Genomic DNA, 1,153,433 nt, shown 5'->3' with positions numbered 1-1,153,433 from the left:
TCCAAGGATTTGCCTTAAACAATGTCCTCAGTGCCTGGTGGGATCTTCGGGGGCCTTTGAGTCCTGACAGTGGTGGTAACAATGAAGGAGCTGATCTTCCTCTCTCATTTTGCTTGTAAGATTCTTGACTCATCATCAATCAAATATTTACCATCAAAGGGAAGTAATTGTATTTTTAGAAATTATTTTTATTTGTTTCAGAGCAGAAGGGAGAGGGAGAGAGAGAGAAACATCAATGATGAAAGAGAACCACTGATTGGCTGCCTTTTGCATGCCCCACACTGGGGATCGAGCTGGCAACCTGGGCATATAGCCTGACTGGGAATCAAACCATGACCTCCTGGTTCATAGGTTGACGCTCAACCACAGAGCCACGCCAGCCAGACCATATTTAGGGCTCCAGTGAGACCTACATAATAAGTCACAGGAAACATTCCCATCTCAGTTAAGAGTCTATTGAAATTCTATTAGAAATAAATGACTGTGGATAAGTTTTCGCACAGTGACATAGTTTGTTCCATAATGAATCAATAGATGTAGTTGTCGTTCCCCTTTCCTTGACAGGTGTAGATTTGCAGAGTTACAGATAGTTTTTACAGATATCAAAGCAAAAAGAAAAACACTTTAACTTTTAACTTGATACTGTTAAAAAACACCTCCAAATAATTTGTTTAGAGGACCTAGGGGAAAATTGAAAGTTTTCCTTCACTGAAAACAGTCCTATTTTATATTTCCTCTCCTGTATATTCACTTCTCTCCTTGTCTTTCTGACTTCAGGGGTGGCAGGTGGGGTAACATTACCAATTTGCAGAGTTTTATTCGTATTTGTTTTCTCTAGATGGCCATGAGGATTTGGCTGTTGGGGATGGTGAACACCCATGTGCAATGTGAATCACTTATTAGCCCTGTGCATTTCTAGCTAAGCATGTGACTAAGAAGTTCAGGACCAGCGTTTTATGGTAAGTGCGCCCCTTCTAAACATCATCCGTGACGTGATTAGAGCAGCGTGATGTTCTTTTGTTTTCCCAGTGGGTTTAAGGAACAGCAGCCTAGGCCTTTGAGTTCATCCCCTCCCGGAGGCAAAGACTGAAACAACCCGCTGAACTCGTCCCTGGTGCCTCCCTCCTGCAAATGACTTCGATATTTGTTGCAGCTGCCTGGGTTTTCAGCGCCCTCCTGGCCCTCTTGGTCCCTGAAGAGGCCATTGCACATCGTGCCGCACATGTCCAGTAGCCCTACCTTTGTGCAGCTGTTTGCTGAGGAGTAGCATGTTCTCAGCGCACAAAAGCAGCCGCTGAAAGGACAGCTTCGGGCAGAGGGAGGGAGCTGGCCGCGCAGCGCCGGCTGCACCAGCTCCAGCGGAAACAGAAGCTGCTCACCCTGCCCAGGAAACCAATGGAGCGTCCCTAGGAAACCCAAACTCCAGCTTGGCTCGCCCCAGCTCTCTCCCCCGCCTCCAGACCCCCAGGTGAGACTAAAACAAACCAACACACCCCTAGACAGCCCAGTCAGCCTGCCTGGGCCGCCTGGTATCGTCCAGAATTTGACCTGAATCTTAGTGTGTGTTATTTTGTGCCAAGAAATGCTGTCACTACTGTTCTCTTTTGTTTTCCAGCAATTTATTATTATTTTTGTAGTAACTTAAAACATTTCCTCTGGGGCCGCGGTGAAAAAGGTCGGAGATAAATGTTGACAAGTGCAAACTCCTTTGGCTTAAATCAGGGTTTGAGAGTTCAGAAATGCCTACTGCTGACCAGGTCACCCTCCCCAGGCTTCCGACGGCCTCCTGAGAATGGTGGCCCAGGGCCAAGGCTACGCATGTGATGCTGCCGTTTGTGGGGTCTGTTTCAGCATTTATATTTAAATATATTTCCCCCTAAGAATTTTTAATTGGAGATTTCGCCTCGAGGTGCTCACGCAAATCAGAGAAGGCGCCAAACCTAGTTATTTCGCTTCGCAACCAAGCTTTCTGTCAGGGCTTTCTTTCCCCTGCGGTTCTTGCCCCGAAGCGATCTGTAAAGCGAACCCACTCTGATACAGTTTGAAAAGTGCATTTTGTACTTGGCTCTTTCTTTGATCGAATTAATCTGGGCCTTTTTGTAGTTCTAAATGAGGCCTATGGGCTGACAATGTAGCTGTTTAAAGGGGATTTTAGGGGACAATAGCCAATGCAAATAGTGCCATGAGAATGGCAACTTGCTTTTGCACTTTCAATCACATAATAACAGCAAAGAAAGCTTTTAAAATGAATTGAAATTTTGTGGCTTGCCATCTGGGATTATTTGGGGAAACAGTTCTGAAAACTGCAGTTGGGCAAAAGAATGGTAGTTGGGTCTGCTCTTAAGCTGACATGTTTCAGATGGCAACCTTATGCTAACTGGTGCAGAGTTGGCTAGCATTTTTTTTTAAAAAAAAATTTATTATTTTCCTTCTCTTGGATTATCTGCAAAAATTCTCTTTGATTGCTGGTATTTGGGTCTGAAAAACTTTTCTATTGTTGAAGAATTCAATTCAACCGCTTGCAGCTGCTGATCCCCTCATTGTTCCACTGGTGATGTGTACGCGTCTCAGATGAATGTAGCCAAGCCTTTTAGTGCCTTAATAGGTGTCTACATAAAGGTCATTTATTCGGCGGTACTTGTTTTAACAAAAGTTTATACACAAACAACAACCACAGCTAAAACATTCACATTAATCAATTTCCTCCTGGTGCAGAACTCGAAAACTGCCTCAAGACATGGCGCAGGCACGAAAAATGTTTTCTGTGGATGATGTTGTAAAGAAGCAAATAGATTAAGCTATTTCATCAAGGGCAAAACATAATGGTTTCAACACAGTTTCTAGCTGAGGTCTCCCATTCTGCTGTTCCTGTGTCTATGTAGCTATGTCCTGCTGAGGATGGAGTGAGTTTTAGCTCCTCCCTTGATGTTCACCCTGGTTTGGGAGCTGTTCTGGTGGCTGTCAGCTATTGCCTCTGCAGGAAAGGATGCAGAATCTGGAGAAAATTGCATAAAGGGGTACAATCAGGTACCTAGAATGCGCAAAAAATGAATCATTTCTTTGCAGCTGTAAGTTTCCTTGCTATACAAAAGGAAAGGCACAGCCACCCCTTTCCACCCGAAAACCACATAGAAGGCCATTTCTAGGATGAAGTAAATGATGAAAATCAGCGATGCAAATGCTGATGAGGATGCTGACATGCTAACTAAACGTCTGGGGGTTCTGGGGGGTGGGGAGGCAAACAAGGGTTTCTATGGGATTTTGGTGCTGAGAGGGGATTGCCCAGCACAGTGGACATCATGTGGGAATAACAAAACTCTGGCCACATGGGGGAGTGGGGATGCCCACCCACCGTTCCCCTGAGCAGATCCCAAAGAGCTTGCCGCAGCCACCGGGTAATTCAGAGACAGAACCACATTCTTCGATCCATCTCAGGATGCTGGTACCTGTTTATGGCCCTGTCTTCACCCAGATTATTGAGGAAGTAAAAGTAAACGATTGAGTGGTATCGCTAGGTTATTCTCCTGGGTTGAGTTGGTTTGCCTGCTCGTTCGTCTTTCAAGCTAAAGGCTTACATTTGAGAAGTTGAGGATTCAAGTCTTTAGCTGCTGTGGGGGTCTTGTGAAGGTCACGAAGCTCTGTGATCTGTCCTCTGGGTGTGGTTCCACCCCTTCCCCCAACCTCACCTGAGAGTCTCTTCCCTGACTACACTCTCCCAGGCGGAGGCTCCTACCCGTGGAGCCAGCTGATTCCATCCCACAACTCCTCAGCCTTCTGGGTTGGACAGGTGCTTCTCAAACTTTATTGAGCATGAGAATGACCTGGGATCTTGTTAAAATGCACATTCTAATTCTGTTGTTCTGCGATTGGGCTGAACATCTGCATTCTATAAAGCTCCCTGGTGATGCTGATGCTGTTAGGGGCTCTAAATTCTAACTTGCCTGGAGGTGAGGTATCGCTCTTATTCTTCCGGAGCCAAACTATTTATCAATCACCTGAGGAGTTTTAAGAATGCCCATTGGTGCTATCAGGGATTTCCCGACTCTTCAACTCCAGTAGCTTTTTCCAAGATTCGTCAGGGAGTTTTAGGGAGGCTTATCTTGCAATTTATCTTGCACCTGACTTGATTCTTCATTTCCTAGCAGGAGACAGTAAATGATACCTGGTCCCAATCTTTGATCATTTCAATATTTGTCACTCATTTTTAAAATTACCAAATAGCTATCAGATGCCTCCTGTATGCAGGCACTGTGCTAGGTGCTGTAGGCACAGTGGTGGCAAACCGATCTTATCTCTGTTCTAAAGGAGTTTACCTTCTAGGACAGTGGTTCTCAACCTTGGCTGCACATTAGAATCACCTGGGAATCTTTTTAAAATCCTGATTTCTGGGCCTCATCCTCCGGAAATTCTGTTTCTTTGTTACTAATGTTGTGGTCCCACCCCATAACAAAGAAACAGAATTTCCGGAGGATGAGGCCCAGAAATCAGGATTTTAAAAAGATTCCCAGGTGATTCTAACGTGCAGCCAAGGTTGAGAACCACTATTCTAGGAGGTCTCAACCCTGGCTGCCCACTGGAATCACCTGAGGAGTTTTTACAACTAATACATACCTGGCCTCACTGTCACTCTCCCAGAGGGTCACATTTAACTGGCCTAGGATGGGGCCTGGTCACCAATGTTTTGAAGCACTCCTCAGGGGAATCCCTATGTTCACAGCAGCGTTATTTACAATAGCAAAGATCCAGGACTGAGGACCCCTGGCCTGAACGAAAAGGATGTGGGTGAGAACTGTGAGAATTGCTACCTCGGGTACAGACTCCAAAGCTTGAAGAGGACAGTGGGATGACTGTGTAAGTGGAACTCTCCCTGGCAGCCTGCCTTTCCTAGCATCATGCCTGTCACAGTAAGAGAAGGCAGTAGCAGGTGTGCCCGTCAGAACTTCGTAGGATCACAACTACTCATGTGTCTGTGACATCATGTCCTGATTCTGTGTCATAGGCTGTGGTATTTCTCTGACACTAGACCCTCTACTGTGCAGCTGAGGCTGCTTTGGAGCAAAAAAAGGGACTCGACTCCATTGTTCAGGTCAGGGTGACCAACTGTCCTGGTTTGTCTGGGACTGAGGGGTTTCCCAGGATGCGGGACTTTCTAAAGCTAGAACCAGGAAAGTCCTGGACAAACCTGCGTGAGTTGATCAGCCTAGTCCTAGTGCAATGACTCCTGCTGCAGGTTCTCAAATTTGACACAAAAAGCAGGACGCATAAAAGGTAAATTTGAGAAATTGAACTTCATCAAATTAAAAATTGTTGCTTTATGAAAGATTATGAGAAGAGGATGAGAAGATAAGCTACAGAGAGAAAATATCTTTGAACCATATATCTGATAAAATACTAGTATCTAGAATAAAGAATTTGAAAATATGCTAAGCAAAATAAGTCAGACAAAAAGTTAAGAACCATATGATTTCACTCATACGTGGGATATAAAACTGAAAGCAACAAATGAACAAACAAGAAAAACAAACAAAAACTCATAGACACAGACAACAGTATGGTGGTTACCAGAGGGATGAAGGAGTAGTAGGGGGTCAAATATATGACGATGGAAGATGATTTGACTTTGGGTGGTGCACACACAATGCAATCTGAAGATCATGCATTATAGCAGTGGTTCTCAACCTTCTGGCCCTTTAAATACAGTTCCTCATATTGTGAACCAACCATAAAATTATTTTCGTTGCTACTTCATAACTGTAATGTTGCTACTGTTATGAATTGCAATGTAAATATCTGATATGCAGGATGGTCTTAGATGGTCTTAGGCAACCCCTGTGAAAGGGTCGTTTGACCGCCAAAGGGATCTCGACCCACAGGTTGAGAACCGATGCATTATAGGATTGTACACTTGAAACCTACATAATCTTATTAACTAATGTCACCCCAATACATTTAATAAAAAGAAATTTTTTTTCAAAACTCAACAACGCAGTTAGGAAATGGGCAAAAGACATGAGCAGACAGTTCTTCACTGAAGAGGATATACAGGTGGCAAATAAGCACACGAAAAGATGGACAATATCAAACACCAATCAGAAAGAATGTATGCACCCCCATGTTCATAGCAGCGTTATTCACAATAGCTAAGATCTAGAAAGCCCAAGTGCCCATCAGTAGATGAGTGGATGAAAAAGCTGTGGTACGTTTACACCATGAAATACTATGCGGCTGTAAAAAAGAAGGATCTCTTACCCTTTGCAATACCTGGAGAGAATTATGATACATGAAATAAACCCGTCAGAGAAAGACAAGTATCACATGATCTCATGCATGTGTGGAATCTAATGAACAAAATAAACTAACAAAATAGGTCCAGAGGCGTGGATGCGTGGAACAGACTGACAGATCTCAGAGGGGAGGGGGGAGGGAGGACAGGGAAGAGATAAACTAGAGAACTTATATGCATATATGCATAGCCCATGGACACAGACAATAGTGTGGTGAATATTTGGAGTGGGATGGGAGCTGGGTGGGGGAGAAATGGGGGAAAATATGGGATATCTGTAATAATGTCAACAATAAAAATAAACTTAAAACAAGATAGTCATTAGAAATATGCAAATTGAAGTCACATGAGCTATTACTACATATCTATTAGAATGGCTACAATGAAACGTAATGACAGCATCAAATGTGGGTGAGGATATGGATAAAATGGACCACTCATTCATTGCTGGTAGGAATGTAAAATGGTATAGCCGCCCTGGAAAATAGTTTGAAAGTCTTTCTTTAATTTTATTTTTATTTGTATAAAACTAAACATGTAACTACCACATGCCCAAGCAATTGTGCTGTTGGGCACTTATTCCAGATAAACAAAAACTTATATTCACACAAAAACCTGTACACAAATGTTCAGAACAGCATTATTTGTAATAGCTAAAAACTGGAAACAACCTAGATAGCCTTCAACAAGTAAATGAACAGCCAATAATTATATTTCAGTAGATAAAATTTTTCAAGACATGGTTGGGAGAGAAAGAAAACAAAAGAAGTTCTTAGAGGTGAAAATGTTGGAAACCATTGCAGTGCTTACTAGGTGTGGATATTTGATTTTGGGGTGCTGCATCAGAGAGTAGTTAGCCTATGTGGCATGATGGGAGATATACATTCTCACAGAGAAAAAGGACACAGTGAAGTTCTCATTGCCCAGAGTCCAAGCAACTAAGAAATCAAAAAAGTAGAAAGAGCCCTGACCAGCCTGGCTCAGTGGATAGAGCATTGGTCCACGCACAAAAGGGTCTCGGGTTCGATTCCTGGCCAAGGGCACTTACCTGGGTTGCAAGTTCGTTCACTGGTATGTGTGAGGGAGGCAACAAGGCAACCAATTGATGTGTCTCTTTCAATCAATGTTTCTCTCTCTCTCTCTCTCTCTCTCTCTCTCTCTCTCTCTCTCCTGTGTCTCTGTTCCCCTCCTTCCCTCCTTCCCACTCTCTCTGAAAAGCAATGGAAAAAAAATATCCTCTGATAAGGATTAACAACAACATCAACAAAAAGTAGAAAGACACCAAGTAGTAAGTAAGCATATTCATATTAAGGATATTTAATAACATAAAAAAATACTACTTCTAGGATATAATTGATATAAGTTCCTCATTATTTTTCTGTCTGTACCTCTATAGTATAGTGATAACAAATGCTCATAATAGTGATTTCGAAATATTACTGGATCTTAAAGTACTCTCTGAATGATAAAATATGATCTATAAATGCTATTATTGGTAGACTCGACTGTATCACAATTTTCTGCAACATGGTAATACATGAGTGGTCTCCTTATGGCATCTCTTAATTAATGTTTGCTGGTCAGAACATGGTTTTTCCATCCTCTGCATGTTCAGAAGTTGAAGGTACCTGGATACAAGAGAACTCATGAGCTCCTCCTTACTTGTTTTTTACAGAAAGGAAGAGAGAGGGATAGAGAGTTAGAAACAGCAATGAGAGAGAAACATCAATCAGCTGCCTCCTGCACACCTCCTACTGGGGATGTGCCCGCAACTAAGGTACATGCCCTTGACCGGAATTGAACCTGGGACCTTTCAGTTCGCAGGCCGACTCTCTATCCACTGAGCCAAACCGGTTAGGGCATCCTCCTTTCTTGTTAATAAAAGGGCTCATCTGTTGGTCCAGATCATTAGCCAGGTTGAATTTTGAGTCCAAACACCCAGAAGTTCCAAGCCAAGGGTCTCATCTTGTGTTGGTCATGCTAAAATGGCACCTACTGGGACCCTTACCTCTAGTACCATAGAAATAATGACAAGTGACTCCAATATCGTACTTCCCACGCACCCGATTCTGTTCTGTTTTATACACGTTAACTCAATTCTCCTTACAACCCATGAGATACAAACTATGCCTATTCCCATTTTACTGATGAAAAAAGTGAGGCACAGAGAAGTTGAGCTGCCTGAGGTCATGTAGCTTAGCAGAACAGATCACACCCAGGTCATCTGACTCTAGAATGTATTCCCTCTCAAAACAGTATGCAAATACATAGGTTTCCTAATAAGTCACCTATCTGAATATTTTAATTGCAAAATGCCCCAAATTTTCTAGAATTTCTTTTCGTTTCCTTTTCTGAATCAGTTTATCCACTAAGTGGCTTTGTCACAAAGCCTGTGGACACACATGCAATATTCCAGTTCGACCAAATGGTAAATCATGGCAGAGTGCATTAACTGTGGGGCCTCACAGATGGCGAAACAAGACCAGAGTAAACTTCTCCTCAATGTCCTTGTGCATGTCACCTGTTCTGATGATGCTGCATAACATCCCAGTTACTGGTGCTTTAGGATAATTTGTTGAATGGTAGTATTTTCATTTATTTAAGGCTATGATTCAACATAATGTGTCACTTGTTTGTCTTCATGGGTTGTTATTTCCCACGGGGGCCTTTGGAGATGAAGGACAAGCTTGCTGTAGAAGCACTAATAAGTTTTAGAGAAATTATTTCTGAAGTTTATCTCTGCTCTCCCAAATTTGCCGCAGATGGGTTGAGCTATGAACACCAGACTGTTTTTTATTTTATGGTATGTTCACAGGCTTAGAGGGATTTGAATGGCTCTAGATTTAATCACAGGCTGCTGTTTCTTAATGTAGCATTGTATTCATTTAAAAATGAAATGAGACCACATTATCTTGCAACTAGGTCGAAGGGGTTTCTCTGGCAGGAATTTGTTATTGTTACCATTACTGACATTTTCTTTTAGTATTATTTCTGTTTCTCGAGTTTCTGAGAAAAATCAGTGGCTGCACTGGATGTATTATTGTATGATTTTCCCATTTTCTTCACTCTCAACTTAGACTGCTGGGCTAGCTCAGTGGGGGGAATGAGTGGTAGGTAATTAACTTTTAGATAAATTATTGCTGGAATCAAAGGGAAGACACCTTAAGCGCCAGAAGTCAGTCTATCAAAACAGTTGGTGGAGATGTCCCTGTAATTTTGTCATTTTGCAAATGATGCCAGTAATGTTTGCTTTGCAATCTAAGAAGTAGCATCTCAAGCACACAGACATCGGAATTAGTAGGAAAAAACCCCTAGGGCCCTAAGCCATCACCCAAGTGTCTTCTCTCTGACTGAGAACATAAGGGGTCAGAGAGAACAGCATGTGTCACTGTGGCTTACCGTACACTCATCCGTCCATCATGTGACCTGCTAGAGCAATCTTAAGTACGATTACAAAGTCGTGGCTCAGAATCCAGGTGGATTATGCAAAGAAAATGTTTGTGTATTCAGGAACAACTTTACCACATCAACCTACTGGACACTATTTTATTTGATAAATCAGACAACTGGCAGAAGATGGGGAAAAGCCTTTGAGTACATGCTGTCGTAATGGAAGTGCCTGTGTAGAATGATAAGAGGACTTCAACTTATCCTTATTTTAAACTCTATGTCAAGTCACCTTAAGCTATAATTTTGTGTTTATTACTATTTTTCTTATATATACTACTTAATTGCAACTCTAATAGATATCTCAGAGCATTTTAAAACTGGAACAGGCCTTTGAGCTAATAATGGCTGAAATTACTATAACCCTGTCAAGGACCAGAAAAAATGCTACGTACATAGTTTCATTCTTTACAATCTGTGAATTGGGTATAATTATCCTCATTTTACCGTGAGGATAAGCAAGGGCTGGTAAGGTTAAGTAACGTGACCAAAGTGTCCCATCTGGTAGAGCTGGGAGTAAAATAGGAACAGTATCAACTCCAATGTGTACTCTCCCTATCTAGGTTCTAAGTCCCTTGGGTCAATACCTTAAAAAAGAAAACTGAGGTCAGGAGAAGGTAATTTACCTAGAGTAACATCAACACTTGGCTGACATGGCTAATTACATACATAAACAAGGGGAAGACTGAGATGAAGCACGTACAGTTCTGGGGTGGAACGCTGTCCGCTCCGGGTCTAAGACACCCCCAGTCTGGGTCTCTGGAAACTCTTTCTCTGATCAGAGCTCTTCCTATCAATAAACACTTATAAAGAAAAAAAAGCTTATTGAGATACAGTTTACATATTATAATGTTCACCCTTTTAAAGTATACAGTTCAGTGGTTTTTAGTATATTCACAGAGTGGTACAACAATGACCACTATTTAATTTCTGAATATTTGAATAATTCCAAACTGAAATCCCACACCCATTAGCAGTGATTCTCCATTCCCTGGACCCTGGCAGCCACTAATCTACTTTCTGTCTCTATGGATTTGCCTATTTCGCACACTTCATGTGAATGAAATCATAAATATGTGGTTTTTTATGTGTGGCTTCTTTCACTTAGCATAATGTTTTCAAGGTTCATCCATGTTGTAGTATGAATCAGTTGCTTTTTAGGGCTGAATAATATTCTGTTGCACGAATATACCACATTTTGTTTATTCATTCATCCATCAATGGACATGCGTGTTGTTTCTATTTTTTGGTTATCATAAATTATGCTGCTGTGAACATTTATTTGCATATAAGTATTTGTGTGGATGTATGTTTTCACATTTTTTGGTTATGTACCCCCATAAAAGGAGTGGAATCACTAGGTTATATATTAACTCTATACTTAACTTTGAGAAACTGCCAACCTGTTTTCCAAAGTGGCTCCTCTGTTTTACTTTCCCACCAGCAATGTTTCCCACCAGTTTTTCCATATCTTGCCAACACTTGTTATTGTCTGTCATTTGATTATAGCAATCCTAGTGGGTGTAAAGTGGTATCTCAAAATGGGTTTGATTTGTATTTCCTTAAGACTAATAATGTTGAGCATCTTTTCATGTGCTTACTGATCCTTTGTGCATCATTTTTGGCAAATAGCTATACAATTCCTTTGCCTTTTTTAACTGGGTTGTTAAATGAATTCATTATGTATTTTGGATACTAAACCCTTATCAGATATATAATTTGCAAATATTTCTCCCATTCTGTGGGTTTTTTTTTCACTTTCTTGATGGTGTCCTTTAAAGCATAATGTTTTTCATATCGATGATGTCCAATTTATTTATTTTTTCTTTTGTCACTTGTGTTTTTTATCTTCTAAGAGTTTTGTAGGTCTATAATCTTAGGTCTGTATTCCATTTTGAGTTTTTGCATAAAGTATGAGGTAATAAGCGTTTATTTATTTATTTTAATCTTCACCCAAGAATATATTTTTATTGATTTTAGAGAGGAAAGGAGAGAGAAAGAGAGAGAAACATCGATGTGAGAGAGAAACATCAACCAGTTGTCTCCTGTACACCTAGGTATATGCCCAGACTGGGAATTGAACTTGCAACCTTTTTGGTGTACAGGACGATGCTCCAACCAACTGAGTCTCCTGGCAGATATCACTTTGATTACTAAACTGATATATATTAGGACAGCATAGTCACTTACTTGAAATTATGTTAACCTATTCATTGATTATGAAGAAATATTAGAATTTTGGTTGCAAATTTATGATTGGTTCTAGCCCTGTATTTCCTAACTTTAATTTTGCTAATGCTAATAATAGTAAATATTATGATTCTTTAATTCATATATGTTAAGCTATTATACTGGGGAGGGGAAGTAATTTTTTATTAAGAAACTTTTGCTAACTTCTAGAAAAAAAAGCAATTCATGAGCCACAGAAGTAAAATATAATGTTAATTATTATTTTAAAGAAAGTAATAAGATTTAAAAAAGAGTCCACGAATATGGTTCTTGCATTAGGACAGGCAACTGAAAGTAATATTTAAGCACGTAAATATTGAGTATTTAAGAACACTGCAGTTCTATACCTTGGACCACTGCAGAGGAAGAGAAAAAAGATAAGTGGGATTGTGAGGGAAGGATGAGGGAAAAGAAGAGAGAGGGACAGTCAGGAAAGCCACACCAGAGGCAGGTATGGCCTGGCAGTTCCCATGGGGTATGAGGAACAGGGACTGGGGAATTGTGGCAAAGCAGAGACACACCCAGACAATGGCACTCAGGTACAAACACATAAAGCTTCCTGTGCTGGTAAACATACAGGTAGACAGAAAAAAGAGGAAAGAAAGACCAAACATAGGAATTATTTACAGTCATGAAGAGAAAAATGGGTTTCATGAAGTAATAAGCATGTTGGGAGACTGGGATTAAGTCATTTTAAAGGAGGCAGGGGCCCTTTATACAATCAAAAGCGTAACAAAAAATATCCTATCTTGCTACAGTCACCCTGGGTAGAATGACATTAGTTAAGAGGCAGATTCAGCTCCAAAGCCACATCTTTTATTCTGCAAGTCTGTCTCCTGCATCACAGCTGGACCATGGTGCAGAAGATAGAATTTCTTCTAGTGAGTTCATGGGCATCATTGTTGTACATTATTCTGCTTATTTAATATATTTCATGCAGCCTTATCACACCAGGAAGTTGTCAAGATCAAATATAAGTGACTTCCCCACCTTTTGTTTTGTTTTGTTTTTGTTTTCAAGCAACTCACAGCTATAATGCAAGCCAGTAGGCAAAAGATTCTAGGTCTTCAACACAGCACCAATCATGTACTATTGCTATTGCAAATTCTAATTCAGGTTGTAAACTTACTGGAATTCAGTTGTACTGAACCAACATGAGCTATAGGCTCTGAAACTTGATCAAGGGGTTTGAAATAATTAAAACAAAATGTTGATAAATAGCCAACAATGTGAGACTCGATCAGTGTGCGATAAGTTTTTAATTTAAGCACATTACATTCTTTTGTATGAAGTCCTTGAATAATATTAATTTTTGAGAACATTAAATTCGGTCTAGTGTACTGAAGCTGGTAATTATAATGCATAAAATTAGCTGAATAACCAGGGTAGTGCCAATTACTCTGTCACTCATGAGTAATCAATTATTTTTGTGCAGCACAATGTATATGATGCTTGCACATAAAATGATAATGTACAGCACATAAATGAAAGATAATTTTTCCAAAGCATGGCGAGGCATGCCTGAAAGCTTTAACAAATTTACAAGAGAGCTAGGTTATGTCTCTTTGAAGAGTGCTAAAGTGAATAGTTTGAAAAGATTTTGGTCCTGGGCTGACCTGTGTGCTAGCATCCCAGGAATACTGGACACATAGCTTCCGTGTGCTTATGATGACCCATGAGCCTGGCCAGTGTGGCTCAGTGTTTGAAAGTTGACCATGAACCAGGAGGTTACGGTTCAAATCCCAGTCAAGGCACATGCCTGGGTTGTGGCCTCGATCCCAGTAGGGCGTGTGCAGGAGGCAGCCAATCAATGATTCTCTCTCATCATTGATGTTTCTATCTCTCCCTCCCCCTTTCTTTCTCTAAAATGTTAAAAAAAAACATTTAATACAGTGGTTCTCAACCTTCCTAATGCCGCAACCCTTTACTACAGTTCCTCATGTTGTGGTGACCCCCAATTTCATTGTTACAAATTGAACATAATTAAAGCGTAGTGATCAATCACAAAAACAATATGTAATTATATATGTGTTTTCCGATGGTCTTAGGCGACCCCTGTGAAAGGGTCGTTCGACCCCCAAAGGGGTCGTGACCCACAGGTTGAGAACCGCTGATTTAATGTCAAAAAACATATTAAAAAAGAAAAGATGACCAATGACAACTGGCAAACCAAATGTCAGGCACCGGCGTGTAGACTGTGTGATGGGTGAGTGCACAGAATGGGTGACTACAGTGGCAATCATAGTGTATTAGGAACAGGCATTGCACCGCCAGGATTTTCTGTAACTTCCTAGCAGCCGCCCTATGAAATCAGGAGAGTCTTCTCTGAGGCTGATCACCCCTGTGGCTTCTTCTTCAGTTATATTCTGACCCCCACACCGAATCCCTTGTCTTTTGGAAGCCCTCAGCAGTGAGCCTTTCCAGTTTCTCAAGTAGAGCCCCCTTCCTCAGCTATGGACTCCTTCAAGAAAGGAAGCTGAGCCCTAACCGGCTTGGCTCAGTGGATAGAGCATCGGCCTGCAGACTCAAAGGTCCCAGGTTCGATTCCGTTCAAGGGCATGGATGTGCCAGAGGCAGCTGATCCATGTTTCTCTCTCATTGATGTTTCTAACTCTTTCCCTCTCCCCTCCTCTCTGTAAAAAAATCAATAAAATGTTTTTTTTTTTTTAAAAAGAAAGGAAGCTGATAAAAGTCAGAAACAGCATAAGATCACTTTACAGGGTTGTTAGGATTAAATGAGATGTTTATAGAGCATTTACTATGTGCCAGGCACAGGTTTAATAGATATGAAATTATTATTACTACTCATTGTAATTACTAATAATTGTACATTTAACCTAATTGCTTATTTCTTTTTAAAATATATTTTTATTGATTTCAGAGAGGAAGGGAGAGGGAGAGATAGATAGAAACATCAATGATGAGAGAGAATCATGGATCGGCTGCCTCCTGTATGCCCCACACTGGGGATTGAGCCTGCAACCTGGGCATGTGCCCTGACCAGGAATCAAATTGTGAACTACTGATTCATAGGCCCATGCTCAACCATCTGAGCCACACCAGCCGGGCTTAATTTCTTTTTTTCATACTTTATCAATTTATTTCTTTCTGAGAAACCACATAGTCCCAGAGGAGGTAAGTTTTTTCTTTATAGATGCTGTGTTTCGCTTTAGAGTTATGTATAATTCCCATTAAAATCCTGATTTTGAAGTATATGAGAAAAAAAAGATTGGACCCAGAGGCATCTCTGAAGATCCTAGGTAGAGCATTATTCCGAGCGAGTTATATTGGATTCAGCAGGTGGCATTTATTGAGCATTCACTGAGGAGCTCTGTATATGAGCAAACCTCAATTCTTCCCTCAGGGGGTGTAATACAGCATGGGAGATGAGAAAGAATACATGCCTGACAGAGGGTTTATGGCAAACGCCAGCAGAAGTCTTGGACAAGGTGCATAAAAGAGTGGGGTAACTAAATATTAGAATGATCAGTCCTCGATGAATTCAGAGAAAAATACACAGAACCTGCGCTATAAAGCAACTTAAAACAGTGGAAGCCGTGGTAGGAAGGAATAGGAGGGGCGGACTGGGAGGGTCCAGCAAGAGGACTGGAAGGAGGGCTCGAGTCAGCTCTTGGTGTGTGTGTGTATGTGTGTGTGTGTATGTGTACGTTGGGATAAGAGGTAGAGAAAGGGGCATTAAGTAATAAAAACCAAGAGAGGAGAATATGAGCTGGGGAGTAATTGGGAAGAAAGGAACCTAGTAATTTTTATTGCATTCCAGGCACTGTGTGTGCTATGGGATGGGGATACACTGTGAACAAGCAGAGTCAGCCTCTGCCTTCATGGAGCTTACAATCTAGAGGAGGATTCAGATAAGACTAAAGATACAGAGATCCGCTGTGAGTCACCTGCAATCATCTGGAGGAGAAATGATGCTGGCCTGAATTGGGCGATGTTAGAGAGTGCTGCTTTAGTTATTGTAACGGATAAGCCAGAATTCTCAGTGACTGCACACAATAAAAGTTTTTCATGCTGTGTCACAGCCCAATATGAATGTTCCTGGTAGACAGCCTTGCAGGTGCTCATTCAAAACCTAGGCTCCTTCTATCTCATGGCCCATCATCCTCTAGAGCTAAGGGTCCCACTCCCTTCATCTGGTGGATAAGGAAAGAGCCTTGGGAATGTCCAACTGCTTCATAAATACTAAGTTGCACAAGTAATATCATTTTATATTCCACAGATAAGAGCTAATCATATGCCCCTTTTCCTACCCCAGATGCTAGGGGCTTAGAAAACATAGTTTCTTGAGAAAAAAAAAAGAAAAAGAAAAATCATAGCAGTTATTATCATGTTATGATTATATGGCTGGCCAGCTGGTGTTGCTCAGTGGTTGAGTGTCTGACCCATGAACCAGGAGGTCAGGGTTCAATTCCGGGTCAGGGCACATGCCCTGGTTGGAGGCTCGATCCCCAGTAGGGGGTGTGCAGGAGGCAGCCGATCAATGGTTCTCTCACATTGATGTTTCTATCCCCCTCTCCCTTTCCCTTCATCTCTGAAATCAGTACAAATTATATTTTAAAAGGTCATATAGCTAGATGTTGCTGAGATCATTTTGAGGTATACAACATTTTGTTGTTGAAACTCAATTTCATGACATCATATGGATTTCTTGTTTTGGCACTTGCTCAACTTGGAAGGTATAATGTCTTCAACAGGATAAAGTAATTGCTTGAATTATTGGCAATTTTCTCATTGGCAAGCTCCCCAAGATGATGACTTATTTGCATAACTTTGATGTTAAATCTTTCTTTTACATGTTTGCTAAGCAATTAATAGATTAATTTGGTAGGAAAATCTTAAAAAATATTTTTAAAGTATACTATTAAAAAAAAGAAAACATAGTTTCTATCTGGACAGCTATTTTTCCTATGACAATTCCACACTATAGAAGGGGAGCATAGCTCTTGGGTGGTCAGGTAGTGGTTTCTGCTGCAGTTGAGTTAATGCAGTGATCGGCAAACCGCAGCTTGCGAGTCACATGCAGCTCTTTGGCCCCTTGAGTGTGGCTCTTCCACAAAATACCATGTGCAGGCGCACACGTACAGTGTGAAGTTGACTTAAAACTTTAAGTAAAGTTTATTAAGTTAATTTTAGGGAACGTTGTGGAATGAAAGAAGATGTAGTGTTGAGGATTGAGAAAGGTATGTTGAGATGGTTTGGACGTATAGAGAGGATGAGCGAAAGGAGATAGATGAAACAAGTATACAAGACGAGTGTGGATGGGAGAGTTGGAAGGGGTCGACCTCAGTGAATGTACCTCAATCAGATTGAGGACGTTTTTAGCAAAGGCCAGCTTAGGAGTACCCTAATTAAGTTAATAACAATATACCTACCTATATAATTTGTTGAAAAAATTTGGATCTCAAAAGAAATTTCAATCATTGTACTGTTGATATTTGGCTCTGTTGACTAATGAGTTTGCCAACCACTGGGTTAATGAGATATCCTATATAATAAAAGCCTAATATGCTAAGTGTCCAATCATCTGGTCGTAGGTTCAACCAATCAAAGCGTAATATGCTAATGATATGCTAAGGCCACTCAACCACTTGCTATGATGTCCACTGACCACCAGGGGGCAGACAGTAGACCGGTCAACCAGTTGCAGTTACGTTCACTGACCACCAGGGAGGCAGGTGCTCTGACCTGTCGGTTAGCTTGCTGCTGGGGTCTGGCCGATCAGGACTGAGAGAGATGGGCCGGACATGTCCTGGAGCCCTCCTGCATCCCTCCCCAGCTGGCCAACCTCCTGCGTCCCTCCCCAGCACCAATCATGCACTGGTGGGATCCCTTGGTCTGGCCTGCACCCTCTTGCAATCCGGGACCCCTCAGGGGATGTCGGAGAGCTGGTTTCAGCCTGATCCTGCTCAACGCAGGAGCTGCCCCCTGGTGGTCAGTGCACTCCCACAGGGGGAGTGCCACTCAGCCAGAAGCCAGCTCATGGCTGGTGAGTGCAGCAGCAGTGGTGGGAGCCCTGCCTGCCTCCGCAGCAGTGCTAAGGATGTCTGACTGACAGCGGGGATTGGGCCTAAGCTGTCAGTCGGACATCCCCCAAGGGCTCCTGGACTGCGAGAGGGCACAGGCCGGGCTGAGGGACCTCCCCACCCACCCAAGTGCATGAATTTCGTGCACCGAGCCTCTAGTGAGTGATATAAACAGTAACCCAGGAAATGAAACCAACAGGCAAGTTAATTAAGCTTCTATAATTGATTGAGTATGATATCTGAAGGTCAGACAGGAGTTGTGGATGACTCCCAGGTTTTTGGTTTGGACAATAAAGTCAATGGTCTGTTTAGAGATAAGGAACAGAGGAGGGGGAGGAGGCTTTAGGGGAGAAAAGAAAAATATATAAATTTGATGTTGGATATGCAGAGTTCCAGGTAACTTGGGATATCCAAGTGAAGATGACCAATTATGGGTGATATAGATTATGTGAGTTTGAAATTTAGGGGAGTAATTGGTGTCATGGAAAAGGATGAATTTTGTCTTTGTCCAGGGGAGGGGCACTAGGATCGGGGATCAGGACTCCTGCTATGGAAATAGATAGTGAATATTGGGGGGGAGGGGGCGGGAAAGAAGAGAGAGGAGCCAGTCATAGCACCACATCCAGTTGAAAGTAAGGTGCTGGAAGGACAGAGCTGCATTTGATGGAAATGGGGGAGCTGGAATCAGGTGATGATTCAGAAGGGAGGACAATAGCTCAGTTTTTATAATGTTAAAGCTATGCTATGGATAGGGTCTATAATTATAGTATTAAAGAAGGGATTTGGGAGGTAATACCTCTTATTCTAAGTTATTGAAATCTCAGGAGATACAGGTGAGGACAGGTCAGGGAGTTCTTGTTCTATGGCCTGTACTTACAGTGCCCTGATACCGAGTGTTAGGAGAAGTACCCTTTGAGGGATTGGGAAGACCCTTATAGAGCAGAGGAAGAGAAAGAGGAGTGTAGATCCCAGAGAAGAGAACACTGTGGAGGTCAAGAAAGGAGAGTTAAAAAGGACAGTCAAGGAAGAGAGACTAGTTAGCAGGGTGAATGGCAGGAAGCATTTACTAGTATATGGGGGGCATGAGATGTGTCAATAAATGTTTGTACTCTTCCTCATAATTTTTAAAAATTGACTTCAGAGAGGAAGGGAGAGGGAGTGAGAGACAGAAACATCAATGATGAGAGAGAATCATTGACTGGCTGTCTCCTGCACACCCCCTACTGGGAACCAAGGCCACAACCCAGGCACGTGCCCTTGACCGGAATCGAACCAGAGACCCTTCAGTCCACAGGCTGATCTGTACCCACTGAGCCAAACTGGCTAGGGCTCTTTCTCATAATTAACCTTTCAAAATTGTATCAGTAGAATGACAGTTTTTATTCCTGGAGCTTGTGCTTGGGTTCATGGGGCTATTGCATACACAGATGTCTGACTTTTGTTTTAGAAAAGAAATAAAATGGCATATAGTCTTGTTTCACAGGAGAGCTGAAGGCTAACATGAGGAACCGCCACGAACTTGATTTTGCCATCTATTAGGAATGAAGGAGGTAGCAAACCTAAATGGTTCTGGGCCAGTTAAGAGATTTGGTTTAGAAGGAGCTGCTCTGGGCTAAGGAGAAAGGAGGGACTAGACAAAGATTCAGTGCACTTATAGCCAACAGATGTCAGTGTTGTGATGCGAGACACGGCAGAGTTTTGGATTCTCCTCTCGTGTCACCCTTAAGGCTCTGATTTAATGGAAGAGTATTGTCAGCTACCTCTCCCCCTTTAAAAAAAATGCTAGCAAAAGTCAATGGTCTGTTTACTGGGGAAAGCTTTTCTCTATACAGAGAACTGCTTCTCACACCTGGCCGGTTCATCTGATTGTGAGAAGGGATAAGACTTGAGATCATTTCCATGTATCTCTGCAGCAAACTGCAAAATGATAGCCTTTGAGTGAGGCTGTAGCTGGTAGTGAATGTCTTGGCAAGGACAGGAGAAGTACTCCATGGTGAGGAATATATTGGCTCAGTGTTAATACAGGTCTTTTTGGCCACATAGTCACTGGCTCTGTAGAGTGTCATAGTTATTCCGTCACCAGGCTCCACTGCATTCTTTGAGAAATAAGCAACAGCTCTATAGTATGTTCAGTCCTTCTCCCTTCATGCCTATGTGTCACAGGGGTCCAGTTCTTTTGTGGGGGTCTGAGCGATCCTGAGAGAGTAAGAGTGGGGTGTACAGTGGATTCCTTCTTGTTCTTTGGAGAGCCTGATACTGTGACCAAAAGCACATGTTGTTAGAGGCTGAGCAGAGCAACGGATCTCACCGGGCAGCTGTTGTTTAAACCATAAAGTGGGAGTTTGGATATTTAATTTTTAATTGCATGGGGATAAGTTTGCAGAATGAGTTCTTTTTGGCTTAGTCTAATTATTTTTTTCTCTGTGCATGCCACAGAGTTGATGACAGTGTAAGCTGTTGCTGAGTTGTATCCTTTTATCATACATTGGTGACTTAGTGAGTACATTGGTTTCCTTAGTTCTCTGAGCCGCACTAGCAAATTAGTTGAACCCAAGGAGAGGGTCATGGGAACCTCTGATTTATAGCCAATTGGTCAGAAGTATAGTGACATCCTGGACTTTCAACTGGAGTCTAAAGCACAAGGAGGGTGTCTTGGGAATCTCCAATCTGTAGCCCGTTGGTCAGAAGCAAAGGTAACAACTCGGGCTTGCAATTGGTGTCTGAAATGGGGGGGAAGGGAGAAGCATCTTGTGAAACTGAACCCGCAACCTGTGGAATCGGATGCTATCTCTGGGTAGATAGTGTCAGGATTGAGTTGAATTATAGACATGCAGCTGGTGGCCTGAGAATTGTTTGTTGCTGTGGGGAACACTCCACCACCCCTGACACACACACACACACACACACACACACACACACACTACACTTGTGTCCAGGAACCTGAAGAGAAGGATTTGTACATGGTAGTGATTTAACCATGATGATTATAAAATTGCTTCTTATAGTAGGTGGATTCAACCGTAGAGTGTAAGGAAACGAATTCTACTAGCACAAAGTGGATGCTAATGACACCTTAGTGCATTCTGAGGCATTTTACTGAGTCGTGGCACTGTCCTGTTAATGGGTGAAGCTAAGACAGAAACCAGAAATCTGGCTGCTAGATGCTGAGGATAGATCTTAAACTTATTGTACATGTACGACATCAGAAATTTTTCTGGGATAATGCTAGAAAGTCCAGTGACTCGCCAGAAGTGGTGGAAGAAATGCCCAAATTCTGATTATGACTCAGAAAGCCAACACCAGGAGACACAAAGTTAAAGGCCAGCTGTGCGTGGCAAAGCTATCACTATTGCCCTGTTCCCCTTGGAGCAGTAGCCAGCAACTGGGATGGGGTTGTTCTGGGAAGCAGATGTGGCGTAATCAAGGTCTGCATATCATGAAGCTAAGAGGGAGATTTGGGAAAAAACTGACAACCTTTTGCTCTTGTATTTTTGAGTGTCATGTCGAGGTTCGGGTCACAGTTAATGACTGTTGTGCCTGCCCGAGCACCACAGCCATTGAATTCAACCCACCAACTTTCTGTTGATTTAAACAATGACCAGGGTCATTATTTGGGTAAAAAAGTTGGGGGCAGTTCCATCTCAAGAGAACAGCGTGAGTAAAGGGGCCCTGGAGGTGCATGACCTGTGTGGGAGAAGGCAGGTTGTCTAGCTTGGCAAGGTGTATGAAAGGGCAAAGTAGAAGACAAGGCTCAAAGGGTACTTTGGGCTCATGTCAGAGAGCTTTGATATTTATACTAAGAAATCTAGGCTTGGCCAGAGGTGGTGGGAAGTCAGGAGTCTTTCCAGCAGGGAGATGATGTGAACAGATCTGTTTTTCAGAAACCTGGGCAGCAGAGTCTGATTATAAGGAGAAGCTTGATGCAGAAGCTCCAGTTTAAAAGGAGATCATTTAAGCCAGTGGTTCTCAACCTTCCTAATATCGCGATCCTTTAATACAGTTCCTCATGTTGTGGTGACCCCCAACCATAAAATTATTTTCGTTGCTGCTTCATAACTGTAATTTTATTACTGTTATGAATCGTAATGTAAATATCTGATATGCAGGATGTATTTAGGCGACCCCTGTGAAAGGGTCGTTCGACCCCCAGGTTGAGAACCGCTGATTTAAGCAGTAATATAGGGTCTGGACTTGGGCAGTGGAAGTTGGCTGTAGAAGATACTTTAGGGTAAAATTAGGGTTGGATTAAGGATTTTAGAGACGTTAGGCACTGATAAGCTAATAGTATCCCCCTTAGCCTTCCTATATTGCTTAAAATAAAAACAGCACTAGATTATAAAATACATTTAAGAAAATCCAATAAAGTTCTACATTTCCTATACTAACTGCTTTGATAATTTTATAGAAACATCAAATATCTACTTTTAAATTTTGTTTTCATGCTTTTGGAGCCCCTGATTCATTGATGTCCTAAGAAGTTGCTTAATGTTCGCATAGGGTTATTGTAACCATGGGTGAAATGGATAGTATTAAAAAACTGGTTTGAAATAGGAACTAAGGGAGAGAGTGGATTTCTGGCATGGTGAGTAAGGAGGAAAGAGAAGCCAGAAACAAAGAACACAGGATGGTTCCCAGTGTAAGGCACTGACAAGGTGCTGTAGGGCGCAGCAAAAAGCATGAAGGCGCAGCAAAGAGCATGAAGGCCCTGCCCCAAACCTTGTGGTGTCTGCGAGGGGAGACAAGAAGGAAAGAGAGAGAGAGAGAGAGTTATGCCTATTTTGGAGTAGAGTATTCTAGAAAAATAAAGGCATGTATGTGTGTGTGTATAGTGGAAAATTATTCAGCCTTAGTAAGAAAGAGCCCTAGCTGGTTTGGCTCAGTAGATAGACTGTTGGCCTGTGGACTCAAGGGTCCCCGGTTCAATTCTGGTTAAGAACACATGCCTGGGTTGTGGGCTTGATCCTCAGTAGGGGGCATGCAGGAGGCAGCCAGTCAATGATTTTCTCTCATCATTGATGTTTCTATCTCTCCCTCTCCCTTCCTCTCTAAAATCAATAAAATATATATATATATATAAAAAGAAAGAAAGCAGGGTCTATAAGAGATATCCAGGCTGCTGACCTAGCCGATTGGAATATTTATTGACCCATAATATTACAAAAAATCATCCCTCTTTATTTCTACTTTCAGAGTTATATTCTTTTAGTATCCATAATATACAAAGAAATTTTACAACTCAAAAAACCCAGATAAACCAATTAAAAATGGGCAAAAGACTTGGATAGACATTTCTCCAAAGATGATATTCAAATGACTGACAAGCATATAAAAAGATGCTCTATATCACTAATCATAAGAGATATACAAATCAAGACCACCTGAGATATCACCTCATACCCATTAGGATGGCTAGTATAAAAACACACACAGAAAATAATGAGTGTTGGTGTCAGTGTGAGAAATTAGAACCTTTGTGCACTATTGATGTGATTGTAAAATGGTGCAATCACTGTGGAAAACAGTATGGCATTTTCTCAAAAAGTCAAAGATAGCCCTGACCGGTTTGGCTCAGTGGATAGAGAGTTGGCCTGCAGACTAAAGGGTCCCAGGTTCGATTCCGGTCAAGGGCATGTACCTTGGTTGTGGGCACATCCCCAATAGAGGGTGTGCAGGAGGCAGCTGATTGATGTTTCTAATTCTCTATCCTTCTCCCTTCCTCTCTGTAAAAAATCAATAAAATATATTTTAAAAAATAAATTATTAAAAAAAGTTAAAGATAGAACTACAATGTGATTTAGCAATCTCACTTTTGGGTATACATTCAAAAGACTTCAAAGCAGGGTCTTGAAGAGCTAATTCCATGCCCATATTCATAGCAGTAATATTCACAATAGCCAATAGGTGGAAGCAATCCAAATGTCCATCAATGGATGAATGGTTAAAGAAAATGTGTCACACACACACACACACACACACACACACACACAAGATGAGGCAAAAATAGGTTTAAGAGTATTCAAAACACAGTTCATTCTCATATTATTTATTAATTATTATATTATTTTCCACACGAACAACTATAAACCTACTTTTGTTCGTGTGTGTGTGTGTGTGTGTGTGTGTGTGTGTGTGTGTATAGTGGAAAATTATTCAGCCTTAGTAAGAAAGAGCCCTAGCTGGTTTGGCTCAGTAGATAGACTGTTGGCCTGTGGACTCAAGGGTCCCCGGTTCAATTCTGGTCAAGAACACATGCCTGGGTTGTGGGCTTGATCCTCAGTAGGGCATGCAGGAGGCAGCCAGTCAATGATTTTCTCTCATCATTGATGTTTCTATCTCTCCCTCTCCCTTCCTCTCTGAAATCAATAAAAAATATATATATAAAAAAAGAAAGAAAGAAACACAGGGATGAACCTTGCAGACGTTATGCCAAGTGAAATAAACCAGTCACAAAAAGACAAATACTATGTGATTCCATTATATGAGGAATCAGTCAAATTTAGAAACAGAAAGAAGAGTGGATGCCAGGGACTGGGGGGAAGGGAAGCAAATAGATATAGAGTTTTACTTTTGGCAAGATAGAAAATTCTGGATATCTGCTGCTCAGCAATGTGAATGAGTATGGTTGACACTACTGACTGTACACTGAAAATGATGAACATGGTAAATTTTATTTTACATATTTTTTAATCACAATTTTAAAAAGTTACAACCTTTTCTGTTATTACATACTATCTAAAAACAAAATTCAACCGAGTAAATTTGAAGATGTAATTGGCTTTATTAAGGGATCCATGAATTAGACAACATCACATCTAGCAACTAGAAGGCGCTCCAAGGGGTTGTAGAAATGGAAGGTTTTTATGGGAAGAAGGTGGGGCATGGGGGCTGCCTGCAAAAGAAAAGAAATCATTGCTTTAGGCCAGGGCCTCTTTTCTGGGTCAGGGAAGAACCTCTTCTTCTTTTGGGAGGTGGAGACACCCCACCTGACAGATTGCCTTATGGGTGCTTGAGCGACACATTTCAGACTGGTTGGTGGAGATGACATTTCCGGTGAAGGTCTAAACCGCAGTTAAGTCAGGTATTAACTCTAGGTTTGGTATCATGGACTTTAGCCCAAGTGATGCCATTTTGGGTCTGTGGTTTTCTCTTTAGTAAGTCCTAAATCAAATTAAGTCTAATGAGATATGGGACATAATCTGCTAATACTTGGAGATGCCCTGAATTCAATACAATGGAAGAGATTAGTTTGTATCATGTGAGTGTGGGAACGTGCGAATCAAGAGAGGAAGGGAGAGGGCAAAGTGGGTTTTTCACAGAGAGCGTAAAGATCTCATTTGGCTTGCAGCAAAAGGTCTCGTTTCGATGGAAGCTTCCCCATCATGGAATGCCCTGCACTCCATGGTTTTCCCACTTAGGTCGTGGATCCCGTCTGTGTGCAATCACAGCATATACCCTGATGGGGGTAAAATGACAAAAATAATGGCATGTAGCAGGATGCTAAGTGATACTTATTGAGTGCTTACTCTGTGTAAGACTGTGTCGTCTTTATATGCACACATTAACTCATTTAATTATCACTGTTGTGGTAGGGAGTTAGGCAGACATGAGCAGAGCAAGGATGATAGGCCAGCTACAGAAGGCCACCAGCGCAAAAGCCCGGGTGCCTAGCAACGGGCAAAACTGGGAAAACAAGGACCTCACCCCCAGGGTAATTTCTTCTCTCCTAGTCATGCGGTTTAGATCCTCCGCCTTTTCATATCCTGGATACGTGGTTCAGACCCTCCCTTGTCTTTTCCTCTCCGGCCATGTTGCTAGTCATGCAGGTTAGATCCCCTTAGAGGGGAGAAGAAGGGGGCCGGAGAACAGCGCTTAAAAATTAAGCCCCCAGGACAGTGACGTTCTGACCCGTGTCAAATACATCGAGGCCTCAGTTGTATGTCAGCTTCCGGCCGAGAAAAGCAGCAAAACCAGACAAGTGACACCACAGCTGACCTCAGGACCAGCTGCATTGACTAATGACCCCCTGCCCTGGCACCGGACAGCAATGGAGACCACGACCCTGAAAGGACACACCTGGAAATTGATGACAATTCTATTGAGATCCTTCCCTGAAACCTTCCCTGAAATCTCCAGCCTTAAAGCCCTTAGCATGGAGGGCCACTGGGGCCTTCCCCCTCCTCTACCTTCCTCCCCCCCAGTCCTGTTACCTTTACCTTTCTCTCTCCTGAGCTCCAAGGGCCTTTCTTTAGCCTCTGTAACTTGTTTCCTGAGCCCATTTCTTCTATCTCTGTGGCTTTCTAAATAAACTTTCTCTTATAGTTTGTGTCTTGGCTCCGAGTTCCTTCTTAGCCAGAACTCAAGTACTGAGGTTGCTGAATCAAGTTCCGGTCTGACTCTACAGGTATCAAACCTGCTGCTGTTTTTGCTGTTGCCAGCACTATGACCCTTTTAGGTATTATTAGTTTCCAATCCATTTCTCAGGAGAGGAACCTGAATCATAGAGAATTTAAGGAAACATAAATCATAAACAGTGAATCTTGGATTTGACCCAGTTGATCTCATTTTAGACCCCGAGGCCTTAATTACCATTCTACTGGAGGTAGTAGATGTGAAGGGTTTAGCAGAGCAGGGCATTCATTTCTAAATGGTAGGAATAAAAGCAAATATTTAGAGTTTTTTCAATCATATCTGACTTAAGAGTAGTTTTTCTCTATGACCAAAAAATTCTCTCTCTCTCTCTCTCTCTCTCTCTCTCTCTATGTAATAGATATAAAAGTAGTTTTATTAAGATATGAATAATATTTTGTATGGGGGACACAAAATGCCTATTAAAGAGGAAGATATTATTTTAGTATGCTGGTATTAAGTGCATTTTAAAATTAAAATTTTATTGAGATACTTGTAGATTCACATGCAGCTGCAAGAAATAATGCAGAGAAACCCCATGTACCATCTCCTCACTTTTCCCCAGAAGTTCTTAATTTGATGAAGTCCAATTTATCAAGTTTTCCTTTTATGCATTATGTCAAGTCTAAGGACTTTTCTGCTCTCCCTAGACCCAAAGTGTCTGTCTTATTTTTTTGTTTGTAAAAGGTTTACAGTTTTATGTTTTACATTTAAGTTCATAATCCATTTTGAGTTAATTTGTGTAGAAGGAATAAATGTGTTTAAAAAAAAGATTGGGTACTATGAGCTAATTTCAGAGTCTTTTGGTTCCTGAAGTTTGTATTCAATAAGACTATCAGTTGGTGCCAAAATAAACATCTCCTTTGCAGATAAACTGTAATGTTTCTGATTCCTGAGGGCAAAGCCCTGGCCTGCGCACGCGTGTGTGTGTGTGTGTGTGTGTGTAAAAGGAATACCATGTTTTGTACTTCTTTTCCAAAGAAAAATAATGAAAAAATGACAACTTGCTCAATTTATTTTGCTATGGGCTTGAGTAATTTTAACTGATGCCTTATTAGAAAAGAGCTCTGTGAACTGGTTTAATTTTCTCAGTATTGGTTGTTTTATTACCTATTCTAATTTGGTAAGTGGGAAGTTCCATGTTTTATTGTTAGACTATGACTAGAGGGTACAATTGAGGTGAATAGTAGAGTGAATTTTGGAGAAGGATTAGGAATCCTATCTAATAAAAGAGAAACATGGTAATTAGCCATACAGCCACTACCCTTCCCATTGGCTAATCAGGGAGATATGCAAATTAACTGCCAGCCAGCAGCCAGGCAGCTTGAAGCAGAACATGAGGCTTGTTTGCTTCAGTGATGGAGGAAGCCAAGCTTCCCCGCCTGCCTTGCCGGCCTCTGAGCTGCAACTCTAAGAAACATTGTAACAAATATAGAAGCTAAACAAAACCCCAGAAACCTACTTTAGTCAGCCAGGCTTCAGCCAGCCGGACCGCAACATTGTTTTAAATACAGAAGGTAAACAAAGGCCAGAAACCTGCTTCCAGCAGCGGAGGTTTCATAGCTGGAGCCGAGCCTCAGAGCTAAAGCTGGCCCAAAATAAAAAAAAAAAAAGGAAAAAAGGACAGGTTGGGAGCCTCAGTCACCCACCAGCTTGAAAACGGCCCTCGGCCCCTCACCCAGACTGGCCAGGCACCCCAGTGGGGACCCCCACCCTGAAGGGGGTGTGACCAGATGCAAACAGCCATCATCCCCTCATCCAGGCTGGCCAGGCACCCCAGTGGGGACCCCCACCCTGATCCAGGACACCCTTCAGGGCAAACCAGCCGGCCCCCACCTGTGCACCAGGCCTCTATTCTATATAGTAAAAAGGTAATATGCCTCCCAGCACCAGGATCAGCGGAGCCACGAGGCCTCCTGGCACCGGGATCAGCGTGACAGGGGGCAGTGCCCAAACCCCCTGATTGCCCTGCGGCTCTGTGTGTGACAGGGGGCGGGGCCACAACCTCCCTATCCGCCCTGCTCTGTTCCTGACAGGGGAAGGCACCCCAACCCCCTGATCAGCCCTGCTCTGTGCCTGATAGGGGGGAGCTCCCCAACCCACTGATCGCCCTGCGGCTCTGTGTGTGACAGGGTGCGGCACCCCAACCCCCCCCCCCCCCCCACGGGCCCTGCTCTGTGTGTGACGGGGTAGAGCCATAACCTCCCCATCGGCCCTGCTCTGTGTGTGGCAGGGTGCGGCACCGCCCCCCCCCCGCCCCCCCCCCGCATCGGCCCTGCCCTGAGTGTGACAGTGGCGGCGCTCCAGCCCCCTGATCCGCCCTGCTCTGTGGGTGATAGAGGGTGGTGCCCCAACTCCCCTATCGGCCCTGCTCTGTGCGTGACAGGGGGGAGCTCCTGCGGCTCTGTGTATGACAGCGTGCGTGACAGGGGGGAGCCCCTGCGGCTCTGTGTATGACAGCGTACGGAGCCCCAACCCCCCTGATGGGCCCTGCTCTGTGCATGACAGGGGGGAGCTCCCCAACCCCTGATCGCCCTGCGGCTCTGTGTATGACAGTGTACGGAGCCCCAACCCCCCTGATGGGCCCTGCTCTGTGCGTGACAGGGGGTGGTGCCGCAACCTCCCTATCGACCCTGCCTTGAGTGTGACAGGGGGCGGTTCCCCAACCCCCAAATTGGCCCTACCCTAAGCGTGACTAGGGGTGGCATCGCAACCTCCCGATCCGCCCTGTTCTGTGCATGACAGGGGGCAGCGCCCCAACTTCCCAATCGGCCCTGCTCTGAGCCCGACCAGGGACTGCACCTAGGGATTGGGCCTGCCCTCTGCCATCCGGGAGCAGGCCTAAGCCAGCAGGTCATTATCTCTTGAGGGGTCCCAGACTGCGAGAGGGCACAGGCCAGGCTGAGGGACCCCCTCTCCCCTCCGAGTGCACAAATTTTTGTGCACCAGGCCTCTAGTTCATTTATAAAAGCTTAAAACCAGAATCTTGAAGGATGGGACAAAAACAAGGGTTATTAGTATTATTGCTGAATGGCAATAAGAAAATGGTGAAGGGTTTTCATTACACCCTTGTTTATATACTAACAAAGGAAATATAAACTTGCACCATCCTCTGAAATATTGAGTGTTCACTGTTATCAGTTCAGATAAATCTTTGTTCTAGCAATTTTATATTATAAATTTCATGATGGATTTTATATTCTGCCTGTGGGAGGAACAAATTCAATAGAATATATTGTATGTACTCTGAGTTTCAAAAAGTCAGTGTGGAAAGTGAAGTGGATTTTGTAATAAATATAGCAACTGGATTGGTAAAGATAATTATGGAGTAATTCTATCCTTGGCTCTTGAAGATAGATTCCACTGAAATCAATGAAATTACATGCATGGATCAAAGATAGAATGTTGATTAATTTTCACATGTCAAATTAAATCAGTTCATAAACTAGTTGCTACACGTTCTAGAAGAGTTATTTTAGAATCAGATATTTATACGATTGCAAAAATTATTAGTTTTAAAGAAAATATTTTATACATGCTATTTTGTTGTCAAAAATGCAATAAAATAATATGAATATTATTATGGCATGCATATCTTGAAAATGATGAATGTGTAACTCCAAGGACCTTGGTGATATATCTGATCTCTACAATTGTAGCTTGATTGTAGATCATCAAATGAAGGGAATAAGCCTTCCAAAATCAAGACAGCACTATTATAATTAGTTTTTTTTCTTTCAAAAACAAATAGGGAAGTGAAAATAAACAGAAACCCTTGGTTTTCTTGGGCTAACAGTATAGTCTCCTACGTGGGCTCAACTCATATGCTTCAAATGATGATATTTTCTGACCTTGCCTCATTCTCTTCTGCTTATAGACAATTCAGTATTAGGTATACCTTATTTTATTTTTGTATGGCTCGTGAAAACATTGGTGTGAATGAAGTGGGACTGAGTTCCCGGGCAATGACTGAGTGTGACAAATATTAACTTCAGCCTGAAAGGGTTGCTCTTGAGCCACTTTCATGGCTTTCGTTGGCCCTATGGCTGAGGGTTGGGTTTGCCTACTCTGGTTCCTCTTTGCAGAAGCCGTAAGTCCCTTTTGTGAAATTCCTCAGTACTCTGTCTGAGTCTATATTAGAGAATTCCTGAATTTATTTTGATATCATAATTACCTATGCACCAGTTATATCTCACAATAGACTGGCAGCCTTTGGAGGGCTCAGATGGTGTCACAACTACCTTTGTGGTTTCCCATGGCATCTGTTGGGGCCTGGAACAGAATGGGCACAGGATGGCAGTGGACATACTGAAGGCTGAGTGAGCCATATCATGATACTTAGCTGAGTCATGTATGCTGTAACCTTTAATGACAAGCATTTTCGGTCTGGATTACAGATTTTAGATCAGTGGGTCTGCTGTTCTTATGCCCACATTTTCTGCATTTCTGTCTTTACAAAGAGAAGTGGCTATCTCCTCTCTTTGCTCCTTGATTTTCTCTCCTAGGATGTGAAACATGCTTTTACATGCACTTCTTGCTGCTAACCACTACTTTATGACTCATCATCAGGGACCTTAAATTTAGAAAAAAATGTAAAATTCATCCCCTGAATTTGGTTTTTTGAGGGAGCCACTGGGGTATTTTCCTCAAAAAAGAAAATCACAGTCTTAATCCTCTTGTTATTAATATTAGATGATTCTTAGAATTAACACATTATATAGTGAGCATGAAGAAACAACATGATACTCTTACAGAGGAATTATCTTACATAAAAGAATGCCTTTGGTTTTCATGCAGAAGTATTGCATAAATCCAAAATACAATTATTATTATTTTATGTTTTTAATTATTATCAAAAGTGGGTCTGTAAAGCCAGGAAGATATATGTTTTCCAAGAAAGCAGGAAACAAATTTGGTTTTACTAGTCATATTTAGTAGAAAGCTATTAATTTTCTTCCAAGAATAAAATAGGATTGCAAGTGGGCATTTAAAGAATGCATTAAAATGGCAATGTGCACATAATTTAAATGAGCTAAGAGCTGCTAATTATTCTGGCATGTGTTCAGTTACTTTTGTACTATTTCTCCTCTAATGTAAACAAGAGAAATCCTCTTAATTGTCACAAATAGCTTTTAGTAGGGGTTGCTTTTTTTCTATTTTTTTTTTTTTGCTGTTCTTTTTGTATAGTGTGTATATTTAAGAACTAAGTGTGATTATTTAGAATATTTTTTTAAAAAATGAATCCCTATTACTTATATTTTTCAGCTCTTAAAATCAAATTAAAGAGCTAATTAAGCTATTTATTTACTAGAGCGGAAAATAATTATGCAATGTGTATTTGGAGGAATAAATGGCTTCATGTGCATCCAAATGAGGTAAAAGTGGGCTGAGACATACTCATGTAACAGGGTACATGGAGCACAATGCATAATGGTGAAGGCAGGTCCTTCAGTGTAGTATTCTTGATCATTATTCTCCAGAAATGACATTGATTTGTGGGCGTGACTACACTATTTTTCACGGCTGAGGGCCTTCGGTGTATAACTAAACACTGCAGCCTTATTTTAAAGACATTTCATCACACATTTACAAAATTTAAATGAGTTAATTGAGTTTATTAGAATATGCTTCTGCTTCCTCCAGTATGGAGGACTAAGTACTCAAGCTAGTTCCTGGATAAAGCATACTGATTGATGAGTAACAAGATGTGGGACTGAAATTCATCCGTGAGTTTTGACTGAAACACGAATATAATAGATACCAAAGAGAGAGTGAAAATCCCGAGAACCATGTCCATGAGCTTGTAGATCAAGGATATGATCTACAAAGGGTTATACTGTGAGAGAGGAATGGATCAGTGAGGAGGATATTTTTGGAGAAAACTGGGTGATAAATCCCACTGCTTCCCCCCTCCCACCCCCCTCAACAGGGGTAGATACTTTCTCAGGCCAGTGAGGAGGGCATCCATGGCACCACCTGGAAAGCTTTAATGTGTGTAGACTGGATAGAGTCAGATTCTGGAGTCAGATTCTAGACAAGTCAGATACTTGTCTAGAAGGCAGACATTAGGGGCAAATGGCATTGAGCTTTTCTGCCTCATCCTCCTCCATCTTCTTTTTGCAAATGTTGTCTCATTGTTTCAAAGAGACTTGGGAGAAAGAGCCAGTGTGATTTCTCTTAGAGCCTGCCACCTGCAAGGGGTGGGAAGAACTCAAGACAGAGGCTGGTTATGTACCACTGGTGTACAAAGACAGGAATTATGAGAGACCACTCAGGGACGCATCAACCTGGGGCTAGATAGAAGTTGCAAGAGAAGGATGTGCACTGATAGTAAGCTCATTAACTTTCAGATGGTGAGGCCAGCAGTTGAGGTAAGAACCTTTGTCCCACTCCTCTTTTCTCATCCTCGTACTTTAACCCCGAGGGCATCAAAACATTAACTCTGGAGAAGGAAGAGGAAGGAGAAGAAAAGAAGCCAGAGGCAGTGAACTAGGGAAGAAGTCAGTCGTTCTCTTTTTCTCATGGTAGCTTTTAGCCTGAAGCAGAAGCAAGCTGGGAGCAGAGATTGACTAAGTGAAGCCCAGAGTTATAACTGTTATACAGAATTGGACATTCTAGTTTCTGAATCAAGACTGTTTTCCATCCAGGTGTGGGGAAACATTATCCCTCCTAAATAAGGCCTATTGGAATAGTGGGAGGCAAAAAGTTGTGTTCTGATTACATTATGATATATATGTGCTTGAGTAACATTACAATTTCAAATGCTGTGCTAGGTTTGAAGGATATGAGGGAAATATCCAACGGGATAAAAAGAATAGTTTGTTGAAATTTGAGCAGCAAGCAAATCAGATCAGGAGACTAGCTTTGCGCCCAATGATCGGAACCTGAGAATACTGTTGGTTCAGATGCTGGAAGGGGAATAAAGCAGCTCTAGGTAGAGCACTCCCTGGCCTGCAGCAGAAGCCAGGGAAAACCTGCTCTGGAGGAAGGCGATCTCAGCTGGCCCCAAGGATTCCTATGGAATAAGGTCTAAGATCACCAAAATAACAAGAAAAAGCCTGCTTCGCCAGAGGAGAGTCAGCAGAAACAATAAAGGATTTAGAGTCGTAATGAATTCAGATTTTGGAATTACAGGTGTAGAATATCAAATGATTATATATCAAATGTTTAAAGAAATAACCTGGTATCTCACAGAAATGAGAAAGCAATAAGGAACTACCAAAAATAAGCAGGAAGATTTGAAAAGGAAACATAGAAATTTCAAAATGGAAAAATATTGTTGACATTTTAAAAAATCAATGAGCTACTTAGATATCAAATTAAATAATTGAAGAGGGAATTATTGCTAGATAGACTGAAAGAAATTACCCAGAATGCAGTACAGAAAGACAAGGAAATGGAAAATATGAGAGTTTATCACTAATGGGCCCCCAATAAAGGAACTCTAAATGTTTTAGTATCACAACCTCCTTACATTCTTGAAAATTATGTAAATGAGGATCCAAAAGAGCTTTTGTATATGTCAATTATATCTGTTGATATATACCATACTAGAGGCCCAGTGCATGAAAATTCATACACTGGAGGGGCAGTCCCTCAGCCCCGCCTATCCCCTCTCACAGCCCGGGAGCCCTCAGGGGCAGGAGGTGACCCGGCGATCAAGGGAAGGCGACCCCCCCATCACACCTCTGCTGCTGCCACTGCTGGCAGTGCAAGCCTCCGTCAGCCCTGGGCAGCTGGGAGGCTGAGGGGTCTGGGGATTCTGGAGGCAGGCGTGCAGAGCCCACCGCCCCAGCAGGGTTGAGGGGACTGGGCACTGCCATCTTTGAGGATGTGGCAGTCAATTAGCATATTCCCTCTTTATTAGATAGTATTATAGGTTAAAACAGAAATTTAATTTTTTAAATTAATTTAATAAAAAATAAAATCATTTGATGTTACCATAAATAACACATATTGTTTAAAAAGCTTATTTTTTCAAAACAAAAATATTATTGAGAAACTTTTCATTTTTGAAAATCTCTTTATTGTCTGGGTAAATAGAAGACAGCTAGATTCTTACATCTGCTTCTGCATTCATTCTGTTCCTATATGCTGTTTTGGTTGAAATGTATGAAGAAAATCTGGCCTCACACACATATAGCTGGAAAAGGGGGAAGTATTTTACTAGCCTTTTTCAGATAATGATGGGTATTATTCCTTATACCACACCCCAACTCAACCACTGGTAGTTTCCTAATGGCTAGTTGCAATGTGGAATTTGAAAGCCATATCAATAAACTTTTTTCATATTCTGTACATTAAAATTCATTTGCCTATCTTAAACCTTAAATGGATTTTTTTTTACCTATGTATAATATTGTAACAGCATGGACTAATGATTTGGAAAATGTTGGTTCATTGAGTAATGCAGGTCTTCCAAACATTGATGCTAAAATCACACTCATTAATGTTACCACTAATCTCATTAGAAAAATCTATGTACTGAGAAGCTGTCAAACTCAAGGTGGAAAATACACATTTTCTAAAATTCTAATTTTTGCCTGAAACTTGAATTTTATTATTGGCAAGAAATTCTATCAGGTTGTTTCCCCTGAAGTAACAGGCTCACTTTGTTCCATTTTGAGAAAATGTCTGCCATTTATCCAAGTCTGAATAGCCATAGTTCATCTGTCAGTCATTCTTCTAAGTAAAGATAGTGTTCCATGGAAAACTGGTTACGTCAGCTTGCACCTCAGTCACACAAGTGTTTTTCCTGGAGACAACCTTCATGCTTTGGTATTCAGCAAAAGTGCTTTTTGTGCTTTCCATTTGGTCACAGAGAATATTAAAAAGACATTGCTTAAGGGTCAAGATTTAATACAATTAATATATTTTTTTCCGCTTCGCCACACACACTTTTAAGTGCAACTGGCATTTTAGAAAATTGCCGGTGAGTGGGTGACAGGGAAGAACACAGTGGTTTCTAGCACAGTTTGGTGCTGCTGTCTTGATTAGTGCTGAGGCATCAGCACCTTTACCACCGTTGCTTCTGCACCATTAGTGTATGTGTCAACAATAAAAAACACACAGTAACACCTTAGTATTATTATAAAAGTAGTTTTGACCTTGTGGATTCCTAACAGGGTTTCAGGGACCCTATAGGTCCATAAATCACCCTTTGAGACTGCTATTCTAAGGGAAAGGGAAAAATGTCTCCAGAAATAAGTTCCAAAATAGAAGGAGGTCTGGTTAGCAAAGAAACTGGTAATCTGTGAAATCTTAACCGTGTAAAATAATAATGTTTTATTTGTGGGCATTAAAATATTAGAGTTAACTTAATAGGCAACAGTAGCATGTAAGTGGGAAGGGGTGAAAATAGCATGAAAATTGGGGAGGGCGTTCAGAAAGAGGATTATGGTAGTGAATAACTTTAGAATTTAACTGAAATATGAAGGAAACATTTTAAGGCTGGAGAATGTCGAGTTAATGATTATGGATTACACGTATGCATTTATTTTCACTCCATTTCCCAACCACAAGCATGACAATAAATGGATGTTTTTAAAAGCCTTAAACCTATAGGAAGAAATGTGGAGACAATAGCAGTCGAGTTGAGAAAGGTGGAAAGCGGGTGGATGCGTGGTATCTGTCTTAGACAACCTGGGAAAGCCGAGTTCCAAGCTTCAGGAGTCAGCAGTAACAATAAAAAATGATTTTGATTCCCAAGGACTTCAGATGTTAGAGCAGTGATGGCGAACCTTTTGAGCTCGGCGTGCCAGCATTTTGAAAAACCCTAACTTAACTCTGGTGCCGTGTCACATGTAGAAATTTTTTCATATTTGCAATCATAGTAAAACAAAGACTTATATTTTTGATATTTATTTTATATGTTTAAATGCCATTTAACAAACAAAAATTGACCAAGAAACTGAGTTCACGTGTCACCTATGACACACGTGTCATAGGTTCGCCATCACTGTGTTAGAGTTACCAGATGAAGACTATAAGCTAATTCCATATGAAAATGCTTAAAGAAATACATGTGTACTCACATAAAAAAAAAAAAAGCAACCAGGAACTATCAGAAATTCCTGGTACCTGGAAGAAAGAAATGGCACCTGGGGTATCCAGATGGAGAAAGCTGAGGAGCAACTTATTATCTCTGCTGAGGAAGCCTCAGAGGTTCTTCCTGGAACTGGAGCTAAGGTGAGGCTACGAAGCAGGAGTGATGGAAAGGTTTCCTACGAAGCGACCAGCTTCCCAGCTTCCCTTCCCACCCTGAAGATTTTCTGTGGCTAGGATAATTCCTGTGGCTTCTGGATGGGGAGTGCAGGGCACGGTTGGGAGTATAGTTAAACTGCAGATACTGAAGTGTAGGTACTGAATGTGTGCAAAGCAGCAGCTGCTATCTAAAATTCAAAGAACTACATTGTGGGGATTACAGGATGGCCTTTATGTATACAGTAGTCCCCCCTTATCTACGGGGTATATGTTCAAAACCCCCAATGAAGGCCTGAAACCTCAGGTAGTAGTGAACCCTGTATACAGTCGGCTCTCCATATCAGCGGTTTCTTGCTCATCTGTGCTCAGTCTTGGTTCTCCGTGTTGTTGGGGGAGGAGATGGCATGTGTATATGCGGTAGAGATATAGACAGGGAGACAAAGAGAATTTTCTAACGTGTTTCAATCATCAGAAGCAGCCTCCATCCCTTAAGCATCATCAAAGTTTTATAGAAGCTGTCCACACCACACAATACCCAATTTTAAACTCCTGCCTTTCTTATCTCCTATTTGCTTTCTACGTAATTAACAGCCAAATGACCACAAATTGAGCACTGGTGTGGAGGAGGTGGAGGACCAGGGTTCAAGGTAATAGTCTGGCCCCAGGTTATGAAATCAAGGAGAATTCAGTGTTATGATATTGATGTGCACTATGTAAATGTTTAGAAAGTGGAGGAGTATTGTAATTCTATGGTTTTACCTGTGATTTAGTGTGACATTTCTTTCTTGAACTGCAAGGTCCCGGTAAATGTCAAGGCACAGCAGGCTGGAAATTAGTACACACTTTATAAGCGACCTTTTGTGGGTTCTACTCCGGGTCATGTGGTCTTCTCATCTGACCACACATTTGACAGAGAGAAACTCCGAGATGGAGCAGGAGCATTACATGGGTGACAAATAGCAATGCTATGAAAGGAGCCTTATGATTAAAGTTAGAGCTCTAAGGTTTGAATAAATCTCATTTCTAGAAGAGGCTGCTTTTACAATGTTCTGTGGCATCGGAAGTATAGGAAATGGGCTCTGGGGCAAGGGAAAATTAGGGGAAGGAGAGTCTGGGGTGCATGTCCGCAGGAGGTTTAGTGCTGCCAGTCAGGTGTTTGAGAATATAATGGACGAAATCTCTGTCTCAGCTGTCTAAGTCCATGAAATCTAGAATCTCCCCCCAGGACAGGGAATGGAGGATGCCACAGGGCCCATCACGTTTTTATCAGTTTGATGATCTGGACAGAATGGTAAGGCTTTAGGTGTTCGGAGCCTCATCTGAGTTCCCCCACAAGTACAACAACAAAGTCCTCTCCAGTCTCTCTGTGGCTTGGAGAGTACGACTCGTGTGAGATTTCCTTGTATTTGAGATTTCTCCTCTTGGGAAGCAGCTGCTCAGTGAGCTATGGCTCAGTTCAGGCTGAGATAAGGTTTGATTCAAAACTTGTGATAACTTTGAATGATAACTGAATTTCCAACAATTAAAGGGAGAAATATACGTCATATGGGAATCAGTGGAAGATTTTAAGAGAAAGACTATACATCTGCAAAAAAATCTTTATGGAGTCATTGAAATATTTAATAATTTCTTCCTATATTCCTTTATGGAGTCCTTCAGTGCTCCTCAGCCTCTTTCCCATGTCATTGATTTATAAGCTCTGCAGAGTGCATGGTAGTGGTCATAGGGAGCACGGTCAGTTTACTACACCTTTGCTGTGTTGAGGAATTTATGCACTCATTGTTTTGTGCACCAGCTTACATGGATAAATTGTATTTACATATCTTTGCCCTGATAGCTTATATTCTCTGCAGAGCAAGGATTCTGGATCTCTAAAAGACATTTCTGTGGGCATAACATTCTGTTAAATAAAATAAACAGGCTACATTGCCTTTTCCCATCAAAGTAAATGGCATCGCCAGGCCCTCTGCGCTTCACACCCATCCTATTGTAGAACTTTTAATTGACTACATCTACATCTAGTTCCTCAAATTGGACTGTACTATCTACTACTGTAGCCGCTAGCCATATGTGGTTAAATTTATATGAATTAAAATGAATGCAATTAAAATTTCAGTTTCCCAAGCCCACTAACCATATTTCAAATGTCAATAGCCATATGTGGCTAGCGGCTATTGAATTGAACAGGGAAGACAAAGAACATTCCATCATTGAACAAAATTCTTTAGTCTTTGCTGGTCTAAGACATTTTTCATATTTGTCTTGAGCTTTTAATTTTCTCTACAAACTAACCTGGGCAACACATACAGTATGCTTAGGCTTTTACAACACTTTACGGCCTCCTCTCTCCACTTCTCAATCCCTGCGATCTACTTCCATGAATCACGCAGAATCTCAGGGTCACACCTGGGCCTTGGCATCACCCAGAATCTCTCTGCCTCAGACACTTACATCTAAGCACTAGTTTTCAGGTGCTTTGCTCTCTAATACCCATCAGACCTCTTCTTCAGTTACACTGAGACCTCCAGTTCCTGGGCCTGTGCGTTTGTTCTCGCTTGGCTCCTCTGTCTTTCTTATCCAGCCTGTATACATTCCCTTGCCATTATCCTAGAATCAATCAACCTTTATCTTATTAATGCAGTGGTCGGCAAACTGCGGCTCGCGAGCCACATGTGACTCTTTGGCCCCTTGAGTGTGGCTTTTCCACAAATACCACGTGCGGGTATGCACGTACAGTGCGATTGAAACTGATTGAAATTTCGTGGCCCATGTGCAGAAGTTGGTATTTTGTGGAAGAGCCACACTCAAGGGGCCAAAGAGCCGCATGTGGCTCGCGAGCCACAGTTTGCCGACCACTGTTCTAATGCATCTTCCTTAACATCTCTGCTTCCGTATCAGGTAAGTGGAGCAGGAAAACTGACAAAATGCATTGAAGTTAGGTGCTCTCTACTAGTGTTTTCAAACCTTGGGCCACAATACATTGATGGATTGAGAAGGAGCTTAATCTAGTGGGTTTTGTTTGTTTGTTTTTTAGGTTAAATGGGATAGAGTAGAAAATATTCATCTCAGAAAGTAAGAGCAAGTTTGTTTTCATGAATCTTTTGTGTTAGTTATATACATATATATGTATGTGTGTGTTGGGCCATAATATAAAATATATTTCTTTTTTAATTATAAAATTTTTTATTTTTTTCAATTAGAGTTTACATTCAGTATTATTTTGTATTAGTTTAAGGTGTACAGCATAGTGGTTAGACAATCCTATACTTTACAAAGTGTCCCTTTGATATTTCCAATACTCACTTGGCACCACACATAGTTATTACAAAATTATTGACTATATTTCCTATGCTGATAAAATGTATTTCTTAATGTAGAATGAAAATAGTTGCCAGCTATTGCTCTATACTGTCTAGTAATTCTTCCGTGTCTTCAGTTGCTAGTAGTTCCCCATCAAAAATAATTTGTGTGCCCAACCTGTGTGGCTCCGTAGTTAAGCGTTGACCTATGAATGAAGACGTCTCAGTTCAATTCCCTGTTCAGGGCACATGCCTGGGTTGTGGGCTCAATACCCAGTGTGGGGCGTGCAGGAGGCAGCTGATCAATGATTCTCTCTCATCATTGATGTTTCTATCTCTCTCTCCCTCGCCCTTCCTCTCTGAAATCAATAAAAATATATTTAAAAAATAATTTGCATGTTTTTGGTAGTTAACTTCTCTCTAGATAAAGGAAGTTTCCATTCCTATACCATAAATGTTTTCTAAAATTTAGAATGGGATTTTATTTCAAAAAGCCCCCTATTTTCTATCCAATGCATTTTTATATGCGTCAAAATGGAGATATTCTCTCCTTTGTTAATAAAATTTCCTAATGTTGAATCATCCTTGCATTCCTGCATTGAGCCTTATCTGGTCATGATATATATTTCTTTTAATATACTGCTGTGTTTGATTTGCTAATGTTTGGTTTAGGATTTTTGTGTCTACAGTTTCTTAATAATTTTGTCAACTATCTTATTTAGCATTCATTTTATGTCCAATATTGAAAACATGGTTATATTTAATTTGTAAAATGGAGTGAAAAAATTTTCTACCTTTCTGTCCTTGATCTGAAATTGTTTGTCTAAAATAGAAATCACTTTTTTTCTTTAAATGTTTTCTGGAACTCACATGTAAAACCATCTTCTTGATGCATTTTCAGGAACAGATTTTTTTAAATTACATTTTTATTTCCTTCAATGGTTATTATTATTTTTTAAACATTTGATTTTTTAAAGTTCTTTTTAAAAAATATCTTTTTATTGATTTCAGAGAGAGGATGAGTGAGGGAGAGAGGGATAGAAATATCAATGATGAGAGAGAATCATGGATCGGCTGCCTCCTGCACGCCCCCTACTGGGGATTGAGCCTGCAACCCGGGCATGTGCCCTGACTGGGAATCAAACCATGACCTCCTGGTTCATGGATCCATGCTCAGCCACTGGTTATTGATCTTTGTGTGTTTTTTAATCTTCTCTTGAGTCAAATTTTTAATATTATCTTTTAAAATATTCATTTAATCTAGTTTTTCAAATTTATTGATAACAACCTATATGTAATGATTAAAAAAAAAGAACTCTATCTATAGTTATGCTTCTTTTCTTATCCTTAAAGGTGTTTGTATCCTCCCTCCCTCCTTTCTACTTCCCCTTCTCTCCATGCCCCTCCTCCCCCCTTCTTCCCTTCCTCCCTGCCTCCCTTCTTCCTTTCCTCCCTCTCCTTAATCAGACATGATAAAAGTTCGTCTACCTTCTTGGACTTTTCAAAAATCAAGTCTTTGTGATTTTTGTTTTCCATTTTGTTGTTTTTTCTATTTATCTTTATTTGCTTTCTTCTACTTCTTTTGGGCTTATTTGTTTTGAGTTGATAACTCTTAGTGGCAGATAAAGCCTGCCTTCCTTGTTGCTTGGACACAGACACACGAGCTAGGCTGCTATCATAGGTATGATACCCTGGTTTTGAATTGAGAGTTAGTAATGCACAGAAATGACACCAGTGGCATTTGCAGCAAGACCAAGTTCTTGCACTTGGGAGAGTGTGACAGGAACACCAGGGCGGTCTCAGCACCCACAGCTCTCACAGTCAGTGGTGCAAGATGCAGCTGCTGGCACCTGGTGATCGGTTCAGTGATACTATGGTGGGCATCGTTCTAGCTGTATAGCTCTGAGCCTCGTTCCACTGCCAAGCCAGTGACTCTGTGAGTGAACCAAGGTCCTGTTAATAAGTTTATCTTTTTGCCCAAATCTGCCAGTGTGGGTTTCTATTGCTTCCAACAAAGAATCTTGTCTGAATACATTCTTTCATTGTTGTTCCTTTCTAAATAGTGTTTCTAAGTAAATAATATTTCTAAATAACATAGTGTTCTAAATAATATTTTGATTTCCTCTTGATCCCAGGGGTTATTTAGAAAGATGTCAAAATTTTCCCAGTTGATAAACATGTTGGTTCTTTCCTTTTTAATTTCTCTTTTTGTTGTAATGTGGCCAGTTAATGTGGCTCGTAAGATTTCTGATTTTTTGGAATTTATTAAAATTTTACCTGTGATCTAATATATATCACATCATGTCAAGAGTATTTTTTTTTCCATTTGTGAGTATGAAATTTCTAGTCTAAATGTAACCCTTCGTGGATTTGTCAACTTCATTTTATATTTCTAAGAGTTATCAGTTTTCATGATTGATTGTAACTTTTTAAAGTATAAAATATATTTTTTTGTTCAGTTCTAAACCTTAAATTCTATTTTAAACCTTGAATGCCATTTTGTTTAACATTAATATTGCTATATTTGCTACATTTTCTTTTTGTTAGCAAGTGTATATTTTTGTGCCTCTATTTTAAATTTTACTTCATAATTTTTTTCTTCCTTCCATTTTTCTTCTGTTTTCCCCCTGTCTTCCTCTTCCTTTTCTTTTTGAAAAAAAATATATTTTTGTTGATTTCAGAGAGGAAGGGAAAGGGAAAGAAACATCAACGATGAGAGAGACTCATTGATCGGTTGCCTCCTGCAAGCCCCCCACTGGGGATCGAGCCTACAACCAACCAAGAATTGAACAATGACCCCCAGGCTCAACCACTGAGCCATGCGGGGCTGGGCCCCTCTCTTCCTCTTTACCTTCCTTTCTCTCTCCCTTCCCTCTTCTTTCCCTTCCTCCCTCCTCTACCCAATATGTAAATCTCTCTTCTAAAGGGAGAATTTAAGGAGAAATTATCCTTTGTAGAAAGTGCAATAGTGTAAAAACTCATTAGTACTGGTCCCCCCAAAATAAAGGGAGAATTGAACACATTTGTATTTATTTTGATTATAGGTATGGTCAGTTATATTCCTACTACTTTATTTTATATTTTGGTGTTTTTTTTTCCTTTTGGATCTTTTGTTAGGTTTTTTACATTTTCTTTAATTTTTATTTCTCTATTCCTGATCATTATCCTTTTTATTCCATATATTTAAACGTAAATTTGATTTCAACCTACAGAGCAGCACTATCCAATAGAAATTTCTGTGATGGTGGCAATGTCCTATATCTCTAACACTGTCTCAGAGAGTAGCCACTAGCTACATGTGGCTATTAAGTAGTTGAAATGTGGCTAGTCACATGTAGCTGTTAATGGAGAATTGCATGGATTGCCTTTCTCCGTTGCTAGTGGGAGTGGGGTTCTTGGGGTGTCGCTGGAATACGAACTTCCGGAGGCTCCCACAGGAGGATGAAATATGGTGGAAAGCTTTATTTGTGTGGCATTACATCACTGGGTTTCAAAAGCCCCATTTCCCTTAAAGGAGCCCTGGAAAATGTGCAGTAGGGCCTTTAGCAGAGCTAAAAGCAAAGCCAGTGTCCAGAGTTTTCGTTACATGGGGGAGCTGGGTCCAGCACAGCATCAGACTTGTTCTGGTCCATCAGTCCATTGTGTGTAGGGTCCACATGGCTTTGTGCCTTGTGGGTGAGTGTAGAGCGTGAGAGCCCCACAACCAGGAGTCAGGCCGGAGTAGCAAGAAGGCAAGAGGCAGAACTCCTCTGTTCAGGAGCTTATGTATTCCAGGTTTCATGCCCTTGCAGTGGTCACTTCCATCCTCACCATTGACCCACTCCCAGGTGTGACCAATAGGCAACCACTCTCTCTACATCATCCAGACTTTACTGGGCAGGCCTCTCATACTTGGCCTTTCCTCTGTTCCTTTCCAGTCAATTAATTACTGAGTTAAACACAACGAAATCATAACCAACAAGTACTATTGTGTTAGTTTACTAGGGCTGCCATAACAGAATACCACAGACTGCTGGCTTAAAATATAGAACTATATTTTCTCACAGTTCTGGAGGTTGGAAGTCCAAGATCAAGGTGGTGCTAGGTCTGGCTTCCCCTGAAACTTCTGGTTTCTCCCTGGTTTGCAGGTGGCTGTCTTCTTGCTGTGCTCACACATATTTCTTCTCTAGGACACATTCCTGGGGTTACTTTTGTGTCCATATGTCCTCTTTTCACAAGGACACTGGTCACATTGGACCACGACCCACCCCAACGGCCTCATTTGAACTTAAGCAAATCATTATCTCCAAATACAATCACATTTTGAGGGACCGAAGGTTAGGCCTTCAACACATGAATTTTGGGAAAACCAAGATGGCGGCATAGGTAAACACCGGAAATTGCTGCCTCACACAACCACTTCAAAAATACAACTAAAAGACAAAACAGACATCATCCAGAACCACAGGAAGGCTGGCTGAGTGGAAATTCTACAACTAGAAGAAAAGAGAAAAGCACACTAAGACTCAGAGGAGGTGTGGAAGTAAAGTGCCCACGCGGAAAGGACTGGCAACTGAGGACCCAGTAGTCTTTTTCAATTGGAAAGGAGTCACAAGCTCCCGACTGCTCTGAAATCCAGTTCCAGGCAAGTCTCTGGGGTCCCAGACTCATACAGGGAGAAACTGGACTGTCAGGGCAGAACTTGAGGGTGGCTTTCTCTCAAAGGTGCTTGCAGTGATTACCCGGACACTGAGATGTGGGGCCTCTCAGGGAAGGGCTGAGGATCAGCCATAGCTGTTTGCTCCGCCCTGTAGACTCCCTGAGACCCTGCCCCACCCAAGCTGTGTGCAGAGGCTTTTGCATATGAATGGCCTGGCCCTTTGCAATCTAAAATTACCTAACAAACTGCAGCTGGGTCAGAGAGACCCAGAACATCCAAAAGAAGGCCCAAGGCCCCACAGCAACTTGCATTGCTTCACAGCTGGGCCTCATCTGGGTACTTCCAAACCCCAAACAAAGAAGAAAAAAGAAGAATCTGCAGATCTCTCCATAACTCCTGCTGGGTAGCCTCAGGCAGAGGCTAAATTAGCACCTCCTTAGAGATCTAAGAGCCAGTGTACCCAGTGGTCAGAGTAGGACCATCCAGATTACAACTCCTCAGATCCATAAGCGACACACTCAGGGGGCAGACTCAGTGAGCACCAAAGCCCCACTGAAGCATGTCTTGCCCCATAAGGGTGTCTCCAGCACAGAAGTTCTCCCACTGTAGACACAGCTGATTCTCACAGACAATTGGCCTGGAGGTCAATTCCTCCCAGTGATACCTACAACAATCAAGGCTTAACTATAACAAGACTGTGCACAAAGACCACAAAGGGGTGCACCAAGAGTGCCACCTCAAGTAATTGGGGAGGCTGAGCCACTGAGCCCTATAGGACAATTGGCACAGAGAGCCACTCTATCAACACAGGGAAGCAGCCAGAATGCGGAGATAAAGCAACAGGTAACAAATGACAGAAATGGAGGAAAGCAAACTACTGGATGTAGAGTTCAAAACCATGGTTATAAGGTTTTTCAAGAATTTTCTAGAAACCGCTGATAAATTTAGTGAGACCCTCGATAAATCTAGTGAGACCCTCAAGGATATGAAAAAGGACCAACTAGAAATTAAGCATACACTGACTGAAATAAAGAATATTATACAGAGATCCAACAGCAGACTAGAGGATCGCAAGAATCAAGTCAAAGATTTGAAATATGAAGAAGCAAAAAAACACCCAACTGGAAAAGCAAAAAGAAAAAAGAATCTAAAAATATGAAGATAGTGTAAGGAGCCTCTGGGACAACTTCAAGCATACCAACATCCAAATTATGAGGGTTCCAGAAGAAGAGAGAGAGCAAGATATTGAAAACCTATTTGAAGAAATAATGACAGAAAACTTCCCCTACCTGGTGAAAGAAATAGATTTCCAAGTCCAGGAAGCGCAGAGAACCCCAAACAAAAGGAATCCAAAGAGGACCACACCAAGACACATCATAATTAAAATGCCAAGAGCAAAAGACAAAGAGAGAATCCTAAAAGCAGCAAGAGAAAGAAAATCAGTTACCTACAAGGGAGTACCCATACGACTGTCAGCTGATTTCTCAACAGAAACTATGCAGGCCAGAAGGGAGTGGCAAGAAATATTCAAAGTGATGAATAGCAAGAACCTATAACCAAGATTACTTTACCCAGCAAGGCTGTCATTCAGAATTGAAGGTCAGATAAAGAGCTTCACAGATAAGGAAAAGCTAAAGGAGTTCATCACCACCAAACCAGTATTATATGAAATGCTGAAAGGTATCCTTTAAGAAGAGGAAGAAGAAGAAAAAGGTAAAGATAAAAATTATGAACAACAAATACACATCTATCAACAAGTGAATCTAAAAATCAGGTGAATAATCTGATGAACAGAATAAACTGGTGAATATAATAGAATCAGTAGCATAGAAAGGGAGTGGACTGACAATTCTGGGGGGGTGGGAGGGGGAAGGGATGTGGGGGGTTCGGGAAGAGACTGGACAAAAATCGTACACCTGGACTTGTATGCATGCATATAAGCATAACCAATGGACATAAGACACTGGGGGGTAGGGGAGGCCAGGAGATTGTCAAGGGCGGGGGGTGGGGTGGGGGGGGAAGGACACATATGTAATACCCTTTGTAATACTTTAAGCAATAAAAAATGAATAAAAAATTGAAAAAATAAATGCCAGGCGGGTAGTTAATCACTTTAACTATGAACAATCACGCTTAAGTTACATAATCTTTACTCCCTGGTAAGGAGATAAGAAATGCCCTAACATTTGGAATAGAAATTGATGGGATTAAAATCAACTGGTATAAATACAGATGTAACAAGACAGTAAAACACAGAACCTGGCTGGAGATCTTGGACAGAACTTGGCTGGAGATCCTGGCTAGGCTGCTGATCAACTGAACTCGGTCTCCGTGTCCTTCATTCTTTGCTGACACCATCCACACCTTTGGAAACCCCTGGACCTGCTGGGGATGGACCCCAACACACCATCTGAGAGCTGAGCTGCTGTAGATATTCTCAGAGCAACCAAACCACAGCCCGTCCTCCACTCACGGGTCTCCTGTGAAAGCCTGAGTGGCTGTGTGGAGCTTCTCCCTTTGTCTCATAACCATGTCCACCAACGAGAATGCTAATTTGCCAGCTGCCCGCCTTAACAAATTCAAGAACAAGGGGAAAGACAGTACAGAAATGAGACGGCGCCGAATAGAAGTTAATGTGGAGCTGAGGAAAGCTAAGAAGGATGACCAGATGCTGAAAAGGAGAAATGTGAGCTCCTTTCCTGATAATGCTACTTCTCCACTGCAGGAAAACAACCAGGGCACTGTAAATTGGTCTGTTGAGGACATTGTCAAAGGCATAAATAGCAACAATTTGGGAAGCCAGTTCCAAGCTACTCAGGCTGCAAGGAAACTGCTTTGTATGGAAAAACAGCCATTCCGAGACAACATAATCCGGGCTGGTTTGATCCCAAAATTTGTGTCCTTCTTGGGCAGAACTGATTGTAGTCCCATCCAGTTTGAATCTGCTTGGGCCCTCACTAACATTGCTTCCGGGACTTCGGAACAGACCAAGGCTGTAGTAGATGGAGGTGCTATTCCAGCATTCATTTCTCTGTTGGCATCTCCCCACGCTCACATCAGTGAACAAGCCATATGGGCTCTAGGAAATATTGCAGGTGATGGTTTAGTTTTCCGAGACTTGGTTATCAAGTATGGTGCAGTTGACCCACTGTTGGCTCTTCTTGCAGTTCCTGATATGTCATCTTTAGCATGTGGTTACTTACGTAATCTGACCTGGACACTTTTAAACCTTTGTCGCAACAAGAATCCTGTACCCCCATTAGATGCTGTTGAGAAGATTCTTCCTACTTTAGTTTGTCTCCTGCATCATGATGATCCAGAAGTATTAGCAGATAGCTGCTGGGCCATTTCCTACCTCACTCGTGGTCCAAATGAACGGATTGAAATGGTTGTGAAAACAGGAGTTGTGCCCCAACTTGTGAAGCTCCTAGGAGCTACTGAATTGCCAACTGTGACTCCTGCGCTAAGAGCCATAGGAAATATCGTCACTGGGACAGATGAACAGATGCAGGTTGTAATAGATGCAGGAGCACTTGCCATCTTTCCCAGCCTACTAATGAACTCCAAAACTAATATTCAGAAGGAAGCTACCTGGACAATTTCAAATATCACAGCTGGCCGCCAGGACCAGATACAGCAAGTTGTGAATCATGGATTAGTCCCGTTCCTCATTGTTGTTCTTGCTAAGGCAAACTTTAGGACACAAAAGGAAGCTGTATATGCTGTGACCAACTATACAAGTGGTGGAACAGTTGAACAAATTGTATACCTCGTTCATTGTGGCATAATAGAACCACTGATGAACCTCTTACTGCTAAAGATACCAAAATTATTCTGGTTATTCTGGATGCCATTTCAAATATATTTCAGGCTGCTGAGAAACTAGGTCAAAGTGAGAAACTAAGTATAATAATTGAAGAATGTGGAGGTTTGGACAAAATTGAAGCTCTACAAAACCATGAAAATGAGTCTGTGTACAAAGCGTCACTAAACTTGATTGAGAAATATTTTTCAGTAGAGGAAGAGGAAGATCAATATGTTGTGCCAGAAACTACCTCTGAAGGTTATACATTCCAAGTTCAGGATGGCACTCCTGGGACCTTTAACTTTTAGATTGTACAACTGAGGCATAAAATTGTTTGTTGTGTACTATGTTTGGTATAAGTATGTCTTACTGTTTCTCTACTAAGAGCTCTTTTTAAGCCCTGACTGGTTTGGCTCAGTGGATGGAGCGTCAGCCTGCGGACTCAAGGGTCCCAGGTTCGATTCCAGTCAGGGGCATGTGCCTTGGTTGGGGACACATCTCCAGTGGGGGATGTGCAGGAGGCAGCTGATCGATGTTTCTCTCTCATCAATATTTTTGGCTCTCTATCCCTCTCCCTTCCTCTCTGTAAAATATCAATAAAATATATTTTAAAAAGTACACCTATGGATGAGGACAGTGGTGGGGGGGTGAGGGCAGAGGATGGGGTGGGAACTGGGTGGAGGGGAGATATGGGGGGAAAAAGAGGAACAACTATAGTAATCTGAACAATGAAGATTTAATTTGAAACAAACAAACAAAAAAACATGAATTTTGCAGGGACACCATTCAGCCTATAACAACCATTTTGGAGAGCACAGATAAGAGCTAATCTGTAGTTATTTCTTTATTTTAATATATTTTTATTGATTTCAGAGAGGAAGGGAGTGGGAGAGAGAGATAGAAACATCAATGATGCGAGAGAATCACTGATAGGCTGACTCCTGCACGCCCCACTGAGATCGAGCCTTTCTGAGCATGTGCCCGCACCGGGAATCGAACTGTGACCTCTTGGTTCATAGGTCGATGCTCAACCACTGAGCCACACAGACTGGGCTGTATTTATTTCTTCCTCTCCTCATACCCTGCTCCTCACTGTAGAATACTTTGATTTTTCTACACCACCATCTGCCACATGGTAATCATCTGCGATTCTACTTCCAATTTTCTCTTTCATTCTGCATTAGCAATTATTACTAGAATTAACTAGAAATTTCACATACTTCTTTATCATTTTTTTCTTATATACCATGAATTTCTCTTTCTTGAACTTCTTTGCCTGTGCCACAACAATGCTCTCAAGCAATTCTTTCACAAAGGGGCTGGAAGTCCAGGTATAGAATTCTAAGTTCAAAATTAATTTCCCTTATTAATTTGAAGACCTTGTTTATACTTCTGGTGTCCCACTGAGATCCTGCTAGCTAGCTAAGGCACCCATCCCTCAGCTGCCATGAGCATCAGCTACTAACAGCTCACTCCTGCCTGCTTGCCTGAAGACTGCCCTTTACTTCATGGGGCCAACTCCTTCAGGCAATGACCCCTCCACTTTCCCTGGGGGCAGCCTCCAGCCAATTGCTGCCTCATAGGGGAGGACAAAAGGCTTTTCTCACTGCCCCTAGGTGGGACCACTTCTGTGGGGAAGGTTCCTGCTCCAGGACTCACCAGGGAATCAAGCTGAAGCCAGATTCCTGCTGATACCACCACATCTTAGCGTAGCTCCTTTCCCAGCCCTATTCTGTTTCTCTTATTCTCTCTCCACCTAGAGTACTCCCTTGTCAATCATGTGTGCCCAAATCCCTGTCTCAGGCTCTGCTTCTAGGGGACCTGACCCACGGCACGTTGTTTCAGTATTCTCTATCGTTCCATGGCCTCCTGCTTAGTCCAGGACCCAAGGCCAACTAGACGTTCAGAAAATGGTCACCCAGTGAACAAGAGAAGGGATCTCCATTGGGCTGCTTGCAGGACACATTATACTTTCTTTCCAAACCTAACTTCTAATCATGAAAGTCAAATTTCTGAATTTGGCTTTAAAGCCGTATTCTAGTGGCTTATTCACAGGAAGCCCATCTGCCTTTATTTGTTAGTCTATGTGGATTTTATTTTTTTTTACTGCTTTTATGATCCCAAACATATTATTTTGCACCTGAATTATATACAGCCTCACATTGCTCGTGTGTTGTGTCATGTATCTTATTTCCTCAGCTGGAGCACAATTTTATGGACTTTGTGTTCCTCTGTATCACTTAGGACCTAGCAGCTTGCTAGATATGTACTGATTGATTCATAATTGCATGATGTTTATATGACAACTTAGTTCAAGGGATTATATGTGAATACAAATTTTCTCTTAGAAGATAGCTTTTTTCTTTCTTTATTGCTCCTGGATCATTTAATCCCTTTTTGGAAACTCTATTTCCATAGAAACAGGTTATCATAAAAGAAAGAGCATAGCATGGCCTTTACTTTGAACAACTAGAAAGAGAAGGATTATGAGAAGAAAACCTGTAATTGCAAAATTATAAATAAAATGAACGAATGAAGCAGAGGGAAGCAGATAGTACAAAGAAGGATGCGTCATTTCTAACAGCATTCATAATTTTACTGTACTTCAAGATGATTAAAACAGCCAGCAGAATCCAGAGGCTCAAACATTAGCAATGTGATAAACTTCCGAAGCTGAAAGCAGAAAGCATTCGGTCAGTCCCAGGGACCCTTGCTGACTGCGAAAGTAATGCTCTCTATTTGATCAGTGAGGGCAGAGGCACAGAACCTAAGCTCTTTAATGATTTGCAGCATCATCAAGGATCCAATAAGCCTGTATTTGAGAGTTGCCTGAGGTGACTTTCTCTTTAATTTGCAGACAGTGTTCAATAGCCAAGTAGTGACAAGTTGAAGCTGGTCCACAAAGAGGAGAAAGAAATGTTGGGACACAAAACAAGCTTCTCTTGAGAACCTAAAGCAGTGGTTCTCAACCTTCCTAATGCCCTGACCCTTTAACACAGTTCCTCATGCTGTGGTGACCCCCAACCATAAAATTATTTTCGTTGTTATTTCATAACTGTAAATTTGCTATTGTTATGAATTGTAATGTAAATATCTGATATGCAGGATGTATTTAGGCGACCCCTAAAGGGGTCGAGACCCACAGGTTGAGAACCGCTGACCTAAAGGGAATTCAGAACAAACTCCAGTGGCTGGAATCCAGTGGGGAATTCTTTGGCTTTACATGGCAAGATATTTCAGAATCGCCGAAACCGGTTTGGCTCAGTGGATAGAGCGTCTGCCTGCGGACTGAAAGGTCCCAGGTTCGATTCCGATCAAGGGCATGTACCTGGGTTGCGGGCACATCCCCAGTAGGAGGTGTGCAGGAGGCAGCTGATCGGTGTTTCTCTCTCATCGATGTTTCTGACTCTTTATCTCTCTCCTTTCCTCTCTGTAAAAAAATCAATAAAATATATATATATATATTTTTTATTTTTTTATTTTTTTTATTGCTTAAAGCATTACAAAGGGTATTACATATGTGTCCTTTTTCCCCCCCCACCCTTGACAAGCCCCTGCCCTCCCTTACCCCCCAGTGTCTTATGTCCATTAGTTATGGTTATATGGATGCATACAAGTCCTTCAGTTGATCTCTTACTCCCCTCCCTCCTGTCCCCCAACCCTCCCTGGCCTTACCACTGAAGACCGACAATCGGTTTGAGGCAGCTCTGCCACTGTATTTATTATTGTCCAAAAGTTTGTAATGGTCTTAATTATCCATGAAAGAATGAGATCATGTGGTATTTTTCCTTCATTGACTGGCTTGTTTCACTTAGCATAATGCTCTCCAGTTCCATCCATGCTGTTGCAAATGGTAAGAGTTCCTTCTTTTTAACAGCAGCATAGTATTCCATCGTGTAGATGTACCACAGTTTTCTAATCCAATCATCTACTGATGGGCACTTAGGCTGTTTCCAGATCTTAGCTATGGTGAATTGTGCTGCTATGAACATCTGGGTGCATACATCCTTTCTGATTGGTGTTTCTGGTTTCTTGGGATATATTCCTAGAAGTGGGATCACAGGGTCAAATGGGAGTTCCATTTCCAATTTTTTGAGGAACCTCCATACTGCCTTCCATAGTGGCTGCACCAGTCTGCATTCCCACCAGCAGTGCACAAGTGTTCCTTTTTCTCCACATCCTCTCCAGCACTTGTCGTTTGTTGATTTGTTGATGATGGCCATTCTGACAGGTGTGAGATGGTACCTCATTGTTGTTTTGATTTGCATCTCTCAGATGATTAGTGACTTTGAGCATGTTTTCATATGTCTCTTGGCTTTCTGAATGTCCTCTTTTGAAAGGTGTCTATTTAGATCCTTTGCCCATTTTTTGATTGGATTGTTTATCTTCTTTTTGTTAAGTTGTATGAGTTCCCTATAAATTTTGGAGATTAAGCCCTTATCAGATATGACGTTGGCAAATATGTTTTCCCACGAGGTGGGTTTTCTTGTTGTTTTGTTGATGGTTTCTTTTGCTGTGCAGAAGCTTTTTATTTTGATGTAGTCCCATTTGTTCATTTTCTCTTTAGTTTCAACTGCCCTAGGAGCTGTATCAGTGAAGAAATTGTTTTGGCATATGTCTGAGATTTTGTTGCCTTTGTATTCTTCTAATAAAATATATATTTTTAAAAAAAGATATTTCAGAATCTACTGAGGGGATGTTGCCATCAATCAGACTCTCATCATTGAGCATGCTCAACTGTTCTTCTCTCTCTTCTCTCTTCTCTTCTCTCCTCCTCTCTTCTCTTCTCTTCTCTTCTCTTCTCTTCTCTTCTCTTCTCTTCTCTTTCTCTCTCTCTCTCTCTCTCTCTCTCTCTCTCTCTCTCTCTCTCTCCCTTTTTCATTTAAATTCTTTATTGTTGAAAGTATTACATAGCTCACCTGTTCTTGAGGTAAAGAATCTTTGGTTGGAACAAAGCAGAGATGAGACCACACCTAGAGTTCAACGCTCTGCCAATCTCGGTCCTCTTCTGAACCAACGCAGAGATGCAGAAGAGGAAGCAATGTGGTGTAAGGCCCTGGACATGCTACACAGTCAGCCCCTCTGGGTCTTGGTGACTTCACCTTTGAAATAGGGGATTAAACAGGTAGGATGATGATCGCTAAGGATCACTGAGTCAGCAGCTCCACAGTTCGAAATAAAAACAAAAGCTCTACTAGTCCTTTGATGGTTATATATAGTGCAAATATTTTCTCCTACACTGTGGCTTGTCTTTTCACTTTATTATGGGGTCTTTTGATGAGTACAAGTCTTTATTTAAGGTAGTATACCTTATCAGCCTTTACTGTTACAGTTTATTTTTTATGTCTTGTTTCAGAAATACTTCTCTACTCTGAGAAAACTACAGGAAAGTTGGCTTATAGTTAAGAATTGTGGGAAAAGTCCCACTCTCTTCAAGGTTAAATTTTGGGATAGGCAATTTTGCTTTCAGTTTCTTGGGTGGCAGATTTTTTTTTTTTACTTCACACTGAAGGTATGGCCCTTTGCAGTCACAGTTTTATAAAGGGGAATCTCCTATTAAACCTTCTACCTTGGGTGAATCCTGGGTTTTGAATTCTCTTCTCTGTGGCTTTATAAATATCAGGATAACAAAAAAGCAGTTCATTCAGTTTGGCAAATGCCCCCCAAGGCAAAACACGGCTTCACTTCTCTGGGCTCCTACGTTCACTGAGTTCCCCTTACTCAATAGCCAGATAACTGATGTATTAAAAAATATTTTTGTTGGATTTCATCCAATGTTTTGTTTTCTTAAAAATATTCTTTTATTTTTAGATTACAGTTGACATACAATAATAGATTAGCTTCAGGTGTACAGCTATTCTGTTTTCTTTAGGAGGTCCAAGCAGGTACTTTGTTAATAGACGTCCAGATAGCAATTTGAAGTTATACAGTGGGGCCTTGACTTACGAGTGTCCCGACTAACGAGTTTTTTGAGATATGAGCCATCTCTTGGCCAATTTTTTGCTTTGAGTTGCGAGCTAAAATTCGGGTTATGAGCCAGCTTCAGATACCCCACTGCTAGTTGGCGCAGCGAACGTCATAGTGAACATCAGCCCAGCATCACGTGTCTCACTCGTTCACTTTTTGATTTGACATACGAGTAATTTGAGTTACGAGCTCCATCACAGAACGAATTAAACTCGTAAGTCAAGGCCCCACTGTATTGGAAAAACAACTTTCCTAATACTGAACAAGTAGATAGCATTTGACAATCAAAAATGAAGTGTATGGGACCAATAATTCACATTAAAAAAATGAAATGTATGACAATAGGTTTTTTACAGAAAGCTAATTAGTCTAGCAAGTTTTAATATTATAAATACATAAGTAAAATAATAAAGCAGTATTTGATCAAGATTTTAATGAAAATGTACATTAGATTTCATCACTTAATACATTATTTATGTTAATGATTGTGTAATAGAAAGAGCTAGGGTTTTTTGGGGGGGGGGGGTGCAAACACTATATTTTCCTGCCTTTCACTAGCAAAGAGCCTCTAATATCCTGAATCAAGGCTCTTCAAAATAAGAAGAGCTACTTTTGCTGTATCTTTTTACCCCACCCCTTGTAGAGACTGAACTCCACCCAGGTTTCACCACCTGTGGACCCCCACCAGGATCTGTGCTTTGCCACCTCAGAGTCTTTGCACTTGTCCTTCCTCCTCCTCCCACCCATGCCTTGGTTTGAGGCATATAATGCATCTTTTCTATTTCTATTTCCACTCAGGTTTATTTAGAAAGCCTCCTTTTATTTAGAAAGCAACCTCAGTTTGATTAGACACCATCTCTTTACTAGCCAGAGACTTTTAAACCTTTCTTAAAGTTCTTCTGTTCTGCTATGTGTTTCACTTTGCTTTTTCTTGCCTTCTTTGTTAGAATGTAGGCTTCTTGGATGCAGAGATTCTTATTCATAAATGTGTTCCCCCAAATGCCAAAAGCAGTGTCAAACACATGCAGTACAGGTACAAGAAAAGCACCAGATGTAATAAAATAAAAACATATCTATTTAATTGAATGAAATGGACTGGCTTAAACACAGTGCACTCTTCTTCCAGTGTTAGTGCATGTGAAATTGTGCATGGAAATAATAAAATGCTATGGAGCAAATGTGTGGCTTGTAGGTAAACAGCATTTGGAACCATTATACTAGGCAGCAGAAAGGCAATCATAATTCAGAAAGTAGGTAAAAAATGATTGATTTATTATTATTAAACCTGTGCATAAGTCTTTGTAAGTGGATTTAAGTTAAATTTTACAAGATTGCTGTCATGCATGATAATTAGAGGAAATTTTTCGAGGATATAATTAAACGCGGTCTAAATGCAAATTGCATAGCTTGAAGTCACCCAAGGGTAGCTTAAATTCAACATGACAATTTTTCAAAATACTATTTTCTTGTGTAAGAACCCCAAAATAGACACAATCGTTTTTTTTCTTTTTCAAGCAGCATATCTTTATTTCTGCTCCCTGTTAGGTCTTTTGTGTTTTAAAATGCCTTTGTTCTCATGTGAGAGAATCACCAGCAGCCTCGTGGCTGGGAGATGGGATCGCTGCTGCTATGTCACAGGGATTCTGCCTTTTTATGCTCTTCAGTAGATACACAGCACTTTGAACTTCCTCAAAGCATGTTACGTCTTTCATGCTTGCAACTCTGTGGAGCAGGAAGCGTGAGTTTTTCTAATCACCTTTTGCAGGCGAGAACAATGCGCCACAGAGAGGTTAAGCGATGGGCTGAAGGCAGCGGCACCTCCCTGCCGGCCCACGCTGCTTTCCCTTCCTGTGTGAAATTATGTGGGCACAGAAGTTCTACTGGCGTAAACACAAGCCAGGCTACACCTGTGTGATTGCTCACTCCATCCTGTGGGCAGAGAGCTGCGGGAAAATGAATCTGTCCTGAGGAAGCTTGTTTATGAGTTCACCTGTTTTATCTACTCTGTTGTTCAAACCCTGTAGATGAGCCAGTTTTCATAATGACCTCATATCATCACACTAAGAGTTATTCATCAAATGATTTGGAGAGCAGTTCACTTAATTTATGCCAAATGCTGTCTTTACTGTTTTATCACCATTTGCAAAGCAACATTCAGATGTGAAAATTTTAGTTTTAAGATTAATACCCTTTGTAATACTTTAAGCAATAAAAAAAATTAAAAAAAAATTTTTAGTTTTAAGATTAAGTTTTTGGCTCACAAGCCCCAAACTCAGAAGACTGGTTAACTTGCCTTTTGTTAGTAGCGAAGTAAACACACCTCCAGTTGAGAAGCAGGGGCATATTTTGAATTATTTGCTTCATCTGGAACTGAATCCGTGAATCATTCCAATGGGCATGATGATGCTATTGAAGAATTTGGGGAAGAAATGAAGGACAAACCTGTTCACATCTTCTTACTCTTTCAGTAACTTTTGTATAAACTTCTCAAAAGGTGAGATTTTTTTTCATAATACATTTTTCAGAGCCTTATTTACCCCAAGATTTCCATTTTTAAAATTGTGGTCAGTTTTGTGACACACTTTCAATTTTGTCACTTAAATGCATTTCATTCTTCAGTTTTGCATTAAAGAATGAATATAACTATAATGCTCTGTATGAATAAGATCTTTGATTCCAACATCTGTTTTTCACTAATGATTTTTTTCAATCCTTAGATAATTCTTATTTTTTTTCCTCCAGACCAGGTAAATTTGTTTCCACTTTTCTCCATTATGATGACCTAACTCAGGACTGCAGACCAGAACCTTTGCTTTGCATGTAGAGTAGACCCCATCTTTTAATGTGTCCACTAGCTGTATTCAAGTGGTTCCCTAAAAATAATTCCTCTTTTGTAGGATGAAAGTTACAAGTGAGGTCACCAGCCTGCCAAGAGGGAGCAGGGACAACTCTTATCCTCAGTAAAGGGGTGCTGGAAGTTGTGACTAGGTCAGCAAATGAGGTCTGGGGACAACTAGGGTTTTTATTTATTTATTTATTTTTTAATTTTAATTTTTTTTATTCCCTGAGACCCCGCCCCACCCCACCCCCTTTTTTTTATTCTAGGGTTTTTATTGCTTTTCACTTGTTGAATGGAGATTGTGTAGATGCAGCTTAGTGTGGTGCAAAGTGCTGAACATAGGGACAGTCTGAAGTTCTAGGTCCTCTTCTGCTGCTCTCCAGCTCTAAGATGTTGAGTAAATTACCTAATCTCTCTGAACTTCACATTTGTAACTTATGACATGGGAACAATAATATCTCCTAGGGTAATTCTGTGTATCAGTTATCTGTTGCTAAATAGCACACTATCTCAAACTGGGTGGCTTAAAACATAATGATTTATTTGCTTACCGTTTGAGCTGGGTTCAGCTGGGTGGTTCTTCTGTTGGTCTTTCCGGAGGTCAGTGCCAGTCCCAGATTTCTTACATGGCAGTGACACTAATTCCAAGAAGGCAAGTCCCAATCTGCAAGTACTTACTAAGTCTCTGCTGTCACATTGCTAAATGTTTTTTTGGTTTGTTTTTAGCTCAAGAAAGTCACATGACCAAGGCCAGGGTCAGCGAGGGAGAGTGCTATGCACAGTGTAGAGGCTTTAGGTGGGACAATTAGTGTAACAGTCTACACATTCTGGCAGTCAAATGTGACAGTGCATGGGAAATGGGTTTTTTAAAAGTGTTATTTCAGTCTAAGTTTTGTGTGGTGTACACGTGTGTATGAGTGGTGGTGGTGGTGATGGGGAAAAGATATGAAAACCTTAATACAAATTGATTCACAGATCTGAAAATAATTATTTAGTGTTATTCCTCATTTCCATTATTAAATTAAAAATATTTCCTTTAGGTGGTCTCAGAGGTGTTAGTATGCTGGAATGTGGGTAATGTGGTCAGTATGTGAAGCTTAGAGAAATGGACTCAGCTACAGAGAATTGGCAATCCAAGGCTCAGTGTTTCAGGATTATATCAAATGTATGGACAAATTAGTCATTAATCAGAATCTGCAGGTGCATTCTAAGTGAGTTTAATTTGAAAGTCAGTAGGGCAGTGGCCAATGTCATGAGAGCTCTATACAAACCCTGCCTATGGATGGAGATTGTGAAGATGAGGATTCATCTGAGACAGACTGTTTGGAACTAAGAAGGCACCATCCCTACAGCCAGAGTGGATAAGGGGAAGGGCAGGGACCAAGGAGGCAGAAACCAAGGCAAATGGCTACTTCTCTGGACTAGACAAAAATACACAGGGAAAGAGGGCAAATAGAATATGAAGTTGGGAGCACTGTGACTCAGGGCAGAGTCACACAGGTGCATAAAGTTTGCACGTCATGAGTGCTTTTAAAATTGATCTGAAGGATTCTTGGGATGCAGAAAAAAGATGTGGAAGCCCAGCAACAATTGGGTCCAGAGCCACTGGATCCCAGGTATAAAGACAGGGCTGACCATGGGGCTGAAACTTTTAACTCCCTAAGTCAGGACCAGCTCAGGAATTGATGAGAAAGTGGCAGGCATCAGTGGACCCAGAGGAAAAGATGCGGAAGGCTGACACAAATACTCTGTAGGCTGGTGGGTCTCACATGTCAGCACTGGAATTTCCTGCTTAAAAGTGCACATCCTGGACTCATCCCAGAGCCTGTGAATCTGGTGTGTGGCCAGGAATTGGCATTCAGGAAAGAGCTTTGTGCTGGTAACATAACCGGCACTGTCCAATATGGTACATGTGTGGCTTTTTAAATTTAAATTATTCAAAATAAAATAGACATGTACTCATCTACTAACTACACTTCAAGTGCCCAATAGCCACATAGAGCTAATGGCTACTGTATTGAACAGTACTGAATTAGAATATTGCCATCATTACAAAGAGTTCTACTGGACAGTGCTGGTTATGCCATCTACTCCATGCTCCCTTTTCTTTGGACCACCCTCTGGTTCTGCTAGGCCAGTGATGGTGAACCTTTTGAGCTTGGCGTGTCAGCATTTTGAAAAACCCTAACTTAACTCTGGTGCCGTGTCACATATAGAAATTTTTTGATATTTGCAACCATAGTAAAACAAAGACTTATCTTTTTTATATTTATTTTATATATTTAAATGCCATTTAACAAAGAAAAATCAACCAAAAAAATGAGTTTGCGTGTCACCTCTGACATGCGTGTCATAGGTTCGCCATCACTGGGCTAGGCCTTCCTCATTTTGTGCCCCATCTCATGTTCCTAAGTACACGTCCTACTTCCCAGAGGAGTAATCCTAGCACGCTTGAGGGTTCAGGACCATGGACAACAGCACATATGGTTATCCCTCTCCTCAACTAGTTTTAGTCGCCCTGTACTTAAGTCTAATCAGGCGAGAAGCCAGGATAAAGAAAGAGAGGCTAAAGTAAGGAATTCAAGCCATACTGAAAACTTCAGCCCATAGGCCCATTGCTCAGTGATAGTGACTGTGGCTTCTGATCAAATCGGCTCTTCTCAAGGAGTAAGGGCAAGGGGGTCTTGAGCTGCTATTTAGAATGTACTGCTAACAAGCACCATGCATACTGATGTAATACAGTGAGGCAGGAGACCAGCACAGGAAGAGTCAATCAGAATTACATTCTGAGCAGTTACTTATTTGTGGTGAAATGATGGGAATGTAACTTAACCTCTCTGAATCTTAGTTTTCCAATCTGTAAAATGGCTATAATAATATTAATGTCATTAGATGATAAAATACCTGTAATGTGCCTAGCGTAAGGCCTAGCACATAGGTATCCAATACATATTAGTTCTGTTTCCCCTCTTGGTAAGTTGAACTGTATACTTTCTAATGTGACAGCTTTTAACTTATGGTACAGAATCTCTGCTTTTTGGGATAGAGGTGACTTTATGTTCAGATCTTTTATTCATTAAAAGAAAGTGTGTTGTCCATATTGTTATTGTTGACATTTTCATTCTGGACACCAGTTTCTTATCTGGTGAAGGTATTATGAATATTTTTTCCAAGCCTGTGGCTTACTTTTTCACTTATCTAACAGTGATTTTTAAAAACATATTTTAAAATTATTTTTATTGATTTTAGAAAGGAAGGGAGAGGGAGAGATAAAAACATCAATGATGACAGAGAATCATTGATCGGCTGCCTCCTGCACACCCACACTGGGGATCGAGCCTGCAACTCAAGCATGTGCCCTGACCGGAATCGAACCTGGGACCCTCCAGACTACAGGCTGGCGCTCTATCCACTGAGTCAAACCAGCCAGGGATACCTGACAGTGATTTTTGAAGAGAAAAAGTTTTTAATTTTGATGAAGTCCAATTTATCATTATTTTATTTTAGAATTTGTGTTTTTATGCCCTATTAAAAATTATTTGCCTAACCCAGGCTCACTAAGATTTTCTCCTATGTTTTCTTCTAGAAGTTTTATAGTTTTAGTGTTTACATTTAGATCTATAATCCATTTGGAGCTATTATTTGTATATTATATGAAGTAAGCGTTCAGATTCATTTTATTTTAGCACTAGAGGCCCAGTGCATGGATTTGTGCACCAGTGGGGTCCCTCGGCCTGTCCTGCAGAGATAGAACTGAAACCGGCTCTCTGACATCCCTGGAGGGGTCCTGGATTGCATGAGGGCAGTTCTCAGGTGACGTACCCCAGAATCAGGCTCCCTCCTCTCTGGTTCTGGATGCATCACCCGAGAACGGCAGCTGCCAAGTCACCACAGCTTGGCAGCTCCTGTGTTGAGCGTCTGCCCCCTGGTGGTCAGTGTGCATCATAGCTACCAGCCAGTTGGCCGGTTGGCTGGTTGGCTGGTCAGCTGGTCACTTAGGCTTTTATATATGTAGATATGGGTATGCAATTTTTACAGCATCATTTTTGAAAAGTTTACCATTTCCCTATTTGGTTGTCTTGGCACCTTTGATTAAAATCAACCATGTATGTGTGAGTCTGTTTCTGAATTCTTCATTCTCTTTCATTGTCTGTCTTTATTGTCTATATTGTCATGTCTATCTTTAGTCAATACCACACTAGCTTTACAGTGAAATATGTGAATGTTCAGGAAAAATCTTGCTAGCATTTTTATTGAAATTGCATTAAATCTATAAATCAATTTGGGAGCAATGACAGTCATCTTGAAGACTGTCATCACCAACTTGTTGCTGTAATTCTACTATCTTTTTTGAAAATGAAAGAGAATTACTGGGGAGTCTGTCTAAATTTCATATCTGTACTTGGTGTATCTTGACAAAGTGCTAATAACCTCCAGCTTTCCTTAATAAGACAGGTGGGATGTCTTCAGAAGTTTATAAGGGCAGCTGCCAAAATTTGTATGTATGCAAATGTTATTCAATCATGAATTCTAAAATATTTATTAAGGACATACTATGTGCCAGGTGCTGGGGCTATAGTAATTAACAAAGCAGACAAATATCCCTGCTCTACTATAAAAGAGCCAAACTTCTAGCTTTGTGGAGAAAGCTTTGTGGAGAAACCACTCTATAGGGTTGATGAGAAGTAGAACCTTAAATCTATCTCTTAATCTAGTACTATAGTTTCTAAGAATTTATCTTAAAAAAATCAGAGATATTGTAAAAAAATTATGTAAAAATGTTCATTGCAGCATTGATGATAGCAAACTCCAGAAAAAAACCCTACATATTTACTGATAGAGGAATGATATATACATTTATAATCATTAAAAATGGAAATTGTAGAAGACCACAGGATAATTTGAAATGCCAAGTCAGCCCTGCTGGTGTGGCTCAGTGGTTGAGCTTTGACTTATGAACCAGGAGATCATGATTCAATTCCTGGTCAGGGCACATGCCTGGGTTGTGGGCTCAATCCCCAGTGAAGGGCATGCAGGAGGCAGCTGATCGATGATTCTCTCTCATCATAGATGTTTCTATCTCTCTCTCCCTCTCCCTTCTACCCTGAAATCAATAAAAAGAATTTTTAAAAAGCCAAATCATTTTCTATTAGATTAAGCCAAGTTATGTCTACCAGCAGTATTTGAGAGTATTCATCTACCTTCACCTTGCTGTAGTGAGTACTTTGAAAAAAAAAAGTCTTGCAAAGCTGCCATGGCTCAGTGGTTGAGCATCCACCTATGAGTTAGGAGGTCACGGTTTGATTCCTGGTCGGGGCACATGCCCGGGTGGTGGGCTTGGTCCCCAGTGTGGGGCATGTAAGAGGTAGCAATCAGTGATTCTCTCTCATCATTGATGTTTCTGTCTTTCTCTCCCTCTTCCTTCCTCTCTGAAATCCATTTAAAAAGAAAAGAAAAGAGTTTTAAATGTGTGTGTGTTATGTAATTATCCAAAAAAGTCAATTTGGATGGCAAAAGTGGTGCCTCATTTTCATTTACAATTCTTTGATTAATAGTGACAGGATATTTGCTCATCTGTTTTTGTATTTCTTTTGTGAACTGCTTCTCTTTTTAAAAAAAATTTGGGTAAATTCTTTGAGCCAACAAAGAATTTGTTGAGAAGGCACCTGGTTAGGGAATTTTTAATTATTTTATTGAGAAATCTATGTATTGTGCTACAATGTGGCTCATAGCAGCTATTTTAAAATTTAAAGTATTCTTTAGATTTATTGGGAAAGTCAGTAACTTAATAGTACTTTAAATTGGAAAAATCTTACACCCAACTAATTTGAGCAATAAGTATTCATCATTGTTTTCCCATATGTCTTTCCTGTTTAAAAAGCTTATTTGGGCTCTAGCTGGTTTGGTTCAGTGGATAGAGCGTCGACCTGCAATTGAAGGGTCCCGGGTTCCATTTCAGTCAAGGGCACATGCTCAGAGGGCATGCAGGAGGCAGTGATCAGTGATTCTCTCTCATCATTGATGTTTCTATCTCTCTCTCCCTCTCCCTTCTTCTCTGGAATCAATAAAAAAAAAAGTATATATATTTAAAATAAAAAGCTTATTAGGTAGTGCATAACTTGTGCTGTTAATATTGCCTATTGTTTTAGATATTTAAAAATATGTATTTCTTGCATATTTGAGCACTATATAGTTCACTGCTCCATTCTTCCTGTTTTTGGAAGCATCCGCTTCTATAACTTCTGACATTAAAATTTCCATTTGAGAAATAAAAAATAAAACTAATGTTAGGGCCAAAAGTAAAATGTACACTAAGAAATGGAAAGCATTCACCATCTGCCACAAAATTGCTTTCCTAAAATATAATGACAAGATGTAGAAACATGTTACATCACTGTGTTCAAGCAAATGCAACGCATTGGAAGGTAGCATGACACGAGTAGAAGACAGGAAAGTTGGCTCGCAGGGAGATGGGTGTTAGTGTTAAAGAAAGGCGAGGAAAAGCTGAGTGGAAAAGGTGGGACCAGATCACAGGAACCACGGACACCATGCTGAGGAGTTTGAAATTCTTTCTGTAGATAATTGGTGGTAATGAAGGATACAGTATAGAAAAGTGACATAATGAGAATAATACAAAACCTTTTGTTGGTAGTCTTGAGTCTATTCATAGCCAGGCTGTAAAGGAAGGCTCCTTATCTTCGTGTTTAAGGTACTCCTTTCCCTCCAGACCACTTCTGTTTGCTCCAATGAGTTTGACCAAAGCAAACAGAATTACACCATCAACACTCACTTAAGCAAAAGGAGACTTAACACTTTTAACAAAAATGTTGTCTGTTACAGCTCAAATATTAGAGGCCAGCTAATATGGGTTCGAGTTTGTGGTGGCTTCAGTGAACTGTCCATGTCTGGGCCTTCACCACTCCAGCTGTGTCACAGCTGCATGACCCCTAGTGGACTGGCATGCATTCCCAGTGTTTATCCAAGGAAGGACTCAGAAAAGCCCTCTGACGATGGGATGACAGGTGTGATTCTGAGTTTCTTTGGATCAATAAAATTAGAATCTGTCGAGCGAGAGGACTCTCACTTGAAATAACAAAAGGCTCCAACCACGTGTATAACTGTCCCTTGAAAGGCAAGCAAGGAGGGACCACTGAAGTCCAGTGTAGTTTAGGCAGCAGGGAAAGGTTCAGGATGAGCTATTCCTTGCTGTGCGATTAGCAGCTTCTCTGTGAATAGGAGGGAGAGAGTCAAGACGACAGGTTGGAGGGGATATAGGTGATCTTGCTGCTTGTGCTTGGCTGAGATTTTTTAAATATTTCCCTGGACTGAGAACCAGGGTCATTTCCCTGGTTTCAAAAGGCCACACTTAAACCAGATGGAATATATGCTCAGAAAGATGAAAATTTGAGTGTATGTGAATGCTCTTCAATCATTCATTCGACCAATATTCATTAAGGTTATATATGTCCCAGGTACTGCTTTAAGATTGCAGTATTCAATAAAACAGATAAAAACCACTGCTTTATTAAAAGCCTATATTCCAGCTCCTATGTGCATTAAAAGCCTTGTATAGGACACAATTATATAGGAGCAGTTAAAAGGAGAAAAAGAGAGAGAGGAAACAAAAGAAACCAGTGGGACAATTTACCAGCTTCTATTCCTGACTGCCAACTCTCTTAGCTCTATTCTCTCTGTCTGTATAGTGTCACAATTCTTGCATCTTCCTATGTAGATGATACATGATTTGACTAAGCTGTGAACACTTGTGGGGTAGGTTTTGCCTAAAATATTTTAATCACGCGAATCCTGTAATCAGTACAGTGTCCAGCATGTCTTTGCGCACCATGCTAGTAGTTCCCGGATTTTGCTGCACATCAGACACAGCTGACTGATGCTTAGCTCCCATTGCAGATATGCGGCTTAACAGGCATGAGATGCCGTGTGAATTCTGCAGATGATCTTCATGTGCAGCTAATTGGGCACCACCGCACTGTGTCAGTATTTCAGGACTCTTAGCTTAAGCCACTCCCTAATGAAAAGGGAAGTGTTAACCCAACCCATGGAAGTCACCTGTACAAGGAGACTAGCTATTAAATTAAGCAGTAGCATGTAAGGGCAGGAAGTAAGAGCTGTTCTAATGACACCATTTAAACAATTTTTACTAAATTTTTTTAGTTCTTAATTTTACTTAATGCTGTTATTCTTAGCTCTAGGCCAGTGATGGCGAACCTTTTGAGCTGGGGGCGTGTCAGCATTTTGAAAAACCTTATCTTAACTCTGGTGCCGTGTCACATATAGACATTTTTTGATATTTGCAACCATAGTAAAACAAAGACTTATATTTTTGATATTTATTTTATATACTTAAATGCCATTTAACAAAGAAAAATCAACCAAAAAAATGAGTTCGCGTGTCACCTCTGACACGGGTGTCATAGGTTCGCCATCACTGCTCTAGGCTAAATGCTTTCTTTTTCGTTTTGGCATTAATACCTTTTACATAGTTTTGTAACTTTATCTCTACACTCTGTCATCTCTTGGCAGGTTTTGCATATTTCATTTTTTGCTTTTTTTTTTTTTTGATGAATGAATCCCTGAAGGCTCCTACTTACATGCTTTGCTGGACCTACTGTTCACAGGTCTCTTGTGTCCCCAGTTGGAACGTTACGTGGGACTAGACAGTCCCGGCTGAGCAGGGAGGAAAGGCAATCTTGCCCGGATGCCTCATTGAAGTCAACACTGACCTGTTTTCACTGAGGTCATTGGAAACTAATCTCTAATTTGTCTCCCATTATCATTCCAAGATCTCCCCCCATTTCTCTGCTGCTGTTCCTCCTGCCATTTGTTTCTTTCCAGGCTTCTCTATTATTAAATAACTATGCAGAAAAGAATTTCCCCAGAGGCACTGGGTTAAATATTTTCAAGATTTAAAAAATGTCCTCGTTTATTGATGAAGTGTGTAGGCAGTGTGATGAACTGGGTTGGCCTGTTTTTGTAACCCTCCCTATACTTTGCCAGGATACTATTTGAAATATGACTTAATATGCCTTGAACTCCTTTTGGAAACTATTCATAAATGAAATAACATCAGAACAACAATAGCCCACATCACAGTGGCCTTAAATGGATAGGTTTACAACTTATTTTTTTCACACACAATTCGATTTAATGCCTGCTTTTATTTTACTCACGTTTTCTGAGTCTAAGAATAATATGTGATAATTAAGAGAAAATTTGAAATTACAGAATATCAATTTTTTAAATTGATAGGGAAATCACCTATAATTATGCTGACACAACCACTGCCAATATTTTGTTATATTTCTTCGCAGTCTTTTTTCCTTTATATTGAATTTAGTCTTTCTTTAAGCTTTTATGATACAGATCTCAAAACTATAGAAAAAAAATGAAAGACTAGCACAAGGAATACCCATATACTTACTCATCGTGCAAGAAATGCTTGTTGATAATGGTGATTTCATGATATTTTGACTTCTTGTGGCAAACGTAGTAGCCTTAAAGTGATTAGGCTTATGTCTAATGGAAGGCTCACTTAAGTCTGTTCCTGCCACTAGAAGTCTCCATCATTTTGTGTTTGAAATATGAGATTGAGGAGGGCGCTGTTAATGTGTTTCTTCAATTACTCCCAGGCCCCGGATAAGACACTGTTAGCTTGGTGCTGTGATTGTTTATTTTAGCACAAAATCTACTGTATGCTCTATGCTATGCTGCTGAGAGGTCTCAGGCATGGACCAGTCAGTGAGTAATGTGGCTGGATGACCCTCTCCATAGTGTGGCAGTGTCTTCTCTTGCGAAGATTCCCTTGACACATGAGTCTGCACCTGAGAAGTAAACATTTATCTTGGAACAGCCATGTTAGGGGACATAAAACCTTTATCGCCTACAGTGATTATTATTTATTTGGAATTGCTAGATATCAGTAATGCCTCCCAAACAGCTGCTTGATAATGGCTTATTTTCATAAAATGACAGCTTATCAATGACAAACTTGTTCTTTGAACATTCATTGGTTTTATTCCAGTTAAATTAAAGTTGATATTGAATTGAACATTAATACTTATAATCTATTCCAGAGTCTGTCTTATTGAATAGATTATAAGTATTAATGTTCACAGTAAAAAAAAAAAAATTTTTTTTTTTTTTTTAGTTTGAAACACTTTATATTCAGGAATGTTCAGACCTGGAAGTATGATTTGTTTTTTAAACAAACACTAGCAGATGTACAAAATTATTCTTCTCTACGAGCAAACTATATCTCTTGCATAGACCACAGAATAAATTGTGAAATGTATATTTTTCTTTTTTACTGTTTTAAAATGGGAGAAAATTTCTTTAATAGACTTTATCAACATTGAGGATAGGAATCATGTCTTATTAATAAAATTGAATCTCTAGAACCAATATAGTATATAATTGGTATTCAATAAATTTTTCTTGAGTCTAAGAATGAATTTTTCCCTGTTGCTATTAGTAGGGCCTAATCAAAGGACAAATAAAGTAGTTCTACTAGTCTCTGAATAACATCACACCCTTTGTTCTAGGAATAACTCCTTTAACTAAAAATAAAGGAGTACTTTCATCTCTGTCTTTTGGGCCAACAAAGTGGATATTGTCGTTTTTCTTTTCAAGGTGTTTTTCACAAAAAACACAAACACTAACCATGAAAAAGCATATCAAAGTTAATGAATTAAAGTACCTTCAGTGCCTTATAAATGTTAGTCCATTCACCATTATAACATTCTTATAAAATAAGTATTACTATCTTCCGCATAGAGGTGGGTAAATTGAGGGGCCATGGCTGCAGTGAATGTGTTGAGTCATTTAGTATCATAAGAGTTTTCTCTTTTTAATTAATTAATCAATCAATTAATTTAGTTAATCCTCACCTGAGAATATTTTTTCTATTGATTTTGAGAGAGAGTGGAAGGGAGAGGGAGAGACACAGAAGGAGAAACATGTTGTGAGAAAGATACATTGATTGGTTGCCCTCCCAACCCCCGCCCCCCACTCCCCACTACCAGGCTGGGATCTGGCCTGCAACTGAGGTGCCCTTCATCAGAATCAAACCCATGACCTTGGGCTGGCACTCTATCCACTGAGCCAAATGGGCTAGGACAAGAGTTTTCTCATTATTTTTTTAAAAAATATTTTAAAATTGATTTTTTAGAAAGAGAGGAAGGGAGAGGGATAGTGAGACAGAAACATAGATGAGAGAGGAACAGCATGTGCCCTGACTGGGAATTGAACTGGGTCGACACTCAACTGCTGAGCCACACTGGCTGGGCAATTTTTTGTGTGTGTGTTTGTGTTTTTTTTAATTCTTATGTTAGGTACACAGAATCCATCTGTTCTTTTGATGGAATGCTATTTTCCATTATTATTAATTGTGTTAGTACAAAGTAATTTCTTAATTCTTGGAAATATAATAAGATATTTAAAAAAGAGAATAAAGCATCCTCTAATGGACCAAGGTTTTTAATTAGCAGAGCAAAAAACAGTGAAATAAGAGAGACCACAGTAAATTGCAATCCTTCCTGTATTTGTATTTAACCCCCGATCCCCCTGTTACTTCAAATTCCCATCCTAGTGGCCTAGAGCTATTGCTGATGTTCCCTTGTCTAGTTATCCTAAGATTGACCTCCCTACACATATGTTCCTGTCGGCTTGTCTAAGTCCTAGAAGTTGTTCTGGAATTGTCTTTCATCCATTTCACAAACTCCATCTGTTCCTCACCCTTCCAGTACTCCATTTACCCTATGAACGTAAGTGACTCTCTGTGTAGCTGACTGAACACCTGCATAGCCACCCCTCTATTTTATCCCTATGGCAGAATCCCTCTCTACCCACAAACTGGCTTGAGGGGAGCTCATGCCCCTCATTTCTGGTGGGAAACTGTAAAGGTTGGACAGATAGTTGAAGTGCTAGGGGAATGTTTAGATTTCGTGTCCTTCTAGGGTTTTTATTTTTTACCACCAGCCTCTAACCCCATCCTAGGAACTCTTTCAGTGGAGAAACTCCTCCCAGGCCTGGTTAAAAACCTCCTGAACCAAACAGCTGAGAAAGGCATGCAGTGCGTACGTGAAGGGTGTGGATGTAACAGAGAAACTGAGACAAGGACACGCCCTAGGCTCAGTTCTGAAGACAGATTTTAATTCATTTGAATTATACTCTTTCTGTGCCCATCTTTAGTTATTTCATACTACCTGGGGCAGTTGAGTCAGGACAGAAAACAATAAAAGTAATTATTATAAAATTTCATTGTCTCACTATTACACTATTTTATAACCCTGTGATGTAGCTGATACTCCCATTTTAGAGCTGATAAAAGTGGAGTTCAACGAAGTTAAGTGATTCATAGAAGCAGTAAGTGGCAGAAATTGGACTTCATCCAGGCATTTTGACTCTAACTCTGTGCCTCCTTTATGAAACCATAATGCAAAGGCAATAGCACAATATAAGGGAGATGACAAAAATGAACATAAAAAAAGACCTTATTTAGGATTTTAAAAAGTTAGTCTAACGGCATTACACACACTCATTATTTGGGTAGGAAATTGTAGAGAAACAGAATGGCAATCTTTCTTCTAGCTCAGTAGATTGGTACAAGTCAATCCTGCAAAAGGCTATGCTTCGTTGACTTCAGAAATGACAACTACAACAATAATAAGAATGGAGGCCCATAAAATTCACAGGAAGTACCTAAAGGATATCTAAGTGAAAAACATTTAACAATGAAAACAATAGATCTATGTTAAGGAAAACACATCTTAAGAATGAAAGTGGGGAAAATAAAAAATTTCAATCTCAGTTGCTGCAATATAAACTGAGCAGCTGAAATATGAACCCCTTTTCATTACAGCATAACTGCCCATCAACCAAAGAGAGTAACAGCTCATGGATCTGAGGACCATTCAGCATGACAAGGGGTTTTATATAGTGACTCCATATATTGTAAAAAGGATTTCTCTGTAGATTCCAAAGCATATTTTTTGTTTAGGAAACATTTGGACCAGGGGTCCTCAAACTACGGCCCGCGGGCCACGTGTAAATACAAATATTGTATTTGTTCCCGTTTTGTTTTTTTACTTCAAAATAAGATATGTGCAGGTGCATAGGAATTTGTTCATAGTTTTTTTTTTTTAAACTATAGTCCGGCCCTCCAACTGTCTGAGGGACAGTGAACTGGCCCCCTGTTTAAAAAGTTTGAGGACCCCTGAGAACATTTAAAAAACTCTCTTACAATTAGACTAAACCTATTTGCACGTGTTTCCTAGAATAATTTGTCTAATTCTCATGTAACATAATCAGCCCATCTATGACATGTAAGAATAAAAGCAATGGGAAAAGCGTCTCTGTTCAATCTTGTTTACTGAAAATGCATCCTATGTCAAATTATAAAAAAATATTTCTTCACCTACCAGTAATGGATCTGGCTGTAGTCATTCTGAACAATAGATTTCTCCTGGGTTTAATGGAACCTTCTATGCTTATCTAACCTTACCTTAATATTTTAAAAAATTAATGCAAATAAGTAAAGAAAAGAATAGAAATTTATCTATAATTCTTCTGCCCAGAGATAACCACTGCTAATGTTTTGGTGTGTTTCTTATTTGGATCTTAAAATGCTAAATGGACTAGGTCATACCTCAGAAGGGTATTTTCATAGGAATGACATTTTAAAAAGAGAATAGAAAATCAATACTGTCAAAAAAATTAAAGTGCTAATTATATAATTATTCAATCAGGAAATTGTTGTTTCTCAATGCTCACAGACTCTAGGTGTTAATAGGTACCCAAGAGGCTAAATACAGGGATCACCTCAATAGGTGGTGTTGAATCTTAGACAGAACATCTATACTAATAAAAGGGTAATGTGCTAATTAGACCAGGAGACCTTCTGGACAAAGCAATAGTGGCAGAGCTGAGGCAGAAGTGGTTAGGGGTGATCAGGCCAGCAGTGGGGGGCAGTTGGGGGCGAGCAGGCCAGCAGGCAGAGTAGTTAGGGGCGATCAGGCAGGCAGGCAGGTGAGCGCTTAGGAGCCAGCGGTCCCGGATTGCGAGAGGGAAGTCCAATTGCTGGTTTAAACCAGCAGTCGGACATCCCCCGAGGGGTCCCAGATTGGAGAGGGTGCAGGCTGGGCTGAGGGACCACCCCCCCCCGCCCCCCCCCCCCCGCACGAATTTCATGCACCGGGCCACTAGTGACTTAATAATTGGCTTGGATCATTCTGACAACTTTCCCTTTTAAATCATTTCCTTATTAAAGATTTTGGAGTTCCATGTTTAAAGACTTTTTTTAAAAATGAAAAGATATTTATTATAAAGCAGTGGTTCTAAAACATATGCATACATCAAAATCACCTGGAGGGCTTATTAAAACATACATTGCCAAGTTTCCTATTCAATACTATGCCTGGGGTAAGTCTTCAGATTTTGCATCGTTAACAAGACTCACCCCAGATGACATTAGTGCTGCTGGCTTGGGGACCTCACTTTGAGAATCACTGATATAGGGTATACTTACAAGAACACAGCTGAGAAGAGGCCATTCCCCCTAACACTACAGAAATACTTCCATGCTTACACCTCAGCATCTTCTATTGGGGATATTTCACACTCCAGTGATGGGCTCTAGGTTTTAAAGTGCAATTTTGTAGTCTGATTTTAATTAGACTGTCAGGAACAGGCTTGAGTATAAACTATAGGACTTCAACCGAACGGCTCTATAGACCTAAGAGAAGAAAATCAATTCCTTCGAAAGAAAACCTCCTGAACGGCAGGATTTCCTATTTATGTGAAGATTGTCTAGAAGAGCATTTAGACAGCGGTTCTCAACCTGTGGGTCGCGACCCCTTTGGCAGTCGAATGACCCTTTCACAGGGATCGCCTAAGACCATCCTGCATATCAGATATTTACATGACGATTCATAACAGTAGCAACATTACAGTTATGAAGTAGCAACAAAAATAATTTTATGGTTGGGTCACAACGTGAGGAGCTGTATTAAAGGGCCAGAAGGTTGAGAACCACTGATTTAGGATGTGTGCCAGCGTATACATTGGTATGTATGGTGAAAACGTCAGTTTCTCATGTTCCAAACCCCTGCTATTTGAGTTTTCCTCTTTAAACCCTAAACCTTATCAGCATAGTCTCTTGCCCTTCTCTGCCCCATGACCAATGTCCAGCTACTCTCACAGGTATTCCTGGTCCAGAAGCCTTGCACATTGCCTAAAGGACTCAAATCCTCTGACACTTTATAAAATATTTGCAGAGCATGAGACACAAATATAAGAGTTCCAGTGGGTCTCAGAACTTTTCCAGCCAACCATGCACAGGAACTCTATATAGCTTTGTATTTAAAAATGTTTTTGTAATAATTGAGGCAGGATAGTGGTTTGGGAGTCAGGTGACCTCTATTTCACCTCTAGTTCTGCTGTGACTCAGTTGTTCACTTCAGGCAAAGGTCTTCCTGTGTAATGTTCAAGCGTTCAGGACCTTAAAATACATCAATTTATTAAAAACTACTTTTGTAAGAAAAAAAAAGCATTCAGGACTTTGGTGTCAAGCAGACCTGGGTTTGAGTCCTAGTTTCTGGTAATTACTGGCTCTGGGGATCTGTAAAACTGAGGATGATAACAAATACACAGAGCAGGGTTGATATAAATATCAGGATATACGTGTGTGTGTGTGTGTGTGTGTGTGTGTATCCCACGTTCAAAGGCTGTTAAATCGCATTGTTTACCCATATCTTCAGAAAAAAATCACTTCTACTGTCGTGGTAAACAACCTGCTTCCCTATTTATAATGGTTTGGCCCTCTAGCAACTTCAGCGCAAAATTACAGCTAATTTGCCTACAAACGTCAGGTGGTCATAATAATCTGGCCACTCAGTGTATATGCCCCACACAGTAGGCATTCAATACTGCTAGTTGTTATTACTATACATGAAATGATAGGGTTGGACTGGATAGTTGGTGGGCGCTTTCCAGCTCTACATTGCTATGATTTTAAGTGAAATATATAGTTAAAAATAATGATAGCTGTATCAGGCTGCTAGGGCTGTCATAACAAAGTATTGCATGCTGGGTGACTTAAACAAAAGAAATTTATTTTCTCAGTTCTGGAGGCCACAAATCCAAGATCCAGGTGTTGGCAGGATGGGTTTCTCCTGAGGCCTCTCTCTTTGTCTTGCAGATGGCTGTCTTCTCCCTGCGTCTTCACATGGTTTTTCTCTGTGTGTGTTTGTACTCAATTTTTTTTCTTCATTTAAGGAAACCAGTCACATTAGATTAGGGCCCACATTAATGACCTCATTTTAACTTAATTGCTTCTAGAAAGACACTCTCTCCAAATACAGTCACATTCTCAGGTACAAGGGGGTGAGGACTTTAACAAAGGCATTTTGAGGGGACATAATTTAGCCCATAACAATGGCTAAGCATGCTATTTGGGCCTTTTTACTTCTACTGGTTTGATAAAGAATTATGATACATTTCTCCTTAATTTTGGGTTTTCAGTTTCTGTTTCGGTGAGTCATTTCACGGTGAACCTTTGGCTAGCCAGAAACAAAAATCAAAAGAAACCAAAAGCACCACCACCATCCCCACCATCAAACCCAGGAAAAAAGCAGTGGTATCAATAATGTCAAACAGAATAATTCTAAAGCACCATTTGAGATTAGAATGTATGCTTTAAATACTAACAGATTTCCCTAATCATGTCTTGTTCTCTAAAAATTACTGGCATCATTCCATAAGATCTGGCTTTTTCATGAGTTAATATTAGTTGTGACTTTGTTTTTGGTATTGATGTATGTCTCAGAACCGATGTCCTCACTTCCTGCAAATGAATATTGATCATCCACAAATTAAATACATGGTGACAAGAAACAGTTTTCACCTCCCATGTTTTCTGCTGTATGGCCATTCATTATTCAACAAGTTAAGGCCTTCATGGGCAGTTTCCTGGCACAGCTCTGAGAGCCACTGGACCTCTTCTTTCTGCCTCATGCTCCTAAATCATGACACACTAATGACTGCCTGGCCAGGAAGTGTACTTGTTAAGATGTATTTAAACATATTTGAAAACTAAATTTTTGCCATTGGAATTGGAAAGAATACACCAGCTTGCGTTGGCTAGGGAACTATTTCATCAAGGAAGTACTCCTAGGTGTGAAAGAGGTAACATTTAAGTAAGTGCTAAACTTAGTGCTTGGGAAGTACCTGGTGCTCAATGAATGTCAATTTATTATTCATTCTACCAAAAAGTCTCAGTTCATTGTGAGTATAAGTATAAAATGATTTTACCATCTCAAGTTAAGCTCTGCTTCTGGGTAATGGGCTCCTTTGAGATACTGCAGTGCATTACCATGACTTTAGAGACATGTAGTTATTAAAATAGTTTCTTGGCCATGTTTTAAGACTCAGTACTATTCACTTCCAAATATTAAACTCATACTTAGCCCAAATCTCTACCCACACCCCTCACCATACAGGTAAGACCTTTGGTACAGGGAGTGATGGTGGTGGTGGTGGTAAGTTTGGGGGTGGGGTGATGATAGTGGTGATGGTGGCTAAGATGGTGGTTAGAGGAATGATGGTGGTGGTTGTTATTGGTGGTGGTTATGGTAGTGGTGGTGGTTGGGAACTGCTTAGTGCTCTGATGGGAGCACTGTGTCCTGGCTGCCTAGAGTGGGCAGAGGCCACACAGTGTCCACTATCTGAGGCAACTTCTCTCATACCTACCTTCTCACTGCTTCCACCATGGTGCTGGGGTGGGAACCGAGTAGGAAAGGCAGAGGCCACAGTCTCCTTATAGGATGGCTCCTAGAGACACAATCACTATTCTGTTGATTGTGACTGGTGCTTATACATTTGCATTTTGTAGTAGTAACAAATGCTGATTCTCTCTGAGTGTAATTGTTGATTCTTTGAAGGATGCTGATAGGGACATCCTCTTTGCAGAGTCCCTAGCATGGGAGATCTGACTTGGATTTCACTGGTACCATGGCCAAAGCCCTGCCGCAGGTAGTACACTTCTCTTGGGGTCCCATCAACTGTTGGGTGATTCTTCAGTGCAGTCAAAGCAAGATGGCTCAGGCTCAGGCTCCTTCAGCAGTGTCACCTTGACCCACAGACATTCAAGAATCTTTCTTTCTCCAAACAGTAGAAATTCAGGCTGTCTCTCCCAGACAAACCTTCTCTCAGATCTGTCATGATTCTCTGAAGCAGTATCAGGCATGTGGCTAATCTACTCCTTGATCTACTCTTAGACAAGATACTAATCTCTATCCCCCCCATCACCACCACCACCCCCACCCTCCTCACCCCCCACCCCTCCGTGAGCTGAGGGAGAGAGTTTAGTAACCCTCTATCTTTCTGATTGCCCTCTTCCGGTTTTCAGGAGGTAAAGGTAATCATCTCGTTTCAATAAACTTGTAGCCTCCCAAATTGTGACCTCTTTTTTCCCAGTTTTTCCCTACTTAGTTCTTCCATAATGGCAGCTCTACACAAGCTCTGTAGCATGGTGGCTTGCCCTCAATACTAATACCTGTGGCTTTGAGCAAGAATGTGGGGATTTTCTGGACCTTTTCTTTCAGCTCTGGGAGTTAGTTGCCAATTCAGTCATTCAGAATCTGAAGACATACTATTGCTCTCGCTTTGTTCCTCTAAGCAGAAATAGAAAATAAACCGGTTAGATTAGATGGTCTTGAGCATCTAATATCTATGAGATATGATAAAGAAGGGGCCTACATTTCAAGAAATAGTTTTGCTAAGGAAAGTGTGATACTACATTTTATTTACTGCAAATGCATTAGGTAACGTTCCAAACACCAACAGAGTAGGTGACTACTTAAAGAACAGTTCTTCATTTACTGTGTACTCTAAGCTAATATTTACAGTCTCCTATCTTCATATTGTATGGAGAGTATTATCAATTCTACACATCCTATGGATGAAGAGATTGAAGTTTAGAGCAGTTAAGTGGTTGTGCAACTTATGAAACCTTACGAAGTAACAGTGTCAGAACTTGAACATGAGTATTCTAATTTCAACATTTGTGTTATGTTTCATAGTTAACAAAATACCTTTACTAAATGTGTTAAAGTAGTCTTAGCTGTAGTAGTAACAAATGGAACCAAGTCTGGACCCAACACAAAATTTGTTTCTCTCTAAAATAACAGTGCTGGACAGTTGTTCAGGTCAGTGGGAAACTCTCCTCCATGTCTGCAAGCAGGCCCCTTTCATTGGTGATTCTGTTATCCCCTAGTAGGGTCTTCTTTTAAAAGTCATGTTTATTTACACATAGTGGAATTCTCCCTTTTTAGTTGAACAGCCCAATGAGTTTGGCAATATATACAGTTGTGTAAACACCATCACATTGGAGACATAGAACATTTCCTTTGCTCCAGAGAAGTACCCTGGTGCCCCTTAGCAGTCAGTCTCCTTCCTTCCCCCCACTGATTTCTGTCCTTATGATTTATCTCTTCCAGAATGTCATATTGATGGGGTCACATAGTAAATAGCCTTTTGTATCTAGATTTTTTCTTCTCCTTAACATAATCTTACCAGGGGCCCCAAACTTTTTGTGTCTGATTAAGTCTATAAACTTTTTTTGAATAATGTTTATAAATGCATAAAGTTGAAATATAGACATAAAAGATTTGAAAGAGCTAATTTGTGATATAATAATATGTGTGCTTTTATTAATACATTAAATAATAAGACCTAGCAGTGGTTCTAATAACTACTATAATATCAAAGTAGTAATGAGCATACATTGCATTTTGAGATGTCTGTAATACTATAATAAAGCATGACAATATTGGGATTTCTACTGATAAAAGAATCAATAATTGCTCATAGTACTGTGCTTTGTTGCCTACATTAATAACGAATGGAAAAGCAATGTTTCAAATAGAAGTTAATGGAAAGAAAAATTTACAGGTTTTCCTCATCTAAGTCTCCCTAAATTGTATCTACAGATCCTTGGGGCTTCGTGTACGGCAAGTTAAGAATTCCCATTTCTAGGGCAGCATCATCATTCACAACCAGCCTGCAGGATGGGAAGGGAATAGAGAAGCAGCTGCGGGAGATTCTTCTGGGCCTGGCCTGGGAGGGGCACGTGTCCCTTCTGCTCACATTCTGCTGCAGAGGAGTTAGTCATATGGCTCCACCTACCTGTAAGAAAGACAAGAAACATAGTCTGGCTCTGTACCCAAAGACGGAATGGGTGGATTTTAGCGGCTAGCTTGTAGTTTGTGCCACAGCTAGCCTTATTTAATATAACCCTTACAGAACACCACCTCATATGATACCACCACAAACGATAAAGCATGGTTTAATCACTGTATAAAGTTTAATATTATTTAGCAAGTTAGAAACTCAGGACACAAATCTGGATGTTCTGGTTCCAAATCCTATCACTGCACGGTGTCTTGGTGTCCTTATGATGCCATGTGATTGAAGGACCAATACAAAGATCTACTTGCATGAAAATATTGCTGCCTTTTCTATGGCTCGTCATTGCACTTGGGGTTTAATGCTCTTGTGGCTACTGTCTTGAAGCAACAATTTTATCTTTGAAGTTGTATTTTGTAAGTAAAGTCTGGTGAGACATTGGAGCATGCGCTGAAGATTTGTAGACTTGGCTCACATGCAGTACAATAAAACTCAATATAAGGGACTAACTTGGGCAAGGGAGTGTCCATTAAAGTCAAAAGTTTGTTTTATAAAAAAGCAGGTTTCCCCAATGTGTATGTTAAAAAATTTACAAATTAGTTTACATGTTCTTACTTCTGTAGACACATTTGTGTAGTTAAAATTAAGCATGTATGAAAAGTTTAACTTCACAGAAAAGTTTTCTGTATGTATTATTGTAATTTTAAATGTATTCTAAATAGGTCTAGTAAATGCGTGCATTCACCAGTCACCTCACATAGACACACACAGCTGGGGCGTGGCTTAGCAGACATGGGAACATCAGCCAGCGAGTGTTAAAACTGCTGCAGAGCCCAGCTGGTGTGGCTTAGTGGTTGAGCATAGATGTACGAACCAGGAGGTTGTGGTTTGATTCCCCGTCAGGACACATGCCCAGGTTGCAGGCTGTTCCCCAGTAGGGGGCATGCAGGGGGCAGTCCATCCATGATGTTTCTCTCCTATCATTGATGTTTTTCTCTCTCTCCCTCTCCTTTCCTCTCTGAAGTAAATTAAAAAAGAAAACCACTTTAAAAAACCATAAACTGCTCCAGAAAGTCACGCCACTCGTTACTGCACATGATGCAGTGTGATCACTGAATTAATAACAAAAAGTAACGTGATATTTTAATTATTAGCAAATCTTGCTTAAAAGTATTTTAAAATTAACAGGGTGTTAATTTTCACATAGGACATTCAGAACAGAAATTTTGTCGTTGAATCTGAAGTCCGTTAAATCGAGGCCCACAACGTCGAAGGTTTACTGTACTGCCTGCCACTCCATCCCTCCCCCTACACTGCCAGACAGGTTCCTGGCTGCCTGCTCTCTGCCCCCACCAGCTTGCCTCCTCCTCCCCACTCCCATCCCAAGCTCCCTGGCCCAGCACCCAAGTCTCCTCGGCAGCAGAGGAGGGTGGGGAGGGATGGGACTGCATTCTGTTGTCCCCTCTGCCCCTAGTGGCAGCCTGGGTTCAGGTGCAAGGAGGGTGCGAGTTAGCACCACGGCCCATTTGTCAGGTGACTCAGAGGGGCCCGCTTGAACATCCCTAATTCAAGCACTGACTGTGCATTGCTGTTGAGGTCACAGTCCTCCGGGGGTGGCCTGTGACTGTGGCCTGTGGCCTTGCACTTTCACTTGGTACTAGACCTTGCAGTTATGTAGCTATCCCTGTCTGAGAATCCCAATGAAAGCCACCATGCTGAATTACACAACGGAGGCATCCACTGTTGTCTAAGAAGTTCTTTTTTTAAACACAGGTTTACCCAGAAGGGATGGAAAGTCCCTTTGTCTGTCTCCCACTACCACATTGTCATGGATAAAGCTTCTTAGTTTTGGAAATTGTGATACAAGATGGTGTCGGAGAGAGCCTGATGTGGAGGAGCTCCAGAATAGCAGATTTCTGCAGTTAAATTCATACCAAACCCTGAACTTCGGTAGCAGAATGGGCCAAACAGCGAGGGTGGCAGGCCCAGGTAGAATGTCTACAGGACCCCAGAGGATCCTGGCCAGGAAAGGCATTTGCACACAGTCAAGTGTCTGAGGGAAGCTGTACAAAGGGAGGGAGCAAGGGAAGGAAGAGAAGAGAATAGCTAGAAGGGCAATACTCCTTTACTTAATATAATTTTGCTTGGGATGGGTTTGGCTTTGAAGATTTTCAAACTCGAAAGTGGCAGCAAGAAGCTGAGGGGCAGTGCATGTCATCATGTTTTATATGAGCAAATCTAAAAGTAGCAATTTATTGACATTTTGAAGCTTTGCTGATAATTTTGCATATTTTTCTATGACTGGTAGTTGTATCTCTATTGGTATTGTCTCTCTTGTAAAAACACTCAGAGTGACTCATGGATGCTTAGAATTGTCCAAGAGTTCTGATATTTTACTTCCTTAAAATCAAGAAGAAATATAAGTAGGAGGGCTTAGAAATTGAAACTAGAAGTCGTGGTTGCCATACCACTATTCAAAACCACTATTTTACTTCCTTTCCCACAGCTGTAATTTCATAGACAAAGCGTATTGCTTTAAGCAAAAGGTAAATGTTACAGGTTGAATTGTGTTCCCCCCACCAATTTATATGTTGAAATCCTAACCCCAGTACCTCAGAATGTGAACTTACTTGGAAAGAGGGTTGTTGTGGGGTAACTGGTTAAGATGAGGTCCTACTGGAATAGGGAGGATTGCTAATCCAACATGTCCTATATAAAGAGGAAATTTGGACACAGAGACACGCACACAGGGAGAACACATAAGAAGATTGCTATGCTTCCATGAGCTGAAGAACTACCAGAAGCTTGGAGAAAGACCTGAAACAGACCCTTCCCTAGCGCCTTCAGCGGGTGCATGGGCCTGCTGGCACCTTCATCTTGTATTTCTAGCTTCCAGAACGGAGACAATAAATTTCTGTGTTTTTTTTTTAAGCCACTCAGCTTGTGGTATTTGTATGGCAGAAACGAATACAGTAAGCAACAGGATTGCTGCATCTGTATGATAAGGGCACATTTTATAAAGTTTCTCTATTTTATTCTAAATATATTTTTATTGATTTCAGAGAAGAAGAGAGAAGGAGAGAGAGATAGACACATCAGTGATGAGAGAGAATCATTGATTGGCTGCCTCCTGCACGTCCCACACTCGGGATGGAGCCTGCAACCAGAACATCTGCCCTGACTGGGAATCAAACTGTGACCTCCTGGTTCATAGGTCGATGCTCAATCGATGAGTCACGCCAACTGGGCCTCTATTTTATTAATAAGTGATTGGTCAGGCCCTGGCCAGGTAGCTCAGTTGGTTAGAGCATCTTCCTGAGAAGCCACGGTTGCAGATTGGATCTCCAGTCAGGGCACATACAAGAATCAACCAGTGACTGCATGAATAAGTGGAACACAAATCTCTTTCTCTCTCTCTCCCTGCCTCCTTTCCTCCCTCCTCTCTCTCTCTCTCAAAAAAAAAAAAAAAAAGTAAAAAAATAAATAAAAGTGACTAGTCAAAAAAGAGGAAAGATACAGAAAGCATGTGTTACTAAGGTACACTGAATAAACCAGCAATTTGAATCAAGGAGTTGGCCAGCAAATGACCCCCCCACCCAACCCTCATTTGATTGTAGTTATAACTCTCAATAAATCACAGAACCTTCTGCTTGAAAAGAACAAAGAAATCCAGTTCATCCAGTCTTCTCTCTCTTATTTCCAATAGGTAGATATTTTTCTTAATGACTATTTCCCATAAAAAGATTCTATGATCCTGCTCAGAAATGACTTGTTGGCCATCTTGATTTAGGTATTCCATCCTATACAATTTATGCCCACATCCTCCCCAAAGTAATTTGAGGCAGTTGATGACCCTTTCCTTCCATCCAGTCTGAAATGCCATGGCCATATTGGTGGCTGGATCAATAATACAATGTTCATTAAACAATTCACATGGATCAATGTTACTCTTGCTGATATAATACCATGTGTTAATTATGGGTGATGTCTTGATATTGGACTTAATTCAACTTCCTCAAATAATATATTAAAACTAAAATAAAATGGGAGGATTCAGATTGAGAAAGCAATAATGCATATCGCTTCCATATTTTCCTGTTCATGCAGACTCACATTCCAACATCTTTTTAGCTAGAAGCTGTAGAGACCCAGACCACAGCTGAGCAACTATATTACTTAAAGAGAGTCAATACATAAAATTAGAATATAAAGGAATTAGATTCTTAAGATCATTAAGCCACTCCCCAATTATGTTTCATTTCTTCGTAAATTATATTATTATGCTGTTAATCTCTTAAGATCCCAGATGATTTTTAATGATAAAAGATTAATGTAATGATACTTGGAACCATAAGGGAGCATGGGGAAATACTGGCCACATTTGCACTAGATTTCATGAGCCTCTCACAGTCAGTTATCTACACAGTAGCTGGAGTTTGTAGAACCCAAACATGATTAAGTGACCCCCCCCCCCCGACCCTTCTTAAAATATTTATAGTAATCAATAATTAAAATAACACATTTTTATTTGTCCTTTAAATTATGAGTTTTATCATCTACATTTGAAGCTGAGCCTTAAGGTTTACTGCTCTGGGATTGAGAGGGAAGTTACCTAACTTCTTTAATCCTGAAACTAGGCTTGGGTTAGAGATGATTACCTAATTCCTTTGGTATATCAAGAACTAACCCTACTCACTTGAGATCATAGCACCTGCATTGTGTAGAAAAGATAGCCCTTCCTCCTGTAATCACCAGGCCATGACACTTGCTGTGCTGCAGGGAATAGGATATGATGTAGAGCCATGGTTCTCAATGGTCTCAGAGCCAATGTTCCATTTTCATAGCTAATGTTTTGTAATGCTTCTTTTATTATCCTGAAATGAAAGTCATAGATAATATAATTTATCTTCACGTATAATTCCAGGAAATCAATATAATAGCCTAAGCCTAATATAATGGAAAAGTAATTTATTATAAAATAAGTTCTTCAATGTGTAAATGCCTGGACATGTCTAGACTAGAAGATATAAGGATGGGGTCAGGTGCTTGAGTCTGGTTATAAACAAAAAGTTTGAATTTAAGAGAAGTAACAAAGTGAGCTGTACAAGAAATACAGGAAAATGAAAGAGCAGAAGTACAAGTGGAAATGAAAATATACACTAGAATTAGGATATATAATACCAGATCAGACTTATTTGTATATAATAAGAGAAAGAGAAAAACAACCATAATTGAAATGTGGATAATACCCAGGACAAATTACAGACAGTGTAATGAAGAAAATGACATTTGTACAAATGAGTTGGATCTTATTTGTTAGTACAGTGTAGAATAATCCCGTTTATTATAACAGCAGACAGGCAGTGATAAGGTATCTCACACACACACACACACACACACACACACACACACAAAACATATTTCCTGTCTTAAAATCCCTATGTATACAGTCTTTGGTATTTAAAAAGACCTTGAATACTGGTATCTTTAGATAGACAAAGAGGATGCAGGCAGATTGGAAAATAAAACTGTATCAGAAGAGGCTACCAAGAGGGTTGTTTCACAGGCTTCTGGGAACAGAATCAAAGTAAGCTTGAAAAACAACAGACCATTACAAATTATATAATTTTAATATTGTAATTTTTAAAATTTTTATCCTTATTGTTGAAAGTATTACACATCCCTTCCCCCCATCCACCCATCATTGACCCTCTCCTCCCCATTCCAGGCCTTTATCACATTAATATCCCTAAGGATTGTCAGTCCGTTGCATGCTTCCATGTCTCTGGATTTATTTTGCTTGTCAGTTTCTTTTGTTTATTAGATTCCACATATAAGTGAGATCATGTGACATTTGTCTTGCTCTGACTGGCTTACTTTGCTTAGCATAATAATCTTTTTAAAAAATTCTTTATTGTTTAAAGTATTACATATGTCTCCTTTACCCCCACCCCCCCCCATTGACCTCTCCCCAGCCCCTCCCACCCCCTAGCTCATACCTTCACCTTCCCTATATGCATGCATACAAGTCCTTTGGTTGAGCTCTTACCCTCTCCTTGCCCCCACATCTTCCCTCTGAGGTTTGACAGTCTGTTCGATGCTTCTCTGTCTCTGAATCTAATTTTGTTCATCAGTATATGTTGTTTTATTTCACAAACGAGTGAGATCATGTGATATTTATTTTTCTCCAACTGGCTTATTTTGCTAGCATAATGCTCTCCACGTCCATACATGCTATTGCAAATGGTAAGAGTTCTTTCTTTTTCACAGCATCATAGTATTCCATTGTGTAGATGTACCACAGTTTTTTAATCCATTCATCTGCTGATGGGCACTTGCACTGTTTCCAGATCTTAGCTATGGTAAATAACGTGGCTATGAACATAGGGGTGCATATTTTCTTTCTGATTGGTGTTTCAAGCTGCTTAGGATATATTCCTAGAAGTGGGATGACTGGGTCAAATGGAAGTTCCATTTTTAATTTTTTGAGAAAACTCCACACTGTTTTTCTATAGTCTGCACTGTTTTTATATAGTCTGCATTCCCACCAGCATAGCCAAAAAAACTAAAATATTTATAGTTATCAATAATTTAAAACAACACATAAATAATTCATGTTGTTCCAAAACTCCCTTACACTCTCCTCCTGCTTTTTAATTTGTTTTTCCAATTGCTGCAAGAAATGAGTGTTTTTTTCTACTTTGTCTTCTAATTGGCTGAGTTGGTCCTCTGCTTCTTCCAGTCTACTGTTTATTCCTCCCAGGATAGTCTTTATTTCAGCTGTCATTCTTCATTTCCAATTGATTCTTATTTCTGGTTTCTACCTCTTTTTTTCATGTTGATGTAGTTCTCATGAAGTTGTTTGTAGTTTTCACAAGGTTGTTTGAGCATCATTATAACCATTACTTTGAATTCTTTATCTGACAAATTGCTTGCCTCCATTTCATTTAATTCCTTCTCTAGTGACTCCTCCTTTTATTTCATTTGGGGGTTGTTTCTTTGTCTCCCCATTTTTTCTGTCCCTTTGTATTTGTTTCTATGTATTAGATCAAACTGCTATGCATCCCAGTCTTGTGGGGTGGCCTTATGTAGTAAGTGATTTGTGGAACCCAGTGGTGCAATCTCTTAGATCTCCTGAGCTAGGTGCTCTAGGAATGTCCCTGTGTGAGTTATTTGTGCTTTCCTGTTGTAATTGGGTCTTGAATGTTGTTGTCCCATTTGTGGATGGAATCTCAGGCTGGCTGACTGTGAGGCTCACCCCTGACCACATCATGCGAGCTCTTGTGCAGGTGCTGACAGAACAAAACAAAACCAAAAGACAACAACAAAAGAAACAAAACAAAAACATACATAAGACCCCTACAACAACAACAAACCAACCACAAAATAAGAGAGCATTAGTAAAGAGAAAAGAGAACAAGAATGATAGAAGAAAAGAAAGAAAAATTATGAGAAAAAAACAGGGGAAGAAAAGGGAATATGAAAAGGCAGAGATGAAATAAAAAAATATATATATAGAAAAGGGGAAGGAAAACAGTATAAAATAAAAGAGTTAGAAAAATTTTTGAAAAGGAAAATAGAGGAGAAAGCAGATAGACCAAACATAAGAAAAGGAATAAAGATAAGAAAGCAGGCAAAAGAAGAAAAAGAAAGAAAAAAACAGAGTAAGCAAAAGGAAGAGAATATATATGTGTGTATATATATATATATATAGAGAGAGAGAGAGAGAGAGAGAGAGAGACTAAAATAATAAATCAATAAAAAAGATAATGAATATAAAGAAAAAAAAAGAAAAGAAAAAGAGAGCCCAGCTGGCATGGCTCAGTGGTTGAGCATTGACCTACGAACCAGGAGGCCATCGCTTGATTCCCAGTCAGAGCACATGCCCGGGTTGCAGGCTTGATCCCCAGTGTAAGGCATGCAGGAAGCAGCCAATCAATGATTCTCTCTCATCATTGACGTTTCTATCGCTCCCTCTCCTTCCTCTCTGAAATCAATAAAAATATATTAAAAAGAAAAAGAGAAAAAAATAGTGAAGTGGCGTTTGTCTCAGCAGTTTAGTGCCTTCTGGAAGTGCCCTTTGGATCCTGCTCTTCTGATGACTGGGACTGACTGTTCTGTCTGCCAATTCTGAGCTTCCTGGGAGGTACTTAGGTGCTAACCACTGTCACAAACTGTCCTCCTCTGGCTCTCAGCAACTTGTTTGAAGCTTCAAGTGATCCACAGTTTGTGTCTGTCTCCACAGGACTTGGCTGCTCAAGGGAGGGCCCGCAAGGTGCACTCTAAGGCCAGTTGGCTAGGAGCCAGGGAGGGGTCAGCCAGCTTCCCCAGGTTCCCCAGCCTCCTCCTCCTCCTGAGCCCTGCCTTTGCCTGCCAGCCAGCTGTCAATCTTAATCACTCAAAAGTCTGTTTCTGAAAGGGCTTTAGGCAGAATCAGGAGTATAGACCTCTGGGTCTCCCAGGAGGGGGAGGTGCTGTTCAGATTTCAGGGAAAGTGGTGGGTGTGTTTCCCTGTCCCAGAGCTACTCCTGAGAGTGTCTCAGAATATACTTACCTGCCATCAGCTGGATGGAGATCCTCTATGCAGTTGAGTGGGATTAGTTGGATACCAGGAGTTTCTATCAGTTCTCCCGTGAGGGGGAAGCACCAGTCAGGTTCCTGGGATAGTGGGATGTACTGCCTACCCCCAAGTCATTCACTTATGCTCCCTGAGACTGTGCAAACCCGTAAACTTGGCCTCTGCAGTGGTCTCCTCTGCAGAGTTCGAGATGCAGGGTGTGGCAGGCAGGGCTCCTGAGGGCGAGCTGTATCACCTGGGGGCGGGGGTGGGGGTGGGAGGGAGGAATTTCCTTTTCCTGAGCTGCGGCTTCTGAGAGGGGCCAGCACCTCTCAGGAAAAATGGCCCTTTTGATTTGGGGGATATGACTGCACGCAGGTCTCCTGGCCGCCTCTTTTCCATGTCTCCCCACGCCAGGCTCTCCTTAGGCACCTCGAATCTGCACCACCATCCCTCCACCAAAGCCTTGGGTAAGAAGCTGCAAATGAAAATCTTGTGCTCTCATTTAAAAAACAAACAAAAAAACCCTGAGGCTTTACCTTCAAAGGATCCAGCCTCTCTAGCAGCCAGAAGCCCTGCTGGTTTTCACAGTTGGGTGCTACATGGGCTGCTGGGCTTTGTTGCTCCAGGCTGTGCAGCCCAGCCTGGGTTCTGAGCCTGGATCTTGTCTGGGAAATAATCCTCCTTGTAGCTGAGAGACCCCTCCTCACCTTCAGCCTGCTGGCCATGGAAGCTGGGTTAGCCCCTCTCTCGACCTCGCCCTTCCCACCAGTCTCTGGGGGGTTTCTGTCCTTCCTTGATATGTCTCCTCCTCAGCTGGACCTCAGTTGGTAATTCCGGGTGAATGTTCCCCAGTTTAGTTTTATTTTCAGTCTGTCCCTGGGAAGAGGTGCATAAAAGGTTTGCCTATTCAGCTGCCATCTTCTCTCTCTCTTTTTAAAAAAATATATTTTTATTGATTCCAGAAAGGAAGGGAGACTTTAAGGAAGAGGTTGACAGCAATAAACAAATTGAAAGACAAAAATCACATGATCATATCAATCAACACAGAAAAAACATTTGACAAAATCCAACACCCATTTTTGATGAAAACTCTCAGCAAAGTGGGAATAGAGAGATCATACCTCAACATAATAAATGCCATATATGACAAACCTAAAGCCAACATCATACTCAATAGGCAAAAACTGAAACCATTTCCCCTAATAATAGGAACAGGATAGGGATGTCTACTTTCTTTTCTGTTATTCAACACCAGAGGCCTGGTGCATGAATTCGTGCATGGGTAGGGCTCCTCGGCCTGGCTGAGGATCAGGGCTGATAAGGGCTGTCTCACCCATCCCAATCAAGGTTGATTTGGGCCAGCCAGAGGGGCTGGGGGGAGGGGGAAGGGGCTGTGGTAGGTTGGTCGGCCAGGGGGAGAGGCCACTGGAGGTTGGCCAGCTGCCCTGATCTGGGCCTATTGGGGCCAGCCGGTGGGGGGTTGGGGCGGAAGGGGCTGGAGGAGATTGGCTGTGGGAGCACACTGACCACCAGGGGCAGCTCCTATGTTGAGCATCTTCCCCCTGGTAGTCAGTGCACATCATAGCGACCTGTCGACTGGTCATAAAGGTTGCTTAGGCTTTTATATATATAGACAGTACTGGAAGTGCTAGCCACAGGGATCAGATAATAAGAAAACATAAAAGATATCCAAATTGGAAAGGAGGAAGTAAAACTCATTATTCACAGATGACATGATATTGTACATAGAAAACCGTAAAGAATCCACCAAAAAACTATTAGATTTAATAAATGAATTTGGCAATATAGCAGGATACAAAATTAACACTCAGAAATTGATAGTATTTTTATACACCAATAATGAACCCTCAGAAAGAGAAACTAAACAAAGAGTCCCATTTTCCATTGCAAAAATAAAATAAAATTAAGGTACTTAGAAATAAACTTAATCTAGGAGGTAAAAGACTTATACTCAGGAAAACTACAGGACATTGAAAAAAGAGATAGAGGAAGATATAAACAAATGGAAGAATACACTGTTTTCATGGATTGGTAGAAGTAACATCAATAAAATGTCCATACTATCCAAGACAATCTACAGATTCAATGCAATCCCTATTAAAATACCAACAGCATATTTCACAGATCTAGAACAAATACTCCCAAAATTTATTTGGAACCAAGAAAACCCCCAAGTAGCTGCAGCTTACGAAAGGAGAACCAAGTTGAAGGGGTCGCAATATCAAGTTATACTACAAAGCCACCATAATTAAAATAGCCTGCTACTGGCACAAGAATAGGCATATAGATCAATGGAACAGAACAGAAACCTCAGAAATAGACCGAAGCCATTACATTCAATTGATATTTGACAAAGGAGCCCTAGCCGGTTTTGCTCAGTGGATAGAGTGTTGGCCTGAGGACTGAAGGATCCTGAGTTTGATTCCAGTCAAGGGCATGTACCTCAATTTCAAGCTCCTCCCCAGCCTGGGCCCTGGTCGGGGTGTGTGCAGGAGGTAACCAATAAATTTGTTTCTCTCACATCAATATTTCTCTCTGTCTTTCTCTTTCTCTAAAAATCAATTAAAAATTTTGACAAAGGAGGCAAGAATATACAATGGAGTCAAGACAGTCTCTTCAGTAAATGGTATTGGGAAAACTGGACAGATACATGCAAAAAAATGAAACTAGACAACCAACTTACACCATACACAAGAATAAACTTAAATGGATAGAAGACTTAAATGTAAGTCAGGAGACCATAAAAATCCTAGAAGAAACCATAGGCAGCAAAATCTCAGGCATCTCTCATAGCTATATGTTTATAGATATGTCTCCTAGGTCAAAGGAAACTAAGGAGAAAATAAACAAATGGGACTACCTCAAAATAAAAAACTTCTGTACAGCAAAAGAAACCATCAACAAAATGAAAAGGGGGCCCACTGTATGGGAGAACATATTTGGCATTGATACATCCAATAAAGGATTAATATCCAAAATATATAAGGAACTCATACAACTTAACAGAAGGGAGACAAACAATCCGATCAAAAAATGGGCAGAAGATGTGAATAGACATTTCTTCAAAGAGGACATTCAAACAGCCAAGAGACTTATGAAAAAATGCTCAAAGTCACTAATCATCAAAGAAATGCAAATTAAAACCACATTGAGATATCACCTCACATCTGTCAGAAGCAATCCCACTTCTGGGAATATATTCTAAAAGCCCCAAAGCACCAATCAGAAGGAATATATGTACCCCTATGTTCATAGCAATGTTATTTACAATAGCTAAGATTTGGAAACAGTCCAAGTGCCCATCAGTAGATGAGTGGATTAAAAGGCGGTGGGACATTTACACTATGAAATACTGTGCAGCTGTAAAAAAAGAAGGATCTCTTATCCTTAGGGACAGCATGGATGGACCTGGAAAATGGATACGTGAGTTGCCAAACTGAGAAAAGACAATTATCACATGATCTCACTTATTTGTGGAATCTAATGAACAAAAGGAATTGACCTACAAAATAAGACCTGAAGCAGGGAGGCATGGAACAGACTGACATAGCTCCATGTGGGATTGGGGGGAAAAGAAGAGATAAACCAAAGAACTTATATGTTTGTTTTTTTTTAAATATATTTTATTGATTTTTTACAGAGAGGAAGGGAGAGAGATAGAGAGTTAGAAACATCGATCAGCCGCCTCCTGCACATCTCCCACTGGGGATGTGCCCGCAACCCAGGTACATGCCCTTGACCGGAATCGAACCTGGGACCTTTTGGTCCGCAGGCCGACGCTCTATCCACTGAGCCAAACCGGTTTCGGCGAACTTATATGCTTATATGCATAGCCCATGGACACAGGCAATGGGGTGGTAAAGACCTAGGGGTAGGGCCTGGGAGGAGCGGGGAGTTGGGGGGGGGGGACGGGAGGCAGAAAATGGGATATATCTGTAATACTATCAACAATAAAAAATGTATTTTAAAAAATGAGCAAAGGACCTAAAAAGACACTTCTCCAAAGCAGACATACAAATGGCCAAGAGACAAATGCTCAAAATCACTGATCATCAGAGAGATGCAAATTAAAATGACAATGAGATATCACCTCACAACTGTCAGAATGGCTACCATCAACAGATCAACAAATGACAAGTGCTGGAGAGGATGTGGAGAAAAGGGAACCCTAGTACACTGCTGGTGGGAATGCTGACTATTGCAGCCATTATGGAAAACAATATGAAGTTTCCTCAAAAAATCAAAAATGGAACTACCATTTGACACATTGATCCCACTTCTGGGAATATATCCTAAGAAACCTGAAATAGCAATCAGAAAAAAATGTATGCCCCACTATGTTTATAGTGGAACAATTTATAATAGCTAAGATCTGGAAACAGCCCAAGTGCCCATCAGTAGAGGAGTGGATAAAAAGGCAGTGATACATCTTAGCCAGCTTGGCTCAGTGGATAGAGCATTGGCCTGCAGACGGAAGGGTCCCGTGTTTTATTCTAGTCAAGGGCACATGCCCAGGTTGCAAGTTCCTCCCCAGCCCGGGCCCTGGTGGGGGGAGGGCGTGCAGGAGGCAACCAACCGATGTGTTTTTCTTACATTGTTATTTCTCTTTGTCTTTCCCTTTCTCTTCTACTCTCTCTAAAAATCAATGGAAAATTATTCTCAGGTGAGGATTTTTTTTTTTTTTAAAAAGCTGTGGTATATTTACGCCATGGAATACTATACAGCAGTAAAGAAGAAGGATCTCTTACCCTTTGAGACAGCATGGAGAGACTTGGAAAGTATGCTAAGCGAAATAAGCCATTCAGATAAAGACAAGTATCACATGATCTCACTCATGTGGAATCTAATGAACAAAATAAACTAATGAACAAAGCAGATCCAGAGATTTAGAAGCATGGAACAGACTGATGAATTTCAGAGGGAAGGTGGGATGGGTGGGAAGTGTTCAACCAGAACTTATATGCATATATGCATAACCCAGGGGCACAGACAAAGGGTGGTGAAGGCCTGCGGCAGGGGTGGTGGCGGGCTAGAAGGGGTCAATGGAGTAACATGGGGACGTATATAATACTTTCAAAAATAAAGATTAAAAAACACATGCCCACATGAAAACTTGTATCTGAATGTTCTAGCAGCACTATTATAGAAACAATCCAAATATCCATCAACTGATGAATAGGTAAGTAAAATGTGGTATACCTGTACAATAGAATATTATTTGGCAATGAAAAGAAATGAAGTACTGATCCATGGTACAACATGGATGAGCCCTGAAAACATTATGCTGAGTGAAAGAAGTCAGACAAAGGACCACATATTCAGTCATACAAAATGTTCAGAATAAGCAAATTCATAGAGACAGAAAGTAGTTTGTGGTTGCTTAGGGATAGGTAGTTGAGGTAAAATGGGGAGTGATTGCTAATGGGCATAGGATTTCTTTATGGGGTGATAAAATGCGTTCTAAGATTGATTGTGTGATGGTTGCACAACTCAGAATATACTAAAAACCATTGAATACTACTTTAAATATGTGAATTTTATAGTATTGAATTTTATCTCAATAAAGATGTTATTTAAAAACATCAGGCAGAGTGTTGCGTAGGGTGAGACATCTGGTATCCTCAATCCAGCTCAACTAAATGCTAGTTTTACCTCCTAATCATTGTGACAACCAATAATTTCTCCTCAAAGTTTCAAAATAACCCCTAGTGAGAATCACTGAAGTATGGAAGAAGTAAAATAAAGTCCACCCATTTTGTTGGGCTAGAGGGTGAAGACAGAATTGAGGGTGGGAAGATTTTTGGACAAATTCTCATCTCTTTATTCTGAGGTCCTGAAACAGGAGAGGAGATGAGCTATGCTGGCCTTCTCCCAGCCTCAACAATTGTATATTAGATCAGTTGGGAGGAATACCAAGAGAAGATGAATTATTCCTCCACTCACTGTTTTCGAACCTGGGAGTAAACTACAATTATGAAGGCAGTAGTCATTTCCCTACAAAAAAAAAATCTAGAACAAATACTCCAAAAATTTATTTGGAACCAGGAAAAACCCCAAACAGCTGCAGCAATACTAGGCCTGCAAGAATATAGGAATTCATCTCCTCATAATGTAGCTGTGTATATTGCAGGGACTTTAGGTGTCATAGCCTTTCCCTTTGGGGTTTTCAAGCTATTCAGTCAACTATATCATATAACTTAATCCTGAAAGTTTTTTCTAGTTCTTAACCTAATCCTACTACCAAACTTCCTGCTCAACTGTAAATTTAATTTTGTAGCAAATCTAACTATTTGGATATGTAAGAACTACACTTACCAAAAAGGTTTCATTCAAATACTGATCTAGTCTGCACCCACCTGAAAACTGCAAAAAAAATCAGCTAATTAATTTTCATAAATGATTTCAAATTATTCAAGTAATTGTTTTCTCTTAATGAATCATGCAAATTCATTTGTCCATATAAATTAATCATAGCAAAGAACATTCTTACATATTATCTATATTTACTAACTCTATAAGTATAAGCACTTATATATTTTTGGTAGACATTTGGTTTCTCAAATTATGTAAATTGAGTCCTAAGTTGATAATCATGATTTTTCTGCTGAATATTTAATAGAAGAAATTTTTTTTATTTTGGCATTTTTAATCAGAAAGTAAATTAATGAAAGCATATGCATGAAAATGGTAAACTTCTTATAATCTGTAGGGAGACAACAATTGTACTAGACTGTAAACTTCATGAGGATTTTTGTTCATCATTACATCTCCCATGCCAACTCCTAGCATATAGTAAATGCTCAATACATACTGTTACTGGCATATAGTAAGTGCTCAATACATAACTGTTCCATTAATGAATCAAAATACTCTAATTCCAGTCTTGATATTTGTAGAGGGAAACTAATGATGCCTGACTAGTGTTGCCATTAAAAGATCAAGTTGTTGGTTCATGTCTCAGTTTACGAAAGGAGCCAGTGAGTAAAATTCAGTGAGTAAAATTGAATTAGGCGGGGAAAGAAAAGTCTGATTTCCTATTGCATGGTTCATATAAGAAAAGTGTGTTCTGATTTACTGACTTTCAGACTATATGAGTTCAGAGGTGCATGAACATTGGTTCCATGACCAGTCATTTTTGCACGCTGTCAAGGTTGGAAATAACTTCAAAGTCATCTTTTCCAAACCAGCCTAACATCTAAAGCTTGATTCTCCTTTACAATATTTCTTCCAAGGGCCTAGCCCACCTCCAGATCAGTCCATTCCATGTAGGACAGTTTGGTGAGAAAAGTCTTTATTCTATTGCATCCAAATTGGCCTGCCTGAGCTTCTCACACCAAGCAAGGATGGGTAGAACACATATACTTCCTCTTCTATCAGCACCTCCTATGAATTTGAAGGCCTTCTTTGTCTAGGTGTAATTTCCCGCTTTGTACAAACCCTCCAAACTAGGATATGATTCCTTTTTCTGGTCACTGTCCCAGTGAATGGGCCTCTGTTTATATCTCTTTTAAAGTGTAGTTCAGACAGAACCCAGTATTTTAGCTGTGGTTTATGTGCAACAACTGTGTTCCTGCCAAATATTGGATTTGTAGATAGCCAGGAGTGTGCCAGACATGTTTTCCTGGGAGTATAGTGGCAATTCCTATGACTCTGCAACAACCTCTGTCTCTCATATCAGAGGTAGAGCTTTGAGGTTGGAGAAAACGATTCTTTCCTAGGTCACAGAAAAAACAACAAAGAGAACATGCATTTCTTTCAAGTCCACAGTCAGGAAACACATGAAGCTGTTTAATGGTTTTGCTTTGCTACTAAGTTAGCTAACGAATGTAAAGTGTCTAGCCTGGTGTCTGGTTTGGAGTAGTGATTCAACAAATATTAGTTACTTTTCCTTTCCTCTTGCCACCTTTTAGAATTTTTTTTTTTTTTTTTTTGGAATTTCCCCCCTCTTTTAGACACAAGGATGATGCAGGGATGAACGAACAGACTATAAAATATTTCAGTGACTCTTTTTTAATTCCAAGAAGATGTGAGTTTTGTTTTCTTTAAGTAAAATCCGAAGTGACAGTTAGATAAGATACAAATATCTCAGGTATTTTCCAAATAAAATATAGCACTTAAGTTGAACATTCATTTTATTAATCTAGTTGACTTGTGCATTATTTTGCATCTTCATTCATCTAGCTGGGTTGTGTGTTTAAAACAATCTTCCTAAGACTAGAAATACAAGAATTTAAAAGTGAGAAGTTTCAATTAGATCCTCTCTCGCCTTATTGTATTATAGTTCTCAGTTTCACAAGTGATTAAGAAAAGAGAACTGACATTGATGGGGGAATTTTTGAATATCCTATAGCAACTGTTTCTTTAAAAACATTTTCTGAGAAATGTAAAGTAACCTTGTTCCCATAAACGAACCTGCTGTTCCTGACAGTGTGGGCACACCGTCTCTTCTAGCAACAAGAAACACACTGAACTTTGACTCGCTTTTTTATGAAGCCATTTGTTTTAGAAAAAAGAGTGACACTAGATGTAGGTATTCCTCCACAAGGTACTAAGAAGAAAGCATCGTACTATGGCATTAAAAATAGTGCGAGCATCAAGGTGTCACTTGACGATTTACTACTGCCTAGCAAAACAGGTCTTGCCAAGAATCTCAACACTCTGGAATCTGTGGGGCTTTCTCTTAACTAAAAACTACTGATGTGCTTTTTCAAAAATTTTACCAAATCTAACTCTTTTCTTACTAAATGACGATTACAACACTGAAATTGCTTTATAAACAGTCTGCTTAGGATTAATATCTAATGAAATACCCAGCAAGGTTCCTGAATTTATATAAAACACATCCTAACTTTCATATGCTCTCATTCTAGAGATTTCTCAGATTCAAGATATACAACTGCTATTTGAAAAAAGTGGAAAGTTTGAATGGAAAAAAAATGTACCTCTATATTCATTGTGGCATTATTTATTTATTTATCTATTTATTTAAAATATCTGGTCTTAGGAGTTAAACTCTTGCGTTGGATAGGAACTTGGTAGGGGGAGGTGGGGTGTGGGAATAAAAGAAGATGATGAGAGGCAAATGTAACCTGAAGAAAGGAAGTTGATCCATCATGAAGGCAATAGAGGTAAATAGAGATAAATGCCCCTGGCTCCTTATAGAGTAGGACTGGTCCCACCAACAGGCTAGAGATATCAAATAAGAAAATGAGCGATCAGCCCTAACTGGTTTGGCTCAGTGGATAGAGCGTCGACCTGCGGACTGAAGGGTCCCAGGTTCGATTCCAGTCAAGGGCATGTACCTGGGTTGCGGGCACATCCCCAGTGGGAGATGTGCAGGAGGCAGCTGATCGATGTTTCTCTCTCATCGATGTTTCTAACTCTCTATCCCTCTCCCTTCCTCTCTGTAAAAAATCAATAAAATATATTTTTTTAAAAAAGAAAAAGAGCGATCAGGACATGGATTTAAATAACTACCTTCTCACCCTCTACATTGTAGCATTATTTACAATAGCCAAGACATGGAAGCAACATAAGTGTCCATCAATGGATGACTGGATAATGTAATACATAGTGTGTCCCAAAAATGTATATACACACTTGAATAATTATACAGGCAATGTTTATTAAAATACATTTCATTTTCAAAATTGGGCTATCAGCTGGTAAAGTGTATGTACATTTGGGGGGAGCAGTGGGGAAAGCCTGTATATAAAATACTAGTAAAATATTATTCATCCATTAAAAGAAGGATATCTTGCCATCTGAGACAACATGGATGGACCTGGAGGGTATTACACTAAGTGAAATAAGTCAGACAAAGACAAATACCATAGACTATTTTTGTCTCACTTATATGTGAAATCTAAAAAAACCCCAAACCCCCAAATCAAACAAAACAGAGCTCATAGACACAAACAGCAGATTGGTGGTTGCCACAAGCAGGGGGTGAGATTGGGTGAAATGGGTGAATGAGGTAAAAATATACAAAGTTCTGGCTATAAAATAAATCAACCCTGGGATATACTATACAGCATGGTGACTATAGTTATTAATATTCGATTGTATATTTGGAAGTTGCTAAGTTTGTAATATATACAAATATTAAAACATTATGTTTTGTATCTGAATATAATGTTATATGTCAATTATACCTCAATAAAAAGATTAATAACAAATATTACATGTCTCTTGATGTCTTATCCTAGGAAATACATCACATTACTTACGTTGCATTCCATTAAAAACATGTAAGCCCTAATCCATTTGGCTCAGTGGATAGAGCGTTGGCCTGCAGACTAAAAGGTCCCAGGTTCGATTCTGGTCAAGGACATGTACCTTGGTTGCGGCACATCCCTAGTAGTGGGTGTGCAGGAGGCAGTTGATCGCTGTTTCTCTCTCATTGATGTTTCTAACTCTCTATCCTTCTCCCTTCCTCTCTGTAAAAAATCAATAAAATATATATATTTTTAAAAACCATGTAAAACATCAATATAATCATGAAGAAACATTAGGCAAATCCAAATGAATTCATTCTACAAAACAACTGGCCTGTATTAATAAAAATGTCATTGTCATGAAAGACAATGGAAGGCTGAAGAATGGTTCCAGGTTAGACGGAAGTAAGGAGACATGACAACTAAATGCAATATGTGGTACTGCATTGGGTCTTATATTGGATAAAAAAAAATCCATAACAGGCATTATCAGCATAACTGACAAAATTATAATATAAACTGAAGGTTAAACAAAAATATTCTATCAATGTTAAATTTCTTTTTTTATTGTTAATCCTCACCTGAGGATATTTTTCTATTGCTTTTTAGAGAGAGTGGGAGGGGGAGAGACAGAGAGAAAGAAATATTGATGTGAAAGAAACACATCAATTGGTTGCCTCCTGCATGCACCCCAACCAGGGCCTGGGATAGATCCTGCAACTGAGGTACATGCTCTTGAACAGAATCAAACCAGGATACTTAAGTCCATGGGTCACTACTCTATCCACTGAGCCAAATTGGCTAGGGCAAAGTTCTTGGATTTGATAACTGTACTGTTCTTATGTAATAACTAGAAGCCCGGTGCATGAAAATTCATGCACTGGAGGGGGGCGTCCCTCAGCCCGGCCCGCCCCCTCTCACAGTCTGGGAGCCCTCAGGGGCAGGAGGTGACCCGGCGATCAGGGGAAGACGATGCCTCCATCACACCTCTGCTGCTGCCACTGCCAGCAGCGCAAGCCTCAGGCGGCCCTGGGTGGCTGGGCAGCCGCCATGTGAGGCTTGCCTGTGCCTCGGGCTGGCCCTGGGCAGCCAGGGGGCTGAGGGGATTGGGGGACTCCAGAGGCAGGTGCTCCAGTGGGGCAGAGGGGACTAGACACCACCATCTTGTGGCTGTGGGCGCCACCATCTTTGAGGGCATGGCAGTCAATTAGCACATTCCATCCTTATTGGCTGTGGGTGCTGCCATCTTTGTGATGGTGTGAGGGTCAATTAGCATATTCCCTCTTTATTAGATAGGATAATGTCATTGCTTTCAGAAAATACACACTGAAGTAATTAGGGATAAAGGGGCATGATATATGCAACCCATCCTCAGATGGTTCAAAAAATCATAAATGTATTTGGACTTGGAGAAAGAGAAAGATGTGTGTGTGTGTGAGTGTGTGTGTATGAGAGAGAGAGAGAGAGAGAGAGAGAGAGAGAGGAAACAGGTATGCAAATCTGACAAAATGTAAAAAAAATAATTGGCGAATCTGGGTAGAGTATTGGAAATTATTTGTATTCTTGCAATTTGTTATTTTTTTTTTTTTTATTTATTTTTTTTTTATTTTTCTCTTAAAGTATTACAAAGGGTATTACATAAGTGTCCTTTTTTCCCCCCCGCCCCCCGCCCTTGACAAACCCCTACCTTCCCTTACCCCCCAGTGTCTTATGTCCATTAGTTATGCTTATATGCATGCATACAAGTCCTTCGGTTGATCTCTTACTCCCCTCCCTCCTGCCCCCCAACTCTCTCTGGCCTTCCCACTGCAGTTTGACAATCAGTTTGAGGCAGCTCTGCCTCTGTATCTATTATTGTTCAAAAGTTTGTAATGGTCTTTATTATCCATGAATGAGTGAGATCATGTGGTATTTTTCCTTCATTGACTGGCTTGTTTCACTTAGCATTATGCTCTCCAGTTCCATCCATGATGTTGCAAATGGTAGGAGTTCCTTCTTTTTAACAGCAGCATAGTATTCCATCGTGTAGATGTACCACAGTTTTCTAATCCATTCATCTACTGATGGGCACTTAGGCTGTTTCCAGATCTTAGCTATGGTGAATTGTGCTGCTATGAACATCTGGTTACATATATCCTTTCTGATAGGTGTTTCTGGTTTCTTGGGATATATTCCTAGTAGTGGGATCACAGGGTCAAATGGGAGTTCCATTTCCAATTTTTTGAGGAACCTCCATACTGCCTTCCATAGTGGCTGCACCAGTCTGCATTCCCACCAGCAGTGCACAAGTGTTCCTTTTTCTCCACATCCTCTCCAGCACTTGTCGTTTGTTGATTTGTTGATGATGGCCATTCTGACAGGTGTGAGATGGTACCTCATTGTTGTTTTGATTTGCATCTCTCGGATGATTAGTGACTTTGAGCATGTTTTCATATGCCTCTTGGCTTTCTGAATGTCCTCTTTTGAAAGGTGTCTATTTAGATCCTTTGCCCATTTTTTGATTGGATTGTTTATCTTCTTTTTGTTAAGTTGTATGAGTTCCCTATAAATTTTGGAGATTAAGCCCTTGTCAGATATGACGTTGGCAAATATGTTTTCCCAAGAGGTGGGTTTTCTTGTTGTTTTGTTGATGGTTTCTTTTGCTGTGCAGAAGCTTTTTATTTTGATGTAGTCCCATTTGTTCAGTTTCTCTTTAGTTTCAACTGCCCTAGGAGCTGTATCAGTGAAGAAATTGTTTTGGCATAAGTCTGAGATTTTGTTGCCTTTGTATTCTTCTAGAATTTTTATGGTTTCCTGTCGTACATTTAAGTCCTTTATCCATTTTGAGTTTATTCTTGTGTATGGTGTAAGTTGGTGGTCTAGTTTCATTTTCTTGCATATATCTATCCAATTTTCCCAACACCATTTATTGAAGAGACTATCTTGGCTCCATTGTATGTTCATGCCTCCTTTGTCAAAAATTAATTGAGCATATTGGTTCGCAATTTGTTATTAAATTTGAAATTATTTCAGAATTGAAAGTTAAAGAAAACCAACTTCATACAAACAAAAACAAAATCATGATGAATGGTTATACATAATGGATGATTAGTAGTTTTAACTGTCCAGTTACAGCATATGTTGTATAGCATTAGCAATTCTATACAATAGTTGTTCCTTTCATTGTCCTTGTATGGTTGTTCTCTACATAGAAAATGAATGTTTTAATTAGGCCAAGGGCCCAACTAAACCAAGCCACTAGAACTGACTTTTCCTACACATTTTCTTATTACGTTCATTGCAAGAATGAATGTTGTCAATATTTCTTCTAGCCCATTTAAAAAATATATATATTTTATTGATTTTTTTTTACAGAGAGGAAGGGAGAGGGATAGAGAGTTAGAAACATCAATGAGAGAGAAACATCGATCAGCTGCCTCCTGCACACCCCCCACTGGGGATGTGCCCGCAATCAAGGTACATGTCCTTGACTGGAATTGAACCTGGGACCCTTCAGTCCGCAGGCTGATACTCTATCCACTAAGCCAAACCGGCTAGGGCTCTTCTAGCCCAATTAAAATGAAAATGTATGCATTTAATCCCATCCAGTAACTTTTAATGGTTGCCTATTATGTGCCAGGTTGTGTGCTAGATGATGATAAAACAAAGAGGAATAAATTATGGTCTGTTTCTTGATAACTTCACACTAATGGGAGAGTCAGACATTTAATCAGGATGATGTACAACAGGAGCAGGAAGATGGAGCAGTTATTTGTCTGTGGAAACTAGTTTCACAGAAGTGACCTCTGAAATGGGTCTTGAAGGATGAGTAAGAGTTTTCCAGGTGGAGGGGAAAGATATTTCCAGGCATGAGGAGTAGCATACGCAAAGCCTTGAACAGTTCAATAGTTGTTTCTAATTGTATGTTAGATTTAGTTCAGAGGCATTGAAGCCTAGGTTAGCTACTTTGAAAATATTTTTATTGTAAAATACACAGATTCATAAAAGTGCATAACTATCAGCTTATTGAATTACTACAAAGCAAATAAATATGCAATGACAATTGATGTCAAGATCTATAAAATGGCCAGTAACCCCAACGTTGGCACTCCTCTTCAGTATACTTCCCAACCCGCTCCTTCCTTCAAAGGTAGCCACTATTCTATTAATAGTTGCTTTAACAAATGGACACACCCACATAACTAACACTCTATCATCTCTATCTAAAGTTCCCTTGTATCCCATACTCCCTTCCCATACAATGTAACTACTGTTTGCTTTGTGGATTTCTGCATAGGATGAGAAATCAGTGTGTTTGGTGCATCAAGTTGTGAAGTTGTGGGAGGGCCGGATATCATAAGTGTTTATTATTATTATTCCCTATACTGTGCTCTAGGTTCTTTTGGATGCTTTATTCATTCATTGATTTCTCATGACATTGAAAGTAGCATGCAGCTGAAGCAACGGAGGCTCAAGAGATTCTCACAGAACTCATGAGTGATGGAGATAGGACTAACACCCAAATTCTTTGGACTCACAACAAAACACATGCTCCTTTTACTAATGCTTCTTAAGATTTGACTTCATGTAGAAAATTGGTCAACAAGGATTTTAAATTGGAGAGTAGTAGTATTTGATTTGTTTGGATTATTATTCTGTTGATAGTGTGGAATAATGGAGTAAAGGAGAGACTGGTCTTAGGGAGACTGTAGAAGTACTTATTGCAATGAGGGTTTGGACTAGAAGATTGATGGTGTATATGGAGAGAGGAAATTGTATTTCCTAGACCTTTCTGAGGTCTAACCAAATATTTATGGTGATAGGTTAGGCTGGGATAAATGAGATGAGAAACCTTGTACACAGTAATTTGCATTACTTTGCATCTTTGCATATGCTCCTCTCTGACCCCAAGGCTTCTACCCTAATAGCCCGAATAGACAGCAACAGTGTTGATTAGATTTTGGAAGAGGAAGAACAGGTTTGGTGAGAAGATAAATTCAGTTTGGGTCCAGCTAATTATGTGATGCTGAGGAAATTCAGATGGTCTGCCTGGGTAGTTAGAAATAGAGCTTAGAGGCACCAGGGACAGGTCTGAGCTGGAGATAAAGTTTTAGGAATAATCAGAATATATATAACTTAAGGCAAAAGATCTGCATTCGGACAGACCTGCATTTAAATTTTATCCCAGACACTAATGATCTGTTTCCCTATTTGTAAAATGTGATATCTAACTCAGAATCTTTGTAAAGATTAAGTGAAAACTAGAAAGCACTTAGCACATTGTCTGAGATCAACAACAAAATTATAATTAGCTGTTATCAGATTACAAAACAGATTTACTTACAAATTCCGCTATAATAAAAAGTATTTTTCATTTATTTTATTATTTTTTCCATCACCATTTATCCCTATGCCTTCTTCTAACTTCCCCTCCCTCAAAGTCACCACAAGTTCTTTTTTTTTTTTTCTATTTTGCTCAATCTCTTCACCACCCCCACCCCAACCAGAGCTGTTTACCTGAAAAACATTTTTTTATGGAATTCACTTAAATGCTATCTGAAATGCATCTGAAAGGAAAATCTGTAAGGTTTGCTCACATGTCAGCATGGTGCATGCATTGTGTCACCTGGCTTGCAAGACCTAAGTGTGTGTGCCTTTAGCACCAGGAATGGAAGACACAATTCCATGTCAGGGTTTACTAGTAGGCAACTTACCTCCAGGTAGCAACCCAGGGTCAACTACTCCCTACCCTCTTAAAAATAAGCATTTTAGGGAAAAATTCTCTTCTTTTTTCTTATCATGTTATTTGCACACTTTTGGGTATTAAGTTCTAAATAGTTGATAATAGATCAACAGTTTAATATTTGTCCTTCTAAATAAAAATTTATATGACTCCTTTTAAACTCTCCGTCTCTTGTGGCCCATAATTCAGTGATGGCGAACCTTTTGAGCTCGGCGTGTCAGCATTTTGAAAAACCCTAACTTAACTCTGGTGCCGTGTCACATATAGAAATTTTTTGATATTTGCAAACATAGTAAAACAAAGACTTATATTTTTGATATTTATTTAATATATTTAAATGCCATTTAACAAAGAAAAATCAACCAAAAAAATGAGTTCGCGTGTCAGAGGTGTCATAGGTTCGCCATCACTGCCATAATTTAATTTGCACATAATTATGAATTTAATTGTGTTGTAAAATGCCATGTTATAATCAAAGGTAGCAAAATCTGAACCAAAGTATATATGTCCTTTAGGAACAGTAATTGCTTCAACTTGATTTTTTTTTATGCTGTTTTAGTGGAATCTGTTTAGAACAAGTAGGAAAAGCTTAAAGAAAGCAAAAAAAAAAAAAAAGATGATAAAAAGGAATCTAGTGATTAAAGTTAAGGAATCACAAGTTTATCCACACAAGGCTACCAAATTGAGCTTAAAGAATAAGTTTGACTAGCATTTCCTTGTTTTGATGTTCCTAATAGCATAAGCAAACATTAAAAAAAAAATCAGTAGCTTTAATTAGCTACTATTGTTCTTGAAGTAATTATATATTGTAATAAGCTGTATGCAACAATTCTTCCCATTCTTATATGCCCATATCCCTTTGAAATATGACTTTTGCTGTTCTTCCTATCAAGAAGGGGAATCTGTCTCCCCAGTTCTTGAATCTGTGCTGGCCTTTTGATTTACTTTGACTAATAAAATGTGGAAGTGATGCCACTCATGTAACTCTGCCAGTCCAAATCATTGATCTATAGCAGCGGTTCTCAACCTGTGGGTCGAGACCCCTTTGGGAGTCGAACGACCCTTTCACAGGGGTCGCCTAAGACCATCAGAAAACACATATATAATTACATATTGTTTTTGTGATTAATCACTATGCTTTAATTATGTTCAGTTTGTAACAATGAAATTGGGGGTTACCACAACATGAGGAACTGTATTAAAGGGTTGCGGCATTAGGAAGGTTGAGAACCACTGATCTATAGAATTGTGACAATAAAATAGCTTTAAGGCGCTAATTCTAGGGTAATTTGTTATGCAGTAATAGTGTGTGTTTTAGAATTCTCTTATCTTGAAGAGGAGAGGATAATTTTAAACTGTAAAAGAGTCTTAGGTTAATCAATCATTGGGATGTACTTCTAGACTATTAAGGATCAAAAAAGTTCCTCAAAGCTGCAATGTGTCACAATGGTTGCTGCAGTGCATAATGAAAAGGGAGGACAGATGATTTTTCTGGGATGGTTCATGCTCAGTGTTTTCAGAGGTAGGGCAATATTCTAGATGATGGTCAAAGTCTCTTTAAACTCTAAAGCCCTGTGAAATTCCAATAAAATTCTTGAGATTTTAGCAACTCCATTTTCACATCATGAACTTGTACACAGCATTTTTAATGTTTTTGTAAAAATTGATGGGGAAACATCAATGTGAGAGAAACATTAGGTATGTGCCCTGACGAAAATTGCACCTTTTAGTGCACTGGATGATGCTCCAACCAACTGAGCCACCTGGCTAGGGCTGAACATAGCATTTTCATACCTTCCAAACCCGCAGGATCTACTGGCTCATCTTTCCACACAGTGTGATAAAAAACAGCTATGGCATAGGGTAGAAAACGCAGTACACAAAATATAGCATAATGGCTAAGGCCAGGGGTTCCAGAGCCATAATTCTTGGGTTCAAATGTGTGCTCAGCTACTTATCAGCTGTAGGTCGCCTTGGTGAGTTACCTTTCCTCAGTTTCCCCACTTACAGAATGAAGGACAGAAAAACCTTATTGAATTGTTGATAGGATCAAATGGGTTAATGTTTAAGCTATATTAATATACATCCGATAGTAGTATTGGTATGTTAAAAGAATAATCTAGATCCTAGACATGGATCGGTTTTAGTGTGACCTTTGGCAAATCACTTAACCTCTCTGGGTTTTGGTTTTCTCACCTATAAAGTAAGGCTTACTAGATAATTTCCATGGTTTCTTTTCCTCTTTAAAATTCTATGATTCAACATTTATGTACAATTACGTGCTGGACACTGTACAAATGCTGAACCATAGAATCCTAAATCATTGAAGTCCAGGAACTAGAAACTAATATTATCCCCATTTTCCGGATGAGGAAGCCATGGTCCAGAAAGAATAAGATCCCATCACCAATGAGAGGAGTTTGTATTTAACCCTACATCTATTTCATTCTAGAACCCGAGCATCTGACTGCTATGCTATACTGCCATGAAAGTGGGCTTTATCCTTGGTTGACCTAGTGCTATTTGTGTCTAGCCAACAGCTCTAAATTTTTTTCTCTAAATACTGTCCAAAATAAATAATTCCTCTAAAAAATAAAATTCTATGGTTCAGCATTCAATATCTGTTTTACCCACATGCACATTCCAATCTTACCTAAATTTTCAAAGATTGTTGAAAACTTATTTTATTAGCAAGCAATTTGGAGGACCCTTTCATCAGGACTACTTAGAAAGTAAAAATAACACTGCACTTACTCAGGAAACAACATTTTTACTTATAACTAGCAAACAATAAGTCACATATCTGAAGCAATGCCTTTTCAGGTTTATGAAAAGTTAAAACTGTACATTAAAATTTTAACTTGTGATAGATATGCTTATTAAGTAAAGGTAGGAAAAAAATCCTCCAAAAATGAAGAAAATAGTTCACTTCAAATTTTACCAAAGATCTCCAATGTTAAATAAAAATCACTTATAATTCCAGTTATCACATGAAACTTTTTATTTTTTGCTTAAGCATATTGCATACAATTAAATATACAAAATGTGATTTTTACTGGCTGTATAACCAACATCTCCATATGGACATTTCATAATTTATTTTACATTAATTTATAAATTGACATTTCATTACATTCTAGTTTGATGTGTGATGTTTCTTGACAATGGAACAGAAAAAAACAATCGCCTTGGCCGCTGTGGCTGAGTTGGTTGAGTGCCAACCCATGCACCGAAGGGTCACAGGCTGGGTGGGTTCCATTCCTGGTCGGGGCGTGCGCCAGGCTGCAGGCTCAATCCTCCAATAGGGGGCACGCAGGAGGCAAACAGTCAATGATGTTTCTCTCTCATAGATGTTTCTTACTCTCAAATCAATAAAAACATTTTTAAAAAACACGAAAAAAATCTAACATATTACCTATGTGACTGGTTAATGTGTGTAGAATGTACAGTATGTGGACTTCCTTTTAAAAAGTTAGATTTTCCTGTCCTCCCACAATCAAGCTGCGACAACCCCCCCAAGGCGTATGCAAATGCTCCATTCAATATTTTTACAACAAATTTATCAATTACTGAGCCTACTACAAGCTTTCCTTTGAATTTTGACAGTGGACTTTAGCCACGAGTTTACTCTTCCAGCACGCACAGCGGGCCTGTCTACTCAACCCTGCTTTTTCCAGGACCCCGAGAGCTGTCGGCTGAGACAGGTGGAAAGGTTTGCCATGGATCTCGAGGGCGGCGCATAAGCGAAGTGCACGGACTCGTTCGCCCTCCAGGTGTCCCGACACATATTTCTTGAAGACTTCCAGCCCAGGAGCTGGCGGACGGCGGAGGAGGGGGCTCTCCCGTTCCCAGGAAGCGGCGCTCGGGTTTGCGCCGTTTGACAGCCGGGGACAGCGACAGCGATCGCGGTCTCCTCCGGGGCTCTTCCAGGCGGGATGCGGGCGCCGAGGAGGGAAGGGTGCGCGCTGCCCACGTGACCCGACTCCACTCTCAGGTTCCAGAGCGCAGCGCCGCCGGAATCCACACCCATCTCCCACCACCGGCCCGTTTCCCCCCCAACCCAGGACCCGGTAAAACCCCTAAGGCGTGAGAGGCACACGACGAAAACTACTGGCGGGGCAGGTCTGCGCTGACCATTCCTCAAGGCACCGACCGCCTTCTCGGCGTCGGCGCCCCTCCCTCAGTTTCCGTTCCACTCCTAGGAGAACGGCGACAGCAACAGTTTGGTGGCTGCGCAGCCCATCTCCCGGGCGCCAAGGAGGCCTCGTCCTCTCCGCGCGCGCAGCCTCCGCGCGTTCGGCTCTCAGGCGGGGCCCGCGGGAGGACGCGCCGGCGAATGGCCGGTCCGAGTCCCCGGCCGCGACGCGGCCCCGGCGCCCCCCGCCGCGGGTCCCTCCCCGGCCCGGCCCGGCCACCTGGCTCCGCCGCCCAGCAGCCGGGGGGCCTCGGGCGGGCGCATGCGCGCGGCGCTCCCGGGCGTGCCGGCCACACTCCCCCCACCCACTCGGAGAGCTTGTCACTTCCTGCCCTCGCCCCATCTCCGTCCGGGGTCAGTCAGTCGCTCCCCGTCGCCGCCGGAGAGTCTCTGCTTCCCCTTCGGATCCGCGCCGCGGCAGTCGCCCCGGCTCTCCGGGGAGGGGGAGACGGAGAAAGAGAGACCGACTCCATAAAGTTTCCAGAAACAACCGCTCCGAAAGGCCCACGGTGCGGGAGGCTCCCCGTCTTCCCCGCCCCTCTCCAAAGCCTGCGGGACCGTTGCAGGTGGAGCGGTGTCGGGGAGCCGGCTTCGCGGCAGCCGTTGCCCCGGTGAGGCGCTCCTCGGGTCCTGCCCGCTCCGGTTCCGGCTCCGGCTCCTTCGGTGGCCGCGGCTGCTGCTGCGGGGCGGTTCCTCCTGTCAACTGTCTGCGCCCGCGCGCCGCCCGCCAAGCCGCGCAGCGCGGAGGGACGCCGTGAGCCGCCGCCGCCGCCGCGGGCCGCGGAGGACGTGGTGAGCTGTGGCGCTTCCGCGTCGGCGCCGGCGGGGACTCTTTGGAAGCGCGTCGGGCCCGCACCGCGGGTCCCTTCGCGCGGTCCGCGGAGGCCGCGCCAGGTGGGGCCGAAGCCGCCTCCCACGCCGGGCTGTCCCCGCGGCCGCCCGGCCGGCCTGGCTTCCTTCCGCCTGCCCGCCGGCCCGCCCTCGGAGTTGAGTAAGTTGGGCGCACTGGGTGGTGGGGACGGGGGGCTCCGCCGGGGCGACCCCGAGGCACGTGCGAGGCGGGAGGCCGTGGGCCGGCCGCGGCGGAGCAGCCCCCGGGCCGCCCCGGCCGCCGCGCCCCCAGCCCGGCCGCCCGCGGGCCCCGGCGCCGGCCGTGCCACCGCGCTCCGCGCCTTGTCCCCGCGCGCGCCCGCCGGGGCCGGCGAGGCCGCCGCCGCCCGCGCAGCCGGCCAGGCCCGAGCCCTGCGTCCTGCGTTGCGCGCCCGGGGCTGCGTTTCCGGGTCGGGCGAGGAACCTGTGCGGGGGTTCGGCCCCGGGAAGCCTTCATGCGTTCTCCTTTTTTTTTTTTCGGTTCCAGGAGAAGGAGTGGGCCCGCGGAGGCACCGCGGAGGGCGGGCGCAGGGGACGCGCCTGGAAAAGGCCCCCCAGGAAGTTCAGGGCGAGTGACTGGTTTGTGCTTCTTCCCGCAGCCAAGCCGCAATGAAGAGCTGCTCACAGTGAAAGGAAAGTAGGTCGCGCCCACTGAAAATGCCTTTAAGGGACAAATACTGTCAGACTGACCACCATCATCACGGATGCTGTGAACCAGGTACCTGCCCCGTTCTCCTCCCGTCACTTTGTCCTGCCCCAGAGCCGCTCCGCCTGCTGCTGGCTTCCAGCTCGCTTCTCCTCCTGCCGCAGCAGCCATGCCCAAGGAAGCAGGCTCTCATTTCCCCGTAGCCTAGCACAAATGCTTGTGCAAACAGGAGGTCTCCCCTGCTCGAGCCCCTGGATAAAGCACTGCGGGTGTCACCTTAAATCTTTTCCACAAGATCAGTTACCCCCTTTCTTTCAAGGCAGCCTCCAGTTAGTGTACCCCATGCTCTGTAAATGTTTAGGATGGAAGAGGAAGGGGGAAAAAAAATAGTAGCACACTAGTATTTATCTTCATGAAGGTTTTATTTCAACTTGAAAAAATTAAGTTTCGTAGGCATTTTGATCAGGGACTAGCGCTTTAAAGCCTACACATGAGTTCAGTTTGAGCGCGAAAAAGTTGGTTGAACTCAACTTATTGGGAGAATCAGGCTTTGCCAAATGCAACCTTTTAAAAATTTTCTTGGACAGAACATACCGTATTGCAAAAAAAAAAAAAAAAAAAAAAAATATCTGGTTATTTGCGTAGGATGCATGAATATTTTTAGGACATTTTATTCAGTGGAACTTTCAAAAGTTGAATTTGTGAAATGAACACTTTGGTTTTTGTAGTCTCGTGAAGGATACTTAGAAAACTTTAATTTGATAAATGTGATCTGTAAACTATTGGTAGTTTTTCAACTTAGAAGTTTGATGTGCTTTGTCCTAAACAGGTACAACTTAAAAGGAATCATTGAATACACACCACCTCCACACCCAATAAATGCTAATTTATTCTAGTTAAAGACAGGTGGTATTATTTTTGACCTAAAAGTTATTAGGACACTATACTTTTGCTTGCTTTTTGCTGGAGAATTTTAACTGTCCTAATGTACTCAGTTTTATCACAGTAGAGTTTAGAGTACTCTTTTGCTTAATGGGAAAAATTGGCCATGGTAAAGGGGAAGAACTTCCACTTTCAGAAAACTTTGGTACACAGGAGAATAAAATGTGTACGATGACGCTATCCCCACTGATTTGGTGAAAATCAGTAACACCTCTGCTAATACAACAGTTAATCCCATGACGGGATCCAGTTTCTATTCGCCTGTCCCCTTACCTATCTTAACTCTCAGCACCCTTTCACACTGCATATTTTGTGTATTATTTGAAGTGAAGATATGTTTTAGCAAATGTTGAATGGAATTTACTAGTTTTGAAGTAGAAGGCTGTGAATGCCTTGTATCCCACTGACCTTTTATTTATTTTTTTTAAGAGTACTTCAAGTCATTTAGGTTGAACTAATAAATGAAATAATCTTATTCAAGAAGAAGTTCATTGATTCATTTTCTTGACAGGTTGTTATTAAGCACCAGCTAGGTGACTAGACACTTTCCAGGCAATGGGAATAGAAGTGGTGAACAAAACAGATAAGGTCATTCCCTTATAGGACTTTTGAGTGGAAAGAGGTAGACAGATAAAAGATGACCATATCTTATTTAGTGTATTCTGGTAATTAGAGTTTTCTAGAGACTTTAATGTCATTTTAAAGATGCTTTCCAAAGTTGAACTTTTTTTGTTAATCCTCACCCAAAGTTATTTTTTTCTATTGCTTTTTTAGAGAGTGGAAGAGAGGGAGGGGGGAGACACACACACACACACACACACACACACACACAGAGAGAGAGAGAGAGAGAGAGAGAGAGAGAAAGAGAGAGAGAGAAAGAAACATCGATGTGAGAGAGACACATTGATTGGTTGCCTCTGGCATGAGGCCTGACCTGGCCTGGGATCAAACCTGCAACCCAGGTATGTGCCCTTGGGCAGGCAGACACTCTAACCACTGTACTGTGCCAGCCAGGGCTCTAGAGTTGAACTTTTAAATCTGTATTAGAACTTTTGTGATTCTTTTTTCCCCCATATTAACAAGAAATGAGACAAGTTGAGTTAATTACAAAATTTTAACTTTCTTTTTCCTTAAGCTTTCCATGCAGTTTTTGTTTCAGACTAGTAGGTCAAAGGTAGTTGGTGTTTCTTTGCTTTCTTAGTTATAGTAATTAAACACTTTTTGAGCATTTAGTTCAGTGGAAGCTAGAAGTTTGTTAACTTAGAGAGTAGTTAATTGACATTATTTCAGAGGAAAGTAGGTGCTGAGTGGGAGGATGTTTCCAGCACTGAGAGGAATATATTATGATAAAAGATGACATGATGTTGGAAACATTCTTTTAATTGGCTCTCCTGAGAAGTCTGTCCTGGTTTGGATTATGAATAGTGGGTAAGTTCCTTGGATGAGAGCAGTGGCTTCTGAGGAGGCCTTGATAGGATAGGTCAATTTGTAGTGAAAGGTGGTATTGTAAGCCTGTCAGTGTATGTATTTTCTTAGTTTAAAAAAAAAAAAATATATATATATATATATATATATATATATATATATATATAGATAGATAGATTTCAGAGAGGAAGGGAGAAGGAGAGAGAGAAACATTTATGATGAGAGAATCATTGATCAGCTGCCTCCTGCTCGTACCCCACTGGGAGACTGACTGGGAGTTGAACTGTGACCTGGTTCATAGGTTGACACTCAACCACTGAGTCACACCTACTGGGCAGTTATTTTTTTTAATTAAAAAATTTTTAAAATCCTCACTCGAGGATATGTTTATTGATTTTAGAGAGTTGAAAGGAGAGGGAGAGGGAGAGAGAAACATAGATTGGTCGTTTCCCGTATGCACAGGACCAGGGATGGAACCCACACCTGGTTGTGTGCCCTGACTGGGAATCGAACTGCCACCTTTTGGTGTACAGGACTGTGCTCCAACCAACTGAGCCACACTGGCCAGGGCCTTAGTTATATTTTAACGATTTTTTTTGCTATAGAAAATTTTAAACATTCAATTGTAGAGAGAATGGTATAAGGAACCTGATATAACCATTGCACAACTCCCATCAGTTATCAAAATATGGACAATTTCTTTTCATGTCTATTCTCCCCTCCCCATGATTTCCTTCTACACCCTCCAACTGCTCCAACACCCTCTATTATTTGAAAGCAACTCCCAGACATGATTAGTAGAAGGATCTTTTAAGGGGCTTGTTTTAAGGTAGGAGAAAATACTCTATTTTTATTTTTATTCTGGAAGTGTTCTTGGAAGGATGTAAAGAAAGATGCTAACTTCTGAGGGTTTGGGTTTTTGGTTGGAGGGAGATGTTGTTTGTTTTGTTTTTCCTAAATGGTTATATAACCTGATCTTGGGAGGGGATGACCGGATATGTAAAAAATTTTATGAAAATATTAATAAAGTTTTTGTATTAATGAAGAAAGACTTAAATGGGAACTACACAGATGTGTATACAAGTGGATGCGTCCTTGCGTAACTAAGCTATTCCTGGGGTTATTTTGAATGGTATCTTGAGAGGTATATGTGTTCTGGTGATAGCAGTGTTCGAAGGTGATGGGTAACAAAATTTAGTTGAGCTTTAAAGTCAAATGTTGTCACATGGGAATGGAAGTTGATGTATTATAGAAAGTTTTCTGGAGCTTGTACCTAGATGAGAGGGGGCTCTAAGGAGAAGTTTCTATTTTTTTCTTTATCCTTCCCTTATTTATTGCTGTCTTTTCTTTCTCCCTTTCTAGAATTCTTGCCACAGAACCAGACCTTGAAGCTTTTGGTTCTTTACAGTTGTATAATTTTTACCTTCTCTTGTGTAGTTATTACTATTTTTAAGAACAGTTATGAATTATAAAGTACAAGTACTGGAAAGAGATCTATCTAATCCAAATAAATGGTATCACCAGTCTATTTACAAACTTCTGATATTGGTTCTCTAAGGGTTGAATTCTACTTCTCTTGGATTTTGGAAAAGATTTCAGTTTTTGATATCAGAAAAGCAATTGATTTTGCACATGGTGGTGGTGATGATGATGGTGGTGGTGGTGGGGATAGAACATTTATTGAGCACTAAGTATATTCCAGGCTCTTTTTTGATCAGTTTACCGCTATTAGCTAATTTGATTCTCATACAATCCCCATTTTAGAGATGAGAAAAGAGTGGTCAGAGATTTTCATTTTCCTTGGTTGTATCTAGTAAATGGCAGAAAGAGAATTTCAACACAGTCCAGGTCTGGAGTCTTAATCAGTGCAGTTAGTGCCAGTGTCAGATGTTCTGAAGAGTTGTATTTGTGGCCCTAGCTGGTTTGGCTCAGCTGATAGAGCGGCGGCCTGTGGACTGAAGGGTCCCAGGTTTGATTCCGGTCAAGGGCACATGCCCAGGTTGCAGGCTCCATCCTCAGTGGGGGATGTGCAGGAGGCAGCCAATCAATGATTCTCTCATCATTGTTTCTCTCTCTCCCTCTTCCTTCCTTTCTGAAATCAATGAGAGAAAAAAAGTTGTATTTGTGTATGTTCTGGATTCATTTAAAATACCCCTATACTGTCTCTTAAAACTAGGAGAATTTTGCTTAATGAAATGGCTTGGTTTTGAGACATAGTTCCTTCCATTTGTGAACACTGAGCATAAGCCTAAAAGAGAATCTAAGGCTGCAGAGTCTATATACATAGGACTGCAGGCTTTAGCCCAGGGGTGGGCAAACTTTTTGACTCGAGGGCCACAATGGGTTCTTAAACTGGACCGGAGGGCCGGAACAAAAGCATGGATGGAGTGTTTGTGTGAACTAATATAAATTCAAAGTAAACATCATTACATAAAAGGGTACGGTCTTTTTTTTTTTAGTTTTATTCATTTCAAACGGGCCAGATCCGGCCTGCGGGCCGTAGTTTGTGCTGTAGTTTGCCCACGGCTGCTTTAGCCCCTTATCAGAGAGCTAAATGCTGTCTGAGCCCAGGCCCTGAAGTAGTAGCAGTACACATGACTAAAGTAACCGTCCTTATCTCCCCACGCTGAGCAGATGATCCTGCGTGAACATGGTAATTAATAGTTGAGTAAAACATTATAACATTAAAAAAAGAGGTAATTAAAGTGGCTGGTTTTCTCCAACATAACCATCTCTCTTCATTGGATATCTGATAGAAAATTCAGTTTTCCTTTTCATTACCTTGTTTCATATTAATATCATCTAATTTATTGCATATTTATACAGCTAATCTGAGAATTTTGGAAAGCAGGGATCATCTAAACCTCTATATATGAAAAAAAATTAATTTTTAAAATGGGAATGTTCTTATAAAAAATGTATACTTTCTCAAAAGCCCAGGCTCTGAAGTACTAGTGAAGTGTGAGGCAGAAAGTGAAAATTGCCACCTTAACAGAACCTTTAAGTTTTGTTGGTAACCCATCAGACCTTTTGTGTTTACATATACACGTATATGTTAAATTTATTTCTTTGTGTATGTATTGAAATATATATTAATATAAATGAGATGTTCTATAACCTGTTTTTTGTTGCTTAATAATCTATTATTGACATCCTTTGTTGTCAGTATATGTAGATCTAGCTCATGCTTTCTAACAGTAATCAGATTCTGCTGTATGGATGTTTGTTAATTTACTTAGTCTGGTTCTTTTTGAGACTCTTAGGTTATTTGAAATTTTTCTCAGTTATTTACAGTGCTACAGAGTGCTGCAGTGAACATTCTTTTTAATTTTTTTTTAAAAAAAATAATTGTTGAAAGTATTACATATGCCCCCTTTTTCCCCCCAATGACCCCCTCCCCCATGTCCATGAGTTATGCATATATGCATACAAGGTTTTTGGTTGATTACCTCCTACCCACCCACCATCCCCCGCCTTCCCTCTGAGATTCTGCACTCTGTTCCATGCTTCAGGTCTCTGGATCTATTCTGTGCATCAGTTTATTTTGTTAATTAGATTCCACGTGTGAGGGATCATGTGATACTTGTCTTTCTCTGACTGACTTATTTCACTTAGCATGATATTCTCCAGGTCCCTCCATACTGTCTCAAAGGGTAAGAGATTCTTCTTTTTTACTGCTGCATAGTATTCCATGGTATAAATGTACCACAGTTTTTTTTATCACTCATCTTGCAGTGAACATTCTTGTACATCTATCATTGTGACCAGTTCTTTCCTTAGGCAGTGGTCTTTGAATTTTGCTCTCACAGTTGCCCAGAGAGCTGTACTAAATTGTCCAGAGGGTTTTGGAATGGTTTATGAGGTGTGGTTAGGCCATCATTGTCCTAAAACTTTGGTTAAATATGGTGGTTCCTCTCAAGGACAATAAAAAGGCAAACATGCCAAATATGTATTAAATAATACCAGGATAGGACAATCTCTGCATTTAAACTTATTATCTAGCTTTAAGTAGTCTTATTTTAGCCTTGAATTGAGAATGATTGTAGTTATTTTTCCCCATTATTTCATTTTGTCTTACGAAGATGATGGTGAAATATATACAAGTGTGATTGTCTTTTACATGATTATAGCAAACCATTGTTTTTCTTCAATAGTAAATGATTTAAATAACCCTTTTTTTGTGGGGATTGGGGTGGGTGTTTGTCTTCCATGTAGTTTATATCCTGGAACCTGGAGATGCTCCTTTGTTACAGCAGCCACTACAGACATCCAAATCTGGTATTCAACAAATAATTGAGTGCTTTCGATCAGGTATGAATGATTTAGGATGTATTTTTTTCAGTCTTCACATAGTAGTTAAAAACTACCTAGAAATCTTTAGAAATAATTTTTTTAAATTAAAATGTATACACTATTTTAAAATATATTTTCAATGTATTTTTAAAAAGTGGATGAATTAATATGTGATCTAGAGATTCTTTTTCAGTACTATATATTATATATTGGTTTTTAAAATAAACTTATTTACTATGGTTTAAAAAAATATGTGGTGTATCTGCTGATAAAGTGCCTCTTCCTCTTAAAGATTCATTGTTATTTTTTGACATGTTCTTTATAAACTCTCAAAGGGCAGTAGTAAATTATATTGGGTTTTTCTAAGTTTTAGAAGAGTGGGTTATTTACTCACAATGTCTCAGATGTCACTTGTCCTAGATTAATTACTTTATCATCTCTGTGACTCACCTTCTTCTGCTTAACCCTGGAGTTTATAGAGTTTGAATATCTATAATAGAGCACAAGATGGCTAAAATAAGTCAGCTACATTTGTTTAGTGTTTCTTTCCATTAGATTATTATAATAATTAGATATATAAGTGTATTTGTGTAGTTGTAGTTCATTGCTTTAAGGAGATGTTGCTTACTACATATAAATGATTGAGAGCTATTTATCAGTAAGATCTTAAGTTGCTGTGATTCTTATTATTCTCTTGTTCACTTCATGTGGATTTGGCTTCTCTGACATTGTAGACTATTGAGTCAAATATGAACAAGCAAACTGATGGACACTTAAAGGATTATCTTTTGTTATTTTATTTATCTTAATGAAATTATTAAGATAAATATTTAACATAAGTTAATATACTGAGATTCAAAATATACTAAGATTCAAAAAAAAGATAATTGATGTGCAACCACATGTTTTGTATTGATGAGAACTTTTTTGATGTGCTTGTTTTTAAAACATTGTTAAGGAAAAACATATTAATTTATTTTAGGATTCTAAGAAATAAATTGTTTCTTAACCTAAAAAGTTTTTTTCTTTGACTCTTTAAGATCCATTATACTTTTCATCTATAGTCCTCATGGTATTGCTTTTATGTATATTTAATTTAGTAAATATTGTGTATATGCCATATATCTGTGCTCATGTTGGTTAGTGGTATAACCTAGGTGTTTCTTGTTTTTTACTTTTGATAATTACCCTTGGCTAACAGTAATAATTGATAGACTAAATTCTCCTATGGTAAATACAATTAAAATTTTAGTTAGTAGGGACTGTATTTATATTTCTGGCATAACAATGGTTAATTTCTGTAGTAAGAGTTTCTGTTAGCTACTTTTAGTATAGCAATAAAATTTTTTTTGTTCTTATATCATGGAAATGAAGGTAATAGCTTTCCATACTCAGTAATATTCTTTGCTTTTTAAAAATTCATAATATGGAATTAATAAGGTTACTTTCTACTACTTCAGTTTTATAGTGTTATTTGATTAAGAAGTTAGAATTGGTTCATTCATAAATGCTTTGTCTTATAGAAAATACCTTTTCAGCAAGATTCTATACTCAAAAAGTATATATTTTTTAATTTTGAAAGATGAATATATAAAAATGAAATTATTTTTTCCTTGTTGAACTGTGGTCATACCTGTTTTCTGTGTTTGGCATTTCTTTACTGTCTAAGCCAGTGGTTCCCATCGTGGGGCACATTACCCACTGGGGGCAATTTGATTTTTAAGGGGGGCAATTCGAGAATGAGTTATTAATAGTGAATTTTTTGCATTTCTTATGGTTCTAGGGGCCTCATAACACAGTATGTAAATATATATTGTGACATATTTATGCATTTCCGTTCTCTATTATATGTTTTGAAACTTTATTTGATATTTTTTCATATCACTTCATGGTTTTACTATTTTTTAAAGCAATTTCTTAGTGATTTCTTCCTCAGTACTTCAACTGTCGTTTCATTCTTTTATTTTTCTCTTTCATGGATGCCATGTTCTTTGGAAGCTTGTTTACACCCAGTTAATGGCCTTTTAGGCTTCCTCCACATGAATAGGAGTTCACTTTTTGAATAATAAGAATTATATGTCACAGAGGGGGCATCAGGATGTTAGAGATGCTTAGGTGGGGCATGGTCAATAAAAGGTTGGGAACCACTGGTTTAAGCTAAAGAAAAGTGACTGTGAAATTTGTAGTATGTTCCTTTTAAAATATCCCCAGCAGCCTGGCTGGTGTGGCTCAGTGATTGAGCATCAACCTATGAAATAGGAGATCACAGTTTGATTCCTGGTCAGGGCACATGCCCCTGTTGGGGGCTCAAGCGCCAGTGTGGGCAAGCAGGAGGCAGCCGATCAGTGATTTTTCTATCATCATTGATGTTCTATTTCTCTCCCTCCTTCTCCCTTCCTCTCTGAAATTAATAAAAATATATAAAAAAATTAAATATCCCCAACAGATTTGCCTTCTCAGTTATTTTTCATTTAGGCAAATTGTGAAAATACTATAATTTTAATTCTTTAAGTACCCAATAATTTAAATTAGAGGTGATTTAGAAATATGCTGACTGATATAAGGAAACTAATTATGGATTTAAAAAGGAATTTCTTAGCCCTGGCTGGTTTGGCTCAGTGGATAGAGCGTCAGCCTGCAGACTGAAGGGTCCCAGGTTTGATTCTGGTCAAGGGACATGCCTGGGCTGGGGGCTTGATCTGGGGCGTGCAGGAGGCAGCCAATCAATGGTTCTCTTTCATTGTTGATCTTTCTCTCTCTCCCTCTCCCTTCCTCTCTGAAATCAATAAAAACGAACTTTTTACTTTATTAATGTATCTCATAGCTAAGCATTTTTAATTTCTTCAAGATAATCTCTTACATATCTGGATAATCTAAAGTCTACGGAGGTAGCTCTTCTTTAGCACTGAGGTGTTCAAGCGGTGCCTGACTAAAACCTTGGGAGGGTAAGATGGAAGTTTGGAGGGATTGAGATCCCTTCCCAACCTGAGATTTTCAGGTTCCTCCCAGTTCCTCTACTCCCAAGCCTGCCTTGAGTAACTAATCTCTTTCTAGGTTCTTTCCAATAAGCTGAGTCACACACATTGCATTTAAAGAACTATCATGGTGGCGTTATATATCTGACAGATATTTGAAGGTAAAACTCTGAAGTCCTTGCTTTTGTTCTTGTTAACCCTAGAGCAGGGGTCCTCAAACTACGGCCCGCGGGCCACATGCAAATACAAATATTGTATTTGTTTCCGTTTTGTTTTTTTACTTCAAAATAAGATATGTGCAGTGTGCATAGGAATTTGTTAATAGTTTTTTTTTTAAACTATAGTCCGGCCCTCCAACGGTCTGAGGGACAGTGAACTGGCCTCCTGTTTAAAAAGTTTGAGGACCCCTGCCCTAGAGGCTAAGTCAGGTGGGCAGTAGTCATATTAGGCTATCTACCTTTATCTTCAAGCTCAGATAATTGTCTGCAGCTATGGTATCATCTCTATTTAAGTGACTCACCTTCTCCTGCCTACACTGGGCTGTCTGTGACCTGGTATTAATTCCTGTCCAAGCTGGAAGTTCATAAAAGGCTGAGGAAGGAGTTGACTCATTTTTTAGGTCCACCCAACCCCATGTGTGCTGTACTACTGACCGCATGACCAACTTTGACCCATTCTCTTTGCCTCACACTTCAGCTTTTGCTTTAGCCTTTTTTTCTGGCTTTAAATTACAAGTCCTTCTTTACCTTTGATAGCTTTTTATTTCAGTGTGCTTGACTTGTAAATTAATTTGAATAGATTTTTCTTTTTTGGAATTGTGCTTGTGGCTTAAAAAAAATAAAGAAGTACAAAACAATATATAAAAATAAGTTTCTTTTTTCTCGGGCAACCACTGCTACATGATTTGTGTCTTCTTCCAGAGACCTTCTATGCATATACAAACATAAATTCCTCATTTTCTTCATAATATAAATGGTAGCCAAATGTGCATATTATGAATCTTTGCTTTATTAATAATACAATCCACTATTGTTTGACATCTGTCCACAGATCTCTCTCTCTCTCTCTCTCTTTTTTTTTTTTAGAAAACTGTTTTGCTTCAACGTACAGATTTTCTACTCTGACATCCCTGATGGTTGGGTGATTGGAGACATGTCATTTGCTCTGAATCCCTGACTTGTGGTACCACCTTTACTGTACCCTGCTCTTTGCTGGAGCCTTGCGTTAGCTGTTATCCTCTAGGATCACTTCTGTAACTTGCTGTCTTCAAATTTTCCTCCTTTCTATTCACACTTGTATTTTAGCTTCCTTCCTTCCTGAGCTTTCTCCCTAAACTGAAATAAATATTTAAATAACAAAAATATTTATACTTTCACGAGACATTTATTAAAATGGATTTAATTGAGTTTAATATTCTTTCTTAGTCTTTTAGTCTTATGGTAGAGGTAAAGGTATGGATTATCTTAAGGTTAGAAATAGAAAAATAGGGAGAAAGAGAGGATAATAACTTTGTCCAGTATTTAAAACTGGTTTAATATGAAGTTGACAACTGTTTTAATTCTTGAAATATATAATACTGTAAAGATAATGTATATTATAGGAAAAAGATTCTGCCTACGGAATACAATACAGCTATGTACAAGGCACAACAGTTTTTTGAATTTTAAGGAGGAATAAATTGTAGCGAAAATGAGAATTAGCTTTGTATATTTGCTATTGTCATTTTCCTTCTTTGAAGGTTTTTTTTTTTCCTACTTAAAACAACATTAATGTCAGTTTAGTATAAGCTGTGACTGGGTGATGACACCTCAGTCCTGTCTCTGTAAGCAAAGGAATTGTGATTTATCAGAGATATATAAGGGATTGCCTTTTTTGTTTGTTGTTACATAGCAATTTTAGGAAATTTGCAATCTAGATATTTTAAAGATCAAATAGTCTTTGGATGAATAAGAAAATAGATTTGTTTGATATGTTGTTTTTTGAATTCATCTTCAAAGCATGTTATTTGGGGCTACGTTCCTAGGAGAGCAGCCATTATATTAGTCTGGGAATTTCTCAGGGGCATAGATCATACCCTTCACTTTCATGTCGCCAGTGAATAATAACATTGTACTTGGTATTTAATAGGTGTTCAATAAATATTTGTTAAATTAAACTAAAAGATTCATCAATTAGGCACTAAAATAATTTTATTGTATTTATAAATTTATTGTAGTATGTGGCAGTGTTCCACAATTACCCTCGTGATTTTTATTTTTTTTTATATATTGTTAAAATATATTTTTATTGATTTCACAGAGGAAGGGAGAGGGAGAGATAGAAACAATAGTGATGAGGGAGAATCATTGATTGGCTGCCCACTGCACACCCCCCAGCTGGGGACTGAGCCCACAACCTGGGCATGTACCCTGACCAGGAATCGAACTGTGACCTCCTGGTTCATAGGTTGACGCTCAACCACTGAGCCATGCCAGTTGGGTACCCTCGTGATTTTTTTTAACCAAGCCTTGTAAGTGGTAGTTTTAAGATAACAATTTTAATTTTCTTAAGTTTTTCTACTTTTTACCTTTAAGTACTTATGTTAAGGCATGATTAGTTACAAATTTCTTTCATGCTTGTTTTGGAACTCAGAAGGTTTGACAGGAGTTACAGATTTGCTTGCAATGCCCGGATGATATTCTGAAGACTGAGCTCATGTGTCTTCAGCAGTATAAAGCCAGCAGTATACCATTTTATTTTGCCAGTTTATACAGTGTATTTGGCATTAAGGAATAGCACCAGATAAACCCTGGATGAGATTTAATTAATTTTTATTACACACCTATAATGTGAGAATCCGAAATATACACTAATTAGTTAATTTCTTGGCATCAAAAACCATACCTTTTGGAGGGCTGGTGTTTTGAAAAATACTGATTGGTGATCTGTGTAAGTAGTATATAGTGATTTCTAAGATAATTAGGGTAAGAAAGAGGGAGGAAAAGGAATAATTAGGAGGAAGGCACCATGGCTTTCTCTTTTCCAGGATCAAGAGCTGTGGAAGAACTTTATGGTGCTGTCTAGATGACCATGTCTGTTGTCTCAGGTTTTAGCTATTTACAAAGGCACATTGGTTGGCTGTGTCTGATTGTTAGCAGAGCAATTAGAAAATGGTAGCTGATTAAAATAAAGTTATTATACCCCCATGGGGAAAAAACAAAAAACCTTAAATGGCTACTGAAACTAACTTTGGGGAAAACGTGTTTTTTTGTGTCTGTATTTATAGAATTAAAAATTAAAAGTATTTTTCTCATTGGTAAAATGTTTAAGTAGAATTAGAAAATCTTTCAGGTCCCTTTTTTGATTTTTTAGTCCACTCTACATAGACTAGAAAAATCTTATTTATAGAGACTAGTGGCCCGGTGGAAGAAATTTGTGCACATTAAAAGGGAATTAATTAGCGGAAATATTTTAACCCTTTTCAGTCCAACCTCAAGGCTGACTCCACAGACCAGGCGCTAGGAGCAGGTCCAACGTCGAGCAATAAGAACATTAAAAAGTTCAACATTCAATCCCGTCAATTAATTTGGACCAGACTGAATTCCAAAAATAACATTGGACCGCAAAGGGTTAATATTGCTATTTGCCCTTTCTCTATAATAGAAGTGTGAGAGATGAAAGAAAATTAGTAAAATGTATATGAAAATAATATATAAATTTATTAAATAAACAGTAACAAAAGGATATAACAACAGAGGCATGATATAAAAACAACAAAAACATGATATAAAAACAACAGTGATGCAAACAATGACTGATAAAGTGATTAAACTTATTCTAATATCTCCCTGTACACCACATTAAGAGTGAAAACACTTTCAGAGTGCTTGACTAATTTCCCTTGTGATGAAGTATTTAGAACTTTAACTTTTACGTCACATGCTCTTCAAACTTGAGAGAAAGCAACATATAACTGACCATGTGCGAAAACGGGTTCAGGTAGGAATATTCCTACTCAGTTTAGAGTTTGTCCTTGTGATTTATTAATAGTCATCACAAATGCTGGCATCATGGGAAACTGTCTTTGAATCAGTTTAAATGGGAAGCCAGTGTCAGATGGGGACAAATTATTTCTTGGAATCAGAACAACCTCTCCTTCTGCAGATCCTGTTAATACTTCAGCTTCAATAATGTTCGGTCGTAATCTTTTGATAATAAATCTGGTACCATTACAAAGACCCCCATTTACTATTGAGATTACTCAATAGCATGATGATTGCACCCACTTTCAATTTTAATTTATGACATGGCATTCCCGAAGGAGTAGTACTATTAAGAAATTCGATGGTAAAATTTTCCTTTTCAGCATCATCTGTGGAATCAATGGAATCATCACTCAAATATGTGTGAAAATCTCCATTGAGTATATCCAAAATTTCTTCATTTGATTTTTGAATGTGCTCATTTTTTGGACAAAGAATTGCATGTTTAGATGTATTTTTAACATTATCTATAAATATAGTATTTCCAAAGGTAGCTTCAATAATAGATCCATTACAAATCATTTCACAGGGGATTTCAATAATATCCATTCCTAAATGAAAACTGTTAGCAAGTTTGCCATCTCCAAGTTTTACTAACCATCCACTATAAGCAGAATCCTCTGATCTCATATTTGTTGTAAGAGACAACTTTCTGAAACATCCCCAAACATTGCAGTACTTTAAACTCGTTTGTACTATGACCGATTGCATAGCATGCGGCACAATACTGAGACATTGTCGAAAATCCCCTCCAAGAAGAACTTTCCCACCAAACACAACATTCAAATTCATAATTTCTCTTAGTAATCTGTCTATGGCTTTTATAGCATGACTGGATGCCATGGTGTATTCATCAATAATGAGAAGTTGGGCCTTTATAATAGTTTTAGCAACTTCACTGTTTATATCGAGTCTAGAAATTGAAGTTTCATTTATGGAATGGGTAATTTATATTGGGAATGAAAGGTCCTTCCACTGAGAAGTAAATTTGCAGCAATTCCTGTAGATGCTGTGGATAAAATAGTACCACCATGACCTCTAATATAATGTATTAAAACTTTATAAAGATATGCCTCCACACTCCGAGGGCTGGTTCCTGCCTCAAACCTCGCCCTCCTGGGAAATAGGCTTGGCAAGGCGACCCAGGACTCAGTGCATCCATGCTCCGAGGGCCGGTTTCTGCCTCAAACCTCGCCCTTACGGGAAACAGTTTGGGGAGGGCACAGCTGTTGCTAAGAGGACCCAGGACTCAGTGCGTCCACACTCCGAGGGCGGGTTCCTGCCTGAAACCTCGCCCTCGTGGGAAACAGCTCGGGGAGGGCACACCCGTTTCCAAGATGACCCCTGCAGGACTGACTTCCTTCCGGTTGGTTGAGCTTCAGACATGAGGCGTTACACCCAGGGTTTTTATATAAATAGATGGTTTTCTTAAACATATAAAGAAAGCTCTTCAATATGTTATTTAAAAAATGTTAATCAGCCATGGTCCTGACGACTGGGAATATATTGGTGAGCATTAAAGATCTCTTCTTTGTTCTTTTACAGCTTCCAGGTAAATGGGGATACAGAAAAGTAATTATAAGGTAGTGGGGTAATAGTATAGATGTATAGGATACTAGGAGGGTATAGATGAAAAATTCTTAACAAAAATAATAGGAGGGGTCAAAGAGGTTTCCTGGAGAATGTGACATATAACATGAGATCTGAAGGATTACAAGTGAGCCAGACCAGGGAAATGGAAGAATTCATAAGAGAGAAAAAAAAAAGGTGAAGGCTTGAAAAGTAAGAGAGATAGAATTTGGTATATCCATCGACCTGAAAGACATTTAGTATGCCTGAATCAACACAACAATTTTGTATGTGTGAGTGTGCAGAGGTGGGGGGAGGTGGGGGTAGGGGAGCATTTGTGATCAATAATTAAGGTTGATTAATTAGAGCCAAATACTTTTCTGTTTTTGGATGCTTATTGGGCACTCTAAACTGAATATTACTCTATAACTAGAAATATATGAGAAATTGGTATTGGTTTTTTAATGGTCGATTGAGAGCCTGGTAGACAGTGATATGTCAGATTTACTAGTAGGAATGCAGTCTTATATTTTTACAAGTAGTTTTTTAAAAATGTATAACCTCATGCTGTACTTTTTATGTAACTCTTCAGTTGAGTTCTTATGTTAACCTAGTTCAGGTTATTTTTGTGTTCCTCTTCAGTCCTTTTTGACTATCTTTAAAGGCAGAGTTGAATCTTTAGTGTAGGTCTTGAAGGTCTTTTAATTAGAATTAAACTGCAAAAAGTTTTTGTTTTCTTCCTACTGGTACTACACTCAACAATACTTCCTGAGAACTTTATGTAGATCAGTAGAGTTGTTTATATAAAGTACTTTTTTTAGTCTACCACTTATAGTTTGTCAATCACTTGGGAGTTTAACTGTGAACTAGAAATAGAGTAGCAGTTTATTGCCAATATATATTGTGTAATGTGAAATGGACTATGCAAATATATGTATATGTATGTACATATACACGCACACATATGAATTTACGTTTTTATAAAAAATAATACCCAGGCTATCTTCTGAATCTTTTTAAATTTATGTTTTCTGATTTTGTGGTAATATGGTCTAGTACAGTGGTTCTCAACCTTCCTAATGCTGCAACCCTTTTATACAGTTCCTCATGTTGTGGTGACCCCCAATTTCATTGTTACAAATTGAACATAATTAAAGCATAGTGATTAATCACAAAAACAATATGTAATTATATATGTGTTTTCCGATGGTCTTAGGCGACCCCTGTGAAAGGGTCGTTCAACCCCCAAAGGAGTCTCGACCCACAGGTTGAGAACCGCTGGTCTAGTAGAATAAACATTAATTTAGATTTGGGAAGGGGTGGAAATTATTTCATCTATAATAATAAAAGAGTAATATGCTAATTAGACTGGATGTCCTTCCAGACATCCTTCTGGACGACCTTTCAGACGAAGCTGGGACTTCGAGGGAAGCTTGGGTTCCGGGTGCCAGAGGGAAGCCAGTGCTGGCAGCTAGGGGAAGGAAGGCCTACTCTTGCACGAATTTCGTGCATTGGGCCTCTAGTTATATATATATTTTCCAATAGAAACCCAAATGTATAATTTGGGGTGGATTTAGGTTCATATCTGCTTTAATAATTTCTCCAAGATAGGTTTGGTTTGTTCATTTTAAATATGGATAAGTCAAAGTGCAAAGATTATACAGCTCTTTAAGGTCACACGACTATCAAAATTGGAACCTCTAAAGACAGTAAAGTTCTGATAACCTGCTTATCCAGTGGTTCTCAACCTTGGCTGCACATTAGAATCACCTGGGAATCTTTTTAAAATCCTGATTTCTTGGCCTCATCCTCCGGAAATTCTGTTTCTTTGTTATGGGGTGAGGCCACAACATTAGTAACAAAGAAACAGAATTTCCGGAGGATGAGGCCCAGAAATCAGGATTTTAAAAAGATTCCCAGGTGATTCTAATGTGCAGCCAAGGTTGAGAACCACTATGCTAATCAATCTTTTTCCAGTAGAATTTTGAAGGTTGGTCTATTTTCAAAATGATGATAAAATACAAAATGATGATATGAAAATTAAATGTAAACAGATTGCAAAGGTTGAATCAGAAATATTTTTATGGACCCGCCAATATTAATTATATTAGTAAGATTGTGTTTATTCTTTAGTAGTTCCAGAGCTTACACAGAGAGTCAAATAGTTGTTGAATGAAAGAACACTTTACACCTAGATGGTCTTAAAGGTATTTCTCAGGACATATTTGTTTTTAATTTAAATCAATATTATCATTTCCTTTTATTTGAGAAAACTGAAGAATCATTAATTAGTAAAGCATTGCAGGTCAATTTTTCAATTTATCTATGACAATGACCTGTAGGAAGTAGTGACAGAAGACCTTCCAGTTGTGTTTTATTCCTGGTGGCTGTTTCTATTTTAAAGATTAGATGCTTGTTGCCATTTATTTTTTCTCCGCCTTTTGATATTTTGTCACAATGCTTAGAATCCCTAGATCACTGCCACTTCTTTAACGAATATTTATTGAGCACTATTAGAGCTGAATACTTTGTAGTTATAAGTAAGACATACTTGGTCTTGGCTGATTTGGAGTTTATAATCTTAGTGGAGAAAGGCAGGCTTTAAACTAGTATGTCAATATTGAATTAATTGCAATTGGAGTAACTTTTTGAGGGAAAAAGGTTTTGAGTAAACTTACAGTGGTATCAAGAGGCTTAAACAAAATTCAAAATTATGGACAAGATCTACTCTCACACTAAATGGCCATAATCCTTTGTTGGCCCAGAATCTGAAGTAATTTGAGCTGATTTAAAAAAGAAAAGTCACAGACAATCCTGTGACACAGTTTTGACTTCCTTTTTTTTTTTTTTAAATTTTATTGATTTCAGAGAGGAAGGGAGAGGGAGTGAGAGATAGAAACAATGATGAGAGAGAATCATTGATCCGCTGCCTCCTGCAAATCCCACATTGGGGATTGAGTCTGCAACCTGGGCATTTGCCTTGACCGGGAATCAAACCTGCGACCTTCTGGTTCATAGATTGATGCTCAACCACTGAGCCATGCTGGCTGGGCAGTTTTGACTTTCTTTAAGGAATCGGGAAAATGTGTTACAAAACTCCATATTTACTTCCTAATGCCGAAGTAAGCTTGAAGAACCAGGGAAAAACTTTGACAGGGAGTGGGAGGGGATGGGGACATTGAATTTTTCTGTCCCACTCCAGATCTATAGAATCAGAATTTCTGAGGGTGGATCACATACATCTCTATTCCCAGGTCATTTTGATGATCAAATAGATGTTGGGACCACTGTTGGGATATCCCAAGAATTGATTGACTTCAGAATTAGAAAAATAGCATCAATTTTAGTTGTCCTTATATCCAAACTAGTGGCCCAGTGCATGAAATTCGTGCACATTAAAAGGGGATTACTTAGAGGAAATATTTTAATATTGCTAGTTTCCCTTTCTCTATAATAGAAATGTCAGAGATGAAAGAAAATTAGTAAAATGTTTATGAAAATCTTCCTCCTGTCAGAGTCTGGGGAGTGCTTCGGGACCCAGAGTTAAGTCCCCGCACACTCGAGGCGCCTCAAAATCGCATGAGACCCAGACCCAACTGGCCCCACCCTCATTGGGTGAGATCCAGACCCGGCCGGCCCCACCCTTGTCAAGCCCCGCCGGGTGGGGGACGCAGCCTCAGGTCCCCCGTCAAGCCCTGCCAGGCGGGGGGGCGCAAGCTCAGGTCCCCCAGCGCACCCTCAGGTCCCCCGGCCTGGTGCCCCCGTCAAGCCCCTCCAGGCAGGGGGTGCAGCCTCAGGTCACCCAGGCCAGGGTGGGGGGTGTGCCTTGAGGTCCCCGTCAAGCCCCGTGGCTGTGGGGTGCAGCCTGAGGTCCCCTGTCAAGCTCTGCCAGGTGGGGGGCGCGGCCTTAGGTCCCATGGCCTGGCACTGGGGTATGGGGTGCGACCTGAGGTCCCCTGGCCTGGCGCTGGGGTGGGGGCATGGCCCGAGGTCCCCCAGCCTGGTGCCACGGCCAGGGGTGCGGCCTGAGGTCCCTGCTGATTGCTCGTTAAGGCTTGTTACGGGAACTCGGCCTCCGCTGTGAGTGCAGCCATCTTGTGTTACGGAATCCTTGCCTCTGTGGGTGCAGCCATCTTTGACCATTATGGCATGATGGTCAATTTGCATATTACCTCTTTATTAGATAAGATGATAGAAGGATTTTTGCTTAAAGCTTAGTTTATAAATAAATTGTGAATAATACATTGTGGTAATAATTGGAAATGTCTGTATAACATTTTTAACAAGTAAAACTGCACTTTTGGATTCTCAACAATGGTTGTTCAGTTTAAAAGTACATATTGAAGTTACCTTTTGTGTAAAGTTTTCTTTTTTCCCCCCTCCTTAGGAACTAAACAACTGAAACACATTTTATTAAAAGATGTGGACACAATTTTTGAATGTAAATTATGCCGAAGTCTCTTCAGAGGATTACCAAATTTAATTACCCACAAAAAATTCTACTGCCCACCAAGTCTCCAGATGGATGACAGTAAGTTTCAGTCATTTATTCAGTTATGCATTTTACAATTAAGTATTCTTATATTACAACTATGTTTGTGTTAAATTATGGATATCCACTTATGGATAATTTAATGATAGTGAATAAAATTAAAAACTTAACTCAGTGTTATATTCAGTTTCTTAGATATGAACTTTTATACTTGTACTTTTCACTTGAATTTTCCTATAGATATATGAGGTTAGATTTATGAGTATATTTATTTGTATTAAAATATTGAATATTGTTTTTGAATGTTCATATGGATCATATAGTTTATAGTCAGGATTTATGTAAGTTACAGTACTAATTCTTGAAGGGGATATTGGTATTTTTCGTCTTTAACATCTTGTTACCAGATATGACTGATAATTTACTAAGATTCCTCTTAAGTAATGAGAAGGTTGGGAATAGAGCAAAGAAAGAATGAGTAAATGATTTCATGGGAGTGTTAATCTTTCTACTGTTTTCTGGGTCTTGTTTGAAGATCAATTTTGTTCTCCGTGAAATTTATTTAGATCAGTCATTTTACCAGAAATTAGATTGTATTATGGGCTAACTTGAGATCTGAAATAACTTAATGTGAGGAAGGCAGATAGTAGGCCAATAATAAAGTGTTTGTGGAACCAATTGTTTGTTGAATTAAGTGTATTGCCACTGTATAATTAGGTTGCTGTAATGGTGTTATTTTCTTGCTTTAAAGAACTCATGTAAATTCCTTAAAATATTTTAGTAATAGCTTACTTTCATAATTTTTTGTTCAGGGATTTAACTCTTATGGGCTTACAAAATATAGAACTTGTTTTGCCAGTGTGATACTATATTGCATTATGGATTTTGTGTGTTTTTCAACTTATGGGATGGGATTGAAATATAAACTTAAAATATCAGCATAAGATTGATTTAAAGCATTATAAGACATAAGTGAAATAAAAATTTCATATTTGGATACTGCTGTTAGAGCTACATACTATTTTTTAATTGAGATAATAAATGAAAAGATTATAAAAAAGATATCATTGAGATATAAATGAAAAGTCTATAAACATTAGTTTCAAATCTAACTTTTTAAGTAAAGTACCATTCAAAATAAATTAATCCCTAACCGGTTTGGCTCAATGGATAGAGTATCAGCCTGCAGACTGAAGGGTCCCAGGTTCGATTCCGGTCAAGGGCATGTGCCTTGGTTGCGGGCATGTCCCCAGTGTGCAGGAGGCAGCTGATTGATGATTCTCTCATTGATGTTTCTGGCTCTCTATCCCTCTCCCTTCCTCTCTGTAGAAAATCAGTGAAATAAATTTAAAAATAAATTAATTTTCTGGTAGTTAATCCTTGTTATTTTTTAGTATGACTTAGGGAAATACAGGGTGTGGCAAAATTAGGTTTACAGTTGCGAGTATGTGAAATGAGTTTATTATTATTATATTATTTATTAGTATTATTTCCATACAAACAACTTTTGCCCAAATGCTGTAGGTAAATGGATTTGCAGGATTATTGTGCTCTCTTCTTGGCAATACTCATTCTAGAGATACTGTTGTGAAAGTGTTATTCTTCTTGTAGACACTTCATCCATTTTAAAAAGGAAGTACATGAGAAGAGCTATATTAAATCATATCTTGTTTTCTAAACTGATAATTTGATGCTATATTTAATAAGTAACAGCTAGAATTTAGAGTTATATGTGGAAACCTAACTAGTATTAGACAACTCTGTTCCAATAGTAATATTTAGTTGCCTATAGAGGGTGTAATTATTGTACAAGTAAACAAAACTAACTGTTTTTGGAATAAATCTATAGTTTTTAATCATTTGTTTTAATATAATTGTTTCATGTTAAGGAGACACATAATAGGACTGGGTTTAGCAAATACTTCTATATATCATGTTACTCATGTTTATATATTTTCCTACGAATTTTCTTTTTCATTTCCATAAGTATGTCTCCATGCAGTTAGAATAGTTAATTTGTTATGGATAAGGTTAATAGGAATGCTGTTTTACATTTTCTAAAAAAATTATTTTTATATGTAGTAACATTCTTCATTATGTTTTATCCATTTTGGGTAATGAGAACTTTGATTGCCTAAAAATATGAAATATTTTATTGTTTAGGATGCCGATGTGCTTATATATTTTATATTAAGGTCACTTAAAAGTGGAAGTAGCTCTTCTGTTGCATCTATTTCTTATCATTTGCATACTATGTTGAGGTCTTAAAGCAAATTTTAGTTTAATACTAGTTTTTATCTTCATAAAATACTGAAAAGAGATAATGCTGTTATGAAAATGAACATGAACCAGAAATATAAATTTTAAGATAGCCATTCATAATACATTAAAAAATATTAGAAGGCTATATATAGCAGGCTAATTATTCCAGATTAAAATGTTGTTATTTTTTCTTAACAGACCTTCCTGATGTAAATGATAAACAAAGCCAAGCCATAAATGATCTCCTAGAAGCCATATATCCAAATGTGGACAAGCGAGAATATATTATTAAGCTAGAACCCATAGAAACTAATCAAAATGCAGTGTTTCAGTATATTTCAAGGACTGATAATCCTACTGAAGTCACAGAGTCAAGCAGTACTACTCCTGAACAAACTGAAGTTCAAATACCGGAAAGTGACACTGAACATTCTAAAACAGTACCAGTTACAGTTACAGAGGTGGAAACTGTAGAGCCCCCTCCTGTTGAGATGGTTGCAGATGAAGTTGCACCCACATCTGATGAACAACCTCAGGAATCACAGGCTGACTTAGAAACTTCTGACAATTCTGATTTTGGTCACCAGTTGATATGTTGTCTTTGTAGAAAAGAATTTAATTCCAGACGAGGTGTTCGTCGTCACATTCGAAAAGTACATAAGAAAAAGATGGAAGAATTAAAAAAGTACATTGAGACACGAAAGAATCCAAACCAAACCTCTAAAGGACGCAGTAAGAATGTTCTAGTTCCATTAAGTAGGAGTTGTCCAGTATGTTGTAAATCATTTGCTACAAAAGCGAATGTAAGGAGGCATTTTGATGAAGTTCATAGAGGACTAAGGAGGGATTCAATTACTCCTGATATAGCAACAAAGCCTGGGCAACCTTTGTTCCTGGATTCTGTTTCTCCTAAAAAATCTTTTAAGACTCGAAAACAAAAGTCGTCTTCAAAGGCTGAATACAATTTAACCGCATGCAAATGCCTCCTTTGCAAGAGGAAATATAGTTCACAAATAATGCTTAAAAGACATATGCAAATGGCCCACAAGATAACTCTTTCTGGGACAAACTCTAAAAGAGAGAAAGGCCCTAATAATACTGCCAACAGTTCAGAAATAAAAGTTAAAGTTGAACCAGCAGATTCTGTAGAATCTTCACCCCCTTCCATTACCCATTCTCCACAGAATGAATTAAAGGGAACAAATCATTCAAATGAAAAAAAGAACACACCGGCAGCACAGAAAAATACAGTTAAACAAGACTCTGAAAGCCCTAAATCAGCCAGTCCGTCTGCTGCAGGTGGCCAGCAAAAAACCAGGAAACCAAAACTTTCAGCTGGCTTTGACTTTAAGCAACTTTACTGTAAACTTTGTAAACGTCAGTTTACTTCCAAACAGAACTTGACTAAACACATTGAGTTGCACACAGATGGGAATAACATTTATGTTAAATTCTACAAGTGCCCTCTTTGCACTTATGAAACTCGTCGGAAGCGCGATGTGATACGACATATAACTGTGGTTCATAAAAAGTCATCCCGCTACCTTGGGAAAATAACAGCCAGTTTGGAGATCAGAGCTATAAAAAAGCCCATTGATTTTGTTCTAAATAAAGTGGCAAAAAGAGGCCCTTCGAGGGATGAAGCAAAACATAGCGATTCAAAACATGATGGCACTTCTAACTCTCCTAGTAAAAAGTATGAAGTAGCTGACGTTGGTATTGAAGTAAAAGTCACAAAAAACTTTTCTCTTCACAGATGCAATAAATGTGGAAAGGCATTTGCCAAAAAGACTTATCTTGAACATCATAAGAAAACTCATAAGGCAAATGCTTCCAATTCACCTGAAGGAAACAAAACCAAAGGCCGAAGTACAAGATCTAAGGCTCTTGTCTGGTGAGGAACAGTTAACAGAGTTTTGCTTTTTTCTCCCCATCGAACTAAAAAAATCATTTGACCATAATTTATAGCTGGTTCCATTTTAACACATTTGCTTCCATATATCTTATGGCAATGGGAACTGCAAGAGTGATGCACATATTGCATTTCCTCTTCAGTGACCTTTATTCCAGTGGCTTGGGAACAAAAGTTAACTTCAGAACTTATCTTCCACAGGACAATGCAATATAGCTATAGGTAGATGGCACAGGGTCAGTGCTTTCCTCTCTATGTTGTAAAATAATACATTTATATTGGCTTATGTTTACAATAGAAGTCTTCTGTTTAACTTTGCACAGGTTTAATTTGATTCAGTGACTTAGTCTACTAATAAATGCATTGTAGAAAAGTTAAATATATTAGAACGAATTTGTGAAGGCGATAATTATAGGAAAAAAGTCCTTTGAGGCACTGTAATTATTGTAAAAATTAATCTGTGACAGCTAAATAAAGTGCTGCACTCAGAAAAAAAAAATCCCCAAATTGAATTTAAAATGATCAGCATTATTATTTACATTTAACATAGTGCTTCTAGGCAAAGGGGGAAATGATAAAAGTTTGGAATTTCTTTTTCCTTCTCCTTGGGAGTATGTGTCAGTTACCATTTTTAAGTTTGATCTATGAGAAGAATGATTACTTAGATCCCAAATCCTCTTATTTTTCCCTTTTTTGCTTAAATGACCTTTTTGGTAATCAGTTAAAAAATATAGTTAATATTATTAAATAGGGATTAAAAAAATTTTTTTTTGGTGTGGTTGTGCGTTGCAAGAAAAGTGAAATCCCTGTTGGGAAGAAAGAAAAAATAATACTTAGGAGGTTTTGGAACAAATGTAGATTTTTAAAATGACAATATAAAATAAGGAGTAGATTCCCTATCCTTGTTTTTTCAAGTCTCTTTATATTTTTAATTTAAAGTTTGCCTTCAGTACCTGTGTCCCCTGAGTTAAGGCAATTAATATATTTAATTAGTATTAAATTAGTTTTGGATTCAGGTTATAAAGAGTGCTGAGTAGGTTAAATGTTGTGGTTTGATTATAACATTTTTCTATTTTTGTGGAAAACTTGTGATGAAACCATTCTTTAGAAGTCATTTACTATTGTATAATTTTAAAAACAAGCTTTGATTGGTGAACTCAAAAGTGTTCATTTATTCCATTTCTCCTCAGATAACTTCAAGTGATGTACGAAAAGGTTTGGAGTTCATATTTGTGGAAAGACTTTAAATTGGTGTTAGAACCACTAAACGTCTTCAGATGGTACTATGAGAAAAAAAAAAAAGAAAAAACATTTTCATAAATATTTGACTGTAACTGCTGTTTTCTCACTAAAAGGATAATTATCTAACCACTGTTTCAAAGGCACTGCCTTTCCCAGCACTTTCAAGTAGCTGTGACATTTACATATTGTCATCACAGTACATCAGCTAACCAGTGTCTACAAAAATGTTGCAAATTTTTGTTTTTCAAACAATTTGTTGATTAAAGCGATCAACAGCCTGAAGAAAATAATCACCACTGGTGATTTTTAATTGACAAAGACTTGATATCTTAGTGATTTTAGTTTTGTTTCACTTTATTTGGCAAAATTGTCATCTGGATTGTACAGATACCTGGTTTCCTAGTGAGTGTATGTTAAGACCAAAAGACAAATTAGTATCAACACATACATATTTAGCTTACTAATTATTGGTAATTATTTTTACATTCATTTATTTCTAACTTGTTCTCCAGCACTTAAATGTTTGGAAGTTTCATTCAAAAATATATACTTACAGGAAAGTTCCAGTTCATTTTCACCCATGATCATTACATTTTTCATTTGTAAACATCTGAGGTTTTTATGAAAATTTAACATTCCCCTATTTTTCTTTAAATTTTATACAAAGCACTTTAATGATAGATGCAACTTAATTTTTCAGTTTCTATTTTTTTAAAAGACCACACATTTACTAATGTTAATATGAAGGTAGTAAATAGCTTACCGATATTTTATGGATGCAGACAATCCATGCACAACCACTTCTTATGATACTAGTTTATTTCTTTAAATATTGCTAAAAAAGGCAGGTGGGGGTGTAAACCCTGATTTTTTTCTCCCAAGTAAAATCTGAAATGACCACTTTAGATATTTGATTCCTACTGTAAAATTTGGAAAATAATGAATTCTTGTTCATTTTTATAATCAAGATTTTAGGAAAAACAGAAGTACACCTATCTTTATGAAATTTTGGACAGGTTTTGTGTATCAATCTTTTGTACTTTTTAGGGAATATTTTATTTTTTAGTAATTTTTGTCAAATTATAATTTTAAAAGGTACAGCAGAGAATATACCATGTTTTTATATAGGTTCATACCTGTACTTAGGAGGGACCCTGTCCATCTATATACTTTTTGTATAAAATTTTAAAATGTTGAAGATCCACAAGGTCGTAATAAAATACTTCTATAGCTAGAGAAACATTTACCCTTCCCAGTGCTTTGCACTAAAATATACTGTGAAAGGAAACTAGAAAGACTGTAACTGTTGCTGGAAATGTTCTATATTGAATGTACATGCTCTTGTTGGAAAAATGTACTATATGTGATGGAAATAAACCAGACTTGGAGTTATTTCAGCTAAATGTGCTTCAACAAAGGTGCATTGGTTGAAACTTAAATGTTTTATTATCAAATTTAAATTTATTCAGTGACTATGAGCAGCTACACTTGAATTATATCTTGATAGTTTTATTTTTAAAAATTAGAGTTATAATTTCTCTTTAATTTAAAAACAGATTTACTTTTCCACATATGGAAAACTTGTACTTATAGGTCTAACTTTAATGATTAATAGTGTAATATATTTAGGGAACTAAATGTGTAGGTGGTATTTCATTTATAAACCATCTTCTTTAGTTGCACATTATTAAACATGTATGTTTGACTTTTGCGAAGTGTTATCTTTTATGCATTCCTACACACAAGACATATTCCAAAGATATTTTCCAGACTTAAGTACCTATAATCAGTGAAAAGATAAGAGAATTCTTAAAAAGCTTGGGTTAGCTCTTTACTATAGCCTTTCATTTGTATGTCAGTCTTTTCTCTGCTTTTCTTCTTAAATACTGTATGGGAGAAAGAGGGGAGCCCAATTGCTGGAATTTTCTTACTTCACTCACCTGTTTCCACATGTTTTCTCTGTCATAACTCTAGGGCTACACAGCAGGAATTTAAAAGGAAAGACAGAGGGTTCAAGGACTGTCAAAAATATGTGGGTCATTGAGAAAAAAATAGAACTTTGTCAGGACTGGTTTACATTAGAAGGGCCTAGAGAGATTAGGAATATTTATCATAATAGCCAAACTAACAGATCATGGCATAGAAGTTAGTGGCTAAACTGGGACCAGTTTAAAAAGGTAGAATGAACAAGTAAGAAGTGATTTGAAACTCTTTGTTCTTCCTATTCCTTTCTGGTGTTCATTCTTATTTTTTGGTTTTATTTTGAATCCTGAACTCTGTCATCTCAGAGGCTTAGGGTTGAGCCTTTTGAGAAGAAGCCTAGGAAATTGGTGCTGGAAGCCATTTTGCAAGTAGGCTATATAAACAAATATTGATAGCACTTTTTGTTCTTGGTGTAGGGAGGTAAAAACCATCAGAAACTGCTTATAATATATTAAGACATATCTCTGGCTACAGATAATCACCTTTGCTGCTATTTGCTCAATTAAGAGTTTTTCTCTAGAATTTAACTTATCTTTCTTCCTGAAGATACGGTCCTCTCCTAAGTGTGATGAAAAGTAGAAACAAAAGATATGGCTTACACTTCAGTTTCCTAAGTTTGGATAGTACAAGTAAGGGCTGGATGAGGTATGGCCGACACTGGGCGGGTATTCATTACAGATGTACTTTGAATGCACAATGGCTTGGTTCATGTCTCTTATTTTTTCTTCTTTATTCCCTATTTCAAGAGAAAAACCTTCTTGAAGAATATATACATATTCTTGAAAAATATATAAATTACCCATATTTAATTTTTAGCTTGGTTTTGTATATATGAGTCAAGTTTTCTTTTGACACAGATTGCTTGCATTGTTTAAAAGTACTTTAATATTTTTTAGGAATATGTTTGTTATGTTGTTTTATGGTCAATAGGCTGTTCTCAGTTTGTTTTAAAGAGCCTGTGGATGCAGTAGCAGGGGGCGGGGGGGGGGGGGGGACGGGGGGGGGGGTGAGAAAGGGTTTGTTCCTTTGCTATGGCTTGAGGCTGTGGGTATAGAAAGAGGAGTTTCCCAGTAGGTGTTATGACAATTAGTTATGGAGATAGAGAGGCATAAGTGGATATCATTTACTGTTGTGAAGTTGTAAAAGATCTCTTCAAATAGCATGAGCACTGAAGATGAGATAGAAATACTTCTAAAACTTTGGAAATGAGGTTTCCAGGTTTATTGCAGTGGCCTGTGGAAGTATTCCATATCCTTAGGAGTTTTAGAAGTTACTTATCTAATAGACTCCATAGATTACCAGAATTATGATTTAGCCATGGTTCTGTTAGTTGATCTGAAACCATGCTCTAGGACAGCGGTTCTCAACCTGTGGGTCGCGACCCCTTTGGCAGTCGAACGACCCTTTCGCAGGGGTCGCCTAAGACCATCCTGCATATCAGATATTTACATTACGATTCATAACAGTAGCAACATTACAGTTATGAAGTAGCAACGAAAATAATTTTATGGTTGGGTCACAACATGAGGAACTGTATTTAAAGGGCCAGAAGGTTGAGAACTGCTCTAGGATATGTGTAGCATGCTGTTGGCTATGCTGTTAGACAAAATCCTTCAGTACTCTGTTATTCTTTTCCTCTTCTCTTACTTTAAGAGCTAATGGAAACCTCAGGATTGAAGAGGAGTAGGGATCAGCAGTCTAAGAACTGTTATTAGTTGTTTGGTTTCTAAGTTATCAGGCACATGATAGAATGCAGAATAAAACATGTTTCACTTAAACTCACAATTATTTTGCCTTTTTAACTTTCCAGATTTATTTCTCCTCTCTTATAATATGTTTCTGTAGACTTTTCCTTTGACTCATGTTTTGAGATTCCATCTCTTATCTTTCCTATTTTCTCTTCTGGTTAACAAGAGATCTTAGAACCAAGATAGCTAAAATGTGTTCTGAGAAGGTAAGAGGTGTGAAGTCAGCTCATTTCCTCCTGAATCTTAATGTTCTACATTCTATTTGTCAGGTTTATTATTTAATTTTAGACTTCTTCCTCTGCATATATTCACCACTAGTGTACCACAAACAGAGGGGAACACAGGTGCATCTGGTTGGGAAAATGCCCAAAGTTGGAGGTTTTGCTGTTGGTGCCCACTCAGCAGGATTAATTTGATTGATTGTGTATTCTTGAAGTCAGGGTCTATTCTTGATAATTTTGTTTAGTGCCTAGCACAGCCGTGGGCAAACTACTGCCCGCGGGCCGGATCCAGCCTGTTTGAAATGAATAAAACTAAAAAAAAAAAAGACCGTACCCTTTTATGTAATGATGTTTACTTTGAATTTATATTAGTTCACACAAACACTCCATCCATGCTTTTGTTCCGGCCCTCCGGTCCAGTTTAAGAACCCATTGTGGCCCTCGAGTCAAAAAGTTTGCCCACCCCTGGCCTAGCATATTTGTTGTATACCAGGCTATTTAAATAAATGTTTGATAATGATATTAAAGTAAGCAGTAGCCTTTTCCATCTCAAAACCATGTTGTCATATACCAGTGATGGCGAACCTTTTGAGCTCGGTGTGTCAGCATTTTGAAAAACCCTAACTTAATTCTGGTGCCGTGTCACATATAGAAATTTTTTTATATTTGCAACCATAGTAAAACAAAGATTTATATTTTTGATATTTATTTTATATATTTAAATGCCATTTAACAAAAAAAAATCAACCAAGAAAATGAGTTCGCGTGTCACCTCTGACACGCATGTCATAGGTTCGCCATCACTGTCATATACTTTGACACTTTGGGTCTTAAGTTCATAAATTTTTACTATCTCAGTATTGATAGATTTCAATTATTTTAGAAAATATCACCAGTACTAAAATGGGAGTTTATGATAATAAAGAGAATTCTTAGCTAATAATAATAAATGCTCATGGAGTGCTTATTGTATGCCAAGCACTCTGCTAATCCTTTACATGCATAGTGCCCCGAATTCACCAACAGCCCTCTGAAGTAAGAATGGTTACTTCATTTTCCTCATTTTATAGAACAGAAAATTGAAACTTAGAGAAGTTCAGTGACTTATTCAAGTTCACATCGGTAGTATATTACAGAATTGAGACTTGACACTAAGTCTGACTACAATGCATGTGCCCTTGATCAGTACACCTAACATTTGCACATTTTACCATTTGCAAAGCACATTCACGACATTACCTTATTGTCAGTGTAGTGTAATGCTTTGGAGCCAGATTAGTTGGTGAAATTTCTGGATCCACAAATTATTTTTTGTGTGACATTGTGCAAGTTACTTAACCATTTTGTGCCCTAATTACCTCACCTATAAAATAGCGTTTCCAATATTTCTTAACCTTATAAGTTGTGGTGAGGATAAAATGAAAAACACATTTAAAATACTTAGTACAGTGCGTGGCATGTTACAATAAATGTTAAGATTACTATAAGTGATCAAAATGTGGGAATTTTTTTATTACCTCTTAAGTTTAGAAAGTTTTTTTTAAAATATATTTTACTGATTTTTTTTTTTTTTACAGAGAGGAAGGGAGAAGGGTAGAGAGTTAGAAACATAGATGAGAGAGAAACATCGATCAGCTGCCTCCTGCACACCCCCCACTGGGGATGTGCCTGCAACCAAGGTACATGCCCTTGACCGGAATCGAACCTGGGACCTTTCAGTCCGCAGGCCGAGGCTCCACTGAGCCAAACAGGTTAGGGCAAGTTTAGAAAGTTTTAGAGAAAACTTTATTGCTACACATCATATTTTAACTCCTGCTTTTATTTAATTGAGACAGTAAAGATAACTATATAATTTTCTATCAGTTCTTTTCTAATCAGATATTACTAGTTTATTATTCTTACTCATAAGTATTTATCTTGCAAAAGGTTAAGCACATTCATTGTAAGTTGTAAGCACATTCATTGTAAGTTACACTTTATTTTTATGGTTACTCCCCAGAGTAACCCATCTGTTTTAAAATTTTCATTATATGTGTTCTGTCACACAAATATTTTATTCTTGGTCATGTGTAAAATATTGATATGGAATACATATTAACAGCTGGACTATTTCTGTAAAACAAAAGTAGATATGTATTATTTGAGAGAAAGCATTCAATTATGGAAAGTATGGATTCTTCAGAAGAGCACCATTTAGGCTAAGTTAGGAGTTTGTTTGGCGAATGTGTCATGAAAAGATAAGAAATGACACTTTTCAGCAGTCTTGCCAATGGTAGTCATTAGTGGCAGTACTCCAAATTTCAACTGAGGCCCAAGCACTGTTAAATCATCTGCTGAGAGAGTTTACCCAACACCTGATTGTTATTGATTTAGCTTTTTTTTTTTTAATCCTCTCCTGAGGATACTTTTTTTAGGGAGAGAAATGGAGAGAGAGCGAGAGCACGCACGCGATTGGTTGCCTTCCATACAAGCCGTCACGGGAGCAAACCTGTAATCTAGGTATATGCCCTGACTAGGAATCAAACCCACGACCCTTTGGTGCACAGAAAGACACTCCAACCAACTGAACCACATAGCCAGGGCTGATCTTGCCTTTTTAACAATAAGATGATGATTTTTAGAAATTTTAGTGTTTAGAGACTGGTATAATTTGCAATACTGGAGAACCTTGTTTCTAGGTTTGGATGAACCTTCATATCCTGAACTTCAGATCAAGTGTGTGGCTTCTTAATAATTCTGATATTCAACTACTTGTGTCAGGTGTTTGGAGCATATTTCTGGCACATGGAATATTGTAATGTTTAAGCAATAGAATGGTGTGGTTGAAAAAATAGCCAGACAAAAATAAACAAAAAGTCCCCATTTGGAATACTTGAGCAATAATAACTTGCAATGTATTTTGGTGCCCTGTTCTACGTAATCTGGTAACACTTTCACTACAAAAGTATGTAATGATCATATTCAGAGGAGAAATTACATCAAAATGAACCTTAAGTGCATATAACTCATATTACAACCCAGGTTTTTAATCCCTTCTATCTGTGGGATTATCCTAAAAGTAAATTAGTGCTGAGAAGTGGAACTGTGACTGTAGTCAAACTTTCTAAGCTGTACAAAGTTTGTTTTTTTTTTAAACCTGAGGCTGTTTTGGGTGCTTTGGTAGATCTGAACCCCAAAGTACCTGCTAGTTGTGACTGGTAGCTTTTATTTTGGATGGGAACAAAAAAGAAGAAATACCTTTCTAAGAAAAAATAGGCAAGCACTAGGAATATTGTGTGTTCAAGTGACTGAATGATATGGAAAAAATTAACTTAGGGAAAGGATTTTTCTGGAGTTTCTTTGAATTTTTGAGAGATAATTCGTTAGGGTTGTTTTATATAAGCTGTAGGAGAGTGGTTATGTCATTTTCATGCCTTTTGATCGTTAGATGTTTATTGAGTTCCAACCAGTTAACTAGATCTAAGTAGCACAGTATCTTTAAACCACAGATGCTACATGATGGAAGTACTAGTAAAACCCACAGTGGCTTGGATCACCAGCCACCAAACAATTTGCCAAGTCTTCTAATTGCAGGTGTGTGACTGCTTATGCGTTCATGTATACAAATTCTGGGCTATGTTGTTGATGTGGTTTTTTTTTTTTTTTTTTTTTTTTTTTTCTGTTGCAAACATAGAGTTACTTGGTCTGTAGCTTGTAAGGAGGGGTTTATTGGAAGGTTTTATGTGGGGAAATAAGGGCGATAGAAGTGGCCAGGCCTTATAGGAATCTAGGAGTATTTGTTCAAACTGGCTTCACCATGTAGATTTCATAGACTGGGGGGAAAATGCAGTTCTAGTGATTGGGTGTCGCCCTTTTAGCAGCAGCAGAAGTATTGCTTCTCTGCTGCTGTTAGCCCTTTTCAGACTCTGCTTTTACTTTTCTTTTCTTTTTTTTTTAAAAATATATTTTATTGATCTTTTACAGAGAGGAAGGGAGAGAGATAGAGAGTTAGAAACATCGATGAGAGAGAAACATCGACCAGCTGCCTCCAGCACACCTCCCACTGGGGATGTGCCCGCAACCAAGGTACATGCCCTTGACCGGAATCGAACCTGGGACCTTTCAGTATGCAGGCTGACGCTCTATCCACTGAGCCAAACCGGTTTGGCTCTGCTTTTACTTTTCTTTAAAAAACAATTACCATATTCTATGCCTTCTCAATATGGTTATTCCTGCCTCATTACTTCTGCTGCATATCTTCTCTGTGTCTTTCAGCTACGTTCCCTCTCCATAGAGCTTGAGTTCAGACTCCTGTAAGAGAAAGTATGATTGGTTCAGTGAGGTTGGGCAAATCTCCTATGCCAGGCCCTCTTTATAGACTGCTAGCCATAGGCTGTTCTTCATTGATTGGCTGCTCTTGGAACAGGTGCTCTTTGTTGGTTCTGTCATTGATGATCATGGTGGTAGAGTCAGTGGAGTAAAACATGGCCCTGGGCCCAATAAAAGGAGTCCTTTAAAAATATATATATTGTTGATTTCAGAGAGGAAGGGAGAGGGAGAGATTGAAACATCAGTGAAGAGAGAGAATCATTGATTGGCTCCCTCCTGCATGTCCCCTACTGAGGACTGAACCCACAATCCTGGCATGTGCCTGACAGGGAATCTAACCATGTCCTCCTGGTTCATAGGTTGAGCTCAACCAGTAGCCACACTGGCCGGGCAAAGGAATCTTTCAATGGGAATCTTTTACAGAAGGACTCTGGATAGCCATGTAATAATCTTTCTAGTACATGTCTTTCTTCCATTTTAAAGGGGATAGAATTAAAGGTAACCTGTGGGCTTGACTTTAATATCAATGCGTCACCAACAATCCTTTCCATGCTGAGAAAATGTGAGAAAAAGTTTGCTGATCAGCACCTGTAGCTCCTTTCCTGAACTGCCTGATGCTGTTTCCATCTTTGGCTTTGCAGATTCATGGACAGCCTGAAGTTTTCACTGAGAAAAAGCCATTACATTTCCTGTAACATCATATTAGGCCATTCTGTCAGTTACTGCTATTTTCCAGACATCTACAATTACGCTGCACAGTTTGAGTTGGCGATTTAGTGAATCCTTAAAATATTGCTTCTGCTTTTCTACATGTACTTTCCACATTTAGGCTTACTCTGCAATAGCTACTTTATATCTCAATTCCTTCAACAACAGACACTATTGAGTGTCCTTCATGTACTTGGCACTATTCCATTCTTGGGGATACAGAATCCTACTGTGGTTAAAGCGTGGTGTTTTAAGTATCGGACTCCTTTACTTACTGTCTGTGTAGTTTGGGCAAGTAAATTATTTTTTCTAAGCTTTACTTTTCTTGTCTGTAAAATGATATTAGAAACTACCTTATAGGTATGTTTGTTGTGGGAATTTATAAAAGTTTAAGTATATGTTGTATATAATATACTTAGCACAATGCCTGGCTTAAGTAAGAGCTCAATAAATATGTATTACAGTTGTAGTGATCACTAAAATTGTTGTCACTTTGCTGCTGAAATACTTTCTAGAACTTAGTTTCTGGTTATCTTGCTTTACCATTTAATGTTCGTTGCCTTTTTGTTGGCTTTAATCCAACTGTTTAATGAAAAGTCAGATGTAACATCTGTGATAAAGTCAAGATATACACAGTTTATTAAGTTAAAACGTTTTATGGGTCTTCAATATGTTGCCATTTTTTTTGCAGCACCTTTGACTAATACAGAAGGATTTGTTGAACTTTTTGATATAATTTTGCTTTTTTGTAGTTAATGTCTTATAGAACAATGCATAGTTTAAGTAGTGAAACTCAGAGCACTTTTTTTTTTTTTTTTTTTAAATATATTTTATTGATTTTTTACAGAGAGGAAGGGAGAGAGATAGAGAGTCAGAAACATCGATGAGAGAGAAACACCGATCAGCTGCCTCCTGCACATCTCCTACTGGGGATGTGCCCGCAACCAATGTACATGCCCTTCACCGGAATCGAACCTGGGACCCTTGAGTCCGCAGGCCGACGCTCTATCCACTGAGCCAAACCGGTTTCGGCACAGAGCACTTTTTTAAAAAAATAAACATTAGACTATGGGTACATGAACATATTCTGAGTTTACAAGCAAGAATTATGTCTTCTCATTTTCTCACCAGTGCCTTGCAGTATACCTGGCATATAACAGGTGCTAAGAGCATGTTGAAGGAAGGAAAGAAGGAAGACAGGAACATTAACATCAATTATCTTATTATTAAGGCTTATCATTAGTCCACAATATGTTTTTTCTTTTAAGCTTCTTTTCCCAGTACCTCATCATCTAATATACAGGGTATCCACCAAAAAAGTATACACACTTTAACAGCCGATAGCTCAAAAAATTTTAATATGTTTTTATTGATTTCAGAGGGAGGAAGGGAGAGGTAGAGGGAGGTAGAAACATTAATGATGAGAATCACTGATCGGCTGCCTCCTGCACACCCCCTACTGGGGATCGAGCCCGCAACCCGGGCATGTGCCCCGACCAGAATCGAACCGTGTTCTTATGGTTCATGGGTTGACACTCATCCATTGAGCTATGCCGCCCAGGCTGATAGCTCAATTTTGAAAATGAGATGTATTTTAATAAACACTGCCTTTGTAATTGTTCAAAGTGTGTGTACACACTTTTTGGGGGACACTCTATACATGAACATATTGCTTCTCTCTCTGCAAGCTCCTCTTTGTTTCTGTTACTGATGGCTTCTGTTACCTGCCTTCATGGCTACTACTAAGCACTGGTGACAGATTCAAACTCATGGGAGTGCCGTATTGACTGTATCCCCTGATAACTAGTCCACAATCAATTATACACTATATGGGTATATACTTAGTGATTTTTTAATAATTATTTTAAAGATTTTTTAGGAGATCTGTGTCTTGATCATTGTTGATTCCCCAGGGCCTAGGATAGTTCCCAGTTCATAGTAGGCATGCAGTAAATATTCGTTGAATGAATGAACAATATAGGCCATGTTTATACCATTCACTTGTGAACCATCTGCAATTATTTTCTATCTCTACATTTATATTGAAAGTTCCTGCGAAGGGCATTGCTGACCATGTAAATGCTCAATCTGATAGCTTCTTGATTTTCATCATGTTTGACCTTTCTACAACCATTAATGCTTGCAAATTTACCTTTCCCAGGTTTTCATGCTCACTTATAACTGGCTCATCTTGGGCCAGTCTCAGCATGGTATTACATCCAAAAAAACCGGACATGCTCAAAAATCTTTGGAAAATAATGAACCTTTTTACTGTTTACAGAAATCTTCTAAGGTGGTCCAAAAGCACAATTACATAAAACTTAAGCAAACTTCATATAAGTTCTTTTTATTCATCTCTCCTCCCAAATTCTCATATAGTTTGGCAGCTTCCTCCAATCTCTCTTCTGTAACCTTTTCCCCCAAACCTGTAAAATTTCTACACAAAACCCCTTGTCCACTTTTCTCATCTTCTGGTCTCTTATTTTCTTCAAAGAGTGACTCACTCTTTGCAGCTTAAATCACTTTAGTTTCTTACAGGTTTTTTTTTTTTTTTTGCTTCCCCACCTCCCATTATCCTGCTCAGTATTCCAGAAGTCTGGGAATATCCTCTTGATTCATCTGGTTTGCCTGTACCAACTTTCTTTGTCTGACTTCAATCAATCTTAAAGCCTTATATGAGACACTATGTCCTCCAGTGTGTATTTCTTGAACTTTTGGGTTCAGCTGGGTTTCCCCCTGGTGTGTTTCTGGAGTGCCCCACCTATAGCAATATTGAAATGATCTATTTGTGTCCCTCCTCTAGGTTAGAATCATCTTAAGGGGTAGAGCTCCTGTTATTTACTTATATACCTAGTATCTAGCATCATATCTGGAATGTAGTGGATGTTGGTAAATATTTATCGAACCCATGCTCCTGTGAACTCTGATTCTTCCTCTCTTGCCACTGGCTTTTATTTTGTTACTAGGTTTTTAAATATGGATCAAAGTTTTCTTAGTTCCTTTCTTATTTTATACTCTCTCAGTGATTCATCTACTCCCAGAACATCACTTACCACTTCTGTGAAGATACCCCAGACTTATTTTTCTGATTCTAAGACCTTTTTTAAAAAAAGACCACTTGTTTTTAAAGTTGCAAGTTAGACATGGATATTTCTCCAGTATCTTAAATGCAACAGAAACTCAATAAAACAACTTATTATCTTCCCTTTATGGTTGTTTCCTGTCTTAATTATTCACATTTCTACCCTCCTACATACATACCTAGGCTAATTAGAATCCTAGGAAATACTTTGACTTCTTTCTCTCTCTCTCACACTCTTACCTAATCAGTGATCCGTGCCTGTCCATTTTACCTTTGGTTTTTCACATTTGGCTCCTCCCTTGCCATCTCCACTTTTAGTAGTTTAGTTTGGACTCTTATCTCTTTCCTACACCATTGCAATAGTCTCTTTACTGACCCTCTTTCTAATCTGGCTTCCAAGCTGCTGTCAGAACTATCTTCCTAAAACAGATCTATCCTTACTGTATGTTCATCGCTTTTGTTCATCACTTGACTAACTTACTCATTCTCCGGTCTCAGCTTAAATGTCACTTCTAAAGAAAGACAATTTAAACTACGTCTCCCTTGTAGTTTTCATGTTTCTTTATTGTCATCCAACATAGTTTGTAATTATGCTTATATCTGTGGATTGTTTGTTCAATGTCTCTTCCCACTGGAGAGATTTATGTAAGAGACTGGGAGGAGGAAAAAAAAAAAAGACTAGGGAGAGTTACGTAGACCCTGTGTGTACCACAATGCTTGGGACATAGTAATGCTTAAAAAACATTTGCTGAATGAGTGGATAGATGATAGATAGTTTATCGGTATAGGCAAGCAGGAGATAGCAAAGGCAGAGAAGTTGCAGGGTCCTGGAATCTTCCTACATTCTCAGAGTCCTTGGTTTGTGTTCTAGCTATTCTGAAATAGTAATCAGCTTCTCCCTTCTGCATTTTGCATTTATTTCCATGAGGATGGGAGTCAAAAACTGTATTACCCCACACTCATGCTTCTGCTGATGTAACCAGCTGATTAGGGGGCGTTGGTGGTGGCAGCTAGCTTTGTTTATCTGTTAAATTAATGCATAGGTGGTGCCATAGACATGCCACCAAACAGGTATTAGCTAGGTTGCATTAACCCAGATTCCTTTTTAGTATCTTGAGTGATGCAAGCCTTTGTACTATATGCTAATTAAAGTGTTTATTACTTGTAGGACAAGTTGTGTTTGAAATGAGGTATTTATTTGCCTTTTAAGGATTGAAGATTTCATTTTAACAAACTTTTATTGCTAGAAGATGAAATAAGTTGTTAAAAATATCTAGGGACAGATTTATAATAATAAGCAAATTACCCCCCCTTTCCCCATTGAGCCTGCTCAGGTGTCAAAAATCTAAGAATTTTATGAGTATTTTTCAGATTTCACTGTTTTAGGCTGACTTGCTTCATCCATTCAGTAGACATGTCGAGCTTCTAGTTTGTACAGGACAGAATTAGGAGCTAGGGTTACAGAGGTAAGACATGCAGTTCCTCCTCTCAAGTTTGGTGGAAAAGATACATTATAAGATACACAGCAGTGGAATGTTAATTATGAAAAGCTTTCCCTGACACTGACGGAAGGCTTCTCGTGATTCCTAAATTCATTCTTGAGTCAAGTTTCACGTTAGCTGGGCAGAAAAACTTTCCAAGTAGGTACAGAGACATGAGACCACATGTAGACCAAGGGAAGGAATATGAGACAAGGCAAGGGCCAAATCAAGAAAGAGCTTATGTACCAAGTAGTAGTTTGAATTATATTTTCAAGATTAGGGGTAGCTGTTGTAGGGTTTTAAGCAGGGATTTCAGATAGCATTGAGGAGACTGAATTGGAGTGGAGGCAAAGGGTGTTATTTGTGGTGGGGGAATAAAATGGAAGCCAGTTTCAGAAATCTTAAATGATAGCAGCCTAAATGTAGGTAATGCCAATGAGACTATGGAGATGGATACAGATACTGTACTATAATTATTTCAGAAGTGGAATTTCCCAGGCTGGAGATGAAGAAGGAATTTAGTGTGATTCTCAGGGTTGGGCATTTTGTTTGGGCAGGTGAGTGGTACCATTCTTTACGGTAGGAAACGGGAGGAGGAACACTTTCTAGGGGGAAATAATTAAAGTTTGGGTGTGTTGAAGGTGAGGTGTTTGTGGGACATCTAATTGGAGATGCTTAGGAGGAGTAGGATATACAGACTAGAGGTCAGGAGAGAGATTGCATGGGGCTGGAGATTTAGGAGTCATTTCTGTCCATGTGGTTGTTGCAGCCATAGGTTTCGAAGACATTACTGGGAAGAATAAATAGAAACAACATAACCTAGCACTTCTCACATTCTTTTAGTTTATTATGTAATTTAGTTCAGTGTCTTCCTATTTTAGTTTTTCATTTTGAAAATGATGTTTGGCTAGCACTGTGTTTCTCTGTCTCCTTCCCCACTCTACCTCCCACCCTCTGCACCCACCACATGTATAAAATCTATAATATAACATATATTTGATAATAGTGTAAGACAGTGGTTCTCAACCTTCCTAATGCCGCAACCCTTTAATACAGTTCCTCATGTTGTGGTGACCCCAACCATAAAATTACTTTTGTTGCTACTTCATAACTGTAATTTTGCTACTCTTAAGAATCATAATGTAAATATCTGATATGCTATATGTGTTTTCCGATGGTCGCGACCCACAGGTTGAGAAACGCTGGTCTAAGAAGTCCTAGGTAGTTAAGTTATAATAATGTGGGCCAATCTATGTGTTGAATTTAGAGGGCTTTTTAAAAGACTAAGACCTATTTTAAAAGATTATTTATTTAAAAAGGAAACATCTAATTTTCAAAGATAAAACAATCTAGTAGTTTTCTTGGATTGACAATATTTGTTGAATCCCATAGCTGTGATCTGTCCAGGAATTGTTTGTGACTTTTTCCCTATGCCTCTGACCAAGGCAGAAACTATTTCTGAAAAGTAGGAGAAAGCCATCTGGGTAAATTAATAGAATCTGACATAATATATACGATAAATTTAAGTAATTTAGTATCCATTGCCCAATTCTATAGGAAAAACAATAAGCTATTAAACATTGAACAGATGATTGAAATATATTATTTTTACTTTGTCAAGCTGCACTTTTTGGACTAGTGCCTATTTAAAATAACAGTTAATAAAAACTAGGTTCTGCATTGTCATACATGTTTCTGTGACCCTCCCAATTTCTTTTTTTCTTTTTATTGAATTTATTGGGGTGACACTGGTTAACAAAATTATACAGGTTGCAGGTGCACAATTCTACAACACACCATCTGTACACTGTATTGCGTGTTCCCCACTCAGGTCAAGTATCCTTCCATCACCACTTAACCCCCTATGCCCCCACTGACAGCTGCCAACCTTCTCTCTGTCTATGAATCTGTCTCTATGTTGCTTGTTTGTTCATTAGATTCTACATAAGGGTGAAATAATATGGTATTTGTCTTTCTCTGACTGGGTTATTTCACTTAGTATAATGCTCTCCAGGTTTATCCATGCTGTTGCAAAGGGTAAGATTTCCTTCTTTTTTTATGGCCAAGTAGTTGTGTAAACGTACCACAGCTTTTTTATCCATCCATCTACTGATGGACACTTGGGCTGCTTCCAAATCTTGGCTATTGTAAATAATGCTGCAATGAACATAGGGGTGCATATATTCTTTTGAATTAGTGTTTCGGGTTTCTTCGGATAAATTCCCAGAAATGAAATTGCTTTCTTTCACCTCCTTTTTGAAGGGAGAACCTAACAATAAAACTTTAGATTTTGGCATCTAGATAACCACGAGAGTTCAAGTGGAGATTTTTGTCAGCTTTGAAACTGAAATGAAGCAGCCTGTTTACCCTGCCCGGGCCAAGGGATACTTACAAGGGTATGCAAAATGACTTTTAAGAAGTCAGCCCTGTTTTGATCAACTTAAAATATGCCTTTAAAGGGAAGATAATCCAAGGAGACTGTCAAATTTCTATAGAGTAAATTATATGGGTACGTTATGACCCTTGAAAACTGAAGTCAGTAATAGAAGTGCTGACAGACTTGAACTAGAAGAGAATAGCAATAATAAAACAACATTTTATTATAATCTTATAATCTATAGTAAAATGAAGAAAACCCTTTAAAGTTTTCTGTTTTGCTTTGAAAATGGTTTCCTTTTGTTTTTTTGAACTTCAAATGAATCATTAATAGGCATTAGCATAAACCTCATATCCAGGTCAAAATAACACAAGGCGCATTGCTGTAGCACAGAATCATTTTAAATCAAAACTTAACTGATACCTGTTGAAAAAAAACATTGATTTTTTTTTCTGGCAAGCCTCTTTATACCCATTTTTACCTCAGTAAATCACTAAGAGATTATTGAATAAAGGTATTATGTATATTTAGGTTTTTCAAGGATTGTAACATAAATGAACAGTGGAATGTGTTTAGAATATATACTTTCCACATTGAGGACTTCATTTGCTTAATAACTATCTTTATATTTGTTAATATTCTTTCTCATCCTATGCCAACATTTTACAGGTAAATTTTGTTTAGAAATCTCTTCCAAGATTTATCAGTGTTATAATTAAACACAAACACAATTTTTATAAGATAATGAATACCTTTATATTGCATACAAGATCGCTAGATCACTGAGAGATAGAGGATAGTTTTCCTTGTTCTGATTTGACTTGTTTTTTTCATACAGCGCAATCCATAGCACTCTATTTCATTAACCAGACCCAATTCCAGACTTAATCAATGGAAAAGTAAAACTGGCACCTCTTGAATTAAAAGTTACAGCTAGATGCATATTGATCTTGTATTTGAGCCTGTTCAATCACTTTTGATATATTACTAGCATGTCATCATCACTCCTTTGTATTCTATGAAGAATATTTGGCAACCCAGTATTTAAAAAATATTTCTAACATTTTTGCCAAGTTACTGTTTAAAATCAAACTATGTCTAAATTTATCATCCTGCTACCAGAACTGACTCCCTTGCTGACTTTGTTTTGTCCATGCTATCATTGTCATTTTGCTTATCACAGATTTTAAAGTTCTGTTTCTTCTATGAATATGTACTTGACTGCTCCAAACCATGCTGACCTCTTCCTCTGATAAACTTAAAACACTTACCATTTATTTTTCGCTTTCATTTTTTGTTATTATAGCATTATTGTGTAATCACAGTGTCCCCGTTTTTAGACTAAAGCCTTTTGAGACCCAAGACTGACAGTTTTACTCTGTAGCATTAGGGTTATGAAGGAGGGGGTCCCGGGCCTGTCTGTCCCCATTCTGTGCTCCTAAGGAGTCAGTCATTTGGTTTCTTTTCAGTGTCCTCTTCATGTCCCACTTTTATTGGTCTAAACTTTGTATTGCTCAACTTCTGGCTACTGTGATTCTGTTAGGATCTTGTGTTTATGAAGATTATGGATGATTTTTGGAGATTCTTGGGATAATTTTATGGGAATACAGGGGAGATTTTCTTTTTTTTTAGTTTTCTACCTCAGGATTCATTTTTAAACTCTACCACAACAATTCTTACCTCTTTATAATTGCTTCTAATAATAATATTTATTCATTTGTCAAATATATTTTGACAGTCTATATATCTTAGAAGCAATAGTTTGGATATATAAAAAAGGAGGATTAACCAGACTTTTACTTTTGGTACAGAATAAAAAGAAAGAAGAAAAACTATGAATTTCATAAAAATACATTTTCTTCCCATACTCTTGCTTACTGTGTTGCTTTTATAGCCTGATGGGAACAGAGCAGGCAGAAATGTAAATAATTATAATACCATATTATGTATGTCACTGCAAAGTAAAGCTTATTTTATTTAGCCACCTGGCATTTTGCATATACCTTCTTTTGAGCCATAATTCTGTTGAATTGTAGATGGGACTCTAGAGATTTAGTATAATCTCATTTTAAAACGGAGAAAATTGAGGTAAGTGCACAAGGTCACACATGTAGTTAATGAAGAAGTCAGGAATAGAGGCCACCTATCTCTTAAAGATTACTTTAGTAGGTGATAACATGTACATGTAAAAAAATAAAACAGTACAAAAAGGTGTACTGTGAAAGGTAAGTCTTCATCCTACTCCATCTCCCAGTTCTCTCATTCTCTTCCCCAGGGTCAAGAACTTACGAGTTTCTTGGGCTTTCAATAGCTGTTTTATGTATATGTACCCATATAAATGTCATTCCTCGTCACGCAAATGCTGGCATATTGTACACACTTTTCTGTACCTCGTTTTTTATCTTGTTTTAACAATATGTCTGGAAATTGTAGAAACCAGGTATTTTTATTCCTTGGTCCATGAACTTTCCATTTTTTACTATATTGCTTATCATTCAGACATCCAGTTTTTGCTAGTGGAAATAAAGTGTTAAATTGTTCTTTGTTCCCAGCATATCAATTTGAATACCACATGTGCAATATAATGTGTTTCACATTTTTATCAGAAAGAGATCATGGTCGTTGATTTATTCTATGATAAAGGTTGAAGTTAAAAAATCATAAGTGAAATATATATAATAATTACTGCTAGTTACAAAAAATAGCTGATTGGAATATTTTCTATTCCATTAGATAAAGAAATGGCAGTGAAGTTTTTAGGGAAGTAATTTACCTTTAGACTTGTGTAAAAACCTGTGTGGTATGTGCAAAAACAGTTTAATATCTCAGTGCCAGTGAAAAGCAATGATTTTATAAATATCAAACCACAAATGTTTACTTTCTAAATTTTAAAATCTTCACCTTCATATAAAAAAAATCACAGAAATAAATTTTTGTTAATTGAAACAGTTTTTAACTATTTTTTAATGTTCTTGGTAAGATTAATAATCTGTATAAAAATATATCCTTAATTTTGATCATTTTGGGTTTATTTTGGCCAACTTACCTATCAATGCAATTGCTTTATTTTTCGGAGTTATTGATACCTATTAGAACTCCTTGATTTTAGCACTCTTGCATCAAACTGTATAACAAATGACAAGTTCTTTTTTAAAAAGTGTCACATGCCAAATGTCCATGATAGGATTCATAGAGATTAAGTATTTATATTTGGGCCAAATAATTTAATTATTCAGTAATCCAGCATTCTCCCTAAAAATTTACTGAGTATTTCTCTCTGAAAAATATATCAATTATAACTTCATTACTGATTAGAAAAAGTTAATCAGATTAAAAGTATTTTTTAATAATACTGTCACAATACTTAAAATTTAGTAGTAGAACAAGTAAGATTGTATCCTTGAGGTTCGTAGCATTAGTGCAGCTTTTGTGTGTGTTATCCTCAGCTCTTGACATGAGGTCCTATTGGTTCTTACTGTATTCGAACTTTGGAATTCTTGGTGTAAGATTGTGACCTAAAATCTTGTCAAGAATTGTGATAAGTCATGCTAGGACAGGGGTGGGCAAACTTTTTGACTCGAGGGCCACACTGGGTTCTTAAACTGGACCGGAAGGCCAGAACAAAAGCATGGATGGAGTGTTTGTGTGAACTAATATAAATTCAAAGTAAACATCATTACATAAAAGGGTACGGTCTTTTTTTTTTTTTAGTTTTATTCATTTCAAACGGGCCGCGGCCCGCGGGCAGTAGTTTGCCCACGGCTGTGCTAGGACCTGGCTGTACTTACAGGTCTCTCTCCTATGGAGATATTATCAGAAAACAAACAATAACAAGCAAAACAAACAGGATAAAACAAAACAAAACACCCTAAGTAACTGCATATTGTGTATATTTGTGGACATGGGAAATGTCTTGATATATATTTTTTTAAATATATTTTATTTATTTATTTTTTTACAGAGAGGAAGGGAGAAGGAGAGGGATAGAGAGTTAGAAATAGCGATTCAGCTGCCTCCTGCACACTCCCTACTGGGGATGTGCCCACAGCCAAAGTACATGCCCTTGACCGGAATCGAACCTGGGACCCTTCAGTCGCAGGCTGATGCTCTATCCACTGAGCCAAACCGGTCAGGGCGGAAATGTCTTGATATTTATTCTTTAGTAAAAGTCTATATGTCCAAGTTCTACTTGAACTTTTTGTTTAGGTGACTAATCCTTTTGATAAGTGAAACAAATACTTATTTGTGCCATTAAAAAACATTCAACTTTTCTGAACACTGTTTTGTCCCTCCTTTTCCCATCATTTCCATTTCTAATTAAATGGTTCTATTGTGCATGTGTGTATGTGCACGTGAGTGGGTGTGCATATTTGAAGTCACATAACCATGTAGTTTGAAGATGGTGAGCAGGAAGACAGAGGGCAGGCTAGCCTCCCTGCCAGGCCTCACAGGTAACTTCGACATGGCCACTACTTTCTAAGGCTGGCCCTGATTATTCACCTGGCAAGGTGATTGGGTGCGAGAGGACTGTCACTCTAACTGGCCTCGTAGATACTGGTGTAAAATACCACAATGCTAGTTTTTAAAATTAGCAATGAGAAGTATTAGGCACACTCACTTCTCATATTTATGGTTCAATGTATTTTCTTAGTGGGCAAGTCTACATGGAAAACTAAATTACAATCATAAGGTTGCTTGATGAGCATTGAGTCAGCTCTCTGATCAATATCAGGAAGCTCTGGTAGTGTGATACGTTCATCTTTCCCATAGGAATATAGCGGGTGGGGCAAAAAGAGGTTTACAATTGTTAGTATAGATGATAATATAGTAAATAATATAAGAATAAACTCTGTTTTGTGTACTCACAACTATAAGCCTATTTTTGTCCCATCCTGTACTTGCCACTCAGACCAGATATTTTTCAATTTTTAGAGTTATCCTTTCTATTAGACCAGGGTTCAGGCACATGGCCAGTTTTACTTTTTTGGTTTCATTTCTTACAGAGTTACTGTAGACTATCTCCTTTAGTACTTTTTCCCATTAGAGTTTATTAAAATTGCGCTAATGTATGTAAAACACTTAGCCTAATGCCTGGCATATCAGTAAATAAGTGATAACTAATATTAATAAGTGTAACTGGTGTTGAATTTAGGTCATCTTGATACTTGTAATGTCAAAGACAGTCTTTTATGCCATTTCTATACATGATTGATCTATCTCATCTTTTACATTCTTTTATCCTTTAGTTCTTTTTAACTCCTTAATGTCATTTACTCTTAATATTGAATCCATAAGCTAATTAGGACAGTCAGTTTTGGCTCTGCATGATTTTGCTACTGTTTTTGACATTTTGATTTTTTTCAGAATTTTAGTTTCTTGTTTCAAAATACTCTATTCCCCATAGTTCCCCTATCTGTAATGTGAATTTAATGAAAGAGATGACCTTCAAGTTACTGCTCCGCCCTAGGGGGAAAAATATACCTTTATATCTTATTTGAGTAAGTGATGTCAGTTGTAGGCCTTTCTGTCTACTCATGCTTACCTCCATTCCAGGCTCTGCTTGCATTCTTTCTCATAGATTGTAAAGATATTTAGAAAGTGGTGGCAGCAGCTGAAGCCTCAGCACAGGGGGATGGCCATGGACTGGGAGGCAGTGGTTGAGAAACACGGGTGGACGTTTGATGATGGCGAATTCAGCAGTCAACAATGACATTACAGATCTGACAAATACACAATTGACAAATCAAAACTTTTTGTGTGAGAATGAGAACAGAAAGGAATAATTGAGATGAGTCCGTGGATCACTCCAGCAACAATAAGCCTTGTCAGCCTTCCCCTCTCCATGATGTGGCGATTACTTATTCTTCTAAGAGCGGCAAAGGAGATTTGTGAAAACAGTGGGAAAATTGCCAGAGCTCCTTCTGGTCTTTGTGACAATACAGATTATAGTGCGTTTTTGAAGCTGGTGGTCTCAGAACCACACTCTGAGAATAGTCTTAGCAAACATTGTGGACGTTCAGAAAATGGATACATCATTTCAGACTGCAGTATTCAGGGAAAGCTTATCAGAATGGCTTTGGTCTGGGTCTTGAGGGATGGGCATCATTTGACTAGATGAGAGGAGGGAAAAGACATTTTGTTGATGGGTGAAATGCCAAGAACAAAGGATCAGGTGGGAAATAATAGTGTATGTAGGGAGAGGGGAGAGTCAAGTAATTTGGGGCAAAGGTTCTTAAATACAGTCCATGAAAGAGAATTAAGGCAGTGCCTCTATCAAGTCATTTCACTCCAGAGTTGGAAAAAGTGGGCGCTATGCCATTTTTGTTCAGCACATGCCTGGATGAAACTAGTATTGATGCCTCTCAGTGCACCAAGCTTCATGTTTTCATGTGCTCTCTGATGTCATCACAGAATTCCATTTTAGGATATTTTTTGGAAATGGGAAAGAGTGTCAACATCTTTAAAATGCTCTTGTTTTTCTCTCTTAATAAATATTCAAACGGGAGAGAAAATGATGGCACTTTGGGGGCAGATGTATACCTGGTGATGTTCATTAAGGACACATCAAGGTGTTCCTGCTTTGTTGAGGAAAGGATAGCCACTCGTCATTGTGTCTTTTTATTTTCCATATAAGCAGCTGTCACCAGAGGTATTACCAAGAGGTATTACCAAGAAATGGGAACAGAATATGATGTTTTTCTCTCCCAGACAGATATTTGCTGCCTTTCCAGAAGTGTTAATTGACCTTGAAGGCAGAGGAAAAAAAATGTGACTTTAACTTGAGAGTTTTGGGGGGATGTAGTGTTCCAGTATAGAGGCTACCGTAACCTGACAGAGCATGCTATGGAATTCTGCATTTGTTCTATGTACCTTTGAGTCAAGGATTTCAATGCTTGTTGCCACGGAAAAAAAAATGTTGCTCTTGATTATCAGAAATGATGTATGTGTTGCTGTCTCAAAGACCATATCACAATTTCAACTCAGTGGGCCAAAATTCACTGGAATTTACTACTGAGCAGTTAGAAGTATTTTTAATGATTTTTTTCAGGAAGTCACCTTTTTTTTCATGAAAAATAATGTGAGGGAGGCATAATCCTTTGTAAATAATGTTTTTATTTATTTCTTATGTTCAGGAAGTCAGTTTCCAGTGCAGTAAAATAAAGTACATTGTGTATGCATTTCTGTGCTCGGGATGAATTTGAGCAAAGGAATGACAGGAAATTAGCTCATCTGAAGAATATGGTGGAAAGGAAAGCTTCAGCAGGACTGGGGTGGGATGGTTTAGGGAGTCAGGTTAGCCCCTGTATCTGAGTTCTTCTAATAATCTGAAGGTAATTTTCTAGATTGAGCTCATGTTTGTGTGTGTGTGTGTGTGTGTGTTTAAATGTCTGCGACAATAGGCACTCAAAATGTCAAATCGCTGTATGGATAGAAAGTTGGGTGATAGCCCCCCAAATAAATACTCTTCTGTTTCAAACCTGTTATGATAAATCATTTGGTGATAAGGTTTTAGGGGAGAAAATGCTTTTTAAAAAAGTTCATACAGCTTTCTTTTTGTTCAGGAGCAGTTGGTTAACACAAACTTTTGGCCTCTTAGGATTTTATCTTCATAAATTATATTTCTGATAATTTTTTTTTTTTTACTAAAGGTATGCCTTTAGACATGATAACTTCTATTCAGTACCTTCAGAGGGAAGGAAACTTGCAGGATGGTGTGGTTTAAGTCACATTCCAATCAACATCTGAGTTTAGATTTGTTCATCATTAAGTTAAATCAACCTGACAACTCTGAGGTCACTTTGGCTTGAAATATCACTGGAACTTGTGATGGATCTTCTGTCAATTCAATAACAGCCCTGGAACCCTGCCCCTCTGTCATATTAGTATAATTTTATTTTCATTCTGTGTATTTTCCTGGAATATGAGTTAGCTAAACAGATTCCCTGCCCCAAATTTTTAATCTGTTATGATTGGAAGACCAAGATGTTTAAATTCAGACTCTAGTTCATTGTAATATTTTAGTTTTGCTCCTACTAAGTTCTTTCAAGTTAAAGAGAAAAATTATTGAATACATTGTTAAAACATTGGTATTATCTAAATATTTGTTCTAAAATATGGTAATTTTTTTGTTTTTAGCAAACGTTGTGTTCCCAGGTCTGTGGAGATAACAATCAAATTAAGTGTGTTAGAAACCCAGAAAGCATTCCCTTCCCTCTCCCCGAAGTAGAAATGTTTCATAAAGGTGAGGTAGAACTTCAAAAAAGATAGTTTTGATAAACTGTAATGGTTAAGGGATAAGTTGCTCTGTAATATTGTGATTACTTAGAACCTCTGAGGAGATAAACTAGTAATGTAGGCCATTCATTAATCCTTAAAATCTTTTGATTTCCATCACTTTGCTACACAACATGAAATAATTATTTTAATAAGTTTGAATTGGGAGAAAGAATGAGTATATAAGAATAGAGAAAAATTCCTTTGAATTATCCTGTTTTTAAAATTTATTTGTTACTTTAATATTTTTTATTTTTCAGTTAGAGTTGAGGTACAGTATAAGCCTGTATTTTTATTATAAAAATAAAATATGCTTATTGTTTACAATTTGGGCAATAAAGGTTACCTGCGGCCTCATCACCGGAGATAAGGAGTTAACATCTTGGAATCTTTCTCTCCGTTATTTTATACAGGTGTGGTGTGTTGTGTATGTATACACGTGGACACGCAAGCATACACACACCACAATGGGGATGAAATTGGTTTTTTATTCCACTTTACCAGATGACTGGGTATCATTTTTCATCAGTATAGATTGTGCACTGAATTCCCCGGGTGAAAATTTTGTATGCATTCATAATTATTATTGAAGGGAAAATCCCGAAGTTGGAATTTCTAGGGCAAAGGGCACTAACAAATGTGAGGGCGCGGATGCACGTTCCTAACCGGCTGGGACACGCCGCCGCGACTCGGCCCCCCCGACGGCACAGGTGCACCCCGGGCCGGAGTGGCAGCCAGACCACCTGTTGGCGCGAGTGGCGCGCGGAGCTGGGGTCGCGGCTCTGGTGGCGGGAGGCGCCGGCGTTGCCCGTTTCTAACCGGCGTGTCTTTGTCTCTCTCCCTGGGGACCGCTGCCGCCCGGCCGAAGCCTCGGGAAGCCGTCGCCCCGCAGCGCCGCCCCGCGCCCCGCCGCCCCGGGGAGCCGCTGCCCGTCGGCGGCCGTCACCACGCGCCAGGCCGCCGCCAGTTGCCGCGCGAAGCTCCGCGGGGGCGCCGCCCGGGAGCGCCAGCTCGCCGCCCGCGGCCTCCGCAAGCCCGCGCCCCCGTGAGCGCCGCCGCCGGCGGGACGACGCCAGCCCCGAGCACAGCTCCGATACCTCAGGCGCCTCGCCGCGTCCCGCCCTCCAGGCCTCCTCCTCCTCTTCCTCCTCCTCGGCGAGCTCCGAGGCCGCGCTCGCAGACCCACCCCGCCCCGACGGCCCGCAGCCCCGGGAGCACCTGTGCCTTAGGGCGGCGGGGAGGAGGCCTCGCCGCCGGTGCCGCTCGCGGAGCAGGACTTCCTTCTCCCGCCTGCCCACGCCTGGCTCTGAGACCCTGCCCCCGGGCGCTGCCCTCCTCTCCCTCCTCCACGTAATTTATGGACTCCTAGCAGTTCTTCTCGTTAGTTCTTCAAAGCCTAGACCCCGCGTTAGTCCTCGCCACCGCCAGCCCTGCCCGGAGCCCGACGATGGTTTTCCTGGTGTGCGCACCCCCGGGGCCCCGGCGATCGGCACAGTCTGCAGCTGCGGATGCATCGCTGCGGTTGGCCTTCAACCCCGCATCCAGCCCCCTGCTGGGACCCTCCTCTCCATGGCCATTTCCCGCTCCGAGTCAGCCCCGGCTCCCTCCCGCACCTCCCGCTGCCCTCGGGGCGTGCACTGCGCGCGGGGGGGGGGGGGGGGGGGGTGGCCGAGGCGTGTGCCCGGCCCGGCCCCGCCGAGGCTGAGCGCGGCCAGGTCTCCAGGACGGCCCTTCGCCCTCCGGTGAGACGCGGGGCCCCTCCAGCAGCGACCTGGGCGGGGACGCAGCAGCCTGGCCGGACTTGCTTAGAACCGCTGCGCGGAGGCTAAAGCCCTTCCCGCCGGTCCCTGTCTCCTTTCATGCGTCGGACTTGCACTCTGGTGTGAAGGCCGCCCCCTCCCTGCTTCTAATTCCTTCCCTTTACCCTTCACTGATGTTACCTCAATAAAACTCTTGCAAGCTGAACCCTGCCTTGGTGTCTGTTTCTAGGAGGACCTGAGCTGACACCTTATCAGACATTCCATCCTGATCACCGTTGTCCGATCCTGCCCGATCCTTGGTCCACTGACAGCTAACTCACTGACTTCATTTTTTCCACTGCTGATGAGCCCCTTCCTGGATTTCCTCCCTTCCTTCCTAGCCTAGGTCCCATGGTCCATCACTGTAAGCACCCTCCTCGAACTACAATAGCTTCAGCAGTCTTGAACCTGAATTCCTTCCAAAGTACTTTTCTGTAAAATCCCAACCCTGGCTGGGACAATCGAACATTTTCTTCAAGAAAAGCACACAATGCAACCAGCCAGTATTGCTTTCAATCGGTTATCTCAAATCTGATTGGTGCCATTGTTCCTACTGCAGTGTCAGTTTCCTCTAAAACGACTCTTTACACCTTTTAATCTCCTCAAAATTTTCTGACCCCCTCCTCCCAGTTTACTTCAATTTCCCTTGGAAAATAGAAGATACTACATACAAACTTCCTCATCTTTTCACCGCAAGACCCCGCCTCCAACCCATCTACCTCGGTAACCATCTTCTTTCTGTGGCTCAAGAGAGGCTTCACAGGCCAGCTCCTCCTCGTGAGCTCTGGATCCTATCCCCGCTTGCGGTTTCAAGAACTTATCCCCTTTCTCTCTTCTGCATCATCAATCTCTGTCTCGAATGAATCCTTATCAGAGTGCAGAGGTGCTCCAGTGACCCCCCCATCTTAACCAAACCTTCCCTTGTGCACATCTTCTCCATCAATGAGCCATTTTCTCAGCTGTCCTTCATAACCAAATTCCTTGATGGAATTATCCTTCTACCTATATTGTTTTTATTTTCTAATCTTCTATTCACTTTAAAATCCACAATGTGACTTCCCCATCACCAGCACTGAAAGTGTCCATGTTAAGGTCACAGTCACTTCCATATTACCCTACCCCAAAAAGAGTATTTTCCTGTCCTCACCTTGATCACTCTCTGCTTCGTTAAATCTTCTCTCTCTATATCTAAGGCACTATTCTCTCCTGGGTTTCTTCTTGCTTCACTGATTGTTCCTCAGTGTTATGCTACATCAGCCAGGGGTCCTCAAACTACGGCCCGCGGGCCACATGCAAATACAAATATTGTATTTGTTCCCGTTTTGTTTTTTTACTTCAAAATAAGATATGTGCAGTGTGCATAGGAATTTGTTCATAGTTTTTTTTTAAACTATAGTTCGGCCCTCCAATGGTCTGAGGGACAGTGAACTGGCCCCCTGTTTAAAAAGTTTGAGGACCCCTGCTACATCTCCTAACTTTGAAAAGTTGAGGTTTCTCACGTCAGCCGATCGGGCCTTCTGGCTGCTGGCCTGGGCCTTCCTTCGTTCCGCGCCGCCCCCTTGTGGTCAGCACACATCATAGCGAGCGATCGAACTCCCGGTCTCCTGGTCGAACTCCCGAGGGGTCACTTTGCATATTAGCCTTTAATATATATAGAGAGCACCACCATCCGACCAATTGCTGAAGCTAGAAACCTAGGCATCATCTTTGATTCTTTTCATGACCTCTCACATCAGATAGGCCATCATAAGCTATCAGTTTTATCCTCAAAATATATCTTTAATCAGTCTGCTTCTTTCCATTTTCAATGCCATCAGTTAATCCTGATGAATATTTTTTTCTTAACTGACAGCCAGTCCTTCCTGGTCTCTCTGCTTCCACTCTTGACCCAAGACCCACTTCTTGATAGAATGGCAACAATGACCTTACTCATAAATTGAGTAAAATGTTCTCATTAGATAAAATCTAAACTCCTTCAATGATCATAGAACCTGCACAATCTGGCCCTTACCTATATCTCGAACCCCATGTATGCTCCTCTGTTTATTGCCCATGATGCAGCCACACTGGTTCCTCCAACATGCCGAGATCTTTTCTGCACCTCAGGGGCTTAGTAAATGCTGTATCTCTGCTTAAGCTGCTCTCCTTGGCTATCTTCTTCCCCCATCACAACCTTGTCTTTTAGGTAGGTTAAATACAGCATCCTTTTGTTTGTTTGTTTGTTAATCTTCACATGAGAATATTTTCCCATTGATTTTTAGAGAGGGTGGAAGGAAGAGAGATTGAGACACATCAATTGGTTGCCTCCTGCAAGCACCCTGACCAGGGCTGGGGATCGAGCCTGCAACCGAGGTAGGTGCCCTTGACCAGAATCAAACCAGAGACACTTCAATCCATGGGCTGACACTTTATCCATTCAGCATTGATTGAAAGTAGCCTCTCTCCTCCCCTTTGTTCAGTTCTTTACTCAAATACCGTATCTCAATTTGGAACTTTATTTATTTTATTTACTGTGTGTGTGTGTGTGTGTGTGTGTGTGTGTGTGTGTGTGGTTAGCAGTTTGCCATACTGGAAGGAATGAGGAAAGAGACTGTGTCTGGATGTCTAGATTCTTTAGCAATGTTTTCCCAGCCCCTAAAACAAAACTGGGCACATATTAGGTGCATAATAAGTAACTGTTGAAGGAATGAATAAACACATTTGCTAATTTTTCTTTTGGGAGTTCACTTTTTATTGATTTGTGAGAGCTCTTTATATATTAAAATCACTAACCATTTGTTCTATATGCTGCGGACATTTTGCCCCTATCATATATGTACCAATTTAATTCATATTGTCTTTGATATACAGAAATATTACATGTTTAATTTAGATAAATTTATCTTTTCTTTCATGATTCTGCTTTTCGTGATATGTTTTAAAAAGTCTTCTCCATCTCAATGTTATATAAATATTTGTCTAATTTCTTAAAAAATTTTTAAATTTAAATCTTTAAATGAAATTTATTTTTCATATAGATGTGACTAAGGCTCTAAATATTTATTTAGTTGTTGCATCATCATTTATTGAAAACTCTCTTTCACTGTTTTGAAAATTCCATGTTTATCAAATATTAAATTCTTACATGTGCTTGGAGTGTTTCTGGATTTTATTTGTTTGTTTTTTGATATCCTTCTCTATTCCTGAACCATGCTGTCATTTTATATTGTGATTTTATAATTTGCTTTATTGTGTGGTTACCTTTATATTAGGGTAAACATTATTCTTCTTTTTCAAAATATTTGTAGCTATATATGTACATTTATATTTCAAGATAAACATTAGTTATATTTTCATCAAGTTTCAAAAGAAATTCTACTGGCATTTTGTTTAGATTTGCTTTAATGTTATAGATTAATTGGGGGGTAGAATTGTAATCTTTGTAATATTAATTTTTCCATTCAGGTAATTGTCACATGTCAAGGTTATTGAAGGCTTTTTATATATTCCTCAGTAATTTGTAGACCCTGCATATTTCTTATTAATATTATTAGGTATTTCATATCTTTGTTGGGATTATTTTCTCATTATGTTTTATTCCTGGTCACTCCTTACAGGGTCAAGTGTTGATTTTTGTATTTGGCAACTTTTGTGAGCTCTTTCATTAATCTTGCTAGTTGACTCTCCTTTAGGTAGACAATCATTTGAAGTGTAATTAATGATAATTTTCTCTCTTCCTTTACAATATTTATACCACATATATTAAATAAATGATGGTATTAATTTTCCTCTTCTCCTGACTTTTAAGAAATGCCATTAATATTTCATCAATTTCTAATGTTAGCTGTTGGAGTGAAATAGAGGTCTTTGCCAGGTGAAGGAGGTGATTTCCTGGTTCAAGTATGCTAAACATTTATTGAAAAATTTTGTTGAATTATATTAAACATATTCTTGGAAACTAGAAATTATTGCATTGTTTTATTCCCTGGACCTATTAGTACAATAAATTATTTTAATAGATTTTTCAATATTGGATTATTTCTCCATGAGATGCATCCTATTTCATCATGGCGAGTTATTTTTTTCTCTCATTCAGTATAACAATATTGAATTCAGCTTTTTACATTTAATTTAATTTATTTTATTTTAAATTTTATTTAGGGTAATTAGATTTATATTCATGAATAAGATTTGACTATAGTTTACATTTTTATATTCTTCTTTTATCAGATTCCAAAAAATGTCCTATCCTCTAGATTGGTATAGAGAGTATAGAAATTGTCTATTATTTGAAGGTTTGGAGGAACTCACCCATAGTATTGTTTAGGGCCCAACCTATTTTTAAGGGCAGAAGATAAATTTCTGAAAACAGGTTAAATTGAAGGTAAATTTCTAGACAGGTTAATTACTAATGCTTTATAAACTTAAAAAATAATGTTTAAAGAAAATTATGCATTTTTACAGAATTTGAAAGTTTATTAGTAGATTTCTATATGTAATTAAAATATTTTGTCTATATTTGTACTTATAAATTTTTTTCATTTCTAATCTTTTTATTTTTATTTTTATTTTTTAATATATTTTATTGATTTTTTACAGAGAGGAAGGGAGAGAGATAGAGAGTTAGAAACATCGATGAGAGAGAAACATCGACCAGCTGCCTCCTGCACATCTCCTACTAGGGATGTGCCCACAGCCCAGGTACATGCCCTTGACTGGAATCGAACCTGGGACCTTTCAGTCCGCAGGCCGACGCTCTATCCACTGAGCCAAACCGGTTTCGGCTCTAATCTTTTTAGGTGCATTTTTTAAAAAATTTAGTCTTGCCAGTCTTTTAAAGGAGCCAAACTTAGCTATTTTAGAAATTACATTTTTTTTAATATTTTCAACATCATTAATGTAACTTTTACTCTTTATTAATTTCTTCTTTATTATTTTCTTAAATTTATTTTGTTGTTTTCTGAATGTTTCTTTGTAATTAATGACTTAGTTCATTTATTTTAATTTTTTATTTAGTAATAGGACACATAAGACTATAAATTTACCTCTCAACACAACTTTGCATCTCAAAAGTTTTGGTATGTAGTCTCTTAATTGTTGCTATTTAAAATAATGGATTATAATTACTGTTTTTATTTCATTTTTGATTGATTTTATTTAGGTAGTATTGGGAGGTTTTTGTTATTGTTAATCCTGATTTCTTTTTAATAAATTTATTAATATTTATGTTGCTATTTTAATAAAGAACTAATTATGTTTGGAAAAAGTGAAGTTATCTGTGAAGTGGTCTTATCTGAACTTATATGCAAGCAGTACCTAGAGTTCCTTGTTACAAGAGCCAATCAAATGTGCCAACTAGTGGTAATATACTAATTCCTGACAATTTTCTGGAATTATAATTTACTGGAATTGTGATTTCTATATAATGTCCTAGTTACTTAGGTTAAAGACAAGAAAGAGCTGTAAAAATGTTTATTGCCCCCAGCCAGGATGGCTCAGTGGTTGAGCATTGACCTATGAACTGGGGAGGTCATGGTTTGATTCATGGTCAGGGCATATACCTGGAGTTGTGGCTCAATCCCCAGTGTGGGGCATGCAGGAGGCAGTCAATCCATGATTCTCTCTCATCATTGATGTTTTTCTCCCTCTCCCTTACTCTCTGAAATCAATAAAAATATTTTTTAAATGTTTTTTTTGCATCAAAACCCCCCAGTGATATAGAATTAAATGATCATCTAATAATTAGAAAAACTCATTATCAAAGTTTATTGACTCAGGCCGGTGTGACTCAGTGGTTGAGTGTTGACCCATGAACCAAGAGATCGTAGTTCGATTCCCAGTCGGGACACATGCCCGGGTTGCAAGTTCCATCCCCAGTAGGGGTGGGCAGGAGGTAGCTGATTAATGATTTTCTTTGCTCATTGATGTTTCTATCCTCCTTTCCCTCTCCCTGAAATCAATAAAAATATATTTTTTAAAAAGTTGATCAACTCAGGGAGTATCTGAAAATTGTAAACATGGACTTAGAAAATTTTGGCATTAGAACACTTTTCTTTTAGACTTGACAAAGGTAGTTTTAAAAATATTTAATTTTATAATTACAAATGTAATTCATGCACATAAATAAAGTAAAAAATTACTTATTACTCTACCATCCAGAAAAACACACACTTAACATTTTGTTGTATTTCCTTCTAGAACTGTTTCTGTACAATATTCTTTCTTTTTGGTAAAATTGGGCTCGTATTCTTTTGCACCATGGTTTTGTTTTGTTACAGACTATTTGCGAGTATTTCCCTATTATGTAAGGAAGTAGAGATGTTTGGGAATTGGTTTATTTCAGTATTAGTAACATTAGCATTGGGCTGTTTGTGCTGTGGTTTCTATGCTGAGAGTGCTTGCTTTTCAGGTCTGGTCCTTGAAGACTCCCCTGATAATCATCCATTTAACTCCTTTGTTCCTTAAACTGGTTATAAATAGTTTTTGTCACTTTTACTCAATTATGACTGATATAGTAACTTTGTTTTATTTGATAGTATTTTCAGAATTCTTGTGCCAAGAGACATACTATGCATGTGTGTGCAGGCACATACTGCACCCTCTCCCCCAGTACATGTTTGGGAAATATCACCTATTTTATTTGCCTATTTGGAGATTCATAGACCATACTCTTTTTTTCAAAGCATTTTATTTTTTTAAAATATATATTTTATATTTTTATTGATGTCAGAGAGGGAGAGGGGGAGAGAGAGAGAGAGAAACATCAATGATGAGAGAGAATCATTGATCGACTGCCTCCTGCATGCCCCCAACTGGGGATCGATCCTATAACCCTTGACCGGAATTGAATCCAGGACCCTTTAGTCTTTAGGCCAACACTCTATCCACTGAGCAAAACCGGCTAGGGCAACCATATCCTTATATTAAAGTCTCTGAGAAGTTCTCCATTAAAGAAAAAAGTTTGCCTTAAGATATGTGTTTAAAATATTTCATTATAGAAAACTTTTCTTTTAATAGAGCCTGGTAATTTTTTTTTTAAAATAAAACTTCAGGAAACATTGATTTGTTTATTAGCTTAGCAATATCCTACGGCCCTTTTGCTTGGCTTCCACGCCTCAGTATTATGTCATTGAACTGGTATTGATAGTATAACTTTGAATTGACTTAACATCTAGAATAAATTGGTGTTCTGGTGCCTCTTATCATTGCGTACTGAGAAGTTAGTCCCAGCATGGCCTGAGGATCTGATCTCAGGATTACTCTCAGGCCAGTGAGGAGAGGCCCCCTCCTTTGGCCACTCTTGCTCTGCCAGGGTGAAGAGTCAGAGGAGCCACGGGACTATGCCCACCTGGACCCTGCGTCCTGTTATGTAGTCTACATTCGGGGTGCCCGGGACCCAGAATTCTCAATCCAAACAGCTTTCTGGAGCCTCTTCAGGCCCATTTATTATGCCATCAGTTGAGCACTCCTAGGCCCTGAGGGTGGCCAAAGGATGGCCCGGGGTGTGGACAGTCTTCTTCCCCCTTTCCTGGCTTAGTGCTCCCACCCTTTCCTAGCTTGCCCAATCAGGTTGGAACATGAGGTAGGAGGAGGGTAAAGGGTCCTGGAAAGTTCTTAATGGACTGATAGTGCCCAGAGTTGGTGAAGAAGTCACTGGCCTGGGAGGTGTTTACCGTTACTGCTGGCTGCTTGGGTGTTCCTGGAGGACCTTTCACCCAGAATTCCCTTCTGTGCGCCATGCCCTCTCCCCTAGCTCGGGGTTTCTTGAAAAACGATCGTGGTGAAGAACCAGGTTTGTTTGCGTGGGCATTAAGGAAAGAGAAAGAGAAAGGAAACAGTCATTTTTCAATGTTTTCCGATCTGCCATGGACCGATGGATAGTTTTGAAAATAGACAATAAAATGAATTTCTATTAAAATGAAATAAAAGAAGGCATACAAAATATAAACACCTTATAAATGATCACATCCTACAGACATAAAGTTACTCTGTCAAACTGCTATAAAATGTTCTAAAAGCTTACTTTCGATAGCTGTTTACAGTTAACAAACAGCTGGTGGAGCAGAGACAGTCCTCACACTGAAGAGCACTGATCTAGCTCACTGCTGGCTCCTTTGGTGCCTGAAGAGGGCTCCATTTGGCCACCTCTGAGGCCTGTCTGCCCCGGGCACTGCCTGGGGCTCCCTTCTCTCTTACTCAGGTTGCCCACATCATTTGCTCCATTGAAAACATCAAGGCAGCCTTTGCTCTGATGTGGTTTGGAGCACTGATTGCCCAATGGGGCTGCGTCTTCTGGCTCACCTCCCAGCTGCTAGCCAGCAGCTACCCCTCAGGTGTGTTTGGCAACATAATGAGCCCTTGAACCTGACAGATGCCACACCCAATCCCTAGAACCTACCAACGTGTTACTTTACAAAAAGGACCGTGTAAAGGGATCTTAAAATGGGGAGGTGATCTTGGATTCTCCAGGCCCAATGTAATCAGAGAGGTCCTTACAAGTGGAAGAGGCAGGAGAGCCAGAGAAGATGTGATGGTAGAAGCAGAGGTCGGAGTGATGCACCAAAGACTGTGGGCAGCCTAGACGCTGGAAAAGAAAAGGACGTTGATTCTCCTCAAGAGCCTCCAGAAGGAACACGGCCCTGCTGGTACCTAGAATTTAGACGACTGAGCCTTCTCCCCTCCAGAACAGTAAGATAATCATTTGCAATGTTTTAAGCCACTAAGTTTGTGTTTTTGTTGCGGCAGCAACGGGAAACTAAGGCAAGTAAGAGTCAGACTCCAGCTCACTGTAGCCCCAAATTTGTAGGGACACGTAATAACTGGGTGGTCTCTTTAAAGTCCCTCTACTTTGACTTGTCACAAGTCAGATTTCACTTTTATTTATTATTATTCCATCCTCACCCGAGGATACATTTTTATTGATGTTAGAGAGAGAGGAGAGGGAGAAAGAGAGAGAAAGAAACGTCAAATGGTTGTCTTCTGTACGCACCCTGACCAGGGATTCAACCCAAAACCTAGGTATGTGCCCTGACCAGGAATCGAACCCTCAACCTTTTGGTGTATGGGACTAAATTCCAACCAACTGAGCCACCTGGCTAGAGCTCAGTTTTATTTTTAAACAACATGATGCTTAGATGCTTGATGTAACTCCCTTCTAAGCAGTTTCATTGCTTGTTTGGGGCCTGGGCAAGAAATGAAAGCCTTGATTTTAACTGGCAGTGCTTAATGACCAGTTTATCAATTTTGAGCTGAGTGGAAATTATTCCCCAAATTACAAACCTTAAATTTGCAATTTTACTTTTATGTCATTCTTTAACAGCGTTCATTGTTTCTAAGTAAAAGGGATATGCAATCAGCAATTTATTTGATTGCTTTGATAATTTTCTCTGACACTTTCTTTCATCCAAATACTATAAAGTGCTTTGTAGAAATTAGATTTCATGCAAATAATATAATTAATCCTCCTTTGTAGGCTTTTGTTTTAGCATTAGCAGAAATCTGAAAGTGATATATGCGAACTCAAGTTTCCTAGGATAAAACAACACTTAAAAGCAGTTGGCTATTGTTTTACTTACCTGACTTTCACTATTCTGTGGTATATGATTATTTATCGTTGTGCATAATAAATCAAACACAATGGCCTAATGCTAATTTTCTGGAAATACTTCAGCTGTTATATAGCTCTATTTAAGTCAATAGAAATTCTGTATTTAGTAAATGCAGGCTGAGTTTCAGAAAGAAAGAACAGTAAGGGCAAGAGAAAGTTCAGAGCCCTCAGAAATGTTTCTGTTCATACTTCAGAATGTAGACATTTGCTGACTACTTAAAATGTAAGACAGCACATTAAATTCAACAGAATGTCAGAAACTATTTCTCTTGATTAATCACCCAGGAAATATCTCTAAGTCAGTGGGTGATCATCCTCTGGAATATACTATTTCCAGTAGTTGCCCACATCAACACTATATCATCTACATAAAAATCAAAGGGATCGAATGAAGGACTAGAGATATGTAACTAGAGAAAATCCATTTTAAAAGGACTGATTTTCTGGCTGAAGCAGATGCTATAAAATAATCGAACTTCTAAAAATGTCATGCTTTCTTTAAATGTTTTTCTTTTCGTCCTCTGGGTTCTCATGTAAGTTGAAAAGATGATGATAAAGGCAGTAAGAGGAGAAATGGTTTGCTTTTGAACGGTCACTCTTCTGGGTCTCCCATCAAAGACACTCAATTCACTTTGTTTGAATAAGTTAATAGAAGTGAATGAAGAGAATTGAATTGAAGGATAGCTGAAAAGAAAGTTTGGTTTAATAGGAAAAGCAAAAAATTGAGACATGAATCTTGACATCTTATAGTTTGGGCCACAAACACTAATTTTGGCTGTTGGTGCAGACTTCTTGGTTATAAATAAAGTGGAATCTGTGGAACTCATTTAACTCCGTGTTCTTGGAAAACATGTTAATAAAAGTGAACACTCATACAACATAATGAGGTATAGAAACTTCAACTACACTACATATTATTTTTAAAGATGGAAAGAAGGCTCTTGACAATTGGGAAAAGCAAAATGAAACCTTGAATTCATCAGTTAGGGTACTGTTCATACTTCTATTTTCAAGACTAATCTTTTATTTATTTTAGGCAATATTTTTCCTTTAATTAGTTATAAACCTGGAGTAATTGATAATAAATTTAAATATCTATAGCAGATTCAAATTTTTCATCTGTGTATTGCAGAAATGCAAGTCATCAGTAGTTTTCCAGGCTGCCACCAGAAATCACATTTCAAGTAGTCCCTTAACAAATGCATTCTCAACAGAAGAATTAGGACTCACTATTATTTCATGCAGTGTACATTGGTATTACTCTTTCAGCGGCAATCTATAGGGTGTCCCCTCCAAAATGTATACACACTTTTTTCTGATAGGTCAATTGATGTTTCTTTCTTTTCAGATTTAACCCATTGGAATTAATAATTATTCAAAGTGAACATACATTTTTGGGACACCCTGTATATTAAATTTATTCCCATTTTAGCTGTAAAATAGGAAAAAGGGAATTTTAAAGATGATTTTCACTGATGGATAAAAATCCCTGAAATGATGGTTGACTGCACTCTTTTCAGAGAGTTTGTAGACTTGGAGGAGCTAAGCCCTGCTACTCCCTCAAATCAGGGCTGTTCCTGACCATGTTCGTCCATTTCTAGGCGAGGCTTTCGTTAACACCCTGACATTGGTGGCCATGGCACTGCAGTGTCACTGGTGTTGCAGCACAAACATGATCATTGCTTTTCAAACAGTCCTGTCATCAGTCATGTGATGTACATTGTTGGCTCTACACATTGAGTTTACTTCAAACAAAAGACATTTCCCTTTGCAGCATTGTAAAGCTGCATAGTATCAAGCCATGGAAATGGAAAGGTCTTTACAGTTGTCAAGAGATACCAGTTGAAGTTTAGAAGAAGGGGGAGGAGAAAGAATGGCCCCCATGCTTAGGGCACTTGTAATCCATGAAGGCGTACATGTCACCCAAATGCAGGAGGACAGTTTGTGGTTCCAGATTGCTTCTGCTCACAGACTCCCCAAGCAGGGGCGGCTGGCTTGTAAGCCAGGCTGCAGGAGAGGGCACAGGAGTGGGCGTGGCCTGTGAAGGCCAAGTGAAGTGCAGGTGCTGGAGAGGAGTGCAGTTTGGAAAGGCCTTCAAGTCAGCTCTGCCTTCATGTGCTGGGCAGATGTGGGCCTTGCCAGACCACCGCTGAGAGCAAAATTTTTGAGACTGAGGCAGCTCAGGATGTGGGGTGTCCCATCCCTCACAGGTACCAAGTGATTCCCTGGTTATGATACAGAAGACAATAAATTCCACACGTGGAAATACATGGTCAACATATTATGGGCGATGCTTTTATTTTAATACTTAAAGGAAAACATAACTGCGGGCCTGTTGGAAGAAGTGTGTGCTGCTACACAAGAGAACTCTAACAAGAAATCTAGATTTTAAAAGAAAAGGTGGAAGTGTCCTAAAATCTCTCTCAACTAACCAACACAATCTCAATTCTCCACGGTGATCTTTTTTTAAGCCAAGAAACTTACTGATTAAAAAATAGTCTTCAAAAACATTACTCTATGATTCAGCATTGAAAGTTACAACCTATAAAGAAAGGCACAGAAACAGAACAATATAGCATACGTTTTATATTAGTGAAGCAGATCGCCACTGTTGGAGGAATAATTATAATTCTATACTTTCTTGTACAGCAAAACCAAGTGTGTTCTAAGGTACCCAACACAGGAAGTCCCCTCATGCAAATGAAGCTATGGTATGTTTCTTCCTGAGATGTGTGCAAAAGCACTCCGCATCGCAGGCCACGCCAAAATCCTAGCTTGTCACATCCCTCAGAAGAGGTGATAGAATTTTAAAGCAATGAGAGAGGCTGGTGGGGTCCGCCATGCCTGAGGCAGGTCTGTGGGTAAGGCATCAAATGTGCGTTTATGAGGAAATTTTGCCGCCTTTGAGTAGAAACTCCTTAATTTCCAGTAACGTGGTTTTTTCGAGGGAGAAAAGTTAAACTATGAGTGGAGGCAAAGTGGCAATAAGAATAAAACTTAGGGGCTCTTGGATGTGTCTTGAAATTATACTGTCAATGCACTGGAAAGGTCAAGATCAGGGGAGCAAAGGTTGTTGACGCCTTTAAGGACAAAAATAATTCTTTTAATAAGTATAAAATAAAAATTGCAAATGATAAGAAAGCAGTGCTTTCTATTTCTTAGTAGTACATGAAAGAGTGGCGCCTTAGAGTTTGTGAAATTCGTTCATTTTTCTGGAACCCTGAGTCCAGCACAGCATCAGGCACCCTTACTAAAAAGTAATTGGCCGATTGGACAAATGAATGGCACAGTGACTCCTGGAACTGGGTGCATTTCTCGTGGGCACTCGAGTGTGTCATCTGTGGCTCTGTGGGTTCCTAGGAGGCTTGGAGTTTGCTCTAGTTATCCCACACTACCCAAGGCCACTTTTCAATGAATGTGTGTCAATGTGTGCTTGTTGGGATTACACACAGTAGCATCTGTTTTCTTCCTCTAGGAATTGGAATGTGTGATCTCTTCCACAAAGGACAGGGGCTGGTCCATTGGCTTTGTAGAGTGGAAAGGACGCCAGTCTGAAAGGGAGGAGGCCTGATTTCTCCCCCTGCTTTTTCTTCCACTAACTCTAGCCCTACAGCCCTGGATGAATCACTTGCATTCCAGATCTCAGCCCCGTAATCTCTAAAATGAGGGGTTGTGTTAGAGATCATGTACGATTGCTTCACTAAAATTCTGAGTCCAGTTGTTTAGGTCTGGGTTCAAACCCTATTTTACCACGTATTCATCATGTGAACTCAGGCAAATTCTATTTTTTGAAGCCTTAGTTTTATTATCTGCAAAATGGGAATAATAATAACAATAATTATTTACCACTTAGAGATTTCCCTAAGGATTAAGTTAAATAGAGCATGTAAAGACTGCAAGGTCCGACACCTAGTAAGCACTCCCATGCTAGCTGCCACCACTGTCACTACTATTGTTACTATTGTACTCTCCTTCTCCTTCCACTGGGGGAGACTGGAAAGCTACCATGAATACATTTAGCTGCAAAACTCCTCCAAAGTCTTCATGTTTCTTGTTCTCTTTTGTAGAGAATTTTTTGTTATAAACCTCAATAGTTTTTCCTGATTTAGATTTGCTAGCTGTATTTGCAGTAAATTTAGGGGGAAGCTGCTCTTTTATATTTTTTGCCATACTAATTTTTCAGGAAGAATATCATATTAAAAATAAGGATTCATTTTAATTTCACATTCTCTTCATGATCTTCTAAAGGCAAAGATCTTCATATTCTTTCTTCTGTGAATCATAAGGACTAAACAGAAAAATCGATTCTTCCCAAGAAAGGAGAAAATAAACTATTATTAAGAAGTAACAAGGAGTCTGAGGATGGCATGAACAGATCAATGGAACCATCGGAGATCTTTTCTTACTTTAGTTTCTTACTAAAAACTGGACAATCACCTCAGGCTGTTGATGATGAATGTCCATCCCCATCGAATCAATCCACAGAAATGTAGGCGAGTCTCCATCAGCCTCAGCTCTCAGGGTCTCTTTTAGTTTTCACTCTTTAAAAAATATATATATTCAGAGAGGAAGGGAGAGGGAGAGATAGAAACATCAATGATGAGAGAGAATCATTGATCGGCTGCCTCCTGCACACACTCTACTGGGGACTGAGCCTGCAACCTGGGATCCTTCAGTCCACAGGCCGATGCTCTATCCACGAGCCAAACCAGCTAGGGCAAGTTTTCAGTCTTAAAAAACAACAACTGAGAACATTAATCTAGTTAGAGAAGTGCAATTAAAAATAAATCAGAACGTGTCCAGAGCTGTGTGAATATCAGCATTAGCTGCAACCCTTCTCTCAGTGCCGCATGAGATTGTCTCAGAATCTAGCAGCCTGGCATGAACTGCTTTCCAGCTACCCAATAGTCTATACTAATTAGACATATTTAACTAGGACTTTTAGAAGCCAGAGAGTACAATTTTATCCCAACGGATGAATTATATTTATAGCATAAATAATAACCAATTTTCCAGAATGCTAGGGACCCAGAAACATGAGTGAAAATAAGATACTAGTAGTATTTGATCAGAATCCCTGATATAGATAAACTTTGTCTTGAAGCAATTCAAGGAACTTGTGGGAAACATGGGCACAGGGGCAAGCAGACTGGCAGTGTGCACTCATTATGACTTTGGTGCCCAAACCTCCCAGTGCAGGATTCCACTGGAGCCATAAGGGGCAGCTGTGCATCTAGTACCGGGACAGGCAGAAGGACAATTCTTTCTCTGAAGCTCACTTCCAAGTCTCAGGTCTCACCACCAAGGCCAAGGAACGCCACTTTAGAGCAGGTCAGCCACTGGGTCCTTCGCGAGGTCAGGCTGGTGCGGAAGCTCCTTGGCTGGGAGGTAGGTTGTGTTTCAACTTGGGAGATATGGGGCCTCCAAGCCCCCCCAGAACACTAGCTGTAGTTGGAAGAGAAGAAAGCATGGGGTTGGGGGTGGAGATAGGGATGGTTCGCAAGAGCCCCGCAGCTGTAGCGAGGCTGCTGGATTCGGAGTGAGACAGTCTCATGCCCGAGTGAGAGAGAGGGGTTGCAGCTAATGCTGATATTAACACAGCTCTGGACACTTCTGAGTTTACAGCTGGAGGCGCTCAGTGGTGCAGCTGTGGGAACAGGCAGCAGAGAGTGTGAGGCAGGGGTCAATCCATCCCAACCACCTCTTTGCTTTCTAAAAAAATTCTAATGCCTCGGCCAGGAACTTGAAAGGGACCCCATTTTGAAAGGGACCCCAACAAAAGCCTCATGGAAAACACTGTAGAACTTCTCTGGTGATCAGTCTGAGGAGGCATTCTTTTGTCAGCCAAAGACCGCACTGACATTATAAGACTAAAACAAGGCCACCTTAGTTACACAACTACCATTGCTAGGGCGTCAGATTGGGAATATTAATTTGACACAGGTGTAATTTATATAGGTTTACAAAAGGAACAAATATAAATTTTTTTTTCATTTATAAAAGATTCAGTATAGAGTATCTTTCAGAAACAAACTACCAAAGTGCAGTTTAAAATTTGAGTCAGTTTACACTCAACTTTTCAGTAATAAATGTATATCACATATGACAAAAATTATCCCTAGGAGATACTTGTTTTGCAAGCAGGCTTTAGGCCTTGGTTAAAACAACAGCAACAAAAGCCCCCAAACCTACCAATAAATCAAAATGTACCACCAGTTATAAAATGAGAGGGTTTGTCTTAGCTCCACAAAGACCGGTGACAGCACTATTCCCCTATTATTCCTAAAAGTCAAGTCAATAACTTTTCATTTGTTCCCTGCCCTCTGCCTATTGTGCTAGGGCAGTGGTTCTCAACCTTGGCTGCACATTAGAATCACCTGGGAATCTTTTTAAAATCCTGATTCCGGAGGATGATATGGGGACCCCAAGTCCCCCCAGAACACTAGCTGTAGTTGGAAGAGAAGAAAGCATGGGGTTGTGGGTGGAGATAAAATCCCAGAAATCAGGATTTTAAAAAAATTCCCAGGTGATTCTAATGTGCAGCCAAGGTTGAGAACCACTGTGCTAGGGAGTAGGGATAAAAGACAATTCCTAAAACTTTATGGAGTATTAAAGACCAGCTTAAATATGAGAATAGTGTGGTTTAGAGATGAGCTCTGAACTCACCAGCTGACTGGCCTTATTTAACCTGTCTATGCCTCAGTTGTCCCATCTATAAATTGGGATTAATAATGCCAGTTGTCTCATAGAGTTGCAAGAATTAAATGAACTAATTTATATAGAGTCTACAGACTAGTTCCTGACATAAGAAATGCTCAATAAGTGTTAGCAAATACTATTACTATTAAAACAACCCCACAGAGCATTGTGATGTCAGTGCCAGATTATGTGAAAGGAGAAAGGTAATACAAAAGGCTCTGAATAGGCTCTGAATTTTGTTAAAGCCACTGCTCGGGTAGAGCAGGGAGTTAAACTACTAATTTGCAGGAAGAATCTACATTTTGAAGTGTTAAGATTAAATATCTATATACATAAAAGCCTAAGTGACCGAACAACCTGTTGACTGGTCACTATAATGCGCACTGACCACCAGAGGGCAGACACTCAATGCAGGAGCTGCCCCCTCGTGGTCAGTGTGCTCCCACAGCCGGAGCGCCTCTCAGCTGACCAACGGGTGCCAGATGCAGGGATCACGGCTGGCCACCACAGCCCGGAGACTGCAGCAGAGTGGCAGTGAGCCTACAGAGCAGCGGTGGCAGGTGCAGCAGCAGCAGGGCCAGGATGAGCAGGAGTGGCAGGCAGGAGTGGCAGGTGTCGTTGGACTGCCGATTTCAGCCTGATCCCCGCAGGCTGCGCCGAGGGACCCCACCGTGCATGAATTCGTGTACCAGGCCTCTAGTAAAACCACAAAATGAAACATTTCATATTTTGTTCCTTAAAGAACACACACTATGGACTCCATACTTTACCCAAATCACTCTCACCTTGGGAGAGGACATGCAGTGGAGGAGAACTTGGTCCTTGCATCACTAAGATCTCCAGGGTCAACCCACCAGTATGATTGTGATGAAGTAGTCTTCCCTCGAACACTGGCCACACCCTCACCATCACGCTGGACATACGTGGCTGGTAACTGGTTCTCTGTCACCTGCTGCAGATCTGGAACACAACTTGGTAACTAATCCCTTTTATTTCCACTTCCTAAACAACCACGTGTGACTAGGTTTTTCTAAAAAATATACTACTCGTTACTCTATGACAGGGGTCCTCAAACTACGGCCCGCGGGCCACATGCAAATACAAATATTGTATTTGTTCCCGTTTTGTTTTTTTACTTCAAAATAAGATATGTGCAGTGTGCATAGGAATTTGTTCATAGTTTTTTTAAAAACTATAGTCCGGCCCTCCAACGGTCTGAGGGACAGTGAACTGGCCCCCTGTTTAAAAAGTTTGAGGACCCCTGCTCTATGAGAACAGACTGAGTAAAAGAAATAGGAAACGTCCAACAGTTAAAAAGCAAAAGTCGGAAGTCTTTCAAGGTTAAATGTCCCTGATTATGGAATTTGATCTTCGAGCCTGCGGCTGAAAGAGAGGTGAGAAACGGGGAAGAGACACCTGAGAAATACATAATGAGCGTTTTGTTTGTGGTAAACATGATATTCACATGCTTACAGAATTCAAGCGTAAAAAGAAATCTAGTGGTTTTCAGAAAAAAAAAAAATCAACAAGGCAAAGGTAATCTTGCCCGTTCCAGTTAATGCAATCAATAAATAGAGACCTCTTCCTCCGCACCTCCCCTTCTCCCTGGCTGTGGTCCCCAGGGGGCAATGGTCCTGGCATCCGAGGATGGCATCTGGGTTGTCTTGCTCCTAGGTGGGCACGCACATTTTCATTGGCTTTTGCACGCAGTGTATGAGCTGCTGTGCAGGTGCTGCCCACATGAAGCGGACTTTGCCTCCCCAGGATCTGGTACCTGCTGAGCTCTCCCTCTGGATATGCCAGTTGTGAAGCTAATTGGATGCTGCTCTCATGTCTGAAGCTGGCGAGTGGTTCTGGGGGTCTTGGGACAGACTCTAGTGCCAATGTCAAATACTACCTGTGACTTCTGGTAGGAAATCTGTTTGGAGCTACAAACTGATCCACAGTGTTGGGCCTGAGTGTGCTCTTGAAGAACCAAGCTGTACACCAAGGCCAGCTTTTACCAGCACCAGGCCCATGGGCAGGTTGGCAAAAGTCCTAAGGTGCCATGCCAGCACGGCCAAGGGTGACCCTGAGAGGGGGCAGTGAAGGATTTAGAAAAGACAGACAAGAGAATAAAGCTGGGTCTGAGGGGAATGCTGCCCTCTCTGATGAAGAGACAGCACCATGGACTATAAGTCGTGTCTTTATTTTATAGCCAGATTCCATGAGGCAAAGTAAGGGCATGGTCAAGATGTTTACAACATTCCCGTGGGTTTCTATCCTACTCAATTACATGCACCTGAACTCTATCAAGCCCACATCACTCAGGCACATGGGGCCACGTGTTCCGACCATAGGTTCAAGCTTACAACTACAGCTGTTGGCTATAATTGTGCTGGGAGGGCCCTGCCCTCCAAGCTGGGACTTGCACGTGGCAATGAGAGAACTGTGCCCTCTCATTGGTCCGAGGCTTGAACCTGTCCGAACACTGTAGCCGCCCTCCACACTAAGAAACCCCAAGATCTGCCTCTGCCTGCCTGCTGCCTGCTGCCTGCTAGACTCCGTCACTGAAGGAGCCCCTGGTGGTACTCAAGTTGTATGAGGTAGGTTTTCAGTGAGTCAACAGGTAGGGGCGAATGGTATTCACCAGGTTGATTCAGGTTTAAAGTCTTTGCCAGTGCTGGGTCTGAGGCCATTCAACAAATGTCCCAGGGTATTCCAGGACTAGCTGCCACCTGCCTGGTTCCCGCACACCTTTGTGGTGGGGCGGATTCTCGGGGGTGGTCAGGTGAGGCCGCAGGGTTAATCAGGTGCCCAAACTGACCAAGATTTGGCCTTGTGAAGGGTGGGTTCTGCACTGTGTGCAAACAGAACTCAGTTTGTCTAAGATTCTGCCAGGAGCCTGAGCTCAACAGTGTGGGTTCACCAGGAGCCAGGAGTATTGGGCTAGTTTGCCGTGGTCGGCAAACTGCGACTCGTGAGCCACATGTGGCTCTTCGGCCCCTTGAGTGTGGCTCTTCCTAAGCCTTAGGAGTACCCTAATTAAGTTAATAACAATGCACCTACCTCTATATAGTTTAAGTTTAAAAAATTTGGCTCTCAAAAGAAATTTCAGTCGTAGTACTGTTGATATTTGGCTCTGTTGACTGAGTTTGCTGACCACTGGTCTATGCTCAACCACCGAGCCACACCAGCTGGGCCATTTTTGATTTTTTGAGGAAACTCCATACTGTTTTTGACAGAGGTTGCACCAGTCTGCATCCCACCAGGAGTGTACTAGGGTTCCCTTTCTACACATCCTTGCCAACACTTGTCGTTTGTTGATTTGTTGATGATAGCCATTCTGACAGGTGTGAGGTGATACCTCATTGCCATTTTAATTTGAATCTTTCAGATGATTAGTGACTTTGAGCATTTTTTCATAGTCTCTTGGATTTCTGTATGTCCACTTTAGAGAAATGTCTATTTAGGTCCTTTGCTCATTTTTGTAATTGGATTGGTTGTCTTATGTTGAATTGTATGAGTACTTTATATATTTTGGATATTAACCCCTTATCAGATGTATCATTGGCAAATATGTTCTCCCCTGTAGTGGGCTCTCTTTTCATTTTGCTGATGGATTCTTTTGCTGTGCAGAAGCTTTTTATTTTTATGGAGTCCCATTTGTTTATTTTCTTCTTAGTTTCCTCTGCCCTAGAAGATGTATCGGTAAAAATATTGCTAATGAGAGATGTCTGAGATTTTGCTGCCTATGGTATCTTCTGAGATTTTTATGGTTTCATGACTTACATTTAAATAAAAAAAGGTAAGAATTATTATAGCATTATATGGCTATTCATACTTTGTAAAGACTTGCTTTAATTTTCCAAGTACCTTGTAGACCCTAATGGATATAAGTATTATGGTAGAGGCATTCTGTGATGAGCTTGAGACTTTTGGCATTTAAAAGGTGTCAGAGATTTTTTAAGGTGAAAGGAAGCAAAGAGATATGCTAAAAGGAGGGAAAGAAAAAAAGACATTTCAAAGAGGAAAATCTAACATCTATTCAGGGTCAAAAATCATATTTGGTTTTATCAGGGCTGAAAGTAGAGAATGCAGTCTCAATTTTTTTTTCTATATGTTTTATTGATTTTTCACAGAGAGGAAGGGAGAGGGATAGAGAGTTAGAAACATCGATGAGATGAGAGAGAAACACCGATCAGCTGCCTCCCGCACACTCCCCACTGGGGATGTGCCCGCAACCAAGGCACATGCCCTTAACCGGAATCGAACCTGGGGCCCTTGAGTCCGCAGGCCGACGCTCCATCCACTGAGCCAAACCGGCTAGGGCAAGTCTCAATTTTTGATTAAACTATGTAGTAAAGGTAGTGGTATGGCCTGGTTGGGGTTGAATCGGGGCTCTGAAATTAGACAGACCTGAATTTAGTTCTAGCTCCACATTTGTGAGCTGTGTGACCTTAGAAAAGTTCCCAAACTTTCACAAGGCTTAAGTAAAATGACAATGTTTGCAGTACCAAATTGGATAATACTCTTAAGTCAGTGGTTCGCAACCTTGGCTGCACATTAGAATCATCTGGGAATCTTTTTTAAGATCCTGATTTCTGGGCCTCGTCCTCCAGAAATTCTGTTTCTTTGTTATGGGGTGGGGCAACAACATTAGTAACAAACAGAATTTCCAGAGGATGAGGCCCAGAAATCAGGATTTTAAAAAGATTCCTAGGTGATTCTAATGTGCAGCCAAGGTTAAGAACCACTGTCTTAAGTAGAGTAGGCCATAATACTCCCCTCTCCCCACACACACCCTGTACGCATGAGCTATTACCATGATCTGAGACCAAACAAGTGGGCAGTCATTTAATTACACATTTAATATCAGTCTGAGGCTCTTATAATGGAAGTGATGCCAATGAAAATGATCAATAGTTTTGTGGTTTCACAGAAACATGGACCAGGCTCCATTTACATACATAAATGAATCTGAGATTTTAAAAGCTGCCTGCCTGGGGCCTTCTAGGATCCTGCCTCTCATATATCAAAATTAATTCAGTTGTAACCACTGAGCTGAATCTGTGGGTTCATTAGTGTCTGAAAAGCTGACATTTAAAACAAGTGTATGGAGAGGATCAGAAGGTGGAAGGACCCGGATTGCGGTCGAGTACAGCTGTCGAGGAAAAGGTGTTACCTTTTCTCACACAAAGTTTGATCACTTGAAGTTCAAATGAATGTGGGTTGATTTAAAATGCCTGGTGGTGTCCTTTAGCTGTTGCTTAAAAGGGCTTTGAAGACTTGACTTGAAGCTGTAACGTTAGAGCCTGTGGAGCCAAACAGATGCTTTTGGGGACTCAGTGTGAGTAATATCCCCTGCAGCCTGGGTCATAACTCATCAAATATTGCTCTAGTGGCCTGGAAGAGGCAATCTATCTCTGCGAACGCACGGAGGATGTACTTAATGCCAGAGGATCTGGTTCAGTGACCAAAAACATATTTAGAGCTTAAGAGGAAAATCCCAATGGGAAAGCTTTGATTTAAATACATTTCTAGAGGCCTCTCTTCAGATCAGCGAACCACCAGCTCCCAAGGTGTGGATGCCATTTATACTCAGAACAGAGTTCTTGCGGGAACACACTGATCACTGATTTTAATTTTTCTGTGAAGCCATTAACATCATTGCTCTGATAGTAGCAGTAGCAGCTGATTCCTGTTGGTATGAGTTGTTTTTGTGCAGGTGCTTATAGCACACCTGTTTTAGTGTATTTTTGCATTTTTCCATGAGTTGCCTCAACTAATTAGTTTAGCAGGATATTGCCTTGGCTAAAGTTTAACGGCTCTCACGATTACCAGAAATATTTAAAGCATGGGACAGGCGTGGCCAGCCTAGGCATCTCGTTATTGTTCTCCCCACAAAATGCTCAGACTAATAGTTCAATTGAGAGAAATGCTAACTTAAAAAAAATTTTTTTTTAATTCTCACCCGAGGATATATTTTTTTTACTGATTTAAAAATATATATTTGTATTGGTTTCAGAGAGGAAGGGAGAGAGATAGAAACATCAATGGTGAAGGAGAATCATTGATTGGCTTCCTCTTGCATGCCCCCCACTGGGCATTGAGCCCACAACCTTGGCATGTGCTCTGACTAGGAATCGAACCTGCAGTCTTTTGGTGTATGCTCCAGCCAACTGAGCCACCCAGCTAACTTTTTAACTCACAATTTTCCCACTATATATACCCGATAACAGGACTCAGAGTTACTACCTTAGGGGAAAGACAAAGTGGAAGACTAATACTTGACTTTGAACTTCCAACACAGAAGATATTCTGTTGGAGCACAGTGGAGCAGGCCAGCACAGAGCAGAGCAGAGGAGAGCTGTTTACTCAGAGAGGGGCCTGGCTCCAGGGCTGCTTCCCTCGAGCTATTCTGCACTGAATAGTTTGCTTCTTCACCGCACCCCACATTGGGGATTCATGTTGGCGTTGAATTGGCACCGATGACAGTGGTTGACAGTGGTGGACAGCGGTATGGTTCTAGGAGCAGGATATCCCATCCCAGCCCCCAGGAAGCACCAGCAACAGTAACACTATCCAACACGTCTAGGACTTTCTACTGCCAAACATCATTCTAAGCGCATTACGTATTTTAATTCACATATCCTGCCAACAGCCTTATGAGATCCCATTTTGCAGATGAGAAACCTGAAGCACAGAGGGGCAGGTGACGGGCCCAAAGTCACACAGTTAGTAAGTGGCAGAGCCCGTGTTTGCACACAGACAGTTTGGCTCTAGAGCAGTGATGGCACGCGTGTCAGAGGTGACACACGAACTCACTTTTTTGGTTGATTTTTCCTTGTTAAATGGCATTTAAATATATAAAATAAATATCAAAAATATAAGTCTTTGTTTTACTATGGTTGCAAATATCAAAAAATTTCTATATGTGACACGGCACCAGAGTTAAGTTAGGGTTTTTCAAAATGCTGACACGCTGAGCTCAAAAGGTTTCGCCATCACTGCTCTAGAATCCTCCTGGGTTGGCAGTGCCCAAACCCCGGTGAGGATGACAGGAAGCTCCGCTTGCTTTGGGGGGTTCCGAGAGCAGGGAAGATCTGTGCCTTGCTTCCTGGGGGAAGCCTGAGTGTGCCGCAAACCTCCCGGACACAGTGGAGCAACAAAGCAGGGATGGCAGCTGGCCGGTCTAAGCAAGAAGGGATCTGACCGTTTTGAGTCTCCTGCAGCCCAGACAAGAGCCCACAAGATTTTTCCTTGTCCCTGAGAGGGTTGTGGACATGACTGAGAGAGGCTGTGATGAGGATTCACGGTGAGCAGGAGCAGCATGGAAAAGCCAGAGGCCATAGTGGACCCACACACAAGAGCAGGTGAAACCCTGTTGACATAGAGACCAATGTCCAACGAGCAGCTGGTGGAGGTGCCCTCATCAGATACCTCCCTAATGCTATGACACTGCCCTTCCCCCCACCCCCCCGCCCTACCGCCCCACAGCACTTCGCTGCCATCTCAAGACAATACAAGGGGAAGGGTGAGCCCTAATTTATCTGATTTTATCCATGAAATGACTGAAGAATATCTGGTTTGAATTAAATTAGGAAGATTAACTTTTCTGCTACCCAGAAGATTGAGAGCTTGAGATAGAAGTTAAGTTCACTTACAGGAAAGGTAAAGGATATACTTTTGTACCCCTGACTATTGGTTTGTAAAAACTGTATTTAGTATGTAATTCTATTGCAATTATATAAATTCAACACAAGGAGCTGCCTTAGGAGCTTTCTGTCATGTTTTCATATAGAAAGAGCTCAGTCTTGGGCCTGGTTTGATGAGATGGGCTCTCAGTCCCTCACTTCACATTTCTAGTGTGGACACAACTCCTTGAAAAGCAATTTCCCCTCAATTGCATTTGCTTTTCCGTGGGTCAGAAGCAGTTAAGGGAAATGAAGGATGTTTCAGTGCCAATGTTGTGCGGGTTTCTGACACCAAGTTGTTTCTGGAGTAGGAATACTGTGGTTCATGATGTGGCAGTAAAAATACTTCACACCCCGTCTGTGGATGAGGCTAATGTGTCAGTTTATAGATCTCATATTCCCTAGAGAGCCTGGTAAGTGTGTGACTTGTTCCCAAGTGCTCTATTTTGCATGTGGATCCCTGAGAGAGCTGGAAAATCAAACAAATGAACACACACACATGCAAAGAAGTACCTGGTTAATTATGTGTCACAAACAAGACATGCTCCATTTCTTTTTTGTTTCTTTCATAAGTAGGTTTCTTTTTTTATTTTTTGGTTGAATTTTTGTCAGAGAAACAACAGGGGCTTCTATTTTGTGACTAGAGGTGAACAAAATACTTCAATAAGAACTTATGGGCTTTGAGCTCGGCCGGTGTAGCTCAGTGGTTGAGCATTGACCTATGAACCAGGAGGTCACGGTTTGATTCCTGGTCAGGGCACATGCCTGGGTTATGGGCTGGGTCCCAGTAGGGGGCGTGTAGGAGGCAGCCGATCAATGGCTCTCGCTCATCATTGATGTTTCTATTTCTCTCTCCCTCTCCCTTCCTCTCTGAAATCAATAATTTTATATATATATATATATATATATATATATATATATATATATATATACTTAGAAGAAGAGTAAATGGCCAAAGGGGTTTTGGAATGAGTTCCTAAGCATAGAATAACCAGATTCTTATTGTTGCTGCAATAATGTAATATTTATTAAGAATCACCAATACAAATTCTGTTATACATTTAACACAATTAATGATGTCTTTGTCTTCTTGCTGGTAAGTAAGCACGTTTGAGGTCTTTTCTGTCCAAATGCTCTTCACTAAACTTATATGCATGGTCCTTTGCTAAATCCACCTGCTACCTGGGAGCAAGGCTAGGCTCCAAGTTTCTCTGTGACTCTATGCTTCCATTGCTTTCTCGTTGCTAAAATGGAGATATCTACAGCACATGCATGTTGCAGAGGTGTTAGGGCAATTTGTGAGTTATTACCTGAAAAGGATCTTGAAAGATCATAGGAGAAAAGAATCATAAAATGTAGACCATCATTACTTTCACACTGCCAACTAGGAGAGCTTTCACCACCAAACAGGAATAGCCACTTAGCATAGGAAGTGGAGAGTCACAGGTCTCTGAACATACCTCACAGCTTTCACTGTCTCTGCACCCTAAAGCATGGAGCTGCAGGACCCAGGAGGGGCAGGCCCTCGGCCTGTGACATAATCTTCGTGTTCTAGTTCTCTGGTCTGTCAATTTAGAAAATGGAATTCACAGAATTGCCATATGGAGTAAGTAACCAGGACAATTGCGAAGCCCTTTGCAAATAAAATAGTATTACATGTAAGTGAAGAATAGCATTCAAGCACATGCATTCTGAATGCAGAGATATGGGTATTTGTCTGTTCAATCCTTTATTCACAGGAAATGAGTATGTTGGCTGAACTAAAGCTGTCTGCGGCTTTTAAGATGACAGCTGTGAGATACTTGAAAGCATATGCTCCTCCACATTTTGTCTGCGTGACACTGCTGCCAGATTGGAGATTTATACTGGGCTTCAAAGACTTCCCATGGTATTGCATGTTTGGAAGCCTTTTTCATGAAGGACACAATTATTAACAGTTTATTTTGCCAAGCCACCTCTAGCATATCCCTGCCATGGAAAATTTTACCAAAAGAACAGTAGTGACTAGAGGTTCCTTGAACATGTAAGGACTCCTTCAGTCTATAGCAGTGTCCACCAGCTCAGCAACAGGCCCCAGCCAGTAGCACAGATCTGAACATTGTTAGACCATGGCTCCTTTTACCCTTTATTGTGTTATAAAAACAATATTCTTACTCTAGCCAGTTTGGCTCAGTGGATAGAGTGTTGGCCTGCAGCCCAAAGGGTCCCGGGTTTGATTCCGGTCAAGGGCACGCACTTTGGTTGTAGGCTCCTCCCTGACCCAGGCCCTGGTTGGAGCAACCAATCAATGTGTTTCTCTCAGTCTTTCCCTCTCTCTTCTACTCTCCCTAAACAAAACAAAACAAACAAACACCCCCCCCCCCCAATATTCTCTCCATACAGACTGCATTCTGGAGAGCTAGTCAAAATGTTATGGTTGCCTAGTAAACTCTAAAGAGCACCCACCATGATAAAGAGCAGGCACAAACAGGCATTTCTTTCCTTTTGCACTTTCCAAATTCTCCTCAAGTAAAACCTTATGTCATTGATGAAGATATTTTTATTCCCTAACTGAATTAGGAGTTCATTCAGTTCGGGAATAAACACATCATCAGACTTCCAGAAGAGTTATTGTTGTTATTTTGGTTAGCAATAGGTGGAGATTCCCTGGTGGCAGATTCTGGGGGATCAAAGGCCTTCCTGGAAGGCCCAGGCTATTCCTGCCAGGGTTGTCCTTGTTGGAGAGCTACAGCCCTGAGCCCAGGAGAAAAATTACTAATCATAGTCATGGCGATATTAAGCCAGCAGGGAATAAAGGGAACGAAGTGGTGAATGAGGAAACAGAGGGGCAGGTAAACTGGGGTGCCAGAACTGGCATCAAGGTGTGGTCAGATGGGAGGATGGGAGAAGGCCCTGGGGACTGGGTGCTGAGATTGGGAGGAGGTATGGACGCAGAGTAGGAGTCGTCCCTTTAAAGAAATAGATACCAAATACATTAGAAACATGGCCAGTAGTGGGAGAGGGAGATGGAAACAGGAATAGGGGATAGGGATTAGAGTCAGAAGTAAAATAAAGGATAGACCTTTCCTGGAGCCAAGGAAAACAATGTGCCATGGACTGTGGAGTATGATGGGCTCAGGCCTCTGCTCTGAGGTTCAGCGAAGAAGAGCAATAAAACAACCCTGAGAATGTGAGGGCCTGGCCCCTGCATCCTTTGTATATGCAGCTCCGAGTGTTCCCCACGAATGGGGACTTAGCATTCTAGATTCCCCTGATACACGCAAGGAGGAAGCAAGCTGTCTGGGATGGGGTCTTATGTGCCACTTTTAAGATAAGATGGCCTCAAAATAGTTATTTTCTTTTGTTCCATTAAATATTCTATACTCGATACTCAACAAAATGGCAAGACTTGTTCTACTAAATGCAACTCTATAACTGAACCAAATGGGTAAGATTTGGACAAAAAAGTGTAAGTTTTAAAGTAAATGATTTATTAGAGTAATATTTCTATTATTTTTGAACTTTGAAATGTTGTTCCCCCCCTTTTAAATCCTCAACCAAGGATATGGTTTTTCAAAAATTGATTTTTAGAGAGAGAGAAAGGAAGAGAGAGAGAGAATGAGTGTGAGAAGGAAAGCGAGAGAAGCATTGATGTGAGAGAGATACATCGACCAGTTGCTTCCTGTACTCAGGCCAATTGGGGTTGGAACATGCAACCTAGGTATGTGCCTTGACGGGGAATCAAATCCACAACCTTTTGGTGTATGGGATGACACTTCAACCAACTGAGCCCACCTGGCCAGAGCTTAAATGATACCCATTTTGAAGCTGCCTCAGACACGGGAATGAAGGTGCAAACATTAATAAGTATATAAAACCAGAAAGAGCAACTCTGTTCAGGGGGTTTCAAATGGCAGCCAAAGGCCCATTAAATAACATTAATAGGAGTGAGCACAGAGATAGCGCCTGAATTGGAGCAGAAGCATGGGATTCCATCCTGCCATCTCATTTGAGGGTCTGAATCCTTTTCCTTAATATTTTGTGTCTTCCAAGATTCTTGAAGGACAGCTGTATCCATCCTTCCACACCACCCCCTCTTTTTTTCTTTCACCGTTTTCTCTTGTCACTGAGAATAGTTTTCCCTAGAACAGTTTGGGTCATGGACAGAGGTGACTAGGAATCAACTAATTTGACTTTCTCCCCGCCCCCCATTTCTTTCCATTTCAAACAATTTTTGAGAAGAAAAAAGAAAACAATGAAAATCATCGAAGTGGCACCTGTACAATTTTATTTTCTTTTACTTGAGTGCTGGCCTTTCCATTTTCAGTTTTTATTCCATGAGCAATAGATATTTTAATACCAAGTGATATTTCCTCCCACGCTCTGTCTACAACTGGGAAAAAGGCACCTTTTTGCAAGTAGTTTGATATCCAAGATTTTTATGAAAAGATATTGTATCTAACACAGCCACAAATTTAGGGTATATATATATCCATGCTAGACGCAGCAATGTTTATGCTTTACTGTCATAAGAAATCAAACATTTAATCATAGAAACAGTGATTCATAATTTCAGTCCTGGGAAGAGGAGATGAGATGTTTTAAGACCAACAGAGCAGCCAATGAGGCTCAGGGTGAGTCTGGACCTCACACTTGCCTTTCTGAAGGCGGGCTGCCTGGCAGGTTCAGATTGGCTGCTACAGAGCCCGCCTTGGTGCCAGAGTGGGATGAGATAAGTTGTTTGTGCCTAATTTCTATCATCTTTGTCTTATTAGACAGAAAACTTAACAAACTTGTCCCCCCGTTCTGAATTTCTGATGAAGAGCCAAAGACATAGTTGAATTGGCTTTTTTTTTTTTAAGTCTCAGTGAGAGGGGTTTGTGGAGCCACGGTGTGTCTCCTGTGGGAGCAGAAGCTTTCTCCCCCCAGCTCCATGAGAGGAAGGGAGCTGTGATGTGGGTCAGCGCTAAGACGCAGATATTGATTAGTGAGAGGAGAATGTCCTCGATGTAACCAAGGTGTCCCAGGCTCGTTTGTCATGAGGGTCCGTCCATGATAGCTGAAGCCGCTCACCTGCCTGAACACGTGGCCACTCAAGGTTAGTTGTGTTATTTCTGGGCGCTGCCCTTACCAGGGCTTTAGCCGTACGTTCCGACTAGCCTGGTAGTCACCTCGCGTTTCATTTGGATCTTCGCTGGTAGTTCCCTAGTAGGAACTCCCCTCTGTTTCTCCTGCTTCTGGGGCTCAGGTGTTCCGATTTCCTAAAGCGGCTGGGATAATGGCCCCCGTTACGCTGCGCTTTGTCTCCTGGGCCATGGAAGCAGCTCGGTTGGTCTGGGGCTGCACCAAACCTCTGTTGAACTCTCCCATCAGTTTCTGGCTTTATCTCCCTCTGAGCACGGAGGGGAGGAGTGAGAGGCAGAGACAGAATAAATATCTGACCTTTTGCTCCTTTCTCTTCTTTTTAAAAAAAATATATTTTTTATTGATTTCAGAGAGAGAGAGAGAGAGAGAGAGAGAGAAACATCAATGATGAGAGGGAATCATTGATCAGCTGCCTCCTGCATGGCCCACACTGGGGACTGAGCCCAAGACCCGGGCATGTGCCCTGACCGGGAATCGAACTGTGACCTCCCGGCTCAACCACCGAGCCACGCTGTCTGGGCCTTTCTCTTCTCTTTTCAATTTTTCTCCCCTTTCATCACTCCCATTCTGCCTTATCTGGATAGAAAACATTAATGCTATGCATAATGCATATGAGTGGACAGAAACAAGTATTGGGCTGGGTAGACAGTTACAGGGGTGGGCAAACTTTTTCACTCGAGGGCCACAATGGGTTCTTAAACTGGACCGGAGGGCCGGAACAAAAGCATGGATGGAGTGTTTGTGTGAACTAATATAAATTCAAAGTAAACATCATTACATAAAAGGGTACGGTCTTTTTTTTTTTTTTTTTTTTTTTAGTTTTATTCATTTCAAACGGGCCAGATCCAGCCCCGGGGGCCGTAGTTTGCCCACAGCTGGTTTAGGAGGAAAGTGGAGGTGTTGGCCGCACCCAGTATTGGAGGCTCCACTCAGCCAGGTGAGAATATTGTCGAAATTAATTGGCTTGTAGATGGAATATCGCTGGATTCCGTCATTCTTCTCTTTCTGCTTCTTCTGATTTTATCTTCTCTGCCCTCTGTGTTATGATGGGCCTGCAGGTGCCCATGGCTTTGGGGGGGACACCAGGGAAAAGTCTCTGGCTGACAGATCGCTCTATCTCCTCACTAGACCTGAGGAAAGAAGGTCCATCTGTGTCTGCTCCGCTCGGGCCCAGGTCTTCAGTGAGGGGAGAGTGTCTGAGGATCTCACCCAGGCCAGGGCAGCCCAACAGGCAGATTCAGAACTTGGGCCTTTGAGAAGAACAGACGTTTGTCCTTGGGTCTTTCCAGCACCTCCCCCAGAGGCTGGTGACTGCCATTGTGTCCAAAATACCTTGATGAGATCTGGCAGGCACAAGTAATACTTCAGAGAGGCTGTTGGAACTACTTAAATAAACTTCTCTGGCATCCAAGAAATGCTCATTTGCAGGAAGTCAATAGGCTAATTATTCTTAGCCATTTATAGAAAGACTCCCAAGGGCAGAGATCTACTTGACATCATTTTGTTTGATTATTGCATTTACTTAAATGGTAAGAAAGCAACATTTCTTCTAAAATATCTTAGAATTTTAATCATCCTTCCCTCAGTGAGAGAAAAACTGTATAGCTGGAATGAACAGCTATATCGACGTCTGCAGAGCTGTGTCGTTGGCAAAGCACTTTCCAATTTACCATCTTATTTAATTTTTACAACAGCCCTGTTTGATGATGAAACAGGGCTGCTAGGGGTTTGCCCAGGGTCACACAACCAGCAGGGAGCAGAGCAGGGTCACCAGTTTTTAATATTTCATGGTTATTTGGTGCAACTTAAAACTGGAGTGAACTTGAACAAGGTGAATGCAAAGTCCCTTAGCTCTTCCCAGCGTCCTTAAGCCATCTCAAATACAGACTATGGCAGCTTTAACCCCTTCAGAGGCCTTTTCCTTTTCTCCAGGGAACCCCCCAACATTTTTCCCTCCCCTTTTTTCTCTCTATTTTTTTTTCCTGTGAGAATTTAGAGAGATTTCTATAATTTTGTTCTTGAGTTATTTGGCTATGAATAACTCATTTAACTTCAAAATTGGCAGTAATGTCTTAGCAAGCACAGTAAATATACACTCAGGTATTCCTACAAGTGAGAGAAATTTTTCCTACAAGTTGTTTTTAGATATAATAAAGATTTAGAAACATTAGATTCAATAATGAATAGAACCTATGGAATGCTATATATGGTAGACATTTTATTAAGGATTTGTTTCTATTTTGCAGTTTTCTTTTCATATCTTTGAAGGGATCACATTTTTATAGGTCTTCATTTGCACACTTTCAGTTTTCTCATCCATAAATTACATATAATATTACCTGTCTCATAGGGTTGTTATGTAGATTAAATCCATGTCAATTAATAAACTTAAAGCTCTCAGAACAGTACCTCACACATGATACTCAATAATGATTAGCTATTATTATTAATCCTATTAGACAAAAGAGTTTTCATTATACTTTTCATAACAGAACGAATTTGTAGAGTGTCAGTAATTTGACAATTTACAAGCCACGACTACTAGTTTATGCTCAATACCCAAATAATTTTAGAATATAGCTCTTAAGAAATGACACAGGTCGAAACCGGTTTGGCTCAGTGGATAGAGCATCGGCCTGCGGACTGAAGGGTCCCGGGTTCGATTCTGGTCAAGGGCATGTACCTGGGTTGTGGGCACATCCCCAGTGGGGGATGTGCAGGAGGCGGCTGATCGATGTTTCTCTTCCATCGATGTTTCTAACTCTCTATCTCTCTCCCTTCCTCTCTGTAAAAAAATCAATAAAATATATTAAAAAAAAAAAGAAATGACACAGTTTAAGAGAAGAGACCGTATAAGGTTATTACAGTAAAATATAGTGAGATGAATGTTTTGATGAGAGGTGAACATCAGCTCTTTCCAGTAGAGTAGACTAGAGTAAGATGATCAAGAGCATGAATGTCCCTTTTAAAAGCTTGGCTTTGAGTTTACTTTCTGTGTGATCTTGGGTAAGTTATTTGAGCCTTCAAAGCATCCATTCCTTCATTTATAAAATGGAGGTATAAATAGTGTGTACAATGACGGTCAGGGGAGGGTTAGATAAGATGGTGCCAGAGTGCTTAGCCTAGAGCAGTGATGGCGAACCTTTTGAGCTCAGCGTGTCAGCATTTTGAAAAACCCTAACTTAACTCTGGTGCCGTGTCACAGATAGAAATTTTTTGATATTTGCAACCATAGTAAAACAAAGACTTATATTTTTGATATTTATTTTATATACTTAAATGCCATTTAACAAAGAAAAATCAACCAAAAAATGAGTTCGTGTGTCACCTCTGACATGCGTGTCATAGGTTTGCCATCACTGGCCTAGAGCCTAGCACAGAGTGATGGTCAAAATGTTGGCTCTTAGAGCTATGATTTTTTTTTTTAAAATATATTTTATTGATTTTTTACAGAGAGGAAGGGAAGGGAGAGAGATAGAGAGTTAGAAACATCGATGAGAGAGAAACATCGATCAGCTGCCTCCTGCACATCTCCCACTGGGGATGTGCCCGCAACCCAGGTACATGCCCTTGACCGGAATCGAACCCGGGACCCTTGAGTCCACAGGCCGACGCTCTATCCACTGAGCCAAACTGGTTTCGGCTTAGAGCTATGATTATGAGCTCAGGGCAGGAGCCCAAACAGAGACTTACTTACTTACTTACTTATTTATTTATTATAAATCCTCACTTGAGGATATTTTTTTCCATTGATTTTTAGAGAGAGTGGAAGGGACGGGGAGTGACACACAGAGAAACATCCATGTGAAAGAGACACATTGATTGGTTGCCTCCTGCACACGCCCTGACCAGGGCTGGGGATCCAGCCTGCAACTAAGGTACATGCCCTTGACTGGAATTGAACCTGGAACCCTTCAGTCCGTAGGCCAATGCTCTATCCACTGAGCAAACTAGCTAGGGAAGAGACGGGTCACTTCTTTAGCCCAAACAGCCCCAATATTCATTCACACTCTTATTATCTCCCCTATGCCAATATTGCTCAACTCTTTAAAATCCTCCTTCACCACAGTTGGTGATAAAAAATTTGCATATTTTTCTCCCTTTATTCTGAGATTCTGATACCCCTCCCATGAGTGAACCTCCATTTGAAAAATCAGTGTATTTTGCATATTTCTTCCATCTAAGCAAATGTTGTCAGGCATTGGTTTGCTTTCTATAGTTTCTACTTTGAAAAATATATGCACATATATTTATATATGAACTAGAGGCCCGGTGCACGAGATTCGTGCATTGGAGGGGGTTGTCCCTCAGCCGGGCCTGTGCCCTCTTGCAGTCCAGGAGCTCTTGAGGGATGTCCAACTGCTGGCTTAGGCCTGCTCCCCGGCAGTTGGACATCCTTAGCGCTGCCACTGAGGTGGGAGAGGCTCCTGCCACCGCCGCTGCGCTCCCCAGCTGTGAGCCCGGCTTCTGGCTGAGCAGTGCTCCCCCTGTGAGGGAAGCTCCTGCATTGAGCGTCTGCCCCCTGGTGGTCAGTGCATGTCATAGCGACCAGTTGTTCTGCCATTCAGTCGATTTGCATATTACCCTTTTATTATATAGGATGATATATATCTAGTTTCTGTAATATAAAAATATAATATTGACTAGATTTTTAAAAACTACAGTTACATTTTCTGTTATCTCTATGTAGTTTGTCTGAAAGAAGCCTTCCTGTAGTTAGAGAAAAAGTGCAAAGGATACTCTTCATTTCAGTTGGCCATAGGTTGGGAAAAAAACCCTAAGTTTTCCAAGGCAATTTACTACTTGTGTGTGCAAAAATTTTTCATATTTAAATGCATAACTAATATTGTCATAAGTCACTTTTTTGAATACTTTTGTCAAAAGTAATCTATTTTCCTTTTAAGAAAAATGTACCTGCCCTTGATCATTAAACTTCTATTAAGTACTTTTCTTTTTTCCTTGTATAATAGTTTTCTATTTCATCCCCAACTTCTTTTTATTTAAATGTAAAATTTGTGAGTCAAATATGGCAAGCACTATAAAATACAAAATTATCTCTAATCCATTACTTTATAGTTTTATTCATTTGCATAATAGGCTTCAAGGTGGGAAAGTATTGACTTTAAAAGTCAGTTAATTTAGAAATAATTCCTATTTCCAAGACAAAGCACTGGTCCTAACCTATTCTGTGGTTCATTACTTTTAAGCATGGGCAACCCTGAAAGAAATTTTGTAAAAGTTGAAAATCTGAAAATGGGGATAAAAGAAACAGGGAGAGCCCTAGCCGGGTGGCTCAGTTGGTTGGAGTAGCATCCTGTACATAAAAGGTTTTGGATTCAATTCCTGGTCGGGGCACATATCTGGGTTGCATGTTCAATCTCTGGTTGGGGCATGTACGGGAGGCAATCAATTGATGTTTCTCTCTCACATCAGTGTTTTTCTTTCACTCTTTCTCTCTTCCCTCCTCTCTCTCTCTCTCAAAATAATAATTAAAAAAATCAAAAAATATATCCTTCGGTGAGAATTGAAAAAAAAATAGGTAGAGATCTGTAGTGGGTAGAGATTGATATTGCACCCCCCAAAGGAGGATAAGACAAGTAAAAGAAAGTGTTCTGGAAAGGAAGAAAGGGGGCAGTCATGGCTTCATGCAGTTGAGTGGGTAGCAAATAAAGGAATGTTGCCATCAGAGGCCCAAACAGCGTAATTAGATCTGAATCCCATAGGACGATGAGATTTTTTTATTCATGTCAGTAGTTTCAGGAAATGATCAAAGGTTAAAAGTGGTTCATTGGTTCTAAGAAGTCTTCTGTGCTTAAAATTCATTTTCACACTGATGTTAAATATAAAAATACCCACGGCTCAAAACAGGTGTGTTTCCGAGTCTCTCTCCAATATACCCTAAACCCTAGAAAGGTTATGTGCTCATGGGCTTATCTACAGATTTTATATTTAATTGCTTTGCACGGCAAACAGTTTTCTGAAAACTGAGTTGCAAAATAAATTCTTATGAACAAAAAGATGATAAAGACTGTCTTTTTAGCTTTATGCCTTTTTGGCTGGGCACTGTTTGACTTTGTGAAGAGACAGTTCATTCATCCATGTATGTTTACTGTCTGTCTTGTGCCAGCCTTTGTTCTGGGCATTAGGTTGACTATAGAAGACTTTTCTTCCTTTAAAAAATATATATGTTTTTATTGATTTTTAGAGAGAGAGAGGAAGGGAGAGGGATACAGAGATAGAAACACTGACAAAAAACATCATCGATCACGCCCCCACTGGGGATCATGCCCTGACTGAAATTGAACTGGTGACCTCTTGGCTCCTGGGTTGATGCTCAACCACTGAGCCACCCCAGCCAGGCACAAGACCCTTCTGAGGAGGTAATGTGTGAGCTGGATTAGACTGTGCCAGATAGAGGAAGGGCGCCCAGAACCCCCAGGAGGGAAAGGACAAACCATTTTTCAGTGAGTGGCCACCATGTGTGTCTCTAGAGCACATGTGTACCTGCACATCCTTCCGACTTTGGTCCATTTCAACACTGACCCACACCTCTGGGGATGGCAGGACTGACACTCTGCCAGGTGCCAGAGAGTGGTGGGCCTGTAACGCCATTTCTAATATATATATACTAGAGGCCCGGTGCACAAAAATTTGTGCACTCGGAGGGGAAGGGGGGGTCCCTCAGCCCAGCCTGTGCCCTCTCGCAGTCTGGGACCCCTTGGGAGATAACGACCTGCTGGCTTAGGCCTGCTCCTGGGTGGCAGAGGGCAGGCCCAATCCCTAGGTGCAGCCCCTGGTCAGGCTCAGAGCAGGGCTGATTGAGGAGTTGGGGCGCCGCCCCCTGTCATGCGCAGAGCAGGGCGGATTGGGAGGTTGTGATGCCACCCTCAGTCACGCTCAGGGTAGGGCTGATCGGGGGGTTGGGGCACCGCCCCCTATCACACTCAAGGCAGGGTCAATGGGGAGGTTGCGGCACCACCCCCTGTGATGCACAGAGCAGGGCCAATCAGGGGGTTGGGGCACTGCCCCCTGTCACTCACAGAGCAGGGCCAATCAGGGGGTTGGGGTGCTGCACCCTGTCACACACAGAGCAGGGCCAATCAGGGGGTTGGGGTGCTGCACCCTGTCACTCACAGAGCAGGGCCAATCAGGGGGTTGGGGCACTGCCCCCCCGCCCCCCCCCCCGTCACGCACAGAGCAGGCCCATCAGGGGGTTGGGGAGCTCCCCCCTCTCATGCACAGAGCAGGACCCATTAGGGGGTTGGGGAGCTCCCCCGTCACGCACAGAGTAGGGCCGATAGGGGAGTTAGGGCACCGCCCCCTGTCACAGAGCAGGGTGGATCAGGGGGTTGGGGTGCCACCACTGTCACACTCAGGGCAGGGCCGATGGGGAGGTTATGGCTCTACCCTGTCACAGACAGAGCAGGGCCCGTGGGGGGGGGGGGGGTTGGGGCGCCACCCCCTGTCACACACAGAGCCGCAGGGCGATCAGGGGGTTTGGGCGCTGCCCCCTGTCACACTGATCCGGTGCCAGGAGACCTCTCGGCTCCGCTGATCCCAGAGTTGGGAGGCATATTACCCTTTTACTATATAGGATAGAGGCCTGGGGCCCGGCTGGTTTGCCCTGGAGGGTGTCCTGGATCAGGGTAGGGGTCCCCACTGGGGTGCCTGGCCAGTCTGGGTGAGGGGCTAAGGGCTGCTTTCAGGCTGGCAGTTTTGACTGAAGCTCCCAACCGCTCCTTTTTTTTTTCTTTTTTTTTCTTCTGAGCCAGCTTTAGCTCTGGCTCTAGCTGTGAGGCTTCTGCTGCTGGTTTGTTTGCCATTCTATAATCGAAACAATGTATAACTTCAGCTCTGAGATCCCAGCCGGCTATATTTGTTACAAAGTTTCAAACTGCCAGCTCAGAGGCCTGCAAGGCAGGCGGGGTACGTTGCAGTCTGCAGTCACCAGTCACGGGAGCAAGCAAGCCTCATGTTCGCTTCCAGCTGCCTGGCTGCCGGCCGCCATCTTGGCTGACAGTTAATTTGCATAAGGATATGCTGATTAGCCAATGGGAAGGGTAGCGGTCGTACGCTAATTACCATTTTTCTCTTTTATTAGTGTAGATTTTATATTGAATTTTTACAGAGAGGAAGGGAGAGGGAGAGGGATAGAGAGTTAGAAACATCGATGAGAGAGAAACATCGATTCAGCTGCCTCCTGCACATTCCCTACTGGGGATGTGCCTGCCAACCAAGGTACATGCCCTTGACCGGAATCTAACCCGAGACACTTCAGTCCACAGACCGACGCTCTATCAACTAAGCCAAACTGGTCAGGGCTCTAACGCCATTTCTAACTTCTATTTCTCAGACCCCCCAGGGTCTGCCACTCTGTATATCCCCCACAGACACCACAGATAACACCTGGGAAGGGGCATATTAAGTTTCCTTTCACCCCAATAAATTTAATAAATTTTAAAAAAATATTAAGTTTTTTTAAAACTTAAAGATCAGAAAGCAATTCACGGAAATGTAGCAATAAGACAATTAGTTAGAAGTTTTAAGAGGTTATGTTGTAGTAAAAGTTTGGGGTACCTGATAGATGGGTCAAACACAACAGGGTCTTCAAAGTGAATACATATAACTTCAGCTCAGAAGAGAGTAACCTAAATATAAATAACCAGGACAAAACTATTTCTAAGCTGGAGACACCTCACTCAGCAATTAATATTAACCTAAATCAAATGTCATCTTAGCGTCAGCTTCTTTTCTCACTTTCATTCTGTGCTCACCAACAGCATTCGCAGCAACTGCAGCCATAGCATCCGAGAACAGACTAGCCATCCAACGACCTGGACCAGGTGGCCCTTCCAGTGCAATGAAGTAAACTGGGATCCCGTTTATTAATAAAGCATCCTATGAATTCAGCTTGATTTAATCAGCCCAAAGCACATTAAGCTTCATGAAGTGACAAATTTAATTTCATAAATTTAAAAAAGTGAGGATGTCACCCTGGGATAAACTGACATAATTCCAAAGGTGCAACCCATGAAGTTCTACACCTGGGAAGGGGCATATTCCAGCCAGCCACAGCCTTACCTGCCACGCAAGTGCATGTGGGAGGCTTTAACCAAAATTTACCTGTAAACAGGAAAATACTATGGACAAGCTCATTGTTGAGGCTTATTTTAATGACCTGTTTGTTGAGGCACAGCTCCCAACTATATGGTGACAACGAAAATATTTCAAGAAAAAAAAAAAGGATTTTTCTATACAGTGAAAGGCACTGATTCAATGCTTCTGCCCCTCCAGACCTCATAAGTTGCGGAACTTGGGAGAGCAGACTAGGGATAGGGACGCTTAAGACATTAACATTTAAGCTTAACGACAGTAGTGAGAATAATTGCTACATTTCATTTATGGAGAGCTCTTCAAGAGAGGTTGAAGAGCACTTGCATTTCAAGGTATGAATATTTTCAGAAGGTGCGTTGCACCCAAGAGCTGCGCCTTTCAATCACCATCTCTGTCAGGAGGTTCCAGTCACTAACCAGCCAAATGGCAAAGGCTCCTTAGAGAGCAGTTAAGCCAATTTGAATGTCTTAATATGACAGAATCCTCCATTTTCTAGAGAAAGAGATGAAAATTGAAATATTGAATATTTTAGGGATTTGACAAGTGTCTAAAGTCATTTTTTTTCACTTATAAACCTTAGGGACAGATTTCTGGCTGTGTTCTCTGGATCACCCACTTTGACACCACAGAGAGCTTGTTGAGAATGCAGATTTTTGGGTCAACAGGTTTCCTAGACGAGTGCTTCTGAAGTTGGGCTTGTGAATCTGAATTTTTAATACACTTCCCAGCAAGTTCTAAGCCTACTCAGGTTTGAGAGACAGTATCATCAGACATGTTGGGTGAATAGGAACCTAAACATTAAAACCAAACTGAGCGCCGTATCATTCACTACAGATCCTTTCGACCTACATCTACTGACACTCTCTCCTTCTTCTCTAAGTTTGTTTTTACATGTGAATTCAAGAATGCTGTAATTCAGCTTTTGGGGATCATAGTGTCCCTCTGATCCTCAAATTCACCCCTCAAGACCTTAAAACTGCATAAAAAGATCATATTCAAGCTTAGAATCACAAAAAAACCCACTCGCCTCTCTCTATTTGTATAGGGTTCCCTTCATCATGTCATGATGAACCATAACTCAGTCTGTTTTTATCAACTATAATCCAGTGTCAGAGGATATAATGCTGGCACCGAAGAAAGCACAGTGGCTTTGGTGACCGGCAGAGCTGTCACTAATCCCGTTGCTGGCTCTTGGTAACTCCTTTTATTTGGACAAGATAATCTCTCTGAGCTCCAGTTTCCTCATCTAGAAAGTGTGGATCATGGTGCTTGGGATTGTTAAGAGGAATAAAGATCATTTCAGTGATGTATTTGTTCAATTAGTTCATTCATACATTCAACAAATATTTCCTGAGCACCAACTGTGCACCTAGCACTCCTTCTAGGCCCTTGATGGGTCCTCATGGAACCTGCAATTTTAGAAAAAGGAGCTAAATAGTAAACAAATAAAATTAATAAGTAAATTATAGCATAGGGTAGAAATGCTAAATAAAATGTGTGTGTGTGTTGGGGGGGAGGGGCGGTAAAGGCAGGGTAAATAGGATCAGAATTGCAGGAGTGGGGAAGCAGGTCAAGGTAGGCTACTTTGAGAAAGTGAGATGTGAGCTGAATTGATGGAGGGAAGGGCGTGAGCCAGAGGAAGAATGTTCCAGGAGGAAATGGCTGGAGCAAAGTCTACTCAGGGTGAAAGGCAGAGTGGCTGCAGGGTGTTGAACAAAGGAATGACATGAGATCATATTCCTAACCGATCATTAGAGGTGATGCGCTTCAATTATACTAGTACATCTAAGAGAATGTAACAGATGAGTCCTTTTCAATGGGAATAGATTCTGCTTGGGTTTATAGTGATTATTCTTTACAACAGAACTTTAAAAACAGGACCAGATTTGCCAAAGGATTCTCCCATAGTTGCATAATAATCTTTAAACATGATATCTCTGGAGATGAGTGTGTGTGTTGTGTGTACGTATGTGCATGGATATGTGCGTGTGTGTGCACATGCTAATACCTAAATCAGTGGTTCTCAACCTGTGGGTCGCGACCCCTGAAAATACATCCTGCATATCAGATATTTACATTATGATTCATAACAGTAGCAACATTACAGTTATGAAGTAGCAAGGAAAATAATTTTATGGTTGGGGGGTCACCACAACATAAGGAACTGTATTAAAGGGTCGCGGCATTAGGAAGGTTGAGAACCACTGACCTAAATGCTACTGCCAGCCCTACCTGGATCTCAGGCAAGTCCCACCCTATGCTGATATTTAGGTGCAAACCTATGTTCCTAGATGTAGAGCGGGGTCTGAAGAAAAAACAATGGTCCTAAACCTCTGGTCATGAGCCATTATACTTGTGCAAGGCATGAAAATTCAGCTCTAGACACACAGCTCAGGCCACTTGACATTCTAGTGAAAGATTTTATTTTATTTTTTATTTTTTTAAAATATATTTTATTGATTTTTTACAGAGAGGAAGGGAGAAGGAGAGGGATAAAGAGTTAGAAACATCGATGAGAGAGAAACATCGATTCAGCTGCCTCCTGCACACCCCCTATTGAGGATGTGCCTGCAACCCAGGTACATGCCTTTGACTGGAATCGAACCTGGGACCCTTCAGTCCGCAAGCCGACGCTCTATCCACTGAGCCAAACCAGTCAGGGCTCTAGTGAAAGATTTTATAAATTATGCATTTTCTCAATTTGGCATAGTTAAATGAGAGGTGATGCAACGTTAGATCTGTGTGTGAAGGAAATAGGCAGGCCTTTAGGAGGAACCACACAATCTTCAATCGATTCGAAAACAGCTAGCAAGGGCAAAAGGGTATCCTTTTTTTTTTTTTTTTTTTTTTTTTACTTTTCCGCAAAAGCCCTGTCACGGAGCATCACGTATTTCAAATAAATGTTACTACTAGGACTTTGTGATACATTTTAGGGATCCTAGCAGCAAGAGTATTAACTTTCCATATTTTACCTCATTTCTGATCTCTTTATTGAAAGTTAATTTTTCTTTACAGCCCATTGTACTTGCTAATATTGCATGAATAAAGTGTAATGGTGCAATAAAATAAAATTTGTCCCTTGGGACAGATAAATGCCAGGCTATTGAAGGGGGACTTTGAGCTATCCACCTTCGGTTTGATGTTCCATTACAACTGCATGCTGATCTTCATAGGTGCTTTAACTATTAAAACTTCATATCCCACAATGACAAAATTGCACTATTTTAACATGTTTTTCTAATAAGAGATGAGTTCACTATAATAGTTCCCTATGTTAATTTCCTTTTTTTTTATTTGTCTGGAAAATTGAATTAAGCCAGGTCAAATATTCTAATTGACTTCCCTTTCTATGTTCCTTCTAATTGTAATGTAATCTTCATTGGCACTCACTATTATTAAATTATTTGTATCATTATTCAAATAGGATGGAAATCCTTGAGATGACAGATGTGGAAGTTTAAATGTATTCTTTGCCGATGTAGTCAATAAGGGCATGGACTCTGGGCCAATGTGCCTGTGTTTGAAACCCAGGCCTGTGCTCACTAACTGTGTGCTCAAGGGCAAGTTATCTAACCTCTGTGTGACTCAGTTTCACTGCTAGTGAAGGGAGAGGGATAGAGAGTTAGAAATATCGATGAGCTGCCTCCTGCACATCCACTGGGGATATGCCTGTAACCAAGGTACATGCCCTTGACTGGAATCGAACCCAGGACCCCTCAGTCTGCAGGCCAATGCTCTATCCACTGAGCCAAACCGGTTAGGGCTAGAAAATGATATTTTAGTGAGATTCTTTTGCACTACCTGGGAAGGGAAGGCTGTGATTCCCACAAGCACTGGAACATAGTCATGATTTCTTCTCTACCCATTCTTCTTAGACCAGCTTGGCCGTATCTTCTCAAAACCTTCCAAAATTCCTATAGCACCCCATTCTGAACTATATATAATTTAGCTGTCAGTGGTTTATTTCCTGAATTTTATCGATTTTATTGCAAAGGCTGGACTGTATAATTGTCTGATGTAGTGGCTGTGCCTTTACTTCATTTCCTGGGTCAAGTAAGTAATCATGAGTTACTTGATTATTAATCTTGGAAAGAATCAAATAGCTTATCTGGACTCAATATTGATTTCATACGCATCTGTATACCTGGTCAGTTGATGACAAGTAGCAAAACAAACCAACGTAAACCGTCACTGGAAGTCTCATGAACTCATGCTCTTTTCTGTCAAGATTATCACAAGAAGCTTTTGTTATGAATTTAAGCCCACATGAAATGTAACACAAATTGTTTCCTGGACAATAGAAACTAGTTGCTAACACTTACATTCTTTCTACTTGCTAAACACTGTTTTAAGTATTTTTTTCTATAAGAACACAGGTTTCTGAGATTTAGATTTAAAAATCTAACAAAGAGTAAGGTTTAAAAACTTTGTAGGTGTAAAAACTATTTAATATTAAAGAACTGAAACATATAAATCAAAGTCACATTAGGGCTTGAGTTACACACAGCAATTTTTACAAAGTAAATAATAAATATATATATTAAGCTTTCTCTAGTGCAGCGGTTCTCAACCTGTGAGTCGCGACCCCTTTGGGGGTCGAATGACCCTTTCACAGGGGTCGCCTAAGACCATCGGGAAGCACATATATAATTACATATTGTTTTTGTGATTAATCACTATGCTTTAATTATGTTCAATTTGTAACAATGAAATTGGGGGTCACCACAACATGAGGAACTGTATAAAAGGGTCGCAGCATTAGGAAGGTTGAGAACCACTGCTCTAGTGGTTTAGCCTTGGAGGGAGCTAAGTTGTGTGTGTGAGGGTTGGTAATGGAGGTGGTGGCTATTTGATTCTTTCTAAGGTTAATAGTCAAGTCACTGAGGATTACTTACTATATATGCCCAGGAACCCAAATGAAGTCATTGCTGCTACTAAAACATAAGACAGTACAGTCCAGCTTGACGGATGTGCAGTAAGAGAGAAGATGTAAGAATATAAACAACCAATAGCTCAGTTGTGTAGGTCATGTTAGGGTGCTCTAAACTTTGGGAAGGGTTTTGAGGAAAATATGGGGCTGAGCTGGTCTAGGAAGGATGGGTAGAGAAGAAATGAGTATATTGCAGTGCGAGGAAGCATAATTTCTTCTTTCCAGGTAGCTAGTTCAAAAGAATATATATATATAAACTTGAAATAGGTCATATAAAAAAAGTGAAAAGCAAGTATTCTCTCATCAGTATAGTCTCCTGGGTTGAAGATGCTGGTCCCAGCAAGTGGCTATCAGGGAGGAGGCAAACACCACAGGGATGTGGAGAACTGCATTATCTTTTCCTTCTCTTGGGCCAGGCTATGCCGGATGTAGGGAGGGTTGGGCTTCGGAAGGCATGGTCATGGCCCTATGCCTCTGGGTGCATAAATGCTGCTAAGCACGGGTATGTGGATATGGGAGGCTGGAATTGCTGGAAAATTAGCCACCTGGAAGCAGTTCTTACCAACTGAAAGCAGTGGGTGTCTAGATATCTCAGCTCCCTCACCCCTAGGTTGGGGCAACTCTGTGGTGTGTCCTACCCTGGCTTCCCGAGTGAGTTCTCCACTGGGGTTAAGCTCTGGGTGCCCACAGTGGCAGCTGACTTGATAGTACACTCTTTATTGGCTCACTTCCCCATCCGACTACTGGGGCTTTCTTCACCTTTAAGATAAACTACCTGCTCTTGAATTCTTGTCTCAGGCTCTACTTCTGGGAGAACCCAAACAAAACAAACAGGAATTTTGGGGGGTGAAAAAGACGGGTTTTAGGAAATTTTGGAAATTAAGGGGACCATGGAGGAAGCACAGGTCTGCAGAGCAGCAGAAGGTATATTTCCATAGAATAGGGAAGCTGAGAAGCTGCAACAGGTACATTTCCATAGAATGAGGGAGCTGGGAACAGCAAAAGGTCTGTATTTACAAAATAAAGGGAAAGAAGTCCTTCATCTAGAATGAGAAAAAGAAAGCCCAAAGGGAATAGGAAAACAATAAGGAAGGAGGTGGGGAGAACCTCACATGGGAGGCTCAACCTTTTAGCTCAGGAGTTACTGTAGTAACCAGTCCAAGGGAATAGTGACCAATCAGAGGGGATAGCAAGGCACCAGGATCTGCAGCCTTTATAAGCCACAGGGAAAAGGAACTCAGTGGGACCTTTCCCCCCTCCCCACGTGGGAGTCCATTCTGTGGGACTCTTTCCCTCTCCCCATGTGGGGGTCTGTACTTGTTCTTCAACAAATCTCCACCTTTGCTATACCACTTTCTGTCCATGGATTCATTCTTCGATTTTGGCGGACAAAGAATCCGAGTTCCAGTCCAAAAAGTCTGTATCAAAACCAGCGGGAATGCATGTACACTGTGCCATATGTTCCCTTTCAGGAAATCCTTCCCATGACTCCTGCACATAGAAGTGTGAGCTGGGGGTGAGTGGCACAGTGCTGTCATGAACCCATTGGTCCTGTCTCAGTGTCATATGTCCACTCTTGTGTTCAGTAGTAGCCAGTGCCTTAATAAACTGAGCAAAACCCACACGGTACACTTACCACCACTTGCAGATGGCTTAGCAACAAAAATCTTGTTTTATTTTGCAAACAAAACAAATCCCATTCCCACTTTCCCCTGTCAGCTTTGCTCCATGTGGGAGCTTCATGCTGTCAGTATTCCCCGTGTGTGAGTAGCCTTCAAAAGTTCTGAGTCTTAATGATTACCCCAAAGCAGGAATTGTGGCATAAATTTCCATGTGTGAAATACATATAACAGCTTGAGTTAAACGGACCCTAAACATATGGCATTGTTTTCTGTATTTTCTAACACATGGGCAGCTTCTCACATTTCAAGTCAACTGAATGTGAGAAGACTATAGGCAAATCTTCTTGGAGGATTAACCACCAGGAAATATATTTGGTTTGTATAAATATTTGGGGTGGGATGGATGATGAGGTTAGACACTTTTCAAAGCTACACTGCATATTGCGGTGTGGTAGCCCAAGGAGAGACCTGGTGGAGGATTCTGGGTTCACCTGTATCTGGACTGGCTGAGCTTCAGACCCTCTCCTCTGACACAGGCTGCAGCAGAGAGGGCAAGCAGAGCCATAAGACTAGAGCTGGAGGAGTAGGTGTTGGCCAGCCTGGTGCCTTTTTCATGTGTGACTGACAGGGACCAATGAGACACGAAAACATCTCTCTTCCTATGCCCTGATGCTGCTATCATTCTGGATGGTTTGTAACCTGTGTATAAGCTTATGTCACTTGCTCAGGGGCCACCAGGTAAAGTCCTTGGAAAAAGTCCAGAATATATCAAATGGATCTAGTCCCTAGTGACCAGATTCCACATAGGAGTAGGGTAAGTCCCCATTCTTTGGTTCAAGAGTTAAAGCTTAAAACCAAACATCAGAATTATACTCTCCCAGGGAGAGACCAATTCTACTCACCTCTCAGGGAGCTGCACCGGAAGAGGCAGTGATGCGCCTGTAGTTCTCTTCAGGTGATGATTGATAGGGAAAGGAAAAACGCAGGCTCGATAGGCATCTCTCCCCTGAGCAGCTCACTTAGCTTTGTCAGGCCTCCCTAGCCACAACCAGCTCTGCTGTCCTCATTACTGAAATGGGCCCACCAGAGTGCCAGGGTGCTGCCCTCGCTGCTCACCCTGGGCAAGAACACTTAGTCGGCCCGTAGCTGGCCTGTAGGAGTCCTGAAGACCAGGGTGTGGTCGGCAGGTCTGTGGGCTCAGGACATTTTCAGGCTTGCTCTGCCTATCCTCTCCTTCATTCCCTCCAGTGTATTAATGCACATATAGTGGAGCGTTTAGAGGGACTTACTCATATACCCGTGTTACCTATATTTCCTCTGAGATAGGCGTCACCAATCTGCAGTTTGGGGTGAGCTGTCTATCATAAGAACCAGGCTGTTGAACTTGCCCTCACACTTCTGGGGGACAGGGAGGGAGCTCTTTTTTCAGTTGGTAAGAAAGTCCCCAAGCTTCATGTGCAGACGTGTGACCAATGAGGCCACTAAGCCCTGTCTTTGTATCAGTTAGGGGTTCTTCCGTCTTTGCACCTTCCCTGCTCCAGGCTGCATGCCCGCTGGTCACCCCCATCAAGGCTGTGCTGTTCATTCACAGTGAATGGAGGCTCCCTAAACAAGGACTTTAGGACAGGGGACCCAGCCTATTTTTATTTCTCCAAACCCTTCTTCCTACCTTTAGGTGGTTGTGGCCATAAAATAATGATTCTACAATCAAAAAGCCCCTAATGTGGAGGAGAAGGGAATAAAAAAGGAAGAGGTTCCCTGGGCTGGAAACCTGTGGATTTCCCTGTGTCAAAGGGCGAGGGTGGCTTTATGAAACTAGGAAAGTGAGGGCTGCCTCCTCAGTGGCAGCCTGGGGAAAAGCTACAATCCCAGGGAAGAAGGGCGCATGGGGTTTGGAAGTCAGGCAGCTCTGATTTCTGACACATCCCAACTGTGTCTCAAACACAGAGTTGGTGTGAGAACCAACCAAATAGTTGGTCATCAATGCATCCTTTGGATTGATTTATGACCAAAAGGGGGAAGTGTGGACCAAAAAAAAAAAAAAAAAAAAAAAAAAGGCCAAATGCTAACCTGATTAGCTCAGGGAAGGCCTGCATGGCAGTTTTGCAAACTAAAAGATCTAAAGTAACCACAAAGGATGGTCTGAAGTTAAAACTGGAACTAAAAGCAGTTTATAGTGGGTATCATGTCCTAGGCCAGTATCTTCCCTGATAAAGGTCAATCTTTACCTTAACTGAGCCTATTGTCTTTTTGCATCTGAGATAACATCCTTGTGAAATGTCAGGGTAACTTGTAACTTCCCTTTTTCCAGACCCTGCAGGGCACAACCAAATGCATCTGGGCTCCTGGACAGAGACCACGAATTCCCTCATTGTTATTGTTATCATGGTAAGTGTAGACTGTTAACTATCCTGCCTCTGCCCACCTAAGTAAAAGAAGTATGTGTCTATCATTTTACTTTTTATCCAATCCCAGAGGTTTCCCCTCTTTGCTTTCTTCTGCCTCCCTATTTTATCCAATCCCAGAGGTTTCCCCTCTTTGCTTTCTTCTGCCTCCCTAATCTATCACCAATGGATTTCCTTTAACCCACTTAGGTCTCCTTCCTTGATTGTAATGTATAAAACAAGGTGAAGAACTGCCATTCTCCGGAGCATTATCCCAATCCATTGAGATTCTGCTTCCTGGCAATTGTCAACAGTTTGGCTGAAATAAACTCACAAAAATTCTTTTTTAAAAAAAGCCCAAACAGGAGAAGCAGTGTACAGGATAGTGCAAGATACTGTTGTGACGCTTTACGAAGTTCATGATGCTTAGGCAGTTGAAGTTCATTGCAGAGATGCCGAAAGGGGAAAGAGGACTTGCCTTGCGAGGGGTCTGTCTTCCCTTCTCCATCCGCTCTGTCTCCCCAGGGCTGTCCCTGTCTCCCCCGCGCTCCCACTCCATCTCCGCGGAGGGGAGAAGCATCGCGGGGTCCCGGGCTCGCCATGCGCCGCTGCAGTTGCGCGCGGCCGCCTCTAGATGGAACTTTCTCACCAACACAAGGCCCGGCCACGGCTGCCCCGGTGCCGGGAGGCGGGGCGCTCTGGCTCTCGCCGGGGCAGGTGCGGGTTGCCTGGGCTCTAACTCGCGGGGAGGGCTGCGGAATGATTCTACAGTCAAAAGCCCGGAGGGTTTCCATTAGCTGGAGGCGAAGGGAATCCCGAGGTTTCCCTCAGACTCGGAGCGGCGGCGCAGTGCGAGTCCGCAGCAGTTCCTGCGCGCGCCTGGGGCTCCTTTATCAGCTCAGTGCAAACCAGTCACCACGGCCGACTGCGTGCACCCCTGCGTGCCCTGTGCCGGGAGCTCGGTGAAAGGGGCCCCCCCGGAGTCTCGAGGTCCAGAGTGGGGAGACTCGGACGAATGGCCGAACCGCGGGCGCGGCGGGGGCCAACTTTGCAGGGCACCGCACGACCGGCGGGCTCTCCTTGGAACATCCCCGGAAAGAAAACGGGTGGCGGGCCCCTTGCCCTCCGCTACGTCTTCTTCACGGGGACCCTTTCGGAGCTGGGCTCGCGGCCTCGACAGCGCGCTCCGGGTGGGTGGCCTCGCGCGGCGCCTGCCCACGCGGGTCCGGGCTCGGCGGGCAGGCTGAGCGGCTCAGCTCCTTCCCAGCCACGCTGCTCCTCCCCGCCCCCTCCCCGCCACTCCTTCCCCTCCCGCCGACTTTGGGTCCTCCCTTTTCCGTAGGCGGGTGGGGTGATTTTAAAATCAGAACTGTTGACATTTCTGGTCCCCACGTCGCCGAGGGCTGAGCGATGTAGCGCGGAGGGGACTCTGCCGGGGCGAGCGTCCGCCTCCCTGCCGCGCCGGGGCAGTACGGTGACCCCGAAATCCGGGGCCTCCCGCCCCTCGGGGTGCCTCCTCCTGCTCCCGAGGTGACTGGTTGGCGCGAAGCGATTGGCGACTCGGGGCGCGATCCCGGCCGCGGCTCCCCGCGCCGCACCGGGTGAATGGCCGCGGGCGGAGGACTGGAGGCGCCGCGCGCAGACCAATCGCGGCCGCGGGTGGGAGGATTTGTTATTCACATGGAAGAGACTTGGCGCCCGGCGGCCCGGCGCAGCCCAGCAGCCCCAGACCAGCCACAAGTGCGCCGCGGTGCTCGCCTCGCGCGGCGGTGGCGGCGGCGCGGACATGGAGCTGCGGCCCCCCGCCCGCTTCCGCACCGCGCCCTCTGCGGGGAGCAGGGTAAGACTCGCCGAGCGGCAGAGCGAGGGAGAGAGGAGAGCAAGTGCCGAACCACAGGGGAAAAGCTCCCACCCCAGCTGCCCCGCAACGCGGTGCTGGAGGAAAAAGGAGACCCCCACCCCCCGAATTCACCCCTCTCTCCGCTTTCCTCTCTCAGACCGCTCCGTGGACGGCCGGCCGGCCAGGCGCACGGTCCCCGCTCAGACCACTTTAGAGAGGCGCTTTCCTGGGCACAGCCCCCTGGCCTGCGCGCCTGGAGCCCGGGGGAGAGCTGGCGGGCAGAGGTGATGGAATGGGGGGCGCGGGGGCGGAGGCAGCGGGGGGCGAGGGCTGGCCGGGCGTTGGAGCTTGATTGGGTGTCTGTTGATCCTACGTTGCGAAGAGCCAGGCAGCCACCCCTCTTGTCTTCCCGTGATGACATTCCAGTGGAGAGGTTCAGAAAAGGGGGAGGCTTAGCTCGGAACTCCCAGGGCTTGGAGAGGTGATCCCCCAAAAGTTTCGCCTGCGACTGGGAGCCTGAAGGGCGAGGGGCGGGGGCCGCGCCCCGGCTGCTCGGCCGGAGAGCGGGGCGGCGCGTTTCAGGCGCCCTTGCTGGGCGGGCGCGCCCGGCGACCTGGACCTGCCCTGGCGGAACCGGACCCGCCCGCGGGGATGCCGAGGTACCTCCGTTCCGCGAATCTAGCGGGTGGTATTCCTAAAGTTAGAGGCTGCTGGGATGCGTGGGGGTAGCCCCTGTCTCCCTGAGTGTGGGGCTGGGCGATGAATGCCTCCCCGGGACTCAGGGCAGGTGGGGGTCACGGGAAGAGCCCGGCAGCTTGGGGGTCGTGGAGACCCCGCGTCCCGGCACGGCGTCTGCCTGCCAGGAGTTTGCATTCTCCGAGGGAGCGAGGGAGCGCGGCGGGGCTGGGATTTCCGCGCCCCCCTTTTGAGGCTTTCGGGAAAACACTGGAGTTCCCTGTCCTGTTGGGGGAGGGGAGGGGAGGGATGGTTTTGAGGATCTCGAGTTTAAGAAACAAAGGCAGATGCTCGCGACAGCTCCCGGGGAGCGGGAGCACCTGCAGCCGACCCGAGTCGGGCAGATGCGCGCGGGGCGTGGGCGCGTGGGGCGGCCAGGTGCTGCGGGGCGGGCGCCGGCTTCCGGGCGCGCCCGGGGACTGGGCGGCGTGGGAAAGGCAGGAGTCGCCGGGACTTCTCCCGAGACCCCGGAGGGGCTTCGAAGAAGAAGGCAGGTGCAGCGGGGAGGAGGGGAGCGGGGCCCGGTGAGTGGCTGTGGGCTGAGAGGGAGGTAGAGGTAGGGAACCTTCGGAGCCTGCCCAGAGCCAGTCCATCCGCTCCGCCAAGACCCGAGATCCCTCGAGGTTCGAGGTTCGAGGTTCGTACAATTGGCGAAAATGTAACACCAGGGGCGAGGGTTGGCCCCTCCCCCTGCGCGCGCGCTCTCTCTCTCTCTCTCTCTCTCTCTCTCCCCCCCCCCCGCCCCCCCGCCCTCCTCCCTCCCTCTCACACTACCCCAAACCGTCTATCTGACAGGTCCCTTTAGTCCAATTGAAATACAGAGGGACCTACGAGTCACCCAAGTGCGCAAGGCGGCACCCCCACTCTTCATGGAATTGTTTTCCCCGGGGCCCAAACTGCAGAGCCGGGGTCAGAGGGTGCCTGCGCACCCAGGATGCGGGGGTGAAAATAGACCCACCCGACAACCGCAGAAACCCAAACCTAGTCCTCGCAGCCCGTCCCTCCTGGGGTGGCGGGTGGGACTGGCCTGTTTGCTATTTGGGGGTGATCCTTTCCCACCGCCCTGGCGGCGTGGGAGCCTCACCATACCCAAGCATATGTTCGGGTCTCCACCACTGACCCGGGTCCAATACAAATCCTGCCAACGAACAGAGTTGGAAAGCAGGTTTGGTGGTGGAGATACTGACAAGGAAACATCATAAACCGGAGAACTACATTCCGATGATAGCTTGTATTCTGCTTGAAAGAAAAGAGAAAAAGAGCCACCAGCAGGTAGATCTTGGATAAACAGCTTATTGCACTTGACTGTAATTTCCATTTTCTGTTATGAAATTGTTTGTCAATAATTGCAAATGGCTACAGAAACCACTTCAGTTCCCCTCGGTCACTTGCTTGTGAGCAATGTCCTGGAAGATCGCTGGAGGAGACTGAACCAGCTGGGTGAAGCTCATTGCCTGCTTTTTGAAAATAGGTGGTTTGATAATTTTGAAGAGAAAAGCCATACCCATCGGGGAAAATGAGTTAAGGTTTTTAAATGTCACTTTCTCATTTCAGATTCAACTACCTGAGATAGAAACAGAGGATTCTTGCCTTTAAATCAGGGAGTCCGGGAGGAACAGCGAGGGAGGGGAGGCTGTCTGGGAGAGGATTCGCCCAGAATAAAGAAAAAGATGCTGAGAACACAGTTGCATTGTTCTATGTGGGCTTGATTTGGTCGATTTGGTTTGTTAGCTAGTTCTGCCCTTCCCTGCTTCCGCTGTAAATGATGATGACTTGAGTAATTCCAAAAACTTCTAAATTTGAAAGGAACAGATAAAAGCATCAAGGAGTGCAGGAGAAAGTTAGAGGTCTGGAGCGATGTGCTCCTTTCAGAGTTGGCTGCGCAGATTGGCGCTGTTACAGGACTGGTGTAATTGGTATTTATGCAGCAAACAACCAGCTGACGTTCATGTTGGCAGTATCACATGCCAATCTTTGTGGGAAAATGTTCCATTGTCTTCAGGGCATGAGGCACAGAACACTGTACACACACACACACACACACACACACACACACTCTCTCTCTCTCTCTCTCTCTCTCTCTCTCTCTCCCTCCCTCCCTCCCTCCTGGTAGCAATGCTGTTTCTCCTTCTGAGTTTCCTTCCCAACGTCTTCCTCCTGTAGTTAGAGTGCCCGACGGGAAGGGGACCGTGCTGTAGTCTGAGGAGAGGAGTTCCTCTGTCCCAGTATCTGAAGAAGAAGATGCTGCTGCCTGGATTTGTCTCTTAACTGGCCTCACAGCAAAGACCTGGCTATGTCTCCACCTTTTGAACAGGCTGCTTCCCAAGGTTCAGGAAACGGTTGCTGTTTTCCTGATAGAACCCGGGGAGTGTGTATCACCAGATACACACACGTAGTTTGCTCAGAGGGACAGTCACTCCATGTTGTTCCAGGAGAGGGTGTGAACAGAGAGCCAGTTGGATCCTCTTGTTTTTATCCCAAGAGGGGGTTTTCTGTCTGCTAGGAATTTAGATCCCTCCCACCCTCCCACCCTTCCTTCCTTCCTCCCTTCCTCCCTCCCTCCCTCCCTCCCTCCCTCCCTCCCTCCCTCCCTCCCTTCCTTCCTTCCTTCCTTCCTTCCTTCCTTCCTTCCTCCTTCCCCCCCTTCTCCCTCCCTCCCTCCCTCCCTCTCTCCTTTCTTCTTTCCCTTTTTCTTGGCTCTGAGAGGAGTTTTCTTTGATTTTCATTTCTACTTGCTGCTTTGACAACTTGTGACAAACTCATTCACTGACTAAGGACCTTGAGCATGATGCGTTCTCATCCCAGGACCCGCTGATTTCAGGGCCACTGTGGAGAGGCTCCTGACTCATGGTGATTCCTAGCTTTGGCTTGTTACATTGCAAGTCTATATCATTATTAGAGACTTTTCTTTGGTAAAGAAATGATGGGTCTCCTGGAAAATATCTTACAAATGCAGATGTTCTAACTGGGGAAGATATTAATGCATCTGCAGGTTTTGATACCTGTTAGTGAATCTGTTCACTCCCTAGGCAGGGCCAAGGGAATGAGAGAACCTGGTCTTCAGATCATGACTTGTAGGACACATTAGCACTGAGGGAGGGCGGAGATCCACCTGGGGGAGGAGGGAGCAGGTGAGCAGAAGTGGAAGATGTGGGACAGGCCAAGAAGAGTACTTGGAGATTATTGAGCACCTGCGTTGCCACTTGCATGCTTTTTCAGACAAGGTTATGCCTAAAGATAGAAATCTGCTGGCTGCTTATTGACTAACGCTTCCAGTGGTAATGACCCTTAGTGGTAGACGCCCTGCGTTGTATTCTGCATATGACTTAGGAAGGTTTCCTGTTGTCCTCTTCTCACTGTGGAAGAATATCTTGTCACCACCCCCTTCAAATTGACATTGGATGCTCTAAGTGTCCATGACCCCAGCTGTCCAGGTCAGATATTGCACTTCTATTGACTTTATTTTCTTGTGTCCTTTCCAGTTTTCCTTCAATTTCCTTTGATTTCTTGGACACATGACTTGTTAAGATCTCATTAGCCCTGAGTGTGATGGGAAAGTGACTTTTTTTTAGCTATTCCAAGCACAATGCACCAGCAAAATATGTGAGTTCTAGGAATGATTGTTTAAAAAAAAAATAGTACCCCAATACATTCTGAAAGTATCTATATACTTTTACATACATTTTATCATTTTATTTCGCAACCCTGGGAGGCGGCCAGAAATCATTCCTCAGTTCAGAGAAGAAAAAATTGATCCCAGGTAAAGTGACTTGCCCAGTGTTATGTAGTGAGTACTGGGGTGGGTGAGTTTGGAATCGGGGACTTCGTGGATCCCAGGGTGCCACACTCACAGTCCACATTATCAATATCAAATCAGGGTTGGCCCCATATTCGTCAGTGCTGTCCTGCACCCAAGGGGCATGGAGTAAAGACCCACTGATGAAGGGAAAGAACACAGCAGCACTTTTGCGTTTGAATTTTGGCTCAAGATTTTAGACACATTCATATAACATTTCTGTTTTTTGCTTCCTTGTATCCCAAAATGGAGGCCCGATACCAACCTCATATGTGTATTTTGTGAAGGAAATGAGGTGATGTGTGTGAGGCTCCGGGCACACTGTGGGCATTGAATAGATGTTGGTTTTACCCCTTTTCTTATCTGATACACACTATAAAAGTGGCTTCTCATTACTTTAAATATGGTCTTTTTAGGCAATAGCTGTAATATTGAAAAAAAAAAAACCCCTGTGAAAATTGAATTCTACTAAATCAAATTATATTTTAAGTGCACAGGGGTTTTAGCTATTTATAGGGAATCTATGGTGAATTCCGTTGTAATGCACATAATCACTTTCTCCTTTATCTGTTTAGTAAGTTGAGCATCTCATGTATCAGATTTTCTTAATATGAGGCTTGCTTGTACAGAAGAGCTTTCCGAACCCCCTCTCACTGATGGAAAAGTCACTCAGGTTGCAAACAATATCAGTCATTGTGTTCATTTGGCAAAGCCTTGCTGTAGTGTTTGAGCATAACCTCATATTCCTTTATTATTAAATAATAGATTTTCAGAATGGGAAACTGGAAGACACCTTAGAGATCACATCACATGGTCCATCTCTCTCATTTCCCTGACGAGGAGCTAGAAGCACACAGAGGTAAAGTGTCATGTCCAGTGACGCCAGCCAGTGACTGTCAGACAAGGATCCACTTCCAGACCTCCGTTGCCAGTCCTCACGCTCTGTCTGGCCTGTCCTCACACTGCCCCCTCCAAGATCCCAGGGCCATGCACACACGTTTTGGTGTAGGAGATGATAGACGAATATGATGCATTTTCTAAAACAACCAAAGGAGCTGCAAATGTGGGCAGTTTCAAGGGAAACTGCTGGATTTGCAGTTTTGTGAGTTGATGACAATATACAGCTTAACCTTTTCGTTAAAGAGCTGAGTGGAATCCAGTATAGAGATGCTGGTTGGCCCATTATGAGAAAATAAATTACAATTCTTGGCTAATGTTATTCCTCAGTGAGGATTTTACCATATCATGTCTTAAAAGCAGGTGCCAAGTGCAACAACAGACCCTGATAGATCCTCCATGGTTTGGAGGCTTGCTTCTCACTGGCATTAGGCAGGCCAGGAAACTTGATTTGAACCAAGTTTAGACAAACTGTATTTGATATTCTCAACTTTTTGAGAGATTCATAAATCATCCTGCCTTTGGGGGAGGGGGGTGGGTGGGAGGTAATCAACCAAGGACCTTATATGCATATACTAGTATGCATGGCCCATGGACACAGACAATAGGGTGCTGAAGGCCTGGGGTGGGGGTCAGGGGGAGGGACGGGTTGGGGAGGGTCAATAGGGGAAAATAGGGGACATACGTAATACTGTCAACAATAAAGAATTATTTAATAAATAAATAAATCACCCTGCCCTGGAAATGCCTTCTGCCTGCCCAGATTGTCTAGTGTACTCTTAATTAGTACATAATTATTCTTAAAGAGCTAACCGTGGAAGATATACACATTTCTGGAAGATTTCAGTGGGCGGGCAGGGCCTTTAGTCTCCGTGTGAACTGTCATAACCAGCCTCTGCAGCCCTGGGGACTTTCTCAGTCCCTGGGGCCTGAGGATTTGGACTGCAGGTGCCACTTACTAGCTCAGGGCCTTGGGCTATATTCGACCTTTCTGAGCCTTCTTATTTATACAAAAGCTAATCTGTGAATGAAAATTTAATAAGATACTCTCTTAGGCACTTGGGACCTTGGTACAGAGAAGGTACGTGGAAAATAAAAAGCAGAATTCAAGGCCCTGGCCCTTGAGAAGCTGTTCTTACCACTGGCCTTTCAGGGAAGTTGTTAGGGAGCCGCAGAATCAAGTTCCAGTGTGTGTGGAGGGGGCCTGGGGGAGCTGCTCCCCAGCAGACCCAGGTCTGAGAGACTTGCTGGAAGTGCTAATGACATACCATGTATCTGTACTTAGGTTGGGGCAGGAGGGAGTGACCAGGAAGGGCTCCAGGGCTGAGTTAAGCCTCCTCCAAGGTTGGGAAGCACCTCTTGTGAGCTCAGAAATAGTGCAGGGCGTCTACTCTCCCCACGGATAGGTTTCTGGAGTGTAGACCTCACACCTCCTTGAACGAGTCCATCAGCAAAGGTGAGGTTTGTAGCAAACCCTAGAGGAAGGTCAGTTTGAGAGGAAAAACTGTCTTATTTTAAGTCAAGCACAGAACAGGAAGTAGAGCTATTTGCTTCTGTAGCACAAAATGGTCATTATTTCTTTAAAACTCACCAACTCCTTAACTAGGATGAGTTCAGATCGAAGCTCATGAGAATTGCTTAAGAGCAAGGTTAGGCAGCATAAGATTATACAATGAAGCCGAATTTATGTAGGTTTTTTTTTTTTTTTTACAAATTTTCAAATATATATATATTTTTCCCTTAGAATTTAAAAGGGAAACTAAACGTTCCAGCTGTCAAGAGTCTGTGATTTTTATAACAATGTATCAGATTTTGAAATAAGCTCAATATCTTATACGTAGCTCTGATTTTAATTTTAAAGTGAGCGAATTCAGGGAACACCTCACCGAATGGGCAAATATGGAAAGAGTTGCTCAGTTTCAGTGGAAAATGAGCTGCAGACTAGATTAGCACTAGTAGCTCCACGCGCCCTGTGCCAGGTACTGTGCTTTCTGGCAGGTTCCCTCGACCCTTTTCAGATAAGAGGACCGAGCTTTATTTAGAGAGATTATGGTGCCATTAGTTCCATGCTGCAGAGGAGGGAGCTTAGGCAAAACTTCAAGTGAGCTGTCCAATAAATAATAAGCAAAATGAACCTCTTGTTTTCCATTTAAGGGCATTCATCTAATATAACTCATTCCTCTCTCACTGCTATTTATCCTTCAACCTTTCCTTAACCTAAAGCTCGAAACAGACCTATGAGAAGCTAGAGAGACTGAACATTATTGTAAAGACGAATACTTTGAAAAGAAACTCAATTTTATTTCTTCCAGGACTGTATAGCAAAGGCACTAGGTTAATGCCACGTGAGTACGTAAGGATGATTTGTAATTAACAGATGGACTGTTTTTATGTTCGTCTATAATTGGAAATCGTTTATTCTCTGAAGTGGTTTAAGTACTTGGGAGGCAGCTCCATGAAATGAAGAAAGACTGGTCTTTGGAGAACAATAGGCCCACTTCCTTTCCCCCATAAAGATCCCTCCTTCACGTATTTTTTTATTCTGTGCTCAGAAAGGATATGCAAAGGGTCAGCCCAGCCTTGTGGACTTGGTCTCAAGTTCTGAATTAGTGATCCGAGTTAATGAGGTTTTACTATCTTATAGCTGATCTTCCTTGTGAAACTGTAAAACACAATTCTCCTTCCCTATGGTCGGTGCAATTTACGGTCCATCACTTACATGGTTTCAGCCAGAAAGTCAAGTTGACTTTCTAAAGTGTTTCCTTTTGTGGACTGCCTGAGGTCAAGCTGTTGTTGAATCACAGATTTTCTGAAGGAGAAGCAGCTGCCAGGAGAATTGCGTGTGAGAAAAATCAGAAAAGGACTAAGGAGATTGGGGTAGAATAGAGGAAATCTAGGGTTTAGCATATGCCAGTAGGCAGGGAATGCCTGTCATAGGCAGAATAGAACTATCTCAGCTGAGTGGCTGCATGTCTGAATACCCTCCAGGTGTCCACTCAGAAATCCAGGCCAGTGGGCTGTGATGGGCCCCCTGTTCTACTCTGAAAGTGGAGAAAGTGCAGATTTCTCGGAAGGCTCTTGGACATATGTTCCATTGTCCTATAGGGAGGCACCATCCTTTCCTTTGGGACAGGAAGGATGGAATGAAAATTTTATGAACTGGAAATTGAACATATGAATGAAAATACAAGCAGATGTCGGTTGTCTAGGGTAGAGGAAAATTGTCAAAATTTCAGGTTTCAAATCTCTCCTTGCAAGTAGGTTAGAAATGAGCATTCGCTTAACCATCCTGCCAAAATAAGTCGGTGCTATTTATTCTCTCAATTGCGTGTGTTTCAAATATCTGATTCCTTTATGTTAGGTCACTTCTAGTTTTCAGTTAAACCTCCTCAAAAGTCCTTTGAAGGAATCTCATGGAATTCTTTAAGAGCCAAGGTCCTAGAATAAACTTTATTTTTAATTGATTTGATTGCAGACATTTTCACTCCAGCTTATTTCTCAGTCTTGATGAAATAACTGTTTTCCCCACAGAGTCAGATGAAATTAAGAAGCTCTTCAATTGATCTCCAGCTCCGATTTGCTCCTAGTGAGTCTAGGATCAAGGAATGTTTACTTTAGGACTGTAAACATGCCCATTGCTTCCACCCTAATACATTCTATTGGAAACTTCGACAGTGGTAATAGGAATATCTTCACCCATAACCCTCCCTATGTGCTTAATTTTCAAGTCTTTGTTTTGTTATCACAGAACAATAAGATAATTTGTATGAAATAACTGACATTGTATGGGAAATCTTTTCAAAAGCTGTGAAACTTATACAGTGTCAGCTCCTGGAGTGGATTTCTTCCGTGTGTGTGTGTGTGTGTGTGTGTGTGTGTGTGTGTGTTTGAATAATCACTTTTTTTTTCTACTGGGAAATCTGAGGCACCAAAAAAATGTCATTAACAGACAACTGGCTTGTTGAATACATCACAGAAAAGAACCTTTCATGATGATTTTGTGGTCAAAATTTAAATGCTAAATTCAGACAGCTATAAAAACTACAAACAGATTTGAAAAGAAAGAATGCCATCAATCACAGGATTTTTACCTTCACAGAAATTAGATTTATTGAAATAAACTGGTAAATAAAAATACTTTCTGGCTTGGGAGAATCAACCTAGTTTCTGATACTTTTCCCCCGCTCCAAAAGTGTCATCAATCTCTCTGTTTAGATGCAGTGCAGCCACGTGTTCAGAATCATAGGGGGACAAAAAGAATTAGCTTCTTGCTGAATAGGGGAAGTTAAGCCAAAAAAAAAAAAAAAAGCTGGTGTAACAGGGCTTAAAACTATGAAAAATGTAGACCCATTGAACTGAACCCCCTTTTCCCTTCTCCTGCCCCCAGGAATAATTCTGCTGCAGGGCTGATTTCAAGGACATGGATTGTTGACCTCATCCCAACATCAGAACCTCGGCGGTTATTCTGATTTTTGCACCATTCCAGGCAAGTTGACTTTATATGGAAATAAAATTGAACCTTTGAGGTCTGATGGAAATTCACTGTGACATTCCAATCAAGAAAACTTGCTGAAGCCCACAGAGCCTTTCTCAGGGGGCCTGATGGTAGCCTCCAGAAGGTGCGGCCTCAGGTGGTCCCCCTTCTTCTGTGGCAAGAATAAACTTTGGGTCTTGGATTGCTACACCACCTGTGGAGAAAATGGTATGCGAGGGAAAGCGATCAGCCTCTTGCCCTTGTTTCTTCCTCCTGACCGCCAAGTTCTACTGGATCCTCACGATGATGCAAAGAACTCACAGCCAGGAGTATGCCCACTCCATACGCATGGATGGGGACATCATTTTGGGGGGTCTCTTCCCTGTCCATGCAAAGGGAGAGAGAGGGGTGCCTTGTGGGGAGCTGAAGAAGGAAAAGGGGATCCACAGACTGGAGGCCATGCTTTATGCCATCGACCAGATTAATAAGGACCCTGACCTCCTCTCGAATATCACTCTGGGTGTCCGGATCCTTGACACATGCTCCAGGGACACCTATGCTCTGGAGCAGTCGCTGACGTTCGTGCAGGCGCTGATCGAGAAAGATGCTTCGGATGTGAAGTGTGCGAATGGGGACCCACCCATTTTCACCAAGCCCGACAAGATATCTGGAGTCATAGGTGCTGCAGCCAGCTCCGTGTCCATCATGGTTGCTAACATTTTAAGACTTTTTAAGGTAGGTAAAGGCATTGTCTTTCTGACCATTCTGAAAGAATAATAAATTGTTCTGACACCAACTGCAGGTTTAAGAAGAAAGCGAAGATGATGAAGATGCTCATTGATCCCCTTCAGGGTCACTAGGTTTCCCAAATAGAGGATTCCGTGTCTGGGTTTCTACACGTGTTAATTTAGTTCCATTATTTAGAACTAATCATGACTGTTCTTTTTCTGAACAAACAGAAAGATGATAATTTCTGTGACATGTTGAGTCTTCAACATCCTGGAATATCTTCTTTACTGAGGCTCATTTAAAATCAAAGCCAGTATTTTTAGAGAGTATAATGAACTCTTCACACATTTATCATAGGAAACATTGCTATGGTATTTGAGATATTAGATAATTTACTTGGTGAAAGTTCTTTAAAGTGGGATGCTCTGTTATGACAAAAGTTCCTGTGTGAAGAAACAGTATTTATTACTAATGTGAGGATGGGAGTGACACTCTGGGCTAAGGTGGCCATAAAATTGTCAGGTTTATTATGGCTACAGAAGAGCAGAACCTCATTAATTCAGACTGCCCTGATGCAGCCTTGGAATAATTATATATAATTCTTATTGAGTTAAAAGTTCAAATTTAGCAAGATAATTCAATACTTTTTGACTTAGATTTCTAGTCAGATGATCTATTACCTATAAATTACATTTACATATTGAATAAAATTGGCAAAATAAAATGATGTATGTAACAACACCTTGAGTGTATAAAGTGCCATAAAAATAGTTATTGTAACCCACCATCTTTCATTAACTTTCTCATTTTATTTGTTAATATCCATTATGTAGTCTTTTGTAATGACAATTTTTAAAATTGAAAATACTTTTCATTCTGATTTCCTACTCTGGAACATGCCTTTTCCAACTTACTCTGAACTAATGAGGCTTTGCTTGGTATTGAGAAACTGTTCCTATGCATATTACATTTAAACATATTAAAAGAATATGGAGAATTAGGTGACAGATCTAGTGACAAAAGTGAACAAAGTGATGGAAAACTTGCTTCACAATAAAGATAAAAGGAATTGAATCAAAGGCTTTCTGGTTGGGAAGATATCTTGGAGGACCATCTAGTGTGGTTCACTTCATGCGCTGTAATCTTTTCTGTAACACCTTTCACCCCCAAAGTGGCTGTCCAGCTTCTGAATGAATTCCCTTAGTTTGGAGAAGAGAATGCTAAGAGGCAGCTTAATGACTCTTTTCAGATGGATGACATTTTCTCAAATGAGGATGCTGCTGAGCAGAAGCAGCTCTGTGTCTGAGCAGCACTGAATGGGCACAAACAGGCTTTAGGGAATTCTGACACATTTGAGCAGGACATTAGGAAGAACCCTATGCCGGGAGGAGGACACCGATTAAAACAGGCCGCCAAGGGCTCTCTAATTCTTCATCTCTGGAAACTTTCAAGGCAAACTGGCAAGTTGTTAATAATTTATCCTGGGCTTAGCTGACCCCTTGTCCAGAGGCAAGATGCAGAACCAGGATTCTGCAGGGTTTCCTCACATCCCGGGACCTAGGACTTCTCCCAGCAGTCCCCACTCTGAGCCACATGGCATTTTCTGCTCCGGGTGATGTCCCACTCCAGCCACCTTCCCACTTCTCTTCTCTGACTCTATCTTCCCTGCTTTCTCCAAAGCATCTCTTTCTGTTCCCAACTCAGCAACTATGGCCCAACAACACTCACTTTTAGAGAAGAGGAAAACCTTCATGAAGATTTTCTCCCTTCCTTCTGTTACCTTCCCCTAATGGGCTAATTCTGGTTCCCATCCATCCCACCAGAAATACTCGGAATCCTTCTTCCTGTAGTCTTGTGCCCCGTTAGGCAAGGATTTGAGCATGGGGTGGAAGTGGTTAAGTGCTTATTTGAGATTCTCAAAGCTTGTTTACATCAATTGTGGCACAGAATCAGCTTATCTGTAAAATGGGGATATTAACATTGTGTTAGGTTTTTGGATGGATTTAATGAGAAAATGCAGGTGAAGGGTTCTACTAGGATCTGGCCATGTCCTTTGCCTCCTTGGACTGCCAAAGGGAACCTGGGAACCACCTCCGGCCACCTGAAGGGCGGGTTTTGCTTTTATGCAGTCTGGACCTGGCTTCTTTTCTGCTCTGTTCTTCCCCTATGGACTGGCCGGTTCTCTCCTTACTCTTTTGGGTAACCCAGTGGGAGAATTCCCATGGACCCTCTGGGCAGAGCCCAATGCTCCAGCCAATTTCTGAGACATGGTCCGTGCATAAAGGGGCAAGAGCACAAGGAGTGAAAGACTTTAGCCTGGAGGGGACATTGGTTATGGTAAATGTCATAATGGAGATTAGTACCCTGGCACGGAGTGACCATTTAAATTTATATAAGTGAATGTATTTATTAATCAAATTATCAGGCTTGAAAAATTTGTGTCTTTTAAAAGTAAGGGAGAGGATATAGGTGCTCAGCCCATCTTCCAGCTCAGCATGACGCCACATGAATGCGATAATTACAACTTGTTGTGCTACTTTGATTTACTTTGATGATTTCTATGAGACCTCCAGGCAGCACTTCACAATAATATTAATTATGAAATGATGATGTTCACTTTCAGAATTAGAAAATGTTTCCATTAATGTATAAATATGTCCTGTTTAAACACACAGATGTTGGGGCTGACACGAAATATTAGAATAGCTATTCAAGTTATAATTATAAAATTAACACATTGGGATTGGCCTATAGTTCCATTTTAAAAATTAGTAATTTTATTAAGTCAAGTGCTTTGACTTAAATACAGGTCAGCATTTAGGACAATTTTATGGAGCTTGGGTTCCTCCAGGACAACATAAGACCCACAGAATCTACAGTGATGCATGGGTATCAGTATATTGCCACTTATTCCTGGATTGATGAAGTTGAAGAAGGTAGAGCATCTTGGTTTGAAAATATACAAATATTTAACCCTGATGATAAGGGATGTGAGCAAGGTCTTGATTAATGCATTTACTCTCTATCCTGCTCAACAATAAATGTTACTTGGGGGTTTTTAGAATGCAGCTGGGATCTGTTTAAAACTGTATAGAAAATATTTGGGCTAAAATTGTAAGTAATCTCCAGATTTCTCAGTCCCCCCCCCCTTTTTTTTTAAGACAGCCCTGGTAAAGGCATGCAGTAATTTAGTGTGGGCTCACTTGTGAAGCAGTCAATCTGTGGGCCTCTCCATCTTCCCGTCCTTCAGTCTTGCCCCTCCTGTGGCAGCCTGTCCTTGTATCCCTCTATGTTCTCTTAATTGAAGTCTGGTTTCCGGAAAGGTTATCAGTCATCTGCATATAGTATGTCTGTGTTGAAGTCAGAGGAGGATTCTATCTTCTGCAGGATCACTAAATATTGAATGAAATAATTTGTGTTTGTAAAGCGGATCCAGGCAATCAGTGGGGGGAGGTTCATTTAGCTCCCAGGACTGCACCTGGAGGACAGTTGGGCAGGGGGGTAGAGCCAGACACCTCTGGGTGCAGAAGCTGCCCTGGGGTCTGCGCCCACAGGACTCTCCTCATGCCCCAGGGGTGGTGTGTGTGGCTTAGCAAATGCCAGGACCCAGTGAGTGAGTGCATGCCTCCAGGGCCCTCTCTAGGAACCATTTTAATGACTGAAGTGTCTCACAGTTCCCAGGTGAGTTGGGAGCGAAAACAAATTTGAGAGTTACAGAACAAGACTTTAATGAACTGAATCTTTTAGAAATACGACACGCACACACACACACACACATACACACACTCCACACCCTTTATATATAGCTTAACATGGGGGCAGAGTGGTCACCTGGGCGATTGTTTAATCTCTATAGCAAGTTAATGGTTTTAGATAATAGTACTATCAATTATGATAATGTGACATGTAACTGCAGAACCGCAAAGCCAGAACCGCTCCATCCCACACAGAGGGGAAAATGCCAGCGTGGTGGCTCCTGGATTGCAGAGAGATGGAGAAAAAAAGGAAGCCGCTCTCAGAGTGGTGCAGTTTGAAAGGAATTTAAAAAAAATAATGAGGCCTTTTGGAAATGTTGACTGGGAAGCCCATAATTTAAATTTGTTTCATTAAGTCGTTTGGAGGAATTTGCGTATGTTTTATAAGGAGCTCAGATTTTTTTTCCATTTTCTAGAACATTTCCACCTCTCTCCTTCAAATTAGAGCAAATCTGTTCCTCAAAACACCTTTCTTTCTTTGAGCAGATTGAACATTACCTGTTAAAAATAGCACATTGGTGCTTGGAGGTGATGCACATTAATGTCTACATAGATGCATGGGGATTATAAAAAGACAGTGTCAGGTTTAATTTCTCTCGCTCATGTTTTCCTAGTCAACTTTACCCAGGGAGTTAATTTTCTACTCTTGAAGGATAGGAGTTACATAGTCTGTAGTGTATACTTCCAGAGCAATCAAGTGAGTCTTTCAAATAGAAGTCTGCCTGTGGGCGGGTTAGAAAATTTCTTCCTACGTGGCAGTGTCCTGGTTATAAATGGCTAACATTGACCTTTGTGTAAGTAAATGAAGCACCGAGGCACCCCGTTACCCTGGTGGAAGCCTTTGCCTGCCTGGCTGTTTACAAAGATGTATTTTCTTCCAAGAGACTCTGCTAATTGTAGCAACCACTTCCATAAAGCCAAACGTTTTGTGAGCTATTTATTGCATACAATGGGCTACAGTTATTGCATAACTGTAAACTCTGAAAAGGTACATCTTCCATAGCCAGGCTCATCTAGTGAGATGGACAGATAAATGAGCCCGGTCAATAAACTCAGCAGGAGGTAACATCTGATGTCAAATCTCACTTGATGGCAAATAGATAAATGGGAAATTGAAGATTGCAATTCTTTGCTACTGCAGCAAGCTCTAAATTAACTTTGTAAAGCAGACTTGGTTAGTCACTCCCCTTCTTAGAACTCTGATAATGGCTACCCTTACCTCTAGAATGAGGGTCCATCTGTCCTTTGGGAAGCCCTTTTTCACTTCTCTGGACAGATTAGTTTTCTTTGTTAATGTGACAAAACTCAACAAGGGCAGCATGATCTCCAGGGTCTCCACCCGGGCAGTATATCTTGTTTGTTGTTGTATCTCCAGCACTTAGTGTGGACCTGTCTGGGAACCTGCCAAAGTGTCTGTTAAATGAATGAATGAAGAAATGAACGAATGAACTGTATTTCTCCTATCCCAAGTCCTGGAAATACTAGGCTTTGGGCAGGTAGGAAAGAAGTGGAATTTTGTGTATTTTACTTTTATACTCTGAGAAAAAGGATAGAAGGAGGGAGAAGGGGAAAAAGGAGACATGATATATTTTGGGAGTTCCCATTTGCATGTGTTTCCTCACTTTTAAAAAAACCAATTCACATTTTCTCTAAACAGATTTTTAACATTATACATTAAATAAGTAAACGACATAAGCACATTTTCATTTTTAAAATGATAAGCAATGAATAAGTAAATAGTGTAAAATGGGAAGAAACCACATATCTGTTAATAAAATCACACACACACATATACAAACAGAATTTCATTAATAGGTATGTGTCCTCTGATTTTCCTTTTCATGTAACAATATGTCTGGGAGAGATTTCCTTGTTGGTTAATATAGATCTACCTCAGCAATTCTCAACCCTGGAGGCACATTAGCCTCATGTGGATAGTTTTTTTTTTTTTTTTAAGTGCTGATGCCTAAACCCTATCCAAGACCAACAAAATTGGGGTGGAGCCCTGGAATTGGTATATTTTAAATAATCACCAGGTTATTCTGACATTTGTCCAGAATTGAGAACTATAAAGCTTAATTTTTAACAGCTGCTTGGTTTGTAATTATAAGAATAGACCTTAATTTATTCAATAAATCCCTTACTGATAGCTTACTTCCCTCTCATTTCTTACGATCATTTATCATTTGAAAAAAAGTAGAGCCCTAACCGGTTTGGCTCAGTAGGTAGGCCTGCGGACTGAAAGGTCCCAGGTTCCATTCTGGTCAAGGGCATGTACCCTGGTTGCAGGCACATCCCCAGTAGGGGGTGTGCAGGAGGCAGCTGATCAATGTTTCTCTCTCATCGATGTTTCTAAATCTCTACCCCTTTCCCTTCCTCTCTGTAAAAAAAAAAAAAAAAATCAATAAAATATATTTAAAAAGTGAAAACAATGCTAGAGACTCATTCAAGCACTATTTGCTCTAGAGTGAATTTTGCAATGGTAGAGCCCTTTCTTGGGACAGCAAAGGGGCTGAATTAATGAATTACCACAAACACCTTGCTATAAGGCTGACTCACAGCACAGGCACACATCACAGGCTGTGGCTCCTCATGACATGTAGTAACTCAGAATCAGTGTAGTGATCATATGCTCAGACTGCTAAAGGAGCGTTGCAACTCTCATTGGGTGGAGAAGGAACAAATTTTTAACTAGGTGAATTGAAATTGAATCTTTCTTTTCCCTTGAAAGGTCTGAAATCCTACAGTGAATACTGGAGACATCTCAAGAGCTTACTTAGTGATTAATGCCTATCTTGTGGGTGTTTTAAGTAATGAGCTTGTTTAAATAATGAGGAGTCTTTCCAAGAGAATGGCTTGTGACTGGATGCTATATATATTTTGTTTAAGAAGTTGTCTGAAAACCTTTCTAGAGGAAATCCGGGTGTAGGTAAATAAAGAAACAAATTCGCATCAGGAAAGTCATGTGCTCTTCCACTCATTCACCCTAAAGACTGCAATGGTTTAAAAAAGATTTTATAGACTTAATTTTTTTAGAGAAAGTTTTAAGTCTACAAAAAATTGAAGATTGCAATGGTTTTATTTGGTTTCAGGACAGGTTTCCTCCCAGAGTCTTCTGAAGATGGTGTTTTCAAACCAAAGGTCGTACCTTCCTAGGAAGTTTTACAATCTGAAGGTTGCACCGGGCTCCCGCCCAGCAGTTCTCTGACTTTAGCATGAATCAGAATCACCCAGAGGACTCCTGAAAACACAGATTGCTGAGCCCACCTTCAGAGTTTCTGAGTCAGTAGGTCTGGTTGGGGTCTGAGACTGCATTTCCAACAGTTCCCAGGTGATGCCGACACTGCTGTTTTGCAGACCACACTCCGAGAACCCCTGCTCCCTACAAATCGCTCGCTGGCTGACTTTGCAAGTCAAAGGACACAAAGCAAAAATGAGATTGAACAATGTTCGGTCGGGCACAGTCTTTCTTCTTTTGACTCATGCCTGGTTGGATTTCTGTTTGTATTGGTCATAATCACAGCAGCTGCCGTATGGATCTATTTTTAATTGTGTGCCCTTTTGGAAGTTGTGTTTCTTACTAAATAATGCATGGCTCAGGAATAATGGTCAGTGTGATGGTTACTTGAACACAATTTCTAAAGCAGAGTCACTCAGATTACCATTTTTACTACCTGTGACAGCAGAGCTGACTGATTTAAGAAACCTAGACTGTAAGGTCCACATTAGCTGGAAAGTGAGAACAGTCAGAGACGGAAGAGGCTATGATTTGTCTCAGCTACCAGCAATTTGTCTTCAGAAACCATGACAGCTACCTCCTGATTTCCATTATGCAACGAGATTGCAAATGGCATTCCACAGCAGTCTTCATCAATAGAGGGTCACAAGAGGCGCTGCTTTCCCCACAGTGGGGAAAGCGGCCTATTTACCCATTTAATTGGAGAAACACATTCTCTGGCAAAAGAGAGACATCTCTTTTAGCCGTAATTAGGCACTTTTCCTCTCTTTAAGCACTCTTAATAACTTAAAAATATCCGTGTCATCTTTATGTATTTTAAATACATAATGAGCACAAGGCTGGTGGGGTGGGAAGGGGTCCAGGGATAGCATTGTTCAAAGCCACCTTTATCTGTTTCCAGAATGAGGCCAAATCTCTGTTGCTTTACTCCGTTAGGCCCAGCAAGCTAATAGGCATGCGTCCTCAATGTTGGCCATCAGTCTTCCTCTGAGCTTGGGGAGGCTGGGTTCTTTGGCATAATGTAGCCTCAGATCTATTATTTACTCCCCGCTTTGGAGAAGTCATGGATCCGTCTCTGTGTCCCACATAGTGACACTCTGGGCTTCCTAGGGATGTGAAGATGGTGACATATTCTTGCTCCAGCATCTCACCTTGCTTCCTTTCACGTGGATGGAGTGTGATCTCTAGCTTTGATTAGTGCTTGTACTATTTCTTACTCTTTAAGTGTTTACATTGTAATAATTCTTTACATTAGAGTTCTCAAAATTATTTCTCATCTCATTCCTGAGAATATTTGCATTTATATTGCTTATAGAACAAATGGCATGTCATCCTTACGCAGATGTGTTGTATAGACATTTGTGGCCTATAGATATTTATCATCAGGTGCTATCTATTCAAATGATAGATTATTATAATATACTTATCTAGTGGTGCTGGTTTTCTTTTGAATAAAACAGATGAATATGAGTTATATGAAGTAGGTCAGGCTCTGTAGTCAGACTGCCTACAGATTCTGATGTAATGCTTATTAGCTATATTACCTTAATCACACTAGTTCATCTGTCTCCATCTTAGCTTGCTTATCTGATGAGTGGATGATAATAGCACCTCCTTCATAAGATTTTAAATAAAGATAAATAAGACAAATTGCATGAAGTCCTAAGCAAGGTCCCTGGCACATAGCACCGTGTTTGTTCTGATGATGAGAAGGAGGAGGAGGAGGAGGTTGATGGTCACTATCAGTAGGATATTCATTTGAAGTTATACCTCTCCAATTTCTCAACATCCTTAGCGAATTGCTTTATTTTATGGACAATGGCAGGTTAGCATGAAAGGTGTAGTCATTGGCCAAGAAACAGCACAACTGATAGCTCCAAGTAGGCTCTGGCAGGGAGCAAGTGTATCTTGTTTGTCCAAAGGCCAGACATGAGACTGGGACCTCACGAGCCCCATGCTCCAGCCAACTGAGCTAAGAAAGTCATGTACTGCTGTTCTGTTGAAATCCCTGTTGTTCGGTGCTAAGAGTTTCCTAAAAGAACGGATGACCCAAAGATAAGCTGTGCTAAATTTCAGTGCTGTTCCCACACCCAAACAAAAGTGCCACTAGGATTCAGTTTTGAAACAACAACAAAAAATTCTGGCTCCTGTGGATTCTTTCCCAGGACTCCAGTTTGATGGTAGAAGAGGTGGGGTGGTGGTTGAGGATAAGCAGCCGCCTCACCCCACGTGTGGAGAGCAGCCTTTACGTTAGTCTTTTGGGTTGGAATTCCCTTTCTTCGCTGTGTTTGGTACAATGACCTAACACAGGCCCCCTCTGGACAAAGAATACTACCCTTGTATTGAGGGAATAATTTTCCTCTCTCCCAGGGATGGACTACATAACACTTACACCTGTCACCTTCTGGTATAGATGTCAGGATGTAAGCTCTAAAATAATTCAGAAGTCACATTCATTTTCAGACAACTAGAAAAACATAGGGTGTCCCCCCAAGAGTATACACACTTTGACTAATGATAAAGGCAGTGTTTATTAAAATACATTTCATTTTCAAAATTGAGCTGTCAGCTATTAAAATGTACATACATTTTTGGGGGACACCTAAATATTCAATTTTGACTCACACTGGGACTAATCTTGCTCTATCTGTTTGTAATTATGTCCCATTAAATTTTCACTGTAATCAACTATGGATAATGTACTCAGCGCAAAAGGACTTCACAGGGAAAGAGATATGATATTTTCACAACGTAGAATTCTGTGGTCTGGTTAGGAAGTGCAGAACCCTATCAGAGTGTTGTGAGATAATGCTAAACAATTCCTGGGATAGTCTTTAAGCTCAGTAAGTATTAAATCTCTTTTTTATTTTCCACCAAGAGAAGCAGAGTAAGATGAAAAAATGCCAGCATACTATCCACTTACTCTCCTTCGTTACTTAAATAGGTAATAATCAATTCTCCAGTAGGTATGTAGTCAGCATCCATGAGCATATGCGTCGTGTTTGACACTCTAGGCAGCGGTTCTCAACCTGTGGGTCGCGACCCCTTTGGGGGTCGAACGACCCTTTCACAGGGGTCACCTAAATACACCCTGCACATCAGATATTTACATTACAATTCATAACAGTAGCAAAATTACAGTTATGAAGTAGCAACGAAAATAATTTTATGGTTGGGTCACAACATGAGGAACTGTATTAAAGGGTCGTGGCATTAGGAAGGTTGAGAACCACTGCAGGGGATAATTATGAAGGAAGTAGAAGATTCTAAGCCTTCACATCCAAGCTCAGAATCTAGTTGGGGAGAAACCATGAACACCTATAAAATAACAACGAACAATATAAAAACCATGTAAGGCTACAGTTGGTGCCAGGCTGTAGAAGACCAGCTTCACCTCAGGAAGCTGCAGTGATCAGTGAAGGCTTTGTGTGGTAATGTGGGATGGGGCTTGGCCTAGAGCGATGGTAGCAGGATATAACCCGTGAGGCCAGGAGAGGAGAAGTGCTCTTCCAGATGTGGGGAAATCCCTGCGTCCTGGACCTGAGGATGTGAAAATGGAAGTAAGTGGAAACCTCATTTCTCCCTCATAGCATCTCTCCTATGACAAAACTTGAAAGGATCGCGTTAAGTGTCTCCTAGGAGAATTCAAAAGGAAGGTTGGAAGGCTATGTCCCCAGCTGTCACTGAATATAAAACTCAAGGCCTCAGTTAAAATCCAAGCAAGTGGGTACAGAGCATCCAAAGGGCAGAATGCTACGCCCTCTCATTCAGGGGCAGGAATAGATAAAGGAGGTGAATTGCTGTGGGATTCAAGGAAGGAGCTAGGCAGCGGTTCTCAACCTGTGGGTCGCGACCCCTTTGGGGGTCGAATGACCCTTTCACAGGGTCGCCTAAGACCATCGGAAAACACATATATAATTACATATTGTTTTTGTGATTAATCACTATGCTTTAATTATGTTCAATTTGTAAAATGAAATTGGGGGTCACCACAAGATGAGGAACTGTATTAAAGGGTCGCGGCATTAAGAAGGTTGAGAACCACTGAAGAGGATCCAGGAGAAGCCCTCCAGCCCCACATGCTTTGCACTTTGGAAATCAAGTAGCTTAAGATAAAAAAGAAACATTTCTCATTTGCCACATGCATATCTTGCATATCCTGTTTATTTTATTCTCTTCTCATTAAACATGGATACACAATTTAATTGCCAAGAGAGAAATTAAATGCACGATCAGTGAATCGATTTTATTTGCTTTATTCCAATAAGAAAAGCCACTGTCCTTGAGGGGCTCACACTTGCTTCCTTCCGTCTTCCTGACCTGGAGTAAACTGGGAGCAATCACATGTGCACTTTCTCTGTCTGCGAAGTGGTCAGAGATCTCAGTAAGGGAAAGACTTTATAATATTCTAAATATGAAGTGTTTTGAGAGATTTGGAAATAGGTTCTGTATTGTAAATAGCATAAGTGATTACTTTTCTTCTTAATGCTGTGGCCCTTGAACTTGGACTTTCTACTCTTGTAACCCACAATTTATATGGGAGTTTGATGTGATGTATTTTCTTGTCTTGAAACCACTGGGATGAAATTTTAAATCCTTGGAATTTTTTTTCATTGTGCCTGAGGAAAGAAGATACTAGAAATTCCATTTTTTTTTTTTTTTTTTAGTTTGGATTACTTTATTTTGTTTTTATGCAGTTAAAGTACCTAGTTAAGTTTTGTGTATTTATGCATTAATATTTACAGGTAACACCTTGCTGAAAATAAAACAGATTAAGTAGGGGATATTTTCCCCACAGCTTCCTTATCTAACAAAAATAAAATAACCCAGCATCATTCCTTACCCGAATGCCCCACCTGTCACCTCCATGCTGATTGTGCCAACACTGTCCTGGGGCCTGGGGGTAGCGTGGGGGTCAAGGGTCTGTATGCGAAACACGGTGGGTTTAAGCACATGCTGGGAGAATTGGGATTTTAAGCATCACACCTATATTTACCCTTAAGTATTTTTCTGAATTATGAGGAACTAAAATGAAAACCAGTATTTTTGGACCATAATTACAGTTAAATTTCAGCCATAACATGTGATTAAAAAAATAGATATTTAATCAAGTGATTTAAAATATTGTAGTGGTCCAAGCTTGATGAATACATATTATTTTAACATCTTATTTTAAAAATTTCATGATGTTTAAACTAATAGCATTAATATTTCATTCTAGTAAAGTGGTACAAATTTAGGATTCGCAGTATAATAAGTGTAAAACATATAAATAATGCTGACCACATCTACATGATAAGACTTACCCTTAAATAATCTATCTTCAGTTAGAAAATCTTTTTTATGAGAAAAAAAATGCTGTTTTCCATTGTACTTTGTTTTATATTAACTCAATTAAATTCAGTAGCAGAGTTCCACTGTTTTTACTATTTTTATTTTTTTTCCTTTGCGCTTTTATTTATTTTTAAATTAAATTTTATTTTTTAAATAGTTCTTTATTGTTGGAAGTATTACACATGTGCCCTTTTGTACCCCATTGACCCCCTCCAGCCCGCCTTCCCCACCCCCCAGGCCCTCACTGCCCCATTGTCTGTGGCCAGGGGCCATGCATATATGTATACAAGGTTCTTGGTTAATTACCCCCCCTCCACCCTCCCACCCAGATTCCATACTCTGTTCCATACTCCCACGTCTCTGGATCCACTCCGTTCATCAGTTTATTTTGTTAATTAGATTCAGCATGTGTGAGATCATGTGATACCTGTCCACTGTTTTTAAATATCACAAACACAAATGTTTTAGGAAGTTTGGCACAAAGTAGTTACTTCTTTAAAAAGTTGTTTTTTCTAATTCCCCCAATACTGGGCATTATGGAAACTTAGAGATGGAAAGAATTGTTGATGTCTTCTATGATAGCCTTTCATCCAAAGCAAAATCTAACCTATTAAAACCCTTGATCTATAGTGATTCAGTGCTGCCTTTGTTCCTCTTAATTGTGTTAAACGTATGTCTTCACCCAACCCCAGCCTAGAGCACAATGCTCTTGAAGGCAAGAAACATGTCTTATTCATCTCCAGGTCCCTGAGAGTCCCATAATTGGTACCAAATGAATGCATCCAGGACTGATTCATTTAAACATTGTCAGAGATGGGGTGCCAGTAATCTCACAAACTGCCCTCTTGATTTTGTAATGGCATTCATTTTTCTTCTTCATTCTGACCTGAAATATTCATCCCCCTAGAACAGTTTTAGGAATGTGTTTAATTCCAGAAAGGATGGGGAAGCTCCCTCAGCCAGCTGGACCCGAGGAAGCAATGCTGGTGTTCAGGAGGGGACCAGATGCTGTGGTCAGTCACTTCTACCCATTGGTCCTGCTCCTGTCTTCTGATGCATCTCTTGTTCATGAGACTGTCCTTCACACGTTTGAAAGATCCCAGTTGTTGGTGAGTCTTGAGTGTTCCAGGCTAAAGGTTCTATTGGATTACCTTCTCCTGATAGTAACAGCACAAGAGCTAACATTTATTAAGCGCTTCCTATAGGCCAGGAGTTGTGCTAAGCTTACACTCAGCATGTCTGCTCTGATTTGATCCTCACAGTTTCACCAGATGGCTTTCAGGTGAGGAAATGAGGCTTAACTAAAGTTTCTTAGAGAACTTAGTAAGTGGCCAAGCCAGGTTCAAATCTTGGTCTGACAGATGCTAGAACGTATGCTTACAGCGCCGGCTTTGTCCAGCCTTTCGTACAGTATGATTTCAAATCCTCTGTCTTATGGCGTCCTTCCCCTGAACACACTCCCGCTGTTAATTTAACTCTGTTCTAAGCAAATCCATTTTTCCTTGCCATTCTAAAAGATTGCCTCTGAGCAGGCAAGTTAACACCGAGGGCTTCAGCTCTGTAAGCCGCACACTCTCAGTGTCGAAGTGGCTATAATGGCAAATGGCTAGCCTGATACAAAGATCAAGTCTGTCTGCCCATGACCCCATGCACTGTCCCTGCCTGTGGAGTGGCCACATGTCTCCCTGGGAAATGTTGGGAAAATGTATATCCCTTTAGAAGAGTTGATGGGAGTTTGCTATCGTTCCAGATGGTTTTTTGAGGAGTATATTCGGTGGGAAGAATTTGTATGATTACAGATGGCCAGAGCAGTTTATGTATCAGGAAGTTTTCCATGGCAGGACTAATGTATCCAAAATTAACCTCTGAGGTTAATGGCAGGATGTGGTGAAATTACTTAGGAAAACACTGAGAACATCAAAATAAATATATGTGGTTTGCAGCTACTCCTTTCCCACAATGAAACATGATCTATGATAGCCTTTCCTCAACACATGGGATCAAGTTCTAGATCAAGTGGTATTATGATAAAATGAACATGTTTATAGTAAGGTGTTTTTTTTTCAAATTTGAAGAATGGTTGATATACAATATTATATTAGTTTCAGGTATACAACATAGTGATTCAACATTTGCATACCTTTGGACATGATCACCATGATAAGTCTAGTAACCATCTGTTCCCACACAAAGTTACACTGTTATTGACTGTATTCCCCATGCTGTACATTACATCCCAGTGACTTATTTATCTTATAACTGGAAGCTTATACCTCTTAATCCTCTTCACCTATTTGCTTCCCCCACCCCCACTCCCATCTCCCTTCCCTCTGGCAGCCATCAGTTTGTTCTCTATGTCTATGCGTCTGATTCAGTGTGTTTTTTCCCCATTTTTTTAAATTTTAGATTCCACATAGAAGTGAAATTATACACTGAGTGGCCAGATTATTATGACCGGCCAGATTATTATGACCACCCCATCAGTACTTCATTGACACTTCCAAAAATACTGAATATTGAAAACTTCCTAAGCAAATACTCTCAAGGTTTTATTATTATTATAATTTGCATAACTAATTCACTTCATTGTACTGATGGGGTGGTCAGAATAATCTGGGCGGTCATTATAATCTGGCCGCTCAGTGTATGTATTTGTCTTTCTCTGTCTGACTTATTTCAATAAGCATAAAACCTTCTACAGCTGTCCAAGTTGTTGCAAACGACAAGATTTTATTCTTTTTTATGACTGAGTAGCATTCATTTTATATATATATCACATCTTTTTTTTATCCATTCCTCTATTCATAACACCTAGGTTGCTTCCATATTTTGGCTATTGTAAATTTGCTGCAGTGAACATAGGGGTGAATATCTGTTTTCAAATTAGTGTTTTTTTTTTTTATTTCTTTGGATAAATACCCAGAATTGCAATTGCTGGATTGTATGGTAGTCCCATTTTAAATTTTTTGAGGAACCTTCATGCTGTTTTCCATGGTGGCCACACCAATTTGCAATCACACCAGCAGTGCGCAAGGGTTCCCTTTCCTCCATGTTCTTGCCAGCACTTGTTTGTTGTCTTTTTGATAATAGCTAACCCAAGAGGTGTGAAGTAAGATCTCATTGTGGTTTTGACTTGTATTTCCGATGATTGGTGATGTTGAGCATCTTTTCATGTGTCTCTTGGCCATCTCTTTTTCTTCTTTGGAAAAATGTCTATTCAGGACCTCTGCTCATTTTTTAATTGGATTGTTCATTTTTTTAATACTGAGTTGTATGAGGTTTTTATGTATTTGGATATTAGCCCTTATTAGATATATTATTTGCTAATATCTTCTTCCATTCAGTAGGTTGCTTTTTCATTTTGTTGATGGTTTCCTTTTCTGTCCAAAATCTTTTTAGTTTGATGTAGTCCCATTTGTTTAGTTTAGCTTTTGTTGCCCTTGCCCGAGGAGACCAATCCCGCCCCCCCCCCGCCCCCCCCCCCGCTGCTCCCCGCCTCCCCCCCCTAAATATTGCTAAGACTGACGTCAAAGAGTTTACTGCCTATGTTTTCTTCTAGGAAGTTTATGGTTTTAGTCTTACATTAAAGTCTTTAATCCATTTTGAGTTTATTTTTGTGTATGGTGAAAAAAAGGTGGTCCAGTTTTATTTATTTTTTGCATGTAGCTGTCCCAGTGCCATTTATTGAAAACAGTGTCTTTTTTCTATTGCATATTCTTGCCTCCTTTGCTGCAGTTTGATCATATAAGTGTGGGTTTATTTTCTGGGCTCGGTGTTCTGTTCCATTGATCTAGAAGTCTGTTTCTGTAACAGTACTGTGCTGTTTTGATTACTATAGCTTTGCAGTATCATTTGAAATCAGGAAGCATGATACATCCAGCCTTGTTTTTCTTTCTCAGTATTGCTTTGGCTATTTAGGGTCTTTTGTGGCTCTATACAAATTTTAGAAATATTTTTTTCTAGTTGTGTGAAAAATGCCTTAATATTTTGATAGGGATTTCATTGAATCTGCAGATTGCTTTGGGTAGTATGGACATTTTAACAATATTAATTCTTAGCATCTATGACCATGGTATATGTTTTCATTTATTTGTGTGACCTTCAATATCTTTAATCAGTGTCTTACAGTTTTTGGAGCACAGGTCTTTCGCTTCCTTGGTTAAATTTATACCTAGGTATTTTATTCTTTCTTGTCACAATTATAAATGGGGTTGTTTTCTTAATTTCTTTTTTCTGATAGTTTGTTATTAGTGTATAGACATGCAACAGATTCTGTATGTTTTGTATCCTACAACTTTAATGAATTCATTTATTAGTTCTAATAGTTTTTTTGAAATAGTCTTTAAAGTTTTCTTGGTCTAATATCTTCCTTTCCAATTTGGATGACTTACTTCTTATCTTGCCTGATTGCTGTGACTATGGCTTTCAATACTATGTTGAATGAAAATGTTGAGAGTGGGAATCATTGTCTTGTTACTGATCTTAGAGGAAACGCTTTTAGCTGTTTACCATTGAGTATTATGTTAGCTGTGGGTTCGTTGTATGTGGCCTTCATTATGTTGAGGTGTATGCCCTGAATACTCACTATGTTCAGTATTTTCCTTTCATAATAAATGGCTATTGAATTTTGTCAGATGCTATTTCTGCTTCTATTGAGATGATCATGTGATTTTTTTGTCTCAGGGTGTTTAATGTGGTGTATCATGTTGATCGATGGATTTGCAGATATTGAACATCCTTTCACCACTGGAATAAATCCCACTGATTTAATGTGTTTTTTTAATTCAGTTTGCTATTTTTTTTGAGGACTTTTGCATCTTTGTTCATCGGGAATATTTTCTTTTTTTGTAGTGTTTTTGTCTAGTTTGATAGGTTAATACTAGCCTCATAGAATGAGCTTGGAAGCTTTCCCTTCTCTTCCCTTTTTTATGATAGTTTGAGAATAGGTATTAACTCTTGTTTTAATGTTTGGTAGAATTTACCTGTGAATTAATTTTTTTATATTTTCAAAGAATCAACTCATCTGAGGATATGTTTATCAATTTTAGAGAGAAAGGGAGGGAGGAAAAGAGGAAGAGAGAGACAGAGAGGGAGAGAGAGAAAGAAACATCAATATGAGAGAAAAATCGATCTGCTGCCTCCCTCACATGCCCTGACCTGCGATTGAACCGATAACCTAGGTAAGTACCCTGACTTGGAATCAAATTAAACCCGAAACCCTTTTTGGTGTACTGACAGCGCATCAACCAATCGAGCCACCCAGGCTGGGTTCAAAGAATCAACTCTTAACTTCATTGATTTTTTTGGTCTTTATTTCATTTGTTTCATTCTGATCTTAATTACTTTCTTTTTTATACTGATTCTTGGCTTTGTTTGTTCTTCTTTTTCCAATTCCTTTAAGTGTAAGGTTAGATTGTTTATTTGAAGTTTTTTTTTTGTTTCTTGAGGTAGGCCTGTATTGCTTATAAACGTCCTAATAGTTGCTATAGATTTTGGAACGTTGTGTTTTCATTTTCATTTGTGATAAGGTTTTTCCTCTTTTATTTTTCTGATGATCCATTGATTGCTTAGTAGCATGTTGTTTAGCCTCCATGTAAAGTGTATTTTCCAGTTTTCTTCTGTAATTAATTTCTACTTTTATCCCATTGTGGTTAGAAAAGAAACTTGCTATGATTCCAGTCATTTTAAGTTTATTGAGGCTTGTTTTGTGGACTAACAAATGATGTGTCCTGAAAAATGTTCCATGTGCACTTGAAGAATGTGTATTCTGCTGTTTATGGATGGTATGTTCTGCATACAGTCATGTGCCACGTAACGACATGTTGGTCAATGACAGACCACATATGATGGTGGTCCCATAGGATTAAAATGGAGCTGAAAAATTCCTATCACATGTGATATTGTAGCTGTTGTAAATGTGATAGCACATTGCTTTACCCTTGTGTTTGTGATGATGCTGATGTAAACAACTTACTGTGCTGCCAGTCATATAAAAGTATAGCAAATACAATTATGTACAATACGTAATACTTGATAATGATAATAAATAATGAAGTTTCCACTTTATGTAGTTATTAGAGGCCCGGTGCACAAAAATTTGTGCACTGGGGTGGGGATGGGGGTTGTCCCTCAGCCCAGCCTGTGCCCTCTCACAGTCTGGGACCCCTCGGGGGATGACCACTTGCTGGCTTAGGCCTGCTCCCTGGGGGATTGGGCCTAAGTTGACAATCAGACATCTCTCTGGCAGCCCGGCAGCCCTTGGGGGATGTCCACTTGCCAGCAGGGAGCAGACCTAAGCTGCAGTTGGACATCCTTAGCGCTGCTGAGGAGGCAGGAGAGGCTCCCACCACCACCGCTGTACTGGCACCCATCAGCCTGGCTTGTGGCTGAGCAGAGCTCCCCCATGTGAGAGTGCACTGACCACCAGAGGGCAGCTCCTGCATTGAGCGTCTGCCCCCCAGTGGTCAGTGTGTGTCATAGTGACTAGTCATTCCCAGTCTTTCTGCTGTTAGGGTCAGATTGCATATTACCCTTTTACTATATAAGATAGAGGCCTGGTGCATGGGTGGGGGCCGGCTGGTTTGCCCTGAAGGGTGTCCCGGATCAGGGTGGGGGGACCGCTGGGGTGCCTGGCCAGCCTGGGTGAGGGGCTGATGGTTGTTTGCAGCTGGTCACAACCTCTTCAGGGTGGGGGTCCCCACTGGGGTGCCTGGCCAGCCTGGATGAGGGGCTATGTCTGTTTTCAGGCTGGCCACACCCCCTTTAGGGTGGGGGTTCCCACTGGGTTGCTTGGCCAGTCTGGGTGAGGGGCTGAGGGTCGTTTTCAGGCTGGTTTGCCACTGAAGCTCCCAGCCTCTCCTTTTTTTCTTTTCTTTTTTTCTGGGATTTATTTACCTTCTATAAGTGAGACTCTGTTGCTGTCACTGGCACTCCCAGCTCTGAGGCCGCAGCCGGCTGAAAGCAGGTATCTGGGGTTTGTTTAGCTTCTATAATTGAAACTTTGTTGCTTTTGGAGTTTAGAGCTGGGCTGCGGCAGGTGGGGAACCTTGGCTTCCTCCATCACTGGAGCAAGCAAGCCTCCTGCTCGCTTCAGCTGCGTGTCTTCCAGCTGCCATCTTTGTTGGCAGTTAATTTGCATATCTCATTGATTAGCCAATGGGAAGCATAGCGGAGGTATGGTTAATTACCCTTTTTGCCTTTTATTAGATAGGATTATATGCTATATTTTTTCTCATTTTAGAGTCTACTCTATCTACACTTACAAAATAAGTTTGCTGTAAAACAGTATGCTGTGTTATGCTGGCAGCAGCCTCATATATCTCGTGTTTACTGCATCTCTTGATTGTATCCTTTTCTCTTGTGCTTGATTTAATCTTGTTTTGTTCATCATAGCTCCATAAGCATAAAAAATCCAGTGCTAATGTTGCCAGTAAGAGGCCAAATTGAGTGATTGACCTGGAAATGAAATTAAAATGATTAAGGAATACAAATGTGGAAAATTAGTGATGTTATTGCTTGCCAGTCAGGCATGTCCCATTCCACCATCGCTGCAATCTTGAAGAACAAGAACCAAGAGGTGGAAGCTGTTAAAGGACCTGCTTCATTGCAGGCAAAGAGACTAACAAAATCTGAGATGGGTTATATCAGACCTGGGGAAACTTCTGATGACCTGGATTGAAGGCCAGACACAGAACTGTATCCCTCTCAGCACCATGACAATCATGGCCAAAATAAAAAGGTGGTTTTTTTTGTCCATTCTTTCTCTGTTAACTTTCCTTGTTATTTCAGTCGAAGGCTTCTTTAACTTAAGCTGGAATGTATTTTGTTATATCTTTACTTTACAAACACTTCTGATCTTTTTAGAGTCCCTTTAGGTTTTCCTATTAGATAAAAGCAGCTTTTATACCTTTGTTTCCATGGTAATGGATTCCAGGACTACTTTAGAGAACCACTAGCTTTGTATACCAGTGAAAGTTGGAGCGTTATGAACTAACACAATAAACATCCTATCTGTATGGGGAGAGCAAGCCTGATAGAAACACTTCAGAACCATGGTCATGAAGTGATGAGAAGATATATAAAATTACATTTATATATATATATATATATATATATATATATATATATATATATATATATATATAATTTATTGCAATCAGCAGAATTTAGAAAGTGAGTCCCGCAGGCAAATGGTTTGGGAACATTAGCATGAAATTTGGTGTTCACTAATCAGCTCAAGGCAGAGAGAGCCAAATTCACTTGAGGCATTAATTTCAAATTTAGTAGTATATAAGAAGCCATGGATCCGTTTCTGAATTTCCAGCAATCTTCATAATTTTTTTCAAGTGCCAAGAAATAAAAGATGGAGGAGAAAGGGGGTGGATGAGAGCCTTCCTTGGGCTATTTGCCTTTTGGTGAAAGAAAGGTTGTTTCCCAAAGCTCAAGGGAATATACTCGGTATTGTCTGCAAATACACCTTTTCGGAATTTGGGGTACAGAACAGAACTCAATAGAGAAATCTATTAGAGTTGGCTAAAGACAGGGCAGACATAAAAGCAGAGATTTTCTGGGAGAAATAGAACTACTTTTGTAAAAAGCCTTGGGTTTCTGAGTAAGTGGAAGGAGAGGGAGTAATCAGATTTTGGGGTCAACCCTGACTCTGCCCCTACTACCCTGTTCTTTGTTATCTCATAAGGGAGCAGAGCGAGAGGAGAGAGAAGACGGAAGGGAACAGGACAGGGCATTGGGGAGGAAGCTTGCAGGTGTGTGCCTAGTGGATTGTGCTTATTTGGAAGCAGAGAATGAATCAAATTCTCCTTTTCCCAAACGTGGATGTTAATGTTTAAAATTACCAGTGCCGTTATTGAGGATATTAAGATACTTTTATGTTGAACTGATTAAAATTACATTTAGAATAATGAATGACGTGTAATGTATAAATACCCTACCTAGATCGCTTTTGCTCTTTTTAAGGCATAAAAATTATGAACAACTGTAATGGAAAGTTTTCAGAAGCATTCTGCTAAGAGACAGGGTTGGGGGCCAGAAACGCAGGGCCATCAGGTCCTATGAAATGGTTTAATATATGATTAGGGCTTCCCCATATGCTTGGAAATATTCAGGACTCTTGCCTTGAATAAAATTAAAAGGAGGTGAAACTACTCTGGAAATCAGCATTCGTTTCCTTCTTAATCTTTCTAAGACTGAAGATGCCTGCTAAAATAGGTTTTTATATCTGGTAGGGCGAGCTTACCAAGGCTGACTGATTTTGAACTTAGCTCATTTCTTTTTTTTTTTTTTAATTAAATCTTTATTGTTCAGATTACATTTGTTCCCTCTTTCCCCCGCCCCCATAACTCCCCTCCTTCCAGTTCCTGCCCCACCCTCCGCCCTCACTCCCCATCCACTGTCCTCATCCATAGGTGCAGGATTTTTGTCCAGTCTCTTCCCGCATCTCCCACTCCCCTTTCCCCTCCCAAGCATAGTCAGTCCGTTCCCTTTCTATGTCCCTGATTCATTATAATCACCAGTTCATTCTGTACATCAGATTATTTATTCACTTGATTCTTAGATTCACTTGTTGATAGATGCATGTTTGTTCATAATTTGTATCTTTACCTTTTTCTTCTTCCTCTTCTTAAAGGATACCTTTCAGCATTTCGTATAATACTGGTTTAGTGGTGATGAACTCCTTTAGCTTTTCCTTATCTGTGAAGCTCTTTATCTGACCTTCAATTCTGAATGATAGCTTTGCTGGATAAAGTAATCTTGGTTGTAGGTTCTTGGTATTCATCACTTTGAATATTTCTTGCCATTCCCTTCTGGCCTGCAACGTTTCTGTTGAGAAATCAGCTGACAGTCGTATGGGTATTCCCTTGTAGGTAATTGAGTCTCTTTCTCTTGCTGCTTTTAAGATTCTCTCTTTGTCTTTTGCTCTTGGCATTTTAATTATGATGTGTCTTGGTGTGGTCCTCTTTGGATTCCTTTTGTTTGGGGTTCTCTGCACTTCTTGGACCTGTAAGTCCATTTCTTTCACCAGGTGGGGGAAGTTTTCTGCCATTATTTCTTCAAATAGGTTTTCAATATCTTGCTGTCTCTCATCTTCTGGCACCCCTATAATTCTGATGTTTGTACGCTTGAAGCTGTCCCAGAGGCTCCTTACACTATCTTCGTATTTTCAGATTCTTTTTTCATTTTGCTTTTCCGGTTGGGTGTTTTTTGCTTCTTCACATTTCAAGTCTTTGACTTAATTCTTGCGCTCCTCTGGTCTGCTATTGGGTGTCTGTATAATATTCTTTATTTCAGTCAGTGTATGCTTAATCTCTAGTTGGTTCTTTATCACAGCATTGAGGGTCTCATTAGATTTTGTGAGGCTCTCATCAAGTTTATTGGCAGCTTCTAGCACATTATTGCAAGCCCTCAAAATTGCGTTTTTTAGCTCTATATCCTCCATTTCTGTCATGTTTTTTTGTCTTCGCATTTTTTATGCTTTCTTGGTACACCCCCTTGTGGTCTTTGTGCACAGTCTTGTTCTAGTTAAGCCTTGATTGTTGTAGTTAATACTAGAGGGATTTGACCACCAGGCCGACTGGCTGTGAGAATCAGCTGTATCTGCAGTGGGAAAACTTCTGTCCTCTGGAGAGGTGCTAATCTAGCCTTTGCCTGAGGCTATCTGGCAAATGGCTCTGCGCAGGGCTTGGGCGGGACGGGTCGTACGGGATCAACAGGGCGGGCGAAGGGAGTGGTTATGGCTGCTCTCAGTCCCGTTCCCAGAGGCTCTGCTTCTCAGAACCCCAGCAACTGCTGCAAACCTCGGAGAGAAAGCTGCCCTCACGTTCCAACTGATGCCAGACAATCCCGACTCTCCCGTTTGAGTCTGAGTCCCTAGAGACTCGCCTGGATCTGGAGCTCAGAGTCTGAGACTCCCTCCTGATTGAAAACGACAACCGCGCCCTCAGCCACCAGCCCGCTTTGCGCATGCACCTCCGCACCTTTGTATTTTCCACACTGCGCTTTTTCTGAGCCTCGGTGTGCTGTTCTCTATCCTTCTTGTTGAAGAGTCTCTCCTCAGCCAGCCTTCCTGTGGTTCTGGGTGATGTCCGTTCCATCTTTTAGTTGTATTTTTGAAGTGGTTGTTTGCGGCAGCAATCTCCGGTGTTTACCTATGCCGCCATCTTGGTCTCTTAGCTCATTTCTTGAAGCATTTGGGATCATGCTTGCTCCTTCCCCTTGACTGAACTGCATCAGACCTTCATCAAAGGCATCTTAGTTCTATTTTCCTGGAAGTAGAAAATGCATAGGAAAGGAGGCTTTGGACTCTTGTAATTGGAATGTAAATGTACCATTCCCCCCTCTGGAGGCAGTCTCCACTGTGCTGAAGGTTAGCTGCGATCCAAGTCTTGGCAAGGAGCCCATGGGGCACGCAGGCAGGTCAGGCCAGTGCAAACATTCACCAACTCTGTAATTCCTGTGGCAAAGCTCTGTGGAACTGGCTAGGGGTTCCTTCCCTGTCCCCTTCCCAACAGATAGACTGTGCTCTTTATGCAAAGGGCCTAGTTAGCTCTAGAGTGACCCTGGCATAGAGGTGGAGATGACTCCATCCACCTCCACTCTCTTCTTTTCAGTCTCTCCTGTTTTCTGTGGGTTGCTCGAACATTTGATAGAATACCATTTTGATTTATCTATTGTGTTTTAGAGTGTATCTCTTTATACAGCATTTTTACTGTTTTCTTTAGGTATTATATTTATACTAGAGGCCCAGTGCACAAAATTCGTGTACTTGGGGGGGGAGGGGTCCCTCAGCCTGGCCTGCGCCCTCTCACAGTCCGAGAGCCCTTGGATGATGTCCGAGTGCTGTTGTGGGGAGCAGGTCTAAGCCAGCAATCAGACATTCATAGCGCTGCCACGGAGGTGGGAGAGGCTCCCGCCACCGCTGTTGCACTCGCTAGCTGTGAGCCCGGCTTCTGGCTGAGCGGCGCTCCCCCTATGGGAATGCACTGACCACCAGGGGGTAGCTTCTACGTTGAGCCTCTGACCCCCGGTGGTCAGTGCACATCATAGTGACCAGTCATTCTGCTGTTTGGTCGATTTGCATATTAGCTTTTTATTATATAGGATATACACTAAAGGCCCAGTACACGAAATTTGTGCACTCGGCAGGGGTGGTGGTGGTGTGTGCCTCAGTCTGGCCTGTGCCCTCTCACAGTGCAGGACCCCTCGGGGGATGTCCGCCTGTGACAGAGGTGGGAGAAGCTCCTGCCACCGCTGCTGTGCTCGCCAGCCATGAGTGGCGCTCCCCCGTGGAAGCACACTGACCACCAGGGGGCAGCTCCTGCATTGAGTGTCTGCCCCCTGGTGGTCAGTGCGTGTCATAGTGATTGGTTGTTCCGCTGTTTGGTTGATTTGCATATTAGCCTTTTATTATATAGAATAATGTATCACAGTCTACTGGTATTAACATTTTACCAGTTCCATTGAAGAGTAGAAACCTCCCGTCACCCCCTCCTTTTATGGTTGTTTTAAATATTTTCCCTACATACCATGAGAACCATAGTAGACAGTGTTATGGTTTTTGTTTTAATCACCAACCTATTTAGAAATTTAAAGAGAGGAAGTAAAGTCTGTTGTATTTATTCATATTTTTGTTCTTTTCTGATGTTCCAAGGTTCCATCTTTTACTTTTTCCTTTCTGTTTAAAAAACTTCCTTTAGCCATTCTTTTAGGGTAGGTCTGTTAGCAATAATAGATTTTCTTAGTTTTCTTTCATCTGAGAATGTCATTTCTGAAGAATATTTTCTCTGGACATAGAATTCTGGGTTGACAGTTCTGTTCTTTCAGCACTTGAAAAATATTGTACCGCTTCCTTCTGGCCTCCTTAATTTGTTATGAGAAATCTATCACTGAATTTGTCATTCCCTATAGTTAATGCATCATTTGTCTGGCTACTCTCAAGATTTTGTCTTCATCTTTTGTTTTCACAAGTGTGGCTATGATGTTTCTTGATGTGGATTTCTGGGTTTATCCTGTTTGGCATTTGCTGAGATTCTTAAAACTGTCTTTTGCCAAGTTTGGAAAGTTTTCAGCCATTATTTCTTTAAATACTTTTTCAGCACCACCTTCTTTTCCCTCTTCTCCTAGGGGATCAGATGACTTAAGCTTTTATAACCTTTTGTTTAATCCCACAATTCTCTGCTGTTGAACCCATCCATTGAGTTGCCATTGTTTTTTAAATTTCAGAAATGGTATACTTTAGTTCCAAAATTTTCACCTTTTTTTTTAACATCTTTTCTTTCTTTGCTAAGAATTCCTACTTCTTTGCTAAATCCTCCTAGTTTTTCATTTGTTTTAAGAATGTTTGTAATTGCTCATTGAAGCTGGCACTACTCTGGCTATGAGAAGGAAGGGTGCCTTGATGACGCTACCCTGTGGTCTCCACTGACTTTTAGGGATTGACACTGCTGAGTGGTGATGGTGAACTCTGGATTCTCCACTAGGCTTGTCCAATACCACCTAGTCCTCTCAGAACCATCCTGGTGGGGGTGTTGGGAAACCTCAATACAGTCTAGGTTTTCCACCAGGCCTTTGCTGTTGAGATGAGGGTGGGACTGCAGTCCCCCCACCCCCCTGCAGTATTTCACTGGAACAGAATGGTTATTATCTAAAAATTTTCTATCTGAAAGGGGCTAGGCTGTCCCTTTCTTGGTTCTTTGGATAGAGAGTGGAGTTTTTATTTTTTGTCTATGCCTATTGTCTATTTCTTTAGTATTTAGTCTGGAATACATGAGGAAAAAAGAAAATCTAGGAACTCACCACCATGTCATTTTTTGGGTCCTGAGGTCTTTAATCTTCCTTACTTTTCTCTATCCTTCAGAGTTTTCTTGTGTTAGTTTTAGCTATCTTGTGTGTGTGTGTGTGTGTGTGGCGGGGGGGAGGGGGGGGGAGTAGGAGCCAATATATTTACTGCATCTTTCTGTGAAAGCCTCTTTGATCCTTATCATTATCTACACTAGACACTGTTTATGTTGCTTCACTCTCTAAAGGTCAGAGAACAGGAGAACAGGGTGTATCTTCAAGAACATCCAATGCTTCTGAAGGAGGCTTAGCTTGGACCAGCAGCCGCTGCAGGGTAGAGCCAGCCTTAAGCACTGGAGCAACGGCAAGGAGAGTGTGAGGAAGTGGCCCAATCATATGTTTTGTAGGTGGATGGACTTCGGTTCAAATCCTGTTTCTACCACGAAATTGTTACAGAACATTGATGTTATCTAACCCCCCAGAGCTCGTCAGTCCTATCTGTTGTGAAGATTAGATGTGGCATATTTCTGGTAATGCACATAATCAAGTTCTATAAAAGAATAGCTGTTATTTTTATAAAGCAGATTACAGATTCTCCAGCTATGTTGTCAATAATATGACCTTTGCCAGGAAAGAAACAAAGTAAGGGGGCCTGTTTTATATAAGGAAGTTATAGTTAAACAATAAGCCCCAGAAATGATGTCTTTCTATCCCAAATACTACATTCCAATAAGAATATCATTTAGGACATGGAGCAAGCACAGAGATTCCGCTAAGGAAGTGAGGCTCAGTCAAGCAATGGGTGGCTTGCTATTAATATTAATGCTGTGATGAGGCCCTATTCTTTCTTTTTTATTTTAACATATTTTATTGAATTTTTACAGAGAGGAAGGGAGAGGGATAGAGAGTTAGGAACATCAATGAGAGAGAAACATCGATCAGCTGCCTCCTGCACACTCCCTACTGGGGATGTGCCTGAAACCAAGGTATATGCCCTTGACCGGAATTGAACCTGGGACCCTTCAGTCCGCAGGCTGACGCTCTATCCACTGAGCCTAACTGGTTAGGGCCCTATTCTTTCTTTAAAATATTTCATACTGCACGAAGCAAATTAAGGGATCGGGGAGGTGGGGGGAGGGGAGGATTCTCTGCTCCCTAAAGAGAACCGGGAGAGTGAATCATTGACGGTGTTTTAGGCAATGCTCTGCTGCTCCTAACCTCAGCTTGATTGCTCACTGACTTCAAGATATGTCTGTCAGCTCCTGACTACAAGTCAGGTGAAAGCTGCGAGGACAGGAAGGAGGGACTCTGTGCTTTTCCCAGGAGGAAGGATGGGCTTCTAAGCTAGAAGGGACCAGGGGCTATTCCTGGTTGTCTGAGTCTCTGGATCTCGATGGATCTGGATGAAGATAGTCCACAGAGGCCTTTTGACCACTGTGGGGACTGAGCCAATATGTCAGTTTGGAACAGTTGTGGAGAAGCACAGCATTAGGTCTGCTTCCCTGGACAGGGGATTTCTACACAAGCGATTTCTTAAAACGAGTCCTCAGGAGAAATAATGTGGTTTCAGGTGAAGTCTAGTGTCAACCTGATCCTGTGAAATACCCTATGGCATCCATTGCATCAGAGCCTGTTCTGTCTAGAACAGTAGTTCTCAACCTTCCTAATGCTGCGACACTTTAATACAGTTCCTCACATTGTGGTGACCCCCAATTTCATTGTTACAAATTGAACATAATTAAACCATAATGATTAATCACAAAAACAATATGTAATTATATATATGTTTTCCGATGATCTTAGGCGACCCCTGTGAAAGGGTTGTTCAACCCCCAAAGGGGTCGAGACCCACAGGTTGAGAACTGCTGGTCTAGAGGCAAAGAAGTGAAGGCTTTGGATCCTTGCAACAATCAGTCCTTAGCTAGGGATAGTCTGGCCCTAAATCAGGGGTAATTCCCAGGCACATTTGGGCAATATGGCTCTATCACCCAAGGGCAATTCTTCAGACAAGGTTAGAGGTGGGAGGTTAGCAGTGACACTGTCAGTAGCTGGAAGAAGGATCCTTGGGAATATAGGCAGGGCTCCAGAGCCTCTATAGCTCCAGGCTTTATCATTAACGCCAAGTGAAAACCGTTGGCTTGGCTTCTCCCTAATTTGCTATGTGACCTTGAGCAAGTTATTCAACCTCTCTGCCTTACCTGTAAAAAAAGAATTGGCACTCATGGACTCTTAGGCCTGGTTGACTCAGGTAAGTTAATTGAGCATAGTGGATTTAGTGAGACCTGGCCTCCTGGTCTCTAGACTATGGGGACTTTCAAGAACAGCAAAGGAGACAACTGCAAGGTTATTGCCCCATGGCCTGAAGCCCAGGGAGGCATCTTTACTTTCGGGGCTGAGGACTAGAATTAGATGTGCAGAAGCCTAAGACCACGGACAGAAGGTCTGTGTGGCTTGGCGACCAAGGGGACAGCAAGAAAGTCCTTCACGGGGACTTAGTCTGCAAAGCAGATTCTGGGAGGTTCCTTGTCTGAGTGATTGCAATGGGATTCTGGTAAGTTTGGGTAAATGTGCTCAGCATCTGGACTTCAGCTCATTGAATTCTATAGACTTTTTCTTGCTTGTAATTTCATCCACCTAATAAGAGCCCTTTCTGTAAATTGGTTGCATTATTAGTAATTTTTTGCAACATTCTTTGGCTCATCATTGTAGCTTGTGCCTAGTCAGGGGAAAAGGCAGATGTTTCTGCATTTTCATATGTGCTCAGATGTAGGAACTGGACAGCTGTTGGCAGTGGTAGAGCAGGTGAAATTAGGAGAATGGAGCGAAAACCTCAGTAATGTCAATCCTTGAACTCTCTCAGGATAGTGGAGCCTGTCCCTCTAATGAAAACTGTATCTTTCTCTAGGGTAGAAGTTTCTAATGAGAATATTTCATTGTTGTATGACATAGCGGTTAATGTTTCGCTTAGTTACTCACGCAGAACTAGTGGCATATTCACTTGATCTCCGAAACTTGTTTGGATGTTGACTTGTTTGAGTACAGGCTAATACCCATCAACATACACTTCTGGGGAGGCTCCTTCTTTCATGCAGGCCTCTGATTGCAAACCTCTTACCCCTCAAACTTTAGCTCGTCCCGGAACCCTCCCAGGCTGGAAACAGTGTCACAGGGGAGTAGATTCTTAGTAGGTTTTGGAAGGAACCCTGAACAGGCCTTTTCTTTGGCCACTGTTAACCTATGTTGGCTTTTGGTGAAAGTCAAGCATTTACTTAGAGTTGGATGTTTTAAAGTTTTCTATCTTGATTAATTTATTATTAAAATGACTGGGTTCTTAAGATCCCAGTAATTTTTTCTCATTTTTCTAAGGGCTCTTCAGTCCCTTTCAGAGGGAGGAAGGTCTCTGCTTGGTTTAACAAAAGGAAATCCTGCCAAGAAGTGGGTTTGCCTCTTTGTGTGGGTCTTGCCCCATTTGGGTGTTGCTTAGTAGACTGACTTTTTCAAAGGAGGAGTTAGTTTGCTGCGTGGTTGGCAGGTTCGTGTTGCGCTGGGACTTTGTGCATCTCCCATGCCTTGTTTCCCTGGGTGGAGCTTTGGGGTGCACGCGGAAGCTTCCAGGCACATCACTGGACCTGCATGAGGATAGTGTGGTAAGGCTGCTTTTGCTGCTGACTCTGGGTGCTTGAAATACCCTCGGTCATAAATAGTGGCTTATTTGAAATTCCATGCATGACTGTAAAATATTTTCATTTAGAAAGGAAAATGAATAATTTAAAGTACCTTCGTGGGAGATTTAGTAAAAACATGACTTATGGGATAATTTTTCCCACGGAAGAAAAACGTCTTCACTGTATTCCGTATTTCAGTCATGCTGTAGCTGACGTTCTAAGGATGAAGCTTCCTTCCTTGACGGAGATGTCACCCGGACAGATATCACCATTTGCTACTAATGATGATTGATGGCAGTCAAAAAAGTTCTATGTCAAGAGGGCACTTGGAAGGCAGGTTATAAAGAGCACCTCTCGCCATCCGAAAGCATTTATCACTCACGCTTTGATGCAGCAACACATTGCAGTTCTTGGCATAATGAAAGTCAGGCTTCATGAGTTACCACGGCCACCAACTCTTACTTGCCAAACTATAAAGACAAACTATTTTGAGGATTAAAGGATGGAATCCCTTTGTGCTTTGTGGGAGCAGAACTGAAGGGTTCATAATGACAGACAGAACCATTAGGAGGCATGAAAGAAAGACAAGCAGCAAGGCTGAAAGCGTTCTGCGCTAGCAAGGAATTGGCGCCCTTTGAACATTTAAGTTCAAATAATGCGAGGTCCTTTATCTCCAAAGATCACACTACTGACCCACTGTCGGTGGAGCGTGTGCTCCGATGGGTTGTTTTTCAGCAGACGGGATAGATTTTTTTCAGATCTGTCTCCCCAGGCTTGCCAGCGATCTCCTTTGGGACAGTGACAAGCACCGAGAAGCCTGCAGGCTGGAGAGAGCGGAGGCTGGATTGTAATGGCTGATGCCTACTGAGCGCTTGTGATACGCCAGGCTCCCTTCTAAGCACTTCGTATCAATCACCTCTGTTCGTTTTCACAGCCAACCACCCGATGAGGTAGAACGGTGACTAGTCCCACCTTATTACAAAAAGAACTTGCCCAAGGGCACACAGCTATTAAATGGTGCAGCTGGGATTTGAACTCATCGAGGGTGATGCCAGGGTGGCAGCTCTTAAGCACCTTATCCAGCCATAGTTTAGTTAGCAGTTGAGAACATGGACTCTGGAGTCAGGAAAGCAGGACTCAGGTCCCGACCTCCCCCACCACTACTGTGTGAACTTGGGTAAGTTATGTATCACTGTCGGGGCGAGAAAGGAGGGCAGTCAGAGAAGCCTGCTACAGATCATGGCATAATACGCCCTCAATAAGTGCTAGTCGCTGTTATTGTTAATGTCTTGTTTTTGTCACAGAACAGAGTGACCCTAAGAGGGCTGGTGTTCTACCTGAGGATGCATAAGAAGGAATTACCAGGGTTTTTCTTATTAACAGCGCCGAGTTCTGGGCCCCACTCAGATGCTAATTCTGTTGGGTCTGGGGGCATGGTGGCTGGTTGCACTTTTAACAAGGACTGTAGGTGATAGAAAAGGGTGGTCTGCAGATCCCACCTTGAGAAGCTCTAGGGTGTGGGAATCACGGGTCTGAGTTAGCCTCCCAGCCCTGTTCCCCTCCTGGCAAGGCTGGCAGGCCACAGGCGGTGTGCAAAAGCCTAGAATTTACCAAAATCCAGAGCTGCAATTCATAATGTATTTATGCATTGAGCCATAATCAAGCAGTGGAGTGAAACCCATTCTGTAGACTCTCTCTTAATCATTAAACAACAACAACAACAAAACCCAGCAAAAAAATTAACCAGGGAAAGGAATTTATGTTTTACTTTAGTATCGGCAGTTTCAGAATGTGTTGGAGCAGACACAGGACTAAGAGACTTTTAGGGCGGGAAGGGATCTCAGAGATTCCCGAGTCACATGCTGGTTCTATAGATGCTGAAAGTGAGGACTGGAGGGGTGACATAACTGGCTTAAAAACCATACAATTACTGGGCAGCAAAGTTCACAAAAGGGCTTTGATAGTGGGTACCCTGGCCACCTCTGGACAAGGGGCCCAACCTGAACCCTCTGGGAAGGTGGACATTCTCTGGAGTCAGGGTGACAGCATAAAGCAGCGGTTCTCACCTGTGGGTCGCGACCCCTTTGGGGGTCGAACGACCCTTTCACAGGGGTCGCCTAAGACCATCGGAAAACACATATATAATAACATATTGTTTTTGTGATTAATCACTATCCTTTAATTATGTTCAATTTGTAACAATGCAAATACATCCTGCATATCAGATATTTACATTATGATTCATAACAGTAGCAAAATTACAGTTATGAAGTAGCAACGAAAATAATTTTTTATGGTTGGGGGTCATCACAACATGAGGAACTGTATTAAAGGGTCGTGGCATTAGGAAGGTTGAGAACCACTGGCATAAAGGAAGCTGGAGTCTCTCACCACCTGCTCTGCTTTCTCCGTCCTGTGGCTTTTCTCCGCCATGTCTGGCCGCTCACTGCCACTCATTCTTTAGGGTCTTTTGGAAGCTGCCTTTTCTGGGACAGTTTCTCTGCCTGTTTTCCATAATTGCTCCCAACAGAGTTCATTATTTCCTCTTTAGCCACTACTGAGCCTTCTGGCATTTATTGCACTTAATTAAAACTTTCTGCTACTTATTTCCTGGGGTACAATCAGGTGACACAAGTTAACGCCACTCTCTTACTTTTCACTCTTGTAGGGCATCATTGACCATTCATTCATTTATTCTCATATGTGAATGGAGCACCCATTATATATACCAGGTTCATTAAGAGAACATGGAGAAATGCAAAGTATGGCTTTAATAAATGAGAAAATACACAAAAACTAGGTAATGTAAAATACTGATATGCACTATGAAGAAAACTGAAAAAAAAAAGGGTGATATGATATATAAATAAGTTGGTGGGACTCCTTTCCTTTTGACTGGTGGTCAGGGAAGGATCTTCTCAAAGGGTTTCTTGTTTGAGCTGAGACCCACATGATGAGACATAGGATCCATATAAAGATATGAGAGAAGAGTATTCTATATGAAAGGAAGAGTGTGTGCAAATGAGCTGAAATGAGCAGGTGAAGACCGGAGACAGGCAGGCTCATATCTTGTGGGGCTTTGGAGACCACCAAGAGTTTGGACTATGGTTTAGGGGCAGTGAGAAGCTGTGAGAGGTGCTGGAGCAGGAACGTGGCGTGGTAAAAATCCCATTTTTAATCACTTTTATCTACTGAACTTTGCCTTGTCCTCATATTTTTAGCACAATACACCAGGCAGTCTTTCCTTATTGATCAGTTTGTACTTAGGAAAATAAAATATTTTTTAGGCATTCTTGCTAAACTCTTTGAGGGACAAGTTCATGTTTTAATTACTCTTTTCTGCCGAGAACTTTGTACTGTGCCTGGTAAAGAGTAGTCTCTTGGTGAATATTTGTTTTATGAGTAAATGGCTTCTCAATTATTTTGTCCTTTGGAATAAAGAAGTCTCATGGTTCTCTCTGTAAGGTGATTTTTTTTAGCAAGTCCACTAAATGGTAGGTGGTAGCACATCCTGGGAATTAATTGGTTGATATTCCAGCTTATCTCCGCTCACTTCAAACATTTTTTAGTTCCTTGAAATTCAGGCAGAGCCAAGCTGGGAGGTGACAGAGTGGAGCCTCTCCAAAGCCTCTGAAGTTAAGCTATGTTGTCTCACTAGCCTTGCAGCCTCAGATAGGGAAGGCCTGGCGGACTTCTCCCTCTGGCATCATGAAAGGCTGAGTAATTTGAGAAACTCTTCTAATCACACACACTGAGACATGCTGGATATCATACAAAAATGTGTAGCTTAGCTCGTTAAAATGGAAGGTGTATCCACAGGGGCGGAAAATGAACAGAGAGCTGACATCAGGGTGTGAGTGGGCACCTAAGCTAAGGGCTGCCTTGGGAGGGTGTCTGAAGGTAACAGCATCCTGGACCTTGGTATTTAACTGTCACACGACTGGAGGTGAGAGTGGGTTGGGGAGTGGGTTGTGAAATGGGAGAAAAGGTCTTGGGAACTACAAGGTGGGGAATCAAGACTGATTAAGAGACAGCAAAAACCAGGAGTCTTGAAGATCTCTACCCTTAGTGAAAAGATGGACTAGAAAAATCTATCTGGCAAAGTTGCTTTGAAAAGTTGTTATGGGGAAATAAAAAAATTCTCTTGAGAATTCTGACCTCATGAATATTTGGGGTTTAAATATACATTACCTACCTATGCTGTCCAGGATACATCAAGTGAAAGAATTACATTAAGGTGCGTCTAGTGTGAGAGAGACTCAGAGTGACTGGCAAAATCAATGAGAATCCTCTTTGGAGGAATGTACCCACAGCTGAGGCTTTTTAGGATTCCCACGGACTGAGGTCAGCCACATGAGTTCACAATAAAACAATTGCCAATTACACACAGCACACAGCCATAAATCAAAACAAAATCTAAAGTTAGACTTCCCTCAGACTTCAATATAAGAATTATTAGAGTATAATATAAATTATGTATCCTTAAATGTTTACTGAAATAAAAGATAGCATTTAAAACATGAGCAAGGAATAAGAGGCTATTAAAAATGACTAGGTGGAATTTGAAAAAGCATAAAATTGAAATCCTGGAAATAAAGACCATTATATTTGAAATTAGAAACTCAAAGAGAAAAAAATGTCTAACCATCAAATACATATTTTTGAAAACCTGACAAAGGTTTTGAATTTAGAATATTGTTAAAGAAGTCTTACATATAGAAAAGGGAAAAGTCATTAGTATATAACCCGATGAATTTTTCACAAATTAAATGTGCTATGTAACTAGTATTCAGTTCAAGAAACAGAACATTATCAGAACTCAGAATCCCCCTTCATGTGCTCTTGCAGATAATCTCCCCACTCCAAGAACAACGACTATCCTGAATTCTAATACTATAGTTAGCTTGCCTTTTTTTTTTAAAAAAAAAAAACTTATATACTATATAAATTAGCTTATATAGTATAATAAATTAGTTTATATAGTATATACTCTTGTATATGACAATTATCTCAACATATGAAAATGATAAAAATATAAAATTAATTCATACATTCCTATATAGTTATAATTTGTTTCTTATTATTTAATACTAGGGGCCTGGTGCATGAAATTCGTGCACTTGGGGTGGGTCCCTCAGCTCAGCCTGCCCCCTCTCATATACTGGGAGCCCTCAGGGGATGTCCAATTGACGGCTTAGGCCTGCTCCCTGCTGCCCTTGGAGCTGGCTTCGTCCCTGCACCCTCCGATTGCTGACTCTGCCCCTTGGCCCCCCTCCCCCGCCCCCACCATCTGCCTGGCCAACAGGCCTGGACACTTAAGTGGCGGGGCTGGGGGGACTGGGCTCCGCCATCTTGTGGCTATGGGTGCTGCCATCTTTGTGATGGAGTGACAGGTAATTTGCATATTACTATTTTATTAGATAGGTTAGTATGCCATTGTGTAAATACACCACAATATATTTATCCATCCCACTATTGATGGGCATTTGGGCACTTTTTGGCTGTTATCTGTTTGTTTATACCTAGCAGGGGAATTGCTAGGTCATAGAATATGCATGTGCCCAACATTTGTAGAAACTATGACAGTTTCCAAAACTTTTCTAATCCAGGTGAAATCTTGAGTGGAAATTCAACAAATAAGACCACACTCAAAATAATGGTCAGAATAAACATACAAAAGCTAATGGAATGGATGGATTAACAACAGGTTAGACCAGGGGTGGGCAAACTTTTTGACTCGAGGGCCACAATGGGTTCTTAAACTGGACCAGAGGGCTGGAACAAAAGTATGGATGGAGTGTTTGTGTGAACTAATATAAATTCAAAGTAAACATCATTACATAAAAGGGTACGATCTTTTTTTTTTTAGTTTTATTCATTTCAAACGGGCCGTAGTTTGCCCATGGCTGGGTTAGACCCAACAAAGAAAAAAAAAATCAGTGATTTGTAAGATAAAATGAGAAATTACCCATAATGCAGCACAGAAAGACAAAAGGGTTGAAAAAAGAGATTAAGAGACAAAGGATAAAATTAGAAGACTCCACTTATGTCTAAGTGAAGGAGGCTCAGTGGAATTGAGTCATAGAAAGATAGCCTAACAGTATCTAACATTGTTCAGTAGAGAAATATCATGTGAGCCACACACATAGACATTTAAAATTTCCTGTCTATATGTTTTGTTTAATCCTATATATATCCCAAACATCCTTATTTCAACAGAAAATCAATATAAAATTGAGATATTTTAACATTACTTTTTCATACTAAGTCTTTAAATTCTAGTGTGTAATTTTATACTTAGCATCTCAATTTAGACTCACCACATCTCAAGTGCTCACATATGACTATCACACTAGACAGTGAAGATTTAACTAATGAGGGTGTACAGGGAAGAGAAATTGACTGAAGGTCACTAGATCTCTGGAGAAGTGAGCTAGTTGAAGCAGAGGGCTGTGTTGTGAGAGAGGAATGTGGTTTAGTGTAACACAGTGGTGGCATCAGCTTTGAATTTACACACATTCCTATCCCTCTGTATACTTTTATACCCTTCAACACCCACTGAATTGCAATAGGACAGCTGTTGAGTAGTTCAGAGCAATAGTAAACAATAGCTTAGTACAAGAAGAAAAATATATCATATCTGTTAAATTTAGAGAGGGGATTTGGAAACTCAGAATTTAATTACCCTCATGCAAGTTTGACCAGATGTTTAAAGTGAGCATGTCTGACATTTACATCAAAGTTCACCGTGTGTATTAATAGAAGCAGGCAGGTTGGAAGTGGTTTTCATTTCTTTGGCTGTAATGATATGAAAACTTGAAAATGAACACAAGTAGGTTGTTACCTTGGTTTTTATGTCTCAGTTAAAATATAGCACCATGTCCTCTTGTGCTCATACAACACGAACGCTATATTAGCAGGTTCTGAATAAAAAACCATATGCACTTGACCCAAATAACCTCAGACGTCCTGGGAAAGTCTGTGTTTGGGTAAGATACATGACTGTAGTCAGTTGGGTCACTATTACAACAGCTTCAAAAGCAGTGAAGCAAGGTGCTTGGAAACTCTGTCTAACCTCTGCTATTTGAAGAGCAGTAATAAAATTGAAAACATATTTTTATCCTTTAAAACACCTCTGAAGTGCTGTATTTATTTGTGTAATGATAACACCTTTTATGCTAGCTCTGCTAGTCCAAAAATAGGGGGGGGGGGACTATTATGCAAGGAAGAGCATTATGTAAGGTTGTGATCTTTATGATAAAAAAATTCTTGTTTTTCCCATAGTCAAAGTATGAGACTATGGGAAAAATAAGTGCCGTCATTATGTTTGATTATGAAGCTAGCAGTGGAATTTTTAGTTTAATCCAGTTATACCAAATATTGGAATATAGTGTTCCAGAATGTATTAACTTTGAGATATTCTTTATATTGGCTTTCAGAAGTTTATGAAACAGTCTCAGTCTAATGTTGAACCTACGCTAAACTTATCATCTTGCACAATATGTGGAAACATATCTATCAGATGTTGAGCCTCTTATTTGTGGCCATTATCTTTTTTTAGGGCAATGCCAGTTTCCTCCTGCAAACTCATGGGGTTGAGTTGACTGGTGATCATCTGGTAGAAAGTATGCTAGGAGTTGGAGTGTCTACTTGTGTGACTAGGGGAAAGTCACTAATCACTTTATTTTTGGGTGCTTTTTGCCATGAAAAAGATTCCTCATATACATTAGGGTTGAGAGAAATCTTAGGGGTCCTTTATACTCACCCAATACCCAAATTACTCGAACTCCCTAAAGCAGCAGTTCTCAAACTGTGGGTTGCGACCCCTTTGGCGGTCGAACGACCCTTTCATAGGGCTCGCCTAAGACCATCCTGCATATCAGATATTTACATTACGATTCATAACAGTAGCAACATTACAGTTATGAAGCAGCAACGAAAATAATTTTATGGTTGGGTCACAACATGAGGAACTGTATTTAAAGGGCCAGAAGGTTGAGAACCATTACTCTAAAGCATCTATGACATATGACCAACCAGGTTTGGCTTGTATGCCTGACCACAGGTTACTACACAGTTTGCTCCATTGCCTGGTATTTCACGGGGGTAGAGCATTCTCTTTTGGACTGAGGCAAACCTTTTCAGCCAATGCCAGCTCCTAAGGGGCCAAGTAAAATATCATGAATATGAAAGTATTTTTAAAAATATATATTTTATTGATTTTTTTACAGAGAGAAGGGAGGAGGGGGAGAGGGATAGAGAGTTAGAAACTTCAATCAGCTGCCTCCTGCACACCCCCCACTGGGGATGTGTCTGCAACCAAGGTACATGCCCTTGACCGGAATCAAACCTGGAACCCTTCAGTCTGCAGGCTGACGCTCTAATCCACTGAGCCAAACCAGTTAGGGCTGAAAGTATTTTTTAAACAAAGCAGAAGGATAGTATGTAAATCTGTATCACTGTTTTACTGATGTTAAACTATATGGGTGGATCTAGTCTAATTTGTAATGCCCAAACTCTTGCTTTCCTTTCAGCACCTCCCCAAACTGAAAGAATCAACATCTTTGTGGTGTGGCTTCATAATCCAGGCACTGAGCTACTGTGGGTTGGCCTTGAAAGTAGGAAAAAGAATTTTGCCTCTCTAGGTTGACCAGGAACCTTCACATTTCTAAAAGCTGGTTCCGTTCTAATCCTCAGAGTCTAACATTCAAACTCTGAACAGGGTTAGGAATGATCCTACTTTTAATGGGGTGCTTGCTTGCCTGGACTTGAGAGCCTTGTAGCTTTCTAGGGGGTGGATTACATGTGTGGGAATGCCACTGGCCAATGGGATCCTACAACCATAGTGTGTCCCTGACTTGCTGCCCTGTTTATATAGAATAGTCACTCATTATTCAGCTTGTATTTGTTGAGAGTTTAGGGTTAGTGCTTAGCACCGTTTTTCTTAGGAAGCCCTTAATATCCTCTTTATTCTGATGTGTCATGGCAGAGGATCCTCAGTGAAGATGCAGCTATTCCAGGCTAGTTGCAGAGGTCCAGGTGACCTGGACCTGGACTTCAATGGGATTTCTACTTGGGTGGATTAGAATTCCTAGAGGACTTTATTCACCACCTTCCCTAATCCCCCACGCTGGTCAGTGTCTCTACAAGAGCCATTGTGCAGGATGCTGGGACCCCCGTGGTTCACCGTACTGCTACCACCCTGGAAGCTGAATCCAGCTCTCAAGGTTTGGAATTTAGACCTAGGCAGGGAGGAGTGTGGCAAATAGAGCAGAAGAGTCAGGCAGAGGCTGCAGAATTCTCAGGGTTTCTGGGGGTGGGTTCCCTTCTGTTACCTCAGCGTTTCTCACTGAACACCCAACAGCTGAGAGCTTGGCTAAGTTTCATACTGGACAGCATGTTGTTGACTTTGGCGGGGTTTTAATGAGCTTCCTTTCTGACTTTGCATTTGGCCCTGTTTCTAGGGTAATTTCTCCCCAACAGCTGCTATGTGTCCCTGCTCCTTCTTCAGTGAAGTCTCCAGGTGAATTCACTCCCTCCATAGTATTGGAATGCAAACGGAAGGTGCAGTGTTTTGTTCTAGGCGCTAAATCTTTTGGGGGTAGAGCCAGGGGAGAAACCTGAGCTATATTTAAAAGAGCACATGAAGTCCCTGGGCTCATGGTTGGCTGGCTCTTGCTTTCTCCCAGCAGCATAGCAGCACCAAGCAGAACCTCTATTTTAAGTATTTGTATCCCTGATGTTGAAACAAACACACACTATTAGACCCTCCAGGGTAAAACTTCTGTGGGAAATAGAATTGGGAGCTAGGTATCCCCCAGGCATTCAAGGCAAAAACTCAAGTAACAGGAAAAAGAAACAGAAATTCAGGCAAGCTGGGAAACTCAATGTCGCTCTCTAATGAAATGACTGAAAACAAGTGATTGCTACAATTACAGGCGGAGAGAGGGGCGGAGAGGCCGGTAATCATAGGTCATGTCAGGTGCATAAATCAAGTGGTAGAGGCCTGGAGAATGGCAGGTCTGGGAGATTTAAGGCGAACAAGCACGGTGATCATTATAAAAGCTTTATGATTATTTACTTACACGTCTGCCTCCTGAAGGGATCCTGAGTCCCGTGAGGGACATGGGCGCAGCAGAGACTGGCTCTGGAGTCTCAGTGTTGGGTACACATCCTGGCTCCTGACTCATTATCCAAGTTACACACATGCTGCTGCCTCAGTTGCATCATCTAAAGAACAGCCATTGCAGTAGCACCTTCCTCACAGGGTCATGGTAGGGATCACTGATGGCAGATCAAATGCTCAGCACGGTGGCTGGTACTTCTTACCTCTTAGATATTATTATTATTATCTGTTTCTATAGCCCAGAGTGGTACTTGGCTCTAGCTGACATTCAATAAATGTTTGTTGAATAAATAAGTGAGCATTTATGATCAGTGATTTAATGAAAGTTTTATTTTTATTTAATTCTTCCCTCCCTTACTGGTTTAATATAGTTGATGTCCTATTAAGACATACAAGACTTTGGAGTTATGAAAATAGTGAAGGATCCAAAGCATAGATAGTAAAGACAAATATTTTTTTGTTAATGAAGAATATAATAAGCATTTTATAAAAAATATATTCCCTTCCATATGCTTCATTTTGCAAATACAATGGAGTAGTGTGCAGTTAGTCATATTTCTCTCCAGCTCTGCTCCTCTTCCTATGCGTAATGAAAAATGGTAGCATTCTCTCCAACATCTAAGCCAGAAATTGGGGAGTCATCATTGCCTCCTCTCTTTCCCTCACTTCCCTCACCTGTTCATGCTCATGGACACACAAGTCATGTCCATTTCACTTCCTGATTAGCTTCTGAATCTGCTCTTTGTGTCCATCTCTGATATTATTGCCTTAGTCCAGCTACTGTCATCTCTTGTCTAAATTAATGTCATAGTGCCCTGACTGAAATCAAGGCAAAGTCTTTAGGAATGTCCAAGGCAACCAATGTTTGAACTTCCTGCTGGCAGTCTCTCCAGTGTCATGCAATAGGAGTTCTGAAAGATTTAAGCAGCTTGGATTTCTATGGGTTTGCAGAATGTTGGAGATGCTTGCTTTCTATCCTTCTGAATTACGTGTAAGAATACTGCTGCTGAAGCTAGTGGGACATGCATTTGAGGTGCACATGTCTTAAAGTTTTTCTGAAGTTTGCTCTTATGGAGGCATATTAATTCCAAGGCAATAAGATTTCTTAGGGTTACGAGATTTACCTGTGGAAAAATTCACAAAGATGGAATATCATTTTTATATCTATTAAAGAAACATAACTTATTTAATCCAAATTTATTTAGCAAGCCCACATGCCCTCCCCCTTAGGCAGGAATAGTCATTTAGAACAATAGAACCAGTCTTTTCAGAATTCAGAGGTTAAAAGTTTCTATATTGATTAGGAAAACCCATGTTAAATGGATTAATAGTCTCAAATCAGCTGTTCTAAGAGATGACCTAAGCACAATTGGCAAGATTATTGACAGCCTTACTAGAATGGGAATCCAGCTTTGTAAGGAATTTTAAAGCACATTGGTGTAGTCAGGTGCCTGCACCTCACCCATGAGATCCAATTATTCTAAGTCTGCAGGTGGAGGTTGAGGAAGATGCTATATCCAGTGGCTGGGTGGCAAAGTACATTTGTCAGGAAATTGAATTGAGTGGTTTAAAGGCTGGTTCTGCTGCTGGTGCCCTTGATGCCATGGCTCTCAGTTTTCCTGTCCATCATATCTGGCAGGGCTTCCTAATGGGATCCAACATGGATTGTGGCTTTCTGAACATCACGACAGTCACTCTTGTGGGAATATAGTTGTGTGTGACAATCATGTCGTAAACACTTCCATCTGACAGAAAAGGTGGGACCTGTTTTGTGCATAGGTTCCTGGATAGAGGTGCGAATTAAGGGGAATACTGTATATAGAGTCTAGCTAGAGAGAGTTAAAGCTCAGAAGAGAAAGGAGTAGCGTTTGTGAAAGACCATGTGAAAGTTGGGCAGGAAAGAGCTGTTGGCGACCAACTGTAACATGAGCAAGAGGGTGAGCCTCTGTCTTTCTCTCCTCACCTGCCATAGACCCCAGGGAAGATTGACACCCTGAATGCTTCTGGTGCCCCGAGCTGAGCACACTGGAGAGTTGGAGAGCAGCAGTGCAGAGGGTGACTCCTGAGAGGCAGTGAGCTCATGGCAGCTCTGGAGACATGGCCACCAACCAGATCTCTCACCTGGCTCAGGAGGACAAGAGTAGATAAAAGGCCAGAGTGGAGGAACATAAGTGTTTAGTTTGTGCTTATTGAATGTGAAGCCACATCTGATACTGCCCCCAGAATAATTGAGGGGGACTTCAAAGGAAGCCCGAATCCTAGTAGTTTGGTTATTAATGAAAATGTGACTACATTTGTATTCAGGGGCTGGTGAAGCTTGCAATATTTGGAATATATACCTTGCCTTAATTCTAAAATGCTATGGTAATATTCCATTTAATAGCATTCATACATGAGACAAAAAATTACTTAGCACTTGTTTACAAATGAATGACAGAATTATTAGCCCAAGAAGGAACTTTAGGAATACTCTACGTCAACCCCCATGCTTTACAAATTAGAGTCAGAGCAAAAGTCAGGAAGTGACTAGGCTCTGTGATGCTGGGCCTGTTAGTGGCAGACTTCAGACTGTATCTGGAGCTCCTGGGCCCTAGACTTAACCACTCCAGAACAAAAAGGAAGAAGAAGAGGTGAGATAGAAAAAAATAATTTGGGACTTGGTTTCACAGCAAGTTAAAATTGAAAATAATTACATTTTAACTATAGTCATGCACCAAATACATTAGTAATTCTATATAGTTCTCTGAATAATCCTATATAATAAAAAGCCTAATATGCTAAGTGTCCAACTGTTTGTGCGACCGTTTGACCGGTTGCTGTGATGCACATTGACCACCAGGGGGCAGACACTCCTACTGGTAGGTTAGCTTGCTGCTGGACTGGGCAAGACAGGCTGGACTGGCTGTGGAGCCCTCCTGCAGTCCCTCCCTGGCCCTGATCATGCACCAGTGGGGTCCCTCAGTCTGGCCTGAACCCTCTGGCAATCTGGGACCCCTCAGGGGATGTTGGAGAGCCAGTTTTGGCCTGATCCCTTCAGGCCAGGCCAAGGGACCCCACCTGTGCACGAATCCGTGCACCGGGCCTCTAGTAGTGTATGTTTAAAAAAAAGTTCTGAAATTTCAGTTCTATGATTAGATATCAATGTAAATTGTGTCTTTGATTACTCCATCTTTGGCATTTCCTCTGATAATGGGAGGAATTGAGTGGCGGTTTTGTTGCGGGACTCAAACAGCTCACTCTCATCTAAGAGCATTGCTCTGGCTGGTGCTTATACTGTAACCACTCTTCTTCCAAATCATCCTGAAACTTGTCTTCTCATCTTTTATGTCTTAGCTCAAGTCACCTCTCCTGAAAGACTGTCACTCATCCCTCTCCCCTCCCCAGGCTGGTCTATCCCAGTGGCTCTTAACCGAGGGTGATTTTACCCCAAGAGAACATTTACCAATGTCTGGTGACATTTTGGATTGTCACGACTGTGGTTCCAGGGTGCTAGTGGATAGAGGCCAGTGATGATGCTAAATATCCTGTAATGCACAAAACAGCTCCCCGCAACAAAGAATTACCTGGTCAAGCCTTAGCTATGTTTTTGCCAAGGTTGTACCACAGTCTTATTTATTTGTTTACATATTTTTCGGTTTCCTGTCATCCCACCTCCTTGAATGAAAGCTCTACAAGGCCAGGGACTGGGTTTTGTTCATTGTTATATAAGTAACTAGAAAATTATGCAGCACATAGTAGATGCTCCATAAATATGAATGGAATTGATTAAGGACTCTCTCTTCATTACTGAAAATATAACGTATAGGCCAGCTATACTGTGGTGCAGTATTTTCACTGATGAAATCCAATGGTAAAATCCAATGTTTTTTTTTTCTGTTTGGTCTCATACAATCAGGATCAGCACAATTTTGTCTTTCACAAAAGCAACAAGTGAAGAAAGGCGAAGGTTATTGACAGTGAGTGGGTACTGCCTGTGTGACAGCTGTCAGTGTGATCCTGTAGCTCCTATAACAGTGGCTGTCTAGCCACAGACTGCAAAGAGGAATGGAAATGAAGCCATTTGTACATAAGCTACATTTGCCAAAGAATAACAACTTATTGATTCAGGCTGTCCAGGAAGGCCATGTTTCTTCTTCATGTCTTTTCATTCTTGGTGTGGGTTGAATTGAGAACACAAATTCTATTCAAATGGATTAACAGCCTTCGAGTGCAAGCCATTGGTCATGAAGAAATAAAAATAATTATTTGAAGCACCCCAGAAGGCCAGCGCTTCAAGCTGGTTTATTTTACCTGATATATTATTTTTAAAAAGGAAGAGCAGCCTACATTAATGCCGAGTCAGAGATGCATCAGTACAGTTTTCTCAATAGAACGGAAAAATGTATTAGTGAGCACATCTAACTAGCAAATGTGATCAGGAGCATCAAGGAAATAAAGACTGAAAAGTGTCTTAACAGCTTTAAAACCCACAGATGGCAAATCAAGTAAAAGATCTGTTTATTACCTTCCCGACTCTCTAAAATGCACATCCGAGGGCTAGGAGGTTTTTAATGGCAACTGCCGCACTTTTGGAAACCTCAGTGGGGCCCCTGGCCCTTCTATGCCTTGCTGCGGAACTGGGAAGCTGCTTTCCGGACCACACTGCTTTGCATGATAAAACTGTGAAGCTATCGCGCTTTGTTGGGGGTGTCTGCGGCCGAGATGAGAGTCAGATACGTGTAATAATGCATTAGAGACTGTTATGTCATGTACTGCGTTTGATAAAGTCTTGTATAAACAGCTTGACAAAGAATATTACAAAATAGTAAAAGCTGCTTTATAGTGGTTATGCTCTTTCTGTTTACAATTCAGGGGATGTTACGTACATTAACTGCACGGCTTGGCTACCGCATTCTCTTATGCCAGGAAAATGTCAATGAATGAATGAAGTCCACAATCAGTTAGAACTCTAATACGTTCTTGACCACGACGCATATTTAGCGTGTTATATTTTAAAAAGCATTCCATTTAATCTCCCTCTATTTGAATTACATACATTTAAATAATTTTATAAAAATAAACATTTAAAAATTATACAACTGGGACATTCCTTTTCTAGTTATGATTAGTTTCCTCCTCCTCCTTCCTTCTTGCACTCTTCTGTTTCAACCTCATGCACAGTTTCAACCTTTAAAATTCCAAGCTTAATCACTTGCTTTCTTAAATATTCATTATTTAATACAAAAATGTAGAACTATACTTGATAATATTTACCTGTCAATAGAATAAATATAATTTCAGTGGTAACATGAATCTCTATTAGATGTCCAGCTATCATATGGATTTGAAACCATGTCTCTGAAATGTAATTTATGGTGAAAATCTGATATGTAGCATTTGGCTTCTAAGACAAGTCTTAGATCTGTCTTCTAACTGGATATGAGGAAATCGTCAAAATAGTATAGGCTCGAGAGCTCTGGCTTCACTGAGCCAAAAAGAAAAATGTATTCTGAAGATGAGGATTCTTGACCCTATGTGTGTTAATCACTGCTAGGTCAGAGGGAATCTCAAAAGAAGAGGATGGCTGATTAATTTTTAAGAAGGCACGGATGAAACAGGGCGTACTTGAAGAGGTTCCCAAATTACATCAATGAATGAGTGAACGTCTTACTTGTGTGCAGGCAGCTTCGGAGTTATGTGAACTTCAGTCCAAATGCTGGCTCATCCGATTTACTAGGCCTTGAATGTCTAACTACTTAAACTTCTCAGAGTCTATATTGGTAAAATAGGGGGATTAGTAACAAATACCTTTTAGGATTATTGTAAGGAATAGGAATATGTATGGTAAGTGCTTTCTTTTTCTGATACCCAGTAGGCATTAAAAGATGGTTGCTATTAGCAACATTTATTTGTAAACAAGTAAACTGTGCATTAAGAACCTGGAGTCATGTTTATAATACTTATGAGATAGAAATGATAACTAAGTGTAATATACACACACAACACACATGCACAAGCACATACAGACACACATTTTCTCTGTCAGTATGTTCCTGAGACATCAGATTCAGGATGTCATCTTTTGACAATGGATTTGGGTGTTACTTTAGCTTGAAAAGTAAGAGATCTTAGACTTTACTGTAATCCTGCTGCAAGTGGGAATTAAATCTGACATCTACATGTAATAGCTCACAAAATATTGATATATTGATTATTTTTGGAAATCCACCAAAGAAATTGGGATGAACTCTGAGTTGTGGCAAAGCTTTGAGCTTCCAGTAAGTCAGCCCTACCCAAGCGCTAAACAGGTAAACTTACACAGACAAGAAAGGGTGGGGGGTCGGGGAGAGGGAGTCTAATGAAACTTGATAGGGAGACTCTCATAATGAAATTATTCTTTTAAAAAAATTAAAATCATATTGGGTGTTCTGACCACGGCCACATAACTGATCTGAAGTTTCTATTTTACCTCCCAAACAAGTTTGGGCTATCAGATAGGCTGTAGAAGGCAGGGAAATTGGGCAAGTTTAGCCTATGACTGTGTTAGCATTTGTAGGGAGGGATTTTATTTTTTTCTTGGTGCACCCCCCTAAACCAAGTGTAGGGCCTTCCCCAGGCCTCTGGGGAACATTGGTTGAGTCAATGGGTGGTTGGATATAGGGAATTGTGTTGATACCTTCTGTGGGAATTACACCAGAACATCTCCATTACTGCTCAGTCTTAGTTCAATGTAGAAGACCAAAGAAATGCACAGGCGCTGGTGAGGTTTCAATCCGTGTAGTCTTCCCATGTTTCTCCGAGCTCAGGCTCGCAGGCTATGGTTGGTTGGTAGCAAAGCTGTTTCTTCCTTTTCACTAAGAAAAATGGACACATGATGGATATCACTTCCACATGTAACTTAAAGTCCTCCTGGGTCATTGACCCACACCCACAAAAAAGCAAAGCTGACATTAAATATTCTTAAAATCAATAGTATAATAAACTGAATAGTATTATGTCTGAAGCCTGTGTCCCCCCCTCCCCCCCCGCCCCGATTTAGAGGATCTTTCAGCTTGATATAGGCACCTACCCCATGGTCATTGTGTTCCTCTGGCTAATTTAGATCTTGCGCAATGCTTGGGCTTGCGAAAACAAGGGATAGTTTGTGCTTTTCTAAATGGAGGCACAATTTGCATCGTCTTTAACAATAGGCAGCGTGGTTTCAGGCAAGGGTGCTGAACGAGGGAGGGATGGTTTGAGGACACAGTGGGAAGCAGTCCTGTCCTCATGTGCCTCTTCTCTCATAATGTGGCAACATATTTTAAAACCCAAGGCCTGGAACTGCTGTGGCTGCAGCCTGAAGGGAGGATCACCATCCAAACCAGCAGAATCGGACTTTTATCACATGTGACATCTGCTAGGACAGAGGAGGCCTTGCTTCTCACGTTCCATAGAGCTTTCCACCTGTAAAAGAAGGGACCAGCTGCTAGCAGGGTTTTCACTGTTACTCTGTCATGTATGTAAACTTGGGACAGGCCTGACTTTCTTCATCTATTCTACGACATGTTTTCATTTTATTTGAAAGTAATTTTACTTTCTACTTGATTGAACATGTTATCCATTAACTATCTTTAATCAGGATCGAGTAGAAAATCCAGCAGAGAATATGAAATGGAAAATAGCATACTTCTTTAGTACCCAACAATATAAACAAAAGGTCAAATCCTAGAATAGGATAGTGGGCCAAAAAAATTCTATATAGTATCTCAGCGAGAAAAACAGTAATGATTGCTAGCATTTATTTTTATTTTTTTATTTTTTAAATATATTTTTATTGATTTCAGAGAGGAAAGGAGAGGGAGAGAGAAATAGAAACATCAATGATGGGAGAGAATCATTGATCGGCTGCCTCCTGCACACCCCCTACTGGGGATTGAGCCCGCATCCTGGGCATGTGCCCTTGACTGGAATCAAACCCAGGACCCTTCGGTCTGCAGGCTGATGCTCTATCCACTGAGCCAAACCAGGTAGGGCGCTAGAATTTATTATAGGCTTACTAGGCACCGGCTGCTTTACATGAATTAGCTCATTTAGACTTCTCAGAAGATATACAAAGACACATACCACAATTGCAACTTTAATTTTTTTAGGAAATTGCTGCTCAAGTTGGTTCAGAGAAGATACTGGTTTCAAATTCAGCACCGAATGCACATACTTGTGCTCACTGTGACATGAAGACCTATTGATTTTTGTCCAGTTTGCATGCATCATGTTGTGATCTGTTTCTGAAATAGTATAAATGTTGCATAACCAAATGAACTATTTGTTAGTCAAACGTCAAGAAAAACCTCATAATGCCCAGATAAGCAAGAACATCTCTTCCAGTGATTCTACATCTAGAAATCAAAACACATATAGTATGCATTGGATTTCAAATGTTTTCTGCTAAAGTAATGGTCCTGTGCCTACATGTATTATTGTCCAGAGGAAATAATTTACTGAATAAAATGTTTAATTTGCCCACTTTCTGTTCTCCCAATCTTGAGCATAAATTGAACAAATAAGGCCATATTGGTTGATGAGAGAGAGAGAGAGAGAGAGAGAGAGAGAGAGAAAGAAAAAGAAATATGGATGTGAGAGAGAAACCTCAAACATTGATCAATTGCCTTTCGTACCCTCCCTGACTGGGTATTGAACCGGCAACCTTTTGGTGCATGGAACAGTGCTCAACCAACTGAGCCACTCTGTCCAGGCCCCCAAATCTTTTAATATTAGATGCATCTAAATAAGAACAATGACAAATAATGTCCCTTTTAGTTATGCCAACTCATTCCATTCTGTATTTCCACAAATAAATGGCCAATATCAGGAAGTGCCTGGCATGTTTTTTTACTTTCCTTCCTATTTGCTCCTTTCTCTGAATGATGCTATTCCTTTGCTATTTTTCCTCTGACAAACATCTTTCCTTTCTCATTGAGGAAATAAAGGAAACTTTCTGTTTAGTGACAGCAAAAAACAACAACAAAAACACCTAACAAAGCACAACAAATACATACATAAATTAACAATTTTGAGTTGTGAAGCATGTTAAGAAATAAGTACTATAAATAAGTACTATTGTTTCTTTGGTCACCTCTCTCTCTCTCTCTCTCTCTGATGTCCATAAAGATGGTTGATTAATAATTCCTTTGAGATAAAAAGCTTGAAATAAAAACTAATGTTTTGGGCCCATCCAATTTCTATGACAATTGTTTATCTGCACAGTTTTTTGAGGTTTTGAGAAAATACCTTCTTAAAGAGTGATTCATAAGTAAGTATATAAAATTAAGTAACTTTGCATTTTATTATTTAAAATTGAATTAGAAGCCCTTTTGAAAATGGGCTAGATATTCTGGGAATTTGTTCTAAGGAAGTAATCCTATTGAAGCAAAACCAACCAGTGAATCAGATAAATATCCTCAAATCCATATGCTTCAAAGTGCTACTGTGAAATAGGTAAACTATCTAGAAACCATCTAAATGACCAATAATAGTCATGAATCGTAATAATTATTCTAAAGCAAATACTTAGAATGCTTACCATATAGCAAACATTGTTCTAATCACTTTACATGATCTCATTTACTCTTTACCCAAACCTTATAAAATGGGTACTATTGTTATCCTCCCTATGTTGAAGATGAAGAAGCTGAGGCACAAAGAAGTTAAGTGACTTGTCCAATGTCAAACAGCTACAAAATGATAGAATTAAGATTCCAAAGCAGGCAGTCTTGCTTGAAGCTGTGCTCTTAAGCATTCACTTTACTGCCTTCCAACTACGATGAATTAGATTGGTTATTAGGCAACACTAAAGATGACAATTGTGAAGAAAGTGTGATAATGTGGATCATATACAACACATGTACCGTGTTAATAGCCAAACATACTTGGCTGTTAAGTACATGCATAAGGTGTTGATACACAATATTTGTAGGTACAGGAATTGAAAAGCAGTATGCAATAACAAAGTGGTAGTATCAGGAGATGGGAATTCCCTCTCCCCCCCAAATTAAATGCCATATTATTTCTTCATCAATAAATTAAAGCAGATTAAATTCTATTAAAGCACTCATTCTTTATATTTTTTATTTATTTTGCTGCTGGTACTGTAGGTGATGTCATTGCATATGTTAATTAAGAATTTATAATGTAAAGAGAGAGACTTAACAAATGCAGGTGTTTTTTAATTGAAAGGTATTTTTTGTTATTTATTTGCCATCCACTCATTTATTTATCCAACACTTATTGAATGTTGGGTTTTTTTGTACCATATCTTATTTAGGTGCTGGGGAAGACAGAGGTGTATAAAAAAACCAAATATCTTTTTGTCAGTTATTTTGTTAATTAGATTCCACATATAAGTGAGACCATATGGTATTTGTCTGTCTTTAACTAGCTTATTACGCTTAGCATAATAATCTCCAGGTCCAACCATGCTGTAGTAAAGAGTAAGAGATCCTCCTTTAAAATAGAACCAAAGGCTTGGATACATGGAACAGACTGACAGATGTCAGAGGGGAGGGGGTAAAAGGGGACAGGATGAAAGAAGGTGAAGAGATTAGCCAAAGAACATATATGCATAGCCTATGGTCACGGACAAGCAGTGTGGTGAAGGCCAGGGCGGTGGTGGGGGCTGGGTGGAGGTGGGCAAAGGGGGATGTTGGGGGACATCTATAATAGTGTGAACAATAAAACATAAAGCAAACAGAGCTGGGGTAAAAGCTCCGTTTTTAGACTGAGAGTCCTTGGAGGAACTCGGAGCTTGTGGGCCTGCTGGTGGTCAAAGCGGGTCTTGCTCCTCCCCGGATGCCGTCACACCAGTGGGGGCTGCTCATCTTTGAGATGGGGGCTCACATGGCTTTCTCATGCTTGATGTTCTGACTGGGATGGATGTTAATACTAATGGGATTTTAACTAAGTTGTATTCTTTCTCTGTTGGCTTTCTGATAACTTGCATCAGTGATGGAAATGTTTCCTGAAAACAGATATTGCAGAGCAAGCTTTTCAGATGGGTTAGGCTCTGGGATTTTAGAGACGCAGAAGCTTATAGAAGCAGCCCTCTAGACTATGTTACCCCCAATCTTCTCTGCAGGGATGTAGTATTTGAGAAGGTGATGATGAGGGTAGGTTCCGTCACCACTGTTTCTTACCCAGGGTATGAAAAGCTACCCTTAGTTTTGAAGTCTCAGGAAGACGTGGAGCCTCTTGAAATGCCCTGGGAGCATGGCTTCAGATATGGGGACTTATTTCATCTCACATTCACTTTGAAGTTTTGTCCTGTGGAGTTAACCCACTCAGGGATCCACTCCTTGAAGGGAAAGTAGGTTTTGGTTGAATTGGGTCTTTCCACAGATGAGATGAAAATTTCACACCTCTGTAGCCTGAAACACCTGCCAGCATCCAGGGTATAAACTCTTCCTCTTCCACTAATTAACTTAAGGCTCTTGAATGGACATGGATGGAAGTTATGGCTTTTACATTCACATTTATAGTTGAAGTTGTATGTCCGGATGACACTGTGTTATTTTTGTAAGAAGAAAAATATTAAAAACAAAATATAAAAAAATCTTAAAAGCATAAACAACAAATGTGTGTTATGTATTTACCTTGAAGAAGGCTCAACGTGCAACCTATGAGGGAAACTGTAAATATTTACCTAAGTCATAGGTTAGATATTTGGATGGAAGACAACATTAAAAGCTGGCATTTCTCTAAAGCAGTGGTTCTCAACCTTCCTAATGCCGCGACCCTTTAATACAGTTCCTCATGTTGTGGTGACCCCCAATTTCATTGTTACAAATTGAACATAATTAAAGCATAGTGATTAATCACAAAAACAATATGTAATTATATGTGTGTTTTCCGATGGTCTTAAGCGACCCCTGTGAAAGGGTTGTTCAACCCCCAAAGGGGTTGCGACCCACAGGTTGAGAACCGCTGCTCTAAAGGGAGAGTATGGACTTTGGATCAGAGTATTCAGGGAAGGTTAGAGGTGGGAAATGAGTTGGACCTTAAAATGTGGGTAAAGTTTAGGCATGAGAGGCTTGAATGTAGGAAACCCAAGATACATTCAAGGACTGTGTGGGCCAGTATGGACAGAGTAGGTCAGAGTGGTGAGTGTTCCCAGGGGAGGGGGGAGTGCGAGCAGGAGGTAAGTACATGCCTGTGTCCCAACCTGATGCCTCGTCTCCAGCACAGGCTTTGGGAAACTTCACGTATGATTAGACATTGTTTTAACCACATGAAGAATGTGAGGACGACAACCCTGTCCCTGTGCTTATGCAGACCACGACCTTCATTTTCAGCAGTTCCAGGGGTTCTTAGGGCACGTATACTAAAATTGCTCCCTGGCTTGGTGTCAAGTATTTTTTTATGCCTCTCAGACTGCCTTTCCTTTGTAAGCCCTGCTGGGTTCTCTGAGACCAGTGATAAAGTGCAGACCCAGGGGGTGAATGCAGGTATGTCACATTAGCGTGTAGGAGTATGGAGCTTTGTTTAGAGCAGTCTGCAATCTGAGATCATGGTTTGCAGTGTCTCCCAGAAACAGATTGTCAAGTTCAGCTCCCTAAAGAGGCCATTCTCCTAAACCCGCACCTTGGGAATTTGAAAAAAACTACAAATGGCCTAAAATTTAAATGAAGCTTTAGTACCTACAACACACTTTGGTTAGCTACTCACAATAATGATGCATAATTTGGTAGCATAAAACATATGCTCCTCTTTTATGCATTTGACCTATTTACGTCCTTCATGTTTTTATCTGAAAACGTACTTCACATATATTCTGTGCCCCAGGTAGCATTTCCCAATCAGAATCTTCTGCAGATATTTTCACGTTGAGTTTACTTGCGGTGTGGTAATTCATTAATGATAGCAGCAGTTGTTCAGCACTATTTTATAAGAGAGGAGAAACGTGTTTCATCACTTTGTTACCACAGATTGAAAAATACATGAAAAACCGTGACTTTTAATAAATGTGACATAAGTTAACAGAGCATGGAAGACAGAAGAATGAAAGATGGTGTCCCTAAATCAATTTAATGTGGTAACAATCCCAAACAAACAAGAGGTTGAGCTTCTTTACCAAAACACACTAGAAACACAAAGGTTGTAGAGAATTGTTACCATATATTCTTCATAAAATTGCAGAAGAGATAATCCAACAGAATTAAGTACAAAGTCAGTTATGAGAAATTTGTCCTCTTGGAAGCTAATGTTGAGAATATTATTTATACTAATAGGCAAAATAGGCTGGCAATCCACAAGCAATTATCTAAATTTAATGAATGTGGTTCTACCCATGAATCTGGATAATGATGGCATATCTCTTATGGGACTACATTAATTTATGGGTTACCATAATTGTATTGAATCAAAGGAATGTCCACTTGAAGAATAAGGCATCAGAGTACGAGCTACCAGCTGATAGATAGACAGGTGAAAAGGCCCTTGTCTTCCACAGCAAAAGAAACTTTCCAATTAACTATAAACGAATGTGGTGTGAACACGGACTCCTTTTATATTCATTATATTCTCTAGAACTGCTTCATTGCTAGAAGGTTAAGGGATGTGAAATTAAAGTAGTCTCTTTTTCACATGATAAAAACAATGTAGGTAGTTAAACTGTCAAATGCAGTGAACCCAGAAATAGAGATTCTGATTTCTGCAGAGATGCAATTTCATTGTAACCTTCTTTTATCTGAAGCTTCTTCTGATATAGCAGAGTGACTTAGTCTTGGTCCTGATGTGAATGACTTGACATTTCCAAAATATAAACTTATCTAGTTGAATCAGATGAGAAATACACATCTAAGAATCAGATTTTGCATTTGTTTTGTCAAACAGTCAGATGAAAGTATTTATTAAATTTAAATACTAAATGTCTTATTTATTCATAGTCTTTGTTATATCAGATGAGATATTTCATTTCTCCTCTCTAAAAATTAGAAAAATTTGCCCTTCTCATAGACTTAAAAAAATGTTTAAAGCTTTTATTAGCTCATAAAAATGTTTGACCAGGCTACTGGAATAAAGAATACCCGTAGAGGAAAGAAATCAATTAATTCTCAGAATAAATGTTGCCTACCCCAAGCTAATATTTAACTGATTATAATTCAATAAGAATGGAGTTAAAAAAATAATGTTTAAGTTCTATATTTATTAGAAAAATTAAGCACCTTCTTTCAGATAAATTTCCTAGTTTAGTACTTATAAATATGCCTGGGTTCCATTTTTGAATTAAAAGTACCATAGTTTTTATTTTTAGGTGAATATATTTATGGTCCTCTGCATCATTGGCCTCAATTCTCCACCTCTCCCTATATCACTCCCTTTGCCATTTAACCTTACAGTCCATTTCCACTGAGGCAGGACATAATTCCCTGTCCCTGGTTTCAGCCACAAACTTGCTTTGGCCAATAGAATTGAGGTAGAGGCGAGGCCTGAACTCTGAGCTTAGGTCTTGAGTCCTTGTTATTCTGATGGCAAGCTCCCCTTCTATTGCCATGAACCCACGCCTGGCATAGTCTGCAGGAGGATCAGAGACCTAGGATCAGAGCTGAGTAATCCCAGTTGCCCTGGCCAAGGCCAGCTGGTTTCACCTATAATCCGTGGCTCGCATACATGTGAGCAACCTTGGCCAAGACCAGCAAGAGCCATCTAGTCAAGCCTCTGCTGACCCAGACATAAGCAATACATACTTATTGCTGAATGCTACTGAGATTTTTGAAGCTGTTTGGCTGCTATTATGTCAGTATATAGTTGAGATATTATGAATGCTGATCTACCTTCAGAGGTCAAAATATGTTGACTTGTATTTTTCCAGTGGAGACCAGTTGTTCTAAGCTGGTTGCTGTCTTTCTAAAAGTTTTCCTAGTAGTAAAATTCAAGGGGTGGAAGCCATGTTTAGCACTTGAAGTGAAAGAAAGGTGTCAAACCTGTAAGGTTCAGTGGCTCATGAACCAGACAGAGATGTAGTTTATGACCTTGATTGTTTTTCATTTGCAATTACCAACTTTAATGTTATTTTTAAAAATTTAAATATATTTTAATTAATTTCAGAGAGGAAGGAAGAGGGTGAGAGAGATAGATACATCAATGATGAGAGAGAATCATTGATCGGCTGCCTCCTGCATACCCCCCACTGGGAGTCGAGCCTGCAACATGGGCATGTGCCCTTGACCAGAATCGAACCTGGGACCCTTAAGTTTGCAGGCCGACGCTCTATCCACTGCGCCAAACCGGCTAGGGCTGCAGTTACCATCTTTACCTACCTTCCTTCTTGCTTTTATTTTTCCCTTTGTCTTTATTGCTCAGTAAATATTAATGAAACATTTATTTACTGTCTCCTATATGTTAGTTATTGTGGGGTCACACAGACTAGACTGGGGGGGGGATTTGCAAAGTGTACTTTGTTTGAACCAATTAAGAAGAAATAGTTCAGGTAAACCATCAATTTGGGGGTATTTGCTTAATATGTAGGCATGCAAGTCTTATGGGAAAAGGAATAAACTAGACCTGCTACACAAGGCAAAGCAGAGAATTCTGCAGATCCTCTATCAAATGGAATACAGGGATGCCCCTCCTCCCCTGGCCAGTTCTAAATAAAGGCACTTCTCTGCGCGGAGATGAATCACTGCATTCATGATAAGGCACTTGAGAATTACTGTTGTTTACAGAAAGCAGCACCAGCGGCAGGGCTTAAGAATCCTCCACAGTTAAAACACAACATTTACAATGATGAGTGATGAAAAGTAGTCTTCCTGACAAACCCCGGGCACTAGCGTTGGCTGGTAGGGGAGGAAATTCCACCATTGGAAAGAGAACATTGAGGGTAGACATTTGACCACAATCCAAATTCCCATAAAGGTGCTTTTGAGGCTTCTAACTTTTATGACAGTTTTGGATTTACAATATAATCTTAATGCCTGGGCAATGGAAACCATGAGAAAATAAAAGTTACTTTCACTGTTTTGGAGGCTCGGTGTTTATATTATCATTTAAGACAAGATAAAAGTCAACGGGCTAGGAGTGTGGCATACTGATTGAAGAAATGTTGTCAACTTTGTCCTCGTGGATTGATGGGGAGGCTTTGCCAGGTCAAGGTGAGCCAGCTTCCTCGGACGGGTCTGGATGGCTTCGGTTTGACTCCCTGGATAAAATGAATTTTTTGATTTATTAACAAACTTTGCTTGCTATTTGATATGCACTGTACCAGGCTTGGCTGGAGGTGCCCTTGAAAGATTGGTTGGGGAGATTATACATGGCAATGAGAACAAGCTATACAAAAATGATGTCAGATGTAGCATTTCTACAAACTAACAATCTCATTATGTACAAAATAATAAAGCACAGATAGGAGTTAATTCATTGAAGATGGCTCTTCAGAGGTGAGTGTTGGGCCTTTGCACAGTGCTTGAGGTGGAAATGACTTGACTAAAAGTATGTGATGACAATTCCAGATGGGACCAAGACATTGACATGGGGTGGGGTGAAAAGCATCTTAGAACTCATGTAGTCCCTCATCTGGGAAATCTTAACAGAGCTAAGATCTTCCTGTTTGGTGTTTTGTTCATATCTTTAAACTAGTAGCCCAGTACACGAAATTCATGCACATTAAAAGGGAATTAATTAGAAGAAATATTTTAATATTGCTATTTGCCCTTTATAATAGAAGTGTCAGAGATGAAAGAAAATTAGTAAAATGTATATGAAAATCTTCCTCCTGTCAGAGTCTGGGGTGTGCCACAGGACCCAGAGTTAAGTCCCCGCTCAAGCGCATGTGCCTCGGAATCGCATGAGACCCAGACCTGGCTGGCCCCACCCACATTGGGCAAGATCCAGACTTGTCAAGTCCTGCCAGGTGGGGGGGGCGCAGCCTCAGGTCCCCTGTCAAGCCCCGCTGGGTGTGGGGGGGTGCAGCCTCAGGTTCCCTGTCAAGCCCTGCCGGATGGGGGGCGCAGCCTCAGGTCCCCGGGCGCAACCTCATGTCCCCCAGCCCAGCGCTGGGGTGGGGGGCGTGGCCTGAGGTCCCCTGTCAAGTCCTGCTGGGTGGGGGGGAGGTGGGGAGGGTGCATCCTCAAGTCCCCTGCCGTGGCCCAGCACCACGCAGCCTTAGGTCCCTGCTGATTGCTCATTAAGGCTCATTACGGGAACTCGGCCTCCGATGTGGGTGCAGCCATCGTTGTGACAGTGTGACGGTCAATTTGCATATTCCCTCTTTATTAGATAGTGTAAGAACTACTCAGTATTACTACTTAAGCCCAACTACCTAGGTTTGATTCTTGGTTCTTCCACTTACTAGTTATATGACTTAGGCCATATTATTAACCTTTGTGTCTCAGTTTTTTCATGTGTAAAATGGGGTCAGTCAATAGTGCCTTGTCATACGGTTGACATGAGGATACAGTGAGCCCTGTTTAAAGATCCCAGGTATAAGTGCTCAGAAGTGGTAACTGCTATTACATATCAAGGGCAGGAATACTTTTTGTATTCCTAGCACCTAGCACTCTGCTCTTCTCAGTGCAGGCCCTCAGTAAATGTTGCTAGATGACCGTGTGAAGAATGGCTGATACCAGGGGGCCAAACACGCAGAGGATTATTACATGAGATCAGAGGAGTGCAGGGGAGGAATAATAAGATCAGGGCTAAAAGAGCCTATTGCTATTGCTTAGTTTTAACCTATAATCAGTTTGCAGATGAGACAACAGGTTGGAGTACTCATGTTGATCTGAGCCATTTGAACTTGGCAGACAGGGGAACGAGATGAACATGTTGTGTTGGAGAAAAAATGGGCTTGAGTGTGAACGTGAACGGAGCCAGGAAACTGAGGGCAGAAGCTGTGGGCTGCAAGGCCTGTGGCGGGGAGACCGGACTGAAAGGGGCTGTGAAGGAGGGACATGCACAAGATCACGAAGAGGAAGGTCCAGGAGTTCAGGATTCAGAATAGAACACTGAATGCGGATTTATGACAAGGGAGTTGGTGCCGGTTCCGGTCCATTAGCTGATGGCTTTGGAGGTCATCTGGGTGCACTCCTGTTTGCTATTCATATAGAAAACCCTGAGTGTCATGTTCTGACTTCACAGGTTCTCGACTCACTTTGATTTTACAGATGGACTTGCAGTTCTTCTTTGATGAAAAAGAACCACTCCTGCTTGCTTTGACATGAACATTTTCTTAAAAAACGAAAACCAAAAACAAAAATCCTCTCTCAAAATAGTTTGTCTTGGCAATAAAAATAACCCCACAAGTGTCTACATAACATCTCAAGGTACATTATGTTGGAGTTATTGTAAACTAGATATTTTGATATTAAATCTTTCAAACAAATTGTACTTGTCTTTGTCAGGAAATACAACTTGGCAGGTACTTTTGAGTTCATTAATAAATGCTGATGTGTCCTTATTGTGTATTCGCAATTAGAGTAGGAGACCAACAGATGCTTATTGAGCACTGGGCTAGAACTGGGATTAAAAAAGATGATGCAGACTCTCCTCTTGATCGCACTATCTGACTGACAATACAGATGTACTGCAAGAGGCCTCACTGAAGTGTGCAATGCCTGATACCTCTCGGTTGTGTACAAATGTGGAAGCCAACTGTCGGACCTCAAGGGTTCCTGTACTTTTCAGATCCTTCTCTTAATAAAGATCTCCAAATGCGGCCCACCACAATTCCACAATAATTATACACTAAGTATAAAGAGCAAGGAGGCCCTAGCCAGCTCGGCTCAGTGGATGGAGCATCGGTCCTAGGACTGAAGGGTCCCAGGTTCGATTCTGGTCAAGGGCATGTACCTTGGTTGCAGGCTTGATCCCCGGCCCTAGTTGGGACACCTGCGGGAGTCAACCAATTGATGTGTCTCTCTCACATCTCTCACATCCATGTTTCTCTCTTTGTCTCTCCCCCTCCCTTCCACTCTCTAAAAATCAATGGCAAAATATCTTTCGGTGAGGATTAGCAAACAAAAAACAACAACAACAACAAAGCAAGGAGAACATAGAGTCATAACCAATGCTTGGGATTGAGAGCTCCATAGAGGAGGCAAATCCTAGTTACACTTCTTTTGTGTAAGTAATATCTGTTTCATTAAAACTGAAAAGTCCTTGTCAGCAAATCATTATATTTTATAGTATCTTTGTGTGTACATATTTTATACCTGTACCAATCAACCTAGGCAGGTAATAGATAGGGAGAAGTAAACAAAGGGACTGTTTCAAAGATGTGGACAGGGTAAGGGAAGCCAATGAGAAATGACTCAAAGCTATTGAATTGTACCACCTTGGGGGGGCGTGGGGAGGGCTGTAGGAGATGGTGGTCTGCCAGGAGCTATGGCCTTTGGTAGAGGAATGTGGCCATTTCCCACCCACAGCATAGCAGAGAGGGAGCTAAGGAAAGAACTGTTTTTGTCTCACTCTCCTCCTGCCTTCTGTGAAGACATAGTGCAGGCACCTTTTAGTGTAGACCATAAAGTTCAGCCACCTGGGACAGGGTGGAGAAGGTTGGGGAGTGTATTGAAAATATCTAGCGTGACACCTGTTGCATTTCTTGGTTTGAACTTTCATCTGTGGCCTTGTGAATTGAAAATATAGGGCCATTCCCCCCCCTCCCCCAAGATAATACTAACTCAACATATTTCTGATTTATAGCTTATCTAATTAAATTTTCTTGCCCAGATATGTCTCCCATTCATCTCTGTAGCCATTGTTTACATAATTTTGATGTCTCTGTTCCCAATCATCCCCTTCACATGTCCAGCCCAGAGCTCTATTTGTTTTATGCTGCTATAGCACATCTATCATGATACTATATTCTCCATAATACAAATATATACACAAGGGACTTTCTTGAGCTCTTTTCCCCTTAAGGCTCAAATCAGTACATATTATTAATTAAACCTCAAAATATGGCAGTGAGGTAGATAGTAATGCATACATAATAAGAAAGACGGTAAGAGTCAAATATTTATTAAGATGATTAAATGGATAAAAATTTTCATGTGTGGAAGAGTGAAAGATTAAAATACCCACACCTACAATCTCTGTGAATCATTAAGTGATACACTACATAAACAAAATAAAGGATAAAAACACGAGATCATGTCAGTAGGGGCAGAAAAAGCATTTGATAAAATCCAGTACTCATTTATGATAAAAACTCAGCAAATTGGAAACAGAGGGAACATACCTCAACGGAATTAAGGCCATATATGGCAAACCCACAGCCAATATATACTCAACAGGTAAAAACTCCAAGTGTTTTCCTTAAGAACAGGACAAGACAGGGCTATCTGTTTTCATCACTCTTATTTAACACTGGAGGCCCAGTGCATGGAATTCGAGCATGGGTAGGATCCCTAGGCCTGGCGGGCACTCAGGGCCAATCTGAGGGGCAACCAGTGGGGCGATCGGTGGGGGAGGTGGGGGGGGGGTAGCCTGCCTGCTGGCTGGCCCTGACCCCACCACCATCGCTGGTCGCCTCCCTCTGCAGAGTGACTGGTGGGGCAATGGGGCGGGGGGGCCCACTAGCACCCGCCTTGGCTGGCCTGGGGCCTGCCAGGTGGGGGCAGCTCCTGTGTTGAACATCTTTCCCCTGGTGGTCAGTGCATGTCATAGTGACCGGTAGTTCTTCCGGTTGTTCCACCGTTCCATCTATTTGCATATTAGGCTTTTATTATGTAGGATAGTACTGGAAGTCTTAGACACAGCAATCAGAAAAGAAGAAGAAATAAAAGGCATCCAAATTGGAAAGGAAGAAGCGGAGGTGGTTGGGTGGTCTGAAACTGGCCACTGGGTGTACTGGTTCTGGGGCTTTGGGGAGGGGTTCTGGTGCAGTCCAAAGCTCCGTGCCCTGGGGCCACCTGGCATGAGCTACAAAGTGATCTGCAGACGGCGCTGCTTGTGCTGGGCTTGGGTGGACCTGGTAGAGGCTAAGCTGTAATCCAAATTGGCTGCCACTAGTGCTGTCCTTGGGCCACTTAGTAAGATGTTTGGGGCATGCCGAGGACAGAGTGCTTGTTTGGGGTTTCTGAACTTTTAATAGATTTTAGTAAAGTCCACAGCAGGAGCCAAGACAGGCTGTTTGTATAAAAGAGCCACTGGCAGTGACGTAGGAGGGCCTGCATGTTGGATGGGGTGGTTGGTTTCGGGAATCACCAGGGCAGGGGGAACTGTGTTAGCCAGGTTGATGGAGATGAAGACTTGGCGCCTGCCTGTGCCTGCAGGCTTGTTGTGGGAGGCCTCAACAAAGGAACCCTGGCCTCTGCCAGAACCTCTGTGTGGGAGGAAGCTGCCCCTCCAGCCCTTGCCCTGAAGCCAGAAAATTCAGGTCCTGCTCCATATGTCCCTGGCACGTCTTTTGCTTTTCCACCCGCCTTCCCAGCACTGGAGTTCGGTGTGAGTCTGTCAGTGTGCTTGGGCTTTTTAAGAGGAACGCGGAGTCTCCAGCAGCCCTCTGCCTCGCTCAGCCACAATCCCCACTGGTTTTCACAGCTAGATTTGATGGGGACTTCTTTTCCTGGCACTGAAACCCTGGGCTGGGGGCCTGGTGTGGGGCTAGGATTCCTCACTCCTTAGGGAGGACCTCTGCAGGGGAGATATTTCACATCTCTCCCCATGTTTTGTTGTTGTTATTGTTAATCCTCACTTGAAGATACTTTTTAAGAGTGAAAGGAAGAGAGGGAGGGAGTAGGGGAGAGATAGATAGATAGAGAGAGAGAGAGAGAGAGAGAGAGAGAGAGAGAGAAATGTTACTGTCAGAGAGACACATTGACTGGTTGCCTCCCGCATGCGCCCTGACCTGGGGCAGGGAATGAAGTTGCAACTCAGGTATGTGCTCTTGATCGGCAATTGAACCTGTGACCCTTTGGTGCACAGGCGGACACTCTAACCACTGGACCACACCCACCAGGGCTCTCCTGATTTTTAATGGCCACATGTGGGTGTGGGGCCAGTCCTTTCCTTGTCTCTCTTCCTCCTGCCAGTCTCCAAGTAGCTTGTTTATATCTTTAGTTATAGGGGCTCTGGTTAGTTAGATTTCAAGTGGTCCTCTATGATAGTTGTTCTATAGTTTGGTTATAATTTTGTTCTATAGTTTGGTCATGGGACGAGGTGAGCAGGATGCTGACCTACTTCACCATCTTGACCAGATGTCAGTAATCACTCTTGCCTGTATTGATTTTACATTTTAATAGTCAACTCTTGTTGCATAATCTTTGCCCCATGTTAATGATGTTGTCACTGGTGTTTGGGTGGGGAAACTTTGTGGGTGGTGGCGTCAAGGCAAGCTTTCTAGTGCCTTAAATTACGTCAAGTAGGGAGTTGCCATTTCCTTCTCATGAGACTCGATGGGGTAGAAGCCATCAAAAGTGAAAAAGAGGCTCATATATTACGCTCAATACAAAGCTCCCTGGGTGTCCATAGCTGACTGTCCGAAGGGAAAGAAGGCATTTGTAATGTGACCATTCCAATCTGGGTTTCTGTAGTACACACCAGCTCAAAGCTGTGAGCACTGGCAAGACACTTGGTGTTAGCAAACATGAGAGAAGACTTTTAAACAGCCTTTTCTACAGTGTCAGGAAGTAATATTTTTTGGAATGTTTGTTCAATCTTGACCTCAAATTCAACTTCCAGTGGGAAGTGTGGGTAAAAAGTGGTACCCATCTTGATTCTTTCCGTTTTGCTTCTGACAGTGCTACTACTGGAGGATACTTAAAGAAAAGTAGTTGAGAAGTTCAAAGCCTTGCAGTGAGACAAAGAAATGCTAAGAAATTTTACTGACAAGAAGATCTAAGCAGAATAAATGTAACAATAGCCTTTAAAAAACTGTGTTCAGGGACCGGAGGCTCAATTAGCCTGCAAAGAGGCATCCTTTATTCGCTTCCCTGAGGGTGAGTGTCAGGGGCAAGGAGGGGCACACCTAATTCTCACCTCCTTCAAGTCTTTGATCAAAAGGCATGTTACCAGTGACCCCCCATTAAAACTACAACCTCCTGGCACTCCTGACCTCTTACAACATGCTGCCTTTATTCTTTCCTCCATAGCACTTCTCACCTTCTAACATACTATATAATCTACGTGTTCATGATGTTTGTTATTTGTCTGTGTTTTTTCATTGTGATGTAAGTTCTCAGGGGCATGTCTGATCCCAGCCTGTAGTCTTAGTGCCAAAGCCATTGTTGGCACAATGCTGGATGCTTACTCGCTCTTTATTGAATGCACAAAGGAGTAATCCATGAATGCATGTCATCATTTTCTCTCTTTTCTATCCCTCCCTAGGAGTTATTTTCTTCTAACCATCTTAGAATCCAACACCCTAGGCCAGTTCACAATTTTGATGCAAAATTGTGTTAGAACCTAGACTCAGATGAAAGTTAGAAAGTCATAAAGACTCTAAGAAAACCCCAGAAAGCCAGTGCTGTGCACAGCATGTTTGCACTCAGAGCAGACCATTTTTTCTAAGCCTCCTCTCCACTGTGTGACAAAATTATCTTCAAAATTACTTCATATGAGATTAAATGTGTGATAATAATTGCTGTAAAAGAAATGCAGACGATAGAAATATTTTTATTGGACTTCATACATATAATTATGCCCATAAAAAGTGAACAATGAAATATAAAGTAAGTGTTATTTACACAAAGGAGAAAATAATACACTGTTACACCTTAAAATATTAATATAAATTTTTGAAAAAAGGGTAAAGACTTATTCATTGGTCTATGGCAATAATGAGTACTAATAGAGTTAATATCAATCAAGTGACAAATAAGGATAATTGAAAATAATGTTTCAATTCTAAAGCTATTATTGCAATTCAGTAAAATAATTTGTCTGTAAATTAAAATTTGTACTTTCCAATTAAAAATACAACATCTCACATTAGCCCTCTTTCATGGTTTTATATTTTGACACAAATAAAAATTCAGTGATCACATGGGATGATGATTCAAATGAACACTTTTTATATAATTAATATCCTGTTACTGTTTATTTCAAGTCTATTGTTTAAATGTAAGAATAGAATATCAGCAGGGTTGGAGACACAAACTGTACCCAAAGTGAGCTGGAATGATTCCTGAGTCTTCATGAACTTATGGAATGAACATGTGTATTGAGACTGCATATGTGTGGCGTTAGCTCCATAACTGCGGGTTCTCTGAATTAACTTACTTGTAGCCTATAATATATACTAAAAAATTAGTAGTAAAATCTGCTTATTTCAAGTTTATGTACATATATTCAAATCCAACTATAACCACAGCAATTGTTAGGACATATACAACTGTATATATTACTAGAGGCCTGATGCATGGAATTTGTGCAAGGGTCTCGGCCCTGTGGCTCCCGCCCACTGCCCTCTGGTCATTCCGGAAGGTCGTTCTACTGTCCGGTCTAATTAGCGTATTAGCTCTTTATTATATAGGATTTTATTATTATTACTTTTTCTACAGAGTAGTATTTTGTCACTTACATTATTTTGAATTGCTGGCATGTGTGATAAGAAAAAAAGAAACCGTTTTTTTATTCAATGTACTTATTGTTCTAAAATTTCCTACAGACACCGCTGTCAAACTGGCCCCTTTGCCTCCCCTTTAGGATGCTGCTGGAAACACCAGAACTTTTTTTGAAAATTTCAGATTTTAAAAGGGTGTTTCCGAGTAACGAGTTTCTTCTTTTAGTAAAGTAAACTCTCAGTGTTGTTCAACTCATGCCTGCAGATTTTAGTTTTTAATCCAAACACAAAAGGAGGAAAAATCCTTTCCGTTGATCAGAGTCAAGCATTGTCGGAAAGATGAAAGTGGGTCACACCAGAGGCCGATTGAAGGAGAAGCAACATACATTTTAACATGTCATTTAAGAAGAATTATAAAAATCCTTAAACCATTAAATTAGGACAATGCAGGATATTTTCATGAGGGAAATCTGCGTATAAGGATGTGAGAGAGCAAAAGGCTGGGCCTTTAGTATCTTTTCTTCTCTGTGATAGTTTAACTTGAGAGATAATGAAACTGTATTTTGATTATCACTGAAAAGCAAGCCGTGTTTTCTGACATGATCATTGTTTTTCGTATGTAGAACAGTCAGTGCTGCCCGTGCTAGAGTGCTGCCCACACAGACGGTGCCAGTCTCCTTCCCTGGTACCAAAGATGTGGGCATGAGCCACTCTCCGCACAGTGGCCCCGATCCGATCCCAACACTCACCGGGGACATGCAACAGTATGGAAACCAGGCGGCTTTGTGTGGCTCATTTATCACAACTTCAGAGAGCTCCTGGAGAGGGCAGGCTCTACATTCATGTGGTCTCCATGAATTCCTTAGAAGTCAATCTGAAGAATTTAATTTTTTAGCTTCTTAAGCTTTCTGTTTTTGAATGACTTGGGGCCCTATGTTGGAAGGAGGGGCGAAATCACAGCAAAGGAGCAGGAGGGAAAGAAGGATTTTCAGACACTTATGTGCCTGTGGTTATTGCTTCAGTGGGAAAAGCCCAGGGACTCAGGCTTCCACTGTCCACTGTTACTTTGTGTAGCTAGAAATAGTTTAAAAAATAATTCCATTAATCCACTTCCAAAGAACTCATCAGGGGACAATTTTCATTTCACTTTTTCCCCCTTGGTGGGCATCAGCATCATATTTATCTACCTGAATCTCCTGACACTTTCTTATACAAATCCTTATTTTATTAATTCTCAGATCCTGAAATTATCAGGAAAAGGATGATGGATCTCTCCAATGATGCTACCTCATCCCACCCACATCTAATTTCTCTGAATCCTCTTCTTCTACCAGTGTAACCTTTCACCTCTCTCTCCCTCCAATACCCTCACCCACACCTCGCTCTCCCTCCCCCCACAGTCCTCTCTCCCTCCAACACCCCCCACCCACGCCTCTCTTTCCCTCCAACACCCCCACCCACACCTCTCCCTCTCTCCAACACCCCCACCCATTCCTCTCTCTCCTTCCAATACCCCCAGGGATGGAAGCTTCTTTTGGAATCTCCTCTCCTTTTGGCTAAATATAGGAGTGAAGAGAATAAAGAAGAGAGAGTAAAAAAGTAGAGGAGGAAAGAATTTGGTGACAGTGACTTTGATATAAAAGGAAAACAGGTGAATGGTAGCATGAAAGCATTGGAAACCCCAAAATTTATCTGCTTATGTGTTTATTATCTATCTCTGCTGCAATTCAGATTAAAGGCAATTTCTTAGGCAACGATTAAAGGTGAAGAAATTAAAAGGCCAAGTCTGTGAAATAGCAGCAAGAGGAGAATCTGTCAACAAGGTGAAAAACTTGTGATGACAAAGCCCTGTGTTTGAAAAATTAGGTCAGTATAAAAAGACAACACAGGAAGTTGATAACATTTAACAGCAATGAAATACAGCTTGGGAAATGGATACTAGGTCTGTCCCGTGAATTTGTCCATTGAAAAGTCTACCAATCCAAGTCGGGATTCTGGATTATCATTACTACTTAGTTGGAAAACATATAGTTCCAAAATATTTGCAATTTTTTGATATTTTCCTAAGAGTTTTTCTTAGGCAGTGATACTGGTTTAATAACTAATTTCCTAATGTGCCTTTTCATCAAAATATCACCTGCTTAGAGAGGCCATTCCAGATCACCTCATCTATATATATAAAAGCCTAAGTGACCATTTGACTGGTCCACTGTTCGACTGGTAGCTATGATGTTCTCTGACCACCAGGAGGCAGATGCTCAATGCACAGGCATAGAAACATGGAGCAGTCCGATGAATCTCTGAGGAAGAGGGGGAGGGAGGAGGGCGGGAAGAGATTAACCAAAGATCTTATATGCGTACTAGAGGCCCAGTGCAAGGATTGGCACCTGTGGGGACTGGGCCAAAAATGGCAGTCCAACATTCTTCAAGGGGTCCCGGATTGCGAGAGGACACAGGCCAGGCCGAGGGACCCCACCGGTACACGAATCTGTGCACTGGGCCTCTTAAGTCTAATAATAATATCTTCTACCATTTTTACTCTGTTTTAGTTTCTTCATAGCACTTAGCATTATTGGAAACCCTGAAATTTATCTGTTTAGGCACTTATGATCTGTCTCTGCTCTATAAAGGAAATTTCATGAGGGCAGGGGCTTAAGTTTGTTATTTGTATCCTCAGGACACAAAAAACTCAGAAAAAAACATTAGGCACATAGTGGAAGCTCAATAGACATTTATTGAATAAATGATAGATAGTAGCTAACCTTAATTGAATGCTTAGTATCAGCCAATCCCCAAAAGACTCCCTTAATATTCATATAAATCCTAATAAGTGCAAACTGTTAGAGCTCCATTTTACAGATGACAAAACTGAGGCATGGAGAGGTTATGTACTTGCCCAAAGTCACTCAGTGACTGATGAAGCAGAAATAGTAATCCCTAAGAAGCAGAGTTCATTTTGGCCAATATGGTCAAGGCAGCCTTTAAAGACGTTAAAACAAGTTGAATTTTGAGAAGAATGAGCTATGAAGTGAAGAGGAGAGGGTCAGGAACCCTATGTTAGTGTGAGGAAAGCATGTCTAATGTGGCTATAAAAGAACTTTTCCATAAAGATTTGCAAAAAGGTGCATTGTGAGATAAGATTGGAGAGTGCCTGGAGGCCAGCCTGAGGTTGTAAGTAAATAAATTACTCAATTAGAAATAAAATTTCTTAATAGCTTTTTTCTGAGTTAGATGGAATAGTTCTCCTAATTAAGGTGAATTAGTGAGGCTTTACTGAATATTCCCAGTTTAGAAAGGACCACAAACACATTATTTGGAACCTTTACTTTTGGGGGATAGTTCCAGGCAAAATTGTATAATGAGCCATGTTCCACTTGCTAATGTTCTCTATTCCTTCCTCCTCTATTCCTGATCAGTCCAGTACCCCATGGGAAACTGGTACTATACCCAACAGGGGTGATTAAAAGGAGTTTACTTTCCATTAAAATCTTTTCCAATGGAAAAATTCAAACATCTGCAAAAATAGAAAATTTTAAATACGTCCCATATATCCATCTGCCAGTCTCTTAGCTTCAAACGGTGACCAACTTGTGGCCAAAGATGCTTCATTGAAATATCTTTATCTCTAAGTTTTTTAGGATGTATCTCTCAAAGAGAAAAATACTTTAAAAAATAATCATAATATTATCATTACTTTCAAAGAAATGAATAGTTCTGAAGAAAGTTGTGATTGGAGGGCCTATGTGCAAAAGGTTATGCATTGAGGGAATTCAGCAAGGGATGGTGAGATAGCTGAAGGTTAACTACAGTGGGAAGCTACCACCACCTTTCTCTGGGCTTGAAGAGATCACTGAAACCCAGGGAGACTGGAGCTGCAGGCGAGTTCTATCTGTCAGGAGCTGTGGCTGTGGGCCGAGAAACAGCCACCGCCAATCCAGCTTTACTCTGTCTACCTTTTCATCCCTAGCAAGTCCTTGCCGTCCACTAAACTCAATAGGAAGCCAAGAGGGCAAGGGCAGGCTGGTATGGTTCATAGAAGTCAACCTTCCAGGCACACAGCAAGCAGGATGGAGGAGGTCAGAGAATGGGTTCGGAACTGCAATTGATTCCCACTTAGCGTTGCCTGTCTCCCTCTATGCCACACACCTTCTTCCAAAGATGCTTTTGAGGCTTGCTGTTCCCAGACCCTGGATCTGTCACCTTGGACCCTACCCACTGCCCAGATAACTAAGGAAAATCATCTATGCTGTCAACATCGATACGCCAGTGAGGTCTGATATTTTGGCAAAGAAAGTCCTTTCCCTTTTCCCTTCCAAAAGCATTCCTATTTTCAGCCGATCTTGATGCGGTAAAACAGGAGCTATATTTCCACACAGCAGCCCCAGACGGTGATAGATCAAGGCCCAAGGAAGCTACTCTTACTGCTTTTTGAACTTGCTTTGCTGTATTCCAATTAGGTTTAAAATATTTAGATGAGAAAAATAGTTCTGGTCCATTTAAGACAAGCCTCCAGTAAGAGACAGTTTGGAATTGGCTGTTGGAAACTGGCAGGGGTTATAAAACACAGAGTCTGGTTAAATAAATCCTTTTACTACTAACTCCCTAGTAAGACAGGAGGGAGGAATCAGAAGAATGGTTAGTCTAGCCAAAGAGAGAGAGAGAGAGAGAGAGAGAGAGAGAGAGAGAAGGAATTACTTCCTGTTAATACTTGGTTACCAAGGCAACCATTCCCCGACTGGAAGAAAGCCATCCCGGAGTCTGGATTAGATGCAAGAAAGGGACCTTGAGAGTCCTTCTTCCTGCATCCCTCTCTTCTGGCCTGGGAGACAAGCGCCCAGGAAGTGGCTAACAGGTCCCCTAGAGCAGCTGGGGACCAGCTCTGAATGGAGGTGTGGCTGAGGTAGGGGTGGTGGTTGCCTTTTCTCTGCTGCCTCCCTGAGGAGCTGACCTGAGGGAACCCAAAAGTCTCGGAGACACCGGAGGCTCTCGGAGCAGCAAAACCCACCCAGAGCTCCTGCTCCTCACAGCCTGAAAGGCCTCAGGGCCCCAGAGAACCTTAATTTGGGGAGAAACTCAGAGATCCGGAACCATAGAATTTTTACAATGCAAAGGAATCTTACCAATGATACAAAGGATAAAAGTCCAACTCATTGCTGGAGCTGCAGAAACAGACCAGGAGGGCCAAGGGCTCTGTCAAGATTCACGCAACTGATGCTGGTGTGTGAGGGCTGAGTGATCCTGCATTTCATCTGCTCTAAGATACCCCTCTGAGCATCCCTGTGCTCAGAACTGTCCTGCAGTGGATGTGATAAGAAGGGATTGAGTTACAGTTTAGCGGATAACATTTTTTCTTTCATCGTGGCACATAAAATAATGGCGCCTCATTTAATCAGCGATCCATTGAAAGATGATGACAAGTGGCCAACAGTGACAGAGAACATCATTCTGCTGCGCTCCCTTTAAATCTGCTCATCATCATGGTTCTTTTTGCCCCCCCCCCCCCCCATCATGGTTCTTGTTTGTTCACATCTCACAGAGATTAGTTTTTAAATTTGAATTATTAATAATTTTTTTTGGGTCAAAAAAGTACACTCCAGTAAAGAACTGTATGTTTTCTTTCAGATAGTAGCCGGGAACGGCTTGGAACAAGTCTGTCTGCTCTTCACCACACACACACACACACACACACACACACACGTTTCACAGGAACCTAATTCTCACTCAGCCCCCTTGCATTGCTGCCCTGGCCACAGGTGACTGAACCCGGATGTCAGGGGCCTGGTGCTGACTGGGGTAATGGAAGAGTCACGTGGAGGAGTGTGGGCTGGGAGGGAAAAGCTAGGACCAGCTGGCGGACCTCATCGCCCCCAACTGCTCTAGGAAGGGCCTCCCTCTCCATGCCTCACAGATCAGTTTCCTCCTTTGTTTTTCTCGTTGTTTTTTTTCCCCCCTGAATCTTGATATTTCCCTCCTCTTTTCTCTTCTCTGAAAGATCAGAGTACCAAATGGGCTGGGTTTATTTGATGAAGACGGGAACATTATACGGTTTGTTATATTCTGACCTCAGGTTTCTGGTTCTTAAACATTTGTGGTGAGATAAATACCACAGTCACATTTCTTGCTTTCATCATTATTACTATTTTAAACCTGTTTCTGTCTTATACAAAAACTTCAAGTTCACTATAAAGACTAAGCAAATCAGAAAAGCATAGAGAAGAAAGTAAAAACAACCACCTCAATCCCAGCATTCATGTATGAGACCTGCTTATTTCCACTAAGAAAAGACAGCTCAGGCTTTGTTTTTTGGGGGGTTGAATCCACTTTATTAATCCCTGAGAACGTGGCAGGGGGCAGGCAGGCTCAGCTGAGTGGTTAGATTGTCTGGACTCTACTCTCGCTTCTGAGTGAGGTGATGCTAAAAGTCTACCTGGTTGGGGGGTGAGCTCCAGTCCCAGGAGGGGTGTCTCCACGTGCTTCAGGTCCTTTCCCGGTTTAGCTTGGGGTCCGGAGGTGTCCTTTTCCCTGAGAACTGCAGGTTCTCTCCCAGCAGCCTTTCTCCAGCTCCCCGGAGAGGGGAAAAGGGGCAGCCCACTCAGCTTGCCATTCTCCAGATTTGTTATCGATGCGAGGCCTCAGGATTTTGCAGCTCCCCAGTGTAACGTGTGAGGGCCGTGTGGAAGTGTGTAGGTGGGGTGTGTGTGTGTGTGTAACTTCTTACACAGTGATACTTTGCTCCACCCCTGAATCTTCTTTGTTTCCTCACTATTTTCTGAAGTAACAACCTTAGGTTGTAGACTTTTCTTTGTTTGCCATGTGCTGATCAATTTCTGTTTTACTTCTTTTTTTAAATGAGTTTTTGTGTCATTAAGTTTGGGTAGAGGGAAATGACATGAGCCAGTTTATTCTGTTATTCAAACTTGGACATTCCATTGGCAGGTTTCCATGCCAGGTTAGTGGGAGTTTGGAAAATTCACTACCCACCCTTTTCCTGCCAGAATGAGCTGCAAGTATCCGAGAGTGTACTGTGTTGGCTGGGAAAGGGTATATATGCTACTTCTTTGCTATAGTATTTGATTAGTGTTTTCTTGAAAGAGATCTATGTTAGTAGGCTTTAAAATACCATTTTCTAGTTTTCATATGCTTAGCCAATGCTTTTATAAAATCTCTCTATTAAATATGCTCTTCTCTTATATTCCATTAGAGTATTTGTTCTTTAGTATAGCTTTGTTTTCCAGCTGTGGAAGTTGAATCAATTTTTCATAATCATCTTTTATTTGCCAAAATAATAAAGCAGTGTGCTTTAGCCTTTCAAGCATGTTTTAACGCACTGATGTGCAATACCAGTCCTTCAGGGGGAATCCTGCATTTGGGTTATTTTGTTTTAAGTTTTAGAATGCTCTAATTTAAGAAAAGGCAAGCCTTCTTTACCTTTGATCTATTTGCCATTCAATACCATTGACTCATTAACAAAACAAATGAAACAGAAAAACAGTGGAAAGATCAGTGACTCCACACACAGGTACAGTGCGGGGGGGGGGGGGGGGGGGCGGGGGGGGGAGTGGGGGGCCCCATGGCAAAATGATTACAATCTGATTTACTAAATGAGGACTAGGGTAGGAGATACATACAGATGAATAATTACCGAAAGAATTTTTTTACAGTCACTTTTCAAACCCATTCTCCGCCCACCCCAGTGACTTACATGGTCCTCTATTCTCATGTATTCATCCTGACGTGTTTGACAACTGTGCTAAAATCATGCCATAAGCTTTTGTAGAATGGCTCCAGCAATGGCATACACTTAAAATTGCTGGTGGGTTTGTCTTAAAGCTATGCCTGGGTTTCTTTTCTCCCCATATTCTATGTAACAACTAATTAGGTCATCTTTAAAAATAGATTCTGGTGGCTAAACTCAGCATGCACTCAGATGGTGTTTCCTTCCCATTAATTTTCTGTGTTCACAAGTACTTTATTGTGCTTCTTATGATCAAACAGTGGCTCAAAGACTTAACGCAGATAAGTAATTTTAGACAAGGGAACCTGTATGTAGATCAGATCTGTTATTATTCGTTCACAAAAAATTGCCTTGAGGAATGCCCAGGAGAGCCGGAGCACGGGCTTCCCTTCCCTTCTCCGTGGTCTGCTCCAGCTGAGCAGCTCTTCGCACTTGCCCACAGTCTAGTGTTTACTGCTGCCAAACCTGAGTGCAAGAAAGCATGTGTCAGCACGATTTCCATATGACCTTTCTACTGTGAAGCATGCTTTATGGCATGTTTGCGGACCAAGAGGACTTGGAGAGTTTGGTATGCTGTCACTCTGGTTTGGTTAAGGCCCTTCAGGGAGGCTGCAGCACAGATACAGAAAGCAGCAGAAGGGAGGATACCAACCAGGTGTTTATTACCACAGCCTACCGCTAGGGGGCAGTGAAAAGACTAGGAGAGTACAGTCCGCCTATTTGGGTATGGTTGCCATGTCCTGTCTGTACCCAAATGTCTGGACAACCACTGGATTCCTGAGTCTGCCCTGGGTTCCACTGGCAAGAAAATGAACAGCGAGGGTGATATATATCTGAGCTGGAAAAGACCATCTGTAACTAGCCTTTCAGAGGCCAGTTCTGAGTACTGTCCCATGTCCTTTAGTCTATCAGCCGATTTATTATCTCTGACCTGGCCTAAATGTTATACTCTATTGAGATGGGGTAGGGCTATTCGACCTGACAAGGTCTGTGTTTATTTGTACAAGCTCTTTAGTTGCTTTCTTACTTTTTTTCTATTTATTCTAATACATGCCAATTACGTCTTACGTTCAGCCTCCAATCATCTATAATGGTGGTGTTTGTTTTAATCAGATTTCAGGTAAAGAGAAATAAGGTAAATCCCCCCCACCCCCCTCAGGCATAGTGAGAAGCATTTATTCAGGAAAAAATAAAGGAGCTGAGTGAAACATTTCTGAACCATGACTAACTGAAAATATTAGATCAAATAATATGTTGAAATATGCATCATAATAATGAAATGGTTTGTATTTAAAGTGTTAATTCCACCTAAAACTCCTGAGGCTGGTATCTAACTGATAAAATCTCAGGCTGAGCATCTTAGCAGAAAAGTTAAGTAGTACAATATACCACAAGGATCAGTCCTATAATCTCCTGCTCCAAAGATTTATTTTATTTGTTTTTAAAAATGTTACTGAATTTATTGGGGTGACTGACATTGGTTAATAAAATTATATAGGTTTCAGGTGTATAATTCTATAATATCTCATGTATATTGTATTGTGTGTTCACCACCCGAAGTCAGGTCTCCTTCCATCACCATTTATCCCTCCTTTACCCTCTTCTACCTTCCCCAACCCTCTTTCCCTCTAGTAATCACCATACTGTTGTCTGTGTCTAAGAGTGTTTTATTTTTTTATTTTTGCTTAATCCCTTCATCATTTTCTCCCAGTCCCCCAACCCCCTTCCCTCCAACAACCGTCAGTCTGTTCTCTGTATCTATGAGTCTGTTTCTATTTTGTTTGTTTATTTTATTCATTAGATTCCACATATAAGTTAAATCATGTGGTCCTTGTCTTGATACGTGAAATCACTGGCTTCTTTTACTTAGCATAATACTCTCCAGGTCCATCCATGCTGTCGCAAAGGGTAAGATTTCCTTCTTTTTTTATGCTTTAGTTCATAGTGCATCATCATCATTGATTAGTGCAAAGACCTCTTGTTTTATTTTCTTTCTCTTTCATCTTCTCTGATCACTGCCCCAATTCCTTCCTCTCCCTTAGCATTCACTCTGGTGTCCTTAATGTATGTCTTAAATGTATGGTGACTTAAATATGTGTGCATCCCTGTTAAGTCTGCGGTGTTGTTTTGCATGTGAATGTGTTTTTAATTTTCATCAGTGACATTGTACTATAACTCTTGCTCTGTTTTCTACTTTTATTATTCAGCTCCATCCATGTAGTTGTGTGTATCATTAATGTTTGCTTAGGCTGCAGTTACAACCAATTCCTTAAGTTCCAGTGTCAGCAACAGCACAGGTTTTCTTATTCATGCTACATGCTCACTGTAGGTTGGCTGTGGCTCAGTTAGAAAACTACTGTAGTTATTAGATCTTCCACTAAATCTTGTTATAATCATCAATAAAGGAGAACATATTCCTAACCCATGTCAGTTCCTAGTTTGTGTCATCCTGGTGGGTTTAAGGAGGGAGGATGACAGGGTGCCTTAGAATAAGAGAGTTCATGGCAAAAACTTGAACTTGCACTTCGCATTTGCTCCACCTCACTAGGAAACTGCCTGGGTGAACTTCTCTGTGCTTCTGCCGAGAGCCCTCTCTCTTTCTACATCTTTTCTACCTTGGCTGTTCAGTCCTAGGCTGTACAGGGGCCAGGCAGGTGGAGGGGCCGCTCAGGAGCAGGCTGATTAGCTCCTTCCAGCACCAGCCAGACTGTAGCTCTGCCCTGAAGTTACCCCACGACTGTGGCAGGCTGAGCGGGAGCAGCTCTTCTGCCTGAGTAGTAACGGGCAGGTAAGGCTCTACAGTGTGAAAAGAACACAACTCATAGGCATCCTCCCAGCCTGTCTGGCCACACATCGCCCTGCCCCTCCACACTGGCAGCCATTTTTCCTCCTCGCTTGGTTACCACCCATCTTTTTCTCCCCAGAGTTTCTTCGTAATTTTTATAGTAGGTCTTTAGAGTCACACACTTTACTTTTCCGTTGTGGCTTCTCGAGGGCTGGGCTAGGGGAAGAATTCAGTAACTCCTGCATGCTGAAAGGACCAGTCATTTCACAGAATTCCTGAAATGTGCCAATACAAGATTTTGCCTGTGAAAGGTGGAAAATCTTAGTAAATGGTTACCTTTTCGCAGACATTCCTGTTACAACATGGCAACCCTATAAACATTAGTCACCCTGCTAGAGTGAGCCACGTCCTCTAACAGTGGGCACTGGTGGGCACTGACGTGTGTCAGTCATCAAGAGCGCCTCAGTGCCAGGTCACCTACCACCTCCTCTCCTGGGCTGAGCCACCAGCTCCTCCTTCTGTTGTTACCAAGCCAAGAGATCCCTCGGTTTCCTGGGATTGCACAGATCCCAGTTAAATTTAAACACGCATAAGAAAGACAGGACTGATTTCATTGTCTTTCTTTTTTTGTTAATCCTCACTCCATTGATTTTCAGAGAGTGGAAGGGAGGGAATGAGAAGGAGTGAGAGCGAGAAAGAAAGAGGAAAACATTAATGTGAGAGAGGCACGTTGATTGGTTGCTTCCCACACTCACCCAGACCAGGGCTGGGGATCGAACCTGCAACCCAGGTATGTGCCCTTGTTAGGGAATGGAACCTGTGACCCACTAACCACTGAGCAAACTGGCCAGGGTTTATTGTTTTTCTCTACTTCCTTAAATATTTCTGATATAGGATCCCAGCCATTTGTATGCAGTTTGATAAACATTACATTCATTGAGTAAAATTTTGAGGACAAAATTTGTGAATAAAACTTTTGTGAACCAAACTTGACATTTGGTTCTAGATAACATCTTCCTGCTTTTTCCTTTTCCTTCCTAGTTGAGGCAACATGGCTGAGCATACCAAATACCTACTTCAGTGTACTTGGTAACTCAATGTTTCCCTCCCCAAGTTCAGATGGTTTAGAACAGTGATGGCGAACCTATGACACGCTAACTCATTTTTTTGGTTGATTTTTTTTTGTTAAATAGCATTTAAATATATAAAATAAATATCAAAAATATAAATCTTTGTTTTACTATGGTTTCAAATATCAAAAAATTTCTACCTGTGACACAGCACCAGAGTTAAGTTAGGGTTTTTCAAAATGCTGACACACCGAGCTCAAAAGGTTCGCCATCACTGGTTTAGAAAGACCAGCTCTTGGTTTGGGTACACCCTTTTTTGACCGGTTTCATGTACTTGTTCAATGAAGTAACTATATTGGAAGGCATTTATTTACTTTAATCCTCACCCAAGAATATGTTTTTATAAATTTATTTAGAGAAAGGAAGAGAGAGAGAGAGAGAGAAAGAGAGAGAGAGAGGTGAGAGAGAAATGTCGATTGGTTGCCTCCCATACACATACTGACTAGGATCAAACCTGAAACCTAGGTGTGTGCCCTGATGGGGAATTGGACCCACAGCCTTTTGGGGCATGGGATGATGCTTCCACCAACTGAGTCATCCAGCCAGGGCGAAGGTATTTTATTTTAAATGATTAATGGCAGTTAAGCTATATAGGGTGAATCAAAGAAAGAAATGCATCTTGTTCTAAGAAAGTAAATTTCCCCAAACAACAGAGTTGTGATTTGAGAGTGTGAAAGCACCAGAAATGCCAGGCTGAGTTAGATCAGCTCAAACTGGATGTATCCTGCTCAGTGGAACAGCTATGACAAGGATGCTCATGGCAATTGGTGGGTAAGCGAGGGGTGGGTGCATCCTGCTGACAAGGTAAATAGCTCTCATTCCTACTCAATGACATGTTGGAATCATCATCCTAGGTGATAGCTAAATCCTTCTTGGAACCTACTTATATTTTCAAGTCTCAGAATAAAGAGTTTCATGTTTGCCACATGCTGTGTAAAGTAGCACTCCTTTTATTTATTCTAAAGCTACTTTCTTTTGGCTTCCAGGGCTGCCTCTAATTCTTATATCTCTGAATTTGGAGAATGAGCAGATTCTTAATTCTGTAACCCTCTATGTTTTAGTAATATTCGAGGCATCTTTAAATCAATACCAACTTCCTGTCTCTAGACTGAGTTAAAAAACACACACACACACACCACACACCTGATAGAACAAAGTAAATAAATCAGTATTCGTTTAAAATATTTTTCGCCGAAACCGGTTTGGCTCAGTGTATAGAGCGTCGGCCTGCGGACTGAAAGGTCCCAAGTTCGATTCCGGTCAAGGGCATGTACCTGGTTTGCAGGCACATCCCCAGTAGGAGATGTGCAGGAGGCAGCTGGTCGATGTTTTTCTCTCATCGATGTTTCTAACTCTCTATCTCTCTCTCCCTTCCTCTCTGTAAAAAATCAATAAAATATATTTAAAAAAAATATTTTTCTCTTTCAGGAATTTATTCAGAACCCAATAGTGTATAGTATGAGGTTCTCAAATGAGTTTAAGGAGAAAAAATGATTTAGTGCATGGATTGGAAAAAGGAAATGTCAAAATGAATACCTCAGAACTTGCCATTTGTCTGTAAGGTAGATGAATGCGAAAACTCAATTCCGCAAACACGCACTGAGCGTCTTACTATGTGCCAGTCACTTTTCAAGTCACTGGGAGGAAAGGTTAAATCCAACATGGTTTCTTCCATGCCTAAAGGTATGCTCAAGGAATGAGATAGGGATGGGGATGGGGGGGGGGGGGGGAGGGAAGGGAGGGCTCTTTTACTATGGGAAAGGCAGCCTTTGCAGAGTTTGTAATGAATGAGATGGGAAGAAAAAGACCTAGTGAGCGGGGACATCCTGTACAAAGCTTGGAACGTAACAAAGCATGAGGCATTTTAAACCAGGAAATAATTTGGAGTAGCTGGAATGTAATGTGCGTGGTGAGAACAAGAGCTAGACACGCTCTAGTATATTTCTGAGTTCCAGGGAATAATGCTCTTTGTAAAACTAGAAAGCTGGACTGTTAGAATGATGGGTTTCCTTCAAAGCTTTTCTCCAAATCCCAGCATAAGTTTCCTAGAGAACCAGGGTCACGTGGAGCTGCTGCTGATCCCCTTGATCCTGTTCCTGGAACTCAGCTGCCCTTCAGGTGGCACTCAGCAGAGCCGACTGGGCAGCCGTGTACTGTTCACACTCCTGTTCCCCAGGCCCCTGGACTTGAACCTCTTCTCACCTGGCCTCCTCTGCACCACTGACTGACCTCAAATGCAAAGTCCGAGACTTGGATTTTTCTTCATGTGTATATTGGACTTCACTGACAAAGCAATCGTATTTTTTAAACTTAAAGAATTCTAGTATTTAAAGTTTGCTTATGCCCTAGCCGGTTTGGCTCAGTGGATGGAGCATCGGCCTGCAAGCTGAAGGTTCAATTCTGGTCCAGGGCACATGCCCAGGTGGCAAGCTCGATCCCCAGTAGGGGGCGTGCAGGTGGCAGCCGATCAATGATTCTCTCTCATCATTGACATTCCTATCTCTCTCTCCCACTCCCTTCCTCTCTGGAATCAATAATAATGTATTTTTTAAAAAAGTTTGCTTGTGCTCAGGCAGTTATTTGTTATATCTCATTGAATTCACGTAACATTTCTGAGTAACTGCTTTGTGCCAGGAGCTGTGCTAGGTGCCGGTGACACTACACCAGGGAAGGCGGTCAGGAGTCCAGTCTTGCAGGAGAAAGGGTCAGAAGTGGACTGAGCCATCTTCCTAGTTCAGACTCACCAATTTCAACTGCCTGACTGGACTCTGTGTCCCAATTAACTTGCTTTACAACATCCACAGTGACTGTTTCAAATCACCACACACCTTCCCACCCTCAACAACAGACTCTCTACTGCTTCACAGAGAACATCGAAGATAATCTGCCCAGAACCATCTCAAAGTCAACCAAACCCCAAACCAGCCTACAGCCAAATCCACCTTTACGCTTTCCCTCCTGTTGTGGTGGCAAAGGTGTTCCTACTCTGAAAGTTCCAGCTGTCATCTAGATTTGACCTTCTCCCCCATTCTCATAGTCCCTCTGCTATCAACTAAAAAAAAAATGAATTTCTCTTTCTTTTACTATGGTTCTGACTGCCTGGCTCTCCAGACTGGACTCGCACTAGCTTTGCATGACACTTGGGTTAAGTGTGACTTCTTGGCTGAAGAAGTGCTTCTGATGGTCATGAAATGTGCCTTTCCCATGGACTATAAATAAAAAGAGCCTCACACTTCATTAATGAATGTTTCCTTCCAGTATCCCAAGAGATCCAAATGCCAAAGATGCAGTATTTCACAGCAGGTGGTGCAAACTTGTATGTGCTATACCCTCTAAGTAAGTGGGCTTTGGTCTTGTGATTAATGTGACCTGATGTTCACACTGAGAAAATGGGAGGTGTTAAACGCCTTAAGAAACCCCAGATCGTTAAGAAGATTTTTGTGATTCATGTTAATAAGATTGACTAACTTGTTATTCTACAAAGAGAATGCCTACAATTTTTTAAATCCTCACCCAAGGATATGTTTATTAATTTTAAAGAGAGAAAGAGAGAGAGAGAGAGAGAGAGAGAGAGAGAGAGATAAAGAGAGAAAGAGACACACACAGAGAAACATCGATTGGCTGCTTCCTGTAGGCACCCCTATTGGGATTGAACCTGCAACCTAGGTATGTGCCCTGACCAGGAATTGAACCTGCAGCCTGTTGGTGTATGGGACGACCCTCCAACCAACTGAGCCACCTGGCAGGGCTGGAATGTGCACAATTTAGTTTTTGACTGACAAATGGTTCCAAACTGTTAAGTATCACACAGCATTTGAACTCTCGTTCTATAAAACCTGTCTGAAAAACAATGTAACTCACCGTTTTCCTCTTTGGAAAATTTCTTCAGGGATCTTTTAATTGTTTTCTCCAAGTGTTATCAGCTGTGCTTCCAACTTAAAGAAATGATTTCTGCCTCATGATACCTGTGTTCATTTATAAAGAGAGCTCAACAACAAACTTGCAAAGGAAAAAGTCACGGAAGGACACGTTAGGGCCCACCTTCCCCTGGGATCAATGATTGATTACTGTGAGTTTGAATGTGCAGATAAACTGCAGTCAGATTGGATCCCAATGGAATTTACAATTCAGTTGGTCTTTCAAAGCAGAATCAAGTTGTTAATCAGATTGGTAGAATACCTTGTTATAGGTATTCACTCTTGATCATTTCTATATTTTAGGATAAACTGTATCCAGTGTTGCTTTCCCACTTTGCTACCTTGACCCACTCTGCTTTGTCTTAATCACTTTTGCCCATTGTGGTCACCACCACCACCACCACCATCACCTTTGTCGTAATTTGAATTTCTATACTGTACCAAGTGCTTTACCTCCATTGTCTCTTATTTATACTTACTTAACAAATGGAGAAAATGAAGTTTATAGAGGTTGATGAACTCATGCAATTTTACTCAGTAAGTGGTAAAATTTGCATGGCAACTTGGGCTTGAATGACTTAAAATAACTACTTTGTTCTCTCCTATTTCCTCCATGGGTCACACCATTCTAACCTGTTCCTGTAGTTTCTGTACTATATTTGTTCACTTTTCTCCTAAGGTGATGGAAGCGGAGGAGAGATAGCAGTTTCCCTATTTTCAAGATTAAAAATAAACATGAAAATTCAACAATTAGCAAGTGACAAATAGTGAGAGTAACTTAAAAGTGGCCTAGGAACATCCGATATTGGAACTTTTTTTCGAACTGTAGAATTAAAAGGCTTCTGTGCAAACGAGGAACCGATTAACCTTCAGAATGTAAGATACAATCTACATTTCCTACTGCCAAGAGAAGAGAAGGGTGGCATCTAGCTCTCTCAAGACCCCCTCCGGGTTTGTTATTTGTAAACTGAATGGAAGCAGCTTTTCCTCCATGCTCGTCCTAGGCTTCTCATCACACTGAAGAGCCAGTTCCCGAGAGTCTTTGTAAACACACAAGCTCAACTTTTGAAATTCTCTATGTATATTTCTTAAAAGTCCATTAGAGAGCTATAAACTCAGAGACCCAAGGAATATGGGCTGACGATGATGATGAAGGACAGAAATTGCAAGGTGATTGAACACCTTTCAGGAGATTACCTGATGTGTTTATTGTTGAAAATGTTGCTGATGGCCCCTTAGTTTCATGTGGGTTTTCACAACCTCCTGTAATTGTGTTTCAAGTGGTGTGTTTTTTTCTTTTTGACTCAAGTAGATCCTGGGAGGAGACGTTAGTTCTTACCAGGATGCTGGTCATTTTCTGAAGGTGAGTGGTCTGTATACACAGGAGTGACCAGAACGCTTGGGTGATTGAGCTCACTGTAGAAGTGTGGAAGATATAATTTTCTTTAGGCAGGTCTGGGCTGGAGAAGAGTCTGGGGTAGCACATGCTCCAAGGACTTAAACAGACCCCCATCCAGGCAAAGAGACCTTCAGAGTATAATCTCTAGTGCTGCCACAGTGACATATGACCTCCCACAAAGGGACCAGGTGGCCACACACTCGGCCATGCCAGCATTTGTTATTCCCCAGGGAAGGAAAAGTGCTTTATTTTTGCTAAAACCTGATGTTCGTTGTAATATATAACAAATGCCAGCTGGGAAAGAGAAGAACCCACCCTGTGAAGGCAGCGTTTCATAATGCCAGGCTCCTTAAGCTCACTGAGATGCTGACCTTGTTTTGGAGGTAAGGTCTACCTATTTCAGACGTGAGTGTGTAATAATATCTGGAGGGCTTTATCTTCATTTCTGGACTTTATGAAGGCCACCAAAGGGTTAACTGGGACTGATTGAGTTCACACTATGTCATGAAAACCACAAGCACTTAACTTATCTGAACAGAAGGAGGCAGTAGAGCATGGAGGGTCAAGTGCAGGTCTGGGAGCCAGGCTGGTTTTAAGTTCTTTGTATGTTTTCGATTGAGGTTCACAACTTTTCTGGCTTTCGGATACCCCACCTGTGATATGGGATACCAATACTTGTCTGTGATAGTCGTGGTCGAATGAGGTAACAAAGAATGGAGTGCTTAGTCTGGTTCTGGCACACCAGCGCTAGGTACAGAAGAGTCAGTGGGCTGAGATTTAAATTTATAGTTCTTCCCCATCAAGACCTGGGCAGTCTACACTTTTGTCTTCTTTTCTGGTGACTCCCAGCCCTGCTGGGCACTCCTGTGTATCTGTGTGCTCCCATTCCACTAAGTACGCTCCCTGATTTCAGGGGCCTGCCTACCCCTGTGGCCCCTGGTATTGCAAAGCCTCCGACGTTAAGTACCAATTCCGTATCAATTGTTTTCCAGGAGGTGAGTTGTCCTTTCTCATCTGAGCCTTCTGATTTAGGTCTGTTTTCTTTCCTGTTTTACTGAGGCAACAAGAAGAGGATATTAAACTTCTTCCAAATTGATTGGTTTGATTGGACAAAAATAGAGACATCTGTGTTGACTGTTCTGTTACAGTCATTCAAGAGATATTCTTGGTAGATTTTTTTCATGTCTGGTATGGGAAAGTCAGTACTTCTCAAACTTATTGTGCATACAGATCGATGGAGGAATCTTGTTGAAATGCAGATTCTGATTCAGTGTGTCAGGGGTGGGGCCTGAGACTCAACCTCCAGAAAGTTGCCAGGGTGCTGGTTCACAGACCATAGTCTGAGTAGCAAGTGGTGGGACGCATTAATGTGTTGAACAGTTGAGTTCCAAGATGGGCAAGAGCGGACACATTATGTCTCAGAACAACAGAGCTGTCTGTGCTCCTCTATATGAATTTTCATTTGCTTAGCCACCATTTATTTATTTATTTAAAAAATATATTTTTATTGATTTCAGAGAGGAAGGGAGAGGGAGAGAGAGATGGAAACATCAATGATGAGAGAGTATCATTGATTGGCTGCCTCCTGCCCGCCCCCCCCCACCCCCACTGGGGATCGAGCCCACAACCCAGGCATGTGCCCTTGACCGGAATCAAACCCAGGACCCTTCAGTCCACAGGCTGGCACTCTGTTCACTGAGCCAAACCAGCTAGGGCTGCTTAGCCATCTTTTAAAGCACCAGTAACATGCACAGCTCTGACATTCTTTCTTTGCATAAATAAAATAAAAATATATGCTTGACATAAGTGAATAAAGGTTCAGGAATTACAGATAAAAGAAGAAAACAGCACAAGTAGATTGTGTGAGTTAATCCAGAAGAGGTGTTTTGAGCCCAGCTTGAAAGATCTGGCAAATGTAGATGAGAGGATGTTGCAGATATGCTAAGTCAGTGCACTCGTAAGGGCCAGAGGGTGGACTTCACCCCTAGAGACAGCCAACACATGGTGGTGGGAGGGACTTGTCTAGAACTGAGACCAGGAGAGACCTGCTGCTGATTTGTAGTTAATAGAATTAGCCAGTCAATGCAGAGAACATTACGAGAAAGTTTGACAAGTGTATTAGGAAAAAGATCTCTTTATTGTTTTTTAAAAAAAATATTTTTACTGATTTTTTACAGAGAGGAATAGAGAGTTAGAAACATCAATGAGAGAGAAACATCAATCAGCTGCCTCCTGCACACCCCCCACTGGGGATGTGCCCGCAACCAAAGTACATGCCCTTGATCGGAATGGAACCTGGGACCCTTCAGTCTGCAGGCCGACGCTCTGTCCACTGAGCCAAACCGGTTAGGGCAGGAAAAAGATCTCTTTAAAGTGTACCCTGTGGCAGAGGGCCTGTCTGAGGACCCTCATCCACAGCAGTAGGAAGGCAGAATCCTTACTCTCTGCACTTAAAAAATAATCTTTGTTGATCTCAGGGAGGAAGGGAGAGAGAGAGATAGAAACATCAATGATGAGATAGAATTATTGATCAGCTGCCTCCTACACATCCCCCACTGGGTATCGAGCCCGCAACCAAGACATGTATGTGCCCTGACTGGGAAACAAACCATGACCTTCTGGTTCATAGGTCGATGCTCAACCACTGAGCCACACCGGCCAGACTACTCTCTGCACGTTTGCCAGGCACTTCACCTCCAGCTTTGCCTGGTAGGAGAGGGGAAGGCCTTGAGGCCTCTTGGGAAATGTTGATGAACTCTCAGGGTTTCTGTGCACTTCCTAACCTTGACTCATTGGTCCATTCATCTGTGTTTTTTAATTTAAATTCTTTATTGTTTAAAGTATTACATAAGTCTTCTTTTCCCCCTATTGACCTCTCCTCTGGCTTCCCCCACTCCCCAGCACATGCCCTAAGCACCCCCTCCCCTGTCTGTGTCCATTGGTTATGCTCATATGCATGCATACAAGTCCTTTGGTTGATCTCTTACCCCCTCACCCCCCACCTTCCCTCATAGGTTGGATATTCTGTTAAATGATTCTATGACTCTGGTTCTATTTTTGTTCATCAGTTTATGTTGTTCCTTATATTCCACAAATGATCCATTCATTCTTATATTCAGTATTGTTGAATTGAGTGCCTAGTATATTTGAACTTCATGCTAGTAGTGTCCTAATTGCATGTTCACAATTAAATAACAATAACAAAAGCATATGACAAAGTAACATCTAACATAGAGGCACATACTTTCCCATACCTGCCAAAGACGTTCTTACATTGCAGGTAGACAATGGTGTTAGGTGATTAGTTTCTGTTCCACTTTTATTTCTCCAAGCAACACCCCCCCCCCCCCCGCCCCTTTTAAAGTGGAGACCCTTTTAGGCCATGGAAGTTTCTCACAAGAGATGTAGGGATTGCAGAGGTGCAGTGGGGTAGAGAGTTACGGTACAATGAGTGATTCCAAAATTATATAATTGGATGTTGAATAACTGGAGAACAGAGGGATGTTTTTGAATGAGAGAGGATTACTAGCCCTCGTTATGTCCTATTGGAACTGATACTTCTCTCTGGTGAAATATCAGGAAAATATAATTAGAATATTCAGTTCTAATCCTCTTGTTGAAAAGGCAGGGATTTCAGGAGATGATCTTCATGTCCCTTCAGAATTCTCAGCTGGGAAGAAACACTTTCACTTCCAAAGCTGGAATTCATTCTCCTCCCTCTCCCCTCTCTGGTCTCAGATTGTGGATGTCTCTGTCTCCTTGTTCCCCTGTCTTCCTGCGCCAGGAGACCCCCACTCTTTTATCGGAGGCTCCCTTTGGCACTCAGAACAGCTGTAAGTCTTGTCAAGCTGTTCCTCGGGGACCTGCGTCCACTTCCAAGGATTGCCTCACAAGAAGCCTTCAGTGACAGCGCCCCCACACAGCTTGCTGTCCCTCAGGCCCATCTATTACTCACAATTCAAAAGCAGTTAATGTAAAGCAGATTAAATGACAGGTCAGTAACTTCTTAACTCCAGGTATGACATTAAATAAAGTGTTTGTCTCCCAGACACACTTGCTTGATGGTGCTTCAGGGCCCATCCTGCGACCCTCCCAGGCCCAGAGCACCATCTACCATCAAATGCCTCCTCTTTGTCAACAGCTCACTCTCTATCGGAGGCCAAAAATGTTTTTCAAGGTAAATTTATCTTACAGACACTGCTCTTTTATAAGTAGGGTTGCCAGGTAAAATACAGAACACCAAGTTAAATTTAAATTTCAGATAAAAAATGGACAACCATTTAGTAGAAATATATGGCCCATGCAATCAATAGGGGACAAAAACCAAAAATCTATCTATCATCTATCTATCTATCTATCTATCTATCTATCTATCTATCTATTATCTATCTATCATCTATCTATCTATCTATCTATCTATCATCTAAGCTAAATCTGGCAACCCTGAGAACAAGGCTTATTTTGTTATCTTGACAATTCAATGTTTGCTAATGTCTTAGCTAACATTTTTTATGTTACTATACTCTGCTGCAAAGTGTTGAATGGCTCATATTTATTGTCAAAAATAAAATGAATTAAACCTACTTATTTTGCTTTGAGAAATAAATGCCACTTGGCCCAATTAATTACCGCTAGTGTGTTGCAAAACCAGGGGCAGATCTCACTGACTGATGGCAATATGAAATTGGGTATCATGGACTAGGGTTGCCAAGCTTGGCAAAATGGTTTATCTGGATTTAATGACCAAGCATGAATCTTTAACTATAGAATATAGCCTTTAAATACATTAGGTCTATGTTTTTGCATAAGACATAAACAAATGCTTTGCAACATGTGATGATTACATGACTATGCTGTTTGCATACCACATAGAGAATAAGACTCATAACACTGAGAAACTTTATTGGGAAACTCACTTAGGGGTCTGACATTATGATTCCCTAAGTACCATAAAAGGGAGATATTTCTGATCATGGGTAGTTTGAGGTCACTGTTTTTTTAAGGAGAAATATTTAAATCAGATTTAACAATAATTTTCATTAGGTTATTTACAGTTGAGAAAATTAATTATAATGTCATCTGTTTATTGTTTATTTTCCTTAATTAAAATGTTAATTGAATACATTTGTATGTGGAGCATATCTAACGTGTTGAGTTTTTGACAAAGGAAATGGCAGTGTTTTCTACTTTCTACATTCAAATGCTCAATTTTTCATGTGAATATTTTGGAGAAAAAACTAATATATTTAAGCCATGTAGGAGCATAGCTTGAAAGATTGGTTTTCTGCTAGGGCTGTAGATAGCAGCAGATCTGCAGGAAATCATCGCTGTAATCAGCAGAAAGGTAATGTGCCAGAAGCATGCTTTTTGGTCTTGTATTTGAATATGAGAAAAAGGGACAAAAGTTAATCAGCAGTAAATGTCCATTTAGAATGACATTTTTAAATAGAGAAATTGATTATGAGGAGATGTACTTGCCTCACTAAAGGAACAGGCTAAAGGATGATGAAAACCTTTACATTTTTTATACTGATGTACACTTGGCCTTTTCATAAACAACATAAAGGCCTATGGTGTAAAATTGGTTTGAATTTCCTTTTAATAATAATGGTTATGATTTCTCTTTCCCATGCAAACCTATGGTCCGGACCTCTGCTCAGTGAATAAACATGCCGGTTGTATTTTGCAATGCAAAGATGTCATATATCAGCATAAAAGCAAAATGGGTTCCTTTTCAAATAATTTATGAAGTGTAATGCTTTCCAAAAACAGCGTCATTTAGGCAATGGCATCCACTGTGTACCAATCAGCAACCCAAGCAATTGGGGAATGAGGGACAGTGATAGAATAGATACAATTCTCTGTCTTTACAGAGATTTGACTTTAAAGATGTTTTTATTCCCCCAGAACTTATTCTTTTGCTTTTTGATAAACTCCAAGACTTTCAGGCTTGGTGGAATGAGGTAAGCTAGTACTTTTTAGGAAGTAATAATCATAAGGATAACAGATACATTGTGTTTATTTAGTGACCACATTGTTCTAAGTGCATTACTTATAATATCTCATTTAATCTTCAAAAGAACCCTCTAAGTGCTATCATTCCCATTTTACAGATGAGGAAACTGAGGCAAAGCTTTCCCAAGGCCATACAGTTGACAAGCAGTAGGGCTGGGAGTTGAGAGCAGACATTCTGGACCCAGAGTCTGTCCTCTTAGCCTTCTCCTGTCCTTACCAATATTAAATAAAGGGCTTCATGCAAGAAATATAAAAATATTTTGAGTGGCCGGATATTTAAGCTTATTGTAGCAAAGGTAGGAGAAAGTACTTGTGTTGGCACTTCAGTTCTAAGCCTAATGGTTTATTTATAATCTTCCTGAACGACCATTAAAATATTAAAGAGTGATTAAGAGCCAACTATGGGAAGCATAGGCTTGTAATGTAAGTTTTCTAAGAGTTAATCATTTTAATACATAATAAATATTCTGCCCTTAATGGGGATAGGATCAGTAATTTTGTGGAGCTACATGCCATTTGCTAGAATTTCAACTCTGCTACTTACTAGTCAAATGATCATGGACAAATTATTTAACCTTTATAACAAAATGAAGCTAATAATTCCTCCTTCACAGGGTCGCTGTGAAGTCGAAAGACAAAGTACATAGCACAGTGTTGGGCTCCTACTAGACATCCAGTGAATGTGAGCTACAGCTGCTACAAATTAAATATGCAAATCATTTTGTTGAGAAGTATTAAATTAAACATATTAGGATATCTTTGAAGAGATTTAGGAAGAATATATGTAGAATTGTTGTTTAACTGGCCTAAGAGAATAGGCTATTACAATTTCAATGATTTGCCTATTACTAGCAGTGAATATTTATTAAAAGTTAAAATGAAACTTCTCCATCTGTTATACTACCGGGGAATAACCACCAAGAGCTGGTTCACTTTGCTGTTTTCCTTCCCTTTCAACAACTTTATCTATTAGAACTGTAGGAAAGATACAATTAAAGGGGAAGATGCAAAATAGAGGAGTGAGAAGATGGCTTCAAGAAGCCATGCTTGACTTTGAAGGCAGGCTTGGAAGGGGAGAGGGGAATAACTTGGACTGTTCTTTCCACTTCACCCCTGACCAGGGCTTCCCAGTGTGGCAGGGAAATTATTGGATGGATCTGCCCTTTTTGGAGTAATGGAGAGAATGCTTGGGCATCTCTGTACTATAAACGGTGGCTTTCAAACCTTTAAAAGTTATCTCTAGCACACTGAAATACATTTTACATTTCTATTTAGTCTGCTAGTATGTAAGCATCATGAGTGCAGGGGTTTGTATGTGCTGTAGTCACTGATGTATCTTAAGTGTCTAGAAAAGTATCTGGTCCATGGGAGGTGTTGACTATCTGTATTCCTATCAATCAATAGATCTTCTATCTATCTAGGAAAAAAGTTTCGTGGAACATTCTTACACTTACTATTTGCTTGCAGTGCATTCTGAAACTTTCTATTCCATTCCATAAAAAGAAGAAAAAATGTAGACAAAGACCTACTAAATTAATTTCAGTACATTCACTTGAGAGAGAACTTGAATAGGTCATTCTTTCTAGTCTTTTGGATTATGATCTACAATTTGAAAAGCACTGCTTATTATTGGGAAAAATTGAGTTTGTGTGTAAATTGGCTTATATCATTGAGAATTATCTTTCTTGCTGTCACAGTGCCTCATTTTGAGTGTATTTCCCCATTCTGTGGCTTGGGGACTCACCCTAACCATGCTGCGGGCTGGTAGACTAGTCAGCTAGTATTGAGGGTTCTTGGAAGTTCTGAAAATATTTGCCACACTCTCCTGGGTCTTGTTTTGATGAAGCCCCATGTAATTATTAATTGTTGGGTAGTGCTATAGCCTAGCCAGGGTCTATAGGCCTGTCTAGAACGGTTTGGATGCAGCTCTCCACAAAGGGAGAGGATTGGAAAGAGTGACCTATAAAGGTTCCCTCTAAAATGAGCATCCATATAGTCCATGTAGATGCTGAAGATAAAATTAATTACTTGGTGGATTTTGACAGTTTTAAAATCTTTATTTTTGTTTCTGACTTCTTCCTGAGTTATCTGTACTTAAATTTTATATTCACTGGCTTTATGAAGAAGGAAGGAGATGAGGTAGAGAGCTTAGATGCAATTAAGTGTTTTGATGGGAATGGGAAATGCAAAAGCCTTCCATTTCCTGAGAAAAATATGTGGGAGTAAAAAAAGGATAATGTATTCAAATATTTCATTCCTTGGGAAGGAGCACTGGAGAATCTGTTTCTAATGCTAGGTTTCTAAGGTTCACCCCCTTTTGGATAATGCAACTAGAAAAACTATATTCTAGCTTAAGGTTTAAGTCACATTTAGGTAAGCTATCTTGAAGAGCTACTTGGATATTAATTCTAGTGTCCACTCTAGGTCTGAGTGCCACAGACTACCTGAGGTACTCACAATGTCATGAGCAAAAACCTGGATTTGGAAACCCTCAGTTGTGTGGGTGGAATGGACACGGGGCAGGGGGCAGGTTACAGAATGAAACTGACAGGCTGAGGATGGCATCCAAAGAGGTTGCTGAAATAGCAGGTGGTAGCGGCTAATGCAGTCTTTGGCATCTTGTAGGTATAATAATGTCTAACGAGCATGTGGTGGCTGGTCATTGAATTTCAGTCATGGCCAACTCAGGAGGAGGTGATAGTTGGAATTGCAAGGGGCAGACAAAATAATATTGGGCTATTCCATCAGCTCTCAGTCACAAATTCTGTTAGGACTGGTCAGAAAATTTCAGAGTCCTGATCCTAGGGAATCATGGCTTCTGAAACGGCTTATTAAGTATAGCAACAAGGCAGAACTTACATTGTCAACATCAAGTGGCAAGCGGGGAATTTTATTTCCTGTTCAAGGCACATGCCTGGGTCACAAGGATGTGGTCCAATGACAAACAGCTGGAGTAACCGAATATTGATAATGAGAACACTTGTGTTGTCAAATCAAGATTGTTCCTTGAGAGATGAGGCTGGAGGTGAGTCTAAAGCTGGGTAGAGTTCAAGGGTTCCAGGTGTTTGCAAAAGGAAGATGGGAGGATGGAAACAAGGCAGGGCCTGGCATGTCATCCAAGTAACAACACTAGTATAATGCAACTAGAAAAACTATATTCTAGCTTAAGGTCTAAGTCACATTTAGGTAAGCTATCTTGAAGAGCTACTTGGATGCCCAAATAAGTCAGAATCACAGAGACTCATAGTATTGTGGAATATGAAATATCTTTTAAACAGTTGCATTATAGGACATAGAATTACATTTGCCTTTTAAAGACCATTGGTATGGGACGAATTGAGCAACTAGAGAAGCTGTGGGCAAACTACGGCCCGTTTGAAATGAATAAAACTAAAAAAAAAAAAAAAAAGACCGTACCCTTTTATGTAATGACTAGAGGCCCAGTGCACAAAAATTTGTGCACTGGGGGGGGGGGGGGGGGGGTCCCTCAGCCTGGCCTGTGCCCTCTCGCAGTCTGGGACCCCTCGGGAGATAATGACCTGCTGGCTTAGGCCTGCTCCCGGGTGGCAGAGGGCAGGCCCAATCCCTAAGTGCAGCCCCTGGTCAGGCTCAGAGCAGGGCCGATTGGGGAGTTGGGGCGCCGCCCCCTGTCATGCACAGAGCAGGGCGGATGGGGAGGTTGCGATGCCACCCCTAGTCACGTTCAGGGTAGGGCCGATTGGGGGGTTGGGGCACTGCCCCATCACACTCAAGGCAGGGTCGATGGGGAGGTTGTGGCGCCACACCCTGCCACGCACAGAGAGGGCCGATCAGGGGGTTTGGGCGCTGCCCCCTGTCACGCTGATCCTGGTGCCGGGAGGCCTCGGGGCTCCGCTGATCCCGCCCGGCAGGGTCACAGATCCGGGTCCCAGACCGCAGACAGCCTTGCCTGCTGCCGCCTGCCTTCAGTATGCAAATTAGCCGCCATCTTGTTGCTTCAGGGTGGGGGCTGGCTGGTTTGCCCTGAAGGGTGTCCTGGATCAGGGTGGGGGTCCCCACTGGGGTGCCTGGCCAGGCTGGCTGAGGGGCTGAGGGCTGCTTTCAGGCTGGCGGGCGACTGAAGCTCCAAACCTCTCCTTTTTTTCTTTTTTTTTTATTCTGGCATTTATTTACCTTCTATGGCTGTCACTGGAGCTGAGAGCCGGCTTTCTCTCTGAGGCTCGGCTGAAAGCAGGTTTCTGGCCTTTGTTTTCTGTATTCGAAACAATGTTGCGACTCCAGCTCTGAGATCCCGGCTGACTGACAGGAGGTTTCTGGGCTTTTGTTTATCTTCTATAAATGTTACAATGTTCCCAACTGAAGCTCAGAGGCAGGCGGGGAACGTTGGAGTCCTCTGTCACTGAAGGAAGCAAGCCTCCCTGTTCACATCAGCTGCCTGGCTGCCGGCCGCCATCTTGGCTGACAGTTACTTTGTATATACTCACTGATTAGCCAATGGGAAGGGTAGCGGTCGTACGATAATTACCATGTTTCTCTTTTATTAGTGTAGATGTTTACTTTGAATTTATATTAGTTCACACAAACACTCCATCCATGCTTTTGTTCCGGCCCTCCGGTCCAGTTTAAGAACCCATTGTGGCCCTCGAGTCAAAAAGTTTGCCCACCCCTGAACTAGAGCCTTGATTCTTAACCAGTAGTGCTTTGCTCTCCAGGGACACTCGCAGTGTCTGGAGACATTTTTTGGTTTTCATAACTTGGGAGGGGGTTCGCTATTGTTATCTAGTGATGCTACTAAACATCCTATTGCGCACAGGATTGCCCTTCACAATAAAGAATTATCCACTCTGAAATGTCAATAGTGCCGAGACTGAGAAAACCTGAAATAAAGTAAGATCACTACTACATAGACTTGATTAAATATTGAATTTTTATGAACAATACAATATATTTCGGAGTGTTCCTAAATTAGTTCTAACTTTGTTTTTTGGCAAACCATGACTCTGCCAGAGAGTAAGTATGAGTAGGAGTATGTCGCCCTCGAGGTGCAGAGCAGCCCACAGCTGGCAGGGTGGGGCCAGGGAGGTAGCATTTGAACATTAATTTATGTGCCTATGAAGGAACCTGTTTCCAGTATGAATGGCAAGCTGCCCCCCACCCTCCCCCCGTTGTGGCCTGGCGTCTATGTGATTTTGTGTCCTGTTTACTAGGGTCACTCAACCTTTCCAGCCACTCTGACTTTTGTCCTCTTTGTAGCTGCTGATGATTAAGAATCTAAAGCTAGGCCCTGACCGGTTTGGCTTAGTGGATAGAGCGTCGGCCTGCGGACTGAAGGGTCCCAGGTTCGATTCCGGTCAAGGGCATGTACCTTGGTTTCAGGCACATCCCCAGTAGGAGGTGTGCAGGAGGCAGCTGATCGATGTTTCTCTCTCATAGATGTTTCTAACTCTGTATTCCTCTCCCTTCCTCTCTGTAAAAAATCAATAAAATATATTTTTAAAAAAAGAATCTAAAGTTAGAACTGACTCTCCCCCCCTCCCCTCACCCTTTTCCGCCCCACACACTTCTGCCCAGTGCTCCAACCTTGGTCTATTCTGACATGGACTTTCCATGAGCTACAGAGATTTAGTGCAGACAAGGGGAAAAATCATAGTGATGAAGCTCTTGCAATGGAGGGTGCTGATGGGGTTGATAATTCTCTCCAGAGAGTCTGGTAACTTTAAAACAAGCAGCTGATTCTAAAGCTGAAACCTATATTTGTTGTCCCGGAGTTAGTGAACATTTTGAAGAATATACCCAGGATTATTTCTTAATCAATGAGTCTATTTAGACTTGATTATCAGGAGCTTGCTCACTACTATTTCCTTTCTGATATTGTTGCTTTCATGACTGGCTCCATTATTCAAGATGGTACCATATGGAAGTGACCATTGTGAGACAGTCATCTGATGGTCTCAGGTTACATTTTGCAATCTTTCTCCTGAAGAAGGCAGAAAATGAGCCCCTAAATGAGCCAACAAACTTGGCATCCCAGCTGCAGAGTCCTGCTTCATGGGAGTGGTTTCTGGATAACTCACAATCGAGAAACTATGAGAACACATTCCTCTCCTACTTCCACCAAATCTGGGCCGATGGGCTGGAAACCAGCATAGAAACTTAATTGGTGTTTGTGGGCTCAGGCCAGACATACCCAAGCTGGAGGCCTAGCCATTTCACGTAAGATCTCTAAGACCTTGGCCATGTTGCTTCACATCACGGTGACTCAATTTCCCTATCTGTGAAATGGGGGGAATTGCTGTGAGGATTGAATAATATATGTGGTGGCTCATTTGACAGAGTGCCTGTGCCAGTAAGGACAGGATAAATGTTGATTATTTGTGATCACTGTTATTGTTAATTGTGCTGACCCATCCATGCACTCGCTTCTGATTTTCTTATTGCTAAAGGTAGAGTGTGAGAGCTGAGGCTTGGCTTTTAGGTATGTGGGGCTGTTGGACACTCTTTAGTGCCTTTTCCACTAAAGATAGATAGACTTGATTGAATATTGAATTTTTATTTTTCCTTTGGGGTTTCCTTTAAATTGCCTTGGTGTGTGTGGATGGGATACACATAAAAATTGTAAATTTATTTCAAAATCCAAGAGACAAATGCTTTATTCAGTTATTATGAAATGGAAATGTGACTCCATGCAGAGTTGTGCTTAAACACTAAGTCATTCCAATCTTGGCCCTGAGATCAGTGACTGGGAGGGAGTCTTCAGCATGTTTATAACAAGGAAGAGCCATGGAGAAAGAGTGCCTGGCTGTGCTCATGGTGAACAGCTGGAGCCGAGGTTCTCAGCCTTGAGTGCTCATCGGAATCACCTGCAGGGCATGTGAACTCAGGTTCCTGGGCTCAGGCGGGGCATATGGAGGCTCTGCAGGTTGCTAACTGATTGGACTCGGACAAATACAGGGCATAGGAGATATTCAAGCCTCTGGGTATATGGGACTAGTCATAAAAAATTTAAAAAATATTTGAAAAATATTTCAAAAGGAGAGTGGGTGTGTATGGGGGTGGGGCTTGGACTACATGGTTTATTTGTTTGGAAAAGGTAAACTGAAGAAGGGGCCTGGCAGCTCTGCACTGAAGGGATCAGAAAGGTTTAAATTTGGGTTGTGGAACTTCTTTGGCGCTACCTGTTATTGGCACATGTTATGGAGAGGAGACTGTAGTTGCTGCCTATATTTCTAATTGGGATTGGAGCACCAATTTGGAGGAGAAAGAGGGAGAGAGACATGGGAGAGAGAGAGAGAGAGAGAGAGAGAGAGAGAGAGAGAGAGAAGAGAAGAGAGAGGAGAGAGGTCTGACTTATGTCAAATAGACTGCTGTAATCTTGGCAAGTTATTAAAAATTAGTATCTCATCTTTAGAAAGGAAATGATCTTGAGTGAATAGTATAAACTTCAATCTGTAAATTTCCTCTGGGTTTTCAATCTGGCAAAAAGTTATTGTTATTATTGTTATTATTTTACTTTTTAAAAAATAATTATAAACAGTAATATTGCCACTAGGTAGAAATCAGTTATTTAAAAATTATACCCAGAAAATTTATGGCATTAAAAATATATCTTTATTGATTTCAGCGAGGAAGGAGAGGGAGAGATAGAAATATCATTGATGGGAGAATCATTGCATACCCCACACTGGGGATTGAGCCTGCAACCAGGCATGTGCCCTGACCGAGGATGTGGAGTAAAGAAAATGGACCGTAGTGCACTGTTGGTGGGAGTGTAGACTTGTACAGCCACTGTGGAAATAGTATGGATGGAGTTTCCTCAAAAAATTGAAAATAGAACTGCCTTTTGACCAGCAATCCTACTTCTGGGAATATATTCTAAGAATCCTGAAACACCAATCAGGAAGAGTAAATGCACCCTTATGTTCATAGCAGCATTATTTACAATAGCCAAGATTGGCAGCAGCCCAAATGCCCATCTGTAGGTGAGTGGATAAAAAAGCTGTGGTACATTTACACCATGGAGTACTATGTGGGTGTAAAAAGGAAGGAAATCCTGTGACAGCATGGAGGGACCTGGAGAGTATTACGCTCAGTGAAATAATCCAGTCAGTCAGAGAAAGACAAACACCATATGATCTCACTTATATGTGGAATCTAATGAACAAAATAAACTGATGAACAAAAGATAAATAGAGGCATGGACACATAGAACAGACTGACAGCTGTCAGAGGGGAGAGTCAAGGGAAGGACTGGATGAAAGAAGGCGAAGAGGTTAAGTCAAAGAACATATATGCATAACCCATATACACAGACAGCAGTGTGGTGATGGCCAGAGGGAATGGGGTACGAGAGCTGGGTGGAGGCGGGCAGAGGGGGGGAAAATGAGAAATAGTTTCAATAATAAAAATAAAGAAAAAAAAATCAAGACCTTCCCACCAAAGATAGAGAGAGAGGGAGAAAGAGAGAGGGAGACTCACTGATATTTAAGACCCACAATTCTGTTATTATTCTATTTAATAGATCTCTTTATTGATTTCAGAGAGGAAGGGAGAGGGAGAGAGAAAGAGATAGAAACATCAGTGATGAGAGAAGAACATTGATTGGCTGCCTTCTGCACACCCCACACTGGGGATGGAGCCTGTAACCTGGTCATGTGCCCTAACCAGGAACCATGACCTCCTGGTTTGTAGGTCGATGCTCAACCACTGAGCCATGCAGGCCAGACACTGTTATTATTATTATTTTTTAATAAGAAAGCACATTTAATTGTTGTAAAGGTACCCAGATGAACCCAAAGATACTAAAGCAATGCAGAAATTTAAAATTTCAAACTTTAAGTAGAAAAACAACAGCTGATTGTTTTCACCTACTTAAGTTTAACAAAATCAGAGGGAGAGAATCAATAGGTTAAGAATGAACACTCTTCATTTTCTGTTTGATTTACTTGATAAAATCTGTTAACATGTAGGAGAAACAAAATATAAGTAGCAGTTGATTGGTTTCTACTATATGCGAGGCGTGTGTTACATACAGAATTGAATATGACACAGCTCCTGCCTGTAATGGCTCCTAATGTAGGGAGGAGGAGAGAACATGAGCAGATAATGCTTCTGTAATGTGGGAAATGGGGCTGTGGAGATGTCCACACGTTATTATGCATGTATAGCTATAATTTATAGAGTGCCTGATCTGTGGGATTATGCTGGAGAATGACCTATATGGTGTGTGTGTGTGTGTGTTTGTGCGCGCAAACTCCAACTTCCACAATAGTCCAAATTTTACCCCCATTTTCACAGGAAAGAATCAAGGCTTAGAATGATTAAGTTGTCTAAGATCATGTAGTTTTTATCTGAACTGAGATTTGAACTTGGAGTTATGAATGACTTGGAAACCTCTGCCTTATAATGCTGATTTTTACCTGTTGATCGAATTCTTGTATGCCTTCTGTCAAGGTAATATGAGATTATTAATTTTTCAGCTAGATCTGGAATCCTCTTTAGATTGCAAATATTTTAGAGATTGCTTACATACGATGGGGATTTCCCCAGGAGTGAAATATTAGAAAGGAGAGCTAGAATTCACGGCACTCTCAACTCGAGCTTTACTGCCTAGTACACATTTCTCTGGAGGAGGAAATGTGACTGTCCATTACACTCTCAAATGCAGACACATCCTCCATGTTAAGTGAACAACAAATTTGTTCTTTGTAGAAATGTCCATTGTGTGTGCAGATATATGTTTATAGAAACAGTATGTTGAGCCTCTGAAGTATACTTCTGAGGTTGACACTTTCCCCCACAGTCCTGGGTAAGTTTTGTAGCTGATCTCAGTTACTAGGATTTGAAAGATGTGAATCAAAAATACATCCCTTTAGTGGGAAGAGAGAAGTCTCTAATCTTCCACAACCTACTAAATTTATGTTTTAAATATCTTCACACTTTATGTTATAAAGGTTTTGCTGGGCTGTGCTTTATAGCACACGGTTGAATGCTACTATTATGGATGTTAGCTTTCTTCCTGGAGGTAGAATGAGTACAACATAATCCATTCTGCCATAACATGAGCTATTAGAAGTGATGCTTCTGGCTATTAGGGGGTAAATCATATCTGCGGAATGAATTAAGAGTTGGGCTGTTTGCAGCATATTGAATTTGCCCATTTCACAACTGCATTCATTAAATCCAAATTTGATGAAAGCTGTTCATATTAAATTTGATAACCCTAATCTAGCAACTTATACAAATTATAAAGCTCCTTTGGAAATTCTCTGACATGTGTGTTATTTTTGTCCTTTAATAATTAAGTCATTTTAAAATTAGGTACCTGTACTTAACCAGTATATTGGTGGAAGCACTTCATAATTTACGACTCTGATGGAATTAGTTCAGAATTCAGTGCTCTAGTCTAATTTTATCTCTATGCTTTGGCATTGAAGAATCTACTAGTAAGACGAGTGAATAATCTTAGTTTCAGTGGAATTCACTGAATTTTTGAGGGATTCCTATGATGTGCAGAGCACTGTGCAAAATGTAGTTAGTTTGAGTAGGAAAAAGAATGAATTCTCACTCTCTAGAAATTACTGCCTCCTAAGATAATAAGAGGCGAGAGTGCTGTACTGGGTTTCCCCTGTCATTTGCTGGAGAGGGGCAACCTCCTTTGGTGGGGAAAATGATATATCTTGTCATATTTAAATTCTCCCTGGGAATAAGTACAACAATTCTAGATGAATGTAAATAGAATCTCTTTATCCAACTACTTTAAAAATATTATGCCTGGTTCATTTAAAAAATAAATTATCGTTCATCATTTTCCAATTCTGACGTTGGAAGTGAATTCTTCTCATCTACTCCCTGGCTCAGTCTCACCATGAACTGCACAACAAAGCTGCCTCTGGAGGGAAGGGGGAGGAAAGCTCTGCTGGAATTAGTAAAAAGCCTTTACTATGGATATTTTAGAGGTTAGTGTCATTATTTCATTATGTCTTTAATGAATAGCTAAACATTGATTTATAATTATTTTCAATCATATTCACATGTATTTATAAAGAAATTGACAAGCTTAGATTCCTCAAAATAGTTTTTTTTTCTTTTGAATGGGTTAAGTACTATTTCCTAAAAATGTTTCCACCTTATTAATGTACTGAGTAAATTTCCCTTTTAAAAATGGATGCTAAAAACATACGCATCACCTCAACCCAACATTTTCTCTAATCGGAATCAGTGATTTTCTTTAATATACCAGGTAATACCATTGATGAGTCAAATATAAAAATCCCTGCTTTGGCTAGCTGGCTCAGATGGTTGGATCATCATCCTGTACACCAAAGGTTGCAGGCTTGATCCCTGGTCAGGATGCATATAGGAGGCAACCGATTGATGTTTCTCTCTCTCTGCTTTTCTCTCTCTCTCCCGTTCTTCTCCCTCTCTCTCTCTCCATTCCTCTCTCTAAAATTCATATTCTCAGGTGAAGATTAAAAAATAAAATTTCCTTGCCTATTAAATTTTTATCACATTAAATGCCTCCATTAGTCATGTTTAATAATAAAAATTATTTCTGAAGTTTGCAGAAATGTTGGACTATTATGAGGTCTTCGTGAATTAAATGGAATTAAAATTTTGAAATCTATGTTTAACAGACCAGAGGAAAGCTCATTGAAATTTGGATAGTCTCTTCACTTAGCTGAAATATTTTATGTCTAAAAAAATACATATCTTATCTACATTTTATAGCTAAGAGCATAATGGTGGTTTTTTCATATGTAGGAAAATGCTTATCAGTTAACAGACAAGAAAATGTCATGAACGTTGCTCTGACAGTTACAGTGTTTCAAAATACTATAGTAGAAAGCTGAACAATATTGCGTTTTATTTATTTTTTCCTCTTTAATATTATTTTGACTTTCTTATAATTTCAAATTCTATTTTGGCTATCTTTACATTTGGTAGCAAAATGTTATAGTTCCTTTTTGAAATCATCCCATTTGGTTCTCACACTTCCTTCACTGAATTCATAGCAGGTTTTAAGGCTAAGTCGGGCCTATTGGAATTTATGTAATTGGCAGTTTATCAAGAGAGGTGGTATTTCATGGAGGTGAGATCTGTAGTAAGTTGTGACTGTGTTTTAAATTGATCTTGGAAGTATTGAACAACTTTATCTATTGTAACATTATCAATATTATCTCAGCCTTTTTTTTTTCTCAGTAATTTCTGTCATTTTTTTTCCTCAAGGAAAGAAACTTTCTGAGTACCAATGCACTAAGGGATGAGTTCTTGATTGCCTGCCAGTTAAATCATTAATAGAGTATCTGTATGCTAATAAAATGATATTATAATAACAGCAGCTAATACCCAGCCAGTACCTGGCTCTGTATTAAATGCTTTACATATTTTATTTCACTTATTGTTTATAGTTAAACCTCTTTTGGATGGGGAATCTAAGGAAGGGGTAACCCTGTGAAGATGAGTGGAGATAATAGCCAAGTCATATAAATAATACAAGGTAGAAGGAGGCCATAGCCCAGACTTCCTGATGCCCAAATCCATGTGATTAACAGTCACATCTACTTCCTTCCTTAGCCAGCGAGAACTTTAGGACGTAACTATGTCCTAATAAGCAACCCAACATAAACTGAAAGATGGCTCCAATCTTTGCAGCATTAGAAAGTAATGCTTGCTTTTTGTCTGTGTGGTTATTCATTAGCATACACACATAAAAAAGAGTAAAGGAAAAAGCTAAACAAAAGTAAAAACAAAGTGTCAGTTTATTTGATTATTTCAAAGTTGGCAGAGATGAATGGAATTCTGATTTTGAAATCTCTCGGCTACTCCAACCAGGTGTTCCTGGGGAATGTTGGGTCTGGGCACAAATCATGCTGTGTGTTCCGACTTCTGCAGTGAACCCCCAGGATTCAGCTGCCCATCTACCCACTGCGGCCACAGAGGACTCAGACCGATCCTTCCTCAGGGCCTTTGCACCAGCTCTTTCCTCACTCAGAAACCCTTCCTCTGGTGCTTGCAAAGCCAGGCTCCTTCTTGTCCTCCAAATTCCAGCTTAAGTGCCAGCTCCTCAGAAATGCCCTTTCGGACACCTGCCCCGACTCAGGTGGGACCCTCCTCATTATGATCTCGCCCCCTCCCTCTATATTTCCTCTGCCAGGCTTTCATCAGCTGTTCTCGGTTTGTTCCCTGTGTCTGCCACTGGGTTCTAAGCTTCTCGAACCAAGCCTGTCCTTATATCATTGTGTCTCTAGCATTGAGCAAAATGGCATGTAATAGGTGCTCACTGCATATTTTAGGACTGACTGAATGAATAGGAAATCTTTGAAGAAAAAAAAAGAAATACTGTAGTTGAAAGGAAAAAAATGCACTGAAAGTAAATTTTTAATTTAGAGCCCGAGCGGAGTGCATTGGGCTGGGTAGCACCAGAGGGTGGTTGGGGGTAGAGGGATTTTTCATCAGTATATAAAGTACACACTTGCCTTTCCCCCTTGAAACAAGGGAGTCACAACTTGTCCTCTGAGAAACAGCCATGTCCCTGGTCAATTCTTTTTTTAATATACTTTACTGATTTTTTACATAGAGGAAGGGAGAGGGATAGAGAGTTAGAAACATCGATGGGAGAGAAACATTCATCAGCCGCCTCCTGCACCCCCGCCACTGGGGATGTGCCCGCAACCAGGGTACATGCCCTTGACTGGAATCGAACCCGGGACCCCTCAGTCCGCAGGCTGACGCTCTATCCACTGAGCCAAACCGGTGAGGGCCCTGGTCAATTCTTTTAACAAGGCAAGACGCTGACCCCACATTCAGGCCTCAGATGTGCTGTAGCCCAGAGAAGGCTATGTGTGTTTAGCACTAGATTATAGTTTGCCCCTATGTTGATTTTCCAAGACTAAAGAATTCAAAGTAAATAGCATGTTTTAAAATAGCTCTCTTCATTTAAAAAAAATGTTATTATTCAAGTTAAAAATTAAGTTCACACTGTTGAGATCACTCTTTTGCATTTAAGAGTTCAGAGCTGCATAGGTTTAGGGAGGAAAACATAATTACACATAAATAACAGGAAACAAGGGATACAGGAGGAAATGTTAAATTATAACAGTAACATGAAAAGAAATAGTAGACATTTGACAAATCTCCTTTCACCATAAAATCACCGTGAATGTGACTAATCAATTCCATTTTTAAATCCTGGATGAAAAGACACAGAAATGAGAATTATGGTAAATTGAGTGCCTAAAAATATGTAAATCATATAATTATTTTAAGAATTTGATATAAGAAGAAAATTAGGAATTTGGGTGGTGAGATGCCTTAAGCTAGAGTCCTTAAACCAGTGTCTCCCTGGGAAGGTAGGCACTGAGAAAATGACATGAAGCTCTCATTAACTGAAGGTCCCTGACCTGGAAAATGGTCCCTCAGTGTGGATCTACTCATAATGGGAACCAACTTTTCAAGGTAAACAGTAAAACAGAGCAAAACAAAACACACGATTAGGGATTTATTTTAAAAATCAAAACAGAAATTATGAAGCGGATTTCTTCTGAAACCTAGATTTGTCTGCACTTGTTACTTGGTCTAACTCTCCCAAAGGTCAAAGGCCAATGGATTAGTGAATATTTTCATGTTATGAAACCTTGCTTTACTACGCAATCCCTTTATCGCTCAGACAATTAAGAACTCTTATAATTCACCTCCCAGACCCAAAACTTCTATCCTGCCACCTAATCCTGTTGCTAAGAAGTGATTGGGAGATTCAAAATTATCCTGATTGGCTACCAGAGCATTTCAAATTCAGAGAACGGTTTGAGCCATGTGTTAGTTTGCTAGGGCTGCCATGCAAAGTACCTTAAACGAGGTGATTTAAATAACAGTAATGAATTGCCTCACAGTTCTGGAGGCCAGAAGTCCGAGATCAAAGTGTCGGCAGGGCTGGTTCCTTCTGAGGGCTGTGAGGGAGAATCTGTCCATCCTCTCTCCTTGGCTTGTGGTCATCTGTCCCTATGTGGACGTCTCCTCATATCAGCTTCCTTCTATGCATGTCTGTCTCTGTGTCTAAATTTCTCCTTTTTATAAGGACACCTGTCATGTTGGATTAAGGTTCACCCTAAGGACCTCATTTTAACTTGATTATCTTAATAAAGACCCTGTCTCCAAATACAATCACATGTTGAGGTCCTGGGGGTTGGGCCCTGGGAGTCAGGATACCAATATATCTTCTTTGGGAGGACACATTTCAAGCTATCATAATACAATACTCTTTTTTTTTCACTATATAAAGGCTGTGTCTATAGAACTAAAAATCAACTTGAAAGGAGTTAAGTACAAAGGAACTGCTAATGTAATGATTCCTGAATAAAATTAATGTTATTGTTTTATACCGCTCAGTTTTGGGGTGGTTTGTTATACAGCAATAGATAATTGATACCACGATCATGCTAAAGCTTGCTCGGAGATTGCTTAGAGTTTAGAAGAGATCAATGTTTCTATGCTTATATATTACTAAGAAGGGGATTTTAAAAAGCAGCACTATTAAGGTACTAGAGGCTGATGCATGAAATTTGTGCATGGGGGAGGGGGTTCCCTCAGCCCATCCTGCATCCTCTCCAATCCGGGACCCCTCAAGGAATGTCTGACTGTGTGATCAGGCCTAAACCAGCAGTCGGACATCCCTCTCACAATCCTGGACCACTGGCTCCTAATTGCTTACCTGCCTGCCTGCCTGGTCGCTCCTAACTGCCCCGCCTGCTGGCCTGATTGCCCCTCACTGCCTTTGTGTGCTGGCCTGATCATCCCTAAATGACCCCCCCCTCCCCTCCTCGACAGCCTGGTCACCCTTAACTACCCCCCCTCCCCCCGCTGCTGGCCAGGTCACCTCCAACTGCCCTCCCTGCTGGACTGGTCGCCCCTCAAAGCTCCCCCGCCGGCCTGGTTGCCCCATGCAGACTGCTGTTCAGTCATTTGGTCATCCCTCACTAACCCCCCTGCCAGCCTGGTCACTCTACGCAGCCTGCTCGTTCAGTCATTTGGTCGTTCCTCACTAACCCCACTGCCAGACTGGTCACTCCACACAGTCTGCTCGTTCAGTCATTTGGTCGTTCCTCACTAACCCCCCTGCCAGCCTGGTCACTCCACGCAGCCTGCTCGTTCAGTTGTTTGGTCGTCCCTCAATAACCCACCTGCCAACCTGGTCGCCCCACGCAGCCTGCTTGTTCAGTCATTTGGTCGTTCCTCACTAACTCCCCTGCTGGCCTGGTCATAGGCAGCCATCTTGTGAGGGTGGGAGGGTTAATTTGCATATTACCTCTATTATATAGGATAATTGATAGAACTGCACATATGTGCAACTTGATGAGTCTGGACATATATGAACACCATCTCCATGATTAAGGGAATAGATATATCCATTACACTTTCTTACAAAAACAAAGAGACATAAGCAAACAAGGGAACTTTCACAGGCTGAGTGGTAGCTCAGATGTTAGTCTTGTAGTCTTCCTCTCAATTCGTTGCTACTCTTTGCTATTTGGAGAAACCTTATTTTGAATACGATAAAGGGGTCTAGTTAGGGGCTTTGGAGAGGGGGAGGCACTAGATTTAATGAAGGTGTAGCATGTTATCTTCTGTTTCTGGTCCCTTGCTTGGGTTTGAGCTGACAGAATGCAAAGATTTGTGTAAAACTTTTTAAGATAAGATTCCAGCTTATCTTCCTGGTACCCCAAATGACACAGTGGCATCCTGAGTTGGTGTGGAACCTTGGGGCAGTGGTTTGGCAATATTGGGAGAACAGAGACATGGGTTTTCTTGAGGTGGGTACCACTCCAGGGGAAGGAGTGGCGAGCATCCTTTTAATGGTTTCATGGGCAGTGGTTTCATGTTCACAAGTGGGAGCCAGTGCAGAAGGGAAGATAGGGCAGTTGCCTTGGACTTGCTCCAAAGACCGAGTGGGTTGTGGGCATGCCTGAGACATTTCTCTGGGGACGTCTCAGAGTGTGGTGCAGAACCAGCAACATCAGCATCGCCTGGGAATTTGTTAAAATATAAATTCTCAGCCAAAACCGGTTTGGCTCAGTGGATAGAGCATTGGCCTGCGGACTGAAGGGTCCCGGGTTCGATTCCGGTCAAGGGCATGTACTGGGTTGCGGGCACATCCCCCGTGGGGAGATGTGCAGGAGGCAGCTGGTCGATGTTTCTCTCCCATCGATGTTTCTAACTATCTATCTCTCTCCCTTCCTCTCTGTAAAAAATCAATAAAATATATTTAAAAAAAATATATAAATTCTCAGGACTTTCTCTAAACTGAGGAGTGCATGCTCTAGTATAGACAGAGTCTGGGAGTATGGGGGAGTCAGTGGCTTGGGGGTATTGACCTAACCAATGGGGTGAAAAATTGCCAAATAATTGTCTCAGAGTCCTATCTTTTAGAAGGACAATTCCGAGGTACATCGTATATAGTTCTGGCAGATCACTTGCAGAGCCTCAGATTCTCACAGTGATAATACATCCTTTAGCTTCTCTGTCTCACCTTACCAACTCCCGCATTCCTGGAATCAGCTCTTGAAAAAACCATCTGCGCCCGAATCCTTGTGTCCAGCATGTGGGATAATAATAATCCAACAACAACAATAATAAGATACAAACACGCGCATTACTCTATGAGAATATTCTGATTTGTGCTAAGCATTCCAAAAAGTACTTTTAGGTTCTATGCCATACTGAGGAAACCTATGGGAGGGATGTCAATTTTCTGTGACTTTGGGGGATGTCCAGAGTGTTTGCTTATTTTGGATATTTAATTGACATGGTGTTGGAGCACGTGACTGCTGGTTGATTGGCGAGCTGGGCCCAGGCAGTCAGAGCCTCCTCACCCCTTCCCCTGTCCTTGAAGGGTACATTCTGCCCACCATTCCCACAGTAGGAGCTGCTTCAAGGACATAGTTTTAGAGAGTAAGGCATTGTTGAGGCCATCTGGATGGTGGCCTCTCTATATAAAAACTTTTAAGATTCTGATGTGGGTGCAGAGATCTACTCGTCTTGCAGACACCCCAGCCAGACAAGCCTCATATGTGAGTTCCCTTTCTTACTAACCCTGCCATCTACCGAGCTGGAGTGGGCTGCCTCTTTCTTCAGTCTTAGGCCTCCATGTACTGGGGCCAGTTTCAGATTTCACCCAGGGTTGTAAACCAACAATGAGTATATGTATTTTTCAGTGCTAAAATTGTACTAAAGAACAGGGAGTTTGAGTTTATGCCCAGCAGTTTAGTTTCTCAAAAATATCGACTACTTCTGTTTTGATGTGGGGGAAAGCAGTTCAGAGGAAATGAATCTCTTTTTCATAAAGTAAGGCTATTAGCTAATTGCTGCAGCAGGGAATGGTCAATAAAAGTGCTGTCTTGTTTATGCTTCAACTGAAAGCATAATAATTTTTTGTTTATGCCTATGATTCTATAGATTTATTAAAGATGTCAGGACTTGGAAAATGTTGCCTTTACATTTTTTCATTCAAGTTCCTGTTATGAAATGCATCATGCATGAAATTCTGACATACTTCTGGACATTTACACATACCATTTATTTGTAGGAAGAAGTAATTCCAATTAATTAGGTGAGATATGGTGAAAAAAGGAATCATTTTGAAGTCATATGATTGATGTTGATAATACAGTTATTATAGGACCTTAATTCATGTGGATTTTTTCTTTCTGTCATTTTTTTCCCCTCCTTTCACTCAGACATGAGCTCTTGTTCAGTCCTTTCTGGGTCTTCTGCTGTGGCAGCTGACATCCCCAAGCTGATCAGGAAGAACAAATTCTGAGTGTAAATATAAAGGAAGCAGTGCATATGGCAGGAAATATATTTTCCTGCCTGTTCCTAGAGAAGTTATACTATAGTATCATGGCAATAATGTGGTCTTTGGAATCCAACAGAGTCTAGCTTCAAATGTTATCCCTTTATTATCAGCTGTACATAGTCAAAGGACAGTTATTTAATTTTCTATGTCTCAGTTTTCTTATCTATAAAATAGAGATAATACCTGCCTTACAACATTGTTTTAAAATTAGAGATAGTACAGTGTGCCCAGAAAACTTAGGACAAGTGGTAAATACTATTCCTGTTACTTTAATACATTGAAGAAAACTTTCAGCTAAAGACAGATCTCTTTGGTAAGAGTGAGTAAATAACCTTGTGCTTGGCGGGCCAGTGTCAGGGCTGTACAGAAACAGCGGGATGAATAAAATGGTTCAGCTTAAAGGGCTTGGCAGTGGGACTCTTCTCCAACGAGGCCCATTGTCTTTACAGTATGATACCCCAAAACTGGATGACTTTTAGGATGGTGGGAGGAGCTGCTTAGTGTCCTGGCAGAATAGAGAGTGTGAATTGTTTAAAGTTGCTTGGGCGAGTCTGATAACCAGCAGTTTTAGGAACCACTACTTAGAAGTCAGGTCCAGCCCTAACTAGTTTGGCTCAGTGGATAGAGCGTCAGCCTGAGGACTGAAGGGTCCCAGGTTTGATTCCGGTCAAGGGCATGTACCTTGGTTGCGGGCACATCCCCAGTAGGGGGTGTGCAGGAAGCAGCTGATCAATGTTTCTTTCTCATCGATGTTTCTAACTCTCTATCCCTCTCCCTTCCTCTTTGTAAAAAAATCAATAAAATATATTTTTAAAAAAAGTCAGGTCCAGCTCTGCCAGACCAACTTGGGGCATCATTGGGTGAGTAGCTACACATTATTATTAAAATGTTTTATCTTAAAAAAAACCCCAAAACATTATGCCTTTCCACTCTGAACAAAATTAACATAATTCTTTTTATTTTTAAAAAAATAGATTTTATTGATTTTTTTTTACAGAGAGGAAGGGAGAGGGGTAGAGAGTTAGAAACATCGATCAGCTGCCTCCTGCATACCCCCTACTGGGGATGTGCCCGCAACCAAGGTACATGCCCTTGACCGGAATCGAACCCGGGACCCTTCAGTCCACAGGCTGACGCTCTATCCACTGAGCCAAACTGGTCAGGGCAACATAATTCTTTAACATCATCTAAAACCCATACATATACAAATTGCCCAAATTGTCTTACAAATGTATTTTTACAGTAGGTTTGTTTGAATCTGTATCCAAACAAGGTCCACATATTGCTTTTGTTTGATATGCCCCTTAAATATCTTCTTTTTTATATCACTGATTTGTTGGAGACACTGCATCATTCATACTGTAAAGTATTCCATAGTTTGGATCTGACCGAATACTTTCTCCTGTGTCATTTAACTTGTTGCTCTGTCTTTGCATTTAATATAAACTGGTAATTTGATATAAAGGCTAGATTCGATTCAGATTAAACTTATTTTTGGATTATTGTATTTTGATGTTCGGTTATTATTCTTTGTGATGAAAATTGTCCCATTTCAGGTCAGTGGAAAACCTTTTATATTGTCTCTGGTGTCCTTCGACACAAACCTATTAGTTATTGATAATGTCCTTGCTTTCTGGCACAAGATGTGCCAGGCTCATCTTGCTGTATATCTAGAATCAGTGATTCTTAGAAGGAGCCTTGCTTTACGTCATTGGGGAAAGGTGTTTAAAGACCACAATCTCAGTGTCAGGGGAGCTCATTGCTACTGTGTTGTTATTGTGTTTTGCCTTTTCAGGAGATAGGGTTAGGAAATACAAATTTAAAAATCAATCATGACTGTAGACTAATGTTTCTGATTCAAGTTTAAACTTACAGAATTTTTATTGAATTTGCTTGATTTTATACTTTAAAGAGATTTTTAAATCTTTTTTGTCTTATGCTGGACATTTGAAGGCTAGCACTGTCATGTGCATAGTTGTGCTGGCCCTTGGTTTATCTGGTCTTACATGCATTCTTCACGCAGCCTCTGGTTTGCCCTGTATTAGTGGAGATTGACCCCAGCAGCCTGCATTTCCCTGGCTCCCCTGTCAGTTAGCTTCCAGTTGATCTTTTTTTCGGGGGGTGTGGGGGCCCCTGGAAGGAGACCGACATATGGGAAGGAGAGAGATTTCAAATGATTTCTCCCCTTCTATATGCCTTGAGAAAATTCGGGCAGTAGCTGTCTCCTCTGAAGCCTCAGCTGCCATTGTAGGTCTTGCCATCCTTTCAGATTTCATTGGGTGCCCCTGGCCCCTGGCTCTAGTGCCCACTTTCTCTCTGGCTTAGGCATGGTAGTAGCTTCCTCTTGGTGCTCATCTCTGGTTTGTCTCACTGTCCTCTGGGTTCTCATCTCTCCTATTACATGTGTAACTAATTTCCTATATTATAGTCTTTCTATTTTAAATGTTCAAGTAGTTTATATTACTTGGTTAGACTCTGATGTAATAGTGTTGCTTAATATTTAAAATTTTATTTTATCAACAGAATGCTGTGAATTTTGACAACTTGGAGCTTACAAACTGAATCCTGACAGCCATTATCATCATTATCACAAGTCATTTATTAATCATTTTGTGCATTTATGCTTTTCATTTTTAATCATGATTGTTAGCATTTGTCTAATTATATTTCCCCTCTGGCTTCTGAATCCACCATTTCCACTTCAGGCCATTCTGATAGCTCTGTAGATTATGCAATAACTTCACAACTCTCTCACCACCTTTGGTCCCTCCATTTTCCAATCTATTTTAATACATGCTGTCAGATTTATTTTTATAAAACATAGCTCTGATAATGTCACACCATCACTGAGAAAGAAAATCTGTGGCTCCCATCACCTGTGAATTAAGTACAAACTCTTTGTGCTGCCCTTCAATATTCTCCACAGAATATCCCAAACTTAACTTTGTGTTGAGTCTCTCATCATACAAACCATCCCTGACTTTGCCTTAAGGGATGGGCTATTTGAAATGTGTTGTGGTGAGACCAAGTCAAATTAGGCTAAAAGTAGTAAACAAAGTTGGGGTCACCATCATGGAAATAATTTCTTCTGTACTTATTAGATGGAATTCTATGAAGCCTTTATCCTTATTCACTAGCTAATTACTCTGAAGTACTGAAAAGGCAAATTCAGTATTACATTTTCTCCCTTGTTTATTATCAGTTTTCAGTGTAATGATTAGGTGCCCAAGCTTCTTCTAATCATGACCAATGAATGTTTGAATACTATTATAAATTCATGCACGATTATATATTTACATTCATTTTAGTTATTATTATTCTTGATGCACATTGTCCCCTCTCAGGTGATGAGTCCATCGTTTTAGATTTTACATCATGGAGATTAAATGAATAATTAAATCAGCCCTTAAACATAAAATGATATTCACCTTTTATAGGCATGTTTATTCTACTCTGAGTTCTAGGTTCCTCTGGACTCATTTTAATTAATTAATTCATTAATTATTGAATTTATGGGGGTGCCGTTGATTAATAACATTATATAAGTTTCCTGGGGACAATTCTATAACACATCATCTGTGTATTGTATTGTGTGTTCACTACCCCAAGTCAAGTTTCCTTTTGTCACCATTATCCCCCTTTACCTTTTTCTTCCTCCCCCAACCCTCCTTTCTCTTCCTCTCGGGTAATCCCCATTCTGTTGACTGTCTATGAGGATTTTGTTTGTTTTTTATGGTCAGTGATTAAAGAAGGTACTTACTCTCAGAGAAAGTCATTGTTGCCACTTTATCATCACTGGGGACCCACTTGGTTATACTTTGTTCTTTGTTGTAGGCTATATTCATTCATTTGTTCTTGTTGGTTGAACCTTTAAATACAAGGTACTGGGGATATGGTGGTGAATAAGATGGACAGGGCTGCTATTCTTTTGAAGCTTAAATTCTATGGGAGATATAAACATTAAATAATAAATTACATAAATAATAATATAATTATTCCAATAGAAGTAGGTATTGTGGAGGAGCAATTCAGAGTGTCATGAGTGACTGTGTCAGGGTGCTCTGACCTGCTGGGGAAGGGGGATGGGAAGGCTTCCCTGAGGAAGTGATGTTGGAGCAGAAGTCTGAAGGATAAGTAAGGATTTAGGTGATGGGGGTATATGAGCGTATTTGAGCATAGAGCACAGTGAGTGAGAAGGCCTTAAAGTGAGAAGAAACATGGTGACTTTGAGGACTGAAAGAAAGGCCACTGTGGCTAACCTATAAGATGACTCAAATAAGAATTAGTCAACTTGGGCTGATATAACAAAAATGCTAAAAACAGGGTGGTTTACAAACAACAACCATCTATTTGGTATAGGGCTGGAGGCTGGGAATTTCAAGATCATGGCACTGGCAGATTTAGTGTCTGTGAGGACCTGCTTTTTAGATGGCAACCGCATATGGTGGAAGTGATGAGCTAGCTCTCTGGGGTCTCTTTTAAAATCCCAACCATAATGGCTCTGTCTTTATGACCTAATTACCTTCCAATGGGCCCAGCTCCTAATATCATCACCTTGGTGTTAGGATTTCAACAAATGAAATTTGGGGAGACACAAACGTTCAGACCACAGCAAAGTCCCACTTACCAATTTTTTTTATGGAGTGTGCTGTTTGTGTTCTATCTGAACATCTTTACTCAAACAAATTTTGTGAAGATTTTCTCTTGATTTCTTCTGGTAGTTTTATCGTTCTGTCATTCACATTTAGGCCTATTATCCACTTTTAGTTAATTTTTATGGACAGTATGAGAGTCAAGATTTGTTTTCCCCCATATGGATATTCAGTTGTTCTACCACTATTTGTTGAGTAGATTGTTTTCTCTTTTGGGTCTCTGTACCTTTGCAGAAACTCAAACTACGATTTCTGGACTCTGTATTTAATTCTATGCATCTGTATGTTTATCTTTATGCCAAGACTTCACTTTGTTGATTGTAGTTTTATAGTAAGTCTTGAAATCAGATAAGTTCTCCAAGTATGTTCTTATTTTTAAAAATTATTTTAACTATTGTTGATTTTTTGCATTTCCATATAAATTTTATTTTATTTTATTTTATTTATTTATTTTTTTAAAATATATTTTATTGATTTTTTACAGAGAGGAAGGGAGAGAGATAGAGAGTTAGAAACATCGATGAGAAAGAAACATCGACCAGCTGCCTCCTGCACATCTCCCACTGGAGATGTGCCCGCAACCCAGGTACATGCCCTTGACCGGAATCGAACCTGGGACCTTTCAGCCCGCAGGCCGACGCTCTATCCACTGAGCCAAACCGGTTTCGGCTCCATATAAATTTTAGAAGCATCTTGTCAACTTCCCCTAGGATCTTAATTGAGATTGCATTGAATCTCTAGATCAATTTGGGAATAATTGATATTGCAAAAATATTGATTTACTGATCAATGAACATGTGTTTCTTCATTTACTTATATTTTCTTTAAATTTTCTCAGCAATATTTGTAGTTTGAAATATATGTTTTGTATGTTATTTTGTTAATTTATCACGAAGTAATGTTTTCAATGCTGTCATAAATGATATTTAAACATTTCTTTTTTAATGTTGATAAATTTACCCTTTTATTTTATTAGCTTTGTTGTAGATTCTTTAGGATTTCTTTGTGGATGATTATATTGTCTGCAAGTAAACATAGGTTTTACTTCTTCCCTTCTAACCTGTGCGCGCTCGCTCTCTTTCTCTCTCTCTCTCTCTCTTTCTCTCTTTCTCTCTCTCTCATTTCTGTCTCTCCCTCCTTTGCTTTCCCTGTTGTACTGGCTACATACACTCTAGCGTAATGTTGAATAGGAGTGGTGAAACAGACATCTTCACCTTGTATATACACTTGTAGAGGAAAAGCATTGAGCCTCTCAGCACTAGATATGATGTTAGATGTGGTTTTTTCCAATAGACATCCTTTATTATGTTGATGAGCTTTCTATCTAGTCATATTTTGCTGAGAGTTTATTAATTATTTATTTAATAACATTTTTATATCATGAATCGGTGTTAAATTTTTTTAAATTTTTTTTATTGATTAAGTTATTACATATGTGTCCTTATCCCCACGTTACCCCCTTCCCCCCCCCCCCCCATGCCCTCACCCCCCTGTTGTCTGTGTCCATTGGTTAGGCTATATGCTTGCATATAAGTCCGTTGTTTAATCTCTCCCCCTTACCCTCACCCTCCCCTACCTTCCCTCTGAGGTTTGATGGTCTGATCAATGCTTCTCTGTCTTTGGATCTGTTTTTGTTCATCAGTTTATGTTGTTCATTATATTCCACAAATGAGTGAGATCATGTGGTATTTATCTTTCTCTGATTGGCTTATTTTGCTTAGCATAATGCTCTCCAGTTCCATCCATGCTGTTGCAAATGGTAAGAACTCCTTCTTTTTTACCGCAGCATAGTATTCCATTGTGTAGATGTACCACAGTTTTTAAATCCACTCTTCTGATGGGCACTTAGGCTGTTTCCAAATCTTAGCTATGGTGAATTGTGCTGCTATGAACATTGGGGTGCATATATCCTTTCTGATTGGTGTTTCTAGTTTCTTGGGATATATTCCTAGAAGTGTGATCACTGGGTCAAATGGGAGTTCCATTTTTAGATTTTTGAGGAAACTCCATACTGTTATCCACAGTGGCTGCACCAGTCTGCATTCCCGCCAGCAGTGCATGAGGGTTCCTTGTTCTCCGCATCCTCGCCAGCACTTATCGTTTATTGATTTGTTGGTGATAGCCATTCTGACAGGTGTGAGATGCATCTCTCGGATAATTAGTGACTTTGAACACGTTTTCATATGTCTTTTGTCCTTTCTTCTGTCTTCTTTCGAAAAGTATCTATTTAGGTCCATTGCCCATTTATTGATTGGGTTGTTTATAGGTGTTAAATTTTAAGAATGCTTTTTCTACATCAATTAAGATGATTATATGGTTTTCTATTCATCTGTTAACATGGTGAATTGATTGTATTCCTGGGATAAACCTTGTTGGTCATTCTTTGTTACTATTTTTAGGATTTGTTTTACTAATATTTTGTTAAGGAATTTCTCACTGATATTTATAAGGACTATTAGTAGTTTTGGTTTTCTTGATGTCTTTGATTTGGTATCAAGATAATGCTGTCCTCATAAAGTAAGTACCTTCTCCCTCCATTTTCTTCGAAAGAGTTTGTATAGAATTGTTTTATTTATTTCTTAAATGCTTACAAGAATTTACCAATGAAGCATCTAGGTCTAAGTAGAAGTGGTGAGCTAGACATATTTGCCTGTACACACTCTAGGGGAAAGCTTTCTTTATGGCAAAGTTTTACATTACAACTTTAATTTCTTCAATATATGCTTTGCTATTCAAATTAAAAAAATAATTTGTCTCCTCAATATTTATTTATTATTCATTTATAACTGTGGGGTCTATAATGATGTCCTTAATTCATTCCTGATATTGGTAATTGATGTTTTATTTTTTCTTCTTGATGAGTATTGCTAGAGTTTATAAATTTTATTGGGTTTTAAAAAGAATAGTTTTTGATTTTATTGATTGTCTTTATTGTTTGATTTCTATGTTTCTACTCAAAGATATGATTTCTGCTCATATTTTTGTTATTTATTTCCTTCTTCTTACTTTTCCATAGCAACATAAAGCCAAAACTTAATTGATTTGAGGTAGTTATTTTATTTTTTTCTAGAGTAAGCATTTAAAGCTATAAATTCCTCTTAGCACTGCTGTATCTGCACCCCCAAAATTATGATCTGTTGTGTTATTAGTTTTATTCAATTCATTTTTTTCTAATTTTCAAAGATTTAGTCTTTGACCCATTGATTGTTTAAAGTGTGCATTTAAATATTGAATAATGTGAGGAATTTACCAGATATCTGCCCATTATTAGTTTCTAATTTAATATCATTGTGATCAGACAACAGATTTGATATAGCATTAATTCTTTAAAAAATTTTAAACGTATTTTATGGTCCAACATATGGTCTATCTTTGTCAATACTTTATATCCACTTCAAAAGAATGTGTATTCTGCTGTTTTTGAGCAGAGAATTTTATAAATGTGAATAAAGTCAACTTGGTTGATAGTCTTGTTCAAATCTTCCATGTTAGAACTGATTTTCTATGTCTGGTTCCATTAATTCCTGGAATAGGAGTGGTAAAATCTCCAATTATAAGTATAAATTTATATGCTTCTCCTTTGAGGTTTGTCCGGTTTTGCCTCATGTATTTTTATATGCTATACTTGGTTTCAGACAAATGTAGGATTATGTTTTCTTATTATGTTTCTATCAGTATGAAATGTCTGTCTTTATTTCAGAAAGTATTCCTTGTTCTGAAGTCTCCTTTGTTTAGCTATAGCTATCTTAGCTTCCTTAAGATTAGTGTTTCTGTGGTATATATTTCTTATCTTTTTACTTTTCACCTCTCTGTATTTTTCTATTCAGGTGAATTTCTTTTTTCAGCTTTACTGAGGTATAATGGACAAACAAAATTGTAATAAATTTAAAGCAGACGATGTACTTAGAACTTAGCAACAGAGTCCAGGGGAAGCCTCTGCAGGATCTGGGGCCCTTTCTCTGCATAGCTTCCTCTTCTCTGGTCCTTCAACAAAGTCCTGTCACTTTAGCTTCTTTAAACTCTTCTCAATTCTGTGGGCTCACCTTGTTCTGCTTGAGATGACCCTTCCTACTGCACAGTCCAGAAGGTTCTTACATACAAAAAGCCAGGACATCATAAGGCTCAGCTCAGATATCACAGTCCTGGACCACCTATTGTTTAAAAGTAGTGATTCCATATGTTTTGTCCAGGTTTCTAGTTGTTTATAGAGTGTCGGGGGAGTGCATCTAGTCTCATTTATCCCATCATGGCCCGGAGCATGAGTCTGTGTACAGACAGTTCTTGGGTTACGTCGTACGTACATCGTGTCGTGGTTATGTCGCCATCTCCCATTTATTTATATATTAAAAAAGTTCTGTCATTTCAATGTATGTACATATGTGATTTATGTTTTTTATTATTTACTGTTTTACCACAAGTAAAGGTCAGGAATAGTTATCTTTCTTTTAAATGTTTTTTACTGTTTCACCTCATTACTGCTGTGTACGTGCTCCATGTGAGTGACGTAGGTGCTTACGTAGGTGGGTTCTGACTTACGGTGAAAATCGCATTAGGTGGTGCCATAGGGATGTATCTCCGGCGTAACGCAAGGACCTACTGTGTTTAGATTTGATCATATTGAATTTAAGGTAAGTTTGAAAATTCTAAACGGAGGTCCATTACCCTATTGGTGTTAGATTTGCATTTTAGAGAATAATTATGGGTTGAAGAGATAAATTTGGAAATTTTAGTAATATCGATGGTAATCAAAAGTTTTAGGCATGATTGGATGCTATCACCTAGTGAGAATGAAAGTACATGAAAAAATTTGGGCGTGGGGCTACACTTCTAAATTCCAGCAGAGAACAATGAACCAGAGGAGGTGACAAAGAAGGAACATCTAGAGCAGTGGTTCTCAACCTTCCTAATGCCGCGACCCTTTAATACAGTTCTTCATGTTGTGGTGACCCCCAATTTTATTGATACAAATTAAACATAATTAAAGCATAGTGATTAATCACAAAACAATATGTAATTATATATGTGTTTTCCGATGGTCTTAGACGACCCCTGTGAAAGGGTTGTTCGACCCCCGTGGAAGGGTCGTTTGACCCACAAAGGGGTCTCGATCCACAGGTTGAGAACCACTGATCTAGAGAGACAGGAAAAAAACAAAACAAAACAAAACCCAGAGAGCACGTTGCAGGAGCTAGGGAAAGAATTGTCAAGATTTTAATGATGTTGGTGAAGTGAAATGAGGACTGAAATTTGGCCGTTGGATTTGTGACTTGAAAAGTTTGGATGGCCTTGCCTAGAACAGTTTCAGGAGAGCGTTGGGACGGGAGCCATATTTAATGCTGAGGAGAAAGTGGGAGGTAAAACACGGGAGAGGGTAGGTTTAGGTGGTTTTTAAAAGTTTAGCTGTGAACTGGAGGCTTGAGAGCAGAAGCTGGATAAGAGCTTTAGAATAGTCTCCTTTCTTTTCCTTTTAGAAGTATTTTCTTTTTAAATAAGAGAGGCTCATATACATAGAAATGCTGGCAGGAAGGACCCGGCTGAGAGTATTAGCCTAATGATTTGAGAGAGAGGTGAACACATTTAGAGTCAAGAGGAGACAGGCTGCTGTGTGTATAAGTTGAGGCTTGATCTTAGAAAAACGATATATTTTCTTATAACAGAAGGAGAGGAGAGAATGGGTGCCCAGGAAGTCAGGTTTGTCAGTTTGGTGGTGGGAAATTGAGAGGTCTCATTAACTGGTGGTGTCTATTTCTTATGGGGAATAAAAAGATGCTTCTTACAAAATGTTTGAAAAATACTTGACCCATTGCTGCAAGAGGTAATTGAGATGTGAGTGACAGTTGACCCCAGAACCGGACTGGGCAGTGGGGGGCTCCTCAGCCCCACCCCTGTGCTTGGAAGGTACCTTCTCCCCACCATTTCCACAAAGGGAGCCACTTTCAAGGACACAGCCTTGAGGAAGCAGTGTGTTGTTGACACCATCTGGACAGTATACGTGACTCTGTATAACTTTTAAGACTGGTGGGTGTGTGTGGAAAACTACTCGTTTCATGACTGCTCAAGGCAAGCCTTATTATAAGTTCTCTTATGTTTTAAAACTGCCACCTTCTGATCTGGAGTGGTCTGCCTCTTTCTTTGGTTCCTCCATGCCCTTTGTGGATGGGGGACAGTTTCAGATTATACCCGGAAAACTCCCCAGGAGGTTGAGAACTAACACTAAGTTGACATAGATCTGAAGAATTTTTGAAGAGAATTTGGTAAAGTTTAATCAGAAACTATGGACGGAATAAAGCAGTGAAGTTCCTGTAAGCCCAGACATGATTGATTATAACGCCTGGCTGATGATTAGTCATGAAAGGACTCGGAGACCCAGGAGACTAGTAGGGGTGGGATGAGACCACTCTGAACAACGTCTACCCCAGTCCAGAAAGATGGCTGGAGATGATTAGCAAGAGTGGAAAACTGGAGAGAAATCAGTAGTGTCTTGCCTGTTCTGTGCCCTGCTAAAGACTTTACTTCTCTCTCCTCTTTCCTGGTTTCTTTTCCTGCTTCTGATGTTCAATCCTTGAGCGCCAATCCTGTCTCCACTCATCGTCTTCTCAATCTTTAGCCTGATTTCTTGCCCTGGTTCCTCACCCAGTATTTAACCTTCTTCTCACTCTTCTGGGCCCCTCTCCTGAAAATGGTTTCTTCATTACTTGTTGAAAATCGCGCCCTCCCTGCCCGCTTGCCTCCCATTTATCAGCATTTTCAATTCCTCCTATTATGTGTTTCTTCTCCTGCTTTTTAAAAAGCCACCTTGAATCCCCCTGTTGTCCCATTCTCTATTTGTCTACTAAAGAAAAAAGCCTACATTTTCAGTATTATTCATCCCAGTTTAAGGTAGATTATATTAAATGCTATCTTGAGCTGCTTTAAACGGTCTCAAATTTTATTTCTTAGAATTAAAAAAAGTAAAGAGTATCTAAAGAGGGATGTCTCATCAAGTGGAAGTTTGAGATAGCATTTTTTGTTAAAGGCAGGAGTGTCTGAAAGGGTTTTGCTTTGTTTTGTTTTTTGCTGCTTTGTTTTTAAAGTGGGCCCAATGATATTTGCATAGTCTCTGGAAAACCATTATGCAAACATTTACATATTTAGACTATTTAGAAAATTAGAGAGGATTGGAAAGACAATAAATGTCTTCATATATCTAAGTTATGGTCTATGAAAGAGGAGTTAGCTCTTCATAAAAAAAGTAAAGTATATTTTCATTTAAGCACCAAAAATGTGGGAAGCATTTGAGAAGCAGTTTTACCAGGTAGTCTGCAGATATTATAAGTCAGAAATTCTGAGTTGTTTTACTGTCACTAGGAGGCAGTTAATCAATAACACATATGGTCATGTATTGTATACAGAGTACTTTCCTGGCTTTGGCTAAAAAAGAACAGTGTATCCCAGAGTCAGCTCTCAAGCCCACCCTCTGATAGGGAGTAGGTGTAAGGAATGAATTTGATCTTCAAAATTCGAGTGCGAGAAATTTTTTTCTTCTATATTAGATAACTCTGGCACTGAGCCACATTGACTAGAGCAGTGATGGCGAACCTATGACACGCGTGTCAGAGGTGACATGCGAACTCATTTTTTTGGTTGATTTTTCTTTGTTAAATGGCATTTAAATATATAAAATAAATATCAAAAATATAAGTCTTTGTTTTACTATGGTTGCAAATATCAAAAAATTTCTATATGTGACACAGCACCAGAGTTAAGTTAGGGTTTTTCAAAATGCTGACACGCCGAGCTCAAAAGGTTCGCCATCACTGGACTAGCGTGTCAAGAAAGTCAATCATTGTTTCCAATGCTACAGAGATGTGCGCTGTAGAGATGCTCACTATAGCCCCCAAGGGCTATTGAAGGAGGTGACTTCCTCCAATCCTTCAAAGGCAAGTGTAGGAAGAGGCTTATTTGATGAGGTTTCTGGATTCCTAGGCACTGGAAGGGAGCAAAATGAAGAGCTCCACCATTCCCAGTCCCTGATGGATCACCGTTCTCTCTCCACTTCCATTTACAGATCCTCCTCCTCAAACCTTGGGTGATCTTCTTCTGTAGATAATTCAGCTGTAGAGTGTCTGCAGGCTTCGGCTCTGCAATATGAGGACTGTTCATTCTCTGGGGCACACAAGCTTGATTGCTCTTGTGGAGTGTACACACACACACACACACATACACACACATGAGAGAAAGAAGAAAAAATATTTTTCACAGGTTGCCTACAGCAGTAAGAATCAAATAAAAATGAATATCTCACTAAATTATCTTGCATATGAATACTGTAGGAAATATATTAATGACAAGGTATATTGCATCTTATATTGATACTCAGTCATGCAGCCTTTGTCAAATTTTTATTTTCCAGAGAGTCATATATTATTTCCAAATAAGTAAGAAACATATTAAAAAACCCCTTACTGACTCAACACAGTATGTGATATATTCACTAGTCATTTGCCATGACACTAAAAATAAACTTCATGTCAGCATTGGATGCAAGAATTGAAACATAATACACTTAAAGTATGATTATAATTTTTGAGTCGTGGAATATTTCTGAAAAGAAATTTCCAGCTATCAGGAGATGTTGTTCACCTTAGGGCAGTGGTTCTCAACCTTGGCTGCACGTTAGAATCACCTGGGAATCTTTTTAAAATCTTGATTTCTGGGCCTCATCCTCCGGAAATTCTGTTTCTTTGTTATGGGGTGGGGCCACAACATTAGTAACAAAGAAACAGAATTTCCAGAGGATAAGGTCCAGAAATCAGGATTTTAAAAAGATTCCCAGGTGATTCTAATGTGCAGCCAAGGTTGAGAACCACTGCCTTAGGGGAAGTGAACATCATGTTCAAGGCACCAACTTCACCAGAAAGTGAACTTGAAACTTTTATATCTCCTCATGAGGACAACATCTAGACCGACCAAAATAATCCTTGCAATGAATGCACTTAAAGCCTTTGTGCATGATTTGGAAACTTTTCAAAAGAAAATACAGGGCTCCTGAGTATGCATTCAATGCTTTAAAGACTAGCGCAGTGCTTCTCCAACTTTATTGTGCCCATGAATCACCTGGAGAACTTGTTAAAATGCAGATTTTCATTCCGTACATCTGGGCTGAGGTCCTGCAGTTCTAAGAGGCTCCCAGGTGATGCTGATGCTGTGGGTTTGCTGGCAACATGGAGCTGCAAGGTTGGTAGAGAAAACTTCATTCCTACAGAAACTGTAGTCAATGCTGGTAAACTGATCTTTTGCAATATGAACCGATCTTTCATACCAAAACACATGGGCAGTTATTTTCCTCTCAAGGAAACTTGGACCCAAATGTAATTTTTATTTTATTTTATTTTATTTATTTTTTTTTTTGGCTTAAACAAGACAGAAGTTTATTCTCGCTGTACACAAAAATCTGGGTTGGTACTTGAAGACTAATATAATGCTCTATACAATGAGGGACAAAGGTGAGGTTCCTTATATCTTATTGCCTTGTCATAGGTGGTGGCATTTACGTTCCAGGCAGCAAGCTGGAGGAAGGGAGAAAGAAGAGAGCAAAGGGTATGCATGTTCCATCTCATCTGAAAGATTCTCAGAAGCTGCTGCATAAACGCTTCTGCTTACCATCCCATTGATGTGAGTTTAGTCACATTATTGTACTTCCTTGCAAAGAAAAAGTGAAAGCTGCCGTCTCCATTCTGGGAAGCCATGTGCCAGGCCCCAGATGGGAGATTCTATCACCCTTGAATAAAGGGGGAATGGATATTAGGCAAGAACATCTTGGACTCCCAAATATCCACAAACACACTTTTGTTCATTCATAGAACACTGCTCTTCCATAAGGAAGATAACCTCCCAAATCCATCCAGTTCCTCTTCCAACTCAAAGTCCTTGACCTCTGGATATGCCTGGTGTTCTCTATCAAGGCCAGCTATAGCTTCTTGTGGTTTGGTAACCTATAAATGAAGGCATTCTATTACCCCATAAGCACTCAACATCTAGAGAAGGAGCAGAATAACGTCTATAAAGTTTTCCGTTTAGAAAAGAAGGGAATGAAAAATACAAAGAAGTACTATCACTAGCAGTTGTCAAATTTTGCTGGACTGGAATTATGAAGACTATCTTCTCTGCATTAGAAAAGCTCCTTGATTAGTCTCTCTGGTAGCTCTTGACTTTGCTGCATGGGAGGAATTCCCTAGTGCAATTTTTCTGTGACTCCTGACTTTCTCCTTAGGGAGGTTCTTTTTAACTTCACTCTCCTCCATGGCTGCATTGGAATACATGTTCCTAGAAGACGCAAATCAATCTCTCTCTCTCTCTCTCTTTCTCTCCTTAAAGAATTTTAAAGAGAAAAGAAGTGTTGGGGTCCAGCCCCAGCAGGTCCAGGGGTTCCCAAAGGTGTGGACGGAGTCGGCGAAGAAGGAATGACACGGAGACAGCATTCAGTTGGCCAGCAGCCTAGCCAGATTCTCTAGCCAGGTTCTCTAGCCAGGTGTTCTAGCCAGGTTCTAGCCAGGTTCTCACCAGGTTCTCCAGCCAGGTTTTTTTTCCCAAATGTAATTTTTAGAAAGTCTTCATTTATGGTGGCTCACCTGGCCAATGAAAGATTAAGAAAGATGAGGACCAGTCAAGGCAGCCCGAAGTCATACAGCAGTGTATCACATAGGAGGAAAGCAAAGCGCATTTTTTAATGCTTTAGTGCTGACATGCTTGGGGGAAAAATTGAACCACAGTTGTGATTGCACAGCAAGGAAATCAGCAGAAGAGAAAAATTAGATGCTAGGGGATAGTTTGAAGTCAGCAGTGATGGGACTGAGTGGGCGGGAGAGTTAATATTTTAAGTGGCTTATTTAGCAAGTGATGCTAAGAATGTGCCCCGGCATCATTTTGTGTTTTTTTTCCTAATATAACAAATGGTAACTGATTACATTTTTGTACCCAAGTAAAAAGACCCACCAAAACCTCTTTATAGAAAAATTTGACTGTCCTAAGCAAATCATTGCAAGCTTTTTCCTACCTTAAAAAATACTTAGAGATAGATTTTATTTTGAAATCCTGAGCTGCTTAAAAACTTTCTTCAGAAGGTATCAAAGAAGTATCTTTATTCCAGAATGCAGTAGAATCCTGGCAGTAGTAGTTAGAAATAATAAAATCAGCGAATGACATGCTCCTTGTCCCTCTGGGATGCGGGGTCACTGGGCAGGGTGTTTAGAGGTGGACAGATCCATTTATTTCTCTCTCCTCCTGAGAGGGGCCGGAAATGTATATTATCTCATAAAAAGGGGGCCACATTATTCTTCTCCTGAGTTAATTCTAACCTGCTTCTCATGTCTTTTGAAATCATATCCGAAGAAGCCTTCACAGCCTGAGTAAAAATGGAGAGCTTCCTTTTACTTTTCAATCACTTTTTACGTTCCTAAGGAAACAACTACCTTGTAAGTAATATAAAGTCTACATTTATTTTTTGCTGGGTTCTTGCCTTAAAAGTTGTTTCTCTCCTGTAGGCTTAGTTTCTGTTGGATTCATTCCTTTTCTCATCCCCCACCTGTCCATTCGTCTGTTCATGTTTCCTGACCCTTACAAACCTCAGGACCTATGAGAACACAATGCAATTTCCTGCTGATAATTACCCGGCTGTTTTCTGAAATAGTTCCAATATGAGAACCCCAAATTATGCATATACCACTTGAAAATGCTGTGGGTAAAAAGCGCACCGGGAATGGTGGTCTTTGCTTTAATAGTATTCTGAGCTGTGTCCAGTTTTTAAAAGGAAGGTCCTGTCAGTCAATCACCCCTCCTCCTCACTTCTACAAATTGGGCCGTTTACTCATCTGAAGGAAGTCTGAAGTGAGAGGCAATGTGTGGCTGGTGTGGGGTGTTCATTCCCTTTTCTCCATTTTTCATGTTTGGCTTAATGTTACTTCTCCAGGGAAGCCTCCCCCACGCCCCCAGATCAGATGAGTTACCCGGTTACTGTCAGCCCACACTGCTCTTTCCCAGCAGTCATTACAACTGCTGTTACATGTTTATTTGGGTGATTGTGTACTGAATGCCTGTCTTTTCCATCTGACCATATGGATGGTGGGGGTGGGAGGACCATGTGTCTACTGCCCTATCCTCAGCGCCTGTCATGGTGTCTGGCACATAGTGGGAGCTAAAATGTTGAATGAACAAATCGAAAAGTAACCATTAAAAAGACATTACATTCAATTTAACCTCTAATCAGAAAAAGTGCGTGTATTGAATTAACCTTTTTAATTTGGTTGTAACATTGCATAGGTACTGGTTATCATTTTCTAGAAATCACAGAGTTCTGAAATGCAAGGAAAGTACAAACAATAGTGTTCACTTTTTTTTTAAATAAGGAAAAATTGAAGATTGGGAGAAGCCATAGAATTAGTTGAAATATTGAAGTCTCTTCCTTACAAACTAAAGGTTTTAAACCCAAGTTGCTATTAGAAATTTTTAAAAATATATATATTTTATTGATTTTTTTTAATTCAATCTGTTTATTTACTTATTTATTTAATATATTTTATTGATTTTTTACAGAGAGAAAGGGAGAGAGATAGAGAGCTAGAAACATCGATGAGAGAGAAACATCGATCAGCTGCCTCCTGCACACCCCCTACTGGGTATGTGCCCTCAACCAAGGTACATGCCCTTGACTGGAATCGAACCTGGGACCCTTGAGTCCACAGGCTGACGCTCTATCCACTGAGCCAAACCAATTAGAGCTGCTATTAGAACTTTTGAATAAATATATGCCGGGTAGTTAGGCTTAAAAATTCCCCCACTACTAGCAACCTGATCAATTATAACAACTCTTTCCCTTAGGAGCTGCTGTGCTTTCTCATTGTAAAATGTAATTAGGAGATGTAAAAAAAAAAAGATTTATTAATCTTATTGGGTATAATTATGTTTGTTTACATGTAAATTCTTTCATGTTCACAGATTACTATTACTTGCCTTTCATTTTAAACAAAACAGGTTAGAAGTCAAATATCATTACCAATTTGATTAAAATCATTACACCCTTGAAAAAGAAAGGATATTATTTTATTTTCCAAAGAAATTCTAATCAGTTGGCCTAGTTTTAGGGGAAATTCCCATAACCAAACCAGAATGTCTTAGTGTAGATATTCTGCCAAAAGTATTGAGATCAAGTTATAAAAAAGCAACATAATGTAGGAAACTGGAGATCTGTGCAGCCATTCATCGATGTATTTAAAGTGTCTCATGGTTAATCATAAATGAGATGCTGGACAGATAGTGTCTGCCTGCTCTCAAATCTACCTTCTCTCTTTTGCCTTCTATTTGTGGCCCTGGGGGGCAACTCTCCAGACAACAGGTTCCCTTGCCCCTTGGTCTCCAGTGGGTTTGGTCATAGGGAGAGCCAGCAGGAGGTCAGGGAGGGAGGAGAAGTCAGGATATAGGTTTTTTTGATTCCTCCCTGTGGGGTTGGCTCTGTCCCTCCAGGGTGGTCACTTAAGAGAGAGATGACTTCTGTTCAAGACTCCTTCTCTCATCTCCTTAGCACCCCTCTTACTTTTGCTGGACTGTGGCTTTCTGCTGCCATTCCCTGTACTGTAATGCTGCCACAATTTGAAAAGAGTCCCCTTCTGAGCCCTCCTTGAGTCATCCTAATTTGAGTGTACCATCTCCCTGACTCATACAGTACCCTTGGAAAAGCTGTGAGAAATGTATCCTTTTACAATTCAGTAGAATATCTAAATGGACTATCTGAAACCAAGAAATGACTTCATAAATATAACATATTTATATGCTGTACTTTCAGGCACACATATGTACAAAGATGCACTCTTTAAGTTTTAAAATGTGCCTTCTATGACTTGATTTTCTTCATATTTGATGCAGGAATTTCAGATTCACCATCAGTAGCAAGCCATCTTTGATTTATTTACCTAGTGATGAGAATGAATTAACCTTGATTCTCCTCTCTCTGGTTGGCTTTGTTACTGGTGCTGTGCATTTGTTAGGAGGAAGGTTCTAGTGAGGGGTACAGTCTGCATCTTGGCCCATAATGGAATTAAACTTGTGACCTTAAACCTACTAGCATTATGCTATACTCAGCTACAGCATAACCAACCACAGGCCCATTTAGTGTGGGTATGGAGAGTTAGCTTATTCTGGATGAGCTGATGTTGGGAAGAAGGATAACAACAAAGTACAAGGCTCAGTGGTTGAGCATTGACCTATGAACCAGGAGGTCACGGTTTGATTCCGGTTGGGGCACATGTCCGGTTTGTGGGCTTGATCCCCAGTGTGGGGCATGCAAGGGGCAGTGGATCAATGATTCTCTCTCATCATTGATGTTTCTCTCTCTCTCTCTCTCTCTCTCTCTCTCTACCTTCCTCTCTGAAATAAAAAATAATATATTAAAAAAAATACAGCACAAGGAAATCTCTGTCTCTTTCTCCATGGCCTGCATGATTTCAATAAGCTTGCTCTCTCTCTCTCTCCCTCTCCCTCTCTCCCTCCCCCTTCCTCCCTCCCTCCCTCCCTCCCTCCCTCCCTCCCTCCCTCCCTCCCTCCCTCCATCTCTCTCTTTGCTAAGTTCCACCATACATCAAAATACAAAAATCTGTGTTCTTCCCTGAATCAACTGTGGGAATTCAACTGAGAAGATGAGAGGCAGGGACTGAATGTCACATTTGGAGCAGACAGGAAGCCTACTGCCTGTCCATTGTGCAGTTGGGATTGCTTTGAGCAGGTCTTGGTTCTGGAGGCAGGAGGTCCGACTCCTTATGCTTATCTAGTTTCTGACTATAACTCATGTTTTTCCACAAGCAACTAGTAGTTTTAATACCAGAGAGCAGTCAAGTCTGCAAGGACAAAGTTAGTGGCTGTAATCATTCTCTCTGGATGTAGCTCTAGTCTACAGCAACAACAAATCCATCCCAGGACCAGGTGGCAGGAAGCTATGGCAGTGATGGCTGCTGTTGCTAAGGCCAACAGCACTGAAGGAGTGCTCAGGCAAGCACCACCCCCTGGGGAGAGAGCACAGCTTCCAGCTGATCTTTCGCTGGAGAAAACCAATGGTGTTATTGAGTAGCATGCCCATCCCACCCTGCCACCCTCCACCAGTAAGTTTTACAATCAATGGACAAGGTTGTTTGCAAAGATAAATGAAGCACAAAAACCTTTTGGCAGGATTGATGTGTGTCACTCAGGTCTAAATTATCTTCTGTCTGCAAACCTGTCTTCGGATGTGTGCAAGTTTCTTACAGGAAGTCTTACATTTACTCTGATTCTGAGGGGCTTCCTCGGAGATGGGCTTTAGGTGGTTCATTGATCATCAGGGGTGTCTTGACTTCTTAAAGATCTTTGGCAAACCATAAACTGGGGGAAATGGATGCAAGATTGGTGCCATTTTGAGCAAACACAGAAAGTTTCAAACGTACCACAATGTTTTAATGCAAAACAGGAGGAAGCCTTAAAAAGGCAGTTGGAGTGGAACCAGAACCTTCTTGGACACTGATTGAGTATTTATGGTGTCTTAAAGTCCCTCTGCCTCCTCACATCTCAGTTACACTTTGTCTCATCCTCTCTGTTGAGTACAGTCACACTCTGGCAGCAAAAGAGAGAAACAGCCTGTGTGAGGGAGAGAGAAGAACTTGCGGCCCTGTCTAGAATGTCCATTGCACAGATAAAGATGAAAGAATCTGTAACTTTGGTCTCCAGAGGCAGATGGAAGGCCATGAGCTGTCAAAGTGTTTGGCAAGGTCGTTATGAAGCTTTCCTGGCCATGTTCAGCATTTCAAAGAGCTCCACGGCAGCTGTGTGCTTCCCTGCGATGTGTCTGCATGGATGTCACTGAATGTCCCTTACTTGATTTGGCCTGGAATTCTGTCACCTCAGCTTGGCAACAACAGATATCTCAAGCTGATCAGAAGCTTTAGCAAATGGATAGCTTTTTTAATAATGCAGAAATGAGAAATGTGTGACTTTTTGCTTAAATCGTTTTATAGAAAAATCTTTCCAAATTGCAATGCATGGAGGAAAATAATAAAAGGGGTCCTTGATTGATGGACAGACCAGTTTTTTTCAATGAATATTTATTGAACCCCTACTATGTGCTAGAAGCCCAGGTTACATTTGTAAACAACACAAAGAAGATCCCTGAAGGATCTCCATTTTAGTAAGGGAAACATGAGACACAAATTAACCCAAGTTGAGATCAATGTAATGAAGGAAATAAGTAGGGTGATGAGTTACTAATGTGGGTGGGGAGACCATGTTAGGTGGGGTAGTCAGGGAAGACCTGTTTGAAGAGTAGACATTTGAGGGAAGGATGAAGGATGGGAAGCCTGGAAGGATTTGGGAAAAACATACAACAATAGGCATGAGGTGTGGAGAAGAAAAGGGGCATGGCCTGATCAGGGAACTGGAAGGAAGCCAGGGTGGCTGGACCAGGTGAGTGAGGGGAAAGGCAGCCAGATGCCAAATCACAAGGTTCCTGTGGCAAGAGGTGTGGGCTGTATTTAAGAGCCAATTTCTCCACGTCAAGAGCAATGGAGAAATGAGTGAAGTGCTTTGAGCAAGATTTTGATATGAACAGATTTTTCTTTAATAAGATCAGTTCGGTTACTGATGTAGAATGGATCTGCGGGGCAAAAATGGATCTGAGCGGGGCAAGACTGGAAACAGGAAGAACGATTAGGTGGTTGTAGAAATTCAGATATCACAAAGCCTTCAACTGCAGTGTGGCGTTTTGCTCTGCCATCCCTGGGGCATGGCCTGAGATGGCTAATGGAACTGTAGACATGTCCTAGTTCTTGCCAGTGGGAAAGAGGGAGGGACTTGAGAAAGGCATGTCCTTTCCCTTTAAGGACACTTTTCAGAAGTTACACTCGCCACCATGTTAGTGACCATAGCTGCAAAGAAGGGCTGGGAAATATAGTCTCCTCCTGTGTGGCCAAGCCCTAGATAAAAATCTAGGTTCTATCTAGAAGTAGAGAGCTCTAGAGGACAATAACTTCTATTAAAAATATATTTTATTGGCAAGTATATACATTTATATACACACAATATCTATATATTATATATATATATATATATATATATATATATATATATATTTTTGGTAGAAACCTATATTTGTGTGTACACACACACACACACACACACACACACACATTAATCAAAATAGTCAAGTGGCTCTAAATGAGTTTCTTTCATTTGAAATGGAACTTCTGCTTCCTTGAGCTCCAAGTCAGACTTTTGGACTTTCTCAGAGTTTTAAGTCCAAGATTCACAGAATAACTAACTAAATGTGGATCAAGGTATTTGTTTTACTAGCAGCTGAGCAAATACCAAATAACTCCCCAGACATGTGGCTGTCCGTTAAAGACTGTAGTGGAAAGAATTCAGTGTGGACTTGAGGTAAAAATGGTGCTTCCTACTCCCACACCCCTACTGAACCTCGGGGCCCGCTCTGCCTGCATGGAAAACTTGAAGTCCACTCATTCAACCCATGACCAGGGCTTCAGGCCTCTCTCACACACCTGGTTGTCAGTGGAATATGGAGAGGAGCGGGGTGGGATACCTCCCTAACACGGAGGCCCTGCCTGGTCTTACCCTGCAGAGAAAAGAAGCCTGGGGTGTGCGGTCAGCACTCTTGCCCAATAAATATAGAGTTCTGGTCTCCCCTAAGTAAAAGATGGAGATCTAGGTAGGAAATACTCATCCTGGAACTGCCCAAGAAGGCTGAGGAATCCCCTCTTCTGTGGGCTGAAGTGAAAATGTAGTAAGAGAAGGAGTTTTTCATAACCAAGACAATCAGAAAAGTGGAAGCTAAAGCAAAATTTTAAGGAGGGTATGGTGATGAGTATCTTGAGTCGGGCAATTAATTGCCTCAAAAATGCTTTATTTGGGTTATGGAAATATGGCTTTATTTTAAGCACACATCATATTATGAAACCTCAGCACAAGGAAGATAAGAAATAAAAGAAAAAGAAAAAGCAGCCCTGGCCAGTGTGGCTCAGTTGGTTGGGTGTCGCCCGGTGCACCTAGAGCAGTGATGGCGAACCTTTTGAGCTCAGCGTGTCAGCATTTTGAAAAACCCTAACTTAACTCTGGTGCCGTGTCACATATAGAAATTTTTTTTTTATATTTGCAACCATAGCAAAACAAAGACTTATATTTTTGATATTTATTTTATATATTTAAATGCCATTTAACAAAGAAAAATCAACCAAAAAAATGAGTTCACGTGTCATCTCTGACACATGTGTCATAGGCCATCACTGACCTAGGGGTTGTCTGTTCAGTTCTCAGACAGGGCACATGCCTGGGTTGTGGACTCCATCCCTGGTTGGGAATGTGCAGGAGGCAGCCGATCGATATTTCTCTCTCACTGATGTTTCTATCTCTCCCTTCCCCTCTCTCTAAAAAAATCAATAAAAATATCATTTAAAGAGAAAAAGAGCAAAATGTCAGGTGTTTTCAAATAATGCAAGTGGATGCCTTAATGTACTGAGAGAGAAAAGAAAGGAAAAACGACATGTAAGGACAGTGGCGGAGAAGGCTGGGTGGGACAGTGGATGGAGAAGGGCGAAGAGGGTAGGGCAAGTTTGAGGGTAGGGAAGGGTGGCAACAATGTCCCTCCCACAGAAACCTGGAGGAGAGGGCATGTTATTAGGCCTCTGGCACACTCAAGGGGTAATTCAAGGAAGGTTAACGAAAGAACTATTTATAAGGTGTGGGCACAGTGAAAGGAACCAGCACAGGCCGAGGAAGCACTCAGGCACTGGCAGCAGGGGCAGGACCTGAAGGGACAGGGTAGAGAGTAGTCCCTGGAACCTGGCAAGAGCTTTTTTTTTAAAATATATATTTTTATTGATTTCAGAGAGGAAGGGAGAGGGGGAAAGAGATACAGACATCACAGATGAGAGAGAATCATTGATCAGCTGCCTCCTGCACACCTCCTTACTGGGGATGTGCCCGCAACCAAGGTACATGCCCTTGACCGGAATCGAACCTGGGACCCTTTAGTCTGCAGGCTGACCCTCTATCCACTGAGCCAAACCGGTTAGGGCCCTGGCAAGAGCTTTAGCTGCCAATGAGGGTTCGGGTAGAGAAACACTGGGTTAGTGGGGAAGGAGATGGGGAAACCAGTGCTCTGACTCCTATCTCCTTCTCTCCAGTCTCTCATTGTCTCCCACTGGCTGGACTCACCGAAAGCCTGAGGCAAGGGACCCGGGTGCTGCAGTCAGTCATAGAGCACCTCCTAGGACACGCAGTAGGACAGAGAAGGATCGAGAAGGACACAGAATACAGCCTGTGCAGTGTTTTGGTGGAATGCAGGGTAGGAGGTTGTGGGAAAGAGGCTGTACCAAAATTCCTGCCACACTTTAATTAATTAATTGCCTCCAAACAGTCATTGAGCTTTTCCTCAGCCAGGTGCTGGGGATACCAACAAAATTGACAGAGACTTTGTTCCTGAGAGGCTCATAAGCCATTGTGGTTCCTAATGTCAGATGATGGAGACTATGGGAGCCAGGGTGTCTGAGAGAGCTAGTGAAAGCTTCCCAGGGACGTAGACATTGCTTTGTGCAGAAGATCTCCAAGCGAGGGAGAGAAGACAGTCAACACAGGGACTCGCAGGGGCAGGGTGCTGTCAGGGTGTGGCAGGGAAGACATGAGGTTGGAATGAGGATGGGACAGAGTCTGATATCTGAACTCCATGAACCAGGCTGGAGTTTGGATATTATCCTTTGAGTGGGCAAGTGGGAGTTAACAGAGTTTTATGTAGGATGTTACTTCTTCCAAAGGATGGGAGCGCTGATGCAGAATGCTCCCCCTAACACCTCCTGTCTTTTCCCTCTCATTTCCCTCTCTACTTCTATTCCCCACCCACCACCTTTTTAGTGTTGTTGTTTCTGGGAGAGGAAAGCTCCAGGGCGAAGGGATTAATTAGGATGGATTTAATGTAGGGAAAAGCAAAAGAAACATTGTAGGTTTATAAAAAATTTCCACTTGGGTTGCCAGTAGGGCTTTAATTCGAGGGAGGTGGAAATATTGGGGATGCTGGCACAGAGACTAAAGTGCATAAGGAGCCAATGCTTTGTGGTCAGTCATAATAAAATAAGAATGAGGTATGATTTCATGACAACTTGAAAAGTTGTCTTAAAATACTATCCACATACCCTGATGTCTATTATTGTAGATGGCAACACAGCAAATGTTGAACAAATGGAAACACAGACACATACTCTCACACCACTTTTTCCACAAGATGATAGGCAAAGAGAAAACTCTTCAAGAGTTTGGGGAGAAAGTCCTTTATCCAATTAGTCAAACAACCATCTTCTATCTGCACTTTTATTTTATACCCCCTTTACACCTGTTTAATTAATCCTAAACACGATGCTGACTGCTAATTAAACAGCCCTGAAAGTGACTGACTGAAGGTAGTAATTTGAGATAATTAGTTTTGGGTTCAAACACTCAATTTTCACACATTGTGCTCCTTTTTAGAAAGGGGTGGCTCATTATTATAGGCAGGGTGGGGGTTGTGTAAGGCATTTTACTAATGGACTCTGAGTAGCTCCTTGGCTACTGGACTCTGACTAATCCTCTGTGAAAGGTAATTCAAGGAAGGTTAACAAAAGAATGATTCTTAAGGTGTGGGCACAGTGAAAGGAACCACCACAGGATGAGGAAGCACTCAGGTACCAGCAGCAGTGGCAGGACCTGAAGGGACAGGGTAGAGAGTGGTCTCCGGAACCTGGCAAGAGCTTTAGCTGTGGATGAGGGTTTAGGTAGAGAAACACCAGGTTGGTGGGGAAGGAGATGGGGAAATCAGTGCTCTGACTCCTGTGGGACTCACCGAAAGCCTGAGGCAAGGGACCCAGGTGCTACAGTCCTAGAGCACTCCTAGGACATGCAGCAAGCAGGGCAGAGAAGGCATGGCAAGGAAAGATGCCATATCATTTGCTATAGAATGCTCCCCTAAGCACACGTGCACGTACACACACACACACACACACACACACACACACACACACACCCCACATTCATCTTCACAGAATTCCTCCCAAAGTGAAGGTCAAGCTGCTGAATACGTTTCATTGGAACACAGAAATGCACATGCTCTTGATCGTTGGGAAAGTTTTACCTAGTGAGGGGTAGCTCTCACTGAGTCATCTATTGTCTACTTCCAAGGTCCTCTAGAAGCAAGCCAAAAAAGGTGAAAAAGGCCAAGATTTGGTGTGTGGTTAGACATGCGAAGGTGTGTCCTTGCTGAGTAGTCATGTATTACAAAGGCACAAAGACTAATCAAGGGAATAGCCTGCCGAGACGTGGCCAGTGTATCTGGCAGAGAAAGCAAAGGAGGCAGGTCAGACTCATTTTTTTGTGGACCCACAGTGTTAACAAGCAAGTTAACTTGGTCCCACTAGGATATTAGGACCAGGAAGAATTGGGGTTACATAGGCTAACTCATTGTTATAGACAATATAGAGAGATAGAGGTTGTACAGGAGCTGGATGGACCCTGCAGCACCCTGGAGAGCTCCAAGCACATTCTTTTACTTCTGCTTCCTTTGTAACTCGGGCTTTTTAAATCTTGAGAAGTTCAGTGTCACTTCACTGGCCACCATTATGGAGCAGGACTCTCTAGATCAAAGGAACCCAGATGTTGAGAGCTTTACACAGATGTGAAGAGGAGAATCAAAACGTTACATGGATTGGGAACCATTGGCCTGGGGTTGTTGGGTGAGGGTTGGATCCCAGAGTGTGCAGGCCTGTATGGGAAGATGGAACTGCAGGCTCTCTGACATCAGGGCACCGATATTGGCTGTGGGATCTGGTGGAGAGCGAAGTTAATTGTTTTATGGATGAGCCAAACTTGCATTTTTAATTAAGCACCCTGAGTTAGGGCACCTTGTAGTCATTTTGGCCTCTGAACTTTCACACCTCAGCATGGTAGCAGAGGGGTGATGAGATACACAGTTGCACAGCTCACCCTCCCAAATTTCCTCTCTCCTTTTACTCTTTATAGTTTTCTTGGGTGAGCACACACTTTAACTAGCACCTCCAGTGTGTTCCCACCTTTCTTCACCTTCAGTCTCAAAGACACTCAAACTCCAGATCCCCCAATATTATTGCCCACTATTTAGAGGTTTTCATTCATCTCACAAGAATCTCAAAAGAGGCAAATCAAAAGTTAAACTTATTTTTTTTTTTTTGTCTGACAAATCTCTTTTTTAAAAAAAATCTATCTTGGTAAACAGAAAATATCAGGGATCTTAGTGGCCGAAGTCATAAAACTTAGAGTCATTCCACATTTATCCTCCTCGCCTGCACCTTTCCTTGTCTTTCAGATATAGGTTCTACACCTTTCCTTTCCCCCCTTCATCACCCGGCTTCTATCTAGCTTTGCAGTTTCATTTTGACAGTCCTGCCCTACTGCCCTACTTTCCTGCCATCTGAAAAGCTGCAGTCCCTGGGGTCTGCCATGCCTTAGCCCACTCTGTGCTGTTGGACATGCTGTTCCTGTGGATGCGATGTCCTGTCCCGCCTTGTTGGCCAGATTCCCTGATCTCCTGTACCGCCTCCGGACTTCATGTGCTTCCTTGTACTTCTTTAGCAACATGTTTTCTTCTGTGAGACTGAGAGTCCTCACTTGGATATATGAATGAATGTTACATTTTAAAAGGTTTTTAGGGGGAGATTTGTGGCATGTAGTTATTTGTTACTCGGTTTGAATATAGTGAGGAGAAATGACCTAGGATTTCTAGTTTTGAAAATCTTCTAGCAGTTCACCCCCTTTATATCAGGAAGTTTGTTTTCCCAAAGAAATTATTGTATGGGTTTCTGTTTTGTAATGTTTTTTTGGGAGAAGTTGGAAAAAATTTTTTATTTATTAAAAGATACATGGTTGGCTATTCCCAAAACTTTTTGTGGTACTCAATCATTATATTAATAATCAGTGAATAGGCTTGAAAAGCTATTTATTTAAAACTAGTGGCCCGGTGCACGAAATTCATGCGGGGAGTGGGGGGGCGGTTTCCTCAGCCCAGCCTGCACCCTCTCCAATCAGGGACCCCTTGGGGGATGTCCGACTGCTGGCAGTGGAACATCCCTCTCGCAATCTGGGACCACTGGCTCCTAACCATTCATCTGCCTGCCTGCCTGATTGCCCCTAACCCCTCTGCCTGCCTGCCTGATTACCCCTAACCTCTCTGCCTGCCTGCTTGATCGCCCCTAACTGCCTCTGCCTGCCTGCCTGATCACCCTAACTGCCCTCCCCCGCCAGCCTGATCTTGCCCCCAACTGCTCTCCCCTGGTGGCCTGGTTGCCCCCAACTGCCCTCCAATGCCGGCCTGATCTCACCCCCAATGGCCCTCCCCTGCCAGCCTGATCTTGCCCCCAACTGCTATCCCCTGCTGGCCTGCTCACCCTCAACTGCCCTCCCCTGCTGGCCTGATATCAACCCCAGCTGCCCTTCCTTGCCAGCCTGATCACCCTTAACTGTCTCTGCCTGCCTGATCACCCCTAATTGCCCTCCCCTGCTGGCCTGATCTCACCCCAACTGCCCTCCCTGCTGGCCTGATTTCGCCCCCAACTCCCCTCCTCTGCTGGCCAATTTGGTTCTGATTGGTCGGTTTCTATGCCAGTCAGCGTCTTGGGCCTATCAGTGGGGCCTGATCAGAAAGGCAGCCCCAGTGGAGGCCTGGAGAGAAATGGAGGCGTGGCTGCTGGCCCAGCCTGGAGAGAAAGAGAGAGGCAAGTGCTAATCAACAGCTGCCACACAGGCTACAGATAAGACCCTGCTTCTCTCTTTCAGGCCTCTCTCCGGGCCTGATTTGCAGCCCCCTCAGCAGTCAGTGCTGGGTCGGCATGGCAACCCAGTGCTGACTGCAGGACTGAGTTCTGGTTGGTTGAGCCTCTGGTAGTGATGGACTCAGGGTTTTTATATATTAGGATAATTTACTGCTGGGGTCGGCGAAGAAGGAATGACATGGAGACAGCGTTCAGTTGATCAGCAGCCTAGCCAGGATCTCTAGCCAAGTTCTGGTCAGGATCTCCAGCGAAGTTCTGGTTAGGATCTCCAGCCAGGTGCTGTGTCCATGTTCTCTTGCTAGGTTCTCCAGCCAGGTTCTGTCCAGGTTCTCCAGCCAAGATCTGTAGCCAGGTTCTGTCCAGGATCTTTTGCCATGTTCTCTCACTAGGTTCTGTCTCTAGGTTCTGTCTAGGATCTCCAGCCAAGTCCTGTCTCTTGGTTCTCTCTCTAGGTTCTCTGTCTTGTTGTCTTGTTACATCTGTATTTATACCAGTTGATTTTAATCCTGTCAATATCTATTGCAAAGGTTAGGGCGTTTCTTATCTCCATTCCAGGGAGTAAAGATTATGTAGCTTAACTACCCGCCTGGCACTTAGTTAAGGGGTTGTATCCCCTCCCTAACCTCAGGGAAAGATCCCCACCTGGGGAAACAACCTTTCTCGGAGAGGTGACCTTGGTTAAAACACATGGTGCTAAAGGGAGCAAACATATTAAGAACAGTATGCTATATATGCCAGGTCCATTGAAACATATGCTGTGCAGATGTTTCTTTCCTGCAGCGACTGTGTCAAGCAGCAAGGATGGACCGGCTCCCGGCAAATTCCCCCTTTTTTATTTTTTAAATGATAGTTTACCAAAAATATAATCTTAAAACTGAAATACTAAGTGTACAAAAAATCTCATATTAAAGTCTCTGTTCGTCATTGTGTAGCCATTCTGTTCTAAAGCTAAAACAATGTCAGAGGTTGACCTTTCTGATGCATGTCTACACCTTCACTGCTGCCTCATTTCTGCACAGATCTTATCACAGAACAAAAAAGCAACAACAACAACAACAATAACATGCATAAATATTTTGCCTTGCTTTCAGAAACAGTGGAATCTGAAGCAAAACTACATTTTTTTCTTGTTATTTAGAAATGTTCTTTGAAAGAAAGTGAGCCTACAGACCAATGTAAAAGACTTTCTAATTACATTGTTGCTCATAAAACCTTACTTCAGCTTCAGGTTGCTGTGTCTAGGTTTCTGATATAGTGTTGGCTGTCCAGTCTCTTGTGACAATCCATCATTCCGCACGATTCCTCACGGGTTGAAATGCCCTGTCCTTTGTTTTGCAGATACCTCAAATCAGCTATGCATCCACAGCCCCTGAGCTAAGTGACAACACCAGGTACGACTTCTTCTCTAGGGTGGTCCCGCCTGACTCTTACCAAGCACAAGCCATGGTGGACATTGTGACGGCCCTGGGGTGGAATTATGTGTCGACGCTGGCTTCTGAGGGCAACTATGGAGAGAGCGGTGTGGAGGCATTCACTCAGATTTCGAGGGAGATTGGTAAGCATTTATTTATCGGTGATTGTGTTTGGAGGTGACAGGTTGCGGGAGTCCTATCACCTCCAAGCACTTTGTGATCTGCATGGAGTAATTAGAGCTCCTACAGATGCGTGACCTGGGCTGTCCATTCGAGGGAGAAGCTGGGTTTATTATAAATGTTTGTGTTGTTCATGGCCCATCAAGGTGACACTTCGGTGCTAATTCAGGAAATAGAGCTTCTGACTCAGGCAGACATTTTTAAAAGTTGTCTGTTTTGACAAGGGAGTTGGCTGGTGCATAAGAGCCACTGTAAATTTGAATAAATGACATACTTTCTGATTGTTCTAGATGGAAGTTTACATTAGCAAGTCATTAAATTAAAAAAAAAGGCAGTGGAATTTACATCGAACTCTAGAGGGATTAAGACTGGTAATCATTTTAAAACAATACTGAAGGAGCCCCCAAGGCTATGCTTCAGTGATATTGTGATTGTCATATTTGACTTCTTGTATTTTTAGTCTTACCTTAAACAGTGAAGCTTACAGTGGGATGAAGGGCAAACTGTAAAAACGTGGGTTAGAACAAGGTGCTGATGAACTCCATTCTGGGTTTTTTCAAGGTGCTTATCCAAATCTCTACAGTGGTCTCACCAGGTTCATGTTTACTTATGAGGTTGTAAATCCATTCCACTGTGTAGGAAAGAAGCAGAGCAACACAAAACACACTTAGAGGACAAACCTTATTGCTGATTGGTCAACAACACAACTTCGTCGATGAAGGGAGATATATTACTGTTACTTAACAAACACTCTTAAGAACTACTGAATAAAATTTACATATTTTTTTCCTCTAAGCGTAATATTTTGTGGAAAAAGGAAAGTGCCTATTGGTGATTTTGAACTTGAGAGAAGAAACTATGTTGATAATTTCTTGTTTTTCTTGGAGACTTCAACTCAGGAAAAGATCAGGGCAGTGATTTGGTCTTATCCGTAATTAGCAAGGACAAAGGGTTATTGGAATAATTTATTGGAATAAGGTCTTCTCTTGAAAGATTTGCAGATGCCTGGGATCTGTTTTGCATATAATAGGGCATGAAGATTTATTTTACACATTATTTGGTATGTTTATAATTTGTTCCAGTGCCGTGTTGCTGCATAAGGGCTAGAAAAGGCGAAAAGGCCTGGTGTTGCTGGACAGATTGGATTCACTGATTTAATCAGCCAACTATTCACACCTGTTGTTAAGTGTCCACGATGCCATAATGTTTGCTCTTTGGAATTTAAAATTATATCATCATTGCTATAAAAATGATTCAAAACACTTTAAATGCTGGCAAGTTATATTACCTTCTTGGATAAGAATGCCAAATTTGTCTTTAGAGGAAATGCTCACTAAAATGAAAATAATAGCTTCTGGAATTAGGATTAATGCATTATTTATGTAGCGGATGTCAGTTCTCACCAGAATGGTAATTCCACAAGAGAAAGGAAACTAATAGAGTATGTATTGAAATTCTAAGTCTTCTGTGGTGATCCTACGTACTCTTTAACTACAGGACACAGTTTGTGTGCATGAAACAGATGACTATGAAAAATTAAATACGGGACACAATCTCCCAATTGTTGGAGAATCTGATAGAATGCATTGTTCTAAAAGTTAAGTGAGATTGTAGTTTTATACTTTTGACTAAAAAAAAGCAATACTAGTTTCAGTTTTTATGGAGCATTGCTAACTTTGGTAACATTGTCACATCAAAGGATTCAGATGGTGCCATTCATTATTCCCATTTCTATCTTAGTCATTATTATAGGAGAAAACAATTTTAGTGCCTTGTGTATGCTCCTGATGAGTGCAATGTGTTTTCTTCTATGTCGATCTTTTCAGTATTCTGAGACTTGATTGGCTGTCCATTCTATTTCCATTCTCACTTATCTGGGGATGGAGGAAGGCTGGATTGTCAATTAATATGCAGAATGCTGAAAAGGCCAAATTAGTATCATACTAGAGTATGCCATGGAATATATTAAATATCAAAATCATTCCTCATTTAAATGACAAAGATTTTATCTAGAACAGAAATAGCTGAAAATGAGACCTTTTACATGACAATGATATTAATGGGGTTGGCAAATGGTAGCAACTTAACCCATTCTGAAGTGAACTGATGGCTCTAATGAAAATTCATTAGTTCTGTAACATTTGCTTCTCTTACTATAATATTAGTGACATCTTTGTCACTGTGTTAATAGTGTGTTTTCAAAAATTTTAGTATCTTGACTTAGGAGTCAAGTAATAAATTTATTTTCTGTAGCATCTGCCTATTAATAAAATTATGTATTTTCCCAACTCTTATAAATTTTCCTGTACTCTGTTCTGAATTTCTCCCTTTAGCAACATTCATTACTAAGAAATTTCAATGTAAATTGAGGCTTCCTATGTTTTAGCTCTGATTAATTTAGACAAATCATGGAATATAGTGAAATGAAAATCTGTTTAGTGATAAATTGCTTGTACGGTTTGATTAGAACATTTTTCATTTTGACACGACCTGAGACTTGGGCATGGGTCTTTCCTGAATCTTGAACGAAGTTATGAGTAAGTGATGGTCATGAACAGAGACGCCAGTGATGGTTCTTCTCTAGTCAAGATCCTTCTGAGGGAGACAGGGACAGGAGCTATTTGACCAAATAAAGACAAATAGCATCTTGGTACCCTAGCTGTTATAGTCTCCCCCCAATGAATCCTTTACTGTAGGATTTTCACTGAAGAAGGCAACAAAATATATTTGAGATCAGCAAATAGCACAATTTGACTGAAGCATAGTTTGTGTCGTGAGGTATGGGAGACACAATAAGAAGGCTTGACAGGGACACCTAGTTGAGTATTCCATGCCATAGGGTGGTAATTTTATCTTTTATGTGCCAGACGATGGAGGAAAATGCTGAGGAGCAAGGGGTCTATCAGGATGTGTATTTAAGATTGTGCAAATGAGAAGTGGAAGATAAGGGGACCAGCTGAGAGACCACTGCAATATCAGTCTCAGTCTGCTAAGTAGGAGAAATGGGGAGATGCTGGGCAAAGCATATAGACTTTCAGTTATGTAGGAGATGTAATGTACAGAATTGTCACTAGAGTTAATTATTAAGAGAGTTGATTTAAGTGTTCTCACCTCGCACACACAAAATAGTAACTGTGTGAGGTGATGGATATGTTAACTAGTTTGTGGTAATCACTTCTCAATGTTTATGTATATCAAAATGACATGTTGTACACCTTATATTTATGCAATATTGTTGTCAATTATACCTCAACAAAACTGGAAAAATAAAATTGGTATAAATGAAAAAATAAAAAAGGCATGGGAATAATGGCCAAGACTTAGCAGTGGAAAGCAAAAGAGGGTGGCAGAGTGTTCTCTTCTCTTTTTAAAAAATCCTCACCTGAGGATATTCTTTCCACTGATTTTTTTTTTTGAGAGAGTGTAAGGGAGGGAGGGTGGGAGAAAGGGTGAGAGAGAGCAAGAGAGTGAGAGAGTCATCAATGTAAGAGGGACACATCGATTGGTTGCCTTCCACATGAGCCCTGACAGGCTGGGGATCAAACCCCTCGACTGAGGTACATGCCCTTGACTGGGAATCGAACCCTGGACACTCTAACTACTGAATCACACTGGCTAAGGCAAGTGTTCTTTTCACTTGATGAGTTTATGGCCATGGAAAGGCCCCAAGTCCCCTTGAAAAATATTTTCATGATGGGAGATGGTAGGAGTTCTTGTGGAAAAATTCAAGGATATCGAACAGATTTTCATAAGAGAACAGGAACTTTTATGAGCGGAATAGCTGAATGTGTGTGTGGTACAGAAAATCAAGTAGTGTCCTTGTGAGGGGGTATATTAGTTCCCTAGTGCTGCCATAACAACATACCAAAACCCAACAGAAATGTATTGTCTTAGTGCTGTAGGCTAGAAATTTGAAGTCACTGTGTCAGCAAGGCCATGCTGCTTCTGAAAATTGTAGAGGAGAATTCTTCTTTGCCTCTTTTAGCTTCTGGTGTTTGCTATTAATCCTTGGTATTTATTGGCTTGTAGACACATCACTCCAACCTCTGCCTATGTCATCACATTTCTCTCTTCTCCATTCCTGTGTATTCTCTTCTTTTTTTTTAAAAAAAATATTTTATTGATTTTTTACAGAGAGGAAGGGAGAGGGATAGAGAGTTAGAAACATCGATGAGAGAGAAACATCGATCAGCTGCCTCCTGCACATCTCCCACTGGGGATGTGCCCGCAACCCAGGTACATGCCCTTGACCGGAATCGAAACTGGGACCTTTCAGTCCACAGGCGAATGCTCTCTCCACTGAGCCAAACCGGTTTCGGCTGTATTCTCTTCTTGTAAGGATGCCAGTCATGTTGGATTAAAGACCCATCCTACTCTAGCATGACCTCATCTTAACTAATTACATCTGTGGTGAACCTCTTTCCATATAAGGTCACATGCTGAGGTACTGGGGTTAAGATATCAGCATATCTTGTTGGGAGACACACTTTAATACCCATTAACAGGGGGCAATAGTGAAGAAGGGTGTACTTAGGGAGATAATTTCCAGTGACAGGGGTGGGAGTTAGACCAGAAGGACAACAGACTAGCAATAAAGATGAGACCGAATTTTGTTAATGGAGAAGCCTGTAATATAACCAGTTCTGAAGTTCCTTTGGTGTGTTTCAGAATTCTACTCTCCCAATCCTGCCTACGTGGGTAGATTGGGTTATCTAATGGATAATTCAGGGTTCCAGGCTGGGGAAAGTGGTGGGATCCTAGTGTCTGACTTTCCCAGGATCCTAGGTAGTCAAGAGCTTCCCAGTAGGACCGCAATGGGCACTTCCTGTATGGTGGTGCACTGCCTCTTCAAACCCCCTGTCTTGTGTAATTCCAAGATGCTGTGCTTTTTGATGACACTTGGAAAATTATGGACACCCAGAGTTCTTTCTGGCCTAATTTATCTTTATGTGCCAGTTTGGTTTCTTTTGGCTTGCGGGAAGGATAGAGCTTAGTTGCTGAGGGTTGTTAAGACTTAGCTATCACCCATCTTACACACCCTCAGTTGTTAGAACCATAGTCCAATATTTATGTCTGATTTTAATGATCTGGTGTGATGTTTTCCTTGGCATTGTCATAAAGAGTTTGATAATATAGACTCATGCTTTTCCATCCTCAGCTCTGGGGCTCATAGTTTGTGACTCAGGCAATGACTTCTTGAGTCTTTAGACAGGTTATTTCGCTTCTTTATCTTCCCTTATTATATTATTTTTTAAAAGAAGACAGGATAATAAATGTTAATACTACCACTGTCATTATTAGGGGCTAGGAAGCTAAAGCTTGAACTCTGAAGATAAAAGGAGTTTGTGAAAGCATTATATTTTTTTCAGTGTGGATTTGCACAGTGTGGCAACACCTCCTTTAATCAGTCATCACATTTATGAGAGATTTATTGAAGATGACAGGCCTGTAAGTCGTCATCACACTTTATGGGGGGCAGACTAGACCTGATTCTGTCAAATCTTCAACCATATGTGACTTTTTCTCCCTAATTTGCAAATGCTGGAAGCTTCTGACTATTGTCTGACACGTGTTCAGAATCTTAATATCTCAGATTTGGAAGGGACCACAGAGGTCATGGAATTGGCATAGTCTGTTTGAAATGTTAATGCTATAGACCAATTTACTTAATTCATTTTTTTTTGTATAGAAAATTACACTTGCCAAAATGTTTAATAATGAATTATTTTTGGTGAGGGTCAAACAATAATGTGAGGAAAATTCATTCCTGTTATGCAACTGAAAAGTGCCCACTGATCATATTTTTAAACTACCTCAGTGCTGTATTAAAAGAAAGCATTTTTCCCCTCTTGGGTTATAAACAAGAACTGCGTTTCTATGACCTGAAATGGATTCATTTCAAGATTAAAACAAAGTATTTTCAATGACACAGAGAAAGGAATACATAAAGAACAGCCTTTGCCTTCAGATGTGCAATGCTTTGGAAAAGTGACTTCCAGCAGGCAAAAATCAATTTGACAGAAGTATTAATGTTGTAAAATACTGTGGATGAAAGGAAACATTTTAATTCAATTGAAAATTTTACTTTATATTTTTACAGCTGAGTTCCATTGATAACACCACATTTCAAGTTGCAAATTACATTTAATTAATATTAACACCAGGTAATTGGCAAGAAGAACTTCAAAGGAGGGCTGAGGAAGTTGCAAATTGGAACTGCGGGTGCCATGGTCATGCAGAAGCTTCACAGGGACCCAAAGAAAGTGTATATGATTTTAACAATTACTGCGGAACCTGATCAAATGGAGCCGCATTTCAAAGCTATTCTTCACCCTCACCTTTCTTACTATTTAGGACTTAGCAACTGCTAAGTAGCAACAGCTGCTGTTCATGTAAAACAGCAAACAGCATTCAGTAAATGCTTTCAAACCTACGATCCTGATGCTGTCATTAAGTGTTTAGTCAACAATCACAGTTAGATGCCGTGGAACGTACTTTGGAGTCAAGAACTTCTTTAAATTCTTCTTCTTCAAGCAGGAGGCTTTGAGGATTCATTTCCTTGTCTGTTAAATGGAAGGCCTCTGCTCAGTGATCATGAACCGAAAGAATCCGTGTAAATGCTCTTCGTAAACTGGAATGTGCCATGTGATATCGGTTATTGCGAATGTGAATATGGATTTTTTTCGCCCTCAGTGTGTGGCAAAGCTGTATGTTATTATGCAGGTCATAGAAGTACTGCCTGCTGCGTGGGATAAATAGCCAGAGGGCTTTGCTTGATTTGTTAACTACCTTCACTTTTAGTCCTATTCTGTCTGAAAGGTCAGAGCGGAGGATTGTGAGTGGCTCAACCACCTCTCTGTTCCCCTTACTAAGTTCTCCATGACCACTGTGGTAGGTCTGCTAGCCTGATTTATTCCTGTCATCTCTGGTCGCCAAAATTACTTATCGTGTCACCTGACAGCTGTCTTTGCTTGGGTCTGATCATTCAGTGCCACGTGAAAGGGTTGAGATCAGGACAAGTGTGGGCTATCTTGACTTGGGCTATCTTGACCTTAGCGATATGCTCGTGTAAGTCCCCGGGCTGTGGCACCACTTGTCACTGTAATTGTAATGCCAATTTCTCTGTAGATGTCTTCCCCTCAGAATTTGTTTTTTTCAGTGGAAGGACCCCCAGTATGCAGCAGAGTGTCCTCATGAACATCTGTTGAATGGCCATTGTCCCCAGATTCCTGGTTGTGCTGGTATCATGAGCTTGGAGGTCAGGCTTGCTCCGGCTCTGGGAACTGAAGGGCAGAGAGGTTTTCAACAATGGCTTGTGTGTTTTCTTTGCTAATGTGTAGCCTATGTGGGAACTCAAGGGACATCCATACTGTTAAAACGCTTAGAATTTATTAAAATAAATTACTGGCAAACACCAAAGCCTGTAACCTGTAGGGTCATCCCACCCCTAATCCCTCAGGCCAGAGAATGCTGTGGAATGGTTAAGAGCATCTGACCGCTGAGTTTGAGTTCTAGATATGTCATATCCTAGCTATGAGACCTCAGGTGAACTACTTAATCTTCTGCCCCAATTTCCTTATCTGTAGAATGGGGATAACGACTGTATAAGAGCTGAATGAAAGCATCATTACAAAGATGGCTCATGGTGAGTGCTCAACAACTTCTGACTCAGGACTGTGTTAGAAGCCCATCTTCACCAATGGCGACTGGATAATGGCCCTGAGCCTGTATCCAGTTTGCTCAATGAGCAAATAAGAAGGCAGAGTGAGGCCTAAATAAGTGCTTAATTAAAGATAGACAACATCTCCATTCCTGAAACTTGCTTTGCACCTCCTAGCAGTAACAAATCCTATGCTATTTTTTTCTTAGCATGACTAATATGCTACATGGAATAGTGTTGGCACCTATTTGAGTGCATGAATTAATTAAATACTAGTCAATGTTGGCTCACCAAATCTGCTTGCTCCTCTTCCTTTTTGAACCTTCTAAATATTAACCAATTCAGCCAGCATTTACTGTGCACTACCATGCATCAGGTCACACTGGGTTAGGTTTTCAGGATACTAGCTGGTCACTGTGTATCAGAGGATGCAGAGATGCAAACAAATAATTACACATGGATGTGGCCCTTGCCTTAATGAAGGCATCATTGAGAGGCATTGCCCGAGAACACCACGCCTGAGATAGGGCATTCTGCAGTTCATGTAACAAAAAGACCTGGCATAAGGCAGTGGAAGGTGACAGGTGGACTTCAAGCTCCAATGGAGTATACCATGTGATGTGAAAACAATTAATTTTGGTAACTTCAACAGAAACACTGCTTTTTGAAAAAAGAGGCAGCACCAAAAATTGAATATAGGCTATGATGTCAACTTTGTAGTGTGTATATTTGCGAAATGTTTAATATGTGTAATATATATAGTTTTTGACAATTCTTTTTTCTCAGTCTACTGATGACCACTCAGATGCGTCCACTTATAGACAGTGTGTGACGCCCTACAGTGTGGATCCCTGTCCTCCCTGATCCCTCCCACCCAGCATCACACTTGCCCTTGGAAGCAGTTCCAGTTTTGTTCAGTTTCTGAGTCAAGGCCAAGACCAGTACTTTGTCCCTAACCTCCACCAATACGTTTCTGAGCTCTGGTTTTTGCCATGATGGACCCTGTCTCCGGGGGTCCTGGAGTGATCCTTGAGCCCCTTTACAGGTTATTGCAAACTTACAGTGTTGTCCCACCCTTGACTCGCACTCTGGACCCCTGGGACTGTGGCCTCTGAGGTTTGGGCCATGACATACTGCCTCTTTCCAGTCAAGCCCTCAACTTGATGGGGGTGGGGGGGTGTCTGTCCTCTGTTGGTACCATCACCCAGCTGCTGAGGGCTGACTCTGCATGAAGCCACTGAGCAGAGCCCAGCCTATCTATGGGGCCCCTAGTGTGTGCTGGGGCCCAGCCCTGTCTTTGTTGTCTTTACATTTCTCATGTCTTTTTAGTGTTATATCCCTAGAATAAGGGAGTCCAGTCTGTTTCAGGTGATGCTTTGAGTTTTTCTCTCAGGGATTCCCATGCAAATAGTAAGGCTAGGATCTGTCATATAAACAGTGTGGTCCCTGTTCTGAGCTATTTTTTCCTTTTGCCTAACTCTCATTGCCAAATGTATAAGCTTCCGAGGACTGCCATAACAAAGTACAACAAACTGGGTGGGTGCTTAAACAATATAGATCGGTTGTGTCATGATTCTGGAGGCTAGAAGTCCAATTTTAAGATGTCGGTAGGATTGGTGCCTCCTGAGGGCGTGAAGGGGAATCTGGCCCATGCCTCGGCTCTAGCTCCCCGGGGTTTGCTGACAGTCTTTGGTGTTCCCTGGCATGTAGGCGCCTCGTCCTGATCTCCACCTTTATCCTCACATGGCATTGTCGCTGTCGTGTGTGTGTGTGTGTGTGTGTGTGTGTGTGTGTGTCTGTCTGTCTGTCTATATCCAAATTTCTCCTTTTTATTAGGACCCACTCTACCCCATCATCTCATATAAGATGAGTATGACCTCATCTTAATCGCATCTGTAATAACCCTTAATTGATTGCATCTGCAATGAAAATAAGGTACCATTCTGCCCGGCTGACGTGGCTTAGTGGTTGAGTGTCCATCTATGAAAGGTCATGTTTTGCTTCCCAGTCAGGGCACATGCCCAGTTGCAGGCTTGATCCCCACTGTGAGGCGTGCAGGAGGCAGTTTATCAATGATTCTCTCTCATCATTGATGTTTCTCTCTCTCTCTCTCTCTCTCTCTCCCTCCCTCTCTGAAATCAACAATAAAAATATTTTTTAAAAAATAGTAGAAAATAAGGTACTACTGGGAGTTAGGACCTCAGCATATGAAATTTCGAGGACAGAATTCAGCCTATAACACCAGCCATAACTGTTGATTGAGCCCTGATTTATGGAGTTCTTTCTAAACAAAACTCACATCTGTCTTGGTCCTGGAGATAGATGTTAGGTCTTGATTGCCTGGTTTGTCTGTGGGATCAGTTTCTGTAACCAAGTAAGCCAGCCCTGTGCCCCTTCGTCCTCGCCAGCTGCTCCGTGCCCGCCTCCCCACTGAACACCTGAGTCATGACAAGCGTGTGCTGCACCTGCCATGCCAGCCCCAAGAAAGTGCCCTCTTTTATTTCCCTTCCCAAAGTCATTTCCTCGTTAAAGCCATTCTGTTTGGAAACTCCAGAACTAGATGTGAGCTTTTCGGTGCAATCTGTACTTTACTGTGTTGACAGAGAACATAATGTACAAACACCTTCTGCAGAAATGAAGCAACCTCAGAATCCATTTCTGTGGATCCTCAAAGAGTCGGCCTGAGAATTCGTGTGTTTTCCCGGTTTCCTTCATAACTTAATCAACTAAAGCCATAATTACAGTTTTCTTGAAAATATCGGGCTCAAAAAGAGTACAATCAGAAGGCTATCAGATGAATGGCTTATTGAAAGAGGTGCCGTTATTTCCAGGGTTATGTCCCGCGACAAAACCGGCTGCACAGTCTTTGTTCTCCAACATCTGCATGTTTGACAGATACTGGGCTTCTTTCGATGTTACCTGACGAGAGCCATTTCGTGATTCATTGGGGGCCCCACAGGGAAGGCAGGGGGAAGGAGAGAAAGTGCAACTCAAGTCAGCACATTTTGTTTCTTGTTAACAGCTCTGGGAGGAGGTTTGCTCAGGAAAGAAATTTTAAGTAATGATTTAAACATATCTTCTGGCAGTTGTAGCCGTGAAAAAACATAATGCCTCTTGCAGCAGCTCAGATGCACTTCGCAGGCAGTGGTACTCAGGGCCATGGGACCCTGGGGCCACATTTGCGTCTGTATCATGGCCGGCATGCACAGAAGAGGCTATTAAGGGAAAGAGGGATGTGCTGAGGACATTGCTAGCCGTGTGTGTTTGATGTTATGGAGGGCAAGCCCTGTGTTCCCCTTCAAAAGGACGCTTGATGTTATTTGCCAGAAGGAATCCGATGTTAGATGCAACTATTTGTGGAAGTTGATGTGACATTTCATTCAACAAAAATTTGAGCACCTACTGTGTGTTGGGGCCCCCTTGGAGGAGGTTAGGGATTAGGAACTGAATGAGTCAGACCTGATTCCTGCCCCTGTAAGGGTTTCCAGTTACTCTTCTTTCGTTACATTTCTTGTGTCCTTTTAGTTTGCTATCTCCAGGCTGTGAGAATTTAACCTAAACCCACATTGTGAGATGCCTTGGACCAGGAGTCCACAAATATGGTAAGAGAGGGCCTAGATCTGTCCCATCAACAACTTGACCCCGTGGGTGATGTGAAGATGCCAGAGTTCTACTGAGGTACCCATAGGGTGCTGGGGAAGGGTCAGATACTTGAAGGAAAAAGTACAGGATGTCCACCAAAAATGTATAAACTCTTTAATAGCTGAAAGCTCAATTTTGTTTTATAATTATTCAAAGTGTGCGTATACATCTTTTGGGACACCCTGGACTGAGGAAGCTCACCAGGTGCAGGTGTTTGGGAACACCCTTTGCAGGTGGGGTGAGGAGCTCCATTTAGCGATGCAGAGCATGGATCAGAGATTATGGTAGTGGTGATAACCGGAATTGACTGCCATGTGGGAAGAGACTCACTCATCTTTCATTCTAGAATTCCTGCCCATCCCCCACGTTGGTGGGGTTAACATTTCCTTTGTTCTGAGATTATTTCCAGGAAGCCTTCTCATCTCCACCCGCTTCTCCTGCCAGAGAAACCTAAGTTAGTTTTCTTGTCCGTGTGTTCTCTCACATAAGAACAAATTCAGACTACTCAGAAGAAAGACTATTGCAATAGAGAGAATGCTGCCAACTCGGACATCGCAAGCATTGCACAAAGAGAAAAATGCTTTTCTTTTATATGTTTGGGAGGAGTAAACAAAGCTTAAGAGAAACTTTTCAAGGGAAGTTTGGGTAGCCAAAGGGGAAAGGACCAGTGGGGTCTGACATGAAGGTGTCCTGCTGTGGTCAGCGGATTCCCAAAGGGACACAAATTCCCAAATTTTTCAGTGTTGCTCAGATTTGAGGGCGGACAGTGTTCAGAGGCATCTAGGAAGGAGAGAAGCCTGGCTAAAGTTTTGTCAAGACAAAGTGGAAGGTGAGATCAGGACAACTGTGAACACGTGATCAGTTTCTGTGGTACCATGCAGCTACTGCACCACGTTGTGTTTTAATTACTTCTCTCTCTTCCTTCAGAAGTGGGACACATGCCTTGCTTTACTTTGTGACATTTGTGATTTGTAGGAAATAAACATCTGGAAATATATTTCTCGTATGTCTTTAATCTTTGTCCACAGCTCCTGTTTCACAGCTCTTAAAACCTTGGAATTTCCTAAGGAATGAAAGCAGTAACTATGTCTTTTGTTATGTTAATAAGGTGACATTTGGAAAGCACCTAAGGATGTGGGTTGGTTGACAGCCAACCAAGATTAGAGGTTTCCAAATTTTAGTCCCATCCCCAACCTCCTGGGAGGGAAGAGGGACTGGAAATTGAACCAATTGCCAATGGCCAATGAGTTAATCAATCAAGCCTATGTAATGAAGCCTCCATAAAAAAAGGGGGCTCAGAAAGCATCTGGGTTGGTGAACACATGGAGGTTTGGGGAGAATGACATACCTGGAGAGGGCATGGAAGCCCTTTCCACATACCTTGCTCTATACATCTCTTCTATATAGCTGTTCCTGAGTTATATCCTTGTATAATAAACCAGGAACCTAGTAAATAAATTGTTTTTCTGAGTACTGCAAGGTGCTGTAACAAATTGATTGAACCCAAGGCGGGTTGTGGGAACCTCTGATCTATAGTCAATCAGTCAGAATTACAGATAACAACCTGGCCTTGCTACTGGTATCTGCATCCAGGGAGAGGACCATTGGAACCCTCAACCTATAGCCAGTCAATCAGCAGCACAGGGGATAATCAGGGCTTGTGATTGGCATCTGAAGTGTTGGGTAGGCGTGCAGTCTTGTAGGACTGAGTCCTCAACCTGTGGAATCCGATGTTAGCTCTGGGTAGTTAGTGTCAGAATTAGTGGAATTGTAGGATACCTGCTCGTGCCCCCAGAATCCCCTGTTGTGGAGACCATTCCCCACATACACACATTGGAATGGTACCAGAACCAATTTAACCTTTGTATAGTGTTATAGTTGCAAGGTCTAGAAAGTGCTCTAAAAATGCTTGTTGGATGAGTGAATATATAAACACATGGCAGGTGAATATATCCTGGTGATAGGACAGGTAGTTCGGAGGAGGTAGGTAGATGGGCAGGCTAGCAATCCACATGAAACTGTTCTGTGGAAGGCGGCGGACCCAGCCCAGGGTAAGGATTCAGCATCACAGACTACCCGCTGGTGCTTGGGGGACATGGGGCCTGGGAGCATGGCTGGGTCTGCAACAGGAAGTTACATGGGAAAGAGGGGGAACCAAGAAATCAGAGTTCAGGGCCAGGTTTAAGTTGAAACAGAAGCAGTAGTATAAGTAGATGACACCAAGTTGGATGCCAGATTGCTAAACTTGATTCTGAGAACCATTAACCAGACAGTGGATCTGCATTTCTGGTGGGGCAGGGGTCAGTTAAGGCCCAGAGCTCTGCCAGGCCTGACAAATAGGGTGGAAGCAACATCAGAAAGCAGGTGAATATACGGAATGTGTTACTCCTCTTTCAGCTGGTTTCGTGGGTTCCTGGAATAGAAGCGTGTGATGTCATTCATGACTGCAAGATGTCCTACAGGTGTAGAGCTTCTGATATGTAGACTTCTGACTTCAGGCTCTGGGCAGCTTGTTTATTCATGACTCATTTGACAAGTGATTAGAGCCCATACAAAGTTGCAAGAACTGTGTTAGATGCTGGGAACTCACAGATCTGGTCTCTGGCTTCAAGGGGCTTAGATTCTAGTGAGGAGATTGATTTGAAAAGAAAACAAACCAGCAAACTGATAATTATACATTTAAGCTAACAAGTATAAATCATTAGATATTAAGACAGAAACAAATACATGATTATGGTTTATTTGGGAGACAGCTGGGAAGCCAGTGTGGCTAGAAGCCAGCCAGGGAGAGGGTGGCAGCATATGAGATGAGGAGCAGGGACTGATTAGTTTCCTGGGCTATGGCAGGAAGCATGGATTTTATTCTCAAGCAATGGAAAGCCCATGGTACGATAGAGACTTTAAGGAGATCACGTTCAGAAACTGGATTATACTGGAAAGATGGTTTAGAAGTTAATTTCAGGGAAGGTGTGGGTGTAGTTTGGACCAAAGTGGTGTGTGATGTCAACTTCACACAAGGCACAGAGGTGTGTGATCTGGTGCAGGCACAAGTAGAATCAAAGCTCAGGCTTGAGGGAATGAAGTGACTTTATGCTATGGGATCTAAGCCATTGAAACAAAACTCCTTTAAGATTTGTTGGCCAATAGCCTTACATTGGGATGGCTGTGTCCGAAATGACTATGTGACTCCCCTAAAAGGAGATGCAGAGGTGGGAAATTAAATGAGTTATTTCCTAGCAAAATTCACTCCATCTAGTGCTTCAGTGAAAAAGAGCTAAAAAGGTAAGTATCCCTCAGTTTGTTGTTACTTTTTTATTTTTCAACAAAACCATTTAGAGATCGTTATTGCTTGGGTTCTAGGAGTTCCTGAAATTTAGAGTTCTTGTTTATAGGTCTGAACATTTTCCTCTTAAGTCATATTTCTTGCTTTTTCACTCTCGTGTTACTGATTCATTTTGAAGACTCGGTAATCATTATGCAGTTTTATGACCATTTGTGTGCTCTCACAATACAGTGGTGCCCCTGCAAACACTCTGGGTCCACATCCTCAAGGATCATCGAAATGGGTGCTTTGCCACTTTGGTCTTTAAAAATTAGGTTTAGTGCATCTTTCAGTTACAGTATGTAAAATTACAATCTGGCACAACTACTTTTGATTTATACATCCCAACATGTACCCTATTTTATTAAATGTGAATATTGGCTGACTTCAATAAAGCCTCAATGGAAGATGGAGGCTGTTTTCTCTCTCTCTCTTTCACTGTCCTCAAGCCCAAGATTCTCCTCAGATCATTCATTGAAAGGAGAGGACCCTAATATTTTTTTTGAAAATAATAAAGGATTTATTGAAGGCTACAGAGCTGTGATATTAAAGAAAAAAGCACAAGACCAAGATTAGTCCTTGAAAAGGAGAGCAGCAAGGAAGCTGAAACCGAGCAGCAGAACATATAGACAGTTTCTTCAAGGTCACGATTTCAAGATGTCAGTGTGAAAGAAATCTAGCCATTTTGAGTTCTTGTAACACGTTGCTCAAGATTCAGGTTTCAGGGGGAGAGAGAACCCGATTGGTTTAGTTTGGGTGAAACACATACTTGTTGCCTGGGAGGGAGGAGAGAAGAATTTAATTGAGAATCCCGAGGACCCTAATATTTATTAGTGCACTTACTTTACAAGTACCTTCTAACTGAGTTTTCACTATACCATGAGGCATGCGCTATCCCTTTGTACAGATGGGAAAACCAAGACTCAAAGTACGGAACAGCCCCAGATAACCTGATTAGTAAGTGATACAAACCCAGGGTTCTCTGATCAAAAGTTCATGTTTTTTACTACAACTTGCTATTTCTCTTTTGTGGTTGCAGACTTTGGTTTCTGCTGTCAGGATTCCCATTCTTGCCTTGCCAAGCTGCAGAGAGGACCAAGAGACAACGCTCTTTTAACAGCCTAATTTCTTAGCTTTCCATTCTTCTCCTCTCACTCATTGTGATCAGTGCCGCATATTATAACCTGAGCATTTTCCATTGTGCCTGTGTGGCTCCTCCTCCATCTCCGGGGAAGGCTGCCTCCCTAGTGTCTCTCTGAAGCTCTTTTCATTCTTTAACACCCAGTATTAAAGATACTTCCCTAGAGAAGCTGTTCCGGCTTCCCTTGAGTAGCATTACTTGAGCTCTATTCTTGAATTGCAGCCCTTAGTACCCATCTTTGGTTAAGAAAGCATTTATTTCACTGGCTCAGGCCGGACTTAAACTTAAGCCAATGAGGGAATTTGGGGCTCAGAAACGTAAGAAGTCGAGCAGTGACTCTCACTTCAGGTGGGTTTAATTCCACATTTTAAAGTGAAGTCAACAGGATTGCATCTTGTTGCCGCTCTAGGCTTGGCTTTCCCGTGTATTGGCTTTATCCTCAGGTGTTTTCCATGGTGGGAAGGTGGCCACCAGCAGCCACGGGTTTGCTTACTGCCAGTTTAGCGACTGTATTAGTTTCCTAGGGCTGCTTTAGCAAATTACCACACACTGCGTGGCTTACAACAGCAGAAATGTATTCTTCCACAATTGTGGAGTCAGAAGTCCAAAATCAATGTGTTGGCAGGGTTGGCTCCTTCTGGAGAATGGAGGGATAACGCCTTCCATTCTCTCCTCGCTTTCGGTGGCTGCCAGCAATTCTGGGCATTCCTTGGCTTATGGCTGCATAACTCTAATCTCTGTCTCCACTGTCACACTGCCTTCCTCTCTGGGTGTTTGTGTTTTCTCCTTTTCTGTCTTTTATAAAGACACTGGTCATTGGATTTAGGGCCCATGCTAATCTAGAATGATCTTATCTTGAGGTCACCCCCCCTTAATTTTATTTGCAAAACCCCTTATTCTAAATAAGGTGACATTCTGAGGTTTCAGATGGACATATCTGCTGGGGGATACCATCCAACCCACTACAGCAATGTTAGTGGAAAGGGGGTGCTTTACTCCCTTTAATTCCAGCAGAGATTCAGGCATGGCCCCCCCCCCCCCCCCATCATGGGTTACAGTCCACCACTCAAGCGACCACTGTGGTCTAGGGAAGGCACTGTCCACTTAGGCTGGGCCTGGGTCGCACTGGAGCTGGGAGAGGAAGGTGGGATGAGCCCTACTTGAAACACATGGTCGAAGCCACAGGGAGGGGTCAATCCATAAAGCTAAATCGGGATGCTCATCTAGAACAAGAAGAAAAGGCTGCCGAGCAGATGAACCACACAGGTGTCCACTGCACACACAGTGTGGTATCGGTCTGTTGACATCTCTGCCTCCCCCCTAGACCATGACCTTGTGAGGGGTAGCAGCAACTTGTTCTTATTTATCAGTGCCTGGGGCATGATAAGCTCTACCAACATAAATTAAGTTGTAGTAGTCAAAATTTTCCCCCCAAATAAGATTTAAATGTTACTGTGAATTGTAATATTTGTCAAAAATATGAGGTTGGGTTTTTTCCCTTGACTTTGAAAAGGATCTGCATATTGTCCTGCCTCTGTTAGCCTCTGTGTATTGGAAACTAAAGCAATGAACCCAGGGGTTTCCTGCTTATTGACGGTAGCCATGCCTATACCCCAGCAGTTGTCCTTGGCAAGATGTAGACTGCCCACCCCCACCACATAACAACCAAAGAGCTGCCCAAGAGGGCTTCTAGCCATGGGCCAGTTCTGACCTTGAGCTAATTGGATAGCAATCAAAGGAGCCTAGGACAGAAGGCAAGAACTAGAACATTTTGTTTGGCTGTCATAAACATGGCCGAATCTTCTATTTTTAAAGAAGATATTTTAAATCTCTTTATGGTTTTCAAATCAATGACTTAAATTTCTTAATTAAAAAAATGGAATTCTGCCCTAACCGGTTTGGCTCAGTGGATAGAGCGTCGGCCTGCGGACTCAAGGGTCCCAGGTTCGATTCTGGTCAAGGGCGTGCACCTTGGTTGTGGGCACATCCCCAGTGGGGAGTGTGCAGGAGGCAGCTGATCGATGTTTCTCTCTCATCGATGTTTCTAACTCTCTATCCCTCCCCCTTCCTCTCTGTAAAAAAATCAATAAAATATATATATATATTTTTAAAAAATGGAATTCTTGCCCTAGCCGGTTTGGCTCAGTGGATTGAGCATTGGCTTGCCGACTGAAATGTCCTGAGTTCAATTCTGGTCAAGGACACTTGCCTGGGTTGTGGGCTTGATCCCCAGTAGGGGGCGTGCAGGAGGCAGCCAATCAATGATTTTTTTCTCATCATTGCTGTTTCTATCTTTCTCTCCATCTCCCTTCCTCTCTGAAATCAATACAAATATATTTTTTAAAAAATGGAATTCTCGGTGGGACCATCAGGAAGGGTGGAAGCTTTATGTGTTTTATGAGTACTGAAGAGTGAAAGGCACTCTGGGAAAGCCCAGTTATTAAGCTGATTTAAAACACTTAAATATAACTGGCATGTTGAATGTACTCTATTGTATCACATTCTTACTTTAAAATTGCAAGTCCTTTATTTTAAGCAACTTCTTTGTTTTTCTTCTTTCTGCTGATTCTTCAGTGTGATGATCCGTTACCCCCACTGCCTGCTCTGAAGGATTTCTTGGCCTCGCACTCTGAGTCCTCTAGTCACTTCTAAATATTTGGAAGTCTCATGTTAGTCATGAAGATCCCCGGTCCAATGGAATAAAACTTTGAAATTCAGACAAACTGAAAGATTCTTCCCTCCAGCCCCTTGGGCAGCTTGAGGCTGGAGGCCTGCAGTGGAGAAAGGGCTGGGCCATGGCTGGCTCTTCTCTCTGGCCCTCAGGCCCTGCCCCAGCTGCATGCTCTTGCTTTAATGCCCTGCAGCAGTTATTGAAGCACTGGCGGAGGTATTCCTGGTGTGGCATGGCTACAGTACCTGTCCTCCATTGAGGGTGTTTTCTCCTCTTTCCCTATTTATGTTTTCCTTTGGAGAAACTTTGTTTTTTCTCCTTGGCTTTTGGCATTGGGCCCTCCATGTGGGCTGACATATGCTTCAGGTCTTGATCTCAACAGCATGAACTTGTGAGTTCAGCTTTTTTTCTCCCTTGCTTGTAAACAAAAAGTTGGAGGTAGGAATTGATTAATGAAGGTGGAACAGGAGCAGACTTTTAAAAAAATTTTTTATTTATGCCACTACAGGAGCTGTCCTTCGGTCATACTGGAGAAGATGTATTGCACACTGGCTGTAGGCGCGGCACTGTGATAGGCACTGAGGAGGGACATAAAGATGGATGTGGAGCATTTGTGAGACTCTAAGAGCTTAGAGCCAAGATGAGAGAAAATATGCCGGAGAGAGGGACAGGTCAGGAGCTGTGTGAGTGCAGAGGATGAGGTGACTGGTTGTCACCAGGCACTTGCAGGAGGGTTTTCTGGAGGAGAAGCACTGGCCTAGGTGCTGAAGGAAGAGGCGATGCACACAGGTGGAGATCAGAAAAATAGATATTAGCATTTCAAACAATGTGTGCTTCCTAGAGTCAGACTTCCATTGCTAAATGCACAAAGTGCTTTGGAACTCTCAGTCAGAAAAATGACTTTGCTTCTTCTGGCAGACAGGCCTTTGTTTTTCTCCACCTCAATTTTATGGTCCAGAAGGACCAGCTCCATCCACAGGATTTATGTTTCTGAGTTTCTGACATTCTTGGTATGCATTGTTCTATCCCATGACTTTACCATGTTTATGGTGGTAAAGATTTACTACTCCCTTCTCATCCCGAAACATTCAGCGGTTCGAATGCCACTGTCCTTGGAACTGTGGTGTTTCCTTCATTAGTCATCAGTAGCAGTGTTTCCTAAACAGGGACAAGGATGGGTGAATAAGTTAGCAAAGGGACCGAACACTTTTTAATATCCTCCGGGTTGGCCCCAGTGATTGGGACCTGGAATCACTGTGTCCCTCAGCAGTCACCTTCTGTAGACATGACACAATCATGTTATGGCTTTATTTTAATGACTTACAGGATCTAAGGATTATTACAACCTCATGTTCCCCAGATTATCGATGGATTGTGTTTATCAAGAACTGTAAAGCTAAGCTCTTCTGTAATGGAGGTGATTGTGGTTTCATGCATTGTTCGCTATGACAAACATGGTTTCGAGTTGTCTGGTCCACTCCCACAGTTCCAGTACTCAGTGCATGGCTGCTGGAGACAGCAAGAAGACTATAGGTTAGCCTATCTCCTTAAAAGAATCTGCCCCCTAATTTGTTTTATATCTGAAGATTCTTGTGTTTGCAAGTTTGAAGAGCAGCCCACTCTGTCCTTTTTCACTGTTCTAGCAATTATTCCTTCCTCGGTTACCAATTCTCCTTAGAGTCTGGGAAATAATTTTTTAGACTTTGAAAGACAAAAAATATCTTATACTCCTTCTCAAGGAAAAGTGGGGCTACTTGCTATTTCTAGGTATCATCACTGATTTTTAAGCCCTGTATTATATTATGAGAATATAGGCACTTTTCCTGTACTAAGCAAAGGGGGAAACCACAAATGTGATCTCTAGAAGGTTGTATTTCTGCTAAGATCTCCAATCTATACTAATAAAAGGGTATTATGCTAATTAGACTGGGAGACCTTCCAGGAGACCTTCCGGACATCCTTCTGGACAAAGCCATGGTGGCAGGGCTGAGTGGTTAGGAACTATCAGGCAGGCAGGCAGGCAGGCAGGTGAGCGGTTAGGAGCCAGTGGTCCCTGTGGGATCAGTCTTAAGCCGGCAGTCGGACATCCCTGAAAGGACCCAGATTGGAGAGGGTGCAGGCTGGGCTGTGGGACACCCCCTCCCCCATGCATGAATTTTGTGCACCGGGCCACTAGTACATTTATAAAATACCTGGTTTCATATATCCAGACATTATGCTGTTAGGAGTTTGGGTTATGCAAATGACCAGCACACAGCACTGTCTTCAGGGTCTTACATTCTAGAGGGGGAGTTACTTATGATGGTTGTTTAAACAAGAGGCTCTGGGAGGGCAGGTATGAAAGTATTTTGCTCAGAAATCTCAGGAGACACTTTCACAGAATGTTTATGTTTGAACTGATTTGGATAGAAAGGGGGCTTGCATTTGAGGCAGAGGGGAACAATATTTGCAAAAGTTTAGAACTAAGGAAGGGCATGGCACTTTTAAAGGAGTGCAAATGTTTTTGTAAGGCAGGTACAAGGAGTATGGATTTTTTTGGGGGATGACAAGAAATGAAACTAAAATGAGGATAGGATTGTAAAGGACCTTTTCATCTAACTAAGGAGATATGGCTATTGAAGGATTTAAAACAGGGCAGCAGTATGACCAGATTTGTGTTTTAGCAAGGTCCCTCTGACAGTAGGTTGAAAGATGGACAGAGAGATTCAATCTATCTGTTGGCAGCAAGATGAGTTAGTAGGTTATTGCAATAGTCCAGGCAACAAGTGACAAGGCCTTAAATAAAGCTGTGGTAGTGAGGATGGAGGTGAGGTGACAAATGGGGACACTGTTAGGAAATGGAATCAATAGGTCTTTGCAAGCAACTGGATGTAGAGAGGGAGGGCGGTGAAATAGTCAGGGATAATTCTCAAACTTCTGGGTTGGACACCAATGTGGATAATTCTGTTATTACCCAAAATGAGAAAAATAAAAGGAAATGTTCTGGATTGAGCTAATAATTTAAAAATTATTATTGAATACTTCACTCTTAGTGTGCAGGTATGATAGTCAATTTTATGCGCTACCTTGGCTGGGTCATGGTGCCTCCATATAGAGTCAAACATTATTCTGAATGTCTCTATGAGGGTTTTTGGAATGCAATTAACATTTAAATCAGTGAACTTAGAGTAAAGCAGGTTGCTCTCCATAATGTGGGTGAACCACATCCAATCAGTTGAAGGCCTAAATAGAACAAAAGATTGGCTTCCTCCAAACAAGAGGGGATTCTGTAGCAGAAAGTCTGTAGACCTGAACTGCACCATTAGCAGCTCTTCCATGGGTCTTCAGCCTACAGGTCCACAATGCAGATTTTGTTCCTGCCAACCTGATTGAGGTAGAGCATGCATTCTCAATGTGGCAGAGTTGCCACCTAGCAGGGGTTTAGGTCCTATCCTGCTGTTACAGTACCACAGACTTTGTGGCTTCACAACAACACAAATTTATTATCTTACAGTTCTGGAGGTCAGAAGCTCAAAATGTGTCTCACTGGGCTATAGTGAAGGTGTTGGCAGGGCTGTGTTCCTGCTGGAGCCTCTAGGGAAGGTTCCATTTTCTTGCCCTTTCCCTCTTCTAGAGGCTGCCTGAATTCCTTGGCTCATGGCCCCCTTCCTCCATCTTCAAAGCCATCAGTGACCAATCGTGTCCTTCATCACGCCTTCTCTCCCTTTCTGATCTTCTGCCTCCCCTTCCCCCATGTAAGGCCCTTTGTGCTTATGTTGGATCACCGGGATACTCTTCCCACCTCAAATTCAGCAGAATAATAACCTTAATTCCATCTGCAGCTGTGGTTCCCCTTTGCCACGTAACCTAACAGGAGAAACTGGAAGCGTCGCTGATGTGACTCCTGTTCTCCACTTGAGCAGGACATTTGTTTATATTGCCTGAGCCAGACCAGCTCCTTGAATGCCAAACCCAGGTTTGAGATGATGACTGTGGCCAAGCATGAAGCAAAGGCTCCCATTTCAGCCTGAGGTTTCAATCAGCCACCAGATCCCTGGAGACTCCTTAAAGGGCATTCTAATCTTGGTGTAGTCGCAGGAGGAACAGAAGAAAAGAATGTGAATACTTCTGCAGCACGTGCTGAACCACCTGAGCTGCTCCTGCCTCATCTCAACCTTGTGGCATCTCTCTGTGATTTCTGCTTTCCTGGCCTTGAAGCTGCACCCCTTTTAGCATTTATTCCTTGTTAATAATGATGACTCACAGCTGACCTTCTCCTGATTCCCTGTTTGCTGTGCTTTCAAGATGGGTCTGAGCGTGGAACCGAAGTAGAGGGTTTCTTTTCCTGTCGTGTATTAAAACATTGAAAATCTATTTGTGCTCAGAGTACAGAGGCTATTTAGGACCATAAAACCACTCTGTATGATGTTTTAATGATGGATTCATGTCATTATCTATTTGTCTAGAACCATAGAAAATACAACACTAAGAGTGAACCCTCATTTAAAGTATGGGCTTTGGGTGATGATATGTTAGTGTAGGTTCATCAGTTGTAACAAATGAACATTATTAATGAACATTAATATCAAATTTCTGCTTTTAATGCAGCTGTCAGATGCTCAAACTGTCTGTTAGCCAATCTGGCTTTCTCCCAACCACCTTTTCCAAGCTTTTGCCTCTTAAATACAATATTTTTGACTAGACCAAATGTATCAAACAGACTTTTAACATTTTTTAAAGCTTGGTATTTGCTGCCATACAATTCAGTTAAATAAATATCTTAGCACTTTCTCTGTGTAAGGTCTGCCAGGTGCTATTGGATTGTATAAGGATGAATAGGTGTTCTGCTACTCTTTTCAACTTGACCTCCAGTGGGAGTTTGGGAGGTAGGGGTCTGTGAGTCGATTATTTTTCTCTCTGTTTTTCAGGATTATTTTTAAAATTAAATTTATGGAGGTGACATTGGTTAATAATACTATGTAGGTTTCAAAGGTACGTTTCTATGATACATGATCTGTATATTGCATCGTATACCTGCCACTCAAAGTCAAATCATCTTCTGTCACCATATATTTGGCTTTCTTTACCCGTCACTACCCTCCATCCCCTTCCCTCTGGTAACTGCCATACTGTTGTCTGTGGCTATGAGTTTTAGTTTTGTATTCCCCATATGAGTGAAATCATATGGTTCTTCTGACTGACTTGTTTCATTTAGCATAATATTCTCAAGGTTTATCCATGTTGCAAGTATTTTATCTTTTCTTATGGCTGAGTAGTATTCCATAATATAAATGTATCACAATTCTTTATGAGCAATGACCCAACCAGTTAGTCAGTACTGGCCATTCACATGCCCTTGCCTCCCTCTGCTAATAATGGGAAGAGTCCTTTTGGCAACTGCCTCAGTAATAGGACAGGACTATGTTCATAAACTAGATTCAACGAAGTCTTGGCAGGCTCCATAGGTCACTGCTCCCGTCCTCCAACTTACTCCATCCAAAAACCAAGAAGGTACATTTATCTCATAGATAATGAGAAAAGTAACCCTGTTCATTTCTGACTTCTCTGTTTTTATCATAACATTTTTCATATTGCTTTCCAACAAAAACGATATGTGAATGCATTTATCAAATGAATATATTATTATTCTACCAATTTGATTTTAGTAAATTAATTTTATTTTATTAAACTACGAGTACAACCACATTTTCTGCAGTGTAGCTATGCTATTGTGGGGAATATCTAAATCTAATGGACTTAAGGCTTAACTCCAAGTAATGTTATGTTTTACTGTGGAAAACAGTGTTTGTTGCCCATGATTTACCATATTAAGGATCCACATCCTATAGATTGAATTTAAAGCCTCACCTGGTATGATGCTGGCTGCACCACTGTGTCTCTCACCTCCACACTTAGATCTTTACTAGGAACTTGACTTAGGGGGGCATTTCTTATCCCAGAAATCTTTGGGAAAATAAAATAAACCTTCATACAGAATGGGTAGGAATCACTACATGAGGTGTGGCTATCTGAGTGCAAGGAATATACCCATAATGCTGAGAGTGAAATGAATTTGAAAAATACACAAGGTGAGGCTAGCCTTCTGATGGAACAACTCACCTGGGATAGTATTTACAAATTAAACACCCAGAGAAGATCTAAAATTTCAGAATTTCCAGTCAAGAGATCAGGGTATAGCCCTAGGCCAGTGATGGCGAACCTTTTGAGCTCGGCATGTCAGCATGTTGAAAAACCCTAACTTAACTCTGGTGCCGTGTCACATATAGAAATTTTTTGATATTTGCAACCATAGTAAAACAAAGACTTATATTTTTTATATTTATTTTATATATTTAAATGCCATTTAACAAAGAAAAATCAACCAAAAAAAATGAGTTCGCATGTCACCTCTGACACGCATGTCATAGGTTCGCCATCACTGCCCTAGACAGAGCTTGACTCTATGGTGACCTAGACTGCCTGGCATAGACAATGTATTCAAAACTGTGGCAGAGTTGAAGGTACTAGCATTCAAGAGAATAAGGAGCCAACAGAAGATGGAATTAATGTAATGTTTAAAAGGAGGGTAGAGAGCGTGTAGGAGGCAGTTAGTGTATATTCAATTCTATTAGGATAGAGGGCCAGTAATCTGGATGAAACTTAGGATCCAATGGGCAAGGCAACTCGAACAATGGGAAAGGATGCTTTATGTTATTTCAAGAAGCACAACTCAAAATCATCTTATTTCCAATGATAGTGAAGTCTGTGAACTTCGGTTAGTGCGAATGAGCTCCCAGGTGTTTAACGAAGTTGCTGGATGTACAAAGCTGAGGATCGTCACCCAGAACAGGGCAAGCGGGGACATCCCAGAAGTTCTGTCCCCAGAGGTGGAGCAGCATGCCGCCTCGTTCCCTCCAATGCACACGTCTGTGACCCCTGCTGTCCTTGTCCTTTGCCCGTCTTACACAATTTCATGCTCAGAGGTGATGCGTGAATGAGAATTGGAAATGTAAAAAGTGGACTCTATGGAATTAAATTTTCATAAATGGCATAAAAGCTGAGTTTTACATTGAAATTTCAAAGCTTCCCATTCCACCAATGTTGCCTGTATTCTGGATTATAATGAATCAGGACACTCTTTTTAAAAAAATATATTTTATTGATTTTTTACAGAGAGGAAGGGAGAGGGAAAGAGAGTTAGAAACATCAATGAGAGAGAAACATCGATCAGTTGCCTCCTGCACACCCCCTCCTGGGGATGTGCCCGCAACCAAGGTACATGCCCTTGACCAGAATCGAAGCTGGGACCCTTGAGTCTGCAAGCTGACGCTCTATCCACTGAGACAAACCGGTTAGGGCCCAGGACACTCTTTTATTGTTAACTTCCATTATTTAAAAAGTACGATATTGTTTGGCGTATCAGATTAATTCAGCATACTATTGTATTGCCATCTGGGCTTATCAGTAGCAACTACTTCCATTTCCATGTCTTATTAAACCAGACACATTATAGCAATTTGTATGTGAAACATTCTGGCATTGCTAAAATTTCTCTGATATTGAAAACACAAGTTGAATTAAAGCATACGCCTTGGGTTTGCTCAGGTTTTATTTATGTTCCAGTCCCTATCTGCAGAGGAGTTTTCTTTTTAGGGACAAAAATGTGTAACAGAAACTTCACATTATTTAAGAGCTAGTGACTCATACTCAAGTGGATTTTCTGCCTAGTTAGAGGAGTGCAGCCTTATCATAGGCATAAAAATGTGTGGGGGAGACTTTGGCTGTGCTCACAAATCAAGGCTGGGTCTTTCCTTGGGTCCCCGATGGGGTGGCTTGCCCCTTCCTCGTGACAGCTGAGAGCCTGGGTGGCTCATTAAGCTTGAACTCAAATGACTTCATGCTGTTTCTACAAAAACCAATTTTTGCTGGGTCAGCTTTAATTTCTTAGACTTTGGGGAAAAGCAGGCTATTCAGCCCAAGCAATCTGACAAAATAAGGTTTCTTGGCCCAGACTTCTGCCTCTCCTGAACGAGTCTGGAAACTTCTAAGCTAACAGCAACCTTTGAACCCCTTTGAAAGTGTTCATCTTCTCAAAACCCGTTGCCATCATAAACACCCTGAACAGACGCCTACTGATGGGATGCAGACGTCTCTCTCTCTCTCTCTCTCTCTGCACTTGCTCATCTGCCCCCTTTGGAGTCATGGTCCATTACTGCTTTCTTCCTGTTCATGTGGTCACACTGACCCAGAGGCATTTGGGATTTCACCATGAAGGCCTTTTGTGTGGCCGACCCTCTTCAGCTGTTAGTGATTCCTCCCCTAATAGGTCCCTCTAGTCCCTAGAAGTTTGAATCTTTGCAAAGGTCTGCTCAGTGGCCTGGAATGCAGTGCTTTCTGTTCCTGCTTTCTGCGCAGGAAAAGCTGCCTTCCTTCAGCTGTGGCAGTGATGAATGACTGACTTCTCTCTCCTTCTATTCCCCCTTCACCTTCCCTCCTCTCCTCTAGGAGCCGGCTCTGTAGAATACTACTTTTTGAAGCATGAAGAGAAAAAGAAAGAAAAAAAGAGAAAGTATGGCTTATTTGCCAGTTATTGGTGGGGTAGTTTCACCTTCCCTGGTCCCCTGCCAAAATAAAAGAAGGGAACTAGAACAGCATCTGACCTTATCTCACCCTTCCTCAAGATTGGCCTAAAAATACTGTTTAAGATTGATCATGTGAGCTGGAAAAACACTGGCAGCTCTCTACCCTAAATTGTACTTTTACGGAAAACTCTTTATGAACATTCTTTGTGTTTCTTTATGTTTGGAGGTAGCACATATATTCATTCATTCAATCTTGATGAATTAATAATTATTTGTTGGGTGCCTCTGATATATGTTGAGTCAGATGCCACAAAAGAAATATAAGGATTCAACATTTGGTTTTTGATAGCACAGGCAAGAAACACATATAAAATCCTTATGAGACAGTGCAAGGAAATAAATAATTCAACTCAAGAAGAAATAATACAGATATAAATGCTAAAAAGATGTAGAAAGAAGGAGATCAATGTTATCTCGAGTGAGTGGGGGGAAAATCCACACAGTGAGACTTTGGGAAACCCCAAATGCCAGGCTTGGGGGATTGCACTTTATTCTATAGATAATGGGAAGCTGTTTGGAGATATGTGAGCACTCTCTAAGCATCTTGTTGGATGAAATGAGCACAAAAGAACTCTTCATGGCTGCGAAGAAAGTGGCTCAGTAGAACGTGAATTAAAAGCTTGTTCAAACAGACAGCTTTTTGAGACTTTTCCAATGCAAGTGTGATGAAAATGAAGGAAGGAGAAATACGTGCCTTGCTAAGACCAGAGGGTCGATTGGGTAGATGTAGATTGTACAGGGTGATGTTTGACGGAACCAGGCATTGAGCAGGGGAGCATGGGCAGGGAGGCACAAATACATTAGACAGAGTGGGAACAGCTGGACAAAAGGCCGGAACCAGAGCGTAATCCTCACTGAGTCTCAGTGGGTGGAGTGATCACGTGGAATGCAGAGAAGCCCATACATAAGTCCAGGAGGTATTCATCAGCAGCATCAGTAGCTTTTCATTCATGGCAGAGCTGGGCATTTCGGGACAGAAAGGGGGAATCCTGATACAGAAAGACAAGTATTTCTATTTTTATTACACTTATTTTCAGTTGGGGGGTGTGCCTGAAATTCTATTCGAAAGATCTTGAACAGAGAAGAGGCCAATGTGATTTATTTCTGCCAAAGGAAGAAAAGTCTAGAAAAAGTCAACCATGAATTTCAAGTGTCACTATATTTTTTAATCTAGGAGTTTGATTTACATGCAGAGACAACATTTGCTTTTGAGTTACAATGTTTCCCATTATCTCTGAACTGACCTGCACAAATAAGAACAGGAGAGATGTCTGAGTGGCCAGTCAGGGTTATTTCCACCTTGCTTTTGATCTGTTCCAACTAATGAAGGCCCCATCAGGGGCTAATAAAGGAGGTTTGTTGTGGGTGATGCAGGGAACGTAGCTCTAAATGGTCTTAAATTAATATCTGTTCACCTTCATGCTTGATTTTGAGTGAGCCTAATGACATCAACGGACAGAGAAGGCAGGATGAGATGGTCTTAAATTATTATTCGAAGACTGTAAGAAACAAGTCCGATTTTAATCTCATCAAGGGATATTTTGAATACTCTAGAACAGCGGTTCTCAACCTGTGGGTCGCGACCCCTTTGGGGGTCGAACGACCCTTTCACAGGGGTCGCCTAAGACCATCGAAAAACACATATATAATTACCTATTGTTTTTGTGATTAATCACTATGCTTTAATTATGTTCAATTTGTAACAATGAAAATACTTCCTGAATATCAGATATTTACATGAAGATTCATAACAGTAGCAAAATTACAGTTATGAAGTAGCAACGAAAATAATTTTATGGTTGGGGGTTACCACAACATGAGGAACTGTATTAAAGGGTCGTGGCATTAGGAAGGTTGAGAACCACTCAGGACATCAAATTAACCATCACAAACCTTTGCAAGTTCAATTGAAAACAAGAACACTTTCCCAGGTCTTTGAGATTCCATTTTTGAAGTGAATAAAGCCCAGAGTTTTTTAGTTTCTTTCCCCAGCCGTAAGGAAGAGAACATTAAAGGACATTTGCTTAATTTGCTTACATCAAATCCAAGAACTTATTTTGGAGAAGGAACTTCTTTGGCAGTGATATTTTCTGTAGGACAATGAACATGATCCAGAGCCTGAAACTCTTTAGAAAACACAGTCTACATATCCTAATATATGGACAATTTGGAGGGTAAAACCAAGGTATCTAATATGGTACATCATTTAATGCTAGTAGGACCTTAAAATGAAATTACCTGGTTCAATAACATTCTAGAATTTTAATGTTACCTAAAAGGAGAAAATTTTCCTTTATTCTCATATACAGTTTCATGGCTAATGGGTATGGGCTTTGAAATCTGATACAGGTTCAAGCCCTACCTCTGCTGTCACCAGCTCTGAGACCTGGGACCATTTTTTTCATTTGTATCTTAGTCTCCGATGCGTAGAATTATTGTGAGTATTGAACCAGTAATGCATATTATAAGTATATACATATATAATAAGCATATATGGTAAGTATAAGAATATGATATTAACGTGCTTGGGTTAGTTCCTGGCATGTGGTAATAACTCTTAATTTTTAGTAGTAATAAACATCAACATTAAGGAAAATAATCCCTGTGCTAGCTCCCTTCTTCCAGCAAGCTCCTGTGATGCATCCTGGTTTATAGTAACTTGGAAAGTCTTTGCATGACAAGGTATGGAAAGAATTATTGACTGTATTGACTTTTATACTTCATCACAGAAAGAACTCCTGAGTTTTATTATTGTTCAGAAACGGTGGTGAACTCTGTCGTCTTCGACTTGATGCATGGGTTAGTGACATAAGTAAACATCAACTTTAGAGGTTTTTAAGTGTAGTATTCACCATTTTGCCTAAAAATCATAAGTTTACTTAGAGGACAATCAAATCCATTGAGGTGCTAAGAATGGAGCTTATATATAAGAACCCTTGTGTGGAGACAAGCTTACTTATAGATATAACACACACATAAGTGAGTAGATGAATTGATTGTCCAAGTGCATTATAGAATGTTTTAAGTCTAAATATTAGGTTGTCTCTACAAGGTATCCATTTGTGCTGATAAACAGGGTTTTAAAAAGACATTAAGATTTTGAAGTCTAAGATCAGTGTAAAAGACAAAGAAAATGAACTGAATTAGTGCCTATTATGCTTCGACTGAGATTGCTAATAAATGGTAATAATGAATATATTTTTCCCCCAAATTTGTGACCAATTTGTTCATTTGCAGACAGGCAAAAGGGAAAGGAGGATAATGACATTTGCTGATATCTACGAGTGTCAGAGGTAGCATTCTACATTTGTTATCTTGTTCTCACAAAAGCCCTGCAAATTGTGAGCTGGACTGCCCATATTTCAGACGAGGAGAGCTTGTGTAGGAGAGGTTAAAGACAAATCAAGAGCCTACATTTAACAATGGAATAAATGGGTGCTCCTCGTCATGACACTATAATGCCACTCAATGGTGCAGGAGTGTTGTCATTTCCTTCAGTGAAATAAATGAGTACATTGAGTATCACTAATGTTAATTCTGAGAGCGGAACCTTCCAGGGGAAGAGGTGAATATTGACTGTTCTACTTGTCCCTTGGGGTTTTCTCATCTACTTATCTGACTGTACAACCACTGCCTGAGCAGCCAGTCCTATTCTCAGGTTCCTGTCTTGACAACTTTCCTCTCCTCCCTCCCCCCAAAAGAGCATTTCCTAAACACAAGGGGAAGGTTGCTTAATATTGATTATAACAGATACAGCAATGTATACTGGATGCCTGTGGAGAGAGTGGAAAAGAACGTTGGTTGCCTTCCAATGAAAAGTGCTTCAGTGTAACAGAAACTCAAACTAAGCTCTAAATTTGTGGTCTTTGTTTGTTTTTAAATATATTTTTATTGATTTCAGAGAAGGAAGAGGGAGAGAGCGATATAAACATCAATGATGAGACAGAATCATTAATTGGCTGCTTCCTGCATGCCCCACAATGGGGATCGAGCCCGCAATCCAGGCATGTGCCCTGACAGGGAACCGAACCTGTGACCTCCTGGTTCATAGGTCGATGCTCATCCACTGAGCCACACTGACTGGGCTAAGTTTGTGTTTTTAATAAAACACAAAAGCAGGGAAACCCTATAACTGTGGTGTAATCCTTACGTTAGTGTTGCCGGGGAAGCTCTAGTCAATCCACATAAGTGTAAACTGGTGCATCCTGATTTAAATGAAAGCAAGAGAACAGCTGACCACCAGGCTAACCGAAGAGGCAAAGAAGCTGAGCGTGGTGGGTGAGGCTTCTGGATAGCTTCTTCCCACATTGCTCCAAGCTCCTTGTGTGGCCATCTGTGCCCAAATGCAGACTCAGCTTGTCTCCTGCTCTGGGGCTAATCTTGTGCTCGGTTGGGTGTCAATAAAAAGCTTTAGTTTATTGCTCCGGTGACATTGCATCAAGGCTTCTAGTCTAGCTCTGACCTTGCGTTCTGGCTCCTGCGATGCAGCGTTTGCCCTGTCCCTAGCAGCAAGTCCTCTTCCATATGTGCCCCAGTTCCCATTGGAGGTTTTTCCTTCAACCTGAATCTAGGGAATAAAAACTGGTCTGTCTGGGACTGTCCCAGTTTTAGCCCCCAAAATCCCATGTTCTGGAAAATCTCAGAGCCCCTGGCTTCCCAGAATAATCCCTCAGCCTACAAGCCCCCATGTGGATGATGTCCCCGGAATCTCCTTGGCACTAGGCCTGGCACTCTCATTGGCTTTTTCTAAGGTTGAATCCTCAGACTAAATGCTAAACTACTCGTCAGGTATTGCTGAGTGTGTTAATACATTGAATTTGGGATTTTGGCAGCAAGTTCCCCTAAAGAGTGCGATTTTGATGAGCAAACCACTCACATCTTGATGTAAAGCAAAGCATAGGGAATATAGTCAATGACATTGTAATAAGTATGTATGGTGTCATATGGGTACTAGACTTATCAGGGTGACCATTTTGTAAGTTATATAAATATCTAATCACTGTGTTGTATACCTGAAACTAATACAATATTGTATGTCAATTATAATGGAAAAATTGAAAAAAAATCACCTATGTCTTTTGAGCATGAATTCTTGGTGTTTAAAATTTTAATTCAAGCCCTGGCCTGGTGGCTCAGTTGGAGTGTCCTCCCATGCACCAAAAGGTTGTGGGTCAGGGCACATACCTAGGTTGCGGGTTTGATCAGGAAGCAACCTATCAATATCCTCCACTCCCCATCCCCCCACTTCCCTTCCCCTCTCTCCCTAAAAAGAAATCAATGAAAATATATCCTTGGGTGAGGGTAATTTTTTTTTAATTTATAAAAGAGTTTTGTTAATACCAGGTATTTTGAAAATTTGTCCTTGACTAATATGAGAAGGTGAAAGGGGTGGGGAGAACTCAAGGTGGACCATATTAGAGTAAATGCTTTATGTAGTGGGGAAGCATTCAGCTCTGTTGTTTGCTTTCACTGGTCTAACAGGATCAGCCACATGTAGTTACTAAATATGTGCAATTATAGTCATATCTCCTCTTATTGTTGCTCCCCCTAAATCACAAACCACTTTGGCTAGAAATTTGAAAAGCATGTTTTATGTGCTCCTCAGAGTGTTGTTATGCAAATAACACAAAAGTAAAAAAAAAATGATTGAGGTGAAATAAAGATTCTTGTAACAAAATGATTTATGTTACTAGTTAAAGAAAGAAAGGGCTTGGCATATTACTCTAAGTTGGATCGAGTTTACTTTTGCTATAAAAGAAATGCCAGTTTACCTAATGACACTTTTAATTGCTTACACCTATTGCAGGGTAATATTGTGTTAAGCAATGGGGGGTTGGGCATTTAAGTATAATGAGGAACTCTCAAGAGCAGGTTGTAGAACTAAAGCATTGCTTTTCATCATAGGAGAGAGAGAGAGAGAGAAAGAGAGAGAGAGAGAGACAGACAGACACAGACTGACTTGATGAAGAATATCCCTGACAGTTTCTTACTTCAAGATAAATACTGAATGGGTAAAACAAATTCTCATAAAATTAGCTTATAGGCAGGCAAGTCTCTTTTAAGAATTTGAAATAAAGAGTCATTCTTCATCTGAAAAAAAAAAGACCCTGAATAGCTGCAGCAATCTTGAGAAAGAAGAACAAAGTTGAAGGGATCACAATACCAGATATCAACCTATACTACAAAGCCACTGTTCTCAAAACTGCCTGGTACTGGTACAAGTACAGACATTTAGACCAGCGGAACAGAACAGAGAACCAGAAATAGAACCAAGCCATTATGCCCAATTAATATTAGACAGAGGAGGCAAGAGCATACAATGGAGTCAAGACAGTCTCTTCAATAAATGGTATTGGGAAAATTGGACAGATACATGCAAAAAAATAAAACTAGATCACCAACTTACACCATACACAAAAATAAACTCAAAATGGATAAAGGACTTAAATGTAAGATGGGAAACCATAAAAATCTTAGAAGAAGCCATAGGCAGCAAAATAGCAGACATTTGTCATAGCAATATCTTTACCGATACAGCTCCTAAGGCAATTGAAACTAAGGAGAAGATAAACAAATGGGACTACATCAAAATAAAAAGCTTCTGCACAGCAAAAGAAACCATCAACAAAACAAGAAAGCCATTGCATGGGAGAACATATTTGCCAATGTCATCTCTGATAAGGGTTTAATCTCCAAAATTTATAAGGAGCTCATACAACTTAACAAAAGGAAGATAAACAATTCAATAAAAAATGGGCAGAGGACCAAATAGACACTTTTTGAAAGAGGACATACAGAAGGCGAAAGACCTATGAAAAAACATGCTCAATGTCACTAATCATCTGAGAGATGCAAATCAAAACAACAATGAGGTACCATCTCACACCTGTCAGAATGACTATCATCAACAGATCAACAAATGACAAGTGCTGGAGAGGATGTGGAGAAAAAGGAACCCTCTTGCATTACTGGTGGGAATACAGACTGGTGCAATACTGTGGAAGACAGTATGGCGTTTCCTCAAAAAATTAAACATGGAATTTCCATTTGACCCAGTAATTCCACTTCTAGAAATGTATTCCAAGAAAACAGAACACCCATCAGAAAGGATATATGCATCCCTTTGTTCATAGCAGCACAATCTAAGATTTGGAAGTAGCCTAAGTGCCTATCAGCAGATGAGTGGATTAGAAAACTGTGGTACATCTACACAATGGAATACTACGCTGCTATAAAAAGGAAGGGATTCTTACCACTTGGAACAGCATGGATGGAACTGGAGAGCATTATGAGTGAAATAAGCCAGTCAGAGAAAGATACTAGTAAATATCACATGATCTCACTCATTTGTGGAATATAATGAACATTATAAACTGATGAACAAAAATAGATACAGAGACAAAGAAGCATCAAACAGACTGTCAAACTTCAGTGGGAAGGCAGGGGAGGGTTGGGGGTGGTAAGAGTTCAACCAAAGGACTTGTATGCATTCGTATAAGCATAACCAATAGACACAGACACTAGGGGGTTGAGGGCATGTGCTGGGGTGGGGGGCGTGGGGAAGGCCGGGGGGAGGTCAAGGGCGGGGGGGAAAGGAGACATATGTACTACTATTTGTAATACTTTAAACAGTTAAAAAAAAGTAATTCTTGATTGAGTAGAATTCTGTTTGCTGTTTACATGAACTGTCACATGGCAGGAGTCATTTTAAACAGAATAAATACAGCGCCTATTACTATCAGATGTGTGACTTCCTTGGTTACAGAGATGATGGGTATATATTGCAGAAATGCTTGCGTGTGACTTGATTCATGAGAAAATAAGTGGTTTTACCCTAGAAATGGTGGCTTATGATGCTTCCCTAGCAGGAGTTCATGTGAGAGCCCTGATCACCAGCAGGAGGTAGCTAAGAAAGAGGGGAGTTCTGCTATAGCATGGGTGGGCTGTCGGAGCTGTGTGCAAAGGACTGAGCCTGCTTTAAAAAGACTGTTGGCATCAATGCTTTCCACACCACAAGAGAATCTTGGGGCAGAAGACAGAGCACAGATCTTGGGGGGAGAATCTCAGCTCCACCACTCAATAGGTAGGCAGCCTTAGGCAAGTCACTAGCCTCTCTCTGTGCCTTGTCTTCGCCTCTAAATAGGTCCGGCTAGTCATATTCTCTCACAGGGTTGTTTTGAGCATCAGATGAGATAATGTCTGAAAAAGTACTTTGTAAACTCTTAAATGCTACACAAAGGTTAACTATGTCCCCATAATGTGGTTTATAATTGCATGTGTTTAGGTTTTCCATGAGTCACAGTGTTACCTCCGAAAGCTAAGGCCTGATATAAGTAATTCTGTGACACAGATATTAGTCCTTTCCCTGGGTAGAAGCATTACAAAAGGTTAGCACTATATTAAGTATTAGTTCTATTGCTCTATTAAATTATTAATGATTATCTGATCGGTAAATGATCAGTTTGATTGAAATCATTGTCAGGTGTTCTCAGGGCCCTAGAGAGGAGGCTGATGAATGACATAAGGTTTCTCCAATGTAGTGACTTTTCAATTATTAAATATTAAAAAAAAATCCAATTAATGGAATCTCTGTGAATAAAATGTCATCAAGTTACAGACTTGGAGTATTAAAGGAATTTTCCCTCTTTTGAAGTACTTTTTCTTGGAACAAATCAGAGCTTTTCAGTAAAAGTTTCAGCCAGTGAATAATTTGAGCCATTTTCCAAAGAATAGTTTTGAGTAAGAAAGAGAAAAACCCATTTCTTTTTCACAAGGAAAGACTTGTTTTTAAATGAATGATTGAATGGGTTTGGTTTGTTTCAGCCAGGAATTTTAACTGTTGTTGAAAAGGTTTCTGTTGAGCCTCTTCTTGGGAAATAGGTGCGCCCCCCCCCCCCCCCCCCCCGCCATCTCTATCCCTGATTTCTCCTGTGGGCTCTTGGAACCATGGAAGTGACAACATGAGAATTCTACTTGGGTACCATGTCATCTCAGACCGATGACATCTATGAAACGAATTTCCTCCTCACTATCTCCACACCACAGCCCCTGACATCCTGTTTCTGTTAGTAGCCCAACATTCTTCCTCTTCTGCATACTGAAATTTCTTGGGGTTATATCTATCTTTCAATATGTTCACACGTGCTGACTGTTGTCCTGCTGAAGGTGTTCCTGATTGGACCCACACTCCCCCATGTCCCCTGCCACCAGCTAGCTCCAGTGTAAATGCTTATAGTATCAGGGCAGCTCTGACTCCAATGGCTGCTTCTTCCACTTCCTCCTGGATCTTTCCATACACCACATATTCTACTACAAAAGATTCATTACACCACGACTTCTCATGTTAAGTAGCAATTGGCTCTGTATTGGGTGTTACATCAAATCACTCCCCTCTGGTATAGTTTTTTTTGGTCATGCATGTTTCACCAGATTCACTGGGGCTGGGCTCCTGCATACCTGAGCTTAGCAGGTCAGCCACTGCCTGTTCCCCCTTGCAGCTCTGATTAGCTATGGCTATTTAAGCTTCTTGGGCTTGGCCTTCCCCTGCAGGGACCTTGGGAAAGGCCAGAAGCATGCGGACAAGTAGATTTTTCAAAACTGGAAGTTCACCAACCCCCAACTTCAATTTGTGCTTCTTCAGTTTGTCATAGTCTGGGAACCTCCCTCCCTACTGTGAAAAGGCAAGCAGATCCTGTATGGCAGTGCAGGATGTACTTCCATTCTGATGGGGAAAGTGTTCTCCCAACACTGGTGTCTGCGGCCCCAGATCTCTGGGAGTGAGCAGGTGGGAGCCAAGACAGCACTGATAAAGTCCATGTCATCAGCAAGGGGAGCAGAGAAATGGCAGTGAACACCCCAGATGGGGTAGGTTTGGGGACACCGCATAACTTGAATGTCCACAGCTTTAGCAGGAGGAAGAGGGGTGTGGGGAGAGGAAGAGGGTGTGGGGGCTGAGCAGTCCACTAGACGGGCTCCAAAGCCAGAGATTATTAATCAAATTGATAACTTAATCTGTGTCTACTCACTCAGAAATTTCAGGAAAACGATAATAAGTTGAGTTAATTTTAAAACAACAGTGGCCAGGTCATAGAGGAGCTTAAAAACATTAATGTATCTATTGTTTAAAAATGATGAGCTATCAGTTTAATTCAAACAGCCGAATTTTGTAGTTTGTATTGGTCAATAATCATGTTCCTCTTCAAGATCATGAAAGATGTGGCTGAATTAAGTAACGCATGTAAAGCACCTAGCACAATTTCTAGTAGCTGGTAGGCCTTAATAAACAGGAGTACTTCTACCCTTCCCTTTCCCGTAATTCAACAATTTAAAGAAAATTATTCTCATAGGTAAATAAAATTAAAAATCTCCCCGTGAGCTGTTTTGATCTAGTTCATGGGAATCCGGAAAGTTTTTAAGAAGTGGAAGAAAAGGGCTGGGGATAGGAAGAATGAGGCCAGGTGTTTGTTAGATCTGTCTCAGATGTAGTATAGAATATACATCTCCACGTAGGTGTGGACTGGAGGCAGACAAGGTCACATGAACCTCCCAATCCCCACTCCCAGGCCCAATCCACCACTAAATAACCGAGACGGATTTGCACAAATGAGTGCCAATTTGGGAAAGCTGGCATGTGGAACTCTAAACGTGTAAAACAGGCAAGTTCGGGGCGATATTCTACTACAAAAGATTCTTTGCTCTAAGATATAAATCAAGTAAGAAAATTTGCCACACGTCTCTGTTGCATGAAATGAATTTTATTTAGATGAACAGTACGTGAATAACCATCTGAATAAATCTGCAAAATCAGAAATTTTTGATGTTGCTATTTTTGTTTTTCTTCTGGATTTGGAATTAAAAAAAAGATGTACTTAAAATTCTTAAGGAAACAAGTCTTAAGAAGTTCACTAATGCCTACAGTTGTATGCCTTTGGGTTCCCATCTTTGGATCTTTCCCCCATAGTCTCTATATTTTGTTTTCTACAATGAATCAGGTATTCAAGTAAATCTCTTATTATAGCTTGTTTCTTTACTATCCAATTCATGATCACATTTTGTATGTTTTATATGTAAGAGAGAATTGTTATTTGGAAATTTTCTTCTCACCAATTATTACTAAAAACATGTCTTTGGGAATCTAAATGCTGATTTTCTCCTTTTTACCATATTATAATGTACACATTTGAATAATTGCTTACTTCCAATAGGACATGTGTCTATCTAGCTGGGAAATGATATTTTAGAAACTTGTTTAAAAACTTGCCTCTCCACATCATGTAATTCTCAGAAGATGGAGGCAAATCTTTTGGGGCTGAAATCCCCTAGAGTTTTATTCTCTTGTCCTGTCTAGTTTTTAAACATCTCTTGATGATTATGGCAACAGTAGAAAATACTTACCAGTGTCTTTGATGTGTGAAGAAATGACAGTATATCATCACTTGCCATTGACTGGACTGTGGTGTTTCTTCCACAGTATATAGAAAACAAATACCCTTCAACGCCTATTTTAAAAAGATGAATCATCAGCAGGGAGTTTTCTAATCCATCTTTATGTACATCCCAGAAAAGAAGTTACCATGATGGTTGTGGCTAGTCAAATGCTTTCAAGAAAACACACATGACTTTGACTTTCAATTTTTATTTGGTTATGAAGAGAGCATAACATATTTAGCCTCATGGATAGAAAACTCTCCTGAAAGATAACTCTAGTGCATTGATGTGTTATATTTAAGAGCCATCTAGAAGCTATCTGTAATTAAGACCAACGACTATGGCAATATTAGTGTGTGAGTGAGTACCCTTCAAAATAGCATTTACCTGAACAAATAATTTTGTGAAAACATCTACAAAAAAATGAATTAGTCTAATACTTTGTAGTCTCCCAGATGCCCAGTTTTAAAAATTAGAATCTGGGATTTTTTTTCTCTTCTGCCTACTCATTTTTCAAGATTCAGAACCTTGCAGGATCCTTGTGGCAACTCCAGATACTCCTTTCCTTTCCTGAGTATCCAGAATACTCTGTCTTAACATCAGTAGAGCCCTCCTCAGATTGTCTTGAAATCTGTTGCCTACCTCTCTCCCTTCCTGCTCTCAGTGAGCTCCTTAAAGTAATACTGTATCTTCTGCTGAACCTGAGCCCTTGAACCTAGAACAGTGCCTGGTACATAGTGACTGACTTTATACAAGAAAGGCCATGTACTGACGTAAGTACAAACAGCATGTTATATTTAGTTGACTGGGAACACCATCTTTTTGGAAGAATATACAAGTAAGTTCAGATAACACTCAGATATAATTTGGATAACATTTTGAATGAGATTTGTCTTATTGAAATGCCCATCTATATAATGGCTGCTAAGAGGGATCCTCTGTGTGACACCAAGGTGGTGATGGTGAAAGGTCCCTGTCACAGCTTTCATCATTTCCTCCGACCTTGCATACATGTTTCTAGTCAAAACTATTGACTGTATCTGCCTCCTGCCTTCTCATTGATTGATATTTCAGAGTGTGGGGGAGAAAGAAAGAGAATTGGAGGGAGGTAAATGGTGAGGGCAAGAAATGAAGAGCCAAAGAACCAGGTTTCTTTTTTTATGAGCCCAAACACTATCCTATAATATGGCCTGAAAAATAAAAAGGAGACCAATGTGTGTGAATTTATCTCTAAAATGGAACTCAGGGGTTATTAGTTGTGGGACAAAGCAAATAACAACCCATGAAAACTATCCCCATAAACTCTCCCTTGTACTTTTCAAATACCCCTACTTTGAGAGTCAGGAAATGATTTGTGAAGTCCTGGTCTATACCTACAGACCAGGAATGTTGACAAGAGCAAAGAAAATCTTTTAATCTCCCTCGCCCTGCTTGGGGCCAGGCTGAGGGAGAGCTGATGAATTTAATTTGATGCTATTATGCCATGATATTGTGTCAATATGCGATGATGTGTGTGATGGCACAGCGTCATCACATGGTGATGCAACATCATGACGTAAGATGTCACAACGCCAATTAAGGATGGGACTTCAGGAGGGTCTTTAAATTGAGCAAAAGATCTGCAATTATCTGATTAAGGGCTTCAAATGCAAGCTAGTGAGGCTTCAAATGCAAGCTAGTGAGGTAACTGAACTGTGAATTATAGATTAGAAAGTGTTTCTTTGCATGAATTATGGCTCTTTTTAAATTTGTATATGGGTCCTAACAGAAATTATAACCCTTGTCCTTGAAAGACCCATTTAGAAATCAAAGTATGATTTTATTAATTAGACTATTTCTATTACAGGTTGTCCATATATTAGTTTTCTTTTGTCTGTGAAATATGAGTCTGTGGTAAATTTAAATATAATTTCAGTATGAGTTTAAGAAAATGTAATCTTCTCTTAATTTACATATTTCTTGAAAATTATTTAGTATCTAATAATGCAGGTAAAATGATTTATAATTGAAATTACATTGTAACTAATATCTTTTGTAGGCAAACATTTCATAATAATAATCTCACCCTGTGATTCTAATAATATAAAAATATTAAAAAGTAGAAATAAATTGTAAAATATGGTTTACTCTTTCCCTCCATGTGGGGTGTGTGTGTGTGTGTGTGTGTGTGTGTGTGGAGGGGGGCTGTTCTTAGGCAAGCTTTTATCATTTTGTGCCACAGTGATACCATTTAAGAATGAGGCTAATGCACTTTTCCTGATTTTTATAGGGATAGTGTGTGCACAAATTATATGCTGTTTGTGAATGTCCTTTGTGTTCTTTGGAATAAATGTTGTCATCTTAACTCTAGGGTACTATTAAATAACTTCTAAAGAGCTACATAGACTCTATGAACTTGAAATCAAATAGAGAAAAATTTAAGTTAAAACTAAGATGGATTTTATCTTTGATACTTCATCTTGACTTTTTTTCTGATGATTTCATTTCTGGATTGATTTGTTCAGAAATGAACTAGATTCCGAAGTCAAGAAGATAGTGATATATGCAAGATTTTGTTTGTGATATTTAACGTTTCAGAAATTCCTTCTTTTCTGCACTTGTGGATTTAAAGGTGCATGTTTTTCACTGGTGAAAGGAGCTGTACAACTCACCTCAAGGAGAATATAGTTTGAACAAAGGTTCAAACTTCCTTCATTCACACGTGGCTTTGGTAGTTCACAATCCAGAGAATACTGAGGAAGCCCGAAGTCCTACAAGGGTTCCTTGGTACTTATGTTTTTCCATAATGAAGAGAAGAGATTGTTTGTTGTCTTAAAATTCATACTTGTGCCCTGGCCAGTCTTGCTCAGTTGGTTGGGCGCATCCTGTGCATCAAGAGGTCACCGGTTCGATTCCTGGTCAGGGTACATGCCCGGGTTGGATTTCAGGTTCGATCCCCAGTAGGGAACATGTAGGAGGCAGCCAATTGATGTTTCTCTCTTTCCCTCTCTCTTTAAAATCAATTAAAAAAGTTAAAAAAATTCACACTCCTTCTGTAACTCCAGTAAAAATGTACCAAAATTTCGTGCCTTCTGAAAGTGGTACATGACTTTTTGATGGAGTTTGAAATGGTGGCTGATTACTTTTGAATACTCAAGCTCCACTGGTTGGCTGCTCACATCTGCAGCAGTGAAAGACAATTAGCAAATTTGTTAATTAGCTTTGGTTTACACATTAAACAAGCAATGTAATTCTATGTAACTTTAACCAACAGGCTGTGTCTTGATTACAGGATATTGTTGCTCATTAATAAATGAAGGTATTTTTAGATTTTGCCAGTGTGTATGCATTTCATTTGCTTGCCTTTCGTAGCTCAGTCTCCAGGACCACCTACATAACCTGTAGGGCTCAGCGTTCAAACACTAAGGCATTTGAGACATTGAATTATGAACATTAAACCGAGTGTGCAACCATTGTGAGTGCAGGGTCATTCTAAATGTAGGGCCCCGGGCGACTGCACGGGTGACATGTCCTCCTGGCCTTACCAGTTGTTCATCGACAGCATTGGGTCCTATGTGCTGAATCAGAGTTTCTATAATTTATGGTCAATTTGTACCATCTCTAGCTTTGGTTGGATCCTTTAATATGTTTTGAACTACTTAAAAATACTTTTTTATTTCTGTGTAAATTATAATTGCTTTGTTTTAGTTAATAATGATCTATCATTATTTCTTGCTTATCTGTAATCAGGGAGAATGTAAAGCAATGTAGCATCAAAAAAGTCCCTTAAATAACTTGAATGAATGGGGGCCTAATTTAAACTTGCAAAATGCTCAGTTCACTTAAAAGCTGAATTCCTTAACAATAAAAAAAATACTTTATTATTTCAAGTTTGTACAGTACTTGGAATAAGTGCTGCTAACAAGTACTTAAAACTGGTAAGTCCTACCTGACGCAGGGTAAAGAATTGGAAAGATTTCTTTGCATAGAAACCATAAGCTAATTTTTTAAAAAATTTGATTGTTGACACTATGGGAGATGCCCCCCACTTTTGCCCGCTTTGTCCTTTTCCACCCAGCCCCTGTCCCTCCTTCCTCGGCCCTCACTGCACTGTTGTCTGTGTCCATGGATATATGCATGTCTGTTCTTTACCTAATCCCTTCCCCTTCTTTCCTCATCCCCCAACTCCCTCGCCTTTGACAGCTGTCATTGTGTACCATGTATCCATGCCTCTGGTTCTATTTTGTCAGTTTATTTTGTTCATTAGATTCCACATATTAGTGAGATCTTACGGTATTTGTCTTTTTCTTACTGGCCTATTTTGCTTAGCACAATACTCTTCAGGACCATCCATGCTGTCACAAAAAGTAAGCGTTCCTTCTTTTTACAGCTGCGTAGAATTCCATTGTGTAAATCTACCACAGCTTTTTATTAAAAATATATTTTTATTGATTTTTTTTACAGAGAGGAAAGGAGAGGGATAGAGAGCTAGAAACATCGATGAGAGAGAAACATCGATCAGCTTCCTCCTGCACACCCCCCACTGGGAATGTGTCCGCAACCAAGGCACATGCCCTTGACAGGAATCGAACCTGGGACCCTTGAGTCTGCAGGTCAACGCCCTATCCACTGAGCCAAACCGGTCAGGGCTACCACAGCTTTTTTTAATGCACTCATCTACTGGTGGGCACTTGGGCTATTTTCAGATCCTGGCTATTGTAATTATTGCTGCTATGAAAATAGTGGTGTACATATTCATTCTGATTCATGTTTCGGGAATCGTAGGATATATACCTGGAAGTGGGATTGCTGGATCAAAAGGCAGTTTTTAAATTTTTTTGAGGAAATTCCATACTGTTTTCACAATGGCTGTACCAGTCTACATTCCTACCAACAGTGTACTAGGGTTCCCTTTTTTCCACATCCTTGCCAGTACTTGTTTGTTGGTTTGTTGATATTAGTAGCCATTCTGACAGGTGTGAGGTGGTACCTCATTGTTAATTTAATTTGCATCTCTCTGATGATTAGTGATTTTGAGCATCTATACTAATAAAAGGGTAATATGCTAATTAGACTGGATAGACGGGACATCATTCCAGACATCCTTCAGGACAAAACCGCAGCAGCTGTGAGGGCCGAGGGCTGGCGGCACAGGAGAGGCGGTGGCATGGGCCGGTTCAGCGCCACGGCCCCCTTTTGCAGAGGCAGCGTGGGAGAGGTGGAGCGAGGGAGAGTTGGTGGTGCTGGAGAGGCCATGGTGCAGGAGAGGCAGCTGCACGGGCTGGTTCAGCGCCGCTCAGCCCTTTCTGCAGGGGCAGTGGGAGATGGGCCTGCACAGTCCCGTTCCCAATGCTGCCCCTTCTGCAAAGGCAGCCATAGAGGCAGCGGTGGTGGCCCGGGCCCGGGCCCGGCGCCATGCCTCCACAGAGGCTGGATGGGGTGCGACCTGCTGTGCCTCAACCTCCCACAGCCCCTCCCCAAGCCGGCCTGGCCCCAGATCGCCCCCCACCCACCAGAGGGTGGGGGCCTGGGCCAGAGCTAAGAAGTGAGGGCTGCGACTGGCAGTGACAGCAGCAGCGGGGTGATGGGGGTGGCACCTTCCCCTGATCATCCTGATCCCTCCCAAAGTGAGCGGGCCTAAGCCGTCAGTAGAACATCCCCTGAGGGCTCCTGAACTATGAGAGGGGGCAAGCCGGGCTGAGGGACCCTCCCCCCAGTGCACAAATTTTCGTGCACTGGGCCTCTAGTCTTTTCATATGTCTGTTGGCCATTTGTATATCCTCTTTGGAGAAGTGTCCACTTAGGTCCTTTACCCATTTTTTAATTGAATTGTTTGTCTTCCTGGTATTGAGTTGTATAAGTTCTTTATGTGTTTTGGAGATTAGCCCCTTGTCAGATGAATCATTGATGAATATGTTCTCCCATACAGTGGGTTCCCTTTTCATTTTGTTTATGGTTTCCTTTGCTGTACAGAAGCTTTTTAGTTTGATGAAGTCCCATTTGTTCATTTTTTCCTGTGTTTCCCTTGCCCTTGGAGTCATATCAGCAAAAATATTGCTCCAAGAGATGTCTGATATTTTATTGCCTATGTTTTCTCCTAGGATTTTTATAGTTTTGCCACTTACATTTAAGTCTTTTATTCATTTTTTAGTTTATTCTTTTGTGTGGCATAAGTTGGTGGTCTAGTTTCATTCTTTTCCATATGCCTGTCCAATTTTCCCAACACTGAGGAGACTTTTTATGCTCCATTGTTTGCTCTTGTCTCTTTTGTCACATATTAATGGACCATAAAAGTGTGATATGATTTCTGGGATTTTTGTTCTGTTCCATTGATCTATACACCTGTTCTTGTGCCAGTATCAGGCTTTTACAGTGGCTTTGTGGTAATATAGTTTGATATCTGGTATTGTGATCCCTCCAACTTGGTTCTTCTTTCTCAAGATTACAATTTGGGGTCTTTATGGTTCCATCAAATTTTTGGAATATTGTTCTAGATCTGTGAAATATGCCATTGGTATTTTAATAGGAATTGCATTGAATCTATTGTGTTGAGTAGTATGGACATTTTAATGATGTTAATTCTTCCAATCCATGAACTTGGTATATGCTTCTACCTGTTTGCATCATCTTCTATTTCTTTCTTCAGTGTCTCATAGTTTTATGAATACAGGTCTTTCACCTCCTTGGTTAAGTTTATTCCTAGGTTCCTTATTTTATTGTTGTTATTGTTGTTTTCTTAATTTCTATTTTTGAGACTTCATTATTGGTGTATAAAAATGCCACAGATTTCAGATATTAATTTTACATCTTTTTACTTTGCCAAATTCATTTATTAAATCTAGTAGTTTTGGGGGGAGTCTTTTGAGTTTTCTACTAGTATGTACAATATCATGTTATCTGTGAATAATGATAGTTTGACTTCTTCCTTCCCAATTTGGGTGCCTTTTATTTCTTCTTCTTTGATGACTGTGGCTAAGGCTTCCAGCTCTGGCTAGTCCCTCTTGTGACCCTGCCCTTCCTACCAGTCTGGAGGTGGTTTCTGCCCCTCCTTGTTTAAAAGTCTCCTCCTCAGCTAGACTTCAGTTGGTAATTCAGGGAGAATGTTCCCCAATTTAGTTTTATTTTCAGTTTGGTTCTAGGAGGAGCTGCAAGAAAGATTCACCTACACTACACCAGCTTGAAAACCTACAAGCTAATTACTTTTAAGGGTGTGTTTTCTTGACTTTAGATAGAAGGCCAGGCTTTCTGGCCAGAATCTTGTTTATACTAACAATTTACTTCACTAACATTTTTGCCTTAGAGATGGCAAACTTTGATCCTATTCCCCTTTGAATTATTAAAATTTCAGATAGTAGAATCTGAACTTAATGAGGCTTTGCTGGTTATTTTACCTTGACAAGAATCTTATTATTATTATTATTATTATTATTATTATTATTATTATTTTAACGTGTGTGTATGTATATGCATATTTAAGGAGTGGGTGAGTAGCAGATTTAACTTTAAACCATATCTTGCTTTGACAATTAGTAGCATGAGTAAATCTTTAATGTTACCTTTCTTTTAGGAAATTTGTAGGTTGTGAATTCATTTTTCTTCAGGTTTGCAAGAGACCCCAAAGTTCATGGAGACAAAACTTCCACAGATGTATTAATCCCCTGAAGAGTATCCCTTCAACAGATTGTTCAGTCTGTTATCTCCCTTTCTAATGAGGGAACTCACAATCTCATAATCTTATGTCATACATTTCCTTATTATGCTATATTGAAATCTGTTTTCTTTGAACCTATTGATTTTGATTTGACCTCTGTGGGTCCTTCACAGTAAGACTATTTTAATTCCACATAACCAATTTGAAAACATTTAAAGATAGTTATGATATCCTTCTTTAGTCTTCTTTCCTCCATACTAAACATATATTTTTCTTAAAATTTTATTATTTTTAATGTCTTTTCATATGTCATGTGACCCTTCTGATGTGGGAAATTGAATATCCAGTTTGTCTACATCTTTAAGTTTCAACACCACTTTGTGTTTGCCTTTAAGGTTCAACACTAAGAACAAAATACAATGTGGAAGTAAATTACCAGTGCCAAGTGAGGCCTATTGCCTCACTTCTATAAGATATTGCTTTTTGTTTTTGGAAAAGTTTTTTAATTTCCTTATTGCTAAAGGTAGTACCCGCTTTCAGGTAATCATACTGTATTGTTGATTCATATTAAATTTTATACCAACCAAAGTTCCTATGTCTCTTTAAAAGTGGATGACAAACCATTTATTTTTAAACATTTGGTACTTAGGAAATTTGTTTTTGAATTGTAAAGTTTGTTAAATTTCAATGTGTTTGACTTGACTTATCCCTTCACTCTGTTAAGTCTGTTTTAATTTCTATAATTCATTATCCCACTCAGTTTTGTAAAAATATGTTTTATTGATTTTTTAGAGAGAGAGAGAGAAAGGGAGAGAGAGAGAGATAGAAACATTGATGAGAGAGAATATCGTTTGGCTGCTTCCTGTATGCCCCTCACCAGGGATTAAGGCTCACAGCCAGGCATGTGCCCTGACCAGAGATCTCTTAGTGCATGGATTGACACTCAATCACTGAGCCATGCCAGCTGGGCCCACTCAATTTTTTTTTGTCATCTTCACAGTTTAGGACATGACCATTTGTTTTCTAAGCCATTGATAATATTTGGATAAGAGAAGGTCAAGAACAGAACCCCATGGCACAATTCTTTATCCCTGTTGAGATTCTTTTCGTAATCAGTAGGCTTTTGAGTACAGCTGTTCAAGTAATTACTGGTTGTCCTAGTATCTGTTGACATTTCTCCATCTTTTCCATTTGGCTATGAAAGGCCCTGTTTTGTTGTAATCCAATATTATTGACTGCACTTTCTGACCAGACTAATGGTCCCCTTAAAGGAAGTTATAAAGTTGATTTATGTAACATAATAATAGTTAAGAAGTTTGAAGATAAAATAAGTACCTCAGATAACTCACAAATAAATCATCCACAAGGTAGTAAAAGTCAACTGTATTTATCCAAGGGAGAATAAGGTCTGATTGGAGCCCACTGACTAATTCTCATTCTGAGCCACATAATTTTAACTTTGTTTTCCAGTCACCAGAGACACATATTACCATGGCAATGGATAATAAGAAATGTCACAGGAGTACTTAAGAAGAATAAAGTTGTAGGAAATGTTGAATGGAGACTGACTATATGTTGCTGGAGTGATACACAAGGGTGAATCTCTTATAAAGTCCATGTGTCTATCTTTGGGGTATTAATGTTGTCACTGAGATGTGCCAAGACAGTCTTAGAAACCTGACTGGTATTTAATAATATTGTGATCGTACCAGGTAGGAAGTATCTGCCTCTCAGAGTTGCTTGTAAAGATTAAATGAGAAGTTGTAATAAGTATCCAGCATAGTCCCTGACATAATATGAACTTAATAATCCTATTAATTAATTCAGCAAGCATTAACTGTATGCTAATATATACCAGGTACAGGGCATTTATTTTGTATGATAACTGAGAAGTAATGTGTATTTTTCCTTCTGTTTTTATATATGTGTATACATATATAACTTAAATAAGTAAATATTACTAGCTGGAGTCCACATGACTCATTAATGAATTTATTATTTTTTCAACAAAAAATGTATAAATCTTAGACTGAGAGTACATATACAAGACCAGAACAATTTGTTTATTTGGCCATTCCATAGAACCAAAGGATTTCTGAGATTGGATGGATCTTCTAAATAAAATGCAATTTTTATTTATCATATTAGGAAACTGACACTAAGAGAAGATTATTTTAGTATGTCTTAGAGCTAAAACAAGATTTTCTTGTTTTTGACTCATATTCCTTACTCAGTCAACATTATATTTTCTACCATATCAAACCGAACAAATTCCTCCAAAGGGGGATATCACCCTTAAACTTGTGATATGGTGTCACAAACCACAGGGTAGAAAATGTCACCCTAACTTGGCCTATTGATTTAAATATGCAATTTAGAAAAACTTAAAAAGATGTGATAACTCTTGGTGGTGGGTATACTTTTTGTGTGCAGTTGACATATTTGGTATGAAATAATAAACTTGTCAAAACTGGTCACACTTTGTAGGCATAGTTCATCGATATGATGATGTTCATGTTCTTGAATGACTGATCTCATTCAAAGGATCAACAAACAAACCTATTGGAAAGGGAATTGCCCATCTAAGGCATAACCTAAGGGAAGCTGAAAAGAATCAATGAAGAATAAGAAGCTAAACTTTTCTTCCTGGAAAGAATCAGCCAGTTAGTTGTGTTGAATCATATCTGATATGTAGGGGTTAAGGAGGTGGCGGTGATGTCTGAAGAATAGGGATAAATTAGTGAAAGTTGCCGTAATGTTGATTCAAAATTTTCTTCCACTTGGTGAAATCCATTGCTTAGGGGTGATTCTCCTTCAAGGGAAGGCTGCTTACAAATTCAAGGTCATTTTCTGAATCCTAAACAGCTTACCATTGTGCCAAGCTTTTCTGCTTTTATTTTTATTCCTTTCACCGTAGATATATCTTAGAACACAGGTTCTATAATTCCTGCTTTGTGATATGATATTAGACCCCGTCCCAGTTGCCCAGGCTACTGTAAACACAGGGCTATTCGGGCGGACAGCTGGACAAGGAGTAAGGGCTGAGGAGGCTGCAGCCTGTGTATGGACAGGGAAAGGGAAGGGCCTGGGACTTCCTATTTGAGCACAAAATAGATCACAGAAGGTGAAAGAGGCAGCTGGACTTCAGAGGTCATTGAATTCAACCTCTTCTATTTTGCAAGTGAGGAAACTGAGGCCCAGAGGGAGAAAATATTCTGCCTAACACCGAAGATCTATCGTCACAGTTTGCCTTAAAACTCAGATAATTTGATAGCAGATTCCAACCAAAACACTTCAGTATACAAAAAAATATGAAACATAACAGAAACACCTGTATTCTGTCCCCTATGCCAAATCTTTGTTTATTTTCAATGTCTATATTTTCTTTAGACATTTTTAAGAATCTCCTTTCCTCTGACCATCTTTCTCCAGAGCTAATTACAGCTCCATCGCCTATGCATGGCTGTATAATTTTACTACGTGTAGACATGCCCAAAACAATACCCAATATTGTTCATCATAAACAATATCAAATGTATGCATTCTTCTACAACTTTTTTTTTAATTTGCTCAACTTGTTTTTGAAATTTCTCTGTGTTAAAGCATGTAGCTGCAATTAATTCATTTTAGCTATGAATGGAATTTCAGTGCAGAAACATACCCCAATTTATGCAGTGTTCTCTGTGGATAGATATTCAGGTGAATCCCGATCTTTTGTTATTAGAGACAAACCCACAGTGGACATTTATATGCATTTCCTTTGGCTCTGGTGTGAGGGTCTCCAGGTTAGAGTCTCCCTGCTGATGGGCTATGAGAGGGTATAGTGAGCTGCGTGGGCCAGCACTACAGAACTGGTCCTAGGGCGGTGGAGCCCCTGGGATGGTGGCCTCAGGCCTCTGGCAGTCTCTTTCTCTCAATGTGAAGTGCTCCACAAATAACATCACTTGCTATTTTTGCCAAGATGTGACTAGATTGGGAAGCATTGTTCTAAGGTAGTGGTTCTCACACATTATCATGCATCAGAATCACCTGGAGGGCTATTGAAAAGATTGCTGGCTCCCATCTAGAATTTCTGATTCACTAGGTCCCATGTATTTACATTCTAATGCATCCCCAGTGATGCTAAAGTTCTTGGTCTGGAGATCACATTTGAGAGCTACTAGGGCAGTGATGGCGAACCTATGACACGCGTGTCAGAGGTGACACGCGAACTCATTTTTTTGGTTGATTTTTCTTTGTTAAATGGCATTTAAATATATAAAATAAATATCAAAAATATAAGTCTTTGTTTTACTTTGGTTGCAAATATCAAAAAATTTCTATATGTGACATGGCACCAGAGTTAAGTTAGGGTTTTTCAAAATGCTGACACACCGAACTCAAAAGGTTCGCCATCACTGCACTAGGGTATATATGTAGGAGTTGAGAAGGAAGTCATAAGAAGTCCCAATTGATTATTCAAATGCCTTTGTATTATTGCAAAATATTTCCTCATAATTAGTATATCATATAATCTACAATATAATTTTAAAGTAAAAATGATATGATTCTATAATTCAATAGCTTGGTATTTGTAGCTTTTGTGTGAAAGACAGAGAACGTTTAATCAAACTCAGAAACATCTGCATTCCCTTTTGAGCATTTGGACCCAGGAAGAGGGCTTTCTACCATGAAATAGTATGGGCTGTAAAAAAGAAGGAACTCTTACCATTTGCAACAGCATGGATGGACCTGGAGAGTATTATACTAAGTAAAATAAGCCAGTAAGAAAAAGACAAGTGTCACATGATCTCACTCATATGTGGAATTTAATGAACAAAATAAGCTGATGAATAAAATAGGTTAAGAGACATAGAAGCATGGAGCAGACTGTGGAATCTCAGAGGGAAGGAAGGGTGGGTGGATGAGTGGGGAGAGATTAACCAGGGAATTTATATGCATTCTGGAGGCCCTGTGCACGGATTTGTATACCGGTGGGGGTCCTTCATCTTGGCCTGTGCTCTCTTGCAATATGGGACCCTTTCGGGGGATGTAGTAATATGTGGTGAAGTGGCAGGCGGCCGGGGAGGAGCCCGAGCCTGAGCCGCTGCTCCTGCTCATCCCAGCCCCACTGAGCCTGCCACTATTGCCTTTCGGTATCGCTGCCGCAGAGGCAGAAGAGGCTCACGGGAGCACACTGACCACCAGGGGGCAGCTCCTGCATTGAGTGTCTGCCCCCTGGTGGTCAGTTTGTGTCATAGCAACCAGTCAAACGGTTGGCGAGTCTCTTAGGGTTTTATATATAGAGATAGATATGCATAACCCATGGACACAGACAATAGTGTGGTGAAGGCCTGGGAGGGGTGGGTGCAGGGTGAAGGGTGTCAATAGGAAAAAACACACAAACAGGACATCTGTAATACTTTCAACAATAAACATAAATAAAAGACAATTGAATGAGAAAAGCAGTTCTTCTTTCCTTGTCCTGTTATCTTTATGGTGTAATCAATAGGTACATCACCCGTTCACTAAGAAAGGAAAGCAAAAAGGGAAAGGTTACGATTAGAACATTATCAGCGCTCTGCAGAGTTGTAATCAGAATGTTCCTCCCTGTGGGTCAGTGGTGTCTCCCATGATGTCCACTCTGGTTCCTGTTTCTCCCATTGCATCCCATGCAGTGCTCAGTCTTCTCTGGAAAGCTCTCCCTTCAGAACTTTCTCCCTCTTCCCCTGCCCTTCTCAAAAGGCATCTGTTTCTCTCCATTTGCAAAGACAACCCTCTATTTATACCCTCAGTAAAAAAAGGACCAATGAAATAAAGTCCCTTGCAATCAACAGTTCAGTTTGGAGGGAGAAGTGGTGCTGAAATGGACCTTCACCCCCAACTCCACCTCTAACATCCCCTTGGTATGGGTTCATACCTGGTGTGAAGTAGCACCTCCTCCACGTTCCCTGTCTGAGTGAATGACCCTAACATCCACCAGTCAGAAAACAAGAGCTCATCATTAACTCCTGATTCTCATTCATGCCCACACCCAGTCCCCATTGAGTGGAATCTGTTCACCTTCCCCAGCCTCCACCTTTGCCCACATCCCTGCCCTGTGCCTCTGGATGATGACAGCTTCTCAAATGCTCTCCATTCTTGTTCCCTTCTGCTCCATTCTTCACACAGAAGCCAGACTGACCTTTCAAAAATGGGAACTAGATATGTCACTTTACTGCTAAAAATCCACCTCACCCCCTCAGTGGCTTCTCTTTGCTCTTAGAGCTAAAGCCAACCCGTCTAGTCCCACATGACCTGCTCTTCAGGCAATCAGACCTCTCTCCTTTTCCATCCCCAAGGCGTTGGACTCACTCCTGCCTCAAGCCCTCTGCACGGTTTCTTCTCTTTATTGAAAAGTTCTTTCTCTTCCTCCTTTTTGCTCTTCTCCTTAATACCTTGTACCTCCTTCAAGTCACCTGGAACATTACTTCCACAGGCCAGGCTTCTTGACAGTCCTCTTTCTACAGACTGGGGTTGATCCCATGTGAGAAGCAATCTTATACCCTCTCTCCTCCTTCTAATCATGTGTTTATTGTCTGGTTTCCCTATTGGGCTGTAAGCTTAATGAGAGCAAGGTCCTGGCCCTTTTATTCTCAGCACTGAGTCCCCAGGGTCTGAGCTAGTGCCTCGGGGCCACTCAAAAATACAATAAATGTCTGTGGCTCATTGAATTAAAATTTTGACTACATTTCAAGATATTGATTATATACACACATATATATCTAAACTTCTCAACATCATTTACCTATAAACCTGGGTCAGTTTGTCTGGTTTAAAAACTTGACACCAATATTAGAGATCAAATTTGTATGACATGTTTATGTTGTTTATGGTTTATATTGAGTAGCTGAAGCTACCCAACTTGTCCCCAAAGTGTAACTAGAAACCTTTCATTAGCAAATCCTTCTCTATTACTATCTTTCCCATCAGTAATATTACAGAAGACGGCATGTGCAGTGTGCAAGATGGGACTTGAACTTGGGAATCTGCTATCAATCAGCAGATGTGAAAAAAAAAAAGACTCAGCACCCAAGTAATGAAGTGAATTTTAAAAAATATAATCTGAGAGTCTATAGGAGAATAGGAACATAATGCTGAGCTCTTAGTTTCTGGAGCTAGAGTAAGGAAATCTCCAGGTCCATAGGTTTATTTGAATCAAACCTAATATTTAAAAATGTAGGTTTAATTTTTTTTTTTTTGGTAAAGTGATTCAAGAATAAAATCCAGGAGTCTGGATCTATAGCATCCACATTGTTTTTATTAAAAGCAATATGATTTATCAAAACATTGATGAAATATAAAATAGATATCTAAGTAATCTAAAATTGTGAAATTCTTGAAATTATTATAATACCATACATTAAGTAAAGGTTTTTAATGAAGCTCTTTTAACATAGCAAACTTCAAGTTGGTCTGACTCCAGATTCCACCCTTTGATCTTGGACAGATTCTGGGTTTGAACCAGCTCTGCCATCCAGTAGCTGAGTGACCTGGTAAATTATTCTTCTGCAGTCTTAGTTTCCTCATCTCTACAAAGGGCATTATGATAGTTGCTGTCTTATCTGGCTGTTGAGGATGAACTGACATAACTCTTCCCCAGAATGTCCTTGCAGCTTCTAAGACCTGTTCTCTCCACCATAGGCAGAGCAATTCTTTTAAAATCTGCTCAAAACCCTTCAGTGGCTCCTCATTTTCCATCAGGTTAAAGCCTATCAGGGCCTCCAAAATCTGACCCCTATAAACTCCCTAATCTTACCTCCTATTTTCTGAAAAACAGCATTTAAGATATAACTTTGGGTTATATCTCATGTTGAAATGTGTATATAACTGTTGTCTCAACCACTGAAGGCACAGTGCCCCTGTTACTTTTATTAGGCTGAATGACACTTTAAGAAAAAAAAAATTTACACCATAAATGGAATGATACTGCCTGACAAAAGTAAGTGCTGTATCTTGTGTGGCCACAAAAAGACCTGGATTATCAGATTTATTTATTTATTTATTTTTTAAATATATTTTATTGATTTTTTACAGAGAGGAAGGGAGAGAGATAGAGAGTTAGAAACATCGATGAGAGAGAAACATCGATCAGCTGCCTCCTGCACATCTCCCACCGGGGATGTGCCCGCAACCCAGGTACATGCCCTTGACCGGAATCGAACCTGGGACCCCTCAGTCCGCAGGCGGACGCTCTATCCACTGAGCCAAACCGGTTTCGGCTGGATTATCAGATTTAAAGGAGAAAAGTCACACCACATATAGCAGATTGTCTCTCTTATTCCATTTTGCACACAATTGGCACACATTTGTTTTATCAGTCATTTTAATTTTTGCCTTAAAGAGTGTTAGGACATTAAAATGCTCAGTTTCATGACCTCGATAGATATGTTTTTCTTGACCACATACTATATATTTCAGAGGTTTTGTAACCTTTTCATTTATTTCGGAGGTGTGTGTGTGTGTGTGTGTGTGTGTGTGTGTGTGTGTATGTGCATGCATGTGCGCCTGTGTGTTCTCCTAACCACCAAGTGTTGGCATTTATGTAACTGTTCATCTAATTTTATTGAATCCCAAATCAATAATGTTTTAAGCACCAAATGACTTGATCACAGAATTTGGGACAAGATAGCTTAGTGATGTTTTCTAAATAAACACAGAAAATACTGGACATATTTACCCCACTCATTCTCTAAGGACAAGCTGGATGGACGCCAATATTAAAGATTAGTTAGAATCACTAGAAGAGTAGAAATGTAAAATAGCAAAAACAAACAAACAAAGAGGTTCTTAGAAATGAAGTAGTGTGCGGGAAGTCAGTAAATCACTAAACATAACAATGCAGGCAGGCTACAAGAGAATTAATCAGCCAGAGAGCTGTAACATAGAGATTGATGAGCTATTCTAAGTACTCTTTATGGTACATAGTTGACCTTCTTTTTGCCAGCTATTATCTAAGAGTTCTAAGGCTTCCAAATTAAAAACATGACCCTGGAACTGTGAAATCTATATCCTCTATTATTTTCTATATTACAAAGCCTATCTCTCTTAAACATGGCTCTGAACTTTGTTTTAGAATGATAGAAATTTCTATGGTGGAAATTAGAAACATCTAGTGTACTTCAAGAACTCTTGTTCACAGTGGCATCTGAAAGTAGATAATCTTAGAATAGAATCACAGTGGCATCATCTGAAAGTAGATAATCTTAGTATAGAATCACAGTGGCATCATGCAAAAATTTAATGTTATAAAGTTAGAAATAAAAAATGGTATTGAGTCTAACCAAATAGAGAATCTATAGTTTACTTCAGCAAGAGAGAGATTTAATTTTCCTACATTTATATGCTTCATTTTCTCTATATGTTTGTGCAGGATCAAACCTGTAAATTTTAAATCAAGTGATTTATCAGTAGCAGTTGAAAACTTGAGATAAATAAAAGAACTATGCTGTTTGGTGGGGAGCCATTACAAATTGCTTTGAGCGTTTGTAGAATTAGTATGATATTTCAGATGCCCTATAAGTATAAAACACACACTGGATGTCATAACTTAGTAAGAAAAGAAATTGAAAATGTCTCAATAATTTTATACTGAACACTTGGCAAAAAAGTTCATTTTAACATGCTTAAATAAAATATATTTTTAAAGTTAATATTGCTTTATTTTTTCTGTTTCAATGTGTCCATTAGAAAATTTAAACCTGCATATGTGGTTCACTTTTGTGTCCTGCACTACATTTCTGTGGGGCAGGGCTGACCTACAGATCTGGGGAAGGCAGAGGTTTTAGGAGACTTACTCTCAGGTTTACTGGTTTGCAGTGGTGCCCAGAAGGCATGTCTTCTTTGTCATGAGTAGGTCAAACACAAAAGGAAAACATTACCCATATCAAGGAGATGCAAATTACTTCATTTTAAATCTCTCTCTCTCTCTCTCTCTCTCTCTCTCTCTATATATATATATATATATATATATACCTACTAGGGGCCTGGTGCATGAAATTCGTGCACTGGGGGATGTCACTCAGACAAGCCTGCCCCCTCTCACATACTGGGAGCCCTCAGGGGATGTCCTAGTGACGGCTTAGGCCCACTCCCTGCTCCCCTTGGGGATAGGGCCTAAGCCGAAGTCTGGCCTCCCTTTGTGGGAGGTGACCGGGCTGATCAGGGGAAGGCACCAGCCTCATCATCCTGCTGCTGCACCCACTTCCAGTCACTGCAGCCAGCAAGGTTTTTTCATCAACACAAACTCCAGTCCCTTCACCATGAAAAAATGACAACTTTCTTTTGGCATTTTCAAGATGTGTCTTTCAGCCCTAGCTGGTTTGACTCAGTGAAACCTGTGGATTGAAGGGTCCCGGGTTTGATTCCAGTCAGGGGCACATGCCTGGGTTGCAGGCTCGATCCCCAGTAGGGGGTGTGCAGGAGGCAGCCGATCAATGATGCTCTCTCATCATTGATGCTTCTATCTCTCTCTCCCTCTCCTTTCCTCTCTGAAATCAATAAAAATATATTAAAAAAAGATGTGTCTTTCATATAATAATAATGTCTTTATTTTTTTTTATCCTCACCTGAGGATATGTTTCCATTGATTTTTAGAGAATGTGGAAGAGAAAGGGAAAGACACAGAGAAACATCAAAGTGAGAGGAACACTTTGATTGGTTGCCTCCTGCATGAGCCCTGATCTGGGCCCAGGCCAGGGAGGGGCCTGCAACCTAGGTACATTCCCTTGGTCAGAATTGAACTCTGACCCTGCCATCGGCAGGCCAAGGCATTATCCACTGAGCCAAACCGGCTAGGACAGGATATGACATTTCTTAACCCTCTAGCAGCGGATCTTCATTTTTTTTTTTTTCGCCAGAAGTGTGGTGGAAAACCCTAGATCACCTTTTTGCATTCTTATTACCCAAGTTACTAAGAATATTACCAATGGCATACAGGGAGCTTAACCAATGAGTGATCAGAAAAGGTATTTCCTCTGTAGTTCACACCAATTGCTGGCTTGGCCCCTCCTCACCCCCCAGCCCCAGGCCTGATGCCTCTGGCCCAGGCTTTAGGCCTGGGCAGGGGACCCCCATCTCCCCCTGATCACCGGCTCCAACCCCCCGCCCAGGCCTGACGCCTCGGCCAGAGGCGTGGACCTCCATCACCCTCCGATCGCCAGATCGGCCTCTTGCCCAGGCCTGATGCCTTTGCCAGAGGTGTCAGGCCTGGGCAGGGGACCCCCATCTCCCCCCGATCACCGGCTTCTGGGCAGCTTCTGGGGCCGGCCTGCAGCCCGGGATGGCGGCTGGCACTGGCAGCCGCGCTGTCCCGCCCTGTCTGCAGTATGCAAATTAGCCACCATCTTTGTTGGCGGTTAATTTGCATATTGCACTGATTAACCAATGGGAGGCGTAGTGAAGGTATGGTCAATTACCATGTTTGTCTATTATTAGATAGGATGTTATGCAAATTAGGCTGGGACACTGTAATGGGTCACAACTGGACAGGAGGAGGTTGTGCATGCAGGTGAGGCTCACAGTGGAGATGGAGACAGAGACAGGGAGGCCAGTGAGCCATCGCGCCCTGGCTCCAGCAGGCCCCCTGGAGCCAAAGTGGACATGGAAAGGGATGTGGGGGGGTGGGGGGGAGGGGGCTGGCCTGCAGCCTCCTTGGCTGAGTGCAGGCCCAGAGAGAAGAGGCGGGCCTGCCTCCCCCTCCCGCGGAAGCAGCACGGCTCCCTCCTGCCTCCCGTGGAATCGGCGCGGGTCCCTCCCAGCTTCTGTGGAAGTGGCGTGGCTCCCATGGGTGCTGGAGGCTCCCTTCCACCTCCCACAGAAGCCGCACGGTTCCTGCGGAAGCAGCACGGCTCCTGCAGAAGCGGCAGGCGGCCTACTGCATGCGGTATCATGCGATGGGCTACTATTTTTAAATAAAATGTTCATTTGTTATTTTCATCAACTTCCTCAGATAATTTCTCAAGGTGTGATATATACACACACAAACTAGTCTTGTTTGTAAGTCAGTAGAAAAGTCAAATCACTGAAAAGATGCAGGCTTTAAAAAAGTGTATTTTATCCATAGAAAATATTAGCATTGCATTTCTCTTTCTTTTTAGTAATATTTCTGAATGCTTTGAAAACTACATGAGTCTTTTCTTTATCTTCACTTAAAAAAAATGAAATTTAAAGGAAAACAAAATTAATTTCCCCTTGGGGCAGTCTTGCTGCCTCTCACAGGGAATGTAATGGAAGTGGCTAAGATAGTGCTGCACACTCACCACCACGCATGTATTTTATATGGAGCATTTTCCAGAAAACTCAAAGGAGACATGTTTCTATCACTTCAGAATAAAATTGATTTTGTTTTTATTTAAAAATTTGTCTTTAAAACTTGGAAAAAGAGTAGAATATCTATCATTTTCTTTTTAAAGATGAGGAATGCTGTTACCTATACTGACATCTCTAAGAGTATGGCTAAACAAACGCGTTTACTTTGAAGGGATCCTTAAAAACATAGTATTAAAATGGACACCCAGTGGTGAAAACGGGGAGGAGAAGCTTGTAGCAGGTGCATGGATTTGAACAAAAGTGGGTAAGGGAGTGGGGCAGGGGAGGAGTCGGCTGTTGGCCTCCATGGCTAGGCTTTAGAAATGTTGAGCCACAGATGGTCTCTAAAATGCTTTCCGGTTGTTTTACAGATGCATCGGTTGCAGAGCCTCTGTCTGGTTTGGAGGAGGGTGGGGTCACTATGCTTAACTAGTCAAGGGAGAGTGAGGGAAGTGAGGGAAGGAGAGAGCTGCCAGAGACCTGAGCAGCAAGGCCTGCAGGGGGTTTTGGAGAAGAGACTCTCTGTGGGGCCTTAAGGGGTGTGCTTGGGGGTACAGGGGGCACTGAACTTGTTTGGGACTAGGAAAGAGCCCATCCTCAACTGCTGCCTCTCAGAATGTTTAATTTTCAAAAAAAATCATTTAAATGAAACATTAGCCAAAGGAAATTAAAAGTAAAAGCAAGCTCTGCACATACTGAGAGTCTAAATGCAAACTAACCTGACACAGAACACAAAATTCTTTGAAGCTTTTGAAAACATCTGGCTCCTATCTTTTCTAGTTCAACTGTATTGTATTCATATGATTTCACTTATATGTGGAATCTAACGAACAAAATAAACTAACAAAGTAGAAACAGACTAATAGATACAAAGAACAGACTCACAACTATTGGAGGGGAAGAGGGTTGGAGGGAGCTGGATGAAAAAGGTGAAGGCATAAAGTAGAAAAAACAAACCAAAACAAAACAAAACTCATAGATACAGACAATAGTATGGTGATTACCATATGGTAACGGGGGTGAGGGGAGGTAGAAGAGGGTAAAGGAGTGTATAGATGGTGATCGATTGAAGGAGACTTGACTTTGGATGGTGAACATACCATACAATATACTGATTATGTATTATAGAATTGTACATGTGAAACCTATGTAATTTTATTTATCAACTAGAGACCCGATGCACAAAATTTGTGCAAGGGGCTTGGCCCTCACAGCCCGACCAGCTTGCCTCGGCCCTAGGCCCTAGCAGCCCCGGCTTTATCTGGAAGGATGTCCGGTCTAATTAGCATATTATGCTTTTATTATTATAGATGTCACTTTAATAAATTCAATAATAATGAAAAACCAGGACAAAACAAAAAACTCACATCAAATCAAGAATGCAATGGGCCTTTCCTAACCTGATAATATCTAACAACAAATTATGGAAATATAAAGTGAAGGTGAATATATATTTTAAAGAGGGTAAGACAGGAATGTTCCTTTTTCTTATTCCACTTATCTCGATATTCTGAGTCTTAGAGACTTTAGTAAGACAAGAAGGAGAAATATTTGTAGGTAAAAGGAGGAAGAAGGAAGAAACTAAGTTAGTTTTTACTTACAGATAATGTCAGTATTAAAAAGAAAATCTAGGTGTGGGGGCTGCGGGAAGAGACTGGACAAAAATCGTACACCTATGGATGAGGACAGTGGCAGGGGGTAAGGGCAAGGGGTGGGGTGGGGTGGGAACCAGGTGGAGGGAAGCTATGGGGGAAAAAAAGAGGAACATCTGTAATAATCTGAACAATAAAGGTTTGTTAATTTAAAAAAAAGAAAATCTAAAAGAATCTACAAACTATTTGAACTAACAAGAGAGGTTGCAAGGCTGCCAGATAGAAAATTAATTTATGCAAATTAATAATCTTATAATGATAAAAGCTAACATATTTGATTACTATGTACCAGGTACTTTGTGTATGTTAATTTATTCATGGCTCACAGCCACCTTATGAGGTGGCACTGTTATTATTCCCTTTGAAATTTGGGAAGCCTGAGTCACAGAGATGAAAGAATTTGCCCTGGTGACAGTATGTGAGGGAACTGGGGTCAACTGACCCCAGAACTGGTGATTTGTTTCTCTCCTTCTAATGCACAAGAATAGCCAATTACTGTGGAATAGCGAAGAAAGCTTTTTATGATGTCAATGAAAACTATATGGTCCTTACGACTAATATTTTAAAAAATCAGTAAAACCATTGAGGAGAAAATGTAAACATTATTGAAATATAGAGAAGAGGATCTGAATTATTAGTAAGATAATATCATTTTTATTTAAATTTATATATTAAATGTTTCAATACTCCAATCTTGTGTTCATATGCTAATACACCATTGTTAGAATAGCCAGACAGTTCTTTTTTTTTTATTTTGGTTAATCTTCAACTAAGGCTATTTTCCCATTGATTTTTTTTTTTAAGAGCGAGTGGCAGGGATGGGGAGAGAAACATCGATTGGTTGCCTCCTGCATATGCCCTGACCAGGGCTGGGGATCCAGCCTGCAACTGAGGAATGTGCCCTTGACTGGAATCGAACCCGGGACCCTACGGTCCATGGGCCGTTGCTCTATCCACTGAGCCAAGCCAGCAAGGGTAACAGTTCTAAAATAAACAAGTGAAAAAAGCAAAAACCAAAGATTTGCCCATATATTTATTAACTAATAAAACAATTTTTAGTACATGGCACAGTTGGGAATTTGGAATTAGCACAAGGATAGACAAATATAATCAAAGAGAACAGAATAAATGCTTGAGAAAGTGCTCACACAATATGGGACTTGGTATCTGCCATCAAAACAGAAAGAATGGACTCTCATTGGATTTTTTTGTTGTTATTAAAAAATAAATTTAAGGTGGATTACAGACCAATTGTGAAAAAGAGTTTATAACTGTAGTAGGAAATGCAGTTACAAAATAGATAGGTACATAGATAAATGATAGAGATATAGGAGGATAGCTTCATGACATCAGGTAGGGAAAAACTAATGGATCAGACTACATGAAATTAGAAATCTTCTGAATGACTAAAGACCCTAAAACCAAGCTAGGCCACATCCTGATAGAAGATATTGGTATATATGACACATCAAAGACTCCTATAAGTTATTTTTTTTAAAGGCAAATAATAGACAAATAGAAAAATGGGCAAAGAATATGAGTAGACCCCACAGAGAGGGGAAAACTCAGAGGGCTACGACAATGTCTGAAAAACAACACACTCATCACACTAGTGAGCAATCAGGAAAATGTCAATTACTAGAAAACTGACATGTCATTTTACTTTTATCTGATTGGAAAAAGAAAAAACAAAAAAGACAATGCCAGGTGTTAATGTCCCAGTAGAAACGCAGTGAAAGTTAAAGATGTTCAGCCTCTTTGGTGAGTAATTTGATGATATTCAGTAAAGTTTGAGTTACACATATCCCATGACCTACTTATTCTGCTCTAGGTAAGTGCTTCAGAGAGGCTTTTGCATGTGTATACCAGGATTTCGTGCAATAGTGTCTGCAATATCAAAAATTAGGAATAATCCAAATAAACCTTAGTACAGAAATGGATAAATAAATTCTGAAAGATGCATAAAGTAGAATGTTCTAGCAGTCAAATCATTAGCTGAATTTATATTGTTCATTCAACAAATATTTGTTAAACATCTATGTGATAGGCACTATTTATGTGCTCAGGATGCATTATTGAATAAAGCAGAAAAATTCCCTCTATTTCTTTTATTTTAAATATATTTTATTGATTTTTTACAGAGAGGAAGGGAGAGGAATAGAGAGTTAGAAACATTGATGAGAGAGAAACATCAATCAGCTGCCTCCTGCACACCTCCTCCTGGGGATGTGCCCGCAACCAAGGTACATGCCCTTGACCGGAATCGAACCTGGGACCTTTCAGTCCGCAGGCCGATGCTCTATCCACTGAGCCAAACAAGTTAGGGCCCCTCTATTTCTTTTATAGTCTAATGATAAAAAGACAACATATTATAAACAAAACAAATAATAAATTTAGGAGCACGGTCAAAGTTGATAAGTGCCATGGAACAGATTAATTAGGTCATACATTTGAGTTGGAAAAAGAAAATTTCAGGAAATAAAATAAAAATCTAAAACAATGCTTTATGATCTATACAGATACATACAAATGTAGTAAAATATAAAAATATGACTGAATATGCACCAGATTTATAGCATAGTGGCTGACTGAGGAGAGAAAGAAATGGGATTTATATTTCCTTCTTTGTAAGTTTTTTGCAATAAAAAAGAAGCTAATATGACAAAATGTTATTTGTTAATTTTGGATGGTGGGTGCATACGTTTTGCTATATGAATTTCTTTTGTAATTTTTGTAAAATTAAAATAAATGATTGAATAAGAAAATGCTCGACCCGCAGAAGCCATCAGTAAACATTGGTCATTGCTGCTATCATTGCAATATTGTTCCTGTTTCATTCTCGGCCCACAGCAGCCCTAAATAGCCCTTGACCTGCCTGACCCCAGTCCTGCTGGACTCCCCACTGAATTAGCTCTGCTGCCCTCCTGGACATGGAGTGATGTGGAGTTTTGAGCCAAACATTGTTACCTAAATTAAACTCCATGGTGATCGCTTGATTTATAGCTAAACTCTAGTTCTAAAGAGTACCTGCTGAGAGACACTGTGTGCATAATTTAGGTAAATTGCTGGTAAAGATTTATTTTAATTACTTTTGATAGCTAAATTGTAGTAGGGCTTTTAAATGGACTCCATTTAAAGTCGCTTTCTGAGTTTGATTGCTCCAGGACCAGGCGTGTTAGCCATCCAGATTGATCTTCCTTCCACTGAGCCGTCGGGCAGGTGGGGGACAGAGGGTGGGCTGTCCACTGGACACTGAGGGATGGGCAATCTCTAGCTTTTGAACTTGCTTCTGCTTCAGAGAAGGGAGGGAGGGAGGGAGGAAGGGAGGAAGGGAGGAAGAGAGAGAGAGAGAGAGAGAGCGCGAGAGCGAGCTGAGAGCATGGCACCCCAGGGGGTGATTTCAGAAGAGAGCTAATATTCTGGGGACAGCATCTCCTGTGCAGCTGCTACTGGCAGTGTAGGGGGAGTTCTGAGTTCCCCTCCCACAGGTACCATCACAGAGCCCCTGCTGCCCCTCCACCCTGAGCAAGGGGGTAGGTCCTAAGAAGAGCTTAGAAATGTAAATTTTACATGACATGTGTGTGTGAGTACAAAGAAAAATAATCAAGCTTGTTTTGGGTATTTTCCAACTCCTTTTTCAGGATCCTGTGTCCCTCATCTCTTGCAACATCAGGGCCAGTGGTCTTCCAAAAGTCAGGTGTTTACCCTGCCCTGGCTACCCAGCATCTCTTCCAGGTGACTGGAGCCACCCATTTGTAAAGAATTTCATCTTTAGCCTTGTTTCTTGTTTTCTGCCCACAGCCTTATTGTCCCTTATATCTTCCCACTTCATCTCAATCGAAACAACTGGTCCTCTGTGTCCTTGCACCTCCATCTCCCTGCTCTTCTGGATAGAATACGCCTCCTTGCTTTCACATGTTCCGCTTGGCCAGGCTCAGATGTCAGCCTGTTGTGATTCCATTACTTACCCTGCAGCCACTTCTTCCCTGTCTTTGCTCAGGAATCTCTTTATACATAACCTCTATTACCGCGTCTCACACACTGTGCTAACATTGTCTGTTGATACATCTAACTTCCTCTTCAGTGGTGGAAAATACATTTATTAATTTGTGTTTTCCCAGTGCATAGGATAGTTCCTGATCACTGGCACTAAATGAATGGACAAAAACTTTCATTTTATCAGTTTCAGGAAGACACTGAGATGATGCTGGTTTGCGGGAGCCTGTCTATCATATATTTCAACTCTCTCTCCCTAAATACTACGCTGCATTGGCATTATGTGGTGAAGTAAAATGAAACCCCTTAGCCTCCTCCCTCCTACAAATGCAACCTTGCTGATCCCAGGCCACAGCCTCATTTAGTTTCCCCACTTTTGGGTTTGATTCTGGATTCTGGGGACTTCAGAAGAGGCTCAATGCCACTTTCTACTTTGGGTAATTTGCCCCCTACTTACCTCTCCACAGACATGCTAATTACATTCATTTACGGGAACTACTTCCATTTATTATTAATCACCATCAAACTCTATCATTCAATATGTGAGCCATTTATTCCTCTAACATGAATTGAACATCTAATCCAAGCCACCTTGCTAGGTATTGGAGATGCAATGATGAATCTACATGTCAGATTAACTGCATTCTGATTTGCATCTGTCAAATTCTGTATTACTCCATGCCCGTTTTTATTCTATTCCTCATATAGCATGTTAGACAGCTCATAGCTTAAAAAACACCCCAGACATTTTGATTCTCCATGCAAAGGAAAGAAGGCAGGCTCAAAAGGTGTAGGGCTGAGTCTGTAGGATCTTGGGGCCAAACCTCCCAAACCACCTTAGATTGCCCACTCCAGGGTCAGCCAACCTCGGTGGGGGACATGGACCAACACACTCAGCCTCCCTAATAGGTCTCGAGTCAGGTTGCAATGCCCTGAGCTTGCTAAGCCCTGGGGCACTGGAGCCAGTGGAGTGTGAGCTCCTCGCCCATTGGCTGTGTTGGTGAGTTTCCAAACTCTCCAGCTTTAACTCAGACTTTCAAATATTTTACTTGCTTTTGTCACCTACAATATTATACGTTTTGTTATGGCTATCGGGACTGCATGAGTTTACTAACAATTGTCATTAACTTTTGTTGTTACCTGATCAAGTATAGTCATTATTTTAGTTGGTTCAAACTAAGAAGTTGAATACCTTTCCTCAACCTACTACTCCATTTAAGCAAGGAATATAAAGTTTGCTTGTGTTATCCACTGTTGATTTTATTATTCCATTTTTACAATAAATTATTTTTATTATTTAAGCTTTATAGGCAACTTTATGGCTTCTGGATTTTTCATTTGTTTTTCTTTTAAACTAACAGACAATATATGAATATGTATTTCTGTAGGCAAATAAATAAAAATAATGTTTTAAAGTTCTTATTTGTAAGAGGGTATTCAAAGCTCGTCTTATTTCATTATAATGTAATGGGTACATTAATATGAAATAAAGAGCTCTTTAAACTTTTGAATATCTTTTATATCATAGAAAACAATTTTCTGTCTGGACTGCAGTGCCCTTCTAGTAAATTCATATCGTAGATTTTCTTTAAAGCTCAGTTCAAAACCCACTTTCTTCACCTAGCTTTCTTACTTTGGCCCATTGTTGCGACCCCCAATTTTCTGTAAATCAAATGTTCTGTAACCTTCTTACATCTAATCTTGGGTTTTTCTCTAGTGGTTTCACAAAGGTATGCAAAATCTGGTCTCCATAACACACGATCCGTGCCCAGACCTCTCTTGCCGTGTTTTTTAGATGATAGGGGAAAAACAACAGGAGTACTCGACATGGTTCCTGTCAATATCTCCCTTAACGGGAAATGGCGAGCAGCCGATTTGGAGATCCAACTGACAGGGCACGACTTTCGCCTGCACTGCAAATGCGATTTATAATAAAAGTAATGATACGTAAGTATTCTAGTACTGCCAGGCTAGTTATTTTTCATTTGGCAATTACTCATAAGTGGTAAATATATTTTATATAAAACTGTAACTGCCACTTCTTTTACACAGCCAAATCCTGTTTTCAGTTCTTCTCTTTGTAAATTCCTAGGTATATATTAAAATCATTAGAGTTGACAGTTTTTTTGGTGATAATTATATGTAGTATAATCTTAAACACACATGCACGCACACACACACACACACACACACAAATGCACAGAGCTGGGATTCAGCATCTATCTAGACATGTTTTCTTGGGAACTTTGTGCTCTGCAGGGCTAAGAACCGTGTGCTTTGGTCCCTGCTTGTGCCAGCTCCCTGTTCCGCCTCTCTGCCCACTCACTTTCAAGGTTCTGATAGCCTTTGCTTCTTTTTACTTCTGTCCACCATTGAAGTTGTGAGCCAGCAAAACTTTGGTGCCTGAGGCTAGGGCTTGTGGACTCAGCAGAAAGTCATACTTTGAGAAAAAGTTATACTGGATGGGCTGTTGTGATGTCAGTTATGGCACAAAGTAGGCAAGGACATAGCAAGAGGTCTGACAGGCTCTCATTTCAGTGTTTTGGCAGATAGAGAAGTGCGGGGGAGGGGTTGGAGGACTGACTGGATGCCTTAGAGAAAATTCATTGAGTCCCATTCTCCTGGGCTTCAGCAAGTCCTGGGGGTGGTTCCAGAGCCTTGCGCATTCACTAGAACCCTTGCAATCCATGGACCAGGGTTCAATTTCAGAGATTAAAGAGCTCCCGGATATGTACTCCAAGATTTTGGGTTTAGGGGGTATGTTTTTCTGGAGAGATCTATCCCTTTAGTAAAGGGGTATATGACTTAAAAAAATGGATAAAAGCTATTATCAGTATCATGTAAAATGACTTTCTGAAATCCATTTTTGAGTTGATGGTGTCGGGGGAGGACTGGGGGAGGACATGAATGCATTAGTATTTGGGTGGGGGAAGGTTGACAGAAGTGGAGGGAAAGGCAGTATTCCATCTTTTCTCTGACAGTTTATTTCTGTTGTTTATCTACTTTAAATTAAAAGCAGGGGCAAACTAAAAGGAAAAGTAAATGTGGGTCATTAAATAGAACCGGACACAAGATTAGGGTGACTATAAAACATGTTCACTTGCTTAGCGTAGGCCACAAATTCAGCTCTAACCACAAAAGGAAACCTGGTTAGTTAGAAATGCCAGAGGGTCCATGAGAAAAGACAGAACAATTGATTTGGCAAAGTTTTGTCTTTGATACCAGGACCAACAGGATGTTCTCTCTGGGATCTTAGTGAAATGGACTTTGCAATGTAACAGGGTCCTCATAGCCTCTTAACCGCGGGCCCATTGTTGAATCCTACACCATTAGCTACTTGGAACGTTGCCATTTGGTTCAGTTAGTAAAAGAGCCAACGCTGTAGCTCCATAAGGGATCGGTACTGTGGGGTCGCACTGTCCTGTTCTCATGAACAGTGGGCAGAAGATTGTCCAGCATATGGAGAGTATATTTGCTTTGAGCAGTCCTGCCAGATAAAGGATTCTTCCCACCTCCTTGATGAGACACAGTTTGCATTAAGTTGGTAAAATCTACGTCAAGACCTACGCGCCTTAATAAGAATGCCGGGGTAAAGGCAAACACCTTCTTAGGAACATGGAAGAGCTCTTGTTTGACTATGTGCCTGAACCAAGGCTACCTCACCGGGATCCAGGAGAGATTTGATATTTGTGTCATCATAAACAAGTTCCTCCACTTCTCTAGGCTTCGATGTTCCAATATGTTAGATGTAGGCATTAGAACTGCCCTTATAACAATTGAGTGAAGGTATAAAATGTTGAACAACTGTTAGTTATCCTTTATTATTTCATTGATCACAAAAAACCAGCTGGACAAGTGTACTGCTCCAAATCGCAAACTGCACAATAATCTTTGTGGTAGGTGATACAAAAATACACTGATGAGTACAGAGCAAGCCAGCAGTTTGTCATCAAATGTTCAAATATCTGGGGTAAACAGGAGAGGAAGTCAGCAGGAGAAAATATCTGTTAGCTTGTCAGGGAATGCTTCGTGGAAGGTGTGGCATGTGGAAATGGAAGAGGGAAAGGCTGGGGTGGAGAGAGCAGAGTGGAGAAGCCACCTGAGCGATGGGCAGGCATGGTTGTGTACAGATGGGAAATGGTGGCCTTTGGGGAGACACTTAACTAACCTTTTTTAAAATCAGGCCCTCCCAACAGGACAAAACCAACACTTAGGGATTGATACATGTGACATCCCCATCACTACAAAGGCAGCTTGTCAATAACTGTGCCATGGACCAATTCTTCCTACTCTATAGGTCCCAACACGGAGTAGGCGGTGGTGAAGGTCGAAGATGGACAGGAAGCTGCCTCTCCCTGACAGGAGATGGACTTGTAAAGTGGTAGTTCCCCTGCAGAGTGTTCAAGTGGGAAATGATAGCTGTGTGTGACTGTTCCCCGTGGCCAAAGGGCGTATGGGAGAGCAGACAGGGTCCAGCACAGTGACCAATCAAGCAAACCAGTCAATCACTTGGTTAATGTGGGCAAACAACATGGGGTTGAGTAAATGTTTCGCCAAGTTGACTGGTTGATTGAATACATCAACCTAATCAAGTGTTTACCCGGCATCATATAGACCAGTGATGGCGAACCTTTTGAGCTCAGCGTGTCAGCATTTTGAAAAACCCTAACTTAACTCTGGTGCCATGTCACATGTAGAAATTTTTTGATATTTGCAACCATAGTAAAACAAAGATTTATATTTTTGATATTTATTTTATATATTTAAATGCCATTTAACAAAGAAAAATCAACCAAAAAAATGAGTTCGTGTGTCACTTCTGACACGCGTGTCATAGGTTCACCATCACTGATATAGACACAGCCTTAACAATACAAATATTACTATAATCTTTTGCCTTCAGAATGATTTGATGGGACTTTTCTGGGAATCTGGGCTCTAGTATGCCTAGCCTTTTTTTGACTGTCTGTCCCACGGTGAGAAGAGAATTGTTTTTTTTTATGGAATATCATTCACTGTCTAAAATACAGCTCTGCAGATATTTCCAACATTAACATTACTTCTTTGATTTAAAAAGGTATAATTGAGAACTCAATTTGTTGGCTAAGGTTCTTTGCCTGGCCATTCACTAGGAACTGATCTAAATAAACCAAGCTGTTTGAGTTATAACTATAACCACTTTCCTAGGTTCTGCTTTTAAAGACCTGTGATGTTTTTCCACGCCTACCCTAACCAAGCACCTTTTAAATGACTTGAGTAAAAGTTTAGAGTTTTATGGGCTTTCCTACAGTAGTGCTATTTTTAAGATGGAAAGTAGGATCTTTAGTTCTTAAAAAAAACACCAAAAAAAACCAATTTCATCTCCATGATCCACTCTACAGCAATGCTCAAGGTTATTCGAGGGGTAGAGTGAAGATAATTTTGATTTTATCCCTGGAGCTAATACCCTGGATTTGTGGAAGGTCAGGGATGTACCTCCGTGGCGTAAATTGTGCTACCAATTTTGTAATCTGACTCTGCAGGGTCCTGGTCTGAACTCCAGTAACAACAAGCACAACTATAAAACTCACCATTTAGGGCTTGGTAGGGAGAGGGAAAGTGGGAACCAGGAGGATAGGGTTAGGGTAGCAGAGCAGCTGTTGGTGATTGAACAGTGGGAGAATGACTTTATTCCATAAGCTTATTTGGGAAGCAATGTGCCTATAGAGGGCTCAGATTATAAGGTCTCTAATATGGGCTTCTTTGTCTCACTGTCTTGGCAATCACATGATCTATTCAGGGGCCATAAACTCAAATGCTTATAGAGATGGGGCCAGGTTATAAAAATAAATCACACCAGGCCAGGTGTGATACAATAGGGACTAGTAATGCCTGTGGCAAACTGGAAAAATGTACACTCATTTGTGTAGAACCAGGAGGTTTTTCAGCAGGCTGATTTTGGCCACGGAGCGTTACCAGTTTGCAACTCCTGATTTAAAGTGCATAAGAAAAAATATATTTACATGTAACTGGTGAAGAGATGTACAAATTAATTATGCAGTGGTGTGCCTGTGTAGTTTGCCTCTGTGACCATCTTCAATTTGATTATCGAAATGAGGAAATAGGAGCCAGGGACGTTTAATCTTGGAGATTTAGAATTTTCATTTTCTGAAAGCTATTCCATTAGACCATGGAAATGAATCTCCCAAGATTTAAGTTTTGTGGTATGTCTTATGGACAGCATACTTTGTGATGCACAGTTAGTGCTTATGGGGAAATAATTGAATAGATTAAATGCAATGTGTTTACACATGTGATTTTTGCTTTCATTATTAATGGAGTCTATTCTTTTTCATGTATGCATCCAGAATTTATATGGAGGAATGTTCTGTGGGTCATCAGTACTATACCATACGGTGTGTTTGTGTACATACACTATATAGTATATATATTACATATCACTAGTATTATATATCATATATATTTTAAAACCTAGAAACTCTGGTTTAATTTTTTGGAAAGTTTCTTCTAGCTAGAGGATTGTTGGAGAAATGTGCATAATTATTTTCAAAGTCAATAAAATGCCATGATTATGGGTTTCAGAGACAGAAAGCCCAAGTTCGCAGGTTTGAATTCTGGCTCTAGCATTTATGACTTGTACAACCTGGAGCAAACTACTTAACCTCTTTCATCTTAAGTCCCCTCATCTATAAAGTGGGATTTTTGTTAGGCTCAAATGAAATGGTGCAAGTAAAATAAACAGGTAAGTCCATTGTTAATAATAGGTGTTCAATAAATTTTTAGATATTGCTATTTTTACCGTTATAATTAATATTGGTAGAGATATGGATATAAAATCTGATATAATGGCCACAAAATATATTTGGTGTAAGTCTCAAGGATGATATAAGGCTTAAAATATAGAACTGGGGGGAAAAGGCTTAAGATTTTAGACTAGAGAGGATGAGACTGAAGAAAGAGAATATTGCTTTTCAATCTGACAAAAGCATATCTCACTCATTTCCATAGGTTAAAGCAATTAGAGTTGACATAGAAGAATATTTTTACAATTTTGGGGTGGGGAAGACATCGTAAAAAATAACCCAAGCAAGCAACAAACTAGGAGATGAAAATCATAACACATTCATCAAACAGAAGTTTACCATTATGTAAATAACCTCTACATTCAATTATAAAGCATCAGACAGCCTTGGCCAGATAGCTCAGTTGGTTAGAGCATTGTCCTGATAGGCCAAGGTTGGGGGTTCAATCCCTAGTCAGGGCACATATAAGAATTAACCAATGAATCGTGAATACGTTGAACAACAAATTGATGTCTCTTTCTGTTTCTCTGTCTCTCTCTAATCAAAAAATAAAAACATCTGACAGATAAAAGCACAAAAACATGCAGATAATTCACATGTGAAAAAATGCGTAACCTCACTATGGTCAAGAAAATATAATTAAAGCAAGATAACATATTGGCAAAAATCAAGAAAAGAATGCAATTTCTAGAGACTCACTGATTAAAGATATTTAGAATGGCCTTTGAGAAAAGTTTTAGGTAAAAGCCCTCCAGGTTGTACAGCAAAATATCTTTCCCAATTTAGCCTCCAGTGGAAATAAGAAAAACAGCAGCAACAAAAAAAGCAAAAGCAAAATTTAAAAATAGAAAACTCCCCCTTGCCTTATAGAAAAACAGCAACAACAAAAACTCTCTCTCATCCCCAAATCTGGATACCCTCCAGACTGGGAAAAGTGGAGTTCTGAGAAGGGAAAGGATGATTTGAAGGCTAAACAGTCTTTTTATTTTCTTCTTAAATTTCCTCTGTTCATGCATAGTTAAAGATTTGGGCTCTTTATCTCCAGTGAGAATTAAGATTGGTATTGATTTTTTTAAGTACCCCAAACAGAGGCAGTAAATGGACCTTTAGAAAGTAGAGAGCTTTAATTTACTTTAAGGAGCATTGCTAGAAAGGTGGTGAGGAACAGTCTTCTTTGGCGGTAGATTGCAGAACTCAGGTGCCGCAGAGTGCGTCCTGGGTGGGCAACGGGCAGAGGTGGAGCACCGCCCTTTCTGAAATGCTACTAGAGGCTAATCAACCACTGATGGTAATGAGTTGAATGTGACAGGGTTGCAGGGCAGGAGTCCTGTGGGAAAAACTGATGAAGGATTAGGGGAAATGCCAAAGCAGGAAGTGTGGGTTCTTTGGGAGCGTGTCTGTGCGGATTTTGTTCCTGGGATGAGCACAGTGGTGTCAGGAGGGCTCACAAAGAGAATAAACTGTAACTCTGGAAAATGCTGGCCCATATAATGTCTTTTTAAAGATTTAAATTTAGAATGAGTAATAATGAAAGAATAGCCTCGCTGCTTGGAGATGATGGTATTATAGGATAGATTATGGAAAAAAGGAAGAAAATAATAGTGTTGTTCTATTCATTATTTTCAGCAGAGCAAAAATCTTAAAGTTGGGAAAGGGCAGAGAAATAATATAAATAATGTAAAAAATTTGTTAATTCCTGATATTGGCTGAATTGTATACCTCCAAGATCCAAATTTGAAGCCCTAGCTCTTAGTATGATGATATTTGGAAATGGGGCCTTTGGGAGATACTTAGGTTTAGATGAGGTCACGAGGCTGGGGCCCTTATGATGGGATTAGTGCCCTTATAAGAAGAGAAGATGGAGGGGTTGCTTTGGCTCTTTCTCTCTGTGCCATGTGAGGATATAGCAAGAAGGTGGCAGTCTGCAAGCTATGAAGAGAGCTCTCACCAGAATGTAATCATGCTGGCAACCTGATTTAGGACTTTATAAATGTCCACTGTTTAAACTCCCAAATCTGTGTTGTTTTTCATGGCCACTGGAGGTTACTAATGCAATATCTAAGACAGATGAGGAGCTGGAAGATCTAGCCACTGTCAGTGCTCTAGGCTCAGATATAGAACTTCCCAAATACTAAAGGAATGTGAAGATTTGGCCCTGGAAATGGTGGGGTTCTGTAGACATTTATGGAGCTTACGAGGAGCCAGAAGATGGACAGATATCCAGATCTTCAAAAATGTATAATAAAGACTTTAGAGGAACAGAAACAGTATTGATGTTAATCAGGATAATTTGTAACAATTAGAAAATAAATTAATGTTTTTCTAATGAGGACAATAAGTTAACTACATACACCATACTAATTTAAATATCTTTGAGGATAAGGTGATTTAATCAGTAAATCATGGAAGTGTTGTAGATGTGCTTTTATTTCACCAGAGCATTTCTTAAAAGCTCCAGAGTTTGTAACACACACATACACACACACACACACACAATTAGAATGTGGGTTGCCTGAGGGCAACCTTAGGTAGATTAGGTGGATTTGCAGTTGGGTGAGCAGCCATATTCAAAAAGTGCCAGTCAAAATAGAGGCCTCTAGAACGCCCCAGGGCTCTAACTTGGCTCAATTTTCTACAGATCATTGAACAAAAATTGTGGCTTAAATGAAGACATGGAAAATATGTTTGTCAAATTTTCAGATAATGATACATTTAATATATCACGATGATATCAAGATTTTAAAAACCTCTGGAGACTGGAACAAAAAGATAAAAACAAAGGGACGATATGTAATGGGGCTAAATATAAAATTCAACATTTATATTTGAAAAAGGCACTTAAGCCAGGGTGGTAAGTGAAGGTCTGACTTGGCAGTAGTCCATAGAAAGAAAATCTGAGGTTTGTTCACCACACATTTAATGTGAAGCGACTATGTGGTTCCTCTGCTGAAAAATGAACCCCACACAGCAAATAACCAAAGCCTAATGCAGGACACACTGCATTAACAGAGAAGGAGTGCCCAGCTCAGGAAGTGATAGTCACTGCTCTTCACTGGTAGACCACATCTTAAACTTATATTAATGCTTTAGAGAAGGCAGCCACGATGGTCAGTGGGTCTGGAAACCATGTGACATAAGAAGAAAAGGAATCTGAGAATCTTTAAAAGGGATGCCATGTAGGAAAAAAAATGTGATTTCATTGTTGTGTTAGACAGAAATACAATAAAATGGATGCACATTTTAGCTAATCCTATATAATAAAGAGGCAATATGCAAATTGATCGTCATATCCTTGCACAAGATGGCCGCCCCCATGTGGTCACAAGATAGCCAGCAGAGGAGGTCGGTTGGGACCAATCAGGCCGGCAGGGGAGGGCAGTTGGGGGCAATCAGGCCGGCAGGGGAGGAGTTAGGTATCAATCAGGCTGGCAGGGGAGTGGTTAGGGGGTGATCAGGCTGGCAGGCAGAAGCGGTTAGGGGCAATCAGGCAGGCAGGCAGGCAGGCGAGCAGTTGGGAGCCAACTGTCCTGGACTGTGAAAGAGATGTCCGACTGTGGGATCAGGCCTAAACAGGCAGTCGGACATTCCCTGAGGGGTCCCAGATTGGAGAGGGTGCAGGCTGGGCTGAGGGACACCCCCCCCCCCCCCATCATGCACAAATTTTGTGCACCAGGCCTCTAGTTAAAAATAAGATTCTTTTGATTTTGAATCACTGGTGCCATTAAGCATGGTATGAACTTCATTATGATGCAGTTAACTCCATGTTTTAGAAAAGTTCATAACAAGATTCATTTCAGAAGTCTATTGTTAAACACTTTTCTAGGTTCTGAGGGTAGACTGAGATGGTGGAGAGTAAGAAAAAAGCTGAGATTGACAGAGAATAAGTCAAAACATGGCAATTCTGTTTTCCCCGCTTAGTCCTGAAATTGGGGCTTGGGCTCAAAGCTAAGGACCCGAAGAACGCTGTCCACTTCTAAGCTCAAGGTGTTTCTGGACACTGGAACCACCCTCCTGCAGTGCTTACTGAGAGGCCCTGAAACCCACTCTCACCCATCAAAATAAGAAGACTAAGAGGGGTGAGAAAGAGCCTTTCAGGGAGTGTGTATTCAGAGCCTGGCTATTTCTTTCCTTCCCCATGAGGAATAGGAGGGACGTCCTTTCTCCTTCTTGGAGCTAAGTAAGCAGGGCTTATATTGGGGCGTTGCCAGAATGGTGAACTAGCATCTCATTCCCTGGTGGAATCTGTAGGCCTTCTTGATGCTGCCATGGAGTAGAGTGGGAGAAGAGCTCATGAGAGTGTATTGGAGCCTAACAGTAAGGCTCCATCCCTGACCCTCCTCTAAGGAGTGGGTGTTTGGTGTGCACCACTGAAGTTTAGAGATGTGTCTCACGGTAGACCCGAGGTCCACTGGCAGAACCTAGACCAGGATGTGCCAGGGGAGGTAGGGTAGTCCTTAAATTATCCTGGTTATTGACAGCCCTCAAAAGGAAGGGGTATGTGAGGACTCCAATTGGTTATGTGGCTCTACTTGCAGACTTTTGGGGGGTAGCTGAGTACAGGAACTGGACCAGTTGGGATTCTTGACTTGGGGAAAGGCAAAGGTATCACGGCTGCTCCCTGGTAAAGTTAGAGGAGAGGGTGCTTCCCTCAGGAAACCTCACTCCTCATCTCAGCAGATCCCTTAGTCAGAACCATCTTGAATCAGAGTAAGACACAGAAAGCCTTTTACCACCAGTGGGTGTCCAGGCACATCAAAAGGTTCTCTTTGATGATAGTGGGAAAGGCTGTAACTGTGTGGGAGCAGAGGGTGGGTGGGAACTCTCTGTATTTTCTGCTCAATTTTGCTGTGAACCTAAAACTGCTCTAAAAAAAAGGTCTATTAAAAATGATAGCTTATCTGACAAGGAGGCTCCCTGTCTCTCTGAGTCATCTAGAATTGATATGATATTAATTGTTAAAATAAAGCAGTTCTAGCTATTTCTACTGAGATCAGGGCTAGCTCCTTTATTTTTTTAGAATTATAAAGATATAGCTGAACTGAGATAATAGAGTCTGCTTCCAGCCAGCTGTCTTGTGAACAGTCTTTGGACAGGATATGGACTGCCAGTGAGTTGTATATGCCTTGCAAGAGAAGAAAGAAGTGATTGTTGAAGATACAGGAGAGTCCAAGAAATGTTTACACTTATGCTGACCAGAGCTCATATTAAACACGTGATACATGGCTGCTCATATGAATGAATGCACAAAGAAACGAGTGAACTAAAAACGAGGTAGCTCTTGATCTCTACTAGTAGACTGGCAGCACATAGCAGAACTATGTGGGGAGGAGAATAGAGGGGAAAATACTGTTGTGCCTCAGAAGTCAAACAATATGAGAGAGAGAGAGAGAGAGAGAGAGAGAGAGAGAGAGAGAGAGAGAGCCTTTCTCTTCTTTATCTTCTTTTGTGCAGCTTTTCTCCTGGGTGTGGTAGGTGAGGAGCTTCCTCGAGAGTCCAGCATCTGGGGGGAGAAGAGTAGGAAGTTCAAGAGTGGAATTCACTTCATTCTCCACCATAAATCCTAATGTTGGCCTGTGATGGGAAGAGGAAGAGAATGTCTTTGAATTAACATTGAGATGGGTGTTTGAAAATGAAGAGGACCGGGTTTTAAATAGCAAAACGAGACTGCTCTCAGCCACAAGTGGCTGTAAAGCTAGGGAGCTTGGCAAAGATGCCATGAGGAACCTGTTTCCTCTTGAGAAAGGAAGCTGGCATGGGACTTTCAGGGGTGGTGTTTCCTATGTATGTCCCATTAGTGGAGATTTCTTTAAAATGGGTTCCATAACAACAAATTATACACAGACGTGAAGGGAATGAAATAGAATGGGTAATAGTATTATGGTTGGCGGGGGGGCAGTGTGACTGTGGGAGGGAGACGCTTTCTAGGTAAGAGAATGGTTGGGGTCACCCAGAAGAAGTCAGTTTTGAACTAAAATATTTGTGAAAGGAAGAAGACAAGAGTGGTGAGCTCTGTAGGCAAAGACAATGGCAGATGCTAAGGCCCTGAGGAGGGAACAGGCTTGGCCAAGGCAAGGAACATAAAAAAGGCAGTGGTATCATGTGCAGTGAAATAAATCAGTCAGAGAAAGATAAATACCATATGGTTTCAATTATATGTAAGATCTAAATAACAAAATTAATGAACCAACAAAATTGAAACTCATTGACACAGAGATTGGACTGGTGGTTGCCAGAAGACAGAAGTTGGTGGGCTTGATAAAAAGGTGAAGGAATTCAGCCGTAACCGGTTTGGCTCAGTGGATAGAGCGTCGGCCTGCAGACTGAGGGTCCCAGGTTCGATTCCGGTCAAGGGCATGTACCTTGGTTGCGGGCACATCCCTAGGAGGAGGTGTGCAGGAGGCAGCTGATTGATGTTTCTCTCTCATCGATGTTTCTAACTATCCCTCTCCCTTCCTCTCTGTAAAAAATCAATAAAATATATTTACAAAAAAAAAGGTGAAGGAATTCAGAAGTACAGATTGGTGTTTACAGAACAGTCACAGGGAAATAAAGTACAGCATAGGGAACATAGTCAATACTATTGCAATAACTATGAGTGGTGCCAGGTGAGTACAGGAAATATCACGGGGATCACTGTGTAAAGTATATGATTGTCTAACCACTGTGCAGTACACCTGAAACCAATACAAAACGAAATTGAAAGTAAACTATAATGGAAAAAAAAGAGGATTGCTATCAGTGACTTTGCAAAATGGTGAACTCTTAGTAAAGTTTTAAATAAAACACAGTACAAAAAACAAACAAAACAAAACAAAAAATAAGTCCGGTGTGTCTAGAAGAAGGGAAGATATGGCAGATATGGCATGAGATCAGATCAGGGATTGGTTTCTGGGAGACCTCCTTGACCATGGGACGAAGTTGGATTTTATTCTCAGTGTCAGGACAAGTCTTGGAGGGTTCAGTCAGGAGAGGGCCGGGGTCTGATGTATATACTAGATGACTGAATGACGTGTGGAGAATGAAAACAGAAACCAATTCAACAGCCACTAGCTCTATTTGCTCAACTAAAATAGAAAAAAGAATTAAAATCTCAATTACTGCTGTCATCATTAATGCTAAATAAAGAAATACCCAAGAAAACGCTATGCAGGTCATATTCTCTCTCCCTCAGTTTAATAGCAGCTGTAAAATAATTAAAATATCAACAGCTGCCTGGTGTTGTTTACTATGTCCAGGCCCTGTGCTCAGCATGTTAATGAATGTTACCTTATTTAACCCTCATGGGAATATGCACCAGAAAGGCTGTAGTAGAGGTGGCAGCCATTAATAACTAAATTGACAAGCAATCAACTTAGTCAAGCAAATGATTAGCCGTGCAGTGATTTAAAACCAATTCCATATTTGACTAAATTCCATCTTTTCTAAAAACAACTTTATTTACAGGCTGAGCCTTGGAGACAAGACTTTCATATGGAAAGGAACACTTGAAATATTCTCTCGCTGCAGAGGTATTTTGAAGTCACAGGCCTTGTCAGGAACACAACTCTGAAAAATGACCAAACCCTTTTCTAAAATGCCCTTCAGACGTCATGATTTTTGATATTCAGAAAATTTGTAATGTATAGAAAAATCACATTGGAATCCACTATAGCAGGAGGGTGTCACTTTAATAAACAAGATTCCATAGGGCCGTGCAAATATTAAATGAGGGATGACCATGGGTTTAACATTGGAAATGTTCACCAGCTAAGGAGATTTTATTTGGCTTGTCCCCGTGAATTCAATTTTACAGTTTTTATTTGATGAAAAGATCAAAGCCTTTTTCTCCTGAGCCAACATCCCTTTGAAATGTAAAATTAATAGCCCAGCCTGCATGGCTCAGGGGTTGAGCATCGACCTATGAACCAGGAGGTCAGGGTTCGATTCCTGGTTAGGGCACATGCCCGGGTTGTTGGCTTGATCCCCAGTGTGGGGCGTGCAGGGGCAGCCCATCAATGATTCTCTCTCTCTCTCTCTGTCTCTCTCTGTCTCTCTCTCTCTCTCGTCCTCTCTGAAATCAATTAAAAAAATAAAGTAGTTTAAAAAGAAATGTAAAATAGTTTAAACTTAAAGAAGAAATAATCATGGTTTAGGTTTCAGAATATCAGCTGTTGTGAATATTTGGAGAAATTCCTCTTTCCAGTTTTCAGGGTTGGAAATGAACCTCCCTGTTCTGTGTCGGGGTGGAAAGTACGTTCGGTGTTTGTCCATTAGCACAGAGACCGTGCGGTGCCACTGACAACAGCGTGAGGGTTGTTGGCACCCATTGGTAATGAAGACTTAAAAATGTTTTGCTGTAATAAGAACAAACAAGGGATGAATAAATAAAGCTCATAAACATTTCAGTTTCATTCTAAATAAAGAAAAAAACATCCAAGATAAAAACAGAGAAAACCTGTTAGGAAGAAAGTACATGGAAAGGTAAAGTGCTACTGAAAACGTAAAGGAAGAAGTGTTCCTTCTGAACATCAGAGAAAAAATGTGCATGTAAGTGGAAGTGTGTTGCTACTCACAAAAGTTAGCACATGCGGTAAAGGACACAGAGGGGTTTCTAAAAAGTCAGTTAATATTTTCATATTTAATGCATCATATTGCTAACAATGAATTGAGGGCCTACCTAATGGCAGGTTCTTTGCAAATCACTTAAAAATGTGTTATCATGATTAGATATCATCATTCCCATTTTATAGATGGGGAAGTTGAGGTTTAGAGCAATTAAGTGAGAAAGTTAGGTTTTGAGCTGAGATCAGGCTGTTTGATGTTGTAAAGTCTGTAAAATTTAGGTGATTGGTGAAATAAAATCTACAGAAAGGTATAATATTCTTGCATTAAAATCAATGGGATTTTATTGACTAGTAAAAGAAATTCTCAGTCACTGATATCTTTCTTTCCTGGTTCACATGTTTCTTCCTAGAAGAAATGATCATAGAAATTGATCTATTCTTTGTTGCCTTTGCCGGGGCTAAATCCTTTGCTCTCTCTCTACCCCATCTGCCAAATGCCCAAATGCCTCATTTCTCTTCCCCTATCGATGGTGACGGGAGCAATCTGTGATGCTTTGGTTTGGATAGTCATTGCAGTCATTTAAATTATTTATTTATTTACCTTTTGGTTTTATAGTAGACACTGACATTTATAGTAGAAACTTTATTATATATTTTAATTACTTCTCCATTTAATTTTCCAAATATCTAGAAAATTCTTATAGGTTACAATGAAATTGAAGAACTGCTCTTTAAAATTCACATATGTACTATGCCTTGATCAATGAAGCCACAATAAAATCTATGTTAAAAAAGAAAAAAAGAGCCCTGACAGGTTTGGCTCAGTGGATAGAGCGTTGGCCTGTGGACTGAAGGGTCGCGGGTTCGATTCCCGTCAAGGGCATGTACCTTGGTTTCAGGCACATCCCCAGTAAGGAAAGTGCAGGAGGCAGCTGATCGATGTTTCTCTCTCATCGATGTTTCTAACTCTCTGTTCCTCTCCCTTCCTCTCTGTAAAAATATCAATAAAATATATTAAAAAAAAAAGAAAAAAGAAAAAAAGAAACAGCATTAATGTAGGAGAGGTAATAAGTGCTATGACTCTAACAGGATCCAAACACTGTACATTTTTTTTTTTTTAATATATTTTATTGATTTTTTACAGAGAGGAAGGGAGAGAGATAGTTAGAAACATTGATGAGAGAGAAACATCAATCAGCTGCCTCACACACATCTCTTACTGGGGATGTGCCCGCAACCCAGGTACATGCCCTTCACCGGAATCGAACCTGGGACCTTTCAGTCCGCAGGCCGACGCTCTATCCACTGAGCCAAACCGATTTTGGCCACTGTACAGTTTTGATTATGAATTACTAATATGTTTGGGCTGTGAGCCAGCTAATTCCTAGACAGGGAAGGTAGAACTGATAAGTGCAATTTAACGTGGTTGCCAATTATTAATTTCCTAAAACATGGAACTTAGGTTTGGACGACATAATGTTTTATCAGAATGCAACTCAATTGCATAGCCGGAATAGAAAGAAACAAATTAAAAAAAAAATTCTTTGAAAGCCAGAAAGATAAAAATTGCCCATATCTTTTCATTGTGTTTTGTAGTATTCTTTCTAAATCTGAATCTAATCTTATAATCTATTTGCCACCTTAAAATTAGTTGAATTTAGTTCACCAAGTTTAATAACTACAAGTTATTAACTACGTTGCTGAATTAATCTGTTTTATAAGTAGACTAGAGGACGATGCACGAAATTTGTGCAAGAGTAGGCCTTCCTTCCCCCGCCTGCCAGCACCAGCTTCCCCCCTCCATCCCCTCCCCCCCGCCCCCAGATTGATTGCCCTGTTAGCAGGTAGCCTGGGCCTCCCTCTGTAGGGCCATCATAGGGTGATGGCCGGGCCTCCAACCAATCGCATCGCACCCACTTTGGCTGGCCTGGTGCCAGTGGGTGTCAGCATGGTCCTGGATGGTCGCCCAGATGGTCATTCCACTGTTCAGCCATTCGGTCGATTTGCATCTTACCCTTTGATTATATAGGATTAGATAGCACTGGTGGGGGAGTGTTGGGAAGGTGGAGGTATTAAGCAAAAAATAAAAAAAAGAGAGAGAACTCATGGATATGGACAACAGTGTGGTGATAGTGGCGGGGGTGGAGGTGGAAGAGGGCATAGAGGGGATAAATGGTGATAGAAAATAAAAAATAAAAAAAGAGCTCTAAATGAGTAAAAAAAAAAAAAATTGGGGTTTGTTTTTTTTGTTTGTTTGTGTTTGTGAATAGCCCCTGTGTTAAAATATGATAGGCCGTAGATTTTCTCGTGGCATTTGATTTGTCTAAATAAAATTTACTTAGGGATATTTGCTTTAGGTATAATTTCACGGGGTTAGAAAATCAACCACTTTGCTTCATTGATTGAACTGTCCAAACAACTGGATTGATTCACCTTTTCCTTTAATACCACCACCCTCAGCTGCTGAGCTAGTGACTAAATTGATCAGTATTATGTAATTGACTTTTTTGGAAGTTGGTATCACTTACTTGCTACCTTTATTAGCAGAAAAGTAAGATTACTAAGGAGAGAAAATAATCGAACAGTATAGGCTTACATTTCTTAGAAGTTTGTACCTGTTGACAAAACCTCTCTAGGCAGGAATTCTTTGGCTGGAGATCATTAAAGGGAGCAGATGTGGGGTCTCCGAGCCAAGACTTGGGCCTCTCTTGGTCTCTGTCTCTCTTCTTGGAATAATAACTGCTGTATTTGCAATACTTGTGAATGTAAGTGCTCGTAAGTGGCTTTCTCCTGCAGCAGCCTTTTAAAAATGTGAAGATATTATTCCTTGTAAGCATTTAGAACTGAAGTTGAAAGACTAGAAAGTGTTGGCAATCGTACATCACACAATTGCTTATCTCTTTTTCAGTAATGTGCTGTTCAGCACAGTGTACACTCCCTTAGGAAGCTCTGTGGATTGCCCTTTCTTCCACTTAGAAAGAGAGCTTTAAATCCTTCCTGTATCCACCCTGAATGGCAATTGGACTGTGAGATTCTTGTTTCCTGATTTATGATGATGACTAGGGCAACAGAGGAATAATACAAATTTGGCCACTCTGAGATAAAATAAAATAAAATGAAACATCCCTGGATAATTACAAGGAAATTATGATGGTTGTCCTCTCCCTGCCCACCCCACCCCACCCCCTCCTGCCTGTGAGAGAACCCGGGAGGCAGCCCATTTGTATTAACAAACAAATGAATTGACATCTTTGAGCCTGACCGAGGAAATGTTACCATTCATCGTTCCTGCAAGGAAAATATTAATTCTCAGCATCTACAGATATGACTGTTGCTTTATCACTAGGGTCCCAGGTACAAGTGTTCAGCTGTCCCTTCCTTGCCTCTAGACTACCCTAAACAGAGCGAGGTAGTCAGAGAGATGACTCATGGAGGTGATGCTTGGTGAGGGGTTCCCCCCTCCCTCTGCTCTCCTAGGTATTGGCGATCTCTCTGTGCTGGTTCAAGGTGACAGAGACCGAAGCTGTGAATGTGAGAGTCAGGATCCTTAACCTCCTATGCTGCGGGCTGTGCCCAGGTACACTCCCCACCTCAAGTCCATAGGACAAGGAGAGTGAGTCTTCAGCATTCTTTTCTGTGATTTGCGATTTATACTTTGTGATTACAGAATACTAACTTAGCCTTTTGAAAACAGAAACAGTCCTTATAATATTCTTTTTATGGTCTGCCCGATGCTCCGATAATGGGCCCAATCGATTTTTACCACCCTCCGTATGTTTTGTAATCTTGGTTTCAGAGTTTAAGTCAAAACCCTTTCTTCATGCTGCATTCGATTAGGTTGGGACCTCTTCTGTAGGAACAGATTTTACTAGCTCTTGCTCTGGTTCCTCTAATGAAAATTCCCCAAGTGCAGATCAGTGTAGGAATGGCCAAAAGAGAAAGGAGATAATGATGTTTGCCGAGCGCTTACAGTGGCGTAGGCCTGTGTGTTCACTGTGTTGTTTAGAAGGATCTCCTTTCATCCTCACAAACGTAGGCGTTCAGAAAACCAGAGCTCAGACAGACCTTGCTTCCGGTGGCACAGTGAGCGTGTGATAGAGGCAGGATTCAAGTGCTAAGGTTTTTGACCTTCAAAGCTACATCAGACTGGACACACTTCACCGTGACATTCGTGCTACAGTGGACAATGCTGGGGAATGTGCCAGGGTAACGGTGCTTGGTCAAGCCGCCCAGAGCTGACTTCACACACCCTTCAAAATGGGAGTGTCGTGACGAATCAGTGTGTATAATTAGGCAAAGGAAAATGTTGGAAACTTATTTGTGCTTTAATAGCTAAACAGGCAGTGGTCTCCTGCCAAATTGACATCCATTTTTGGAATCCGAGACTCGTAAGATACTCTCTTACAGGCTGCTTATGATAAATAATGCCATTTAAATGTCCACCACCTGCTACGGCACATGGCGGAGTTTTCGGGATACTTCCATTACTTCGGCAGAGCCTCTTGATTAATGTACAACGACAGGAATGTTTTAGTTTTTTAAAGAAAATGTTATGATGTGACAACTAGATGTCTTGAAATATACCAGTTCTCGGGGGGGTTGAAGCTAAGCAGCTTCCGGGGATAACTTTCCCAGGCATTATCCTAAATGAGGGAGCACTTCTTTAAACGTCTAGCTTGAGTAGCCTGTGTATTTGTGGCAATAACAGTGTCTACTTTGCAAAACGGGACTGCGAATGGCTTTCTAGTCCTGTCTATGTCAATGCCATCTTTACTTTGATCACCTTTAACAATGACAACCCCTCCTCCCACTCCACCACCACCCTGTATCTGTGAGGGATTATACTTGACTGAAAGTAACAAAGACCGGTCTACGGTGGCTTCACCAAATAGGAGTTAGCTTTTGTCACATAACAAAAAAGCCGAGAGTCTGGAATTGGTGCTGTGGCACCAGGATGTCGTCAAAATTCCAGGTGCCCTCTATTTTTCAGCCTGCCATCCTTACTGTGTGGCTTTTACTCTTAGGGTTGCCTCACATTACAAGATGGTGCCTCACTCAAGGCAGGAACACCCAGGTGTCACGCAGGAAGGAGCTGTGCAGCTACCTGGAAATCAAACTTTCCTGACATCCCGGCAGCATTCCATTTAGGTCTTAGTGGTCGGAATTGTCATACGGTCAACCCTAACTGCCAGGCAGGCTGGCAAAATTATATTTTATCAGGGATCATTGCTACCCTAAAAAAACGCAGGTTTCTGTTTTCGTAAGGCAGAACTGGTGGAATAGATATTGGGGAAATAGTTAGCAGTGTGCAACACAACCCAAACCCTGTACTGCTTAGTTATACTTGGCTTTGAGATTAGAATGAAAAGTGCAAAAGAAAAGAAGAAAAGGGGCCTCCTTATTGTTGTGTGTTGTTTTACTGGTCTGTTCCAGAGTGTTGTGATATCTTTGCTCCCTCTGACTATGATGATCACTTTCTTCTCCCCTCACCTCTCTCTCTCCCTCCCTCCCTCCTTCCCTCCCTCCCTCCCTCTCTCCCTCCCTCCCTCCCTCCCTCCCTCCTTCCCTCCCTCCCTCCTTCCCTCCCTCCCTCCCTCCCTCCCTCCCTCCCTCCCTCCCTCCCTCTCTCCCTCCCTCCCTCCCTTCTTTCCTTCCTTCCATTATTATTACTTTCTAGAGGCCCTGTGCACAAAACTCATGCAAGAGTAGACCTTTGCAGCCCTGGCTGCCTTGACCCTCGCAGCCCTGGCTTCGTCTGGAAAGTTGTCTAGAAGGATTTCTGGACTGTCATTCCACTGTCCGGTTGTTCAGTTGATTTGCATATTATGCTTTTATTATTATAGATTTACCAGGTAATTTCATTTTCTCAGGGTAATCTTTTCTAACACTTCTGATAAATTAGGCAGTTCCCTTTTGTATATATGCCCCCAGCACTTGAACCTTATTTCTCTTCTTCTTTTTGAATTTATCACAATTGTACTTAGTTAAGCGGGGGGCGGGGGGGGGGGTAGTTTTGCTATTGGTCTGCTGTCTTGTTCTCTTCTCCACTAGACTCTATAAACTTCATGAGGGCGGAGGCCATGCTTATGCACCAGGCTGTGTCCCTCCCTCCAGTGTCTAGCGCAGCTAGGACAGAGCATATCCTCAATACATAGCTGTTGAATGAATTAGTAATGAATGAATATATGTTGAAGCTCTTCTCTCACCTGCCTTCTTTCTTTTATTTTTTATGCATTCCTTTTCATCCTCATACTCTATTCTAACTTATAGCATTCTTTCAGCATTCACATTCATCTTCTTCCATTTGTTCATATTTCCTTTACTCTGTCTCTGCGCTCCCCCCGCCCCCTAGATTATTCTTCCTCTTCCTCAGGTGGACACTGTCTTTACTCACAACTCCACATTTCCACCCCAGTTCTCTTCCTCAGGTTTTAGTATCCTATGGCCAACTGCTCGCTAGATTTTACCTGGAATGGCTCTCCATTACTGCACACCCAATGCTTTTCAAATGACACTCATCAGCTCCCATCTCAATTTTTTCATCTCTGAAAGGGATGACACCTTCTTCTCCTTACTTTAGCTTGAAATCTTGGCATCATTTATGGCATCATTTATTTATATCATGAAGTTGTTGTTTTCTTTACCTTTGCAAATAGCTCTTGCTAGTCTTTGTTTTTGTTGCTGCCACCCCAATACACAATATGTAGGTTTGTGGGTGTTGGTACATGTGACATGGCAAGGCCAAAGGGGACAGTAGTCAATTGGCCAAATGCATGGGCAGGGCAGCAGCTTTGCCAGTTCACATTGCAGTGCACTCATTTGCACCCCATGTCCTGGTGGTGCTCACAACTCGTGGCACAATCAGTGTGATAACCTGGGATGCCAATGTGAGAGGGTTAGCTACTTAAAACAGTATTGCCTTTCAGGAAGGTAGGCATGCCTAACTTTTGCAGTATTAATGAAAAGGTCGCAATATGGTATTAAAAAAACCTGCATCAGTATAGTTGGAGTAATAAAGGTTTTTTGTAAAGACAGATTAAATGTTCCCACTCAATCAATTTCATAATGCAGAAATTAGTGGAAGCTTATTGAAATTAATAAGTCCGAAATTTAGAAAAGTTAGCACAGTTGCTTCACAGATTATCTCATTAATCAAGATGTGCATTTTTAAAGAAAAATACTAAATCCTATGGATAGATTGGGTGAATAAATGAATATGGCAGTGTCCCCAGGATGCCACATGATTAGGTGAAGTAGAAATTTTTGATAAACGTTCTATTTATCATTTGTGATCTAAAATTCATTATTTGTCGGAAAAAAACCTAGCATTTGAAAACACTATGAACAAACAAAGCTACATTTTAACATGAAACTTTTAAAATCATTTTGTGCCAAGGTAATTTCTGTATGGTTTTAGATTGATTGCCCGTAGAGTATTTCAGAAAGTCAGTAAAAACCTTCCCCATTAACGAGTTATTTTCTATAGAGAATGTAAGTTTCTTTGGGATATATTTTTTTTTTCTGCTTGGATTGAGACAGAGCAATGGTTTATGATATAGCTCATTTTTTAGTTCATTGAATTTGTCAAAATGAAATTTATCTCTGTCATCAAGTTGTTCTTTAGGATATTTATTTGATAGATAGATGTTTAGATCTATAGGGCACAGAGGCAAAGTAGCGCAGCTGGAATCAGTAACAGGCTTACATCATTCTCAATTTCCCTCTCTTTAAACCTTCTCCCTTGCTTTGTCATTCAAGAAGCCCTTTGATTATGGGGGTTACATACGGAGAAATGTGTCATGCATGGAATCCACGAAGAATGTGTTTTCTTTCTAATTTATTTCAGCTAGTGCTGGTTTGTGTTTAGGTTTCTGCCACGGTCTGGTCTCACTCCCATTGGAAGAACAGCACTCCAAAAGGAGACCAGGGACCGAGATTCTATTTCCCTTTAGTGGAGGATGTATTTCATTTATTATTTTTAGAGATTTTTCTCCTCTGGACATTTTCATGTTCTTTTTTTTCCAACAGACTAGAGTAAACATTATTTGGGCTTTCATCCATCATAATAATAGAAAGCTACTGTCATAAGAAGATGCGTGAGGTTTGAGAACTGGGACAGTGCTAAGTAAAAAATGGAAGCTTGTTTGTATGTCAAAAACAGTGAGTAAAAGGCATAAAAGAGATACAAAAAAGTATGTGCCTTGTCTTTTTTGGAGGGAGGTTCATCTTCATGGACATCTAAAAACAAATGGTTATAATTCAGGAAACCCGTTTGACTAAAATCATTCAAATTGGTTTTCATTATTCAGCAATAAAACTGTTTGAATAAATTCTTCCTTTATAGCTTGGTTTGGTTGGTGTATTTTTATATATCTAACTAACTTTCTATACCCTGATATATGTAACTATAGTAAAATAGGGAAATGAGCTCTATCAGAAATATAGTGAAAACTAATACTGAAGCTAGCAAGGTATTCTGTTTATAAGGAGAAAGAGTGGATGGCAGCCAGTATTGTGTTTTAATATGGTATTGACCAGAATTAAAAGCATCAAAGTTCAAATCATGTGTGTTGTTGAATGGTCTGTATCTTATAGTTTGAGGTCAACAGATGCGTAAAGAAAATGGTATTGAAATTATAGGGGCCATTTTGGAGGTTGCCACCTAGTACCACTTCCTTTTTGTCCTCTTGATACCTGGACTTCTAATTCCCCAAACATCTGGGCTTTAGCCAATCAGTATATCCTAACCCTCTGGCCACAGGAATTGTCTCAGGATGATCATGTAACCAATAGGAGGAGACATGTGTTGGAGGGTCTTTTTTTTTAAGTATATTTTTATTGATTTCAGAGAAGAAGGGAGAGGGGGATAGAGATAGAAACATCAATGGTGAGAGAGAATCATTGATCTTCTGCCTCTTGCACTGGGGTTCAAGCCTGCAACCTGGGCACGTGCCCCAACTGAGAATCGAACTGTGACCTCCTGGTTCATAGGTCGATGCTCAACTACTGAGCCACGCCGGCCAGGAAAGACTATTCCTCTTTCTTCCCTCGGGTCTCTCTCTCTCTCTCTCTCTCCTGCCTCCCTCTCTCTCTCCTTCCACCCCTCCCATGTCGGATGTGCACAACGTATTAAGCCACTTGCTTTTTTAAAAAAATGTTTTTATTGTTTTCAGAGAAAGGGAGAGAGGGATAGAAACATCAACGATGAGAGAAAAATCATTGATCGGCTGCCTCCTACATGCCCCCTATTGGGAATTGAGCCTACAATCCAACCCTGATTGTGAATTGAACCATGATCTCCTGGTTCATGGGTTGACATTCAACCACTGAGCCACACTGGCTGGGCTGGTCAGCTGACTTTTGATCACAAGAAGGCCAATCATAGGTTGAAATTGAGACCTTAAATAGTAGAAGGTAAGCTCCTAGCTGATTTACAAGGTAGGTAGTGAAACTAACTGCCTATCATTTCTTCAGTATTTATTTAAGCAGTTTTTAATCCAAATTTCTAATGTGATGCTTTAAAATAAATAACATCTATCAGTTATTGAAGTCTACTGTGTGCTATGTATTGTGCTAGATAATTTATATGCCTTAGTTCATTTAATCTGCAAAACCACATTATGAGTTAAAAACTATCATCTTCATTTATAAATGGGGAAACCAAGGCACGAAAAGTTTAAGTTACTTGCACAAAGTTCACAGCTAGTAAGTGGAAGAATCAGAATTTAGTCCCAAAGACAGTGTTTGTAATCTACGAAGGCATCCATAGTCCGTTCTTGAATTTGGGGAAACCTGTTCTGAGGATCATTCAGGTCTTTATCCTGAGCATTCTAAACACAGCCCCTGAGGACAGTTTTGCAGATGTAGCTTTTGAGACAGTAGAGGAGCTAAAGCCTTGGTCATGGTTGTAGAACAAATGAGTTGAAAAAGCAGTGGTGGCGTGGAAGAAAATAATTTGGCGCTGTGAACACGATTCACTCCACTACCTTGGAGGTCAGTGGGCTCTTTCTGCTGCTCTGTCTTTCCAGTATCCCTAGGCATCCTGCCTTTCCATCTTTGACCTTGTCATCATCAATTCCCATGTTCCGGGAACCCAGATGTTGCCTTGTTTGATTAGCCTCACTCCATTCACTGAGGAATGATCCTTTACATTTCTCTAGAGGCCTATAACTCACCGAGTGTCGAATCATCTGTGATCTCATTTGGGCCTTCCAACCACCCTGAGATGGGCTGTTCTACTCATTTCCTTATGTCTTAGCTGCTTAGATGTCACTTTGCTTTAAGTTAATTTTCACGTGCAAGTACATTGCCTTAGAAGTGATTTTTGGTTCTGTCTTATAAATGCTCCTGAACTCTGCAGCTAGGCTATAAGCTCCATAAACAGAAGAATGTATTATAATTTTTATGTGCTTGATTTTCCTTCAACCATGCCTCCTATTGGTACACAATGGTTTCTCAGAGAGAGAGAAAAAAGTAACTCATTAAATTAATATCTGGCACTGACTTTCCAGAATTGATTGTTAAATATTCAGGAATGTTGTTAGCTGTTATTCGACTGCTGGTAGTTTGAAATCTATGCTGGGATTATGTATACCATGAAAGCTGGCAAGGGGACACATCAAGGCTCCCCTCTATCCACTCCCACCCACAGAGAGCCAGTTTAGCAGGACACTCCTGTTTGCAACCTTTCCTTTGGTCCACAGGCAACTGCCCTTATCTCTGCTTTGTGGATTAGCTAATGGCCATGGCCCAAGTGGCTACACCAGGGAGAAAGGTGCAAGTGAGGTCACTGTGTCAGTCTGCTTGTCTTTGCTGTCCTGACATTCCGAGCAGAGGATGACAGTTTATATTCACTGTAGAAAACCAAGCTAAAGGAACTGTCAGGGAACACCTGGCTGGGAAGTCCAGAACAGACGTCACCAGAAGTCTGCCTCCTTCCTTGCTCCATCTCGTGACTCCCTCCCTCCATCCTTGATTGAGCCAGCAAACTGGCCAAGCCATGCTTATACAGATCTCTGAGACTGTAGCAGGATGCTTAGGGTTGCAGGGAAGAGAATTCCTGATTAACAGTGGTGTAAGCCCCTAGGACAGCGGTTCTCAACCTGTGGGGCGTGACCCCTTTGGCGGTCCAACGACCCTTTCACAGGGGTCGCCTAAGACCATCCTGCATATCAGATATTTACATTACGATTCATAACAGTTATGAAGTAGCAACATTAGAGTTATGAAGTAGCAATGAAAATAATTTTATGGTTGGGTCACAACATGAGGAACTGTATTTAAAGGGCCAGAAGGTTGAGAACCACTGCCTTAGGATCTTTATTGTTTACTGCGCAAAAAGTGTGGAAATAAGAGGCCCCGAGTTAGTTCACTGTCTAACCGATGGCTTAAGTGATTCTCTTTCATTTTCCTGCTCTGCCAGCCTCAGTGTGTGAGTAGCATTTCCCCTTCTGGCTGCAGGAAGGCTGTGTTAGATCTAAATAATAGGACATCAAAAATATCCTATCTTGGTGAGAGTTCCTTTTTCTCTTTCCTAAAGTAAAAACTTTTTTTAAAAAAACCTTAAATACAGGATTAAGGAATAAGAGGGAAATGCCACATCTTGTGGAATATTAAACATAGCTTTATGGTAAAAATAATTTTGAGGTATTTATTTCCAATTACCGGTTAACTCCAGTAGTTCTATATGATGAGAAGTTAATTAAGGGAGCCATCAACCCAAGTCCCTCACAGAAGCTGTAGTAAGAATGGAAGGAAAAACAGTGCAGGAAGAAAAAGCAAAAGCTTTCATTATAACATCCGAGGCAGTAAGATGCTATTTAAATGGAATTGAAGACCCAAATGACTGCAATTATGGAATATTGCAAGGTTTTTTTTTCACATTAAGAAGAAAAGCCAATATTTTTACTTTTATGGGAAGCAAAATTAGATGAAGCTTTCACAGGAGGCAGAATATATATAAAATTATAGGAACTTATGAGTTCCCTGCTCTGGGAACTTGTTCTTTTCGGCTTCCCATTGCCCACACAGTACCTGGCACACCCATCAGTGTTGAACAAGAAAAGACGGGAAAGGTGCAGGGGTGGTACTGTGCCACCACGTGCAGACTGGCCATGGCAGCAGGAGCCCAGGCATCAGTTACTGGAAGTGAGGTAGGTAGGCTTCCGATGGAGCTGGGGTTTGCTAATAAGTGGACCTGTAGTTCCCTCCTTTGCTGTAGGGGGAACCGATTAGGCCCAGAATCTGGTGAAATGGCTGTGAAGCAGGGAGGAGGGCAGGACTGGATCCCCGCACCCACACTTTCGTAGGGCCGGTGTTGGGCTCCATCTCTTTGACACCAAATATTACCTCTCCTTACAAATTAAGTAAAAACCCAATGAAATTAAGTAATGAAACAATGAAAGGTGATTCACTGGTTTCTGACAATTGTAATTACAAGCTTGATTAGCTATTTTATGAGCCTTTTGGGAGAGGTGGGCAGTCAATATAAATGTAAAGCCGGGTTAGAGAGCACCCACACTATTTAGGCAAATTGCATCATCAGCTTAAAAAGCACTGGGAAGGCATTCCATGCCAAGGTGATACAGAATTTAGGGTCTGAAGAAAGTCTTGCAATATTTCTTTAAGATATTTTTTACTGATGTATGAATACATATGGTACAAAACTTTTTTTGGAAATCTGTCTTCAGTACCTCAGAAATGAAAATCTCCTTTAGGCACTAAACATCAAAATCCGTTTTCATATTTAAAAACTGCCACCTTTCTTTAGCACAAAATAGATTTTGTCTTTTTCTGAAGGAGAAATTCTCATAAGGCTCCAGACACAGAGTAGAGAGGATGGAAAGAAAATATAAATGCAAGTAGTTTAATAAATATGTTATTACAGCATCACAGCTCCATTCATCCTAAGTGAGACATAAACATTTGGTAAAAATTGGAAGCTCCACAAAGGATAGCAGCTTTGTCTCAAAAAATTTTTTATTTACATAATTAAATCTCAAGTCATGCCTTGCATATGACTTTTCATGTTAAATGTATATGTTCTAGTTAGTACTGTGACTTTCCTTTTTTTTTACTTTATGAATTATGTATTTATTGAGTCTTTTCTTTCTGGGGCAACATCACCGCGTTCACAAAGAATATGTGAGAGGCCAGGTCTGCAGAATTTTATAAACCTTGTTGCAGGTTTAAGATTGTGCTGTTTTGTATTTTATGAATTTGTTATTGAATTTCATAGAATCTGACATTCAAAGGAAATGTCTCTTAAATATTACCTCTGACTGAATTTTTTAAAAAAGGCAACATGTGAGAAAATGAAATAGTATCTAGGACAATAAGAAAAACTCAAGGACTGTAATAAGTAATAATGAACTAGATGGTAATCTCCGAGCTCAGGATCCTTGCTTAATAATTATATTCCTCCCTGTCTTCTTTCTTTTTTGTGTCCTCCCCTTGCTGCCTCCTCCTCCTCTTCCTTCTTTTCCTCTCTCTTCCTTTAATGAAGTCCTATATAACATGTGGCTTTAAATTTTATAGCAACTAAAACAATAGCTTTTGAATAATGAGTGAATAAATCTTTTTTAAAAAATATATTTTATTGATTTTTTACAGAGAGGAAGGGAGAGGGATAGAGAGTTAGAAACATCAATGAGAGACAAACATTGATCAGCTGCCTCCTGCACACCCCCTACTGGGGATGTGCCAGCAACCAAGGTACATGTCCTTGACCTGAATCAAACCTGGGACCCTTCATTCCGCAGGCCAATGCTTGATATCTACTGAGCCAAACTGGCTCACCATGTCGGATGTATGAATGATTGATAAGCATCTGTTGAATGAAGTTTCAAATTAGATTTTTTTTCTAAGGGGTTCAGTTTTATAACTTTCAAGCTTGCACTGTACTGAACAAAAAGCTATGAAAATATGCATAACCCATGGATACAGACAATAGTATGGTGAAAACCTGGGGTGGGGAGGAGGTGCAGCTGCAAAGGGGTCTTGAAGTGACAGGGGAGAACATGATGCAGAACTTACAAGTTTCTCATCTCTGCACAGCCATGTTATGTAATGCTTTCCAGTTTAGGGGGCTGGGGGGGGGGGACATCTATAATACTTTTAATAATAAAAAATAAAAAAATAAAAATAAACACATTTTCATTTTAAAAAGCTATGAAAATGGTGTTGAATAAAAGTTTTGATGGACCCCACTTTAATAAATGAAGAAGAGTCATTTAGAATTAACACAATTGTATGCAAGTAAATACTGGGAAAGGGATTGGAATTAATTTATTCACCCAAGTAGATGGGTTGCCTCTTACAGTTTCATACATAATTTTTTAATGTATGGTTTTATATATATTATTTACTCCTAACACCCAGCCATTTTTACCACTTTCATGATTTTTAGATGTACTTGCTTACCACCTGTATACTTATTACTCAATATTTTCTTTAAATTGATTCACTTTGCAATTTAAATTTATTTAAACAGAAAACTTTCTATTAGTACTGTGAATAGAAAACCAGTATCTGCTGCTGAAAACAGAAGGCAACTATACAAATAAATATAATAAATAAAAATGTTGTTATTAAATTTTGGCCAGTTTCTGTTGCCTCAAGAAAGACTGAGCCTGAGATAAATTTTCTTAAAAGGAGATTTTATTAAATGTTGAAAGTGTTAAACATACAGACACTGAACTAAGCTTTTATCTCTGGCCATTTTTTCAGATTGAAAAGGAATCTAAAGAAGCATAACTTCTCTCTACACTGAGTCAAATGCAAACTTCAACAAGAAAAAAAATTCTAGATTTCTCACAATTCCAAATTGGTGGAGCTTTAATTCTGAAATTTTAGTTAGTGCTCTATAATTTTTGTGATAAAGTAAAAGGATTCTCTTTATTTTTAATTTCATTAAAACCATTTGAGTTAACACATACAAAATTAAGAACATAATTAGAGTGAAGCTTTCATTTTTTTTTCATGTATTTATTTCCTGCCCAATGGTTTATATAAGCAATGGTTAGGTTTTCTATGGAAGTACCACATGTTAAGTCATGTTATACTTTCGGTACCATTAATGATGCATAAGGAATGTCATGCTAGGTATTGTGGAGGAAGTTATGACATATGTGTGAGTAAAATTTTTATTAACACTTTAGTGTCCTATGGAACTAAATCACAGAGATTAAGTATAAATGATTAAGATTCCAAATTAATGTCATCATAGATAATGAGTTAGAGAAGTGTTAGTGTTCATTCCTAAATACTTTATTCTTTAGTGATCACTTTGGACTGCTTACCTCAACATTGTTAAAGATCATTTTAGGTCATATCTGAAACACAATCCGCTTTACCCTCTTGGTTGAAAGAATTGATTTCTTAACAGGTAAAGTAATAGCCTGTCAATTCAGACCAACCCCTGGTGGTCAGTCACTTTAATCAGTCAAAGGACTGTGCAGAGATGGGAAACTTGTAAGTTCTGCATCATCTTCTCTCCTGTCACTTCAGGAAAAGCTATGTGACTCTCAAACTCAGTCTGACACCTTTAAACGAGAAAAAAGATGAAAGATATGATTTAGAAATTTCAGAGATAGTGGTGACATGTTATGTGCTGCTTTCCCATTAGAGTTTCATACATGATTTATCCCAGTGATGTAGGTAGAAATATATTTGAAAGACTGAAAAGTCAAAGCAGTGACTTTTTGGATATACTTTTTACTTATGCTGCATAGAAGGCAACCTACAATGATCTGGACAATACTATCATGACTGATGATTGATGCTTTATAACAACTGGCCTTAGAATTTTTGAATATTGTTTTTATACTGCCAATTGATATAACAATGAGAAATTTAAATTAAATCAAGCAGAAGTGGTATTATAAGACAAAACAAGGCTTACGTAAAGGTTTTACTTTTAATAGTTAATCTGAAGAAACACTGAGGGATTAAATTTCAACATAAAATGCAAATAGCTTTAAGTAATTTAGAAAGCAGCACATACTTTTTACAAACACATTGCAGACAACTCAGTAGTGAGGTCTTGAGGCATGAGGGAGAATTTTAATAGCACTGTCTTTTGAAGCAGAAATTTCTTTAAAATGTAGACATTTGAAATTTTGGCTTCTTTATCTTCTTCCTCATATCCTTATGGTCGAATGTTTTTAAGGATTTCTAGAGGGAAGCTTATTATTCGAATCAGTTAGATGCAAAGTGGACCCAAATGAGAGTTATAGTTACAATTCTTTTTATCTAGTATGTTAATATTAAAAGGTTATATTCAACCCTACCTAGATATTTGAACCTACATGAGGAATTCCAGAAAGAAGTAACTTACGCTTTGTATTACACAGTCAAATATATCTTTAAAACCTCTGCCTGGAAGATAAAATTGGAGAGGACTGGCAGGGACTGTACCTCTTAGTTTGACTTTCTTTGCTTCCTTGTCTTTATACTTTCAGATCAAATCCAATGAAACAATTAATCCTGACAAGCAGTGCGGGTGATCTTCAAACACTGGGTGTCTGTTCTAAATTTAAAAGAATTTGGTGAAGTGACTCCTTTAGGTATAAAAACATGTTTGATGGTGAAGTAGAATCCTGGCGGGCTCTGAACTGCGTTAAATCTGCTGAAACTACTGGGAATTAGGGACTTTAACATTCCCCCTTGTTACAGTGAATTTTAAACTGGGGCATCTTTGACATCTGAATCCTGTAATCTTGTTGGAGTTGCTTAAGTAATAGCTATGTGTATGGATTTATTTTCAGAAGACACTTGATAACATAGTTTAAGTCAGGGTCTCGTTTGGAGTCTTTATAAAAGCCATGAAGAAGTTTTTCTTTACGATGATCATGAGAAAATTATCTTGGTCTCAAACTTTCTAAGAATACCCAAAAGTTATTCTCCTTTATTAAGATGTTAATCCTTACCATATTACTCTAAGGTTGTCTGAAAGAATTCACAAGTGATAAAACATTGCTAGAAGCCAAAAGATAATAGTAAAATTAATTTAAAAAGTTATTAATATAAAGTAAAAGAAAGTGATGGGGAGAATCAAGGATTCTTCCCTAAAGGATAAACATTTTTTAAGAAATAGAGCATAAAATGGTACTAGAAATTCTTATTATTTTTTACCACTGTATTGAGATATAACCTCTCCCGCAGTCATGAGTGATCAATGTATTCTCTATTTTTAAAAAAGATGTGAGTGGTAATTAAACAAAAATGTCAACCCATTCTCATAAGTGAAAAAAACTGCTATACCTACCACACAAACCCACAATTTATGTTAACTTCATGTACACATAGTCTGAGGTCATTTGTTGGGAAATGATGATTCTGAAAAAGAAGGGGATGAAGAGTTTGCAGCTCTCCACATTTGCTTGAGAGAGGAGCTGGAATTGTTTCTCTCTGAAATAGAATCTTATGCAAGGGTGGGATCAACCTACCCCAAGAATCCCAGTGTCTACTCTGGTTGACAGACAGGCTGGCTGAGTAAAATGGTCTGTTACTTAGGAAGAAGGAAAGAACTGACACTGGTGAGGCATCTCCAAACTGGAGCTCTTTAGGAGGCAAAAAACAAAGGCTATTGTATTAGTTAGGATACCCCAGAGAAACAGAATAGGGTACCTATAGCTATCTGTCATCTTCTATCACCTAGCTACCTACTTATCTTCTATCTATCTATCTATCTATCTATCTATCATCTATCTATCATCTATCATCTGTATTATTTATCTAAAGGGTTTTATTATGAAGAATTGGTTCACACAATGTATTATAAAGAGTTGGCTCACACAATTATTACAGAAGCTGATTTGTAGTCTGAAAGCCTGAGAAGCATGAGAGTTGATGGTATAAGTCAGTCTGGGTCTGAAGGCAAAAGACCAGTGTCCCAGCTCAAGATTGTCAGAGAGAGCTCAGTGTTTTGTTCTTTTCAGGTCTTCAATATGTTACCGGCAAAACCATGATACCTCAGTTGTTGTCTTCTTGAAGGAAATATTTCAATCAAGAGACAAAGTACAGCATAGCAAGCAAGGACTTATTAACCGCAGCAAAAACACATTCAGGACAGTGAAACAAAGAAGGGCTTAGCTTATAAAAAGCAACAGGAGAGCCTGGGCTGGGCTGGTTTGGCTCACTAAGTCAGAAAAAAGGGGGCCTTGGAGACGGGTTCAGGTGGTTAGCTTAGGATGAGCTGCCACTGCCCATTGCTCCCCTGGTTGCAAGTCTTGTTGGGTCCATTAGAGGGAAGAAGGGGGGAAGGGAATGACTCTGTGGGAGAGCACACACTGGGTCCTTTGCCTTGAGGATATTTCTCTCTTGCAGATGGAAATCTTAGGGGAAGTCTCAGGGGAGGGTCTCAATAGATATTCATCAGCTTTCCAGGTGAACGCTTTCAAGGTTGTTGTCTCAGCTGATTGGTCAGCATCAGGGCAGGGGTCATAAGTCAATACCTGTTCCTGAGGCAGCCATGGAGTCACTTGTCTGGTTTTGTTGCTTTTCTGGCCCTGGAGCTGAAATACAACTGAGGCCTAGATGTTATCCTTGGGGAGGAAAAGGTCAGGGGGTCTAAGCCACATAACCAGCCATATGAAAAGTCAGAGTCTAAACTGCATAACCAAGGATGTTCTAGGGGAGGAAAGGCAACCCTGGGGGTGAGGGTCTTGTTTTCCCAGGATTGCCCCTTCGTTCTACCCTAGTGACCTTTTGTACCTGGTTCGTGGTCATTGCTCTGTTCATGTCTGTCTAACTGCCTTTAACAAGGACATTGGAGGAGGCCCACCCACATCAAGGAGGGCAATCTGCTATACTCAGTCTATCAATTCAAATGTTAATCTAATTCAGGAACGCCTTTACAGTCATTCCCAGAATAATGTTTAACTAAATATCTGGGCACTCTGTGACCCAGTCAAGTTGACACATAAAATTAGCCACCACCGTTATGCTTTAACATTTATTAAAACTGTCATAAAAATTTTTAGCACCCATACGTTGTTGGAGCTCTGTGTCAAAGTGGGGAAAGGGAGGAGTAGGGGCGGGGGGGCTGAAATGATAGGACATAGAAGCAGATGCATTTTGGTCACTGTGGCATCTTCCATGACATGATTGTAATATGCTTGTTCTCCTGGAGGGGGTGCTCTAGAGGTAACAGAGGCCCTGCTGTGGGTCTTGTATACACAAAGACATCCATCAGGCAGCTTGCAAATGCTTAACGATGGGGGCTTGGGTGAAGGGACATTAGAAAAATCCATGTTTGAAAAGTTCAATTTGAGTCCTGACCACTGTGGCTTGGTTGGATATCATTTGTGCATGGAATGGTTGCCAGCTTTATTCCTGGTCAGGGTACATGCCAGGGTTTTGGGCTTGATCCACAGTAGGGGACATGCAGAAGGCAGCCGATCGATGTTCTGCTCTCATGTAGATCTCTCTCTCTCTCTCTCTCTCAAATTAAATTATAAAAGTCTTTTTTAAAAAAGTTCAATTTGATTATTTAATGAAAAATAGATTACAGGGAAGCAAGAATAGAAGCAGGGAGACTACTTACTAGGCTAGTACAGCAGTCTAGATGAGAGAAGACATAGTTTGGACTAAGGTGATAGCTTTGGAGGTGATGATAGATGTTGGATTTGTGATATTATGAAGGTAAAGCACACAGAATTTTCTAATAATTTAGATCAGGTTTGAGGAAAAGGGATATTTAAATTATTTTATTGTTAAAATTATAAGTAATCAAAAGATGCACTGAGATGGACTGGGGAAGGTTCAAGTTTGTTAAAGATTGAAATAAAGAAGTTTTTTTTTTTTTTTTTTGGTTCATTAGTGTAAGAGGTCTATTAGACATTCCAAGGGAAATTTTAAATAGACAGTAGTAGGATATCAAGAGTAGTGAGCTTAGGGCTCTGGTGGGAGCTTGGAAATAGAATACAAAGATTAGAACGTGGAACATAGAGACTATATAATATGTATGTAGTTTGGGAATAATTAGTGTATTGGTTCCACCATGGAACTAGATGAGATTATCTAGGAAGAAGTAAACATAATGAAGATAAGGCAGCCAAGGAGAATGCTAACATTGAGAGGAAGAAGAGCCAGCAATGGAATCTGAGGAAACATACCAAAGAATTAAGAGGAAAACCAGTAGAGCGTTCTTCACTGGCAGCCAAGGGAAGTAAGTATTGAAGAACAAAGCTATTAGCCATGAAGTTAACATTTTCCAGAGGTTGAGTAATTTGGAGACAGCTGTGGCAAGATGGAGGTTGTTAATGACCTTGAATTGAGGAGCTCCATGGGACTGGTGGAGACAGAGCCTGATTGGAGTCGATTAAGGACTGAATGTGAGCAAATGGAAACATTTTCCCAAAGGAGCAACAGAGAAATGGGCAGAAGCTGAAGGGGAAATAGAATCAAGGAAGTTTGCTTTGCTTGTTTGCTTTTCAAGGTGAGCGACTTTTTATAGCATGTCTACATGCTAATGGAAATGATCCAGTTGAGAGGGAAAAACTGAAGAGGGAACAGAAAAGAAGGGAATAATTTCAGTAGTAAAATTCTAAATAGGTGGGAAGGGACGGAATCCAGTGCACTGTGGTGGGTTGATTTACATGGGCAAGGAGCGGTCACCCGTCACATCAGAGGAAACAGAGTCGATGGGTCAGATGCAACTAGATGAGAAGATTTGGTGATGGGACATGAGAACTTTTTTCTCGTGGCTTTAGTTTTTCAATGACAAAAGAAGTCATCCCAGAGTGAGAGGTAGAAGGAGAAAGGAGTATTGAGGGTTTGAGGTGGGAGGAAAATATGTACATTTTTGGAAGAGTGAGAAAATGAATCTAATATGAGAACATAGAAGGATGCTGGATGGTGATGTCTTGAGGTTGGTGGTCATTAATTTATATTAAGAAAATAAATAACTTTCTTAAACTTCTTTCTTAAAAGTTTATACAGGATTAGGTAACTCAAGTGATTGTTTTTCTCCAGCCACTTTCAGCTGTTGTGGTGCAAGTGGAGAGTAAATATGAGGTTGAATTTTAACAGAGTTCAGCGTTTGGAGGTGAGCACAATGGAAAAAAAAGAGAACATGGAATATCTGAGTTATTAAGGATAGTGCCTGGCATGGTGGTGGAGAGGTTTACAGTGAGCTGGTTTCTAAAAACCTAAATGAAATGCAAGTGAGTGATTAGGAAGATAGCAGATAATTGTAAGAGATTCATTGCAAATAGAATTGTGCTTGGCAAAGTCACTTAGAACTGCAATGTAGTGGAGATTACTTATGTCTGGTCAAGATAGTTCACAGGCAGCCTTAGGGGAGGTGAAACAATATCATCATCAGAACCATCAATTAACTTACAATTTTATTCTTTATTTGTAGTACTTCCACTACGTAAGGCCACACATTGTCTGGAACAGAGAAAGCACAGCCTAAGTCTTCAGGGAATTGACATTCTACAAGAGATCTGGTAGAAAAGATAATTAGAATGTAGAAAATGATCCACAATTGTTTTGTTGAGTAGTCTGTTTAAGTGAGAAAGCAACAGGCATACTAAGTTGTTTCTCTGCTCTTACAGAGCAGAATGTAAATATTTATGGAATACATACCTCTTTTCATCAGTAACACAGTTGGGTCTCTACAAAAATGGAGTTCTCTTTTAGATACTCCAAATTAGAGACAAATATCAGGCAAAATCACTGACAGTAAAAATCTAATATATCAGGTATAAGCAGATATTCCCAAGAATTCACATGTACAATTTGTGATAAACACAAAATGAATTATTTCTCTCTTTTTTCTCCTTCTCCTTCTCTTCCTACTCCTTTTCCTTCTTCCTTTGTAATAAATAACTAGGGAAATGATAAATAATAAATTGGCAAATAAATATTCTCCTTCTTTCCTTTTCTCATTCCTCCTTTCCTTTTTAAATATTAATTATAACAACACATATTCATGGTAAATATACAATATAAATATCAAATTCCATGTTCTAGAAATAATGATACATTTGATGATTATCTTTCTAGAAATCTCTCTATGCTCATATGTGTAGGTAGAGGAGACAGCAATAATTAAAAACTATGTTGTTTTTCTTCATCTTTGAACTTGGGGAAATACTTAAAGCTTTTTTTGTTGTTGTTGCAGATTTTCATTGCTTATCAGTTTTCCTTGGAATTGCATGGGCTCTTTCAATCCACAGATTAATTTTTCCCCTTGATATTAGAGAAGCTTGGTTGTGCGATTTTTCTGGAATATATTGTTCTGTTGCCTTTACTGTGTTCTCTATCTTTTGTGCCTTCTGTATATGTTACTCTGTTTATGATTTTTTTTTATTTTTCTTTTATTTTTCGCTTAAAGTATTACAAAGGGTATTACATAAGTGTCCTTTTCCCCCCCCCCCCCCGCCCTTGACAAGCCCCTGCCCTCCCTTACCCCCCAGTGTCTTATGTCCATTAGTTATGGTTATATGGGTGCATACAAGTCCTTCGGTTGATCTCTTACTCCCCTCCCTCCTGTCCCCCAACCCTCCCTGGCCTTCCCACTGCAGTCCGATAATCAGTTTGAGGCAGCTCTGCCACTGTATTTATTATTGTTCAAAAGTTTGTAATGGTCTTAATTATCCATGAAAGAGTGAGATCATGTGGTATTTTTCCTTCATTGACTGGCTTGTTTCACTTAGCATAATGCTCTCCAGTTCCATCCATGCTGTTGCAAATGGTAGGAGTTCCTTCTTTTTAACAGCAGCATAGTATTCCATCGTGTAGATGTACCACAGTTTTCTAATCCATTCATCTACTGATGGGCACTTAGGCTGTTTCCAGATCTTAGCTATGGTGAATTGTGCTGCTATGAACATCTGGGTACATATATCCTTTCTGATTGGTGTTTCTGGTTTCTTGGGATATATTCCTAGAAGTGGGATCACAGGGTCAAATGGGAGTTCCATTTCCAATTTTTTGAGGAACCTCCATACTGTCTTCCACAGTATTGCACCAGTCTGTATTCCCACCAGTAATGCAAGAGGGTTCCTTTTTCTCCACATCCTCTCCAGCACTTGTCATTTGTTGATCTGTTGATGATAGTCATTCTGACAGGTGTGAAATGGTACCTCATTGTTGTTTTGATTTGCATCTCTCAGATGATTAGTGACTTTGAGCATGTTTTCATATGTCTCTTGGCTTTCTGAATGTCCTCTTTTGAAAGGTGTCTATTTAGATCCTTTGCCCATTTTTTGATTGGATTGTTTATCTTCTTTTTGTTAAGTTGTATGAGTTCCCTATAAATTTTGGAGATTAAGCCCTTATCAGATATGACGTTGGCAAATATGTTTTCCCACGAGGTAGGTTTTCTTGTTGTTTTGTTGATGGTTTCTTTTGCTGTGCAGAAGCTTTTTATTTTGATGTAGTCCCATTTGTTCATTTTCTCTTTAGTTTCAAGTGCCCTAGGAGCTGTATCAGTGAAGAAATTGTTTTGGCATAAGTCTGAGATTTTGTTGCCTTTGTATTCTTCTAGGATTTTTATGGTTTCCTGTCGTACATTTAAGTCCTTTATCCATTTTGAGTTTATTCTTGTGTATGGTGTAAGTTGGTGGTCTAGTTTCATTTTCTTGCATATATCTGTCCAATTTTCCCAACACCATTTATTGAAGAGACTATCTTGGCTCCATTGTATGTTCATGCCTCCTTTGTCAAAAATTAATTGAGCATATTGGTTCGGGCTAATTTCTGGACTCTCTATTCTATTCCACTGATCTATATGTCTGTTCTTGTGCCAGTACCAGGCAGTTTTGAGAACAGTGGCTTTGTAATACAGCTTGGTATCTGGCATTGAGATCCCACCTACTTTGTTCTTTCTCAGGATCGTTGCAGCTATTCGGGGTCTTTTTTTATTCCAGATGAATTTTTGGAGAGTTCGTTCTAGATCTTTGAAGAAGGCCATTGGTATTTTAATGGGAAGTGCGTTGAATGTATAGATTGCTTTGGGTAGTATGGACATTTTAATGATGTTGATTCTACCAATCCAAGAACATGGTATGTTCTTCCATCTGTTTATGTCTTCCTCTATCTCTTTTTTCAACGTCCTGTAGTTTTCTGAGTAGAGGTCTTTAACCTCTTTAGTTAAGTTTATTCCTAGGTATCTTAATTTTTTTGGTGCGATGGTAAATGGGATTGTTTTTCTGATCTCCCTTTCTGAAAGATCACTATTGGTGTATAGAAATGCCTCAGATTTCTTGGGGTTAATTTTGTATCCTGCTACATTGCCAAATTCATGTATTAAGTCTAGTAGCTTTTTGATGGAGTCTCTAGGGTTTTGTATGTATAATATCATGTCATCTGCAAATAAGGACAGTTTTACTTCCTCTTTTCCAATTTGGATGCCTTTTATTTCTTCTTCTTGCCTAATTGCAATGGCTAATACTTCCAGTACTATGTTGAACAGGAGTGGTGAGAGTGGGCATCCCTGTCTTGTTCCTGTTCTTAGGGGAAATGGTGTTAGTTTTTGACCATTGAGTATGATGTTGGCTGTGGGCCTGTCATATATGGCTTTTATTATGTTGAGGTATGATCCTTCTATTCCCACCTTTCTGAGAGTTTTTATCAAAAATGGGTGTTGGATTTTGTCGAATGCTTTTTCTGCATCAATTGATATGACCATGTGGTTTTTTTCTTTCAATTTGTTTATGTGATGTATCACATTTATTGATTTACGGATGTTGTACCATCCTTGCATCTCTGGGATAAATCCTACTTGGTCATGGTGTATGATCCTTCTGATGTACTGCTGGATCCGATTTGCTAAGATTTTGTTGAGGATTTTGGCATCTATGTTCATGAGGGATATTGGCCTGTAATTCTCTTTCATTGTGATGTCTTTACCTGGTTTTGGTATTAGGGTGATGCTGGCTTCATAGAATAAGCTTGGAAGTGTTCCTTCCTCTTGAATTTTTTGTAGTAGTCTGAGGAGGGTAGGTTTTAGTTCTTCCTTGAATGTTTGGTAGAACTCCCCTGTGAAGCCGTCTGGCCCTGGGCTTTTGTTTGCTGGAAGCTTTCTGATGACTGCTTCAATTTCTTCCATAGTTATTGGCCTATTGAGGTTTTTAGATTCTTCCTGATTGAGTTTTGGAATGTTGTATTTTTCTAGGAATTTGTCCATTTCCTCCAGGTTGTCTAGTTTGTTGGAGTAGAGTTGCCCGTAGTATTGTTTAACAATCATTTGTATTTCTGTTGGGTCTGTTGTTATTTCGCCTCTATCATTTCTGATTTGGTTTATTTGGGACCTCTCTCTTTGCTTCTTGGTGAGCCTGGCTAGGGGTTTGTCAATCTTGTTTATCCTTTCAAAGAACCAGCTCTTGGTTTCATTGATTTTCTGTATTGTTTTTTTGGTCTCTATTTCATTGATTTCTGCTCTAATCTTTATTATCTCCTTCCTTCTGCTCACTCTGGGGTTTTCTTGTTGCTCTCTTTCTAATTCTTTGAGTTGTAGAGTTAGATGATTAACTACCATTTTTTCTTGTTTTTTGAGATAGGCCTGTAGAGCTATAAACTTCCCTCTCAGGACTGCTTTCATTGTGTCCCATAGGTTTTGGATTGTTGTGTTTTCATTGTCATTAGTGTCCAGGATGTTTTTAATTTCTTCTTTGATGTCATTGGTAACCCAATCAATATTTAATAACATGCTATTCAGCTTCCAAGTGTTTGAGTATTTTGGGTTGTTTTTATTGTAGTTTATTTCTAACATTATGCCATCGTGCTCTGAGAAGATGCTTTTTATGATTTCAGTCTTCTTGAATTTGTGGAGACTTTGCTTGTGACCCAATATGTGGTCTATTTTTGAATATGTCCCATGAGCACCTGAGAGGAATGTATATTCCGCAGCTGTGGGGTGAAGTGTTCTGAAGATGTCAATTAAGTCCATCTGATCTAGTGAGTCATTTAGGATTGCTGTTTCTTTGCTGATTGTTTGTCTAGCGGATTTATCCAGTGATGTCAGTGGTGTATTAAAGTCCCCTACTATGATTGTATTGTTGTCGATCTCTCCCCTGATATCTTCCAGAAGTTTTCTTATGTATGTGGGTGCTCCTGCATTGGGTGCATATATGTTTACCAGGGTTATATCTTCTTGTTGTATTGATCCCTTTAGTATTATGAAGTGGCCTTCCTTATCTGTGGTTATGGCCTTCACTTTGAGATGTATTTTGTCCGATATAAGTATTGCTACCCCAGCTTTCTTTTCCTTTCCATTTGCGTGAAAGATATTTTTCCATCCCTTCACTTTCAGTCTGTGTGAGTCCCTTCTAATGAGGTGGGTCTCTTGTAGACAGCAGATGTATGGGTCATGTTTTTTTATCCATTCAGCCACTTGATGTCTTTTGGTTGGAGCATTTAGTCCATTTACATTTAAAGTTATTATTGAAAGGTACTTGTTTGTAGCCATTTCTTTTTTTGTGTGTGTGTGTGGCTGTTTTCTTTCTGAGCTTGATATTTCTTCTTTTTACACCAGTCCCTTTAGCATTTCTTGCGTGGCTGGCTTGGTGGTGATAAACTCCCTTAGCCCTTTTTTGTCTGTGAAGCTTCTTATTTCCCCTTCAATTTTGAATGATAGCCTTGCTGGATAGAGTATTCTTGGATTCAGTCCTTTGCTTTGCATCACTTTGTAGATTTCCATCCATTCTTTTCTGGCCTGATGTGTTTCTGTTGAGAAATCATTTGATAATCTAATGGGAGATCCCTTGTATGTTACTTTCCGTCTCTCTCTTGCAGCCTGTAAGATTCTCTCTTTATCCTGAACATTTGCCATGGTAATTATGATGTGTCTTGGTGTGGGTCTTTTTGGGTTCACCTTGTTTGGGACTCTCTGGGCTTGTGTGACTTTTTTCTTCCCCACCTCAGGGAAGTTTTCTGATATTATTTCTTCGAATAGGTTTTCTAATCCATGTTCATCTTTCTGTTGTTCTGGCACCCCTATTATTCGTATGTTGTTTCGTTTCATGTTGTCCCAAAGTTCCCTTAGGCTCTCCTCCTGTCTTTTAATTTTTTTCTCCATTTGCAGTACAGTTTGAGTGTGTTTTGCTTCCTTGTCTTCTAATTCACTAATTCGGTCCTCCGCTTCTCCCAGTCTACTGTTGATACTTTCAATGGTGTTTTTTATTGCAGCTATGTCGCTCTTCATTTCTTCTTGGGACTTACTTAAGTTGTTGATTTTTTCATCTGTTTCTTCTAGCTTCTTGCATAAGTAGTTGAGTTTTTCATCTGTTTCTTCTTGCTTCTTGAACATCCGGTGCATGTACTCTAGGATCCTTATTCTGAATTCTTTTTCCGTCATGTTGCATATCTCTGTCTCACTTAGCTGCTTTTCTGGCGAGTCCTCCTTTTCTTTCCTTTGGGAGTTTCTTTGTCTACCCATGTTTGATCTCACTGACATGACTAGTTGTTGAGTCATTCAGTGGCTGGACCCTGTGTGGCAGTGGCTGCTCCCTGGGTGGCAGTGGCTCCTCGGGCTGTGGTTGCTCCTTGGGCGGTTGTGGTAGCAGCGGCTCCTCTGTTGATAGCAGAGCCTCTGGTGGGTGCTGTTCACAGTTGTGGTGGCTCTTCTGGCTGGTGGAGGGAGGCTTCACACACAGCAACTGTTCCCCAGGCAGAGCGTGTGGTGATCAGGAGGCCGCTGTTGCTTGAATCTGCTTTCCGTGGAGGGGTGCAGGTCTCCTCTGGGCTCTTGCAGTCGCGCTGCTTGCGAGTCGTTGCCTCCGGGTTAGTAGCCGCCGGGTTAGTAGCCGATCTCTGGATGCCGGTAACCGCTACCCAAGATGGCGCGGTCTCGCCGCTGCACTCTATGATTGTTTTTGTTTCTGTATTTTTTTCTCCACATTCACTGTGATTTTTCTCAAATGTTTTCTAGCAAGTACTTTGTCAGCCTTGTCCATTCAGTTCTTTAATTTTACTAACTTATTGGTGTTCTCTCAACCCTCACTTTGTTTCCTTACTTCTGCAATCTTTCTTTTTGTATCATTTTGTTTCTCTATTATCTGGTGCTTGAGCTTGTTTAATAGAATTCATATTCATATAATTGAATTTATAGAATAAAGCACTCACGGTGAATTTTCTTAAAAATCTTTCTTAAAAGTTAAGAGTCACTATTAAAAAGAGCCACTATTATCTGATCATAATTGCAGCTGTTGATTGGGTTCACTTAGTTTAAATACTTTTTCTTGGTAATGTATATAGTTATAAAGTTCTTAAAAGGGTTTACTGAGAATGGAGGCCACACCCTGCAAAATAAACTATTTAAACTGAACTACATAGATAATCAATTTAGGCATAAATAATTAAAAATATAAAATAAATTACATACTGGTATAACTGTTGGGGCAGACTATCAAGAAGACGTGACCACTGGTGTGACCCTTGAGCCAGTCCAGGGCAGTTGGGGGCTTCCAGTTCCCTCCCTGTGCTTGGCCTGTGTGCTCTGCTTGCTTCTCTATGCTGGAGGCTGCCCAGGAACACAGCCTTGAGCTAGTAATGTGATGAGACTATCTGGACTGGGTACATAAACCCAGTTAAGGACCCCTGTGTATGTAACTAAATCCAGTTAAGTCCTCTATATAAACTTTTAAGATTCTGGTGAGCAGGTGCAGAAAACTACTCATCATGCAGCTGCCTCATGAGTAAGTTTCTGTGCTTATTAAACCTGCCACCTACCCATCTGGAGTGGTCTGCCATTTCTTCCACCACTCCCTGCCCTCTGTATATGGGGGGCAGTTTCAGATAACACCTGGGAAGCTCCTGGGAGTTTGTAAAGTAACAAAAGCTACATGTTCTGCGGTTAATGTTCAACTTCACTCATTAAATTGTTGGTGACACCCTTAACGAGTGGTTCCCAAACTTATTTGGCCTACCGCCCCCTTTCCAGAAAAAATATTACTCAGCGCCCCCTGGAAATTAATTTTTTAAAAATTTTAATAGCAATTAAACAGAAAGATATATGTATTAATGTTTCTACCTTTTTCGTAAAATATAGTAAAGAAAGGTGTAAATTAGAAACATTGAAGTTTGAAATTATGAAACTATTTATTGAACTCAGAATAGAAAGGTAATACAAAAAAAGTTAAAACAAATGCACCTGTGGCCATCACCGCCCCCCTGAATCGCTGCAGTGCCCACCAGGGGGCGGTAGCGCCCACTCTGGGAATCACTGCCCTTAACCATAAGAGGCTAAGAAGGCATCTTGCTGGCTGATTATGGGTGATCCTTTCTCTGTTATCGAACCAGTTTCCTTCCATTTATTGATCTTTGGCATCTCATGCTGGCTTTTGTTGAGTTAGTCATTTTTAACTCCAAAAACAGATATAGTTGTGGGAAATTGTCAGCCTGTCTACCATTGTTCAAAATTTAGACTTTGACATATTCTCCATCAACTCAGTCTCGGTAGTTTAGTGATCTGATTGACACTGCACAGTTATACACAATGTGGACCACTCCCAAGGGTTGCAGTCTCTTTTAATGCACAAGTTGCAAATTTCTTGGCACAAATTGTCTTGCCTTTCTCCTATTATGGGAGAGGTTTTATAAATTTTCTCACGTGGGTGGGAAGGGACTAATTTCCCATCTGGATGCCACCTGTAGGAGATCACACCTTTTCTCAGAAGAAATTTAATCTATGACAGCAAGCATTTATTCCCCCCCAGCTTTTTTAAGCAATCTGTGCCACCATTCTCTAGAAGTTGAATGTAAAGTTTTTTCTATGGGTGGTTTTTCTAGGGTGTTGCTGTTTATAAAATCAATGCCACTGGTATTTAAAATTTGTTTGACAGAAACAAGGTCAACAATGAGTTATATATTGCCCCATGCAGAAATAGTTATGCTATATTTCCTTGAGGGACAGTTTGAGGAAAGTATATAGTGACAAATTGACTTTGATTATGTATTGGTTTTTATCTAGCCTGTCTATCAGCTCACTCCAATGTCATTGGAAGACTAAAAAGTATGTGTGTCTGTAATCTCTCTGACAGCGCACTGAAACAGTGAACCCATCAGAGCAGGATTTCCCAAACTGTGTATGAAGTTTCTCTGCACTGGAATCACCAGAGAGCGATTAAAATTTAGGTTCTTGGACCCTAATTCCAGGCCCATTATGGGCCTCTGAGGATTTGGATTAAGAACATGAACTATTTGGGAACTGTAATATTAGTATTGATATGAGTATTAGAAGTTGCCTGAACTTTGAGAAATCTAGAAAAGCTGCAGAATGAACTCTTATCTGCTCAAAGAAAAATATGTTAATTCACTACTTTAGCTATGCTTTCAATGTTTTAGAATTATTTCTGGTGGAAAACTAGGGTTTTTGATAAAAGTTCTAAGGGACTATCTTTGAGGTGGGAGATTGAGAATGATAGGGCTGTCCTGGTTAGAAAGGCAATGGAAATGACGAAAATGCTCAAATATCTCATCACTCAGATGAAATAGTTGACTCAAATATATAACTTATGAAGAGCTAGCCATGGCGAAGGGCTGCTGAGTCCTGTCTCAGTACCCGCTGCCAAGGGCAGCTGCCTTCCTCTTGGCAGCACATGCTCTTGGTCTTTCTTCTGCCTCTCCCTGGATACGCACCCTGATGGTGGGAAAGAATGTGGACGCTTCCCAGGAGGGCATGAGGGAGAGATGGCCCCTGGGCTGCCAGTGACTCTGAATTCTGTTTATCCTCAAACTCTTTTCTTGGTTCTGTGAGGAAATCTGCCATGGCTATTCTTGTAGGCATGTGATTTAATTACTCACGGGGTTGTTGGGTTATGGCAGTTACGTGTTTAACTACCTAAGAATCTGCCAAACTGCTTTACAAAATAGTTGGCACCATTTCACTGTTGACCAGCATTATAGGAGATTTCCACTTTCTCTAGTTTTTTTTCTTTTATTTTTAGCCATTCTAATGGATTTGTAATGGTATCTTAATGTAGTTTAAATTTGCATTTTCCTGTTGACTAATGTAGTTGAGAATTTTTTGATGTACTTAGTGGCCATTTGTATATTTTCTTTTAGAGAGCATCTGTTCAAATCTTTTGACAAATTTTTAAATGGGTTTTTGTTGTATTAAGTTGTAGGTTATTATGTTTTGGATGCAAATTCTTGACACATACCAATTCATATATATATATATGAGTTCATATATAAATACACATACATTTACATATATACACATATATATGCATACATGTGTGAATATGTACATGTATATGTAATATGCGCATAGATATAAACCTTTTTATTCCAGGTTCTCCCAGTTTGTGGCTTATCTTTTCATTTTCTTAATGGAAATTGTGCAGATCACATTTTAATTTTGTTGAAGTTCAATTGACCAATTTTGGGCCTTTGCAAAGTATTTTTTTAGGAGACTTATTGATTTAGTTTTTACATTTAAGTCTATGATTCATTTTGAGTTAATTTTATGTATGATGTGAAGAAAGGTCAAATTTTATTTATTCATGTGCATATGCAGATGTTCTACAGCATTCATCTAAAAGACTCCTCTTCCTGTGGAATGACCTTAGCACTTTGTCAAAAATTAATTGATCAAATATGAACCTAATTTTGGCTATTATTCTTTCCCATTGATCTATATATTTACACTTACGCCAATACTAAAGTATCTTGATTATTGTAGCATTATAGTGAGTCTTCAGCTCAGGTATGTAAGTCTTCCAACTTAGTTCTTCTTAAAATAATTTTGGCTATTCTAGGTCCTTTATATTTTCATGTAATTTTACAATCAACATCTAGATTTTTATGAAAAAACATTTTAGGAATATTTGTAAATAAAGTTTTTAATGGTGGTAAAATATATACAGTATAAAGTTTGCCATTTTAACCATATTTAAGTATACAGCTCAGTGGCATTAATTACATTCACAGTATTGTGCAACCATTACCACTATTTCCAAAATTTTCATCACCCAAACAGAAACTCTGTACCAATTAAGCAGTAACATTCAATACTTCCTAGCCCTTGATAATCTCAAATCTTTCTGTCTCTATGAATTTCATATAAGTGAAATAATACAATATTTATACTTTCATGCCTAGATTATTTTACTTAGCATCCTTTATTCAAGATTCATTTATCCATGGGGCTTCAGTGGCGCAATCGGTTAGCGCGCGGTACTTATAAGATTCATTTATCCTGTTGCATGCATCAGAACTTCAATCCTTTTTATGACTCAACTAGAGGCCTGGTGCCCGACATTCATGAATTGCGTGTATGTGGCGGGGGGAAAAGGGGGTCCCTCAGCCCAGCCTGTGCCCTTTCTCAGTCCAGGACCCCTTGGGGGGAATGGGCCTAAGCTGTCAGTCGGACATCCCACGAGGTGTCCTTAGTGCTGCCATGGAGGCAGGAGAGGCTCCCGCCACTGCCACTGCACTTGCCAGCTGTGAGCCTGGCTTCTGGCTGAGCAGTGCTCCACCTGTGGGAGTGCACTGACCACCAGGGGGCAGCTCCTATGTTGAGCATCTGCCAGTTGGTGGTCAGTGCACGTCATACCACTGGTCGTTCTGCCATTCGGTTGATTTATATAGGATATATCTATATCTATATCTATATCATCTATATCTATATCTATATCTATATCTATATCTATATCTATATCTAGCATCATCTATCTATAAGAGAGAGAGATAGAGAGAGAGAGAAGCAAGCTCTCTGTGTTTCTTTTAGGAGTACTAACCTCATTAGGTTATCACCCTCATGATCTCATCAAAACCTTATTACCCTCCAAATACCATCACATTGGGAGACTGGGCTTCAATATACAGATTTTAGTGGGATATACATAATTCAATACCCTGCAATTTTCTTATCTAAGTCTACTTTAATTTTCCTCAGTAGTATTTTGATCTAAATGTTTTACCTGTGCACACATTTTGTTAAATTTATTTCCTAGTAGTTTGTTTTTTTGATGCTATTGTAAATGTACCTTTTATTTAATTTCCAATTGTAGATAAAAATACAATGGATTTCTGTCTATTGATCTTGTATCTCTTAACCTTGCTTAATTAACTTATTAGTTTTAGCGCCTTTTAAAAAATGAATTCTTAAGATTTTCTCCATCCTCATCAAGTTGTCTGTGAAGAAAGACAGTTTTGCTTCCTCCTTTTTCTATCTATATGTCTTCTATTTTCTTTTCCCCTGTTACTTTATTGTGCTAGCTGGGACTTCCTGTATAATGTTCAAAGGAAGTGATATGAGTAGATAGCCTTGCCTTGTCTCAGTCTTATGGAGAGAGCATGCAGTCTTTCACTCTAAAGTATAATATTAGCTATGGGACATCTTATTTACATTTTTATATTTGTAACTGACATGATCAGTTTATTGGCTACATAGGCCTTTTCCTTATCCAGACTCAGTAGTCAGTGATTATCACAGCTTCAGGCTCTTTCCAACTGTTTTTTAAAAACATTTTTGTTATTTATTGTCTGAAGTTTTACATATGTCTCCTTTTTCCCTGATTGACCCCCACCACCCCCTCCCCCCAGCCACTCCCACCCCTGAGGACAAGCCCCCACCACCCCAGTGTCTGTGTCCATCGGTTATGCTAATATGCATGCATACAAGTCCTTTGGTTGCTCTCTAACCCCCTGCCTCCCCTGCCATTTGTCTCTGGTGATCATTATATCCCACATATGAGTGAGATCATGTAATATTTATCTTTCTCTGACTGGCTTATTTCGCTAAGCATAATGCTCTCTAGTTCCATCAATGCTGTTGTAAATGGTAAAATTTCCTTCTTTTTTATAGTGGCGTAGTATTCCATTGTGTAGATCAGGGTCCTCAAACTTTTTAAACAGGGGGCCAGTTCACTATTCCTCAGACCGTTGGAGGACCAGACTATAGTGTTAAAAAAAACTATGAACAAATTGCTATGCACACTGCACATATCTTATTTTGAAGTAAAAAAAAAAAAAACGGGAACAAATACAATATTTGTATTTGCATGTGGCCCGCGGGCCGTAGTTTGAGGACCCCTGGTGTAGATGTACCACAGTTTTTTAATCCACTCATCTGCTGATGGGAACTTAGGCTGTTTCCAAATCTTAGCTATTGTAAATTGTGCTGCTATGAACATAAGGGTACATATATCCTTTCTGATTGGTGTTTCTGATTTTTTGGGAATAGTCCTAGAACTAGGATTACTGGGTCAAATGGGAGTCCCATTTTTTACTTTTTGAGGAAATGCCATACTGTTCTCCACAGTGGCTGCACCAGTCTGCATTCCCACCAGTAGTGCAAGAGGGTTCATTTTTCTCCACATCCTCACCAGCACTTGTCATTTGTTGATTTGTTGATGATAGCCATTCTGACAGGTGTGAGATGGTATCTCATTATTGTTTTGATTTGCATCTCTCAGATGATTAGTGGTTTTGAACATATTTTCATATGTCTCTGGGCCTTCTGTATGTCCTCTTTCGAAAAGTGTCTATTTAGGTCCTTTGCCCATTTTTTGATTGGATTGTTTATCTTCCTTTTATTAAGTTGTATGAGTTCTCTGTAAATTTTGGAGATTAACCCTTATCTGAAATAGCATTGGCAAATATGTTCTCCCATGCAGTGGGCTTTCTTGTTGTTTTGTTGATGATTTCTTAGGAGGCAAGAGCATACAATGGAGTCAAGACAGTCTCTTCAATAAATGATGCTGGGAAATTTGGTCAGATACATGCAAAAAAACAAAACTAGATCACCAACTTACACCATACACAAAAACAAACTCAAAATGGCTAAAGGACTTAAATGTAAGATAGGAAATCATAAAAATCCTACAAGACTCCATAGGCAACAAAATAGCAGACATATGTCGTAGCAATATCTTTACTGCCACAGCTCCTAGGGCAATGGAGACTGAGGAGAAAATAAACAAATGGGACTACATCAAAATAAAAAGCTTCTGCACAGAAAAAGAATCCATCTGTTTTCATTAGACAAGCTCTTTTTTTAATCTATTATGTATATCAAGTTGTTGCATAAGATTTTATTTTCCAGGTTCCATGACTAAAAATAATTTTAAAATTACTGATATAACAGTATGCTATTGACTTTTATTGAAGCTCAAAGCAGCCATTGAACCTCATTGATTAAAATACTTTGTATTCAATTGTCCTTGATGAAAGGTTCATAAGATAAATTCCTACACAAATTTTTGTGCACCGGGCCTCTAGTTAGTTTATAAAAGTATTATAGATCTGTTCTGTAAAGTAATGAGAATTGCTTCATCAACTGTATTTCCATTTTTGCCTTAGTTTCATGAATCTCAAAGCTAAATTTTGTGCACAAGCACAAAATGATCATTTTTATATTTGCAGCCTCTTTTTCCAGTGCTTTGGTGTGTTTTTATTTATTTTAACAATCTTAATCTATTTATGTCTTTTGTTGTAGGTCAACTCAAATCCTATTAGAAATAATTTAGAAGTTTAAAAAATTATGTCTCTTTGAATTAATAAAAAGCCATTTCATAAAAGGACCTACCTTTTAAATATTTAATTGGAATAAATACCTACCTTTAAGAGGCTTAATGGAAAGCTATAAATGGAAAGAGAGTCTCTAGACTTGGGAACAGTCTTTATTGGCCTTGCAACATTAGCTTGGGATGATGATCTTGTTGAAGTGACGCTGAAATGCTTAAGACTAAAATGAAACAAAACAGAACCCAGAGACCAGCTGTTTTCTTCAGTGATCCAAAAGAAATGGTTGAATATCCTGAAAATAACCTAATGAATGAAACAAAATATTCCCAATGCCTTCAGTTTCTGCCTGAGGTGGTGAGAGAAAGTGTGAGTTACTGCAGGCCATTTCAGTCTAGGTTGGGGACATAGTATATTCTTCAGTGACAATAATTAGAACAATATAAAATTTAAATTATAGTAATTAGTTAATATTTGCATCACTTAATTTAATCTCACATGAGTATATTGGTGAAATTTAATGCTAATTGTAGATGTTTTGATATGTTGAGTGAGAATTATTTTATAAAGAATCAAATTATTTAACTTTTACCCTAAATATTTAACTTTTACCCTAAATATTTAACTTTTCATTTGCATTTTTTGGGGAAAAGAAGTAACATTCACATTAAAAACATATCCCTAAGTGTTTATATTTTAGTATTAATGTGTGCCTTTAATGTTTGACAGTAATACTATGTGCCAAATTCAATATCAATTACTTTACATGCATTTTCTCCTATTTTCACAATAATTCATAGCAGCCCTGTGGTAGTAATTGCACTTTTGCCCATTTTACGTATGAGAAACTGCAGTTTAGAGAAGTTTAGAAATTTGCCCATGGTTATGCAGTTACCGAAAGCCAGAATCAGGATGACTGTGTCCTTAACTGGTGTCTCAGTATTTGGCTGTAACAGTAGCTTCTACAAACAAAATGCTTTTTTTCTCATATCGAGCTATCTGAAGGCAAGGGATTGCTTGCATTGGTTTAGCGCTGCTCAATACTATTTTATCTACTGTTTCACTGTGCCCAGCAAGTTGGCTTTTTATTTTCATGTTTTTATTCTTCATGGTTACAAGATGCACAGTGCTGGTCCAGGCATCAAATATTCAGGGATGGAAGAAGCGGGGAGTGGCATAGCCAGCCAGACTATGTCACCTGGGCACCCTTGGCTGCCAGTGAAGCAGGGACAATAGGCATTAGTGTTCCCAACCACTGACAACTGTGGCTGGGCCAGGGAATGGCTCCTTGGTTGGCCAAGCAACAGTGCCTGACACAATGAATATTACATAATGCCACTGCTGTCAGTTGAGTGGAATTTGATTACATATAGGTATTAAAGGTGGTGATTAAGATATGAAGAATAAAGAAAGATATTTCACTTCTCTTAGAAGCTCTAGTCAGTTTTCCAGCAGAGGGCTTTAGGATGCTTTTCCCTGCCTCCCGTCCCCCTTTTTGCAGTGCGCTATTATCTTTCCCACACATGCCTTTGGAATGGATTCAGTAGTGGCAGGAATCCTGTCAGGCTGTGAGGATGGCAGGGAACCTGGACCCTGCTCTAATTTGCAATGCAGTTGGGTGATAAGGTAAACATGTATTTTCATTGAAAGGGTATAGGACAACATGATTGGCAGTGCCAATTTCATATTACAGTACCATCACAATTATAAAAAGGCGATAAGCTTGAATAAGCATGGGTCGTTAGAATTTGAGCTGGTAACCAGGAAGCAGAGTCATAATTTATTATTTTGTTAACAGTCAGAATAGTCTAAAAGATGACAAAACAGTAAAAAACACACACAAGAAACCCCCCCACAGAAAACAATTAGTGATGAAAAGTTAAGAGAATGAAGGAAGTCCCAACTGAAGTAAACAGTTGCTAGTAAAATTATAGCTTGTCTTGGTTAAATGAGTTAGTTAGTTTCAAATTATTTGGCCTTAAGAGCCTCAATATGAACTCTGAATTTAGGAAGGGTTAATATTATAAGGGTAATGACCAAATCGCCATCTTCATGTCTGGTACCTTTGGAATCGTTTTATAAATTGGATATAGTTACATGTGTTTGAGAGAGGTTACCTGGTGTCATTCCCTCGTTCAAATAATCATATAGTGATGCACATTCTGTGCAGGAAATACATCCAGTTTTGGATCTATGGAAGTCATGGTCCTCATCCTCAGGAGCCGGTGGCTAGGAGGGAGTTGGTCTTCCAATGTCCATTCGGCTCTCTCATCTTGTGGAGCTGTGGCTGGCCCTATCTAAGGGCCAAAGCCAATCCAACTATTTCAGTGAACTGACGGATCAAATCAGGCAAACACGCAAAATGAACAGTTAATCAGAACACTCACTCCACACATCTAAGTTGACACATACCTATGTATATTCCTGCCATCCACGATAAAATTACTTATCCGTGGTTGGCAAACTGCGGCTCTCGAGCCACATGCGGCTCTTTGGCCCCTTGAGTGTGGCTCTTCCACCAAACACCATGTGCGGGCGTGTGTACAGTGCGATTGAAACTTCGTGGCCTCTGCGCAGAAATTGGTTTTCGGCCTGGGCGAGTCTATTTTGAAGAAGTACTGTTGATATTTGGCTCTGTTGACTAATGAGTTTGCCGACCACTGACTTAGGTCAACTAAAATTCAGCTTTTCTTTGTTATATAGATAAAGAAGTCGCTGTGTAATGCTGTTTTAACAACAACAAAAAAATCTCAGGATTACTAACTCAATTAGAAAACCTGGTTTTATTGACAGAAAAAATGATTTATGTAAGCACACCCAATAAAGTACCTAGCACATAATAGGTACATAATTAAAAATTTGACGATTGAATATTGTTGAACGAAAGCAAATTAATCACCATTTCTATGTGGAACTTTATTTTCCAAGAGGTAGTAGGACTTTCCTAACAGTTTTCCCTACTTACAAAGAAGTAGACATTTTAGAAAAGTTATAGTTTATGTTGGTTAATAAGTCTAGTTCATTTCAAATTATTGTGCCTTAAGAGATTCCATAGCAGTTTTCCTGGTAATGCGTGAAGTGGTACATGAAAGGCTTCTCCTTTGTTAAACTGACACTTTGTTTTGATGTCCTTTTCACAAAATGATGTAATGTCATTTCTCCTGGAGAGCAATGTTTGCTGGCAACTGTTTGCTGCAAGGTTTTGGTGGAGGTGTGTTGTCACAGTAGCTCGGTGTATATTCCTTGACTTTTAGCTTGAAATGCTCAGTGCAGCTGTGCTAGCACTTCTTCAAACAAGGACTTTAAGTTTGGACACCTCGCCCACACTTTTTGGAAGCCAAGATGGGAGTGGACCATCCATTACCCTGTTTTTCTGCAGTGCCCTGAGTTAGGAGAAGATACTTATTATGGGAGTCATAACTTGATAAGAAATCAATTTAACTCTTCATCTGCTGAATGATTTATAATGACACTTTATCTGCACAGGTACAACATGTTGGAGATGCAACCATGAAAAGACATATTCCCTGACCTTAAAGAACTTTGTATTTAATATGCAGGAATCATGGTAGGTGCTACCATAGGACAAGGCGCACAGCTGGATGGTGCACAGCAGGAGGAAACCTGAGCCAGTGGGGTTGGGGGACATTCAGGGAGACTTTGAGTGTTTCTGTGGGAGCAGTCGCAAAATGATTTCAGATATCAAAGGCAAACTTTTGTTGGTGTGTTTATTCTTACATTATAAGCTATAACATCCTTATATTAAAAGGAGATTGCAAATGTAGAAATGATTTTGAATACTGAGAGGCAGCCTAGCAGAGTGCTTAAGAGCTCACACTCTGGCCCTAACCAGTTTGGCTCAGTGGATAGAATGTCAGCCTGCGGACTCAAGGGTCCCAGGTTTGATTCCGGTCGAGGGCATGTACCTTGGTTGCAGGCACATCCCCAGTAGGGGGTGTGCAGGAGGCAGCTAATCAATGTTTCTCTCTCATCGATGTTTCTAACTCTCTATCCCTCTCCCTTCCTCTCTGTAAAAAATCAATAAAATATATATTTAAAGAAAAAAAGAAGAGCTCACACTCTGGAGCCAGACTTCTGGGTTCAAATTCTACATTTGCCATTTACTAGCTCTAGTAACTTGAGCAAGACACCACCTCTCCTTTGCTGCAGTTTCCCCATTTGTAAAATGGGGATCACAATGCTGCATTACTCACAAGGCTGTTATGATGATTAACTGAATTAACATTTATAAAAGGCTTAGAACAGTGCCTGGCAGGTACAGAAGCATTTAAGCACAATTAAGTATTTACCAGTGACCTGTGATATAATGTATGTCTTCTATATTTTTCTAAGTCAATGAAGGTAATTCTAATGATATGAAGCTTCTGTAAAATGGTACTGAAATGGGTAGGATCTAGTCTCATCTAGGGAAATTGTTTATGCATATTAGGGTATGTTATATTATATATACATGTTTGTATATTAATAATTTTGAACATATTTCAAAGGATCTGAGTAAAAGTCTACATAGCTTCTCAGAGTCTATTCCATTTATGGTAATAGAAATAGTAATTATTATGAAAAAATACAAAAAAATTTGGTTTTAGTAACTAAGCATCAGTTAACTTGTATAATTGTGTTAAGGACATATTATAACTGCAAGAACTGCAATAAAATATGACAGGAAGATAAGAAAGTCTTTTCATTTGATTGCTAGAACAGGTTATGATAATAAATAAGACTTGAATTTTCTTTTATCTATTTAGCCTTCATGAAAAAGGAAATAGGTATTTTTGAAAAGTTAACTAAAACATTCCAATAAGGGTTCTTTCATTAGTTCTCATTTAACTATTAAGATGCTCAAATTATAATTTTTCTCTTTGGACATTTAAAATACAAAGAAGATAAGTATTTAGTTTAAGATCACAAGTATGATATTTTTATTTTTTATCATCCTAGCCAGTGGTGAGATTACTAATCACTACTAGGCCTTCTGGTCAAGCACTGAACTGATTTTAGTTTGTGGATGTTGATCCAAAGTTGCTTATAGAAAGTCATTCTAACTCAAGCTGTTGAGCTTAGGCCTCTGTGGAAAAAGACATAGTGTAGGCTTCATGTGGGTGGCAATAAAATTGGAAAGGTACATAAAATTGGCCCAAACATGCTGAAATCATTTTTTGTACTTCTTAAGACTCCAATTTGTGTCAGTGAACTTGGTAAATTATCTCTAAAAGCTTCCTCCCTTCTGTGTGTGTGTGTGTGTGTGTGTGTGTGTGTGTGTGTATGTGTATGTATGCGTGTGTTGTTGTGGAAGAAGAGTTTGGTGGAAACTGTGGGAGAGGAAGATAATTAGAAAAGTTTTAAATAGATAAAATGAGGGTACATACTAGGTCATTGGAGTCAAGAGGTACATCAGCCTGAAAAGTCTGAAATCATTTTCATAGACCAAATAGGCTATGATTCTTACTTCTAAGTGAAACAGTCACTTTAATAACAGAATTATTCAGCATTAGCCTTATCTTTCTGAAGCAATAAGTTCATGAAAAAGAAACTTGGTTTTATAGCTAGTAGGGAGCTGTGGCAGATTCTTGGGTAGGGTAAAGATCGCTACTTTCATTTTCTTTCTTTGTTCCTCCTCTGTTGAACCCTGAGCCAATCACTTTTCCCAGGCTACCTGGGAAGGTAGAGTGAAAGGAATACACAGGGCAGACGAGACATGGAGGAAAGAACTGTGAGAGGAGAGATGGCTCCTTCACATGACAAAGAGGATGAGAAAGGCCATCTTCTGGCAAAAGACCCCCCTGTTCTCCAGAGGGCAAAGCCCAGAATGGCACAGGAGAAGAGCTGTTCTTCAGGGAAGAGTTCCTGGCATAACCAATGAGGAGGCTCCCAAACACATTCCCAACCCCAGCCCCAGAGCCAACCACTTGGACTATGGCAGTCCCAGTCCCAATCAATAACTTGGCTGTTGTGTCAATGTCCCTTGAAATGGCTCTGGTTTGGAAACTGCTGCTAGGGTAGGTCAAGGCACATGGGGCTGCCAAGCTGGGAAGTGCTCATCAGTTAGTGTCTCTCGTCAGTCACCTCAGTCCCACTGCACCTTTCGGTTTCCTGAAGATTTGGTTCACCTCCCTGAGGTGAAACTGTTGTTTTCATTGTTTTTTTTTTTAATAAGAAAAAAATCTTTGCAAACACCTATATTGCATCACAGAAAAATGTTGAATATTGGAGTCTTGAGGTTCGGAGGAACTTTTAAAGACTATCTAGTCCTACTACCTATCTTATACTTGAATTAGTTTTGCAAAAGTCTTGCCAAGAGCTCCAACATCTGAAGAGAGTGGTCAGTAGCTTCCAAGCTGAGCCCTTCCATCCTGGGAGAATGGTGACACTGGGATACTCTTACAGAATCTACTTCTGCTGGGTTGAGCCCTCTATTAATTTGTCCTTCTTGTAACTATTGGAGTCAAACAACACATCCAATTATTTTTCCCATTAAAGCCCTTAGGATATTTGAACATGATTATCAGATTTCCTGATTCCCTCAAAAATGTCTTAGCTGTCAGTGATTTGAGTGTTTGTACATCTCAGGTCACTCCTGACTGTACTCAGTTTGTCCATTCTTATCCTGCAGTAAGTCAAGTGTGGTCTGGGCTGCAGAGACAAGTGGCACTTTTGTTTCTTTTCATATAGATTCTCTTCTCCTCTCCCTTCTCCCCTTCTTTCTTCTTACCCCCCGCTTCCCACTCTTGGTTTCCTGTCCCACTGATTCTGTACTACCATTATTCATTCACTCATTCATTCATTCATTCATTAATTCATTCATTCAATAACCATTCCCTTTTCTGTTGGTTCATATTAACCTTTCTATAGACTAAAATCTCTAAGCTGTAGTTGCATGGATTACTACTAACCATTGCTGCTATTCATTCTGTACAAAACAACTGTCCTTTTGGATTTAATCATCTTGTTTTAAATTTATTTATATTATTTTTCATCTTATTAGATTTATCCATTGTTTCTAATGTGTCAGCTTCTTTTTCAACCCTGATTTAGTCAACCAATATGGTCACTCTCCCTCCTACAAATTTTATAATGTCCTTTCTATATTTTCATTCAGGACATTGAGTAAAATGTTGAAGCAAATGGAACCCAGGAAAGAATCCTTCCATGATACTCTAAACCTAGAACCAGGTTGATGTTACTCCATTAATTAGCACCCTCTGGGTATAGCTGTTGAAACTGGTTGTTACTACTTTCCTTACTATTCATGCACTCAGCTCTGCTTACCTCATTTTCTCCATTGAGATAGGTTGAAAGATATGCTAAAGGTCTCTCTAAAGATGATGTGTGTGCTAGGCCTCTACATTTTCTATAATCCTAAGAATTCTACCAAAGAAGGAGGTGCAATTCGACTGTTATTCTTTCCTCCTGAAATTGCTGTGTTGTCCTCTCTTTAGTATATTTCTTCTAAAGCAAGCACCACCCTTTGATTCCCTAACAGACACTTAAGACTGAATGAAGAATATTTGGGAAAAAGCTGACATTCAGATAATTATTAGTAATAATAATGGCGTTTTATGGGAATATAAAACATAATATCAAAATGCTTTGACATATCAAGTGAAATCCACTACTTTCTAATCAGCGGAGGACTTGAAATAATTGATGTTTTTGTTAAAACAAATCAGAATCTCCAAACTACTGCTAATGCTTATTTCTTAAGGTTTTTCTTTTGTCTTCCAAGGACTGAAAATATTTAAAGCCATCTGATATACCGATGTCATGAAACTTTAGGAAGTTTATACACATTTTGATCAAAATAGATAAGGTGCATAAATATTCTCTCAGTCCTAGCTCATGTGGCTCAGTTAGTTGGAGTGCGCTGAAGGGCCGTGAGTTTGATTTCTGGTCAGGGCACATACCCAGGTTTCAGGTTCTATCCCCTGAGGGGCGTGTGTGGGAGGCAACTTGATTGATGTTTCCCTCTCACATTGATGTTCCTCTCTCCCTCTCCCTCTCCTTTCCTCTCCCTCTAATATCAATAAAACATATCCTCAGGTGAAGAATTAAAAAAAAAAGAATCTCTCAATAAAGGTAAACCCTTGTGGAAAGTGTATGCAAATGAGTCAGTTGGATATTACCTCGGTGGATGAAACTGAAGAATTACAAGATTAGTATTTGTCTTCTTATGTGGAAAATAGGGATTGCATTCATGGTGCAACTAAATCTTTTAAGACAGGTCAGTTAAAAAATACTATTCTCTAATGTAAAAACGAGAATCAGTTTTCTTGAAAGATATTGCTACTTCCTCCTCACTTAAATTGATAAATATTCTCTATGACCAGCGTGACTGTGTCTGAAATGTCCATATTCAACTGACTGAATTTTACATTAAACTATATTCTACATGTGTATTTAAATTATGTAGACATTTTTGTTGTGTTTCACGATATCCCGTATTTCCTATTCTGTAATTAGAAATATGAACATTTAAGAACACCACAGTTTTTGAAAAGTATTCTGGTAAATATTGAATATAAAACTATTGAAAGGAATTTAATATGAGCCAGGATCAAAAGAGTTTCCGAAGGTACAAAGAATATTTTTGGAAATATAGGTTTCATTGATTGTGGTGTGTGTGTGTGTGTGTGTTTCCAATACAGTAAGAAAATGAGGAAATTATTCATGCTCATGTACTTTTCAGTTTTATTATGGTTACAGTGGTTCATCACTATTTGGACCTTATGGAATACCCTTATAATCACTGACTTATACATCTTATCTTTGCCATTTTGATTGAGACCTAACTAGAAAATGGATAGCTGTTAGTGATCCTGTTCATTAAAGGAGGGACTTGGAAGTCTCAAGATAGAAACAAGTTAAAATGAAATTTTTGTAGTTGAAAATTTGCAAATACAGCTATGATTTTAATTCAACACGTCCTTAGATATTTATATTCCTTGAAATTTCCGGTGCTAAAGTTGATATTACTTTATTTTCTTGTTATAACCAATTCATGTGTATGGTGACTACCAGAGGCCAATTATTGAAGTGATTGAAAATTCTGAATTTCCAAGTAAAAATGTCCTAAAATATTGCCCTGTTCTATGTTGTAGTAGAAAACATGTGCATTTGCTATGTGTGAGAGCATTAGTAAAAGGTTGAGGGAGGTCATATGCCACTCTTGCCTTAATACAATTCCCAGAGTGAAAGGAAATTATAATTGCTAAAATTTATAGAATAATCAGATTATACAAAATCAGCTTTTTATGTTTTGCAATACTTTACAAACTACAATTTAAATATCAAGATGGAAAATAAAAACCTACTATACCCAAGTCCTGGTAAGGAGTGAGACTTCTACCATTCTCTGTTCTCCCTCAAAAGTAAACCATGTTTTGCTTTCCTTAAAGGCATGCCCCGGTACTCCTCAGATCTTAGAATTGGAATTGATGTTAAATAGGAAAAACTATCTTGGTCTGACACCTTCCTGCTGACTGTACTACACTCCCCTGTGATCTGATGGCTCTAACAACAGACTGATTTGTTCTCATCATGTGGGTCTCTGCATTCAGTAGGAAAGACCTTTTCCAAGTTTAGATGGTGAATGAGATCAAATAAAGTGGAAATACTTTTGTTTCATTAACAGCCTGTGGAATTATATGGTGATCATGATATTGAACTCTGTTAATAGTTCTAAGGATGGGGCTTCCAACCTGGGGCTCTCTCAGCCTCGATACATCTGCACGTTGAGTCCCTCTTGCAGCTAGTGTTTTTCAACCAGAGCTGCACTTCACAATAAGCTGGGAAGGAAGGCCACGTTCGCATCTCTACCGACTGTATTTTCCCAGTTCCAGGATGCAGATTTCTTGACACTTCCTCATTTCTGAAACCTGAATTACTTTCCATTACTTTAAGCATGGAATAGTTGCAGAATTTTCTTTCTTCCGGGTACATAAAATAATGGTGCGTCTTATAACCGATGACATCTTAGAATCAATGAATTATGGACGGTATTGGAATCTCTGAGGGGGAGGGTGGCTCTTTGTATGAATTTTGCAAAAGCTCTCCAGGTGAGTCTGATGCACACTGCTGGTTACACACACTTTAAACTAGCTGTTGGCTTATGTCTCTAATGAACAGCAATAATAAACTGATCACTGCCCTGCATTGACTTTTCTCCTGCCAGGAGCTGGACTAAGCAGCTTTCCATATTTTTACCTCATGTGATACTTACAACAAATCTATTGGTTAATTATTATTACCTCCACTATGTGGATTAAGAAATTGAGGCTTGGAAAGATGGAGTAACCTGCCCGAGGATGCATGGATTTTTAGAGGAAGAGCCAGGATATGAAGCCAGGTGGGTTTGACTCCAAAGCTCTCACCACTACATTATATGGCAGTGGGTCTTCAAGTGTGGTCTGCAGACCAGCAGTATCAGCAACCCCTAGGGACATATTAGAAATGCAGGTTTTAGGGCCCACCCCAGACCTGTGGAAGGAGAACTGAGAGCAGGGCTCGGTGAGGTGTTTTAACAAGCACTCTAGGTTATTCTGATGTAACCTAAAGTTTGACAACCACTGTTATATAGCATAGAAGTCTCCTCCACTAGGTATAGGAGGCATTACTATTAAAGATAGGGCCTAATAAAGTTTATTGGATAGCTGGCTGGCTCATACTGTAATCCTGAAATAATGCCATATTTGCAAGGTTGACTAAGCTTTTAGTTGCTTAATAACAAATAAAATTGCATTTGCTCAAATGTGCTTTAATTATAGTTCCCAGTGGGCAGAACTATGGTAACAAAATACAGTAGGCTCTAACGTTATTTGCATAATGAGCATAGTCAAAGCATTTAATACAAATGAATTACAATTCCCCATGTAAAATGATAAAGCTCTAGATGAAGCCTTTCTTTGGTCTGACATCCTCTTGTCCTCAATCTTAATCTAATCCTATTATTTTCTTTCTCCAAAAATACCAACTACAGTATCTTTATCCCTGGACCAAAGGACGAACAGACAAGATCCTGTCTTGTATTATTCTGGGTTGATAAATTGGTTAACTCAATCATTTGTAGTGCAGATAGAAATAAACAGTTTCTGAACAAAAGCTGATTAAAGAATTTAGCTGGGAAAAAAACCCCACAAAGAACTTGCTTGCTCAGTGAAAAAAAATTGATTGACATTAAGGAATTAAGCATCCCAATAGGATAAATAAATTTGATTCTAAGAAGAAAAGGCAGTTTAAAAAGCAATATACCAAAGCAACAAAGTACAGAGATGCCTGGTGAATATGATTATGTCTACCCAACATCAATCAGTACAACTACTTGAAAAGCATGATATTCAAATAGTAATTTTTTAGCTCTGCACGATGCAAAATAAGCAATTTTGATTTTTCTTTTACCACTAAGTTGACTGATTCTTGAATGCATTATTTGACCCACACTACGGTATTTTCCATTGCATTTTCCAGATGACTGAACTAAGTAGATGTCTTATTGTTGTTTTTGAATAGACATGTATGGGGATGAAGATAGTGATAATTGGAAAACAGGAACACATAGCCTTTGGGACATGGGAGTGGAGATTTTAGAAGCATGAGCAGTCCTCAGCCTAGAAGACCTGGTATTGGGCTGCAGTGATCTGCAGGCCTTGTCTCCATGTCTGTGGGCTTGTACTACACACTTCTTAGCACAGACTGGGCAAAAGGGTGTACGGCCTTGTTTCAAATCCTGAGATGCTCTCCTTTTTATATGTTTCTAACTTTTCTCTGACTTGTGACTTGAATCTCAAAATGGGCCCCGATTTATATCTAAGAGATGTTTCCTTTTGAGTCTTTCTGCCTTAAGTGAAATCTCTGGACTTCTGTTCTATATACCCTGATCCTGTGGCTGCCTGTGCCCCTGCCTAGCTTGGACTTCAGTATTGGGAGCCCAGACCACTTGTTCCAGCCTTGAACCTTGTTTTCAACATACTCTTTGGACTGCCTCTTGGAAATTAGCTTCTTTACAGATGTATGGGGAGGGGGAGCTGGTTAAATAGACTTGCCTGCTTGTTATGTTGGGCATCTCTATAGACATAATCATTGCTTTTGGTTTCCAAGTGTGGCTTTTGCATAGCCTTGCAATAGCAGTCAGCCAATCTAAGCAATTTGTCATTCTTATAATGAAGATACAGCATGGTAAATGGTTTTGGAAGTTATTGCAATAAACTTGATAGAGTTGGAAGAATAGATTATGACTGACATTATGCTTCGTTGACTATGATTTAATGGCTTCACTTCTTTTTTTTTTCAGTTCTAGAGCATTTGCATACTTCTGAGTTGTCTAGTAGGTAAATCTTATACAATGCATACCATGATGATAACATCAAAACAGGTAGTTTCTCCAAGACCAATATATGTCTACTACATAAGACATTTTAATAAACTAAAGCCATAAAACATATTTACATCTGCATATGTACCCCATGCATATATAGGCACACACTTAACTGTGCATGAATATTTATATAGTCACACACATGAATTGAGATTTATTATGAGTGCTGAATATGGAATTATAAAGTCATGGAAGCTTAAGGCAGTTTCCTGAAGACCTACATTTGCTTGATTATTATTTATTAGTTTAAACTTAACCAATTGCATGTTAATAGTACTGTTCTCTTTGAAGAGATGACTATTATTTCAAAGCTTATTAGGACTGTATTTAAATTTTGGACCTACTTAAGACTTGCCGATTAGATTAAAGCAATAATATATGAAATAGTGTACATGTGTAAACATGAAGGCTGCTTTCTGTTTTAGTTGATTGTTCATTTTAAAGATGCTTTTAGGCATTTTTAGGGATGCATTCATTTTTGGGAGCAAAAGGAGGAGCTGCTTTTCTAGAAAGACAAAAGTGAAGTGTCAAGGCCCATGTAATGCTCCTGATCTTGATGTATTTCCCCCTGCCCCCCAGGGAGGGTAGATTGAAGAAGTTGGCTGATAACCTTAGTTTGTGGAGTTCTTATTCTGTTATAAGTTACTCTTTCGTATATATGAAACCCACCTCCCTCATCATCCAATGTAAAATATGTTTATGGCCCAAGCATTCTGTGTCTCAGGATGAATGACTCCAACAGCAGATGTATTGTGAGGGAGTCTCATGGGGCAGGGCTTTCCTATCTAAGTTACTATGTTTTATGCCCTGGGGAGACCAGGATGGTACACTGGGCACTAAGAGTGACATTAAAACATTACAATGCTGCCAAGGCTTGTGTGGCTCAGTTGGTTGAGCATCACTCCGTGAACCTAGAGGTTGCCTGTTCCATTTCAGATCAGGGTACATGCCAGGATGTGAGCTTGATCCCCAGTAGGTGGCATGCAGGAGGCAGCCAGTTGATGTTTCACTCACTTGCCCTCTCCCTAAAATCAATAAAAAAATATTTAAAACAACATAAAACATCAATAAACATTACAGTGCAAACCCAGCAGCTCTAGTCTGTGAACAATGGGTGCTTTTCCTTTCTCTCCCACCCTTGTCCCTGTCTTTCGTCTTTTAAAGCAGGTCAGATCCACACTGGTTTCCCGAAGGCAATTCTATTTATCATTGACTTATTTGTTCTGACTATCTGGGGGGAGAGGCTTGGACAGCACATTATTTCTGTTGGCTTCAATTATCTTTGTTTCACTTAGGAAGATACCTTTAGTAAATCACAAGTTTTCTGGCTGGGTCATCTGACCAGTACAACAGTATTTAAAATTATTTTGCTATTAGAACAAAACACATTCACTCCTTAAACCCTCAGTGTAGAAATCATGATATATATGTATATTTCTCTCTTTCAAGGGGAGGTGATCATATTTTTTGGTAGGAAAATTTCTAGTGCACAAGCAGACAACTTTCCTTGTTTCCCTTTCCTTTTAAGGTGAACTAATCACAATTTTAAGAAATCTCTGTACACCCTTATTTAGTGCATAAATCTTTAATTTTATTCTTGTGGGAATGTATTTTGGCTCTTGCTTTGGCTCCGGGGAGTGCCATTTTCTCTGTTTTATTCTAACTTGAATAATTATTTTTGAGTACTTACTACGTGCCACTCTTTGTCATGGAGACTTGAGATAGGAAGATGAAAAGACATGAAGCTCCCAATATTGCAAGAAAAAGTTCACTGTCTTGTGCCTATTTGTGCATAGGAATAAGTATAAGAAGCTTGTCTACAGTGTCCCAGGTGACACAGAGGGAGGAGTCCTGGGGAATAGTCAGGGAGTGCGTCAGGAAGGAGGAACATTCTGAGCTCATTCCTTATCCAATAAGGGAATTAAGGATACGTTAGTCAGAAAAAAGAAACTTTAGGGAGGGCTTAGGAGGCATGTTCTTATTTTATAACTAATAAGATATATGGCAGAAAACTTTCTCAATAATTTATCAAACTAAAAAGCATATTTGACAGTGGGAGGACAGATTTAAGAGAATTTTTGCTCATCTCACAAAAAGATATAAACTGGGAATATGTCTGAATTGCTGTGCTTTTCTTTAAAAATATGATTGAATAACTTCGATAATGTTTTAATAATACAGTGCAGTAAACTTACAGAGATAAAGGAAGCTTCACAAGAGGAGAGGGAAAATGGCAACTGAATAGGCAGACCTGTTGTGCACCTCCTGCCAGGGCCAGACTGGAAATACAACTAAATTGGAGAACATTCACCTGGAATTACCAACTGAGGCCCAACTGAGGAGGAGACATATATCAAGGGAGGACAGAAAACACCCGGAGACCAGTGGGAAGGCCGAGGTCATGAGAGGAGCTGTCCCAGCTCCCAGGGGCGGCAGGCAGGCAGACTGAGAGAGGGGTGAGCTCTGGGCTACAGAAGGGTCTGCTCCCTCAGAAGATAGAGGCCTGAAACCCTGGCTGGGATCCACAGTCCTGAGCACCAGAGCCGAGACCCACAGTCCATGGAGAATTCAGCTGTGAAAGGTGATAGGGTTGCTGGCTGCAGTGGAGCCTGGAGCCTGTAGACCAGATCCAAGTGGAGAGAAAGCTGCACTTTTGTGTGTGTGTGTGTGTGTGTGTGTGTGTGTGTGTGTGTGTGTTTGAACTTTTTCTTCTAAACCAGAGCACAGATTTAATTTGTAGCTACTTACCTGAGGCTTTGGTGCAGAGAGGGAGGCATGTACCTGAGGTGCCTAAAGAGAAGCTGGGATTGGAAGCATTGCAGGGAGACATGTATGCCCCCACACCTAAATGGCCATTTATCTGAACTCAAAACTACTCTATCCAGCAAGGCTATCATTCAAAATTGAAGGTGAAATAAAGAGCTATGCAGACAAAAGAAAAAAAGAAGGCTAAAAAAATTTATTACCACCAAACCAGTACTGCAAGAAATGCTAAAGGGACTAGTGTAAGGAGAAGAAATAGAGAGAAAGAGAACACAGGCATAAAGAGTAAGAATGGCAACAAATAAGTACCTGTCAATTATAACATCTATAATAATAAAAGTGTAATTTGCTAATTAGACCGGACAGCCAAATGACCTTCCGAAAATCATTCCAGATGTCCTTTGAGACAAAGCCGCAGCGGTGGAGGCCAAGGCAGAGCTGGTTAGGGGCAATGAGGCAGACAGGCAAGAGGTTAGGATCCAGTGGTCCCAAATTGTGAGAGGGTGCAGGCCGGGCTGAGGGACACGACCCCCCCCCCCCCCCCCCCCCGCGCACGAATTTCGTGCACCGAGCCTCTAGTGCAGTGATGGTGAACCTTTTGAGCTCGGCGTGTCAGCATTTTGAAAAACCCTAACTTAACTCTGGTGCCGTGTCACATATAGAAATTTTTTGATATTTGCAACCATAGTAAAACAAACTTATATTTTTGATATTTATTTTATATATTTAAATGCCATTTAACAAAGAAAAATCAACCAAAAAAATGAGTTCTCGTGTCACCTCTGACACGCATGTCATAGGTTCGCCATCACTGCTCTAATGAAATATAAATGGCTTAAATGTTCCAATCAAAAGACATAGAATAGCTGAATGGATAAGAAAACATGACCCATATGTATGCTGTTTATAAGATATTCACCTCAGAACAAAAGACACACAGAATAAAAGTAATGAGATGGAAAAGTTTCCTAGGCAAATGGAAAAAAAAAGAAAAAAAGCTGGGTAGCAATACTCATATCTGAAAAACTAGACTTCATCGTGCAGGCCATAATAAGAGACAGTGAATGCCACTTCATAACACTAAAAGAAATTGATGCAACAAGAGGATATAACTCTGGTAAAGATATATGTACCCAGTACTGGAAAATACTTCTTGCCCTGACTGGTTTGGCTCAGTGGATAGAGCGTCAGCCTGTGGACTGAAGGGTCCCAGGTTTGATTCCAGTCAAGGGCATGTGCCTTGGTTGTGGGCACATCCCCAGTAGGGAGTGTGCAGAGGCAGCTGATTGATGTTTCTTTCTCATTGATGTTTCTGGCTCTCTATCCCTCTCCCTTCCTCTCTGTAGAAAATCAATAATATATACATATATTTTTTTAAAACAAAAATACCCACAAAACTTCTTGAGGATTTTAAGGGAGAGATTGACAGTGATACAATAATAGTAGGGGACGTTAACACCCCACTGACATCATGGGATAGATCTTCCGGACAAAAAATCAACAAGGAAACTGATCCTAAATGACACACTGGGTCAGATGGAATTAATTCACATTGACAAAACATCTTACCTCAGAGTTACAGAATATACATTCTTCTCAAGTGCACATTGGATATATTAAAAGATATACCACATGTTAGGACACAAACTAAATTTCTACAAGTTCAAGAAGATTGAAATAATATCTTCTCAGATTATAATGGCATGAAATTAGAAATAAACTACAATAAAAGCACTCAGAAACATTCAAATATATGGAGGCTAAATAGCATGTTATTAAACAATGAATGGGTTAGCAAGGAGATCTAGAAAGAAATAAAAAATATCTTGGGAACAAATATAAATGAACACAAAACAACCCAAAATCTATGGTACACAACGAAAGCAGTCCTGAGAAGGAAGTTCATAGCACTACAAGCCTACCTCAAAATACAAGAAAAACTTCTAATAAACCATATAACCCTACAACTTAAAGAATTAGAAAGAGAACAACAATAAAAGCCCAGAGTAAGTAGAAGGAATAATAAAAATCAGAGTGGAAATAAATGACATAGAGACTAAAAAAATAGTAAAAAATCTATAAAACCAAGAGCTAGTTCCTTGAAAAGACAAACAAGATTGATGAACCTCTAGCCAGACTCATCAAGACACAAAGAGAGAGGATTCAAATAAACAAAATCAGAAACAAGAGATTAAGTAACAGCTGACCCCACAGAAATACAAAAGAAAGTAAAAAAAAAAAATACTATGAACAACTATATCCTAAGAAGCTGGACAACCTGGATGAAATGAACATTTCCTAGAAAAAATGCAACTATCCAAAACTCAATCAGGAAGAATCAGAAAACTTGAATAGGCCAAGATCAACTGATGAAACTGAAGCATAACAAAAAAACTCCCAGCAAACAAAAGCCCTGGTCTGGATGGCTTCACGGGGGAGGTTAACCAAACATTCAAAAATGAACTAATACCTATCCTCCACAAACCATTAAAAAACATCCAAGAGGAAGGAACATTCCCAGCTATTTCTATGAGGCCAGCATTAACCTTTTTCCAAAACCAGATAAAGACATTACAAAGAAAGAGGATTACAGGAAAATATCCCCTGATGAACATAGATGCTAAAGTCCTCAACAAAATATTAGTAAATTGAATCCAGCAATATATTAAAAAGATCATACACCATGACCAAGTAAGATTTATTCCAGGGATACAAGGCTGGTACAATATTCATAAATCAATAGATGGGATACATCACATAAATAAATTGGGAGACAACAATCACATGATCATATCAGGCACAGAAAAACCATTCTACAAAATCCAAAAACCTTTTTTGATAAAAATTCTTAGCGAAGTGGGAATACAGGGATCATACCTTAACATAATAAAGGCTATATATGACAAACCTACAGCCAACATCATATTCAATGGGCAAAAACTAAAACCATTTCTCTTAAGAACAGGAATGAGACAGTGATATCCACTTTAACCACTCTTATTCAACATAGTATTGGAAATCCTAGACACAACAATCAGACAAGCAGAAGAAATAAAACGCATCCAAATTGGAAAGGAGGAAGTAAACCTCTCCTTATTCTCAGGTGACATTTTATTGTACATAGGAAACCTTAAAGACTCCACCAAAAACCCCCCACTAGATTTAATAAATGGATGCATCAATGTAGTAGGATATAAAATTAACTCCCAGAAATTAATGGCATTTTTATACACCAATAATGAACTCTCAGAAAGAGAAACTAAACAAACAATCCCATCTGCAATGAGGCTGAGAACAGGTGCTCTGCACCTACTCTCCACACAGTAGCCACTAGGCACATGTGTCATGAGCACTTAAAGTGTGGCTGGTCGGAACTGAGTGTAAGTGTAAATATATACACCGGGATTTGAAGATTTAATAAAAAATCTAAAATATGTCAATTTTTATGTAATTATGTATTAAGATGATCATATTTCAAATGTTGGGTTAAATACAATTTATTTAATTTATATTAAAACTTTAATGACTTACAAAAATAAAATAAATTTAATTTCACTGTTTGTTTTTACCCTTTTAATGGGGCTACCAGAGAATTTAGAATTACATTGTGACTTGCATCTCGCTGTCTAGAATGGAAGAGACAGCATATTTAATTAACAAAATAAATGCTTGATAAATGCTTTGTAGCAAATGAATTGTTAGTGTTCATGTTTTGTGCAATACCCAGTACAAATGTTCCTCTTTATAGCTATCTATATTTATTTAAAATAATTCAGTCTCAATTAATATTTATTGATTACATGAGTTGTGTAAATTACTATGCTCAGAAAAGAAATAATATTAGTGGTTTAAACAAATAAAACAGGAACTCCTTGGTATCAGATGTGGAAAACTGAAATAGAACTATTGGAGATGAAATAGTCATCTGAACCTGCTGCAAATAAGGAGGAATTGAGAATATAGAATGCTGTTTTTGTCATTACAATTGCATTATAAGGCAAGTAAAAATATTCTTCCGAAAATGGAGTCGATATGGTCTTTTAAAAAAACAGCAAAACCCTATATCATTTACTTTGTTTGCATCCAGAAGAGATGAATAAATTATTTATATAAACATATATGTTTACAAAGGTTGAAAAGTGATCTAAGAAGAGACATTGAGGTCAAAGATGGCTAAGGTTTTCATGAATAGAGAGGTGACTATAGAATTGAACATAAGATGTCTTGATTGAATACTGAGCACAGAACTCAGTTTTAGAGAAGAGTACACAGGAACAATTTGACCTGCAGGGCAAGCTGCTGGGCAGAGAAAATATGTGGGGGGTAGGAGTAAAACATTGCTGAATGGGTTATCATGGAGGGCAAAATTTGCACTAACCACAGGTATTCAAATAAAATGATATTAAGTTTTTGAGCAAGCCCTTATTGAAGGAGATTGATTAAAATTGGAAATTGCTGTGAGTTATTAAGAGACACAGTATCCATAAATCAAGTAAGTTTCATTATATTCTATTCCATTGCCAGCTTTCATTTAAACATAAACAATTGTATGTTCTATGCACAATAGTAGAAATCAAAAGTTTAGACTATATTAACTTATTCTATAGTGTTTGTCTTTTGTTGAAATAGAATGAAATTTTTTTTTGAGCAAGCTTATCAGGTTTCTGATAAGCTTGAAGGAAAATAAATTTCTATTCAGCAAATTCCTGGTGCTATAATCTTGTTTTTGCTTTGCTTCTCAACATTTTGACCTTATGCAGTATGGGGGCATTTTGCAAAGCTGGGCTTTGGCACCCAAGCAGACCTGTTTGACCTTGGCTAAGTCACTTAACCTATCCATGTCTTAATTTGCTAGTTCGTAATACCTACCTTGCAGGGATGTTTGGGGAAGAAATGTAAACTGGATTGCCTAAAACATAGCAAGTTTTTATATAATTACTAGAGGCCCGGTGCACGAATTCGTGCACGGGTGGGTTCCCTCAGGGTGGCCTGCGGAGATTGGGCCCCAGCTTGCACCCCCAGCCTTGCAGCCCTGCAGCCCTGCCTGGCACCACACCTTGGCCTTGTGCCGCCCCCTCTCCTGCTTCACCATCCTGCCTGCAGGGCTATTGATTGGGGCCAGGTCCCCCACCGGCTCCTTCAGAGCCTGGGAGCTGGGTGGTGGCCCCACCCCTACTGCTGGTTACTGTCTGCAGGGCGATTAGGCCCCCACTTGCACCCGCCTTGACCTGGTGCCGCCCGCTCACCTGCTCTACCATCCTGCTGTGGTCCTGCTCTTGTCAGGACCCCACTGCTGCCTACTGCCAGCGCCACATTTCCGGCACCCTCCATGTTCCGCGCCACCCCTTTATATAAACATATATATTAACCCAATCGCTATGTCTACAGTAAATGCTTTACTCCTACCCCCCACCTATTTGCTCTGCCCTGCAGCTTGCCTTGCAGGTCAAATTGTTCCTTTGTACTCTTCTCTAAAACTGAGTTTTGTGCTCAGTATTCAATCAAGACAGCTATGTTCAATTCTATAGTCATCTCTCTATTCATGATGTGGTCAGCACACGTAATAGTGAGCAATCAAACTCCTGGTTGAACTCCCGGTTAAATGACCACCCAAGGGGACAATTTGCATATTAGGCTTTTATTATATAGGATTATTATTATTATAAGAGTTAAAAGCACTCTGAGCTGAACAATTTTTGTATAATCAAAAATTATAACTAAAATTAGTATTTTATATGTGAAGAATATTACTACTACTAGCCCCAGAATTTGGAAGGAGGAGAGAAGAAGAATAGAGGAGAGAGATTGATGAAGGGAGAAAGAGGGCATCAGCAAGAAAGCTTCCTCATTTATAGTTGGATCCATTGGAGAGTTAAAGCTCCTCTGTAGTAGATTCAGAGAGATATTTGAGACCTGATCAGATGAGTGTGGAGGTGGCAGAGCTGGATGAACCTCCTCTGATGGGGGAGCAGGGCTCACCTGTGCTTGATCAGCAGATGTCCAAGCAAGAAAGGCATGTCGACAGCAGCACTTCTCCTACCCCTCCTGCAGGCCCATGACAAGTGCCTTCCTTCAGGGTCCGGGGACTCTACTAATGTGCTGCCTGATCTGTAGTTGATGAGCAGAACATTACAAAGTGTCCCTCCTCGCGTTCTGCAGAGTTGAAGACATGTCAGAAACACCTGCTCTGTGGTGTTCAGAGGCAGGGCCAGAGTCAGCACCAGCCTGCTTAACCAGGCGCATAGTAGGGATACCATAAGTATGATAGGATCCCAATGGACTCATGCATCCTACAGTGACAGCCCCCATAAGTATCCGGAGAGGCAACAATTCAAGCTTTATTCCAGACAAATGAGCATCTTGTTATATTCCCTTACACATGGTGATGGTATAAGAGAGGAAGGGAGAATGGAAATCAATGATAAATTAAGCAAAGGGTATTAACTTCCAAAAGCCAAGCCTTTTAAATGCCTCTCAAAATTCTGCATTTGCTTGTTTTACAAAATGCTTTGATCAATGAAATGCAGTAAGTGAGGAGTCTCACACTTAGCGATTCTTTCTCCAAAGCCTATTTAGAATGAACCGGAAAATCTTTTCACTTTTTTAAGCTTAACTTTTCTACATAGAGAAAGGATTTCTGTTATCTTTATTTAAAGTAAGACTTAGAAAACTAAGATCAATTGAGTTTTGAGAGCTATATGCTTTGTCCTTTAGCTATGATAATATGGACAGAACTGTCTTTATGAAAATGAGGAAAGAGAATTGTTTGATGTGTGAATATCTGCAAGAGAAGAACTGGCCCCGATTCTAGGCATCACAGTTGTTGATGTGTCAGTCATCCATAATAATGAGCAAGAGGTATCTCCCTGAGGTGGGAAGGTTCTTTGCTGAATTTTAAGTATTGCTAAACCATTTAGCAGGGGGATTTGGAATATCGCTCAACTCATATAGAAAGTGTGACTAGCAGGAAAAGAACAAAATTAAATGACACTGTTTTCAAAATAGGAATAGTTTAGATTTTTGAAATCCATCTGCTTGAAGTGACATAGTCCAATGCCATTCACATATTTTAATTCAATTCCCTTTTTATATGTATCTGAGAAGTATTGTGTACAAATAATTTTTCTGGGTCTAGAACAAAGTCAAATCTAGGTCCCAGTCTAAGGCTCAAATATTTCTCTGTACTGCCCCAAAAATCATTTAAAAAAATCACCTCTGCTTTTCCCCTGATGACCATCTTCTTTGAATATTTAACTTCAAAAACTATAAAATATTTTGTTTTCAATTCTAAACCAACATTCTAAGAATAGTTTTGCATTTGGGCCATAGCAATGTTCTTAATTAGCTTATTAATTTTTCACTTTTGCTCTAATACTTTTTTTTTTATAATTAAAGGTATGTTTTCTATTCTCTGCATTTCTTCAAATACCAAGACATCTCAACTTTTTTCTAGGGGAGTTAAATTATTTATGTATTTTTTGCTTGAGCTTTTTAATAAGTGGAATAACAGCATAGTACTAGTCGATTTGTCTTCAGTTGTAAAGACTTCTTCTAATTCTGGCATCATCTGACTCTGTGTTGATAACAAATATGATGCATCTCTCTAGCAGTTTTTTTTCTTCTCCTCACTACCAGGTGCCAGGATCTTGTCAGAGTAGAAAAATTAGAAGATTGATTGGTGTCCTTTTCTTATTTATTGATTTCGTTGGGTTTCTGGCTGAGTGATGTATGTGCAGCATAAGATACCATGGATTATGTGTGTGAGAAAAAAATTAAAAGCTCAATAATATAATTAATAAAGATTGCCATTTTAAAAATGCTTATAATTTGCTACATACTCTGGTAAGTACTTTATACACATTATCTCTTTTAATCTTCACAGCAGTCAGATATTATAGATGATGAAGCTGAATTTAGAGAGGATAATTAATATATTCAATGTCATATAACTCATAAGTGATGAAGTTGATTTCTACCTAAGTTTGTCTGACTTCAGAACTCAGACCAGATGGGTTCTGATCAAATTATGATTTATGATCATATTAAACTCAATATATTTGAGCTAGGCATTTTGTTAGGCATCATGGAAGGTGTGGAGACCACAAGAAGTTTAGAGTCAGTGATTTTCAACTGGTGTTCCACAGCACGTTGGTGTTTTGCAAGAATTTTAAAACATGCAATACCTGACTCTTTAGTCAGGGACACTGACCTCTTTTCCCTTCGATTGTCAAATAAAAAAATGCCAACAGCCAACACAACAATAGCCATCCGGTGTGAATGCCCTGTCTTGAATCATAAATATATAGGTCATATAATAGAGTTGCATCATATTGGTCATGTTGCCTAATATGATTGGTTAATTCTTGATACCAGAAATCCTTATATATAAGCATAGGCAGCTGGTTTTTGTAAAAAGTCACTTTGGAGCAAAAAAGATAGGTAATTATACTATTCTTAAAAAATCAATAAAAATTATTCCTATTTTTGTCAGATCGGCAAAAGAAATATTTTTTGGTGTGCCACAGAATTTTAGTAATTAGTTTATGTGTGGCCTGAGATGAAAAGGACTGGAAATTGCTCTTTGGAGGAGAAAGACGTACACAAATAATTAAGTAATAATTTTAAGCAAGTTTTACAGGTAAATGTTAGGTTTTTCCTTTCGGGATCTTTCAACTCCAGAAAGTATATCATTGCCCTCCAAAATGTGGGTTCAAAGCAGAATATAAAGAAGACATAACTTTCTAAGAATTTCCCCCAGTCCAGGACAATGTTGTCATCTCTCAAATAAGGAATCAAAAATAGTCTTCAACTAAATGATTTTCTTTTTCCCTCAAGTTCACTTTTGCCAAATTTTGCCCTCAGCACTTTCCCTGTCCTAGGCCTCTGATGTAGCTTTGGTTTGGGGACTTGCCATCTCTGGTCTGGTCAGCTGTAGTTTTCCTTCTGGTAGCATTTGGCAGCACTCTCTGTAGTCGGTCCTGCTGCTGCTTATTGTGGTGGTATAACCTTCAATTAAAGATCAATCGAGCTAGTCCTTAAAGCTCTGTAGATGGAAAAGACCCTCGGAATTAGAGCTAACAGCCTCCTCTCGCCTTCAAAGTCTTTTCCCAAAGTTACTCTTACAGGTTCACTGGCCTCATCTTCTTTTATCTTCCAATTTTCTCCTTCCATCTGCCCACATTACATTTCACTGTTTTTCTGAACTTGTTAAGGAGTCAATAAAGTAAATATCTAGTCTAAGTGTATTCTCCATGCTGGTCACTTCCTCACAGTTTTTTATGGCATGAGACAGCTTTACTGAATGTACTTTTTCAAGAAGTAAACCGGCCTGCATACTGACTATTTGGTATTTCAGTATGTGGGGGGTTGAGAGTGAAGATAGAGAAAACCCTCTTTTCCATGTAGATTTTTCTTGAAAGGAAGAGATCCCATGATTATCTGATTCTTTCAGGGAAGTGGATTTATTACAGGTTTTCTACTTTTTTGTTCAGCTAATATGTTTTAGTGCTTACTACTTTTGTTCAAATCCCTGAGCGCCTCCTTCCCTTCTAGGCACAAGCTCCCTCTCCATCATTGGTTCTCAACCTTCCTAATGCCGCGACCCTTTAATACAGTTCCTCATGTTGTGGTGACCCCCAATTTCATTGTTACAAATTGAACATAATTAAAGCATAGTGATTAATCACAAAAACAATATGTAATTATATATGTGTTTTCCGATGGTCTTAGGCGACCCCTGTGAAAGGGTCGTTCGACCCCCAAAGGGGTGGCGACCCACAGGTTGAGAACCGCTTCTCTACATCAGTGCAGTGTCTTACCCCTGGCAGGCACCAAAATCATCCCTGGAACCTTTAAAAACTATTCACACGATGGTCGCATTCCTGTGCCTCGGATTCTGTGACTTGTTACCCAGGGCGGAGGAAGATGCATGTGCTCATTAGCAGGGCTCCCATCGCATAGGTTGTTTTTCTTTTCCAGATCCATCCTCATGACTCATTTTCACAGTAATAGTAGGCTCCGTCACGGGTGAGGAATTCCATTATGAGAGCGAAGAAAAGATAAACTTCGCAAGTTTAATTAGGCCTCAGAATAAACTTTGCTCCTAGTATATTCCGTGGTGAATTCTGACAAGACGCATCTCTCCTCATCACAAGTTATCGGCCCCTTCCTATCACGCACTTGTTCTTTCCCCCAGTTCACGTCCCTGCCAGCTTAATAACAATGTGTGAGGAAGCAATAAAGAAATCAAGTGGTGGCCTCTGCAGTTATATTTTCATCTCCAGAGGGAATGCTGAAGAAGAGCATAATGGGCATTAGCAACTGTCAGACACTATTCTTAGCGGTTTTATATACAGAATAATTTTTAATCTAACAACAAACTCTGAGGTAGGCATTACTATTTGTCTTTTATACATGAAACCGAGGCTCAGAGAGATGAAATAACAGAAGTAATAGAGTGAGGTCCATCTCACTTCATAATCCATTGTCTTTTCTCTTGAGATATTTCCTGTTTGGAAACTTTCAAACCTCAAAGGTGAGTTTCTATGCATCTCTCTCCCCCTGGAGTAAACTAAACAACTAAACTAAACTAAAACATCTTAATTTTATAGTCAGAAACTTAGATTTTATAAAACATTTTAACCTGCACACTTTTGTTGGCATAGCATTAAAGTGTTATGTATTTAGGTAGTTGATAATATACTGAAATGAACTGAATTTGGTCCTCTCTGCCGAGCATGTCACACGTAGAAGTGCAAAGGCTGCCATTCAATGTACTCAGCTCTCAGCTTGGCCACCTCAAGTCCTGGAATGTGATGTGTATAACAGAGTTCCTATAATCATGAGGGAAATCCCCCACAGCAAATGTCAGTTAGGACCCATGAACTTGACCACATTCTCAGGCTGGTCTCTTATTAAGGATAGTAGGGAAAAAATGAAAACCTTATAGAGATTCATTTACTCTTTAGAGGCTGTGCAATAATCAGCAATGCAGTGCAGAAAAAATATTTTAAAATGTTGGAACTGGAATTTATCTCTTTGAGGAGGAAAAGAGACCGACTGGGATTTGTTAACAGGAAGACAGACTTGAATTGACACAAATAATTAATCTCTGGAGGCCAGGTAAAGAAAAAGAACTCATTTGGGGGTCTGTGGCACACCCTCAAATATCTACGAATACTAGTTACAAAGGAATGGAATCGTTGTTGATCCTGGCTCTGGGAAAGAGGGACTGGTCTCTGCTGATGAAACTAGAGACTTTGGAACTCCTTTTATTTATTTACTAGAGGCCCGGTGCATTAAATTCGTGCACTGGGTTGGGGAGGGGGGGATCCCCTCAGCCCAGCCTGCACCCTCTTCGCAATCCGGGACCCCTTAGGGGATGTCCAACTGCCAGTTTAGGCCCGATCCCTGCAGTCGGAATGGCATTCGGACATCCCTTTCGCAATCTGGGACCACTGGCTCCTAACCGCTCGCCTGCCTGCCCGATTGCCCTAACCGCTCGCATGCCTGCCTGATCACCCCTTACTGCCTCTGTCTGCCTGCCTGATCACCCCTAACTGCCTCTGTCTGCCTGCCTGATCACCCCTTACTGCCTCTGTCTGCCTGCCTGATCACCCCTAACTGCCTCTGTCTGCCTGCCTGATTGCCCCTAACCACTCGCCTGCCTGCCTAATCACCCGTAACAACCTCTACCTCAGCCCCCGCTGCTGTGGCTTCATCTGGAAGGACGTCCAGAATGATGTCCGGAAGGTCATTTGGCTGTCCGGTCTAATTAGCATATTAGACTTTTATTATTATAGGTTTTTCACCCCTCCAGTCAGGAAAAGAATGAGTAGATAGTAGTTTAAACCATTTTCATTGAGAACCTTTCTGCAGTTTTTTTTTTTTTTGCATTCAGCCAAGAGGAAAATGTTATTTTACAGCTTTTGTATTGGTGTTGATGGGTTCCTAGGAGACTTCTTCAGGAAATGAAGGTGGAAGAGGAAGATAGGACACTTCTAAGAGAAAGGCTTAGTATTAGCTGTTATCCAGGCACAGGTAATCATGGAAAGCGATTGTAAACCAGCCTCCAGACAGAAATATTTTACTAGAGGTCACCGTCAATTTTTGTATTTTAAAGAGCTAGTAATAAGTATGTTTTTGATTTACATATTTACCTTTCCTTCATTTTTTTGTTTGGGCTTATCTCAGTTGTTTCACTTCAATTCTTTCCCCTTTCATTCTGAAGTAAAATGAAGAATAAAACATTGCAAGACAATTCTGTAAGCTTCCCTCATTCTGAAGCCTGATGGTAATTATTATTAAGGGATTACAAGAAAATCTTACAGTGTAATTTGGAGACTCACAATTTATTCATAGCCTCTTCTCTCTCTATCTTGCCTAGCAAAGACATTTTTCTATCTTCCCAATAAAATCTAAACTTTGCTTATTGACTTGTTTGCTCTTCCAACACATATTTTACAATGTACACAGTAATAATAAAAGCAAGCATTTATTGGATACATAGTATATGTCAGATACGTGCTGTGTACTGTACAGGTTATTTGATTTACTAGTACTCCTCACAGCCTATAAGGAAGTTATTACTATTATTACTCCATTTTACAGATGAGGAAATAGAGACATATGAAAGAAATGGAGCACCACAATGAGAAAGTGGTGGATCTATAAACAAAGAATCCAGGCCTGGTTGTTAAATTATGACATGACTGATCCATTTCTCAGAAGAGGGAGGGAAGTTACCCGATAAAATACAGGACACCCAGTTAAATTTGAATTCCAGATAAACAATGAATAATTTTTAGAGTAAAAATGTCCCAAATACTGCACAGGACATGGACGTCCAGTATTTTTATTTGCTAGAACTGGCAACACCAGGAACACTTGACCATTTGCAGAACCATTTTGGAGCTGGAAAGTTCATTTGAGGCCATCTCACTATACAGATGAGAAAAGGCTCAGGAGTCAACATTTTCATGTTTTCTTGACTGGCAACAAAGTGAGGTTTAGGCCTTTGCCAAGCTGTCTCTCTTAATTCCTCAGCAGGTTTTCATCTGACTACCAAGTGAGATTTCCCGTTGGGTGTTTATCTCCTGTTTATTTTCTAAATTGTTGTCTGGAAAGCAAAGCTTTGCAAACACTCTTTCAATAATGACATGAGGAAAAGTGGAGGAGGAAAGGAGGAAGCAACAAGTCAAAGTTACTGGCTGCTCCTGTGTGCTGGCAACATCCAACATTCTTTGCATATAGCATCTCCTTCGGCGGGAACAAGAGGCGTGAATTAAATATATTAAATATTTACTTGACTTAGTCAAGGTTCTTTTAAGACCTTGGCCAGGGGGTCCAATTTGAATGACTACTGGTGTTACCAGAAAATGAATAAATAGGAATGCATTTTATAAAGTAGTCATCCTTTTAGCCAATGGAAAATGGAAATGTTGTGAAATCTACTGAAGTTCAATACTGGGCCATTTTCTTCAAAGAAGAGAGAGGTACTCATTAGTCTGTTGCTCAGAGGCTTCATTATGGATGCTCCATTCCCTTTGCTGTTGTAACAGAAGTTCCTGGGCGCTAAGGCCCTGACTCATTCACTTGCAGAAGACAGACACTGTTACCTATGGGAGAACAGGACCGAGGAGTAGAAAAAGAAAAAAAAAAACAACCCCAAAACGGGCTCTCCTCATGATATGATAAAGCAAATAAATGTAAGTCCTGAGCAGACAACAGTAAAATCAACTGCCTGGGTTGTCCACCTTAGCCATAGGTTCCTTTAGGGCAGTGGTTCTCAACCTTCCTAATGCTGGGACCCTTTAATACAGTTCCTCATGTTGTGGTGACCCCCAACCATAAAATTATTTTCGTTGCTACTTCGTAACTGTAATTTTGCTACTGTTATGAATCATAATGTAAATATCTGATATGCAGGATGTATTTTCACTGTTACAAATTGAACATAATTAAAGCATAGTGATTAATCCCCAAAACAATATGTAATTATGTATGTTTTCTGATGGTCTTAGGCGACCCCTGTGAAGGGGTCGTGACCCACAGGTTGAGAAATGCTGCTTTAGAGTGAAGATTCAATGCACCAGGGGCCTCTCCCAGTTGGAATTGTAAACAGCTAAGCAATGACAAAAACCTTCTTTAGTTCCCTATTTTGTTTGTTTGTTTGTTTTGTTTTGTTTTTGGGAAAAGGAAAGATGCCTCTCTGCCGAAACTGGAAAATTAAGATAGATTACAGCTGAGGAATAAGAGCTTAAAATGTGCTGAATAGAAGGGATAGAATTATTGATACAGATTCTTAAGTTGTGGCTGTCAAAAAGTGAATAATTTTAACCAAATGTGTTTTATTCTTGTAATTTTTTTTTTTTTACATTGGAGTGGTTTCTTTGTTTGTTTTTGTCTGTTTGTTTTGCCAAATTTGGTCTTTCCTCTCAAAAGAGGGCTGCTTTTTCAAAAGCATTTCAATTCTGTTGGAGTAAAGATACTTTTTAAAACAATTTGACTTTGAACTGCTTTTAGACTTTTAGAAAGGTTGCAAAATTAGTATAGTTTCCATATATTCCACCATAACCTCCTCCAGTTAAAATCTTACTTTACAATAGTGCAATTATCAGAACCAAAAAATTAACATTGGTATGATACCAATAGCTAAAGAGCTTTTCCAGATTTTACCAGTTGTTTTTTTTAATGTGTTATTGTTTTCCTGGAATTCTGTTCAGGATCCTATATTGCATTTTATTGTTATTTATCCTTAGTCTCCTGAAATCTATAACAGTTCCTCACCTTTCTTCAACCTTAATGACTTCACATTTTTTAAGAGTATAGATCAGTTATTTTGCCAAATGTGCCTCAATTTGGGCATGTCTGTCTGGTGTTTTCCCATGATTGGATTGAGGTTATGTATAATGTGTCCTTCTCAGTGCAACATATCATGGAGTTCATGATGCCAGTGTTTTATTACTGGTAGTGTTGGCCTTGGTCACGAGGTTAAAATGTTTTCTCCTGGGTTTCTTCACTTGTCAGTTACTATATTTTCATTAACAGATATCTTGGGAAAATGCTTTGAGACTATGCATATCCTGGTTCTCTTCAAACCTTCACCCATGGATCCATCACACATCAGTGGATCTTGGTTCAGTAGCAATTGTTTCTATGGTGTTTGCTTAATGGTGATGTTCTATTTCTCTTTTCTTCAACAATTGTTAATTAGAATTCTGTAGCAAGGAAGAGCTATCTTGCTCTCTCATCTATCTATATAATCAATTACTTATATCCATGAGTACAGACTCATGGATATTCATTTTATTGTGTGAGTCATAATCCAATGTTGACATTATGTAATTCCTTGCTCAGTTGGTTCCAGGTTTGGTTACTAGGAACTTCTTCAGATTGGTGCTTGTGTTCTCTTGATAAGCCCTGATCTATATTTTAGCACTTGCTTATTTTCCCTTCACATTATATTCCAGGAATATACTATACGTATGTATTTTCCCTGTTCTACCCCTGGAATCAACCCCTTCTCCAAGTTTTCTTTTATTGGAGAGTGGTGTTTAGAAATTGAGATCTCGGTGCTGGGTGTGCGTATTGCTACTGAGGTGTCCTTGCACTAAGCCCTCTCAGAGCTAGGGAATAATAAGCATGTTTGCCAACCTACACATTCATGTATACCAACCTACACATTATGCACATCTGTATTTTGATATCTATCATTGCATATATTTATTTATTTATTTTTAATATATTTTATTGATTTTTTACAGAGAGGAAGGGAGAGGGATAGAGAGTTAGAAACATTGATGAGGGAGAAACATCGATCAGCTGCCTCTTGCACACCCCCTCCTGGGGATGTGCCTGCAACCAAGGTACATGCCCTTGACCGGAATCGAACCCGGGACCCTTCAGTCTGCAGACTGACGCTCTATCCACTGAGCCAAACCGGTTAGGGCCATTGCATATATTTAAAGCCACACATTTATACTGTTACTTCGGGGTTCATTCTTTTCTTCCTCATCCCTTTATTTGTAACTTCTTTCTCCACTTGTGAGAAATTTGGTTTTTGTTTTCTACAACATATTTACTTATTTGTTTAATTCTAGTGTACGCATAGTATAGTCAAAATTGCATACCCAAGAAGTTTATGACTTCATTCAGAACCCATATTCCTTTAAGAAGCACATTTATTGACTAAATTATAGTATTTATATAGTTACTTTTGTCTTTAGCTTTACAACCTCCCATCAAGATACCGTTTTCATATTTATTTAGGTTAGTTTTATTATACCCCACCCCTTCAGTGTGGCTTTGTTACTCATTTGTGATAGAATTAGATTCATTGGTTAATCGGTATTGTATATTGGTATCCCTCTCTGCTCCTCATCCAAGTTCGTTTTAATTGTTTCTTGCTTGGGAATATGTGAAAAATATGGTTCTAAGAACCAGAACTTTAAATACATACCTAGAGAAGTGTCACTTTTTCCTTGTCCACTCTATCCTTCTTTCTAACCTTTTCACACCCACCCTCTATACATAACCAATCTCTTTAGTTTCTGGTTAATCCTTCTCGTATTTCCTTTGCCCAAAAGGGCAGTTACACCGTCTTTTTTCTTTTAATCATTTCTTTTTCATGTAAAAAAAAATGGAGCAAACTGAGCAAAATTGATAAATGTATTTGCTGCATTTATATCAGTCCAGATGGAACAAAGCAGAATTAAATCATAATAATTTGCTAGCTTAACTCTGTTGGAGATTCTGTCTGTGACTCTTCACACATTAGCATGGTGATTAAGAGCAGCCTCTGCCATTATTGGTTTGTACCATCAAATGTTTTGGACTTTTGTAACTTATTGGTGGTAAGAATTTGGGCAAGTTATTTAAAATCCTGATGCCACAGTTTCTCTTATCTGTAGGATGGTAATAAAAATGTCTACCTCACAGGGTTAAAGATAAACAATGGGAAACAATACACTGTATGAAATATGGCAAGCCCAAAACTGGAAATGATAATTATTATTATGTTGCCAATTGCTCTGACATGTTTTTTTTTTTAAATATATTTTATTGATTTTTTACAGAGAGGAAGGGAGAGAGATAGATAGTTAGAAACATCGATGGGAGAGAAACATCGACCAGCTGCCTCCTGCACATCTCCCACGGGGGATGTGCCCGCAACCCAGGTACATGCCCTTGACCGGAATCGAACCCGAGACCTTTCAGTCCACAGGCCGACGCTCTATCCACTGAGCCAAACCGGTTTTGGCATGCTCTGACATGTTATACTAATGTATACTCTAAGCAAAAGTTTTTGATGGTTTGATTTATCTTCACAACTGAAAACACTTCTATGTTTTAGTAATTAATAGCTGCTTTTATATCAAAGGAACTCTGCGAGAGAGAGAGCACGAGAGAGAGAGCACAAGAAGAGAGGGAGGGGAGAAGAGGGAAAGAGAGAGAATACATAAAAAATGGATATTATCGCTAATTTTGCTAATTGGAGAAAATCACTTCTAATTTCTTAGTAAAGTTTCTTCCAGGTAATTTTCCTTGGTTATATACAAAGTATATATCTTTTGACAAGCTATAGAAATATTTTTAACAAAATGGCATTGTATTCCACATACCTGCATCATTCGTTTAAATTTTTATTTTGAATATTTTTCTAAAGTATTATTCTTTCTACCCGAAGGATTGGTTAGATCATTTGGTCTAAGGTCCGATCAATCAAATGAGAAACAAAATTGATGAACAGATGGACAAACTAACCAAAATAAACCCTCAGTAAATCTGGGTGTTTGAATTACCTGGGTCTTTAACTCTGCCAGCCATACATTTTTTTTTTTTTTGTAAATGTATCATTTGCCAATGATAGAAAAGATATAATTAATGTCAAGGAATGAATTCCTTGCTTTTAAAGTCTTTGCTTGTGATGTCCATTTTACAAAGTGAGGGGATTAACTTCAACTTCAGACCCACAAATCTGATCTAAACTGCTGGACAGAGGCCTCAGGCTGCCTCTGGGATGCAGTTCTGAAGCAGGCACTTCCTCCATGACTGTGTTCTGTGAAAATCCCAAGTAAAGTTTCAGAGTTTTGAAAAAGAATTCAGATTTATGGTCTTTTAAGTGGCTCATTTCTCATCTTTCTAAACAAAAGTCAAAGTTTTTCCCCTTAGCATTACCTATTCTGGTCTATTTCTTCTTTCAGGTCTCCTGACATTCTCAACCTGCATCCTAGGTTAAAGCTTATCCAGCTGTTTACAGTCTCCCAAAGGTGTGTGTGTGTGTTTTAAATGCCTTTGCACCGCTATGTTCTCTGCTCTTTCCTCCCATGGCTTACGTGCCTTACAAACTCCTCATTTTTCAAAATTCAGCTCAATTACCACACACATACCACAACCCACCGACCCCACTCCATGAAGCATTCAATGTCTCTTTAAGCAGAGTGATGTATTACCTCCTCTGGCTTCTCAAAGGATCCTACAGATACCTCTGAGTCGGCATAGGTGTTAGGATTTGATGATTGTTCCCTCCTTCTTCATTTCCACTGGACTAAGGGCTCCACGAGGGCAATGCATTTCTCTTGGTGCTCTTCCTATTCTTAGTGCCTAGCATAGTGTCTGTCTCGTAAGTGTTCCATAAATTAATGGATGGGCAAGAAGTTAAAAAACATAAAATTACAATTTACCCTGCCCATCACGAGCTGTTGACATTGGGTAAATTACAGGAACTTTCAGGGCCTTAGTTTCATCATCTGTGAGATGGAGACGTTGACCATTATTTCCAATGTCTCTTCCTTGGTGGACATTTATGTTTAGCCAGTTTAATATGAGGAATTAAGAAGCTTCTGATGGCAACTACTTTTTAGCTCGCTTTAGGCAGAAATCTCCATTTCAGTCCAAATCTTTCAAATGAGTGATTTGGACTGAGAGAAAGGGCACCAAAGTCTTTTAGAGATTAAAGTGGAATGAAAAGGTTGCTTTTATGATAGGAAGGCCTTGAGGCTTGTTTCACTGTCATAGGATCAACGTTTTTCAAATTGGGAGGAACCTAAGAGATAAGTCACTCAACCTCCTTATTTCATTAAAAAACTAAAATAAAAAGACCTGGAGAATTTAAGTAAGTTACTCAAAGTCACAACACTAGTTTTCAGCAGAATGCAGCCTATGGATTCTCAGACTTGTACCTTTCTGCCACACCACGTACTTGATCTATAACTAAATCAAGGTGCAAAATAATATTGTCTGCTAGGGTGTGCATCTGTGTCATGGTTGATTTAGTTTGGAGTAGGCTTCATGAAATGTGAGACATTTGGTTTCTTTCTATATTTATATTGGTTTGTGCTCTACTGCCAAATGCAGCACATTTTTATGAACAATTTGTTGTTTATTATCTTTTGATTCTCATTGGTTAGAGAAGGATCATGAAGGGTACATGAAAGCACAGGACACACCATGTAGAAGACATGCTAAAAGGTTCCACTTGAGTGTAGGTTGGTGGGGCTCCAGCTTCGTGGAAGATGAAGTATAAATATCTTGTAAAGGAGAGACTGGCCGAAACCGGTTTGGCTCAGTGGATAGAGTGTCAGCCTGCGGACTGAAAGGTCCCAGGTTCGATTCCGGTCAAGGGCATGTACTTGGGTTGCGGGCACATCCCCAGTAGGAGATGTGCAGGAGGCAGCTGATCGATATTTCTCTCTCATCGATGTTTCTAACTCTCTATCTCTCTCCCTTCCTCCCTGTAAAAAATCAATAAAATATTTAAAAAAAAAAAAAAAGGAGAGACTGAACAGTGTGTGAAAAAAATAGAGCAAGTTCTGATGTCAAACCTTAATGATGATGTAATAATAATAATACCTGTAGTACCTAGGTCTGAAGCTCACCTTTTCTTAAATGCGTGGAACTTTTTCTACTCTTAAAAAAATGCATGTCTGGTGAATGTATGTATTAGTTCTTCAGCCATAACCGAGCCACTCCAAAACTCAGTGGCTGAAAACAAAGTATTTGTTATTGTTCAGTAGCGTGTGGGTCAGCTGGACATTTCTTCTGGTCTCCATTAGGCTTCTGCAGTCACTGAGGGGCAGGTAGGCAGATTGATGGTTTTCCTGGGTCTTATGTGTTTGGCAGTTACCTCTTTGTAGGCAGGTGTAGAATCACTTCGGCTGGAATAACTAGACTCTCCTCCACCTGGTTTATCATCCACCAGCAGACAAGTCAAGGCTTTTTCCAAGAATGTAAACCCAACTATGCAAGATTAAGAAGTACACCAGCCTCCTGAGACTTGAGCTTGTACTTGACTCATCATCATTTTCTTTGTATTCTATAGGCCAAAGCCAGTCATAAGGCTGGCCAAATTCAGATGGAAGGAGACTGCAAAGTTACAGGGCAAAGGCTGTGGACAGAGAAAACTCATTAATTGGGGTTCAACTTAATCACTATACTACACCATGTTCATAAAGATATGAACACACAGAATTAGGTAGAGGAACATGGAAAGATTCCATCTTAACTCTCTTCTTCCCTAAGGTTAACACTATTAAAAATTCTCTGTATTCTTCCAAGCCCATATGTTTATATTGCCGGGGCTGACCAGCAGACCCTGAGTGACGGATGAACAGATTGCTCTGACACACGTTCCTGTGAAAGAGAGGGCTAAGGCGCTACTTGGCTATCGCCTCCAAGTAGCCCTGTTCACCTGCCTCCTTTGGCTTTTATTGTAACAACAGCTTGAACTAAAATTAACCTCTAGATACAATCAGCAGGGTAAGTATCCTTGAGAAAGCACATGCTTCTACAAGGTCAGGTCTTTAAAGACTAAACATAGAGATTCTGGCAAAACACAGGGGGGATCGGACTTGACCTTTCAGAGAATCCTCATTACAGACATTCCAATCAAGTGCTGTGCTTCCCCTCAATATATAATGTATACATACACATAATATATACATACTGAATGTATACATTATACACATGTATATTCTACCCCAAATAGTTAATAGCATAAACATTTTTTAAGTAACTAACATTGTTGTATGCATAACTATGTCTTAGGGATATATATCCTTCTTTGATAATACATCAGCTTTGGATAGACTTTATAATATTCATTTATTTAAAAACAAATTATAAAATACTCCAAAAATATAGAAAACACAGAAAAATGAAAATCTACCCCTTTCCTGATTGAGCAATATACCATTTATAATGTAATTGAATTAGATTTTTTTTTCCTGAAGGAAAAGAAATGAAAAACTACAAATAGAAAATACCAGAATTTATTTATTAATTATACTTTGTTTAAGAACATTTAGGTTTTCTTTCTTTTTCACTGTTACAAACACTTCTATAGGGAACATCCTACTTATGTCTCCCTGCACAGGTGTTAGAGTTCTGCTAAGGTAAAGACCTAAATGTGCAGTTGCTGGGTGTTGGGACATGTGCATCTTCCCTGAGATAGTGCTAATTTGCTACCCAAAAAGTTGGTACCTAGTTCCCCTTCCACCAGCAGTGTCTGAAAGTTTCCTCATCTCTTAACTCACTTTTTAATATTTGTCAATCTGATAGTTAAGAATTAGCATCATGTTATTAGTCATTTTATCTTTTCCTGACTATTATTTAAGTTGAAGAACTTATACCATTGTTGGAATTTGAGGTCTTATTTTTGATGGAATGTCAAGATATATGTTTTGTTCATTTGCCATGGGATTGTTTGGCTTTTTCTTATTGATTTTTACAAGTTCTTTATGTATTCTTCATACTAACTCTACATTTTGTGTGTATTCACTTATACTCGTTTGGTTTGTGGTTTGTCTTTTAACTTTGTTTATGTTATCCTTTGGGTATCAAGGGCATACAAACTTTGACTAATTTTTTTTTCCTGTTTCCTGGAACAATTTGAATTTAAGATGTTGATGGCAAGTATCACTTTTGAATTTTTCTCTCTTTATTTTAAAGAGTAGTTTCTTGATTTTTAGAGAGAGAGAGGAGCAGAGACCTAGAGAGAGAAATATCGATGTGAGAGCTCAACATTGTTAGGCTGCCCCCTGCATGTTCCCCATGAGGGACCAAGCCCACAATCTGGGCATGTGCCATTGACCGGGAATCCAACCAGCAACCTCCTGGTACATGAGGCGTCCCTCAACCAACTGAGCCACACTGGCCTGGGGCTGATTTCATTTTTACTACTTTTTTAACATCTTTAATAATTTGTCTCTTCAGAATAGAGACTAAGCTTTGTTTCAGCCTCCCCGAACGAGGTGGAGATTTTCCTGTTCTCTTTCCAAGCCTGGGCAGCCCTTGAGGGGCAAATGCTGAGCGCTAGTTCCCTGCTAGTCCAAGGTCCAGGGCCAGGACTTGGGTCCAGCCTATGAGGCCCATACTCCCTTAGTACACCTTTGGGGTGTCACAACTCCTCCAGCTCACATCCCTGACTTTGACTTCCCTGTTTGCTTATGACTCCTGAGAAACTGACACCTTTCCTTAAAGTTCAGATTACATTAGGATATTCATTTTGGTTATGTTTGGTCCAACTTTCCGTGTGTCTATTGTCAGAAGAAGGTCCATGTCAGCTTAGTGTGTCATATTGCTGGCTGTTTCCTGGAGCGGTTGGTTCCACAGCTGCGGTCATGACTCTGTCAGGACAATTAGCATCTCTTGGATCTAATACTAACCTCAGAACCTCAATGTTGTTTGCATGCTATTGGTACTTAGCCTAGAAAAGGCTCAGCTGAGTTATCTGGAAAGGTACAGAAAGTGTTAATGTATATTTTCAGCTTGGGCATTTTATATTTAAACTTCCATCAAACTGACTGATGAAATGAGTCAGTAGAAAGGAAAAGTATATTAGAACTGCACCTTCCATAGACAAGGGAAAGATCTTTTGGCAAATATTTGGCAAATGTCTAAATCAATCCATACATGAATGTAAGTTTCTCTATTTACTCTCTATTGAGCTCACGGCTAACTCACCTCATTTGTAGCACTTCTGTGAATGTGTCTCCCTGAGCCTAATTTCAGTTGCCTTGCCACCTTTTACATAAGAGACCTCAACTAGAGAGGGAAAAATGGATAATACTTCACCTTGGATTGCCCTGGAGCTGTTCTACCCTGCTAAAGTCAAACGGAGTCTAGGGCCATAATTTAATGTATTCGAGATGGAGAAGACTGCCCACAAGGCCCCAAATAGTCACTAACTTTTGTGTAAAAGATTTGTAAACTGTGTGCCAAACTTAGGCCAATCGATGTGTAATTCTGACTTAGCCTTTTAGCAGGGATCTGAGATCTGGGTACCTATTACTTTCTTGCCTCCCATCACCTTCAGCCTTCTGTCAGGATCACCACACAGGCCTAGCATTATCTGCAGTGCCTTCTCTCTGCCAGTGCCCATGAGGCCAGGTGCCTGCCCTGTGTCCCTCAGTCCCTGGCTGCCTGCTCTGGGAAATGGAGAAAGAGAGGAGCGCCTGACTCAGAGCCTTTAGCACTCGTTGAAATTTACTTCTGACCTCTCCTTCTGACTACAGGCAGTCCTCGGGTTACGTTGGAATCTCCCATTTATTTATAAAAAAAAAAAAATGTTCCGTCATTTCGACGTATGTACATATGTGCTTTATGTTATTTTTTTTATTTACTGTATTTACCACAAGTAAAGGTCAGGAATTTTTATCTTTCTTTAAAATTATTTTTACTGTTTTGCTTCATTACTCCTGTGTATATGCTCCATGTGAGTGACGTAGGTGTTTATGTAGGTGGGTTCTGACTTACGGCAAAAAGTGCATTACGTTGAGCCTTAGGAACAGATCTCTGACATAACCAAGGACCTACTGTAATTGTGAGTGGATGTGGTCTCTGGATTTCTGAAAATGATAAGATCTTGCTACTATTTGTCAGTTTCTTTTAAATCTTTCCTAACTATCTGGACTCCTGAGGTCCATGGAGAATTTCTACACACACACACACCTGAGAAATGCTTGAATCTTGGTCCTTAAAGTGAGGTCCAAGGATCCATCAGCTTTGGCATCACTTGTGAGCTTATCACAAATGTAGAATCTCTGGACCCACACCGGATCTACTGAATCAGAAACAAATGTAATAAGATCCCAAAGTGATTCATATGCTCTGCTACACTGGGCTACATTTCAGTTCAGTAGTGGGTGTCATTATCCATGAGGGTCCTTAATGTACCAGTCAGTGACAGGGATAGCCCCCTTCACCTGCCCAATGACAGTGTTTGATGATCAGTGCTCAGGAGTCTGTGTTCTTGGTGGAAGCCTGCCTCCTACTTGCGTGTGTTAGAAAAAAAAAAAAAACAGAGGTGAGAACCAATGAATACTCTCCTCACTGTGCCTGCTTTTGACCTTGACCACAACCTGGGTTGCGTTTGAACCACAGTGTTCATATATTCCTCATGATCCACACCACCCCTCCTCTCCCACAATCTGGTTGAGCAACAGCACAGATTTGGCTTATTGTCAGGAAGCAGAGCAAATGTCCACTCATGGTCCAAGGATCTTGGCCTTATTAGCACTGACCTATAAACTGAACCTTTTATTGCGTTGTTCCTCATCAGGTAATGAGTGCACCTACTGCTTCCAATCATAGTGAACTATTGACAATACAGTCTCAGCCCTCAAACGACTTTTGTAGTCTGAAATGGGGAAATGACATAAGGAAGAAAGGACAAAAGACATGAAGAATGAAAAAAAATAGCATATAGGTCTACAAGGTGCTTATCTTGACCACATGGTGACTATTTCATCACCAGGAAATTTTGGATTTTTAAAAATAGACCCATTCTCAGTAGAGCAATCATAGACAACCATATTATTATTGTTAGTTGGCAATGTGGGTGTTTGGAGATTTGTTGATCCATGTAATCAAGACATCCAGAAAGTAATTTTCCAGCATAAATATTTTTTAAAGTTTAGAGAAATCACCTTCTCGATTTCACTGCCCCGAAAACAATTCATGAGTTTAAAAGGCTTTACTAATTCTGTCAAATATTTACTTGAATCCAGACAAGGAAAGTATTGGAGAAAGATATGTCAAAGTATATCTGAATTATAAATCAAATTTCAATTTTTAAAGAAGATGGACATTTTCATTTATTCTGCATATTTAGAAAAAATATATTTGTGCCCTATCTGATGTAACAGTGGAGGGACATGCCAACAGATTGTTTTTTTGTGTGTGTTTTTTTTAAAATAATGTGTCTAGGTAGATGCAATTTTTGTTTTTAACATTGATTATTTGTAAATCTAAGAAACTTTGGTGTTTATAGCTTCTGCTACCACTGTTGTATTTAAATATTATCTTGTTTACTATTTTTCTGGACATAAAAATTAACTATTTTAAAAGTTATATGAACTTGTCCTCTTAGTAATTCAGGTTCAAATAAATACAAATTAGGCCATTCCTAGAAGGGCTTTAATTTGTTTGCTTTGGTTGTAGCAAGAGTCTGTTTCAGAAAGTGAAGCATTAGATTTGCTCCCACTCAGGTTGAAGAGATGCACGGGACACGTTGTGTATCCTTTGGCCCAGGGTTTCCTGAGCAGGTGGTGAAGGCAGTGTGGGCCCCTGGGAGGTTCCAGGGATTAAGCGGGCATGGAGACCGCTCTCAAACAGCTTTGTGAGGAGAGGAGACAAACATGATGTGAACCATTTTCTCTGAGGTTGAGAATAACAATCATGGAGATGTAAGGAGAAGGCTGTGGCTGTTCAGAGAAGGAACAGGAGTAAGGGGGGCAGAGGCTCTGTGGAGCAGGAACCAAGGACTTGGTTTGGATGTGGGTAGAATAGGAACATGGGTCATATGCCTGCATAAAAACCTGCTGTGGAGCCCTAACTGGTTTGGCCCAGCGGATAGAGCGTCGGCTTGTGGCCTCTAGGGTCCCAGGTTCGATTCCGGTCAAGGGCATGTACCTTGGTTGCGGGCACATCCCCAGTGGGGAGTGTGCAGGAGGCAGCTGATCGATTTTTCTCTCTCATCGATGTTTCTAACTCTCTATCCCTCTTCCTTCCTCTCTGTAAAAAAATCAATTAAAAAATATTAAAAACAACAACAACAACAAAAAAACGTGCTGTGGAGACGATGAACTAAAACAGTGGTTCTCAACCTGTGGGTCGCGACCCCTTTGGCGGTCGAACGACCCTTTCACAGGGGTCACCTAAGACCATCCTGCATATCAGATATTTACATTACGATTCATCACAGTAGCAACATTACAGTTATGAAGTAGCAACGAAAATAATTTTATGGTTGGGTCACACTGTGAGGAACTGTATTTAAAGGGCCAGAAGGTTGAGAACCACTGAACTAAAATGTCTGCGCTTCATTATCGCCTTTGTTTCCAGATAGGTGCAGACGGCCTGAAGGCTGGCCACGCCAGCCAATAATGATATACAAAGCCCTCTTTCAGTCACATCATCTGCAATGATTACACAGTGGGCATTGGCCCTAGCCCCGACTCTTAGTTGGGACAGCCAGCCAAGCAACAAACAATCCCACAGGTCAAAGTCGAAAACATCCTCAAAGGAAAAGAAAAAAAACAGCGACCTCAAAGGACAATCACAGAAGACAGCCAAGACTTTACGGGGTGTTACATCACAGCCAGGAGTCCTGGATTGGACTGCGTATCATGAGGCTACCCAGTGGAACACTTCAATTGAGATCTTTTTAGAATTTTCTTTTAAAAATGATTGAATTTTTTGGAGTGACTGGTTAATAAAATTATACAGGTTCCAGGTGCACAGTTCTATAACACAGCATCTCTCTATTGTGTTATGTGTTCACCATCCAAAATCCAGTCTCCTTCTCTTACCATTTGTTGCTCCTTTACCCTCTTCTACCTTCCCCACCCCTTTCCCTCTGGTCATCACCATACTATTGTCTGTGTCTATGAGGGTTTTTTTTGTATGTTATTTTTGCTTTATTTCTTTACCCATTTCACTCAGCTCCAGCCTCCCCTCCCCTCTGACAGTTATCAATCTGTTCTCTGTATCTTTGAATATAATTTCTTTTTGGATTTACAGAGGGTCAAGGGCTCTTGTCTGCATGGTGACAACACAGATGATGGGTTCTGTTCTTAGTTCTGCCACCACTAAGCAGTGGGACCTGGTCCTGCACACTCTCCTGCGGCCCAAGTGAGGAAGGGGAACAGTACTGACCATTTCATGACGTGCCCACCAGATGCAGCCAAGATGGTTCTAGAAACTATGGCGTTAGGGAATGGAAGCAAACAAACTGTGAAGCCACTTAGCAAGAAGCTTGACCGCTGAGAAAATTCAGCTTCAAAAACTGGGTCAGACTTGGGTGGTGACTATAATTTGAAACCTGCTACAGGAAACACTATACACATGTTAGCCTGGGAAAAATTGATCGTTTCAAAAATAAAGATGAAACAATGGCTTAAAAGAAGCCATGCTAAACATCTCCTGCCCTGATAGAAATGGGATGAGGAACTGGAATTGCAGGTGGGAAAGGGAAAGTTCTGTTTTAATCCAGAAAAGAAAAGGCTCACTTTCCCTTCAGTTTCAAGCATGTTTTTTAGTTTCAGGTTCATCTCCACATTATGGGTGAAAGAGAAAGGGTGTCACTCCACCCTGGAAGTTGGGTTAGCTGATGACACTAATTGTCCCAGTCAGCTCCCCGAAAGCTAAGAGGGCTTTTTTCTTTGCAAACTTAATTTCAGTTTTGTGAAATCATTAAGTCTTGGAGGATGCTGGTGACACACACTGCTGTCAGTATTACTTAGCTAAGTCTGCAGTGGTCAGTTTAGTAGTTGCATAGACTGTGATGGATTTTTTTTATTCCTTATGTTATTTTTTTCCAGCTTTACTGAGGTATAATTGACAAATAAAAATTAAGTATAAAATTTAAAAAAATAATAAGAAATAACATTATTAAGAAATAACATTGTAACCTGGCTAGTTTGGCTCAGTGGATAGATCATCAGCCTGAGGACTGAAGGGTCCTGGGTTCGATTCTGGTCAAGGGCACATGCCCAGGTTTCAGGCTCGGCCCCCAGTAGAGGACAAGCGGGAGGCAGCCGATCAATGATTCTCTCTCATCATTGATGTTTCTCTCTCTCTCCCCCTCTCCCTTTCTCTCTGAAATCAATAAAAATGTTTTTAAAAAAGAAATAACATTGTAGATACAATCTCCCGGGATGCATTTAGCTTCACAGGGGAGAAACTATGTTTCACAAAGCACCTCATCCTTGGACAACAGGCTTGGCATCAATGAAGATTGTGCGAGAACTGCTTGATTGGTCACTGTGACCCATTAGTGTGATGGGGAAAATAGGACAAGTATGCCCTACAACCAGTGGGTCTCAAACTCATGTGAGGGTGTCATTGTCTGATGATATGGACAGTGTTTTGCCATTTTGTTTAACAATAGCTATACCAATAAGAGCATTTCCCTTGCTCTTTATCTGAATGCTTCCTGCATTCTAGGCATTGCGGTAAGCATGCTGTGTGTATTATCTCAGTAAATATTCACAGCAATCCATGAGGTGGATTTTATTGTCTCCATTTTACAGATGAGGAAACTGAGTCTCCAAGATGTCTGGGAACTTGTCTGATATCACACATTTAGGAAGACAGTCCCACGACCGGTTGTTCCTTATTGAAGTGGGCACTGCACGGGGAAATGGAAGTTGGCTTTTCAAATCTAGAAGCTGCTTTTAAGAAAATCTGTGAATCTGACTTTTTATGGGTATACTTATTTTATTACATGAATCAAGCACTTACCGGTAAGGTACAAACATATTTGCTAAAGATCCCCGACTTCTAAAAGTGACCTTTTCACAATAAGGTGGTGATGATTTTAGACAGCACTCATTGATATCTTACAATGGACCTGGGATTGCCCCCAGTGTGTTGTGCTTTGTCTCATTAAATCCACAGGAAACTGGGACAGGCCGTGGAGGCTTAGAGAGTCTAGGTAAGAAGAGTTCAAGGTGAGAGAGCTAGGACTTGGGATGTTAGGCTGCTTTGATCTGTCTTCAGGATCAAAGCTCTTAACCCCTAAGGCTTCCCGCCTCTCTACTATGATTTTCTTTGCTGATATTTGGTACTAAGTACTTGAGCATGTGGTGTAGTGATTAAACAATCATAGGTTTTGTCAGTTAGGCTTTTGTTTTCTTGGGCAGTGCAGTTTCCTCGAAAATTCCAGTCTATGTGCTTCCAGTTGTTGCATTTGAATAACCCTTCACTATTCCTCATTTTTACTTATTGCCTTCAGTGTACAGCCACTCCTAACTCTCTCCCTCAGTTTAAGGGCTTCTGCCTTGAGGTCATCTGAAGCAATGGGCTCGGATGGGAAAGCTACACTTCTACCATTAGAATCTTTGCAGCTGGGCTGGCTACCGGAGAAGCAGTTGGCTTTACTAACAGGGGTCACTAGTTTCGCAGCCAGCAGTATCTGTGTCCTCACCACCTGCCACCTGGTCACTAAGCCCCTGCCAGATAGTTTCAGTTTGGGTATGGTAAGACCCCATCATAAAGGTAGCAACTATTCATTTTTTAAATTTAATATATTTCTATTGATTTCAGAGAAAAAGGGAGAGGGAGAGAGAGAGAAACATTAATGATGAGAGAAAATCATTGATTGGCTGCCTTCTGCATGCCCCCTACTGGGGATCGAGTCCACAACCTGGGCATGTGCCCTGAGTGGGAATCAAACCATGACCTCCTGGTTCATAGGCTGAAGCTCAACCAATGAGCCACACTGGCTGAATGCAACTGTTTATTGAGATGCAGGCTAAGCTGCTATACCAAAGATACACGAATGATAGGGGTTCATTTCTTTTCCATCTAATGGTCTCAAGGTAGGCAGGTGAACCAGGATGGGTCAGCACTTCTCTGAAACATCAACTGGAGACCAGCTTTCTTCTTTTTGAAACTCAGCCTGGTCTCGAGGTGCTGTCCCGTCTAGAGCACTGAGACTGGCACACACCATCATGTCTGCAGTCCAGACTGCAGGAGGTGGGTGAGAGGGGGATAAGGTGGATGGAAAGCAATATCCTTATGAAAACATGTGCTGGAAGTTACAAGCTTCCTTTCCAGTTACAGCTCGTTGGCTAAAATATTGCCCGGCCAGTGTGGCTCAGTGGTTGAGCATCAACCTATGAACCAGGACATCTTGGTTTGATTCCTGGTCAGGGCACATGCCCAGGTTGCTGGCTCGATCCCCAGTAGGAGGTGTGTGAGGGGCAGCTGATCAATGATTCTCTCTCATCATTGGTGTTTCTATCTCTCTCTCCCTCTCCCTTCCTCTCTGAAATCAATAAATATATATTTAAAAAATATATATTAGTCCTGTAGCCATACCTACATGCAAAGGAGCTGGGGTGGCAGGAAGGGGTGGGTAGTAGTCTCTAATGGGACAGTCATTAACTAGTTTTGTTCTGGATTTTTAAAAAATACACATACATGGTGGGGCAAAAGTAGGGTTACAGTTGCGAGTCCATGAAACCCAGAGTTAATAAAGCTGTTGTAATAATTAGAATTTGTGTCTTTTTCCAGGCAAACAACTATAAACCAACATACTTTTCCCCATCCTGTACATGCCATATATAAAATCAAATATACTTTAAAACATTTTTAGTTTTAGTGTGGTATAATTGACATGTGTAATTGTAAGATATTTAAAGTATACATCATGGCGATTTATTTGATATACTTATACATTGTGAAAGGATTCCTCTGATGTAGTTAATAATTATAATAATTAACACATCTATCACCTTACATATTCTCTCTCTATCTCTTCCTTTTTATTTTTTTGGTGAGAACATTTAAGTTCTACTCTCTTAGCAAATTTCAATTAGACAGTACAGTGCTATTAACTATATACAATGAAATATACTTTGAGTGCCTATTTTGGTGCCACTGGCCAGAATTAAAGCTCCCTTCCTTTATGTGAGGTGATTGAGATTTCCTTTTTGTGTTAAACACCTGCCTCCGGGGTGTGTAAAAATGGGAGCAGAGTTGGAAACCTGGGGCTAAGGGGGATGGGAATGAGATTCCTTAAACAGAATTCCGGGGATTTTGCAGTTAGAAGGATGAGGGAAGGGTGGATACCGGGGAGTCAGAGTCTCCACCACAGTCCTGCTGATTGATTATAAAATGCGGTTGAAATGTGACTGATTTCTGGCATGCTCTTAGAAACGTTCTCCTTCCCAAGGAGACTTATCCATCATGGAAAATGATAGGAAAGAATAATGTCCCCCGGGATCTTGTAGCTCATTCGGCTTTCTCCATGTGTTCTTACAAATACAATGTGAATTGAATGATAAGAAAACATACCAGAGGACAAGTGATCAGCTGTTTTAAGTTCAAATATTCATCATTTGTTGAGTTCCTTTTAGCCAACCACAGTGTCATTCCATCGTGGAAACGGATTCCTGTGTCTGGAAAGATGCGGTCATAACCAATTCAAAGCAGCATGATTTTGGCGGTTTTTATCTTTTCTTCTGTGCTGACATTATTGCCAGGCCAGGTGGAGTAATTCAGGCTTGGTAGTAGTCCTGTGTGTATAAAAGCAAGTACATTATATTCCCTTTGCCTGGAGATGTAAAAGTAATGAGCTGGGTGGCGCTTACCCAAGTCGGAACTTCTGTTGCCTCAGAAAATACTGAACCAACCTGTAGATGAACTGCTTTCCAAGCTTATCTTGGGGAACAGGTTTATCTAAGATGTGAGGAAAAGGATAACATAGGCATGGTATCTGGAAATGTTAGTAGGGTTGCAAAATACCGTTTGGGAGTTATACACATGCATTGTTTTTTGATGTGGAAAATTCATTGGGACACCTATAAGCAATTTCTTCTCTGCCCTGGTTGAACTCTGCTTTCATCCCCAACGCACACAATTGTCAGAATTCATTTGAGTGTGTGCATGTGCTTCCCTCTCCATTTGCGGAGTCAACAAGCAGCTGCAGTTCAGATGCTCTGGCCCTTGTCCACCCCAACCCTGACAATGTTCTCCCTCCACACCCACAGGCCTCTCCTTGGCGCTGATGATACACTTTGCTCGTGTTTTGTCGGTTTTAGTTGCTTCCTTCCTGCTTGGGTGTTGGAGATTCCTGGTTCTACTGTGTCTGGGTTTCCCAGGCTCCCTTGCTCCTGAGCAGCCTGGGGCTCAGCCAAATTGTGAACTTTGCCTCTGTGATCTGTCGTCTTTTTCCTCCTGGTTCTGAATCTTTTCCAGTGAAGCCTCCATCTTCAGCACAAACTCCTGGGTAGCTTAAAATGTTCAACCACAAGCATGATGCTTCTTCGTGGTTTCCTGTTTTGTTTTAAAAATGAATGCAATCTCCCTGGTTGGTTTGCTCAGTGGTTGGAGTGTTGGCTAATGGACCAAAGGGTCGTGAGTTCGTTTCCCAGTCAAGGGCATGTACCTCTGTTGTAACTAATCCAGCCCTGGTAGGGGTGCGTTTGGGAGGCAACCAGTCATTGTGTCTGTCTCACACAGGTATTTCTCTCTCTCTCCCCCTCCTCCCTCCTTTCCACTCTTTCTAGAAATCAATGGAAAAAATATCCTCGGGTGAGGATTAAAAAAAAACACAAAAAACAAATGCAAGTCTCCAGTGTGATTTATCCATTTGTTTTAATTAAAAAATGATTTAAAATATTGCCAGTTAAAACATTCATCTTTCTGTTTCAAATCTTCAAGTAAAACTTAATTTGCAGGAAAATAAGCCATGTTTATCCTGTGGCTTTGCACGCTCTTTGGCACATGGCTCCACCTTCCTGGAATAAGAAGTATTCTAGTTTAAAAAACACATATTTTCTTAGCAAAGAAATTGAGCTCTAATAGTGGGATTTGAGTTAATGGATATTTTTATTATTTTATTTTTTTCCAGCTTTACTGAGGTATAATTGACAAATAAAAATTAAATATAAAATTTAAAAAAATAATTTTATATACTTAAAGTGTACAACTCAATGTTTTGATATACATATACATTGTGAAATAATTACCAAGATCAAACTAATTAACATATCTGTCACCTCACTTAGTTACTATTTTCTGTTTTCCTTTTTTGTGTGTGTGTGGAGAGAAAACTCAAGTTCTACCTTCAGCAAATGTCAAGCATATGTATGAAATTATTAACTATTAGAGGCCTGGTGCACAAATTCGTGCATGGGTGGAGTCCAGCTAGCCAACCCCGATTGGGCGATGGGGCCTGGCTAGCAGCGGGGAGGGGCCACGGGCAGTTGGCCAGCTGGCCCCATCCCCGATCAAACTCCAGGTTGAACTCTTGGTCGAACTCCCAGTCGAGGGGACAATTACTCTTTTGTTAGATAGGATAGTCACATTGCTGTACACTAGATTTACAGAAATTATTCCTATTGCAATAAATGGAACTTCGTACCCTTTGAACAACACTTCCCTCTTTCACCTTACTTCCTGCCCCTGGCAACCACTATTCTACTCTCTGTTTCTATGAGTTTGACTACTTTAGATCCCACACATATAGTAAGTGAGATCAGGTAGTACGGATTTATCTTTGTGTGACTGGTTTATTTCACTTAGCGTGATGACCTCCAGGTCCATTCATGTTGTTGCAAATGGCAGGATGAATAATACTCCATTGTATGTATATGCATGTGTGTGTATGTGTGTGTGTACCTTTATCCATTCATCCATTCACAGATATTTATGTGTTTGCATATCTTGGCTATTGGGAAGGGCGAGGCTCTCTCAGAAGCATACGATTCATAACACGGGAAAGATGACTCTTAGGTCCTGTCCAATCAACTGTTCTAGTCTCTTCCCATGTCTTGTTTGACCCATGTGAGTATAGTTGCCCCCTCTTGACCCTAACTGTGGAAACGAAGGCCTGTAATTTCTATCCTTGACCCTCAAGAGTAACCTCATACTATTTAGTTCTCTGTTGACTTTAATGTGTCCAGCCACCTGAGGATACATTTTATTTATTTACAATTCAATTTCTTTTTGCATTGCTACTTTCTGTGGCCTATAATGACTGGTATGTTCACTTTAACTCTGTGGGTTAACCTCCATGTATACCATTATTAAAATAAATTTTGAAAAATCATAAGCATGCTGTAGGGACTCATCACTACGTATTTTTTACAAATGATTTAGAGCACGGCTAAATAATTACATCTTGTGGGGGAAAATCTCTTAGTTGATATGTTAGAGGCATTAAACATCTCTTTGACTTTCCTAAATATAAACAGGAATTACGAATTTTTATATGTATTTATAATGTTAAAAGGATTTTGATAGCATAGTTGATACCTCTGGGGGATTTTGCCTCTACCTACATTTCTCTAAATTTGGCTTCTTGAGTATTGGGAAGGTACCTGGTTAAGTTTAAGTATGACCATTAGGAACAGTTGTACAGGGCATACAAAAGGAATAATGTCTTGCCCTTAGTACGTTCAGAACAAGGAGACAAAATGAATGTCAAATATATTAAAGGCTTAATGAGTAACAGAGTCTGGAGCAATTATTCCTTCACTCCACAGAAAGTGGTCACTAAGCTCCTCCTATGTCGCAAGCACTAGTATGTCCCAGAGAAGTGGTGGTGGGTGAATTAGACAAGGTCCCTGCTCTCATGGATCAGTGACTCCATGTTTATTGAAGAGTAATTACATGCCAGACACTGTTCTGCCACCTTTACATGTACTAACTCTTAATCTGTGGAGTAACTCTTATGAGGCAGGGAATATATTTATTTACTGCTAATAAGTGCTGGAACCAAGATTAGAACCCTAGCCACTGTCTCCATACTGCTGAGTCTTGGCTTCCCCACTTGTCTTCTTTCATTGACATCCTATCTAATAAAAAGGCAATATGCAAATTGACCATCACTCCAGCACACAAGATGGCCACCCCCATGTGGTCAAAGATGGCCACCCCCATGTGGACACAAGATGGCCAGTAGGGGAGGGAAGTTGTGGGCAATCATGCCAGCAGGGGAGGGCAGTTGGAAGGGACCAGTCCTGCAAGGGAGGGCAGTTGGGGGCAACCGGGCTGGCAGAGGAGGACAGTTAGGGGTGACCAGGCCTGTAGGAGAGGGCAGTTAGGGGCAGTTGGGCCAACAGGGGAGCAGTTAGGCATCTATCAGGCTGGCAGGGGAGTGGTTAGAGAGTGATCAGGCTGGCAGGCAGAGCGATTAGGGGCAATCAGGCAGGCAGGCAGTCAAGCGGTTGGGAGCCAGCAGTTCTGGATTGTGAGAGAGATGTCCGACTGCCCATTTAGGGATTGGGCCTAAATGGGCAGTCAGACATCCCTCGAGTGGTCTCAGTTTGGAGAGGGTGCAGGCTAGGCTGAGGGACCCCCTCCCCCCCCCCGCATGAATTTTGGGCACCGGGCCTCTAGTGTTAACATAAAAACATTCAAACCTGTAAAGAATTTTTGTGAGTTTATTTGAGCTAAATTGTCAGCAAATGCTGGGAAGCAGAACCTCAACAAATTGAGAAAATGCTCTGGAGAATGGTGGGTTACATCTATATATATGCTTTGCAATCAAAGGAAGGGACTTAGGCGGGTTACATGAAATCTATTGGTGATAGACTAGAAAGGCGGGAGAAAGCAAAGTGGGGAAACCCCTGAAAAAAGTAAAATGATAGACACATACTTAGGTGGGTACAGGAACAATTAACATGATAACAATGTAGAAATTTGTGGTTTCTGTCCTAGCTCCTAGGCACATTAGATTGTGCTCCAAGGGGTCCAAAAAAGGGAAGTTACGAGTTATTCAGACATTTCAAGGGTATGTTATTATAGATGCTCAGTTAAGGTAAAGGTTGACCTTGTCAGTGAAGATACCAGCCTAGGACATAACTACCCACCATAACTGCTTTTAGTTCAAGTTTAATTTCAGACCATCCTTTGTGGTTACTTTAGGTCTCTGAGTTTGCAAGACCGCCATGCAGGCATTCCCTGAGCTTGTCAGGTCAGCATGTGGCCCCTGTCATCCACAGACAACCAATATGTACAGGTTTTTCAACCTGTAAACTGTGACAAGTGCTAAGAAGAAAGAGTACAGGATGGTAATTGGAAGTAAGAGATGAGGGCTAAGAGAAGAACATATAAAATGCTTAAACATCACCCGTTAAGTGTGAACAGAAGAGAGATTGGGCCTCTTAAAAGAACTTGGTGTGTTCAGCTAAGATTTTATCTGGCTAGAATAATTTTCCCGGTGACCTGTATCCAATCATTAATTTCTATGCTCTTAACTTTTTTCAGGATGCATGATTTGCCTGCATTGTGAACAGTTTAATCGCACCCTCTACTTTTTTCGTTTAAAAGCTTTTGAAGCTTGCCCCTTTTCTGATGTTTTTCCGAGAAGCGGTTGGGAGGTATGTTCCCGTTAATTGCATCCTGCTGGGGGCTAACCCACGTTGCAACTGTACTTGGTGACCAGGAGTAATTCTGAGGGCCTCATCCTTACAACTGTGAGAGAACAATGGGCTTTTCTAAGAGTTTGAAGGACATAGTTCCTTAGGGAAAGCATCTTGGGCTTTTCATAGGCAAAATCATTATCCGGGTTCTAGCCTTGTTATGGATATACAAAGGGGTTCCCAGAACCCTGAAAGACCTTTTACCTGCTTACTTTTTGATATTGTACAACTCCAGAACTTACACTCTTTCTGTACTTTATTTCATAGCAAATCTAGTCATAGTCAAACATTTGAGATTTATCCCTACCTCTCTCTCCTGCTTACCTCCCCAATTTAATCACATAAATTCATTCCTTATAGTCTTTTTTCATTATGTCTTCTGGTAATATTCACTTTTTCCTGGACAAAGGGCATTCCATGTGTGTGTGTGTGTGTGTGTGTGTGTGTGTGTATAAATTTGTCAGACCTATACCTCTTCAAGAAAGTATATTTTATTAACTCAATTCATTACATTTTATTCAAAGTCTGTATGCATTTCAGTATGTTTTTTACATGATGTCCTTTGAATTTAATAATATACTTTTATACACATGCCTGTTTATGCCTCTGGTGAGATAATGTAAGGGTGAGAACAATGCCTTTCCTTTATAATTCTTCGAGAGTCTCCTGTGTTGACCAACTCCGAATTCTAAAAAGAGATTTCCTAAAAAACAAATGCTGTGTTAATTCTTTATTAGTTGTCTGTGATTTGCTCTGTGTGTCCCAGTCAAGGTACCAACCTCAATTTTAGTTTTGAAGTTAAAAATACCCCCTTTATTTGATATTAACTAAGTGTTGACACTGAGGAATGTTAGCCTTTATCTACTTTAAATTCCCACTGCCCTTAAAACAAAATCCAAATGCTGCCATAAGTGTGACCTAGTCTTAAGACCCATAACAAAGCAAAGCCAAACCAAACAAAGTAGTCAAGCTACCAGTGGACAAACAAAACCGTGCTTCAGAGATGCTGAGGGGAAAAAAAGTATCCATTTGTCGAGGTTGCTGGAGTGATTTCTACATTGAGAGTATTGATCCTAGATAACCCCGACGATTGTTTCTAAGATGCTATTTTGAAACTTAGAGGAGAAATTAATGAAGAGGATTAAAAGGAATGTTAGCAAAGTGAGTATAAAAATGAGGCCTTTGTAATTTGTTGTGAGGTCAATAGTGACTTTCTGTTGAGTTAGATGCTAAGTGCTGTGCAGTGCGTTCAGAGAAACCATGATAAATTATTGAGTATTTGTGATTTATTACACACGTCAGGGAATAATATATTGCAATGTGAGCTGATGCCACTAAGCAGCGCTGGCTGAAGCATTTGTCTGGATATTGTACAAGTGTGTCTGAAAAGCAATGGGCTCATTAGTAACTCAGATTGTTGCTGGAGACTGTTTTCCTTCTGATGAGTTTTTCAATTTCAAACTAGAAAATGAAGAATTGCAGAGATGTAGTTACATTATTCAAGTGTCCTGGTGAGATTTCTGCCCTCTGAAATTATTGGGGTAATCACCAGTGCTTTCCAAATGTAAAAAATGAAGGACAGAACTTGGTTCCTTCTCCTGCAAACAAATGTTTTATGAATTCTTGATAAATATATATTTGGGCTTTTGACTTTTCAGTAATCTATGGCTGACACGAAATGCTATTAGTCTATTATTTGTTAACCCACTTGGAAGCTACATTTTCTATTCTGCTCAGTATATTTTTATAAAGAAGAATTCATATTAAGGATTCAAATGCATGCCTCAGGTAAGGACTAATTCATAAAGCCCCTAAGGAGGAGTGTTTTTTATAGCATCTTCACAACCTCAGTGTTTTCTTCCACTGACTCAAAGCACATCATTGAATTTGTTATTTGGAGGAGGATGAAAAGTACTCTTGCATTTTTCTTCCTAGCAATTATAGGAACGCTTGTCATATGCTGTGGCTTGTTAGCTCTGTAACACCTGGAATATCTTTATTTTATATCACTCCTGAAAATTATTTTTTCTCATTCTCTATATTAACTAATGTGTCTCTTATTAGGTGTTCTAGATTTCACCTCCATTCCAATGTGTTCAACATCAGCTTTACTTACAGACAAATGATTTCACTTCTCTCAAGAGCTTTCCATAAAAAATTTAAAATCTTCTATTCACCTGCACTAAGCAGCAAGCTGACTGGAGAGAGGAGGAAGGAGAGGTGAGAGGTGTCTGAGTGACAGATGGAAGGGGGACAATGGAAGCTTGGAAAAGCAGAGAAAGTTCAGAAACAGGCCAGGGTGTAACCAAGAGCAAGATCATGACTACAGAGTACACCACAACTGAAAGTTGAAAAGTAGGGGAACTTCAAGATCTGACTATGTCTGGCTGCAGTGGCTCATTGGTTGTGTCGACCTAAGAACCAGGAGATCATGGTTCGAGATCCGGTCAAGGCACATGTCTGGGTTGTGGACTCGATCCCCAATGGGGTTTGTGCAGGAGGCAGCCAATCAATGACTCTTCATCATTGATGTTTCTATTTCTCACTTTCTCTCCCAAATCAATTAAAATACTTCAAAAAATAAATTTAGAAAAGATTTTTGACTATGAAGATCATCTACAATGCTGTGGGGAACCGGCACAGCCATGGCATACTCAGCCCCAGGGCGCCCTATGTGCCATGCCAGCTCAGCCTGGTTCAGTGACCCTGAGTGGGAGGGTGAAAGGATTGAGAAAAGACAGACAAGAGAATGAAAGCTGGGTCTCGGTGGGACGCTGCTCCCTGATGAGGAAACAGCGACAGCGCCCACAAGCCGTGTCTTTATTTTTTTTATTTATTTATTTTTTTAAATATATTTTATTGATTTCTTACAGAGAGGAAGGGAGAGAGACAGAGAGCTAGAAACATCGATGAGAGAGAAACATCGATCAGCTGCCTCCCGCACACTCCCCACTGGGGATGTGCCCGCAACCCAAGTACATGCCCTTGACCGGAATCGAACCTGGGACCCCCCAGTCCACAGGCCGACGCTCCATCCACTGAGCCAAACCGGTTTTGGCGCCGTGTCTTTATTTTATAGCAGATGCCACGAGGCAAATTAGAAGCGTGATCATGTTGTTTACAGCATTCTCGTGAGTTTCATCCCCACTCAACTACATGCACCGAACTCTATCACACAGGCACGTGGGGCCATGTGTTTGGACCATAGGTTCAAGCTTACAACCATAGCTGTTGGCTATAATTGTGCTGAGAGGGCCCTGCCCTCCAGCTGGGACTTGCACGTGGCAATGAGAGGACCCTGTCCTTTCATTAGTCCAAGGCTTGAACCTGGCCAAAACACTGTAGCCGCGCCCCATACAATGCTATGTTCATATGAAAACATTTAATAATTAGTGTTGATCAGATTATAATCTCAACATTAGTTGGTTAACTGTTAGAAGTTGAAAGGAAAAGTGATTATACATAAAAATAATAGAATACTGATTAGGCTGATAAGATGAAGGGATTGGGTTAGCAGGAGGAAGGGAAAACATGGTTAAAGACCCTCTATTATCATCTGTTTAATATCATCTAACCCTTGTCTGAGATCACATCTGACATTGATAAAGCAAAGACATCCCAGAAGAAAAACCAGTCAAGACCAGAGCAGTGTGTCCTTCCAAAAGAGGTTTCTCCATGCATTTGAGGAACTGCTGATCCCGGGGTTAATTACTGACCTATACTGTGCAACCACCAGGCACCGCTCTCAGTGTTTTGTGTGTGTTAAACTATATCAACCCTATGAGGTCAATATTACTACTGTGCCCATTGAGATGAGGAAGAAACTGAGCCTAAGGTCACACAGCTGGTCAATCAGAACTGGGTTTGGGCACAGGCAGTCTGGCTCCACTTGGCATTCCCAGTCACTACCGCCCCTGCCCACCAGCATGGCTCAGGAAGGTCTTCGCTCCACAGGAACCCATGCTAATCAGGCGAGGACACAGGGCCCTGAGATCTTTTTCTTGTTGCCTCTGTGGATGGAGATTCTACATTCATCTTTAGCTTCTAGTCTTCTTAAATAAAACACATGAAAGTATGTTATAAATTGTGAAGACTGATAAAAAATGTCATTTCATTATTTCCCAAACAGGCAAACTTGTCCTTTTCTTCCTTAAATGTAAACGTTTTCTTACTATTTAAAGCTTAGAGGGGTATAGAATTCTGCTCTGCCCAAGGAGGCTCTAGCTACATATGGCTATTAAATGTGTATTAAAATCAAATACAATGAAAAGTGCAGTCCCTCAGTCACACTAACCACATTTCCTGTGCTCAGTAGCCACATGTTGCTAGTGGCTACTGCATATTCAGTGCAGCAATAGAACATGTCATGATTGCAGAAAGTTCTGTTGCGCAGCACTAGACAGAATACAGGAGGTAGTATTTCCTGGCCCGTTTGGCTCAGTGATTAGAGCGTCGACCCTTGAACTGAAGCATCCCAGGTTCAATTACAGTCAAGGGCACGTACCTTGGTTGCAGGCTCAATCCTGGGCCCTGGTCGGGGTTTGTGCCAGAGGCAACCAATCGATGCCTCTCTCTCACATTGATATTTCTCTCTCTTTCTCTGTCTCTCCCCCTCCCTTTCGCTCTCTCTAAAAAAATCAATGGAAAAATATCCTCAGGTGAGGCTTAACAAAAATAAATAAATAAATAAAATAAAAACACATATGCCTTAAAAAAATAAAAAGGTAGTTTTCCCTTTCAAATGAGGCACCATCCTAATTAAATCACTTTGGTGTTGGGCGATCTTATTTTGAAATCATTGTCTTCATGCTCATAGAATAAATAGAATATGTCTCCCCCCCACCACCTCTCTTGTTTACTTCCTGTATTTTAAGCAAATACACTTGGTCATGTTTCGTTTCTTCCCTACCACCCTCCCCCCGCCCCCTTCTCTTGCTTCAGTTCATTCTTCCAAACTGGGTATGTGTGAAAGCAGCTGCCAGAGCCCATTCAATGTGTCAGTCAACACCTTTACTCATGCCACCCTTCCAGACCGCTTCCTTCAGGCAGCCTTTCCTGACCTGCAGAAGGACCCAGACCTGTAGGCTGGGCCCAAGGCTCTGCATCATCCTTGAATTCAATTGTCCTTAAAGGCTTTCACACTTTATTGTGTGTGTGTGTGTGTGTGTGTGTGTGTGTGTGTGTGTTTTCCTAGTATATATTTGTCTATTATTAGAGTAGACCTCACATTTACTAAACATGTCAAAGATAGTATTCTGAATTCTACTCAGTAAATCATTCAAGATGACCAATTTCATATATTTTTCAGGCCACCAAATACTTTAACACTGCATTGCACATTTCAACAGAACATTTGCCCAGTCATATGTAGCAGAAATGTGATAGTAGTTCTCTAGTTTTTAAAGGTCACAACAAACAAGATGGACTATCACAGTTGGGTACTATCACTGAAAGTCACTGAGCAGAAACTGGACCGTTCATTCATTTAAATAAACAGACATTTGTCCACCACCACTGAGAGCTCACACTTTGTAGAGCACAGAAGATTGAGTTAAAGGCACATCTTTAAGAAGCTAATAAGCTAGTTAGGAAGATGAACAGCTAAGTAGACACCACAGTACAGTGGAATAAATGCTCCGATTAGAGGTTTTTAATCTCTGTTGATGGAATTGTGATTGAGCAACCGACCCTGGAGGATGTGGAGTTAGGAAAGTCTTCTGAAGGAGTGGACCCTTGGGATGAGTCTTCAGGACAAGAGTTGTTTAGGTAAAAGCTTGTAAGAGCATGACCTTTGTGGGTGTTGAATAGATGTTGGGTCAATGGTGAGTAATGAAATTGAAGACTGAGTTAGATTATGAAGAGTCTTGTATGCTATGCCATGAAGTCCCAATTTTGTCCTGGGCGGTGGGGGGAGATACTCTTGAAATTTAAGCAGAGGAGTAGCAATCACCATCACATTAATATTTTAGACCACACACACTGACAATCATTGAATTGGGGGCAGAAATGCTACAGGAGAGGTTACTGTAATCCAGGTGAGGGCTAAGGAGGGTTTGAAATGAGGCCATGCAGGGGAGACAGAAAAGAGTGGGCAGATTTAAGAGGGATTTTAGGTTTGAAACAATAGGACTTAGTAATACATTGAATGAGGGCAATTAAGCACAGTGAGAAGTCTAGGATAATTACCACGTTTCCATCAAAGATATTGTGCAAAAATTTCTCCATGGGTGAAAGACTAGGTTAAATGATATCCATAGTCCGTTACAGAACTATGGGTTAGAATAGGGGTCCTCAAACTTTTTAAACAGGGGACCAGTTCACTGTCCCTCAGACCATTCGAGAGCCGGACTATAGTTAAAAAAAAACTATGAACAAATTCCTATGCACACTGCACATATCTTATTTTGAAGTAAAAAAACAAAACGGGAACAAATAGAATATTTGTATTTGCATGTGGCCCCGGGCCGTAGTTTGAGGACCCGTGGGCTAGAATATAAAATTTTATTAACTGTCAGAACTCCTGACAGCTTCCTTTAATTATCATAAAATGTAATAAAGCTAACACCAAATGTTGACAGAGTATGATGGGATATCCTTTTTCAGATATTACTTAGAAAAACATTAAACAAATAATATTCAATGCTGGCAAGGCTGCTGCACAATCATATATTGCTGGTAACGGTATAAGTTGGTATAAATCTTTTGGCAAACAGTTTTATGGTAGGTACCATAAAGTATGAAGCATATCTACATTAATAAAAGAGAAACATGCAAATTGACCGCCCCTCCACTATGCCCACCAGCCAATCAGAGTGATATGCAAATTAACCCAACAAAGATGGTGGTTAATTTGCATACACAGGCACAGAGCGAAGACTGAAGATAGCATAGAAGAAAGCCAAGCGCTGCAGAAGGGAGAAAAGCAGCGGAGAAGGGAGGGAGCTGAGGTAGCAGAGACGGGAGGGAGTGAGGCGGCAGAGACGGGAGGGAGCGAGGCAGCAGAGACGGGAGGGAGTGAGGCGGTGGAAGCTCCGGTATCAGGAAGCCCTATTCTTGCAGGAATAGGCCCGAGGAAGCCCTATTCTTGCAGGAATCTTCCTGCAATGGGCCCCTAGTCTATATATATAAAAGCCAAGCGACTGGAATGACCTGTCACTATGACATGCACTGCAGTGGCCAACTGGCCCAATCGGACCCTGATCAGCACCCCCCCCAACCTCCCACAGCCCCTCCCTCCAGCTGGCCAGGCCCCCGGTTGCCCCCCCCTCCAATTGGGGGAAGGGCCGGCTGGCCAACTACCCATGGCCCTTTCCCCCAGCTGGTTCGGCCTGATGGCCGCCATCAGGGAGGGCTGATCAGACCCCACCCATGCACGAATTTGTGCACCGCACCTCTAGTATAAATATATTCATCTTGTCAAAAGGTTACACCAAGGATATTCTTTAAAAAAAGAAGTTTACATTATAGTGGATTTGAGACCTGGGAGATATTAGTCAATACCTCAATGTTCAAGAACAAGGAGAAGAATAAGTAGATCATTATATTAATTCTATGAAAGATGTGTAGCTAAGAACATAACGACTAATAGGACTCTATAGGGAACTAATTTGTGCTAAGATGTAAACCACATCTTTTTGTTCAAAACCCAGAGCTCTTTCAGTTGCTTCTCTTGAAATCACATGGAAGAACATTAATGCCAAAATGCTCAGTGCAAAACCAAACACGAAGTATATGCACATGAGTAATAACTGGTAATTATGGGTTAATGGGGATAAAGAATGAAATAAATCATAAATTTTTTAAATGCTAGGATGGCAAAACTATGGGCAATATTCTTTTCCATCTTTTCCTTCAGACACTCTCTTTATGTTTTTGTGTTATGATGCCACAATGATATTTTACAAAAGTAAAAAATAACAAAACAGTCTTCTTTTGATTTTAGAATTGTATTGTTTACCTCTTCAGCTTTTGCACAAGATTACTTGCTATATCTTCCTAATTTAGAAGAGTTAGATATTTAATAATAGAACACACATGCAGCAGTTCTAATACGGCATTCTGCTTTCTAAAAATCTATTCAGCACAAATTTCACAGAAGCCCACCCACACTTTTTCGGCTATTTGAACTGTTTAATTTTTTCACAGTTTTATGCCCATGTTTTGCTCTAGCACCCTTGCAAAAATAAATTAAATACTAACCATTCTACAGAAAAACAGAAGACATATAAGCTATGAGTTCTAAATATGAAGAGCCCAGTATTATTTTAGATGTTTTTCATGGTTAATAACCAATGGCAATTCAGGAGAAGACGTTCCTGTATTTGAGGTCTTGCAGCTCTCTGTCATCGATACCACTTGAAGTGACTAAGAAATGTCTCCTTTTCATCCAGATGCTGTGGCCCTTTTCTTCTCTCCTCTTTGCCCATGTTTCTCCTTTTCTCACATAAATTGTGACCTTGCCTACCTGAGCCCCACAGACCTTTGCTGGAGACTTATTTTCCTGGAGTACCATGAAGTTGCATTTTTTTTAGCTATAGATTTGGTCCTTACAAAAGGCTTTGACCTCTTTCTCCCTCTTTTTCCTCATTTAGCTTATCACATCCATTGGAAGCTCCGAGAGGCTCCCATGTCCATTAATTTCCTTTGTACAATGCCATGTCCAATTAGGGCTCGATAAGAACCATGTTCTTGTTGACACCATTGAAGTCTGCAAAGATTAGTAAATATTTTTTTCTGAAAGAATGAAAAAAGATGAATCACAGAGATGGCATTTTATAGGTGTGGGGGGAGAAAAAGAGGCAGCAATATCACCCTTGTGAGTACTGTGGATATTGTTACAGAAAATTGGAGAAGAACCAAGCAACACTTAGAGAGATGGATTTACATTTATTATTATTATTACACGCAGGCCCTGAGAAAAATGTCTCTAGAATTCTAGGCCCAGTCACACAGGAAGTTTCCTGTATTTATACCTTTTTACCCTCTTTGTCTCCCAAATATGGGGTTTTCCGGTCCCCTTTGTAAGTTCTTAAAGAGCCCCTATGTGCTGGGGCTTTGAGACCTCAACCAAAGGCTTGGCCTGGTGCCAGCACTGATAACTTCGTCTGGGGAAGGTTTAATGGCCTCTCTGAAATGGGAGTAGTTTTATTTTCCTTATTATTTAAGCAAGCAAGTATTTACAGAAGCCAAAATAGCAGGGTTAAAATTTCAAACAGCAGTTTTTATACAGGATGGATGCTTCAATATGAGTTGATGGAGGGTGAGAAACCTGTTACTAAAAATCTATGAAACAACCTGATTTCACATAAATCACCATCTCCGGCACACCCAGGAGAGGGTTTATACGGTGTCATCCTTGTTTTACAGTGACAGCATACCAGGAAAGGCTTTAACACTATTTGAGTAACACTTTTGCGTTACACAATTGTTCCCAATTTTATGCCCCAGTGGTGGTGTTATAAAACTTATGATATTTCAATGAATATTTATTTTTTGGTGTTAAAATGATGGAATGACTTATGAATCTAATACCTTTTATTTCTTTCACCACTTGTATGCCAATTTCTTTGATAATCAGGGGTCAGGTCTCTCATCCCCCGTGCCTGGTGCAGTGCTTGGCGAGGCTTTTCTCCCCAATACCAATGCTTGATTCCCCTTTCTCCTGTTAAGTGCTGAGTGCGAGGGGCCTCTTCATTCACACCTATTCTAGAGGTAGGCACCCATTTGTGGTTGGGAAAGAAATCACTGAAAATCTTTCCTGAAGAACCATGAGGTACAAATTAATTTCCAGTGTTTCAGAGTACAACATGTATTTAAGTATACCTGTAGATGTATTAGAATCACAGATTATTGAAATCACAGATTATTTTCCAAACCGGATCATCATTTCAGTTCTGGGAGAATTAGCTGAAATATTGCCAATAAGCTCCTTCATGAAACCTTCTTATATCTTGCTGAAAGCATCCTAGGTGGGGCTTCAGGCCCTATCTGGAGGGGCTTGGATGCTGTCACTTGTATATTTCCCACTCTCACTCTCTTCTCATATGAAATACTATTGCACACCTACCAAAGTTAATTTAAACTCCTATACCTGATAGCTATGATACCAGAGTAACCTCCACCAATGCACACAGCTGCAAATACCACTTCTAAGTCCTGTGCTCTCTTCTGTCCACAGAGCTTCATTCTTGTGTGGTCCTTGAAATGCTCAAATAAGATTATCTCGGTGATAATTATGTCCTTATTCTCATAAGAACTCATTTTTAAAAATCTAACAATAAACATTGTATTAAATTACAAATAGTATCCAGATAAAGTGTAAGTTGTGGTTTTGTTTAAGTAATAGATCTTTTATAACATTAAAACAAAATGTTTATAAATCTGAGAAGAATCTTTGCAGATTGGGATGAAACAATTTATGGACAGGATAGCTTCGACTGAGATGAAAGCTGATGCTTTAGACCCCACAACATAGATTGTCATGTCATTCTTATTAGTTATTATTTTTGTAAAAAATACATTATTGTCTAAGTTTGACTCTAAAAGGACTAAACAGAGATATGTAATACCACTTAAAAAACAAAGAAAACAAACAAAAACCTTAATCAGGTAAGATAATACAGGACCAGGTGTAAAGATGTAGAAAAAATTTTAAGAGAAACCCAGTTACAGAGATGCTTCTCTGAACAGATAGGATTAAAATCATCTTGCCTGAGTGTGCCCTGGGATTGAACCTGCTACCCTTTGGTCCTTGGGTTGATGCTTGAACCACTGAGCAAACTGTCCAGGGCTCCTTCCACTTTTGAATCTTGACTCCCTAGAACTTTGTTTTCAACTCCTTTAGCTGTTTTTCTGGTATTTGTGTTTACACTTCCACTTGCTTATGCTGCTATCCTAAATTTTTAGCTTTCGTCTTTATGGTCTTCCTACTATGGAAAGTGATGACTTCTTTAGGATGAATTTCCTTTTTTCAAAGATTAGTTTGACTGAAAAGAAAGAAATATCAATTGAACTATCAGCTGTTAAAGCGTGCATGTGTGTTTTTGCGACACCTTGTATTTATTTTGAATTCATCCTCAAACTCTGACAGAAGGTACATATTCTTTCAATACATTCAGACATGTCAAACTGCCCATCAGTTCTCTTTTTTTCCCCTTGAAGATATTTCTGGAGTTTTCTTTTTTTCTGCTCTAATCTGGACTGGAGGATCTATAGACCAGTTGCACAGCTATTAACTCTGACTTCCTTTCACCATCACTTGGAGAAATCTCTTTAACTTTCCTATGTTGGGTTACCTGCTTACCTGGTTTTTGAGCCTTCTTTCTTGTTACCTTTTTTGTTTGGATTGTGTACATCCTTCAGAAGCTTTCTAAAAAGGGTGCATGCCTCTGTTTCATTTAGTTTCTTTTCTGGCGATTCCTCCAAATCAAAACAACAATGAGGTACCATGTCACCTCTGTCAGAATGGCTATCGTCAACAAATCAACAAAAGACAAGTGCTGATGAGGATATGGAGAAAAAGGAACCCTCATGCACTGCTGGTGGGAATGCAGACTGGTGCAGCCACTGTGGAAAACAGTATGGGGTTTCCTCAAAAAATTAAAAATGGAACTCCCATTTGATCCAGTGATCCCACTTCTAGGAATATATCCCAAGAAATCAGAAACACCAATCAGAAAGGACATGTGAACCCCTATATTCATAGCAGCACAATTTACCATAGCTAAGATTTGGAAACAGCCTAAATGCCCATCAGCAGACAAATGGATTCTTATCATTTGCAACAGCCTGGATGGACCTGGAGAGCATTATGCTAAGTGAAATAAGCCAGTCAGACAAAGTTAAATACCACATGATCTCACTCATTTGTAGAATATAGTGAACAATATAAACTGATGAACAAAAACAGATCCAGAGACAGAGAAGCATCGAACTGACTGTCAAACCTCAGAGGGAAGGCAGGGTGGTGGGGTGGGGGGGCTGTGGGGGTAGGGGGCAGGGGCGGGATAAGAGATCAACCAAAGAACTTGTATGCATGCATATAAGCATTACCAATGGACACAGTCACTAGCAGGGGCGGGGGTGAGCATGTGCTGGGCGGGCGGGGGAGTGGCCAGAGAGAGGTCAATGATGGAAAAAATAATAATATTATAATAGCTATGTATGGGCCAGGGAGGGGGTACTTGAAATATTAGGGGACCACTCTGTAAAGTATATGATTGTCTAACTACTATGTTGTGCACCTGAAACTAATACCAAATAATATTGAATATGAACTATAATGGAAAAAAATAAAAAAGATGGAAAATTGTATGTAATATGGTTTTCATCATCATAATAATTAAAAAAACGAGTTTGAAAAAATAAAATAAATAAAAAGGGTGCATGAATAACAAGTGTATGAGAGGTTGTGGAAAAAAGGGAACCCTCATTCGCCGCTGGTGAGAATGTAGACTGGTACAACCACTATGAAAAGCAGTCTGGCGATTCCTCAAAAAATTAAGAATAGAGCTACCATATGACCCAGCAATCCCTCTCCTGGGTATATACCCGAAAAACTTGAAATCATGTTTTTGCAAAGATATATGCTTCCCTATGTTCATTGCAGCTTTATTCACAGTGGTCAAGACTTGGAAACAGTGAAAGTGCCCTGCGATAGAGGACTGGATAAAGAAGATGTGGCACATAAACACAAGGGAACACTACTCAGCCATAGGAAAGGGTGAAATAGCGCCATTTGCAACAACATGGATGGACCTTGAGAACATTGTGTTAAGTGAAATAAGTCAGAAAAAACTAAGAACCATATGATTTCACTCATGTGTGGGATATAAAGCTGAAACTCATGAACACAAATAGTGTGGTGGTTGCCAGGCGGAAGAGAGGGACGGGGAGGATCCTAATATAAGGTGACAGGAGAAGATTTTACTTTGGGTGGTGGGCACACTGTGCAATATACAGATCTTGTAACATAGAAACACACACCTGAAACTTATATGATCATGTTGGCCAATGTCACCCCAATCAATTTAATAAAAAAAAATAAAAAAAAAATTAAAAAGGGCGCATGGGCCGTAAATATATTTTTAGATTTCTGCATATTCAAAATGTACTTTATTCTACTCACACACTGGTTTAAAGTTTGGCTGGTTATTTGTTTGACTCTAATAAAAGTCATTTTTTCCTTATCATTTTGAAGGTATTGCTGTATTTTCTTCTGAGTGGCAGTATTACCCTTGAGAATCCTGAAGCCATTCTGAACCCTAATCTTTTTTTTTGTAATCTGCTTTCCCTCTCAAGTGTTTTAAAATTTTGTGCTGATGTTTCTTCACGTGGTCTTTCCCCTTCCTCTTCCTCCTCTTTTCTTTTTTGCTAGGCATTTGATAGGTATTTTTAATGTAACAACTCATGCTCTTCAATTCTCAGAAATACGTGTTTATTTCTTTGGTAATGGCCTTGCTTTATTTTCTTTGAGGGACTTCAAAATTTGAATGTTACTAGTACACCTCCAGAATGAGTCCTCTAATTTCATGATGACTTTTCATTTGTTTTACTTTCTGAAATACTTTCTCATATATCTTCTCTATTGAGATATTTCTATCATCTTATCCCTTTTTAATGTCCAGGAGCTCTTTCTTGCTCTCTGAAAGTCTGTGTTTTTATAGCCGTCTGTTCTTGTTGCATGGCCATAGTGTCGTCTCTCTGAAGATATGATCATTTTAAAGTCATCTACTTATGTCTGGTTTCTCTCTCCTCTGAGTTTATTTCTTCTTCCTGGTGACATTAAGACTGAGGTACTGGCATGCTCTTTGGAAGCTTGGAAAGTGTGGCACTCACTGCTCTAGTGGCTTTACTTGAAAGTGAGCAGATAGACATGGTCATTTAGTTGACAGACAACCATATATGAGTGTCAGTATGTTATTACCCTTTGGCAAATTTCTGCAAAAAGACTCTTCCAAATGCCTGCTTGGGGGGTGCCAGTCATGCCGCTGGGTAATAAGCAGTGAAAGGGGCCAGGGGCTCCCCGTTCGGCATAAAGGCTTTCACTTTATAGGAGCTAACTCAGTCCTCAGCTGTGTCTGTTGTCCTTGAATTCCTTCTCTACAGAAAGTGACCTCTGACCTGTGCAGAGGGACAGCAGGTGGAGGAGGGAAGGGACTTACAAAGATTTCCACCCACTTCTACTTTGAAGCCCACTTTCTGGAGTCCCTGGGGCCTCCATTCCCAGGTCCTTTCTGGTGTTAGGTGGGGGTGACTGCTTTGTTCCTTCGGCATCCGCACCATCCACATGCTCTGAGGGCTTTTTTTTTTATTGCTAAAAGTATTACAAAGGGTATTACATATGTGTCCTTTTCTTCCCCCCTGCCCTTGACAATCCCCTGGCCTCCCCTACCCCCCAGTGTCTTATGTCCATTGGTTATGCTTATATGCATGCATACAAGTCCTTCGGTTGATCTCTTACCCCCCTCCCTCCTGCCCCCCAAACCTCCCCGGCCTTCCCGCTGCAGTTTGACAATCTGTTTGAGGCAGCTCTGCCTCTGTATCTATTATTGTTCAGTTTCTTCTACTCTGGTAAGTCAGTTATGACTGGGCCATTATCTGCTTTTCAGCTTTCAAAATGCTAGTGATATTTCTTTCTGTTTTCCCTGTTTTATATTCAACAATGTAGTTGGACATTTGGGAGAAGCTACAGGTACAGGAATGTGTTTTATTCTTCATGCTTAAACAGATTCCGGTCCTCACAACAGTTCTTCTTCCGCTGTCCTGTTAGTGAAATAGGACAAAAGTCATTGGAAGGATGCTGTAGCTGGTGACTTGTCACCAGCTTCTGGTTTTTGAAAAGGGTGGAGAAAAAGACAGAAGAAAAGGAACGTGGAATAGGTAAAGAAATCTGAGAGGGGAATTAAACAATGAGAGAAGGGAGGCTATTATTGAATAGCGTAATGAAATGTATTAATGGACAAATCAGCATGGAGATGTGTCCATCTTCATGACTATGCCTAACCCTCACTCTCATGTTATTTTTATTGGACTGACCAGGAACTACAGCGCTCCAACGAACTGGGGCCCGGACCCCAAGCACCGGACTGAGGTTCTAATACTCTTGTAAAAATTACTTTTTAAGTTTCCCTTCAAGCTCTGACTAATGAAGCCAGGTTTCATAATTTTGAATTGAACAGGTTTTCTTGTGTGTCTTCTAGGCTCTTAAAAATGATTTATTATATTTTACATGATGTTCTGTTCCCATATTAGAACTTACATAACTCACAGTGCTCATGGGAGGCAGTGTCTGTGGTATATTCATAGAAACACAAAATGTTGAAATTCGAAGGAATCTGAAGATCCTCCCGTCAAGAACACTTCTTTTTACAAACGAGGAAACAAAGCCATCGAGGCTGTATCTGCCTAAGGTCAGACAGGAAATGTGGGCGTTGATCCAATGCAGGGATGAGAAAATTATGTCATATCACAAGCAAACTTGTTAAAAGGATAGAACCAGTGCTCTGGCATACTATTCATATTTCAGGCTTTTTTCACAACCCATACTGCTTTTCATGTTGTTGCTATTCACGTGCTGTATATGTTAAGATATAATGCACCTGCAGAGAGGATGTGTTTTATCCAGAAGTCACTGCATGAATAGAAATTGTAGAAACCACATCACAGAAACTTATGAGGTAACACCTTGTTATCCTTTTGTCATTTGTGGTTCTGATCGGTTTTCATTTCTTGTGTTTGGATCATGTTGGGATTATTGAAAGCTTAATGTTCTTTCAAGAACCTCTTTCAATAAATGATATGATGTAATGAAGAATGTTATTACACACTGTCAAATTTCCTGTGCCACTGAAGATGTAGAAGTTCCTTGGTTTTAGGCGAGAGTGTTTGATAGTGAGTACCGAAATGATATGATTTTGCCCTGGCTCAAACAGTTTCACAGTTCGCAAGAATAGGAAGAAAAAATTTTTAAAAATGTTTCCAAAAGTTCTGACATATTTTGGCATGAAATAAATAATGCCATGTGTATTGCTGTTTGATTAGCTATGATTAAAATGGATTGAACCCAACTGAAATTTGATTAGCTATGATTAAAATTTATTGAACCCACTGAAATCCTTAGTTCTTAGAATTGATGCTTTGCTATTTCTCCTTCAACAGGCTATTTTAATGGTTACTTATATTTTTTTTCTCTGTGTTCCCTCTACCCCAGGGTGGGTTGTTTGTTTCCTATTGTGGAAAAGTGAAATTAAATCCGCTTTAGCACATAAATGGTGGGTGTTTATTACATCGTATTTAAATTATTAATGGCAATCACATTTTCATGGGAAATACCAAACAGGTCTGCTGACTTAGTGCCAATTAGAAATAGATTTTGCTGGTTTCTGGCTAGCGAAAGCAATCCTAGCTCACTTTGGAAGTGTTTTCTGACTTGTTGGTCCTGGTGTATATCAATGTGCCTTCAGTTACTTTTCACGCTTCTCTGGCCATGTATTCCCACGGTGACTGGCAGGAGCCGGTGAATCTAATTCACAGTTAGGCGACTCCATTCCCTGGCTCCCTCGTTCCTAGGCTTTCCTGCATTATGGCATTTCTCTCATCAAATTGTAATATTTGTTTACATATTGTGTGTGTTTTACTTTTGCATAAAAAATATGCCTCAAGAGCAGGGAGCATGTCTTCTTATTCATCTTGCAACTCCAGATTCCTGCAGAGCGCTCTGCATGCAGTAAGAGCTCAGTTAATGCTCCGTGAGTAATGGCAGGCATGCCTGGGTTCACGGGAAATAGAAACCTGCAGGACACTCTTTGGAGAGGATGTTCATGAATGACACTTTTACCTAACCTCAACCAGAATAAAAAGCATTTTGCTAAATTATTTAGTCCTGATGGTATACAATATTTTGATTATACTAACTTACCTGTTGATGCTGTGTTGAATTATGTATATTCAGGAGATTTAATGACCATGGAGACAGTTACTGAGAGACAATAAGAAAGTACAGTGAGTATACTGGGCTATTAGGGTTAGACTCAGGAGGTCTGTACTTAATTTGCTCAGCATCACTAATCATCAGGGAAATGCAAATTAAAACTATAATGAGCTATCGCTTCACACCTGAAAGGATGGCAATTATAGAAAACAAACAAACAACCCTTCCCCCCCAAAAATTCCCAACTAAACAACAAAATATAATAAGTGTTGGTAAGTTTGTGGAGAAATTGGAAACTTCGGACATTGTTAGTAGGAATGTAAAACTGTACAGCCTTTATGGAAAATAGTATGTAGGTTCCTCCAAAAATTAAAACCAGAACTAGCATATAATTCAGCAATCTCGCTTCTGGGTAGTTATAAAAAAGAATTGAAATCAGGATCTTGAAGAGATGTCTATATTCTCATGTTTGTTGCAGCATTATTCACAAAAGGCAAGATACGTAAACAACCCAAATACTCATTTTTAAATGTGTGAATTAAAATGTGGACGATATATACAATGGAATGATAGTTAGCCTTAAAAAGAAGGAAATACCACTGCTTGTGCCAACACAGATTAACCTGGAGAACATCACGTTAAACGAAATAGGCCAGTCTCACAAAGACAGTATTGTCTGATTCTACTTGCATGAAATCTCTAAAATAGTCAAACTCTTAGAAACAGAGTAGAATTGTGGTTGCCAGGGGCTGGGAGGAGGGGGATGAAAGATGAAGAAGAGCTAGATATCTGCTGTACAACATATAGTTAACAGTGCCTATAGTTAACAGTACAGTATAATGCAATTAAACATTTGTTAAGAGGTTAGATCTCATGTTAGGTATTCTTAACGCGCGCGCACACACACAACACACACAGACGGGACACAGAAACTTGTTGAGATGATAATAGATACATTTATTATCTTGATTTTGGTGATAGGGCCATGGGTGTATGTGCAGACTCATCATCAAATTGTATATGTTAAATATGTGCAGCTTTTATATATCAATTTTACTTTAATAAAGTTGTTAAATTCTTTAAATAAGAGTCCTTTAAATAACTAAAATTTAAGATAGCTTGTGACAAAAAACTCTTCTCTTTTTAGTTCTATTTGAACCCAAGAAGTTAATATGTAACTATATTTTTAACCTTTTTGTATGTCAAACGCATATATGAAACCCTGCTGTGGAAAATGAGGCTGTATTACCTAGAAAATCACCACCAGTACTTGCATTTGCTTAAAGACTGAAATTTTTAAAAGGCTTTTGGTGGTTATTTTTGTTCTCTAAAGTCTATTTCTTAGTTTAGTCACTACTGTACATTGGTTGTGGTGCAATTCTTGCTTGAAATAATTATTTAGCTAAAATAATAATAATCTTTTTAGCTATTATTTCCTTCTCCCTTAAATCAAGAATGCCAGCCTACTGTTGAAAATGCTGCTTTGAGTAAAGACCACCGATTAAAAGCCAATATATGGACCACTTATAAATAGAATAAGATATTACTTGCATGCTGGATAGAAGAATGCATATGGTTTGCAAGCTCTGATGGCTGCTACTGATATGCTGTTGGAAATGGCTCTGCTATGTACAGACATAACATAGAAGCTGAGATGCTTTGCCTTTTTCTGGATGATGGTATTTTTAATACATGGATATGTGTATTACCTCTTTATTAGATCAACCCACAATATCATGAAATAGGAGCATCTTGTTTATTTACTTATCACACATCTAGTGAATGCCCACAGGTATGCTTCACTAGACCCTAGAGATAGATATGAGCTCTATGAAGATAGAGGCCTTCTCTGTATGGTTCCCTGTTGTTTGCTCTGCCTGAAAAGTATCTGACCTGTAGTAGGTGCTCAATAAATATTTGTTGAAGAATTGAGAAATGGTAGATGCCACCAATGCCCTCCCTCCCCCCCACTAAATTAATGGGTGTAATTCTATAATGAATTCCTAATCTCTAACTGAATTACTAATTTCTGAATTCATTATAATGGGCTTAATTCAAAGTCCAATATATATATATATATAAAAATATATATATATGTATGTATATATGTATATATATTTAGTTCACAGTGAGTAAGAAATTAAACAGTGCTCACTTTGATTTCAATAGCCTTGGGCATAATAGTTTTTCCAGGCAATGGGCTGGAAAATATGAAGTTTCTCTTCTCTCAGAGAGTCTGTTCATATTGGACATTTGAGCATGTACAGGGAATTAGTTTTATTTTTTGAAATCTTCCTGTCATTTTGTTGGCCCCAGTGTCCGGAAATCTACTTTGAAATGGCAAAACAAACAAATGAACAGACAACACAAAAGAAAAATCCCCAAACACTCCAAGAAGAGTACTGTTATCAGTGGGGTGTCCTGTGAGTCCCCACCTGGAGCTGGTGGAAGTGCAATTCTTGGAGCGCTGCAGGAACAAGAATTTCCAAGGCACCCAGGGGAAGATGAGCTATCATGGAAAGCTTTATTGTTGATCTAACATTAAGGGAGTGCCCCTCCAAGGTTACATCTCCCCCAGGCTCGCCATGGAAAAAGTCCCATTTTGTCTTCCATCAAAGCCACTGCCCGGAGTCTTTGCTCCATATTAAAGTCCAATCCAGTCCAGCATCTGGCTGGCATAGCTTGTGTTCCCAGCTGCAGTCCTTTGTGTGTGGGTCTGCATGGCCATGGGTCATGTGGCTTCTATGGCCACATGGTCATGGAGGAAGGATGGACAAGTGCCCATTATGGAGAAGGAGAGTGTAAGGGCAAGCAAGAGAGAGAATTCCTTTGTCTCAGGGTTTTAACTGGGAACTTAACCAATTAAGCCTTTAGGATTTCGGGCGCTTGCTTGCAGTAGCTCTGCCTTTCTCACTATGATCTTTGTTCTGCAGACTAGACTGGCAGGCAAGTACCTTCCCTACTTAACTGTACTTCACTGCGCATGCGCCCATCTTCCCTTTGTTGAACCATTTCCCCTAGTGATTTGCAGGGGATGATCTATGGTTTCCTGGGGAGTGTAAAGTTGCTGTTTCCTGTTGAAGCTGCCCAGATGACCATGCTTGTAATGTCTGGCTTCCCCTTTGCTCTCTTCCTATTTTAATATTAGTTAGCTAATTATGGTGATGACAGTACTAAGAAACTAATCCAAATAAATGCAAATACACACCACACATTAGTAAAACTTATTTAAAACTAGTCAAGTATTCCTTCTTCAACTGTTCCTAACCCCACATTTACTGTTTGACCCTATAGAGAATCCATGTTTTGCCCACCTCCAAAGATACTTCTGGTCTGGATGGTCTGCTTTCTAGTCTCTCCTCTCTCTTTTCTCTTCTCTTCCTTCACTCAGGCCCATGTCTCCTCAGAGATTTCCAGTTTCAGTCTTGGGAAGAGGCAACACATTAGAAGTTTAGCTTTAGCTTCTAACTTTCAGCAGTTAACATCCCCATTGACTGGAATCTCTATTGAGATTTATTTTTATTATTCTACGAATTTGGGGAATGAAATTTGAGGTGTCTACAAATAATGATATAGATGGCTATTGCTGGGTGAAATTGAATTACCATATCTGTTTGAGGTTTGTGAATTCTTATTTTAATAATTTACAACTAAGGTGTTTTCTAGGGGGAAAAGTGATCTGTTAAGTACTTATTTAATCCTTATTCATCTACTTGGAAGATACCAGCATTTTTTCAATCTTCAGGTGAAGGACAGAAGCACAGAGAAGTCCCGCAACTTACTCAGAGTCACAGAGCCAGCAAGTGAAGGGCCAGAATGTTGTGCCCCAGAGATGACATTTGTAACCACCATATCACTCTTCTTCTGAGCAGACATTTGGATCTGTGACAAGCTATGGCTGAGTTAGAAAGCCTGTTATGCCTGGACACGGACCCTGGGAATCTATCCCAGCCCAATCTGCCTCCAGAGCATCATGCTCTCTCTGAGCTTCCTCATGGAGATGGACAGGGGAAGGGTCTCTGTGCCAGTCTTTTCATAGTGGATTGTCCATGTTGCTCGCTTCATGGGATACAGAAGGGAGTAGTAGTATTTGGCTCATGCTTCTGTAGCAGGAGCTTCATTCCCTCATTTTATTTTATTGCTTTTAGGGTTCCTTTAAGAGTCCACATTGCATTTGATAAGAGGAGAAAAACATATAATGTTGTGTGTGTGTGTGTGTGTGTGTGTGTGTGTGTGTGAGAGAGAGAGAGAGAGAGAGAGAGCGAGAGAGAGAAAGAGAGAGAATGAGCACAGCTTTAAGTGTAATTTTGCTCTTTTAAGTCCATGTTAGAGAGAACACTTTCTTTACTGTGATGTGTGAGATAAACCTCTTTCACAAAGTGCACTTTAAACTGATAAACACACACTTCCATCATGTTATGCACTTTTCTGCTAAGTCCCAGTAGTACACCACATAAGGAAGTGAAAATACTGTTACAAGAGGCGTGATTACACTTATTTGAACCTTAGAACAAATGTCATTCGACTATCAATAGTAGGCCAATGACTTTAGGCCAAATGGTTATTTTACTTTTGCTTCCAGAAAGATGGAACGAAATTATGCCAAGGGTAATCAGGGTGGAGAATTTTGATTTGTAATAAGAAATATATATTTGGTCTTTATCCATGTTTCTGGCACAGAGCTCTTAAAACCTTTGGAATTTCTGAAGTGATGAGTGTGATTGAGCTGTATTTTGTTATATTAATAAGGTGACTTTGGAAAAGCCCTTAGCTAACCTGAGAATGGGGCTTGTTGCCAGGAAAACCAGAGGTAACAAGCTAGGGAGGAGGGTAGTCTTTCAGAGCCAAACCCCTAACATGTGGACTTCAATGCTATATCTTGGTAGATAGCATCAGATTGAGGTAAATTGTAGGACAGTTGGTGTCCAGAGAATTACTTGGTGAGGGGAAAAGCTCCCCACCCTTGGATTGGAATTGGGATCTGGATACTAAGAGTTTGTGTGTTAACATTGTCTTTAAGAAAAAGACAAAAACTTGTTCTTTCATTGCTATTATCTGAAGGTGCATTCATAAAAATAAATACTAGTTGACTGGCTATATCACATTTTTATTAGTTCAAAATCAGTCCATTATAGACAATATTTTATGGTAAATAAAAATTTTTGACTAATAAGTTTTTTTTTACCAATAGTTTAGTTATTCTCTTTAACAATGGATAAACAGTTAATTACGTTGAATAGTTTATGTCCGAAAATCAAAGTCTGTCATACAGATCTATCAATTTATACAACCAGAGACTTGATCTAATTTACTTAGGCCTTAACTTGACAAAAACTCTGAAACAACTTGAGATACAGGTAGTAATCATGCTGTTTAAAAGAAAATCGCATTTAATATTCTATGCATAGCTTTGTAAGTAATTTCATTCTAAGAATTGAATCCTTGATTTTCATCAGAGTTGGAACTTGGTGCTTTGACATTGTTTTTTGTTTTATTTTTCTCCTTGGACAAATATTAATAGATATTTTGTTCTTAAAAATAAGCAACAACTAAAAACATGATTTTTTATCCTTTCAGATTGCCTTATCAAAACCTCTCTAAATACCAGGGAGTTTATAGTCCTATTTTTATTCTCTGAGATGGCTATAATTCCAGTTTTGTACTATTTGTATACATTGTCTTTCTCTGTGCAATTAAGTCCTCTTTGAAGAGGTGTTTTGCAATTAAACAATACAATTTTATCAGTGATTTAACTTACATTGTTATTTCACAGATGCATCTTCATTTCTCTATAAATCTTAATTTGTATATATGGCAAGTCTCCCTTCAGATCAGATCCCCATTCAGTGAAGGCCATGTTGCACTTGCCTCAGGGACTGCTCTGTAGCCCCTTGAATGGTTACCTGGCTGCAGAGAGCTGCCTGGCCCAAAGTCTCTGCCCCCCTAGCCAGAACTGCCCACATCCAATGACTGATTGATGTGGAGGTATAATGGCCCCGCCTTCCTGGTCTAATTCGGGAACAACTCTGGAGGCCATCCTAGCCTCAGACCCCTGGTGGCCTTGGGCGTTCGTCTTTGGGCCACAATCAGCTGGACATCTCCTCACCCAGTCCTACTTCATTCCTCAGCCCTCCATAAGGTGGATGCCAAGGATAGTTATGCATTTCAAACTCCTTCTAAGGATCTGTTTCTGGGGATCTCAATCTGCTACCATATTGTCTCAGATTTCAGCCCATTAATAATCTGTAGGCAAATGTTCAAGTGAAACAGAACTTGTGGCTATTTCCACAACAAATGTGCTTCTTAATAGTTGGCACCATTAATAGTTTAATAGTGTTTGCCATTCTTTTATTCTTTTAAAGAGTAAATTTTAATTTTCAACCTAGATTTTAGCAATACTTATGGACTTCCTTTGAAAGAGGACTTGGATCCGTTGGGTAGGAATTAGGGGGTTGGGGAAGTGGATGTAACTGACTTTTAATATTCCCTCACATTGAGATTGCTTCTATCACATTGTGATAACCAAGTAGAGGTGAAAAGTGAAATCTAGTCATTTGTAGACATGGATATATAATATAGTCATTACAGGCAATTGTCAGGCATCACTTCTCAGAATTTAAGATAATTGATAATATTATACAAAAAATGGTGAAGGATTTAAGAATATGATCTGTTGACAATCCATGTATTATATCTGATTATCAATTATCTTCCATCTCAAGTTTGGTGTTGATGCTTATCTGGTCATGGCTATTATTATTACTACTACTACTAATGTGCCACATTTGTATAGAATTTTATATCATTTTACCCTTTGTAATTTTATTCTCTTGACGTCATGGGTGATGGTTATTATGAACCTGTCACAGAGGTAAAGAAATTGAGGGATGAGAGACTAGCTCAAAGTCACACAGGACCCACCCTCAGGTCTTTTGGCTCTAAGTCTGTTCTCTTTCTCATTCCAACATCTTTCTGCACTAGGAAACCAACACATAGAAACGAACCTCTCATCTCTCAGACCAGAAACATTGGGCCACTCACACATGAGTCTCAGCTTTCTAAAGGGAAAAAATTATGATTGGAATTGTTTATACATTTGCTTTTGTATCAACAAGAGCAAATTATTGTGCCATCCTGTAGATGAATAAACTAAAGCCAAGGTAACATTCTAATTCATAGCAGCCTGTTAAAAACTATTTTTGGAGATAGCGCCCATTTCAGTGGCAATTTCCTCTGAATTACCTGGTCCAATTTCTTATGCCACTTATTTTTACATATGTATTTACATGCATCTTTTGCTTCCCTACTTGGCTGAAAGGAATTTGAAGGCAGAACTATCTCACCTCTATTTCTCTCTGTCAGAAGCATCTATAACAGGTCTTGCATTTATTAATTAACAAATATTTGTTGAAGACTCTGTGTAGCAAACAGTGATAGGTGTCAGGGGGTTTGGTAGTAAATGTGAAAGACAGGGTTCAGTAGTCATGGAGCTTATAGTCTAGGGCCATGGTCGGCAAACTGAGGCTTGCGAGCCACATGCGGCTCTATAGCCCCTTGAATGTGGCTCTTCCTAAGCCTTAGGAGTACCCTAATTAAGTTAATAACAATGTATCTACCTATATAGTTTAAGTTTAAAAAATTTGGCTCTCAAAAGAAATTTCACTCATTGTACTGTTGATATTTGGCTCTGTTGACTAATGAGTTTGCTGACCACTGGTCTAGGGTGAAAACAAATAACAAAATTAACAAAAATACAATTATTGTGGTTGCTCCAGTGCAAAGATGAAGTGGAAGATAGACACCATGGGAAAGTCTTCCTGAGGACATGTATTTACAGGGGCTATTAGAAAAGCTTTTTTGTTGATATGTTTATATTTTTGTTTTTTAATAGAAAAATGTATTTTTAATTGTTTGGCATTATAAATTTTAACAAACTTAAGGTATAATTTATTTAATTTATTTTTTATCAACAATAGATTGATTACATGTATACTGAATAAATTTAAGTCAATTATGTAATCTGCATGAGATCTAAGTATCTTAATTAAGTACTTAATACTCAACAAAAGTACTATATTTATATAGCTATCAATTAGATTTACAAGGGATGGCCTGCTGTTTTTTTAAATGAGTCTTTAAATTTGCTTTATCTTATTCATCAATTATTTGTATCCACTAAACCAGTAAGCAACAGGTATAGTCAATTATTGATGGGCAAGATGATGGAAAATTCTAGACTTGGTGTCAAACGGCTCTGGTTTGAATCTGGGTCCCAGCCTGTTGCTAACTGTTGATGTCCCTGTTCCTCAGTTTCCACATCAGAAATAAGATGATGATACCAAGCGTAGAAGTTGCTATTAGGAGTAGTGTGGTCTCATAGAGTGAATGAGACTGGAATAAGTGATCATAGGTGTTATAAATGTGCCTACTCTTACAGTGTTCAGCTGAAGAAATGGTCTTTTTATTGTCATTAAAGAATCAAAAGGAAAAGTCTTTATATAGGTCAGGAAGTCAGGAAATTCTAGAAAGAGTCAGTTATAATTTCCTCCATACAACATTTTCCCCCCATGTGCTAAGCTTTAAAAGTTATTTCTTGCAGAACTGAGTACACCTGCAGAATAGGAAAGTTAATGCCCCTAGAATTGTACACAATCAGTACTCTTTCAGAATGAGATACAGAAAAATAGATGCAGTAGACGCGTTCTTTGATGGAGGGCAACTCCTCTTTCTCCTACCCATTCCAGGAGTCTAAATCAAGTCAGAGAGTCTCTTGAAAAATTGAAACAGTAAATAAAGAGCACTAGAGGAAAACACATTTTTTTTATTAAGCCTGAATGTTCAAATAAATTTCAGTTTTTTTAAAATCAAACTCTAACAGTATACAATGACATCTTATGAAGTCATAGAACATTGTTTATTACTGTATTTTTAATATTTCTTATGCTGTTATCTTTCATCATTAGAAAATTTTACATCTTTATCTGGCTTTTCTTATGTGTACCTCTTGTCATCCTATCTAATAAAGAGTGAATATGCTAATTGACCCTCACACCATCGCAAAAGATGGCTGCGCCCACAGCCAATAAGGAGGGAATATGCTAATTGATTGCCCCACCCTCAAAGATGGTGGTGCCCACAGCCAATAGGGAGGGAATATGCTAATTGACTGCCACGCCCTCAAAGATGGCAGTGCCCACAACCACAAGTTGGTGGCGCTCCATCTCCTCAGCCCCCCAACTGCCCAGGGCTGCCCAAGGCTCAGGTAACCAGGGCCAGCTGAGACTTGCACTGTGGCAGTGGCGGCAGCAGAGGTGTGATGGGGTGTCGCCTTCCCCTGATTGCCAGGTTGCCTCCCACCCCTGAGGGCTCCTGGACTGTGAGAGGGGGCAGGCCCGGCTGAGGGACCCCCCTCCAGTGCATGAATTTTCATGCACCGTGCCTCTAGTTTAATTATAAGACTGCTGAGGACAGGCAATCAATGAATGTCTGTAGCTCTTGAAACTAGGTAGACAATGCTCACTTATGAGTGAATTAATTGTCTGCCTCTTTGACAGATATGAAGACAGAAAGTGTGAATGAGTTTCAGGGCTAAGAAAAGAATCCTAATCTTCTAACTCCAATCACTTGAGAAACAACACAGTCCATGATTTAATAAAATATCCATCAAGCTCCAAACAGCAAAGTGCCATGTGGAACAGGTTCTCCATAAGTATTTGTTCAGCCGAAGTGAATTAATTATGCAGTCCCCCTTTCCTGAAAAATACAAATTGGCCATGATGACAAATACTAGGTGAGGCAGAGGAATAAAAAAAACTGTGAAATGGATTTAGACTGTGTAAATCTAACTTCACTAACAAAATGTTTAATAGATCCTGAATGAACAAATGAATAAATCATTGCATTCAGGCTGAAGTCTATGTCTGGATTGCCTGTTTGCCTCATATGAAATAGTCTTAATAAAAATTTTCCAGCCTTCATATCTGCTGGCTATGAAGTCAGTAGTAATCTCAGAATGATGCTTAGGATATGGCATCTTTAATGGGATGCTTAAGTAATCACAGCAATTTAATTAAAAGGGCAGTAATATTTTGAAGCAGCTGTTGTTCCCTAGAGAGTGTTGTAGTTTTCGTCTTACATTTTTATAGTTACCTAATGCTTCCGCTCATCACAGTTTTTTGTCTATGTGTTTATTTGATTTTTTAAAGACATTATAGCTTTCAACTTACTGCTAGGCTTTGTCCCAAATGTTTCCTCCTTCAAATATGTGATCACTCCTTTCCAGACTCATTCACTGCCCCCCTCTCCGAAGCTCGTGGGTTTTCCTAGCTCCATCATTCACCTTTTCTTATTGTTGACTGCAATGTTTCCTCTGAGTGATCTCTTCACTCCCAACACTTCAACTACCGACTGTGTCAGCATCTGACAAAATTGTAATGGCATCTCCCTTCTCTCTCCTTAGCTCCAGGCCCACTTTTTCAGTTTGATGTTTCATGGGTACTTCAAAAACAACCTGTCCTGAATCAAAATCGTGCTTTTCTCCTCCACGTACCTGCTCACTCTCCTACTTGAGTTTTTCCTACTTGCTTAATGGTGACACCGCTTAAACTGGTCACAAAGGCCCAAACCTTGGAGTCATGCTTAGTGGTTTCTCATTGCCTCCTACTTAGATCAAATCAGCACAACCTAAATGTATATAGTTTTCATTTGCCAATCATACTTCAATAGGCTGTAAAACCTAGTACAAAGCACCACAGATTCTAACTCACATTCTGACAGCTCCATTTGATGCTCCTTAGCTTAGGTAGCATTGTGTTTTCCCTTTGCCTGTCCCCATAACCTCCCAGCTGGGCTCATTGCCTCCTATTCTTTCCAATCTAGGGTGCCTTCTATATCAGAAATCCTCATCCATTTTTCTTTCGTAAAATGCATAGACAAGACATATTTTTATGGGCTACTAAAACATTTAGGGAGGAACTTAAGCATTTTAATTATTCATAATCTCCCATAGGCCTGCACACCGTGCATACTCTGGCCTCTTGCCTCACACTCACCTCTCATCTTTGTCTTACATTTCTCTCCCCATCATTCATGAACTCCACTGGCTCTTCCCTGCCCTCCACTGGCTCTTCCCTGCCCTTTTCCATGTTCTCCTCTCCCATTTTCTCTCCTTTTTGACCTCAACTAAGTGACATCACTTTAGGGAGGCTTTTCCTGAATACTCCCCCCTCTAAATTAAATTCCCTCACTCTTCCCCACAGGACTTGTCATAATTTATAATTATGCGCTTTTTTGTGTTTTGTTTTGCATTAAGCTTGGCTCATGCACATTTCTAAACACTGTGAAGTCAGAGACCATATCTATTATGTTCACCATGACATCCCATGGCCCCCACATAGAATCTAGCAGACAGTGGGTACTCAATGCATATTTACTGAAAGAATGAATCCGTCATCTCAACTATTAATGGCATATCAGTAGGCTAGCTAACTACATGCTCAGGCTATGGATTATGTGCAGTTCCCTCCCCTGAAGACCATGTAGTAAGGTTAGTAAAGATATTGCAGGGATAATTTTGACTGCTTTAACATAAAGAAAAATAAACCTCCAGTAATCTAGAATGTTAATCATTCATTATTGGCATGCATGTTAAGCCTGATCACAATACACTGGACATCTATTGTCTGGCTATTAGACATGTCCTCTTTGTTTGGTTACCTGATGTTTTTTTCTAAAACATAAAGCCCATTCTGTAGTTCTCCTGTTTATGAATTTTCAGTGGATTCCTTAGAACTATCAAAAATGTTCAATAGGTCCGGAATGAATGAATGTTTTCAAGATAAAGCCCTAATTACTTGCAATTCTCAAGGTAGGCCTGGCCATTCTGTCCAACTTCAACCTCAGCCAGTCTATCATAGGCCATGATCAAGCAAGGTTCTTTCATACTTGGCCTCTTTCAGAAATATCCCACTTTTGTCCCTATATGGTTGTTGTATTTGTCCTTTAAAATCTATCTCTCTCAGCCCTGGCCAGTGTGGCTCAGTTAGTTGAACATCCTCTCATGTAACAAGAAGTTGCCAATAGGATTCCTTGTCAGGGCACATGGCCAGGTTGCAGGCTCGATCTCTAGTAGGGGACGTGCAGGAGGCAGCCAAATGATGGTTCGCTCTCATTGATGTTTCTCCCTCTCCCTTTCTCTCTCTCTAAAACCAATAAAAACATATTTTTTAAAAAGAAGAAACTCTTACCTTTAAAAAATTTCACCTCTCTCAGACATTTTTGTTACATACTCCTCTGTGCTCCCATTTATGGTATATTCTCTTAATTTTGAAACTTATCCCATATTCCCTGATAATTTATTGGAATGTCTATCTCCCAAACTGGATGATAACTCCTGGATTGGACTCTGTATTCCCAGTGTTCAGCCTAATGCATAGCATATAATGGCACCCAGTAACTTTTGGGTATCTGAATGCATTGCTAATTGTTTGGGAGTAAAAATGCCTTTTCCTACAAAACAATGGTATGAATGGTGATTTAATATTCAACTGACTCAAAAAGCCTGCTTAAAACATAATAGAACTGAAACATATTGCTAATATTGCTTTCCACACCCCTAATATCAGCATGTTATTTCTCTGCTCTATTGCCACCAAGAAACCTTCCTTCTTCTTTTATCCTAGCCCAGTGGCAGAGATCTATCTTAAACTTTTCTTTTTGGTCTCTCTTTGCCTTACAAGGGAAGGCCAAGGAAGAGTTCTTTTCTGTAATAGTGGAATGGGATTTCTATCATTTTGATTTTCATGATGGAGACATATGTCAACTGAGGGTTTGAATCTTTGGGATTTGTCTCAATAGTCATGAAGACCACTTGTTTCATAACATCCCATTATGCTAATGCATAAGAATTTTGCTGCCATACTATATGCTATAAAATGAAAATAACTTTAAAGGAGCTCTATTAATAAATAAAAGTGTCAAAAGGACCTTCCTATTAGTGTTCTCATGCATAAGGAAGTCTTACTCATGCTTTTCACTAATCCAGGCACTTGTCCTTTGACTTGTATCAAATGAATCAAAAGGGTCCTTCGTCCTTGACTCCTTAATTATTGTCACGCTTTTTGCATACTTTGGTTTTCTTAGAGACAGCCACAAAAATAATGCTTAAACTTGGGAAAAACATGATGTATGATTAAGTAATTGATGTAATGTATTTGATACATACATTATAATACAAACAAACATGACTGCTTTTAATAGGTGAGAAAGGCAGATGTTTTAAGAAACAATATTCTGTACCAAATCATGTGTTTTTATAAAGTAGCACTGTTGGTGGGAATGCAGATTGGTGCAGTCACTGTGGAAAGCAGTATGGAGTTACTTCAAAAAATTAAAAATGGAACTATCTTATGACCCAGTGATTTCACTTTTGGGAATTTATCCAAGGAAATTTGAAACACTCATTCAAAAAGAATGTATTCACACCTATGTTCATTGCAGCGTTATTTACAATAGCCAAGATTTGGAAGCAGCCAAGTGCCCACCAGTAGATGAGTGGATAAAAAAGCTGTGGTACATTTACATAATGAAACACTACTCGGCTATAAAAAGGAAAGATATCTTACCCTTTGTGACAACATGGATGGACCTGGAGAGTATTCTGCTAAGTGAAATAAGCCAGTCAAACCCAGTCAGAAAAAAACAAGTACCAGATGATTTGATTCATTGTGGAATCTAATGAACAAAATGAACTAACAAGGAAAAGAGTGACAAACTCATAGATACAGAGCAGGCTGACAGCTATTGGAGGGTGGGAGTTGGGTAGGGGTGTGGAAGGATTGAGCATAAAAGGAAAAAAAGAGAAAAAACTCATGGACATGGGCACAGTGTGGTGATTGCTGGGGGCAGGGGCCTGGAGGGAGGAAGAGGAGAGTATAGGAGGGATAAATGGTGATGGATAGACTTGACTTGGTGAACACACAATACAGTATATAGATGATGTGCTGTAGAATTGTGCACCCCAAACCTGTATAATTTTGTTAACCAGTGTTACCCCAATAAATTCAATAAAAAAGAAAAAAGGCAAGATATAAAATGTTGGTGACGATATGGAGAAAAGGGAACCGTTATGCACTATTGAATATTCAAGATATAAAAATCTAAATTGGTACAGGAACTACTGAAAACAGTATGAATGTTCCTCAAAAATTAAGACTAGAACTACCATATTAGACAGCAATCCCCTTCTGGTTGTGTATCCAAAGGAGATATAAAGAGAATCTTGAAGAGATATCTGCATGCCCATTTTCTTTGTAACATTATTCACCATACTCAAGATATAAAAATACCCTAAGTATTCATCAACAGATAAATAAATAAAGAAGATGTGACCATATATGTGTGTGTGTGTATACATGTATAATTCAGTCATGAGAAAGAAAGACATGCCACCATTTGTGACCACATGAATGGAACTTGAGGACAGTATGCTAAATGAAGTATAACGGTGGTGACCAGGGGTAGAGGGCCAGGTTGAATAAGTTGTGGGGAGCTAATGTACAGTACAGTGATTATAGTTAATAATATTGTTTTATATACTTACAAGTTGCTAAGATAGTGTACCTTAAAAATTCCCATCACAAAAGAGAGAAGCAATATTCTGTACCAAAGCATGTGTTTTTATAAAGTAGCTAACCTCATTAAGTTGGTTAAATAAATGCCCTTTCTGAGTCACTGTCTTCTTTTTTAAAAAAAATAGGTGGTGTTTGCATTGCTCAATCACAGAAAATCCCACGTGAACCAAGACCTGGAGAATTTGAAAAGATTATTAAACGCCTGCTAGAAACGCCTAACGCCAGGGCAGTGATCATGTTTGCCAACGAAGATGACATCAGGTACTGATTAATTTTCTTCCTTATGCAGGATCAGATTTGTGGCCCACATCCTTTTTTCCTAGCATATCTCATGTTCAATATAAAGTCTTGTGAGATTTCACAGGAATTGAAACATTCGTATGCAATTTACAGATTGCCTTCTGGTGCACAGAGACACAACAGCCTTAGAGTTCCTAAGTCTGAAATGTCTATTGAGTAAAATCTGGGGATTGAAAGAAGTGACACAAGTAAGGTTGATAGAATGAAGGGAATAAGGTTAAGGATAAGGCTAATTAACAGGTGCTGGAGTTAAAGTCACCAATATATCTCCTTTAGAAGATGATAAGACCCAGGCAGTTAGAATGATTGTCTAATGGTGCCCTACTGAATGTATATAACTTGATATAGCCATCTTATAACATTCATAAGTGTAATGTTTCTTGATAAATGTGGTATGTTTCTTTTTATGACGATAGGAGGATATTGGAAGCAGCAAAAAAATTAAACCAAAGTGGGCATTTTCTCTGGATCGGCTCAGATAGTTGGGGGTCCAAAATAGCACCCGTTTATCAGCAGGAGGAGATTGCAGAAGGGGCTGTGACGATTTTGCCCAAAAGAGCATCAATCGATGGTAAGGATGCATGGTAGAGAATTTGTTTTCATTCCAATTAAATCTAAACTCAAAGGTGAAACCAGAGGATCAGCATATGATGAAACACACCCATTATTGATGACCCTGGAAAGAATTTTTAGTTCTGATGGCAACATTGCCAAGACAGTAACTGTTTAACCCAGCACATGTATTTTTTATTAGAAGAGTACCTACTGGATTTTTTTTAAGAAAGGCAATTATAGTTGACCTTACATATTTCCACGATGTTAGTCATTTTCATGATGTTACCCTCTAAGTTTGCATATTTCCATGGGCCTAGCTGATGGTTGTAGCACTGTTAGAGGGAGAGGGCTTGCTTCATAGAAAATGAAGATGCTGGGCTGACCCTATGGATACAATAGACCCAACAGCAAAGATGTGGTGCATCCCTGAAAGACAGCTTGTCTCCCAAATGTCTTTGCCAGTGGTGCTGACAGTGATTGAAATTTCTACCTTTCCCATTACCCTTTGGAGTAAGGCATTGTTTCCAGCTGGTCTCCCTTCAATGTGGTCATTACCTGAGCAGGCTGACACTTTAGCCCATTACCCATGACTCGGAAGATTATATTAGTACTGATTAGTTAATTGAATTAGTTGAAAATGGAACATACAGGACATAAATTTTGAGGTGGGTAAAAGCATAGAAGTCTTGAACATTAACTCTTGAAAGGAGAGAGAGAGAGAGAGAGAGAGAGAGAGAGAATGTCTCAGTTGGTTCTGACTATTTAACATGAGGTCACTGGTCACTGCCACTGGGAGACCTAGCGGAGGGAGAGGTTGAGATGACAACAGGCTTTCCTGTTACACTCATCCCTAGTGCCAGGTGCCTGAATGGTGACTGCTTGGTGTTTGCCATAAGGGAAGCCTTTGGTTCTCCTCCATTTTTTTTTCATGGAATAATCACAGTATAACATAAAATCCATTTAAAAGCTCTGATAGTATTTGCTTTTGATTTTGAAAGAATATTAAAATCATACCTTTCTTCTTTAAAATAGGATTTGATCGATACTTTAGAAGCCGAACTCTTGCCAACAATCGAAGAAATGTGTGGTTTGCAGAATTTTGGGAGGAGAATTTTGGATGCAAGTTAGGATCACATGGAAAAAGGAACAGTCATATAAAGAAATGCACAGGTAGCCACTTAAATGTTTTCCTTGGCGCATTTGTTCTATCATTACCTGAGAAATGAAGTGTTTCTACATGGGTAACTATGAGGGTATTTTCTCTTTTCTTGTGTCTCTTGTAATAATTTCCCGGAAGGGCTGAACATACACTGCTCATTCAACAAACTTAGGTGTACTCATTGGTTCTTACAGTTAAACAACAAGTATTAATTGGGCATGTGCCAGGTACTGGGGTATTTCAGTCCTATTTTAAAAAGCATTTATTGAGTTTCTACTTGGGGCAAAGCACTTTATTAAGATTGGGGTGGAGTATGGGCAAATAAACAAGACATGATATTGCTCTCCAGTAAAGATGATGGATCATAATAATTTGCTATAAGACACTGATTAAAAAAATACTATTTCAATCCACGTCTCCTATAATACTATTGCCTCCCATATTCTGCATAACACTGGCAGCTGTGATTTTTCATTTTATATATCTTATTCTTAAAAATAATAGCAATATTAAAGGTTCATATTTTAAATGTAAGAATTAAACATCTTCAATTACCCATTTTTTGATCTTATGTATGGAATATTAAAAATAACTTAGAACTAAGTAGTACATTTGGCAAGGTCACAGGTATAAGGTCAGTATAAACTTTAAAAAATCCTTTTTACATATATATCATATTATATAAGAAATTAACACACGAAAAATGAAATTTAAAGGCTACTGTTTATATCATGGTAAGAAAACCATAAAACATTATGGGTAATGTTAACAAAGATGCATAAATCCTCTATACTGAATACTATAAAACTTGAACAGGTATTTTATAACCAGACATGCCTCCCTCATGCCCATATTTGATATATCCTCCTTTCCTTCTATTCACTTCTTTTGGAATGAGCTGTTCAAATAAAAGATGTGCTATGATAAGTGCTAGAGCGGACATATGAGCAGAGCAGGCATGGGGATGTGCACTTGGGTGCCACGCTGTGGAGGGGGCTGGGTGAGGAGAGCTCGCATCCAAGTGTGAGGAGACAGACACTAAATAAGTAAATGCATGAAGGAACAGGGACTTCCAGATGCTGAGACGTGCTTACAGGAAACACCAGAAGAGATTGTGCAAGGGTGAGCAGGAGGCATGGCAGGGAGGGGAGCGATTAGATTGTGCGGTCACAGGAGGCTGCACCAAGTAGATGGCATTTACAATGAGACCTGAAAAGCCAGAAGGCCTCAACCACATGAAGACATGAGGGCAGCCCGTTGCAGGGTCCAGGGTAAGTCTCTTTTGTTCAAGGTGCAGGGGAGGCTGGAATGAGTGAGTGAGGATAGTTAGTGAGAGGGAGCATGAGGGCAGATGAAGCTAAAGAGACGGGCTGGGGCTCGGTCATACAAGTTCTGAAGTTCTTTCCAGAAACTCCAGAGCTGAGGCGTTTGGGCTCTATCCTACCTGTAGGGTAGAATTACTTGAGGCTTTTAACCCAAGGCATTGCTCAGATGCCTATTTTAAGAAGACTCCTCTGGAGAAGTGTGAGGAGAATTGGAGATCAGAGATAAGAAAGGAAAAGGGTCAGTTAGGGCCCATCCAGCTCTGGCGATGGGCAGTTATGGCCTAAACAAAGACATGTGAGTTAGGGGCAGACCACAGAGGACAGAAGTCTAGTAGGTAGTATTTATACTACATGGGGAGTGGCTAACAGTGGGGGTGGTAGTTAGTGATGGAATATTAAAACTCTACCAGCCAGGTCTAGGAAAATAGTTATGTACCTACCTAACAGAGAAGACAGAATGAATGGTGAATTTGGAGGCACTGACTTGAATTTGGTTTTGATGTAGCCCCATGGAACTGCCCAGCAGGTGGCAGCATAAGGTCTGGGACCCCACAGAGCTTTCGGCACTAAAAATACATATTAGGGAATGGCAGATGGAGACCTGGAAGTTAAAGACCAGGGCAGAGATGCAATTGCCCTTGGAGCTTGAGCAGAGATGAGGGATGACAATTGAAAACTCTGGGGAAGGAGCTAGAAAAGGAAATAGCAGGTGAGTTTTGGAAGGAGATGGGGGGGGGGGGGTGGCGGTCACTGTCTCCTCGGTCTCCAGGAAATAAGATGGGGTGCACACAGGGCTGCAGAGAGGTGTGGCTGAGGCATAGGCAGTGTAATAGGGAAACTCACATTGTGAAATGGAACTGGGCTTGAGGAAGTGGAGGAAAGAATGCTTGTTAAGAAGTTTGGCAGGAAAAGGAAGCAGATATAGTAGGGGAACTTGAGGAAGAAGCAGGGGTGCAGAAATGTTCTCTAGGATAGAGCACATGTAATCCTGCTTTCAGATAGACTGAGCATTCAGAAGGAATAGCTAGAGAAAGAGAAATGAAATGTGGAGTAGGATATTGACAGGAATTTTAGGGAGCGGCATGAAGAGGAGGTATTATTTTAAATAACGTGACTAAGTTGAAAAAAAAGATATAGACAAACATGCACATAATCGGGGGGGGGGAATTCTGTAATTAAATGCTAAATTTGGGCATAGATATTAAGGAATTTCAGAAAATGTATAACTTTAAGTTCAAGTTTTAAATTTAAAACTTCATGGAGGAGGTGCGCTTGATAATAAGAAAGATTTGAGAAAGAGCATCCAAGATGATGGACATGCTGGGTGAGCAGGGCAGAGACAGAGAGTAGGATGTAGAGAGGGATGAGGAAGCGTGGAGAGGTCTGCCTTACTGGATAGGAGGGAGCATGGTGAGGAATAATGGGAAATAAAGAGGGGCCACTTTATCCTTTATAGAAGGATTTGAGAGTTTATGCAGAGTCCTCTCTGTATTTCTCATTCAGATATATTTTACACTGCGCTTAATTCTGACTGTGTTTGATCATCTATACATTCATATCCTATTGTTTAGACTGTTTAATAAAAATCTACCAGTAACTGAAATGATGAATACACTTTTTTTATATATGTGACATAATAAAATTGGTAGGAAATTAGCTATTAACTAATTGCATAACTTGCAACAGACTGTTTTCAGAATACACAGTTTCCCTAAATTCACATTTTTCCCCACATGTTGATGTATATAGATGTCCTTCTGGTAGCTGTAGATGGTGTGAATTGGGTACTTATTTCAGGCATAAACCCTGACCTGGGTTGTAGTAGGATCCTGACCTGGTGCCACGTCTGCTTCAGATTCCTTTGATTTTCTTGGGTGTTGTTAAAATTGCAGCAATCTGTCCAATTAGAACTATTTCTAGTGCAATGGAAATAGTGTTTTACTCCAAGTGCTAGGGCAAATGCACCCTTAGGGAACAGGTTCAATACATTCCTTTATTTCAGTATCATCCAAATTCCATTGTGGGTGATACTGAAATAACTTGTCCCTGGGGAGAAAATAAGTAAATAATGCAACATCCCAACTTACATTTAAAAGCAAGCAAACAAACAAACAGCACCACACGAACATTTCCAAATGGTGAGAGAAAATACTTGTGTCCCAGATGACCATCAACACCCAGTTTTCATCTCTGTTTTTGGGGAAGAGTGAAGATGATCTTGCACCTTAATGGTCAAATATACTTCAAAGGCAGGATATTCATCAGTTAAGAAGTGTACAGGGTGTGAACATTGTTTATATTTCCAATTCCATCTAATTCAGAAATGAATGTGGACAGATGTGCAAGTTGCAAAATTTGGCCTTACAAGGTTCGCGTTTTAACCATCCACAACGAGTCAAAAAATTAGGGGACTCTGTGAAAACAGGATGCCTACAGGGTCCTTTTTGCTGTATTTGGAACATCAATGGTGAGTTAAGTTTTAAGCAAAATTTTACCTTGAGCGATGGTAATCTGTGAACGTAATTATTTTCTTCCATTGAGGGCGATACTCGCCATGTATTTATGTGGGTAAGAGAGTGCTTCACAGCAGGGCAGGGCTTCTTTGTCTCAGCCTGCAGGAGACAGAGTGTCCTCCAGCAGTGAGGAGCGTCCTCTTCCTAAAATTAATGCAGCGCCGTTTTCTGAGATGATCTTCCCCCTAGAATCTCAGGAAAACCTTCAGAAAGACGTGATATTACTGTTAACTTGGATATCTGGCCAAGTTCCAAAGTGAAGTAATTCCTACCATCCATCTAGCTACTCATGTGGTTATTATTGCTTCTGAGAGAGCTGCTGAGTTCTGAAAGCCAGGACTACTTAATCCTACTTAAAATTCCCTTTGTCTTCTCAAGAAGAAGAAGGGATTCTTTTATACTTGTTATCATTGGGTGATGGGAGTTATTTTAGAGACATTTATCTGACCTCTCCATTTTTCCCTCCCTTGTTCCACTTTCACACTTAATGCCTCCCCACTCCTCAGACAGACACGCACACCCTCCCTGGAGACTTGTGGGTCCTCATCATCTCTCCCCGCCTTGGCACATTTTTCACACACCTATTTCCCCAGCCGGGCCTCTGCCTGAACTCTTCCACTGTTCCCCTCGCCTCATTTTTTTCTTTTTCCCACCTTTTCTCTGGTCAGTTCCTTCCCTGACATTGTTTTGTTCAGCAAGACTCTCACTGGCAGTGGAGAGTTTGTTTGTGTGCTTTGTTGAGGTGTCACTTAACTGTTGTAATGGCTGTCATGCTGACTTTTTGTCTGTTAGAGGGGCCTACTAGTGAATATTGCAGGGACTTGAGTATGTTCAGCTGAGCTGCTCCTCAAAGGCAGACTCCCCCTTGGTCACACTGTTGGCCTCGACTTTCACTTCTCCCACACGAGTTGTGACCGGCTCTTTCTTTATGAAAACAACGCTCCCTGACCAACCCAATAAATGCAGTCGGTTCCATACAGCATCTTAGTGCCTTCCTTTGCTACTTCCATCTATCCCTTCATTATTTATTCACTTGTTTATTCATTTAGGATAGCCTGCTTGTAGCAGACACTGTGCCGTAGAGATAGAGACAAAGAGCAGACCACCCTTGTCCTCAAGTTGCTCACAGAGACACTGTCTTATTGAATTTGAAATGCTTTCCTTGTCTGTTGAGTTTCAATCCTCAGCCAGGAGGTTGGGACACTGCTGCTTAGCCGGCATGTGCCTGACACTCAGATGCTAAGTGATGGTGAGCAGATGCTACTTGAAATGGCCTATTGATTCTTATTTATGATGCTAGAAATAATGGTAATGGAAAAAGCAGTGTACAAATATGTTTATTCTCACAAACAAGCAGTTCTGTTACTGAACCAAATAGGAGGCTCAATAATTAGCCCCCTGAAAGGCCTGTCAGTTACTGCCTAGTGCCAGAGTAACGAGGTATCTTTTCAGGTATAACTACCTCTCAATAGACCCCTATACGCTTTGGGAGACTACGGAAGGTGGGAACTTTCACTGGTTCACCCAGGACTCCTGGAGACCACATGAGCGAATGGGGTAGTTAGGAGGGGGATGGGATGTACACAGTTAGTGTTGGGGAGTCAGAATGAAAGGAAGCTAAGATAACTGTCCCTGTGTTAAAATGTGTTCTGCCGTTCCCATTTGCCTGTTGCCTAGAGTAAACTCTGTTGGGACAATGTCTTTACATTAGCACCATGAAGTGGCAGTTAGTCCACATGCTGCTGTTCTTAGCAAGTGAAATAGCAGAAATCCCAGAGTAACTTATTTATGCCACTTCTGATATTCCATATTGAATTCCAATAGATGCATGTGAGATGACAAAATAGGCATTGATTTCAGACATAACTAGATTTCAAAATTTTACAGCTGGGATGTAAAATCAAAATCATCCTCTCATTTTCTACATGAAGAAACTGGTACCCAGAGAAATTCAGTGAATTGTTTAAAAATCACAGTGTCAGAGCTGCAATTAGAATCCTGGTCTGTTTTATTTGAATTTGTTTTACGCTTATATCCTCAAATTCTTTTATTATTTACTTATTTCAGAGTTTTTACTTTATAGTTGAAAAGTATTTTTCTCTTTATATTTTATGTGTGACAGCAATGCATTATGGAATTTTAAAACCGCCAGCTGTAATGTGAAATAAAAATAACATATTGGTTGTTACCGAATCCTATAAAAAAAGGAAATACTTTAATATTCTTCACCTTGATTTTTAATGATATATTTAGTATTTGTAAGTGGGTCTGGAACAGAATAAATCATTTCATCCAGTTCCCTGGCCCCTTGCCATTTATAAAAGTATACCAAGGACTATATTTTTTAAAAAAACCCACAAGAGAAACTTTCAAATGCAAGCTTCTAGAACTCCACAGCTAGTGGCACTGAGTTATAGCCATTCGTTTTGCTAAATTACAGTTAGTTTGCTCATTTTTTCACTCCTTTATAGAAAACAATTTTGCCTATTTGAAAGTAGTGTGGGAAGCACTATAATGTATAATAACATTCTAGAACTTATGTGCAGACAAATCACCTGAGTGCCTGGTTAAAATGCAAATTCTGATTGTGCAGTTATAAGGTGAGGCACTCTGAGCTTCCCACCAGTCGCAGGTGGTATGGATGGTGTAGGCTCTGGGCCACACTTTGAGTAACAGGGGGTATTAGAATTAGTTTATGGAGTTAGCAACAACATTTGACATTTAATTAACAAAATAGATACTCAACTGTGCTGAAGATTACCAAAGGTGCCCTACAGTAGATCATCTAACTGAGACTAAATTGTCAAATGCAAAGCTTACAATCTAGAGCTTGTGTTGTATGTATAACCTTCAGTAAATATTCAAATCGGTAAAGTGTAAAGATAAAGTAATGCGAGTGTGTGTATGTGTGTGTCTGTCTCCTCATTAGAAAAATTTGAAGTGGAGAGCTCAGTTAATAGTATACAGATGCACCTGTATCTCCAAAATTTGCAAAGTATATTACAAAGTTTGCCATGTCAGGATTCAGGAATATTCTGAAAACTTTAAAAGGATCCTGCACTGTCCATCATAAATGCACATAGAGTGATGGAATTGCAAAGGTCCATAGAGACCATTTTTTCTCAATTTTTTTTCATTTTGCAGAAAAGAAAATTGAGGTCCATCTGGCCTAAGTGAGTTGTCTAAAATCATAAAGCTAGCAGAAGGTGATGAAGGGACTGAAATCTGATTTGACGCTTGATTCTTTCTTTAATCCTTTCCTGTTCTGAAGGCTTTTCCCAACACGGGACTGAATTTCGCTATTTTGTCCTGTTCTGGTGGCCTGGATGTTTTTCCAATGGCCATCTGAGGTTAAGTGTTCCCTCTTTGAGATGCTCCCTGGTTACTAAGGGCTCAGATCAATGCTCTTGGTCTGAGAAGCACTAATACTGCTTGAATTGTGGAAGCATAAAGAAGTACCTTTGATTAGATGGAGCTTTAAGGGTACATAAAGTCTTGCATTTTTTCAGGGAATAACTTAAAACAGAAGAAAAACCATTCTACAGAGTAAAAATGAATTCAGGAGTTTAGGTATTCCTTTCTGTAAATCACACAGTGGATTCTGGCATTAGCTTGTTTGGGTGGAATTCACATGCATCTGGATGAACATGATCTCTAGAATATTACACTGAAGGACTCAGCAATGGAAAGGGAATATTGGCAATCATGTGACAGCAAACCATTTTGGATAATCATTTATTTGGAAATCAGCATTAAGACTTGGGTCAGTGAAGTTGAAGCAGTGGGTAGAAAAGTATAGAAACATTAGAAAAAATTGTCTTTCCCTCAATGCTTATTAAACTTCATTGGAGGGAGTCAATTCATTAAAACAAAGAAAGAAAGAATATACAGATGGCTTAATATTAGGAAAATGTGGTATTCCTAACCCTAAAAATAGTACAAAACAGTTACATATAAAGGGCTATTTATTTGCATTATGAAAGGATTTAGACAAAATGAAGAGGTAATTAGTATGATTATTATTTCAGATAGAGGGAAGCACAAAGGCCAGTAGACTAGAGAAAGAATAATAGTTTGAGGAACTGAACAAGTTTAACATGGCTAGAATAGAGAGCAGGTGGGAGACTAGTAAGAGAAAAAGATAGGGACCTACCCAAAGGACAGATCGTGTAAGATTTTATATGTTTCATGAGGCAGTTGAAATTTGTTATGATCGGTGACATAATGGGGTTTCCATTTTAGTGGGATTATTCGGGCTGTAGCATAACATTGAGAAAGAGAGACTAATTAGATACTATAGTAATTTCTCCAGAGGTGACAGTGGCCCAGATGACAATCGAGAAAAGTGGATGATATGAAAGATATCTAATTAATTGGCTATGTGACTCTGAAACTGAGAAAAGAGATCTTGCTGTAGAGATAGAGGTGGGATACACTAACCTGTAAATAAGGTGAGGTGAGTGAGACCCAAAACACGTATGAAGAACAAATTGCACAGGGCCTGAGTCAGTGCTTAAGGGATTCAGACTTTGGGGAATGTGGTGAAGGAGAGGACCCTGGAATTCCTTTTTTTTTCTTTTCCTGAGAATTTTCCTCAATACCCATGGGTATCCATTAGAGATATCCCCTAAGGACCTATCTCTATTCCACAGCCCTAATTCCTGCCCCAGTGTCTCTGCAGCCAAACTGATTGGGGTGTAGGCTGGGTGCTTGACCCATGCTGGATCATCAGAATCCTCCAAAGGCATATTTAAAAATGAAGCTGAAGGAGAAAGATCGGTTTCTCTTGGGAGTGTTGGGTGAGGCTATGAGATGGGAGGTTGAGAAGATTGTGGAGTTCTTCACCCTGAGGAGAAAGTTGGCCTGGAAGCATGATATTGACATGTAGACTGAACAGAACTGACACATGGGAAAGGTTTCTGACTGTGATCAATTTCTTAACTCTGCCCTTCCTTCAGGGATGTGGAATAGGTCATGATACTTCGAATTAAGTTTTTCCATCCATAGCTAGCAACCTAGTGTCCAGACTAACCTATTGTAATCGTCCTGGGGAAGATTAGAGGAAATAATATGCATGAAGCTCATTGCCAGCTATATAGAGAGTCCAGCAGGTACTGCTGCTTACTTATCCAACAGAAGTTCCCGTTCTTTAGGTCCGCACCATCCAGTGGAACTGTCTATGAGGAGGACAATTTTCTATATCTATGTTGTCCAATGGAGTAGCCACTGGACACATGTAGCTATTGGTCACTTAAAATGTGGCTAGGGAACTGAGAACCTGAATTTTAAATTTTATTTAATTTTAATTAGTGTACATTTAAATATAACTAGCCACATGTAGGTCTAGGCTGACAGACATACAGAACAACAACTTTGTTTTACTGTATACCCCATGTAACCCAGTTAATTCTGATTGGTCTGATCCAGTTATGGTGGCCCTATCCTGCTTGCCAGTTTTCATTGAAAGAGTGCCTTTTAATGCAGTTCTGGACAAGGAGATACATGGGAAAGTCCTACTGGACCCTTCAGCGTGTGGAGGCTGCAGAGTTCTTCTGGTTATTGTTATGTCTGCAATGAGTGGCTGGCCTTGCAGCAGGGAAATCATGCTGATAATAGCACCACACAAAAGCAGAGGAAACCTCAGTCACTGCTGACATCCTTCAACTTTTGAATTAACCAGCCTGGAATGCCCTTCCATTCTTGAGATATGAGATAATAATAAGTCCTCTCATTTAAAGCCATTTTGCATAGACTTTTCTATAATTTGCAGCTGAAACAATCATCACTAACACAATGTATTATCAATAAATGGAAATGATTTATGTAACATGACATGAACATGTCTCATTTTAAGATATGGAAAAATTAAAATTCTAAAATAAATCAGGAGGTTAATATTTGCAACACAGACACATTGTTTATATTAAATGGATTCACCACAGGTCTCTAAAATACTGACTTTCCAGTCAGTGAATATAAAATGAAACAACCATACGTCTTTTCAGAAATATTTCACTGAGACATATTTCTTTGTAAGTTGCAGCATTATAAAACACACATATTAGAGTGTGAGCCTTAATTTATCAAAATAATTCATCTCTGGGTTCCTTTAAACAAAATACCCTCTAGTCTACGGAAATATTATTTTACAGATGAAGGTAGTATTCTACTTACCATCCAGACAGGCAATAATTTAGCTAAGTATTTTTCTTTGCAGAGTAAGTAAAAACCTGTTAAAAATGCATGCACTTTTATCAACTAAAATTATAAGACCTAAGAAGAACTACATGTTTCTATTTTGTTTTCTGTGTCTAATAAAATGCTCAGCTTCATTGCTTAGATACTCAGCTGTGTGATCTTGGGCAAGTGAGTTAACTCTAAGAATTCTTGCTAAATTCAATTTTTCCTGTCTCTAGATTTATTTTTTTCATTGACTTTTAGAGAGAGTGGACGGGAGGGAGTGAAAGAGAGAGAAACATTGATGTGAGAGAGACATAGATTGGTTGCCTCCTGCACATGCTCCGACTGGGCTGGGAATCCAACCTGCAACCCTAGGTATGTGCCCTTGATCAGGAATCGAACCCGTGACCAAAGCTTTCCCTGGTATTGCTGTGGGAGGTGGGAGCATGCTCTACCTCTGTCTCCTTCCCACATCTTTTTCAGAAAGAAGATAGACAATATTAACTAAGCAGCTAGATCAGAGTAGTATTCAATGTTTTGCCCAGAGAGACCCAAGATTCCAAATATGCCAATTCAGCAGATCACAGTGGAGTTTTCAAAAACTGAAGAAGGGCTCAGGAATCCATAAGAATGTGTGATGATTTAAATAGAGTTCAAATCCTATTAGCCAACAGAAAAGCAGAGGACCTTAGAGAAGGAAACTTAGAGGTCATCGTGTCCAACATTTTGCTGAGCTTCCCCTCACAGACGGGTGTAAAATGAGGACAGGGAGGACACAGAAACATTTTGGTTTTACTGATTCAGTAGAACTCGTGAAGGCTTTTATTGGTGCAAAATGAGGCTTTCTCATTGACTCTAAATAGGCTTATTAGCAGCATACAGAGGATTTCCACTGTGATGGTCTCTTTGTCCCTAGTCGGAGTGAAGGCAGAGGCCTGAAGCAGGCTGATAGCTGTGGAAGTGAAAAGTACCAGCAGACTGGAGCACAGAGACCAGGCTGGCTGCCAGCTTTGGGTTCAGCACCCCGAGGAGTGTTGTTTGTCTGGGCTGCTTTTATGAAACGGAAGCCCTCTTTTATGCATTTGTACCTGTGAAAGGGAGCAGTGGTGTAACTGATCCAAAGTAGCAGAAAAACAAACACTGGTAATTCATATTTGTTTAAGAGGCCCACCTTCCCCCTCTTTTTTACGAGTGTTAGTTTACATTTCAATACATGGCCAGCATTCTGGCTTGAAGTTCCCCAGAGGGGTTTCATGAAATGGTATGAAGCTTTAATTCAGTCGAGTCCAGAAAGCTGTTTAGCCTTTCTCCCCCTGCCTAATGACAGAAAATGTCCCTGTTAACTGGTTCCTTGGTGGGATCAGTCTGCATCATCCTAGACCAGTGGTCGGCAAACTCATTAGTCAACAGAGCCAAATATCTACAGTACAACGATTGAAATTTCTTTTGAGAGACAAATTTTTTAAACTTAAACTATATAGGTAGGTACATTGTTATTAACTTAATTAGGGCACTTCTAAGCTGGCCTTTGCTAAAAACGTCCTCAATCTGATTGAGGTACATTTGCTGAGGTTGACCCCTTCCAACTCTCCCGTCCATGCCCGTCTTGTATACTTGTTTTGTCTGTCTCCATTCATTCATCCTCTCTATATGTCCAAACCATCTCAACATACCTTTCTCAATCCTCGACACTACATCTTCTTTCACTCCACAACTTTCCCTAAAATTAACTTGATAAACTTTACTTAAAGTTTTAAGCCAACTTCGTACTGTACGTGCGCGCCCGCACATGGTATTTTGTGGAAGAGCCACACTCAAGGGGCCAAAGAGCTGCATGTGGCTCGCGAGCCGCGGTTTGCTGACCACTGTCCTAGACTGACAGAAAGCCCCACTTCAGCGTGCTGGCTGGCTGCATGGCTCACATTCTTCCGCACATGGCTGCAGGTTTGAGTACCTGTGCAAATGCCCTTTTAGGAGAAGTGATTATGGGGATGGGCAAACAATTGGTTCTTCCAATTCTTAATAACTTTGGTGTGTATCGGAGGTAAGTGTAGACAGAGTTTGGAAGAGCATAAACAAAAGACTTGAGTAATCAATGGATGATGGTGATGATGATTTTGATATAAATAAGCAGAAAGTAATATTTGTCAAAAGAAGGGCAATTCAGCACAATTCCACATCACAACCTCTCCTCTTCCTCTCAGAAACACACATAACATGTTCCATCACTGATGAGTTTTTAATCACACAAGAGTCCCAGTGCTCCGCAAGGCCCATACCATCTGTGGCCAGGGACCTTTTCTTTGTTAATGGCTCTCTAGGCAGCTCAGTACTATTTTAACATGACAAGTATAATTTGAGAGTATATTTACTTCAAGGAAATCTCCAGGAAAATACTATGTGCCTTTGTAAACTACACACAATCTCGTTATTCAATCTGCCCTTATAAAATCGCGTAAGTTGGTTACAGGTTTCACTTCCTAGATCTTAGGCATCTATCACCAACTGATCTTTTTCATCTAACTCTAATTCTTTTAAAAAATGCCTCTCCTGGTTTGATTCTCAGGTGTATCCCATCCTCACTTCAGGTTCCAGAGTGAACATTTCCTTTTTGAGACACTCTGATGGACCATATATATCTAATCGACCTGACTTTCATCACCCGGGTCTCTTGGATTAGTCTACCTTGTCTGGACACATTTTCAGAAGGATACTTCTCTCCCTTTTCTTTTGTTCCTTTACTCTGCTGTTCTAGTGAGTTCATTCATTGCCACTCAGTGTGTCACGCTAAGAATATGCTGGAGGTGGGGCAATGGGTCCCACGGGGGTCTCTGTAGAACCAACCATGTGCTGCAACCATCACTCATGAATAAGGACCAAGGCTGTGCTGCTTTGGTTTGAAGAAGATGTTGGATATTGTGGGATTTGTGCCAAAGTGTTGATTCATCTCTCATGACATGATAAGCTCACTGTCAGCAAGGCCAGTTGAAAAGTAGAGTCGAGTTTGGAGATAGAGGTATACAGTTAGTGGCTGCTCATAGGGCAGAACTTTGGGGTGTCCAGAAGGACATTCTACACTTGGAAATACTTCCTTCACCTAAGTGAGACTCCAGGAACAGGAAACAAATCCTTTAATTGGTCTTTCATAACTAGGGCAGATCTCCTTCCAATATCCGCATGGAGCACTATATTCACCTTTGTATAGTCAATCAATTGTACATTTATGTGTGGGATTGTTTCATTGATGTTTATCCCCTATTAAATTAAAAGCTCCATGAGGACTAGGAGTGTGTCTTTGTTGCTCACCTTTGTGTCCACTGTGCCTGACATTTAGAAGACACTGGATAAATATTTGTTGAATAAATAACTGAATCTAAAATACTTCTCTGGTATGTGGTACATTCATTAAGTTTACACTGTAATGAAAGACAGTTCTCCCCAATAGAACACGATCTCCTTTTTTCTCCTGTGTCATTTCTAGTTGCTAAATTGACTTTGAAGTTGAGAGATTGGGCTGTGACTCAATATATGCCCAAACTCTTCAACAAAATACTGTGCTCCAGTTTCTTTTTTTAAAACTAGAGGATAAGGATGAAAAAAAACCACAAAAATAAAGTGAAAGGTTTATTAAGCTACTAAACCCAGGTGTTGGTTGAAAAAGTATTTGGGTTGTTTGCATTTTGTTTAGTCATGAAATTCCTATGTATTTCTATCTTTGATGAAGGTTTATGCACTCAATCAGGCTGTTCAATTTTTTTCTTTGATTTTCTTTATTTAATCCACTTGGAATGGCATTCAGTTCTTGGTTGTGCAAAATGTTCCCTTGTCTCCATCTTTTAAGGAAATGTTTCTATATAGCTCAGTCATTTTAAATACAGTTTTGGAGTGTATTTTTTTAATTTATAGCACCAATAAATTATTTATATGATATTGTTAACTAGTACTCATGAGGATAATGATTTTCAACTAAATTCTAGGAAGAAAAAAGAAAAAAAATCACAATTCATTGTATTACTGTATAATTTCTTATGACAGATATACTTAAGTACTTTTATTCACCTTTAATCTTTTCTTGCTAAACTATATATGTAATTTCTAGTCTGATATTTATATTTTTATTGGATGTAGAAATTTTTATACAACTTTTTTTTTAGAAAATATAGTTGAAAAATGTCATCTTTACATCTTTATTTATTATCTATACTAGAGGCCCGGTGCACAAAAACTTGTGCACTTGGGGGGGGGGTCCCCCAGCCCGGCCTGTGCCCTCTCACAGTCTGGGACCCCTCGGGAGATAACGACCTGCTGGCTTAGGCCTGCTCCCAGGTGGCAGAGGGCAGGCCCAATCCCTAAGTGCAGCCCCTGGTCAGGCTCAGAGCAGGGCCGATTGGGGAGTTGGGGCGCTGCCCCGTCATGCACAGAGCAGGGCGGATCGGGAGGTTGCAATGCCACCCTCAGTCACGCTCAGGGTAGACTGATTGGGGGGTTGAGGCACCGCCCCCTGTTACACTCAAGGCAGGGTCGATGGGGAGGTTGCGGTGCCACCCCCGTCACACACAGAGCAGGGCCGATCAGGGGGTTGGGGCACTGCCCCCTGTCACTCACAGAGCAGGGCCCATCAGGGGGTTGAGGAGCTCTCCCCTGTCACTCACAGAGTAGGGCCGATAGGGGAGTTGGGGCACCGCCCCCTGTCACACACAGAGCAGGGCTGATCAGGGGGTTGGGGCGCTGCCCCCTGTCACACACAGAGCAGGGCCTGTGGGGGTGGGGGTTGGGGCGCTGCACCCTGTCACACACAGAGCAGGGCTGATCAGGGGGTTGGGGCACCGCCACTGTCACACTTGGGGCAGGGCCGATGGAGAGGTTATGGTTCTACCCTGTCACACACAGAGCAGGGCCCATCAGGGGGTTGGTGCGCTGCACCCTGTCACACACAGAGCCGCAGGGAAATCGGGGAATTGGGGAGCTTCCCCTTATCAGGCACAGAGCAGGGCTGATCAGGGGGTTTGGGCGCTGCCCCCTGTCATGCTGATCCCGGTTTAGGGAGGCCTCGCTGCTCCGCTGATCCTGGTGCTGGGAGGCATATTACCCTTTTACTATATAGGATAGAGGCCTGGTGCACGAGTAGGGGCTGGCTGGTTTGCCCTGAAGGGTGTCCTGGATCAGGGTGGGGGTCCCCACTGGGGTACCTGGCCAGGCTGGCTGAGGGGCTGAGGGCTGTTTTCCCGCTGGCAGTTGACTAAAAGCTCCCAACCGCTCCTTGTTTTCTTTTTTTTCTTTATTCTGGGCCAGCTTTAGCTCTGAGGCCTCGCTGCTGAAAACATGGATACAATGTTGCGGTCCGGGGCTGACTGAAAGCCGGTTTTGTTTAGCTTCTTATTTGCAACATAGTAATAGTTGCTTAGAGTTGCAGTTGAGAGGCCAGCAAGTGAGGAGGGGAACGTTAGAGTCTGCAGTTCCTGGAGGAAGCAAGCCTCCCTGCTCACTTCAGTGCATGGCTGCCGGCCGCCATCTTGGCTGACAGTTAATTTGCATAAGGATACTCTGATTAGCCAATGGGAAGGGTAGCGGTCGTTCGCCAATTACCATGTTTCTCTTTTATTAGTGTAGATACCTATCTGTCTGTCATACATATCCCACAGATGGGTGTGGAATACATCAACAGTATAATTTGTGATATGAACTCTTCTTGCTTAAAGGATTTATTTTGTTTCTGTGACCTGGATTCTTTTTAATTGGCATGAATCTGGCTGATAGAGAGTATTATCTGGTATTAGATAATTAGATAATTAGATAATTAGAGAGTTTTTCATACAAAGATGGCTGCTTCAGATCTACCTAACGTGCAGCCTCATTGGAACACAGGCCTACATTTTATAGAAGCGTATTTTTATCCTGTTTGGTACATAAAACAATAGCTTTTTTATATAGTTGGAAGAAATATTGGAGGTGATTTATCCTATACCCCTTTTTTTTACGGATTAGAAAACTGGAATTGATTGCAATAACTAACTGTCTCAGGGTAAGAGAAAGGCACCAGGACCCAAAATTCCATAGATCTAGTTATTTCACAGTGAATTGCTGTTAATGTGATTTACTGGCCTGAATGATTATTGTAGACCATTCTATTTATCTTTCTGGCATCAAAATATAAAAAGGCCCAGTTTGTTTTACTTTCTCCTTTTATCCATTACATAGTTGAAGAGAGGCTCAATATTCTGTTGTAAATTCAGCTCATTTATCTAGTCTAGAACGATGAAGCCTAAGAAGATGAAGGGGGCTTTGAATGATCTGTCTAATACTAACACCTAAATTAGCTGTGTAATCGTTTGTGGGTGAAGCTTCTTGAGTGTTGCTGTGGTGTTTGGGTTGAGGCCAATCAGAAATGACCCTTAAGTTCTGATTTTATCCAGTCAGTGTCTCCTTGACCAAGGAGAACATTTGGGCATGAACTGTAGTTTTTATTGTCCTGTGACTGACTCCCATTAGAAATAGCTACCTGAGGCCAGCTCTCAGTTCTATTTTGATCTAATTGTCTTATACACATAGCCTTTAGTGTTCTCTTTGACCTTTGAGGACTGCCCGGGGCATAGGGAAATTACAAATACCACTGAGGTTGGATAGTTTCTCAGTAATGAGGGTACTATTTTATATACCCAGGGATAGATGCTTTTTCTCTGTGGGATGCCTGCTTTGGAAATGTTTATGACCCCAAATGTATCCATAACATTCAGACATCAGGAGAGTTTCCTATTACAGAAATTCCTCTGAAATTGAACTCAGGAGGATCAAATTGTTCCCAGTGCAGACTCTTGACCTCCTAAGAATAAAGCCTCTATCTATCTATCTATCTATCTATCTATCTATCTATCTATCTATTCTATCTATCAATCATCTGTCCATCCATCTATCTATTCATTTATTTATTCTTACTCTCATAGAAGAGATGAGTGTAGAATTTCATCCCTTTCCAGTGAACACGACAGACAATTTTTTATAAACGTTCTCTCAGCTTTTAAGTTCCTTTTTCGACTTGAGTCAAATTGCCTACAGATTTTTAGAGGCTATCTTTAGTATTCTTGTTTCTTATGATCTAAAATATTCAAATGTTAGCATTTTATAATGAGAGGAAGTTCAAAAAGAGCAGAATGCCCTCTTCTTAACGTTCCAGTGATACGGAAATGGCAGCTTGAATACTTTTGCACATTTTCTTTCACCTTTTGTTAATCAAGGAGGTTGAACTAGAGAAATAAAGCAAAATAAGCAAAACCTGGAGCTATAAATTTCGGGGTTGATTTAAATACATAAAGCATTAAAAGCTGTCAGATACAAAGCTAGATGCAAACTGACAGGGAGAAAAAAAATAATCTGTTTGTGTACGTAAAGCCCCAAACCAAAAGCAAAATTAAAATTTGTGCTGACCCTTCTCCCTTGGGGCTGCAGATGTCACTGCTGTCCAGGGCACCGTCTGTTACTGAGTGGAAAGAAGAGAAATGGCATCCAAGTCACTAGTGTAAAATAAAATAGCCTGCCTGCCAAGTCCGAAAGCTGTCCTGCCGTATTTTTGAAGGCCAAGGGGATGGGGGCAGAGGTGAGCTACAAAGGTGACCACTAACACTCCTTGATTCTTATCTTTGATGGTTCACTTTTTTATTATAAAATCCTTTACTGGAGGATATTTTCATCTAGCCAGTAATAATATTAACATTTACTGAGTGTTTATGGTGCTAGATGTTTAGAACAATTCTATAAACTGAGCACTGTATCATTCTTATATTAAAGGTAAAGACACTGAACCTCTAACTAAGGAAAATTGCTCAAAGTGACACCTAGCTGCGAGTTCAGTGAGGTCTTACAGTTCTCTCACTCCAGATGCAGGTGACCTCAGGAATTGCCACCCCTCAGGGGGCTGCAGCTTGCCTGAGGCCTGCACCAGGTGTTCTCCACTCGCCACACCCCATCCCTTCTCACCTTTCTGTGTCTTCCCTGCGCCTGCGGAAGCTGACCTTTGGAGACTGTACAACCAGACTCCCTCCCACTCTGTCTTCATCCTGGGTGTGGCCAGGGGGAGGCAGTGAAGGTTTTGGAGTGTGAGGGGAGACCAGGTCTGGGCATTTCTCCTGCATGTCCTGTGTCCTGGCGTTGCTTCTGTCCTGTTCAGGCTGTCACTGCCTCCAGGCTGCCCTCTGCCATGCCTCCAGCTTTAATTAGGCTTCTGTGGAAATGCTAACCCTTCTCTTTGTCTCTTCATCCCTCCCAGTAGTAGTCTTGTCTTCTTATATTTGCTAACCTCTAGATGCTTCACCATCTTGTTTGTTCCTTAATGCTGTCTACAGTTTGGTAGATAACTCCTTCATTAATTAAACTTTCTTCATTTGAACCATCTGGGGTGAAGTCTTGTTTCCTTCTGGGACTCTGACTGATACACAGATTGATATTACACCCATGTGAAAATATAGCAAAGATATTTTCCAAAGCATGTTCTAAAGCTCTAAATTAGGATCTAGCATGCTAAAAATCACAGATAAGGAAATAAATTTATTTCATACAGGGCATGGCAGGAAGTTAAAAAAAAATGAGTGGAGAATCTCAGAGAGATAGGAGAGACTAGGATGGTGAGAAGGGTGAAGACTTTAAGAGTCTATTGTACACCCGACTTCAGAGAACTGTGATAGGTTTTGAGTTTGTGATAACAGCTGTTTGGGGAGAGATTATTCTAGTAGCCATTTGTAAGAAGCGTGGAAGTGGGAGAAAGAGTGGAAGTGGGAAGTGGCAAAGAGAAGAGTTACAAAGCTTTTCAAAAAAGTCCGTGATAAACTTATTGGAGACAAGTTCGCATGGTAGCCACAGACATGGAAAACAAGGAATGAAACACATCAAATAAAAACATCGCTACTACTTGAGTTTGCAGTCTTGCTCCTGTGATGCATTTGTTTTAAACTGGTGTGAACCCTTCACAAGTGGAGGGCCCACATGCCTCGATGTAACATTAGATAAAATTGCAGAAGTTAAATTTGGAATTAAGGCAATATTTGGTTGTAGTTAAGATCATTCCTATTTCTATCTCTTGGACTTTATGTGGAAGCACTTAAAGTCGTAAAAGGCTGATTTCAGTTCAATCTATTTATTTAACAGTAGTTCAGATCCTCGATTTTCTGTTTCCAGATGATCAGACTCCTCAACTTGAAATCCAAGGGCATTATAGACTTTAAGCAAATTGCTTGTGCATTAAGAGTATTGAACTTGGGAAGAGTAATCCTATAAAAGTCCTATGAGTGTTGAAACATTTATTTGAAAATGCTTTCTTTGGGTGGGGACGTAAATGAGCTGATGTGTATGGAGCTTCATCTAACTCATTTGTTTATTTATTTATTTATTCATCTTATACACATTTTAGTGAGTAGGTATCAGGCACAGTTGTGTCTCACCCAGAGGCCTCTTATTTACTAGCTAGCCATGCAACCATCTGGTCATTCCTATTGAAAATGTTGTGGGCTGTGAAATGAGGAAGGCATGGGTTTGAAACAGACCTTTGCCACTTTCTGACAGGGTTGTCTTGGACAAATTATTTTTTAGACTTCTCTTCAGATCAGTAAAATAATTTTAATAAAGACTCTGCATCATGACTGAGAAATGTACTCAAATAGATGAGTTTAATACCGCCATTCTCACCCCTAACTAACCTTATCTATATACAAAAACACAAAAGACTCCAAGATGGATATGAAATAAATATAATACTCTTAAGTGCCATTGCTGATATAAGACAAAATACAAAACTGTTTAAATACATGAGAAAATTAATGTAATAAAGAAGAAAATACAATATACTTGATTTTTTTGTTACTTATTTATTTTTAATCCTCACCCAAGGATATTTTTCCATTGATTTTTATGGAGAGTGGGAGAGAGAGAGAAAGACAGAGGGAAACATCAATGTCAGAGAAACACATTGATTGGTTGTCTCCTGCATGCACTCCAACCAGGGCCTGGGTCGGGGACAAGCCTGCAACCAACCTCGTGCCCTTGACTGGAATCGAACCCGGGACCCTTTGGTCCGCAGGCCAACACTCTATCCACTGAGCAAAACCAGCTAGGGCAATTCTTCTGTTATTTAATGGATATAGAATTACTTCCTTGAATCTCACATTTTGTCAACACACATGATAATGGATCTTGTGATATATTGCTTTGCCTTGAGAAGAAAAATATAATTATAGCCATAAAACACTGGAAAATTCTGGAAAATAAGAGTAATAGAATTAATTTTTTTCAAATATTTCCTAAATGCATTTTAAATGACTTTCCTGAAGGAAAAAGAGAGAAAAAAGAACATGCAGATATAATTACAGATAAGACCCATGCATATTTTAGTAGACTTAAAATAATCAAGCATATTCATAGCTAAATTGCTAATTAACATTCCCAGAATTTTGTTTAATCTAAGCAAGTTATTTTAATGGGGTTAGGGCAAAAACAATATGATAAAGATCTAAATGTGTGGCTATTCAACCAGCACTGAAAAATAACTAAATTGCCTTTACCCCTCCCATAAACAATTAAACCTCATTATCATGTTTTTTTTTTTTTTTTAAGAATAAAATGGCCAAGTAGAAAAAAGTATATTGAGATAAAACACTTTGAGTCTTTATTGATTATCGATGAGTTTTGAACCTGGCTGATGGAACTTAGAGGCAGAAGGCATGGACTTAAAGTTCTATCTCGGTCACTACATAGCACTGTGAACTTCAGGAGGCCTTGAACTCTCTCAGCCTCTCTGAAATGGAGGTAACGTTTCCTGCAGAGCTGCCTAGAGCTGTTGGGGAAATCATATGAAAATAAATTATTGCTGTTAAGTTTTATGAACTGTAAATTACCTAATACATATAAGGCATTGCTCATCTATTCACTCATTCAACAATGGAGTTATGCCTAGTATTACAGGCACATGGGGTGGACATGAGATGGAGGAAGCAGTGTGTCCCTGTGATTAAGAGTATGGACTTTGAGCCCTAGCTGGTTTGGCTCAGTGGATAGAGCATTGGCCTGAGGACCAAAGGGTCCCAGGTTTGATTCCGGTCAAGGGCACATACCTGGATTTCCGGCTCGATTCCCAGTAGGGGGCGTGCAGGAGGCAGCCAATCAATGATTCTCTCTCATCATTAATGTTTCTATCTCTCTCTCCCTCTCCCTTCCTCTCTGATATCAACAAAAAACTTTGAAGTTATACCAACCTGGGCTGACTCAGGACTCGCCACTGTAACCCGAAAGAATCACTTCCCTTCTTGAAAGCTTCATTTGGCCAATCACTTCATCTTAAATCCCAGTTTTCTTAACATTATTATGGTATAACACCATATACTTCCCAGGAGGAGGATCTGAGAAACATCAAGCACTTAGCTTAGCATATTGCAAACATTCATTGACAGTTAGCAAATATCAGCTGTTTGGACACTTTCATCTCTAGCTAGGAAGAGCAGACATTCTTACTGGCAATGACAGAGCAAAGCAACATGGGTAAGACTTGTACAAAGAACTTTGGGAGTTTATAGTAGAGCTGCCACACTTTTAGCTACAGAGATCAATAAAGATTTTTAGAGAGAGATAAATATTTAGACTGAATTTTGAATAAAGGGTCAAATTTCTATAGGAAGAGATATGGTTGGTGGACAACATTCCAGGTAGAGGGCGTTAAAGGGGCTAAGGTTTAGAGGTGAGAAAGTCAAGTAGTCCAGCCTGCCTAGATAGCACTGCCAAGCAGAACTTTTAGTCATGATGGGAATGCTCTATAAATGTGTTGTACGAGTGCTACCAAGCACTTGACATGTGGATAGTGTGACTAGGGAAATGAATTTTTAATTTCACTTAATGTTAGTTCATTTAAAAGCCACATGCGACTGGTGCTGGTCTAGACCATGGGACACAGGAAGAAGAGTTTTGTGTGATAAGACCTGAATAGTTTTCCAAATTTAGAAGAACTTAACTGCTAGATCAACAAGTTTAGCTCCCAAAATGGAACCAAACATCTTTAGTAGCAGAAGCAAAAGATTAAATTAGAAAAGGAGACCCAAAAATAGCAGGGAGAGAAGTGAAACAACAAATAATCCAACAAGGAACAAGTGTTGAAGGAAGGGTTACTTTTCTTAGTTGGTACAGAGGCTCCCAGGCTCCCAACAGAGTTTGTCAGATTTGGCAATTCAGAAATTATTAGTAATCTTTAAAAGAAAAGTTTCTATTGAGTGGCAGAGAAAAGATTATTGGAAGAATTAAGGAGGGGGGTGTGTTAAGTAGGTGGTAACATGGAGCACAGTCTTCTCTTTGAACAAGTTTGTGTTCCTAGAGTTAAAGAATAAAACATGACACACTGTTAGTTTTAAGGAGTATTGTATAATCGCCCAGTAAGTGGAATTCTTTAGGCAAACCTGGTAGTTTCAATGCCAGGTGTGAAATTACAGTGGTTTAGATAATATTTTGAAGCAATTCTACAAATAACTACTCTGAGTCATGACATTTTTAGGCCACATTGAAAACGCTGGCTGAAGAAATAAAAACAATGTTGAAGTAATAACCAAGCCCATTGCTAAATTTATATTCTGAGCTAAGGATAGATCATCTTCATACCCTCATTTATATATGATGAAAAACTGTAATTTTGTTTTGTTTTTACTTGCATAGCACAGATAGGTAACTTGTAAAGGGGGAGGTAAAGGTCCCCATGGATACCTCAAAGAGAGGTAAATCAAGGACAGAGCTATTTTGTACAAAAACATAACTTTTCTTATCTCTCATGATTAAATGACTACAGTAATTCTCCCATTTCCTTGTTCACCCTCATGAAATCACTTGAAATATTTGATAAACATAGAAAATCTTTTGCCCAGATCCAAACTTGCCAATATGAATCTCCAGGAGATTAGCTTGGCATCTGCATTTTTTAATTAGCATCCAAGTGATTATTTTGATCAGGCACTTTGGGAAAACACCTTTCGATTTTATTTACTCACCTTTCAACAAAGTCATTTGAACATTTCACATGTTCCACTCAGCTAGATACTGGGACACAGAGATGAGTTAGATAGTCTCTGGTCTCAAGAGATTGTTCTGGGTGGAGAGATAGTAAATGCCGCTGTAGACTAAATGGTTTGGTAAATGTTGCAAAGAGAGCATAGAGGAGTAGCTCAGCTTGGGGAAGATCAATGAAAGATTTACTTGGGGTAAAGAAAGTATGAGCAGGGTTTCAAAGGAGAAGTCAACTATATGATAAAAGGAAAGAGAAGCTATCTGTTGAGGGGAGATGTCACATTAAAAGGAAGGAGAGAGAGTAGTGTTGGGTCTGGGAATAGCACTGAATTCAATATGGCTGGAAAACAGGTTTCCCATGACATAGTGAGCAGCATGGCTAAAGACAAAGGCATTGGTCAGAGCCCAGATTGTGGTTTCTAGTTATTCTCAAGGTGATGAGAAGTCATTTAAGGGTAATGGGGGACTGATGAGGTTGGCCATAGGGAGACCCGTTAAAATTGAAACAACAACAAGGGGCAGCTTAATACAATAATTCAGGTGAGAGGGAATGTTGTCTAACCTTAGGAAACCTACATAAAGAAAGTATGGAAAGGACATTTTTGAGAAATAGTTGGTGCTTTATTATGCATGGCATAACCATACAAGAGTTTACCTGACTTTTAAATATGAAGGTTGTCTTAATGAGATGAATTGGATTACTGAAAAATTACCCACATATTGTATTTTGGCCATAATGAGGAATATGTAATTGCTTATTCATAGCTATAGTAACTGCTTAAATTAGACTGCTATTGGACAAGATTTTTAATATTATCTCGTTGGGCTACATCAATCTAGGATTATATAGAGGTTTTCACAGCTGCCTCTGTAGTTATTTCAACTCTTTGATTTTATGTAAGTGAGGAACTGTATATTGCTTATTACTTATTTAAATTCTTCCTAGTATTTTGGCCCTTTAATATTTAATCCCGTCGTTTCCCCTATCATTACTTAGAATTGTAATATAAGTTTAAAACTTATTTTATATTTCTTCTTGAGCCATTCCAAATTTAAATTAATATACAGAATATGCAGATTTCCAAAATGTAAGTGAACTAAGTGAATTATTTTTGAGATTTTTTTGACATTCACCAAAATATTTTAATTTGTGCTATCATGAAATTAAGTTTGAAAGGTGCTGATCTATAGTGATAATATCTTTGGTGACTTAGGAAAAGAGACACTGGGTATCTTTAATAGGACCCAAACATATGGCATATAATTATTGACAAATAGAATACAAAGCACAATATAATTATTGGCTACCTTATGCTTTGCAGACTTTTTTTTACAAATTGGGTCTACTTGAGGATTCATAGCATTTGTGTAACATGTGTGGTTGTTAACACATTTTAATACATTGTTTCTTTTGGGGGAAGCCCTACATCATGAAGTGTTTAATGGTTAAACTGGTCAAAGGAATTTCTATATTTATGCAATGTGCGTTCATAAGAGGGAAGTGGTTGTCACAGAAGGAGCATTGGTCTACAGAAGCTGACTAAAGCCAGGGCATTTGGAATGAAACATACGTGGTTTCAAAATCTGACTCTTCCAGTGCATAAATCAGTCCTTGAGCTTTACCTGTCTCATTTGCAATGGGGGATAATTATACTTACATTGTAGGTAAGCATTAAAGGAAATAATGCAAGTAAAATAGGGACTGTGGCTGGCTCATAGTATATCTAGTACAAAGATAACAGCAATTACAAAAAATTAGGATTCAAGACTCTAGTTGCAGCTCAGCAACAAATTCATGATCATCTTGAACAAGTAATATTTTCTCTCAGGGTCTGAGTCTCCTTCCTTATCAGAAAAATGAAGCAGGTGGATTAAATGAGTTCTAAATTTTAGTGATTTAGTATTTGATGACTAACATGATCACATTTAATTTTTTTTTTTCAGAAAATGTATCATTTAAACTTTTATCCTGAGTCATGCAGTCTTATATGAGCTTTGAGAATACATTTAATCTAAACAGACTTAGAAGCTTCAGTAATGGTGACATGTTAATTTTGAAAGCATGCTAGGTACCCAGATAAAGAATTCCATTAGGCAGTGAGAGATGAAACTCAAGGAAGAGGTTCCAGCTATAAAAAAGGGAATTTCATAATGCAAAAGATATTTAAGGAATGAAAGTGACTGTTACTTCCTTAGACACAAACAAAGAATGTATGCTGGAAAATTTCACTTTGTATTTATTTACTCATTTATTTTCTAATGACAATAGGGGCAAACCAGTAAGAAATTAATGCTCAAGTAAGATTTTTTTTTGTTAATTTCAACACTTTTACAACATAATGATTTAGAAGGAATATAAAAATTTTAAAATAATACGAATTTACTCATATTTTTGTCATGATAATTAGCAAATGCTTTTGACATATGGAGAATAGGTGAGGCCAATTGTTGTTGTTTTTTGCGAGCATGGATACATTTTAAACGTCTCAGTAACACAGGTTGCTGTATGGAGAGCCTGGACGTAGACTACTACTCAGGGCAAAACACAGTCCTGGAAAAGGAGGTCAGGAACTGCCAGGCTCACACTTTTGCCTTTATTTACCCTTGTTACATCTAGTTCTTTTGGATTAATGCTAATTCTTTGCAATACCCCTATATATGCACTCAGTTCTGGAGAGGTTGAAATGTATAGCATAGTGATTGGACATTTGACTCAAGCTAGACTTTGTAGCTTCAAATCCTATTTATATAACTTTGGGGACATTATTTAATCTTATAAGGGTTTGTGAGAGTGAAATAATATATACTAAACAGGATAATTCTATATAATAAAAGCCTAATATGTTAAGTGTCCGGTCATCTGGTCGGCCATTCAACCAATCAAAGTGTAATATGCTAATGAACGCTAAGGCTGCTCAGCTACTCACTATGACATGCACTGACCACCAGGGGGCAGACAGTTGACCAGTTGCTATGAGGTACACTGACCACCAGGAGGCAGATGCTCAGACTGATAGGTTAGTTTATTGCTGGGATCTGGCCGATCGGGACTGAGTGAGATGGGCCGGACTCACCCTGGAGCCCTCCTGTGGTCCCTGCCTGGCTCGACAACCTCCTGCATCCCTCCCTGGCCCCAATTGTGCACCAGTGGGGTCCCTCAGCCTGGCCTGAGCCCTCTCACAATCCAGGCTGAGGGGACCACCCCCCCGAGTGCAGGAATTTTGTGCACTGGGCCTCTAGTATTTAATAACAGTTTATAAGCATCAGCTGTTTTCCTCCCTCAGTTATTAAAATATTTTGCATTTATCAAATCAAAATAAAATAAAAATGTTCTCCATCTTAAAAGGAAACTAATATGATTGGTAGATTTGTTCATGTACAGAATAAAAAAATACAGTGAATGTGGTTGTTTTAAACCAAAGTGCCAATTTAATAAAACACTGAATTGAGTGCAGACATAATCTGGGTTGAAAAGTTCTCAATAAAAGTTATCAAAGGTGATACAATAGTGGCATATGTCAGAAGAGGACAAATACATCTATACAACCCTATGTGTATGCATGTGTCTCTTCTAATTGTAGCAAAGAGTTCTAAATATCTAGCATAATATTTAGGCACTTGGTAATTACTTGGTAGATTATGTTTTATTAATAATGAAATGAATTTTAAGGTTTTTATAATCTGATTGCTTTGTAATTGGTTTTTAAAAAAGGAAATTTGCAAAAGTTATCTTAGTTTTTCTCCCTCAGAAAACTCTAACATATGTCTGATGGATATACATTTTCATTTTTAAAATTAAAGAGGGCCTCCTCCTCCCTGTCGCCCTCAGCCTCCCCTCCCCTTTCCACCATGGTGCCTGTGTGTGGTGTAGGGAGAAGCTGGTCATAGGTGCCCTCCTGTAGCATTTATTGCCTCGCCCTCACCCTGGGAGTTGTGGGGGGGGGGGGGGGGGTGGGGGGGGGTGGCGGGGAGGGCAGAAGGGTGCAGATCTAAAGGAACCTCGCTGCCCAAACCTTGGGCCATCAGATCAGGCAGGAAGGTTTCTGACCCACTACTTCAAGCTAGGATCTTCTTTTGCTCATCTCCTGAAGCAAAAACTTGGGGTTTTCCCTACTTCTCTTAGGGTCAGAAGCCAGAAGGGGCTCACTTTCCACTTCTTCAGGGCTGGGAGCCTCTCCTCCCCTCCCCATGGGGACGCAGACCCTGACCCCGCATACTTAGGAGCTAAGGGCTTTTCCTCAGCGCTGCCCCTCCAGAGGCAGGACCTAGAGAGCCATCCGCCTTCACCTTCTCCACAGAGTGGCCTTTCAGGCAGGAGCCAAGAATGGAGAGGTCAGGGACCCTGCCTCTCCTCCCCCACTAATCCCTGTTGCCCCCAGTCCCTGGTAACCCAGAGTTCCTCATTTCTAGGACTTGCCACCCATCCACTCCCTGGCCTTTTCCCATCTCCTGGCTGCAGCCATGGAGTTACAGAAGGGAAGGGGGCAGTGGTGACTGCTGCTTTGGAAGGTGGAGGAGGAGCAGGAGCAAGAGCGCCAGGAAGGGGAGGCGGCTACTTTCAATCAGTTTGGATGCCGAGGATGAGTTAGAGGAGAGGTTGGAGAGATACATGAGCAATTGTGATATCCATGACTACTGGTGTCTCAGAGAGTGAGGCTAATGATGCTCTTAATGCCTAGCATCAGACCCCTGTCCCCATCTCAGCATGAGGAAATTTGCCGTGGCTCTTCACCCATGTCCTCACTGAACCTACGCAAGCCCAGAAGTGTTACTGGGACTTGGCTCTGTTGTGACAACATGAATATTGTCCTGCATAAAACCAACCAGATGCTTACAGAGAAGCACTTGAAGTTGCAGGGCACCTACCATACTCAGTTGGTGTGTTTGGTATGAGAACTAGGGAAGAGTAGGGTTCTGGGAGCCGATGGTGTTTGCGTGGCATCCCTAAAGCAGATTGCTGGTGGGGATGTTATGGAAGAAGATACCTGGTTAGCAGAGTGTTCTGCACACCCTGATGGAGCAGAGAGGTTGGGTGTTGAAGAGCAGCACCCTCATTGCCGTGGCCCATGGACCACTTCAGGATGCCCAGCTCCCCGCCCTGCAGAAGGAAGTGGATTTCTGCATCTCACTGCTTCGGAAGGGGTCATGGAATATTTGATGATTGGCTGGAACCTCCTAAGACTACTTTGGAAAGATATAATCCATAGCCCTCAGGCCTTGAGTCTTCAGTTTACAGGTATCCTGTAGCTTCTTCAATCAAGAACATCCAGAAAATTTCTAACATGTCTTCTAAACCCAGACATGAAGCCTAAGCTCTTCTTCATGACCCCCTCGGTGTGGTTTGGTCATCAAAAATAATACCGGGATTGGTTCCAGCACTGGTACCTCTTAACCCCAGACAGTCAGTCTCTGCACTCTGACCCCATTCACTACATCGGTGGGGTTGTCCACCCTTCTAGTGAAGTGCTGAGTTCAGACATCTTGTCCCATGGGCCACCACTCGTTGGCTGCTGACAACATGCCCGTCAAGTGTTGCTGCCTCAAATGCTAAGTGGCTTTGTTTTATGACTTTAACCTACACAAAGATAACATTATGAACATAGAGCCAGCCTTCCTTGTCATGCCTCACTCCATGAAGCCCCACCACCCATCACTGCCACACTCCTGGATTTCATGTGCCGCATCATTTCTAACTTCTATCCACCACTGGAGAGCCCCGGGGGGACAGGGTGTCTTTTCCTCTATCAACCACACTGTGGAGAAATGGGTCTTGGTGCATTTGGCTCCCGAGTCTGACAACTCTAAATTGGATAAGGAGCTGTGTCCATGCTGAGGGAGAAGCTTCCTGAGTTCTGCAGTTTACTCAGCACACCTGTGGAAATCACAGTGAGGAGCCAGTTTCCATGGAGATGGACAACCATGTCTCAGGCAAGGATGAGATTTGCATTGACAATGCAGAAGCAGCCTGCCGTGATGAAGAGGAGGATCTCAACAGCAAAAGAAAGAGGAGAGTTTCATTTCCACCCCGTCAAGGAGACAGTTGTAGAGGAGACAGTTGATATCACCCCTTTCCTTGACCTGTGGGATGAGTCCCTAAGGGAAAAGAAAAGTGCTCCAGCTAAAGAAGGGCGGTGTTACAGAGGCCCAGCGAGGCCCTGCAGGAATTGTGGACCAGGTCCTGGAGGGAGACTTTGACTCAGAGCAGCTGTCTGCCCTCGGGTACTTGTCTATGGAAGCTCCTCAAGGCCCACTTCTGAGGGGAGGTGCTGCCCGAGGAGGTCATGGAGGAGTCCCTGGAAGAATCTGTGGGGAAGCCTCTCTATGAAATATTTAGGAACCTATGCCAGATGCAGGAAGACAACAGCAGCTTTTCCCGGTCTCTGGACCTTCTCGCTGAGCTATATTAGAAGCAGTCCAAGATTGGCTACCACTTGCTCTACTACCAGAGGGCCAGAATACCTGTAGGGAAAATGAACCTGTATAGGTCACTTTCCCAGGCCACTCAGGAGGACAATCTGCACACCTTTTTTTTAAAAAATTATTAAATTTATGTTTATTGATTTCAGAGAGGAAGGGAGATGAAACATCAGTGAGAGAGAATCATTGATCGGCTGCCTCCCACACCCTCCCCCCCCCACTGGGGATTGAGCCCACAACCTGGGCATGTGCCCTTGACCAGAATCGAACCTGGGACCCTTCAGTCTGCAGGTAGTCAGACGCTCAATCCACTGAGCCAAACTGGCTAGGACACATGTTTTTAATGATGGACATGAAGGCCTGTCAGGAGGACAAAATGTGGCTGCTGTGCTACCTCACACCTCCATCTACACAGAGTTTCTGGGTGAGACCTTGAGACCTTCAGGCAGCTGCTGAACATGGACGTGGCCATTATTGACTCTGCGTAGCTCCAGGAGCTGATCTGCCGTGTGATGATGGAGAGCCTGGTCATGTTTCCAAAAGACTCAGCTCTTAACATACTCATCCAGAGCCTAGACTGGGAAACCTTTGAGCAGTACTGTGCCTGGCAGCTCTTCCTGGCCCACAACATAGCCCTAGAGACCATCTTGCAGCACCTCGAATACAAGGAGCACCCAGAGGCCCTGTCCTTCCTTCTGTTTCAGCTCCAGAGAGAGAAGCCCAGCGAGAAAACTGCAACGATGGCGCTGAGCCAGCCCTGCTGCCCCCACGACCAGTTCACCACCAGCATCCTGTGACATGGGTGCATGAAGCAGAAGAGCTGCTGTCCCATCACATAAAGCCCCTGCTCATCAAGGACAACAGCCTCCCATGCAACAGGTGGGGCCCGAGGGGCTCCAGCAGCAGGCTGGGCCTGTGGCTCTGGAGCAGACCCTGGAGCACGTGGACAACCTGCCTCTCAACCTGACCAACACCAAGTGGAACTTTCTTAGCCAGACCCCAGTTCCCCAGGCTCTGCAGCAAGTCCAGGCGAGCTGTGATGAACCCACACATGAAGGTCAGGGACTCTTCTCCAGGGCCAAGGAATACAGGGCCTCTTTCTCCAAGCCACCCAAGGGCCGGCGAGAAGCAGCTCGCTGCAGCCCCCAGAGTTGAAAGATGCCACACAGGCCCCAGTGCTGCAAAAGTCTGGCTCCAGCAGTGCCTCGGAGGACGAAGACACAAAACCGAAGCCTACCAAGCGGACATGGGGAGGGCCCTCTGCAGTGGGGTCTGATAGTGGCTGAGGCCCGTGCTGTGCTCCCCATCCTACCCCTAGTTGGGTTACCCTCCCTTCCTTGGCAAATCAAAGGCTGGGGAGGTAGGAGGGGAAACACCCTCTCTCCCCATCCCAAACGCACCTGGTGGGGAGCCCGATAAACTGCCATGCAGCCCCAGCCCCTCCTCCCACTCTCTGGGCCCTCCAGCCTCGTCACACTGCTGCTCCACCAGCACTTGGGTTCCCACTGAAGCCAGGGGCTGTGCAAAACCTGGGCTACAGTGGAAGTCCTCAGCCGCCTCCCCCGACCCCTGGCCTCACAAAGACCTATTAAACCAAGAGGAGAAATGGCAAAGGGGCCACTGGCCAGAGAGATGAGGACGAGAGGAAAGACCCAGGTGTGCGGGTGTCCCTTCTGACTTCCCCCTTCAGGTATTGATTTTCCTTGAACAAGTATTTTATAGTTGCTCTCCATTCACTGGTATGGCCTGGGCATTTAATCTGTAACAATGTCGGCCTGCCTGTTGCTTTCCACGGGGCAAATGCCACAAGTATTCAGGAAAGCAACATGATCAACCACACAATTTTCTCTGAGAGGAGGCCACAGCCTCACCTGGTGTGCTCTAGAGGCTTGCCTTGGCCTGAGGTTGGCACCTTAAACTGGGCCAGAGCTCCAGGGAGTCTCAGAGTCACGTCACAGAGAACTCTAAAATGGTCCCATTTCCTTGGCTGTCTTCTCTGTGTTTTATTTTTATTTTCTGTAGAATAATTGTGTTTTAAATATTGTTTTTAAGTGACAATAAAACAAGCCCGAACATCAAAAATATAAACATTCAAGAGGACTCAAGTGAGCGTAGCTATTTTCTTTGATGATGAAAGGCTCCCCGGAGGTGGACCAAGGGGAGCGGAGACCTTTGATGCACTGTGTGATCTCCGCAGTGCATTGCTGGGAACATCTGGTTTTGAGGTCTCCGTGGCAGCAAACCAGCTACCGGGAATCTGGATATTCTCGTACAGTTCTGGCTTTAAATGTTTTATCCACTGAAAAGAATGATGCGCAGTTTCCAGAATGTTAACGTGGTGTTAAGAGAATGTGAAGATTTCCTTTTTTCTGTTCATACAACTTTAATTGCACTGTCCTAAACAGATTAAACCACTAGTATCACCTTAATTTTAAAAGCGAGGAATCTAGTTAGGGTACTGCTGCTTGTGGTGACCTACACAGCATCGTCGTAGTTAAGAGTTAAAAGCTCCTAATATTCCTTTTGGTGCCGGCAAGTGGCCTCCATGGAAGACAAAGCAGGTCTGGATTGAAGAAGCAATGGAATGAGAATGGCCGGCTTCCTCCAAGACCATGCGGTCTCCTTCTCAAACCACCCTGGCATTTCAGAAGGAGGAGGAAAAAAGTTAAAGAGCAGGGGAGTAGGAATGAAGAGACAGGTCAGAACAACCCTTAGAAGAGTTTGCTGATCTTCAAAACTAAAGAGCATCCAAGCCCCTTCCCCCCACCCCACCCCCTCATCCTATGCAGGCACAAAGAGCAGGATCAGAAGCAGGATCAGAAGCAGGTTTTCACGCCAAGCCACAGGCCACCACCCAGGTCACTTACACACGCACACACAAGAGTACTCTGTGAGTGGCCTTTGGTGTGAGCTGGCAATGTAGCAAAGGCTTCATGCAAAGGATAAAATATAGTTTCATTTGGATCCATGAACAAAAAACATGTTGTGAATCATAAGGATTAGGAATATTTTATTTTATTTTTTTAAATATATTTTATTACAGAGAGGAAGGGAAAGGGATAGAGAGTTAGAAACATCGATGAGAGAGAAACATCCATCAGCTGTCTCCTGCACACCTCCTACTGGGGATGTGCCTGCAACCAAGGTACATGACCTTGACCAGAATCGAACCTCGGACCTTTCAGTCCGCAGGCCGACGCTCTATCCACTGAGCCAAACTGGTTAGGGCAGGATTAGAAATATTTTAGCCTATCATGATCAACTACACAATTTTCTTTTCTATTTAACACTCCCCCTTCAACATGCCTAGTGTTTACTATGTGGACAAGTATAATGCTTGCAGATTAGTTTCATTTCACCTCTCCAAGTCATTTTCAGAAGACAGTCTTTCCTATAAATTGTAACACAAAATGCCCAAAACAGTTTACTAACTCCATGGTTGTCATACACTGGCAACCACTTTAACATCTAGAAGTTATAATATTAGGATGCATTCGTGTGTTATATACACAGAAAAATAAAACAAAATGCACGGAACATACAGGACAGTGATTCATGCTGTGTTACTATAAAACCACTGGTGCCTGGCCAGTGTGGCTCAGTTGGTTGGGCATCTTCTGGTACACCAAAAGGTTGCCAGTTTGATTCCCAGGCAAGACATATGCCAGGGTTGTGGGCTCTGTCCCTCGTAGGGGAGCTGATTGATGTTTTGATCAATATTTTGCTCTCACATCAATGGATTTCTCTCTCCCTCCTTGCCTCTTCCTGTAAAAATCAATAAAAAGTTTTTAAAAACACCCCAAAACAACCGAAAACCTCTGGTGTGCAGCCCTTTTCACTCCCTTCTCCCTTGTGGCCTGAGCCAGTGCACACACATTGTGCGCTGCTCAAAGAGGTGGTTTGGTCACTCCATTTCCAAAGGACAAATTGCATGTGAATTTTAACAAAGGATATTTCTAAAATGTGCCTTTTACCGTCCCTCCATGAAACATAAAACAGGCACTTCACAATATCTCCAGATATGCTTAAAAAACGGCTTAGCGTTGTTAACGAGCTATGGAGTTGTGACGAATACAATGTACAAAAGAGAAGATGGGCATGACATGAAAATGCCTCCGGAGCATGAGCAGTGTGCATAGTGAAGCACTCTGCTCCTCTTCACGGCCTTTGGCTCCACCTCCTCTAACCTACTGAACAGGTGTGGGCCAGGTTGGGGGCACTAGAGCTGGGCTGAAAATTCAATTTCCAAGTCATTTTCAGAAGACATTTATTTCCTATGACTTTTTTTTTTTTTTTTTTGCAAAAAGGTATTTTCAAGACATGGGATTTTTCTATCACATGTCAGAATTTCTTTACATCTAGAAGGCCCAGATGTGACAAAATCAGACAAAATTTTTTCAGCTTTATGGAAGTGTGATTGGCAATCAGAACTGTAAGATATTTAAGTGTACATCATGACGATTTGATATACCTATGGACTGTGAAAGGACCCACCCCATCAAGTTAATTAACACATCCCTCATACTATTTATTTACTCATTTACTTATTTGGTGGGATGAGAACATTTAAGTTCATTCTCTTAGCAAATTTCAATTATTTAATACAGCGTTTTCCTTTAAAAAAGATGGGGGAAACTTGAGAGCAATTGTTTCATATTATACACAGGTCTATATAAATGGCCAATAAATCTCCCCCAAGGTTAGGGGCACTCCATGTTGGCCAAACATGGGATGCTGTTCTCCCTGTCTCTCTTCTCATGTCAAGGTCAGGAGGGGTGGAATGGGCTGGCGTCTGGTTCACTGACCTAGGGGTCAGTCCAGGTCCAGGATCTGTGTGGCTCAGTGTCCTGAGGCTGAAGTGGCTGAGCTCGTCACACTGAGCTGCCCCTTCCAGCATCTGTTTCTGAGGCACCTCACAGCCCACCTGCCTTGGGGCCACTGCCATCCTTCTGGGCCCGCCATCTCCTTGGTCCAATGACATCATATCCTTGGGGCCTGTGGGTGCTCAGCAGCTGCCCACAGAGCTGGAGTAGGAGACAGAAGGGACCCTGGACTCCTTAAGGGTGAGGACATAGGCAGCATGGGGGTTGTAGCTGCCTCAGGGCCTGGCTACCCTGGCGCCCTCAGCTCACCCAAGGCCTAGAGGGCTGGACGCTGTGGGGCACACTCCATTAATGACCCTGCTTCCTGCTGGAATGCCTTTGCTTTCAGATTTCATTTTTTCTCTGATTAACATTTTAAGATGGATAAGTATCCTAAGGTCCTGATTATATAATTTTCTGTTGCAAACTGTTACTATGATTGAGACACTATAAATACTTTTACATATATTTAGATTGATTTTTCTCTTAAATTTCATTTAAGCTCATGTTTTTGGTTACCAAACTAAATGCTTTTTAATACAGGTGGACAATAATATTTTGTGCCTCTCCGGTCTTGTCCTGATTCTCCTTTCACCTCGGTTTCCATGTCCTCCCATCTCTTCTCTGGACTTCCTCTCTTCCGGTCACTCTCATTTTCTCTCTCTCTCTCTCTCTCTCTCTCTCTCTCTCTCCCTCCCTCCCTCCCTCCCTTCATCCCTCCCTCCCTCCTGATATTGTAATGTATTGAGAAGTGCAGAGAAGAAGTACGTACTAGGATTTCCATATTATAAAGCATTTTTGTTCTTTCTCCTTTGCCAGTGGTTCATTATTTGAAAATATTGATATCAATTTCCAGTAATTCATAAAAGTCCCCAGTCAATACATCTAAATTTCAAACAAACCTCCAATGAGTTTTGGTAAGAAAGTGCCCAATTTATTACTTCCCTTCATTTCTTGCAAATCACCGCAGTGAGATTTGGAACAAGGCTGTATCAGGACACTGTAAGAAGTCAGCCCGTGTAAATGAGGTTTTATTCCTGCATCATTCTAGTGACTGAAGTTAGTTAAAGCTCACTGAGCTGTTCATTTCTGGGGCTTCAGTTCTGCCTCCTTATTGTGAATCAAAGGTGCAATGTGAGGCTCCTTTTAGTTCTGTTATCCAGAGAAAAACTGGAAGTATGCGAAGGAATCACTATCTCTGAACTGAGCTTTTATAATTCCGTGCTTTTTAGAGAGATCAAAACATCAAGGAGGGGCTGGCATCTCATTTCACCTAATATTGCTGTGATAACAGTTTTGAATAGTGACTTCAAATCATGCCATTGTATTGTAAGATCTTTAATGCTTAGATAAGACCTTTCTGGGTGGTAGCCATCTTAAAAAATACCACTGTGCTCGCACCATATAAAAAAAGTAATTAAAAAATGATCAGGGGCTTAATTGTAAGCTCTAAAGCTTTAAAACTCTAAAGCATGTGTTCCAGGAGGAGAGAATAGAAAGGAGAGGTAATAGCCAAATAGATAACAATAGAAAATAATGCAGGTACATAGAACAAAATGGGGCCTGAAGAAAGAGCCAGGCCCATGTACACACTTCACAGTGAAACAGAAATGCAAGCACAAAAGGAAATCTTTAAAGATGCCAAAGAGGAAAGACATATTATCCAAGCTGGTACAGCAATAAGACAAGTAGCAGAGTTCTAATTAGTCAAATAGATGCAAGAAGACAGAAGAAAAATATATTTAAATGTTGAGGGAAAAGTAAGAACAGATATAAATCTATATGCAAACTATCATTTAAGAATAAAAGGAAATGAAGATATTCTATGTCACATGAAGAATTAGATAATTTGCCTCTTACAGTTTCTTTCTGAAGGAATTACTAACTTTAAAAGAAGGAAATTGATTCTAGAAATAATCAATTAGCTGTAAGAAGCAATGATTTTCAAAAAGTGTCTTAGCACTGGTTTTAAAGTAGGTGGAAATAAAATTCTAGACAACAATGATATGCTTAAGGGGCTGGAAGGAAGCCTTCCTAAACTCCTTGCAGTATTCAGAACAAATGTAAAAATATTAATTATCTTAACACATTTTGATTGTTCATCTTAAAAATTTAAGGTTGACAATTAAAAGAGTAAAAGTAGACTCTTTAGTTTAGAAATCACTAGGAACAGGACAATATATGCTCTACTGAAAAGCTGATTAATCTGATGGAAGGGAGAAAAAGAAAAAATGGAAATGACCAAAAGGATGAAAAACATATAATACAAAATAAATTGGAATAGTTATAAAATGTCACTTGTCTCAGTAAAACTCAATCATTAAAACTGAAAACCTCGGACTGAGTAAAATGTAAAATCCAGTTAAAAAGCAGTCTACTGCACATACACAGATGTTTATGCTAACTCATCTCTTAGAAATTAATAAATTAATTGAACCAACATATTTAGAAAGGATATAAAAGTTGAGTAACTCAATTAACAATATTGATTTGGCAGATGTGGATACAGCTGCACACTGAACAAATATGAGCGTCTATTCTTTTAAATTGCACTGAATTCAAGGCAGTGTGTTGTGGGGGCTGTAAGAGCAGATTTGGGAGTTTCAGTGACTAAGTTTGAGTCTTAGCACCACAAGGTACTCACTGTGCTAATTGGTTAAGTTACTTTATCTTGCTGTGTCTTAGGTACCTTATTCATGAGTCCTAACAACTTAAAACACGTAAACTGTGCAGAATAGTGCCTAACACATGGTAAATATTTGAACAATGTAAGTTGGTATTGTCAGTATACATGGCTGCAAAAAAAAAAAGTGGAACACAATTCTAAGAAATTTTGATCATATGGAAAGTCAAATGAATGCGATGGTATTAAAATTTCTTCCAGGGCAAAAGACCAAAGAAAGAGGCGGACAACTTCAAAATTACATTAAGAGTTTATTAAGGGAACTTACACAGGAGGCTCACATGACAGGTCGGGATGGATAAGGGTACAGGAGTGTGACCAGTCCAGATAAGGGGAAAACATCTTATGTTTGTCCAGGATAATGACCTGTTCCAAAACCCAGCATAAAGCATCATGCTGTGGGGCAGGGTGGAGGGTTGATCACACAGTCTCTCAGGGGATGTGTGGTTGGGAAGCAATCTCTCTTATGTCCAGGACCTAGCGGGCAGGTCCCTCAGTGGCCGTACCATGAAACAGTCTCTTTCCTACAGAAAGTAATTTAGGAATATACAGTGTTGAAATTTATGGAAAATTTCCATAAATAAATTACTAGCATAGTGGAATTCTATGCTAGTAATTCCACTTCTAGGCATACACTATAGGGAAGTTCTCATATATGTGCCCTGGATATTCGTTTCTACATTGATATTAATAGTTGAAATTTGGAAGCAATATAAATGACAATTTACAGGGAAAGGATAAATAAATTGCAGCATATTATATAAGACTTAAGGCAAATGAGCTAGATCTTCATGCATCAGCATTGGCCAAATCTTGAAAGCATAGTGGTGATAGACCAAAGAAAAGTACAGTACGATACAGTCAGTCCCTGATTTACAATGGTTTGACATGATTTTTTGAATTTGTTTGAAAGTCATATACATTCAGTAGAAACCATACTGTGGATTTTGAAATTTGATCTTTTTCTGGTTAGGGATATATGACACAATACTCTCTTAAGATGCTGGGCAGCTGCAGTGAGCTGTAGCTTTGTGTCAGCCACCTGATCACCACAGTAACCAACAGACACTTCTGTGTACTGTGTTGCCAGAGCTTTTTGGGTATTGTGTTCTGAGTAACCTTTAAGGTAGGCTAGGCTAAGTTATGATGGTGAATGGGTTATGTATTAAATGCATTTTTGAGTTATGACATTTTCAATTTATGATGGGTTTATCAGGATGTAACCTCATCAGAAGGTGAGAGACATCTGTACTTATATTCTTTATGAATAGATACATATGCATATGAGGAAAAATGAAAATATGGACAGGGAAGGATATGTAGCAACTTCAATATTGTGGTTATGCTGAGGAGGAAGGGAAGGGATTATAAATTCTTGGTGGCAGATATGTGAGTATTTCATATAACCTCTATATATTTTTGTATGTTAGAAATATTTCAGATTAACAAAGTCTCAGCTTGTATGGGATCCTTATGAGCTGCTGAGATCAAACAGCAGAATCACTGGCTTGTATGGATGAGAAAGGCATGTCTGAGCATGGCTGACAGCCACAGAGGAAAATTCACCAATAAAAAATTTACAATAATTGCTGCAGTCACAAACCATCTTAGCATATTCACCACATCAAATGGATTTTTTATTATTTAGAAGTCTTTTCAGTTATATACTAATATTCACAGGTCATGAGGATTTTATTTTTAGAAAAGTAAGAATATATCAACATATAAAAATATATATTACAAAGCAAAACTGCACAGATATATTTTCCCAGTGTTTCCAACTTAAGATATGTGTTTTGTCCAGTACATGTGTTATGTAGAATGGAATAGAACATTTGAACTCAGTACTGGAATGTTTGTAATTTCCATAATTTCAGTTTAAAAAAATTGGAGTTAATATCTACAATCTGGGTAAAAATCAGCTCTTTTAAATGAAGTTATTTTTATGCTTTTATTATTATAGTTATTTTAATTTGTAATTATTTCTCTGTAATTGATAGCATACTTTGATTTCACAAACACATCTGTATTTCAAGTATGTTAGTTGAGCTAATCGTCTTTTTAAAAAAATTGTTACCAAAAATATTTCTTAAGAAGGTATAGACTCTTATTTGTACAAATAAGTAATTATATTTTACAGTAGTACTGTTATTGTAGAAATGTGTGGATGGTCTTTCTCCATTGCTAGTGCGAGTGGGGTATCCCCATTGAGTGCTGGGAGTCGGGTCCTTACGCTATCTCGAGAAAAAGAATTTTCTGAGATACAGGAGAATGAGTGATTTTTATTTGCATGGAATTACATCCTTGGGTTTCCCAAGTTCCATTTCCCTTAACCCAGTCCTGGAAGATGTGCAGCTAGAGATTCAGCAGAGCTAAAAGCAAAGCCAGTGTCCAAAGTTTCTATTCCATGGTGGAGCTGGGTCTGGTTTAGCATTAAGCTATTGCAGTTTGTTAATCTACTGTATGGGGGCTCCACATGGCTGTGGGCCATGTGGGCAAATGCAGGAGCATGAGAGCATCACAAGCCAGTAGTCAAGAGAGCAAGAGTCAAGTTGGCAAGAGAGCAAACTCCTTCATTTAGGAGCTTAAGGATCTCGAATCTTCCCACATTTGCAGTGGCCATGGCTACTATGGCCAATGACCTGTTCCCAGGTGTGACTGACACACAAGTACCTTCCCTGTGTCGCTCATACTTTACTGGGCATGTGTCTATTCTTCCCCTGTCTAGTCCCTTCCTCTCTGGGGAGTGTTGAACTGCAGCTTACTGGCAAAGCTGCACACATGGCATATAATATTTGGTCATCCCTTTGCTCCTTTACTATTATTAATAACTAGGTCAAATTACAATAGTATCAGTGCTACTGAGTCTATTAATTGCTATAATAGCCTAATTGTGTTTAAGGAACTGCATTTAAGGAATAGCAAGGAAGTCTGTGTGGCTTGGATCAAGTGATCAAAGGTGAGCATAATAGAAGAGGAAGTTAGAGTTAAGGGGAATGTCCAAATTATTAGTTAAATGAACAAGCCATTTTAAAAGTATGAATAAATGGTATAACATAGAGAACATGAATTTAAAATCTAGATATGAATCTAGGTTCTATCATGGATTTCTTACATGGAAGTTTCTTGACCTCATTTTGCTTCAGTTTTTCAATCTGCAAAATGAGCTTATTGATCTCATAGGATTGTTTTTGAGAATTAAAGGTAGCAATCCATGGATTGTGTATTGCATAGTTCTGGACACATATTCATGTCTGGTAAATGTTAGTATTTCTTTCCTTCACAATTTCCTGCAATTTACATATTCTTTCTCTTTAATTTGAAAGGGCAATGCGGAAGTTCAAGTTGCTTAAGAAAGAATTATAAGCAGAACCAACAATGACCCAAGATTTACAATGGGCGAATATGTAATTGTGTTATTCATGTAGTAAAAAGAGGGTTAAATTATTTAGGACCCCTAGTCTTCAGCAATGCATAATGGACAGATTTCAGGCAGCTCATGTATCACTTGAAAAAGTGTATGTGAATTTCTTGTGTAAGTGAACTTTTTACCAGATGTTTCCATACAAACTTATATCAGACTCTCAAAGTACCCATGGCCTCCTAAAATACTGTATGCAAATGAATTGAATATCCTTTATAAAATAAAGACCTTGCTATTGAGGATAATCTGTGGTAACTTTCACACTGGGATAAACTAAGTGTTAATTGTACATACATTTAAAAAAAAGCTGTTTCTCTCTTCCCCATTATTAAAGTGCAGATAGCTTGGGGAAAGTATGACTTATCTTGGTAAATCAATGTTTAGTATGAGGTAGTTCACTGGGAGTGTGTGTTGGCTTGATAAAGGGCTTATGAGGTGGAGTTAGACTCACTTTACTAAATTTAGTTGGTACAAGTCCAGCTTTTATTCATTCATTTAGTAAATTTTAATTTTAAACCCCTATGTGGCAGAATCTGTGCTAGGTGCTGGAGGTGCTATGGTGGTAAGCCAGAGAGCAGAGTAAGCAAACAAACCAATAAAAAGATTGTAAATGGTGGGAGTGGTGGGTGGTTGGTGGGAGGTGGAAGTATGTTGGGAGAGATGTGTGTGTGTGTGTGTGTGTGTGTGTGTGTGTGTGTGTGTGTGTGATGAAAACCAACCTGAGCTGCCCTGGGAGAGGCTATTTTGGATGTGGTGTTCGGGGAAGGCCTCTTTCGAAGGAGGGATATTGGCTACCTGCCATGCAAACGGGGAAGCATACTTGAGGCACAGGACCCGGCAGAGGCCTTGAGTAAGTGGGAAAGTGAATGGCATGTTCAGAGAACAGAAAGGAGCTAGTGTGGCTTAAGCATCCTCAGTGAGAAGGAGATAGGTAAGAGGTAAAAGTTGAGGGGTAGGTGAGAGTTAAAGCATTCAAATACTTATGGGCCATAATTAGGAATTTGGGTTTTGCTATAAGAGTAATAGGAATGAATTAAAGGATTCTGAGTAGAGGAGAGATCTGATTTAAATGTTGAAACTATGACTGCTAATGCTCTGTGGGAACTGGGTTGTAGTAACCAGCAGTAGATGCAGTGGGATCCCCATATCCAATCCACCAAGATATGAAGTTCTATCACTACCAAATGTATAACATATCCAACCTCTTCTTTAGCCATGTGGGCTAAGGAAAATTTAATTACCAAGTTTTTGCCTTTAATAACTTGGTGAATAGAAGTATCACTTTCTTTAATGGAAATAACTTAGAAGTCTCGGATTTGGGTGTGTGTAGGGTAGAAAATTCTTTTCTGAACATGTTAAGTTGTAGTTACCTACTAAACATTCATGTAGTGATAGAGTTGTATATAGGAGTTGAAAGTGCAGAGGAAATGTGTGGCCTAAAGATAAAAATTGAGAATCAACAGTATACAGTGATATTTAAACCATGAGACTAATAAGGCAGAGAAGAAAAGAGGACCTGGGTATTATCTCTCACCTGATGAGACTTGCTCTAAAGGAAAGCGTAGAAATAATGTTGTAGAAGTGGGTGGAGAGTAAAGCCTGGGAGTTTAGTGTTTAGATACATTGAGTTAGAACATTTCTGTATGTGAATGAAAATGATAGGTTTTTAGGGCATGAATGATGGTGCTGAGAGAAGATGGCTTATTGCAATGAGTAGAATTGAGGGTTACTCATTGGGTCACTCGTTGCACTTTTTTTTTTTCCTGCTGACTATTTAAAAACCCAACATCTTCATTCCTTTTACCTGGGTAACTAAGTGGAAAATGGTTGCTTATAAATGCAGCTGCCACCTCTGCTTGTAGAATCACAGGCAATAACTCCATTTGGTTCAGAGGTTATAAAACTTAGCCAGACTTCTCTAGGCAACAGTCAGCACAAACATATCATCCCATGTAGTTGTGGTAATTCACAGGATTTTTCTACTATTTGTATCTTTCCTTGATGCTTCTTCTAGGAAAGGTATTATTTCCCTTTGGTGAGTAATTATGTAAAGGTTCATGATCCTTTGAGTAAAGATTTCCCTGTTCACAGAAAGTTTATTTTGCTTTTCCTACAGAGTAAAAGGCACCTTGCATTTTTGAAGAACTTGCTTATCATTAAGATCTTTGCATCAGGAATGTGGTCAGACAGAACTTTTCCAAGGAGGGAAAGCAAAACATGCTTATTCCCTAAATACCATAGATGAGAGCTAATTAACCCAACTGAGAAGACTACCTCTGACAGGGCAGAATGGAAGAATGCATGGATCTTATAGCAGATAATATGTTGCCTTTGAAGGATGTTCCCCATAACAAGAATTATACAGCAATGTGGAACTTGGAAACTTTTCCATGATCTAAGGGCTTTGGAATTTCATTATTGGCTGGTTTAGGTGGTAACTGTGCATTTTTACATATATTTGCTTCCATTTCCAAATCCTTGCATAGAGAAGTCACCCCAAAATGAGTTAGCTAAAATGTTTCCTGGTTCATCTACATCATTGGGCTGGGCATTATGAATATATTCCCTGGTCTTACTGACTTCTAAAATTTATTGTATAAAAAGAGATATCACTATATAACAGAAGTGACCAATGAAAATACCCCAGACAGGATTAGGAGAATAACAAATAAACCAAATGTAAGGCAAATAGGAATAGCACTGGTTTCCCTATAAGTTCTAATCACTTGAGCTCCAGGTCCATGTTTCAACTCATCTACACAGATCCTTCAGAATGAATTGCTAAAAACATTGTGGCAATGTTATTTTTGGTATTTGATTTTTTAATTTACAGGCATTCCCTGTAGATATAACAGTGACAGCAAATTTATGGAGTGCTAATATAAAGGATGTACTGGCTAGAAATATTTTAAGATATGATATTTCTTAAAGTAATTATTCAAACTAGTGAAGTCCATAGATGTAACATTCTGTATATTTGCCTGATATTTCATTAATTATTTGAGTTCAGTAAAAGAATAAAACCTGAGAGGGAATTTACTTTTGAAAAAGAGATTTTAGTAGTACTTGGGAAAAAATTAAAAAAGCTGGAGAAAGTCCGTGCTTCTGAATTATAATGACCATTTTTCTCCTTTATTTTTAAAATTTTTAATTGTAATTTAAATCTCCATGATTATTTTTTAAATATTTTTTTTTTATTTTTCAATTACAATTGACATACAATATTATATTAGTTTTAGGTGTACAGCATAGTGATTCGACATTTATATAACTTACAAAGTGATCACCCTGATATATCTAGTAGCTATCTGACATTATATAGAATTATTAAAATATTATTGACTATATTCCCTTTGATACCCACTTTATATCCTAGTGCCTACTTGCCACTATTAATTTATACTTTTTAATCTCTTCCTCTTTTTCACCTATGCTCCAAACGCGTCTTCTGTCTGGAAAAATGTTCTCTGTATCTACAAGTCTGTTTCTGTTCAGCTTGTTTATTTATTTTGTTTTTTAGATTACACATATGAGTGAAATCATATGGCATTTGTCTTTCTCTGACTAATTCTCTCAGCACAACACCCTCTAGGTTCATCCATATTGTTACAGATGGCAAAATTTCATTCTTTTTCATGGTGAGTCATATACCATTGTATATATATATATATATATGTACCACATCTTCTACATCTATTTATTTACAGATGGAAACTTAAGTTGCTTCCTATCTTGGCTCTTGTAAATAGTGCTGCAGTGAATAACTATATGGATCCATATGTCTTTTTAAATTAGTGTTTTGGGTTTCTTCAAATAAATACCCAGAAGTAGAATTGCTGGGTCCTGCTTTGTCTATTGTTATAAAGTTATTTTGTTTTTTATTAAATATTGCTACCCCAGGATTTATTTTTATTTTCATATCTTTCATATTTTTATTTATCTTTTTTCATCCCTTTACTTTCAGTCTATGTGTGTTTTTCAGTTTTCAGTGAGTATCTTATAGATAGCATATGTAAGAGTCTCATTTTCTTATCTGTTCAGCCACCCTATACCTTTTGATTGGAGCATTTAATCCATTTACATTTGAAGTAATTATTGATAGATATGTAGTTATTGCCATTTTATTGTTCTTATTTTTTACCTTTTTTTTTTGCTTCTTTTTACTGTTTCTTGTAATGCTAGTGTGGTAGTAATCAACTTCTTTAGCTTTTTCTTGTTTGGAAATCTCATTATCTGTTCTTCAATTGTAAATGCTAGCTTTGCTGGGTGGAGTAATCTTGGTTTTGGTCCTTACTTTTCATTACTTTGAATATTTCATGTTGATCCTTTATGGCTTGCAAAGTTTCTATTGAGAAATCAGTTGACAGTCTTCTGGAAGCACCCTTACAGATAACGAACTGTCTTTCTTGTGTTGCTTTTAAGATTCTATCTTTGTCTTTAACCTCTGGCTTTTTAAGTATGATGTCTTGGTGTGGGCCTTTTTGGGTTTATCTTGTTTGAGACTCTATGCTGCCTGGGCTTGTATTTCTGTTTCCTTCACTAAGTTAGTGAAGTTTTCAGTCATTATTTCTTCAAATACTAGCAGATGTTTTTGGTTTTATTTTCTCTTTGTTCTCCTCTGGAACCCCTATTATGCAGATGTTGTTATGCTTGATGTTGTCCCACAGGTCCCTTAATCTATCCTTATTTTCTTGGATTCCTTTTTTTAAAAAAGGTTTTTATTAATTTTATCGAGTGATGAAGGGAGAGGGATAGAAAGAAAGAAACATGGATGAGAAAGAAACATCGATTGGCTGCACCCTACATACTCCTTACCAGGGACTGTGCCCACAACCTGGGCATGTGCCCTGATTGGGAATCGAACAGGTGACCTCCTGATTCATGGATTGATGCCCAACCACTAAGACACACTGGCAGGGCTGGATTCTTTTTACTTTTGGCTGTTCTGATTGGATGTGTTCTGCTACCTTATCTTCCAAATTGCTGATTTACTCCTCTACTTCTTCTGATCTACTGTTGATTCCTACTAATGTATTCTTCATTTCAGTTATTATATTTTTCATTTCTGACTGGTTTCTTATGATGTTTTCTATCTCCATTTTTATGTTAACTTTCTCTTTGTTGAAGTTCTCACCGATATCATTGAGTATCTTTATAAAACAGTGTTTTGAACTTTGCATCTAGTAGATTGCTTGTCTCCATTTTGTTAATTCTTGTTTTGGAGTTTTGTTCAATTCTTTTATTTGGAACATGTTTCTTTGTGTTCTCATTTTGGCAGCCTCCCTGTGTTTGTTGCTATGTATTAGGTAGAGCTATCATGTCTCCTGATCTTGGTAGAGTGGCCTTATGTAGTAGGTGTTTTGTGGGGCCCAGTGATGCAATCTCCCTGGCCACCTGAGCGAGGTGCCCCAGGTATGTCCCTTGTGTGGATTGTATTTTCCCTCCTGTTGTAGTTTAACCCTGGTTGCTATTGGCACATAAATGGTAGGGATTGGCTCTCAGACTAATTTATTTTGAGGACTGATCATGACTACAGTGGAGGAGCTGTTATGCAAAGGCTGACTCTACAGAGCAGGATTCACTCTAGCAAGGTCCAGTGCCTGGCACGTTTGCCCTCTGAGTGTGTTATTTGTAGAGGTGGTTGGATGGTGCTCTGGGGTGGTCTGAAGCTGGCTGCTAGATATGTTAGCTTTGGGGCCTCTTGGGAGTTTCAGACCAAGTTCAGTCACTCCCAGTGTCTTGTCTAGGGCCATGTGGTATGAGCTACAAAGTGATCTGCAGAAGGTTGCCACTTTGCTGGGCTTGGAGGTGCCTGGGAGAAGCTAACCTACAAACGGAGGGTGGCTGTTGGTAGTGCCAGGCTTGAGGCTGTTTAACAAAATGTATGGGGCACTCTGAGGCCAGATACTGCCTGTTTGTGGTTTGTGAACCTTTGAGAGATTTTAGGAAACTCTACCACGTGAGCCAACACAGGCCATTTGTATGAAAAATTCACTGGAAGCAGCTTGTGTGGGCCCATGGTTGATGGAGACTCTTGTCTGTCCCTGCTGAGAGATGGCTCAGCACAGGAACAATGGCCTCTGCCAGCACCCTGCCTGGGAGAAGCTGCTCCTCCAGCCCTTGCCCTGAAGCCAGGCAATTCAGTTCCTCCCCGTATGTCCCTCGAGCCTTGTGAGCTTCTGCACCAGCACTGAAGCTCAGAACAAGTGTGTCTGTCAGTGAATAAGTCAACATATCAGTTCTTTAAGAAGAATGCCTGGGACTCCAGAAGCCCTCACTCAGCCACAATCTCTGCTGGCTTTTACAGCCAGAAGTGATGGGAACTTCTCTTTCTGGCACTGGAATTCTGGGCTGGAGAGCTTCAGGTGGGACTCAGACCCCTGGATCCTCAGGGGGGACCTCTGCAGCTGAGATACTCATTCTCAATTTGTATATTATTCTTGGAAATAATAATGTTTTAGATTTTTTGGGTTAAGTAAAATGTTATTAATTTTATCTTTTCACTGTTATCAATTGTGACTACTAGACAATGTAAAGTGACACATGCTTCTCTCATTATAATTCTATTGGGAAGTTGGTGCATGGTTTGGCGAGAGGTTTCAGTGAGAGAGTATGTATTTTCCCTGACTCTATAATAGACTTGAAAGTATGGGATTAGAGAGGATACCCCAAAGGAAGATAATTTAGAGAGAAAAGAACGGAAGCCGAGGGAGAACCCTAGGGAACTCTCAATTAGGGTGGAGAGAAATAAGCAGCCTAGGGGCAGAGGAGTTCATAACTTCATCTCCTGCATTTATTATTATGATTGTTTTAAGTAAACATTTGCTGAAAATAATACATGGATAAGTGAATACTGTAATGAATGTGTACTTACTTCAAGTGGACTCTCCATCCTGCTCGGTAATCAAACTTTATTTCCTGGTGCTTTCATTCTTCTAGACCACTATTTCCTTCTCCCTGGATTTAAACCTCTAACTCCAATCTTTCTCTCCCAACCTCACTCTGAACTGTCAGCTGATGATGTTTCTTTTGCTTTCACTGAGTACTAATCAAAAGAGAAGCAAACTCTTCCCAGGTCTCCGTACCACATAGACTCACAGCCACCTCCTCTCCCTTCTCCATGCTCCCGCTTAGCCACCTCCTCTGCTTGTGCAGTAGACCCCAGCCCATTCGCCCCAGGACGTGACTCCTGAAGTTCTTTCTTTCCTGGGTCATAAGTTTTCCCTCTCTACTTGATTATTGAAGTCAATATGGAAAAATCACTATTTCTCCCATCTTAAAAAAATTTTTTGATCCTACTTCACTCTCCAGTTATTACTCCTTTTTTCTTATTCTCTTTTCATCAGAATATCTTGAAAAAGTTGACTATACATGCTGCTTCAAATTTCATATGTTGAAGCTCCAACTCCCAACAAAACTTATTTGGAGGCAGGCCTTTTAGGAGATAATTAAGATTAAATGAGATTATAAGAATGGGGTCCTAATCCAATAGGATTGGTGACCTTTTAAGAAGAGGAAGAGATGACAATCTTTCTTTCCTTGAAGCCGCTTAAGAAAAGCCACATAAGCACACAGCAGGAAGGAGGCTATGTGCTAGCTGGGAAGACAGCTCCCACAGAACCTGACCCTGCGGACACCCTGATCTCAGGCTTCCAGCCTCCAGGACTGTAGGGAAATAAATTTCTGTTGTTTGAGCTACCTGTTTATAGTCTTTTGTTAAGGCAGTCCGAGCAGACTAAGAAAACAAGTGGATTAAACCTTTGCCTCTTCCCGGTGAAGTTGAAACGGCCCTGGTGAGGTTGAGACTACTCCAGTGAGGTTGGGACAAATAAAGGGGACCAGTATGGACTGATGAACAGGGGTAGATACAGAAGCAGAGCAACATTGAACAGAATGTTAAACTACAGTGGGAAGCCTGGGGAGGGTTGGGGGGGGGATTAAGAGACCAACTGAAGGAGTTATATGCATGCGTATAAGATTAACCAATGGACACAAGACACGGGGCGGGGGGGGCGGGGGGTAGGGGCCGGGGGAATGTGAAGGGGGGGAAAAAAGGAGACATATGTAATACTCTTTGTAATACTTTAAGAAATAAAAATTATTATAAAAAAAAAACAAAAAACAAACAAACAAAAAAAAAAAAAACCTTTGCCTCTTCATCAGAATGGGGATAATAATAATACCTAAATCACAGATTATTATGAAGACCTAAAAGAGGGCATGTACAGAAAGGCTTGGTAATTTAAAGAAAGGAGTTTGAGCAATGATATCATTGTCCAGGTTTCTATTTGATTGCAAAACTTCTGGTTACGTATACCTGATCTTATAAATCAGAGTCTCCCACAATGCTTGTTAAAAGTAGAGGTTCCCAGACCCCATATTAGACCTGGAGAATTAGAATCTCTCTGATGGGGCCCAGGAATCCAGAATTCCAGATAATCTGTACACTTAGGGGCACTACATCAAAGGAGTGGCCTGCTAATCAGTGTTTCCAAATGTTGTTCTGCCAGGAACTCAGTTGAAAGGAATATATGTCAGTAGATGCCAGTTGACAAGGAGAAGATAAACAGAAGTCCTGTTCTGAAAGCTATCAGAGTCTGCCTTGGCTATGTGAATCTGCATGTGCATACTTTAAATGTACCACAAAGGATGGTGGCTGGTCCTAAAATTAATTGAAATAATATAACAAGATTACTGTGTAATTTTTACATTGCTACCTTATTTAAATATTGCTTTGTGATCAATAATATATGAGAACATAGTGTGTTCCAGCAAATGAAATGAAGGAAGTTACTGCTTGTGATTTTTTATCTGTGCCATCTTAAATAAATAGCTAGCAGGTGAAGTTGACTATCCGTAGGCACGAGTAATAGCTGAACAGAAGGAAAAGACTGGTGCTGTTCCCTCCCCGGCTCACAGAAACACTGGCTTCTCTTTCAGTGCTACTGAGTCTCATCTTAATGATTAAATCTTTAAAAAGGATGCCGAATACCCAGCAATGGTAATTACAATGCCCAATCCACCTCCTCACAGCTTCCTGCAAGACAGTATTTACTCTGGGTTATGTGTTTGCCAGAACAATCATAGCCCAGCTTTAGCTGGTGGGTGTTCAGCTGTATCTGTGCCATGCATTTTTGCAAGATGTTATGAAGACCCAACTGAGACTCAAAAGCTTTGTCAATGGTTAAAAATGTCTCACTAGGAATGTATTAGCATATTCGCTTGGATCTCAGTTTGACTTCTATTTTTATTCCAATTAATTTTAGCTCTCTTCTCTCTTCCTTCCTTTACTAATGTATCCACTGTCACAAGACATATGTGGTAGTGAGTTTTGTTGTTTTATAGCCCCACTTAGTATATATAATGGATTTATTCCTTATTGAGCTTCGACTATGTACCAGGCACTGTGCTACTTACTGAAATCCAGATCTGCCAAAATTGACATTGAACAAAATAGGAGGTCAGACATTCCAAACAATACAGGAAGCACATTTGTTGTGAATCTGATAGGGTTATATCAAGTGTTATGTGTTATGGGCAGTTATCTTCTTTTATAATGTATCTGTAAGTCCTCATACCATTTTGTCATCCTTAAACAACTGTTTGCAAAATAAATGCTTTTATTTTTCTCTTCCAAGTCCTCCATACGTACTATATAATAAAACCTAATATGCTAAGTGTCTGGTCATCCAGTTGGCCGTTCAACCAATCAAAGCATAATATGCTAATGATATGCTAAGGCCGCTGAACTGCTTGCCATGACATGCACGGACCGCCAGAGGGGCAGACACTCAACGCAGTAGCACTCCCACAGGGGGAGCGTCGATCAGCCAGGAGCTGGGCTCACTGCTGGCGAGCGCAGTGGTGGTGGTGGGAGGCTATCCCACCACCGTGGCAGTGCTAAGGATGTCTGACTGACAGCTTAGGTCTGCTCCCCGCTATCAGTTGGACATCCCCCTGAGGGCTCCCAGACTGCGAGAGAGCATGAATTTCGTGCACTGGGCCTCTAGTTTTTCATAATTGTATTAGTATTAGTTTCTATTGCTGCTGTAACTATTAGCACAAACTTAGTGCCTTAAAACAACACAATGCATTATCACATGGTACTAGTGGTCAGCAGTCTGAAATGGGTCCAATTGGGCTAAAACCAAAGTTTCAGCAGGACTGCATTTCTTTGTGGAGGCTTCAAGGGAGAATTTTTTTTAGCTTTTTCAGCTTCTAGAGGCTGTTAGCATTCCTTGGCTCATGTCCTCTTGCATCTTCAAAGCCTATAACGACCATTCAAACTTAAGTCTTTCTTCTGATGCCCTCTGTTGTGGACTAAATGTTTGTGTCACCCCAAATCCTTATATTGAAGCCCTAACCTCCAGTGTGACTATATTTGAATTATTAAGGTAAAAGATGGTCCTAAGGGTAGGGCCTTGATTTGGTAGGATTAGTGTCCTTACCAGAAAAGACACAAGAGAGCTTGCTCTGTCTCTGTCTCTGTCATCTCTCTTTCTCTGTCTCTTTTTACCTGTATGCCTGAGGAAAGGCCATGTGAGCACGGGAGAGCTCTCACTGGATATAAACCCCGTTGAAACCTTGATCTTGGACTTCCGTCCTCCAGAACTGAGAGAAATAAATGTTTGTTGTTCAAGCCACCCAGTCTGTGGTTTCTGTTAGTGGCAGCCTGAGCAGATGGATACCTAATCTTTTTGGGTTTGGCTCTTCTGCCTCTTTCTTTTCCACTTAAGGACACTTGTGATTATATCTGGTCCTCCCAGGTAATCTGGGATAATCTCCTTTTTTAAAATCCAGCTGATGAACAGTTTTTATTCTGTCTGCAACCTTAATTCCCCGACGTAACATAATGTATTCACAGGTAGCAGGGATGAGGGCATCTTTGGAGACCATTATTTCATTCTCTCTCTTTGTTTTTAGAGGTTAAGTGTTATTTACCGGTTTTTTCCTCTTATTGAATTGTTTTGGGTAGAAGTGCCTCTTTTTTTTTCTGGCAGTTTGTGATTTAGAAATCACTGCTTCAATGATCAGATTGACAGATATAAAGCACTGTACTGGTTTTCAATAACCCGAATCCTCTAAAACATCTTTGGTTGACCCCCCCACCCTCCATGCTCATTTCTCCTTCTGGCCCCTGTCTGTAGAGGCTGCCCTGCCTTTGCTTCTGGTCTGCTGCTGTGCACTTGGAGTCTCCTCTTGCCATGTGGAACCTGTGGTTCTCCTCTGAGAGTGTCCTTTTCTCCATTCCAGGTCAACATAGACACTTGAATCACATTATAGTGTTTCTTCAAATGATTGTATCTTTCGTTTAGGGAGAAATTAGAAAACTGTTTAGTGGTTAAACAATTTATTGGTCATATGTAACCTTTTTTTTCTGTCATTGTAGGTATGTGAGCTTTCTTTTTATATCTTATTTTTCCTCCCAGCATCATTTTTCAAAATTTCATTCAAATTTCTTTGATTTTTACCTACTGTTTTCTGTCCCAAAATTCACTTTGCTTTTTGTTATCATGTCCCCTTAACTTCTTTAGAAGGTGATGATTTCTCAGATTTTCCTTGTTTTCAATGGCCTTGACTAGTTGATGAGTACTGCCATTTTGCTGAGTGTTCTTTAATTTGGGTTTGCCCAATGTTGTCTCATTAGACTGGACTGCTGTGCTTTGCAGAGAGAGACCGTGGAGGTTAAGTGCCATTCTCCCCACAGTGTATCAAGGATGCATGCTCTCAACATGACGGGTCCCTGTGAAGGTTCGCTTTGATGACATGGCTCAGGTGGTGTCTGTCAGATTTCTCCATGATAAAGTTATTCTTTTTTCCGCTTTCCTCTTTGGAAGGAATCACTATGCACAGCTCATACTGAAGGCGTAAAAATTTGTACTCCACCCCTTTGATAAGTATAAACTGAAATATCAATCTATTATGTATTTAATTATTAATTAAATATTAAGTATTGAATATTACATTAAATATAAATGAACACAATTTACTTGGGATTCTGTGCAGGATATTTCTATATCCTGCATTTATTTATTTATTCAATCATAAATTTTTATCAGTATTGACTCATAAACATTTATTTTATATTTTGTGTTATAACCCAATACTACATTCATGATTTTGTTGCTCAAGTTTTTACATTTTTGGCCATGGGTGTTTTTTAAGTTGGCTCCTGTGTCTCTGACATACCACCATCAATTTGTTTTTTGAACGCTTCCTCATTTTCTGGCATGACCAGACATTCCAGGCTCATCTGATGTATTTCTTGCTCACCACTAGAATCAGTCATTTCTCCAAGGACCTTTAGTTCTGTTCACTGGAGAATAAAATTAGAAACCAAGGTTTCAGTCCTAGGGGTTCTCATTCCCACTAGGATATTGTTGCTGCTAAACCCTCTTGGTGGACAGAAGTTGCAAATTTGTACCATAGGTATACACTAACCTATGTGCACACTTATATCTATAAGTATTCTCATTATTAATATTACACCGAACATGAGTTCATACTGATGCCTCACACTCTAATCTATCAGCACATGAATCATTCTAGCCTTCTCCTCTTGCTTATCTGTAACCTTTCACTCCAACAGCGAATTCTCATCATCTGCAATCCATGTATCGCACTTTCAGAATTGCTAACCTGTACCCCATAAAAAACAACTTCATCAACTAGAATACAGTTATTTGGTACAATTCCTTTTGTCTTTAGTCATTTCCAAAGTTACTTTGGTCAGCACCATTTATCCCCACTCCCTTCAAGGAGCTTGTATCACGCATTTGCCATATAATCGGATTTCCTTGTCATAGTTTGCAGTTTTTGCTGGGTTCCTTTGGACCCCTAGTTGATTTTTTACAAATTCATACATTAAGGTTCACTCTCCACGCTATAAACTTTTATGGGTTTTGATGAGTGAATAGTGTTATGTGTCCACCACCTCAGTATCATACAGAATTGTTTCTTAGGCCTGGGTTTTAGCTCTTCAACTCTTCCTTTCTCTAAACCACTAGCAACCACTGACTACCTTTTCCAGGTGTCATGAAAACTGACTTATACAGTATGTAGCATTTTTAGACTTGTTTATTTCACTTAACAATGTGCACTTAAGATTAATTCATGTTGTTGTGTGGCTTGATAATTCATTCCTTTATATCACTGAATAAGTAATCAATTGAATGGATGTACTGCAGCTTGTTCATCCATTACCTTTGGAAAGACATTTTGGGTAATTCCAGTTTTTGATGATTATGAATAAAGCTGCCACAAACAGTCACGTGTATGTTCTTGTGTATATAGCTTTTAGATCATCATGGTAAATTCAACAATTGCTGGATCATAAGTTAAGACTCTTTTTAGAATTATAATAAAGTGCAAAATTGCCTTCCAAAGTGGCTAGGCCATTTTGCATTTCCACCAGTAATGCATGAGAATTTCTGTTGCTCCACATACTTACCACTGATTGATATTTTCATGGGTTTTTTTTGGGGGGGGGGGCGGTTAGCTATTTTAACAGGTGTGCAACAGTATCTCATTATTCTCCTGGCAGAATCTGAAAGGTGTGCTAAGCAGCTATAAGTGGTCAAAAGTAGAGAAATTAAGAAAAAATGGATAGTAGTGGTGGTGTATATGCTTTTAATGTGGATGTTTAGCTTTGGAATAATCAAATTTTCTACATTGTATTATTTATTAGACTTATTTTCCAGGCCTGGACTCAATGCGGAGTTATATTTAGGAAGTGGAGCCTCCTTTAAATCATACTAAGGTGGAGATTTGCTGTATTATATATTTTACACACATATCTTCATCTTTCTTTTTTATTTATCTCTACATCCAGCTCTACTTACTAGTACTAGGTAGGGCAAGAAAGGCTAAAACTCTAAGTGTCCAGCTGTTGTGCATTAAAGATGGCTGCACACATTTTGCTGCTCCTCTCATTGAGAAGTGGAGTCTTGTTTTATTTCTCTCGACTTTGGTCTGGCTTTAGTACTTGTCTGACTAATAAATGCAGTGGAAGTGACATGTTGGGACTTCTGATGCTAAGCCAGAAGAAGACCACACCTCCTGTCTAGGACTCTTAGGACATGTTCTCTGGGAACCCTAGGCAGCTAAGTAAGATTCCTGACTACTCTGGGACCACCACATTGCAGAGGCCACATGCAGGTGCTGCAGGCAGCTGTCCCCCTGAGCCTACTTTTCTGGCCACGCCCACCAAGACATCTAGGTGAAGCTGGCCTGAGCTCTCTAGAGCAGTCCATCCATCCACTGAATACAATCAAGTGATTTCTGTCAGTGCCTCATGACACAGAAGAATTGCTCAGAGAGGCCCTATCTGAATGCTTGGCCCATACAATTATAGTACATTATAAAATGGTGGCGGTTGTAAACCACAAAAATTTGGGGTAGATTGCCATGTGGCAAGAAGTGACCAGAATAGTACCCAATGGATTTCTGGGTCTGCAAGTGAATCACAGAATATGGGTTATGCCTTATTCTATGAGGTTTTAAAGCAGTCACAATGCCAATACATGCATTATTCTATTACAGAAAATAAAGACCTTCATTTCAGGCACTGCCAGTGCCTTTAATCTTCACACACACAGCTACTTACACACAATGAAATGTATCTTCCTTATTAAATTTTCAGATCTTCCTGTGATAGGAGCTAGGGTAATCTAACAAATATTGATCATAAAAACAGGAGCTCTAATCTCATCTGTGATGTAAAATTAGTGTATACTTTCCACTATTAAACCGAAAGTTTGATAAAAATTATAATCTTCATTTCAAAAATGAGTTGTCCTGTATTCCCTTTCATTTATATTAAAAACACACAAAGCTCATTTTTTCTCTCTCTGTGGAAATGTATTAGCTAGCCATGTTATGATATATAATTTAGAAAAGCTTTTATAATGAAAAACCATATAGCCAAAAATTCACTTTTAAATAAAAAATATTCAAAAGTATAGATATTGATGCCATATGGTTACAATAACACAATATAGTGGGATCAAGAAAAAAATATACTTAAAAATAGCACTAGATTCTCCTTAAAAAAAAGATGAAAATGCAGCCTCATTGAAGTGCTAAAAAATTAGTGTAGACACTATGAAAGTCACTTACTAAAATGCTCTAGTACAAAAAGAAGAAAAAAATAATAGGATCGATCCAGTTAGTTTTTAATGAAAAGGCAATAGAACTAAACCTAATTAATTATGATAACTTGAATTGTGGATGGCCTACATTTTGCCTATCTATTCAGGAAAACAAAAATATTTGCTTGGGAAGTCAGATAATGTAAATAAGACTGTAGCAGAAATGCTTAACCAACTTCAGGTTTAAGAAAACTTTTCATGATCAGATGCTAATTTTCATAAAAATAATGTATTTTGATTACTTCTCAGGCTTGAATTCCATCAAAGCAGATCCCAGATGGATGCTTGATTGGTCTAATATAGTTTTATTTCTTATATATGGTGCAAAGAACTAAAATTGCATTTAAAATTTTTCTTATATACATATTTCCATTGTTAGACTTAGTGAAGTAATGGGTATTTCTAGAGAGCTCGATATTGGTCTGATTGTCTGATGGAATAACATGAAAAAGTATACTGTAGACATTCAGCAAAGGAATGTCTCTAGATCCTTATTTATAGGAGCTGGATTGCCTTGGTTCATGAGAAAGTGAGTCTGTGTACAATTCAATTAAGGACTGCTTGAGCGTCCTGATGAGGCTGTCAGGCTCCCAGATGTCAGAGATGGTTTTCGGTGAGCTGGAACAGTTTGATTAACAGAGTCAGCCCTTCATCCTTAGCCAAACCCTGAAATGGACAAGCGTATTTTTGCCCAATTAGCTTTCCCAATGGTTCTCTCCTACGCCTCTACCAAGGGTATCTACTATCCCTATGATTGCCAGCTCACCCTTTTCTCCTCCAAAATGTATTATTCTCAGTATCAGGTTTTGTTAGCTAATGAAAAAACCATGCCTCGATGTAAATGTACTCAATGCTTTTTACTCTTCAGATGTAATTGCAGCATCAAGAAGATCAGACAATTCTAATATCTGGATTTTTGAGCTAGATGCGCCAAGTCTGAAATTCTGTGATTCTTTTTACCTCCAACAGTGTTTCTCAACATTTATGTGGATATGAGTCACCTGAAAATCTTATTAAAATGCAGATCCTAAAAAAATGCAGATCCTTAGTCATCTGGGCTTGGGCCTCAGATTCTACATTTCCAACAAGTTCCCAGGTGATGCTGTAGCTGCTATTCTATAGACCAGGCTTTCAGTAGCAAAGACCTGGATCATGTTACCTGCCTCTGCTTTCTCCAACCTGTCAGTTGAAAATAATGACCACCTCATACAATTGTCGCAGGTGCTATGTGAGATGCTTTACGCAAAGTGCCTGGTCACTGGCCAGTGACCATGCATTGTATGGTGGGAGCGGTGGTGGTCTTATAAGAGTTTTAATAATAATTGGAGAATTTCATGCTGAAGGACTTGGAAATAATTTTAGGTGTAGAAAATTACTTGGATACCAAATACTGTCCTCAGAGATAGCCCACCAACCCCCTAGTACCTAGGGCATTCCCTGGGGGCCAGAGCAACACCTGGATAGTTCCTCAGTTGTCCTCCGATAACTCTTTATTTTTTTTTCTTTTGGTAAACTTTATTTTTTTTTATTGTCTAAAGTTCTATATATGTCTCCTTTTCCCCCAATTGACCCCCTGCCCCCCAAGCCATTCCCACCCCGGGCAAGCCCCCACTGCCCCAGTGTCTGTGTCCATTGGTTATGCTAATATGCATGCATACAACTCTTAAGACCAGAGAGACTTCTGAAAGCCCATGTCTCCCTGGACTCTGTGGTCCAGTCACTATAAGATACTAAATGTGAGTTAGCATTTTCTCTCACAGCCTGACTTGGATGTTGTAAGTGGAGCTTTCGGGAAGGGGAGACATGGGACAGGGTTTCTGTTTTGCTTTATTTATTTGTTAGTATCTGCAGGTCAGGAGGACTTTGAGTATATCAGGAAAGGGAGAATTCAAGTGCAACATTGCAATGCCTCATAGCAATACTAGAATCATATATGGGAAAAGAAGTTCAGCCTAATGGTCGTCTCACCTTCATTGCTAGCAGGCGACATGGACCCGTTTCTTTCTCCTTAGTAAGGGATGGTGGCTGGGGAAGGTTATGAAGCACTTCTTTAGTGTCTTGGATTGCTTACATTCCTAGGTAATTCCAGAAAACTCTGCAAAAACACGGGAGTTTCAGCACCTCAATGCTGAACAAGCAGAGCAGAGAAACAAAAGAAGAAAGGTGATATTACCAATACTTGGCTGTGTCACTGCAGTCTTATTGTCCATGTTTTTTGGCTGATTTTTCAGGAAACACATTTTTCTCTTGGGGCTTTCCCCCGACTCCCTAAGATGCCATTTCTAAAAGGTCATTTATTTGTCATATCACTACTTCATATTAAAATGGAGAATGGCCCTGGCCGGTGTGACTCAGTTGGTTAGAGCATTGTACCATGCACTGAAGGATTCCTGGTCAGGACACATACCCAGGTTGTGGGTTCAATCCCCGATCAGAGTGTGTGCCCAACAATTGATTTTTTTCTTTCTCCCTTCTCTTCCTCTTTTCTAAAATCAATAAAAACATACCCCCAAATGAGGATAAAAAAAATTAACAACTGGCCCAACTGGCATGGTTCAGGAGGCAATGGTTTGATTCCCATTCATGGTACATGTCAGGGTTGTGGGCTCAATCCCCAGTGTGGAGCATACAGGAGGCAGCCAATCAATGATTCTCCTCTCATCATTGATGTTTCTATCTATATCTTCCTCTCCCTTTCTCTCTGAAATCAATAAAATATATTTTTAAAAAAATAAATTAAGTGCAGAATGCATCAAATTAGAATGAGCTAAAAATACTCCAGCAATTCACTCAGTATATATTTTTAATATTATTTTATTTATCTATTTTTTATTGATATCAGAGACGAATTCGGGTAGAGGGAGAGAGAGAAACATCAATGATGAAAGAGAATCATTGATGGGCTGCCTCCTGCACATCCCCTACTGGGGATTGAGCCTGCAACCTGGGAATTGAACCGTGACATCCTGATTCATAGGTTGATGCTCAACCATTGAGCCACACAGGTTGGGCAATAATATTATGTTTAAGATTAGTATGTTTAATGACACGGGTAGTATTTATGATTGCTCATCTATCAATATTTTCACTTCTGTGGCAATGGTTATTTTTCATAATCCATTTGAAATAGCCTTCATGGTCCCTTTAACTTTAAGAGGTTATGGCTTCCTTCTTGTATTTTTTAAGGGAAGTACTACAAGTCTTTGATTTTCTGCAGTACTGCTTGAAAGATGAAGATGTCAAGATGGATGACAGCTAATGAACTGAATGCTCAATAGTTCATCACCTTGGTTTTCCTGAAACCATCTCTTGTCCTTGCTTGGTAAATTGAAATCACTTGACTTTGTTGCAATACCTGACAGGAGTCAAATCCCAAAAATATCCCGACAGGAGTAAATTCTTTTAACATCACTAATGTTCCACTGCCTGAGGCCATTAGGCCAGTGGCTTAAGGTATAGAAAAGATGAGGCCATGGTTGTGTTCCATCTGGCACCTGTTGCCTCTGTTTACACTGATAAGAAAAAAAGTGCTCTCAGATCAAGGTCCTCTCACATTGCCATTCGAAGAGAGAATGAGATGAGAATTGTGCATAGATCAGCATAAATGAATCGCCCCTCTTAGAAAAATAGCTCAGACAAGGAGTCCACTTATGATTCATCAGTCATTTTTGTTTGTTTGTTTGTTTGTTTTTGGTGTATAAAGTATTTCCAGTTTTCATATACATTTAAATAGTGGCCCATGTCAAGGCATATTTGAATTATAAACTGGCATGTACCCTCTATTGTTCTCTTAACTGCCTAAATAGTCTACATAAATAGAACAATTATGTAATATCAATCAATTTCTAGTATGTGACATCTTGGCCCAAACTGTATTAAGGAAGATATTCTTAATCAAAATTTTTATATACCTTATGTGGCATCAATTTCAGCTGTAAATTATAAAGAATCATTGTTTGCTATTTACAATATATAGTATTCTTTAAATACTACTCTTTATTTGTGGGGAATGTGAGGCCTTCTTAATGTCTATATAGTGTTATAGCAATGAAATGATTCTATACTGGTCCATTAGATTTATAATATTGATGTCATAAAGATAATAGATAATATCTTGAATTTGAATAGCACCTTCCAATTTGCTAATGTTTTTGTAACTATAACTAAAACTATATAGAGATTACAAGGTTACAGATAGGAAAACTGAAGCTCAGAGAAGTTAGATGACTTGTCTAATGTAACACAATTAGTAAGTGTCAAAACTGCATTTCATTAATTTACCATCATTTGTTGAGTATTTACTACACTCTGGTCACCCTACATAAGCCCTCAGAAATCTCACGGTCTAGTAAGGGAGAGAGAAATCAAATGAATAATTACACAACTGTACAATCACACACAGTGATAAATGTTTCCAAGGAAAAGTAAAGGGTGCTCTGAGAGAGAATGGGTGCCAGATTAAAAATGTGAGTTGGGCAAAGATTAAATTTAAGGAGTGACTTGCTTGTTCTGGGTGATGTGATTGAGGAGGAGAGAGTGGAGGCCGAGGCTGGGGAGAGGGCCGCACATGTGAGCAATTGGAGAGAAAGACAGTGAGTAGCTCCTGCAACATTTTGTGGGCCATGTTACAGAATTTTAATTTCCTGTAAACTACATGGCAAGTGGGGGAATGCCATAATCAAATTCAAACCAGGTATTCTGTTTCTGAGTTTAGTGGCTGTTTCTATCATTTTATTTTATTTTATTTTATTTTTTTTTTCTGGTGGTCCCCACATAGAATTCTTGTTTATTTTTGTCTTTATTTATTTGCCTAATGTTTATTTTTGTCTTTATTTATTTGCCTCAATTTTCTCTGTATAAAATCAGTATATGATGGTTGGATCTGTTGGTTGGCTCTCGCATTTATTTTTAACGTTTGCAAGAACATAATTATGGAAGTCAGGGAATTAATACAAGGCTGTCGGGAGATTATGTTTCTCTCTGTCAAATTCAGTAATGTGGAATTCAGCTTAGATTTTGACATAATTTATTTATTGTATTAAACAAGTGGTTGCATATAATGCTTTGGATTAAAATAGAATGAGTTGACCAAAGAAGGACTAACTTTACAGATCTGGGATGATGTTCTCGACTGTCAACTTTTTCTCTTGCCTCCACACTCCTTCACCGATCTTAGCAGCCTGTTTCTAGAGGCTGAACAAGTATTCTGGCCTTGAAGATGGCCTAACCCTTTTAGATTTGAATTTGTGTGCTTAAAAGCAGAGAAACAATTCACTTTAAGGTACACTTCTGTTGTTTAAATAATTTTTCTAACGTTTTAGAGAGGCATTTAGGACACCTAAATGGAATCAACACATACTTTTTGTTTTCCTGAGGGAATCATTTTGAGAACATACTGGGACCAAATCTACACTAAAGCTAGATCTTAGGAAAATTTCACATTTTCAGAGAAATTAAGTCGGTTTTTAAAAGATGCAAATATTCCATTGAATTTCGACAATAATCACTTATCATTGCATTTTTTATGATCATGGAACTGCTCCACAATGTGCAGAGATATGATAACAAGCTCCCAGGCACTTGGAACTCAGCTGATAGGTTTTATTATAATTCCTCAGTCCTGCACTCTACCTGGAAGTTTTGCCCGTCACTGATAAAGACAGTGTAAGTTGGTATCAAGGTCTTTACTTTTAAAGAGAAATGGCTTGTAAGAATTACATTTCATTTTTACTTGTTCTTTTACTAAAACATAGCTTGAATAAATCCATGATATACATAATTTAATAACCAGCAGCACCATGAAGGCATTTTTTTCCCTTGTATTTGCAACATCAATAGTTTCATATTTGAAGGACAACTTGAACTTTTGTAGGGAAATATGCTATACACAAAAAGTCGTTTTCATTTTCTCAGCATTATGATTATGTGTGTTTTTGTTCTCTCTCTTTTATGCTTATGAACTATAATAGTTTAAAAAGTCATCATCATCATATTTGTGGCAAACTACTTCTAAGCTATTAAACCTGGGATTTCTAGTGTTTGAAAAGGTAAGCCCCAGCAGTCAACTCCATTAGGGCCTTGTCCATTCAGGGATTGTATCTGACCATACTACATTGCCTTTAGGACGATTGAATGGTGAGTTCTGCTTGTGACTTCTGAATGTTATATTTGTTTGTTTGTTTGTTTAAACATTTATGACCGTAGATTCCCCCTCATGTTTAGCCGAGAAGGCAAATTGAATCAATGCATTTAAACATCCTTGAGGTATTTGTTTCATTGTTTCTCTTTAAAGGACTTTTCCTTGGTGTCACACTGTCCAGGAGATGCCTCCTTGCTTAGGGTGGGCTCTGTTTGGCCACACTGATCCCCTTGGCCTACACACAGATGTGTTCCCCCAGTGGGCGGTCAGTTCCCTGCTACTGTACCTCTCAAAGTCCATCTTAGAAACTCAGCTTTGGGTTAGTTATGAGAACACTATTCAGGTTTTTCTTTTAAAAAATTTCTCTTCTGCTCAAATATAGTGTCGCAGAGGTCATGGACATGGCAGTGGGGGTGCGGATTGGAGAGTGCCTTTCTCAGATCAAGCACCTCTTTGCTGACATTTATGTAGACGCGGCTCTGTTGGCACTTCCTGGTTCTCGCTCTCCTCGTCTGTAGGGCAGTCTGGTCTCTGAATACTTGTTTTTACACCTCCAGGTGTAGCACAGGGACTTGTGGGCAGTCCTTTCTGCCAAAGCCCATCGAGGGCAGATCTCTCACCGGGTGGCCAGTGGACTCTTACAGAATTCCCTGGGCTGCTTTGACAGTATGGTAAACCCTCGATTTTGTGGGCCTTGATTTAATGGACTTCGGGTTTAATGGACAAAATTTCCGGTCCGTATGTCATATGCGAAAATTAACACACCCTGTTATTTTTAAAGTGCTTTAATCCAAGATTTGCTTATAATGACATTGACAGGTTATTTTTTGTTGTTCACTGTTATTTTTTTTTAACTTTAGCAAATATGCCCTATCAGTGTTTCTCAACCTTCCTAATGCCACGACCCTTTAATACAGTTCCTCATGTTGTGGTGACCCCCAACCATAAAATTATTTTCATTGCTACTTCATAACTGTAATTTTGCTACTGTTATGAATCATAATGTAAATATCTGATATGCAGGATGTATTTTCAGGGGTCGCGAACCACAGGTTGAGAACCGCTGCCTGGTTTGGCTCAGTGGATAGAGCCTGCGGATTGAAGGGTCCTGGGTTTGATTCCGGTCAAGAGCACATGCCTGAGTTTCGGGCTCCATCCCAAGTGGGGGGCATGCAGGAGGCAGCTGATCCATGATTCTCTCTCATCATGGATGTTTCTATCTCTCCCTCTTCCTTCCTCTCTGAAGTCAATAAAAATATATTTTTAAACAATGGTATTAAAAAAATTAGCAAATAGGCTCTGTGTTGGAAAATATACTGTAGTAATTTCACCAACAAATATAAATATTACATATTGACAACTGTAGTCTACATATTTAAACCCAAGCGTCACTGCTCATAAACCGTGTTGGGGAATGATTAGCACGTGATCACACCGACTCTCGCTGGTCATTGGTCCTGTTGTTCCCTGGGGTGACTTTCTGCAGCGGTTTTATGAACACGTGTGGGCTGATGTTCCCACCTGCGCTAAATCACGCTCCCGCCGTGTGCACTTATTTAATCTCGGTGACTGGTGAATGCAAGCATTCGCTAGACCTATTCAGTATAAAGTTAAAATTACTGTAATACATACAGACAACTCTTTTTGTGAAATTCTTTTCATATGTACTTAATTTTAATTACACAAACATGCCTGCATAAGTAAAAACAGGTAAACTAACTAATTTGTCAATTTTTTAACATATGAATTCAGAAAACCTATTTTGTTATATGAGGGACTTTCGTCTTTAATGGACACTTCCTCGCCCTAATTAGTCCATTGTATTGATGCTTTACTGTATTCCCTGGCCACCTCTTAGGTGGAATCAATCAGAATTTCCAGTGTTGCAGGACTGGTGGTCTGCATTTTTCCTGTATCTCTCTAAGTGTTTCTTAGGTACACTAAAGTTTAATGACCAGTATTATGAACTGAACGTTTGTTCCTGCTCAAATTCCCATGTTGTATTCAGAATCTCCAATGTAATGGTATTAGGAGGTGGGGTATTTGGGAAGTAATTACATTTAAATTTATTTCTTTATTGAATATTTTTATTGATTTAGAGAAAGAGGAAGGGAGAGGAAAAGAGAAACATCAATCACTTGCCTCCTGTATGCACCCTAACCAGGGATTGAACCTGCAACCTGGTCATGTGCCCTGACCTGGAATTGAGCCAGCGACCTTTCAGTGCATGGAACAACACTCCACCAACTGAGCCACATTGGCCAGGGTGGAAAGTAATTACATTTAGATGAGGTGATGAGTATAGAACCCCCATAATGGGATTAGTACCCTTATAAGAGGAATAGACACCAGAGCTTTCTCTCTCTGTCACGTGAGGTCACAGCAAGAAGGCAGCCATGACAAGCCTGGAAGAGGCCCCCACCAGAGCCCAGAACACACTGGAACCCTGATCTCTGACTTCCCTGTCTCTAGAACTGTAATAAACGTTTGTTTAAACCACCCAATCTATGATATTTTGTTAGAGCAACCCAAGCCGACTAAGACAACCAGTGTCCTAGGGGAAACTCCCCCTATCTGGCCAAAGAGGTAGCTTTACCTTTAGAAGGAGAATGAGGTACAAAGAATGATTATTCGGAGATCAGTTTTTGCATATTGCAGTCCTCTCACTATTTCTACTGTGGCGACTATTGTCTATTATCAAGTGTCTTTGTATGCCTCCTTTGCCAATTCTCAAATTGCTCCTTCCATCAGCTGCATTTGGTGCAGAAAAAATTCCAAAGCACATCTCAGGTGTTGGATTTAAGCTCCTAAATGTCCTGATTCCTAATCTGCCTTTGGCCAGCCAAGAGGCTGTGCAAGACTCCTTACGTTTCTGCAGAGTTCACTGAATTTGCTTTACCATTAAATTTGAGAATATCATGTGACCTTTCAGTATACATTAAAATTAACAACATTCCTTTAGTCTTCAACATAAAATCATGGCCATTAAGGCTTTTCTTTTGAGATTCTGAAAAATTCACGAACTGTCATTGAATTTTCTGAAATTAAAACAGTGAGTTAACAAATGGCAGTAAATATGATTTATGATGTGATACGGCAACTCAACATATGCTGCAGCTTTTAATTCTTGGTAATTACCATTAGCCAGGGAATCACTGAGAAATGCTTGAGAAGAGGACCTGATAGAAGAGAATTTTTCTATCAAACGAAAGTCCCAAATTTCATGTTTCTTCCAAGGTTTTGTTGGGAAGGACAGTCCTGTGGTTTGGAAAATTGAAAATTCACAGCCTTTTTCACATCCCTTCTTATAATAAAGATTCCATATCGAATTGCTTCTCAGTTAATATCATGGCTATATCTGATTACAAAACACATGAATATAGGTTAAAAAGTGAAAAATGTAGACAATCTATTTAATTATAATTAAAGAGAAAATAAGTTGCTATTCCAACTCAGCTTTATAATATTTAATTGTATGCATTTTTTTTTTGCTTTAACCAAATGCAGATGAGTTCAGATATTGAGTATACAAATAGGTTCAAGAATAGCCTACATAAAGTCAAGGAAGACGTTTGGACACCCATTCTGAGCTTTCCAATAATCAATCTTTCCAATGTGTACCATTGTTATGACAGAGCACTAGCCTGAGTGGACCAGGGATCTACTCTGCTCACTGTAGCATATTTTAGGGATGGCAGGGTGTGTGTACCAGCTTCTGGGCAAAGGGAGGCAATGATCTGGCCTCTAATCATGACTGCGCCAAGCGTGAGGCTCACTGGACTTTTGGCACATGGGAGGGACGGGACCAATGCTTGAACATGGATCTGTGTGGTTATGCAGATCCGTACTTGCTGAGATGGCTTTCTCCATAGCAAAGGAACATAGGGTACCCATTTTACTAAACTTCAAGAGATGTAAACTCTTAAAATGAAATAGCAATGTTCAGCCACACAAATATATAACACACAGGGAGTGGATTCATCTATGGGCATTTTATTTGTGTGTAAAATTTCAAAGTTTTGATTTTTTAAAATAAATTGGGTTTCCATTATAAGTTGTCATTTAAAGGTACCCATTCAGAGTTTGTTCTTGGCATGGTTGTCTTATTTTTACCTGGTCCCGGTACTTAATTATTCCCCAGAGTCTAGCCTTGTTTAGCATTTTTTTTTTTCAGTCTTCTGAGGCTATTTGTGGCAAGAGCGTGAGACTTGAATGGATAAAGCTGGTCATCTGCCACTCATTAGCTGTTTGACCCTGCACAAGTAGGTTAATGTCTCTAAATCTCAGGTTTCCTGTTTATTAGTCAGGCATAATAAAGGTGACATAGAAAATAATAATGCCTCATTGACTCATTGTTCGCTTTAAAGAAGGTCATGTTTGTTTGGGTAATTCCTTTGTAAACTCTGATGCAGCAACAAACAAAACAGGCCTTCCCAAGTTCTGTTTTTTAACTATTTTCCCGAGGAAGAAGAGGTTCTTGAGAGGCTCCTGTAGTATAGAAGCTTTTGTGAATCTTTGTTCCTAATGCTCACTCAGCTGACTTTGTTGTCTTTAATTTTACTACCTATGGGTAGGGAGAAAGGATCCCAAATATAATGGGGCTGCTAAGAGTTCATAAAGGCTGAAATATTTAAAAATACTTCACGAACCAAGATGGTAAAGAAAATAATAAAAACATTTTATATTTCTATTTTTGCTTAAAAGTACTCCTACTATTTCTCAAACTGTATTTCATAAGGAATCCTATATGTTTGGGACAAGTGCCACTAGTGGTCATTATTGTGACATGCCAACAAAAAGTGAATGACACACTTCCGAGCCGCTCAGAGGCTGAGCCACAATCCGTGGCCAGATGTAGGCCTTTACTGCGACATGTTGGCATGCCAATGGGCACAGCCCTCTGTGTGTCTTATGCTCTCTTCCCACTCGCAGGGCACCCTTATCCCAGGAGACAACAAGGGGGAGGTGAGTGTGAGGGACCTGCCATCACTAGGCAGTAATAACTTCCTGAGAAGTGGATCATCGAACTTTCAGAGTGTGTTTTATTTGTTGATTTGTTATTTGACGTTGACTTTTTTCTTTTCTATGTGCACTTGTGGTGCATATACAAAAACAATTTTTTATTCATGATACAATGCTCAGGCAGTGATTGAAATAAACTCTGCAACTTCCCCTTGCTGTTAGTTCACCCAGACTGCCTGCCACTGGAGAACATGAAGTGAGTCACTGAAGGATGAGTGCTGGCTACCCCCTCCTAGCAAATAATAATCACAGAGATAATATCTTTAATATGAATACAATTTCTTCAGCTTATAAACTAAATAAAGGTATTTTTTAAATCCTATGTTTTGATTTGTAACATTGAATCTAAGCAAAACCTATTCTTTTTATGCAAATATAGTTAAGACAGGTTCCCTTGTGTATTTCCTGTGCCTAGTTGTACACACACACACACACACACACACACACACACACACGATATAAATACACTCTGCACAGAGATCCTAGAAGTGCACCAACCACTAATGATGAAAATCTGGCATTCTTGATTAATCTTCATCCCAATAGTAAGTAGTCATGCCAGTGACCCAATAGTTTAGTCACTATTACATTTCTTTAGGTGAGAGTAGGGGATACAATGCGATATAGAAAACACCATTATGGAGTTTTCGTGGATTGCCTCCTTAACAGGTTGCAGAATATGGCCAGAAATGCCTGGATATATGCTTGAGAGGCTGTGGGGCCAAGCAAATGTCTTCTAATTCCTCAGTTATTATGACAGGACAGCCTGGAGAACTGTGGGTTGAATACAAATTTAGTAACTGGTTGAATGACAATACAGAGGGCTGCTGACTAATGGATTGTTGCAGCCTATATATGTAAGCCTCCAGCTGTGTGTGTCAGAGCTCAATCCTATGTTTTTCCCCATTGTATTTGGTTTTCATGTTTTACATGAAGATTAAGAAGACATGCTTATTTTTCTGCAGATGGAAGGGATGACAAATATAGGGGCTGGAATGTGGTTGCCTATTCAACTCTTATGCTATTTAGGTTAAGGTTTAAGCTGTCTGCCAGAGACTCCAAAATATAAGTAGTTTCCTTTTAAGCAAATGAAGTGTGAATTGCAAATGTACCTTCCATTTGTATTCAATTGGCAAGAACATCGCTACATCTCTCTACCTCTAAACCATCCAATACCGTAGCAATGACCATAGGAGGGTTTTGAGCCCTTGAAATGTGGCTGGTCTGAACTGAGGTGTGCTCTGAGTGTAACATACACACCAACCAAAAATTTAGAATAAAGAAGAATACATGATATCTATCTTGTTATGTTAACACTTTTTATATTAATTGCATGACAATGACAATATTTGGATATATTAGACTAAATAAGGCGTTGTTATTAAAATGAATTTTACCTCTTTCCTTTTACTTCATTTAACGTGGCCACTAAAAATCTAAAATCTAAAGTCACATATAGAGCTCCCATTATATGTCTGTTGTACAGTGTTGCATCTGGCCAGTGGCCAGGAACCTGGGTTAAACTACAATCCTGTGGAAGAAGAAAAGGATGGCTTGCGGTGATAAGTAGCAATATGTCCCACTATTGTGCCTCAAGCATCTCACAAACTATTGAGCTTGCTCAGTGTATCTTGTTTTAATGAATGATTGAATTACTGTGTTTGCATCTCAGAATATATCAGAATTGACTGATAGGCCATATTCACTGAGTGACATAGTATGCCCTAAATTTTATCTGTATAACGGCAGGACTGAGGAAACAGCTACAGCAATATATTTATTAAAATTGCAAGGATTTTTCTTTTGTAGCCAGCTCAATCAATATATGTCAATGATGTGATGTGGCCAACACAACATCAAAAGCAATCTTCGACTGCATTAATAAAAATTATTTCTAAGAACAGACAGCATCCCTGACCTACTCTCTACTTTGTTGAGTTTACTATACCTGTAGTGTTTTAGTAGGTTTTTGAGGTCATCCTGAAGTATAAAATAACTCATATTTTACAAGGTTAAACTTTAGGGCTATGATAGGGTTGGTTGGGGGATATCTTCAGTTTATGATTCCTATACAGTATCTTATGAATATATTGAGAATATAGGGGTACATATGGCATGAAAATTAGAGAGAAATGAGGAAATTGTCTGTGTATGGTTGGTAAGTAACACCAGAGACACGGATGAATTCTTCCACGGGGAATACATGGCTAGAAATAACCACCCTGACATTTAGAGGTGGGGTATTAGGAAAGGGGCAAGGACAGGGGACTGAGAAGAGCTTTCAGAAAGGCGAGTGCATGTGTCAGGAAGGAGTACTCACAGTGTTGAGGCTACCGTGTGGTCCAAGAGTACAGGACCAAAAGTTTATCTCAAGTTGAGTAAGTGGAGCGTTCTTGATGTCAATAGACTAATGGAGACTGAACACTGGTTTGAGAAACAACACAGAAGAGGTGAGGTAGGATTAGTGAGAGAAGATAATTTTTACAAAAGTGTTGCTCTGACATACTGATATTACCGATCTCTTGACATGATGTCTTGAGAAGGACACAATATCATTTCTGTGGCATTCTTGCTAAACATGCAAGAATTTCTCAAATTGCAACCATGAAACAATGCCAGATGAACCCAAACTGAAGGACATTCTACAAAATAACTGATTTGTTCTCTTCAAAAATGTTCAAGTCATGACTAGGGAAGATGAAGATTACAGGAGACCAAGGAGAAATAACAATTAGTTGTAATGTGGGACCCAGAATTGGATCCTGGTACAGAAAAATGACATTCGTGGGAAAACTGGGGAAACGTATATAAGGTCTATAGTTTGATAGTGTTGCAGCAATGATAACTTCCCAGGTTTGATGACTGTACCATGGTCACCCAATGTGTTAACATTAGGGAAAGCTGGGTGAAGGGCATACAGGAACTCTTTGTACCACTTTTGCAACTTTTCTGTAAGCCTATAACTAATTTAGAAAAAACAAGTTTTATTCTGAAGAGAAGGAGAGGGGTAGGAGATGGCTGGAAGGAACATGAGGCAGAGGAGAGTTCGAAATTCGCAATAGTAGTGAAAATGTTTAATACTATTTTCTAAGAGCTTACCATGTGGTAAGTGCTTTGTGAAAATGTTGTCATGCGGCATTCATAACTGTACTACAGAGAAAATGTTGCTGTTTTTGTTCTTGTTACTCCACTTTCATAAGTGAAATAAAGGAGACACGAATGAGGTAGAACATGGTCCACATACGGCAAGTGGCAGAGCTGGGATTTGAAGCTGATTTTTTAAGCCTCTGCATTATATATTCTCTTCAAAATCAGAGAGAATTGAGTATGTTTAAATGCTTAAGGCATAGAGGCTGATAAATGGAGGGGGGGGAGAGGGATAGAAAAGACAAAGAAAATAGAAAATAAAGTGTGAAACCCAGAATATGGAGGGACTACAGACTTGGATCTGAGGAGGGGCACTGTCCACAGTAGTAGGGGAAGCCTAGAGCGGAAGTAGAGAGGTCGTCCGTGTGTAGGTAGTACTGGCTGGAGACTGATGAAGTTCTTAGGTGGCCTTGACTTTATTTTTTTTAATCTTTATTGTTGAAAGTATTACATAGGTTCTCCTTTTACCCTATTAACCTCTCCCAGCCCTCTCCTGCGCCCCCCACTCCAGACCCTCTCATCACCCCATTGTCTGTGTCCACAGGTTATTCATATATGCAAACAAGTTCACTGGTTGATGTCTTCCCACCCACCATATGAAGGAGGAGCTGAGGCCTCTGGTATCTTAATGCTAGACAAAAATTTACTTACTTTAATTCATCGCAGTGCTAAGATTAATTCTGATGAGTGTGAAATTTATAGCTTTTTAAATGTTAAATGACGGAGAGCATCTTCGTTTTTACAGCATTTTTTTTTTTTTTTGAGGCTGGCTAAATAAGTCGAGAAGAATGGAATTATTATAGTTGAGTGATTTGGCATTTGATATTTTCCAGTGGCACTAAGGGTCTAAATGTTAGTTTGATAGCAACAAGCAAGAAAAGATTGTTTTTGCATCCTTCAATTATATCTTTTGAGATTTCTTCCTAAAAAATATTTAACAGAAAAGTTGATGTTATTCACTTAAAGAAGATAATCAAGCCCCACGCCAATGCCACAGAAAATTAAATTTAGATTTAACTGGTTTTAGGACATGCTTACACTAAGGATCTCAACTTGTGTCTCCTCAGATTTGTGGAAGAAAAATATCTCATTCAGAAGACAATTTTGTTGTTTGACAACTGAAAATAAGACATTTCTGTTAATATTACATTTGACTAATATATTTTCTACTAAGAAGTAAAAAATGTCATAGTTTTCTTACAACCTTCTTCTCTCTTTACCATACTTCTATCTGGTTGAAAAAAAAATCTCTTAAGGGCTTTTTGTTTCATTTAATCATTGCTGTTATTTCTCAAATGGAGTTGAAGACATGATCCACTATTTGAATTAGCTATAAGTGGAAGGTGGATGTTTTTCACCCCATCAGGCCTGTGGAGATTTTGGGATGCTGTGGTATTTACTATAGTTTGGGGGAAAAGTATATCAAGAAGAATGGAAAGAAAAAGAGCATTTTATGAAATAACTATATAGAATGAATCTAAGATATTTTCTCTTTATCTTTTTAAAAGGACATTTTACTTACCTTGGTGAAATTAAATCTCTTTCATTGAAGTGAGTTATTAACTCATAAAAACAGAAACCCTCAAACAACCTCCCCTTCATCCACTCCTCTCAAATGTTTGCTTCTGAAAATCAATTGCTCAAAACTGATGATGGCAAAAGTGGTCAGGATATGTTCAGAGGATGATAAATGATAGGGAAGGGCTTTGCTTAAATATGCAACCTACAGGATATTTTCTCAATTTACGGGTAACTATGCATCGATAATCTTCAGTAAATAAACTGAACCTAATAAATGAACCAGACAGGCAAAAACTCATCATCCCTCAGGTAAATGATTTCTGAGGGAACTGGAAAATATTTTGAAAATATTTAAACAAATATCTATGGTTCTTATTAAGTGAATCCTCATACATATTCTCAGTAGCATCATTTTGCTGTAATTCTTTTTACTGTATTAAAATGAACTAAATAGTAAATATTATACTCTGGGTGGCTTGAATATTAAAATACTAAGAAATTATGAAGAAAACTCACATAAGGTACCGAGGATAGTATTAATAGAGACAAAATTCAGTTCTATTTCAAATCCTTCCTCTTGAAAAAAATAATAGAAGTTATTCAATTACTAACCATTCATTTTTATGAACATCATTTTAAAGAAAAGTGAGAATGGAAATGGAGCCATAAATGTGTGGAAAGCATTGAAGTGTGTATAAATCAATATTAAATTCCTCACCATAATAGATTAAAAGTACAAGCAACTGGTGTTGGATAATATTAAGGAAGTTTAGGGGTGATAATGGTATTGTGTTTGCATAAGGTGGGGCAAAAGTAGGTTTACAGTTGTTCATATGGCAAATAACAGAATAATTATTAAATATTAATACAGAAATAAACTGCATTTCACATACTCACAACTGCAAACCTACTTTTCCCCACCCTGTATTTTATAAAAGAGTTCTTATTTTAAAAGATACATAAATGGAATATTAAAAATTAAATGATGATATTTGGGTTTTACATCAATTAAATGAAAATGTAAGGGAGAATTGGAGGACTATGGATAAAAAAGATGTCTATGTGTTGATAATTAGTGAGACTGGGTGAATGAGTACATGGAGGTTTATCATATCCTCTGTGTACTTCTGTATATGCTTGGTATTATATGTGTGTTTATATATCTTTATATTTATATGTATATGTCACACATATAAGAAAGTGAGAACAATTAACAGTCCCATAAGATGTTTTGGAACCAGGAACCTTGATTACCCAACTCAGGCCATGAGAACATGAGGAATCCATAAGAGATTCAGACATGAGGATCACATAAGAGATCCAGGTAACTTTTCTTCAAGGCAAAGTGCAGGCTGTTTTACTTTGCCTGTTTCGTTGATACATGTACAGAAAGAAGTATTAGCAATGGCACAGAGACCACTTCGATGAGCAAACAAGAAATCTGAAGCAATGAGATTTTTCATTACTATTTCTTCCAATGAGTTGAAACTGATGTTTATTGCATGTAGGGCAAAGATGATATTGTTAATAAGTTCTGCTAGAGTTAATGCTAAGTTTCTTGCAGTCTTTTCTATTTATATGATATATGATTCCTACTGTTGAGAGCACTTCTCTGATTATTCATATAAACAATGAGTCAGTTCTTTTAGGTAGTATGCCTAATTTTAATCAAGGGTGGCCTCATTTTCAAGCTTGTATTAGAGTAGGAATTTCAAGCCTTTGTGATTTTTAAAATTAGGATCTCCATGAACAGAAAAGTCTTGGAATATTACACTTAAAGTGTATGAGGTATTAGTATGAGGCAAACAGAACCAGCATCCTGGTCACAAATGGATCACCAGTAGGGCACATGAAGAGCCATTAAATAAAAGAAACTGTCATCACATGAGGTTGGGACCAAGGCCTTACATTAGCTGAAGTACAAATAATTGGCTCATCATCCAGCAAAGATTATGGAATTTAAGTTTATAATTATCTAGGGTTTGATCAATACATAGTAACAATTAGTTCTTTTTCTGGGATGGAGGGATAATAGCAAAGTCATAAGTTGATTTGTCTATGTGGGTGCAAATATATGGTGTCATTTGTTGAGATCAAAATTGCTCAGAGGTGTTTATCAGGGGATCTGGTATGGATAACCTATTCGTTCATCTATAATGTGGGCAGTGGCTACTGTTTGGGAGACTCTAAGAATGGCATTGGAATGACTATGCTCTGATTTAAAAATTATAATAGAGAGGAAAAAAGAGAAAAGGGTCACATGAATAAATGCTCCACATCTCTAATCATCAAGGAATTGCAAATGAAAATCACACTGAGATATCACCTCACATGTGTGAGAATGACTATTATAAAAAAGTCAACAAATAACAAACGCTGGAAAAGATTTGGAGAAAAGGGAACCGCCCACACTGCTGGTGGGATTGTACATTAGTGCAGCCACTATTGAAAGCAGTATGGAGTTTCTGCAAAAAATTAAAAATAGAATGACCACACAATGCAGCAATTCCAATTGCAGGTATTTTTTTTCCAAACAAAACTAAAATACTAGTTTAAAAAGATATATGCATCCCTATGCTTATTGCAGCATTATTTACAATAGCCAAGATATGGAAGCAATCTATGTGTTATTGATAGAGGAGTTAATAAAGAAGATGTGATTAAAATGGTATTGTGCTAAGTGAAATAAGTCCGACAGAGAAAGGCAAATTACCATATGATTTCACTTATATGTGGAATCTAAAAAAACACACACACAAAACAAACAAGCAAAACAGAAACAGGCCCATGCTTTCCAGAGAAGAGGGAGTGGGGGAATAGGTGAAACAGGTGAAGGGGAATAAAACTTATAAACCTCCAGTTATAAAATAATAAGTCATGGGGATGTAATGTATAGCATAGGGAAATTTGTCAATAATATCATAATAACTTTGCATGGTGACAGATGGTTGTCAGACTTATTGTGATGATCACACTGTAAAGTATATAAACATCTATGCTGTAAACCTGAACTTAATATAATATTGTATGTCAATTTTATTTTAATACATAAAAAAGAAAAATGGCCATTATGAGTGGATGGCAAACAGGGGTTTATAGAAAAGAAGAAAAATGGTTATAGACAGGATGGTAAAATAAATATGAATTAGACAGAGATCTTGGTGTGATGTCTTAGGCAGAAGCTGTCCTGCTATCTGAGGTCATATACTTTTTAAAAATTGTAAATGTTTAATTTTTTAAATTACAGTTTATATTAAATATTATTTTTATTAGTTTCATGTTTACATCATAGTGGTTGGACAATAATATGCTTTACAAAGTGGTTCCCTCGATATTTCAAGTACTATCACACCTTATATAGTTATTACAATATTATTGATTATATTCCCTATGCTGTACTTTACATCCCTATGACTATTTTGTAACTACCAATGTGTACTTCTTAATCCCTTCACCTTTTTAACTCTGTCCCCCAAACTCCTCTCCTCTGGCAACCATCAATCTGATCTCTGCATTTATGATTCTGTTTCAGTTTTGTTTGTTTAATTTGTTCTTTAGATACTACATATCTATACTAATAAAAGAATAATATGCTAATTAGACCAGACATCTTCTGGACATCCATCTGGACAAAGCCACAGTGGCTGCGAGGGCCGAGGGCTGGCGGCACAGGAGAGGTGCTGCCCCGGAAGAGGAGGTGGTGATGCCATGGGAGCGGGAGCAGAGGTGGTGCCACCACCGCCCACCACTGCCCCTTTCGCAGAGGCAGCGAGGGAGAGGCCTCTGCACAGGCCCTTCTGTAGAGGCAGCAGGAGGGGGGGCTGTACGGTCCTGGTCCCAGTGCTGCTCCTTCTGTAGAGGCAGCCACAGAGGCAGGGGCGCGGGCCCGATCCCAGTGCCACACCTCCGCAGAAGCTGAACTGGGTGCGACCTGCTGTGCCTCAACCTCCCACAGCCCCTCCTCCAGCCAGGCTGGTCCCAGATCATCCCCTACCCACCAGTGGGCAGGGGGTGGGGCCAGCGCTAAGAAGCGAGGACCAAGATCTGGCAGCTATGGTGGCTGGCAGTGGCAGCAGCAGCAGCAGCAGCAGCAGCAGTGGGGTGATGAGGGCGGCGCCTTCCCATGATTGGCCCAGTCGCCTCCTGCAGAGGGAGGCCAGACTGTGGCTTAAGCCATCAGTAGGATATCCCCTGAGGGCTCCCAGGCTGTGAGAGGGGGCAGACCGGGCTGAAGGACCCGCCCCCTCCCCAGTGCACGAATTTTCGTGCCTTGGGACTCTAATAAATGTAATAATATAGTATTCATCTTTCTCTGACTTATTTCACTTAGCATAATACTTTTTAGGTCCATTCATGCTGTCCTAAATTGTAAAATTTCATTCTATTTTAAGGCTGTGTAATATTCCATTGTATATATGTACCACTACATTTTTAAACACTCATCTCATGATGGGCACTTGGGTTACTTCCATATCTTGGCTACTGTAAGTAATGCTACAGTGAACATAGGGTTGGGGTATATTCTTTCAAATTTGTGTTTTGGGTTTCTTCAGATATACTATATCCAGAAGTGGAATCACTGGGTCATAAGGTAGCTGCATTTTCAATTTTTTGAGGAATGAGGTCACGATCTTTTTCTGTTGATTTGGGTAAGCTGTCTTCATCTGAAGACCAGTTGTTTCTGTAAGATATCTGATCATCTTTGGCTTAAGATCCCCTATTGAAGGAACCTTTCAATTGTGTTGCTTTAAAGCAATTAAGAATTGCCTTTTAGTTGAAAACATGAACCAAAGATTGACTCTCTAGAGTTTCACTGCTGTATTTTTTGTTAAGAGTATCTGAAAATGTCCCTTCTAATGAGGATCAGAGTACTATTTTCTTTTAAAAAAATATATCTTTCTTGATTTCAGAGGAAGGAAGAGGGAGAGAGAGATAGAAACGTCAGTGATGAGAAACTATCATTGATTAGCTGCCTCCTGCAAGCCCTCTACTGGAGATCGAGTCCAAAACCTGGGCATGTGCCCTGACCAGGAATTGAACGGACACCCCCTGGTTCATAGGGCTATATTCAACCACTGAGCCACAGCAGCTGGGCCAAAGTACTGGTTTCTGAAGTCTGTTTCAAAATCTCCTGGTTGAAGATCATGAAGGGGCTATTTAGGAAGATGTTGTAGGGAGGTAGCCTTAAATTTTGGTGATAGATTGAGTATATTTCATGAGTCTCTTTTGCAGTATGTTGTCATATGTTTGTACAACAGGTCAAAGTATAGTATCAGAGATCTCTAAATGAATGGGTCTTCAAGTTATCAGTTCATAGGTGAAAATCTGATCTATAAATTTTTTTTAAAATAAAAGATGCCATTGATATTTTATCATGGCCTCTTTGAATCCCTTAAGGGATTTACTGGTTGAGGTTTTAAGTAGATTATAACCTTGGTGAAGGCTGCCTGTTTGGTAGGATGATCTTCACAGCATTGTCTTTTGCTTCCATAGTATCTCTTTGCACACCAGCTTCAACAGTTATAATTGACACCTTTGTAGGAAGCATGTAAAAGTTCCTTAATTTGTCCATTTTTGATGAAGTTCCAGCAGAAGTGAGAAACTTTTTTAGTTCTAAAGCAGGGGTCCTCAAACTACGGCCCGCAGGCCACATGCAAATACAAATATTGTATTTGTTCCCGTTTTGTTTTTTTACTTCAAAATAAGACATGTGCAGTGTGCATAGGAATTTGTTCATAGTTTTTTTTTTAAACTATAGTCCGGCCCTCCAACGGTCTGAGGGACAGTGAACTGGCCCCCTGTTTAAAAAGTTTGAGGACCCCTGTTCTAAAGCATTCAGAAATCATGGATTATGAAAAGCATACCTGCTTGCGCTCTCTGTTTATTTTCTGGTGTTTTGCTAGATGAAAAACTCTATTAAGCATAATAACTTCTGCCACCTGAACTTGTTATATGTCCATTAGAGGAGTATATTCTAAAGGAGAACTGAAATTAATGATAGGAGCCTACTTGACAACCTCCAGTTTCCATTTTGAGATAAAATCCATCCACAACCAATAACAGGACAGGGTTCTCAAGGGAAGTATCCACCAAAGCTGAGTGCAGTACAGAAAATTCCTTAACTTAGATAAAATAATCATAAACTTTCCCTTCTTCTGGTGGGCTGGGGAGTGGCAGGGTTAGGATGTCACGGCGGGAATAGAAATGTGAGAAAGAGAGAGTAACCAAATCTCATTAGAAGTTAAGTGGCTAAAAAAATGTTGTTATCTCTCAGTTAGTAAGGTCTGTGCTATGTGAGGGACCATGAGATCAAGTTGGACACTGAGAACTAATTCAGCAGAAGCATTGACATGTTTTGCACCAGTAATGAAGGGTGCAGTTCTAATAATCGATGGGGTTTGCATGGTTCTCATGAAGTTGAGTTAAAATCTCAATTTGCCCTAGCTGGTTTGGCTCAGTGGATAGAGCGTCGGCCTTTGAACTGAAAGGTCCCAGGTTCAATTCTGGTCAAGGGCACATGCCCGGGTTGTGGGCTTGATCCCAGGTGAGGGACTTGCAGGAGGTAGCCGATTCATGATTCTCATCATGGATGTTTCTATCTCTCTCTCCCTCTTCCTTCCTCTCTGAAATCAATAAAAATATATTTAAACAAATAAACAAACAAAAAACCTCAACTTGTCCAGATCTCTCATGAACAAATCAGTAAAAGGGGTTTTTGTAATGAAGGCTGCCTAGGAAAGGAAGCTTTTAAAGAGTCTTTTTCAGGTCACAGAGGGCTTGTCATGTTTGGCTTCTCTGAGGAGAGTATCTCTTTCTGAGGCCTTAGTCCAGCGGTTCTCAACCTGTGGGTCGCGACCCCTTTGGCGGTCGAACGATCCTTTCACAGGGGTCGCCTAAGACCATCCTGCATATCAGATATTTACATTACGATTCACAACAGTAGCAACATTACAGTTATGAAGTAGCAATGAAAATAATTTTATGGTTGGGGTCACAACATGAGGAACTGTATTTAAAGGGCCAGAAGGTTGAGAACCACTGCCTTAGTCAATTCCCACTTGTTGCAATCCCAGAAAAACTTGACACCTATGATCTGCAGTAGGAGCTAAACCTAGAAACACTGATTTTCATTTGGGGCGGGGGTTAGTATAAGTCTGGGTGGACTTTCAGGAAAGTGTGTTTTCCTTTTCAGACCCCACATACTGGCCTCTGTTTTGGCAAAACTAATTTACCTTCTGAAATGTTAACTCCTTTTCTGCTAAGGCTGAGAGCAAGTGGAGGGAATCCTTTTCATGGGCTTCATCATCCTCTGAAAAGGAGGGTTCATATTATGTCAGAGCTGGATCACAGAGAAATTTAGACCTTCTTGGTCTTAATTGAGAATATGGGGGGAATTGGAAGGGACTTTCGTGAACCCCTAAAGCATAACTGTGCAGGTATCTTGTCTTCCCCAGGAGAAGGCATAAAGCAGCAGTTCTCAATCTGTGGGTCGCGACCCCTTTGAAGGTCGAACGACCCTTTCACAGGGGTCGCCTAAGACCATCCTGCATATCAGATATTTACATTACGATTCATAACAGTAGCAACATTACAGTTATGAAGCAGCAACGAAAATAATTTTATGGTTGGGTCACAACATGAGGAACTGTATTTAAAGGGCCAGAAGGTTGAGAACCACTGGAAGGTACTGACTTCCCTGGTCTAGAGGGGCACTGCAAAAGGGAGAGCAGGGACTCCCAGCAGTGCAGTGAGTGACTGCACCTGCGTGGATGACAGCATGGTCCTTGGGTTAGGTACCACTGGGAAGAAAGGATAAAATGCTGATGACCCTGGGGTCTTGAACAAATCAATATCGCCTCTTGTTTTGTTTCTTTATTGGAAAGACAAGTGTTACAAGGACTGGTGCAGGCTACGAAACAGCCTGTGGATATAACACTTTTATCTGTGGGCTTAAGGCCTTTCTTTGCTTCTGGTTCAAGGGATATTAGGGAAGTTTGAGTAACTGTTTGGTCAGATTTATCTCAACTTCCACAGAACTTCAAATCCAATGATGAGCCATGGAATTTAGGGGGCCTCTAAAAGATGAAAGATACAAAGCCCTGATTTTCCCCGGGAACCTCTGGGAGGAATGCAGCTCTGCTGACACTGTGATTTTAACCCGGGAAGACATGTTTTCAATGCATGACCTCCAGAACTGTGAACTAATAGATGTCTGTTGTTTTAATACACTGTGTTTGTGTAATATGCTACAGCAGCAATTGGAATTTGAAATAATCCATGTGTCAAGACCTTTAACTGAGGTATGCGTCAAATAGAAAGGAGGGGCACAGATCTATCCAGGGCAGATACACTTGGTTATGAACAGAGGAGTCCTCTACAACCTCAAAAATAGTCTCTCTGGTTTACATTTCATATTACAATTTCATGAAGTCTCTCCTTTTGAGCAGGGAGAAATATTTTTCATTCAAGGGCCCGAGGGGTAGGTTCCACTTAAAGACTGATAAATAGGGAAAAGCTGTGCATTATCTGAAACACCTACCACCTGGGTAGTATATTTACTCTGATCCAGAGCCTGTGCAGCGATGGAGGGTTTAATGAAGAAAGAGTAGTTCTCTGTCCATCAAGAGATTGACCATCTGTGTTTACAGTTACTTCATCTTGAGTGTTTAAAGGGGAGGCCGGATATTGGGTGCTTTTTCCTTCCTCAGAGCATCCTTACTTTTCTGAACTGAGGGATTTTTCTTCAACTTGGTGATTCTTTTGTTAGATGAGGCAATCTTTTCCCCAGGGGCCTTTCTGTTACAGTATCTGCGAGTGCCCTGTCAGCAGGTGATCAGTCAGGAAGTGAGCTGCCTCGCTGTTTGATCTGTTAGGACCATAAGTTTATTTTGGATCCTGCCTCATTTTTCCCCAAACCCTTTCAAAATGTCCTGTAGGATGTTGTAAGTCAGGGAGAGCGGTGTTTCCCATTCCAATTTCTGCCTATAAATTAGGTCTCCAAGTTCAGGTGCAATTCCTTGACAAAAGTAGATGGAAGGTTTGCTGTTACATCAGCGCCTTTTAAACCCCCAGATGTTGCTGAAGGTATCCTGAAAATGTCCCAAACTTCTATCTTTTCTGTTTGCATGATTGAATGATGGTCCAATCACTTTTATTGGAATGTTCAGGTGGTTTTTATGAGACCTTGCTCTACTTTCGCATTTGTTTTTGACTCAGGTTTATGGTCAAAAGTGAGATCCTGTCAGTCCCCTTTTGGGTCAGTCCAATAAGTTTTTGCCACTGAGATTTAGCATCTGAAGTTCTGATCAACATGTGTTTCAGTTGATATAGGTCAAGTATCCATGGGTCGTACATACTCAAAAGAATTCTAAATTATATGAAAATTGCTGGTTTTGTCTGGGTTTAGGGAAATTCTTAATTATTGCTTTTTAATTCAGCTTATAGATGAGGTTTAAATTCTAGAGTTCCCTTATTCTACCTGGCTCTGGCAGGGATAGATCTTTAGAGACAACTGGCATTTTAGCATCTTAGGAGGATCATTGGGAAGTGTAGGGAGTCTGTACAAGGGGAGGAGGATGGAGGATATGACAGAGGAGTGGAAGGAGGGAGAAGAATGGTAAGAGGGAAGAGGAAAACAGAATAGGGAGGCAACTGGAGAACAAAAGGGAGATAGATTTACCAGGAAAATGAGTCCAGCTTTTTGTTGCTTAAGTTTATCAAATTGTTCATTAGTCTTGGCCAAATAATCCTGGAAAGAAGCAATATTTGAATCAGAATATTATTTGGAGATGTCTACACACCACTTATGAAATGCTGCCCACAATAGCTTGTTCCATTTTTCCCTAAGGCACCTCTCAAATGAACATTTTAAATCCAAGACAGTGTTCCTTAGAGTGGACTCTGAAGGCTCAAATTATTCTTGGTGAAGTCATGACACGTAGAGAGTTATGCCCAAGAATTAAGATTGTACACAGAGTACATAGAACAATCGGCAGTTTTCTTTGAGGAGACGATTTAAACTTGTGACTTGACAATGGTTCGTCAAAGTGTTGCTTGTGTACTTCATGTCTCAGACCCCACCTTACTGGCTGCCTATAAAAGCCAAGCTCCATAGTCTGTGACCCCTGGCAGGCAAAAAGCAAAGATAACACTCTCCCTAGATCAAAGCCAAGCTCCCAGAACAGAACACTGAAATGGAAGTAAGACCTCACCCCATTTTCTTGGTGACCCACAACAAAGTGTCTGAATGGAAGCTGGTCTGATTAAAACACACACACTCACTGGTCTGTGATTCTGGCTAGAACAACAGGCTTACAGACCAATGACTGTGTTCTACCCTATGTTTCTCCTTCACAGCTTTATGTTGTTGAGTATTGTTATGAAAAATAATACTTTTAGGTAGAACTACACAAAAAGAAGCACAAAAGAAAGGAAAAATGGACAAATAGAGATGGCGCTGAGGATGTCAAACAAATGGGAATGGATAACAAAATTTGGGTACCACATACAATAAACAGGTAAGGAACTCAATGCACAGACAGAGGAGATCAAAGCCACAAGCAGCAAGGCACAAGGGATGCCCCTGGGTACAGCAGCGACAGGCAGTCCAGGAGGTATCTCAGAGGATGTCCAGAAAAACTGTGAAAATGACATAAGACTACCCAGGTGAGGACAAACAGGTATTTGTTGAGAGCTTGGGAGTCCGCCACATCATTTGCATTTGCCAGAGACTCAAAGACAGGTTGGCATGAGAAAGCTTTATACTAAAATTGGTTTCAGACATGCTCTGATTGGACATTTTTGGCATGGAGGAGCTGAAGAGAGGCTAACAAGAGGTGGAGCATCTTCTGTGATTGGTTTGGGGAGTATATTACACTTTTTCTGATTGGTCCTGAGTAGGAAGCAGAGCAGGGACAAAAAAAAAAAATTGGAAACTGAACTGACAGTTTCTGAGTTGGTCAAAATTCTGAACTTCGTGCGCCAATTTCTGTAGAGGTTGGGGTTTGTCTTCCAGGCTGATTTCTGGAGGAGTTATGGCCCAGAGTTCCCTTGTTTATGGTCTGGCCATTGTCTGATTGTCTGCTCAGGCGCTCAGATGAGAGAGTATCAGAACAGGTTTATGGGGAATAACAGGTTGAGAGAGGACCACCGTCTGAACAAGGAATTTGCTCCTGCAATTGACTGACTGACTGATCAACTTCTGGGAGTGGAGGTTTTTGTAGAATACTCTCTGGCAGAGCAAGATAGAGCTGGTTAAGATTCTAAAAGACCTATTAACAGGTAGAGTATATCTTGATGGGAACTTGATTCAATCAATCCCATTTTCTCTACTTTGTTGTAAACACATAGACCAGGCAATTCACATACTACAACCAAGTGGCTATAACGCAGCCCTAAAGAGGGCCACTATGTCTGGTTCAGGCTGCAATGTTTTGGGGCGTGTAAAACAGAATATTAAATTCACAATGAGAATAAATGCAGGCCTATTTGTTGAATGGATTTTGACATGAAAATGGACTACAGCTAATTTTCTTTAAGCTGGGACTATTAGATAAAGGAGGGGGGAAAGGTTCTGAGGTTAATGACATGATGTTTACTTCAACTGGCCCACTGACCTGGCCAACTAACCTGGCCAGCTATGGCAGGAGAAGAAACTGAGGAAAGAGACAATGAAATGGAATAGAATTGGAGGGGACTTGTAGGAAATGAAATGCTTGTGTACAGTCATTTCAGTATGTTTTGATCATGTTTGGAATATGTTTGGGAAGATAACCAAAAGAAGAAGTGACCTGCTAAGTAAGAATTTCATCCACGATTAGAAATGGAAGGGAGAAAACCCCCACTACCCCGCTACACAGTGACAGCAAAGCCACGGGGCTGGTACACCAGGCCAATGGAAAACCACGTTGATAAGAACTGTAATTGCAGAGCGCAGGCTGAAAAGAGTTAGAGAGGGGGTGGAAGTGAGTTGGACAAGGGAGAGCGAGCCCCCTTGCTAACATGGAAGCCTCCTCCTGCATCCTTTGTGATTAAGGTAGGCAGCTATGGTGGGTCAGCTGCTGCCATTTTTCTATCAGAATGTTCAGAAAAACAGGTGCCCATTCAAGGACGTATCATGGGTAATGAAAACAGAGAGCATCAGTGAGGGCTTATTATGTGTCAGGTATTGTGCTATAGTTTAGCACTTTAACCATGTGTTTTCTCATTGAATCCAATGAGTCAGGAAATGTTAACACGATTTGACAGATGAGGATGCTGAGGCTTAACACAATTAAATAATCTGACCAACTAAATGATGAAGAATTTAAACCCATGGCGCTGTGACACTAGGGCCATAGCTCTTGACCACAGTGGTCAGCATCCTCACTTAGGAAATATTAAGGATATCAGTTTACTTGGTTGTGGGGGATCATAGAATGATGCTTAAATCTCACAATTATTAGAGCATGCAGGGCTGGGAGAAAGGCAATGATGGCTATGTTTTAAGATGTGGAAGAATATAAACTCTGGTTATGTAACTTACAAATATTCATTGATAAGATATCAGCTAACTGGGAGACTCTCAAAATACTGATAGGTTTTTTTGAAAAAGAACTTGATTTACAATTGAAAATGAAGACTTGTTTCATATAACCTTTCTATAGTACATATACAAATTTATTATTATCTGTATGTTTTCCTCTAAGTGATGGAGTTTTATAAATAGTTTCTATGTTTAGAAATAATTAAAATAAATATCTTAGGGAGATTATCAATGGCACTACATATAGTCTGTGCCTAGAGACTGTTACCTGCTATATTACTCAATTAACTAAGGATGCCATCTACTGGTAGCTTCCCTTAACTGCAGACACAAGGTTCCAGGGTCCTTAACTAGTTAGTGGGTGCTTCAGAAATGGCATCTAAAAGGGAAAGAAAATCATGGCATTCAAAACATTCACAATGAAAAGCTAAAATAATTTGGGTTCCCCGCGGGCACAAAGAGAATCACCAACGTATTCATAGAGGACTTTCATTGCGCAGCAGAGAATTGGCCATTTGGAAACCTATCTCTTTAACCTGCCTTCATAAATATCTGCCTGGATCTCTCTTTCGAGGTCAGTTAATCCTGCCAAGGACTCCATGAGAATTTATGCCTGTTTACCAAGTTCATGGTCCACAGTCCGTGAATTTAATTCGCATGATAGTTGGATTATGTGAGTGAGCACCGTTCTTCCTTGAACGCTTGCCTTGTATTCTAAAATGGCAAACGTTTTTCTTTTCTAATTTAAATTTTTAATTTTATGATTTTATCTTGGTTTTCCACATGGCTTCTAGTGATAGTGTCATATCTGCTCCGGTTTTCAAGAAAAACAGGCCATGTGTAGGAGAGGCTGTAGTGGAAGGGGTTAGGATGGGAGTTCTGAAGAGGTGCCCTTGGAGGCCAAATGAGGAGGCTGGCCAGAGAAGTCACAGGGTGAGGCTCAGACAGGAGATTTTCTAACATAACAAGGGAAATCCAGAGCTATCACAGTCCTTTAAAATCTCAAGTAGTATATGGACTTATATTGCTTAATATGTCATTAGGAAAATCCTTCTAGATGTCCATTATAACCCATGTTGACATTTAACTGTCTATAGTTTCTCGAATAGTAGAGAAAGTAAGCAAGCAATGGAATCTGACTCAGAGAGACGGATACAACACCACTGCCTCTCTTCCCTCTAACTGTCACTCAGAAGGAGGGCCTCTGTACTTAGCACAAAGAAAGGGACCCCTATCTGCATATTTTGTTTCTGGCTCCTGCTCTTTCTCACTTCTAAAATTGTAAGTATCCATTTTACATTTTTAATCAACATGCATTATAATAATTAACACATACATATTATAAAAAGATGCATAAGACAGACAAGAAATAATTTAATTCAGAACCCATGAAATACCACCCAAATATTAATGCTGAATATTTTGGTGTTCTATGCAAACCTATGCATACCATTATTTTCATTTTCCACAAAATAAGTTATAAGAAGAAAATGTCATTTATTAACCTGTTTTTTTCTAAGATAGCAATATCTCACGAATAACCTTTAATAAGGTTGTTACTATAAGTTAATAAGTATTGACTTAGATCACAAATATTCATGGCCATAAAGGATTCACATTATGTATATCTCCCCTATTGTTGGTACTATAATGAACAACAGCTTTATTTTTAATAATAATATATTTGTCAAGTGGCATTGCATATACACATTTTTAAAGTTTAAAAATAATATTGTCACCCTGGCCGGGAGCATCATCCAGTACAGCAGAAGTATGTGGGTTCGATTCCTGGTCAGGACACATACTCAGGTTGTGGGTTCCATCCCTGGTCGGGGTGCATACAGGAGAAAACTGATCAATGTTTCTCTCACATATCAATGTTTTTCTCTCTCTCCCTTCTCTCTCTCTTAAAAAAAAGAAATCTATGAAAACATATCTTCAGGTGAGGATTAAAAATAATAACTAATATTGGCAAGTTGTCTTCTAGAAAATGTGAATCAACTTATACTTACACCTAGCAGTCCATGAAATAGTAATAGATGAATAATATAGTGTTATAGTGTGGCTTTGATTTGTATTTGTTTGACACATGAGGTTGAACACTTTTGTATGCATATTGGCTGATCGTATTTTTTCTTTTTTTCAATGTCCTTTTATTTTTAAGGCCTTTGCCTTTAATTTTAAAAAATTTGTTTCAGAACGTTTCCATTTTTTCCATATAAAAGGATCTATTTTTCCTTCATCATATATTACAAGCATTTACCCCAGATATTTATTTGCCTTTAAATATTGCTAATGCAATTTGGTTTCTTTGCATTTCACAAGTTTTATATTTTTACTCAGTTAAATATGTCCATCATTTCCTTTAAGGTCTGTGACTTTGCTATCATGCTTTGAAAACTTTTTCCTTAAGTCAAAGTCATACTAGTGCTCTGTTTCATTTACACACTTTTTTTTTCCTCACACAAAGATCATTAATTCATCTAGAATTCGTTTGGTGTATATTTGAGAAAAGGATTTAACACTGTTTCTCCCTAAATCATTGGCTGGGACCCCATTTAAATGATCTCTGGCAGCTGGACAGCCTCTCAAGCTTCACATCCTCCAAGTACTGCCTACACTCCAGCAGCAGATGAGGGAGGATGTGAACAGTGGCTCAGAGGCCAGTCAAAGACACAAAGCGGCATGCAGTTTGAGAGAAGCATTAACTCAGTATTTAATGGTTCACATTTCTCTGTCCTTAAATATAAGAGGAATTACTATTGATGAACTGGGACATGGCTACATTACACTTATAAATATTTAAAGAAGAAAAATAAAGGGAAATCTAAAGGCAGTGATTTTGTAGCAGTGGAGTGAGAAAGAAGCCTGCCTGGTGTGCAGATGAGGGATTTCTAGGGGAACCTAGAATGCATTAGGAAAGACACTTTGATGAATGGTCCAGGCTGGTCTCCTTCCTGGGTCTGTGCTAAACAATGCATTAGGATGTGATGAGATTTGTAGAGCTTATGGTTTTTGAGGTACCACAAAGTAATTTGGTAAGGTAGGATATTTTCAGCAACATTACTCATCATTATTGTCATCACTATCATCTACAAAAAAAAATCAGAAACAATTTGAAAGCGAAAGCTCATATTTGAGGATGATCATGTCATTGAACTTGAAATAAGAGGATGTCTTTACTTTCTGATTTTGTAACAAGAGAAGATTCTTCCAATTCTGGGTATGTCTTTTGAAGAGATGTTAGGGCTCATCTGTTCCTTTCTCTGGCTTCTATTTCTTTGGAATGGAAAGAAGATGACTGGATTCTTCAGCTTTGGGCTGGCTTACCTCAAATCCAGGTCTGCCTCAGTTGGGTTCCTAAGTCTCAATGAACTACCACAAACCAACCTATAGGGAGGAGGTAGGCAGGTGATGAAGCACAACCATGTATTAGTAATGATTGTTATTATTATAACAACCACCACCACCCCATCAGGGAACACCCACCGCATGCCAAACAACGTTTCTTTTACTTGAATAAGCAGCATTCTAGAAGAGACAGCAGTGCTATTTATGGAATGAATTTGCTAAGATCGAGGAAGTCTCCTTGATATTTTCTCCATCCTATGCTTTTGTTTGCCACGCTGGGATTCAAAGAGGTAATTTTAAGTGGGTGTGGCTGACCCTACTGCACAAGGATAGTCCTGTCTACATTATTGTTCCTGTCTTTTGTCCCTTTGCCCTTACATCCATCCTACTCATCTTCATCAGATTAATATCCCTGAACTGCTGCTTGGTGTTTTCCAAGCTCTTGCTTGTCTCATCTGGGATGTTTGTTGAAAATGGAGGTTCCTGAGCTCACTGTCAGCTTTAGTAAACCAGGTGACTAAGTTAAATGCTGGAGCGGTATTCTCCCAACATCAGTGTGTGCAGGAACTATGCCTGGATCTTGCCAAAACGCAGATTCTGAATCAAGAATTCTGAGGGGGTCCCCACACTGCATTTCTATGAGCTCCCATGCGTGTTGCTGCTCTGGCCCACAGATCACACCTCGGGTAGCAAAGGGCTAGTCATTCTGGCATGTTAGTCCTCCTGCACATTTCACTCCTTTTCAGCTCTCCAAATGACTTCTCTCCAAAAGACTCTCTACCTGGCATCTCTGGCACAGACATACAGTCTTTGAAATGTTTCCAATAGGGCTACATAAACAGAACTGTCGTCCCAGTTACCATTACTGCTGTTCTTTCTTATCCCCATTTGTCAAAAACAGATCCTTCTTGGAGGCCCTTCCCAGGCTCATCTCATGGGTAAGGCTCTTTCCAACAGCCCCAGCCCTCAGATTCTCCTTATCTTCATACACATGCTAATCGTCTGACCTTGGTAGCGAGTCTGGGCAGCAAGACATCCAACTTCACCCTCAGATATGTGAGAGGTTCAGTTAAGTAGGACTAGTCTTGTTGGTGTGAACTGCTTTATCCCTTGTTCTCCACACACGTGTGCTACTAGGCAGGAGCTGGGATTGACATATAACCAGCACAGCCTTGTTTCAAAAGCCAGAGCTCTCTTTATCATCCCTGTTGCTGGTGCACACAATGCCCAGTCCTTGTAGTTACCTCTGACTTAACTGATCATTCAAATGAACTCTGCGAGTGGGCACAGGGGGACATATTGAAGTGACCCATCCCTGTGTGGTGGGCATAACCCTACCCCCAAAGTAGAGAAAATATTCCTGTTTTTACCCAGTTTTCCTTTGCCTTAGACCTCCAGACTAACTTGTCTGGATCTGCATTTTCCCCATCAGAACTAGCCCTGGTGTCTTTGATCTATCTTGGTAAGATGCAAACACCTAAGCCTTTCTTCTTTAATCTTGAGTTATATGCTTTAAATCTGTCCTTGGCCATTCTCTTCGCATCCATGAAGGCAATGAACACAACACATGGGAGGAAATACTCTATAATATTAATCCCCAAATAACGCATGCCAGATTGAAGACAGTGGACTTGACACTGTGTAAATCTGGAAAATAGTTCCGAGATGTTCTTGAATGCAGAACTTAGAAGACCATGATGTTATTTGGCTCTTCTCATAGAGGTATTTTCCCCTTGCAGTTTTTCTGGAGATGTAAATTTATCCCCAGAGAAGACAATCCTTTCTAATGAGGTTAGTGGTTAGATATACTTTTACGCATTAAATAGCCTTGCCCGATATTTGTTATCTTTTTATTCCTACCTTTAATGTAGGCATAAAAGTGTATCATGTAGTATCAGGCTCAAGCCAGACATGTCAGTGTTTAAGAGAGAAGAGAAGGGGCAGAGAATTTTTAGCTCCTTTGTTGTTTTATACTATCTTAATGTTAGTTATGGATTTTGGAATAATATTTCATGTCCTAGATGTAGTTTTTATCCAACAATTAGACCTTCAATTTTTCAGCACTTTTCCCCTAAATCTCTTAAGGTCAAAAATCACGAATAAATCTGTGCTTGATAGTCTGAAAGGTTTTAGCTTCAGAGAATTGTCAGGAGACTTCACATTGGAACAGTCTTTCAGTTCTGTTCCTTAGGAGTTATTGATAAATTTGCACACCACTGGCTGCAGACCTAATGAATATATTCATGGAGCATGGTGCATGGCTTGCTATTTAGAGGAATGCAAGATGTGATTAAAAAATTAAATTGAATTGGGAATGTTATTTAGGATTGATATTTAAAATAAATAATTAAGAATATGTGCCATTGTACTTTTAATTCCCGATTAGATGTAAAAAATGGAAATAATAAGTGACAAATCACAAATAATGTGCTCAGTTCTTTCAGTTAAGCCATTTTCACAAATGCTAATCACAACACAGAGAGGTATTTATAAAAATTATGAGCTTTAGTGTAGTAACTCTGATTAAATTCTAACCTTTATACTGACAGAAAAGCTAGGAGAATTCTAAACTGTGAATATCTCGAGAACTTATGATCTGCAATTTTGATAATAATTCATAGGGTGTGGGTTAGAAGCTATCAGATTTAATGACCATTTGTATAATCTAGAGTTCAGTTTGAACTTTTTTTTCTTATCACTAAACAAATTGTAACTTTAAAAGGTTCAATTTAACTGGCTCCCTTGAGGGAAGAGCACAGAACACTTGCTTCCCTGAAGGTGTGTCTTGACCAGAGGCAAGATGGCGAGCTGAGGGCTGGGCTGACTATAGAACTGAGCCCAAACTCAGTGGGTCCTCCCCAGAACGGTGCTTGGAATGATGAATTGAATGTTTATTTGCTGGGAATGAATATAATGTTCATGATAGGAGAGTTATTCTTTTTGAAGAGCATTTTCAAAGGGGAATCTTAGCCATCTGATTTTATGCCATGCATCCTCAGAGACCCACAGGCTAGTGTCCCCAGCCCCGAAATGGAGAAATAAGCCCACTGTGAACCTCAAACGAGGTGGCATCTTATTTATGGTTTATTTTTAACTCAAAAGACTTTGCTGTGTAAACATGAAGTCAGCAGTTTCCTATTAATTTGTTGGTTTTGGGAAATAATTTACCAGGAGCCTTAATACATGATCATTTTAAATGCTGCTGTTGTACTAGTAAGTACCACCACACCTGTGAGACATGTATGTAGGTCAGTGTGATGACTGGCTTGCCCAGTGTATCATTATTGTCATAGATTTGACTTCATGAAGGTCACTTCAACCATCTCCTGGTCATTTATATTTTCTTCTTTGGTAAACACCACATTTGAAGATGTGGATAAATTACTAAACTAATCGGTATCAAGATAACCGTAAATTCCATTTTTGTTCTGGGATGTAAGATGATTGCTGAGAAGTGTTTACTGGGCCTATACCTTTTAAGGACAAGTCCATGAAATTAGAATGTGGACAAAGTTCTACAAATAACCAGAGGCCCAGTGCATGAAATTCGTGCACTTGGGGGGGCGGGTGTCCCTCAGCCCCAATTGCGAGAGGGTGCAGGCCAGGCCTAGGGACCCTACCGGTATATGATTTGAGGCCGAGGAGGGACTCGGAAGGTTGGCCAGCCAGGGAGCGACTGCAGGAAGGCTCCAGGGCATGTCCAGCCTGTCTCGCTCAGTCCTGATTGGCCGGACCCCAGCAGCAAGCTAATCTACTGGTTGAAGCGTTTTCCCCCTGGTGGTCAGTGCATGTCATAGCAACTGGTCAACCAGTTGACTGTCTGCCTCCTGTTGGTAAGTGCACGTCATAGCGAGTGGTTGAGCAGCCTTAGCATATCATTAGCATATTATGCTTTGATTGGTTGAGCGGACTACTGTACACTTAGTATATTAGGCTTTTATTATATAGGATAAGGGGCATGTACCTTTCCCACATTGATCCGTTTGTGCTCTTTTGTTTTTAATTTACAGAGGTATATAACAAAGGTACAATCACTCTAGTCCGATTAGAATTCAGTTTTGTGTAAATTTCACAGAAATGGCATGAATTTCATGCTGCTTATAATCACTCCAAAGCAAAAAGTGAATTATCATCGAGCGAGGTGGCTATTATTCAATTCTCTCCTACTGGGCATCCTGGAGATCCAGAGAGAGAGAGGGTTGTGTCTGTAGATGCCCACTTACTCTATGAAAGCTCTTAGCTGACCATGGAGGGCCTCGTTTTATTTACTATTTTCTAAGTGTTTCCTAAGAGGCTACTTTATTTTAAAAGGTAGATTGTTCCATAAATAAAACTTAAGTCTTATTTTGATGTCTTTCATTTATTAGGTACCTCACTTAAAAATAGTAAATCCTATGAAATGTTTGAGAAAATAAATAAGAGTATATGAAACAAGGATCCTAGTTAATTCTGTCACAGGTAGTTTGTGAACCACACATTGAGAAACACTGTTTTAGGGCATATTAACAAGCACTGAAGTTTCTTCTTAAAACAAAAATTAGCATTATGGCCCGGCCAGCATGGCTCAGTGGTTGAACATTGTTATGAACCAGAAAGTCACAGTTTTGATTCCTGGTCAGGGCACATGCCCAGGTTGTGGACTGGATCCCCAGTGTGGGGCATGCAGGAGGCAGCCAATCAATGATTGTCTCTCATCATTGATGCCTCTATCTTTTCTCTCTCTCCTTTCCTCTCTGAAATCAATAAAAATATATATTTTAAAAATTACCATTATGCTTTTATGTTGTTTTTAAATCCCAGAATAACACAATTATAGAGGGTAGCATAATACACTGGTTAAAAATGAGCACAATTTATTTTTATAGATTAGAATAAGTGATATAAATTTGATATTTTTCAGAAGAAAAATAAAAATTAATGTGAGTTGTATTCTGTTGTTTACTATCATTTCTTATGTAACTTTTGTATAAGAGACATTTATCTTCTGAATTGGAAAATAGGTCTTTGTGATGACAGCGTGTTGACTTTAAGGACCCTGTCTTGCTAAAGGACTCTAGTCTTTGCTAACTAAAGAAAGTGACCTTAGGAGACGCTAAACATGGGAAACTGACATTAACAATTTGGGACTGGCTGTAAGCTCATGCTGAGCCAAATGTCTATGAGAGTACACTCTACAAGGTTAATAGGCTGATTGTTTTCAAGATTATAAACAAGGAAAAATAATGTAGATAATTAAGAGTGCTGGTGCTGAGGGCTGTTTTTGTGTGTTTTTGTTTTGTTTTGTTTTGTTTTGTTTTTCATTTCTTAGATGGCTTCAGTAATAAAGAGAGCCAAGGCATTCTGTCTTATTTCAGCCTCTTTGTTTTTGGTGATTTCTGAGTTCCTAATCGACATTTTCCCCCCTAAGATTTAAAGAAAAGGTAGGCAAGTAAAAATTATGCTTTACTTTAAAGGGCTATACTGCTGTTAATGATCCAATGGAATTTCTTAAGGGTGTGATTTTTTTCTCCCATAATCTGTTAATGCATTATTGATTAAGCATGGAGCCTCTTTTATATTAGTAAACATTTTCATATGGGATCACTGACCCCCAGTCCCTTCCCATGGTTCTGGTAGGTCATGTAGTCTTTGGTAGATTGACCCCTTTTGTTTAAAATTTCCTCCAAATTGGAACTATCTTAGACAATATTTTCTAAGTTTCTCTACTTAGAACTTTTTCAGCAAAACAATTACTATTTGTTTTTTATTACAAACATTTTACTAGCTAGTCAATTGGATCAACCTGTCTAAATGGTTTGTGGCATTGGTACTCTATAGACTAAAGACCACTTTATTCTAAGGAGACTTGTAATGGCTTTTAAGTCTAGTTTTATGTGTTTGCACGTTGAGTCTATAAGCTCTCTCACAGATAGTAGTAACTCCACAGCTCTTTTCAGGGTGCATAATGACTTCACATACACTTTGAAAGTTGGTCTTCTCAAAAGTTGCGTGGACTATGCAGGGCAGGGGTAAATATCAACCCCGGTTTCCAGATCGGGAGACTGTGGCTCAGTTTTCAGTGGCGTGTGCTGATGGGTCTGCAAGGGCTGGAATTGTTTCTTGAACACAGATCTTTTGACCTGCAGCGACCTTTCCACTCTATCATGGCCATCTCTTACCGAGCAGGACAAACCAGGCAAAAGAATATAAAAGAGCAGCGGGAGGGCTGCTGTTACCAAGGAAAGTCTTACCTGATTATTCAAGAATTGATCAGAGAGGAAGTAGAGAAAGAGGACACTTTTTAGCACAGGGAGAAAAAGAAACCAAATAATCAACTGAAGATTTGAAAACAAGCCGATAGGAAAACGGACGTGAAAAACCTCACCCCCAGCACGCTCTCCAGCAGCCCACTCCTCCCAACTTCCTTCTGCTTCTGGGAGGGAAGCTGGTCCAAGGGGGTTGACATGAACGTGAAAGAGTGTTCTGCAGTTCCCGTTACATGGCAGGGAAGATGATGCTGTCCGTTCTGCAGGGTGGACCTCAGTAGGGAAGAAGATGAGAGAATGAGGAATGAGGAAAGAACTTGTATCTTCTCTAGCCGACGGGCAGTGCAGAAGGGGCCAGAGAGAAAGTGGGCACAGGCTGCGGCTGGACGTTATGTTGACAGTTGACAAATACTGTTTACTTTCCCTCCGCCACTGAAGCAGCAGAGACAGAGTGAAAATACTATTTGTGGCTAGAATGGAAAAATTATCTAACTCACATAGCGGCTTAAAAAAAATCAGAAAAAATGGCTATATTTTTTAGCACTAGGGGTGTGTTTTATGTTCAAGCTGCTTGAAATTTAAAGGCTGGGATGTAAATGGAAAGTCAGGGAGATGACCAGGTTCAGATTAATTAATGATTAAAGCTCAGGGTAACATCGAATAACTCTACCTAATTGCTTCCAGTTTAAACCAGTGGCTCTAACTTTGTGGTGAATCAGGATCACGTTGTTCAAACAGATCTCGAGGCCCTAGTCCAGAGTTTCTGATTCAGTAGAACTGGGGTGGGGCCTGAGATTTACTTGTCTAACAAGTTCCCTGCCAGTGATTCTAACAAGGTGCTGCTACCATTGCTGGTCCTGAGACCACCCATTGCAAACCACTGGCTGAAGCATTGCTCTGATGACTCCGCGTTTCCAGGGGTAATGGCTGTTGCTTAAAAGAGAAAACAACCGTTCACTGTGAGATTCTTTTAAACTCCCATCGAGAAAAGAGACACTGGCCAGACACCGGGAGGCTAACCAGGACTGTAGCAACCTGGGTCTCCCTCGGGCTTCCCCCAGTTCCTTGCTCCTGAGGGGCACATCCTGGCCATGAACCTGGCCCTTCTGAGTATCACGCTGCCAGATACTGAAAATAATAGCAGCATTTTGCATGTACCGCAAGTCTTTTAAATCATTTTACTTATAATCTCTGAGCTTCCTTTGCAGGGATATTAATACCAGGCTCTCCTGGCTTCTAAGGCACACAGCATCAGCAAGCCTACACCCACGTTGAGGAAGAATAAAAGCAACGCTCAGGTGCCCGTTCAGTATCTCTGTCTCCATCTCTCCATCTTTCAAAAACGCCTGTTCCCCTGTAATTACATGTTCAGTTCAGCGTGGTGATTAATAGCCTGATTAAAATGGATGGTTAGCTGTTTTAGAGTCATAGTTTATGTTGTTTTGTTTTCCGCGGTCCTTCGGTGCATGGGCCCACGCTCTAATCGCTGAGCAACACCAGCCAGGATTTAGAGTTGTAGTCTTTTATAGACTTCAGTCAACCACCACAATGGCTTTTTTTACCCACAGGCTGTGCTCAAGAGGCTATTTTTCACCTAATGGCGACATATAATAATTATGAGAAAAATACTTTGAAAGATTATTTAAGGGCCATGCTTTTGAACACAGTCCTGTGAACCAACAATAGACATTACAAGCCGGTTTCTCCTGCACTGAAACAAGCAGAAGAGAGAGTTCCTCTTCCTCCATTCTGTACTTACATCAAGTGTCTGCAGAAAATGTGTGAGTCACCACCTCGAGCTGGCTGCCTCCCTAGTTATAGCAGGCCTTTTCAAAAATAGTCTGGGAAAGCTATCTCATATGAAACAATAAAGCTGATATGAATGTTAAATATTAAGTAAATATTAAATATTAATTAAAATAAATATTAAATATGAATATAGTGTAGAAGGTAGAAAGATAATAACTCTAGAAGAAGGTGTGTGATATGAATGCAAGTCAAAACAGATATAGATAAAGAAACCTGGTAGCTAGTGAAGATATTCAATTATCTAAACATGACCTCTCAAATCTTCTTTTCTTAAAGTAAGAATGCAGTAATACAGTATTTTTAAGAACTGTGTGTTTTGACTCAATAGCTCTCTCTGTCTCTGTCTGTCTCTCTCTTTTCTTTTTTGTTATTATTAATCCTCACCCGAGGATATTTTTCTATTGATTTTTAGGGAGAGTAGATGAGAGAGGGAAAGACAGAGAGAAACATCGATGTGAGAGAAACACATCGATTGGTTGACTCCTGCATGAGTCCTGGCCAGGGCTGGGGAGGAGTCTGCAGCCAAGGTACATGCCCTTGACTGGAATCAAACCCTGGTTTGCAGGCCGACACTCTATCCACTGAGCCAAGCTGGCTAGGGCTGTTTGTCTCTCTCTTTAGTGTAATAGCTGCATGTACGAGACGCACAAATTGTTATTACTCAGACACATATTTTGGGTGGAGGTAACACTCTACTTTCACAAGCTGGTAACTTTAGGACGTATCTTTGTCCTAGCAGATGCTTGGGCTCCATTTAGAACACTGGCACTGTCATTTGTCAGATGGTACCCAAGTGGTTTCAAGAGTTTAATGAGAATCACAAATTCCCTACTGACTCCCCCACAAGAACAGCATCTGACTCACATTTTGTAGTCTAGCTAAGTGGGTGGCACCCACTGACATTCATGTGCAGTCATTCTTCTCAGAGCCCCCTGATCCTCACCTGCCGAGTCACCAGTCATTCCTGCCTTCCTGTCTGCATCTTCACTTTCTGGGCATCACTGCTGCATTCCTCATTCACCTTCACCCGTTTGACTCTGGATTGTTCTTACCATATGTTCCTCCCACCATCAGTGCAGCCTGGCTCCAGAGGTGGTCTCCGACTGGGCCAATTTCTTTTTACCCTCTGGTTGCCTTGGCAGACCATCTGAAAGCATAGCTGATTCACCTCTAAACTGATAACCATAATTTTAATGAGAAAATAAGCAATATTTTAAATAAAATACTGATACAAAGGCTGAATAGATTGGCTAATACAACCACATGAAAAAATACTAATGCAAAGCCAAATATAGAGCACCATAAAAAATGTAGGTCTGGCCCTACTGGCGTGGCTCAGGGGTGGAGCATCAACCTATGAACCAGGACATCACAGTTCGATTCCTAGTCAGGGCATATGCCCGGGTTGTAGTTTTGATCCCCAGTGTGGGGTGTGCAGGAGGCGATGATTCTCTCTCATCATTGATGTTTCTATCTCTCTCTTCCTCTCCCTTCTTCTCTGAAATCAATAAAAATATATTTTTAAAAATGTTGGCCTGAATAGGCATATAATCTATCAATATCAATGGAGCCACATTAAGATAGATTTCACTCTATAAAGTATAGATAGTATTTCCATATTTATTAAATGAACATAAATGCCAATACATATTTTGATTATGCCAGTAATATGCATTTTTTGGTTTGTTTTATAAAAAATTTGAGTATCATTACAACGTCTTTAAGGGAATGCTCTTACATGGACCAGTGTTAGAATTAACTATATAAAACAATGGATTTCAGACTTCAAACTGCCATTGGGAAAATGTGGCTAGTGATTCAACTCTTTGAATAAATTAAAATAGATTCTTCATCTTCTCCCTTTCCCAGATAAGTTGACCTCTGAGTTTGTATGACATAACCTATACGGCAAACCTTCTCTAAAAGGTCACTGTATCGAAAACGCGAATAGCTGAGGTAACAGAAGGCACCTAACACTTTCTATTCCACTAAAATGAAATAATTTTAGCAAGTCATGATATCAGGTGATAGCCACATATTTTCAGAAAAGCATTTCATCTTTCTTTAGGCTTGCTATTTGTCACAAGCCAAAAGCTACATTCTCCTGATTTTTTTGTTTTAGTTATTTATGCTTTGAACCTGTGCTATTTGTCATGCTCTCTGGGGTTTTAACATAAAAAAAAATAGCTTCTTCTGCAGAACATTAACCTGTACATCTGGTCTGGATGCTCGTTTTGATGAAGGGAGCAGCCGCCTAAGAACTGTAGAGTCCCCATTGCCTGTCGGGGCAGTGGAGATAAAAGCTTGAAGGTACCATAAATTTGTAACATGGGAGCTGACTAGGAGTTTCTTGCTGTTTCTTTATGTGTCTCCTTGTTTGCAGGGCCATAATTATGAACTGATTACACCTAGAGAAAAAAACGCTTCCCTTGTTCTCCCCACTGAATAGTAATTACTCTGTTGTGGTTCATTGCCATTTTTTTTTTTTTGTTATTGTTAGTCTTTTGAACATTATTAGGCTATCTTAGATTTCAGTATGGCTTCTGGCAACCAGGAAATGAAAGATAATTCTAATATATACAAGATGTTTATAGTGATTATCTTATTGTATGCTATAAATCATATTGTAGAAAAGCTAAGTATATAGTAGGAACAAAATATTGTTTTCTTATTCGTGGTAATTCTTACCATATTTGTTGCTGTTCTTCTGCTCTTTGTTCTATTTCTCCTCTCCCTTGATCACATAGGTAGCTCAGAAAAGCCTGTTTCAAAGTTACGAGATTTTAAATATGCTCCGGACACCATGCAATCTATTTCCACGTAAAGAATGGCTCGTATTTCATTAAGGCTGCTTTCCATCAGCTGAAAAGCAAAACAATTGGTGGTTTGTGTGTTTTTGTCTCTGACTTGATTTATTTTTTGTTTTAAATGGACTCAATCGACCTGATTGCTGTCTCACAGGCATAATCTGTGAACTCATCTCTCAGAGTCAAGGCCTAATTAGGCTAAATGCTTTCTTGATCTGGTACTAATTGTATGTTTAACTGTATTGTTATGATAAAGCTCATTTGAAGGGTAAAATAGAATTCATTCTTCATGTCCTTTAATGAAATTGTCTATTGCCATAGGTGGGGAAAATAAATTTTTCCTGCATTCTAGGGCATAAAGGATATTTGAGTGACTGAAATAGGGGAAATAGTCAGGAAGATATAGTATGAGAATGGAAAATGCTAAAAAGCATATACAGGCATCACACAAGGATATTGTTGGTTGGGTTAGAAAACATCACAATAAAGCAAATCTATAATAATAAAAGCATAATATGCTAATTAGACCGGACAGCCAAATGACCTTCCGGGTGAAGTGGCGTTTAGAGGCAGGCAGGCAGAGTGGTTAGGGGTGATCAGGCAGGCAAGCGGTTAGGAACCAGCAGTACTGGATTGTGAGAGGTGCAGGCCAGGCGGAGGGACCCACCCCTCTCCCCCAGGCACGAATTTCGTGCACCAGGCCTCTAGTATCACAATAAAATGAGTCGTGAATTTTGGGGTTTCTCAGTGCACATATAAGTTATATTCACACTATGCTGTAGTCTATTAAGTGTATAATAGCATTATGTCTAAAAAAAATCAACGTGCTCACCTTAATAAAAAAGACTTTATTGCTAAAAACTGCTAACAAGCATCTGAACCCTCAGCAAGTCCCAATCATTTTGCTGGTGGAGGGTCTTGCCTCCATGTTGATGGCTGTTGACAGGGTGGTGGTTGCTAAAGTTGGGGAGACTGTGGCAATTTCTTAAAATGAAACAATGTTGAAGTTTGCCACACTGATTGGCTTCCTTTCATAAACAATTTTCTCTGAAGCATGCAATGCTATTTGATAGCATTTTACCACAGTAGAATTTCTTTTGAATTTGAAGTTAATCCTCTCAAACCCTGCCACTGCTAAGTTTATGTAATATTCTAAATCCTTTGTTGTCATTTCAACAATTTTTCACAGCCTCTCACCAGGAGTAGATCCCATCTCAAGAAACCACTTTCTTTGCTCATCCATGACAAGCAACTCCTCATCCATTAAAGTTTTATCATGCCAGATGCAGCAATTCAGTCACATCTTCAGGTTCCACTTCTAACTCTAGCTCTCTTGCTATTTCCACTACACCTGCAATCACTTCCTCCACTGAAGTTTTGAGCTCCTCAAGGTCATCCATGAGAGTTAGAGTCAATTTCTTCCAAATTCCTGTTAATGTTGATATTTGACTTCTTCCCATGAATCATGAATGTTCTGATGGCATCGAGAATGGTGGACAGCCTGGCTGGAAGATTAGTGGCTTAGTTGGTTGAGTGTCCTCCTGGGCACTGAAAGATTGCCAGTTCAATTCCCGGTCAGGGCATATCCTGGGTTGTGGGTTCAGTCCCTGGTTGGGGTATGTACTGAAGGCAATCGATTGATGTTTTTCTCTCCCCTCTCTCTCTCTCTCACTCTCTCTCTCTCCCCCCCTTCCCTTCCTATCTATAAGTATGTCCTCAGTTGAAGATTAAACAACAAAAAATAATGGTGAAGTCTTTCCAGAAGATTTTTAATTTACCTTGCCCAGATCCATCACTGGAATCACTATCTATGGCAGCTATAGCCTTACAAAATGTATTTCTTTTTAAAAAATGTATTTTTATTGATTTTATAGAGGAAGGGGGAGAGATAGAAACATCTGTGATGAGAGAGAATCATTGGTACTCTGCCTCCTGCATGCCCCCCACTGAGGATTGATCCTGCAATTTGGGCATGTGCCCTGACTAGGAATCCAACTGTGACCACCTGGTTCATAGGTTGATGCTCAACCACTGAGCATGAACCAGACCAAAATGTATTTCTTAAATAATAAGATGTGAAAGTTGAAATTATTCCTTGATCCGTGGGCTACTGAATGGATATTGTGATGGTAGGTATAAAAACAACATTAATCTTGTTATATATCTCTATCAGAGCTCTTGGGTGACCAAGTGAGTTGTCAGTGAGCAATGATATTTTGAAATCTTATTTACTGAGAAGTTGTGAGCTTAAAATATTTGATAAACCATGTTGTAAACAAATGTGCTGTCATCCATTTGTTGTTCCATTTATAGAGCGCAGGCATAGTAGATTTAGCATAATTCTTAATGGCTTTAGGATTTTCAGATCATTGGCCTCAATTTAAAGTCACCAGCTGCATTATCCCATAACAAAAGAGTCAGCCTGTCTTTTGAAGCTTGGAAACCAGGCAGTGACTTCTCTCTAGCTATGAAATCATAGATGACAACTTCTTCTATTATGAGGCTGCTTCATCTACATTGAAAATCTGTTTTTTAGTATAGCCACCTTCATTAGTTATCTTAGCTAGATCTTCTGGATAACTTTCTGCCCCTTCCAAACCACCACTTGCTGCTTTACCTTGCACTTTTATGTTATGGAGACTGCTTCTCTCCTTAAGCCTCATGAGCAAACATCTGCTAATTTCAAACTTTTCTTCTGCAACTTCCTCACTTCTCTCCATCTTCATAGAATTGGAGAGACCCAGGGCCTTGGTCTGGACTAGGTTTTGGCTTAAGGGAATGTTGTGACTGATTTGATCTTCTGTCCAGACCACTAAAACTTTCTTCATATCAGCAATAACACTGCTTTGCTTTCTTATCGTGAGTGTGTTCACAGGGGTAGAAGTTTTCATTTCGTTCAAGAAATTTTTCTTTGCATTAACAACTTGGCTAAATATTTGGCACAAGAGGCCTAACTTTTGGCCTACCTCAACTTTTGACTTGCTCTCTTCACAAACTATAATTATTTCTAGCTTTTGAGTTCAAGCGAGAGATGTGTGACTCTTCATTTCACATGAAACCTTAGAGAACATTGTGGGATTATTAATTGGCCTGATTTCAGTATTGTGTATCTGGGAATATGGAGGCCCAAATAAAGGGAGAAAGATAGGGGAATAATCAATTGGAGCACTCAGTACATATACATTTATCAATTAAATTTATTGTCTTATCTGGGCATATTTTGTGGTGCCTCATAACTATTATAATAATAACATCAAGGATCACTGATCACAGATCTTCGTAACAAATATAATAAATAGTGAACACATTTGAAATGTTGAGAGAATTACCAAAATGTGACACAGAGACAAGAAGTAAGCAAATACTTTGGGAAAATGGTGCCAGTTGAACTTGATTGACGTAGGGTTGCCACAAACTTTCAACTTTTAAAAAACACAATATGTGCAAAATGCAGTAGGGCAAAGCACAATATAATGAGGTATGCCTATCAATTTTGGAAACAAGGAAATGTAAAGGATATCTGAAAGAGATTTTTGAAGGATCACCCAGCTGACATGGCTCAGCGCTTGAGCACCAAACTATGAACCAGGAGGTCATGGTTTGATTCCAAGTCAAGGGCACATGCCCTAGTTGCAGTCTGGATCCCCAGGGTGGGGCCTGCAGATGGAAGCCAATCAATGATTCTCTCTCATCATTGATATTTCTGTCTCTCTCTCCCTCTTCCTTCCTCTCTAAAATCAATAAAAATATATTAAAAAAGGAAAGATCGGATAACGATACATATTTTAAATGACTTCTGTTTTTATTGGATTAAACCAAAGATTCACAGAAGAAAGTAAACAGGGCAAGAGTATTTTCTAATCTGAACTTTCAAAAAGAAAGAATTAGGTGAAGATTCCCCCCTCATCTTTTATCATTTGTATTTGATTTTCAGCTGTCGTTTTTCATTCAAGAAAATGAAATTGATAACAAAAAGAAAGTTTTAGGAATTTCTCTGAAAATCAGGGAAGCTACTAAAAATTATATTTCTGTAGAATTTACCATAATTGGGTATGGTGACTTACAAATATGTAGAAGAAAAGAGAGCAAATACCCAAAAATAGAACCAAAAAGTCTACTAAATTGTTAACGCACACATGTATATGCTACAGCAAGTAAAAGCTAAGATGTTAAAAAAGAGCATTTTCTTTGTTCATTTTATAAACAACAATTGATTTATTTGTAAGAAGCCAGAATGCCCATTATTTTGATAAGTACATAAAACTATGAAGAGGGTAGTTAGGCAGATAAAGGTGTAAAATCTGTAATCTCAAATGACTTGCATCCTGTCAAAGAGGACACAAGAAATAGTAGTTTTTATTTGATTAACAATACTTTGATTTAGTAGGTTCATTTTTCCCTCATTCACTGATGAATACCAAGAAAAGGTAAGTCATTTACCATAAGTAACAGAACTAGAAAGTAGAGTAGTTTCTATTATAGTAGTTTCTTTTATTGATTTTTAGAGGGAGAGGAAGGGTGAGGGATAGAGATAGAAACAATGATGAGAGAGAAACATCTCAACTGGTTGCCTCCTGCACACCCCCTACTGGGGATCAAGCCCACAACCTGGGCATGTGGCCTGACCAGGAATCGAACTATAACCTCTTGGTTCCTAGATCTACACATCAGCGAGGGCTAAATTTTATATTTTTTCTACTGTTCCAGACTACCTCATAACAATTAGTACAATTGAAAGTCTAAATGTGGTGAGTGGGTTTGTCACAAAGAGTTCATGGTTATATATCATTTAGGATCATGTCCAGCTATACGTAACAGAAAGGGGAAATAACACTCATTTAAGTGAAAGACAGCTCTATTTTTCTGTCCGATAAACCCAGAGGAGGCAGTTCAGTAATGGTGCAATGGCTCTGCTTTACTGGGCTGCAGGGATCTGGGTTTCTAGTTTATTATTTTGCCATCTCTAGGGTCAATTCCAATTCCTCCTGGTTCCACACGGTGGGTAGAACTCCAGTTACCACATTTGCCTTTTAGGTGGAGGAGAGAGGAAAAGATGAAACATGATAGAGGCAAAGGTCACATGCCCATGTTTTTTATAGAAAGGTTCCCCAATGTTGCCACCCTATGCATTTGTTTACATGTTATTACTAGCTATATTTAAATATAAAAGAGTTTGGAAAATCAAGTCTTTATTCTGGTCAGCCCTGCTAAAATCATGAGCTCTAATACTATGGAAAGGCAGTCAATTAGCACTGAGGTACAAATCATGGTCTCTGTCTAGATAGTCTTGATGTGTAGTTGAGCTAGAAGTCAAACTGAGGGAGTCAAGATGTGAGTGGCAATGAGAAAGTGGAAGCATAAATGCTGTTTTTAAAAGCCTGGCTCTGAAAGAGAGGGCGGTTTACCAGATGACCCCATACCCAAGTCTGTCTCATTCCTACAACCATTTTTTTTTTTAAAAAGACTATCAGAAAACTCACATGTTAAAATTGCTACTTGTCATCAAAAGTCAATGACCAAATGTTTACCAAGCGCTTAAAGTTGTGTTGTTAGATGAGACAGGTCTACCCAAGGGCCTGGTAACAGTTTATATCTAATCTAGATCCATCATGTTGTATCTGGGAACATTGTTTATGGCAGTGATTCCCAAAGTGGGCGCTACCACCCCGTGGTGGGCGCTGCAGCGATCCAGGGGGGCAGTGATGGCCACAGGTGCATTTGTTTTCACTTTTTTTTGTATTACCTTTCTATTCTGAGTTCAATAGTTTCATAATTTCAAACTTCAATGTTTCTAATTTACACCTTTCTTTACTATATTTTACGAAAAAGGTAGAAACATTAATACATATATCTTTCTGTTTAATTGCTATTAAAATTTTAAAAAAATTAATTTCCAGGGGGCGCTGAGTAATATTTTTTTCTGGAAAGGGGGCGGTAGACCAAATAAGTTTGGGAACCACTGGTTTATGGAATAGACCTGAGTTGTAATGGAAAAAGCAAGCCAGTCTGAATAGACAGATACAGTTTAGAGTATCTGCCTTGATGGATGCAGGGCTAGTATGTCTTTGATAATGGGCAACCTATTTAACCTGCGACTCAGTTTTCTTATTTAAAAAATGGGAATACTAAAACTTGCCTCATAGAGTTATTGCAAGAATTATGTAAGAACATAGCCAACTTGTTTAGTATGGTAATTGCCTCATAACAGATCTCAATTAATGTTTAGTCTCTTCCTCTTAGCTTCTAAAAAGAAGGCTGTTTATGAACATTTGTACACTTGAGCCATTATGTCTAAATGTTTCCTTTATTATATCTCCCTGTTTTCTATCTACATCCTTGATGTTAGTAACATAATCTGGAGAGTAAAAATAAACCACCGAGAACAGAATCCAAAGAGCAGATTTGTTAGAAATAAATTTAAAGTGCATCTCAGGCTATGATTTCACATTGGTTCTAAATATATTAAATTTCTATTTATAAATTTTCTCACAAAATGGGTTTTGATATTTAAAGCATGTGATGAAAGTTTAAATATGAAAATATTTTCAATTTTCTTGTATTTTCCTGCATTAAAAGTTTAAAGATGAAAATATTTTTAGTTTTTCCCCATTTGCATACAGGAGCAATAGTTCCAATGGGTCATGCTCCATTTCTCAAGGCAAAACTGGGGCTTGTTGCCAGAACAGATCCTTGGTAGTTAAATCAGTTCATCCAGAGCTGGAATTCCAATTTTGTCTTGGAAAGTTTTCTAGGTCTAGATAGGACTCTCACTAAATCATGAGCTGAAATTTCGTTTATATGTAATCTTGAAGGACATCACAGCTTATATTAGTTAGATTTTTAAAAAAAAAAAACCCAACTTGTCAAACAAATCTGCTTTTCCATTGTAAAGTATGTTCCTAGTCAAAAGCTACAATTTTTAATCTTAGGCGACGGTGTGTACAAGTTCTGCCTAATGAATACGGATGTCTTATTGATTGTGGAGGAAGTGATGAAGTGCAGCCACAGGTACCTGATTGATGAGTGCTTTGAAATGAGCACTTCCCTCCTCTTGGATCTGCTGTTTCAACACTGTCTAGTACAGTTAGTCCTAGATGTTCTTTTTTTTTCTATTATGAAAATTATCCTACCAGTCCATGTGGAGAGAAACAAAACACTAGCACCCCTTACCAACTCTGCCTTTTATGTTTATTTATTTAAAGACTAGAGGCCTGATGCACAAAATTTGTACATTTGAGGGGGTCCCTCAGCCTGGCTTGTGCCCTCTTGTAGTCCTGGAGCCCTCGGGGGATGTCTGACTGATGGCTTAGGCCCGCTCCTGGGAGTCAGACATCCTTAGCGCTGCTGTGTAGGTGGGAGAGGCTCCTGCCACCACCTCTGTGCTCTCCAGCCATAAGCCCAGCTCAGGGCTTCTGACTGAGCAGTGCTCCCCGTGTGGGAGCATACTGACCACCAGGGGGCAGCTCCTGCATTGAGCATCTGCCCCCTGGTGGTCAGTGCATGTCATAGCGACCGGTCAATTTGCATATTAACCTTTTATTATATATGATGGCTTTAGTTTATTCGACAAAAGTTTTCCCAGGTGGGCTTTATTCTATCCTATAATAGTTTCCTAGAGTGGCATTTCATAAAATATTAAAGTAAAAGGGATGGAGGCTTTATGCACAGCCAATTGGAACTATCATTGATATGCCCTTCTTTTGAAAGACATTCAGTTCTGGTTGGTTGAACACACATTGATATTGACCTAAGGTGTATTTGGGTATCGGACTAGACCTGGTGGTTATTCAAAGGAAGCAGACCCAACCCTTGCCTTTTATGTGGTTGTAGATTATTGGGAGAGAAAATAATATTTAGAAACAGGCTGTAACTCAAGACTGAAAGATGAATCCTCCTTGTTCATTAAACACAGTCTGCAGCCTCTGTGTTTACTGATTCCTGGTGAGGACTTGGAATGAGCGGATGGCTTTCATCCCTGAAGATGTCTGATAGAAGCAGAGCTGATTGAATTAATTGGGAGACAACAAGAGAGGTCATCTCGTCTGGTCCCTGTCCCTTTGAAGGATGACATAGAAACTCTGCCAGACAGATTGCGGCCTGCTTTAATCAGCCACTGGCATTAGACTACGCCTGGGCTGTGACCCCTAAAATTGGGAATAAAAGTGAAAGACCCATTCAGTCACCCAGAGGATTGACCACATTGTATGGAGGCAACAATTGGTTTCCTTTTTCATCTGGGTGGTCCAGTAGTACACACTGATACCCTAAATTTTTCGTTTGGGAGGATATGCATCTTATACTTAAAGGTATTTTTGCTTTTCTCCTTTAAATGTAATTTTCTGTTATAAAATCATTTGCTTTTATATTTTTTGGCATTTTAAACCAAAAAGCAAGGTTCTTTGAATGTTGTTGGTTTCCACTGATACTCCTTTTTAAGTTGGCAGGAGAGAGTTACCATAACTCACACTTTCGTGTTATTAATTTCTTCCCATACTTCATTTAATTAATTCTTTCAAGGCTTTTCATTCCTCATGGGCAAACTCACTTAGTGATTCCCTCGAGTTGTACTTAACCTCAGTGGAACTTAATTACCAAGAGAAAGAAAAGGCAGCTGAAAGGAAGGAGCATGATGCGAAGAGAAGAGTCCTGTGATTAGGTCATTAGGGTTCTAGTCCTGACTCTGCCTCTTCCTGAGCTGTCGCCCTGGAAAAATTACTCAATGTTCCTTTACCCAAGTTTCACCATTTGCAAAATAAGAAGAGTGAACTAGGTCCAGGAGTTTCAAAGTTTTTGACTACACTCTGGGTTAATAATTTATTGTCTATGGCAACCCAGTACATACATGCCTCACAACTGAAAAGAAATAATACTTCCTGTTACTGTATGTGATGCACATAATTTCTGTTTTCTTCATTTAAAAAATACAGAAATGTGACCCACCACATTGATTTTAGGAACCACTATTAAGTTATGTCATGAAGTTTAAAAAACAGCAGATATTATGCCTTTTAGGGTTGTTTTGGTACAAGCATTCCTATTATATTAAACACAAGTTCTAGAGTCTCATATTTGTGTTCTCGTACTAACGTTACTTCATTGTTGACACAATCTCAATGAGAAAACGGGGGAGAAGGAAGGTGGAACTAGAGAGAGAGGAAAGGAGAAAAGTTTTATTTCCTATGTGTGTTTTTATGCGGACTGTCATATTTACTGTTCAGCTTTTTGTTCCGAAGAGAATACCTGAGAGAGTTCCATGAATAACTTGCCAATAGAATGGCTGAAGTCAGTTGCTGAGTGATAGCACAGCCTCAGGAACAATTCCTGTGCCATCTCCTTCTCCAGTTTCTGGGTTGTAATTTACATCCTAGGGAGTTTATAAGTAATAATAATAATGCAAACCCAGTGATGGAACCTTGACACGAACATGCAGATGCCACAAATCAGGTAGGATACATCCCCACCATGCCACGGGTACAGACAGTTTCCAGGAGGTTCAGGCCATGGGCATCTCCCTGGCCTGTTTTCACAGAAGCGAAGACACTGTGTTGATCACCCATTAGGCAGATATGCAGTTTCCTGGTGGGACAGTGTATTCTGGCCTTGGCAGGGTCTGCCCAGATCTAGAAGCCAGAAACCTGGAAGTCACTCTTGACAGCTCCCTTTGCTTCAGTTCCATCAAACCCTGTTAATTTTTATCTCCTAACATGTCTCAAGTGCATTTACATTTCTCCATATGCATTATCCCCTTAGCCCACACCACCATATGCCTGCATTCAAATTATTAAATGGCCTCCAATCCAGCCTACCCCATCCACGTTTTCCTTCTTCCTGTCTGTTCCTCTGACCCAGCACTCCTTTCCAATGGGAAACCTATTTCACATTTCAGTCGCTTTCCACTGCTCTTAGAAGAAGACAGATTGACTCCAGGTGGCCAGAAAGGTCCCCTAATCTAGCCCCACCCACCTCTTGGGTCTTACCTGAGCCTGCTGGACTTCAGCCCCTCATATTCTTCTGCCTCTTCCGTCCCTGAGCCTTTGCCATTACTGTCATCCTGACTCTATGCTCCCTCCGCCTACTTCCCTGCCTCACCCTTTAGATCTCAGCCCAGGTCTCACTCCATGACATCAGGCACTAGGAAAGTATTAGTTTACCTAATGGTAATTATCCAGCACAAAAGCTTAACGACTGGTGCTAATAAGTATCCCCTTTTATAATACTTACTATTTTCAACATACTCTTCAGACTGCCTTAATTATTTTAATTCATTTAATTATGACAACAACCCTTTATGCAAATACTATTATTATCCCAATTTTACAGATAAGGAAACTGAGGGATAGGGATTTAAGGGACTTAGTCAAAGCCTTAAAACTAGTAAATGGTGGTGTTGAGATTTGAAGCCAGGCAGACTGGCTGCAGGGTGGTTGTTCCTAATCATTGAATGTAAATCGCCTTTATCATGTCTATTGAATAAGTATACGCACATGTATGGCTTATATGTTTATTTAATTTGTACAGTTGAAAAAGTGTTGCACATTATAGAAGGTTAAGTATTTTGTAGCCCTTCATGACAAATAATGGTGTCCATTTTAGTCACTATATAATGTGCCAGTTGCCCTATACTTCACCCTCACAACAACCAAGCAACATAGATATAAATTCCCATTTTATAAGTAAGAATAAGAGATTCAGAGGCAGTGTCTCAAACCTTGATCTGTCTGATCTCAGAGCCCATGCTACTTTCCTTTTTTTTTTTTTTTTGCATGCAGAAAACATAGGGCTTAATCTGCAACTAATTTTAAAAATGGATGCATTTCTTTAAAAACTTCCAGTTTTCAGAAGTAATTTAAATAATTCTATAGTTTATTTGTAATGATAATCAATTATTAAGAAAATAAGAGTAATGCTAGAATTTTCATGAACAGATGGTACAATCCTATCTAATAAAGAGGGAATATGCTAACTGACCCTCACATCATCGCAAAGATGGCAGTGCCCACAGCCAATAAGGAGGGAATATGCTAATTGACTGCTACGCCCTCAAAGATAGAGGCACCCACAGCCACAAGATGGCTGGTGGGGAGGGCAGTTGTGGGCAATCAGGCCAGCAGGTGAGGGCAGTTAGGAGCGACTGGGCAGACAGGGGAGGGCAGTTGGGGGTGACCAGGCTGGCAGGGGAAGGCACTTGGGGGGGGTACCTGGCCAGCAGGGGAGGGCATTTGGGGGCGAATGGGCCATCAGGGGAGCAGTTAGGCATCAATCAGGCTGGCTGGGAGTGGTTAGGGGGTGATCAGGCTGGCAGGCAGAAGCAGTTAGGGGCAATCAGGCAAGCAGGCAGGTGAGTGGTTGGGAGCCAGCAGTCCCGGATTGTGAGAAGGATGTCTGACTGCCGGTTTAGGCCTGCTCCCACAGCGATCGGGCCTAAACCGGCAGTCGGACATCCCCCGAGGGGTCCCAGATTGGAGAGTGTTCAGGCTGGGCTGAGGGGCACCCCCCCACCCCCCAATACACAACTTTCATGCACAGGGCCTCTAGTTTATTTTAAAACTGCAATAATTACAAAAAATGTCATGTTAACATATTAAGAGACAAGTGGACTAGAGAAGAATTTCCAAATATATATGAGAATATATGAGTTTGATATGTTAAAAGTGATTTTATATAAATTAATGGGAAGAAAAATATTTATTCAATTAATAGTATGGAAGAATTGTTTTACTGTTTGAAAACAATGTCAGATTCCTACCTTGCACCAAATATCACACTGAGTATCAGACAAGAATTAAATGCAAAAATCAGAATCCATTAATTGAACTACAGTTCCAGAAACCACACTTTCATAAAATATAGAAGAATTTTCATTACAGGTAAAGTGAATACAGCATATTTTTTAAAAAGCATAGAATCATCTTAATTTTTAAAAATAAAGACAGAAAGAGAAATGCTCTAAGGCAATAAACCAAGAAGCAAATGATAGTTAACATGGTGGGCTAATAAGTATTTTTTATATTCTTCTTTATATCCCACACCCCAAACACATTTCTAAGACAATTAAGTCTATAATTAGAAAAAAAATAAAAATAAAAAAATATATTTTTAAAAGGCAAATCCTAAGCCATGTAATAGCCACTGTTACTAGATTAAATCATGCTTTGTCCTCTCCTATTGCTAGTGGGGTTGGGGTCCTTGGGATATCCCAAGAAAAGGAATTTTTTGAGACTCACAGGGGAATATGTGATATGGTAGAAAGTTTTATTACTGTAGAATTACATCCCTGGGTTTCCAAAGTCCTGTCTCCCATAGGCCAGTCTAGTAGGCGTGTAGCTGGGATTTCAGTAAAGCTAAAATCAGACCCAATGTCCAGAGTTTCCATTTCATGTTGCAGCCACATCCAGTCCAGCATCAAGCTAGCAGCAACCCATTAGTCTATTGTGTGGGGGGTTGGCAAAGCCATGGGCTATATGGGAAAATTCCAGGAATCCAAATGTAAGCCATGAGCCAAGCATGCCCAAAGGAATCAAGAGAGTGAATTTCTTTGTTCAGGGGATTATATACCCAAAATTTCCATGTCCTTGCAGTGGCCATGCCCATTCTGGCCAACCCTCTCTCACACCAGGTGTTACTGACAAGCAAACACCTTCCCTATGTCATCCTAACTTTTCTGGGGCATGTGTCTAATATTCCCCTTGTTGGATTCCTCCCCCAGGGAACATGCCTATAATACCTGGCATTCCCTTTGCTCCTTTCCTGTTATTAATAACTAGTTAATTATAATGCTAACATGATTGCAATGACTAGAAAATGTGTCAGGGTGAGGACATTGGAAGTCTTAGCTACTGAAGTGGGAATTATGAAGGGAAAATTGGGTTCTTTTGTGGGAGAGCTTGAGTTTTCTATTTATCAACAGTTTTATACACTATTGTGAATCAACATTTGTCCCTAATATGCATGATCTAAGATAATTATGGGGAAAAAAAATGTAACTGTTTGAGTTTAATCAAGCCCTTTTTTTTTGTTTGTTTGGGGACTGAGGGATATAGCTAAGAAATAACTTCCTTTTCTGAATGTTTTTTGAACTGGTTATGTTGCTCAAGAATACATTCTTATACTTATTTGCCTCTCACCTTTGGATTTTCAGTGTTTTAAAAACCTTAGGGCATTGTATGGAAAATTTAACACCTGGAGGGGACACCTGGCACTGGCCTGAAGCATTTTCCATTTCCTGCCAGGCACAAAGGAGACACGTCACTGTGGGCTGAGGTGGTAGCACTCTTCAGTGCTTGATTTACAAGTGTCTCCTGATGTGTCCTCAGGCAGCTAAGAGCCTTCAATTCTTGGGACTATAGTTAAATTACAGAAGAAAATGTAGAGAAGGTGATTTTCATCAGAGAACCCTTATCTTCTCATTTATTTTCTCTGTCCTTTGTAAATAGATAAGGCTGAGGCTGAAGTTAGTCCATTAGTTCAATACATCTGTTTATACAAGTCCTTGACAAAACCTACTGTAGAATCCACAAAGCAGAACCTTAGGTGTTAATGGAGTTCTCGTTTATTTTACTTGATGATATTTGCCTAGAGAAATCTTATAGATTTATGAACACACACACACACACACACACTCACCTTCCAAAGCTAAAATACTCTATTAATTTTTAATTTTTATAAGTATAAATTTATAAGCCTTATTAGCTTTGGCTTTCACCACAAATATCTAATTATCAGTATGAGTCAGTGTTTCTGTAAAATATTATTTTATTTCCACTACTCTTTATAAACACACACACACACATACAAAGAATCTTCATTCACTACTTAATTTAGGAGACAAGCCAATCATGTCCAGTGGCTGAAAATTAAACAGGAGTTAAAAGAAGTAAAAATTAAACCTGAGGTAGAAGAATTAATTAAATAGAATTTCACAGAGGAGGGACAGAGTAGTCGTACTGGTAGAGGTTTTGCATCAGACCTGACAACAATTTACTGCCATATATGTGTGACCTTAGGTAAATTCTATTTTTTGAATCTTAGTTGTTATTATTTTTTAAAACATATTTTTATTGATATCAGAGAGAAAGGGAGAGGGAGAGAGAGATAGAAACATCAATGATGAGAGAGAATCACTGATAGACTGCACCTGTACTCCCATACTGGACTCAAGCCCACAACCCGGGCATGTGCCCTTGACTGGAATCAAACCCAGGACCTTTGTCCACAGGCCAACGCTCTGTCCACTGAACCAAACCTATTAGGGCAAGTCTTAATTGTTTTATATGTGAAAAAGGGAGTAATAATAGTTTAGGAGTAAAGAGATACTATTTGTGAAGTGCCCTACCCATTTTAATAATTTGTGTCCTCCTTCCCGTTTACTTCTCTGATCTTATTTTCTATAATATTTTTTCTTTAACCATTATATCAAAATAAACAGGGAACTGAAAACTTTTCTCCTTGGTGAGAAATCAGACCCAGTATATAGCTCAAGTCTAAGAATAATGAATATGTGTGGTCATTAGGCAAAAAAACCCCTAGGCTGATATTTGACTTTGTGTGTGTGTGTGTGTGTGTGTGTGTAAAATTTCCAGATCCACAGCAGCTCAGTGACTAGATATTCTAAACTATTTTGAAGAATTGAACTTAGTGGTATTTGTTCTGCTACACCCTTATGTAATTTTCAAGTGACGTTAGAGAGTGAAAAGAGGAAATAAGAGAACATGCCTTAAAAATCAGAATTTTACACTGAAGGTGATACTGTGGTAATTAGCTAGTTAATAATAACTAGAGGCCCAGTGCAGAAATGTGTGCATGGTTGGGGTCCAGCCACCAGGCCCCAATCAGGGTAGATCAAGGCCAAGTCTGTCCGGAAAAGGAGACCACAGGAGGTTGGCTGGCCGCCTGCCCCACTCAGGGCCGTGCTCGCTGCGGGGAGGGGCCATAAGTGTTTGGCCGGCTGGCCCTGCCCCTGATCAGAATGGAGGGGCTCATCAAGGGCAGAGCTGGTTGGGGTGAGGGGCCCTGGGCCCATCAGGGTGGTGTGGCCCATTGGGGGCGGGGCCTGCCTGGGGGAGGGGCTGCAGGAGGTTGGCCAGCAGGCCCCACCCCCTGATTGGGTGGGTTTGCTGGCCACAGTGGGAGTCATACAGACCGGTTGTTCCGGTCCTTACAGTGTTCTGGTTGCTGACTTTTATATATATAAATATGAAAGGAGCAAAAGGGAGGCCAGATATTATAACCCTGGCCATCTGGGCAGCTTCACCAGGAAGCTGCAACTTCACACTCACCAGGGAGCCATGGGTCCCTTCCCTGCAAATCCCTCGGGGGAGGGGTCAAACAAAGGGAACATGGATTCATGGGCAGTGAAGTCAGAGTGATCTAGGGAGCGTCAAACCTGGGAACAGAGGGGTGGGCCAACTGCAAGCCTGTGAACATTTGGAAATATATAGTCCCCCAGACAACAAAACCCTCTCTTGGCTCTCTTGTTTCTCTGGTTTTGCTCCTGCTGCCTTGTATTTGCCCCTGTTCCTAGAAGCCACATGGCCAGTGGTCATGTGGACCCTACACACCATGGACTGACGGACTGCAGCTGGGAACACAAGTTAACCTAACCTGATGCTGGATTGGACTATGCAAATATGGAATGGAAACTGGGCAACGGCTTTAATCCTAGTCCTGCTAAAGACACAGCTGGACGTCTTCCTTGGCCTGAGGAAGGGAAGAGGGATGTTGGAAACCCAGGGATGTAATTTCATGCAAATAAATGCCACTCATTCTCACATGTGAGTCACAGAAAATCCCTTTTCTTGTGACATTGCAAGAACCCCACTTTCTCCTGGCTCCCCCGTGATAACAAAAAGATCCTAATTGATCATCTTGTTGAATCCTCTAATTCCTTCTGAGAGGTAAGCAGTTGCCAAAAGTATTATGAACTGAACAAAGACACCAAGTCAGTTCCTTGTAGCCTGAGAACTAGAGCTCAGAGTTTTAACTTCTCAGGCCACTGGTCTTACAGCAGCCCTGCACAGAGTGGCTAACGTTATTGCAATGTTATAAATAAGTAGCCAACCATATTACTATTCCATGATTACTCTAAATATTTGGACTTTTTATTTAAATAAAATTCAATAAATTTAAATAAAGTCTATAGTATGGTAGAGGAGGTAATAAATATTACAGAATATTATAATCAGTCATTTTAACAGGTGCTGATGCATTTGGGAGCTGTCATAAACTGAACCTTCTTATTGACCTGATTTCTCAAATTTTGTTAATGGTGTCAATATCCTACTACCTAGTCTCAAGAGTCCTTACTCCCCATATTTAATAATTACCTCTAACCCTTACTCTCAGGTTTAATCAGGTGTCCAAATACTGTCAATTTGACATCTGAAATGCATTTCTCTCATTTTTCTGTTCCACTGTTTCAGCCCTTTACTCCGCCTCCCAATTTGCATCTCTACAGTCAATGTTTCCTTCAATTTACTTTTCACATCATTCCCTGAAATAATTTTAAATACCAGTCTTGGCTTTGTTTCCAACTGAACAAAATTCAGTATTTAAACTCGGCATTTACAGTGCTCTTTGATCTGCTCACTGCTAATTTGAAAATAAATCATTAAATATCACCGCTCCAGCCAACCTTGAGTTGACCTTTTACCTGATGCTTGGAGGCTAAGGAGGCATCTGGGAAGGAATGAGGAAACTTACAGAGTGAACATCTAAGTGAAGTCCTGTGGTTTGGGGATCTCATGTTGTACTCAAGGACCTGAAAGTGGAGCAGAGGGAAGTGGGAACCAGCAGATCTGGCTAGAACAGTCAGTGATGGCGAAACTATGACACGCGTGTCAGAGGTGACATGCGGACTCATTATTTTTGGTTGATTTTTCTTTGTTAAATGGCATTTAAATATATAAAATAAATATCAAAAATATGTCTTTGTTTTACTATGGTTGCAAATATCAAAAATTTTCTATATGTGACACGGCACCAGAGTTAAGTTAGGGTTTTTCAAAATGCTGACACGCCGAGCTCAAAAGGTTCGCCATCACTAAGAGCAGTGGTTCTCAACCTTCTGGCCCTTTAAATACAGTTCCTCATGTTGTGACCCAACCATAAAATTATTTTCGTTGCTACTTCATGACTGTAATGTTGCTACTGTTATGAATCGTCATGTAAATATCTGATATGCAGGATGGTCTTAGGCGACCCCTGTGAAAAGGTCGTTCGACCGCCAAAGGGGTCGTGACCCACAGGTTGAGAACCGCTGGGCTAGAGCAATGGGGACCCAATTAAGAAGGTTCCTTTGGAAAACATTCCCAATTGAAGGCCAGGGTTCATTCAGGATAGTGTCCAAGGCCCTATGAGTGGTGCAGCTGGCACCTGACCCCAGGACTGCCTCCCTGGTCAGTCCTCTTTCTCCTGTGGCAGCAGCCTCATCAGTCAGTTTGTCTTTCTGCCTCACCGCAGGGCCAGTGTTCTCATCCCTCTGCAGTTTGGGCGGTGTGCACATTTCACTTGGGTATCCTAGTGCTTAGGAGATGTTCCTGTGTAATTGAACATCTTTCCCATCCTCCCCCTATTGTGTCCTTAAAACCAAATCCATTTAAATTCAGTGAAAGATGATTTTATATTTGCTAACTTGATGGCGATTACTTTTGAGTGTGCAGTGCGGTTCTTGGCATGTTTCTCACTGATTTCAAAGTCACCCACTATGCAGTTATAACATACATGTTATATTGGGAACAGTTTGGTTCCATATGCATAACTGTATTTCTTCGTAGCAGCTCACAAATTCTCTTCTTCCCTCTTATCATTCTCTGCACAGCAACTGCAAGGAAACGATTTAATTATTTAAAACAGTAGCTACATACTTAAAAAGTCAGGGAGGAACTAAATAAAGAAATACTTTTAAGACACAAATTTACTAGTAGAGTGTGGGATTATTTCTACTACATGCTAAAACTGTATTAAAAATTCAATCAATTGGATGTTTGCTCTCCCAGGAATAAAAAGACTGGTATGACTTTAATTCCCCCTCACCCCACTGATGTGACCAGCTGCTTAGTAGACCATCACTACATTAACATTAGAAGCTTTATATGCGTAATTTCAGGAGAGGAAAATGGCCCTAACATCTCAACTTACAATACTAAACTGTATCCTGAGAAATTATTAGAAAGCAAAGTTCAACAACTATATGTCAGTCAAAGAATTTAAAATTTATGTCAGGCTTATTTAGGAACTCACATTGTGATGTAGACAGCACTTTGCAAACATGAGCAAATTTGCCTTTATAGTAAGAGGAAGCAAAAACCGAGAAGATACCCAGGATGTGTGAAAGGCATTCACTAAGGTCCGTGGGCCATTGGTTGGACCAGTAAGAATTTTCTATGTGTCCAGGAACATGAGATACTGTTAGAAGTTTTAGATTTTATTAACGAACACATACTCTTGCAATTAAATTTTTGTGCCTGACTTCATCTACCACCACACAAACACTTTGCTACATGCAGTTAATTTTAAGCTATACACTAAAAACACATTACAACTTTACAATCAGTATTTTAAATGGATGACTGACATACAGCCTCTGACAATATTTAGCACTTTATAGCAATACATTAACGCTAACTTTAGAAACTATAGCATAATGAAATTTTACAGCCAATTAAGTTGATGAGTCACTGTCAGCTTTCTAAGTTCCTCATTTAGATGAAAGAGGCAAATGGATATAGAAAGTGAGGCACAAACTAGTTCCTATAAAATTTTAAGTATCATCACGAGATCGCAATGTTAAGGAAGAGAAAAATACATTGTCTAAACAGCCTGAAAAAAAAATCAAATAATTTCTCTTTAAATTTAGAAATAATATAGTGGTCAGTCTTTTAATTTGTCACCAGGTGCTTACATTGATTTAGAAAAAAGACTTATCATGTCCATCGACTCATGTGACAATAGTCACTGAACAGCCTTCTGACCTTTTTGTCCCCCTTGTTTTCTTAGAGTTCTTATGAGAAATGTTTGTCCCAAAGTTGTACCAGCTTGCTATTTTTGTTCAAACAAAGAAAATCAAGAGATTGTTCCTTACTGAATTTTCCTCAAATGATATCAAAGAATTATGGTTGAACGTCATAGCTCTAAGTCATTTCTGCTCTAGAGAGGTTAGAAGGGACTTACAGAATTCCCCCACCCCCCGCCCCCCAAACAGAATTTGGATCTGAGCAAAACCTTTTGTGTCCCACCAACTTATAAAGTTTGTTGGGGACTTCCCAGGCCGGTTTGGCTCAGTGAATAGAATGGAGGCCCACAGACTGAACGGTCCTGGGTTCAAATCAGCTCAAGGGAAATCACCTTGGTTGCAAGGCTCCAACCCTGGCCCCGGTCTTGGGTGTGTGTGGGAGGGTTGGGGTGCATGCGGGAGGCAGCCAATTCATGTATCTCTCTCAGATCGATGTTTGGATGTTTGTCTCTCCCCCGCTCTCACTAAAATAAATAAATAAATTATCAATGAGAAAACCTCCCCCCGTGAGGATTAACAAGAACAACAACAAAAAATTTGTTGGGGATGAAAGTCCAAGTTTGCTCTGACATACTATAAAAGCAATTTCATGAGCAGAGGGCTAAATCTAATTGTTTAATACGTGAATTATGTCCAATGCTATTTTAAATGGATTTTTAATCAAAAATATATATATTCAAATTTTTACTGATCTATATGATTCTTGGTTCTGAAACTCCTGCATGTCTTATGAGTGATACACAGCATGAGCCCCAGGAGAGAGAAAACACCCCTCCCTCCACTCCACTCTGCGTGGCCCCACCCCCTACCTTTCTCTGTTCCATCACTAGCGCCTGGCTGAGGTTGGGGGTTCAGTGCTTGCCAGATCCTGGTAGGAGTAGGAGGCAAAGGAGAGGTTCTCCTGCCCCCTACATTTTCAAGGTCGCTTCATGGATAGCAGTCTCACTACGAGATATTTACTTCCCCAATTTCTTCCCCATTTCCACTAATGCCTCTCCTTGCCTGGGGCCTGTCACCAGCTCCCCTCTCCAGCCCCCCCACTTCCCATGCCTGCCTGACCAGAACCACCTTACCTCTTCCACAACGGCGGTCAGCCCTGGACTTCACCCGTGGATAGGCTTCTTCGCAGTGATGGTGTACCACTATAAGTAGATATTTGAGTCTTATCTCAGTAAATGTCCTGGCCATTTTCCTTTTGTTCATCAGCACCCATGCTGGTCTGCTCAGGGCTATCCAGGTTTTGGTTCTATATCCTGAGAAGCTCTTACAGTCCTGGACTAACCAGGGTGATTGGTTACCAGATAATATCTTTAAAGAAATAATTGAATTATTTAGGCTTCTGTGACCATTCTTCAATATGCGTTTACAAATTGTCTATTTTGTAGTTAAAACTGCAAAACCAGAATGTCCCCTGATGACGTTCTGGACATGAGCAGTACTGGCCTAGAACCCAGGAGACAAAGTGCCACACAGAGGTCGGGAGAGGACAGTGTCCCCACACCCGCATGGATCGTAGCTTAGATCATGAAGCTAAGGCAGGTTGAAGGAGACGATACACCTTTTGGCATCTTGAAGATGTTCTCTGTTAGGTCTGCCCCCTCTCTTTGTGCTCCCCAAACTGCACAACCCCCAGTACAAAGTTTTAGGGAGATACTGATGTAAATTCTCTACAATGATACCCTGGTTTTAAATTGACTGAGTTTGACATGGAAGCAGACTACCTAAAGATAAAGTAAGCGACTGGAAATGTGGGCTAGATGTTAGGTGATAAGAAAGTCCTAGAAAACTAATTTCCAGAAAGCTAGATTTAAAAATGAGTTAAATTGACTTGAACCATGTAACTAACATTTTACATTACTATTTATATTTCTAGACCATAAAAATAATAATAAGTAAAGGTTTTGAGAATGAATGGATTCTGAGGTTGAAAGGGGGGAAAAAGGACTCAACCTTGAGGAATGGAAAGTTGAGGCATAAAAAAAATATTCACAAAGACATGGGAAAAGGAGGAGCAGAATTCAGCATCATGACAGACTAATAGGAGTTTACTAAGAGCACCGACCAATAGCGTTTATAGAATGGGTGGAGCAAGGGATTGAGACCGGAGGAAAATGTTCAATGATTGTATGAATAAAAATCAATGAAATGACCACTACCTTTGTGTAGAAGAAAGCCACTGGTTCTATTAGAGTGTAAAAGAACATTTTATCAGTGTATAAAACAACTATTTCAATTCAACTCTCTAAATTCAGAGGCTAGATGAGCTAGTGTGAAGAAAAGAAGTATTTGTTGCATTTCAAGACTATTTATTACAGGTTACTAACTGGCATCTATGGGAAGGTTTAAAGTGCTTGCTTTGGGTCTCCCTAAGTCTTGCAGGATGCGTAAAGTTAGGGAAGGGGTGTGGAAGTGAGAGGAGTTCCCTTTGTCATCCTCAGTAAACCCTCAGGGTTCTTTCTATAATCTTTTTCTCGTGTGCCCAATGTTCTTGTCATCTCTATTTTTCTGGGGGTTGAGAGAATTTTGGACTTTGAGTCTGAGACCTGGGAATGGTTCCCATATCTGCTCTATATGTTCATAGTAAATTTCACCCCCATGTGTCTCAGTTTCCTCATCTTCAAAATGAGAATATTGGATGGTAACTCATAATGCATCATTAATTTTAACATTGAATTTATCTTCCATTTTTAATTCTATCCTTTAAATGATATCTATCACATTAAGTGATAATCCTCAATGTCAATTCTCAGCCTACTTATGCCTAAACATAGGAGCAATTATTCTGAATGATATTCATTTTGAGAGCTCTACATCTTTTTAATAGAAAATGAAACTAGGCAATTTATGGGGATCTCATGTACAGCATAGCGACTATAGTTAATACAGTATTGTATACTAGAAGTTTACTAAGAGAATCGATCTTAACAGTTCCTGCCACAAGAAAAGAAAAGGCAACTATTGAGGTGATAAATATGTTAATTAACCTTACTGTGGTAATTATTTCACATGATATACATATATCTAAGCATTTGTATACCTTACGCTTACACAATTTTATATGTCAATTATATCTCAATAAAGTTTTTTTGAAAAAAAAAGAGATCAAGAAGAAGATAAATTGAATGATTCTCCTAAAGATAAACAGGAAACATTGTTATTTAATATTTATGAACAGGGCTCCTTAATAGAACTTATTCAAAGCAAGAACAGACCTGGTTGGAGAGAGACCTGACTTTGGGGCACTAATTAAATGATGCAGCTGGAGCTGGGATAGATGAAAAGAACAAGTCTATACATTTTACTTAAAGATTAAGTCACTACCAAAATGACCTCTAATTCCCAGAATGTACAATAGGATATGACTCAATAAGGTGGAAATAAAAGATAATGAAACTATAGGTCTTTTATTTACTTTCTATGTTTTTGTTGCTAATGAACAGAAACTATTTTGTTCTTTCCAAATAAAAAAATTCAATACCCAGTTTCAAAACTTGACTCAGTATAATTGGAAATAAGATCAAATAGTTTTGTCTCATGGAATGTGCCTCAAATGATGGAAACCTTGGCCCTAATGCCTTATTTCCCTGAAATCTAACAGTGCCGATTGATGGTTTTCCTTTTTATTGTGCAGGGCTGGAACGAATTGCGCGGGATTCATCTTACGAACAGGAAGGAAAGGTGCAGTTTGTAATCGATGCAGTGTATTCCATGGCTTATGCCCTGCACAACATGCACAAAGATCTCTGCCCTGGATACATTGGCCTTTGCCCACGAATGAGCACCGTTGACGGGAAAGAGCTACTTGGTTATATTCGGGCTGTAAATTTTAACGGTAAGTTACAACTTTTTGGGGCGTCTCTATTTTAAAAGAAACAGGGTGTGTTTTTCTCTTTATATTTAGAAAATACTCAAGCAGGATGGAAAGCAAAGGTATAGAAGTTCCCCATTTAATCAAGTCTGAAATTTTCCACCTGCTTTTAAATCCCAAACAGGTTTTTTTTTGGAGCTGTTACCATTAATCTGCTCCTGGAAGAAGCAGAAGTTAAAAATAAGCCTCTATCAATAAAAATATTCTACTCAAACATCGCTATTTCAGAACTAACATAAGAGGTTCATTTGGAATCATTAGAACAAATTAGATGTTTTGAAAATGCTTTGTTTATGTCATTATTAGAGAAGGCATTGTGGACATTTTATTTGGAAACCGATTTTAAGCTTTTAAACAGCATGCTGACTTGAGGAAAGTGAGTGATGTGGAGTTGCTGTATATTTACATTTTAAGAGTTCTGTGTTAAGCTTCTGCATCTCCTTTTTCCTTGTATTTCTTTCAATGATTTGGCCAATATGAAGCAATGAGCCGCATCATGTAAAATAGAACTACATACAAGGCAGTATAGATGGGATTTGCCTCCTGCAAAAAATGCTGCTTCTGCGAGTGTCATAAGAACCTGATTCAGAATAGGCTGGATCCACAGTGTTTGGCTGAGAATAGTCAAACAGCCTGTCTGAAGTGATGGAATTATGGAATGCTGTTCTCTTATGAAAGCTGTAACGGTTGCTGCCCATGACTTTGACAATTATTTTCAAATGAAATGATAGAATGCTCCGAGCTGTCTAATTCTTTGTGTTTGGCTGCAATCCACACAGTGGACATGCCTCTGAGCAACGCACAGTGCTGCGCTGTCCATCATAATACACTCCAGTGACCTCAGCTGCCAGCCTTTCTCAAAACAGTGCAAGGTCATCCGCAATTTAGAATTCAAGTGGAAACTTCTTCTTTTGCTTTGTTCACGCAACATGAGACAAAATTTGGTTTACGTTCAATGCAGAGTATTCTCCTTTTTCAGCAGACTTTTTCCTGAAGCGTCACATAACATTGTTTCAGTCCTAATGGGAATTTGAAAATAATTTTCTTGCAATTATCAAGTTGAGCAAAAGAGGAGTGTTACAATATAAGGTTATTTATCCTAACGTGAGATTGGGGAACATTTCATTTATCCAAATTGTTAGAAAGTGGGGAGAAGAATGCAAATGATTATATTTTCTCAACAACTGAAGCTCACCTGTAGAAAATCAGGAAATCTTTCAAAGAAACACTGGATTAAAGCATTTTAAAGATGAATTACCAATTTCTTTTTTATCTTAACTGTAGATAAAAAACCAACCTTTCCTTGATGACTTCATTATATCACACTCTAATAATAATGATGCTATTAAAGACTATTAAACATGCCTTAATGTCTAACCGTTATTAAGGCAATTTGCCTCTAGACTCCAATGATTTCTGATTTCTTCTGTCCACTTTTTATAGTTTTTGCCCTTCTACATGATCAAACTGATGTTGCTGTGAATTTTTTTAGAGCTGATCTCTTCCATAATTTGCTTCTTTCAATCCATTATGGACAGAGAAGCACACATAAAATTTAATTCATTTAGTCAAGAGATATTTATTGAACCCATAGAATGAGTTAAGATTTGTGATGGGTCCTAAAAATACATTACTGGTATAAGCAGTCAAAGCAGACATAAGATTTAGAGTTTCTCAGGGAACTGAGATATAAGGTATCTATACTCATAAAAAGGAAACATGCAAATTGACCGTCCCTTCGCTATGCCCACCAGCCAATAGGGTAAGTGTGCAAAATAACCCAACAAAGATAGCGGTGGCCACAAAGCTGGAGCGAGCAGGAGGCTTGGGTTGCCCCCATCGACAGAAGAAGCCAAGCTTCCCGCCTGCCCTGGTCTCCACTCAAGGAGGGGCTGGGGGACTGGGTCTCCAGGGGGTGTGGCCAGCCTGAAAACGGCCCTCAGCCCCTCACCCAGACTGGCCAGGCACCCCAGTGGGACCTCCCACCCTGAAGGGGGTGTGGCCAGCCTCAGCCCCTCACCCAGGCTGGCCATGCCCCCATGGGTTGAGGGTGCCCACTGGGGGGCATGGCTAGCCTGCAAACAGCCATCAGCCCCTCACCCAGGCTGGCCACACCCCCCCAGCAGGGACCCTCACCCCATGGGGGTGTGGCTGGCCTGCAAACCACCACAGGCCCCTCACCCAGGCCACCCCACGCCCCAAGGGAACCCCCCACCCTGATCCGAGACACCCTTCAGGGAAAACCAGCCAGCCCCCACCCGTGCACTAGGTCTCTATACTAATAAAAGGGTAATATGCTAATTAGACTGGGAGACCTTTCAGGAGACCTTCCAGACGTTCTTCTGGACAAAGCCATGGTGGCGGGGCTGAGGTAGAGGCGGTTAGAGGCCAATAGGGGAGGGCAGTTGTAGGTGATCAGGCCTTTGGGGGGGGCCGTTGTGGGTGATCTGGCTGTTGGCGAGGGCAGTTGGGGGTAAGCAGGCCATCAGTGGGGGTCAGTTGGGGTTTATCAGGACTGCGGGGTGCAATTTGGAGTGAGCAGGCCAGCAGGGGGGCAGTTGGGGGTGAGCAGGCCAGTGGGGAGGGAAGGTGGGGGCTATCAGGCCAGTGGGGGGGCAGTTGGGGGTGAGCAGGCCAGCATGGGGGGGGCAGTGGCGAGTGAGCACACTGGCACAGGGGGCATTTGGAGGCGAGCAGACCGGCAGTGGGGGGCAGTTGGGAGTGAGCAGGCCGGCACTCAGAGTGGTTAGGGGCAATCAGGAGGCAGGCAGGTGACCAGTTAGGAGCCAGCAGTCCCGGATTGCGAGAGGGATGTCCGACTGCTGGTTTAGTCCTGATCCTTATAAACCGGCAGTAGGACATCCTTTGAGGTGTCCCAGATTGGAGAGGGTGCAGGCCAGGCTGAGGGACACCCCCCCCCCCCCCCGCCGTGCACGAATTTCATGCACCGGGCCACTAGTAATTATATAATCTACAACGAATGCTGCGTGGAGAGGTGTGCTGGACTGGGAGTTCATAAGAGGGTAAACTTCCCTACTTTAAGGAGTTATGGACAGGTGAAGTCTGAAGGAGATGAGTGTTAGGGATAAGGGTGAAGCAGAAGGCAGGGCCAGGTAGATCATGAGAGGTCATGTAGGTCATTCTCAAGATTTGTTCTTCATCTTGAGAGCAACAGGAATGTACTGAAGCATGATAGAACTGTGTCTGATACAAGAGTAAGTATACTTCAAGGGAGGATCATGTAAAATGCATGAATTTTAGTGTGTGAACTAAAAAAGGCATCTCTTTGAGGTTCTTGGAGCTTTATTGATAATGCCTTGAAACTTGGCTGTGTTCCAGTAGCTGATGATACAGGGTAAGAGGCCTGAGCATAAGCAAACTGTTATATAATACAGTGGGGCCTTGACTTACGAGTTTAATTCGTTCCGTGACGGAGCTCGTAACTCAAATTATTCGTATGTCAAATCAAAAAGTGAATGAGTGAGACACGTGATGCTGGCCTGATGTTGTGGCGTTCCCTGTGATGTTCTCTGCACCAGCTAGCGGTGGGGTATCTGAAGCTGGCTCGTAACCTGAATTTTAGCTCTCAACTCAAAGCAAAAAATTGGCTGAGAGATGTCTCTTATCTCGAAAATCTCGTTAGTTGGAACACTTGTAAGTCAAAGCCCCACTGTATACAATTCTCTTGACTTTCAGTAATTCTTAGGATGATCATCAGTTTTTTATTTCATTATTGACTTATATATATATTATTGTTCATTTATCTTTAATATCTTGCCTGTCTATGATAAAAGGACACATGAAACTATTCAAATAGAAGTACACCCTCAAAACTACTGAAGGAAGAAACAAATATGGTAGCTAGCGTAAAGAACCACACTGACTTTTGAGATTCTAAAGCAGCCGAAAGGTAAAGGGACATTTAAAGGAACACGTAAGTTTTATTACATGACAGGACCAAGCTTAACTCTTTTTCAGGAGAGAATGAATTTTCTTGGGAATTATTTCTGAAAGAAATGTATCATCTGGGACTTTGACAGCTTACTAAGCAATGCTACTTAACAAACTGTTACAGCAAAAGCAGAAGCCTTCTTCTGGGCTGTTTTGCACATGTACCCACAATCAAAGCTAAGACTGGGATGCTTGTAACACTGACGGATGTTCCATTAAGAGTTTTCCAGGAGAGGGAGATAATCTTACTTGATCTAGATTTACAACTCTTTTGAGCTCTGATGATATAAGGATATTAAGAATAAATAAAGAGCATCTTCCATATACAGTACTCTGCTTTTCAAACTCTCTCTTCAAAAGAGTCCTGCTCAGACACCTAACTTTTCAGGCAGTTGAAATAAGAACTGCTGGGTTGAAGGCGTGGCCGTGGTCTTGGACACTCTACTTCCCCTTATGCTACTTGCCGATTCTGGGGATACCTTGGAAGGTCCCAGTTGCTCTATGGGGCACATCAAATCCACAGATTTAAATATTCTTGCTCTCGCAGGGCTTTCATAGATACTGAAAGTAGACATCGGGAATTTGTGTTCTCTGTTGGGAACCTAGCAAAATAATTAATTAGTTAATTGCATACCAGGCGAGTGGGTTGTGTTGGTGACGGGTCAGTATTCTCACCTCGTGTGGAAGCCAGCCCACTTCCCAAAGACTGGCATGTGAGGGGGTCCTTGGCCAAAGTGCAGTGTCCTTAGGACCAGTTTTGAATCTCCTGGAGAGCAGAGACTGTGCTTGATAAAATCCTGAGCTGTTGACAGGACAACAACAATGTATTGTATACGGAAAGTTTCTTAGCCTATTACCAGTTGTCCATGGATGAGATTTGTAAGGCAAATGTCCATTTTGTATGGTGTAGCCTTCCAGATTTCCTGCCAGGACCAGTAAGTGACAAAATGCAGTCCTAAGTAATTAAAAAATTGACCCATTGGATGGAATTGTTTAGTAATGCCCGGTTTCAATATTGGATGTGTCTGCCCTAGAGTGTAATTTCTGTGTAGAAAAAAATTGTTACGCTGTTTGTTTGTTTTTTTCTAACATTAATGAGATATCTGAACAAACTGCTTTCCATGGCCCTTTTCCATTTGAGACAGTGAAGCCATGGTGTGCAAGGAGACCCTTCTTTGTAATAGCAGGTGAGGCAGCCAGAGCAGCTGGGTGCTGCACACACTGCTGCTGTCAAATGAAAGAGAACTGTTTAAAGCTCCGTCTTGCTGAGATTGTAACCTTGTGTGGACATGCCTACTTAAGCAATGGTTTAAAGATACTTGCTATCAAAGGTCATGCTTCTTCAAGTTTATTGTTTAATTAACAACGTTACAATCATATCAGAATTTAGAAAGATGAGGGATTAGTATTTCAGACCAGAATTATTCTCTGACAAAACAACTAGTTAAAGCTAAAACAGTCAAACAATTAAACTACGGTGTACTGTTTGTCATCGTAGATGTAAAGAACAATGGTGCTTTGATTAAATTTGATCACTCAAACTGACATTATCTCATTGGTGGGAGAATTTACCTGAAGCATAAGCACACTCTGAGTCAGAGGGGACCAGCATTCTTCATGTGTTTCTTAGAACTTTTCTCAACCGCCCATCTCTACCCAGGGAGACAGAGAGAAGCAAAGGCCTGCCTTTTAGGATTAGTTTTATTGCTACCATTGGAACAAAATGCTATTTCTATAGATTTTTTTTAAACCCAAAGATTTATCAAAAGAAAAACATAAAATGAAGAAGAGGAGTTTAGATATTTCAGGAACGTAAGCAGCGATGTCAGTGTCTTACTCTGGTCTGGTCTATAGGCAATAAAATATTTATACTGTACAACTTGTATGAAATCAAAGATTTTTCTGTTGCCATGAGAACTTTATTTATCATAAAAAAGGTGTTGAATAGGATTCCAGAGATCTCCCCCCACTCCTTCCCTCTGTAGTTGAGCTCGAGACCGGTGCAGAGCAGGAGGCAGGGTGGCATACTAATCAGGAGCGTTTGATTGCAGGTAACAGAAACCAACTTCAGCTTGCGTAAGCTAAGAGGAAGAATTTATGAGGGTATGTCAAGAAACCCATGGCAGAATATAAAAGGGCCTAAGAAAAGAACTGGTTATAAGAACTAAAAACCTGTCAGAAGTCCAAATCTCTTTGTGTCTGTCTATTTGGTTTGGTTTTCTTTATATTGTTTTTTCCTTACTTCTAGATCCACAGGGTAGGGTAGTAACAGGCCAGCTATAGTACTTAGGTGCTGTTTGTTCAGGACACCTGCTAAGCTTCACACACACACACACACAGACACACATCCCAATTCCAATTTCTTGGAAACCTGAATCTCATTAGGCAAAATTTGGTTGGATGTCAGACCTCATCCAAAGTATCAGTAGCGAGGAGCAAGTAGTACAAACTTAGCCGTCATGGGGCACTCCTTGTGGATGACAGGGACATTTTAGAAGTTTCTATAAGTGACTTATGGGGAAAGTTTAAAAAAAATTTTTTTAAATTGATTTTGAGAGAGAGAGGAAGGGAAAGGGATAGAGAGATAGAAACATCATCCATAAGCGAGAAACATCATTGACCAGCTGCCTCCTGCATGCCCCCTACTGGGCATCCAGCAGGCAACCCAGGTATGTGGCCTGACCCAGAATGGAACCGTGACCTCTTGGTTGATAGGTCAATGATCAACCATTGAGTCACACTGGCCTGGCCATGGGAAAGTGAGTAGAGAGGTAAAAACCTGAGAGGGGGTAATACTGTGGTCTCTGAATCTCATTGCTTAGCTGCATGGGTGAGTTTTTTGCTAGGCCAGAGGAGACAGTTAAGAGTCACACAGAATCTTTGAGAATCTAGGAGAGGGATCAACTTGGGAATTACTTAATGAAGCCTTCATGTTGCGATTGGATTCTCTAATCTCAGTAGTGAGGTAGTGAGTGGCCTAATCATCCCTGTGCTCAGTATTCCAAGGAAAATATAGGTTTGCCTGACCATAGAGACTGGTATAGAGATGGAACTTATCAGCATCTTCTTTTCTTTAGAAACTTTATTGATTTCATGGACTTACTATTGTCCAATTTGAAACTTTTTTTTTTGCATAAAATGTCTTTAAGTTATCTAAAAGAAGTGTGACTTAATATGTTATTAGGAAATGTACTACAAACACACTACTAGGTCAAATAAAACAATGATAAATATTTCATAAGATTCTGTAAAACCATTTGATTAAAATGTAACCCTCATGCTGCCCTGGCTGGTGTTGGTTGCTCAGTTGATTGGACATCGTCCCATACACCAAAAGGTAGCTGGTTTGATTCCTAGTCAGGGCATATGCCTCGGTTGTGGGTTTGATCCCCAGTAGGGGGCATGCAGGAGGCAGCCTATTCATGTTTTGATCAATGTTCCGCTCTTACATCAATGTTTCTCTCTTACATCGATGTTTCTCTTTCTCCCTCTACCTTCCTTTCTCTTCAAAAACAAACACAAAATCAATAAAATATTTATTGTCCCCCCCAAATTTATACACACTTTGAATAATTATTAATTCCAATGGATTAAATCTGAAAAGAAAGAAACATCAACTGAGCTATATTAGCAGTTAAAATAGGACAATCCGTATATATAACCCTCATTTCTGTTACAAGTACAAACACATACACAAACTAGAAATGTGATAAATATTTAACTTGATAAAGCACATCTCTCTCAGCCTATAACCAATTATATATTTATAGTTATTCCTATTAAAGTGATGGATTAATCCTGTTACTACTATTATTAATACTCTATAAATTTAACCAGTGTGATAAAACATGAAAAAAAGAGAAATTACTAGTAAAAATAAAGTAGCATTATGATTATTTTCAAATTATTTGATCTCAAGATAATTCATTGAAAAATATATTAGAAATAATTATTTTAGGAAGATGGTCAAATATGAAATTAATATGAAAACATTAAGAGCTTTCCTACATACTAGTAAGAAGTAAGAAATAATTAATATATGGATATATGGTAAATGAAACTCTGTTTTCTTCGCAAAAATACTTAACAGATCTTGGAATAAATTGAACTAAAAATATGAAAGACCCATAAGAAGGCAACTTTATCAAGAGACATTCCTTGTTCATAGACAGAAAAACTAATTATAGGACAAATGTTAACCTTTTCTGAATTACTCTGTATTCAGATTTAGTATAATTTAGCATAATTCCAAACAAAACAACAAAGGAATATTTTCTAGAATTTGAAATAATATTTAAAATTTTAATTGTGAGAATAAATGATTAAAAGTAATTAAAATGATTTTGATGAAAAAATTATTCCTACCAAATTTTTAACATTTAAACATAATGTCAAACTACAATAATCAATACAATATGGAACTAGTACCATAATAGGCATATGGTCAATGGAACCAGATAGAAATAGCCAGAAATATACAATGATAATAATTATGTTTATACATGTATATGTACATAAATACATATGAATTTATGATGTGATAATGTGAGAAGCCACGTTCCGCGTGGCTTAGGTTTCGGGGTCTGGAGAAGGGCCATGGGCAAATGACGAGATAAGACAGGAAATAATAATTTGGAAATAATGGGGGGGGCCAGGCGGAGAGTCCAACGGAAGGGGAAGGACTTCACTGGTGCCCAGGCCCTGACAACCTTTTATTCAATTTTAGGTACACGTATTGCCCTTAGTCAGGCAGGCAATTCCGGTAACAGAAAGACTATCTTAAAGGTCAGTAAATATTAATAAAAATTAACTTTGAGACTATTTGGTCAGGAAATTGCTTGAGCCACCATTGTCTCAACTAAACAGTCGGTGCATAGCTCTGGCCCTTGCTAGAGCTCAAGGTTCACGAGCCTTCTGTGTTCCTTGTTTATGGATTTCTGGTAGTGAAGACAATGGGTAGCTTCCAACATGATAATCATGGAATTAGAACTCAGGGGAAAAGACATTTAATTAATTATTTATGTACAGTAAAATCAATGGAGATAATTTCTTCACATAAGAGCTTATTCTCCATTTGGACTTTATTTTGAAGTTAAGTGAAATGAAGAAGCAAGGGAAAAATAGAAGAAAATATAGAAGATGGGAAAATAAACATGTTCGATTTAGTAAAATTTAACACTTTTGAGTATTAGAAGTATCATAAACAGTTTTAAAACAGAATATAAAGTAGGGATAAATTTGGGTTGTTGTGTAAAAAGATAATACCTCAAATATAAAAAGAGTCAGCTAAATTATGACATCTCCAAGAGATCAACAAGCAAAACTTGTCGATGTGAATAAAAGTTTGAAAAAAAAAAAGATTAAGCCTCATTAATAATCAAAGAAAGGCCATTTAATCCACAATGAAAGATTGTTTTTCACCTACCAATTTTACAAAAATTTAAAATTATTGTAGTAATTTTTAATTTTATTAGTTCTCCCAAATATGCTTGGTGAGAGTGGATATTGGTGTAGTTTTTTTGAAGTGTATTTGCTCAGAATGTATATTCTAGGAATATAGTCTAAGGAAATTATTTGAAACGATTGCATTTACAAAAATTTGTTGAAAAATACAACAAAGCAAAATCATAGCTTGTTCTGTTTTTAATTAAAACCCATCAAGAACATGTGGCAGGATTGACTGTGTCTTGGAATCCTCAGCTTTTATCCCGGCTCTGCTACACTTTCCTCAGTGTTCGGAGTCCATCTCGACTTCTCAGCATCATCTTCTACTAATAAGTGGAAGGATTACATCAAAATGATCTAGTCTCTGAGGCCTCTTCCAGCTCTATATTCTCTACAAAAATTTTTTAAAGGTAAAGGTATATTTTAAAAACTTAAGTGCCAATCAGTGTTCTTACTGGGTTTTTTTTAGTTGTTTATATTCATTTTTATCTTTTGTGAGTCATTCATTTTCCCCATATACATTTTAATGGGAGTCATACAGAGTACCCAATAAAACAGCTCGGTGCTAGGCATCAGGATACACAGATCAATAAACTGTGGTTCTGCGAGCTGTCAGAGATCATAGCTTAACAGAGGAGGGGCATAAGCATGTTACCGATTTGATAAGTGATGTGACAGAGGTGTGTCACAAATACAATATAAGGCTGAAAGAATACAACCGGGAATAGTAGGTGACATCTGATTTGTTACAATTAGAAAGTGACATTTCTTCAGGTGGACAAGATAAGAAAAATGGATTCATGGGAGACAAAGCAGTGTAATGGTAGCTGGAAGACAAGGGAAAGCATGTCTTATAGAAAGCTGAGCAGCCACAGCGTAAGAATTTAAGTGAGTGGCTTGGGAACAGCCAGGAGATGAGAATGGCGAAAGGAGCTTGGGCCTGGTTAGAAATCTCTGCCAACCTCTGATGTTTGAATGTGTCACACAGGCCACAGGGAACTGAAGCTTTCTGAGCAGGACAGTGAAGTGCTCGGATTAGTATTGTGGAAAAATAATGACGGCAGCAGTGTGCAGACTGGAGGGAGGGAGATTACAGACAGGAATGACAAGTTAGGAGACAGCTCCAATAGTCCCCAGGAGAGAATCGTACTGAAACGGGAAAATGAAAGTACAAATGGAATGGAAACATGTAAAAGAGGGAGGAAGGGCACACAGAATCATTTCAATGCTGGCTCTGTTCTGATCGCTGTGCTTTGACTAGAAACCAAGAGGTTTCGAGAAATACCTTTACTTCCCCAAATGATCTTTGTAATTTTGTGACAACTCTGTTATTGGAGCTAATTCAGTATGTTAGCTCATATTCTATTGATTAAATTAGCCTGACACTATGTTTTTATCTGCTTGTATAAATAGAAGATGAGATATAAAATATTAAAATATGGAAAAACTGACATAAAATGTCATCTCTAGGAGTTATGATGCATAATTTCCTTGAAATAAAATATTACTTATTTAATAAATAGATATCAAGCAAAGGCAAATGTGATGAAGGGATTATCTGTTAAATTAAAACATTCTTTTTGATAGTTACCTCATTTGAAACAAAATTGAGAAAAACATTAATAATTTGGAAGTACATTATAGAATTTATTCTTGAAACTATAGATCTGCAGGTAGTGAAGTAATTCCTGGAAATAGTTATAACTTTTTAAAAAAATGAATGGCATATATAGTGATATTGAATATGTACAGATAAATAAACAGTCTGTTTTGAAATTAGGTGATTTTTTTTAGTTTCTGACTAAGGAGACTTTATGCTGGTTATAAAATATTGGTCTTACAGTTAAATTGTCATGAATTTTAGCAGCATAATTGTATCTGCCCTTTTTCTCTACTGAATAAGGTGGTAAACTGAGATTTTTTGAAGTCTAATTTCTTTTAGAGTCATGGACAGAACTCCCCTTTCCTCCCACTATGGAGCCAGCATCGAAGAAAAGCTTGAGGCAAATCAATGGAGTTAGTTGCTTTAGTTCTTCCTAGGGTCCTACTCAATAGGCCTATTACATTGGGCTTCTTTTATTCTTATAATTTCTGAATTCCTTCATCCTCGTGCCCAAAAGAAATCCCAGAACCAGAGAGGGTGCTGTGGACTCAGTAACTGAGGGTTAAGGGCTGATTTCTGGTCTAAACAGGGATGCAGCAATGAGCTGTGAATAAAGGATGAGGAAAACAGATGAAGGAGCAGAGAGGATCTGGGGTGAGATTCTGAAGGAATTTATATTTAATGGCTTGTTTTTATATAGTGATCAGAAGCACATGATTTAATTGTTTCACCACTCACGACTTTGTGGCCTTGGTCAAGTAACAAAACCTCATTAAATCCTTATTTCTTCAGCTGTAAAATGAGGATGGTAATAGTATAAATACTTAAGGGTTCCTGTGAAATCTAAATGTAAGCTGATAATCTATAGAAAGTGCTTAATAAAGAGATAGGCATACTGTATCATGCCTATCTGGAGAATCTACACCAGTGATGGCGAACCTATGACACGTGTGGCCTAAGCCAGCAGGTGGTCATTCCCCGAGGGGTCCCAGACTGTGAGAGGGCACAGGCCGGGCTGAGGGACCCTCCCGAGTGCACAAATTTTTGTGCACTGGGCCTCTAGTCTATAATAATAAAAGCATAATATGCTAATTAGACCAGAACTCATTTTTTTGCTTGATTTTTCTTTGTTAAATGGCATTTAAATATATAAATATCAAAAATATAAGTCTTTGTTTTACTATGGTTGCAAATATCAAAAAATTTCTATATGTGACACGGCACCAGAGTTAAGTTAGGGTTTTTCAAAATGCTGGCACGCTGAGCTCAAAAGGTTCTCCATCACTGATCTACACTAATAAAAGACAAAGATGTTAATTGACCATACCTTTGCTATGCCCAAGCCACGCCCACCAGCCAATCAGAGTGACTATATGCAGATTAACCCAACCAAGATGGGGGCTGGCAGCCACGAAGCTGGAGCAAGCAAGAGGCTTGGTTGCCCTGGCAATGGAGGAACCCAAGCTTCCCGGCTGTCTGTGGCCTCCGCAAAAGGCAACAAAGTTTCAATTATAGAAGCTAAATAAATCCCAGATACCTGCTTCCAGCCAGCCTCCACTGGGAGCTTGGGTGGCTGGGGGCTGTGGCCAGCCTGCAAACAGCCATCAGCCCCTCACCCAGGATGTCCACACGCTCATGGGGTGAGAGTCCCTGGTGGGGGGCTTGGCCAGCCTGCAAACAGCCATCAGCCCCTCACCAATGCTGACCAGGCACTCCAGTGGGGATCCCCACCCTGAAGGGGCTGTGGCCAGCCTGCAAACAGCCATCAGCCACTCACCCAGGCTGGCCAGGCACCCCAGCAGGGCCCTCCTCCCTGAAGGGGCTGTGGCCAGCCTGAAAATAGCCCTCAGCCCCTCACCCAGGCTGGACAGGCACCCCAGCAGGACCCCCACCGTGATCCGGGATACCCTTCAGGGCAAACCAGCCGGCCCCCACCCATGCACCAGGCCTCTATCCTATATAATAAAAGGTAATATGCAAATTGACCCTAACAGCAGAGCGACTGGGAATGACTGGTCACTATGACACACACTGACCACCAGGGGGCAGACGCTCAATGCAGGAGCTGCCCCTTCATGGCCAGTGCTCTCCCACAGGGGGAGCTCTGCTCAGCCAAAGCCAGGCTGATGACTGCCAGTACAGCAGTGTTGGTGGGAGCATCTACCGCCTCCTCAGCAGCACTAAGGATGTCTGACTGCAGCTAGGCCTGCTCCCCGCTGGCAAGTGGACATCCCCCGAGGGCTCCAGGCTGCCAGAGGGATGTCTGACTGCCAGCTTAAGCTCAATCCCCCGGGGAGCGGGCCTAAGCCAGCAGGTGGTCATTCCCCGAGGGGTCCCAGACTGTGAGAGGGCACAGGCTGGGCTGAGGGACCCTCCCGAGTGCACAAATTTTTGTGCACTGGGCCTCTAGTCTATAATAATAAAAGCATAATATGCTAATTAGACCAGAAAACCTTCCAGACAAAGCCAGGGCTGTGAGAGAAGCCTGGGTCCCAGGTGACAGATGGAAGCGGGTGTCGGCAGCTAGGGGAAAGAGGGCCTACTCTTGCATGAATTTCATGCATCGGGCCTCTAGTATTTTATTAAAAGAGAATAATGAAGTTTGTACTTGAATCATCTTAAAAGGTGATGAGATGGATAGGTTGGAGGACATGAGAATCTTTACAAAGACATGTGTTTAAAAGCACTGTGTAACCTGGCTGGTGTGGCTCAGTGGTCGAGCATCGACCTATGAACCAGAAGGTCACAGTTGGATTCCTGGTCAGGGCACATGTCTGGGTTGTGGGCTGGATCCCCAGTAGGGGGCGTGTGGGAGGCAGCCAATCAATGATTCTCTCATCATTGATGTTTCTATCTCTCTCCCCCACTCCCTTCCTCTCTGAAATCAATAAAAAAATGTTGTTGTTTTTTAAAGCACTGTGTACAAGGTTCACTAGGAGGGAGGAAAACAAGACAGAAGGGGGAGTGGGTGCTCTGCCTTGGCGCGAGCAGCAAGGTCTCCGGCAGTGTCAGCTTCTTAGAGAGACAGGGATATGCATGTTCCCCCAACATTCTCAGAGGAGATGGGAAGGGCATTCCTGGTGGTATTGGAGTCTGATGAGTCTTGAGGAGACCAAGTGAGGCTCATTCTCTCATTATTTCTTCTATTTCCTTCAAAGTATGTATATTTTTTAAAAGATGAAGAAAAGCATTTAATGGAATATCTCCTATATTATTATGGGTAATTATTTTCTAGTGTTATTTTGTTCCAGAAAGAATCTACCTGAAAATTATAATGAAGACTTGATTATTTTTCTCTTTCAGGTTTTAACTCTTATAATTACATGAAAGTTTAATCAAGAAGTTAGTATGAAAGTGGGGAATATGAATGAGAAAATTCTTTTAATTCAGGTACCTAATAATTACACTTCTGGAATTTGGTTTTCTTAGTCTTTTGAATGTGTTAAAAAACCATGACTATAAAATAACTTTTCTTTTGAACCATATAAGCAAAGCTTCATCTATAGCTAAGTGAAGAGAACAATAATAAAATTTTAACTTTTTTAAAAAAAGTGAGGGAGTGTGTATTATGACATCTATTTGTGTTATGTTATATACATTCATTTGACATTTTATGACTATTACTAGTATGCTCTTAACTGTGCTATTTATATTTTGTCTCTCTTCTACTTCTTATGTCTTTTCCTTACTTCATCTTCCTTTGTAGCTTAAATTTATTTTCCTCTTCTTTTGTCCTCTTTTCTTGCCAAATATTTATCTATTTGCTCTTGTGATTATTCAGTAATCAAGATAGTAGTAAGTACTCAAGAGTATTAGCTTTCATGTTGAGACACAGGTGAACTAAAGTCACTTAGGTTGGGAGACTTTGGATAAGTCACTCAAATTTTATCACCCTCTATGTTTTTATCTTTAGATGGGAGTATTAAACATATCTACTTTGTATTGTTATTGAAAGCATGTAGTGAGATTATTCATGCTTAACGGCTTAGCATGACGCTTTGCACATTGTGAATAATCAATAAGTGGTAACTATTATTTTTTCCTCCTGCCCCTGACAAGAATAACGCCACTGTATATGCTTATTGAATTTCAAACATATACACATAAACACCCCCAGAATACATAGTCATTTCCGTACATTCCCCTATATACCTTAGATTTAAAAGCATCTGCTAAATCTCTTATAATCAGTAACACTGTCTTATTTGAAATTAATTTCTTATTTCTTCAAGGTTTAATTCATCTCTCAAAGTTGATTAGACTCTTTAAGGTTAGCTTTTCTCTTTTCTTTTACAGTCACTTTCTGAATCCTCCATTTCTTATTAGCATCTTGGGGGTGAGATATGGAAATAAGACAACATAAAACCCCTACTCATCTGTTTTGTTCCCAGTAAAATGACCTGTGAGGTAAAGCGGTAGAAGCTATTGCTGTAAATAGTGTTCAGAGAATGTGTGCGAGAATACATCTCTTAAATTAAGAAACTCTTTGGTACACTCACTTATAATCTGTGAAGAAGACATCTGTGACCCGTGTAAAGAATTTAGCTGGAGGTCAAAAATCACATCCAGCTCAAGGAGAGAAAACTGTTGTACCAAAGCACAACCCATTCAGGAGCTTGTGCTCACAGAGCAGACAAGAGTGGACTCCACATAATAGAATTAGTTAAATATCATGAGCCTTGTTCACTTTTCAAAGTATAGTAATTCAATTAGAAATAAAAATATGCATGTTGCAGGTAAAAGGAATATAGAAAAAGTCTCTCAGAAAGATATTAATTTTTAATTTACTCTGAATCCTGGTTAAGATAGTTCTAACTTTCCCCGTATCTTATGTTTTTCTTTGTTAGATATATAGGCTATACAGATGTATATTAGCTCATTGCTAACACCAAGAAATGCTACCTGTATGTTTAACAATACATGCTAAAGGCCATCTTCTCCTGTAGGCTCTCTTAACTTCCTTTTGTTCTTCTCTGTCCTTATAAAACTGTAGGCTTATGTAAAAATTCATATACCCTTATCTTTATCCCTTCCTTGCTTCAATCAAATTTAACGAAGAACCATGTTTACTGCCTTTTATTGACCCTTATAAAAAGTGTTACATACAAACAGAAAAGTACAAAAAATCTACAGCTCCATGAATTTTCATAAACTGAAACACCCAAACCAGTATCCAGAACACCCAACCAATCCCCCAAACCTCCCTATGCTCCCTTCCAATAAAATTAGGAAGTCACTCTCATGGCTTCTCACAGCAAAGAGAAGCGGTGCCCACTTTTGTACTCATATAAATGAAACGACACAATCAATACTCTTTTATGTCTGGCTTCATTTCACTGCAGTTTTTGATGAAGTCAAGCACATTCCCACCATTATCTCCTTCTATTAACATTAGATTCAATTATTTAAATTACTTTGTAAGATATTCAGTATTTAATTTTTAAGTTAAGAATTACCTTATGAAATAATAACATTTAATATCTTTTAATGAGGTTTAAAATATATGGAAATATTGAATTTTTAATACAATACCTCTAATTTCTTAGAAAGAGGTAAAGAAAATATTACCTTCAAGAATCTTCTTATCCTTGGCCATGTTCTCATCATTTTAACAAAGAATGTACTTTTCTTTTAGAGAACTTTCAGGTTCACAGCAAAATTAAGTTGAAAGTACAGAGACTTCGCAGTTATCTACTGCCCTCACCTACATACAACCTCTCCCACCAACAACATCCAGTCCCAAAGGGGTACATTTGTTACAATCAGTGAACATTCATTGACACATAATCACTGGAAATCCGTGGGCTTCACTCTTGGTGTGCATTCTATGGGTTCTGAGAAATGTATAACAATATGTACCCACAGACACAAAATCATACAGAATAGTTTCGCTGCCCTAAAAATCCTCTATATTCTGCCTATTCATTCTTCCCCGGCTCCTAATGCATGACAAGCAATGATATTTTCACTATCTCCATTGTTTTGCCTTCAATAGAATGTCATGTAGTTGAACTTATACAGTATGGAGCTTTTACGGATGGACTTCTTTCACTTGGTAAGATGCACTTACTCCCTGACTTTTCATCGCTTGGTAGCCCATTTCTTTTAAGCACTGACTGGTATTCGATCCCTGGATGTATTTATCTATTCACCTACTGTAAGGCCTCTTGGACGCTTCCAAGTTTTGCCAATTTTGAATAAAGCTGCCTTCCTACCAGGAATGAATGGGGGTTCCTGTTGCTCTACATTTTTTCCAGCATTTGGTATTGTTAGTGTTTTGGATTCTGGCTATTCTAATGTTATATTTAGAATATTATTATTTTTTATGAAACTTAAAAAAATGGTTATATAAAACAGTTTTAAGTAACTCCTTAAGGACTTTTGATAATACTCAATTGTTTAAATGTCATTAGAGTAAATTCAAACGTTCTTTGTATCCAGAATATCATTGTGGTGGTTATTTTTGTGATTGTTGAGGCTGAAGGGGTATAAATATATTTAAAAATTATGAAGGAAATAAAATTAATAAGGTTGAATTGAAAAAATATCCAGTGAAAGTATTGCTACTTAGGACTTCTATACTGGCCAGATGTTGGCCACCTGATGCATTCAAACAAACAGTAGGTATGACTGCTGTGGTATACTTTACCTTCCAGGAAACAGCGTCTTCATGACTATTTCCATTGTCATCAGCATGTTGAAACAATGCTCCTTAATTGCCTAGTTCCATCCGTCTCTGTATTGAACACTGAAGAGAAGAAAATTGTACTCTTTCAGCTTATTCTCTAGGATAATTCCAAAATCCCCAAAACAACAGAGTAGGTCTGAGAAAAAAATCTTTTTTTCTCTCTAGCATGTAATCCTTTTATTTTGCCAGGAAAGAGAACACATTTGGCTTAGATGGTTTAGCTATTAATAATAACCGATCAGAATAGTCACAGATCCCAGAGTCAGTTGGTGCTGGAGTACTTACAGGCATCTGACGGAACTGATGGGGCTCTTGATTGCGCATTGTACCCGTTTCCAAAAAGCAGTGCGCTCTGATTCTTCTAGCCCCATGTTTATCTTCTGAAGTGACACTCAGGCCTCTGTAAAAAAGCTTCAGACTGACATTTCAGGAAATTTCCCCCCAGGTAGTATTTAAATGAGAATTAGTTGGGTATATCTTTCTGAGTCTACTCAGTATACCTCAACCAAAACCAAAAAGAAATCTGACTTTTTTTTTTTAATACACAGAAACTAGTTTGGGATGAAGGAGGGGAATGGCATTTTCCCACTGTTAAAGCCAGTGATTAACTAGTAGGTATGGGTGAGAAAGTTTTTCTTCTCAAACATGGTGTCTCTGCATAGGCGTAAACTATCAGAAATTGATTTAAAATGATTTCATTGCAATGTTTATGTAATATTTTCTTATACCTTTACAGGTTGTGTACTTCATCAGTTTGAACCATTTGGGCTTTTAAACTGGGCTGCAGATGAGAAATTGAAATGATAGCACTTTGGACAATAATATGCTAATATATGAATGAACAAATACCATTTCAAATTGGAATGTTTTTTCTTTTAGCAATACTTGAAGTCATCTTTTGGCTTTTAAGCATGATAGCAATGTGCTTCACTGGTACTGAAGCAGAAAATAACCAGTTCATAAAATTCTAGCAACCTCCACACACAAACTGTTTATGAAAATAAAATAACACATTTAGCCAAGTCAGTGATGATTTCAGCTGAGTAGCTTTAAATTCTGCAACAGTTCTAGCTAGAGAGGGAATTTCTAATACAAAGAACTTTTAAGTTTACCATGGAGTGTGTGCATATCTGTAAGTACACCCCTCCCCCTTTTTACACAGAAAAAGAGAAAGCAAATTAAAAATAATAAAATGATACTATGGAGAGAAAGGATGTGTTTCCTTCCCAATGTCAAGCTAAATTTTCTAACTTCATAGAGACTGAGTAAGAGTAGGGTATTTGAATTACTTCATAGATTTGAACAGGGACTGGGGTAAACCAAATGACATTGGAGCTTGTGTTAACTGACTGGCATTGACAGAAAATGTTTCCAGAGCCAGTTCACTACCTATATTATTATTTTCCAATCTTAAGAATTGGCAGCAGCAAGAATCAGAAATGTTCTGAGTATTGTGATTCATATCCACATTCTTTCCTGAATTTTAGGACATCATAATTTAGACATGATATGGTTGCAGACTAGTGTACTGTGCTATTTAAAAATGTTAGCAATCTACTGCAGATTTTAAATTCTTCATTCTGAACCGTCCATATACAAGTTTAGGGGACCTGGGGTCACATTTGATAGCACAAAGGGCCATGCTTAGTGATTCAACCTAACATAACAAATGAGCTCTGTGCATTTCCAGAGTTCTTTGAAATGATAGTACCTGATGAGTTTACCTCTCTCTGACATTTGGTTTAAATTAGGAGTAACATGTTAAATGCCATGTGATTACCCAGTGATAGTTCCCTAAGATTTTAAATACATCCCTTTGTGGATAAGGGAATATGAGTGCTTAATCACTGTGATTTAAAAGACTTTTCAGAGGTTCTTGGCAAAGACAGTGATGTCACAGTACCAATAATTCTAGTGTGGGTTCAGATCACTTGTCAGGTAGAGTTAGAGGGGGCAAATAAAGTGAGTTGTATGGTGTTTCAGAAAAAAGATTTTGATTGCTTAAAACTTTTGTGTATTGTTTTCTGTCCTCATCGTAGACTTTAAATTGTCAAAAGTAAATTAGTATTTGAGATGGAAAATAATCTTGTCATTTGGGATTTATAGTCAAACAAATGTATGTGTAAAAACTATAAGCCCCTGATAATCATTTCTCAGGTTTTTTTATTTTGTATCTCAGTTAAAGATTTCTTTTGATAGCAAAATTTAAATTTATCCATATTAAGTATTTTTAGTCCTAACTATCTAGAATTTCATCATATTATAATAATAATCCCAGACATCATAATGCTTTTCATTTGAAGTACTTTAATATATATATATATATATATATATATATATATATATATATGACGTGCACTGACCACCAGGGAGTAGACCTCAACACAGGAGCCTGCTCCCTGGTGGTCAGTGCAGTCAGCCAGAAGCCTGACTTGCAACTGGCAAGCACACACTATATTCTGTCATTAGCCCTCACAGTTCTCTGTGGGAGGGCAAGTAAGTGGGTTTTATTATGCAATTTGACAATAGAGATGCATAAATTTAAGTATAATATGATGCACCAACATGGATAAATTTAGAAAACATGAGTGACATAAAGTAGCTGCAGAATGTTATAAGATGATATAATAAAATACTATCAGATATAATAATATATGAAGATTAATACATACTATATATTTTTATAGATACAAACATATATACTCTGAATAAAATTATACATAGAAATGATAAATACCTAAAATACTGGCTGCCTCTGGGAAGCACAGGGGAGAGGAAAAGCAATTGGATTGGAAAAAATTTATAATTCAATTGTATTCATATGGTTTTGTTTTAAAAAAAAAACCAGAGGAAAGAGAAAAGAACAGGTAGTATTTACACAAGTGGATAAAAAAAATAGAAATAACTAGTGTCAGGAGAAATACATGACATAAAGAAACTGAAATGAATACTCTAAATATTCTTGTTGGTGAGTAATGAGAAATAACGTTGCTTAATTAAGTTGGCATCAGAATATTGATATTATTGAAAACCAATCACACTAACTTAGATTTGATAGTGTAGGCCAAAGAAAGTCACTGTAGTTTCTTGCTGGGTCACTAGGCCTATGTTTCTTGTGAATTGCCAGCAAGTGGATTATTTGGCCTTGATTATGAAATCTTTATCTGGTGAATTTGATCTTCTTAAGGGACTAGTCAAACAGGTGGCATAAATGTGTAAAATTGGCAGGATATAAGACCACTGAATAATCTGGGGGTACAGGCTAGTACAGGGGTGGGCAAACTTTTTGACTCCAGGGCCACAATGGGTTCTTAAACTGGACCGGAGGGCCGGAACAAAAGCATGGATGGAGTGTTTGTGTGAACTAATATAAATTCAAAGTAAACATCATTACATAAAAGGGTACGGTCTTTTTTTTTTTTTTTTTAGTTTTATTCATTTCAAACGGGCCGTAGTTTGCCCATGGCTGGGCCGCTAATAGCTAGGGATGCAAGCCTTTCAATATTTTAAAATCCAAATTTAAATATTTTATTTGTTCCATCAAAACTTCCTGCAGATGCAGTTATAAGGAGTGAAAACAATAACAGCAAGTTACAGATAATCTGTCTCTGCAAAAGTAACATTAATACATATGAGTCTCCTTGACATTTAATTGCATTGAATGTACACTATGTGGAAAATAGAAAATCAGGTGTTAGGAGGTGCCAAAGATATAATTTGATGAACATATTACCCTATAAAAATTTGTATTTTATATAGGAGTTAAGATACATGCATTCAAATATAATAAGGTGAACACAGTAGTATGAAACTCTGACACCCCACTGACTCCCCACTGACTCCCCACTGCTTTACTCTGTGTTCTGTGTTTCTTTTATAGCCTGTCAATAAAGGCATGTAGAAATGAGGAACTACAAAATAGAAGCATAATTGAGATTGCATCTGCCTTGTATGAAAGGCAACTGTTTATCAGTATGTTTCATGTTTTATTGAGTCATTTTAGATGTAAATAATTAAATTTAGCTTTCTGTTACTAATTATAAAATGCTTAACTTTTAGGACAGTAGTTATGATAGAAATCCCAATAATAATATCTAAGTCAGAAAATTTCCTCTGTTCCAGACAACAGTGAATGAATTTCCTTGATATTGATTAATCTACAGCCTTACATTGTGAAAAATTTATAATCTTAGGCAGCACTCAATACCTCTAAATTTATTAATACAATTTTAGTAATATGAATGCTGTGCTATAACATGGGAGTATTTTTATGGGTATGGTCATACTTTGAAGGCTATTTATTATGAGAGGCCCGGTGCACAAAATTTGTGCACTTGGTGGGGGATGGGGAGTCCCCTCAGCTTGGCCCCCACCCTCTCGCAGCCTGGGAGCCCTCAGGAGATGTCCAACTGACACCTTAGGCCTGCTCCCCGCCTAAGCCGGCAGTTGGACATCCTTCGCACTGCCACAGAGACAGGAGAGGCTCCCACCACTACCGCTGAGCTTGCTAGCCGCAAGCCCAGCTTCTGGCTGACTGCACTGACCACCAGGGAGTAGGCTCCTGTGTTGAGGGTCTACTCCCTGATGGTAAGTGCAACGTCGTAGTGACTAGTCGTTCCACCACTTGGTCAATTTACATATTAGCCTTTTATTATATAGGATTAGTTATGTATAATTCACAGGAAGTGTGATATTTAAAAAAATCTGTCTCAATTCTTCTAAATTTTCCATTTGATATTTTCTTTGGTGAATTTAAAAATCTATGTACCTCATCTATGTTAGATAACCACAATAAAACCTCTGATTATAGTATTTTATAAAAAGGGTCTCTTTGCCACTTTGATAAGCAGTGCTCCCTTAGCTTTCTTTAGGGAAATTAATGTATGCAAATCAATAAGATAATTTTTAGAAGATGTATATTTACTATTTGTTTCTGAGTTGCTAATGAATTACAACAAAATGTTAAATAAAATATATCCCAAATATGTAGGATATATTTTGCATTGCTATTTATTATGTAAATGACATTTAATTTAATATTTGGAAGGAGAGAAACAGTAAATAAGAAGAACAATCTTGTAAAAATTTATTGTACATAAAGAAATTCAATTCCCTAACTGAGTCAGGGAGAATAGGTTTACAAGCAGAGTTTGAACCATGGAATAGAATCAAAAGGAATGAAATTTTACAGCTATGACTTGCCATCACAAAAGGAAAAGGAAAAACAATTATAGTTTATGCCTAGTGTTAATATTAGAGAAGGAAAGAAAGCATAAGGAGATAATGACCATTGATTGAGCATATGTAACAGGACATGTGAAACTCAGTTTTGAAAGTATTAGAGCTAATGCTCTCTGTGGATCATCCAAATAAAGATATTTAGGAGGCACTTGGACCCCCACACAAAGACACAAACCCACGTTTCAATGCAGAAGAGAGATGGGAATACATATGTCAGTGCTATATAATGATGGAAACTGCAAATGCTCTGTCTTATGTTTTTGGTTCCCGTTGTACCTGGCCTGTAGCATGGACTGAGCAAAGGCTGTTGAGTAGGTTGTTGCGTTTGCATATCAGGATTCCAAACTCAACGGAATGCACAATAGCATTGGCAGATAATTTTTTTCTATAAAATTATGTAGATTCTGAAGGTATATTTTCCAGTTTAGCAGTTCTCAAACACTTTGATGTCAGCACCCTTTTAACCTTAAAATTCTAGAGGAGCCAAAAGAGGTTCTGTTGATGGTCCACATTAGAAATTAACAGTGATAAAAATTTAAAATATTTATGTACTAACAAATTTAAAAAGGGGACCCCAGGGCTCTGTGGACTACTCTGAGAACCACTCTTCTAAATAATCTCTCTCCATAAGTATTATTGTATGAATGAGGGGGAAAAAGCTATCGTAAAAAAATGTAGGCAAACTGTACTGTTAGATGAATAGCTCAAATTTTATTTCATTCGAAAATCTGATATAATTTCTTTAAGGAATACTGAAATAGAGAAAATGTTATGTTTCTCCATGGCTTGATTTCCTCTCCATTTTCACTTCAGCTACATATTGTTATTTTATATATTTTTTATTTTTCTATAAGATTATGATTACAATCTAATTTAGTATAGTTTCAAAAAACTTGTCAAAAGGGTCAGTATAGGGTATGATGTGAAAAGTAGATAATTTTACTAGCACATACACTAAAAATAAATGTCTGTTCCTGGGACATTACCCTGTGTGTCTTCAAATATTTAAAAATGCGAATGGTAGAGCTTTTATTGGATCTGCATTACAGTACATTAAACTACAATATTTTTATATTGAGAATGACTTTTCATACTGCCAATTAGTTGCATCCGTTCACTGAAATCTTGCTACATATGCTTCAGGCTGTTTTGCTCTAGTCTATTTCCCAGATAAAGACTCTCAGCTTTATTATTCAGATCACACTCTCATTTAGTGTCTGCCATCCATTGAGTCAAAAGTATCAGGGCAGGTGCCACGTGACTGAGATGAGGTTTGCTTTGGGTTCTATCTGTGGCCATGGCAGTCTGCGGTGCACACACATTATTTCAGCAAATCTGAGCTTTTTTAATACCTACTATTATGCAAGACAGTAGTTCAGCCCCTGTGGAAAACAATGACGATATGTAACTTAAACTCCCTTCCAGCAGGAAAATTGAAATCTAGTGGAAAGCCAAGTCCTATGAGTTACCAATTACTAAGATACATCAGAATGAATTTGTAATTAGAATTAATAATAGGGGTATACACAGGTAATTCTTCCTCAGGAGCCCAGTGGAGAGAATGATGCATTCTGACTGGGAACTTAGGGAAAGGAGAAAAGGCACTGGTCAGGTCTTTGGGGAGTAAATTAGATTTTGCTGTGTGAAGATGTGGTTTGTGAGTTGCATTCCAGACCGAAGGAAGGGTGAGGGCGTAGGCACTGAGGGGCAAAATCGTTGGCATTATTCATTAATGGCAAGTTGGCATAGGACACAGTGGGTGGGGTGGCTGGGAAGGGTGCCTTTTACTTAGTGTCATGGGTGGCTGTGGCAGGATTTGTGATAATGAGAAGAGGTGCATCTTTGCAATGCTCCCCCTAGGTCTTCTTCCCCCCAGACTTATTGAGATATAATTATAAAAGTTTAAGGTATACAGTAATAATTTCATATATGTAAATGTTGTAAAATGATGTCCAAAATGAGGTTAGTTAACACATCTATCACTTCACATAGTTTTGTGTGTGTGTATGTTGAGAACTTTTACTAGTAAGTTCTACTCTCTCAGCAACTTTCAAATATATAATAGAGTAACATTATCTATACTGACCATCCCAGAACTTACTCATCTTATAAATGGAAATTTGAACCCTTTGAACCCCTTTACCCATTTCCCCCCATTCCCTGCTGGCAGCCACCAGTCTATTCTGTTTCTACGATTTGTTTTTAATTTTACATAAAAGTAAGAACATACACTCTGTGTCCTTCTCCCTCTGACTTATTTCATATACCATCAAGTTTCATTCATGTTGTCATGTATGGCATAATCTCCTTTTTTAAGGCTAACTAATATTTCACTATGTATATATACTACATTTTCTCTGTTCTGACATTTAGGGTGTTTTCATGTCTTGGCTATTATCAATAATGCTGCAATGAACATGGGAGTGCAGGTATCTCTTCAAGATAGTGATTTCATCTTCTTCAGATATATACCCCAAAGTGGAATTGCTGGACTCTATGACAGTTCTATTTTTAATTTTTTTGAGGAGCCATAATACTGTTTTCCACCAGGTCTTTTTAAAATCCCAAATCAAGGGAAACCAGATGATACAATTTCAGGCCTATTTCACAGTCCCGAGACACGTCTTTACACCGCTGTCTTTCCGAGCTTTCTGTCTCTTTGATGGTGTGCAGGACTCTGAGCACATACAGGGTGGATGGTCTCTGCTGACATTCTTCATGGAGAAAAGTGCGAAAAAATGAGAAGTGACGTTAAAAATCCTTTATTGGGCCAGTTTCATTACAAAGGCTTAATTTCATCATTGTGACAATACTAATGCTAATAGCAATAATCTCAGTGACTCCTCCTCACACTCTCTGGGGTTGAAACTCTTGGAATCCGCATGTTACAGATGAGGAATTAGTCTTAGAGAAGCAGGTGGCCCAGCTGGGATTTGAATCCACGCTTAACCATCACGTTGTATTGCCTCCCACAGTCTTGTGGAAGTGGCTTCTGTCATTATATCCCTTATTTATAAATAAGGAAACTAAGGCCCAGGGAGATTAAGTAATTGTCCTGTGTTTGCATATTTTCACAAATGGCAAAGCTAGGATGTGAGCTTGTATCTGCTGTGCCCCCAAGGCCTTCCTTCTTTTCATGACATCATGCTGGCAGCTTGCGTTAGCTAGTCTTCCTTCCTGAGGCCATTTCAGTTCTCCCGCCTTGAAGATTAGAATCTCAGGGGAAAATCCTGGCACACAACTTTGTAGCAATTGACATTACAAAAGTGGGTGCCCTGGCAGGCATAAGTGCATCTCTGAATTAAGCAAAGCTATTGCATGATAGTCCTATCAACAGAAGACCAAATTCCTGTACACTGATTTCTTCCATTTACAAATATTGAGGGTTTCTTTTTGTTGTTGCTGTTTGCAAGTGGTCTAGTTTAGTAATTTCCATGCATCGGAAGGAAGCAACTCCATTAGAATCAGCTTGGGAACATTGAACATAGACACACAGATATGTTCCTGGGATTCTGATTCAGGATCAGGTGGTGCTCAGTGACCTGCTTCCTAAAAGCTTCTTGGTTGAGGCAGCCTAGTGCAGTGGTAAAAAGCTGGCTCTCTGGAGCCAGATCTCATTGCCTTTCTCCTGAGACCTACAACTTTGGCAAGTTAGGTGGCCTCTCTGTGCCTCACTTAATCATCTACATTTGAATTCTCCATTTACTGTGGTTATTATGTACAATCTGCTTTGAGAAACACTGGCCTAGAAAGAATGATAACTTAAAGAGCAATCGAGAGATGGGTAAGAAAATTTTGTGAATCTGAGGCACTGTTACCTTAGTTATGTGAGAAAGATAACTATAATAAATAAAACCAGGGCAATTCTTCTGTGGATCCAGCAATGAACAGTGAACAATGTGCATTGGGGGCCTGATTGGACCAGGCCAGCATGGGGAGGGGCCGCGGGCTGTTGGCCGGCCAGCCCCTCCCTTGATTGGGGTGGATGGGGGGCTGATCGGGGCCAGGGCAGGCCAGGAAGAGGGGCCACGGGCGGTTGGCCAGCTGGTTCCGCCTCCATTTGGGGTGTTGGGGGCCGGCCAGGGGGGAGAGGCACTAATTGGGGGCCCAGATCAGGCCAGTTGGCTGCTGCAGTGTGCATCATAGCCACCGGTCATTCTGATTGTTCCATCAGTCAGGTCTCTGGGCTTTTACATATATAGACTAGGTTTCTGGGCTTTGTTTACCTTCTGTATTTGAAACTTTGTTGTGACTCCAGCTCTGAGATCCCGGCTGACTGAAAGCAGGTTTCTGGGGTTTTGTTTAGCTTCTATATTTGTAACAATGTTTCTTAGAGAGCAGCTCAGAGGCCGGCAGGCGGGGAACCTTGGCTTCCTCCATCACTGGAGCAAGCAAGCCTCCTGTTCACGTCAGTTGCATGGCTGCTGGCCGCCATTTTGGTTGGCAGTTAATTTGCATATCTTGCCGATTAGCCAATGGGAAGGGTAGCGAAGTTATGGCTAATTACCATGTTTCTCTTTTATTAGATAGGATTGCATGAGGGCATCTGATCTAATAAAATGAAAAACAACAACTCTTAATTACCGTACAGGGTTGACTTATACACGATTACTCATGCAACTTGCCAGGCAGTGAGTCTTTTAAGCAGTATTGTTACAGACTACCAGGAGCTTGGAGCTTGTGCAAACCTGACAAGTGGTTCATTTTTATAGATGAAGAAATTGAATGTCAGATAGGTTAAAGGGCCTATCTAAAAATCTCCTACCTGGTTAGTTGCCAAATCAAAGCTAGGAGTCAGACTTTTAAATTTATTGTTCTAATCAAAACAATAGTAAAACTAGTTTTTATTAGAGTAGTTCCAAGAATTCAGAGCATTAACTACGCCAGACTGGTTGGAAGATGCTGTTGTAAAAGAAAGGACACAATAGTCTGGAATTTTTCAGACCTCGGTTGAAAGGCCCTCCTCACTGACTGGCTATGTGGCTGGAGCACACTACTTAGCTTTACTGAGCCTCGGCTTTCTCTTCTCTGTAAATACAGATTATAATAAACTTGACTCTGTTATTCACGAGTCTAGCACTTGTGTTTCTATATTTAAGAGCAGCTTCCGAGTTCTGTGATATTTAGCAACCGTGTGCTTCTGAGCAGTGAATTCCTTAGCTAATGAGTAAGCATAATTAACTATGCAGGTTTTCTCCTGAAACTATAAAAATCTCTATTTCTTTATTTAAAAAAGAAAACTGAGCTTGAAAAGAAAGTCAACTACAGGTGATGATGATGGGAAAGAAAACAAATGAAAGGAAATCCAATAAACCTATGTCTCTTAGCAGATGGAAGATTGGGATATATTAAAAAGTAGAATGTCAATTTCTGTACTGGTTTAGACCCAAGAAATGACTAGTTGTGTCACAATTTCTAGATGCAGAAACTAATGAAAGAAATTCCTAAAATTGTTTCAATAAATGCTGTTATCTTTGCAAAACAACTGAAAGAAAATCAAGCTTAAGTACATATTGAAATGTAGATAACATGGAGAAAATATGCCCAGGAAACATTTAACCTATACAAATCAAGGTTACCATATAGGCACATATGTGCTTTATACTTGCAGTCATTTTGTATATGGGGGATTAATCAATTGCCCTTACTGGTTTTATTTATCACCAATTTCTAACTTCTTCACTTTCAACTTCTCAGTTGCACAGTATAAGTTATTAAGGTTTTATGTGTTTTACTCCAGGAAGATGTTTATCAGGGAGATAAATGTTTAGCCTTAGTATTTTCTTGAAATTTTAAGTTATCACCTATTATGGCTTCTTTGCACATATACCTAAAATTACATGAGGCTTTAGGCCAAGACACCTCTGCAAAACACACTTTCATGATCTTTCCAATCAAGAATGTTTAAGTACTCATTTCAAAATAATGTGAAATTATTAGATTTCAAATAATTCTTATATACATGTATATTTACTGAGAAACATAAATAGTATGTTAACACACAAATAGCATGTCAAAACTATATATTTTTAAATTTTCTTTGGTGAGAAATCATTTTCTTTATTAGTTACCTAAGTAAGACTAATACATATCCATCACAGCAAATCAAATAGAACAGAAGATTAAGAAGGGCACAGGTAAAAATGAAAAGTAGGGTGACCCAGTTGACCCTATTACATGGGGCTGGCCCAGTTAAAAGTCTCATGTCCTGATAACCCTTCAGTCTGGGTGAAACAGACCAGTTGGTCACCCAGCCAGCTCTCAATTCTCCAATCCCTTTTCCCAGAGATGACCACTGTACTATTCCAGAAATTTTCATTGCATATATAAGAATAAGTTATGTAGATATACCCATTTATTTAAATAACTCTAAATTCCTTTTAAGGACAGGAAACATACTATTAGAGGCAAATCCAGTTCTAAGAGACATGTAAAAAACATGAAGTTAAAATATGCATAGTGAAGAATTTAAACAGTATGGAAAAGTATAGAATAAAAAGTGTTCTCCATTCTCCCCACCCATCTTCCGAAAGGCATGTTATATCAACACCTTTTACACAATGGAATAATAATATACATACTAGTATGCACCTTGTGTTTTTTTAAAATATGTTTTTTATTGATTTCAGAGAGAGGAAGAGAGGGATAAAAACATCAGTGATGAGAGAGTATCATTGATTGGCTGCCTCTTGCACGCCCCCTAGTGGGGAGTGAGCTGGCAACTTAGGCATGTGCCCTGATCAGGAATGGAACATGACATCATGGTTTATGGGTTGACGCTCAACCACCAGCCACACTGGCCGAGCTGCACCTTGTTTTCTTAACCTAATTTCTTGAAATTTTCCATTTCAGCATATATTTATTGACCTCATTCTTTCAAACAACTGCACTCTTTCATTGATAGTCTGGTGTGCTATTATTTAATCAATACTCTTAAATGATGAACATCTATGTTGCTTATAACTTTTTGCTACTGCAAAATAGCTAGAGAGAATAACTTTGTGCATCTTAGTGCACCTGTAGAGGTATATCTGAAGGGTAGATTCCTACATGGAGTTGCAACATCAAAGAGCATGTGCATCTAACATTTGCCAGTTCTTGCCAAACTGCCTTCCCAAAGCATTGTACCAATCTCCTTTATCAATAATGAATATAAATACCTGCTTTCTAATCTCAACAATAGTGGGCATTACCAACATTCTTACTATTTACTATTTTGATTTGCAATTTCTTCCGAGTAAAGCTGAGAATCCCTTGTGTTTTTGTTTTTCTGTGAACTATCTTTTCATACCCTTGTGACTTTTGTTTAAAAAAAGTATGCTAGCTTTTTATAAATCAAGGGAATTCATGTCATAAGTATAGCAAATACATTTTCCCAGTTTTTCTTTTTAAGAATTGCTGAGTGTAAGTGAGAATTAATAGTTTTCCTTCCAAACCTATGGAACTAAGATAGTACAAATGATATGTTCAAAGTCATGGAAGGAGTGCTTGTTTGAATCTAGATTTGTGACTGGGAAGCCACCTTTTGTGTCAGCTAGAAGCACAGAGTTCCCTGGTTAACAGTAAAATCTTGGAAAAGATTTTTTTGTTTGTTTGTATGCATGAAGTACCTGCATGTATTCAAGCATTTTTAAACAGCCATTGATCTTTTTGGCCAAATGAATTCAATTTCACTTGATAGGCGTTATATCCTAGTGAATTAAAAAATGACCCATGTCACTAGTCAGAGATGATATCAGCTTGTGGCTGGGTGCTCAGTGGAGCATCTCCTGTGATTGATATTGGCATCTCCATTGTTCTGGAGCTAGGTAAACAGCATGTTAATCGTTGATGGGTTGTTTTCATCCTCCTTAACGTTGCCTGGCATTTATTTATGTGAGCAGTCTACAGTTTGAAACGTTACTTTGAGAACTCTAAGAGTGAACAATGGTATATAAGTGTAAGTCACCATGCTTATAAAAAATTTATAGCTGATATGAAATTAGAAACAAACATCAGTGAGAACTAAAAATAAGTATACAGAGGGGTGGTAGGAGTATTACCAGTCTGATAAAAGATTAGTGAGAAGAGATTTTCCCAGGAAAATGGATTTAAATCTCTTGGGAAGAATGAATCTAAAACAGTAGTGTTAAATATTATGTGACTAAACAGAACACTGTGATTTGAAGAGAAATATAAGTGTGATGAAGTGAATATTACATATTTATTTAGTCTGGTAGGGTAAAATTTGTTTCATGTGAATGGCATATATGTATACCACCACAATTTTGAATAACTTTGGAAGGAAACTGACTTACTCTAATTCCGAACTACTGTTCCTACTATTGTGTTTTTATTATAATTTTTAGCATCTGATAGAAAGGGGTAAAAAAAAAAGTTTATCTTCTATTCCATTAAAATGATATCCAAAAGATTTCATTTCTATTTGAAAAGGATGTTGCAAAAGTATACATTGTGGAAGAATTAGATATGATAATAATTAGTTCTTTATCCTTTGATAAACTATTTGGAAAATTGGTCTGCACTATGTTCACACCGTCCATTTCTCTCTTTAGCCTCTGGAATCTGTTATTTCTTCTTTCCTTCCTCTTCCTACCAGTTTCCTTCAGATATGATTTCCACATTGCTAAACATTTGTCCTGTTCATCCTAAATAACCTCTTTGAAATATCTGGAAAACTTTACCTTCTTGGATTTCTTTCTCATCACCCTCTTTGGGTCTCTTCTCCTCCTCTTCCTCTTTCTCCTCATCTGCTCTTCTAGCAATTAAATATGTGTAATGTTCAGGTTTCTTTCTTTTTAAATTAAATTTATTGGTGTGACATTGGTCAACATTAACATACAGGTTTCAAATGTGGATTTCTGTGTTTCAAGATCAGTATATGGCACTATGTGCTAACCACCCAAAGTCAAATCTTTTCCTGTCACCATATACTAGTATTAGGGTCCCCTTCCCGCCCTAACCCCTTACCTCTGGTAACCACCACACTGCTGTTTGTGTCCATGAGTTTCAGTTTTATATCCCACATATGAGTGAAATCATATGGTTCTTAGCTTTTTCTGACTGACTTATTTCACTTAGCACAATATTCTCAAGTTTTAAGGTTTCTAGGCTTGCACTTCTACTCCTTCTGCATAATATCCTCCACACCCCTTGTAACCTTGACCATCCCATGGCTCAATTACCTTGTCTATTTTGTTAAGTCCCAGATCTCTGATCTAGAATTTTCACTTACCCAACTCTTTTAGGCGTTAATCTTCTTGGATCTTGAATGCATCAAGTTCAAAATTAAGTTTATTATCTCTCACTCCAAACCTATACCTTCTGTTGAATTTCTCATCTTAGTAAGTTAAACAGAATCACCTAGTCCTAAATCAGAAATCTAGAATCAGTTTAGATTCTTTTCCTTAAATAGAGTATTTCACCAGTACTGAAATACATTCCAAATCTGTTCTCTCCCCTAGATCTCTCCTACCTTAATTGAAGCTATAACATTTCTTGCCTGGATTATTGCAGCAGTGCCCCATTTCCCTCTCTCTAGTTGGCACTCCTTTCAGCGTATCCTACATAAAGCAGGCGGAGGGCTTGTTTTCCAAACATTTATCTCATCATAGAAAGTCATGAAATGGCTCCCTGCAGCTTTCAGCATCATGTCCCGCATTCTTGGCATAAAACATCACATTCTTCCTGAAAAGGCTCTTATTTTCTTTCTTTCTGCCACATGTGCCCTTTACTCTGGCCATGCAGGGCTTGTGATTCTGTGGATGGATCGTGATATGTCACATCTTCGTGGTAACTCATCTGTTGTTCCCTTCCCCTGGAGAATTCTCCCTCCTGTCTGACATGTCACCTTTTTCTCCTTCATTTCTTCTAAACTCCATTCACCTCTGGGAAGCCTGTCCTGACTTGAGCCCACCCATCCTCATTAGCAATAGTCAGACTTCAATGCTCCTCCTCCATGGCCCCTAATCAGCAGGTAGCACTCACTATACTGTAATTGAATTGCTAATTTACTTGTCTGCCTCTGCCTAGGTTATAATTTTCTTGAGGGCAGAAGTCCTGACTTATTTGACTTTATATTCTCATGTCTTGGTTCAGTTTTTAGCTAAGTGCCATTCAATAAATACTTGCTGAATGAATGAAGAAATTACTGGATACTTCTGTAAGTCTGGCCCTTCATCAAGAAGGGAATGAAAACATGAAATACTACTGAATATTTGGTTGAGTGTTAAATTGGGTACCATGTGAGCAGTTATCTTTAGAGGGAAAATGAAAAAGACTATATTTTATTGAAATGGAACTAAGTTGGGACATTCTCAGGAATCTCTAACAAAGTTGACAGCATTGCTCTGATGACAGTATTTTCCAATCAGACAAACTTTTGAATATTTAGAAATATGAGCATACTGGGTTCCTTGTAGAAAAGCTATTTAGAGTGGTGACAGACTGCACTTTTTGCATTTCTATTAAGATATTTTGGCATCATGTCGCCTCAGAGTATGTAGCAAAGGTTAGAAATATTTCAGGCACTTTTACCTCTTACACATAATGAAAGGGACACAAAAACACTCAGATTGCAATTACTGAATCCTAACACTGACACACATAGTTAATGCATGACCTCATCCAAATTACCGGATGGACTGAATCTGTCAAATATGGCAAATGGAAGTGCTTTTGCTTGGTCCAACGGGTTATGTTTACAAAGTCTAGTACATTTTTGATCCTCGCTTGGGGAGTTTTGTTTACACATATATTAAGCAATTGAAAATGAGCTAGCATTTTGATAGGTGCATAGTTTTAAAGGTGTTGCATATTTCCAATTAGTGAGAAGAGACCATACCTGCACACCAGTCGGAAATTAGGTTAAATTTCTGATTTAACACACACATTTTGAGGAGCACTTTCTGGCCTCTGGTTCCCAAATAGATCACAGAATGGCTGTTGAAATTGCCCATACTAAGTAGAGTAGTGCTTGATGTGCGGAAATGCTCAATTTGTGCTGAGCCACAAGTCTTTTGTACCCAGAGCTTACATCAGCCTTCTGGAAGGTCTTAACATTAGCAATCTGCACGCTTCTGTTTAAGATATAGTATATAAATATTGGGCCCTTCTGGTTCTTGAATCAAATTGAGCATTCGCAAGGCTTCATTCTCGTCCAGGGAAAGAAAGATAGTTAGTGCCCAGGTGTCCTTGTTTCTGCCTCCAGCTTTTTAGTGTTCCAGAGAACCCATTTCCCTGCAGGTGCACAAATGGAACTCATTGTCTCCATCTGTCTGTTTTATTCTGGGTCTCTCTTTGTTCTTGTGATTGGAGCTTTGGAATTATGGGTGCCATCAAAAAGAGAGTCCACTGTGAGGACAGGGTCTTTACAATACTGAACAGCTTTTCATTCTGAAAAATAAATAATTCATCAGAATCTTGGGTGCTGTTATGATATCCTTTGTATATGAAGATGACAACAATCCGTTTACTTGTTTAATTATTTTCTGAGGAAAAATTCTTAGATGTGTAGATTGCTGCCTTTTATATTCTTGATAGCTATTATCAAATTGCCTTCATAGTTATACATACAGTAGTAGTGGGTAAGTTTATCTATCTTCTTACATCTTTTACAAAATCAGGTATTATTTTTCTTCTTTATCATTATCAAATGTAAAATTTATTTTAATGTATATATTTATATTCCTAATGAGCTTGAACGTTTTTATATCCTAATTAGCCAATTGTATTTATTCTTTTGCAAATTGCTTGTTCCCATTACTCTGCTTGTTTTTCTTCTGTGATAATCCTGTTTCCTATTGATTTGTAAAAATCTTTTTAGACTAAGTACATTAACCCTTCGTCAGGCATAAATTTTACAACTTTATTCCGGGAGTTCTTTCTTTCATATATGGCTTTACTTGGCCTGCGGCAATTTAAACAAATTATGAGGTCACATCTATCAAGATTTTTCTTTATACTCTGTGTTTTTGTGTTATGTCTAGAAACATGTGTTGACTGTCCCATGACAATTCTGTGAAAGGCCTGAGTGCTTCAAAAATATTACCATCTATTGAGACTTTCTTTTTGCACGCCAAACTCTCAACTAAATTGTTTGGAATCTGAGCGCCTCAAGTTATAAGTCAACTGATGCAAAGTTACTATAGGACAATAGTTTGAAGTAAGGTGAATGTTTTATATGAATTACAAGAATGTAATTAGATTCTAGTGAAGCAATTTAAGGGGGCTGTGAGTCACTTCTAAGAGGCATGGTGACTCTCCAGGAGCCAGGGCAACAGTCCTCTGCCCTTCTCTCTGGGACAAACAGAAAGATGCCAGCACCTGCACGTGGGTGTGCTCTGATCCCCTCCGTTACTATTATGGGATGTTGTTTCTCCTCTGATCTAGTGAGATGGACCCAGCCTCTCTCTTTCATGTATAATTACCTAATGTTGCCTGCTTTCATGCCATTCCTGTTTTTCCCACATCCCCCAGCTAGTATACAGCAGTCACTGCCTGAAGACTGAACTCCCCAAATCTTTCTCTTTGCTGGTGTTGGAGATCCTTCCCCTTTCTTACCACTGCCCGTAAGGGTGTGGTTGTCAATCAACCTCTATTTTCACTCGTATCTGATGAGTATATGTTCTCTATCATCTTGTTCTCACTGAGGTCTTTCAACTAGGAAATGAGTTTTAAACTAGACCAAAAAGATATAATGTGCTTTCAGAATTATTAAAAATCTGTTTTCTTGTAGCTTTTCTATGCAATAAAATATGGAATTTACTTTCATTTTATATTGTAAGATATGAGGTAGACATCTAATTTTTAAATTTATGCATAGCCAGAATCCAACATTATTTATGGAGAAAGCCCTCATTTTTCTTCAGTTATTCAGGATCCTCCATGATCTACCCAAAATTCACTTTTCCAAATTTATCTTCTAATATCCATAAAATGATTCTTACATTTCCAATCCAAGTGGTATATTTACTGTTGCACAAATTGACCTTATACATCCCATATCTTGGATCTTGACTAAGGCATTTTCCAACTTCAAAAACACTCTTATTTTGTATTCGCTAGCCAAGCCAATCTTCATTTTTTTTTCCTAAATCTCTTTTTCAGCTACATAGTGTTTATCATGACCCCCAAATCTTTCTGCTTCTAAAAGTGCATTATTGCCATTATCATGTCTTTGACACATATATTTGGATCTATTGCTCATCTCAAGTAGTTCCATAAGCCTTAAATCATGATCTGAACTGGATAGAAGAGACTCAAACATTACTTTTATACTGCTATTTCCTTATTTGTAAGTCTACTTTTGATTCAGCTATCACTTGGTCTATATATTTTGTTTTGTTTTTCCCATTGTACTTTCTCAGTAGAAAGATGGTCTTACATGTTTGAGACTGTATTTCTGTTCCCTTAACTTAGCTGGGTATAAACCCTTGGGTCTTAGACTTTTGCTCCAGAACTGTTTAGATTTGTTATATTGCCTTCTGACATTTAATGTAGCAGAACTATCTTAGAATAGTTTTATTTTCTTAACCTTAACTCTTTATCAAGTCTTTTGTTTTGCTACAAAACTTGAGAGACATTTACTTTCTTATCCTTGTAATTCCAAAAATAATTGCCTGAGTGTTTAGGTTAGGTGTGAATTCTTAGGGGTTCAGTGGGATTTCAGGGTTTGAATCCTTTTTTTCTTTGGTGTTGTTAATCCTCATCAGAGGATATTTTTCCCACTGATTTTTAGAGAGAGTAGACGGGAGGGAAGAAAGGAGGGAGAGAGAGAGAGACATTGATGTGAGAGAACACAAGGATTGGTTGACTCCTGCACACACCCAATCAGCACAGGGGATAGAACCTGCAACCCAAGTATGTGCCCTCAACTGGGAATCAAAACCCCAAGAGACTCTTCCTTGCATGAGCTGACGCTCTGATCACTAGGCCACACCGACCAGGGCAAGACTTGAATTCTTTTCTCTGAAATCTTGGATGAGGAGCGATCACAGAAGAAACATCACTTTATTGAGGGCTGGTCCAGCACTCGGTCTCTTTCAAGTGGGGGATCTCTAAACTGGAAAACACAACTTCTCTGGAGCTTAGTGAGGATCTGCTTATTAGAGCCCATGTATCCCGCTGGCTGCACAGCTGATGGCAGCTTCCCCGAAGGTCCAGGCCCCAGGCCGCTCCTACCACATGGGATTGGGAACCAAACATCTGGGCAGGCTTCCTTTCTTTTAAGGCACAGGAACCAACCCCTTTCTCCCAATAGTAAACTGTGGCCAAAGATTATCTTGGGCTTCTTCCAAACAGATGAACCCTTGCTTTGTTATGGGGAGCTATGAAGTGGATAAAGAAAGTAGAAATGTCTTTCCCCTCCCAGGCTCCCTTCCTCACCTCCTTAAAATCAAGCCTGCTCTTTCACTGGTTATTATTGCCATTTCTAAGGAGAACTTCGGTTTCTTCCTTAGGAACTCCTATAATTTGTAGCTTTGATTTTTGCTTGTTGTCCTCCCTCTTCTTCATATTTATCCCAGTCACTTTCACCTCTCTCTTTTCTTCACATCTGGAATAGCTTCTCCAGTCTGCTTCTATATTCCTAGCACGATTGTTCTTTATGTCACTTCAGGCCCTTGTATCCTTTAATTTGAATTATAATCAAGCTGCCACATATATTTTTCTTTACGGTTTCCTACTCCTTGCATCTCCCTTTTCTTTCAGACTGTTGTCCTTTTATCCACTTTTTATTCATTTCTCAAACTATTCATTAAGCATGTACCTTTTACTAGGCATTGTTCTAGACACTGAGATAACAATGGATAATAAAATTAATATTTGATAGTAGCATGCCCGTATCAACTCATTTAATCTATCCAGTTACGCCATAATGTAGTTACCATAGGTTGTGTTCTCTCAGAGGCAAAGGCTGAGACTAGCATTTGAGTGCCAACAGTTTACGTGGGAAGGGATCTTGGGTAGAACAGGTAAGGGAAGGGAAGGAGGAGAAAGCCATTATAGGGTGTATGGGCTGTGGGCCCCTGGGACTTAGTCCAGTTGCAGACCTCTGGTATAGAGCTGGCTTCTAGAAGTGAGGAAGCTGAGAAATGTGTGAGATTTTTGTTCATCATAGTGTGGGACCCTTTCCCTGGAGTTTTAACCCTTTGGTGCTTTTGGCCTCCCCCACACATCGGCTGAGGATGCTCGCTGGGCCAGGGGATGCTTTTTGGCCGAAGACAGTAGGTGCTTCACTGTGAAGCCATTCTGAGGGCGTGAGTGTGGTGAGTGCCAAGTGAGGGGGGCACCAATAAAGTCGGCCACAGTTAATACCAAATGAGAAAAATGAAGCAAAGGGAACGTATATAATGTGCTTAAAGTCATACAGTCACAAAATAGTAAATCCAGGATTTGAACTCGGGCTCTTAATCACAATGAAAGGCTGCCTTTGTGCTCAAGCGCTGGGAAGACTCTACTTTAAAGCACGGTGAGGCAATAAAGATGGGAGGACGCTCTGTCCAGCGGGAAAAGCCTGCCTGGAAGGGGCGCCTGTGAACAGAGACCTGTGTGAAGTGAGGAGCTGAGCCTAATGATAACCTCACGCAGAAACCTTCCAGGTTGTGGAGTGTCTGACCGGTTTAAGGTGCCGCCAGGAGACCGGAGTGGCTGGAGCAGGTGAGTTCAGGGGAGAGTGAATGACAGGCAGCCAGAGGCCATCTCACTTAGGGTCCAGATGCCCATGTAAGACTTCTCGTATTTTAGGCTCTGACACCATGAATGCTGTCCCTTCGTCTTCTGTTGAGTATCTGTTTTCTAAGGTGTTCATCTAGCTCCTCTATTGAAATGTTTTTAAAGGTCTTATCTTCCTGTGACTTTAGAATCAAGTTCTTTTTCCTGGATTTGGAGTGTTTTCCCGAGACACCCTGTGTTTTTGTTTTCTTGTTTGTGCATCTGGGTAACAGGGGCAGCCTCTGCAGAGCCAGCGAGGGTGTGTTGCTTTTGTGATTCTTTCTCTACTCCCTTGTTTGGTCTTTCATAGACTAAGAAAATAAGGGAATGCACAAAGCTCCAAGCCCAGTTCCTAATGTCTGGGGGGCTTTCTTTTCCTGCAACATTGCTGCTGCACAATGAGATCTTGCCTTCTTCTCCCACTGTGAGCCAGCCAGCTGGGGGCTGTATTTCTTCAGGAAATAGAGGGAAATGAGTGGGTTTGCACAGACAGCATCCTGAGGTGTGCAGCAGGCCAGGGCACGGACAGGAGTTCTGTGCAGGGCCCTGGATCTGCAAAGAGGAGCACTGGGACTGGGGGAGGGGTTAGGGGAGGGGGTGGGTGGGGGTACAGGGTAGTAGTGGGGGACACTGATTACTCTTGCTGCCTCAAAAAGCAGGAGCTTTGCAAAGACAGCTTCTCAACAATTATTTTCTTCCTGGCAGCTTTTAAAATGTTACATATACAACCACTTCCCCGTGTCTACAGGGGTTTGTGCAATACCTAATGTGCTAGGGATAACACCACCACTTTCCTTCCGAATTAGTAAATCACATCAGAATGTAAGCACTAATGTAATCTATAATAATAAGAGCATAATATGCTAATTAGACCGGGCATCCTTCCGGACGACCTTCTGCACAAAGCCGGGACTAGGAGGGAAGCCCAGATCCAGGGTGCCAGAGGGAAGCCAGTGCCAGCAGCCAGGGGGAAGGAAGGCCTACTCTTGCAAGAATTTCGTGCATTGGGCCTCTAGTGTTAGATATAATTGTGTTCAAGTGTCTACATGATGATATGGTTTTTGGGCAACATTTCAGGTGAGTAGGTATTCTCTTTCCTGGGCACTCCCCCAGGCAGACTTTCCATCCACTTGAAACCATATAACACTCTCTCCAGAGGCTGGAGTTAGATTTACTTTTAGAGCTTTCTTTCGGTGCTATATTTGGTTTTCATTTTGTTTTAGTGTTTATAGTTATTTTAGTGGGAAATTGGAAAAGTTTGTATCTGAGACATCTACCTAGACAACAATTTATTTTATTGAGTTTCTTAAGCTCATGCCAATTCAATAAAGCTAGACTTTTCATTTAAATTGCTTTAGAATAAAAATATATACATTACTTCAAGACTAAAATTCTGAATCAGATATTATTTTTTCATTTATATATATAATTTATGAATATCAATGGTTAGGTCAGAGTTTTTTAAAAAGTATGTTCTTAATGTACCTCATACTGAAACCCAGAGAAATTTATGAATATTTTAGATACTGCATATTGAACTTTGTTGTTGATATTTATTAATATGTAAATATATATTTTACATAAATATTTAACTATTTAAATATTTTACTTGAGTGTGTTTAGATGCTAGCTAAATTATTTGATTTTTTGTGATTCAGTAATTTATATATGTATGTGTATATTTATATAGTTATGTTATCAAATAAAATATTTAACATATATAAATATGTTTGGATACATAATATTTGAAATATTGCTTTATAGATTTCATTTCATACAGTAATTGGAACATAGCTAATTAAATGCTATACTTGGGGAAATCTTATTTTGTTAAAGAGGAAAAAAGATGTACAGAACATATAAATGTATATTTTTAAGTGCTTGACAACACTTTTTATGAGAGATGACACATGACTCATGCAAACCAGAAACTAGTTATTTCTAAACTGCTTGGAGTAAATCTTGGGTGGTCAGTCTTGGTTTCATCAGAATTTTCTTTGGAGTGGGAAGTTTGCCTAGCATACAGTTAAGTATTTTTTTTTAACTTTTTTTTTTAAATCTTTGTATAGCTCTGCAATGGCATTCTCAACTTTCATAAAAACCCAAGGATATTTCTGGGATGTGGGAGAGGATACTTTCTAACTCCTCCTTTGTGTTCTGAATTAGAATGGGCCCAGACCCAGTGGCAGGGAAGGGCATCGATTTCTGAAAGGAGGTACAAGGAAGGTCACAGCAATAGGACAAGAGGACCAGGGCCTGGTTATGGCCCAGAAGGGGAAGTAAGTAATAGAAAGAGCTGGTTGTGTTGGGGACTCTGATCACTCTGCCTGGGAAAAGCCCTGTAGCTCAAAGAGTAGTGGCCAGAGCAGGGAACTGCTCATCTCCACAAGCTGAGAGATGCAAGGTGCCCTTCTCAGGAGCCTGGATCCAAATGCCTGGCAAAGGGCCGGGGTGGGGGCATCACAGCACTGCGGACTGCGAGTGTTCTGGCCACTCCACAGGCAAGCCACGGAAGGGGCCGTCTGCCCTCCAACAGTCACAGAGCAAGAGCTGTAATTGCCAGAGAAATCAGGGCCTACCCTATGCCCTACTTTTTTTTTTGACATGACCCACTAATGATGATGATGATAATAGCAGTTGATACAAATTACTGTGTCAGATGCTCTTTTAAAACTGTTCAATATGCATTAATATTACATTACTTTCCATAAAAATGCTGTGAAAATGTATTACAGGGTGGGGCAAAAGTAGGTTTATAGTTGTCATTATGGAAAATAATACAATAATTAAGAAATAATAATACAAAAGTAAACTGCGTTTTGCACACTCACAACTGTAAACCTACTCTGGCCCCACCCTGTATTATTTCAGAGATGGAGAAACTGAGGTATAGAAGGAGGTAGATTTAAATGCCCAGCATGGTAAGCGGATGAGTCTGCCTCCTGACTCATTTCACCTCCCTGAACTTCTAGGTCATTCCCTGTCTCCGTTCAGAAGCCAGCGTACCTCCCACTGCAGTCAGTGCATTAAACTAGGAGTAAGTCATATTGAATTCTTTTGTGTTCTCCCTACTCCTAGACATATTGCTCACAACATAAGGAATGCAGGCCTTTGACAGGGGTGGTAAGTCTCAGAAGAGACAGGCCTTCTGCTGCTGTGCTGAGGTCCTGAGCACCACATCCGATGGCCTGACTGTTGCATGTGCTTTGCACTCCAAACTGTAACCAGAACCCCTCTGGATTGAAATATGCACACACACACACCTTATGTATTTATGCCTGAGTTTATTTACAATCTAAAATACAAGTGGCACAGACACAGAGACTTCCTTTCATCATTGAGTATGATGGAATTACTCTTGGAGAGGCCAACTTTGTTGAAGATGCAAATCTAAAGTGCGTGACTCGCTACAATCTGGCCTGCTGTTGATAACTTAAAGCCTGTGCGCTTTGATGCTTTCAGAAAATCTCCAGTTGTCTTGAGCAACATCTGCTCTTGTCGTTCCCTTTGCAATTCTTTTTCACAGCATGCATCTCATCTGAGAGAAGCCACAGACTATAGAGGCTGACATGAGGTACGACCCATTTCAAACTCCATGTGAGAATGTGCATCAATTTAAGTAATTTGTGTATCTTTCTATTTTATTTCCTTCCTTTCTCCAATCTCTACGATACTAGTAAACTCCCAATGATTTCTCATTTCTTTTTTTTTTTTCATTTCTTTTTAAAGTGCTGCTTAAAATCAGTTTTAGATATGATTACAGGAGACTTGTATTAAAACAATGATCCAAAATATTTTTTTTCTAAAATAGAAAGTTATTATGCAAAAGTGTGTATTTCCCTCTTCCTCTTTTCAGGCACATATTTTAAAATGTGCTTTAAGCAAACATGTCTTTAAGTGATACACATTCATATCCACAAAGGGTGCAATAATCTAAGTATATCATCCTGATAGATAGCCCGAGATACACATGTGTCAGGATAACCAATTGTGGTAATAAGCAATGCCAGAATCTCAGTGGATTAACATGATAAAGGTGTATTTCTTCATACATGTCATAGTCCAATGCAGGTTAGTGAGGCTGAAGGAGGGCACTTTGCTCCATATTGTTTTCAAGGACTCAGATTCCTTTCACTCAGTGACTTTGCCTCCTGGTTCTTTACCGGATCTTGCCCGTGGCCAGTCAACAGGGAGGAGAGGAAGCCTGGGAGATCCAGCAGGATGTCTGAGAGGCAGGCCTGGAAGGGCCATGCAATACTTCTGTTCACATCCATTGACCAGAACTCGGTCAGGGCTACACCTAACTGCAGGGGACGCTGGGGAATGGAGCTGCCCACCCAGGAGAAAAAGAGATCCAGTTGGGTGACTGATAAGCTAGTCTGACATGTCTCATTAAAGAGAACTCACTCCAGTGACTGAGTTGGTTCCGTTCTCCAACTCCTGAAAGTAGGTCCGTATTGAATGAGAGCTATCTCCAAGCAGAGGAAACATAGGAGATATTTACTTAACCACCTTTCCTAAGCACCTGTTTAAACATATATCCCCACCATGTAAATGTGAACCCCTGGACACCAAGGTAGTATCTAATTCATAGGCCCTTCCTTTAATAAAATTATCATTTTTTTCCTTCTCATCAGCATTTCCTGTCACTCTGTGTTCTACCCCAATTTCTTCAGTGTTCTCACTTTTCACCTGCTGCTTAGGGTGACTGAGCTTACCAGTGGGCAGATGTTAGGAGAAAATTAATTTGGTTAGATGAATCACAGTAAGATATAGTTAATTGTAAAATTCTCTTAAATTCTCAAAAGTAAAATCCCCCTGACATTGTCATTCTTTCTCCTCATTCAGACATGTTTAGAGATCCTCCATAGACCACTGTTTTCATTGTAACCACACTCCCAGTGGCCCACACCTATGAGCCCAAAGCTGCCCAACGTGTGGCTGTTAACACTGATTCCCTTGATTTTTTTTTTTGACCTGTTGATATCCTCTTGTCTAAAGTAAAACTTTTGGTTTACCTCTGAGCCTTAATTACTACGAATTCCTGGGCCACTGTTCTGCTTCTGTGGCATTCTGATTTCTAGTATCCATGAGGCTCTTCAGTGCTTGACTTACTCTTCTTTAACTCAGTTGTGGGGGGTTGTGGGAGCTCTGGTTCCCACCCCTGGCCTATTTTGCTGGTTGCCAGTCCAGATCTGCAGAAATTTTTCAGCTAAAGCCAACAGTTAACAGTAAAAAGGGAATCATCATTTTACAGAATTTTTAAAAATACATGAAATGAACTGTAGGAGGTTTCATGAAGGAGGCATAATTGTGATGATCTTTCCCACACTCCTTCCCACCATATTCTTGACTGCCACCAGCAGTTTTAGATCCTCTTTCATCTGTCATTTATCTAAGCCCTAGAAGGGATCTGGGAAAGGAGAACTCTTACAGCCAGCCCTTCAATCTACCTCTTACTAAGGAAAAAAGGTAAAAGTTATCTTAATAAGGGGTCAAGTGCTCTCAAAGGCGGGCCTGCAAGATGGATCGCCTGCCCTAACTTCACGCATTCATATAGGATCGCAGTTTCAGTTTCCACACAAAGGGGAAGTATTCTTTTGCAGAAGAGACCTGACTCTTCACACAATTAGGTTACTAGAACCTTTTGCTGGAAAATGGAGAAAATCCTACCCCTAAATGCTCTAAGAATCTTCAGGTAGATGCCAGAGATTCTTCCTGAAACTAATTTCTTTAGTTTGTGTTCTCATTCCAATTTCTTTAGACCTCATTCCTCTGCACTAGTCCCAGTCATTAACCCATTTTTTTCATGCTATAGGACTGTGTCAGGGGCTATTAGCTGCCCACCAATTGATTTTTCCTTTTTTGTATGACACAGGCTACACTCTGTTTCCCAGACTCTCTTATAAGAAAGTGTGCGCCCATGACCCAAGTTCCCTTCTTTGGAAGTTGGTATATACCACTTGAAGTTCAGCATAAAAACCTCCCCTACATACTTCTTTATGCTTTTCCTCCATCTGGATGACTGACATTGAAAAACAGGATGACCTTGGAGCCACATATTGAACAGGCAAAGAATCATTGTTTGGGTCCCTGATGACACTGTGGAAGCGAGCAGCCCTATTGCCCTAAACACTAGCCCTAAATTATTACATGAGGAAAACTTTTTTTTTGTTCTTTAAGACAAAAGAATATTGGGGTCTATTATTCTTAAGTCTAGCTTATCTTAACTAAAGCAGAGGGATTGGACTGGCTTTATAAGGTGGTTTTGATACCAGTAAATATTAGTTATTGTTATATCTTGTAGAACCAGCCAATAAAGGCAACTTTGATTCAATCTTGTCTTCAGTGGGCTTCAGGTCTATAATGGATTATCTTCTTAGGAATTGAAATGAATAAGTGGACAGATATCTTGTGACCCATTTTCATGCCATTATTTATTCTTGTCGTGTGTTTGTTGCTCTGTCTTTATTATTTGTTGCTTATGCAGTATGGCTACTAGTATCTACTTATAGCTTTAAAAAATCATTGGGGGAATGTATTTATAAACATTTCCACTCTTGAATTCTCTATACATCTTACCTCTCATGTCTAATGCCTTAAGTAAACCTGAAATTTACAAAATGAACAAACTTATTTATGTATTTATTTATTTATTTTTAAGAGACGCCAATCTTTAAAAAAAAAATATTTTATTGATTTTTTACAGAGAGGAAGGGGGAGGGATAGAGAGTTAGAAACATTGATGAGAGAGAAACATCGATCAGCTGCCTCCTGCACAACCCCTATTGGGGATGTGCCCGCAACCAGGGTACATGCCCTTGACCGGAATCGAACCTGGGACCCTTCAGTCCGCAGGCCGGCGCTCTACCCACTGAGCCAAACCAGTTAGGGCCAAAATGGACAAATTTAAAATAAAGAAAATGTTATCTATACAAAATGTATAGCAGTTGCATATATTTGCAGTATATTAATATTATTTACTAATTAATAGTATTCAGAATATATATTATTTTCTGAATCAATGGGGTAGTTCAATAAATACTATATTTGTTCTCTATGGCTTCTGTAACAAATCACCACACACTCAGTGGCTAAAACAACACAAATTTATTATTTAATAGTTCCTGAGATCTGAAGTACAAAATGAGCCTCACTAAACTAATATCAAGATTTTGGTAGAGCTGCATTACTTTCAGGAGACTCTAGGAAAAATTCTGTCTTCTTGACTTTTTACACAGTTCTTAGAAGCCATGCACATGCCTTGGCTCAAGGCTTTCTACCTCAATCTCCAAAGACAGCAACAATGGAGTACCTTTCACATCTGATTACTCTGACCTCTTCTTCTGCCTCCTTCCACATTTTAAGTACCCTGTGATTACATTGGGTTCACCTGGATAACCCAGGATAATCTCTCTATTTGAAGGTCAGCTGATTAGCAACCTTAATTCCATCTGCTACCTTAATTGCCCTTTGCCTTGTGATGTAATATTTCTATGGTATCCTGGGATTAGAACCTAGACATCTTCAGGAGTGGGCATTATTCTGCCTACCACAAACACTGTACCAAAAACTGGGTGATAGCCCTGTCCCTAAGGATTGTAAAATTCACTCAAGAGAATATTTATGAAGTGATAATACTGTGGTAGAAACAAACCACAAATTATTATTGTAATACATCAGAGGACTTCTCAAAACAGAATGAGGGCAAGAAGAGAGAAGCTATTGTCTTGGATGCATTCTCAGTTGAGCTTGGTTAAATTAGTGAGAACAGGGTAGGATTAGCTAAATATAAGCACTGGCAAAGAGTTTGAAAATTATTTTGAAGGCCATAAGGAGCAAAAAAAAGACTTTTTAGACATTAAGTAACATGAATAGTTTGACTTTGAGAAAGATCATTCTCACAGCCCCATGGGGGATTGATTGGAGAGAGATAAGCCTGGAAAAGGAAGAACTAAAATGCTATGGCAAACATCCAGTGAGTGATGATGAGAACAGTAGCAGGAGAGATAGAGCCTGGGGCATGTTTAATAACCATGTAGAAGATAGATTCTATGGCACTTGGTAACACTCAGCTAGAGGAAGAAGAAACAAAATAGAGTCTAGGATAGCTCATCTTTTTTAGTGATGGAAGTTTTATAATTAAACTGAGAAAGAACAGGTCTGTAGAGAGAAAATCTGTTTAATTTATATTATGTTGATCTGAATTCCTCATGGGGCGTTCAGATAAAGGTCCAGTTGGAAATAACATAATAAGCATGGTACTCAGTGAAGTTAAGGAAATACGGATTCAATGGTCCAGTGTCTTCTAATAGTTCATGATACCCACTCAGGGGCACAATGTTGTCAGGTGTACATGTGTCCATTAGCCACGTCCTATAGTGCTTCTCTGAAGGAGCCCATTGGTACCACTCAGCCTTTCAGATCTAGGATGATAGAGGTTTGGGCCTAGCCCATTTCTCAAAAATGAAAAAAAGATCAAAACAATAATAAGATCTACAAAATGAGGTAAAGCCTAGAAAAGAAGAGAGGGTCCATTACCGGTATTTTATTTTTAAAAGGTAGAGAGTGGGGTGGAAGGAGAAAGAGGAACTATTTGACAGTGCAATTGAACACAGGCGTAGGGAAGCCCTATTCACCGACTTAGAGCTTATCTCTAAATGAATGTTCATTAAGTGAAAGTGAATCAATAGGCGAGGAGAGCCTGAGAGGACAAGTCCTAGTAGAGAGACACTGAAAAAGAAAATGAGAGGAAGAAATAACATTAGGACAACTGCATGTCCCATGAAAATCAATTGACGATGCTGATTTTCTGATGGACCCAAGAAACTATTTTTTAAGTCAGTTTCAAAGAAGAACTCCCATATAAGTGCTTTGGGTAAAGATAACAGCAAAGAACGTGTTTAAAGTCCCAAGTGGTCACAAAAGGACACATTTCTTCACAGACATATATTATAGTACACTTGGCACAAGAAATCCGTCTCATTTCTTTATAACCTCATTATGTGCACTTTTCACTTTTAAACAGCTTTAGTGGTGGTTGCACATCAAATATCGTAGGACAAGGTGCAGAGTTTGAGTCAGAACTGAAAAGATTTTTCATTGTGTTGATTCAGGATCAGACCCCAAATTGTGTGGCTTTGAATTTGTTCACCATTCAAGCCAAGCTCTGAGGCTTTTGACATTGTGAAGAAATAGTGACAGATCAAAGGATAAAAAGAAAAATCACGGTGGATAAAATTTGGTCCGAATATTTTAAAGGCAGGTGTATCCCATATACCACTGGGGTATAAGGTCAAGCTGTTAGTGCTGACGAGGGAGCAGAGAACAATTTATGTTTTGATGACAGTGGAATGACCAACACACTGATCTTTAATTCCCGTGTTTGTCAGAGGGAAGAAGTGAAGGGAGGCAGCAAAATGAACGCTCACAAAGCAGTTTACCCAAAAGCCACCTCCAAGCTCTGAGTCTCCCCAACTCTATCAGAGATGCCAATGAAAAAGCCACCCCCATTGAGGGATAATGTTCTTTTCCCTCATTTGTAAAAGCAAGGCAAGCATGATAAGAATTACCTTTGTTCAAGGCAGTATTACTATATTATATTAAATTTAGTTTTATATAAAGGATCCATAATGTTTCCCTGAATTTTATAACCATTAAAAGTTTTATATTTTATCAGTGTATTCCTTAAAGTTAGAATTGTGAAATCTTAGAATTTTAAAGATGGTAGGGGGGTCTCAGAAGTCATTTAGTTATTCTTTCTATATTATCCCTTTCAAATAATTATATAATGACAGCTTTGCATAAAAATCAAATTTATGTTCACATATAGTAATGCCCTTGTCAGGAAGGTAATTTATCATAAGAAATACAATTGCTCTAATATCCGCCTACTATTTCAGAAGTAGCTTTTGAGGATCCAGTGGGGTAAGTAGATGGGATAAAAGAAAGGAAGAGAGAAGGAAAGAAGGGAGGGGGAAGAGGAAGGGAGGACAATATAAGGGAGGATATATTTATGATTTATAGACATAAATTAGGGAGATGTAAAAGTTATGAATGTTGCTTTAAAAATATAACATTGGAATTTAAAGAGAAGAAGTAAAGGAAGAGAAAAATAGAACTTGCTACAGAAATCAGTAAACACCTTGTGTTTCTTTTTTTGTTTTAAAGACTCAAGATTGCCTTTTATCCTTACAGCTGCTGCTTTGAAGAAAAAAAAAAAAAAATCCACCCACTCCTCAAGTCTCTGTCTATTTGTAACTTCCCAGCTCCCCAGAGGCCCGATGAATTCTGTGGCATTTTTCCAGAGAAAATTGCCCAGCTAAGACCTGTAGTGGATCACAGCCTGGGTAAACTTCAGCTGTCACAAAGCTTTCTAAGAATACGCCTCTCTGAGGTATCTCAGTGGTTTCAAGGCCCTGTATTGTCATCGTTCACACATGTTGACTGTCATAGGCCACAGTAATGTACTTTCATGGGAGTGCCCTGAAACCTTGACAAAATCAAACCACCTGTCTTATGACTCCTTTTAGTACAATACCTGAACTATGCCTTCTGGGTTACTGGTATTTGATCGCAGCAGAATTGCTGCGGGTTTCAAACTGTTGATACTGATGAATACTTTATTGAGTAAACATTTCAACTTTGACCACTTAATAAAGTTGAGAAAATAAATATTTACTTATTTTATGTTAGAAACAAATGCTTGCAAAATATGCCTCTGTATTGCAAGGACTCGATAAGTTAAAAATGAGTAATGTATACTGTGACAGTTTATAGATTGTATGTCAAGAATTACACAGAATGCTTAAGTATATTATCTCATTTATTGATTTATTATTGACAATTACTTTGTAAAGTACATATTACCATTTTATAGGTAAAAAACAAAATCACAGATGTGAAATAACTTTCCTAAAGCCTCCTAACCTCTTACGTGGCTAATCTAGATATTGAACTCACATCTGTTTGACTCCAAAAGCCAGGTATTGCCATTATCTAACCATGTATAATATCTGTCATACATTCATTTAGTTTTGAGGTGGAGAAAAGCAACTACATGAAAGATGACCCCAGAGAGCCCAAACATTTCCTTTAAAGAAGCAGAAAGTAAGATCATGTGCAGCAGATTATAAAAAGACTTGAAGCTTCCTCCACGGGCAATGTCTTAGGGCATCTGTAAGAAGTTAATCACTGCAGTGACGGCCTGAATGAAAGTGGACGGCACACGTGTTTAACAGTGTAGAACTCTGAAGCGCTCAGGAAATTCTGGACAGGGAAAAAATAGGAAGCATGAACGACAAAGCTGATCCCAGAGGCAAATAATTCTAGAGACTGGAAATGGAAAGGAAATGGAAAATCTGAAGTTGGTAGCCAGTGTGGACATTACCCTGACAGTCCTGGCCTCTGTCTCAAACCAGCAGAGGAACTCTGCCCAGCACTGAGGTTAATTCTTTCCCCTGACTCAGCCTCGGCTGGGGAATTTCTGAACGAAAAACTATAATCTCTGTGAATCAAATCTTTTCTCCTGTTCCAGAACCTGATCTTGAACTAGTCAGGTATAAACACACTTGGTCTTTGAAGAATGAATTTTTTTTAAACTCCTCAATATGGCACAAGCTTAGTCTTCCCTTTGGAAAAATGAGAAAATAGAAATAACCCACTGAGATTTCGAAAGGCATCACTGTTCAAATTAAGGGTTCACTCAACAAGGTATGAAAAAGAATGATTTCAAGAAATTAGAAAATAGTTTAGATAATCTTACATTTATATCTTCAGTATGGTTTCTAAGAAAATAGATTTTTCATAAAATAATTCAGATATTAACCAAAGAACTGGTAACTTAAGCTCTATTAGTAGTTTGAATAAATGATTTCCCTTATAAGTTTTAATTTTTTACAAATATGTAAAGTGGTAATACATAAGACTAGAGGCCCAATGCACGAAATTCATGCAAGGGCCTTGGCCTCGGCCCCCACCCACCACCCCTTCCCTCTGCAGAATTGCCTGAGAGCTCCAGGGTGACTACACCTTTAAACACCTGTGCTTTCATCTGCCACTGCCATGCTTATCTTTTTACAGGTGCTTGAAGACATTTCTCATGGAGGTGGCTTCATGTCTTTTCATATCTGCTGCACTTCCCAAGCAGACAACCATACTTTCTACTCCTTTAAGAGAAATGTTTAGACTCTGTCTAAGGATTCATGTGGTTCCTTTTCTCCACCTCAAAATAACTTTAAAGAAACTCTTCACCTTTTTTTTGTTTTATTTTGTTTTGTTTCTCTTGGTATGTTTATTACCCCTGTTCAGTGATGGAGGAACAAGCTTGCTGGCCTTATTTTAAGAACAATCCCTCCACTCATGTACATGATTCTTCTTCTATTTCCTGCTTTCCTTTCTCAATCGCTCCCATTTCTTCAGTCTCTCCCTGTTCACTGATACATTATCTTCTGTCTAAAAAAATTCTCAAATATTCTCTCTATGCCTGAGCGTAGGATGATCCTTAAAAACATCCTCAGGGAGAATGAAGGATCTTGGCTCTTGGAGTTTCTGGGCACAGGCACAGATGGAATTGGAAATATAGGAGGAGATCTGGACAAAGGAGGGTGGGTGACCGGAGGGTGGAGGTGAGAGCTGACACGCTACGAGGACATTTAGAAAAGGATTGCTGGAATATTGGACATGATGCATCATGAAGTCATACTTTAGCAGCACCCACCTTTGGCACTCTTGGAGAATGACATAAGTAGGTGCCATGGAGGAGCAAATGGTGTCGTAGAAAAACAGTAGATATTACCATCCTATCAGATCTCTTTCTAAATTTCAGTGCATTTTTGCAGAAAAATAACTTAGCTGTCAAGTACATGTTTTATGGATAAATTCTTTATAACTCCAGATATTATGGAAAATGTTGCTGCCAACATGATTTTTAAGTCAGACCAGTTAGAAAAAAAAGTCAGGGATGGGTGTAAGACTGACTATAGATAAGGAAGGAAGAAAAAAAAAAAAACCTGTTTTGAAAAAGAAAGCAGGCTATTTTTTAGGGAAAAAAAAACAATTTTTTTTCAATTTTCATGCTTAAATTTAAGTTTTTCCTAACCCAATTTCATTGTATCAAATAGGTAATTATTAAACACCTACTATGTGTGTAGCTAGCCTAGAGAATGCAGATATATTCATGAAAAGTTATATAAAATCTGTTTCAGGTGATAGGATTTATACATGTAAAAAATTTTAGAGAGCAGAGTTGAAGTATAACCAATTTCATATGATCATATGTGGTCTGGTCAGTAACCTGTAAGTGTGATCAGAAAAAAGAAAGTCAGTGTTGGCTGAAATTATCTGTAAAGGAATGGAATAGAAAAACCAATGAATGGATGAGCTAGAAAGAGTATTAGAAAAGAGACAAACTAGAATATCTTGGCCTGAGAGAGCAAGGTTTTAGCTGTGGGAATATGGACAGGAGCCCGGCCTAATTTAATGTGAATATTGGTTTGGGGGAGATAAGGGTGGAGACAAACAAATACTTAAAAAGCGGGGCGTATCGTTTCCTTGAAGTCACTTCCGGGTTCGCTCTTCATTTGGGCTCTCATACACTTATGGGCAAACCTTCCTTTACTATATTTCATAGTAGAAGTTCATGGTCAAAAGCACAGGCTCTGTGGCCAAAGGATTTTCTGGAGTTGAAAGCATGGGTAACCCACTTAGTGAATGATTTTGAGAAAATTATTCAACTTTTCTGTTTCAGAGGTTTCTCATGTGCAAAATGGAGATCATGAGAGAACCTACCTGATAGGACTATTGGGAAAATGAAGTGACTTTATACATGTAAAATGCCGAGCACAATGTCTGACACAGTGACAATTTGTAGGTGGATGATGTTCTTATTGGATTGTCTTCCGCAAGTTCTGAGCTCCCTAAGGTTCAGGGCTGTGTTAATGTAATGCCTAGCATAGACTTAGGGCAAAGGAGAAACTGAATAAGTGCTTGATGATGGACATTAAAACCACTTAAATGAAGTATTCCCTAATTCTATACTCCCCCACCACCACCCTGATGGCTGACAATTTGCTTTGAAGACACACCCTATGGGCCATTAGAGGACTTACCTAATGATGCCAGTTGGTGCATCTTTCTGACTGCTGTATGAAATTCTGAAAGTGAGTATAGGGACTTTAACTCTTAATTAAAATCATATGTCTAATGCAGAATAATGGCCATTGCCTCTTGTAGGGGTGAAAGTTAATCTGCCTTTGCTGCTCTGGTGAGCCATTGCTGGTTCTTGATTAAGGGAAGGTTATGAGGATAGCAGTGTTGGGGAAGATTGATGGAGCAATGTAGAGATTTTTGTTATGAAGAGAGATTGGCAGTAGGACTCCCAGGTAGGCATGGAGTAACAAGGACAAAGGTCATAGTCAGCATTTTCTCCACTGTTGCAGTAGACACGGCAGACAGTGGGTTTGAGCATCTTGAATAATGGGGGCCGCTGGAAATAAGGATATCAAGAGAATGCTACTTGTTAAACCAGAGTTAGAGTAGTTTATACTCTCTATGGCAGTAACTATTCATGTCCACTTTTTTTCCTTAAGTATGAATTTTGAGTAAGGACAAAAGACCCTTTATTCTGAGAGAATACTGGCCTACTGTAATGATCAATTTTATGTGTTAACATAATTGGACCAAGAGGTGCCCAAATATTTGGTCAAACATTATTCTGTTTCTGCGAGGGTGTTTTTAGATGACATTAACATTTAAATCAGTAGACTGAGTAATGCAGATTGTCCTCCCCAATGTGTGTGGGCCTTACCCAGTCAGTCAAAGGCCTAAATAGAACTAATTCTCCCCTGAGTAAGAGTATTTCTCCTGCTTGACTGCTTTGAACTGGGATATCAATGTTTTTCTGCCTTCAGACTTGACCTGAAATGTTGGCTTCCTATATCTGGAGCCTGTCAGCCTTCAGCTCTCCAGCTTGCTGACTCACCCTGCAGATCTTGGGACTGGTCAGCCTCCATAATTGCATGATCTAATTCCTTGTCATAATTCTGTGTATACAAATATATCCATCTTATTGGCTCTGTCTCTCTGGATAGCCCTGACTAAAACAGTTACTTTATAAATTGTCCCAGTGTAATAGGTAATTTCTCTCAGGTTCGCATGGATATTGAAACAAAAAGAAAAAACAGGTGTTACTTGCATGCATCTTCCTACTAAATATACTGTCAGCGGCATTAAACTTAGTATCAACATTTGCAATTATGTGTTCTCACCTATCTTAAAATAATCACACTTTTATTTCCTTATGATATATGCAATATTTATGTGGTCTTCTTTACTTGCATTGAGTTTTAACAAACCAGAAAATCTGTAAAATAACAGTTTGAAGTTAATATAATGAAAATTTCTAAATAAAATAGTCCCTTGGTTACTTGACTTACTACCTTTCCTGACTAGATAAGCCAAGATATTTATTTATTTATGTTTTTATTTTTTAATGAAATAAGAAATCTTATTTTAGTGAATAATGTTATCTTAAAAGTTGAATGTTTAAGTATTTTGAGGCTCTCCAATATTTGGAGAGAGTAAAATCTTTAAAGTTTTACATGTTTTAGTGGCTATAAAATCAAATAACACATCCATGACAAAATGTTAGTTTAATTTTTAAATATATATATACTATATAGATACACACATATTTGTTTAGGCATATGCACAATTATCTATATATGTGCATATGAATATAGAAATAGGTGTGTCAGCACATGTATCCATGTATATTCTCTCCATAAAGATTTCAGCCATACAAATATATTTAGGTTGAGATAAAGTTCAAAGAATAACTGATGTAATCAGTTTCCAATCTATGACAATCATAAAAACAACCATTACCACAATGATGTTGATGATTCTGATGATTAAACTTATATATGGGATAAGCTTGTCAAGTTAACACACCAAGGAAATTGGCATTGTGGAACATAATGTCTAGTGATGCTCTCAATCTTTTTTATTTATTTATTTTTATTTTTTTAAATATATTTTATTGATTTTTTACAGAGAGGAAGGGAGAGAGATAGTCAGAAACATCGATGAGAGAGAACATCGATCAGCTGCCTCCTGCACATCTCCTACTGGGGATGTGCCCACAACCCAGGTACATGCCCTTGACTGGAATCGAACCTGGGACCTTTCAGTCCACAGGCCAATGCTCTATCCACTGAGCCAAACCGGTTTCAGCTGATGCTCTCAATCTTATCTAATTAAGAGGGAATATGCAAATTGACTGTTGCACCATCACAAAGATGGCGGTGCCCATAGCCAGAAGATGGCAGTGTCAGTCCCCTCAGCCCTGCCAGGGATGGCAGGACTCCTTGCTCCTGCCACTGGAGTCCCACAGCCCTTTCAGCCCAGCGGGGGGAAGAAAGGGGGCAGGTGCACAGTGTGGCTGGATCCACCCTCAGCCCCCAGCCGCCCAGGGCCGGCCCAAGGTGCAGGCAAGCCTCGGATGGTGGCTGCCCAGCCACCCAGGGCCACCCAAGGCTCAGGTAACCATGGCTGGGTCGCCTCCCGCCCTGAGGGCTCCTGGACTGTGAGCAGGCCAGGCTGAGGGACCCCCCCGCCACCTCCAGTGCATGACTTCTCATGCACTGGGCCTCTAGTGTGTTTATAAAGAAGAGCAAGTCTGCTTCTCTAGGTATAGCAAAGCGAGAAGATTGGAAGTTATGGTCTTAGGCCTTGGTCCTAGGTTAGAAGTAAACACATAATAAGAGGCTTGTAGATTATCATAAAGTCTTATTTAGTTACTTGCTAGTGGTAGCTAGTCAAGAGAATTCGGACCTGACTGGGTCTGAAGAAGTGTTCATGAATTTGGGGGAAAGCACAGGGGGTGTGGTGGTAGGGTTAATAGAGAGGAATTACCAATGGTCTTTGATAATAACCACCATAAAAAATATGTGCTTTGGTGCAGTGTGCTCAAAGGGTTTTTTCCTGACTCTTGTGCTAAAACAATTTGACCTGGTTTAGATGAGGTCTCTAGATGGAAAACCACTCTTTTATAGACTTTTATTTACAACCTCTTCTAGACATACTCCCTTGTAGGTCCAGTTAGCATCTGTCTCCCACTATATCTCGTCCTTCCCATTTCTACCTCTTCACTCTGCTCCAGGAACAATCACCTTTTTATTCCTTGAACAAGGCATACTCTTTTTCAACTCACTACCCTTTTGCAGCTGCTGATTTCTCTGCCTAAATTTTATTTTCCTGACTTGTTACCTGGCTTCTTTTCAATCTTTAGGTCTTTATCACTAAGTATTCTTTTATAGCAGAAATTGTTTTAACTTAATTAAAATTAGTGCTCACACTTTTTTGGAAGGGCTTGGCAATAGCCCTAATTTGGGCCTCCAAGAGTGACTCCAAGAAGAGTGACTCCAAGAACATCACCCAAAACCTGGTGCTCCAGATGAGCCTGACCAGGAAGCTGGGGAATCAGAAAGCCAGTGTCCCCGTTGCTGGCTTCAGGATTGCACCACTGTAATCATGGGCAGGGAATGGGGAATGGAACTGTCCAAATCAAACCAGGGTGTACGGTCGGCCTAGTTATTAGGATCACCAGTCTCTGACCGACTCATCCTCTTAGGTTGCCTCAGGGGAGTCCTAAGGCAAGACCCTACCTGCTCTGTTTACTTCTGTCATCTTTCAATGGCTGGGAAATGGTGGTATTACTAACACTGGTGGCATTTCTATGACTAATTTCTCACCAAACCTGACTCTTTGGACTCCATTCTGGATCTTGTAATAATAAAAACCAAAAGCAGGGTTACAGTCTGAGGTTTTCCAATACAGTTTTAAAAGGCTACTCAGCAATCACTGAGAGATTTTATTATAAACAAATCTATTTTTTTAACTTCCCTTCATAGAAATACTGATTTCTTTGGTGGAGCCCAATAATCTATTCCTTATAAAAACTACTAGTGCATGTTTAGATTTGAGAACCAGGAGGCTAGAAGTTTCTGAGGGTCATTCCATATTGGTAAAGGATTAATAAGTACCTTTTACATATATAATTTCTAGCATCGACGAAGGGAAAAGCTATAAACGAGCCAGCAGTGTGAGTTGACAGGTCACTGTGCTCCTACATGTCTGCATGTGGTTGCAATACAAGGAGGCCCAGCCCAACATTCTGGGCCTGCAGCTGGGATCAACTGAGTCATTTAATTGCTTCCTATTTCTCTCACTGTATTTTAAAATGTTTGTAATGTTGAGCCTAGCACATTTCCCAGTGCATTGTAAATGTTTGTTCATTGCTAGTTATATATACACTAGAGACCTGATGCACGAAATTTGTGCAAGGGGCTTGGCCCTCATGGCCCCGGCTGCCTCATAGCCCTGCCCACTGATCGTTCCAGAAGGTCATTCTGCCATCTGGTCTAATTATCATATTAGCTCTTTATTATATAGGATTGTTTATTAAAAGGGAAGGAGGGAGGGGAGGAAGCAGGGAGGGAGGAAGAAAGGAAGGAAAGGATAATGTGGGAACTATAGCATAGGAACACATTTTACTGTTCTTAGGTCAGGATGCAATTTTGACTTGGGAACATAAATATTTAAAGTCTCTTTGGAAAAATACAACCTTATGCCCTCCACTGTTTTATGATTGGTCAAAAAAGTAAATTTTGCCAAACTATTTTTTAGGCATCTGAGAGCTTAGGTAGCTGCTTTTTTTGATTGGATATAACTTAAAAATAAATGTAGTAGACGTTTAAATTTCATCAAATGATATAGCTGATTGATGTGAGCACGGCTTTGGGCAGGGTGAACTCAATCAGGACTGGCGTTCTAGAGGCCCCTTTACCAGAAATAAATAAATTCCGTAATTTATTTCTCTCAGCTTTTTAAACTCTCTAAGGTTGATTATAACTATTTTATGACAAGGTTGTTAAGAGAATCGAGTGAACTAATGAATGAAAAGATGCTAAGAAATATTTAAAACTGAGATATAGAAAAGATCACCTGGATTTCTCTTAGAAACAGGTTTTCTTAAAAAGTAAGCATTAATTGCTAGAATATAGGGATATGCTGCATCCAATTTTGTTACAGCCTTCCCTCAGCCCTATTTTCAATTAAGTTGAATTCTTAAATTCTTGATTCATTTAGATCCAACATGACTTCTTTGAGGTACTGGCACATGAAGCAGCTTTTTATGTTCAAAGTGGTCTAGAAATTGTGAAATTCCAGTTTTTCTGTCTATTCTGTACAAACCTCCCACATACCACAATCCCGCAGAATGCAATCACTGCTTAAAGTTAATGGGATGATTAAAATAATGCTACTAGGGGTTCCAAGATGGCGGCAAATTAGATGGAAGCTACACTGACATTCTCCCAGGACCAAACTGGAATTACAACTAAAATACAGAAAGTTTATCCTGAATAACCAACTGAAGACTAGCTGGAGAGAACTCTGATAACCAAGGACTTAAAGAGGAGGCCACATTGAGACCGGTAGGAAGCTCAAGTTCGAGGCATGAGAGTGCTGGCTGGCCCCACAGGCAGCCGCTGAAGTTACTGAAGGATGTATCAGCTTTGGGGGTTCCGCCTGAAAAGTCTGGGGGACAACAGTATGGTGATTGTGGGGTGGAAGGGGAGTGGGTGGAGGTAGAAGAGGAGCTAAATGGTGATGGAAAAAATAAAATGAATTAAATATTAAATTTAAAAAAATGAAAATGAAATAATGCTATTAACTCTTTGAACAATGTGTGCCTTCATTGTGGGCCCAATACCAGCTCAGTTAACATCTTCAACGCCCCTGTGCAATGATGCTTACTTACCCTGGACAGATGTTACAGTGCCCGGGGAAAGATAAGTTTTTCAGTACCTAGGTCTTATGTGTCTGGGAAACACTTTCCATCACTCTCCTTTGAGCCAGTGTTTATTATTGCCCTGAAAACTATGCATTGGATCTAGAAAGGTACAGCCAACTCCAGCAAGCAAGCCCCGGGCGGGGGGGGGGGGGGGGCGGGGGGTGAGCTTAGGGCATTTCTGGGGCACGCTGGCTCTTTATCTGGAACCTATAAATAATTGTTTGACGCACACCAAAGGGAGAACCCCATCAGACACTGAAAATGCACCTTGGAGCCTGCAAAAAGCCTTCCAATAGCTTCAGCAGTTGAAAACCACAAAGATGCAAAAACATAAAAGTCAAATTCAAAATGCAATAGAAAAATAAAGGAGGAAATAGAAGATGAAGAAGGTGATAAAAAGAAATGTATGGATTGCCTTTTTATTTAGCAGTCTTACCAAAATCATAACGGTGTGTTTTGTCTATCAGAGTTCACAGTCCTTGGGCATCTAATGAAAACATCATGAATTTTGAAAGTGCTTTATATTTTACATTTTTGAAAGCAAGAGGATTTACATTTGGCATCAATAAAGCAGATACAAAATAGCACTACAGAGCTCTTATAAGCCCATTTTTATTGAATTCAATCCTCATAAAAGCAGTACAGTTACAATTGAGGGAAAGTATGGAAAATGGCTTTGCCATGAATTTTGATGGCATTGTTGAATCTTTAAATCTACCCTCATTCCAGTCATTCTGTCATTAGTCTCTTCCTTTCAAGTCCTTTGATGGCAATCGTGTGTTACAGATGATTCCATTAATTTACTGGAAGTTAAGTGATTAGCTCTGCTTGGCAGTCAGGTGCAAGGTTAAGATTAGATAAAAGTCCCTCAGGTTCTAGTGATTACTAAACCTTGAGGACAGCAACCTGTCTTGTTATAAAACCATACATCAGAAATTATCTACCAGCTTCTCCTACCACATCCAAAAGAAAGTTAATTTGCCTTTGTAGAAATAGTGCCAGATTGTAAAGATCAGGATGCTTAGAAATATGTCTTTTCCTTCTCAAAAGCTAAAATTATAATGTAGGGAAAATTAAATATAAATAAATACTTTCTACAATAAAAATAATTTAAAAGAAAATAAAGTAAATATAGATCTATGTCAGTTTGTGCAAAGCACATGTTATTAATAATTCAGTAAGTATTTATTTGAACTGCAAATGTTTCAGGCACTACAATAGGCTCTACTAGGGCTACATAGAATCTGCCCACAGTGATTGATTAATTTATTGCTTCATTGACTTGTAGCAATCAATAACTATTTGTTAATCCGGAAAGGTGTAAAGTAGGTAACATCAGATGGAGGAAGTGTTAAAAGGCAGAAAAGTCTGGGACATTCCAGGGACAGGAAATAACATGACACTCTCCCTCCCAAATACTTCCCAGAGGTGGGAAGGCTTAGAGTCTGTCTAGAGTAGCAAATACTGCACTGGATATGCCTCGTGTTGTTTGGTGATATGAATGCAACTAAAAAATAATCTTAATATAAGTTGAATATTGATAAAACGCATTATAAAGGATAATCATCCCTTACATTAATTTTTCTATAAATTCATATTTGTTCGTTTAGTTTTCCTTAATGGGAAGAAAATAAAACAATTTTGTTTTCCTTCAACCATAATAAACTACTCTAAATAAAACTATAACAAAGAGTAAGGAACTACATGTACTTTAAAAATTCCCCTTTCATTTACTGTAGGAGAAAAACAGCTCTTAAATTTAACTGCAAGCGTTTCACCAGAGAATTGCCTAATTAAAGATGACCAGAGAAGTGCCAGCCTCAGAGACTCCTTTAATGTGGCAGCCTGGGTACTTAGCATGTTTCAGAAGGAGTTCTGGGCAGTTCTGCAATCTACTCCATTAGCATAAACCTCTGGAACTTAGCTCCAACAATAGGAGTAACTCCCTTCCCCAAATAACAAGCATTCACTGCATTTCCTTGCGTTGTTTTTTAACCTTTTTTTTTTTTTTTTTGGTAGATATTTTATTCCTAAAATACAAGATCTGTTTTCTGGGAAAATTTCCCTGGTGCAGACTGTGGTGAACCTGGGGATCTGGCTCTTGTAGCCTTGAGTATAATTTCCACCTGAAGGTTGAGGAGGAGCTTTTCTGAAGCCGTGTTGGCAGCATTTAAGCACCACTTCTATTATTTTCATCAAATAGTGTTTGTAATGCTTCTTTATTCTTGCCTTGTTAAATCTTCCCATTAGTAAATGCTTATTGGTAGTCATAAGTCACGAGGATTATAGCAAAACTAGAGGCCTGGTGCACGACATTTGTGCACTGGTGGGTTGGGAGGGCTGGGTCCCCTCAGCCTGGCCTACGCCCTTTAGCTTTCCGGGAGCCCTCAGGGGATGTCGGACTGACAGCTCAGGCCCGTTCCCTACCACCGCCACTGCACTCGCCAGCCGTGAGCTGGCTTGTGGCTGAGTGGTGCTCCCCTTGTGGGAACGCACTGACCACGAGGGGGCAGCTCCTGCATTGAGCATCTGCCCCCTGGTGGTCAGTGTGCATCATAACAACTGGTCGTTCCGCTGTTTGGTCAATTTGCATATTACCCTTTTATTATATAGGATAAGTACTGCATACTAATTACTCTACACTTGGGTAAGGAGAAATGCAGAAAGATGTTAGTAAATGTTATAAAGGGCATCTTAAAAGATAAATGTGAATTACCTGCAGAGGGGACATGTGATGATATATTATTCAGACAATAATACTTTACTTTCAACTCCTAAGAGGAAACTGCCTTAGTTCTGAGCCCTTACTCACTGATTTATGTACAGTAGCCCCCACCTCCACCTCCTTCTCTCTAGCCCTCTTCTCTCCTTGTGCTTCTTTGACTTCCTACTCCCAACACCCTTCCTCCAAAGCCAGCCCTTTTTAACCTTAGAAAATAATAATACTCAACTCGCTTCTCTCATAAAAGAAAAGTAAAAGGAAATAAATAAAAGCACCTTTTGGAGTCAATTAACTAGATGGGAGGAATCCTTTCATAATGCATGTGTATATCAAATCACCATGATGTACACTTTAACTATCTTACAATTTTATTTTTCAATTATACCTCCATAAATCTAAGAAAACCCCATAAAAACACCCGCCTTTAAACCTGCTGCCTAGCTGGCACTGTCTGATCTCTGGATCACAGGGCTCTTTAAGGCATGGGGGCTTCCAATTGTCACCACTGTATTCTGTACCAGAATAGGTATTCCCATCTTCCTTTCAGCTCCAATATGAATTGGTATGGTAGCATATCCTTTATTTAACATTCTGATATTTTGTTCATGGATTTTTGCCTTAATTCTTTTTCTTAAAAATGTTTTTCCTTTACAGTAGTATTTACCCTGGTTAATGAGGGTTTTTTGCACCTTAAGACTTCCATCCAATTGAGTGCCTTGCTCCTCTCAGGCACGTCACCGCAGGCGACAAGTGGACCTGCATGCACACCTGTGCATTCAGTTGGTAACTCAAGCTCATTGCACCTGTTGCCGGTGGTGGGGAAAGACACTGGTGTTAGCCCAGTGGGGGTCCGACCGGACCTGGATTCACAGCGACCTCAGTACTTGAGTTCTGGCTACGAAAGAGTTCAGAGCCAAGGCTCAAACGATAGGGAACATTTGTTTATGGAATCACAGAGGCAGAAGAAGTAATTCATAGAAGAAACGGGCTGAGGAAACGGGTTATAGAGGCTAAGGAAGGGCCCTTGGAGCTTGTGAGTGAGGAAGGTAATGGTAATGCTGGGGGGAGAGGGAAGTGAGGAAGAGGGGGAGAGTCAGAGGAAAGGGAGAGAGAAAGGAAAAGGCACGGGAGTGCTCCCAGGAAGGAGAGCATGCTGGGTCTTCCATCCTAAGGGTTTTAGGGGAGGTCCCAGGGAAAGATCTCAGTGGAATATTCAGCAGCTTTCCAGCTACGTCCTTTCAGGGTCTAGGTCTCCATTGACTGATTGGTGGGCAACAGAGCAGGGGGTCATTGTTCAGTGCAGCTGGTCCTGAGGTCAGCCATGGTGACATTACTTGCCTGGTTTTGCTGCTTTTCTGGGCTTGGGGCTGAAATACAACTGAGGCCTAAATGTGATCTCTATGGAGGAAAGGTCAAGGGGTCCAAAGCGCATGACCAGCGATATGCTGGGGAGGAAATGCCACCCTGTGGATGTGATCCCACCCTACATTTATCCTTTGCTAGGCACCTGGGGGCTCTCCATTCGGGGACCCTGTGCCTGGCCCATCGGCCTCACTCTGCTCATGTCTGTCTAACTGCTTACTGCACAGCTACCTTTAATCAAATCTCTCACACTGTGACTCCCTATTTTTGTGAATGTTGTCACATTTTACCTGGCTGCCAACACCAGAAACCTGGAACATCCAAGACATGCTTTACCCATGTCTCCTCAACCGTATAGTCAACAATCATATTTTACCTCCCTTAGCTCTTTAATACCTTTCTTCAGAGTGAGACACCCTTATAATTTCTGTCCTGAATTGCAGAAACAGTCCTCTGTTCTTTTTAATGCCACTGTGTCCCCAACCTTCTGCATTCACACAGCTGCAGCCAGAGACATTGTTCTAAAATGCAAATCTGATCATACCACTCGACTACTTACAATCCTTCAATATGTCCCACTGGCTTAGAATAGAATCCAAAATCTTTAGCAAGACCTAAGAACCTTAATCTTTTGGCTCTGTAAAGCCCTTCTTTCTCATCTCTTATCACTGATCAATTAAGACCTTTGCTGGAATACTTTCAGTGCCCTAAATGGGCTATTTTCTCACAGCTTTGAGCCTTCTAATATGCTATTTCATCTTCCTGAGATTCTCTTGCTCTAAAACTCAGTGTATAGGTTACATTCTCCAGGAATTCTTCCAGAAGTTCATAGTGTGAGCTGGGCATTCATTCCATCTGCTCCCCATCATTCAGTGCTTCTCTCTCATTATGCTATTTCCTAGTCAGTCTGCTCACCATGCTCTGAGCTACTCCAGAACAGGGACTATATCTTTTAACCCTCTGTCTCTAGTATATAATATACTTCTTAACACAAAGTAGGTATTTCCCAAATTGTAGAAGATATCATTCTGTTTATCATTTTTTCCCTGTACTCTATTTATAATAAAAAATAAAATTTCTTTTAAAATATTTTCATACATTACTAATCTAGTACTTTGATAGATCATGATGTGCCAATCTGCCTAGAAATTGTTGTTTTTTTGAATATAGACATCTTGGTCTTTCACCTCCCACCCAATTCCACTCACTCCCGAAAAAGTCCCCCCCTCCAAAACTCCCCCCAACCCCCTTCCAGGCAGTCCTTGTAGGAACAGAGACAGAACCTTTAATACCATGACACTTTTCATAGGAGATCCATTAAGCATGACCAGGGATGCGGGCAAAGGCTAGGGTTCAACATCTGTTTCTCCATTCTTAAGCTTACACTTACAAGTTACATGACACTATCAAGGCAAGTGATTGTTGCTGGTCAGATTAAATGCCTCTGGCTGAACTTTGGAGCTGGACAAGAATTGCATGGGCATCTAGTCCCATCAAGGGAACTAGAGGGCAAATATACCTCCTAGGTCTGACTGTCTCAGACTAATATAATTTAGTAGTAAATGCCTGAAAGCATCATTAACTCTAACTAGGTTTTCCTAAGCAGAACCCAGATGAGATACAGATCTAAAATAAGACAGTATATTTCAACACTCAAGAGTTTTCTTGATCACTTTAAGTCATGCTAAGAATTGTCCATAGGTATGACAGTTATGAGGCAATTTAGTGGAATATTTTGCAAATCAATTGCAAAAAAAAAAGAATTAAAAAATGGAGATGAGGAACAGCTGAAGTGAAAAATGAAACTGCTATAAATATAGATAATAGCTTCCATTAAAAGTGTCTTCCAACATTGGAAAGTTTAATCACAGTTATACTCAAATCATTTAGTTACACTCTGTTTCACAGTTATCCAGCTTGGGAAAAATCTATGCACCATTAAACATGATAGGTTCAATGATTTCTTTTTTATAGTATATGGTCAGCAGTGGAAAATTTTGTTAGCTAATTTCATTAACAAGCTTCATTTTCATTTAATTTTAACAATAACAATTAAAAAGCAAGTACTTTTTAAAAATCTGTAGAACATATTAAAAATAAAATCAACCTGGTTTATTCAGAAGTAGATCCTGAAATATACTAGAATTGAATTTCTGGGGGTGGGGAATGGTATTACTAATTAGTGAGGAAAACGCATTTTCTTATTTGAAAAAGACTCAAATTTAACTCTCACCTCAAACCATAAACCAATATAAGTCCAGTGGGATCAGATCAGGATATTATATGCAATGGAAACCATAAATCAATTGTTTTAAAAATGTAGATAGTGCATATGTAATCTGTAGAAGGGGAGGGTTTCTAAACTTAAAGAAACTGGAAAAAATTACATAGGAAAATAAAAATAAATTTAACTAACTAAAAAGCTTAAACACTATGAACAAAATTAAGAAAAAAGCTGGGAGAAATATTTGCTTCAAATATAAGAGAAAAATTAACATATTGAATATGTACTAAGGTCATCCATATTTTAACAAACTCCCTCAAGATCCTAAAATATAAGTCAACAACATATTGAAACATTTCACAAAAGAAACTATACTAGACTGTTCATGAAAACTATTAAGTTTTAGAAGTTAATCGATGAAACATTGTAGTTTGAAACATCATTTTTCACTTATTGAATTATAAAATATATTCAAAAAAGTATTTTGGATTGATGAGAGTGCTCTTTTAACTGGCTGGCAAAAGATTAAATAAGTTATAAAATACAGCAAACTTTCTGGAAAATAACTTGTCTGTTATTCTCTTCTTATCCTTTGATTCAGAAATACTGCTTCCAGCAATTTTACTGTAACAGTAATCTGAAATGAAAAAATATCTGTGCATATAGATTTCTATTAAAGCTTTTTATGTTTTTTAAAAGATACATAAATGTCAATAAAATAGAATGAATACAACCACTAAGATTATAATTATTCAATAAAGAGAACATCCTTTTTAGTATAAATGCAAAGCGTATACATGGTGTGATACTTATGTAAATACCCAAAGACAGAAAGAAAAATGCTGATCCTTTACCATGAGTATGCATGGGTGGCAGCTTCATTGTTAATTATTATTGTTTTCCTGTATTTTTCTCTACCTCCTTTTTCTCTACCCTGAAGGGCATTTATTGCTTTCAAAATCAGGAAAATACACTTTGCTAGTGAAAGGATTTGGTTGAAAATGGATCACGAAGGCATGTTGTTAACATAACACTTCCTATATCTACCAACCACCAATACTTTAGCATACTCTTTTTACCAGTGTTGACATTTTGTTTTCCTGCCTCCTTGTTTGTTATTGTAGTAAACAACTACTGTGATCTTTAGCGGAGGTGGTGTGTCTAATTAAGGTTAGCGGACTTTGAGGGAATTATTAAGTTGTTTACTTTTCTAGCCAACTCTTCCCTGTTGAGGGTTAGAGTGGTCAAGCAGGGAGAGGGAAGCACCATTCTTTTAGCTAAAATAATTTAATGAGGAAGATAAACAAAGAATTAGCCGTGAAAAGAATTTGCCCATAAAATATGACCTACTAATTTTCTGATCTTATGCCTGTTGTACAAGATTGATATTTGAAAGGTGATTATTTTAACTTTATAAGACTTGACATTTGATAGAAATCAACTACTGAGGAAAAACTAAGATAAGATAACAATAAATAAATTCAAAGTTAGTGCTCTGGCCAGTTTGGCTCAGTTGGGTAGGGCTTCGGCCTGCAGACCAAAGGGTCCCAGGTGCAATTCCGGTTAAGGGCACATACCTTGGTTGCAGGCTCTTTCTGAGCCCGGGTTCTGGTCAGGTCTCGTGCAGGAGGTAACAAATTGATGTGTTTCTTTCACATCGATGTTTCTCTCTGTCTTTCTCTCTTCCACTCTCCCTAAAGATCAATGAAAAAATATCCTTGGTTGAGGACTAATAATACATACATACATACATAAATGTTAGTAAGGAACTCTTCTGTGGTAGGGAAGACAGAAATTTCAAGTGTTTTTGTTTGTTTCTTTTTGTCTATGTGTTTTTCCCCCCAGTTAGAGCAGCGTAAATGGGTAAACCGCTATACTCTGCAGTTAGAAGAAGCAATGTTGGTTGTGGTCTCTGAGATCCTGAAATATTCTCAGTTTATTGCTCTGTGATAGAGTTTTTTCCGTTATGTGCTGCTGGAAGAGTTCAGTCTTCCCAGGGTGGCATATTGAACACACCTTCCAGGTAGAGAGTAATGCTCTGTCCCAAAGATTGACACCTCCCTTTTCAACACCTGTAACACATGTCACCTGATGTTGACAGCAAGCACATGGAGAGTGGCCTTAGCAGTCACTATCCTTGGCAGGTGACAAACTGGAGGCCTTTGGGACCAACAGTCAGGCACTTCCTTGCCATTGTTTTTATAGCTCGTTCTACAATCTGTCTATCTGTCACTATGCCAGAGTTTAACCCAGTTGTAGCCGAACTTTAAAGACGACAACGTAAAAATGAAAATTCTGGTGTCTGGGGTGTTTTATTGATTTTAGTGACGCACGAGAGGGCTGGCTGCTTTTCTGAGAGTGTTTGTTAGGCCTCCCACTCCTGCAGCCGAGTCCTCTCACAGGAAAAGCCTGACTCCACCTTGGGTTTGGGCAGCATTGTCCTTTCCATCCCCAGTTCCCTCTCCTCCCAGCCTGTTTCTCTGCCCCTCAGATTTACAGATCTCTGATCTCTCCATCTCCCCTCACAACTGCCAGGGAGAAAAAGCTTTCCACACTTCTTCACACTCAGACCTAAATAGCAGTTGATTTTTAAAAATATTTTCATTAATCTTGGATCCATTTTAAAGGCCCTACAGATCTGAGTAGTATACAGGGTTATATTCCGATTAAATAGAATTTCCTAAGTTGTCAAATCTGTAGGAAGTATTGCTGGGCTTCGTGCTTCTTCTTTCTACCCAGCCAAATCTCTTCTTGAAGAAGAAGCTGATCTGTTCTACTCTTAGTCTCCTGCTTGCATGCTCACCTTCTCTTTCCTGTTCTCCGGTTTCATCCCTTCAGACACACAGGTGGAATTTCAGTGGGCCCATGTGGAGTCCCATTGCTCCAAATTGTTTTAACTCAATACTTGCAGTCATTCTGGGCTGGAGCAGGAACAATGAGTTCAGAAGCACCTCCAATACCAGAAGTTGAGGCCTAGAATTCAATTTTGCTTTGACTGCTTTATTTACATAACTAGTAGCTTTGCGCACAAATCTGTGTGCCAGTAGCTTGCTAGTAGCTTGCTGCTGCCCTCCAGTAGCTCTCCGCCCACTGCCCCGCCTTCCTATAGCTCCCCCCCGCCCCCGGCCCCCAGCTCCCATAGCTTGCTGTGCTGACCCCTCCTGTAGCTCTCTGCCACCCGCTTGTAGCTCGCTGCCCCACCCTTCTGCTGATCTGTGATCCGGTCATTACGCTTTACAGCATAACGACCATTTGCATATTACATCTTTATTATATAGGATTAGAGTTCATCTTTCGTATTTTCCTTGGGCCATTGTCCTTATAATAACCTGCTCTATAGAGAATCTCCTACCTCACAGCTTCCATCTAAATCGTCTTAAACAAAGGAAAGCACCCACCCTAAATGGTGTTTAATCAACCCAACAACTGTTATAGACACATACATCCTCTCAGGGTTGTCATATAGTAACAGATTTACCCATGATCATTTAAAGACTTCAACTTACATATTTAATATATCTATAAGAAGTATGTATATGCACAAACATAAAGAAAGTAGATGTTGGGTCATTATTACAAGTGAAAAAGCAATCTACAATTGTTAGTGGGATAAATTTGCAGAGGTAGATCTACTACTGTCCAGACCCTCTTTTGTGTAAATATCCTTTCCATCACCCTTCCCCCAGTCACCCCTCTTTTCCACACAAACACATACTCTGTTCAACTAGAGAGTGATTTTGTTGAGGCCAGAACCATGGCATTATCATTTAATTGGCAAATTGAGGTTATTTGGTTTTAATTACTTTAGTCATAACGAAATTTTCTTCTATTAGCCTTATGAAATAGGCCCTGTGCTGAGCATCTTAAACACATTATCTCGCTCAGTCTTCACAACAACTCATTATTACAGTTGGCATAATTCCTATGTTAAAGATGAGGACACCAAAGCTAAGGATGGTTGTTACCTGTCTCAGCTCACAGTTGTGCAACTGGGCTCGAGATAAATTCTATAGAGTCACATGGTCAAGGAACAGGTTTTATTGGGAAATCTTACAAGCTTATGTCAGTAAGAGAGGAACACATTCTTGGAGCCTCTCAACATCCCATAGAGATGGAACAGGGACAGACCCCTGCTGGGTATGTAGTGGATTTATTTTCCAGTGGAGGACATTGCTCTTAACTGCTCTCTCTTCTTAAGGGGCAAGGGGATGAGCAACAAGAAAAGCGAGAGCTCCAAACTCTAGAAATTTTATTGTTTAGGGGACTGAGAGAGCATTTAGGGCCACTTTTTGAAAATTCTGCTTCACATACCATAGTCACATAGGTTTTGTGTGCGTGTGCGTGTGCATGTGCGTGTGTGCATGTGTATGTGTTATAGGGCAAGGAGAAAGGAGTACAGAATTTAAACCCAGATCTCTGTGACTCACTCCAAAGCTGATTGTCTATAATACTTGTCAAATTTATCTTTTATTCTTTTTATCCACAACTTGTAAACTCACTTTCATTGCCATCCAGCTGGGCTGTATTTCGCCTCAAGACAACCACACTTCTATACTTAAAACATGAGGAATATTTAAATGAAAATATGCTTCAAAATCGTAGACTTCTTTTACTATATTACCTTATTAAAATTGTACTTGGGTCCTATAGATCACTGAATAGATGATAATTATACCTTTCTCAAAAACACCTTCAGCCAAGCATACTGTTCTCTCAGCTGCATATAGGACAAGGAGGAGGAGTCATAGTACTTGCTTTCACTGAGACTACTATTCCACCATCATGGGACCAATTCTTCTTTAAAAGCCCATGCAATCTTTATGCACCACTCTTCCCTAATTCCTGTGGGGATCATTTTTCTCATTTAGAATACTTATTTTTCTCAATAACTTTAATGTTAAACACTTGATTTCTCCTTATGGGTTTTGAAATTCAAGCTTCATAATTCCTCAATTTTCTTAATTCCCAAATGCTGTGCTCCTACACTTTTCAACCACATATTTGCATGAGTATATTTAGGATTTCTGGATTGTCTGGTGTATTTTTCAGGGCCCTTCAGTAAAACAGAACCAATACAATGTGTACATCTGTAGAGAGAGATTTATTTGAAGGAATTGGCTTGCATGAATGTAGGGGCTGGCAAATCCAAAATCTGCAGAGTAGGTCACCCAGCAGGAGCCCGGGTGGGCTGGAGAGAGGTACTATGATCTGGAGTCCAAAGCCACCCTGGAGGCAAAATTTCTTCCTTCTCTGAGGATCTCATTTTTCCTCTTAAGGACTTCAGCTGACTGGATGAGGTGCAACCATATGTGAAGCATATCTGCTTTACTCAAAATCTAATTTAGATGTTCATCACAACTAAAAAATGCTTCATGGCAACATCTAGGCTGGTGTTTGACCAAATCACCGTATGCCATAGGTCACCCAAGTTGACACATGAAATTAAATGTCACATCTGGTATAGTTGAAATTATTAATGATACCCTCTTGGCCTGAATTTCTACTTGCATCAAGGACCATGCTTCAAATTTCTTATCTCATTCTTCCTTTTTTTTTTTTTTTTTTTTTTTTTGACAGCTCCTCTAAGTTTGGCAATCAGATTTTAATCCTTTGCTTTTATATTACCCATTCTTCCTTTATAAATTAATTTACTCCCAAAATATCATCTGTGAAGCTTTGTTTGTGTTCTCTTTAGCTTTGCCTTCATTTCTCTCTATTCAGAGAAGTTCCCTTAATTTCCTGGAAGCTATGAATGTATGCTTTCAAATTTTACCTTCATCTGAACTTTTCTGAGTTCCCATTTCTCCCAGATTTAATTGATACATCTTGTGTATTCAAAAATACTCTGAATATATATCTAGAGAAACTTCCACAAAAACAATGTTTCCTATTGGATTTAGGGCATTCAGAAAATGAAAAGGCAAGCCAAGGGATGGGATGGAATCATATATATATCTAGAAAATGAAAGTTAAAACCATAATAAGATAACAATATCTATTTATAAGAATGTCTATATTTAAATAATGGAGGATATCAAATACTAGCAAAGATCTGAAGCTATAAGGATGCTCATATATTGCTGGTGGGAGTGTAACTGGCACAACAACTCTGTAAACCAGACAGGCATACCAATTCCATTCTTAGTTACAGACACTATGGAAATACACAACCATTTGTAGCAGGACATATATAAAATAACCAGAGGCCTGGTACACGGATTTGTGCACTGGTGGGGTCCTTCAGCCTAGCCTGCACCCTCTTGCAATCTGGGGCCCCTTGGGGGATGTCAGAGAGCCAGTTTTGGCCCAATCCCTGCAGGCTATGCCGAGAGAACCCACTGGTGCACAAATCCATGCACTGGGCCTCCAGTATGCATATAAGACCTTTGGTTAATCTCTTTCCCTCTTCCCCCCTCCCCCTCCCCCTTTCCCTCTGAGATTCATTAGTCTGTTCCATGTTTCCATGCCTGTGCATTGATCATCTGCCCCTGATGGTCGTGTGCATCATAGCTACCAGTCGAACAGTCACTTAGGCTTTTATATATATAGACTAGAGGCCAGGTGCACAAAAATTTGTGCACTCGGGGGGTTCCTCAGCCTGGCCTGTGCCCTCTCGCAGTCTGGGACCCCTCGGGGGATGTCCACCCGCTGGCTTAGGCCCACTCCCCGGGGAATCGGGCCTAAGCTGGCAGTCAGACATCCCTCTGGCAGCCAGGGAGCCCTTGGGGGATGTCCACTTGCCAGTGGGGAGCAGGCCTAACCTGCAGTCGGACATCCTTAGCGCTGCTGAAGAGGTGGGAGAGGCTCCCGCCACCACCGCTGTGCTGGCAGCCATCAGCCTGGCTTGTGGCTGAGCAGAGCTCCCACTGTGGGAGCGCACTGACCACCAGGGGGCATCTCCTGCATTGAGCGCCTGCCCCCTGGTGGTCAGTGTGTGTCATAGCGACCAGTCATTCCCAGTAGTTCTGCTGTTAGGGTCAATTTGCATATTGCCCTTTTATTATATAAGATAGAGGCCTGGCGCATGGGTGGGGGCTGGCTGGTTTGCCCTGAAGGGTGTCCCGGTTCAGGGTGGGGATCCTGCTGGGGTGCCTGGCCAGCCTGGGTGAGGGGCTGATGGCTGATTTCAGGCTGGTCACACCCCCTTCAGGATGAGGGGGTCCTGCTGGGGTGCCTGGCCAGTCTGGGTGAGGCGCTGATGGCCGTTTTCAGGCTGGCCACGCCCCCCGGTGACCCAAGCTCCCAGCCTCTCCTTTTGGGCTGGAAACAGGTATCTGGGATTTATTTATCTTCTATAATTGAAACCTTGTAGCCTTGAGCGGAGGCCACGGCAGGCTGGAGGCAGGTATCTGGGATTTATTTATCTTCTATAATTGAAACTTTGTAGCCTTCAGTGGAGCCCAGGGCTGGGCAGGGCAGGTGGGAAGCTTGGCTTCTTCCATCGCCCGGGGCAACCCAAGCCTCCTTCTTGCTCCAGCTCCGTGGCCCCCGCCATCTTAGTTGGGTTGATTTGCATAGTCACTCCTGATTGGCTGGTGGGCGTGGCTGGTGGGTGTAGCAGAGGGCGGAGTGATGGTTAATTTGCATGTTTCTCTTTTATTAGTGTAGATGTTTATAGTAGTAATCTCTATATTTAGAAAGCCAGTGTCCGTTACTACCGTGATGACCAAATGATCAGTCACCATGAGGTGCATTGAGCACCTCTTGGCCCCTCCCCCTTGGCCCACAAGTGGAGTGGGGTAGGACTGGGGACTGGCAAGCAGGCTGAATGGCTGACTTCTTGGTCCCTGCCCCTGGCCTGCAGGCTCCAATGGATCAGCGATGGTGAACGAGAGAATCAGGGTGGGTGGCGGGAGGACCAGGCTGGCTGTCAGAGATCACCAGCTCATCCTCGGCTGCTCAGGGGCTCAGGCCTGCTGGAAAGCAGGCACCCGCAACTTCATCTTCATGTACATGTGCCGGGCCAGCCACTGATGGAACGTGCTTCCCACTCGGGGCCACTCACACGGGTGCCACCGCCACCGCTGCTGCCGCTGCTGCTGGGGCTTGAGGTGCTGACAGAAGCTGCAGGACATGCCTGCGACCTACCTGCTCCGGTGTGAGCCGCCCTGAGCGGGCAACGCATTCCATCAGCACGGCGCACGCGCATGGAGGTGAAGTCACTGGTGCCTGCTTTCCCGAAGGCCTGAGCCCCCGAGCAGCAGGGGATGAGCTGGTAATCCCAGCGGCCTAACAGTCTGGTGGTGGAGGCGGCATTCGGCCTGGAGACTGGTGAACGGGCAGAAGATGGCCCTGATCGCAGGAGGCTAGGCCCTAGGGACCCTACCCGCATGATTTCATGCACTGGGTCTCTAGTTTGCATAATAACCAAACTAGAAATAACACATATGTTTATCAATACTAGAATAGATACACAAATTATAGTATGTCTATATAATGAAATACTATTCAGCAATGAAAACAATTACATTTTTGGCTGGTTTGTCACATATCTTGGGCCCTATTGGTGCACTGTTTTCCACTGAGATCACAGTGTAGAAAGGCAATCATGGGTGACATGAAACTGCCAAGCTTTTAGACTTCAACAGCCTGTGACTAACACAATAAGGCTAGCAACGTACACAGAACACGAGGTTAGTGGGTTCTCAGTTCTCAAAAGAGTAAAACATGCAGGCTTTACCCAGACTTTCTTTACCCAAATAATCCTGAGCATCTGCAGTATTGGTCACATTTTACCATGAACCCACCCTCTTGCCATGGACCTGTTTCCATGTGCTGGAAAGCAACAGAACCCCTTGGGCCACACTCTTCAGACACTGCCCCTGGACAGGCCACTTACTGATTTTTGCTGCCCCTGATGGAATCCCAGTGCTGTTAAATTCTGACAGGCGCACAGCAATGGGGGACAGCCAAGCCACCTTTTCCTGATAATTTCAGTGTGTTGCCTGAGTGCAAAGTTCTGTGACTCTTCCTAACACTTCACCCATCAAAGTGTGAAAGAGGATATTTTCTTCCAAAGTGTCATGTTGGAAAGAAACCAGTCGTAGCAAAAGTCACTGGGAGCCGAATCTGATAATAAACAAAATGGGCCATTTCCTCAAGTCCGCAATGCCAGGAGGGATTCCAGGCTTTCCCCTCCCAGAATCAGGTACTACATCCAGAAGCTCTGCCTAGATCATCCACCCCCATTACGGAGAGTGTGGCCTGAAAACTCTCGTACGTTTTTCTCTCTGATCTCCTATTCCACCATTTATTCTCCCACATTCCATGCTTTCTCCTTTTCTCCTTCCTGGTCACCTTCCCTTCATTCACAAATATTTACATGCCAGGCATTGTGGTAGGCAATGTAGAACACATCAGTGAAAAGTTCAACACATTCTTTCTTTCATGGGGATCACAATTTCCTGCCAGCTGACCTTATTTTGGGTTACCTAGGAACCCCAGAAATGGTTTACTAACTATCTTACAGGAAAGGCCATCCAATCCAAATTTATTTTTCTCCCAGGAGGACTTTACTATCAACTCAGCATTCATGGACATAAGGAGGAATGGGAGAGAAGGACCTGCATGCCCGTCATCCAAAGACTAAGTCCTCCCAACAAAAGTGATTAGTTTCCAGGCCCTCACCTTGGCAAAAAGATCTTGTCTGTGTACCATATATCACATGTAACTGATTTAAATGCCTAGTTTAATATTAAGAAAGGGGAATCAGCTTTTATTTAATAAAAGGAATGTTGACACTCAATAAGCTCTATATATTAATGGGTAAGTAGATACATGAAGGGACGAATTGAAGATGTGGGTAAAGGGGAAAGAGATAGCCAGGGAGAAAGAAAAGGAGAGAAAGGCTCTCTCAGTTCTGAAATATTTTCACAGTTGACATTAATAGCTGAAGAATGTGATTACCGTATCTCTGCCCTTAATTGTTTAACAAGAGTCTCAGCTCTCTAGTTGCTCTCATCGGGAAATATCAGAGGCTTCCCTGGGAAGGAGTTAATGATTACACCAAACAGGGATGGAAATGAGAGAAGGCAGCAGCACAGACAAGACCAACACTAACCTAATGCTGGTTGAATGTAATTAGGGCCTTGCCGCGGTGTTTTCAATCCCACAATAACCCAGTTGTATTGGAGTGGAGAGAGCAGGAGAAAATTGTGGAGCTAGCAAATATGGAAACCAAGACTATCTCCTGGGCAGGATTCTTGGCTTTTCTTTCACACTCCTCTCCGCCCTGTGGTCTGCTTCTTCCGTATACCTTAGGTCAGGAGTCACACAATTTTTATGTAAAGAGCCAGATAATACATATTCCAGTCTTTCATGCAGGATCATTTCCATTGCAACGACAACTTTCTCATTCTAGTCCCAAAGCACCCAGAGACAATATGTAAACCAATGGGCCAGGCTGTTGCCACGAAACTTCATTTGCTAAAACAATGGTGGGCGAAAGGAGTGCGGGGCAAGACTTGCTGACCCCCATTCTAGTGAATAAGAGTACAGGATTTCAAATAGGCAACCTTGAGTTCAAATTAAAACTGTCATGTATGAGATTTGTCACCTTTGCCAAGTAACTTAATATCTCTAAGCAATTGTTTTCTCAGCAGCAACTTGGGGATAATAATGCCTGCTTTACAGTATCATGAGAATGAAATTGGATATTTATAAAAATTGTCCAACACAGTGCCTGATTCGTATCCTGCCTTCAATAAATGAAGCTGTAGTTTTTAGTCACTCATTCATTCAAAGGTAGCTCTTTGACAGACATGTAGTTAGTGCCTATTATGAATCAGGTACTTGGTAGAATTGGAATTATAACAATACATGATGTCTAGCTCTGATTTAAGGGATCAGATAGTATAGGAGGGAAAATGAACAGATGTACAAGTATTTATAGGGTAAGAAGATCCGTTCTGAGAAAGATGCCATAATTCCAAGTTGCTTTGGGAACTAGTAAGAGTGTATTGAGTTTAGTTTTAAAATGTCCTGGCTTTGAATAATGCTTTTTATGCTTAGAGTAGTTGTGAATTTATTTCTTCAGTGGGAGCCCAGCTCGCAATTCGAAATCATGTGGCACCGCCCACCCTCCGGTCCGGCCCTGCCCCCCTCTCAGGCCCTTGAAGCAGCTGTGGCTGCTTCTGATGAGGCCCTCCCCCAGAGCAGGAGCATGGAGACCCCTGCCGCCCCGCCCCTGCCGCTGGGCACGCAACCTCCTGTCCAGTCGACCCTTTATGGCATCCCGGTTAATTAGCATCTCTCTCTCTCTCTCTCTCTCTCTCTATATATATATATATATATATAGACTAGAGGCCCGGTGCACAAAAATTTGTGCACTAGGGGGGGGGAGGGTAGGGGGGTCCCCCAGCCCGGCCTGTGCCCTCTCGTAGTCTGGGACCCCTCGGGAGATAACGACCTGCTGGCTTAGGCCTGCTCCTGGGTGGCAGAGGGCACGCCCAGTCCCTAGGTGCAGCCCCTGGTCAGGCTCAGAGCAGGGCCGATTGGGGAGTTGGGGTGCCATCCCGTCATGCACAGAGCAGGGCGGATCGGGAGGTTGCGATTCCACCCTCAGTCACGCTCAGGGTAGGGCCGATTGGGGGGTTGGGGCACCGCCCCCTGTCACACTCAAGGCAGGGTCGATGGGGAGGTTGTAGCGCCACCCCCTGTCACGCACAGAGCAAGGCCGATCAGGGGCTTGGGGCGCTGCCCCCTGTCACTCACAGAGCAGGGCCGATCAGGGGGTTGGGTGCCACCACTGTCACACTTAGGGCAGGGCCGATGGAGAGGTTATGGCTCTACCCTGTCACACACAGACCAGGGCCCGTGGGGGGGTGAGGGTTGTGGCGCCTTCCCCTGTCACACACAAAGCCGCAGGGTGATCAGGGGATTGTGGAGCTCCCCCCTATCAGGCACAGAGCAGGGCTGATCAGGGCGTTGGGGCGTCTTCCCCTGTCACGAAAAGAGCAGGGCAGTTAGGGAGGTTGTGGCCCCGCCCCCTGTCACACACAGAACTGCAGGGCGATCAGGGGGTTTGGGCGCTGCCCCCTGTCACGCTGATCCCGGTGCCGGGAGCCTCGCTGCTCCACTGATCCCGGTGCTGGGAGGCATATTACCCTTTTACTATATAGAATAGAGGCCTGGTGCATGGGTGGGGGCTGGCTGGTTTGCCCTGAAGGGTGTCCTGGATCAGGGTGGGGGTCCCCACTGGGATGCCTGGCCAGTCTGGGTGAGGGGCTGAGGGCTGTTTTCAGGCTGGTGGGTTGACTGAAGCTCCCAACCGCTCCTTTTTTTCTTTTCTTTTTTTTAATTCTGGGCCAGCTTTAGCTCTGAGGCCTCGCTGCTGAAAGCAGGTTTCTGGCCTTTACCTTCTGTATTTGATACAATGTTGCGGTCCGGCTGGCTGAAGCCCGGCTGACTAACGCAGGTTTCTGGGGTTTTGTTTAGCTTCTATATTTGCAACATAGTTGCTTAGAGTTGCAGCTCAGAGGCCGGCAAGTGAGGTGGGGAACGTTGGAGTCCGCAGTCACTGGAGCAAGCAAGCCTCCCTGTTCGCTTCAGTGCATGGCTGCCGGCCGCCATCTTGGCTGACAGTTAATTTGCATAAGGATATGCTGATTAGCCAATGGGAAGGGTAGCGGTCGTACGCTAATTACCATGTATCTCTTTTATTAGTGTAGAGATGTATATATATATAGATCTATATATTGGGTTGGGATAGCTCATAAAATTTAAGTAAAATGCATTCATAAAGTGGGGGAGGATTATCCATGAGAATTTACTAAAAATAATGAATATAATGAATATAGGAGAATGGAAAAATTATAATCTCCAGAATTTTTTAAAATAAAGTGTGTCTCTGTGGCATACCTGCCTGGATACACAATCTTTTTCTATGAGAAATATGGATTTGGAGGAGGGGTGATCATTCAAGATAATGTGTCCCTGAACTTGCCATCTGAGAAGGATCTTCCTATATTTGCTTCTAAATATATATCCAGCAATTGAAAGTAAATGCAAGTGTGAGGCCTGGAACTCTGTATACCTAGGAATGAGTATACATCCCTGCTCTGTCACAGGTGATGGGTTTAGTTTGGAGAAAACTCCTCAAATGTCCAAATCTTTGAGTTACATCCTACCTTTCTTTTCTCTGTTAGGGAAGAGGTGCCAGGATAAAATATATGTGTGGTACTTTCTCTGTAGTTGGCAATGTTATGTCAACATGCTATTATGGGGCAGCACCTGTGGCTTTGGGATCATCAGGAAAGCAGGTGTGGTAGATTCGGCTCTTACAATAGGCAGGGTCCCTGGAAGTGGGTAGAGAGCATGGACAGCTCTCTGAGGAAGAAGGCAAGGCAGCTGTCACTGGGCAGTAGAGAACAACTTTTGTGAAATAATGAGATACCTGCCGGGGACTCCTAAAAGGATAAGGAGGGGGACTTGTTAGGGGCTGGCTGTTCTACACAAGAATCTGCTGAGGATAAGACATAATAAATATAGGGATTCGGGAGTCAAAGAACTTTCTGTCTAACCTGCTCATTGTCCCTTCAAATAATTCTAAAGTATGTATTTCTAAGTTCCAGACTCACTTCTCATTAAATCCTAAAAATATGTTTCTTCTTATCTTAGGCAACTAGACAGGGAAAAGGGGAAAGATGGTAGTATAACTGAGGTGATGCATGCGTGTGTGTTTCTGTGTCTGTGTCTCTCTGTGTGTTTTTCTAGGAAATAATAAGGGGAAATTGATCTTATAAAGAGGAACAAATATTCCAGGTGTCAGGTGACTGGCCTCTTCTGAAAAGCATTGAGGGATTGCTCATTACTACACGTGGTACCTGCATTTCACCAGAAAATTGGAGGCAACAGATATTTCTGGGCCAGCAGCACAAAATTGTTTTTCCTGGCAGCCTCTTAAGCAAAGCTACTGCTAATAATGTTAGTCAGCGGTACACCAGAGTAGATAGAGAATGATAAAATGGGATGATTGTGATAAATAGGTTATTTATAGGAGTTATAACTCTAAACAACTCTTCTTCTTTTCTTTGCATCATTCAATGTATTGTATTATTGGGCATGGAGTGGCCAAATAATTTCACTATCGGAAAGAAATAACTGAAAAAAAAAACACATACACATATTTAATGTATGTGTATATGCTGCCTTTCCTCAATTCTATGATCATCTATTACAAAATAAATTTGATTTAATAATTATTTTTTTCTGGACATAAAAGGCATGATGGTTACATAACTCAAAAATGGGTTCCAGTTATTTGGAAACTATAACATGTGGCAATAAGCACTCCTTGATCAGAGAAGTGTGGGCCGTGTGTATTGCCAACACCCTTGGTGAAGGATGAGCAGGCTGGCCAGGCAGGACTAAAAGTGAGCGAATCAACTACGTAGACAATCCTCTAATGACAAGCTCATTGTCAGTGCACAATAGATAACAACCGGTAGGGAACTTGGCAATGAATAGCAGAGGATATTCTCCTTGTGCCTGAAGAAATGTTGGTTCCATTTCCAGTTGTGCATCTCACTAGCTATGCAAGCTGGGCTGAGCCACCTGCTCTTTAAGTCCCATCTTTAAGGAGAGCCTTTGAGAGAAATAACCCCTGAACGCACAGATGGGGTTTCACCCCTTTTTGTACTCTTTCAGCATTTCTACCTCTCATGTACAGCAGCTATTACAATTATAGTGAAATTATTTGTGTAATTATTTATGGCACCTTCAAGCAGTGTGGGTCTCATTCATCACTGAGTTTATAGCTTGTACTTCAGGGCCTGGCATATGGGTGACGCCCCAATTATATTTTATTGAGTAAATAAAGTTGTTTCTTTCTCCAGGGACCAGTGTTTCCATCAGTAAGACAAGAACATTACCCTGAAAAACCTTTATAGAGCCCTCCTGCCCTAAATTCTGTGATTTTTATTCTAATGTATCCTCATTTTAAGTTTTACATCAGAGGAATTTCTAGATGTTAATTAAATTGTTTGTCCATGCATCCAAAAATAATAGTAGGTACATCATCAGTTTGGGAAAGATTTCCTGTGGTATGCACATTTTATATGGTAATTTTTATAAAATTAACTATTGAAGTGATCTTAAAGATGGGCTAGCAGAGTGTTCTTCGTTGGACAATAAGCCCCTGTGAAGGGGAGGAATTATGCTTTACTCACCTTTTTAATTCTAGTGTCTACCATAGACCCTAGCACACAATTTTTATTGAATTAAATATGTGTGGTTTTTTATTATTGATTTCAGAGAGAGGAAGGGAGAGAGAGATAGAAACATCAATGATAAGAGAGAATAACTGATCAGCTGCCTCCTGCATGCCCCCCACTGGGGATCAAGCCTGCAACCTGGGCATGTGCCCTGACTGGGAACTGAACTGTGACCTCCTGGTTCATGGGTTGATGCTCTACCACTGTGCTACACCTGGCTGTCCTTTATTGAATTAATAAGAGAGGTTGAGTGCATAGAATGGTGGGGAAATAGGAAGAAACAAAGTAACAGAGAGCTTTGTAGGCACAAGCTTTAGGAATTTGAAGGAACAAAGATAAAGGTACTCAGATGAGATGGTTGAATAAGAGTGATTCACAGAGTTTCGATAAAGACATTTCTAAATTTAAAAACAGTTTTCAAATTGTTAGTTACAATAGCATTTTTTTTATCATCTAACTTTAAAACAGTAGAGGACACCTAGTGCTTAATTGGAAGCCTACCCTTCCTGGCTATGAGTCAATTTTTAAAAACTGTCTCTCTTCCTGAAGTTGAGATACTTTATCAGAGCTACAGTCTGGGTATCGGTCAGAAAGAAGGCAGCAGCAAGCACACCGAAGATGCTTCAAGTTTTCCAGGTAGCTGAGTACCTCTTAAAAGATTATTTACAAAATAAAAGGTTGTTTTTGTGTTTGTTTGACTTGTTTTCTTATAGAATATTTCTAAGGAGTGCTCTTAGTTTATCAGGAAGAGGAGAACTGCTTCTTAAAAGTGCTCTAAGAAACTCAGATAAAGATATTTTACTTTTAGCCCTAACTGGTTTGGCTCAGTGGATAGAGCATCGGTCTATGAACTGAAGGGTCCCAGGTTCGATTCCGGTCAAGGGCATGTACCTTGGTTCCGGGCACATCCCCAGTGGGAGGTGTGCAGGAGGCAGCTGATCAATGTTTCTCTCACTCACATCGATGTTTCTAACTCTCTATCCCCTCCCTTCCTCTCTGTAAAAAATCAATAAAATATATATTTTTTAAAAAGATATTTTACTTTTACAATATTGTTATTTTCCTTTTTTTTTGCCCAGAGAATTTTTCAGGACCAATACATTTTTCTCCCAACTTCACACAAATATAACTTTCAATGGCTCTTTATGGATGAAGAGCTTGAGCTGCTCAGTAGTTGCAATAGGATCCAAGGTACTTCAGTCAGATTCCTTCACAATATTGTTTGATTATTTTCTTTGAATTCAGGACACTGGTTTATATCTACCTATCAAGTATTATCTTATAACATATTAGAGGCCTGGTGCACGACATTCATGTACTTGGCAGGCGGGGGGGGGGGGGGGGGTACCTTAGCCTGGCCTGTGCCTTCTCACAGTCCAGGAGGCCTCAGGGGATGTCCTACTGACTTGGAGGTGGGAGAGGCTCCCACCACCACTGCTGTGCTCGCCAGCCATGAGCCTGGCTTCTGGCTGAGCAGTGCTCCCCCTGTGGGAGCACACGGACCACCAGGGTGCAGCTCCTGTGTTGAGCGTCTGCCCCCTGGTGGTCAGTGCGCATCATAGCTACCAGTCATTCCGCCGTTTGGTCGATTTGCATATTACCCTTTTATTATATAGGATAAGTTAATATATTTTTTAGATCTATGCAAATCCTAAATCCAGAAGCTGTTTTCAAAGAGCCATGATCAAATTCACAATGTTAAATGTCAAATCTTAGTGTTGCTCATGTTTGGATTTCATCAATGTTGCTAATTTACACCAATGACACCCACTGATATCTTTATTAAAGAAAAGATAAATCAGTGAATCAACGGACCAACTTAATGTTAATCGTTCCTAACTTCTATGGCTTTTCCTCTTCCCTCTTCCCACATTCATGTCATGGCTCACTGGGATTAAAAAGAAGAGACTGTTTGACCTCAGTGATTGGCCTGGAAGTTCTTTTCATCCCCCTGTCCCTCCACCCTGAAGCTGGACCCACATCCATTCAGGCATTTATGGCACACAGTAGAAAACTTTTGATCTCTGCCTAGAAATGGGACCAAAACTCTGATTCATTTATTTGTGTGTTTCAATTATTTTTCCTGATCCAGGTTTTGTGCTCAGATATGTACAAACCTGATGGCAATTGCTAGATGGGTTTCACTGATGTAATTTGGCTAAACAGCAGCTGTTCTTGCTGCCATAGTAACTTGCTCAGAACAAATAATGTTTCCTCATGTTTGCCGGTCACATGACCTCTTCGCACTTCTCTTCTTTATTATACTTATAGATTAAATTACAGCTATTTTTTCGTTTATATTTTGTGAGTTATTATGGGGCATGGACTATATTTATTTTCCCATTATCTAACACAGTGCATAATACCTCATCAGTTTTCTAGAAATCTAAGATTGGCCCTCTCAGCACCTGACTTAACATAGTTGATGTGAAGCTGGAACCATTAAGATGTTTTGAATATAGGTACAAACTTAGTGAATGCTTTTATAGATACAGATTTGTGGGCATGAGCACCCACTGAAGGAAGACAATGTACCCACTTATTTTAGGGAGAAAGAATGCCAAATAGGTCGCAGAAAACATTACCACCTGCACTTAAGGATTATGACTAGGGAGAAGTATTCTACCTTTTACAGTCGTCAGTAGTTATGACACAGACAGCTATAAATCTACTCTGTTGCTATTTGGGGATTATCAAATCTCTGGGAAGCAGTACAGCAGAGCAGGGATATGGATTTTGTGGAGTTGGAAGCATGAGTAAGAGAAGAAAATAAATGGGAAGAGGCTGTTGGGTTGAAAGATGGAATTAGAATCAGAGATTGAATTGTAGTGTTTGAGTTAGGTAGAAATGATGTTCAACTGAACAAGTTAATAGAATTGAGGACAAAGGTCTGTATTGATACATTTAAGTTTTCTATTTGCTGTGCACTATCAGTGAAGAAGGCTAATAGAATGCCAACTAAGATTAAGGGAAATATTAATAATACAAAATACTTCCCCAGAGCATCTCGTAAAACCAAAGACACACTGAGTTGGAAAGTATCTTAGAGGTCATATAGTCTACTTTTCCCACTCATGCACCTTAAAACTTTTATGTTCAAGACACAATTCAATGTAGGGATTTGGAGCAGCACATTTGGAGGGATTAAAGCACTCCAATTAACAACTAATCAGCAGTTATTAAAACTCAATATCTACCATGACAAATTTGACAATCAAAAGCTTGCCCTTTAAAAGGAAAAAGAGCCCTGGCCAGGTTGCTCAGTTGGTTGGAGGGTTATCCCTACATCAGAAGGTTGCGGGTTCGATTCCTGGTCAGAGTACATATCTAGGTTGCAGGTTTGATCACCATTCAGGGCATGTACAAGAAGCAACCAATCCATGTTTCTATCTCACATTGATGTTTTTTTGGGTGAGATTTTTTTTTCAAAAAAGGGAAAAATAAATAGCAGGCCATACTGTGTATTTTGCAGCTCATTCAGGCCTCGCCCACCTGTCTATGAGGATGGCAGGGCTATATGTTATCTTCTTGCTGAGCTCATCTTTTTAAAGTTGCCCCTTTCCCTAGTACAGCCAACTCCTTGTGTGACATCATAGAACTTGTCCCAAACCCGGGTGCGTGTTATGACTATCTCAGTGGAACTCACATTGCAAGACACCCTTGTATGTCTTATAAACCCTTTATTTCCCATTTGAGGCCCTTCCCCTAAATTGTCCAAGTATGTTGAGGGTGCACTTAATTCACAGGGGCCATGAACTCTGCTTCCAGCAGGTGAAGAAGAGACAGAAGTCTGACAACCTACTGCTTTGCTTTTCATGGCCACATGTTGCTCTTGGGGCCTGACCTCTACCATGGTGATGCCCTTATTGGTCTGGAAGCTGTGACCCCAGAGTTGCACATAATGCTGTTTATGTTAGGTATTATTATTATCATTATTTTAATGCTATTACATAATTATATATTGTATACTTTTATATTATATATTACTATAACAATTATTATGTAATTATTATTGTTATTATTATTATTAGAGGCCCGGTGCACAAAATGTGTGCATGGGAGGGTGGTCCCTCAGCCTGGCCTGCACCCTCTAGCAATCCGGAACTGCTAGCTCCTAACCGCTCACCTGTCTGCCTGCCTGATCACCCCTAACCACTCTGCCTGCCTGCCTGATCACCACCCCCACCTTCCCCTCCCCCCTGCCAGCCTCGTCACCCTAACTGCCTTTGCCTGCCAGCCTGGTTGCCCCTAACTGGCCTCCCCTGCCAGACTGGTTGCCCCTAACTGCCCTCCCCTGCTTGCCTGGTTGCCCCTAACTGCTCTCCCCTGCCGGCCTGATCAACCCTAACCGCCTCCGTGGCTTTGTCCAGAGGACGTCCAGATGGATGTCTGGAATATGTCCGGTCTAATTAGCATATTACCCTTTTATTTGTATAAATTATTAATTCGTATTCCTTTAGCCCAAATAGTTGAGTCCAAGTGTATTTTAAATTTTTATTATTGGATTTTTATGATGATAAATGGATATATTAAGTAATATCCTCCGTGGGGCATAGGACAGAATCCCATAATCAAGTACACTCATATTTCTGCAAGTAAATATGTGAATATGCACACTACTAGTAAGTTGGGATAGACTCTGAACAGAATACCTCTCCTATTTCAGTTGGCAACAGTTGAGCTAATTCGTTTTCCAACTTTTGGGATGTAGAACTGTAGATAAAGGATTGCAAAGCTGTATTATTATTATTATTATTATTATTACTATTATTTTTTAAAGACTATTACAATTTATTATCCTAACTATTCTCTGCATAGTTCCCAATTTGCTACTATACTGCTTAAGCTTTAGGTTCTCGGAGTGGGACATGTTATTTTGGGTGTGACATGCTGGACTCAGAGTAGAATTGATACACCTTCCTCCTGTCCCTCTTGCTATTGATATTAATGCTTTAGTGGCCAACCACAACACTATGATCTTCAGTCAACAAAACCTTTATTTTGTTTCATATGTGCTACTATATAATATCATGTCCTGTTATTGTTTTTGTGCAATTAGTTCTTGGAAAATAAATTTCTCCCTATGAAATTGTTTCTCACCATGAAATTTAATTTTTAAGTCTTCGCTCCTTTTCCCAGTCTGATGAGATAATTTTGGGTCCTGACTCTGTCAGCTCAGTATCTGCTATTGCCATGTGTCAGATGTAACTTTGATCAGCATGTCCTGATCCAATTTGGTGAGAAAAATATTGAAAAGGACAGTGCCAAGGGCAGAGTTAATGTTGTTCATTAGTGAACATTAGTCAACACTATTTGGAATAGTCACTCAACCAATTAAAACCTATCCAACTGAGTGACAATCCATATTTCTTTCTATCTTTGTCTCTAAGAACATCATGAGGATCTTTGTCTGAGGTCTTGTTAAAATCCACAATCTGTCTATAGAAAACCCACGCACTATAGTAGCCTGAATAAAACATGAATTAACTGACCTCACCTAATTTAGTCTTTATAAAATCATGTTCCATTTAGTGGATGCTTTCTCTCTCTCTCTCTCTCTCTCTCTCTCTCTCTCTCTCTCTCTCTCTCACACACACACACACACAAATCTGTATGATAATCTGCCCCTCAGATTATCAAGTCTATATTGTTTAGTCTAGATATTCCTTTTCACTTTTGAAAATTAGAACATCTGCTCATCTCAACTTTCACAGTGCCACTTCTATTCTCACAGATGCTCAAAGGTTATTGAAAGCAACTAAATGTGAAATGACTATATAAATTATGGCACAAATAAAGATAATTTTAAAAGAGAAAGAAGGTCTATTAATAAGTAGGCCAGAAAAGCAGGGACTTTCTCAGGCAAACCTGGACATATGGTCACCCATAAGTAAACATGGATAAGTCTTCAAGTCATTCATAATTAGAAATTGCCTTTTACAATTTCCTCACCTGGTTAGCTTCCTGCCAATGTTGCTCCTAACAATCCTTAATGGACATTGTCCTCTACTACAGAAGAGAGTAAGTAGAGAAGCACCCCATTTGCCACCCTCCCAAAAACATTCATTGATTATTCCCCAAGGAACAAAACTCATTTGCCTTTCTGGTACTTCTTGAACTGAATGGCACTTTAATTTTTTTTTTAATCTTCACTCAAAGATATGGTTTTTTCATTGATTCTAGAGAGAAAGAAAGGGAGAGGGAGAGAGAGAAATATTGATGTGAGAGAGAAATGGTTTCTGACTGAGGCTTGACCCTGAAGCTGGGTATGTGCCCTGACTGGGAATTGAACCTGTTACCCTTTGGTGCAAGGGTTGACTCTCCAACCAGCTGAGGCACACTGGCCAGGGTGGACTGAATGGCACTTTATAAAGGAGGAGGATGCTGGGCAGGTATGTCTCAGTGGTTGAGTATGGAACTATGAACCAGGAGGTCACTGGTTTCATTCCTGGTCAGGGCACCTGCCCTGGTTATGGGCTCGATCCCCAGTAGGTGGCATGCAGAAGGCAGCTGATCAATGATTCTTTCTCATCATTGATGTTTCTATCTCTCTCTCCCTCTCCCTTCCTCTCTAAAATCAATAAAAATATATTTCAAAAGAAAGGAGGAGGAGGAAGATAGGAGAATATATTTTCTGCCATATATATATATTTTCAAGCCTTAACTTATTATGTGCTTTAGTTTTTCTTATTCTAGATTTTACAAATATTCTCCTTTTTACTATTTGTCCTTCTATCATGAAATTTGAGGTCATTACAGATTCCTGTTGCTCTTTTTAGATGTAATTCCCACCTTTTTCTTTGCTTTCTGAATTATTTGCAGGAGAAAACCTGAAATATCTTTCTGAAGAGCCTAATAAACCTCTTGAGTTTCCCTCCATTCCAGAATCTCAGCTTTGGTTTTGTCCTTCCCTCTATGAGAACTTTTCAAAGGCTCCCTTCCTCACTCTGTACATCTTTACATTCCTCTCACTAGCTCGCTGAGCCTTAAAAGGTCATACTTTTTTCTATGGTTCTTGTCATTTTCACACTCCCAGTTTACTTGATGGTTGGACTTAATTTGAAAAGTAGCATGTTCCTCATTGCTTATTCTATCTTCAGCATAATTTACACATTTCCATTAAGAGATCCTTTTTCAGTTGAATTTTCCTTTAAGCCTCCCCATACCTGGAGGAAGTAAAGGAACACAAAGAATCTATTACAAAATGTAAATTTAGAGTAATTTGGAAAGTCTTAAGGTGTATGTTGTGAAATAAACTCAAGTAGAGTGGAACGTAGACATGATATTTTAATACTCAATGTCAAGGTCTTTCCAGTCAAGGTCTTTCCATCAAAGCACATGCTTTGCACATAATGAGGGGATTTAAAATCTACTCTCTTGGAAGGAGTAGCATGACAGTAACACTTCCGACACCTCTTTCTTTCCACTATCATTAGCTTCCTACTCAACAGAATGAATCAGGCCGGTAAGAACCGCATAGCCCAGGGCAGAGATACCACAAGAAAGAGTTGGTACTTGGACTATCCCTTCCTAGGCTCTGTTTGGTTTTTCACTCTTTGTCAAAATGCAGGGATGCTTGGGCTGGCTGACCATCATCCAATGATGAATCAGGGGCCTGGGGGCTCCTGGGCTAGGTTTAGGGAATATTCCATGTATTCTTCAATCTGGTCTTTACAAGGAAGCTTTAAAGACCTGAATTTTTTTTTTTTTGACAGTTGGTGTTGACCTTTGTACACTTATACTCTACTGGACAGAACCTAGGAAGTGATTAGGTAAGGTATGATTTAGACACAAAAGGTCACCTTGGACTTTCCCTACAAATTTTCAGAGGGAACAAGTGAGGTGCTCTTTTGAAACGTGACACTTTCTTATAGTTTTGTTCATTTTCTCTTGGAAATTTGGGAATTTTGGCAGCCTGATTGATTAATCAATGGCATTTTCTGAAAAAGGAATAATTTTGGAGGGATAATTGCATAATTGTAATTGTAATGAAAACATTATTCAGCCACACTGATTTTAATATTGTAGCAGTGCTGCATTACCAGCCAGGCAGATCAATGGACTTCAATAAGAAGTCTAGAAACATATCCAAACATCTGTAGTCATTTAGCGAATAATAGTGGTGGTATTTCAAATTAGTGGGACGCAGTATGTATTATTCAAAATATAGTGTCGCACAAACTTTGAAAAGTTTAATTTAGTTTCATTTTTATCATAATCTACAAAGTAATGTTCATTGGTAGTAGGGAGTTAAGTAATCTTTAGGATTTATTGACTATTTATTCTATTCCAGGCATGATGCCATGTACATGGATTATCCCATTTATTACCATTAGCTGTCCTAAGGGGTAAATACTGATATTAATCATGTTTTATGATGAGGAAATTAAAACACAGATCAGATTCACTCTCAGATAAGTGGAAACAGAATAGAGCCCAGGGTTAAGGTGAGGGTTAGGAATGGCTTCCGACCTCCAAGCTTCAAATTCATTATGCCTTTAAAGAACTCGCTAAAAGACTATTGGTAAGTATGTATGTGTTGTTGCAGTAAACAGATCATTCAAAAATTGATAATCAAGAACACAAAAGCATGAAGGAAAATATTTAACTACATTTTAAAGCCTCCTATATGTACGGAAATACCATAAATAAAATGGAGAAATCAATGATATTATAAATATGTGCAACAGATGATGGATTAAAATACTTCAAATATATTGAGAACTCTTTAAAAAAAACCTTAATATTTCAGTAGAAAAATGACAGTAGACTTTCAGGCAATACACAAAAGAAATGCAAATAGCCCAAAATATGAAAAATGATCAATCTTGCCAATAACCAAATAAATGCAAGTAAAACCAATGAAATTAATTCACAACTTTATTTGAAACAGTGGTAATTTGAAGACCTCACTTTTTAACTTTAGGGAAATTATTAAAAGTAATAGAATTCCTTGTAGCCTGTGAAATAATGTTTTAAGATTACAATGAAGTGGCAATGTACACAATTTATTGGCAAGTGAAAAGAAAGTATTAACATCTCAATTGTATTTCATTAAGGCATAGGTGTAGATATGAAAAGAGTCTGGTATTTAATGCACCCAACTGTCAACAGTGGTCACCTCTAAATGGAAGGTTAAAAGTTAAATATTTCTTTATTTATTTAAATCTTACCCTCTATTTTCCAAATATTCAACAATGTACATCTGTCATGTTGATATTCATACATATACTTTCTAATTTAACCAAAATGCTACCCCGGGTATGTTCCCACTGCCATTATAATACCTTAATTTTCTATTCTACTATTTGGAGCATAAAAATACTCTTTTCCAAATAACCCATTGCAATTTCTTGTCTTCTTCCTTTATTTAAAGTGCATTCCTCTCTTCCAATTCTTTAGAGCACATTACACATGGCTTCCTTTATGTAAAAAAACCCAAAATATTTTGTTAAGTTAATTTAAGTTGTTTTGTTTTCTCCAGCCCTGGTATGTCTTTTGATTGGAGAATTTAATCCATTTGCATTTAAAGTAAATATTGATATGTATTTATTGCCACATTAGTTTTTATTTTTATTTTTGTAATTTAAAAAAAAAATTCTTAAAGATTGTTTAACATTTCTTATAATAGTGGCTTGGTGGTTCAGCTTTTTCTTGCCTGGGAAGCTCTTTATTTGTCCTTCAATTCTAAATGATAGCTTTTCTGGATAGAGTAATCATGTTTGTAGATTCCTCACATTTTATCATTTTGAGTATTTTGTGTCAATTCTTTCTGATGGGCCTGCAAAATTTCTGTTGAGAAATCAGCTGACAGTCTTTTGGGAGCTCCCTTGTAGGTATCTAACTGATTCTTGGTCTTTAACCTCTATCATTTTAATAACGATGTGTCTTGGTGAGGGCCTCTTTGGGTTCATCTTCTTCGGGACTCTGTGCTTCCTGGACTTGCATGTCTATTTCCTTCACCAGGTTAGGGAAGTTTGCCATCATTTTTAAAAAATAGATTTTCAATTTTTAAAAAATACATTTTTATTGATTTTAAAGAGGAAGGGAGTAGGAGAGAGATATAGAAACATCAATGATGAGAGAGAATAATTGATTGGCTGCCTCCTGCACTCCTCCTACTGGGGATCCAGCCCACAATCTAGGCCTGTGCTCTGACCATGAATTGAACCCTGACCTGGTTCATATGTTGACGCTCAACCACTGATCCATGTCAGCTGGGCAGGTTTTCAATTTCTTGCTCTCTCTCTTCTTCCTGCATCCCCAGGATGCAAATATTGTACTCTTTTTATTTTATTTTTTAAATATATTTTTATTGATTTCAGAGAGGAAGGGAGAAGGGAGAGAGAGACAGAAACATCAATGATGAGAATCATTGATCAGCTGCCTCCTGCACGCCCCCTACTGGTGATTGAGCCTGCAACCCAGGCATGTGCCCTTGACTAGAATCAAACCTGGGACCCTTCAGTCCGCAGGCCAGTGCTCTCTATCCACTGAACCAAACCAGCTAGAGCCAAATGTTGTATTCTTGATGTTGTCCCATAGGCTCCTTACACTATTCTAATATTTTTTTAAATTTTTTTTCTTCTTTTTGCTATTCTAATTGGGTGATTTTTGCTTCCATATATTCCAAATCACTGGTGGCTTCATCTGCTCTACTGATAGTTCCCTGTAAATTATTTTTCATTTTATTTAGTGTATCTTTAATTTCTGTGTTTTTTTTTAATGGTTTACATATCCTTTTTATGCTCTGAAATTTTCTCTAAGTTAATATTGTCTTCCTCCAAGTTCATTTAACATCCTTGTAACCATTATTTTTAATTCCATGTCTAGTATATTGCTTGTTTCCTTTTGTTTACTTCTTTTTCTGGAGTTTTCTTCTGTTCTTTGATTTGGAACATGTTTCTTTGTCTTCTCATCTTGGAAGTCTCCCGATGTTTGTTCCTATATAGTAGATAAAGCTACTATGTCTCCTGGTCTTGGTAGAGTGGCCTTCTGTAGTAGGTGTCCTATAGGGTTCAGTGGCACAGCTTCCCTATTCACCTGAGCCGTGCACTCCAGGTGAATCCCCCCATTCCATCTGGGCTGTGTACATCATCCTGTTGTAGTTGAGCCTTGATTGCTGTTGGCACATCAGTGGGTGGGATTTATCCCAAGGCCAATCAGCTTTAAGAACTGGTTCGACCATTGGGCAGGATCAGCTGTCTGGGCGCCCACCCCATGGATCAGGACTTACTTCAGCTGGGCTCAGTTACCTGCTGAGTCTACCCCTTGAATGTGGCGCTTGTGGAAGTGGTTGGGTGGCACTTCAGCATGGTCTGAAACTATCCATCAGGCGTGCTGGCTCTGGGGCCTCCTGGGGGTACATACAAATTATAGGTGCTTCCTGTGCCCTGATTGGGGCCACATGACATGAGCTACAAAGTGATCTGTGGATGGCTGCTACTTATGCTGGGCTTGGAGGTGCCCCAAACAGGCCAACCTGCAAACCAAGGCCAGTTGCCCTTAGTGCAGGGCCTATGGTCACATAGTAAGAAGTACAAGCTATAAAGAGGTCACATGCTGCTTGTTTGAGAGATTATAGGAGAATTGGCAGCATGAACCAAGGCAGGTTTTTTTTTGTTTTGTTTTTTTTGTGGAAAAGCCACTGGAAATGGCTTGAGTGGGTCTGCAAGCTAGATGGGACAGTGTCTCAGGGAATTACCAGGCTGGGCAAACAGTGTTAACCAGGTTTATGGAGACTCAGATATGGTACCCACCTGCCAAATCTGTGTGTGTGTGGAGGGGACATCTCAGAAAAGGAACATTGACCTCTGCTAGCACTTCTGTATATGGGAGAAAGCTATCCCTCCAGCTCTTGCACTAATGTCAAACAATTCAGTTCCTCCCCATATGTCCCAGGTGCCTTTCCAGCTGCTGCCCCTGTGCTGGAACTCAAAGAAAGTGAGTCTGAGTAAGTGTGGGCCTTTTAAAAAAACACCTGGAACTCCAGTAGCCCTCCTTCTTATCCAGTAGCCACAATCTCTGCTGGATTTTATAGTCAGAAGTTATGGAGACTTTTCTTCCTGGCACTGGAACCCTGAGCTGAGGAAGTTGGTGTGAGACTAGGACCACTTGCTCCTCAGGGGTGACCACCATAGCCAAAATATCCTTCCAGATTTTTATCTGCCACACGTGGGTGTGGGATCAACCTGTCCTACATCTTCACCCCTCCTACCAGGCTTCATATGGCTTCTTTATATCCTCAGTTATAGGACTTCTGTTCAGCTAGATTTCAGATGGTTCTGAATGGCAGTTTTTCTGTAGTTTAGTTGTAATTTTGATGTGGTTGTGAGAGGTCCCCAGTACTACAGTTACCTACACCACCTCTTGGCTAAAAGCTCCTCCGTTTCATGATTTTGATAACTGGTAGACTATTTAAGATATATTTGATTATTTATGTTACATTGCCAACCGTGAAGAAATGCCTGAACACAGTATTTATTTCCTACAAGTGATTTTGATGCTATATTTCTCCTATGTGTCATTCTTAGGAAACATATCTTCCTTGGGATTCAGTTAACTCACATGTGGTTGGTTTGATAATTCTTATGATTGAGGGGGAAAACACCCTTCTGTAGATTTGGACCAGCTACTTAGTTTCTATTATCTGTACATTTTGGATATTATTTGATAAATTAAGACAACACCACTGATTCAGATGCCAAATACATGTTTGCAATAAGATATTCCAGAAAAATGTTATATGTTCCTATATCAATCAGGGATAAGCCTGCCCTAACCGGTTTGGCTCAGTGGATAGAGCATTGGCCTGCAGACTGAAAGGTCCCAGGTTCAATTCTGGTCAAGGGCATGTACCTTGGTTGCAGGCACATCCCCAGTAGGGGGTGTGCAGGAGGCAGCTGATCAATGTTTCTCTCACTCCCATCGATGTTTCTAACTCTCTATCCTCTCCCTTCCTCTCTATAAAAAATCATATATATATAATCAGGGATAAGCCTGTTTCACAATGATTAACCAGTTACTGAGACCAAGAAGGATGAGTTGTTTTAATTTTTACATTGTCTTTTATAGGATAACTAGATGCCCAGTGAACAAGAATTTGTGCACGGTGGTGGGTGTGTGTGAGTGTGTGTGTGTGTGTGTGTGTCCCTCAGCCTGGCTTGTGCCCTCACGCAACCCCTCGGGGGATGACCACCTGCTGGTTTAGGCCTGCTCCCCGGGGGATTGGGCATAAGCTGGCAATCAGACATCCCTCTGGCAGCCCGGGAGCCCTCCAGGGATGTCCATTTGCCAGTGGAGAGCAGGCCTAAGCTTCAGTCTGACATTCTTACTGCTGCTGAGGAGGCGGGAGAGGCTCCCACCACCACCTCTGTACTGGCAGCCATCAGCCTGGCTTGTGGCTGAGCAGAGCTCCTCCTGTGGGAGCACACTGACCACCAGGGGGCAGCTCCTGCATTGAGCGTCTGCTCCGTGGGGTCAGCGTGTGTCATAATGACCAGTCATTCCCAGTCTTCCTGCTGTTAGGGTCAATTTGCATATTACCCTTTTATTATATAGGATAGAGGCCTGGTGTATGGGTGGGGGCCGGCTGTTTTGCCCTTTAGGGTGGGGGTCTCCACTGGGGTGCCTGTCCAGCCTGGGTGAGGGGCTGGTGGCTGTTTTCAGGCTGGCCACATCACCTTTAGGGTGGGGGTCCCCACTGGGGTGCCTGGCCAATCTTGGTGAAGGGCTGAGGGCCGTTTTCAGGCTGGCCAAGGCTCCCCAGCGACAGAAGCTCCCAGCCTCTCCTTTTTTTCTTTTTTTTTTCCTGGGATTTATTTACCTTCTATAATTGAAACTTTGTAGCCTGGAGTCGAGCTCAGAGCCGGCCAGGTCTTGGCTTCTTCCATTGCCAGAGGCAACCCAAGGCTTCAGCTTTGTGGCCATGGCCGGCTGAAAGCAGGTATCTGGGGTTTATTTACCTTCTATAATTGAAACTTTGTTGCTTTGAGTGTAGCTTAGAGCAGGCCGCGGCAGGCATGGAACCTTGGCTTCCTCCATCACTGGAGCAAGCAAACCTCCTGCTCGTTCCAGCTCCGTGGCCGCCAGCCGCCATCTTTGTTGGCAGTTAATTTGCATATCTCACTGATTAGCCAATGGGAGGCGTAGTGAAGGTATGGTCAATTACCATGTTTGTCTATTATTAGGTAAGACTAGTAGCCCAATGTGTAGTGAAGGTATGGTCAATTACCATGTTTGTCTATTATTAGGTAAGACTAGTAGCCCGATGCACAAAAATTTGTGCACTTGGGGGGAGGGGCATCCCTTAGTTATTAAACATTTATTGGCACAACACTGACCACATTGGTGGTGGTGGTGGTCTTGTCAGAATGTGTTATATTATGCAGATGAAAATCTATTTAAATAGATTTGATGTAGATATTTTCAAAGATGGAAGAATTGTCCCTGTCAACTATGTTAGTTGATTCATATCTTCACTAATTGTCATCATTGCAAAGTTTTCAGTCCCCATATGGATTGCTGGATATAATAGGTCATGTGCTGTCCCTGTCCTTTGTAGCCTTTGTTACCTTAAGGACTCTAGTTTTCCATTTATATGTTTAAGTACCAACCTTACCGGCTTAAAAATGTAAGCTTTTAACACTGCTCTCTCTGTTCCGTATCCTTCTGATGAAAAGTGGAGTTGGGTTGCAGCACAGGAGAGAAATTCAGAAGGGGAATATTGAAGTAATGACTGCAGTAGTAGAAGAGGGAACCTATTTCCCTGGCCACAGGCGCTGGCGCCCTGGACCACAGGGCTGGCAGCTTCTCCGGGTGGCTGCAGCCTGGGACCTCGGGCGAATGGCTTGTCCGTCTCCTGGGCTGCAGCCAGCCACAGGCGCTGGCGCCTGGACCAAAGGTGGGCGGCTTCTTCTTCTGGCGGCTTCTTCTTCTTCTGTGCTTCTATGGAGGGCAGTCAGTTATGTATATATATGTGTGCATGAAAACATAGGCGTGTACACGTGTGTATGTGGAAATCTGCTGGGCAAGTCAAAACCATAGAAGAGTTGCCCCCTATCTCTTGAATCTTCCAGAGATATCCCCCACTTTTTTATTCTATCACTATTGGAGAGTCAGTATTTGTAGCCAGCCAGCCAGTAACTCTCTCAGTGTATATTTCTGACTTCTTCTTTCCCTGTCTGTCTTCCAACCCCTAATCACGGCTGAGGGGCAGGGCAAAGGCGTCCCAGTTTCTCTGATTACGGCTGGGGGCAGGGCAAAGGTGGCCCCGGTTCTTCGAACAGGGCTGGGGGGCGGGGCAAAGGCGGCCCCGGTTCTACAATCAGGCTGGGGGGCAGGACAAAGGCAGCCCCCGGGCCGCCTTTGCCCTGCCGCCCAGCTCTTGCCTGCCACCTGGGTTTCTGATCACCGTCAGCGGCAGGCAGCTTCTTCAGTCCTTCCCCTTTCGCCTCCCAGCATTGCGCCTACATATGCAAATTAACCGCCATCTTTGTTGGCAGTTAATTTGCATATCGCTCTGATTAGCCAATGGGAAGCGTAGCAAAGGTACGGTCAATTACCATGTTTGTCTATTATTAGATAGGATGGATTCAATCAGGATCTATTCTCATAGAATAGGTGGTTAGTGAGTTTAGTGGTGCAGGACTCAACCAGATGTTGAATGAATGAGTGAGTGAATGAATATGAAGAACAAAGGATATTCTGATTGTCTTTTAGATAGTGTAAAATTTAGGAAAAGCACATTTCAGCAGAATCAATATTCTGCCTGGAAAATAAAGTCTACATTGCACCCTTCATTTCACTTATCTTTCTTACTTTTCTGCACACATTTCCTCTGCTCTGTTTCTTTAGGTCAATTCCTGCATGTGCCAAAGCCAGTTTTTCCAATCATTGACAATTAGCCTCAGTTCCCTGTGGCTCTTTCTGGATTTTTTCAACTAACTAGTAATTTTTCTTTTAACAATTGCTGTTGCTTTAATCTTCACTCCTGTTTTAAATTCTTCATTAACTTTAATTAAGTTATGCCAAGGTTTAAATACCTATAAAATGTAAAACTTAATCATTTGATTTGCCTGCTCAGCTTTCCTGGTCTTGCCTAGTTTTAAGACCTAAAATTAAAATTGTGCCCAGGAGATGGTGTGATCACAGAGGGGGGAAGAAATGATGGCATTGTTAGTAGAAGTTTAATGAAAAGGTTCACTGGAAAAATCTCACGCTTCATTGTTCTTTGTGTTAACTGCTGATAAGCAGCTAATAATTTTAAATGCCTTCATTTTAGGTTTAATTTATTAAAAACACTTAGAGTTTTTAAGTCCACATAAATACTGGGTACAAGTTCACCCAATCCAGAAGAAAATGAGCCTTACATTGTCCTTTGCAAATTTTGTTGCTTACCTCAGCAAGTCTCTTTGATTTTAATTCTGTAGACCATTAAATATTTTTTTAAACCTGCCATAATTTTTTGGATTAAGAATTTGAAACTAGAGTTTGATTTTAAGGCTGAAGTATTTTACTTTTTCTTCAATTTACAGAAATGTAATCCAGGAAAATTAAGTTTGAAGAACTTGATAGTAGCAAAGCCAGACCAGAACTCAGGGATTTGGTTGTTTTGGGGGATCTGTCCACATACTGGTCACCAGGTACACTCACTATAACCATAATATAGTCTTACACTTGATTTGAAAATCATTCTTGTCATTTCATATCAACTCAAGTCCAGATATAGAGGCATTATTAGAATACACATGAACCTGCTTAGGGCTCTGGTTATTTTTATAAGTGGTTACAGAGAGAGTTCACTTTAATTCTAATGGTTGACATTTTATCTTGACTCTAGGGAAAGTTGTAATCCTCTTACAATCCTACTATATGAACTCTAGGGCTATGCCTTTGTGACTTTTAAATTTAGCAGTTTTTATAGTCTGTGTTATAAGATATACTGAGAATTATAAAAGGATATGTTTTGCATCATCTAAGATAGCCCTGGGTCCAATTATTTCCCCCTCATCCTCACCATGGATATTTCCAACATAAGCTCTGTTACTACTTCTGAGGAACATAAATAGAAATATATATTGTTCTTTGATTATAAAGCAAACAACCCTATTAAACTGAACTATATTAAAATAAATGCCAAGAGTGTTACAAGGTATTCTCTTATTTTCCCTAGACAAATTTTTATTTGACTTTGTGGTTTTCATATGTAACATAATCCATTTTTATTGTAAGTCATAGAGGCAGCTAATAAATAAATTACTTTGTACAAATATTTTATGGTAAGATTTCATGCTTTTAGATATTGTAATTCTTATCTATATGAGCATGCAATTATCTCTTTATTTCTGTTGGAGTTACATTATTTTTTATATAATTTGAGATAAAGTTAGTTATGTCAATACAGTTGGAAAAGAGTTGGCCACTATTTGGCTATTTTAGTCTAATAGTGATTTGAATGACTTTCACCCTACTTGAATTACCTGTTTTGGTGGGGTTCACCTTCCATCATCCATACATAGACTCCTCATGAGAAGTTGTAGAGAGATATGTAATAAAATACATATCACTTATTTGTCTTGACCACTTTTGAACCCTTCAGATCCTTACACATTTTAGAGAATTCTCCCTAAAATGCACACCTCTCTATGCCTCAGAAAGACCTTATTGTCCTTCAGGATATGAAGTGCATGAGGTAAAATCAATGTTCCTGTGACCAATCACTAACTGCTAAGTATGTGTCACCCAGGAAAACTATTCTTCAACTGAAGTGCTTCCTGACATTGAGAAGAGGGAGGTGCATAGAACTGATCTTGAACCTGTAGAGTAAAGAATGCAAGCCCTCTCTTACATGGCTCTCCCTCCTTTGTCTCTGTCAGTGTATCTAGATGTTCACATTTAGGATCCATTTTTATACATAGACGAACATAGCATGATTTACTTAAATAAAAATTTCATGAAGATAGCATGGCTTCTAAAAGCCCAGGATTATCACCCTGAGGTTGTCTTCCCAAGATCATGTTGTGAGCATCTTGCAAATAGAGTCCCTGAACTATATTGTCAACATAGGCATAACATAGGAATAAAGATGACCACCCCAGCAATTACAGTGGGAGCAGTGTTTCTCTGTGTTTTCCTTTGAAGGGTTACTTCAGCCTAAGTATCAGGTTTCGAATATCTCATTCTTTGTTCAGAATTTTTTAAAGATATTGTTTAAATCATAGTGTTTTTTTTTCTATTTGAGACAGATATTATTTGTATTTTTGAGATACTGGAGTTTCAAAATACTCAACTTGCTGGTATCTACCCAACAAGTTCATCTCCAACCCAGAAGCATAATTGCACGTAGTCATCTGAGAAAATAGCCAAGTTGGGATTTGGGTTTTGGGTATTTGAACTATTGAAACTGTCCTGCCAGACAGTCCCATCATTTCTAACCTTTGATTGAAAGCTGTGACAGAAACCCATAAAGGAAGCACCACCAACTGCAGAGCAATCGAGGGCATGACTATTGGAAATGAGTCATTCAAACATTGGACAGATAATTGTGAGCAGCAACTCTGTGTGTCAGGCACTGCACTAGGCATGAAGTAGTAGAGGCAAACAAAACAGACCAGTTACAAGACACTGGGGGGTAGGGGGTGCCAGGGGAATATCAAGGGGGAAAAAAAGGAGACATATATAATACTCTTTGTAATACTTTAAGCAATAAAACAAAATTTTAAAAAATCCACATAAAAAAACAAAAACAGACCAGTTACTATCCTTATGAAAATCAGACAAACTAAGAAAGGAGTGAATGGACAAGTGAGTCAAGAAATAATTTCCAGGTATGATGGTGCTGTGAAGGAATAGCGGGTCAGGATGCGAGCAAGGATAGAAAGAACACGTTGCTGACACGGCCGGGATAAGAAGGTACCTCTGGCGTTTGGCTGATGTTAGAGCCTTCCCAGCAGAGGAAACAGCACGTGTAAAGGTCCTGACACAGAAAAGCCCATCTGTCTTGAAGAGACGAAATAAAGTCAGGAAGGTAAGATCTTGGTGAAATAAATGGCAGAGGGGGTATATGATGCAGCTAAAGAAGTATCCAGAAACCAAATTGTTAAGGGCTTTGGAAGCGATAGTAAGGATTTTGAATTTTTTCTCCATGTGCAAGCAATGAGACACCATTGAGAAATGTTCAGTAAAGGAGTGACATGGTTTTTGTTTTGAGAAATTGACTTTGCTAGGAGATATGCATGGGAAGAGAGCAAAGTGGGAAAAGGGTGAGGGATTTTAGAATAAGAGGTTTTGGTTCATTTGTGAGGTAATGATGGTTTGATTTATGGAGGTAACAAATGGAGATAGAAATGACTGGAGAAATTCAGATGTGGTTTTTCAGGCAAAACTGACCACTTGGAAGATGTGGATGGTCAACAAAGTGAATGTTCAATGCTAGCTTCCAGGTTCTTTTTTTTTTTAATATATTTTTTTTATTGATTTTTTTACAGAGAGGAAGGGAGAGAGATAGAGAGTTAGAAACATCTATGAGAGAGAAACATTGATCAGCTGCCTCCTGCACATCTCCTACAGGGGATGTGCCCGAAACCCAGGTACATGCCCTTGACCGGAATCGAACCTGGGACCCTTCAGTCCGCAGGCCGATGCTCTATCCACTGAGCCAAACCGGTTTCGGCAACTTCCAGGTTCTTGATGTAAGCAACTGTGGATGGCGTTGCCACTTGCTAAAGTGCAGCATTTTGGGATGGGGAAGAGGGAGACCACTAGTTCAGTTCTGCACATGTTAAATTTGAGGTGGCTCTGAAATATTTGAGTGGGGATGTCAAAGGCATAGTTGAATATATGATTCTAAGATTTGAAGGGAAAATATGCTGAGCTAAAAATTTGGCTAGTTTGTCAGGATTTTTAGTTGGAAGAATATCCAAAATAGCTAATTTGCCCAAAAATAGATTTATTAAACATATGTGGAAGTTCAAAGACTTTATAGAATTAACCATTAAGAACAGGCCTCAAAATGACCCCAAAGAAGTCATGAGCAAAATCCTCGTGGCTTATAGCACAGGTAACACCAGCCCTACATGTAAGGGACTGAGCACTCTCTTCCTTTGGAAAGTGTTGTTATAAGAGGTGTAAGGTAAGAGAATCACTAAGGAAGATTTAGAACCAATAATACTACCAGTTATACAAACTTAAAACTACGGAATTCTTGCAGTGTGCCCGGTACAAGATCTAGCGCTTTACATGGGTTGTCTAATGTAATTACCAGAGAGAGAGAGAGAGAGAGAAAGAGAGAGAGAGAGAGAGAGAGAGAGAGAGAGAGAGAAAGAGAGAGAGAGAGAGAAATGATTGCTATCCTCATTTATCAATGAGAAAACATAAAACACATTCAGTATGGGATGGAACTGAAATTCCAACTTATTTAGACTCCAGAACTCAATTTCTTAAGCATGGTACAGCAGACCGACCATGGAAATCCACTGATAAGTGTCTCAAATGGTGACCTTTGAAAGGGAGTTTCAATACTGATGCAAAGAGGAAACTACAGAGGACTGAAGAGTACAGGGAAATAGAGTAGTGAGGGGAGAGCGACCTAGGTAACTTTCAAGAACGTTGGCTGAGAAGAGAGGTGGAAAGATAAGGTAGTAGCTGAAAGAGGATCAGGGTATTAAAGGAAGATCTCTTCTTTCCTTCCTTCCTTCCTTCCTTCCTTCCTTCCTTCCTTCCTTCCTTCCTTCCTTCCTTCCTTCCACCCTTCCTTATTTTCTTCTTATCTTCCTCCTCCCTCCCTCATCATCTCTTCTTTCCCCTAATCATAAAACAAAGTAATGCACATTTGAATGCTGATAGGTTGGCCTTGGCAATGATTTCTATTTCTTTCCAATGAAATATTTATCAGCTGAGGCAAGAGGAAGATAAGGATAGTTGGAAATTTAGTACAGGGGAACATGTTTTTGAGCACAAATAAGAGAGAACCAGTTGAAAGAGAAATATTGTGAGATTTCCAGGCATGGTTGCAGCAATATAAGCCAAAATGTCTAATTTATCCAAAAAGAGAAGTTTTTCTAATGTTAATGGTCATGAAATTAAAGTCATACTAAGCAAAAGAGTTGCCTCATTCCTCCCACCCCCAAAAGATATTTTAAAACTACAGTGCTGGGTAGAGTGTGGAGGTTGGATTGGGGACTGAACAAGCCTCATGGAAGAGAGACATCAGGGTCCTCACAGAGAATAATTCTTCCCTGTGGGAAAATGGTTCTACTATGACATTGTCCCATGTGATCCTATGGACCCCAGTCATGACTATCCTTGTGCAGAACATACGGTTCAAACAATGAGATAGGTGTGCCCGGTTAAATGACAAAAACAAAAATATGCACAGGTAGTTATAGTGCAATTAATGAAATTTGTCTCACTGGAGAGGGCCAGGAGAGCTTTCTTTCTGAAGTTCTTCCTTCATTTATTTTATCATCTGTCTACTGACATATACCCATAGCAAGTCATCCAGGGTTGTTCCCTCATCACCATGAGGGATTTGTTTACTTTGAATATACTGAGGTACATTTCAAAGGTACATTAAGTACTTGGTACTCAATGTAATCTGAACATATGTTTAAACAAATAGTGTCAGCTAATATCTTGAGAAGAGGAAAGAATAAGAAAAAAGAAAAATAAGTAAAAATTTCCATGATCTTATTTTCCTTTTCCTGAGGATAATTAAGCAAGACATTTGGCCTTGATTTACGTGTTTAGCATCAGAAGAGAGCACCTTTAAAATACCTGTGGAACTGAAAATATTTGTGAAATCTATTCACATTTTCATTTACTAATGATCATCATCAATGCATAATGCTTGCCTTTACCAACCAGAAGTTTGTCTTGAGAAATGAATGTTAAACTAAAATAATTCACTGTGTTACCAATTTTTATTTCCCCATTCTTACAAGGCATTTGCAGATTTATGGTGCCATATAATGCATGTTATTATATACAGTGTTGTAGAATAAGGAAGTTTCAGGTAAAAGTCTACTCCAAGTGAAGTGTAAGCCATACACAGAAAACCAATAATTGTTTCCATGAGACTTTGAATAGACTAATTTGAAAAAGGAGAAAAAACATCTTCTGCAGCATGAGTTGGTGTTTGGGGATATTCATTTCTATCCATGGGAAATACTGCCATATGGCCAAGGCACCAGACAGTTTTAATCTTTGAAAATTAGATCCTAAAGTAGAAAATCCAAGGGATGAAGTGAGTTCTCACACTCTGTCTACATTCATTTTAAAAATGTAACCAGATTATGATGAAGAAAATAAATTTCTTAGTGAAGAATGAGGCTGTTGTTTATATAATTAGAGTGATTTATGATTAAAATGTTTAAATTCACAACATAAAACACATCAATATTGAGTTTTATTCTAAAAATAAAGTTCAGACTGCTTTATTCATAGTTAACCCTTAAAGACAAACTGTGCAATGATAATATCTTTCTAAGATATCATCTAATGTAAGATTCATTGATTCAATAAGCATATTTCTGGAAGAGAAGAAATGCTACATTGAATGTACAATATACTTTTTAACCAATCTCACTTTTCTATACAGTCATTAAAATGATTTCATTTGACTTGATTCTTTTTAAAAAATATATATATATTATTGATTTTTTACAGAGAGGAAGGGAGAGGGATAGAGAGTTAGAAACATCGATGAGAGAGAAATATCAATCAGCTGCCTCCTGGACACTCTCTACTGGGGATGTGCCCGCAACCAAGGTACATTCCCTTGACTGGAATCAAACTTGGGACCCTTGAGTCCGCAGGCTGACGCTCTATCCGCTGAGCCAAACCAGTTAGGGCAACTTGATTCTTCTATATCACAACCAGCATTTGAGTCTAAGCCTTTATGGTACTCATAGTCTACAAGACCTTTGACCTTGGCAGCACAGACCTTTGCTTGTTCCAAAGCCCATACTTATCATCTTGACCTCTTACTTATCTTAGGATTGACAGAATCATTTTGAAGTATATCTAAGAACACCAGGTCTTATGTGCATTACCTATTTGGTTGAATTCATAGTTTCAACTTTTCTATAATAGAGGTATGTATGTCTGGATATTAAACAGATTCTCTTGCATATCAGCTGGAAGCTTTTGACAGTTACTGAGATTTAGTCCCTGATAAAATGCGATGACTGTCAGGAACTTCTCATAGTTTTTTAAATCCTACAATATATTCCAAGATATTTGACAATTTCTGTCTATTGTCTTTATCCCTTCTTTTTGTTGATATTTTAAATCCCAATTAGAGATAAAAATTTTAAGTTCAGCCCAGCCGGCGTGACTCAGTGGTTGGATCAGGAGGTCATGGTTCGATTCCCATTGGGGGCACATGCCTGGATTGCAGGTTCAGTCCCCAGTGAGGGGTATATGTGAGGCAGCCAATCGATGATTCTCTCTCATCATTGATGTTTCTCTCTCTCCTTTCCTCTGTAAAATCAATTTAAAAAATTTAAGTTCAATCATGTGTGGTTCTACCAGTGAAAATACCTTTACCATGGTGATACATGGATGAGCATCAAATATCTTCAACACAAACCCAAGCCACATACGTTTCTCCTAAGGTCCATCACAGAATATACACTGATGAAAGAAATACTACTACATAGGAAACATGTTCCTTAGACTCCACAAAACAGTAATAATAATTAAGAGCTACCATTTATTCGGTGCTTTGTATGTGTGGCAGACAATGCTAGTGCCTACCCAGTATCAACTGTCCACCCATTTGTATGCAATTCAGTTCACCTTTGAGGCAGCAATGTGCTCACCCAACCTTTGGCTAAAGGTGCTCCTGTGACAGTTTTAGCCAATAAGTACAGTTAGAAGTAAGGACAGTAAGATCTGGGAAAAAATTGTTTTCTCCATACAAAAAGGAACCACTTTGTCACAAGAGACATACTTTTAGTTTCTTGGGCATGGCTTGTATTCTCTTGCCTTTGTGCCTCAGCTCATGCTGTATACCCTGTTCATTTCACCTCCCCAAATCCCACCTACCTTTCAGGGTCAGCTGCAAATCTCAGCTTATGTTAAAAATATGTCAGGTGAAGAAATGACTATGGATGCTTTGTTGTTGTTTTTACCAAATCAGTTAATATTGCTCAGATTTTTTCCCCCCTCTTGTAGTCTGGGAGCCCTTGGGGGATGTCCGACTGCCAACTTAGGCCCGCTAAGCCAGCAGTCGGACATCCTTAGCACTGCTGCAAGGTGGGAGAGGTTCCTGCCGCTGCTGCTGCGCTCGCCAGCTGTTAGCCTGGCTCAGGGCTTCTGGCTCAGTGATGCTCCCCCTGTGGGAGTGCACTGACCACCAGGAGGCAGCTCCTGCATTGAGCATCTGCCCCCTGGTGGTCAGTGTGTGTCATAGCGACCTGCCATTCCACCGTTCAGTCAATTTGCATATTACTCTTTTATTATATAAGATTGGACTAAATGTACATGTTATGAGACTTTCAATTTCTAGTTCCACAGAGATGGCGCTTGGAAGTCAGCACTCTTCCCTCCCAACACATAAAAAACTGAACAGATGAAAACTAGACACGGCTTCTACAATTCATAAAGAGAGGGAGGCAGATGGCAAACTGTGGCCTCCAAGACTGGAGAGACACACAGGCAAATACTGAGTGTCATGGCTTACAGAAGCAGAGCCTGGGGAGTGGAAGCCATGGCGCGTACCAGCATCAGGGGAGGGAACCTGAAATGATGACTTGCTGGGGGCTCAGTGTGGAAAACTCGGAGAGTTAAAATTCCAGGGGGAGCCAAACATGAGGGAATCCCACTATTTTGTGAGATTTACCTCCAGAAGCTCAACCCGATTTCCATAGTAAATAACAGAGAATACTCCCCTGTGTCATCAGTGTAGGGAGGAGGAAAAGGAACCATGTTGAAATACACTAGAGCAGTCTGTTCTTAACAAGGCTGCCCTTGGGGGAAAGTGCCTAACCTGCTGGCATTGCCAGGGCCTAACCAACTTGGGGAACACAGACCAGCTATTCAAGCTACCCTGTCCCACCTAAGGGAGGAAAAAACGTGAGAAACATTTGTGAATTTCACACTAAAGCCTGAGATCTTATCATAAGACCATAAAACCCTTCCCTGACTCACATCTCTCCACATGTTACTAAAGGCCTGTTTACGGCAAGCTGCACCCCCTCTGCCCACCCCCCTCCCCAGTATGGTGCCCAGCTATCAAGGTATAGTAAAATACAAAAAACAATTTGAAGAGACAGAGCAAGTATCCAAACCAGACACGGCAGGGATGGTGAAATGATCAGACAGGGAATTTAAAATGACTCTGATTAATATGCTAAGGGCTCTACTGGGTAATGTGGACAACATGCAAGGACAGATGGAAAATGTGTAAGAAATCTTAATAAATAACCAAAAAAGAAAAAACTAGAAATTAGAAAACACCGTAACAGAAATGAGTAATGCCTTTGATGGACTCGTGAGTAGACTGGAGACAGAAGGAAAGAATGTTTGCGTGGAGGATATGTCAATACTGCATAAACATCCCAAACTGAAAAGCAAAGAGAACGAACACTGACAAAACAGAATATTCAAGGACTCTGGGGCAACTACAGAAGGTGTAACATGAATACCATATGGAAGAATAAAAGAAACAGAAGAAATATTTGCAACAATAATGATGAAGACATTCCCTAAATTAATGTCAGAGTCTAAATCAAAGGTCTAGAAAGCTCATAGAAAACCAAGCAGAGCAAATGCAAAACCCCCACATAAAACAAAACAAAACAAAACAACAACAAGACACCCACTTTTAAGTCATATCATTTTCAAACTGCAGAAAATGAAAGATACATAAAAATGCTAAAAGAGCCAGAGGAAAGAAATCTTACCTGTAGAGGAATATAGATAAAAATTATACCCAACTTCTCAGAAATAGTTCAAGCAAGAAGAGAGGGAGGTGAAATACTTTAAATATTGAGAGGATAACAAACTGCCCACCCTCCCTAACCTATAATTCTATACTCTGAGAAATGATCCATTAGCCTTCAAGAGTGGAAAATAAAGACTTTCTCAGATAAACAAATATTAAGGAAAGGTGTTGCCAGTAGAGCAGCCTTGCAAGGAATGTTAAAAAAAAACTTCATTAGCGAGAAGAAAAATAATATAGGTCAGAAACTACCCTCATAGAGAGAAGAAGAGCATTGAGGAAGGAGTAAGTGATGGGCAAATTATTCCTAATTGATCTAAGTGACACAGTTTGTTCAAGGTAATAATAGTGGCAAATGTATTCCATTATGTGTGTGTTTATGATATATAAATATAATACATATATATTATATATATATATAATCACATATATATCAATTAAAATATATATTATGAAATTCATATAGAGCTTAAGCCAAACTGAATTTATTTCACAGATTTGCAGACCTATTTTTTGTTTAGGATTCTGAATGGCAGCCAGTCAGTTTTATTGAATAGTCACAGATCATTGCACTAGAGACAAAGAGAGCAAGCAGATAGATCTAGGCTAGAGAAACTGATAAAATAAGGTTTCTTTCATTGCTAAGAAAGCACTGTACAAGTATGATTCAAAATTAAATATAAATTGATGTTGACTATGCAGTCTTTTAGAAGTGACAAAAGTAATAAGGAATAAAGCATTTGATAAGACATTTCATGGTGCATTTAGACCAATTTTCTTTCTAAATTGCTAAAAGTAATAATAATGGGATATACTGACTCACACCAGAGAATAAAACACCCTCTCAGTTAGAAGTAATGAAACTATGTGATGACACATTCCCCAGCAGTATATTCACCTAGTTATTATGAGGTTGATATGGTAAGAAGGGAAGGAAAATATAACTCAGGGCCTCTTTTCTCTACCTGTATACTTCTGAAATAAGGATGGTGGGAACAGGAGAGAGAAGGAAAAAAGGTGTGTAGGAAGGTTATTTTATAACAACTCCCAGTTTCAAAAGATGGCAGGGATGCTCAGGAGAGTGAAAAGAAGAGAGAGAAAGTCAATTCAGAGAGTTTATTAGTGATTTCCTCTAGGATTAAAAACTACAGAAAATACTTGTGTGAATATCTTAATACCAATTTTTATATGTCCACACTGAGACAGACATGCCATATAAAAACACCACTTCATGCATAAATCAATAAGCATAGATATTAGAATAGTTCATTTCCTCTCAGACAGCAGTCTGTTTTATTGATATGATTCTAGAAAACAAGGCTACCTTGGTTTTATCTCAGTTTGAAATAATATTTTCTTTTTAGTTTTCCTGGTTAAGTCTCACAAAACACCCTTTTCCTCAGGGCCGATGGGATCCAATGCCAATTATAAGTATCTTAACCTCTCATCCTTATCATCCAGTAAAATAGAATCTCAGCCATTAGTGATGCCAAAGGTTATCTTAGGTTCTGATGAACTTTATTGATATAGTTTTAAATTCTTTAAAAGTTTTTGTATGTCTGGGATGGACTCCTCTGATGAGTACTCAGGTTCCGAGTCAGGCAGTTGGGAGGTTTCGTGCCACGTCCTTTGGGCCGCTCCCTTAGGGCGCCTGTGCTCTGGTTACATGTGAATAGTTTTCTGACATCTGAAAGCACAGCCCCCTTGAGCCACATAAGTGTGTTTCTCTCAAAGGGAGGACTCCGCCTTAAATACAGATGAGCTTGTCAGCATGGTCTAGATGACAGTTTTATAACCTGTAATGTTCTTCAGCAACATGTGGTTAATGATCCTTCACCTCATCCAGCCAGAGAGCTCTGGTGGGCTCCTGCCAGCAGGTTGCATTCACAGCACAGCTTCTGAGCTTGCTCAGCATGAAGTTATTGCTGTAGGAGCTGTCTTCTGAAAATCCAGATATTGTTACATTCTTCCTTTTACCATGATTGGTATTAATATTGTCTCCTATTTGTGCCCTTGTCATGCTACTGTCATTTAGACTAGTTTTAACTTTTGCCTTTGGACTGCCATTCTTCCTAGGCTTGGAGGGGAAGGCATGCCCCCTGCCAGTGCCCCCTCTTGCTTGGCTATAACTCCAAAATGAGCAAGTCCTTCTGGAGACTGATTTCCAGAAAGTTTATGGACCCCCTACTAATGGAATGAGACTATTCAGAAAACTATCGCAGAAGGTACAATGCAGCAAAGAGATAAGCGGACAGAATACCTGTGACTTATTGTCTCTGAGTTCCTTCTATTTGCACCTTCACTCGTTTCAGATTGCTTTTCTCTGGGCCTTTGAACCCTACACCGCTGGGAATGAGTTCAATAAATGGCTATTAAGCATCTTTTTCGTGTAAGACACTCGGCCATGTGATGAGGGGACAGAGCCTTACTTCATACAGTTCATAGTGCATGAGACAGGAGATGCACTACATGCTCAGGAGATGTACTTCAACACAAAATAAAATTGGTGCAGCGAAGAACATGCAAACAAAGTGCTCATGTTACTTATTTCCAAATGGCAGCATAAAAGAAAGCAACTGAGGACGTGGCCTTTGGACAAGAACTTGAAAGAGGATTAAGGGTCTGATAGCAGAAAGAAAGACAGACATGCATTTCAGGCTATTTGAAGAACGTGGACTATTTTAGGAGAGCGGATGCTGTGCCTGGGAGTCTATGTGTAGCTGGAGTGCACAGGGTGGCTGGAGCAGATTGTGCAGTGCGATTCCGTGGCGAGTTAGAAAAGGCAGAGAGGCCAGACTAGAGTACAAAGGGGGGTGGAGGGTGCTTACAAGGCCAGCTAAACAAACTGACCTTTATCCTATAGGCAGGAGGGAGGCATGAGATTTTTGAATAAAATGATTCGACTTATGTTTCAGAACCACCACTCTGATTGATGGAGGACCAAAGAGACCAATTAGAAAGCTTATGTGCTAGGTCAGGTTTCAAGGGCTGCAGTCATGGGATTGGAAAGAAGGAAAGATATATGTCAGAATTTTCAGAAGTCGAAGATCATACTTGGTAAAGACACTCAGATGAGCCCTAGAGGGTTGAGCGTTGTCCCGTGCACCAAAAAGTTACCAGTTCTATTCCCGGGTGGGGGGGCGGGGGGCACATGTCCAGGTTGTGTTCTCCATCCCCACTCAAGGGCATGCAAGAGGCATCCAATGGATGTTTTGCTCTCACATCTGTGTTTCTCTCTCCCTCTCCTTTTCTCTCTTTAAACAAATAAACAAACAAACAAACAAACAAAGCACACACTCACGTGAATATCCAGAGAAAGAATGAGTGATCCAGAGTGTCTAGCTTAGGATATTGCTGACTTATTCTGAAGTAGACTAGTATCTGCAAACACAGCAGTGAAGCAAGTTAGACTAAGTTATGAAGCAGGTAAATGTCATCTTAGGCACATGGTAGTGCTCAATGCTTAACAATGGTTCTTGGTCCCTGTTGGCACTATTTGTGACTCTCCATTTTGTTCTGTAGAGCCTTCTTGCTGTTCATCTGTACTTGTCCACCCAGGCTTCCCTCAAATTCTCTGAACTATCTTTTTTCTAAAGAAACTGATTTGTCCATATGCACCATGCCATCAGAATCCTGCACCAAGCTAATTAACAGATAAAATTGTCTGTGCACATATAGTAATGTTAGTGGGTTAACCTCCCAGAGCAATCCTGTTCATTTTACACATAACCTTCTGCTTAATCCAAATAGTTATGCTAATAGCGGTAATGCTCTGCCTTATGCCGGAGCAGTGGGAAGATACCTGGAGGCATGTGGGTCATACAAGGCACACCTCTTCTGCTTGTGGATGCAATTGGCTCTAACTGAGGGAAGGGAAGGAAAGCATTAAAATCAAACGATGAAATTTAGGCAATCCAGAGTTACAAAACAAAAATTGTGTTTTAGCACCTGATAAATGTGTTTTTTCAAAATATAAATGTTTCATTTCTTTAAAATATAATTTTAAACACACTTATGTTATGGAAAAGTATGCTATAAAATGTTTTAATTTTTTTTTACCAAAATATACTCCCATCATGAAAAAGTGTTGATTAATCCAAACTTCAGGAGATATGAGGGACAGGGTATCTACACTAATAAAAGAGAAACATGATAATTAGCATACGACCGCTACCCTTCCCATTGGCTAATCAGTGAGTATATGCAAATTAACTGTCAGCCAAGATGGCGGCCGGCAGCCAGGCAGCTGGAAGCGAACATGAGGCTTGCTTGCTTCAGTGAAGGAGGACTCCAACATTCCCCACCTGGGCTGCCGGCCTCTGAGCTGGCAGTTTGAAACTTTGTAACAAATATAGAAGCTAAACAAAACCCCGGGATCTCAGAGCTGGAGTTATACATTGTTTCGATTATAGAACCAAAACAAACCAGCAGCGGAAGCCTCAGAGCTAGAGCCAGAGCTAAAGCTGGCCCGGAATAAAAAAAAAAAAAAGAAAAAAAAGGAGCGGTTGGGAGCTTCAGTCACCCACCAGCCTGAAAACAGCACTCAGCCCCTCACCCAGACTGGCCAGGCACCCAGTGGGGACCCCCACCCTGAAGGGTGTGTGACCAGCTGCAAACAGCCATCATCCCCTCATCCAGGCTGGCCAGTGGGGACACCCACCCTGATCCAGGACTCCCTTCAGGGCAAACCAGCCTGCCCCCAGGCCTCTATCCTATATAGTAAAAGGGTAATATGCCTCCCAGCACCGGGATCAGTGAGGCCTCCTGGCACCGGATCAGCATGACAGGGGGCAGTGCCCAAACCCCTTGATCGCCCTACAGCTCTGTGTGTGACAGGGAGCGGCGTCCCAACCTCCTGATCGGCCCTGCTCTGTGTGACAGGGTGTGGTGCCCCAACCTCCCCCACCCCCCCACAGGCCCTGCTCTGTTTGTGACAGGGTAGAGCCATAACCTCCCCATCGGCCCTGCCCTGAGTGTGACAGTGGTGGCGCCCCAACCCCCTGATCGGCCCTGCTCTGTGGGTGATAGAGGGCAGTGCCCCCCTCCCCCCGACGGGCCCTGCTCTGTGTGTGATGAGGTAGAGCCATAACCTCCCCATTGGCCCTGCCCCGAGTGTGACAGTGGCGGAGCCCCAACCCCTTGATGGGCCCTGCTCTGTGGGTGATAGAGGGCGGCGCCCCAACCCCCTGATGGGCCCTGCTCTGTGTGTGACAGTGGGGAGCTCCTCAACCCCCTGATGGGCCCTGCTCTGTGTGTGACAGGGGGGAGCTCCCCAACACCCCGATGGGCCCTGCTCTGTGCATGACAGGGGGCAGCGCGCAACCCCCTGATGGGCCCTGCTCTGTGTGTGACGGGGTGGTGCCACAACCTCCCCATCGACTCTGCCTTGAGTGTGACAGGGGGCGGTGCCCCAACCCCCCAATCTGCCCCACCCTGAGCGTGACTGAGGGTGGCATCACAACCTCCCAATCCGCCCTGCTCTGTGCATGACAGGGGGCGGCGCCCCAACTCCCCAATCGGCTCTGCTCTGAGCCTGACCAGGGGCTGCACCTAGGGATTGGGCCTGCCCTCTGCCACCTGGGAGCAGGCCTAAGCCAGCAGGTCGTTATCCCCCGAGGGGTCCCAGACTGCGAGAGGGCACAGGCCGGGCTGAGGAACCCCTCCTTCCCCCCCGAGTGCACAAATTTTTGTGCACTGGGCCTCTAGTCTATACTAATAAAAGGGTAATATTCTAATTAGATTGGATAGACCAGACATCTTCCGGATGTCATTCTGGATGTCCTTCCTGACAAAGCCAGGGCCCAGGTTCTTGGTGCCTGTGGCTGGCCTGGGCGAAGCCACCCAGGGTCCCGGGTGCCTGAGGCCGGCCCGGGTGAAGCTGGCCTGGGTCCCAGGTGCCTGCAGCTGGCCAGAGGAGGGAAGCCTGGGTCCCAGGTGTGGGGGCCAAGTCAGAGGCAGTTAGGGGTGATCAGGCAGGCAGGCGAGTGGTTAGGGTCAATAAGGCAGGCAGGCCAGCAGTTAGGATCCAGCAGTCCTGGATTGCAAGAGGGATGTCCGACTGCCAGTTGGACATCCCCCTGAGGGGTCCAGGATTGTGAGAGGGTGCACGCTGGGCTGAGGCCACTCCTCCACGAATTTCATGCACTGGGCCTCTAGCCTATAATAATAAAAGCATAATATGCTAATTAGACCAGACATCCTTCTGGACGACCTTCATGACAAAATCGGGACTGTGAGGGAAGCCAGGGCCTGGGTGCCTGCCTGGGTGCCTGCTGGCAGCCAGAGCGAAGCCGGTGCCAGGAGCCAGGGGAAGGAAGGCCTCCCCTTGCATGAATTTCGTGCATTGGGCCTCTAGTAATATTATAACTATCAATGACTTCTGTTAGAAGAGTTTAAATTTCTTCCACAGGTACTCCCAGGTGCTGGGGTCCAACCCCAACAGGTCCAGGGGTCCCCAAAGGTGTGGACGGAGTCGGCGAAGAAGGAAGGACACGGAGGTAGCATTCAGTTGATCAGCAGCCTAGCCAGGATCTCTAGCCAAGTTCTGCTCAGGTTCTAGCCAGGGTCTCCAGCCATGTTCTGTCTAGGTTCTCCAGGCAAGTTCTATAGCCAGGTTCTGTCCAGGATCTTTTGCCATGTTTTCTTGCTAGGTTCTGTTTCTAGGTTCTTCAGCCATGTTCTCTCGCTAGGTTCTGTCTCTAGGTTCTGTGTCTCTCTAGGTTCTGTCTCCTGTTGTATTGTTACATCTGTATTTATACCAGTTGATTTTAATCCTGTCAATTTCTATTCCAAAAGTTAGGGCGTTGTTTCTTATCTCCATTCCAGGGAGTAAAGATTATGTAGCTTAAGCGTGATTGTTCTTAAAGTGATTACCCGCCTGGCACTTAGTTAAGGGGTTTTATTCCCTCCCTAACTTCAGGGGAAAATTCCTACCTGGGGAAACAACCTTTCTCAGAGAGGTGACCTTGGTTAAAACACATAGCGCCAAGAAGGGGAGCAAACATATTAAGAACAGTATGCCATATACGCCAGGTTCCTTGAAACATGCTGTGGAGATGTTTCTTCTCTGCAGCGACTGTGTCAAGCAGCAAGGATGGACCAGCTCCCGGCACCCAGGTACATCTGCATCATCAACCTTCAGGGGAATAATTATTTACTCCTGTAATATGGGAATCATGTCCCTCCTGCAGAAATGCAGCCACCTCAGGGGCAGATGGTAATGCTCACTCAAAGAGCACACAGCCTGCTGAAAACAGATCGAGTGTGGAAGTGACAGGGGTTATGAGAGACTCCAGGGGACTTCCGGGCAGCGAGAACATCATTACCCAAATTAAATTTGGCCTAAACAACAGATGAATGCTTCTTTCCTAGCCACATGTTTCAGGGAGCTATTAATGTCTTGCCTCCTAATTTTCTGTACAAGGAAAAACAGGCATTTTTGAGCAAAGCAACTTTCTACGACTTTACTGTATTTGGATTTTGGTTGTTGGCACCTGGAAATGTCCAGCGTCTTTATTATTTATTTATTTATTTATTTATTTGCTTGCTTGTTTAATTTATTTATTTGTTTCTAATTGTGGTAAAATATATTTAACAAAATATACAATGTTAATCGTTTTAAGAGAACAGTGGCATTAAGTACATTTGTATAGTGTGCAACCATCACCACCACCCATCTGTAGAGGAAGAGTCCTTATTTTTGTTCTATAGTTACATTGATGATTACATGTACTTAAAGAACAGTGTTTTGCTTTTTCTTTCTCTTTTATTTTTTCCCCAAAAGTTTATGAATGTTTCAAACATAGGCTTACAATTCAAAATGTGTGCTTCTCTCTAAGGTAGCGGTTCTCAACCTGTGGGTCACGACCTCTTTGGGGGTCGAACGACCCTTTCACAGGGGTCGCCTAAGACCAGCGGAAAATACATATATAATTACGTATTGTTTTTGTGATTAATCACTATGCTTTAATTATGTTCAATTTGTAACAATGGAATTGGGGGTCACCACAACATGAGGAACTGTACTAAAGGGTCGCGGCATTAGGAAGTTTGAGAACCACTGCTCTAAGGTAAGTTGTGCTTCCAACTATTATCAATAGAACTAACATCCCAATTTGAAAGGCACGGTAATGCTTGGCCTCTGCACGAGCGTGTTGCCAACTCTTTAACTATGAGTCAGTTAAATCATGGCAATTCCTGGTCAACAGTATTGAACCGACATCGACACCCATCACAGCAGCTTCAGAGGGGGATGCTTTAAGAGCAATTTTATTTCTTCCACACATTTTTTAAAAATTATTATTCCTTAGGCCAATAAATGATTATCTCTAGATTATCTGTGTGGTGCCACACGAATGCATTAGGAGAGAAGGCTGCTCCATGGCAGTCACTAACTACGATGTGTGTGTTTTTTTGGAAGAGACTTTGGAGGAGGGATCTGGCATGTAGATGGGAAAACTGAGCACAATTTGGTCAGTCTTCGTATTCATCCCACACAGCACAATACAATATATCCAACAAGCATTCAGTGTCATGACCCCTTTGAGTTTGGGGGTAAAATACTTGTTTTTCCAAGAATGCATTTCCATATTCATGCTGTTTAGTAACCATTACAGGTGTTGTAAAATTTTCCTAAAGCTCATTTACAGAACCCTCAGGGATCCATGGTATGTAGGTCAGCTATCCATGATGTGCAAATGTGGAGGTGAAACTTTCCCTGTTGGCTGTATAGATCCACATGGTTAGACTTGCAGGCTTTTGATCCTCAAAGCATGGTCTTCAGATCAGCAAAATAGTCATCACCTGGGAGCTTATTACAAATGCAGACAAAGACTCCACCCCAGACCCACTGGGTTTCAATCCATCTTTGAAAAATATCCCAAGTGGTATGTGTGTACATGAAGCACTGCACACAAATAGGCCATAGGCCAGATAACACTGTGTGTGTGTGTGTGTTTGCATCCCAGAATAATTCTTAAAGCTTTTTTTGTGTTACATAAATATTACTATTTATTCATAGACACTGCTATTTAGATGTAAAATTCCTAAAAGGATGTTATTTGCATCAGAATTTGAAATATTTGTGTATTTTGCCACAGGAAATCCACATGAAGGCATTTAAAAAAAATAGACTGTAATACAAAGAAATCAACAAGAGATTTTTTTGGCAATATTGTTATATGAACAAATAGTTGGCCATGAATAAGTATCCATTACTTGGTATTGATTAAGTAAATTAAGGAATATGTATAAACTAAATAAATATATAGTCAGTAAAGTAATATTAGTGATATTTATTTATTGGTAGATAATTTTCCATAATTAGTATTATTTGAAAAAAGGGATTTAAAATTTCATAGATAATCTGATTTCATTGTTTTCTAAATAGATAGTGGTAGGTATAATGTGAAAGAATGTAGTTCAAACAATAACCGTGGTTGTCACTAAATGGTGATAGGATGGTGGATGAATATTCTCCTTTCTCTTTCATTCTCCTCTCTTTCTTTCTTTTGCTTAAATCTACTTTCAAATTTCCTTAATAATACCTATGAATATCTCTGTAATGAATATTTTAAGAGAAAAAAATCAGCATTGTCCTCTAGGACTAATAGTCAACTGCTTTCATCTGATATTTGATATTCTGCTTTCTCCTATTTTTTATGATAAATATGGACAATTACCCGAGTTCGATTTTAAAAGGCCAATAAATGGATGTGGTGTATCTTATTGAATATAGGCTCTTGAATGTGCTTTCCTTCTGTTGATATATAACAGACTGGACTGTGGACCAAGAAAATGCGAGCTTTATTTTTCCCCTTCCACAATGAGATCATCTGATTATTGGTTGTTGCAAGGTAACAATGAAACCTATTCTTCAGATTGTTTCCATAACGTTGTTGTCATTGAAATGGTGAGGAACTGTGGAAATTAGTGTGACAAAAGTTAAATGTAATTGAAAATGAATGGAAAGATATGTAGTTATAAAAGTTACATATTGTTGAAAGATAAGCCATAAAGCACCCAATTTTAAAAGCTACTTTCACTTATTGTGATTTTGTTATTTTTTTCTAACTTCCCATTTTGTTTTTGAATTGGAGTATAGGAATAAATTGATGAATTATGAGGTAGCTAACATAGATAGACAGAATATCTACAAGCTCTCAAATGACATAAAAAACAGAAGGATAGCCTCCAATTTTGTTTTTATGAAGATAAAAGGGATCGCAGGCCAGGCCAGCAAGGCTCAGTAGATGAGCATCGGCCTTCAAACCAGGAGGTCACGGTTCGATTCCTGTTAGAGCACATGGCCGGGTTGTGGGCTTGATCCCCAGTGTGGAGCATGGAAGAGGCAGCCAATCAATGATTCTCTCTCATTATTGATGTTTCTATCTGTCTCTTCCTCTCCCTTCCTCTCTGAAATAAAAAATAAGTAAATAAAAATAAAATAAAATAAATGAAAATAATTTAAAAAGGGATCACAGGATCTTGCTTTCTAGTATATATGATACACACTATTCTAGGCTAGTCTCAGGATTTAAAAATACAAAATATCTGTTTTACATTAGTTACTGAGGGATTTTTAGTCATGAAGTTAAGTGCTTCTGTCGGCTTCTGAGAGCTCAATTTCAAAAGACACTTGAATCAGAAAGAATAAAGAATTTAACAGTTTAGAAGGAAGAAAAGCATAGCTTCATAAAAACTCCAAGGAATATTTTTGTTATCATTCTTATCAGGTATTTGTTTACAACATATAGAACATAACTATATAGTTAAAAAAATTTTGGAGTGTCATCACCATCAACATTGGATATCAGCTTTCTGAATGAGAAATGTTTCTGGTTTCTATAGTGAGTTTTTAAAAACCACTTTATAAAAGCTATACATATTTGATGTATACAACTTCATGAGTTGGATAAGTACATACTAGTGAAACTGTCACCACAATTAAGACCCTCTTATTTTTTTTTTCTTTTCATAAAATATGTTTTTTATTTTGTGATAGGAGCACTTATAAGAGTTACCCTGTTCGCAGAATTTTAAATATACAATGCAGTATTATGAAATGATTTATTTTCTGTAACTGAAACTTTGTACTCTTTGACCAACCCCTCTCCATTCCCCCTCCTTTCAACCCCTGATCACCACCCTCATTTCTCTGGTTTTATGAGTTTGTGATATGTATATGCTTATATGTATTTAGGAAATCTAATATTATTGCAATAAAGCAGAAAATTAAACATGCCATCATATCATTACAACTAGAGGCCCGGTGCACAAAAATTTGTGCACTCGGGAAGGTCCCTCAGCCTGGCCTGTGCCCTATCGCAGTCTGGGACCCCTCAGTAATGACCACCTGCTGGCTTAGGCCGGCTCCCCGGGGGATTGGGCCTAAGCTGACAGTCAGACATCCCTCTAGCAGCTCAGGAACTTCTGGGGATGTTCACTTGCCAGCGGGGAGCAGGCCTAGCTGCAGTCTGACATCCTTAGCACTGCTGAGGAGACAGTAGATGCTCCCACCACCACCGCTGTACTGGCAGCCATCAGCCTGGCTTGTGGCTGAGCAGAGCTCCCCCTGTGGGAGCATACTGACCACCAGGGGGCAGCTCCTGCATTGAGCGTCTGGCCCCTGGTCAGTGTGTGTCATAGTGACCATTCATTCCCAGTTGCTCTGCTGTTAGGGTCAATTTGCATATTACCCTTTTATTATATAGAATAGAGGCCTGGTGCATGGGTGGGGGCTGGCTGATTTGCCCTGAAGGGTGTCCTGGATCAGGGTGGGGGTCCTGCTGGGGTGCCTGGCCAGCCTGGGTGAAGGGCTGAGGGCCGTTTGCAGGCTGGCCACACCCCCTTAGGGAGGGGGTTCCTGCTGGGGTGCCTGGCCAGCCTAGGTGAGTGACTAATGGCTGTTTGCAGGCTGGCCACAGCCTCTTCAAGAGGGGTCACCCCTGGGATGCCAGGCCAGCCTGGGTGAGGGGCTGATGGCTGTTTTCAGGCTGACCACACCCATTTCAGGGTGGGGGGTCCTGCTGGGGTGCCTGGCCAGCCTGGGTGAGGAGCTGCTGGCTGTTTGCAGGCTGGCCAAGGCCCCCAGTGGGGACCCTCACCCCATGAGGGTTTGGCCATCCTGGGTGAGGGGCTGATGGCTGTCTGCAGGCTGGCCACAGCCCCTTCAGGGTGAGGGTCCCCGCTGGGGTGCCTGGCCATCCTGGGTGAAGGGCTGATGGCTGTTTGCAGGCTGGCCACAGCCCCTTCAGGGTGGGGGTTCCCACAGGGGTGCCTGGCCAGCCTGGATGAGGGACTGATGGCTGTTTGCAGGCTGGCTAGAGCCCCTTCAGGGAGGATCACCCCTGGGGTGCCTGGCCAGCCTGGGTGAGGGGCTGCTGGCTGTTTTCAGGCTGGCCACAGACCCTTCAGGGTGCGGTTCCCCACTGAGGTATCTGGCCAGCCTGGGTGAGGGGCTGAGGGCCGTTTTCAGGCTGGCCACACCCCTTTCAGGGTGGGGGGTCCTGCTGGGGTGCCTGGCCAGCCTGGGTGAGGGGCTGCTGGCTGTTTTCAGGCTGGCCAAGGCCCCCAGTGGGGACCCTCACCCCATGAGGGTTTGGCCATCCTGGGTGAGGGAGGGGCTGATGGCTGTTTGCAGGCTGGCCACAGCCCCTTCAGGGTGAGGGTCTCCGCTGGGGTGCCTGGCCATCCTGGGTGAAGGGCTGATGGCTGTTTGCAGGCTGGCCACAGCCCTTCAGGGTGGGGGTTCCCACAGGGGTGCCTGGCCAGCCTGGGTGAGGGACTGATGGCTGTTTGCAGGCTGGCTACAGCCCCTTCAGGGAGAGTCACCCCTGGGGTGCCTGGCCAGCCTGGGTGAGGGGCTGCTGGCTGTTTTCAGGCTGGCCAAGGCCCCCAGTGGGGACCCTCACCCCATGAGGGTTTGGCCATCCTGGGTGAGGGAGGGGCTGATGGCTGTTTGAAGGCTGGCCACAGCCCCTTCAGGGTGAGGGTCCCCGCTGGGGTGCCTGGCCAGCCTGGGTGAGAGGCTGATGGCTGTTTGAAGGCTGGCCACAGCCCCCAGCCACCCAAGCTCCCAGTGGAGGCTGGCTGGAAACAGGTATCTGGGATTTATTTATCTTCTATAATTGAAACTTTGTTGCCTTTTGTGGAGGCCACAGCCGGCCAGAGCAGGCGGGAAGCTTGACTTCCTCCATCGCTGGGGCATCGAAGCCTCCTGCTTGCTCCAGCTCCATGGCTTCTGGCCGCCATCTTGGTTGGGTTAATTTGCATATAGTCTCTCTGATTGGCTGGTGGGCATGGCTTGGGCATAGCAAAGGTATAGTCAATTAGCAATTTTGTCTTTTATTAGTGTAGATGAGTAAGCAACTCCTGCTTGAGCTGAATGACAGTCCTCTAACAGGTGCGCTGTGATCCCCGTGTCAGCCAGTGTAATGCAAAGGGCCAGGTTTCCTCTCTGTGCGTGAAGTGATGAACAGATGCATCACACTTATTGTGCATTTGGAGATGCTACCTTACCTTCTGTGCTCATTCTAGTTAACATGCCAGAGTTTTTAGGTGGAGGTGTTTTTAACATGTGGGATGTATAAAAGGAAATTAAAAAAGAGACTGCACAAAGTCTATCTGGTGTAAAAATTCTATTTTTGAAACAATATCTTCTGTAATGTGCTAAAATTTTAGTTTTATTCATAGGAATAAATAATTGCATTGATCATCTCTTAAAGTTGGGCCTCACAAGGCAATAAAGCTCAAAGTAAAAGGTCAGATGGGTTGAATGCTTCTGATTATTACATTTTCTTAAATTTGATGGGATTCAACAGATCAATTTCTCAATTAGCTAAATATAGCATGAAATACAGAAATATGATATTAATCATCAATATTAATATAAATAGCTATAAGGCATTAACTCTTTTCAAATGGGAATTCATGTTGATGAAAATGAAATGTCAACTTGGCAATTTTTTTTTTTACATCCTTGAGTAAATCAATTGGGGAAAAGGTTTTTCAGTTAATTAGTTATTTGACTAAGCAAAATTATTGATTTATTTTACATTCATAGACATGGCACTGAGAGATGCAGACTATACAATTATTGACAACATACTATGTTTTTCAAATGTCATGTGTTTTAATACTCCAGTCATCTTATCATGTGGGTGATATTGACCTCATTCAGAAGAGGGAACAAGGACAGAGATCTCATAGCTATGGCAGATTTAATTCTAAACACTTTTCCTAGCTGGCATGGCTCAGTAGTTGAGTATCAACCTATAAGCCAGGAGGTCATGATTCGATTCCCGGTCAGTGTACATGCCTGAGTTGTAGGCTCAATCCCCAGTGTGGGGCATGCAGGAGGCAGCCGATCAATGATTCTCTCTCATCATTGATGTTCTTATCTCTCTCTCTCTCCCTATCCCTTTCTCTTTGAAATCAATAAAAATATATTTTTAAAGAATAATAAAAACTAAAAACTTTGCTAATTCTACCACTAGACCCTTCTCTCCTTGAATAGCTGTCTGTTCATTGTCCTCATGTTCATCACTTAACATTCCATCATTGAAAATCTGTGTTATACCATTGCTTTAAAGGCAAAATCACAAAGATCTCATGGGTCATCTTAAGTAAAGGATAGATTAATGCTTGTGCATATCCAAAATGTCCAAATAAACTGGCTTGATTATGTCGGTGATGATGTGAGTGGAGATGAGGATAATGTACTGTCTGCCTGCAGGGATAGGAAGGGCAAGGATGACAGCGGCCGGCTTCACAGAGGTCTAGGTGAGGGGATACAGCTGTACGAATTTTTGTTTGTAGTCAGCAACAAATATGAGAGGCAGATCCCTGTAGGGGTTTAAGTCAACACTGAGATTAAATAGTCTGGAGCTGAGTTTTGAAATGCAAAGGAAACAAGGAAAATGAGAAACCAAGATTCATAGCCTGTGGGATTAGGAAACCCATTCAGGTGATGAATGAGAAGGAGAAAATAGGCAAAACCTGGAGAAATTCCCAAGGTGGGGGTCACATATCCCTTATGACTTATTTTTTGTGCTGCTGTCGACTTGGATATGGGAGTGCTAGGAGTAGCTAAAAAGAGAGATGGCTGAGGATGGCCTGGCCATTGGACTGACCTTTTATTTGCACAGACATGTTAAGAACCACTTTAAAACACTTCTACTTATAATTTCTTAATTAGTTTTGTAATCCAATGTATTTCCATAAAACAGAACTTGAAAATGGCAACAGGTTATTTCTCTCATGGTCATGAATAATACACCACTTCTCTTTTTAAATGAAGGCAATAAATTTATTTAAAATTAATTTCTATTTGGCATTTCAGTATAAAGCTATAATAAGTAATATACTGGGGGGAAAACTATGTAAAAGTATATTAAAACATACATTTCCATCTTAAGATAAAAGAGTTATTCCTTTCTATACTTGTGATAAACATAATAGAAAAATATGAGGAATTGATTGTTCTTTTGTAGTTGACATAAAGGTAAACTGAACTAATTGTAAAATGGAGACTGAAACTCCTGGTTAATATCAACACTTAATATTGTATCATATAGTTATTAAATGAAAGATGCTATTTTAATATACATTCTATTTTGATATAAAACATAACAATTCCTAATGCTTATTAAAAAAAAAGACAGGTTTTAACTATTTAAAGGTCTTCAAGACTTAAGATAATGCAAGAATATTAGTGTTGGGAATACAACCTCAACCATTTGTTTTAGTACAGAAGTTTTTTCCTTTTAATAAAAAAATATTTTTCCTATAAGTGTTCCAAGTAGCTTACATTTACAGACCCAGACCCAGAGCGTATAGTATCATAACCTTCAGGAATGTCAGTGATAGATATTAATTATTGAACATGTGTATCTTTTTTTTTCCCCAAGTGCTAACATCTTTTAGATAAAAACACAGGAATACTCGTGAGGATCTGCTTACAGGTCAACAAACCTATCTCACCTAAACTAAACTCATTGGTGAATTAGAATTTTTTAACTTTTAGTTAGAAACCTGTCCTTGTTTTCACAGGGAACCTCCAGTCTTGCAAACATCAGAGTAATTAAACTAGATTGTCTCATATTTCTTCTCAACTGTGTAGGGGAGAACATTGCTGTTAGCAGGCTCTGAGAGCTGTTTCTCTCTATCTGCTAATGCATCTGTGCATACAGGGTGTCCCAAAAAGTGCATACACACTTTGAATGATTATAAAGTCAGTGTTGATTAATGTACAGTTCATTTTCAAACTTTAAAAGATTCTACAGAGATAAATCCATTCTTTTCAATGCCTGTTTTCAAACTGATGACCACTCTGGTCCATGCACTGCTGATAATGTGAAGCAGTGGAATAGCAAACATCAAGAACCATTTTGCTCAGTATTTCTGTGCCCCCAGTTCATCAACTGCTGCCAGTTTTGTACCTTAAACTTTATCTTTTATGTATCTCTATAAGAAAAAGTCTAGGGGCACTTCAAGATAAATTTTCTTTATTCAAATGTAGTCTGCTTCACCCATTCTTTCAAGTCAGTTAAACGTGAAAATTAAGTGAGTTATCAGCTGTTAAAGTGTGTATACATTTTTGGGACACCCCGTATTAGTCATTGATATGAAGTGTAGTATTTACCAAAACACACTTTTATTTATTTATTTCCTCCCGGTCTTATCTTAACCTCATTTCACTAATTGAAGATAACCTCTTTTTGGTGCTTACCTTTCAAAACATGTATAATATTCTTTTCTATCCATCATCTATCATCTGTGCATGATCTATCCATCTACCTATATTACACATATATAGCATACCATATCTAGCCCACCTCCACTATTGCCCCAGGCCTTTGTCACTCTATTATTTATGTCCATTGGTTATGCATATATGCATACAAGGTCTTTGATCTCTTCCCTCCCACACACTCACCCACCCACACCTGCCTTCCCCCTGAGATTCCACAGTCTGTTCCATGAGTCCATGTCTCTGGCTCTATTTTGCTCATCATTTCATTTTGTTCCTTAGATTCCACATATGAGTGAGATCATGTGATATTTGTCTTTCTCTGACTGGCTGATTTACTAGTAGCTTAGCATATATATAATAAAATGAGATGATTAATTTTTCATTAAGACATAATTCACATCCCATAAAATTCACCATTTTAAGCTATCACTACAAAAAGAAACTCCATGCCTGTTAATAGTGGGTGGGTGTAATTGTTTTCAAATTAAAAATGTATCCTGAAATCTCTCCATATTAAAAATATGTATTTATATTACAGTTTGAATGGCAACATTGCATTCTGTTGTATAGATATGTCATTATTTATCCATGCACTGATTGATATGTTTGTAATAATTCTATTTTCCAGGTAGTAAAGAAAAACGAATTAAAGATTCATGTACCTGTATCTATTTAGATTGTCAACTTTTTACCCATTATCTTAATACAGAAACAATAGTACAGTTAACCTATTTATAAATATATCTTTATACAGTTATCTGCCCATTTTTATAACATAAATTTCTACTATTGGATCTAAGAATAAGGGTGTTTTAAGTCTTGCAAATTTGCCACCAGAACGGTTGTACCAATTGAACTTTTTATCAGCCCAGTATGGAAATGTCACTTTCACCCCACCTTAACCTATTATATTTATTCTTAGATAAAATGTGAACATTCAGAATTTATGGTTGTTTTTTATTATTAGCTAGATGGAATATTGCATATTTGCTTACTGTAACTGTATATTTTATTTTCAGAAATTTCTGTTTATTTTTTTCAGTTTTGCTAGAATATTATATTTCCTTATCATTTGCAAGAGCTCCTTGCATATTCAGAATATAAATTCCTTGTTACATAGCTATAGTTTAATTTTTTTAATTTTTAAAAAATTGTCTTTGAAATTCAAAAATTTTAATTTTATGTTGTTAAAATCATCAATCATTTTTTTCTTTTTTTAAAAAAATCTTTATTATTGAAAGTATTACATATGTCTCCCTTTTCCACCCATCAACCTCTTCTAGCCCACCTCCACTATTGCCCCAGGCCTTTGTCACTCTATTATTTATGTCCATTGGTTATGCATATATGCATACAAGGTCTTTGATCTCTTCCCTCCCACACACTCACCCACCCACACCTGCCTTCCCCCTGAGATTCCACAGTCTGTTCTATGCTTCCATGTCTCTGGCTCTATTTTGCTCATCATTTCATTTTGTTCCTTAGATTCCACATATGAGTGAGATCATGTGATATTTGTCTTTCTCTGACTGGCTGATTTACTAGTAGCTTAGCATAATACTATTTAGGTCCCTCCATGCTGTCTCAAAGGGTAAGAGATCCTTTTTTTAGTGCTGCACAGTATTCCATGGTGTAAAAGTACCACAGCTTTCTTATCCACTCATCTACTGATGGGCACTTGCGCTGTTTCCAGATCTTAGCTGTTGTAAATTGTCCTGCTATGAATATAGGTATGTATACATTCTTTCTGATTGGTTTTCAGGTATCTTAGGATATAAGATATATTCCTAGAAGTGGGATCACTGGGTCAAATGACAGTTCCATATTTAATATATAAGATATATTCCTAGAAATGGGATCACTGGGTCAAATGGCAGTTCCATATTTAATTTTTTTGAGGTAACTCCATACTGATTTCCACAGTGGCTGCACCAGTCTGCATTCCCACCAGCATTGCACTCGGGTTCCCTTTTCTCCACATCCTTACCAGCATTTGTCATTTGTTGATTTGTTGATGGTAGACATTCTAGCAGGTGTGAGGTGATACCTCATTGTTATTTTAATTTGTATCTCTCTGAGGATCAGTGACTCTGAGCATTTTTTCATATGTCTATAGGCCATCTGTATGTTTACTTTGGAGAAGGGTCTATTTAGGTCCTTGCCCATTTTTTTTTTTGAATTGTTTGTCTTCTTTTTTTTTTAAATAACTTTATTAAGCAATCCTTTTTTATTTTTTTAAAATATATTTTTTATTGATTTTTTACAAAGAAGAAGGGAGAGATAGAGAGTTAGAAACATCGATGAGAGAGAAACATCGATCAGCTGCCTCCTGCACACCTCCTACTGGGGATGTGCCCGCAACCCAGGTACATGCCCTTGACCAGAATCGAACCTGGGACCTTTCAGTCCGCAGGCCGACGCTCTATCCACTGAGCCAAACCAGTTTCAGCGTTTGTCTTCTTTTTTTAAAGTTGTTGGAGTGCCCTATATATTTTGGATATTAACCCTTTATCAGATGTATCATTGCCAACTATGTTCCCCATACAGTGGGCTCCCTTTTTGTTTTGCTGATGGTTTCTTTTGCTTGGCAGAAGCTTTTTATTTTGATGTAGTCCCATTTGTTTCTTTTCTCTATAGTTTCCTTTGCCCTAGGAGATGCATCCATAAACATATTGCTATGAGAGATGTCTGAGATTTTGCTTCTTATGTTTTCTTCTAGGATTTTTATAGTTTCATGACTTACATTTAAAACTTTTATCCATTTTGAGTTTATTCTTGTATGTGGTATAAGTTAGTGGTCTAGTTTCATTTTTTTTTTGCACGTATCTGTCCAATTTTCCCCGCACCTTGAAGAGACTGTCTTGACTCTGTTGTATGTTCTTACCTCCTTTGTCAAATATTAATTGAGTGTAATGGCTTGGGTCAATTTCTGGGGTCTCTGTTCTGTTCTGTTCTGTTCTCTTCTGTTCTATTGATCTACATGTCTGTTTCTGTGCCAGTACCAGGCTGTTTTTAATACAGTGGCTTTGTAGTATAACTTGATATCTTGTATTGTGATCCCTCCAATTTTGTTCTTCTTTCTGAAGATTGCTGTGGCTATTCAGGGTTTTTTTGGTTCCATATAAATTTTTGGAATATGCCATTGGTATTTTAATAGGGATTGCATTGAATCCGTAGGTTGTTTTGGGTAGTATGGACATTTTAATGATGTTAATTCTACCAATCTGCAAACATGGTATATTCTTTCACTTGTTTATATATTCCTCTATCCCCTTTCTCAAGGTCCTCTAGTTTTCCGAGAGAGAGAGAGAGAGAGAGAGAGAGAGAGAGAGAGAGATATCAACGTGAGACACACTGATTGGCTGTCTCATTCTGATGCCTGGACCAGGTTGGGAATCAAACCTGTAACCAAGGCATATGTTCTTGGCCAAGAATCAAACCCATGACCCTTTGGTCTGAAGGCCAATGGTTCACTAAGCCAAACTGGCCAGGGCTAGAAGTTTTTGATTTTTTAAATCTATGTTTGTGTTGTTTTAACTTTTAAAATGTTTCATTAAAAATTATTTTATTAAATAATGGTCAAAACATATTAATCAAGATTTTTACTTTATGATAATTATTCATATTTTTAACAGAAAATATTTTTTATTTTTTTAAATTTATTTTTATTGTTGAAAATATATATGTCCCCCATTTTCTCCCCTCTGCCCCTTCCACCCAGCCGCCACCCCGCCCCAGGCCTTCACCGCACTTGCCTGTGTCCATGGGCTATGCAAATATTCATATAAATTGTTTGATTAATCCCTTCCCACCTCCCATCTTCTCTTTCCTCTGAGATCTGTCAGTCTGTTGCATGATTTTAGAGAAGAAGGGAGCGGGAGAGAGAAAAATAGAGACATCAATCTGATAGAAAGACATCCAGCAGCTGTCTCCTGCAACCTGACTGGGAATTGAACTAGCAACCTTTTGGTGCATGGGATGATGGCCAATCATCTGGGCCATACCAGCCAGGGCTATTTCTTTTAATTATACTCCAAATTGTTTTGCACTCAGCATAGAATGAAAACACCTCAAATCACCATGGTAACATAGACAATTCACATTTATCACAGTGAACTAATATACATTGACAGTTTGTGTAATTATAGAAAATCAGGTCCATTATAAATAAATGATTTGGTATCCTTTTCTAAATTAAGTACATAAATTATTGTAAAAATGAGTAGACCTCTCAATTTGATATTTTATCCATTTCTATACCTACTTTAGCATCTTTATATTTGAATGCTCACAGTAATTTTGAAAATATTAATTCTGAAATACACTGAAAAACTGTACCTCAAGATATTTCAAAGAATGAATTATTGCAAAGGCATTCATTCGCAAGAAAAAAAGAACAACTTGACATTCAGCAAGAAACAAAATGATGACTCAACTGGTAAGAAGTGAATTTTAGCCTTATTTCACTCTTCCGAAAATATTTTCATAATGAAAAAGTGAATTATTAAGCTTTTAGGCTTAAAAATATAATATGATTCTAATTCCAGAGAGTTATATTTTATAAACCAGAATTCTCACAGAAGGCTGACTAATAGAAGACCTAAAGCTATACAGAAAAGCTGCTTTAGAGAATTGAGTGAAGGCAATTCTGTATGTGACCTATTTTGTTTGGGTTCATAGACCTACAGGGAGGATTCATACTCTCCAAGGGCATAATATCAAGGCTAACTATAGCATTCAGTTAATTCACAGAATTACACAACAGTTCAAGTGCTGTCTTCAATGTGCACATCCTTTTTATAGCTTTTAATGTGGATCTCTCCCTTTTCTTTCATTCTTTTATTCATTAGCTCTACCTTTCATTCTGCTCCCTTGCTCCGTTTCTTCTTCTCTTCTGCCTTCTATCTGCATTTCTCTTTTTTTTTCTTTCTCCCTCTTGGCTATTTGGCTTATGACACATGCTTATAATTGATTTATGCAAGACCCACTTCTATTTATTTATTTATTTATTTAGTCAATGCAAAGAGTGTAATAAGTACCTATGAAAATACTTTCCCAAAAAAAAAGCTAGGATTTTGACAAAAAGCTACATCCAAATATATAAAGCTATACCTTCCTTTACTGCACTTTGCTTTATGGTGTTTTTTACAAATTGAAGGTTTGTGGCAATCCTGAACTGAGCAGTCTATCAGAGCCATTTCTAAAATAGGCTCAGATGATGGTTAGCAGTTTTGAACAATAAAGTCTTTTTAATTTGGGTATATACATTGTTTAGAAATAATGTTTTTCAACACTTAATAGATTACTTTCATATGAACTGGGAAACAAGAAATATGTGACTCTCTTTCTTGTGATATTCACTTTCTTATGGTGCTCTGGAACCCAACCAGAAATATCTCTGAGGAATGACTGTAATCCTATTTCCAACCTATCCCCCATTCCTCCTGAGCAATCAATATTCCTACTTTCTAAAATACATTTTTGCATATTTTGAGTATTCTGAACACACACACAAATTAATTTTAATCACTTATACCTTTGTGAAATGTATTTTTTGCACTTTTTCCATTTAATATTATATTGCTAAGATTCATCCATATTTATGGCTGTCTCTGTATTCATTCATTCTGACTGCAGTATTCCATATCCACAATAGACTTATTCACTCTCTTGAGGGTGTCTGGGATCATTTCAGGTGAATTCTATAAATTTTCAAGGAAAATATTACCACAATTTTATACAAACTCTTGCAGAGAATGGAAAAAGAGGGAAGGTTTTCCAATTTATTCTCTGAGGCTAGTATAATTCTGAAACCTACATGAAAACGATATTATAAGAAAGAAAAATTATAGTTCTAACTCATTCATGAGTATGAATGTAAAGATTCTAAACAAAATTTTGCTGATCAAGTCCAATCATGCAAAAACAAAACAAAACAAACAAACAAACTAAAAAATTTGAGTCAAGTTGGATCCATCCCAAGCTTCCATGACATAATACTTGAAAATGTATAAATAGCCCTAGCAGGTTTGGCTTAGTGGATAGAGCTTCGGCCTGAGGACTGAGTGGACCTGGGTCTGATTCCAGTCAAGGGCAGATGCCCGGGTTGCAGGCTTGATCCCTAGTGTGGGGCCTGCAGGAGGCAGGCATTCAATGATTCTCTCTCATCATTGATGTTTCTATCTCACTTTCTGTCTCTGGAGTCGATAAAAATATTATTTTAAAAATGAAATGTATAAATATAACTCATTACAGTAAAAGATTAAATAAGAAATTATCTCAAAAGGTGCACGAAAGACATTGCTAATATTAAACATGTATTAATGATAAAAACATTAGTGTATTTAAAATCAAAGGGCTTTCTTAAACTGTAAAAAGCACCAATGTGGAAAATACTTTTTCTTTTTAAAAAGTTTTTATTGATTTTGAGAGAGAGAGAGAGAGAGAGAGAGAGAGAGAGATTTACTGGCTGCCTCCTGCAGGATCGAGCCTGTAGCAACTTGGAATCGAACCAGCAACCTTTCAGTGCACAGGATGATGCCCCATCCTGTGTATCGAAATATTTCCACTCTGGCTGAGTCACCCTAGCCAGAGGGGACATATTCTTTTAAAGTTAGGAGAAGTATAAGGATGTCCACTGTCATAAGTTCATTTAAAATTTTATTGAATGTCTTAATGCAATAAGAAAAGGAGAAAAAAAGATTGGAGGCATAAGAATTGTTAGGGGGAAATGAAATTGTAATTATTTGCAGATAATATGATTCTTTACATAGAAATTTAAAAATGTAGAGGCAAATGCTTAAGTATAATAAGAGAATTTTGCAAGGGTTTTTTAAACCTAAAAAAATATTGACATTTTGAACTGGATACTTTTTTTATTATAAGTGGCTGTTCTGTGCATTGTGAAATGTTTAGTAGCACCCGTAGCCTCTTCAACCAGTCACCAGAGGTACATCACCCCCATTTGCAACAACCAAAAATGTCTCCAGACATTGCTAAATATACCCGGGTGGACAGTTGAGAACCCCGGGCTAGAGATAAGACTAATATAGGGGGAAAAGGCAGCTCCATTCTATGTACTAGCAATAAAGTAGCAGATAATATGAGACACCATTTACCATAGCATCCGAGAATATTCATTACCTAGGAATAAATCTATAAAGATAGTCAAGCGCTGTGAAAAGAAAATTATAAGACTTTATTAAAACTTAGAAAAGAATATTTAATCAATTGAGAGACAACTCATGCTCATAGATAGGAAAATATAGTAAAGATGTCAAATCTTTCCTGATAATTTATAGATGCCATATATTTTCCTGTCATAATCTAATCAAGATTTTTCATGGAACTTAACAGGATGGTTGTAAAATTGAATATGGAAGCGTATAAAGCAAAGAGAAATCAGAACACTTCTGAGAAAAAGGAGTAGTGAGTGGAGACTTGCCATGAAAGAACATCTTATTGTCAATAGTATTTTTATAGTATGAAATTGGGTCAAAGAGAGACAAAGGAATTAATGGAAAGGGAGGTAAAGGCCAGAAAAAGACCGAAATCTCTATATAACTTACGTATAAAGGGGAGGCACCTGTCCAGTCAATTGGGAAAGGGGGAGGGGGAGGTATTCCTGAAAAAACGATTTTCAATATAGGAAAAAAGTGAAATTGTATCCCAATCTCACATCAACTAAAGGTGGATTAAAAATGAAAATATAAAAAGCAAAATTTAAAAAATTCTAATAAGCATTCATTATAAAAATTGATGATTTTAAATCCAGATGACAAGAGCATTTTTTTTAGCAAGACATTGTACTAAACAGTCAGAGACTTCCTCCTAGTACAGAAAATTCGAAAAAGCAGGAATATATGAACATACACACACACACACACCACTCTTTCATAAATGTACTCATCACTGTTACATATACGATTATTAATAAAGCACTACTAGAGAGATAATGATTAATTAATAACTTGTAATGTAAGTCATGTATATAAATAAGTATATAAGATATTAAATAACCCTAAAAAAGAATGATAAAGGACATAAGAAGGAGTTTTCCTGTTAGCCAATAAAAATGTACTGAGTTCAGAGTATTGCAACACTTTGGTTTTGTTACCAAATTCCTTTTAAGGTGTAGTACTTAATCTTGTCTAATTATTACTTACTCTTTTCCATTCTTTCCTTTTACCAAATCTTTGATATTTTATGAGTCTTACTGGTCACTCTTTTTATAAGAGGTTTTATTTCAATGTCCTAGTTTACCTGCTATCCTGAGATGTGTATTACTAAGTAATGGACCTTTTCTTATTTTGAAAGTTCAATCAGCTTATCTGAGTACAGCAGCTTCCCCTTCCGTGTAGTTTCACTTTATGCAGTTTGAGTTACCTGTGTCAAACAGTTCCGAAAATGTTCAATGGGAAAATTCCAGAAATAAACAATTCATAAGTTTTAAATTATGCACCATTCTGAGTACCATGATGAAATCTCATGTTGTCCTGCTCTGTCCCACCCACAATGGGAATCATTCCGTTGTCTAGAGTATTCATGCAGTGTATGCTACCTGCCCATTACTCACTTAGTAGCCATCTCTACTGTGGTGGTATGGCAGGGCTTATGTGCAAGTAACCTGTATTTTAGTAATAATGGCCCTAAAGCACAAGAGTAATGACACTGCCTTGGCCAGTGTGGCTCAGTTGGTTGGACGTCATCCTGTGCACCAAAGGGTTGTTGGTTTGATTCCAGGTCAGGGCACATGCTGGTTTGGGGGCTTGATCCCAAGGACGGGGAGTGTAGGAGGCAGTGGATCTCACATGGATAATTTTCTGTCTCCCCCTCTTCCTTCTTCTCTCTCTAAAAATCAGTTTTAAAAAAGAGTAGTGATGCTAGTGATTCGGATATGCCAAAGAGAAGCCATACAGTGCTTTCTTTAAGTGCAAAGGTGAACGTTCTCAAGAGAATAAGATAAAAATTGTATGCTGCGGCCCTAACTGGTTTGGCTCAGTGGATAGAGCATCGGCCTGCGGACTCAAGGGTCCCAGGTTCGATTCTGGTCAAGGGCATGTACCTTGGTTGAGGGCACATACCCAGTGAGGAGTGTGCAGGAGGCAGCTGATCAATGTTTCTTTCTCATCGATATTTCTGACTCTCTATCCCTCTCCCTTCCTCTCTGTAAAAATCAATAAAATATATATAAAATAATTGTATGCTGCGGTTGCTAAGATCTATGGTAAGAATGAACCTTTGATGAAATTGCGAAGAGGGAAAAATAACTTTGTAGAAGTTTTGCTGTTGCAACTCAAACTACAAAAGTTATGGCCACAGTGCGAGATAAGTGCTTAGTTAATATGGATACAGCCATGCTGTACAGATGAAACTAATACAAAATAATATTGAGTGTAAACTGTAATTGAAAAATACAATTAAGAAAGAGAAAATCAGAAGGAAGAGAAAAAAACATTTTTTAAAAGGACTGAAAAGGCATTAAATTTGTGGGTGGAAGACCTGAACAGAAAATGTGTTCTGATTGACAGCAGCGTGTTTTACCAGAAAGTATGGAGCCCATAGGAAGACTACAGCAAGGGTACCCCACAATGAGCGACACTAAGCCATTTAGTGCAAGTAATGGGTGGTTACACAGATCCAGGAATAGTTTTGGACTGAGAAATATAAAAATTACTGAAAGTGCTACATCTGCTGTGGAGGAAGTGGCCACCACATTGATTCAGGAGAAAGGATACCTTTCAAAGCAAGTCTTCAGTTGGGATGAGACCTGGATCTCCTGGAAGAAGACGCCCAATGGAAAGTGGGAAGAAGGTACTGGGGCATGACACATTGAAGGGCAGATGAACTCTGGTACGGTGTGGCAACATTGCAGAGCATCTGATAGAGCCAGACATGGAAAGAGTAACACATGGGCTCTCAAACACAAAAACTATCCTACCATTTGTTGGCACCACAGTCAGAAAGTGTGGGTGACGGCCAACTCGTTTATGGAATGGTTCCACCAATGCTTCATCCCGGAAGTGTAAAAATATGGGAAATAGAGAGGGCTGGGTTCAAAGCACCATTAATAATAGACAATGCATCTGGCAATCCTGAATCTGTTTGCTATGATGATGAAAATGTCCAGGTGGTATTTTTATCTCCAAATACCATCTCAATGCGTCAGCACCTTAACTGGGGCTTCATTTGTTTTGCCAAAGCCATATACATCCACCTGGCATCTGATCACGTTGATCAGTAATTGATGCAGACCTTAATCTGGACACAATGCAATGCTGGAAATCATTCACCGTTGCTGACACAGTAACACTCATCACAGCTGCAGTGGATGAATTAAAACTAGAAACTATAAATGCCTGTTGGAAAAACTTATGGAGGAAAGACATGAATGATTTTAAAGGCTTCCCAGAGATCAATGGAGAAGTTAGGAAGATCATCCATGCAGCAAGGAAAGTTGGTGGAGAAGAATTTGCTGATATACTTGATAAGGAAATTGAAGAGCATATTGAAATGAGGAATTGGAAGAACTTTTTGAGTCATCTATAAAAGAAGAGGAAGATAAAGAAGTAACTGAAGCAGAACCAGCAATGTGGACATTACTGAAATTTGCTCGTGTTTCAAATTTATATTCAAATTGACAGACATTTAAGGAGAATTTTATGGAATATGATCCTCGAATGGAACATAGCATTAACCATATGAGTGTATGATCACCGAAGGATTATACCTCTACAGCAATATTTTGATGAGTTAAAAGGAGACAACAACTTCCAATTACAATGTTCTTCCAAAATGTTTCAGCAAAAATACCTTGAACTATCGACGATCCCCAGCTATCAACATCCCCTACTCCTGACATCTAACCATCGACATCATCATGACTATGATTTAGGATCACCCAAAGCAGATGATCCTCCCTCTGAAATATCATCAATAGTAGCCCAATGCTATGCCACAATGCCAACATCATTCACCTCACTTCATCTCATCATGCAGGCATTTTATCATCTCACATCATCACAAGAATAAGGGTGAGTACAAGACAATAAGATATTTCGAGAGAAAGAGAGGAGAGAGAGAGGAGGAGAGAGGCCACAGTAACATGACTTTTATTACAATATGTCATTTTAATTATTCTTTTTATTATTTATTGTTGTTAAACTCTTCCTGTGCCTAATTTATAAATTAAACTTTATCATAGGTATGTATGAATAGGAATAAACACAGTATATATAGTGTTCATTACTATTCATGGTTTTAAGGATCCACAGGAGGTGTTGGAATGTATTCCCCATGGATAAGGTGGGAATACTGTACTATCAATGCGCTTATAGGTTGTATTTCTACTTCTCAATCAGTGTTGTTCAATAACGACAATGACACTTTGCATTCTTAAAGAACCTTAAATGCGAAGATCATAAAGACATTTTCACAAGAGGAAGTACTCTTGTTATTTCAGTTTTGTGATGGAAAATTGATAAGGAGGATTGGCTGAGAGAATTAAAAATACCATTTGACTACATTCCTTATCTTATTTATTTTACACACATACATAATCAGTTAAAGGAAAAAAATTTTGACCTAACATTTTTAAAGGACACATTTTTAATACTCTCATACTTAGTTTTTGAAAACATCCAATTGAGTGAGAACTTTAGCCAAGGTAAATGAGCATGGAGCTTATACAGTGAAATTTTGGAGTGTGGTTACACATCTGGATTTCACCTTTATATTCTACTAGAAGCCCGATTCATGGATTCGTGCACCAGTGGGGTCCCTCGGCCTGGCCTGCAAGGATTGGGCCGAAAGTGGCTCTCTAACATCCCCTGAGGGAACCCAGGTTGCAAGAGGGTGGTTCTCGGGTGATGCACCCCAGAATGGGGCTCCCTCCTCTCTCGTTCCGGGTGTGTCACCCAAGAACCACAGCTGCCAAGTCACTGCATTGAGCATCTGCCCCCTAGTGGTCAGTGCACATAATAACTACCGGTCAGAGCGTCTGCCCCCTGGTGGTCATTGTGTGTCATAGCTACCGGTCGGACAGTTAGACAGTCACTTAGGCTTTTATATATATATATGTGCACTCGGAGGCGGGGGGGTCCCTCAGCCTGACCAATGCCCTCTTGCAGTCTGGGACCCCTCGGGGGATGTCCACCTGCTGGCTTAGGCCCGCTCCCTGGGGGATTGGGCCTAAGCTGGCAGTCAGACATCCCTCTGGCAGCCTGGGAGCCCTTGGGGGATGTTCACTTGCCAGCAGGGAGCAGGCCTAAGCTGCAGTCAGGCATCCTTAGCACTGCTGAGGAGGCGGAAAAGGCTCCCACCATCACCGCTCTACTGGCAGCCATCAGCCTGGCTTGTGGCTAAGCAGAGCTCCCCCTGTGGGAGCGCACTGACCACCAGGGGGCAGCTCCTGCATTGAGCATCTGCCCCCTGGTCAGTGTGTGTCATAGTGACCAGTCATTCCCAGTCACTCTGCTGTTAGGGTCAATTTGCATATTACCCTTTTATTATATAGGATAGAGGCCTGGTGCATGGGTGGGGGTCGGCTGGTTTGCCCTGAAGGGTGTCCCGGATCAGTGTTGGGGTCCCACTGGGATGCCTGGCCAGCCTGGGTGAGGGGCTGAGGGCTGTTTTCAGACTGGCCACACCCCCTTCAGGGTGGGGGTCCCCGCTGGGGTGCCTGGCCAGCCTGGGTGAGGGGCTGATGGCTGTTTGCAGGCTGGCCAAGCTCCCCAGCAGGGGCCCTCACCCCATGAGGGTGTGGCCAGCTTGGGTGAGGGGCTGATGGCTGTTTTCAGGCTGGCTACAGCCCCTTCAGGATGGGGGTCACTCCTGGGGTGCCTGGCCAACTTGGGTGTGGGGCTGAGGGCCATTTTCAGGTTGGCCACACTCCCTTCAGGGTGGTGGGTCCTGCTGGAGTGCCTGGCCAGTCTGGGTAAGGGGCTGATGGCTGTTTGCAGACTGGCCAAGGCCCCCAGCAGGGACCCTCACCCCATGGGGGTGTGGCCATCCTGAGTGAGGGGCTGATGGCTATGTGCAGGCTGGCCACAGCCCCCAGCCATTCAAGCTCCCAGTGGAGGCTGGCTGGAGGCAGGTATCTGGGATTTATTTATCTTCTATAATTGAAACTTTGTTGCCTTGAGCGGAGCCCACAGCCAGCCAGCGCAGGCGGGAAGCTTGGGTTCCTCCATCGCTGGGGCAACCAAGCCTCCTGCTTGCTCCAGCTCTGTGGCTGTCCACCACCATCTTGGTTGGGTTAATTTGCATATAGTCACTCTGATTGGCTGGTGGGCATGGCTTGGGGCGTAGCGGGAGTGCAATCAATTTGCATGTTTCTCTTTTATTAGATTAGATAGTTGTTTCCACATTGCAATCATCAGCATTGACTTTAAAGGAGAATCTGAATGCAGTTAATTGATCCATGCTAATGTCTTTCTTATTCAGTTCTAAACCCTGTATTATTCTTAAAGTTTTATAAGGTGATATGAAGTTAAGCACGCATTTCTACATCTAATACAATTTTAGTTATTCATTTTACTATGCATTGATAATCTGCTTTTCTAGATACTGGTGTATTATGATTGTCTACTATAACCACTAGGCTAATTGCCTATAATGACTTAACAATGATAGAAGTTTGTTTTTTACTTAGATAATAGCACTCAATGTATGAGTGGATGAACAAATTACTAACGCAGATCTCCTCTGAGCACTCACACAGGAATCCAGGGGCATGCAAGCCCTCCTGTCTTTAATATGTAGCTTCTCCACTTGCCCAGGATGTAACTTCCATTCTAGCAGCCAGAAGGAGGAAGAATCATTAGACCACTTAGGGAGCTTTAATGACTGAGGCCCAGAAGTGTTATCTATCTCTTCACATTTCCTTGGCTAGAGCTAATCATTTGTCTGCACATCTAAGTACAGGAAAGACTAGAAATGTAGACTGTGTATGTGCCCAGGAAAAAGAGAATATGGATTTGAATGTTCAGACATGTTCTGTGCTACATATAGTAGTGAACATAATGGAAAAATGTTCCACAATCATGGAGCTGATAATATAACAATGTATAACAACTAGTTAAATAAATCACATATTTTTGTTACTTGTAAGTACCATGAAGGGAATAAATAATGTGTATAAGGGCAACTGTTAGTGAGAGGAAATGGCTAATTTGAATGTGGTGATTTGATAGGACCTATCTGTGAAAGTCAAACTGGGATATAAATGATAAGGCACTAGTCATGCAAAGAACTGCATGAGAAAACATTGGGGGTGGGGGGAGGAGATAAAGAGAGAGAGAATCCTGAATGGAGCAAACTCATGTGTTTGAAGAACTGGAAGAAGCCCAGAGTGGATAGAGTATGGAAATTAGAAATATTAAAGAAATAAAAAGATGTTAAAGGCCATGATAAACATTTTGTGTTATATTCTAAGTGAATGGGAAGCCGTTGCATGGTTTTAAGGAGAAGGGCCATATGGCGTGATTATGTTTTAAAGTATCACTCTGGTTGCAGAACAGAGAGTGGTGTGTCATTGCTCCGTGTGAACACAGGATACTGGCTAGGAATTCAGGGAGAGATCGCAGTAGCTTGGGCCAGCATAGATGAAGAGGAAATGGAGAGAATGGGAAAATCCAGGATATGTTTTGGAGATAGAATCTGTTATTGCCTAAGACGTGGGCTTTTGTTTGTTTCTACCACCGGAGGAGTTTAGATTTAATTTCTGGATCTTATCTCCTGATCTGACATCCGCTGAGCCCCAGGTCAGACATCTCTTTAGGGGAGAAACTAGTGAATGGGGTTCAGTCCAATTGAAGGGGAAGGGAGGCTGAATCAGAATGGCTCAGGAGTGGACTTCTGCCCAATGAACCGAGGGTTGGAGCATTACCGCTGAAATGAAATCTTTCAGTCCTGCACTGATTAATACAGATGAAGGCTGAGCACTTGAAATATGGCTAGTCTGAACTGCAATGATCTGTAAGCATAAAGTATAACCACATTTTGAAGACCTGGTATGTAAAAATAAGTATAAAATATCTCATTAATATATTCATACTGGTTATGTTTTGACATCATAACATTTTGCATATAGTATTGGATTATATCATAACATTTTGCATATAGTATTGGGTTACATCAAATGTATTACTGAAAATAATTTCATCTTTTTTCTTTATGTTTTTGGACTTCTTTAAAGAAAAACTTTGATTTTTCAGAAAAATTGCTCAGTTAGTACAGGCAGTTCCCATATTTCACCCACCCACACACAGTTTCCCCAATTATTAACATTTCACATTAGTGTAGTACAATTTTGCAGTCATTAACCACTATTGATGCATTTTTGTTAATTAAAGTTTATAGCTTACATTCACTCTTCGTGCTTCACAGTTAGATGTGGGGTTTGACTGAGGTTTTTCACTTGATTGGGTGGAGGGACAGCCCTCAGCTGCTCACTAAGGGGAAAAAGACTGTGAGAAATGTGTTTGGAAATCTAAAAAGAATCGCGTGTTAGGTCTCATGTATAAAGTTTAAGAGACCAAATAACCAAGCAGAGATCCAAGTAATTGGATAAGTCTGTGCACTCATCAGCGGAGGGATGAGGTTACATTTCAAATTCAAATGGTGTGAAGAGTTAATGACAAGCAAATGGAAAGAGCGAGGATAGCTCACTCAAAAAAATGTTGCTTTGCCCTGGCTGGTGTGGCTCAGTTGGCTGTTGCATCACCCCATATACCAAAAGGTTACAGGTGTGATTCCTGGTCAGGTAATTTCAATCCCTGGTTGGAACATGTATGAAAGGCAACCAAATGAAGTTCTCTCTCACATCAATGTTTCTCTCTCTCTAAAAAAAATCAATAGGAAGTATATCCTTGGGTGAATATTTAAAAAAATTAAAAGTTTTGTTTTACTTTTGAGAGTGTACAAATGACGCAGTGTGGTTAGTAAAAAGATTTGCTGACTTGATTTTCTTTTCAAGATGAGAGCTATGAGAACTCATTTGAACACAGAAGAGAATACTGCAGACAGTCTAAGTTTGTTGATTTGAAACAAAGAAAAGTTAACTGTGCAACTGGGAGTGTATGGAAGGAGGTCTTAGCACTAGGGAAGGGATCAGGGACATGTGTGCCAATAGGAGGAGGAGATAATATGACAGGGTAGATGGAGGGAGATTGTAGGTTTTGCGTGATGAGAGAGTTTTTTTCTTATTGCTTTTCTTCCTCAGTGTGAAAAAGTATAGGACAAGCTGAAGCAACAGGAGAAGGAAGATGTTGGATATGTGAGGCATGGAACTGTGAGCCATCCAAAAGGGGCGAAAGTGGACTAATTGGGAAAGTTTGGTAGAATTCAGGAGCAATGTTGACTAAACATTTGAAGTCTGAGGTCATGAATTTAAAGTAAGACCAGATAGCAAGGTCAGGACTCAATGAAGCCAGAGGGGCACCTAATGTGCAGAATTTAGGGAGGGGCTCACTCTGAGTTTTGCCTGAAGCAGCTCACATGCCCAAGTCTAGGCCAGGCCTCGCCAGACAGTAAAGTTTTATGATTTTCTCAAATAATATTGAGCTACTTGAGTGTAGGCAAAAACATATGCACAACTCAGTTTAACCATGGTTGTGATTTGGCCTTGAAATAAAATTGGACAGAGACGTACAAGAGAACAGATGATATTTGCAAGGAAGATCATAGAGCCTATGCAGGAATAGGAGGGGAGAGAAACTACATGGGGGTGAAGTCTAATGACAAATTGGACTGATAAGTTAATGAGTACATTTAGGGGCTCATAGGATTGTTGCAGGGGTAAGGAATGAAAGTTGGTTTCCTACGAGGTAATATAGTTACTCAACAAGACCACTTTTAGAGTGTGGTTTCAATAGTGGGTGGCAAGAGGCATGAAAGGAATGGTAACTGAGAGTGAGGAAGTCAGCTAACACAGAAGCCAGGCTGTTGGGTCATCCAAGTAGACAACGAGGTGGAGAGAAGTGATAACAGGTGTGTGGATAGAGATGAATGCAGAGCATCAAATGCTGAGTTCTTCACTGAACAAAGGCTGAGTAACTGATATATAAGAGTAATCTGACTGATTCCTAAATAATTAAACTATGATATGATTCTGATTCGCATATATACTTCTGTTTATTGATTCTAATAAATACTTAATAAAATTAACTGGATAAGGAGAGGAAGAGCATGAATAATTGAGATTCTGTTGAAATTTGATATTTCCTTTGGCATTTTGGTCAATGACTTATATCTCAGACACTCATTTTTCTTTTAATGGCCCCCAAAAGTTATTATGTTAGCTTCATTTTTAGCTTCCTTATTTTTATCCTGCTTACCCAATAGGGGAGGTAGTTATGAAAAGGAAAGTAGATAATGTTTTGTAGAAGGAGGGAAGAAGGAAAGTAATAAACATGAACACATACTGAATGGCTTATACTTATAAATATATTTGTAATATTTGCACATAAAGGTGAATGAATTATTCTCCTTTTTTCATGTTGTGGAAACAAGAAAATGTAGGTCAAAGAGCATAAGTGTAGGAAAGGAATGGATAATGATGATAACAGTTTCCATTCACTGTACAGCTCTCATGTGTCAGTCACCCACTAAGTGCCTTCCCTTTGTAAGAGCCCAGGCACGTTGGGGTTATCATGCTCTCTTGACAGTTGAGAAAACAGGTTTAGTGAGGGTAATGTGCCCGGATCACACAGATAATTGGCAGAACCAGAAATCAAACTCCAGTCCCTGAATCCCAAGGCCATACCTACTGTTCCCCAGAATAATATTGAACAGAGCCAACATTTTCACATACAATCTTCATTGGATGTATCATTTTTCCTACAAAAACACATTGAAGTACTTGATGTGCCTCGTAATAAAAATATCATTTTCCTTACAATTTTTATTGAACAGAAAATATTCAAGATGTGTAGACTCTGAGAGCAGTTCCTGACTGGTAAAAGCTGCCGTACGACTCCAGGTTGTTGGTTTCCACTTCTCCTCTAGTGTACATCGAGTAAAACATGTTTAAAGGAATTAATTGCCTTCAAAGTTTCTGAAATAACTAAACTCCAGGATGGAAAAAAAACAAAACAAGAAAATTTGATGGGGCATAATTTATTATATATATTATGTAATATATATAATATCAGGGTGGCCTTTTAAATTTCTACTTGTAGAAACAACTAAAAAGCATGGTCCCTCATGGCTACTCAAGGGTGTTCTTTGTGGTTCCAGATCATGGAACCACAGTGCAATCATTGGAGAAGAGCCAATATGCCAATGGAGTTCATTTTTCATGTGAAAGGTTTGAAGTACTCAACTGCAAGCCTATCTCAGGATCTGAAATCAGATTAGTAAACAAGTCACAAAAGTGGTTTCTAGCATCACACTGATAACAGTGTGAAAGGGACTGATTTGGCTCCTTCACTGGTAAATATAAAAGGTGAGAGGTAATATAAACGAAGTTCATAATGTTATGAGGAGGGTATATATGGATTTTCTGTATATTATTAGTTGGTGTGTCTTTCATGCATTACTGTAATTTATTGATTGCTCACTCAATATCAAGCACTGTCTTTGGTGCAGCGCCTACAAAGATAAGAGATACACTCTGCTTTTATTAAGGAGACCATAGTTTTGTGGGAGAGTCCAAGGGTCCACACAATGTTGAGCACATAATAGGTTCTCAATAAATAGTTGCTGATACATGTTTTGGTTAGGTATGGGGATGAATAGCAAAAGTGTGTGGAGTGTATGTAGCAAGTGCTATGATAGGGCAGGATAGGACATGCAGAGACACTTGGACTTCTGCTGAAGGTTTCTGTAAGCGTGACCGTCAAGTCACATTTGGGAGGAATTATATAGAGAAGAAAGGTTAGGAGGAAGGAGGATGGGAACTTACAGAAAATAACATGTGCAGAGACAGGAAGCTGAGAAAGAGCATGGTGAATTTACAGAATTGGATTTTCAGTACCCAGGGCATTGTGTTGAAAGAGGAGAACAAAGATTAGTAAGGGGACTTCAGGAAAGCCATATATGCTCACCAAGAAATGCTTGTGTTCTTGTATAGACACTGGATCTCAAACACAGCATTGTTATAACACAGTAGAGAAAATAATGGTTAATGCTTATTAAATGCTTACTATATACTAAATGTTTTACATATATTAATTTTTTAAACCTCATCTATCTTCCTGAGATGAGAATTACTATTAGCTCATTTTAAGGACTAGACAAGTGAAATACAGTGAAATCAAGTAACTGACTTGAGATAATAGAGCTGGAATTTAAACCCAATGATCTGGCTCCAAAATCCACACTCCTACCACTTTAGTATATTGCCTCTTAATGCAGTGTCAAATTTTGTGTAACATGCTATTAATAATGATATTTGAAGTATCTAAGTTGAAAAATTATTATTTTTGTGATAATACATCTCTCATTCACTTACTTTCCAATATAATTTCTCAAGTTGGAGAAAAGAAGTGTAGGAACGTGGGGGCGGGGGGAGCGGGACTAGGAATCTACACTAATAAAAGAGAAACATGGTAATTGGTGTATGACCGCTACCCTTTTCATTGGCTAATCAGTGAGTATATGCAAATTAACTGTCAGCCAAGATGGCGGCCGGCAGCCAGGCAGCTGGAAGCGAACATGAGGCTTGCTTGCTTTAGTGAAGGAGGACTCCAACGTTCCCCGCCTGCGCTGCCGGCCTCTGAGCAGGCAGTTTGAAACTTTGTAACAAAACCCCGGGATCTCAGAGCTGGAGTTATACATTGTTTCGATTATAGAATGCAAACAAACCAGCGGAAGCCTCAAAGCTAGAGCCAGAGTTAAAGCTGGCCCAGAATAAAATAAAAAAAGAGAAAAAAAGGAGGGTTTGGGAGCTTCAGTCAACAATCGCCAGCCTGAAAGCAGCCCTCAGCCCCTACCCAGACTGGCCAGGCACCCCAGTGGGGACCCCCACCCTGAAGGGTGTGTGATCAGCTGCAAACAGCCATCATCCCCTCATCCAGGCTGGCCAGGCACCCCAGTGGGGACCCCCACCCTGATTCAGGACACCCTTCAGGGCAAACCAGCCGGCCCCCAGCCCTCTATCCTATATAGTAAAAGGGTAATATGCCTCCCAGCACCGGGATCAGCAGAGCCTAGAGGCCTCCTGGCACCGGATCAGTGTGACAGGGGGCAGCGCCCAAACCCCCTGATCGCCCTGCGACTCTGTGTGTGACAGGGTGCGGCGTCCCAACCCCCTGATCGGCCCTGCTCTGTGTGTGACAAGGTAGAGCCATAACCTCCCCATCAGCCCTGCCCTGAGTGTGACAGTGGCAGCGCCCCAACCCCCTGATCGACCCTGCTCTGTGGGTGATAGAGGGCAGCGCCCCACCCCCCCCACCCCACGGGCCCTGCTCTGTGTGTGATGCGGTAGAGCCATAACCTCCCCATTGGCCCTGCCCTGAGTGTGACAGTGGTGGCGCCCCAACCCCCTGATAGGCCCTGCTCTGTGTGTGACAGGGGGCAGTGCCCTAATTCCCCTATTGGCCCTACTCTGTGAGTGACAGGGGGGAGCTCCTCAACCCCCTGATCGGCCCTGCTCTGTGAGTGACAGGGGGGAGCTCCCAAACCCCCTGATGGGCCCTGCTCTGTGCGTGACAGGGGGGAGCTCCCCAACCCCCTGATGGGCCCTGCTCTGTGCATGACGGGGGGAGCTCCTCAACCCCCTGATCGGCCCTGCTCTGTGCGTAACGGGGGGTGGCGCCGCAACCTCCCCATCAACCCTGCCTTGAGTGTGACAGGGGGCGGTGCCCCAACCACCCAATCGGCCCTACCCTGAACGTGACTGAGCGTGGCATCGCAACCTCCCAATCCACCCTGCTCTGTGCATGAAAGGGGGCAGCACCCCAACTCCCCAATCAGCCCTGCTCTGAGCCCGACCAGGGGCTGCACCTAGGGATTGGGCCTGCCCTCTGCCACCCAGGAGCAGGCCTAAGCCAGAAGATCATTATCTCCTGAGGGGTCCCAGACTGCGAGAGGGCACAGGACAGGCTGAGGGATGCCCCCTTCCTCCCCCCGAGTGCACAAATTTTTGTGCACCGGGCCTCTAGTTATATATAATTCTGAGACATTTATGAGAATGTGTTATACAAGTAGCAGTCTTCCATCCTAGGTAGCATTAGGGTGAAAACGTTTGGAAGACTAGAGACCCAGTGCACAAATTTGTGCACATTGAAAGAAAATTAATTAGAAGAAAGGTTTTAATGTTGCTCTTCACCCTTTCTCTATAATAGAAGTGTCAACCAAATTCACAATTGACAATGACAAATGGAAACACACACATGTGATTGGCGTCAGCAAGAGCTTTATATATATATAGAGATAAACTTGCTTAATTAGACCTGTTTTCTGATTCAGCTAAACTTTTTCCAGCCCAGCGAAGCACCCCAACTTATCTTTCAGGTAATTGTCAGCAACACAGCAGTAAATATCAACACAAAGCAGATTATATTGTAGATCACACAGGGAGAACAAAGGATGAAATATTTAACTGTAGCAGTGTTTGACTATATTCTTCTCAGTGAGAAAGCCTGAAGTCATTTTCAAGTTCCACCATTTCTTACTTCTTTTTAGTTGGGTCAAGTTTCTAAACTTTCTAAATCTCTGTTTTCTGGCTAATGAAAAGAAAATAGGATTCTACCGAGTCTCCTATCTACTTACTCCAGGACTTCTGTGAGGGTCAAATGAGATGAGGCACGTGAAAACACTTCACAGACATTTGGTTAAAGTGTAAAATGTTTGCACTTGGCTATAAAGCAAGTTGTGTTCCTGGGCTAAAGAAACTGCAAGGAGGCTAGTCGCTAGGGAGAGGAAGCCGGGTGTTGCTACATGACGTCATTACCCGGCACCCACAGTGACCATTTCTGGGCTGGGCTGGGCTGGGCTATGGGGCACATTTTGTGCCATGGAGTCTTGGCAGCATTGGCTGCGATTCGGTGAGCTGTCGCTCTGGGGTGGTGGGGGGCATGTGTCCCAATTGGGGGAAGCTGAGTGTTGCTTTGTTGGCGTCAGGTCCGCAGTGCAGTTCCTTTGTAAATGGCCAGTGCACATCATGGCAGATCCTGCATTAAGCATCTGCCCTCTGGTGGTCAGTGCATGTCATAGCGACCGGTTGGACGGTCGGAGGGACACTTAGCATATTAGCCTTTTATATATATAGATAGTCATTCAGTGAAGGATGTGACAATATTGAAGATTTTAGTTAGCGAAAATAAAATGTTCCTTTATTCATGGAGAATATGACATCAATATTTTTGAAGTAACATATAAGTGTCAGGAATTGTTAATGATGTGATAGTAAAATTCATAACTGACATGTATTTTTTCCACTCAGGAATACCTTCCCATTTGAATTTCTATAATCTTTTGTCTAGATATCACTTAAAGAACTTTCAACATCCTGTCTATTACTCTGCATTGGTGTGTACTGAAATACATATGGAATGAATAAGAATCACATCTAAATACCCGAAGTGTTGTTCATGGCACTTGACAAACACTTGTTTATTTAAAGTGTCTTTATTACCCCAGTTTTACATATAAGGAAACTGAGGATTGAAAGGTTAACCTGCTTGAGGCCACTAGGAGTTAAAAAAGGTTTTAGTCAGGGGTGGCAAATGGGTTTCCTCATGAGTATCTAAGGAGTAGCCAAGATGGCACCGATTGCTTGGGGAGATCCTATTTTACTTCCTAATCCCTCATTTCTTTCTTAATTTATATATGAAGTAATTTCCAATATGAACTATCAATCATAATTTAAACGCATACAGCTCCTTTAGGATTTCAAAATATGTTCATATTCATTGTTAAGTCCCTATGTGACAAGTGAAGAAAAAGAGATAAGCCCACATTGTGGAAATAAATGGGGAAGCAGAGTTAGCATGGACACGACCCTCTTGACTCTCAGACCAGTGCTCTCTCTCCCATGCTGTGCCACTTCTTATGGCCAATACCAGGTACCCGTGGCCACATTAGAGACCTCACACTGTTTAAATTTTAGGAAGATTCCAGACAACAAAGGGTGTTAGACATCTCTTTATTTAATACTAGGAACGTACCCTAATTGTTGCTGTGTGACTCTGATTGTGTTTATTTGAAAGTTCCTCTCTTCAGTCATCCGTTTAGTTTGACAAGTTAAAAGTGAAATTTTGTTATTATTGGTTTTAATTGAAAGCCCACAGGTAGAATAAGAAACTCATTCTAAGATGGAAATATATGGAGTTGGTATATAGAACAATTAGTAGTATACATTTTTGGAGAATACAGTGGGGTCTTGACTTACGAGTGTCCCGACTAACGAGGTTTTTGAGATACCAGCTGTCTCTAGGCCGATTTTTTGCATTGAGTTGACAGAGTAATTTGAGTTAACGAGCTCCTTAACGAGCTCCATCTCGGAAGGAATTAAACTCGTAAGTCAAGGCCCCACTGTACAATATGGAAAAGAGATTGCAATAAGGGGACACTTCCTAGTACAGTATAGAAGTTAAATTCAGTATGCTGTGAGAAGAAAGTCAGGGAAGGGGCCTGCGGAGAGAAGATATACACAAAGAAACAAGGTTGGTGTCAGGTGAATTTGTCCGATAGCAAAGAGTAGTCCAAGAAGACGAGGCGGGGGAGGGTCTCTGAAGGCTGTTAGAGAACAGGAAGGTTTGTATAGATACTGAGGCTCCATGGGACAGGAAAAGCATTGGGGATAGTGATCCCTTTCTACTCTTAAAACCTGTGATTATACAAAAGTTAATAGGAGGGAAAGTAAAAGTGAGAAGCTTTTCAGAGAAAAGATGAAAGCTTCTGAGAGAAATGGGAGTTTAGAAAAGAAGGCATTTCGTGCATCCTGCTGCCCTGCCACTCTTAAACTTGTCGCAGTGGAACGAGGGGAACTTTCATGTTCTGAGCAGGGTTGAGACTTCCCAGGGATCACTTCCTCGCACACTGAAAGCTTCCCAACAGCAGTCCACGTGGATATGCTCTTGGGCAAAGGTAGTGGAAGCAAAGGCTTGGAAGAGAAATTGCAGAGGGCAACTGCTTCAGAAGGGAGCTCAGATCAGAGTGAAGTAAAACTCCAGGGAATCTGGCTGGGTCGTCTTCCTGCCGCATTTTGAGTTGCTGTTGGTAGTTCCTATTGTACAAGAGCTGTTATACTCCAGGACATGTACACTCTTCTCCATTAACTGTCATTCTCTGCAGCCAGTATTGACTGTTCAGCCCATCCACTTTTATTTATGTAACTGTTAAACTAACTTGGATACTCATCATTTACTTTCTCACTTGCACGATAAAGCATGTCTTCTCCCTTACCTACTTCTGGGCCTCTTTTCATGGAGAAGATATTATGCTATCAAGACTGACTTTATATGGATTACAACTCTTCATATCTCTTACCATGCACAATATATTTTTATATACCTTCCTTTCTTAGAGAGAAATAAGCCCAGTGGGCTATCTTACTAAGACTTGATTAACCTTGTTTTCTGAACATTTATAGGCAGTGCTGGGACACCCGTCACTTTTAATGAGAACGGAGATGCTCCTGGGCGCTACGATATCTTCCAGTATCAAATCACCAACAAGAGTACAGAGTACAAAGTCATTGGGCACTGGACCAATCAGCTCCACCTAAAAGCAAGTATCAACATAAATGTACACCAATGGATAGTGTTCTCAAAGAAGAATGCTTTATTTTTAAGTATATAACCTTTATTAGAATACATTTTCTCCTGAGTACATTTTTAGAAAATCTATGATTTGATTCTATCTTCAACTTTAAAATGTGATGGAAAGTCTTCAATGTCTGTAGAGATAGCTGATAATTGTAGGGATTTAATGAAATACTTCATTTTCTTTTCATTGACTATAGATACACTTGGGGCAATTTTGCCCTTTTCTGAAAGACTCACTTGCTCAAGTCTTTGTACACGGTGTGTGTGTGGGGTGGGGGGAGCGGGGGACTGGGGAGTGGATAATAGAGTATACCATGAATGCTAAAGTTGGGGCTTAAAAATAAGTGTATTTCATCTTTATCACATCTAAGGGGAGACCTTTAGACTACGTCTGACTGATGGAAGTGCATCCTGATCTGGATCTACATTTCATCTTTCTTTTTCTTTTCATCTTTCTTTTTTATTTTTATTTTTTAAAAATATATTTTATTGATTTTTTACAGAGAAGAAGGGAGAGGGACAGAGTGTTAGAAACAGCGATGAGAGAGATCAATCCGCTGCCTCCTGCACACCCCCCACTGGGGATGTGCCCACAACCAAGGTACATGCCCTTGACCGGAATCGAACCTGGGACCCTTGAGTCCACAGGCCGACGCTCTATCCACTGAGCCAAACCGGTTCAGCTCATCTTTCTTTTTTTAAAAAAATATATTTTATTGAGGAAGGGAGAGGGATAGAGAGTTAGAAACATCGATGAGAGAGAAATATCAATCAGCTGCCTCCTGCACACCTCCTACTGGGGATGTGCCCGCAACCAAGGTACATGCCTTTGACTGGAATCGAACCTGGGACCCTTCAGTCCACAGGCTGATGCTCTATCCACTGAGCCAAACCGGTTAGGGCTACATTTCATCTTTCAGTGGCAACACCAGAGAAAGTTAACATACCCAACGGGATGTCTATTGTTTAATAGCCCTTAGAGCTGCCTGCTGTCCCTGTCTTACCTCAGGTGCTGTCAAGACACAATGTCATGTGAGGACAACTTGGATAGAGCAGGGAGAAGCAGGGTCTCAGGGCCTGAGGAGGATGCCAAACACGGCTGGGCATTTGCCTGCCCGGGTGCCACACTGCCACAGAGCTCTGTCTTCTTCTGCTGGGTTGTGGTGGGGACAAGGTGGGGGTGGCATGCAGGATGGCGAAGGGCAGAGGAACTTCTTCAGATGTTCCCCGTTGGAACATCTCCAAGGGGCTCTCCTAGGGAAGGAGGCTTCAGGGGCTTTGGGGAGAGCTGCCTCTGATTGACACCCACCAATCATAAGGGGCTCTAAGCAGGAAGCCAATCCTGAACTTGATGGGTAAGGAAACCCAGGAAGTCACAGGGCACAGGGCTGGCGGTGGTGGCATGGCAGGGTGCAGGGGTGGTTGGAGCAGTTTACCACTGGGTAGGGAATTATTTCACATTTGAACAGCTCCTGGTGCCATAGCAGTGCTCACTGGCTTCTTTGGGTATAATGTAGGGACCTCCAGTAGTCTCAGAAAAGGACGGGCATTCTTTCATTCAGTAGCTCTTCTACATCTATAATATAGGACTATTTGCAGAAATTGAGGGCCAAGGAATTGCTACAGCAGCAGTGTTATCTCCATAGGCAATAAGATGCTTTTAAAGTGCTTCAAACGAACGAGAAACATATTCTTCTTCTTTCTATTGTCTTAATTTGTATTCCATTCTTTCCTCTAATGAAAGTATCTCCTCTTCTTGATTCTCAAAGCTACCATAACACTGTGAGAGTTGAGTTCATTTCCTAAATCAATAATGAAGTTCATTTCCTAGCTACAGCTTATCCTAGCTAAAAGGTAAAAGCTCATGCCATACATGAGGGTGGGAGGGAGTTCACGCTTGTCTCTGTGTATAATGTACACATGGACTTTCATGTGTGTGAACCTACTCAGAAGACATCTGTTTAGCATTTTAATACATGTTCACTTCCACATGTCCAAATACAGTGGGGCCTTGACTTACGAGTTCAATTCGTCCCATGACAGAGCTCGTAACTCAAATTACTCGTATGTCAAATCAATTTTCACCATTACAGTGACACGTGATGTTGGGCTGATGTTGTGGCATTCACTGTGAAGTTCGCTGCGCCAACTAGCAGTGGGCTATCTGAAGCTGGCTCATAACCCGAATTTTAGTTCGCAGCTCAAAGCAAAAAATTGGCGAAGAGACGGCTCGTATTTTGAAAAACTCGTTAGTCGGGACACTCGTAAGTCAAGGCCCCACTGTATAGCCCTTCAGTGGTATGTTTATACAGCATCAGTCACCAATGTTTTCAGAAAAGAAGCAGACGATGAAAAATAACAAAACTAGGGTATTTAGGATCAATTGTCTCTGAAATGGCTTCCTGATAATTAGCACAGTTATGCATTGAATAGTGCACAAATACCACTTCTGTTTCAACTACTGCTGTACAATGTATGACTATGTATCTACACTTTACTGCATGCAGTAGCCTCCTGAAATCTTACCCCTTGTTCTGCAACCCAGATTGACATTTATCCGAACAATCAACAACTCTGCAGGTTGTTGACACCAATCTGAAAACCAATAGCTTTTAAAAATTTGTCTTTATTGTCCAACGTATTACAGATGTCCCCCTTTTATTCCCATTGACCTCCTCCACTCTGCACCAGCCCCCCTGGCCTTCACCATGCTATTACTGTCTGTGTCCATGGGCTATGCATGTACATTCTCCAGTTCACCCCACCTCACACCCCACCCCCGCCTTCCTTCTGAGAAGCAGTAGCTTTTTGGCAAAAGCCCTTTTTAAAGTGGACATATGTTAAATAGAATAGATATGACAAAGAAAATTTGATAAGGGCTAAAATGGGAAGCTACTTTTTTATCTTTTATTAATGCCAAACTGCCTATTAGAGTCTTATGATTATATATTTGCATAACAAAATTACGTGGTTGACAATATGTGTACTAATATATAATACCATGATACGTAAAATAATTATACACACAAGTATACATACACACATCTCTCTATTTGTGAGTGATATATTTATTATAAAACTTTATATCATGTTACTAGTATTGTTCATAAAAGACAACAAAACCACTTATAAGAATTATCTCTCAAGCATGGTCATGATCATTTATAACTTGATAGAAGTCTTGTTTTACTGAAACAGGGGGAATGAAACTCTGAGAAGAAAAGAGAGTGAATTAGACTGTGGGGAGAGGTTATGTCAATTCTGTTGAATTCTGGAATTTATCAGAAAAATAAATTTTCTTGGGAGTTGGATCAGTCACCTGCTCGAAGGTGGAGTAGGGGGTGCTTGGAAAATGACCGATTTATTAAAATTCTGCTTAGAACTTGGGCAAGGCAGCAAAGAAGTTATTTGCCTCCCTTTCATCATATGTAAAATGGAAACATTATTAGCACCTACTTCTTTGGTGGTAATGAGAATTAAATGAAATAGTAAAATGAAGCATTTAGTCCAGGGCCTGGCACACATGAAATGCATAAATATTATCTGTTATTAACCCAGCGCCTCATGGTTCTGTGTGGTCAGTGGGAGGTCTGCTAATGCGTGTGGTGAAAAGTGAAGGTCCGTATTAGCAGAGGCTCTTGCTTTTAGAAAGTTCAGAGAGAATCTCTGCATTTCAAATGCTGACTATTTGTCCGCACAGCTCAGTGTTTCTGCCTGCCTTTAATATTGCCCTTAATGATTTAGAAAATCTACCTGCACTTAAAAAGTAAACTTTATGGGAGATAAATACATAGATATTTTTTATAGTAGTGTGCGGCTACTTATTGTCACCTAGGTGGTTAGTTTGGAATGGATTTGTTAAGTTCATTCTGTGTACATATTCTGTGCTAAGTGTTGGTACTAGAGTGAATATGTGGTCCCTGTGCTCAGGGAGCTCGCATCCTAGAAGGACAGCCAGACACTCAAACCAATAATTCTAGCGCAAAGAGGCAGATACACTGATGAAGGTGTGTGCATGTTTTTTGTTGTGTGTGTGTGTGTGTGTGTGTGTGTGTGTGTGTGTGTGTGTTTAATCCTCACCTGAGGACATGTTCATTGATTTTAGAAAGAGAGGAAGGGAGAGAGAACTAGGAATGTGCCCTGACTGGGAATTGAACCTGCAATATTTTTGGTGTGTGGGGTGATGCTCCAACCAACTGAACCACCCGACCAGGGTGGTGTGTGCATGGTTTTGCAAGAGCAGTGTAGAGAGAGGTTGCTAATCTGGTGAGAGTTGTTGAGGGACAGGGAATGGTACTACTCACCTTATACTCCATCCCTCCTTATTCTATTAAACCAGATTTATCATATATTTCACATTCTCAGTGATAAACAATTATCAGCCAATTATTGGACTAATGTCTACTTATTTTCAAAGAGCCAGTTTTTCTGGCTGAATTCAACCATAGGATAATTTTGTACACAGAGAGTGTATAATTAAGCATATATGAGCACAACAAATTTGCCCTGAATATACTGTATATTAGTTGTATATTAGTGGAGTGAAAGAATTTTAAAATAAGTAAGTTATTCCTTTCTTTTTCTTGAAAAATTATTAGGTGTTTTAGTTTATCAAAAACAGTTTTTATTCCAAATATTATCGTTTCTTTTTCTTTTTTTATGGAACTAACATATGTTCTCCACTTAGCGATTACAATCAGTTAATATAAGTTATTTGTTATAATTTAGGGCTTCTATTCAGTAATCTCAGTCCATTCATTAAAGTGAATTGGAACAATTGGGTCTCTCTATTTGTTAGCTGATTTTCTCAAGAGACAGGTGGTCCTTATTAGTGATTACAAACATATTGTAACCTGGAGGTTCCGAGTAAGCATCAAAGCCAGAACTGAGAAGGAACAGCCATATGCTGATTTGAGTCCACAGGGAGAGGGTGGATCAAGGTTACTGGACCGGCCAGAAATAACTCAGGGCTCACATTTCTATTCTTCCAAACACAGCCACTTTTATGGCATTAGTGTAGGAATGCGATGGGTTTTTGCGTATTTGGTTTTCTTCTCTTTTTAGCCAAGTAAATAATTTGAAGATAAATAAACATAGTCAAGGACAGTGAGTTCACAGGTGCCTCAACCATAATTAGTGATATAGTGTCAATTGGAAAGGGTGGTTGGAAGAAGAAGGCATCATTGAACCTTCCAGATTCCTGAAAACCCTTCTAGATGCTGGATTAAGACCCCCGACATTAATTGCATTTATAACATGCTGGAATTAGCTTCCAGCAAACCTGACTTAATTTTTGAGTGGGCCACGTCATAGGTACTGAATTCTGAGCCTCAGTCTTCTCATCTGTTAAATGGGGATAATCAATGAAGATTAGATGCCTTGTGGTCAAGAACAAGACTCTCAAATCAGAAAGATGATGTCTGAATTCCAACTTCCCATTTATGAGTCTTATAGCCATGGACACATTGTTTTTACAACTCTTAGTCTCAGGTTCTTCACCTACCTGTCAACGATAACTACTTCATAGAGTTCTTGGGATAATTAAAGGAAATTGCACATACAAACCGCCTAGAACATTGCCTGACACACGTTCACTGTTAAATAAATATGGTAATAACAGTTTTGTTTTGTTTTGCCTGTATAAGTAGGCTACTAAGGAGCACCTATAATGGGTATTTCACCATATTTGCAAAATCTTTCCTGCCTTTATCTTGATGTTCTGAGTAGGTAGTAACTGTAAAAGGTGTGCATACACCATGAAAGCTTGTCTGTGCATATACTTGTGTCCTCAAATGTTTATTTTGGTATGACAAACCAATGGACTCCAGGATTCCAATTCATTGGCGACAACAAGCAAAATTTCTGATGGAATTTAACTGTCTTTCCTATGTACCTGTAGTATGGTATTTATAACATGATATTCTAATTGAATATATTTGTTTACCTATTGATGGCCCTTCAAATACATACTATACTGATGTTTCTTCAACTTGCTCAGAATACAGAAAGGCAGAATTTCTGAGTCTCCTCATTTGCCTCTCATGTTTACTGTTTTGGCTAAACATCAAAAGTTTTTAACCAAAATCATTAGATTTATTAATTTCATAGAGAAACAGTTTTTCTATAGTGAAGATTATTGAAATAGTCTTGAAGTAGGAATGAATTGAAAGGAGTTGACACAGTGCTTGAGGGAGACTTGACATTTTATTTGCTTTGACTCTTAGAAATCATGCACTTTCTCTTTGCCTCTGTTTTCCCATTTGCAAAGTTGCCTGCATTTGAAAATGTTCTTTTATAGTAACATTGGTGCATGTTGAAACAAGCATCATGTAAAGAGCTCCCTCTCCTACAAAGCATGAAGGTAAAGTTAGTTCCCTGAGATCTTTCACTACCTTCCAATAGAACTTGAAATGCCATTATAAATGCCTTTATACACTATTCTGAAAATATTTTGTTCTGCTCCCTTTCCTTGTTACAAGATGATTCATTGTTAAAACTATATATTTGTGTATTAGATAAAAAGTTATTGTTTTCAGGAATGTTATTTTTGCTATCAGTGTTTATGAGAAAACAAGCATTTGGTAAATTCATGTTTTTGACACATTGAGCAAATGTCAAAATTATTAAATTTTAACTACATTCTTGTCAAGTCAGAGTAGGTGCTCAATAAGTATTTGTTGAAAAGTTATTAATAATATGCCATTTTCTAAATGCTTACTGAATATGGTGCAATGATTCAAGATTATTGATTAGAAAGTGGACTACGTGTACATACATTACTTATTCAGTGACTGCTCCATGGCAGGCAGGATGCTAAACCTTTGAGGAATACAAGATTCAATAAGATATAAAGAATTTGCAATATATTAAAGTCAATGCTACACCTGAATTTAATTGCAATGAAAGCATAATTAGACAGGTACAGACTAAAGAAAAAACATTCGGAAGATACAATAGTTACCTCCAACTTGGGGGACTGGATCAAGTTTCTTGACAGATGAAATTCAAGCTGGATTTTAAATTACTTCAGTGGTCAGAGATGGTTGGAAGAGTATATGAGCAATGGAAAAAGCATCCATTCATCCATCTATGTATCCATTTATTCTGGAAAAAAGTGACTCTGTTGTGCCATTGCTGTGTTAGGTGCTGGAATGGTTTAGTGGTATTTCAGATTCAGTCCCAGGTGTCACTCCTGGATTAGCAGCAATATTCAGGAGCAGAATCCAAGGATATGCCTCTGTCATTAACTCCTAATGCATCCAACTGTGTTACTTTATTCTTGTCAATTTTAAATGCCCATTTTTATTAGCATTTATATTGCTACCTAGAGGCTCATTGCAGGAAGATTCCTGCAAGTATAGGGCTTCCTGCGGCTGGAGCGAAGCAGAGAAGGGAGCGAAACCCGCTGAGGCGGGCTTCCATCCCGCTCCGCTGCCCGCTGGTTTCCCTCCTGCCCCGCCGAACAGCTGGTTTCCCTCCCGCTCCACCACCCAGCTTGTTTCCCTCCCACCTCCCGCCTCCGCCACCTTGGCTCTGTTCCTGTCTCTGCCACCTCTACTTTGCTCCCTTCTGCAGCGCTTCGCTTCCATGTTGTCTTCAGCCTTTGCTCCCAGCCGGTATATGCAAATCGACTGCCATCTTGGTTGGGTTAATTTGCATATACTGGCTCTGATTGGCTGGTGGGCATAGAGAAGGTACAGTCAATTAGCATCTTTGTCTTTTATTAGTGTAGACTAGAGGCCCGGTGCACAAAAATTTGTGCACTCGGGGGGGAGGGGGGTTCCTCAGCCCAGCCTGTGCCCTCTCGCAGTCTGGGACCCCTCGGGAGATAATGACCTGCTGGCTTAGGCCTGCTCCCGGGTGGCAGAGGGCAGGCCCAATCCCTAGGTGCAGCCCCTGGTCGGGCTCAGAGCAGGGCTGATTGGGGAGTTGGGGTGCCGCCACCTGTCACACTCAAGGCAGGGTCGATGGGGAGGTTGTGGCGCCACCCCCTGTCATGCACAGAGCAGGGCCAATCGGGGGTTGGGGCGCTGCCCCCTGTCACACACAGAGCAGGGCCAATCAGGGGGTTGGGGAGCTCCCCCCTGTCACTCACAGAGTAGGGCGATAGGGGAATTGGGGCACCGCCCCCTGTCATACACAGAGCAGGGCAGATCAGGGGGTTGGGGCGCCACATCCTGTCACACTCAGGGCAGGGCCAATGGGGAGGTTATGGCTCTACCTCGTCACACACAGAGCAGAGCCCGTGAGGGGCGGTTGGGGCACCGCCCTCTATCACCCACAGACCAGGGCCGATCAGGGGGTTGGGGCGCCACACCCTGTCACACACAGAGCCGCAGGGTGATCAGGGGGTTGGGGAGCTCCCCCCTATCAGGCACAGAGCAGGACCGATCAGGGGGTTGGGGCGCCTCTACTGTCACACTCAGGGCAGGGCTGATGGGGAGGTTATGGCTCTACCCCGTCACACACAGAGCAGGGTCCGTGGGCGGGGGGAGGGGGGATTGGGGCGCTGCACCCTGTCACACACAGAGCAGGGCCGATCAGGGGGTTGGGGCGCCGCACCCTGTCACACACAGAGCCGAAGGGCGATCTGGGGGTTGGGGAGCTTCCCGCTATCAGGCACAGAGCAGGGCTGATCAGGGGGTTGGGGCGCCTTCCCCTGTCACGAACAGAGCAGGGTGGATAGGGAGGTTGTGGCCCCGCCCCCTGTCACACACAGAGCCACAGGGCGATCAGGGGGTTTGGGCACTGCCCCCGTCACGCTGATCCCGGTGCTGGGAGGCATATTACCCTTTTACTATATAGGATAGAGGCCTAGTGCATGGGTGGGGGCCGGCTGGTTTGCCCTGAAGGGTGTCCTGGATCAGGGTGGGGGTCCCACTTGGGTGCCTGGCCAGTCTGGGTGAGGGCCTGATGGCTGTTTGCAGCTGGTCACACCCCCTTCAGGGTGGGGGTCCCCACTGGGGTGCCTGGCCAGTCTGGGTGAGGGGCTGAGGGCTGTTTTCAGGCTGGCTGGTGACTGAAGTTCCCAACCGCTCCTTTTTCTCTCTGTTTTTTTTTTTTTTTTTATTCTGGGCCAGCTTTAGCTCTGAGGCTTGGCTCCAGCTCTTAGGCCTCGGCTGCTGAAAGCAGGTATCTGGTTTGTTTGGGTTCTATAATCGAAACACTGTTTCAGCTCCAGCTCTGAGATTCCAGCTAGCTGAAAGAAGGTTTCTGGGGTTTTGTTTAGCTTTTATATTTGTAACAATGTTTCAAACTGCAAGCTCAGAGGCCGGCAAGGCAGGCGGGGAACGTTGGAGTCCTCCATCACTGAAGCAAGCAAGCTTCCTGTTCGCTTCAAGCTTCCTGGCTGCCGGCCACCATCTTGGCTGGCGGTTCATTTGCATATCGTCCTGATTAGCCAATGGGAAGGGTAGCTGAGTGACACCAATTTGCATGTTTCTCTTTTATTAGTGTAGATAGGATTGGTACTTCCAAGGAAATATATTCTATCTTGGTTTGGAGCCTGGAGAACTGGGGAACTATTTTGATTTAACTGGTTTTCAATATCCCCAAGGAGATAGGTTGGGAAGATTCTAATATTTGGGTGGCCTTATAGGAGGAGTCCGACACTCAGAAGTTTCATACCATTCATATTCTTGCCTATGCTGTTGTAGAGCTTCCTATACTCTGTAGGATTTTGTAGTTGCCAAGCAGCTTCTGATTTCTACCTTTGAGAAGTAATATCCATTGGGCGGCAGGCCTACCCTGCTTACACAAGGACTTCATAATGCCAGTTGGAAGTGCATTGATTAAGATGAGGATTGTTACCTATGCTGTTGTATGAAGAAGGGAAAACACTCAGTTTACTTAAGGAATGAGGGAGATCCTGAGTGGTCTGAACAGAGGACAGTCTGAGCAGAGGAAATCACGGGAATGAAGAAAGATTGCTTGAAACTCAATTTTATAGGGTCTCAAGTACTATGAGATCACACGTTGGTATTCTTTAGGGTACAGCGAGATTTACAGTAGAGATATGCTAAGCTCTAAACTCCAGGGAACATCTTTGTCAAAAATGTAGATTGGCTGGAGAAGAGATTGTTTCATTACTTAGTCGAGGCTGTGATTAAGAATGAATTTCTTGCCATAGCCTGTTTGGCTCAGTGGATAGAGTACTGGCCTGCAGACCAAAGGAAGGGTCAAGGGCATGTACCTTGGTTGCAGACTCCTCCCTGGCCCGGGCCCTGGTCGGGGCTCATGCAGGAGGCAACCAATTGATATGTTTCTCTTATATCAGTGTTTCTCTCTGTCTTTCCCTCTCTCTTCTACTCTCCCTAAAAAAAAAAAAAAAAAAAAAAAAATCAATGGAAAAATATCCTCAGGTGAGGATTAGCAAAAACAACAACAAAGAAGAATGATTTTCTTTCTTATTTTACCTAATTGACAGATTCTCTCTGCCTTATATATTCATCTACTTGGTTTGTGTCTATTTCCCTAAGATATTTAAAAGACTTATGTATATATACTTATCATGGTAGGATAACCAACCAAAAAAACAAGTGATGGAATTAATAAGAAAGCTAATAAATTTTAATTAATAAAGTATTATTTCATCAACAATAATTATATAGATACATCTATATATGTACATATAGATTCATCTAGGCCATTCAATAGAATAAGAAAAAAATCATGCTACTATTTTAAGAACATACAAAGTTATGCCATATAAAATATGATTTAATCTGATTAGGAACTAAGAAGCTGGGTTCAATTATCTGGATCTATTTAAGGCTCTTGTGGTAATTTAGTAGAGCATTTATATCAGGGAAATTATAAGTAGGGCATTAAAATAATCTATGATTATTAATGAAAAATAGGAAAAGCCACAAATGCTTCATAGTTATTTCAATAACTAATAATTAAAATGATACAGATGGAACTTAAAGAAGAACATAACACAAAGTAAAAAATGCCTCTTTATACCAATGTTAAAGAATGGCAAAGGAAGATGGGGACTTTAGACTTTTGTGGGGAAAATAAATTTATAAGTGATAATAAATTATATATCAATCATTATTTTAACCTTGGGTGAAGAAAAGTAAGTGCAATTTTAGCATTATAAGCAGAATAAGTAAGATTAAAATAAGGTTAGAAACATAAGATTATAATCTCGAATAGAAGAATAACTGGCAAAAAATCATTTCCTTATGGTAAGTTTACTATAATATATGTGAAGCCTATATCTTAGGGTATTTTTACAAAGCTCAATAGACACGTCAGCATTATGTAAAATCCACAATGGACAAAATAATTACAAGGAAGATTAAAAAGTATTATATGTGAATTAAATATGTAGCCCCCAGCTATAGGTAGAGGTCAGTAGCTGATAAGAGCATGAAACTAAAGTGAATAACGTTAACATGTCTGTTGATGGAATAAAAAATGTAACATGCCATCTTTCCTCAAAGCTCCCACTATTTAAGAAAGGAAAATAGAGCTAGAAGCTGGAATTTTCCAAAGTCTTATACCATTTTACTGAGATTACAAATTCTTATCTACAAGTGAAGTTGCAGAAATGTGCAGTTGTGCAGGAGCTCAGCAGTTGAGACATAAAATAAAATTATTTCTTTAAATCCATAAATAAATGACCTAGGAATATAACAAGAACACAAGAATACAACAAGGACACAGAAAAGTACTAAATTTTTCTACTATTTCATTCTTTTGTTATAAATCAGTTTTAATTAAACTTACTATTTTGAGATAATGGTAGATTTACTTGCAGTTGTAAGAAGTAAGAAAGAAAGAACCCTTGTTCTCTTTACCCATTTTCCCCCTAATGATAACTTATTTAAAAACTAAATAGACACTTTTCCAAGGAAAACATACAGATTGTCAACAGATACATGAAAATATGGTCAACATCACTAATTATAAGGGGAATTCCAATCACAATGTAATACCACATCACACCGGTTAGAGCGGCTATCATCAATAAGACAAGAAATAATAAGTGCTGGAGAGGGGGTGGAGAAAATGGAACCCTCACACACTGCTGGTGGGGATGCAAATTGGTGTAATCACTATGAAAAACAGCTTGGAGGTTACTAAAAAAATTAAGAATAGAGCTACCATAGGACCTAGCAAGCCCTCTTCTGGGTATGTATATGGAAAATTTGAAAACATTTATTCACAAAGATATATTCACCCCTGTGTTCTTTGCAGCATTATTCACAATAACTAAGACATAGAAACATCCCAGGTGTCTTTCAACAGATGACTGGATAAAGAAGATGTAGTACATATATAGAATGGAGTACTTCTCAGCCACCGAAAAGATGAAATATTGCTATTTGTGACAACATGGATGCATCTTAAAAGTATTGTGCTAAGTGAAAGAAGTCAAAAGAAAAAGGACAAGAACTGTATGCTTTCATGCATATGTGGAATAGAAAATAAAAAGCAATAAATAAAACAAACTCAAAGGGACAGACAACAGAATGGTGGTTACCAGAGGGGAAAGGGAAGGAGGGAGGATGAGAGGGCAAAGAGGGTCAGATATAAGGTGATGGAAGGAGACTAGGCTTCGGCTGGTGTGCACACAGTAACGTGTACAGATGTTGTATTATAAAGTTGTGCACTTGAAATTAATATAATGCTATTAAACAATGTTACCCCAATGCATTTAATTTTAAACATGAAAAAATAAAGTAGGCAGAAAAAATCTGCAGTGTTCTATCACAGCCAGGAAATTGACATTTCTGCAGCCCACCAATGTTGTTCAGATCCCCCCAGTTTTATTTGACTCATTTATGTGTGTGTGTTTGTGTGTACTTAGTTCCATGCAATTTTATTACCTGTGTAGGTCCATGTATTCTCCAGTGGAGTCAGAAAACAGAACATTCCCATCACCACAGGGACCCCTCATGTGGCCCTTACATAGCCACACTCACTTCCCTCCCACATGCCTCCCCCCGTGTCTGGCAACAACGAATATGTTCTTTATTTCTATAAACTTGTCATTTCAAGAATATAATCAGACTATATGTAATCTTTTGGGTTTGGCTTTTTCACTCGGTATAATTCCCTCAAAATTTATCCAAGTTATTGTCTTCCTTTTAATTGCTAATGAGTATTATTCTATTGTGTGGATGTACCAACATTTGTTTAACCATTCACATTTTGAAAAACACCTATAGAGAAATTATGAAGAAACCTACTATGAGTGCATATATTTGTTGAATTACAAGAAACAGCAGGGAAGGGAAATGTCTTATCTCAGAACTGAGCTAAATGATTTTTATAAGACAGTTTAGAAGTTAATTTAACTCTTTAATATAATATATTGTTAAAATATAAGAAAGGGAGGCTTTATTGCTACACTAAGTATCTCGGATCCCTCAGAACGTCAGAGAGTGACACTTTGGCTCGGGTACACTTAGTATAGATGCAGCAAAGGTACCCAAAAGAAAAGGTTCTCATGTAAAAGTAATACCACCTGGGTCTATGAAAATGGACCTACATTCTTTCCTTTTGTGCTTAACCTTTCCATCTTTTCTATCACTACTGAAATTGTTGTCTGCAGCACTGAGACAAAACTCTTACTGAGCTTCCAAAACTTCCTCCAAGTTGTCCCTGCTCTATCCTTCTGAAGTTGTCTGAATGCTCTGCTAGGCTTTCTGTAATTAGTTTTCATCTGGCTTAGTTTTGTAGCTATCACTTTTGTTGGTACAGGCATATTTTGGCCATTTCTTTAGTTTCTAAAAATCAAATATGACTGCTAGGTTAAGCCATTATAAAATCTTTGGGGCTAATCTCTTTATAACATTTTTCTAAAGGGAACCTCAAGGGACACTGAGATGGGCATATGCTTTATACATCTCCTATTTAAGAACATACTTTAAGCTTGGCAACTGTGAATTAAATTCCTTAAACATGGGCAACTCATTATTTTGTACTTAAAGTTAGTTTATCAAATAACCAACTAATTTTTAAAAAGTAATCTCCTTAAAATATTTGATAGGGTATGATTTCATGTTGCTAAGGAACAAATGGGCTTGAACAATAGACCTAAGGAAGTTCTATGATGATTTGAATGCATAATAAGTTAAGATAGGTCACGTTAACCTGAGCTCTCACTAATCCTCAGACTTGTGTTTTATTAATTAACTAGAGGCCCAGTGCACAAGATTTGTGGACTGGAGTGGGGGGGCCTCAGCCCAGCCTTCACGTTCTTGCCATGGGGGCAGGTCTATCAAAGCCATCAGTTGGACATCCTTAGCGCTGCCACAGAGGTGGGAGAGACTCCCGCCACGTCATTTGTGCTCACCAGCCAGACGTGAGCCTGGCTTCTGGGCTTCTGGCTGAGCGGCACTCTCCCTGTGGGAGCGCACTGACCACCAGGGTGCATCTCTTGCATTGAGCATCTGCCCCCTAGTGGCCAGTGCACGTCATAGTGACCAGTCATTCTGCTGTTCAGTCAATTTGCATATTACCCTTTTATTATCTACACTAATAAAAGAGAAACATGCAAATTGACCGTACCTTCGCTATACTCACAAGCTATGCCCACCAGCCAATCAGAGCGACTATATGCAAATTAACCCAACCAAGATGGTGGCTGGCAGCCACAGAACTGGAGCAAGCAGGAGCCTTGGTTGCCACGGAGATGGAGGAAGCCAAGCTTCCCGCCTGTCTTGGCCGGCTGTGGGCTCCGCTCAAGGCAACAAAGTTTCAATTATAGAAGATAAATAAATCCCAGATACCTGCTTCCAGCCAGCCTCCACTGGGAGCTTGGGTGGCTGGGGGCTGTGGCCAGCCTGAAAACAGGCATCAGCCCCTCACCCAGGATGACCAAACCTCCATGGGGTGAGGGTTCCCGTTGGGGGACTTGGCCAGCCTGCAAACAGCCACCAGCCCCTCACCCAGGCTGGCCAGGCACCCCAGTAGGACCCCCCTCTCTGAAGGGGGTGTGGCCAACCTGAAAACGGCCCTCAGCCCCTCACCCAGACTGGCCAGGCACCCCAGTGGGGACCCCCACCCTGAAGGGGGTGTGGCCAGTCTGAAAACGGCCCTCAGTACCTCACCCAGGCTGGCCAGGCACCCAAGCAGGACCCCCACCCTGATCTGGGACACCCTTCAGGGCAAACCAGCCGGCCCCCACCCGTGCACCAGGCCTCTATCCTATATAATAAAAGGGTAATATGCAAAGTGACCCTAACAGCAGAACTACTGGGAATGACTGGTCACTATGACACACACTGACCACCAGGGGGCAGATGCTCAATGCTGAAGCTTCCCCCTGGTGATCATTGTGCTCCCACAGCGGGAGCTCTGCTCAGCCACAAGCCAGGCTGATGGCTGCCAGTACAGCGGTGGTGGTGGGAGCCTCTCCCGCCTCCTCAGCAGCGCTAAGGATGTCTGACTGCAGCTGAGGCCTGCTCCCTGCTGGCAAGTGGACATCCCCCGAGGGCTCCTGGGCTGCCAGAGGGATGTCTGACTGCCAGCTTAGGCCCAATCCCCCAGGGAGCGGGCCTAACCCAGCAGGTGGTCATTCCCCAATGGGTCCCAGACTGCGAGAGGGCACAGGCCGGGCTAAGGGACCGCCCCCCCCACCACCGAGTACACAATTTTTGTGAACCAGGCCTCTAGTATAGGATAGTTGTGGCTTCAATTTCCAGTACAGGTATCCACTAGAATTTCTTTCAGATATCTTATTACCCTCTTGGATACTTCAGATAGTAAAAGTTATTTTAGAATGTGTTTTTCTATTTGTTTAGTTATTTTTTTAAATTTAGATTTAAAAAGTAGTCTAATAAGTCTATTCATCTATACAAAGGTGATGCTACAGGTAAACCTCACTGCTGTTTAAAAATTCAGAATTCTTATGTGATTGATAATGCATCTGATTTTTAATTTGGAGTATTTATTTTAAAGAAACATGACTGCTTATGTTTATAGCCTCTGGAAAAAATATCACTAAAAAGGAAAAGGTTAATGATGTCAGGTTATTTCACTTACGTTTGTTTTAATAAAATGTAAAAAAAAATGTTAAAGATTTACTATGACAGTAGTTTTCTTTTGTGCTCACAGCAGCATGTTTTTATAATATGTTTTTAAAACAGGACTCTGATAGGGAAGCTAAGTTTATTCTGTTACATAGACTGACTTCAAACAGGGCTAAGTAGAAATGACTAACATGATTTGAGAAATGCTAGTTTATTTTAAAAGCACTTTTTGATGCTGATAGAGAGCTAAGTTCTGTGTTTATGAAGAATCAAGGGACGTCATGGTAGAGAACAGGCCACATCTCAGCAATAAATGTGAGCTAGTCTGACTTGTGCTCCCATTAAAAGAGAAATAAAATTATTGCAAATTTCCCACTGTGCCATCTAAAATTTGGTGGCCTCCAGTTTGTGACACTGAGGCAATCACTTCACATGTCTTTATTGCCCTTTTACCTCGCATGCGGTAAGCAGCGTGAAGTTTGGAGGTAGATGTATTGGAACTCCGGCAGTGATCACGTCCATTTCCCGAGTCTCCCCCAAGTTCTTCCTACCCTTTATCAGATATTCACATATTTGTATGTTAAACTTTTTCTCCTGAAATGTACTTTCATATCTGCTGCTGTCTGGATAAGCAATTACTGGGCATCACAGGAAAGAAAGATATTTTTCATATATTTTAAGAGATTGTTAAATAATTGGCCTTGGAAAGTTAACACCATGCTACTACCCTTATGGCACCGCTGCTCACAGGACAATTTGGTTCATTTTTCTGAGAGTCTATGATGGCTCTAAACATTAGAAGGTAGACTCTTTTATAAAAATATTGTTTTTGAAAACTGTTGGAAAACTGAGACTAAAATAACTTCTAAAATAATAACTGGTTCTTGTCCAAGTCAGTTTTCCTCAAACTCCTTCCTCAGAACACTGGTTCTGCAGGATTTTAAAAAGCCCCCAGACATGCCCCCAAAGGCACTCTGGTCAAGTAAGTGTAGGAGTGCTAGGCCAACTTTATATATATATATATATATATATATATATATATATATATATATATTGATTTCAAAGAGGAAGGGAGAGGGAGAAAGACATAAAAACATCAATGATGAGAGAGAATCATTGATTGGTTGCCTCCTGCATAGGTCCCACTGGGGATCGAGCCCCCACTGGGGATCGAGCCCACAACCCGGGCATGTGCCTTTGACTGCAATCAAACCTGGGAACCTTCAGTCCATAGGCTGATGCTCTATCCACTGAGCCAAACCAGCTAGGGCACTAGGCCAACTTTTTGGTTTGTTTTGTTTCTTACAAGACTTTGCAGAGCCTTAAAATATATTAGTGTACATCACGGCTGACTGAGAAGTGAGCTTTAGATGTCCTGTTTAATAAACTGATATAACCATGAATCCCTTTTGATTGAATCACATTGCTGTGGAACTAATGTTTTTTGAAACTCCCTTTAATAAATGTTCCCTAAGTTGAATTTTTTTCCACCTAAATTAAACTTTACATTATTAACTCATTGAATCTTGGTCATAATACTGTGAGTTAGATGGCTATAGAATGGCCATTTTATAGAAGAAAAACAGATTCACAGTAAGCTTTTTATTTGAGTTCACTTAGCTGGTGGAAACAGATGAAATTCACCTGCATATGTATTCGACACCTGTGTGCATATTTTCAGGAACGCTGAAGAAACAGAATCAAGAGGATGTTGGTAAATGGTTATAAATGAAAAATCAGGAGGAAGTAGAGCTTAAATAGATGAGAAAGCAAGAGACTTTTTGACATATTTTGAGATAAATATGAATTTAGTCACAATTGAACTTGCATGCATTTCAACAGAACTAAACTAATATTCAATTGTTTTCTCTGATTTTTGTTTCTCTGTGTGTTTATGTGTGTGAAAGGCAGAATTTTTCCCCCTTACTTAAAATAAGAACTTTTTATACCTACCTCACATAAGATGATGCCCATGGAAAATGCTCGTACTATAATTGGCACACAGAGTAGGTGCTCAGTAAATATAGTTGAAGCTAAAATATTCCCTTGTAGGTTTGTCACGTGATTATTTCTTCTCTACTTCATAAGGGTAATGCCAGATGGGGAGAGAAAATATGTTTTCAAAACTATTTTCTCTAAGTTTAATAGTTTTCCTGTATCTGATATCTATATAATAAAGAGCCAGAGTTGTAACGACCTTTACAACCAAAGGCTTGACCAGACCGGAAGTCAGTGCTGGGTTGTCACAGCACTGACTGCCTAGGGGGCTGTGGATCAGGCTCATCTTTCTGATCAGGTCCCATTGATAGGACCAGAGACGCTGACTGGCATAGAAACTGACCAATCAGAACCAAATTGACCTGGAGAGGAGGGCAGTTGGGGGTGAGATCAGGTCTGCAGGGGAAGACAGTTGGGAGTGAGATCAGGCTGGCAGGGGAGGACAGTTAGGGGCAATCAGGCAGGCAGAGGCAGTTAAGGGTGATCAGGCAGGCAGGCAGAGGGGTTAGGGGCAATCAGGCAGGCAGGCAGGTGAGTGGTTTGGAGCCAGCGGTCCCAGATTGTGAGAGGGGTGTCTGGCTGCCAGTTTAGACCTGATCCCAGGGATTGGGCCTAAACAGGCAGTTGGACATCCCCCGAGGGGTCCCCAATTGGAGTGCGTGCAGGCTGGGCTGAGGGAACCCCCCTTCTCCATGCATGAATTTTGTGCACCAGACCTCTAGTATAAAATAAACAACTGCTAAAATTAAAGAACTAAATTAAAGACCAAACTCAAAAATGCTAATTTTCCATGAATGTGCCATCTTGCAGCCTTTTAGTAGGTTATATTTATTGGCACATAAAAGATAGCTGCTTTTTTGTGACGGGAGCCCTCGCCATTCAAGAGTATGTACACCTCGGAGCATGGTCGCCATCTGCTGCTGCTCCCTGGTGGCTGCCCCTAACTGCCCAGACTCCCCCAGGGTTGAGTGGAAGGAAGCCGAGCAGCTGGTGCGGAGCGCTGTGGCTGCCTCTGCCCTCCTCGCCACCTGGCAGAGGCGCAGCTCGGCTTATGAAGCAGCAGACACACCAAGCCACGCTGTGTTCCTCTCCACACCAGTTGCTCAGTCCTCAATCAAACCACTAATCATTTTTCTGCCACTCTTTATCCTCTTTTCTCTATTTCCCTTCTTTCTTCAGGATGCTAAGTGGGGATGGAGAGGGAGACTGAGGGGCTGCTTCCAGAGGGATACAGGATTCTGGCCAAACTGCATCCTGCTTCCCATATTACTATTTTTCATTTCTTTAAAAAAACAATTCTTAAAAACCTATGTCAGGAGTTTGTGTAAATATGTCATTTCGTTTAGCTTCAAATCATCCCCCTAGGATGGCATTGCTGTTTCTATAATAGGAACCATATGAATATAAGACTATTGAGAATTTTTCACTCTCACCTTTTTGAAGAGAAAGAACTCTGCTTTCCGGAGTCAGGTCAATGCATGAGGGGTATTCAGGAATCACTGACACATGCTTGGCTGGTTTACACAAGAAGATCAGAGAAGGAAATGAGTATATCTAGTAGTTATAAGGGAGGAGGATAGAGAAAGGAATGGACTGGTTTGGTAAGAGCTTTTGAGAGTTAAGGAAGAAAAAAGAAAAAGCCTTCCAGGCAGATTCAAATGTGAACGATACATATATACAGAGAGAAAGAGAGACAGATAAACAGAGAAAGGGAGAATGCTTGAAATCGAGAGACCTTCCTCCCTTCCAGATCAGGGAGAAAGCATGCTGAAGAGAGATGCAAAAGGCCTATAAGACACTGTGCTTGATTAGTTGGGTTACACAGAGATTCGTCTTTTGGAATTACAGGGAAACTGTAGTGAATAGTTAAGTTGCTTCCACATTATTTTTTGGGTATTTAGACACGAGGCTATAGTGCCTTGAGCCAGCTGAGTTTTCTGTGTTGGAATGTAAAGTGGCAGACCTAGGAGGGTTTTCTGTTTGTTTGGCGTAAAGCATTACCTTAGATCTTAGATGTAGAGTGAAATTACATTGTTTTACAGTGCTGAAAATTCACAGCAATTTCCAGATGACTAGTTACCTGTGTTTATCCTGGGAACACTTCACCAAAGATGGAAGAAAACTACTACTCCGAGGTTAAAATCATGTTCCAGGGTGATTACCTACTATTTGGCATTGTATTACTGTATGGATTACTTTTTAAAAATTTAGTATTGAATGAATTAGGACAGCCCAGGGAGTTCTCTTAGATAACTGCAGATTGGAAATTAGCTTTTTAATCTTATATCCTGAGATATATAGGCTATCTTAAGAACCCAGAAACTAATCAGAATGGAGGAAAAAGGTGTGGCACCCAAGCCGGCATTGATTTATGGCTTAAAGCCCTATTCCTCTGACGGAGACTCTACTCTAAGGAGATACACTTGGAAACCAACAGTGATACCAGGAATTTAAGACCAAGGACAGAAAGAAAATAGGCCTGGAGTTATGAAGAGGGTTTCCTCCTGAAATAGAACAGCTATGATCAGCCTGGAGGCCATGGGTCAGTGACCAGGATTTGGCTTTAGGGTGTTTTCCTGGATTCAAAGACTGCACAACCTGTGCTTCTGAAGAAGACTGCCTCAGGGGCCTAGAAAGAGAAGCTCGGAGACTAAGAGTGCAAGTTAATCTGTAATTAGTCCTTGATACTAAGGAAAGAAGTGTCTACTATGCACTTATATTGAAGGGAATTTCTACCCTGGTTCTGTGAGGTTAGAATCTTCACTGAGTTTTTGGAATAGAAAATGAAAATATCCAAAAGGTGAGAGGAGATAAAAAAAGAGACAAATAACAGTGTGGGCTGATTTTAGAGGTATTTCTGCAGAGTTTTAAAAGAAGGAAGACAATTGCAAGTATTAGAGATGTTAAAAGACAGGGAAAGATGACTTTTCATAAATTTTGATCTGTCCTGTGAATTGAGTCTTCCCTTGGTATTTGTGAGTGACATCAATAAATAGTCGAACAAATTTTCAAAATTTAGTGGGAATTTTGTTTTTAAATATTACATAACACTGGGCCCAAATGGCTTTACAGACATTAAGCATATTTACGATGAGGAAACCAAGGCTCAGAAAATAGAAATAGTTTACTCACGGCTATTCAGCCATAGCACTTGACCAAGACTCAAGCTACTTATATGACACAGTGGCTGCCTCCACTGGCCTCCAACATGTTTCTTATGATTCATCACTCTGGGAGAAGAGTGCATGGAGGCCTGGGACTGGGGTGCTAATCATTGGGTGATAAAAGAAATATATTTGGGTACAAGACCTAAAATTCCACTTGGAAATTATCTTTCCAGAGTAAGAGAGGCATAAAGACAAGAAAAGAAAGTCAAACTTATAATAGTACCTTAGCTCATAGAATGTTACCGTAGAAGGGTTGGTGCCTCATAAATGTAGGAGTGTCACAGGCTTACAGAGTCAAAGAGTATGTTGTTTGTAAATCAATATAATGTTATTGAGTCCCACATTGACATCTGATTGTTCAATTATGATAGTTCGGTTATTATTTTCTTTTTTAACTCAGGATTGAAGGCAACACTCATGGGTCGAGTAGCGGGTTTTATTTATAGTGTACTGTAGCCCAAAGCTAACTGGGGGAAAAGAACCACCAGAGAATTTAAGTTGAGAGCAAGTAAGCCAGCTCTGAGACAGAGCTTGGAATTCAATAGGGTTGACAGAAGACTGTGAGTCACGTTACGCTATCCTTGCCTAATAGAGTCCGTATTCATCAGGGACCCTCTGCACAGGAAGTGCCAATTCCATGCCTTAACAGCCAAGTCAATCAATAGCCTCAGACAATAGCTATAGTCTCAGGGACAGTGTACAAAGTAGTCCAAAAAAAGGAAGCCTGTTGTGTGTGTGTGTATTTTTTTTAAAAAGTGTACTGCACTTTGTGAGTTTCTAATTAAAGACAAATTAAAAAAGAAAATGAAAGAAATTGGACTCTAGTTGCCTTGGGGGGTTTCAGATGATAAAGCACTTAAAAACTCAACTTTGTAGAAAAATGGCAAAGTGAAAACAGAGTTGAAAAAAACATCTGGAGATTCAGGCAGTTAAGATTTCAAACAAAGGCCAGCCCTACAGTTAGAGCTTTACTGTTGACTAGAGGATAGGTGGGAAAATCCTTAGTTCCTAAGAAAAGGCAGTTTGACATCCAACTTCAGAATATGTTCATGATGAACGTGAGGATCTTCAAACTCATTACATCCTTTTCTAATATCCTTTCAGTCTATGCTCAGATTTACTTGACTGCTCAGTGTCTTTGCTCAGTCATGATGAACTCTCTATGGATATCTGGTAAAGAGCTATTATGTTCCCGCTAACATCAGGGAATTTGCTTATCTCCAGCGATGGTGAGGAGTTTCATGTCCTGCCAGTAACAATAGCAATGTTTTTGATGTAATGGTTCATTTGTTAAACCAACAGCTGCTGTTCAGTGTTAGCACATTGAACAGCATCATGGAACCCAGAAATAATAATTTAGTCCCCAGGTTAATTAATTGGTGATAGTGGTGGTGTCATTTAAAATGGTATTTTAAGTTTTACTTTTTAAATTGTTGTGAAGTTTTTACTTTAGAAAACTGCTTGAAAGAGAAAGAAAGAAGATCTGATCCCACCTCTCCAGACCCTTTGATGCGGTGTAGAAAGGGAATCTCTTTTGGTTGTTTGTATGAGGCTTGTTTTTGGTGTAAACTCCAGGCACTACTTTTCATATCTAGAATTCTTCATTTATCACGCTATTTACTGGTATTATAATAAGAAAGATAAAGACTTAGTTCACCTTTGCTATCCTTCACTCTCTACTCCTCCCAGTGTTTATTTTCTATGGTATTGTTTTAAGATTCTATTTTTTTCTTCTGCTAAATTTTGTGACCATGGTAAAAATATACTTAGGCCTTGATTTCTGCTTCTGACCTTTGAACATATATCTTAAGACATATATGTCAACTACCTGTTTTATACGAAAAATATATTCAAACATATACACTTTGGTGTGTTCTTTCTTCCTATGTATATAATCCTTTTTTCGGAGTCAGACTTTCACTTTTACATGATTAAGTTTTTAACATGGCCATTCTGTCTATATCTTCCCTTTTATTGTCCCATAGTTGACTTTAAAAATAGAAAACAAACAAACTTCTAGTCCTTGACAGTGGGTGGGTTGCTTTTACATTATTATTAGTCTGTAAACATTATTCAAGTTCTGGATTAAGACTTCCTTATTCTGAACATACGTTCTTAAGGCAAGATTTCATTGGGATATTTATGAATGAATATGTGAATTATCTGGACACCTACTTTCCAGAAAGAGTTCTGGATTGCATTTTTGCTCTTTCACATGTCTGGTTTTCCTAGGATGAGGTAAGGAGAAGATGTGTTGTCATGGTGATTCTTATGGGCTGTTGGAGTGAATATCAGAGAATGCTCTTGAAGTTTTAGTAGTTTTATAATTTAGCTTCAGTGGCATTCATGTAAAGAAAGGTGTTTTTCAAGAGCTCTTCAGTCTTACAATAAATAGTAATAGTGTTAAACTAAATTATTCATTGTTCCCACTTATAAAAATGTCTTTAGAGACTTCTAGTCCTTGACTAGAAGGGTGGGCTGCTTTCTAGGAGTATAGGAGATATTTTGAATGTCTAATTTCTAGTGTATTTTATATTTATACAATGAAGTTGGCTATTGCAGCTGGAGTGGCTTACTGCTTTATACCCTTAAGTTATAAGTTAAGAAATATCCTTTTTGACAGATGTCTAGGATCCATTTTTCACTCAGGGGTGCAAGGATTTCTCATCCAACTCACTTCTATACTGTCTCCCAGTGGGGGAGTGCAGGTGAACCAAAATCAATTATAAAATGACTAAAGGTCAGAAAATATGAATATGTGATGTAGAAAGGAGGTATGTGCATGTGGCAAAATCCTGTTGAGAAGAAATAAGTTGAAAAACAGGTGGCTTGTGGGGAAACATACCAGTAGAAACCAAAAGAAAATATCAAGTTAACTTTAGGAATCAAGGAGATTGGAAAAAGGTGATGGAACCCGGAGCCTGGGAAAGGTTATGAGGAAAGTTAGGATGTTCTGGTTATGAAATCCAAGTGAATAAGCAATAAACTCACATTTCATGTGACTATAGAGGAAGTTTTATCTTATGGGAGTAAGTTGTTCTTGGAACCCTGATGCAATTTGAAGCAATTTTAAGGATTGGAATTCAAAAACGTTTATCATTTCTAAGATTGATATCGTTTAGATATGAAAAACTGGCAGATCTGGGGTTGACTTGGGTGCCTGTAATTTGCCTTTCTGCCTTCAGCATAGAGTCCTAACACTTTGCAGCTGATAATAGGATATATTTTCCTTTCTGAATGGATGGGGCTGCATTTTGGATAGTGCATGTTATCAGAGGGGGCAGGAGAAGACACACTTTCCCTCACCTTACTGGGAGCAACCACCTGGCCTTGCTTCATCATCACAGCCAACCTGACAGAAGCCAGCTAAGGAGAGCCTCCTCCTACAGAGCTCTCACCTGGCTCCATTCAAATGCTAGTGACAACACATTAACACTGCCTGGGAAGTGCTGGTCTGTCAGTGTTTGACTGGCAGTTCTGATCGGAATGCAAAGTGTTTCTTCTGTTGGCAGAATAAAATTAAAAATAAAATTCTCATCATTTTGGTCTCTTTTTGAGGAAATTCAGTGTACCTTGGGAGAACAAAAATTTTCTTACATGGAGCCTGTCCCCATTGTTAAATACCCAAGTTGGGAATCTTTGCAAACAATAGTTACTTGGCACATTTGCCAGCTTGATTGTAGGGAGCAAATTAGAGAAACATTGGCTACATTATGTAAAACACAAAACAAAACTAGATTATGAAACTACTCTGTATTTAGATGGCCCACTGCTTTGAGAAAAGAGACAATTTTCCTTATTTGATTCTTGTGAATCTTTTCTGTGTTCATTTGGAGAAGTTAAACTTTGGGGCAGAAATTTAAAAAGAATAACTTAAAGAAGTATTGTACAGTGGGATTTTGAAGCATCATGACTATGGGGCTCAACCATTGCTGTTTAGCAGCTAATTTGCAGAGGTATTGTTCTTCTCTGGTTTATTTTCACGAATTATATATCTTGTTTTGCTCTTACTGCTTTCTGTTATTATTTTAAAAAATATTTTTAGTGATTTTTTTAGAGAGAAAGGAAGGGAGAGGGAGAGAGAGAAAACACATTGATGTAAGAGAAGAATATGGTTTGGCCGCCTTCTGCATGCCCTCTACCAAGGATCAAGCCCACAACTCAGGCATGTGCCCTGCCCAGGAATTAAACCAACAACCTTTCAGAGCACGGGACTACACCCAACCATCTGAGCCACACCAGCCAGGGCTGCTCTTACTTCTTGGTTTCCATTTTAATATTATCAACCTTGATAGTGATTTGCTTTGCTGTCTTATCCTAGCTAGATCCAAACCTCTTTGTCATGATTTCCCATTGATTAAAGAGCTACAAACAATTGCCATAATACTGAAGCCACAACATAGGGTCTAGCATCACTCTTTTTAAAATTTAATTGTAATGTTATAAAAATTCTAGGGAAGAATAGTTTCATTTATATTTTTAACTTGATCAGCATTTTAATACTTTATTGTAAGCATTGTTAACTGAAATGAGGGAAAGCATTGTACACTTTTATAATATTTTTCAACAGACAACACATTAATGATCGGGACCCCCTCCACCCCCCTCCTGTGCCTTCCTCAGGCCTTCACCGCACTATTGCCTGTGACCACGGGTTATGCATACAAATTCTTTGGTTGCCCTCTTCCTGCCTCTTTTTCCCTCTGAGATCCCTCAGTCTGTTGCATGTTTCTATGTCTCTGGATCTATTTTGTTCATCAGCTTATTTTATTCATTAGATTCCACATACAAGTGAGATCATGTGATATTTGTCTTTCTCTGACGGGCTTATTTCAGTTAGCGTAATACTCTCCAGGTACCTTCATGCTGTCTCAAAGGGTAAGAGATCCTTCTTTACACAATGGAATACTATGCAGCTGTAAATGAGAAGGATCACACACTCACTTTTAAAAACAATGAAAGGAAATCCATAGTTTGATGAGGGAGACTCTATAGACTAGATGTTTTGTTGATCAGAACATATTATCATTTTGGCAATAATATGATATAGCATCCTGAATTAGTTTTTGTTTTGTAATTTTTTTTTATAAGGAGGTACAAGATGGAAGGTGGCGATAATAGTTATTATGGTGGACCAGGTGAAATAATGAAATCTCTTCAAGTGTGTGGACAGCTGGTGGGGTCAGATCATGTAGTGAGTCTATCACAGGGAGGAAAAGTTGGCTAACATTAAAAAGAGAACATGGGAAAGCTCATATTATGTCAAGACCACTATAATAATTAGATTAAAACTGGATTGTCAGCCATTGGTAAAGTTTATTAACATTCCTATTTAGCAAACTTGGTCAATATATATTTGATACATCTTCATTGACTAATAGTACTATCCTCATCCTATTCTTAAATGTTGTCAATCCCAGAATTTTTCAGTCCTATCTTCAACACTGAAATACTAATACTTTAAAATGGTACTTATGAAATTATTGCAATACCTCTTGGTACTATTTTCGGTCTCCTTAAAGAAACCTGTTATGTAAAGCAATCTATTTTTTATATAAGACCTAACTACTCATCATGCTGTGTTTCTTATCCAAAAATGACTTATTTTCACAAGGAAATCTTATCTGTGGTTTTATTTATTTTAGCATTGTACTCTATTTTGATAGACATATAATCTCTATGCAGAATTTCCACTTACTTATTGGCTCATTTATAAGACACAATGGAAGGCTGACTAAAAGCACTTGCCAGCTGTTTGAAATCTCAAGATGTAAACATATTTCTAAAATTTATGAAGCAAGAATACAAGAAAACTTTTATATAATTTTCTCTATTTCTCTCTACCATTCCATTAACTAGATCAACGTTGTTTTGAGATTGTTTAACCCAGATTAAATATTAGCAATTCATTATAATTAGAAGCCTTAATACTTGACTTCTCTTTAAAAATTAATGACTTATATAATCACCAATGTAGAGCAAAAATTATATGGTATTATATGCATAGCCCATGGACACAGATAATAGAGTGGTGAAGGCCTGGGAAGGGTAGGTGCAGGGTGGAGGGGGTCAATGGAAAACAACCAACAAACAAAAGGGACATCTGCAATATTTTGCACAATAAAGAAAAAGAAAAAAATTATATGTGTTTGAAAACTTCACTGCCCAACCTTTTTATGTCCTCTCATCTGAGAAAGAAGTTCAGTCCTGCCTTTAAAAGTGAGGCAAAGGCAGCACGGGATGTAAATGTTGTACAGATTAGCCTTGCCCTCTGACAATGCAGCTCTCTATGTGTGGGTTAAATTTCAAGTGGCAATGCATTTGTCGCTCCAGCTTTCTCAGATCATAAAAGGATCATGTCTGTTGACACAATAAGGACTGCTGCTATTCAAGGCTGGAGACTGATTGAAGAGAATTTCAAAGAGAAAATATAATATATCCAGTTGCAAATGGAGGCACATGTCACTTTCAGAAGCACTGAAGTCACTGCGCTTACACTGAGCCTACATAACAGAAAAAACAGTTGACATTTTCCGTTCCCAATTAAAATACTGCTTTACATTCCTACCACATAGGGCCCTGAAAGTCCCAATTTATCCTCAAATATTCCTGTACAGTTGGAAGAATTCACCAAACCAATTGAGCTTTTATTTTTTCTTCTGATTCCAAACACATTTCCTCCTTCATTTGTCTCATTATAAGTTAAGACATTTAAGTAGCATTTTAGAAGGAACTCAAATGGTATTGAGGCACAACAAGAGGATTTGATCCATTCAAGAGTTAGCCAGTATGACAGCAGTTGAGATGGGGTTTCGGTCTTGTTAAAGTTGAAACTCTTCAACTGGTGTTGAAATTCCTAGTAGCTGACATTTCCTTCAAGATCAGCGCTGGACTCCTTTTGCCTTCCCAGGTGTCTGCAGCCCACTGCCTTGTGCTCATTACTCATACCACTTACCTACCATGGTTTGCTCTGGCAAATGCATATAACAGTGCCTTGCATTAGCCCCGGGCCCTCTCCACAGAGGTGGCAACAGGACATCTGAGGCTGGGTTTGTCAGATGTGAGTGCTAGGTTTTCTATATATTTGTTATCCTTGTGGCACCAGATCCTGAGCACTGCCTAGTCTCACCCTAATGCGGCTGCCTTGGCTCTGTGTTAAGATTTCAGTTTTCTTTTTTTAAAATGTCCTAATGAGGAGGACTGCTGAGACCTACTGTCTGTCCGGAAACAGTGCTCCAGTCAATGTCCCAGAAGATCCAGGAGCGGCCCCCCAGGGCTCTATTATATCGTTTCCTTTATATTTCTTCTTCGCGCTGTCCTCTAACCCCTCTCTTCAAAAATACGTATGGTTATGAGCATATTTGTTCACGTCTGTTCGTGGATTCTAAGTAAACTAAAGATAGCAATGAAGAGCCTTGCCATTTATAGCTGATTAGAGCAAAACACCAAGGACAATGCAATGGTACGAACACTCTCTTTAGAGGCAAAATGAATTTTGGGAACAAAAAAAAAAAACCCATACATTATGTTTAGAGTCTTTTCTTTGTATCTCTTTTTTAATAGTCTCAACCATGATTGATGTTTCCAAGACTGGAGGTTCCTTCGGAGAGTGAGGAAAGGTTTCTAACTAAAAGTTATCAAAGCAGGTACTTTTTAAAAAAGAAGACTGCTTCTCCATTGTAACTCTAGCTCATTGTCATCCTGAGCCCCATTCTGCAGCTTTACAAAAGAGGTGCCAATCTGAAAACCACAGAAAATACTTTGTTTTTAACCACTGTCCTCACTTTGAGAACTGATATTATTCAAACATGCATCTGCTCTCATGAGGAATTTTATTTCATGGATACAAAGTGCTTTATCTTGCACTCAAGTAATTTTAGCAAAGGGGGATATTTCTCCAAGTCTATGTATCTAACCCCCCAATAATCTATTATTTGTGGAACTAATGGAAAGAAAGCTGTTTTTTTAAAATATATTTTTATTGACTTCAGAGAGGAAGGGAGAGGGAGAGAGAGAGATGCATCAATGATGAGAGAGAATCATTAGCCTCTTACTAGAGATCAAGCCTGCAATCTGGGCACGTGCTGTGACTGGGAATCAAACTGACCTCCTGGTTTATAGGTTGACACTCGGCCACTGAGCCACATCGGCTGGACAAAAGCTATTTGTTTCTCTGTGTTTTTTGTTCATTTGTTTGTTTTTAGCATTTTGGAGATGAGAGTATGATTAATTTCCAACTGGATTAGTTTGGTTCTTTATAGTCAGAGCCATTGTACATTATTTTAGTAATGTGAGATAGGACTTTTCCTTAGCATGTCCTTTTAGAGCAAATCAAATTGCTTTTCATGGCATTAGCAAATTTTAAGCAGAAAAGACTCAAACCTAGTGTTCAAAGTGGAATTCATTCTGAGAGAATTTACAGTTCACCCTTATTTTACTCTAGGAGGAATAAAGTATCTGGGCATTTGCAGCTATACAAATAAAGAAACACCAAAACTAAAAACAAAATAAAACTATAAAAGCTGAACAGCAGTAACAAAATGCTAGTAGGGTCTTCATTTAATGATCGGAAGTGTCAAATATCAGAAACTCAGAATAAATTATTTTCCTTCAACATAATATAAAAATTAATTATAATTATAATGATTAGAAAAAAAATTATTATAAACAACAAATGGATCATTTGAACAATTGACAATAATATGAAATCAGCAAGTGTAGTCAATGTTGGTGTTTGTGATAATTATTCATTCCTCATAATTAATGGATATAATCCTATAGTGTGTTCTGTGTTGTGACAGGGCTGGGATTCTGGCTCATACCTGTTTCCAGACCTGCATAAACTGGTAGTAGTGAACTAAGGTGAACCTAGCCAGACCCTGCTGGATTCTGCCTTGCTCTTAGTCCGGCTATGAAGATAGTCTCCTGGTCTTAGCAATTCATCTGAAGCTCCTTTCACTCTCTGCATATTTTGCTTCTTCACATCTAGCTATGGATACCTGCTTGCAACTTGACACAGTGTCATGGGATTAGGTTATAAATTGTACTTTACTTGGCTCTATTCACATGGGCCAGGTTAAGCTTTCCATGAATCTTTTAAAAAGATAAATTGCATCTGTTTTGTTCTATTGGTGTTTCTGGTCTAAATAATTTAATGTTCTTTGTATTTGTTTAGTTTGTAGGTGTTTTCTTAAGTTGTGGGGTCATAATTTATTCTAATTGTTCTCACCCCTTCATTTTCAGTTATAGGCAAAGTATTCTTCATTTCTATGATGCTCTTATAAAATAAGTCATCTATGTCCACAAATATTTTTTTTTCTTGCATCTATTCTATTATTCCTTAAACAAGATATAAAGAATTCTTTAAGGATGTCAAATATTAACCATGTGATGTTCTTAAAATTTTCAAACACAGTTATATAATATAGTACCTTAGAAAATAAGACATATAATAATAAAGAGGAAAAAGGAAAAAAGCAGAAAAGAAACAAAAGACTGCTTCAAAAGACTTATATAGTAATTTTAATTAATTATGCCTTCTATTCTGATTTCCTCTTAAAAGAAGAAAACTATTTCTTGCTTATATTATACTAATATATTTTGTATTTTTTTTGTTCTTTTCTCCCATGCCACTTTTTTATTTGATTTATTTTTTGGTGGTTTCTCCAAAATTTAATTTTATATATTTTAATTTTAATCTACAAAATGTTTGATATTCATAAGTCTACACACATACCTTCAGTGATTACAAGAACGCAACTCTCTATTCTCTCAAATTGAAATAAAAACTTAAACATTCTTAGAGAGCTCTATTTGTTTCAACTCACTTTAAATCTTATTTATTTGAGAGAATATTTGATCTATGATATGCTTCTAGAAGTATAAAACTGATAAATTATTATACGTGTGCATGTGGAAGATAAGCTTTGAAATTGGGGGTGGGGTGGAGGGCAATCAACTGACCTACTATTGGCAATTTGAAATGCACTCAGCTTTTATCTTGACTTTGTACTCTTATATTTTGATTAATAAATGTCATTGATTTGCTTTCCAGCTATATCCATAGTTAAATGTGTGCAATTTCACTAACATTATCACCTAACAAACCTCTAGAGATAGTAAGACAAACTTGTGTGCTGGAATGTAATGGAGTCTTATTTCATATTCTAATTAATACAACTGGGTTAACCTCTAAGAGCTTAATATCTGAGCTGAATTCAGATTACCATGCTGACTGGATGTATTAGAGTTAATGTCATATTTTGGGAGATAAGACACATTCTAATCCATGTGAAAGCAAAATATTTCATTGAGATTCACTCATATGATAAATTCACTTTTCAGAATTTCTTTGGTCAAAGAAAATATTGTGTCAGGGAACACAAAGTAATAAAGCGGACATTTTAATATTCTATATTTTGAAAGGACAGAAAAGATATTGTTAAAGCTGTGTCACCAACAGGTGTACAGATATCTCTGAATAACACAAGTCATTTGACCTAAAGTAGAAGTATCATTGAGCTTATTTAATTGATATCAACAAAAAATAAACAGCACACAGAATATGTCAAACATACAATAATGACATTATAACAATAATATACCAAAGCTATACATTTTCTGGAATACATTTTATACAGAGAATAGAGCTTTTGAGGTTTTATTTTTTTAAAATAATTTGTTCATTATAGTTATTTTAGAGTAGAAAATAGAAAATAAATGATCTCACTCAAACAGGAAGTAAAGTAGATGTCAAACATATTTTATGAAGAGGAATAACAGCAGCCACCATGACAAACAGAGTAAGTAGGTGCCCGGTCAGAGGTGGGGGTGCAGGGTGGTGTTAGTTGATGATGTTACTCACTGTGCCTATTAGACTTACTCTGTTCTAGGGCTTTTGTATGGATTTATCCATTCAGTCCTCAAAAGATCATTTGAAGTAAGATATCGGTGTTCTATTTTCAAAGATGGGGAAACTGAAGTTCAAAGGAATATATTTAGTAACTTAAAAACAGAGGTTAAATCCTGATCTGGTTCTAAACCCCAATGTTGATTTAAAGATAGAAATTTTAAAAATATTCAGTAAAAAGAGGGATTTAAGCTATGTAGGATGATTGGAAACTAGAAAATTATAATGACATAAAAACAGATACATTTTCATATTTAAATGTAAATTAAACCAACAGCAACTTTTGAATATATGTAAATCAGCTAAAATGCTTTGAACAAAAACTAACATATAGTAAGTACTCAGAAATGTGGTCATTATGCGTTTTCTTTTACATTTAATGGTGAGGTTAACTGGATAGTTAAGCATGGAAAGTTTGTATGATGAAGAGTAAGTCCATAGGCTTCAATATTTGAAGTATTGGTACACAAAGCATTTTTGCTTTATTAAATTACTAGGGGCCCAGTGCACGAATTCCTGCACCTTGCAAGTAACTGTGGGCTCTGAGGCTTGGTGGACATGGGGGCGGGTCTCACCCCATCCTCTGTGCCCCCACCTGGCCCCTCCCACCACAGCCCCTGGTCCCCTGTCTGCTGGCAGCCCCACTCCCACTGTCATTCCCACATGCTGATGAAACTGGCCCCCGTTCGCATCCTCTGATGGCACGAAGCAATTGGGGCTGGCGTTATCAGTGGGTGCAAGTGGCAACTGCTGCCCTGATCGCCCCTCAGGAGCAGGGGAAGATGGAGAAGCCCTGAGGGGCAAACAGGGCCAGCAGCCACTGCTTGCACCCACTGACAGCACCGAATGATTGGGGCTGGCTCTGGGCACTGGCAGAGGGTGCGAGCTGCACTATGGCTCCAGTGCCAGCAGCGGGTGTGAGCAGGGCTGATGCCGACAGCAGGTGCGAGCGCCCGGCAGGACCACGGCATGCGGGAACAAAGAATTTTCCGCAATCACCAGAGGCTCACCCCAATGACAGCCACTGGCACCCTGCGTTGGTCTGGCTCCTCCGCTCACCTGCTCCACTCTCCTGCCTCAGCTAGTGCCCTTCATGTTCTGCACTCTGCCGCCTGCTGCCGGTGCCTGCCATGTTCTGCACACCCACTGGTGGTCAGCGCACGTTGTAGCAAACCGATTGTTCAGTTGTTCCACCGTTTGGTCTATTTGCATATTAGGGTTTTATATATATAGATACCTTTATTTCTTAATGCCAATAAAATTGGGAGATAAATAGATTTTTTTAAATATTGTACATTTACAATTTCATTGGTGCTCATTTTTTTTGTGGAATGGAAGGTTAAATAATACAGAATGGATCCCAAATATAAGGTATATTTAAGGCACATATTTTTCTAGGTCCTGACATAAAGGATATTAAGAGCCACTGAAAGAGTTAACTGTAATTTATAAGCATAGTGAAATTATTGTAAACATTTATATAACATACATAAAATACATTATAAAAAATTGTATGAATAAACAAAATACGTAGAAATATAAACAGAATTTTATATGGTGAAAGAAGAGATGGACCACTTATAATTCAAGTGAATAGAAGAGGCATTTGAAATCAGTCTTAAAGAAATAATATTATTTTTTTAAAGACTTTTTAGAGCAGTTTTAGGTTCACAGCATATTGAAAGGGTGACACAGAGATTTCCCTTTTACCCCCAGCCTCCACATGCATAGCTTCTGCCATTATCAAAACCCCCACCAGGTGGAACACTTGTTACAACTGATAAACCTTACATTGACATGTCATAGTCACTCAAAGTCCATAGTTTACCTTAAACTTCACTCTTGGTGTGTATTCTATGAGTTTGAACAAATGTATAACATATATTGACCACTGTGATATTATACAGAGTATTTTCACTGCCCTTAAAATCCTCTGTGCTCCTGCCCAACCCCTGGCAACCACTGATCTTTGTGTTATCTCCATGGTTTTGCCTTTTTCAGAATGCCATATATTGGAATTATGTCACCTTTTCAGATCGCTTTCTTTCACTTAGTAATATTCATTTAAGTTCCCTCCATGTCTTTTTACAACTTCATAGTTCATTCCTTTTTCATGCCAAATAATAGTCCATTGTCTGGATGTACAACAGTTTGTTTAACTGAGGGATATCTTGGTTGTGGCTGCATTATGGCACTGATGGAAAAGTAGTTCTAAACATTCCTATGCAGGTTTCTATGTGGACATAAGTTTTCAACTCCTTTGGGTAAATTCCAAGTAGTGCAATTGCTGGATCATAAGGTGAGAATATACTTAGTTTTGTAAGAAATCTGCAAACTGTCTTCCAAAGTGGCTATACCATTTTGCAGTCCCACCCGTATTGAATAAGAGTTCCTATTGCTCTACATCCCCACCAGTATTTGATGTCCTTAAAATTCCAGATTTTGGCCATTCTAATACATGTATAGAGGTATCTCATTCATGTTTTAATTCGCATTAGCATGATGACTTGTGATATGGAGCATATTTCTCATATACATATTTGCCCTGCCTATATTTTCTTTGATGAAATGTTCATTAAGTTTTCTGGGCCATTTCTTAATTTGGTTATTTGCTTACTTATTGAGTTTTAAGAGTTCTTTGTATATTTGGAGTAATAGTACTTTATTAGATGTAACATTTGCAAATATTTCCTTACAGTCTATGGATTGTTTTTTATTCTATTGACATTGTCTTTCACAGTGCATAATTTTAAAAATATTTTCATGAAATTTAGCTTATCCATTTTAGGAGTTTTATAGTTTTGTATTTTACATCTAATCTATGATTCCTTCAATTTAATGTTTTGTGAAGGATATAAGCTCTATGTCTAGATTCTTTTTTTGTGTTATTTTTTTTTTTTGCATGTGGATGTCCAATTGTTTAAACCCTATTTCTTGAAAATTACTATATTTGCTCCATTGTGTTGCCTTTGCTCCTTTGTTAACCATCAGCTGATTATATTTATGTGGGTCTATTTCTGAGCTCTTATTCTGTTCCATTAACCTTGTCTGTTCTACACCATCTTGATTGCTACTGTAGCATTATATTAAGTCTTGAAGTCAGAAAGTGTCAGTCCTCCAACTTTGTTCTTCTTTAATATTGTGTTGGTGATTTGGGAGTCTTTTGGTTGATATCTTATTGAGGATTTTTGCATATATGTTCAAGACAGATATTGGTCTGTAGTTTTCTTTTAATGTGTTTTTTGGTTTTGGTATTAGAGTAATTGTGATTTCATAGAATGAGTTAAGAAGTATTCTCTCTGTTTTGTACTCCAAAATAGATTATTCCTGAGATATTTTGTAGAATTCATTGTAAAGCCATCTAGGACTGGTGCTTTCTGTTTTGGAAAGTTATCAATTATTGATTCCATTTCTATAATACATGTAGTCCTATTCAGATTGCCTCTTTCTTTGAGTGTGACTATTGTCACATTATGTCTTTTAGAGAATCAATCCATTTCATCTAGGTTATCAAATGGATGAGCCTAAAATTGTTCACAGTATCCCTTTATTATCCTTTTAATGTTCAGAGAATCTGTAGTGATGTCCCTCTTTAATTACTGATAGTAATTTATGTCCCAACTCTTTTTTTCCTTAATTAGCCTGGCTAAAACTTTATAAATTCTATTTATCTTTTTAAAGAATCAACTCTTGATTTTATTAATTTTCTCTGTTGATTTTCTGTTTTTAACTTTATTAATTTCTGTTTTAATTCTTATCATTGCTTTTCTTCTGCTTACTTTTAATTTAATCTGATCCTTTGAATTTGAACTTAATTTTAATTTTTGGTTATTTGAATTAAATGTATTGGGGTAACATTGGTTAGTAACCTTACATAAGCTTCATGTATACTCTCTAATGCAACATCTGTATACTTCATTGTGTGCTCACCACCCAAATTTTAGTCTCCTTCTATTACCATATATATGATCCCATTTATCCTCTTCATCTTTCCCAAACCAACCTTTCTCTCTAGTGATCACCGTTCTGTTGTCTGTATCTGAGTTGGTTTATTTATTTGCTGCTTTTTGTTTTGTATACCACATAATTCCTTTTTTTCTAATTTCCTAAGATGGAATCTAAATAGTTAATTTTAGATCTTTCTTCTTTTAAAATATGCTATAAATTTTCCTATAAGCACTGTTTTTGTTGCATGCCACCAATTTTGATAACCTGGGTTTTCATTCATTTATTTCAAAATATTATTTAATTTTTCTTGAGATTTATTTCTTTACCCATATGTTATTTAGAAGTCTGTTGTTTAATATTCATGCATTATAGGATTTTCCAGTTGTCTCTCTGCTATTGATTTGTAGTTTAATTCCATGGTGATATGAGAGCAGATATTATATATTTTCTATTATTTTAAAATTGTTAAAGTGTATTTGTGGCTCAGAATGTGGTCTATCTTGGTGAATGTTACATGTGAACCTGAGAAAATTGTGTATTCTCCCAATGTTGCATAAAGTAGTCTATAGATCTCCATTACAGCCAGTCGATTTGTGGTGTCATTGAGTTCAGCGATGTCCTTACTGATTTTCTATCTGCCGGATCTGTCCATCCCTAATAGTGAGTTGTTGAAATCTCCAACTGTGATAGTGGATTCATCTATTTCTCCTTGCAGTTCTATCAGTTTCTGCCTCACATAGTTTTACACTTTGTTGTTAGTTACACCATTAAGAATCCTTATGTCTTCTTGGAAAAATGGCCCCTTCATCCCTGACAATTTTCTATGCTTTGAAGTATGCTCTGTGTGAAATTAATATAGCTACTCCTCTTTTTTTAAAATTAGTGTTAGTGTGGCATATTTTTCTCCATCCTTTTATTTTTCATTTCATGTATCTTTATATTTAAATTAGGTTTCTTGTAGGCAATATATAGTTGGCTCTTATTTTTTGATCCACTCTGACAACAGCTATCTTTTAATTGATGTATTTATAGCATTGATATTCAAAGTGATAATTGTTGTAGTTGGATTAACATATACTGTATCCGTTACTGCTTTCTGTTTGTTGCCCTGTACTTCGTTCCTATTTCTGTCTTCCACTCTTTTCCTGCCTTTTGTGGTTTCAATTGAGCATTTTATGATTCCATTTTCTCTCCTTTCTTGGCATATCATTACCATTCTATTTTTACTTTTTTCAGTGATTTCCCTAAGAGTTTGCAATGCACATTTACAACTAGTACAAGACCATTTTCAAATAACACCATACTACTGCAAAGGTAGTATATCTTATTTTTTTTTTAATTAAAGTACATTTCTTTATTAATTCTTTGATGGAATGTCATGACATTGTGTTTAGAGAACAGTGAAGAGGCTAAAAAAATTTAGTATGAAAAAGAACCATCTTAAAAACTTATAATCAGGTGGAAAGTGTAAAACCAAAGCCTTTGCCCTAATGGAGTCAGGGGCTTCTGCCTCGCCCCAAAGACCTAACGGCCGAGAGAAAAGAGCTGAGGAAAAGCTGCAGTGATTGATGTCTCCAGAACACTGGGTGGCTGCCTTGTCTAAGCATTTGTGAAACCTTAACTTCCACTGTTTCTCCTCAAAACCTTCAGCAAAGGGAGTGATTTTAAGGCAGGAGGCTTTGCAGTTTTGCTACTTTGTTTTGTGACATGAGGCACACAGGTCTTTTTAAAAGCTTTATGTCAGCCATTAATGACTCCTGGACTATGATCACATGTGCTGTGCACTTAATGCACTGGAATTTTTAAGACTTTTAAGGCCCGAACAGAAGCAGATTATCAGTTGTAAATGCCAAGGACCTTTGAGTAGGCTACTACCCCTCAAAATTATAACATGCACCTATACTTATTCAGATTAAAACCAATCCCTCAGGAATGCCTCCGGACTCCAGGGCAATGCTGCTGCCCCTTCAGCATTCCAGGGAAGCAGCATATGGCAACCAGCGACTGCCAAACACTGGGCCATAATATGACATCTACAAACCTAAGAAGCGTGCTGAGCATTTAATAACAATGATACAAGGAACATTGTATCTAAATAAGTTAAACAACCTATTTAGAAAAAGCATAAATTATTTAAAAAACCAAACAACTCCTCATTAGCTTTTAAAATAAATGCTTCTAGAAAAAACAGTAAAACTCTGGTTACTACTAGAGATATGCTGCAACACATGTTAAATCTGTAAATAATTCAGTGTCCCCCCGCTTTCTTCCATTTCCATTTGCATGAAATATCTTTATTCCATCTCTTTACTTTTAGTCTGTGTGGGTCTTTTGATCTAAAGTGGGTCTCTTGTAGGCAGCATATGTATGGGCCTTGTTTTTAGCCACTCAGACACTTCATGTCTTTTGATTGGAGCATTTAACCTACTTACATTTAAAATAATTATTGATATATATTTATTGCAATTTTATTACTTCTATTTTTCAATATGCTTTTATTGATTTCAGAGAGGAAAGGAGAGGGAAAGAGAAATAGAAACATTAATGATGAGAGAATCATTGATCAGCTGCCTACTACACGCCCCACACTGGGGATCAAGCCCACAACCTGGGCATATGACCTGACATGGAATTAAACCATGGCCTTCTGGTTCATAGGTTGACGCTCAACCACAGAGCCACACTGGCCAGGCAATTATTATTCCTATTTTTTATCTTTTTTTCTTTCTTCTTAAAGAAGAGTTTTTGCCACTTCTTGTAATACTGGTTTGGTAGTGATGAGCTATAGCTTTTTCTTGTCTGAAAAGCTCTTTATCTCTCATTTGATTTTAAATGATAGCCTTATTAGATAGAATAATCTTTGTTGTAAGTTCTTGTTTTTCATTACTTTGAATATTTCTTGCCAATCCCTCTGGCCTGCAAAGTTTCTGTTGAGACATCAGCTGACAGTCTTATGGGAGCTCCATTGTAGTTAACTATTTTTCTTTTGCTGCTTTTAAGATCTCCTCTTTGTCTTTAACTTTTGGCATTTTAGTTATAATGTGTCTTGGATTTGGGCCTCTTTGGGTTCATCTTGTTTTGGACTCTGTGCTTTCTGGACTTGTATGTCTATTTCCTTTACCAGGATAGGGAAATTTTCAGTCATTATTTCTTCAAATAGAGTTCGTTTCAAGTCCTTGCTCTCTTTCTTCTCCTTCTGGTACTCCTATGATGTGCATGGTGTTATGCTTGATATTCCAGAGGTCCCTTACACTATTCTCATATGCATATGGTACATTTTTTATAGTTGTCCAAACATCCTTGGGTATTCTATTATGTTTTTATCAGTGTTTGTTGTCTTTGTTTTTCATATGCATAATGTTATCCTTAAACTCAGCAATTTTTCCTCAGTCATATTCAGATTTCAAGTCCATCGAACGTATTCTTCATTTCTGTTATACATTTTTTCATCTCTAGTATATTTAGTCCCTTCTTAAGATTTCCATCTCTATGCTTACATTGTCCATTTGTTCTTGAATACTGTCTTCTTTCATTATTAGAACACTCTTAGCATGTTAATCATGGTTGTTTTAAATTACCCGCCTGATCATTTCAACATCCCTGCCATGTCTGGTTCTGATGCTTGCTCTGTTTCTTTAAGTTTTGTGTGTGTGTGTGTGTGTGTGTGTGTGTGTGTGTGTTTATTATTTGTTTGTTTGTTTTGGTATGCCTGGCAACTTTTTCCTGATAGCTTGACAAGATGTGTTGGGTTAGAGGAACTGCTGTAAATAGGCCTTTATATTGTGGTGGTAAAGTGTTGGAGGAGGAGAAATGTTGTATAGTTCTCGGTTAGGTCTCAGTCCTTTAATGAGCTGATGCCTCTGTCTGGAGTGGACTATGAACTTTACAAGTGTTTCTGTTTTTTATTTCCCCTCAGTTGGACAAAATGGCTAGAGTGGGCTGGGGTTGGGTATTTCCCTTCCCTAGGTCAGTTAAGGTCAGATTATACCCCAGCAGGTTCAGCTCGTTAACTAGTTTCCCTTTGGACAGGCTTTTCAAAAAGAGAAGAGTGATCTCGCATATTTCAAAATGGTTCCTTTTCGTCTCCCCCTGCTGGAAGCATGAAATTTTTCTCAAATTCACTGTGAGAACAACGTTGAGCTCCTGCAAATAAATCTCACAAAATTATGGGATTCCCTATGACTGAGTCCCACTGGAGTTTACCTCTTAGGGTTGTCCACACTGAGCCTCTAGCAATTAGAGTTCAGGTTTTCTTACCCCAGCACTGGTTCACTAGGTCGTTCCTGCTGGAGAGTCTCTGCCCATTGTAAGTAGTGACTCATGCTATTCTCCTTTTTGTCTCTCCAATCTTGGGGGCAGTAGTATGCCCTGTGTCATCACCTCTGATTGGGATCTTTGAAGCAGTGTTGATTTCTCAGTCTGTTCAGCTTTTAAATTAAGATGGAGTGGCAATGTCTAAGCTCCTTGCATAAGAAACTGAATAACAGTGTTTTTATAGCCCAAAATGGAAATATGGTATTTTAGGCAGAGGCAAAACAGGAGTAAATAGAGAAAGAAAGCCAAAATATATATTTTAGAAATATGAATACAAAAACTGAGTGTGGCATATAATTCCTGAATGAGCATTTTATGTACAATTTAAGAGGCAGATTGAGACCGAGGGTTTGAGGGCTTAAAGTCAGGTTACCAATTTTTATTTTTCCTCTTTATCCGTGAGAAGTCTTTGTAATTTTTTATCAGGGGAGGAAACAAATAAAATATATTTATAATATTTTTATCTGGTCCTGATTTATATGTGAAAGATGAATTAGAAGAGAAAGAACAGCCAATTGCAAACCCTTGATGGTGGTCAAAAAACGGCATTATGAGAAATTACTTCAGTAGAGCTGGACAAAGCAATGGATGGATCAAAGTAAAAATATAATGACTGAGGCTAGATATGAAATCCAATTGAACAAAATTAGAGATATCAAGAAGAAAATTCCTTAGGCCAGATAATGAATATATATATATAATGAGCTTTGTTGCTCATAATTTGGTTTTGTCTGATTAGCAGGTCATCGGAAATGTTGTACTAGTTGTCAAGTAATGAGAGCAGGATTGAAGTAGAGCAATGATGATTGAAGCCAGGGAATGGGAGATATGTGTGATAGAGAAAGTAATGTCAAAAAACATTATGGATAGAACCATTGGCAGAATTAAGGGAACCAAACAGAAGAGAGGGAACCAGCATTCATGACAGTTGGAGAGAAACGATAGTCATAGTGTTTCAAGATGTCAGGAAAGGAGTGTTTCAAGAAAAGGGATGAATTGAGAGGAGATCATTGGCTTTGAACGCTGATGCTTTTCTTGCAGAATGTTTAAGATGAGTACATTGCAAAAACTATTTTGCATGGGAATGGTAATGCAGAGGGCCTAAAACATTGTTTCTAAAGGACTGACCTTTAAGATTTCTACCAATCTTGAAGTTTAATATTTCTAATGTATTTTTGCTGCCTTTTTTTATAGTAACATTATAGATCTAAGAAGCCCCAAACAAAATACAATTTTGGTTTTCTAATAATTAGCTCTAAAACATAATCTTCAGAAAAAAATTTCATTATCTTATATGAGTCCATTTACAGTATAAAACAGTGATGGCGAACCTATGACATGCGTGTCAGAGGTGACACATGAACTCATTTTTTTGGTTGATTTTTTTTTTTTGTTAAATGTCATTTAAATATATAAAATAAATATCAAAAATATAAATCTTTGTTTTACTATGGTTGCAAATATCAAAAAATTTCTATATGTGACATGGCACCAGAATTAAATTAGGGTTTTTCAAAATGCTGACATGCCGAGCTCAAAAGGTTCACCATCACTGGTATAAAATCAATATGTTAGCCACTAAGTGGAGCATTTTATTTTTCTCAATATTTCCAAGAGAAGCTTCTAATTTAACTTTTTTCTTTCCTACTGGGATCCTATAAGGAAATATAATAACTTTCTAAATCATTAAAAGCCCACTAGGAAATTAGTAGGGTTGAGATAGATTGTTTTCCTCTGTGGTAACAGACAGGGTAGATAGAATGGTCTTGAGCACCCTTATGACACATGAAGCAATGTCTACTTTCTCAAGAAAGGGCCTTTGAAATTACACAGGTATGAATTCTCTACTCCACCTTGGGAAGATTTGGCATCCCTCTGCAAGTACTGAGCTTGGGGACTGAGCCCTTAACCTGAGGGACCTGATGCTATTTCCAGGTAGATAATGTCAGAATTGAACTGACTCATAGGACACCAGGCTAATGTCCCAGAATTGCTTGGTGGTGTGGGAGACTCCCAACTTCCACCTCACACATGTTGGAACTGGGTCCAGACACTTTAGTAAACAAATTCAAGGTAAGAGGTCACATAGTGGCAAATCACCTAAAAATAACATTTTAATTTTAATAGAGATATTTTGTGATTTAATCCAAAAGAGCAAAGTGGAACTTTAAGTTCCTTAAGCAGATACTAAGCACAAATGGGGACTGCCTCATTTGTACCACTTTCACTGCTTTATGCCACCTTATAAGACTACTCTTGTTCAATGGAAAACATTACCACCCAGCTGTCTCATTCAGCATGGTGTTTTTCATAGTGTGGAAATGCAAGATTGGGAAAAATGTATTTCAAGCTTAAATGGATGCAAAACATTAATAGAATTATCAGCATAAACACATGAGGAGTGTCAGAGATTAAAGCAGCTAGTTTTTCCTTCTCCTTTCAAACTTGACAGCGTGGTTTGAATTTCTGAAAATATAGTATAAAGACTTGGATCCTCGTTTATATGTGTGTTTCTACCTTAAGCCAGTGTTTGAGGGGTTCTGGCATTTATACCTGTGATTAGAGCTAAAACATCTTTCCATGGGGCTGTTTTCGGAGCTTTAAAACTGTTTGGGTCAATCCATCTTTCTCTGAATGTCAGATTGGTCAACATTGAGTAGGTAAATGGAAACTAATGACACTCATCAAGTTGATTATGTGAATGATTTATTGGACCCAATCATTTAACACTTTCCTCAAGTCAATATCAGGGAAAGAAACTGGGCTCTTAGGATGGTAAACTGTATTTGTACTGTCAACATTCAGTGATTTATTACAAACCTCTAGCTAGGATTAGGATATTATAAATGGGGGAGAATGGAAGGCTCATTAATTTTTTATGCCCACAGGTGGAAGACATGCAGTGGGCTAGCAGGGAACACACGCACCCAGCGTCTGTCTGCAGCATGCCCTGTAAGCCTGGGGAGAGGAAGAAGACGGTGAAAGGGGTCCCTTGCTGCTGGCACTGTGAGCGCTGTGAAGGCTACAACTACCAGGTGGACGAGCTCTCCTGTGAACTTTGCCCTTTGGACCAGAGACCAAACACCAACCACACAGCCTGCCAGCTTATCCCCATCATCAAACTCGAGTGGCATTCTCCCTGGGCTGTGGTGCCTGTGTTTGTTGCCATATTGGGAATCATCGCCACCACTTTTGTGATCGTGACCTTCGTCCGCTATAATGACACCCCGATTGTGAGGGCTTCAGGACGCGAACTTAGTTATGTGCTCCTGACAGGGATCTTCCTGTGCTACTCCATCACCTTCCTGATGATCGCAGCACCGGATACAATCATATGCTCCTTGCGACGGATCTTCCTAGGACTGGGCATGTGTTTCAGCTATGCAGCCCTTCTGACCAAAACAAACCGAATCCACCGGATATTTGAGCAGGGGAAGAAATCCGTCACAGCACCCAAGTTCATTAGTCCAGCATCCCAGCTGGTGATCACCTTCAGCCTCATCTCCATCCAGCTCCTGGGCGTGTGTGTCTGGTTTGTGGTGGACCCCCCACACATCATCATTGACTATGGCGAACAGCGGACTCTAGACCCAGCGAATGCCAGAGGCGTGCTCAAGTGTGACATTTCTGACCTCTCGCTTATTTGTTCACTGGGGTACAGCATCCTCTTGATGGTCACTTGTACTGTTTATGCCATTAAAACGAGAGGTGTTCCAGAGACTTTCAATGAAGCCAAACCTATCGGATTTACCATGTATACCACCTGCATCATTTGGTTAGCCTTCATTCCCATCTTTTTTGGTACAGCTCAGTCGGCAGAAAAGGTAAGTGCAAGGAATGTATTTGTCAAGTTTTCCTTGGATTTAACTTTTTCTTCAAGATCCTCTCTTGCCTTTCTTTTGGTTCATTTATATTCTCCCCAAATGATTCAGTCTGTAGTGTTCTTATTTAGAAATACACACACACACACACACACACACACACACACACACACAATTCCCTCAAGGTCTCTTTACATTGAATATGTATTGACTAAGGCTGATTTCCCATATATAATGTGTCCTGCTTGGCAAGGCTGGAGATTGGCATAGTTCATGTCACTTTCTGGATCTCTCTTTCCAGCTCTGTTATCTACTAACATAACTGTTCTTTTCCCAATGTTAATTAAAAGAGGAAGAGAGAAAAGGCAGACATGATTCACAGGGGTGAGTGTCCCAGAGATAACCTACTGCCTAACAAACGCCTCTTTTTCTGGTTCTAATGTGACTCTGGGTGAAAGCTATTCCTTAATAAAGTTGATAGTTATAGTCACAGAAGGAGGTTTTATCGTAAAACCACAGCAAAAAGAAATTGAAGCCATCTTACTGTTTTTATTCAGCCTCAATTTTTATTGCTTTTCCACATGTGGAGGGTGATGGTGGGATTAAAGACAACAATGAGAAGTTATACAAAGCAGTTTACAACTTTTCAGAAGGTGAATCTCTCAAAAGAATTTCCTTTTGCCACTAGTGATCTCTTCCACATAGAGCACTGCACGGAAAGAACATCTCTATGTGAAGGGAGTATGCATGGAAATGGGTGTATGTGGTTCTATGTACAGAAAAGCAGAGAACTAACGTTACCATGAAATCCAAGGTTTGGGTAGTATGCTAGAGAAAAGCCAGCTTGCGAAGCAAGAGCAAAGCTATCTTTCTGTAGAGAGATGGCTGAATGTGGCTAGACACAGTTCCCTTTTATTTATTAGCTTTTGAAATCAAAATATGTCAACGAAGCACATTGTAAGACAAAGGATAAAATAATGTTCATTGGAAATAGCCCGTCAGTTCATTGTGCACATGAGGAAGTTCTTCTTTCAGAGTGAGGACTTAAATGTTGTTCCAACTTCCACCACCAAAAGTCACAAGCCAATCAGACATCCCAGGGACAATTCCCTGGTCTCTGCCATTCCAAGTGAGGTCGTGCATGACTCTTAAAATTCCAAATAATTCAGAAGAAAAAGTTCACTGTAGGGGTTTGGAGAGCTCATTGGTATGAGCACTCATCCTTTCCTAGATCAATGTGGCCTGCAACGATGTTTGGATAAAAATGTACTTCAGCACACCGGTTGCTGAATAGAGCAAACTTCTGTGGGTTCCAGAACTGTCACCTTTCTTGACTTGCATGGCCAATAGAGGTCCATGAATATTTCATGTGGGACCGAGCATATAGCAGGAAAGAAAGTAAGACAGTTTGGGGCTCTAACCCTAATAACTGAAAAGAATTATATTTTGGCATATGCAGATGGGACTATATTAGGATCAAACTTGTAAATTTAACTTATGAAAGAATGTATGAGTTGGAAAATAAGTTTTGCAAAGTCTATTGGGTTTGTTTTGATATGGTTAATAGTTGAACTAGTCAGGGTAAAACAATGCTTTTGCATATTCTGGAAATGTGTATTATGTGAATTAATAATAATAATAATAATTTAAGTGGTATTTATATTTGAACCTATGAATGCCTTTTTAAAATATACTGTTTTATCTAAAGAGGGCCCTAAGTAGTTTACTTTGGTTTAACACATTTTTAACCAAACAAAATCTTCTGAGTTCTGACATCTAACTTTCCTTTCCTTTTTTTTTTATCTCTTTCTTTACTTTTTATAAGTTACAGCCCACTCTAATTTTTCATATTGTGACTTCCAAGGTTGTGGGAGGTGCAAATACAATACCAATAAAACGTTATTTTTTATTTAGATCATTCCTTCAGTGCCTAGATTTTTAGATTAAATAAATTCATGGTTCTATATCAAGTTATTGGATATCATCATTGTAGTTAAAACATGCATTTTGCTAATAAGTTTTCTTAAGATAATTGGAAAAAAAACAACCATAGTCTCTCAGAACAAAAACTCTGCAGAGTTGCAGCTGCCCTTGAGGAGCAGTAATAGAAATAGCAAGAGTTTCAGGTGAAACGGGCACATGAACATGCCAGGGATGGAGGCTGCCTTGTGCTACTGAGGATGCAGGAGCTGCACATCCATCTGTAAACCTGAGTGCAATGTGTATATTTATAAGTACAGGTAAATCTGTGCCTCTAGACATATGACTGAATGTGGCTAGACAAAATTCCCTTTTATTTATTAGCTTTTGTAATCAAAATAAGTCAACGAAGCACATTGTAAGACAAAGGATAAAATAATGGTAATTGGAAATTATTTTGTATTATTCCAATGAACATGGCAAAAACTAAAGAAATCAATAAAAAACACAAATTTTAAGAATTTTCAGAACACTATAGTCCTCAAATTATTTAGTTGGTTTTAGAGTTGATGAATTTATAACAACTCTACATCAAGAGCTATTATATAATAAGTAGCTAAGAATTTGCTATTGAAGTATCTATACTAATAAAAGGGTAGTATGCTAATTCGACCAGGTCAACCGGACATTTTCTGGTCATCTGGTCCTCCTTCCAGACAAAGCCACCGTGGCGGGGGCTGAGGCAGAGGCGGTTAGGGGCCATCAGGCCAGCAGGGGAGGGCAGTTAGGGGCAATAAGGTGGCAGGGGAGGGTGGTTAGGGGTGATCATGCCAGCAACCAGAGGAGTTAGGGGCAATCAGGCAGGTAGGCAGAGATGGTTAGGGGCAATCAAGCAGGTAGGCAGAGGCAGTTAGGGGTGATCAGGCAGGCAGGCAAAGGCGGTTAGGGGCAATCAGGCAGGCAGGCAGGTAAGTAGTTAGGAGCCATCGGTCCCAGATTGCGAGAGGGATGTCTTATTGTTGGTTTAGGCCTGATCCTGCAGGGTGCAGACTGGGCTGAGGGACCCCTCCTCCAGTGCACAAATTTCATGCACTGGGCCTCTAGTATTATATAGTACACTTATGTGTCATCCTAACACTTCACATTGAAATTGGCTAGCTGCTATTCTCTGTTAAAGTCTCTATTATTCAAAATAATATACAAAATATTTGAGAATGATTATTTTTCACATTGTTAAAATTATTGATACATATTAAAAGTGAATAAAACTTTTATGTGTCTAAAATAAGGCTTTAAATAAGATTTATTGACTTTGGAGGACCAAAGATCTGGTCAGTCTTCCATTCTCGTTTATAATGCTTAGCCCCACCGTTATCAACTTGAATTGTTTGCAACAGATAGGTAGCCCACGCATCCATTAATTCAGCAGATCCTTATTGAGCATTGTGTCCAGCATTGTTCTAATTATTGAGCTCATGTCAGTCTGCTTTCTGTAAGGCTCAGTCTGGCTCCCAGCCAATGCTGCATGATGTCTGCCAGCACCAGGAAGGTGCCAGACTCAAGGGCAAGAGAAGATGGTGAGGGGTCAGATCTGAGATGAAAAAGCAAAGATGAGTGCTATGCATCCTATAACTGTACATCAGTGACATCAAATTTATAGCACGGAAGACAATGGAAAAGGAACGTTTCTTCTAGTATGTATTTAATTACACTTCTTAGAGTAATGCCCACAGAAGAAAACTTATCTAACCCCATAGGGCTCTCTGAAATTACAAGAGAAGTAGGAATAAAGAGCAAAATTAGTTGAATTATTTTGACAGATATTTCAGAAAATCTCTGAGTAAAATCAAGTTAAAAGGGATCTTAGTAGCATTCACAAAGGCAGACAGCTCTCTCTGTCTTCATTCAATGATGAAACTCCTTTTAATTTTAGCACAGTCCCTTTTTTCCAGAATTTGAAATCAAGATGAATCATGTTTATTCCAATAGAGCTTATGCCATAATTTATTAACTTTGTGCCTACTACTGCATTCTACTAGGTCATAATATAAATGCACTTTTTCTTATAGAAAAATGGTGTGAAGGAAGGGTGTACATTCTGAGGCATGAACATAGACTAACACAAACCCTCATAATTTTACTGAAAAGACAAAATATGCAAGTATAATTAATGTAATAGTCAGGAAAAGAATCTCAGGGATGGTTAGGGGCTATTAGGATGGAAAATATCTCTAAAATACATATTTTACCATCTCTAATTGGTCTCATAAAACCAAGCTTTTCAGACACGGGTTATGACATTGCCAAGCTCCAATGAGCACATTGCTTTAAACACAGTGTCAGATAAACACAAAATAAAACACCCTCAAAATGAAAAAGGAAAGAAAACTCAATGTCAGAACCCCTGTATATCCCCAACCAGCCTTTCTCCCTTCACCCTCTGATAGATTGTGCAGCAGCTAGCTAGCAGCCCAAGTCAGAAACCTGGGCGTCATCTAACTCCTCCCTCTGTTCACTCCCACCCCTTTATTTCCTCCTCTCATCTTTACATGTAATCTTTTATAAAAATTTGTAGAAGGTAAGCAGTATCTGTCTGATATATACACTGAGTGGACAGATTATTATGACATTTGTAGGCAAATTAGCTATAATTTCCCACTGAAGTTGCTAGAGGGCCAGACCACTATAAATAGGGAAGCAGGTTGTTTATCATGACAGTAGAAGTGATTTTTTTCTGAAGATATGGGTAAACAGCCTTTGAACGTGGGCCCTTTAATTCATGTGGAACAACATCTGAATAGCACAACATACCTAAGTATCATTGCTGATCAAGTTCATCCTATCATGTTGATGGCATATCCCAATGGAGATGGCTTCTTCCAACAAGACAGTGCGCCATGCCACGGTGCTCATATTGTGCAGGAGTGGTTTCAAGAACATGAGGGAGACTTTCCCTTGCTTAGGTGGCCCCTACAATCACCAGATCTCAATCCAATTGAGCATTTGTGGGACAAAGTTAAAAGATCCATCAGACAGCTGGTTCCACAACCATCAAATCTCACAGAACTGGACAGTGCTATTCATCAGGCATGGTGTCAGATTCCTCCCATCACCTTTCAACATCTTGTGGAGTCAATGCCAAGAAGAATTGCTGCAGTATTGAAGGCAAAAGTTGGCCCAACAAAGTACGGATGGGGTGGTCATAATAGCCACTCAGTGTATATCTGATTGGATATGTCTTTTTATATAAAGTCATTTATGTCACTACATTCTGAATATACAGATGCCTATTCAATGAGTGAGTGGAGTATCTCGCACAATAAGCATATAATAATATAAATGCTTATTTATGATTTAATTTAGACTGTGGCATTATGGGGATGTTATATATACATCTTATTGTGATCCGCATTACAGTATTTTTTTCTGAAAGATACGTTTTCTCATTTAAATGATGGGCCATCTACACTTATTTTTAAAATTTTATCAATCATTTATGCTGAATAGGACTGCTAAATATTTAGGGAGAAATGCAAAAAGGAATTATTATACTTGCCCTTAATTCTATCTAAGATACACAAAGCAAAGGAGAATTAATGTGATTATCCAGATATTTCATGAGGGCAGAGACCTTATTTGGTTAGCTTACCATTTCTCTTGGGCACCTTGCAGATATGTTTACCATGTCATCCCTCCCTTATTCTTTTACTGCATATGACTACTGGAGACCAGAAGAGTGTGGGGAATCGGATGGATGAGTGGAATTAGGAAGAGCATGAGCCCTGGAGGGGGAGGGCTTGGGGTCAAATCCTGGCTCTGCTAAACCAGCTGAGAGAATGTAGACAGTGTAGAGCAATCACCCCACCTGCACTCAGCCCTATTCTCAAAATAGAGCAGATTTGAGTTCATATAGTATAGTAAAGGGCAGAAAGATTAAATTAACAAACCAACAAACAAAACCCTCCACCTCTTGTCTCATTATGCTGTATTTGCATAGTAGATCTCAAAGTAGTTTTACATGATATGAGTTATGAGACCGTTTAACACATAATAAGCAATTAATAAATGTTGGCTATTATTCCTATTAGACTACTTTTCATGAGGGCAGAGACCATATTTGGTTAGCTCACCACTTTATCTTGGGCACCTTGCAGAAAGTTGGGCCAGAATAGGTTCCCAAAGACACATGTGTTTAATGGTTGGATACATTCACATTCATTCACATAATTGCCTCAGTTTCTCCAGTCATTTAGACCATGTTTGTGCAGCACCCCAACTGGAAGTGTTTTTTGCAAACAGAGGGGCTCTCCTGAGGGTGTAGAGCAGTCAGAGAGGAAGACAGAATCTGTAAGAGGAGGAGGAGGAGGAGGAGGAAGGAGAGTTCTTCCCAGGGCAATGTGTAACTGCCTTTCTCTCTTTAGCGGAAAATACTGGAAGAAGCAACATGTCATCAGAAAGCAGCTGCTGAAATATTTAAGTTAAAATCGAGTAACTCTAGCAAGAGTAGCAAGCGTTGAAAATAATAACTAAAGCTCCTACTTTAAGAAATAGTCCCGATAAGAAAAGAACAGCCTGAGAAACCTGGGGTAAGAGTGTCAACATGACCTAGACAACAATGGAAGTGATTTTCAGACCAGACCAGACTAGAGGTATTTTCCAGCCACACCTGCCTCCTTACATTTAATCCCTTAGGATGTTGGGAGGTAGAAATGATGATCAATATCCACCTTGCGTGTTTGCAATTGTTGTGAACTGTATAGTGTTCCCTTTCCTTGGCAGCTTGCAGTCATGTGAAGCTGATCTTTTTGAAGGTCCATGATGCCCCGCTATAGTTATAGAACAACCTTAGATATCGCGGTAGATTTTGTCTGGGCAAGATCCATTATACTGGACTGTTGCAATCGACTCTGGAAGGGAAAAAACAAATTTAAAATAAAAAGAAAAAAAAAACTGGAAAAGAAAAACATCTCATGTGTGCACTCAGTTAAAATGATATGCTTGTGAAGATGTGGGAGCAAAGGGAAATAAGGAGATCCCGGGACACAGTGCAGGCCTGTTAAGCAGCTCTCCCGGGGATGTTGCCTTAGCTACACTTGTTACTTCGTTCCCGGTTGTGCTATACGTATTACCGCTATAGAAAAATACCAACTTACACATGTAGGGCAATTCTTTTGGGGGATGCCGATCGTATTTGACAGCACAAAGAAATATTTGCTCAATGAACTTTGCTTAGAGTCCCATGATTTGGGGGCTCTGAGGAACCTGCGGGGCCTAGGACTACTTGAATCAAACATCTGGTTGTTGGTGAAAATGTGGTACTTTCATATTCATCTTTTTTAAACTGAAATTGAGTTTGCAAGGTTTTAATTTTTTTGCCCAAATTAGAATAATTTAATCAACTAGACAATTAGTCAACCTGGGAACTTAGTCCTGGAACTAATATATCTCATTGAAATGGCTTAACTTTCTTAATATGATTGCAAATGTTAAAGTACTAGATTTGATTAAGATTAAGCCATGAATATTTTCAGAATCAGTAAGGACCATTACTTTATTTCAAAATGTGTAGGAGAATGTCATACAAATAGACTTACATTTTTTTCCTATATAGGCAGAGCTCTAATGACACCACAGACTGTAGGTTGTACAGGATGCAGTGACTAATTTCATTATATAACTTCAAATTGAATTTTCCATGATTCAATATATGCTTATATCTCACGCAGCGCACAGGGTGCCAACAAGAGCAGATTGCAAGGAAATCGCTTCTTTTGGCTATCACCAAAACACATTTTTATGTTGGAAAAAATTTAAAAAGTATCTACATGCAGTTTTACATGGGTTAGTGTTACTCACCCCAAAGTGTAGAAAAAAGCTAATGAAGATTTAGTATAAATTCTAGGCTATTTAAAATAAATGTAAGGCATGTTTATTTGCCTCACTAAAAGAACTACATAAAAAACTCACTGTGGCTTTTGGTTCAAGATATGGGCTGGCATAAACATATATATCCCTTCCTTCTATGGTAATAATGAAATTGAAAAAAAAGAAAGAAAAAGAGGAAAGAAAAGAAAAAAAAAGACAGGAAGGAAATGCAGATGGAGAAATGTAGAGAAAGAAAAAGAGAGAGAGAGAGCAAGCTATAATAGTTTTAGAGCCAATATTAGGTAAAACAATTAGAGAAAACCCTGAAAAATAAGTCCAATCAGTCTGAGATTTGGAAAAATTCAAAGCGAGAAAGCATAGCCCAAGAGAGATCATTGCTTCTTACCATGGAAGTTTCAAGTCATTTCTAACCCTAAAATCAACATGCAGACCTGAAGCAGGCATTGGAGTGACCATCAAGAAAATTATTTAAAGAGCTACATTTCAAAATAACTGGGCCAGTTGAGCATCTGACTTTCCCTTTCTGCTCTAACCTTACATGTAAAGAGAGTACAGGTTAAAATTACAGAATTCTACCCTAAAGAATGGGAATCATCTGATGGTTGAATTACCTCATACTTCACTGAGAGAGAAACAGAGCAGAATTTGAAGTAATTTTATTTCAGACAGACACGGACAAGTGGGAAATAGAAAAGATAGACTCTATCCAGGAGAGAAATATGATCAATTTCTCAACTCTGAGAATAAGTTCCCTCAGGGGTGGGCCCCAGTCACTTGGCTGCCTGCATCCCTGCATCTTTAAGAGCAGCCAGTCAGTTAAGACAACCACTGAGTTAATACAGGTCCTGCTGTCCAAGAAAAATGGAGCCCCCAGTAATCCTTGTCAACAAACCTGGCCCTTTAATTATAATTATACATGAACGACCAAAGATGTCATGAGAACAAAAGAAAACCAATAGCATCATTTTTTTAAAAATACACAAAAATAACAAAACAAAACAGGCAATTCAGAAAATGTAAGATGATTTTTCAAAAAACAGACGTTTTATTGCCATTCCAAGAGAATCAAGAACATACTGAACATCCATGCATGAACTGAATGCTATGGAAAAGATCAGTCAAAAAATAAGAAAAATAATACTGAAAATTAAACTTATGAATGTGAAAATAAAAACCTGGACCGATGGACTGAGACATAGGGTGGCTAAGGTTAAAGAGCAGAGTAGAGATCTGAAGGGTAAAATAAAAGGTAGAACCACAAAGAAAAAGATTAAAATGATACAAAGAAAATATGAGATATGGTAGAACATGTTGAGCATACATGCAGGACCTAATAAACATCTGAGAAGAAGACACGGGAAAAGATGAGGAAGAAATGCTCTGAAATAATAACATCGATTGCATTCATATTTGGGTCATTAAAAGAAAAGTTTCAAAACTGAAGACAGACAATTCTGACAGGCTAAAAAGACACGCATCTCAGTAACATTTCCCTAATTGAGATAAACTTCCAAGCCTTTTAGAGGGAAAGAGGAATGAAAAGCTGACTTCATCTGCTACCCTGGATTCTAGAAGGCAAGGAGCAAAGGCTTTCTGAGGGAAAAGTATTTGAAACCTATAATTGTGCAGCCAGTCAAACTATCAATCATTGTGAGACTGAAAATGTATATGACTCAGGAAATCTGGTGCCTACATAGCTTACTTATGAATTATTCTAGATGTAGTCCAATAAGATAAAAAAGTGCATCTGATTAAATGAATAACTGATTACATATGATTTAGAAAAAAAAGTTTAAAAAAAAACTGTAAAAAGAATCTATTAAACCCTAGTGTCTACTTGCCCTTTAAAATGCAAAGTTTTGATAATTATATTTCTCTCTTCTCTGTGAGCCCAGTCATGCTACTTGAATGAATCTAAGGAAATAGCATTTAGTAGCCATAATACAGGGATTGCTTTTGTCTTGATCTCACATTGTTAGAAGGGATTTAGAAACAAAACACGGAGATGTTAATTTACCTACTGAAATGAATGTAAATTTTATAATTTGATATAACTTTAAGAAATTAGGAGGCACCTAAGTAGGATCAATGGAAAGAGAGTTGTGCAAACACAAGAAAGCATTCAGCTTTCACTGTCCACAGATACAATCTAAAATTGCTAACTCAAGAGATATGTGTGTTATTTAAAGAACAACAAAACAAAACATAAAACCTGTTCAAGCATGTTAATTCTATAGAACAGCATCATGATATGGAGAAAGGGTGACAGAGGGTTTTAATTAATAAATGCTTAAACTTTATTTTCTTTAATTAATAAATCTATCGAATAAAAATAGAAATCATTGCATACAGAAAGGTTTAAGGGAAAGTTCCAAGAAAATCTTTGTTCAGACAATATGAATGTACATTTTTATATTGGGGACTTTTGGTGTGTATATATGTATACAGAGAACACCTTTTATATACAGAAATAGGTGAGTGATTTTGTATTGTAAAAATGACTCAAAATCTTTGATTATCACAGTTTATGAATTTATTCCTTTTTATGGTTAATGTCTTCTATACTAATAAAAGGGTAATATGCTAATTAGGCTGGGAGACCTTCCAGGAGACCTTCTGGACATCCTTCTGGACAAAACCATGGTGACGGGGCCAAGGCAGAGGTGGTTAGGGGTTATCAGGCCAGGAGGGGAGGGCAGTTGCGCGTGATCAGGGTGGTGGGGCGTGGAAGTTGGGGGTGAGCAGGCCGGCAGTGGTAGGCAGCTGGCGGCGATCAGGCCAGAAGGGGTGGAGGAGTTGGGGACAAGCAGGCCAGCAGGCAAAGTGGTTAGAGGCCATCAGGCAGGCAGGCAGGTGAGCAGTTAGGAGCCAGCAGTCCTGGATTGCAAGAGGGATGTCCAACTGCCGGTTTAGGCCCGATCCCAGAGGGATCCCACAAGGATCGGGTTTAAACCGGCAGTTGGACATCCCCAAAGGGGTCCCAGATTAGAGAGGGTGCATTTGTACACACCCCCCCCCCCCACCATGCACAAATTTCATACACCGGGCCACTAGTTTCTAAATAAATATTTTTAATGGCCACCATTTAAAGATCAGCTTACAGCTGATGATAGCATTTCATCAAAACTATCAAATGTTTGCCATATGCAAGGACCTTTGCTTGATGCTTCGAAAAATGCAATTATGAGTAGGAAGCTTGCTGTCCAGTTGTTTAGGGTCAAGTAGGGCGGGGGCAAACCAAGCACACAGATGACTGTTACAAGGCAGAGTAACACTATGGAGGCCTATTGTGAGATCTTGGGATTAGTAATGGCAAAAAGAGGAAGGCACATATCCTTTGAGGGATCAAGAAAGTCTCCATGAAGGAGGTGGGAATTAAATAGACCTTGAGCCCTGGCTGGTGTGGCTCAGTTGATTGGGCACCGTCCCTTGCACCAAAAGGTCGCTGGTTAGATTCCTGGTCAGGGCAGGAGGCAAACTAATCGATGTTCCACTCTCATATAGATGTTTCTATTTCTCTCTCCCTCTCCCTCCCTCTCTCTCTAAAAGTCAATAAAAATATAAATAAATAAATAAATAAACCTCAAAGTGTGGAGAGAAACCGCTGAAAGCAGGTTTCTTCAAGGCACTGCGTATAAAACCTGTGTCCAAAGAATTGTTTTGAGTTTAGCATAGTCACAGGGAGAGCTGGGTGACAATATGTTCAATTTCTCCCATTTCTTAATGGCACTCCTTTTACCCTGGAAAAGTATTTCCCGGTGTGGGCAATAAATTACAGGGTTATCTACAAAATAAGTCTCATCTGATAATTGGCAGACATTTTGTGGTATTATGCCAAGTTTGCACTTCATTTGCTAGGGACATGAGCACATTTGAATCTCTCTGAGCATGGCTCTATTCTCATTACACTGACATTTTGTGAGATTTCTTTGTCAATGGTGAGTCATGAATTGTAGTGTGCGAGGATAAGAAAAGACAATAACAAGATTATTGAAGAAATCCAGGCAGAAATATTGGGGGCTTGGCATGTGGCTGTGAAAGTGGAAAGAAGAAACTCAATTCCAGTTGAACCGGGAATAAGAGAAGGAGTGGGAGGTGAAGTGCTTGCACTGTCTGCTCTGTGGCTGTGTGTGTGCTTCTGAACCTTCTCCGTGGCTGCCACAAGGATTCCATCAAATCAGACTTCACAAAAAAGACTGTAGCTTTCCCTCTGGTGTGGGTGAAAGGAGAAAAGAGCAAAAAAAAAAAGTTACTAATTACTGCAACTAGCCGAGTATAGAGAAGGATTTGGGGACCTAAAACAGTGAAGTTGGATGATAATCAGATTGGGTAAATAAAAGCAAAGTTAAGGATCCAGGGGCAAGAACACCTGGTGGATTGTAATTTTCAGAAAAAAAATCTGCCAAATAATATTCAAATAAGGTTTGATCGCTGAAGTAAAAAGGCAGACTCTCTAGACATTAAGTCAAATTATTTTCAAGTGATTAAGAAGCCAATTTAAATATATAATTGTCATTGTCATTATGTAAATTTGGATGTTAAGTTGATTTTATATTCTATTAATTTGGGCAAATTTTAAAGTAATCTTGATTTGCTCTGCTTGTCATGGTCATGAAAAGATGCATTTAATATCTTTTTCTTTACTATGTATCTCATTTTTGTATAACTTTGGACTCCTTGCATATACGAGTAATATATTAACCAATCAGTTTCAATTGTTGCTCTTTAAAATTATTTCTTAAAAGTTATGTATTGAGTCCATAAGGTAATCTGCAGAGTTCTGCATCTTGGCAATGCTCTAAATCTTGTTCACAGGAAGAACATTGGACCAATCAAAACTCACAGTGCTAATTGTAGGTTTTTGTTTGTTTGTTTAAGAATCACATAATTCTCATTTTGAAAAAAAATCTTTACATCAAAAATGACAATAAGTCAAATGTTTTCATGAGAATTTTATATTCACTATTTGTTCAGTCACCTGTCTCTCTGGAAAAAATATCAAGGAATGTAATATGTTTTGCTGTCTGTTGGCCCAAATTCTATAGCATACAGCTCTTTATATAACCTTTGCGAGTATATGCAAACACACACATGTACATATAGCTGCTGTTGATTTCATGTTCTAAGTAAAGGTTAAATGTTATGTTTCTCCTGCCAGCTGTTTTCTCTAAAATGCTCATCCACACAAAGTGAGTTGAAGTGAGACTAGTATTGGTAGACGGTGTGCCTGTTACAAAACCATCCGTTTGCACCAGCAGGCAGCTTGTTACTGTAGCTCTGCACTTTCTTCCAAAAACACTGTTCCCATGCTAAAATATAGAATCAAACCATAACTTATTGAACAGTTGGCTGTTTTACCTGCTTGTTGTTAAGAACTGACAATAACAAACACAAAATAAATAATTACGCTTGCAATGAAACATTTGTAGAATGTGGCACATCAAACAGCAGTGAGTAGGGACAGTGAGTACCACAGGATTATAAGACAGCCCTTAACTTACTTATTTCTACCTCACTTAGTATGTATAGTGTATTACATAGCGAGAGCATGCATGCATTTATGATTGTTAATGATAACCGCCATCTCCTATTTTCCCCTCCTGACGTGCTGGGAAACCATATTGCTACGAATCTCTTTTTGTTTCCATCTCCTTGATCTCTTCCTTCTGCTCAACTTCTCACCGTCTCCTGATGTCGGCCTTTCTCCCAGGCATCGCTGGCTTGAAGTCCTCATCACTCACATGGCTTTTGCTATGAAAGGACACTCACGCTTTCTTAATCTCTGCTCTTTCACATGTACAACATGTGAGCTTAAACAGTCCAGGACCTAAATATGAAAGGAATCCAAAACCCAAACTGTAAAATTAAGATATCTGAAACCAAAATGTTGTATATTTGAAATAGAAACTATCGAATGCCTCTTATGTCCCCCAAATCAGACAAAGCTCTTTGTGTATAAATGATCTTCTTTTATCTCAAAGAGATGAATTTTATAGATGCAGGGAAGTTAACTCAAGAATGTTTCCATTCCTACTGATGCTAAGGTATACATGGGACTGAACCTACTCATTTGACTGTAGGTCTCATGCTTTTAGCTGCTCTTTCAGATATCTCCATTATGTTTAATCTTTTTTAAAAGTCTTCTTTTCTACCAGTGGCATCTCTATTTTTCAGAAAACCAAACTTGAGAGTTAATACAGACTTCCTTTTTCCTTTCACCCCTATTAATACTCTGTCAACAAATGTTATTATTCATCTGAAACTTTCCCTAGATCACACTTCCAAAGTGAAATCTCTTCCCACTTCCAAGGTCAAATTCCTAGTCTAAGTTGGGACTTCTGTGGTGACCTCCTAGACTTGTTCCTTGACAGTGACTTCTAGATTTCTGCCATAAAGATATTCTATACACTTTTCTGCTTTATCACTTTTTAAATATATACTCAATCAACCAATATTTATTTACCACTTTCACTCTATGATGTTGACAGCATCCATTGAGCTAGAGGTGGCCTGACTTTATAGAGCTTGAATTCTAGTAGAAGAGAATGATTTTAAACTGATAATTCCAGAATAATTACTAATAAAATTGTTATAGTGATATGGTATGAAGGGTTCTGAAACTAAAATAATTTTTATTGACCATTAGCTCAAACCTACATTTTTCAACTTTTGTTTTTCCACAGCCCTTCATTTCAATGAACTCAGGTTTTTTTTGTATGTTTGTTTTAAACCAAATCAACCAACCCATGAATTATTCTCTAACTTACAATACATTAAGGATTCTGAATAGATATGTACTCTATCTGGACACCCATTATTTACAGTTCCAGATTTGTGTCCTATGCTGTTTGTGGGGCATTTATAAGCCTATGCATCTATGGTTGTATATATGGTAGAAATTATTCAAGAAGACATCATAATCACAATTCTCATGTGTTTTTCCTGAATCTCACTTCTTGCCAGTCCCATGATACCTGTCAAAGTACATTGCAAATAGTTGTCACCATAAGGTTTTTGTTGAATTAGATGTACAGGAACATGATAAACACTTCAAGCCAAGTTTGAGTTACTCTATGCCAGAAAGTGACTTAAAGACAACAGTAAAGAATATTTTTGGACTAAATGGTTCTTGTCTCATTATCTCTGTGGCGTTGAGAAAGCAAGTTATCTCCTCTGATTCCCTGTCTCCTTATCTGTACACAAGCCTCTATGGTTGTCTCTCTTCCAGGTTCTCTTGGAATATTTGAGCCTAGGAAATGCAATGGCCCCCAGGATGTTTGATTTCCTTTCTACTTCTAAGATGCCCTTATTATAGAAAAAAATTGCCAGTTACTTTGGAAATGGTCAGCCACTCGGAGGCATGACCTAATTTTTAAGTAAATGCACATGAAGATTATTATGCCTGTGTAGTGAAGGATGCAAATGAATGCGCAACGCATTGTAGAAGATAAATGTGCTTGAGGCAGTCATTAGACTTATAAACCTTAATCAAGTGCATTCACATCCACATACGTTCCAGACTCTGAATTATTTTCCCAAAAAGCCCTATGGGGCATGTGCTCACGCCATATGTTTCCTTCAGTTTTACCGAGATATCTTAGGGAAATGAAAAAGGCACTCAATACTTCACATTAATTTCTAAATTGTTTGCTCTCTGGTTGAAAAAACAAAGGTGAGCTATAAAGTATAGCTGATAGTAGACATCTCCTAGTTCATCAGATTGTGCTAATTTAGCATCACCTAGCTTTACTTTGGCACATTCTGCTCATCATTACTTCTTATTTACCATTCGAATCATGTAGCCCTGGTAGAAAGACACGAGCACTGGCTGGAAGACTTCAACATGACTCCAGAGAAGTTGATGTGGAATGTAATCTCTTATTAGAGATTGATTTTGATTTCACCTCACAGTAGTGAGTTCCTTATCCCCTTCTACCACATTTCCCTTGTACTTCCAGTTAATGCAGCACCATAAATCGTTCTGCCACATGCGTTAGGAAGACAGAAGGGAATTATGTCTACCAAGCAGCCCTTTCATGACAAATTATAGAGAGCTGATAGCAAGCACCAGTTAAATTCCCTTGTATACCTTTGCATTTTCCTCTCATTTGACTTTTCCTTATTTCCCTCATCCTGTGAACCCTGGGAGAAAGCTTGTGTTTTTAAGCCCTTTTGTAATGGGAAAAAAAGGAAAGCTGTTATTTTCTTGAAAAGAAATTCATGATAGTTTAACTTAATTCAAGTATGGAAACTGTGTAGGTGACCTGAGTTTTCTTCCTGTTGGTTGTAAATCTTATAGGGCAAACAGAAATACATATTTATTCTGGTAAAAAATAAAGCACATATTTCTAACACAAAATAATTTAGGGCCCATTCTAACTGACCACAATTTGCAATAGTTATAAATTGTGCATTATTTTTCATAACACCCTGAGCAATTAAACTGCATTCAGGCTGGTTGCATGGAGGCAGCATGGTTTTTTAGCAGTGGGTACAGTCAGTGGTTACAAATGGGTATTGAGCCTGGCTGCCAGGATACAAATTCTGGTTTGTCCATGGACTATGTGTGGTGTGTTGCATATGTTACTACTCTAAACCTCAGCTCTCATCTGTAAAATGGGTATAACAGTATTTAGCAGACAAGATTAATTAAAATCTATATATATAAAAGCCAAGCAACCGGAATGACTGGAATGACCGGTGACTATGACACACACTGCAGCTGGCCAGCTGGCCAACTGGCCCAATCAGGGGCAGCCCCACCCCCCACTTGTCAGCCCTGGCTGGATCGAGAGTGAGGCTGGCCGGCCAACTGCCTGCGGCCCCTGACCCCAATCGGGCCCCATCAGGGCGGGCTGGCCAGACCCCACCCATACACGAATTTGTGCGGCAGGCCTCTAGTATTAAATAAAACCAGTCCTTCTTGTTATCCCAGTGTTGTTGATGGTGATGATGGTGAGATAAGGAGTCTTCATTTCCTGTGGCCAACCCCACTGGATCATTTTGAGATTTCCCACCTTTTTCCTTCTCTACTTTTTGTGCTGATGCATTTGAATTATTGGGACATTTTATGTCTATATTCATTTTACTTAAATCTGACCTAACTATTATTTTAGTATAGACTAGCCCCAAAGAGACACTAAATGTTTCATATTTTTATCTGGTTAAATAGAGTCTACTTATTTAATATCAATTATTACATGATTTTGTACTTTAAAGTAAAATTATTTTGGCAATTATTTAATGTCTGTATATGACTCTAAATAGAAAAGGTGATGTTATAACACTATTTCCTTATAAGTGTTTTTTTTTTCCTATTCCTCACACTCTAATATTATATTTTATCAGGAAATAATCTTTAACCTTGTGATTCTTAAAATATTGCTATGTTTGTAATATTTGATAAAAAAGCATGAAAAATATATTTTCTGGAAGAAAATGGCCTCAATCTAATGTCAATCAAATATATTTCTACATAACAAAATTTACTTTGATATAATTTCTGCAACATATCTTAGCTAAAGTAGGTATATATAAGTCACAACATTTTTCAGTTAGAACCCCTCATTATGTAAATTCCTAAAACATGACTTCTTTTCCAAATTGTTTCACATATTCTCTTTCTCAGATTATGATAATTTAAAGCTATTCTATGTGATCTGATAATTTACCAAAGGATTTTCTTTTTCTCCACTCACTGCTGGTCTCACACTCTGTATGGTTAGGTTGGTTCCATGTGCGAAGCAGCATGCTTCCTTCTGAATTCTCTTAACTAAATATTTATTTTTAGGCTTAAAAATCTGAACAAACTCCAATTTCTGTTTGAAACCATTCCTACATCAAAAATTTCATTCATATTTGGGTCATAGTTTTCCATGAGAGGTCTTAACAGATAATCCCACACATTCTCTTTGAGCTCCCCAGAGGAACAATCTTCAGAGTTTCCTCTAGTAGTGTCTTTGTGTGTGTGTGCGTGTGTGTATGAGGAGCAGCTTACAAATGGACTCAATTTCACATTTTCTCAATAGCTTAAATCCCCTTTTTCATAGCGTATTTCACCGTTTCAGTATTTTGCTTTTATTTTTGAATAGTTGATCTATTTCAAATCATCTCTCTCATTATTGAAATAAAGTACTATACATAGCATAATATCAAAAAAGAGCTAACTATTGCTCTAACAGGTTTGGCTCAATGGATAGAGCGTTGGCCTACAGACTGAAAGGTACCAGGTTCGATTCTGGTCAAGTGCATGAACCTTGGTTGTGGGCACATCCCCAGTAGGAGGTATGCAGGAAGCAGCTGATTGATGTGTCTCTCTCATCGATGTTTCTAACTCTCTATCCCTCTATCTTCCTCTCTTTAAAAAATCAATAAAATACATATTTTTTAAAAAGAGCTAACTATTTAAAATATAACTTTCTCATAGCATCCTGAAATTTCAATGCCCTTGGATAGTATAGCAAATTTGGAATTGTTAATGTGTGTAAAAGGGAAATTATTATTTACAGTACTAAAGTATTCTATTTCTGTACGAAGCGCTGATAAGCAAAAAATATTCCATTTTATATTTCAACTCAGTATATATTGTCATTGTTTTCCAAAATTTAAAAAATGATATTAGGTTAGGATTGCCAGATTTAGTAAATAAAAATTCAAATGTTTAGCTAAATTTAAATTACAGATAAGCAATGAATAATTGTTTTGTATAAATATGCCCTGTATAATATTTGTGACATCCCCAAATATTATTTGCTGTTTATTTGAAATTAAAATTTAAATACGTTTTTAAAAATATTTTGTCAGGCAACTCTATACTAGGTTGATGAGAATAGACTTATAAGACAAATGTAAATAAACAAACAAAAAGTTAAAGCCTTCAAATTATTTGATACAACAATTTAATAAAACTTTATATATAAGGAAAAAAAACATTAATTAACAATGCAAATAATTGAAATAGCAAAAAGTGATATATCAAGATAGACCAGTGTGCCCTGGATAGATACATAAAAGTCCATGGATAATGGTTGGTGTAAGCAGAATAAAGCCCTCCGAAAGATGCGAACATTCCAATTATGGAAAACTGTGAGTATGGTATGATACATGGCAAAGGGGAATTCAGGTATCAAATAGAATTAAGGCTGCTATTCAACTGGCCTTAAAATGGGTACAATATTCTGGATTATCTGAGTTGGTCCAATGTAACCATAGGGACCATAACAGTGGAAAAAGGCATTAGCATTGCAGTAATGTGACCTGAGAAAGATTAACCTGGCCACTGCCAGGTGGGAAGGGGCCCTGAGCCAAGGAGTGCAGGCAGCCTCTAAAAGCTGGAAAAGGCAAGGAAAGCGATGCTCCCCCAGGGCCTCCAGAAGGAAGGCAACCCTGCCAACACCTTCATTTTGGGTCAATGAGACAGACTCGCTGCCAACTTTTGACCTCCAGAACTGCAACATAAATTTGTGTTGTTTTATGCCACTGAGTTTGTGGTAATGTGTTATAATAGCAATAGGAAACTAATACAGTGGGTAAATCTGCATACATTATTGCTTCGGGGGACTCTTTGTGTAATTTTCTGCTATTTTCAGACATGGCATAACATTCTTTAAGACCAATTATCTTAATAATAATAATGATGATAATTGTATAAGTATGTTTGATATTAAAAGCCTTTTTAAAAATATATAAATGCACAATTTGAAAGTGTATGTTAAGATGATGCGCTATACATTGAATATTTTAATTTACATGTAATTACATATACATAGTGAATGAAGCTGCTTTATGCATTCTATCTTTTTATGTTTAAATATTTACCCAATACATACAAGATTGGCTATATTCTTTCCTGAGTAGTGTTATTCAACGCATTTATATAACAAGAAGAAAAGGAATTGCCTTCTGTAGTCTCTAAGTTCATTAGTGTAACAATCTCCTTTCTAAAGTATATTTTAATTATACTATAAAACACCTGCATTGTAGAAAAATTGGGAAATAGTAAAATAAAAACAAAAGCACTTATAACCTACTCATCTAAAGCATATGCTATAGTTTAGGACAGTGGTCAGCAAACTGCGGCTCGGCAAACCGCAACTCGCGATTCACACGCGGCTCTTTGGCGCCTTCAGTGTGGCTCTTCCACAAAATACTGGCTCTTCCACAAAATACAAGCTCTTCCACAAAATACTGACTTCTGTGCATGGGCCATGAAGTTTCAATCACACTGTACGTGCGTGCCCACACGTGGTATTTTGTGGAAGAGCCACACTGAAGGGGCCAAAGAGCTGCATGTGGCTCGCAAGCTGCAGTTTGCCGATCACGGGTTTAGGAGAATGGTTTTTTTCCAAAAGTGGGTTTCAACCACTTTTAAAAAAAGATTATGAAATATGTCATTTAGTGGATGACAGTGATATACCAGGCGTACTTAAACATTTTCTTGATTTCAAGCATCCTTTGAATTTTTACTATTATAAATATACTAGAGGCCTGGTGCATGAAATTCATGCACTCGGGGGAGGGGGCGTACCTCAGCCTGTCCTGTGCCCTCTCATAGTCTGGAAGTCCTTGGGTGATGTCTGACTGATGGCTTAGACCCACTCCCCACAGGCCTCTCCCGCCACCGCCACTGCACTCGCCAGCCATGAGCCCAGCTTCTGGCTGAGAGGTGTTCCCCCTGTTGGAGTGCACTGACCTCCAGGGGGCAGCTCCTGCATTGAGCATCTTCCCCCTGGTGGTCAGTGTGCATCATAGCGACTGGTTGTTCCGCTGTTCAGTCGATTTGCATATTAGGCTTTTATTATATAGGATTGGAATTACAATCTCTATCCATATATCATTTTGCAGAATTTTTTTTGTTATTTCAGGATAATGTCCCTGTAATTCTTTGTAATTATAAAATCAAAGTAGGACTTTTAAAAAATATATATTTTATTGATTTTTTTTTTTTTTACAGAGAGGAAGGGAGAGGGATAGAGAGTTAGAAACATCAATGAGAGAGAAACATCAATCAGCTGCCTCCTGCACACTCCCCACTGGGAATGTGCCTGCAACCAAGGTACAAGCCCTTGACCAGAATCGAACCCGGGACCCTTCAGCCCACAGGCTGATGCTCTATCCACTGAGCCAAACCGGCTAGGCAAAAGTAGGACATTTTTGTAGATCATAATATTCACTCTCAGATTTATATTAATTCAAATTAACATCAACACTATAGGAAGCTCCAGCTTTAGTACACTCCTATAAACCTTTGGATATATATACTAATTTGTAGGTGAAAAATAAGTACTACAAGTAGACTGACTTTGGGTACTGGGAAGATCTTTACAAATCTGATTTCAGTTATTAAGCTATATAATTTTGAAGAAAAAATTTAAGCCAATTTCAATTATGATATATGGTAATATAAAACACAGTCATTGCAAAAGCAAAATCTAATATACAGGTGAAATAAAAATTGTATGTGATATATATACCACAGACACCTATGATGAATAAGTATGTACAAATTTTAGAGACTTTCATATAATGGTCATAAAGAGGTGAATAAAATATTAAAAGGGTTGTAATATTTGTTGCTAATACAGTATAAATTAAATTTGCTTGCTGATTTCTAAACTCTATTTTCAAAGAGACTCCTTCTCAAATATTGCATTTCATATAAAAAAAAATTCTGCCCTATGACCAGGTGATTTCACTTCTAGAAATATATCCAAAGAAACCCTGGAGGACCCTGGCTATGTAAAGAGGTTCAGGTTTGGAGGATGTGGAGCTAATGAGTCCAAGAAATAGGCTCAATCTCCACGTATACTCTATGGAAGTCGTGAAACGAGTAATGTCTAAAGACTGGTTTCAAACTTTGGTAAAAATATTTCACATGTATGAAATGTAGCAAAAGGGACTATGAAGGAATATGTACATATCACAGTGTCAGCATCGACAGGTATCTTAAAGTTCACTGAACCAATTGTCTGTCAAGAATTGATGCTAACCAGTGCATGTCCACATGATGACTGAACACCTCCTGTGACTAAAAGCTCATTATCTTCCCACCTAATGTATAACATACTTGTCAGTGATGACACTTAAGTATTTCCTTAGGTTGAGCTAAAATTTATCTCTATTGAAGTTATAATGATGGGACCATAAAAAAAAAATCAAGCCTAATCCTCCAGCTTTCACATGGCAATCAATCAATCAATCAATCAATCAAACCTTTACATATCTGAGAATAGCCACCATCGTTTTTTGAATCTTGTCTCTACATTAAGCACTGTTTCAAAACTCCTTTAAGTATTGTTTCTTCCATTTCAGATGTTTCATAATAAAACAGAGTATGCCAAGAAAGGTTGGAATAGCACAGGTTGGTAATATCAGGAAACTAGATGGGATGGATTTTTAAAAATATATATATTTTACTAGAGGCCTGGTGCACAAAAATTTGTGCACTTGGGGGTGGGGGGGGGTCCCCCACCTGGCCTGTGCCCTCCCGCTCCTGGGGGATTGGGCCTAAACTGGCAGTCAAACATCCCTCTGGCAGCCCGGGAGCCCTCGGGGGATGTCCACTTGCCAGCAGAGAGCAGGCCTATGCTGCAGTTGGACATTCTTAGCGCTGCTGAGGAGGCAGGAGAGGCTCCCACCACCACCACTGTACTGGCAGCCATCAGCCTGGCTTGTGGCTGAGCAGAGCTCCCCCTGTAGGAGCGCACTGACCACCTAGGGGCAGCTCCTGCATTGAGCGCCTGCCCCCTGGTGGTCAGTGTGTGTCATAGTGACCAGTCATTCCCAGTCGCTCTGCTGTTAGGGTCAATTTGCATATTACCCTTTTATTAAATAGGATAGAGGCCTGGTGCATGGGTGGGGGCCAGCTGGTTTGCCCTGAAGGGTGTCCCGGATCAGGGTGGGGGTCCTGCTGGGGTGCCTGGCCAGCCTGGGTGAGGGGCTAATGGCTGTTTTCAGACTGGCCACACCCCCTTTAGGGTGGGGGGTCCCCACTGGGGTGCCTGGATAGTCTGGGTGAGGGGCTGAGGGTCCCCCCCCGCCCTGGTGACGGAAGCTCCCAGCCTCTCCTTTTTTTCTTTTCTTTTTTATTCTGGGATTTATTTACCTTCTATAATTGAAACTTTGTAGCCTTGAGAGGAGGTCAGAGCCAGCCAGGACAGGCGGGAGGGAAGCTTGGCTTCCTCCATCACCAGGAGCAACCAAGCCTCCTGCTCGCTCCAGCTCTGGGGCCACGGCCGGCTGAAAGTCGTTATCTGGGGTTTATTTATCTTCTATAATTGAAACTTTGTTGCTTTGAATGGAGCTCAGAGCTGGCCGCGGCCAGGAAGCTTGGCCTCCTCCATCATTGGGGCAACCAAGCCTCCTGCTCGCTCCAGCTCCATGGCTGCCAACCACCATCTTGGTTGGGTTAATTTGCATATAGTCACTCTGATTGGCTGGTGGGCATGGCTTAAGGTGTAGCAAAGGTACAGTCAATTTGCATGTTTGTCTTTTATTAGTGTAGATTGATTTTTTACAGAGATGAAGGGAGAGGGATAGAGAACTAGAAACATCAATGAGAGAGGAACAACGATCAGCTGCTACCTGCACACCCCTTCTGGGGATGTGCCCACAACCGAGGTATATGCCCTTGACCAGAACCAAACCTGGGACCCTTCAGTCCGCAAGCTGATGCTCTTTCCACTGAGCAAAACTGGTCAGGGCTGGGTGGATTTTTTAATAAATACTGAAGTCACTTCACCTTTCATTTGGAAGCTGTGTCAACTCTGGAATCATATTGAGCTTATTTTCAACTAAAACCCATGTCTTTTTAAAATGTGTTGCTGCTGACCCGTGGATAGAGCTCAGTGTCATCTGTTTAGTCCTTCACAGCTTTAGAGTGCTGCTGTGTGTCTTAGGAGAGAACTTAAAGCCCCTGCTTTCAGCCCAGTGAGTTGTGAGGCTGGAGCTAAGTGTGCTGCTGTGGCAGCTTTGTGATTCTGACAGGAGCATCTTCTCTACTGCCTTCTTCTGGGCAGGGTAACCTCAGTACTGCTACAGCTGAGTACACCTGAATTTACAGGTGACTTCCCCTTTCCTTCCTGTAATGTACAGTGGTGTGTGTGTGTGTGTGTGTGTGTGTGTGTGTGAAAGCTTTCTGTCTTGGCATTGTCAAAATGACAAGAAGGGAAATAACTTTCCCATTTTATTTGCACTTACAAATTTCAAATTCTTATTTGTATTATCATGACCATTTTATTGTACTTATTACCTATGCCCAATGTATAGATGTGTCTGACGTCATTTAAGAAGGTTTTATCCTTCAATGTCTAGGGACCATGGTGAGGTCGTGCAGTGTAATGGTTTATAGTATGAACTGTGGAGTTAGATGATCCTGATTTCAACTACTATTTGCACCATTTGCTAGCTATAAGATTTTTAGCAAGTGACTTAAATCATTTAAGCTGTGTTTGTGTATTGCAAGCAATAATTACCCCAAAGGGACAATGCAACATTGAATTAGATATATTTCAAGTACTTGAGACATAGTAAGCACTCAATGAATGGCAGTAATACTTACTATTATTACTTCATTACATTTTGGTTTCTACACAACATTTATGTTCACAATGTGTTCAATTTGCAATTGATTTCACAACTTAATGTGGGCTTTTACTCATCTGCTCTGCCATGTTCCATTTAAGTTATTTATGATCATATTAGCTGTTCTCTGGACAAATACATACTTTCTGAATCTCAACAAAATGATGTACTTGTCTTCTCAAGGGTCTATCTTTCTGGCACCATAAGCAACATTTCGGAAATAAACATACCATAATATTCCATTTCCTTTGCAGGTCACCATTCTTATTCAGGAGTCACATATCTATTTCAACATTTTAAACCATAAATTAGAAGAAATAATTATTAAAAACAACTTCTAAACTCAAATATTCACTTTCCTTCTCTATCTTCAGAGAGCCAATGTGCTTTCCAAATTTATTTTAGAATCATCATTTGTTGTCCTACCCCCACCCCACCCCATGGTAATTAGGAATCATTAGCAATTAGTGGCTCTGTGAGGTTCCTTCATGAAGGTTTGTGTTATGGGAAGACAACAATATGTAGATCAACATGGGCTGGTCTGTGTGGTGCCACTTCCGTAGATGCCCTCCATCCATGATGGTGTTGCTTCTTGCAAACACAATTATCACCTGATCATTATTCACTAATGTTCCTGATTTATTCAGTGGCACAGAATTCCATATAGTTCATGTTATCGAGAATTGCAAAATTTCTTTAAACATTCTCTTATAAATGTCATCTATTCTTCAAAACACATAGTAGGCTATTTATTTGAGAAGCAATTCATTTGACTTAACCAATTTATCTCTCAACTCTTATTTGATGGAAGTTTTAACAAGTCTCGTTCTCTTATAATACCAAAAGATAAATAATATATGAAGATACAATGAAACATGAAATTTAGGCAGGAAAGTTCAAGTTGGAAATGTAATTTTATTCCTCACTTAAAGAAGATGGAAGTTTATTAAACATGCTCACATGTTGACATCCTTTCCCTATCACTGACTAAAACAATGACAACACAAGGGATTTCATATTCAGGAGTGAGGTTGGGAGAGGGAGAACCCAGAGCCTAGATGAGATAGCTTTCTTGATTGATACAAATGGCTTATTGTTGAACAAATTGAGACCATGGAAAACTTGCGGTGGGTCACAGAAGGCGAGTTTTAAGAAGGGAGTTGTTATGCATAGCAATGTTTCTTGCAAAGAGGGGACATGCTCTCAGATGAAGGAATGGCTAAAAGGAACAGATGCTGCATTCAGGGGATGGCCATTACCCTAGAGCAGTGATGGCGAACCTATGACACGCGTGTCAGAGGTGACACGCGAACTCATTTTTTTGGTTGATTTTTCTTTGTTAAATGGCATTTAAATATTTAAAATAAATATCAAAAAAATAAATCTTTGTTTTACTATGGTTGCAAATATCAAAAAATTTCTATATGTGACACGGCACCAGAGTTAAGTTAGGGTTTTTCAAAATGTTGACACGCCGAGCTCAAAAGGTTCACCATCACTGCTCTAGATCCCAGTCAAAGGGAAGCTGGCACTTCAAGACTGCTAAGAGTGAAGGCAAATTCAAATAAATTAGATTCCAGAAGAGAGAAGAATACAGGAGTCTAGGCAGAGAAAGTACTGATTAAGAAGCAGTTATTGAGACCCCACTGTTTATATTTTGCCAACATAGAGAAGTTCTCCAGAGGAAATTGCAATTTGCTAAAAATTATAGTTATTCTAATAATCTCTGATTGGAAAAGAGGAAAATTTACATATTTGTAGCACAATATTTATTGAATATTTACTAAATGTCAGGCATTGATCTAAGCAGGGGTGGAGGAAGTCCAGCCCATGGGCTTGATTAAGGCCCACAAAATCATTTGGTCTGGCCCTGCCAAGGCATTAGGGGTGAGTTAATTAAATGTTTAACCAAATATAGCAGGCTAATTTTTCAGGTGATAATTTTGTACGACCTGCAACTGATGTTATAAATATCCAACTGGCCATTGGCAGTAAAATGTTTCCCCACCCCTGATCTAGTAGGATGTTAAATTAATCTTCAACCTAATGTCATAAGTTATGTGCTATTATTATTCCACTAGAGACAAGGAGCACTGTGAGGGAGGATCCCTTAGCTCGGCCTCTGCCCTTTAACTGACAGCTTAGGTCATCCTTAGCACTGCTGGGGAGGCAGGAGAGGCTCCTGCCACTACTGCTGCACTTGCCAGCCGCCAGCTGTAAGCCTGGCTTCTGGCTGAGCAACACTCCCCCTGTGGGAGCACACTGACCACTAGGGGCAGCTCCTGTGTTGAGTGTCTGCCCCCTGGTGGTCAGTGTGTGTCATAGCAATCGGTTGTTCCATTGTTAGGGTCAATTTGCATATTACCCTTTTATTATATAGGATTTTATAAGTGAGATGGTTGGAGAAATTCATATATAAAAAGGCCTGAAGTCACAAAAGTAGGCAAGTAATAGAGCTGGGATCTGAAGCCATGCTGTCTGGCTGCAGAATCAATTTCTTAATCATGATGCAGTGTCACAGAAAAATTATGTGGGCAAACTAGAAGAGGGAGAAGCGCTTATTTGACTGTTAGTAATTTGGAAGACTTTGTTGAGAACCTCTTTAGGTTGAATTAGCCCCCTTTGTCCGAGTGTTACTGTGATATCTTTTGTATGCCATGCTCTTGTAATTTACTGCATATGTTGCATATCACCTTGCATCTGTCTTCACCACTACCTTGCTATTTCCTTGAAGGGAGAACTTTCATTTATGCCCTTTTGTTGCTAAGCAGAGGCCACACAGAAAGGCACTGAGGAACGTTTCCTGAATAAATGGATTAGTGCGGCTTTAAATTATGACTATGGTTTCCAGAGGTGGAAATGGGCTTACTGAGAAGAAGAGTCCCTTCTGAGAGTTCCTAGTCAAACAGGCAGAAGATCTGAAATACACACTGCCAAGGCAAGAGTTCTGCAAGAGACATGTTTGACAGAAGCATCAGGAGGTGGGCGGGGATACATAGGAAGAAGAGACTGAGACTGAAGCTCTCTTTACTTAATTTTTCCCAGTTTGGCTCTATTTTACCTTCAACTATAGATACCATTTGCAACGCTGACCACTTGCCCCTTTCTTGGTTCATTTATTTTGGGGAACAATGGTTTTATCCCAGATATTGAGGGGTTCCCAAGTGACCCCTAGTCTAGGGGTCTCTATCCACTGAGCCTTTCATTGAGCAGGAACCACTGGTAGATTGGAGGTGTGTGGACAAAATATATCAATATATAAATTCTATTAGGAATCTCATGGAAAGAACTGAAGTCTGAATGTCTATTCAAGAAGATACTGCAGGTATTGAATTGGGGGCACTCTAGTCAATATTTATATTAATTAGTGGTAAGATTAATTAATAAGCCTACACAATTAAGACACTGGAATAAATTGAGGTGAGGAGAGAAGGAAAGCCGAATGGTTGTGGGTTTTTGTACATCTATAAATCAGTTCATACAACTGATTGATTTTAGTGCTAGTAAAGGTTTGCTTGCATCCATCAGTCTGAAACCTAATTGGTGACACAAGAGTTGCTTTTAATGTTCATGATTCCACTTCAGAATCTTGAAACTGAAAAATTACTATACCTGCACAATGGAGCACCTTCATTTTTTTTCCTTCTTCCTAGGAAAGACCTCTATAATTTGGCTCCCTGCCCGTTATCATTATTTGCTAGCTGGTGAATTTGGTATTCTAGACTATGGTTAGTAACAAACACCTAGTTATTTGGAAATCGGAAGCTCTTTCCCAGCACACTTTTGTAAAATTTCAGGCACAAAATTATGTCTCTTTTATAAACACTGGTAAGCATTTTAGTGAAAAAAAATGGACTAGGGAAAGTCAATTGATGCCATAGTTTATTTTTATTACATATATATGATTAGAAGAATAATTGGAAAATGATTGGCAAAATTATTGATGAAAAACAATGTTTTATGTCTATTGAGACATAAAAAATTAAAGCAGCCATGTGCTACAAAGTCATCACTGAATCTGTATATATAGACCATCACTATAGATATGGTGAACAGAAAAAATAAATCAATGGGGAAATCACTATAGTAGAAAACTTACAGTGAATGTTAAAATGTTTCATTTTCAATGTGATAAGTTTGCATTCTGCTGTTTTGTAACAGCTTTTATTGAATGTCATGCTCTCTGACACCAACTTCCAGCCTGCTCGTACCTGCTTTCTGGCTTGGTATTTGGGTCTCCTGATGAATTTACCAAGTCTCTAGAGCTTGTCCAGCTAAATATGACCTGGTCCAGAGCCATCATCACCCATGATGACAGGGCTTCCTCTTTTATTTTTTCTGTACTTTACTCACTGTTGTTTCTAATATATATTATCTCTGTCACTGCTGACCTGTCAGCCTTCCTTCCCTTCTTCCTTCTCTTTCTTTTCTTCCTTCTCTTTCTTTCTTTTCTTTCTTTCTTTCTTTCTTTCTTTCTTTCTTTCTTTCTTTCTTTCTTTCTTTCTTTCTTTCTTTCCTTCCTTCCTTCCTTCCTTCCTTCCTTCCTTCCTTCCTTCCTTCCTTCCTTCCTTCTTCCTGCCTTCCTGCCTTCCTGCCTTCCTGCCTTCCTGCCTTCCTTCCTGCCTTCCTTCCCTCCTTCCCTCCTTTCTCTTTCTTTCTTTCTTTCTTTCTTTCTTTCTTTCTTTCTTTCTTTCTTTCTTTCTTTCCTTCTTTCCTTCTTTCCTTCTTTCCTTCTTTCCTTCTTTCCTTCTTTCCTTCTTTCCTTCTTTCCTTCTTTCCTTCTTTCCTTCTTTCCTTCTTTCCTTCTTTCCTTCTTTCCTTCTTTCCTTCTTTCCTTCTTTCCTTCTTTCCTTCTTTCCTTCTTTCCTTCTTTCCTTCTTTCCTTCTTTCCTTCTTTCTTTCTTTCTTTCTTTCTTTCTTTCTTTCTTTCTTTCTTTCTTTCTCTTTCTTTCTTTTTCTCTGACTACCACTTTCCCAATACTTCTCAGGCTCCACATAGTTAACTAATCTGAGTGCTCCGAATGTTACTTTTGGGATCTCAGTTCTCAGCTGTGATCATATAGGTGATCCTATGTGTGATGGACACTTTTGTTCCCTGATCAACTATTTCTTTGACTGAAAATTCTGGATATTCTAGGGCTCTGGAAGGTTCATTTTTGGGTAGTGAACATTTCAGTGCACCTCCATAATGAAGCCATGTTCTCTCAACTTTTCTATGAGTCTCAAAACATTATTTTCCAGCTTCATACTCATTTCTTTTTAAATGTAAAATTGAAATGCTAGCATTTACTTTTCTAAGTGTCCTGCAGTTAAAAATAAATAATTCATGCAGGACTTATGGAGATCCTTTTATAAAGTATGTGAAGGGAATACAAAGTCTTTACCATTATTCAGTAAGTATATTATTACTAGTTGGATATAAGCAGAATAGAAAGCATCTAGAAAAAAATCAGAATAAATGATAGTAGTAAAATGACTTATTTTTAAAAGGTCAAAAATTAAATATGGTTTTATAAACAAAAACTAGGGAGAACATAACAGAGAGCTTAATGGTCTACAAAATAAGCCAACATTCACACCGTGTTACTTTGATAGAGCACAATTAAAATTAAGTCTACTCCCTTTTGGGTTAATTTAGATTACAAAGCATTAAAAGCTTTTTAAGGAAGACCTCCTGAGATAACTAGCAAAAACAGCATCTGGTATATCATCATCGCTAATTCTTATTCTCACTTACTACCATGAGCCAAACACTGTTCTGAATATTTTTCATGCATAACTTACTGAGTCCTGACAATCTCACTAAGAAGTAGTTATCATTAAGCCCTTTTGTAGTGAGGAATCTGAGTACAACTGGTCCAGAGCCACAGAATCTTAGGTGATAAAGAATAAAGATAAACCTAGCTTGTCTGTTTCCAGGATCCATGTTCTTAACCATCCAACCTCTATGAATATTCCTTCTCTGTGACATTTGCTGGCTCTTCTTTCTTTCCCTTAGTCTTAAATTTGGTGCTCTTATTCATAGTTCACTACTTTTGTAACTCAATATTTTTTTTATGGGTGAACTCCTTTATCTCCCTTCCAAATGTTGTTTTCCAAACATATTACGTTGTTCTTTGCCCTTTCCCCAGGCACCACACCTGCATCTCCAATTGCTACTGAATATATCAACTGACATGTCTGAAACAAAACAAACCAAAAATGAAAATCATTGCTTTTCTTTCAGTTTCAGATCTCTGCTAAGGGTCCAGTCCCTGACCTCAGGAACCCTTGCCTCTTCTATCTCATTCATTCCGCACATGGATTCTATCACCAAAATCTCTGTATTCCAAAATTTTCCAGAAAGGTCCTAGATCTGGCCTCATTTCTTCATGATTGCCATCTCCAGAAAGTTCAAGTCTTCCTTATCTGGTACCTAAACTAACAAAAAACTATCAATCTTCTAGCCATTAACTTCCTCTGCCCGCTAAAGTCTCTCCTCCATTCTGCATCCAGTGTTACTCTTCAGAAACTAAAATAAAAGAGAGAAAAAAAATGAAAAGCCATATGTAGTAAAAATCCCCATGGATTTTTTTAGGTACAGACTTTCTAGTACCATCTCTCCTCAACCCATATCTCCTTACGTCCAGCCGTATTAGATTTCCACTGTTGCTGAACATGCTTTCTCTGACAAGCATATTCTCTGGTTTTTTTGCCTGGAAAACACCAAACCTATTGCCCCGTAAATCTCTAGTTTATTTCCTTCTTCTTATCTCTTGCAAACTTAATCTGAACCCCTATTTAGGTGTATACATTTGCTTCTTGAGTATAGATGTACTCAGTAAAAGGACAATGTTAGAGTCATTGTGATATCCTTAAAAATTAACCTGATGCTTGGCCCAAAGAAGGAGTTTTAAAAGTCATTCTTTTTTTAAAAATATATATATTTTTATTGATTTCAGAGAGGAAGGGAGAGGGAGAGCAAGATGGAAACATCAATGATGAGAGAGAATCATTGATCAGCTGCCTCCTTCACGCTCCACACTGGGGACCAAGCCTGCAACCTGGGCATGTGCCCTTGACTGGAATTGAACTGGGGACCCTTCAGTCTGCAGGCCAATGCTCTATCCACTGAGCCAAACCAGTTAGGGCTAAAAGTCATTCTTGAGTTAAAGAATGGATGCTATTTCACGATTTCTCTTGATAACACATTTTAGTGTACCTAAACACTGTGGCTATAAAATATCAGCAAAGTTGTTTGATTTATAGTGGAGAGGGAAGAATGGTCATATCAGTTATAATTTTTCTTTGAAATGATCAAATTACTTGCCTAGTATTAACCTCACTAAATATTTTATGGCATATCTTGGGCATTAACATGAGTTTGTTTTCCATTGTTCTCTCCTTGTAAAGAATCATCTGATGTTGAGAGTTTTTATGAACTATGAAGGCTCTGGTGCTGGGAATGAGCTATATCTTGATCTGGAGATAAGTGTGTGTGTGTGTGTGTGTGTGTGTGTGTAAATTAATTGAACTGAAAATCTAAGGTTAATGCTCTCTATATATGGTTTGGTCTGTACCTTTTACATCAGTTAAAAAGTGAAAAATAAAAGAAAGTTGAAGGCCCATTGAGTTCCAAGATATAAAGGAGCCAGCTATTAAAAATGCCAACCTTAGTCCTGTGCCCAGTTCCATTTTAAGCAACAACAAAAGCAACAGCAATAATGCTGTTAAATATTGGATAGATCAAAGTTGATAATTTTTGACATTGCTTATCTAATTATGTTACAGGGAGCCTTTCAATACTATGTTCAGTGTAGGTCTACACAAAGAAAACACAAATGATACTACATATTACAACAGATAATTTTTTTAAAAAAAAAGAGGGTTGATTGGTTATAGCCCTGGCCAGTTTGGCTCAGTGAATAGACAATCATTATGCAGATCAAAGGGTCCCATGTTGGATTCCAGTCAAGGGCACTTACCTTGTTTGCGGGCTCAATCCCTAGCCCTGGTTGGAGCATGTGCAGGAGGCAACCAATCCATGTGTCTCTCTCACACCACTGTTTCTCTCTCTCTCTCTCTCTCTCTCTCTCTCCCCTTCCCTTCCACTCTCTCTAAAAATCAATGGAAAAAATATCTTTGGGTGAGGATGAACAAAAAAATAATTAATTAATTATTTAATTATTAAAAGAGCATTGCTTACAAATTATGTTGGCCAATAAAAAGTTGAAGAAGTGCTGATACCAATAAGTTTAAATACAGCTACTGCTTCTCCCTAGGGCTAGAGAAACAAAGGAAAAAATTAGAATTATTACAACCTAGAAGTTGGGAGGAGTGACCCTGCGGATTTATGATTGACACTCTGGCCTGGGAGTGCAGAAAAGGTTTGTGGCAGAGCCAGTAAGTATCTCAGGACTCAGAGGAGGGATCCTTCAGAGAGCTGGGACTCAGACTTCTGAGGAGGGAGCCTTGCCCAGCTCCTGCTGCTAACTCAGGAGCCAGGAGAAGAGTGAGTTTCCTGGGCCTGGAGCTCATTTCTCTGAGGAGAAGTGCTGCTCGGCTGTGCTAGTTCTTACTAAGGGCAACATGAGGCTCCTCTGGATATGATGACCAGAAATGAGGCCTCAGCCAACTGTTGCCTTTGGGGTCACAGTCATTGCTGAGCTCTCTCTGGAAGGAGAAAGTCGCCTCTCTCACCTGTCTTCCAGGCTCCTGCCTCTACCTCCTACTGGCACAACAGAGCAGAAACCAGAAGAAACTGATTTCAAGAACCCAACTTTACAAACCAGAGTACATAGAAGAGTGGATTTGGAGCTGGGAGACACCAACTGCATAATCTGAAAAGATAATAAATTTGAATTCTGAATTAATTTTTCACAAACTCTTCTGAAAGAGAAAAGGTATACATTTTTTTTCCTAGAGACTTTTGAAAAAAGATATATGTCTAGGAACAACATAAATATGCACCTGTATTTATGTCATGATATCCCATTTTATGCCAATAATAAATATAGAAGAGATTCACTATGAGTCAATAACTCTGATTTCTTCTAATTAGCAAGTTACTTTCATCACTTAATACAAAATAAACACATCATTTATTATCCACAATCGAATTCCATGTAAAAAAAAAAAAAAGGCCTGGTTTGCCACCTTGACTACATTATAGAGGTCTTCTTTTACAGGGACTGTCAAAGTGAAGCTTGTATGAATTGCTATAGAAAAGGTCAGAAATAAGGTGGAAAAGTGAAGAACTAACTCATGCTATAAAATATTTAATATGCTCTGGCCAGATGGCTCAGTTGGTGAGACCATCATCCTGTGCACCAAAAGGTTGCAGGATCGATTCCCAGTCAGGGCACATACCTAGGTTATGGGTTCCATCCCAGTTCAGGGCTCACCCGGGAGGCAATGGGTCAATGCTGCTTTCTCACGTTGATGTTTCTCTCTCTCCTTTCCTCTCTATCTAAATCAATAAAAACATATCATTGGGTGAGAATTAAAAATATATTTAATATTAGTTGACAACTTGTGAATCAGAAGAATCAATAGTGCCATATTCCCCACGGTTCGGGTGGCTCTGTGTCTCCTCTGTGGGCCGGTGTTTTCTGCAGAGCAGTTAGCAGTGCCCATGGTGGTGTGCCAGGAAGGTGCTTCCCAAGGCGAGGTGCCCTTCTGCTGAAAGCTGAATCTCCTGAGGCCTCACCAAAGCTCAGACGTCAAAGTGCTAACACCCTGCCTTTTTTAAATATATGTTTTTATTGACTTCAGAGAGGAAGGGAGAGAGGGAGAGAGAGAGAGAGAGAGAGAGAGAGAGAGAGAGAGAGAGAGAGAAACAAACATCAATGAGAGAGAATCATTGAACAGCTGCCTCCTGCATGCCCCCTACTGAGGATCAAGTTTGTAACCCGGGCATGTGCCCTTGACAGGAATCAAACCCGGGACCCTTCAGTCTGCAGGGTGACGCTCTGTCCACTGAGCCAAACCAGCTAGGGCAGTAACACCCTGCTTTTGTGGTCTTGACCAGGAGATTAGGGTTCTCTTTGGCCCTGGTCACCATCTTTTCCTTTTACTGAGTCCAACACAATTCAGCATGCTTCTGTATAAAATCTGTTCCTCTCTATACGCACCTCTCCTGTGTCCTGTGGTAAATTCTGAAAATATTGATGACCTCAAAGTTTACTTCTTATCATGAAATCCTCTAATACTTGAGGACCTAAACTAACTTCTTTACATTCCCAGAATCTGTGTCCTGTCTTCTCTAGGACACATTTCACGATCAAGGAATTTCTTCGTCTTAGCCTCGGTTTCCTGGTCCTCATCTAGAAATCTATTGTTTTGCACTCTGGTCATTGCCTTGAACTTGTGTCCATTCATGAAGCAGGAGGTCCCCACTTAAGCTCTACTGACAAATGTCCCCTTGAGGTTTCTCCTTCACGGCTGAACTGATTGCCCATTTCTCCCTCTCTTTTATGATAGGGAACTCTCAGTATCAGAGATTGCAATTGCCTATATTTTAAGTCTCACACTTGTACTTCAGTACTTGTAGCTTTAATCCCCATTCTGGTGGAAACTCAGAAGTGTCACATACACAAATTGTAGAAATTCTGTGATGTCTTTAGAAGTGATACAAAACATTCCACCCAGAAGAATTTTTAAGATGTTAAACAAGTTCCTGAGTTGTTACAATGACTGAAATGGGGCAAGAACATTAACAGACCAAGGAGACTGCTCAGGTAGGGCAATTCCAAGTGGGCCTATCTAATGAGAATGGTTGCTTAATCTCCCTTCCTAAGTCAATAAATTCAGACTGATGCAGCTTAAAGACAACACGTTGTGTAGTAGTGTGCTGGTTGAAAGGGCCTGGGTTGGGGACAGTTTTACCTTAGGCAGCTCATTCATACTTGCTGCACCCAAATTTTCTCATCTCTAAAGATTTTTACAGAAAGACTTGAGTGTAAGACATAAAACCATAAAACTCCTGCGGGGGCGGCACATAGAGTAAGCCCCTTGGCATCGGTCTTGGCCATGATATTTTTTTGGATTTGACCTCAAAAGCAATGGCAACAAAAGTAGAAATAAACAAGTGGGATTACCTCAAACCCAAAGTTCTGCACAGCCAAGAAACCATCAACAAAATGAAAAGGCAACCTACAGATTGGGAGGAAATATTCACAAACCATAGTGCTTAGTATCCCAAAGACATAAAGAACTCTTACAATCCAATAATAAAGAAAAATAAACAATCCAATTTAAAGGGGGCAGAGGAAATGAAAAGACATTTTTGAAGGAAGACATACAAATGGCCAACAGGTTCATCAAAACATGCACAGTGTCACTAATCATCAGGAAATGCAAATCAAAAGTGCTCAAGGTCACACTACCTGACACCTGTTAGAATGGCTACTATCTATGTAGACAAGAGAATTACAAGTGTTGGTGAGGGTGTGAAGAAAAGGGAAAGCCCATGCACTGTTGATGGGCATGTACATTAGTGCAAGCACTATGAAAAACACTATGGAGGTTCTTCAAAAAAATCAAAAATACAAATACCAGATGACCTAGCAATTCCTGTTCTGAGTATTTATCCACAGGAAATGAAAACACTAACTCAAAAAAATATATGTGCCCCATGTTCACTGCAACATTATTTATAATAGTCAAAGTATGGGAACCACCAAAGTAGTGTCTATTGACACATGTGTGGATAAAGATGTGAAGATTGGTGTGTGTGTGAGTGTGTATGCAATAAAATACTATTTAACCATTTGTGACAATATGCACTGACTTAGATGTCATTATGCTAAGTAAGGAAGTCAGTCAAAGAAAGACAAATACTGTATGATCTCACTTATGTGTGGAATCTAAAAAAAAAAAAGCAAAAACCCCCACAGATTTATAGATAATAAAAGCAGATTGTTGGTTGCTTGATGTAGGAGTATTGAGTGGGCAAAATGAGCTTTAAAAAAGAGTTTTATAAGGTTCTTATGAAAATAAATGAAATAGCAGGTGTTAAGTTCAAAGCACTGGTAGACAGTACACAGTCATGTAATAATTAGTAACATTTCCCACTTGGGCCTCTATCTTCTTTCCATATCCTGTGATATTTTTTGTTTCTTTCTTTGGTGAGAGATGTTGACATTAGGCTGCTCTTTATTTCATCCTCATGCTGAAATTGATCCATAAGCACTATTGCCTTTACTTACTAAATCACTTCTGTGTACCTGGTATTTAATATTATCCTACTTAGTGCATTTTCATCCTAGGGGGTGGAAATTGTTTTTTTGGTGCAGCAGAAAAAAATGGTACTCTCTTTATATATAAAGTACAAATATGAATTCAATACATAAGGAGATATATAGTATATCTGTGGTGTTAAAACTTTATTATGGGGAGAGTAGAAAAAAAATGTCAGAAAAAGTTCCTTGGGGCTGGCCATCTGAAAAAGCAGGTGAGAAATACTGTTCTACAATTGCAGTGCCCCAATTTCCCCTGCAACCATCCTCTCAGTCTGCAAGAGAAAGCTCGGAGGCAAAGTGACTTATCCAAGGCCATAGATTTTGTTAGGGAAATCACATAAATGAAACAGATCTCTAGGTGATTTCTTTCAGACATATTAGACTAAAAAAAAATTGCAAGAAAATTGGCCCCACTAAACCTTCCTAATTCAGGAGAGTCTGCTAGCCTCTGAATGGAAGTCACAGGAGTGCTTGGTTTCACGATAGTGGGACTGTTGAAACTTTTGGATAAAAAAACTCAGAGAACTCTTCTCATAAAAATACAAATGAACCTCCCAATACTTCTTGTTACTGAAGAATCAGGAGTCCTGGGATTATCTGTGTCAGGAATGTGTGAAATGTCACTTATCCTTCCTAGACCTCTCTTTCACTCTCTCTTTCCTTTTCCCTTCCTCTCTCCCTTCTTTCCTTCCTTTTACCTTCTTTTATTGAGATAATCAAATATAGATATGAAGAGGCAAGACTCTGGCCACTGTGTTACTCTAACTTGCTACCCTCACCGCCACTGGACCCGTGCAATATTTCAGGAGCTTAGAACTTTTGAGTTCCATGCCTGATTAGAACAAGTCCCGTCCAATTTGCAGCACCACTTGCAAATGTTTTTATTAGTAATTGGCTGTATCCACTCAAAACAGTAAACAGTTGTACAATGTATACAGGTTGCACTTCCCTGTTTATTTCATTGATTTTTAATTGTTATTCTAAAATGTCCATTAGTAAGTGCTCATAGGAAATTATTTATACTGTGAACTTAATTGAGCATATTTTCCATCAGCAGTCATCTATTTCAGTCAACTATATAGTATTTCCTAGCGTTCAGTTTTCTTTGAGGGGACTGCATGTTGTACATTTTTAAACATTGCATTTGGGGGTTTTTAGTAACCTAGGCCACCGAATAGCAACATGTTTTAAAAGAAAAGTGCAGTTTGAAACTCTGCATTTTCAATCAGTGGCAGCGACATTCAAATGTACAATTCTATTTTGAAGAATTTTGTTGTTTGTTTTTCCTTTTTCTTTTGATGCATGAGCAGTGCACTCAGAGCTTTTGAAATAACAGAGACACAAGAAGAGTATGCATTTACCTGTCTTCCCAAGTGTTTTCTTCAGGAGGGCTTATTCAAACATTTGCAAACAAGTACTATGCTCCTTCCCTATACAACAGGTTTATATTTTACTAATTTTATTTTGTTTAAAGAGATAAAATATAAATTAAGAACACAAAGACTGAGTATTTAAGATGTGGTAGATGGATGGGGCTATTAAAAGTGCCCTAAAAGTCATTAGAATCAAGTGTAGGACATTGACAATTAAGCTGCATATGATGGCAAACACTCTCTAAGATTCTTGGAAATGATGTTTAGTTTACATAATACTAAGTAGTGTGTCCATCTATTTGAGCTAATGGTTAGATTGCTTTTTTATACAAAAAATGATGACGGCCTAAGCCATTAGTTGGGCATCCCCCAAAGACTCCCAAACTGTGAGAGGGTGCAGGCCGGGCTGAGGGACCGCTCCCCCACCTTCAAGTGCATGAATTTTTGTGCACCAGGACTCTAGTAAATACATAAGAAAATGATCATGTTCTTTACTGGCAAATATTGGTTGGAAAATGTAGCTTGGATGTGAGAACCAAATGCTGGCCATTGAGTCTGGTTATTGAGTCTCATTATAAGAGAGAGGGAGCATGCTGGCCAGCTGAGACTGCCTGTGCCTGTCACGCCCTGGGATGCCGTTTCTCAAGACAGCAATTGCAGAGAGAAGAATGAGCCTCCCACAGCCCGCTGATTCCAAAAAGACAGCCTGGAAGTAGCTGAGTTGTGCATTGTTAGTGCCTTTGCCTAATCTCCTAGTTCAGATAAATCACTCCTTCTTTCAGAGGGAATCAACCAGAGGGAGGTGGCTGGGCTAGAGATAGATTAGGGAGTCCTCCGTAGAGAGTTGATAGTTGAAAACTCCAAGGTGGCCATTATTATTCCAACTTAGAAAATGAGAAAGCCTGATGGAGAGGAGATTAGGGACTCCATCAAAGTCATGGATCTAGTAACGGATGGAGCAAAGCCTCAGTGTTCCACTCAGTGAGGCTGCCTTCGCCAAAAGCAGCACAGCTATAACGCTAAGCTAATGCACATATTTGCTCATTTTCATTTCACACAGATGCTGCCATGGGATTTTTTGCAACAGCTCAGACCCACCTTCTGCTAAAAAAATCTGTTCTTTAGGGAAAGATGATCATTGCTCTCAGCATATCGTTATTGATCTTATTACTCCTTTGGTGCATGCCACTCTCTTCCTGGTCTGGGAGAGCTCACACTTCAGTCCCAGCCAGGGTCGCCTTAGTCTATGATCACTGTCCTCTGCTCGGTTCTTCCCTCTCTTGCCATGTGGCCGACATTCTGTGCTCTGCACCTGGGCATCGGCTCCTGTCTCTCCTGCTGTTAGTCCTGCAGCTAACATTTTGTAGCATAGCCCCTGGTTTCTTAAAGTCAGATGCTTCTTCCTCAAGTATATGAAGATAATCAATTTTTAAAAAAGCACACACACAAATCCTCAACAACCCTGTCCAGCAAAATCAATAAACAAACAGACTTCCCAATGCTCCCTCCCGCTCTCCATAAAGACTGCCTATTCTTATGTGTTTTACATTTTTCCTAGCAAGAATATTTTCATGGAGTTAGAGAAGCATGTCAGGCAGTATTCAAATGGGTTTATCTCCAAAGAAAAATTTGTGATTTCCACTAGGTGTTACTATTTTAATGAACGGGCATTCAGAATTCTAGTTTGCACATCAGGTTGTCCAAGGAAAATAGAACCACCTGACAGAATTACCCAATTTTGAGATATATGTGTAAGAAATACCTAAATCTATCTACAACTTGATCTATAAAATTAATGATTGTCATATAATAAAACTACCTAAGTTCAATAGATGGGTTAAATCTAATTTTTTATGAAAACAATTCTATATAGTTGAGTTTTACCAAAAAGTTGCTAATACCCAACCATATTAATAAAAACCTGGCATGAGATGAAGTAGCAAAAACAAGGCTTCAGGAGATAGGAAATCTGGGATGGAGGAGGCTGTAAGCTTTTTTTTTTTCTTATAAATTTACCCACTTTATTATTTGAAATATTTGGAATACTTTTAATCTTGACTTGTATACATGCTGTTAAGTATTTTTTAAAAATATTGAGCTATCATAACTATCAATAGAGTAAATGTTTCTTGGGGATTTTTCCTCCCCCAGGAATGTCTTCCTTCCTGCATTATAACTGTGAACTGGGCTTTCATATTCTGTATGTTTAAAATCTGTTATCATTTTACATCAGCATGGAAGTAAAACATAAGGTAAATATTTGATGCAAAACTTATTACCAATTTGTTTAAATAGTTTAATTCTTTTTTAATTTAAATTCTTTATTGTTTAAAGTATTACATAAGTCTCTTTTTTCCCCATTGACCTCCCCCTACTGCCCCCACCCCCCAGCACATGCCCTCACACCCCCCTTCGCTGCCCCTGTCTGTGTCCATTGGTTATGCTCATATGCATGCATGTAAGTCCTTTGTTTGTTGATCTCTTACTCCCTCACTCCCTGCCTTCCCTCATAGGTTGGACAGCGTGTTCGATGCTTCTATTATTCTGGTTCTATTTTTGTTCATCAGTTTATGTTGTTCATTATATTCCACGAATGAGTGAGATCATGGGATATTTATCTTTCTCTGACTGTAACACTTGCTTTTTGCAAGTCAGTTACACCTTTTGTATCTTGGATTTCTTCTTGTGTAAAATGTGAATAATAAAACCTGACTCACTGGTTGTGTTAGGGTTAAATTAAAAGATAACAAATGTAAAGTTATTAGCACAGTTCCTGGCACATAAAAATGCTTTATAAATGCTAATTATGTAATTATTATATTTTAAGGCTTGTGGACATTCAGCATAATTAAAACAATGCAACGAAAGAAAAGATAACTTGTTTGATTATTCATCTCTGAAGTCAACTTCCCTATTAAGACATAATTCAAAAAGACAAATGAGAAAGTAGATCTTGTGGAAACACATAAACTCTGTATGAATGATTAAAATATTCTAAAATGTATGAAGGCTGCTCTGGAAACAGCAACAACCTTTCCACATCTACTGATGTATTACTTTCTTACATTTCTAAAGTTATTTCCAACCATTATCTTACTTTAGTCTTTGCAAAAAGTTGTTGAATTTTATACATGTACATTTTCATACTTACAAAATGCAAGCACTCTAAATTTGTGAGTAATCTTTTTCTTAAACTAAAGCTCCTTGAAGATGCAAATAAAATATTTATGAAAACTTAAATGACAAACAACAGTATTCATTTCATTATATTTGCCTGTAAAATGAAGATAATAGCAGCACACTATTTTAAGGCCTGTTTCTTTTTAAACATTTATAATAGTCCTGAATTAAATTTCAATAAACTAAAATGAGAAGATGGGCTACATTGAGAAAATCACGTAGAGTTTATGAAGAGGGCAATTAAGTTTCTGTGAAAGGGTATATAATTTCATGAAGCCCATAACATAGGACTAGTACCTACAGAGCAATGCTTACTTTTGAAATCTCAAGCCAATCTGGTTAGGAACTTCCAACCTCAGACTTCACCATATACAGGTTAAATATCGATTAAACACACGTCCCTTATCATTTGCACCATTATTTCTAAGGGTACTATGTTTCAATTCATGTTTGTGATTATTGGCAACATTGCCATGATACAGATGAAACAGTACAACTTTGGAGTTGAATAGTGTAAGGATACATCCTGGTTCTGTCCTGTGTTAACTATGTGGCCTTGGGCATGCTAGTCAATCTCTTTAAATCACCATTTCCCAAACCTATCAGCACTACTCCAAGACTGTGGATCCTCTCATGCAGACTCTAGAATGTAGTGCATGTCCCATAAAAGATGGTGGGTGTCGGAGTGTGGATCTCCCTGAAAGCAGAAGGCTGAGACACAGACTTGAGTGTAAGCAGTTTATTTGGGAGGAAGTACCAGGAAGTATAAGTGAGGGAGCATACCATGATGAGATAGGAAAGGAAGCCAAGGTAGAGAAGGGTGTGTCTGAAGTCCATGAAGACCCCGCTCCCACTAAGACCTCTGAAAATGTAGAAGTACCTCCCCTATGTAGTCATCTGCATAACATGGGAGTCAGCCTTTGACCACTGGTGCAGTTCGTATTCTGTAAGGATTTCTTTTTCCCATCTTTATCTTATGAAATGTCATCTGCTTATACTTTTTTCTCTCTCTCAAGAAGCTGTGATTCTTGACTACAAAAGCTCTCTAAGGCTTGACTTTCCACTCTTAAGTTTTCAGAAATTTATGTACAAGACGGAAGGCTTTACTCAGCAGAATAGTGGTACCATTTTAAGAGAAGAGTAATCAGAATGGGGAGAAGTGTTCTTACTGGGGCCTGTCTGAAGTGAGGGGGTGGTTACATTAGAGAACTTGGGTAGAATGAGAAAGAGGAATAGAATTGGACACAGCATGCTGGTACAGGTAACTTTCAGTGAAAGGCTTACAGAAGATGAGGGGACAATGTTAAAGGGAGAAAGAGAAGTATCCTGTATAATAAAAGGGTAAATTGCAAATTGACCCTAACATCAGAACTACTGGGAATGACCAGTTGCTATGACATGCACTGACCAGTAGGGGGCAGAAGCTCAACACAGGAGCTGCCCCCTGGTGGTCAATGCACTTCCACAGGGGGAGCTCTGCTCACCCACAAGCTGGGCTGATGGCTGTGAGTGCAGAGGCGGTGGGGGGAGCCTCTCCTACCTCCTTAGCAGTGCTAAGGATATCCTACTGCGGCTTAGGCCCGCTCCCCCAGACAACGGGCCTAAGCTGGCAGGTGGACATCCCCTGAGGGCTCCCAGACTGCGAGAGGGTGCAGGCCGGGCTGAGGGAGCCCCCTGAGTGCACAAATTTTCATGCACCAGGCCTCTAGTATTTTTTATGAAATCTTTCTGTGTGGTGCTCTGTATAAATCTTTATCACCTCTTCAGAGCCTCGTTATTCTTTAAGGCTTTCAAAGTTAGACTGCTAATACTGGACCTTAAAACCTCTTAGCTTTATCTGGGTCACATGTGAGACATATACACACACAGTGCTTAACCAATATTCAAGGCAGCCTCTAAATGGAGTTTTGTATACCCCAGCTGTTTTGGATTAAATGTTCAAAAATGTCTCATTTATGTGTCTTAAGTCCTCCTAATTGTTATGGTGTGCATCTTGTCATCTTATACCTGCTACTGCTTTACAATTAGTGTGCAAGCCTCAGTGTAATAGTTATAGGAAAATACTGCATTTGAATACTGCTTGGTTGGTTAAAAAAAACATTTCTCATAAAATTCTCATTTAAATATCACAGTCAAGGGGAACATTTCACTGTTATAGACACTGGCACTCAAATAAGTTCTATGGTGTCTGTAGGTCCATATGATTTTCTAGGTTCAACACTTAAATATGGATTTTCTATCTCCTACTCCAGCTTGCATTACATTCCACACAGCTACATTAATGTCTGTATGCTACACTTCGTACATCACTTTATAAATTGATATTCATATTAATTAAGTACATAATTGATGTTTATTGATTACCAAAGTGAACAATATTAGGAAAATAATTTATACTACTACAGTGTTTTCTATATAAAGACATTTTCATACATGGAGGCACATATGTATTTGTGATTGACTCTAAAATTATTGATTTATAAATTTCAAGATATTAATAGCATCATTATTATATGCTGAACTCTGGGATAAGTACTATAATGAAGTCAGAAGAAGTATAAGCTAATCCTCACCTATGGAGATTTTATAATCTAGTTTGGGAGATATTTCTAAATTCCAAAGAAAAAATCATCAATAGCTTATGTATTAGTCAAGGTTATCTAGAGAAACAGAGCCAATAGGATAACTATATCTATACCTATATCTACATGTAAAGAAATTTATGAAGGGATTTATTATAGGAATTGGCTAACCTGATCACAGAGGCAGAGAAGTCCCATAATCTATCATCTACAAGCTAGAGAACTAGGAAGGTCAATGGTCTGATTTAGTTCCAGTCCGATGGCCTAAAAACCAGGGAAGCCAATGGTGTAAGTCAGCATCCTCAGCCCCAAAAGCCAGAAACATTGATGTTCAATTGGCAGGAAAAGATGGATGTCCCAGCTTAAGTGAAGAGAGCAAATTTGTCCTTCCTTCCCCTTTTTGTTCTATTCAGACCCTAAACAGATTGGATAATGCCCACCAGCATTGGTGAGGGGAATCATCTTTATTTTATCTACTGATTTAGATGCTAATCTCTTCCAGAGACACACTCACCAACATACCTAGAAAGTCTTGTCACCAACTACATGGGCATCCCTTAGCCAGCCAAGTTGACACCTAAAATTAACCATCACAGCATACAATCATGCACATTAAAAGGGGATTAATTAGAGGAAATATTTTAATGTTGCTATTTGCCCTTTCTCTGTAATAGAAGTGTCAGAGATGAAAGAAAATTAGTAAAACGTGTATGAAAATCTCCTTCCTGTCAGAGTCTGGCGCATGCCGCGGGACCCAGAGTCAAGTCCCCACCCCTGTCAAGCCCCGCAGGGTGGGAGATGCAGCCTCAGTTTCCCCGGCCCAGCGCCGGAGGTGGGGGGGGGCAGACTCAAGTCCCCTGTCAAGCCCCGCCAGGCGGGGGGCATGGCCTCAGGTCCCTCAGCCTGGCGCTGGGGTGGGGGGCACAACCTCAGGTCCCCAGACCCTGGCACAAGGGCATGAGGGTGTGACAACCATTTACATATTAGCTCTTTATTATATAGGACTGGAGGCTTGGTGCATGGGGGTGGGGGGGAGTCCCTCAGCCCGGCCTACACCCTCTCCAATCCAGGACCTCTTGGGGGATGGGGCCTAAACCGGCAATTGGACATCCCTCTCTCAATCCAGGACCGATGGCTCCTAACTGCTCACCTGCCTGACTGCATGATTGCCCCTAACTGCCTCTGCTTGCCTGCCTGATCGCCCCCTAACTGCTCCCCTGCCAGCCTGGTCACCCCCTAACTGGTCTCCTGCAGGTCTGGTCGTCCTCTAACTGCCCCCCTGCTGGCCTGGTCACCCCCTAACTGCCCCTCTGCCAGCCTGGTCCCTCCCTAACCACCCCCCTGCCGGCCTGGTCGCCCCCTAACTGTCCGGAAGGAAGTCGGACGTCTGGAAAATGTCCAGTTGACCTGGTCTAATTAGCATATTACCCTTTTATTAGTATAGGTGGGGGCCAAGATTACACCCTACCATGTTATTTCAGACTCTCATGCCTTTGCTTCTGCTCTTTACCTGGCGTGGAAAACTCTTCATACCTCTTTTTTTCCATTTCTCCTGTGTGACTTATCTATCAATATGTTGATTGGGCATATCTCCCTCAGGAAACCAGCTGAGCTCCCATTGTGGGTCATGCAGCCACTTCTTTGTTCTCCTAGATCTCCATTTTAGCACGTAGCATATTATTGTGACATTTCTTCTTCTGTCTCTGTTTTCTCTCCTGATTCATAAGCTTCTTGAGAACAGAGACCTTGTGACTAATTCATGGTTGTAACTTTAAAATGCTTGCTTTATTTAAAGTTGCTTGCTTGATAAATGAGAATACGTTCTTGCCAAATATTATATAATAAAAGACTAATTAGTAATGTTGATCTGATAACTGCCTTCAAAATAATTGCAAATCAAAAAGCTTGACAGTATGACTTGAGAACAATTCTGATAAACAGATAAAACAAAGTACATACATTAAACTTACTTTTAAATTGTTGACATGTAGATCAAGTGACAATAATAAGTTCTGTAAAAAACATTTAACAGTAGATCCATGTAAACATAACTTTACTCAGCTTTTCAAAATGAGGGCAATTATTTACTATTTTTAACAGCACACTTGTTTTATGAAGGCCAACTCTGACATTTGAAGGTTATTATTGCAAATTTGATTTCATGGAAATCTGTTCAAGAGTTTTAAGGAAGTAAAAATCAGATTGGTTTGGAATACAGTTATCATAATCATATTTAAAATCACTATGCTAATATTAAAGTCATTAATAATTTAATTTCTTGTTTGCATTGAATATGGTCTTTAAGTAGTGTAATTACATTTAAAAAGAGGGGAATTTTTGCCTGGCTTAGCTGGTTGGAGCGTGACCCCAAACACCAAGAAGATTGCCGGTTCAATCCCGGTCAGGGCACATATCTAGCTAGGTTGTCTATTCCATCCCAGGTCAGAGCACACACAGGACACAACCAATAGATGTTTCTTTCTCACACCAATGCTTCTCTCTCTCTCTCTCTCCCTCTCTCTCTCTCTCTCTCTTTCTCTCTCTTTCCTGTACTATCTCTCTCTCTCTCTCTCTCTCTCTCTCTCTCTCTCTCTCTCTCTCAAATCAATACACATATCCTCAGGTAAGGATTAATTTTAAAAAATTTATTTAAAAATAAGGTCATTTCTAACAAAGGTGCTCATTGCCCTCTAATGACCAACTTCAAATTCATTTGGAAACAAGAAACACATTTGACTACAGGAATGAGAGATGAGTTTTTGCTATTCATATGTGTACACATTAAGACTATTGAAATATATGCTCAGAGCTACAGGCACTTGTTTGATTGCTTTTCCAAGTGTCCCTCCATTTCAGCTCTGTCCTCAATCATAATGGAGGTCTGTTAGCATACTACATGGGTGGAGTGTGCACAGCTTTCTTGCCAAGGGCTGCCCTACAGTTGCTCCAACATTGGGGTAACCAGCTGTTACTTATTTAAAGCCTCCATCCGTTTGTATGACCCAGTAATTTAATGATGCACTGTTTTGGAGATGTTAAATGAATTATTTTCAAAACAAGTGCACCTTATTTAATATTTTTCTCCATCAAGTACTGGCACTGTGACATTTGCATCATAAACACTAAGTAACTAAATGCTTGATAAATTGAGGCCTTCTGATAGGGTAATTATTGTTGAGGCCAAGCACTGCTCTACCATAAAGTCCCTGAGATCAAAATTGTGGTGGCTGGTGCTCCCCGTAGAAAAGGGTTTTAGAAAAATGAAAATTTGGGAAACAGATAATGAGTGTGGTTATGTATGCTGTGGACCAAATTTTATGTTTCAAATTTTGGATAGGTCACTTAGTGGATGCTGTAATCCTTTCATTGATCACAAAATATCTTTCTTGATTCACGACCGGCACTGAAAGAGAGAATGAAAAAGAGTGTGTAGGGTACTAACGGTAAGTTTTATTTTATGACATCCTGGATCAAATATGTTTCTCAATGTGAGCCCATGTCAAATAGTTTTGTAAAGCAAAGTCATGGGATTAATCGCTACATAAGCCTTTTATTGGACTTATCAAAACCCTCTTCTTTGCAATTAAACTTGTAAACACAATTGTAATCTCACAAATATTTGTCTTGGTCATGTTTTTCCCTTATAACTTCAAAAATGTGTTTTTTATTATGATAAGCTATACATAACATACAGTTGATCATTTTAACCATTTAAGAGTACAGTTTAGTGATATTAAGTACATTCAGATAGTTGTGCTGGCATCACCACCATCCGTCTTCAGCACTTCTTTCATCGTGACAAACAGAAACTCTACACCCATTAAACTCTAAATCCCCATTGACCCTTCCCCCTGGCAATCATCCTTTTACCTTCTGTCTCTATGGTTTTGATTATTCTAACTACCTCATATAAGTAGAATTATATTATTTATGTTTTTGCAACTGACTGATTTCAGTTAGCATAATGCCCAAACTTTCATTTATGTTGTAGCATATAATTTTCTTTCTATTTAAGGCTGAATAATATTCCATTGTATGATACACCACATTTTCCTATTCATGTCTCTGTTGATGGACCCTTTGGTGGTTTCCACATTTTAGCTAATGTGAATGATGTTGCTATGAACATGAGTCTACAAATATCCCTTTGAGACCTGCTTTCAGTTCTTTGGGGAATATATACCCAGAAGTGGAATTGCGGATCATATTGTTAATGTAAGAAATGTTCAAACCTGTAGAGAATTTTTATGAGTTTATTTCAGCCAAACTGAGGACAATTGCTAGGAAGCAAACCCTTATAGATTGAGAAAATGCTCCAGAGAATGGCAGTTTTGCACTTCATGGTATACATTACAATAAAAAGAGGAGGCTTACGTGGGTTACAGGAAATCCACTGGTGATAGATTAGGGAGACAGGAGAAAGCCAAAAAAAGGCAGGGTGGGGAGGGATCTTCTGGGATTGGTTAAAAAGTAAAATGATAGACATATTTCTTTTACACAGGTGGGGACAGGAAAGTCAGCAATTAACATGATAACAGTAACAGAGAGGGAATTTGTGGTGAGGTGGTTGTGTTTTTTTAGGGGTCTAGTAAAAAGGAAATTACATTGTTATTGCAAAGGCAGGTTTACCAGGTGTGTTATCCTAGATGCAAAGACAACAGATAGGCTCAGTTAAGGTGAAGACTGACCTTTGTTAGGGAAAAATACTTCCCTAGGACTTAACTACCTGCCATGACCTGCTTTTAGTTAGAAAGGCTCAATTCCACACCATCCCGTGTAGGTAGTTTAGGTCTCTGCGTCTGTAAGGGACACCGACCAGGCTTCCCCTGGGCTGGTCAGGTTTAGTGTGTGGCCTCTTTTGACCCACAATATGGTCATTCTATTCTTAACTTTTTGAGGAACTACCACACCATTTCCAGCAGCTAAGTTACCAACGTTAGTTAGTTAATTAGTTAGTTAGTTAGTTAGTTGTTAGTAGAAGGAAGCGAGCAGGGGAGTCAGACTTTGTGGAGCATAGTCAGCTGGGAAGCAGAGGCCTGTTTGCTTCACCAGGAAGCTACAGCCTCACACCCCAAGAGATCTCAGCATTGTCCTTCCAAGGGAGTGACATCCCTCCTTCCCCACTCAGGTACCGGATTGCGGAGGGGAGTGGGCTGGGGGTAGGGGGGCTAAGGATACGCATAATAAGGTAACAAGGGCGCAGAGGAGGTGCTTGAACCTGGAGGCCTGTCGGTCTAACCTGCGAAAGGGATCATGGGGCCCATCAGAAGCCTGTGAAAGTTTGGGAAGCTAATTGGTTATTTTGAAAAAGCTTCTGGTTCCCTCAAGCCTGCAAATTCATAATTCTAGCCAAACAAAGAAGCTCACTCTCTCTCCTTTCCCTCTCTCTCTCCCGCTCGCTCTCAGTGACCTGCACTCCGCTCATGCATCCATGCATTTTCTCTCCATGGCCTTTCGGCCTTAGCAGCCACAGGGCCATTGGCCACCGACTCCAAACACAGGCTCCAGCAACCGATTGCCTTGGGGAACACAAGCCAAACTAGGCAGATGCTGGACTGGGACTGAGCTTTCATATGGCACAGGATCCTTGGGCATTGACTGTTTCTGGCCCCGCTTTTCCATGGTGAGACGAACAGAGATGAATTTTGCTTCCCAAATAAATCTTGCCACCCGACCACATCTTCTCTTGTGGGTCCCTGGAAATGCTTTTCCTCATGATACCACAAGAACCCCACATCCACCAGCAACAGCTATACCATTTTACATTCCCAACAACAGGGCACACGGTTTCAAATTTTCCACAACCCTCGCAAACAATTGCTATTTTGTTTTCTGTGGTTTTTTTTTTAGTTTAATTTTTGAAAATGTATCCTTATTGTTGAAAGTGTTACAACGTCTCCTTTTTTTGCCCATTGGCCCCCTCCCTTAGCATCCTCCCTCTCTCCTAGGCACCACTGTCTGTGTCCATGGACTATGCATATATGCATATAAGAGTTATTTGGTTCATCTCTTCCCTACTCCCCTCTCCCTTCCCTCTGAGATTTGTCAGTCTGCTCCATGCTTCCAAGTCTCTGGATCTATTTTGTTTGTCAGTTTACTTTGTTCATTATATTCTACACTAGAGGCCCAGAGCACGAATTTGTGCACCAGTGGGGTCCCTTGGCCTGGCCTGCTGGATCGGGCCAAAACCTGAGGGGTCCCGGATTGAGAGAGGGTGAAGGCCACACCGAGGGACCCCACCAGTGCATGATTAGGAGGGCCGTGGGAGGTAGGCCAGCTGAGGAGGGACTGCAGGGGGCTCCAGGGTGTGTCTGGCCTGTCTTGCTCAGTCTCGATCTGCTGGACCCCAGCAGCAAGCTAATCTACCAGTCTGAGTGTCTTCCCCCTGGTGGTCAGTGCACGTCATAGTGAGTGGTTGAGTGACCTTAGCATATCATTAGCATATTACGCTTTGATTGGTTAAACAGCTGACCAGATGACCAGACACTTAGCATATTAGGCTTTTATTATGTAGAATATGAATGAGATGATGTGATACTTGTCTTTTTCTAACTGGCTTATTGCACTTAGCATAATACTCTCCAGGTCCCACCATGCTGCCTCAAAGGGTAAGAGATCCTTCTTTTTTACAGCTGCATAGTGCACCACTCATTTACTGATGGGCATTTGGGCAGTTTCCATTTCTTAGCTATTGTAAATAATGCTGCTATGAACATAGGGGTGTATATGTTCTTTCTGATTGGTGTTTTAGGTTTCTTAGGCTATATTCATAGGATATATTCTTAGGATATATTCTAGGTCAAATGGCAGTTGTTGTTTTGTTTGTTTTTTTAGGAAACTCCATACTGTATTCCATAGTAGCTGCACCAGTCTGCAGTCCACCAGCAGTATAGTAGGGTTCCCTTTTCTCCACAACCTCCCCAGCACTTGTTTCTTGATTTTTTGATAGTAGTTATTCCGGGAGGTGAGAGGTGATACCCTATTGTTGTTTTGATTTGTCCTAGTATCTCTCTGATGATTAGTGACTTTGAGCAATTTTTCGTATGTCCCTTGTCCATGGATGTCCACTTTGGAGAAGTGTCTATTCAGGTCCTCTGCCCATTTTTTAATTGGATTGTTTGTCTTCGTTTTGTTGGGTTGTATGAGTACTTCATATATTTTGGATATTAACTCTTTTTTTTTTAAAATATATTTTATTGATTTTTTACAGAGAGGAAGGGAGAGAGATAGAGAGTTAGAAACATCAATGAGAGAGAAACATCGATCAGCTGCCTCCCGCACATCCCCCACTGGGGATGTGCCCGCAAACCAGGCACACGCCCCTGACCGGAATCGAACCCGGGACCCTTCAGTCCACAGGCCGACGCTCCTGGATATTAACTCTTTATTGGATGAATCATTAGCAAATATGTTCTTCCATGTGGTGGGCTCTCTCCATAGATGTGAACTTGACAAAGAGCAATTTTTATAGAGCCTGATTGGAGTGGGTTCAGGAGAGAATAGAAGGAAAGCAAGTGGATTAAACAAATAGAGGCAACAATTTCACTGAATTTTACTGTAAAGTGGTGCATATGGGTATTTTTTAATGTTTGAAAATTATGGAATGAGAAGTTTTCTCTATAAGATGGATATGATAGCCTGTTTCAATTACAATGCCATATAAATGGTAAAAATGGTAACGTAGGTGAGAGGGTAGTTATCAGAATTGCTGTTCTTTAACAGGTGAAAGAGATGGAATTCTGTGCATCGGGGGTGAATTGGCTTTAGATAGTAATAGGAGAAAAGACAGAAATAATTATTACTGAAGCCAGTGGGTTCCTAAAAGTGGTATGGAAGTGTGTGGAAGTTCTCTAATTATCTTTTCTGTTTTCTCAATGAAATAAGAACTAGTTATCAGATAAAAGTGAGGAGAAGAGTAAGTATCTCAGTTTTAAAGAAAGAGATGTGAATTAGTCATGTTCTTGAAGAGTGGGGTAGTTAATTGAAGAGGACAATCTAATAGAATTGAGGGCTCACTGAGGCGCAGTTGAGGCTTATCATTAACAACTTATAATGAGGCTAATTTACAACAAGCTCACTTTTAGTTTTCTTGCGGGAAAACGGTATAGGAGTAGCAGTGAGTTATATTTAAACTGTTGGAATTCTATTATCTGGACACAGCAATTATAGAAGCGAGGAATAGTGAAGGGGAGGGAATTTGCTTAACAGTGTTTTCAATGACAGACAGTGAAATCTCAGACAGATAAGGAACAAATGCAGTGGTTCTCAACCTTCTGGCCCTTTAAATACAGTTCCTCATGTTGTGACCCAACCATAAAATTATTTTCATTGCTACTTCATAACTGTAATGTTGTTGCTGTTATGAATCGTAATGTAAATATCTGATATGCAGGATGGTCTTAGGAGACCCTGTGAAAGGGTCCTTGACCGCCAAAGGGGTTGCAACCCACACGTTGAGAACCAATGAAATAGAGGAACAGGAGAGGGCTTCATATGGGTGTATTGGAGGAAATTGTCAGGTTGAAGAATTATTAGCATCTGTACAAAAGGAATAGGCTTGCAACAGTAGGGTAGTGGTCAGAGCTTGGAATTTTTTATTATTATTATTTTTATTTCAGAGTGGAAGGGAGAAGGAAAGAGAGATAGAAACATCAATGATAAGAGAGATCATTGATCAGCTGCCTCCTGCATGCCCCACACCCGGGATGGAGCCCGCAACCCGATATGTGCCCTGACCAGGAATCAAACCGATTCTGGTTCATGGGTTGATGCACAACCACTGAGCCACACCAGCCGGGTCAGAGCTTGGGATTCTTTTCTTCTTTTTTTTTTTTTTAATATATTTTATTGATTTTTTACAGAGAGGAAGGGAGAGAGATAGAGAGTTAGAAACATCGATGGGAGAGAAACATCGACCAGCTGCCTCCTGCACATCTCCCACTGGGGATGTGCCCACAACCCAGGCACATGCCCTTGACCAGAATCGAACCTGGGACCCTTCAGTCCGCAGGCCGACGCTCTATCCACTGAGCCAAACCGGTTTCGGCTGAGCTTGGGATTCTTGAAGAGACTTTGGCATGTGTACAGTTATTATTAAAACGAATGGGATAAAGAACAAAATTATTGCAAGTGGAGATGACAAGTAATTGAGAAGCCATGGAACTGGGTCAATATAGATTTAGATAATGATAACACTACTGGAAGGGAGAAATAATTTGCCTGGTATATCGCCAATATTATAGAAAAAATACATTATCCTTTTTCTTGTTATTCAGCTTTTTAATTCTGTTTGCAACAGTTGTCGATCTTTGATTTTAGGCAAGTGATAAGGAAAGATATTGAAATTTTATGGTCACCATCACATATCCAAAATGTCCTATAGCACTTTATGGTCTTACTTTCCCCACCCTGACTAGGGTTTTTGGAGTTCCTAACCAGATCATGGTTTCAGCCGGATGACCTAATCTAATGACCTCTCTGGCTTGGTTTGTTTCATTCCATCTTCTTGCCTCTGATCAACACTTCAGGAAAGCAAGATTTTTCTAAATCCCTTGTATTTGACAGAAAAGCTGGAGGCAGAAATACTTCAGGGAGGATATTGATACTGCATAATATTAACACCCAACAGTCCTGTGCTATTTCAGTACTTTCAAAACACTTTTTAAAAATACATTATTCACAATCAACCCTGTTACTTTATCAGGTCAGGAATAAGTTTTCCTGTTTTACATATGAGAGAAACTCATAGAAATTAATTTATTGGCGTGGGATCACCACATTCAGGCATGCCAAAGTCAAGCATTTTACTTTGGCTTTCGGACTCTCTGAATAGAAGTGCCTTTCAATTGCACCGCATTGAGTCTCTAGAATATACTAGTATTAGTCAGCCTTTACTACTGTATGCTTCTGTAATAAGCAGCAGTGGTTTAATTCTCCCCTATAATATTTGTCAGTGATTACAGTTGCTGTAGGTCAGCCTCCATCTGAAATATACCATTCTTTTGGCAGAGAGAAAAAGCAAGGGCCAATCACTGAATCCTGTAAAGCTTCTGCTTAGGCATGGTGTATATAATATCTCTTCACAGCTCATTGTTTAAAACGTATCACATGACAGGGCCCTGGCCCCAGGTAGTTCAGTTGGTTGAAGCATCGTTCCAATACACCAAGGTTGCGGGCTCAATCTCCCATCGGGGCACATACAGGAATCAACCAGTGAATGATAAATAAGTGGAACAATAAATGATGTTTCTCTCTCTCCAAAATCAATAAATAAAAATTTTAAAATAAGTAAACAAGAATATCAGAGTTAAAGAAAAAGCATGTCACATGATAAACCTTGACATGAATGGAATAGAGAAGAAAGGTATTCCCTAGAGTGAGTCTGAAAATTACAGGACCATGGGCAAAGATGTGTAAGTAATTGAAGGCAATAATATACAACAGAAACTCATGAAACAAAATAGACACAGGGGAAGGCTTTGCAGTAGAAACAAAGTATAAATATTCAAAGAAAATAAATAAATGATGGGACCTGGCAAAAGTTTGCTCGGTGGAAAAAGTGCTCTCAATGATAATTCTGTAGCTTAAATTTTTAAGAGTATTCAGAGTTTGGTAATATTTGTTTCCAGTGTCAAAGACCTTGGTTAGATGCAATGTCAGATATGAACTAGCTGAGGGGGAAAGGTCAAAAGAGAAAGCAGTATATCAGTCACAAGTGCTAAGTTGCTGACTGTGGAATTTTAAACTATACATTGGCAGCCCAACTTTCTTTTGTAAGTGCTGTGTTATACAGCTTCCTTTCTTACAGAATCCCTCCGGTGCTGAAGTCTACACAAAGTGCCTGAAATGATTTTTCTTGAAAGTTTAATAGAAAACTTAGCTTGGTTCTTTCTTTCCCTAACTAAAGACCAAGGTCACTGAACCTAGGAATAAATCGAATGGCTCACGGTTATATTTGATAGACTAGACACTTTGTTAGAATGTGGTAATGACTTGAACAAGGTCAGTCGTTAGAATCCGTCTGAGAACATTATAGCTTCATTTTTGTGATTGCCATAGACATTATCCTTCACCCTTCCCAACCCTCACAATTAGCCTGAGGGACTACAAATCCACCACCTGTAGGAAAATAACTCAAAGTATGAGCTCTGAGTATACAATGTTATTTCTCACATCACAGTCTGAAGCGGTTTCTGGTGGACTGGCCCTCTCCCCCATAGAGTCAGGAACCCCTGTTTCTTCCATCCTGTGGTTTGGCCACCCTCCACTACCTCACTGTCATAAACACCCCGTCAGCAGAAAGGTAAAGAGTTTGTGGAGAAATTGCACACACTTCTTGGTTTCTTGCAATAAATTCTGGAAAACGCTTTTATGCCACTTGTTATTTTTTTCGCTTGTATTGGTTGAAAACTAGTCAAATGGCTACACTAATTGTAGTCAGAGTTAGGCTCTCCCCAGAAACAAGTCCACAAGATGGAAAGAGGGGCACATGTTTTGATACCTATGCACACCCATTTCCTCAATTAAAAGTGTGTTTTCCACCCTGGCTGGCATGGCTCAGTGGTTAGAGTATTAGCCAGTGAACCCAGGGGTCACAGGTTCCATTCCAGTCAAAGACAATACCCAACCCACTTGGGACATGTGCAGGAGGCAACCGATTGATGTCTCTCTCTCTCTCTATCTCTCTCTCTCTCTCTCTCTCCCCCCTCCCTCCCTCCCTCCTATCTCCTCCTCCCTTCCACTCTCTCTAAAATCAATGGAAAAAATATCCTCCAGTGAAGATTAACAACAACAGCAAAAAGTATTTTGTTCTCCTAATTTTCTCCTCGGTAAACTGCTTCATTTATGACTTGGCACGTAAAGTTGTTTGTTAGCAGTAATAAAAGAAAAAAGTTTAGGGACTATTTTTCCATAAGATTAAAGTAGAGAGTAGTCAATGATAATGATATTTCTCTATGGCAATTAAAGTTTTCACTTGGATGCAATTATTCTGAAGCATCGATAGTTTGAACATACTCAGAACTCAATGTATCAGATTTACCAATGGAATAATTTGTCTACATAATTCTCTACTTCTACTCCTAAGAACACAGTTTTAATAATAGTATCCAGATGGTCCTCCAAATTTAGAATAATTTGTGTTCTAAAATCCTGTTTACTATTGATTTGTGGTCTTTGAGATATTATTTTACACATACAATAGTACATATGGCAATTGTCTTGATGGCATCCATAAAAGTCTATTTAACCCATCATCTAACTAAGATATAGGATTTTCGCAATAAAAATGTAATAAGTATTGTTGTTGTGATTTTGGTAATTCACATTAAAAACCTAGAAATAAAAAGTCATTTTCTGAATATAAAATATTTAATTAAACTGTTGATATATAATATATAAAGCAGTGATTATAACTACGCATACTTTATTTGATAGTAGCTGGATTTACTTTTTTATAACTTAGTAAAATGAAAGTTATACTATTTAATATTTGCTTTTTCACACTCGGAAAAGTCCATATTCTATCACAGTGAAGTATGGCCAAAGTTAGCCCCAATTTAAAATACTTGCAATAAGTCAGTTTTGTTGCAAAAAGTCCCTGCACACATTTACATGAATTCTGGTATCTTATTAGGCTGCCTGGTGAGCCATTTCCACACAGAAATATGCAGTATGAGAAATGAGAAATAGCCATTCCTCTGGATATTAGCTACTTGTCACTCCTGAGCAATAATGCTTACATCACTGAAGCCTGCGGACGTAACTCCATATTTATTCTAGGTGTAAAATTCAATGACTTAAGGAAAAATACAAGATAATGTAAAATATGTCTTACTCAAAATCAATATATTAAACCAAAGTCTTTTACAGAGTCTATTATAAGAAACTAAAAAGAGTATTCAAGATCCAGGCTATGGTCATGAATGCGAGTGCTTGAGATGGAGTAAAGGACAAGATAATTGGAAATGAGGAGGTTAAGGAAATGATGGGGGATAGGATAATCATGCACATGAATATAGAATTTATCAAAAATAACCACATTCTTGGGCTAGAGAGCCATACTGTGGGCCGGGGCTAGATAGCAAGGATGAGAGAGCGATCATTATTACAAAGGACTGAGTCTTTCCGTGAGGTACTTAGTGCCAATGCGAGATCAGTACACATGGCAGCAGATCACTGGTTTGACATTAGCAGCATGGCTTGGGTAGGCATGATGACGGGGAGGTCATCATATATGTGGGTAAAGTTTTAATTCTCCTGAATGCTTCCCTCATAGCTGGCATTCAGGCAGGTGTCTATATCAGACATGATAGGGGACCTATATACAAAGTCCAAAACAATGTTAGGTCTGAGGTTTTTCTCCCCAGAAATCTGGCTACCTTGACCTTCATATGTAATTTTTTAGAATAAAATATCTACTACCCAAAGAAATCCTTCCATGGGTTGTCTCAGAAATGGTGATGTGATGAGTCCAGAATTGCCAAGATCTAAACATATATGTGACAAGAGTAGGTACAAATATAGCTGAGGGAGGAGAGTCATGATCCCAGAGTTATGGAACTCACCCTTTGAGACAGAGTTACATCATATCTCCCAACTCACCTCATTTTGGGGTTGACCTTAGTAAAGGGACCAGTGTTAACAGTCAGACTCCCCAGAGACAGTCCATGGATAAGGGGTGAGTGGAGATCCTTCAGTGCAACTGAAATTAGCCTTTTCAGCACTTGGTATTTGTGGTCCTCAGTTTGCCTACCTACTGTGTTGTCATTAGCCTCTCTCTGGTGGCTATGTGCTGACAATGTGTCTTCTGATTCAAGGGAACCCCTGTCCTCTTGATGGACAGTGGTTCCATCAGATACTTCTCTGATCTGCCCAGTGCAAACTCAATGTTAGAGTCTTCATTTAAAACATTACTTTATTCAGCTCTTTAGGTTCATATTTCCAACTAGATGATTCCGGCAAGCTCAACAAGATATAGTTCTAAGAAAACCAGAGTGTCTTCAAGATCCACAATGAGGATTTTTATGAGGAAGGTAGATGGTTGATAACAGCAGTTTTGAAGAGAACCCTCTGAATTCTCAATTAGATGTTAATTCAGGTGCTTTAACCGAGCCTGAAATTTTTAAGAAATGTAGCCAAACTCTATTAGAAAATGGATGATTTTCTGATTTGGTGAGGTTTCAAGTCATACTATTCCTATACTTTCACCTCTCAGTGTATCTATGGGAGCCACATGGTGCGTGGTAAGGATATAGACTTGCAAGTCAGACAGTCCTCAGTTAAAACCTCAGCTTTATCTTCATGAGTGTGTGACTTTGAAGATGCTATTTAAATTCTCCAAAATAGACCCATTTCTAAGATACAGGATTATTGTGAGGAAATATGTGCATAAAATATTTGGCATAGCACTGATACTTCATCCTCAATAACTGGTAAGAATTATGATTGTAATTATTGTAAAATAGCCAAAGTTACCTCTTTAATCAACATCGGAAAACTTTGAGATGCTATTAGTATGTTTAAGCACAAGCCAACTGCAATCACAAAACTTTTAAAATGTTTTGAGTGATATTAACTCTATGTAATATATATCATATATAATTATATAGTTCATAAAGTTTGTTCTTATAGTAAGTATTTTCTCTCCCTGGCTTCTTTCATAAAAAATTTAACTTTTGTTATTTGTTCTCTTCATGTATATATTCCATTTATTATGTTTGGTACCCATTCAAATAGACACTATTTAAATCATAACAATTAAAATATCTCCATTACTCTTATTCTCAGTTCTGACCATGCTGTTGCAAAGTGATAAAGAGCTAAAAGGCAGCATTGAAGCAGGAGTCCATAGAAGGAAACATTAAGAAAATTATCTGTAAAAGAGAAACCAATGAACAGTTAGCAAGTAGAGGCCTCGTATTCATTTGCATATGTCACAGTAGAAAATGCAACATCATTGTTTGAGAAATTATTTTTCTTATGTTCCTATAAATAATACTTATGTGGACTAAATTTTATTTAATAATGCTCTACTTTAAAACACCTACTTCATAAAATGTCTACCAGGCTTTAATAAAAAAATAAACTATTTATTAATGCCAATATTGAATATCATGCATATTTCATTATTTGCATGTATTATAAGTCCAATATGTATTCTTCCTTCTTTAGAGGACCTTGAATTTCCTTACACTTCTCCTTTCCTATCCCCGGCAAAGCTGATGTTCTACTTGTTGGTTGATGCTTTATTACTCTCTGCATCTGGTTCCCACCATTCCCAATAAGTCCAAGGTTAAGAAGTCAAACCTCACTTGTGAACCTGCCCTGTTCTGCATCTCCCTTTGATTTGACCCTTTATTTTGCTAACATGTGCCCCAGCCAAAAATGACAAGATGAGAGGCTGCAAATGGATCAGAGCAAACCCACCTTCATCTCCAGTAATGGAAAGGCAAGGCAATGACTTGTGGATGGGTTAGCAACACTGATTTCTACCTGACAGGAGAAACACAACACTCATGATGCTGATTTTTCCCAGAATGAAATTAGACTGTGATTATTTGCATGTGCTGACTCTAGAGTTTTCCATAAGCATAAAACATATTTACTTATGAATAAATACTTTGTGCCTCTGTGTGTGTGTATGTGTGTGTGTGTGTGTGTGTGTATGCATGCATGCACGCATGCGCGCTCACTACTAAAAAGGCTAAAATGCTTGAGACTTATTTTGAGAGAGTGGAATTGTTAAATCTTTATTGTGTGAGGAATGGAGGAAGATGAATAGAGAAATATGATTAAGATTAATTAATGACTATAGGTATTATTTATTGATTGATATGTGTCAGGCACTGTGCCAATATATTACAAGCATTGTCTCTTTAAATCCTTTGAGTAAATCCATGGAAGCTTATAAATAGTGTGAGTCCATTAACCTCAGTTATACAGCTCTTGCATGGGGAAGTGATCCATGGCTGAGCCCAGAGCTCTTATATTACCAAAGTGGATACCACTGACTTTTAATTTATATTGTCTTTTGCTAAGCTGAGAAAAAAATGGCCCATTATTGACATATTTACAGTTTTAAAGAGCATCATATTTATCTATCAAAGAGTTTCTGTCTCCACCTAGATGTTGATTTGAGGTTTAATGGGGCCCTCAAATTTTCTAGTTTCTAGATTTAGAATCTGATTTATTGTCTTCCTCTTAAAACTACAAGGGTTATTTTCTTTAAGTACTAAATTCAAAAATAAGTACCTATACCACCTCAAAGAATATAGGAATTTTATATCATCCAGGCAGTATTATAGGTGTTAAGGTAATAGCAGTAAAACAGGTAAAAATATCCTATACTCATGGAGTTTTTATTCTAGTTAAAGGAAATAGACAATACATAAATTAGTAAAATATATAGACTTCCATGGTAGAAAATGTTAGATGGTACAGAGTAAAATACAGCTGGGAATGCAACTTGAGGGATGGGGATTACAATATTTAATGCTGTGCTTAGAAAGGGTCTCACTGAAAAAGAACAGTTCAGGAAAGGCCTTAGGGAAGTGACAGAGTTAGCCTTTAATTAATACTAGAGGCCTGGTGCACAAAAATTTGTGCACTCGGGGGTAGGGGGTCCCTCAGCCCGGCCTGTGCCCTTTTGCAGTCTGGGACCCCTCGGGGGTGACCACTTGCTAGCTTAGGCCTGCTCCCCAGGGGATTGGACCTAAGATGGCATTCAGACATTTCTCTGGCAGACCAGCAGCCCTCGGGGGATGTACACTTGCCAGCGGGGAGCAGACCTAAGCTGCAGTCAAACATCCTTAGCGCTGCTGAGGAGGCAGGAGAGGCTCCCACCACCACCGCTGTACTGGCAGCCATCAGCCTGGCTTGTGGCTGAGCAGAGCTCCCTCATGTGAGAGCGCACTGACCACCAGAGGGCAGCTCCTGCATTGAGCGTCTGCCCCCTGGTGGTCAGTGTGTGTGTCAATGTGACCAGTCATTCCCAGTCTTTCTGCTGTTAGGGTCAGTTTGCATATTACCCTTTTACTATATAGGATAGAGGCCTGGTGCATAGGTGGGGGCCGGCTGGTTTGCCCTGAAGGGTGTCCCGGATCAGGGTGGGGGTCCCGCTTGGGTGCCTGGCCAGCCTGGGTGAGGGGCTGATGGCTGTTTTCAGCTGGTGACACCCCCTTCAGGTTGGGGGTCCCCACTGGGGTGCCTGGCTAGTCTGGGTGAGGGGCTGAGGGCCATTTTCAGGCTGGCGGGCGACTGAAGTTCCCAGCCTCTTTTTTTTTATTATTATTATTCTGGGATTTATTTACCTTCTATAGCTGTCACTGGAGCTGAGAGCTGGCTCCAGCTCAGGCCGTGGCTGGCTGAAAGCAGGTATCTGGGTTTGTTTAGCTTCTATAATTGCAACATTGTTGCATCCGGAGCTCGGAGCTGGGCCGCGGCAGGCAGGGAACCTTGGCTTCCTCCATCACTGGAGCAACCAAGCCTCATGTTCGTTTCAGCTGCATGGCTGCTGGCCGCCATCTTTGTTGGCAGTTAATTTGCATATCCTGCTGATTAGCCAATGGGAAGCATAGCAGAGGTATGGTTAATTACCATGTTTGTCTATTATTAGATAGGATAAAGCTCCAAAGTAAAAGCATGTTTGGTATGTTCCAGGAGGCCAGTGTGAGGGCAAGAGTAAACCAGATCAGTTCAGAGGATCCTACGAGGCATTGTAGGGACATCATTGTAGGGAGTCATGGTAAAGTTTGAGAGTAGGGGTGACCCTTAAAAAGAATGATTATTCTGGTTGATGTGTTAAGACCAATCAGGAGATGAGACAGAGAAGAACAAGGGTGAAAGAAGAGAAATTAGTAGAACGTTATAGCGATAATCCGAATGAGGGACGATTTTGGCAGGATTAATGTAGTACCAGTAGGGATGGTGGAAAATGATCTGTCTGAATAAATTTTGAAGGTAGAATCACCAGGATTTTTCATAGATTAAGATTGTAAGAAAGGAATTTTAAAGTTTTTTGTCTCAATAATCTGAAAGATGGAGTTAATAAGACATGAAAGATCACTAGAAGAGCAGGGTTAGGAATGAAGATGGCATTCAGATGCTTGTTAGTTTTAGGTGTGTGCCAGGCATCCAAGGGAGCTACCAAGAAGGCAATTGAATTCCTGAGGGCAGCCTGGGATCTGCGAGCAGGTAAATGGTTTCTAAGGCAGCGCTATCTACATAACTTCTGGGGCCTAGTGAAATATAAAAATACAATCCTCTTTATTCAAAACATATTAAGAATTTCCAAACAGTGACAGTAGGTCATTATACTAAGTATGAGACTCTTCTGAGTAAAGGGACCACTGTACAGGTAGTACACACAGGAAACTGGTCCTAGTTTAAGGCCATAATTCCAAATGTGATGATTAAGAGAGTAATGTAGATGATAGATAGATAGATGATAGATAGATAGATAGATAGATAGATAGATAGATAGATAGATGATAGACAGATGATAGATGATGGATGAATATTTAAAAACTAATGTCTGGAGGCTTCAATGTAAAAATTTTAGAGAGATGAGAAGGATCCTTTAGAATTGATGAAAGGAAGAAACAATGGTTAAAGTATATGATATGGATTTGGTGATGGTTCATTAGGGTCCAGACTCAGCCAAATGATTCGGGTTGTTGCATCTAAGGTTATGCCCAATTGCCAGACATTTTATTAGAGTTTGAACTGTTGCGTAGTGGATTGATTTGGGGCTTTTACCACCCATAAGGCAACTCCAGACTCTCTCTGTACACTTTTCTATCAATTTTTATAAAATCACTTCCAACAATTAGCGAGATTTTGAAGTTCATTCACTGAAGCTCTGCTGAATAGCAGAGGAAAAATCATTTCTGGGTGCAGGTGCCACTTTGGCCGACACACAGATAAGCGAATAGATAACAAAAGCAGCGAAAGTCAGCTTTAAGTACGAATGTAGCTTTCTAACTGGTTAAACTATGTGCAAAGCAGCCAAATGGAACCCGGCTTCCTGTAGCAAAAAGTGAGACTAAATCATCCAGGGCCAGGCAGAAATCGTCAAGACTAAATAATGAATTTGTTTCTTACTACATGGCACAAACCTGCCTTGGGTGTCAGGTGTAAGAATTGGTTACCTTGGTTACTGACGCATTGGAAACCTAACAGCTTGAACATCAGAGTTATGGAATTCTGTGTGCTGTGGCCGGTTGAAGTAAAAGCCTGGCCTTTCTCCTTCAGCAATATAATCTCCCTCCTCACTCTCCTTAGAGTCTCTAATGACCCAGGCCATGCCCTGCTTCCCGCAGACCCTGGATGTGCACAGATGACCCTCGGAGAATGAAGAGGGAGCTATAAGAGGTCTCAGAAAAGATGGCATGTTTGTATGCTCTTTGTGCCAGCTCCTCCCTGGCTAAACCCAAGATCGCTTCAGTCTACTCAGTGCATCTGCCTGCTTCAGGATCAAAATGTCCATGGAGCTTGGAGGCAGAGAACGTGGCAGGCCATCAGTGTATGTAATAGAAAAGATACTCCGCGCCCTCCGGGTATTAATATTTTGGAGTGATGGGGCAGAAGGTGGGGCATAAAAAAAAAAGATTGGAAGAAAGAAGGTTACATTCACATATCCGATGCCATTGCCTGCACCTTTCAATGGATTTATGTTGGTTACAGGGAGTTAATCTAGTTCCCTCCCACATTCCAGTGCGCTATAACTTGATACGGAGAGCCAGTGTGTTATTCCAGGACTGTAGCACAGACAGTGACTATAGCCTTGACATCAGCAAACAGAATTGACTTAGGGGCATGATTTTATTCTGCCTACTTTGAAGTAAGATCACAAAAGCCTTTCTCTTGACATCATATAGTTAGATGATGGCTGTCAGCTATTCAGTAAACAGATCTGTCTACTTTGGATACAGGCTTCTAAGCCCCTCTCTGGTCCTATATACCTGTTAGCATCCTTTCAGATTCAAAGCTGTAGGGCAAATACTCTTGTTGTGTTACTACTATGTTGTGCCTTTGAGACATTTTATAAAGATTGGCATTCCACCTTATAACCCTTCTATGAGAAAAGTATTGCTTCCCCCATTTCATCGGGAAGAAATTAAAGGTCAGAGAGGAAAATAAAATCACACAGCTGTCCAGTGGCCAGGGAAGTTTTATTAGAGTTTGGATTGTCACTGGGTGGGTTCACATGGGCTCTTACCACCCACACAGCAACTCCAAAGTTTCTCTGTAAACGTCTTTATCTCTAATATAAACAACCACCCTCCCCGCACCGCACCCCCCCGAAAAAAACAAAAAACTATAAGTGGTGTCGTTTCTTTCTTATATGGCTCAAATAATTAAAATTTTCGGTAGGTATACAACAATCTATGAGTTTTTTTAAAATTAAGTGCTCGCCTTCAATCTTTTAATATAATCTCTCCATTTCTTCATACATATGGGAGATAGTCAGAATCCTATAAGCCATGATATTTAACATTTAGTTCCCCTAGAATGAGAGGAGGTAGCATTTTTATTCTTTGCTTATTTTGTTGTTGTTGCTTTCATTGGGGTTATGATATATATGACTTTTTCATTATATTGAGTATTCAAAAATGAAGTTCAAAAGTTCAATCTACTTTCAGCGCAAGGCCCTCTAACAAATGATAGGCCACTGTGAGATTTGGGAGTTTAGGGTATGATTTTGAATAGGTGCTTTTCCTGAATTAAATTCACATTACAATTCTTCAGAAGCTGTTTTAAAAGAGCACACAAGTAAGCTCAGCATTTTGGTGTAATTTGACAGCATCGTGTCTAATGGAGAGCTTGGAACACTGAGCACAGTACAGTTCAATCCTAATGTCTATGTTTATCATATCTTCCAATGAGTTGGTTTGCTGAAAAGAGAGACTGCAGTAATATATTTAATGTGGAATCTAGAACTCCAGAATTTTCTTCATGCCTAATATTTAGCAATATTAAATTTACCATATATTACAAACATGATTTTAAATCATTTCTGTGTTGAATAATGGAAGAAAATTATCCTTTATATTTAGGGCAGCAGAGAAAATTGACAAGGTACCAAGGTGTTTATGTATTACTTGAACTAGTAATTTACATTTTAGCAAGACCAACAGATTAAGACATAAAAATAATCCAGCTATTTGGTGTGGTGTTCTGTTAATTCATGACTGTTTGATGTCTGGAGATATTTTTGCATGTTTGTTTTTAAGCTAAATTGACTTGCAGGGTCTTACTGGGACAAAGCTGATGGTTACCTATTTGAGCGGCTTTGGAGTATTCACCAGTGTGGTTGATATTTGGCTATATCCTTTCCTTATCTTTATGTCCTTTGTCCACAGCCCATTTGCTGCATAGCAATGCTAGCTGGAGAATAGGTAAGAATTCAGAGAGGATTAATCAACCCAGGAGAAGTTTATGAGCATGCATATGATAAGTTGCTTAAAAGTAGGTGGCAAAACTCAGGGAGATTTATAAGGCTTAAAGCCACAGGTCTACAGTTTATCAGAACATTCTAAAAAAAAATTTTTAAGTGGGGCACTTGATTTATTTCTGATGCAGTGACTCTCAGTACAGTGGGCTGAGGGTCAGGGAGCAGGGCTAGTGGGAAGGCCTTGTCCTGCATGGACTATGTCCAGTGCCTGATGCCAGGCATATGTCTCCTAAACCCACTCTTGCATGGCCATTGAGTGAAGGTGGGGATCAGGGTCTCCTGAAGGTCATGCATGCCTCTTCCTTGAGCTGGTCCTGGCTTCTGCTGATGTAGCATAGCACTTTCACCTGTCGAAAGAATTCCTCACCCACCCGCAGACACTGCCTCCTGGGGCAGCTAAGCCAGATCAAGGTAGACAGGGGAGCCAGGTGAGGCCTCCAACCCACCTGGCTGTTGCTGGCTGACTCGGATGGGTCCGGGGACTTTCTTGGCAGGGGTGCCAGATCTCTCTTGTCACTGGGATAGCTCTGGGAACTGAGTGGTAGACGGGCCCAGGTAGCCCCTTGGTCTTGGCAGTGATCACTGGAGTGGGTTTGGGGTTGGCAGTGCCGGGGGTGGGGCGAGCCAGGGACTTGTGGGTACAATCTAGGCCAGAGGTGACACACGAACTCATTTTTTTGGTTGATTTTTCTTTGTTAAATGGCATTTAAATATATAATATAAATATCAAAAATATAAGTCTTTGTTTTACTATGGTTGCAAATATAAAAAAATTTCTATATGTGACACGGCACCAGAGTTAAGTTAGGGTTTTTCAAAATGCTGACACACTGAGCTCAAAAGGTTCGCCATCACTGGTCTAGGCTCTCTGTCAGCTGGTCTGTTTGGAGGCAGCAGCTGGAGGTCCACCATGCAACTGAGGGACAAGGTGGGCAGTGGTTGGGGACCCTGAGTCAGGCAGCTCTCCATGTCCTTGTCTGAGTCTGCAGTGCCAGGGGCAGCAGGCAGGGGGTCCGAGTCAGTCATTGTGGGCAGGGACTCGCTGATGGACGTGCTGCTGTCACTAGAGCTGCCAGGGCATGTGGGGACCGTCACCATAGGCACGGCCTAGCAGTGCTCAAACTCACAGGGAGACAGTAGGCACAGGTCCACATTATGGGGGAGGCCAAGCACCCACTGGGGGGGGGGGGCTGGAAGTGGTAAGCTCAACCCTGCCTCACTCATGGTGACAGGGGGCGGTGGTACCACCTGTTCGAAGGAGATGAACAGGGACGACTTGTCCACTTCTGTGGAGTGCAGGATCTCACTCAGCAGGCAGGGAAGGCGTGGTTGCCATGGGGGAAGGCCTTAGTTCTTTCAAATTTAATGCGGGTTTCATTTATTGGCAGTTAGTATGAGGTCATGCCATGTAGTAATTTGTGGCTTTGCTGACAGATGCTTTGGGATCATGTCTCTATTAGGCAGGTATGCATGAGCCCAACATGCATGAGCTCAACTGAGGCTATGCATTGTGCTGCTGACTTGAAATGTCATCAGCCGTGTGTGTTTGACAGAGTGGAATATTATGGGAAGCATTTTCTGTACAATTGTGTAAATCAAATCGAGTATAAATCATATCTTCTTGAAGATAATCACATACCAAAAAATGAGAAGCTTCTGAGTTATTATTTGTCTAGAGTCTTGGATAGTTTCTTCAACGTATATAAGAAAAAGTATAGATTACTGGCTCTAACAAAGTTTATATTCTAGTTGTACATTTCATATAATTTACTGCAAAGTTCATATAAATGATTATAATCACATAGTTAGACATTAGTGAAGTACTCCATTGTTTTCATTTTTCATTGTATTAGGCATTAAGAGTAAAATTTAAAAAAACATTATCATTACAATAAGATTTATCATTGATGACTTCCTGGAGGAAGAGAACTTTGAAACAAATCATATTTTCTATCACCTGTCGAAGGGTATTCGCATGCTCACGATGTGGTCTTATGCAAAAAGACAGCCTTAATGATAGATGAATTGAACAGCAAACTCAGTAACTTCTTGGTAGGATTTTACAAACAGGACAGTCTCCATTCTAGTGTCTGAAGTTCTCCTCATGGTTTGGATCTGTTATGAGAAACTGTTTCCCCTAGGACAAGGCAATGCTGAGGCTGGTTCAGGTATTTACCCTTGAGGTTGAATGTTTTATTTATTTATTTCAAAATATTAATACAGTGTATTTAGTTATTCTTCCCCATCACCTTTTATCCCCTCTATGCCTTCTTCCACTTCCACCCATCTCTGCCACCCAAAGTTGAATGTCTTTAGATCCTTTATTTAAAAGGACATAATTAGTTTGGGTCCTGGGCTTGCCAGATATAATTTGACGACTTTACATTTTCAGAGGTATTATTGGAGTGAACAGATATTAATGAGGATCATAGATATGTTGCCTGTTTGTTTTAACAATTGGACTTCCTAAACAATACAACTTTACCCACATTTGCAGATGGGATAAAGAAATGCTTGACTATAATTAAGGGCAATATCCATAAGTACCTTCTCATTCAAGTTTAGCAGAGAAGCTGGAATCATTTCAGAAAATGATTATGTTATTTACTTTATCTTAGATCAGGTTTACCAACATTAATCTTTTTTTTCCTCCCTTCAGATGTACATCCAAACAACAACACTTACTGTCTCCATGAGTTTAAGTGCTTCGGTGTCTTTGGGCATGCTCTATATGCCCAAGGTTTATATTATAATTTTCCATCCAGAGCAGAACGTTCAAAAACGCAAAAGGAGCTTCAAGGCTGTGGTGACGGCTGCCACCATGCAAAGCAAACTGATCCAAAAAGGAAATGACAGACCCAATGGCGAGGTGAAAAATGAGCTCTGTGAGAGTCTTGAAACCAACAGTAAGTCATCCGTAGACTTTCCGATGGTCAAGAGCGGGAGCACTTCCTAATAGATGTACGTTGAACATTCTTCTACTAGTCTTGGGGACTGTGCCACATGGCTCCAGGGGCATGACGGTACTTGCACACCATGAGACCATCATGGCTGTGAGACCCATTTGGTTCTGACCAAATGACTTCAAGGTTCATGGCTCTTCTGAAGAGCATAAACATGCACACATGATCTCTTTTCAGCGTGTGACACTCAGGTCTCTCTTTGGAGGCATTACTGAGCTTGGGACTATCGTCTAAATATAAAAATTATCTTTTAGCCCTAACCAGTTTGGCTCAGTGGATAGAGCGTCGGCCTGCGGACTGAAAGGTCCCAGGTTCGATTCCGGTCAAGGGCATGTACCTGGGTTGTGGGCACATCCCCAGTAGGAGGTGTGCAGGAGGCAGCTGATCAGTGTTTTTAACTATCTGTCCCTCTCCCTTCCTCTCTGTAAAAATCAATAAAATATATATATATATATTTTTAAAAAATTATCTTTTAATAATTAGGAACAAATCTTTAATCTTTGTTAGTTCATTAATGGTTGCTTTTTATAGAATTAATAGCTACCTAATATTTATGGGACATACTATCAAAGATCTTACACAAATAAGTGTCATTTGGGTATTTGAAAGCTGGTTAACCGACATGTGAGGTTAAATGATAGTTAACACTTGTTTCCCCCAAGTGGTCCCCTTCTTTGGCTTCCTTTGACTTCCCTCCTTGAATAAATTAAGATAATTAGAGCTCTCACCTGAAAGTCTCATGACCCTGAAAATAGAATCTTTTCTACAACCATCACTGTGCTTTTCCCTTCTTCATCAACCTTCCACAGTTCAGCCCTAAAGAAGCACACGATAGTGATACACTGGTACCAAGGTAATCCAGGAGAGTTTATCTGATCTATGCAGTTCTTCTTGGTGTGTATGGAAGAGTAGCAAATAGATTGAAGATTTGTATTATAAAGATACCAGAAAGCTGAGTATAGTTAAAACTAACAAACAAAAGTAACCAACATCACAGTACTAGTTCTGTAGATGGATCAAAAATAAAAAAAAGCTAAGGCATTTGAATTAGAGTAGCTTCCTGTCTTTTGGGAATACAACATGTGTATTTAATAATTCAGGCTAAAATCCTGTGCAAAATTACCGTCTTCCTCTCAGACTCCTCCAGCAGGCTGTCTACCCTATTCTCTGTACTTCTGACATGAAATTCAGGGAAGATTTAGAGTTGATTTCTTTTAAATATATTTTTATTTTGTTTTTTTACAGAGAGGAAGGGAAAGGGATAGAGAGTTAGAAACATCAATGAGAGAGAAACATCAATGAGCTGCCTCCTGTACACCCACTACTGGGGATGTGCCTGCAACCAAGGTACATGCCCTGACCAGAATCGAACCTGGGACCCTTCAGTCCGCAGGCCGATGCTCTATCCACTGAGCCAAACCGGTTAGGGCTTAAGAGTTGATTTTATCTGACTTAATTATTATAACAACTTCTAGTCTTGACTAGATTTATAAACATCAAGATTTCCAGATGAAGATTGTATACGCTAAATGCCCCATATGCAGAAATATCCTTAGAAGATAAGTATTGATTGATAAAACTTATTGGCTTCAATTACTATCAGACTTATTGGAATTATTAGCCAGATCTAGTGAAGATTACCTCCACTAATACCAAATGTAGTGACTTGTAGAGAAATAAACTTTTTAATAAATCTACAGACACTCCCCACATATTCACCTTTCTGCAAATGTGCAACCTTGAGAAACTGCAAGAAAAGACATGACAAGGATGGGTTATGATAAAACATTATTACAATCATCACTGATTATAGGTAAGCAATTTACTAATAATGGGCCTATTTGGTCTCTTAGCCAAAGATGTCCTATAGCTACTCTCAACGCAATCAGAGTATAATATTTGTGATTTGAGGGCAGAATTTTATCTGTGTTTTCTGCCTTGAAAGCATCAGGGCAGGAAGTTAAAACCTATTGTAGAATGCCAGGAAACTGCTGTTAGCCAATGATACATTTTGAACACTGACACTTCTCACTATGATCTACCAGAATCTATAAATGGGCTTGTTTTTTAGTCTTAATCCAGAAAGCTTTATATGATACGGTTGCAAATAGGAACAACCAAAGATACAGTGAAATAAATGCCAGTGATCTCAGACTCATCTCTGGACTCTAGTGAGAAAAAAAACAAACATCAGCTTTTCCCCAACCTTTCCAAAAGTAAGTGGGTTTCTTGAAGAGGAAAATGTTGAGTACTGCTAAAGACTAATCCCATAGTATAGAAATAAGTCTCATACATTTTCTTTCCCTTCCATTTTATTCTGTTGATGATGAAATTATCAACAGAAATTATATAACATGTGTGCATTTCCCTGTTTTCTCTGAAATAAGAAAGATCTCAATTGTGGGATGTATATAGGAGGTAAGCCTATCATATTCTTGAGGAGTTGATACTCACTTTTAGAATATAAAGAAAGTTTAAAGGGTGAATCAAGATCAAGTCAATTACTACCTAAATGAAGGTTAAATTATACTTTGGAGATTTGAGTGTATCCATCTTTTTTTTTTTATAGGAAAAGATGGAAATTTATTGAGAAACAAGCACAGACTCCCACGTGGGGAGGGGGAGAGAGTCCCCCCCCAATTTTTAAAATATATTTTATTGATTTTTTACAGAGAGGAAGGGAGAGGGATAGAGAGTTAGAAACATCGATGAGAGAGAAACATCGATCAGCTGCCTCCTGCACACCTCCTACTGGGGATGTGCCCGCAACCAAGGTACATGCCCTTGACCAGAATCGAACCTGAGACTTTTCAGTCCGCAGTCCGCAGGCCGATGCTCTATCCATTGAGACAAACCGGTTAGGGCAGAGTGTTATCCATCTTTTATAGGAGTAGTTTGGGTTTGAATAAGTTGTGCCCAAAGTTTGCACGTTAACATATCCTTGCACAGTCCCACTCCAGGTAACCACTGCTAACCTTTGTTCACTTACACGACTAGTATTGTGAACCCCTATGTCCCTGTTATCTTTACTATATGTACCAGTAGTTTGAATGGGGTCAAAAGTCTTCTAAAATCACAAAACCTCTAAAAGTCTCAATAACATGAATACTAAATGCAATATGTCTTCTAAAAGTATGTCTTATGTCTTTAGAAGTGTAATTAAGTACTAGAAAGGCCTTTGCCATTTAACTAGTACCATTCCTCTTCAGATTTAAACACCTCCTCTTGAAATGGGTGGAGTCTATTCTCAATAAATCCAGGGTTGATTAATGCACTGATACAGCATCTGTGTTGCTGCATTCTCACACTTTCTGCTACCAGACTTTTGATAAATCACCACAGTGAAGTGACAGTGACATTCACGACAGTGTTTTGTAAACTATAAATCACCATCTAAAGGTAAATATATCATTGTTGCCATGAAAATATAGATTGGTCTGTGGTTAATAGAAAGGAGAAGACATAAAATTCAAGAACTGTTGTTTTAGCAACCCTCTTTCTTTTTATAAACATGTTGAGGATTTTGATGATTATGACTATGGTTCTATTCTTGGGATTTTTTCCCTGACAAATTAGCTGTGGATTTATGATATGCATGCAATCTTTTTTTCCTTCGTGGCCATGGAGCAGCTCTACCAGTCCATTATCTGTAGAAACTTCATCTTAATGATGACTTGTTATTGCCAGGAATTCTGGTCACATATTTAAGGTTTTAAAGCTTCACCATGCAGAAAAAATATAAGTAATGTGAGGCTGGAAAGGAGACCATCAGGTCCATGTTACTTACTAAATTTGCAGAATCCTACATGCCAAACAAAAGGGGTCCTGTTGTTTCCTAAAAGCTTGGGAAGGGAGTTTGAAACAAAGTTGATATATATGAATTTTATCAACTGTATCCAACTAACAAAGACTGTCACGTGATATTCCTTAAGCTATGTTCATGCATAATTCATGAAAACAGCGACTGCTGAAGGTAGATCTGCTTTCTCTAGCTTATGAGCACAGTGTGGTGTGCACAGGAAATTCATTGTTACTGTATCCTACTATTTTTCACATAAGCATATTCATTACCTCTGTAAAAATTATCTCTATTAACTCATCTGTACATCTTTCATCAATTTCACTCTGTAGTACTTCTGGGATAAAGATCCTTGCCATTCACAAGATTTGTGCTTTATCACTGATTTCATATTGACTAAATCATTGGTTTGCAGAGCCCTGCACTCCCTTTTCTATACATTAGGAAAATTAAGATTGCTTTCCCTTTGTAAATTATAGTCTCAATTCTCAATAGAATTCTATCTATCATCTTTTCCCTTGGAGATCACTTCTAGGAATTCAAAAAATGAAGTATGGATCTTTAACTAGCTATGGGCTTTAAGTTGGAATGATCCTTAAAGATGGTCTCATCTAAATTCATTTTATGTTGAATTAACATCTAAATATCATCTTCCTCAAGAACTTTCTGGCTATTGTTCTTATATTTCAACCATAATTTTTATTTCTAGCTACCCACAAATTTGATAAATATTTTATATATTTTTAGTTACTGTTGAATAAGGCATGCAATTGAACAACATTTTTAAGGGTTATTTTCTAATTCTTATGACAATTTTTCTTTATCTTGACTATATAGTTTTATGAAAGGCCTTCAAAAACATAGTTGAAGATTTTATTTTCTTTTAAGAAATTTAGAGACATCTGAAAGCATCATATAAATTAGAAATAAAAATAAAATAAAAAAGCAAACAAGCATAAAAATCATTATGTTTCACTTGGAAAGGTAAGTAAAAGAATAAGATTCTGTATTGATTCCTTAAGACACCAGCTGATCCTCCACAAACCTATTTCTGCTTCCAGACTCACAAATCTGCTTCCATACTCATGAAAAAAAAAACAATGTTTTATGTTTTGACCAGTGATGAAACTGAGGACCAGTGAACTTTTTCTTTCTTATTGTGCAAGAAACAATATAATTTAAAACCAGGTCTAAAATCTACTTCCTTTCCACTGTGCCACAAAAATCACCTAGAACAATATAGATAAGATAAGCAGATATGTCACCTATTTTTGGCATGAAGCTCATAATATTCAATGATATTAAACATAGCAAAAATATTAGCACTTCTTTGGGCTATCTATGCTAATCTTAGTGATGGTGAACCTGGCATGATCTCAGTCTCTAGTAAAAGTTTACCTGCTCAATCACCAGGGGTGATGCCCACTAAAATGGAATGAGCCTGATTGCCAACTATTTAAGAGGAAGAGCTTTACAACTTCCTTATTCAATGTTAAAAAACTAAATTATTCATGTTTTTACTTTAAATATTTTTTTTTTTTATTCAGTTGGCATACAGTATTATATTAGTTTCAGCTGTACTGCCCAGTGATTAGATGTTACATAATTTACTACGTGATTATCCTAATAAATCTAATACCCATCTGATACCATACATAGTTATTATAATACTAGAGGCCCAATGCACAAAATTCGTGCAAGAGTAGGTCTTCCTTCCCCCGGCTGCTGGCATCGGCTTCCCTCCGGCACCTGGGACCCAGGCTTTCCTCTGGCTGCCAGCAGGCACCCAGGACCTGGGCTTCCCTCGCAGCTCCGGCTTCGTCCAGAAGATCATTTAGAAGGACGTCTGGTCTAATTAGCATATTATGCTTTTATTATTATAGATTATTGACTATACTCTCTATGCTGGGCTTTACATCCCTGTGACTATTCTGCAACTACCAATTTGCATTTCTTAATCCCTTCATTTTTTTTCTCCCATCCATTCAACCCCTTTCCATTTGGCAACTATCAAAATGTTCTCTGTATCTATGAGTCTGTTTCTTTTCTGCTTGTTCGTTTATTTTGTTCTTTAGATTCCATATGTGAGTTAAATCATATGGCACTGTCTTCTTCTAACTAATTTTACTCAGCACAATACCCTCGAGATCCACCCATGTTATTGCAGATGCCAAGATTACATTCTTTTTTAGGGCTGCGTCATATATATATTCATGTATCACCTCTTCTTTATCTATTCATCTACTGATGGACACTTAGTTCGCTTCTCTATCTTTGCTATTGTAAATAATGCTGCAATGAGCATATAGATGTATATGTCTTTCAATTTTGAATACATACCCACAAGTGGAATTGTTGGGTCTTTCTTTGTCTATTATGTAGCATTTGTTTTAAAGTCTATTTTGTCAGCTTTTGTTTTTTCATTTCTATTTTCAAGAAATATCTTTCCTACCCCTTTACTTTTAATATGTGTGTATCTTTTGATCTGAAGTGAGTCTCTTGAAGACAGTATATGTAAGGAAGAGTCTTGTTCTGTTATCCATTTAGCCTCCATATAACACTAAATTATTCTTTAAAAATCTGTTTCATCCTGAATTGGATCTATGTAGTGAAGCACATACACATTTTGCATTCTTTCCATATATTTCTTCAGATTATTCATTCCAGAATTCCATAGAAAAATAGGACATCACATTTGAATTTTAGAACAGAGATTTATTTATTCCATCATATCTTTCAAAAACTCAAAGGAATTCTTTGGATTTAGATTTAGATTCTCTGGAAATGCAAGCATGAGTACAAATTGGACTTAGAATATTTTCTTATTCATATATTTGTAAAAGTCTTACAATAATGAGTTTTACATTATAGTAAGTTGGTACTAATATAATTAAATATTAATTTCCTTCTTTGAGTATTTATTTTTTAAACATCTCCATTTGTATCCGTTGGATGAAAGCAGATCATAAATATGTATTAGCAATACACATATTTACTTTAATATTTATAAATATTCTATGTACTTGATATTTTACTATGTTTCTTTTTAGAGTCTAAAAGCATTATTTTAAAATGGAAGATATATTCATTTTCAAAGTACAACTAATTATAATTAGTAACTCTTTTTGGTCATCAAAGCAGACTCAAAGGATTTAACTGAGACTGTAATAAGTTTTTTTCATATTACAGGATTTATAATTTATCTGTTCTTTCATTTTTCATATTGCAAATCTTTATTAATCAAAATACACATACAATTTAAATTTTACCCAAGTTTATTAAAGATCAGAACTGTTACATTTTTAATTTTCTGCTAAATACCTATACTATAAGTGAGGCTAGTTGTTTTAGAGATTAAAATTGCTGCAGCATTTTTATTCCTATAATCATTGATTTCCTTCTACATGGTTTAAAAATAATAACTAACATAGTACAAATTGAATATTACAACAATAGTCTTTATGGAGTTTGAATTTTAAAAACATTTTATAATAATAATTTATTTTTATATACTATTAATTTGTCTTAATTTATCTTAACAGCTTCCTCTACCAAGACAACATATATCAGCTACAGCGATCATTCAATCTGAAACAGTGAAATGACACAATATGAAGAAATCTGGTATGTGATCTCAAACAACGAACATGACACCACCAAGACTCACTCCTGGAGATCTCTTTGGACTACAGTCAATGAAAACAATAGTCAATCTTGTGAGGAACAAAAAGTAGCCATGAGCCCAAAATATCAACAACAGAGAGTGAAGAAACCCATTTTAGACAATCCAACCAATGAAGTCTCAAGCTAAAGTATTGCTTACTCATGAGCAGTTAAAAATAAATCACTAACGGAAAACTAATGTTAGCTTGTGAAAAAAAAAATGCTGTTGAAATAAACCATGTCTGATGTTACTCTGTAAGTATTTTTCTGTGATTGTGAGAACTCCTGTTCCTGTGCCACATTGTTCACTTGTATAAGACAATGAATCTGTTTCTTGTAATGGCTGATGGATTGAAGCCCTGGGCTGTGCTAAAAATAAATGCAATGGTTGACGCATGCAATTTTTTATACAAATAATTTATTTCTAATAATAAAGGAATGTTTTGCAAATGTTGAGAGTTGTTTCGTTCCAGTTTTAAAGCCAGGGAAAACTCCAGTTGGCACTTCTGCTGTCACCTAACTAAGCCCAAGGAAGTACGGTTTTTTGTGAAGAGTGTGTTTTTGTACACTCATGTGTATATGAAGAAGACTGCCTTTTATTCCTATACGAAAGAGAATTCTTTGTGGAAGATTTTGTGGATATACCAAGATTTATGTGGTCGTTTTTCATAATAATTGCTTATTTTATGAAGAATCAAGCAATAGCTTGAGGGGAATTGCTTCAGGTTTCAAAATTAACAAATGATGAAATGTGTTATGAAAATCACCATTTTAAAGTAGATCAGATTGTCACTGAAATTTTCCGTTTTCTAAGTCAGAACTTTTGCTTCATGAAGTATTCCAAGGTATGTATTATTAATCTTTTCTCACCTGGGCCCAGTACCCACTGAAATCGGTGAAGTAATGGGCCTTACCCAGTACATTCCTCAAAGCACAGAATTAGCATATTTAATCTCTTGGCATCACTACAGAAACCACAGTTCAGATAATATGTCAGTGCTTTCTTATTTTCCAAATGAAAACATTCATTGGTTCATAGAGCAGTGTCATTAAAGAGAGAGAGAGAGTACTGGGAGCTTGTGTCATGCTAATAAACCATGCTAGGATGGATAAAGGAGCCTGTTAACGGCTTTCAAATCTGTTCCCATTTTCATAGAGGGCTCCTCTATTCTACACAATCCCAGAAATCCATCATGTCAATGGGTCTCTACAATCATTTTGTTAGTAAATGTTCTCTCCACTGGGTTAGGTTGGATGGCTCATTGCTCTCCTTATAGATAGAAAGAGCTGTAAGTGCTCTGCAGCTTCAACCCAAATATCGACAGTCACTTTATTTAATAGAGAGTTGAAGTAGCACAGTGCAGGCTCCTTCAAAATACAGTAACGCTTCCTAGATGCCTACACAGACAGAAATCAGCAGACAGGGCTTTTTGGCCTTTTGTCGAGTTTCTTCTAACAGTATTTGTTGTTTGTAGATAATATTTAAATCAAGGAGTAAGGGCGTTATTTTAAAATTTTCAATAATCCAAATTACTGGTTAATAAACCCTATAATCAGGATCCTAAGCTCACCTCTAGGTGTGCCTTTTTAGATAAGAGCTTAAAAGAAAATAAACATAATTGCACATTTAGCATATTTTATTGTGCCCTTGTAGCTCAGAACCAATAGCCGTACCATGAAGTAATTGTAATCGTTCTTTGCATTGGAGATTATTAGTGGTTTTTAAGATTTTTTTTATCTTAATTTTAACTAGTAAGTATTCATGTTTGGTTGAGAAAATGCTCGAATTTTACAAGACTTGCATATTTTTCAGAGAACAAAATTCAAGTATATTTTCATTTACTAATTGACTCTAATCAGGGTAAGGGGAGGTAACAGGGTGATTATGAGAGTAAAGCTGGCTCCCAGGCCAAAGGTGGGTTGTTTATTTGTTTTTTTTTCTTTTAAGGTTTTAGGAAAAAAATAAAATATTGAGCATAACTCATGGCATTTCAAAATTGTTCTTTCTATTACAAACTTACCAATGAGTTGTTTTTTCCTAAGTACTTTTATAAATAGTTGATTCCTGTTTTGTGTTCTTCAAAATCTTATTTTACTTATAATCGAGTTGAATAATAGTTGTGGTGGATTTACATATGCCAATCATCCTTTATAACATTATATCAGTGGGAAACTTTCTCTTTGATGAAACTATAATCCTCCCCAGGCAGTGGAAGGATAAACTCCCTCAGCCTCTTACTGTAGGAGCTGGAGAATTCTGACCTCCACTGTGGTTACTTTCTCAGGAATTTTACTATGGGCTCCAGGGGTGGTCATATAGGCTGTGACAATGTGGGGAGGCATCCTGTAAGGAGAAGGATTTAGCATGTGCTAGTAGTGGTTCCTAAATCCCATACTTTAAAATAGACTGCCTGTGTACTATAGATAAGCAAATAAAAATTGCATGGAAAATATAGTATTATATTTTTTAGAATTGACCTTGTGTTTTATTATGGCCAAGAAATGTCACATCTAATCTCAGCATGTCAGAGGAAATACTAAAAATGTAGCCCAAGGTAATATTCAACAAATGTCACTAGTAGAAGATGAGCAATATATTAGTGTGACCTTGGGCCAAATCTGATCTCAATTTTTAAAAGTTTTTAGCATATACTAGTTAATATTTAAAGGTGTCTAAAGCAATGATGGTTGATCTGTCACAAACCAATTTTCTTGTTAAGAAAAAAACACTCATAAATTTAAACTTGATGGATGACCCATTGGAACATGAACAGGAACTGAATTGCTACCTTATTTTTTAGTGTTTATAAAAAAATTTACCACAACAATGTGGCATGTCAGATGAACGGGATTTTACATTTTTTATTTGAATTAAATATCATATTACAGGAACTCTCACTAGGAAGGGGAGTTTGTGTTATTTATATTTTCTTTCCTTTTGCCTCTATTTTCTCTATTATTTACCAATGATGGCTTAGAAAAATATTAACAATTTTCTAAATTATATTAGCCAACACTGATATTTATTAAGTAGAAAGTGAAAAAAATGGTATTCCTAAACTCTATTATGCAACCTTACCAACTTTTCTCATTTCATTTATTTAATTTCTTTTAATGCCAGTATTTCCATCCATCTTTTAGAATAAAATAGCTAAAAATAACAGTGAGCTTGCATGAAAGGATAATTAAGAAATAATAACAAATTATAGAATACTCTAATCATATATAATAATCTTCAGATATAATTCATTTTGCTTTTATTATGGTTTCCCTTTGATGAGGCTATGAGTAATAAAGAAAAAAAATTGACCCTAACTAGAAGAAATGGTCTCCTGAAGAAGGAATTATATCTATGAATATTCAGAACCTTGCCAACTGTCACTCTTGGAAAGTACCATATTCTAGACATAGTAGCAAAACTTGTATGATTGTTCTATTTCTGTTTTTTTTTTTAAGTTTTTTGTAGCATAACCTTTAATGATGTTAGTGCTTTTGAGTACCATTATTTCATTTAATTTAACTCTTTGCTAGGACAGTCAGAATATTTTTCTCTTATGTTGAACTCAGTGTATTATCAATGTAAAGTTTCATACGTTTTTGACTTCTGTATCTGCTTTCAGAGTGATAAGTTTAGAAAAAAAGAAATTTTAACTATTAAATACATTTTTCTAATTGCCTACTGCTTAATTCAGTAGCTTCAGGAAAACTAAATAGGACAAATAACTTGTTACAACATCAAGATAGCCAGCATCAAGTGGGACATATGAACATACAAAAATTCACCATATCATAATTTGGATGTATGGGTGATATGTTTAAAGAAAACAGGAAAGACAAATGATCAGTGTAATATTTCAGTTTTTAAAATAAGCAAAAAAGAGATCATTTACCAATGAAGTTAGTCCCATTGGGGAAGTTCACTAGAATAAAGATGCTGTTTGAATGCTAGCAAAAAGTATTATATTGTTAAACTATACTTTTAAAGTTAAAAATATAACTCATACATAGAGGTAAAATGAACAAGTTAAGGATTTTGTTCAAGTCATTAGCTAATGAGGGAACCAGTAAGATGTTAAACTTAGTATATGATTTATACTAAGGATACATATAAAACTAATTTGGTATCTTATAGTATAACCTATATTATAAAAGGCCTGTGGCCGTAATGCCATAATGCTGTAATGACCAACAATCTGACGGGGAACCAGATGGGTGGCAGCAGTGGCTGGAGCAAAGCAGCCCAGGTCCTGGGTGGGTGCCTGGCAGTGGCCTGAGCAAAGCAGCCCCAGTTCCGGGTGCCAGAGGGAAGCTGGTGCCAGCAGCTGTGGGAAGGAAGGCCTACTCTTGCATGAATCTTCATGCATCAGGCCTCTAGTCTATATATATAAAAGCCTAAGTGACCATTACGACTGAATGACTGGAACAACCAGTTGACCAGTCGCTATGATGCTCACTGACCACCAGGGAGAAGATGCTCAATGCAGTAGCTGCCTCCTGGTGGTCAGTGCACTCCCACAGACAACTTCCTGCACTCCCTCCCCACAGCCAGCCAACTTCCTGGAGTCCCTCCCCCGGATCTGGACTGGGCAAGATAGCCCTGATAGGCCCTCATTGCTGGCCAGGCCTAGGGACCCCACCTGTGCATGAATTCATGCAGCAGGTCTCTAGTAAATCATAAACATTGAGGCTATTCCATTGGACAGACATTATTTGAATCTAGTGGATACAAATCAACAAATTACTCAATGTACTATAAAGGAGCCATATTGATAGAAATTCAAATGCAGAACCATACTGAAAGAATAACCATTAATATATTTTTTCTATTTTCAAGTTTTGAATAATTTTTCTGAGGAGTGATAGTTCATTGTTTTGCTTCCCATAATTTCAAGCATTACATCATCAGTAGTTGAATAATAAAGATCACAAATACACCTAAAATCATGTTAAAATAATCCAGTTAGTAATGGGAGGGCTCTGGAATGGGTTGGTGTTTTAATTATTCTTTCCTGTCTTTACTCTTTAATATATCTCCAGATCAGAGGCTGAATTGAATAAGTGATATGGAGGGTAAGTGTGAATAAATGGGTAGCTAAGAATTCCCTTTCTGGCAGTTCCACGAATAATCTGTGAACATGTAACTTCTTCCTCCCCACCCCCACCCCCGGTACTGTCATCTCTAGTGGGTATTTTTTCTCCCTTTTTGTAGTATAACCCAAAAAGAAAAAAAGAAAAAACATTTTTAAGAGTATCCCCGAAGATGGCAAACCATAGATAATTTACCCTATCTCCATGAATATCTTCTATTATTTGTCACTGTCTATTAAGTCTGTCCCATCCAAAAAAAAAAAAAGGTTCCCAGATCCTGCCACTGGCATCTTCCAGGCAGAAGAAGCAAGAATGAAGTCTTCTTAATCAAAGGGCAGGAGTGGAGAGGGGACAGGTATGATGCATGGAGCTCTGCTTGTCTATAAATATCCTAGAATTTAAGAAACCCATCTGCCCCTCACTTCCCTCTGGCACTCTAGGCCTGCAGAACAGGATAATGGTGAGTGTAGGGCCATGGGACTCTCTTTCCATATGGAACCCATCTTCCGAATGGAGTATTGGAAGCGCTGCAGCTTAATGGTCCCTTTTGAGAACGTTTACAAATTTGCACAGAGGAAGAAGTAGTAGCCTGTATGAGGCAAAATTATAAAATAGGTGAAATATGGTTTATTGATTTTTCTTTTCTTTCTTTCTCATTTTGTTCTCAATTTCTTTATACCTCTTGACAATGTTGCCCAAGTGACCAATATCCTCAGCATACATTCTAGGCACTCTTTTCCCAATTTCCATTTTGGACTCATTAATACCTTCCTACCTTTCAACAATGCCTGGACTCCAAATTGCTTTTCTATGTCAAAGTTGTCCCCACCCCCAACACACACAGTTATCTAAGATTCATATCAAAAGCCCCTTAGGGAAGCTACTGCAGATGGATTTTAAACAATATACCACATAATTAAGATACTTTAACCATTAATTTCATTTAGAATCTATGAGGACCTGCTATGTAGCAGATGTTATAGATGCTGAGAATATAATAGTGGACTAAACAACAAAACAAAACCCTGGTTCTATGGCATTTGTATTTCCGTAGGGGATAAAGAGTAAATAAGGTAAATATATAAATGCAAGGTGTGATAATAACTGTTGAGAAGAGAAAAAATAGAGAAAGTGATTAGGAAATGATTGAGAAGTAGCGTTTGTAAAGTAAAGTACAGAGTTCAAATTTTAGGAAAAATGACTAGGGAAGGTGACATTTGATTAAAGGCCTACAGAAAATGAGGGATTGTTCTATGCAGTCTCCTGGAGAAGGGAATTCTAGGCAAAGGGAATAGCAATGTGTCCTATGGCAGGAGCATGTCTAGACCAGGGTAAGGTGGAGGGTAGGGTAAAGTGTAAGATCTTATGAGGCCTTGTAGGTCATTGAAAGGAGTAAATTTTACCGAGTGATGGAAGACCATTACAGGATTTTGAGCAAAGGAGTTGCATAGTGACGCCTAATTTTAATTGAGCCTTTCTGAGTGCTATAATGAGATATTAGCCTAGAGGAGGCAATGGTAGCAGCATAGACACCAGTTGTAAGGGTGATCCAGGGTAGAGATGATCAGGAATTGAGCTGAGTAAAGTAGTGGAAATGGTGAAAGGTAGTTAAACGCTATGCATATTTTGAAAGGCTATCCTACTAACTGGCTGATAGATTACATGGACACTAAGAGAGAAGGATGGTTCCAAGGTTTTTGTCCTGAATAACTGAAAGGAAAGGGTGGTGTTGCTATTTACTGAGATGGGGGAGAACTAGAAGAATGAGTGGAGGGGAATCTAGTTCATACTAATGTATGAATGTCCAAAATCTCTTCCCATTCAGGTTCATTAGTTTACATTTTTAAAGATACACGAATCATTAATTGGAATAACTCTATAAATCTTGAGATGAATTTGGGGATAAGAAATACTATGAGAATAAGCATTTGTTCCCTCTGAGATATGTTCAGCAGTCCTCAGATCATCTCCCAATGTCACCAAAACCTTCTCTCTTCTCTCAACTCCTTCCAGGCTAAATCTGGAGCTGATCTTTTTCTTCCTGGTTATCTCTACAGCACTTATCTACCTCCTGAACCCTATCTCAGTTATTCTGAGGTTATTTTTAAATTTGTCTGATTATTGCCCTAGCCGGTTTGGCTCAGTGGATAGCAGTGATCAGCAAACTCATTAGTCAACAGAGCCAAATATCAACAGTACTTCTTCAAAATAGACTCGCCCAGGCCGAAAACTGACTTCTGCGCATGGGCCACAAAGTTTCAATCACACTGTACATGCGCCCACACATGGTATTTTGTGGAAGAGACACACTCAAGGGGCCAAAGAGCCGCATGTGGCTCGCGAGCCGGTGTGCCGACCACAGGGATAGAGTGTCAGTCTGCCAACTGAAGGGTCCAGGTTTGATTCCGGTCAAGGGCACATGCCCTGGCTGAGGGTTTGATCCCCAGTAGGGGGCGTGCAGGAGGCAGCTGATCAATGATTCTCTCTCATCATTGATGTTTCTATCTCTCTTTCCCTCTCCCCTCTTTCCCTCTCCCTATTTCTCTGAAATCAATAAAAAGTATTTTTAAAAAATTTGTCTGATTATTGTTTTAGTTGTGATATTGTGTTGCTTTCCCCAAAGAACGGCTGTGAGTCTTTGGATCAACTTTAATCCCTAACTCCCTTGGCTTCTGAGTTGTTTAAAAGTGAATGGTGCTCCTTGGAATCTACCCAGGAACATTATCCTTTACCCTCCTCCCATTGTTTTGTCCCAATCAGACTCTCTTTTTGTCCAAGAAAGTCAGTTACATTCTCAAAAAGCATAACTATCTGCCTGAAATAGAGAGTAAATAAAGAGGGTAGGCCTGAAATCATAAACAATAAGGGGCTCCAGAAGTATACTGCTTCAGTTATGTTGTGTTCTAGGATAAAATCTCCCTATATCTCAAGGGATTGCTTTTTTCCCTATTCATTACTTTATTACTTCAATCATTCCTTTACTTATTCTTTCAGTAAGAGCAATATGAAAAGTCATATATTGATTTTTGTGTGAAGATGCAAAGAGCTTACCAGCATGGAGGAATGATCAGACACCTAATTATAACAATTACAATAATTATAAAATATATTATAATGTTAAAGATTATGAAGCTCTTAATTTGTCAGCTTGCTAAGTATTATACTGAAATAATTCTTACAACAGCCTTATGCAATAGGTATTATTATTATCCCTGCTTATAGATGATGAGATAAAGACAAAGATTGATTAGTTAACTTGCTGGGGCCATCTATCAGATAAGTGCAGAGCTTGTACAGAGCTGCGGTGTCAGACAGGGAGTCAGGACAGAATACTATAGCGGTGGCTGGGAAACCAGGCACAAGGCTATGAAAGAAGTTGCGATCCTTCGATTTGGTATTTTATATCAGTACATCATGCATTATTTGCACTAGGAGAGCTATCCAACCTTCTGAGCTTTGGGAAACATATTTAGATGGAGAACCATTCTTTAGACAAATTCAAGTTAGTGTCAACTTTTTTATCTGATTGAAGTTTTTTAAAAATATATTTTTTTATTCATTTCAGGGAGAGGGAGAGAGATTGAAACATCAATGATGAGAAAGAATCATTGATTGGCTGCCTCCTGTATGCCCAACACTGGGGATTGAGGCCACAACCCAGGCATGTACCCTGACTGAGAATCAAACCATGACCTCCTGGTTTATAGGTCGATACTCCATCACTAAGCCACGCTGGCTGGGCTGAAGTTTTTGTTTTTATTCTGAATTGCCTCTAATGTGTAGTTTATCTGTTATTCATGTACATCACAAGACCAGATACAGAATATAGGATTTTTTACTTATGGTTCATGACTTATCTCATTTAAGAATATTTAAAAAATTAAATACTATGAAATAAATCAGAAAAAAAAAATGCCAAGATCACTTGAGGGACTTATTTAAAACTTAGTGATGAGTTCACATGTCCACTCAGCTTTATAATTTACTATATTTAAGGTAACTATTCTGAACTTCTGAGAGGTTTTTTTTATTATTTCTTCAATTTTATCAATAGTTATCACCTTTTCAGGTTTTCTTATTCTTCCTGATTATGTATTGGAAGACTATTTTTCCAGGAATGTGTCCATTTCATCCAGGTTGTCCAGGTTGTTGGAATATAGTCATTCTTAGTATTTATTTTTTAATGATCCTTTGTATTTCTGTGAGGTGGTTGTTACTTCGCCTCTTTCATTTCTGATTTTGTTTATTTGGGTCTTCCCTCTTTGTTTTTTGATGAGTCTGGTTAAAGGTTCATCAATCTTGTTTATCTTTGCAAAGAACCAGCTCTTGATTGTATTGATCTTTTGTATTTTTTTTAGTCTCTATGCCATTTATTTCTACTCTGACCTTTATTATTTCTTTCCTCTACTTACTCTGAACTTTTCTTGATCTTCTCTTTCTAATCCTTTAAGTTGTAGAGTTAGATAACTTATTACAACTTTTTCTTATTTTTTGAGATAAGCCTGTACTGCTATAAACTTCCCTCTCAGGACTGCTTTTCACATGTCAAATAGATTTTGTGTTGTTGTATCTTCATTTTCATTTGTTTATAGGAAGTTTTTATTTCTTCCTTAATTTTATTGGTAATCCATTCATTGTTTAATAACATGCTATTTAGCCTCCATGTGTTTGGATGTTTTTGAGTGTTTTTATTATAGTTGATTACTAATTTCATGCCATTTTGATCTGAGAAGATGCTTGATATGATTTCAATCTTCTTGAACTTGTAGATACTTAGTTTGTGTTCTAACATTTGGTTTATCTTTGAAAATGTCCCATGTGCATTTGAGAAGAATGTCTATTCTGTAGCTTTGGGGTGAAATGTTCTGAAAATGTCAGTTAATTCTATCTGATCTAGTGTGTTGTTTCCTTGTTGTTTTTCATCTAGAAGATCTATCCAGTGATGTCAATGAGGTACTAAAATCCCCTACTATGATTGGATTGCTGTCAGTCTCTCCCTTGATATCCTCTAGAGGTTTTTTTTATATACTTGGGTTATCCTGTATTGGGTGCATATATGTTTACCAGAGTTATATCCTCTTGTTGTATTGATTCCTTTAGTGTTTTGAAGTGGTTGCATAATCTCTTGTTATGACCGTCACTTTGAAGTCTATCTTGTCAGATGTGAGCATTGTTACCCAAGCCTTTTTTTCCATTTCCATTTGCCTGGAAAAAAATTTTTTTTATCTTTTCATTTTCAGTCTGTGTGAGCCTTTTGTTCTGAGGTGGGTCTCTTGTAGACAATATATATATGGGTCATGTTTTCTTATCCATTCAGCTACCCTATGTCTTTTGATTGGAGCATTTAAGCCATTTACATTTAAGGTTATTATTGGTAGGTACTAATTTATTGCCATTCGTATTCTTTATGCCTATATTTTTCTCTTTCTCTCTATTTCTTCTTCTTATATCAGTCCCTTTAGTATTTCTTACAGTGCTGGTTTGGTGGCATTAAACTCTTTTAGTCTCTTTTGGTCTGCAAAGCTTTTTATTTCACCTTCAATTTTGAAGGATAGCCTTGCTGGATAGAGTATTCTTGGGTTCAGTCTCTTGGTTTCCATTACCTTGTATACTTCATGCCATTCCCTTCTGACCTGAAGTGTTTCTATTGAGAATTCTAAAGGGATGCTTTTTAAGAAGCAAAAACTAGACCCAGTTTGAGTTTTGTAAACTGAAAATTTCAAATTCAAAAATCATTGTACCTATTCATGCATTGTAGCTGGGGTTTGAGAACATGTGTTCTCTATCAGCAGGATCTGAGATCTGAAATAGATTTCTAACGGAGCCCTGGGGCTTCTGGATGGGCAACATAGTCCATAATGACTTTATGGAGTAGATCAGTAAACCAGAACGCAGAAGGATTTATGTGATAGGTCTTAACTGTTATGAAAAAGCTGTAATAACCTATTGTAAGAAAACCCCCACTTTTCACCTTTTAGAAAGTACCTAAATACCAATTTACACAGTAGGGACTTTTAACTAATGATGACAGCTGTCCTCAATTGAGAAAGTATTTTTTTACTAGTAACCAATGAGAAGAATTGAGCACCTTCAATGTATTTAATTTCTAAGTATATTAACTACATAGTATTCAAACATAATTACCATAGTTATGGCTCTCATTCTGCCTTCAGAATGCAAAAGTGGCATACTTAACGTGAATAATAAAGGGAAAATGTCTTCTTAGTATGTTCCTTCTTGTTGTCAGCTTTAAAAATTCACAAGTGTGTTAAAATATAGTTTAACTTAATTTTCACCATTAATACATATGGTGATTCCTTCTTTCAATCATTATATGTTCGAAGGTTAACATTAAAATCCAGCATGGCAGGACTCAAGCCGTATTAAGCTAAATAGATATTCAAAATCATTTTGAAAATGCAGGAAGGACAAATGTTAGCCACACTATGGAATGAAATATTTAATGGTGGTATTTTATTTGGAGGTTGTGTACAGGTTGGTACCATACCTACAAGCTAAAATTTTTTTTTATCTTTTAATGACTGAATAAAATCCACTTATAATTGCATAGACTACAGATTTTTTTTCCCCTCTGTACCATTGAATGAAAGGTACCCCAGGCATAGTCCCAGGGCAACGATGCAATCAAGGGTTTTCCTTTAGTGTCAGATACCAAATCCTGGCCCCATGGCCTGGGGGACAGAAGAGACTACAGATTTTTTAAATGGAAAATGTAACAGTAAATATTCAGAGCATGTTCTAAGATTTCATCATTTTAAGGCTTAATTTAAATATTGTAAGTATGATATGGCCCCTCCACCTACTAAGCTAACTGGCATCATATTTTAAAGCATAAAAATACTCCCCCTCCAAAAGAGTATACACCAACTATCAATACACAGTGATCATTTTCTAACTTAAGGTATGTAAAGCCTATATAAATGATGTGGGCATGATAGTTTACAAGACAGGCAAAAATCAAACAGAAAGCTCAGTTCTCATGTGCCTACCACACCCATATTACCATTTCACTATCTGCAGCATCATTGAAGGAGCATTTAAGAATTAGGTCTTTAAAAATAAGCTATAAATCTGTAAGCCTAAAATTAGGTTAAAATAAAGGTGATTAAAAAATCCCTAAATCTGCCTCACCTCTCTTATCTGATTAGTACCCATTAGCCCCAGAAGTTCACACTAAGGGTACATACAGGAAGACACAGATATTTTAGAACTAATTAAAATGAAAACACTTTAAGGATCTTTTAATCCACCGTTTCTCTAATATGGGGCTTAACATCACTTGCATGAGGGTCCATAGGGATGTGGTTTAAAATGTAGATGATGAAGCTCTCCTTGAGACCTCCTGAATTAGAATTCTGGGGTGTGGGGCTTTAGAACCTGCATTTTTTTTTTTTTTTTTTTTTTATATATTTTATTGATTTTTCACAGAGAGGAAGAGAGAGGGATAGAGAGTTAGAAACATCGATGAGAGAGAAACATCGACCAGCTGCCTCCTGCACATCTCCCACTGGGGGTGCGCGCGCAACCAAGTACATGCCCTTGACCGGAATCGAACCCGGGACCCTTCAGTCCGCAGGCCGACGCTCTATCCACTGAGCCAAACCGGTTTTGGCAGAACCTGCATTTTTAAATGAGTACCTGTGAGGATCTGGTGCTCAATAAGTTTGGGAACCACTGGGTTGGAGGGTAGAGTTGGAGAAACTCTCTAATGTAAATGGTCCATCATCTACAATGCATTTCAAGTACGGTTGTTTTTGTAAATTGTAGTCTCAGCCCTATTTTTATAAGTTCTTTGACAATATGATGACTTATAAGTATATGAAGGTTTTAACTTTGAAATTATAGTGAAGAGTTTTAAATGGCCATGACCATTTATCATTCCTATATGTATAAAGACTCTATCTTGGCCTTTTCTGAAGTCTATACTATACATGTGGTGATTTACTTCTATTTAATAAATTCTAGGGCTAATAACATCTACTTTTCAGTTTGGCAAACTACCCCTCTGATCTTACTCTACCTGTCCTTCAACACAATTCAATCAGTAGAATTGCATTTAAACATGCACATGAATAATAGAGGTATTCCTCCCACCAAGGTTTTTTCTTGTATGTCAAACAAGGAGTAAAAATTAAATAGATATAGTTTATCTTGTCATGGGTTCACAGGGAGTAAACATGGCTTGCAAAATCTGCTAAATTCTAACTTTTGGCTATCATCTACACTAATAAAAAACAAACATGCAAATTGACCATGCCTTCGCTATGCCTTAAGCCATGCCCACCAGCCAATCCGAGTGACTATATGCAAATTAACCCTACCAAGATGGCGGCCAGCAGCAAGGGAGCTGGAGCAAGCAGGAGGCTTGGGTTGCCCCTGGTGATGGAGGAAGCCAAGCTTCCCTCCCGCCTGTCCTGGCCAGCTCTGAGCTCCTCTCAAGGCTACAAAGTTTCAATTATAGAAGGTAAATAAATCCCAGAATAAAAAAGAAAAAGAAAAAAGGAGAGGCTGAGAGCTTCCGTCGCCAGGGGGGCTTGGCCAGCCTGAAAACGGCCCTCAGCCCCTCAACCAGACTGGCCAGGCACCCCAGTGGGGACCCCCCACCCTAAAAGGGGTGTGGCCAGCCTGAAAACAGCCATTAGCCCCTCACCCAGGCTGGCTAAACCTCCATGGGGTGAAGGTCCCTACTGGGGGAGCAGGGCTTGACCAGCCTGCAAACAGCCATCAGCCCCTCACCCAGGCTGGCCAGGCATCCCAGTGGGGACCCCCACCCTGAAGGTGGTGTGACCAGCCTGAAAACACCCATCAGCCCCTCACCCAGGCTGGCCAGGCACCCCAGCGGGACCCCCACCCTGATCCAGGACACTCTTCAGGGCAAACCAGCCAGCCCCCACCCATGCACCAGGCCTCTATCCTAAATAATAAAAGGTTGATATGCAAATTGACCCTAACAGCAGAACGATTGGGAATGACTGGTCACTATGACACACACTAACCACCAGGGGGCAGACGCTCAATGCAGGAGCTGCCCCCTGGTTGTCAGTGTGCTTCCACAGGGGGAGCTCTGCTCAGCCACGAGCCAGGCTGATGGCTGCCAGCACAGCAGTAGTGGCAAGAGCCTCTCCCGCCGCCTCAGCAGCACTAAGGATGTCTGACTGCAGCTTAGGTCTGCTCCCTGCTGGTAAGTGGACATCCCCTGAGGGCTTCTGGGCTGCCAGAGGGATGTCTGACTACCAGCTTGGGCCTGATCCCCCAGGGAGCGGGCCTAAGCCAGCAAGTGGACATCCTCCAAGGGGTCCCAGACTGCAAGAGGGTATAGGCCGGGCTGAGGGACCCCTCTGAGTGCACAACTTTTTGTGCACCTGGCCTCTAGTGGTAATATAAAGTGAGTCCACTTTATGGATATTATAAATTATATTTTAAGCATTCTAAAAATGTTAACCTGTATGCAAACCTAAATATATTATAATCTCTCTTCTTGGCCCACATTACTTTCTTTTATTATCAAACTTTTTTTTAATGGTCTCTGGAATGCATTTTTGCACAAATAAAAAAACAACAAACATATACTTATGATGTATTTTTTCCAGAAAGCACCTTGTGTCTATGACACAACAGAAGCTCTCTCTATTAAGAAGTCAGACCTCAATAAACCCTCTTAAAGAGGGCTCTCTTTTCTAGTTGGTATTTTGATAATGGTCTATGGCTTGGTATACCACTATCTTTCTATTCTCAAAAATGCTAAGAGTTCGCTTTTCATTTAGGTGACAATATGTAGTAACTCATTCTCTGAGGCAATGGAAGCTCATTCAGCATTAAGATAATCATGGTATTCAGAGCATGTGAGAAAGAGTTTGTCACATCTTATACTAATCAGACCCAATATGTAGGTTTATATCTGGGGTCATATTTAAAGAGAGACAGTGACAAATTGAAGTATAATAAAATGAAGATGGCCCTAGTTGGTGTGGCTCAGTTGGTTGAGCATTATCCCATAGACCAAGAAGTTGCTGGTTCAATTCCTGATTAGGGCATATGCTCAAGTTATGGGACAGATCCCCAGTAGGGGGCTTGCAGAAGATAGCCAATCAATGTTTTTCTCTCTCTCTCATTGATGCTTCTTTCTCTCTTCTTCCTCGCTCTCCAAAATGAATAAAAACATATTTTTAAAAATTATCATGAATTGAAATCATTTATACCCTTTGTAATACTTTTAGCAATAAAAAAAATATCAGGAAGGAAAAAAAATTGAAATCATTATATTATAGAACATTTTGAAAAAAGAAAAGAATAACTACATATTTTAAGGTAGAAAAGAAGATTTAAATAAAAGGCAGGATAAATGATGCTAGATATATAGGCTGTCCTTAGAAGAAAGATAGAATTTTCTCAAATTATCAAGGCAGATATAAACTGCCTTGCAACATAACAAAGTTTCAGATGGAAGCTATATGACCATCTTTAAAAAATTATGCGCAGAAATTTCTTGCTTTAAATCATAAGGTGTGACTAGATGACCCCTTAGATTATTCCAGCAATTATGGGCTGAGTACCTATAATATGCCAGTCACCCTGCCAAAGGCTTCAAAAAACACGGAGGAATAAAGACACCATCTGTGTTCTCATCTGTAATAGATGTTAGAGAAAAGCTTAAAAAATATTGTGGGATTTCAAAGTTGGGTAGTATTTCATATCTAAGTATCTTTGATCTGTGAGTGCCTTTGAGACTTATCATAGTTATTAATGTGACATTGAGTAAGATAAAACCAGTATTCAAAATTTGTCAACTCTAAATAACCTGAAATCTAATCACCTTACATAGCAAGAAGTCCCCTGTGACTCTAACAGGTATACCCTGGCCACAGAGACTGGTGCAGGGGACTAGGGGAGATTGTAGGAAGTTTCTAAAGAACAATTAAATATTTAATCTGCTCAGGATGACTAATCCAATCTCAGCCTGAAACAGGTCTTTTTCACCTTTGCAGGTGTATGCTTCACTGATAAATAAAAATAAACTGTGAAAATGCCAACGGGAACACATTAGAACAAATAAAAAAGTCTCATCTATCTGTATTTTAACAGCAAACTATATCAATTACCTTAAGTAGTTTTCTGACTCTCAGCTTAGTATAAATTTCAGGTTTCTGGAGCGTATGACATGTAAATGGTTTGCCTTTTCGTTTTGTTCTCTCATGAAATGTCTTTGAACACTGTCACGTGGCTTTCAGTAGATGGAGAGCACTAACCCATGGAAACTCAGGAAAGAGGGAGATAAAAAGGAAGACCTACCTCAACCCTACTGTCCTTCTGCCCTAAATCTCCTATGAATGCCTCCTACTGGTTGAACTCAGGAGAGTTGCTTGATGGCTTCCATGTGGGCACAGAACAGAGTGTATAAACACAGAAAGTGCATCTACAGAGGCAAATGGAATAGATCAAGAACACACATCTATTACATAGAAGGCTCTTTTCTGTGTATTTGGGGTAAAATGATAAGGGAACAATTTCTGCTCTTGAAGAATTCAAACAAGTAAATAGGTACCTTCAGAGTGATGGGGTGGGTGCTATGTTATAAGCAAGCATGGGTGCTCTGGGAACAAATTGGAGGGCCCTGACCTACAGTTGCTTCTTTCTCTTATGGACTATCAGGGTTTACATACAACCACACGTGTCCCCCAGACAGGACAGAATAAAGAGGAAATACGTGGAGTTGCATAGTTCCTAGGTCCCATTTATGTATTCACAAATCCAAGGAGATTTTTCTGAATACAGCCGATTACTTATATCCTACGAAAATATAAGTTAAATTTCTTTAAAAGTTGATATTTAATAGCTCATACCTAAAGCAACTTAAAAAACACACAGCAAAAGGTGAGAGGAAAAAAGAAAAATGTTTTGTCATTCCGTGAGTCAAGTATAAGTTGACAAATTTGCCAGAAAGAAAGTTTCACTATCTTTTAGGTTAAGAGATGACAAGACAGATATTTCATACAGCAGGGTTTTGTTTTTGTTTTTATCTCTAGATCTTAGATCCCTGACCCCAGAAGTACAGGGGCTCTGGACTCTGTGAAGTTACATTTAGCCTCTGGGCCTTGACTGCTTTATCTGTACAATGGAAGTAAGAAGATTTCCCATCTCCTTCAGAAGACCTCAATTGTGGTAACTAATAAGAAACTAATAATAAAATGTTTGTGCTCCCTGGAGGTCAGCCACTAGCTGGGATAAAGTGGGTTATTATAACAGCACTTCTTGAGCTATTGGTACTTACAGCAACCCAAAACAAAATATATCATATCTTGTTGAAACTGCCCTTGGATAGGAAGAGTGCAATTATCCAAGGTTGAAATTGATGGCAGAGTGTCTGTGAACATCTGGACTTTTATAAAGTGTGTCTTCGGAGCCCTAAGATATGGGTACTGTTTTTGAAAGTGGACTGCTCTCATAGAAGAGGTAAGCATAATACACTCTTCCTGTTTCCATAGTTTTTAAACATTGTGGTAGGGTCAGAGAGATAAAATTTCATTTCCCTTGCAATCTCAGCCACCAGAAATGTGGCCATTTTAAAGCGATGAAGATGAATTTTTCTCTTTTCGGGGAGGATTGTGAGTGTCATCTAATTGAAAAAGAGACAGTAGATGTGGAAATAGCACAGGTTATTTGAGGCAAGTACATTTTATTTTATTTTATTTATTTATTTTTTAATATACTTTATTGCTTTTTTACAGAGAGGAAGGGAGAAGGATAGAGAGTCAGAAACATTGATGAGAGAGAAACATCAATCAGCTGCCTCCTACACATCCCCCACCAGGGATGTGCCCGCAACCAAGGTACATGCCCTTGACCAGAATTGAACCTGGGACTCTTCAGTCCGCAGGCTGATGCTCTATCCACTGAGCAAAACTGGTTAGGGCGAGGCAAGTACATTTTAAATCCAGCTCCGCCAGTACATGTGATATCAAAGACTTCTTCTGAGGTCCCTTAGTTATGAAATGAGACACAGTGAATCAGACCCTCTAGGAGTGAGGCCCAGGCTGCTGAAGTTTGAGAAAGCCCCGCAAAGGACTCCAATGAGCAGCCCATCCACAGATGAACCCCACAGGAGCAGGTGGTCGCTGAGTTCCCAATGTTAACTTTTCCTCTAGTTAGGAAGTTATCTTGGGCAGCTTCACATCCTTTATAACATCTTAAGGCCTTCAATTCAACCTCAGCTCCTTCATGCTTAAGATGGAAGTTTGGCTGTGTAGATCATCAGCACACCACCATCTCAGGTTCTGCCTCTCCCCAAGGCACAGAAAAAAATGGTGATGTCATGGGGGACAGTTCTCTTTTCTTATCTCTTACAGACACATTAAAACAGAAGCCATTGTTTCTGTTTTAGCCAACATCCCTAACTCTGCAATACAGCTCAGAAAATGGAAAGTCATAGGATCACCAAGGCAGAGTTAATGAAAGGTGGCAACACAGAAAGAAGAGAGAATGGAAAATAGAAGCCATATTTGGTTTCTGTTCTCGGGTACCATTGAAAAATTCTCTTAAAGACTGCATTTTGGGCAGGGGACCCAGAAATGCTGGCTATTGCCCTCAGCTATGGCGGCTTCACTAAGAGTTCCCTGGGAATACAAACACACATACCACACACATACAACTAAGACATGTTGGCCAAGGAGCCCAGTCAACATCTCTTTAACAGCTGGAGATTGGCAAATGCCAAAGCAAGACCTAAAATGTGATCCTCAGGCTAACATTACAAGCCTCACCTGAAAACTTGCTAGAAATGCAAATTCCCAGGCCCCACACCAGACCTACTGAGGCTGACCTTCTGGATTGGGGCTTAGCATTCTGTATTTGAACAAGCCCTCCAGTTGATTCTGATGTGCTGCTCAAGTTTAAGAACCACTGGCTTAAAGGAACAACATAAACTATAGAGACTTGTTTTTCTTTTTTCCAAAGCTTATCCTTGGCCTTTGGTTTTTAATTCAGGGGGGATGACGCAGATTCAAGGTTAGAGACAAAAAGAGGGAGAGGTAGAATAAGAGAAAGCACTTACTTCACTGTCCTTGGAGGGTTGTTGGTTTGGGCTGCCTGCCCAAAAAAGCAAGGGGGCTTTCTAAAACAGGACAATAGCTTTAGAATTTACCAAAAGAAAAAATGCTTTGGATGGAGACTGAGACATCCCTTTAGGCAGACTCACCATTGTGCTTAGTGCAACAGCGTGTTTGAAAAAACTTTGCTCACCCTCTTTCATCTCTAATGTTTTTATTTATAATGATACATGAACGAACCACCATTGTCTTTCAGTGTTTAGAGTTTTTACATGTTTTAATCCTGTCCTAGAATAGATGAGAGAGGGAAGAAAATATAGAGAGTGCCCTGGGGGTGGGAGGTGAGAGATAGCCAGCAAGTCTGCTCCCTCTGGGCATTGGACATGGATTGCCTTCTTACCAAGTTGGTTCTCTGGATATTAAGAAGTACATACGCTGTTACTATTATCTTTTTTTTGCTCCAAATTCACTGGTTAGTGCTTTAATCTGTAGTCTCAACCCTGAGAACCACTTGATCTCATTGGGTAGGGAGGGTCTCACTAGGAACTGGTTTTAAACTTGGGGAGAATTGAGAGGTATGAGAGAAGATCTCCAGCTCCCCCTAGAGGTGGAATTTCTCATGCACTCACGGAGTCAATTTTCACAGGTTGCCCTCTTGTCATTCCCGCACAGGCGAGGTTCAATGCAGCCTATACTCTGTTCAAAGTGATATAGCTTGCGACATTGCCAAACCAATGCTCTCTCCAGGCCAACCCCACAGCTAGCTATTCAATGTTAAATAAACTAACGTTAAAGATTCAGTTTCTCAGAAGCACTAGCCACATTGGAAGTTGCCACATGTACTAATGGCCGCCACATTGGACAGTGTGGATGGAGAACATCATCACATAACTGGAGGCAGCAAGGGAGGTGGGGAGGTGGCAGTAATCTAATGTTAACATGAATACGTCCCATATTAGTGAAGTGACACTATCACATATAGATGTTAACTAGCCGTATTCAGACACAGAACAAATACTTCTGAGTCTAAGGTCAGTTAGAGGGGAAAAGGCATCCTGCATCCTAGGACTTTAGGTGCTTCAGAGACTAGGGCTTTATAATCTCAGGATCCTCTGTGATCAACTGCTACTCTCTGCTAAAGGGGTCAGCCTTATCCTCACCCACGAGAGGCACCAACCCTATTCCCTATGCTACTCTCCATTGCACTCCTTTACTTTGTAATCCAAGACCCTGATCACAGGCAAACTCAGTTAAACACACACACCTAGGAAACAGTCCTAACGTTCTGTTTACCTGAGCTCAGTGTACTTATTATGCTCGCTCTTTTTCCCACTCATTGTTCCAATACAATTTGTAGAGCCGGGCTCATTTGCATAGGAGATGGGGAAGGTCAGCACATCTTCGAAGTCTCTTCCCCACCCTCTCTCCCTGAGCTTGGAGGAGAGTTGACTGAATAAGGAAGAGGTCGATTTTGTATGCAGAGTAGTAAGTGAAAATCACTTAGCAAATACCAGTAGCTGCCCTGGTAGCTTTTTTGTTGTCATTGTTTTTGACTTAAAGCTTTCCCAGTTCAGTCCAACTTACCTGACCCGCTCCCGGAATAGGATGATTCTGAAGCATTAGGCAGTGCTGTATTTCTGAACTTACTTAATAGTAACTCTGTTTCTGAGAAGATGAAAGGGCAGTTTTCCTTGTAAATATGAACTGCTCTGGGGGGGAATAAATCTATAATCACATAAGAGGGGTGGTTATAAAATTATAAAGTTGAATTCTCAAGTCACAAACCCAACCAACCTTATTAACTTATAGTTGTATCTTGTAAACATACAACATATTGTCCATGTCAGGTTTATGGTTCTTGTCATTCATATAAAGTACAATATAATTTAACAGCAAGGTCCAGAAGATTATTAGAGAAAAATGCCTTGACCATTTATGAAACAAAAACTGACTACTTTTTAAATGTAATAGATATAATACAGCAACAATGACATACAAGTTAGTCTAATTCTGTACATAAGTACTGAGTGAAAGCAGGCGCATACATAGTAAGACTTCTCCAAATTCTCCTAATTAGAAGACAAGATAATCAAATCTGGGAGAAAAATCCTAATTATACGATACTTTAAGAACACACACTTCTTACACTCAGAGAAATAATAACAACTATAATGACAACAAAATTAATTGTTCACAAGATATTTTCAGGTACTGGCTGGCCTTTTTTAATCAGCAGATTTTATTGCAAAATGAATAAAATAGTGTTTCACTGGTTAAGAGGCAGAGGGCTAAATCAGATGACCTTACAGCATCTTTTCAGATCATGATTTCATGGTCTATATAAGCAGCAGCACATTTAATGTGATAAGATACTTAAAATATATCTTTCAAGTAGGTTGAACATATTTTCTGATATTCTTTTTATTTTGCTTTTGGAGAGGTAGCATAAAACGGAACTACATAAAGACCAGGTCAAATGATAACAAAGATCACATCAATGGAGTCTCAACCAATACTATTCTTCTCTGATGAATATCTTCAGTATGCATCCTTGAGAGAGAAAAATGTGGTTGAGTCCCAGTTGTGCCTCAAGTGACTGTTTCACAACCTCCCTGACCCCCATAAAGAGTTTCAGACATATGGTCTCTGAGGGGCCTCTTTCTCTAATTTCTATGGTTATATGCACAGTTTTAGCTTCCTTGAAATCTCTACCCAACATTTGACATTAATACAAAGGAATTTAGGAATTAGAGTCCAGTTCTTATTGAATTGAGTTGTTATTTCTTCAAATCTAAAAGAGAACAGCCCTAGCTGGTTTGGCTCCGAGGATAATGTTGGCCTATAGACTGAAGGGTCCCAGGTTCGATTCTGGTCAAGGTCACATGCCCAGCTTGCCAGCTCAATCCCCAATAGGGGTGTGCAGAAGGCAGCCGATCAATGATTCTCTCTCATCATTGATGTTTCTATCTTTCTCCCTCTCCCTTCCTCTCTGAAATCAATAAAAATATATTTAAAATAAGAGAACAAACATTTTTATCTCATGTTCTATCACCGAGGTGACTAAAAATAATAATTATTTTTATGCCTAATCTGAAAAGTGCTTTCATACGGTATTTTAATCTTAAACTTCAAGAAAATAACACATAAACATTTTCTGATACTCTCCGTTGGTTTGCTGTTGACCCAGATATATTTTGTGGCAAAAGTAAGATGAGAAGCCAAGGACCTTTCAGCAGACATGCTAGCCAAGTTGAATGTTCCAAACGTGCATTCCCTGGGAAAATCTTAGTGATGAATGGCCTGGTGGAACTGGCCATGCCGCCACAATAGCGAGTTCCTTCGCTTTAGTGGGAGGTAGGTTTAGTTCGTGTGTTGCCCAGTTCCATGAGGTGGTTACAAACAGAAGCCAGAAAGCAGAAAGGAAGCATCCTGGTTACTTTCCAGATTCCACTGACTTCCCTGGAGCTTAGACCTGAAGCCAATTTTTATTTCGCTCCTTGTTATAAAGTAGGCAAGGAGTAAGAAACGATTCTGAGAATGAGGCTGTGAACATTAAGATGGGAAAAGTTATATACTCCACAGATATACAGAAAGGCATGTGGACTGTTTTCATTTTGAGGAAAATGAAACAATAGGCAGAGAAAATACATTCATGTTAGGTAAAAATTGAAAGTGTCCCCACTGTCTATTAAATACTCTGCTTCCATGTGTCACTCAGTTGCCAGATTTCGGAGCTGGATCCAATTTGCAAAGGCTGACTTCTCCATCTCAGCTGTTCATCGGACCACCACTGCTCAGCTCAGTCAATTAATGAACATATTTAGGTCCAGAATACAACCTTCAAAATGCAAAGCGATATTTTCAGTGATTTTCTGACCCTTTCTCTGACATCCATCATTCCAGGACACTTTAGTACAGTGGTTCTCAACCTTCCTAATGCTGCGACCCTTTAATACAGCTCCTCATGTTGTGGTGACCCCCAACCATAAAATTATTTTCGTTGCTACTTCAGAACTGTAATTTTGCTACTGTTATGAATCGTCATGTAAATATCTGATATGCAGGATGTATTTTCATTGTTACAAATTGAACATAATTAAAGCATAGTGATTAATCACAGAAACAATATGTAATGATATATGTGTTTTCCGATGGTCTTAGGCGACCCCTGTGAAAGGGTCATTCGACCCCCAAAGGGGTCGCGACCCACAGGTTGAGAACCGCTGCTTTAGTACGTTTTACGAAAATGGTTGCAAAACTGGTAATTTTGGCTTACCAATGCCAACTGACCAAGAGGAAAACTCCTTTAATTTGGAAGGTTTGGAAATGCTCTCACGTGAATATGGGTGGTCTCTCCATGAGAGATGCTTTGTTCCTCTAATGTCCTTCTTCTCTAACATGCTTGTGGGCTTTGGGGTAGCTCCGGCCCACACCTTGCCCTGGTGCGTGTTTGCCTAGGCCAGGAAGGGAAATGTGCCACGCTGAAGCACGGGGAAGAAAAATAACAACATGACTTTGGAGATGAACAAACACCCTATTGATATTCAGCTACAGCTTCTGAAAACGCTCACAGGATGTTTGGAAATTGCATTTCTAAATGTTATGGGCTTCGGGTCTTTCAACCATGTAATGAATAGATATTTTTTTCTCCATTTATTTATTATTGGTAGAAATTGAGTGATGGGCTTTTCCACTGATGCCCCTGCCCCTGTTTATTTTTCCGTTGCTCCAGTCGGCATTGTTATCTGACAATGCAAAACAAGAGGCGTTCGGCTGATCTGCCGAGGCAATACTCCTCTCAAAGACTTCTCATCTGTCACCATCATCTCCACTAAGATGCAGAACAGGGAGTGACAGAATGATTGGTTTTATCTACATTTTGGTATATCTTTTTCTTTGAATGGCAGCCCTGGCGAACACAATTTTCAAGATAAAATGCAAAACTGTGATGATTTCGAATGACAGGGTCTAATGGAGGATTATAAATTATTGCCTAAAGTGACAAATAGTTTGGACTGGTAGCTTGAAATTGTGTTCCGGGGATTGTTTGGAATGACTGCTTTTCAGAATCTCTTTCTTCATTTAAGAAATGAACTGTTTCTGGAAAATCACAGAAGACCAAAAAAAAAAAAAAAAAAAATCAAGAAACAGAACAGAACAAAACAAAAAACACTGCACAAAATAGCAAGGTTAAATAGACTGTTAAGTAAAATAGACTGTGTATTTCTCTTCACATTAGTAGCACTTACCAATAGTACTTAACAAAGAAATGTGTCTTTGTTTTGTAAAAGGAAAAAGGTTTTTAAAGCCCATTTTTGCTTAGCTTGTTTAAATGCTACAAAGTCAAACACCACTGTATAAATATAATAAACTTAAATTATATTATCATCTGCTCCTAACTTCAGGCTCCTTACGATATGCAGAAATTGATGTTCACAAAGAAGAGCTCTCTGAGAAATGCTAATAAAGTTGAGACCCGGCCTAAAGCGCCTGAACTCACCAAAGATGACGCTTGTCTATTGGGCTGGGTTTGAACTGAGCAGTAGCAAAAGGAAACCGGTTGGACAAGGAGGGTCGTAGTCACTCAAATATTTGGGTCAAAACTCTTCTTTGGGTGTCACTCACAACAGATCAATAGCAATATTTTCAGACCTAAGGAGAACATTGCTGTGCAGAGTCGTCTCAATGTTCAAACGCAGCGGTGGGTTACTGACCATTTTTCTCTGTAGGTGGGTTTCTAGATGAAGGGAGGAGCCTAAAATGCTGGAGGCAGCTCTGTTTCCATAGCCAACAACATCTGACCTAAGGAGCCAACTTATTCCCTGTTGCTCTACAATAGAGGAAAAAATATGTAGAGATAGTGATGTGATTACTTTAAGACTAAGTTATCTGATTTTAGTGAAAATATTTTGGCAATCCGAATAAATATCAAATTACAGATTCCACTGATCCCCTAACCGTCCTGCCCCCTGCCAAAATAGAACATCTTGGTACTATTGATCATGCTAACACTATCAATATTTATTCTGCCAAAACAGAGGGCTGCCTAATGTTCTAGGCATCCCTAAGCTATAGATATAGCCAATCTATATGGTTCAGGCCAGGGCTGGGGAGGAGAGTCTTGGAACAGAAGTATCTAAGTTAGTTAATTGGATTATAGTGAATTCAGTGGATTCTGCCTTACTTTGCTAGTGAAAGGCAAAACATTCTATTGCTTTTGGGAACAATAATATGATTCTTCAGGCTATCAGTGGAGAAATGGCTGTGCAAATTAATTATGAATGCATCATTATAGCAGGTAGCTTTTGTGTTGGGTACCATAACAGTAAGATAAAAAATTAAATAGTTGAGTAGTTTACAAAGCAATTTTAAAACTAATGGACAGTCACATATATGTGTGCTTTGTGGGTCTGAGATAAGATGACAATAAAGCTTTCTCTTCTGATTACTGCCTAAATTACTGCCTGCATCTTCATTTCATATTATATTTGGAAAGTGGGCAGTGAGGAGGCAAAGGAAAGAGAAAATGTTAGTGAGAAAAATAGATGTGGCAAGAGGACAAGCAGAAGTAAAGAGCATCTCTGAATGTTTTTCTTCTACCTGGAGAAATTGAAACATTACAGTAAGACCCTAGAAGTAATTTCTATATTTTCACCCCATTTAAAAATATGTGAGCAGCTCAAGAACAATGGATAGAGAGGCATCACCTGGCAAATATTTTGATCATTTCAATGTGTCTTTACTTTCATGAAAAGGAACAGTGATTTAAAGTGTGCTGGATCTTGTATGAATACATTAAAACTATGTGGTGAACTCATTTTTTAATCCTTATAAAATAAATAATGATTTATATATGTTAAAAAGAAAACTAAGATGTTACTAAAGAAATCAAAGTCCTATAGAATTGCCAAATTTTGCCCGCACAATTAAATGGCTCTAGAAGAGACTCATTTATGCCAAAAATAAAACAACATATGGTTTTCTCTAAAAATGGGTCTCTTGATCAGAATTGAGTTGGAAGTAGAGGTCATGAACCAAGAGTGAAAGAGTCACGTAAAAGAAAGCGAGGCTGGTGTACCAGGCTCCAGTCTAGAATACTGCCATCAGCACATCACTAAGGAGAGACGGAGGCACAGGGTTGGTCTTAGACATGAAAGCTTGCACCGTGAGGCAGGCACAAAGAACAGGGGACTTCAGCACGCAGACCTCAGCCATGTCACTTCTCTGCCAGCCCTTGATGGGAAGGAAAAACTGCCAAACTGCTGACGTGCTTTTGTTTTTAAAGGTAGTTGCTCTGATAGAGATGTCTAGTTATCCCTGAATATGCATTATTCTCTTGTTATATAGTAATGGGCACCTCAGTTTTCATTTGGACACATGCCCACCTGTAATAAAGACCACATGTCCAATCTCCCATGTCGCTGGGATGAGCATTAATCTTCTCTTCTCTTTTTTCACGTTTCTGCTGGTAAAATACAGATGTAAAAAAAAATGCCCAGTTGATTTCTGACAAGAGAGAAAAAACAATATAGTGAGAGAAAGCACGAGAATCTTCTTAACAAATGGTGCTGGAACAATTGGCATCAATTTCAAAAAAATAAATCGTAATATAAAACCCACATGTTATACAAAATTTCACTTATAGTGGATCATGGATATAAATTTAAAACTATAAAACTTTTTAAAAAAAATATAGAAGGAAATATGCATGACCTATGGCTAGGCAACAAATTCTTAGACATGACACCAAAAGCATAATTCATTTAAAAACACCTCAATTACCAGATCCCTTCAAAATGAAATATCTTGTTCCACGAGAACTGTTAATAAAATGAAAAGTCAAGCCACTGACTTAGAGAAAGCATTTGCCAATCACATGTTAGACACAGTCATATACAGAATATATAAAGATTTCTCTAAACTCAACAGAAAGAAATCAAACAATCCGATTAGAAAATAAGCAGATTTCAATAGGCATATCATCAAAGAATAGATATGGATGGCAAACAAAGAAACATATGTTCAACAACATTATTCATTAAGAAATGCAAATTAAAATCATCATGAGATAGTACTACATTTCTATTAGAATGGTTAAAATAAAAAATATATATATATTGATAATGTCAAATGCTGGTGAGGTTAGAAAGTAACTGGGTCCCTCAAGCATTACTTGTAGAAATGTAGGTGATATAGCCACTCAAGAAATTAGTCTGGCAGTTTCTTTAAAGTTAAAAATATACTTAACATGAGACCCAGCCAGCACCTGCACTTCTGGGCATTTATCCTGGAAAAGGAGAACTTATTTGTTTGTACAAAAATCTGTCTATGAATATTCTTAACAGCTTTATTTGTAATAGCCCAAAATTGGAGAAGACCCAAATATTCTTCAATGTGAACTGTTCAACAAATTGTGGTGTATCCAAACAATGGAATACTACTTGGAAATAAAAGGGAGTCAACTATTGATACATGAGACAAATTGATTCAATCTTAAGGGTATTATTCTACTGGGGGGAAAAAAATCCATTCTCACAGTATACATTCTGTATAATTTCATTTATTCAGTATTCTTGAGATAGAAAATTATAGAGATGGAGAACAGATTAGTGTTGCCAGGCAGAGGGTAGGGAAGAGGAGGTCTGATATGAATATGTAGGGCAGCACTCCCTAGTGATAGGACAATTTTATAACTGCATTATAATGATGGCTATACAATTCTATGTAATAAAGTGTCATAGAATTAATCACAAAGACATACAACAAATTAGTGCATAAAATAGCAAAACCTGAGTAAGGTCTGTAGTCTAGTTAATCATACTGTCTGATTAATGTCCTGGATTGGACAATACTCTATATAGTATTTATGTAAGATGTCACCATTGGAGAGAGCTGAGTGATGGGTACACAGAACCTCTCTCCACTGTTTTTGCAAATTCTTGTAGGTCTGAGTCTATAATTATTTCAAAATTTTAAAGGTTTAAATAAAACATCGCTGGTTGTGTAGTCACTAAAACAAATTATATAAAAAATATTAAATGCAGCTCTGGCAAAGGGTCAAGGGTTTGATTCCTGGTCAGGGGCACATAATTCAGTTGTAGGTTTGATCCAGGCCAGTTGGGGCATGTGGGGAGGCAACCAATCAATGTACCTCTCTAACCTTGAAGTTTCTCCTCCTCCCCCTACTCCTTTCCTTCCATTCTGTTTAAAAATCAATGGAAAAAATATCCCGGGCCAGGTGTGGCTCAGAGGTTGAGTGTTGACCTATGAACTGGGAAGTTGAGGTTCAATTTCCAGTCAGGGCACATTCCTGGGCGGAGGCGTGCAGGAGGCAACCAATTGATGATTCTCTCTCATCACTGATGTTTCTATCTCTCTCTCTTTCTCCCTTTTTCTCTGAAATCAATAAAAATGTATTTAATAAAAAAGAAAAATACCCTCAGGTGAGGATTTTTTAAAAAGTTAAATGCATAATTAAGCAAATTCCATTATTCCATAAATACTTGTAATACTAATACATACTGGTACACTATGTTTTCTTATTAGTTTCTTTAACATGAGAGTGTAATGTGAGATAAGAAAATTAAATTTGCAGAACTCACATATTCTTACCCAGATTATGGAAACCTGCGTCCTGCCCCGCCCCCCCCCCCCTCCCCCAATCCCAGCTGATCGAACTCTTTGGCTCTGGACTAAGACCACAGCTTTGATCGCTAAGTGACGTACATTGGATATTGCACTCAGATCCCTGAGCATCCTTTTCCATACATTTAATTTTCCACGCTTAATATTTTATCACTTTATAACAGGTACTTCATCCTTAACTGGCCTCATTCACAAATCTGTCACATCAATATGGCAGCATTTAAGGTAAATTTCTTGGTGTCTATTTTTCAGCACAAAGTGGCTGACCCACAGTGGGTGCTGCTGGTCCCTGAAAAGCTGCTCCCAGCAGCCTCATCTCACTGACACTCTGAGATCATCTCCTTGGTAAGTGTCCCTGGCTGTGATTCTGATCATTTTACACTGAGAAGTTTTCATCCCTTTGACTATGGCACATTTTATCCTTTTACTCAGAATTAGATATGACTCCCAAATTAAGGAGTTCATATTATTATCTTAACTATCCTTGAAGTATGTTTCACATAGTCCAGGGTACAGGCTAGTACACCTCCCCAGGAGTTCCAGCTTAATTCTGGATGTTTTGTTGACCTAAAAGATAATTTTCATTAAAAAATCTGAAGATCACGGAAGATGTAAGCCCTTCCAAATAATGGGCTAATGTGATTTCTTCACAGCACGGGATGGTTTGATTATCCCAATGGGTTCCTCCCATGCCATGTCAGAATACAGCTATCTAGTAGTCACATCTGTCTACTTTTTAACCTATTTTATATTTAATGGAATACCAGAGAATAAATAATGTATAGAAAGGGAAAAAAAGAGAAATGATTTAATTTATTCCATTAACATTTATATTATTATACCTTTAATAATAAGATATCAATAATCTAATTAATACCATTGGTAAATGATGTCTCCCACCTAACAAATATGGTCTTATATTTTTCGTTTACTTTCTGCATGCAGAAAATGAATCCCACAGTATGGTCATTCTCATTCATTAAACTTTTTTTTCAGTGAATAAATAAATATGAGGACAAAGAAAATGTATGGCAGTGGTTGAAGCTTGCTCGCTTGTCACTAAGCTAGCTACAATCCCAACATGTTTTGTATAGGATAAACTATTCACAATAATACAAGATATGGACAAGGTTGGAAAATTATTTTCCAGGAAAATTTTGATATGGGGAGATGAAAGGCCTAGCCATGAATAAAAAGAATTGTTAAATCCATCATAACTCTACAACAGAAGAAATACTTGAAGAGGACTATGTGTAAGCATGAACTAATTTGAGAGAACCAATCACAACAGATAACTTGATACTTGAGAAGTATATTTATATTTAGTAAACATTTCTGATTCTTCATTGTTAAAATAAATTGCTTTCTGTACCATTTTCCTTCTTGTTAATAATATCTTCATTTTTCTGATGTAATTCATAAAATTTCTAATAATCATAGTAGAGAAAGCAAGTGCTCTATAAATACTTTCTTAATATCTTTGCACCTGATCTATTCAGGGTTCTCACAGATATTTCATTCAGGAGTGTTTTAGGTCTTGGACATCATATTCTGTGATAACTGTATAAAAATTTCCAACCAAAAATTATTTCCAAATTTTGGATTGGGTCCCTATTAGATTCTGCCTTTGCCCACTGAATAATCTATACTTCATTTTCATCTACATTGGAAATTTTAATACTGTATGGGATGGATGCTATTCCAGGAATCAAGACAACATATTTAGCTCTTTTCCAAAAGCATCTAAGGTTTTAAAATAATTACAGTTCTCTATCTTACACAAAAGTTATGATTTTTTTTACTTTTTTGGGTGGAAAGAAGATTAAATGAACAATTCATTGTCTTATATCTATAGGGATTTTTCTGTTCTTTAAAACAATTAAGGTGCCTTGTACAATCCCCACATGATGCTTTATTTTTTTTTAAATATATTTTATTGATTTTTTACAGAGAGGAAGGGAGAGAGATAGATAGTTAGAAACATCGATGGGAGAGAAACATCGATCAGCTGCCTCCTGCACATCTCCCACTGGGGATGTGCCTGCAACCTAGGTACATGCCCTTGACCAGAATCGAACCTGGGACCCCCCAGTCCGCAGGCCGACGCTCTATCCACTGAGCCAAACCGGTTTCGGCCCCACATGATGCTTTAAATGTGAGATTCAGTTAGATAATAAATTAACTCACTAATAGTTTCATATATTCCAGCAATATTCAACTAAATTCAGTTTTTACACCCCATATATCTTAAATTTCCAACATATTGGGCTAAGCAAAGACACTTTCAAAACATCTATAAACTCAGGCATATTACTGAACTCTACATGAAAATTCATTTAGCACTTCTCTGCTGATTTTATTCATAAAACTATTAATTTTAAGAATAACTGATACTAACTAGCTAGTAAATAATTTCTAATGCTTTAAGAGTATGCTAGCTGGGATGGTTCTAAGTATTTATTGAAGTCTAAATGGATAGTTGTGGAAGAAAAAGAGAATCTTAAAAGCTGTTATTTTTTTTTTCCATATTCTCCAGAATATGAAATTTTGGATTCAATTTTGAGAGCAGATTGCAGGGAAGAAGTGGATGGTTTTTGTAGATGTTTTGATTATCTCGCTAGAAACTCAGATGTGGTTGGTGACCTGGCCTCTTGAAATGATAGTAGATTGGGGTTTGAGAGCCCATTATCTTGTAGGAGAATTTAGAGGTACTAGGAATATCCATTTTGAAAATTCTTAATCAATTCTTTGTATTTCTTTACACTTCTGTTATCCCAATAGTTTGGTAAATTTTTTCTCAAATTAGTAGCCTGGTGTCCTTTAGGATGACAAGTATGAGAGAGAGATAGTATGACAGCAGAATAGAGAATGATTAGGGTAGAGGGGGGATAGATGAGCATCAGGCTGCATAAAATACAAATGTATTTGTTGGGGGTTTTCAAACACAGGCAGGGGCAAGGATTGGCTTTCTCTGATTAAATATAATAAAGGCAATTTGGGTATAGAAAATACATGGTCCCTAAAAGCTGTACAAATGGGAAAAGGGGGCATATATGATTAAACAGATAAGTTATTTAAATTGAAGTGAACTTGTATCAAAAAAAGGGTCATTACATAAGTGAATAAATAGCTAGTGTATAGTTAGTTAACATTGAATAAATATGTCCTTTTTATTGAGCTTATTTATTTATTTTTTTCCCATCACCTTTTATTTCCTCTATGCCCTCTTCCACCTCCCCCCAACTCCCTTCCCCACCCCAAAATAAATATCATGTTGAGTTTGGGTATATTCATTTACATGAAAAATACATCTTAATCACAAATAATATTATTCCCGAGACATAATTACATGCAGCACAATAAGTAAGCATTCTATGATAAATTGCTTAAAAGATTCAGTTTGAAGAGAATGAGACTAAAGTATACCCTTCAGGGCTTAAGGCTTTAGGACACCAAGGCTGTGCTGATAAAAACACAGCTAAGTGATTAATCAATACATTAATTAGGTTAATGCAGCCATTCAACCTGGATAATATGGGGAAAGCCTGTTAATTTTCTTCAACAGCAATTTTTTTTCTGTAATTGTATTTTAATCATTCAAATAATTGAATTAGTTTTCATTTTGCTGATCTGGATGATTTTTCTTGACTTATTCAATTTTTTTCTGCAAGTTAAATATTTAATTTCTAGAGATTTTCTACCATGCCCTGTGTTTGTTGGAGATCATCCAAAAAAAAAAAAAAAAAAAAAAAAGGTGATTTTCCCCATTAACTGTGTCTCATTTAAATTATCTAATGTTTTTTCCTTTCTTTATCTTATTAGTATAAGTTCTATGATAACCAAGCATAGATTGTGACTTTGAATCCTACTTTATCTCCTCCATAAAATTTTTATTTAGTTTGCCTTCAGTTTCTTCAATTAAGTATATCTCTATCAACATTAGCTGTGACTAGGACAAATGGTGGGTAACAGTGCTATTTTAAGTAAGTATGAGACAGATAACAACAACCCTCGGACTGTCTTTTCCTCTGCCCTGCAAGTCCAACAGAAGGACAAATGTGTTATTAGACTGAGAGTTACGCTCCCAGTAGAGGCAGTCCAGAGTTGTTCCCCGACTTCAGGTAAGTGGTTCTTATGAGAGTCATTTTTTGCTGTAATGAAAATAAATCATGTACTTAAATAACACTAAATGAAAATGAGACATTTATGTAGGAACCCTTTAGATTTTGGTGAAATATATCACTAACTGTGAAGAGATTATATAGATTTCTGACAATTCAATCACACAGAAGTTTAAGAAAAAAAGAGTTGCTGTTCTACCTGAGTAAATGTATTAGACGGGGATAAAATAACCTCACACCTAACAGTATTTGATTCTCATCTTTATCTTATTTTCATGGAAATGGAGAGAGCAATATTAAGAAAAGGTGAGGCCAGATGGTGTTGCTCAGTGATTGAGTGTTGACCCATGAATCAGGAGGTCATGGTTCGATTCCTGCAGCCAATCAATGATTCTCTCTCATCATTGGTGTTTCTATTTTCTCTTCCCTTCCCTTCCTCTCTCTAAAATCAATAAAATTATGGTGTGTTTTTTAAAGAAAGAGGTGGGAACCCAACTTTCCCCCTATGTTCATAAAGCTCTTATAAGAGAAATTTCCCCCAAATGGAAAAGAAAAGTGGTTTATAGAGGAAAACCATTTTTGATGGTAAGATATAGATATGTTTAGACATTCACATACATAACTGTTTTAATATATATAATTTTTGCTCAAATCCTATTTTATCTTCTCTGTAATCTATATCATTTTAGACCTATCTCTATGTTTGTACTATATTAGATTCTTGAAGAAATGTTATTTGTTTTTTTTACTAAAAATTATGGTTTTCTAACTTCTATAATTTTCTTATAAAGTCAAACTGTAGTTCAATACATCCAGCTAACTCCCATTGGTTGTTAAAAGGTAAAAGGGGATACAAGGAATATATAGGCTTTGCAGAAACAGTTTGAATATCAAATTAAAGCCACAGAAAAAAAATTAAGTGAATCCCTCATCAGATTTTAGATTGCGAGAGGCATGCACAGGACTTTGCTCAGTCTCTTTATTTTACCAGTCCAGAAGCCCACAGATCTAAAATACTTGTTCTGGCTGTTGGAGCAGGGCTACAGGGTGATGGGAGACGCTTAGCTGTGGAAGAGTGAAACACGACAGAACATATTATAGGTTAAACTTCAACCTGAACGTGTGGTTAATGAGGGGAACCTCCTCCCCAGGTTCGAAATGGGGAGTGGGGTCACACCTCCTTTTCCTTCAGTTACTTCTTCGTTCAGTTGTCCAAGCCGAAGCCAGTGGTGTGTGATCAGCCTACCCCCGGCCACGTGCGTCTTTAGCCACCGCTGTACTACGCCTTACATAGCAGGGTCCGGACAAAGAGGCTGTTTCATTATTTTTCTTCTCTGCCTGTTACCTGTGCCTTAGCCTTTTCTTCCCTTTGATCAGCGGGCCTGCTGACCTCCTGGTCCCAGCCCACCACTTCATTACTAGAGAAGCCTGTAAGCTGAGTCCTACAGATTTAACCCTTCATGTACTAAATATAATAAAATAAACTATAAACTCTTCTCTTAAGGAAGTGTCCTTGTTTCCAGGGCCATTGCTTCACTACAACATCCTACTTTGAATGTCAAATGTGAAATATAACTTCAGTTCTTACTCTAAATGTTCCCCAGAAACCTAATGTAGCCCAGAAAGATGGATGCTTTAGATGGAAGGTCAAGGATGCAGTACAGAAAGCACACTGACAATCTTCAAAATAGAATTCTGGGAGAAACCAAGATGCCTGGAACAACCACTTCAAAAATACAACTAAAAGATGGAATGGACATCATCCAGAACCACAGGAAGGCTGGCTGAGTGGAAGTTCTACAACTAGGAGGAACCGAGAATCAGAGGGGGCGCAGTGCTGAAGTAAAATACTAAAGTGCGGAGTGCGAGAGGCGCAGGCTGGTGGCTGAGGGCGCGGTTGACTGTTTCAATCCGGAGGGAGCCTCAGACTCTGAGCTCCAGATCCGGGCGAGTCTCTAGGGACCCAGACTCAAACGGGAGAAGCAGGACTATCTGGCTAGGGTCCCTCCGAGGTTTGCAGCTGTTGCTGGGACAGAGAGGCAGAGCCCCTGGGGACGGACTGAGAGCAGCCATAACTGCTCCCTCCTCCGCCCTGTTGATCCTGTGGGACCCGCCCCGCCCAAGCCCTGCACAGAGGCATTTGCCGGATGGCCTCAGGCAAAGGCTAGATTAGCACCTCCCTAGAGGACACAAGTTCTTCCACTGCAAACACAGCTGATTATCACAGCCAGTCGGCCTGGAGGTCAAATCCCTCTAGTATTAACTACAACAATCAAGGCTTAACTACAACAAGACTGCGCACAAAGACCACTAGGGGATGTACCAAGAAAGCGTAAAAAATGCGGAGACAAAAAAACAGGACAAAACTATCAAGGGAGGATATTGAGTTCAGAACCACACTTTTGAGGTCTCTCAAGAGGCTTCTAGAGTCTGTCCATAAACTTGATGTGATGTATAGGAAACCTAATGAGACCCTCGATGGTGTGATAAAGGACCATCTAGAAAGTAAGCATACACTGACTGAAATAAAGAATATTATACAGACTCCCAACAGCAGACCAGAGGAGCGCAAGAATCAAGTCAAAGATTTGAAATGCGAAGAAGCAAAAAACACCCAACTGGAAAAGCAAAATGAAAAAAGAACCCAAAAATACGAAGATAGTGTAAGGAGCCTCTGGGACAGCTTCAAGCATACCAACATCCGAATTATAGGGGTGCCAGAAGATGAGAGACAGCAAGATATTGAAAACCTATTTGAAGAAATAATGACAGAAAACTTCCCCCACCTGGTGAAAGAAATAGACTTACAGGTCCAGGAAGCACAGAGAACCCCAAACAAAAGGAATCCAAAGAGGACCACACCAAGACACATCATCATTAAAATGCCAAGAGCAAAAGACAAAGAGAGAATCTTAAAAGCAGCAAGAGAAAGAAACTCAGTTACCTACAAGGGAGTACCCATACGACTGTCAGCTGATTTCTCAACAGAAACTTTGCAGGCCAGAAGGGAGTAGCAAGAAATATTCAAAGTGCTGAATACCAAGAACCTACAACCAAGATTACTTTATCCAGCAAAGCTATCATTCAGAATTGAAGGTCAGATAAAGAGCTTCACAGATAAGGAGAAGCTAAAGGAGTTCATCACCACCAAACCAGTATTATATGAAATGCTGAAAGGTATCCTTTAAGAAGAGGAAGAAGAAGAAAAAGGTAAAGATACAAATTATGAACAACAAATATGCATCTATCAACAAGTGAATCTAAGAATCAAGTGAGTAAATAACCTGATGTACAGAATGAACTGGTGATTATAATAGAATCAGGGACATAGAAAGGAAATGGACTGACTATTCTTGGGGGGAAAAGGGGTGTGGGAGATGCGGGAAGAGACTGGACAAAAATCGTGCACCTATGGATGAGGACAGTGGGTGGGGAGTGAGGGCGGAGGGTGGGGTGGGAGCTGGAAGGAGGGGAGTTATGGGGGGAAAAAAAGAGGAACAAATGTAATAATCTGAACAATAAAGATTTAATAAAAAAAAATTGCCATAACCGGTTTGGCTCAGTGGATAGAGCGTCGGCCTGCAGACTGGAGGGTCCCAGGTTCGATTCCGGTCAAAGGGCATGTACTGTGGTTGCGGGCACATCCCCAGTGGGAGGTGTGCAGGAGGCGGCTGATCGATGTTTCTCTCTCATCGATGTTTCTAACTCTCTATCTCTCTCCCTTCCTCTCTGTAAAAAAAAAATCAATAAAATATGTAAAAAAAAAAAAAAAAGATTTAATAAAAAAAATAAAGCATTATACAGTCCCAGATAAAAAAAAAAAAAATAGAATTCTGACCGCATTTATTTGGTAAGTAAACAAATAATCCAGGGAAAAAATCACTAGGGAGAGATTTTTAACCTAATGCCTTATTGCTGGTAGTTACTAAATTGGGACAAAAACCAAGCAGAATCTCAAAATACTTTCAACCAGAAGTTCCAGTATTCTCACTGAGGATACAGTTGAACAGCGATTACTTTGCTACTGGAGTTATATCTATGATATCCCAGAAAAATTCAGATTCTAATAGATTTTAAATGTGGATTGGGTATCTGGGGAGAATGAGAGTTGTCTTTCTACCGCAGAAGCGGCAGAATCGTGTACAGACAGCCAAGACATTACTAAAAGGGATCGGTCATCCGGAGGAGACGAATGATTTCCCCCAGGCTGTCATTCTGTGAGTCTATCATTTTTATGACACAGGATGGAGACAAATTGCAAGAGAAAATTCGCTTAGAATGAAAAGTCAAAGGCTAGCAACTACTCAAGGTAGTCCTAGTCTTGGCCTCATCCCTTCCCAGCCTTTTAGCAACTGTAAGTAATCAAAGGCATGTAAAGGCTTCTGTGATGCTGTAATTATTTTCCTAGACTGCGTGCTTTTCACTGTAGAAAGAAACTTTATTTGCTTGATCTTTGGAATGACACCCAGTAACCAATATATAAATATAAATGAACATTAGGGAGAAAAAAAATGGCTTACTATGTGAGGATCAGGCAACTTGTAGAGGTTTATCTTTTAGTGTTTAAGTTCCTTGGACCTCCTAGGATGCCATAAAGTGTAATTGTGCTTTGAATAACTCTAGTGATTTTAAGACTACGGCTTGTAGGTTTTTTTCTATATATTTTTAAGTATTTCTAATCTTTATGAAAAAATGCTTCTAACATTTTTTCATTTAATACCCATTTATACACTTGTTCCAAACTTTGAATGTGATCAAGGCTATTAAAGGTTTAAGTATTTCCATTTAAACCTCTTACCATTTTGTCCTGGTTATAGGTTTCAGTGTGAGACTATAAAGGGAAAACGTTAATGTTTACCAGTGCATATGGCCCTTTGTTTTTATGTACTTTTAATAGACTGGGAATAGTGGCTATAATCCTAATGCCACCTGGGTAAGAAAACATATCCATGTATAAGTTTTTTTATTACATTATATTGAAGATTGATAACCCAAAAAATCATTATTTTTTGACAGTAAATCTTCCCATAATAGAACTGAAAAGAAATAAGACATTCCCCATTTTTTTAATTATATGATTACACACCATCGATCAATGTTGTTTTCTGATCCTATAATGTGTGTGTTTCCCAGGATCTTAGCTGTAATGTTTTTAGCTTAGAATCAAAGACATTTTGAAGCAGGACTCATTTGATGTACCTAAATTTTACAAAAACAACAATTAGTTCTTTTTTACTTATGTATGCAAAAGGTAAAATAATAAAGATGATCTGGAAAATTTCCAGAAAAGTAGGAACTGCACATACATGAAAGCATCTTCATGGGTATCTTATGATGAAGAGTTCAAATTACAAGGCCAGCTCCTCTCAATCTTTCCAAGAACAGTTTTTTCTCACCTGGCATTCAATGAACATCTTTTAGATATAAAAATGTTAAGAGGAGTTAAAAACTTTGAACCTAGGTACTAATTAGTTCAATGCATATTTATTGAGCACCTACTATGTGCTAGTCTCTAGCCTAGAGAGACAGTAGGAAAACAGAAACAGGCAATCAATCTGGAAACAAGAGCTCAGTTCTGGGCACCTGCATGGGACCATATCACTCAGGACAGAAAAGTCAAGGATATTAAAATGCCAGTTTCCTGTTCTCTATCTGGATCTATAGGGTCTCTCCCTTTTTTATTTTTTACTACTGAAATGTAAACAAGACACAGATACAGAAGAATAAACAAAACAAACTTAAAGCTCCATGAATTATAGTAAGACCAACATCCTCATATCTAACATTCATACCAAGAAACATAACTATGCCCAGATCCCAAAACTACGCCCAAACACCTTGCTTTCTCTTTTATTTCACTTACTCTTTTTGTTAGATACGTCAAGGGTCTCAAGGTCTAGGCAGTTCTTACTAAACGCATTCTTGCTAAATGTTAAAATTTAGCACAGTATTTTGCAGATGCGGCTGTAAATAGGGTGAGCTTGACAGGAAGTCAACTGATAAGTATAGCCAACGGCACAGAAGAAATCAATGAGTAATTAGCCAAATAGTGTATATAAGCAATGGCTAAGCCTCCCTTCAGGGTGACAGAGCTTGGCTGTGAATCCCCTGTCTCTTTTACTGGCTGCAAGAAAGTAAAACTACCTTGCAACAACCACATGTCTTTCTTCTATAGAGCACCCCAAAGCAGCAAACCCCTTGAGTTTGGTAATATTTTTGCTTAGATTACTAAAGCATTTATTTTGGTGTTTGTTTATTTTTTCCTCTAAAATCCAGTAATTTTGCTAATTATGTCTTGGTGTTAGTCATTCTGAATCAATATTCACCGGTATGAATAGAATATGTACTTTCAATGTTTTTGTGTTAATTTCAGGGAAGTATTCTTTAATTATAATTTTGTATTTTTGCTCTTGCTTTAATTTTCCTCTTCAGGTACCTCTATTACCCATATTTTAAATCTTTGTGTGTATGTATCTTCAATATTTTTTCTCATTTCCATCTATTTATTTCATTTTAACTATTAATATTTTGTGACTTTTTATGGTTTTACTTCTCTGAAGTCATTACCTATTGAGTTCATTTGCGTTTGCATTCTTTCTAATTTATTCTTCCTTCCTGAGTTGTTTCCTTTATTTGTAATTCTTTTCTGAGTTTTGTTATCTTATTTCTGAGTTTTTAAATTTTGATTAGTGAAATTCCTTTATGTCTTGTATCATTTATTAAAGTCGTCTGGTTCATTATTAAAAATATTTGTTTTTTTTTTTAACAACTTTCTTATTTTTTTTCTTATAATAATTTTGCATGGGATTTGACTTCAGTCATTTTTTGTTGCTTATTTTGTGTGTTTGTAAAATTAGTTCCCTACAGTTTGAGAGAAGCATTATTTATAATAGCTTTCTGAGATTTCCTGGTTCTATGTAACTTTTACCTTTCTACTTTTATCTGTATCTTCTCTTCCTCTCTATTGTCTTCTTTTAAAATTTATCTTTATTGTTGAAAGTATTACAGATGTCCCCATATTTCCCCATTAACCCCATTTTCCCCACCTCCATCCTCCTCACAGGCCTTCACCAACCTATTGTCTGTGTCCATGGGTTATGCATTATATGCATATAAGTTATTTGGTTAATTCTGTTTTATAAATCATATTCCCAGAATTTTTGGTTGTTGTTAATTCTCACTCAAGGATATATTTTTTTCCATTGATATTTAGAGAGTCAAAGGGAGAGAGGCAGGTATTAGGTCTGCACGTTTAGTGAAATAAGCCAGTCAATGAAAGAAAAATAGCACATGATCTCACTCATTTATGGATAATAAAGACCATTATAAACTGATGAACAAAATTAGATACAGAGGCAGAGCAGCATCAAACAGACTATCAAACTAGAGTGGAAAGGCTGGTGAGGGTTGGGGGCATGAGGGGGAGCGGGTAAGAGATCAACCGAAGGATTTGTATGCATGCATATAAGCATAACCAATGGACACAAGACACTGGGGGGTAGTGGAGGCCGGGGGAATGTCAAGGGGGGAAAAAAGGAGACCTATGTAATACTCTTTGTAATACTTTAAGCAATAAAACAAAGTTTTTTAAAAAAGAAATTTTATTACTGCCCTAACCGGTTTGGCTCTGTGGATAGAGCGTCGGCCTGCAGACTGAAGGGTCCCAGGTTTGATTCCAGTCAAGGGCATGTACCTTGGTTGCGGGCACATCCCCAGTGTGGGGTGTGCAGGAGGCAGCTGATTGATGTTTCTCTCTCATCATTGTTTCTAACTCTCTATCCTTCTCCCTTTCTCTCTGTAAAAAATCAATAAAATATATTTTTTAAAAAAAATAAATTTTAATACATTCTCTCATAGTGAGCTGAGACCAGTGTGTCAGTGTCAGCCCCAGGGGATGGTTAGGTTCTCTTATATGGGGTAAAAGTATGCTATACAGGGTCAGGATGTGGGTGCAAGAGTCAGTCAAGGAACTCAAGAGAGGAGAGTGCAGATGTGGGTTAGACGGAGGGGAGTTCTTATCCTGCTTCTTCAGGTGCCATCCCTCTACACCAAGCTATGGAAAAAGGCTTATCTATAATAATAAAAGCATAATATGCTAATTAGACCAGACATCTTTCCGGACTACCTTCTGGATGAAGCTGGGGCTGCGAGGGAAGCCCGGGTCCTGGATGCCAGAGGGAAGTCGGTGATGGCAGCCGGGGGAAGGAAGGCCTATTCTTTCACAAATTTCATGCAATGGGCCTCTAGTCCTATATAATAAAAGGCTAATATGCAAATCCTCCGAATGACAGAATGACTGGTCACTATGATGTGCACTGACCACCAGGGGACAGACTCTCAATGCAGGAGCTGCTCCCTGGTGGTCCGTGCGCTCCCACAAGAGGAATGCCACTCAGACAGAAGCCAGGCTCATGACTGGCGAGCACAGTGGCAGTGGCGGGAGCCTCTCCCACCTCTACGGCAGTGCTAAGGATGTCTGACTGAGGAAATGGGCCTAAGCCATCAGTCAGACATCCCCCGAGGGTTTCCAGATTGTGAGAGGGTGCAGGCTGGTCTGAGGGACCTCCCCCCACCCCCAGAGTGCATGAATTTTGTACACTGGGCCTCCAGTAACAATATATATTTTATAAAACATGCCCAAGCAGGAGAGATTAAGGGTAGTTCACTGTAATAGAAGGGAGGGAAGAGAGAAAGAGAGAAACAGATCAATTGGTAGCTTCCTGCATGTGCAAGGACTGGGTCTAGGGATCAAACCTGTAACCTAGGTTACATGCCCTTGACAGGGAATCAAATCCAAGACCCTTTGGTGCATGGGCAGGGCTGATGCTTGAACCACTAAGTAAAATTTCTTTCCATTGTCCATCCCTGTCCAGAAAGGGAGCTTTGCTGGTCAGTTTTGAGTTCATAGCATCTAGACTGTTCTAGCTTTCCCGCTTTGCAGAAAGCCCCTTATATAAGCTATTGGACTTATCTAAACCCTGCCTGTTAGCCTGTTCTGCTGAGCTTTCCAGGACCAGTCAGGGCCTTGGTATTATGAATGGAGTTCTTACATCCCTCACATACCTCTGCTTCTTTCCTCTTTCCCACACAGACGCTAATACAAATGGACGTCTTGATCCTGTTGGTGATGTTTTCTCTCCACTTGTATTTTGGAGTTCATGGGGGATATAATGTCACCTCGTTGATTGTAAATGTTGGACATTATTTTTGGGGTTTTGCTAGTTGGTTACTCTTTACAGAGAATTTTAGAGAGGTTCATAAACAATGAAATACTGTTTCCATGATCTTTCCAGAGTCACTCACCTACCTCATGTTTTTATTTTCCCAACTTCTTCATTCTCTTCTTTACGATAAGCCCAAAGTCATTTAAAACTCCCATTTTTATCCTCATAAATTAATTCTTCAATCCAGCATTGCAAGCTATCCTTTGAGGTCATATTCTATTGTGTTTTAAAAAATACATTCATGACTTAAAAAAAAAATGAACATATCAATTACAGATAATATTAATTCCAGATGCTTTCTTCCCACTCCCCTAAAGCATTGTGTACTAGATGCCCATATATAATTACTTTGGATGATTATTGGTGCCGTGCATGTCCCTTGGCATTTATAAGTGTTATGAAATAGGATAAAAATTGGTCTGGATGCCAGCATCTCAGGAAATTGTTGATACTAAAAAGATAAAGTTGAAACTGGGACATGACTTTCTCCTACCTAGCTTCAAAGTGTTCATTCTGATTAAAGCACACATGGGGAAGAAAAAAGCTCCTTTCACACTGCAATATTTCACAATGTTCTCTTTGTTAAAGTTTCATTCCAAAATATCATGAAAACTAAACTGTTTTATGACCCAGCAATTCTAGTTCTGGGACTATCTCCAAAGAAACCCAAAACACGAATTTGGAAGAATACATGCACCCCTATGTTGATTGCAGCATTGTTTACAATAGCCTAGATTTGGAAGCAGCCTAAGTGCCCAGCAGTAGATGAGTGGATAAAAACACTGTGGTACATTTACAGAATGGAATACTACTCAGCTGTAAAAAGAAGGAAATCTTACCATTTGCAACAGCATAGATGGACCTAGAGAGTATTGTGCTAAGTGAAATAAGCCAGTCAGAGAAAGACAAGTACCATATGATTTCACTTATATGTGGAATCTATTGAAGAAAATAAACTAGCAAAGTGGAGACAGACTCATGCACACGGAGAACAGATTGACAGCTGTCAGAGGAGAGGGAGTTGGGGGCTGGGTGAGAAGGGTGAAGACATTAAGCAAAGACTCATGGACAAAGACAAAAGTATGGTGATTACCAGAGGGAAGTGAGGGTGGGGAGAGGTAGAAGAGGGTAAATGGTGATGGAAGGAAACTTGACTTGGGATGGTAAACACACAATACAATATACATACAATATGATGTATTGTAGAATTGTATATCTGAAACCTATATAATTTTATTAACCAGTGACACCCCAATAAATTCAACAAAACCAAATTAATTAAAACACTGAACATGCAAAATATGACAGGGCAATAGGAGAACATTATGTGGGTTAAGGACATAGACTGGTTTTTGTTAGTGAACTTTGCTCCCTTTTCACTTTCAAAAGGCTGAGTTTGCCCTAAAGGACATAAAGCTGTAGCCTGCTCCTTCTTGGGGCCAGACATAATTATTGTAATGACAAGCCATGCTTAGGCATGTCATCGGAAACCATGGAGGAAAGCGAAAGTAAGGGGCCTATAGTAGGTGCCTGACCCTGAGGAATACCATGATCTAAACCTAATAAACTTATTGAAAAGCAAGAAAAATTTAAAAGAATAATCAGCATATTATCGTTGATGCAAGAACTAAATTACTGAAGTCATGTTTATTCATTTAAAAGTAAGTGCTACATTTCAATATGCACCAGGAGAAAGTGATCCATGCTGAGTTCAAAGTGAGTATTACAAGTCTCATGTTTATAGATATTGTCTTAATTGCAAACATTTTCAGGAACCAGTCTTTGGTCTAAACCTGTCAGCCTGCATTGAATTATAACACAATTGGTTTCCTCCATCCCAAAATGACTAATTTGTGCTACAGCATGATCATTTAATACTGTGAAGTAAATGTCCACACAAAATTATGTTTGATGAACATATACAAAAATAGTGCAGTAATATTTTTGTCTTGAAAAGAGACTTCAAATGGCTTTCAGCTGACCATTCTGCCTTAGATATACCTACATTTCCAGTGTTCCAGCATTGAAGCAGTTGATGATAGTGAGAATTAAAGACCCAAAGAAAAAGTGTTGACTGATAACAATTTTATTATTATAAGGAATAAAACCAAGGCAAAGTCTATCACATCCTGTGGTTTTTAACTCCATTTGAAACAGGCATTGATAAACTGTGTGTGTGTTTTTCAAGTCAGTATATGCAGATCCACATGTAGAATCATATCACTTCCTCGTTAATCTTATTGAATATCATTATGTAAACAATTTGACTTCTTAGGCTAACTTTCAAGGTGTTCAGTCATGTGGTTTCATCCCTACTTTGAAGGTAAGTAATTTTCTGGGAGGTTGGACAGCTGGGGAGTGGAGAAACAAAACAAGGGATGCCAAGCATCTGAAATTGCTTTTTCCCTAAAATAGAATATGATCTTGTCGATGTTGAGTTGAGCATAAGGTAAGAAAGCCCAGCTGCCTGTAATTTTTTCTATTGAAAACACAAAATGATTCAATACGTTTTTCCTAAAAACTGATGTGAATTTAAATTATAAAAGTCCTGGGATACAGCAAAAATTTAAGGTTCCCAGATCTAAAAAACAAAATCTTAGTTTTCTTGTACAGAGTCATCCCCCTCCACACCTCAGAAAACATATATACTATACGTAACATATAGACACAGACAACAATGCGAATAGCCAGAAGGAAAGGTGGCGGGGCTAGGTGGAGGTGGACCCAGGTGGAGGGAATGGAAATGGAAAGAGACTTTGCTTTGGGATGATGGGCTCACAATGCAGTGGGCAGATTACGCTTTATTGAGTTGTACACATGAAATCTGTATGTTTTTGTCAACTAGTGCCACTCCAATAAATTCAGTTAAAATAATAATCATAAAATTAAATTTAAAAAATATGGTGACATTCTACAAGGAAAAAAGCTATTGTAAAAGTATTTGTATTATTTTCTTAAAATAATAATGATAGTAATAACAATGAAAATAATAGTAATAGTAATGGAAACTTAATCTAAATTTATGGTTTGAGTGATGTTCCTACAAATTCATAGTCCATTCTGAAAGTTGTCATATCCTGCATCACGTCAGTCTATGTCCTTTGCATCATATCCTTTTACTCACAGTTTCATTCTTTCAGGTTTGTTCATGATGTTGCCTCCACTTTTAATTTCCTTCTCTCCTGGCTTCGTAATTGCATTTTACTTTCCTTTAAGTGCTGCTTCTATTAAAAAGCTTTCTTTCTGTAGCACCTTTCCTTTGCCTCTTTTTCGTATTTTCCTGGTGCAGAGGTTAACTGATGTTCTGTGTCTGGGAGTTGACCACATCGTCATTTCTCTATCCTCACAGCTGCTGTTTTAGCATTGCCTTCCTCTGGGATGTTGATTCATTATATTTGCGATGGTGGGATTTAATGGTTCAGCATCCATAGCAGCATCTTTCATTGCAACAGGATCCTCTGGACAGAGATATTTCCTGAAGTTAAGACTGTGAAAATGCATTTCAAGGGATGAAGGATGATAATCAAAGAGAGTTGTTTTTAAAACTGTTTTAAAGTATACAATTCAGTGATTTTTAGTATATTCACAATACCGTAAAACCCTCACCACTATCTAATTTCAGACACTTTCCAACATCCTTAAAGAAAGTCTAAGTCTCCCAATTTGCCCCTCACCTCTGGCAATCACTAATCTACTTTTTGTCTTTATCGATTTATCAATTCTGAACTTTTTATTTTTTATATTTTTTAAATTTTCTTTTCTTTTTTTTAATAATTAAATCTTTATTGTTCAGATTATTACAGTTGTTTCTCTTTTTTCCCCTCATAGCTCCCCTCCACCCAGTTCCCACCCCACCCTCTGCCCTCACCACCGCCCCCCCACCACTGTCCTCATCCAGAGGTGCACGATTTTTGTCCAGTCTCTTCCCAATCCCCCCTACCACTTTCCCCCCCAAGAATAGTTAGTCCACTCCCTTTCTATGCCCCTGATTCTATTATAATCACCATTTTATTCTGTTCATCAGATTATTTATTCACTTGATTTTTAGATTCACTTGTTGATAGATGCGTATTTGTTGATCATAATTTGTATCTTTACCTTTTTCTTCTTCTTCCTCTTCTTAAAGGATACCTTTCAGCATTTCATATGATACTGGTTTGGTGGTGATGAACTCCTTTAGCTTTTCCTTATCTGTGAAGCTCTTTGTCTGACCTTCAATTTTGAATGATAGCTTTGCTGGATAAAGTAATCTTGGTTGTAGGTTCTTGGCATTCATCACTTTGAATATTTCTTGCCACTCCCTTCTGGCCCGCAAAGTTTCTGTTGAGAAATCAGCTGACAGTCGTATGGGTACTCCCTTGTAGGTAACTGAGTTTCTTTCTCTTGCTGCTTTTAAGATTCTCTCTTTGTCTTTTGCTCTTGGCATTTTAATTATGATGTGTCTTGGTGTGGTCCTCTTTGGATTCCTTTTGTTTGGGGTTCTCTGCGCTTCCTGGACTTGTAAGTCTATTTCTTTCACCAGGTAGGGGGAGTTTTCTGTCATTATTTCTTCAAATAGGTTTTCAATATCTTGCTGTCTCTCTTCTTCTGGCACCCCTATAATTTGGATGTTGGTATGCTTGAAGCTGTCCCAGAGGCTCCTTACACTATCTTCGTATTTTTGGATTCTTTTTTCGTTTTGCTTTTCCAGTTGGGTGTTTTTTGCTTCTTCGTATTTCAAATCATTGGCTTGATTCTTGCGATCCTCTAGTCTGCTGTTGGAACTCTGCATAATATCCTTTATTTCAGTCAGTGTATGCTTAATTCCTAGTTGGTCCTTTTTCATACCCTCAATGGTCTCACTAGATTTCTTGAGGATCTCACTACATTTATCGGCGGTCTCACCCGTCTTTTTGAGGGTCTTACTAAATTTGTCGGCAATTTCTAGAAAGTTCTTGAAAAACCTTAAAAGTGTCGTTTTAAACTCTATATCCAATAGTTTGCTTTCCTCCATTTCTGTCATTTGTGTCCTGTTTCTTTGTCTCCCCATTTTGGCTGCTTCACTGTGTTGATAGAGTGGCTTTCTGTGCTAGATGTCCTATATGGCCCAGTGGCTCAGCCTCCCCAATTACCTGAGGTGGACACTCTTGGTGCACCCCCTTGTGGGCTTTGTGCACAGTCTTGTTGTAGTTAAGCCTTGATTGTTGTAGGTATCACTGGGAAGAATTGACCTCCAGGCCAATTGGCTGTGAGAATCAGCTGTGTCTAAGGTGGGAGAACTGTGCTGGAGACACACCTCCAGGGCAAGACTTGCTTCAGTGGGGCTTTGGTGCTCACTGAATCTGCCCCCTGAATGTGTCCTTTATGGATCTGAGGAGCTGCAATCTGGATGGTCCCACTCTGACCACTGGGCACACTGGCTCCTGGATCTCTAAGGAGGTGCTAATCTAGCCTCTGCCTGAGGCTATCCAGCAGGAGCCAGTTGTGAAGCAATGCAAGTTGCCTGGAGCCTTGGGCCAGCTGCAGTTTGTTAGGTAATTTTTAGATTGTAAATGGCCAGGCCTTTCATATGCAAAAGCCTCCGTGTGTGGCTTGCCACCTGGGCCGGGCTGGGTCCCAGGGCATCAACAGGGCAGAGCAAGCAGCTATGGCTGCCCTCAGAGGCCCCACTCCTGAGTGTCCCGGCAATCGCTGCAAGCACCTCTGAGAGAAAGCCGCCCTCGAGTTCCCACCGATGCCAGACAGACCAGTTTCTCCCGTATGAGTCTGGGTCCCCAGAGACTCACCCAGAACTGGATCTCAGAGCTTGAGACTCCCTTCCGACTGAAAAAGACAACGGTGTCCTCAGCTGCCAGCCCTCTCCGCATGCGCCTCCGTACCTCTGCACTTCCGCACCGCAGCTCCTCTGAGTCTCGGTATGCTTTTCTCTTTCCTTCTAGTTGTAGAATTTCCACTCAGCCAGCCTTCCTGTGGTTTTGGATGATGTCCGTTCCATCTTTTAGTTGTATTCTTGAAGTGGTTGTGCGAGGCAGCAATCTCCTGTGTTTACCTATGCCGCCATCTTGGTTTTTTCCTGAACTTTTTATATAGATGGGATCATATTTGGCCTTTGTGTCTAGCTTCTATTTACTTATCATGATGTTATCAAGGTTCATCCATGTGGTAGCATGTATCAGTACTTTCTTTATTCCTTTTTATAGCTAAATAATATTTCATTGTGCAGATATGCCACATTATAAAAAATCCATTTATCTATCAGTTGAGTGTATTCAATTGATTACACTCTTTAGCTATTATGGATAATGCTTCAAGGAACACTTATGTACAAGGTTTTATGTGACATTTGCTTTCAATTTTCTTGAGTATGAACATAGGTGTGGTATTGCTGGGACATATGGTAATTCTGTGTTTAACTTATTGAACCTGCCAAATTGTTTTCCACAGGTGCTCTTCATTTCACATTCTCACCAGCGACATATGATGGTTTACTTTTTCTACATACTCACCAGCACTAGTAAAAATAATATGACCTTAAACTAAAATTAGGGTTTTTTTTTATCAGAAAATGTTGTTATGGGACAGAAAATATTTCTGAAGATTTGAAAAAGCAACTAATAGATCAAATTATTTAGTAGGAGACTTTGCTATTCAGTTGGATGGAAGTACACAGTTCTAACAAATTTTACCTTAGGAAATTTGATAAATAATAAAATATTCAAGGGATTTTTTTCTGAGAACCTCTCAAAAATGTCTGTATTGAATAAATTTTCAACAGTAAATTATTCTTTGACTTACAAACAAAAGCTTTAAGAAAAATGTATGTAAATGCAACCACAGTAGGCCAATGGCCTGGGCTGTATTTTTTAAAATTTATCTTTATTGTTGAAAATATTACAGATGTACCCCCTTTTTTTTCCCAGTGAGTGGAAGATAAGATTGGGAAGTGACACCATACATGAAATGCATTTATTCTATTACTTTTAGGCAAGCTGTCATAGCAAGGAAAATAAAGACAGCAGCACACAAAATGCTTAACTATGTCAGTATTAGTACTTTAAAAAATCAAAATATTTATACAGAGTAAGATCTTTAAAATATCTTATAATGAGACGTGACCTTGAAGGCCTATTACTTAGAAATGTGCTGGCTGCTTTTTATTAAAATGCTCAAGAGTTGAACTCAGATAAGAGCCACAAAAAGTTTTCCATGTAGAAATCTGGTTGTATGGTTTCAGGCAAATGTTAAAGGTAAAACCTGACTCTTGAAAGAACAGCAGAAATTTAACAGTGAATGGGGAAATACTGAGCTTTTAAAATAAATTTGTGTTATGGAATAAAAAATATTGATATGGCTTCTTGGTGACGTTTCCATTACATGTTTTGTTTTGTTTCCAGAAAATAAACGTGTGCCACACTGAGAAAAAAAGAAAAAGAAAAAAAAGCATATTTTCAAGCTTACAAGTGGAATTTTAACATATTAAAAAATCTTTTCAATAAATGTTTTCATGGTTGTCCAGTTTACTTATTAAAAATATTAAAAGACAGCATCTACTGATTAGCTTTAAACAGTACTTGGTATTAGGGAAAATAAAATTTAACCAGATTAACTTCAGTACAAACATTTACAGAAGTTGGGGATGTGAATGGGATATTAGTATCATGATGGGGTAAGCAAAATTGACAATATTTCTTCAGTTTAAATATAACCTTCTCCTGATGATGTATTTTTCACCTAGAACAGCCATTAAAATCAGTTATTTATATAAATTGAATTAGGATCAAAACCTTTAATTTGTGGATACAAAGTGTTTTATTTGATTTTCAAAATTAAATTAAAACACTTTCTATCATAGTGTCTAAGAGAGACATGTTTTTAAAAATGTAATTAATCAATAAAATAATTTTATAATTCTAGCTTCAATTTTGATTTTAATATATTAAATCATTAATACAATAGCACATTATTTATAAATAAATATACTTCAGCTATATTTTCTACAATTATGCTAAACTATGTATAAGCATTGATTTGACTTTTTTTTTTAGGTGTTGGTACTGTATATCAGCAAATAAAATACTAAGTTTTCTGCCCTTTATGTAAACTACATAAAAGCTCTTATGAGGAATATTTTCTATCTTATCTTTGTTTTAATATATCCATTTCTGGGAAAACATTGGAACATTATTTAAAATTAGACCTTTTTTTTGGACACATTCCTAACCTTTAGTTGGGTTAAGATATTGAAAGTTTTCTCATATCTTCCCAAATTAGTTCATGTCTGGCCCCCTTTTCTCATTTTAAGCTACCCTAAATTTGTTTCTTTGAAAATGTAGTTGAGGGCAAACTATGCTGGAAATACAGATAAAGCAGCCCAGAATGAGTTGCATGCATATGCAATAGAGAGACTTTTATGTACCACAGTTAAGAGGACAAAAACTGAGACCTATTTTGCTAGGGGAATTGAGTTGGAATGATAATTCCTTTTTAAAATGTAACTTTATTTGAATTTAAAAAGTCAGGGGCAAAATAGTTCATAAATACAATTTTGAGTCAAAGTGGGACACACAGCACATGCACCAACCTTAACAAAAGCTACTGGGATCATTCCCCAAATCTATAATGAGATAATGATCTCGCAGTGATAGCAGTTGTGGTAATATAGTCATACAAGTGTTGGCCATGGTGGTTGTAATAAATAATAGTAGCTGTTTGAGCACAATTTAAAAATAATTAAGTATTCATTAACAACTCTATGAGGTTGGTATTATAATTGCATATGGATGAGGAAACCAAAGCTCAGAAATATTTTAAAAAAACAAAAACTGGTTTCCAAACTCACATCTTGTAAGCGGAATAATAAGGACTCACACCAAAAATCATAGGAGGTGGCCGAGGTCTTAACGCAGTACTATATCCAGTGGTGTAGCAAGGACAGAGCATCTGTCACTCAGGGTGACATAAACATGGGACTCACAAGACTGTCAGGTGTACACATGTCAGGCTCTAGGAAAACGGAAGGACGGGACTGAAGCGATGCTTTTCTTCTGGTGGCATGTTGGCCTGTCCCATGAGTAGGGGCGGCTGGACTAGAGCACCCTGGAGGAGGGCATTGCTAAAGGGAGAAACAGAGCAGGAGTTCTGATAACACTCTAAACTTCTTTGTTAGTTTAAGCCCAGATAAATCCAAATTAAGTGTGTTTGTATTGGTGTGAACCTGCCTACGTGCTGGTGTGGGAGAAAATAGGGCTAGAAAGTAAGGTTTGAGCTAAAAAATGAGTAATTTTGGATTTATTAAAAGTTTTTCTGCCCCTAGCTGGTTTTGCTCAGTGGCTAGAGCATCGGTCTGTGGACTGAAGTGTCTCCGGTTCAATTCCAGTCAAGGGCACGTGCCTGGGTTGTGGGTTCGATCCCCAATGGGGGACTTGCAAGAGGCAGCCAGTAAGTGATTCTCTCTCATCATTGATGTTTCTATTTCTCTCTCCCTCTCCCTTCCTCTCTGAAATCAATAAAAATATATTTTAAAAAATTCTTCTGTAAGCATTGTGGAGACATTGTTTGTGTGTGTGTGTGTGTATGTGTGTGTGTGTGTGTGTTTTATGTGAGGAACAAATAGTTTTGATGACAAGTGTCAAATTATATACCTTTGTAGTTAGAGATAAATGAGACCTAAATTTTGAGTAGCTAAGATCCTGGAAGTTTTAATATGCAATAGAGTCTCTCTATAATCATAGTGAAAGTTGTCGTCAGTTGAACATTGTCCAAGTTAATTGCACTCTGAATGGTCCAAGATGTCATACTTCATGTCAGATTTAATTTGAATTGTTCTAAAAGGTAAGTCTGATTTTTGGTTGGTTTGAAGTCTTCCGCAAAGCATGCCCTGCTGAAATCTTTGCATTGTGGACAGCAGCAACATGTGCTTGACACAGCCAGATGAAACACAACACTTTGCACCTTACGTCCAAGAAATTTAAACTGACAAGAACCTCTTAACAGAATCATTAAAAAGCAGACTTTGAACTAAAATGATCACCAATAGACACTGGTGTGGTCTTGGGCACAATGGGGGAATTTTTCTTTTTTAAACATCTTTCTCATATGTCTAGTTAAGGAACTAGGGTTTTTTCTCTTATTTATCTACAGTTTATTAGAGAGATTTTAGTACCCAAACTTCTAAAAGCAGATGCTTATAATAAACTAAAAACAAGTATAGAGTTATACAACCCATTATTTTGGTTTCATTTTGTATAATTAACAATGAATTTGGTCCCAATGAGAATAAAGAATAAAAAAATAGATACAAGGTTATATACTATGTTATTTTAACTTTATTTTCTATAATTAAAGATGAAGTTGAAGCCCCTGTTTCATTGAGAACAGAACTTGTTTCTCTCTACTCTGCCACATCACTCCAATTGACACTATCCCCATCTCAGCCGGCAAGCACTGGAATCACCATGGTCATTATCTAATCACTCAGTAGGTTCTATTGCTTGTATATGCAAATATATTAAAACTAGAGGTCCAATGCATGAAATTCATGCAAAGGGCTCAGCCCTCGCAGCCCCGCGGCCCTGCCCACTGGTCATTCTGTAAGGTCGTTCCGCAGTCCGGTCTAATTAGCATATTAGCTCTTTATTATATAGGATGAACTCATTTATGTCCACCTTTGCCACTTCCTCAGTTCATATAATCATTATTTCTTAACTACTATGCTAATCGTTAGTTATGTTGGCCAAGTATTTTGAAGTGTCTGCTTTCTGGGACACCTCAGTAATGTGTTTCCCTGCTTCATTTGAAGTTAGACATAGCTCTGCGACTTCCTTTGTCCAACAAAATGTGAGTAGAAATAATGTGTGTTACTTCAAGGCGAAAGCTTTAAAAGTTGATATATAGTTTTCCATCTTTCCTTTTATGCATTCATAATTAAAGATACTCATAGAAGGAGCTTTCCTGTGCCTAGTCCAGAGAGAATAGCATAGAGCAGAGTTCCCTAGTTGGTCCTCAGTGACCCTATCACTCATTCTGGTCAATGAAATATGAGCAAAAATTGCATTATTCCTTTCCAGGCTGAAACTAATGAGCCTCATCTTTCCCTTTATACTATTCCTCCAAGAAATGACAAGGAAGCCATTTATTGAGGAATTGTTACTATAATAATATAACAGTCTATAGCTCCCAAGTCACAATACACTCAAGGGTGAAGGCTTTCTACAATGGACTGTGTATGAGTAAGAGACAAATCACATAACAATAAAATGGTCAACCAATTAGATTGATTTAAAAATTCTAAATTTAAATATATCTAAGAAAACCAAAATGTACAAAGCAAATAGTGGTAAAACTACATAGAGAAGTTGCCAACTTTGTTATCATTGTCGTACCAAGAATCACCTTAAAAACAACAGCACATATTAGTAGGAAATTGAATATATGAGCAGCACAATCAGTAAGTTTTATTTAATGGACCAATACAGAACCCTGCATGCAACATTTAAAGAACTCATGTTCTTCTCAAGCATTCAAGAAACAAGCATGAAAATTGAGCATGTGTGTGGTCATAAATCAAGCCTCCAGAAATGTCAGCTTAGTATTATATAGACACTTGCAGACTGCAAAAAATGAAGCTGGCTTAACCTAGAACTTTAATAATAGGCAAAGATGATAAATAAAAGAAAACAATACACACATTAAGTTATTTATAAACTCCTTAGAACATATGAAGAAAAACAAATCTCGGAACTTACAGAAAATAAAATTAAATATCATGTCTAAACCTGGTACATTACAGGAATACAAAGGTGGTTACTTAAAGGCTAGGTAAAATAAGTCAGTCAGAGAAAGGCAAGTACATATTATTTCTCTTATATGTGGAATATAATGAACAAAATAATTAACAAAATAGAAACAGACTCATAGATACAGAAGACAGACTGACAGCTATCACAGGGGAGGGGAGTTGGATGAAAAAGGTGAAGGTATTAAGAAAAAAATAACAACTCCTAGACAGTCAATAGCATGGTGATTGCCAGAGGGAATGGGTGGGGCAGGTAGAAGTGGGTAAAGGAGGATAAATGATGATAGAAAGAGACTTAACTTGGGTGGTGAACACACAATACAATATACTGATGATGTGTTATAGAATTGGACACTTGAAACCTATATAATTTTATTAACCAATGTCACCCCAATAAATTCAATAAATATTTTTAAAAAATCTATAATTGATAGTCATCATATTAACAGATGACGTAAAAGTAATCTGCTACCTCAAAAAGTATAGAAAAAGTATTTGAAAAATTTCAGCACCCATTCATGATAAAAATGCTTAGTAATTTAGGAAGAAAAAGAATCTACTTAATCTGTTAACATAAAGGAACAAAACAAGGCTTCCAAACTGTCAATACCTGTGTTGGAATCCTTTTCACGGAAAACAAAATGTCAGTTACAGAACATTATTAAAATTAGCATTTCAGGCAAGATGGTTAGATATAAAATCAAAATACAAAAATAAATTATACTGATACTTACTAGTGGCACTGACCAATCTTGCATTCTCAACCAAATCATGGCCTTGCTACTCAGTGTTCTGTTGATGAAGTCGATTCATTTTGTAATCCTCTATCAAATTACCTACTGCTTTCCCAATTCTGACATCATGGCATATATAGAAAACTAGAGGCCCAGTGTATGAAATTCAAGCATGGGTAGGGTCTCTAGGCCTGGCCAGTGATGAGGGCTGATGGGGGCCTTCTTGCTGCTGGCTGGGGCCTCCCTTCCCTGGCTGCCAGCTGCCAGCTGGGACCTTCCTTTCTTCTGCACCACCCCCTGGTGGTCAGCACATGTCATAGCAAGCGATCAAACTCCAGGTCTCCCAGTCGAACTCCCAAGGGGACACTTTGCATATTAGCCTTTTATATATATAGATAATAATATTTGTTCAGCAACCTAGGGTAAGTGGATGATGCTCCTCTTGGTTCTGCAGGGAACCAGTCTGGAATCATTTGTGGCATAGGCCCTTTCATATTGAGAGAACGACTTTGAAACTTGTAAGTGCTGCCATAGACATTTGATGTAGCACATAAAAACATGTTGTTATCTCCAATGAAGTTATTTTTAATAGACCAGATTAAAATGCTTATTCTGCTCATGTATACCTGTCATCTGATGCACTCTCCTGGCAACACAGTCTATGTCAGTGGTTCTCAAACTTCTGGCCCTTTAAATACAGTTCCTCATGTTGTGACCCAACCATAAAATTATTTTTGTTGCTACTTCATAACTGTAATGTTGCTACTGTTATGAATCATAATGGAAATATCTGATATGCAGGATGGCCGTTGGCGATCCCTGTAAAAGGGTCAATTGACCGCCAAAGGGGTCGCGACCCACAGGTTGAGAACCGCTGGTCTATGTGGACCAGACTGAAAAAGCATATAGCTAATCCCTATTGTAATGCTGAATTGATTCATATAAGCATTCATTTGCTCCCCTGAATATCTTTTGTTTTGCCATTTCTATGAAAGACAAGGTTCATTTTAGGTATGGTAGTCATCTCAATGTGAATCAAGCTTGGAATGCTCTTTTAATCTCAAGGCTTGTAAGATATGATTTCTAATTTTAGTATTTGTAGATGTTAGGCAGCTTCAGGATGGAGTGGAACATAACATTAAAGTTTGCCGGTTATTTGGGAATATTTGCACTAAAACTTGTTTTAAAAAATATGACTGAACAATTTCCCTTTCAGACTAGTTTTGTCGACGAGTTTATAAATGTGAACACTTCTTTACCTAAAGAACATGTATATGATTTAATGCCACTTCATCCACGCCTTGAGGGAGAGTAGATGGATAAAATATTAATGTGGAAAAGATATACAAACTCAGGATTTAAACTCATGAAATTTGCAAATCTGTCTCCTCCAGCCTTCCTCCTGCCTTTCTTACTATTCAAAGGATTTCAACCTGGGTCAATGTTTTGTCATCTCTTAGGAGCTCAGCGTCTCCGGTTTGCTTGCTTCATTTACCTGCTTATTTTTGGTCCCCATTTGTCATTATTTTTAACAGCTGTCAGCATTACACATCAGCCAACTTACACAGAGAATGAAAATCCTTTGGAGCTTCTCTTGCAATTTCTGGACGTCCCCAGTCATTTCAGTGTTGCTTTATTAGCATCATTTGATTGTTTTCCATTGGGGACAGTGCTCTGTGATTTTTTATTGTTTTAAAGGAAACAGGAACCAAAACAGGCATGTTCAATTAGACATGGTTCTTCAGTCACACAAACTAGAGCCCTCACTTAAATAGCAGCATTGCCAGATTGCTAATAGGACTTCACTATCCCGTAGCAATACAAAATAATTGCATTTTTTATCCAATTACTTTTGATCCAAATTTTGATCCAATTTTGGGAGGACAATACACAAAGAGAGCATGTATCTGTATTCCCTTGAGGTTGTCTGCATACTGCTCTGTTACAGTGTTTAATTTTGTCTTTATCTTTTAGTGTACTATTATTATATTTCATTTCTGAAAATGACAATTCAAATCACATTTCTTCATGAATATACAAACACTATATCATTATTTAAAATTTAGCTCTGTTTGGTATTTCAACTTTAGGACCATCTTTAGAATTTTAGTAATATAAAAAAAATCTTTCAGTATCCAAACCAAATCCCTTTATCTCCTTTGTCATAGATCGTAGTTATATGTGTTCACATAGGCATATTTCCAAAGCTAGGTGAAGTGTAAAATTGCATAGATATACATATTTTTTCCCTCAATATAAGCAGTGGAAAACATGTCCATTTAAAATCAAGGCAGAATATCCAAGCTAAAAGTGGAGGAGTAAAGCTAAGATCATATAATCTCTTAATTCCAATACTGAATAAAAATAATATAAATTAGAAACACAACCAAAAGAAATTACTGGCAGCAACTTGATCATACATCCCTAAAATTTAATTCAAAAGTGTTATCCAACGAAAAACAGCAATTGGGTCAAAATGTTTGACTTGAAATCCTGCCCCCTTTGCCTACCTCTTACACCACCCCCCCCCCCCCCCCCCATTCATCTTCAGAGCTGACTTGCTTTTAGGAAAGCACAGTCCTTCCGTGGATGACTGTCGCAGACTTTCTTTACATCACTGCTCCCATGCCGCTCATGAGGTCTGGGCAGGGGGCACGGCCGCCCTGTGGCTGGCTTCCACACGCAGGAGGCTCTGTCTGACCAGGTGCATCATCTTCAGAATCAAAGTGGGATTCTTTCAGCAGGAAGTGGGGGTGTATGTCAGGTTTGTAACTCTGCTGGGGAGAGATTGGGGAAAATTGGAGAAATAAACTCTAAGATTCTATTACAGAATCCTAGGGCTTTTGGTTCCACATAGAATTGGGGAAATAATCTTAACAATATATATCTCTGTGGCAAGCTGAGAAATAAATCCCACCCCTCGCAATAAACAAATAAAATAAAATGAAATAAAATAAAACAAAATAAAATAAAATAAAATAAAATAAATAAAATATCCACATCCTCAACCTGGGAAAAAAAAAAAAAAAAAAGAACAGGATCTTTGCCAAAGTGACTAAGAATCTTAAGATGAGGGGATTATATTGTATCATGCAGATGGGCTTTAAATATCTTAAATCCTTATAACAGTGAGGTAGAGGTAGAGGTTAGATCACACACACACACACACACACACACACACACGCGCGCGCGCGCGCGTGCAGAAAGCATTGTGACTGCCAAGGCAGAGATGTGGTCATAAACCAAGGAATGGTGGATTTGTCCTCCATACTCATGAAATCACTCTCACATGAGCTAACAGGATTTCCCCTGACACGTATGAAATATAATGTGCTATATCAGTACAGAAGATTACACTTATTAATTTATATTTTCATTTCATTATTTCCCATTTTCTTTTATAAGAAATTTGTTTTCATTTTTCTGAGGACATTCCTTTACTTTACGAAAGTATGCTTGTAATAAGGGGGTGGAAAGTGAAAAAGAAAGCTTTAGAAAAGACAAATGCTTTCTTAAGCAAATACACTTTAAGTTACTCTGATGGTTTAGACAGGTGAATAATGCCTTGCTACCATTTGTGCAATATGACTTTAAAGTCACGTATTAAATCTTTATAAACCAACTAGGGGCCCAGTGCACGGATTCGTGCACCTTGAAAGGAACTGTGAGCCAAGAGTTTTCAGTGGGCACAGGGGTGGGTATTGGTTTATCCTTTGCACCCCTGCCCGGCCCCTCCCACCACGGCCTCCGGTCCCCTGTCTTCTGGCAACCCCACTCCTGCCACTGCTGCTCCCAAGTGCTGACGGCACCAGCCTCACTCACACCCACTGATGGCAAGGAACGATTGGGGCTGGAGCCAGCTGTAGGTGCAAGTGGGGCTGGCACCAACAGCGGGTGTGAGCCGTGGCTGCTGCCCTGATCACCCCTCAAGAGCAGGGGGAGGTGGAGAAGCCCTCAGGGGCAATTGGCGCCAACAGCCACTGCTCACATCCGCTGAGGGCACTGAGTGATCAGGACCAGCACTGGATGCCGGCTGCAGGTGCAAGAGGTGGCTTCAGTGCCAGCTGCAGGTGTGAGCGCCAGGCAGGACCACAGCGTGCGGGAGCAAAGAATTTTCAGTAACCATCAGAGGCTCACCCCAATGACAGCAACTGGCACCTTGCCTTGGTCTGGCACCCCCACTCACCTGCTCAGCCATTCTTCCACAGCCAATGCCCACCATGTTCCGTGCGCACCCCCTGGTGGTCAGCGCATGTCATAGCAACCGGTTGTTCAGTTGTTCTGTTGTTCTGCCGTTCTATTTGCATATTAGGGTTTTATAGAGAGAGAGAGAATAACTACTTTATGCCTGATGTTTGCCCTCATTTTACAAGTGAAAATTTGATCTATGAAGTTGAGATTCCTTTAATGATCCATATCTTTTCATGAGATATGAAAATGTGCTTGAAGTGAAATAATTGCCCTAAGGTATTTAATAAAAGTATTGTGTGTCCCAGGCTGTAGGATTGAGATTGGCTTTGGCTAGATTTATAGTAAAGTTTCTTATTCTAAGGATGGAGGGATATACTTTAATTTCCTACCCTATCCCCTAACCCCTTTATTAAGCCCTAATGTTTCTCTATTAGAGCTACATTATTTTAGTTGAATTCTCCCTCCATTTGTTAAATTCAATAGCCTAGGTAACATAGTGACTATTTTTACTAAGTCAAAGAACATTTAAAGTTTTCCAATTATAGTTTCCAAATAAATAAATATGCACAAATCCCACTTCCTGAATAGACTGAGATGATTTGTAGAAGAAGGAATAAGAGAAGGAACAGATAACAATTGCTCAGCATGAAGAGGAGAAAAAACATAGATTGTGAGGAATGGTAGTGCTAAAAATAAGCTTCAGCTCTTATGGAATTATCATGGAATTATTATGGAAGTTTGAATTATAACTATGTGTGGTTCTGTAGTGAGTAGATAAGCATCTTTAAGGATCAACTAAAGATATGAACTATGATTGAATTCTATTTGATAGCCAAACTGTGTAACATAAGTCTCATAGTCTATGTGACAAACAAACCAAAAATTAAGTTTATAATTTGTATTCTTTCCCATAATAAAGGAATCTGAATTTGGAGACTTTTTCTGCTTCTTCAACACATATTCTTGCAACAAACGCACCTGTAGCAAGCTTGGACTCAATCAGTTACATATATTTGGAGATTAGAAAATGGGTCAGAATACTGGAAAACAGGACAGGGAGCTTTTAAAAAATGCTTACATACTCAGAGAGATACCTGAATAATCAATCATATTTATTCCAGAATATGTATGTGATATATGTATTGGTTTACTTTTAAACAAGCAAACATATTACCTGCCTTAAATGTAATATTGTTGGTTTAGCAGATTCTTGCCTTTAAATATATGTATTTGACACTTTTAGTCAAAAAACAAATAGCTATGAAAGGGATTTTAAAAATATTTTTATTGATTTTTTTTATTTTTTAGAGAGAGGAAGGGAATGGGAGAAAAAAAATCAATGTGAGAGCATCGATACGCTGCCTCCTGCATGCCCCCTCCAGGGGATCCAGCCCACAACCCAGACCTATGTGCTGTGACTGGGAATCAGGCAACATTTCACTGCACAGGAGGATGCCCAACCAACTGAGCCACACTGGCCAGGGCACTATGAAAGGGGTTTTATACGTATGGATAAATTTCTAGAATCATATCTTCTATACTATAAAGATAGAAGAAAGCATTTGGAATTTGATATTTCAAAGTGAACAAATTATATCCCTGAAATTTGAAGGTTATATTACATTGCCAATTATCTGTAAACCAGTGAAGCAGTTTGGATGTTATTAATTATGATTCCTTGGAAATCTGAACCTAAAACTCTGTTTAGAAAAACTATCGTCTGCCCTCGCCACTTTGGCTCAGTGGATAGAGTGACAGCCTGCAGAGTGAAGGGTTCTGGGTTCGATCCCGGGTCCTGGGTTCAATCCCGGTCAAGGGGGTCAAGGGCACATGCCCAGGTTGTGGGTAGCTGATCAATGATTCGCTCATCATTGATGTTTCTATCTCTCTCTCTTTCTCCCTTCCTCTATGAAATCAATAAAAAAAATGTATTTAAAAAAGAAAACAAGATGCCCTAATCGGTTTGGCTCAGTGGATAGAGCGTCGGCCTGTGGACTCAAGGGTCCCAGGTTCGATTCTGGTCAAGGGCATGTACCTTGGTTGCGGGCACATCCCCAGTTGGGGGTGTGCAGGAGGCAGCTGATCGATGTTTCTCTTTCATCGGTGTTTCTAACTCTCTATCCCTGTCCCTTCCTCTCTGTAAAAAATCAATAAAATATATTTAAAAAAAAAAAGAAAAGAAAACAAGAAAAACTATCATCTGACTGGAAGTCAAGACTTCAATCATAAAACTGCTAAAGTGACCAATAATCATTAGAACATTCTAAATGGGTTTATGTGCTGGTCCAACCGCAAGAGGTTCTCAGCAGGAGTGGTGGAAGATATTGATAGAGTGCAGACTGGAACCCATTGGGGGAATTGAGTAATGGAATAAAAATTATGCTCAGAAACATTTAAGAAGTAAATGAGAAACCTTATTAAATCTACTAGGAGTAGAATCTAATGAGGAAAATTTAACAGGTGAGAATGGAAGAATTTAAAGAGATTATTGATGGTTTTGGCAGACTTAAAACTGTTGAGTAGCGACAAAAGAATGATTCTTTTTATTCTAGCATTATTGAGATGTACTTGACATCTCAAGTACACTGCATAATGGTGTGCACTGCATAATGGTGTTTTAGTCAGGGATGGACTGCATGCATGAAGATTATAATAGAGTTGAAAAATGCCCAGTGACATTGTAGCCATGATAAGCTTGCAGCACAAGTCTTTACATAAGTGTTTGTGGTGATTTTAGTATAAGCAAACCTATATACACTACCAGTCGTATAAAAGTATGTCACATACACTTACAGTAGTAAACTATCCCATCTAGGTTTGTATAAGCACACTCCATGATGTGCATACAACAAAGAAATTGCCTAAGGACACATTTTTCAGGATGTATCCTTGTCATGAAGCAGCATGTGACTGTATAACAGGGTGTAAGTTTAAGGTGTACAATGTACACTTATGCATTGCCTTATTATCTCTGTCACATCACACAGTCACCATTTCTTTTGTGATGAGAACATTTAAGACCTACTCTCTTAGCAATTTTCAAGTACACATTATAGTACTGTCAACTATAAACCCAGAATTTATTCATCTCTAACTGAAATTTGTATCCGTGGCCAGTATCTCCCCAGTTCTCCCACCCCCAGCCCTGGAAACCACCATTCTACTTTCTATTTCTATCAGTTTGGCTTTTTCAGGTTCTACATGTAATTGCTTCTTATATAAGAGGCACAGTCCTTTAATATACTGTATCTGAACTTCTTGGGGGGGGGGAAGAATAAAATATATACATTGATAAATCATATTTTATAAAATGTTCATGTGAGAAAAAGTTGAGTAAAGTTAATCCTGAGAATATATCAGATATGCTTAAAATTAAAGCCCTAAATAAGATGCTTCTTAGCTAGAGAGAATATTTATATGACATAATTATATTGAGCAATTCAATTTGGATGATATTGGTTACTTGTGAGCCAGCTCTTTGCTGTTTTTCAATGAATATGAAATGCATTGTACTTCTTTACAAGGAGGATCTATATAATGTCCCTGATATTGCTGTGGATTTATTGTTATTAATGGACCAAACAGGAATAGAGTTCATTTGAACTCCCATTTGCTATTGAGTGAGACAGCCAATCTATTTAAAACTGTATTATGATTGAGTGGTCATATCTGAGAGAACTGATTAGGAACTACCTCAACATGGAAAATGAAGAACTCATTACTTTAATATTCTGCCCTTTTAACCAGCATTAAGTTGTCATGGTGATGGCAAAAGTTAAGGATGGATTAGGTGAGAATTCTGACCTGAGTTTCTGAAGCAACTAAAAAAGGTCATTCTGCCATAGAATTGATCCAGCATTTTGGAGCTTGCAAGGGTAGCGGTCATTTTTAATATTAGAGATTTAAAATGGAAACATCTACTTGGTGTTTTGGAAGACTTGTCTTTCAATGATCTTTGATGCTGAGTCTTCTGATCCAGGGATTCATGTTTTTTTTCTTTGTATTGTGCTTTAGATTATTCACTTTTTGAGAAAAATCATTTATTTTGATGCTTCATATGTCATAACAAAAACTACAGCAAACATTATTTCTTTTACAGTTTTAAAAATGGATTTTTATTGATTTCAGAGAGAAAGGGAGATGAAGGGATAGATAGAAACATCAATGATGAGAGAGAATCATTGATCGGCTGCCTTCTGCACACCCCCTATGGGGATCAAGCTGGCAACCCAGGCATGTGTCCTGACTGGGAATTGAACTGTGATCTTCTGGTTCATATGGTGACACTCAACTACTGAGCAGCACCAGCCAGGCTATTTCTTTTATATTTTAAACTCCAAGTTTATTTGGCATTTTACATGGAAGTGACATAAACATATTCAAGATTAAAAGTCCTAATTCTGTCTTTTACTTTCTTCTTCTCTTTCCCTTTTCTGTCTCATAGAAAAATTGTAGGAATATTTCATGGAACAAGACTAAAATTTAAACTATGAGCTCTTTTGATTAATCATTCTTGCTGATTCAACTGAAATCTATTGTATCACAATTACCCTTCAAAATAATTTAGTAAGTTGAGAGGGTAAGATATGTTCTTAGTGTCACGTACACTTTCCGAATCTGGTTCTACACTAGTTTATATAACTCACTGGAAACAGTTCTAAGAGTGTGATTTTTCTCATAAGATCATTATGAGAAAAAAGTAAAGGAGTTCAAGAGGGTTAAAGTAAAACCTTAAAGGATTTTCCCTACAAGATGGATATTAGTGTTTACCTAAGGAAAATCATGAAGATACATCCTAATAGAGCAATCTCACTGTCCTATTGTTTGGGTTAAGCTGAAGGTCAACTGAATAAGCTTTGTGGATACAAAAATGTATTTTTTATGGGAGGCTTATCATTGCATTTATGATCCTTGACCTACATAACCAACACAATAGATCTTTACTGCAAATTTTAAAAATAGCACTTTATGTAACCCATGGCTTATCATATAATAAAATTGGTTTGTGAAGTTGGGTAGAGCAAGACAGTTTGCTCTGATCTGAAGCATGTTTGAAGCTTTATTTTTGTGATGTTTATTTTATATATGATATATTTCCACATGTGAGATTTATTGATAAATAAGCTCATGTTATTATAGTTCTTGCTCTATATTCCCCAATATGCACTTCTTTATGATCTTTATCTGGCTTTATTTTTCTCCTAATACTAATTGTCTCCTGTTATTGCCTCTCTTCCACGCTATCTATAATAATAAAAGGATAATATGCTAATTAGACCAGACATCCTTCCAGATGACCTTCCGGACGAATTTTGTGCTTCGGGCCTCTAGTGGGAATATAAGCACTATGAATGGAGGGACATATGCTCACTGTTGTGTCCTCAGTGCCTGGCACAGAGTAGATGCTCAGGTATTTGTTTAATTTGAAAGGCCATTTATAACTCCTAATATTATAGGTCATGGGTGTGCACATGTGCTACTGCACTTTTTCTCCCTCTCTCCCACTTTCTTTATCCTTTTCCTTTACTTTTCATTATGATCATCCAACTTAAGAAACCTACCTTATTTCTTACATGTACCCTTTTAGCTCTCCTACCAAATCCTAATTGTCATTGAGGACTTAGTTGGCGAGAAATACTTCCTTTTCAAATATAGGCTAGGTCAGCCTCAGGCCCTCACAAAAATATGCTCAGGAATTCAAAATTATTGGCAAGAGCTGTTTAGAACAAAGATTACAAAGTGGTATGGCCCACAGGTAAGTCCTACCATATAAATGATGATAAGTAATTCAAGACAATTTATTGTCTCTCATTTCTTCTGTTAGACAAAAATTAGTTATTCTCAAACTAGAGCATATTGATGATTTTGTAATATATAATAATTACAACCTCATGTACATATGTATGTCAGCACTGTTAGCATAATGAATACTTGGCTCTAAAGAGATCATATCAACTTAGAAAAGTATATCAACAGTACAAAATAAGGATCAAATCATCAATAGTTATATCAGCCATTTATGAATAAAAAGTTATATTATATTTATAAATATTATTATAAACACTGGCAATTGAATGTAATTCAAATTTTAATTGCAATAAAATAATTATAATTACAGAGAGAACAATAATCATTTTCATAGAGCACTTTTGTTTTACTATATCTCCTACAATCTTCCTGATGTTTTTTATAGATAATGCAGAAATCAAGACTACTTTTTTACTAAATTAAACACATTTAAAAATATTTTTCATTCCTTCTTGGTCTCAGGGATTTGCACATGGAAGGCCTTGACTACATACACCAGATTGTAATTCTTCCCCCCACTCCCTATGAATAAATATTTTTTGCTGATGAAAATAAAACTAAAAAAATTCATTTTGAGGTAAGTTTGCATACTCCAATACCTCTTGTGATATTGCAGAATTATTGTGCTAGGGGATAATCTTGTTTTTATCAATTTTCTTAATAGTATCTGCAGTCAGTGCACCAAGTTCTCACCAGGGTAATGTCTTCTTAGGGCTACCACTGCCATTGTTATTTCAGGATGAGTTTCTCTAATGCTTTCTAATTAAATCTCTATTTCAAGACTCTCGAGGGAGTCAGGTCGTAAAACTGCTCATTTGTAGTGAAATGGAGCATATGGGATGTGAAATGTTGGTCTTGGTGTCCCTGGAATAACTCACTATTTGCTTTGAATGTGAATTCCAGATCCAGCTAAACTCCACTTTAATATGGCTTATGAATAAACAGATTAAACAGAAAATTAAAATTGCATAGGGAATTGGTACCTTGCATTATGTTCCTTGGTAGTACCCAGTTAGTTTCTAAGGCATTCTTCCCACGTTTCTCTACCTGGTAAACTTCTGGTAACCCCTTTTGAGACCCAGGGCAATTTCCGTTTCCTCTGGGAAAACTGCTCCAATTTTCACAGGCAGTTCATTGTTTCTCACTCTGAGATACCACAGCCCTTGCTCATAGCTCTACCTATGGTCTTTTAGACACGTGTCATAACCTACATATCCATTTCCACCAGCTACAAACCTGGGAATCACCCTTGACTCCTTTTACTCTTCCTATCTCACCTGATTAGTCACTAATACTTTGCATTTCGTCTTCAGTACCTGTGGTAGACAGAACAATGCTGCCCTAAAGATGCGCACATGTTAACCTTACTATTTGGTCATGGACATACTCTGTACGCCTTTGGGCTTCAAGCTCATCATTTGTAAATTGGGGATTACAGAAATAGTACTTACTTAAAAAAAAATTGGTGTAAGGATTAAACATATGTCATATAGAAGAGTGCCTGACAGGAAGTAAGCACTCAGAAATGCAATTGCGATGAGCTATAGTTCTTTACCTGAATTTTCTCATTTGAGTCTTGCAAAGCTCTGTTATTCCTAATTGCAGATAAGGAGAATGAGGTTTAGAGAAAATAAATAACTGTGTGAAGTGAGGTTCAGGGTTTGGAAACCCAGTAATCTGGCTCTAGGACATGTTGGTTTACATTATTTATTTGGATAATATGTGTTAATCTTATTTAATTAATGTAGAAATGATACTTTAAGTTTGAGGATAATTTTGTCATATCAAACTACTAAATCTTTATATATGCAACAACCTAATTTCCCTTAAAGAACAGGTGGGATTTGGAGAAAGGGAAAGGACACTTGTAAACTTCCCAGCCTAATAATGACTCTGACCCATTTACACTTAAGGTGAGTTCGATTCAGATGAAAAGCATTCTCTTTGATATGGACTCAAAGTGAAATATTGTAAGAGTAAGTCTGATACTCATCTTCAAGCGTTTCTTAGATTTAAAGTGTTAACGTAAAAAACCATTGAAACCTGTAAAGGATTTTTGTGAGTTTATTTGAGCCAAAATGTCGACATATGTCTGGAAGCAGAACCTCAACGAATTGAGGTAATGCTCCAGAGAATGGCAGGGTTACATCTGTATTTATACATTTGCAATCAAAGGAGGGACGTGGGTGGGTTGCATGAAATTTATTGGTGATAGATTAGGGAGGCTGGAGAAAGCAAAGCAGGGGAAACCCCTGGGATTGGATAAAAAGTAAAATGATGGACACATACTTAGGTGGGTGCAGGAACAATGAACATGATAATGAAGGAATTTGTGGTATCTGTCCTGGTGCCCAGCACGTTTGATTGTGCCCCAGGGGCTCCAGAAAAAAGGGAAGTTACAAGTTACTCAGATATTTCAAGGGTATGTTATCATAGATGCAAAAAGACAGATAGGCTCAGTTAAGGTAAAGGTTGACCTTGTCAGTGAAGATACCAGCCTAGGACGTAACCGCCCACCATAACTGCTTTAGTTAAAGTTTAATTTAGACCATCCTTTGTGGTTACTTTAGGTCTCTGAGTTTGCAAGACCACCATGCAGGCCTCCCCTGAGCTTGTCAGGTCAGCATCTGGTCCCTTTTGTCCACAAAAGCATAAAAAACATTATGCACATTAAGAAGTTAGTAGCTTATATATGGGAAGTCAATTTGCAAGAGTCAGGTAATACATATCTTTATTTTTTATTTTTTAAAATATTTATTATTGAAAGTATTAAATATCATTAAATATGTCCCTCTTTTTCCCCCCATTAACCTCTTCTAGCCTGCCTTCACCTCCCACCCCAGACCCTCACCACCCTATTGTCTGTGTTCATGTATGTATATATGCATACAAGATCTTTGATTGATCTCTTCCCTTTTACTCACTCACCCACCCACCCACATCTGCCTTCCCTCTAAGATTCAACAGTCTGTTCCATGCTTTTATGTCTCTGGATCTATTGTGTCCATCAGTTTATTTTGTTCATTTGATTTCACATATGAGTGAGATCATGTGGTACTTGTCTTTCTCTGACTGGCTTATTTCGCTGAGTATAATAATCTCCAGGTCCCTCCATGCTGTTGCAAAGGGTAAGAGATTCTTCTTTTTTACTGCTGCATAGTATTCCATGGTGTAAATTTACTACAGCTCTTTTATCCACTCATCTACTGATGGGCACTTGGGCTGTTTCCAGATCTTAGCTATTATAACTTGGGCTGCTATAAACATAGGGATTCATACATTTTTTCTGATCGGTGTTTAGGGTTTCTTAGAATATATCCCTAGAAGTGGGGTCACTAGGTCAAATGGCAGTTCCATATTTAGTTTTTTAAGAAAACTCCATACTGTTTTTCATAATGGCTCTTCCAGTCTGCATTCCCACCAGCAGTGCACGAGGGTTCCCTTTTCTCCACATCCTCGCCAGCACTTGTCCTTCATTGATTTGTTGATGGTAGCCATTCTGACAGGTGTGAGATGGTACCTCATTGTCATTTTAATTTGCATCTCTTAGAAGATAAGTGACTTTGAGCATTTTTTCATATGTCCCTTGTCCATCTGCATGTCACTTTGGAGAAGGGTCTATTTAGGTCCTTTTCCCTTTTTTAAATTGGATTGTTTGTTCCTTTTGTTGAGTTGTATGAGTACTTATATATTTTGGAAATTAACTCCTTATCAGATGTATTATTGGTAAATATGTTCTCCCATACAGTGGGCTCTCTTTATATTTTGTTGATGGTTTCTTTTGCTGTGCAGAAGTGTTTTTTTTTTTATTTTGATGGAGTCCCATTTGTTTATTTGTTACTTTGTTTCCTTTGCCCTAGGAGATGTATCAGTAAACATATTATTATGAGAGATGTCTGAGATTTTGCTACCTATGGTTTCTTCTAAGATTTTTATAGCTTCACATCTTACATTTAAGTCTTTTTTTTTGGTAATTTCATCTGTAATACACATAGAATGAGGACTATTTAAAGTAAAAACATTAATATATGTGGTGTTTACAGCAAAATAGATGTAGAGTTTAAAACTATGAGAATACAAAGGGAGGGAAATGGAATTAAACTGTCATATGTTTTATACACTTAATTAGTATATTCATTTCAAGATTGGTTGTAATAACTTCAAGATTTGTTTTTAAAAAATATTTTTATTGATTTTTAGAGAGAAAGAGAGAGGGCAAGATAGAAACATCAATGATAAGAGAGATTCATTGATCTGCTGCCTCCTTTATGCCCCAATGGAGGATTGAGCCCACAGTCTGGGCATGTGTCTTGACTGAGAATGGAACCATGACCTCTAACCACTGAGCACACCAGCGGGGCGAAGATGCATATTTTTTTAAAAAATTATTTTATTGTTGAAAGTATTAAGATGTCCCCCATTTTACTACCCCTGCTTGACCACCTCTTTCCATTTCCCACCCATCCCAGGCCTCCGCCTGTCTATTGTCTGTGTCCATGGGCTATGACTAATTTGTACTTCTAAAAGTTGATGGATTAGTTTCATTTTTTGCATCTATCTGTCCAATTTTCCCAGCCCCATTTATTGAAGAGATTGTCTTGACTCCATGCTTTATTGTTGCCTCCTTTGTCAAAAGTTAATTGAGTGTAATGGCTTGGGTTGATTCTTGAGGGTCTCTGTTCTGTTTCATTGATCTATACGCCTGTTCTTGTACTACTACCAGGCTGTTTTGATTACAGTGGCTTTGTAGTATAACTTGATAGCTGGCTTTGTGATCCCTCCAACTTTGTTCTTTCTCAAGATTGCTGCAGAAATTCGGGGTCTTTTTCGTTTCATATAAATTTTTGGAGTATTTGTTCTAGGTCTGTGAGCTATGCCATTGGGTTTTTAAGGAGTAGTTGAGCAGATTTTTAAATTAGAAACTGAAATCAAAGTAAAATTAGTCCAAGAAAAAAAAAAGGACTTGACCTAAGTACCTTGAGTCTACTGTTTCTCAGAATTTGAATATATTCTTAATGAGCACATACGACTCTATGTTTATGAATTTTCATTTGGACACATTTACAGGAAATGTTCTAAACTTACATTTCCTGAATTAAGGCTAATGTGAGGCTCAGCATGTCAAGGACTATAAACTATTTATGCTTATATAACCAGTCCCAGGCTAGCTCATTCATTTATTTTATTCAACACTTGGTGCCGCTACCGCACAGGAACTACCCTTATGCCTTGAGACCAAGACAGCAAAAAGTGTCTTTATAGAGTGTAGATTTTAGTTAAGAGAGATGGACATTGAACAAATAAATAATGAAATTGGTACATAATGTCACTTAGAGAAAACTGAAATAAATGATTATTGACTCAATACTTCCAGAAAGTAACCACATTATACTTTCTCTATGATTTTAGGTTTAATGTGATCACAATTCTGGAAAATAATTTGGGGAGGTATTTTTATTTTCCAAAGGAGAGAAATTTACGAATCTATAGATTAAACAATATTCCCAAGATTCCACAGCTAGTTGCTGACAAAATCAAAATAAAAGCATTTATCTTCAGATTACTCAGTAGAAATCTCATGCAATTTAGTCCTCCTTCTGTTTCATGGGGATTATTTCTATGTTGCCTTCCTTTCTACTTTTTTTGTAAATATATATTTTTATTGATATCAGAGAGAAAGGGAGAGGGAGAGAGAGACAAAAAACATCAATGATGAGAGAGAATCATTGATTGTCTTCCTCCTACAGGCCCCCACTGGGGATCAAGCCTGCAACCCAGGTATAAGCCCTGACTGGGATTCAAACCGTTACCTCCTGGTTCACAGGTTGATGCTCAACCACTAAGCCATACCAGCTGGGCGTTCTTCCTACTTTTATGTCACCCCCTCTCAATATGTGCTGCCAAAGCCTGCCAAGCCTGTTTCCCCGGTTGCCTGGGTTGCCTGCATCTCGGTGGAGACTGCAGCTCAGAAAGACTCCATTATGGCCCAGCAGATCTGCAGGACATGCAAGCCTGCTGGGCTATGGGAATAATACCTGTGTCCCAACTGTGAATCTAAGAACAGGATTTAATCAACATCCCAGTGGAAAAGGAGTAGGGATGCAGGCAATCCAATTTTCTCCCAGTTGGCAAATTCTGAGTATAGTCAAATGACTTACCTTTTTTAAGAAAACTAAACAGAAAACAACAATAAAAAGGACAACAAATGTGTGAAAGTTTTGCGATAAACTTTCTAAAAGTTAATAGTAAATCAGTAATTAGAAGAGACTTTAAAAACTGGTAGCTGTAAGGCAATGAAGGTGATGCATCTATGAAGCTGGAGCAGAAAGTCATAGTGAAAGAAAGACTGAGAGGAAATACAACAGGAGGAATTTTTTGAAAATCCACAAAAGGAGGCAATAAAACTGAGATAAATGGGGAATAAAATGAGAAGTGAGAAAGGGTTTGAAAGGAATTGAAAGCGTGATGACAAAATTGAAATATTTATTGGCAGCTTTAAGCAACAGAATTTATCCTACAATTATATTAATCAAGAATGGAAAAGAGGCCCTGGCTGGGTAGCTTAGGTTGCAGGTTCAATCCCCAGTCAGGGCACATACAAGAAACAACTAATGAATGCATAGATAAAAGGAAGAAAAATTATGGTTTCTCTCTCTCTCTCTCTCTCTCTCTCTCTCTCTCTCTCTCTCTCCCTCCCTCCCTCCTTCCCTCCCTCCCTCTCAATCTCTTTCAAATAATGTTTTTTTTAAAGAATGGAAAGAATAAAATTATGAGAAAGATCAGGGATAATGGAGGACAGAGATAAAAACTAACCATAATATACTTTCTGGAGGAAGAAATCCAAAGATTTAGAATGGAAGGAATAATTAAGATACATTTGGGAAATTCCTAATGTTATCTGTGGAAATAGAGTTCTGGGGTGCGGTGAGAAAGTAATTCCCTGAGGCCCTCACTGGAGGATGGGGTTTTGTGGAAAGCTTTGTTGATGATGTAAAAGTCCCTCTAATGTCCCATCTCTGTATGTCCCGCCATGGAAGAAGTCCAATATTGTCCTCAGCATGGCCAGAATAAGGCCACTGCCCAGAATTTCTGCCATGTTAAAGTCCAGTCCAGTCCAACATCTGGTTAGCTTGGCTTGTGTTCCCAGCTGCAGTCCCTTGTGTGTGGGGTCTTGTGGCTGCTTAAGGCCACAGGCTGTGGAGAGAGAATAGGCCTACGGACAGATGAGTGCCCATCACTGAGCATGAGGGAGCAAGCTCCTTTGTCTTTTTTTTTCTTAACTTTCCAAGATTTCTTGGGCTTCTGATAGGGTCCAACCCATAGCCAATCCATTGTTCCCCAGGCTAGGCTGGCAGGCAAGAACCTTCCCTAAATCACCCAGATGTCACTGTGCATATGAATCCATGGAGTATTCACATGTGATCACATTGAAACCATGTGGGTAATCCAAAATAATCTCCCTAAATCAAGGCACATACCTGTAAGCACATCTGTGATGTCCCTTTTTTTCGTGTAAATTAATATAGTCACAGATTCCTGGGATTATGGATGGACATCTTTGGAGGCCATTGTTCTACCCATCACAATACATATCCATTTGAATAGAATGCTAATGGTTCTTTTTTTAAAAATGAGAATACATATACATATATATATATATACATATATATATTAAAAATAGTGCTAGAATTATGTATAACGTCATTAATATTGGTTGCCTGAAGGGAAGAGAGATGACATAGAAGTGAAAAGGGGAATTTTCCTTGAGTTTTCTTTTGTGCCTTGAAATTAGCATCATGTAAATTGTTATCATACAAAACCTACATGTTTTTACAGAATAAAATCAAACCTCTTTTGCAAAATATAAAATGAGGATGCATGAAGATTGATTTCATTTCAGTCGGGGACTATGACCCCTATATAGCTCATCCATATCAGCACATAAAGAGCTTACTCAGTTATTTAGAAATGTTTTTCACAACTGTTTCATATTCCACCATATCATTTGACTATCATTACATGTATTGAAGGCTAGTGAAATCTTTGCTTCTGCTCTTCAGCACAGAACTACAGCGCACATTCTTGCAAATGTGCCAGTTCTCATAATATCAGAAAATACATAGGACACATCATAAGAAATGGAGTTAATCAATCAATGGGAATGTGCATTTTATATTTTGACTAATATTTCTGAAGTAGACTCTCTAGGAGTTGTGTCCATTTATATTCTATGTCTGAAAATCCTGTTTCTATGTACTTTTGCTAATATGTACGATATTAATATTACCTTTAGCTTCTTGATAGCAGATAAATTGAATCCTTGCTTAAGTTCACATAACCCTTGAGGTGAGTGAAATTGAGAATCTTCTCATGTGCTTAAAAATTATTTGTATTTTTCAGTCTGGGAATTTTCTTTCTTGTTTTCCCTTTCTTCCTCCCTCCCCGACACCCCTTCCTTCTTCCCTCCCTTGTTTCTCCCTCCCTATCCATCTCCTTCTTCCAACTGTTTGCCTATGTTTTTTGTTTTTGGTTTTTTTTTCTGTTAGGTTGATGAACTCTTTCTTATTGATATGGCAATGCTCTTTATCTCCTAAAGAAACAAATTATTTTGGGGGAGGGCTTTGTTTTTAGCTTTGTTAAACAGATTTTTAAATTTTTTCAACATTTTATTTTAGTTTTTAGATTTTGGGTGGTTGGTTTTACTTCACCACTATAATTTTTTATACTTTCATAAATTATTTCGTGTTTTTATGATTTCAACATTTATACCTTTGATCCATTTTCTTATGCTGCAAGCTACACAAAATTTATTTTTATTTTTTCCAGAATGCTACCCAGTTGTTCTAAAACCACTTATTAAATTTTTTTACATCTGTTTTTAATATGCTTCTGAAAAAAATAATTTCCTTTAAAACCAAAATTTTCAAGTTTAAGAATGGACATTTATTGTATATGCCTATTAATATTTAGTCTCAATACATTTATTGTATTACTGTTTACTAAGCCCTTAGAAAGGACTAATATTTTCAGTGTTTTTATGAATAGACAGATAATTTAATATGTCTTGGCAAGAGCTGTGGTAGACCACAACTGGGTGGACTGTCCATCTAACACCAATTTATCCTGTGCCCATATCTGTCCTGCAGATCTTTCCTTGGGAAACCATTCCTCTTCTGTCTGACTGTGCTACTGGCCATCATGGTATCTGACCACCCCAGACAGAGTTGAAAATATGATTTAGGTTGGCCAGTCATTGAGGCTATTTCATCCCCCTAGCAAGCTCTTCCTGGCTCCACTCTCAGTCTGAGCTACCATAAGAATAGAACCCAAGCATTTAAATTCTAGAACACAACTTTCTTTTCCCTGTCACTTCTTCCTATTGTATGATTAGAGCCAGGGAAGGGGGAGAAGAACCTCTGTTCCATAATTCTGTTCCTTTCCTTTCCTTCTCTTGATTGGGCTTGATGATTCATCCAAAAAAGCTTGATCAACCATCATAAAGAAACCTTAGCTTTGAGAGAATATAACCTTAATCATCTAGTTTTGAGAAGCACAATATTTTCCTCCCTGTTGCATTATTTTATTGCTTCCTGATATATTTTCTACCTCCAGGAATGGGCAACCTCTCTCTAAAGTAACAAAAAAACAAAATACAAGATGCATTATCCACAGTTTAAAATATGGCCACACCCATTTTTTTTAAGGCCTTTTCTCCTCCCTGTTAACTAAGCCAATTAGTTAACTTTGCATCCTAGGCACATAGTACAAGTATAGAGAAGATGCTTAGTAAATGTTTACTTACCAAATCAATGGCTGCATAAGTCGTCCCAAGTTAGAATTCTCTCCCCTGGGAAAAGCTCCCAGAGGTGACTCCCTGCTTTTTGCTTAACTAATTTTCATACCTTTCTTTTCTGTTAACAGTGCACCCTGGGAGATTTTTTTCTCCCTGCATAGCCATTTTATTTTCCTCTCTGTGAGTGGATTTATTGAAAGGAAATGGGTAAAGGGGAGGGAAGAAAGGGATGAGAGAGGGACGAAGGGAAGAGTTCTCAGACACAGATTCCTTAAATTTGCATTCAGGAGTGAAAATATCTGAGCTGCAGAGAGAGCCTTCACCCTTTGTGGCCACATAGAGGCTGGCCTTCATCCCTTGGATGGCCACACACACACACACACACACACACACACAGAGAGAGAGAGAGAGAGAGAGAGAGAGAGAGGAATTAGATTGAAGAGGGTGAGTAGCTGTTAGTGTCCTTGGTCCCCTCAAAGGTACCATCTGGGTGCATCTGCAGGAAACATCCCTGCTGGCTGAATAAACGTGTCACAGTTCCCTCCAGCTGGGGTTCACTTGGGCTGTTGCTGGTCCTCGGGCTTCTTCCATAGAGACCCTGCAACACAGGCACTCCTTTCTTCCAAGAAAGCTTAGCATCTTCAGGAGAAGCTTCTGTGTGGGGTTGCTCGAGTCCCCGCCCATCTCCGCTAATTGTTCAACCAAAAGGCGGCCTGTGCTGAAAAACAGGCTCCAGACCCTATGGTGTTCACGTCCCAGATGTCCCAGGTGCCTAGCAGTTCACACCCCCACGGGGCAGGACCCTGGATGCCGGACAGGAGCCCAACAGGCTGATGGCCACACAGGCAGGGGAGGGGGAAGTGAGGCTGGGCCTGGGCAGTCCCCCCGGGGAGCCACAGGCACTGCCACATCCCGATGGGATGTGACACTTTAGGACTTTTCCAAGAGGCAGCTGGTCTGCAGGCGGAAGGGAGGGAGACTGGGTGGGTGTTCCTTTCCAGGTGCTGCCCCACTCCCAGGCGGGGGAGGGAGGTAGGGGAGGGGGTCGCACAGGCCCTGGCCTTCTAGACTCTTGACTCAGGGTACCCTTTCTGCTCCTGCTGTCAGCTGGGGCAGTGGATGCTGGGTGAGGAGCGTGACGGAGCGTGAGAATCCTGCTCAAAGGACACACCTGCAGGAAGGTTAGTTCCTTCTAACCATGGCCTCTCTCCGTCTGCTGCTCAGGGCACCAGTGACTCTCCGAAACGGAAGGGAAGGGAAGAGAAGGGAAACCAGTCTAACATTTTTTTATTTCCCAGAACTTTATTCAAGAAAATGACCTAATGTCTCCTCAAAAAATAACCTTTTCAATCACATTTGGGAGTCTTCTGTTGCCCAGACGACTGGTTGTCAGCCACCTAGAGTAAACAAAACGTGGTCCTAAGCCTTTGGCCCTGGCTACTCCTTAGTGGTAAAAAAAATAGTTTCCGTTTATACTCCTTGTGTACTAAATAGCGACATGACAACTAGAAGCCTAGCCTGGGGGCCTGTGCCCTGGGTAAGTAATGCATGGCCTGGAGGGCTCCCTCCAGCAGTATTTGTGCGCATGGGCATTTAAGGGATGAGACCTGGATTCCTCCCAGACACCGGAGGTCTGTAGCTACACAGGCAGCTTTTTCAGCGTCCTGAGCCCACGTAGTCTGTGATGGGCCCTGAACTATGCATTTCAGGAAGGCTCGCATGTGATTCTGATCTCTATGCCTGGTTGCATCTTACTCCTGAGTACTGAGTACCACCAATCAGACAGTTCTGACTTTGAGCATTAGCTTAGCCTCCAATAAGTTTTCTATCCAGATGCAAGTCATTTAACACGGCACCCCCATCTTCATTGATAAATTGCAGAAACTATTGTCTCTTTCCCAAATGTTAGTGATGATCACATGATGTTATGATTATGCATCCACAGTGCATAGCACATGGGCATTAAATAACTGCAATTATTATTATGATGTAGCTAAGCAGTGGGTCTCTGTTCCCAGGGAATAGATGAAATATGTACCCATTCGTTATGGTAATGAACAGGAATAAACATCTTTTAGAAAAAGGTCGGGCTGACTTTGAAATATTTTATATTGGACAAGCTCATTTGATCAAAAGATGGTCTTAGAATGAAATTCAATAAAATATAGGCTAAGTCCATGGAAAGAGCTATCACGGAACCCAATGAAAATTCAATTTAATTCTTTAACTAACCTTATAAATAAGTGTTGAAGTTGCCTTTCTCCATTTAAAGTGCTTTCAGGTAAGACAAACAGCTCAAGTCTCTTTATTTTCCTCCAGTCGCCCTTAAATGAACACCTTAGTTATTTCTGACACCTCTAATCCAACCTGGAGTCCTCCACGCATTCTACAGCTGCTATTTATTTTCTTCAGTGTCTAATAGTTCCTGTCCTCCTAAAAGATGAATTCGGAAGTCCCTTCCAGATTTCTTGCTCAGGATTGCTTCAGGTGGGGGAATGTACTTCCAAACCCATCATGATACCAAGTAGTAGACCCAAGCGCTTTCATTCATGAAAGGGAGATGGACTGGAGGAAAAGTTGCCTCACTGTTTCCCAGCTACACAGTCAAGCAACAATTGTGGGATCCATAGCTGGCGACGAATTGCAAAATCTTGGGCTGCATTTCACGGTGTGACACTGGAAACGTAGGAGGAGTAATTTCAAGGGGGATTCCGACTTAGAAATCTCTTAAAGCCACAAGCCAGGAATGCCTAGTCTCCTCCCTCTCACACGGCAGTTCTCAACCTGTGGATCGTGACCCCTGTGGCGGTCGAACAACCCTTTCACAGGGGTCGCCCAAGACCATCCTGCATATCAGATATTTACATTACGATTCATAACAGTAGCAACATTACAGTTATGAAGTAGCAACGAAAATAATTTTATGGTTGGGTCACAACATGAGGAACTGTATTTAAAGGGCCAGAAGGTTGAGAACCACTGCGCCTGTACCAAATCCTTTTTGAAGAATCATGACTTTTGTTTCTATTTTAAAATTTGGATGAATACATATTTTAATTTTAAACTAACTCAATAGTTACCTAGAACACACAAATTATATACTGTCTATGGCAACACGATATTTAATGTTTTCATTGTTATTTCTTATTTTTATAACTTAAATCAAAATGCCACATCCCATGAATGCTGCTTACCATCTTAAATGTATCCAATCTTTTAATAAGTATTTGAGCCCCCCTGTGAGTCAGACAATCTTTTCTAGGCACTGATAAATTCAATAATAAACAAAAACATAAAAACTGCTGTCTGGATGGAGCTTATATTCTAATTGGGGCTCTGACACTATAATAATAAGATCTAAAGGGAAAAATGCATTGAAGGAGGAAGACAAGAACTATAGAGCCTGGGAGGAGGGGCGAGGATACAGTAACAGTTACTATCCAGTAATTGAATTGAATCTTTATTTAAAAGATCAAGCCCCCAAGTATATTGGGTTTTGAGCTCAATTTGCTTGCAGGTTTTCTTCTCAATAAACCAATTATGTATATTTTGTTGTAATTTGATTTCGTGTCGCCTCTCTAAAAATGTGTTTGCAATATATGATGATGGCTTAGTAACTGTCTTTTAATGAAATTAACTTGTGCTTGCTCTGGATCATACCTGTCTTCTCATCTTTTTCATTAAGGTACCTAAACCAAAGGAGAAAATACTTCTTAAGGCTAATGGGTTTCTTTAATTCACAATATAACTGTCGAGACATTAGGCTAAGCTATGATGGGAAAGGCCATGAAAAACCTCCTGGCGTAGCTGGAAAGACAAGCTGGGTGACCGTGCAGTCTGATGAGAACCATAATAGAGAGCAGCATACCGTTCCATTCAAGTAGAAAGGTAGGAGTGACTTAACAGAGACAACCAGGGAACTCATGCTTCAGAGGAAAAGGGGAATCTAAACTCTCTAGACTGATGACTGCTAGTCCAGGCTCCAATCAGAGGAGCACATTCTACTGCATGCCACCTGCAAAGTGCCCATATAAGAAAGGTCCAGACCTGTAGAGAATTTTTATGAGTTTATTTGAGCCAAACTGAAGACATGCTGGGATATAAGATCTGAAATGCTCCCGAGAAAGAGTGCTGCCGTCTCTTTTATGCATTGAAAGTTAAGAAGGGAAGGGAAGGAACATTACATGGAGGTGGGAAAAAGCGAAGGGGATTGAATGATAGGATAGTTAACAAGATCCTGTGCTCTTTTGAGGGTGGTGATTATTTCAACGGTGTATTAACCTAGGTGCCCAGAAACAATGTTCAGCTTGCATAAGGCACATATAAACCTTTTACGGAAAAGTTATATGCTTTGGGTGTGACTATCCAGCAAGATCTGTTGACCTGCCCAGCTAGGAATTAATGATCAGATCATCCTGTGAGGTTACTTGACATAGGGTGCCCCTTTTTTTGTCCATAGTAGGCATGAAGCGGTTAGTTTGATGGAGGTGATACCATGGTAATTAACCTAGTTATTAATTAACAGGAAAGAAGAAAAGGGAAGGTCAAATATGATAGTCATTTGATTTTTTTACAGAGAGGAAGGGAGAGGGATAGAAACATCAATGAGAGAGAAACATCAATCAGCTGCCTCCTGCATACCCCCTACTGGGGATGTGCCGACAACCAAGGTACATACCCTTGACTGGAATGGAACCTAAGACTCTTCACTCCACAGGTTGATGCTCTATCCACTGAGCCAAACAAACCGTTTAGGGCCTCAATTGTACTTTTAATGAAACATTCCGGTATCCTACTAGCCTGGAAGCTTCTGGGACATATGGTAGGACCAGTGGACTCTCTTCTCCTGTGCCCATTGTTGGACCCCCACCTCAACATTAGGTAGGCCCCCTGGTCTAAGACAATTTTATGTAGGATCACATGTCCATCAGACATTGTAAGACCTGGGATAGTGGTAATGGCTGAAGCACGGAGGGCAGAGAAGATAAGCCCCTTGCACCACTTCAGATTTGATTTTGGCCCACATTAAATTTAATCTGTCCTGTAAGGGAGGACACTCTAACTTGGTGATCACTCACAAATTCTGAAAGGAAAGAAGAAAAAGGAAAAGACAAAGAAAGAATGACTCCCCCCAAAAAACTGTGATAGGGTAAGATATTATATGGGCAGCTGTACCTTCTCCTGAGGAATTGCTATTTATCATCTTTCTTCTCTATCAATCATTATAGGTTCCCCTCATTTTTCATCAGTTCTCAGATATTTATCCCTGAGGAGGCTGGGGCCTTGATTAGCATGCCCCTGGGTGAGCTGTTGCTGAGGTTGGCCAATTATAGTTATCACCAGGGAAGTAAAGCACCAAGAAGGGAACCAGTCCCTGGTTTCTATACTCCACACAGCTTTCATTATGTAGCAGCAAATCTACCTCCTCATGAACAGGGTCAATCACTACTATCAGAAGTTCCACTCTACTTCTTCTGGTTTGGCATCAGAAGCCCACATTAATCATCATACTCTATCATTAAGGTGAATTTTGATCTCTCTGCTCTTTCTCATTATGGTATGACTTTATAGTTTAACAATGAGAGGATACTTTTATTTCCTTTATTTCTAGCTTGTAAGACATGCCCTGCTGTTACCCCTACATGAAGACCACAGTTCCATATCACTGTAGGTTAGTATGTGTGAGGATTAGATTAGTAATATTAGTATCAGATTAATGGAGATAATTCTGGCGAAAGAATTACAGATCAACTTGTGCAGCAGTTTAGAGTTGAAATACTTCTAAGTGATGGAGAGTTAGGTCTGGATATGTGAATTGAAAGCTAGTTAAAATGGCTTGGAAGGTTGAGACGGGGGGGAGTGGTCAAGGGAATGTCAGTGGTCCAACTGAAGGCCTGAAGAGGGCAATGGCGATTGAATAAAAAGATGTAGAGCAAATCTGAGAAATATATTCCAGGAAAAATATCCCACTTTGGCAGTTAATCGGGTATGGGGACTAAGAAGGTGGTAGAGTCTGTACTGAATCCAGCTTCCTCTCTAGGGTTATATACTGCCCAGCTTATCTCTCAGCTTCTGCTGCTGGTCACTCAGTAGCATCAAGACTCGGAGAAGTACCGGGATGCGAAATAAATGAGAAATTTGGCTTTATAAAGCAGGACATGGAAAAATTACCCAAAAAAGGTGTCAAAGTCACACATATTTTTAAGATTTTAGGGTTTTATGGCTTTGAATACATTCCCCACATCTTAGGTATAAAAGTCCTAGAGATGGTTGGGAAAGGGCATTTTTGAGGATGATTTTTGAAATGTGTTATAAGCTCCACTCCCACCCTTTCCTCCATCACTACTACTAAGGAGGAAAATATATCCTATATGGAGAATTTCATCCCCTCACATCAAGGCTGTTGAGAGGTGCTTCTCTGGGACCACTTGTAAAATTTGATAGGTGACTCCTGAAAGTGGAGGTGGTAGACCCAATAGACCATTTTCTTATTCTTAACTAGAGGTTTGGTGCACGGATTCATGTACCTGTGGGGATTGTGCTGAAACCAGCTCTCCAAAATCCCCTGAGGGGTTCTGGATTGTGAGAGGGCACACACCAGGCCAAGAGACCCCACCAGGGCACAATCAGGGCTGGGGAGGAACTGAGGGGGCGCTCCAGAGCATGTCTAGCCCACCTCATGCAGTCCCCATCGGCCAGACCCCAGCAGCAAGCTAAGCTACCTGTCGGAGTGTCTACCCTCTGGTAGTCAGTGTGCATTATAGTGACTGGTCAAACGGTTGAATAAACGGTCGAACACTTAGCATATTAGGCTTTTATTATATAGGATGTGTGTGTGCGTGTGTGTGTGTGTGTGTGTGTTTATAATATACTACATATAAAATATATGCAAAAGTTGAAGGATAAGTTAGCTAATTGCAACCAACAGGACAAAGGAGAAATTGCTGAGTAAGGATGAGTCATCATCCCACTCCCAGGATTTGTCAGAACAGAGAATTTGAGTGTTACCTGTGGACAATATGGGGACCACAAGGAACAGAGAGTCGGTGTGAGGCTGCCTTAAGACATATCCTTATATTTGAGATGCTTGTGAGACTTTGTATTTAAATTAATGGGGGCAGATGAAATTAAGTGCACAGATTAAGTGTATGAATTTGGCATAAAATCAAAATAGGTGAAATCATGAAGAATCTGCAAATAAAATATTAGAGAGTACTGACAATGAAATGTCAGCATTTAGCTAGGGTTTGGAGGACAACAAAGATCGCACTCTAGGGCAGGGGTGGGAAACCATTTTTCTGCCAACGGCTGTTTGGATATTTAGAACATCATTTGTGGACCATATGCAATTATCATCTTAAAGATTAGCCTGTTATATTTGGTCAAACATTTAGTTAACTCACTTCTAATGCCTTGGCAGGGCCAGACCGAATGATTGCCATGGGCCAGTCGTTCCCCACCCTTGCTCTAGGGCAGTGGTTCTCAACTTTCTGGCCCTTTAAATACAGTTCCTCATGTTGTGACCCAACCATAAAATTATTTTCGTTGCTACTTCATAACTGTAATGTTGCTACTGTTATGAATCATAATGTAAATATCTGATATGCAGGATGGTCTTAGGCAACCCCTGTGAAAGGGTCGTTTGACCGCCAAAGGGGTCGAGACCCACAGGTTAAGAACCACTGCTCTAGGGGGACACATTAACAATGATGTGTAGTTGCTACTCCCACTTATTTATTATTCTCTGCTGGGCCCACTCCAATCAGGCTTTCTCTTCACTACTTCCCTGAGAGTGCACTAATGGAGGCCATTACTGTGTGTGCTAATGAAGGTTACTGGTAATCTGGTCATTTGCCTTCTCTTATTTGAACTTTCATTGGCCTTCAACTTGCCGGATGGCTTCTTTTCTTCTCGTGGCTTCTGAGATCCCACATTCTCCTGTATATTTCTCCTACCTCACGGGCTTCTTTGCAGGCCTCACCGCCTGTGCTTCAACTGTAAATGTAGAAATGTACCCAGGATTTGGTCTTGACCACTTTCCATTTCTGTTTGCAGGCATACCTCAGAGATATTGTGGGTTCAGTTCCAGAACCTTGTAATAAAGCAAGTTATAATTTTTGGCTGATGGAGGTACACTACAATAAAATGTGTTATACTTGTACTCTTAATTCTTAGAGATAATATTGTGTAGTATCTTGGGTCTAGGATATAAATTATGTGCTAATGATTTATAAACTGCATTTCTAACAGACAGCTATGAAATTACTAACTTGATAAAGCTAGCTGGGTGGCTAATAGAGATCTCAATATACAAAAGAGAATTTTGATTTGTTTGTGTTCCATCTGCCACCCACAATATCTTTTCCCCAAGACTCCTCTGTCTTAGTCAACATCCAGACAATGTCCACCCAGTTCCTCAAGCCAAAGTCCAGGAGTAATTTTGAATGCACTCTCCCACATTATGTCATCTGATAGATCATATGTTAAGTCCTCAGGTTTTTATATCTGAAATATATCCTAAATTCTACTTCTACTCACCATCCTAAGTGCTATTTTCCTTGTCCAAAAACCCCCACACTATTTTGCATGATGACTTCCATAGCCTTATCCATGATTGCATGGCTTCCATGAGGCACTTCCCAACACTCACAATACAACACACACAGCCTATGAGTCATCAGATCATATGGACCTTTTCTGACCCCTCAGGCAGGAGTGGCTGCCCAGTTTTATTTCTCAGTATAGACACTGAATTTTCTTTTTGAATATTAACATCTTTTCTTTTGCTTATTTATTCTCTCCACCCAGAGTAACCTATAAAAAAATGAGTGATATGTGTCCCCAGCGTCTAGAACAATGTCTGAATTATAGTAAATACCCAGTAAATGCACCTTGAGCAAATGAAAGAATAGTAGGGATGAAACATAGTTTGTAGAGGATTAATGGTTATGTCACAAACATCGATTAATATTTCAAGACTTTGTACTTGAAGAAAAAAATAATAAAGTAGAGATTTAAAGAGGAGATAAGCTAAGAAAGGCTTTGTTTGCAAGACTGGGAAAGAACTGAATGCATGTAAAGTTTATAGGGAAGAAACCAATGAAGCAGGAAATTAAATATAATAAAAAGATAAAGTATGAGACATGATCCTAAAATAATCAGGAACTGTTGGATCAGAGCTGCCGATTCTTATTGGAGGATTAGCCTTAGAAATGGGAAAACAGAAGATCCTGTTTTCCTTCCTCTCTCTCTTCTTTGTATTTTCTCCTCTCCCCTTTTATTCATCTCTCCCTTTTTATTCTTTTATTTCCTCCTGCTACAATTTCTATTTGAGTGCTTCTGTAGTAACAGGTGCTGTGAAATAGATAGGGAATTTAAGGAGAATAAAAACAAAAAGCATGCCTGGTCAATGTTGTTCAGTGGTTGAGCATCTACCTATGAACCAGGAGGTCACAGTTTGATTCCCAGTCAGGGCATTTGCCCAAGTTGCAGGCTTGACCCCCAGTAAGGGGCGTGCAGGAGGCAGCCGATTAATGATTCTTTCTCATCATAGATGTTTCTATTTCTCCCTCTCCCTTCCTCTCTCTGAAATCAATAAAAATATATTTTAAAAGTGAGATCTGAAACCATCAAGGTGCCAAGGAAATTAGCAGCAGCATCCCTAATGGGTTTATCACAGTTACTCTATTAGTCACAGATAAGAAAACGAACTCTGGTCTACTTAAATGGAACATGAGTGTGGGAATTATGGGCATACCTCACAGAAACTACAGGAAGCCAGAGACAGGCTATGGCAAGAGCCAAGCCAGGCCGAGCCGAGATAGCGGGACATCCCAAGGGCTGGTTGTACAGCTGTAGCTGGCATCACCGCTAGTTATCCTGTTGTTGCTGGACTCTAGTCCTCTGAACCCTTGCCACCACACCACTGGGGACTTTCCATTCCACTGCAGGGGCCATAAAAGGCTTCATGGGCCCTTTCTTTTGCTTCAAACCCTCAGAATGAGACAGAGTCATCTGACTGGTCATGCTCAGGTCACAGAAGACCTGAGGGGACAGGAATGTCTAACCTCTGTCCAGTTTCTGGAAGGGGCCATGGATCTGCTTCTTTTCTTTCTTTGGATTCCCACACATGTGAGTATGAAACCTGGCCATCCCCAAAGTCTAATACTCACTAGAGGCAATTCCAGAGGATGGCGTGGAGGTGGAAGTGATTCTGCTCCCTGGGCTCTGATGTACACCTCTACCTGGAATCACCCTGTGACTTTGCATCATTCATCCATGTGCTCCAGGCCATGTTCCACTTCCCTGTAAAATGTGTCTGTTGCGCCCATGCGTTTGCTAGCCCTTTCCAGCACTAAGAATCTCCAGGTTGCATCTCATATCTGAAGAAATATATCAGGAAACCAAATCATACCCCAGTTTGAGCATTTGCACTTATGACCTTTCTTGGAAAGTCCTTAGTGGGTAACATAGAACAGAATATATTCACCGTGTATTATAAAGGTGGAAGAATACAAATGAGAAATGGTAAAGGGCAGGCATATTCGCTGGACAAATGAACTGAGACTCAGAGAGACAAGGTGCCAACAGTGTGGTTATGTTTGCACTCCTGAAAAAAAGAGGAAAAAATGGCAAGGGAGCCAGAGTTCCCTCTTAACAAACAGTTCAAAAAAAATAGGGCAAAGAACACAATATAAAAGGCAGGGTATGTCAAGTCACAAACATCAGCTGGATGTAACAGGCTAAATACAATTCAGGTTTCTGTTCCTCAGAGAGAGATGTCTCCATGACTGGTAAGTTCAGGAAAGACTGGCACAAACTTCAGATGACACAGGGCTCATCTTTGTGACATTGTCATCCAAGGTCATGGAGTAAAGCATCAGGGACAGGCACTTAAAGGTCAGATGCTCAGGATGTTCTTAATGTTTGGAAAGCAGAGGAAGAAATGCACTAGAATTATTTTTAGGTCTTTGGTGGTTTAATAAATGCACTAGAGAAAAAAATTAAGTTAAACCTGAAAGGCAGAGGATATTATTAAAAATTGTATTCATTCATCGTCTTCTGAGAATGTAATTACTCATTCTGGCCAATAGACAAGTTAAATAAATTCAAATTGCAACACTGAATTTATTTGAAATCTTATTGCTATTTCCCAGTATAATAGACGTTTATATCTAGGGGGGAATCTTTTTCTCCTTACACTAATTATTTGGGCTAAGGTGTTCAGTTTAGGAATTGATGAGCAGTAAAAGAGAAAATCAGTTAATGATGCACCAAGAGATAATCTTTTAGAGAAGCACCTACAACCTCATATTCTTACAAAATTCTTTTGATTTATAACTTGACAAGACTGCTTTCCTTTATATATAAATAATGCAAAATCTTATTAAAATGAAAGAGATAGGCGTTTTAGGTAGTGTGCATTTTCTTGGCCTTTATTTACCCATACTATCTTTCTTTTCATGATTAAGGAATAGCTAATATATTGCATATTTTTACTGTTAGTATTCTCCATGACACCAAACTATAATAGCAAGAAAGGAAGGCACTCTTTATAATAGTATTTTATGATTGGAGTAAGGCAACTAAGGCTTGGGAAATATCCGGGGACTCAAGAAAATAGAGAGAAGAACAATGAAGAGATAAGTGCTTTCTTGGCACGTTGGCCACCCTGCTGGGGGTCGAAAGATGAGCATGCCCATGTGTGTCCTTCAGTCATGACAGTCGAGTGGAAGAGAACTATTTATTTCCAAAATTCACAAGAAGTATTAGGAAAGTATTTTCCTAAAGGAAGTTACCTGGAAACTGACAGGGAGGGGACCCACCACGGATGCCAACAGCATAATATTCCTAGAGGGGTTACTCCTGTAGGGGAATTTGACTTCATCATCGCAATGCAATGGCATGGCTAATTTCAGGCATAAGCAGCTCTCAGAATTCTGGTTCCTGCCTTTATTTCCAGTCATATATCTTGTCACCCCTCCCCTCACACTCTATACTCCAGTCTCTCTCTACACTCTCACATCTCCTTGCCTTTAGATATGCCAGTCTCTTAACCTTGAATATCTTCCCACTGCTGTGACCTGTGCCTCTCATGAGGCTATGAGACGACCAGGGCCAGGATCAGGGTATGATTAGCACATGCTGCAGCATCATACACACCACAGGTTATCAGTATTTGAACAGACGAAAAAGGCAGCATGGATTGTGGGTAAGATCAGGACCTCGGGGGCACACTGTTGGGTTTTGACTCCTGTATCTTCCACTTCGTCTCCAGATGATATTAAGCAAGTTAGGCAACATCACTGGGACTCCATCTTCAAACATCTGACAGCATTTCCACGTGGGTTAAATTAGTAACACCCACAAGCCTCTTAGAACAGCATCTGACACATGCTATTCACAACTGTAAGGTACTCATAGCTAAGAAATTCCTGGGTGGATGGATGTTTGTGGCAGAGACAGTAATTACTTTAAAGTAGTGTGCTTGCTTCTTGAATTCCCCAGGACATTTGAAGTTAAGCAGGGACATATGATGAGTTCTAACCAATAGGCGCTAACTAAAGAGTTGGCATTTGTCTCGCATGCTCTCTGCTGTCCTGCCACAGAGGTCACAGGCATATGTAAGAGTGAGGAAACTCAAGCAGCCTGAATGGACTTGTTTTCTAATAACTGAGACTTTGGGATTATTGTTACTGCAACATCAACCCTCCTATCCTGAATGATTCGGATCACCCTGAAGTCATACCACAGAGATGACTGTCTACTTTATACACTTTCATAACCTTTGATGAAAAGAAGTGACTAGGAGGAAACAGCAAACACAGCCTCACCTACAAAGGTTGGAGGATAAATGGGTGGTTGTGAAGGGAGACTGTAGCAGGGATGGAGGGAAAGAGGGAAGAGCATTGTTGGCATTTTCTAAGTTTTTTAAAAAGGCCTTAAATAATGATCAAAGTGGTGTCAGATTCTTTTACTTGAAATGTTCTTTTTTTCCTATCAGTAAGACTAAAAAAAAAAATCAAGAATTTAGAAAAAATAAAAATTAATTCCTTTCACAATTAAATTAGCAAAAACATATAAATCATATTATTGTACTTCTTTTTCTCCCCCCTAAAAATAAGTAAATTTTTATGAGTATAGGTGGGAGTGATTGCAAACTTTGAAAATCTGATAAAAACTATAGATTTTATCCCTAGGGAAAAATGAAAATGCCCACAAAAACATACAGTTTTAAGGAATTCTGGATCCAGAGTTATACAATCTTATAAGTTTCTCTATCAAATCCTGATTTGAACTATTTAGAAATATTTTGAAAGATATTTCCTAACATTTTCAATTTATTAGTTGGGCTACAGTTAATACCAGTATGAGCACTGTGGGGAGTATATATGCACCATGAGCACTTAGCACATTAATAAATAGTATATAGATGTGTGGAGGACATATAGTCAATGTTCATCAACTTGAACAATGGTTGCATGCTTTGAGCCAGCAATTCTATGCATAGGAATTATCTCTAAAGATACACTTGCAAAATCATGCCATAATATATGTTCATGATGTTCATTATAATGTTGTTTGTAATAGCAAAAATACCTGAGAATCATGACCATTGACAGGGAACTGGTTAAATAAATTATAATACATTGACATAATATTATGCTCTGAGCCATTAAATAAAATGCAGTGAATAGGCGCTGACATGAAAAAACAATATGTTTATTTAAATTAAAAAACATAACTGTGCATGTTAAAGGGTCTTGTTAGATAATTTTTTACAAGGATGTGTGTGTATTCTGGGAGAATATGACTACACTATTACAAGCAGTTGTGTTTGGTGAGGCAAATGCACATAGAGGACACATAAAAGCATTCACCATTTGCATTTACTTATCATTTATTGAGCTCATAATTCCTCTGTGATGAACACATTTTTTAAAGCTTTGGGGATACAAAAGAACTTGGGAGACAGCCATTAACATTGATCGTTAATCTTATAGTCAGTAAGAAAAACAGATATTCGTAATAATTAGAGAAAATGTAAAAGACAATGTATGAGCCAACACATGTTGAAATGGTAAAAACTGCATAGTAAGTGTTGAACAATGTGCTATCAGCTTTGAGAGAAACTGTCCTACCAACCAAAACATTGAAGTTAGAACAAGCACTGAAAATACGTACAACTTATTTATCAGGTATTAAATGAGGAAACAGTTAATTCAATTAATATACTGAGTGGTATTTCTCTAATTGCTTCTAGTTGTGTAACAGAAGTCCATATGACTTTGACTTCTCAGAAACCACAAGGCTCTATTTGGCAATGTTGGCAGCTTTATTAAGGTAGCTGTTAGCAATGCTAAGGAAGTATGCCCTTTTTCAATTGGGCCTGACAACATTTGATACATAGGCAGTGTTGACAATTGCACCAGCTGAATCATTTTGAATTCTTACAGTAGACAAATCCATCAAAAAAGTCAACTAGTCTGTGTGTACCTACATAGTCGCAGGCGTGACTGACATTTTTTCAGTGATACAAGAATTACATTTCTCGGGGTAAGAATACTAATATTCACAATCGACTTAAAAAGAAATGCTGGTCAAAACATTCCAAAACACAGTAATATTCCTATGGAAAACAATGTGCAGTTAAATTATTGGAAACTCTACAATGAATGACTGTTTTCCCTTAAGATAATTTTGGTTCCAAAGAAAACACTCCCTTTTATATGCTGGGTATCTAATTGTGATAAATGTGGTGCTTATTATTGCATGTTCTTCTAAAATGATTCCAAAATTTCCTTAGTAATTAAAATGTTCTATGTAGCATACATACAATGACAGTAAGTTTTAGACCAGATTAACTTCCAGAATTCCCAGCCTTTGAAAAGAAAATGGGATGCTAGACTCTTGGTAAGGTGCAAACACAAAGCCCACATTTGCATATGAAGAGTAGGCAAGGCCTCCTCCCTGGGCTATTACATCCACCTGGTAAAATCCCTTTCCGTGGGTTTATTTGCTAGTCGGGTTTCAGTATAAATCTGGCTGGGAGGTGAGGGCAGATAAACGGCACTTCATCTTACATGTGAATGATTTGTTGGGCTGCTAACCCATGAATGAGCTGACAGCTCTCTCCATATTTCATCAGTTGCCCAGAAAATCTGAGAGAGAATTTGTGACAGTTAAGCAATTTGCTTTAGGATTGCCCTAATTACTCAATGAATCAAGACAATGTGAGCTCTGTCAGCCTAAATTCTAAAGTCTCTTATTTAATTATATTCATTTCTTCCATTTGTCTTTGGAAGGGAAGAAGTGTGATGTAGGTTGTTAATTTTAGATGATGTGGGAGATCTCCGAGTTTCCGGTAATTTATTGCTTATTTAGGAAAACGACCACTGTACTTACTAGGAACAGCAATAACCAAACGTGATGAAATTTTAGAAAACAGAATATCATATCATCTAAAATATTGGGGGTCCCGTACGATATTCCTCTCCTCGGATGAAGGGAGGCCCTTTGGGAAGCACACAGATGAGCAGCTCTGTGAACTTCAGATTGCCCGCGGTGACAGCACAAGTGTGCACTGGGCTACACGGGAAGACAGTTCTTTGTTCCTGCACCTGGGGATGGCTGCTAATCGGAGTCACCTAGAAGTTGGTTATAACAATTTTAAAATAAGAATACAAATTACTGGATTAGGTAGGATTCAGCAGGTGCTATAAGAGAAAAATAGTTTTATTAAATACAAGTTCTTAGTGCTTATCCAGTGGAGGATAAAATTGACATGATTCAGGGATTAATTAAGCCATTCCTGGAGTTCTTTTTCAGTTGCTCAATACAGGGGAAAAAATCAACCTAATCATAGGCAAACGCTTTAAGAAATAGAATTATCTCGTGCTAACTCACCCTCTCACTTAACTTCCAGCTCCCACCTGGCACCTGCCAAACATGTCTTTTGTATGACAGGTTCTGCTGTCAGCAAAGATTGTGCTTTTCCTAAGCAACTCAAAGCAGACTAGCTCTACCTTAGAAAATTATGGAATTTCTCAAATTCATTATGCAAGTGAAACGTGGGGTTCGGGGAGCAGATCTCCTCCTTGTAGCTTCTTGCCTTGTGAAGTTTAAAGAATAAAATTCATGGCCTAAAAGGACTTGCTAGTAAAAGGATGGAAATTTATTGAAAGCAAAGACAAACTCCCAGGTAGGGAGGGGTCCCAAGGGAGTAAGCAACCAGGGCCCTTTTTTTCTAAGGTTTATAAAGGCTACAGTTCTTTGTCTCTTCATGCTCCTTTCTAATTGGACCCCTTCCCCATTTTATGACCTTGTGCTTTTTCTGATTGGCACTCTTTTGCAGAATATCAGTTTCAAAGTTCAAAACCCACGTGGTTCCTCCCCCTCTCTCTCTCTCCCCATTATCTTGCAACATTCCTCTAACCTCTATGAAAATATGCTTCCTTCTTCTCCATATCCTGTGAGTTTTCTTTATCCTCCGTCAATGTATGTCTTCCTCCTCTACTATCCTGTGGCTTTTCTCTATCCTTCACGTATCCATCTTACTAGTATCTGTTCAGGTTGGAGTTGCTTTTAATTTCCCTTATGGCTCTCTCTCAGTTGTCCTGGCCAGAGATGTTTTACTAACCCTTATGGCTCTCCAAGCTGCTCAGGTCAGGGCTGCTTTCCCTCCTCCCTGGACTGCCCCCTTCCCGTCTGCCTGATTGAGCTAGCTAGCTAACCCTTACCACATGGTTACCCTAAGCTTTTGAGTGGGACTAGAATGTCAAGGAGATTCTGAAGTTTGTTTCAAGTTTAACTGAGGTTGGAATTCACATATTGCTAAGAGGGAGTGGCCTCTTTATTAATTTCAGATACCACCACATAAGCCTTTCGTATAGCCTCATGAGGAACTAAAACCTCATCGTAAGCCAAGGTAAGTTGGACAAGATGCCTCAGAATTCAGAAAAGTATTGAGGGGCAGATATGCTATTGATTTCATGAGATAATGCAAAATCAAATAACAATATAAATAACAATAAAATGTATAATTATTGATATTTGGAAGTTTATGTGCAGATTCTGATAACACTTCCAGGAATTATATATTATAATTAATATTATCATCATTGTTATTTCATCCACTGTATAACTGAGGAAAAGAAGACTTTACGTTAATTAAGAAAATTGCCTAAGGTCACTTTGCATTTAAATGGCAGTGCCCAGATTCTTAACAACTGTGCTGCCCTGAGCCATCCGTCTGTTCAAAAAGAAACTTTTCAAAGAGACAAGAAACATAAAGAAACTGACTGAAAGGGGTGTGCAGCAGGGAATGTCAGCAGTAATAGAGCTTCCCTGGTGGGAGCAACTGCTTCAGTGAAACCTGTAGGAAGCAAATACTGGGAGACGGTGCTAGTTACAAAGCATTAGGAAACATGTGCTACTTCAAAGTGTGGTCTCCATACTAACATCACCAACGCTTATTGAACATGTGGAATCTCAGGGCCCATACTCAATTCCACTGAATGTGCGTTATAACACATCTTATGAGTTTACGAATGACCCCTAGCTACTTCAAATACTAAAGTTTGAGATGCACTACTAACACATCACCCATAAAGTACCATCAGAGAGAGAATGCTAAAGTTTTACTTTCCATTTAACAAGATGAACTGGGGCAGGAATGGCATAGATGGGGATGTATTAATTACAGAAAGGTAATTACCTTGGTATCAAGATAGGGCATTCAATTTGGGGCCAAGGCAGACAGGGCTCCTCTCTATGACAGAAATCTGTAAGACTGCTTACATACCGCTTGTGTAGATTAGCTGCCAATCTCTGCAACTCAAGTCTGTCTTTTGAAAAGCTTCTTAGGGGCAGCTGATACCACAGTGCCATCTTAAGATAACTTAGAGGTAAGAGTAAGATGCATCCTAAAATGTAATCGATAAAAAAATCATCGATTAACTTGGAAACTGTAAGTTGAAATGTGAAATGGATAATGCTATGATAACAAATGCAAACTACAAGTCCCTAGTCCCCATGGAGTCTAGAAAAATTAAGTTAGAAAGTAAAAATCTGTCATTGTCTCATCAGCACCATCCAGAGGACAGGATGTCATCACCGGTCTCCAGAAATATCCAGTCCATCAGACAGCTGCATCTATTAGAACAGACAATGTCTCACCAAGCCACCACTGCTTGATGACCGGCTGCCTAAGGCCACTCACCTACCTACGTTCCAATCTCAAGCTCATCAAGCAAACTTTTCTTATTTTAACTCACCTTTTCGGGTCAGTTTCTCAAGTGGTAGGAAGATATATTGACCAGATGGCTCATAAATACAGTCCTTGTTATAAATTATTTAAATGGCTTTCTGTTGCAAATCCCTTTAGGAAAATGTGGGTGGCGTGTATCTCTCTCATGCTGACCCAATGATTTGGAAATTATGAGACATTAGACCTTGGAGGAGGGGTAGTTGTGAGCAAATTCAACATCCTAAAAGGGACTCACCTAAAATAGTCTGTCAACATTAATTGTTTAACCAATCAGCTGTTTTTTGGTCAGTAATAGTGTAGGACTTTGATTGCTAACTACTGCACTTATGCTGTTATCTTTAGGGGAGAAAAGATGGTGTGCACGCCCTGGAAAAGTGCATGTCCCAGCGACCACCTGCAGAAGGGAAGTCCTTGTGCTCTGGGACTAAAAAGGGAGCCACCTGATCTTCCAGTTGGGGATCTCCCCACAACTGAATATCCCTCAGTTAGAAGTTTGGAAGGTGATAACTGTGTTTTCTCCCTCCTAACTGGTACCACTGAGCAAGAAGGTGGAGTAGATGTCTTCTTTGCTTCTGTCCTGGTTTGCCTGTGAGGCCAGAACCGGAGAGCAGGAATTCTCATAGAATCAAAGAATGGAGCCATGGACCAGAGGAGTTCAAACAAGGCAGGAGCTTATTGCAAGCGAACAAGCTCCCTGCTCTGGGGACCCTGTGGGTTGCCCTGGAAGCATGCTGCTCTCTCCCCTTATGTCTGCTAAAGGTCCGTTCTTGGTCTCTCTGTGTTGCTCTCTGATTGGTTTCTGGCCTTTGGCAACATTTTATTTTGACTTGCGAGTAAAGCATCCTTGTCTCAAAGCATCCTGTTTTTCTGACACCCTGTTTTTCTGCAAAACATTTTGTGGTTTCAGCTCCAACAGTCACATCCACGCTTCCTCCTCCTTCCACCCCTTACCCTGTCTGCCTAATTCTGCTTCTAACTCCTCTCACCTGGGCCCTAGGAGATTCCTGGGACCTGAGTGCAGGTGCCAAACACAGGAAAGTTCCAGGCAAACCGAGATGAGTTGAGCACTTCACTGCCATGCTTGGGCCATTCCTTATTTTTCATATAGACCAGTGATGGCGAACCTTTTGAGCTCGGCGTGTCAGCATTTTGAAAAACCCTAACTTAACTCTAGTGCCGTGTCACATATAGAAATTTTTTGATATTTGCAACCATAGTAAAACAAAGACATATTTTTGATATTTATTTTACATATTTAAATGCCATTTAACAAAGAAAAATCAACCAAAAAAATGAGTTCGCATGTCACATCAGACACGTGCATCATAGGTTCGCCATCACTGATATAGACCCTCAGCTTTCTGGAGTTATTCTAGAATCATTCCCATTGCCCCTTCTTATAGCCGTCAGCTATACCAGGACTCATCAAACCATCTGGGGAAGGACTAGTTTTTTTATTTTTTTCTCCCTGAAGTATTTTTGGCAATAAACACAATAAAAATAAATTACAGGTGATAAAAGATAAAGAGCATAAAACTTAAGTTCAATTTTATATTATTATTAGAGTTAATTAATATTAAAAAACAAAACTGTTTAATGGCTACAAAAATGTGTAAAGGGCTACTCTCAATTTCTGCAGCTCCTAAAACTTTCTAAAATTTATGTGCATAAGTAAATGTGTAAGAATAAGAAGAAAAAGCCGAAGAATATTTTTAATGGTAGAAAACTTCTCCTGTTAAATATATACTAAGCTGAACTAATTAAAAGCATGTAATAATAGCTTAGAGGCTGACAAATCAATGGAATAGAATAGAGGGCAAAAATAGAACCATTTATATAGGATATTTAGTACATGATAAATATAGGTTTTCAAAACCCAGATGGAAAAACAAATTAGTGTAACTAGGTATGTTTTGAGGAAAAAGAATTGGATTTTTTATCTTTCTTAACAAAATAAATTCCAAATGATTATCTGTCAATAAAATTTAAAAACACACACAATATATTCTGAAAAATGTTTACAAAATACATGGCAAAATTTTCTTAATCTATAAATAAGTATTAATGATTTATTTTAAAACATGAACTACTGCATAAAATGGGCAAAGGATCTGGAAATCCAGTTTATTTCTCTCTCTTCCTCTCTCTCTCTCTCTCTCTCATGCACACACACACACTTACACACATCACATAAATGACTAATAATATACATAAAAACTCACTTCACTTAATTAAAATATGCCAAGTGAAATAAAATTTAGCTGCTTTTTCACCGACTAGACTGAAAAATATTATAAACATTTATTAAATTTCATGGTAATTGCAACATGGGAAAATCACTACTAACGTCTCCATTTGCCAGAAGTATACAAATGCTTCATACCAATTCTTGTATGGAGACTTTGCAGATATTCAAAATCTAAAATATATATGTCACTTGGAATTTAATCTGTAATAAAATTTACTCAAACAATTGCTCATTAAATGTACAAGGATTTTCATTTTGATAGGGAGTGACAAACACAAGTACTCATTAAATATGCAAGGATTTTCATTGCAATAGGAATGATGTCGAGTTGGGTGCATAAATTAGGCTACATACTTACAATGCAATACTGTGGAGCCATTAATGAAGAGTGAGTTATAGCTATGGGTTTTGCCATAGGAAGATTATGCATAATTATATTTTTAAGTGAAAGTTAAATTATATGTAGTTTAATTACATTAAAAATAGCATATGCACATGCTTTCTTTATTTGTGTATGCATGCAAAGAAGTCCTGGAAAAAAAAAATACACCTCAAACTACCAACAATAGCTACAGCTGAGTAGAACAATTTAGGAAGCAGTGGGTAGAGGAAAGATATTTTCTTCTTTTTTGAACACTTTAATATTTTCTGAAAACCTTTGTAATGATCATATATTACTTTTTAATAAAGACTACTTACTATTTAGTGGTGAATTAAATACTGTAATAATCTACAGTTCTAAATGGATTTCCTGGCAAAATCAAATTTGGAGTAAAATTAGACACATTTCCTCCCCCATAAAGAACTGCCCCAGCAGGCAGTTGAGCAGACCTGTTGTGGAGGCAAAGGTAAATTGGACTGGTTAAGACAGTTAACACTTGGATTGCGGGAAACGAGTTAAGTCGGCTCGCGTGAATTGCGCGTACTCCGCGGGAGCCGTCTTAACTCGGTTCATATAGATTTGCGGTGGAGTGCGGGAAACGTGTAAACTCGGGCCGATTGTAACTGCGTATTACCAAATATTTGTTTGTTTGCCGTTCACAAAGATACCTACCTGCGTATGCGAACCGTTTCATACCCATTGGGGTAATAGGTATCATAAAAATCCCTTGTAAGTAGAGAACACTTTATGGCGCTGGTCGAGTACAATACCGTTAGGGTACCAATGTATTGTTTTCTCATTTTATAACCGATATCCCTGGATATCTCACCATGCAAAGAGAATAGTTATTGAGAAATACTTCTTGTGTCCGGACGTCTTTAGTTTTGAGTTTTGTGAATATTATTACGTGTTTAAATATTTAAATATATTGTGATAAAGACATTCATATAGAATTTTTTTAACCAAATAAAATAAAATCGTTCCGCAAAGTGTTCGCATAATAATTTTTTTTTATATCAGATATCTATCGGAGTACCGCTATTTTCAGTTAGTATTATTTTTATTTGCTTTAACCTAGAATGTCGCAGCATTCAGACTATAGTGATGATGAGTTTTGTGCAGACAAGTTGTCCAATTATTCTTGTGATAGCGATCTTGAAAATGCGAGTACAAGTGATGAAGATTCTAGTGATGATGAAGTAATGGTGCGTCCCAGGACATTGAGGCGACGAAGAATTTCGAGCTCCAGCTCTGACTCAGAGTCAGATATAGAAGGCGGGAGAGAAGAATGGTCGCATGTTGATAATCCACCGGTCTTAGAAGATTTTTTAGGGCATCAAGGATTAAACACAGATGCTGTTATAAATAATATAGAAGATGCCGTGAAATTATTTATCGGAGATGATTTTTTTGAATTTCTTGTAGAGGAGTCAAACAGGTATTATAATCAAAATAGGAATAATTTCAAACTTTCAAAAAAAAGCCTAAAGTGGAAAGATATAACCCCTCAAGAGATGAAGAAGTTTTTAGGGTTAATTGTTCTCATGGGACAGGTGCGCAAAGATAGAAGAGATGACTATTGGACCACGGAGCCATGGACGGAGACGCCATATTTTGGTAAAACGATGACGAGAGACAGGTTCCGACAGATATGGAAAGCTTGGCACTTCAATAATAATGCGGATATCGTAAATGAATCAGATAGACTTTGCAAAGTGAGACCAGTACTAGATTATTTTGTGTCTAAATTTATAAATATTTACAAACCTCATCAGCAATTATCACTAGATGAAGGGATCGTACCTTGGAGGGGAAGATTATTCTTTAGGGTATATAATGCTGGCAAGATCATTAAATATGGAATATTGGTTCGTTTGTTGTGCGAAAGTGATACAGGATATATCTGTAACATGGAAATTTATTGCGGCGAAGGAAAGCGATTATTGGAAACGATACAAACAGTAGTGTCTCCATACACTGATTCGTGGTACCATATATATATGGACAATTATTATAATAGCGTCGCAAATTGTGAAGCACTTATGAAAAACAAATTCAGAATATGTGGAACAATCCGGAAAAATCGAGGTATACCTAAAGATTTTCAAACAATTTCTTTGAAAAAAGGTGAAACAAAATTTATAAGGAAAAATGATATATTGTTACAAGTGTGGCAATCAAAAAAGCCTGTATACCTGATTTCTTCGATTCATTCTGCGGAGATGGAAGAAAGTCAGAATATTGACAGAACATCAAAAAAGAAAATTGTCAAACCGAATGCACTCATTGACTACAATAAACATATGAAAGGTGTTGACCGGGCCGACCAATACCTTTCATATTATTCGATATTGCGGAGGACGGTCAAATGGACAAAAAGGTTGGCAATGTATATGATAAATTGCGCATTATTTAATTCTTATGCAGTTTACAAATCAGTGAGGCAAAGAAAAATGGGTTTTAAAATGTTTTTGAAACAAACAGCTATCCACTGGTTGACAGATGATATTCCAGAGGACATGGACATTGTTCCAGACCTTCAACCAGTACCGTCTACTTCTGGAATGCGGGCTAAACCACCTACATCTGATCCACCATGCAGGCTATCGATGGACATGAGAAAGCATACGTTACAGGCAATTGTCGGAAGTGGAAAAAAGAAAAACATTTTGAGAAGGTGTCGCGTATGTTCCGTTCATAAATTGCGCAGTGAGACACGCTACATGTGCAAATTTTGCAATATACCTCTACATAAAGGGGCGTGTTTTGAAAAATATCATACGCTAAAAAACTATTAATTTCTATTTGTTTTGATTTATTATGAAAATTTTATTTTAAACTTTAAAAATATGTGTATATTTTTAGGTAATAAGTATTTTTTGGGTTTTTCGTATTTAGTTTATATATATCGAATTATTTATGTACTGAATAGATAAAAAAATGTCTGTGATTGAATAAATTTTCATTTTTTACACAAGAAACCGAAAATTTCATTTCAATCGAACCCATACTTCAAAAGATATAGGCATTTTAAACTAACTCTGATTTTGCGCGGGAAACCTAAATAATTGCCCGCGCCATCTTATATTTTGGCGGGAAATTCACCCGACACCGTAGTGATATTAACAACCCATCCATGTGATTGTATATTCAACTCGTTCATTGGACTGACCCACAGATTCAAAGGCTGGGGTAATTTTGTCAGGGATTTATTTATTCTGGAGATAGAGGAAAGTGATTAATTTGATGCTGAATATTCATAACAAAACTAGAGGCCCACTGCACAAATCAGGCCAGGCCGGCCAGGGAGAGGGGCCACCGGCAGTTGGCCTACCGGCCGGCCTCCTGATCAAACTCTCGGTTGAACTCCCAGTGGAACTCCCCGTCTTAAGAATAGCTTTTGTGACAGTTTCCACCATTGTTTCACACACTTGGTATTTAGGGCACTCTCAACCATTTGATTTTTACCCTTCTCTGACACACTATTTTGTTCCTTATCTGTATGTCTTCATGCGTAATATTCTTTTTGTTCACAGCTCTTCTTTAGACATTTACTTCATGAAAGAAGTGGAGCACACTGCTTACCTCTACCACAGAGCTATCGAGTCTATTGTGATTTTTTTTGTTCATTATTTAGTCTCTGTGTGTCTCTAGGGCCTAGTAGACTTCTAAGATATATTTATTGAATGTGAAAAATGAATGAATCATGACCCACATCACAAAAGGTGCATTGGTGCATTCAAGCACTTGTTCAAGATTTAATTTGGGAGAGACACCCATTATCCCATTAAAAGAATTCTTTTCTCTCTCTCTCTCTTTTTTCTCTGGTATCCAGTTATTTAAATGATAGATTTAAAGTGAGAAAGCAGACAGCTGAGACTTGAGGAAGTTGAGACTTAATATTTCAACCCTGATTTAGGCTGATAAATAAAAACTAAAGGTATTACCAACCCAGGTTGGAATAACATAGTCACTTTCTTTTCTCAGAAAATGGTGCTTATCATGCTCACTTGCATATAAACATTTGAGTTTGCATATCTTACTCAAAAAGTGCTGCTGTGGATTGTAGATGACTATTCAAACTACAACCTAATAATCTGGCTCTATAGGATGTATAAGAATTTAGCAACTGCAGTGTTTTATCCTTAGATCTGTATGTAATTTGACCAGTTAATCTCAGAGACTCATTCTCCTTATGTGTAAACTAGTGATATTGACATCAATATCAAAGTCAGTATGATGATGTTGATGATGATGATGTCACTTATTTAGCACGTATCTTCCAACTTCTATGATAATCACTTGGTATGCACTACTTAACACCCCCAAACACCTGAATGAATTATTGTCTTCCTTATGTAGGTGTAAAAAAATAATGGTCTAAGATTTTATAGCAAGTAAGTGATAGGATTAGAGTACAGTTTAGTCAGATCCAAAAGTTATGCACTAACTGTTACATGATGGCAAAACTTCCTAGGACAAAGCCTTCCATGCACAACATGCTAGTTTCTAGGCAATTGTGCAAATTTGGAAGAAAGTATTGATTTTTAAACAGAACTCCCTTCTGAGAAGCTAATAAAGACAATTCATTAATAGGCTGCATTACTGCTCTTATCTCTTCTCTTTAAAGGGGGAAATTACACTGATTTCTTTTCTAATTTACCAAGGGGTATTAACATTTTATTATTTATTCAATTCAATAAGTAATACTATGAAATAAATCTAAGTATTTTGTGTGGGAAGCAAGTGATTCACATTGTTTTAGCATGTTCTGCAGAGTGAAGAGATGTATTTCACAACTTAAAAACTCTTTTGGGTTTTAAAATGCATTTATCTTCTAAAATGCAGTTGTATTATTAACAAATTTTCTCTGCTTTTGTTATTTCTTTAAGCACCTTTAAGTTGGTTATTTTTCTAGCCACAATCAAGGAAATAGTTATGTTATATTCAGGAATAGGACTAATGCCTCCTTAGGGTGACAGTGAGGTACACACATTTTACCATTTGCAATTTCATTTAGTTGCTGTTTGTGAATCATCATAATCATATAACTTGTCATAGGCTTTTATTATTATTTTTTGAAACTAGATTCCAATTCAGTTCTCTACTCACAGACAGTCCTGTACAAGGAGCTTGGTGCAGAACGTGTTGCCTCATGGTACAGAACATAGCTGACGCTGCATTTTCTTGAGCCTGGAAGATGCTGTGGGTAAGGAGGTCAAGAGACTGACAGAGAGAAAGGAACATGAGATGGAAAACATAGGCTAAATTTCTCAAGTATGTCAGAAATGCTCATTCCAGAACCATGGGCATTCTCTCTTTCACTGCATTCTATCTTTTAGAATCTGGAGATTGTGAAGTTAACATCTCTATAATGACTTTATTTGCCTTATGAAGAATATCTTTACTATTTTTATTTTTGCTTATTTCAAGAAATTCAGTAGTCACTTATTTTGCTTATCTTATAAGGCCAAGCACTTTATAAGATTCTGAACTATGTGGTCCTCTTATTTGAAATTTACTGCCACAGAGGTTCAGTTAGTATTGATTTTTGTCAAGTATCCTTATTTTTTTTTTGCTCCCAATTGTAATTAACAGGCATTTTTGTCAGCTTGCTTTAAAAAATATTAAAGCATCAAATATTGAAGTATCGAGCACCTGCCTTTCAATTTTCTGACTCTGTTTATACTTTATCTCTATTTGCATAAGTTCTAATATATTTAGATGCATATGTTTTCCCCTATCCAAATCTATAATTAGCCACCTTCACATCAGTTGCATGCAGGGTTAATTTTGTCAGACAATAAATTGTGCTAATTTTATCAGGAAATATATTTGCTCTTCATTTGGCTATAAAGTATTCACCCAACCTGGGATTTGTTGCAATTTTCAAATGCAATGCCAACTGGCAGCCTTAGTGAAGGCTTCGGGACTTTGTACTGGTTTTGTGTCTGAGGGGCTGTACACAAGCAGAGTGCAAGCTATACTTGGGTTCCATTAATGTAGTAAGGACTTCAAAGAATTATTCAAAGAATGTTCCAAGTTTGTTTAGCTAATAATTATACCAATAGTGTGCAGGTATTTGAAAAGCAATTTTAGGGTGACAGAAAATCCATTGTAATATTCAAGTATTAAAGCCTACATATTTGTATAAAGCAAACTATGAGAATTACCGTAACAGCGAATGAGGAAATCTTTAGAATTATAGTAAATGTTAATAAATGCAGAGACATGCTCTTAAATAGTACAGTTTGATTTTATAAAGATGTCTATTTTCATGAAATTCATTGGTACATTTTTCAGTGAGATTGTTTTGTGAAAATTTATAAACTTGTGAAATATACATAGAAGAAAAAAGGCACATGAACAGCTAAGTAAAAATTTAGCAGGAGAGTTTACTAGATGTTTATGGGGAACTGGGTCATTAAATATCACCGGCTTCCTACCTAACACTATAACATAAGTAGAGACTAGATGAAATATACTTTAAGATAAACTATAGGGAAACTTAAGGTAAGCTACTAAAGTAATAGAAGAAAATGTAAAAGAAGGTGTTTGGGACTCTCATTTTTTCCTTTTCCTTCTCTCTCTTCCTCATTTTGATTCTAATCTTACTGTTTTCCTCCTCCTTCGGCAATTGATTTAAGCCATTTAAAAAGAACTGAAATACTTGCTAAATCCAGTTATAGTGTCAATCTTGACTGGGTTTTTGATGCATCAAATAAATGTGTTAAAGTGACCCTGGAATCAGAAGCAATGTATTTATGAATGCTTGTGCATTCGTTTAGTCTTACAAACTAGAATTAGATTTTTCTTTCTAATTATTGCCGATAGTTTACCTCATACAACTAGGATGATTGTCTAAAACAAAGGAAAACTGACCCATCCTATTCACTTAACTTTGGGTATAAATTAAATGATTTATTCAGGAACAAAATGAACCCAGTATCAATCTGTAAGTGATCCTGTGTTTTCTGACAAAAGCACACAGCCTCCAGTTGCCTTTCAGTCATAGAAAGCTCCTGGAGCTCCCTAAGAGCCCGTGCAGTCAAAGGGCACAAACAGAATGAAATTAAACTTCACCTCAAAGGAATAAACTTATGACCTTGACCTCATTAGTTGTGTGGTATGCTCTGAGTTAACAAGTTGTAGCCTAAGTAATTCAGAATTGTATCCATATAATACAAATACCCAGGGCATATTTTGCACATCAGGAAAGAAGTCATCCTGGCCTCTCATTGCTCACTGTTATGCCTACGAAGGGGCTCACTGGCATTCTTTGTGCAGGAAAGTCATAGGCCCTTGATCCCAACACCAGCCTATCTTCAGTGTCTTCCTCACTTTTCAGGAACTTAACTTTGGTCTACATGCCTATACTTCTTGGACACTATGAGAGCTCAGGCTATTGACTGTTGAAAATTAAAAGTCTGGTTGAAATGCCATCCTTCTTGTGTAACTTAATGCAATGCTGAGTGATGGCAGCTCTCCATGGTCCAATCCAAGCCACTGCTGAAGCTGTAGTCCATGGATAGCTGCTCAGCAGCACCTGTGAGAACTTGGCACATCCACTGCTCCATTGGCAACTATGCGGAAGTGCTTGAAGCTCTGTATCTAAACCATGTTTTACATCATTTTTACATTTGGAAAAAGCATGAAAAGGGGACTAAGAGTTTAAGAAGCAACTTATTAGGAAATTTGGGGGCCCCACATAAGTCATCTAACCTGTCTGGGCCTCAAGTTCTGTAACTGTAAATAAAGGGTTAGACTAGGTCCGTGGTTGGCAAACCGCGGCTCGTGAGCCACATGCAGCTCGTTGGCCCCTTCAGTGTGGCCATAAAGTTTCAATCGCACTGTACGTGTGTGCCTGCAAGTGGTATTTTGTGGAAGAGCCACACTCAAGGGGCCGCAGTTTGCCGACCACTGGACTAGGTGATCTTGAAGGTGCCTTTAAGATTTAAGATTTCTAATTTCAAATTCAGGGGAAAATCTCACCAATGTCTTTATAAAAGCAAATTTTGTTCAAGGATGTTAAAGTTCAGACTGGGGGAAACACTTCAAGGAAGCACCACTGCACTAGTTGCCAAGGAAACCAGCTGCATAGTGATTCAGGTTATTAATCAGTAATATCTTCCCAAGTAGTCAGACATGGTGGCAGAAATGCCACCATTAGAGCAAAATGCCTCTTCACTGAATTGTGTATATAGTGGTTTCTGATTACAATGCCAATCTCCATAGCCAAATTCATCTAATGTTAGCTATTGAAAACTTATTACATTAATTTTCAAGTGTTAGGACAAGCCAGGTACATTTTAAAGAGAGCAAATACAGGAGGAAAGACCTAGAATATGGTAGGTTTCACTGGGGAGAGAAAGATCTGGCTGGTGTAGCTTCACAAGCAGGACTCTCAGATAGTTTAAGGGCAGCTTATAAAGATCTTAAGAAATCCAAGGAAAAGAGGTTCCATGGTGAGAGAAGAGATAGACTAACCCTGGAAGGCGGATACTGAGGAGAGCATATGTGACAGTGGTGCCCAGAATCAATATGCAGCATAAGTGGGGTGGCAGGTAAGAAGAATAATAAAGTTCATTGTCTAAGAACACAGAATTTTTTTTCACTCATTCAAGGTCTTACAAAGCATGCTCTACATATACTCTGATCTTAATATTAAGTTATTAAGATAAAAATGAGGTATATTTCTTAGTGTAAGAATAAAGCTACATTTTAGTATTTAGTTCATAAAGAAATCATCAGAGCTTAATATCAGCATGCCTAAAGGACCTGCACTTCCAATTTTTGAATCAGAGAATGCAAAGGGGAATTTTAAGTAGTCATGCTTACCAGACATTAAGGCAAAAGCATTTGTTTTATCTGGTTTTTCTCTTTCTCAAAAGCACTTATCATCCCTAGCATACTATAAATTTCCCTTTATATTTTACTACCAGTGCCCCTAAGCACCCCAAATAAAATAGAAGTTCCATAAGGACATATTTTCATTATTTTTGTTCATGTATTTCCAGAATCTTACAAAGTGCCAGTCACATATTTGATAGTCTAACATGTTGAGTAAATGAATGTAACAAACAATGCACAGAAATATATGGTGTCTCTATCCTATATAATAAAACCCTAATATGCAAATCGACTGAATGGCAGAACGGCCGGTTGCAATGATGTGCACTGAGCACCAGCGGGAAGATGCACAACACAGGAGCTGCCCCCTGGTGATCAGTGCACTCTCACAGGGGGAGCGTCACTCAGCCAGAAGCTGGGCTCACAGCTGGCAAGTGCAGCTGTGGTGGCAGGAGCCTCTCTTGCCTCTGTGGCAGTCGGACATCCCCTGAGGGCTCCTGGACTGGATTTCATGCACCGAGCCTCTAGTATTCTTATAATACACATTCACTTATTTACATTTTGCTGTTAGAAGTTTATTGGTAAATTTGTCATATGGCATAATTTTAAAAAGTTAGGAGAGATAGAAAAGATGCTTTATAAGCTGCTATGCAAAACAGTATAGAGGTTCCTCAAAAATTAGAAATAGAACTACTGTATGATCCAGCAATACCAATTCTGTATATTTATCCTATAGAAAAGAAATTAGAATCTCAAAGACATGTAAGCACTCCCAAGTTCATTGAACCATTTATAACAGCCAAGGTGTGGTAACACCTAAAAGCTGCATTGAATGAATACAGAATATGTGAAGTATACATTTAATGGAATATTATTCAGCCTGAAAAAAGAAAGAAATGTTGCACTGTGTAATAAGATGGATGGAACTTGAGAACATTAGGCTAAGTTACAGAAGCCTGTCACAGAAGAACACATACCACATGGTTCCATTTATATGAAGTATCTACAATAATCAAACTAATAAAAACAGAAAATAAATGGTGGTTGCTGAGTGATGGGGATGGGAAGACAGGAAGTTTCTAAGTAATGAGTTTAAAGTTTCAGTAATGCAAAGTGAAGAAGTTCTAGAGATCCGCTGTAAAACATTGAGTCTCTAGTTACCAATATCGTGTTGTACACTTCAAATCTGTTAAGAGGTTAAGTCTCACAGCAAGTGTTCTCACCACCATAAGATAAAAATTTTAAAAACAAAGAATGCTGTGTACTCCAAGAGCATTTTTTCAGAAACTAGGTCAAGAGGTGTCAAGGGCAATGTTCTTAGGACTAGGACTACCATAGAAGTGGAGACTGTGAGGGATGTGGGTAGAGACAAGTGCTTTGATGGCAGGAGACTGCTTACTGAGAGAAAAACAGTTCTCTCAGGTGCCCATGAGAAAAGAACACTCCCCAGGAGCTAAGCATCAGGACTGGGCGCTTTCCAAAGGTGCAGGGAAGGAGGGAGAGACAGCGGTGCTGAAAGCAGGGAGATCTTCCGATGAACAAGTAGCTACAATTAGTGGGAAACTTTTTGGAGAAGGGAGATACTTAGAGAGGAATTTTCAGAAGTTTTCTTGTCAAGTGCAGATGTGTAGCACGGAGAAATCTACATTGAAAATGTACGTTACTCTTCACAAATACTCTAAGATTCTGGAGGTGTCAATAACTCATTTCTCTGAAGCAAAACTGGGAAGTTGTAGGTCAAGAGGGAGCTGGAGAGTGCCTTTATTTTGTTTAGAATCACACAATCACAAACTGTACCTGTAGTCAGAGCTTCCCTCTCTCCTTTCTGACCAGTATTTTCTCAATTGGATCCTGTATGAAGTGGGCAAACCAGACACAAATCCTAAGAGAAGTGAGAAGGAGGGAGTTAGCCAATGACTTCAGAAAAGTGTAAGACAAAATGGTATTTTACATCATGGTGGAAGATACAAAAACTTGTAGGTATAAATAACATGATCTCTTTTATTTAAACTTTAATTGTATTATTCATGTACCTGGGATCCCTGTTGATTTTTTTTGAGAATATCATTGACCGTCCTTGAATAAGTCTGTGCTTCCATAACCTTTTTAGAGACCTGTCCATTATGAGGAGAGGCTCAATTACAAACCAGCAACTGAGTTTGGAGGAGCAGCCACTGAGACTTCCAATTTGGAGCTTGTAGCTGAAATCACTGCTAGTTTTCTCTGTCCATGACGTCATGATTTGCATGGACATCACTGTAGATCATGAGGCACACCTCGGAAGCATATTTTCCGTCTTCCGAAAAATGACTGCTTGTTTCTCTGACGTGCCTACTAGGATAACCTGAAACAGGATCATGAGCACCCGACGTGTCCTATTCTATAAACACACCATGCAAATCTGGTCATCATCCATGTAGCTGTTTCAAATTTATTTAACAATAAAAAAGGCAGACAGAAATTTAATTTTAATTTTCTTTTTACATTTGGGAAATACTTCATTGTACCTAAAACCCCAGACAGTATACAAAAAATTTTTCCGAATACCATTCCAGGGGGTAATGGTCAGAAAAAGAGTTTAGAATGATATACTGATGTGATCTGTACAAATACATGCACGTGTGCACCTTATTCTGTGCAGTTAGTGCCTGCCTGTGGGTGTGTGCACATTCACAGAGTACAATTATTTCACCCACTGTATTCAGCTAATCTGTGTAAAGTGTTCACTCCTGGAAGAGGGATGTGAGAACAGCAAGAACTGTCTATCCATGTAGGACATCCAGGTTACTACCAGGGAGTGGAGGATCCGATAAGCTTGTGATTTCCACCAAGGAGAGTCTGACTACACCAGCTTGACTCTACTGCTTACCAAGCCTCCAGAAGATGGAGCAGTTTTATAAACCATTTTCAACAGCAAATTCCCTAAGGAGGGTTCTAGCATCCAGTCCTCTTCCCCCAGCCCAGCATTGTCTGTTGTCAGCCACCCCTTGTGAAGGCTGTCTTTCTTCAACACCAGCAGAGAGTGAGCTGCGGATCCTTTATTCTTTTTTTCACCTCTTCCCTGTTCTTTCCTTTTTTTTCTTTTAATGTTTTCTTCTAGGATGAAAAGGGTGAGACAGGAAGAAATAATAACAGTAAAGAAGCCACACAACCTTTGTCTTGGATCTATGTTATGTCAGAGTTGACCCTTGTAAAACTCCATGGAGATGATATAAAAAATATATTTATGACTTTGAAATTCACATCGAAGAAAATATGTCACTTAAATATTCTCAGTCTATGATAATTTTTATCCTGATCTCGAGCATAACTTGAAAAGCAATGTGAGATGGTATAAAAGACCTGAGCTTGAATCCTCATTGTTGTACCCTCTCTCTGATACTTTGGCAGATTACTGAGCCTTTAAAGTTATCAATTTCTTTATCTGTGTTAAGGAGCTAATGAGTCTTGTATATAGAAGAGGAAGGAATAGAGGTTAAATACTGAATGGCTTTTCAATAATTATTGGTTCTTTCCTATTGAACAGATATGAACATGGCTTTTAATTTTCAAATTCTTTAAGCTAAGTAATAAAAGATAATAACAATTATTGAAAACTTACTATGTTCCAGGAACTGGGCTAAGTGCTTTCTTTCATACATTATTCATTTAATTCTTATAATAACTTTATAAGTTAGGAACCAGTATTATCTCAACTTTGTAGTCAAAGAAAATGAGACATGCAGAACTGAAGAAATTTGCCTGAGGTAGAAAACTAGACAGCTAGCAGGCTAGTTTTCCCATCTGTGTTATCTGTATTATCCACTAGGCTACAAATCTCTTCACTAAAGCATCATAGCCACACTTTTCTTTCAAGTTAGCATCATATGCAACTTCAGGGAAATATTTTCTTTTAAAGTAATGAGGCAGTTAACGAAAATATTCCCATGTGTACATTGTCTGAATAGACTATTATTTGTTTTAGTGTTTTCATTTCATTTTTTTTTCAAAAAAGTGAAATCTTACCATTTGCAACAGCATGGATAGACTTAGAGGGTATTATGCTAAGTGAAATAAGTCAGACAGAGAAAGACAAATACATGCCATATGATTTCATTTTTATATGGAATCTAAAGAATAATATAAATGCACAAATAGAACAGAAACAGACTCATAGCTACAGAGAACAAACTGATGGCTGCCAGATGGGAGGAGAGGTGGGAGGCTGGTGAAGGGAGGAAGAAGCACAAACTGGTAGTTATAAAATAGCCATAGGATATAAAGTACAGCATAGGGAGTATAGACAATTATGTAATAACTATATACAGTGCCAGGTGGGTACTAGACTAATTGGGGAGATCATTTTGTGAGTTATATAAATGTCTACCTGCTTTGCTCTACACCAGAAACTTGTATAAAAATAATATTGAATGTCAAGTGTAAGTGAATTATAGGAGAAAGTTAATTCAAGAGATAGATAAAAAATCCATCTTGAGCTCAGATAGCAATACTGAAACTGAGCTGATCTCCAGACTACCCAATGTCAATAAACTGTGTTTCGCTGATCTACTCTTCTCCAATTCCCTGCAGCTCTTATTTGGACATGCTTAATTATTAAAGCTAATTTCAATATTTCCAAATTATTTTGAATAAATAAGTGAGGACTTTATTTAGGAAGGTGCTAAACAAATATCTATCTCATTAAAATTTAAAGGTAACTATATTTTCTTTTGGATAAGACATACTTCTCAAAATAAGAGATTTAAGGTATGAAAAATAAAAGACTAGGAGAGTTCTAATATATCAGGTCTTTGACAATGGAGATAATTATTTACCTAATATAGCACCCATCCACCTTCCTGTGCCTGGAGAAATGTGTGCGTGTGTGTGTGTGTGTGTGTATGTGTGTGTGTGTGTGTGTGTGTGTTGGAGGTGAAGTGAGGTGGTTATGAAGCTCTTTTTATCTGGTTATTCTCACAAGACCTCTTCAACCATTGGCTGGAAAAAAATCCCTTTGATCTAAGGCTCATTATTCTGATGACATTGTATTTGCTTCCAGTAAGCTGCTAGAAGTGAGAGACATGAGTTTTCTTGAATCTCATGTCATCTTACACTCTAGCTTTCCTGTATGTTTGGTACCATCAATGGACTTTGGCCCTTCCATCATCACCTCCACTTTCACATTCAAAGCTCTTACTGAAGAGTTCCAAAATGCCACAAAGATAGGATGTGTGGAGAGTGACACATTACTTTCTGGATGGCAAACTACAAGAAAAGGGCTATTGGCACAGAAACAGTGCTTTTATTTTTCCCCCTGAAGAATAACTGATTTAATTTCTTGAGAACACCCTTCTTCACATGTGTGTATATTAATGGTAAATCTTAATAAAAGCTTGGTGTTGGTTAGTTATATCACCTAAAAAATGAGTATTTGTTCTTTTTTAAATATATTTTGATTGATTTCAGAGAGGAAGGGAGAGGCAGAGAGAAATAGAAACATCAATGATGAAAGAGAATCATTGATCGGCTGCCTCCTACATGCCCCAAACTGGGGTCGAGCCTGCAACCCAGGCATATGCCCTCACCAGGAATGGGACCTGGTTCATAGGTTGACACTCTTCCACTGAGCAACACCAGCTGGGCTAAAAAAAGGAGTCTTAATATATATTCTAACTACAAATATTATTTTTAAAGACAAAGGCTGATTTTGTTTCACTGTAACACCTGTATTTCTGTAAAAATTGTACTTTCTAACTTTATTATAAAGTAGATTCTCAGTAACAATAGTTGATGTTGATATACAATGCCTGCATTGGGAGGAGGTAGGACTAAATTATCTCCAAATTTTCTTTCCAGAATTCATGGCATCTTTGTGCCCTTGAGCAACCAAAAGAAGAACAGTCAGAGATTGGTTTGTGTGAACATATGTATTGAGAACTTATGGTATAATTTGAGCATAGAGAAGTGTGTCAATTGAACAAATTTTCTCTATGGAAATGATAAGTATAAACAGGATTTGGATACTTGAGAGTGGCCTCAGTTAGAATCAAGGGAGTTCTTTTGTCCTCCCTAATTAACAGGCAGGAATCTTCAGTCAAGCCCTTTGTGTGTGTTCCTATGTTTTTCTCATGTATCAGGTCATGCTATTTAGCAAATACTGCAGTCCCTTTCTTTCACAATTTTGGCCTCTCTCTTTTTCTATTTTGATTTAAATTTATGTAATTTTGATAGTCATCTGCTTTATGGATGCCAGATATGGGAAAAGTTCCAGTGATATCCCCATGTGCCAAGAGATATTGCTGAGAGCTTAAAGAACAAAAGCTGAGAAAGAGAACAAATGCTATGATTGAGTCACAAAATCTCTGCCTCTCTTATTCTCAACACACAGACACGCAATCATCTTCATCCATATATGGTTACTGATTAAAGATAAGCCTATTAGTTAGAACCTTAATTAATCTGAACATAATTAGCAATTGGAGATTTTTACTTGTGGATTTATTTGTTCTTTTGTTTCTAATTACTCATTTTAAAGTTGACAACTTTAAGGATTTATCTGAAGTTGTTATTTATTAAGTCCTAGAATACAGTAGTAACAATGTTAGAATGTATATTTTTGGCTAAGGTAATGAATAAAGGTGATTGGTCTCATATACCTCAAATAAAATGATACTAAGAAAGTATGTTTTTGGCTATCACTTAAGGTTCATTTTTTAATTTTTAATTTTGAGCTACAAAACTTTAGATAGCTACAAGATTACAAAGAATGCCCATGGACCCTTCACTCGGATTTCCCAAATATTACCATTTTGGAATATTTGCCGTGTCTTTCTCTCTCTCTCTCTCTCTCTCTCTCTCTCTCTCTCTCTCTCTCTCTCTTTCTCTCTCTCTTACATACATTCAATTTTCCCTAATTTTTTTAGAGTAAATTGCAAACATATTCCCCTTAACCTCTAATTATTTCAATATATCTTTCTATCAGCTAGTATATTCTCTCACATAACCACAGTATAATTATCAACGTTAGGAAATCAGCAAGGATACAGGACTGCTATATAATGTATATAGCTTGTCCAGATTTAACCAATTATCTTAATAACATCCTGTCAATATAAAATGATAGTTAAGCATAATTATAATAGCTTTTTTATTCCTCAGGAAAAAAATAACATTTAGTTATAGGTTCTTAACACACAAAACCTCTGAAAATGTGCATAATATATTATATTTGTGTGCAAGTGTTCTTTACTCTGAGACAGGGTATATATACTTCACCAGCTTTTCAACAAGGCCGTGGACCTGCAAAATGTTGATGTACCTGGGAAGTAAACAGTGGCAGTAGGGCCCGGAGGCAGGAGCACATGGCATGCATCTGCTCAAACATGATGGGGATCTAGGTAAAGAGGTGCTTAAGGTTCTCAAGGTTTGCACCTTGTTCTGTTCCACTCAGCAGGGCCTGAAAACTAATAGTATTTGGGAATACAAATCCAGTGTGTTTTCAGAGGTTTCTGAGATGACAAAATGAAGTTAGATGTTTAAGATATCGATTGGGAGAAGTGCCAATGAAGACAAAAGGGAGGAATCAGGAGAAGGTGGACAGAGTTTACAGGCAGTGATGAAGAAGGGGAGAAGAGAGGAAGAAGGAAGGGCAGTATGTGAAGAGTGTAAGACTGCAGCAGGGTTCTAAGAAACTTCAGCCAGGCCAATGGGAGCCCTCAATCCAAGTCCTCAACAGGATGAGTCTCCACATGGGCATTTTGGAGGTCCTTTTTGGAAATAGCCAATGTGAAGCATGGCTCTGGACAAATACAGTGATGGATCCATGGAACAGCAGTGGGGTCCATTGGTCCACCCTTCTGCTCCTAGCAGATAAGTAGTACATTTTAGACAGGTGAGTTTATTTGGTTCCCCTGTGTCATGATCTGAGATCTCTCCAGCATACTAGTAGTCAACATGATGGGGGGTGGGGGGTGTACAATTAAGTAAATACAGGGTCTGAGTTCTCACTCAGCATATCTGACAAATTGCGAGTGCTCTATAAATTTTAGTTGAATAAATATCAGTATTGGCATCCATGTTTTACATGGGTTTCTAAGTGGTTACAGGAAGTATCTAAATTTCAATTCTAACACCCCTATTTATGTTAAAACATTTTTAGTAACATGAGATTATAATTGCAGATATAAAATATCAAAGAAACATTATATAGTTGACCTCAACAGCTTTATACATATACTAGAGGCCTGATATACGAAATTTGTGCATGGGTGGGGTCCGTAGGCCTGGCCGGCGATCAGGGCCGATCAGGGCCAGGCTGATCAGGGCCGGGCCAGAGAGGAGGCGATGGTTGCCGTGATGGGCATGGAATGAATGGACATCAATGCCACCATCATTGGCGCCCCGCCACCTTGCGGTTCCATGCCTGCCCCCTCCTCCTTCCCTCGCCGCCACGCTGCCACTGTGGAGGGAGGACAGTGGGCTGATAGGGGCCTGCTGGTTGGGGGGAGGGATGAGGCACAGGAGGTTGCCGCTAGTCCCAAGAAGAGAGCTGGCCTTCGCCCCCAACCCCCTGGGAAAGGATCCACGTCCAGCACCACAGACCCCGAGTTTTCCATCCCAGCCCCGGGCCCGGCCCTGATCTGGTGATTAGGGCCTGCCAGCCGGAGGGAAGGGCTGCAGGAAGTTGGCTGGCCAGGGGAGATTGGCTGTGGGAGTGCACTGACCACCAGGGGGCAGCTCCTGTGTTAAGCGTCTGCCCCCTGGTGGTCAGTGTATGTCATAGTGAGCAGTCGTTCCAGTCGTTCTAGTTTGTTAGGCTTTTATATATATAGGTATATATATGTATCTTCATACATATATATGTATATATGTTTATATATATGTATCTTCAAAAGTATTGTTTCTGTTAGTTTCCTTATAGTAAACAAAACTTTACTTTTGTTACAACTTACATTAAAGTGAAAATACACATGTAAGCCTATGATCGGCATGCAAATGCAGACTTCTTTCAGAATTGTGAATGTTTTCCAGCTGGTTTGTGATAGGAAACCAATTATGTACAACACATCATAGAGAAGAAGCAATTACATTCATTTTTTTGGGCACTGAGAAATTTGATAAGGTTGACACTTGGCACATTGAGCTGTGATAGCAGCTAATTTTTTAAAAGGCATAAAATATAGGCCAGTTGAATTGAAACCATTTGTTTTTAAATTGTTGGAAATTGTGTTACCTTTGATGCTTTCAGATGACAAGAGGGAATGAAAAAATTAATTTAGAAATCTATTATAAATGCAAAATGAGTGCTTGGCTTATTCAATTAAAATAAAGCACTTCTGCCGAAACCGGTTTGGCTCAGTGGATAGAGCGTTGGCCTGCGGACTGAAAGGTCCCAGGTTCGATTCCGGTCAAGGGCATGTACCTGGGTTGCGGACACATCCCCAGTAGGAGATGTGCAGGAGGCAGCTGATCAATGTTTCTCTCTCATCGATGTTTCTGGCTCTCTATCTCTCTCCCTTCCTCTCTGTAAAAAATCAATAAAATATATTTTAAAAAAAAATAAAGCACTTCATTCTAAGAATAGACCAACTCCTGGAACCTAGCAAACAGCTTCAGATGGGTCCGGGCCCCTGCAGAAACTGGGAAGAATGTAAGTCTTCCCATGCTTAATGCTATTTTTCTGAACTCTTATCCACTGAAAATGCTGCTCCTTCTTCTTTATTCTGCAAGGCACCTAAAACCCACATTTCTTTTCATTCTCTTTATTAAAATTCTTTCATGGAGGAGATCAACTTATCAAAACTCTGAGACAGATGAGTCACAATTCTAAATGCATGGAGTGTATTTCCGTCTATTTATTTATTGGGCATTTGTAATGGGACAGATGCTGTACAACTTATTCCCACAGCATTTGTTCATTGAAAGGTCCTGTACTCGGCAGAGTGGTGGTACAGAAAGGGCTTCCCTTGTACTAGAACTTGAAGCAAATTTGCTGTAAGGGTGTGTTGAATCAAAGAAGAGATTATGCAATTCAGTCCTAAGGAGTGGCATGATCAGCGATATGGCTGTGGGGACAGAGAGACGCATTTGGGAAATTATGAGTGATGCATGATGTCCAGAGCAAGAGACATGGTGGCAATATCTCCTGAATCTTCTGGGATCATCCTAGTTCACACCTGTTGTCCTGGCATAATTAGTAACTAGTACTCTGCTTTGGTCATAAATGTCTGGGTTTGGATATTATATGATTCTTTTGAGCATGGAAAAAAATGTGAGAGAGATAGATGGATGAGGAGGTTAAAGAGACAGGCAGGGACTGTGCTGTGGGTACATCATATGCCAATGCAAGGCATTTGAACTTTATTTGATGGCAGGAGGAAACTTCTATTCCATCTAAACTAAAAAAGAAAAACAATCAGAGGTCTAATGGTAAAGTGTCAGGCATTAATAAAATGGAGGAGGCATTATTGCAGGATCATTTCCTGATAACATCAATTCGTGGCACATAAATAACCTCTCATTTCAAACATTGGCTTTCCTATAGCCATATCTATCTCCTTATGTACGCATTAAGGCCTGGCAGCTTGGCTTTGGGTTCATTATTTAAACATCAAAGGAAACAACAATTTTTCTTGGAATACCTACTGAATTAAAGTTCTTGTATATTGCTTTCAGATATATTATGGAGAGAATGAAGTCTCAGTGACTTGTGAAAGAGCATGAGCAACTGATTTAAAAACGATGGAGTGTGTTATACAATATTCTTTAGGAAAACACAAATATATAAAATAAAGAGAAGAATTAGAACTCATTCTCAAATGTTTTTTCTTTCCTCTAAGATGAAGGTCTGCAAGTAATCTGCTGTCCCCTGAGATCAGGTGTCCTCTGTTGCCTCGGTGGAGACCTATCTTTTCCTAAATTTCATTAAGGCCCACTGCTGTGAAAAATGTCTCCTTCCTAGTGACTCCAGAGAGCACAGTGCAAGCTATGGAAATATAACGGGTAAATACTAAGTAACACTGACCATCAAAAGCCTAAGTGACCGGTAGCTATGATGTACACTGACCACCAAGGGGTAGATGCTCAATGCAGGAGCTGCCCGCTAGTGGTCAGTGCACCAGTGTGAGCCTCTCCTGCTTCAGTGGCAGCAAGGCAGGCGCAGCAGGCTCAGGATGAGCGGGATCTAGCAGCCCAGGCTCGAGCTCCTCCCCAGTCTCCTGCCACTTCAGGCACTACTACATTCCCCGAGGGCTCCTGGATTGTGAGAGGGCACAGGCCAGGCCGAAGGACCCCACTGGTGCACGAATCCGTGCACTGGGCTTCTAGTTTTATAATAATTCCAGTGATGTCTCACCTACTGCACATAGGAGTTTAGTAAACACAGCCTGCATCAACAACAAATGACACCTGTATGTACAGACAACCAAACACAAGAATAGAAAGTCACACCCATACTTACACATGGAGAAATTTAGAGATCATAATTTGGTGAAATAGAAGGACCGATCTGTATTTTATTAGTTTGAATATTATTATAGAACTCCATTTGTTCTCTCAGGTACAAAATGACTTTCCTTCCTTAAGAATCATAATTTTGTAAACATAAATTCCTTACAATGAGATAAAGACACATTATTTTGAGATAGTTTCTGATGATTCCTTGAATAGAAGAAACAGGGTGGATAGGTAGCGGGATAATGGTGGTACAGTGTAAGTTGGAGCTCTGAGCTTATCCAGAAAACATTTCTTCTTTTTATTAAACTTCTCAATTTTATTTTCATTGCTCTTTTTATTATTTAAAACTTTTTAAAAATTGTATATAAGTATTTATTTTTATTTATTGTTGACAGTATTAGAGATGCTCCCCATTTACCCCCCTTTGATTCCCTCTACCCAGCCCCAGCCCCTCCTCAAACCTATACCACACTATTGTCTATGCCCATAAGTTATGCAAATATGCATATATGTTCTTTGGTTAATCTCTTCCCTTCTCCATTCCTCCCTCATCTCTGAAGTTTGTGGTACTGTACCATGTTTCCATGCCTCTGGGCCTATTTTATTTGTCAGTTTACTTTGTTCATTAGATTTCACAAATAAGTGAAATCATGTGATATTTGTCTTTCTCTGTCTGGCTTATTTTGCTTAGCATAATACTCTCCAGGTCCATCCACACTGTCACTAAAGGTAAGAGATCTTTTTTTTTTTTTTCAGAGTCTCATTGTACTCCATTGTGTAATCAGTGATGGTGGACCTTTTGAGCTCAGCGTGTCAGCATTTTGAAAAACCCTAACTTAACTCTGGTGCTGTGTTACATATAGAAATTTTTTGATATTTGCAACCATAGTAAAACAAAGATTTATATTTTTGATATTTATTTCATACTAGAGGCCCGGTGCACAAAAATTTGTGCACTTGGGGGTGGGGGAAAGGTCCCTCAGCCAGGCCTGTGCCCTCTCACAGTCTGGGACCCCTCAGGGGATGACCATCTGCTGGCTGAGGCCCGCTCCCCAGGGGATTGGGCCTAAGCTGGCAATCAGACATCCCTCTGGCAGCCTGGCAGCCCTCAGGGGATGTCCACTTGCCAACAGGGAGCAGACCTAAGCTGCAGTCAGACATCCTTAGTGCTGCTGAGGAGGCGGGAGAGGGTCCCACCACGATCGCTGTACTGGCAGCCATCAGCCTGGCTTGTGGCTGAGCAGAGCTCCTCCATGTGGGAGCTCACTGACCACCAGAGGGCAGCTCCTGCATTGAGTGCCTGCCCCCTGGTGGTCAGTGTGTGTCACAGTGACCAGTCATTCCCAGTTTTTCTGCTGTTAGGGTCAGTTTGCATGTTACCCTTTTACTATATAGGATAGAGGCCTGGTGCACAGGTAGGGGCTGGCTGGTTTTCCCTGAATGGTGTCCCGGATCAGGGTGGGGGTCCCGCTTGGGTGCCTGGCCAGCCTGGGTGAGAGGTTGATGGCTGTTTCCAGGCTGCCTGCACCCCATTCAGGGTGGGGGTCCCCACTGGGGTGCCAGGCCAGTCTGGATGAGGGGCTGAGGGCCGTTTTCAGGTGGGCCAAGCCTGCAACTGAAGCTCCCTGTCTCTCATTTTTTTCTTTTTTCTTTTTTTTTTAATTCTGGGATTTATTTACCTTCTGTAATTGAAACTTTGTTGTGGCTCCAGCTCCGAGGCCGGCTGGCTGAAAGCAGGTACCTAGGGTTTGTTTAGCTTCTATAATTGCAACATTGTTGATTAGAGTGCAGCTCAGAGCCCGGCTGCGGCAGGTGGGGAACCTTGGCTTCCTCCATCACTGGAGCAAGCAAGCCTCATGTTCGCTTCAGCTGCCTGGCTGCCAGCTGCCATCTTGGTTGGAAGTTAATTTGCATATCACCCTGATTAGCCAATGGGAAGCATAGGGGAAGTATGGTTAATTACCATGTTTGTCTATTATTAAATAGGATATTTAAATGCCATTTAACAAAGAAAAATCGACCAAAAAAAATGAGTTCGCTCGTCACCTCTGACATGCGTGTCATAGGTTCGCCATCACTGGTGTAAATATACCACAGCTTTTTTATCCACTCATCTACTAATGGCCAGTTGGGCTGTTTCCAGATCTTAGCTATTGTAAATAACACTGCTGTGAACACTAAATATATTGGGATGACATTGGTTAATCAGATTATGTAGTTTTCAAGTGTACATTTCTATGATGCATGATCAGTATATTGTATTGTGTGCTTACCACCCAAAGTCAAATCATCTTCTGTCACCATACACTTTGTCCCCCTTTCCCTATACTACTCCTCCACCACCACCCCTTTCCTCTGGTAACCACCATACTGTTTTCTTTGTCTATGACTTACAGTTTTATATTCCACATATGACTGACTTATTTCACTTAGCATAATATTCTCAAGGTCTATTCATTTTGTTGCAAATGGCAGTATTTTATCTTTTCCTACAGGTGAGTAGTATTCTATTGAATTTATGTACATCTTCCTTATCCAATCATCTATTGAGAAAGGACACTATGGTTGTTTCCATGTCTTGGCCACCATGAATAATGCTGCAGTGAACATAGGGGTGCATATATCTTTGCTAATACATGTTTTAAAATTTTTCAGATAGATATGCAGAAGAGGGGTTGCTGGGTCATATGGTAACTCTATTTTGAATTTTTGAGGAACCTCCATACTGTTTCCCATAGTGGTTGTACCAGTTTACATTCCCACCAGCAGTGAATGAGGGTTCTTTTTTCTCCACATCCTCTCCAACACATTATTACTTGCCTTGTTGATAATAGTCATTCTAAGGGTGTGAGGTACTATTTCATTGTAGTTTTGATTCACATTTCCCTAATAGCTAGTGAAGTTGTGGATCTTTTCATATATCTGTTGGCCATTTGTATTTCTTCTTGGGAGAATTGTCTGTTCAGGTCCTCCTCTGGCCATTTTTTGTTTTGAATTGTTTGTTTGTTTGGTGTTGAGTTGTATAAGTTCTTTACATATTTTGGATATCATATGCCAGAACTGCTGTTTGCAAATATCTTCTCCCATTGAATTGGTTGGAATTTTATTCTGTTAGCACTTTCTTTTGCTATGCAGAAGCTTTTTAGTTAAATGTAGGCCTGTTCATTTATTTTTGCCTTTATTTTTCCTAGAGGTAGGTTGAACTGCTATCAGATTAGTTAGTCCTTTGTCTAGCTTTCTTAGTTCACATCCATCCATGAGCATCCTTTTTAGTTAGCACATTTTAAAAAAAATATTTTTTATTGATTTCAGAGAGGAAGGGAGAGGCAGAGAGAGATAGAAACATCAATGATGAGAGAGAATCATTGATCTGTTGCCTCCTGCATGGCCCCTACTGGGAATCGAGCCCACAACCCAGGCATGTGCCCTGACTGAGAATCAAACAGCAAACTCCTGGTTCATAGGTTGAACTTCAATCACTGAGCCACACGGCTGAAAAATTCTGCACATTTTTTCTGTGAAAGTTTTTTTTGCCTTTATTGACTATGTCCTCACTGAAAGTAGCTGGTGTGGCATGGAGTCCATAGGCTATGAACAGGGGGCTAAAAATATAAAAGGACTCAATAAAAAATTTAGACAATGTCAATGAGTGTCACAAAATAACACTGAAGCTAACACAGATCCACACTCTATGAATATAATTAACTATTTTGACAACTTACCAGACATTACGCATTCTACAAAGTTCAGATAAAATGGAGATAATCTCCCTTGGGGGACTTCATGCTCAAAATATAGTCAATTAAAATTACATATAAAATTATTAAAAATGTTAAACCAATTAGAAGTAAAATTTAAACACATTTAACAAATTGTATGTTACATTTAAGGTATAAAGAATAAATATAAGCAGAATTCTAGCAACTCAACATAAAAAAGAATCTAGGTTGAAATAAGAAGAGAAACAAATTGCCTCCATGATCATATAAGCCAAATATATATATATATATATATATATATATATATATATATATATAACCTATCTAATAAAAGAGTAATATGCAAATTAACTGTCAATTCATGATAAATATGGTGGCACCCACAGCCAATAAGGAAGGAATATGCAAATTGATGTGACAAAGATGGCGGTGCCGGCCGGAGCCACAGAGCCGGCCAGAGAGGGCGGGAGGCTTGGCTTCCTTGGTTGCCCCAGCCGGCTCCTTGGCTGCCACCCAGACAAAGGCAGGACTGAGGCAGAGGCAGTTAGGGGTGACCAGGCCAGGAGGGGAGGGCAGTTGGGGGTGAGCAGGCAGGTGGGGGGGCAGTTGGGCGTGATCAGGCCAGCAGGAGGGGCAGCTTGGGGCAAGCATGCCAGCAGGGAGGGAGTGGGGGCCGAGCAGGCCAGCAGGGGGTGTAGTACAGAGCCAGCAGGCTGTCAGGGGGGAGCAGTAGGTGGCAAGCAGGCTGGCAGGGGGTGTGCAGTTGGGGTCAATCTGGCAGGCAGATGAGCAGTTAGGAGCCAGCAGTCCCGGATTGCGAGAGGGATATCCGGCTGCCGGTTTAGGCCCAAACTGTAATATGTGAAGTATAAACCAAGCATTTAAGTTAAATATAAAAGAAAGAAAATATACTAATACCTTGAATTTGTTTTGTGTTGGTTAAAGAAATATGCCTGCTTTAAATTTTGTACTTTAACATTTTCCAAAGCTTTCAGTTTTATATAAATAATAGATATATTTTTTATGACATGAAAAAAATATTGGTTAAAACAGAAAGTGTAACCCTGGCAGTAATAATAAAATGTGTTAAAGTCAATGACTAGAAGCAATTATTGAGAGGACTGTTGTAGGTAATAGCTAGAATTATTAATAAGTGTTCCTGAAAGCCCATGGAGGCTTCTGAAAAGTGTATCTAAATTTAGAAGGAAGAGAAATCAACGATAATCTCAACATTGTTACTGGCCCTTCTCTTGTTCTTGCTCCTATTCCTCTTACTAGACCACATGCTCTCTATGTCAGAGGTGATTCAGAATTTAGCATGGAATTTTGAACTGTAATTAGCGCTTTACATTATTTGGTGATTTCCTACTAAATATAAATGTTTACACTTCTGATTCATCTTGTAACTTTGCATTCCTATAATTTCTGTTAATTAACTTTTGAGATAAGTTTGGAGACTACGTCATTAATAAATGTTTGATAATAGCTATTTAGTTTGGTATTTCAGAATAATTTTAATTCTATTTTTCATATTCAATATTTTCTGAATTTCATCCAGAATCTATAGAGTTATATTGACTTTCTAAGGTATTAAGAAACATAGCTTGATTTTTTTTTGCTCTATGAAAATTAGAGTCAAGGACAATAATACTTAAAAATATTGTTAATAAAAATGATTCATAGATTCTGTTGCCAGAAGTGAAAAGTTACAAATGAGGAAATAAAAGAAAATCTCTGATTATTTATTTTAAAGAGATCAGAAGAGACAAATGCATAATTGTAAGGGGTAAAATATTAGACTAGCTATAAAAAGAATATCAGAAACAATCATAGATGAATACTAGTAGATGAACAGTACTACTTCTTTTAAAATATTCCAAGTGTAAAGGTCCTATTGATAGTACTACTAAAACCTGATAGACATACACTTAAAAATATTTCATCTGCCTTGTTCTGTTCTATATTCACAAAGCAATTAGGGTTCAACTTAATTTGGTATTTTGTGTCCAATTCTCCTTGAGAAACAACCACATGTTGATCGAATTCCCACAGTTTGCTGGCAAGTTTAATATGTTTTATTATCAAATAATAAATTACCGCCTGAATTACAAATCATTCTCTTACGAACTTGCCTGTAATAAGTTAACTTCTCATGGCCAAGTTAAACATGTCTACGCTGATACAATTACAGAGTAATGGTTAAAAGGGCAGGCTCTTGAGTCTGACTCTGTGTTCACAGCCTACTTACTGCCTATAGGATCCTGGGCAAGTTAGGAGACAGTTTCTTTATCTTGAAAAGAATAATAATAATATAACCTTCAAGGAATTGTTGTGAGAATAACATAACAGAAGAAATAAGTTAGTACCTATAAAATTCTTTAAAAAGTGTTACATGATATATGATCAATAAACATTAACTGTTGCTACTGCTGCTAATACTACTCTTGTCATCTAAATTTGCTCATCTGCTTCCTCTAACCAGAAAAAAATAGCTTTGGTAATTCTCAGCTTAGATAAACTGTTAGTCTTACCAATACATGAGTAAGTGGAACTCAGGGTAGAATAAGATCGATACTTTAATAAAAATAATATATGAGAGGTTTTGCTGTTTAGAGTTAATAAGGACCATGTTCAGATCAAGTTTAGGCCATTACATGAAAAGACACATTTATATCTAATTCTAGGACTCAGTTATTTAGTGATGTACGTTTTTGATTATATAACCTGAGCTTTTACCAATACACATGCATTATATTTCTTTCTTATAATTAGAATAGCAATTAAAGTTAAGCAAGCTACTATAAGCTCATTGTACTACAACCTGAGTTCACCTCCAGGAGATTGGCACTTGCTGAGTATTTTATCACAATAAAAATGCAGCCAACTTGCTTTAATTTATGGCTATTATAAATATTCTATATTCTAAGCTTTAATTAAATGTGTTTATCTTAATAAATGCCACAAAACGCATTCCAGTGCTTTGCAAAATTAACTTAAGTGAGAAGTTTAAGTCAAAATAACTCTGTTCCAATATTTTGGTGTCCTAATTATTCACAAATTTCTGCTCTAAAAACACTGAAAAAAGTCACGCAATGAAGTCCTTTGCAATGTGAGCTGGCAGCATCCCAGAGAAGGTTCATCACAGTCACAGTCCCCGGAGACTCCTTCCCTTCCACACTGCTGCCCAGTCAGACAGTTCCTTCTTTCTCTCACATTTCCTGATAATTGCATTGAAATATCACTTCACAGTGTAGGCTGTGAGGAAGAAGGGTAATTGCATGGTGACATAATGAACTAGAATTGGTGTTTGCAATATTTATCTTAAAGGAAAAGAAGTACAAGTTGTTTCATGCACAAGGAAATGGTTAATAAGCAAAATTAAAGATACAGGCATTTTAAAAACCTACAGAATGATCAGTTTTTTTTAAAAAAAACAAACAGAAAATTAAATTCTTACTACCTACCTCATGCATTCACTCATTCTACAATATCTGTAGTAATTCCAGCAGAGATATTACCAGTAGCAAGGACTAAAAAAGCTAGGGAGGCCCTAACCGGTTTGGCTCAGAGGATAGAGCATCAGCCTGTAGACTGAAGGGTCCCAGGTTCGATTCCGGTCAAGGGCATGTACCTTGGTTGCGGGCACATCCCCTGTAGGAGGTGTGCAGGAAGCAGCTGATAGATGTGTCTCTCTCATCGATGTTTCTAACTCTCTATCCATCTCCCTTCCTCTCTGTAAAAAATCAATAAAATATATTTTTTAAAAAAAGCCAGGGCGGTGAGCCCTGTCACAGGATGATCTCTGGGGCCAGATCAGGGGTAAAGGCATCAGGGAGCTAAGAAACAGTCTAAAGTAGAGGAACAACAGGACCAAAGAAGTTGGTGTCATAGTCCATGTAGGAGGATAAAAAATAATTTCATCTATGAGTTTAATGCAAATTTTAACTTTATTAGTTAGATGTATTTCCAAAGATGAGTTAATTACAAAGTTAGCTTCTTATGCGAAAGAGTCAATGACACATTAACCTGTTTTGGGAATGAGAACTGGAATGCATGTATCAATGTCAGAATTTATTCCTTTTTTCATTTGTTCATATTAATATTTGCCAAGCTCTTGCTAGGTGGCTGGAACTGTAGTAGGTGAAATAGAGAGTGAGGAAAAGACTTGAAGGTACTGGCCCTCTGAATCTTCCGGGCTCAACATACACATTGTGGTGGGAAGAAGAGCTGGGAGCCCAGAGAGACCTGTCCTTCCGGTTGATTTCTATGGCGATCATCGCCTCACTTTTCCCCACATGGGTTTCCCTTGCAGAGTCCACCCCACAAGGACAAAAATGTAGAAGTCAGTATCTTCTTCATAAACAGAAAATGCTTTTCTCAAGTTAGAGTTATTCTTCTTACTGAAACATGGGATTCATTATTTACTTTAAATTTAACATGTCTTTCCTCCTAGTGGATGCTGGGTTAACTGTTAGAGATAAAAAGGTTAAAAAATAAACTGTCTTTGCCCTCATGGAACTCAATATATAGGATCATATCTAAAATGATATAAAAATAAAAAGTGATATGATATGTATGTATGACTGAACAATGTTTGGATTGGATAATTAAAATGGGATGGAGGAGGAAAACGTAATGTACTGCCGACCACTTTGTTCTAGCCCACATGCTGTTGTTCAACAACAGGTCCCTCTGGGCTGCATTCTGTTTTGGGAGCACATTCAAGATTCTGGAAAAATTATCAAAGTACTTCTGATTCTTAGCAAGAATGGAAAGTTGAAAAAAGAGTTGCCAATCAGAAATTGATATAAGATGGTCAACTTTCTCATAGTGAACATCATCTATATCATCAATTTATAATAAAAGTCAACACATATAGAACAATAACTAAATGACAGGTATTTTTGAGTGCTTGACCTATATTTCCTCATAGAAAATTCATAAACCCAACTAAGATGAAAAGTTTCTAAATATTTTGTAATTCCTAGTGTTTATCATCACCACCACCATCATCATCACTGCTATTCATTATTTTAAAATGGTAGGGTTTTCATGTTTGTTCATTTCTTTTGATCTGTAATTATGTTATTAGCTTCTATTTTTTATATGATGAACACATAATGTCATCTATACTATTTCCTACATAAATTTTATAAACTGTTTTCTGTGTTTTGCTCTGAATTTGAACTTGGTATTGTACCAAAGTTTGTAGTATTTGACCTTGCCCCAGTATTGATTCCTTGGGCCTATCCTTTGATTTTTAATGACTTTGAGTAATTTTTCTTTAGGTACATTTTAGGGGGGACAGAACAAAATGCCCTGAAAGCTCATTCTCTTCCGTGTTCAGCTAATGAAGCAAAAAATCTGGCTCAGCAGGTCCGAATTACTTTAATCTGAATTAAAATATGTACTTACATTTCCTACTTAATTTATCTGATTGGATAGACAAGCTGGGGTCAGGGTAGAGGTCTGCAGGTCCCCTTCAATAAAACCAATTCCTTGATTTTCCTTATATAAAATTCATAAACCCAACTAAGAAAAAAGTTTCTAAATACTTTGATAAACTAATTGATGACTTACTATACCTTAATAGGAGGTCAACTTTTGCGAATGTTTTCAAATATTTCTTTTGTTTTCTTTTTTCTTCTCCTTCTGGTATTCTCATTATATGTGCGTTACACCTTTTGTAGTTGTCTCAGGTTTTTTTAGCCTTTGTTTATTTCTTTGCTTTTCAGTGTGGGCGTTTTCTATTCAGATATCCTCAAACTCAGACATTATTTTCTCAGTTGCGTACAGTCTAATAAGCTAATTAAAGTTACTCTTTATTTCTGTTACAAAATATTTTGTCTCTAGCCTTTCTTTTTGGTTATTTCTTAGAATTTTCATCTTTGTGCTTAAATTACCTATCTGTTCTTGCATGCTGTCTTACTTTATCCAGCATAATAATCATAGGTGTTTTTTTTTTAAAAGTCCTGGTCTGATAATTCCAATATTCTAGTCATATTTGAGTTTGGTTCTGATAATTATTCTGTCTCTTCACACTTTATTTTTTGCTTTTTAATGTGTCTTGTAATGTTTTCTTGATAGATGAGTATGATGCACTGAATAAAAGGAGCAGCTGTAAGTAAATAGTTTTAATGATGTAGGGGAGGGGAATTATTCTGCAGTCCTGTAATTAGTCAGCCTGTGTTCAGGACTGTGAGCTTCACAGGTGCTTACCAGTCCACTGCCCCTTGGTTTTAGGTGGGACAGGAAGGCTAGAGCTGGGTGGAGTTGGGTATTTACCTTCTGTCACCTTATTTAGGCTCTGATGATACTCCAGTAGCTTAGGCTCTGCTTAAATAGTTCTCCTGGGGTCAGACCTTGTTAAGAAGAACAGGATGTTCTGGCAATTTAAGATGTTATTTTCCCCCTCTTCTTTCCAAAAGTACAAGGGGATTTTTCTCTATGATCCCTTGAAGGCCTAGGAGAGATCCTGAAGATAAAATTAACAACTGTGTGGGCCTCCTATGTCTGGGTCCCCTAGAATTTTAAATATCAGTGATGTCTACACTGAACTGCCAGCAACTCATTAATTACAATGCAGGCTTCTCCATCCTGGTTTCTGCTCATAGGTTTCTGCTCCAGTTAAGTTGTGATTCTCTGTATTCACCTGTGAGTTGCTCCAATTTGGGGAGTAGAAGTTTGCCCTGTGATTTCACTTTTCTTACTCATCTAAGAAAAATTGCTGGTTTTTAAATTTGTTCCACTTTTTTCACTTGTTAGGATGGAGTGTTGATTTCCAAAATTCTTACATGCTGAACTAGAAACCTACTCATTTTTTCCCATCCAAAATAATTTTTGAGGCTATTCTGTTTTCATCCTTATTTGGAAAACATGTTGTGATGTCTTTATCCCTAAGAAACATAACATATACTTCTTTTCAGACAGGAGTCACTGTTAGACATGTCTTTTGAGTCTATTATCAGATGAATAAATCATGTTCATATTCAGTAAGGATCTTAGACTATACTACACCAATATTCCAACTTTTTACTTGTTGATCCATCATGGGCTGGTACTACATAGGCAGCAAAGTGTGGTAATTTAGATAAAATAATCCTTGGTTCTTTACCCAGATTGATACTTCTAAATATGTGTGACTTTAGCAAGATTATTCAGTCTGCTGTTCATCCTCCTCCACTATAAAATGAGCTTAGCAACTACACCTATCTAATAAGATTGTGTGACAATCAAGTGATGAATGCAAACTCTTTAGAGCAAAACATTAAATAGTAAATAAAAAAATATTAACAATAAAATTTGTCACAGCATTGCTAAGCAGCCAGAAGAATGTCATAGAAAGAAAGACAAATGAGCAAAGACATTTATATTTGGATGGACTCATTAAATTGGCCTGACAACTTCATGTCTGGATGGAGTAGTAGAGTCTATGGGATCAGGTTTTGAGTCCAAGTGGCAGTATCTAAGAGGTTACAGTATCTTGAGAATTATACACATTTAATAAGGGTTCCCAGAGCATATCTATATATATAAAAGCCTAAGTGACCTAACGACCTAATGACCTGTCAACCAGTTACTATGATGCACACTGACCACCATGGGGCAGATGCTCAACGCAGGAGCTGCCCCCCAGTGGTCATGCACTCCCACAGAGGGAGTGCCGCTCAGCTGACCGATGGGTGCCAGACCCAGGGCTCATGGCTGGGAGCGCTGCTGTGGGGGCAGGAGCCTCTCCCCATCGGAACTGACTGGACTGGAGCCCTGGCAGGCACAGCTGGGCCAGGATAAGTGGGAGTGGCAGGCAGGAGTGGCAGGCGGCTTTAGACTGCCGGTTTTGGCCCAGTCCCCGCAAGCCAAACCCAGGAACCATCCTAGTTTTCTAAATAAATATTCATCAGCAGATAGCCCAGCAGCTTTATTGTCCTGAAGTTTTGCTTGTACAGCAGACAGCCTTTTGTTGTCCTTGTTGTTCTATGAATAACATTTTGTCTGTTGCTTTAGGGCTCCACCCAGAAAGAAAACTCCCACTGATCCTGAAGTTTGCATACCCAGGCTGAGCAGAGTGCATTTTAGGAATTTTTGTTTTAGGCTTGTAAACAACAGTAGCATACACGAGTACTTTAGAATGTGTCTACAGATGAACAAAGTTCTTCTGAGTTAGGCCTTTCTCTCCCAGTGATTCAGAGCATCCTGTTCTCTCTGACCCACTCTGCAGATAATAAGAGTCTGCCTTCAGGAAAAGAAGATGGGAATACTCTTCTTTCACCTTCTGACTGTATGCTACAATTCAAATAGCAAAAAGCATCGTAATTTACATGAACTTATAAGAATGACCAACATCATTATTGAATCCTACTAAGGACTCTCTCCTCCAAAAAAGTCATGGCTTTATCGCTTTCCTGTGCTGCTGGGAGAAAACTGGTCCTCACCCACCTCAGTACAGCAGGCAGTTTGAATGTGACATAGTGACTTTAGCGGCTTTGCTTTTACTCTGCACTGAGGAGGGGTGGCCACGAGTGAGTGTTGAGCAGGCGGCTTGTGCATGTGGATGCTTTTTATGAAATTATTGTGCCTGGGGCGGTCCTGGCAGAAGTTGCTATGGTTTCAGTCTCTTCTTAGCCACCCTGTGAGGAAGGAAATGAGACAGATATGGTAGCATCTCTTTGCCTTTCCTTTGAACGAATGGCCACATTTCAAACTTTCTGCAGCGCATGAAGGAAAAAAAAGTATTTGGTTGAAAAAAGTAAGTTATACTAAAGACAAATTTTGTACTCAGTTGTCTCATTCTTCTTCATCCAGATACCGATACTGTGTATGTATGCCATTGAGAAAGGATATGTTCCATTCAGTAATAAACATCTGTGTTAACTGGCGTCAAGCACATAAGATACCTGTGTAATAGAAATAGATGGGTCAGGCGGCTCCTCTCTGCAGCAGAGTCTGGGCAGCCAGCCTATTGTGGGAAATAGCAAACTGCTATCTCTTCTGTGACCTGGAAATTTCATCAGCTCAAACATGGGATAAATACTAAATTAAATATGAGGTAAACATGTAAATGTTACATCAAACTGCTCAACTGTTATTGGCCTACATATACACAGACTGAATATATGAGTCCGTAAACATTCCTAGAAAAGATTCTGTGATATCTTTGCAAGGGAAAAATATGCTCCAGTTTTGAAGCATAGGACATTTACTTTGCAGTCCCTAAATGCATCCTTCTGTATCCTCTATTCTGTTCTTTCTGTCTGAGAGATCTTCCACAGCTGCTCCTAAATGCTAAGCCTTTATGGCTACAGTGCCCAGAGATGCTTGTTCCACTAGACTCTGGACATCTATCCCTTTCAAAACTTACCCCTGCTAAGAGCAAATCTCAGAGGTCTTGACGAGAGTTTAATTAACAATTTAAAAAGAAGTAGATGGTTATAAAAGGACTTAAGATGATAACTTCTCAGGTAACATTTACATCTCCCACAAAGGGCTTTTGTTCTTTAAGGGAATACAGGGACGGGGTGGGGCAAAAGTAGGTTTACAGTTGTGCCTATACAATAATTAAATAATGGTTTGCATACTCACAACTGTAAGTTCACTTTTGCCCTGCCCTGTATGTGAGTAGCACCTGGATTGCAACTCTGCTGGTGGAGTCAGTAGGGGAGGGGTGTGCATGTGCTGCTCTGCACATTTCAAATCACATAGATGGGAAGCTATTGATTTTGTTCATGTGTGCTCAGGCCTTGTCCCTTGATGACCATATAGAGCTGATGAAGCCTATTCAAAAAGCATTCTGCTATCAAATCTTAATTAATCTTGCAAAAGAAATATATGCAACTGAGAACTGAATTTAATTACTTCTCTAAAAGAGGCCTTAATATCTTCTTAATGAAGTTGAACCATTGTAGAGTATGGCAGGCCTTAAAAACTGATGTGCTGCAAATATTTACAAGCAATTAGTTTTAGCAGGGCTTGACTTTTAACAAATTTTAAGGACAACTAGGTTTTTTGTAAGTTGTTAGTATGGTTTAATATGATGTGAATTGAGTGATGTTTAAAAGCTAGTGCCTGTTGTATCCTACTGTAATTTTCACTGTGAGGTGTAATTGTCCCTAATGGTAAACTCTGCAGTGTAAGTCACAGTTCTTCTGTGATGGAAGACTATGAAATTGATCCAATTATGAAGATGTAATGTTTTAAAAGTATATCGGGAATTCTATTTAAGTACCAAATTTCAGGAAACTGGATAGGTAACAATATTTTATAGAATTATTTTGTTTTAGAGAAAATTAAATAAACATTTTTTCTAACTCCTTAATAAACATAGAAATATTTATGTGAAATAGATATGATTTACTCAGAATTGATCCCCATAATTACTAGAAAGCCACCCATCCAGCTCAGGAGGAACAAGGTGGTGTCCCGCTGAGTCCAGACACTCTGCAGTTCAGCCACAGAAAATGAACAACAGACCACAGACTGGGAGATAACATTTACACAATGACTATATCCCATTTGAATCCAGAATAGATAAAGAATGTATAAAGAACATTAATGACTGAATAAGGCAAACAATCTAATATAAAATTTTAACATGTACTTTCCAGAAGGGATACAAATGACCAGTAGGACTTGAAGAGTCTTCTTTTGTCCTGAGGGAAATGTGCATTAAAGCTAGAGGAGATACCACTGCAAAGAAGTAAGTCTCAGCTATGGTTGTTGAAAATGAAGCTGATACAACCAGTTTTTAAAATAGCTTGGGATAGTCTTTAAAATTAAACATTCTGTAATCCTGAAATTCTACCAATGTGGAGAGCGGCTACAGTGTTTGGGCAGGTTCAAGCCTTGGACTAATGAGAGGGCACAGTCCTCTCATGGCCACATGCAAGTCCCAGCTTGGCAGGCAGGGCCCTCCCAGCACAATGATAGCCAACAGCGGTAGTTGTAAGCTTGAACCTATGGTCCGAACACGTGGCCCCATGTGCCTGAGTGATGTGGGCTTGATAGAGCTCAGGTGCATGTAATTGAGTAGGATGGAAACCCACGAGAATGTTGTAAACATCTTGACCACACCCTTACTTTGCCTCGTGGAATCTGGCTATAAAATAAAGAGACGGCTTGTAGTCCGTGGTGCTGTCTCTCCATCAGAGAGGGCAGCGTCCCACCCAGACCCAGCTTTATTCTCTTGTCTGTCTTTTCTAATCCTTCACCGCCCCCTCTCAGATTCACCCTTGGCCATGCTGGCATGGCACACACTCATAATTATTTCCCCAAGAGTTCTGAAAACATAGGCCCACTTAAAAACTTGTGTGCAGGCCTTGGCCTGGTAGCTCAGTTGGTTAGAACCTCGTCCCATAAGCCAAGGTTGTGGGTTTAATTCCTGGTCAGGGCACATACAAGAAACAACCAATGAAGGCATAAATAAGTGGAACAACAAATCAATGTCTCTCTCTTTCTCCCCCCTTCCTCTCTCTCTCTCTCTCAAAAATGAATATACTTTTTAAAAGTATGTCTAAATGTTCATAACAGCTTTATTCATAAAGAGTCAGAAACTGAAAACAACCCTGTCAATCATCTTGTCAATAGTTAAACAAAATTGTGGTATACAATGTAATGCCACTCAGGATAAAAAGCCATTGCTTGTTAATACATGAATAACATGGATTATTCTTTAAAACATGCTGCATGAAAGAAGCCGTATGCAAAAGAGTACATACTTTATGATTTCATTTATATGAAACTTCAGATAGAACAAATTTCATCTACAGTGATATAAAGCAGAGCAATGGTCTCTAGGGACGGGTTTTGGTTGGGACTTGTCTACAAAGGGGCTCATTGGAACTTTCAGGATGACAGGACTATTTTATAACCTGACTGTGGTATGGTTACATAGCCAAACATTTGTCAAAACTTATCAAAATATTCACTTAAAATATGTACATATGTCAAACATAAAGTTTAATTTCTAAATAAAATCAATCTATGTTATAATATAATAATCAATATATGTACATATATATAATTTAAAGCCTTAAAGTCAAAATTAACATTATTGTTTATACAATGATCCATTCTAATTGCTTATTTTTCAATATTAGAGGAACACCTTTGTACAAATTACTTTTACATAATGAGATTGATTTTAAACATGACAGACCTGACATTTTCTTATTTGTAAAGGTGTAAATTGCTCAATTTAAGAAGTTTATTAACTGGCAGGCCCTGGGGTAGAATTACAAAATCCCATCTTTCTGTACATCACATTATATTCATGGATTTAAAAGATGTTACTAGTAATATCATTAGTACAAATTGTTTATTATTTCTATTAGGAATGAATCATATAACGTTTATATTACTCATACGATGTTTGTATCACAAAGAACCCAGTGTCTGTTGCACAAAGATTAGAAACTGGCTTTCCACCTGTTTGATGGTTGCCTAATGCAGCTCTCCTGCCGTCACGGACTTGCTCTACAGCCGCACTGCCCAAGCCCATACCCACCAGCCAGGTGCAGCTATTACATACCTGAAATGAGGTCAGTATGGCTAAAAAAGCTGAAAATTTTATTTTATTTACTGGGGCGGGTCTAAGCCTCAGTCTGGCCTCCCTCTGCTGGAGGCGACCGGCCATCATGGGAAGGCATCGCCCCCCTCACCGCCTCGCTGCCGCTGCCTCTGGCCTCCTTCTGCGGAGGCAACTGGGCCCATCAGGGATCAGGGGAAGGCGATGCCCCCATCACACTGCTGCTACCGCTACTGCCAGCTGCCATTGAGCCTCTACCCAGCCCTCCCAGCAGCCACCATGCCCTCCGCAGCTGGCCCGGGCCTGGGTCTTGGCCTCCGTCCCCATGTCCAGCCGCAGGTGGAGCTGGGAGGAGGCAGGATTCCCAGGCAGGCTCCATGCTGCGCACACAGCATCAAGCCCAGCCACGCCCACCTGCGTGCACCTGCAGTGCATGCGGCCATCTTGTGAGGGCGTGATGGCATGACCACTACTTAGCCTTTTATTGGTAAGGATACTATCCATCATGCTTTGAAAGCACTCTCATTTCTTCTGTTGTCTCTTCTTCATTTCCATCATAATCGTATTCTCACTGTTTTTTCACATACTGGAAGGGATGGGGTTATTGGTGCCTATTTAGTAATACGTTCTCAGAGCAGCCATAGGAAAGAGGGCAAGGTCAGTTAGAGACAAGTCTGCTTGTCTCCAAACTGGGGTTATCCTCTCATATTGCACAAAAGGTAGAGATGTCTCTCAAGGCACACAAAAATCTTAGCACTAAAGTGTTAGTTTCAAAAACTGAATGAGTCTGATGGCTTGTAACAATCATGCTCCAAATCAGGTATTTTTACTGCATTCTTTCCTACAGAATTAAAGGGGGGAACCAATCAAACTATCCCCTAATAGATCATTAAAATAAAGTCTGGTATGCCAAAACCGGTTTGGCTCAGTGGATAGAGCGTCGGCCTGGGGACTGAAAGGTCCCGGGTTCAATTCCAGTCAAGGGCATGTACTTGGGTTGCGGGCACATCCCCAGTGGGAGATGTGCAGGAGGCAGCTGATTGATGTTTCTCTCTCATCGATGTTTCTAACTCTCTATCTCTCTCCTTTCCTCTCTGTAAAAGATCAATAAAATATATTTAAATAAATAAATAAATAAATAAAATGAAATAAAGCCTGGTAAAAGGTATCTAGATGAAATTTGGAATATAATTCAGAGAATTTAGTTGCAATACTCTTTTCAGACCCATTAACTTATTTTTGCTAATAAGATTTCTCACAACTAAAGGCAATTATTAAGGAGGAATAAAATAGCTACTGAACTCTTTCATATTCTAGCAATTTAATACTATTAATTGATAGCACCTTCATTTATTATAAAAACGCCCAGTTATCTTAACATTAATATGCAATATAATTTTGTTTTATTTTATAATAAGCATACTATGTAATATAATTATGTTTTTATTAATCATGCACTAGTGATTGCTGTAATTATAACTCAACCTCTAAAGAATTTTTTGAAAATATTTGGGACTTATGGTCATGGAAAATTGAAAAATTTAAAAAAACTAAACTTCAAATAACATACTTTAATTTTAAGAGAATTAAGAAAATATATATATATATATATATATGTGACATATATTATGTAACTAGAGTTAGGTAACACAATGGCATGATTAAGTTGAACAAAAATATTTAAGAATAAAAATGTATTACATTAATATATAGTGGAACGGAAATATGAGTTACAGAAAAAAGAAATGGTATAAAATTTGTAACCATCAAAAGGAAATTTGATCTTGTATATTTTAAAATGTTAGATGGTGGGTGTTAATTCTCTGTAATAGATGGGGAGCATGTGACACATGTATGTTCAAGTCCAAAGAAATTGAAGTTTTACAACTATTTAAACCTGTGATAAAAATTTGCGATTCTCCACAAAGCTTGAGAGACATTTTTTTGTATGAAATCAAAAGCTCAACAACAACAAAAAAAATGGGATTCAAAATTAAATTTATTTAAGGACACATGGGTTTGAAAATCCTTTTAAGAAGGCATCTGAACAAATTTTGTGAAGACCAATGGCCTAGATAAAAATGACTAGCAAGATATCAGGCTCTATGTGGAATCTGAAAGTTGTGTTTATATGTAGAGAAGATTTGGTGTTCCTATTGGCACTTTAACTGGAGGATGACAGAGAAAGTGTCTAATCTGGGGAACCTGTTTCTAAAATCATTAAACTTTTATACCGATTGTAAATACTGAGCTGTAGCAGTGACTGTGGATAAAAAGGTGCACACAGAGACACAGAGGTCTCCACAATCACAAGGCAATCCAGCCCTCTCTGATACCTGATTCACGACACTGACCCACAAATGAAATCCACTGTTGTATGCCAGTGCTGAGTACAGTGCTGATGCAATGTGGACATCCAATAAACATTCTTTGAATGAATGAGTAATCCTGGACAAATGTAAGGTACAGAAAAAATGGACCCCTCTTTTCTATCTTTTCTCCACCATAAGACGTACACATAAGCATTTGTGCATGAGCACACACACATACTGTTGGACATAAGCTTATTTTGCAATTCATGAAGACCCCACCAGAATTTTGGTTTTTAATTTTTGAAAATAATGGCATGTAACTTTTCTTCTTCGACCTTTAAACCTTCTTCCTATCATTCTTGTATCTACATTATAGGAGAAACTGGGTTTGAAAAGTATTTTTGCCTTGAGGTTTTCCTAACAGCTTATGGTCTATCGTAGGGAAATTCTGCTTCTTTGAACAACATAGTTTTAATAGAACTTGTCTGCCTCGGAGATCACATTGCTGTTTCAAATTTAGTTTCAAAACTATTTAAAGACTGAGAATTACTGCCCTAGCTGGTTTGGCTCAGTGGATAGAGCCGTCGGCCTGCAGACCGAAGGGTCCCGCATTCGATTCCAGTCAAGGGCAAGTACTTTGGTTGCAGGCTCCTCCCAGGCCTGGGCCCTGGTCAGGGCTCATGCAGGAGGCCACCAATCGATGTGTTTCTCTCACACTGATATTTCTCTCTGTCTTTCCCTTTCTCTTACACTGTCTCTAAAAATCAATGAAAAAGTATCCTCAGGTAAGGATTAAAAAAAAATTTCAGAATTACTAAATTATACTTTTTGTTTACATCTGGAGTTGAATATTTAATTTAACTTGCTTATGGCTTAATTTTGTTATACTATTTCCTAAATCTTAGTAACTAAAATTTTAATAGATGCTGTTTGAAAATACTATAAGAATAAACAACAAAGATAAATTTAAAAAATACTATAAGAATGAATTAATTTGCATGATACCAAGCATTTGTATTAGACGGAGCCCTCACTATGTAACAATTTATTTTTCTGTATTCTAAGCATTTTCCCATGGTTAACGCCATCTGTCCTTCCTAACTACCAAGATGCTAAGGGCTGCTTCTTCCTCGCTCTTTATTTACAACCCAGAATGAACATTTGTAAGTTTTTAAATTTTATAAACAGAAGCAGGAATTTTTATGCAGGATGTGCAGAAAGGGAAATGTCTCTCTCGTTCTTTTGCTTTTATGCACAATCTGCCCGTCATGGGTATTCTGGAGACTGGGAACTCAGTGGATAGGCTCTTTCACAATTCAGCAATAAGATGATAATGAAGCCCAACATAATAACCCTGAGCTATTTGGAGTTGTTGATTCAACAAAGAAAAATTATATTTTGTTTGATACAGGCTTAATGTTGAAAGTATTTACTTGAATTTTAATGGTTGAAGATTTAATTAGCTGTAAAATATGTACAGCTATGAGTAATCAGAATACCTGATTAAACAGAACACTGATTAGCCACCCTCTGATCACACCTGATGAAGAAAATAAGGCCAAAACGGGTATGTTAAAAGATTCACAGATGACTTCTTTTCACGGAGCTGAATCCTAAGAGCTGCATCTTGTAATAGTAAAATGAGAGTACTCAGCATGATCAGTGACATTCACATACAATGGTTTGTGTTTATATCTGCAACTACCTATTTACACTCTATTTACATAACAAATGTGTGTTCTTCTGCCGCATTTCCATATTTCTCAGGCAATCATCTGAGAGTTGTGTTCTGCCTTTGAATACCATTCATTACTTTGCTCTTTTCCCTGCTATTGCTTTTCTGCCTGCCTCAAAGTAGAGGAAGTTGGGGAACTTGGGAAAAAGAATCATTGCCCTAGTTTTGCCAACAATTACCTCTGTTAGCTTCAGCAAGTGCCCTAACGTATACTTCTGTTGAATATCCTCATGTAATAGTGTCTTGGACTAGACACTGTGTGATTTATTTTTTCAAAAGCAGTTGTACTCTTAAAAAAAAAAAACTTACCTAAAAATCCTACCTTAAACCCCTGTATGTCTGATGGGTCATGGGAGAACTGCTCCAGGTTCTAGAGCGAGTCCACAGCCCTGCCATCTCTGCAGCACATAGGGCATAGCTGTGAAGCCATAAAAACAGTTTTAAAACAACTGGACTAGATTTTTTCCTGTGGTTTCCTCCATTCTAAAATATTATAATTGAGGATAACAGGCAGATCAGTTATTAAAGACTTAAAAAGTTGAAGTTAATGAAGAAAGTTCAATTTTATATTACCTGTAGACTCCTTTTAGTCACAACCTGACAACACTTCTAAGAACACATAATTGGAAACGACCTGGTCTCTACTCCCACTGATTCTGGATTCTGCTGTGTTATGCTCAATGCTCTTTATTTGTGGGTTAGAATTGTTATGCCCAGATTTCAAGATTCCCAAGAAACCACATCAGGGAGCCAGCCAATCCGATGCAAAAGCATGAGAATCTGTATTTCAAGCTAGCTTGGCTCCCCGTCCACCAGACTCACCAACACAATGGCAAATCAAGTGGCTGAGAGAGCGAACCCCGCCTAGAGACCGGTTATATAGGGGGAGTTGGAGTAAGGGGAGGAGAAAGGACTGTGCTCTGCCTATTGGCCAGGCGCAAGCCGGGTCTTGTTACACAGGATGTGGTCATATCTATGGCGCGCACTTCCCTTGATTGTCATTGGTTAGTTTAAAATCCCGGGCGTGGCCAGCAGAGGCCTGGGCTTCCGGGAAGAAGGCCACACGTGACCCCAACATGGAGGATACAGGCAAGATGGAGGGCATAGCCCTCGCCCTTTCAAGAATAATACCAAGTCTATGTATTATTGAATTGTATATGCTATTTTTGCATCGGATAAGCAAGGAGATTGGATTAGAAGACCTTGAAGGTTTTTTCAAAGACTGATATTCAGTGCTTCTCTAAATCCATGATAAAGTCAACCAAATTTAAATATAGATTAATTGACTAAGGAAGTTTCCAATTAAAATGGACTTTAATTAAATCTATATTTAAATAAAATTTAGTAAATTTCAACAAAATATAATAAATTTTAGTAAGCACTTTATTATTCTGAAAACCAAATATCTACCCAATTTTTTACATTTGTTTCTTCTTTTTTAAAATATGTTTTTATTTTTTATTTTTTAGAGAGAGTGGAAGGGAGCGAGATAGAAACATTGCTGAGAGAGAAGCATCAATCAGCTGCCTCCTGCACACACCTGACTGGGGATTGAGCCCACAACCCAGGCATGTGCACTCACCAGGAATGGAACTGTGACCACCTGGCTTATGGGTCAGTGCTCAACCACTGAAACACACTGGCTGGGCACACTTGTTTCTTTTCTTGCCACTACTCTTTCTTTACTAAGTCTATCTTATCACACTAGGCCAACTAAACATCAACTATTTCAATAGTCTCCACACCTACTCTCTTGCCACTAATACAACCTATTTTCTCTTGCTAGACAATTCTTTTTAGAGTGGTCCCATTCTAAAAATCTCAGAGAGGCCTTTTATATCACCACTGTGACTGACTGCACTAATTACCACAACTCTTTCCTTCTCTGTGCTCTTGCTTCTTGACATGTCACTTTGTCATAATTCTCATCAAGAGGTTAGAGTCTACATCCTGACCCCTCAATTCTGGGTTGGTCTTGTGATGTACATGTGTTTAGAGAATGTAGCAGGTGTGATGCTATAGCAGTTTCCAGATGCCATGTTTGTTACTGCTCTCTCTTGGAGCTCTGCCACCTCCATATGATCAAACCTGGACTAGCCCAATTAACTCATCCTCCTAATGGACAGGCAACCAATAATGGGAATGGCTCTTCCTAGACCAGGAAGGCCCAGCTTTCCTGCCAGCACATCACAGATGCATGAGCGAGTCAAGCCACAGTCAATATTGTCCACCTGGTATTTTTCCATTTCTTACATTGTCTCAAAGTCATACCAACTTATATAACAAGATTTGAGAGTTAGTCCTGGTATTAAACCCTCTTTTGGAAAGTCTAAGAATTTTAAATGTCATCTACTTCAATCTTTCAATGTAGGAATTTCTTCTTGGTTGATTAAGAGTCATTCATTCACAAAATTTACTGACAAAATGTCATTATCTCACAAAGCAGTTATTCTACCTTTGCACAGTTCTAATTAAAAAACATATGTCAGTATTACTTTCTAATTATATCACAAAGGCTTCTGACTAGAACCTTCTAGGTTGACAATTCTATGGGATATTATGCAAAAATAATGTAGTTAAGCAATCCAGGCTTCTATTTTTGGAATAAAAGTAATATATTACCAGTTACTTATTTTCCTAATTTAAGAACATATGTAAAGCTTTTTTTTTTTTTTTTTTTTTTTTTTTTTAGGAAGCAACTGTGGATAAAAAACAACAACACTTTATAAAGTTTAAAATATTTTATTATATCCCCTTCCCTCCTCCCCGCCCCCCTTTGGATAGATATATTTGAGCCCCGGACAATTAGCAGAAAAGTGTCAAAATACTTGATAAAAATGTCAAATCATCATAATCTTCAGTAAAGTACTTTGTTGTTGCTTGTTACACTTTCCAATAAATTTCCTTCATATATTTTTATTTATTTATGTTTGGGGGGTGACATTGGTTAATAAGATTATATGGGTTTCAAGTGCACATTTCTATGATACAAGATCTGTACACTGCATTGTGTGCTCACCCCTCAAAGTCAAATCGTCATCCACCACCATACACTTGACTCCCTCCCCACTCCAGTCCCCAGTACCTCCACTCTCCCCTCCCCCATCTCCTGGCAACCACCACACTGCTGTCTGCATCTATGAGTTTTAGTTTTATATCCCAAATATGAATGAAAGCATACATACAGCTCTTAGTTTTTTTCTTGACTTATTTCTCCTAGCATAATATTCTTAAGGTCCATCCATGTTGTCACAAATGGCAGATGAATGGTACATATATTCAATGGAATAATACTCAGCCATAAGAAAAGATGAAATACAGCCTTCATGTATTTTTAAGCAAGAAGAAAAGGCACCTAGAGAAATGTATGATGTTGTATATTATTTTTTTAATGTGCCTGAAACCTCTGTTTTAAATGCAACTAAATCTGCCTGTCTATGAAGAATTCCTGTCTGACTCTTTGCAAAAACTTATAATGGTTATACATATTAAGGCAACATCTCCCCCTTCTCCGTATCTAATTAGCTGGAGTCTCTAAGGCCAGATACCATGCCTGCTTCCTTCCTGGGTTTCCCTTGACCACAGTAGGCAGCACATTGAAGCCCAAGGCCACATGCTTTGGTATAGTCAATGAGGTTCTATGGGTCAATGTGCAAGGTGAAAATCACTAATAGGAAATTGGTCTTTGAAAATTCCCTAAACCTTCCAGGGTTGAAAAATATTTTTATTTCTTCATTTGAACATACTATGAATCAATTTATTTATGGTTATACATCATAATTTAGAATTTAGGAAAAAATACTTTAAATATGTGAATCATATCTTCAGCATAGAGTACTGAGATAATTGAAGGATCAGGATTATATTTTGTTTCTCAGTAACTTTCAGGAATAATTAGGGGAATGATGACTGTTCACATTCATTAAATTATAATTTTCAGCCTCTTCCTGAGGCTCTCTCTACACACACACACACACACACACACTGGAATTCAATTCTTCTAGGCTATGGGAACTAAACTAAAGATAATTCCCTGTCCTTATGTTAAATTATGCTGGAACCAAGCAAAATTAATTTAGCTGCTTGCTTAGGAAATACCTGCTTCTAGAAGATAAGAGTATGAACCAACTAAACAAATTACTTATCGAGGCTAACAGCTTCCTGATCATGACTTGCTTCAAGACCCTTGCCTCTATGTGTCCACCAACCCAAAGTTAGGGTGTCTTAACTGCTACCAAATTCTGAGTGATTTCTAGTCTTTCAAGACCACCTTAAAAAACACCCAGCTCAGTCCCTGAAATTCTACGAATACCTTGCCTTAACTTCCCATTTTGAGAACATTAAGACTCAATGTTGTGTTCTCCCTTGTATAGCAAATCTAATAAACTTAACTTTAATAAAGTTTTACTGATGTCATTTTCAAGATTCAAAAATTAAAAAACAAATGTCTAAAGGATGTGTCTTTACCACATTATTATATCTAAAATTCCTCTCTCATTTCCCGACTATTCATACTTAAGCATGTGCAACACCTTCTCCTTCCTTAACTTTCTATGGCCAGCTTCCATACAAATTGACTTCTTTGTGGTTTTATTTTAAATTATTATTAATATCATTTTAGGATGAAAACATCTGATGAGGTCCAGACTCTTAGCTATTCTCTCTACTCCTTCACAGTCCTCACCCTGTCCCAGGATGCTGCTCTCCACATTACTCAACAATGCACCTTTCTTAGAAATGGGCCTATCTACCTGACCAGATGCAGGAATTTAAGTTCATTTGTCAGACCTGGACAGTGCAATTGTGTGGACAGTTATCTTAGCCCCAAACCCACTAATCTTTTTTATTTATTTATTTTTTATGTTGCCTTTTTATTTTTTTTTAATTAAATCTTTATTGTTCAGATTATTACAGTTGTTCTTCTTTTTTCTCCCCATAGCTCCCCTCCACCCGGTTCCCACCCCACCCTCTGCCCTTACCCTCCCCACTGTCCTCATCCATAGGTGTACAATTTTTGTCCCGTCTCTTCCCATACCCTTTTCCCCCTGAGAATAGTCAGTCCACTCCCTTTCTATGCCCCTGATTCTATTATATTCACCAGTTTATTCTGTTCATCAGATTATTTATTCACTTGATTTTTAGATTCACTTGTTGATAGATATGTATTTGTTGTTCGTAATTTGTATCTTTACCTTTTTCTTCTTCTTCCTCTTCTTAAAGGATACCTTTCAGCATTTCATGTAATACTGGTTTGGTGCTGATGAACTCCTTAACTTGTTCCTATCTGGGAAGCTCTTTATCCAACCTTCAATTCTGAATGATAGCTTTGCTGGGTAATCTTGGTTGTAGGTTCTTGCTATTCATCATTTTGAATATTTCTTGCCACTTCCTTCCGGCCTGCATAGTTTCTATTGAGAAATCAGCTGACAATCTTATGGGTATTCCCTTGTAGGTAACTAACTGTTTTTCTCTTGCTGTTTTTAAGATTCTCTCTTTGTCTTTTACTTTTGGCATTTTAATTATGATGTGTCTTGGTGTGGTCCTCTTTGGATTCCTTTTGTTTGGGGTTCTCTGTGCTTCTTGGACTTGTAAGTCTATTTCTTTCACCTGGTAGGGGAAGTTTTTTGTCATTATTTCTTCAAATAGGTTTTTAATATCTTGCTGTCTCTCTTCTTCTGGCACCCCCATAGTTTGGATGTTGGTACATTTGAAGTCCCAGAGGCTCCTTACACTATCTTAATATTTTTGGATTCTTTTTGCTTTTCCGGTTGGGTGTTTTTTGCTTCTTCGTATTTCAAATCTTTGACTTGATTCTTACGAACCCCTAGTCTGCTGTTGGATCTCTGTATAATATTCTTTATTTCAGTCAGTGTATGCTTGATTTCTAATGATCCTTTTTCATATCCTTGAGGGTCTCACTAGATTTATCGAGGGTCTCACTAAATTTATTGTCACTTTCTAGAAAATTCTTGAAAAACCTTATAACCGTGGTTTTGAACTCTATATCCAGTAGTTTGCTTTCCTCTATTTTTGTCATTTGTGACCTGTTTCTTTGTCTCTGCATTTTGGCCGCTTCCCTGTGTTGGTAGAGTGGCTTTGTGTGCTGGGTGTCCTATAGGGCCCAGTGGCTCAGTCTCCCCAATTACCTGAGGTGGACACTCTTGGTGCACACCTTTGTGGGCTGTGTGCGCAGTCTTGTTGTAGTTAAGCCTTGATTGTTGTAGGTATCACTGGGAGGAATTGAACTCCAGGCCAATGAGCTGTGTCTATAGTGGGAGAACTTCTGTGCTGGGACACTCTTCTGGGGAAAGAATTGCTTTAGTGGGCTTTGGTGCTCACTGATTCTGCCCCCTGAGTATGTCCATTATGGATATGAGGAGTTGTAATCTGGATGGTCCCACTCTGACCACTGGGTACACTGGCTCTTGGATCTCTAAGGAGATGCTAATTTAGCCTCTGCCTGAGGCTACCCCATAGGAGCTATGGAGAGATCTGCATATTCCTCTTCTTTTTTTGGGGGGGGGGTGGGTTTGGAAGTGCCCAGATGAGGCTTCGCTGTGAAGCAATGCAACCTGCTGTGGGGCCTTGGGCCTTCTTTTGGATGTTCTGGGTCTCTCTGACCCAGCTGCAGTTTGTTAGGTAATTTTAGATTGCAAAGGGCCAGCCCATTCATATGCAAAAACCTCTGCTCGCAGCTTGGGTTGGGCAGGGTCTCGGGGAATCAGCAGGGCTGAGCAAACAGCTATGGCTGATCCTCAGCTCTGCCCTAAGAGGTCCTAAGAGGTCTCATTGCTCCTCAGTATTCGCTGCAAGCACCTCTGAGAAAAAGCCGCTCTCGTTCTGCCCGATGCCAGACAGTCCAGTTTCTCCCTGTATGAGTCTGGGTCCCCAGAGACTCCCCCTGAACTGGAGTTCAGAGCAGTCAGGAGCTTGTGTTTCCCTCCCTATTGAAAAAGACAACCAGGTCCTCAGTTGCCAGCCCTTTCTGAGTGCTCCTCCATACCTCTGCACCTTACTTCGCACCTCCTCTGAGTCTCAGTGTGCTTTTCTCTTTCCTTCAAGTTGTAGAATTTCCACTCAGCCAGCCTTCCTGTGGTTCTGGATGATGTCCCTTTTGTTTTTTAGTTGTATTTTTGAAGTGGTTGTGCGAGGCAGCAATTTCAGGTGTTTACCTATGCCATCATCTTGGTTTCTCTCACCCAGTAATCTTTGATATTTTCCTTTGCCAGTATCTTAACTATTGAAGATCTAACTTTCCTCACTACTATTGTTAGCATAAGTAGCTATATGTTAATAAAGGAAGGGAGCAAAGGAAATCAGACATTATTAAGCATAATCAACTAGAGAGCATAAGCCTGCTTGCTTCCCCAAGAAATGAAAGCTTCACACAATCCCTAGGGAGGCACTGATCCTTTCCCAGATCCTTGGGGGAAGGGATAGAACAATCAAGGGGGGTGGTAAATACATGTGCAAAGGGAGTCAAGATGGCGAGAAAGCCTGTCAATGTAATCTGGGGAAATAAAATAGTTTGGTTGGGGGGTGGACCCATCAGAAGCCTGTGAAAGCTTGGGAAGTTGATTGGTTATTTTGGAGAAGTTCCTGGTCCTTCCCAAGCCTGAGATAATATAATCTCAGCTAACAAAGAGTTCACTCTCTCTCAACCCCCTCCCCTCTACACACACAAGTGCACCCAGTACACAAACTTGCCCCATTCCTTAGCGTGTTCTCTCCATAGCAATCATGTGAGATGAGCAGTCACCTACTGCCTCAGTAGCTGTGTGGACTCTGAATATGGGCTCAGCCAAGGGGCAGCTGGGAAAACAAGCTAAGCTAGTGGGACGGTGAGAAATGCTGGACTGGACTAGCCTAGGCATGGAGAAAAATGTCCGGACACTAGCCCTATTTCTGGGTCTGATGAAGGCAAGATTGGACTTTTTTCATGGCACCATGGACGGAGATGGGACATTGGAAACCCAGGGGAACTCCTTTGATTTTGCATCTGGGGCAACAAATAAATCTTACCTAGCCACAATCTCCCATACATGGGTCTCCTGGATATTTTCTTTGTGACACTGCAAGAACACCATTTCCTCCAGCAGCATTATTATTTAAATACTAGAGGCCCGGTGCACAAAATTTGTGCACTCAGTGGGGGGGGGGGGGGGGGGGGTGCATCCCTCAGCAAGGCCTGTGCCCATTTGCAGTCCAGGACCCCTTGGGGGATGTCCACCTGTTGACTTAGGCCCACTCCCCGGGGGATCAGGCTTAAGTTTGCAGTCAGACATCCTTCTGGTAGCCAGGGAGCCCTCGGGGGCTGTCCGACTAAAGGCTTAGGCCCCCAAGGGATCGGGCCTTAACTGTTAGTTAGACATTCTTAGTGCTGCCATGGAGGTGGGAGAGGCTCCTGCCACCACCTCTGCACTGGCCAGCCATGAGCCAGCTTCTGGCTGACTGGCACTACTCCTTGGTCTGACCTAAACCCTAGAGATTAGTACTTCATTTTACAACTTTTTCTCAGTTTATAGGCAGCAGCAAACTCAGACCACACAGTCGGGTGTGCTCCCAGGCCCTCCCACCCTCCAATCACCATGGCATCACTCCACCCAGGCCAGCCGGCAACCCCGGCCCCAGTGGGGTCCGGGGTTGCCTCCTGGCCTGCGCCCGGGCCCTCTCGCCCTCCGATTGCCATGGCATCGCTCCGCCTAGGCCAGGACCCCACAGTGGGGTCCGGGGTTGCCGCCTGGTTTTCCAATAGCGATCACAGGCTGGGGGGTGTGGGAAGGCGGCCTTTGCCCACCCTGTAGCTCTTGCCAGCTGCCTGGGTTGCGGATCACCATTCTTCAGTCCTTCCCCTTTCGGCCTCCCGTATGCAAATTAGCAGCCATCTTTGTTGGCAGTTAAGCGCCATCTTAGTTGGCAGTTTATTTGCATAAGGATATGCTGATTACCCAATGGGAAGGGTAGCGGTCGTACGCTAATTACCATGTTTCTTTTTTATTAGTGTAGATTATAGAGTTTGATTATATAAATAGTTATAAATACAGATTAAAAGCATTTTTGAATTCATCGCCTGATACTAGTTTTGTAAAAGTTAGAACTGTAGAAGCTCTCTAAGTCTCACCTTTCTCCATTAAAAAGAAAAATATAATGTAAAGCAGATTAAATGACATTCCATATGTGATGTGTTTTACAAATATAAAGTATCAAAAATATACTATTTAGTTAGTAGTCTATAAGTGGGCTAAAATGCTTTGTTTACTTCAAAAGCACAAATAAGATTAATAACCTTGTGAATTTAGATAAATAAACTACCTTGCTAACTTAAGCTACAGTCTCTGTTGCAAACAGAATATGGGTATGCTCCTATACAACACCCTAAAGTAATAATGTGAGTGTTCAAGAACCATTTACTCAAAATTTTCCATCATCTAGTACACTCATTCCTTATTCTCCCAACTCCTGCTACTGACATTTGGCCACTGCAATGCTCATTAGCATCAGACTGAGTGTGAAGGAGGCTATGAGCTGAGATAGAACTCCGCTGTGCACATGACATCTTGTTAGCAGACCTTAAAATATTTGTTAGGGAACAGGCTTTACTTTGCATTTATTCTCTCCTCGTTCAGAGAAGGGCTGAGCAAGGCATAGTCTATAAATACTTAACTTAATTGTCTGTGTCCTAGGACTTCAGAGTTTCAATGGGATAGCTATACCAAAATGTGTTATGACCAACATCATTAATTTCTGCTTCTTGAAGCTATAATTCAGAGTGTTGAATATTTGTCATTTATGTGTACACTAGAAGCCCGGTGCATGAAATTTTTACACAGCTGTGGTCCCTAGGCCTGGCCAGTGATGGAAATGCAAGCATCTGGCGTGGAAGGGCAGGTCCCAGCTGACCTCTGTGCCCGGGGCAGCACCTGGGCCCCTGAGCCCCCGTGTGCTCCCCCTCATCCTGAGTCACGGCGTCCGAGTCCCCACACGGAGATACAGTGAGTGCAGCCAGACTCCATGGGCCAAGGTGCAGTGTGGGCCTCTGGGCCGCCCAGTGGTGCCGCATGGAAGCCAGGAGGGGAACGAGTTCTCTCCCAGCTCCCTTGCAGACCCGCTCCTGTGTGAACTCTCGGGGAGCCAGATCAGTCCCTGCTGTCCCGGCAGCTGCAGTCCGGCTCACCCGGAAGAGACCACGCGGGTGTGGGATGGGCTCCTTAGGGGCACCCAGTACCTGAGTGTGGGGGCTCCCTGGTGCGAGCCCTGGTGTCCTGGGGGAAGATAGTAGGGGGAATGAGAGTGAGCTCAGCGGATACCCCGCATTCTCACTGCACCTCTGTCTCCATCACCCCCACCCCCAGGTAGCTGGCGAAAAGTCACAGTGCGTCACAGATGCCTGCCATGTTCTGCGCCGCCCCCTGGTGGTCAGTGGACGTCATAATGGGTGGTCGAACTCCCGGTCAAACAACTGCCCAAGGGGACAATTTCATATTGGGCTTTTATTACATAGGATAAGATAATATATACTTATATGTTAAACATAAGTGCATATATACTTCATGTGTAGGTACTTCAAAGAGATGTCTATTTGAGGTTAATTGTTCTAATGGTATGTTTGCTTGTTTTTAAGAGGAGAATAAGTACATAGCAATCACTGTGGTTAGAGAGGGAAAGTAGTGAAAGAGAGAGAGAAATGTAAGCTTACCTTTTCAGGCTGACCTGATCCTGACTTTCAAATGGAAATGAATAAAAGATAGAAAATGGAAAAGCCCTAGGTGCCATAAGGGCTTCTTTGAGAGTTTCTAAATTCTCTATCAGAGACTGGAAGGCTTTTCAGTAAATAAGAGTTTTGATCCGGCCATTAATATCAGATGAAGCACACTGGGAGGTTTGCATAGCTGGGGCATTGTTCAGAGGCAGCACTGCCCCCTGTTCCCAGGGCGCTCCCTGTGAGCAATGAGAGGAAAGTAACAAGCTCTCTGCTGTGCGGCCTCTGGTTGCAACTCTGGGAAGCTTGGGAGGAGCTCTGAAAGAAAGCCTTAATTAGAATCCCTCACAGCAGTCCAGCCTGGAGGACACAAAGGGCAAATTCAGCTGTGGCCAGGGCTACACATGAGAAAAAGTCATTCTATGGCTAAGGCTAATCCCAGAAAATCTATTGTTTACTACTAGTGTGTACCTCACATCCTTCTATTCTCTGTGGTGACTTGAAAGAAAGAAATAAGCTTACTGAAACACAAACTTCCATATCATTTTATTTATTTATAGTGTATGGTTACAAGAATCAGTTAATACTAAATATTGCCATTTCATTATCAGTGCTTTAGCACTAGTAAGCTTATTAGTAATGCAACAGTATCGGAAGGTATGCACATTTGTCTGCCGCACTGAGGGTCTCTTAGGTAGTCCTAGGAGGTCAGCACTGACTCAAGGCCAGGGCAGCTTGAACGGAAGTTATTCCACATCTCCAGGATCAATCTGGAGCAAACCATCCTCCCTCGAGTTCCCCTCATCTGCCCTTCTTTTTCCCAGAAACTGCCAAGACCTTTGCACTGTCTAATGCTCTATGGCAAAAATCTAAACCATGCTGTCAGAGACAAACAAGTAATTGAATTAAAACACACCATTAAGAAAATAGACAAGATGCAGACTGGAAAAAAAAAGATTCACATTACATTTTGCTGACAAAGGATTTGTCTATATAAAGTATTTAGTCTATATAATGAATTCTCACAGGTTGACATTAAAAAGAAAAGCCATTCTCATCCCCCCATAAAAAGGCATAAGATTTGTATAGGTGCTTCAAAAAATAAGATATACAAAACCAATAGGCACATGACAGGATATTAATCATGATTAATTAAGGAAAACAAATGAAAATACACAAATATGACTAAAATAAAAGACTGCCAATAGCAAATATTGGCAAAAAAATGGAGCAGTTAGAACACCCACACACTGCCACTTATCCAAAAGGTACACCATTTTGGAAAACTGTCAATTTCTTGTAAGTGAAACACATTTCTACGATATAACACTTACACATCCACTTCTGTGTATTTACCCCGGAGAAATGATGATATATATGTTTTCAAAAAGTCTTGAAACAAAATGGTCATACTAGCTTTATTTGCGGTAGCCACAAATTGGGCACAACACAAATATCCATCAATTAGAAAACAAATAAACAATTGTGTTATATTTATACAATTAAGTGTTACTTAACAACGAAGAGGAATGTATTCTGATGTACATAGCAACATGGATGAATGTCAATAGCACTATGTTGAGTGAAAAACAATGGTATATGAATACACACGCACTAACACAGCCGTATCTCGAAAACATTACCTTAACTGAAGTCTGAAAGTGGTTGCCTGTGGAAGGGGGTAAATTTCCCCGAATGAAATATGAGTGAAATCTCTAGAATATGGAAAAGTTCTATATTCTGTGCAAGATGATGGTATGCAAAATTTTTAAACTAATTTAAGAGTTTTGCATTACTTTTTACAAGAAAAATAGATAAGAGAAAAAAGTGGCAGAAAATCGAAACAATGGCAGGAAAAAATACAATTTGACACATGTACTGTGTACTAAAATGTGTCCTCCCCAAACTTATATGTTGAAACCCTGATGCCCACTGAGGCTGTATTTGGAGCCTTAAGCAGCTGCATGGCCCATGGTCGTGTGGACTCCACACACAATGGACTGCAGCTGGGCGCACAAGCTAAGCTAGCCAGATGCTGGGCTGGACTGGGCTTTAATATGGAGCAGGAACGCTGGGCAGTGGCTTTGTTTTTTTGTTTTGTTTTTTTAAAAATATATTTTTATTGATTTCAGAGAGGAAGGGAGAGGGAGAGATAGAAACATCTATGATGAGAGAGAATCATTGATTGGATGCCCCTTACACGCCCTCTATTGGGGATCCAGCCCACAACCTGAGCATGTGCCCTTGTTTGGAATCTAACCTGGAGCCCTTCATTCCGATGGCTGAGGCTCTATCCACTGAGCAAAACCGGCTGGGGCTGGGCAGTGGCTTTAATCCTAGGCCCACTGAAGATAAGATTGGACTTTTTCCATAGCAGGATGGAGGGAAATGGAACCTTGGAAACCCAGGGGTTTAATTCCACAGAAATTAATATCACTCATCCTCCCATGTGAGTCTCAGGAAATTCCTTTCCTTGTGACACCACAATTCCACTTCCACTGGCAACAGGTGGGGACCCAGCGAGCACCCCATTAATAACAATATGATGGGATTAATATCCTCGTAAGAGGAGACCACAGAGCTTTGATCTCTTACCACATTTTCACAAAGAAGAGGTCCTGTGAGTACCCAGGGAAAAGCTGGTCACCTGCAAGCCGAGAGGAGAGGACTCGGAATGAAAGCTACCTTGCTGGCATCCTGCTCTCGGACCTCCCAGCCTCCAGAACTGTGAGAAATAAATTGCTGTTGTTTAAGCCACTCAAATGGTTGGTGATATTTTATTACAGCAGCCTGAGAAGATTAAGACACCACCCATTCTATTTCATGCCCAACGCATGAATCTCCTAATAAAACTAATTCAATCTTTAAATTTACTCCATTGAATGTTGTTCTTGAGCTGTATCATATCTGTTTACCTTACTTATATTTTAATATCTATTTTGTCATTTTCAAATTAAAGTACTAAATATATTTACAATGAAATCCATTTATCTTAAGTGTGGTAATTTTATAGAATTGTACTGTAACCACCACAATCAAGGTATCAATCAGACCCCTCATCTTAGTTCCTTCCAGTCCTTCTGCAGTTGATCTCTTTCCTCCATGCCTGGCCCCAGACCACCCATATGCACATGCATATAAATATTGTGGACTCTAGGAGAGAAACACATGACTCATTAAAGAAAATATACCTACAACATAACTAAGTGGTTAATTCTTGGAGAATACTTTTTAGGGTGTGCTGTCCCAGTTACATTAATCAAAAAAACACACAAACATGAAAGTTGTAATAAAATATATATTTTATTTTAGCCAGACATTGACTTTTTCTGAAAATATTGAAGGTATTGGCACAATATAAAGGTCCCAACATGTGCTGATGTTTGAAAGGGGTTCCAACACTAAAGGTGAGTGTTACCTTGGGAAGGACAAAATTAAGTTTTTCTCTTTGTACTGTCTGGCTCTTGCTGTAGTGTATTCCCATTCCCATTCTCTCAGATGTAAATAACTAGGGAAGAAGCACTTACACAGATTTGAAGTAATTGCCACTCTGTGAATAAATACAATAGGTGTAAAACAGGATAAAACAGGGGTAAAGCGGCCAAGCTTATTAAAAAAGGAGATAGGAGAGAGGAAGGAGCATGATCTTTGCAATCTGACTGGGTGACACGGGATAAGAAATTGATCTCTCTAATTTTATAGCTTCTCCATGTTATATCATGGCATTTAAAATAATTCTCTTAATGTTATGAAAATTAAATGACTATGGTATTACCAAGTTTATATTTAATAAATGATAGCTGTTTTATGATTCTAATAATAAGCAATGTAGCATTTATACAAAACAATAAAATATATTAAATGAAATTAGAGATGATAGAAAGCAGATGCTTTTGAAGAGGACAAAATGGGATTTGTATCTAAAATAGGCTAGTAGATGGAGGCCTTGCTAAAAGCCCAGACTTAGTGTATAATAGACTTAAAGATTTCATTAATAAAACATAAGATTAGCCATAATAATGTTGTTATGAAGTTATAAGGAAAAATAGTAAACATCTTCATTATTAGTTGGAAATTTAGCTATTCATTGCTTTATTAATATGCCTTTTGCAAGAATTAATTAAAAAATAATACAGTATAATATAAATACATGTGATTTCTGTTTAGCAAAATAGCACAATCTCTGTGCATAAAATATGCGATAAAACCATTAACTTCAAGTCCAGTCCCAATGTGTTTTCCTTATGGTTCATGCCACCAGACAAGGGTAAGCATGAGGTATGAAGGGAATTCATATCCGTGCAACTTAGCAGGAAGGGAAGATCAGAAACCAGGGTGGAAAACTGCCTCTAGGAACAGATCTAAAATAACTGACCTGAAATCAGAAGCAAAGCAAAAGAGGAGCAGAATTAGGCCATTCTGCACACAGGGAGCTGCGATATGCAACATGGGTAATCAGGGCTTGGTAGGCAATCTCTGTGACAGTTGAACATTTGAGAGTTTTATAGGTGATGGTTGTCTTACACAGGCTTTCTCACCAGGATTTCTCTGCCAATAAAGAGTCAGAGTCAGAGGTGGATAGAAAGCAAATTTAAATCCAAATCCAAATCACAGAGAAGGAAATGGCAGCAGTCAGTGGGTTCCAACCAAGAAGGATATGGTAGATGATAAAAAAAAAATAAAAAAGCCTTAGGTGCTTGAGGAGGGTATTTGGGGATTTCTAGAATTAGACATCCTGTAAAATGTGGTTAAAGACAGACACATTATTACCTACTAGAGGACTGATGCATGGAGTTCATGCACGGAGGGAGGAGGGTCCCTCAGCCTGGCCTGCACTTGCTCACAATCTGGGACTGCTGGCTCCTAACCCCGCCTCCTGCCTGCCTGATTGCCCCAACCCCTCTGCCTGCCTGCCTGATCGCCCCTAACCACTCACATGCCTGCTTGATCACTCCTAACCACTCTGCCTGCTTGCCTGATAGCCCCTAACCGCTCGCCTGCCTGCCTCATTGTCCCTAACTGCTTCTGCTTGCCTGCCTGATAGTCCCTAACCACTCACCTGCCTGCCTGATTGCCGTTAACTGCCTCTGCCTCAGCCTCCACTGCAGCGGCTTCTTCCGGAATGACATCCGGAAGGTCGTTTGGCTGTCTGGTCTAATTAGCATATTATGTTTTTATTATTATAGATGTGGCTGGGGCCAAAAGAAAATTGAGTGTAGGAAGTGCTAAAACTCAGCAATAGGCACACTTAACTTTCTCTATGCAAAGATATGGACCATTCTTACAGGAGTGGATCTTGTATTCATAGTTAAGTGTGAACACTTTCAGAATAAATTTATGATTCTATCAATACAGCAAGAACATTCTCTGTTGAAGTTATATACCCCCAAACAAAGACTGGACATGTAATAGACACATCGCCTTTATTACCTTATTATATTTTTCAAAATGAAAAAAAGAGTAGTGTCCTCAACCCAACAGAAATATTTTATTTTTTTCCAGTTTATGAGTGAAGAGATAGAGAAAACATAGTAGTTCTCTAGAAATGTTTTAAAAGCAAAACACATCACATTCTCATACTGATTCAAATTTATTAACAACAGGATGTTGCCATAATCAATTTATTGGGATGACATTGGTTAATAAATTTCAGGTATGAATTTACATGTTACAAGATCTGTATATTGCACTGTGTGCCCACCACCCAAAGTCAAATCATTTTATGTCACCCTATATAAGGCTCCATTCACCCCACCCCACCCAAATCCACCCCCTTCCCTCTGGCAACCACCACCCCGTGGTTTTTTTGTCCACGAGTTTCAGTTTAATATCCCACATATGAATGAAATCATATGGTTTTTAGCTTTTTCTGCCTGATTTATTTCATTTAACATAATATTCTAAAGGTGTATCTTTTCTTATGGCTGGGTAATATTCCAGATGTGTATATGTACCACATCTTCTTTATACAGTCCTCTATCGAAGGATACCTTGGTTGTCTCCATATCTAGGCCACCGTGAATAATGCCGCAATGAACATAGGGATGCAAATATGCTTTTGAATTTTTCGGGCATATACCCAGGGGAGGGATTGCTGGATCATATAGTAGCTCTATTCTTAATTTTTTGAGGAATTGCCATACTGTTTTTGTATAGTGGCTCTATCAGTCTACATTCCCACCAGCAGTGAAGGAGGGTTCTCTTTTCTCCACAATCTCTCCAACTCTTGCTTTTACTTATCTACACTAATAAAAGAGAAACATGCAAAATGACTGTCCCTCTGTTACGCCCACCAGCCAATCAGAGCGAGTATGCAAATTAACCCAACAAAGATGGTAGTTAATTTGCATATGCAGGTGCAGAGTGAATACTGAAGACAGTGTAGGAGGAAGCAAAGCGCTGCAGAGGGAGCGAAGTGGAGGAGAAGGGAGGGAGCCGAGGCAGCGGAGATAGGAGGGAGCGAGGCAGCAGAGAAGGATTCTCTGCTTCGCTCCTGCCGCAGGAAGCCCTATTCTTGCAGGAATAGGCCCGAGGAAGCCCTAATCTTGCAGGAATCTTCCTGCAATGGGCCTCTAGTCTTGTTGATAAAAACCATTCTAACAGATGTGAGCTGGTATCTCAATGTAGTTTGGACTTGCATTTTCCCTAAGCAAATGTTTAGTACCTATGCTTTCTTCTATGTAATTTGTTGTTTCAGATCTTATTTTTATGTATTTGATCCATTTTGAATTATTTTTTGTAAATGGGGACAAACTGTAATCCAGTTTCATTCTTTTGAATGTGTCTTTCCAATTTTCCCAGCATCATTCATTGAAGAGGCTTTCTTTACTCCATTGTGTGTTTCTGGCTACTCTGTGAACATATTCTGCCCATAAACATGTGGTTTTATATCTGGGCTCTTTGTTATGTTCCATTTCCATTTTTCTGCCGGTACCATGCTGTTTTGATTATCATAGTTCTGTAGTATAAATTGAAGTCAGGTAGTGTAATACCTCTGGCTTCATTCTTTTTTCTCAAGATTGCTTTGGCTATCAGGGTCTTTTGGAGTTCCATACAAATTTGATGATTTTTTTTTTGTTCTATTTCTTTAAGGAATGACATTGGGATTTTAATGGGGATTAAATTAAATCTGTATAATGCTTTGGGTAATATGGCCATTTTAACTATATTGATTCTTCCAATCCATGAACAAGGGGAATTTTTCCATTTTGTTGTGTCTTTTTCAATCTCTTTTAATAATGCTTTGTAGTTTTCAGTATACAGCTCTTTCATGTTCTTTGTTGAGTTTATTCCTAGGTATTTTATTCTTTTGTTTGCAATTGCAAAAGGAATTATTTTTTCATTTCTTTTCCTGAAGTTTCACTGTATACAAGAAGGCAGTGTATTTTTGTACATTGATTTTGTATACTGCAACTTTGCTGTATTGTTTATTGTTTCTAATAATTTTCTTGTGGAATCTTTAGGGTTTTCTATGTACAGAATCATGTCATCTGCAAAAAGTGACACTTTACTTCTTCCTTCCCAATTTGGATGTCTTTATTTCTTTCTCTTGCCTTATTGCTCCGGCTAGCCCTTCCAGAACTATGTTGAATAAGAGTGGTGAGAATGGGCATCCTTGTCTTATTCCTAATTTTAAAGGAAAAGCTTTCATTTTTGTGCCATTGAGTATAATATTGGCTGAATGTTTATCATATATGGCCTTTACTATGTTGAGGTACTTTCCTTCTAGAATTACTATACATTTTTTAAAAGCTGCAATGTCAATTCCATGTAGTTATAGCTTGTTACTGGGAAGAAATGCATCCACCGTGTGAATCATAGTGATTCAGGCTAGGCTTCAAGGGCAGAAGCTGTTTTACAATGATGAAGTGTATGGCATTGTTTTAGCCATTATAAAGAGCATCAGATATGTTTTCATTCATCTGGTGACAAAATAAGACAAGGAAATATATTTGGGAACTCTAATTTTGCATAAAGTATGTGATCAACCCCTTTTGGTAGAATATATCATTTAAAAATGATTGCAATCACAGCTGCTACCATGATGAAGGGGTTCCATAAGAATTCTTTTTCAGGTATACAGCATGTTATGAGATTTTATGGAATAGGTTTTTACTTGCTTTTTCATCTTAAAAAAATTTAGATTACCCATCTACATCCCACTATACCCCTGAAGATGAAGATTTATATCTCAGAGCAATGTACATGTTTAGTGGCAACAGACTAAAGAGTGACAGCAGGCTAGTACACACTTTTATGGAAATGGTAACAGGAAAGGATGGCAAAGCAATTCTCAATTGTCTGCAAAAAGCAGTCTTGGTAAGCTTGCAGACAAGGCAAAACTACAAACTCTGCCATTACATATAAAAATAACAGATCATGATAGAAAGCACAGCTATGCATGATGGTTCCTTTTTTTTTTCTTAAATCTAGATAAACATGAAAAATACCTCAACCTTGATTTCATCTTTTTTTTTTTCTCATACCTTGGGCATTTGGGCTGGGAGTCTCGAGTAGGGTGGAAGTGCAGGAGGCATGGCGGAGGATGCACCACAACCCTGGTGCTGGTGCAGCCACCTAGATCCTTCTGCTCTTCCTTCCTTCCTTCACACCATGGCTGACCAACTGACTGAAGAACAGATCGCTGAATTCAAGGAAGCCTTTTCCCTATTTTACAAAAGAAGTGATGGCACCATCGCAGCAAAAGAACTTGTCACTATCATGAGGTCCCTGGGTCAGAACCCAACAGAAACCGAATTGCAGGATATGATCCATGAAGTGGATGCTGACGGTAATGGTGCCATTGACTTCCCAGAATTTTTGACGATGATGGCTAGAAAAAGGAAAGATACAGATGCTGAGGGAGAAATCAGTGGGTCCAATCAGTGGGTGGCTCGTGTGATATCTTCAGAAAATGAATTTTCTAAAATCCACACAGGAAGAGTGAATGGTTTTTATTGGCATGGAATTACATTTCTCTGTTTGTAAAAATCCCATTGTATTTAAACCAGTCCTGAAAAGGATGCAGCTGGGGGTTCAGCAGAGCCAAACACAGGGCCAGTGTCCAGAGCTGCCATTTCATGGTAGAGTTGAGTCGGCAGAGCATCAGACTAGATTCATTCCATCAGTCCATTGTGTGGGTCCCATGTGGCCCTAAGCCACATGGGCGAATGCAGGGGAGTGTGGACCCTACAATAGGAGTTCCAGGAGCACAGGCAAGCAGGAAGGGCAAGAGGGAGAGAAAGCTCCTTTGTTCAGGAATTTAAATATCAAATCTTCCCCACGCTCTCAGTCACCACTCTATTCTGGCCACTGACTCATTCCCAGGTATGACTGACAGGTAAGCATCTTCCCTTGTCATCCACATCTTACTGGGCATGTGTCTATCATCAAGTCCTTTCCCCCAGTGATTCTGGGGGGACGGACTTAGAGAATCATAACTGCAGTTTCCTGACAAAGCTGTACAAATGGCATGCCTACTAGTATATATGTATATTTTAAAATATCTTTTTATTGATTTAAGGGAGGAAGGGAGAGGGAGAGATAGAAACATCAATGGTGAGAGAGAATCACTGACCGGCTGCCTCTTACATGCCCCCTACTGGGGATTGAGCCCACAATCCAGGCATGTGCCCTTGATCGGAACCAACCTGGGACCCTTCAGTCCACAGGAAGATGCTCTATCTACTGAGCAAACCAGCCAGGGCATGGCATGCCTATATTACCTAGTCTCCCCTTTATTCATTTTCTGTTAATAATAACCAGGTTATTTTTTAAAATATATTTTTGTTGATTTCAGAGAGGAAGGGAGAGGGAGAGAGAGATAGAAACATCAATGATGATAGAGAATCATTGATCGGCTGTCTCCTGCACACCCCCTAATGGGGGGCAAACCTGCAACCCGGGCAGGTGCCCTTGATCAAATCCAACCTGGGACCCTTCAGTCCATAGGCTGATGCTCTATTCACTGAGCAAAACCAGCCAGGGCATGGCATGCCTATATTACTTAGTCTCTTCTTTATTCCTTTTCTGTTAATAATAACCAGGTTACTATAATGGTATCACAGACAGTGGAGAAGAAATTCACGAGGCATTCCAAGTTTTTGACAGGGATGGCAATGGCTGCATCAGTGCGGCACAAGTATGTCATGTTATGACAAACTTAGGAGAAAAACTAACAGATGAAGAAGTAGATGAAATCATCGGAGAAGGAGATATTGATGGAGGTGGACAAATCAACTATAAAGAATTCATACAGATGATGAGGACAAAATAAAGACCTACTTCAATTCCTCCCACACCCTCAGGAGAATCAAATTAAATATTTTACTTACCTTTTGCAAAAAAATAAATAAATCATTTACTCATTCTGTTTCTCTAGAGCAAAAGTGAATGTCAAGAGTACCTTTGGTCCACATGCAAAACATCTGCATGAAATGGTTGGTGGTCCTTTCCCCTAGATATCAAACCACATATCAGTTTGACAGTATAAATCCTTGTGCTACCTTAATGATAAGGAAGCACTGAGTGGACTCCTTGCAGTTCCATTTGCTAATGATTTGTGCATTGTTTGGCCTGGACAGTTTTTCATGTATGTGGCTTGACAGTTGAACACAGTCAGGCATTTGTATTCAAAACACAAAATGAAAAAACAAATTCAAGACCTAATCTAATGGGTTCTATTTCAGTTTGTTAGTATAAACCAGTGATGGCAAACCTTTTGAGCTTGGCGTATCAGCATTTTGAAAAACCCTAACTTAACTCTGGTGCTGTGTCACATATAGAAATTTTTGATATTTGCAACCATAGTAAAACAAAGACTTACATTTTTGATATTTATTTTATATATTTAAATGCCATTTAACAAAGAAAAATCAACCAAAAAAAATGAGTTCGCGTGTCACCTCTGACACCCATGTCATAGGTTTGCCATCACTGGTTTAAACTGTCATAGCTGGTTGTCTGAAAGCAAACCCATTCAAAATTGGTTGACCTCAGGATGTGTCTAGAAAAATGGGTGAAGGATAAACTGTCTAGACGTAGCCCCACCAACAGGATGGTTCCTCCTGTACTTCCATGTGCCCCAAGCTGTGGTGACGGTGGCACATCCTGGTGGCATGCCCACCAATGTTGGCTTAGCATTGTCTGCATTATACTAGAGCAAAATGGGTGTCAGGCTATCACCATTCACACCAATTTTTTAAAAGAAACTTTTACCAAGGGAGCATCTTGGACTCTGTTTATAAAACCTTCTAAACCATGAGTTGGGGCCAGCAGAGGTAGGCTGTGGCTGTGGGCTTCAGCACAACCATCAGCATTGCTGTTTAAGAAATTACAACTTATGTCCATTCCAAGTTGTACTAGTAAATGCTAGTCTTTTTATTGTTTTTCCAATAAAAAAGACCATTAACTTAAAAAAGAGTGATATAGCTCAGTAGAAATTAAAATCAAAATAAACACTTCTTATCTACAGATTGCTATGAATAATAATATTCAGATAAATGTATGGAAGAGACCATTTAAGTTCAATTCTCAATGTGATTTTGGAAAATATCACACACAGAAAATACATATTATGAGTTATGTTTTTATACAGTTTACATGTATTTTTGTAGCTACACACAATAGAAGTGAAATGATTATTTAGCAAAAATCCAAGTGTATGCAAGTTTATGACAACTGTACTCTTCTTTGTTCTCACCACCTGAAGCCTGGCCTCCTTCTGTAACCTTGAATTTGACCCCATTTATCCTCTTTGTCCCTGAACCTGTCTTACCCTCTGGTAACCACCATTCTGTTGTCTGTATCTCCAAGTTTGTTTTTATTTCTTCACTTGTTGGTTTTTGCTTCATACCCTAAATATGAGTGAAATAAAACAATTCTTGTTCTTTTCCAACTGACATTTTACTTAGCATAACACTCTCAAGATCCATCCATGTTGTCCCTGACACCTGCTGACACACATTTAAGAAAATAAAGAAAACATTTTCTTGAAGGAAAAGAAATCCAAGTGTGGGAGAACCAGAGGTTCCTGATATCGTGAAGTAAGCTGTGAATCATGTCTGCCAAGGCCAGTACTTCCTGGATGGAGTAACCTGGAAGCACTCTTCCATTATAAAAGCAAATTTGTATAAAATTCACCCATTTTCTCAGCAGTGTTTATAAGCCACATAAAATAGAAATGGTGCACATAGCTAAAATTCAGTTCTAAAGGGGTAATAATAGTTGATAATCATTGAGTACTTACAATGTTTGAGGTATTACTCTTTAACATAGCACTTTACTTTTAACTTATTACTTAACATTTGCATTTACCCGAGGAACTAGATACTATTTTTTTAAATTTCTTTTATTGTAGTTAAAAACCAAATATCAAAATTTGCCATCTTAACTATGTCTATGTGTGCAGTTCAATAGTGTTACGTGCATTCACATTGTGCAACCGATCTGCAAAAAATTATCAATTTGTCAAACTGAAATTCTATACCTATCTACACTAATAAAAGAGAAACATGGTAATTAGCGTACGACCGCTACCCTTCCCATTGGCTAATCAGCATATCCTTATGCAAATTAACTGTCAGCCAAGATGGCGGCTGGCAGCCATGCACTGAAGCTAACAGGGAGCTAGCTTGCTCCAGTGACTGCGAACTCCAACGTTCCCCGCCTACCGCTGCCGGCCTCTCAGCTGCAACTCTAAGCAACTATGTACTATGTTGCAAATAAGAAGCTAAACAAAACCCCAGAAACCAGCTTTCATTCAGCTGGGCTTCAGCCAGCCAGACCCCGCAACATTGTATCAATGTTTTCAGCAGTGAGGCCTCAGAGCTAAAGCTGGTCCGGAATAAAAAAAAAAAAAGAAAAAAAGGAGCCGTTGGGAGCTTCAGTCACCCGCTTCGGGAAAACAGTCTTCAGCCCCTAACCCAGGCTGGCCAGGCAACCCAGTGGGGACCCCCACCCTGATCCAGGACACCCTTCAGGACAAACCAGCCGGCCCCCACCCGTGCACCAGGCCTCTATCCTATATAATAAAAGGGTAATATGCCTCCCGGCACCGGGATCAGCAGAGCAGCGAGGCTCCTGGCACTGGGATCAGCGTGACAGGGGGCAGTGCCCAAACCTCCTGATCAGCCCTGCTTTGTGCCTGATAGGGGGGAGCTCCCAATCCCCTGATTGCCCTGTGGCTCTGTGTGTGACAGGGGGCGGCGCACCAACCCCCTGATCGGCCCTGCTCTGTGAGTGACAGGGGGCAGAGCCCCAACCCCCTGATTGGCCCTGCTCTGTGCGTGACAGGGGGTGGCGCCACAACCTCCCCATCGACCCTGCCTTGAGTGTGACAGGGGGCAGTGCCCCAAGCCCCCAATCTGCCCTACCTTGAGCGTGACTGAGGGTTCCATCGCAACCTCCCGATCCGCCCTGCTGTATGCATGAAGGGGCAGTGCCCCATCTCCCCTATCAGCCCTGCTCTGAGCCTGACTAGGGACTGCACCTAGGGATTGGGCCTGCCCTCTGCCACCCGGGAGCAGGCCTAAGCCAGCAGGTCGTTATCTCCCGAGGGGTCCCAGACTGCGAGAGGGCACAGGCCGGGCTGGAGGACCGCCCCTCCCCCCCCAGTGCACAAATTTTTGTGCACCGGGCCTCTAGAATATATATATATATATATATATATATATATATATATATATATATGATTCCTGTGTAAGAACAAATAGAAACAGAGTACCTAGTTGATGCACAATCTGCACTGGAAATCCGAAAATAGAGAAAAACAGAAAGACTGAGTTCCCCTTAATTGATATTAAAACTCTGATGAACAGTAATAATCATTTTGTCAGATTGTATGAATCATAGCGATGAATAAAAAGAGTAATGAGAAATGAAGGAAGAAGTAGATAAAAACTAAAGCAGAAGAGAAACATTTTCCTTTCTCAGACTTTGGTAGATTTTATCTGGCTTATAAAGTGGAGTTGGCGATGTGGTAAATGCAGTAAATCATACTAGCATCACACCATGTATTATTCATGACTTGTTGCACAAAAATAATTGCTTAGATTAACTATTTAATTAATGTTATATTTAGTAACATTGATTTTAACATTCTGTATTAACCTCATCTGTTGTACTTTTTAAATCCCAGGTTAAAAAAATCAGAATACTTTAGAGAATTATTTGACCAGGTGGATGACTCTCATCTGAAAAAATTCTGTCAAGATTCTAATGCCTTTTAGTGAGTGGCACATATTTTGACAATAAGAATGATTACCAAGCACCCTGACTGGTTTGGCTCAGTGGATGGAGCATCGGCCTGCAGACTGAAGGGTCCCGAGTTCGATTCTGGCAAGGGCATGTACCTTGGTTTCAGGCACATCCCCAGTAAGGGGTGTGCAGGAGGCAGCTGATCGATGTTTCTGACTCTCTATCCCTCTCCCTTCCTCTCTGTAAAAAATCAACAAAATATATTTTTAAAAAAAGAATGACTACCAAGTAATGAACACCTATGATGTGCCAAGCTTTCTGCTAAATTTTTACCATGCAATATTCTCATTTAATCCACATAAGCACTGCTTAAATGTATTAATAATACAGCAGAAAATGTTGAGGCTATATTAGTGTCCAAAGTCCAACCCTGCTTTTGGAGGATACAGAATCCAAATCAGTTCTATTCTGGAGTAAAATCATGTGCTAAAGAAATAGGATGCCCATTTTGTTATTTGTTCATAAAATCATTTATTAATTTATCAGATTTTAGTAAATGCCTTCTACGTGCCAAACAAAAAAGACAAGACCTAGTCTCTGATTTCAATGATGATGAAGTCAGCTTATCATGCTTTGATAGGATATATTCAAATAAAAGATGGTTTTAACTTCTGCTTCTGAGTAGGACAAAAGATGCCATGGATACAAAACCCATACCCCCTGGAATACCTAGAACAACCTTGATGAATTGTAGAGATCATATTTTTAAAGACAGCAAAGAGTTATGGAAACAATAACTACAAGAGGAGTTGAAATTCCAGGGAGGTGGATCTTTTTAAGCTGAGCTGACAACCACCAGACTTGGTTTTATTTAATCGTGAACTTGAGGCTTGATGCACATAGAGGGGTCTCTGTGAGAAAAAGTTCATCAAGGCTTTTGGTGCTTACACAGAAATGATATGATAGTTATGAAACTTTGAGAGCCCCAAACACAAAGCCACTTTTCCCATGGGATATGTTTTTATGTTTGGGGTTACTTATGAGATGCAGGGATATGAGAGCCTATAGCTCTCAAAAGGCAGACTTAAGTCTCTTAAAGATAAGTTGTTCTTAAGAGACCAAGTTCTAGAATAAGGGGAGTGCCTCAAATACATACAGATACTGGCCAGATTTGAGTCTGGGGTTTAAGGGTTAAATAGCTGGGCTTTAAACCTCTGGAGAATAGGTAAGCAGTTAAAATCCAAGCTTTTTAATAAATTCCTTATAACCTGAGCCAATAAATAACACTTATTTTAAAAATAAATATATGTCACATTTAACATTTGTATTACATATTTAACACTTAATAAATATATTTAATAAATTATGTATAAGTATGTACACACTTATCTATTTCCATATCACTTTTTGCATTTCCAGTTTTCCTCTTTGGCACTCTTTCCTGATCAAGACCCATGTCTGTGAATGGCTAGTTGGGGATAGGCTACAAGGTGTAAGGAAGGAATCAGAGAATGAAGACCAGTAGTAAGAGTTACTGGCAATATCACCTAAAAATGTGCAGACTAAATAAAGACTCACTATGTGTATGATCTTAAATAGAATTTATTTAAATACTTCTGACTTTATATAATGACTTTCATATTATCATTTGAACTAGGCAGTCTCATCTTAATGTATCCCCCAGGACCGTGAAGATATTTCTTAAACCCAGCTTATGTAGCTTGGTCGAAGAAAAATTGATGCAGGCCACAAATGTGAGTGGCACATTTAATTTCAAATACTGGCCACATTAAAAAGTAAAAAGAGATAGGTGAGATTAACTTTATATTTTATTTAACCTTGCATATCCAAAATATTAACATTCAACATGTAATCAATAGAAAATTATTAATGAGATTTTTTATTTTATTTGTAAAATGAATTTTAAAAACAGTGTGCATTTTGTACTTCCTGTGCATCTCAGTTTAGGTTGTCCACCTGTCAATAGCTCAATAGTAATTTGTGGTGAGTATATAATCAAGAGAACATACTAGATTTCTGGTCATATAGGTTCTGCCTATAGTATTTGGAATAGTCTTTGGTATCCACACTGCTTGTGTAAACAATATGTTTTTATACCTGAGAAAGAGAAAACTGTTTTCAAGCTAAAACATTGGAAGTCATCAATATGTACCAGGCACTCTGATCTTGGAACTATTACCTAACTATACAAATACTCTAAATATAAACCACCATTGTCATGTCCTGTTTGGCCAACTTGAAATACACTGAGCAGCCAGTGTTAGTAAGATAAAACTCAGGATCTCCATCTATTATTCCAAGTCAGTCTATAAGTTTACCCTCATAGGAGTCATGTTACCACAATGACCAGCACTTATTAACTTTGGAGAAAATAAAAAGAAAATAAATTTGAAGATGTTGGTATAATGTTGTGGAGATGAACTAAAACAAAAATGATAACACTTTAGTATGGTGCTAGCTCACTTGAAAATCAATACCTGGTAGCCCTTGTGATGAGGAGGAGGAAGAAGAAGAGGAAAATAATGATGATGATGATCTCTATTATAACACATGGTATTTTTGTTTTCCGAAAGAGGTATGCCTCTGATTACGTGCTCATTTGCAGGAACAGTCGTAGTTATACTGAAGCTAGTGAATAATTACCTCCTTCTATGATAGACATCATCTCCAACCAGTACTCAGTGACCTTTAGGTACATCTCTTCCCAAAAAATGGCTCATCACGACCTTATTGCTTACCCATTTTCGGCAGGCATGCATATTATGACTTCAGTAACCTTATTAGACCATATTCACCCATTAATAAAGAAAGGTTGTCCTTTCAAAACGCCTCCGAAGTACTTATTACAAAAAGCGATATAAGCAACTCTTCTTTCTTATTCTTCCCTCCATGATATTTAAAAATTGTCACCAATTTCTCTTTTATAAATATACAAAGACAGTGGATAAACAATGTCATCTCCTATATGCACAAATCCTCTTGTTTAAATGCAATGAAATACTCATACAAATCTTGAGGGAGAACAGAATAAGGGAAGTTTTATCTGTGATTTATTTTTCCTCAAATAAATAAAGGCAAATTGCATTGATCTTTATTGGCTTTGTACTTCACTAGAACATTTTCTCTTTGTAACTTTGCTACTAAAAGCATTATAATATTTTGCCAGGTGCTCTTTCCAATTGTCTTAAATAAATGTTGACCCTCTTTCTTCCTTGAGGAGAGATTATTTAAAAAACAAAGCAAGTATTTCTCAATAAATTTTATTTTTTCTACCATATATCTTCTTTTTTAAAAATATTTTTTATTGATTTCAGAGAGGAAGGGAGAGGGAGAGAGATATGGAAACATCAATGATAAGAGAGAATCATTGACTGGCTGCCTCCTGCACGTACGTCCCTGACTAGGGATCAAGCCCGCAGCCCCGGCATGTGCCCTTGGCCAGAATCAAACCTGGGACCTTTCAGTCCACAGGCCGATGCTCTATCCACTGAGCCAAACTGGCAAGGGCCATAATATGTTTTTACTACTCCAAAGATGCTCTGAGGTAGCCATCTCTGTAAGAAAAATATATTAGAGATTCCTTTCATGATGAAATATGGGAGTAGAGGAGGTATTAATGAATCTTCAATACCAAAGATATAGAAACTTTCTTATTGTGTCCCTTCTATCTTGCATCTCAAATGTGATATGTATAACATGTTGATCACTTATTTAAAACAAAAGGGATTTTTGCCCTTTGCAAGACATGTCTATATGTATTTATTTCTCTCTTTTTTAAAGTTTTCATATATTCCATTTCTTTCTCAGTATATTTTTTCTCTAACTATGAGGAAATGAGTAGGAATGGCATACATCTTCTACCTTTTTGTATTTTTTTTTCTCCAAAAATACCCTCTGGGTATAACTGTGAAATCAATACCTTAGAGCTAGCAAAGCTGAGTGGCTCTCCTGTGAATGGCTTGTCTGACAACATGCTGTCCCTGGTGGTCCTTGCTGCCTTTTGGGAGGAGCTGTTAAAAGGTGCTTTCAGGCTGCAGGTGGTGAAAAGGTAGAGGAGAGTGTGTGTGAGCTGATGCTATTACCTGAGCTGCTTGAAGGATCTGCTCACATAGGATAAGAGTAGCTCCTCTAAGCTGTCAGAGATGCTCACATGTCAGGATGTTCAGACTTGTGGCCTTGGATTCCTTACAAATCTTTCTGCGCCTGTTACTAATGTGATTGGCAAAACTTGCAGATGCCACACTGGGTATAGCTCGAGGTTTGAGGATGACAACCGGGTTTTGTATTTGTCATCAGAAATATGCTACATCATAATTTATCTTAATTCCCCCTTTACTACATATGTGATAACTTGAGTGCCATAAGGATACTTTGTGTCTTCTTATTAGTCCACAAAAACATATATCCTGAGTAAAATAAAAACCTTTCAGGTTGTCCTAATTTGTGAAATATTCTTTATGACTCTGAAGTCTGTTTTAATAAAATTTCAAAAAGACAGTTTTAGTATGAAAATCTGATGCTATTGGACCTAATATATTAATTTAAAGAGAAATAAAAGAGATAAAAATCCTTTTAACTAAAAAGTCAAGATCCACCAATTGAAGGGATTAGGGAAGTTTATTTGTGTGTGTGTGTGTGTGTGTGCACTCTTTAGCAAAGAGGGCACACATTAATTTGCCAGGTACTTTATTGTTTCTTTGGCTGATACTCTCATACATGCTTATTTCTGAAAAGCATTCTGTTTGCGGCTCCCTGGAGTGAATGAAATGAGACCACTTGTACTCACTCCCTTTGGTATTCTGATATCATTTTAGCAACTGCATTTTTTTAGTCATCTAATTAAGTCCCTGGGTAAATTAATGAAAGAAATAAAGTTTTATCTGAATCTTTCTAAAGTAACTTTAATTTCCCCAGCTACCACTGGCTTACGGGTACAAATAAGGTTACATTTAACTTTGGCAATTATCTATTTGGCTCCTCCTCCTAAAACTCAACTCTCAGTCCTTAGCCACTGGGAAAATGTCCCCATTCCCGCTCACAAGTGTGACTCGGCATTCTCACACATTCTTTCCAACAAGGTCACTTTGTATAGAAACGTTTGATCTTCAATAGAAGAGAGCTGCTGCTTTACAGTGGGCATTCCTTCTCCCCATCCTTCCACGGATGCATTCAGTTCTTGAGAGTTCTCTGTTCTATATAGAAGGGGGCAAATTATACTCCAACTCCCTGTCTCCCTGCTACAAAGAGAAAACTTCCTCCCGTCAGGCACCCTTCTGACCATACAAAGAATCCCAGGCAAGTAGACATGTGTGAGGACAATTTTCCAATCTGTAGACAGGACTTACTTAAAATTTAGTCTCCAGTTAAACACTGTTCTATTCGTTTCCAAGTTCTTTACAAAATTTTCCAGAAATGATTCATAGAGAGCATGAACATTCTCAGGTTGGGAGTTAAGACCTCAACAACACTCTAGGTTAGTATTGACATGTTCTCATTGCATCGCACTAATTAGAATTATGGATTGCAGCACGACACTCTGCACCTCTTGGTTCAAGGTCTTACACATGCCCCAAGCTGACCAGCCTACACCTTCCTCTACTCCTTGTCATCTTACGTTATGATTTACTTGTTCTCTCCCACATAAGGCTGTTTGAGCTTAAGGCCTGCATTACATCCATTTTCATAATTCTGAAAAGTATGTAACTTGTGGCTTAATTGAGTTCTTATTTAATTGAGATATAATTTTAATACTAAAAAGTATAACAAAAAAATCAAGAAGCTTATTAGGTAGGGCATATGAGTGCTAATCTTCCCCCATCTTTTTTTTATGAGAAGTCATTCAATAATATCCATATTTTTTAAAAGTAAAGAAATAATTTTTTGCTTATGCTTAAGATTAGTTCAGCGAGTATGATTTAAAAAATTAATCCAAAAATAATTTATCACATATTTACTAAGGGCCTCCTGTCTTCCAGGGTCTGTATTGTATGACTGAGGACTTTATAAATTGATGATGCAAGAGGCATTATGGGTAGAATGAGTGTAGTTTAACACAGATGACGACCATGTTTTTTCTGCTCAGTTTTAGTCATATGTTCCGATCGTCATAAAAGAAAAGTGGAAAAAATCTCCTTGCAACTTGATTTTTGGTTCTATTGAGAAGGACCTTGTGAGGACATCACATTATTCATATTTGGAAGAAAAGTGCTTCTTTTCTGTTTCAAAGGAGCTTAGAAAGCACAGAATTTTGTCTACGCTTTAAAGGTCTGCCTTTGTCTGGTTCACCCCAGAGCTGCACAGCTGTTTCAACTAAACCCAGATATAGAGTTTGCTGGAAAAAATTCCATTTGCTAAATCAAAGCAGAGTGATATTCCTCTACAATAATATAACAACTGGTGTTGGTGCATGAAATTCATGCATATTAAAGGGGAATTAATTAGAAGAAATATTTTAATATTGCTATTCATGTCCCCTGGCCTGGAGCTGGGTGGGGAGGCAGTCTCACATCCCAGATTGGCCCAAGTCCCTGCCCACTGATGCTGCAGGACCCCGCCCACCGGCGCTTGCCTCACATGCAGCCTCCTGCTGTTCGGTCATTACAGTGTAATGGCGTGATGACCATTTGCATATTATCCTTTTATTATTATGACTAGAGGTCCGGTGCATGGAATTTATGCACTGAGGGGGGGGGTCCCTCAGCCCAGCCTGCCCCCTCTCACAATGTGGGAGCCCTCAGGGGATGTCCTACTGATAGCTTAGGCCTGCTGCCCGCAGTCTGGCCTCCCTCTGTGACTGGGCTGATCAGGGGAAGGCGCCGCCCCCATCACCCTGCTGCTGCTGCCACTGCTGGCCACCATGGTTGAGGGCTCTCTGCCCTGGCTTCTTAGCGCTGGCCCCACCCTCCACCCACTGGGACCAGGCTGGCTCAGGGAGGGGCTGTGGGAGGTTGAGGCACAGCAGGTTGCACCCTGTCCAGCCTCTGTGGAGGCATGGTGCCGGGACCGGGCCAGCTCTGTGGATAGGGCATTACTGGGACCCGGATTGTGCAGCCCCCTCTCCTGCCACCTCTGCAGAAGGGGCTATGGCACTGGACTGGCCAATGCTGCCGCCTCTCCTGCACCACCGCCTCTCCCATGCCACCAGTCCTCAGCCCTCGCAGTGACTGTGGCTTTGTCTGGAAGACGTCTGGTCTATCTGGTCTAATTAGCATATTACCCTTTTATTAGTATAGATTAGAGATACAGAGATTTCTGTCAGCATCAGGAGAACTAGCTCTGATTGAACTAAAAACACATGAGACTTCTGTAGGATGTTGGCATGATATCAACCTACAGAAACATTTGTCCTACATCTTGCTTTCCTATATCCTCCAATCTTGGATATCATCCCAGTCTTTGGATTGAAGCTATCAAACTGTTCCTTATTCTTAAGGGAGCTATAGTAAGTCTAATGGAAAATATGTTCTACTGATGTATTAAATTTTATTTTTATGTATCTTGGGATAAAGAAAACCTTTCTGTGGCAAATTTTATATATACTCTTTCAGAAAGACTTACTGTGGTATGCTAAATTTTCCACAGAACTTAATTAATGTGTGAAAGATAAGCAGATTGAAATTTGTTTTGCTTGTTATTTAATTTTTAGCAATTGTCATGACTTTTTCAATAGGCCTTTTAAATATATGACTATGAATCCTATGGTTTTATACTTTTATTTAAAATCATATATTTATTATAAAGTCTGAGTCCACTTTATTTACTTTTTCCACAAGATGCACCTTGACTTTTGCAAGTCTATACTCTTGGAAAAGCTACACACAAATGAGTAGATGAAACACCATCATACAAGTCTTTGAATTTAAGAAATTATTAACAAAACAAATACTGTTTGACATGACTTAAAATTCTAATTTATTTTTTAAGTAGAATTTTGAAACTGTATTTACTTTTTAAAATAGAAAATGAAACAATGAGAGAGGAATTGGACATGTTATTTTTTCTTCCTATGTCATGCTCTTTATTTAGGACCTTTCATATTATGCCTCTCAGAGAGTATTTACCCCATAGGGTCAAGGGCTGGAAGTTTATTCAGGAGTAAGTGTAACCCACTTGGAAAATCACTTTCTGTATGCACTGGGACTGCATTCCTGATGTTGCACTTCTTCTACTGCCAGTAAGAATTACATCAAGCCAGAGATGATGGTTCCTTCTCCAGCCTTATGTCATTTTTTCTACCCCATCGTATATGTGTAGGAATATCTTGAAGTTTATAATTATTTGTTTTATCACTCAGCACATGTGGAAAGTTAGGGCAGAGAGGAAAAGTAAAGAATAAAAGAAGGCTATAATGAAGAAGTTAAAAATGCAGAAAAAGTCCTTCTTTTGCCTTTATTTTAAAGCTTTTTATTTTTCAACTAGAGGCCAAGTACATGAAAATTTGTACACTCGGGGAGGGGGGGGAATCCCTCAGCCTGGCCTGTGCCCTCTCACAGTCTGGGACCCCTCAGGGGATGTCCACCTGCCAACTTAGGTCCGGGACCCCTGGGGGGAGCGGGCCTACGCCATCAGTCAGGCATCTTTAGCACTGCGAGGAGGCGGGAGAGGCTCCCATCACTGCCGCTGCGCTTGCAACCATCAGCCTGGCTTGTGGCTAAGTGGAGCTCCCCCTGTGGGAGCGCACTGACCACCAGGGAGCAGCTCCTGCATTGAGCATCTGCCCCGTGGTGGTCAATGCACATCATAGCAACCGGTTGTTCCACAGTTAGGGTCAATTTGCATATTACCTTTTTATTATATAGGATTGCACTCAGATAAAACCTTTGTGGTGGCATTATATGCACTAGCCTCTTATTTTATTCAAATTAGACATACCAATTAGAAAAACGTACAACTACATTGTTTATTTTTAATTAGTGCATAATTGTTAGTAGATAAATCTATACTTTTCAGATAATAGTTTTGTGACACTAATGAGGAAATTATCAATTGTTTCACTTAAACCTAGAATGGAGTACATAATTATAACAAGCATAAATTTGAAATCACTGACTTTTCCAACCTTGTCTCCAACCTTATTCCATTTCAGTTTAGTTTATGTAACTTTGAGATACAGCTTCTGCAGTTTAATTTCCAAATTCTTGTCTATGTGACTGGTGCTCACTAGTGACTGGGTGAAAGCCAGAATTCCAACAAGCTCACGGATGACAAGTCATACTTTAGGGGAAACTGTAGGGACATCATGGAAGAACTGGGAAACTTACAATGAGCATCCTTAACTTGAAAGACTGAGATTATTGGTTGTATTAATAAGAAGTAGATCAATTATCTTTTAACATTTTAGAATTGTTAGCATCTAAGTGTTAGCGTCTTATCATTCCCTATTTGAGGTAGCGGCAATAACTATGGATTGGGTTCTTTTTCTGATAACTTTTCCCCTTGACTCAGAATTATATGATATACTAGTAATCAGTCATTCTCGACCTTTAGGTCTCTAGTCTTCTAGTTTATGGCCAACATCTGTGAAGTCCAAAAGGGCCACAAGTTTAATAAGTCTTAAATGATTAGTATTGGACATTTAATATATTTGGATAGTTATTTTGAGTATGGAGAACATAAAGGTAATTTATCATTTGTTATTACTATCTATAATCATCAAAGATAAAATATGTAGATAACCTGTAATTAAGAATAATATTATTCTTAATGATATAATGTTTTAATTATAATGTTTTGATATAAAATTGATATTTTAGATATATCTTCTTTGTTTTGGTTATAAAAATAATAAGCAATAACAGTAAATTTATTATAAGTAGCATGTTTATCCTATTGGTGGAAAAATATTATAATCTCTAATTATTTTGGTTTATTTTATTATTGAGACACAAGAAATAAAAGTTGTACTATCCATTAAAGAGCACATATTATTTTCATTTTAGAGCACTTTATATAAAACCACTGGTTCTTTATTGGCTTCCAAAAATGTTAGTTTATCAATGATAATTATCCTTGACATAACACAGCATATTATTACAATCAAAATGTATGACTCCTAAAGACACTTTTAAAATGAGGGTGGGGTGCATTAACTATTTTAAAAAGTTGTCTTAAGCATGAGACATTAACCCAACACAAAATAAAATTAAGGGATAGTGAATCAGAATAAAAAAAGAACATCATTAATGTTGTCCAAATAGCAATTGTGATCATTTGACAGAGGCTGTGTGAATATTATATAATACTCTTCTTTATCATTCTACAACCAACATGGATCTTATTAAATAAAACATATCTATGACAGTTCCCTATAAAGTCCTACACGTAATTTTTTTCTGTATAACATCAAATATTCTATTACAGAACTATAAATATGCTGTTTTCATGAGCTGTATATCTGACCTTGAAAATCAGGCTGGAATTCAAAGTTATTATATTTCAACAACCTGAAAGGATGCCATGAAAATATAGAGTCTCTTGTTGCTGCCTGATTGCTACTTTTGATAGGACAGTCATGAAAATAAATGCTGCATTGTATTACCAGTACTTAAATGAACCTACTAGGCTCTAAAAAGAGCCACTTGGAAGAAAAAAAGAGAAGAGTGTGAGTAGAATGAATAATTTTATTAGTTTGCTTCTGATTTTTATTTGTTTTCACAAGAATGGATGTTTGTGGTACAATTTCTGGGCATATTTCAAATAAGGCACGGCTTGTGTTTGCTTAGAATAGACATTAATGGAATGATAGAAAGAAAGAATGTGGAATCAACAATTCAGACAACTGTATAGAGTCATTAAGAGGTCAATGGGGGAAAAAGGAGACATATGTAATACTTTAGTAAACAATTAAACTTTAAATTCAAAAAAGAAAAAAGATAATTAATTGCATGGTATACTATATATCTACATGTTGCATATTATGATTTTTGCAAAAAATTATCTACATGGTTCCAATATGGATTTTTCTCTGATCATACTGTTAGGAAAATCTATTCATATACTTTATGTTATGCCTCCCCAAACACTTTAAATAAGTATGATCTATGAGGTCTCAGCAGGGTATAATATTCAAAGTCCTATGTTCAGAATCTTTGGAGAACATATCCTTTTTAAAAATATATATTTTATTGATTTTTTACAGAGAGGAAGGGAGAGAGATAGTTAGAAGCATCGATGGGAGAGAAACATTGATCAGCTGCCTCCTGCACATCTCCCACTGGGGATGTTCCCACAACCCAGGTACATGCCCTTGACTGGAATCGAACCTGGGACCTTTCAGTCCGCAGGCAGACGCTCTATCCACTGAGCCAAACCGGTTTAGGCAGGAGAACATATCTTGACAGCAGTCAATGTGGTGCCTCAAGCCTAGGTCAAGATCAAATGATTCTATTAAAATAATAACACATGCCGAAACCGGTTTGGCTCAGTGGATAGAGCGTCGGCCTGTGGACTGAAAGGTCTCAGGTTCGATTCCGGTCAAGGGCATGTACCTGGGTTGCGGGCACATCCCCGGTGGGAGATGTGCAGGAGGCGGCTGATCGATGTTTCTCTCTCATCGATGTTTCTAACTCTCTATCTCTCTCCCTTCCTCTCTGTAAAAAATCAATAAAATATATTAAAATAAATAAATAAATAAATAAAATAATAACACATGCTGGTCATATGTAAGTTGTTAATTATAATTATAACTAGAGGCCCAGTGCATGAAAATTCATGCACTGGAAGGCGGGGGGCGGGGGGAATCCCTCAACCCAGCCTTCCCCCTCTCACAGTCCAGGAGTCTTCAGGGGCGGGAGGCGACCCGGCGATCAGGGGAAGGCAATGCCCCCATCACACCTCTGCTGCTGCCACTGTTGGCAGCACAAGCCTTGGCCAGCCCTGGTTACCTGAGCCTCAGACGGCCCTGGGTAGCTGGGCAGCAACCATCTGAGGCTTGCCTGCGCCTTGGGACAGCCCTGGGCGGCTGGGGGGCTGAGGGGACTGGGGGACTCCAGAGGCAGGCACAAGGAGTGGCCAGACCTGCCTGCCACCCCAGTGGAGCTGAGGGGCCTGGGCGCCGCCGTCTTTGAGGGTGTGGCAGTCAATTAGCATATTCCCTCTTTATTAGATAGGATAATAAAACAAACACCAACCTTAGTATTAAACATTACCTTTTGTTGAAGAAATTATGTTCTCTTCCCTAGAGTCACTCATCATTTGTAATTGTTTTCCTACCATTTACCTGCTGTAATTGTCAATTGTCACATATGCATCTATCCCTAAACCATATTTTACTTAGTCTTGCCTGGCTTTAAACCTGATTTTAGCATGGCATTATGCAATGTGTGTTCAATTAAACAACTTATTTTTGTTTGTCAACAATACATTTCTAAAATATGAATATGTTGGTGATTGTAGCTTTTGTTCAATCTTTGTTAGTACTATATAATTATATTCCATTGTGTGACTATGCTATACTTTATACATTATTCTTTTATGGGCATTTGAAAGGTGTTCAGTTTCTTGGTATTACAAACAATACTGCTGTGATTATCTTCATACCTGTGTTTGGGCATAGGTGTGGGCATTTTTCTAAGTCCTGTACATGTTCAGATTTAAAAGGTAATGTCTGTCCTGGCTGGGTCTCCCAGTTGGGTAGAGCGTCATCCCGATCTGCAAGCTAAGGTTGCAGGTTCCATCTCTGGGCAGGACACATACAAGAAGCGACACATGAATGCCTAAGAGAAACAAATCAATGTTTCTCTCTCTTTCTCTCAAATCAATAAATAAAAAATTTTAAAAGAATAATGCCAAATTGTTTCCAGGGTGTGTGCATAATTTTATTTCTCCTACCAACAATGCTTACCAGTTCTTATTGCTTTGTATCTTAGCCAATATTTGATATTGTCTTCATGGGTAGTAGATCCATTTAAAAAGCAATGCAACCCATAATTTATAGGGTTTCATAATACACACTGACACTCACTTTAAGAAATTAGCACTTGGAAAAGCTGTGCAATATTACTCACTATTCAAATACATATGGGTGTGAGACTTAGATTTTCTTAATAAACATATTGCAACAAATTAAATACAGATGTAGATATGAGACTCCAGCTGTCTCCTGTTGAGACAGCCACTAAAGAGATTTGCAAAAATGTAAAACGATGTTATTTTCACAGAATTAATTTTGTTTTGAAATATACAGTTTTTGCCATAAAATATATGTTTATGGTAATGCATAATAGTCTTATTTTTAAAAGATAGCAAAATATATTTTTTCTCTATTTTTGTGATATCTTTATATCACAAAACATACACTTTTAAAGTAATATACTGTTAATTCTAGACTATTTTTAAGTTTACAGAAAATTTGTTTTTAATAAATTAACATACATGTTTTTTAAAAGTTGGCTATCAATAGCTATAACTTACAAAAACAAAGCTATGCTGAGTCCTTATAATTTTATGGATTTTGTCAGCTTTATTAAGGTGTAATTTACACAATTTATCAATGTTAACCATGTAATTCAATGATTTTGCAGAACATGTACTGCCGTGTGATCATGACCCCAAGGATGACAGAACATTTCCATTACCCTCAGAAGTTCCCTAGTGACTCTCCAGGGCTGCCTCCTCCCACCCAGCATGAACTTTACCAAACCCACCTTATCCAACCCTAATCTGCTCTGCATCGTTATCCCGTTGCCCTTTGTACCATTTCCTGTAAATGGAGTCATATAGCTTGCATCTGGCTCCTTTTTTAGAATGTTTTTAAAATTCATCCATGCTATTGCATCTCTTAGTAGTCTGTTCTTTTTATTGCTGAGTGATGTTCTATTTTTTAGACATCCCTTAATTTGATTACGCATATATCAGATGATGGGCATTTGATTCTTTCCAGTTTGGGGCTATTAAGACTAATGTTTCTATAAGCATTTTATATTCTTTGTGTGAAAATATATTTTCCTTTTGCATTAAAAACCTAACAGTGGAATTTCTGGAGAACGTGGTGGATTGCTGGGCTATGGGCCCTTGGGTCAGCTCTGATTCTTGATGACGCTATGAGCGAGTTGATGTCCACAATGTCCTATCCTCAACAGCTGCTGTAGACTCATGCCTACTGCTTCTTTTATACAGTCAGTGCATCTCATATGTGTCCTCCTCTTTTCCTGCTGTCTTCTATTTTTCACAACATTTGTGTCTCTTTTTTTAAAAAAAATGTTTCTTTATTGATTAAGGTATTACATATGTGTCCTTATCTCCCCCATTGCCCTCCCCCCACTCATGCCCTCACCTCCCTGTTGTCTCTGTCCATTGGTTATGCTTATATGCATGCATACAAGTCCTTTGGTTGACCTCTCCCCCTCACTCCCACCCTCCCCTACTTTCCCTTTGAGATTTCGATGCTTCTCTGTCTCTGGATCTGTTTTTGTTCAATTCATGTTGTTCATTATATTCCATAAATGAGTGAGATCATGTGATATTTATCTTTCTCTGACTAGCTTATTTCGCTTAGCATAATGCTCTCCAGGTCCATCCGGGCTGTTGCAAATGGTAAGAATTCCTTCTTCATTTGTGTCTCTTTCAAAGAACCCTGCCTTCTCACAATTTGCCTGAAGGATAGCTTCAGTTTTGTCATTTTGCCTCCCACAATGTTTCAGGATTAATTTCTTCTAGGACCCCCTTGTCTTTCTGGCAATTCAGGGTATCCAAAGATCTGCCCTCCAACACCACATTCCCAATGAGTCCATTTTTTCCTTATCAGATCTCTTCATGGCCAGACTTTCGCATCCATACATAGTGATTGGGAACAGGAGGGTTTCAGTGATTTTAGCCTTGGTCTCTAATGACACACCTTTGCTCCTGAGGATCTTTCCCAGTTCTTCCATCGCTGTCTTTCCGAGTCTCAGTCTTCTCTTGATTTCTTGGCTACACTGTTTGAATTGATAACTGAACCAAGGTAAGAAAAACCTTTAACAATTTCAATGTCTTAGTTGTCTATATTAAAGTTGTGTATTACCTCTATCGTCATGATTTTTGTCTTCTTGATGTTAAAATGCAATCCACTTTGGCTCTTCTTTCTTCAGAAGTTATTTCAAATCACTGCCACTTTCTGCCAATAAGATGGACATGTTTGAGTATTTTAAGTTCTTGATATTTCTTCCACCAATATTTACCCCTCCTTCCTCTGAATCTAGCCCAGTGGTCGGCAAACCGTGGCTCGCGAGCCACATGCGGCTCTTGGCCCCTTGAGTGTGGCTCTTCCACAAAATACCACATGCGGGCGCACATGTACAGTGCAATTGAAACTTCGTGGCCCATGCACAAAAGTCGGTTTTCAGCCTGGGTGAGTCTATTTTGAAGAAGTGGCGTTAGAAGAAGTGGGGGTGTCGGTCGGGCCTCGGCGAACGATTCATGCAAGAGTTGAGTGAGCCAGTCAGTCAGCAGTCTCATTGTGCAGTGGTTAGTGCTAGTCGTGTCTGCAAATCATGCGCGGGTGACAAAAGTACGTACTCGAAGCATAAAGTTACCTGTATTTTTCCAACCAGCTGCAAATCCTACAGGTATTTTTGTCATCAATTTAAGAATTGTAATTCTTTTGTGTTGGTGGCTTTATTATTATAAAATGAAACATTTTTTTTAGGTGCCCTGTTTGACATGGCTACAAAGAAGAAGCAAAGAAAAATGGAAGATGAGCCCTAACCGGTTTGGCTCAGTGGATAGAGCATCAGCCTGCGGACTGAAAGGTCCCAGGTTCGATTCCGGTCAAGGGCATGTACCTTGATTGCCGGCACATCCCCAGTAGGAGGTGTGCAGAAGGCAGTTGATCGATGTTTCTCTCTCATCGATGTTTCTAACTCTCTATCCCTCTCCCTTCCTCTCTGTAAAAAATCAATAAAATATATTTAAAAACAAACAAACAACAACAAAAAACAGAAGACAAAAACCATGAATTTAAAGTTGAATGTACCTACCTATATAGTTTAAGTTTAGAAAATTTGGCTCTCAAAAGAAATTGCAATTGTTGTACTCTGTTGACTAATGAGTTTGCCGACCACTGATCTAGCCCATTACAAGAAACCCTCAAAATATTTTTGAAAATTACTGAACCATTTACCTCATAAGCAGCAATGTGTAAGAGTTTTAATTGCACCACATCCTTCTCCAAAACTTGCCTTTACCAATCTTTTTCATCTCAGCTATTCTAGTGTGTGGATTTTGGCATTTTTTAATTTTAAATTTGCATACCCTTGATAACTAAGGATGTTGAATATCTTTTTATGTGTTTATTTGCCATTTCTATATATTCTCTGGTAAAATATCTCTTTAAATCAACATTTTAAAAGTAAAATTCTTGAATTCTTATTATAGTTTTAAGGGTTATGTATTTTAGATGCATGTTCTTTACTGATATATAGTTTGCATTACGTCCTTTCTTTCTGTGGTTTGCTGTTTCTCTTTCTTACCAGTGCCTTACAAGAATACAGTTTCCAAATTTTGATGAATTTCACTTTACCTTTTGTATCCTACTTAAGAAATCTTTGCTCTCCCAGAGCCACTTAACATTTACTCCAATATTCTCTTCTAGAAGATGTATGGTTTTCCTAGTACCTTTTAGGTCCTTGATTTATTTGGAATTAATTTTTCAATATTATGTGATAAGAGTCAGTACTCTTATCTATATTTTTGCATATAGATAACCAGACAATGTTTCATCATTGTCTTTTAAAAGACAATTCTTTCCCTAATTAATTGCCTTGGCATATTTGTTGAAAATATTTTGGTCATATATATGTGGGGTCTATTTATGGGTTCTTTCTTCTGTTTAATTGACCTATATATGTTTTTCATCAAACACATTGCATTGATTGCTATAACTTTATAGTAAGCCTTAAAATTAAATAGTATAAATTTTCCAATATATATTGTAAGTCTTAAAATCATATGGTATAATATTTTTGCTGTTTTTCATAATTATTTGGTTTATTTATATATAAAATCTTAATTCACTTGTGAATTTCTATAAAAATTATTTTGATTGCGATTTGTTAAATCTGTAGTTAATTTTGGCAAGGACTGTCCCATCTGAGTTTTTTATCTATGTTTTTATATATCTCCAATTGCTTATGCTTCTTAAAATTCCTCTCAGAAATATATTTTGTATATTTTATTAAACATGTATGGCACATATTTTGTTAAAGTTATCCCCTTAAAGATTTTTTTTAATTCTAATTACATAGTACTTATTATTTTTTAACTTTTTAATTTATGAATTTTTGTTGCAGAATATAGAAATACAATAGGTTTTATACACTGAAATTGTATCTTCTGAAACTGCTAAATACATTTTTAGATGCAGGGCCCTACTGGTTTGGAACAATAATGAAAAGCCTTGTAAAACTATCTCACTGGGGGTTTAAGCTAACTTTCAAAAATGCTGAAAATCTGGATGTTGCGGTAGCTATATTAACTCACTTGATATTTCAGCTATGAAATGTTTGACTTGCTCGATATTAAATTCAATGCCAGGATCACATGCTATTTATAAACCAGTGGAAGCCCACATGGTGTGCTGTGAAATGCACTCTCCTGCTTCCCAGTAGCTGCAACTTGCTACAAGCAAACACAAAAAGTTTCATTGTGTCAAGTTCAGAATCATGAACTCCAGGGCTGCTTTGCTTTCCTTGAAGCAAGGCAGGGTGAGATCAATGGCTTCACAAATGCAGACATTGATGGAAAGAGGGAGACATAAAGGTCACCACATACTGCAATTAAAAATTTAAATTAATGCCCAGCTCATTTTTTTAATAGCAAATCACTTAGTAAAGTATACAGATTCCATGTGGCAGCTAAGAATACAGATATTTTTTTCTGAAAAAGATGATGAACATTCTAAAACATTATGCGCCAGATTCTGTGGACACATAAAGCATAACTGTTTTCTGCAATAAAATCCTGTAAGTTTTAGTCTAAGCCTAAATATATATATATATATCCCACATTCAAAGACAGTTAAATCACGTTGTTTACCCATATCTTCAGAAATAAATCACTTCTACTGTCATGGTAAACAACCTGCTTCCCTATTTATAATGATCTGGTCCTCTAGCAACTTCAGTGTGAAATTGTAGCTAATTTGCCTGCAGATGTCAGGTGGTCATAATAATCTGGCCACTCAGTGTATACTGTCACTTCTCATGTGCTTTTCTGGTTCTACTCACTGTCCACATATTAGTTGCCCTTGAATAAAATGTAGGTGATTTCACCAAAACATTTTTTATATTCGCCATGTACTATGAGGCCATCATTTTTGTTTAAACACCGTAGTTCTTCGTATTGGATCTAGACAATGGTAGAGATTCTTCATCCTAATCTTATTTTAGGAAATCCAATGCATTGAGTACTCATTTCATTGTAAACACTTTCACATCTGTGATGTCATTTTTATCTTCACGATAAGCCTATGTGATAAACTTATGAAAAATAATAAAACCTATCCTTATATAAATGAGAAAGTTGATCAAATAGTTTAAGTAACTTGGTGGTTTCAAGCTGCTGTCAAAGAGCTGAATCTGTGTCCAAACAGGAACTTATTGCAATTATGCTTACTCCACTATACCAATTCCAAGGCTTCCTCAGAGAAATTTTTCCATATTTTTATTAAGTTATCATTTACATATGGTAGCATTCACCTTTCTTTAGTGTACAGTTCTGTACGTTTTGACAAACCCATCCTTTCAAGTGCCCAGCACCAGAATCATCATATAGAACAGTTTGATGGCCCCCAATTTCCCTCTGTCCTTTGTGTACAGTCTGGCAGTGCTTCTTCTCACGTAGGCAAACGTGTAGGAATGGAATTTCTAAGTCATAGGGTAAGCGTTTGTTTAACTTCGCAAGGGACTGAGAAGCTATTGCTCCAAGTGGCTGTACCACTTTGCATTCCCATCCATGACGTATGGATCTTCTCTCGGCATGTTTGCCAGCACTTGGTATGGTCACTCCAGTGTTGGGGCCATTCTAAAAGGTAGGGGGGAGTATCTGGTGCTTTTAATTAGTTAACATTTTAATTGGCCTCCTGAAAGAGACTGTGCATAGCCCATATATATAAATCTTATATTTAAATCCTCCATTTTAATTTTGGAAAGTTGAGTTAAATGCTATGTTAATCAGTAATCAAATTATCTGATGAAAATGTTGTTATTTCTTTCTTCTCCTTTCTCATTGCTATGGTGTGTAAGACATAAGATTATTACAATACTGAAGTAGGTGGGGAAACTAGTAGGGATTGTATAACAAACAATTTATAAAATTGGATTTGGAATATTTGGAGAATTGGCAAATAGGTTGCAGATTTTCTTCATATACCTGGCACATGTAAATATAACTTAATCAAATAAAACATATTTTTTCCTGACAAAGAGGGATCAGACCTAGGGAACAGATCTTAGAACAGATTTCATAGATAGACACATAAAACACCCATAAAAACTTTAGACTTTTGTGGACTTTAAAGAGGAGAATGTTTTATTTCCATGAAAAATCTACTAAGTTCTACTGTACTGGAATGAATTATCTAAATTTATGATGATGTAAAAAGCGAGTATATCTTGAGAGACACCACAATGAAAGCATAGCTTACTGTAAATCCTGCAGAAGAGAACACAAAAATAAAATACTTTAAAATTAAAATTATTTTATAAAAATTTCTCTAGGATCCATGGGGAAAAGTTTTATAGAAAATGCAGGACAAATGCTATCAGCCACCTATTGAATTTTTAGTCTTGCATTTGTTTCAGAATGAGCACACATCAATAATATAAGCAGCACCAAAATCATTATGCTTAAGTAATGCATTTAAAGAAAACTGTATGTAAATTATATTCAGATTGGCCATTTTTTGAAATATTTATGTTTTGAGTGGCAAAGAAAGGTATAGAACAAAAGAAGTAAAAAGACGGAAGGTCAGATTCTATTAAATATCTTTTTATTGATTTCAGAGAGGAATGGAGAGGGGGGAGAGAGAGGTAGAACCATCAATGATGAAAGAGAATCATTGATCGGTTGCCTCTTGCATGCCCCACACTGGGCATCGAACCCACAACCTGGGCATGTGCCCTGATCAGGAGTTGAACAGTGGCCTCCTGGACATAGGTTGATGCTCAACCGTTGAGCCATGCTGGCTGGGCTGGAGAGTCATATTCTAAACAAATGCTTTTTTTAAAGTTTAACTCAGTAAGAAAATTAATGCAAGAACAAATTTATAAAATTTAGTAAAAAATGAGCACTTACTCTCATAATTAAAAAGTACATAGGTTAAGACAACACACCACTTTTGTTTCTAGACAGTGCAAGGGTCTGTATCTATAATTCTATGAGTAATTTTGCTTGTTTTGAGTTGAATGCTGTAAACAATGTCTAAAATTTTCTTTAAAATTTAATTACGTGATTGTACTCTTATAACTTGTGCTCTCCATTCTATTCCAATCAGTGTAATTATGAAGGAGATAGTAGTGTGGAGATGGTTTGTCCTCCTGTAGTTCAAGGTACTTATACTAGGAGGCAGGCATTCTGACTTGTTTTGTACTTAAGAGTTTTGTCATATTGTGTGAAACATTTGATCTCTCTGAACCTCAGTTTCTTTCCTAATAATGCAGAAGGAATTGTTCACATATCACCTTCAAGATTTATATCATATCAATGTGCCACTTTTGCTGTTACTTAAGGAATATTATTTTGTCAACTCGGTTTCTAGAACTTACATTCTAACTTTATCCTCATCCCAAGTAACAGTAGCTATGAAATCATGTATATAAAATCTGACTCGAGTTTTTCTTCTAATTTGCATTCAAATAAATACATTTTGCTTATTAAAAACAAGTTTGCTAAGCAAACTAAAATAATAACCCAAGGTATTTTTCCAAGTTATGTTAAAGCCTAATTGCCAGTGTAAGATATTTAGGATATAATTATGTACTCTGTTATTTCCAAGGAGAATGTTCTTTTTGCATGCTCAAAGTTAAGAGTCAAAATAGAAAATTTAAGTTAACACAGGTTTTTCATTTTGTTGTTGTTGTTGTTGCTAATCCTCACTCAAGGATATTTTTTCCATTGTTTTCCAGAGCGAGTGGAAGGGATGTAGAGAGAGATAAAGAGGCAACAAAGTGAGAGAGACACATTTATAGGTTGCCTCCCACACTCAACTCAACTGGGGCTGGGGCTCAAACCCTTGACCCTTTGGTGTATGGATCAACCCTCTAACCACTGAGCACACCAGCCAGGGCAAGTTTTTCATTTTTTTATGCTCATGGATGGAAATCATATATGTGTAAAAAACTTACAGCATATTTTATAACCTAAAAGATGCCTGGGTGAGTAAAGGACAATTTCCTGAGCTGAAGTATGGTTTTACAGTGTAATATTTATTGATATTTCATTTTATTAAGACAGAACTCATCTTTGACACATTCTCGAAGAACTAGGGAATCCAGTTTTGTGGAATTTTATTAATTAAATATGCTTTATATATTATGCATATTAAAATCATAATTATAGATATTTCTAAATTTGATCATGAGTATTTTTACTCACCACCTAGTTTTAATTACTTTAATTTAGATTGCTGTATTCTATAAATCTCATATTTTAATGAGAACTTGAAACTTTGTGAGAGCTTCAGTAACCATTTTTTCCCAACTTTCCACATGAAAGCTAGAACTGTCAAGGGGAGAAAAGATCATGAAAACATTCCAACATCCCTGGGAAGACCTGATTTTAATACCTTAAGAGATATTTGAGTGTAAAACAGTTTCTTTCCAATTTTACTTAGCACCACGCTTCTAGTGCCACAGCTACATTTGACCCTATAAAAATGCTGTTAATGGCTCTGTTTACTAGAATTTATTGCTACCAAGATAGAAAACCACAATCCTATGAAACTAGTAATGTAGCAGTATGCAACCTCAACCCCTATAATGTGGCTGTATTTTGAAATCATTAAAATGCAGATGAGGATTAAGCTAAAGACTGATTTTGTGATTGCTTTTAAGATATTGTGTAGTTCCTAAAATATATGTATGGGTGGTGTATATAAATAACTTGCATATTAGTGCATTTTAAAACTGCTCTGATAGGAAGGGTGTTTTCTTTGGCCGATGACTTCCCATTTATTTTTTTAAATGTTCTGTGATTCATCAAGTAATCAGATAGATAAATTTCTGGTTTTCATTATTATATTTATAAATATATAACTTTCTACATCCCCCCCCCCCAGTAATTTTCAGGTGTTACTTATATTTGATATGTAAAATGATTTGAAATGAGAAATAATTTCTTCATACCTTTTTGCATATATCTGCCTCAGATTATTGTAGGGCATTTCAAATCAGTGCCTGTTATTATTCTAGGCAAACTTCTTTAATGGTATATATTCATATGCACATATATTAACACCTGTTTTACATATACTAATATCTTTGATAGATAAAATTCTTGATTTATATTAACTGATTCTATCAAAATATGAATTAAAATGTCTCCAAATCTATAGAACATGTGTTTATCTATAGGACAAAGTACAGACATTATCTAGTTTAACTACAGAAATATAAGTCTGCTGAATCATATTCAAATATGAAATTTCAGAAAGGAACTTATTTCTTTTAGGATAGATATGTCACACACTCCTCATGTTTGGGAACTACCCTGTCTCTGTTTAAAAAGGTTAAGATTTTATCCACTTTCTCTGAGCTTCCTGTTTTTACTTAGTTCACTGCCCATTAGTGGCACTAGATGGACAAAAGATGGCCCTTCACAGACCACTTAGCTCACCTCCATTGCTCTATGCCCATTGATTCACACAAGCTGTACTTTTACAAACTATTATGGAGAGGTTTATTACTTGATTTTCCTTACGCCAGTTAGAATTGATGATATAATTCTGGGGACATCTTGACATTATTTTTCTTTTTTTCACTCTAAATGGTCTCCACCACACCCATGACTTTAACTATTATTTATCTTCAGCAAAGACTTTAAAATATAAACGTTCCCTTCTGACAACTCTGAAACTATAGACGCTTGCTCTGCAGAGCACCTTACATTCAGTTACTTTTCAAACCCATGGCTTTCTTCTTTCAACCTAATCTTCAACTGTGCACTGTTCCCTCCTGGGTTGTGGTCTCCCATAGCAGGGGAGTCCGCTCTCTTTTCTGAACTATCACAGATGTCTTCCAGCTGGCCGCCCTGGCTTCAGTCTTGCTTTCTTCAATTCCTCATCCACACTGCAACTGGAGTGTGATCTATCTAAAACACAGATCTTAACCTACTGCTCATTATTTTAAGAAAATGATTAATGCATTCTCAAACATCTCTGGATAAAGGCCGGGCTCCATGAAGAGGTGGGTTAAGGGCAATCCTGCACACTTCTTTTCCTTGCTTCTTCTCTGGCTAGGATCAGCCACCAGGAGTCACTGGTGGGGGGTGGGGCAAAGATTGGAGGAAAGTTAGAAGAAGGGGAGAAGCCAAGAGAGAAATACCTACTCCTCTGTCTTTAAAAATGGCTGTAACTCCTTAGTGGTTCCAGCTACCAGTGAGATAACCCGGACTCAGCGGTGGCAAGGGTCCCTCCTCTCTTCCTAGTGCCTCCAGCCTTAGGGGTGGTAACATTTCTTTCAATGACTAATCTCTGGGCTACCTCCCATTCATTGTCTATTTTCTCTGCTTCTCCTTTTGAACTAATTTGTTATCCCTCCATCGAACTGAAATGAATGCTCTTTCACTGGCTGAAACCTGCTTGACAAAACCTTTGTGTTGGCATCTTGTAAACGAATCTGAAGGAAAATATGGAGTCTTGGAGCCACATGTACCTCCTCTCTATAACCATTGGTGATCTTGAACAGATCTCTTCTAACTTGCTGAGCCTCTTTTAACTCATCTTAGTGTCTGGGAGTTATAATATCTGCCTCACAGTTGGTATGAGGGTTAAATAAAAATAGGTAATGTGCTATCTGCCTTCAGCACAGTGCCTGGCACCTGGCAGTGTTGCCCCAAGGGAGAGCAAGAATGAGAACCCTGAAACAGTGATATTCAGCACTGTAGCCCCAACACCTAGCTCAGGACACATAGCAAATGTTCCATAAGTATTTTTAAAAATATTTTATTGATTTTTTACAGGGAGGAAGGGAGAGGAAGAGGGATAAAGAGTTAGAAACATCGATTCAGCTGCCTCCTGCACACTCCCTACTGGGGATGTGGCCACAACCAAGGTACGTGCCCTTGACCAGACTCAAACCCGGGACCCTTCAGTCCGCAGACCGACGCTCTATCCACTGAGCCAAACTGGTCAGGGCTCCATAAATATTTGTTGAAGGAATCATCAACCTGTCTTTTGAAAGCATGTCTCCATCCCTCCATCCTCAAAGTCTTTTTCCTATCTGCACAGCTGCAGTAAGTAGTGTTTCCAGCTTCCCATCTTCGAGTGTCCATCCATCCAATTGATCTTCCAAACTAACAGATACCATCTTTACCATATTTTCATATTTTCTTCTAGCTTCCAAGATGAAGGCAAACTTCTTAACATGCTTTATGCTGCACGTTTTCTTTCCGGATTCTTATTTTGATACTAGGCTCCCTTTCTTTACCACCTTCTCTCTCTTGCTTTATGTCTTCCTCGCTATTTCCTAAGTGAACAGTATATCCTCTGTCCTGCTTTATTCGTACTGGCTAACTTCCCTCTCCATGGCTCTCTTCTTAGTGTCCAATAATCTAACTTTGCTTTCATTCAACACCTCAGCCCAGAAGCTGACTTTCTATAGTTCTTTCCTTGAATCTCCCCACTTTCATCTGTAGTCATTCCCAATACTGTAATTTCCTGATTATGCGGTGAATCTCCCTCAGTTCATGGTAAGTCCCCATTTTCTAAGCGATTAGCATATTTCTTGGCATACAGCAGTCGTGTGATAAATGTTTGTTTGATAATGGATCAAGAAAAGGCTAAAAATGGGCCCTAACATACTGCCCAAAGATGCCTCTTTGCTAAGTAAATCGAGCTATTGATCCACTTATGTGAAAGAGGTATTCAACCAAATCTTCACCCTTATTTAAAGAATCATGTGAAATCCTTTGCTAAAATTCAGAGAAATTGTTTTTACCACAGTTCTTTGATCCACTAAACTAGAAACCCTGGTGTGTGTGTGTGTGTGTGTGTGTGTGTGTGTGTGTGTGTTAATAGGCCTCTTCTGAAGTTGCATGTTCTTAATGAATATGCTTTTGGTTTTCATAAATTCTACTGCTTTCAAAGTGCTCACAACCTATCATTTTACTAATTCATTTTAACAGCTTAGTTTCAGTTATACAAGACGAAAAGTTTCTAGAGATCTGCTGGGCAACACTGTCTGGTTAACAATACTGTTCTGAGCCCTTAAAATTTTGTTAAGAGGGTAAAACATGTTAAGTGTTCTTTCCACACTTATAAATATAAAATCTTTTAAAAAAATAGTACTAAATCTCACAGGCTTGTGTTTTTGTTTGATTTAGAAACCACCTTTTCGTTTCTCCTGTAAGTTAAAATTTTCTTGGCTTTACTTTTGTGAAAATTTTTTATTTCTGACATCTCTTCATTTGTGTATTGCCACCACGCCCTGGAGTAGATTCTTTTGGCGGTGGAACTTAAACTCATTTAAGGCAGGGAAGTGATCTTGCAAAATTTCTTCACTCTTGGGATTTCAATTATTTTTTATCAATGTTGATTTACACTTAAGTCCAAGGTTCAAGTACTTCATAGAGAAGATTGATTTTAATTCTTGTGTTGTGGAAATTATGCCTCCTGACTTCTTTCTTTTAAGGCAACACACACACACACACACACACACACACACACACACACACACACGCACTGACTCACCCTTAATAATGAAGAAGTGGAAGACAATGTTCTCAGATATCTTGCCCATTAGTGGAAATTCTGGAAATTATCAGAGGAGCAGAGTGGCACTTTTCCCTTTGATTTTCCTTCAGTGTCAAGGCAGTGATGAAAAGAGCTAAGACTGCTGAGGTAAGAAGTACTCACTGATGAAGAATTTTAGTGCAAGTTCTTGATAATCTAAAATATGTAAGATAGCCGAAACCGGTTTGGCTCAGTGGATAGAGCATCGGCCTGTGGACTGAAGGGTCCCAGGTTCAATTCCGGTCAAGGGCATGTACCTTGGTTGCGGGCACATCCCCAGTGGGAGATGTGCAGGAGGCAGCTGGTCGATGTTTCTCTCTCATCAATGTTTCTAACTCTCTATCCCTCTCCCTTCCTCTCTGTAAAAAATCAATAAAATATATTTAAAAAAATAAATAAATAAAATAAAATAAAATATGTAAGATATATGTTATGCCTGTTTGAAGGAATTGTATTTTTTAAATATGTTTTTATTGAGTTTTAAAGAAAGAGGAAGGGAGAGGGACAGAGAGATAGAAACATCACATTAATTGGCTGTCTTCTGCAACGTGGGCATGTGCCCTGACTGGGAATGGAACCAGTGACCTCTTAGTTCATAGGTTGATGCTTAATCACTGAGCCACACCAGCCGGGTGAAAGAATTAAATTTTGCTCTAGATATCACATGTGTGAGTTGAATAGCTGTAAAAAATCTTGTGTCTTTCCTAGAGTTATTACATACATGCCTTAAAAAAAAAACAAGATATGAAATAATTACAGGAAAATAAATATAAACATTGCTATTGTCTATATACATCTGGAAACAGCAACATTTTGGGCACTCCATAAATAATGAAATTCTATCAATGACTGCCAACATAGTCCATCTCATTTGATTTACTGAGCTATATAAAAAGCCAGATTACATTTAAATCTTTTTTTATTATAGTTAATGTTTTGTTATTTGTATGTTGAAGTACCACAGAGTTGCTGTAAATTTTCTTTTCCAGGGATAAAATAACCAGTTTTATTTAATGTCTACTAAAGATAAATATTAACACAGAGCTAATTAAAGTAAAATCTGCTGAAATTGGTTTTTAATGAGTTCAATCTTAGATAATATAAAAGTGAATGACTCTGTTTTTTTCACACATAAAAACATATGTGCTTAAATTTCTGTAATTATTAGCATAAATGTGCTTTATTGTCATGTGTACCTCATGGTTGTGTCATGTTTAAGTTGGCAACTTTATTCTTTGTAATTAAAGCAGTGTTATAAATTGTAACTATCTGAAACCCATGGATTAATATTCTAAATTGGTTTCAAATTTTACATTGTCTAGCCTGGCCTGTGTTGCCCAGTGGTCAAGCATTGACCCAGGAACCAAGAGGTCAAGGTTTGATTCTGGGTCAGGGCACATGCTTGGGTTGTGGACTCAGTACCCAGGGTGGGGCATGTCAGAGGCAGCCTATCAATAATGTTTCTCTCTCATTGATGTTTCTACTTCCCTATCACTCTCCCTTCCTCTCTTTAAATTTCAATAAAAATATATTTAAAAAACAAACAAAAAGAAACCCAAAATTGTATATTGTCTGGAATGTGGGGATCATTAGAAAATTACTCATCTTTTTATATGGGTCATGGAATCATACATTTTTAATTATACAGATACTAAATATTAATATAATTACTAGAGGCCCAGTGTACAAAAATTTGTGCACTTGGGGGGGCGTCCCTCAGCCCAGCCTGTGCCCTCTCACAGTCTGGGACCCCTCAGGGGATGACCATCTGCTGGTTTAGGCCCGCTCCCTGGGGGATTGGGCCTAAGCTGCCAGTCAGAAATCCCTTTGGCAGCCCGGGAGCCCTCTGGGGATGTCCACTTGCCAGCGGGGAGCAGGCCTAAGCTGCAGTCAGACATCCTTAACACTGCTGAGGAGGTGGGAGAGGCTTCCACCAACACCGCTGTACTGGCAGCCATCAGCCTGGCTTGTGGCTGAGCAGAGCTCCCCCTGTGGGAGTGCACTGACCAACAGGGGGCAGCTCTTGCATTGAGCGTCTTCCCCCTGGTGGTCAGTGTTTGTCATAGTGACCAGTCATTCCCAGTCGTTCTGCTATTAGGGTCAATTTGTATATTACCCTTTAATTATATAGGATAGAGGCCTGGTGCATGGGTGAGGGCCAGCTGGTTTGCCCTGAAGGGTGTCCTGGATCAGGGTGGGGGTCCCGCTGGGGTGCCTGGACAGCCTGGGTGAGGGGCTGATGGCTGTTTGCAGGCTGGCCACAGCCTGTTCATGGTGGGGTCCCCCCCCTGGGGGTGCCTGGCCAGTCTGTGTGAGGGGCTGAGGGCCATTTTTAGGCTGGCCACACCCTTTCAGGGTTGGGAGTCCTGCTGAGTTGCCTGGACAGTCTGGGTGAGGGGCTGATGGCTGTTTGCAGGCTAGCCAAGCCCTCCAGCGGGGACCCTTACCCCATGAGGGTGTGGCCATCCAGGGTGAGGGACTGATGGCTGTTAGCAGGCTGGCAATGGCCCCCAGCCACCCAAGCTCCCAGCGGAGGCTGGCTGAAAGCAGATATCTGAGATTTATTTATCTTCTATAATTGAAACTTCGTTGCCTTGAGTGGAGGCCACAGCCAGCCAGGGCAGGCGGGAAGCTTGGTTTCCTCCATTGCCAGGGCAACCAAGCCTCCTGCTTGCTCCAGCTCCATGGCTGCCAGCCGCCATCTTGGTTGGGTTAATTTGCATATCGTCGCTCTGATTGACTGGTGGGCATGGCTTGGGGCATAGTGGAGGTGCGGTCAATTTGCATGTTTCTCTTTTATTAAATTAAATTACTCATTCACTTTATCTAACCACCTTCATAGTATCAATGTAAAATACTTACTAAGATTATATATTTTTTATTTAAATTCTTTATTGTTTAAAGTTTTACATGAGTCTCCTTTTTTCCCCATTGACCTCTTCCCGGCTGCTCCAACTCCCCAGCACATGGCCTCACCCCACTACTGTCTGTGTCCATTGGTTATGCTCATATACATGCATACATGTCCTTTGGTTGATCTCTTACCCCCTCACCCCCGCCTTCCATCATAGGATTGACAGTCAGTTCAATGCTTCTACGTCGCTGGTTCTATTTTTGTTCATCACTTTATGTTGTTCATTATACTCCACAAATGAGTGAGATCATGTGATATTTATCTTTCTCTGACTGGCTTATTTTGCTTAGCATAATGCTCTCCAGTTCCATCCATGCTGTTGCAATTGGCAAGAGTTCCTTCTTTTTTACCGCAGGGTAGTATTCCATTGTATAGATGTACCATAGCTTTTTAATCCACTCATCTGCTGATAGGCACTTAGGCTGTTTCCAAATCTTAGCTATGGTGAATTGTGCTGTTATGAACATAGGGGTGCACATATCCTTTCTGATTGGTGTTTCTAGTTTATTGGGTTATATTCCTAGAAGTGGAATCACTGGGTCAAATGAGGGTTCCATTTTTAGTTTTTTGAGAAAACTCCATACTGTTCTCCACAGTGGCTGCACCAGTCTGCATTCCCACCAGCAGTGCATGAGGGTTCCTTTTCTCCACATCCTCGCCAGCACTTGTTGTTTGTTGATTTGTTGATGATAGCCATTCTGACAGATGTGAGATGGTACCTCATTGTCGTTTTGCATGTCTTGGATAATTAATGACTTTGAGCATGTTTTCATGTGTCTCTTGGCCTTTCTTCTGTCTTCTTTAGCAAAGTATCTATTTAGGTCCATTGCCCATTTTTTGATTGGGTTATCTTCCTTTTGTTAAGTTGTATGAGTTCCCTGTAAATGTTGGAGATTAAACCCTTATCAGTGATAACATTGGCAAATATGTTCTCCCATGCAGTGGGCTTTCTTGTTGTTTTGTTGATGGTTTCTTTTGCTGTGCAGAAGCTTTTTCTTTTGATGTAGTCCCATTTGTTTATTTTCTCTTTAGTTTCCATTGCCCTAGGAGTGGTATCGGTAAAGATATTGCTTCTGCATATGTCTGAGATTTTGCTGCCGTGGATTCCTCTAGTATTTTTATGGTTTCCCGTCTTATGTTTAAGTCTTTTATCCATTTTGAGTTTATTTTTGTGTATGATGTAAGTTGGTGGTCTAGTTTCATTTTTTTTGCATGTGTCTGTCCAATTTTCCCAACACCATTTATTGAAGAGACTGTCTTGACTCCATTGTATGTTCATGCCTCCTTTGTCGAATATTAATTGAGCATAGTGGTTTGGGTCAATTTCTGGGTTCTCTATTTTATTCCATTGATCTATATGTCTGTTAAAAAGATTTTCAAAGTCAAATGGTTTTTTAATGGTATAGGGATAAATACAATTAAATAGTATTTTACTGAATAATTTCTCAGAGGTGTTAATAGGCTACTATGCTTTGTTACTGTCCAAATGAGATATAATACAGTGTTTCCCAGCTTATTTTATCAAGAAATCTTGCTCTTTTTTCTCTAGCAGCATCTTGCGTGACTAGAGTTCATTCAAAAACAATTCAGTAAATGGAAACTCAGGCTTCTGGCCAGATCTTTAGAGAGGTTAGATTCTAAACGTGAATTTTTTATTGTGCAATTGATTTAAGCATTAGTGTGTTGTTCAGGCATTCTGAAATATAGTCTATCTTTCCAGGATAGATTGATATTTTGCCTTGTAATTGTAGATTTTCCTTTTGTATATAATTTTATTCACTATATTTTAATTACTCCTGATACGTATGAGAAAAAAAATGCTTGTTAATTATATAAATAGGTAGAAATATTTAGCATTATGATAAGAATACTGATGATAGGATGATGAGCTGGAGGTGGGTATCATTCATGTAGCTCACAAATACTACAGTAGGAATCATATATAATATATTACTTAATCTTCTAAATCACTACCCACTTAGTTTAGGTATACTTTCCCAACTTACATATACAAAAAAAAAGTACCAAAATGCTTGAGTAAGTGACTCAACATTACATGAATAGTAACAAGATTTCATATATATATGGCTGATTCTATAATTTGTGAGTGTTGTTAGCTGCTATTTATTCATTATTCAATATATTAATAAATAAAATATATATTCATATATTCTCATATATGTCTATGTATTTGGTCTTCAGCTATTTAGAATGAAGGAATTAGTCAAACTTTATAAATTGGATTATTAAAGTGTTCATGAACCTCATTAATAAAAACGGAGACTAAGTCGTAGAAAATTTAAATGACTGAATTGCTCAAATTATGATTGATATCTCCAATTTAATCATTCACATATTTTCCTGTCCCCCCTGTCCCAGTAGGTAAGCTACTTTCTAATGCCTTTCCTCAGGAATTTGGCATGTTTCATATGTTTATGAAAGTCAAACCCCAAGCTAAGAGCCTGTTACAGGTTCTGTAAACTGTGGCCCACAGTGGTTTTATGAGAAGTAGGAGGAAAGGGAAAGGTGCTTTCCCTGGTCTGCTGAGGAAAAGTTAAACAGAAAATTCTGAGAATTTAGGCAGTAGGAAGTCAAGAATGTTAGTTACATGATATATCTCAGGTGGTTGAACCTCCACAAATATCCCCTTACCCTACAGAAGTGCAGGAAGTACACGGCCATTGGATGTCAAGGGACCCCTGCAGGTAGGATGCTGTAATAGCAGCGGGGCCATATAATTCCATTTGAGCAACAATTTTCAAATTGCGGGCCAGGAATTTTTAGTAGGTCATATGCATTGCATATGTGAGATGTATGTAGATTTCTATTAAATTAGAAAAAATAAATGTATTAATAGAGCTGAACAACTTTAGTAAGATAAATATCTCCAATAAAATTTTATTTAACTTTTGTTCAAAGGTTTGAAAAATATTGTATTACTTGCTTTCACAGTTTTCTGAGACCATGTGATCTTCTCAATTGTCCACTAAAAAGTGCAAGATGGGGTTTCCTTTCACCTGAATGAGATTGAAGCTAAGGGTCAGAGTATTTTGTAAGTTGTATTTATGAAGTGAGATCTACTGTGGTCATTTTAATGTGAACTGAAATAATAAGTGGTTAACTATTTCTGGTATCATTGATTTGTTTATTCTAAGATTAATTTAAAAATGTAATTTATGCCCAATTTTTGTCTTAATAATAACCTATGGAGGTAAGACCAAATTATAATTGTAAGTAGGCAGTGCTTTTTTGTAACTCAGCTATTCACTTTTATTGGATATTTCTTTACATTATTTCCTACTAGAACTCTTTCAATTTCGTGTTCGATTATTATATTATGTTTTTATGTTAAATAATTTATCTAGTATAAACACATAATTCAATAGTTTACCCCCTTAAGGTTCTTTAGGTAATGTAAGAAAAAAATAAAAATGTTTTTATTACAGAAATTTTATCAGTTCATAAAAACATTCATATCATATTAAAATTAGTAAACTAACTTAAACTATTTATATTACAAAACTTAAATGTATGTGTATTTGAAAATGTATATTTTCCCTCTTCCTAAAATGCTATCATTTTGGATAATAATTATTTTATCATGTGCTATTTGTTTAACCTTTTTATGATCCCCAGAGCATGCAGTAATATTTCTCTAGAATGCTATTGATATTTATGACAAAACTGAGAAAAAGATAATAAAGAGAAATCATTGCTAGTCATATCCCAGTTGCCCCATTTACTCGTAAAAATGTGTAAGTCAAGAACAAGTGGCTAATGTGCTTTTCTTTTTAAAAATTTTAATAAGTACAAACCATTGTATTTTATAATAGTTTATACTTCAAAATGTCACCAGAAGCTATAAATATTAATATTATACTATGTTAATGTTACAGGCTTCCCATAAGATCAGTTTATTAGTTAACTATTATTAATTAATAGATACCTCCACTTATTCATTTATTATTTAATCATTTGTCATTTATTATGATTTTAGTAATTATGTATTTCAGGGAAATGGCCTTTAATTTTAAATGTATGTACAATTATTAAATGTAATTCTATATATTATTTAATTTCTATAGCTATTATTTATACTAAAAGCACTATATAGCAATATTAAAATATATATTTCTAGAAAGCTCCCTACTTATCATAAATAGACAATTAAGGAGTATTAATTAACACAATGTATTTGAAATGAGAAAAGGCTTTATGTTCAGTCAAAAAAATATCCTCTAAAGAAGAGTGAAACTAAAATACAGCTGCAAAACACTTGGTTGACATGGAAAAGCATAAAATAAAATTTAAAAAATTACATGCTAGGATCCAAATAATAAAAAAATTAAAAGTCAAATGCACTATTTATTTGTTCTTTAATTTTTCGATTCTTGGGTCAGGGCACATACTCAGGTTGCAGGTTCAATAAGGGGTCAGAGTGCATATGAGAGGCAGCCAATAGATATTTCTCTCTCACACAGATGTTTTTTTCCACTTAATTGGCAAGTTTTAAAATCTTTCTAGGCCTGCCCTGGTCGGTGTGGCTCAGTTGGCTGGTGTCCTCCTGTGCACTGAAAGGTTGCTGGTTCTATTCCCAGGCAGGGCACATTCCAGGGTTGAGGGCTCCATCCCTGCTAGGGGGCGTCCTGGAGGCAGCTGATTGATGTTACACTCTCACATGGATATATCACTCTCTCTCTTCCTCTCCATTCCTCTCTCTCTAAAAACCAATTAAAAATCTTTAGAAAAAAAAATCTTTCTAGGACTAAGATTCCTCATCTATAAAATAAGAATTTTCTTTATATTATGATAAATTTAAATGAGTTAATATAAGTAAAATGGTTAGAAGAGTGCATAGTTAATAGTAAAACCACTTCAGCTATTAAAATGCACAATTATTACTATCTCTCTAGAATATAGCATAATCTTGATCCATCCTTCCTTCCTTCCTTCCTTCCTTCCTTCCTTCCTTCCTTCCTTCCTTCCCTTCTTCTTTCCTCCCTCTCTCCCTCCCTCCCTTCACTCTCTCTCTCTCAATCTCTGTTTATTTTATCTATAATGAAATTTTGTAGTTTGATTTTTAGACTGCTTATAAATTTTACATTTTGCCCTGGCCAGTGTGGCTCAGTTGGTTGTCATCCCATGAACCCAAATATTGCTGGTTTGATTCCTGGGTCAGGGCACATACCCAGGTTGCAGGTTCAATGCGGTGTCAGGGTACATATGGGAGGCAGCCAATCGATGTTTCTCTCTCACACAGATGTTTTTTTCATTTCTCTCTCTCTAATATCAATAAAGACATATTTTAAAAAAAATTTACATTAAGCCGAACCGGTTTGGCTCAGTGGATAGAGCTTCGGCCTGCGGACTGGGGGGGTCCCAGGTTCGATTCCGGTCAAGGGCATGTATCTTGGTTGTGGGCACATCCCCACTGGGGGGCGTGCAGGAGGCAGCTGATCAATCTCTCTCATCCATGTTTCTAGCTCTCTATCCCTCTCCCTTCTTCTCTGTAAAAAATCAATAAAATATATTTTTTATAAAAAAAAAAATTACATTAAAATTTTTCTTGTCAAATAATTTTATATAATAATAGTAAATGAATACTATTTTGTTATTAATTAATAATTTATTCAACCCATCCTCCTCCTTCCTTTATTATTGGACATTAGCTTTCTCCTCTTAATTTTAGTTACTTTAAACAATGCAGCAGTAAGTGTGCCTATATGTGCATCATAAATAGTTTCTGTAGCATAACTTTGACGTGGAATTACCATTTCAAAAAGTATGCATGGATCTGAGGCTTTCAATGTCACATATCCAGTTTTCTTCCTTATTGATTTTCATGCCTGCCGATATGAGTGTTCTATTCCTAGTCAAATATTGTGGCACTGGTGACAGACTGGATATATAATCAGACAATGAACAGGCAACATAGAAAAATTGACCTCTGACCCATAATCCCCAGGAACTATCCCAGGAAGCAAAACTACTCTTTGTAAATCAGACATGTAGAAAGTCAGACGTCTATGTCTGAAAAACAGCCTAGAAAGCCCAACAATAACCTTGTAGCAGTTGGCCCCAAATGTTTAGGACTTAATATAGCTGAGAGCTTCCCTAATTTTTGCCCCTGCTGTCAACTCAGAATCAACTAGAGAAAGCCAAATATGCAGCCCTAGCCAATGGGATAGGAAACTCCACTTCTCGCTAGTCTGACGGCAACCTCCTCGTGCCAACAGTCTCCAACAGGGCGTGCCCGAAGGCCTCCATTCTTTCCCACTAGGAAGCTTCCAGTTTCCCTGCCTGCCTTTGCGTCTCAGCCAAATTCAAGTGATAGCTGCTGACTTCATTTATTTGTTTATGTATTCACACTTTATTGGATTTCAAATTACACCGAGCAGCCAGATTGAAGGAGCATTTACTGAAATATACTGCCCTGTGTGTATAGATAATATAAAGAGGACAAAGCAAGAACCCACAATCCTACTCCAGGTATAGATAAAAGAGCCTCCTAATTCAAATTCTACCAGGTTGCTCTGCCCAGACCAAAGACCATTCACCTTTTATTAACCAGTTTTACAAGTGTTTCTATGATTATGCAAGTAATATATTTTCTTTGAAAGATACTTGTAGTTTACTGGAAAGCACAAACTAAACCACTTTGTAATTCTATCACTCAGAGACAACAACTGGTAATATTTTGGTATAGATAGCCTTTTAGATTTTTTTCTACACACACATACACATATATGCATGTTAGAAAAAATAGAATCACACTGTAATAATGCTATTTTCACTTGATCATCTTTCTATATCAAAATTATCATCTTCATGAATGGTCCAATTGAATTCTATTTTATGGACAAGGCCCAATATCATTAACTGTACCAATCAAGTGATGGTAGCTGACTTTCTTGTTATAGGAAGCTCTGAATACTGTAAACAGCCTTTGCTGTTGTCATTGGGTGATCTCTGTTTATTTCCACACTGGGTAGAATTAATTAAACAAAACAATGATATTTCTTTGATTAAGCTGACACTTTTTTCTTTGAATGAGTATTTTCTCATGCCATTATACTCTTTTCTATTATACTCTTTCCTTATTGACTTATATTTCAATTGTGTTAAATTGTTCTTATATTATAAATTTTTAACCTATATTTTGCAACTATTTTTTTTCACTGATACAATGGAGAGCTATTACATTTTGCTTATCCATTTTAATATGTATTATATTTTTAGTAATATTCTTAGGACTCTGGGCAGAAAATTATTTTACTTGCAAATAGTTATGTTTATCATCTCCTTTAGGACACATTAATTTCTTATTTTTATTCTTTTAAAGTCATTGTCTAGGTATTCTGAAAAAAATGTTTTTAAAAGTTGTGCTATCAGCATTCTTATCTTGTCCCTAATTTATCAGAAACACCATCAGGAAATCATCAATAACTTTGGTGACATTTATCTACAGTTGTTTTGAGGTAAATGCTAATAAAGTGGCCTTCTATTTCTAATTTAGGAAAAGCTAGTATCAGAATTTTAGGTTTATAAACTGTTTTAGTATGTCTAGACATAACTAAATTATCTTTTGATCTATTGAAATGTTAAAATATAATAATGGCCCTGGACAGATTGCTTGTTCAGTGGTTATAGCAGCTCAGTCAAGGTCATGTATCTCCCTTGCATATTAGATCGCTGCCCCAGTTGGGGCACATGTGGGAGGCAACCAATTGATGTGTCTCTCTCACATCAATGCTTCTCTCTTTCTCTCTCTCCCTCCCTTTCACTCTCTCTAAAAATCAGTGGAAAAAATATCCTTGGGTGAAGATTAAAAGGGTGGGTGGGTGGGGAGGTAATCAACCAAAGACCTTGTCTGCATATAGGATGGTAAAGGCCTGAGGTGAGGGGCAAGGGCGGACTATAGGGGGTCAATGGGGGGAAAAAAGGGAACATATGTAATACTGTCAACAATAAAGATTTAATGAATACATAAATAAATATATAAAATGGATTTCTTAATTTAAAAATTCTTTGGTTCTTTTAAAATTTTATCTTTATTGTTGGCAGTATTACATATGTCCCATTTTCTCCCCCATTGGCCCCCTACACCCTGCATCATCCTCCCCACCCTCCCATCATCACATTATTATCTGTGTCCAGGGGTTATGCCTATATGCATATAAGTTGTTTGGTTCTTAAAATAAACCCTACTTGACCATTATTTGATTGAATGATCTATACCAGTGGTCAGCAAACTGCGGCTCAGCAAACCACGGCTCACGAGCCACATGCGGCTCTTTGGCCCCTTGAGTGTGGCTCTTCCACAAAATACCGGCTCTTCCACAAAATACCGACTTCTGCGCATGGGCCATGAAGTTTCAATCACACTGTACGTGCACGCCCGCACATGGTATTTTGTGGAAGAGCCACACTCAAGGGGTCAAAGAACCACATGTGGCTCACGAGCCGCGGTTTGCCAACCATGGATCTATACTAATAAATCTATGCTAATAAAAGGGTAACATGCTAATTAGACCAGGTCGACTGGACATCTATCTGTCCTCCTGCTTTCCTTCCGGACAAAGCCACAGTGGCAGGGGCCGAGGCAGAGGCAGTTAAGGGTGATCAGGCTGGCAGGGGAGAGCAGTTAGGGGCGATCAGGTTGGCAGGGGAGACAGGGGCGATCAGGCAGTCAGGCAGGTGAGTGGTTAGGAGTCAGCTGTCCCAGATTGCGAGAGGGATGTCCGACTGCCGGTTTAGGTCTAATCCCGCAGGACCTAAACCAGTAGTTGGACATCCCCCGAGGGTTCCCGGATTGGAGAGGGTGCAGGCCAGTCTGAGGGACCCCTCCTGTGCATGAATTTCGTGCACAGGGCCTCTAGTGTTAAATAAAAGTGTAAAACCTTGGAAATTTTACTACTTGTAAAATTCCCATAGTTTATTTTCCTGTGAAATTTAAAAACAACAACACATAATATATAAGTCAAAGCTATAGCATTAAATATCCCCTACTTTTAGTAATTCTCTACCAAATCTAGTGTCTATTTGTTATTTCAACAGTACTTACAGAATGTCAAGGAATTATATCAAAACAGACACAATTTCACGGAAGTTGTGAGATTTATACTGGCTGCTCATTTCAATGATGGATATTCACAAAGAGAAGGGGAAGGAGGTGGCACAAAATTCTGAAGAGTAATTTAAGGATAGGAAACAAGAAAGAATAAAAGCAAAGACAGAACTGTGTTAGATGTTCCGTGAGCAATGATGAAACCTTTAGAAGAGGTCTGTCTACTGTAAGAGAAAAAGAAGGAGAGATGCAATTGGAGGAAGAGATTGGTATCATCCTGAGTAGAGTATTAAATACTGAGCAGTCTGACTTTTATTCAATAAGTGATTTCTGAGTCAGGCTTCTATATGCAAAATAACATCTGAGGAATATAACTCCTGTGATTGTGTATGGGCTGAAATATAGGAATGTCATGTAAAGGAAGGGTGACAAGAAAGAAAGTCACAGTATTACTTTAAGAGTAGTTTTTGCATCTTGGTGTATATGAAAAATCAGATTACAAAATGCTCTACCTCCCCAATAATATAGTTGTTTGTAATAATAATTTGTGCATGTTGGCCAGTAGTTTCCTAATTTTACCCTTGAGTTGATCAAAATTCTTGGGTCGATGTCAATTGGCCTGTCAATTTATCAACACGAACAGATGTTCCTAACAGAAACCTTTAATTTTTTACTGGAATGTATGATGCCACAACAACAATTTAACTTGTTTGCTGGAGAGGGAATATTTGTTAGAAGTGTATTCATTTAAAGGCATATTTCAAGTGATAATACAGCCAGAATTTTCACGTTATGGTCAAATTTTACAATAGTTTCTTTTGACAACATTATTTCATGCAAATATCTAAATAGAGGAAAGTCAATTGTGATTTTAGCTAACATTCTGTGAGTGCTTCTAATACATGTTTTTTGTTAGCATCGTGTGAAGCCATTCCTCTGAGAACAGGCTGAAGGGAAATTGTCTTGTCAGAGGCATTTCTTTGTGAGTTTTCTTCTATCAGAAATAGTTTGTTATTTTGAAGATACAATTTATTAAATTAAAATTTTCTATATAGAGCTTGTGATAAACCTGTAGGCAACATAGATCTGACTCTCTCCCCTACACTTTTAAGAATAAGCAATCGAAACAGAAGAGAACACTTATGATATACTCAAGGAAAGGATGTGTGAGCCAAGCATTTTATATCAAGTCAATTAATGTTTGCATTATGGAAGCTACAACCAAAGAGTTTTGAACATGTAAGACCTCATGGAATGTTGCTTGCACTAGGTCTTCTTTAGGAAAGAAGATAAACTTGATGATAAACTTCAGCCAAACAAGAAGTCTCTAAAAGAAACCTCAGCTAATAGTCCAAATATATTTCACTGCAAATCTAACACAAAACACTGGGGGAACTGAATCTAATGCAGGTGCTATAAATGCATCAAGTATAGAAATAGTACAAATGATAATGGTGGATTACTCAGAAGAATAATCTCCCTGATTGCCTTATAGATGATAGCTCACAAATCTAGTTGTAGAGATATAAGCACATTAACAATACAAAGGTAAATATAAAGAAAAATAATACTATTGATTAAATGGGATGTGAAGGAGGGAAAAGAGAGGGCAAAGACAGATTAATTCAACAATCTATAATAATAAAAGCATAATATGCTAATTAGACTGGACAACCTAACGACCTTCCAGGTGTCCTTCTGGACGACCTTCCAGATGAAACCGGGGCTGCAAGGGCTGAGGCAAGCCACCGTGGCCGCAAGGGCCGAGCCCCTTGCATGGATTTTGTGCATCAGGCCTCTAGTTATTTATATAATAGATAAGAAATAGATACTGTTTAATAGAAAAGGCTCAAATGGCATATTAAAGAACCACTAAAACAAAATTACAAAATTTCTTGTATATATTAAGATTTGTTCAAAACCAACACTTAAAAAAAGCATAATATTAAATAATATTAGTGATAAGAAAATTACCAGTAATGTTAATAAATGTATATGTGAAACTTTCTTATCAAAAGAAAAATAATTTTCAAGGTTGATTATGAAGCAAAAGCAATTCTATGTGGCATCTATACCTAAATTAAAGTGCTTCCCAAATATTGAAAAGGGAAAGATGGACAGAAGCAAGCACAACAACAACAGTAATAACAGATTATCAATAGGGAATTTTACCTGAAATACTTAAATGGGAAGAATAATACAGATACCACCACGTATGCTTTTCAGTTCTTAGAAAATGCAAAACCTGATAGACTCAGAGTGGTGTCTCACTCTCTAAGTGACACAGGAGTTTAATGAAGCTTCAGATTGATGTTCTGACAAGTGACTCTTCGGCTTATTAAGGACTGAATAGGTAGGTCTATGGAATGTCTTTCAAAATGTATGCATACTGAAGAAAATTTAGAAAACGCAGACACTTCTACACTAATAAAAGAGAAACACGGTAATTAGCGTACGACCGCTACCCTTCCCATTGGCTAATCAGCATATCCTTATGCAAATCAACTGCCAACTAAGATGGCGGTTAACCGCCAACAAAGATGGTGGCTAATTTGCATACAGGAGGCGAAAGGGGAAGGACTGAAGAATGGTGATCAGCAACCAAGGTTGCAGGTAAGAGCTAGGGGGTGGGCAAAGGCCGCCTTCCCCCACCCCCCAGCCGGTGATCGCTATTGGAAAACGGGGCGGCAACCCCGGACCCCACTGGGAGCGATGCCATGGCGATAGGAGGGCGGGAGGTCTCGAGTGCAGGCCAACCGGCAACCCTTGGCCCCACTGGGGCCGGGTTTGCCAGCTGACCTGAGCCCAGGATCGCCATGGCATCGGAGGGCGGGAGGGCCCAGTGGGGTCCGGGGTTGCTGCCTGGCCTGCGAGGATCCCCATGGTGATCGGAGGGTGGGAGGTCCCAGGTGCAGGCCAGCCTGCAACCCCGGACCCCACTGGGGCCGGGGTTGCCGGCTGGCCTGCGCCCAGGATCGCCATGGCATCGGAGGGCGGGAGGGCCTGCGGAGTGATGCCATGGCATGGGAGGGCTGGAGGGCCCGGGCGCAGGCCAGGTGGCAACCCCGGCCCCCACTGTGCGGTCCGGGGTTGCTGCCTGGCCTGCGCGGAGCGATGCCATGGCAATCGGAGGGCAGGAGGGCCCAGGCGCAGGCCAGGCGGCAGGCAACCCCGGCCCCCACTGGGGCCGGGGTTGCCGCCTGGCCTGAGCACAACGATGCCATGGCAATCGGTGGGTGGGAGGGCTGGGGCGCACACCCGACTGTGTGGTCTGAGTTTGCTGCTGCCTATAAACCGAGAAAAAGTTGTAAAATGAAGTACTAATCTCTAGGGTTTAGGTCAGACCCAGGAGTAGTGCCAGTCAGCCAGAAGCTGGCTCATGGCTGGCCAGTGCGGAGGTGGTGGCAGGAGCCTCTCCCACCTCCATGGCAGCACTAAGAATGTCTAACTAACAGTTAAGGCCCGATCCCTTGGGGGCCTAAGCCTTTAGTTGGACAGCCCCCGAGGGCTCCCTGGTTACCAGAAGGATGTCTGACTGCAAACTTAAGCCTGATCCCCCAGGGAGTGGGCCTAAGTCAACAGGTGGACATCCCCCAAGGGGTCCTGGACTGCAAATGGGCACAGGCCAGGCTGAGGGACACACACCCTCCCCACCGAGTACACAAATTTTGTGCACTGGGCCTCTAGTAAAAATAATAATAGAAAATCACTCATGGTCACTTTAACTAGTCATAAATAACATTATTTTTTTAAAGCATCATTATTTGTGATATTTTCTTTTCTTAGGTTATATAGAAAACATGTAACTTGTATTGCATGTATATTTTTAGAAAATTAGATATATTGAGGAGTCTGTATTTTGCTTTTTTACTAAAATGATAAAATGGACATTTTCTATTGATCTCTAAAATTTATAATGTATAGATGTACCAAACCGCCCTATTGTGAACCATTTACTTAAGTTGCAATTTTATTTTGATAAATATTGCTGGAATAAAAGAAGCTTATTATTAATCTTCATCTTTGATTAGATCTTTAGATCATATCATGGGGCATAGAGATTTTAAGCTCATCATTTTAATTTATTATTTTATTAATTTATTAATTTATTTATTTTATTGTTGACACTATTACAGATGTCTCCCATTTTTTTTTCCTTTTTTGCTCCCCCTCTCCACCCAACCCACACCCCAGACCCTCCCCATGCTAATGTGTGTGGCCATGGGTTATGCATATATACATATATGTTCTTTGGTTAATCTCTTCCTGTCCCTTCCACCCCCACACACAGACATGTTATTCTATTGCATACATCCATACCTCTGGCCCTATTTTGTTTATCAGTTTATTTTGTTGATTAAATTCCGCATATAAGGAGATCATGTGATATTTGCCTTTCTCTAAATGGCTTATTTCCCTTACCATAATAGTCTCCAGGTCCATACATGCTGTCTAAATGGTAAGAGTTCCTTCTTTTTGACAGCTGTATAGTAATCCATTGTTTAAATGTACCACAGCTTTTTTATTCATTCATCTAAGGATGGGCACTTGGGCTATTTCCAGATTTTATCTATTGCAAATAAGTAATCATTTTAATGGAATTATTTTGCCAGTTTCCACTGTCACACAGTGTATATCTGCATAACTTATCTACCAGTTTTTACATAAGTTTAAGTATTTAAGAAAATAATTTTATTTTGAAAATTTAAAATGTTTTACTTGTGCTAATTGCGTTTTGATTTACTAGTGAGAGTGGATATTTTCCTTAGTGTTTATTACAGTCAATTCTCATTGTTCTTGGCAGTTGATTCTATAAAATTGTTACAAACACTGAACTAGTGGGCACTGCTCTGAGGGGGAAGCACAGAATTCATTTTCTGCAAGCCTGTGCTCACAACATTTTTATCAACTGGTCATTACATAATCTTTTATTCATTACATAATCTTTTATCTTTAAATATGTTTTTTTGTGTCCATTGGTTATGCTTAAATGCATGCATACAAGTCCTTCGGTTGATCTCTTACCCCCCATCCTCGCCCCCGCATCACTCCCCAGCCTTCCCATTGTAATTTGACAGTCTGTTCGATGACACTGGGAGGGTGGGGTAAGGGCATGTGCGGGGGGGGGCGGGGGGGGGGGTGGTAGAGGAGTCCAGGGGAAGATCAATGGGGGAAAAATGAGACATAATACTTTAAACAATATAATAAAATTTAAAAAATAAATAAATAAATGTTTTTATTAATTTTTAGACACAGAGGAAGGGAATGGGAGAGAGAGATAGAAACATCAATAATGAGAGAGAACCACTGATCAGCTGCCTCCCGCACATCCACTACTGGGGATCCAGCCCAAAACTTAGGCATGTGCCCTGACCGGGAATTGACCTCTTGGTTTCCAGGTTGATGCTCAACCCATGAGCCACACTGGCCAGGCTACATAATCTTTTTATTATATGATTTTGTTTAAAGACATCTTTTAAAATATATATTGCAGATTCATTGACACTGAAGTCAAATTGCCAACAGCTCTATAACTGATTCCTTCCTGAATGAAGCTTGTTTATTGCACATATTTTCCCTGTGCAAAGCACATAATTCCTGTACTTAGGAACACTAGACAGTAGTTCAGCACTTGGAGGCCATGTTATGCTTGCAGGGCCATGTTAAATAGGGAAATCACCAACAAAAAGCCCCCAAATGTGAAAAATGTGGCACTAAACGGGCCACGCTTGACTACAGTATGAGAGCTGCCCCCCAGAAGGCAGAGCTTCACTCGGTTTAACTTCAGCTATAAATGGGCACCTGGTGACTTAAAATGTTCGCTGCTCTACACGTGGCCACACATGACTGCCAGGGTGTCACACTGGTGGATTTTACGCCTACAAATACATGTTAGGAAGTAGGTGAGTTCACAAACATAGAATTGATAATTAATCAAGATTAACTCTTTTTCACAGTGTTTTTCTTTTTCAAATAAATTACTTATGGCTCTGACTATGTTAAATTAGGAATATTGATGTTACTCATCTATATAAGATCCTCGCCTATTAAGAAAGCTAACCCTTTGTTATATACTTTTAAAATTTATCTCCCGCTCCCCAGTGTTTTCTTAGCTTTTGGTATTCCTCACAGTGTTTCTTGATGCCCAGTCTTTATAAACTTCATGGACTGTTGTTTTATTTTTTTATGATTTTTTAAATTGCTGTTGTGCTTTAAAAGAACCTATCCATCCTAAGAGAAAAACAAATGGGTCTTTACATCTATCTTCGAATTTGTATGGTTTCTTTTGTCGTTGTTGTTGTATTTCATAATTGATATGGATTTTGTCATTGTAAGGCATGACACGGAAATCTATAATTTTGCCTCTTGTTAAATGATTTAACCTGTTGTCTCAGTGCCACTGATCGAATAACACTTTTGCCATATGGATTTATAGGCTGCAATATCTCCTACGCATTAATTTTCCTTTTGCTGCTATAGGAAATTACCACAACCTTAGTGAGTTATTAACACACATTTATTATCTTACAGTTCTGCAAGTCCAGCCTAGGCCTCATTGGGCTAACAGCAAGGTATCTGCTAGGCGACAGTCCTTCCTGGATTCTCTAGGCAGCAATCTGTTTCCCGGCCTTTCCAGCTTCTAGAAGATGCTTCTAGGCCCTCTCCTGCATCTTGAAAGCCAGCAACAGTGAGTCAAGTCCTCTTCATGTTGCACTAATTTGACCCTTGCATCACTGCATCTCTTTCCACAGCTAGGAAAAGTTCTCTGCTTCTAGGGACTCATGATTCTACTGACCCATCTTGTAGAATTCAGTTATAAAAGAAATGACTCTCCTCTTAACTTCAGCAGAAACAAGTCACAAGAATTCTACATAATTAAAATAGCCACTTTTTGAAATTAAAAAAACAACAACAACAGCTGTAGAAAAACTTACACTTGCCTCAACCAAATAACATTTTATTTCCTGGGATAAAAACAAAGAGAATGAATTATCAGAAGTCTTCCTCCAACATCATTAACATGCTTTTTGAAGAGAGTTATAAGAATAATTTAAGGCACACAGAAAAAAAGTCAGGCTTGCCTTTCTTCCAGAACATTCCCTGCCCCAGAGGCAAAGCACCGATAGCACATCCCAGAAAAGAGAGAGGCTTACAGACACTGAAACCAGACCGTGTACCCAGTCTCCTGCTCTAATATAACTTTCACAGAAAAACATCACAGTAACGCTCTCTTCCATAAAGACGACATATGTCCATGAAATATATCCAAAATATCTTCATCTGAACTACAGTACAAAAATCCACTCACTAGCCATAAAAATAGCTTCCCCCTGACACAAATATAATCGTATGTAAAGCAAATTTGATTGTATTTATATTCTGAGTGCTGTGGAAGGTGACAAGCTCAAATAAAAAATAAATAAAAGGTTGAATGAAAATTCACAAAGGGAGGATTTTCTAGCTGAGAAATTTTAACCTTATAGCAGTTCTTTTTGTCTCTGTCTTTGTTTGGTAGGCAATATACTTCTTGACAAACAAGTAGACAGGAGATATTATCCCAGAATTTTGCCCAGCCGGCATGGCACAGTGGTTGAGCGTCAGCCTATGAACCAGGAGATCACAGTTTGATTCCCAGTCACGGCACATGCCAGGTTTGCAGGCTTGATCCCCAGTCGGGGGCATGCAGGAGGATTCTCTCTCATCATTGATATTTTTATCTCTCTCCCTCCCCCTTCCTTTCTGAAATCAATAAAATTATTTTTTTAAAGAATTAGCAGTATTTTACACTAATAAAGTATACTTCAAAATGTTCATGTTAAACATAGGAGACCCAGGAGGAAACAAAAACAATAAACTTACTACATATATACTGGATTTTGTGTGTGGAGTTTTTCATCCATTTGAGTGAAGTTACTAAACATTAGAAGGATAATGACTGTTTCATTTTTTAGGTTGCAAGTCCAGCAATGTCCTTGTGATATTGTTTGCTCTTCTCTATTCTCTTCTATATCTATGTTTATTCACCACTGGTCATTTGCTATGGACTTAGCAAATTGGACTAGATTTATTATCTTTGGTGTTCTTTCCTGTTAATTTTTTAAATTGTTTTTCTTGTTGACAGTATTACAGATGTCCCCCATTCCCTCCCCTTTTCCTTTCCAACTAATTTCTTTTCTTCTCACATTGATATACATTTATTTAGAAGTCATGACATGTATTATGTATACATATTTCTTATACTGCATATATAAAAAACAAATTTGTATGATTTATGGTTGTTATGTGAATATGACTAAACTGATCCTAAGCAAAAAAATTTTTTTTTATTAAAAAGACTAGAGGCCCGGTGCACAAAATTCTTATTAAACTCCCAGTCATACTCCCGAGGGGACAACTTGCATGTTAGGCTATTACATCTATAGATGTCTTAAGATTTTTGGACTTATATTTATAAGTTACTTATTCATTTAATTCACCAGAATAAAAAAAAAAGCAATAACACATTCCTTAAAGATTTCTCCTCACTGTTACCCAGGAAATGCATCATATAAAGAATTAGGCACAATCCATTAAATAAAACCTTAACAGAGGTTTATGTTGCTAATTAGAGTTGGACTGGCTCCATCACAATTATTTTAAGTATGTAAACTTGCTCAAGGGAAATGTTATCTTTAGAACAAGGGCTCAAAATGTGAAATATTTTAATCTTCTTTGAGCTTTCATTATGTTCTTGCTCAGAACATATAGGCTTTTTATGCATGGTGGAATAACTAAAAAGCTAAGGTTCCCCAGCGGGTATGTGACAAGTTCTACCAGCAGCCAGATCTCGTGTTCTCCTCTTCAAATAGACAAAGGGGGCTCAGTGTGCTGCTCTGTGATGTCCTGGGGAGCCATGGTAGCAGTCAAGCATGGAAAGTTAAGTCATCTTTCTAAAATAACTATTGAAACTATAGTCCTATTAGCTTCATGCAGGTTTACTTGAAACAATTGTTGTCTCTTTAGTTTTGAGATCAACAATCCATGCATAATCATTACCACAAAAATCCACTTAATTGCCTACTTTTCCTTCTCAGAATCTCTCCTCTCCCTCCTGCCAGAAATCTCCCACTCTCCTACCTGTGGGGATTTTGGTAGGTAGGAAGTAACATAATTAAAATAAACAGTCTTTTGTTTAGAAGAGAAATAGTGGGGATAAGATGAGGGGCGGGGAGAGGGAGAGAATGCTTCCTCAGAAAATCCCAGAAACATCAATTTTAGAATTAAACCTATATTCCATTAAATTTATTTTGAGGGAATGAATCATTTGCTCATATAACATTTCTAAAAAGAAAAAGAAAATGTAAGTCCTGTTCCCTTTGGTTGTAGACAGGAGTGGGCATTGTGTGGTAACAGCTGGCAGTGTATAGAGATTAAATGCAATTTTATAATTAGTATGCAAATTTTTAGAGAGCCCAAATAAAGATTTAATGTTTCAATATCAAAATCTTCTCAAATATATTGCAATTTATTCTTTGACTACTTTTCTAAGCACCTTAAAGCATGCTTTAATATACATGATTAGAGTGATTATTCATCTCTGATTACCTCTTAACTCATTTGTATATTTATATATTTATGTAGTTAATTTCCAAGATATCTTCAGGTAATCTTTTTTCCCCCCTTTAAATTGTGTGATGTATAGTTGCCTGGCAGTTTTTAATCTCAGTTTTGTGTTTGTATTATTTTCATTTGTCGTAATGTTTAACAACTGTTCTAGCATCATCATAATATTATTGTCATTAATATTAGTAGTGATAGTGATATAAAATTAGCATTGTTAGAATAGTTGTGGTTTACAAAATGTTCACAGTTGCCTTGTGAAAAATATAAAATTCAATATTTGTTAACATTTATTTTTTAAAGTTTTACTCAATTTCTTTTAGCTGAAAATCTTATATGAATGAAATATTTAGTTTAAGGGAGCTTTAATAACAGCAATTTAAGAGAAAAACAAACAGAACCCAATTCTGTTTGCTTCTAGCCTTTTTTTGTGTGTGATCATGCTGTGCTTTCCATAGTTGCAATTATATGATGTACTTTTTTATTTTACCTTTTAATTTATCACAATATAAAAATCCTACCTTAAAATCTAGAAAAGACCTTTTATAAGAAAAGAAGAAAGGCATGATTGTTAGGCATCCTAAGAATTTTTTAACTAATCAGTACTTAAGGAATTTTAGGCTAATATATGATTCAGACTATTTCTTGCCTAGCAATTTTTTTTAAAAAAAATGTTTTTATTGATTTTAGAGAGAGAGAAACATCAATGAGAGAGAAATATTGATGAAAGAGAAACATTGATCAGCTGCCTCCTGCACATCTCCTTCTGGGATTGAGCCTGAAATCAGGGCATGTGCCCAGACAAGGAATCAACCTATGACCTCTTGGTGCATGGGACAAAGCTCAACCAACTGAGCCACACCTGCTAGGGCTTCCTATTAATTTTTTAAAACAATTTATAATGATAATTCCTAAATGTGGACAAAATGCAGAGAAAGAAGCTTTCTCACACATTCATAAAAAGAAGGGGCATAAATGGTTAAACAGTTTTGGGAAGCACCAGGCAAATATGTTATAAGACTGTAAACACATTCATATTGTTTGGTTCAATAATTCTACTCCAGGGAAACAATCTCAAGGAAACAATAAGAAAGAATAGAGGCAAAACCATGCACTTCAAATTCTTTTTTAAGCTTAAAAATTAGAAAATAGTGTAAATGCTGAATAGCATAAATATGTTAAACAACTTGAGTTCTATTGCCTTGATTCAATTATATGCATTGACTTAAAATGTTTACCAACAATATTTTAAAATGTATTTCTCAATGCCCTTCTTGCATAGGTCCTTTTCCATGTTTTTGCTATGTCCCTGGTTTGGTTCATGTTAACAACATATCAGAAGTAGTGAGACACTTCTTCTCTACTACACTTGTTTCTGAATTTGTCTGCTGTGTCAGGGAGGGGTGCGGTCAGTGCCTGAGGCCAAAGCATAACAGCATTAGCATAAAAGACATTGGAAGGCCAATGGACCTTGCTATTCAGCAGGGCTGAAATCAGCACAAGTTTGCTCCTGCTGTGATTGAGATGGCCCGAGGCCATTTCCTGACCTGATAATCCTTACATTGTCTACCAAACTTTACCTTTGATGTGCCTATATGCATTGCTAAAGGGCAAATGTGTATTCAAAGTGAATAAAAGGCAGACAGGACCCAGACTCTTGGTTCCTGTTCATGAAAGAGGTTTCTACCTGGCTCCCATGCCTGAAAAATTTATATTTATTCTATAGTGTATTCATTGTGTCTTAGGTCCTCCTGCAAGTCATCCTGAATTCACCATGCAGGTCTCGGCTGGTCAGAATCCCAAGAGCTGAACAGATCAATACCTCTGCAGTGTAAAGCTGCTGTGTAACAGGGACAGTATGACAGACCCTGGGGATGCAAGCAACTACGGTGTGAAAAGAGAACTGGAGTGATATAGGAGTGTGATTGTCATGTAGCTGATTGTAAATAAAGAAAAAAGGAATAAAACCTCAATAGCATTTATTAAACTTTTTTCTAAGAATAAAACTATCTCTTTTATTTCCAAATAGTGTAGGGCCAGGAGAACAACATGATAAAAATTAAGATCCTTTCTCTGTGGCTCTATTGGCCTCCGGAGGGACAGTAGCTCCTTGGGCCTCTGTATTGTCTGCTGCAGGGCTTCAGGGGCCTTAGTTGTCACGACAAACTGAAGGCCTGTCACACTAGATACTGCTCCCTCCTGGCTGGCCACAGCTGAGGGATAAGACACCCTCCCCCAATGGCCCCCACTCTGAGCTTGTTCCTGCCCTGTGCTGCCCCAAAGCTAAATATTGGTTAGTGGGCTAGGTTTCCAAATGCGGTAGCTCTGGATGCCTCCCAGGGTGGCAGGCTCCCCGTCAATCTCTATGACGATGTGATTCATCTGTGTA

General features: G+C 39.8%; 3 protein-coding genes and 4 pseudogenes across 11 annotated transcripts; 5 read left to right on the top strand and 2 right to left on the bottom strand.

Moving 5' to 3' along the window:
- Positions 1-47,080: 47,080 nt before the first annotated feature.
- LOC139016824 (importin subunit alpha-1 pseudogene) lies at positions 47,081-48,672 on the top strand (annotated as a pseudogene).
- A 57,770-nt stretch (positions 48,673-106,442) lies between these two features.
- On the top strand, positions 106,443-158,569 carry ZNF800 (zinc finger protein 800). 4 transcript variants are annotated; one of them, XM_070423843.1, is made up of 6 exons: positions 106,443-107,069; positions 107,548-107,666; positions 114,177-114,272; positions 127,208-127,351; positions 129,773-131,468; positions 157,779-158,569. In XM_070423843.1, exons 2-6 carry the CDS (start codon positions 107,606-107,608, stop codon positions 157,957-157,959), a joined length of 2,178 nt encoding a protein of 725 aa, XP_070279944.1. In that variant the 5' UTR covers positions 106,443-107,069; positions 107,548-107,605; the 3' UTR covers positions 157,960-158,569. The 4 variants fall into 4 exon arrangements, with proteins under 4 accessions (XP_070279944.1, XP_070279941.1, XP_070279945.1 ...); XM_070423840.1 differs by having other exon boundaries at positions 127,184-127,351; XM_070423844.1 differs by lacking the exon at positions 157,779-158,569 and adding an exon at positions 132,677-132,797 and having other exon boundaries at positions 127,184-127,351.
- A 49,018-nt stretch (positions 158,570-207,587) lies between these two features.
- GRM8 (glutamate metabotropic receptor 8) lies at positions 207,588-943,173 on the top strand. Of its 6 annotated transcripts, none has more exons than XM_070425024.1 (11): positions 207,588-207,684; positions 217,500-218,321; positions 354,298-354,514; positions 552,624-552,759; positions 553,215-553,369; positions 554,386-554,523; positions 675,290-675,490; positions 822,777-822,913; positions 866,165-867,100; positions 934,954-935,200; positions 942,599-943,173. In XM_070425024.1, the coding sequence occupies exons 2-11, from the start codon at positions 217,812-217,814 to the stop codon at positions 942,646-942,648; spliced, it is 2,727 nt and encodes a 908-aa protein (XP_070281125.1). In that variant the 5' UTR covers positions 207,588-207,684; positions 217,500-217,811; the 3' UTR covers positions 942,649-943,173. The 6 variants fall into 6 exon arrangements, with proteins under 6 accessions (XP_070281125.1, XP_070281124.1, XP_070281127.1 ...); XM_070425023.1 differs by lacking the exon at positions 207,588-207,684 and adding an exon at positions 208,275-208,343; XM_070425026.1 differs by lacking the exon at positions 207,588-207,684 and adding an exon at positions 208,275-208,343 and having other exon boundaries at positions 934,954-935,255.
- Positions 475,163-489,892, bottom strand: LOC139016633 (uncharacterized; annotated as a pseudogene).
- On the top strand, positions 566,465-585,253 carry LOC139016632 (integrator complex subunit 3 pseudogene; annotated as a pseudogene).
- Positions 943,174-1,097,938: 154,765 nt separating the features above from the next.
- Positions 1,097,939-1,099,601, top strand: LOC139016822 (calmodulin-1-like). Its single transcript, XM_070425018.1, has 2 exons — positions 1,097,939-1,098,197; positions 1,099,393-1,099,601. The coding sequence occupies exons 1-2, from the start codon at positions 1,097,939-1,097,941 to the stop codon at positions 1,099,599-1,099,601; spliced, it is 468 nt and encodes a 155-aa protein (XP_070281119.1).
- A 53,726-nt stretch (positions 1,099,602-1,153,327) lies between these two features.
- LOC139016854 (acyl-CoA 6-desaturase-like) overlaps positions 1,153,328-1,153,433 on the bottom strand; it is an 8,150-nt pseudogene continuing 8,044 nt past the window's right edge.

The sequence above is a fragment of the Myotis yumanensis genome, unplaced genomic scaffold (assembly GCF_028538775.1).
Source record: "Myotis yumanensis isolate MYYU_CA2020_CCGP unplaced genomic scaffold, mMyoYum1.0.hap1 SCAF_9, whole genome shotgun sequence".
In the NCBI taxonomy this organism is placed as follows: Eukaryota; Metazoa; Chordata; class Mammalia; order Chiroptera; family Vespertilionidae; genus Myotis; species Myotis yumanensis.
This window is presented reverse-complemented; position numbering and strand designations above follow the sequence as displayed.

Excerpts from the sequence above, each read along its gene's own strand:
- ZNF800 (XM_070423840.1), top strand. The coding sequence starts at position 107,606 with ATGCCTTTAAGGGACAAATACTGTCAGACTGACCACCATCATCACGGA. Across the intron at positions 107,667-114,176 it reads TCACGGATGCTGTGAACCAG|TTTATATCCTGGAACCTGGA; the intron begins GTACCTGCCCCG and ends TCTTCCATGTAG. Across the intron at positions 114,273-127,183 it reads AATTGAGTGCTTTCGATCAG|TTTTCTTTTTTCCCCCCTCC; the intron begins GTATGAATGATT and ends TTTTGTGTAAAG.
- GRM8 (XM_070425024.1), top strand. The coding sequence starts at position 217,812 with ATGGTATGCGAGGGAAAGCGATCAGCCTCTTGCCCTTGTTTCTTCCTC. Across the intron at positions 354,515-552,623 it reads TCAGATTTCGAGGGAGATTG|GTGGTGTTTGCATTGCTCAA; the intron begins GTAAGCATTTAT and ends TAAAAAAAATAG. Across the intron at positions 552,760-553,214 it reads GCCAACGAAGATGACATCAG|GAGGATATTGGAAGCAGCAA; the intron begins GTACTGATTAAT and ends TTATGACGATAG.
- LOC139016822 (XM_070425018.1), top strand. The coding sequence starts at position 1,097,939 with ATGGCTGACCAACTGACTGAAGAACAGATCGCTGAATTCAAGGAAGCC. Across the intron at positions 1,098,198-1,099,392 it reads AGATGCTGAGGGAGAAATCA|ACAGTGGAGAAGAAATTCAC; the intron begins GTGGGTCCAATC and ends ATGGTATCACAG.